Consider the following 1153433-nt stretch of genomic DNA (forward strand, 5'->3'; position numbering starts at 1 on the left):
AATATGAGATTTTGCTGTGAAATTCGAGGGGTGAAAAAGACATCTATAGCTGTGAGATTGTGCATGATCAAGTCAGGGGAGAAAACGATCTCTATATACAAATGAACCATAGAGGAGGCATCAGTTTGCTTTCAATGATTTGACAGACAGGTCTGGGCCGGAGAGGCTGCTATGGAGCTGCTGGAAGGCAAAGGTAAGAGAGTTCTCTACTGCGATCAATGTTTCAATTTGAGGGGTTGGATGACTGCAACTGCTTGCCCAGGCCCCCAAGTATTCTATTGAATTAACAATTTCAATTATTTGGTCTATAATTTACTAGGTGTGGAACTTGATTTTCCTATTCCCAAAGACCAGGATCTTGGTTTTGGACTTATTTGCTTTGCAGAAGACCACAAATGAGTACAAGGAACATTGTAATCCTATTGCGATATGATCCAAAAGGATATTGTTGTTGGGATATTGCAAAAGGTTTGAACAGCTTTTCTCAATTTTGGGAGTAAATCATTTGGGAGTGTCCCATGTTATTAAGACAGATCATGAGAAAGTTGGTTGCTGAGAATAACGGGGCGTGTCCGAGGAGAGGGAGGTGGGGGGGAAGAAAGGCATAGAAGAGAGGAGGATAAAAGTAGAAAAGAGAGGGGACTCTATCAACCTTATCAAAAGGGTTTATCAATGTCCATGAATGCACAATATAGGAAGTGTGTCCCCTTTTTCATAGCTTGGTCTATTAATGCTTAAATACATGGAATGTTAACCTCTGTCCAACTGCCCCTTCGTGAGCCGGTTTGGGTTGAGGGAATGATATTTTTATCAGGCGCCCACTCTTGGAGTTCCTTGTTCAAGTTTTTGCTAAACATTTGCCCCCCCATATCAAGTAAAGTAGAAAGTTCTCTGGCTTGTTATAGGAGCACTTTTAGTGTATTGTTACTAGGAGAGAACCCCTCCTGCTTTCCGGAACTTGATTCCTGTGTAAACATTTGTTGAACAGCGGGGTAAGGTAGTATAGACACTCAGATCATGTTGTCTTAAAAAGACTGGCTGGAAAGCAGTTTGGGCCAGGAGTCCCTACAACTTAAAACCTGGCCTCCTCTGTGATTAGCTCAAAGGTCAGGGGGAGGGACACTTGTATTTCTCCACTCTTTATGGAGCACTCGATAAGCCTGTAGAAGTGAGAGTCAATACATAGCATGGCAATATAAGCTATTCATCCCAATGGCGAGACATTGGTCAAGTATGAGGGAGTATTATCACACAAGAGTTTGTGAACCATTCTCTATAATCTTTTTGGAGGCTTTCACTGTGATGGCTTCAAACACACCAGGCCATTACTCATCTTTTGTTACACTGGACTCTTCATAACAGCAACAGCAACAACAATAACATCTTCATGCATCCTTCATTTCCTCTTTTAGAGTTGGATTTATTTTGTCCTTGTATGTCACCCTTATGCTCTTATTGAATAGTTTTTTCAATAATATGAGCTTGTGAGTCTTTTTTCTGAGAAGAAGAGGTTGATTGTGATCATGTTGATTTGAGCATGGGGAGCTTAAAGCTTTTAAGAGCTCATTGGCCAAACTAGACCAGCCCGCAATAAGGTTTTTGACAAGTCTTTTTCCGCAGGAGCAAAAGGGTTTTCATTTTCATTAAAATAATATCACTGATTTTACTGTCCCAGAGGAGCCTTCTGATTTTGGTTTTTATATCATCTTGGAGGCTATTCGTGGCTTTATTTGCAGAACGGCAATCGCCAAGGGGCAGGGCCATGACAACTTTGCATGTTCTCTGATAAGCTTCTGCTCAATTTTAAAATTACAAAACTGCTGAAAATGCTGGCTAGAGACCCACAAGTAGTCGAACATGGCCAGCTTCTGTTGAGATGTATGTATGTGTGTGGGAGACATCTCGGGCACCTGTGCATCTGCCATTCAATGCTCGAAAGGCAAGGTTCTTCAGCATAGATGTAAGCCTTTTACAGACCTCTGTACCAATGTCATGTATTCTTAGTTTTTTCTGGGGGATTCTCCATAGTTGACTTTTCAAGTTAAGTCAGTCTTCATCATCTAAAAGGATGATCAAGGCAGCATTGAAATCTCCTGCAAGCTGCCAAGTTGATTCTATATTTGCAGGTAACAAGGAATTTCTAGCATCAGTTAGATGCTCTATTGCAGCTCTTTTCTACATTGGATATTTGCTAACACCAAGGAGCTCATGGGTGTTAGGCGACTATTCCAATCCTTGGTAGCTGGTTTGAATTTTAAGGTTATAAATTCTCAATTAAATTCTGACGAGATGTTTATTGGTAGCCCCAATTAATTGTACACATAGATGGATACACCACCCAGATAGTGACCTCCCTTTTCAGACTTTAGTTCTGGAGATCGATATTCTGTCTGATTAGGCCAGGGATTTGGGAGCATTTGCCAGGTTTCCTGTAGATATACCAAATCAAAAGATTACATGCATTCTAGTTTGCCGAGTGAAGATGACAGATTCTTGTAGCCCCAAATATTCCAAGAACACATAGTTAGCAGGGTAGTTTCCTGGCTTGGATGTACATCAGGATTGATGATGTTTGGCATTGGATGGCCATGTCCAGTTGAATCCTGAAGTATTTGGAAAGAGGTATTTCCTTCTGGCTGACACTAGGTCTTTGCTCATGGTAATATTATTTGACAACCTTGAGAGCGTGCTATCAAAGCTACCAATAGAGCCTTGCGAGATTGTGAACCTTGGAGCTACTGCTCTTGCATCATATATGCAACCTCTTGGCTGCTTGCTTCTAGTGAAAATCAGTAGGTTTTTAGCCCTAACTGGAGGTATGATTATTATGCCCCATTCTTCAGTTTTTTTCCCAGCTACAATTTGAGGAATTATGTTCTGGTTTATGAAGCAAATTTCTGTTCTTTCATTCACTTCCCAAAATATATATGGTAAAAAAGCTATGGAATCTATGGGGCACATGCATCAACGAAAATACCGATCGCAAATGGGCAGATCCCCTTTGCGACTGGTATTTTTGTATTTGGGATACATCAACCCAAATTCGCTATTTAAGTAATCACAAAATTTGCGATTACTTAAATTGCGAATTCATTAAGGGAATCTCACATTGCGATTCCCTAAATGCAATGCATGATGCAATTCCAAATTGCAAATTTGCAATTAGGGATCACAAATTACCATCAATTAAAACTTGATGGTAATTTGCAAAAACTTAGAAAAATGCACTAAAGTGCATTTTTCAAAGTTTCATGTCACACACACACATGCCCTTGGGGCATGTATGTGCGCAACACGTGTTAACATCTTAATTTTAGGGGTGCAACAGGGTGTCCTTTTAGCACCCTTGAAATTGCATGCGCAATTTACGAGTACCTATTTGGTACTCGCTAATTGCGAATGCAATTCCCATTCATTCCTATGGGTCTCTAGGCCCATAGGAATGAATGGGAAGCAATTCCCTAATTGTGATTCGCAATTTACTAGTTGCAATTAAGGAATTTGTAGGAATCGCTTTTTTGTGATTCCTACATACATAAGGCGAGAAAGCAAAAGACACACAACCTACATGCATAAGGATTTGTGATTCCTAAATAGCGATTTCTTAAAATTCGCTATTTAGGATTCGTCAATCCTGACTTTGATGGATCTGGCCCTATATCTTTAATAGTCATGTACACCAGGTTAGAGAGTGCTTAAAACAGCTTTAACATAGTACCTCTGTTTAATATATCTTCTTTACCTCATGAGGCGTATTCAAGTTCAATATTGTGTTGTCCCCATGAGATGAATCTTGCTCCTGAGAGTTTGGTTCCCAGCAGGGTTTCAGAAGCAGTGGAACCATGCAATGATACCTGATCAAGATGCATTGGTACTTGCCTGCAGGCAGGAATAGATTTGACAATGCGATCAAATGCTTCTGCTTGCAGTCTTTTTTCTTGCGTGGAACACACTAGAATTTATTTGCCTTTTGAATCATGAGCAAGTATGTTTCTAAGGCTTAGACCTTGAACTTGCAGTTCTACTTAACCCAGCCCACTCACCAGGTGCTGTGTCAATTAAGGACATACGTTTGCCAAGCTTCAGTTTGAGATGCCTACCACAGCTTGGGCAGCTGGCTGCTACCCTTGTGATAGTCTGTTTGTATCATAATTGTGGTGACCAAAGCATCTTTAGGAGTTGTGATCAAGGCCCCTTTATCCGATAGAGCAATTGGTGAGTGCTGGATACTGCTTTAGCATAGCAACATTTACTTAGCCACCTTTCCAGTCACCCCCTGATCCCGTGGCGCATGGTTCAAGGAATTTCTTGGGTCCTTGAGGTCCTCAGTTTCGTGTTGAAATCAGCTAAGTCGATAGATCTGGAGTTGCATGCTCACCCATGCTGTTCACTGTGGTTTACCTCATGGGCAAATAAATGTTAACAGATACATTGCAAGTCGACCCTACTTGAAGGAGACAGAGAACATCAATTGCCTTGGGGATGCTCGCATCACTGATTTTTTATTACTTTTTAAAATAGTTTTGAATTTTTTCTTGAAAATGGGGGGCCATAAGGGCACAGTTAGCCTCACAGGATTCTTGTTTCTTTATCTTTTGTTCCAATAGAACCTTCCTTTTCCAGGAGGATTATCTTTTGAAGATATTACAACTGGTAAGTTAAGAGCATCTTGTTTGGGAATAGATGATTTGGCCATCTGATTTCGGTCACAGGCTACAGGCTCTTCAGTTTTAACCTTGCAGGTCTTGCAAACCTTACACCTGGTGCTGACAAGGGTAGCTGCCTCTTGGTTTTACAGTCAACAGTCACCCTATGACCATGTCTGATGAGAGGACTTGATTGAGTTATTTTCACTTTTTAGGTTATTGAACTCCTTCTTAAGCCCGTAATTATTGATGATATGATAATAGGAAGGTCAGCTAATTTTTCCAGGAGATGGGATCAAAAGCAGTTAGACTCAATGTCTGGAGCATGACTTTGGGCTCCGATGATTCAGTGTTTATCTTACTCGTTGTAAATTTCTTTAGTGTAGTGGAGAATCTTAATTTGCATGACTAGTTTGTCTGTGTGCCACACACCACTTGCCCAACAGAGAAAATTGTTTGTTCCACAGCTTCCAGGTGATGCTCCGACAGTTGAGGGGCTAGTGGAGCTGAAGTGAATTTCAAGAGAAGATTTTTGTAACCTGAAATCAAAGGGCTCTAAACTCATGGTTGATCTTGGTAATGGAGGCAAAGTTGGAATTGTTAACAGGGAAGGCTGAACCCCTTCATGATGTTCAGAGCCTGCTGCTGCCCCCACAAACACTTTTGCTCCAAAAGGAGTTCTGAAGTCCCCGAATGCTGCCAGTCTGCTTGCCTTGACAATTTGGACTGTGGGCGACAGCAAGATTCTAGATCTGTGTAGGTCAATTCCCCTTAGAAAATTGTCCCTGCTTAAAAGGTCGCCAGTAGATAGCTCAGGATTGTTTCTGTTGACCGCTAATTGTGCCTCGTCAGCCTCTTGCTTGACCACTCGATCTGCCTTATTGTTTCTGGAAGAGCCTTTGAAAATTTTTGGAGGAAGAGGGGTAGTTAAGGCTACGTTTTGGGTTAGACCGTCGCTAAAGTCAAAGCCTATCAAAACAACATGTGACTGACACCTATTGTCAGTGGGGCTCTTCTCCATGATCTTGTACTAAAATATTTTTTTAATCCCTCCCCTTCATGGGCAGAGTTCGCTATGCACCAGTCAAGGTCCTCAAGGCCTAGACAGTTTATGGGCTTTGTCGGCGTAGTGAGATGACAGTGGTCAATTAGACTTTCTTGGATTATGTTATGCTACCGGGACAGGTGTTCATTTTTGTGAGAACTGGAGGTTTCTGACACTTGCTGACCCCTGGTTTCATTTTCTCACTGCACTTTTATGAATGCTAGTGTAGTGAAGGCAGGGCCCTGCTTGTACACATTGCTTATGTTAGCATCGGCTTATTAGAAGTTTAAACGCCATTTTACCTTTTTTGCAGCTTTTGCACAAGACACTGCATATAACTGTTGTTGTAAGTTGGGATGCTTGAATTTCTTCACATGAGAACGGCTTGCTTTCAACATCCCTAGACTTACATCATGACCTTAGTTTGTACAGTGAGTGCAGAAGCCTCCAAGATTATCATAACAATGTTAGCTGTTATTTGGGCTGATCGGCCCACGCTCTAGACACAACATGCACACAGCTGCAGCTAACTGAAATTCTAGTGCCTTTAATATTGCACTGCATGCATGATTAGGGCACTTTCCAGAGAGAGAGAGAGAGCTTTTGCTGATTCATTTCTGCTGATCTTGGAGGTATGGGGTTCCCTATTTAAGCCTAAGAGACCTTCTTTAATTATAAAACCTAGTTCCTAGCTGAGGAGGGTGGTACACAAGGCACTATAGGACCTGTTTCCACTATAATTATAATATGATTTTTGCCTTCGTGTTTTATGGAATTGTAACAATGCGGATCGTATTATTTTTAATCATATGCCTGCTTATGTTAGCAAAAATGCTGCATCTGAGACCACGTAGTTAAACATTTGAAACTTTTCCGAGTCTCTATTTACTCACGTTGTGGACTGGTATGAGACTAACAAACTAAAGAGTGTTCTTGAGTCCCACCATTCCTGAGAGTAACCTAAGTCGCATGTTCTGGGTTGTCTAATTATTGGTAGCTTCGCTATAGGACGGAGAACTAATGAGACACTGTTCCTAGTCGGTTAGGGGTTCTAGGTACTGAGGTGAGTTTTTGGTACACCATAAGGGAGGGCTGAAGTTGGGGCTAGGGTAATGGGGGAGTGAACACAGGTTCCAGAAGCAGCACCCTACCCTATAAGGGCTGCTACTATGAAGCTATTCTTGACCCAGTCTGATGCAGCTAAGCCCCACCTTACCTCCCTCAGCTTGCCAATGACAGTCTGCCAGGATCTAGGGGGGACTTGAATTCACGCACTCCAACAATGAGCAATGACAGCCTGTTGCATGCAATTCTACCTGTGGCACACCACGCTGAGGTGCACCACAGCGGTGTTTCCTGGGGATAGCCACAGACCACAGAGCCACGGGCTGGAGTGCCCAAAAACGTCATGGCTCCTCCAGTCAGCTGTCAATTTTGCCAAAGCCAGCAGCCGTTAGCAGGCTGCACCACAAAGAAGGCTAAAGCAGCAGCTGCAGCTGAGACAATGGAAGAGGGAGGCGGAAGACAGAAGATAGTGCCACCTGGCAGGCAAGCCGTGGACCACAGGGCATGCATCAGCAATGCATCACATTCGAGAAGCCAAAACAGGAATCAGCATCAGAGAGACAACAGTGAGTTTTCAGAGGCAACAGAGAATTGCTATATTGATCATAAGTTTTCCCCCATGTCAGCTGTCATGCACACTGTCATATAATTACAAACATACTAAGTTACAGTTTTTAAATCAAAATATAGAGGCCTATTAAGATCTCAATCGGTTTCAATTCCAAACGCCTAAGTGCAATTTAGGCAGTTGGAATGAAAACCGGCTGGTCATCCGACTGGAATCTGATGGACTCAAGGAGTCGTCGGCCGTAATCCCAATGGATGGCTTTCCTGCTATTGGGATTACGATACTCCGTTTCCCACAGGCATTCCATATTGGGCTTTCGACATGGAAAGACAGTCAAAAAGTGAGTTTGGGGTCACTATCAGAGGCCCCTTTTCTTTGTGGCCTCCAGTAGGTGGCCAAGGTGGCACCTATGGTGGCCCCCTGTTTATCCCTGCACAGTGTGACAGGCACCTTGAGGATCCTGCCACGCGGTGAAGGGATGAACAGAATCTCTCATTTCTCTACGGGAGCTTGTGCTACTGATGGTTTATGGCCGCAGCACAAGCTCCCATTGGGAAATGGGAGTATTTGCTGATGCTTTCCTGAGACCGGTAATCCAACACACCAATACCTATCTAAAAGACACCAAGGATGTCCTGAATCTCTTCCAAAAGAGATCCTTCGACCCAAACACTGAAATCCTAATAAGTTTGGACATCGGGAGTCTGTACACAAGCCTCCATCATGTAGAAACATTCAACATCATTGAGGACGTACTGTTCAAAGTAGACTGGGAATCCCAACCCCGCCCCAAGTTTACCAGCGCTTCCTCATCATGCAACAGGTATCCACGACACCATGAAGAAAGTAGATCCAGGCAAGTGATACTTTTTTCAATATTTATTTCAAACCACTATTACTGCAGAGACATGGATGGTCTACGCATTTCGGCACTACACCTTCAACTGGACCATAAAGTCCAGCTGTCTATATCACCATTTTAAAGTGACAGGTGCTTATTACAGCCCCTTTTTTATTTTTACACTTGTGCTCATTCTAGACTGATGACCCACTACTTTTTATGGTGGTATTCCTTTTTACGTTTCACTAACTGTAAAGCACATTAGTGATCTTCTACAAGGTTTTCTAAGCTACAATACACCAAATATGTACAATTGCATCATTTCCAAAACAAAGTCCAAGTGCAGAAAAAGGCATTCAATAATGAACCAGTTGGTACAATTTTGTTAAGAGTCAAGTATGTAAACGTGTTCATTATGGGGGAGGGGGGTATTAGGGTAGCAGCATTGGTACAAATAGAATCTCTAAAATTCATGCAAAAATAGTCTCATAGTTCTATGCGTAAAATCTCACAGTTCTAGCCGTAAAATCATTGGAAGCTTAACTATAAAATGCACATAATATATATAACTTAAAATTTAAAACCCCAATGATATAAATGTATATGTGAAGTACAAAAAAACAGTATGACTAAAATGGAAAAAAACAATTAAAGCAATCAAGAGATCAATTAAAAGGGGGGTAACCAGATCTGTCTACTGTTTTTTCATATTTACAGAAATAAGATTTATAAAGTATAGTCCTTATTTAAACCCATACATCTCAACTCCTTATTACAAATCTCTCTCTCAAAATTTTTGGGAAAAAGAAGAGAAATATTAAGACAATAGTTCCATTCTCCTAAATATGTTGAATCTCCATATCAATTGTTAAGGTGATCATGTGTATGAATAAGTAAATAAACTCCCCCCTATTCCCCTCCTACATCTTAACTATTGCAATTGATTCTCTACGCTAAAAAAATGGGGTTTCTCATTATAAGGTTTCTCAGATTGCTCCTTTGTTTTAAGAATGCGAGAGTTCAGTTAGATATTTCAGAGCCATCATTGTAAATGTATATGGAGCTCCGCATCCAGATTGTGGCCAAAAGGATTCTCTATTCCTATCACTGAGATGTACCTGAACTCCATTTTTATTAACTCCATTGTACAATCACACCTCTATTTCCTGGGGGTACGATCTCAATACCAAAGTCCCCCAGCTCACGATCATTGCTGGAATGATGTTCACAGAAATGTTTCGAGATGGGGTAAGAAAAGTCTTTATTTTTGACGGCTCCCAAATGTTGAAGTATTTTTAATTTCAGTTTATTAATCGTACTTCCAACATATTGTTTTTTGCAGGGGCATTCTAATATGTAGCCCACATATTTGGACTCAAATGTTATGTGGTCCATGATCTGCTCCATTTTGCCATTCTGCAACATGAATGTCGATGTGATACATTTGGGACATTTCCAGAATCCGGGAGTAGTTATCCAAGTTGTTTTCTTGGGGGCATTGACTTCAAAATGACTATGTGTCAATATGTCCCCTAGGGACGCTGTTTTCCTATACGTAATGCTGAGACATGATGATATTTTCTTCTTTAATGTTTCATCCAGCATGAGTATATTCCAGTTCTTTTTTACAATCTTTTTCAGTTCCTTGTTGTCATTATTAAAGTCTACAATCAGTTGTGTTGTTCTCACATCCTCATCTTGTTCTGCCAGGCCTTTCTGTTGAGACGTGAGCAAAGATTCCCGTGATTTCTGGTTGACCTTTGTTCTGGCAGTTCTAATTACCTCCAATGGATACATTCTCTCCGGGAAACTGGTGCTCATCTCATCAAGTTGTTGTTCATCATCATTTATTTCTGAACAGTTTCTCTTAACCCCTAACATTTGTCCATATGGTATACTCCACTTTGGATGTTGAAGGTGCCCACTATTTGCGTGGAGTATACTGCTACAGGCAGTGGGTTTTTTGTGTATTTTAATGCAGATTTTGTTGTTCTTGATGAATACTTCCACATTTAAAATATCACACTATTTTTACTGGTGATAGATGCGAAAGTTAATTTAAAATCATTCCTGTTCAGTGATTCAATGACATTTTCCAATTCATTCTGTTCACCCTCCCAAATTGCACACAGGTCATCGATGAACCTAGTCCAGATTTTAATATTGGACTTATGCTTGCCCGTTAGTACACCCTTCTCGCAAGATCCCATGAGTAGATTTGCGTACATGGGAGCAAATTATGTGCCCATTGCTATTCCCTGTTTTTGTAAAAAGATCTCACCATTGAAGAGAAAGATGTTATGAGTAAAGCAGTAGGACAACATTTCCAGGAGTATTTCTGAGTGCTCCAACAAACTCATTGATCTGGTTTTGAGGAACTCTTGTACTACCGCAATTCCGCCGGATGGAAAATTGATGTATATAGGGAACACACCTCTAGTATGGCCATAATGAGTCCATCACCCCCATTGGACAATTTGGATCTTTTTGAAGAACTCTGTTGTGTCTTTTCAATAAGATGGCAATAATGTTACATAGTCCATGAGGAAAGTATCAATGAAGCGTGATGTTTTTTCCAAGAGTGATCCAATCGAGCTCACAATTGGTCTCCCTGGTGGTTTGTGGATCGACTTTGGGTAAGAAGTATATGGTTGCAACAATAGAGTGGTTCACTTTTAAATACATATACACCTCAAAGTCAATCAACCACAACTCCTTCCATTGTTGTAATTTGTCGTGGTATTCTTGTGTCCATGTTTCCATTGGATTTCAGTCTAGACACTCATAGTGATCATTATTTGAGATTTGTCTAGTAGCTTCCTCTGCATAATCATTGACATTCTGGATGACGATATTTCCACCCTTGTTAGAAGCTTTTATTATGATTTGTGGGTCATCTCTCAATTCTTTTAAAGGATTTTTGTTGATTTTGGTCTGGGAGATAGTAATTTATTAATATCCTCCACCAGAAGAACTTGAAAATGTTATTCCCTGGTGGGAGTTGGGGACAAAATGTGGATTGTGCCTTCAGTCCACTGTTTCACCCTTTTCTAGTGGAGACGCCCATGTTCTGACCGAATTATATGTCATTTTCATCCTGATTGTTTATTGATGAGCTTGATGGTTCAAGCTTTTTCAAGGCTATTCTATGTTCTCAATGTTAAGAGATCTCTTTGGTCAAGTGGGAAAATCTCTATTTCAGACGGGTCCTTTGAATTTTGATTAGGTGTTGTCTCCTCATAATATTTTTGGAGTTTTAGTTTGTGACACAATTTGTATAAGTCAAAACGGATATTGAGTAGATCCATGTACTGATTAGGACAGTAGGATAGGCCTCTATTAAGCAGATTGATTTGATCTGGGCTTAAAGTTATGTTAGATAGATTTATAACCAGATCTTTTTTAATTATTGTTTTCATTAGTTTTGCTGTTTATTTCCTCTTCCTTTTTTGCTCTTTGATCCGCTTCCTGCTTCTTCTTTTGGTTGGGGTTGACTTTGTCCCCTTCCCAACGTTGTTCCTCTTCGTCTCCCTCTTTGTCATGTGACCATCTGCATTAGTCTCATCTCTCCACAAAAATCCAACTTTAAGGTGCATTTGTCCATTACAACTCTGTTCTTCCGTGTGTTGAACTTTCATGCAAATGTATATATGCAACCACTGGCATAATCAATGTGGTCTTGGTTGAATTTATTTGCTTTTCATTTCTCTATATCTGCCTCATGTTTGTCCATTTTCTCATCCATGGACTCCAACAGATCTTTTTTCTCCTCATTTTCTGGATATTTATCCAACTTTTCCTCTAGTTTCTTTATTTTCTTAATTGTTGCTTCAAGTTTCCTCTCGGCATGAGTTCTCATTAATTTAAACAAGCATTCGTTGGTGTCAGTCTGCCATTGTTTGATTAAATCCATGTCCAGGCCATTAAGTGTTGGCATTATCAAAAGTCTGAGGCCTCTTGGCACTCTTTTAAATTCGATGTACTTCTCCAAGGTTGTCTTTTCCCACCATTTATTTATTTCCAGAATTTCCAGAATCTTACATTGTTGTAGTTCCCTAATGATTCCCTGATTGTTTTCCTCCTTCCATCCAATTGAGTTTCCCGGATGTTTGTATTTACCATTGTTACCATGTCATCATCTAGCAATTCATTTGCTTTTTGAGCTCTATTTCTGCTTCTTTCGCCATTTTATGTGCTGTTTATAGTATTTTAATTTTTTGCGTAGTGGGCACTATATTTCTTTCTCTCTGTGCTTGGTGTATTTTGTTGCATGTATTTAAGAGAGTCTTTGATTATTTTTACGTACTGGATCCTTACTTCACTCCCGCATTGTATTTCAAACAATTCCAGGATTCGGGAAAATGTCATTCGTGTTACTCCTTTATTGGTTTGGAGGCGTTTTCACAATTCTGGGGTCGCCAGGGGGCAATGAACAGCAAGCTCCAATGAATCTCTCCCCCCTCCCACAACTTAGGACTACAGCGGCTTTCCGTGATGCGGGCATCGGCAGAGAAGCGTCAACCTCGCGCCACCACCGTGACCCGACAGGCTGCCGCCCACAAAGCTTCCCTCCACCTCCTGTACTCACCGCTGTGTCTTCCTCGCCATGGCTCATGTCTCTATGATTTTCATGATTCCACTGGATGCCGAACAGGCGTTCCTCCCAGTAAAGCGTGACAGAGGTTACGATCGGTGAGTGCTTTCACTGCAATTCAGCTGAACGAAGCGAGTCTGCCATTTTACCTCAGCTCCCGAGTGCTTGTGGTGTGTGTTTCAGCCTCCACACTGATATCTTCAAATTTACCAGCGCTTCCTCATCACACAACAGGCATCCAAGGCACCATGAAGAAATTAGATCCAGGCAAGTGATACTTTTTTTCAATATTTATTTTAAACCACCATTAGTGCAGAGACATGGATGGTCTAAGCGTTTCGGCACTACGCTTCACTGAAAAAACACAGGTTTGAGGGACATTATAGTTAGGCTGGCATTTTACTCATAGAAAACTAGTGAAATTCAACTGTTATAGTTAGCTGAGCTAACTATAACTCGCGCCCCGCAATGCACTGCTGATGACATCACATATTACATCACTCATGACATGGTCAGTGACATCATTGATAACATCTCAAATGACATCACTGATTGCATCACTGATGAAATCATCCAGTGAGTGTGAGTATTTCTAAAAAGTTTAAGAATGTTACATATATATACGCCAATGTATATTGAAGAATAAATGGCTGCATGAGTGTCTGAATGGATGATTTAGTGGGTGCATGACTGACTGTATAAGAGAGTGATTATACATATCTTAGTGAATGCATGGCTGTATGTCTAATCTGTGTGAATGTCTGCATCAGTCTGTCAGTTGGTGTGTAAAAAGATGCATAGCTTGGTAAGTATCTATATGACTTAATGATTGGCTGTCTGAGTACCTATAAGGGTGCCTCAGTGTCTCTGTGGGTGGGTGGGGGGTTGTGTGACTCCCTGAATGCATGTGTGAGTGGGTGATTCACTGGCTGTATGGGTTCATGAGTGTATCTGCGATGGGCTGTATGGGTGAGTTAGTGTGCGTATGGCTGTGTTGACGAGTAAATGGATGTCTCAGTGGTATATGTATGAGTAACTACATATGTGAAGGGCAGTATATGTGAGTGTTAGTGTATATAAGTGATTATATGTGAGAGCGAATGATTGTGAGAGTGGGTGTATGGATGAGTATGTGCTTGTGTCAGTGATTGTAGAAGAGAATAAGTATGTGTTAGAATCTGTATGAATAAGTGAAGTGGTGTGTATAACTGTATAAGTGAGTAAATGGCAGGGTGATTAATTCTTTGGGTGACTGGCTAGGTGTTTGAGTAACTATATAGGTATGTAGGGGTGTGTGAGTGTATGTATGGGTGAATGAGTTCATTTATCAGTGCCTGTATTGATTAGTGACTGCATGTATGACTGACTGTATGGGTGAGTTAGTGGATGTGTGTAGAGCTATGAATCAATGAGTGGGTATGTACTTACTGGTATTGGTGTGTCTATGGTTTCAAGAATAGTATTCTATATTTTAGAGTGGATGTATGAAAGGTTATGTTAGGGTGTGGGTAAGTGCATCAGAGATTAAGTAAATGATGTCATCAGTGAGGTTTTTTAAATGCTAATTACTAATGATAACGTCCATCACACAGCTATTTTTACTGTGAAAAAAATTATATATATATATATATATATATATATATATATATATATATATATATATATATATATATATATATATGTTATACCAATTGCCTGTGGCTTGAGAGGCAACACTGCAGGGCTCTCCGCTCCGGGCTACATCGTCTCAGCGCGCTTCCCCACGTGCAATGAGTAATTCGCCCGACGCGTTTCTGGGGGACTCCACCCCCGTCATCAGGGGCTGTTACCAAGTAATCCTCGGTGTGCTTCACTTAATTTATGGGCGTTTGGTATAACATTTTCACGCGGCTGCCTGGCCGCGGAGAGAGCACCATCGCTCTCGCCACTGCGAAACGAGGAGCGGCAAGATGAAGCTTCACAACCAAACTACTTGGAAGTAAAGAAGCGCAGGACTCGTCATGGTATATCAGCGCGCCAAAGCACGAAAAGCAAGCCTACTCAAGGTTGTTAATTGACATTGTATTAATCCAAGATAAACGAGGTGCATTCTTCACTATGGACTACAAATCCCATAACTCTATCTGGCTACATGTGTGCCTAGGGATTTGCTTGCAACAACAAACGCCCATAAATTAAGTGAAGCACACCGAGGATTACTTGGTAACAGCCCCTGATGACGGGGGTGGAGTCCCCCAGAAACGCGTCGGGCGAATTACTCATTGCACGTGGGGAAGCGCGCTGAGACGATGTAGCCCGGAGCGGAGAGCCCTGCAGTGTTGCCTCTCAAGCCACAGGCAATTGGTATAACATTTTCACGCGGCTGCCTGGCCGCGGAGAGAGCACCATCGCTTGCCACTGCGAAACGAGGAGCGGCAAGATGAAGCTTCACAACCAAACTACTTGGAAGTAAAGAAGCGCAGGACTCGTCATGGTATATCAGCGCGCCAAAGCACGAAAAGCAAGCCTACTCAAGGTTGTTAATTGACATTGTATTAATCCAAGATAAACGAGGTGCATTCTTCACTATGGACTACAAATCCCATAACTCTATCTGGCTACATGTGTGCCTAGGGATTTGCTTGCAACAACAAACGCCCATAAATTAAGTGAAGCACACCGAGGATTACTTGGTAACAGCCCCTGATGACGGGGGTGGAGTCCCCCAGAAACGCGTCGGGCGAATTACTCATTGCACGTGGGGAAGCGCGCTGAGACGATGTAGCCCGGAGCGGAGAGCCCTGCAGTGTTGCCTCTCAAGCCACAGGCAATTGGTATAACATTTTCACGCGGCTGCCTGGCCGCGGAGAGAGCACCATCGCTTGCCACTGCGAAACGAGGAGCGGCAAGATGAAGCTTCACAACCAAACTACTTGGAAGTAAAGAAGCGCAGGACTCGTCATGGTATATCAGCGCGCCAAAGCACGAAAAGCAAGCCTACTCAAGGTTGTTAATTGACATTGTATTAATCCAAGATAAACGAGGTGCATTCTTCACTATGGACTACAAATCCCATAACTCTATCTGGCTACATGTGTGCCTAGGGATTTGCTTGCAACAACAAACGCCCATAAATTAAGTGAAGCACACCGAGGATTACTTGGTAACAGCCCCTGATGACGGGGGTGGAGTCCCCCAGAAACGCGTCGGGCGAATTACTCATTGCACGTGGGGAAGCGCGCTGAGACGATGTAGCCCGGAGCGGAGAGCCCTGCAGTGTTGCCTCTCAAGCCACAGGCAATTGGTATAACATTTTCACGCGGCTGCCTGGCCGCGGAGAGAGCACCATCGCTTGCCACTGCGAAACGAGGAGCGGCAAGATGAAGCTTCACAACCAAACTACTTGGAAGTAAAGAAGCGCAGGACTCGTCATGGTATATCAGCGCGCCAAAGCACGAAAAGCAAGCCTACTCAAGGTTGTTAATTGACATTGTATTAATCCAAGATAAACGAGGTGCATTCTTCACTATGGACTACAAATCCCATAACTCTATCTGGCTACATGTGTGCCTAGGGATTTGCTTGCAACAACAAACGCCCATAAATTAAGTGAAGCACACCGAGGATTACTTGGTAACAGCCCCTGATGACGGGGGTGGAGTCCCCCAGAAACGCGTCGGGCGAATTACTCATTGCACGTGGGGAAGCGCGCTGAGACGATGTAGCCCGGAGCGGAGAGCCCTGCAGTGTTGCCTCTCAAGCCACAGGCAATTGGTATAACATATATATATATATATATATATATATATATATATATATACACATGTAAAAATATACATATACATTTATGATGAATATGTTTTAAATGTATTTAATTTTTTTATTACAATATTTTGTATATTTAAAATACATACTTTTATATATATTCACACATATATATAATATGCATATTTATATATATATATGTTTTTAAATATAAACATGGAGTCGCGTACCTGACGCAAATCCCTGTACATTGCAGAGAGTTAGTTCCGGATCTGCGTACGGCACACGGCTCCAGCATGATTTCACATATATATTTTTCATATATAAGAGAATTAAGGTCAAGGTTAGAGTTTTGTTAAGATCGTTACTAAAATTGTATATTAATAAATTAAAGTTATTAAAACTTATTTTAATAGTAATTTCAGGATTCAACTATGGGACGCAAATCCAACGTTTTTTTTAAACAACATTATATATTAATTTAGCTTTATTTAATCGTTTTAAAAGAAAGAAATACAGTTATGTGTATTTAATATATTAGCAGATAGAGCAACATATTGTTGAAATGAAAAATTTAAAGAAATTGCGGAATCGCGTACGGTGCGCAGTGGCACTGTGTAGGGGTAGCGCACCCTATGTGACACAAAAAAAAGATTGGTTAAAGATTCTGTCATCCTTAAGTTTGCTAGATCTATATCCCACCCTCTCTCTTCTAATTTTGGGTGTGGTTGGCAACAGCCATACTTTTTTAGGAACTTTCAATTTTCCAGTTTCTTCTGGTGTTTTGGAGGTTTTACTGTGAAAATTGAAAATTGAAAATGGCAACTGCACAGGATCTGTAGGAGGAGGAAGAGATCTTTCAGGAGGAAGACAATACACCCCACAAAAGAAAGGAAAGTGTGGTATGGGCATTCTTTTCCATTTGTAGGACAAAAAAGTTAATACACAAAAAGTTACATGATACTACTGTAAAAATAGTCTTGCGTTACTTACCGCTAAAAGCACCCCCTAATGTCTGGTGGGTATCATCCTTGTTCAAAATAACACAGTCTCTGAAATGGGCTCGTGGTACTTTTCAATAACTCTAAAGCGATCTTAATAGCAGTTTCGTCTCAAAGATCGTTAGAAAAGTATTGGAGAAATACTTAAAAGTGAAGGTAGGCTTGTATCAAGTCCGAAGAATAAACCCTCGCGGTACATTCCGACGTACTCCAAACAGGGATGCCAGAGAGTGACTTGAGGCAGAGACACCCAGTGAGATGATGCGGTATTACTTTAAAAGAGCGAGGAATAGCGAAGTCCTCATCCAAGACACCCCGAATCCGGTGGTGTTCTCTAATAATACGTGATGAATCAAGACGGGGCCGACGCTTCCGAAACGAGTCAGCAGCTTAAACCAGGGTGCTTTTAGCGGTATGAATGTGAATTGAAAGATTAAGGCTTTTTGTTGTTTTTAATGGGATGGTTTAATTAATTATCCTGATGAAGGTGTTGGCTACTAACTGATTGCCCACCGAGATGCGTTGATTCATAAGAAACGGAGAACTACTTTGAGTTTTGGAAGACGACAAACCTCATGGAATACTAATAACAAATATTGGTTGTAGTTTTTCCGTTGTTAACAGGAATTTTTATTCCTTTTTCTTTCTGCCCCGAATATTGGTTCTTGCCTTTTTATTATTATATATTGTGTATGTGTACAATGTCAATGTATATGCGATTTCAAATGTATTATTTTTTTTAACGGATAGGCCTAATACAAGCCTGAGCTGGTCTTAACTTGTTCTAATAAATTGTGTATTTTTACTATAACATTTTTTTCACATTGATTGAATCTGCATTTCCCTATGTGTTGTTTGAAAATGTTGCAGTAGTGCTGTGTGGTGATATTATTGAGGTGAATGAATGCCTAGGTTTATAGTTACCAAAGGGGAACTTATTTTCTGACATTTGGATTTTTTTTTTAACCATTTAAAGTCACCCTTGCTGCTACGTCTACACCGTATTGAAATCGAGGCATGGAAATGGAAGAAATTTGCACATTCATTGACCATAACGCAGTCTGTTCTCTTCCAGCTTAAACCTTAATGGTACTCAGGTTATTTTATCTTGGTGTGAAAAAATAGAATATAAAATTCACATCATATTTGTAGGTTTGCATGATAGTATAAATACATAATCATAAATATAAAAATAAATATATCTATACTACTATAATAAAGCAGAAACTTTCAGGCTTCGAGGCGGGTAAACTCGGGAACCACTGCGCCAATCTACACACCCGATACACCGTTGAAATCGGCAGGGTGTGTAGATGGGTATAGGCTACATAAATTAAAAAAATAAACGTGATTTAAAATTTTAGATAAAAAAAAAGTAGTCCCTCAAAAGTAGTGCCGGCCGCAACAAGCGTGGTCACGTTAGGCGCACGGGGAGGAGCGGCGTCCGAGGAGCGGCGGACATGGCGCGGAGAAGGTGCGCTGAGGTCAGGACCAAAGGACCGGCAGCGGAGGAGGAGCGGCGGACATGGCGCAGGGGAGGAGCGGTGGTGCGAGTGGACAGGTGGGAGCAGCGCCGGCGGATGTAAGGGCACTCATGTAGGGTCAAGCAGGGGACGGGACAGGCCGGGCCGGGCGGGGGACAGGACGGGCTGGGCGGGGGACGGGATGGGCGGGCGGCGGTCGGGGTAGCCTGAGGACAAGAAAGAGGACGCAAACGGTGCACTACAAATGTCAGACAAACGGTGCATTACAGGAGGAAAAGGAGGAAAAAGTGACGTGTAGCCAGAGGGGTTTTAACCTGCGTCCCTTGGGTGGAGTGGAGGGAAGGGGGTGGATAACGTGTGCACGAGGAAAAAGTGACGTGTGCAGGTTACAAAAGTGGAGCGGGCAGGGGGCCCTGAAGCAAAGTAAATTACAGGAGGAAAAAGTGACGTCTGCAGGTTACAAAAGCGGGGGGGGAGGGGGCCCTGAAGCCTAATTGCTCCCGGGCAACGTCGGGACGGGCTGCTAGTAAATACATAAATATTTATCATATTCAATAAAAACATTTCGTTTTTTTGTCCAAACCCCAATAAAATATATTGACCACAATGTTGTCATTATGAAACCACCATTCTTTTGATAAAGCTTGTAAAATTATATACATTGCTTGTACCTGTTTCCAAAGAGTGTAATAGGTTAATAGCTAGGGTGCCTCCTCGGTTGTGCAAATAGATCCCTTGCTAAATCTATGTAAATAATATTGCCCCAGTGGGCTTGGTCTCCATCTCCTCAAGTACGTGTCACGTAAAGTGCATTTGTGCAAATGTGCAAACTTAGCAATTTTAATACCTGGTTCTACAGCCGTAAAAACCTGTGAGATAAAATTACTCTAAAAAAACATTATTATAAAAATAGCTATAAAATGGATAGTGCAATCAGGTGTTATATATGTGTTAAAAAAGTGCAGCTATGAATGTTACTAAAAACTGTTATTTACCAAAATTCACGTTGGAATGAAGGCGACAATTATCTCCTAATGGGTAACTGCAGCATAAGTGTGTAAATACATATACTACACTGCAGTCTGCAAAACAATGCTAATAGAACATGCACCTCCAAATCACTCCACATGGCACTTCTATGGGTACATTGGGAACACTGCTTTTACAAGTGGGTAAATAAATCCTCACTGGAGTTCATTCCTTTCGGGTTCTTACTATCCAAATTGAGGATATTGCACGTTTCCATTCTCCTCTACTTGGCTTCTCTATTGCCACCCGTTCTCTCAACCGGTATTGCATCCACCACCCAATAGCTGAAATCCTCCAGCTTGCTCCCATGGCATTCTTGAAAGTGACGTGCCACCGGATATGTCATGTCACAGTTGGTGATTGCCCTCATGTGCTGGAGTATTCACTTGTGGACCTGCAGCTTGGTGCTGCCCACGTAACGCATGCTACAGGAACACTCCAGCACATAGATGGCAAACTCTGTTTTGCAGGTGAGATGTTGTGACATGCATATGGGTTTTGGTGAGAAGGGGCTGCTGTAAGACAAATGATTAACCCCATATCTACAAGGCTTGCATGTGGTACAGCGGTAAAACCCTTTTCTAGCTGAGAGCCAGGAGCCAGATGATATTACTTCCGGGCTGCTACTGACCAACATGTTGCTCAGAGACTGAGCTTTCCTAAATGTGATAATGGGTTTCTTGGGGAGTTGATTGCCTATAACTGTATCTGCGACAACCAGTGGCCAATTCTTGTTAACTATCTACCTCAATTCTTTATGCTGTTGATTAAAGGTCAGGATTAACTGAGTGTCCTGATTTGTTCCCTGCTGCAGGATAGTTTAGTTGGTCATCTTTTCTGCTAATGCCTTTGTCTGACTTAGTGCATTCGTCCTGGCTATCGCTGTATCCAGAATCTTTTCTGTGTAGCCCGTGGCTAGGAATCTCTTCCTACACTCATCACGGGCTAATACAAACTCAGATTCTGTGCTACTGATTCTGTGGATACGCAACATTTCCCCAAACGGAATACTGTTAATTAAATGCTGAGGATGATGGCTGTGGGCATGGAGAATGGTGTTCCCTGCTGTCTTCTTTCTATGTAATCGGGTTTGTATTTGCTGGTCCCTGATAAATACTTCCACATCCAAGAACACCACTGCACTTTTGCTCATCTATGATGTAAATTCCAGTGTGGTCACGTTAATTTCCTCAATGAATCTAATAGCAGAACTTTTGTCACCTTTCCAGATCAAGAACAAATCATCAATAAAACAATACCAACATATGTGTTTGTGAAAGGTGTTGGCATGATTTGCCATGAGAACCTGTTCCTCCCAGTACCCCATATGCAAACAGGCGTAACTGGGAGAAAAACAGGCCCCCATAGCTACGCCCCTCACCTGTTGATATATCTGGTTATGAAACAGGAAAAACTGATTTTCCAAACACATGGATATCATTGTCAGTAACATTTTGTTATGTGCCACCCTTCCAGTAGATCTGTTGTTCGAAAAATACTCAGTAGCCCTGATACCATCCTGATGGTGTATACTGGTGTACAATGCACTCACGTCTAGTGCAACCAATAAATAATCCTTATCCCATGTAACACTAGCAAATTTGCGGAAAAAGTCACCTGTATCCTGAACATAAGACTTCAAAGACTTAACAAGGTCCTGGAGGAAAACATCCACATATTTGGAGACATTCTCCAATGTACCCCCTCTGGCCGATATAATGGGCCGACCTGGTGGTTTGAGAATGTCTTTGTGGACCTTAGGAATGAAATAGATCACCGGCAGAATAGGATAATCCACTTTTAGATATTTAAAATCATCCTTTCTGATTAATCCTGCAGATTTCCAAGCTAACAATTTGCCTTGGCAGTCATTCCATGTATCCTTAACAGTAGAAAATGAGCTTTTTTATAGCAATCTCTGTTGTTTAGATGCTTCATTGCTTCCTCCATGTATAAGGACCGTGGCCACAGGACCACGTTGCCCCTTATCAGACTGTCTTATGATGATGTTCTTATGTCCTTTCAAATTTTGGATCATTTGGAAATATTTATTGTCATGTTCACTATAGTTCCTCTTCTTGTATGCTGGGGCTGCATGTAATTTCTTGAGCTCAACAGTTACTTTGTCATTTAACATGTCTAGGTTGTCCTTTATATATATATATATATATATATATATATATATATATATATATATATATATATATATATATATATATATTCACTGAAAAAACCATAGGTTATAGACCATATATAGTTAGTAATTCACATTTACAAAACCTTATTTTACTCACACAAAACCATTGAAATTCCATATATAGTTAGTTGCACTAACTATATATCGCGCACCCGCAATCCACTGCTGATGATGTCACATATTACATCATTCATGACATGGTCAGTGACATCACTGATGACATCACTGATGACATCTCAAATGACATCACTGATGACATCTCAAATGACATCACTGATGACATCACTGATGACATCTCATTTGACATTACTGATCACATCACTGATGATATCATTCATGTGATAATACGATGAACCTCTTCAGACTCTAATGTAACCTTAGATACAATCAGTGTAAACAGACACTCACAGACTGTCACTCATCCATGGAGTTACTCACACACCTAGTCAGTCATGCAAAGAATCAATCACACCTCCATTTCCTCAACTATACAGTTATACAAACTTTACTTATTCAAACATATACTAACACATATTTACTCTCTTATACAATCCCTGATACAAGTTCACAATGATCCATACAGCCACTCACACATTCACTGGCTCTTATGCACAGTTATTTATATATGTCAACTCTCACATGTACTGTGTTTTACATATGTACTTACTTTGACATGTAGCACTGAGATATCCATTCACTCACCAATACACTCATGCACACAGTCAACCGCCCATACAGCTGTTTCCACATGCACTTTTGAAACCATACATCTAGTGAATCAACTGCTCACACATCTATGCACAGAGTCATACACCTCCCAGCCACCCACACACACACTCAGTCTCCCATACAAATACTTGGGCAACCAATCAATAACCCATATAGTTACTCATATAGCTACTTATCAACACATGCAACAGTTTACAGAACAACAGACATAATGATGCACAAATTAAGACAGTTTAGTCACTAACCCATGCACTCAGTGAGACACATTTAATCACTCACTCATACAGTCAGTCATGCACCTACTAAATCCTTCATCCAGACACTTATACATCCACTCATTCTTCAATATGTAAGACATATTTTAACTTTACAGAAACATACAGTCACTGGATGTTGTCATCAGTGATGTCATCAGTGATGTCATTTGAGATGTCATCAGTGATGTCATCAGTGATGTCACTGACCATGTCATGAATGATGTAATATGTGACATCATCAGCAGTGGATTGCGGGTGCGCGATATATAGTTAGTGCAACTAACTATATATGGAATTTCAATGGTTTTGTGTGAGTAAAATAAGGTTTTGTAAATGCGAATTCCTAACTATATATGGTCTATAACCTATGGTTTTTTCAGTGAATTTTCAAGGTTTTGTAAATGCTAATTCCTAACTATATATGGTCTATAACCTATGGTTTTTTCAGTGAATTTTCAAGGTTTTGTAAATGCTAATTCCTAACTATATATGGTCTATAACCTATGGTTTTTTCAGTGAATATATATATATACATACATATATAAACATATATCATCTGTATATCTATATAAATACAAACATAAATGCATGCATACATATACTTATATGCATACAGATGCATGTTATTTACATGAAAGTTGAAAAAACACTAATAAAAGCAAAGCTAAAAAGCCACCTCATTACAAACAGAATGGCTTTAACTTAAACGAGGGCGAGATCTATTGCATTTTCAATGCTTGTTTACTTTGGTTCCATCAAGAAGGCATTCAGATGTGTCACACATTTGCCATGAATTCTGAATGTTAGCACTCTAGTTGCACATTAGATCACTGTAGTAAAGCTACTGCTCACCAGGGACGTCTGCTGCTGGTATTCAAAGTGCATGTTTCAGTCTGCATGTCAGAATCTTTTTAATGAAATAGAAGAGGATTTGAGAAGTCACTCAAAATGATCCCTAATTTTTCTTTCTGAAGCACTAATCATACTTTCTATGGCAAAATTATCCCCCTCATGTTGTTCCTTTTTAAATTGAGTGTTTTCAGACTTACCACTTCATTCCAATAAAGATGGCTTCTGGTGTGCCATACTTTTGTCATAAGTAAGACTGTTAGCGCTCTAGTTGTTCTTTAGAACACTCTGGGACATTCTGTCATTGGGCTATACTTGGGGTATATCTGGGTGATATTTGGGCTACATTTAGGCTCTTTTGTCTCTGGTGGCCATCTTGGGAGACTGTATGTCAGAATTTTTTAATGAAATTGAAGAGGGTTTGAGAAGTCACTCAAAATGTGCCCTAATTTTTCTTTCTGCAGCACTAATCATAATTCATATGGCAAAATATACCCCCTCATTTTGTTCCTTTTTAAATTAAATGTTTTAAGAGTTACCACTTTATTCCAATCAAGATGGCTTCAGGTGTGCCATACCTTTGTAATAAGTAGGACTGTTAGCGCTCTAGTTGTTCTTTAGAACACTCTGGGACATTCTGTCATTGGGCTATACTTGGGCTACATCTGGGTGATATTTGGGCTACATTTGGGCTCTTTTGTCTCTGGTGGCCATTTTGGGAGACTGCATGTCAGAATTTTTTAATGAAATAGAAGAGGATTTGAAAAGTCACTCAAAATGTGCCCTAATTTTTCTTTCTGCAGCACTAATAATACCTTCTATTGCATAATATGCCCCCTCATTTTGTTCCTTTTTAAATTAAATGTTTTAAGAGTTACCACTTTATTCCCATCACGATGGCTCCAGGTGTGCTATACCTTTGTAATAAGTAGGACTGTTAGCGCTCTAGTTGTTCTTTAGAACACTCTGGGACATTCTGTCATTGGGCTATACTTGGGCTACATCTGGGTGATATTTGGGCTACATTTGGGCTCTTTTGTCTCTGGTGGCCATTTTGGGAGACTGCATGCCAGAATGTTTTAATGAAATAGAAAAGGATTTGAGAAGTCACTCAAAATGTGCCTTAATTTTTCATTCTGCAGCACTAATCATACTTTCTATGGCAAAATATACCCCCTCATGTTGTTTCTTTTTAAATTAAATGTTTTAAGAGTTACCACTTTATTCCAATCAAGATGGCTTCAGGTGTGCCATACCTTTGTAATAAGTAGGACTGTTAGCGCTCTAGTTGTTCTTTAGAACACTCTGGGACATTCTGTCACTGGGCTATACTTGGGCTACATCTGGGTGATATTTTGTTCCTTTTTAAATTAAATGTTTTAAGAGTTACCACTTTATTCCCATCACGATGGCTCCAGGTGTGCTATACCTTTGTAATAAGTAGGACTGTTAGCGCTCTAGTTGTTCTTTAGAACACTCTGGGACATTCTGTCATTGGGCTATACTTGGGCTACATCTGGGTGATATTTGGGCTACATTTGGGCTCTTTTGTCTCTGGTGGCCATTTTGGGAGACTGCATGTCAGAATGTTTTAATGAAATAGAAAAGGATTTGAGAAGTCACTCAAAATGTGCCTTAATTTTTCATTCTGCAGCACTAATCATACTTTCTATGGCAAAACATACCCCCTCATGTTGTTTCTTTTTAAATGAAATGTTTTGAGAGTTACCACTTTATTCCAATAAAGATGGCTTCAGGTGTGCCATACCTTTGTAATAAGTAGGACTGTTAGCGCTCTAGTTGTTCTTTAGAACACTCTGGGACATTCTGTCATTGGGCTATACTTGGGCTACATCTGGGTGATATTTTGTTCCTTTTTAAATTAAATGTTTTAAGAGTTACCACTTTATTCCCATCACGATGGCTCCAGGTGTGCTATTCCTTTGTAATAAGTAGGACTGTTAGCGCTCTAGTTGTTCTTTAGAACACTCTGGGACATTCTGTCATTGGGCTATACTTGGGCTACATCTGGGTGATATTTGGGCTACATTTGGGCTCTTTTGTCTCTGGTGGCCATTTTGGGAGACTGCATGTCAGAATGTTTTAATGAAATAGAAAAGGATTTGAGAAGTCACTCAAAATGTGCCTTAATTTTTCATTCTGCAGCACTAATCATACTTTCTATGGCAAAATATACCCCCTCATGTTGTTTCTTTTTAAATTAAATGTTTTAAGAGTTACCACTTTATTCCAATCAAGATGGCTTCAGGTGTGCCATACCTTTGTAATAAGTAGGACTGTTAGCGCTCTAGTTGTTTGTTAGAACACTCTAGGAGGCTGCAGTAGAACACAAAGGAATCAACTAACCGTCTCTGTCCTTGTTGGATGTACATGTTTTACTGAGAATGTCAGACTTCATTTTCACATGACTGAGAAAGATAATGTGAATTTACAGAAAATATGCTTTCAGTTTAGCTTATAGATCCCCTTCCAAACCACTGTGGGAAAATCATGAGATATTAGTTTTCTTTCAAACAATATTCATGATATCACAGCAGAAGGTTTTTTCACATGGTAAAATCACCTTAGAACCCACCACAATTCCTAAAACGAGTATGGTACCATCAACAAATGATTTATAATGTAACTAAAGTCCTAAAACCCTCTATTAACTACAATGCTTTTTAATGAGGTGCTATCATGTATATTGGTCCCAAGATGGCTGCCAACACTTCTTGGATGAAGTGCTGGCAGCCAATCAGATCAGATGTGTGGTTAGGCTCCGCCCAGATATATATCTTTTTTTTAACCTAAATTACTCAAAATCCACTGGAGCACATATATTGAGACCTAGCAAAGGCACATCGGGCTAACAGTCCCTACAATTTTGCCAAGTTTCGTGCAAATCCATTCAGCCGTTCGAGCTAAAAGTGAGGCCAACCGCCCTATGGAAATGAACATGGGAAAAACACGTTTTGGGACCCCCCTTTTTTCTCGGCCCCCCCTTGATGAAACCCCCCCAAATTGTCAGGGGCTGCTCAGAAACTAAATGTTCCATTTTCCTGAAAATTTCAGCCAATTCCGTCCACAAATGCCAAAGTTATTAGACATAGAATTTTCAAAAATCCCATAGAGAAAAAATCCTAACTATATATATATATATATATATATATATATATATATATATATATATATATATATATATATATATATATACATGTATATATATATATATATGTGTATATATATATATATATATATATATATATATATATATATATATATATATATGTATATATATATATATATATATATATATATATATATATATATATATATATATATATATATATATATATATATATATATATATATATATATATATATATATATATATATATATATATATATATACATATATTACCTACTGGCGTTCGCCAGCAGGTAGTTATAGTTAGAATTTTTTTCAATGCAAAATCTCAAAATTCTATTTGGAATAACTTTGGTGCCGGTTGACGAATCTGCCTGAAAACTTCCTCAAATTTGCCTCGCGGAGCTCCGGTCCTTCCTTGAAAGTTTCGGGGGATTCGTCAAGCGGGGGCCGAGATAAAAGGGGGGTCCCAAAATGTGTTTTCCCCATGTTAATTTCGATAGGGCGGTCAAACTCACTTTTAGCCCGAAAGGCTAAATGGATTTGCACCAAACTTGGCAAAATTGTAGGGACTGGTAGCCCGATGTGCCTTTGCCATGTCTCAAGATATGTGCTCCAGTGGATTTTGAGTAATTTAGGTTAAAAAAAATATATATATCTATGGCAGCGCCCCGGTACGCGCACTGGGGTGCGCCCCGGGCGCGACACGCGAGGTGCGCACGGAAATCTGATTGGCTCTCGGGTGTCTGTAAACATTCGAAACAGTCCAGAGCGGCCGCCATCTTGTGTCTTGGTAGGATCGAGACACAAGAGGTGGCCAAAACAAAGGGGGAAATGACCATAAGGGGGCAGGGTAGACCCCCCTGACCCCCTAGGTCTGATGTGGGGGCTATAAAAGGGCCCCGCGGGGCAAAACAAAATTATTTATTTTTTCGTTTTGCGCGGGGGAGCGCCCGGTACGTGCACCGGGGTGCGGACCGGGGAGCGTTCCATGAGGAAAAAAGAATGACACAGTTTTTAAAAAATGAAGCCTTTTTTTTATAAATTGGAGGTAGTTCTGAAAAGAACTGTTTTTTTCTTCTTTTTGTTGTTTTATATTTTTTTAATGTTTTTTGAACATTTTGTACTTTTTTTGGCTTTTCAAAACAGTTTTATATTTTTTTTGTATTTTTTTAGGGGGAGAAACAAAAAAAGGGAATTGAAACTGGCTCAACTGGAGCAAAAAACAAAAAAAGAAAAAAATTACTTCTTTTTGGGGCACTTGTGATTGTCACCTGCAAGGACGATGAGCTTTACGCTCTTTTCACCATAGGCGATAAGCTTGCCACATGCAGTACAAGTGATTTTAAAATCAGCAAATCGTTGCTGAATACAAGGCATCATCTCTGATGTTTCTGGTCCCGATGAAGTGGGTTCGTTTCTTTGGGAGGTCATCCCTGATGACTGGGGGGGGTTACTGGCAAGTTCCCTGAGCTTACAGATTACCTTCACTTTTTTCTTTCCCTCTGGGAGTGAAAAAAACTCCCATACAATGTGTGACTTGGGCTTGTATGGGGTATTTTGTTCAGGCAGCCATCTTCTCCCATCCTCCTCTTCCTCTTCCTCCTCCTCCTCTTCTTGACCACCAATGTACTGTTGTGGTGGTCCTCTTGGTGGTGGTGGTGGTGGTGCAGATGCTCCAGCTGATGCAGCTACAGTAGCCATTAGAAAGTACAAAATAGTTCTCTCTCTATTACTGAAACAGGTCTTCCTCAGTCAAAGGACAAAGTCAGAATAAGGAAAAAAGGTGGGGTCTTTCATCATTTGGAAAAAAAAAGGCCTGAACCAATGAGAAGTCTTATTTCCAGGTCACAAGACCAGGGATTTCATCATTATGAAAGTAAAACTGTTCTGCACCAATTAAAAGTGTTATTTTCAGGTAACATGACCGACGCGCTTACGCGACGCGCCCATGGGCGCGCCAGCGGGCACCCCGGGTCGCGTCGTGTAAGCGTGTCGGACATTTACGTTGCGCGATCGTATTTGCTCGAGTGCACTGAAAAAACCATAGGTTTCACACCAGTTATGGTTAGGAATTAGCATATAAAAACCCTATTAAATTCACTGAAAAAACCATAGGTTTCACACCAGTTATAGTTAGCTGCAAATTTTACTGACATAAAACCATTGAAATTCCACCTTATAGTTAGTTGGATTCACTATAACTTGCGCGTGTAATGCACTGCTGATGACGTCACATATTACATCACTCATGACATGGTCAGTGACATCACTCATGACATCACTGATGACACCATCTGTGTGACAGAGTGACAGACCTCCTTTCAGTGTAATGTAACCCTTGAAACACATATTCAAAAACAGAAATTAACATTTTCAAAAAAATGGAGATATCCATACCAGTTACAACAACCAATTCAGTAATACCACCATCTATATACACATCCACTCATTCACCAACAGTTCTATATAGTCACTCATACATATACTCACTCATCATATGAGTGATACACCAATACTTCCTGTTACACACCGACAGTCATCCAAAAGTTACTCACACACATACTCACACATGCAAATAAATTATTGAACATCCATTTATTTGCATTTACAATTATACACACACTACCACCTTACTTCTAAGGAAACTTACACATACTTACTCTCTTAAACAATCACTTATAGAAACACATACTTATTTAAACAGAAACTCTTGCAATCTCACATATACTCACTTATAAACATCAATACTCACATATACTAGATTAAAACATATGTCGTTACTGATAAAGACACTAGTGAGACAGTCATTCACTCACTAACACACACATGTACAAACTCATCCACCCATATAGTCCTGCACATATGCTGTCTTCAAAACACATACAAACAGTGAGTCAGTCATTGATGCATCTATGTGCAAAGTAATACCCGCACCAAACCATACAGACACTCACACTGATACTAAAAAAACATCTAATAACCCATATACACACACATGTAGCTACTCACCAACCCATGTAGCCATTTATACACAAAGTGAAACACTGATACATATATTTAAATATTTTAACATTACTCGCTAATATATGTATTCACTAAGATACACTTAATAAGCCAGTTAACCAATCAATTTTTTAAAAAAAAACATTCATTAAAACATTTATTTAAACATTTATTCTTCCATCGACCTTTACATATACATATATAAAAAATATTTATTTTTCAGAAAGATACACATTCACTGGATGGTGTCATCAGTGATGTCATGAGTGATGTCACTGACCATGTCATGAGTGATGTAATATGTGACGTCATCAGCAGTGCATTACACGCGCAAGTTATAGTGAGTCCAACTAACTATAACGTGGAATTTCAATGGTTTTATGTCAGTAAAATTTGCAGCTAACTATAACTGGTGTGAAACCTATGGTTTTTTCAGTGAATATATATATATATATATATATTCACTGAAAAAACCATAGGTTATAGACCATATATAGTTAGGAATTTGCATTTACAAAACCTTGAAAATTCACTGAAAAAACCATAGGTTATAGACCATATATAGTTAAGGATTAGCATTTACAAAACCTTATTTTACTCGCACAAAACCATTGAAATTCCATATATAGTTAGTTGCACTAACTATATATCGCGCACCCGCAATCCACTGCTGATGATGTCACATATTACATCATTCATGACATGGTCAGTGACATCACTGATGACATCACTGATGACAAAATCCAGTGACTGTATGTTTCTGTAAAGTTAAAATATGTCTTACATATTGAAGAATGAGTGGATGTATAAGTGTCTGGATGAAGGATATAGTAGGTGCATGACTGACTGTATGAGTGAGTGATTAAATGTGTCTCACTGAGTGCATGGGTTAGTGACTAAACTGTCTTAATTTGTGCATCATTATGTCTGTTGTTCTGTAAACTGTTGCATGTGTTGATAAGTAGCTATATGAGTAAGTTTATGGGTTATTGATTGGTTGCCCAAGTATTTGTATGGGAGACTGAGTGTGTGTGTGGGTGGCTGGGAGGTGTATGACTCTGTGCATAGATGTGTGAGCAGTTGATTCACTAGATGTATGGTTTCAAAAGTGCATGTGGAAACAGCTGTATGGGCGGTTGACTGTGTGCATGAGTGTATTGGTGAGTGAATGGATATCTCAGTGCTACATGTCAAAGTAAGTACATATGTAAAACACAGTACATGTAACAGTTGACATATATAAATAACTGCATAAGAGCCAGTGAATGTGTGAGTGGCTGTATGGATCATTGTGAACTTGTATCAGGGATTGTATAAGAGAGTAAATATGTGTTAGTATATGTTTGAATAAGTAAAGTTTGTATACCTGTATAGTTGAGGAAATGGAGGTGTGATTGATTCTTTGCATGACTGACTAGGTGTGTGAGTAACTCCATGGATGAGTGACAGTCTGTGAGTGTCTGTTTACACTGATTGTATCTAAAGTTATATTAGAGTCTGAAGAGGTTCATCGTATTATCACATGAATGATATCATCAGTGATGTGATCAGTAATGTCAAATGAGATGTCATCAGTGATGTCATCAGTGATGTCATTTGAGATGTCATCAGTGATGTCATTTGAGATGTCATCAGTGATGTCATCAGTGATGTCACTGACCATGTCATGAATGATGTAATATGTGACATCATCAGCAGTGGATTGCGGGTGCGCGATATATAGTTAGTGCAACTAACTATATATGGAATTTCAATGGTTTTGTGCGAGTAAAATAAGGTTTTGTAAATGCTAATCCCTAACTATATATGGTCTATAACCTATGGTTTTTTCAGTGAATTTTCAAGGTTTTGTAAATGCAAATTCCTAACTATATATGGTCTATAACCTATGGTTTTTTCAGTGAATTTTCAAGGTTTTGTAAATGCAAATTCCTAACTATATATGGCCTAAAACCTATGTCAAATGTCAAGTACGTGATAGGTAAAAACTTTTTCGTGTTTATGCACGCTGATGTGCTTTGAACGCTGCCCCCCCTCCCCTCTTTTCTCTTAGTAGTACTCTCTCTTTGCAGATAGTGAAGGGTAGTTAACGCAGGCCTTTGCCCCCGTTGTAATCCGTCGTGCCTGCTTGTCTCTCCATTTGATTGATTGTTATCCAAGCATTTACTGTTTTACAATTGATTCTCTTTCGTTCATTCTCTATTTTCAAACAAGCACAAAGTCGCAATACTCTGTTTAGTCTTTTCAGATAGTGAAAAATCGTATAAAAAAAAAGGAATCAAGCAAAATCAGTAGGCCACTAATTGGATCTCTTTTTGACCTCGCTAAAATAGAAATATTAGGAACAACCCTTCATGAGAAATACGAAAATAGTGAGATGAACTGAGCTCCACACCATGAGGGCTGCAAGACAGCTCGGCTCCGTCACCCACCCCGCCCAAAATAACGACAAACCCTATGCAAATATTAAAAATATATACAACACACCAGCAAAGTAACAGGGTAAAACATTTTATTAAATAACTATTTACATAACTATTTTATACTTTTTGTTGCCCGATCCGGCTAGCTCAATCGATCGAGCATGAAACTCATGCACTCTGATAGCAAGCGTTGCTACTGATGCTATGCAGACCAAAACTGGTTTTCAGTTTGTACATTTTTCTAGATTTTTCCATCCAAGGTTGGTTGAGTTTGTAGAACGATGGCTTCAGATTTTCAACATACGGTGTGGTGGCGCGGACTGGGAGGGGGCGCTTCGCTCCTGCCCCCTCCCCAAGTAAGATTTTCATACGTGAAAGTACGTTAATGGTTTTGGTCCCTGAGTTGCTTCGATGTCACTGCCATTCTCAAATGGCATAAGTTCTGGATGTTGGGTGCCATAGTTCAGAGTTCTGAGCAGCGCTTGTAACACTGTCTGAAGCTTATTTCCACCTACTGCAGCTTCACTATTCTCAAAGTAAGTGAGGGTCGTTTGTGGACCTGACTGCATTTGAAAACAATGTGATATGGTACCTCCCTAAACCGCTTGACGGAGTCCCCCGAGGGGCGGTGTGATGGCACGGACTCGGAGAAGACGCTTGGCTCCGACCCCCTCCCCAAGTCTTATAGCACTGGTGTAGCCTGAGATCGCCCCCGACATAGGCAGCCGGCTCCCGGGGTCCGGCGGAACTTTTTGCCTTTTGATGACTCTTCTATTCTGGACCTTGTCCCACAATCCGTTTGACCTGAAGACACGCTGTAGTGGGGCGCCCCTTTACCGTTTTAGTTGCCATTCCGCCCGCTTTTGCTACACTGTGCCTCTCCCGCCATTCAGCTGTTTACCGCCCGCTCTTGCGACTACAGCGTCTCGCTCACCATGTAGTTGAGTTGCTCCCGCTCTTGCGATGCAACGATAGGCGACTGCCACAGGACTCTCAAAATGGCGGCCGGCTCTTCAGATTTGGGCGTGGTCCACTAAAATGGCCCTGGGACACCTTGGAACTCGGACGCTTCCCTGATAGGGCTTGGGTCCCATTCTCGAAAGCGTCCCTTCAGCCGTGAAGATTCTACAAAAGTCTTGGGGGCCCCCGACTCCCGCAGGCTTCTGGTGGGGAGCGGCTGCCATGTTTGCTCGTGGAATGGCCACGACGGAGCTACGAGATGGTGGTGCTCTCATGCTGACGCCAGCTTCAGTCTGAAACATCCAGAAACACTGTAGACTACCAATTCGATCAGTTCCGGTAGCGCCCCAACATGACCCGGTAGAGAAGAACTTGCCCTCCCCTCTTTGACTGATGGTTCTTGTTGCCTGTCCCCTCTGTTGTCATTTAACAGAACTTTTTGGACTGCTGAAAGGGGTTGTGTTCCGAACGCTGGTTAGTGGAGACATTTTGACTATATTCTTGACCTACGTTGTCGCGTAATGCGTTATATGACACGCCGCGTTAGCGCACCCGGAAGTGATCCGGGGTGCGGCGCGCAGCGCGTAACGTAAGCATAACAGGTCATGTGACTTGTTAATAAAACTTTTTATTGGTTCATTTTACTTTTGTTATTTTAATAATGAAAAGCTTGGTCATATGACCTAAAAAATACGCTTTTTATTGATTTCGAACATTTTTTTTTTAAACATATATGTTATAATGTTCCAGGCTAATGTACTTTCCCGGAAAATTTACAACTGTCCTGCAAGTAAAATATATTCCTTTTTCGAGAAAAAGGGCGTTTCTTCGTCCCATGACGGAGCGGTTGAGTAAAAGAGGCTCGGCCTGCTGTCTTACTCGCCGATACGCCTGATTATCAGATTCTTATCGATCACTTTATGTTGCAGGAGTGGAAAACACAACTGCCCTTGACCATTTATCTTTACTGCGTTCCTACGTATTATACCTTTTATCCGTCATGTAATTGGACTGCTTTATTTCACTTGCCTTTTACTGATTCGAAAACAGTGACTAAAAGTAAAAACTTTACCAATGTAAATACTACTACCATGTTTTGTTTTAAAAACCTTTATTGTGAAAATGTCAGTATACAAATACGGGCCTATAACCACGTGGGCCGGCCACGGAGCAAACTGAAATCGTATATGATGAGGAGACATTTACACTGTAGAGGAACGTAACGAGCGGGCCATTAGGTTGCAAGAACTAAGGTGTCTAACAGTTGCGGAATCGGTGGACGTACATTTTGTAATTAAAATACGACAAAGCCACTTACAAAAAAATCATCTAGATATACATTTGCGGGCAAGTACCATGGGTGACGTTAATTCGAACTTTCAATAGTACAGTAATCAATAACACATCAGAACTTAATATCAATAGGGATGTCGAAATATTCAATCAATTCTCGTCCCCGCCCGCCATGAGCATCAAAACTGCATTCATATCTCGTGATATCAAGGTTGTTCAACCAGTACACAACAAGGAGTTACGAGTCCCATTTATACCGGCGCCATTTTGGGCGAAGCCGGGCAGGTCCAAGATATAGTCAAAATGTCTCCACCAACCATCGGCCAGACCAGAACCCCTTTCGGCCCTTTATGCTACAAGATGGTGTCTTCCATTCAGAAAATATTGTTGGCAGCATTTTGAAAGGAAAGATAAACAACCGTTCTCCTAGTGAGTCTCACATTGTTACATTTAGGAAGAATGTTGAAGAGTAGTATGTTGAAAATCTGAAGCCATTTTTCTACAAACTCTCAATCAGCCTTGGATGGAAAAAAAAATCCTGAAGAATGTACAAACTGAAAACCAATTTTTGTCTGTATAGCATCAACAGCAACGCTTGAGTCAGCTTTGTGTGAAGCCGCCATTTTGATTCAATCAATAACGTCCCCCTGCACACATTCAGGGACCTGGTCGTGTCTTCAGGTCAAACGGATTGTGGGACAAGATGCAGAAAGGAAAAGGAAAAAAGTTCCGCCGGACCTCGGGAGCCGGCCGCCTATGTCATGGGCGATCTTTGGCCACACCAGGGCAATAGTGAAGCTGCAGCAGGTGCAAATAAGCTTCAGACAGTCTTACAAGCACTGCTCAGAACTCTCAACTATGGAACTCAACATCCAGGACTTGCCATCCGGATCTTGGCGCCTTGTGCTGGTTCCGACCTATTCACACATCGGTCCACTACTGACATCACCTCATAAGCCAACGGGGCACCCCACGCCGACTTTCGGCGCAGCATTGTAGGATGGCCACACCAGTGCGGCAATTTGCTGGACACCACCTCGGTGCCATCCGGATCTCGGCGCGTTCGAGTCACTGTACCGCAAGAGTGACCGGAACTCAGCTGGACACGCCGTCTTTCGGCGCAGCATTGTAGGATGGCCACACCAGTGCGGCAACTTGCTGGACACCACCTCGGTGCCATCCGGATCTCGGCGCGCTGTGCTGCCTTCGGCCTACTGTAGCCGCAAGTGCGGACGCAATTCAGTTGGACGGCGAGTGAAAAGATAAGGGGCGCCGCACTGCAGCCGAGGAGCCTCCATCTTGGGGGAGACGCACAGCCCTCACTGACTGACGCGACCTTACAGGCCAACGGGGCGCCCCACGCCGACTTTCGGCGCAGCATTGTAGGATAGCCACACCAGTGTAGCAACTTGCTGGACAACAACTCGGTGCCATCCGGATCTCGGCGCGTTGTGCTGCCTTCGGCCTATTCGCACATCGGTCCGCTACTGACGCCGCCTCACGTGCCAACGGATTTTCTACGCTTTTTGTAGCCCTATGCCGCATAACAGGTCATGTGACTTGTTTATAAAACTTTTCATTGGTTCATTTTACTTTTGGTTTCCTAATGATGGAAGGCTTGGTCATATGACCTAAAAATAACACTTTTCATTGGTTTAGAACATTTTTTTTCCCAAACGATGAAAGCCCCACCTTGTTTCTGGATGTTTCAGACTGAAGCTGGCGTCAGCATGAGAGCACCACCATCTCGTGGCTCCGTCGTGGTCATTCCGCGAGCAATCATGGCAGCCGCTCCCCACCGGAAGCCTGCAGGAGTCGAGGGCCCCCAAGACTTTTGTAGAATCTTCACGGCTGAGGGGACGATTTCGAGAATGGAGCCCAAGCCCTAGCAGGCAAGCGTCCGAGTTCCAAGGTGTCCCAGGGCCATTTTAGTGGACCAGGCCCAAATCCGAAGAGCCGTCCGCCATTTTAAGAATCCAATGGCAGCCGCCTATCGCTGCACCGCAAGAGTGGGCGCAACTCAACTACATGGTGAGCGAGATGCTGTAGCCGCAAGAGCGGGCGATAAACAGCTGAATGGAGGATGAGGCACAGTGTAGCAAAAGCGGGCAGAATGGCAACTGAAACGGTAAAGGGGCGCCCCAGTACAGCAGACGAGCCTCCACCTGGGGAGGCCCGTTCACGCCGCCTCCCCCACGCCCCCCCCGGGGCGCCCCACGCCGTTTTTCGGAGCAGCATTGTAGGATACCAAAACCAGTGCGGCAAGTTACTGGACATCACCTGGGTGCCATCCACATCTCAGCGCGTTCTGCTGCCTTGGGACTATTCGCACAACAGACCGCTACTGACGAGGCCTCCCCCCGCACCACCCGGGACGCCCCACGCTGTTTTTCTGAGCTGCATTGTAGGAAACCAAAAACCAGTGCGGCACCCAGGTAACATCACCTGGGTGCCGTCCAGAACTCAGCACGTTGTGCTGCCTTGGGACTATTCGCACAAAAGACAGCTACTGACCATTGTTGCTTCTTTTTGCCAAAAAATGTTTAAATGTATTTACAGTTTTTGTTGCGTTCGATATATTTATAAGTTAATAAAGTTTTATAATCCTACTTTGTTGGAGTACTATATATTTTTAAAAAATCGGGTGAATGGGGCCTTGAATCGGGTTATTGTCATGTGTGGGCTTTGGAAGTGTGCTGCTACAGGATCGGACATTTCAAACTCAAATGCACGTTCTTTTTCTTACCTTTCCGAAGCATGGAGCGCAATAGCAGGCAGAGAAAGGGTGATGCAAGTGTTGAACACTGCCTGGCCTGGCAAGTTGCTGGCAGTGCCCCCCCCCGCCCGCTCCTGAAAGAGGGCACACACACACCGCCGCCCCGAGTACTTCACAGATCTTTAAAAGACCATGCGCTTGTTAATGAGGCTTAAATGGTTTATCACCCCTTCTAGAGCCCCTGCATCGGCCCTCTGACGTTTCCTGGAAGAATTAGCACGTAACACAATACCAAGCCCTGTCAGCTGAAACCCCCGAGGAATCGGGTTTTTGCTTGCAGGAATCGGGAGGCGGGAGACTAGCACTGAAATCGGTTGTCTCACGCCTGAATCGGGAGGGTTGGCATGTCTGGATTCTCTACAGCTGGGGCCATAAACTACATCCGCAGGGCTAGGTGATAGCCTGGGACCGGCCTGGACAATCGGACACAGAGTAAGAGGAGTGTCAGAGGGTGCGGTAGTCAATAGGGTGAAAGGGAGGTGTCGGGCGGGCACAGGGTGTGATTCTCAGGGAAGAGCAGCGCAGATGGGGGGAAGTTTATGGCCCATGCATGAGAGAGAGAGCGGGGGTGACCAGTGCGTGGGGGAGATGCTTGCGAGGGTGGGGAGCCGTGCTGAGAATCGACGGCGTGCAGAGAGTGGGTCTGGTCAAGGCATCTAAAATGGCTGCCGTGCACGACAAAATTGAGCCATTGGAAAAAAGGCAAGATGGCGCAGACAATGTTTATCAATAAGGATTCATTTATAACAAAATATTTTATCGCAGTGACAAATTGGCGGTCAACACTTCCTGATTTCCATCGAATCGAACGTTAACAGACGTCACGCAGCAAAAAAAAAAAAAAACGCTCACGCACAGCCGCTGGAAGACATGTATCAACATATATGAGCCTCCTCAGCCACCCTCAGAAAACATAAGGGATCAGGATACGTCTCCCGCACCCCATTATACCTAGTAATTTAATTAAAATGAAACACAAAATGGCGAATTCCCGTTTCGCTACCAGTTTGCGGCCCACTTCGCGGCCCGAGAAGCACTTCTACCGTGAAAAATCAATTTTTTTTTATTTTCTCCACGGGACCCTTTAATAACCCCAACATCATTCCTAGGGGGTCAAGAGGGGTCTACCTTGCCCCCTTTCATTAAATTCCCCCTTCGTTTTTCACCTCTTCTTCTCTCTCGATCCTACCGAGAGATAAGATGGCGCACGCACAGCCGCTGGAAGACATATATCAACATATATGAGCCTCCTCAGCCACCCTCAGAAAACATAAGGGATCAGGATACGTCTCCCGCACCCCCTTATACCTAGTAATTTAATTAAAACGAAACACAAAATGGCGAATTCCCGTTTCGCTACCAGTTTGCGGCCCAGTTCGCGGCCCGAGAAGCGCTTCTACCGTGAAAAATCAATTTTTTTTTATTTTCCCCACGGGACCCTTTAATAACCCCAACATCATTCCTAGGGGGTCAAGAAGGGTCTACCTTGCCCCTTTCATTAAATTCCCCCTTCGTTTTTCACCTCTTCTTCTCTCTCGATCCTACCGAGAGATAAGATGGCGGCCGCTCCGGACTGTTTAGAATGTTGACAGACACCGGAAAGCCAATCAGCTTCGCATCGCAAAGTTCCGTTTCGCGAAAAGTAAGCGGACCGGAGCGCAGCCCGGAGCGCTGTTACAGATATATATCTTGTTTTGAACGTTAATTTCTCAAAATCCACTGGAGCACATATATTGAGACCTAGCAAAGGCACATCGGGCTAACAGTCCCTACAATTTTGCCAAGTTTTGTGCAAATCCATTCAGCCGTTCGAGCTAAAAGTGAGGCCAACCGCCCTATGGAAAACTCAATGTTAAAAACGCGTTTTGGGGCCCCCCTTTTTTCTCGGCCCCCCCTTGACGAAACCCCCTCAAATTTTCAAGGGACGCTCAGAAACAAAATGTGCCATTTTCCTGAAAATTTCAGCTGATTCCGTCCACAAACGCCAAAGTTATTAGACATAGAATTTTCAAAAATCCCATAGGGAAAAAATCCTAACTATATATACCTACTGGCGACAGCCAGTAGGTAATATATATATATAGGACGACCTAGACATGTTCAATGACAAAGTAACTGTATATATATATATATATATTACCTACTGGCGGTCGCCAGTAGGTATATATAGTTAGGATTTTTTCTCTATGGGACTTTTGAAAATTCTATGTCTAATAACTTTGGCGTTTGTGGACGGAATCGGCTGAAATTTTCAGGAAAATGGCACATTTTGTTTCTGAGCAGCCCCTGAAAATTTGGGGGGGTTTCGTCAAGGGGGGGCCGAAAAAAAAAGGGGGGTCCCAAAACACGTTTTTCCCATTAATTTTTCCATAGGGCGGTTGGCCTCACTTTTAGCTCGAACGGCTGAATGGATTTGCACGAAACTTGGCAAAATTGTAGGGACTGTTAGCCCGATGTGCCTTTGCTAGGTCTCAATATATGTGCTCCAGTGGATTTTGAGAAATTAACGTTTTAAAAAACAGATATATCTGTGACAGCGTCCCGGGTAGCGCTCCGGTTCGCTTACTTTTCGCGTAACGGAACTTTGCGAAGCGAAGCTGATTGGCTCTCCGGTGTCTGTCAACATTCTAAACAGTCCGGAACGGCCGCCATCTTGTCTCTCTGTAGGATCGAGAGACAAGAGGAGGAGAAAAACGAAGGGGGAATTTAATGAAAGGGGGCAAGGTAGACCCCTCTTGACCCCCTAGGAATGATGTTGGGGTTATTAAAGGGTCCCGTGGGGCAAATAAAAAAAATTTGATTTTTCGCGGTAGAAGCGCTTCCCGGTTCACGAACCGGGTCGCGAACCTGTAGTGAAACGGGAATTCGCCATTTTGTGTTTCGTTTTAATTAAATTACAAGATGGAGGAAAAACAATGTGAGAAATGGGTATAAGGGGGTACGGGAGACGTATCCTGACCCCCTATGTTTTCTGAGGGTGGCTGAGGATGCTCATATATGTTGATACATGTCTTCCAGCGGCTGTGCGTGAGCGGATTTTTTTTTTTTTGCTGCGTGACGTCTGTTAACGTTCGATTCGAAGGAAATCAGGAAGTGTTGACCGCCATTTTGTCACTGCGAGTAAATATATTGTTAAAAATAATTGTTATAAATTAATCCGTATTGATAAACATTGTCTGCGCCATCTTGCCTTTTTTCCAATGCCACACTTTTGTCGTGCAGGGCAGCCATTTTAGATGCCTTGACCTTACCCACTCTCTGCACGCCGCCGATCCTCAGCATGGCTCCCCACCCTCGCAAGCATCTCCCCCACGCACTGGTCACCCCCGCTCTCTCTCTCATGCATGGGCCATAAACCTCCCCCCATCTGCACTGCTCTTCCCTGAGAATCACACCCTGTGCCCGCCCGACACCTCCCTTTCACCTTATTCACTACCGCACCCTCTGACACTCCTCTTCCTCTGTGTCCGATTGTCCAGGCCAGTCCCAGGCTATCACCTAGCCCTGCGGATGTAGTTTATGGCCCCAACTGTAAAGAATCACCCCTCTTCAAAGGAGTTACAGTAGATCAAGGCCCCCACCCCATGAGATCCATCACACCACACGCGTTCCTACTATCTGATAACGATCCTGTATTGTGATTGGGGAGGGGATTCTCACTGTAAGGGTGTGTGGGACCGAGCCTGAAGCGGAAGATTCCAGGGATGCCATTTTGTACATCAAAGTCTTCACAATTATGTGTCACATTAAAAATATATAGCACTCCAACAAAGTAGTAGGATTATAACACTTTAATAACTTATAAATATATACAACGCTCCAACAAAGTAAACACGTTAAAAAAAACATTTTAAACAACTATTTACATGGCAGCCTGCTGCAACATCCATCTCAAAGCAACAATGGGCTGCTTTGGTCTGTCTTTTAGTCGGCAAAATCCGTCGGCCTGTGAGGTGGCGTCAGTAGCGGTCCGTTGTGCGAATAGGCCGAAGGCAGCACAACGCGCCGAGATCCGGACGGCACCCAGGTGGTGTCCAGCAAGTTGCCGCACTGGTCTGGCCATCCTACAATGCTGCCCCGAAAGACGGCGTGGGGCGCCCCGGGGCGGGGGGAGGCGGCACCAACGGGCCTCCCCCGCCTCCCCAGGTGGAGGCTCCTCTGCTGCAGTGGGGCGCCCCTTAGGGTTTCAGTCGCCATTCAGCTGAATTGCGCCCGCTCTTGCGGCACTGTGCCTCATCCGCCATTCAGCTGAGTTGCGCCCGCTCTTGCGGCTGCAGCGTCTCGCCCACCATCCAGTTGAATTGCGCCCACTCTTGCGGTGCAGCGATAGGCGGCTGCCACAGGACTCTTAAAATGGCGGCCGGCTCTTCGGATTTGGGCCTGGTCCACTAAAATGGCCCTGGGACACATTTGAACTCGGACATTTGCCTGCTAGGGCTTGGGCCCCATTCCCGAAAGCTTCCCTTCAGCCTTGAAGATTCTACAAAAGTCATCGGGGCCCCCGACTCCCACAGGCTTCCGGTGGGGAGCGGCTGCCATGATTGCTTGCGGAATGGCCACGACGGAGTCACGAGATGGTGGTGCTCTCATGCTGATGCCAGCTTCAGTCTGAAACATCCAGAAACACTGTAGACTACCAATTCAATGACTTCCGGTGGAGCCCCAACGTGACCCGGTAGGGAAGAACTTGCCCTCCCCTCTTTTGACTGATGGTTCTTGTTGCCTGTCCCCTCTGTTGTCATCTAACGGAACCTTTTTGGACTGCCGAGTGAGAAAAAAAAAGGTGGGCCTTTCATCATTTGGGAAAAAAAAATGTTTCAATCCAATGAAAAGTGTTATTTTTAGGTCATATGATCAAGCCTTCCATCATTAGGAAACCAAAAGTAAAATGAACCAATGAAAAGTTTTATAAACAAGTCACATGACCTGTTATGCGGCTTTGGGCTATAAAAAGCCTACACAATCCGTTGGCCTGTGAGGTGGCGTCAGTAGCGGACCGATGTGCGAATAGGCCGAAGGCAGCACAACGCGCCGAGATCCGGATGGCACCGAGGTGGTGTCCAGCAAGTTGCCGCACTGGTGTGGCCATCCTACAATGCTGCGCCGAAAGACGGCGTGGGGTGCCCGGGGGGGGGGGGGAGGCGGCGCGAACTGGCCTCTCCCGCCTCCCCAGGTGGAGGCACCTCATCTGCAGTGGGGCGCCCCTTAGCGTTTCACTCGCTGTCCAGCTGAGTTGCGCCCGCACTTGCTGCTACAGTAGGCCGAAGGCAGCACAACGCGCCGAGATCCGGATGGCACCGAGGTGGTGTCCAGCAAGTTGCCGCACTGGTGTGGCCATCCTACAATGCTGCGCCGAAAGACGGCGTGGGGTGCCCGGGGCTGGTCCGACCGCTGGTTGGTGGAGACATTTTGACTATATCCTGGACCTGCCCGGCCTCGCCCAAAATGGCGCCGGTATAAATAGGACTTGTAACTCATTGTTGTGTACTGGTTGCCCAACCTTGATATATCGAGATACGTATGCAGTTTTGAAGCACAAATGGCGGGCGGGGACGAGTACTGATTGAACATTTGGACATCCCTATTGATATTAAGTTCTGATGTGTTATTGATTACTGTACTATTGAAAGTTCGAATTAACGTCACCCATGGTACTTGCCCGCAAATGTATATCTAGATAATTTTATTGTAACAGGCCCTGTCGTACTTTAATTATAAAATGTACGTCCACCGATTTCGCAACTGTTAGACACCTTAGTTCTTGCAACCTAATGGCCCGCCCGTTATGTTCTTCTACAGTGTAAATGTCCCCTCATCCTATACGATTACAGTTTGCTCCGTGGCCGGCCCACGTGGTTATAGGCCCGTATTTGTATACTGACATTTTCACAATAAAGGTTTTTAAAACAAAACATGGTAGTAGTACCTAGATTGGTAAAGTTTTGAATAATAGCCACTGTTTTCGAATCAGTAAAAGGCAAGTGAAATAAAGCAGCCCGATTACATGACGGTTAAAAGGTATAATACGCAGGAAAGCAGTAAAGATAAATGGTCAAGGGCTGTTGTGTTTTCCACTCCTGCAACATAAAGTGATCGATAAGAATCCGATATTCATGCCTATTAGCGACTAAGACAGCAGGTCGAGCCTCTTTTGTTCAACGGCTCCCTAATGGGACGAAGAAACGCCCTTTTTCTCGAAATAGGAATATTTTACTTGCAGGACAGTTGTAAATTTCCCGGGAAAATACATTGACCTGGAACATTGTTAGTGATAAACTGTAAATGCATCTGGGTCCTTTGCTTTACAAGTCAGAGTGAGAAAAAAAAAGGTGGGGCTTTCATCATTTGGGAAAAAAAAATGTTCGAAACCAATGAAAAGTGTTATTTTTAGGTCATATGACCAAGCCTTCCATCATTAGAAAAACAAAAGTAAAATGAACCAATGAAAAGTTTTATTAACAAGTCACATGACCTGTTATGCTTACGTTACGCGCAGCGCGCCGCGCCCTGGATCGCTTCCGGGAAGCTGCGCCTCGCGCACCGAAGCACTTCCCGGTGCGCTAACGCGGCGCGTCATATGACGGATTACGCGACAACGCAGGTCCAGAATATAGTCAAAATGTCTCCACCAACCAGCGGTCGGAACACAACCCCTTTCAGCAGTCCAAAAAGTTCTGATAAATGACAACAGAAGGGACAGGCAACAAGAACCATCAGTCAAAGAGGGGAGGGCAAGTTCTTCTCTACCGGGTCTCGTTGGGGCTCCACCGGAACTGATCGAATTGGTAGTCTTCAGTGTTTCTGGATGTTTCAGACTGAAGCTGGTGTCAGCATGAGAGTACCACCATCTCGTGGCTACGTCGTGGCCATTCCGCGAGCAATCATGGCAGTCGCTCCCCACCGGAAGTCTACGGGAGTCGGGGGTCCCGGTAACTGTTGTAGAATCTTCAAGGCTGAGGGGACTCTTTTGGGAATGGGGCCCATGCCCTAGCAGTCAAGCGTCCGAGTTCCACGGTTGCCCAGAGCCATCCTTGCAGGCCAGGCCCAAGTCTGTGGAGCCGACATCCATTTTGTGAGCTCCGTAGCAGCCGCCTGTCGCTGTACCGCAAGATTGGGTGCAATTCCGTTGGATGGCGGGTGAGACGTTGTAATAGCAAGAGCAGGCGCAATTCAGCTGGCCGAGCGAGGCACTGTGTCGCAAGAGCGGGCGCAAGTCAGCTGGTCGATTGAAGCGCTGGGGTGTAGCTGAGAAACCTCCACCTGGGGAGGTGGGGGAGGCTCGATCACGCCGCCTCTCCCTTCTAGTGCACCCCACGCCGTCTCCTGGCGCAGGAATATGTGATGGTCGGACCAGGGCACCGCAGGACATGTCTTCAGGTCAAACGGATTGTGGGACAAGGTGTGGAGCAGGCGCAATTATCTCGGGGGCCTCCGCCAAGCGGTTCAGGGAGGCACCGCATCACATTGTTTTCCAATGCAGTCAGGTCCACAAACAGCCCCCACTTACTTTGAGAATAGTGAAGCTGCAGCAGGTGCAAATAAGCTTCAGACAGTGTTACAAGCGCTGCTCGGAACCCTCAACTATGGCACCCAACATCCAGGACTTATGCCATTTGTGCAAGGCAGTGACATCGAAGCATCTCAGGGACCAAGCAACATACCATATCCAGAGTCCTTCCCACAACCTCTGCCTTCCTTCTTACCTAGTTATTGTTCTTTCACTCCCACTCCAGGCTTTTAGTCTGTGGATGGAAAACCATGAACCTACACTCACCTATGAAAATCTTACTATTGATGGTTGATTTTGAGCCACAAACACAAAGGCTTGTTTGGATCGATGTTGCAGCAGGCTGCCATGTAAATAGTTATTTAATAAAACGTTTTACCCTGTTACTTTGCTGGTGTGTTGTATATATTTATAATATTTGCATAGGGTTTGTCGTTATTTTGGGTGGGGTGGGCGGCGGAGCCTAGCTGTCTTGCAGCCATCATGGTGTCGAGCTCAGTTCCTCTCACTAGTTTCGTATTTCTCATGAGGGGTTGTTCATAATGTTTCTATTTTAGCGAGGTCAAAAAGAGATCCCATTAGTGGCCTACTGATTTTGCTTGATTCCTTTTGTTTTTTTAACGATTTTTCACTATCTGCAAAGACTAAACAGAGTATTGCGACTCTGTGCTTGTTTGTAAATAGAGAATGAACCAAAGAGAACCAATTCCAAAACAATAAATGCTAGGATAACAATCAATCAAATGGAGAGGGAAGCAGGCACGACGGATTACAACGGGGGCCAAGGCCTGCGTTACCTACCCTTCACTATCTGCAAAGAGAGAATACTCCTAAAAGAAAAGAGGAGGGGGGGGCAGCGTTCAAAGCACATCAGCGTGCATAAACACGAAAATGTTTTCACCTACCACGTACTTGACATTTTAAAGCTTTTGATATTTGCTATTAAAAAACCATTGAAATTCACTGAAAAAACCATAGGTTATAGACCATATATAGTTAGGAATTAGCATTTACAAAACCTTGAAAATTCACTGAAAAAAACATGGGTTATAGACCATATATAGTTAGGAATTAGCATTTACAAAACCTTATTTTACTCACACAAAACCATTGAAATTTCATATATAGTTAGTTGCACTAACTATATATCGCGCACCCGCAATCCACTGCTGATCATGTCACATATTACATCATTCATGACATGATCAGTGACATCACTGATGACATCACTGTTGACATCACTGATGACATCTCAAATGGCGGCATACTGATGCGTGGCGAAATAATCTTTAATAAATGAAAAGCACGAAAAAATGGGTCCGCGTTTGTCTATCTGAGTCCTGGCAGGTGATCGGATTCTGAAGGATAGAGGATATATATATACATATATATATACATATATATAAAATAGTTTTTAAAAAAGAAGAAAAAAACGGTTCTTTTGGAAGAACATATATTGGTTTAAAAAGAAAAGCAATATGTTGAATGAATGCATGAGTGAATGGATAGTGTATGTGTGATTGCATGCGTCCACATGTACTGTCTGAGGGATTGGATGAGAAAATGAGGAGAGTTTGAGAGAATGGTTGAGTGCTGTAGTAGTGCCTGAATGAGTGCATGAGTGCATGGGTAGTGCGTGAGTGAATGGATGAGTGCATGGGAGGTGCCTGAGTAAATGAATGAATGAAAAACTAGTGCCAGATTGATTGCATGAGTGCAGCAGTAGTGCTTAGGTGATTGCATGAGTGCAGGGGTAGTGCCTGGGTGATTGTATGAGTGCATAGGAAGTACCTGAGTAAATGTATGAGTACAACCCCAATGCCTAGGTCATTGGATGAGTGAACAGGTAGTCCTTGAGGGAAGGGATGAGTACATGGGTAGTGCCTGTGTGAACGGTTGGGTGCTAGAGTTGTGCCTGAATGATTGCATAAGTACATGGGTAGTTTATGTGTGATTGAATGAGTGCAGGGGAAGTTCCAGAGTGCAATGCTAATGCCTCGGTCATTGGATGAGTGCACGGGTAGTCCTTGAGGGAATGGATGAGTGCATGGGTAGAGCTTCAGTGAATAGTTGAGTGCAAGAGTATACCTATGTGATTGCAGGACCACATGGATGTTAGGTTTGAAAATCTCATTCCCGCAATGCACTTTTTTCATGCTATGTTAGGTTAGCAGTGTGTGGCTAAATAGATGGCATTTGTATTCACATTATGCAACCCACTGAGTTATCCTGCAACGTGCAAGCTTTAGTTAGCAAGTGTGACTCCATTTTGTATTTTGAAATTTCCATTAAGCTGCTTAGGCAGCATCTGAACTAGGCCTCATAACTCGTCTTGCTTGCCTCAGCTGAACACTGTATTTCGTTAATATTTTCTTTTCTGCTCAAAGCTGTTTTCTGACTTACTAATGAATAGGCCATTCTGCCTTCTGATACCTATCTGAGTGTGTAGTTCGGCTACCACAATATGAGGCGCTGAGAGTCAGCGTGGTGACCTCGACTTGCAGATAGCATGTACCCATCTGGCAGGTTGTAGCCCATCTCCTTGTGCCTTCATTGTTCATGTTCGGCCCGGGCCGGTAAATTTCCATTGTGGGTGAGGTTGGAGGCTTCTTCAGAAGAATTATTGCTCACTGTTGACTGTTGGGGGGTCAGTGCCTCAGCAGACATCTTAGGGTGCAGGTCTGAATGGACTCCTCTGCAGAGTATTGCTAATAAAATGTAAGTTTGTATTCTCGCCTGTCTGAGTAGTGCCTGGGTGATTGCATGAGTGCAGGGGTAGTGCCTGAGTGAATGTATGAGTGTATGGGTACTGCTTGAGTGAATGGTTGAGTGCAAAAGTACTGCCTGGGTGATTGCTTGACTGGATGGGCAGTGCCTGGATGATTGCATAACTGTAGGTTTACTGCCTGGGTGATTGGATGAGTGCATGGGTAGTGCCTGAGTTACTTCATGAGTACAAGAGTAATGTCTGGGTGCTTAGATCAGTGAATGGGTAGTGCCTGAGTAAAAGGATGACTGCAAGAGTAATACCTGGGCCATTGCATTAGTGCACAGGTAGGTCCTGAGATAATGGATGAGTGCATGGATAGTGGCTAAGTGATTGCACCAGTGCATGAGTAGTGCTGAGTGATTGTATGAGTGCATGGGATGCACCTGAGTGAAAGTATAAATGCATGGCTAATGCCTGGTTCATTGGACGAGTCCATGCGTAGTCCATGAGGGAATGGATGAGTGCATGGGTAGTGCCTGAGTGAATGGTTGACTGAACGAGATTACCTAATCAGTTATCCCACTGCCAACATGTCTTAAACATCACTTTTGTGCTGGAGCTTCAAAATTCTGCGACTACTAAAGGTGTTGGGCCTAGCCAAATATAAAGCAGTAACCCTTTGCATGTCTCTGTTTTAAGTTTCACCATATTCCTGAAAGCATGCATGCATGTATCTGTACTGTTTCCTAGCACTATCACAGAAAGAAACATAGAAGCAGATGTATACCTGTGTGTTTATACGTCTAGCATCTTCAGATGCATAACACATATGAGATTACATATTGAAGTAGAGAACACCCTCAGTCATCACAAGACCACACAGACCTTAAAACGTCACAGGATGCACTTCTTATTTCAAGCAGACACATAATATTATGCAGCATATTTCAAGTGTACTTTTCCACGGACTCATACAAAGTAGTCTAATCATAATCTTTCTACCAACATGTCTTAAATGTCACTTTTGAGCTGCAGCTTCACCATTCTACTACTACTCAGAGTGTTGGCCCTAGCCAAATATAAAGCAGTAACCCTTCAAATGTCTTTGTTGTAAGTCTCATCATATTCCTGTACCTTTTCCTAGTACTAGCATAGATAAAATAAAAATAAAAATAGATGTATACCTTTTGTTTTAAACGTCTATGATCTTCAGATGCATACCACATATGAGATTACATAATGAAGTAGAGACATAACTCAGTCACAAGACCATACAGACCTAAAAACTTCACAGACTGCACTTTCAATTTCAAGCATACACCTAAAATTATGAGGTGCATTTCAAGTGTACCTTTCCACAGACTCATACAAAGTAGCCTAATCACTAATCCCGCTACCAACATCTCTCAAACCTCACTTTTGTGCTGCAGCTTCACCATTCTAATACTACTCAGGGTGTTGGGCCAAGCCAAATATAAAGCAGCACCCCTTTACATGTCTCTGTTGTAAGTCTCATCATATTCCTAAAAGCATGCATGCATGTGTCTGCACCTTTTCCTAGTGACAAAGTATGTAAAAGAAACATACAAATAGATGTATACCTGTGTTTTATATGTCTAGCATCTTCAGATGCATAACAGGTATAAGAGTACATGTACAAGTATAGAAATACCTGTCACAACACCATGCAGACATTAAAACTTCACAGATTTCACTTCCCATTTCAAGCAAACAACTAAAATTTGGTGACGTATTTCAAGTGCACCTTTCCAAAGACTCATACAAAGTAGCCTAATCACTAATCTCTCTGCTAATTTGTCTTAACCCTCATTTTTATACTGCAGCTTCACCCTTCTACTGCTACTCAGGGTGTTTGGCCTAGCCAAATGCAAACCAGCAACCCGTTTGCATGTTTCTTTGTAAGTCTTACCATATTCCTTAACATATTTATGCATGTGTCTGCACCTTTACCTAGTGGCATCAGATACAAAAGAAACACACACATCGACGCATACCTCTGTTTTATATATAAAGCTTATTCATATGCATGACACAGATGAGAATACATGTGCAAGTAGAGACATACCTCAGTCACGAGACCATGCAGACTTTAAAACTTCACAGAATGCACTTCCCATTCAAGCAGACACCTAAACTTTTGCGGTGTATTTCAAGTGAACTTTTCCACAGACTCATACAAAGTAGCCTAATCACTAATCTCTCTGCCAACATGTCTTAAACCTCACTTTTGTGATGCAGCTTCACCATTCTAATACTACTTAGGGTGTTGGGCCTAGCCAAATGCAAACCAGCAACCCTGTGCATGTGTTTTTGAAAGTCTCACCGTATTCCTGAAAGTGTTTATGCATGTGTCTGCACCTTTTTCTAGTGGCATCCTTTGTTAAAGACTATACAAATAGACGTATACCCGTGTTTTATACATCTAGCATCTTCAGATGAATAACGTATATAAAAGCACATGTACAAGTAGAGAAATACCTCAGTCACAAGACCATGTAGACCTTAAAACTTCACAGATTGCACTTTCCATTTCAAGCAGGCACCCAATATCTTTGTGTCGTATTTCAAGTTAACTTTTCCACAGACTCACACAAAGTTGCCTAATCAGAAATACCTTTGCGACATGTCTTAAACCTCTCTTTTGAGCGGCAGCTTCACTATTGTGCACCTATTTAGGGTATTGGGCCTAGCCAAATGTAAACCAGCAACCCTTTGCATGTGTTTTTTATAAGTCTCACCATATTTCCGAAAGCATGTATTGCATGTATCTGCCCCTTTTCCTAGAGGCATCATACATAAAAGAAACACACAAATAGATGTATACCTGTGTTTTATGCGTAAAGCATCTTCAAATGCATGACATGTATGAGAATACATGTGCAAGTAGAGACATACCTCAGACACAAGACCATGCAGACCTTAAAACTTCACAGACTGCTCTTCCAATTTTAAGCATACACGTAAAATTATGTGGTGTATTTCAAGTGTTCCTTTCCACAGCCTCATACAAAGTAGCCTAATCACTAATACCTCTACCAACATCTCTCAAACCTGCAGCTTCACCATTTTAATACTACTCAGGGTGTTTGCCCCTAGCCAAAAGTATAGCAGCAATCCTTCACATGGCTTTGATGTAAGTCTCACCGTATTACTAAAAGCATGCATGCATGTGTCTGCACCTTGTCCTAGTGACATCAGACGTAAAAGAAACATACAAATAGACATATTCCTGTGTTTTAAACATCTAGCATCTTCAGATGCATAACACGTATAAGAGTACATGTGCAAGTAGAGAAATACCTCCATCACAAGACAATGCATATCTTAAAACTTCACAGACTGCACTTCCCATTTCAAGCAGACACCTAAAATTCTGTGACATATTTCAATTGTGCATGTACATGTTTTAAACCTCACGTTTGTGCTTGAGCAAGAGACACCTAAAATTATGCAGCATACTTCAACTATACTTTTCCATAGCCTCATACAAACTACCATAATCACTAATCCATTTACCAATGTACACATATTAGTATGCACAAACTATTTCAATCATCATTTCACTACAACAAAACAAACTACAACACACATCTGTACATTTTGTAATATATTTCAAACATAACAGTTCTCAAATATTTTCAAAAGTTTGAAAATAAAGCTTTTCAAATCTAGAAATATCACTACAAAGAGTAAAGCACTACTACATAATACATAACACACCTCACAAATGTGTAACACACCTTTCAAATAGTATTGCAGGATATGAAATAGCAGAAACTAGAAATAGATTTTCTTTTGCACACAATAAATGTATGCACCACTCTCAACAACGTGAAACCAGTAAGGCAAACTTTTCCCTCTCTTTCTGCACACAAATAAATATAAGTAACAAATCACATTGCTTCCTACATTATTATAAATTGTGAAACACGTTTCTATGGGTTAGACATATTAAACCTTTCCAACTGTCTTCTAAAAGTGCCCAAACTGGTTCTGTAATTTTCTGGGGTCGAAACTCCACTGTGGTGCCGCAGTGTAGCGTCACGATGGAGCAGCAAACCCTGACGGGAATTCAAAAACCTATTTACAATAATACTAGTATTAATTTTTAACAACTCACTACTTCTAAACATACTACTGTTTTGGGAAAACTTAATCTAATAGCATATCACTTTTATATAAGTTATCATTTCACATTTGTATTTCACAGTTAAGTTTTAGTCATTGCCCTATTCTGCTTAATCCCAGTTTCCGTAGTAACAGTTTCTGCAACATTCAACTGTACTGTCAGGTCACATGCTCACCATATTTTCAAGTTCAGCACAGTATCTTACAAATGCAAATAGCAGGTGTGGTAGACTTTTGCAAAATATTACCTTATCCTATCTACTGTACCTTTCAAACACACGTTAATAACCAATAAGAATCAAACTTCTTCAGGATAGTAACATGCATCCTATTTTTGAGTGCACAATGTTAATAAACAGCCAATCACTTTTCTGCTTTTTCAAATTCAGCATCTTCTCCTACATTTTAGATACCTCTCTTCTAACCAACTGACTACCTCAGCTACAGACATCTTTTTCTTACTTCCAGACACCTCTTCAAGATGCTTACAGCATGGATTGTAGGGATCAGCTATGTTATCTGGTGTAAAAGTTATGCTGAACACAGAGGTACTAACAAAGACCTAGGTGTGCAAAACGTGAATATTAAATGGATTTCACAGAGAGGATTAAGGTGGCACCAATTGATGCCTTTAGTTAAAACTTTTTTGCATCTCCAACCTCCTGACCTCATGATTTTGCACGGTGGTGGCAATCTCCTAGGCACATTGACTGTGGTAGGACTGGAAATCCTAATGAAGGATACCTTTGCACAATTGATGTTGCTTTTGACTCAAACTGTCTCTGTGTACTCTAATATATGCGAAAGACAGAAAAGGAAGTAGTCAAATCAATTCTGTCCTCAGATTGAGAAAGCTAGAATGAATGTCAATAAAGCTGTTCCTGCTCACCACAGAGACCATACAATGTGCTCTATCTATAACAACAATCTACGTTTTGATATGGATGACATCTACAGAAGTGATGGAGTTAACTTCACAGATCAAGGGAACAGAGTCTTTCTCAACAACCTTAAGCTGTGCATCTGCACTTACATGTAGCTCTAGCAAACTCATAATGAAAACAAGGGCTCATTTTAGAGCCACCCTATAATTCAACAGTGAATCCTATTTATTTTTTACCGTACATACTCTTTTTTAATATTTTCTGGGTTTGCGAACCCGTCACAAATCCACAAAAAAAGCACAAATTCAATGTACTACAACACTACACTTTTCACTTTTATTTGTATATTTATTTATTTTATTACTTACTCTTTCAAATTTAATGTGATTATTAACTTAAATCTCAATCACTCTATAAAAAATGTATAAAAATGCAACACTACTTTCTGAATTATATACTATTCAGTTATTTATTTGAGGTGGATCTGCGAGTTCACAACAACATTACAGTGGGGAGCCACACTGAGAGTTGCGATAGGGTCACAACTTCTATCACAAGAGAAAAAAAATAATTAATGTCCCCCAGTTCCATTACCCGATGCTGACCCCATACCCCGGGACCTGCCCATTTTTTAGTTTAAAAAAAGGGGGAGGGGCTGATTGGCCCAGATCCTGAGCCATATTTGGCCCCGGGGGTTGGCCAATCCTTTATTTATTTTCTTTTTAATATTTGAGGGTGGCTGAATAGTCGTTCAAATTCACTCATAATCACAATGTAATCATGAAAAAGTCACACATAACAATCTGAAACCTTGGCAGCTATGTAAAATGCACACCTGACATTAGCTGTTATCACAGAGCCCCCGCACTGGCCGGCCTTATCTGCACAGTCAATGGAGTCCAGTAATTAGCAGATCGTTACTGAGGCAGCAGAAGCAGGCAAAGCGCTGGGGCTGATGAGCACAGCCCTGGAGCCATTCATATGCAGAGGGCGAGGGCTGGGATCAATTGACCTGGCAGCACAAAGGAGGGGGAGGACTTGTGGCTTCAGTTTTCACGACCCACATCCTGCACGGCGTCGCGGCGCCCCTGGCTTCTAATCACGGCGCACCATGGCGCCGCGGCGCACACTTTCGGAACCACGGCCCTGGGGGATGGGGTCCCCAGGGCTCAAAAAATAGTAAAAGAAGGGGGGACACACAGCACCCTTCTAAAAAAATAAAATAAAAAAGCTGGCAACTCGCTGGAAGCCCCACCCCTGCTGTGCACCACTCTGCAAACACGCCATGTGGCGTGTTGTAAGTTGGGGAATTGATTCCCCTTGAATATTGGGGGTCCCTGGGGGCCAACTAGCCCATCAGGTACCTCCAGTATGTCCCACAGAGCTGCATTGCAGAGAGGTGGTCTGAGGTCACGCCCAATTTTACACCACCTTGCAAACATGCCTCTTGACGTAAAGGTGGTGGGGCGATGAGGTTCTCTTGTATCCTGAGGATCTTAGGACACAAGTGGACTTCATCCCCCAAGCAGCAGTGTGTCAAGAAGCGTGTTTGCAGAGTGGTGTAAAAAGGGGCATGTGGCCTTGGACCACCTCTCTGCAATCGAGCTGAGTGGCACTTACTGGAGAGACCTGGTGGGCTACCTGGCCCCCAGGGACCCTTAGTATTAAAGGGGACTTAAACCCCCAACTTAGAACGTGCCAGTGAGCTCATTTGCAGAGCGGTGGAGAAAGGGGTGTGGCCTTTGTCCACCTCTCAGCAATCCCACTGTGTGGGGCTTACTGGAGGTTAGAGGTAGGCTAGTTGGCCCCTAAATGACCCCTAGAAGTGAAGGGGACTTAAATTCCCATCCCAGAGCACGTCAGGGAGCGCGTTTGTAGAGTGGAGGGCAAAGGGGCGTGGCCTACTCTGAGAAGTTAGTAATCCTGCTGTGTGGGATTTACTGGAGGTAATAGGAGGGGTAGTTGGCCTCCAAGGATGTCCTTGGGGGCCAACTACCCCTCTTGTTACCTCCAGTAAGTCCCACTGAGTGGGATTGCTAAGACGTCTTCGGAAGCCATGCCGTCCTTTCACCCTCACTCCGCAAACGCTCCTTCTTGCAGACTACGGGATGGGGAAAAAGTCCAATTTATTCCTGGGGGACTTTGGAGGCCAGGAACCCCTCCTGGTACCTCCTGTAAGTCCTACACAGTCTAATTCCTGAGCGCTGGTCGGAGGCCCAGCACCCTTTCTCCACCACTCTGCGACTACTAGCTAAAGAAGTGTTTGCAATGTTATAGGTTTCACATTTGCTAGAGTCAGAGCTATTGGCAATGTAAATGTAAAAGTTTTTTAAGGTTTTTCGGAGTGGAGTAGATGTATGTTGTGTGTAGTGGAATAATGTGGTAAGTTGTGCCGTGAAATTATTTGGAAAGAGAGTATGTGATATTTATTTTATAGGTATTATCTAGAGTGGGATTATGTGTTATGGAGAGTAATTATGTGGTATGGTAGTTTGTGTTGTGGAGTGGTAATGTCAAGTTTAGTCTTCCTCGTTTCCATAGAAGCTCAACTATGATAAATGAGAAAAAAAAAAAGAAGGAATCACTGAGGAGCACTTCTGGACCTAGTCAGAGGTATGAGCAGGGCCACTGGAATTATGCGACTGTTTGGCTGCACTGACTTTTGCACAAATATACATTTTCTGTATTGACCACATAATTCATCATTTGCTCCCTAATCTTTAGATTTGAACAGAAAAAGGCTTCTTTCTAGCTCGAACAGCTCAAATGTTACCAAAAATAAGGCGAGAAGTGTTACAGCGTGTTGGCAGGCCCATTGCAAACCTAGAATGGTCACATGTTGCTTATTGCTAAATGTGGGTGTAAAATGTGTACTAATGGTGTGCAAGCCACTCTTGCTTCCTTCTCCGCCTCTCACTGCGCCTCTCTTGCCTCTTTCTGTATTTCTGTTGCTTCTTTCTGCACATGTCTTTTTTTCTTTTTCTGAATGTCTGTTGCCTCTTTCTGTACCTCATTTGCTTCTTTCTGTACTCTCTTGCCTCTTTCTGCGCCCTTCTTCCCCATTTCTACACCTCTCTTGCCTTTTTTCTATACCCCTCCTATGTCTTTCTGCACTTTGTTTGCCTCTTTCTGCACCTCTGTTTCTTCTTTCTTCACTTCTTTCTCCACCTCTTTGTGCATCCCTCTTCCCTCTTCATGCAACTCTATTGCCTCTTTCTGTATCTTTCATGCCTCTTTCAGCACCTCTGTTACTTCTTTGCACTTTCTTCCTTCTTTCTGCACCCCTCTTGCCTCTTTTTGCACCTCTGTTGGTTCTTTTTGCACTGCTCTTGCTTCTTTCTGCACCTCACTTGTCTCTTTCTGCACTTCTCTTGCTTCTTTGTGCACCCCTTTGGTCTCTTTCTGTACCTCTCTTGCCTCTTTCTGCACCCCTCCTATCTTTTTCTAGACCCCTCTTGCCTCTTTTCGCACCTCTTTCGGTTCTTTTTAGTAAATTAAACTATTCCCTATCCTAGAGCGCCCTCCAGCGAAAGTCGTTGTAACGACTTTCGTTGTAAAACCTGCGTGGTAATGGTAATGCATTGCAAACGTTTTGTGGTAAAGGATGTTCCCCTTTCTGCACCCCTTTTGTAAATTGCTGTATTCCTCTTGCCTCTTTCTGCACCCTCTTCCCTATTTTTCCACCTCTTTGCTTCTTTCTGCACTTCTCTTGCTTCTTTATGCACTGTTCTTGCTTCTTTTTGCACCTCACTTGTCTCTTTCTGTACTTCTCTTGCTTCTTTCTGCTCCTCTGTTACTTCTTTCAGCAATTCTCTTGCCTCTTTCTGTATTTCTCTTCCTTCTTTATGCACCCCTCTTGCCTCTTTTTGAACCTCTGTTGGGTTTTTCTGCACTGCTCTTGCATCTTCCTGCACTTCACTTGTCTCTTTCTGCACCTTTCTTGCTTCTTTCTACTCCACTGTTGCTTGTTTCATCAATTCTCTTGCCTCTTTTTGTACTTCTTTTCCTTTTCTTTGCACCTCTCTTGCCTCTTTTTGCACCTCTGTTGGTTCTTTCTGCAATGACCTTGCTTCTTTATGCACCTCACTTGTCTCTTTCTGCACTTTTATTGCTTCTTTCTCCTCCTCTGTTGCTTCTTTCGGCAATTCTATTGCCTCTTTCTGTACTCCTGTAGCCTCTTTCCGTACCTTTCTTGCCTGTTTCTGTACCTCTCTTGTCTCTTTCTGCACTTCCCTTACTTCTTTCTACTCCTCTGCTGCTTCTTTTGGCAATTCGCTTGCCTCTTTCTGCACTTCTCTTCCTTCTTTTTGTACCCCTCATGCTTCTTTTTGTACCGCTGTTGGTTCTTTCTGCACTGCTCTTGCTTCTTTCTGCACCTCACTTTTCTCTTTTTCCACCTCTGTTGCTTCCTTTTGCACTGCTCCCGCATCTTTTCTCACCTCACTTGCCTCTGTCTGTACTTTTCTTGCTACTTCCTACACCTCTGTTGCTTCTTTCTGCACTTCTCTTGCTTCTTTCTACACCTATGTTGCTTCTTTCAGCAATTCTATTGCCTCTTTCTGCACTTCTCTTCCTTCTTTTTGAACCCTATTGCCTCTTTTTGCACCTCTGTTGGTTCATTCTGCACTGCTCTTGCTTCTTTCTGCACTACTCTTGCTTGTTTCTGTACCTCTTTTGCAAATGTATGTATCCCTCTTGCCTTTTTCCGCACCCTCTTCCCTATTTCTCTACCTCTTTTGCTTCTTTCTGCACTTCTCTTGCTTCTTTCTGTACTGCTCTTGCTTCTTTCCGTACCTCTGCTGCAAATTTCTGCATATCTCTTGCTTCTTCCTGCACCCCTGTACTGTCTTTCCGCAACTTTCTTGCCTGTTATTGTACCTCTCTTGCCGCTTTCGGCACCTCTGTTGCTTCTTTTTGCACTTCTCTTGCTTCTTTTTGCACCTCTAACTTAGAAGTAGTTTTAATCCCCCTGCCCTATTAGGTATTAGGGCCTTACAGGGGGGTCATGCAAATCACAGGGGTAACCAAACCCATAGTGTGCCCTAGTGTATGTAGGTGTTTTCACTCTATTTTAAGTGTCTTTCAGGATAGCACTGGCTCCGTGCCTGGTTAGTCAGTCAGTTACCACCAGTACCAGTAAGCAAAACGTTGTGGGCACAGGATGACTTTGCAACAAGACCTCTTTCTGCACCTGTTGGTTCTTTGTGCATATATCTTGCTTCTTTCTGCACCTTTCTTCATCTTTCTGGACTTCTGTTGCGTCTTTCTGCATTTCTTTTGCTTCTTTCTGCACGTTTTGTTGCTCTTTCTGCACACGTCCTACCTTTGTAGGAATAGTTATAAATTAGCATTTAAAAAACCTTTGAAATTCACTGAAAAAACCATAGGTTTCAGGGATGTTATTGTTAGAAATTATCATTTAAAAAACCTTTGAAATTCACTGAAAAAAACATAGGTTGCATGGATGTTATAGTTAGAAATTAGCATTAAAAAAACCATAAAAATTCACTGAAAAAAACAAAGGTTTCAGGCAAGTTAATGTTAGAAATTCACATTTAAAAAACCTTAGAAATTCACAGAAAAAAACACAGGTTTCAGGGACGTTCTAGTTAGTTGGACATTTCACTCATACAAAACTGGAGAAATTCAGCTGTTATAGTTAGTTGAGCTAACCATAACTCGCGCCCCCGCAATGCACTGATGATGACGTCACATATTACATCATTCATGACATGGTCATTGACATCACTGATGACATCTCAAATGACATCACTGATGACATCATCCAGTGACTTTGTGTTTCTGTACATTTTAAATATGTTTTATATATATTTTGCAGAGGTGCATTGAAGAATGAGTTGGTGTAAAGGTGTCTGAATGGATGATGTAGTAGGTGCATGACTGACCGTATAGGTGAGTGATTAAACGTGTCTTACTGGATACATGGGTTAGTGACTAAACTGTATAAATATCTGTATCAGTCTGTCAGTTGGTGTGTAAGCAGTTGCATGGGTTGGTGAATAACGAAATGAGTGTCTATATGGGTTATTGATTGGTTGTATGAGTATCTGTATGGGTGCCTGAGTGTCAGTATGGGTGGGTGGGTGTGTGTGACTCTGTGCATAGATGTGTGACCGGGTGAGTCATTGGGTGTATTGGTTCAAGAGTGCATCTGTGTTGGGCTGTATGGGTGGGTGAGTGTGTGTATGAGTGTTGGTGAGTGAATAGATGTATCAGTGGTACATGTGTGAGTAACCCCATATGTGAAAGATAGTATATGTGAATGTTGGAGTATATAAATGAATATTTGTGAGAGTGAGTGGTTGTGAGAGTGGCTGTATGGATACGTGTGTGCTTGCATCAGTGATTGTATAAGAGAGGAGGTATGTGTTAGTATTTGTATCAATAAGTGAGGTGGGGTGTGTATAACTGTATAGGTGAATAATTTGAAGTGTGATTGATTCTTTGCATGACTGACTAGGTGTGTGAGTAACTCTATAGATGAGTGGTGGTGTGTGAGTGTCTGTATTTGTGTATGAGTGCATATGATAGTGATGCATTGATGAGTGACTGCATGTATGAGTGACCTTATGGGTGAATGAGTAGATGTGTTTGTAGACCTAGGAATCAGTGAGTGGGCATGTAGTCACTTGTATTGGTGTGTTTATGGTTTGAAAATGGTAGTCTGTATTTTAGAGTGGGTGTATCAAAGATTATATTAGGGTGTGAGCAGGTGCATCAGATTATAATATGGGTGATGTCATCAGTGATGTCATTTGAGATGTCATCAGTGATGTCATCAGTGTTGTCACCAACCATGTCATGAATGATGTGATATGTGACGTCATCAGCAGTGCATTGCGGGGGCGCAACTTATAGTTAGTTCCACTAACTACAATGGCCGTTTTTCTCTGGTTTTGTATGAGTGAAATGTCCGACTAACTATAACGTCCCTGAAACCAGTGGTTTTTTCTGTGATGTGATGTGTATATATATATATATTTATATATATACACACATATATATATGTACACTGAAAAGCCAAAGGTTACAGGAACCTCATAATTAGACTTAGATTTCACTCATACAACACCACTGAAATTCAGCGGTTGTAGATACCTGAGCTAACCATGACTTAGGCCCTGCAGTGCATTAGTTATGACCTCACATATTACATCACTCATTACATGGTCAGTGACATCACTGATGACATTAGCCACAGAACACCTCACACACTCACTCACTTACCCATACAGCATCTCACACGCCCACTCAAACACTCACAGAACTATTCACATGGCCATTCAGAGACCCATACAGCTGCAAAATTGCTAGCTTCAAAGGGGGAGTGTTTACTATTTTAAGAGAGGAGCTGAAAGAAGGATGCCCGCATCAGACCATAATAGAGTACAAAATCAGTGTGCAGAAAGGCAAAAGATTAGGTGTTCATGGAAAGGTTGATACATTCTTTCAATAGGCAAATAATTAATTCACCTCAATTGCAGTCCCCACCACAGTGTGTGATCTCATTTCCTTCACAAAATATGGCATTCTTTCTATGCAGCGGAGTTTTACAAGTTAAGAGTTATTTCCCATTCCCTTCTTGCAAGCAATATATACAGTATTCCAGGCACGCTATCTGTCCTTGGAGTAGAGACTTCTCTGCCTCGTATTGATATTCGATTTGGAAGGCATTCAGCTGGCAACTAAGCAAATAGATTAATCACAGTACCATACTGCACAGCATCAGGATGTATCGCCAATAATGAAATTGGTTAACAAATGACTCTGCGGATGTCAACACTGAATGTGCACGAGGCTTATTATTGGCTCATTAGGTCTTCATTAATGGCATTCACTGATTGTAAAGTTTTCGTTAACTAATGTCATTCCGTCTTGTAGTCACTTTATGCTGTTGGTGCAGTAAGTTGCTGCTCCCCATCAGCGTTCACAATACATACTGTGCCATCTAACAAGAGTGATTTAGTAAGGACATTTAATATGGCCTCCCCCATTTCACCAGAAAGGCGTGATGAAAAATAAGTTGTGGATAACTATGTAAGTAAAGTAACGTACCACAGTGCCTTGTTGAGGGAAGGGGTAATAGTGTATGCAAAGCTGCATGTCGAGGCAATAGAGTGAAATACATGGACTATGCATAACTTTAGACGGAAGCAGTAAACAATGATCCGGGCTTCGCTAGAATACCCAATTTCCCTCAAAGTTGACAGTGCATTCAATCAGGAGACTGGTCTTTTGAATCGCAAGAGAAACAGTTTAATGTATACATGGTAATTTAAAATCAGTGGGTCTTTGTCCACCACATCAGGCCTTCTTTCCCTTATCTGACAGGCCACTTCCACTCGGAGCAAACATTGGTAAATCTAAAAGGTGAGGCCTTGGGCAGCCTTCGATTTTGTATTTTTTTTAAATAAAAAATGTAAGCATATGTAATACGCATTAAAAGTAGCAAACATGTTGTTGTATAAAGATTTTGCGCAGGTTTAAAAAACGCAAAAAATGACCTTTGCAAAATTCTTTATGCAAGGAAAGTAGAGATTGGCCCACGAGCCCTGTCATTGAAATAGACTACTTTTTAACTGGATGCTCACTTTACCAGCAAAATGCCACTGCTCAGAATAAAGAGAACCAATGGCTGTTGGGCTGACCCATTGTGCTATGCTTTTTGTTGTGGTTAAAGGATGCAAAATGGGAATGGGATTTGAACAAATCGATTGATATAGAGGGCTGATCAAAAGCCTCAGTAATTGTTTCTAGGTCACACCTAACAGTAAGAAAATACAAGCATTGTTAATGTCAATCGGTCTAGCAATCTTATGTCAAAACGCTTATTCCTTGTTGGCGAGGTTGTGTGTGTTTGTGGGGATGTGTTAGTGGAGAAATGTGAGAATAGGTCAAGGGGGGATGGATGAGTGGCTAAATGAATGGAAAATAAATGGTGAATTTGTGGAGGAATGGTTGAATAATTGACTAGAGGATCTACTGATTGAGGGAAATTCATAAGCATGCAAATACCCAGGAAAAGAGTCTTCTAACATTGATAAGATGAAATGGGAAGAGTGGGTGCAGCCTTAATTATGGAAATATAGGTTTTCAGATGTTCGCAAAACAGAGTGAGAGAGGTAATGGACTGAAGGTTGAAAAGAAGAGCATTCAAGGCTCTAGCCATAAGGACCAGAAAGAAACGGCCACGTGAACAAAATTTCCTGAGCCAGTGGGCTTTTCAAAGAGAGGCAGAACTGGAGCAGAGATTCCTGATTGGCTGATACCAGAAAGTGTCAGAGCTCATGTATGTAGTACATGGAGAATGGAGCACTTTGTGGCAAAGGCATATGACCTCGAAGATACAGATTTTGTGTACTGGACGTCAGTTTCAAGATTAGGGCAAAGAGGAATCCCTGGCCTGTTTGCTTAGTCCAGGAATAAGGTATGTATTTGCAATCTGGATGTGTTGTATGTTGTATGTAAAACATGAGTGTAGGAATTCTTTAACCGGCATACAGTAGAATGAGAGCTGAGCAGTAGTCGTGCAATCTTGCTTCAATGGCCAACAGTGCAGCACCAGTGAAAGGTTTCTTCAAATACATGGAATCCATAGTGCACTGGGCCAAAGGAGTACCAGTTTGAATCTTGCAGATAAGCAGCTACGATTGTAGGGTGTTAGACTGAAAGCTCGATGCACACACAGAACAGGAAACAACAGGGAACAAGTCCTTTAAAAAAATAGCATATATCACAGTAGGACCTAGTAGTGTAAGCTCCCTTTATGTACACAGAACAGGTAGGGCAGAGGTCAACAACAATATAAACTTTCATCACACATTAAAAATAGGTAAAGAACTTTGAAGAAGTAGTGTTGGCTTCCTCTGTAGACATTCAACTCAGAACATCTGCACCATCAGTGAAATCAATACACACACAAACAGGAAGCAGCAGGCAGCAAGACTGCAGACCTATCTCCCACACAAATGACAGGGTACATCACTGGATGGAAGTAGATTAAGGTTTCCTTACAGAAAGCAAAGGTCAGGTATGGTGAGTATCAGTACAAGTTATACTCTCAACACATAAGACTGCACCGCATTACCATACGTAAACTTGTCTCGCTCAGAAAAAAGGCAGCAGACAAGAAGCAGCAGTTCAAGCTTGTCCAACATTCAGGGAAAGCTAATCTTCCATGGCATATAGAACATGTACAGGACATGCAGCAGTACTATGCTTGGCAGTGCTGCAGCGGCATCACCAGCATTTTCCTACCCATTTCCAGACTGCTGGTGCAGCAGGATCCTTGATCCCAGCGGAGCTGGCGGTCTTGAGGTGGTCCAACCTCCACACTCATATTATGGTGGGCAGACCCCCAGTGTAGCAGTGGTCAGATTGCCACTACATGTGCCCTACCCGTAATAAGACCCTAATTACCCATTAACTTTTTCCAGCAGGTTGTTCATGTAGTGTTATATGTATTTATCAAACTCTTAGACAAAGAGGCTAAGGATAATTTTCATTAGCCTCCTGATTCAACCCACTGTGTGCCCAGGCCCTGAATGAAGTATGAGAACTACTCTCAGAGTAGAGAGAAAAGGCCTGGATCTCGGGAGGTGTTTCTGTTCCATCCCTCTGAGAAGTGAATAGAGGTTCTGCAGAAGGGAAGAAGGGTTTCGCCATCTTGGAATTTGGCAGAGAGGGGCACTCTGGGAGTGGCGCTCGGTGAAGTCTGTTGCCGCTTTGGTGGGTGTGCTTTGGTGAAGGACTGCGAGGCCCAGCAGCCCATTTCCAGCCCTGCTGCAACCTCTTCCCTTACGTTCCTGCCCCTGACTGGACACTTGAACACTTCTCGTGGCCCCCGCTCCGCGGGAGCCGCTCGGTGAAGTCTGTTGCCGCTTTGGTGGGTGTGCTTTGGTGAGGGACTGCGACGCCCAGCAGCCCATTTCCAGCCCAGCTGCAGCCTCTACCCTCACGTTCCCTCCCCCTGCCTGGACACTTGAACACATCTCGCGGCCCCCGTCCGCGGGAGCCGCTCGGTGAAGTCTATTGCCACTTTGGTGGGTGTGCTTTGGTGAAGGACTACGAGGCCCAGCAGCCCATTTCCAGCCCAGCTGCAGCCTCTTCTCTCACGTTCCCGCCCCCTGCCTGGACACTGGAACACTTCTTGAGGCCCCCGCTCCGCGGGTATCGCTTGGTGAAGTCTGTTGCCGCTTTAGTGGGTGTGCTTTGGTGAAGGACTGCGAGGCCCAGCAGCCCATTTCCAGCCCAGCTGCAGCCTTTTCCCTCACGTTCCCGCCCCCTGGACGGATATCATTGACTCCATTGACTCGCGACGCGGGTTGCGAGCGGGCGAGCGTCGGGCGAAGCGTCCCATTTTAGCCCATTCAAGACCGGGAGACGCCGGACCGGGCCACCCCTCTTTCATTTGCTGCATTGATTCTTGGACAGCTACAGTTACTTAAACGTAAAGGTTTTCCCCGGGATTAATTTCAGAAGCATGGCGGGTCAGGAAACAAGGAGTAAATCAACTCTGACGGCTGACTCTACAGTAGGTACAATGGAAAAATGTATTGTTAGAGCTAATTCCCTTTTACCCCATGAAATTACCATACTGGAATGGCGGCTATCTCAGGAGATAACAACTGTTAAGAGGTCATTACTGGGCGGTATAGCGAATGCTAAAACACCCGAGAGGTGTGTGGACACAACCATAAACGAACTCCCGGGGCTTGGTGACAGCCTAATAGTGAATAAGACTTCAACAGGGGATAATGTTATACTGTGTAATGATATTACTCCATTGGATCTGCCGGAGAGCAACTTGCTTCTTAATGTTCATGTTAACCGACCAAATGATAGTCAAGGAAGCTTAAATAACATGCAGCCATGTGGGAACTGGGAGGGAGTGGTACCAAAGAGGAAACGGGCGGCACAAAAACCTGATGGGAGAAAGGCAAATCGAGTTGCCTGATTTCTGAAGGTAGGGTCGCTGTGAATATAGGTGAGTCCATCGCTCCCCTAATGGTGGAGTCACCGTCTTTCATCCAAGGGGACCGAAATATTAACAACTTGGCACCGTTGGGCACTGATCTGACAATTGAAACTCTGAGTGCATTATTTAAGATGCTTCTCAAACCCCTAGAAGCTAGACTCCTTAAGATTGAAGTAAGATTATCTAGCATTGAGAAGGCTACAGCCGGGGCTGTTGATAGCCTGGCCACGGTTAAAAAGAGGCTGGAAGGGGAAGGAAAGGAGACAAGCCGGGGGGGGTGCAGTTAGTCAGCACCAACCCCATAGTTAGTTCACAGCAGGTACAGCCGTGCCTTCCTGGTAGGATCCTCTGTTCCTTGTCACAAGTTAATCCCCCATTGGTAGCTAAGAAGTCTGCTTTACTAGCAGAACACAAAGAGCAAGAGGGTAACATCAATGGGAACAAACTAAGACCTGACTTGCCCCCTGAAGCTAGCCCCCTTGTAGTTGTTCTAGCGGGAGTTCTTGTACTAGAGGCGGGGGCCGGAGAACCTTTTATATCACTCAAAAAAAAGGTTGCCAGCTGGTTGAACAAGAATAGGCCACTCCCCCCCCCCCCCCCAAACCTCGAGTGAGATTTTGATGGTAAGAGGGTCCCTTGGATAGGCAACAATACCAAAACGGTGAAGGGCGATTGCGTGCTAGTGAATTTTAGGGATCCTAGAACTGTTTCGCATATTTGTGCATGGCAGAACCGTGAACCAGATACTACTATCCAGTCCCTCCCATTGTCCTTTTTTTGCCCACCAGTCCAACCGGGTGAAAATTGGGGGATGGCGAGGGATGGGTAAGAGTGGAACCTAGAGGGGGGGAGCAGGGGGAACCTGGCCGGGGGCAGGCTCTACGTATGTGCCCGACACCTTCTGCAATTACAACTGCTATAGCTGCCTTGACGGGGTGGATTGACTACATTCTAAGTTCGCGAGGGCTGGTGAATGTGTGGAAATGGAGAGTAGCAGTGGCACTCTCCCAAATTCTAGTGGGGGGCTAGTTTGTGTTCAAGCGGAAAAATCACTAGGTAGCGGCCTGGTAGTGAGCAATAATCTGGGGCACCCGGCATGTCCATCCCCTGCTTCTAATGACCAGCTTAGTATGGGTGATGACACAAACCGTGTATCTTTTGAGCAGGGTACGCAGGATTTGCTGAAGTCTAACACTACGGGTCCCAAAGTCTTCAGGGGGAGAGCCGATAATGACATAAATTCCGGCTCCCTACTTATACTGTCCTGGAACCTGGCAGGGTTGGTTAACAAGTTGGATTGTCCAGAGTGGGGATCGTTTATTGATAGAAATACGTTTGTCTTTTCCAGGAAACCTGGGTTAGAGAGGAAAAAACACGTGCCAGTTATGCTTCTTTTTTTGTTCCGGCACGCTGGGGGGGGGCAAGGGACGCCCATCAGGGTGCCTTGTAGTCTGGGTGGGTGTACACCTGGGCTGCAAAGCCAAACACTTGAACACACTATCAAAGGATGTTCAGTGTGTTCTTATGGTGTGGCCCAATGCATCCAGGCTTGCACTGGTTAATGTGTATTCTAGACCAGTGACATCTCTGGTGAATCAAGAACCATTGAGGAATTGTCTCTATTTTTAAGTTCATTACCTAGTGGTACCCCTTTTGTGGTCGGAGGTGATTTAAATTGTCACTACGAGCCTCTACCGGGTTTGACCCAGGGGGTAGCCACGGATGAAGATGATCAATGGGCAATACCACCAACGGCGGCTCCATCTCCCAGGGCATGGACACCACTGGCCATTCAAATCACGGCTCTAACTATCAAACACTCAATTAGAGCCTGTAACAGACGTGTTCAATCAGATATGCCCCCAAAATGTACATTTAACAAGAAAGGGCAGGAGTCGCACCTGGACTATATATTGGTCAAAACTCGGTCCTGGCCAAAGGTGATTTATTTCAAGGTCATAGAAAGAAGCGACAGTGACCACAACGCATTAATTTTGGAAATATCTTCTCCTGCTATTGTTATAGAGAAGATTAGTGGTAACGACCTGCCGGACTCGAGATTGGTTTTATCCAACGACAGATGTAGAGTTAAGTGGGCTTATTTACTGTCACATCCGAAGAAGGTTTGTGAGATTTATGCTCGAATTATCCCCACTTTTGAAGAAGTTAGTGAATTATGACACGCATAACAGGCTTGGGACTCTACATGATCAACTAACTAATGAGTTGGAAGATGTGTTCAATCCTAGGGTTACGAAGAAACTGTCCAAGGGAAAAAGAGCTTCGTGGTATAATGCCGCTTGTAGAAAGGCGAAGGCTGACTTAGTATCAACCTTAAAAAAGAACAAAGATAGAGTGGTGATACAGGCCATGAGAACTGACTACAAGAGCCAAATCCAACTTGCGAAGGAGGAATGGGATCGCGATAATTGGACACACTTATCTGATGCTCTTGCGGTAAGAGACTCACACAGATTTTGGTCTATTGTAAAAACTGGGTCTGTTGAGCCATTGACGGCCGTTGAGGCTAACATATCAGCTAGTGTCTGGGAGGATCACTTCCGGACTTTAATGCTGGTGGTAATGCCGATTCGGAAGGGGAATCGGGGGGGGCTGTTGTTGAATTTGACCTCGCAAACTAATGGCGATGATTTTACCATCAATCGTCTCTGCTGCAATTCACAAACTGGCAGCAGGGAAAGCACCAGGGCTGAACAAACTCCCGGGTGACCTCTTCAAGCATGAACCCACAATATGGGCTCCGAATTTGTAGGTTATTTACAACGCGATCCAGAGGGGCATGTCGGTACCAGGTACTTGGCTGGGCGCAGAGATTGTCCCTATTTTTAAGAAGGGTTCACCTCTGCTCCCAGCCAACTACAGGCCCATCAGCCTGATCAACGTGCCCCAAAAGATCTTTGGGAGGCTGATCCTCGATCGCCTCCAAGAGTGGATGGAGGAGAATTCCATATTAAGTGATTATCAGGCGGGGTTCAGAAAGAACTTATCTACAGTTGATCAAATCTTTCGCCTGTCCCTGCTGTTTTGGAAAACTGTCAGGATCGAAGGGGGGAGTTTATATGCAGTTTTTGTGGACCTACGTGCAGCCTACGACTTGGTGCCAAGGGGCAAGCTGTGGTCCGTGCTTGCAGAGATGGGGATTCCATCCCATCTCTTGAACATTCTAATACGGCTCCACCAGGAGAACTTCGCACGAGTAAGGTGTGGGAGGAATGGACTGTTGTCTGCCAAGTTCCCCGTTGGCAGGGAGGTAAGATAGGGGTGCGTTTTAGCACCTACCCTGTTTTGTCTCTACGTCAATGGGGTAATTGATCACTTAAACGGGATAACCAACATCGATGCCCCTAAGCTTACCGGCAGCAGGGTGCCTACAATCATGTTTGCAGATGACACCCTGCTGCTGTCGAAATCCCCAATGGGGATTCAACGGGTGGTGGATGGCTTTGAGGCATTTTACAAGGACCAGGGGCTAGAAATTAACGCCCTTAAAACAAAATTCATGATTTTTAATGCCCCAGCAACCTCTCGTTCAAATCCGAGCATAGGTGACAACAGGTTGGAAAGGGTCCAGATTTTTGAATACCTGGGGGTGACCTTAAATAAAAATATGACCTGGGCCCCCCCATCAAATTAAATCCCGACTAAAACTGGCCTAACTGTCAGGATTTTTTATCTCCCCAATACTTCAACAATTAAACCTGTCCGCCCACCCATTGAGATTTATAAAACACAGGCCAGGGGGGCAGTTGTATATGGTGGTGAACTATGGGGACTTGAGTGAAGACCCGAGATTATTGTCACAGAAAATACATTTCTGAGGCAACTTTTAGCCTTGCCTTTTAGCACTCCTTTGTTGCCACTGAGGCTTGATCTGGCCCTTAGACCAATAGATGAAGTCCTGGGACTCAAACCCCTAACATTTTGGTGAAGGCTCTGTAGTACACCTGAGCTCCTCAAATATAGGCAGGAATTACTAGAAATTTTAAGCCTAGCAAAAGCGGGCACAATTCCTTGGCTCAACTATATAAAAAATGAGTTGGAAAAGCTGGGGATTTTGCAATTGTGAACTGACCCGGAGGCAGCCTGTACTAGGGTCTCACGAAACCACCTAGTTAAACTCTATTATGATAGCAAATTAAGGGCTTCTATACAGAGTGTGCAAAGTGGAACCCTAATTGATTCTTTTTTTAAAGAAAAAGATTTTTACGCATTTGAGTCTGTGCTGGATTAAATTTTTCCTATTTTAACTAGAAAGCTGTACTTGCAGTGGCGATATGGTACTCTGCCTATTAGAGCTTTTACTAGTAAATGGAGCATCTCCACTGCAAAATGTTGTCCGGCGGTAATTATGACTTGGAAAATGACCTGCATACTATGTTTTTCTGTCCGACCTACAAAAAAGCAAGAAGGTATTGGCTCCTGCCATTGTGCCGAAATTTGGGTTTTAACCAATGTAAGCAGGCATATAGAATTCTAAAAACGGATTTATCCGCTATTATAGTTTTTGCGGTAGCAACATTTTTGGCAGCATTTTGGATCAAGCGTAGGAATTTTGTAACCAATGATTAATTCTCAGGTTCTTGTACATGCTTTATTGTATCACATTTTCTAAACCATTATATCAGATTTTTAATGATGAATTGTAAAATGAATTAATTTTTAATGTGTTACTGTTGAATGGGAATTTTTACCAGCTGGTATTGCGTAGATTCTTGTTTTTATGATGATATATGTATCTTTTATGGCTAAGTCAGCCGAAATAAAGAGAACAAAGAAGAAGATTATTTGCAATAGGGCACACAGAAACTGTAGCAGCTTTAGAAAGGGTTACCCCTGGGACCTTTTTTCCAATGAGTTAGGGTATGACTAGGAGTCAACTCCACCCATAATCTAGTGCCAGGCATAAATGGGGCATCCCTGAACACCTTATTCAGAACACTCTGAGCCTGTGGACAAATATAAGAAGGAATGCGACTGCTGTTTGAGACCTGTGAAGAAAATCATCCTCTGAAGCCCTGTACGGCTACAGCCATCTCCTTGCGTGCTGGAGCAGTTGTGCTCCAAGAAAGTGGCTAATTCTAAACAAAGAGCACTTGACCGGTCTGGGGGGGAGGGGGGGGGGGATAAAGGTTTCCCACTGGTAAGAGGACTTTCCTGGGCATGAATTTTTAATTTTGCCCAGAGGTTTTCCAACCTACACCAATGGCTTCACCCTGACCTTGTCCAATACCTAGTCAACGTTGTCGAGCCCTTCTTGGATACAGCCTGCTGCCCTGCCCTGCTGAAAGACTTTGCCTTCCATTTTCAAGACTAAATCCAAAGGTAAAGTCTCTGACCAGAGTGAACCTGGCTGGTGCATCCAAAATGCTTTTCATAGCTCCTAAGTCCCAGTATTCTGTGACCAGTTGACCCACAGTGGAACTTAACCCTTTTTTGGCACTACTTTTATTTAAACATTTAAAAGTCATATCTCCAGTTTCATTTAAGCTCATGTTTAAATTACCAAAGCCTTTACTGAAACATTTGTTAGACCTAACAAGATAGTGATCTTATTACTTGTGGTGGCCTCGCATGGTCTCCAACTAATAATTCCACTTTTTCACGATAGATTCTCATCAAAAGAGGTATTAGTTTGCTCACACATTCACTCTAGTGAAAGTGCAGCATGGGATAAGTAAGAATAGCAGATAATAAGATCATCAGGTGACCTTATGACCTCACTTGTTCCAGGTAATGCATAGATTTGGGCTAGGGGACAAAGTTATAGCTTGGACAGCTCTGTTATACAAAAGTTCCACTGCAAGGGTTAGAACAGGTGGGTTGATCTCTGACACCTGTAACGTATGCCGGGGAACAAGACAGGGATGCCCATTATTCCCCCCCTTGTTTGTCCTGGCCATGGAGCCACTTGCGGCTCAGGCCAGGACGGGTCCACATTTTCATGGCCTTTAAGTGTATGGGAGACTCATCATATTGTGCTCTATACGGATAACTTACTGTTGTTTTTAGCGAATTGGGTGAAGCGCTTACTGGAGCAAAGGACTTACTCCGTGGCCTTGGACGAGTAGCAGGGCTTAAAGTAAATTGAGAAAAGTTTTGCTTTTTCCCAACAGGCGCAGTTAACCCTGGCCCCCAACACTGATGAAGTGAAGCGGGAGTATAGATGTTTGACATATCTATGGACCCAAATAAATCACACGCAGGGCGATTTACTGGAGGGCAATATCGGTAGAGCCATTAGTGGAATGAAAGGTAGCTTTGATTTTTGGGGGGCGCTGCCTCTCTCAGAAGCTGGCCAGGTATCCCTACTTAAAATGATGTCCCTCCTGAGATTTCTGTACTATTTTAGGACCTTGTTGATTTGTATACCGGCAAGATTCTTCACTCAAATCAAGACAATGGTCACAGGGTTTTTATGGGGAATGGGCAGGCGGCTGGTGGCATTGGAAGTCCTTATGAGACCTCGTTCAGAGGGGGGTGTGGCAGTGCCTGACTTCGAGGCTTATTACCTGGGTGCTCAGCTAAAATGGCTCACGCAGGAGACTGTATCTGGGTTTCGAGGAGAGGGAGAGCATGGAGGCGGGGTACCGTCGCTGCGAGTACTGTCCCAAATTGTTTTGAAGTTGCCCATCTGACTCCATACTATACCGGGTGAACTACAAACAGCACGGAAATGCTGGAATAGGAGCCTGAAGCATGCACAGATTAAATATCCCTATATGCCTGAAATCTCCCTATCCATGTGTGATGCATTGCCGTATGGGGGTAACCGGCAAGCACTGGTAACCTGGAAAGAGCAGGGACTGTCCAGTATAGGAGACTTATATGAGGGCAATACTATGATTCCCTTTAATGACTGACAGGTACGATATGACCTGCCCAGAGGGTATTTTTTGTTACACTCTGTGCTTGCTGCTGCCATCTGAAAGCATTGGCGGGAGGGCTTAAATGAACCGCAGACATCGATGGGGTGCCAATACATAGTGATGACGGTGGTCACCTGTCTCTCTAAGTGCATGACACAAGAAATGCTAGTTCCTTTGATTGCGTTGAGGTTAAAATGGGAAGAGGACCTAGCATATCAAATTTCGGAAAGGTCCTGGGCTGATCTTGTGGAACAGGCATTGAAGAGTACTAGGAATGCCAGATTCCAACTGGTGCATTTTTATGTGTTACACAGAGCATATCTCACCCCAGTGAAGATGAAATAATGTTTTGACACTAGAACAGCAGCATGCCCACGCTGTAATAGGGAGAGGGCAGAATTTCAACATCTGTTTTTGGATTGCCCACATCTGCAGAGCTATTGGGTAGATGTGATCACACTGTTGACTGAGATCACCGACAGGGAACTGGAGTTGGCTATGGGACTCTGCCTCTTACATTGTTTCCCTCACACGGCCAAAAATAAGGTTACAAGCAAATTTCTGGAGCTGGGCATATTGTTAGCTAAACGGGATATCACTATGCATTGGAAGGCAAAGAGGGGCCCAAACGTAAAAAGAAAGAAGACGGAAATATTTTAATGGGCGGCGTGTGAAGGTACAGTTCGAATGCAGTTAGCAAAATGAGCGGGGAGTGAGAGGGCATTAGGGGCAGTGAGGGCATGGGGAACATTGGTGATGCTCCTAAAGATCCCGGACAATGATATTGATGAGGATGCCACTGCTGATGGTACTGATGGGCTGGATTAGTTAATTCACCAATGCGCAATGTATGACAAGGCAGAACTAGACACGAGCCGCCCCATGCACCTGATACGTTTTTTTTGTTCTAAGCACTAATTTAGTTACACTTGTGGAACCAACCTGCAGTAACCCCAGTCTGTAGATCAACTGCTGATTGTGTGTGAATCGCCTGGTGGGTGGGTTGGGTGGGGGGGGGGTCTTAGTAGTTTTAGAAGCATAGGACTAATTTGGGAGGCAGGATGCTGACAAACTGTACACCACATGATAATTCCTGTATGCATGATTCCTACATTGTGGGTAGGGAGATGGGGATTTTGTATGCAGCTGAGTCACTATACTTATATCATAAGCAATGATGCTTTTGTTAATTGACCTGTGTGTCCATTAGCGTAGAACGTGAACCGCTGTTGTAGGAATCTGTCGGTATCCCACTGGATCCCCAACCTCAACCGGAGGTGATGGATGATTATTCTATGCCCTCTGAATCCTTCGTATAGGTGTAGCAAGCAACTATATCTACTTTGGACATTCTGGGGACTTAGGAGAAGGTGGAGCGAGTGGCTCCCACAAGGATCCACTGTGCACTAGGAACCTTGTCCTATATATTTTTTAGGACTCTGATATTACACCTTCACAGCTTGGGAATTTGGAGGAATTATACCGATTGGTCAGTGTTTAGAGAATACTGAACATTTGCATTTTAATTGTTACTTTGGTACTTACTTTGCGGTCAACTGCTACAGGCACGGGGGTCTAACACCGAGTTTTTTCTTGTCAATTATATGTTCCTTGCTGCATTTGCCCTTGAGAAGGAATTTTGAGTCTAAACATGAATTGTAACACCAACTGATTTATCTTCTATTGTGTTCAATTTGTCTATTGATCTCATCCATTTTGGTTATTGCTAATATTACAAAGTTATATAATTTTTCTCACATCCGATGTGGGGGTATGTGTTTTTCTGTAAATATCAATCACCTGTCAAATACTGAACGCTGAGTCTGTAGGACGTATGAGTATTTTTGTGTATGCTTCTGTTTGTTTGAGCAAATGCATGTGTGTGATGTTAGGATGTGCTTGGACTTTTTTGATATAATTCTTATGTTTTTATTCAAATTGCAAAAATATAATAAATAAATACATTTTGATATGTTTGGTACTTAAGACTTTGTGCATCATATTTTGGAAGGCCTGGTTTTTTCAGACATGTGGAATTGTATCAGTGACTATTAGCTCTATATGACTTTGCACAGGTAGAGAATCTTTGTTATGAGAGTATTTCTGTTTTCCCCTGTAATCTCTGCCAGTTATCTGCTTCAGGGGCCCCCTTCCGTGCGAGTGGTCGTGTCATAAAATGTGCCTCTACAGATATGTAAAACTCAATAAAATGTGTTAAAAAAATCAGGTGACCTTAACCTGGGATCTTGCACTCAGAAATATTTTAAACATATCACTAATGTTTATGATTAAATATGATTTTGATCCTTCATATTAAAGATTCATTTACTAGAAATATTTAGTCAGATGAATATAAAGGAATGAAAATGCCTTTCAGTTCTTGACTAGAAAACTTATCAAACTATGTTAATTATAAGAGTTTCTTAACACTGTTGGTGTACATTGAACATTTTTTATTGGTTCAGGACTAACCTACTATTAAACAAGGTATTGATCTCTCACAGTGCTTAATTTATGCAGGTAGCTGAAGGTGGTGAGTATCAGCATTAATTCTTGGGGATGGAACATATTTTTCATCACTAGACTTTGACACTGAGAAACCATGAAACAAGAAGAAAGTGGAAGATATAGAAACAGTGATGAATGGAGAAAGCAGAACTGACAAGAGTGAGTTAAAGAGACCCCAGCATTCAGCCCTACCGGGTTGGATGCCTCAGAAAAACATTGGGCCCCTGCACTTTTATTTCACAAATTAAACACTGATCACATATAAATTCAATGAGTTCATACTGAAGTTAAAGCAGAGAATAGAATGACTGTCTCCTTCAAGATAATTATAGACTATTTCCAGTCCTGGGTCATTGTGTGACAGCCTGGGTGTTTTAGTCTTGATTTGCTTTTATTGAACTAAATAGATTAACACACCTGAAAATAGTGATTTATAGGTGGAAGTTTCAGGTTGGAGACAGAGTCTGTATTGACATGGAGTGAGGGGGTCACCAAAGTCAAGAGGCAGGATTTGCTTAAATATGAGCTACCAAGCCTCTTGACTTCATGAAATTCTTCAGTAAAAAGTGAATCATAGACCATCCAATAGTCATGTGATTGCATGCAAGTTAGATACCATGGAAACAAGACAGGCACAGTCTCCTCCTCCTGGTTGTGAAACAGACAGGATAAAGAACTGATATGCAAATAAATTAGCAAACACCTGCAAAACAGAATTGCATAAATGTTGTCGTTTTTTGGGACTCAGTCAATTGCTGCTTGAAAATCAATGCACGTCGTAGATTTCCAAGTACAGTGGTACTTCTTCAAATGTGCTTTTTCTTTCAGTGTGGACATTTTATGAGCTTAGTGTAAATGCACACAGGCACATTTTACTTACACACTTTTTCTGTAGATGGGAAATATTTTTTGATTTGGAGAAATACTTAGCTCTGCACCCGTCGAATTTAGAGGTATCTTTGCAATTTTTCCATCCTTCCGATACATTTATTTCAGCATTTTTCCAGACTAAATTTAAGTATGAAAAGAGGGTGCAAATGGGGTTGGGAAACTGTAAGCTGAACTATCATTTTTTATCCTACACATATGAATATCATATGATGATTGTTTGTACCTAATTTCCTTTGACACTAAGGGGCCTATTAGGATGACGGCAGACTTTGTCTGCCCGTCATCCTACCGGGGTTTGGGACCGGCCGCCATAAGGGCGGGGGTCCCGTGGGGGGTATTATGATAGGCCCGCCACAGTGGCGGGCACATCCTGCATTTTTAGCATTGTGGCGGGCGGTGCTCTCAGCACCGCCCACCACAATGCTAAAAATGCATTAATGCATTTGCATAGACAAAGCAGCAGGCACCGCGCGGTGCCTGCTGCTTTGTTTATGCAAATGCAGGGGGGTACCACAGGTATGCCCCGTGTGCACCCCCCACCTCTCCTGAAGACCGCATGCCATTCCGTGGTGGCATCGCCGCCGCGGAAAGGCATCTAAACAAGCCCATCATAATATGGCTGGCGGTGTCTATTAGACACCGCCACCATATTAAACCTTTTCCGCCGGGTTGCAAGGCGACCGGGGCGGAAAAGCGGCGGTCATTCTTTCAGTCCGCCACAGTCCCCCCGCCATCCTAATATGGCAGGGGGAATTTAGGTGTGGATGGCGGGCGGATTGCCCCCATCAGGCTGGCAGGGCTACCGTCAGCCTGGCGGGGGCAATCCGCCCGCAATCCTAATGGGCCCCTTAGGGCCTGACTCACAAGAAAAACGTAGAATTGTATGTAAACTTATAATTTTTTTGAATTCACAAAGATATTTTATGAGTAGTTTCTTTAAGCATGAGAAGTCTCCACACATAAGATAAGTCTTAAAGATAGGACTCGTAAAATACCTTTGTGAATAGTAAACAATCATAAACTTACACAAAAGTGTAAGATTGACTTTGTGAATCAGGCTCCAGGATTTTACGCAAAGCCATGTCAAAGTGGGGAATATTCTCAAGAACGTGTGATAATTACTGCAAAATTAGCTCAGCGCAACTCTTCGCATCTCAGTCTATCATGGGAAAACAACGCTGTGTTAACTATGTATTCACAACATGGCGGTACAATGCGATAGGCCCACAATAACACATCAAATGTCCATGATAAAGTCAACGTGTCGCCTCAAAAATGTGAAACACCAATGCAAAAAAAGTTCAGATGAGGCCAATCACAATACAAAAAGCAGCGAAAACCAGCGACAGGCCTGCAATTCACACGCGTTAAGAAGGAAAAGGCACTATAAAAGCAGAGTAAAAAAACTATGTGATGACAATGTACGAGCACATCCTCACATCCGTGACGTAGAAAAAATGACCATTGTCCTGCATCAAATAGGCATCCCCTCACAAACAGTCACAATGTACATTGACATGCAGTCTGCATGTGAATTGCGCCAATATGGAACCATACATGGAACACACTATGAAACCGCATCTCCCCTGCACATTGCAGAGGGACAATCAACACCACCTGCACACAGACGTGTCATGTCCATTGTCAATCACTTATGTAAGCATGGATGAATGTAGGGGCAGTGACTCCCACTTACCTACATGTTGCCCATGTTGTGGGACTTGAGTCACAGGGTGCATCCCTGCATCATGTTTGAATAAATCTGACCCCAAAAGGAGCACTGTTGTCACTTGTAGGTCACAAATTACAGCAAAAATGGAATGTTTTGGGGCACAAGTGAAACACCGAAAAATGGGATTCCGCACTAGCTGTGACACATAGAACTGGCATGTCGAATACGGGACACCCTAAACAGCCTCACTGCCCAGAGGTGACACACCCCCCATCCATTAACAAATTCATAAAATTGTTAGCAATACATGTCGCTTTCACACATGTCTGAGTGATCTGCACATACAGATGAGAGACATGCACTCAGGGAATGTGTCTAGTAATGCATTTATTTGCACATGCTGTGTCTGTGGTTATTTTGTACTGTCCCATGATTGCTAAGGATTGTCACAAAGTGAGGTGCTCATGACAAGAAATTTTCAATGATGGTATTCCTAACGGGCTATTCCTGCTGCAGCTGCAGTGGGGTGTGGTCCACCTGCCTCATCTTCATCATCATCCTCCGGTGCATCTGGCACTTGTATCCATGGTGCATTGCTGCGTACACATATGTTGTGCAAAACACAGCATGCAATGATCATCTTGTACACGATGTCTGGCCTGTACAGGAGCCTTTCACCTGTGATGTCCAGGCACCTGATATTTGACTTCAACGCACCAAATGATGCCCCTGGTGTGTTTGTGGGCCAAATTATACTGCCTCTGGGCCTGTGTGTTCGGGGCTCGGAGGGGTGTCACCATCAAAGCACAGAGTGCATATCCGAGATCACCTGTGACAGTGCAGAGAGACATGGGTCAATAGTTCGTTCTGCATTATGTATAGGCAGGCGCACTGGAACATTGGTGTGTGATATGTGTGACTCAGTGATTCTTGTATGACATGTACTGCATGTAGCAAATGTGCGGCATCAATGTGTATCAAGTAGGCTCACTGCTGCTCCTCCCTTCCCCCGAGCCTATTCACTAGTGTGTGCAGCACAGTTGCATCACTTGCACCCCTATGGCACATTATTGTCATGCGTGTCTGCGCATGCCCACTAGCCTGACAACACAGTGACGTTGTGCGCTGAAGGTGGGCGGCCAAACAACTGAATATTACGAAATACAATAAGTATACATCACTTTGGCACTCTACCATACTGCCACCACCTATATATGATACAATTGCCAGGAAATGGGAAACATGTGGAGTCACGACTCTCGGTGACTTCCTGTCCCCTCCTGTTGGACAAAGATTCCAACAGTTACAATCTAAATTTTCTATTCATAGCAATAGTGTATTTAAGTACATTCAGATTAACACGATATTGGGCTTAAGGTGTGCAGATATTACACTGGAGAATGTTCCTCTACTTGACTGTCTATTAAGATCATCAACTAGGATTGGTACGATTTATGATGTACTAATAGACAGCCAATCTGATGACGTCGATGTGGTGGAGCAGGGTTGGTCAAGGAAATTAAATAATCCCAATGTCGATATTGATAAGATATTGGTTTTGTCAACAAAACTGTTTATGTCTTCTAATTTAAAAGCACAGTTGTATAAGACCATATATGATCTATATTTCACCCCCGCTAAACTTTTCGCTTGGGGGAAAAGAGCTAATTCAGAATGTCCTAGATGTGGAAATTGCCCGGCACATTTGATTCATATGTTATACGAGTGTGGAAAATTAGTATTATTGAAAAAAATGATAATGGATTTCTGGCAAGAAGTGTTTAGTCATCCAATCGCTGAATCCCCCTCCTTGTTCATCTTGGGATATGATAATACACTATCACATACCAATGAAGAAGAAGCACTGCTTTTTTTGGGGTCAGCAGTCTTTCGTATTATATTAACAGCACGGTGGAAAGACACAGATCCCCCCAACTTTCAGATATGGTTATCAAGACTGTTGGGTATGTATAACCAAGAGAAAGCGATATTTGCCTGTAAAGGGTTGAGGGCTCAAGCACGTGGTATTAAGATTTGGAAACCAATTGAGAATTGGAGCAAATACTAGAAATGCTAGCCAGAATGAAATCACCTATGTAAATAATATCTTGCTCTCTTTCTCGTTTTTTTTATTTTCTTCTTTCTCTCTTTTCTCCATTTTGTGTTTCGTAGTTTTTGTTCTCTTTTTGTAAATTTGTTTTCGGTGACTAAAAAGTATTGTTTTTTGTCTGCATTTGTGAATTGCCAAATAAAATCTAAAAAAAAAAAAAAAGAAGGTGGGCGGCCACCTGTGCGAGGGCCCATGGTAATGACAGGGCAGACACAGACAGATGTAAAGTTCATGGCTGGCTGAACTTGCCATGCGGTTGAGTGTAGACCTTTGGCTTATGCTGCGGTAATAGCGACACACACAACAGTTGCCATGCATATTCCCTGACCCCGAGCGGGCTTGTGCTCCCTCATTTACCCCTTCGGACGAGGCCGCACTCTGGGGGCATGCTACATAACAACATTGTACATTGCGTGATGGGTGGCGCAGACACTACAAAAGAGACACACGCATTACCTACTTCCTTTTCAAGGTCTAAACTGAATCACGCACAGAGCCACGTGTCGAATAACCACACCACTACAATGTACAGCCGTCGCCAGTCCACTCCGCTTATGCTCACAGGGGGGTACGACACAGCTACATGTTCCAGGTCCACCCCACAGCCTGCGGTGACATGCTTGCGTCCGCTGTACTCAGCACAAAGTCATGTGGTAGGGCCTGGGGCCCCCATGCATACATAATGGTCACACGGACACACTTGGATAGTTAGTGGAACTGGCTATGGGCACATGCACCCAGTACCTTTTATTGCCAGGGTCACATGTCCAGCGACGCCTGTAATGGTTGGCTGTGAGGTGAGTGTAAGCAACCCCTCAACGGTCAGTTGGTGCTGGCAACAACTACAACAGTGATCAGACAATCAGAAGTTCAAAGTACAAACTGCAAGTGTCCATTACCTGTGCTGCACAGAGTTAATGGCCCTGGATGCACTGCGGCTGACACAGGCACACCACCACGGGACAGTGACTTGCGATGCACTGAGGGAGGGCCACGAGAGCTGAGCGGGTCCTCGTCGATGTCCAAGAGGATTGTCACAGAGTGATTGGGGGACAGTGGAAGGTGTTCTTCCAGGGCATGAGGCAGAGGGCAGTAGCAAACACAAACAGGCATATGGAGGAGTTGAATGCTACACACACCTTTTTACCACCATGTCAGTATCAGCTACATGATGCAATCTGAGCCCTACCAGAGAGTGTTCATGACTTCCGTGGCACAGAGTCAGTGCACCAGAGCTGGAGGGAATGCAGTCTGCGTTGATGCCTGTACAATGATATGACCTCTGCCATGAGGAGATCAAAACTCAGTTCCAATTGTGTGACCTACTCGACTGCAGTGTGTGCCGGAGGCAGCGTTAACAGTGGCCCATTTTGCTGGGTCACCCACACACATTTTGCCTTCCTCCTCCCTTTTTTCTGACATCATTTTTGTTGGCTTTAGGACTCTGGGCACTTTACCACTACAACCAGTGCTAATGTGCACATGCTCTCTGCTAAAATGTGGCAACATTGGTCTATCCACAATTGGCATATTTAATTTCCTTTTAAGTCCCTAGTAAAGTGCACTTTATGTGTCCAGGGCCTGTAAATTAAATGCTTCTAGTTATTATTATTATTATTAAATCGGTTTTGTATAGCGCCAGGTCACCCTAAAGCATCCCTGCGCTTTTGCCATCAACCAGACTCAGAAATAGCAGAAACAGAGAAAAATTAACAGAAGAGGAGAGTCTTAAGTTGCTTTCGGAAGTGCAGGAGAGATGGTTCTGCGCGCAAACCAAGGGGGAGAGCGTTCCAAAGGGTTGAAACGTTGACTGAGAATATCCTTCCTCCTGAGCGGGCCTTTTTTACCCTAGGGACGATAGTCAGATGTTGCTGGTCTGAGCGTAAGGTTCTGCTCGCTTTATACAGGATCACCATCTTCTGAAGGACGGGGGGGCCTTTGCCTTGCAAGATTTTGTGTGCAAGGCAAAGGGATTTCAATTTCACTCTTTCCCGTATTGGCAGCCAGTGTAGTGCCCTCAGTGCTGGTTTAGCGGAACGGGACATGGGGATGTTATAGAGTGTTCCTGCTGCCGCGTTTTGAACTTGTTGGAGTCTGTTCAGCGTGCTCTCAGGAGCCCCAAGGTAAATCGCATTATTTAAATCCAGCCTGGACATAATCAGACCCTGGATCAGGAGCTTTCTCGATGGGAAGGGGATAAGGGGCAAAATCTTGCGTACTGATCTAAGGAGACCAAAACAGACACCCGCAAGTTTGGATGCCTGGATTCTAAGGGAGAGATCTCGTTCCATCCAAATGCCCAGGCTCTTGATCTCATCCTTAGGTTCAGGAAGACACCCTAGACAACTGGGCCAGGCTAGACTGGAAAGGGAGGGGTTTTTAGGTCCCATCACCATGATCTCAGTCTTGGACCCATTCAGTTTGAGTGCTGAGTCCCCCATCCAGGAATGAACCTGTGAGAGGCAGGCATGGAGTGTCTGGGAGTTCTCCAAAGATTGGGAGAGGGCGAACACCAATTGGGTGTCATCGGCGTAGCTCACGATCTTGATGTTAAATGGAGCCACCACCTCCTCCAAGGGGGCCATATACACGTTAAATAGTGTAGGACTCAGGGAGGAGCCCTGAGGCACACCACAATGGAGGTGGGTGGATGCCGATCGTGCGCCCCCTTCCCATACCTGGAAAGATCTTTCACTAAGGAATGACCTAAGCCAGGTTAGCGCTGTCCCTCCCTGTCTGATAGTCTCTGGAGTAACACTTGGTGGTTCACAGTGTCGAACGATGCACTCAGGTCCAGGAGGATCACTGCCACTGATCCCCCCGAGTCTAGAATGCAGCGTGCCTCCTCCATGACTGCCAGCAAGGCGGTGTCAGTGCCTTGGCCCGGGCGAAAGCCTGTTTGGGAGCTTTTTAACACCCCATTGGTCTCCACAAAGTTGGATAGCCTGGAGTTGACCAATTTTTCTGAGATTTTGCTCAGCCCTGGAAGGGGCGAAATGGGCCTATAATTGGCCAGGTCTATAGGGTCCAGAGAGGGTTTCTTCAGAAGGGCTTTCACTATTGCGCTCTTCCAGTTAGGTGGAACAATACCAGTGCCTAATGAGGCGTTAATGACTTCGGTGATAGGCTCCACAATAGAGGGGGCGACCTGTTTAAGAACTCTCATAGGGGCAACATCCCGAAGGGAGCCACTCTTAATTGAACATAGGGCTTTAAGGACTTCATCCCTGGTAACTGGCCCAAAGGATTCCAACGTTATCTGAGGGCATCCCTCCTCCTCCCATCGCTCGGGTCCTATCTTGGGCGGGGGTAGTGAAATCAGGATTTTATCAATTTTTGTGTGAAAATATTCTGCCAAATTATTACATTTGGCCTCCAAGTTCTCCGTGGGGGCAGGGGGTGTTGGAACTTTCAGGAGTTCTTTGACCACCAAGAAGGTTTCTCTAGAGGAGTTAGAAGCATTGTTAATTCTCTCCTCGAAAAACTGAGTTTTAGCCAGCCGGATGGCAGTTTTGTACCTCCTCATTGCCGTTCGATATTCCGTTTTACTGGCTTCCTCCCAGTCCTTCCTCCAGGAGCGCTCTAATTTTTTGCATGCCCTCCGCATAGCCCTTAGCTCAGATGTATACCATGGAGCGGTGTGAAGTCTTTTCTCCCTTATGCCTGTCGATCTTATAGGAAGGACAACGTCTAAAGTGTTAGAGATCCACCTGCAGAGGTCTACGTCAGCTGAGATAGGATCCTGTGAGAGAGGTGGACGTGAGGCTTCTAGACAACGAGTGAAATTTTCCATTGATAGCCTAGCCCATGGTCTGTCAGGTGCACCAACACTAGAGGGGGGGATGCTTTCACGTTTAGTTTCCCAGGTGAAGGGGATCAGAAGATGGTCAGTCCATGGCAGAGGAATAGGGAGGGCTGCTTTCATGGTGGAGATATTTGCGAAAATGGGGTCTAGCAAGTGGCCTTTATTGTGGGTGGGATCTAGATTTATAAGGTCTATTCCATAGGTTTTAAGGTCACCTAAGAGGGCAGTCGCCAGCCGCTCTTCCTGGTCATCGAAATGGAGATTGAAGTCTCCCAGGGCGATGAAGTTTGTCGCGGAGGCAGCACCAACCATTGCCGTTTCCGTAAGAGAACTAATAAAATTGCCCATCTTTCCTGGGGGGCAATAGACTAACAGCCCAGACATGGTAACGGTGGGTGAGATTTGAAATGAGAACTTACAGCTCCCACAATCTTCCATTTCACCTTTCTGAATTCTGCAGGTCAGTAAGTTCTTATACAGAATGGCTACGCCTCCTCCTCGACCAAGTGGCCGATCCTGTGATAGAATAAGAAAGCCAGGAGGGAGGGAGTTAACCATATCTGCTACAGCACCCTGTGTGAGCCATGTTTCTGTTAGAAACAAGATGTAAATGTAAATGTAAATATACATGTATTTATATAGCGCAAGTCGCCCACATCGCAGGCATCTATGCGCTTGCTTAGGGAACCCGTCCTGGTATTCCCCTGTGAGATACCCCGGCAGGGTATCCACAAGGTGAAAGCCAGGCATCCCGCCGCGAGGGGCCGTTGTGGAGATTAAGCAAGCTATTGCCCAGAGTCGCAGAGTGTGAACCCGTGAGTCCAGTAGGCACCGGAGTGAGAATTATCGAGTCCGTGGAATTATTGAGCCCAACCCCCGTCGGGGCGGGGAATTGAACCCTGGTCCAGGGCCGATCTCAGCTTCCGGGTCTGCCGCCTCTAACCCCTGAGCCACACTTCTCCACTTCTCTAGCGCCTGTTCCCGGATGAGGAGGTTCACCTCAAGCGAGTGTCTAGGGAGAGATCTGCAGTTCAGCAGCCCGAGACGAATTGTGTGTTTTCCAGGTACTAGATTAGAGGGGTGACATAGGGCGCAATGAGTGAAAGGTGGCGGGCCTGTGTTAAACAGGGAACAGTGTGAAGGTGGCAGGGAGCGTAACTGAAGTAGTGCATCTCTAGAATAGGTGCGAGGGGTACCAGGTGAAATCAGCAGAGTGTCTGGCCCTAGGCTCGTCTGGGCTCGGACGGGCGCAGACGGGCATGACTCTGGCACGACTCCGGCGCAGGTCCGGCGCGTCCGCTGAGCGCGTGCACTGCGCGGAGTCATGACCGTTCTTTATGAGCGCTGCTAGAGCGCGTCACTCACGCACCCCCACTCAATATGGCCGCCAAAGTTGTCAAGAACCAGCTCTCGGTGTCTACACTCGACCGAGAGCTGACCGGGGGCAGAGGGAGGGAGGGAGAGGCACAACAGCGATCCCACAACAAGGAAAGTCTCTACACGCCTATTTAGATCAAGCGTGGAGATGCTGGCGCTATAAACTAATGTGCATTAAAATTCGAACAATTTAAAAGTGATTCAAGCGCTGAGCGCGATGTGCAAAAGGAGAGAGACAGAGACCTCCCGGCTTCCGCCTCAGGAGGGAAAATGAGCAGCTGTTAGCAATCAGAACAAGAGTTCCCTTAGCCCTTTATGAGCGCTGCTAGAGCGCGTCACTCACGCACCTCCACTCAATATGGCCGCCAAAGTTGTCAAGAACCAGCTCTCGGTGTCTACACTCGACCGAGAGCTGACCGGGGGCAGAGGGAGGGAGGGAGAGGCACAACAGCGATCCCACAACAAGGAAAGTCTCTACACGCCTATTTAGATCAAGCGTGGAGATGCTGGCGCTATAAACTAATGTGCATTAAAATTCGAGCAATTTAAAAGTGATTCAAGCGCTGAGCGCGATGTGCAAAAGGAGAGAGACAGAGACCTCCCGGCTTCCGCCTCAGGAGGGAAAATGAGCAGCTGTTAGCAATCAGAACAAGAGTTCCCCTGACCCTTTATGAGCGCTGCTAGAGCGCGTCACTCACGCACCCCCACTCAATATGGCCGCCAAAGTTGTCAAGAACCAGCTCTCGGTGTCTACACTCGACCGAGAGCTGACCGGGGGCAGAGGGAGGGAGGGAGAGGCACAACAGCGATCCCACAACAAGGAAAGTCTCTACTCGCCTATTTAGATCAAGCGTGGAGATGCTGGCGCTATAAACTAATGTGCATTAAAATTTGAGCAATTTAAAAGTGATTCAAGCGCTGAGCGCGATGTGCAAAAGGAGAGAGACAGAGACCTCCCGGCTTCCGCCTCAGGAGGGAAAATGAGCAGCTGTTAGCAACAGTTAGTCGGTCTGCAACACTATTCTGCCACGCAATCAGTAGCCCTTTCAACATGGCTCAGACCTGCAATTGCAGAGCCTACATGTGCAGTTTTAAACCACCTTCTCAACCTGGCAATTTAACCTACTTGCCAGGCCCAAATCTTCCCTCTAATTATATATAAGTTATCCATACGTTAGGGCCTAGGCAGTCCCATAGACAGGGTGCACTTTATTTAAAAGGTAGAACATATACATTTGAGTAAAACAGGTCCTGGTAGGGAAAACCTGCAAAATTCTTTTTTCACTACTGCAAGGCCTATATCTCTCATAGGTGAACATGGAGATTGCCTTAAACATTTTTAAGTGTCATTTCCCATTGGGCGCAGATTTGGAGTTTGGTGTCTCTGGACGCACAATTTAAAAACACAACTGATGGTGAAGTTGGTTTTTAAGTTGCAATTCTAAAAATGCCACTTTCAGAAATCTGGAATTTTCTTACTTTAACTATCCTGTGGCTCTGTCTGTCTCTGAATGCATGCCTGAGTTAGGGTGACAGCTGGGCTTTGTTTGTTACCTCTAGACAGTCACACACAGGGAACTGGGGTGTGACATTTACATCCTGATGGCCCATCACCAGGTTGATGGGCCTTCCTGAGGTAGATTAGGAGGCAGGAGCAGACACTTGCACCTAAAAAGGGCTCTGCCTGTCCCCACACAAACAGCTGCACACCCCCCTGTAATATGTCTGGAGCCAGGGCAGGAAAGACCGGAACATTGTGGTCTTCAAAGGCCTTTTGATGTCTCCCCTACTTCAAAAGCACATTTGGCTGTAAGTACTGAACCCTGAGACCACCAAATCAGAACTCTTCTGGAACCAAGGACATTCTGCCTGAAAGAAGAAGAGCTGCTGCGCCACATGAGGGGCTGCCATTTTGGAACTTGCACCGCTGTTGTCCTTGCCTGGGAGTGAGAGGGACTGGGCCTGCTCTCTACTCTTAACCCAATATTCTCCATGGGCTTGCTGACTTGCCTCCTGTTTCCAGAAGTCTCAGGGACACAAAATACTTCTTGCAACTCTGCTGTTACTGCTGGACCCTGCAATCTGTTAGTCCTACCCTTTGCTGAGGTGCCCCCTCCAGTCCTGGGCCTCAGAAGTAGTTTCCTGCAGCGGCTTTCTACAAAAACAGGCACATCGACCCGACATCGCGAGAAAAAACGACACTCTTCAACGACGATGTTGTGCCTAATCAACAAAGATGGCTTGACGATAATGCAGTGCCGATTTGGAGACATCTCTGCATGGCTCAACGTAATGCAGCACTGATCCTTTGAAACCAGCTGCGAGGCCCAACAATGACACAGTGGCCTGACTGCATGAATCGGAACCAACACATCATGTTCTTGATGTCCACGCTTTGCTTCATACACAGTGTATTTTCAGGTACCCTATGTGAGTCTCTAGCTGGCCAGCCCTCCATTGCAGTGGTCTGTAGTTTGGATTTGCACCGGTTCCTCGAGACCCCAAGTAACCTTTTGACTGCCAGTGACTTCTAAGCTCTGTTTTCACATTTAATCTTTACAAATTCATATCTCAAGTTCTTCTTATTGAATTTTTGTTGTTTTGGTATTGTTTTAATTAGATACATATTCTCCATTATTCTAAACTGTGACTATTTGTGTTACTTTTTCATTGAGTTACTGTAATTAAAGTGTGCACAACTACTTTAAACATTGCTTCTTAAGTTAAGCCTGACTACTCCGTGGCATGCTACCAGAGGGTGAACAAAGGTTAATTTAGGGTGTGTATTTGACTTACCCTGGCTATAGTGGTGGTCCCGACTTGGACAGGGTGCTTACCTCTGCCAACTAGAGACCCCATTTCTAACAGAGATAATTTTAAACATCGCTCCCTACCACATCAATGTAACAGAGAGTGAGGCCCCTGAGTTAGGCCCATGAGTTAGGCTATCATTTTAGCCTATCTAGGAGAAGAGTTATATTCGACTCCCAGTACCAACGCAGGGTTCTTGTGATTTCCATGCTTAGATGTTGCAAATGTTCACCCACTACTTGGAGTGGAGCAAGTGAAATGAGGACAAAAGTTCTCTACTGACATGGACATATATAGATTGTCCCCTGTTGACTCTGAGACCTGACACGTCTCCATATATCCATAGCATATTCATGAGGTGCGGGACAGAGGTACTGAGTTGCCAGACATAAACTAGTACATCATCTGCATACTTGAAAACCCTATCCTCTCACTAATTTGTCCACATTATCCCCTGTATTTGGGCATCCAGATGAATTCACACATCCAAGAGTTCAACTTCTAGTGTGACTAGTAGTAGAGAAAAGGGACAGCCTTGATGTCTGCCTCTCTCTGTATCACATGATGCAGAGGGGGTCCTGTTTATCCGGACTTATGCCAACAAATCTATGAAAATAGGATCCAAAGTTCATTTTTTGCTGAAAACCTAGTGCAGGAATGGTCAATAGTAATAGGGCACAGTCCAGCAGGAACTTGTCAGACTCTCAAAAATAAGGTGGAGATGCAGCAGGCAATCCCTGGTCCCAAGTCGGGGGATAATGCCATTTTGGTTGTGATGAACCAGAAAGTTCACCATGCAAACTAGGTGGTTGGTTAGTATGTTTGCAACTATTTTTGATATAGAGCTGATTAAAGATATGGAAGGGTAGGAAAAGAAATTAGTTATGTGTTTGTTGGGCTAAGAGATGACAGGTACTGTGGCCCCGCACATGTCGTATGGGATGGACCCATTCTAAAATTCCCGTTGAAACAGGCAGCGGAAAGATTGCGAAAGTAGTATATTTTGAAACACCCATTGATGTGATAGTCTCTAGACCATGCCTGGAACTCATCGATTCTCTAGTCCATCCCCAGAACTCACCAGTGGATTCACCCTGTTAACCAGATCTTTTTTGACAATCCAGTATAACCTGCTTTATCTGCCATTTCATAAATTCTGAGCCATGATGCTAGCCAACCCACTCGGGCCTAGTCGAGCAGTTTTTGTTTCAGCTGTGTCTTTGCAAGCTTCAGGAAGCGGATTTTGGAATCGCTCAGGAAGGCCATTGGTCGATCACTGTCTCTCAAGGACCTTAATATGAGCCTTAAGATCTGTTATCTCCCTGAGTTTGTCTCTTGTCTTTCCCTCGATCTTAGTTGTTGGTACAGGTAGTTGTAACAGTGAGGGTTCTATTGATGAAAGATCCGAAGAGAGTTCCACAGGTACATCACTAGGAGAAGGGCTATTTACTGTTATTTGTGGGGGTGAATTTTCTTGAAATATGAGCGGGACATCTAAGTATGTCGATGTACCTATCTGTGTAGGTGAAGGTATGAGTTGAGTACTGGTGTCTATTGGGGAAAGTTTGCTTCTCTGCGAGTCGAAAGACAAACGTCTTTCCACGAGAGCAATCTCTTGATCAATAGCTGCAACCCTCTTTATTGGGTAGGCATCAAGGGGTCCTTTCGTGTTAGTCCTCCCCAATGGGGTTAACGAGTTGAGGGCACCCTTGCAAGGCGTGGCCATAATAAAGATCAATAGGCGATACAGAGGCACATAGTTTAATGTTCAGTGTGGAGCATCTGTCCAGTAGTAGTTATCATAGGACCAAAATGTTAACAGTACAGGTTGGGTATAGATGGAGCAGTCAATAAGTGCATAAAAGTATAAGTCCTTACTGTTTATAGAGCGGCTGTTAGGGGGGTAGCCCGGTCCGGTCCTGGATGGTCTTGGACGGGCTTAGAGGGGCCCGCCCTTCGTCCGGGTTTCGTCCGGGCGTCCCGCTCGCGTCCCGCTCGCGTCCCGCGTTGCGGGCGTGCCCCCACTTTGAAGCGCCGCCAGGCGCTAGATGATGACGCGCTCCGAAGCGCGGTTGCAATGCTCCCTGGGAAGCCTAGTTCCTCCCAACTGCGGCCGCTGATGTTATTGCGGTGCGGCGGCAGGAGGACTCGGCGGGGGAAGGTAGGCAGGCAGGCAGTCTGCAGAAGTCCGCGCAGGTCGATGATAGACAAAACGGGCAGCAGGCAAGTCTCCCTCAATGAAACCAGCCCAAAGCCTCATCAGAGAGCATCGGATTGAGTCAGTGTGGAGGCTGTCCTTCTGCTGGACTCCGCCTCACAACCAGAGTCAGATGGAGTCCCACTGAAGATCTGTCCAGGCTCACATTCAGATTTATTTTCAGCCTTTTGGAGTTTGAGGGGTCTCATTCTACATCTTCCATGTGTTTCTTGATCCTTGAGTCTTGTCGCTCTGTAGGTGTATTCTGGGTGCACTTTATCATCTGGAGATCCCTTCGTCTGTGGATTAAAGTGGTACAATAAAATGTAGAATACCCACATTGCACACATTTTCTGTTTGATCTGATCAAAGGTCCAGCACTGCTGTTGGGCCACTTACTAAGTGCAATCCGGAAATAGAAGAATTTTATTGGAGCCAAATTATTATTTTTGGGATCCACAAGTGCATCTGCAGAGGAAATTTATGGCTTGATAATAGAGGAAGCATTCAATCACTGTGCGAGGCAGAGAATGCGGCAAGGTTGTGAAGCCAGTGCTCGGTGAGCCCTCTCTTTTGGAAAATAATGTGAAAGCAGTATGTAGGTCAGCTGTTCTTTAAGCCATTCCTCAACAAATTTTGTTAGGTTATTTCCTTTAATACTTTAATAAAACCTTACAAATTGAAGGGTGCTACACTTCTATCTGCCCTTCAGCAAGATTGCACAGCACACAAGACATCACCTTCAGTTTATGAACACTGTCTCTGAGGTCCATGATTGTATCCTCAAGTTGGGATAATTGTTCTTCTCTTTTAGTAACTCTATCCACCACGTTACGCACATCTTGCCAGAGGTGTGTGACTTTGCTCTCCACAGACCCTATTCGCCACTCCAGTTCCTAGCTGGTTGCAGCTATAGCTTGCAATATGGCCATGGTATTGTCAGTGGATTTAGAGGTAGTGTTGCCAGAGGCTGCAACCTCAAGCGCCTTGAGGGCCGATAAGTTGTGTTGGGCCAAAATGAGCCTTGCGACTCAGACCATTTTCTCATGCTTGGGGCACGAGTAATCGTTTGGGGCGATCTGGGATAATATTCTGAGCTAGGAGACTCTTCCTTGTCAGATCAATTAAATGGCTCCCTTGATGTGGCTTGCCAAGTTGTTTTTCCTTTCCAAGTGGAAAAGATGTACATAGCAACCTGCAAACTCTGAAGTTCATGTGGTACGAGTGGTCGCAGTTTCCAAAACATGCCACCATTTCTGGTTCTCCACATTCCTCTTGGGATCCACAGGAACCACAAGCCCCACAGTAGGAGCAAGAGGGTCATGTGGAAGAAGCCTCCAAGTCCACAATGCCTAGGTGCAACCCCATAGTTTCTCGAAGGTGATGAAGGAGCAAGGATCCTTACAAAGGGCGCAACCCAAAACCCAGGTCTTTCATTCAGTGTTAGCCAGTGTCAACAGCTCCAGTGAGGGGCTTAGATAATCCAAGATGTCCCTTAGAGCACCCAAGTCCGATGACCAACGCAACACAGTCCAGTTCTACACTGCAAAGCATGGGAACCAATGTCCCACTCACCTAGGTATATCGAACTAGGGAGGCAGCTTGTGTCACAGGCAATGCTTCAGTTTCTCCTGCATACTACTACAAACCCTCCACTCAGCCTATTATGCATCGACCGGGGCCAAATTATGCAGCTGAAAAAAACAGATCCAAGGAGGGGCACCAGAGGGCAGAGTTGGAGCTCCCTCCAGTCCCAGGCCCTGTCCACCTAACAGGATTCCACAGGAGCGGCAACAGCCAGCTTCAAATTGCATCCTCTTTCGGATCCCCAGGGGCCATATTATGAATTTTCATTGTTTGCGCCGTTCGCACCTATTAAAAGGTGCGCTTGGTGCAAACAATGAAAGTGCACGCTATTACTGTGCCCGCAAGAGGATTTTTGGGGGGGGTCCATGGGACTCCCTTCCCCCATCCAGAGGGCTGCTCTCAGGGGGCGCACTCACACTGTGAGAGTTCCCCCTGAGAGCTTTTTTGCCTCGGTGCCCACATCGGTAATACGGCATGGGCGCAGAAGCAAAGGAATTCTCTAATGTGCCGCTCATTGTCTGACCCTCTGTTTGCCACGAGGATTGTTCTTGGGCGTTTCTTCCCTGCTTGCTCCCTGAGGCTGTCCCAGCTGGTTTGAGCGGCTCCGCAGTCGGCGGACATCCAACTCGCTCCCAGTGAGATACAGCCCAGGTTGAGGACTTTGGAGTGCACACAGCGCAAGGAGCCTACCGGGGGACTGCGAGGCCCAGCATTCTCCATTCCGCACAGCTGGTGCCTCTTCCCCCGGCGGCCACACCCCCTGCCTTCACGTACTTTACTGGCGTAGGCACCACTGCGACGCGGGACGCGCGCGGGACGGAGCTCGGGGCGAAGACCGGGCAAAGAGCGGGCCGTTTGAGGCCGTTCGAGTACGGTAGAGTCCGGGCCGGGCCCTCCCCCTTTGCCATTTTCCTTCTCAACTAAAGGAGCAATGTGTACAAGAGAAATCAGGAGAAAATCATCCCTAGCTGCGGCTGGAGCCGCTAAAGGCACCATTGACAATTACTTTGTCAAAGCCGGATCACTTTTGATCGAGGAAATAGAGGTTCTGGAGAGACGAATTTCCCAGGAAATAGACTGGGTTAGGAGATCCTCAATGGGGCCTATGGCTCAAGCAAAAACCCCGGAGGGGAGGCTAGAAACCACAAACAGTGTAATAAATGATTCGAGAGAAACTCAGCCACCAAGTGTCCTAATAACTGACCCAGACTTTACAATCGAGGCCCCTAGTGACCTCGAGGATCTGAGCTTAATGGCCCTCCCCAACACCCAAACACCTCAAATTTCACCAGGAAACCCGCCCCCGATACTCAAATCTAACACAGTGTCAGCTAATGACAAAGAATTTAGTTCTGATAGAGACAGGGGGGTGAGGGAAGGTGCAATCCAAAAAAAGAAGAGGGGGGGACAAACCAAAGAAGGCAATAGGATAAAGACACCAAAATCCAAACCACCAAGGGGAAATGGTGCGAAAGGAGGTGCCATAGATATCAACTTAGAGAAGCCTGGTATAACAATTTCACCCTTAGTTCACAGTCAGACGGACCTATTACCCGCTACAAACATCACCCCAGTGGACAACTCCAGTGATGACATCACACTGGCGGACATTGGCACACTTTTTAGGTCCTTACTGAGCCCTCTCGAAGCTCGCCTGATTAAGATCGAAGCTAGGTTAGTCAACATCGAAAAATCTACAGTACAACTAGCTGATTCGATGAAACTCAAACTTAATGGAGCTAAAGGAGCTAAAGGGGGCCACGATCCAAAGTCCAAAAAGGGAAGTGAACCTACTTCAGCCTTAAAGGAAAAGCCACTAATTACTGACTCTCATAATCCACAACCCAATCCAAAGAAGACACCGCAACTCCCGAATAACCCCAACACTAGCATCGCCCCTCCAAAAACCCAGCTGACATCGATTCCAGCTCCAACTGCTATCCCCCCATCCAAAGATTCTGCTCCAATCCCGACTGACGCTAAGAGTGATTCAACATTTCCGGGAGATCAACACAACCCTATCCGTAAACCCAAACCTGTCAACCTTCCTCCAGAGGCTTCCCCCTATACCATGGTCCTGGCAGGGGTCCCTGAATTAAAATCTACGGCAACTGAATCAACTTCTTCACTTAGGAACAAGGTTATTAGCTGGTTATCCATATATAGACCACTCCCGAGAGGTACAACCAGTGACATTACCATGGTTAGGCGGGTTCCTTGGGTGGGATATTCTAGAAAATCAATTAGGGGAGACTGTGTCTTGGTCACTTTCAGAAAGCCGGTGACAGCGGCTTACATTTGTGCCTGGGCTCCTGACGACCAAGGCAGTAACATCCAAGTTCTTCCCCTCTCATTCTTTTATCCCTCAAGTTTATATAATTTGGAGGACCAGAGATGGGGGCAACATCAAGAGTTGCTGGATGACTGGGAGAGCTGTCGCAGGGAGAGAAGAGTTCCATTTCATCATAGGGGAAGATCTTTTGACCACTTCCTACCGTATGGGGAGGAGGCGGGTTGGGAGACCATTACCAGGAGGAGGGGCGGAGGGGGAGGAATCATGAGAGGAATTCCGGGGCCCCACAGAATGCACTACCCAGCTCACTTTCCCACCCACAATAGATACAGCAGCCTGGAAATGGTAGATTGACGCTCTGAGATTCAGGGGAGTGAATTTTTTGCACCCCACTGGATAGGGAATAGCACACCTCCAGAACAAACACCACACACAAGGGCACAAAATGAATTAACACCGAACCTAGTTCTGGAGCCTATCATAGTGGACACAACCGAGACTCACACCAATATAAGATCGGCTCGGAGGCATTCGCCCCCTTCTCAGATGGCCACCTTGGAGACTAGTGGTGTCAATACTACCGCTAAAGGGCCATCTACTACCAAATCACATCCCATGACTCTGATTTCATGGAATGTCACGGGATTGGCCAGTAAAATTGATTGTCCTGAGTGGGTTTCTTTCATCAAATCAAAAAATATATTACTCTTCCAGGAGACTTGGGCCCGAGAGGAACTCCCATTTCAGGGATACGCAGTACTCTCTAAACCCGCCAAGTGGGGGGGAAGGGGCAGGCCATCTGGAGGACTGGCAACTTGGGTAGCATCGGACCTAGGCTGCCAGGCTAGCTGCCTGGAGACAGATTCCGATGATATTCTAGCCGTCCTATTAGAGTGGCCAAACTCCACGAAACTGGTCGTTGTAAATGTATATTCAAGACCGGTACCCATGTCAAGAGAATCCAACACTATAGAGGAACTCTCTGCGTTCCTGGATGGCATCCCTTGGGAACTCCACTGCCTGGTGGGAGGTGATCTAAATTCTCAGTATGAACCACTACCAGGCCTACGTGATGGCCCCTCCTTCGAGGAAGATTCACGTTGGCTTGTCCCGGTGACAGTGGCGCCCCCTCCCAGAGCCTGGTCTCCCCTTGCCCTGCAGATAACTGCCCTTACTTTAAACCAAGGTTTAAGGGCCTGTAATGGGCGTTGCAAATCAGACACGCCAAGTATCTGCACCTACAACAAATCTGGTAGCGAATCGAGACTGGACTATATCCTTGTTAAACTATCAATGTGGCCCCAAATAGTTGACTTTAAAGTTACTGAGAGAAGGGATAGTGACCACAACGCCCTGGAACTCTCTTAAGCCTTACCAGGCAACGAAGACATACTGCTTGGTCCGAACAAAGACAAGTCAGGTCTTCTCCTAGAAAACAACCGGAGAAAAGTCAGGTGGGAGAAACTGGTTACTAGCGGTGATAAGTTACCAAAATTATATGCAAGAATTATCCCGCTTTTAGAGAGGGCTTTCCAGATAGGGTTGAACGTTGGAGAAGAGGCGAATAGAGAAAAGCTGACCCAGACCCATGCAGAACTAATCAGTACTCTGGACCTGGATCTATTTTCAAAAGCAGGGGCTAAAAAAGGACCCATAGTTTAGAGGACCTGGTATAATGCCACCTGCAGAGACTCAAAAACCAAATTGCTACATGCAATTAAGGGGCGCAAAGGCAGGGATGAAATCCAATCCAGGAGAAGGTCTTACAAGAAGCTCTTGGTGAATGCAAGGGCTGAGTGGTACCAACAATATTGGGAAAACCTCTCAAGATCACTTGCCATCAAAGACTCGTGCATATTCTGGCGAATAGTGTCCAATGGAACAGAGGACCTATCCTCAGCAATAGAGCCTAACATAGCTCCTAGCTTATGGCAGAGTCACTTTCAGTCACTGTATTCAATGGAGGAAGGGCCCCTGAATGTAACAAATACTATAATAGTGCCAGGTCCAATAGGAGACCCTTTCACTGAAAAAGAGGTGAGGGTGGCTATAGCTGGGTTGTCTACAGGGAAAGCCCCTGGTCTCGATGGGGTACCCAGGGACCTATTTAAGCAGGAACCAGGGATATGGGCCCCATACCTTACGTTGATATTTAACGCTGTCCTGGGGGAATGGAGGTGCCGGATACTTGGCTGGGAGCAGAAGTGGTTCCAATTTTCAAAAAGGGTTCCCCTCTGCTCCCAGCCAACTATCGTCCGATCAGTCTTATTGATATATCCCAAAAGCTTTTTGGAAGACTGATCCTGGACCGGCTACAGAATTGGATGGAGGAGAAGGCTGAACCTTTTATATTGGAGGACAGCATCAATTGAGGGCGGTACTTTGTATACTGTCTTTGTAGGCCTGCGTGCCGCCTTTGATTTGGTACCTAGAGTAAAACTGTGGAAAGTTATGGAGGAGATGAATTTCCCGGGAGACATCTTGGCAATCCTGATGAGATTACATCATAACAACTACGCCCGCGTTAGGTGTGGCAGAGGTGGCAATCTAACCGAAAGGTTCCCCGTTCGCAGAGGGGTAAGACAGGGCTGTGTGCTCGCACCGACCCTATTTTGCCTCTTCATGAACGAGTCTAAACTGTTGTGCACCGAGCACACCTAATTTTCTCAGTAGTTTAACTAAACCTGAACCTTATGTTATGATCTGTGTGCTGCGACTAATAGAGTATACCCAAATACTCTGCAAAGTAACATGAAAATATGGCTGGTCAACAAACTGTTAAAAAAATCGTACTGATCTATTAGTACAAACACACAAAGAAGTACAGAGACGGAATGTGTTTGTCTCAAAATACTCAGTAAACTCACAAAAGCTCAAGAATATTATTCACCAAAGATGGGAACTTCTTCAGCAAGAAAATGATTTTCACAACAGTTTTATGGATAAACCCCTGTTTGCCTATACTCGTTCAAAGAACTTGAAAGAATTGTTGAAACATCCTGAGATTCCAAAAAAGAAGGATTACAAAGGAATGAAGAGATGCACAAACTGTGTGCATTGCAACAATGTTATTGTTGGAAATATGATTACCCATCCTCAGTCTGGAAGAACCATCCAGTTGAAATTTGAATGAGACTGTAATAATAACCATGTTATATACACCATTAAATGTCCTTGCGGACTTTTATATGTTGGAAAAACTGAACGTAAACTCAAAATTCGTATTTCAGAACATAAAAGCAGAATACGAAATAAATCTATGACATCATCCTTAGCAACACATTGGCTAGAAAAAAAACACACTATAGCCCAACTGAGATTCACCATTCTTGAAACAGTATCATTAAAAGAGGGTTGTGACAAAAATAAGAAATTACTACAGAGAGAATCATTTTGGATAAAAATGTTGGGTACTCTGACCCCCGGGGGACTGAATGACCGGATTGAATTGAGCAGTTTTTTGTGAATAATATCATAACTGTGTTTCCAATGATATATATTGAATCTGCTGTAGGGACTGTAAATAATTGATTGTTTATAATTGATTGTGTCTGTTTGAAAAACCATTGATTGATCTTTTCATCAAAATATATGAGTAATGCTGGTTCATGATCTTTTCTCCACACCTCTCTTTTTTCGTTTATTTTTATCACTCTTGTTATTATTTTTTGCACAACTCTGGGATAGTTGATGAGAGCTTATTGTCAGCATACACGACTCATTTAATCACTGAGAGTGATTGTTGCGCTTCGACTGTGTTTTTTGTCCTTTTGTTGGGTTTTATAAAGTTTTTTGATACTTGATGGTATACTAGGTTTTGACTTCAATACATAGTCGCGTTAGTTGTTTACCAAGATCTGATACGCGTTTCTCATTACGGTAGAAAGCGGAGTCTGTCAGACATCCGACTAGATTGTTGAGCAATATCATTGAAACTAATTATCAGTATTTAAACAATATGTTCAGTTGTCTTCGTTCGGTGCTGGTTGTTGTTTGGAGGTGACGAGTGCGGTGGAACGGGAGGGTGGTTACCGTAGTTACCTGTGACGTATATGGAAAGGATTGGTATCTTGTATTTGATTGGAGGACACGATGATCGAAGTAGCCAATAGGGCGAGATGTTAGAGTAGTTTAACCAGGAAATGGTGCCGGGTACACAAACTCGGGTGACTCCGAATGTTGGAAGATTACCTTGTGGATTGTTGGTGAGCCACGCTCTCTGAGAAACGGTAAGAGCCTTTGGAGCGAGACGCATTCCGTTTTGTTTAAGGGTGGTTACGTAGATGAACGGCTAATTAAGTGGTTTATCCCTTGTCACGGACAGGTATTGAAAAACGATTGCGCATTTGAGCGAGAGAGGGTCTATGGATCGTATGAACCTGAAGTAAATGCAGGTATGCATTGAAATAACGTTAGAGCCCATTGTTGCCAGAGTCTTTTTTCACATTGTTTGAGGCGATAGCCTGATTTGTTTATGCATTGTTTTTTAAGAATTGTTTTGGAGCTAGAAGAAGAGAAGCTCATAAGAAACATTTACTCGTGTGTAAATGTGAGTAGTATTTAAATGCTCTCTGATGGGATAAGGTGTATCTTTGTTTATGCACTTTGGGTGTGATTTCTTTCGGTGGAGGTAATTCAAAGAAATGCAATGAACCATGTAACTTATATGTAATCGGACTGATGTGCCTGTACATGTTATTTTGCAGCATTGCCCCTGACAAAGGGACCCTACTTTTGTCCCGAAATGCATTGGGCGAACTACGATGCACACAAGAAAATTTAATGTTCTTCAATGTACATAACGTTTTATATTGCTTTGTAAATGGAAAATCATGTGTAAATTCATAAGCATAGAATGTCGTGTTGAAAAAGTTTGACTGATTGTCAAAATACATATGAATAAAAATATGTGTTTAAGGTTAAAAGTAAAGTTTGATCAATAGAATTTACTAGTGTTGTGCGCAGCTAAGCCTGTGTTAACAGTTTGTCTTCATGAACGAGGTCATTGCCCACCTAACCAGGATTCCCAACACTGATGCCCCAAAACTGACTGGCAGCAGAGTGCCTGCAATCATGTTTGCCGATGACACCCTGCTGCTGTCTAAATCCCCAATGGGCATACAACGTATCTTGGATGGGTTTATGCAGTTCTGCTCAGAGCGGGGACTCGAAATTAACCCACAGAAAACTAAATACATGATTCTCAATCCCAAGCCCCTTAACCGCCCACCGCCCAAGCTGGGAACAGTTCAACTGGAACGGGTGCAGACAATCGAATATTTGGGGATCACTCTCAATGAAAATTTAACGTGGTCGGCCCACCAGTCAAAAGTAAACATCAAACTGGCACAGTTGGTGGGTGGTACTATGAGACTAGTGAACAAATCTCCCTACCGGCCACTCACCCCCATTATTCATATTTATAAAGCACAGGCCCGGGGGGTGTTACATACGGGGGCGAGCTGTGGGGCCATATTCCATCATCAAAATTACTAACTATTGAGAATAAATTTCTGAGACAGATTGTTGCTCTTCCACAGAGTACTCCATTACTCCCTCTCAGGCTGGACATGGGCCTTCGGCCCATAACGGAGGAGCTGGGGCTCAAACCCTTGGCATTCTGGCGGCGTCTATGGAGCAGTCCAGACCTTTCAAATTACAGAGCTGAGTTGCAGGAATTTTTACAGTTACCTAACGCCACAAGAACACCTTGGCTGATTTACATCAAGAGAACTTTTGAGGTAATTGGACTCCCTGAACTATGGTTGGATCCAGTAAATACTAGTACTAAGATCCCTAAAAAGGTACTCGCGAGAGCTTATTACGAACACATGCTCTTCAGAGCTGCCGAAGGCACCCGTGATGGATCATTATCCAACCAGTTCATAAAAATTAAAGATTCTTATCAACTAGAAAGTGTCCTAGATGCCATGACTCCGGCATTAACCAGAAAACTATTCCTCCAATGGAGATACGGAACTCTTCCTCTGGCATCATTCACAGCATCATGGTCTTGTCGCTCCTCCTCAGAAACTTGCCCGGCATGTGCCCACCCAAAGGAGAACGATGTCCATGTGCTCTTCTTTTGCCGGGCCTACGAGAGGAGCAGGAAATATTGGCTAGTCCCCCTGCTTAGAAACTTGGGGTTCAGAACTTTTTTACCCGCTTAGAGTCTTAAAGACAGATCTAGCTCCCACCACAGTTTTTGCACTATCCAAATTTTTAACTTCCATGTGGTACGCCCGAACCCGTTGTATAAAGAGACTTGGAGATTCAGGACAGATTTGAATTATTGGCACACCTTTTTCTTACTTCTTTTTAACAAACCTTGATCACTAATGTTGTTTAATGCGTTTTTAAAAAACTTTTTTATATATATGATGTAATGTATATCTTTTATGATCATGTGATCGAAATAAAGATCTTTTGGAATTGGAATTGGCATAAGGCCCGCTCCCATGCAAACAAGGGAATGCCCCCTGGGCTGTATTACACATTATCACTGTTTATGCCCGGCGCACCTTTCAAAAAGTGCGCCGGGCGCAAACAGTTACAATGTATTCATGTGAAAAAAAACGGAGCAGTTGCTCTGTGTTTTCACAGTGCAGGCGGCACCCGCCCGCACTTTCAAAGGGATTTTTAGAGATCCCCTTGGAGGCAGGTGAAGTCAGTGACAATGGGATGTCTGGGGGATTCATGGGACCCCCTTTAACCCCAACAGAGGGCTACTGTAAGGAGGCCCACTGACAGTGCACCACCTTTTAAATGGTGCACTGTCAGTGCGCCTCCGGAGGGCTTCTTTGACTCTACGCCCGCATCTGTAATATGGCGCAGGCACAGAATCAAAGGAATTCCCTCATTAGCATAGGGCACGCACCTATGCAAATGAGGGAACACCCTCTGTTGATATCACTGACGCTTTAAGTGCGCGAGCGCTATTGGTATTATAGAAGGGTAAGTACAGGCGTCTGCGTCCCTTTCTATAATACTAAAGTGTCCCGGGGGCCCGCACAGCGTGCGCAAACACCTGTTGCGCCCCAGGGGCACCATCTGTAATACGGCCCCCTGAAGGTAGTGCTGGCGCTTTGAGTGCACCAGCATTATTACTCAAGTGGACACACAAGGGTCTGCGTCAACTTCTGTAATACCAAAGTGCCACAGGGACTCGCAAACGCCTGCTGCACCCACAGGGCACTTACTGTAATATGGCCCCAGCCCCCAGGTCGAGAAAATGAATTCCCTCAGTCATTATGATGAGGAGACAGGAGATACGCTCAACAGAAGCAAGAGGCACGGCAGGTCGTACCTTGTGCATCTGGTCAAAGCAATCAGCAAGGAGCCAGCAGGGAGACCGATGACCCAATAGTGTGGCTCCAAGCTATTGGAGACCCAGCATGTGAGTCGCCAGGCCACGTCTGGTGCCAGGGTCCTGTCTGGTGCCAGGACCTCACGTCGCAGTTGGACTTGCTGCTGTTCTAGGCTCTGTGGATCAGAAATTATGGTTGCAGGGGTCACAGAGCATGATCTGCAGTGTTCTTACTGATGGTTGCATTTGCAGGGCTGGATGGCAAGATTAGGTTGACTAGTCGGGTGAGGCGGCATGGAGCACTAAGGAGCGGCGTCCGGCAAGTTTCACGGCGAGTCACGCAATTCGAGAGAATAGCTTTTCAGGGCTTGAAACAATTTGCCTTCATTTGCCACATCTACGTAAATCACACAGATTAATACAATACGTAATTTAATGAATTAATGTAATTAACGTTGATGCTTGTAAAATAGCGGATAAGGGGCCAATAACATTGCATTTAGATCTAGGTTAGCAACATACAATAATGGCATCTTATGAGTGTAGATCAACATTGTTTATGCTTTTCCAACAATATGGACACATTTTATTTTGCTCTATGGCACAGTATTAAAGCCATATGTTTCGACCACAAAAATATTTTCACACAGTCAAAGTCATGGTAAATGTATTTAAGTTAATAAAAACCATAATATGTTATACAGCAAAGTCAAAAAAAAAATTAAATCGCAAAGTCACTGGGTACTAAAAAAGACTTATTTCTCCCTAACATTAAATGGTATAATTTAGAGAAAATTCCTACATAAAATACTGGGCTAAAATTTGTATATAAATGCGAGTAACAGCAATAGCGCTAACTTTTTCTTATTTCTTTAAATGTAAAAATGTAAATTAGTATAAAGATGGCCCCACAAAACCTTTCAACTGAGGGACATATTCAAAAGGAGTTATCGCCGCGTTCTTGGCACTTTTTTGCCGTTAATGCAGCGATAATTGTATCGCCCTATTACCAAGCTGTCGCTAACAGCCGTTAGCGACAGTTTTTAGGTGAAAACATCCGTTATAAAGATTGCTACTTCTGTTAGTGATAATTATATGCAGGAGAGGCATTCCCATACAAAAACGCCTGCAAACACCACTACTCCATATTCGCAAGGGGATCCTTGAACTTCAGAAGACCAAAAAAACTGACTCTAACTGCAGTTAGAGACAGTTACCTAAACCAGAAAATAGCTTGTCCTAAAAATGGGGATAACGCTTGGGGCCACATCTCAGCATGTTTTGGTGCTGGACAGCACTGCAAGCAATGTTGCAGTGCTGCCCTGCGACAGAACTACAGTGCAGGAATGCACACCATCAATAAGAGAGTGAGCATTCCTGGGCCCCAGTCATGAAAATTGTTGCAGCGCTGCAACAAAACAGCGTTGCAACACTTCTCACTACATCCTTCTTGCAACAGCGTGGATGCTCTGTATTCACTGGACAGCACTCCGTGACACAAGTAATGACAGATACAACAGGAATCCTGACGTATCTGCGCTAAAGTCATGCATTGCTGCAGTTGTGTCACAACCATGACGCAACTCCAGCAATGCATGGGGTCAGCCTATCCCAGTAGTACTTCGTCACCCTCACACCTGCCATCAGGCAGGCGGAAGGTACTGACGCAATGCAGTTCATGAGGGGTGCCCGAATGTCGGGCTGTTGGAGATCTATCGATGGTGGTTGCGCGCTGAGGTGTCATCGTTTGGGAGCTTTGGTGGAGTGTTGTTGAGGAGGTAGTGGACAAGATGTTCTTCGGTGGCCTTGTCCTGCTATGTGGCTTGTTGAGGTGACTTGCTGCTTATGTCTGATATAGAGGACCTTCCCAAGGAGGGTTGGTGTCCTAGTCACTGGGGTTGTCCAGGTGGAACTTGAGTGCACCAAGTAGGATGTCATCGGTGAACGGGAGACCCTGGGGTGCAATGAGGTCTACAATGGTATTGGAGAATGGAGGGCCATGTCCCGGGGGGCCTGCACATGAGGGAGCCGCAGAGGATGTGCTTGGGCTTGGTCCGGATCTGGGAGTGGAGGTGGTCCATGGTCACTCTTGGGTCATTAGGGTGCATGGTCAGTTGGAGTGTGCTTCTGTAGGTGATGGTAATGCCTCCTCCTTAATGGTTGTGGTGCTCATTGCAGTCGATACTGCAGCCGTCAGTGCTGGCGATGACGATGTCCGGTCCGGAGCAGAGGTTGGTCCTGGCAAGCGAGTTGGAGTCCAGTGTTGATGGCGAGGAGGGTGCTGATGTCGTAATGGTGGAGTGTCCTAGAGGAAGGCTCCTTGGTGCAGAGCGTGGTCCAGGGGCAGACGGACGCAAACAGCATAGCCAATGGGTTGCCTTTGGCATGGGAGACGACCCTTACAACGCAGGCAGTACATCGGCAACAACGCAACTCCGACAACGCAGGTGCCTTTACATCGCATTTGATTACAACTCATTGTGAAGTTAGTAATGGGGTAATTTAAAGTTTTTCAGGTGGGTATGGGTTTTGGATATAAAATATGAAAATTGGGGTGTGTGTTGGGGTAAGAAATGGAATTTGGGGGGTGTTTTGGGGTAAAATATGCAATTTGGGGGGTGTTTTGGGGTAAAGAATGGAATTTGGGGTGTGTTTTGGGATAAAATATGGAATTTAGGGTGTGCATTTGGGGTAAAATATGGAATTGGAGGTGTGCATTAGGGTCAAGTTGGATTTTTGGGTGTGTTATGGGGGCTCAAAAAGGAATTCCAGGGTTCACGGTTGGGTTTGGGGTGCAAAGGTTAGTTTTGAGTTGCACTCACTGAAGTGGGAGTACTGATATTAATGTCTCCGCTATGAATCGCCTACTCTACTGTTTCAATGTGTCTAGTATTAGTATGCATGGGAATGGAATGCAATGTTATGACATGTGTCACAACTACATGTGTGCCTCCGGCACACGAGTGGTATGCCTGCTGTCCATGAGTGCACAGCGGCTGCCATTGAGAAGTGCTGGGGGAGGGTCTGGACTTCTGTGAGGTGGTAAACCCTGGAAAGAACACTGGATGGGGCTTGGAGACGCGGGGGATGTGTGTGTGAGCGGGTGTTGTACAAATGTTTATGAGGGAAGTCTTACCTCAAAGCCGGGTCCTGTGTCTTCGTAGCTCCTGCTCTCCTGCATCTGCTTCCAGGAAAAGGAAGTAGGCAGTCAGGCTCTCTCTCCTTTGTCAATCACAACGCTGCAATGTGGCGGTTGGATTGGTAATGGCCAATGGGACAAGTCATGCAGCTAGGCCAAACAGTCATTGTGCACTTAAGTGGGCATGCCAATCTGCCCATGCCCTGCTCGTTTCTGAAGCAGTCCTACCCACCCTCCCACCCCCTGAGGATACATAGCATGATTACAAGAGTCAGTTATACCTTGTTTTTCCCTTTTCGGTTCTTTTGGCTTCTCTGATCTCGCGCTTCCCACTTGCTGTAGCTGCTGCCCCTACAGCCCACACTCCTGTACTTGCCTATTCCCCCCTTCCAGCTGATCATTCCTCCACCCTCCCCTACTAAATGGCAGGTGCCCGCAGCGAGCGCACCACTGGCGCACCGAAGATGTGGCTAAGGCAAGCTGTCTGCGTCCGACCGTGACCAGCACCAGGAACCCTGGATCTCGAGACACCCACTGCAACATCACAGCCACCCTCCATGATCCATCCACAAAAAACTCAGAGTTCTAACATGCCTCGCCAAACATGACCCACGGCCAGTTCTCCTGCCTCCACTGACGCCAGGCCTTAACCACCACCCCAGCCTCCAACACAGCCGACGCCAGCATCGCCAAAATCTTAAGATGCATCCTCATCAAAGTGCGCTCCGTGCACAAACACCCTGTGGCCCCAACTTATCGCCACAGACAAAATTTGCACCCTCCTGGACCAAGGCCACTCTGCATGCCTCATCCTACTCTACCTTTCACCAGCATTCACCACCATCTCCCACATCACACTAGTTGCTTGACTACATGACGCCGGCATGTAAAGAAAACCCCTAGACTGGATCTGATCAATTCTCACCGGAAGAAGACAAAGGTTCAGACCGCCACCCTTCCTCTCCAATCCCACATAAATCACCTGCGTAGTCCCACAGGGGTCATTTCTGAGCCCGACACTCTTGAACAGCGACATGGCCCCCCCTCCCCGCCATCGTCTGACATTATGACCTCAACATCGTATCCTACGCTGATGACATCAAGATCATCCTCTCCCTCACCTGGAGTTCAACACTGAGAAGACAGAGTCCCTCGGCCTTGGAAGCACCCCTTCAGCATGGGATGAAACCTGGTGGCCGACCGCCCTCGGAAGCCCACTTACCCCCTCGGACCATGCCCAAAAACTCTGCTTCGTCATCGACTCATCCCTCTCCATGAACTGACAGGTCAACGCCGTCACCTCCAGTTGCTTCAACACCCTCTGCATCATCCGCAAGACCTTCAAATGGATCCCGCTGAAGTCAAGGAAGACAGTCACCCATGCACTCATCACCAGCAGACTGGACTTTGGAAACACATTCTACTCTGGCATTAACAAGTCCCTTCTCCGCAAACTTCAGACATTACAGAGCACCGCTGCCAGCCTCGTCCTCAGTATTCTAGAGCACGAACACATCAGCCAACACCTACGAAGACTCCACTGGCTTCATGTGAAGAAAAGAGTCACCTTCTAAGTCTTCCCTCACGCCGACAAATGCATACACAAAAACAGACCCAAATACCTCAATGACAGAATCAACTTCCATGTACCGAAAAGAAACTTCTGATCTTCCAACGTCGCACTGGCTGAAACCCCGCGCATCCACAGAGCCAGAGCAGGCAGAAAATCCTTATCCCACATTGCAGCCAAGACCTGGAACGAGCTACCAGCAGACATCAGATGCGCCACCTCCCTGAACACCTTTAGGAAGTCCCTCAAGACATGGCTCTGCAGCTAACAGATCTGTGGACCACCCCCCTGCGACTTGAGACCCTCATGGGTGAGTAGCTCGCTTACAAATCCCCTGATTGATTGATTGAGTTATCTTCATGTGTTGATTGTTCCTTTTTATGCACTGCTTGAGGCAGTGGGCCAACACTCTTCTGCCATTGCGGAAGTGCCGCCATTGGGGGTGCATCATCTACGTGTGATAGGCCTCAGCAACTCACCCCCCGGCCCTCCTGTGCTACGCGTACCAACCTCTCGTTACCTGGACATTGACAATATGTCGCAATCCACTGCACTCTCTCCAAATCTGTGACACAGCCAGCAGGAGCCTCAGCCAGGTGTGATTTCACTAGGCTGGGTACAGCAGTCGCCGCCTAGTCCGCTGGTGGACCTCCTGATGCAGTTGATGCAGCAGGGCCCCCTTAGGCGTGACGTTGCAGCGCTCACGCCACACTAACACAGGCGTAGCGCAAGGGTCTCACCCTCAACAACATTCAGCCAGTCCAACATCATGGGGCCTGTGATGCGGGAGATGGCACACAGCAGTGGTAATCCCCTTTGTGCACCCCAGTGTAGTGGTGGATCGTAGTATGAGATGCGGACCTCACTACGTTGGTGCGCAGCAGTGCCTCTACTATCAACAGCTCCAAGGGTCGCAAGGCGATCTTCTCACACAGGTCAGCAACGTGTCTCTATGCGACCTGCCAGACTTCACCACCAGGTACGGGCGATCGTCCCAACTCAATGTCTACCACCACCACTCATCAACACCACAGCTCCTCCACATCCCACCCCAGGATCCAGGTGCAGGTCTGGCGAGGCATCAAGGCTCCAGGCGCAGGTCCAGCGAGGCATCCAGGCTCCAGGCCCAGCGAGGCATCAAGGCTCTGGGCGCAGGTCCACTGAGGCATCCAGGCTCCAGGCGCAGGTCCAGCGAGGCATCCAGGCTCCAGGTCCATCGAGGCATCCAGGCTCCAGGCGCAGGTCCAGCAAGGCCTCAAGGCTCCAGGTGCAGGTCCAGGAATGATCCTGGCTCTCATCCTAGTCATCCTGAGTGTTGGCTGGCTTGCAGGGGTTGTTGATGTATGCTACACTTGGCCCTGGCTGCTCCATTCTGCTTTTTATTTGTTTTATGTCTATTTTTTATTGGAGGTTGACTGATAGGCTATTTTTGCATTAGAGGCAAAAGGAAACTTGCATTGGGCTGACTAACGTGAGTTTTTTTGCCACTAATGGGCCTATCAGTGGTTATCGCACGCTAATGCCGGATTACCTATCGCCATCGCGCTGGTGTTAGCTGCAGTTTTCACCGCCGTTTGCTGTTACTGTTGCCATGTAGCCATTGCTTGTTAAAACACGGCTAACATAGCAATAGTTTTAAGGGTTAGGCGGGCAGAAAAAAACTGCTGCTAACTGGCGTTTGTGATAGATGTCACTGGTCCTTGAGAATATCCCACTGAATTCCTAGAGAAATACCTTAAGAATGAAATGCAAACTGAAATGATCAAGCTCACATTTGCTTTACATAGTGCTCCTCAGCAATTCCCATAATACCACACAGTAAAGTTAGCAACATTGGCAAAGAATTTGAACCTGTTAATGCTTCATGCAAACGCGCCATAAACAGCAACATTTCGAGCACACAGCCTGACTTAAATGTAATCTTCATAACTCATGTCAATCATGTTGCAGTATATTCATTAATATGCAGCTAATTTTTAAGCTCGAATATCCCATAGGTCCAATACCAGAGTCCAAGGATCTAAAGAATTTTGATGGGTGTAGAGGGAGTTTCACGGCAAAAAGTTGGATTTCTACTCGTACAGTTACTAAAAAAAAAAAATGGTTTCCAAATGATCAACCTCGAAAGATATGCAACCGAGTGGCATTTGACATAGCTCAGATTCGTGACTTGCAGTTCGCAACATTTACTGACCCATCTGTCACTGTCTGTTGATAGATTGATGATTATGCATTGTACTCGGCTGAAAGTTTGTTGTCTGAGCATTGGGAAAAAGACAGTTAAGGTAGAATATCAATCTGTAAGTAGCATAATTTTTCACTCTCCTAATTGTTTTTCGTCTATTCATGGAGTTACATTGTAATGCTTAGTCAAATTACTTGTTGCGTGCTGTGAATGATTGCTGGCTTTAAAAGTGAAATTATGCAAAAAGAACATGCTAATAGAATGTACAAACCTTACTAAATGTTCGTTTTTTCCATCTGGGTTGGAAAAACATATTTTATCAATTAGTACAAATGTTGAAAGGTTGATTGGCCTTTTGTTGACAGTTCTTTCATGAAAATGCATATATTCTAGCTCCAAGTGGGTGATTTTCTATGATTACAACTACGGGGCTAATTCCATTTCCGGTGCAAATTGCAGTTTGTGCCCAAAATCTAATTCCTAGTTAGAAGGTATTTGCCCATGGGCTAACTGCCCACAACTGAATGGCAGAAAAAATGTAAAGTGGGAAATGCCATATTAGTTATTTCTAGTCTTCATTACTCCTCGTCCTATTTTCCACGTCGTATTCATGACTTATGGAGATAACCTTCCCCCAGACAGAATAAAGAACTAAAGGATTGCTGGAACCCTCTCCCCCACCACCTCCCATTGAGAGTAGTTTAACAGTATTTTCCAAGCATTCGTTCTGAACTGCCACACTACCAACAGGAAGGCTGGCCAGACCGGAGGGAGGGAGGGGCATCATGAATAGGGCAAGGACAACCTGACCAAGAGTAACGACGATTACCAGTAAGTAATAGGGCATTACCCCAAGGTCTCTGCTGCCCTCGGCCCATTCATGACTTATGGAGTGTCCCAAAGCCAGAAATCCGGCCTTCCAATCTCCTAAAGAGCACCCAGGACACCACAGACAACACAGCATCCCAAGTGAAGCAAATGGAAGACCACAGGAATAAATAGGCAGGAGCACACAGCCCCAATTAATGAAAAAAGGGCCACACCACCCGAAACAAGTTGGAGATGACCAAGGCGAACAAAAAAGCAGAACTGCAAGCCCATGGTGCTGCCATACAACTACAGCAAAGAACACCCTACATCGCACAACCCTGAGGGCAGCCAAAGTACACTGGAAACCCCCCCTCCCACACTGACACCGGAGGAGAAGCACCGGTTAAAGAAATCACAAGCGACAGCCAGCAGCCAAAAGACAGAGAGAAGTCCAAAGACCGAAGAAGACCCAGAGCAGACAAAAACACCAGCAAAGCCAGGTACAGACCAACGGGGACAAACAATGGCAATAGAAGAACAGGTACCCAACTCTGCAGCTAGAAACATCAGCCCCAGAAACAAATGGAAAGGAGAAGCCACCAAAGGCACAAATGAGAAATCCAATCACAGAAAAACAACAAGCAAAGCACCGTGGCCGCCAGTCCCCAAACCCCTGAATGAAAGGGCGCCAGGCCATAAAACCACCACAAAGGTGACAAGTAATGACAACCAAGGCTAGAAAGGAGGCACACAACAGAGACCCACAGCCCAAAAGCAAATCCCCAGAAGGGAAATGGTGGCGACACCACATGACAGGAAAGAGAGAAAGATAAAGCAACACCACCACCAGAAGAGCAGGTATAAAGGGGGACCACAACAGGCTGAGCACCTCATGGGGCACGCAAAGCCTGAAACGGTTCCCACAAGGCCACCAATGCCGAGCTTCCCTTAACCTGTCCTAGGGCCACTGAAGTAGAACATACAGAGAGCACTTCAAAGCAAAATGCCAAAAGCACCCACAACAAAACCTAGAAGAGAACCGAGAAAAGCAGGGGGAACACCCAAAAGCCACAAGCTCCAACCAGGAAATGAAAAGTGACAGGATCAACAATGGAACCAACCCTACCACCACCAAGGAGTCACACAGCAGACCAGCCCAAAAACGTTGCAAGGGTCCTAAGCAGGGGCCAAGGCAAACACCCTGAGGACCAGCTACACTCCAGATGCCCGTACACAAACCCTAGACTGAAAACCGGGGAACAAGTGCATGAGGAGGAAAAAACACACCAGAAAAAGACAAAACCAGGAAGGTAGGAAGCAACAACCAGAGAGAAATCCCCTACCATCCTGATGGGCACGGCTACTAGAGAGCACAGATGGCACCACTGCCACCGAGAAACCTGAGGAGGACCGGGCCCCATGGCAAGAATGTCCAGCACCGACCACCAGTGCAGACACAGGACTAGTGCCAATGGACCCAGATGGGGAGAAGGAGCCTGAGTCCGAGCACTAGGAAAGACCGACAAGCCAAGACAGAGGCACACACAAAGAACGCAGGCAAAACTGGGTCCCAACAACCAGAGCACCACCCCCACCTCACGGCCCCAGACAGGAAGCAGGCCCGACGAGTGCCAGAATCCCAGCCGTTGGAACCAGGAGTAGCAGGCAGCCAGAATCCTACACTCCACCTGGACTGCAGCCAGAACCCAGCGAAGCACAATGCCGCATCAGGAAAAGAGGCCAACCGGGCCCAAACCAAGTCTAGTTTCAGAGATCCGGCCATCATCTCTTTGTGTTTGCTTTGTTTGCCCTAAGTTGGCAGGGTATGCCCAGATGTGGGTCCCTTGCTAACTTTGCCACTGGATTCATGCTAGCCTGGCTGATGAGGGTTGTAACCCTGAAACCGGACACAGGATCCTTATTTCAAGTTCAGGGAAGACCTGGCTTGGCAGTCCAGGCTGGACTGTTCCCATGTGGAACAGGGTCAAGGCTGGTTTACATATAGCTATGTCTGAGCTGGGGTGGCAAAGCGAGCTAAAGAACTAAATGGATTCGACCCAGATCTAATAGTGGCTGGGGGTGAGTGTCTGAAAAGTTTCAGCACTCCGTCAACCATCTCCTTCTGTTTGCTTTGAACCAAAAGACCAAACAGGAACACCAGGAAAGACCTCAACTAAAACACCACCACCAAGGACAACATCCCCAACCGCAACACTGTTGATGAACCCAAGACCGACAAGTTCAGGAGAAAGAAAAACCCAGAAGCTGCCAGAGATGAGCCATACACCGAACAACACCAACAATGAGCATGCACAGCACACCCATGACCCAACAGCTGGGACAAGGACAACTGGACATGGGGCCATCCAGTCCAAACTGAGAAGGAGGTAACCCCCAACCGAACAACAAGCTGACTACCTGGCCCAGAGGGCAAATAACAACAGAAAGGAACTAACCCAAGCGGGTCCCAACACAAGCCGCAGAAGGCCAACACAAAGCCCTATGACGGCCATAGAGAAACAGCAGGAAAAAAAGCACCATGTCACAACCACAAGGACAGCGGAGACTGAAAGCACACCAGATAAGGGGGTAGCATGCAGCCCATCACCACTAATGTCTACAGAGGCACCTGACTGAATCATAGACCAGCCGGCGGAGACAGGATGAGGAACACCCCTGCCGGCCACCAAAAAGCCAGGCACCAAGACAGGAAGGCTGAAACAGCCCTGGAGAAAGAGCAACAGCATGCAACACCCAGGCCAGCAACCTGAGGTCAGAAAAAGGAAAACCAGAGACCCACATGAAGGTGCACTGGCAACCCCCAACCAAGCAGCAGGGCCACACCTACTGCCCTTGGAGCAAAAGGATCAGACGTAGATGGCCCCAGTGCTGCCCAAAAGGCTGGAAGCAGAACTGCCACCAAAAGGCCGGCACAACCATCCCCAGAATGGGGGAAAGGAGACAACCAACAAGGCACCTTGACAGTCCCTAAAAAAGCAGTACAGGGACACCAAACAACCACTCCCCAAAAACACATGAAGCCCCCAGGGCAGACAGAAATGTCCACTGCAACCCCCACCAATGCCACAGAGGCAACAAACCGCAAAAGTGGCCAGGATGCCCAGAAGAGGAAGGGAAGCCAGAGCAGCCCAATGGCAAACATCCAATAGACGATCCTCAAGGCACCAAGGTCCTCAAAGATCAGAACCACACTTACCCCTGGAGGCAACACCCTCCCACCCCCAAAACTGGAAAGCACCCAAAACCATGTGAAATGCGCAGAGAACGCACAACCAATAGGATTGGCTCAGCCCAAACCAACCCAACCCAACCCAAAAAGAGCCCAAACATGAACAGTGAGGCCACAGAAAATGAATGCAGAAGCCACAGCCCCACAAACCAAACCGGAATTTCCAGCCAATGAAGACCGAGGCCGCAGGACAACCCCGCTCAATCCACTAAGTGAACAGAGGATGGGAGAAGTACAGGCCCTAACCCGTACCCACACTGACTCAGCAACAGGAGGTCAATCAGAAGCCCCAAAATAGAAAATAGGCAGCAAAGCAGGAAGAACCCCAAGGCCCCAACCCCACCCGCGCCACCATACAGATGCCACTATTCATGACCCGACCACACAAGAGACAGGACGGCCTACACCCTACCGTCCGACATCCCCAAACTCCTGGAATGTTGGCCAGGGCAGTGAAAGAAGGCCCCTCACATACAAAACAAGTTGCTGAAGAACCTGAGGCTAAAGGCCATGAATCAACACCAAGCCTACCCTGGTAGGACATGAACCAGTGCAGTAGGGTGGTCTGCAACACCAAAGGGCCATTCCCATGCCCCTAAGACAAAGCTCCTTGTGAAAATTAAGCAAACAGCAGGAATTAGGAGAAAGAAGAAAACCCCTATGCTGCACTTACCCTTGGGGCTGGCACGCTTCCAAAGCACTGTCCGCCATGAAAATGACCCCTCAAGCCAGCCTAAGAGCTCACCAAATGCCAGCGCACCTGAGACCTAGCCATTTGTCCACACTGGCAGCCAGGCTCTTAAGGAGCACACCAAGGCACAGCCCCTGTGCCAAAAACATGCCTCCACAGCACAGGTTCCACTAGGCCCAGCCACCAGGAAGACACACCTGCAACAGTGAACAGCCCTGGAGACACGGTGCACCAGCCGTAGAGTTTGGGACAGCAGGAGGCCCACAAAACCCCATCGAGGAAAGCCCATCAGCCAGATGGGAAGACCCCCACTTCCATCCAGCAGGAGGAGCTCCAAGCACACTCCTTCCATTCTCTTGGTAGACAGAAAAAATAACAGGACAAATGCTGGAAGTACTGGTTAAGTACTCCCAGTGGGAAGGGGTTGGTTAGAGGATCCCAGCATTCCCTCTGTTCTTTTTTCTGTCTGGGAGATGGTTATCTCCAGAAGTCAAGAATAGAACGAGGGCAAAAGGGACCTGGGGGTAATTTCAAATTGTGCATTTTTTCCATTAAGACTCTCTAGAGGTTTTATTTGCCATGAAAGCTTGTGCAAATAGCACATGCACAATTAATGCTTCTGCAGATATAACTGGCTCACCATCATGTTTCAGGTGCAAACTGTGGCTTTCACCCTGAAGGGGAATAGTCCCATAGTTGTAATATGGGCCTCTGTAAGGTAGGATATCATCTGAGGCACTGTGAAAGGTTTCAGATGAATAATGCAAACTTATTGAAGGGTTCCTCAGTCATATTTGCATCTTTACTTTTTGATGAATTAATAGCAAAGAAGTAAAAGTTCATTATTTCCCAGAATTATTTTGTGAAAAAACCATAGCTATCCATGGTTAGCTAGTTTTCAGTCAGAAAAATGGACAATTTTAAGCTGTTCTTGTATTTCTTAATTGCTGCATCCAAGACAGGGTAAGAAAACATCTCTGGGCAATGAAGCGCACTAATACCCACATTGTTGTAGTAAGCACTATATAAATGCTAAATTAAAATACAATGCAATGCAATACAATTAAATGTATTTGAAACTGGCCCTTTGAACACATTGTTACAGAAGGCAGTTGACCTGCTTTAAAAGGGAGAGGTTCACTAAGATTTTGCTATGAGTAGGTGTGACTTGCACTTGCAGTATTCCTTGCTTTCTTTGGCACAATTTTAATACTGTCTAGTAGTATAAATGAATGCTGTTCACACCCCTTTACATTAAGCTCTTTTCATCCGGTATTCATTACAATTGTACCTACTTATGTAATGTGATGTAAGGTGGATTTATAGAGCACTGCATGTCACCCATGTGGACATCCAAAGATAAGTACGTGAGAGTAGTCATGAGGTGAGGCTGGTACAGGCAGTCTCGATGGTCCCGCAAGAAGACTAATTGAAAAGCCAGGTCTTCAGTTTATTTTTCAGACTTCAAGAAGTGAGGAGGAGGCCCTGATGTGTAAGGGGAGGTCATTTCACAAGCCCCCGGGGACTGCCACTCCCGGGGGCTTTAACATTATGTATACGGGGGGAACATGGCCCCCCGCAGCCCCGGGGACCGCCACCCCCCAGGGCTTCTTTAAAAAAAAAAAAAACTGTGTTGGGGGGCTCAAGCCCTCCCACACGCCCCAGGGACCGCCACCTCCCCGGGGATCTAATATCCAAAATAGGGGGGTCTGTGACGGACCCCCCAGCCCTGGGGATCACCACCCCCGGGGCTTTTAAATGTTGGGAGGGGGCCGCCTTGTGGTGGCCCTGGGGACCGCCACCACACAGGGCCGGCTCCTGCAGTGCCCTGGGGTGCCCACCCCCGGGACACTGTAGTTTGCTATGGTAGGGCGGGAGCCCCGCGGCTCCCACCCTACCATAGCAAACTGCTTTGGTTTTTGGAAGAGAGAGCAGGAAACCTGCTCTCTCTTCCAAAAACCAAAGCCGATTGCTTTTCTACATGGGGAGCAGCATGTTAGCTGCTCCCCATGTAGAAAATCAATGCCGGCTCCCGCAGGATGCGGGGAGCCGGCAGGGACCGTGGGGGGATTAGGGCCCCCCCAGAGTCCCCAACGAAGAGGGCAAGCACCGGGGGATGGGGTCCCTGGGGCTAGAAGTGGCCTGGGAGTGGGGCTACGCGTAAGTATGGGCGAAATGTGCGAATTCGCGATCCGCAAAATCCTCAAATTCATTCGAATTTGCGATTTTTTTTGCGTGTTCGTGGGGCTTTTTGCATGTTCGCGGGCAGCTTGCATCGCATCAACCGCGAAGTTACCCATGCGGTCATACATCGGCGCGGCCATCTAGTTCGCGTTGCGTATTTCCGTTTCCGGTCGCTATTTGCATGCTCGCTTTGTGCGCGGGGCGCGATTACATGTTCGTGTGCATTTTTGCGTGCTCTCGGGGGAAATTAGCCACGCGGTCCTCAATGGGCGCGGCCATCTTGTTTTTTATTCATTGCTATGGTTCTGGGCATGCTTTTCCAATCCTCTCCTAATCTTTGCAACCCTTTGTTTCTTTGAACCTTTTTGGATCTTTTTTACTCATTATCTATCCCTCTCTTTTTCTACATCTATATTTTGTGTTTTTTTCTAATTTTGGTTACTTTTAAAGCTACTTTTTTAAACTCTTTTCTTTTCTTTATTTTTTTCCCTATTCTTTCCTATTTTTTTTTGCAACTGTCCAGGACCATGGCAAAGGGAGCCGGGAAGAGCAAGGGGAAGGGTCCCACACCGCGTACCCGGCTCCCATGTGGACGCTTGAGGGGGAAAGCAGTTATAGCCCAGGAGATTTTCAACGCAGTGGAGGTGGCCGCACTGATTTTCTTTGTTCAGCGCCACCTCCCCAAAACCGTCGCGGCAGTCGGCAGGCTCGGTTCCGGGTACGGGCTCCGGGAGCATCGCTAGCTATGGGGGAAGGTATGCCGGGCCATGTATTGTGAGTCTGGGGTCCTGCGCACCTACAGCCAGGCGACGCACCGGTGGTCCGACTTCCTGGACCGGGAACACGACCTGCTCGACCTGCTAGGTGTCGAGATCCCTGGGCTTGGTGAGTAGTAGTAGCTATTTAATCACTACTCTGTTTTCTCCTGCTCTATGTTATCATATTGCAAATGTTTGTTTTTTTCCGAAGAGCAAGAATGTTGCCGATTACATTGCAGGTAAATTATGTTTCAAAAGCTTCTGTGATTGCAGGTGCTGGCCTGCTCACTGGCGGTGCCACTATGCTTACTTGTTTTCAATTTTGTGTTCATTTGACCAGGGTGATGATTATGTATCAGTGTACTTTACAGAACTGCGTAATGCTAGACATTAGAGACTGAAGTCCAGTCCTTCCTTTGTACTCCTGCAACTAAGAAGAGATAGTGGTGGTGATCATGACAGACTGTGTCTGTCACTTCGCGTGCTGCGGAGTGCTGCCTGCCAGTCCTAGTAGAACCTTCTTGTAGTTGGTTTAGTGAGTAACATAACTTTCCAAGTAGACGGTCCGCGAATCCTGTAATTTTGTAAAAACGCTGTTTATTGTCCATAATTCTTGCTAAACCTACCTAAGTGAGCCGCTTCCTCGTGCAGACAAATTGCACGACCTGAAGCAGTTTAGGGCTCCCGGTCTGCCTTATTTACTTATCCCCGAGGCACTCAATCCACGGCCGCCATCTTAGATAGGGGCCTGGACAGCGCTCTAGTGGCTGGGCGATTTCGGCCCAATCACCATAAAATGAAGCCCTCTTCTCGTCCGCGCAGCGGGCGGGCGCAGCGGGCGCGCAGTTGGCGCGCCGAAGGCGCGCCAGAGGCAAGCCCGTCTGGGCCCGTCCGGGCCAGGCTGGGCACAGGGCCACTCACTATGCCCAAATCAGGAGGTAAGAGACTACAATACTCGAGGGATCATCTCCTTCAATACCGCCCGACCACATCTACCCTCACCCCCATACCGCTAACCTCTGACATTACTAGAGGGAAACACCTTACAATTAAATCGGTCAACCTAGCGTTACTTAATTGTAGATCTGCATCTAAACACTCCGTAGAAATCAACCAGCTGATCCAGGATATGACATTAGATGTCCTTTTCCTTACGGAAACGTGGCTTACGCCCCATTCCGAAGCCGACATCGTCAATATGCTACCCACAGGCTACCTCATATTATACCAAAATAGATCTAAGAGCAAAGGAGGAGGGATAGCGATTGTTTATAAAAACACCCTTACCTGCAGAATACAAAATGGAGGTATTGAGGACTGTGAAAACTTACACTTTTCCCTCCAAATAAATCCCAATAAAACCCTTTCCGGATTTCTCATCTATCGTCCTCCCACCAGCTTAGGAAACTTCGTCAATTCTCTGCTAGAGGCCACCATATCCACGGGCACTCTGACCTCCAGCTTTCTCCTTCTAGGAGACTTAAATCTCCACTTTGAGGACAACAAAGATAAAGTTGCTGGAGATATAATCTCGGAATTAAAAGCATTTGACATCCAACTTAAAAACTCCGAAGTAACTCACTCCAAAGGACATCTTTTAGACCCACTTTTCACTAATCTCCTTAATCTAGAAGTCTCCCACCCACTCCCCCTCCCATGGTCAGATCACTTTCTGATTCCTTTTTCTTGGCAGATCACTCCTGTCACCCACCAGACCCTCACCCCAAGACAACAGGATAGAATTTGGTCCAAAATACCTCTTGAAAATTGGGTGCAAAAACTAACTCACTCTGCCCCTTATGCAGATCCCGACCCAGACAAAGCAGATAAAAAATTTAACAACTGGCTTACCTCTACCTTAGACCAAGTCGCTCCGAAGAAAAATCTAAAGAAAAAATGCACCTCTTTTAAATCCCCCTGGTACTCCCAAGAACTCAAGATTCTTCGGAAAAATTGTAAAGTTCAAGAACGCAAATGGAGGAAAAACTGGGACCCACTTTTTAAAGAAGAATATAAAAAATCAATGAACATCTATAAACTAGCCCGAAAGTCAGCTCAGGCCTCCTTCTATGAGGAAAAAATTAAATCTGCCTCTAATTCGTCCCGCGAGACCTATAAAATCTTCAAAAACTTATTACAAATTCCAAATCCCTCCCCCACCCAGTTACCCTCTGTTGCTAGATGCAATCAAATAGCATCTTATTTTCAGAACAAAATAACTACCATTCTACAAACCCTCCCCCCCAAATCTGACAAAATCCCCGCTAAAACCTTGACTCGTTCATTAAATGGTCCTATCCTCGACAGCCTCCATCAGATGACCAAGGAAGAATTCCTTAAAACTCTCTCAGGGATGAAAAGTGGCTCTCCAAACGATCCTGCCCCCATTCATATCCTCAAACAAGTGGGACCCACTATCTCACACCAGGCCACCGATCTCATCAACGCCTCCCTCAGCCAAGGAGTGGTCCCCCATAGCTGGAAACATGCAGTAGTAAAAGCCATACAGAAAAAAACAGGTCTCGACCCACTTGATCTCTCCAATCTTCGCCCTATCTCCCTACTACCAGGGATAAGTAAGATCACGGAGAAGGTTGTTAATCAACAACTATCGGCTTTCCTAGAAGCCAACAACCTTCTTCGCCCTTCTCAAACTGGGTTCCGTCCTGGGCAGGGGACCGAGACCGCCCTTCTTCAAGTGATGGAGGAAGCCAGATGCATCTTGGATTCAGGGGGAACGGTGCTACTGATCCTCCTGGATCTAAGCGCTGCATTTGATACGGTGGACCACGAGATCCTGATACAGCGACTGTCCAACTTAGGAATAAGAAACACCGCACTTCGCTGGCTCACTTCCTTCCTTAAAAACAGAACCTTTCAGGTCTGTGAAGGTACTGAGCGATCCGATTTTTCCCCCTCCAGTGTGGGGTCCCCCAGGGCTCTTCATTGAGCCCTACACTATTTAACACCTACATGGCCCCCCTGGATGAAGTGGTCTCCCCATTTGGGATAAAAACCATCACATACGCTGATGACACCCAAATGGTGGTCTCTTTTTCGCTAGAGAGTGCTCAAATCAAAAACCTTCATGACTGCCTTGAAGGGATCTATCAGTGGATGTGTGATTCAAGACTGAAACTGAACAGCTCTAAAACCGAGCTCATGCTACTGGGACCACAAACATCACTCCTCCCCAGCGCAATGTGGCCATCTTGCCTAGGGACCCTTCCCCAACCCAAGCCGGAGCTCAAAAGTTTGGGTTTCTGGTTAGAACAGGACCTTTCTCTTAAAACCCAGGCAAAAAAAAACGCAGGTACCTGCGTAGGCCTACTTCGCTCAGCCAGGAAAATTCTCCCCCTGCTCCCTGCCCCCTCTCAAAAGCTCCTAATACAAGGGCTGATATCATCGAAGCTAGATTATGGCAATGCCCTTTTCCTGGCAGCCCCTGAAGCAACCCTGAACATCTTGCAGAGAACTCAAAATGCCGCTGCTAGGCTCCTGACAGGCACCTCCCGCAGAACATCAGCTAAACCTGCATTGAAGACCCTTCCCTGGCTCCCAATCCGTGAAAGGGTCAAATTCAAGGCACTATGTATAACGCACAAAGCTCTACAAGATCAGGGTCCCCCGTTGCATAAAACTAGGCTCTTCCCATATAAACCCAACAGATCTCTGCGTTCCTCCCATGGTAACTTGGCCACAGTACATAAAATTAAGAAAGCCCGTACTGGAGGACGTCGTTTCTCAGTTGCAGCAGCAATACTGTGGAACGCCCTACCCATCCATCTTCGAGCAGAAACGAATCACAACAAATTTCGCAAGCTTCTCAAAACCCACCTGTTCCCACAATAATTTGCCTATTCCCTTCCCGTTTTTTGCTTCCCCCCTCAGTGGCTAGTACAATCCCAGCGCTGGGACGCCCCCGGGCAGCCATGCGCTCTAGAAATCCCATTTCATTTCAATATCCTATTAGACAACATCAGATAGGTCAATAAATTTAGTGCAATTGGTGTCTATTTACCCCAAAATAGTTTGTTATTGTTTTATTTTTTAAATGTTTGATGTGGTTCGCAACAATCATCCATGATTGTGTCTTTCTTTCATGTTGTACATCAGCTTCCCCGAGGGGCAAGGGGACACAGGAGGAGGTAGCGGCGCCGGCGGAGCAGGGACACCAGCAGGAAGGCCAGGATGGGTCCGGCGAGGGCTCCTCTGCTGGCCCCAGTAAGTTTTCCTGTTAATATTAATAATTATACTTTTCTATCTTTTACAGCACCTGTATTTTTTTCAAACGTTCCTCATTCTATTTTTTCCTAAATCGTCTTTGATCTTCTTGTAGACTTTCTAAATTCTCATCCTGCCTCTAGTATGACTCCCTGTGGTACTACAAGATTATTATTAGTCTGTCTGTGTAGCTAACTCAGCTTGCACTCTTGGCAAAAGGTGTTAAACAAAACTCCTATTCTATTCACCAATAGCTCTATGCACTGAGTGCAGTTCTCTGGGTTGTCTTTACTGTCTATTGAAGTCTTCTAAATGTTTATGCTTTGACAATTCCCAACAATAAAATGTCAATGGCCACCAAGAATAAGATACTAGTTTACTTTTTGATTGGATAGGCGGACAATCCATACTACTACTGTTGCAGGGACTATTCTGCACAAACAGAACTATGGACAAGAAATAGGGCATTGGTTATAAATTATAATAGGCGCAGTTAGACTTTCCACATACCTCAGTCATAACAGAAGTTGAACCCCCAATCTCCTTACTGACTAGCTAGTGTGTCAGAGTCATTATTTTAGCTCCCGAATGCAGCGATGATTGCCCCCAATGATTATTCAACCCAGGACATAAGACTGCGGAGTCAGAGTCCCGACCTCTCTGAGCCACGGACTCATGCTTGCAAATTGCAAACCCTTTCGCTCACTCACTCATGACCAAAAACCACAGAGTCTATGTGTTGGAACTGGCCTTTCTTGCAGGGTCATCCCCAAACATTTTGCTTCTTCCTCCCTTATTTTTCCTGACCCGTGGCTGTTGGCAATAGGACTCTGCACACTTTACCACTGTTGATCGGTGCTAAAGTGCATATGCTCTCTGTGTAAATTGTTCTTGTGATTGGATATGCATGATTGGCATATTTGTATCACCAAGAAGTCCCTAGTAAAGTGCACTGGGTGTGCAAGGGCTGGTGATGACACCCAGATGCAATTTTCACCCCGAGTGGGCTGGGTATGCTCAGACGTGAGTCCCAGGCACTCCACATCACTGGAGTCAAGCTATCCAGGCTGAAGAAGGCTGATAGCCAGAAACTGGTCCTTGGATGCTTGATTCCGGTCTAGGAAAGACATGGCTTGGTAGTTTGGGCTGGACTGTTCCCATGAGGCACAGGGTCAAGGCTGATTTGCATATAGCCATTGTCTGACCTAGGGTGGTGTGGAGTGCAAAAAACGATGGATTAAGGCCCAGATCTTTGTACTGGGGTGAATGTAAGACATTGTTCTGCATTCTGTCCATCAACTGTGTTTTTTGCAATTTTCCCCCCGAGTGGGCTGGGTATGCTCAGACGTGAGTCCCAGGCACTCCACATCACTGGAGTCAAGCTATACAGGCTGAAAACGGCTGATAGCCAGAAACCGGTCCTTGGATGCTTGATTCTGGTCTAGGAAAGACATGGCTTGGTAGTTCGGGCTGACCTGTTCCCATGAGGCTCAGGGTCAAGGCTGATTTGCATATAGCCATTGTCTGACCAAGGGTGGTGTGGAGTGCAAAAAAATGATGGATTTAGGCCCAGATCTTTGTACTGGGGTGAATGTAAGACATTGTTCTGCATTCTGTCCATCAACTTTGTTTTTTGCAATTTTCACGCCGAGAGGGCTGGGTATGCTCAGACGTGAGTCCCAGGCACTCCACATCACTGGAGTCAAGCTATCCAGGCTGAAGAAGGCTGATAGCCAGAAACCGGTCCTTGGATGCTTGATTCCGGTCTAGGAAAGACATGGCTTGGTAGTTCGGGCTGGACTGTTCCCATGAGACACAGGGTCAAGGCTGATTTGCATATAGCCATTGTCTGACCTAGGGTGATGTGGAGTGCAAGAAAACGATGGATTTAGGCCCAGATCTTTGTACTGGGGTGAATGTAAGACATTGTTCTGCAGTCTGTCCATCAACTGTGTTTTTTGCAACTAGTGGGCCTGCAGCACTGATTGTGCCACCCACATGAGTAGCCCCAAAATGGTGTCTCAGGCCTGCCACCGCAGTGCCTGTGTGCAGTCTGTGAACTGCCATGTCCTCCTGGTCAGTGTCCCCACTGACGAGGCCTAACCCTTCCCTTTTTGTGCACATTGGTCACCCCTATGGAAGGCCCAAGGTACCCCCCTGGGCAGGGTGCAGTGTATGTGAAAGGTAGAGCATGCACTGGTGCAGGTGACATGCTCTGGTAGTGAATTACAGCCATTTTCGTTTTTCACTATTGTAAGGCTATCTTGCTCCATAGGTTAACATTGGGGATGCTGGCTACAGTGGCTACCAGCATTTCTTCCCATAGGAACAAGATAGGACATAAGAGTCTAGAATCCATGAACTCAGAATTTAATAACACATCTTTTAGGAAAGGTTTTTAAATCCTGTGTTTGAGAACAGCACTTTTAGAAAGTTGCTGTTCTCTTATCTGACCCTTTTGTGTGCCTTGGCCTGTTTGTGTATTGACTGTCTAGTTTGAGAGTGACAGGGGCTGGGGATTCCCCAGGAGGCTGGCTGAGTCAGCCCTAGGCTGAATGACTGCATTTGTAACTTGAGTGGTGGGAGGAGATAGCACCTGGGCCTGAATAGGGCTGTACCTGCCTTCCACAATGCTGGCTCCACCTCCTGCTGGGCGGCTGACGACCCTGCCCCTCACTCTGAAAGGAAAGGAGAAGCCAGGAAAACAAAGTGCTCAAGAAACAACAAGAACTGGTTCAGACCGGGCTCAGGGCCCACTTGCACAAAGAGAACAAAGACTTATAGGGGTATAAGTACAGGACCCCTGACTACAGAAAATTAGATCATCCTGGAATCAAGAAGGAACCTCTGCCAAGGAGAAAGCTGAAACTGAAGAAGGAAGATTGTCCAGCTGTTGCTCTGCTGTCCCTGCTGTTGCTTTGCTGCCAAGGAGAGGGGAAGGACTTTGCTGTGCTGTGTCCCCTTGCTTGAAGGAATTTCCAAGGCCTGAGAAGAGCTGGCTCCCTGTTCTGAAGTCCCAGGAACAAAAGGACTTCACCCCCAGCTTCCCCTGAGCTCTACTGAGAGAGTTCTGTCCTTCCTGGAGTGTGTGGCCCATGTGTGGTGCCTCTGGAAGTTGTACCTTTGTTGGGAAGCTGGAAACTAAGCTTGAGAGACTTTGCTAAAGAAAAGTTATCGCATCGCTCGCTGCGGAGCGCATCCCAGACAGTGCAAGAAGATTCCCGCCGCTACGAAGTTTGAGATCGTCGCAGCGCCTGTTGCCGCTGTCAGAGCCGTCGCATCCTTCGTTTGCGGGACGCACCCGATCAGTGCGGGAAGTCTAACATCGCTGCGAGTGTCGTAACAGAGCCTGTCGTCGCTGGGTGAGAACACTGCACCGCCTGCTTGCGGACCGCATCACATCACTGCGAGCATCGTCGCAGAGCCATCGCATCGAGGAGCTTATTGAGAGAGATCGCCGCTGGATCGCACATCGTCGCCCCGGAGATCGCCGCAGCCCCTACGAGATCGTCGCATTGTGCCTTTGCGAGAACAAACTTCCTACGGAACCTACGCACCGGAATCCATACAAGTGGCCTTCCTCCCCATACAGACCGGATTTGTCGCAACACGCCCGCTGCTGCAGCTGGGCTGTCGCATCGCCTCCCCAGGGTCTCAGGAGCAACGCATCGCTTGTTTTCCACCGCACCAGCTTCTGCTTTTGGAACTTTGTCGCAACTAAAGGTACTGTGTCTGAAACATGACGCAACTGTGAACTTTTCACGCAACTGTGGATTATTTTATCGCAACCTAAAGAACTTTTTATTGCAACCTTAAGAACTCTTTTGAAACCATATTCTTGAACTGTGTATGTTGGATTTTTGTCATTTTGGACTTGTGTAGTTTAGATTAAATACCTTTATTTTTCTAAACTGTTGTGGAGTCAGTTTGTGGTGTTTTCACTGTGTTACTGTGAGTGTTGGTACAAATACTTTGCACATTGCCTTCTGATTAGCCTTGACCGCTCGTGCCAAGCTACCTAGAGGGTGAGCAGGGGTTATCTCAGAGGATTTTCTCCTTGCCCTGACTAGAAGCAAGGGTCCCTATTTGGACAGTGGTACCTACCTCTGCCAACTAGAGACCCCCAGTTCTAACATTGTTGGTCATCGGTGGGAATTTGAACTTGTATTTGTACTAGCCCCACAGTGATTGGTGTACATCACTAGTGAGTGCAGACCACTACGCCACCACATACTGTTTGTTTTTTCCAGTGTCCTCCTGGAAGTATTTTTGGGATATTGAGACTCTGGCTAGTGTTGCACCTGTAAAATCCTGCCAAAATGGAAGTCAACTTTTTCCACCTGTGCATCTACACAGAAGAGGAGATAAAAGACTGTTGCAAGAAGAGGGGGCTGCCCGTGGAGAAAGGTTCCACAAGGAGGGATCTTGAGGCATGCCTGTATTCCCATGAGGCTAGAATTTGGGAAGCAATATAAGCAGATGATTCTGAGGAGGAGGACTTCTCTGACAGTGAGGAAGAGAAAGATTAGTGGCTCCTTGCTGCTGAGCAAAGGTGCAGAGAATTAGACCGGCTAAGCAAGGAAGGTATGATCCAGTGGACCTTAGCCCAGAAAGAAAAATGGGATGCTCAAGGAAGTAGCTTTGCTGAGTTGGAGGTGGAGTCCAGCTCAGATGGTGGCAGCATGATTATGATATCTAGTGCGGAGAGAAAGGTACAAACACCCAGAGATGTGGCGCCTGACTTGGGGGATGGGGTCGACATACACCAGGGGGTTCAGGTTTATGATGTTGCTCCAGTGGAGTGCAGTGTCCCTGAAGTAGATTGGGGTACTGGCACAGGGGACCAGGGGCCAGATGTAGGTAACTCTAATTTACCGACTCATAAATACCGAATTTTAACGATTCAGTATTTATGAATCGGTAAATTAGAAGGAGGGAGATGTAGGTTATTTTAAATTTAGAATTACCGAATCGTTAACATTCGGTATTTACCGATTCGGTAAATACCGAATCGGTATTGCCCATTGATTCCTATGGGCCCATAGGAATCAATGGGCAATACCGATTTGGTATTTACCGAATCGGTAAATACCGAATCCTGCAAGGGTGCAGGGAGTGTCACTTTGACAACCTCTAGCACCCCAAGTACAGGCTTGTGTGCCATGTGGCACACATACATGCCCTAAGGGCATGTCTGTGTGTCACATTGCACAGGTGTGCAAGCACAGATGTGCATGCACACCTGAATTTGGTATTTTACCATCCAATAGGATTGGGTGGTAAAATATCGACTCTTAAGGGCCTGTGGCACTCTTAGGAGTGTCACCTACATATGGATTTACCGAATCGGTAAATATACTGATTCGGTATTTTACCGATTCTGTAAATTTATAGATACGGAAAATATACAGAATCGGTAAAATATAGGCCCCCTACATCAGAAAACCCTAATACTGGTCGGTAACGGCCGAATTCGGCCGTTACCGACCGGTATTAGGGCTCCTACATCTGGCCCCATATTCCTAGTGGTGGGAGGGACACTCTACTGACTCTAGATGAGAGGTACAGGGAGAGGGGTTCCCCCATGGTAGAAGCCTTTGTGAATGTGTGTGAAGACCAGCCAGAAAATTATGGGTTGTGTGACAGAGGCAGTCAGATACTGTCTTGCCAGTCTCAGGAGAGTGGTGTGGGATACTTGTGTGAGGCACTGGAGGGTGAGGCAAAGGGTAGCTTGGTTAACAACTGTGGGGGGCTGTGTAATTCATTTGTTGGAGAGCATATTTTAAGTCCCTGTTTTCCAGAGCTATGCCAACACCCGGTGGAGTGTGAGTTCTCGGACCCCAAAGAGCTTGCATTGAAGGCAGACCTCTTGGTGGATTCCAGAGAGTCTGAGGAGGCATTGGGGAGTGATCCCAAAAGGAGTGGCTCAGATATCTTCCAGATCTGTGAGGTGGAAGAGGTTCAGTGTAGCCCAGTTAGGTCCCAGTGTAATGGGAGGGGTGTAGGGGCTCATGTCCGGTCTCAGTGGAGAAGGAATGAGTGTGGGACAGTGTGTCTCACGGTGCCCGAAACCTAGTCTCAGGGCCTGGAGGGTTCCTTAAGGGAACACCAGGTTGGGGACCTAGACTGTACTTGTAGGTCATTTGAGGAGGATCTCCCACTGTCTGTAACCAGGCCTCCATCAGTTCTGGTGTCTGGCAGTGCCACTTCAGTTGGGAGGGAGCAGAAGTCCAGACTGAGGGGTGAGAGGGGGAAGGAGTCCCCAGTGGGAGAACCAGTGGGTCAGGGACCAGTCAGAAGGGCTGAGTCTCCCAGGCGTGACCATGGTGACACCGCTTCTGTCCTGCGGGATCTTCGCGCACTGTCAGGTGGACAGGGGTCGGAAGATCTGCGCCAGGCAGACTGTTACAGGACACATGAGTTGTGTGTCACCCTCAAGGGGGTACGATGTGAGTCCCCATAAGTCCTGGCGTGCCAGGCAGATGCACAACCGCAGGTTTTGGTCCCTGGGTTGGGAGACCAGGTTCAGGGTCTGCCTGACCTGGAAGGAAGGATGTCTGTAACCAGTGTCCTGACCAATATAGTTCCCAGGGGTTCCCCTCCAGTAGGGAGGGTGCAGCGCTCTGGAAGGGGTTGCAGAGGTAGGGCGTCCTCGCCTCTGACCCCGGTGTAACCTGAGGGCTTAAACCCTAGGTTAGGAGACCAGTTGCTGGAGGGAGGTCCTGCACTGGTAGGAGAGTTGTGTTCTTGGTTGTCTTGGTGGACAGGGTTGCCCCTGGAAGGGGGGCAGGAGTCTCACCCTGGGGGTGGACTAGTCCACACCTTTGTGTTGGCCAGGTGGGTACTGTCTACCCGTATGGGCACATCAGTGAGTAAAGTCCTGGTGCGCCAGGCAAGTGTTCCACCGCAGGGATTGGTCCCTGGGTGGGGAAGCCAGGTTCAGGTGTTGTCTGACCTGGACGCTTTGGAGCCTAGGTTTGAGGGCCAGGTCCGGGTTGTCCCCCCTGACCTGGAATACCAGTTGCAGGATAGAACGCCTGAACTGGTGGATGAATGGTGCAGCATACCTGGCACAGATGCCCTGACTATTCTAGAAGGGGGTACCGCTCCCGGTAGGAGGGTACAGATCCCCAAGGAAGAGGAGGTAGTTTGGTCTGCCCTGTTCCCATGATGCACTGGGCCAGGGACAGACTAATTTGCATATAGCCAGGTTCTGAGCTGGGATGGTGCAGTGAGCTAAAAAACGGTGATGGATCAAGCCCTGATCTGTTGACTGGGTATGAGTGTTCTGTTTAATTCAGATACTCTGTCCATCACCACCCCCTTTTCTGAATCGTTTTTTCCACCATAAGTGTGGAAGGGTATACTCAGATGTGAGTCCCTTGCTCATTGCGCCATCAGGATTCAAGCAAGCCGGGCCGAAGACGGCTGTAATGCCAGAAACCGGTCCCCGAAAGCTTGTTTCCTTCCCAGTATAAGAATTGGCTTGGTAGTTTGGTCTGCCCTGTTCCCATTATGCACTGGGCCAGGGACAGACTAATTTGCATATAGCCAGGTTCTGAGCTGGGATGGTGCAGTGAGCTAAAAAACGGTGATGGATCAAGCCCTGATCTGTTGACTGGGTATGAGTGTTCTGTTTAATTCAGATACTCTGTCCATCACCACCCCCTTTTCTGAATCGTTTTGTCCACCATAAGTGTGGAAGGGTATGCTCAGATGTGAGTCCCTTGCTCATTGCACCATCAGGATTCAAGCAAGCCGGGCCGAAGACGGCTGTAATGCCAGAAACCAGTCCCCGGAAGCTTGATTCCTTCCCAGTATAAGAATTGGCTTGGTAGTTTGGTCTGCCCTGTTCCCATGATGCACTGGGCCAGGGACAGACTAATTTGCATATAGCCAGGTTCTGAGCTGGGATGGTGCAGTGAGCTAAAAAACGGTGATGGATCAAGCCCTGATCTGTTGACTGGGTATGAGTGTTCTGTTTAATTCAGATACTCTGTCCATCACCACCCCCTTTTCTGAATCGTTTTGTCCACCATATATGTGGAAGGGTATACTCAGATGTGAGTCCCTTGCTCATTGCACCATCAGGATTCAAGCAAGCCGGGCCGAAGACGGCTGTAATGCCAGAAACCGGTCCCCGGAAGCTTGTTTCCTTCCCAGTATAAGAATTGGCTTGGTAGTTTGGTCTGCCCTGTTCCCATGATGCACTGGGCCAGGGACAGACTAATTTGCATATAGCCAGGTTCTGAGCTGGGATGGTGCAGTGAGCTAAAAAACGGTGATGGATCAAGCCCTGATCTGTTGACTGGGTATGAGTGTTCTGTTTAATTCAGATACTCTGTCCATCACCACCCTCTTTTCTGACTAGTGGGCCTGCAGCACTGATTGTGCCACCCACATGAGTAGCCCCAAAATGGTGTCTCATGCCTGCCACCGCAGTGCCTGTGTGCAGTCTGTGAACTGCCATGTCCTCCTGGTCAGTGTCCCCACTGACCAGGCCTAACCCTTCCCTTTTTGTGCACATCGGTCATCCCTATGGAAGGCCCAAGGTACCCCCCTGGGCAGGGTGCAGTGTATGTGAAAGGCAGAGCATGTACTGGTGCAGGTGACATGCTCTGGTAGTGAATTACAGCCATTTTCGTTTTTCACTATTGTAAGGCTATCTTGCTCCATAGGTTAACATGGGGGATGCTGGCAACAGTGGCTACCAGCATTTCTTCCCATAGGAACTAGATAGGACATAAGATTCTAGTATTCCTGAACTCAGAATTTAATAACACATCTTTTAGGAAAGGTTGTTTTTAAATCCTGTGTTTGAGAACAGCACTTTTAGAAAGTTGCTGTTCTCTTACCTGACCCTTCTGTGTGCCTTGGCCTGTTTGTGTATTGACTGTCTGGTTTGAGAGTGACAGGGGCTGGGGATTCCCCAGGAGGCTGGCTGAGTCAGCCCTAGGCTGAATGACTGCATTTGCAACTTTAGTGGTGGGAGGAGATAGCACCTGGGCCTGAATAGGGCTGTGCCTGCCTTCCACAATGCTGGTTCCACCTCCTGCTGGGCGGCTGACGACCCTGCCCCTCACTCTGAAAGGAAAGGAGAAGCCAGGAAAACAAAGTGCTCAAGAAACACCCAGAACTGGTTCAGACCGGGCTCAGGGCCCACTTGCACAAAGAGAACAAAGACTTTTAGGGGGATAAGTACAGGACCCCTGACTACAGAAAATTAGATCATTCTGGAATCAAGAAGGAACCTCTGCCAAGGAGAAAGCTGAAACTGCTCTGCTCTGCTGGATTGCCCTGCTGTTGCTTTGCTGCCAAGGAGAGAGGAAGGACTTTGCTCTGCTGTGTCCCCTTGCTTGGAGGAATCTCCAAGGGCCTGAGAAGAGCTGTCTCCCTGTTTTGAAGTCCCAGGAACAAAAGGACTTCACCCCCAGCTTCCCCTGAGCTCTACTGAGAGAGTTCTGTCCTTCCTGGAGTGTGTGGCCCATGTGTGGTGCCTCTGGAAGTTGTACCTGTTTTGGGAAGCTGGAAACTAAACTTGAGAGACTTTGCTAAAGACAAGTTATCGCATCACTCGCTGTGGAGCGCATCCCCGACAGTGCGAGAAGATTCCCGCCGCTATGAAGGTCGAGATCATCGCAGCGCCTGTTGCCTCTGTCAGAGCCGTTGCATCCTTCGTTTGCGGGACGCACCCGATCAGTGCGGGAAGTCTTACATTGCTGCGAGTGTCGTCGCAGAGCCTGTCTTCGCTGGGTGAGATTGCCGCACCGCCTGCTTGCGGACCGCATCACGTCGCTGCGAGCATCGTCGCAGAGCCATTACATCGAGGAGCTGCGTGAGAGAGATCGCTGCTGGATCGCACATTGTTGCCCCGGAGATCGCCGCAGCCCCTACGAGATCGTCGCATCGTGCCTTTGTGAGAACAAACTTCCTACAGAACCTACGCACCGGAATCCATATAAGTGGCCTTCCTCCCCAATCTGGCCGGATTCGTCGCAACACGCCCGCAGCGGGGCTGTCGCATCGCCTCCCCAGGGTCTCAGGAGCAACGCATCGCTTGTTTTCCACTGTAGAAGCTTCTGCTTTTGTAACTTTGTTGCAACTAAAGGTACTGTGTCTAAAATGTGACTCAACTGTGAACTTTTCACGCAACTGTGGATTATTTTATCGCAACCTAAAGAACATTTTATTGCAACCTTAAGAACTCTTTTGAAACCATATTCTTGAACTGTGTATGTTGGATTTTTGTAGTTTTGCTCTTGTGTAGTTTAGATTACATACCTTTATTTTTCTAAACTGTTGTGGAGTCAGTTTGTGGTGTTTTCACTGTGTTACTGTGAGTGTTGGTACAAATACTTTACACATTGCCTTCTGATTAGCCTTGACTGCCCGTGCCAAGCTACCTAGAGGGTGAGCAGGGGTTATCTCAGAGGGCTTCCTCCTTGCCCTGACTAGAAGCAAGGGTCCCTATTTGGACAGTGGTACCTACCGCTGCCAACTAGAGACCCCCAGTACTAACACTATGTAAGTTTTAAAGCGTTATTAAAAGTAAAAACATTTATTAAAATCACCTTCACCATATAAGAGAAACGGTGAAGGATTCAAAACTGGAAAGTGGCTGATTTCACACATTAATTGTGGGAGAGCCCTCACCTGGTTGGAACTTCAAGTCTTCTTTGTGAGGATGAATCGTTGCTGACTCCAAGTGATGATGATCTGATCTTGCTCTTGTTCTTAGAAGAGAAGCTTCTGTCTGTTACGAGAAAAATGGTGCGTGTTAAAAAGCAGGCATTCATCAGTTGTGCCTAAAAGTGAAGCAAGACATGTTACGGCTAAGCATAAATTTAAAAAACCTTCCCTGAAGAAAGGGAAATTTGTAGTTTCGAGACTAGAGAGTCTGAAATTATTAAATTTGTTTATGTAGTACTAGTAAATTTTTTTCATTCCTAAAAAAAATAGGGAGTGGTGTATATGGCATCTAAGAATATGAAATGTATTTTCTAGGCGGAACATCAGCACAGCCATCCACCATTGCCAGGGCCAGCGCGGAGGTGGGCACTCCTGGGGCGGAGGCGGTGGAACAGCCATCGGGAACTGCTGCGGGGGATGCCACAGTAGTGGCGGGCAGTGGTAAGCTATTATATTCCTTACTTATTGAGATTGCAGACTGCAGAGTGTGCTCTCTGCACAGGCGTATATGTTGTACAGTACAAGTACACTTTACTGTTAAGAACACTTACAAATTTAGAAGTAAGTTTTTGTCAACCCGGTAGAAGGCATTCACCCTTGACTTCGCATAAGCAATAGCATTAGCGGCAGGAGTTGACGAGTAACCAATGGCCTCCTCTAAATTTGACTTCAACTCAGCTGTGAAAGTTTTATCGAGAAGCCAAGTCAGATCAGAGATGAAGTTGATGGATAGGATGAACGAAAAGGAAAAGAAGGGTGTAAGGAAGGACTAGCGAGTTAAAAGTAATGACTGGCAAAGAATGATACGAGTTTTTGAATGCTGCCCGAGGTGGCTGAGAATATGATGCATGGCCGGTTGAAGGCTGAAGCAAGGATGGGTGGGAGGAAAAAGGGAAGAGGACTGCCTGGGTGGGTGAAACAGAAACTGTATGTGTGCGCAATATATCCTTTGGTTCAAATTCAAATGCAAGTCAAGCACGGATGCATAGCCGGCGGTTTCCAAAATAAAATAAAAAGGTTGTTTTTCCATGAGAAAAACTAAGGTTTGTCCAGTTGAGACATTAAGAAGAATGATTGACATTTACTTTGAATGGATAGATGCCTGGATCATGGTACTATCTTACTCATAGATAGCATAGGTGTATGTAGACAGAGTAGACGGTCACTGGATGAAGTAAGTGTTACTTTGAAGAGCATTTAACCCGCACATCCATTCCAGTCTAGCAAAGGCGAGGAAAAGAAGATGTAATTTATCAGAATACTACCATGACTAGTAACAGTAGTTTGCAAGCACAGCATATATCCTGCCATTACGGGGGCCACTCATTACCTCTGTTAATAATTTTATTACAACTCTGTCATTCATGTGTAAGCAAATATCCTGTGAAGGGATAGATAATCATATTATTTATCTTCTTCATTTTCCTTTTCTAGTATTCATTGGCACTGCAGGGTGAAAGTTAAATTAATCAAGCGCTGGGATGCCTCCGGATAGCCATGCGCTATATAAATGTTTCTCACAGTCACAATCACAGTAGCCCTTGTAACAGAGTATGGCCAGTGCCACCCATAACAGAAAAGTAAGAGCTTCACCACCTCCATGTACTAGAGTGGTACATTAACCCAAGTGTGTGTCATCATAGCTTGCGTCTGTTTTTCTCGGGTGCAAGTTGACTGCGCTGGCATTATGCCGGCTTCCAGAAGTTTACGTACCAATTTGGCTAAACAAGAGAGAAGAAGAAGAAGAAGAAGAAGAAGAAGAAGAAGAAGGCTGGAGTACTGTCTGAGTCTAATGTAGTGAGTCCATATAGTGCTCGTAGAATTGATTCCTGAAACTCTCACTAATGTTAGAGCAGAGGCCGACGAAGTGGGAGGTTGGACAGATACAGGCCACAAATGTTATGTACTGTGCTTGCAAGTTGCTAGTGCTACTGTGACACAATTTTCTGCTGAATTGTTTTGTGTTAATCTTAAGTGAGCATTGGTTACAGTATGTTTTTCTTTCTTCATATAGATGCTCCTTCCAAACCAACACAGAAGAAGCTGGCTAGACGGGCCCGGCAAAGGAAGCTGGAGGCGATTTTGGCCGAATATCGGTGGCTGGTGGCCCAGGAGGAGGAGGACACGCAGTCTCAGTCCACAACAACATCCACCACAACAGCTGCATCCTCCTCCATGCACCCTGGGTCAGCCAGTAAGCGCAAGCCTCCAGTGGTACGGAGCCGTGGTACCGCAGCCACCCGTCACCACCAAGCATCCAAAAAATCAGCTGCCCCTCACAGTATGTGCAAGGCAGGCATCCAGCGCCTAACCTTCAGGGTGTCCAAACTTGAGCAGGAGATGGAGAGAGTGAAAACCCAGCTCAAGAAGAACCTCCACAGGGAGCAACAGGACCACCTGGCCAAAAGACACTGCCGGCGGCAGTAGAGGAGGAGAGACTGTCCCTTGCCCCTTTTTTAAAGACTTTTGGGGGGGTGGGAATTGGGAGTTCGGGTTTTTTGGACTTTGGTGACTTTTTATTTCACGGACATTCTTTGGGGTTAGGGAGGGGGGTGGGTTAGGGAGGGGGGTGGGTTGGGTCTTGCGGGATAGTTTATTTTTGTTAGGGATGCAAATAATTATTTACTTTCAACTTAAACATAGCATACGTGCTTTTACTGTTTTGCGGGGGAGGCGGGGGTAACTGTACGTTTGTTTTCCTGAAACTTAACTGGCTGCTTGATTCAAATTGTCTAGGAAATCACCCAAATGTTTACAAAAGTAAGTGCCACTCACAGATTTAGTGAATTTAGTCCTACTACTTTACTAGTACTAAACGTCAGTCTCTCCTCTCTCCTCCTACTCCATTATTCTTCCTCCCCCAAACGCTTATCTTACCTGTGATTCGTGTTTGAGAATAGGGCTAGGCACAGGGCTGGCTGCATGGCAAATGGCGATTAAGGTTGGCAATCCTGGGCGGATAAAATGGCATTGTTGTGGTTGTAGTAGTGTTGGTACACAGTGGCAGTAGCAGCATATGAAAAAAAAAGAAATTGAAACCTTGAGTGGCCTGAGCAGAGCATTAGAACAGTACGATAGATAGCACAGTACACAAGAACAGTGCCATCATTTAGCCCAACAAATGCTAAAGTATTTAATTGAAAGTATAACTACTAGTTGCGTGGAGTTTGGCTTTTGCTACTACAAGAAATAGTATTAAAGATGAAGGACACAGCAGCGTAATCATTCGCCACGTGTAGGCGGAGGATGTTCTTGATAATCAATCCAGTTGATGGCGCACATGAAAATCAGATTTGATTTGCAAATAGTCATGGGTGTGTGTCAAGCTGAGTAAGAATATATCCTCGGATTCCTTCACCAGCCTTGAAATTAATTTTCTGTTGCTTTGACCTTATCCTCCCCAGCAAGTGTGTGGAATTATTGTTGTCATTTAGTCACACCTCAATGAAAACCACACAGCCCGGGGGAAGAGGGTTAGGGTTTGAAAATTAGATGGGAATGGGGTTTTTGGGGAATGTTTTGTGGAGAGAGGAAAAAAAAACACAGCATGGAAAAACAACAAATGAAGATAAACAAATCTTTGGATATGAAGATATCCATAAATCTTTTAAAGGACATAAAGGAAGTGCATGCACTACTGCATGCATGAAGTTTATTGCTAAATGGATGGTTAGGTTACTTAAGCTAAGTAGTACTTTCTACATCTTACTAACTATGAAGAAACAATGTGACAGTACAGGGCTGCAGTAATTACGCAATTTCAATTGCCTATCTACCGCCAGAGAGAATAAACAACACTTAGTACACTTAGTACATGAAATTCAAAAAATAGCAAACAAAAACGTATACAATGGCTGGAGGGATGAATTTGAAGCAGAGAGCAAACAAATGCACAGAGTCACACTCAAAGAACTACACAACAATAACATTATTTAAAAGATAACCAGAAGTGTAGAGGATACTATAACTGTATGTTGTAGTTGTCCTGTTGAATTTGGGAAGTTGCGTGCATCCAACCATTCCTATTATTCGCCGTACTCCTCCATTCCATCTGACGCTCCATCGATCAATCTTGGTGACCAGACACACTTTCCACTGCCTGCCTGGCGGATGCAGAATTGCGGATCGCTAATGGTAAGCCTGAATTAATCGACGTTTTTCCAATCGCACAGTGTAAAAGTCGGCCTGTAATTATTGATGGAAAAACAGGAAGTGATATTAACACCACGGCGAAACAAATATAAGGTACGCTGTGTAGTGCAAAAATAACACTTTCAGTTTCAGAGGCGACAGTATTACATGCAAGCTTCATTTCGAAAGTGTGTACTCTGAGTCTCCTTTTCAAGGATAGTAATTAGTAAGTATGGGCGAATGTTGCGGATCTTTCCCCTCAAGCTAGGTGCAAACTGCTATTTTAGAAAAAAATTAGACCCTCCCAGCAGTGCTCCCAGACCCCTAAACCCACTCCCAAAAATCTAGAACACCCCCAAGCAGCCCCCCAAAAACATGCAATACTGCTAGTGCCAAACACTGTCTGCAACTAGGCCCAAACCCCCCTTTTTCACCATGGATTTTCTCCAAACCAGTTGCTTTCAATATTAGACCTTCCCAGCAGTGCCCCCAGACCCCTCGACCCACCCCCAGAAATAGAGAACTTCCCCAAACAGCCCCCCAAAAACACGCAGGAGTGCTATCCTCAGCGAGGCCTCCCTTTATATCGGGCCAAACGCGCTCTGCAGCTAGGCCCAAACCCCCCTTTTCCACCATGGATTTTCTTCAAACCACTTGCAGTCAAAATTAGACCTTCCCAGCAGTGCCCCAGACCCCTCGACCCACCCCCAGAAATGGAGAACACCCCAAAACAGCCCCCCAAAAACATGCAATACTGCTAGGCCTCAGTTTAAATTGTGCCAATACGCTGTCTGCAACTAGGCCCAAACCCCCCTTTTCCACCATGGATTTTCTTCAAACCACTTGCAATCAAAATTAGACCTTCCCAGCAGTGCTCCCAGACCCCTTAACCCACCCCCAAACATCTAGAATCCCCCCAAGCAGCCCCCCAAAAACATGCAATACTGCTGCCCCCAAAACATGGGAAATCGCAAATCACGCCTTGACAAAAAAGTGCTGTTTTCAGCACTTCCACTACTTCGATCATCTTGAAACTTACCAGGACACTTGTCCCAGTGATTTCCAAGAATCTCAGTAAGGCAAAACAAAATTGATCCACTGTGAGGTGTACGACTAGTTCACTCAAACACACACGCCCGCAAAACACCAAAAAAGGCCACAATTCGGCCAATTCTGAAAAAACGCCAAACCCCCCTAAAACCTTGCCAACATCATTATGAATGAGCCTGCATCGGGCCCTGAGCCCTAGACTCCGGGAACTCTACCAAATTATTAATTAAACCCAAAAACCCTAGTAATCCGCACTGAACCCTAAACCCTAGATATGCTTTGTCTGTCTGTGTCAAAGAGTCTAGGTATGCTACACCAGGTTGCTTCACTCAGTGGTGCCTGCCTTGACCGTCTGCATGGCCCTGCCGCAAGCATGGGCCAAAAACAAAAATCCGTTCCGCTCGCAAAATTTACTGTTTTTCGGCGGCAAATTCACAATAAGAGAATCTCGCGAAATTGCCGAAAATTCGCAAACTCTTGAGCATAACAGATTTTTGGCCCATGCTTGCGGCAGGGCCATGCAAATGGTCATGGCAGGTCTAATTGCATATCTATCTATCTAATTGTATGCAGCAGGCCACATAGCCCCGATTTTACATGAACTGCTGTACTCTGTGGAGAAATGTGGCTCACTGGTTAGAGGAGGGAGACCTGGAAGCAGAGGTCAGCCCGGGACCAGGGTTCAATTCCCAGCTCGGCGGGGTCTTGAGTCCTAAAATGTCCATGGACTCCACAATTATCGCTCCAGTGCCTACTGGATTCACGGGTTCACACTCTGCGACTCTGGGCAATAGCTTGCTTAATCTCCACAACGGCCCCTCGTGGCCGGATGCCTGGCTTTCACCTTGCGGAGACCCTGCTGGGGTTATCTCACAGGGGAATACCTGGACGGGTTCCCTAAGCAAGCGCTTAGAAACCGCTTGGTGATTTGCGCTATATAAATTCCTGTACATTTACATTTACATTTACTCTGTAATCTGCCTGGCATAACAACACTGCACTGCCTCTACCACTCCATACCACGACTAGACAGACATGAAGTTCTGCTGTAGTAGTTGTTGTAGACTGGTTTATCTGTTTGACACTCAAGAATTGGCCATAGTTCTTCCCTAAACCGACGCTGATGATCCATCCACCCCAGTGAGTGACTGTAAAGAAAAAAGATATAATATTTAATCAATCATCATGGTATATTGACAAACAGTAAATCCAAGGACATTTTGCATATTGGAAAATGCAACGTAGTGGCCCCTGCAGTTGAAGTACAATTTGAATTAAACAAGGTAAAAAAAAGCAGAGTAGACTTGAGTTACATTTAGTGTGTAAAAGATTAAATAATAACAGAAGACATATGATTCATTTCATGCACAACAAACAGCAATTGCTTTCATCAGAGCCAGACAGCCTTTGATGTCTACTGTATGCCATCTTCTTCTCATTATTCATTACCTGTTCCACTTTTTGTCTGCATCTTCTTCTGAAAGTGCAGGACCACAGGGCAGCCTCTCCTGTCAATCAATTTCAGAAGTAACTGTCAGCAATCAGCAAGCACGTAGTCAGTAATTTGAGTCCCACTTGAGGGGACTCGTCTACGAGTACAAAGACAGTTTCTTTATTCTGCGTAATCCAGCCATCTGCCTTGAGGGAAATGGATAGGGGGAGTCTGGAGGAGGAGGATAGAGGAGCAAGATTGAGTTGTGAACTTGTGAACCTCAGGAATGCAGACTGCGGCACCTTCAAATCAATAAGGAAAGAAGATGAAGACAGTGCTGCTGATGGACTTGTTGTGATTAGGTGATTAGAGTTTTGTTGTGGTAAAAATTGCAAAACAAAGAAAGACACACAGAAATAAAAGTGAATAAGGACGAAAAAAAGGAAGTCATTTTCAGGTCTCGGTGTCAGGGAAGTAGAGCTCGTCCTCAAACTCTATGAATTGAGACGGGAGTAGGTCAGCTAACAGAGAAGAACTTCTGTCACCTAAGTCGGTGTCCTCTTCTTCCTGCGTGCATTCACGTATTTTGTAATCTGGTGGTATGAAGTGCTGATTCATCTTGATCAGTGTTAACCTCTCCACATTTTTGGGTGAGAGGCGGGTCCTTTTTGAAGTTACAATGGCACCAGCAGCACTGAAAACACGTTCAGAAGATTCGCTTGCGAGTGGGCAAGAAAAATAATTTAGGGCCAGGTTACTGATCAGTCGCCAATGAGGCCTTTTCCGATACCAATACACAAATGGGTTCTGATTAACAAAGATCTCTGCTGGGTCATCCAGATAGGCCTGCACCATCGACTCAAGGTTCTCCAGGGTTGCTCTACTTTGCGTACCATCTGTGGCCTTTGCATCACTGGAACAAACAAAACCTTGATGAGTTATCCAATCTTCTTCCGACAATATTATGGCTGGGCCTGGTGCAGGGGAGGATGATGATACGGTTGCAGGTGTCGTTAACGGCTGTGAGGGAAAGTGACTCCCTTCGGCCACAGATTCAAAAGTGTAACTTGACGCATGATGGCCTGCTGATTCAGTTGTACTTCTGCCGGCTCCTTCAATTTTCTGCCGCTCTTTTTCGAACCGAGTGGCTGACACAGCTAGCCAATGTTTGTACTTTGAAACATCTGCTTCATCAAAAGGAATAAATGCTTTGCTGGCCACTGCCTTTTTTGTACCGTGGATCCAGAATAGTGGCACAAATGTAATGGTGTTCTGTATGTATGTTTTGAAGCCTTTCCTTGGCAACTGGGCGACTTATTAACTTCTCCGCCAACTGATATGTGTCTTGCTTTTCAGCATCATCTCGGAACGTTGAAGACACCGCCTTCAGTTGGTGCTCTAGCATGCGCAACAATGGGATAGCTTTGCCCAAAGAACAGTCCTCCCTGCTGACTTCACGCGTGAAGACCTCAAAAGGACAAGGCATGTCTGTCAGGCTTGCAAATAGCTTCCATTCCTCCAACTCTAGCCTCATGTCTTTCATAGTAGAACCCAGTTTATAGACATACTCATTGATTACCTACCACTGCTCAGACAGATGTTCAAGCATGTAAAAGGTTGAGTTCCAACGTGTTGCCACCTCCTGGATGAGTCCTGTGACTGGCAGTCTATGTTCATGTTGAATGCTCCTCAGCTCCTTCCGGGCCTTAAAAGTATGGCTGAAATGTGTGCAGATTCTTCGGCAGGTGGTCAGTAACTTGCTGACTGTGTTTTCTATTTTCAAGAAATCTTGCACCACGATGTTACCATCTTGCATGGCCTTAACTATATTACTGCCATTATCCGTGGAAACATAACCAATTATGCAATTTCTTGGATGCCGCCATTCATTGACATTCCTATCAAACTCCTCCAAAAGGTTAGGTGCAGTATGAGTTTTCTCCATGGCAAACATGGCTACTGTTGCATGTTTGCGAGTAGCTTGAAAAACTGTGTCAACACCTACTTTTAACTTGTCTTTAACCCCTGCAAAAGAGACCCAGTGTGCAGTGATGCACATGTAATCAAGGGCTTGGAAACTGGTCCACATGTCTGTTGTCAGGTGGATAGTGTGAAAAGCACTCTTTTAAATAGCTGCGCCAATCACCTCCAGCACATCTTGATGTAGTGCTGGAACAGCAACCCTGGCTAAATAGGACCGGCTAGGAACCTTCCATTTAGGGCAGACTGTTGCCACAAATTCTAGAAAACCCACCCCTTCCACAAAAGAAAAAGGGAGAAGGTCCAGCGCTAGCATTTTAGCCAGCTTTGCGTTATACAGAAGTACCGTTGGGTGGTTGCGTTCAAATGGCGCATCCGACCAAAACATTCTGCTAATGGTGGTCTGGACCGTTTACGTGATGATGATGATGCAGACTTCTTCAAACCAGTTAGGCTCATTGATGTACTTTTTCCGCATTGGTGTCTCTCCCAGACTCTTAGTGTGCTTCTTACATGTTGAAGGGGTAGAAGGTGAGGGCGCTACCACTGCATAGCTGCTGCCATGGGTACTGGGTGTACCAGAAAAAACGTCTGTCGCTTCTTCACTTCCCCCCTGCATGATCAGGCCCTCGTCATCATCAGATGCAATATGAATGGATACATTTGGATTTGTTGTACTTTTGGCTCCCTGGATCTTCCTTAGGTGCGCCTCCCAAATGAGAGTGTGGTGTTTTTGGAGATGACCTCTCTGGCCTCCGGTACCATTGTTGGTACAAAGCTTACCCCGACTAACTACAGTTCTACAAATCAAACAAACGACCATGTTTTCTGCCTTTTGGCTAACACTAAAGAAGTCCCAAACTGGGGACTGGAAATGTCTGCTGGTGGTGGAGGTGCTACTTTCAGTTTCAATGCCAGATGAAGTGGAGGATGGGCGTGGCTGAATTTGACTCTGTTGTGCACTTACAGCACCACTACTTGAGGTAATGAAGGTCGAGCTGGATGGAGGTCCCTGCCGGCCCTTCTGAAGAGAAAATATGGAAGCTGTAGGTCGTGTTGGTGTAGTAGTTAAATGCGTTGGTGCTGGTACCAGTGCCACGCTTCCCACATTCCGCTCAGCAGCAATTCGGTATAGGGTAAAAATGTCTGTCTGCTGCATACCCGCTGGGGCTGGATTGATGTCTGTGATGACTGGGTCGTCGTCAGACTGTTCATCAGCAGCATACACCACTTCTTGATCGTCGTCATCATCAGCCATAAGTGAAAGCCTTGCGGGAACCTTCCTTTTAGGCTTAGCTACCTTTGTCGGCTCATGGCGTGCCTCCGCCTCAGACTGCATTTGTGGGTTCCAATCAAGATCATCAGAAGGAAGGGTGCTTGAAGAAGAACTTATAGTAGTCCTCCTTGACCTTTTTCTTGCTGGGGATCTGGAAGATAATGAATCATCCTCAGGAGGAGTGGCTTCCTCGGATGATACCTCCGCTTGAATCTCGATTTCCTGATGTTCCCCTACTTCTGGAGGAACAAGCATTGTGGGCAGTTGTGCCGCTCCATGGGCCTCTAGTTGCGCCTCTACTTGCGCCTCTCCTTACGCATGTACTTGCGCCTCTCCTTGCACATGTACTTGCGCCTCCCCTTGCGCATGTAGTTGCGCTTGTACTAGTTGCACCTGTGGTGTCGTTGCGGCTGTGGTTGTTTAACACTCGTCAGCTGAGTTACACCCTGCGTTCATTGGGTGCTACTTTCTTGCGATGAGCCAACATCACTGGTCGATGGTGATTGAACAACCAACGTGGCTGCCTTTGCAGCACTCATGGACTTGGACGTAACTTGGTGTGGTGGCACTGAGCCCAATGAAGCGGAGGTGCTGCTCCCAGCTTGGTCTCCGGCGGACCCCGCTGTTGCAGGCATTGTTTTTTTCCCGAAAAAAGTGTCTGTGGGCACACCAGTCTCCTTGGTAAGTGGCACCACTTGCTTCTTCTGCTCCTTCTTACTGGCAATGGCAACTGTCTTTGTAGAGGAGCTACGGCCACCTTTCTTTGGGTCCATCTTCTTCAGATGTCATAACAGCAGGCCGCAGTTGCACGAGTTGCAGAGTTGTCTGTGGCCACACGTGATGTTGTGCTGCACACACTGCTGAAGGACTTCTTCCTGGCACTGGTGGTTCTCTTGTGCACCTAAAAGCAAAGGAAGCCAGAGAAACATCAGTTAAACACCCCAAAAAGTAAAAAAAAACACAAAAATCAACACAATCCAATGCCATCCATGCCCTCAATGATGTTTAAATTCAAGAGGCCCCACAGAAAGCCTTGGTCCATGCACCACTCACTACCCCTGGGCATAATGGGTGAAACCAGGGCAGGCTGGGTGCAGGCCTATGGCTCAAAGCACACTGTCTGGCTTCAAAATGGCCCCTTGTCCCTCAGCCACATGGCCAGGCCCTGCCTGGGCCAGGCCTCAAAATGGCCCCCACCCACATGGTCAGGCCCCAACAGCACCCACAAAAAGTCGAAAAACACACAAGAAACACCACAATCCAATGCCATCCATGCCCTCAATGATGTATAAATTCAAGAGACCCCACAGAAAGCCTTGGTCCATGCACCACTCACTACCCCTGAGCATAATGGGTGAAAGCAGGACAGGCTGGGTGCAGGCCTATGGCTCAAAGCACACTGCCTGGCTTCAAAATGGCCCCTTGCCCCCAGCCACATGGCCAGGCCCTGCCTGGACCAGGCCTCAAAATGCCCCCCACCCACATGGTCAGGCCGCAACAGCACCCACAAAAAGTTGAAAAACACACAAAAACACCACAATATAATGCCATCCATGCCCTCAATGATGTTTAAATTCAAGAAGCCCCACAGAAAGACTTGGTCCATGCACCACTCACTACCCCTGGGCATAATGGGTGAAAGCAGGGCAGGCTGGGTGCAGGCCTATGGCTCAAAGCACACTGCCTGGCTTCAAAATGGCACTTGTCACCCAGCCACATGGCCAGGCCCTGCCTGGACCAGGCCTCAAAATGGCCCTAACCCACATTGTCAGGCCCCAACAGCACCCACAAAAAGTTGGAAAACACACAAAAAACACCACAATCCAATGCCATCCAAGCCCTCAATGATGTTTAAATTCAAGAGGCCCCACAGAAAGCCTTGATCCATGCACCACTCACTACCCCAATGCATAATGGGTGAAAGCAGGGCAGGCTGGGTGCAGGCCTATGGCTCAAGGCAAACTGCCTGGCTTCAAAATGGCCCCTTGTCCCCCAGTCACATGGCCAGGCCCTGCCTGGACCAGGCCTCAAAATGGCCCCCACCCACATGGTCAGGCCCCAACAGCACCCACAAAAAGTTGAAAATTACACAAAAAACACCACAATCCAATGCCATCCATGCCCTCAATGATGTTAAAATGCAAGAAGCCCCACAGAAAGACTTGGTCCATGCACCACTCACTACCCCTGGGCATAATGGGTGAAAGCAGGGCAGGCTGGGTGCAGGCCTATGGCTCAATGCACACTGCCTGGCTTCAAAATGGCTCCTTGTCCCCCAGCCACATGGCCAGGCCTTGCCTGGACCAGGCCTCAAAATGGCCCCCACCCACATGGTCAGGCCCCAACAGCCCCCTCAAAAAGTTGAACAACACACAAAAAACTCCACAATCCAATGCCATCCATGCCCTCAATGATGTTTAAATTCAAGAGACCCCACAGAAAGCCTTGGTCCATGCACCACTCACTATCCCTGGGCATAATGGGTGAAAGCAGGGCAGGCTGGGTGCAGGCCTATGGCTCAAAGCACACTGCCGGGCTTCAAAATGGCCCCTTGTCCCCCAGCCACATGGCCAGGCCCTGCCTGGACCAGGAGTCAAAATGGCCCCCACCCACATGGTCAGGCCCCAACAGCACCCACAAAAAGTTGAACAACACACAAAAAACACCACAATCCAATGCCATCCATGCCCTCAATGATGTTTAAACTCAATAGGCCCCACAGAAAGACTTGGTCCATGCACCACTCACTACCCATGGGCATAATGGGTCAAAGCAGGGAAGTCTGGGTTCGGGCCTATGGCTCAAAGCACACTGCCTGGCTTCAAAATGGCCCCTTGTCCCCCAGCTACATGTCCAGGTCCTGCCTGGACCAGGCCTCAAAATGCCCCCCACCCACATGGTCAGGCCCCAACAGCACCCACAAAAAGTCGGGAAAAAAACACACAATAAACACCACAATCCAATGCCATCCATGCCCTCAATGATGTTTAAATTCAAGAGGCCCTACAGAAAGCCCTGGTCCATGCACCACTCACTACCCCTGGGCATAAAGGGTGAAATGGCCCCTTGTCCCCCAGCCACATGGCCAGGCCCTGCCTGGACCAGGCCTCAAAATGCCCCCCACCCACATGGTCAGGCCCCAACAGCACCCACAAAAAGTCAGAAAAAAAACACACAATAAACACCACAATCCAATGCCATCCATGCCCTCAATGATGTTTACATTCAAGAGGCCCTACAGAAAGCCTTGGTCCATGCACCACTCACTATCCCTGGGCATAATGGGTGAAAGCAGGGCAGGCTGGGTGCAGGCCTATGGCTCAAAGCACACTGCCTGGATTCAAAATGGCCCCTTGTCCCCCAGACATATGACAAGGCCCTGCCTGGACCAGGCCTCAAAATGGCCCCCACCCACATGGTCAGGCCCCAACAGCACCCACAAAAAGTAAAAAACACACAAAAAAACACAATCCAATGCCACCCATGCCCTTAAAGATGTTTAAATTCAAGAGGCCCCACATAAAGACTTGGTCCATCCACCACTAACTACCCCTGGGCATAATGGGTGAAAGCAGGGCAGGCTGGGTGCAGGCCTATGGCTCAAAGCACACTGACTGGTTTCAAAATGGCCCCCTGTCCCCCAGCCACATGGCCAGGCCCTGCCTGGACCAGGCCTCAAAATGCCCCCCACTCACATGGTCAGGGTCGAACAGCACCCACAAAAAGTCGAAAAACACACAAGAAACAGTGTTAGCCACTCTAATGAAGTTCCCTGTGGACTGACCCACCTTTTTAAATTCACCACTACTTCACGACTACACTTTCACTCGCCCTCTCACCCGCATGCACCAAAGGACCAGAACAAAAGATCTCCGATAAAGAGCCCCTTTACGGGTGCCCGTCAGACATTGCAGCGTCAGTCTGACGAGGAGCAGAACCCATATGATGAAGCATGACATCTAGCTTGCTTGGTGTGTGAGGGTTTTAGTTCCAAAAAGGGAAATGCCCTTTTCCCTTTTACCTTCCTCTACGCTGCACGCACTCTTGTGTCTTATATTTCCCTTCGGGGAACTTTGTACCCCTCTTGTGCTACTAGTTTCCTGGACTTGTACACTGGACCCCGTTAAATATCGTCCACTCACGGTTCCCCTTCTAGTTGATGCACATATTTACAATACCATGTTAATATTATGAAAGTGTAATTTATGGATAAGTTGAGTGCATTATGAACTTATGTTCAGATTGTAATTCTGTTTTTTATGTGAGTTAGGTATATATTTAAACATACCTACTTTATGACTTCTAAAAGATGCAAGTCTAGTTTATTCCTAATGGAAGACGTATAAATACTTTCCCACCATAATTATTTTCTAGAAAACAAGGTGTTAAATGGATTTTGCGCAGTCTCATCCATAGAGGACACACTGAAAATATATATCTTGATAAATTACAATTTAAAATTTGAAACACAATTTAAAATTGATTTAACTGATGTTCAACATTATCACATCCTTTGTTTTAAAGTATGGTGAACCATATTCATGATATAATTTTCACCCAAATAACTGGGAATATTCATATGTTAATTTCATTTAAAAAAGTGTGTTTCTGTGCAACAAACTGTAGTTCCATACCTATCTTTTTGATTGCTGCCTTCTCCAGGAAGGGACATTTATATGTATAACAGAATCACACACCACCAGAAATAAAATTATATTTTGGTTCAGTGTTTTTGGACATCTACGAGGCCTAGTTCATAGGACTTTTTGAATCTCATCAAGAGGTTGATTGCATTTGGGGAACCTATCAAAATTCATTCAGTCCAGAGCTATGTATCTTGGCAATATGATAACGTATCAATGAATCTAATTTCCTTGCATGGTACTTCACTAGGAGAAAGGAGCATAACCCCTTATGTTCCAGTTCACTCCACAGTAGATGACCTGGAAGAAAAGTTCCTAAATCGTAGGTCCCAGTCAGCATCCAATTAGTGGACAGCAATACCAATCCCCGGCATTAGCATCACCGCAAAATTTAGATAACGATTTGGTGGTTTCTTGGTGGTGTCTTTGGTGGGTTCTTGGTGGTGCAAAGAAATTTACCCCTCTTTGTTAAGGGCATGTCTCTCACAATTTTTAAACAAAAGCTAGTCTGGACAGAACCTTCTGAAGCAGCTAGTCTGGACAGAACCTTCTGACGCCTGTTTTAACTGCTACGGTCCACCAGCCTAAGCATGGTGTAAGCAGAAAGGGAGCTTCATCAATGGCCCTTATGACACATGGAAACGTCCATGTCTGGAAACGTCCATGTCTGGCAGGGTCATTTAATGTGGATCTTTCAAAATAGTATGACCCAACTCCTATGTAGTAATGGGAGATGATATACTTGATGGTAGAAGAAAGACACTGGGACTAAACACTAGCCTATAAAATGATACCAAGTGACATACAGGCAGAACATGTATGTCCCTGGGATCATTTAAACTTTGGTGGGAAAAGGCATATGGTTTGCCATGTAACCTACCTAAATCTACCCTTTTTCTCTGCTATACCGGCAAAAACAGAAGGACAACAACTTGAAAAAGATAGAACAAACCATATTCGGTTTCCTCAATGTGTCTATAATGATATTTTGATGACTCACTGGGATCATTTTATATCCTGTAGTTAATATGTGGAAATTGGATCTACCTATTGCGAGAAAAAATATCTCGCCATTTGGTAGCTGTATGCTTTTTCTAGGTAGACTTGAGTTTGTGTGTTTGTAGCTTTGCAAATGTTGAACAGAGGTGTGAATTTCATTCCATTTAGGAAATTGGGAAATTTAAATAATTTGTGTTGAAATAAAATGAAAAAGAAAGGAAAAATGAGGCAGAGAGGGAGGGAGGGGAAGGAGGGATGCAGTACATCTCCTTTTATTAAAAGCAAAGTATGGCAACAGAAGGGTAAAGGAAAGAGCGGTGGTAGGGAGGGGACCCATCAGACAAGCAGACTGCAACCAGAGAGCAAAATCACTAGGAAAAAAGATGTTTAAACATAGGAAGAAGTACAGGAATCCAGAGCACACAATCAGAAGTCAGGGAAGGGGAAATATCGAGCACCGTGTGCATGAGTACCTACAAAGATTGGAAATGATGGAAGGAGGAACAAGTATAGAAAAACATTTACAGCTGTAGAAGATGATATGAAGCAAATACATGTAAACCAATGAACATTTTGACAGAAATGTACTACGATTTTGTGCTAGGGTTCTGTCACTTTTGTGCCGCAACCTCAACACAAAACTATTTTGGCATTTAAAAAACACCACCCAAAGCCACTTTTTGCGCCTTCATGTGGTTTAGTAAATATAAAGTAAAGCAATGCAGCACATAGCTGAAAAATACCAAAATCTAATTTTAGTTCTAATGGAGTCATTAAAGCAGTGGTAATGTCATTCTTTGTGGACCTATGTGCCATAGCTGATCATTGCCTGCCACAGACTTGTTAACACGTCTGATTTATAACATGGAGAATCATGAAAGGATTCTTAGTTTTCGTTTTTTTTCCCAAAAAGTTTTTTCTTGACTATTGTGCCTTTGCTTTATTGGACGAAACATTAATATGTCCTCTGAGCAATTCAAGGAGTATCATCTGCGTTGCTTCTACTAGTTATTTGTTGTTTACAGTGAATGTGTATCAGTTGAAAAAAAAAATATGCAAATGTATCTTCTCCTTATAGCCAAGAGCCCAGAAATTGTAAATATTTTCTCTCCAAATCCCACACTAAACCGAATATATATGATTTCTATTCCATATTTTATACTTCAATAGGCTGTTCTATCACTTTAAAGCTATATTTGTGACACTAGAATGATCATTCAGTTCTTCTCACCTTCTGACAGGCCCACAGGTTCCACAAAATTATGCTGGAATTTCAAGTCCTGGATGGGCTCTAATCTCCTATAATGAATACAAGTCAAAATGAAGACTGAAAAGAGATTATCAGTGCTTCCAATGACAAAAACATGCTACATTAGCCCAAAACCATCAGTAAAGAGCCTGACTTACTGTGCTGCACTGCATGACTTGGCCATATATATAGCCCTCAGTATCATCTGCATCATAATATCTTAGGCTGCTCATTAACAATCTAATTAGGCAAGAAGCTGTGTGATCCCCTCAGTAAGGATGAAGAGATCCGAATCTGTAAGGAAAAAATGAGTCAACACACTGGAGGGTTGGTTATAGGAGGAGTGGATCTGCCAGTCAGTGCCTGGTTGTAATGTGGCTTGATAATGGCATGAGCCGTGTTGCATTACCACTACATGCTAAAACACAAAGGGGCTTATGTACAAGCCCATTGCATTGCTGGTGCATCACTTTTTTTGACGCACTGGCGGTGCAATGAGCCTACCCATATTTACAAGGCCAAGGAAAGCCACCCTACATGGCTTTTCTTGGCCGAGTAAAATGTCTCCCTTTTAAGCATTACTCTGTGTGAAAGGGGTGTTACATTGATGTTGCTGTGGATGTTCCCATACAACATCCATGGAACCTGACGCAGTCCCATATTTACAAGCTTTCGTAACCCTGGTAATGCATCAGATTCCTCTCCCTCCCCAGGGGAGGCACAAGGGAGGATAAACAAGGAGAAATACCTTTATTTCTCATAGTTTTATCCTTTTTTCTATGTATGCTGCATTCTACCTCACACATAGAATGAGGAAAACACCTCCTGTGATTGTTTTTGTGTAGGAATGTGTCCCTTCCCACACATAAACAATCACCCCTGCAATGCAGACACCATTGCACCATGGCGCAAGGATGCCTGCATTGGCACATGACAGCCCACAGGGGAAAAGGATATCATGAAGATACAGCGCATTCCTACCCTTTTCTTGTGATGCACTGTAGCACACCAGGAAACCTTGCTGCTCTGCCTTGCGTCAAAATATGGTAAATGAAGCCCAAAGAGCTTAACATTGTTTTAACCCGTTGACCGCAGCGGAAATTCCGCTGCGGTGCGGGTAATCTATGCTTGGGTGTGGTCAGGACGGCCCCGCACATGCCCACCGTGACGTCGGGCGGCCGGGGGCCATCCGGTGCACGCAAAGGGTTAAACATCATTATAAATTTTCCCATACTGGCATGTTTTCCTGAATGTATTCAAATATTTGAAAAATGTGTGGAATACCCATATGTGTTGTTTTTGCATAACAAGCAATGATGTTACTGTCAGGGTAAAAGGTTATAGGCTTAATATAATGTCATTATACATGTTACCCATTGCTTTCAGTGCAGTCCATATTACTTCATTTAAATTAATGAATAACACCTGTGGCACCGCTCTGCACGCTAAATCACTGGAGGGCTTTAAGCACAGCACCATGTCGATACATAATACTGCAAATAAAACAACTAATTTAAATAAAAATGAATGCAATGGAAAGTGATTGTGGTTTGATAAACACTGGCAAAAATTTAAAGGCAAGATAAGATCTTTAGGTGAATGGCTCTCTGCACTTTCAGGGTTAATTCAGATTGGGCAAGATATATTCATACACATATAATTGATTCGCTTTCTCTAAGTATAATTATGGTAATGATGAATAAATACATGCATTTAATCAGCGGGCTAATTTGATAAGAATGTAATGGAAATAAATTATAGCTTTTAGCATCAACATGTGATTAACCTTTAGCGAATATCCTTCTGGTCTGTGAAATGTGATGATTCACAAATGACTGACCCTACACAGATGACACTTCTACACCATTTAATGGGAAAGACAGTGCCTAATGTATGGCATTGCTTGAAGGTGGTGGTCCCCATCACTCGTTTTTTGGGAGCGGGGCTTATATTTCATAGAGCAAGGCCGAGGCAGACAGAAAGGGGAGAAGGAAAGATGAAGACATAAATATTAAACCCGTGACAACAGGAGAAAGCAAAGATGAAAAAGAACCTGCGAGAGTCAGAGAAAAGAGATAAGCAGTGTAGGATGTCAAAAGAAAGAGACATAAGGTTGAGTCAAGTCTATGTATCCTTTGTATTAAAAAACAACGTCTCAGGGCTCCCAAGAAAAAGGTTGGGTCCGTAAGCATTGTGTGCAGGTGGTGTGCGATCACCTAGCATGGCACACATATATTAATTTATTGAAAGGGAAAAGGCCTGGGCAAAACCAGAGAAAGAGAGGTCTGGCACGGGGTGAGTAGGAAATGGGGCTTGCTTAATAAGCTTACAAAAGCCACACCACTCTGGGAACCAGACTTGCTTGGACAGCTCAACAACTGTCCTGGATTTGACAAGTGGGATGTGATAGCAATCTCGATAGTGGGCGATATGTGGGTGGAAGGATACTTAACATTAGCTGACCTACAGACTAAATATCAACTAGTACAGATGCAGGGGCGTAGCTAGGGAGAGGCGGGGGGCAGTCCGCCTCAGACGACACTATTTTGCGGGCTGCCGCGCCGCACGGCGCAGCACTAGTGGCCCGTTGCGGCCGCCTTTATAATTTATTTGGGGACACTGTGTCCCCAAATAAATGATAAAGGCGGCCGCAACGGGCCACAAGTGCCACGCGCGCGGCCCAGTTATGTACAGTGCTGCGGCTGCCAACATTTCCGCATTTGTGTTTACTTTGTTTGCCTGCTGCTGTTTGTGGTCATGGTCCGTCCCAACCACCAGGGCCGTCAATCTTGTAGCGCGCGAGCACTACCAATGACGGTCCTGGGCTACATGATTTTGGCCAGCCCTCGCGACGCGAGAACGTAGCAGTGAAGCATCACGTGCTTCACCACTACGCGCTCGAGTCTTGAGGAGTCAATTGTGGCCTGGGGCTGGGGCAGTCAGCAGCAGTGCTGCTCTGAATGAAGTTTGAACTTCAAGTTCGAACCAACCACCCCTGCCTTTCATAGAGTAGAGACCCTGGAGCGAGTGAGGTAACAGGTAAGAGGAGAGCAGCTGGAGCTCAGCTCCTAGGCATTTGAAAACGATGTCACTTAAAATACAATTAATAGGAGGGGCAGGCTGACTTACCTTGATGTGCCTTTGCAGATTTAGTGAAGTGAACTGTGCAGTGTCTACGAATGGATTGGACAATAGGTACATCTAAGGCATTCCGCTTTTTGTGTTAGGTTTCACAAAATGAGCGATTGGGAAGAGGAGGCTCTGTAAAGAAATCAAATATGAAAGTGTATTAGATCTTTCATAGTTTTTTTCAAAGATTTGTACCCTGCTCTCCGTTGATTGAAGAGAGACCCTAGATCAAATTATCACAGGAATAGCAAATAAAGTGTAGCTAAGCGGAAGCAATGACAAGCCTGTGAATATAATTTTACATGTCTCTTATATAAAATCTGTAGTTGACCCAGTTCCTAGTAAATGAGCCTCTGAATCTATGTCTGAAACTGAGGATGCACCAGTGCACAGTATGTACTATTATGGAGTGTTGATCTGCAGAGATGAATGATATCTGGCGGTTCTGGGGGTCTTCTTGGTGTCGAGTTCCGTGGCACTGTCGCCTGAGACCCCAATTGTTTTTCACTGCTCATTGTTGAACTTCTTCCAGAAGAAATAATTAGGAGTAAACGTTTAGAACATTGCTACTGCTCATGAGATATTTCAGCCTTGTCTCAGATTACCTGTGTCTCTAACTACTCTGTGGACTCCATTGGGCAAATGTAAGAAATAGACCTTGTTAACACAAATAAATTTGTGTCCCGTGGCACTAACATTGAGTCTGTGAAAATTTCAAGGTTCCTAATTCTGATTTATGTGTACAATGTTAATTATAAGTTGATCGATTGTATAAATATGGGTCTTGTGCTGACAGACACTGGAAATGAGATACTATTACGTTCCTCGGAAACTAATTGACAATTCAATGTTTGGTTGGTTTACTAATTGGGAATATTCCTTTACAGCATTCAACAGACTGAACTTTTCCTGAGTATGGTTTACCCCCATGCAAGGTTAGGTCCTGCTCCAGTTGCTTATGAAAAGATTCAAAAGATTGTAGTGCAATAATCTGAAATTGAGAGGAATGTTCTTGCAGGTCATAGATGTTTGATAGCAAGCCAATTAGAAAGTATGTGGACTTAGGGAGTGTCCTAACAAATAAATGATGGTTGGAGAAGTAAATGAACAAGAACACACATGGCCTTTTTTTACTTGAATATGCTTCCATTTAAATGTTGCACAAGTGACCCTAAAATGTTATGCCATTTCTCAGTGATAGTCTGTGCAGTGACCACTAAACTGCTGAGATGTTGCCAAGTTTCCTAAATGTTGCCATTTATAATGCCTCATTCTGAACCATTTGCAGCTGTTGTAAATGGAGTACAGTGAACCAGATTACAGCATTTTAGTCTCAAATAATCCAAAGATGTCTATGGTTTAGGGGAGGTGAGGGAGGTGCAAAGTAAGGTGAGATTTCGAAATCTCCGCTTTTGCCAAAAGTAAAATTTAAGTGGTGGGATTAGTGGTCCAATGTCATATTGTCACTAGTATGAAATTAAGATTTTTAACTTTAAGATGTACTATGATCGTCTAACAAAAGAAGAGAGGATGATGGTCGGCCCAGGGCATTTCTGAGATGAGTCTCCTAGTGGAAGACAAAGAGCTCTGTCGTGGCCAAATTGAGCACGGGCCTGTATTGTATTTATTTTGCAATGTAGAGTGCTCTGATATCCCTCTGGATCTTGTTTGTGCTATATACATTAAATCTGGTCTTTTTAGGGTCACACAAGTGCGTTCTCTCTACTTTCTCTTGCCTCAGCCTGTTTCCTTTCACCACTTCCTTCTCTTTCCTTTCTCCCTCTTCTCTTCCCCCTCCTTCCTCTTGCCTTTCTCTCCTCTTTCCGTACCTTTCTTTCGGCCTACTCTCTTTACTATGCCAGTGTCTCCCTTCCTCCATATCTCTGCAACGTATATAGCAGAATTATAAATTCAGCTGGCACAATGCTTTAATGTGCCTGTGAAAAAAAAAATGCTTTTAATTTGTAGAACTACACATCAGCAGGCACATTCCAAACCACTTGCCTGGCAGCAGACTCTATTCCAGTGGTTTTAAGGAGCACGAGACCTAACAGTTACCGGGGGTGCTTTAATGGTGATCAATCAGGTCATGATATTGGAGAGTAAGCCGCGGCTCTTCGAAAACAAAGTCCTGAGTTTCCCAGCCAGCTGCCAGTTCCTCTCAGCAATTAATTGTTCACGCAGCTCTCTGATGGATGTCACATGCGGTTTTTCTGAGTCCCCAGATAGATTATGCAGTCAGTGTGTTCTCTTTTGTACTGCCAGTCACTGGTGTATTCAACTGTGAAGCCTTGGACCATGTCATGTATGTGCATGTAACTTGCATGATTGAGGTAACTATAAGCGTGGAAACTACGCGTCTTTCGGACCTCTTTCAAGTGCTCGCTGTCCTTTTTCCCCAGCAAACCCCCCCCCCCGACCATGGGCGGCAATCTGAGGGATAGCCCATGGTCAAGCTCTAGCTACACCTCTGCACAGACGCGGTATTCCGATATCTACAAATCAGCCACGCGAACAAAGCAGCCTAGGGATGCCCCACTACTAGAGGCCTCTCCATTGGAGGATCGATTGATTTTTGACCCCATGCCCAAAAAGGCCATATCCCTCACATATAAAAAACGATTAAATAATCGTCCGGACCCTTTAGTGCACCTACAACAAAGTTGGGAGGCGGACCTGGGGGATTTAAAGGATGATGCCTGGCGTGATGCTCTGGCCTCCCCCAGAGAAGTAGTTACCTCAATGAGATTGCGCCTGGTCCAATTGAAGATCCTTCATCGAATATACTTAGATGCGGGGACCTTGGTTAAGATAGGTAGAAGGGATGACCCCCTTTGCCAACGGCAATGCCAACGACCGGGAACCTTTTTCCATATCCTTTTGGGATTTCCCATTAGTGCAGTCCTACTGGAGTAAGGTCACAAAACAGATGGCGATAGCAGGTGGCAAGACGCTGATGGCTTCCCCTCAGCTATGTCTCCAAAATATTTGGGAGGCCATTGACCTAACACTAAAGGAGCAAATGTGGGCCTCACCAGTGGCGGTTTCTCGTACAGGGCGTCGGGGCTCCGCCCCCTTTACATTTGTTCACATTACCGATCACCATCTCCACAATAAAAACAAAGGTTGCTAATTTATGTTTTTAAAAATGCAGGCTGAGGCTGCGCTCACCTAAATTCGGTAAATACTATTCATTCTTGTTTTCTGCGTTGGGGCCATTAGCAGTGCACAATGCCAGCCTGAGTCACTGCTGCTGAGTGACACTGCGAAAACTATTTGCCGGGCTGACGAGCTCACCGACCTGAGGCCTGTGAGGTCATCAGCTCGGCAAACACTTAGACCAAAGGATCCGTCTCCACCCCCTGATGACGTGGGGGTAAAGTTAGCCCCGGGCGCTTCAGGCTAAAGCCCCGTAGTGCCCGGGGCTTCACGTCAATCAGGCTGTGGAGAGCAGACTACCCCACCCATTTCCAACTCGTCATGGGGGGGTTGGTCCCACCCTGTGACGAGTTGGCAAGGGGTGGGGCAAAGGCTGCAGGCAGGCGGGAAGGTAGAAATTGAATCTGTGAAGTTTGTCCACAGGATTCCTGAAGAGACACTGCGCAGACTCGAGGTGACAAACAGCCAATACTTCTTTACAAATCATGCTCGGGGAGGGTTTCGGCGCTTTCACTGCTGCATTACCATGACAACCTTACAGGTCGGTCCCATGCTTATACTTCAAGGAAACAACTTGTGTACCCCCTGCCTCCTAAGCATGCATGTCTGTTTGTGGGAAGCTCCTGTACAGCGCACACGCAAACACTGACTGCTGAAATATGTTAATTTGGGCCGAGGAGACCAGAGCATTAGTTAATTCCAGTGATGGAAAGATAGAAATAATCAACAATCTTGCAGCGCTTTTCTGTGCACATGACTCAACACTGTTTACTGTGAGAATCCGTGTGTGCAGGACGCAATATTTCTATCAACCTATTTTGGTGAGTTTATCGGCTAGCCAGCTATCCGCGTGGCTTTCAAAGAACCACAGTTGTCCTTTCAAGATGTTGCATAAGGTTTTGTTCTTTACTCCACTCGAGAATGGTGCTTCTCTGACAAAAATAAGATCTATTTTTTAATTGCGAAAGCTCTCCTTTCCCCCCGTTTTTCTTTCGGAGTCCTTGGTTTTTTTCTTTTTTTTGGGCACAAGAGCCTCGGCTAAATTATTCAAATTAGATTCTTTCCCTTCTTTCATATTTACTATGTGAAAAGGGAGACCTTTTGGAGTGCAGTTTAGATCAAATGTGTGAGCATTAGTGGTGTAAGATAACTTTTTCGGGACTCCCTTGTTTGGCAATTCGGCAATTTCTAAGCGCTGTAGTGGCTTTAACTGGCCTTTCTGGCACACGGCTGGCAAGGAGGGTGCTGCTGCACACCAGCTTCTGTTCTCAGAGCACCCCCTGCACAGCAGCTCCCTTCAGCAGTCGGTTCCGGGTGGCTTCTTTCGAATCCGGCCGCTTTCTGAAATGTGCTTGAAAATGCGCCATTTGCCCGCTCTCATTTCAACATTTTCTGGGGGAGTGAACCACCCTTCATAGGGTCAAGCTCGCTTGCCACATTGAGCTGCCTGTGACTTGTACGCCCTACCTCTTTCAAATGTCACCAGCCGCCACTGGGCCTCACTAGAGTGAGCCATTGCAAAACGCAATATCGCTCAGAAATAGAGAGTGGGGGCAGTCCCCGCTCTGTGCTACTGGGCAGCTGACATGGACAGGGCAATTATCGCTGTGAAAGATGTTTTTAAAAATAGGGGATGCCCTAAGAAATGGGACCATAAATTGGGGAACTGGACTAGATACAGAGGTAGCATCTGCTTGTCTCCTACTGTGGAACTGCGACGTGAATGACAGAAGCTGCTGGATATCTCTGGCGCTGATGATGTCCCCTTACCTGGTATTGACTAAGGGGATCACTTCCGTATCAAGCATGGAATGACGTAGATATTGTTTCTCAAACTTAACGCTACTATGTGTGTATTATTTGATGGGTATACCTGCTTACATTGATATGACTAAACAGAGGGGTTTGCACAGTGCTTCCCAGATTCCAACTGTATCGAGCAATGTACTTATGTGCTGCGGACTTCATTACTATGTCATTGCTGCTTTATGTTTTTCTTTTGCTTTTTCCTTCTCAAAAAAATGTTTAGGACAAAAACACTGAGAAAGGTTCAGTGCAAGCATCCTATGAAGGGAGCCAAGGAACAAATTCATGGACACAGTCACAAGAACCTGACGAGCAAAATATAACCATTTTAATCTCAGAGCAGCCATTTCATTATATATATATATATATATATATATATATATATATATATATATATATATTCTCCATTGTTGGTTCCATTTGCCGCTCGTGCAGCGCTCAAAACGGGTGCGGCGCCCTGCAGCTGTACCACGCTGCTAATACATTCACCACTATTCCTCCAGAAAGGAACAAATCGGGTCGCACTCCACAGGTCAGTTTTGCAGTTTTTTTTATTTTTCATTACATTCCACAAACCAGGGCAGATGTTCCGATCTACGCGTTTCGGTATTCCAAATCGTGAGCAAGGTATTTGGAATACCGAAACGCGTAGATCGGAACATCTGCCCTGGTTTGTGGAATGTAATAAAAAATAAAAAAAACTGCAAAACTGACCTGTGGAGTGCGACCCGATTTGTTCCTTTCTGGAGGAATAGTGGTGAATATATATATATATATATATATATATATATATATATATATATATATATATATATATATATATATATATACATATATATATATATATATATATATATATATATATATATTTGGACTTTGAAGTGAATACACGAGAATTAAAAAAAACACAACCTCTGTATGCAAGTGCATCACCAGGAACAAATGTAAAAGCCTGATGTGGTCAAAAACATTTTTTGAAAGTATGACCCCTCGTCTACTTGTAACAAGGCTGGGGCTAAAGAAAGTTTTAAAGCAACTCCAGCAGGCCTACAATCAGCCATGGATGCAGATTTACAGCTTTCAAAAAATCACAAAGGCTTATAAAGGTATATCATCAAAGCTGTGAAAGCCCGGCAGGCTTTAGAGCAAACCTGTGAAAAACATCTGTGAATCCAATTTTCTTGCGAGCAAATATAGAGCTGTGTATTTGCTCCTGTAAAAATCTCCAGGCAAGTGCACATTTACTTGCTAATTGTATTCTTTGTTCTCCATAGGGAGTACATGTCCTCATTGAGAAACACCACCTCCATGCGCACAACAATTATGGGTGTGCTCTGATCCTATTCACAGCTTGAAAAGGGATTTACTGCTTTGGTTCTCAGCAGTACATTTCGAAGATTTTCTAGAGGTTGAATGGGTAAGTATGTGCGTGCGAAAAAAGTAATTCCTAATTTCAGCCCTATAATGCCCATTCTCCACCACTGTGAGTAGACTTACACAAAAGTACAAATGCAAAACCAATTTTTGTGAATTTATAGGCAAGTCCATCAATCGAAATGGGTATTGGCATGTGTAAACGAAATGTACAAATGCAAATAACATAGTGAACAGGGCCATTGATTTTCAATGTTTCTTTTTCATACATTATGGCCTGATTACGATGTCGGTCGGAGTTGCCTCCGACTGATATTGCCGCAGAATCATGAGCGGCCCACAACCGTAGGCCGCGGACGAAGTCACTTTCTGACAGCCTTTCTACGTTGGAAAAATGGCATGGAAATGCTGTGTGAAACCGATGACGGAAACGCCATTCTAAAGGGATTACGCTGTGGTTCCGACTGGCTGCCTAGCTCCTTGAGCCCGTCAGAATGCCAGCCGGAGTTACCGCTGGTTTGACTTCCAACTGCCTACATTGTAATTTTGGCAGTTGGAAGTCAAACCAGGGATGTCGGTCGGAAAGCCTCTTCCGGACAACATCATAATAGTGCCCTATTGGCTGAAGGAACATCCTGACGGGGATACTGCTCCGGCCGTTTCTGAGTGACCTACTGACTCCACATCTGGGATTATTGAGTGGAGCAACATGAAGCGCGTTTTTACTGGTTGCAGAAATGCACCGGGTAAAAATACCTAGGTTCTCTTAGCTGGTATTGGGCAGAGGATCAGACTAGTTACTACCTAACCCCAGATCTCAGCAGTGAGGGTAGAAAATGAAATACTCCACTTGCACCCTGGAGCCTGCCTCAACTACCCTGCCTACGCTGTGACCCCCTCACCCCCAAGGCAACCCACTGTGGTCCCTGCACTCTAATTTACCAAATGCCAAGAGCAGACAGTTAATGGGAGCATTACATTTAAATGAATCAGTCAAAATCTGAGCAATGTGACTGGCAATTTCAGGTCCAGTAGGCGTTTCACTCAGGACCCTCATTATTTCATAGGGAAGTACTGATGGGACTCTTTACTTCCCGAACTGCTATCTCCATTTGGAGTTAAAGGGCAACTGGTAATGAAGCCATACGGGTGAATTTTCCCAATCATGTACTGGAAAATTCATGGCTTTAACGAAGTACTCCACATCATGTGACTTTGAGCGTCCATGGAAAAGTTGTTCCGGTAGCTGAATCAGCAGAAATGCATTGTATAATGCAAGGGCATTGATAATATACTAGGACTTTCAATGCAGATTATTTAAGTGTGTCTGCACGGGCTTATCATGTGGCCCCACAGATAAGCAAGTCACCCCTTGATGAATTGCATTTGCAATACCTTAAGTACATTTTCACAGCAAATCTCATGCTAGTAACTTATCCCTGCCCATATGTCTGCTGCAGATTGAAAGTGGATAGCAACATTTTGGAAGTGTGGTAGCAAAAACACAAAGAGTAGGTAATATTTTAGTGGCCGAACAGTATTACCTTTATTTCTGATTTTAGAAGTATGCGTTGGTGAACTCAAATAGATTTTTTTTCATATTGAAAAACTAATTCTCAGGAGAACTAAAAGATGTGTGCTTGCTCTCCATTGTTGTAAGCCAGTTTTACTCGAAAGAAAGCTTCTTCGAGAGAAAGCTATGTATGGAAACTGCAAATTATGCAAGCCTTGTGTGGGCAAATAAGCAGGTGCTGTGAAAGATGATGCTTTTGTAAAAAAAAGAAAAGTTCACGAGGGCCCAGGTATCAGGGATATGTTCCTGTTGCGTCATATTTGAAGTGTCCTGCGCCGGGACACTTCAGAGTAGCTGTGCGCGCTATAAATGGAATCTAACATATCATGACATAACATATCATTTTAACGCTGACATTTTTTGTCCTTCCTTTGCCATAGATCCAGTGATGTCTACACCTGGGCCATGAATATACCAGAAGATCTGACCCATTTCTTATTTTTCTGACTTGGTACCTATGCCATCTAGGAAAGATGGCCCTCCCTATACTCAAGGCACATGCAGTTTAGACATGCAGTGGGGCAAAATGAATGCTTTGTAGCGTGCAAGAGCTTGACTCCCTTGATAGTTCTTTGACTTTAATTAGCTATGTCCTCTGCGACTAAGAAAAGACATGTTAACCAAGAATCTTAATATTATATTATGTCTAAATAATATGATGGAATTTTCTTCTTAGGCGGAATTGTGGCAAGGTATCTACTTTAGATTCAATTGTGGTATGGATGCACAGACAATTAACGAATTTAACTAGAAACTAGCATATCTGTATGTCATTTCCATATTACTACAGTCATTTCAACCCACCAGGTCTGTTGACCTGATGAATTCCGTTTGCCTGGTGCTGGGATGGCGACTCTGATTAAACTTTGCCGCATGGGTACCATCAATCAATCAATCAATCAATCAGTGAAATTTGTATAGCGCGCTACTCACCCGTGAGGGTCTCAAGGCGCTGAGGGGGAGGGGGGGGGGGGGGGTCGCTACTGTTCAAACAGCCAAGTCTTGAGTTGTTTCCTGAAGGAGAGATGGTCCAGGGTCAACTGTAGGTGCGTGGGGGGGAGTTCCATGTCTTGGCCGCCAGGTAGGAGAAGGATTATCCTCCGACGGTAGATTTGCGAATTCGTGGGACGGAGGCGAGGGCGAGGCTGGCGGATCGGAGCTGGCGGGTGGGTGTGTAGAAAGTGAGGTGACTGTTGAGGTATTTCGGGCCCTTGTCGTGGAGAGCTTTGTGTGAGTGGGTGAGGAGTCCGAACGTGATCCTCTTGCTGATGGGGAGCCAGTGCAGGTATCTCAGATGTGCAGAGATGTGGCCGTGGCGAGGGATGTCCAGGATGAGTCATGCAGAAGCGTTCTGTATGCGCTGGAGTCTTTTCTGGAGTTTGGCTGTGGTTCCAGCGTAGAGGGTGTTCCCGTAGTCCAGGCGGCTGGTGACGAGGGCCTGGGTGACCGTCTTCCTGGTTTCGGTGGGGATCCATTGGAAGATCTTTCGGAGCATGCGCATGGTGTTGAAGCAGGATGATCAGACGGCGTTGGCTTGCTTGGTCATCGTGAGGGAGGAGTCCAGGATGAAGCCCAGGTTGCATGCATGGTCCGTTGGCTTGGGTGCGGTGCCCAGGGCAGGGGACCACCAGGAGTCGTCCCAGGCAGAAGGGGATGGTCCCAGGATGAGGACTTCCGTCTTGTCTGAGTTCAGTTTCAGACGGCTGAGCTTCATCCATTCCGCGACGTCTTTCATTCCTTCCTGGAGGCTGGCTCTGGCGGTGCTGGGGTTGTTGGTGAGGGAGAGGATCATCTGGGTGTCGTCGGCTAATGAGATGATGTTGAGGTTGTGTTGGTGTGCGATGGCTGCGAGAGGGCTCATGTAGACGTTGAAGAGGGTGGGGCTGAGTGAGGATCCTTGCTGAACGCCGCAGATGACTTCGGTGGCCACGGATCGGAACGGGGGAGGCGGACTCTATGGGTTCTTCCAGCGAGGAACGAGATGATCCACTCCAGGGCCTCTCTTTGGATTCCGGTGTTGCTGAGGCGCTGTATCAGGGTGCGGTGGCATACAGTGTCGAAGGCTGCTGAGAGGTCTAGGAGGATGAGGGCAGCAGTTTCCCCGTTGTTGAGCAGGGACCTGATGTCGTCGATAGCTGCGATGAGGGCGGTCTCAGTGCTGTGGTTTGCTCGGAAACCGGACTGTGAGAGGTCGAGGGATCCATTGATCTCGAGGAAGGTGGAGAGTTGTCTGTTGATGGTCTTCTCAATGACTTTGGCAGGAAAAGGTAGGAGCGAGATAAGGAGAAAGTTCTTGAGGTCTGTGGGGTCCGCGGTGGGTTTCTTCAGGAGGGCGCTCAGCTTGGCGTGTTTCCAGCTCTCCGGGAAGGTGGCGGATGCGAAGGAGCTGTTGATGATGTTCCGGAGTTGGGGAGCGATGATGGAGTCGGCTTTGTTGAAGATGTGGTGTGGGCAGGGGTCGGTGGGGGAGCCGGAGTGGATGGTGTTCATCAGGCGGGTGGTGTCTTCGGTGCTGACAGGGGTCCAGTTGCAAAGGGTGGTGGTGGGGGGTGCTGGTTCAGTGGTTGGGTGCATGGTCGGTGCGCCGAAGCTGTTGTGTATGTCGGCGATCTTGCGGTGAAAGAACGAGGCGAGAGAGTCGCAGAGGTCTTGCGAGGGTGTGATGTCGTTGTTGCAGGCGCTGGGGTTGGAGAGCTCTTTAACAATGCTGAAGAGTTCCTTGCTGTTGTGGGTGTTGTTGTCCAGTCGTTCTTTGAATGATGTCCTCTTGGTGGTGCGGATCAGCTGGTGGTATTTTCGGGTGGCGTTCTTGAGGGCTGTCATGTTTTCTGCTGTCTGGTCGTGGCGGCAGGCTTTCTCGAGGGTGCGGCAGGTTTTCTTGGAGTTTTTGAGGTCTGTGGTGAACCACAAGGCTTTCCTGCTGCCGGATCTGCTGGGAGGATTCTTCAGTGGTGCGAGGTCGTCGGTGCTGTTGGTGAGCCACTGTGTGAGGTTGCGGTCTGCTTCGCTGGGGTCCGTCGTGTTGGTGGGCGGGTTCTGGCTGAGGGCGGTGGTGAGCTGGTCGGCGGTGATCTTGCTCCAGCTTCTGCGGGTAACCTGTTGCGGGTGGTGGTGGGTCGTGGTTCTCCTGAAGTTGAAGTGGACGCAGCTGTGATCTGTCCAGTGTAGTCTGGTGGAGTGGCTGAAGGAGATGTGCTTGCTGGAGGAGAAGACGGGGTCAAGCGTGTGGCCGGCGTTGTGGGTGGGGGTGTTCACCAGTTGCTTGAGTCCGAGGTTGGCGAGGTTGTCCAGCAGGGTGGCGGTGTTGCTGTCATTGTTGTTCTCTAGGTGAAAGTTGAGGTCCCCTAGGAGGATGTTGTCTGAGGAGGTGAGGGCGTGTGGGCTGACGAAGTCTGCGATGGCCTCGCTGAATTGTGTGCGTGGTCCCGGGGGTCTGTAGATTAGGGTGCCTCTGAGGGTGGTCTTGGGGTCGGTGTGTATCTCGAAGTGATGGTGCTCGGCGGCGGTGAGGGAGTCGTCGGAGTTGGTCGTGATGCGGGTGGTGTTCCTGTGGACGATGGCGATGCCTCCTCCGGTATGGTTGACGCGGTCCCTCCGGGCAATCTTGTAGCCATCCAGGATGGCTATGGCGATGTCGGGGGCTGAGGAGGCGTTCATCCAGGTTTCTGTGAGGAAGGCGACATCTGGTGATGGTGTGTCGAGGAGGTTCCAGAGTTCGATGACGTGCCTGTGGACGGAGCGGGTGTTGAGCAGTATGCACTTGAGGTGGTTGTTGCTGGTGCTTGACTTGGCGGGTGCGGTGCAGGTCCGGAGGCAGGAGATTTGCAGGGTTGGCAGGTGAAGGGTCCATGGGTGCGTTTTGGGGTGGCTTGGTGGCAGCCGGGTTCCGGCCGGCGTTGAGTGCGTGGAGGGTGGCGGCGTCGTAAGTTCGTCGGGTGCGCTGGCATCGTCGAGGTCCAGGGGTCCTGGCGCTGGGGGTGGTCCAGGCACGGACGGGCGCAGATGGGCTTGCCTTTGGCGCGCCTTTGGCGCACAATCGACGCCCCGCTGCGCATATGCGCGGGCTACATATGAGGCAAAGTGGGAGGGAGGAGCAGCTGGGAGGCGGGAGCGGGGCGGCCAAATGTGTAGAGGAGAAAAAAGGGGGCGGGCCACGAAGGAGCAGCGGCGGGAAGCGGGGGGCACACCAGAGGGCAGGGGTACAACCCCTACGTAGAAAGCACAAATAACTATTTAATCAGAAAAAAGAATGCACAATCACGAAACAATTACAATACAAATGTGGGCAACAGCGAAGAAGAGAGAACAAGAGCAGCGGCGAGGGGGCACCGAGGCCAGGGGCGAACCTGTGGCGCCGGGCAGAGACGCGCTCACAGCTGGCGAGCCGTGCGGCGTGGGGGGTGTCCTGGGTCAGGTCACCCCCCCATGATTGTTGTGCCTACTCAGACAAGGATCGTTGTGAAATCTAGTGATGTCACCCCATCCCAAATAAGATGGGGACACCATCAGTTTTTTGTCTTGGGTTCCAGTAGCAGACAGGCCACCAGGTCATAGAATTAACATCAGCGGAGACAGCTGCGACTGCACCATTGTAAATCTGGGACTTCCCCCACCTCAACATGAGGTTGGAGAGCCGCAGGTTTATCAGAGCCAAAGCCCCATCACTTCTGTGCCACTAAACTCTAAGTGATGCCTGATATCTATTGGTTGGATACAAAGGAATACAATCGTTCTGAGTGAAGAGAATGGATCACTGTGATCAAAAGTATTTATAGAGAAGGGCGAGCTGCCATGGTGATCTAATTAACAAGAAAGTAAGGATCACACTTTAAGAGCTAAATGCCACCCTATCTTTTTACCTACACTGGAAAATATCATATATGTCAACAACCGAGCAAGCCAAATAGCCAAAGATCATTTATGAATGTATCCACCCAATGCACAAGTAAGAAAAAACTCATATTTGAAATACAACAGTTCATTCATTATTTAAGTTTATTTTGGGAACTAGCCCATAAATCATTGTACATGATGAAAATCACATTTAGACTTAAAAAACATTTTGCATAAAATAATTCCGCTTAAAACGTTAAATAACAAAATGCAATTTAGCAAGCACAAAATACTAGCTAATTAAATTAATTTGATATAACACCTGAAAGCACGAACTTTGTTTGACATAGACCAAATGGACAATAACAATTGAGAGTAAAGTGCATAGTAAGGAAATTGTGAGAATACATGTGTAATAGGCATACTGTCAAAGAGGGATCAACAGGTGGAAACATACAACAACATACCGTGATGCTTACCCTCTTCCTGATTAGCCACACAGCGTATAAGTACCGGCTTAAACCAAAGACTATAAGAGGGCAAGTATCAGACCCCAGAATACGTAGGGCCACTGTATAGCGTCTCACTACTAATGCATTACAAAGGATCTTAACCCAGATCCCCCTTGGCCTAGCATATACAGGGCAAATGAATAGTACATGTTCAACATCTTCTGCTGCATAATTCCATAGTGTGCAAGGTGGTAATTTGTTTCGGTTTGACTTCCAGTTACATGCACATTTATTGACCATCAATGTGCCTATCCTAAATTTCAAAAACACGGTGTGAGCCCAGGATGGTTGAATGGCATCCATAAAGGGTTCCAGTGGGGGTGCAGGATTAATTGCTAAGAATTGCCCCGCCAGGCTCCATGCTGAGGCATTAAAGTAATAGGCATCCATCTTACTATTCCAAAAGGCAGCTTTTACAATGGCCTTAGCACTAAAATTAATTGAGGCAGGATTACTCTACTTAAAGCGTAAACCCAAATCGTTAAAATGAAATTTAGCATACATATATCACAGGATAAGATGTACTTTTCCTGAGATCAAAACTACATCTGCAGCAAACCTGTACTGCTATAGCTCAGATGTAGACTAAGGGTGGGTGGGCAGCTACGCTCCGCGCACGGAGTGTGCGTAGTGCCGGCTTCTACGCATTTTGCGTAGCATGCGTAGAATTCGGCACTACGCACGCTCCGCAGACGGAGCGTAGCTGGCCGCCACCCGCCTCCCTCCCGCCCTCCCTAAATACTTTAAATTAAAACTGTAAAAGAATTAAAAGGCACTTACCTTGCCCGCCGCTGCCCGCCGCGTCCCCGGGGCTCGCTCTCTTCATCGCTGCCGTCTTGGGTATTAATGCGCATGCGCAGCGGCGATGAAGAGGGTGAGCCCCGGAGACGCGGCGGGCAGCGGCGGGCAGCGGCGGGCAAGGTAAGTGCCTTTTAATTCTTTTACAGATTTAATTTAAAGTATTTAGGGAGGGCGGGAGGGAGGCCTGCGGTGCGTAGTGGGGCTACGCGGAGTGCGGAGGTGGGAGTAGTTTCTCGCCCACTTCACGTAGCTCCGCGAAGCCCCACTACGCCCACTACGCCCAGGGTTAATGTAGACCACAGCCTGACCCAATAGAAAAGGGGCTTCAGGGCTGGCACATTGCTTACCCACTTAAGCCCTACGCCAAAAAATTGCGGGGTCATGGTCTCTGCTCAGACATGAGTCCCTTGCTCACTGCACCATCAGGATTCAAGCAAGCCGGGCCGAAGACGGCTGTAATGCCAGAAACATGTCCCCGGAAGCTTGTTTCTTTTCCAGTAAAAGAATTGGCTTGGTAGTTTGGTCTGCCCTGTTCCCATGATGCACTGGGCCAGGGACAGACTAATTTGCATGTAGCCAGGTTCTGAGCTGGGATGGTGCAGTGAGCTAAAAAACGGTGATGGATCAAGCCCTGATCTGTTGACTGGGTACGAGCATTCTGCTTAATTCAGATGCTCTGTCCATCACCACCCCCTTTTTCTGAATCGTTTTGTCCACCATAAGCGTGGTAGGGTATGCTCAGACATGAGTCCCTTGCTCACTGCACCATCAGGATTCAAGCAAGCCGGGCCGAAGACGGCTGTAATGCCAGAAACCGGTCCCCGGAAGCTTGTTTCCTTTCCAGTAAAAGAATTGGCTTGGTAGTTTGGTCTGCCCTGTTCCCATGATGCACTGGGCCAGGGACAGACTAATTTGCATGTAGCCAGGTTCTGAGCTGGGATGGTGCAGTGAGCTAAAAAACGGTGATGGATCAAGCCCTGATCTGTTGACTGGGTACGAGTATTCTGCTTAATTCAGATGTTCTGTCCATCACCACCCCCTTTTCTGAATCGTTTTGTTCACCATAAGTGTGGAGAAGTGTGGCTCAATGGTTAGAGCGGCAGACCTTGATGCAGAGCGCTGGCCGGGGACCAGGGTACGATTCCCGCCTCAGCGGGATCGGGCTTAAATTCCTCTGACCGGATATTCTCGCCTCAGTGCCGAATCTAAGCATGGGCCCCACGCTGCAACTTTGGGCAATAGCTTGCTTAGTCTCCACAACGGCCCCCGATACACAAGGGATGCCTGGTTTCACCATGGGATGCCCAGGAGTGGACACCTCACAAGGAAAAGCCAGGAGGGGTTCCCTTGTGGTAGGAGCACAAGCGCCGGGATGCTTACGGGTTACTGTTCGCGCTATACAAATACAACACATTTACAGGGTATGCTCAGACATGAGTCCCTTGCTCACTGCACCATCAGGATTCAAGCAAGCCGGGCCGAAGACGGCTGTAATGCCAGAAACCGGTCCCCGGAAGCTTGTTTCTTTTCCAGTAAAAGAATTGGCTTGGTAGTTTGGTCTGCCCTGTTCCCATGATGCACTGGGCCAGGGACAGACTAATTTGCATGTAGCCAGGTTCTGAGCTGGGATGGTGCAGTGAGCTAAAAAACGGTGATGGATCAAGCCCTGATCTGTTGACTGGGTACGAGTATTCTGCTTAATTCCGATGCTCTGTCCATCACCACCCCCTTTTTCTGAATCGTTTTGTCCACCATAAGCGTGGTAGGGTATGCTCAGACATGAGTCCCTTGCTCACTGCACCATCAGGATTCAAGCAAGCCGGGCCAAAGACGGCTGTAATGCCAGAAACCGGTCCCCGGAAGCTTGTTTCCTTTCCAGTAAAAGAATTGGCTTGGTAGTTTGGTCTGCCCTGTTCCCATGATGCACTGGGCCAGGGACAGACTAATTTGCATGTAGCCAGGTTCTGAGCTGGGATGGTGCAGTGAGCTAAAAAACGGTGATGGATCAAGCCCTGATCGGTTGACTGGGTATGAGTATTCTGCTTAATTCAGATGTTCTGTCCATCACCACCCCCTTTTCTGAATCGTTTTGTTCACCATAAGTGTGGAGAAGTGTGGCTCAATGGTTAGAGCGGCAGACCTTGATGCAGAGCGCTGGCCAGGGACCAGGGTTCGATTCCCGCCTCGGCGGGATCGGGCTTAAATTCCTCTGACCGGATATTCTCGCCTCAGTGCCGAATCTAAGCATGGGCCCCACGCTGCAACTCTGGGCAATAGCTTGCTTAGTCTCCACAACGGCCCCCGATACACAAGGGATGCCTGGTTTCACCATGGGATGCCCAGGAGTGGACACCTCACAAGGAAAAGCCAGGAGGGGTTCCCTTGTGGTAGGAGTACAAGCGCCGGGATGCTTACGGGTTACTGTTCGCGCTATACAAATACAACACATTTACACATTTACAGGGTATGCTCAGACATGAGTCCCTTGCTCACTGCACCATCAGGATTCAAGCAAGCCGGGCCGAAGACGGCTGTAATGCCAGAAACCGGTCCCCGGAAGCTTGTTTCCTTTCCAGTAAAAGAATTGGCTTGGTAGTTTGGTCTGCCCTGCTCCCATGATGCACTGGGCCAGGGACAGACTAATTTGCATGTAGCCAGGTTCTGAGCTGGGATGGTGCAGTGAGCTAAAAAACGGTGATGGATCAAGCCCTGATCTGTTGACTGGGTACGAGTATTCTTCTTAATTCAGATGCTCTGTCCATCACCACCCCCTTTTTCTGAATTGCTTTGGGGTTGGTGGCCTTATATCTCTTTAATAATGCTGACAAAGTATGGAGCAACTTTAGCTTGCATTTTTTGAATGTGAGATTTCCAATTTCTGGTTTTATCGATACTAACTCCCAGATAATCAAATGTATCGACTGTTTGAAGGGGCACCACCTTCATTAAAAACCCAACTCTACCTAATATGTGAGGTCTTAGCATCATAATCTTTGTTTTTGAAGTCATTCACTTCCAAACTCTGTTGATCCCAGAAGTCGGCAAACTTAATAAGAAGGCTTTGGAGCCCAGCTGGAGTTTGGGACAACAGAAGAGTGGTGACTGTGAAAAAAATACATTGGTATTTAAGAACCTCCCATTCTGGACGAATCATGAATGCAGGCACTAAGAAAATCAACAGCATCATCTATAAATTGGGAAAACAAAGTTGGAGCAAGGACACATCCCTGACATACCCCTCGCCTAAACAGTATGCGGTCAGTTAACTCGCCACCCATCCTTCATCTGACTTGTGCAAAATGTTTCTTGGGTAGCCTAATGAGTACATCTAGCAAACCAAGGCCAATACTCATTTTAGCAAGTGTGGACCTTAGTTGCTGTCTGGGGACTTGGTCAAAGGCAGCCCTGAGGTCCACAAAGGCCATGTATATATGGTCTTTAAATAGCCAGAGATATTTTCACATAATGTGATTTAATCGAAAGATCTGGTCAATTATGCTCACCCTAGATCGAAAGGCTACCTGAAAGGGGGACAGAATTAAGTTCTCTTCTATTCAGTCAAGTAATTTACCCAAAAACTGTGGGCAAAACACCTTGACTGATGGGCCTGTAGTTATTAGGAACTATTCTGTCACCTATTTTAAGCAAAGGGATTGTCTCTGTGCCGCACCAAGAGTTAGGGATCTTCCCTCTTTCCATAATCCTGTTAGAAAGTGTGTTTATATAGGGGACCCACACTAGGGGTTCTGGGCGTAATAGATCACCTCAGACTTTGTCTGATCCTGGGGCTTTCTCTTGTTGCAAAGACTGTATGGCCCTGCACGTGTCGGACAATGTGAAGTGGATTGGATCACTAACTGTTGTGGTCACCAAATCCTATACATTTAGCCCTGCAACAACAGCCTTAAAACTAGTTTGTGCAGACATATCCGTAAAGCGATCCATTCACTGCTGCGGTTGAACGGAAAGTTCTAAAGGGCTATGAGATTTAAAACTGCCATGTGTGGATATGTGCCAGAAATTCAAGGAGTCTCTATTTTTGACGTCACAATCAAGACCAACCTACTAAAGTTGATCCAGTTCTGTTTGGTGGATGATACAATCTTAATACATTTAGTGCGTGCTATACAAATTTCTGCTCTCGTACCTTGCTTGATAGCTTCAATTAGATCCGATTTGTCCTTCCATCACTCTTTGGAGTACCAAATAGAAGCCTGATAAATGGACTGTTTGATCACCGTGTGCATAGATTGACAGATCATTAAATACAACATCATGGAAGTCAAGTAATGGAGCTATTTCTAGGGGATTCACTAAGAGGGGCCCAAGTGTGGCATTGAAGGTCTTGTATATTTGAGTTCAAAGTTCGTAATCAAGACATAAATTTGACCATTTGATAGTTTTTCTATTGTTCCCCAGGGTGATAGTCATCGCTGATAAAATACTCTTATCGGTATTCTTTCTAAACAGTTTGCCTTTCAATGATAGTTAACAGCATTATGGTCACTGTCTGATCTAGACAAGATTTCACAATCTATTGCTTAATGCCAAAGATGAATGTCAAGGAGTACATAATCAATTCTACTCTGGCTAACGCCCTGGACAAATGGGAAACAGCCTTTACAACGTAGGCCAAGCCACACGTGCCGTTTCCCCGCAAGTGCAACCATGCTTGCCTTAACCACGCATATGCCTTAACCACGCATATGGGTGGTTAAGGCATATGCGCAGTCTAGATGCTGGAATGGGCGGGCCCAGTAACAGGAAGGATTGGGAGAGGACGTGATGAGTTAAGTGGGGCTGGGTTCTGGTGTGGTGGGGGTAGTTTTTAGGGCTGGGGGCTCAGGGTTGTTTTGAGGACGATGGGAAGTTGTTAGGCCTCAGTGGTGTCAGGGTAGTTTTTAGGGCTCATGGGGGCAGGATAGTTTTTAGGGTTCTGTGGGGTCGGGTTCGTTTTCAGGGCTTGGGGTTGGGTTTGTTTTTTTGGCTCGGAGCTGGGTCGTTTTTAGGGTAAAGGGGATCGGAGTACTTTTTAGGATTCAGGAGGTCGGGTTGATTTTAGGGCTCAGTGGGGGGCCCGGGTGTAAAGTTTACCACACATATCCATTTACCAGTCATGCCTTTACCACGAAATTGCATGGTAAAGGCGTGTGCGGTAAAGGCATGCATGTTAAAGGAATGTGCTGTTCATATGTATTTGTGGTTTAGTGCAGCATTGTAGAAGCATGCGTGGCTTAGCCATGCATGTCTCTATCATACAACCTGGACAAACGTATGGGCACACTGTCTGTCAGAGATAAATCTCCCCTTGCACGCATCCAGTGTAATTGATAATAGCTGCAAGGCAGAAGCAGAACATGTAGGTAGAGGTTCATTCTCAAACATTGGGATGACACTGGCCATGTCTTCTGAATCAATAGCCAATGCAAAGCCATCCAAGGGCTCAAAAGTATTGTTAAAATCACCAGCAATAAGGAGAGGTGTACTCTCTGTTCTATTGGAGAGACAAACAGCAAACGTTTTCAAAGCAGGAGATTCCCTTTTCCTATGCACTGGGTGATTCTACACATTGTAAAGAACTACGGGGCATATTACCAAGGCAGGCGAAATGAAATTATTGCTGCTTTAGCGGCCGTTTTCGGCCGCAAAGCGGCGATAATTTCATCGCCCTATTAGCAAGCTGTCGCTAACATCAGTTAGCGACAGCTTTGAGTTGATAGCGAGCGGTTTGGGGCCCACTTTGCATGTCAGCGATATTTATCGCTAATGACATGCAAAGTGGGCGTACTCAACCTGTTAGCGACTGAAAGCAGACGCTAACATTGCTATCGCCTATTATCAACGCAGGCGTAGCGATTAAAATATTCGCGCTAAGCGCGAATATCGCCAAATCCTAACGCCTGCTCAGACCACTTCTTAGCCTGTATATCCAATGGGAGGTGGATATTCAGGTTAAGTCCCTATTAGCGATAATGCATGAATATCGCTGAACTTCCAGCGATATTCACAAATGTTGCAGCTATAGCCGGATATTTTATCGCTTTGGAGATAAACATTGCTAATAACACATTATCTCTGCGATAAAATCCGGCAATGCGCGGCGATAAAAAAAATTTCGCTAAGCTTATTTTGCGATAAATATCGCTAGTTGTTGATAATATGCCCCCTACCTTTCTATCATTACTTCCCCTTATGGACTTGCTCGAGAGATCATAATTGTCTATTTCCAACCTTCTTATGGATATATTAAGTATGTTTTTAACCCAAATTAAAAGGCCACCAGGAGGGCGACCAGCTCTAGAGGGTACCGCTTCAATGCTAAAGTTGAAATAACCGAGCCTGTGGCATTTTTTCCATAGCCCATGTTTCTTGCAAGAGTGTAATGTCATAATTGTTAATAAAAGCTCACCAGTCTGGATCTATAAACTTCCCACGCAAGCCGGAGATGCTCCAGGGGAGTAAAAGAAGAGGAAGGAGTGAGAGCCCATTGTCAACCACAATTCTCTATTGGGGGAATGCCTGATAGTGCATTGCTCAATTCACCTGTAACAGAGATGTAGGTATTTGTTAGCGTGTGTCGAATGCTAGTACTGTTAGAGGTACATGGCTGGGTGAATAAATCGCTGACAGTGTCCTATTCTACAGACCCTCCAGGATTTCGCGATTTCGCGGTTTGCTGCGAAATCTGCACTTTTGTAAAAATGCCGCGATTTTTACAAAAGTGCCTACGAAATCGGAAGGTGATTGGGCACTCAGGACGCTGCCTTGCTCCCTGTGATACCTAGAAGGTTCTGTGTCTTGTCTGCCATGCAAAGAATGTAAAACTGTTACATTGCTTGTGGAAAAAACGTGTAAATCCCAGGTCCAATACAAGGACTCGGTGGAAGACTCCACAGCAGCCCGTGAACACGTGAGATGTGTGGTGGAGCGGACACACTGCGGGCAGGCAATGTAGGATAATGGAATAATTCCAAAATACATAAGTGAAACAGCACTGAAGTGAATGACCCAAATGATGAGGGAAAAGAGTGACACGCTCTTCCAGTGACTGGGTCGCTAATCAAGACAAAGTGTTAGCTCAGGGTCTTCCAGGGTCAGCAAAATACGGATAGATTAAAAAAGGCACGCACATCTGAGACTCCGGTGCACACTAAAAACATGCGAGGCACTGACACCACAAGGCGCAGATCCAACAAAGGCCTGCTATTAGTATTTTCAGTGTGAAACGAGGCGGCAAACATGGCTTGTCGCTGGCTTTGTTTACATCACACCTCTGCGGCGTGATTTAATGGAGGTAAACAGCATTCAAGCACAGAAGATGAAAGGCGCTTAAAGGTGCTAATAGACTGATCGAAGGGTCGTACTCACCCGCAGTCAAGAAGAAAAGCCCCTGCGGGGCTGCACAGAGGGGAGTGATACACGAGAGGGGGTTGTTTTACACTTGTACAAGCCAGCACTCATTTCTACAGGGATTGTCTTTCAGCTCCAACACCTTTCTAACAAATTCGGTGTGAAAAATATAAAAAAGTGATGGCTGGAATGATTGAAATAATGATTGTGAACGAGTGACTCTCCACTCGAGATCTGGTTGCACAGCACACATTTAACTCAGCACGTTATCAAAGTCATGCATAGAAATCAACAGTGCATCACAACACTTATACTATTGTAAATTACTCATTGTTTTATGTCCTGAGACATTATTTTAACCAATCATAATTGAAATTAAACAGTCATAGACTATTTTTCAATCTGTAACAAAAATATATGCAATGTAAACAGAACACCATTCTTGGTAAAAAATTATTTGACCTATCGGAGTGCGGACGAGCTTGGGAGACAGCAGAGAGAGGCAGGAGCTGAACGAAGAACTCCCTGCCCTACGGACCTTCAAACCCACTCCTCGCGTTTCCCGCTCCGCGGGAAACGCTCGCTCCAGGACACATCAAGGGGTCAAGCCGGCACAGGACTACGCCGCCCACAAGGTAGTGGGGCGCTGTGTTAACCACCCGCCACGCCCAGCAGACCAGGTGCATATAATCCACACCGGACCCGCGCATCGCGGGACGCGCGCGGGACTAGCCGGGCAAAGCCCGGGCAAAGGGCGGGCCCTCTACGGCCCTCATCGGCCAGAAGAGGCTGGGCTGGGCCAGAGGTCCTGGTTCGATTTATCCGTAAGTTGCAGTCTCACATTTGTATATAGTTTGCCACTACTTTTCATCGCCTTATGGCTACAGCTGCCACCAGCCCTGCCCTTGTGGGAGTAGACAAAAATGGGGGTACGTCTAATCGAACATTGGACGATTACTTTCTCAAACCAGCTTTAGAAGGGAATAAGGAGCTTCTGCTAGCTGAGAGAAGAGCCGATCGTCGTCGTTCAATAGAACGCATTAAAAACAGAACATTTTCTGAACCTATAATGTCTGTTTCCCTGGACGACGACCTGATTAGCACCCCAGCAGATAACAACTCACTGACTGCCAGTGTACCCTTGCTCCTTCAAGAATGTTTAGCTCCAGTACTGTCACCCACTCAAACTCAACAAATCTCACCAACCGAGTCCAATGCCCTTAATAATACCTCTAAGATCTTGATATCACCTACAATAAGGCCTGGTAAGGTTGTAAGAGGCAAAAACTCGAGGCTAGTGGCACAAAAAATGCATGGGCCCCCTCCATCTAAAAGAAGACGGAAAACAACAACTGTGAATAAGCCCAAAACAAGTCACACCGAGTTTGGCAAAAAGGCGAATACTGTTGCTATAACACCATTGGGAGTTCCTGACACTAATCAAGTCACAGCAGCTAGTCCTACTCCTCTAACACCGTCAGCACAAGTAAATATAGAGCTAGACACCACTCATACTCAGATGGAAGAGGACTCGCAATTGGCCACCCCTAAGTCACTTTTGGACAATATTGAGTTGATTGTACGTAGTTACATGCTTGCTCTGGCAGAAAGATTTAAGGGGATGGAGTCAAGGCTAGGTAAAATAGAGGGGGATTTGACTGCACTAGGGAATTTTGTACGTTCACAAGGTCAACCTAAAGTGCAACAACAAAAAGTCATCACAACAACACAATCCCTCTTAAAAAATGCTGTGGGTCCTACACGCACTACAGGCAATAGCAAGGCAGCAGTAGTAACCTTAGCCGCCCCTAACCCCTTGTACGTGGCCTCGAAAATACATGGTGGCAACACCTGTAATAATTCTTCATCAACAGTCTCAATAGCTGCCCAGGGTAGAACAAATACCACAACATCAACTAGTAACACAGTTACTTCAGCCAATATTCAATCCAGGGAACCTAGTATATTCCCGGATAGACCCACTAGACCCGAAGGGAAGGAGAATACCTGGGGAAGAGGGGGTCAGTCTAGGACACCGCCTATGGAACTCCCACCGGAAGCACTACCGTATGTGGTCGTACTTACCGGGGTTCCCGAATTGCCAAATGGAAAAAGAGAGGGATACTCTCAACTAAAAAATAAAATAATGCATTGGCTCTCTCTATACAGACCTAAACCCATTATGGTAAATGGCGAAATAGTTCATGTTCGCCGCCTGTCTTAGTTGGGGGGCAGAGCGAAGGACATAGGTGGTGATGTTGTGGTTCTAAACTTTAGAGACAGAAAGGCAGTACATCATATCCTGAATTGGCCTTACGGCAATGAAAAGAACTGCATAGTACCACGTCCCCTGACGTACTTTTACCCCAGATCCACCGTCTTCCCCCCTCAATACCAAAATAATACCTTTTCTACCTCCCAATTCCTCAACATTGAGTCGGCCTTGAATCCTGCATATATTCACCACTTAGCTCCACCACCAGCTACACAAGGGTGGAATACTATACCATTTAACCATAAAATAGGTTTTAATGGTAATATGTCAAATTTGATACCATTTACCCCCTTAGAGCTCTCTAACAGGTTCGAGGCCTTCAGTGGCTTGGAGGAATGCGACTGATGTTTAAGGAGTGTAGTGGCCACGGGGGGGGGGGTGAAAGCGCCTCATGCACCACAAGGTCACATGATAAGATGGGTAGCTGTTACTAAGAAAAAGAAACATATACTGCTTTAACAGATGCCGGAAAAAATAGTAGATTCCCTGCAATATTACCCACAGTTTTTTTCTGAGGAAAATGAGGTGACTCCAATGCTTTTACCCGTTATAAGGCCAGTAAATAGCGATATTGAAAGTGGTGTCGATAAGGCTGTAATCACGGTACGATACTTACAACCAGTGAGCACCGCGGGTCTGATGGATACGAACGCAGTGATGCCCACTCCAACACCCGCTCTAATCATCAGAGAGATTGCTACTTGCCCTGTATCCGATGATTGTGTAAGCCTAATCTCATGGAATATAGCTGGCTTGGCAAATAAGTTACGAGACCCAGTATGGTTATCATTCATTAATAAATTTAGCATTGTGTGTCTTCAAGAGACTTGGTTGGAGGATAAAAACGTTCATATCGATGGTTTTCTAAGTTTTATTATCCCAGCGGTCGCCTCGATTAGGGGCAGAGCCAAGGGTGGCTTGGCAACCTTTATTAACCTGGGTTTGCTCTGTAAAATAAGTAACTGTCACAACGATAATTTGAATATTCAGATGATTGACCTAAAAAATGGCAGGAATGTGTTGACCCTGGTTAACTTCTATAATGCTAACAGCAGTAATGATGTATGTAATATTGCTTCCTTAACTGAATTATTGAGCAAAAATGTTCACACTGTATCACGGCACTTGATGATAGTAGGTGATTTTAATGTCCAACCATGTGGTAATCCAGCCAGTACCCAAATGGGTTCCTTAGGGTGTAATAATGTTGAAGGTTTTCACTTCTCTCACACTAGGGGAGGCAAGAACTTAAATGACTTAGTGAATGAAAATAATTTGACTGTAGCTATGTCGTTGGTACCTGATACAAAAATTTTTGACACCCCAACCTTTAAAGGACATGGGCAGGGATCCTTTATTGATCATATATTAGTATCTTCAGATCTTGTACAATGGGTCTCGCACTTTACTATCCATATCAGTGTATACAGTGATCATAATCCCCTCGTCATTAACTTGGGCGGGCCTTTATTTATAAAGCGACAGTCGCGCACTGATCATGGCATGCTGAGTTGTGTAAATGGCAGACGTCGCATCAAATGGACAATGATAAACCAAGACACTTTATATTCCAAAATAACCAGTGCATGTGAAGAGGAGCTGTTTGCCTGTTTATCCTTTGACTCAACCCCCTCGAATATTTTGATTAGGTTTGAGGGGCTGGTCATTAAAATTGGCTACATGCTCACAGCGCCAACAAAGGGGCAAAGTGGGAAAAATTCCAAATGGTTTGATCATAACTGTTCAAAGGCAAGTAGGGATTTGAAATATGCTTTAAAAATTACACCTAGAGATTGTGACTTGATAAAAAATCTACGTTCGGTATATAGGAAAGCAATAGCTGTTAGAAAAAAGGAAATTAAGGTCAACGTTATTGAATCCCTTTTAGACCCATCAGTGTTGGGGAACAGTAGCAAGTTTTGGCAAATAATCAACAAACCTTTGTTTGATAATCCAAACGACACAGCTCTTGGTACAAACATCTCAGAGGGGGATTGGGTGACTCACTTCAGCACAATTTTTAAGAGCAATGAGCATTGGGAAGATTATGATATTTTAACGCCAACTGTGATTCCATTATGTTTCACAGTAAATGAGGTCGTTAGGGGAATACAGGGTCTAACCAGCAACAAGGCCCCGGGCCCGGATGGCTTACCGCCGGACCTGTTCAAGTCGAGCATCCCCTTTTGGGCTCCAGTTCTCACGGCTGTAATAAATGCAGCGGTGACAACGGGGTGCCCAAAAACATGGGGTCTATCGACTATAGTCCCCGTTTTTAAAAAGGGCGATCGCAGCAGCCCGTTATGTTACAGGCCAATCTCCTTAATAAATTCAGTAGCTAAAGTGGTAGGGGGTGTAATTCTTAATAGGTTATCCACATGGGCTAAAGAAAATAACATCCTCTCACCTATACAATATGGGTTCAGACCAGGCCACTCGACCATCACGCAGTGCCTGAATCTATACCTTATTTTAAGCAAATATACTTTGGCGAGACAAGGCACTGTCTACATGGCATTTATGGACTTGTTGTCCGCTTTTGACTGTGTGGACAGAAGCTTATTATGGGCTACCTTGTTGAGAATGGGTGTAGAGAGGAATCTTGTCAACTTCCTTGCTGATCTGCATACAGATACAAGAGCAAACGTCCGTTACACTCAAGACCTTAAAGTAACGGACAAATTTAAAATAAATCGGGGTGTTCGACAAGGCTGTATTCTGGCCCCATTCCTCTTTAACCTGTACATTAATGAATTGGAGGAATTTCTCTTAAACGTAGAAGCAGACTACCCCTTAGTTGAGCGCAAAGGGGTACCTGTCTTACTCTATGCTGACGATGCTGTTCTTATATCTAGAACAGCAATCGGTCTCCAGAGATTATTAAATTCCTTTTACATATTTATGGAGTCACGTGGCCTAAGTATAAATAATTCCAAGTCCTACGTCATGAAAACAGGAAAGGGTACCCGGAAAACTGACTCCTTTAGCATAAATGGGGAGAAAATCCCATCAACCAACTCCTTCTCATACCTTGGGGTCCTGCTAGATCATAAATTATCATGGGGCCCAGCAGTCACTAAAAAGAAGGGAGAAACAACAAGGGTTAATGCGGCCATTCTTGGCTTTGCAAAAAAAATCGGCAATTGCCCTACGGCCGCATTGCTTAAATTGTACCAAGCAAAAAGTGTTGCTGTTGCCTGCTATGGGAGCGAGCTTTGTGGCTATCGCAAGATTAAAGACCTAGAGGTTACAGAAAATAACTTCCTAAAAAAGACCCTGAGGCTGCCAAGGGGTATTGGGAACTACTCTGTACATGAGGAGTTGGGGATCCCCTATTTAGGCGATAGAATAGCGGTAAGTCCTGTCTTATGCTGGCTGAATTGTTGGCTTAACACCGACATCCCACTTACACATGCCCTATTGAAAGAAGCCCTACAGCTAGACGGGAGGTTCAAAATACCATGGGTAAAGTACATAAAGGATTGTTTAACGGCAATTGGTCGGCCGGACCTGTTTCATGCTCCAAACTCAATTACAAAATCTGATGTTAATTCTGTCAAGAATGCTATATTATTGTTAAGATGTACTGACAGAGAAGAGGTTGAGATACAGAAGGTCAGTGTAAGGAAACACCTACTATTAAAAACATGTCCACAAATGGAACCTTACCTGACATGGCCCATGTCTAGCTATGAACGGTTTCTGTTAATAAGGTTCTGCTTTGATTTATATCATCTTTTATTAGCGGTACCAAGTGGGGCTCAACGGGGCGAGGTGTTGCCAGCTTGTGGCTGCGACGGAAAGTCTCCTCAAGATCTGGCACACTTTCTTTTTATTTGCCCCTATTATTCCATCCCACGGAAATTATATCTTAAACCGTGCCTTAAAAAATTGAGTTTTGCACAAATTAAACCTGCACTTTACTACTTACAACTACTGAATAGCGATTGTACATTATTTGTCTGTAACTTTTTTTAAAAAGCCATCTGTTTTAGGAAAAGTATGGATGGTTAATCACGCTGCAAACGTTTTAGGTGCTTTTTTAAGAATACAGTTATTTATATTTTTAACCAAATACTGCTCATGCTCATAGTGTCTGATGTATCACCGTTTTCTTCGTACTGTATACTGTGTCATTATTTGCCATACAAAATGAATTGTTTGTAATGTTTTTAAATGTGTACTTAAAAATTGTACTTTTATGATTGTAAAATCTACAATCGAATAAAGATTTTTGAATTGAATTGAACATTTGACAACCAAAAATCAATATTGCATGTGTGCAACCTTGGTCTCTTCAGTGATGTGGTCACACTGCCGTCTTGTAGCCTTGCAACAAGATGTTTTGCTTGGTGAAAGCAAGCACAGGCTGCATTCTCTTCTGTAGTATTTGCACAGTAGTAGTATTAGATGTGGCTTTACCTCATATACAAGATGATAGATCATCATGTTAGCTCAGTAGGTGCCCACATTTTAGCACATGTCCCTCAAATCTGAAGCTGGTTTTACCATCTGCAAATGTTCTGCAAATCGGATAGGATCCCATTGGGAAGTGGTGGTGAATGTACTACCGGCTGTTTATAGAAAGTACCACCAGTAGTGTGGGATGTCACAAGGCCAGCAATTGACTTAAGTACCATCGGCCTCAGTTATCGAACTGTAGTGTCCATATTTGTGCCGCAAAATTTGCTAATCCATGCCGCTATATCCTGGGGGTCTGTCTAGAGCATGGGCGTCAATTCACTAAAATGCTAGGGGTAGTGGAAGGGACATCACAGGAAATAACATCATGTTGGGGCCTATTTAAAAGTGGAATACTCTGCTAAAACAGTTTCCATTGTTTTAAAGCTGAAAATGAATGATTATGAATAAAATAAAATGCCGCTAAATTTCCATATTTTTGCCGCTAAATTTCCATATTTGTGCCGCTAAATTTGCTAATCCATGCCACTATATCCTGGGGGGTCTGATTCTAAGTGTGGGCAATCAGTACAATAGTTTTAGATAATTATCAAGCCTGAAAATGTCCTCTGACATGAAAGTTGGTATTGTGCGTGGCAGTCAGTCATTCTCTTTTTTTATGAGGATTGTACGGAACTGGCGCGACCAGGGGAAATTGGATTGACCGAGTCTCTAACACTGCCTATATTACGGGGCTGAGTGGTAGTTGCTATCAAGGCTTTGTTACTTATTGGATGGAACTCACAAGTTACTTTGACTACTATTATCTCGACATATCTAACCACTGGACTCACCTTTGCATGGACAAGCACTGCTGCCCCAGAAGCTGTGCCTGGATTTATAATAACACATTAGCGAGGTTGGAGACAAAGGAGCTTGACTATGTGAAAGAGTTGTGGCGCAGCCGCCAGGGTGCCTGACTCTGGACCACTGGGTTCATGGTTTGATCCCCGGTGCTGGTTGGCAGGTTAGCCTAGCACCATTTGACTCTGGGCAATAGCTGGCTTAATCTTCCAGAGGGCCCCTAACGCCGGTACACCTCTCTGGAGGTAGCTGTGTGCTTTCAAAATGTTGGTATTTTTATTTCTATGGCCAGGTTCCAATGTGAAAGCTACAGTAAAAGAAATACCAGAGATCAAAAAGCTGGTCTTTGACCAAAAATGAACGTTCAAAAACAAAATGTGCAATTTTCTTTCCAAATGTAGCCTGTGCATTTCCAATAACTCTCTAGTATCAACATGTTGGAATCACTAGCATTAATAAGTTACATCTTCAAACAGAATATTCCAGCTGGAGTAATGTGTCCTTTCTTTTCTTGATAGGATTAAAAAGAAACGCAGAGAACAAAATTAATGTAAATTGAGAATTAAGCACCTTCACATACTTTATTATTCAGCAGGAAGCTTTTCACTCAAATATTTTTAGCCTAAAGCATCATTAGCAAAAGGTTCTATTACTTGGCTATAATTTGCAATCGGAAAAAAGTATTTCACCAAAGTGCATATCAGTCAAATGTATTCACATACTTTCCATCCATTTTTTCGTGTGTCTCCAGGCTATTAGTGCAGATAAAATTAGCATTAACTTGCAGATCGAGTTCATGATTCAGTTAATATAGTTGTGGCAGTTTATTTTCTTAGATCCTCAGAGAAATATATACTCTGTTATGTATCTTATACTGCTTTTTACTTTCTTATGGAATCTTTATCTATATATATAAAAACAAATGTATGTCTGTCTGTATGTCCTTTATGCATTACTACACCATTCATCCGATCGGCATGAAACTTTGGGAAGTTGTTGAGTACACTCCCGCGAAGGTTTCTGGCAAAAAAAAATAAAAAATTGTTAAAAGTTGTTGAGTACATTCCCGCGAAGGTTTCTAGAAAAAAAAAAGAAAAATTTGTTAAATATCGGCACCCCAGGGACCTCATAATCTTTCTAATACTGAACAATTAGTTTCCGATGCGACTCGCATTTGCAATGACCATCAACAAAGCACAAGGACAATCGCTGCAAGTGTGTGGACTAGATTTGGAGAATCCGTGCTTCTCACATGGACAACTGTATGTGGCCAGCTCACGCGCTGGAAAACCTTCTGATTTATTCGTGTACGCACCAGATGGAAAAACAAAAAATACAGTGTATCCACAAGCACTCAAATAAATAAACAGAATCAAAACTACACTTTAAAATGTTTTTCATATTAAAATGAATAAGTTTCAATAAAAATGACACAATGTAAATTGAATGTTATCATAACAAGTTTCCTTAAATTTCCTTTCTTCTGAGATCGCAGCAACGCGTGACGGGTAAGCTAGTTTCAAAAAAAAAATTCTGACTGAACTAATGTGGTATTTACAGTATGACTTGAATTAAAAGTTCTACCTCTATAAATATACATCAAATAAAAAATCGTAATCAAAAAATATAACATATATTAATAAAAACAAAGGTTAGAGAATAGAAATTTGAGCTAAAGTTATGCAGCCTCGGTATCATGCCTTTGCTGATATTACTCATGACATCATACAATGTCATGGTGCCAGGTTTTTGGCATGGCTGATGATTACGCATGTAGGCCCATAACCTTTAGGCTCTACTTGAATTTATGGTATTATGAGCTCAGTATTTGCTATTCCTCACTCTGTTAGAATCTTTGCTTGTTATATATTGACTGTACGTTCACAGGTTTCCTAGGTTACTGGCAGGGACGGCCTTTGCTCAAATAGAGCTGTGGGTGAAATCAAATTTGATGCCCTTCCTGCTCCATCTTCCCTTTGCTTTCCTATCTCCCTAAGGTTTTGCTCTTAACTTTTTCAAAGTGCTATATATAACACGAGTAACTGGTAGGTTCAGTGCTTGATTTGCAAAAAACAAGAAACATAACTGCCTTCATTTTCTCTAAAGAGGATGTGACCTCCATTCACAACTCATGTGCACAACTTGCACCACTGTCCCACCGGTTTCACTGCTAGCAGCAGGTCCACTTGGATGCAATAAAAACTCATGAACCTACAAAATAGGTTCGGGGGTGGCGTAATCACTTGAATAAAAATTTAAAAAACACCAAATGTAAAATTTTCCAGCACAATTGTCAGCTAAAAGTTCAAAAAAATTCAGAGGTTCTTAAGGGGCGAGAAGGAAATATTTCAACACACTGGTGGTGTTCTACAGAAGACTTTACACTCCTTAGCATTATTGGTGCTTACCCTCCCAATTTCGTAAGGACCACCTAGCAAGTCACACCTAAACTCCCATTGTATGTGGCTGATACAAAGTCCAGCTGTCACCCACCCCAGACAAGTAATCAGAGACAGGCAGTAGGCACCAAATGGCTAAAGTAAGAAAATACAAACTCTCTAAAAGTATCATTTTCAGAACTAAAAATCTGACTTCACCATAGGCTGTGATTTTAAATTGTGATTCCAGAGACACCAAACTTGAAATGTCTATCTCTTCACAAATGGGAATTACCCCTAAGAATTGGAATAAGGTAATTCCAAGGTTATCCTATGGGAAAGAAAGGTCATGCAGTAGTGAAAAATAAATTTTGGAAGTTTGTCTCTAGTAGGACATGTAAAACCTAAACATACATGCCCTGCCTTTTAAATCTATTGCATCATACTCTTTGGGTATTCTAGGGCCTTACTTAAGGGTGACTTATATGTATAAAACGGGAAGGGCTGGGCACGAAAAGAGATTTATTTTGCCAGTTCGGAATGGCAGTGTAACATGCACACACAGGCTCTGCAATGGCAGGCATGAGCAATGTTTAGAGGACTACTTAAGTGTGTTGTACAATAGGTGCTGCAGGCCCACTAGTAACATTCAATTGGCAGGCCCAGGGCACATGTGGTGCACTTTATTAGGGACTTATAAGTATATGAAATATGCTAATTGGAGATGAGACAATATTACCATGTTTGATTGGTGCGAGGGAGGCCTTGCAGTTCATGATCCAGATGTTGAAGTTGTTGATGTTCTTGTTTTTTTTTAAAATCTTTTTATTAACAGGTTTTTACAAATATTTTTCCCCCTCTGAAACCGAGAGGGGGCGAGGAACAGTTTGCTAAAGTAAATCAATAATGCTTCCACCATGGAAGTGTAAAAAACAAATATATAATCTTAAAGTATACACATCATATGACACATTATAACTTATATTGCACCTAGAGCTCCTCCCTCATACCTTAGTATTTACACAAACCATACTTAACACAAAGACAACAAATCTGTTAAACTTACATATTTACATATAAACAAATTATACATCACTTTATTTCTTATTAATACCAATGCCCCTCCCTTATTCCCCGATGATCCTTATGCCCTTTTATGCATTATATACACGTTATATATACTTTATATACACTTTACACTTCTTCCTTCCATTTCATTATTTTTTTTTTTTTTTATTGTTCCTCATCTCAACCATGGCTGGCCCATAAGTACCTTGGGCTCAAAAAAGGTGTAACCTGGAGAAAGACTTGCTGTCTCAGTGCAGGACTGGTAGGGGTCAATGATTATGAAGGAGTGCCATGACCCTACAGACAAGTTAATTTCATCCTTAGTCACAGACCTTTATGTACTCTTAGGACGGAGCTTGCCATTAGCCAAATTACACCACTGCTTAAACCACAGATTGACCTTAATTATAAAAGTCAGATATGAATAAGCAAAAAGGAGTACGACATGGCTTCGTAATCATTGGAACTGGGGAAAAAAAAAAAAAAAAAAACCCCAGCTTCAAATTATTGCGACCAATCGAGTTTTAGCCAGAAGGCTCTTCTTTCTGGTTTTCCTCCTCTTGAGAGATCTAGTTTTGATATAGAGTGCATAGATGAGCTCCAATCTTGTAGAGTCGGGGGGAGGCCTCTTTCCAACGCTTACAAATCTCACGTCGGGCTACCAACATTGAATAGAACACAAGATTGTTATTTGCGGTGCGTTTATTGTCCTGTATTCCAAAAATTGCCAGTCCTAGGTCTATATTCACAGTGATGCCTATAGAAAATGTTAATTTGTTACTAATTGATTGCCAGTAAGACGATAGATGAGGGCAATCATAAAACATATGAGCGTCAGAAGCAGCTACTAGACCACACCGTGGGCAAGCTACTGGTATACCAGATGTAAATTTTGACAGCCTTTGAGGGGAATAGTACGCCCTGTGAAGGGTAAAAAAGTGGTTTCTTCGCAGCCAAGCAGGTTTGACAATATCCCATAACACAGTAAAGGATATCTCCCATAGTTCGTTTATATTTAATGTCGGCAGAAGAGAACCCCAAAGTTGATCTGGTAGGTGGAATACTCCATCTATTTCCTCTAGGATTAAATTATAGAAATGTGAAACCTCTTTAGTTGTCAGGGTATTGTCCAGTAGAGAAGATTCCAATTGACTGCTGCCTCCCAGTAATCCTTTTGAACAACGAGTGGTGTCAGAATTTTGTGCATTCGCCCAACTAGAGATCTGGAGAAATTTAAGCCTTGATAGATTGGGGCCTACTTTTCTAACTAAATGCTCCCAGGAAAACATTTCCCCTTCAAAAAAGAGATCTCCCCAAGTTATGATACCAGCTTCTTTTAGCGGGCTTATCAAGGCATCTTTAGTCCACTCAGGTGGGTCCGGAAGGTCCCATATAGGAGAACTGTTTGAAAAGTACCCTATTTTGGTAGTTATTCTAAGATTGTACCAAGTTCTCGCTAGGCCCTGTAGTATCTTCAACTTTATCTTCTTAAAAAATGTTGGATCCCCAAACTTGAACAAGAATCCCACCTGATTTAAGCCCTTAAATTTTAATAATGTTGAAAACATCAGGCCGATACCCTGCTCAGCTGGGGTTTTAAGTAAAATTCGAGCATGTGTCATCTGAAACGCCCAGGCGTAAATTTGAATATCAGGGCCAGCCAAGCCTCCCTTCTTCCTACGACGCCTTAATTTATTCCAAGAAATTCTTGCTAGCTTATTCCTCCATATAAATGAGGTTATAGCACTCTGCATCTTTGCTATCATTTTCTTTTCAAAGTAAAGTGGTAAACTATTGAAAATAAAGGTCAACTTAGGTAGAATGGACATCTTGACCAAATTTGATCGACCTAAAAGAGTCAATGGAAGATGTCTCCAAGAATTCATTGAATTCCTGCAGTCTTTTGCTACCTGAGCAAAATTTGTATGGGCGATCTGATTAATATCTTTTAAGATTTTTATACCCAAATATCTCATATTATCGCATGGCTGTACAGGAAGTAGTGTATTATTAATATTCCATGTCATAATTTCGGTCTTTGTGGCATTAATTTCGTAACCAGAAATATTGCCGAATTCTTGTGCCAGATTAATAACTGACGGGAAAGCTGCTTTGATATCAGATGTTAGGATCATAAGATCGTCAGCGTATAAAGATACCTTTTTTTCCCAATCTCTGTAACTAAATGGAGTGATATTAATGTCTTCACGGATCTGTTGGGCGAATGGCTCCATATATATATCAAAAAGTAAAGGCGAAAGCGGACAGCCCTGCCGGGTTCCTCTTGTAATAGCGAAATGTTCCGATAGTGCACCATTAACCAAAACCGAGGCTGAAGGTTCATGGTACAGTAGTTCCACCGCTCTACGAAAAGCTCGGCCCACCCCAAATTTATCCAAGGCCCCCGACAGGTATTTCCAATTAACCCTGTCGAAGGCCTTGGCTGCGTCCAAGGTGAGAATGGCCAAGGGCAGTGATAAAGTAGTTGCCAAATCTATTGCACCTATTAGGTCATAAATTAACTCATAAAGTTGACGACCCTTTACGAAGCCCTTTTGGTTAGGATGTAAGATTAAGGGAGCCACCTGTCCCAATCGTTTGGCTAGTATTGATGCAAAAATTTTATAGTCCGCATTGAGAACTGAAATTGGACGATATGACCCGCATGCTGTAGCTATTTTGCCTGGTTTCAAAATGAACGTGATGGAAGCTTGGCTCCACGATGTAGGAGGCAAGTCTCCTTCTACCAGTATCAAGTTAAATAGCGTAGTAAGAAAAGGGGCGATATCGGATGCAATATATTTATAAATCTCGACCGGAAGACCATCCGGGCCTGCTGCCTTACCAGATTTAGTATTTGATATTGCTGATAATACTTCCTCCATCGTAATTGGGCGGTCTAATAGGTTCGCCTGTTCTTCATAAAGTGTTGGTAAGGTAATTTTGTTAAGCCAGTTTTCTACTTCAGTAGAGGTAATATTGTTATCCTCTCTATACATTGTCTGGAAAAAATCTTTAAAAGCTGACCTTATTTCCGGATCCGAGGATGCTGTCCCAGAATCCGATATTATGGAGCCAATGATATTACGTGTTTGGTCTGTTCTGGACTTCCAGGCTAATAGTTTGCCTGCCCCTTCACCAAATTCAAAATTTGCTAGTTTACTAGCTTCCCACCTCTGCAAGATACGCTTATTTAATAGAGAAGCCAATTGTCCTTTAAGTTTCGTAAGCTCATCTTGTTTAGTCAGTATAACATGATCTGGACAATTATTTAAGTTTTCCAGATCTAATTGAGCTTTTAGTATATTAGTCTCTATCAGTGTAACCTCTTGGGTGTATTGTTTCTTACGATATGAGGTTTTATTCTTGATGATCCCTCTCAAAGAGCATTTAAAAGCATCCCATACTAAACCAGCTGCCGCCGTACCAATATTAATTTTAAAGAATTCCTGCGTCTCCATCTTTAAGTAGTCTAGATCCTCAGGTGAAGTAAGAAAGGATCTGTCGATTGTCCATGACCTTGTCGAGTTTTGGGACTGAAGTTCAAGGTCCAACAGTACTGCCGAGTGATCGGACAGGTGTGAGGGTAGATAGATTATATCCCTTACTGACTTTTCCAAAGACTTGTTTACCAATATAAAATCAATTCTTGATCTGTGATGGTATTTGTAGTTTCTAAAAGAAAAAACGGATTTTAAACCCGACCTTGCCCTCCATATATCAACAAAACCATATTGATGCATATTTTTAATTAGAAGATCTCTAGATTTAGAATGTATCTGTTGTCTGCTAGAGGTGGATTTGTCCAACTTTGGATCTAGCACAATGTTAAAGTCACCCGCTATTATCATGGGTTCTGGAAAATGTAACAGCTCGGAGAACAACGTGGCCAAGACAGATGGATCATCACAGTTCGGCCCATAATAGCCTACCAATGTGATACTTGACCCTCCAATCATTACAGTCACAATTGCCCATCTACCGTGAGGGTCGACCTTTTGTTTCAAGAGCCTTGTAGTAATGGTTTTTTTTAAATAGTATGACCACCCCTCTTGTATTAACTGTCTGGGAAGTGGAGACTGATATGTCTATCCATCTATTTTTTTTTTACCAAATCTAATATTTCCCCTTCAACCAGGTGTGTCTCCTGGAGAATAATGACCTGGGCACCAAAATCCCGGATATATTGTACTATTGTACTAGCTCTTGGTTTGGTGCGCAGGCCATTAACATTCCAGGAGAGAATCTTAATGGTATTCATATTTTACGTATCTACTAAAATTGGTTAAGAGTCCTGTCCATGCTTTCTCCTTAATATTGCTAAGATACTTAAGATTCGCCCATTTTTTATTTATGGATTTTCCAGCCGCCATTTTAGAAATGAGAAACATTTTATTTTTTATTCCCCTAACCCTTCCCCTTGTGCTCACCTCCCCCCCTCCCCTAAGGAACCCTTGATTATCCAACCGGAAGGAATCCGGTTTGTGATACCCCTGATGCTCTATCTAGGCTCAGGCAGAATGTTTTAACTGATTAGATAACTATAGTGGAGTCTATATGTGTTATGTAGTTTTAAGAAAGGAGAGAGGAGTTCATACACTCCCACTTTTCTGTGAATTTCAATATATGTTTTTTTTTTTATTTATTTTTTTTATCCTTCTTTCCTTTTTTTCTTTTATTTTTTTTCTCCCCTTCTTTTTCTTCCCCCTTTCATTTTCCCTTTTTTTCTTTCTTTTTTTATTAGTAGAGGGTTTTGTGATAGTGATTCCTTCTTTCCTAAGTTAAGCTGTTAAATTTAGCTTATATTTCCTTCTATTCTGTTAGGGAGCATCTTTTGAGTTTTGGATTTTTTTCTTTTTATGTACTCACAGACTCAAAAGTTAGCACTATGTACTATACACCCTATTGTATAAGATTGTAAAAAAAAAAAAATAGCTGAGATTACTTTTTAGAGGCACCTAAAGTTAGCAATAGTTCATCTGCTGCTTGTACAGTATGGACATTGAACATTTTGTTATTTAGCATAATCTTAAGAGCTGCAGGGAAGTTCAGCTGGACAGATGCACCTAAATTCCTGAATGCCTACATTCTCCGACCCAATTCCCATTGTCTATCCAGAGTCGCCCGTGACAAATCTGAGCGCACTTGGAAGGAAAAACCATCGCCTGCCAAGGATTTTTGTTTTAAAGCTAAATTTAGGATATGGTCCTTGAGTTGAAATGTGTGAAAATTCACTAGTATCTTGCGAGGCTTTGTACGTTGCGGATTGCGCCTGAATGGATCCCTGTGAATGCGTTGAATGTCCACGTTGGGGGAATATGGCGGCGGCAGGCTAGCAGCCGCGATACTCCGCTCTGGGCTCAGGCAGGCGTCTCCGTTTAAAATCCGATGAGGGCTCGATTTTAAGTTTTTCTTTGCTCAGAGCCAATGGATACTAATGTTGCAGCTTAAGATATAGTAAACATCGCTGACATTACCGTTTTTTTTGAAGTTTGTGGATCTGTGGTCCTTCATGCTTGGGATCACTGAGGGCGTGTTCTGTGCCGGGTTTCACTCGGCGAGTATACACGCGCTGCTGACCCAGCCAGCTCTGCATTCGCTGGTTGCTCCCAAGTCGGTTTCCTGGAGGTGGGATCGAGCCGCCCTGGAGCACCGCCGAGAGAGGCGGGCTCGCTCGCTCCAAAGAGAAACTCTATCGGCGGCCATAGGAACAGTCGCAGGAAGACAGCAAACAGAGGTGGACGGCGTTAGTGGCGTGGATGCCTCTGAACATTCTTCGGCATCAGATTCAGCGCCACACAAAAAGCTTGGTCGGCGACAGCAACAGCAGTCTTCAATCGAGGTGAAGGGGTTGCAAAGGGCGAGGGAGGAGGTGGAGGAGCAATTCACTGCTAATTTGGCATCAAAGGTTGAGATTTCTGAAGCACTACATTTTGATCTTGAGAGGGGCATAAATGTAATAGCAACTACAGAGCAGGCTACTAGTCCGGTGAATAAATTATACTCTCTCAGGAATAGAGCCACAACGCATTCCAAGATAGTGACTAATGCACCCCCAATAACATCCAGAAGAGGTCGCAGAGGTAAAAAAATAGCTAAGGGGGGGACTGCATTAAGTAACCAAGGGAGGCTCATATCAGAAAAATCTAATTTGTTCTCTGCCTCAATACTGGACACTTCTCAGATATTAGAGCACGAGCTAAGAGGCAATAATGCTGAGGCACTCACTAGGACCCCAGGCACTAGTGGAAGCATAAAAAAGTCACTTTCTAAGTCCTCATCATACCTATCAGTAGAGCCTAAGCCCAAACGATCTAAGAGGTCTAAGGCAACCAAATCAGTACTAGATCCTGGTACTAAGATAACACCCTCTCTGCGTTCTTATTTTAAGGCAATTCCTCAAGTCTTGAATCTTGCATATTCCTCCACAGTAATTTCTCCTGAGGCAAATTTTTGTCCGACGTTAGCCGAAAATATGGCAACTGGTTCAGTTCTTCCAGTCATGGAAAGTTTACAAACTGGCGATAATGTCATTATCAATGCCCTAAAACCCAATACAAACCACATAGGACAGGCAAACCATGCCCTTCATGTTAGCAATAACAGTCTCGAAACAAATGGAAACCAGACATCTAAATCAGATAATGTATCTCAGGAGCCTGAAGCTCCCCTGTCCTCAGATCAATACGCTCAGGACAATATACAGCAACTAAGTCAAGTTACTAAGTCTTTAAGCTCCGAAGAGCATGTTGGTATAGAGCAAATGCTATCAGAAGTTGCTGTCTCTACTCCACCTTCAGATCTGTCTGCATTATTAACTATGGTCACAAATTTAACAGTGGACATTAAACGCGGATTTGAGGAGTCATCTAAAATCCAAAGAGAGATAAGGTCCTACTGCGAATCACTAGACAGTAAAATTGATGGGCTATATTCAAGGACAGGAGCCTTGGAAGAGACAACAGCAGTAATGTCCATAGAACTTGACAATGCCAAAGAGGAGATATTGAAACTTAAAAAGGAAGACACTGTACTGGCAGAAAGAATAGAACATTTGGAAAATAACGCGAGGCGCTGTAATATTCGCATCCTAAATATACCAGAATCAAACGAAGGTACGGACATTAAGACTTACATTATCTGACTGCTAATTAAAACGTTGAATCTAAAAAACACAGAGGAGGAGCTTAATCTGGACATTCAACGCATTCCATTTCATTATTGGCTCCCATATTTTTAATCCTAGTTTCCTTGCATTCTTTCCTCTTCTTGAGTATATTGCTTTTTCTAGATTATATATACTTAGAAGCTTGGCTAACCATTGCTGGAATGCTGGTGCAGATTGTTCTAGCCAGGCTGAGGCAATACATAATCTAAAGACTGCCATGGCGACAAAGATGAAGTAGTTACCCTCTTCATATTCATTGCCCGAGTCTACCCCCAGTAAAATAATTGCAGGTGTTAAATTAATAGATAATTTCAATGCCCTTTGAAGAAATGTTTCTATCTCGTTCAATATTGTCAATAGACATGGGCATGTTGCAAAAATATGAATAACATCTGCCTCTAGACTTCTGCATCCAGGGCAATTTATACCAGTAGTCGCCCCCCATTGTGCAAGTTTCGCTGGAGTGTAATATAGCCGATAAATGGTTTTATAATGCTGAGCCTGCAGAGACGCAGAGCACAAGATATTCTTTCCTAATTCTACTGATATATTAAAGCACTCCTGCTCTATGTCCAACTTCGCCGACCAACTTTCCCCCCACTTAACCATATCATCTGTTTTAGATTCAATTAGCTCTGCATAAAACCTTTTGATTGTGCAGTCTGCTCCATTATGTATTGCCTCTAGTATGCAATTTTTCTCAAATCCTCTCAATCCCCCCCTTTTATTTTGCAGGAAACTTCTTACTTGTAGATATTTGAAGAAGTGTCTTGTTGATAAATCATATTTCGCCTGTAAATTTGCAAATTGTTTCATCCCCTGTGGGGCCATCAGATCCCCCACTTTTATTATCCCTTTTCGGTACCATTCTGTGTAAACTAAGTCAGAAAATATATCTTCAGGAAATAACGTATTCTCTTTTATCCTCGTGTATCTATTAAATTTCCCCAGTCCAAATTTCTTAATAAACACCTTCCAAATGTTATGTGCACCCAAAATAGTCTTAAATCGTGTTCTTTTAAAATAAGCTGTGTCAAAATGTTTCAAAAATATATTTTTAACTTCTTCTCCCATCAATATGCCATATATTGCTAATGAACCCAGATCATCTTCTCCTTCCACTTCTGCTCCACCTATTAATCCTACCATATATTGTAGGGCTGCAGCCCAATAGTAAAGTTTTAGGTCCGGTAGTGCCCATCCTCCTCTTTCCCGTGGGAGTGCCATAAATCTTGCTGCTCTCCTAGTTTTACCTTTAGACCAGATAAATCTATTAATCATTCGTTCAGTTTTTTTAAACCAAAGGTTATCAAACCACAACGGAATTGTCCTGAACAGATATAAAAATTTCGGCAATATTAGCATTTTTATGATATTTACTCTGCCAACCAATGTGAGATGTAGATTATTAAGTCTATCTAGCTCTTTCCCCACTTTTCGTATAATGGGGTCTATATTTAGCTCTACTAGCTTTTCTAATTCTGCGGTTATAGTTATGCCCAGATACGTTCCTGTCTGTACCACCCGTGGATCCTGACATATAGCCTTGTTATTTTTTATAATTTGTGTTTTTCCAGTGTTCAAAGAGTATCCTGACACTTTCCCAAATTCTTTGGCCTCCAGCTCCACATGTCTTATAGCCTCTGTGGGTATTGGTGTTACGACAGCCACGTCATCGGCATAAGCAAGTATCTTACAGTCCCCCCTAGGTGTGGCAACTGGAGGTATACTCACATTTGCTTCTAATCTACGTATTAACGGATCTAAATATACTGCAAAAAGTAGCGGGGAGCACGGGCATCCCTGCCTAGTACCCCTATTTATTTTCACTTGTTCCGTTGTTCCCGAATTTATTCTGATCGTAGCTACTGGATCTCTATACAAGGTCTTTATCGCTGTAAGAAAACCATTTCCAAACCCCATTCTTTCCAGAACACTCCACATATATACCCATGATACACGGTCGAATGCTTTTTCAGCATCTAACAATAAAACCGAGAACGGCTCCCCAATAACCTCCATTTTATCCATAAGGGTTATTAATTTTCGTATGTGATGCGTGGTCCCTCGTCCAGGTATAAATCCGTGTTGACTGGCAGTGGGGTTAGGTTGATCCATGCTGAGGGCGCTAAGCTAGTTTTCCCCAGCTGCACATTGGAATGCTGAAACCTGGTAGGTGTGTTGACTTGAGGTGTGTTATTTGGAAGTGGATGATGGAGTGGTCGGTCTATGTGAGTCGTGTGGTGGAGTTGTATTTGATGTTGTCGCTTTTGGTGAAGATGGGGTACAAAGTGTGTCCTGCAGTGTGGGTTGGTTGTGGGCGAGCTGGGTGAGTCCGATGTTGCTACAGCTTTTGAAGAGTGCTGTGGAGCAGGGCTAGGTTCAGTATTTCAAGGGAAAGTTGTCCTCATTGAGGAGAATGCAGGCTCTGGAGCGAAGCGACAACGTTGATAATTAGTCTGGTAAAGGTCACTCATGGTCCGGTTGGTCGGTAGGTGAGGGTTCTGTTCAGAGTGATGTTTCTAAAGGTTTGCAGCTTCAAGTGCATGCTTCCAAGGAATGGGGTGGTGCTCGCTTTGGATATTGTACATTTGATGGATTCCTTTAGATGATAGCAAGTCTTCCTGCGTTGTGAAGGTCATCTTGTTGAGCAATCTTGCAGCCCAATGGGATTGCTGTGGTGATGTTAGGAGCCGATGAGGGGTTGAGCCAGGTCTCTGTGATGAAGAGGATGTTGGTTGCATCGCTACTCATTAGGTCCCATATTTCGGTTGCGTGTTTCCTGAGTGATCATGTGTTGAGAAGCCTGCATGGGAGTGGGTGTGGAAATGCAGATTTACTCTAGTGTGTGGTGTTGGGTGGGGGTGTAGGCATTGTTGGTACTTGTGTGGCATGTGTGTTGGGATGGAGTGTTGAGGGTGCTGTTAGTATGCAATTGTATGTGTATGTGATATGGATAAGTTTCTCTGTAAGGAAATGAGGCAAACAATGAGCAGCGGACTATATTCAGTGGTATTAACTGAATTTGTAAACAACATGCAAATATTGACTTATGTACTAAAGTATTATGGAAAGCCAATTTAAGATGAAAGCATTATTATTTGGGAAAATTTGGCTGAAATATTTCAAACTTTAAAATTGCTTCAAATGAATTTAAATTATGCTGACTTTTTTCATTTAAATTAACCTCTTACCCTGATGTAAGCTACTTATCATTGGCATCATTTCTTGTTATTTGAACTATGGCTGAAGACCTACTGGAAATGCACTCAAAACATACAGAGTTATAGAAAACTGTATGTTCTTTGAGTGTGGTGAGCTTTACTTTACATTCAGTTCTTTGCACACATTTCATTATGTTAACCATTTAGTTAGGTGTATATAACTTTTACTCGGTCAGTGGGATTGAAAACCTGCAGTCATAGGATGCTTGAGGAAGAAAAATTTGGGAGTAAACCAGAGGAGTCCATGGAGAAAGGAGCCCTCATATCTTTACCTATCAGACACAAAGCTGATATCCCCATACAGGAGAGCATGATTGGGGACGGACTCGCCAGTACTGTACTCTGATCGATTATGCACACTTGATCTCCTTACTGGTGGATTGCTTGAGCATCTTCGACTGCTGTCTCAATCAAAGATTATCAGCCTTGCCTTGGTTATCAAACTACAACGCTAATGATCTCTGAGAAGCAGCAGGAGTCCCCGAGAGAGTTCTCTTTTCTTTGTGAATGGCAGGGTGCCCTCAAGTAAGTTTTCCCAAAGAGAGGGCTCGAACTTTGGGAAGCTTCATATGACACAGCGATGTCGCTCTCACAGGTACTTAAAAATGTTATGGAGATGATGTCAATCTTGTGCTGGGCCTTACCCGGATCCGCAGCAGACCTCTAAGGTGAACAGTCTTTGGCATGTTAAAACAATGCAGGTAAGGAAAGTTGGCAAATCAGATCTGCAACTTTGGGATTAGGGACTAGCTCTAGGGGCTGCGGTGCAAATGTAGACTTAGTGCCTGCTGTGGCTGGAGTCGGCATCATACTCCAGAGCTGCTGGATGCGAGCCGAACCCTTTGTGTGAATCTCCTCAGCCACAGTGGTCGCCTCTCCCCTCGACCCTCTCTGAGGCACAGGGCCAATGTTCTGTCTTGGCCGATGTCTAGCAGCTGACTTAGAACTGGTGCGTAAAAGGGGAGTTTGACTGTTTAATTAAAACAAAACATTGCAACGGCCTGAAGAGAGTGTTGACGTGATATAATTTCTGCCCAGTGCTCTGAATCTCAAAGTGAAGAAATGTAATGTAGTGCAGGTATACAGCGGGCCTGATTTAGATTTTGAAGGATGGGTTACTCCATCACAACGGTAATGGATATCCCGTCCGTCGAAATATAAATCCCATACGATATAATGGAATTTATATTTCGGTGGACGGGATATACATTACCGTTGTGATGGAGTAACACATCCGCAAAGATCTAAATCAGGCCTTATGACTATGTATACCTCTTCTTGGTCCTTGTAGACTTTATCCCTGAGTGGTTCCGCAAGTAACTAACTCTTTACCACTAATCTGTTTGAGAATACATCTATTGAGAGTCAAACAAGATATCTATCATCCTCGTGACCATGATAGCAAGAAATGGCAAAGCTAACAACCCCAATTCAAGCTGCCTTAGTTTTTGGATAAGCGAAACCTTGTTACGATGGCTAAAGGAGATGCCGTCTTTTCCACAAATCATTAACGTCCTTATCGATTTTGAACTTTAAACCTAACTTCAATGGTGCAATGAATAACAACGACTTGAACAGGGGCAGCTCCTCCGCTATGGTGAAGGAGCGTTGCCCCACTGCTTTTAAGCAGTGAGAAAAATAAAATGACAATACCTTAGAGTTATCGTCATGTTATGTCTCGTGTCCTGCTGCTGGTAGGTGGGGCTGCTCTGTTCTCTTAGCAGAGCAGGAGAGAAGTCATTTGCCAACTCCTAAAGTGCACAATGCCTTTTTGGTCACCCTCTCGGGCCTCCCAAAACAGTAATACTCACTTCCTTGTTCTCCATGCAGGCTGCATTATAGCCTGCATGGAGAACATGCCCGCCCCTTCAGCCGCCAGCTGAGTACCGTGTCACGACACTCAGACCAATCAGAACGCTGCATTGTAGTATTGTGATTGGCTTTGGGAAGGGAGCCTGGCTGCCTGCTTTCTCTTCCTGTCAGAGGCAGAAAAGCAGGAGTAGAAAGACGCTGGTCCCGACCTTGAGGTAAGTTTGAAAAAATGTTTTATTTCCGATTCCCCTCCCCACCGCACAACACCCATCTCCACTCCACCCACCTGCACCCACACCACAACCTGCGACACATGTCTCTCCCGACTGTACTTAAATCACACTTTGTCACCACATTCATCCTCCATGCTAATGGACAATGAGAAAATGAATGACCTCAGTGAAAGCATCTAATTTGTATCTTCATCATTTACAAGAGTAAAAGACATACTAAGGCTAGTAAACCGCTGGATGCTTATGAGGTCACTGGTAAACCCAATGACAAGAAAAGTGATTTCATCAAGAAAGAGGCAAATTGCATATATTCCACATAAATTCAACTGTGACCTTTGTGGAGAAATAATGAACATATTTCCAACAAACACAAAGGATTCTACCCAAAATGATTTTGCTCAAAATGTGACAGTAACTGAGTTTCACAACATTGCATGTCACTATGCCAAGTGAAAAGATAGAAAAAAGAAAGGAGAGCTACAATTCCTATGTATATTTGTTATTTGAGATGCACAATAAAAATTGGAGTGTCTCAGTATGAAGGACATGCACACCCAAAAGCACTAAATAATGCCAGACTCTCAGCTCTAGCAAGCAGAACATTTTAAAAACCATGGTCAAAAGACAAAATATTGCTCCTAACTGAATTGGAAAAATAATATAAAAACCAAAATAATATAAATGTACTTATGGTTTCACACTTTCATAATCAAAACTGCAAACAGATTGCAGAGAAAAAAGGAGTTTACAAGCGATAAGCAGAAAACATGAAAACTATATGCATCAAGCATCCAGAAACATTGAAAGCAACTCTAATGATGAACCAGCAATAACAGAAGGAACAATAAAAAATATAAAGACTTTATCAACAGAAAAAGAGCGCCTAAAATCACAAACATTAGAGATTTGGATGACAGATTATTTAACTTGCCCAAAAATTCAAAAAATCTGCAACTTCAGGAAGCTGGTACTGACTTAAAGATAGAAATTGTGACTTATTTCATATAAAGTACAAGCGATATCCATCCAAAACCAGCCAACCAAAATTAAAGTGAAACACCTAACAAAAATGGTGCTCTGCCTATGAACACTGTTCAAGACAAGAGCCATACTATTTCAGTCGTAAATAATGTACTCAATAAAGATGAAAATAATGGCAAGTTCATAAAAATATAAGAAAAATTATAAAAAAAATCAATGGGCATCTTTATAGAACATGAGGCAATGTTAAAAAAGGGTAATAAGAATATTACCAGATTAATCACCGATGGTTCAGAAAATACCACCTTCCAGATTTGTGCTGATGATTGCTATTACTATTAAATAGACATTATTAAAAATGAAATCAGGAAAAATCTGAAATTCGTCCCAATTGACTGAATTATAGAAGAATGGGACCGTGAACATTTGTGCAAAGAATTCACGGTTCTTGAAATAGCTGATCCATTTAAAGAAGCCGACATAAAGAAAGTAGTGGGGCTTGACAATGTTAATTAGAACATACTAGTAAATAAGCGGGGCAAAATCAGCAATAAGAGACGGATTACAATCAGTACATAGTTTCGTAAAGTTGAATACAAAACAGAAAGATTTCATGAAAATGAGATGGTGTCCAAAGAACCTGACATTCCTGCAGATTAGCAAAAAAGGGAAATGTATGAATAAACACTCGGGCCGATTCACAAAGGGTCTCTGCACCCAAGGTGGGGGCCTACATTCATGGTCGTAGGGCCTACACCCGTGGCAGTGGCCAGCACTTGTGGTAGGACTTCCGCAATGGTTAACTGCAGTAGGGAGGTCCCACCATGAGTGCCGGACACCTGCCAGACTGCGTGTCCTCCCCTATGAGTGCGGAGGCCCATTGTGAATTGGGCCCTCAATTGCTATGGTGTTCATGGACATTTCAAACATATTTAATTCTGTCAGACACTATCACATCATACTGAGTTTCAAAACACAAAGGGGCCGATTCCGATTCAGGAAAAACCGCTCCGAATAGCCGTTCGGAGCGTTTTTACCGTACGAATAGTACCCTGCAACGTCCCCCGTACGTACGACGAAGTACGATTCGTACCAGGAGCCGTACTCCGTACGAGTTGTACAGAGACCGTACGACTCTAATCTCCCTCAAGCCTGCTTTCCCTCAGTCTCTGCAGGAGGTGGCCATGGGGCACGGCGTCAAATGCCGCAGATAGGTCCAAAAGGACTAAAACCGCTTTGCCACCTACATCCAAGGTCTCTTTGATGGATTCAGATACCTCCAGTAATGCCGTCTCAGTACTAAGATTCTGCCTAAAGCCAGACTGTCTAAAGTGAAACAGATTATTAGCCTCTGCAAAATTGCTGATTACTGTGTGGACGTATTTTTTAACTGTTTTCGCGAAGAAAGACAGAAGAGAATTAGGTCTATAGTTAGTAAGGACCATAGGATCCGCCGTAGTTTTTTTTAATAATAGGATTATTTTTGCACACTTCCATCCGGCTGGGACCCGTCCACTAAGAAGAGAAGTGTTCAGCACACGATTAACAGTGGGGTTAAAAATCTCTGCCATAGAAGCCAAACAGTTCGCCGGGCAAGGATCTGCAGGTGAGCCTGATTTCAGTCCCTTCATTATTGCTAGAGATGTCTCTAGAGGCATAGGCGGAAAAATGGCGAGGGAACGGCCATCTTCCCGACACGGGGGGACAGCCCGTAGAGGGGCCACACATCTGTCAAGTCTGGATCATTGAACGAAGCTTTTATAGACAGTATCTTAGTGTAAAAGAAATTAGCTAGGTTCCCAATCCACTCATCTGAGGGAGAGGCAGGCCTAATTGCAGCCTTAGGTGTGGAAAAGCTTCTAACAATGTCAAAATGCTTTTGTTTCATGCAGAAACAATTTTTGAAGCAAAGAAACTCTTCTTAGCTTTCTGTATCTTTTTATGGTAGCCTCGTAAAGCCTCTTTATAGTTCATTTTATTTTCCGCTTTAAAATCCTTCCTCCGAACTCTTTCCTGACGTTTACCGTCTTTTCTGCACTGACGTAATGTGTCAGTGAACCACGGAGCTGAAGATCTAATTATTCTTATAGGACGTGAGATAGGAGGGGCCAGGGACAAGGTACCTTGTGCAATCCATTTTACCAAAGCTTCAGCATCCAGGTCTATATCACCAATAAGAGTAGGTGGATAAAGATCTAATTCACATTTAAAAACCTCTGGAGTGATCTTATAAAAAGCTCTGTAAATGAAGGATAGCTGCTTAACTTGGGCCTGTGCATACTTTGTCACTTTAGGTAGCTTAAAACTGATCAGATAATGATCGGACCAGGGTATGGGTAGGGGGGCTCTGTCTGAATTAAACTGTTTGCAAATACTTGATCAAGGGTATGGCCCTTCTCATGTGTGGGGGCAGATATATGGCACAATACCAAACACCCTCATTGACTCCAACAAGGAGGAAGATTCTGCGCTATCCTTACACTCCAAGTGTATCTCTTTGTTGGCAGGCAGCCAAGATGACAGGAAGGCCAGTAGAAGCACCTAACTAACTTGTGTCACCCCTAGGTCCTGTAAGCCCCCACTTTGAGGAGACCTAACATAGTTGAGGATAAACAATTTTCCCAGCAGTCCCAAAAAAAGAAAGAGGTTGGCTGGGGTTTTACCCTCCTTAGTTCCCCAGGCTTCGAGAAGGTGAAAGGCACCAACCTAGGATACTCTGAGCCGATGGACTTGGGTGAACCTCCCTGCCCAGGTCAGGGTGACTGCAGACCAGAGAGGAGTCTCATGCCACTCCAGGTTGTTGAGCCGAGATGAGACCTTTGTGAATGCCCAGCCACTGGGCAGAGCCACCTATTATGACCATAGCAGGGTGGCGTAAGACAGGGGAAGGAGTCTGGGGCTCCTGTGGGCAGAACCTTTCCAGTAATCCCCAATGAGAGGCAGGCAAACTTAACGTTGGCTGAAACTTAATCCTGATGAAAACATTACAAGTGACATTTCATTCTTGACGCTGATACAGACAGTGGACAAGTATGGGTCTTCCAACTCAGTGAACCACGTCACCAGCCAAGCAGGCCACATTTAAATTTTTCACATCCGTAGTAATTACTCATTTTCCTAAAGGAAATGGAAAATGTGTGACACCAGTAAAGTGAGATAATTCACAAACATAAATAAGTACCTGTTTATCTGCAAAATCAAATGGCATTATCAGCTTTGAGTTTGCTAATATTTAGATAGTAATTGCCTAAGAGTTTTAGGGTGCAAACAGTTTAAATGTGTGTGTATGTATGAATGACATTTGTTTAAATTAAATCTAGCTACAAAGAAGCAGAACACTGTACAGACAAGAAGTATTTAATGTAGGAAGGCTGGAGCATGCAGGACACACTAGGGTTGAGAGAAGGAGTGATTTATGGGGGCTTCTGGGATGGCCCATGAGAGAAGAGAAAGCAGGCGTAAGCGTTAAGGGGTAAGGGGAAGGTGGAGAAGAGAGACAGGGAAAATGGGAATTTTGAAATAAAGGGACTGGGGTACGTAAAGTGTGCCTCAGAATGATCAGCAATGGGGAGTTAAAAGTACATACTATATCCCTGTCTATTTACTGAAATATGATGTGCATTTTTTAGGACTGTCTTTGTAGGAAAGGGAAGGTGCACCAAGACTAGAGTCAATTTTCTGTAAGTATATCCAAAATATCTCTTTATTGTAGTCAATAGTAAAAAATGGACATCAGCCAACGAGTTTTGTTCCACTGAGGGAACTTCATCAGGGCTCAAATGGTAATTAGAGGGATAATATGGCTGTGCTCAAAGTCAAAAGGTCTCTCATTAGGACGAAATACAATTCGTCCAAATTCCTGAAATGTAAGGCACAAAAAAGATATCTATTCTGCATGTATCGTCCTTAAGGAAGACACCTCACAATAGGGGTAGAAAGCTTACCGTCCAATATCCACGATAAGATACGTCCACAATTGACTACAGGTCTGTCCCGAGCGAGGATTTAAAACTAGGACTGTAAACAGATGTTCTTAATTTCTAGTGACTTCTGTGCTGACAACACAGCTTTCCATCTTGAAGAGTGAAGTAATAAACAAGGGCACATAGAGTCCATGATTAGAAACCGTTGACTAGAGCTCATGGACACCTATATTTTTTTTCCCACACGAAGACGAAAAATTGCAGTTTAGAATTGCATTTGAAATTAGATTCTGTTAAGAGCTTTGAAGTTTACTAATTTTGTTACTTATATACAAATTTACCAATGTTACCTCACCTACACATGGCGTCTTACTTCAATAATGGGTGACAGCAGCAGAGCAGCATGGATAACTTATTGACAGTTGCAAGGCTTGTTAGCTCCTTACCCAGTGACATTTTTCCTTACTGACCAATAATAATCGGTGGTGTTCTTTTACCACCAGATGAACTCTTAGAAGAGATCAAGAAGATGCCAATGAGACACACAGGGGCAGATTTACAAGCCCTTTGCGCCACTTTTGCGTCACTTTTCCCATGTTAAAAGTGAAGCAAAAGTGGCGCAAGGGACTCGTAAATCTGCCCCACAATCTTTCTCAACGGTTATACCCTGGACTCTGTATGGCGCAAATTTACAGTACGTCTCTAAATCTGCATTCAATTTCAATATCCTTATGAGAGTCCCCTTTACACACCTCAGAAAAATCCTGTTTGTCTTTGACGTGTTACTCTAAACAATAGATACCGGGAATAAATGAGGATATGGTAATTTTCTTCTTCCATACATATAAAAATATGCCTTGCATTGTTCATAAATTTCCACGGGGAGACAATGAAGCTCGCACAATCACAACATGTTGATTCAATTGGGTATTTGAGATCTGGAAAGGTTAATCATACTAATTTCGAATGCCTCAGACTTCTTTCAATTAAGATTTGCACAGAACAGAAAACTCCCTCTGCCGCCATCACTTTATTTCAAAGACTATTGTGTAACTCTACCATTGTAAAATTAATTAAATGGCTGTCAAGTTAATTTCTCGAACCCCTTCTTTTAATGTACATTGCACAGCATGGGAATCATTCTTATTTGACATTCATACCCTGAATTACGGAGCACTTTCACAGCTGGTTCTGCCTGTGCAATTACTGCAGAATTACACTAGTGTAGACATAAATGTTTCTGTAACTGCTGCCATTCAGAGTGTTTGTAGGAAGAGCCTAAAATATCTATATGGATCGTTTGAATGATCACTAGAGGAGATGCTTCTAACAGCTAATGCACTCAGAATGCATTTTGTGAATTATAGCTTTAATTTAGCAAAATGTAACTAGTATATCACATGTTCACACAGTGGTGTTAGTACTTAAATAGGGCAAATATATATAGAGAAAAGTGCCACGTGCAAAAAAAGATGGATTTCCTCTTTGTGCTAACAAAAAAGTGCAAACCTAGCTAGAGGGCAACAAAGTCTACAGAAGCAGATGGATTCCCACACAGTACTTAAATAGTGCAACCCTAGCTGGAGAGTAAGGAAGCATGCAAAGGCAACAGGATCACCCAGAGAGCAATGATTCTTGCAAACGTCTGAAGATTTCTTCACAGTGCTTAACAAATATGCCGAGAGAGCCACGCAACGTGCAAAGTCAGGTGAATTTCCTGATAATTTTGAACTAGTGCAAATCTTTCGAGAGAGCAATGAAAAGTGAAAATACACGTTGTATGGACTTCTTAAACGCGGTTTAAATAGTGCCACAAATGGCTAGGATAACGATAATTGTGGAAAGGCACAGGGATTATAATAGCGCAAACCTAGCTAGAGGACCAAGAGGCGAGTAGGCAATTTATCATGACTGTACAAACAAGCATTTGCAATGCAATAGGTCTTGCATTAGGAAAGTTTGAGCTATTGGTATTGTAAATGACCATTTTTTTTATGTATGTGTTAGTTTTACAATGCCAATAGTTATACCTTTCGCAAATGTGACACCTATAGCATTTGTAATGCAATATGTGTTGTATTTACTGGACTTAGATGTATTGATATTACAAATAACAGTGGCTTTTAATTTTTTTAATAATTAATACTTAAATAAAAGGTATTGTAATTTATAATGGCGATAGCTTAAACTTTTGTAATTAACTTTTGTGAATATTATGTTTAGTGTATTTTATTGTGACGAAAATCCAAGAACAGAAGTGAAATATTAACATCTTTTTGTGACATTTGTAATAAAGCTTGAAACATTGAGAGAACATATTTGAACCAGTTGTTGTTGAATGGTTGCACAGATTGATGCTGTGATAGCGCAGGGTGATGTTGTGGTGGCGACAAGTGATAAAGATTGTTGAAAATATGTTGGCTAACCTTGCCAAGGCAATGGAAAAAAGGCTGCTGTATTTTTCAGAGTGCTCAGAAACTGAACATCCTGCATGGCATGCTGAATGATTTTGCGTGATCTGGAAGAGTGCTGTGAATGGTATCAGTTGTTCTGCTGTGTAGTGAGGACTGTCATGATAGAGCCTTATAAAACATGCGCCAAACACGACAGGCAGCACAGGCTCAAAAACTCTTATTTTTAAGGGGAAAACAGGCAGTGTCCAGAAACCCTCACAAAGCGAGGCACATCACCATGCATGCCGATATTTAAAAAATAATCTTCCAAAACACATGCAATTGCGCAAAAGACTAAGATGAATATTGATGCTCCCCCTTAACTTTACAGAAACGCTCATGCTCTTAAAATGCATGAAATGAACATTCCCACCACCAAACGGAACCAGCATTGTTAGTATCGTGAAACGGGTGCCCTGGAAAGCAAAACAAGTGCACTCTAATCTGTGAATCCAGACGAAATGAGCGCAGACATATTTGTAACACTTCAAAAGCTCAGCAGTCAATAAGGTTAAGGTTTGCAAACGGCGCTTCAGTGCGACCTCATGTTTATTGACTTATGAAAGCTCTTTGGCAGCTCGCGCTGGAGGTTTCCACCACTCAGACCAGAGTCGGAGATATTTACTATAGCACCTCAATTAAATGAACAGCCATAAGAGACCGAATGGCAATTATTTTAAAATAAAATGCACATGAGAAATGTAAAAATAAGGACACTGGATACATGAAACAACAGAGAATGTTACCTTAAAATGGCTTTTGAACAATTCTAAGTTAGGATTCATGACCTGGGATGCATTCTTCAGCCACGATACAGTGGCTCACTTTCTAACAAGCTCCTGGCATTGCTGTGATTAGGGGGGAGGAGAAATGTGGCTCGGGAGCAAATAGTAACGAGCGCGTGAATGGGAAGAGCAGCCGTGGGAGGTGGGAGGGGAAGTTGGAGTGCAGGCGGGGGGCGGGGGGCGGGGAGCGGAGCCTTTGAAGTGTGTGAGGCACTGAGAGACAGATGGTGGTTTGTGACGTATCTGGTTTGTGAAAGCGCACAGAGCACATGCACTGTGGCAAATCCGCTGTTGGTTTCAAAGCTTATTTGGCCCTCAATACTCTCGTCCATTTATCACTTAAGTGATAAATAGTCGAGACCTAAAAAGGAAATGAGATAGAGAGGTCTTATCTCGCTCAGGCTGGTGGCCCTTGGGACATTGAGGTAACTTATCAGGAATGTCATCAAAGAGGGAGTTGATCTTTGAAGATATATATTTTTTAGATTTTTTCTAACCTGACTTTATTCTTGTCTTTGACCATGTATATTGCTCTGCTGCCTTTTGACTAGAATCGTGCTATAGAAGCAGCATATACATACATGCTGTAAGAATTTGGGCTATTAGGTCCTTCACAAGTAATAACACTGTAACCTTCCGTTTAGCGAGAGCTTAGTACCCAATTGTAGCTGTAGCACTTGACTGTCTCACGGTAGGGAAGCAGAGCAGTCCAAAGCCTACTCAGGGGAGGTGATGTGAACTGGTAAGCCCAGTTTTCTGGTAAGTAACACATACACTGCATCATTGTCAAGTCAGCACTTTTTCATATAAAAAGGAAAGGTACACATACGCTACTAAATAATAAGCATAATTATCAGTATATGCAGTTAGGAAGATGTACATAGCTTTGGTGACACCCTCATAACACGTTACCCCACTATTGTATCCTCAACCCTATAAATACAATACCACCACCTATATTAGATGTAATATCAGAATGTAAGACATTTAATTATCAAGAAGCCTACTGGCTTTTTCAGGTGATCATTGCTTCAAAACAAGCAGAAACCTTGTTATGACCCACTATTGAAACCAATGGGAAAGGAACCAGCCTTCAATACTGTTGTCATTTATCAACATTGTACATAAAACATTATAATAAAAAACGTGTCCCAGAACCATAGTCCTACTTTTAATATGCTTCTACTATAGCTTTAAGACCAACCCACACATTTACGCCCCCTTCAGAGCTCTAGTGCAAAATCACCAGCTCCAAAAGTCTTTGAACCAAAATGAGCCTTCTCCCAAGGCCGTGGATTCAATCCGCTGGAAAGCTTAAAATCATTTTCAAGACACAATTTCTGGGTGGCTACTGTACTCTTTGCAACCCCCAAAGATGGCTCTTAAACCATTGGTGGTACCCTGGGGCACCACAATAAGAGAAGTATGCAAATAGAAAGACCTTCTAGGGGGACTTATGAGTGCTTCAGTGCTAGCAGATTGGGCTGCAGTGAATTGTAATGACCAGCTTCATCACTTTCCTTTTTCCCCTGCTTTTAAAACAGCACATTGTTCCCGGAGCTCTGGCCTCTCCAGGTGTAATGTTGAGAGGGCAGTGGTTTTCACTTTGTGTTATTTGTCCTTGGGATATATGGTCCCTTGGGACATTCCTAATTGCATCAGACCCCGGGGGAAGAGGTCTCCTGGGCCAAGGATTGGTTAGGAAGGATGCCCCAATCATCACCCTCCACATCAAAATGTAATTTTTTAGACTATGTCAACCCTTGGGGACTTTACCCCCCCCCCCCGGGGGCTTCTTTAGGTCCCTCCAGGAGACGAGGTTTCTTAGGCATTTTTTTTCAGGCCCCCCAAAAGCCGCTTTTCATGATCTGGGGTTCATTTTAAACATGGTGTACACCTTTAGCCACCACTTGCATTCTTTTCAGGCCTCCTGGCTTCTAAATCTGATTTTGCTGAGGAGCTGGGTTTTACTGCTCTCTTGCCAGACATATCCTCTGCCTAAGCTTCTAATGCTCTCTCCTAATTAGGGTGAGTCTTCCACAACCCGCCTACAGCCAGCAAGCTGAAAACCCTCACTGCTGCACTTCCAAGGTCCACAGTCTCATGGCTATTTAAAAGTCAACTGTGTGTGTCAGCAGAGTCAAGGGCCAGCCCTCAGACGTCCAAAGGGAACTGTCCTGGGTCCCCCAGAAGGTCAATTCCCTTGCCTTTCTTCGGGGGGCATAAGAGGGTTGGAGCCACCGGCCCAGGGGACATCTATCCTGGTACTGGGTCCCAGCTGGAGTCAAAATCTTTCAGTCAATTCTTGCTGAGGTTCCGTTGTCTTCTTCCTTCTAGCAGGTCATTATACCAGCATCACAGCCCCAGGTCCAGTGTCTTTTCCAGTGTCTCTCCCTTGTACAGGGTGTTTATATGGAAGTGGAAGGAAAGATCTGAAAGCCAGGCACTCCTGGTCAATCCTAGAGTGGTACACTGTTTATGGTCCCCACTGAAAATGTAGGACTACGTAGTAGGACAACAGGACTTCAGAATGCAGAGACTGAGTCCAACTACATCATCAGAAACTGTTGGCCCAATTCCCAGCTAGCTCACAGTGCCTCACCCGAACCCCTAACCCTTCTGGGATGGCTGGAGATTTTGGCAACCTCAAACATGATACTCTGATCCCCTAAGGAATTGTGGAAACATATCTATCCCATTTTGTTGTTTTCTCATACATGCCCTTTGTAAAACAAGGGAAAGATATGGATAGAGTTGTTATTTACATTTATTGAAACAATCATAGTTGGCAAAGAAAGAATATGCTGGAATTATTAGGCAGATAAAACAAAGTGCCTAGCATTGTGACCATGGTGAAAAGAATAAACAGCCCAGCCATTGCGGTCTGATTTCTGTAAATCTATATTCCTACCTAACTTTACCCTTACTCTCAGAGCATTGTGGGTGCGCCCTCTATCTTAGGAAAGCCTGAGACTCCATATGTGGATGACTTGATCTGGAAGTGGATTGGCTGACTCTCTGCAGGGTCAGCATGGAAGATCAGCATTGGCAGAGCTGCATGTCAATCATGACATTCCTGCCAGGACCGTTGTGGCTGGAGTGCCCTTTCTGACCTACAAAGGTCATTGCACTGTTTATGTAATAAAACCCAAACGACTGTGTTAGAGATACAGCTTGGATGCAATGATGTGTCTAGATGTTAGAAGCTGTCTCCATATGGACAACGCAAAAGCTTTGATATCTTGTTCTAAGTTCCTAACCTTGAACAAAGAATACAGATTATGTAGCAGAAAAGGCTTTCTAAAATGAAGCAGGATGTGCAGTGTTACTTAGAATCATATAGTAAAAATACAATATGTAAAAGGTAACAGGATTAAAATGAAGTCTGCTAAAATGTGTAAAATGCAAAACTTAAAGGAGAACCAAAATGGGACCAAGAGGGCTTCATCACAACACCATCACTCCACTCTTGCCACAACACTTCTGCACAGCATTCTAGAACATTTTAAAATGGTGACTTGCCTGGAAGCCTTAGCTCCATTCCCAACTGACATAGCTCGTTGATCCCTTCCCACCAAACTAACACTTCAAAGAGGAGCCCCTCCTGTGTAAGGATCCAGAGGTTTGGCCTTCCTCCATTGTGCAATGTAAAAGTTAATTAACAGATGCAGATTCCCTCCCACCCCTTTTTTCACAGTAAATTGGTCAAGCATTGTTACTGGAACTATTCTGTGGGGAGGCCTCTGATCCTCCGCGGGCCGGCAGAGTAATTAACTTGCCACAGTAAGTGTGAAGAAGGGGTAACAAAGAGCAGGAATAGTATTATGGCTGAGCCAAAGAACTATGAATATTCTCAAAGTGCCATAGGGAGTATAGTTATGGTGAAAGTGACTATTTATTTTGACTCAAAGTGCAGGTTTATCCTAAGAGTGATACCTCACTGGAGTATGTAGCCCTAGTTTTAGGAATTGGGTTGTTGGTTGACTGGGGGGTGAACCATGATGAAGCAGCAACCACAATCCTAGTAAGGGGAATGCACAAGTAAACTCAAAATTAACTTGTGCTCACCCTCTGCTAACTTAGAACAGAGCAGTCAGGCTTTACTTGAAGGCAATGTGTAAAGTAGTTGTGCAACACTTCAAACAGTAAACAGTGAAAACACCACACCAAAAGATCCCACACCAGGTTTAGAAAAATAGAGTGATAACAAGACTAAAATGACAAAAATCCACTCAGTAAAACCAGAGATCTGGAGGCATATTACCAAGCAATAGCGATAATTATCGCTATGCTTGGTTAGAGACAAAAAATTACCGCTGAGCTGCGGCGATTTTTATCACAGATAAACCTTGGTATTACCAAGGTTTATCGCAAATATGATAAAAAACGGCCGCAATGCATGAATATCGCTGAAAAGTCAGCGATATTCATGCATTACCGAGCTAATGCTCTTAGCCATGTTATCCACCTCCCATTGGATAACATGGCTAAGAACTGCTCAGGGCAGGTTTTAGCTTTTGGAGATATTCCCGCTTAGTGCGAATATCTCCATAAGTTGGCAAAAGGAGATAGCGATGTTAGCGACTGTTTCCAGTCGCTAACATCTTGACACGCCCACTTTGCATGTCATTAGTGATAAATATCACTGACATGCAAAGTGGGGCCCAAGATGGTCGTTATCTCCTTCTAGCTGTCGCTAACTGGTGTTAGCGACAGCTAGGTAATAGAGAGATAAATTTATCTCCGCTTTCTTGGCTTTTAAAGCCAAAAAAGCGGAGATAAACCCCCTTGATAATATGCCCCAATGTTTTTTAAAGTTTATAGTTGAAAAAGTGCTAAAAAGCACAAGGCACCAATTAAGGATATGTGGTCGCGGTGGACTGAGACAAAGTAACAAGTTCAGGCTGATCACAATGTAGCTCGGGCATGCTACAGGGACCCAGTTAGGCTCACTGAACAAAGTACCTTAAATCCTAGTAGCAGAGCATTGTGTGGATTCGAGGCAAAGAAGCGGGGCACAGCCGAGCCGATGCATCAGTTCCGAGATGGGATGAGGTTGCGATGCAATGTCTTGTTGCGTCATCTTTGAGAATTACTCTTTTATACACCATTGAGTCTTTAAAGTGGGAAGAAACATCTAGAGATATGCCTTTGACGTGCACAGATGCCTGCCCTTTCCGCCCTGGCTCAAGACTAACTATAGGGGGGTATGCAGCCTGTCATGTGGGGACTGGTTGCAGCCTATTCAGGAGTAAGTGAGGCTGGCTCCAGCTACCCCCTCCCATCATGCCAGTGATGGCCCATTGAGACATACCTGAGCTCCCATTGTGTGTGTGACTGTCTAGGAGGAATAAACAAAGGCCAGCTGCCAATTACACCCAGTCATGTGACCAGAAACAGACTGCAGGCACAAAATGGCCAAGGCAAGAAAATGTCAACTTTCTAAAAGTGCCAATTAAAGGATTGTAGACTTCACCATCAATTAGGATTCTAAATTAGGATTCCAGAGACACCAAATATGAACCAGTTATATTCTCTGTTACAAATCGGGTCTCTAGTTGGCAGAGGTATGCCCCCTGTCTAAGTAGGGACCACTACTCTAGTTATTTTAAGTGAGATACACAACCTAAATTAACCTGTGCTCACCCTCTGGTACCTTGGCACAGAGCAGTTAGGCTTAACTTAAAAGGCAATGTGCAAAGTATTTTTGCACCACTTCAGACAGTACAACAGTGAAACACCAGCACACAAAATAATCCACACAAGGTTAGAAAAACAAAGCCTAATTTAACGAGCAAAACAAGACCAAAATTATTAAAATCTAATAAGTAGAACCGGAGTTTTAAAGAATATTTAAAAATATTGTGTTCCAACCAGGGCTTGAAGTCGATGAGCAGCTGTGAGGAGTGGAGGAGTGATGCATTGGCAACATACCAAAGGATTGTAGGTGATGCATCGGTTTTGAGTAGCGCAGTTGGGTCCCGCGTCATCGCCGACCCTCTGCTGATAAACGACAGAGTCACGTCCAGTCTTTCTCACCACCAGGCAATGGACAGCAGGGCAGGCACAGCAGAGCAGAAGTCCAGCAAATCTAGCAGAGTCCAGCAGAGTGTCAGTCCTTTCAGCATCACAGCAGTCCTTCTTCCTGGCAGAGTGTTAGGCCTAGAGTGTACTGAGTTGGGGGTGTCATGGGTCCAGTACTTATACCCGGTTGTGCCTTTGAAGTGGCTGAGACTTCAAAGAGAGGCCTCTGAGGTCCACAAGATCCCTTGGCCCTCCTGCTCTGACTCCAGACTCACTACAGGGAGGGTATGCAGTTCTTTATTTTGGAACAGGCACAGCCCTATTCATGCACAAGTGTAAGCTCTTCCCTCCCATCTAGCTCAGGAAGCTCCCTCATCCTCGTAATGGGTCATCAGGATGTGAATGAGGAACCTCAGCTGCCTTTATGTGTGACCTTTTAGAGGGAATACACAAAACTCAGCTGTCACCCACCCCAGATGTGTATTTAGAGAGAGGCAGATGCACAGAAAATATAAAGTAAGAAAATGCAAACTTTCTAAAAGTAACATTTTCAGACTTACATTTTAAAATCTAATTTTATCACAAGTTGTGATTTTAAATTGTGAGTCCAGAGACACCACCTTGAAATGCCCATCTTGTCTCATTTGGAAATTACACTTAGAAGATGCAATAAGGTAATCCCAATGTTAACGTGTGGGCAAGATAGCCATACAGTAGTGAAAACCACATTTAAGAGTTTTTTGCTACCTGGACTTGTAAAGTACATGTCCAACTTTTCAAATGCACTGCATCCTAACCTTGGGGCTGTCAAGGGCCTACTTTAGGGGTGTTCTATATGTATTAAAAAGAAAAGTTTGGGCCTGGCAAGAGGGTTCGCTTAGAAGCTTGACACGGCAGTTTAAACTGCATACACAGGCTCTGCAATGGCAGGCCTGAGACATGTAGTTCCGTGGTTTGAAGGTTCATGGTTCGATGGTTCCGAACCCGTTCAATAAAGGTCGTTGGAAATAGACGATTTTGGTGTCAACGGTCCGCAAATCACGAGTGCGGTATGTACGAGTGTTTTCGCATTAATCGATCAATGAGAACACCACGTATTTAGAGATTTTGTTCAAACCTTCGGGTTCCATTTTGTGTACGGCAGCCATTTTACTAGTTGCCCTCACATAGGCCGATGACTGCGGCCGAACGAGTCTTTGGGACACGTACACCTTAGCTGACTTTTGAGTGACCTGACCGAACTGACTCCTTTGGCCGAGGCTGACCTCGCTGAGCCAGTTCCTTGTTAAACAGCTGGTCAGATAAAGATCAAAGGGTAGGACATGCCGAAGTTTATGGTACATTGCTCCCACCTTTCTATCTTGCTTCCAATCTGTTTCTGCTCCTTCCTATACGACATAATCACTGATTTGGGTTGAGGGTTTTATGATGGGTTTGTCCGGCCTGAGCGAACAAGAATATTGGAATGTGCTTGGTTATTTCTGGTGCACTGGACAACGGAAAGTGGGATTGTCGTCATACGCTACTTTCAAAATGTCACATTTCTATTGGTCAGTTTGTATGAACCCAATGCTAATTTGGAATATTGCCTGAGGCTTGATTTTTGGCATAAAAAACCATGCTCCGCACATTGAATTTGTTCAGTCTCTAGCGAACCACCCGTGTGTGCTTCGTAGACCTCTGTTCCTGGTTGCAGCCAATAAACTTTGGTCTTTGACGTCATCAAGAGGTGTCCTGTGTCTCTGTTTGCCAAGGCAGGGGAACTCGAAGGCATCAGGTGTTTTCCCTGACGCCGCTGGGTTCTAAAACCCGGTCCTTCAGACATGTTTAAATGGCTACAGAAGTGGGTGACACAATCAGTGCTGCCGGCCCACTAGTGGCATTTAATTTACATCCCTGTGCACATGTAGTGCACTTTACTAGGGACTTTTAAGTAAATTAAATATTCCAATTGTGGATAAGCCATTGTTACCATGTTGTATGTAGAGAGCATGTGCACTTTCTTTAGCACTGTTAACAGTGGTAAAGTGCCCAGGGTCCTAAAGCCAACCAAATTGAATTCAGCAAAAGGGGAGGAGCAAGGTAACATGTTTGGGGGTGGCCATGCAGAAAGGGCTATTTCCAACATCTTCCAATCTGGAAATTACGCTCATAAAAGGAAGTAAGATAATTCCCAGTAGCGGCCCGTGGTGGTAGTGCGGCCGGGCGCTGACATGGGGAGGGGAAAAGGCAGGGTGGGGTGGTGGTAAAATACGGATTATGGCCGATTAGAGGTAAGTAAACCTATAAATAAATAAAACAGATTTCGTTGCGAGCGCTGCATGACCAAATGCGATGCAGCACACCCATAGAAATTTATTTAATTTATTTATATGTTTACTTACCTCTAATCTGCCTTAATCCGTAGTTTACTTCCCCCCACCCAGCCCCTCCCCCTCCCCACATCAACGCCTGGCAGCACTCCCACCACGGGCCTCTACTGATAATTCCAATGTAATCTTGTGGGAGAAATAGCCCTTGTAGTAGTGAGAAATGATTTTAAGAGTTTTTCACTACCAGGACATGTAAATCTCAAAAGTACATGCCCTGCTTGTTAAATACATTTTCACCCAGCTCTCTGTGCTGTCCAGGGCCTACCCTAGGGGTGACTTATATGCATTAAAAAGAAAGGTTTGGGCCTGGAAGGAGGTTTAACTTGACATGCTTAAAGGGCTACTTAAGTGCATGGGACAATCAGTGCGGCAGGCCCACTAGTAGCATTAATTTACAGGCTCAGGGCACCTGTATTGCACTTTACTAGGGACTTATACGTATATTAAGTGTGCCAATTGGGGATAACTCAATGTTACAACGCTTTAGGGAAAGAGCACAAGCACTTTAGCACTGGTTCGCATTGGTAAAGTAAGCAGAATCTTAGGGCCAACAAAAATGAAGTCAGCAAAAACAGGAGATCTGAATGCAAAATGTTAGGGGAAACCACATCAAGGATGTAACTCCTACGTATTGCAAAACTGTACTTTAGTGCTGAATGACCCTATAATGTGTAATTCAGTTAAGCACCACCGACTATCAGTAAGCACTACAGACTTACAATCTGAATGTTCACATTATAGGGCCTACCTCATTCAACACCAATGCCTGATGGGTCCCTTCTGTGACAGAACCCTGGGCGCAGGCACCAGGTTGCACAAGATGGTAGTCCCACTTGTTTACATGCAACCAGCCCAGAGCCTCTTACCCTAGCTGCTTAGTAGTGGCATTATTTAAAAGGAAAACACTAACAGTTAGCTCTTACAGTCCATTTTTACTGACCTTACTGTGAGTGAGACTCAGTTGGTGGGACTCGCTCAAAGTTAAAGTAAAAACAATACAGGCAGGCAAATGCGAAAAATCCAGGGGAATTAAATGGGCGGAACCCATTTCCTACACATACATACAAACTGAAGTAGCAAAAGGGCAAGTCAAGTTTTGGGTGGGAAGTTGTTTCAGATCATGGGTGTTGTGAAAAGACCTGTCTACTAGTGCTTTGTTTATTGCATACGGTGATTTCTAGTTCGGTTCTGACTTTTTTCTAGGTTTGAACCGAAGATCGGAGATGGTTATTTTTTTCTTGGTTTTTATTGACAACCACAAGCTTTTAGTTTTTCTTGGCTTATTTGACCCATTATAGATAATTAGAATTTCTACGGTTTGCATTCACAATAGATAGTTAGGTTTTCTAGTGTTGCATTGAGCACTGGAGATGGTTAATTTGTCTTTGTTTGTGTTGACCTCCAGAAAGGATTACCGATCAGAGGAGTGAGCCAGTTGCAACTGCTTTTTATTGTAATGTTTTTTAAAGATTGTACTAACCTTTGGGATGGAGAGTTTGAGAAGGTCTTTTAGTGTGGGTGGGATGGGGTCATGCTGTTCTGTCCTTTGTTGAGGCAAGCAGCAGCATGCAGGACCATAATTTGAAGAGTCACACTTGAGTCAGTGGTGTTGCCACACAGCTCCAATCAGGTCATTTTGTTTATTCTTATGCATCAGCAGGTACAACATGTGTGTAATCAAATATGAAAAACCTTTGCTAGTTTTCGAAGTTAAATACAAATTAGATAGTCATGCAAAATCAAGAAGATAGTCAGAGGTTGATTATCTATTTATATGTACAGTGTAGGTCACAATATACAAGCGTATGAAGAGCAAATGAGCAAAAGGAAAGGCAATATGTTAAACCTATCAGCCATAGTGTGGTTTTCCTCCCCAAACATTTTGCATTTACACTCCTATTTTTGCAGAAATTTGTTTTCGTTGGCTCTAGGACTCTATGCACTTTGCCACGTCTAACCAATGCTTAAGTGTTTGTACTCTGTATTTTAAACATTGTAAAATTGGCTTTCATCTGATTGGCATATTTAATTTACTTATAAGTCCCTTGTAGAGTGGTAAACCACATACCCTGGCCCTTTAAATTAAATGCTATTATGGGCCTGCAGCAGTTATCGTGTGTCACACTTAAGTAGCCCCTAAAAACATATATGAGGCCTGTCATTGCAGCCTGAATGTCGTTTTAAACTGCCAGTTCGACTTGGCCATATAACCCGCTTGCCATGCCTTAAGCTCCCCTTTTATTGCAGATGTCACCCCAAAGGTAGGTTAAAGATAGCACATAGGGAAGGGTGCCTTCTAATTAAAAGGTTGGACGTGCACTTTTAAGTTTTGCATGTCCTGGTAGTGACAAACTCCTAAATTTGTTTTTCACTACTGTGAGGCCTACCTCTCCCTTACACTAACGTTGGGTTGCAATATTACATTTAATAAGTTCTAAGTTTGGATTGAAAAAAGGTAAGCATTTAATGTTTGTTATCTGGAAATTGCAATTAAAAGTCCTATTTAATGGTAAAGTCAGATTTTCAGTTACAATTTTGAAAATGTCACATTTTGAAAGTTGGCATTTTCATGCCCTAATTATTTGGTGCATGCAGTCTGTTCTTGGTCACATGACAAGGTGTAGTTGGCAGTTGTACTTTGTATATTCCTCTCAGGCATCCACACAAAAGAAGGACTAGGTGTTCCTGGATGGGCCATCAACTGGCAGGGTGAGGTGGGGGGAGCTGGGCACAACACCATTTAAAACTGAACAGGCTGTGCTCTGCCTTCACACAACGGACTTGTCACTCTTGCATTGCTCATGCAACCAGCTTAGAGCCAGCGCAGGGGAAGCTGGAAACTTCAAGCGCTTCAACTGGAATTTTTTTAGAAACGTATACCACTTCAAAGAAGGCACCAGGTATAAATGATAGGACCCTCTGACCCACACTTGAGTTCACTTTTTGAACCTGTGCAATGTCTCTTGGAGGACTGCCTGCTGCTGTGGCCTGGTGTGTACTCTACAAGACTGCTTTGCTGCACCTGGATAGTCTGTTTTGTTGCCAGAAGCCTGCCTTGAATCCTCAGAGGCCGGCTCTACTGCTTGAGCCTTGCTCCACTGCTTGCACCCAGGAGTACAAAAGTGACTCTAATGTCCAGATAGCCAATATCCAAAATTTGGGACTTAGAATGTTTTTTTACTAAAAGCTGATCTGAGAACTGAGAAGAGAAAGGGGCCATCCTCCTTGCCTATCTGCCCTAGGTGTATCACCAGCCGGCCTGACTTTATGGCAGCTCCTTCTACATTCTTCTCTGCAGCAGCACATCCTGTTCAGCAGTCCTTCGCGGAAGGCATATCCAGCCTTTTGGATCTCTCGTCGCTACAGCGTCTAGTTTCATCCCACTGGAGATTTCGACTTTCAAAAAAGAGAATGAGTCTGAAGAAAGAAATCTTCACCGCAACTTCATTCAACGGCCCTATGACGACAATGCCTCCTCCTCGGATACCGCCTGCTGCTTGCCCCTCCAAACTTTACCCTCTCAAAGCACTTTTTCCAGAAATTGTCCCAAGATAAGCGGTGGCCGGTCCTAATCCATTTTTTATATCCGACTCCCGTTCAATTGAGCAGGGCTATATTTTTTTACTTTGACTCAGTCTTGCGCGACTAGATGTCCATGTTTGGTGCCTTGATGTTTTAAGGGCTTGTTTTTATCTTAAAATTTGAAACTTCATAACTCCGGTTCTACTGATTGGATTGTTGTCATTTTGGTATCAAACACTTTATTAAACTGTACTCTATTGTCCAGAATTGTTGTGGGCTTTTTCTTTTATTGTGTTTACACTTTATCACTGTTTGTTTGCTGCATAACGACTTCTTTTTTGGCAAGCTGGCAGAGGTGTAAGTTAATTTAGTGGCTATTGTGGTTCATCCTGGGAGGGATTGTGGCTGTTGCTTGAGCAGGGTTAACACCCCACTCAACTAACAATACAATTTCTCACATGAGAAAACAAAATGGAAATACTTTGTCATTTTAAAGAAAAAACTAAGACAAAGGACATAAATGAAATGTTAACAAGCACATGCCAACTGTTCAAGGGATTGTGCCAGCATTCAGCCATATTAGAGACTTCTGGCTGCCGTTTACTAACTACTCTGTGCTTCTGTACTGCAACAAGGCAATGTAGAGCTTTAACTTGGTAGGTATTCGGAAGGGCAGGCTAATGTTTATCATAAGGTGAAGCGCTTTCTGCTTTTTTAATTAAAAAGCAGACACTTCCTTCAATAAACAGAAAACATGCTTTTATTGTAAAAGTACCTACAGTGCACCATGAGGTTAAGCGTTGTGACATTTCCACTTATTTTACAAGAAGAAATACATGGAAAAGCCTCATATAGTGGGAAGACAAAAGCTTCAGAAAACCACAATATATTATGACAAAAAATGAAAAGGTGGCACAGTGCCAAGATAGAGAAAAAGCGAAAGCCATCAGAAGAAAGTGTTAAGCAAAATGCAGGCCTCGTGCCTCACGCAGGAAACAACAAAAGACCTGGCCGTCGAAAACGGCTATTAATAAGCATGGTACTGCGCAGAGAACAATAGTGAGACCCGAAGTAAAGGACACAAAGAAAAGTAGTTGCTTCTTGAAATACATTTCAAGCAACATGACAATTACATAGTCCATCAGAGGAGAGCACAGATAAAGATGAGCGAACGGCATTAAATGAGACGAAAAAAAAGCACGTTGAGGCAAAGCGGCAGGCCATGCGATCAGAGTTTACATTTATATCTATTCTTATTTCATTTTCTTATAAAGAAATTGTAAGACTCTGAAAATCTTGCTGCTCCCATAGGATACATGCAAAAATCAACGCACCAACACATTAAAATAGCAGCAAGCAATGGCACACAAAATGACATTGTTCCGTTTCCATACAGAATCATGCCGGGAAAAGTTGTGCAACAGGTAATTGAAGTTAGGAAAGCTCATGTCAAAAAAAGTATCTCCATGCCAACCACATGAGAAGATTTGAAAATATTGGGTAGGAAACGTAATCACAGAAATTGTCAAAAGAACATACACATCGTTGTGTACAAAGTCACAACAATCCTAAAGCGATCTACAATCCAAGTTAAGGCTGTTGGTAAAGGCACATTTCGTATGCTCTCATGGGTCGAAGACGCTCAGGAATTGTTGAGAGATATTTCTACTGCGAGATGAAATTGCTCTGACCAGATTCACGAATATGTATAATGGTTTAGCCTTCATCCACAGGTCTTTTTCTGGTTTGGGGGTGGGGGGCGCTCACCTGGGGTGCAGGACCAGGGCACCCCATTAGAGGAAAGGGGGTAATGTGGTTTGCGGGACCCGAAGAGTCCACATTAGGGAGGAGGGAAGTGTTTGAGGGTGGGGGGGGGGGTGAAAGCAGTTGTAAAATGAGCAGTAGCAAGGCTTTGATTGGAATAAGAGACAGGAGTATGCAAAGTTTTTTTGTAGTTGGCATGGCTTATAGACATAGGTCTATTAACGATGAGTAAATGTAGTATTCTTTCGCTCAACGTAAATGGAATTTTGAACAAACAAAAATATGGAGCCCTAATTAGATGGCTAGCTTCCTTTGCACCCCAAATACTATTTTTACAGGAGACACATTTAAAAAACGAATTCCCCCACAATATTTCTCCCAAGAATGTACTCTCATGCCTTTTTTTGCTTCTGCGGGGCTGGCAAAGCAAGGAGTAGCGATGTATTTCTGTAGGGGTCTCCCATGGGAGTTTGGCCAGGTGAAGAGAGATCCTCAGGGGAGATGGATATGGGTGGAGGTTAAACTGATTGGTACTAGATTGCATTTCATCAAGTACTACGGCCCCATAGTAGATGACACTATTGCCCTGTGTTTAATTAGTAGTTATTAAGGGGGGGGGGGGTACCCGGAAATTAATTATGGGAGGGGATTTTAATAAAAAAGTAAAAAAAGAGCTTAAACCCAAAACTAAAAAGGTGATTGAGGCCTTAAAGCAGGAGCATATTTTGATCAATCCCTGGCGTACTGCCAATCCATCAAAATTGGAATTCTCATGCTGTTCAAATCAATTTCATACGGCCTCTCGAATCGATTTTTTCCTAATAATACAATCCTTGGGTTGTACAACCTCCGACATAGATATTAATCCATTTTCAGATCATTGTCTTATTAAACTTAGTATAGCAATTGGGGTAAACAAAGGTCCAAGATCCAGGTGGCAGATGGATTGGCTCCTTTTGCAGGACCATCAATGGGTGGCAGATACAAAAGATTGGATCATTGAATTTTTTAAGATTAATGAGAATACAGCAGACATTTTCTCAGTTTGGGGGGCGTTTAAGGCTGCCCTACGTGGGCGAATGATTGCACTATCCGCCTCTTTAGTTAAAACAAGAAAAGAGAACATTTTTTAACTGCAGCAGGCCATAGTAGAAGCAACAAAAACAGATATGCACTGTTCGCAGGTATGGAGGATGCTAAAGCAACGCTAGATAGGGCCAAATTTGAGTTAACAGAGTTCTTTACTTTGGAAGAGATTGCTAGCTCTAGAACCTATTTACAGCATGTGTATATGAGTAGAGTCAGATGGTTGGCAAGCTGCTCGCTGGTAGCGTGAAAACCAAAAAGGAGGCATCCACCATTACAGAAATTACAGATCCCAAAACCAGATTGTCTGTAACAGGCAAAGAGGAGATAGCTCAAGTCTTTTTAGATCATTACTCCCGGTTTTATACAACTAGATATAAAGCTGGAGCAAGTCAAATCAGTAACTATTACGATGGAGTCGATCTTCCTTCTCTTTCAGGGCCTAGGGTGGAACAGCTCTTGCTAGACATCTCTGAAGAAGAGATTATAGGGGTTATCAAGTCTATTCCAGTAGCAAAAGCCTGCGGTGCTGACGGTCTTCCTATAGAGTTTTAAAAAACTTTTTCCGAAGAGCTGACCTCGTTCTTGTTAAATCTTTTCAACAACATCATCCAAGGAGGTTGTGTTCCCCCCAAGTTTTAAGGAATCAATATTGGTTAGTTTTGTTCAAAAGGGTAAAAATGGTAAAGATATTAATTCATATAGGCCTATTAGTCTTCTTAATGTGGATTTAAAAAAACTAATGAAAATCTGGGCACAGCGCTGTATGCCTATTGCCCAGGAGCTTATTCATTCGATCAAACAGGGGTTGTTGCAGGGAGGTACATGTCTACAAATATTCGATTTTTAATTCAAGCGCTTGATTATGTGACTAACAATAAAAATAGCGGTACAAAAGGGGGTGGTGATGGACGGAGCTTCTGAATCACTCAAACACTCACACCCAGTCAAAAGATCTGGGTTTAATCCATCACCGTTCTTTAGCCCACTCTGCCACCCCAGTTCAGACATGACTAAGTGCAAATCAGTCTGACCCTGTGCCTCATGGGAACAGTCCAGCCCGAACTGCCAAGCCATGTCTTCCCTGGACCGGAAACAAGCTTCAGAGGACCGGTTTCTGGTATTCCAGCCATCTTCAGCCCGACTTGCTTGAATCCAGTGGCAAAGTGAGCAAGGGACTCACGTCTGAGCATACCCTGCCAATCTTATGGCGGCCAAAAGCAGTACAAAAGGGGGTGGTGATGGACGGAGAATCTGAATCAATCAAACACTCACACCCAGTCAAAAGATCTGGGTTTAATCCATCACCGTTCTTTAGCCCGCTCTGCCACCCCAGTTCAGACATGACTATATTCAAATCAGTCTGACCCTGTGCCTCATGGGAACAGTCCAGCCCGTACTGCAAAGCCATGTCTTCCCTGGACCGGAAACAAGCTTCCGAGGACCGGTTTCTGGCATTCCAGCCGTCTTCAGCCCAGCTTGCTTGAATCCAGTGGCAAAGTGAGCAAGGGACTCACGTCTGAGCATACCCTGCCACACTTATGGCAACCAAAAGCGGTACAAAAGGGGGTGGTGATGGACGGAGCATCTGAATCAATCAAACACTCACACCCAGTCAAAAGATCTGGGTTTAATCCATCACCGTTCTTTAGCCCACTCTGCCACCCCAATTCAGACATGACTATATGCAAATCAGTCTGACCCTGTGCCTCATGGGAACAGTCCAGTCCGATCTGGCAAGCCATGTCTTCCCTGGACCGGAAACAAGCTTCCGAGGACCGGTTTCTGGCATTCCAGCCGTCTTCAGCCCAGCTTGCAGGAATCCAGTGGCAAAGTGAGCAAGGGACTCACGTCTGAGCATACCCTGCCACACTTATGGCGGCCAAAAGCGGTACAAAAGGGGGTGGTGATGGACAGAGCATCTGAATCAATCAAACACTCACACCCAGTCAAAAGATCTGGGTTTAATCCATCACCGTTCTTTAGCCCACTCTGCCACCCCAGTTCAGACATGACTATATGCAAATCAGTCTGACCCTGTGCCTCATGGGAACAGTCCAGCCCGAACTGCCAAGCCATGTCTTCCCTGGACCGGAAACAAGCTTCCGAGGACCGGTTTCTGGCATTCCAGCCGTCTTCAGCCCGGCTTGCTTGAATCCAGTGGCAAAGTGAGCAAGGGACTCACGCCTGAGCATACCCTGCCACACTTATGGCGGCCAAAAGCGGTACAAAAGGGGTTGGTGATGGACGGAGCATCTGAATGAATGAAACACTCACGCCCAGTCAAAAGATCTGGGTTTAATCCATCACCGTTCTTTAGCCCACTCTGCCACCCCAGTTCAGACATGACTATGTGCAAATCAGTCTGACCCTGTGCCTCATGGGAACAGTCCAGCCCGAACTGCCAAGCCGTGTCTTCCCTGGACCGGAAACAAGCTTCTGAGGACCAGTTTCTGGCATTCCAGCCGTCTTCAGCCCGGCTTGCTTGAATCCAGTGGCAAAGTGAGCAAGGGACTCACGTCTGAGCCTACCCTGCCACACTTATGGCGGCCAAAAGCGGTACAAAAGGGGTTGGTGATGGACGGAGCATCTGAATGAATGAAACACTCACGCCCAGTCAAAAGATCTGGGTTTAATCCATCACCGTTCTTTAGCCCACTCTGCCACCCCAGTTCAGACATGACTATGTGCAAATCAGTCTGACCCTGTGCCTCATGGGAACAGTCCAGCCCGAACTGCCAAGCCGTGTCTTCCCTGGACCGGAAACAAGCTTCTGAGGACCAGTTTCTGGCATTCCAGCCGTCTTCAGCCCGGCTTGCTTGAATCCAGTGGCAAAGTGAGCAAGGGACTCACGTCTGAGCCTACCCTGCCACACTTATGGCGGCCAAAAGCGGTACAAAAGGGGGTGGTGATGGACGGAGCATCTGAATCAATCAAACACTCACACCCAGTCAAAAGATCTGGGTTTAATCCATCACCGTTATTTAGCCCACTCTGCCACCCCAGTTCAGACATGACTATATGCAAATCAGTCTGACCCTGTGCCTCATGGGAACAGTCCAGCCCGAACTGCCAAGCCATGTCTTCCCTGGACAGGAAACAAGCTTCAGAGGACCGGTTTCTGGCATTCTGGATTTAACCCAGATCTTTTGACTGGGTGTGAGTGTTTGATTCATTCAGATGCTCCGTCCATCACCACCCCCTTTTGTACCAATAAAATAGCTACTCTCATTACCATGGTCGATGCTGAAAAAGCATTTGACCTTGTTAATTGGGATGCACTTTTTTTTGGTTTAGGTAAATTTGGTATTCCGATTCAAGTTTTAAATATGTTAAAAAATATCTACCATGATGCTCAAGCCCGGGTGATAGTTAATGAAGACGTAGTAGGGACAGTGGAAATAAACCGCGGTACTAGACAAGGGTGCCCCATGTCCCCTCTTTTGTTTACTTTTTTCATTGAACCCCTCGCTGTAAGAATTTGTGGAAATTCCCTTATCAGAGCTCCATACGAAGGGATGCCAAAGTTAAAATTATTTGCAGACGACATAATTATGTACCTTTGCCTGGAAAAACAGATTGTGGAAGAAGTCCTTTTAGAATTTAGAAAATTTGAACAAATAGGAGGCTATAAGATAAACCAAAAGAAAATGGAGATGTTATTAATTATTTGAATGGTGACTGCTTACCCACGATTTTAAGAACCCAGGACCAGAAAGACGAGCCAATTAGATATTTGGGTATCAATGTCTCATGCCACATAGATCAATTAACAACCTGAACTATACAGCTGGGTGAATTAAAATTAAAACCTTATTAGATAATTGGTCCCTCTTGCCTTTGACATTGATTGGGCGTATTGAACTATTAAAAATTTCAATTCTTCCTTTATTAATAATTTTGTTTGTCAATGTACTCTTAAAAATGAATGCTAAATTTTTCAAGGAAATTGACTCTATGTTTAGGGAATTTGTTTGGAACAAAAAGGCATCTAGGGTTAAATTGCCTATACTACAATTAGAGACTAATCAGGGGGGTTTGGCCCTACCAAATATCCGCACATACTACGAGGCGGCGTTACTAGATCTTACGGCATGCCTGGTGGAACCGAATGACCAGATGGAAACATATTTTTTTTTAAAGATGATTATTGAGTCTGGCACACATATCCCAGTTTTTTTAAAAACATCTAAATTACAGAAAAAGTCACGCTATAAGACTCTGCGTGACTATTCTAATCGACCTCAGTTGTGGTTTAAACAAGCAAATGTTTCCGGGTTCGCCTTTTTGAAATTGGTTGAATGTAGGGGGTTTGGCCTGCATATTCATTCAAGCCATGTTAAGAGATGGTAAGACATTGGCTTTGAGCATCTGGGCCAGTTTCTCATTAGTAATAAAGTGATTCCCTGGGAAGGAGTACTATTTAGGGTAGGGAGCCGAATTAAGCCAAGGTTTTTGGAATATATACAGATTACAAACTTTATTTAAAAATATATATTCCCATTAAGCTGGGCTACAACTCCCCTGGCTAACGCGTTATTTAAAGTAAATTTGAAGGGAGTGGGAAATTGGTATTCCTTACTTATGAAGCATAAGGCACTTCCCTTGGTGGATGAACTATTGGGAAAAATAACTCGGGAGACAAATTGTTCTTTCTCTCATCAGGAATAGCAGGCTATAGCCCAATCAGGAAGGAAGGCCCTGAGAGCGGCTAATTTTAAAAGGATGGCCTTCCTGTCACGATGGCTGGCTTATTATACTCAGAAAAAGCTAAATAAATGTCATCTGGAAGTAGACAATAAATGCTTTCGATGCCTCTCCCAAGGTGAGGGAGATTGGCCTCATACATTTTTTACATGCCCGAAGCTTGAGACCTTTTGGGAAAATATCTTTGCAGCAATGAGCCAATCAATTAAGAAAAAGATCAACCCCGAGTCAGAAGTGGCTCTCTTTGGACTCTCTAAAGCTAGGTCCGATTTGACCAGAACTGAAGAGATGTATATATCAATTTCTCTACAGTAGCACCTCATTAATTCTCCAAAATTGGAGGCAGAAGAGATTACATCCTATATTAAATGGGTAAATAAAATGGCAAGAATAAGGAGATTTGAGGAAGCATATGCTAAACGGGTTGGTGCAACAAAAAGGTTTGCAGTGGTTTGGAAGTTTTTTGACAACTTGGCTGTATTACAGGAATTCTTGCACTTTAGGACGTTTGCACTTTAGAAAATGAAGCACTTTAATGCACTGCACTTTTAACCCCAAGTAAAGGGGGTGGGGGGGAAGGGTAGGGGAAAGAGAAAAAAGTTTTGCACTGTAGTAATAACGCCAAGATCTGTCAAATGAAAATATGTACCGATGAACCAACCGACTTACTTGTATTTTTTATGATCATCCGGCACTAGTCACTTTAGGTAGTTTTAGAGATGAAGGGGCAATTAATTGCTTTCTTGATGTTTATGAACTTGGGGTGTTAAGGATTCTTTGCTCTGTGTTTTTTTTCTTCTTCTTTTAAGGATGTGGATATCTTGGTCTGATGGGTTCCAGCTCCTAATTGTAGATACGATATAGGTGTAAGTGTATATATGACATATGATATATGTGCGTCAAATTTTGTAAATATGAGTGTTATTGCTCCCTGATGACCATGCTATTTCTGGTTCTCTGCTCTGCTCGATAAAATAAAAAATCCTAAAGCGATCACAGTGCATGGTTTAATAGGCAGATAATAGAAAATACCAAATTATGTTTACAGATGAAAATCCAGTATGAGTGTTCTATGGTCATTCTAATCATCTACATGTGTAAAGTTGTTGGTCTTTCAATAATATTTGCCATCCTATGTATAGGCACATGTTACTTAGTGAGTGTTCCACCTAATGCGCTATTGACTCCAGTTGTGTATTGATAGCCACCCCTACACGTGAAAATGTCTCCTGGGTTCCAGATATTTAAGATGATGCTTTTATGTGAGAACATTGTTTACAGAAATATCGTCTGATATTGATGTTGTGTCCTACATATCATTTCTAGAAATATCGCTCCATTGATGTTGGACGAAATTTTTGGAAACGACATTTGGGACACTATGGAGTATATTAGAATGGTGGCAGGGCCGGACTGGCCGTCGCTGGGACTACACATTTCCCCAGTCGGCTCGAGGAGTGGGGATCGTTTTTGTGCCTGTGATAGCCGGTTTGTCATTCGGGGCCGGTTTTGCAGCAGTGTTGCAATATCTGCCACCGTAATAAAAGCCGGAGCGGTGCCTCCTAGCACACATACCCCTCCCCCTGCTCTCAGGGCCAGTTAAGCAGCAATCTGCCAGGGCTGGTTGCTTTTCCCAGTCCGGTCCTGAATGGTGGCGCAGGGCAGTGCACCTTGCTGCCCCACCCAGTGCAACTGTGAAAGGTTCAGGAATGCACCGTATTTATCCAATACGGTGCATTCCTGTACTTTCCCCCTGCACTGCTGCCATTTTGGCAGCCTAGGGTCAACACAGGCACCCTTGCACTCTGGTGCAAGGGTGCCTGTGGTGTCTACAGCATTTCTGTGTACAGGAAGGGACACCTTCCTGCACAAAAACAATCCTGGGAGGCTTTTGTTTCTTTCTATGTGTCCCTGCCAGAGCGTCACAAAAAGTGACGCTACAGTGGCACACAGGGGCTTATAAATATGCCCTAATATTTATGTCAGATGATATTCTAAGAACGATGGAGCATATCAACAACGAGTGATAAATATCTCTAAATGCGTCTAGCGCGTTTTACATTATTGCAGTATATCGCCGGATCACATCGCCACCTTAGCGGCATATTTGAAACAATATGCTAACAGGCGATGTGAAATCCAGTGATGTTAGAACAGCGCTGAAGAAAATGTTGTAAATAGGGAGAAGTGGATGTTACCAAACAATCCACCTCCCATTATGTACATGGCAAAGTTGCGAATTTAGCAGACGTTAGTATTAGGCGATATCAGCGGTTATCACAGAGATTTTCGTCACTAAGCTTTTTCTGGGACGGCTTGTAAATACTTCGATGTACAGTTAGCGATCATTTTCCTGTTGTTTCCTGAAAGGAATGCCTGCTTTGCATCTCATCAGCGATGAAAAGCGTGGGGTTTGAAAAACGGCTGCTAACGTGCAAATGCATGTTATTGTCACCTTGTTAATAGGGCGATGTCATTTTCGCTGCTTTTTTGGCTTTTAAAGCCAAAAAAGGGGCAAAATAGCCCTTGATAATGTGCCCCGACATTCTGTTACCACACTAAAGAGTGCCCTATTGCTGTCTGATGAATTAAGTCCATGCCCGTGAAATTATAAATGCATTTTGTAACATCCACACTCCAAAATATATTGCCTCCCTTCATGCAATTCCAAAGCAGGTGAACAGAAAAACAGAGCTTAAAGTGAGAAAGCATGTAAGACAAATTGTAAGGTTTTTGAGCCTTGCTGAATGACTGCAAAGATGGGATGACCCAAACTGGCTCCAGAGCATTGGAGCACCAAGAATGAAACTGCAGTTGCCACAACTCACACACCTATGAAAAGGCAACACATGGAGGTTGGTTGGCAGGGGAAGTAGTAAATGTATGCAGATGTATGGTTTAGAAGGGAGGAGGATCTCTTTCTCATTGGCATTTATAGAGGGTTTTACGTTTGATGCTGGCTCTTAAAGGAAGTCAGTATAGTGGTATATTTAAAAGTGCATGGGGGTCCTTCTTTAGATGGGACAGTACCTCACGGCTGTGTTTTTAAAACCTTATTAGAGATGGACATTCCTGTAGCCAAAGAAATAGCATTATCAACACTGGTATTTGTTTTGCCAAACTTCACAAAGGTGATAGGATAAACCAAATAATAATGCAGAAGGGTAAGCTTTGGGTACTGGCATCTATTTCACTAAAATCACAGGATTTGTGGACTGCCTCTACCGCACTGATCCAGTGAGCAGGCCTTTTCCAAAGGCCAATCAGGGGCATCTCACTAAAAAAAATAGAGAAAATGTAGACAAACAATGTTTTCTGAAGCGCATCTTTTCATGTTTATTACAGAAATGAGTCACTTTACAGGGCAATTAAATTGTGAAACAATTCTGTCTTCTGGCTTGCAACTTGAAAAGATAATTAAAATTAGCAAACTTGATCTGATGCCACAATCCTTCTTTAAGACAGAGCGTTTTTCTCTGGGAAGCTGCCCTCAAACAAGTGTTCAACTATATCACAAACCAAAATACAATTCCTGAGACATGGAGAGGGAGGATTCTACTCCCCATCTTCAAAGGCGGCTGTAAATCCGATACATACAATTATTGGCTAGATGCCCTATTAGCCAATGAGGCGAAATACTACACTAGTCTCCTATTGCAAGATCTGTGTGCTCAGGCTGATGTCCAGAAAATCAAATAATTTAGTCAGACTGGCTTCCGCCATTTTATGGGCACTTGTACAAATCATGCAGTCCTTATAATTTTGGCCAATAAGACTATTGAAACAAAATCAACTTTGATGCCTGCTTTTTCGACTTTAAGGCAGCCTTTGATCTAGAAAGAGGACAGGTCACTGCTCTGGTGAAAGTAAGCAAATTAGGGGAACCCATGCATATTTATTTTTTTACAGTACTCCAATTGCTTCATACCGGCTCGTGGATCAGGATTATACTCAGCAATTATAGCAGCATATCCAGGATGGCGAATGCGAACATCGGTTTGAAACAGGGCTGTGTGTTTGCCCCAACTCTGTTTAACATCTTCATCTCTGATTTCTCTGTCGAAATAGACATGATAAAAGTCATGACCTGAAACTAGGAGAGAAGTCCCTAGCCAGCATGCTCTACGCCAATGACATTATACTCTTAGGCCGGACTAAAGTTGACTTGCAAAGACTGCTCAACACTCTAGGTGAACATACAGCAAAAAATCTCCTTGAAATTAACTTAAAAAATACAAAGGAGACTACCTTCATGAGAAATGAGGCAAAGTCTAGCCCCTGGTACTTAAACAACATTAAACTTTCACATATTAAAGAGTATAAGTTCCTTGGAGTGAACATTGATTCCAGATGGTTCTTTTTGGCCCAAAAAGCGGAAATGAAAACTAAGAAGGCATCTTTACAGAGAGCTTTGTTCACACTAAAAAAGGGATTGTGGGGCAAATGATTGAGATCACTGTTGCAAGTTTGAGCGCTAAACTTGTCCCCCATCTTCCTTAGGGGTACGAACCCATGTGTGACCGTGTGGCATATGGATTGGAATCACTTAACCTTAGGATCCATAAGCAGCTCTTTTGTTTGTCTCCAGACACTTTTCCTGGCCAAATTCAACTTGAGTTGCTCCTCAAAAACCAGTAGCAACTGCTTTTGTAAAATTTAGCTTTAAACTAAAAAACGCCAGCCCTTCCTGACTGGACCATCTGCTATGGCAAGAAATAACAAATCTAGACCTGAAATCGATTCCTAGAGACTTCCTCACAAGTAGCTTGAAATCAACAATTGCACGCACCAGTTATCTTTCTTGGAAGTTAAAAATAAGTTTGTCAAGAGGCACGCTGATTGGATTATGATAAATAGGTATCGGAAGTTTGGCAGGCAACCATATGACTGCTACTGACTTAATATCCAGATGGTGCAATCAAGTGCAAGAATCAATACTGCATGTCACCTGCATTTGTCCGGCACTCCTCTCAGGGCACAAACTCCTGCTGCACCCTAAATTTAAGTCCCTAGTAGTGTGCGGCTGTAGACAAATTGCCGTAGTGTACTACAATAGGACAAACATCAGGCTCAATTCCCAGGGAATTAGATTTCTCAACACTGCGGCTAAATCACTCCCGCTTCCCTCTGAGCAATTGCTCACAAACTGGCCTTCTAGCTAAATGGACAGGCTTACATTAGATCCGCTTTGAACAGTCTGGCACTTTGGCACTTTATGCATACTTGCACATGTTTCCAACTGTGTTAGCACTTTTGCACTTTAGGTACAAATGTATGCCTTAAGTTAATTTGGTCTTTCATGAAATTTCTGAAACCCTGTATAGAGAACATATTTTAAACCTTTATTGTGTAATGTATTGATAACAGATTTTAAACATGTAAAGTGTGATGTATGTTTTTAAAGCCATTGTACTTTGGTTTTACAAATGTTTTAATAGCTCTATCCACAACTTTTCTCAAGTATGTCTCTCACCACCCTATAGTTTTGGCTTTCGGTTTTAAGTGTAGAGGTTCAAGCATCAGGTTTCTCAACAAGACACGCTTGAGAAAAATACTTAAGGATTAAAAATACTTAAGGATTATGAGGCTGTATGTAGAAATGGTAAAGATTAAACTATTTTTTTAAAGGGTGAGTCAATCTGTAGACTATTATGTCACAGAATTCCTACGTGGGGGGTAATCTGGAGAGGAAAGCTGCAAGGTGAAAATGTTAAACACCAAGGAAACGTAATCAAAGAGCTGAGGAAGGCACTGAGAGCATCTATAATGCATCAGCTGGATATGGTTTTCCTGAATGATAAAGGGGACAATTAGTTATTTTGATCAAGGGTTTTGATTCACTAGTCTTGGAGAGGGAATTTGAGACTCTCTGAAAATCGAACACTGTAGATTCACTCTCTTTGGCCTGGAGGTCTGTTAACCACTTGTAGGTTGAAATATAGTAAAACAATGTAAACAAAACAGGTGTATGTATGTATGCAGGTATGAATGAGGCGGCAGAGCACTGCACATGTTCAAAGGAAAAATATAAAATCAACAAATGATAAGAGAGGAAGATGAGTTGTGGATGGTTTATGCATTATGATGGGGTGTCTCAAAGAGTTGAGTCTTCAACTCATTACTATAATATAGCAGTGTTGGGGCAGTTGGGATGGATGCAGTGATGTTATTCCAGATCCCAGATGCATAGATGGAAAAGGTATGCTGTCTTGTTTTTTTTGCACTCCTTAGTCTGCAGTCTGATGGTGTCCTCACTGTGGGTGTGACAAATTTCAGCAGAGATGGTGAGCTTGTATGCAACATAAGCACAGGTTCCAGTCATGATAGATTTGGTAAGGTTGTATGACAGAACCACACATGCCATTACCACGCATGCCTTTACAACGTGGTAATTATAATGCATGCATCTTTACCACACATATTTTTACCATAAATGTTTTACCATGCATATGACTTTACCATGCATAACTTTACAGCAGAAATGTAAGTACTTTATATATATATATATATATATATATACACATATGCATATATATGTATCTGTACATGCGTATATTTATATAATGCACATATATTTCTCTTACCTTAGTAACCCACAACCCAAATGCCCATGCCGCCGAAACCCTAAAAATACCCTTACCAACCAAAATCCCATACCCACTCTAAACCCCAAAAATACCCTTGCCACCCAAAAATCCACACCCACCCTAAACCCTAATAATACCTTTACCCTAACATCAATGTATACATACATAAAATACACTTACCTGCAAAATACTTGTATGTTCAATGTAAAGGCATGCGTGTTAAAGGCAATTTCATTGTAAACGTTTGTGTAGTAAAGACACATGCATTGTGAAGGTATGCATGGTTCCAACCTTGTTGTAAAAGCTGTTTACCCATTTGTAAATGATGCAACTGGTTTTGAATTTGGTGTCCTCACTGTGAGTGTGCCAAGATTCAGCTGGGAGGCAAGATAAGTGCATGTGCTGGTTGTGAAAGGTTTGTTAAATGATGCAATTGGTTTTGAAAATAGTGCGGGCCAGGAAGGGAAGTCAATGTCATTCTATTAGGATGTGGGTGATATGATCATGTTGTTCAGGCCCTCAATGAGACGTGATGCAAAATGTAGGATGTCTCTAAGGGTTTCCATTTTGAAGTCTGGGAGGCTATGAAGAAAGCCATACCACCATCTTGATGTGAGAGTACGATGCTTGAACAGCAGTTTTACCTTTGTGTTTTTGGTAATATATTCTTTTAGAGTGAGGTTGGTATCCAAGGTGAATCCAATTCACCTGCCTTTTGGTGAAAGTTGGAGTTTAAAGCGATCAAAGCTCATGTCAATAAACATGGTGTGTACTAAATCCTGCTAAGTTGAGCATTAGATAGGTGCTAGACACCAGGTCTGAATGATGTGCAAGCAGTGTTGAGGGATTGGATGTCTAAAGCAGAGGACAGTTTTAAGTAAAAGTGCGTATAAACAGCACATTTGGGAATCTTAATACAGGTATCTGTGAGTAGAGCACCAAGGGGCTCTATGCTGTCAACCATACATCAAGCTTTGGCCATAAAATGAAACCTAAAATCTGTCTTAAGGGTTTTGAGGATGTGGAAAACATAAGAGCATACATTGGAAGTGAATACATGAGTGTGGAAACATGGGAATAGGGACTGCGGGTGGAGCCCGAGAAGTTTGATGGCACTAGAGAATGAGGGCATGTATGTCAACTAGTGTCTATGGTGGAGGAGTGTTTTAAAATATATATATATATATATATATATATATATATATATATATATATATATATATATATATATATATATATATATATATATATATATATATATATATATATATATATATATATATATATATCAAACCAGGAATTAGCCATGTTAGTTTTCAAGACTGGGAGATGAAAAAAAACTTGCTTACAGGTATCTGTACAGAAAAGACTCCACAAAATACAACAGCTAGTTGGGGTGGGACGATATCAGGAACATCCTCTGACTCACATGAAATACATTTGGGGTAGAAACAAATATTGGGTGCCTTACTATGATACTTTATTTGGAATTTGGGAGAAATTGGATAGTTGGTTGAATAGGGTGTTAACCCTGTTCACACAACCGCCACAATCCCTGTGAGGGTGAACCACAAAAGTCACTAAACTAACCTGTGTTTAACCCTCTAGTAGCTTGGCAGAAAAACACTCAGGCTTAACTTTGGGGCAATTTATAAAGCATTTATTTTATTTTATACAATATTTGTAATGCGCATGGCTGCCCCAGTGACGAGGCGTCCCAGCGCAACCAGAGACCGTCAGAGCGATCGGGGAGACTAACAAGTACGAGAAGTTACAGAGTGGGGAACAACCATGTTTTTAATGATTTCCGAAATGTCAGAAGATTGGGAATCGCTCGAATGCTATCTAGAAGAGAATTCCAAAGTTTAGCTAACATAAAACCAAAGGAGCGACCCCCAGCCCTTGCTTTCACAAAAAGCACAAAACGCGCCTAGGCAAATAAGGCTTCAGCAGGCCTGATAGACCAGTAGGGGCTTGCTGTTTCAGGATTTTGTGTGCAGTGCATAGCACCTTAAATTCCTGGATCACCACCTGTTTAACTTTGTATTGTCCCTCAGATCATATATCAGAGATACTACTGATTTCATTGAAAAGGTGGAACAGTTGGAGTGGCAATCTTCTTATATCTTGATCACCATGGATATAACGAGTTTATATACTTGTATTGACCACGAACAGGGGTTACAGGCAGTTGAATACTTCCTCAACAAGAAAGAACTTAAATATGCGATGCATAATAAGATGCTTTTGGAATTGATTTCATACTGCCTGCATAATAACATCTTTCTCTTCCAGGATACTATGTACCGCCAACTCTCTGGTACGGCCATGGGTTCCTGCTTCGCCCCCAGCTATGCGAATCTTTTCGTTGGCTGGTGGGAGGAGCAGGTAGCCTGGGCCCCCGGACTGGCCACCTGGAACACCAGGGTGGTCACCTGGAGCAGGTACATAGATGATCTGTTCCTGGTGTGGAATGGTACAGTAGAGGAAGCTAACCAGTACATCCAACTGCTCAATGAAAACGAATACCATCTGAAGTTTACCAGTGAAATCAGTAGGGATAGGGTCAACTATCTAGACCTAGAAGTTAGTGTGAGTGAGGGACGTATCTGCACACAACTTTACCGCAAGCCCACGGCCGGCAATAGCGTCTTACACGCTTCTAGCGGTCATCCCCGTAAATTAATCAATAGTATCCCGTACGGGGAGTTTTTGCGGTTAAAACGTAATTGCAGCCACAATACTCAGTTTGAGAAAGCAGCCGGTGAATGCATGGAACGGTTTCTAACCAGAGGCTACAGTTTTTCCCTTTTGCAAAACACCCTAGAGAGGGTTAGGAAAGTACCACGTGCTAGTCTTTTTGTTAAAGAACAAAGTCCTGATACTGAAGGTAAATTTCGCATAATAACACCATATGCTGCCGACTCATGCAAACTGCGATCCATTTTGTCTAAACATTGGCATATTTTAAAATCGGATCAAATTGTAGGGTCGGATATTCCCAACACCCCACTGATCACATTCAGAAAGGCCAGATCACTCAGGGACAAGATGGTTCATAGCTATCTACCACCGTTGAAAAGACCACTAGGCACTCTGAAAGACGCCAAAGGCTTTTTCCCTTGCGGAAAATGCAAAGCCTGTGCCTCAAGTAAAAGGACGTTAACATACCGAGTCCCAGGAATTAAGAATGGTAGGAAAATAGCAAAGTTTATGTCATGTCAGTCTGACTTTGTTGTTTATTGCCTCATGTGCCCCTGTCAGTTACAGTATGTTGGGGGTACCATCAATCCTGTTAAGTTGAGAATTTTGGAACATATGCGGGCCATTGTGAATAAGGACATCACGTATCCAGTGGCCCGCCATTTCTCCCTTAAACATAACAGTGATAGAAACCTTCTTAGATACTTCTGTTTGGACCGAGTCGAGGAAAATCCCAGGGGGGGTAATAGATTACTTGCACTCAGAAGACTCGAGTCCCGTTATATTATAGACCTCGAGACGAAAGCACCTGGAGGCTTAAATCTGGGAGAGGAACTGGCCTCACACCTGGGTTAACCATATGTGCAGTTCTATGCTATGACTTCCTGTCAAGTTGAATACTGAATTTCCAACATTGACTTGACATCTTGCTAATTTGTGCTAAGATTCTTTGGAGTTGTTTTGTATGTTTTTGTTTTTGCTTTGTTTCTGATGTGTGATGGATGCCTTCATCACCACTGAAATTATACTGAAGGATATGCTTAAATAGGTAACCACATTGTATGTTCTGCAGTCCATACAGGGGCTGCAATTGCCGATCCACGGCAAGATTTTTCCGACCTGTTCACTTTATACATACGGTGTTCATGTCGTAGGTTGGTTAGGTTCCAACATTATACCACTGTCTTAACCTTGTGATATACTTTATAAGATTAGTATTGGGTTTTTTGTTGACAGGAGGATAGCCGATACACGGCATTATTGTTGTTTGTGGTGTTACCATTAGCAAAACAGTATTATAATTGTGATATTGAGACACTCTAAGATGGCGCCCCTTGCTGCAAAAAAGCATCAGTCTTTTGTTTGTTTCTTTATGTTTGTAAACATTCATAATGGCGCTGCGCTCGTCTTGTGAGACGAAAACATTGAGAAAGGGAGGGCTCTCCCGAAACGCGTCTGTCCTGAATAAACTTGCCCTGTGAATACGAGCTGTGCCGTGCTTGCGAGTGCTTCTTTCTTCCTTTGACCCGGCTGGGCATTTTGAGGATTGTGGAGCTTTGATATATATATATATATATATATATATATATATATATATATATATATATATATATATATATATATCAAACCAGGAATTAGCCATGTTAGTTTTCAAGACTGGGAGATGAAAAAAAACTTGCTTACAGGTATCTGTACAGAAAAGACTCCACAAAATACAACAGCTAGTTGGGGTGGGACGATATCAGGAACATCCTCTGACTCACATGAAATACATTTGGGGTAGAAACAAATATTGGGTGCCTTACTATGATACTTTATTTGGAATTTGGGAGAAATTGGATAGTTGGTTGAATAGGGTGTTAACCCTGTTCACACAACCGCCACAATCCCTGTGAGGGTGAACCACAAAAGTCACTAAACTAACCTGTGTTTAACCCTCTAGTAGCTTGGCAGAAAAACACTCAGGCTTAACTTTGGGGCAATTTATAAAGTATTTATTTTATTTTATACAATATTTGTAATGCGCATGGCTGCCCCAGTGACGAGGCGTCCCAGCGCAACCAGAGACCGTCAGAGCGATCGGGGAGACTAACAAGTACGAGAAGTTACAGAGTGGGGAACAACCATGTTTTTAATGATTTCCGAAATGTCAGAAGATTGGGAATCGCTCGAATGCTATCTAGAAGAGAATTCCAAAGTTTAGCTAACATAAAACCAAAGGAGCGACCCCCAGCCCTTGCTTTCACAAAAAGCACAAAACGCGCCTAGGCAAATAAGGCTTCAGCAGGCCTGATAGACCAGTAGGGGCTTGCTGTTTCAGGATTTTGTGTGCAGTGCATAGCACCTTAAACTGAATACGGGCTGCAATCAGCAGCCAGTGCAGTTTAAGAAGCACTTGTGCAACAGATTGAGATCTTGGGAGTCCCACTAGCATGCGAGGTGCCGCATTTTGGACCCTCTGCAGTTGTTTGATACTTGCCTTATTGGCACCTAGATATAGGGCATTGCCATTGTCAAGCCTCGCAAGAATTGAGGCTTGCATGATGGTTTGGCGAACGCTGGGCGGAAAGAGACCCCTGCCCCCTCTCAAAAGCTCCTAATACAAGGGCTGATATCATCGAGGCTAGATTATGGCAACGCCCTTTTCCTGGCAGCCCCTGAAGCAACCTTGAACATCTTGCAGAGAACTCAAAATGCCGCTGCTAGGCTCCTGACAGGCACCTCCCGCAGAACATCAGCTAAACCTGCATTGAAGACCCTTCACTGGCTCCCAATCCGTGAAAGGGTCAAATTCAAGGCACTATGTATAACGCACAAAGCTCTACAAGATCAGGGTCCCCCGTTGCATAAAACTAGGCTCTTCCCATATAAACCCAACAGATCTCTGCGTTCCTCCCATGGTAACTTGGCCACAGTACATAAAATTAAGAAAGCCCGTACTGGAGGACGTCGTTTCTCAGTTGCAGCAGCAATACTGTGGAACGCCCTACCTATCCATCTTCGAGCAGAAATGAATCACAACAAATTTCGCAAGCTTCTCAAAACCCACCTGTTCCCACAATAATTTGCCTATTCCCTTCCCGTTTTTTGCTTCCCCCCTCAGTGGCTAGTACAATCCCAGCGCTGGGACGCCCCCGGGCAGCCATGCGCTCTAGAAATCCCGTTTTCATTTCATTTCATTTCATTTCATTCACCAAGCAGAGGCCTCAGTCCTCTCAGGAGCCCAAAGCAAACAGCAGCAACAGCTCTGGTCTGCTTCTCAAATGTTAAACCGGAGTCGAACCAAACACCCAGGTTCTTTACCGCCTCCTTCGGAAGCGGGCAGGTTTCAGATGTTCATGCCACCACTGCTCAGACCAGAGCTCCTGGTCCTCCCAATATAAAAGAATCTCAGACTTGCTGGCATTTAGTTGAAGGCAATTAGCCTTCATCCAGTCTGAGATAATAGCCAGATCCTCTTTGAAGGACTCCAAGTTGGCACAACTTTTTTTAGAAAAGGCAATCACCAACTGGGTGTCGCCTGAATACGACACTAGGGACAAACCCCTGCCTCTAGCTACCTCCGCTAGGGGTCCCACATAAAGATTGAATAACAGTGGGCTCAAAATAGAGCCCTGGGGTACCCCTCTACACAGGGCATGGTCCTGCGAATGGAAAGGGGGCACAGATACCTGGAATGTCCGCCCTTCCAAAAAGGATCGAATCCAGGCCAGAGCCTCACCTCTGACTCCAATTGTCCAGAGCCGTTGGAGAAGGATCGTATGGGACACCGTATCAAAAGCGGCGCTTAGATCCAACAGGACCGAGGCCGCGGAGTCGCCTTCATCCAACCGACTACGAATAGTCTCTGTAACAACAAGAAGAGCTGATTCGGTGCTATGACAGGGACGAAACCCGTGTTGGGAAGGGTCGAAGATATTGTGCTCCTCTATGTATCTGGACAAGATGGAATTAACATGTGCCTCCACCACCTTAGCCATAAACGGCAGTTGGGAAATGGAGCGATAGTTACGAGGATCGTCCAAATCAAGTGAGGGTTTGTTTAATAGTGGGATGATTTTAGCATGTTTCCACGCCCTTGGAACGGAGGCTGATTTCAATGACAAGTTGGCCAGTTCGAGGGCCACAGGGGCAATAGATGATAGGGACTGGTGAAAGTAGGATGCCGTCATTGGATCCGCAGGCGAACCCGACTTGATTTTTACACTTACCATCTTGAAATCCTGAAGCGACAGCAATGGAAAGCACAACAGGCCCCCACTCGGCCCAGCATTTGACCCTTCCAACAGAGCATCCTCACTAGGGGGACTCCCTGTAGAAAGGCCCTGATAGATCCGCTCCACTTTCTCCAGAATGTGGTGAGCTAAGGCCTCACAGTGATGATTTGAAGCCATAGGGGAAGTATTAGGCAGGCCAGAGCTCTTCATATTTTGAAGCAGCGAGAAGATGGTCTTAGTCGGGTTAGCGCTGTTCAGGATTTTATTGGCCACAAACTCAGCCCGCGTTTTGCGGATGAGCTTGTTATAATCTTTCACTGCCTCTCGATAAGCTGCTTTGGCCACAGGCTCATAAGAGCGGCGCCAGGCACGTTCCAGTTGCTTACAACCCTTCTTTGCCTACGTTAGTAGGTCTGTGAACCAAGGATTAGATGGCCCACGTCTCTTACCTCCCCGTTTTGCTGGAATGCAGCTATCCAAACCAGCTACCAGCCAATTATGAAAGCACCCTTGTGCCTCCTCGATATCCGCAGGGAGCTGAGGTATCAGATCTGCCAACTGAGTGGCGAGCGACTCTTGATCTAACTTATACCAGGGCCGTTTGGCCATGACTACAGGATGGGCCACTTCAGCTCTGCCCTGCCACCGCAGAGAGATTGGAATAACTGAGTGGTCAATCCAAGTCATTGGAACCGGGGAAAGGAGTTTTAGGCATTCTTTGTTGGAAAAGATGGGGTCAAGTAGATGCCCGGCCACATGTGTGCCCTCCAAGACCAATTGCGATAACTGAAAAGCTTCTAAGTCCGCTAAGAAATTGGAGATCTCAGCCTTACATTCCAACTCAAGGTGGAGATTAAGATCTCCCAAAATAGTAAAGTTTGCTACTTTACTAGCTATAGGTCCAATTTTATTCACAAGATCCTCACGAAAATTCTCAGAGGGCCCCGGTGGTCTATAGATTAAAAGACCAAACATAGTCAGATTGCAATTAAGCTCAATTCTGAATAGAGCACTCTCACAGCCTGCTATGTCTTCCATTTATGCAGCACATAAACAGTAATACAGTTAGAACACAACACAAGAACAATCCCACACCAATATAGAAAAATAGAGTACATTTTAGTACATTATTTGAAACCAAAACAACAAAAATCCAATCAGAAGAACAAGATTTATGATTTGAAAGTTTTTTGTTAAATCTTGAGCCTATGAGATGAATAGACAAGCAGGTTAGTCCCAGTCCTCCCTCAATTCTCAGAGCAGTTTTTAGCTAAAAATCTTCCAAGTTTGGGATTTGAGCTATATGGGCACATTTAATACCCTAACCAAGAATCCAGAACTGGCAGGGCACCACTTGGGGTTCCGGACTCACTCTAGCTGACTCCAGGTGTGGGTTCAAGAGAGTGGGGGCCTGTTATGTCCCTGTAGCTCTGAACAGGAGGCCAGGAAACTAGCCCACAGAGTCACTCTGGTAGTCCTGGGTTCAAGTGATGAATAGGGTGGTCAATAAATTCCGCTTTGCTGGCAGAGTTCGCATTACGCATGTAATGCAGAGTTCTGGAAAAACTCCACCATCCACTGCGTGGCTAAGCTTTTCCTTACACGAACCTCACCAACATAAAGTTGGGAAGTGAGAATTTGCATATTCCAATGTGATTTTCAGTTGTTGGAACAGCCCCCAGCGACAATTTCTCAACGAGGCGGTCTACGACCGTTCGAGTTGAGAAAGTTGTACCTTGAGTAGGAAATCTACTTGAGCGGCAGCAGAGAAGCAGTGCCCTCTGGTGTGCTGTATAGTGCTATTCACACTGGTTATGCAGCGCGGAACAAGCTCCGGGCAGTAAAACTTAGTGCGAGCAGCACGTCGTCACGATTTCCACATCCTTGCAGAACTCCATGGAATTTTGCAGAGTTCTTATGTAACTCAACGAAATTCCACTTAGTGAATCTCCACAAGACCCACTCACCCCTAGTGATGTAGCAGGGGTTTGAGAGTTCAAGGCAGGCTCCAGGCAGCAAAGCAATCCTTCCAGGTGCAGCTAAGCAGTCTTGTGGGGTATACAGTAGGCCACAGTAGCAGGCAGTCCCCTGACAGTCCTTCTGCAGGCCCAGAAAGTGACACACCTAATTTCTCTATTGTATGACTGTCTAAGAGGAATTCACAAAGTCCAACTGCAAATGCATCCAGTCGTGTGGCCTAGGACAGGCTGCAGGCACCAACTAGCAAAGGGGAGGTAAATGCCAACTTTCTAAAAGTGGCATTTTCAAAGTTATATTTCAAAATCCGACTTTGCCATTAAAGAAGATTTCTTATTACAATTTCATAAACACCAAACATAAAATGCTCTCCTGTTCCCAATCAAGAATTAACATTTATTAACTGTAATAGGCCAACCCAATGTTATCCTACAGGACAGGCATTCCTCAGAGTAGTGAAAAATTTGTTTAGGGTTTTTCACTACCAAGACATGGAAAACTAAAAAGTACATGACCAACCTTGTAATTGTAATTAAGCCTGGGCGGTAAATTCTGTTCCACTCACGGACTTTGGGTAATTTCGCGTTCCGCAGAGAACCCGGAATTGCCCAAAATTCCACGATCCGCGTCTTTGCGGAATTTTTTGCTTGTTCGTGCTTTAAAAATGCGTGTTCGCAAAATATTTCTCCCGAGTACTTGCAAACAGGAAAAAAGCACAGTGAATGGGCAGAACAAGTAATTCTGCGTGTTCGTGGAACTTTTGCGTGCTCGTAGAGATTTTTTTACCGTTTCGTGGAGCTTTGCGTAGCGCGACTACGCAAATTCCACCCACCCCTAATTGCAATGCACCCTGCCAAAGGGCTACCTAGGGCGTACCTTAGGGGTGCTGTATATGGAATAAAAAAGTAGTTTAAGGCTTAACAAGGGGGTTACATTGCCAAGTCTAATTGGCAGTTTAAAATTGCATTAAGGATGCAATAGCAGTAATGGGAAATGTTTTAAGGGGCTACTTGAGTGGGTGGCACAATGAGTGTTGGCGGCTCACAGGTTGCATTTAACTTACAGGTACGGGATATATGGTAAACCGCTCTGCACAGAACTTATACGTTTATTAAATATGCCAATTAGGTGTAGGCCAAATTCACAATATTGAGGGGGTGAGCACGGGTATGTGAGCATTGTTTAGCAATAGTACAGTGCAGAGAATCCTAAGTCCAAAAAAACAATTACAGCAAACAACTAGGGGGAAAGAGGCTAAAGGTTTAAGGGAAGACCACCCTAAGGCTGACAGGTCTAACAGTAATATTAAGAACATGACTCCACAAGACGTCATAGTTACCAGATGGGTGCCTCACATTACAGTTGCACACATGAAAACAGAAATAAAATATTTCTGTGGCTCTCCGGAATGCACTTCTCTCTAACATATGAGCAAATACTGTGAATGTAGCAGACTTCAGTGGAGATTAGGATTTGGGATGTTGAGCAGTCATCACACATATTTTGGAAAATGTAAAACAAAAGAGAAGGAATAATCAGATTGTAACTGTTATCAGATACTACACCACACTAATATACTCTAGCCTGTGAATTAACCTTTAGAATTTCCTATACTTGCTATCTGAAATGAGTTCCAGAAATTAGCAATATGTAGGAGGGTGTCAGTAAATGTGTGTAGAAGCACATATTAATATGAAATTCTATCTTCTTGGGCAATCGATGTACAAAATTTGCTCTTTTACAACATGTTCTTTGGGACTAAGGAACATCTTGAAGCAAGAAATATCAAAATATTGACCTGTTTCTCTTTTAGATCAATGTTCATTGTTAATATAATAATGTATTTCATTAACAATGTTCTAAAACTTATTTTAATTAGTTCTAGCATCCTCAACAAAAGTCTAGGATATCACCTAAATTTGCATTAAAAGTCTTTAGATTACGGATTTGCAGTTAACTGCCCTTTATCACGTATTGCAATTTTAAGTTTATACCAGTATAAAATCGCTCATGAAGCTTTCTACTCTGAATCTTTTAAGAAACATTTGATCACTCACTAGTGAAGTCAAAATGTCTAACACCTCTTAAAAAGAACCAGAGGAACTGACACAGAACAATTATTGCTTAACAACATGAGTTAAGTGTCATGCCATTGTTTCTGTTGTCCTCAGGAGTGACTCAATTTGAAAGCTGCATCCATTCGAGAACTCTCTACTTGTTTGGGAGACTTCCTCTAGCTCAGGCCTTGGCCAATAATTCAACTTTTGGTTGTGTCGTTATAAAAGATACACCTGACTTGGACCGTTCTACTTGCCTTCGAGAATTCTACATACAAGATAGCAGCATTTAGGTACCACCTCTTCAGCCCAGCAGATGCGAGTGCACCATCTGTTTTTCTGTAGAGCTCCATCATGTTCTCCTGAGTCTAGACACTTGGCCTCATTACACCCAGAGTTCTATTTCTTGCATTTCCTGCTTCACAGTTCTTTCTTTGATTCCCATGTGTAGATTATGATCTAAATAAGATTAGTTTATTAGGGCTTAATTTAGAGTTTAGTAGACAGGGTACTCCTTCACAATGGCGATTGGGTACCCTGTCCACCAAAGTCTCTATCTGCCTGTTCAATTTTGAGATGGGGTGGACTGCTAGGTTTACACCATCAGAGTAAAATTTACTCAGTCAGCATAAGCCATCCTCTGATGGCACAAGGGAATACGGGCCATCGGATGTAAGCTATCCAACCATCCTCCTTATTTAGAGTGGGTGGACAGATGGCTTATTTTACTGCCCATCTCCACCAGGAAAATACTGGTGGTATGGGGCAGTAGAAATTGAAAACTTTAGCCCACTTTAAAACAACATGGGAGAAAACTCTCATGGTGTTCTGCTTTTGAAAATATAAATACTTTTAAAATTGTGGTGTAAGCTCAGTCAACAATGACAGACACACACCAAACTTTAAAATGGTTTTGTATGAACCGCCTCAATGGCGGTTCATGAAAGCCCATACAGTTCATAGTAGGGATGGAGGCAAACTCTATTTTGGTGGGCAGAGAAAAGACAGGATGGCATAACTAAAGTCCTTAACCACTCTGACTGTCTTTACCCCATATACTAATCTCTAAATTTAGCACGTATTCCGTTACAGATTTAGTTTCTGTGCTTCAAGTGCAGTTCATTGGTTTTCACCTGGGGGCTGCATTTGTGGTGAGTGTGTGGATTCCAGTATTTTACCCGGTTTTATTTCCCGGTAACCTTAGCCTTGTGCTGCAGTATTCAAGACTAACCTGGTTCATACAGGTTTCCACCTATCCACGTGATCCTAGGTGCTTCTATGTGACTGATGCAAGAGGGCGCTTGTCTGGTTTGGCCTGCTGATAGCCAAGCTTGACATCGAAAAGGGTGTGGAATGACGCTGCAACCCCCCCCCCCTTGGCTAGGTGAGCCACTGGTATGGATTAGTGCATGGGCCTGGAACGTCCAGTATACCTGGCCAGCGGTTGCCCGCAGATTTTATAAATCTGGAAAGATTGGCTGGGCATAGAGGGATAAACCTATAGCGATGTTTATCCTGACTGTGGTCCTAGAGGAGGAGATAAAGTCCTTTGAGACAATCTCCGACTGAATTAATGAGGCGATGTTTGATGTATTGATACTTCCTGTTTAACCTTGAGTGGTGATGAACATCTGTGGCGCACTTTGTGGCACTGTAATGTGAATTGTGGAGATTCTGTTGTAATTTGTTGCTGGGTCTGTACTAAGCTTCGGTGTGCTATAACATCAAAACTCAATAAAAAGTTGAGTGAAAAAAAGAATATTATTTGTTTATTTAAATGTAAACATATTTTTTAAAATGGTACACCACTAGTAAAGTAATTTCGAATTACAACTTGAAGCAATGAAAATACATTATATTAAATGAAAATTGTCAATCCACGGTATATATTAAAAAATATGTTCCCATTAAAAAACAAACACATTTTTATTATAACGTAATAATTATTTTAAGTGATGTAAAGAAATTATTCAATTTTTTTTCATTATGTATTGGTACATTATTTTTACATTTTAAAATAGATTGTCAAAATATTTTATAATTAAATAATACATATGTACCATTTTTATGTTTGTTTTAACATTAATTTATGTTTTAACTATTTTAAATAATTTAATGTAACATTTTTTTATATGGTGTTTTATTTTAAGTCCCTTCCTCCATTATTTTTCATGGGAGGCTGTTGCAGTACCCTTGGTTGTCCATGTGTAAAGCTGGATTTACTACTGTGTTTTTTTTGTTTACTAGGAACGCACACTCAGAGTTTGTGAATAATAAAAAGTAGTTAACTTACTCAAAAGTCCAAACGTACTCAATGGTCAAGTTACCTCTGTGGTTTGGGCCACCTATGTTGGGACAGTGGGGAGATAGATAAGCATATGGTGGCTAAAATGAAGCAGAGGAAGGCACTGTATGATGACCTCAAGGAGGTCGCTGTACCACGAGTGCATGCCGGTGAAGTTGTGGTAGTGAAAAAGGACAAAGTGAAGCAGAATTTCACAATTTGGTTCCGCAATGTGCATTCCAGAGAATCAACCCTTATTGCAGCAATTGAGATGATGAGGACCTCTTTAGATATAGAGGGTAATGCTGCCCTCATACTACTTGACCTGACAGTGGCCTTCAACACGGTCAACCATGATCTTCTGATCAACCGATTAGATTGCCTAGGGATAGGTGGCATGGCACTGTGGCTATTTAAATCTTTTTTGACAGAGCGAGTGCAGACGGTGACCCTGGAGGAATATACTTCTCAACCTTTTTCCCTTCCTTTCAGTATTCCCTAGGGGTCACCCGTAAGCCCAACCCGCTTCAACATTAATGTAACACCACTAGCGGCTCTGGTGAAATATTTTGGTTGTCACTAATTCCATATGCAGACAACAACCTCTAGACAACAGACAGTATTTATCCAGCAACACACAGCTATGGCCACTTTACATGCCTGTTTGATTTGCCCAGATTCAGCATTTTAGTAACTCTCCTTTTTCCATCACGTAACCAATGACTCTAAGATTACGTACGGCACATGACGTCTCAGGCTACATAATCATCATCCCAAACCAACGCGCTCCGATCATCATTCCAAATGGACCACATACGGCAGGAGCAAATATTTACCTGTGAGTGTTTTAAAACCTCTTTAGATTATAAACGTACAGATGGTCGATGTATCTGTACCCGCCAATTACCATGGCATAATTTATCCAGCAAACCGAAGCAGTGCCTTCATCTTCCATGCATGCTCCGCGTTAGAGTCAGTCGGCAATATGAGTACACCACTAGTTGTATGTAAGCACGATCGGTGCTACGTTGTCCTGACCCTGCTTCTTAGGATAAGCACACGTATGATTCAAGTTAATTTTCAACTCAAATTGAAGCCATATACAGCGGCTTATACTTGACTTAGTGTGCATTTTTCTGTTACCAAGTGAATAGACCATGGTTGCTTAACCTATACATTGTGTAGCTGCTTTTGTTTTGTTTTGTTTCACAGCTGAAGGGACGCGCTCCCAGCATCTTTCTGTTAGCTATTTAGGGATACCCTGCCTCATTTACATATGGCCAATACCCATTAACCTAACTTGTACCTCAATGACATGAGCCTCGAGAAGGTAAACATTTCTAATAATGCCCCACCCTATTTTTACCTTTAATTAGGTCACATGACCGTAACAAGATTTTGGGTACCTTTGTGCTCTAAGTCTTTGATGCTTTTCTCATCTCTGTATATAAGGGCCTCTTGGGGGGATATGGGAATTGTTCAATTGTACTAATTCTAACTGCTTGTATGATGATAAATGGAATGCGTGTGTGTCTCTCTATGCTCCTATGGGATGAATGACAAACACACATTCTATACTATGCAACTATTACCTTTGACTTGCAAAGTATTTCCTCTGACATAAATCATATAACGGAATTCTCCAATGCGGGATAACATCATCAATAATGCCATGTGACTTATGCATATCATATTGGCATGTGTGAGATCGAATCTGCTTTGGAAAATACCTTAACAAATATTTTGACGAAATTGTCCTGACATTTTGTACTTCATGTTTCTTATGTGTATTTTGTATTCCATGTTTCTTATGTGTTTAATATCTCTATTCCCCTTTTTTTCACCTATACTTCTGTGATTATCTCTTTCACTCATGTACTTATTTCACACACTTCTTGATTTACTTTTTTCTCGTACCTTGGGTCTATTGTTTTGAAAAAGCCCCGGGCCCAACTAGCCCTACGGGCGAAAAATGTGTCCGCTGTTGTCGCTTTATTTCACTCAAGTTCTTTGGATCTGTTCCAAATAAATTAATATGCACATTAGAGAATACATTTTGGACTACAATATTACAGGATATTATGATCAAATTCTTGGGTACAACTCTCCCCATCTTTACTTCTATTAATCTACTTAACATAGTGGTTCTTAGGTGCAACCACTCGAGGGAGAAGTGCCAACCATATATTTGGGTCTTGTCTCTGCTGTTGCCGGATATTCCGGACAGTGTCCACACATTTATTGACAATAACATCAAAATCATTCTTTCTTTGTCTAGTAAAGGACCAGATTTGAATGACACTTAACACAATTGTATGAGGGCTGTGAGCTTTTGGATGGAAAACAAGTGCATTAAGCTTAACTCTTCAAAAACTGAAGTTATTCTTTTTGAAAACAACACTTCTATCTGGAACCCGTCATGGTGGCCAGATGAATTAGTTCTGCTCCCAATACCAGTGGAAAAAAAGTGAAAAATCTGAGAATATTGATTGACAATAGACTTACCTACAAAGAGCAAGTAAACACGGTTATTTCCACCTCCTTTTATCTGCTTCATGTTAATAGGAAAATAGTTAATTTCCTCCTATCAAGTTTGTTGAAGACAGTTTCTCTGGCCCTTGTAATGTCTAGAGTGAACTTTTGCAACGATCTGTCTCAGAATCTGCCTAAAGTAGCCAACAAACTTCAGATGCTTCAAAAATTGGTGGCTAAGTTGCTAATGAAAATTCCCAGATTTCAATCTGCTTCTCAAGCTCTGATGAGCTTACACTGGCTTTCTGTTCAAAAGACAATAATATTTAAAGCATTCAGTATCACTTACAAAGTGCTTCAGGGATCTGACCACACCTTTTTAAGAGAGAAACCAAGAAGCTACACCCCTGAGAAAACTTTTCATTCCAGTTCAGTAGAAATCTGGTGGTGCCTCCTTATAAACTTTCTTCCTGCGGAGGCAGTAGGTTTTTGGTGGTCTGTACTACAAGGAACTGGAACATGATTCCCCATGAAATAAAAACTGCTCCCTCCCTTTTAAGTTTTTGGAAGTGTCTAAAAACATGGCTTTTTAGGAATTAATTTCAGCCTTCTCTCTCTACCTTGTTATTTCAGCGCCAAGATGCCTCTGGGTATTTGTTTGTGTTATATAAAGATTACAATCAAATCAAATCCCAGGAGACAGTTTGTAGTAGTTGTACAAGAATAAGCAAGGTATATTTAAAATCAAAAGTTAGCAATCCGCAGTGATGATGTTGTTGGGCCAGCAGAATGAGAATAGGCTCAGAAATGCTTAGAAGCGTCCTTTCTGGAGTGAGAAAATTCTTAGGTTGCACAGATCATAGAAAAACAGATTCACAACCTAGATAGCTTTCAGTGTAAAGCATTGGCACAACACCCCCCCCACACACAACACACAGTGGTCACCACAAAAAGACTCCACATTGTATATGTAAAAAGGCTTGTCTTTATGATACCCACACACACCCTGAAATCAAAACGGGATGCAAATTGTATATACACTCTACAGTTATATGCACTTGTCAAACTTCACCATTGAAATCAAAACAAAATGCAGATTGTATATACACTTTGCAGTTATATGCAATTGTCAGACTTTCCTATTGCAGAAAGGTCAAACAGTCACAAATGTCTGACTACACATTATAACTCAGTCCCTCAGTCTTTCAACTCTACTAGCTAAAGATACACGTTGCTCCTGCTGGTGCCCTGTTGACTAGACAGTCAAAACCACCTAACACTGAAAGAAACAGTTACCCAGCTTCGTTCATCCAGATTTGACCTCCAGGCGCCCAATGACACCTGATAACGATCCCTCCTGTAGACAAAAGGTTATCAATCAGGAAGCTGACATGATTCCTGTCTGGAGAAATGTTTTCCCCTCAAGTGCAGGTGTGACCTGCCGTAGTCCCCTGGCAATCAGCTGCAGATACCCACAAGCCACACAAATCCCTTGGGTCTCATCACAATGTTCTCCAAAACAAAGCGCCCTGTGGCATGGGTCCAGTGAGAGGAAGCCAATGACCTCAGACAGAGGCCATGATGTCAGGCATTGTTGTCCTCTTGATTTGGAGGCTGAAGACAGTCTCAGCTCCTGGCTCAGTTTCCCCCAACGCCACTCGGACATAACACCTTCTGGAACACAAGCGAGCACTGGTCCCTCAGACTCTGCAAGCTTCCCCCACACTCCTCTACCTCCTCATGTCCTGGCACCTCAGATGGCTGCTGATCTTTGTGCACACACTCTTCTTGCACAGCAGGATGATGGCGTATGTCAGGACGTCCTTGTCCAAATCACAATCACTTCCACCTGTCTATGCCGCTATGCCACACCCAATGCAGTCCCTATGATCTTGTGGAGACAGATCTTTTGTGTCCCCGGGATCCTGTGGACAGGAGGCCATCTTATCGGGCCTCGAAGAGTACTTCAAGACCCAGGCCACAACAGTTGGCACTAGCTGCACACCAGCAACGTCCAGGAAAAATCCACTTAGTGATAGTCCCCTTCTTGGAGCATGACAAGCTCTAAGCTACTACAAGTTTGTGGATAGTCCAGTTGCAGTCCCTCCTGCCGTAATGATTCCTTCTGTCAATGTCCCAGTGTCAAACCAGCATAGTATGGTTCCGAATCCACAAGTGTGTCTACTTTTGGAGGCCGAAGCCTCAGTAGTTATATCCAGCATGGCCTTTGAAGATACGATCAGTTCAAAAGGCCACCTTTGAAATGCACACACCGACTCAAAATGTTGTCATGTGTGCCTTCCTACCACAGGAGGTTTGATCACAATCTTTAGTGGGGCCAAGACCCTGCCCCTCGGAATGAAGGTGTCTATTCCCTCCCCACATTAACCATCCTGGAAAGGCCCTTCAGAGTCAGAGGTCTGCAGTTTCCCGTGAACCCCTAATTTATGGCCCTCTCAGGAATGCACAGATGTGGGTATCCCCCTAGCATCCAGTTGTGAATTAGCAGACAGGCCACCAGGCACACAGCTATGTACATCGAAATACCCACTTTTCCAAAGTGACATTTCAATCACAGTAATACAGAACCCACTCCGACTACCAGAGAGAATTCACCATTACAAACTCATCAATACCAAACACCATACCGTTACTATTCAACCCATAGGAACTAATTCTAGACAGCCTTAAGCTACATACCCTCATATTAATCCAATGTGAAAAGCATGTCCCATCGTACCAAACACACCATCCGGTGCCATTCACGACTCTTGCAGGTAGCACATACACACCCTTACCAAACTTCTTCCAAAACACAAAACCTGCACCATAGGGAGAACTCCAATATAGCAGAAGACATGCTGAGCATTGACACACAGCTTTGTAAGGTCAAGTTGAGTAACAGTAATCTGTGAGCACAGGTCTAACCAGGGCAAACCTGTGGCACAATCAATAAGCTAGTTCCGTGGGTGGCACAACCAATACAGCAGGTCAACGGAGGCACATTCGAGATACATTCCCCTAGTATAGGTATTACCCCATGACACAGGCTTACAGGTAACTCGAACCAACCAATCATATATACACTGCTCTGCAGCATGCACATGATGAGCACAGCGCTTTGACACTGCACAGCAGTGCCAAACATGTTCAAGTCCTAAGGCTAGCATCCAGAGCAATGAAACACTGGGAAGGAGAAAAGCAAAATGTTGAGGGAAAACACCCTAGAAAGGGCCATTTCCAACAATAACGAACTCGATATCATGATAGATATTGCATATGAGTCTACCATATCAGTGAGCCATTCAGAACAGTGAAGTAAAATATATTATTGTAGATGGCAGCTTTCATCCTCATCCAGTTTCCAATATGGCCTCCGCCCTTTTGACATGCACACCCTACATGATTTCCATACTTTATTTTATATTTTACAAGCTTACTATACCTCAGTGGTGGTTGGTGCACTTGTGGGTGGCACATATATGTCAGCATCATATTGAACTGAGCAAGAAGGAAAGTTAAGAAGAGTGTCCACTGTCAATTCTTCATTTAAGTTGTGACAAGTTGTACCTTTGTAGGGCACACTTTTTCATATAGTTACCAAAGAACCATGTGTTTTACCGGCATTTTAGAAGTGGTCCTATATTTCTTTAAAACAGCAAATCACATATGTGTGCAACTGTAAATTCCACATGGTATGTCAACAAACATTTGAGCCCCATTGTGCCTGATTCATTGTGCAATCAAACAGGAGCAAACACAAATCATGTGCCACAAGGAATTATGTCAAGTTACAATGTCCACCGTTGTCACTCATACTACCATTTATTTGTTGTAGCAGAGGCCACCCCCAAAGGGGCCTCACAGGCTGGTGTCATAACGGCCACCAGGGACCCGGAAAAAATGGTTTGGGCAGCTTCAGAGCACCCAACAGCAAAGGAAGATTCTACCCCTCCCCGGGATAGAGAAATACCTCTCCAATAAGTGGCCATGTGATAATTTGAAAACCTCCCAATGGGGGATGCAGCCGCCAGCCAGGAGGGGACAATGTGGGGTTATATGCGCATCACCACCCCAGCACAGGTCAATTTTGGAAGCTGGGGGTTGTGAGCTGATCAACTTTCGAGACCGACACCAAGTAACAGCATTGTCACAGTGCTGGAAGCCAGGTGAGTTAGCTAAGAAGGGTACATTTGTTGGTAATGAGGCATCCTGGCAGGGCTGTGTACATGAGAAAGGCTACTCACCGTGGGATGCCTTATGGCAGGGTGAGTACGCCGGAAGGCGGGAGCAAGCGGGGACAGCACTCTCAGCCCAGACCCGCCGAATGGCAGGGCACAAAATGGACGAACAAGGTAGCGAGTTGGGGCCTAACTCCAGAGAGAGTCTACCCCTGCCCCCCCCCCCCACACACACACACAAGCAATAAGAGTGAAAACCAACTGGGAACTTTATGACCCTCTAAAACTGCATTTATGATGGCCTGAACAAACTAAGAGGTGTCACAAGATTGGTAGGCAGATAACAGAATGTGATTGTGATATGTCAGAAATGATTTATGGCCTGTCAGTCGTTTTGAGTTATGACCTGTCATGTGATGTACATGATTGTCAAAATGATTTATGATTCTGAATTAGATTGATTATTGAACTTTCATGTCTTTGATTTATGAGCTTGTCAAAATGATTTGTGACATAGGTTTATGACTGGTCGTAGCAGGATATGACTACTGTACTGAAAAAATATCTTAGCCTTCGTCTTCCATGCTCCTCTCACTTGCTTTATCTTCACTCCTGTGTTTAAACATTTCCCTAGCCAACTTCTTCTCTCCTTTCAGTCTCCTGCATGCATCTCCCCTCTTCAGTGGCATAACAAAGGCCCAGCAGCTTCCGCAGTGCGGAGGGGGCCCCGAGCACCAGAATGGGCCCTTAGTGCAGCACCTTGCCCTGAGAGCTCCTGAGTAAGTCCAGAATGGGCCCCCCCAAGCACTTTGCAAGGGGGGCTCAAGTTTCGAAACGTCCGGGACACGTAACACAGGCCCTGCATCCCCCACGGTGCAGGGGGGGCCCTGAGGTTCAGGGGGCCTCTTCAGCACAGTAGTCAGTCCAGAAAGCTCTGGATTCAATCCGAAACGGGGACCCCTCCATGTACCTTGCAAGGGGGCCCCCTCAACTTTCGTTACACCAGTGCCGGGACCCTCTCGTTTCCCAGGCATCTTCATCGGCCCTCCAAATCGGCCTTTCTCGTCCCTGTCTTACTCTATCCTTTCGCTCTCCATGTCTTTAATCAGGATTGACAGAAGAGGAAGGACTGTTCCGTTACTGTCCTTTGCGACTCACAAACCCCATCAGGGAGGTGTCTGCCTGCAACATGTCTCATGCTTGCAAAAGAAGTTCCTCAGTTTGTTACCCTCCCTGTACAAACACCTGTTTTACTCAGGAATCGCTTTTACAAGTGGTGCAATACAGTCTACACCCCTGGATAGGTCACGTACTAAATTTAAGCTGGTCCACAACTGACCCCAGAAGACCTAAATCCCATTTTAATTGAAAAGTCTGATACCGACCCTGAGTGATTGCGTTCCACAGTCTTTCAACTCTGTTTGTGGTGGAACGGGGATGACATCAGCTGTAGTCCAGGTGGTAGACAGGCTAGCTCTCAAATTTGCATGTGCCCCGTCTCTAAGCTGGTTGCAGATTTTGCTGACAGCAGTGCCTATAGGAATGGTGGAGAGATTAGTGCAGGGCACGAGTTGGGGTACCACGTGGGTGGACGGCATCCCCCCACTTATTTTCCAGGGTGGACGCCGTCCACGCTGCCCTGCTCATCCAAAGCATCCAAAGTGTGATAAAGTGCACCGCGCACCAAACTTTGTGAACCAGTCCACTGTGTAGGGCATTCAATGGGAATGGAGAGTGCAAGTTTAAAGGGATGCTATCCGATGCTGAAGGCAGAAGCACTTGGAGCCAGTCACGCAGTAAATCCAGCCTGCAGGTGAATTATTATTTTTTTAACTGCCTCGTATTTTTATCTCATGTGGAATCCAGGACATGAGTCATGAGTCAGGGGTACACGCAGGTGGACGGCGTCCCCCCACTAGTTTTACAGGGTGGACACCATCCACCCTGCTCATCAAAACGTCCACCCTGCTCATCAATATCTTGATAAGAGCGCACCAAACAAACATTTCCAGGTGATTCTGGCAGCATACGGAAATTTCTCGGTCTGCTGGTCACCGTCCATCTCCACTCCTGTCTTGATGTCTCTTCAAACCCCTGCTTTTCAATCACCAGCCCCTCCTCCTTCACCCTTGCCTCTCTCGATGACCCCATCAACTCCCTCTCACCACTGTACGTCCGCTCTCCCAATGCGCCACAGGACTTGCTTTTGGCTGATTCTTGGTGAGTGGAGTAAAGTGGATGGAGAAAAAGATGTTTACAGTGACTTAGAGAGAGCGACAGTAGTAGGGGGTTGGGTGACTCTAAGCAGAAAATATTATGTGAGTTGGAGTGTAAGGGGGTCGACTGATTAACCTTTTGAACGAAAAGGTGATGGAGTTCCAGTGTGTGTCTGACAAAGGGCATCACCGAGCTGGACCAAGCAAGAGATTTAGTTAGTGGGACAGCCAGCCACTCAAAGGGTGTTTTGCAGGAGCTCTGCCCCTGCAATCATTGGCCTCTACGCTGAGACTGCAAACCTGTAATGTCACTTCCTGTGATGTGATGTCGCGCGCCGTGATGTCACGCACTGTGATGTCACTTCCTGTGAAACTAACTAACTTGGAGAGTCCCCACACTTCTTTTTTTAGGACTTTTTCCCTGTATTAGCATGAGGACCTTATGCAGCGACTACCGCTAGCCAGATGCTGAAATGCACCACATTTGATGATCAGTTCAACAGCTTGTCAAGGGACGCACAGAAAGAGAGAGAGAGATACACCCAGTGCTTTAAATGGGCCGGTACTCACCGGTACTGAGTACCGGCACTTCCTAAATTGATCACTTTGAGTACCGGCACTTCTCTACTGCCCGAGGAGAGTACCGGTGCTCATGTAAAGGTCTGCTCATGGCTGTGCTGGTGAGCCGGAGTGGGACATGTCACTGGCATCCGAGTCGCCGCTTCTGCAGCCCCCTCCCGCCCATCAGAGCCCCAGCTGAGCTATTCAGCAGGGCTCTTTTAAATAATGTCCGATGCTTGCCGTCATGCGGTGCTTGACAGAGCTGAGTGGAGATTCATTTTACCTGCTATTGTGCACTCGTGTGATTTTCAAAGCGCAGCACTTACGGTAGTGAAAAGTGAAAAGTCTCTGCAGGGTAAAACTTTGAACATAAGAAATGTTATCAGACAAAAGGGCGGCGGAATTTCACACGCCCTTTCTCTTGATCTGAGGGTTAATGCCCAGACAATGCGATCGAAGAGGCCCCTGGAGCGCTAATCTAACTGTTTTCTGCACTGAGGCGCCTACCTTCCTAACGCCAAATGCCTCAAGGTCTGTTTCCTATATGCCCAGGCTGTGGCAGGATGTTGCCTTTCCTGCCTACCAGCCAGCTCCAGTGCACCCATGAAATTCCCCTGCTGCATGGAGCTGAAGGAGGAAGCCGGTGTTCGAGAATCCATCACCTGCACACCTCCTCCTGACCTCTGCCCCAGACTCACTACGCCATTGTGAGTCTCATGGTGGGAGCAGAGGGCACAGGCAGAGACACTGCAACAGGGCTTGCTGTCTGACTCCCTGAAGAAGAGACGGGCTAGAGATCCACGTGGTGCCAGGCAAGATCGTTCTGACAGCTGTAAAGAGATAATTTATATTCTCCTGCTGCTGACATTTAAAATGTTTGTTACCAAAATGATTATGGGTCTCCAGTACGGCAGGGGGCCTTGCAAATGGACACACTAGAGTTCTGTCTGGGCTGAATATGCACTACGTTTTGTCTAAAATAGCAGTTTTGCTGATTTATTAGTAGTGCAAAGTGTTTTTCATCCCTGCTTGACAGTGACACTACAAAGCAGCACCCTTTATTTTCTCAGCACAGTTAGACTGCTAAATGAGAGATAACTCATGAGATTATTGTTGCCACTGTCGAGAAGTCAGAATTTTCTCTACTGACAGTTTGCACTATGACCATTAAGTAGCGTAGATGGTTAATGTGCCTTCAAAAAGGCATATTGTATTGTACTGTATTGTATGTGGATAGCTCAGTGAGTTGCTGTTTTTGTCACAGAGATCCCTTTGTTATATGTGGTTTGGCCGCACCTGAAGCTGAAATTGGGGTGGAGGGTGCTGATTTTTATTGAAATTAAATAATAGCTTCAAAAGCACCTGCTGCCTAGTTTGACTTCCTTGTTGCTCAAATTAGTGCAAGTTCTGATATTTGTCTACTTCCATTGACTTCATACCATGGTTATGCTCGCAAGAATGTGCCCCTCTAAGTGTTACACATCTAGTTGTTGCCTGACTCTCGTAAATCCACTGAATCTATGAAAATGTCACACATACGCAATCTGAAACATTAGCAGCTCGACTCAAATGTGTAATTTTTTTTATATTTATACTATTCCCTCATTATGCTTGTGAGGAAGTGTCACTCATATCGTTGAAATGTCACTCATAATTACAATGAAAATATGAAAATGTCACAGATAGCAATCTGAAACCTTGGCAGCTCTGGGGTCCATTCTGGCCCTGTGCTGTCAACACATTCACACTATCCTCTGCATTTGCGTAAAAATAGAAATCATGGCAATCCCTTGGCAGTGGCAATTAAAAAAGCCATACTGAAGAGTATAACATGGCTTTAAACATACCGAAATCTTTTGTGTGTCTGCTTATGTTTGACTGTTTGCCTGCATTTGTAAGCCTGTTTTTTTTAAAGAAAAAAGTGAGAAAGAAAGAATCAAGAAACTCTCAGGAGGTATTTTAAAGAAAATGGGTGGTCCTTTGTGTGTACATGTCTGCTCGGCTACAAAGGTTCATAAATAACGCAATAGGGAGGGTTTGTGAGTGAGTGAGTGGATGGGTAGATGAGTGAGCCAGGGTGGATGTGCAGATGAATGGAAGGATGAGTAAATGGATGGGTGAAAGAGGGTGGATGATTGGATATAAGGGCTGATGATGGGTGGATAAGTTAAATATTGGATGGATGAATGAAAGGTCGAGAAGATGGATGAAAGGGTGGATGATGGATGAGTGAAAGGAGGGATTGAGTTAAAGGGTGGATGGAATGAAAGGGCGGATGGTATTACGGAGTGAAAGGGTTGATGGATAGATGAGCGAAAGGATTGATGGATGAGTGAAAAGGTGGATAAAGAGATGGATGAGTGAAAAGATTAATGGATTGGTTTAAGGAAGGATGGATAGGTTTGGATATGAAGGGTGGACAGACGGAATGGTGACAATCAACTGAATGATGGATGAAAAACTGAATAGACAACAGAATGTAAACGGTAAATGGTGAACATCAGCAGGTAAATGGTTGGATGAAAGGATGAATGGATAGATCGATGGAAGAGACAAGAGATATCTTCTGGGGAGGGTCATGATGATTTGCTTGGTGCCATAAGAGCTTTGTTTCGAAGTGGGGATATTTTCAGTTTCTTCCTACTCACTTGCTCAAAAATATACAGTATTGTGCTAAAAAACAACAATTAACAGTATGGCATTAAGAAGGTGCAACTATTGCAAAAAAAGGAAACATTAATATATTATTGCATTTCTCTTTCATTTTATGTGATGAGTTAACCTGCTTTGTTTATATAAACACATTTATCGTGTGTTTTGGTGTGTGCTGCAACTAATATAGAAGTCGTTAAGTGTCATCATGTCCTGCCCTTAGCCCGGCCCCTAGCCCCGCCCACTCACTACACCTCTTGCGCATTTTAATGAGTACCTGCACTCATTTTTTCCCATTTAAAGCACTGGAAACACCCTGGTCTGCATAACTTGCACTTAGTCAGCTCAAAACTAGCAAAGGCGGGTGGTGGATACTGGATACGGAGTAGGTGGCCCTGCACCTCCCGTAGGCCCCCTCTACTCCTGCCACTGAGGCATGTTTACTGCCTCCGTGGGCCGGTGACAGGCATTTCATGAGTAGTCACATACTACTCGGCAGTCACAAGACACGCCGCCGTCATTTGAAGCTTGTGCTAATTCTGTGGAAAAAAACACAAGGGTCAGGACTCATAATGTTCATAAGAGCCCCCCACGCCGAAATCTTTTACAGTGACTGCCAGTGTCACCATCACCAGGGCATTTGTTTTCAATTCTAAGAGCTAAACACAATTCAATATATTTTGAGTTACGGATTTATACTGCCAATAAACTATAAAATGAATCCTCTAAATGGACATTATGATTAAGGTTTTAATGTACTGGTGTTGTTTCCTCTGGCTAATAATCTCAGTAGTTTTATTGATAAGCGTAAAATGTAAAATATGCAGTCACTCACGAAATAACAATGAAAAGAGTACTTTGTTCCGTTGCTGTCTGTCTGCTGGCTTTTCAGTTCTGCTCTCTACAGGGCTCTGAGAGAGTTTTGTTCCATTCGCCTACATCACACACATCTTTGAGCTCTCACGGCGTGCCCATCTTCTAACAGAATTTCCCCTCTGCGAGTCCGCTCTCTCTCTTTCTTTCTCTCAGGGTATTGAGGAGCGGTCGGAGTTACAGAAGGCTTTGACTTTTCTTGATTATGCGAGCTAGCAGCCAGGGTCAGGCGGTGGCACGCCCGCGCAGGAAGTCAATGCCGTGGAGTGGGGAGTAATTACGCAGAGGCCAGGGCGCAGCACGGATTGAAAGCAGGTTGGCCGCACAGATCTGTAAGTTTTGCCAGCAGGACGCTCGTGGTCCATTACTGCCCATTCAACTCCGTTCTCTGTTTGGAGACAGCAGTTATGCAGTCCACGTTACAACTAACGGAGCGCTAGAAAGGGCACGGAAAGGTTAGAACACTGCACGTAGAACCCCTTTGAGCTTTTTTATTGGCTGTTCTGCATCACCGGCTTCCCTGAGTTGAGGGCACTGTGTAGTAGCTAAACAGAATAGCTGTGAGTGAGAAGAGGTGTGGGGCAGAGGAGGCAGCAGGGCCTGAGCCTAGAAACAGACATAGCACTCCGACTTGGCGGGATGCATGCTTGCAGAGACGTTTTTAGGCAAGGTGGGCTCTGGCCCAGGGTTCTAGCCTTTCAGGGTGGCCCCCTTATAGAGCCTGCTCTGTTCTGCATAGAGTATAGTCCTGATGGCCTAGAATAGTTCTTAAACAGACATGTTTTAAATACAATTTCTTTGAATTTATTTTTAATATGGGCGAGCTGTTAGAGTCTATTACAGGCATTGTGCAGAGAAATGTGCTTATATTTCATGCAATATCCATTAAAAAAAATAGTTTAGATCAAAGCAGAACCTCACCTATTGAAAATACTTGGCACTATCCCTGAATATTAGAAGTAAACACATTTAGATGTGCACTGTCAGAGCTGAAATTAGATTATAAATTTAACGCAGTTCCAAATGCGGAACCCCCAAAATATGTTTGTCCAGGACCCCCAATTCCTTAAGATATCCCTGCATGCTATTGCAATACCCCATGTTTCTCAGTTACCACAAATATGCTCAAGGGGCGCAATGCTAATATAGCTTATTGCCAACTCTGTACCGCTTTACGGCCATAAGTGCGTGTGCCATGGGCAGATCGGGACCATGCTTCGTAAATGACAGCAAATGTTCTGTCCCCAGTGCATATACGAACCCGCAAACAACACATTAGTGAAAGGCAGACTGGCTGTTTCAATCATCCGCTCCTCTTTTCACTCAAGCTGGCAACACACCCTTATTTTCAAGGGGTTCAGATCTCCTGCCTGAAGGTGTATGGGTGACTGCAGTGAGATGGCTAGAGGGCCCTCAGATCCCCATGCCCCTCCCCCCCTGGGAACCACCTCATGGAGTTCATTGACTTGGGCATCTCCTGACTGCCTCTCTGCTTCTGCATGCACATCTATAGAACGGCATGGACACAAATTATTCTCTCATTTAGATGGGGTTACACCCTCATGCAATTCAGAGCACATGGCCTGAAGATTGTGCTGGTGCACATTTAGTTTTGGGTCAACCTATACTACAAAAGGGGCCAGAAAAGCATCTGCAGTCCCTTCTATTTTGCCATGGTGCCTCGAGGCACAAGATGTAGGTGTAAATGCACCCCAGACTGCTACGCACAATATGACCCATGAGGCCATATAACAGAAGTGTCCCTGAGGTGCAACAGGCATTTGCGCCCGCTATGCACTTTGGTATTACAGAAGGGGCCATAGATGCTTGTGCACCCCCTTCTGTAATATAAATAGCGCTAGCACACAAAAAGCGCCAGCGCTATCATCAGAGGGTGTTCCCTCATTTGCATGGGGGTGTGGCCCTATGTAAATGAGGGAATCCTTTTGCCTCTGTGCCCGCAACATAATCCAGACACGGGCGCAGAGGCAAAGAAGCTGTCAGGAGGTGCACTGTCAGTGCGCACCCTGATGGCAGCCCTCTGAAGGGGGCAAAGGAGGTCCCATGGACCCCCAGACATCCACTTGCTGGCGGGTGCTGTCGCTCACTGCGCCTGCCTTCAAGGGGATCTCTAATACCCCATAAAAGTGCAGATAGGTTGCCGGCTTCAAAGCAGCCGCTCCGTTTTTCACATAAATGTGCTTCCCCAGGGCAGTGTGAGTTCGCGGCTGCCCTGGGGCAGTGCATTCATCCTAATATGCTGCATGTTCCTTGTTTGCGCAGGGTGCACATTTTTTAAATGGTGAACCCTGCACAAATAAGGAAAATGTGCTGTATGTATGATACAGCCCCAGGTGTCCAGAAATATGAGTGGTAGCTCAGTGTCTTCAAACACTGGCACAAATGATGTAGTAAATATTAAAGCGGAATTGCTTAATTGTGTGGTACACTCAAAAATATGAAAAATACACAAATAAAGGAATGAGAGAATATGCAAAACCAAGACCATCAACAATAAATAGCCAGTGAAACAATGGTGCTACATCAGGTTGAAAGGCCTTAATATAATTTTCTATGACCTGCTCACATATTGTGTAGATGGTTTCCTTGTCAGTTTTGTGCTTCAAAATCTGTCTGCCTCACTAACACCTGACGCATGGATCTAAAGGCAGCGCATCCTTGATTTATGACCGCTGTCCAGCAGTGAAATGTAATCTCCGACTGCGACCAATTGTGTTGAGAACGCTAATTTAATACAAGCATCAGGACAAAGCAAGCAGCTTGCAGAATGGCATGCTGCATTGCTGTCAGTGGAAGTATTATGAAGGTGTGTACTCTACCAGGGCACAGCAGTTCACCTGCATTGTTTAAACCACATACATTGAAGTCAGATTTGTTTGAATTAGTGCATGAGCTGAGGAAAATGTAGGTCGGAAGCAGAGAGTCCCAAATATTTCTCACTGTTCCCAAACTGTCCTGTCCTGAGCTCATTCGCTAAGACGCAAAGCTTAAATTAGGGGGATCTTTACAGTGCTCAACAATGGCAGTAATTTAAAACAGACTTTGAAATTGGTCCCTATCTGCCATTTTTAGGTTTAACATTTTACAAGCAAAAACACTGATTTCTTTCTCCACTGCCCCTGAAATAACCCCTAGGACATGTCTGTTTTGCAGTCGCTGTTACATTTCACTCTTTTTTCTTTACGTTGGTTTGTACGGGTGCCCCTGTTTCCAAGAAGAATTTCATTTTCAAAGAAGTGTTTGTGTATTTTGCAATCGCAACCGGCATTAATCGCGGGTGGGTGGGCAGGGGTGGGGCACGTGAGAGGGTAGTACATTAAAAAAAACTACTTTTCGCCAGGTCCTGCGTTTTCCATGCTCGTTTGCCACCAGCAGGAACAAGAAGCAGGCAGCCTCCCTCCCTGCCCCCTAAGCCAATCACAACGCTGCAATGGCAGCGTTGTGATTGGTCAGGACGCCGACCAGCCAGGCCCATACGGGGAAGCCATTTTCTCCAAAAGGCTGAGTGCCCATAACTGGTTTGGTAGGCCACAGAGGGCCGACCAAACCGTCAGCACCCTCAGCAGTGGGCAAGCCACTCCTCCCCTGCCCTACACCAGACCCGCCCACCCACCCCCAACTAAACCCTTCTGCTTTCTCGCAATACGAGAAGCAGAAACATAAAATGGTCGTTTTACCATTTTATGTTTCTGCTTTGAGCCCTGCGAGAAAGCAGATGGGCGAGGCTCCTCCTAATTGAGGCGCTGTCCCAGGCATTTTGTTTTTCATGTAAAATGAGTCTTCTATCTCATTCTGCCCCCTGAGTGCTTCTATGGGTCTGGGTGAGTTCAAGACAATGATGAGTATTGATTACAGGTGATGACTGACAGCTTTTAAGTTGGAGCTGAAGGGAGTTTGCGGTTCTCCAGGTGTTCAGATTACATGCTCATCCATGGAGCAACAGTCACGTAAGTGGCAATTAAGAGAAAGTCTGTTACAGGGAGTAAGACATTGGGTTGTTGGTTGAAACTGGTGTGATCCCTGGTCAACCACAATCCTTGTTAGGGTGAGGCACAAGCCAATCCCAAATTAACCTGTTCTCAAACCTCTGGGACTTTGGCACAGAGAAGTCAGGATTAACTTAGAGGCAAAGTGCAAAACTTCAAACGGTACGTAAGTGAAAATAACTACACACAAGTTACCACAGTAAGCTGGAACTTTCTTCAATAAATAAAACAAAATCAAAATGACAAAAATCCATTCAGTAGAAGAACCAGAGACATGCAATTGTAATGATATTAGTGAAAATCGCGCCACAAATCACAAAACACCAACTGTGGGAATCTTGTCGTGCCTAACCAGGGCAAAGTCACAAGTTCAGACTGACAACGTGTACAAGCAGGCTACAGGGAAAAAGTTAGGTACTCTGAACATAGTTCTTAAATCCTGGTTTGCAGGGCATTGCAAGGATCCATGTTGATGATGCATCACACAACTGAAACGATGGTCGTTTCCAAGATGTGGCGAGGCTGCGGTTTAAGGGTCTGCATCATTGCAAGGATCCTGTCAATGAGGATTCCAATGCAAAGATTGGCGTTGAGGTTGCAGCATGCCTTTTGGGTGATGTGTTGGTTCCAAAGAGCTGCAAGGCTGTGTTGCGGAGTCTGACGTCATCATTGAGGCTGCCTTCGATAAGAGTTGCGAGGGCCTGCGCCAAGGGCGCATCACAAAGAGGCAGTTCTGTTGGGCTGTGATGAAGGTCTTTGCTACAGATCTAATCAATGCAGCAGCAGTGATGCATTGGTTCTGCTCAGGTTTCAACCACACAGCAGTGCAGGTGTGTCAGTTCCGCTGGATCCAAAGAGGCTGAAAGAGAACCTTAATACCACTTTTGAGGGTCCAGAACTGGTGTGGCACCACTTGGAAGGGTAGGCTCAAAGATAGCAGAGCCCAGGTGTAGGTGCCAGGTTGTTGGGCACCTGTTCAGATCAGGAGGCCAACCAATAGCCCTTAGAGTGCTCAGAATCCTGGCTCCGAGAAGCTGCCACATAATCCGCCCATTAGACTTTACCTGATGCCTTCGTTGCCGCATTTTCGTTAAGCTGCATGGCACTGCAGAGGTTGGCAACAGACTGAGCTGACTGGGACCCCGCTGGCTGCTCGCAGACTGCTGTTGTCGGGAGGTGCTTGGCGGGGGCCGGCGCACTGCGCTGTGCTCCCCCCCTAAAGTGAGTGCGGCAGGGTGCGTTGCGATGTAACTCGGGTGCCCATACCATCAAGTCCTCGCGTCCATCTGGAGAGAGGCGGGTGCCTAGTGTGGTCCGCTGGTGCTACGCTCAGACCCGCGAGCTGCTGTGACCTTCTCCCTGTTTGTCCGGCGCCCTGCTCATGCGGGGTGCCAGGCGGGGGCCTGTGTGGCGCGCTACATCCCCGGCCTAAAGTACAGACCATCGGTTATGTTATGGAGCACATCCCACGCCTGTAGCACTAAACTCAGGCAGTCATACTGAGGACTTTAAAGGGCCAGGTATGGACACCAGACTACGAGTTTAGATACCGCAAATGGCCACGATCTGCTGCTTTAGCCCCGACCCCAGAGGCTCCTGTTGCCGAAGAGCGAGGTGAGCTGTCCCCTCTCCCCTCCACCCATGCGCGAGGCGAAATGGCGGCCCCCACTGTCTAGGGAGATGTGTCCCGGCGCATCTACAGGGCGCCTAGGGACTCCAGGAGTGATTGACTTTGTGGCCTGTTTAAACAGATAATGGGCGTCAGACTCTTCCATCCCTGCAAAGCTCCGCCGCACTCGACACTCTCTCGGTATGGTACAGTGTCCAAGGATGCCTGACCCCATCATGGCTGACAACCCCCCTTGCTGATCTTTGACTTACTCTACCCATCCAGGACTGCGCCTGCCCTCATGAGGACGTCTGCAATTCAGACCAAACCATGGCTCCCACCCCCCCCCCCCTCTTTTTGGGCTATCCCTGATCTCACATGACCTATATCCTGACAGCAGAGTCCGGGCATTATGTCCGATGTCCGGTGGAGCTGCTCTGTTCAGCTAATGAGGAGATCAGCCTTGGCTCACCCCCTGACCGTCACCTGCCCAGCCGGACCTTGGGCACAGTTTCTCGCCTTCTCCCTGTCTCGCCCACCCCACCTTTATATTTCCTACGCTCTGTTTTTGCCCTGTCTCCTTTCTATCCACCTTTCTGACCTATGCCCGTTGGAGATTCCTGTGGGAGCTATAGGGGAGACTGGCTTTGGACTACCTTTTGGACTGATGACCGTTGGAGCTTCCTTGAGAGCTATTGAGGAGACTGGCCTTGGATTATCTGCCTGGCCATCTTTGAGCTGACTTTCCCTTTATCTCTTTTCCATTTTTCCCTTCATCCTCTCCCTTCTCACTCTACCTCTCCCCTTTCCCTCTCTTTTTGTCTCTCCGGACATTGGACACAGTTCTTCCTCGTCTTTCTGCTATGGCTCCTTCCTCCCCTCCTTTTCCATAAATTCCTTTAACCTAGCTGTTTGTTTACTGTACCTTACTACACTATTGTAACTGATGTAAATTGTAACGCAGTGTTCCTCTGTTATAGCGCTCTGATACCTATGGGTCTAGCCAGCGCTTTATAATCCTTTTGATGTACCTTCTAATACAACTTTCCCCTGGTTATGCGCTCTGATACCTCCGGGTCTAGATAGTGCTATATACCCATAGCAATTCAAATAAACAAAAAAACTGTTTTTTCCTGAACGTTGAGACCTGAGCAACATGGCTGATGACCGGTGGAGCTGCTTGACAGCTAATGAGGAGATTGGCCCTGGTTTTCCCCCTTGACCACCACCTACCCAGTCGGACATTGGGCATTGTTCCTACCCGTCTCCCAGTAATTACTCCTTCCTCCCCTCCCTCCTATGAATTATTGAAACATTGTTTATGTGTACTGTACCTTACTATGCTCTTGTATCTGATGTAACTTTTAACGCTACAATCCTAAATTTAAAGTGCTCTGATACCCTCTTGGGTCAAGTTCGCGCTATATAAAACTTTATAAATAAATAAATAGGAGATGCAGTCCCAGTCCTCCACACCCAGGCAAGAAGGCAGTCGCCCAGCACAGCAGGGCAGCAGTCCTTCTGAGCAGCAGCCCAGCAAAGAGGCAGTCCTTTGAGCAGCACAGCAGTCTTTGTTCCTGACAGAGTATCCACTGGTCCAGAAATGTACTGAAGAATAGCGCCAGAGGTCCAGTATTTATACCCAGTTGTGCTTTTGAAGTGGGAAGACACTTTCAATTATAAACCTTTGAAGTGCACAGGTGCCCTGCCTTCCTGGTCCTGGCACCAGACTAACTACAGGGGGTATGCAGCCCCTTTTGTTAAAGACTGGGCACATCCTAGTTAAGTGTAAGGGGGACATGGCCCAGTGCTGCCTCCCATCCTGCCAGAGATGGCCCATCCAGTCACAACTAAGCTCCCTATTGTGTATGGCTGTCTAGGAGGAATACACAAAGCCCAGTTGTCAACTACACCCAGACATGTGACCCGTAGACAGGCTATAGGCACCAAATGGCTAAGGGGAAAAAATTACAACTTTCGAAAAGTGGCATTTTCAAAACTTTAATTTAAAATTTGACTTCATTGTAAGCTAGGATTTTTCTTGCAATTCCAGAGACACCAAACGTGAACATAGTGACCTGTTTCTATTTGGAAATTACGTGTATAAAGTGTAATAAGGTAACTCCAATGTTATTTTATGGGGAAGTAAGCCTAGCAGTAATGTAAAACGAATTTAAGAGTTTTTCACTACGAGGGCATGTAAAACTTAAAAGTACATGTCCTAGTTTTTAAATACATTGTACTCTGCCCTCTCGGCTGGCCAGGCCCTACCCTATGAGTGACCTATATCTATTTAAAAGGATGTTTTTGACCTGGCAAAAGGTTTATTTTGTAGTCAAGAAAAGTGTATCCATGAATATTTTCATTGTTTCTCAAAACAAGCACAAAGAATAAATGATTTCGATCAAATTGCACCATATATTCTAGTACACTTTATACATCATACAATCAACATACTTTGCAACTTTTTCTTGTTTTTTCGGTAGTTAGGTATGCATGCTAGGTTCCTTGCATGTCTCTAATTTCTCATCACAAACTTTTTGACTCTCCAGGTAGGGGGTGTCATTAAATAAGGGAGCTACAGGTCATGGTTACCACAATAGCAATGATTGGTCATTTCTGTTTATCTCACAGTGGCCCCTGAAGAAGGGACGAAGGGTGCCGAAATGCACAGGGCATTGCGCAATTGATTGTAACTTGTACTAAGAAGACTGTACTTCAAACTTATGTTGATTGTACCATGTATAAAGTGTACTAGAATATATGGTGTCATTTGATCGAAATCATTTATTCTTTTGATATGTGCTTGTTTTGAGAAACAATGAAAATATTCATGGATACACTTTTCTTGACTACATTGTTTTTTGTATGAACAGTTCCTCTAGTAGTGCACACAGTTAATTCAGGCAACTTTGCTGCTTGACTCTTTTCATACCAATTCCGGATGTGGGACGGGCAGCCCACAATTACTGTATAGCACACATTATCAGTCAAGCTAGTGAACTATCATTACACTACATCTTTACTTTGACTTTACCATTCGCGGTGTGCATCACTTGTATCGTTCAGTTTTTGTAAAAGGTTTATTTTGCCAGGACGAAATGGCAGTTTAAACCTGCACACACAAACATGCAGCAATGTATCAGCGGCTTCTCCGTTAAGGTGGAGGAGCATCACCCCACTGCTCTCAGCAATAAACAAAGGAAAAATAAATTGATTATAAACCAGGTTATTATCATTATATTTTTCTTTGCTGAACGAATTAAATTGCGGGACCAGGCTATTCTCATTGTCAGCAGCAGGGCGAGGAGTGGTGACACTGCTGCAAATATGCATGTCTGTTTGGCCAGCCGTCTTAGGATGGCCATACCAACATGCGCATTTAGATCTCCCTTCCCGAGCTGTGTTGCACAGCCAGGTGGAGACAGGCACAGGCTCCCAGGCCCTGACTGAGCACCCAACCAGGCCACTCAAACCAATCCTGGCACTGCTCTCATGATAAGTATTACCAGCATGAAAGCAGCATCTGGGTTGGTGTATGGAGTCTGGGAGCTTTCTGGGAGTTGTGAGGCGCAGAAGAGGACCGAGGCGGAGTCCAGCAGCTCAGTACTTTTTTGTTGTTGTTATGTTTCTCCTCCGAGCTGCTCTCCGCGCTCCCCCCCTTTTATTGACAGCAGCTACTACAGCTGCAATTGAAGACATGAGACGTTTTTAAAGTGCCACTTAAGTGGGTGGCACAATTAGTGCTGCAGGCCCACTAGCGACATTTGATTTACAGGCCCGTTGCACATGTTACCCACTGTACTAGGGACCTACAAGTAAATTAAATATGCCAGTTAGATATAAGCCAATCTAACATGTTTTAGGGAGACAGCACAAACACTTTAGCAATGATTAGTAGTGGTAGAGTGTGCAGAGTCCTAAGGCCAGCTAAAACAAAGTTAGCAAAACCAGGAGGTCTGAAGGCAAAAGGTTAGGGGGAAAACCACACCAAGGATGCCAGGTCTAACAAGGGGGTACACATCCATAGAAATATGGACAGTGGCAAAGGAAAAGAAAACCCAGGGTTTGAGTGTGTAGGTGAGAGGGTATGGAGAAGGCAAGACAAGAGGAACTACATGCAATAAGAGAGAGATAAAAAACAGCAATAGAGAGATGCGGGTGATAAAATGTAAGACATAAAATGACGGATAGGCCTCATATGAAATGTGTGGAGAAAAAGGGTGTAACTAGTGTAGAGGCAGAGAGTGAGAGTAAAATGATGTGAAGCGAAGAAATTGAGTTGTTACCTAATTTATCGAGTATTAAAAATAATCCAAGATAATAAGCATTGGTAAATCCAAGAGGTTTTGTTCATTTGAAGGTGTAGGTGTTCTTTGTGAGATGTAGTTGGATACACTAACAGAAAAAAAACAAATACAGGCACCCAAACACAGGTCAAAAGCATGCTGTGTCAAGCATGGCATTCTAGTTCACATGTTATAGGCCATGCTTATCATTATATAGACCATACCTCTTGTAAAGGATGCCTAGCTATCTTCTTTGCTGAAACCACCCCTCTTGCCCACCCTTTTAGAAACTCTCCACCTTTTTTATCCCACTGAAAGCATTACTGACACAGAGAAATTCCTAGTTTACTAAATATATTGAAGCCAGTGCAATCACATAAAAGCCGTCACAAGTCAAGTGCACAGTCCTGTTAAGGCCCTAGGACTGAACATGCAAGTACATAAACTATAAAATGAAGTCGTCCCCTATTGGAGGACCCAGGTATGGGTCCATTTTTATGTTATTGCACAGTCCAAAGAACATCCTTTTAAAAAAAATTCTGGGACTTACTGGATGAGCTGCGTACAATACAGCCCTGTAACAAAGAGGTAGTAACTGCTCACTGTTTCCAAGTTGTGCTATCTAAACTTGGAAAATGATAAATTCTGAGGGTCTTATTTATGAATGCTTTGCGGTGCTATTGCACTCCCGTTTTCGTGCATCGTAAACAATGCACCACTTTGCGCCATATTTACAAGTGACACATCTAGGCAGATGCGTCACCTTGTAAAGCCCTGCGCTACTTTATACCTGTGTCAGGTATAATGTATGCTGGGAGGGCGTTCCAATGTAATAAAGGGTCATTTATGCCAGCCTCATGGCAGGTGTAAAGGTCACACAGTGCCATAGGCACAGGCCTACCCCATGCATTGCTAGAGTTGCGTCATGCTTGCGACACAACTCCAGCAATGTGTGAATTTTGCACCAACAGATATGTCAGGACACCTGACATATCTGTCATTCCTCGTGACATGGACGGCTGTACATTAAATACTGCGCATCCATCGTGTTGCAAGGAGTGTGCAGTGAAAACTGTTGCATCATGTTGTAAATTCATACTTAGCTTTGTATGGCTTCTTGTAACTTAATACATCTAACTTAACTACTGGAAGACGTGTCCTGCTGCCTACTTAATTTATGTACAACACATCACTGTTTTATTGCAGCGATGCAACAGTTTTCGTAAATGAGGCCCTGAGGTGTTAATGCAACTTCAGCAGACATCTGTGCCCTGTGCAAGCACGCACATTCATAAAACGGTCCTGAAGTCTTATTTTTAATGCACCTTGTTGCCATTCTAGATCCTGTTGATATCTATAGTATATGAAGAGAGGGTGATAGTCTTAACATTATATTAGACGCTTTAAATCATGCATCTCTTGTGCTTCCCTCCGCATTTGTAAACACGTCGAACTTCATTGCAGAGGCATGTGTGCCATTACGCTTCTGCAGAAGATTGATGAGAACTGCACGCCACCTGAAGATACAAATAATGGATGTTCCTGTGTTTTTGCGTTACAGCATAAAAGACAAAACGCCCATGACGATGACTGACTTACAGATATTTCACCGAAACTGCACGCAAGATTTATTCAACAAGTCCTGCAGCCTGGGCCACGATTTCGAAGTGATAAACGCGGCTGAAACCATCATTGTCCCATCCCTGATTGGAATAATCTGTTCAACAGGATTGATCGGCAATATCCTCATTCTGGTAACAATAATACGGTAAGGGGCGTGGCAAAACTACCATACCTGTCAGTTGAAAATCTTTATTTAAAACCAATACTTTGCTTTTTCCCATTTTTGATATGAGTGTAATGAGTAGGTGGCATATGTCCTTGAGCTATGATATTTAATGTTTTTGGTGCACAGTGCTTCTCTTATTGGTTGTGGAAGTCTAACTTGGGGCCCTGTCGTGATGAATTTCACTGAAGGGCCGAGTGCCAGTTTTCTGCACCCACGGGGGCTTATTTATGAGAGCCCTGTGTCCCTTTTGTAGCAGCTAAAGTGTTACATGCATAACTCAGGGCTCGCATTTCGATATATGAACCCTCTCAAAGCCACCCTGCATGGCTTTTAGTTGCATCATATTCAATCATGAATATGGTGACGCAGCGCAAATCGCTTTGCCTTACTCTGCACCCAGGAGGCGTTCCATGGCATTGCAGTGGATTTTCCCAAGCAACACCCATGGAATTTGACGTTGCTCCAGATTGACAAATTCATGTAAACTTGGGAAAGCGCCACATCTGTATGCCTCCTAGGTGAGGCGTAACAAGGAGAAATATGTTTATTTCTCCTTGTCATTTTCTCTTTCTATGTGTGCTACTTTCTGCAGCACACATGGAAAGAGGAAAACACCTCTTAGGGCTGTGCAGGAAGGTACCCCTTCCAGCACAAAAACAATCCTGCATGCAAGGGAGGCACCGTGGCACCATGGTGCAAGGGTGCCTATGTTGGCAGTAGGCTGCCGAAAGGGTGCAAGGGCAGGGAGAAACGGCAGGAATGTACTTTATTGCTTATGTATGGGGCATTCCTGTACTGTCTCTTTGGCTTGGGGAAGCGCAGCAAGGTGCCTAGCTGCACTCCCCTGTGCTAAAATCCCACACATAAACCCCACAAGGCATAAAATAAAAAGTGCTTTATTTTCTGACAGAACAGCTCAGAAACAGAAACAGGCAAACTTTGGCCACTGTTTCGTAACTGTGCAGAGTGCTCCACCTTTCGGATACAGTCCATCTGGGATGCTTACCAGCCCTTTGCTCCCAGTTCCTGTCTGGATATTACCGGTCAAAGAAACATATTTACATATGGAGCCATATTTTTGAGTTATTCACCTATGCCTTTGACTAACGGCTTGTTAACCCCTTCGATGCTCATGACGGAACGGTTCCGTCATGAGCGTCGGTTGGCCTGTGCTCATGACGGAACCGTTCCGTCATGAGCCTGTTGGCTCATTAGAACCGTTCAGCACAGCGCAGGAATCTGCGCCGCGCTGATGTGGTTAAAGGAATCTTCCCTTACCTATGAGCTTTTGTGCACTCAAGATTCAACTAGATTTTGTACTAGCTTTGAAAGAGTGCTAGACTTATTTGCTTATATATGGCAAATCACTTTTTGGAATTTTTTTTTCAATGTAGCATAAAAATATTTGTATTACTTGTTCAGAAATGTACATAAATATTCCTTATTGGCGTCCTGACCTCCCTAAAAAAAGAGATTATTCCATTCCATATTTCATTCAATCTAATTACAAAGCCCACCCTTCTTGCGTATACAGTTTCCCGCTTAAAAATTCTGTGCATTATTATTTAAGCATTGGGAGATTGTTGGTATTACTGCTGATTCCCAGTTAGACAAAATTAATGATCTTGCAACCAAGGTAGAAATAATAATAAATTGACGTTGATGTAGAGTAAAAGCGTTTCGAGATTCTACTTGACCTAAGAGAGCTGTAGAGGCCTCGGGAGGAAGATCGACTGCCAGTGTTCTTCCACCTTCTGAAAAAAAAATTCCTCAAAAGTTCCTAACCTGGGTACATGTAAACCCCACATGTAGCCAATCTCCTATTGCCTGTTGACATCTAAAGCATAGAGGATAGACTGCTGGATACATTTTATGGAGTTTGGCCAGAGTGAAATAAATCAGCCATTTACTGAAAAGGCCATCCTCCTTAAATTAGCTGCTCTTACCGCTTTACAACTCATTTTATTGAAACTTTGCCATTGTTGAGAATTGAGACGACAGCCCATTGACTCTGAGATTTCTTCTAGGTGGTCTAGTACCATTCTCTCATTCAGTAGATCTAAGCTGTTTATACCAATTCCCAATTCTTCTAACTTTAAGTATAAAATGAGCTTTGATTAGAAGTAAGCCTTTACAGCTATCCAAGTTTCTTAATCCCAAACAAAATGTATTTATCTGGAAATAGCTAAAAAGAGACATCTTAATACTACTATTTTGCTCCCTAATTTCCAGCCAGGTTCTCATTTTATCATTTAAAAAACAATGCTGAAGTTTAAAAAACCCAGGTGTTGCCCAAAGATGATAAGTACTAATAGATGTGCGAAGTCTGAAGGAGAGACATTCAACTAATCTCAACTGCGGGTGTAACCAAGGGATATCGAATGTCTCCCAGACCTTTTGGAATTGAGAGGCTATGATCCTGGGAATTTTGTACTGTGATTTCCTCTGAAACTTACGGATTCGCAGGAAGGGAGCGAGAGCAATCTCTATTTCCCCTAGCATTAAAGCCAAAAAACTATTAGCGGGAAACATCTCTTCTGAGTCGCTGTAATTTAACCAATTAATGATTGAGGCTTGGTAATATAATCGAAAATTAGGTAAAGCAAGACCCCCATCTTCGACGTCTAGTTGTAAAGTTTCTAATTTCCGTCTTGAATTTTTACTTTACCATATAAAACATCTTATTTCAGAGTTAATTTGCTCAAAGAAGGACTGAGAGACCTTAACCATTAAGTTAGAGAATAAAAATTAAAAAAGGGGTTGTATATTCATTGTAATGAGTGCCACTCAAACCATAAATGTTAGGGGAAGGCCCTTCCATTGAGCTAGCAAATTACGCATCCTATTAAAAGTAGGAATAAAATTAAGCGAAAACAAATCTTCCAGATGGGATGTGACAAATATTCCCATATTCTTATAGATTGAGATGTTGGGCGTTGTCCTTGCATTGAGAGAGGCAAAACAGCTGGGGAGCAATTGAAAAAAAGGGCCTCTGACTTTGCATGGTTTATTGTGTATCCCCCAATAGCTGTAATTTCACCTATTTTGGCTAGAATGCGCAGGATGTTATCTTCTTTGGCTGCCAAATACAAAGCCATGTCGTCAGCAAACAGCTTAAGTTTAGCTGAGCCAGGGACCGGGGGTAAGATGGAACAATTCCGCCTTATCGCACAGGCTAGAGGTTCCAAAAATAAGGAGAAAAGTTTTGGAGAAAGGGGGCAGCCCTGCTGCATCCCCCGACTGATAGAGATATTACCGACCTTGTTCCCATTTATTATTATGGACGCCTGAGCGCCTAAGTAAAGATTTCTCACTGCTTGACAGAATTCAGCTGGAACCGCAAATTTATTTAAAATAGCAAATAGTACATTCCACTGCACTCTATCAAATGCTTTCTCTGCGTCCAACATAATAATGACTGCTTTTGATTTATTAGTGTTGAAATAATCAATTGATTGACATAAGTAGTGTGTATTAGTAGCTAAAAGTCTACCTGGGAAATACCCATTCTGGTCTCCATGTACAAGAGAGATAGTCACCTGAGATAATCGATAAGCAAGGATCTTTGAAAAGATCTTGTAGTCATTATTAAGTGAACTTATCGGGTGATATGAATTGACCTCATCCTCTGATTTACCTTTTTTAACAAAGCTGACTACTACAGCTTGCGTAAAAGAGACTGGGACCGGTTCGCCTTCCAGAATTTCATTAAATAATAATCTCAAAAAAGAGCTAAGCTGAGGTAGAAAAAGTTTATAAAACTCTATTGGAATCCTATCACACCTGCATGCTTTAGCAGAGGGCGAAGACATCACACAATGATTAATTTCTTCTGCAGTAATCTCCGTTAGTAGGCAATCTTTTTGCGCATGAGATAATGAGAGCAATTAATTCCATTAAGCCTCTTAGTCACTTCCTCTGTTGAGGTATTATGAAGATCAGAGTAAAGCTCCCTGTAATGTTTCAAAAAGATAGCAGAAAGTTCCTGGGGATTAGATGTAGATCTCCCATTGACTGGGTCTTTTAACTTTTTAATAGAACTCTAACATGCCCTGCGTTTTGCTGACCGAGCAAGATATCTACATATATGTTCATCATTTTTTCTTCAATACAGCGTCATGCGCTAGAATTTCCTTAGATATATAAAAGTCTTGTAGATTATATTTTGTTTGATTAAGCTTATTTTTATTTTCCCAGGAAGTTATTGCTAAATATTTAGCTGTGAATATCGAAAATAGTTTTTCTAACTGAGACCTTTCTTCATTCTCTTTTCTCCTTTTATACGCTTTATAAGTAATTACTTCCCCTCGAGAAAATGCCTTGAGAGCACCCCAAACTCAAAAACCGGAACTGTATCCATATTGCGTTTCAAAAACTCCTCTAGCATTGAGCGCATACAGGCCACCCACTGCTCATCCACTAGGAGAGACTTGTCCAATGACCATCTAAACTCTATTTAGGCTTGAGTTTGAATTTGGAATTGGAATTGGACCGAAATTAGCGCATTGTCAGAGAAAGGATTTTCAATAATCTCCGATTTAGTACTTAAAATAGCATGTGAAATGAGAAAAAATCTATTTGCGATGATGAATGATATCTCTTAGAATAACAAGTGAACTTCTTCTCACCGGTAAATTCTACTCTCCAACAATCAACCAGCCTAAAGTCCCATATCAAATCCTGGCAAACCCTGATGGATTTAGGTTTTATCTGCAGTTTCTGAGGTTGTGAAGAATCAATAGTTGGATCCATTAGTAAGTTAAAGTCCCTTCCCAATAACCATACATCCTGTTTGGGCCTTGGCAAAATTATATAGCAACTGGAGCGCCTCTGATGAGTATTTGATAGGGCCATATAAACTAATAAAATTGAATAATTGGTTACAGATCTTCATCAGTAGCCAAAGCCATCTAGTGCTGTTATTACATTCCCCTATACCTATTTACTCACTAGTATGGGTGTAGAAAAAGGTAGGGCCGATGTTGATCGAGAACCTTTTTAAGTATTGCCCGGCGTCAACCGCCTCTCATACTACTCGAATCTTTCAAACAAAGAGGCAGGCGCTGGAGACTGGAAGGCAGGAAACAGAAGTTTTATTCCGACGGAGCAGAACACGTCAACTCAGACAACAGGGTATCTTCTCGAGGTGCTCTAACCGCATCTCTGAGGCCTGGCCTCTTATACACAGGTTTATGGCTTTATTGCATGAAACACATCTTTGTCAATACTTTGATGTACGGAAAGACATCCTCGGAATCCCCACTCCAAGCCCGTTCCCACACACATTTACAGTAGGAGTCCCCACCCCGGTCACAACAGGTAATGACTGTCACGCAGCTGGGCATTCCGCCGATTCCCGGAAGGCATGTGGTTGATCGGAACTCATGGGGTGGGGGCTTTGATCAGTTGTGGATCCTTTGATGGGGAAGCTTCCTACTGTATGGGGGCAATAAATAGCATCCGCAGGGCCAGGTGGCGGCCTGGGAACGAGCGGGACAATCGGGCACAGAGGAAAGGGGGTTTTATCAAAGGGATACGGGATCATGAAAGGGATGGAGGGAGGTGTCGAGCTGGGAACAGGATGGGGTTCCGAGGCAGGGTTGCGTTGAAGAGGGGTTTTATGGCCCGAGCATGTGAGAGCGGGGGCTGTCAGCGTGCGGGGGATGTTTGCGAGGTTAGGAGAGAGAGAGAGACGCGCTGGCTATCGGCAGTGGGCAGAGAGGCCATGGCATTCAAAATGGCTGCCACTTACTCGCACGGATGAGCCTAAAATGGGACAAGATGGCGCCGATAATGTTGATGTTGCAAACTAGATTTTAACAGTCCTCCCTTTTCAACATATCTAGCCAGCTTGTTTAATCGATATCTATCTTCATCAAGTTCCTAACCTCGACATCGTACAATGCTCTAATGCGTTCTTTTTCGAAGTCCAGAGTCTTGGGGCAGATACAATTCGCACATAGTGAACACAGAGGCGGCAGGCATTGGATCCCTAGGCAAAACCCACATATCACAACAACAGGTATCAGTATAATCGTAAATAACCTCCACCCCCAGTTCTTCACAGTACTCCAGAACCAACCACCAAGCGACCATTCTTCTTGTTCCTGGTGGACTTCTGAGGAAAGTCTGTGGAGATGTTCAATGGCTTTGTACACTGAGGGTGAATTGTCCGGTATATAGGTGCAGCAGCTGGACCCAATGATATGGCATGCTCCTCCACGATCCGCTAGAACCACATCTAGAACAAGGCGGTTCTGGAGAGCCACCAGGCGAACCGCTTGAAGCTCGGCTGTATTGTTCGCAAGGATGCCAGTTGTAATGTTCATCGTTGTTTCAACTGCCTGGGTCAAATGTCAGATGGCACGGCTGTTCGCCATCGGGCCCCAGAGTGGAACAAGTCCCTTCATTGCATCGAGGAACTGTGCTCTGGTGGAGTCGGATTGCTCAATGTCCTTGGCTCGTTTTTGTCTGTGATGGCTCACTGGAGCCACATAGGTCGGAGGAAGGATGAAGGCGATATAACAGGTGCCCCCCAGCCTTTGGGGAGCCAGGTGTAGGCCTTTGTACCACAAACAAAGTACATGTTCGGAGAAGAGACAAAAGAGGGTGGATCAGTGGAGTCCAAAGTTCTGGTGATGCGGCAAGCGCTGCAACCTACCAGCTGTGTCCCAAGCCCTTCGATGCACATAAGGCCTGTGACGTTGATGACGGATAGGGCCACAGTCAGGGTGGCAGCTGTTCGTTTCCGGAGGTAGGAGAAGGTGGGTCTGGTCGGATTGTTAAACACCTGCATTTCAATCCGTTCTTTGACGGGGATGTCCATGTGGATAGAATCGTTGGATGTCTGTGGGCAGAAGTGTGCAGCAGTTTTCTTCGTTTGGTTCTGCCAGACCTCATGAAAGAAATGTGTCATAGTTCTGCTGGAGGTGGCATTATCCTTATAGCTTTCTTGCAAGAGGATCAGCCAAGCAAGGCAGGGGCCGTGAACTGAGAAGGGTGAAGGTATGAAAGGTATAGAATGTCCAGTGGCGTGGTTTAGCAACCCACAGATCCAGCAGTTGGTGGCATTGGTAGCAAGATTGTGCTGGTGCAGCAGTTGCACGAAGGAGTTGTCCCAAAACTCCTTACGCCTTTCTCGGAGTTGGGGTGAAAGAGAAATCAGATAATGTTCTTTCATTGTGGTAGGCTGTGCAGTGGTCAGGAATGTCTCATGAGCTGGTGCATTCTCTTCCACAATCCAGAGGGTGATCATGAGGAGGAGGCAAAAGAGAAGGGCGATAAAAAGTGCAATAGTCTTTGAACTGTGGATTTTGTCAGTCTTTGGGGTTCTGTAGCGAATCTTCGGATGTCCGGTTGCTTCCATCATCTTCGTGCCGGGTGCTTCCATCATCTTCTTATCGGGTGCTTCCATCATCTTCAAGGGGGCTCGGTAGCGGGCAGAACCACAAACTTCGTCTGGCTTCTCTCCTGACAGCCTTAGTAACGTTAGTCCACCGCTCCGAAAATTATGACTTAGTCAGTGATCTGCTTAGCCTAAGCTCCCTCCTTTTGTCGCAGGTTATACCCTTCTCTGGATGGCACAGTGGGATCGGGAAATTTTGCTAATTCAAGTGTCTCTGGATCAGGATAGCAGTTCAGAGATGGTCGGTCTTTGTTCAGGAGCTCTTCCTGGGTAGCCACGTCTTCGGTCATCGTCAGAGTCGAGGTGATTTTCTTGCAGTGGTGTGCATGCACCCAATTGCGCTTCCCTTCCACTCGAAGAGCTGTACGGGTGGTGATCAAGACTTGCCAGGGGCCCGTCCACCGGGGTTCCAGACTCTTCGCACGCTGGAAGTTTCGAATCAACACGAAGTCCCCAGGTTGGATGGTGTGCCCGGGACCCCTGGAAGCATCGGGAATGGCATGCAGCACCTGTTGGTGGATAACAGACAGTGTTTTAGTCAATTGGTACAAGTAATCAGACATTAGGACGTCCGGGACGTCATGAATGGAGGTCGGTTTTGGTGCAGACCAGACGTTCATGGTACGGCCGAAAACGACCTCGTAAGGTGTCAAGTGGTGTTTGGTGGGGGTGGAACGCATTGATAGCAATGCCAGTGGGAGAGCGTCTGGCCATTTCAGTCCTGTGGTAGCCACTATCTTAGCTAGCTTGAGTTTCAACGTGGCATTATGTCGTTCAACTAGTCCAGCAGATTGGGGGTGGAAAACTGCGTGGAACTTTTGTTTTACACCCAACCCCTTCAAGATGAGTTGGATAACTTCAGCTACGAAGTGGGGGCCATTGTCGCTCCACAAAATTCGACAAAGGCCGTAACGAGGGAAGAATTCCTTCAGTAGTACCTTTGCAGTGGCCATGGCAGTGTTGTCACGGGTTGGATAGGCGTCCACCCACTTGCTAAATGCGCACACTACAACAAGTACATACTTCAGGCCTTGGCATCTTTCTAGCTGGATGTAGTCCATCTGTAGGACTTCAAACGGATGATTGGGAACCCCAAACCCTCCCCGGGGTACTATAGTTCCTTTCCCAGGGTTGTGTTGCAGGCATATCAGACATTGTTGGACCAGACGTCTGGCGGAGTCTGCGATCTTGTCATTGTGCCAAACTTTGGAGACAAGCTCGGTCATAGGGGCTGATCCCATGTGTGCAGGGGAGTGTGCCATGGTCAGTATGGGGATCAGGTATGAATCGGGTAGCAACCATTTGTCCGTGTCTTTTGTCCGCCAGCAGCCTTCATCGTCTTTCAGTCCCACCCGTGCCCATTCAGTCAATTTGTGTTGCGAGTAGGCATGAGCGGATTTTGCGGATTGGCAATCCGCGAATTTGCGGATTTGCGAACTCGCAATCCGCAAAATCCGCGAATTCCCGCGAATTTGCGGATTTTTTTTTTTTTTTGTGTTCGCCCGTGTTTCTGCCAGTTCGCGAGGGTTTTTACAATTTCGCAATTTGCGAACTTACCTGTCGGGTCGCAAGTTTTGCGAACTTGTTGTTTCTACGTGTCCAACCTGTTTGGGACACTCTTCTTCATCACTGCCACTCTCTGTCACCACTGCCACTCTCTGACTACTCATGCCACCCTCTGGCCCACCCATGCCACCCTCTGTTTCATCACCACACCCTCTGGTTGTCCAGTGTACATTATTTTCGGCAAAGCAAAGCACACCTTCCCTGCCTCAAGTGACCTGAATTAATTTGGGGCTGATTAATGTGTCACAGAATATTTTTTTAGCTGGCACCTGCTTCCTTAGTGCGCCCTGATTAGTGATCTTTTGCACTTGCTAAGTGCTTTCATTGTTGCAAAATTAGTTACAACACCTGCCCTGCCCCAACTGACAATAATGAATTAGGGGCTGATTAATGGATTTTAACTTCCAGCCTGGCTCCTGCTTGTCTCCCTTAGCTGTAATTCATGACCTTTGTGGCATATGTGTAACTATTCTGAGGTTCAGAGCAGGGTCACATAATAGTTTCAACTGGCAACTGAACTCTGGAGGGGCCCCTCAGGAAGCACTACAGGAAATGGCTACTAATGATGTGCCTGAACTTTTGAACCTGGTAAGTAGTTACTTTCAGTTTTGCTTAGATTGTATTTCTGCAATTTCGCACTTATTCGCGGGGCGCGAACTCACGCGAACAGTGCGAGCAGTGCGAGCAAAATCCGCTGCTCGCGGATTTGCGGATTTTGCAGGAAATTCGCAAATCTCGCGGATTGCGGATTTCCCGAAAATCCGCAAAATCCGCGAGCGGAACGGATTTTCCGCCCATGCCTAGTTGCGAGCTGGACATTTGAATGTCCCTAATAGTTTCTCTAGCGTCTGTCCATTTTTCTGCTTGTGACCTGGTCACGTACATGCGTGTCGTCATCCTATTCTCAGCTGTGGTTCGGGCAGTGATGTCGGCCAGTGCATTCCCCTGTCCAATGATGTCTGTCACCTTTTTGTGTGCTTGGCATTTTATTACTGCAAGTTGTTTGGGAAGAAGGACTGCTTCAGTTGAGGCGGAGACTTGATCTCCGTGTAAGATGGGGGTGCCATGGATCAGGAATCCCCTCTCCTTCCAAAGGAGCCCAAAATGGTGAACCACCTCGAAGGCGTACTAGCTGTCGGTGTAAATGTTTGCTGTGGTTCCTGCTGCCAGGATACATGCTCGTGTGAGGGCAATCAGTTCTGCTGCTTGTGCAGATCGTTGTGTGATGCGGGCTGTCTCTACTACATTCCGGGCTGTGGTAACTGCATAAGCAGCTGAGGTGGTGCCATCGGGGAGTTTGATGAAAGAACCGGCCACCCATAATTCTCCGTCAGGGTCAGGGAAAGCTGTGTCTCTGAGGTCGACCCTATTCCTAGTCTGTTCGTCTGTGAGGGTCACGCAGTCATGTACAGGGGACACATTGGGATCGTTCTCTGGTAGGGGTAACAAAGTCGCTGGGTTCAGTGTGGTGCATCTTTTCAGGGCGATGTGGGGTGCAAGCAGAGTCAATTCGTATCCAGTCAGTCGTGCACTTGTCAGGTGTTGCGTCTTAGTCTGGTTCAGGAGGGTGTCAACCGCATGGGGTACTAACACCGTGAGGGAGTTCGAGAGTACGATCCCCTCACTTTGTCGGATAGAGATAGCAGTGGCAGCTACAGCTCGAAGGCAGGCAGGCAAAGCTCTGGCTACGGGGTCAAGAGTGGCGGAGAAGTAAGTGCATGGTTGTTGCTTTGGGCCAATGGACTGGGTCAAGACAGACAAAGCACAGGTCTTCGTATAATCGGGGGTTCCTAGAACAGGGGCTGAGCAGAGGGCATCTCTTAGTTCTATGAAGGAGGATTGGCATTCAGGGGTCCAAGGGAGTGGGAAAGAGACATCTTTAGCTAGCAGAGAAAGCAGCGGTTTCACAATGAGGCTGAAATTCGGTAACCAGTGTCGGCAGAAGGAAGTGAGGCCTAGTAGGGAGCAAACTTGTTTCTGGGTCTGAGGGACAGGGGTCTCTAGAATGGTTTGGATTCGGTCGGGAGTAAGTTTCCTTCCGTCTTTGGACAAGAGGTGGCCTAAGTAAGTGACCTGGGGTTGGCAGAATTGCAGCTTCTTTTTGGAGACCTTGTGGCCATTTTCCGCAAGGAAGTGCAGGAGTTGGATGGTAGCTGTGACTGCAAGTGGGGTGGTGTCGGCCGCCAAAAGGATGTCATCGACGTATTGTATCAATACCACTCCATCTGGTAACTGGACTGCGTCCAATTGTCTCTTGAGGGCCTGCCTGTAGATGCTGGGGCTTTCAGTGTAACCTTGGGGTGCTCAATAGAATCTATATGAGCGGGCTTTTAGGGTGAAGCCAAAGAGGTATCGGCTGTCTGGGTGGATGGGGATAGAGAAGAAAGCGTTCTTTAGATCAATGACAGTGAAGGTGGTGGCAGTGGAAGGAATCAGGGTCAGAATAGCGGTGATGTCTGAGACCACGGGGTACTGAGGTACAACTACTTTGTTGACCTCTCGTAGGTCGATGATGAAGCGGTACGCTTTCTCATCTCCCTCTCCTTGCTTCTTTATGATGGGTAGGATAGGGCTGTTGCAAACATTGCTAACTACCACTCCTGCGTCTATCAGGGACTGAATAATCTTTACCAATGCCTTCTCGCCCTCGGGCGATATCTGATATTGTGGAAGTTTTGGGAGTATTGCGTCCTGTCGAACTGTTATGTGCACTGGGTCGATCATCATGCGTCCTACGTCCGAGTCAGTTTTTGCCCACAGATACGGAGGCAGAGTGTCAAGTAGGGACGAGTCAGCGTCAGTGATGGAAAACATGCGTCGGGAAGGACAAAGTCTGAGCAGAGCCGGGTTGTCGTACAGAAAGACCCGAACTCCATCTTACGAACACCTAATAGTGGCTCGGAAATGCTTCAGTAAGTCAAGTCCCATAATGGCGTCAGAGGTATTTGAAGAAAGCAAAAACGTTGTGTCAGTGATGTTATTTTCTAAGTCAAAGGAGATCGGTGAGGACAAGGGGTTAGTGGAGGGCGTTCCATCGAAACCTATCAATGTTACAAGTGAGCCAGACAAGGGTGCCCTTGGAATAAGTTGTTTAGATAACGCACTACGTGTTGCGCCAGTGTTTACCAGAAATGGAAACTTCGTACCCAGGACCTTAGCGGTGACATAAGGACCTTGCTGGTCAACATAGAGCTCGACTGGATCCCTCCCTTGCCCTAGGCAGTCCTATGCGAAGTCGTGGGTGTCGTCACAGTCAGACTGTTGGTACTGGTTCTGTCGGGGACGGTCAAATGTATTCGGTCTGCCTGATCTGTCGTGATTCGTATCATTCGTGGACCCTCGTCCCTGTCCTCTATTTCTCGGTCCACCCGCTACGTCTTTGGGGTCCCTATCCTTGTTCATCTCCAACAGAACCGGACACCGGGATTTCCAATGGCCGAATCCCTTGCAGAATGCACACTGGTCTTCGCTAATATCTTTACGTCCAACATAGGGTGCGGGAGTACGGTCTTTAGGGGGTGGATTCCTAGGGGCATTCGTCTGGTAATTTCCCTTGTACTGCTCTCGTCCTATAGTCACCCCTTGCAACTGTGCAATCATCACTCTCTCCTTCAAGTCCTTTTTCTTTTTCTCAGTCGCTCTATCATTTTTTCGTTTTTCTGATGTTCATAATATTGGGTCATCTGGAGGATAGCCGCGGGTTTGGAGGCTGCCCAACTACTCTCGCTGGCCTGCAGTTTCTGAGAGACCTCCTGCAACAGACCTTTGACATAATTCTGGACAAACAGATGGTGTCCGGTTGCAGTGGTCCTGTTCTGACCACTGTAATCGGAGAACACCGTTTCAAACCGGGAGAAGTATTCTGATACGTCTTCCTGGGGTTTCTGACGACGGGCCGTTACTATCGACCAGTCTACTTTCTTTTCTGGGATCAGGGTTTTTAGTTTCTGCACAATTTTGTCTGGGAGTTCTAAAATGGATTTCAAAGGCTTCTGTCCAGGCTCTCGTTGTCTATCTATGCCATCGAGTTGTGACCAGGTATGTCCAAATAGCTCAAGGTGGTCGACTTTCCGGATTTGCTTCCACACATCAGATGGCAGACATAACCCGAAAAACAAATCGATGTCAGCTAGGGTCATAATCGTTGAACCTAGGGCTGTACCTAGTTCAGTATAGAAGGCAGTGGGGTTTTTACGTAAATCGGGCAGAGATTTCCGGAACATCAGAATATCTTGCCGATCCCATGGTTGGTAGACCCAGTTATACACTACCCTCCCTCTTGCATCTTGGTGGTTGACGTCATCGTGTGTTCCCGGACCTCGTGGGGGAACCCAGTAGGGGGCAGCTTCTCTTATTGGCATCATGGTGCTAGCTTGTTCTATTCGTGGTTCGGTCGCTACAGGTGTCGTAGGTTTAGCTTCCAACCCTTGTTCAGTGAGGTGGCGGAAAACCTCAAGCGTACGCACAAGGAGGTCCATCACGTCACACTCGCCCTCATCCCTGATATCGACCTTTCTATACAGAGTCGTTAGGCTCTCGGGACCTTTGTCTGGGTATCGGTCCTCATACGCATTTAGGGTATGATAACATATTCGTACAACAAAGTGCCGTCTGTGGCTCCCAGCATATGAGTTGAACATATCCTTGATGTGTTTCTCACTCTCCTTTCGTTCTACTAGTGTTTTTACTACCTTGTCAATCCCTGCTCGCTCATCTTTGCTCAACGTGTTCGTTCTTGTGGAATCTGTCTTTCGGGCCTCAGGGTCATCTAACATCGCTGCTTGTGCTGTATCTAGTACAATGGGTTCGGCCGGCGCGGAGGCCATGGAGACCGAGGCCCTGGTACTACTCTCGCCTGTGCTTGGGGGCAGCGGGTGCTGCGCTAATGGTTGGGAAGGGGCATATGGAGGGGGCATGTAGATTATAGGAGGACCTAATAAGAGATCATCGTTGGCTCGCTGTTTTGAGGGTAATTCAGGGTAGAGCGTAGAGGATGTTCTAACAGGACACTGACTCGATGTTTCGGATTCTTGTTTCCGTTTGGCTTCCTCTCTCTCCTTTATCTCTTCTTCTAATTTTCTAGCAGCTAGGTGGGCTGCCTTTCGTAACTCTTTCTCTAATCTAATTTTGTTTCTCTTTTTAAGTTGTTCCGTTTCTTTGCGCCACATGCCGAGACTATCTAGCATAGTGGGCGTTGTCTTATTGTTACCAAGGGCTGTTTCTAGCGCGCTTATCTTATCTTCATCGAAGGATCCTATCAGTGGCCACTGACTTTTCTGATCCTTTTTCGTATATTTATGCCATAGTTTGCTATAGGCTATGGCGATTAATCCATGCTTCATGAACATGTCCTTATTAGGGGTGCCTTCCAGTGGAGCTGGATGGTTCATCTCTAATAAGCGGTCCGGGCTGAGCCAACTACCAATCAGTGGGGAGAAGATAGGCATGACAGATTACAACGGGGGACAAAGGTCCGCACTACCTATCCTTTCACTACTTGCAAAGACTAGACAGAATATTTCTATTCTACGTTATTTGCAAACAGAGAATATCTCAAAGAACCAATATCGAACAGTCAATGTTCGGACAATCAAACAATCAGTGGGGAGTAAGAATAGGCTCGACAGGTTACAACGGGGGACAAAAGTCCGCGTTACCTACCCCTCACTATCGGCAAAGGAAGAGGATAATTCTATTCTTCCTCGTTTGTAGACAGAGAGAATCTCAAGAGAACAATCCTCGAACAAACAATGTTCGGGCAAACAATCAATCAATCAGTGGGGGAGAAAAATAGGCACAACGGGTTACAACGGGGGACAAAAGTCCGCGTTACCTACCCTTCACTATCTGCAAAGGAAGAGAGAATCCTTCTATTCTTCTCCGTTTGCAGACAGAGAATCTCCAAAAAGAACCAACAATTCGAAGAGTAATACTAGTATTTTCCAAACAATCAAACAATCATTTCGCAATTTGTCGTGTTACACGACCTTACCCGGACCGCATGGACAGTTTCTTGTCTTCCGAATCCAGCGCCTGATTGTCCTCTATTCTCCGTGACTGTCGCGGCACTCCTGATGGTTCCCAGCCAGGACCGTAGATCACTCGGGAGAGGTCTGTTCGGAACCAGTGAAGTTCGGATGATCGGCTGTCAGACGAGGGTCTATCGGACAGGAGCTCTCCCGATCGTCGCAGTCGTTCACTCTGTCGTCAGGACCTCTCCCACTGGATCCACGTGTCACTGATGGGCCCCACATTTGGGACGCCAATTGTAGAAAAAGGTAGGGCCGATGTTGATCGAGAACCTTTTTAAGTATTGCCCGGCGTTAACCGCCTCTCATACCACTCGAATCTTTCAAACAAAGAGTCAGGCGCTGGAGACTGGAAGGCAGGAAACAGAAGTTTTATTCCGACGGAGCAGAACACGTCAACTCAGACAACAGGGTATCTTCTCAAGGTGCTCTAACTGCATCTCTGAGGCCTGGCCTCTTATACACAGGTTTATGGCTTAATTGCATGAAGCACATCTTTGTCAATACTTTGATGTACGGAAAGACATCCTCGGAATCCCTGCTCCAAGCCCGTTCCCACACACATTTACAGTAGGAGTCCCCACCCCGGTCACAACAGGTAATGATTGTCACGCATCTGGGCATTCCGCCGATTCCCGGAAGGCATGTGGTTGATCGGATCTCATGGGGTGGGGGCTTTGATCAGTTGTGGATCCTTTGATGTGGAAAGCTTCCTACTGTATGGGGGCAATAAATAGCATCCGCAGGGCCAGGTGGCGGCCTGGGAACAAGCGGGACAATCGGGCACAGAGGAAAGGGGGTTTTATCAAAGGGATACCGGATAATGAAAGGGATGGAGGGAGGTGTCGAGCTGGGAACAGGATGGGGTTCCGAGGCAGGGTTGCGTTGAAGAGGGGTTTTATGGCCCGAGCATGTGAGAGCGGGGGCTGTCAGCGTGCGGGGGATGTTTGCGAGGTTAGGAGAGAGAGAGAGACGCGCTGACTATCGGCAGTGGGCAGAGAGGCCATGGCATTCAAAATGGCTGCCACTTACGCGCACGGATGAGCCTAAAATGGGACAAGATGGCGCCGATAATGTTGATGTCGCAAACTAGATTTTAACATGGGTACTTCCCTAATGGCCGCACTCAAGGAAGCATAAAATTCATGTTGGATGAAGGCAGGGGTTTTATCCCTTAGCCCACATCTTTATAATGAGTCTCCTGTAGAAAAATGATATTGCCTTGAAAAGACTTGAAGCAAGCCAGAATTGAGCGCCGCTTCGGCCTGTTATTAAAGCCATTTACGTTACAGGAAATAATCTTTAGTTTTCTAGCTGTCATTTAAGTGTAAGAGTAAGGAAATAATTATCTTGATCCCTTGCATTTCTGGCAAAAATCTGCTACATTTTGTTTTTTCATTCCCCCAGACCCCATTATCCCATCCCCACTTGCCCCCACCTACCCTCCGTGAGCTCTTCCACCCCACACCCATGGATCCCCTCAATATCGGAGCCTCCCTCGTCTGGGGCTCCCTCAGTGGTCCCAGCCTCCCCCAAGTGGCCCTGGCACCCCCCCCCCCCTCCCTCCCACCCCATGCGACCCCGTCCTCCTTCCTATATTGGGGTGCTGAGACATGGCACCCATACTGTTTATAGTACCCTGGCTCTTAGATAGTAAAGGGTTACACCCATGGTGGTGAGCCGGTGGTCAGCAATTTAAGAAAAAGTGAAAAAGGAAAGACGAGGCAGCAAGAGGGAGAAGAGGAGAGAACATAACCTAGTTTCCTCACAACTTAGTTGTGCTTTTACCAAACTGTAGTTTATTTGTCTCTCCTACCCCCGCAAGTTGCAGAAACTGAAGAACCTCTTGCGCTTCTACAGCTGATTGAAATATATGAACTCTCCCCTTATGAAGGACCTTCAGTTTAGATTGTTGAACTATTCCCGCAGGCGCCCTTACTTGTTGGAAACAGTTTATCATGCCTCTAAATTCCTTTCTACGCTTGGCAGAGAGGGCAGACATATCTGAGAAGATCTTAAACAAGAAATAGTAGCTTGTCTGATACCCTTTGTCTCGGATTGCACATGCAAGGATTTGTTCCTTTATTCTAAAAACCCCAAAGTTCATGATAATCATTCTCGGATATTTGGCATTTGGGTATTGAACTGCTGGCGCGAGATGCGCACGTAAGATTGTGAGATCCGTCGTCTAGACAGTAGCTTCTAGGCAAACATACTTGGTATCCGGGTCCATGATAACTTTCTCCATTGTTTGCTCCTTCTCATAGCCTTCTGGAATCCCTGTAATCTGTAAATTACACCTTCAAGCTCGATTTTTCGCATCATCTATCTTAAGTTGAAGATTTGCTAGCTCAGTTTGTAATTTAATTACTTGATCCGCTTGTCGGGGCGATATCTTCAAGATCAAATATGCGTTGTTCAGCTTCCGAGACTCGAGATGAAAGCTGCTGAACATCAAATTGTATAGAGCTCAGTTGCAATTTCGTCCTTTTCTGCGCTTCATCTTGGGAGAGTTTCATATTTGTTAACTCAGCTAAAATCCGGTAAAGAAGAGTTTGTGTAGAATCTTACGTAGGAGTCAAATTCCTTGAGTTTAGTGTCTTTGAGACTGATTACTGAGTGATTAGATCCTGAGATAAAGTCTTGTCTGATGTTGCAGTTGCAGCTTCCATTGCTCTGGTAAATAGGGTCGTGTCAGAGGGCTTGGCACTCCCGACATCTTTTAACGCGGAGCTTGCATTTGGTTTAGATAAAATGAAGTTTTTTAGATTGGTCTGTGTAAGTGCCTCCACATTTAAACCCAAAGAGAGTGAGCAGGCTATATACTGTTTGTCCTCTAGGAGTCCTTCTTTGTTGATAACACAGGTGTTGCCAGTGAAGGTTTATCTTGACATAAGAGAGAGGCTGGGTTAGCTGGACTAAGGAGAGGCTTATCAGTATTATTAAGATCTCCTGACGGCTTCACTGTTAATGAGGGCCACATCGCTAATTGATCTTCGTAGAGCATTAATGCCTTGCTAAATAGCGAACTTCAGTTGAATACCTGCATCTCCCAGGTTTGATAGACCTATGGGCTTAATGGATGAATCTTTTCATGAGCTTCCACTAAACAGCCTGAACTCGACGTTTTTAAGAGGTTGAAGAGGTGAACCCTTACTATTACGACGTGTTTTCTTGCCCTTTGCCGAGTTTGCACAGTAGGTTTCACAGTAGGATCTCAGGAAATTCTTTTCATATTAATTATTCCTGCAATCTTATTCCTGTTTTCTTATGACTAAACCAGGTCTAGGAAGGTTTATAAGAAAGGCACAAGCCATACCCCACCTAGTTTGGCCATTTCCACACCCTATACCTCACCCGTCTATCTCTGGCGGAAAGCCTTAATTCTTCTTCCTTTCTCAGTCCATACAGACCCCACGTGAGTGTTATTGAAGCCTTAGTATGAATGTGTCACCGTTTTTAGAAAATATAGCAAAATAGAATAAGGCATGGACCCTTAACCTATTCTTTAATTCTGTAATTCAGTTCATGTATCAATAGTCTCACAAGAAGCCCTTGTCAACCAGTGCAGATTGCTCCGTGTCTCACCTCTTTAGATGGCTGCTGCTTCAATGAGATAAGGGCCCAGGAGCTGCATCAAATTCTCCCTCTAAGATCATCCCATAGGAAAGCATTCACAGCCGCCACAAGTTACTGCCAGCATGGTAAATGACTCTCCAGTAGAGGCTCCTTCCTGCTGGTTAGCTCATGGTGTAGACGCTTAGTGTGTCTCCTCCCGAGGCGTCCTCACCGCATCCTCAGCCTCCAATACCCAGCACTGACTTACCACCACTGGGGAGAAGTCCCTTCAGGAGAGACGATGCGGGGGACTCACAAGTTGTGTTTTTACGGGTGTCCTGCGGCGCCCATCCTGACCTCTGAATGCCCGAAAATGCTCAGGATTTATGAGCCACACCTGCCACCTTCTCCTCTACAAACCAAACGAGCCCGCCAGCCGCTCTGCCCTGCCTATCTTCAGTCACAGAGGATAACGGGAGCTCCTGTGACCATACCCTTCATATATGGCAAATCATGTGTTGGCTGAAATTCTGCAACCAGAATTTACTGCATTAACACTATTTGAAACAATGAGTGGCGATGGATATGTAGAAACAATGGATACCAATTGTTTTAAAAAATGCATACATATAACAAATGAAATACATAATATAGAATGTTTGCTTTACTATTTAGCTTAAGTTGTGTATGCAGAGGACTGCAGGTACATCCCCTTATGAGGCACACCAAGGTTGATCAAACATATGATTCAATACTCCATTGCAGGTATAGTATGTTTATTTTTCATACGTATTCTTCAATTGTTTTTTTTCAATTTTTTACTGATATTAGCAGCATATCAGAGAACAGCGTACATCCATAGAGGTTAACTTATGAACTATTTCTCCAATGCATTTCGGGCAAAAAATGCCCTTGGTCACGGAGTGCTGTGGAGGAAGGCAGAAAAAACGAGTGTGAGGGGGCGGTTTGTCTGGAAAACACGTGGGGAATTACTGGTGCTAAAAGTGAGGGAAGTTGGTGGCTTGGAACTATACTGTGCTCGGTACTATTGTGAGGGTATGGGACGTGTGGAGGGAAATTACCGCGAGTGCTTAAAAATACAGCGAACGCATTAATAATAGCTTAATGCTAACACAGGGACTTACTTCATAGTCACGCGTAGCGCGAAAACACGCTATCCGTCGGGGCTCTCAGCTCGCTGTCTCGTGTGATCGTGAGTGAGGGTGGTTAATACGGCGTTAGTGGAAAGCGTCGATGGACTCATGCATAGAATACTAATGCATGGAATGATGATACGAGCGGAGAAATCCGCGGCCATCTTGGAGTGGAGTAAGTTAGCGGGAGGCTAGTATGGCGTGCAGGGAATGTGTAGGGGAGAGGGATAAGGGAGGAAAAGGAGTACAGTAAAACAGTAAGGTGGAACATCATACACATTTTAAAGGTAACAACTGTATTCGATGCGGTCGTTGAGCCCATGAGGCTTCAGTGTCTGTAATAGGTAGATCCATTCAAGTTCTCTTTTTAGCAGCAGCTTATTATTGTCAATTCCCTCCTTTTTGGATATGGTTTCCAATACTATGTATTTCAGTTGAGCGATGGTGTGGCGTGCATCAACAAAGTGCATAGCAACATTGGATTTTTCCATTTTCAGCCGTATGTTGGACTTATGTTCGTTGAGCCGTGTTTTTATTTTACGCTCAGTTTTGCCAACGTATAACTTGCCACAGGGGCATTTCAGTGCATAACTCAAGTTCATGGAATCACAGGTAGCGTCCACTTGGAGTTTGATATTATGTCCTTTCATGGGATGTTGTATACTATTGCCTTTGATGACATTGTTGCAATGGTTACAGTTTAGACAAGGTTGGGTTCCACGATAACGTTTGGGTGTGTCAGTAGGCCTGGACAGTATCTCTTTGATATTTCTGCTCCTGGTATGAGCGAAAATTGGTGGTTTTTCAAAGATGCCCCGAAAGTCAGGTTCATTCTGCAGTATGGGCCAGTGTTTCCATATGATTCTTTTGTAAGAAGGGCTCGCTGTGGAAATTTTAGTGACTTATACCATACGTTATTCTGTGATTTTGTGAGTCTTTACAAGGCTGTCTGTCCTGGATATGTTGGCCACACGAGATTGTGCTTGATGTAAAATGTTCTCAGGATAACCTCGTAGGTGAAACCTGTGGTGCATTTCTTTGATACGTGTGTCAACTGTGGTGTCATCAGATACAATGCGCTTGACGCGCAACATTTGAGAGAACGGGAGGTGTTTCTTCAAGGATCCTTGGTGGAAACTAGAAAAGTGGAGGGAGTTATTACGGTCTGTGCTTTTCCTGTGTAGGTCAGTGACCAACCCTTCAGGGGTGATTTTGTCGTGGACATCCAGAAAGGCTATGTCCGTGTCACTGATTTGCCATGTAAGGTTGATGCGAGGGTCTTTACTGTTCACTTCAGTGAGTAAGCTAACCTGAAGGGTTGGTCACTGACCTACACAGGAAAAGCACAGACCGTAATAACTCCCTCCACTTTTCTAGTTTCCACCAAGGATCCTTAAAGAAACACCTCCCGTTCTCTCAAATGTTGCGCGTCAAGCGCATTGTATCTGATGACACCACAGTTGACACACGTATCAAAGAAATGCACCACAGGTTTCACCTACGAGGTTATCCTGAGAACATTTTACATCAAGCACAATCTCGTGTGGCCAACATATCCAGGACAGACAGCCTTGTAAAGACTCACAAAATCACAGAACAACGTATGGTATTAGTCTCTACGTTTTCCACAGCGAGCCCTTCTTACAAAAGAATCATATGGAAACACTGGCCCATACTGCAGAATGAACCTGACTTTCGGGGCATCTTTGAAAAACCACCAATTTTCGCTCATACCAGGAGCAGAAATATCAAAGAGATACTGTCCAGGCCTACTGACACACCCAAACGTTATCGTGGAACCCAACCTTGTCTAAACTGTAACCATTGCAACAATGTCATCAAAGGCAATAGTATACAACATCCCATGAAAGGACATAATATCAAACTCCAAGTGGACGCTACCTGTGATTCCATGAACTTGATTTATGCACTGAAATGCCCCTGTGGCAAGTTATACGTTGGCAAAACTGAGCGTAAAATAAAAACACGGCTCAACGAACATAAGTCCAACATACGGCTGAAAATGGAAAAATCCAATGTTGCTATGCACTTTGTTGATGCACGCCACACCATCGCTCAACTGAAATACATAGTATTGGAAACCATATCCAAAAAGGAGGGAATTGACAATAATAAGCTGCTGCTAAAAAGAGAACTTGAATGGATCTACCTATTACAGACACTGAAGCCTCATGGGCTCAACGACCGCATCGAATACAGTTGTTACCTTTAAAATGTGTATGATGTTCCACCTTACTGTTTTACTGTACTCCTTTTCCTCCCTTATCCCTCTCCCCTACACATTCCCTGCACGCCATACTAGCCTCCCGCTAACTTACTCCACTCCAAGATGGCCGCGGATTTCTCCGCTCGTATCATCATTCCATGCATTAGTATTCTATGCATGAGTCCATCGACGCTTTCCACAAACGCCGTATTAACCACCCTCACTCACGATCACATGAGACAGCGAGCTGAGAGCCCCGACGGATAGCATGTTTTCGCGCTACGCGTGACTATGAAGTAAGTCCCTGTGTTAGCATTAAGCTATTATTAATGCGTTCGCTGTATTTTTAAGCACTCGCGGTAATTTCCCTCCACACGTCCCATACCCTCACAATAGTACCGAGCACAGTATAGTTCCAAGCCACCAACTTCCGTCACTTTTAGCACCAGTAATTCCCCACGTGTTTTCCAGACAAACCGCCCCCTCACACTCGTTTTTTCTGCCTTCCTCCACAGCACTCCGTGACCAAGGGCATTTTTTGCCCGAAATGCATTGGAGAAATAGTTCATAAGTTAACCTCTATGGATGTACGCTGTTCTCTGATATGCTGCTAATATCAGTAAAAAATTGAAAAAACCAATTGAAGAATACGTATGAAAAATAAACATACTATACCTGCAATGGAGTATTGAATCATATGTTTGATCAACCTTGGTGTGCCTCATAAGGGGATGTACCTGCAGTCCTCTGCATACACAACTTAAGCTATATTCATTGGTGTTTTGACGGACAACACCACCCTTGAGAGCACCCTTAATTGTGGAATTGTTTTCCAAACACGTTAATTTACGCTGTGCACCCCCCTACATTTACTATTTGCTTTACTATTTAGCCACAAACACCTTTAGAAACAGTATAAATTAATAATATGTGAGATTTATAGAAACTATTGTCCCTGCCATTTTTCCCACTGAAGTTGCATCATTTTGTAGTATCTCCTGTGGTGACATAGATGGGCATTGCTGTGATGGAAGCTGTAGTTAATACTGCTGCTGTTCACATCCTTTACATGGTGGCATATATCATGACTAAGGTGGGTGGGTTGTAGTAGCTGTGGTCACTGCTATGCTTGCAGTTGATGTTGGGTCTATTATGATAGCTACTACTTCTTCTGTTGTAATGACTATGAGGGAAGTTTCAGTTGGGGAGTGCTGTGGTTTCTGCTGTTCTGACAGCTGCTATTGTTGCTGTTATTCCTACTGTAGTTTGAGTTGGTGCTGCTGCTATTCTTCTTGCCATGATGGCAACTCTCTTGTTTGCTGTTGTTACACACACAGTAACACAATGAATACACCACGAAAAGACTTTACATAGATTAAAAAATATAGTTGATATCTTAATGAATAAAACAAGACGAAAATAACAAAAATCCAATAAGCCGAGCTGTGGTTATGAATTTTTTAAAGAATTTAACCAAAATCAGCTCTTACAAGTCAACGGTGTTAAATGGTTGCTTTAGGTCACGCTAGACCGGGCAAATCCAAAGTTCAGGTCAACTGTAATAGAGCGCAGGTCAGATACAGTTCCCAACAGATACCGCTGAAGGTTTACCGTCTCAAGCTGAGCGAAGAGCCCCGTTCGCAGGGGAGACGATCGCCGGGAGCAAGTACAGCATCACTAGCGAAGGTCCTGTGGGTGCGTAGAGACAGCCGGGCATTGTGGAGGGCAGATAGCGCCTCCAGGTCATTGGCGGGGATGCTTACTGAGCAAAGATATGCTGTTGCGGTGGCTCATGTGATCCTTCGAGCGAGCGACGCAGTCCCATTGTCAATGGACATGTTCGCGGTTGCAAAGAGACCAAAAGCTTCAATTCAGGGGCCCAGGAGCTGTAGGTGATATAAACAGATGCAGAACCCACTTCTCCCAGAGGTTAGAGGGGGCACCACAGGCAACGGTAGGATTCGCAGAAGGCAGAGTCCAGAAGCACCTGCAGAATTGTAGGAAGTCTTTTGTGTCCCTGAGACAGAAAACAGGAGGAAAGCCATGACACCCCTGGAGATCACTTGGATGGAAGACAGAGTCCAGCTCTCGTTCCAGCAGAGTAAGGGTGCAGCAGGAAGCAAGGAAACAAGCAGAAAATCAGTCCTTCCAGAAAAGCAGCCCTGTTGAGTCCTTTATGCAGTCCTTCTGACTGAGGTTCAATTCAAGATCCAGAAGTGTCTTATTTCAGGGGATCAGATACTCAGTACTTATACCCAAATGTATATTTGATATAGGGGGTGACTTCAAAAGAACTCACTCTCTGTGCACAAGGATCCCTTTCAACCAGTCCTGCCTCTCAGACTAAAATCGGGGGGAGTGAGAATCAATGGTTTGTGTGAGAACAGGACACAGCCTATTCAGATGTAAGTGTGAGCCGCCCATGCTCTAAATCAATCACAGGTGAAATGAAATGTATGGAAACCTTAAAGGGTCAGTCCATTGATTCATTGTTCCAGTATTCATTCGAAGTCACAAGTATGAGTGTATTAAAGAAAGATTTATACAGAAATTTCCACCATCCAGTAGAGATCTTTACTTTACGGCGTGGCAGTGAATGCCATTATTCATCTGCGAGAATGAGCTGCTGAATCAGTGGACTGACCCTTTAAGGATTCCATACATTTGATTTCGCCTGTGATTGATTTAGAGCATCCGTAGCTGTTTGATGTCGTTCCAGCTCTTACTCATACTTACCCTGCGGGAAACTTGATTAAATGTGGGATTGGCTACCTACACTCCTGTTTTCAGTCCTGAGGAAGACCTGCTGTGACTCTTGTTGATTTGTGCATACTCTTGGGTCAAAACATCTACGCTTCTGGTTTAGTTCATGTCCATTGTCTCTCCAACCCAATATCAAGAAAAAGGAAATGAAGGGTGTGGTTAGAACATGTGAGATAATCAAATAGGACAGACCCACATTGTTTCATACACATGTTTGTAAACTGTACGTCTTGTATATTTATTTGGACATCACTTTTCACCTAATGTCATTTTGACTCAAAAAAGTCACATTATCTTTGTTCTATGTTGATTAATTCATATATATGACAGCCAAATACTAAAGTAGTAAATATTTAATATGAACAAATGAATCGGTATCTCCTGTGTGTTTCATCTGGCTTACTTTTTAGACCGTGTGCCAGCGTGTATGAAAAATTTAGACTACATAATGTATTGAACATTATCTGATTACTGCTGTGGTCACTGCCATTATCTCTGCTTTATGCAGCTGTTGCGAATGTTGTTGTTGGCAATTGTAGTCTTTGCTGAGGCCTCTGCTGTTTCCCTATTGTTGCATCAGTTTTGTTTGAAGCTGTTGTTGCCGCTGTAGTGAAAGCTTTTGTTGCTTCTTTCGTCTCAGCCATCTTGTTGTGTTGTTACAGCTGTGGTTGCTGCTGTTTTCCCCATCATGATGTCAGATATGTTTGCTGTGTAGTCTTTGCTGGGGTAATAGGTGTGGTTGCTGCTGTGGCCCCTGATGTATCTGCAGATGTTGTTGCCGTGGGTGACTGTTACTGTCCTTAAAGATGATGCGCTGCTGTTGTCCACGCCATAGTGTCAGATATGGTCTTTTGCTGTGGGTACATATGGGTGAATATTTTAGTTCTTTTGGTGGTCACAGTTGTATTCAATGCTGGGGTTCCCCCTTTATCACAGTAGTGGTGGAAACTGTAATCACTGCTAAGGCCCTTGCTGTAGGGTGGGTTTTACCAATAAATGTATTTCATGGTTGCTCTGGAAGCCCATATCTAAGGCAATGTTTGTAATGTTGAGAATGAGTAATTGTATCTCTTGTGTCGGGTCATATGAAAATGTGACGTATTGCTCAACAGCCCATAATTATTTGATCATCACTTTCTGATAGCCAATAGTGATTTTTATGACAATGCGACCCCTTTATCAATTGGTTTGATAGTGATGTTGGGCTTCTTTTGAGTGAGCATGAAGCTTTACACTCTGTTAATGCTGTTGATGAGTTTGTCTGTTGCTAGAAAGGCACTGGCTCTGATGACCTTCATGCCCTTGCCTTCTGTCCCTTCCTCTCCTGCCACCCCAGCTAGAAAGTGCAGGTAATCAGTTTCTATGGTATATGTGCTCGCCGGTTTTTCCTTTATGTTCAGCGGGATTCTTCTTTGGGTATGGCTTTCAGTAGTTGCTACTCATTCTTGGATTACCATCTTCTCTGGTGAGAGCCTTCCTCCTAATGGTTCTTTTTGGGGTTTGGAATGAATATCAACAGTATTAAGCAGCTTTGAACTATTTACAAGACTTCTTGACAATCAGGCAAAACCAATTGCCATTACCTTAGTTCTTCAATCATATTTGCTACCCAAACTATCTAGTTTGGGTGTTTTTAGTGCATTTGCATCTGCTCTCTGCACTTTTTTCACTAGAGCAGCACACTATCAATTCTCTATACCACCATTTAACCACTGCTCGTTCATAAAATGTGTTTTTGATTTTTTTACATAAGTTGCATACAATTTTCTTCTCCATTGATGTTCACTAATTTTGCTGCCTCGCTCCTTCACACTAGGGAATACAAGAAACTGTGATTTTCAATTTACTGACTGTTACAAGCAACACAATAGATTAGTTAGTTTTTGTTGAGGAGGACTATGTTAAAAATACCTACAATTTTCAATAACATTTCAATTTGCTCTGAAGGTACTACTGTTGTCTCTTTTGCACCAAATAAGAAAGCCTAGGATAAAAGTAGGTGCTAGAGAAATGGCAGCAAATTAACTACTACAAGGAAATCAAAATTCAAAAGAGCAGTCATGGTGCGCAAGTGAAGGAAAGAAATGAACATTGGAATACGCAGCATCTCCTTCAAAATCTCGGAAATACAGCTATGTTTTATAATTTCCTTTTGTTTCAAAATAAAATCCAAATAAAACAAAATATTTAAAGTCACAAGGTTATGCTTAGTTACTTTCACTAAATATGTCTACGTGCAATTAAGGGAAAACACTTCACTAATTTTCCATTTACAAAAATTATCATGTAAATTCACTACATTTCTTAACATATTCTTTCTAGCATGACTTCTTTCCTGAAATCGTCTACCCATTTTCTGTGGACGTTTTAGTAGTTAACCTCCAATTCCTTAGAATGACATTTTAATGTTGCTGCTCCTCTTAAAACTAAAGTCAATATTTGTGCTTCTTTGTCAAAGGCTTTCAGAAAGCTCCTACAGTATTGCTCTACATCTTTCTGGATTTAAGTATGGATCACAAAGTGTATTCTTTAAATACACTTTTTTCACAGCTAGCTAGTTTGTTTAGTCCAATTCTTAGTAATTGGGTTTCTGGCTGCCTAGGGTATGCCAGGCAGAACCCCCTCCCCACCCTAGTCAGGTGAAGTCAGATTCACACCAAACATACTAAAACACTAGAAGGGCCAGAGGAGGTTTTAAGACCTACAGGGGTTGACTCCCCTACTCAATGAACAGTAACACAAATGAAACCCCGGGGTCTATTGGATAAGGAAGAGTACTCTCAGAGTAGTCCTTTTAAAGGACAGTTTCCCTCACCCACCCGAAAGTGGCATGCTTCATCAAAGGCAAACTCCTTGCATTGTGAACCTAGTTACAATGCCCACTTCAACCCCCTCTCTGAGAGGCAGGATCCCAGGGATGTTTTTATAGAAAGAGGTATAGCAAATACCGTATATGACCTGGGTGTGGTGAGGGCTGCAGAGCATAGATACCTTGAGTTAAAACTAGCTCCAGGGTACGCAATATACTTTACTTAGGTGTCCCTGAGCCAGGATTAAAACTAAGCTATAACAGGAGAGAATTCAAGCTGCCATTGAGTGAAAAAGTAGGTTGACATGTTTCAGCCTAATACCCTCATAGAAGCTTCTGCAAAATGTGTGTAAATAACAAATGATAGAATGCAAAACCAATCTTTGAAGTGGAACACCATTTGATCATGGATCCACTGGTTGATTTTACCTAAAAGAAACATATGGTTCGATATGATATATGCTAATATTTATACAACAAATTATAGTACTCATTGCAACATATCTGGGTTCCAGGAAAAACCAGGGACTAGATTGGGTAGCAACGGCTATCAGTAACCAGCACACCAACACAACATTGTGCTCTAGGGAAAAAATACATTAGCTTACCTGCAGTTATCAAATAAAATGCCTCAACTTTACCTTGGTGCAAACTCAAGGTGGCATCCCGTCCTAAAGTAATAAAAGGACACATCCAAATCAAGTTGTCAAAGGACCAATGCAAACAAGCAGCGAGAAACAGTTGACTCAATTGCAAATCACCTTTGTACTCCAAATATGTGCATATGATATTGTGTGGGATGAATTACACTAATGTAGCTCCTTGTAAAAAAAACATTTGAGTCTTCTGTTGTGTTATGGAGAAGACAGATATAAGACGAAAACTCCTTCACTAAGTTTCAATTGCAACTGTATGGGTCACTCTCTCCTGGTCTGGAGGTGGTGGAGCAACCATGATATCTACATATTATCCTGGAAGCAATATAGCGGGAAAGTCATCTTACCCCCTTTTTGACAGATATGTCGCAATTTAGGCCATGCCCATTCGCAAGAGTGGGGAAACATTTTTGAAAAATATGTCACTTAACTCCTTGTCCAAGACACAGCAATTAGTACATGTTACAGGGACGCTCACCCGGCCCGCATCACACCCCACATGATGAAGCATGTCACCTTCAGGTGGATGAGGGAAACCTTTGTTTAAAATGACTACTCTGACAGTATTCTTCCTTATACAATAGACCCAGGGGTTTTATTTATGATACCCTATGCAACACAGATAACCTGTGCTCACCCTCTGGTAGCTTGGTGCAGAGCAGGCAGGCTTATCCTAAGAGGCAATGTGTATAGTATTCATCCAACACACAAACACACACACAGGAATTATTTATATGCATAAAATTAGACAAAATGACAAACAATCAATCAATAAATTAGGAGCAATCCACTTTTCAATACATCAAAAACAGTGCTTAAAAATGGGCTTGTTTTAGAGCTTTTATGATAATTAGCAAATTCACCACAAGGATTGTTTCCACTTTATTATCCAGGGTGGGATCACAGTGGCCTCAAAGAGGCCAGGATGGGACCGGTAACTTTCTCCAAACTGCTAGGAGTGCAGTACATCAATGCTGGGACCTCTCAGATCCAATCCAAGCAAGCAAAACACAGTGTGGGCAATCAACTGCGTGGAGTGCAGCACAATAATCCAAAGACCATAGGGTCTGATGGTAACCAAAACAGAATCAGATTGTGTTTCACAACAAAGGAATGCATGCAGATCCCTGAAACCACTCAGGTTGGGTGGTTGGCAAAATAAAGGACAAGTGTACTGAGCTGCAAAGAACACCGTACAATCCCCAAAGATCACTCAGGTTAGATTTTTAAAAACCTGCTAAGAGGTGGAGGCGGGGCTCCGTCGGGGTCTGCCTCTGCTACGGCGCCCACACTGGCTTGCTGGTGCTTTGGTGAGTCTCTTATCACAGCAGCATGTGACTGGGGCAGGGATGATGTCGGTGAGGTCTCTGGGGAACTCGTTGCTCCAGAAATAGTTAGAGGAGGTGCAGTGGTGCTGGGGAGCAAACCCTGGTGATATTGCTGCTGCCACTTGAGTGTAGAGTGTGGTTTTGACACGAACCGCAGAACAACCTCTTTACTAGATCACAGCCCTCGAGGCTTCACTAAGAAAGTCACAGTGTGCAAAGACCAGTGCAGAAGTTGAGCACTCGGAGTTCTTTGCTCTCCCAGAGTGGAGCACAGAGTTTGGTAGCAAAATTCTGCAGCAGTAAAGTAATTGGGAAATGGTAGTGGGATCTTTGATGTCCCTGAGATCTCGGGAACAACAGAGGGCAAGCCAGCAAGCCCTTAGAGTCACTCCGGGCTGAATCCTTGGTTCTTTCAGCAGGGCAGAAATCAGCAGGGTAGCTCAATCAGGCAGCAGCAGTCCCTTGGAACAGTCAAGCAAACCAAGATGGTAATCGTTCAGCACAGCAGCCTTTACTCCAGTATAGTTTCTTCCAGGTCCAGTGGTGTACTCCTTTAATAGTGCCAGAGCCATAATACGTATACCCAAATGTGCCATTGATGTAGGGAGCAACATCAAAAGAGCCTTCAGAAGTGCACAAGGCTACCTTCCAGCCGAACACTCCCTCCAGACTATCAGTATGGGGTAAATCAGCCCTTTGTGTGAGGGCAGGACACAACCTATTCAGATGTAAGTGTGAACCACCTCTCCCTCTCCCTGCCCAGGAAGACTATAAGTATGCAGATGAATAGAGATGTATCCCCTGTCACACCCAGCTCTTCCTGTGTTGTGGCTGTCTAGAGAGTATGCACAAAGTGTAGCTGTCACTCAGGTCAGACATTTATTGCAGGCTGGCTGCAGGCACATAGAGTGTTAAATCCAATTGTACCATTAAAGAGGATTTTTAATTGCTACTCCGACCATACCACACATAATAAAACTACGCCTTTCTGATCAGGAATTATCACTTAAAAGTATATAATGGAATTCCAAATGCTGACCTATGGAATGATTAGGCATCACGGGCAGTGAAAAATGAATTGAGATAATTGTCACTGCCAGGACATATAACACTTCATAGCACATGTCCTGTCTTTTAATTACACCACACCCTGCCCTGAGGGTCACTTAGGGCCTACCTCAGGGGTGACGTATGTGTAATAAAAGGGGTGTTTAAGGCTTGGCAAGTGGATTTCAATGCCACATCTAAGTGGCAGTAATCTGCGCACACAGGCCCTGCAATTGCAGAGGACTGAGAGAGGTTTGAAAGGCTACTTGTGTGGCTGGCACAACCAGTATCATTTATATTACAGGCCCTGGGTATATGGTGTACCTCTTTACAAGGGGCTTATAAGTAAACTATATATGCAAATCAGCGATATACTAATTTCACCATGTTTTAGGGAAGAAACACATGCACTTTAGCCCTGGTGAGCAGTGGCAAAGTGCTCAGAGTCCTAAGGCCAACCAGAAAATACAGAAAAAGTGGAAAGCAAAAGGCAAAAACTTGGTGGGAGACCACCCTGAGGATGACAGGTTAGAGTGATTTTTGGGGAGCCATTCCACAACAATAAAAGAGAGAGTTCAATAAACAGAAAGCTTGGTCAAGAGTTTTGATCGTAAGGCAATGCATAGTCGGGTAGAATGAGGTACTCGGTAGTGAATAAACAAAATAATAATTTAGCGAATGTTAATGCTTTGCAGGCAAGTAATAGGCTTTGCAAATAAAGACGAAGAAGTAATGTGTCTCTGCCTGTATGTATGTGTGCTGTATGTGTAAGTAAAGAGAAAGGAGTAATGTATGTTTATGTCCATGGTTGTGCTTTCATGTGTGTGAGTGAAAGTACACAGGAGTAATATGTGTTGTTGAATGTGTTTGAAATATTTTCTGTATTTCATGCTTTTTGTGAAATATATTTTTGCAAAAACCGCAAAGGTATAACAACTCTAATTTCACAGGGAACAGTGAACTATGATACATATTTCATGATTCCCACTGAAATATGGATTTCATCATCGTAATACTTTGATGAGCTACAACAGTGTCAGGGATAGTGGAATTATGACACATGGGTACCTAATTATGCAGCAGATTTCTCTGAATTATGTAGCAAAAATGCAAATTATGTGGCACTTTCACTAGCACAATAACTTTCATCCATTTAAGGTGGAAGAATCATTTTTGTGAAATCCGCAAAGTATGTTGCAAATGGAATAACTTCATAATGATGTGGCAAACGCTGCAGTCACAGAATTATATGCGTCCACTGCCCCTCACCTGTGTCTATTGTTTTAGCTACGATTTATTCTTGCTCATTGTTAGCTTTACTTTGAAGAAAATTACTGTTACTATTTAACTACCACAAATAACTTATATAATACAGAAATACACGATGAGGTATGAGTAATAAGATACTCAATTGCCACTTTAGGGTTCTGGTAGCGTTTGCAAACAGCGCAAGCTTTGGACTCGTGGGTTTTAATGTCACCAGAACCCTTTGAAGCCATGTTGCGCCATGTTACACAGTTACCGTTTATGTACTTTGTAAAAATAATGGGCCTCATTTATGAGGCTGTGTGCCACTTTTACGCCACCGGAGCGTCACTTTTTGTGACGCACCAGTGGCGTAAAAAATGTGCCTTGTTGCGCCATATTTACAATGTGACGCATCTAGGTAGATACGTCACTTTGTAAACCCCTGCTGGAGTTGCGTCAATTTTGTGACACACTCCAGCAATGCATCACTTTTGCGCCTACAGATACGTCAGAAATACTGACGTATCTGTAACTCTTTGCGACATAATGCTTCATACTGTAAATATGACACATCATTGGTGTCGCAAGGAGGGCGCAATGAAATGTGACGCATTGCTATTTTCACGCAGCGATGCATCACTTTTCATAAATGAGGCCCAGTGTGTTTATGCTTTTGTGTGTGAGTGCATTTCTGTGCACTGCATTTATAAATTTAATCATTACAATATATATATATATAGGTTGTATCTTCGACATGAGTGAACATGGAGTGCGATTCCAAGCAGTCTTCGAGATCAAAATTCAGTTTGGTAAATGCCTGAGGCAATCCTGCTTGAGTAAAGGAGAGGAAGGGACACAAAGCGATTTATCCACGGGTGGTTATTAACCTGGATTTACCCTGGAGTCTAAAAATGCATACGAAGGGGAGAGACTGTTGCTTCGTCATTTTTTTCCCCGCTGCTTCATCAATTTTGTTCCCTTTGCTTCATCATTTTTTGCTTATCTCAACATTCTTTTCGGCACAATTCCGCAGAAGTTATGAGTTTCGCAGCAGGGAGTGTATTATTTTATGACTGAAGAAGCTACGGAAGCATTTGAACTATTGAGCTTCGAATAAGGACGGCCTGTTTTTGTTCTTGTGTCTTCATTTCTTATACAAGTAAGTATGTTTGATGACATCCTCTGTGGCAGAAATGTCAGCTTTGAAACAGGAAATTCTTAGTCTTCTTGGCTCTCAGAATCCATGCAATTTATAGCTCTAGCTCTCGATTTCGAGAGTCCTCTTTATCAACAGAAGTTTGCATTAAAAGCGCCATGAACTGAACACCTCATCAAACTCAAGGTCAGCAGTTCGGGCAGTGCTCAAACATAGACTCACTCTTACCCCAAAAAAGCAGTGCAGTGTATCCAAATGAACTAGTTTGCAGAAACTGGGGGCCATATTATCAAGCAAGGGTGATACATTATCCCCTCTTTTATCTGCAGGAAACTGCCGCTAAAGCGGAGATAATGGGCTTGATAATATGCCCTTGTGAATTCCCATAGAAGCCCAGGTTCTGGTGTTAACCTGGGCTTCTATGGGAATTCACAAGGGCATATTATCAAGCCCATTATCGACGCTTTAGCGGCAGTTTCCTGCCGATAAAAGCGGCGATAATGTACCGCCCTTGCTTGATAATATGGCCCTATATTACATAATGACGTCCCACATTAAGAATGCTTTATAGCACACTGTTCATTTTCCCCTAAAGGGCAAGCAAGGGTAAAAGCACATGAAAAGAACTGCACATACAATTCGTTAATGTCTCAGGTCTCCAACTTCATGAAAAGGTTTTAGCAAGTTTTGCCTAATTCAGGCATACATTTTAAAGAATGTATCAATTGAACACAGATAATTTTATTTTAGAGTTGGTGTCAGGGATTTCTTTGTTTAAGTAAATTAGGGACTAATCTGTACTATTCTGTACTATTATGTCATTGACCTACCTGCTAATCATGTAAGCAATGGTTGACATCAAGTTGATAGTTACTGGTGTACTGGTGATATTTACATGTAGCCAAAGCACATCCTGCTTTGATAAAAGATATATGAATTTATGACACATCTAACACACTTGCAACACAAGCCTCATTCCCAATGAGTTGTGTGAGAAACTGTAGCATGGCTTATGGGTCCATTGTCAACATTTGCTAGGTTGGCATGAGCTTCGCTGCCATGAGGCTGCTTTTGCACATGACACTGCAAGCATATATTTGGCAACTTTTTGCCCTTTCACATGAGAACTGTCTGCTTTTTGCGTTCTCTGTTGTGCTCTGAGGTTTAGTCTGCACACGATGTTCAAGGTCGATCAACAATGCCCCTTGTTATTCTGTTCTGGCCAGTCTCTCACACCTTGACATAATATGCTATACACAGCAGCAGTACTGGAAATCATATGCTTTAATATCGCAAGCAAACCATGTGGTAGACACTTGGAAAGACACCTTTCCAGAGAGAAGAGCTGTGCTTGTCCTGAGATGTGAACATATCATCTAGGCCTTGAGGTATGGGGTCTGCTGACAAAGCCCAGAGGTCTGCTTCTTTATAACAAACTATTTCTTACAACGGGGATGGTGGTTAGGTCTTTTGGTCCTTTTCCCCGTTTGTATTCTATGGAATTGTGACACTGCTGACTACATTGTGTTTATCCATTTTGCTGCTAGTAATGGCACGTGCACTGTAACATACAGCGCGTTAGTTAAAATAAACATTTTAAACTATACAGCCTCTCAGATTACTCGCATTGTGGACAAGTATGAGTGTGTCAGCAAAAGAGTTGTCTGGCTCCCACGATTTCCAAGAGAGAGTGATGTGTTCTGGGTTGTCTAATCATTTGTAGCTTCACTTTAGTCGGAGAACGAATGAGACACTATAGCTAGTCGGTTTGGGATTTTGGGTACTAATCTGGTAGGATGGTACACCCCTATTCACTGAGGTCCTGTTTTCCTGTGCATAGTTCTGTATATATGTAGAATCCTCACGACAAAACTGGGGGTCTGTTCCAGTGCCCCCAACTTTCTGGCTAGTTTTTGGTGCAACTTTGACAGAGGTGTGCTGGGACCCTGCTAACCAGCTTCCTAGTACCAAGACGCACGATGCCCGGCTGACCTATTTGCTGTCACCCAACCCCACCAGCCCCAGCACTGACCAACCAGCTGTGGTCCTATTGTCCCCAACCCAATCCAGAATGCTCCCAAACATGCATTGCTGGAACTTTGGACCTGGTCCCGACATTGTCCTAAAATGAGAAGATGAACTTTGTGAAAGCATTGCCTGATTTTATATGCACTTTTCTAATTTTCCCTATTGTTTTATATGGTGTGTAATTGCTCACAAAAGTGACATATTTCCCAGACTTTGAAAAATCGTAGCTCTGAAAGTACTTAGCTTAGAACTGTGTTCTTGATCTTAAAAATTACATAAAAATCGTTTTTATTTTTATTAATCGTTGTCAGAGTGTGTGTCTCATTTTTTACCTCTATGAGTACAACAAATGATTAGCACTACCCTCTGATAAGCCTAACTGCTCGCCCACACTACCACAGAAAGAGCATTCAAATTATCTGCTTTTACCTCTGTTTACCTTTTGGGCACTCTCTGGACTCTCTGCACAGTGTACTTCATATTAGTACACTATTTATAGAGCCATCTTCCTACAAGTTGTCAAAATGCTTTAAAGAGGTTTTTTTACTTGATAGAATTGCAATATTCGTATTATCATATACTGTTAAAATGTGGTTTTAATTTCATGTCATGGAGGGCTATGCCATTGAAATGAGATTAAGAGGATTATGAGATTAAGACAGGAATGTTGGTACAGAAAGTCATATATTCATTTATAGGCATGTTTGTCGTACATCATAGCTGACAAACTAATAATGAGCAGGGTGAGGGACATTGGCATGGTGCGTGGTGCATGATAATGTAATTTTATATAATTGACTAAACCAAAATGTAAAAAACAGGTTCAATTTGCAGAACATAACAAGCATTTACAATGCAATGGTTTCGCCTTTGGAAAAGTTAGAGCTATTGGCATTGTAAATGACAAAATTTATATTTATGTGTTGGTTTTGAAAACAGATAAATAAATGGCATTGTCATTTACATTGCCATTAGCCTCTGCAGTCACTCTGCACTCCCTAGCACTCTGCAGTCACTCTGCACTCCCTTGCGCTCCCTAGCACTCTGCACTCCCTAGTCACTCTGCACTCCCTTGCGCCTAGTCACTCCGCACTCCCTAGTCACTCCGCACTCCCTAGTCACTCCGCACTCCCTAGTCACTCCGCACTCCCTAGTCACTCCGCACTCCCTAGTCACTCTGCACTCCCTAGTCACTCTGCACTCCCTAGTCACTCTGCACTCCCTAGTCACTCTGCACTCCCTAGTCACTCTGCACTCCCTAGTCACTCTGCACTCCCTAGTCACTCTGCACTCCCTAGCACTCTTTAATCTGCACTCACTACTCTGCGGGTGACAGTGCTCGCCATGTCGGCCGGGTCTAAGGGGTGACAGTGCTTGCCTTGGTGGTATTCTTCATCAGAGAGTTCTTCCCGGCCGTTGCAGAACGAGGCGTGCTACAACCTATGAGATGCATGGGAGCACTGTTGGAAAAGGAATAGGGTATTGAGTGGGGGTAGGGTTAAACTTTAAAAATACCTGCCTGGTACACCTAACACTAATCTGGCTAGCAGCCAGTATGATTAAAAACAGGAAAAATTAGGAAGTCCCAGGGCTCTAGTAACCCCTACTTCCTCTTAGGGTCACCATATTTCTGCCACTTGTGTTTCCAAATGCTCAATCCACACTTATTCCATAATTCTGACGTAACTGATGAATTTAACATACATACGTCAAGCACACCTAAACACCTCTTCCAGGCAGCCCCTTCATCAGACACGCACACACCACCACCAGAGAGCCTGGAGCAGCAGCAACGCGACACCCTCCTCCTCCCTGCTCCTAGGAGCGAATCAGACCCTGAATCCAGCCCTTTCCCCTGCAGGCCAACTTCTGAAAAGGAGGAAGGGGGACCTCTGAAGAATAGACCAAACCAAGCAATGCAATCGGCCGTGAAAAAAAGGAGGTCACCCTTAGCCCGAGCTTTTCCCAGGGCAGTGTTTTTCTCTCGCTCTCCTATACTGTGTCCCTTACTGTGTTTTGAGATCCAAGTCCACACAGAGACAACACACACTGCACACACCAAACCACCCCTGCCCGCAGCTCTACTACACACGGGATTTTCGCTATACCCGCTTATTAGTCTCTGTTAACCAATTCCTCCCATAAACCACTTCATGAAACACCAGCAGCGAGAAACCCCCCAAACCAGATGAACCATCTCCCGTTTGGACATAAAAAAGCCCTCCTCCCGCCGCGCTCGCTCTCCCAAAGCACGTGGGCTGCATTTATTTATTTAAATACACAATTACCAATCGGAAATCGGGATTAATTGCAAGGATCTTACAAGAGCTTGCCCGGGACGCCCACTGCTGCCGCTGCACTCAGGCGGGCTCTGCTGCTCCTACCGCTTTCTCTGTGGGGGGTTTTTAGCGGCTCCACGCAGCTCCTCGCCGGTGCTTTGTTGTTCTTTTTGAGGCGAGGGGAGCCGCCGGTGAAGTTTTGTGTGCTCGAGGCTTCTCGCGCAGGGTCTGCTCACCAGCGGAGGAGGAGTTAGATCGCCATCTTCCTCTCACTTCCCTCTCCTGATTCAGCAACCCCGCCCACCGTCAGGCACGGGCGCCGGCTCCTCTCTCTCTCTCTTCTTGCGCTGCAAGGCGGGGTGGCACGAAAATTGGCACAAGTGCGGCGTGGGCAGCCGCGGATTAAAAAAAAAAAAAAAATGGCGGCAGCACCTACGAGGACGAAAATTGGCACAAGTGCGGCGTGGGCAGCCGCGGATTAAAAAAACATTTAAAAAAAATGGCGGCAGCACCTACGAGGACACGGGGGGGGGCGGGAGAGGAACGGACGGCGGGAGGGGGCGGGAGAGGACACAGGGGGCGTGAGGCACGAAAATTGGCACAAGTGCGGCGTGGGCAGCCGCGGATTAAAAAAAAAAAAAAAAAATGGCGGCAGCACCTACGAGGACACGGGGGGGGGGCGGGAGAGGAACGGACGGCGGGAGGGGGCGGGAGAGGACACAGGGGGCGTGAGGGGGGCGGGAGAGAACACGAACGGCGGGAGGGAGGCGGGAAACGTGCCGGGGAAAAACACTCACGATGCCCAGGACAGCAGCAAGCACGGCCCGGCCGGAGGAGACTCGGGGGCGTTCCCGGCGTCGCGTGACGTCGGCAAAAGCCAAAGAATCTCGGGAACGCCCCCGTGTCTGGTCCGGCATTGATGGACAGGCCCCTCGTCCAATGGCTAGGCTCCATTTATGGAGCTAGCCAATGGGACGGGGGGCGTGTTCCATAGTGCTTACTGTACTCAATAGATTTCTCTGGAAGAGGAGCCTAACGGCTCCGTCCACCAGCGAAACCTAAAAAGGAAACATCACATTGTGATTGGTGGCATTTTAATACAGTTAAGGTTTTTTCTGGATAAGGACTTGCAGTGATACTAGTTATGGAGTGCCTTAGAAGTTCATGGAGACGGGTGGGAATAGCCACAAAGATTCATTCTTTCACCTGTCTAGTTTGGTAGTGCTAGTTTTTTCAGTTTTTTCCGGCAAATGTTCAGTAATTTAAAATTTGAAGCTTGCTTTTTGTGCCCTATTTTATTTTGTTATGACTGCTGAGGACCTGTCAATTTCTATGCAGGCTCTTAACCATTATATAGGTCTTTAATCAGTATTCTTGTTCTTTGAGGATTCTTCCAATTAAGTGCTAGTGATTTACGTTCCCTTAATCAATTTCAGTTTCTTATTACCATCTCCCTGTCCTGTTAGAGTGGGAAACCTTAGAGTACATAGCTAATTTTAAGTAATGTTCTTTGAGCTGCTAATATGTAACTGAGCTTCATGTGCCTAGACGTGCATTTCAATCTGTGCTTCATCTTTGAGGATAATAATATAGAATGTCAACGGAAAAACACAATCAGTCAAAAGGAGTAAAATAGTACATGTTTGTTAGACCTGACAACTTTGGTGTGATTTTCCCTGTCTATTTTCATCTGACCTGCTGTTTTTTGAACTACATGCTGCATTTTGGTTTTGCTGGTTTCAGGACTCTGGACACTTTACCACTGCTGACTAGTGTGAAAGTGCAAGTGTTTTCTGTGTAAACTGTATTGGTGATTGGTTTATCCAGGATTGGAATATTTGATTTAGTAGTAATTTAATTAAGTAATATTAGTATTCCCTAGTAAAGTTCACCAGGTGTGCCCAGGACCTGTAAATCAAATGCTACTAGTGGCCCGAAGCCCTGATTGTGCTACCCACACACCCCCTGCAAACATGTCTCAGACCTGCCACTGAAGTGTCTGTGTGTGCAGTTTTGAACTGCTATTTCGACCTGGCAAGTGCACTCACTTGCCAGGCCCAAACCTTCACTTTTGTATCATGTAAGGCACCCCCATAGGCAGGGTGCAGTGTATATAAAAGGTAGGACATGTGCTGGTGTGTTTTACATGTCCTAATAGTGAAATACTGCTAATTTTCACTATTGCAAGTATTATATCTCCCAGAGGGTAACACAGGGATTGCCTTGAAACATCTTTCAAGTGTAATTACCCATTGGGAGCTGATAGAGATTTTGAGCTTGGGGGTCTCTGAACTCACAATTTTAAAGTATATCTTTTAGTGAAGTTAACTTTCAAATTGCGTGTTTAAAAATGCCACTTTTAGTAATTGGCCATTTTCTTGCTTACCCATTCTGTGCCTCTCCATTCTGTGGATTGACTTCAGGGGTAGGATGACAATTGCATATCCTAATGCCCCATTACTAAGCTGATGGACCTTCCTGAGCTAGAGTGGTCACTGACTCTTGAGTACGGCAGTGCCTGGCTACACAAAAAGCTGTCTTCAGCCTCCTGTAGTGTGTCTGGAGCCAGGTCAGGGAAAGGAAGGGTCTTGTGCACTCCAAAGATTTTCCTTAAAAATTTGCCTACTTCAAAGACAGATAGGGGTATAAGTGTTGGATCTCTGACACTCTTCGGGCCAAAGGACATTCTGTCAGGAAGAAGAGCTGGATGCTGTAGGAGGGACTACCACTCTGCCTGTTGCTTTTTTTGTGCTGGCCTGCTGCTTGCGGCTTCTGTCCTGGGAGTGACAGAACTGGACTTTGCTTTCTGAATTGGTGCTGCCTGCTCCAGAGACGAGGGCACCGCTTGTGAAGAGCACAACGCACCACCTTGACATAAACCGCATCCTGGTGTTTGCCAATGAAAGCAACTTATTGATGATGACTTCATCATCAAGGCCACTGCCTGCACCTGAGCCGAGGTCACCACTCGTGAAGTGCACAACGCACCGGCTCGACTTGCACCACAGCCTGATCTCCCCTATGACATCGCTTTGCACCAACGGTACTCCGCTGCCTGCACCAAAGCTAAGGGTACTGCTTGTGAAGAGCATGGCACACCGCCCGACTTACACTGCAGCCCTCACACGTGTCGAAGCCAGCGTCTCAACCACATCATTGCGGAGTCAATAACCAAGGAGGGTGACCACCCGAACTCACAGTTGTAAGGATCTAACGACTCACAGCTAAACCATATCACATCTCCTGCAAAGCAGTAAGGAACTGATGTTGCACCGGCACCAGTGATGCCTCAACGCCCGATAGCATGCAGAATCTTTGTTTTCATCATTTTCAAGATACTTTTACTGAGGGTCTGTGTGACTACATAGCCGTCCTGAGCTTCTCGCGGTCATGGCCGAACTGTGGATTAGTAACCGTCACAACGTTGAGATAGCCCTGGTTGGAGCTCTTAATTTCTAGCAGCTATATTTTCACAGTTATCATTCTAAAAGTGCTATTTTTTCTTAAACTTTGTTTATTGGTATTTTTGCATAGTCAGTACATCTTAAACATACCCAGTGCATCATATAACGAAATAAAGTACTAAGATGTTGTTTAATGGACCATACATTGCATATTACATTAAAATCATATGAGCATAACTACATTGCACCGTCAGCTTACAAAGTGGAAACACAGGAATAGAAAGATATGATATAGCATGGGCAACAACCTCACTTTTTAAGACATTACTTGATTATCTTGTATTAAGGTCGATATGTGCGTCAGTAAGCATGAGTGCGTATTGCCCTTATGGGTCTACCTATGAAGTGGTCAAGCAACATCCAGCTTTTCTTCTATTTGTATTTGCTGGTCATATGCAAAACTCAATTTCTACACAGCTCCAGTAGGGTATTGACCTTGCTGTACCCTGCGCCATATCCCCTGCCATCTCTCAACCTCCTACGTTTCTGAAGTGTCTGGTGTTGTGTCTGGTATGGAGAGAAGTTAAGTTTTAAGGGTGTTCCAGATGTCTTTGGGCTTTGATGAGGGTGGAAGCAATTCTGCATATATAATGGCTTGTTCCTGCCACTTTATCATATCAGCCATTCTTTGAATTTAGGGGCTCTCCCCCTACCCCACCTACAAGCAACTATACGCTTCGCTATCAATAGACCTAATGATAGTAACTTCGTTCGTGGAGTGCTAATTCCATCTAGGTACCCCAATAAGGCCAGAATAGGGGAGGAAAGCAGAGGAGAGCCCTCAATTTGTTCCAGGGCCCCAATCACCTGTTGCCAGTATTCATTGACGCAAGAGTATTCCCAAGCCAGGTGGAGAAATTCCGCACCTTTTTGCCTACAGCTTGCACACTTATCATCATTCCTCAAATGTAGCCCTAACAGCCTAGCAGGTGTGTAGTATAATCGGTGTAGAAATTTGTAGTGTATCAATTTTAGTATGCTGTTCACTGAGATACATACTGTTTGTTTACAGCAATAATCCTATTGCTCATCAGGTATTGGTGTGCCTAACTCCATTTCCCAGGCCTGCCGTGATAACAACGGAGGTGTTTTGGTATTGTTTTTTATATTATGACATATGAATGATGTCACATGTCATGGTGGTTCAGTCTGTAGTATATTGTGTAGTGTTATTAAAGTCCGGGGCTCATGAGGAAACTGGCGTGAGGGCACGGACACTTTTTCTAAGTCTCACGTACATGAATAGGTTCATCGTTGTAGTGGTCATATCACGAAAGAATTGCTCTTTCATCAAGAATTTCCCATTATCATAAAGGTCACCCCAAGTGATTCTCTGGACTGTATTGAGGGTTTGCCTACACTGTTTCTCATAGGTGACTTGTAAGTCGGGATGATACAGGAGTGGTAGACTTGGGGAGTAAAGCATATTTATATCTAGTCGCTTCGCTATTTTTTTCCAAGCAGTGTTAGTACATGCCACAGTCGACAATGCCTTTTCTCTTTTTTGTATTGTGACAGAGATGAAGCCTGACAGGGAAGTTGGGTCCATAAATTCCACCTCTACCACTAGGTGCGGCATAAAGGTTGGTGGGTGGAACCAGTATGTCGTAAAATGTGCTTGTGCATAGTGGTAATATAATTCAAGATCCGGCACCTCAATCCGCCCTGGGAATATGGGAGAATGAGTACCTCCCATTTTAATCAGGGTTGTTTGCCTTCCCATATTAGTCAAATCATTTGTGTTCACAGAGCCTTGAAGAAGACTCTGTCTGTATTATATGGGATATTAGTGAACAGATAGAGCACTTTAGGGAATATGACTATTTTTATTAACGATATCCGGCCTGCCATAGATAGTGGCATTGTGATCCAGTGGGACACGGAGCAGCTATGATGTCTATGACACTACCATAGTTGATGCTCATCAGAATACTCTTGTCTCTTGATATTTTTATCCTTAAGTATTTAACTTTCGTCTTGTTCCACTCTAGGGGTAGTCAAGATTATAGTGTGTAACTGTGCCTGTGAGGGAAAATATGCTAGATTTTTTCCAATTTCTATGTATTCCCTAGTATGCTCCAAACTTGGTGATCTCTCACAACAAGGGGTTCAGGTTCTCCAGAGGGTTTCTCACATAATGGTTAAAGTCATCCGCGTATGAGATATTAGGACCTGTCTGGAGGGCAACACTAATGCACTGTCTTTGTGGTGCTGTCGGAGTTTTGCAGCTAGAGGTTCGAATGCTAGCACAAATATTGGGGGGGGGGAAGTGGTGAGCCTTGCCTTGTGTCCCTTGTTGTCGTGAACGGAGGTGATTGAGTGCCGTTGAGGAGGACCTTGGCCAGAGGTTTATGGTACAATAACTCTATCCATCTTAGAAAGCCTGGGGACATTCCCAATACTTTGTAAAATTCCACTGAGAAAATCCTACTCTACAGAATCAAATACTTTAGTGGCATCGAGAAACACTGCATCCCTGTCTAGGTCTATATCCTGTAAGATCGAGAACAGGGTTATGTGAAGTCGCTCGACCTAGGATAAACAGGACCAGTCTGTCCAACAGTAAATTTAGCCTGATTGACAACACCTTAGCGAGAATTTTAGTATTGTAATTTATTAGTGAGAGTGGCCGGTATGACTCACAATGTTCAGCCGTCTTGCCCGGCTTGAGTAGAGAGGTAATCATCACCTCCCTCATTGTCATTGGGAGCAACCCATCTTCATAGAATTCCTAATTGTGTAATGTATGTCTTGTAGAATTCCACCAGACATCCATCCGATCTGGGAGTTTTCCATGAGCTCATTTGCATAATTGCTGTTGTGATCTCATCCATTTCTAGCTCGGCCGCGAGAAAGTCCCTTTGGGAATTACCAAACCATGCTAATGCAGTGTCTTCAAGATAGTAGGATAAGTCAAGGGGTTGTGTCCTTTGTGTCTTGTAAAGTTTGGAGTAGTAAGTTGTGAATGTGCGTAGTAAGTCCGCGGCTTCCTTGTGTATGTGACCTACTGAATCCTGTATTTCTGTAACAAAGTTAGAAAATCTTGGTTGTTTAATGTGCTCAGCGATGACCTTCCCTGGAGGATCCCCTTCCCCATAGACCCTGGCCCTATGATATTTACTTCTAAACTTACACTCTCGTCTGCCATGTCCTTGTATTCTGTAAGTTTGTCTCTCAACGTGACTTTCGCTTGGCCACCACAATAGGGCATGTTTATTTTCCGCTCTAGCTCATTTATGTCCTCCTGCTTATTGACTTGTGTGCGGATGTCCCCTAGTATCCCCCCACCCTTCGCTATACAGAGACCTCACATGGAAAATGTAAATGCTTCCCACACCGTAGTGATTTTGGGGACAGTGTCATTGTTGCGATCAAAAAAATCTTGTATCTCCTGTACTATTTCTTCTTTGAAGACATGGCCTAGTAGATTCTCTGGATCTAATCACCAGTTACTATATGGAGGTTCTCCCCCTTGGACTGAAAGTGTCAATGCCACTGGGGAGTGGTCAGAATATGTCCTTGCTAAATGTACAGCATGTTCCACCCAGAGGCCCATGCCTCTTGTAACTAGCTAGTAATGTACTCTAGACCACGATGGGTGTACTGCTGAATAGTGTGTTCCCTCTCTCTTAGTAGGATTAAGATGCCTCCATGCGTCGAGGAGGTAGTTATCTGTAATAATCCCCGCTAATTGAGTCTGCTGTAGTGTTGTGCGATGGGGTGCGATCTATCCAAGGGGGGCGAGACTACAATGTTGAAATCCCCTCACCACAGAATGTGCATTGTTCCTATGGTGAGGATTTTTCCCCATAACGTGGAAAAGAAATTGGGGTCATCTACGTTAGGGCCATAACAATTAGCCACGGTAACCACCTGGGAGCCTAAGCGGCTCCATACCGCACAGTATCGGCCTTGTTGGTCAATTATGTTTTTTTTTGGATGAGAATTGCCACTCCTCCGAATAGGAGCAGCGTGAGGCCCATCTGGCAGCAAAGTTTGACTGTGCACCTGGGTTAAAGTGAGTTTCCTGCAAGAGCGCTATTTGGATGTGGTGTTTGTCCAAGTATGCCAACATGTGTCGCCTCTTACGAGGTTCGCTAAGCCCCCTTACATTTCACATGATACAATTAATTTTTACCAGTGTTTTGACAATACTCATTGTCTCTTAAATTCGGCAAGAAGATGTGTAGTATATTCATCTCACAATACAGTATTAGCATCATGCTTTATTCTAAGCCCCTAATGACAGGTACTGTTCTGATGTGACTAAGTTCCCCAACCCACCCCCTCCCACGACGACTTCCCCAACTTGTCGGGTATGCATGCCTATCCCAAGCCCACTTAGAAAAAACAGACTTATAACATGATTCTGTAAGCGCAGCCATGACTGTTGACTGTGCGGACTACGAAGAGGTAATACAAAAAAGAGGGGGTCTCCCTTAGAGGAGCCGCTAGGGGGAAAGAAATGCGACAACCCTTCACTCCAGCTGCCTCGATGACCAGGGAGAATGACCTCCTACTAGGGGCGACATTTGGGAGTGAGGGGAGGGGAATTCAGGCCTGTAGCTAAACTCTGTACCACTAAAAAGCAAAGAAGTAAAAAAAGGGGAACAATGGCCTTATAATAGGAATATTCCAATAGAAAAGAAGGAAAGAGCTAGGGGGCCCCCGCTCTATGCAGAGATTCCCATGCTCTGTTCTGTCCATTAGTCCATGCCGGTGGGAGCTGCACGTCCGCTCCAACCTTCAGTCACAGGCTTGAGGCTCACTGAGACTTGTGGGTTAAGTAGAGAAAAAGTACTCAGAGAAACTGCAGTGCGCATCTAGTATATATTTGTTGGCGGTCTGTAAGGTCAGTTTATTTTAGCAAGTGGTGAGGAAGATCTGGATCTGGAATGGTCGCGGCTGTCCCCTGGTGATGAGTGTTGGTGTTGTTTCAGAAAGTCCTCAGCCTGCTTTGGAATCAGGAAGAGATGTTGTTTTCCCTTGTAGGTTACTTTTAGTTGTGCTGGGTAGAGCATGGCATACTCTAAATGTGCCTGTTGAAGTTTACTTTTAACCCCTGTGAATTTCCTTTGTGCATCCTGGACGGCCTAAGTAAAGTGCAGGTAAAAACGGAGGATGGTATTTTCATAATCTACCTTCTTTTTTTCACGGGCCAGCCTCAGTAAGATGTCTCTATCACAGTAGTTGAGGAATCTTACCATGATGGGTCTTGGAGGAGCCCCCGGAGGGGGTCTCAGCCCTAATGTTCTGTGTGTCCGTTCAATCACCAGGTGGTTGGAGAAGGCCTCTGTACCAAATACGTTGCGGAGCAGTCGCTCGATGTATTCCTCTGCGCCCTGTGTTTGTTGATTCAGGCAGGCTAAGCACGTGAACGTTGTTCAGGCGAAAGCACCCTCTCAAATCTTCTTTTTTTGCGGCAATCACTCTCAGGACTTTGTCCATCTCTGATATCTGTTCATTATGACTGGGTATGTTATCTTCGAAGTCTGAAATCCTGGTCTCGGTTTCTTTAATTCTTCAGTCATGCTTGTCAATCTTCTGGACAATAGTGTCCATTCTTGTGGAAATAGCATCCATTTTAGTTTCGATCAATGTCAGACTGTTCCGCATAGTAAGGAGAATTGCCTTCCAGTCATCTTCATGTTCGTCGCGGGGACCCTGCCTCCGATTGTTCTTCCTGTGGCATTTGCACTGATTTACAGGCCTCGAATGGCAGCTTCGACTGCTGGCCATCCATGCGCGCCATTGTGTCTGTGCTATTCTGAAGCATGGGAGTTTGTTTCGCTTCCCTCAGCACCTGCCCATCAGCCACTCAGTTTGCCAGCAGGGACCTCCAAATGTAGTCTATGCACCTCCCCCAGAGGTAGCTCTGTACTGCCCTGGTGCAGCCATTACGGTAATATCCAGTGGTATAAAAAATGTCCACAATCACTTTGCAGAGGAGGAGGGGCATTAGGAGAGATCAATCATAGGAGGGGGGGATGGGGAGCACCACCAAATCATTCCCCGGTTATGGGCTGAGAGAAAATCTCAATGTGTTCCGCTGCGTTCACCCCAAGTAATGGAGTGTGTAGTTCCAACTCTCCACACAGCGCTGCGGCCTGGAGAGAATCTTCCTGTAGGGCTTATGGTAGCAGCCGTCCTTGGGTACCACCCCCCGGTGATCTTCAATCCCTGAGCCCTCAGTCTCTCCACACAGTCCTCCACACCATCACTGGATTGCGTGGTCTCTGGGGGGGGGGCGAGAAAGATGGCGGATGTCCACTTCCTTATCATTGATGGCAGTCTCTCATGGACATAGCGAGATGTCGCCAATGTGTACAATTAGATCCCTCTAGCATAGGCATCAGCATCACAGTGGTCCTGAACAGAAGCAAGGAGGTCGGGGGCATGCCCGTCTCGCCACAGGATCGTCTCATTCATCCCATCTGGAAGGGAGAGTACGGTACCTCGTGGCCTATGGTTCTCCTATAGTTCACAGGAATGCAAGGACCAGTTGCTCATCACCTCATTTTGTCACAGGGGGCCAAGAAGGTATGGTCTGCTTCGTCAGGGCCCCGCAGTCCACAAGTTTCCCCTGCTGAATGCAGAGCGGGACCCACGGCGGGCCTTGCCCACCTCCTTGTGTACAGCCGCAGGCTTGAGTAGTCAGCAAGCCCACCTCAGAGCTCCATGACACTCGATTTTGCTGCAGTATTTCCGGAGCCGCTGGGGAGCCTTGGGGAATCTGGAGGATCCTACTTCACAGCAGCTCCGATCCCATCATAGCAAGGGCGCTATTTATGCATGGTAGGGCGTTTTATGTCGTGTTTGCGGCCCAGATCTCTGGAGTCTCAGCTTCGGGTGGCCATCTTAGTCGCGCGCCCTCCTAAAAGTGATATCTTGACCTGTGTACATTTGATTTTTTGGCGCTTTAGTCTTTAATTCTTGGCTACTTTTCTAAACTTGTGAGGCCTCCTTTTGAAGTATTTTCATTGTGTCATGGTGTGTATGTACACATGCTGTATACATTGCCTCTGAAATAAGCCTGACTGCTCGTGCCAAGCTACCCAGGGGGCAAGCCGGGGTAATCTTAGCTGTGTGACTCCCTCACCCTGACTAGAGTGAGGGTCCCCACTTGGACAGAGCCCAAACCACCGCCAACTAGATACCCCATTTCTAACAATATTGTTAAATTTAGAAGCCCACGTTTATATTTTACAAGAAGCCAATCTCAATTGTGGTGAGCCTTGAGAAATGATACAAGGATGAGTTGGTTTAGAAGTGTATACATAAGCAGTTGGGAAAATAAGGGTTCTGAATATTCTTATTCATATCAAACAGAATCCTAAAATATTTTATGGGACAAGAGATCCTGAATGGAGAGATACTTTTATAAAAACCTCATGTTACATTAAAAAATTATTAAATAAGAAATGCATACTATTTTTAGATTTTTTTAACATTAGATTATAGTTATTTACAATTCTAACTATTTCAAATCATGTAATTTCATTAACAATATTTGCAATGGGATTTTATTTAAGTTCCTAACTACATTATTTTCTATGAGAGGGTGGTACAGTGCCAGTGGTTGGCCATGAATGGTGCTGAAATTACCCCAGTGCTGTAGTAAGCACACACTATTTTTGAACCACACCTGATACCTCTCACATTTCATACTGAGTAGTAAATGTACATGTGTGAGAATCTTCCTGCAGAAAATATAGTAAAGGTGGAGATATATACTAAAGGGTTTGCAAACAGAATTTTATAGTACTTTAGTAGTACTATTGTAGTTCTACTAAACACACTACAAAGTGCAACGTGTGAATAGGCTCTGTTAGACCTGTCAGCCTTAAGTTGGTCTTCCTCCAAACATTTTGCCTTCACTCCTTCTGTTTTGCTGAATTTGTTTCTGTTTGCCTCAGTACTCTGTGCACTTTACCACTGCTACCAGTCCTAAAGTGCTTGAGCCCTACCCTTTGAACATGGTGAAACTGGCTTAGACCCAATTGGCACATTTGATTAACCTGTAAGTCCTTAGTAAAGTAGCGCTATATGTACCCAGGGCCTTTAAAGGAAATGCTCCTGCTAGGCCCACAGCATTGACTGTGCCACCCACTTACATAGCCCTATAACCTTGCCTCAACCCTGCGATTTCAGTTTGTGTGTGCTGTTTTAAAATGCCATTTCGACCTGGCAAAATAACCCACTTGCCAGGCTTCAACCTTCTATTCTGATACACATTTGTAACCTCTAAGGTAGGCCCTAAACAGACAATATGGCAGGGGGTGTATTTACAATTTTGGATACGTACTTTTAACTTTTAGATAACCTGGTATTGAAAAACTCTTAAATTAGTTTTTGACTACAGCAAGGTCTGCCTCTCTCTTAGAATAACATTAGGTTACCTTATTACAAGTAAGAAGTGCTAACTTTCAATTGGGAGCAGGTATGACAGTTGAGTTTGGTCTCTACAGAAATGTAATTTAAAACCCTCTTTAATTGTAAAGTCAGATTTTAAGTCACAATTCAGAAAACTCCACTTTTTAAAAGTTGGCACTTTTTTGTCCCAACCATTTTGTGCCTGCAGCCTGTATCCTGGATCACATGACTAGGTGTAGCTGGCAATTAGTCTTTGTGCATTACTCCCACACAGTGAGATAGAGGAGGAATAGATGTCAGGATGGGACTACTCTGTCAAGAAGAGCAGGAGGAGCTGTCACCTACCACACTAGCATATCACAAATACTCTGCCTCAGCATACTGACAAAGGGTTTCCCCCAAGTCTTTATTGCCCCCAGATAAGCTGGGGCCAGGGCAATGAGGACATTCCAGACATTTCTGTGGGAGGGAACTCTAGAAGTTCCTCCCAATTTAAAGTGTGCACCAGATATAAATAACCAAGGATTGCCCTATTGTTTAGCCCACCCTACTGACTTACTTGCTGACCAAGGACTGTTTTCTGCCCAAGGACTTTTCTGCTGCTCTGCTGTATAGAGTCTGTGTGGACCCAGGGCATCAAGGAATCACCCAGGGTTAGCCTGCTGGCCCCCTGTATTAAAGATAAAGTGACCTAACAAGCCTCTTCGACATCAGCGCAACTCCCACATCTTGATGCAGAGTGACGCAACTCACCATCAATTCCGTCCCAGCACGGCTAGGTCGCCCCCGACACCAGGGCAGCTATTTGTAATTCTTTGCAAGCCCCGGTGACTTCTTCAATGCGGACGCAGCCCAACACCGGCGCGGGCTGATGCACCTCGTTCCCTGCACCGGCAGAGTGCAGAACAAGCCTCCGCAAGCCCCACCAGCTTCCTCAATGATGATGCACGACCTATCATTACAAGTCTTGTTGATGATCATCGACTCCGCCACTGTGTGACACATCTTGTCTCCAGGCCCCGCATCGCAGTTCCTTGTCGAGGATTCCTCGACATCAGTCCTTACATATTAATGCAAGGACTTTGCACCTTGAGGCAGAGCCTATAATGTACTTTCAGAGGACTGAACTTAGTCCTGTATCTGGCCCTCACTCCATTGCAGTAGGCCTGAACTTGTGACTTGGAACCAGTCTACATGGCCAGATAACTGCTGTCATTACTGCTTGAAGTGCTACATAAATACTTTACACAGTGCTTCTAATTTAAGCCTGACTTAGTGCTCCATAATTATACCTAATGCCGACTTTGAAATGGAGGAAGATTCTAGAGGTTTCCGCCCCCTGAGATGTCAGGCATTTTCTTCCTCCCTACCCTGGCCCCAGCTTGTCTGGGGTCACAAAAGACTAATGGCAAAACCTTTGAGAGAGTGCTCAGGCAGGACCTTTGTGATGTGCAATTGTGGGAGGTGACAGCACATCCCCCTTGTAAACTCAGAATGGCGTATCCTGCCAACACCTATCTACCCTTTGTTTCACTGTCTGGGAGCAATGCATAAAGATCAACTGCCAGCTACACCCAGTCATGTGATCCAGGATCAGGTCTTGGGCACCAAATGGTTAGGACAAGAAAATGCCAACTTTCTGAAATCTATTGTCAAACACAAACTTATTTCTGATAAAGAAACTTAATTAGCATGGTCTAAATCTTTAAACACAGGGGTCTATTAGGATGGTGGGCAGACTTTCTTCTGTCTGCCATCCTTGCAGAGCTGGGACCGTCTGCCATAGGTCCCACTTGCCCTATTAGGATGCGCCCACCACACTGGCAGGCGCATCCTTGTACATTAAGATTGCGGACGGTGCTGCTGGCTGCAGCACCGTACGCAATGTTAAAATCCCAAGTTGTGCATTGCCACCATGTGCATGGCAATGCTGGGGGGGTGCCATAGGTACCCCCCCAGTGCAGCCCACCCACCCCCCGGGGGCCTGCAACAGGCCCCAAAAGTAATTTCCTGCATGCCTTTCCATGGCGGACTCTCCGCTATGGAAAGTCATACCCACCACAACCATCATAATATGCACAATATTGTGGGCTTTTTCCGCCCGGCCGGCAATCGTGACAATTGCCGACCGGCAGAAAAGGGGAGGACAGACTTTCTGTCCGCCGCAGTACCCCCGCCATAGTAATATGGTTGGGGTAAATTGTGTTGTGATGGCGGGCGGATACCCACCAACGGCCGAGCAGTGGCGATCCGCCCACCATCATAATGACCCCCACAATGCTTTTCCATAGCTTCTATTCACACATTTTGCATATCAAATGAGAAACATTGGCAAACATAACCATCAGTTGATATCAACATTTATTTGAATATCCCACAACTTATTTAAATATTGTAGCAAAAAAAACATAAATTATAAGATTTACAACTCGTGACAAATTTAAATTATACCAGTTCACAACTTTCTTAACAGTAGGAGTAACACCTTTTTCAGTTGTCCAAACACCAAAATAATGCATCAAAAGGGGTTGTAACAACTTTTAAAAGGCACACAAGGCAGCTAGTTTTACAAAAAGGTTGCCTGCAAATAGTTGAAAAGCACACAACTCCCTAATGCGTAGTTGTCAAAGAGTTTCAAACCCTGCAGTTTTGGAGTCTTCTCAGGACACAAAACTGGGCACAACTTTGAAATAATGAAATTGCAATATTATACTCTCACTAAATACGTGGCCTTCTTTAACAATTTTGAATGATACCCCTCGTAGTCATTTTGAATGTTACCTTTATTTTACTGTCTCTTCATCAGTATTCAATTTTCTTTTTGTACTTGTAGCAGCAAAGAAAAAAACAAATAAACTTGTGTTTGCAATCCAATCTCTGTGACATTGAAACTCTAAGTTACATTAATTCTTTTGATGATTGTGACTTACATAATTTTATGGCACATCGCCAAAAATCTTGAGCTCCGTTTTCCAGAGCGTGCAGAAAACACTATTGTTTTTTAGGTTTCGCCTGAGGCCGGAGCTTCTAGCTCCGCCCAGGAGAAATCTATTGTTCCTACAGTGTACTGCTTAGTCCCGCCCTCTGTTCCATTGGCTAGCTCCATAAATGGAGGCTAGCCATTGGAAGAGATTGGCTGTCAATCACGCTTTCCCCGTGAAAACGCGATTCGGGGGCGTGTCTGACTCTTTTTTTAAGTCCCGCCCCTTGTCCCGGGCCGCGCTGTGATTGGCTGCCGGCCCGGGACACCCCTGTGACGTCATTCCCCGGGCCGCGCTGTGATTGGCTGCCGGCCCGGGACCTGACTTGTTTACTTTGCCTCCACTTTTATTTTTTTTTATTTTAAGAGCTTGTTTTCCTTTTCTTTGTAAGAAGTACCAATTTAAGTGGAAGTCCCAGCGTTCCCCTTTCCTTGCCTCAGACAGGCCTCTGTTGGAGAAGATTCGATGCTTTTGCTACTCCTACCCAACAGGAAGCAATACGTTCAGACTCGTGATTAAATCGGAAATGAAAGTTTAAAAGTGCTGCGTCGTCAGAAATGCTGTCAAATCATCTTCCAATCGGAAAAGAAACCTACTTTCCAATAGTTCAACTGCTTTACAGTTTTCACGCAGTATTTGTTCATCTGTGTTCTCCGATTCCCTAGAGTGCATAGATTCGGCCTCTGCGCTTTCTTTTACAGCGGTTTAACAGTCCACGCTATTTGGTGTCGGTGCGAGCTGTGTTTAGCTCGGCAGTTCTGGAAGGGCGTTCCCTGTGCTTTTATGGAAACCAGATGCCTATATTTGCTTGAGAAAAACCCGATTGTGCAACGTGTATATTTCATTCATTAAAAAACAGTTGGCGTATTATTCTCTGTGAGCTGTTTTTTTATTATTAAATAGAATCCAGGTTGCATAATCTTGTTTTGATAGGAAGGGGCGTTGATCGTGTTCGTCACACCCCTGTTCCCTGTCTCCCGGAGTGGGCCTCCTCTCCTCGCTCGCTCCCTCCTTCAGCACGGCTTCAGGGACACCACGCTTTCTGAGCGCCATTAATCATACAGTAAACCATGTTGGAGGCTGGAGCGCATAACAACTAATGGTTAAAATGTCCATTATTTACAGAACAGTAATAAATACGGAGAGAAAGGTGAAGGCAAAGCCTACAAAGTGCATATCTGCTAAGCCTGGCTAGGTATTTATAAGATATGTTAAGATGGCATTATAAGTACGGCAGGAAACGAAAATATAAATAGCGGTAAGTTTAAAAACAGTGCTTTGGTGACTGATGGAACTTGGTGACAAACGGAAATTAGCACAGGAGCTTGCATTCCTGCTGGAAGAGGTGCGCTCCGAGGGCCCTGTTGATGTCCTGGTGTATAAGTGGTGTCTGGTATTGCGTTGATTGTAAAAAAATTCTTGTACCTAATAGATACGTGTGATATTTGCGTAAAACAAGCGTGTAGTTGTGCAATATACGATATACTATTTGTCGAGTATATGTTTTGCAGGCTGCAGTATTAAAATAGGTGGTGTGTGTGCGGGACTGGTTTTCACTGGCAAGTAGTTATTTACTAGTCTATGTGAGAAATGTGTAATTGCTACTGTCCAGAGCTATGGACGTTGTTTGTCGAATAAAGTGTGAAGTGCTGTAACTGAAGGGAGCTCCTATTAGTAACGTAATGAATAGAGAGGGCACATTTTACATTGCGGACGTTTCTTATGTTTGTTTTGAGGTAAGCTTGCATTTTCCTATAACAGCTGTGTGTTAAGGCCTCCAATACACAGACATAGGACCTTGAGAACTTCAGGTTTTGTAACAAAACACTCGTTAACTTTTCACCACCTCCCTCCCACCCAGAGAAGCATATCTGAGATCACAGATAAACAAACATAGTCGAGAATATAAAGTTTGTACCCCTAATTAGATTACTGCCCTTTAAAATCCAGAGCAGCTGGTGGGAACTCGACACCTGGCAGCGTTTCGCGTTGTCCTCCCTATAATTAACTCTTCATCTCGCAATCGCTAAAGGCAGGTTCCGGGGCGCCCTGAGTCCACCTTCAAGCACAAAGAAGAGAGAAAATTTGCTGCGTAAACAAAGTCCAAACAGCTCATGCCTGTCAAATGCCGGCAGGTTTGATTTATATTTAATAATGTGTCCACATATAAATATGTGTGCAGATCCAATGCCCCCGTGCACTCTGCTACTTAGATACTCTGTTATTATTATTACAATGTATAATGTCTACTCCTAGCAAATATATGTAGGGGCGGGTGTTAATTACAGAATGTGGCTCTTACAAATATATGTCTGCATAGAAGTGTAGCCTGCTCCATCTGTACTTTAATTAAACTGCATCTATTTTGTTGGGTTTTAAAGGGCCTGGGGCATCTCTTCCATTAGAAGTAGCGTGTAAACCTTCCCTTGCACCCGAGCATGCACTCAGGCTGTGGCTTTCGAGACAATGGAGGGAGGACGGTGGCTCCTGGCCCCCTCAGGTGCTGCTCCGCATTTTATGCAAAGCTTAATCTGGTAAAACTATAAACGCAGGGGCCCGGAGCCGTTCCCAGGAGCCTGCTGCTAGTTCTGCTGAATGTCCGCATCCACAAACACTGAGACAACCTCGTCTTAATCCCATCTCGGGGCTCTTTTTTTCACCTGCTCTCTATTTTACTCACTGCTGATTCTTATTCATACCTGCTTTCTCCCTTTCTCCAATATTTCTCTTCCTCCTTCACCCCCCCCCCCTCTTTGCTTCCTTTCTCATTCTTGTTCTGGGTCAAAATCTGAGGGTTAAAAATAAGTGTGGATCACCAAACGTCAGAGCATGCACCTAACCACCGGCACAAATTAAGCAGTGTTTTTATGAATGGACAGCCCAACTCATGCAGTTTCTCACAGCACTTTAATTAAAGGGCATGCGACGTAAGTGATCTGATTGGCTGCTGTGACCCACCATCCATTCCCCGCCCGATCCAGCATCTGCAAAATGATGAATGCCCCCTTTCTTGTATAGCGCTGCTGGCTCGGCACTTTATACCGCCGTTATCGAAATCCGGCAGAATAATAAAAAAATTATAATAGGTATAACCATGGTAATAATGATGACAAAGATAACAATGATGGCAATCATATTTGCGATTTAGATAAGAGGTTTTTTTTTTTGCACTCACACACTCCATGGGGCAAGGTGCCTCGCCCTGCAATGAGTATGATTGAGTAGCCACTCGAGGTGCCAGATCGCAGCCACTGCCCCTCATTGCAGGGGAGCGGCTGCATCTCTGTTGCCATGGTTACTGTGCAAGCATCTCCTGAGTGGTTCTCTGTACAGTGCGCTGACACCTTCCTGGTAGAGTTATGATTAATAAAACATGCAAAATAAACTCGCTGGTTGTAGTGTCAACACAGTTCTGACACATAGGTACCATTGACTATTTCCAAACAATGCTTGTTTATTTCTGCCGTCCCCATAGCACTGCATCACAGTTAGGGGCACAGAGAGGTCAGGTTTTTACGTTGAAGTTAGTAAAATTATCATCTTTAAAACTTCTAACATTATCACGCTAACTACACTACTTAGAAATAACATTAGTGCGTTATGAAGTGCTATTTGAAAACATATTGATGCTTTCAGCAGAACACGGTGGCAGCGTTGCTAAGTAAGGCCTCGTTTCCCTCCAGGCTGGCCTTATTCTCCCGCAGCAGTGCACACCCCCTTCCCTCCCCCATGTCTGAGCTGTAGCTGATGCTCACGGCCCCCCCTCCAATCCCCGGATTGTAGCGTTATTCGTTCAGCATAAGGGAAGCAATTCATTATTCTTATAGTCGTGATGCAGGAGGCTTTGAGGCAATACCCCAAACCCTCCATTTGGATATTGGTTCATTGCATTTTGTTTCAGCCCTTGCGGGAAGCTGGCGAGGGGCGTCCTGCGGGTTTGTGCACTGCTGTCCACCTTTTTTGAACCCCTCACAGGGCGCTTAGTGCTTCTTCGAGTATCCTGAAGGAACACCAGGGGGGTGGGAGAAGTCGCTGGTGTCCCCAGCTGACAGTGTCTCTTTGTCGTTCTCACACTGGGGGCCAGTGTTTCTTAAAAATTATGCGAGCCTAGAATATCATTGGGGGCGCAGTAGAGACCCTTTTAGTAAGAGGGCGGACTGTCTGGTCACCATGAGATGGATCCACGTGAAGCCTTCATCTCGCGCGTTGGAATCCAGCTCTTAACTCAGCCTTTCATCCTTCCGAGGTCGGTAATATAAGTACCGTTTATTTAGGTACTGAAAGAACACAGTAGTGGCAGAAAGCTCCATATAAGAGTGTCCACTGTTGATGTTCTTGTTTTCCTTCCCCTCTAATAGTCGTATTCTTATTCTTACTACTACTGTTGGAAAGTCTATACACTTACACTGCCTTCTGGACGCTCTCGGTGCTAGCAATGTGTGTGCGTGTGAGGCTCTGCCTTTCACAAGAGAGCGCTCAGTCCGAGTCTTCTCTATCAGAGGCTGTCAACTAAGCTGTCTGATTTCTCCTGTCTTCACAAACGTAGACTGCTTGGAAGCTAAACTGCTGAAAGAAACAATATATAAAATCAGGGTCCTTAACTCTTTCCACGCAGACATAATCGGTGTAGGACCTGTCCTGATTATTTTATTGTGAATTGCACCTGCCTATCCTATTATGGGCACGCCCCCAGGCCAAGTCTGGTGGGTTGCAAGTGACGGAAGGACACAATTGCTTCTAGAGTCATGCTGACAATCATGAGAAGCCCAATAAACACACATTTTTTCACATATTCCAATGCACTTTTCTGTTTGTTAACTATTCTATATCCATTACGTGTTGAGTGCAGTGCATGCATGTATAGAAAATCGGCCTCTTTAATTGATTGTTGTGATTGTTGTTCCAGTGCAGGTATTAGCATCTGAAACCATAACCCCGCGAACAATGATCAGCCAGTAGCTGCCACGTGCTGGGTACCAGTAGAGCCTTTATCCCTGCTGCAAACATCCCGTGTGGTCATTAATGCAAGTCGCGTGTCGCGTTCGGCTTGTCCTACATGAGCAAGACCAGGAGAGAAAAGAGGCACTAAACATTATTTTCTTAGCCAGTCCTTTTGTTAGGATCGGATATGGAGCCAAGGAGGGAGTAAGCCAACTGGGCATGTTGTTTAACTACAAATTATTAGGTTTATAATTGCATCGTAATTCTGTTTTTGGCATGAGCAGTGCCCAGCCTCCCTTAACAAGGTGGTTAGTGGAGCTGCCCCTGTACATTGGATGTTGGCATAAAATAGCCCTCCTGTTGCTTTCAAGTGATACCGAAATATTGCCGACCCTGCAGGCCTTGCTGTCCGTACATTTGAATAGTGTTTGGTGCAGAAAACTAATGAGTTTCAGGGCCTTGTCAGAGAAAGAAGCACTATATATTGGTGTAGCGAGCTACCCATCTGCTAATGAGCTTCACCGCTTTGTCAGGGTAATGAAGCGCTATAAGTGTTGTCACAATATTGTATTGAGACAGCTGCCTGACACACACCCTTTGGTAGGTGGTGCACGCCGACGTAACTTTAGGCGATGCCCATTGTCTCTGGAGAATAACTCTGTCCAAAGTAGCTGATACCTGTGAGAGCTCCAGCAGTCTACGTAGACCTGCATTTTGTACATGACTGGGCTGTTGAGCACCATGTTTAATATTCAATATTCACTGAACATCGAAGAGTCAGTGAGGTTTCAGGAGACAACTGGTTGTTTTCCATAATTAGGTAGTCTCCCTTCAGCAACACAAAACTAAAAAAAACAGTTATGATTTTACTCCCATGTTTCTTTAATTTTTTTCCCTTTCATCGCTATAACGTGGGTAATTAAGGCATCAAAGATGGAAAATAACTAATTATCGGCAGGACGGCGTTTGATTTCAACTTGTAAAATGTAAACCTCTGAACCAGAGTGGTATTTGAGCAGCAGCCCCTTTTCGGCGCTTCTGTGTCTTAAAATGTATAGAAACACATTCAAAAGAGCACATGAAATGGTGTCGAACTTCCTTTCAATGCTCATTCGAAGTCAAATATTGGTGTACAGCTAGAAATACCACTCATGGAAAAAGAAAATTGTGTTTTTTAACACAAAAAGCGCCTGAACAGGTGTGTGTGGCTCTGAGTGTGTGTGTGTGTGGCTCTGAGTGTGTGTGTGTGTGGCTCTGTGTGTATGTGTGGCTCTGTGTGTGTGCGTGGCTCTGTGTGTGTGCGTGGCTCGGTATGTGTGCGTGGCTCTGTGTGTATGGCTCTGTGTGTGTGTGTGTGCAAATGCAATAGATATAGCATTTGCGAGAGAATAAGCTATTGGCATTTTAAATGACAATGCCATTTATTTATCTGTTTTCAAAACCAACACATAAATAAAAATGTTGTCATTAACAATGTCAATAGCTGTAACTTTTGCAAAGGCGAGACCGTTGCATTGTAAATGCTTGTTTTATTTTCCAATTGGTGTAATGGCAGGCTTTCAGTCCCTTATCACCAATGAAAAGGCAAACTATTAGTGGAAATTTCTGTCTTAAAATTATACTTTATATTTAGAAGCATCTCAAGAGCTTACATTGCTGTTTGTAACAGCATTATTCGAGCACAGCCAGGCTTCAATGGTCTTGTATTTCCACTTGAATTGGTATTCAATTACATCCGTAACAATGTTGCCATTTCATTGTTTTTTTGGGAAGAGAAAATAAACAAATGACATTTAGCCTCCAATTGCAGTGAGGCTGCAGTATTTTCATATGTTCTACTTTGTATGAACATTCAGATTAGTCCAACGCAGTATTGTCGTCTTAAAGGTTTCTTTCAAAAGTTAATGGCCAAACAATTACCACTGCATAGACAATTGTTTCAAATGCCAGTGTTACATTTTTAGAACTTTGTTCGCTTTTGCATCGCATTTCAAATTTGGTTTGCTTGACAAGAGCATAGACTTTGATTTGGATGAGGGAAGAGAAATGTTAATCCATCAGTGTGACTCCAAGTGCCAGATATATATCGCTTTATTTGGTCAAATGACCATTAAATGCATAATAATTATACATAAAAACATTTAACCCCTTACCTGGGGCGTGAATTTTGCGGCGGTGTGGGGATTTAATTAGGGGGTGTAACCTCTTGCGTGCTCAGGATGGCCCGCGGCCGTCCTACGTCACGCTGGGCATGTGCACAGGACAGCCGGGGGCCGTTCGAACTCTGCCCACTAATTAATTCTCCAGCATGGGCGCGGAATAAGTGCCCTGCTGAGGAATCGGCGCGTTCGGACAGCCCAGCTGTGACGTAGGACGGCCGGGGGCCGTCCTGAGCTCACAAGTGGTTAAAGACTCTTACATTTCACATTAAAACAGCATCCCTATGTACAATGATAAAATGAGTTCATTTAGCAAGGACACTAACCACTTATCGACAGATAGACACATGATAACTCTCTTTTGTCTCTCATTAACCTTTTATGCTAGGAGTACATCAGTACATATTGTGAGCAATAATACAAGTTCTTTAAATCAGTATGTAGCATATATATCGATGTTAAAAAGGTACTGTAATCCTTTGAAAGAACAGTGCAAAACGTAACAGTATTACATCCTCACACTTTAAAAATAGAAAAATAGCAAGTAGAAAGTAATAATCATTGTATCCTCGTACATTCTAGGAACCATAAAGTGCTATGTGTCTCCGGGCAACTGTATACCTATTTTAAATTCCACAGAATAAGGATCACTTTAACTGGGGCTACTCTTCCAACTCAGTTAATGCAGAAACCTCACTTACAGTCTGAGACAAGAACTTCTGACGCTTAAACCAGAAGCTCAGCAGAAATTTGCTCACAGCGAATACAATGAAAGGCGTGGTGTTAGATCTTAGTATTCTCAGAGCCACCCTATAGTGCCTGCTACCCAGTCTGCAACAAATCAGACAAATCCATTTCCTGCGGTAAAGAGAGTATTTAGTGCAAACAAAAATGATACGTTCCACTTTCTTCTGTGCATCACCACAGACTGGGCATACAGTTATTGCTGAGCTCTACCCCCAAACAGTAAGTGACCTTAAAGGTAAACAGCCAAATCTAAATCTGACAACATTTTTTTTTGCCATAGGTGGTGTGATCTGATAATAAAAAGGCTCAAATTCTGCATAGGGCTTTATGCTCAAAAACTCAGAAATCTATTGGTCGCATACTGGTATTCTACATATGCCCAAACCAGGGAATCCGTTTGACACCACTTAGATTCAGAACTTCTTTTTGAGATCGCAGTATTGGGCTGTCTCTGGAGTGGACCAAATACATAACTACTAGGTAAGTGGCATAATTACTGCTACATCAACAATTCTCTTGTAGATTAAAAAACAAAGGAGTCAACGGGGTACTATTTGGGACTGGAATCAAGGCCCTAACAAATGCATTCTCGCTTACAGCTAGCTTGTGTAAGTCACCATGCCCCCATAGCTCAGCACCATAAAGTGCAGCATTTTGCGCTTTCATTTTATAGATCACTAGGGCAGACGTAATTTACTTGGACCAAGACTGCTTATGAAAGTGCAGTATCGATTGAGACTTGTAGTATATGGTTAGTTGACTTTTGTCTATTTGGGGCTCCCAACTCAGGGTTCCTGTTAGTCTTACACCCAGGTAATCAGATTTAGACACCCTCACTAGTGATTCTTTATTTGTGCAAGGAATGCAGGTATATGTAGTCGCTCCATAAAGATCTTTGTGCCACACTTCTCTCTGATCAATAGTATTATAATATTTGGGCGTAAAGGAATCAACTGACGATTTAGAAAGTGATGTTATAAATTGTGTAGTTCTGACATCTCATTCAAACCTCGTATAGCTGTGTTGAATTGCAAGATTAGGTACACTTCCCTTTGAGTGAGACACCTCTTGGGGTCACCATCTCTTGGTTAAGATTGAATCACCTCAAGAACCATCCACTTCAAGTAATTTTCTGTATTCTTCTTTTCTTCAAAATGATCGGCCAGCAGTGCTGAAATTACCTTTCAGTGAATTTTTCATTTATGCTGAATGATCCGTTGTCCCATTTCCTGATTTGTTTTGCCACTGTAAAATTTCTGACATGGGCAAATGATGCCTTATACAACATTCTTCGTCCTGCAGTTAAAGAATGCGATGTGTTTCCATTTTACATTGCCCAATTGAAACTCAGAACTCCCAATTGTTGGATTACATGTTATGCATGTCCCCCATTTAGGGTGCCCTTCAAGTGGGTATAGCTTTCAGTGTTGCTCCAAATTGCTTTTCACTGGAGTTGGTGGAATAGATGCCTGGACTAGATGTTTGCCTATGCTTCAATTTTTCGTTATTGCAGTAAGCCTCTTCATTGGTGATAAGGGACTGAAAGCCTGTCAATGAGCCAATTGGAAGAAAAATTCAATAGTGTTTTTTGCACGCTTCTGAAAACGGTTATCAACGATGTAGGCAATGTGCCAGAATATCGTGTAAGTCATATTACTCAAAGAAATTAATCTGACTCAGAGTTTCAATGTCACTGAGATTGGATTGTATCCAGGAGTTCAATTCATTTTTATATTTGCTGCTACAGTTACATTTCAAGAATTGGACAACTTATCGAACAGACAGTAAAATAAAAGTAAAACTCGAAATGACTAAAATAATTTAAAAAGCTCACATATTTAGTGAGAGTATAATATAGCAACTTTATTTATTCGCAGCTGTACCCTTTAGTTGGCCATGAGGAGACCCCCAAAACTGTGGGGTTCAAAACGTGTTGAAAACTACGCGTTAAGGAGTTCTTTAATTTTCAACTGTTCGCAGGCAACTCTTTTGGTTATGTAGGTGCCTTGTCTGGTGTATTTTACATGTTTTTACAACCCCTGTTGATCCTTTATTTTAGGAGTTTGGATAACTGAAACAAAGGTGTTACTTCTACTGTCAAAAACGTTGTTAACTGGTACATTTCAAATGTGTCACAAGTTGTAAAACTTATAATTTATACATATTTGTTTGATACAACATTGAAATAAGTTGTGGGATATTCAAATCGATTTTGATATAGATTGATGGTTATGTTTTCCATTGCTTATAGTTTGCTGTGCAAAATGTGTGAAACAAAGTTTTAAAAATGCACTGTGTTTAGAGAATGTGGTAAAGCTAATTACATTTCTTGATCACACAAGAAAAACGCTGTGTTTGACAAATGATTTCAGAGAAGAGATATTATGTTGTTTTTATGTTGAATCTCAAGTGGTCTAACATTTTTAATTAGATAGACCCAATCCCTTGGTATACACTTTTTCAAAGGGACATTTTCAGAGCGGTGATTAAACATCGACTTAACCATTAAATAGGGCTTTAATTTGCAATTCTTTAGACACCAAACTCAACCTCTCCACCTGCTCCCAATTGTAAGTCATCACTTATTATATGTAATCTGGTAACCCAATGTCATCCTTTGTGAGAGGTAGGCCTCACAGTAATCAACAAAGAATTTAAGAGGTTTTACTACCATGACACGAAAAGCACTTAAAGTGCATGTCCAACTGTCCAACTAAATACACTGCACCCTGCCCTCTGAGCTGTGCAGGGCCTACCCTCGGTGTGACTTATACATATTAAAACAGCAGGTGTGGGCCTAACAAAATTGTATTTTACTAGGTCAAAACGGCAGTTTAAAACAGTACACACAGACTGCAATGGCAGGCCTGAGGTGTGTAAAGGGCAACTTAAGTGGGTGGCAGAATAAGTGCTGCAGGCCCACTAGCAGTACTTAATTTACAGGTCCTGGGCAGATGTACTACTACTTTACTAGGGATAAGAAGCAAAATAAATAGGTCAATCAGATGTAAGACAGTTCTACCATGTTTTAAAGAGAGATCAGAAGCATCAGCACTGGTTAGCAGTTGTTACGTGTTAGTTTCCCAAAAGCTAACGAAAACAGGTTCAGAAAATTGGAAGGAAAAGGCAAAAAGTTTAGGAATGACCCTGCAGAAAGGGCCAAGTCCAACACTGGCATCAGGGATGGTTACTCAAATATTATTAAGGAAGAGAAACATTATTTCTTCTTGACATGATTTAAGGCACTAATTGGTAACAATTTCTGAGTAAATGCAGTGAGTCAAAGAAGAATGATCCTGAGGTTAGAGATTACACAGTGTAGGTAATGGTCTGGTGTGAATTTTTAAATCAGGACAACTACATTTGATCATGGTTAAAATAAGTTGCAGAATATTCGGTTCAAACTTTGTTGTGTTTTGGTTAGTTGTGAAAATCAGTTGGAAAGTTCACTGATGCAAAATGGTGGCATGTCAAATGAAATCAGAGAAAAAAAGTATTGTCTCCCATGCTAGTCCTGTCATTTCTTTTTACATTGAGTTTGTTAGATTCAGTTGTTTGGGCAACTGCTGTCCTTATTTCAGTGACTGACACTGAATTGGTAAGCCTGTGATAATATATTTATTTTTTGCAAGGATTTGGGGGCATATTTCTTAGGCGATCACACAGCATAGAGACTCAACTTGCTGCATTGCCTTGCAAGACAGGGAAAGTCAGGAATGCACCGTACTTAACAATATACAGCACACTCCTGTCATTTTCCCAGTACTGGCGCACAAGGGTAAGCAGAATTCTAAACAATCCCCAGGCATTTTCCTCTTTCTATGTGTGCTGCAGAATGAGAATGCAGCACACATAAAAATAGGAAAAAACGAGGAGAAATAAACATATTTCTCCTCCTTACGCCACCTAGGGGAGGTGTCGCATTTGACGCATTTCCATGTTTACCATTGTTGATAAATCTCGGAATGTGCCAAAATCCAGGGTGAAGTGTGGGAACACCCACGCTACACCCATAGAAAGCCTCCCTGTGGCAGAGTAATGCAAAGCAGTGATTAGCGCTGAGTTACGTTACTCTGGATTTATCAAGTCATGCAGGGCCATGCAAGGTGGCCTTGTGCGGCTTGATAAATCCAACTTAGATTTTACATCACGCTTGTGCCCCCTTGCGTGGGGCAAGGCGACATAAAACCTTCATACATATGCCCCTGGATTTTTATAAGTTTTGGGTCTGAGGTACAAAGCCCTGCGATTTGCAAAATCTCAGCACTGCAACAGCAAAAGTGCGTCTGTTTATATACAAAAGCACTTCTACAAATTTGAAAATTCTTTCTGATCCATAAAAGTTATTTTGCCATCCAATCCAAATAAGAAGGGGAGTGAAAGGGGCATCCCCTCACCTATTTCATATTTGGAAAAAATGTATCAGAGGTTTACGACTGCAAATGTGACCACAACGATTGATGAGTTATTGGCCCCTTGACCTGGGGTGGTAACAGATTCGCAATGAAGATGGGGTCCTCTAAGAACCCCTTTGACATTGAAAATTGTTTTGGCAATTTGGTAAGAGTAGGCAGTGACAAGGAAAACCGTAAAGCTTTTTTTTAAAGCAGCACCAATTCCTTTATGGACCATGGTCTGCTTTTATAAAAAAAAGTTGTTAGTTTTGGAATGCATAATAGAGATGGTGTTTCTGTCCCTTGCATGCCCCCATCCCTCTGATTGCAGCCAATCACAGGGGCGGGTCACATATGGAAGCCTGCCTAGTGAATATTAAATAGGGAATTATTCTGTGCCCCCCCCTGTGGTTCTGTATTTTGTGATCTGATCAATTAGTACACAAAGCAGTTTGCAAAACACAATTTCCACTCGCAAAAACTTGGTGCATAAATTGTGACCCCGCAATTGAATGATAATATATGGAGGCTGATGTTCTCTATTTGTTGTTGTAAGTAGACTGTTCACTGTGACTGGGAGGGTTTTTTAGTTATAGTAAAGCACACAGCATCTTGCTAGACACATAGCAGGCTTCCGGTATTGGGTTCACTGCCATCACAAGACCTATTACCGCCTGCCAGATTAGGATGGCGGGTGGTGTGCCTGGCAGGCAGTAAGCCCAGTCTGCCATGGGTCTGAAAGAGGCAATCGTCAGGATTGCCTTTTGGACCACGCTATATCCACAGAATGGCGGCAGTGCCTATCAGGCACCGCCTGCCAGATCAGGATGCTGGATCCCCACCAGCCTTTCCATGGTGGTTCAACTGGAAAGGTTGGTGGAGATGTACTTTGGGGGCCTGTTGTGGGACCCTCTTGTGCAGGGGCAGTTGGTTTGTGCACCCCTACATTTCCCTGCACCAAGTGGCATGCAACAGTGCTTTCTTAACATTGTGGTGGGTGTTGCAGATAACAGCACCCACAGCAATGTTAAACATGCCATTTGCGGCTGCCGTGGTGGTGGTCGCATCCTAATTTCATTTGCCGGACCGCCTCGTTATAGGTGGGCGGTCCCCACCCCAGGTACGATGGCGGACGGACTGAAGTCCATCCGCCATTGTAATGACCCCCCAGAGTTAATGCACTTTTCTAATTTCTCCAGTTACTAACATCCATCATTGTTAAATTTCTCTACAGGAATTTTATGGAAAACGATTTCATAAAATAGCAATTCTTTAAAAATAAGCTCTTTTCTTTAGTTTTGGAGGAGATTATTCTAGCATTCTAACGCCAATGCTTTCCATCCTTTTGTCAAGCGTCTATTTGTTACCAATCATATCTCCGTGAGTTATTACCACTAGATGACATGACGTGCATTCAATAACTTTTTCTTTCTTATAAGGGTTCACTGACAGAATATAAACAACTAAAATATCTCCAAACCACAATATCGAGTTTCAAATATAGATGTCAAAAATTTCAACATCATATATTTTTAATGGTAAATACAAAAATATCGAAAAAAATATTGATGTTATTAATATATTTGCGCAAAATATCGTTTTGTATATATATATATATATATATATATATATATATATATATATATATATATATATATATATATATATATATATAATAATATATTTTAAACATATTAAATAATCAAATTAATTAAAGAAATAGATTTATTATACATTTTAACAAATATAACAGATAAACGTAATTTAAAAAGTTAAACACACCTATATATATATTAATATATTTACTTTAAAACTATTAATTAACTATTAACGATGAGTTGGAGAACCCCGGTAGCACTGGATCAGTGGTGCATTCTCTCTCGGACATCCTGATTGCAATGAAGGGGGAAATGATAAGTGGTTTTAAGGTTTCAGAGATTAATCAGGCAGATTTGGTGAACAGATTTTCTGTCTCTGAAGCCAATCAGGTGGCAATTAAATCTTCCTGTGAGGTGCTGGCCCAGAAATTGGAGGAGGTGGCTGCAAGAACGGATCAAATCGAGGCAGTGATTTCAATAATCAAGAAGTCGATAAATTCTGCCACAACAGATATGGCAAAGCTGGCAACTCTGAATAAGAGAAGACCTAGAAAGGCTGGAAAACCATTCCCGGGAAAACAATCTGAGACTCTTGAACATACCAGAGAATCTGGAAGAGAGCTGACCTTAAAGGATTTATTATTTTGCTGTCACAAGGGACAGTCCTTAAAAGTTTCCTGGATATAAATTTGACACTGGAGATTCAAAGGGTTCACCGGGATCCATTTAAGAAGAAACCCAGCTAACATAAGCCTAGGAAGATCCTGGTTAATTTTCTCTCCTACACTATCAAAGAGCAGATATTGTCGGCAGGTCTTAAAGAGGGGTCAGTCTCATTTTCACTTACAGGGCAAGAGCCATTTGTCTTCCAGATAAGATCTGATATATCTCATACAACAGCCACTAGGCAATGGGAGCTAGGGAGTAGGTTAGAGGAGTTAAAAAGCTTAGGAGTTAAGGCCCAGTTGACATTTCCAGCCCGGTTACGAGCTATGTTCAACAACCAAATGCACCTCTTCCATACAACCGAAGAGGTGGATGAGTTTATGGAAAGAATCAGAGGAGGGAAACCTGGGAAATTATTATACAGAATTATTATGCTGTTATTATAATAATACAAAATAACTTCTCACCACAGAGCCTAAGATCGTTCATTAATTTTTTGTTTATGTAAAAATTTGTTGTTCTTTTTTGGTGTGGGCGTAGCCATATCGGTTCGCCTATTCTGGAAGGGAGGGTTCCTCATGGGAGTCAAGGGGCACATGTGGGGGGGGGCACTGGGTGGGGAGCAAAGGGATAAAATAAAAAAATACTCATCTCACTTTAGGAGTTTAGCATGCAGGCCAGCAGCTCCGGGTCATAGATCTTTAACTAAATGGCAGGGGTAACAGCTCAGCGCAGTAAGAATTGCTTTATCGCCTGGAACGTCAATGGATTGAGATGCCAAAGAAGACAGAGATTGATAATGAAGTATTTAGAGCTCTCTGAGGCACACATATGTATTTTACAAGAAACACACTTAGCTGCGAAGGAATCTAAAAAGCTGTTTTCTAAAACCCCCTGGGTTGAGAGTTTTTGTTCTTATAGTCAAACTATAAACAATTGGGGAGTTGCGATCTTGATAAAGCGGGGGTTGGTGTGTTAAATCAAATCAACTCAGACAGATCAAACGGGGAGGTGGATCATCGCGCATTTGGACCTCGAGGGCACGGATTTAATCTGTGCCTCCTTCTATGGCCCAAACGTGGATGATTCGTCCTATATCTCTAAACTCTATTCAAAGCTAATTCTGGAGAACCCGCCAATGATCGTGGGGGGGACTTTAATGTCCTCCTAGATCCTCTTAGGGATAGGTCAAATCAAAGCCATTACATAGGGGCACCTCGTATTCAGCGCGCAATGAAGAACCTGATCTATGACCTGGATTTGGTAGATGTCTGGAGGGGGAAGATGGGAGAGGCAGCCGGATTTACATTTTATAGTAAAGAAAAACATAACTTTTCCAGGATCTACTAAATATTAGCGAGTAAAGAACTCCTGACTAAAACGCCTGCTATTTCCATCCTCCCATTCCTTTTTTCTGACCATGCCCCTGTCTTATTTACATACAAAAAGATAGTAAATCCAACTCAGACTAGGTGGACACTCAACAGGAGAAAATTGGTTGATCTTAATATCATTCAGAGTATTAAAGCATCCTCCTTAGAGTTTTTTTTAGATCAACATAGGCTCCACGACTATGGAAGTAGTCTGGGATGCCTTTGAGGCAAATCTTAGGGGCCGGCTCCATGCCCTTATATGCTCTAAAAATCAAGCTGGAAGCCGGGAGTTAAAATGGAGACAGGATAAAATCAAGAAGTTAGAAGCTGAATTTACCCTGACAATGGGTGGGCCTCCTGAAAGGATGAGTAAAGTTTAGGAGGATCTCGAACTAGCCAGGTAAGACGTTAGAGAGAAGCTAGATGAAAAGTGTAAGGCTCAATGGCTAAATAAGTACATGGAGAATTATGAATATGGTGAGAAGGCTAGTGCCCTACTAGCATGGAAAGCCAGAACTGACCGCACTAAAAACTACATTAGCGAGTTAATCATAAACAACAGTGGGGACAAATCTACGGATATAGAGGATATAAAGAACTGCCTGCTCTCCCTTTTCTCAGATCTATATAAAGAGAACTTATGTCCCTCTAAACATCAAATACGGACATGGCTGAGCACCAAATCTCTATCTTCCAAGCAGGTAAAGACCTTCTGGATTCTCCAATTTCTCTGGAAGAGATAAAAACTCAAATTAGGCTATCTAAAAATAAGAAATCATCTGGTTTGGATGCCCTCCCAAATTAGGGATATAAACATCTGGCCGATGAGGTTACCCCGTCTTGGGAACTTTATTTCAGTCAATTTATAATCCAACAGGGTAAATTCCCAGTTCATGGAGAGAAGCATCTATCGTCCTAATACCTAAAGCTGGGAAGGACCCTCTGAGAGCAGACTCTTACCGTCCGATCTCCCTGCTAAACTCCGACTATAAAATCTTCATGGGTATATTAGCAGGGAGATTAGCCAAATTGGCCCCCAGATTGGTCAACTCTGACCAAAAGGACTCATCAACGGACGTTATATACAGGAACAAACACAGCTACTCATTGGTAATACTGATCTTGCTACTGCTGCAGAACCCTTGGCGGTGATCGCTTTAGACGCCGCCAAGGCGTCGGTAGGGTTTGCTGGTCTTATCTTTGGGAGGTACTGGAAGCAATGGGCTTCGGGCCCGTGTTTATCCACACTTTAAGACAATGCTACCAGTGAGCCTCAGCAAAAATCCTGATTAATGGGTTGCTTACTTCTAGTTTTGAGATTCAGAGGGGAACTAGGCAAGGGTGCCCCATATCTCCCCTGTTGTTCGACCTATAGATAGAGCCGTTGGCCCAGGCTATAAGGTTAGATGAATGAATTCTGCCTTTTAAATCTCAGCAGTATTCATCAAAAATAGAACTATATGCTGACAATATTATCCTTTACACTAGTGACCCAACAGTAACTATACCAAGGGTTAAGATCCTCCTGGGGGAGTTTGGTTTAATTTCTGGATATCTAGCCAACTCTTCCAAGACGGAAGAATCTTTTTTTTGTGACCAATCGAATATACTATACCCCAGCTAAAATTGCAAAATTTGCCCCAAACCCCGAGCCAAAATGTCACAAATGTATGGCCCCTAAAGTCAATGACATTCATGTTTTTTTGAGTGCCCGGCGTTGGGATCGTTTTGGAAAGGGATTGGGAATTTTATATGCATGATTTTTGATTTAAATATTGTGGTTAATGGGTCTCTAGTTTTTTTTGCTGATGATTGCTCTTCAACAAAGGACCCGGCAGTGAGGGATAGAGGACTATTACTATGTTCTATCCTGCTGGCATGCAGAGAGATATGTGTGAAGTGGAAAGACCCAAGCCCCCCAAGAACGGAAGATTGGCTCAAATCAGCTTTTGTGATGGCTTGCCTTGACCTCGCTGGCTCTAGCAGTACTCTGACCAACCTCTGGCAACCCCTTATTATTATGGGCCAAGATCTAAGACTGTTTTGGTAATCAACAATGAAGGCACCTGGTCCTATGATTACACCTTAACTCCAGTGTAAGGAGTTGGTCAGGAGACCTAAGCAAGTGCAGTTGGCCGGAGGGAGCCCAGGGTCACAATAACAGCTGTAACACTCTGCAATATGCTTATAGGTGAGATGAGGATAAAAAATAAAAAAAATAAAAAACTATTCATTTTAATTTATTTTATAATGTTTAAATTAGTTTTACAGTAAGGAAAGTGTTGGATATTGACAACCGCAAAAAAAATATAAAAAAACGAACAAAAAATATATAAATGTGTTAAAAATTAAAAACAAATATATTTAATATTAAACATTTAAACAAATTCAACACATATTAAAATGGTAAATACATGTGACAAATACCTACAGATATTATAATAAATAAAATAAAAAATAATTTTCAAACAATTAAATATTTTTGATTTGAAAATAATTTGTGACTTCCTAAGCTGTAATACCACACAATTAACAACCCAAATCCATTTTTTAACAATGTACCTCCATAATTAACATAATTAATTATGAATTACAGATTATTACTAAAAAACACGTTAAAACACATAACAATTAACTAACTTGACACCCGTTACCACTATAATCCCGACAATCCACAGCTAAAATTAAACTATAAAAAATAATTATGCAATTAAAATGTATTTTCAAATAAAAAACTAATAGTATTTAACAACAGATTATAAAGTATGTAAAATCAATTTACTCCCCACCTTTAACCCCTATAAAACCAAAAGTCACAAACAAGAAAATAAACATTTATCCAAATTAATTAGCAATCAATTAATTAATATTAATGATCAACTAATTATTAATTAAATAAACATAAGTTACTTCTCACCATTTATCCCTATAAAGCCCACACTCCCCACCTAAAATGCATTACACAATTTACATATTTAATATTCCATTAATTAACAACTAATTATTAATTAATTAAACATAAATTGCTTCTCATCCTTTACCTCCATAAACTCCACAACCTGCACCTAAAAGTAATTACATAATTTCCATATTTACTTTTTAATTAAAATTATATTAATAAACAAGTAATTAGAAATGTATTAAAGCATAATATAATTCCCACCCTTTACCTCTATAAACCCCACAACCTTCACCTAAAACAATTACACAATTACCATAATTAATTACCTAATAATTAATTAATCTGAATTAACAACTAATTATTAATTAATTAAAAATAAATTAATTCCCACAATTAACACTATAAAATCTCAATCAAATAAATATTAATAAATACAAAATAATCATTAATTTATTATAATTAAATTACATCCCACCCTATTGCTCTGTAAACCTACAACCCACTACAGGACAAAAAAAAACACATGTAATTAAAATAAAATTGATAACTACTAAAAATGTAACACATATATTAAAAGACATAAACAATACTTATACAAAAAAATACTACACATACATTTAAAAAAATCGATTTTTTAAAAAACTATATTTTTGCAAACAATATCAATGACTTCTATATTTTTAAAACCGATATTTCTTATCTTAAAATCAATATTCTTGACCATGATATTCTAGCTGTCGATATTTCTGTGCCACAATATTTACAACTCAATATTTGTGTAAGTCGACATTTCTAACTCAATATTTTGTCTAAATACCCTACAAGGAAGTCTCCATCTGCATTTCTTTAAATATAGTGCATCATTCTTCAAAACAATATTAAATATGTCACCACTGCTTTGGGGCAAATAGTACAAACTACATTAATTTTGCTTGTAACTTTCATTTGAGAAAGTACATCTGATATTTAAGAAGACTAGGACTGATGAGAATACATGTCAATGAACAACATTAAATGCCCTTTTTACTTGACTATTTATTTTTTTAATTGATTGCTTGATTTATTAAAGACTCTTTCAAATGCCAGAATGTCACCTTGTGTTTACTTCGTGGAACTCAATATCATTGGCATAGCTATGACTAGTCTTATGTCTATTGAATTTAGCTAGTGTTCCCATTGTGAAGTCGTTCAATTTCATTCGTTTTGAAATGACACTTTGAGTGGTTAAGTTAATGCTTTTATGGCAGAATCTCCTTACTGAAATGTCTCAGCAGCTTAGAAGATTGTTATTAATTGTCCTTAAATTCCCTTCTGTGAAGGAAGAGAGATTAGGCAAAAGTCCCAGCTGGTGTCTAAGCTGTTCATAGAAAAGGGATTATATATTTTGATGCATTTATCAACATTTTTCTTTCTTCTGCTATGCCTGCCTCTGCCTGACCTGAAGATTCAGGCCAGGGTATCATTATGCAGACAATTCCTCAGGTTGCTCGGGCTTGTGCCTCTTTAGGTCTTGTTCATGGTGTGCTCAACTTTAAATTCCACTCTATGCTTCACTTGTAGTCAATTGATGAATGTGAGGTCTAGAGTTATATGTTTCATACTTCTCTTGTTTCTGAAGAGTGTTGTAGTCTGTTTTTTAACCTTGTTCTTTTTTAATTATATTTTAGTGTCCCACTACAGGCTATAACTTAGTTTAGGCAGGGGCAAGTGTCAGGTCCCTGCAGCCCTTGTATTACAGGGGGGCCAATCATTCAAGAGTCTCCCATTCAGAACAAGGCCAAGAATATCTGGGAGAGATAGGAGACTCAGAGGCCCTTGATCACATTCTGCATTGGGGGCCTTCATTTTGTGCAACATCAATGAGTTAAATCAAAAGAGGATGAACTCTCTTGTGATTTTTATGCAATTTCTTGTTTACAGCAAAGGGAACTCACCTCTAAACAATAGTGGCTTTTAATTCGTGTTTTAAAACAACAGCTGAGATATGGCATGGACTGGACTTTTTCACCATTTCTTTTGAAGCCCACCTACCTCTGCGCCTTGAGTTGTCACATTCTTTTATTGTACTCCTGCTACTCCTCGCATACCGGTATTAGTTTGATCATTTCCTTGTAAAACAACAGTACAATTACCACCAACTCCCATAGAACCTTTCTTTGCTGCCCTCTTCTGTGCCAACATCAGCTTTTCCTTTAATCTCTTTTGTTCGGAATCCAGTTTGTTTCCGCAATACTTTGCATACCAAAGAACCTCATCTATAGGTTTACTCTGCCAACAAATCAAATGCTGCCTTATCATAGCACTTATTTAAGGTCTCAATCCATACCCAAATCATTATACTAAATGTCCCATATCCTTTCCAGACACATTTTCCATTCCACTGTACTGCTTAAATGCCTATAAAAGCCTCTCATTATATCCGTGGACTGTCTCTTTTAACCCTTCTGTTGTTCTATCGATCTTTACCCAATCAGTTTCCTTTGGAGAACTTTTTACTTTCAAATAAGTAAGGACCTGATTATATTGTTAATTATTTTGGGTGATGGTGCACTAGTTCTTGGATCTCTCGCAGATTTTGTTTCTGGCCAATCTACAGCAGTCTTACATTCGGTCCATAAATCACTTGGAACCACAATGTCAAACAAGGTATCCAAATCCTTTATTAAAACCTTCTAAACTTTCAAAGACCTCTCAACTTGTCTACACCATTCGAATTGTTTTTCTCTTAATTTTGGTAAATCATTTGTTAATGACAGAATATCAGGTCTGGTCCATGAAACATGAACATAGCCTCCTCCTGGCACTTCCCTCATTGGAAACATTTTTGTTTCTGAATTTTCTTTTTCCCCCTCAATCATGGGATACATCAGCATATTCGCTTTCCTCGTTTACTTCTTTTTGCCCATCTACCTTCTTATCTTTTCAACTCACCCCATTTCCTAAGAGTTGCCAACAACTCTTTAATCAGTAATCTGTTACTTGAAGGTTTTAAACTCACAAGATCCTTATCACTTAAGTCCAATCAATACGTTTTTTGTAATGTCTTAGATTTTTGAATATCCACCCCATATTTCTGTGTAACATCTGCCAATTTTTCATGAGTATTTCTAGCTCTCCTGGTATTGTCTTTACATACAAATAACAATTCATCATCTCAATGGCTAACATTCCTACCAGGACTAATTGTTCACAAAATCATTACTTCCAACTTCACTTTCAGTTTTGATACATAGAGTGGGTTTTCATTTGAGTTTTTCATTACTGATGTTCCCTGATCTTCTTTACCCTTGTCAAAAGTAGAAGGAGCTATGTCCTTAATTCAATCATCATGTTACTGTGAAGTAGGCCCTATTGGTTGACTTAAAACACCCCCTTACGATCCTCCCCTGACTCCCTCCACTCGTGGGGTAGCATGTGTTTCAGAATCTTGAGTTCCCATCTCTACATTGTACCCTACCATAGCTTGGGGTCCTCTTTTGGGAGTATCCATATTTCTCTCTACAGTACTTGATAATGGGGTCAGTCTTACTTGATCATATGATACAGTAGTTTGAATTGTCCCTACACTAACTCCTGATTAATTCCCTTGATGTGCGGTATCAACATTCAAAATTGATAAATTGGAGTTAATTTGTTCTCTACTCAATCCCTGTAGAGTAATGTTTTCTCACCCAATCCAGTGGGAACAGTTTAAGCATGTATCTGCTGTCCTTCCATACCTGATTGTTACAAAGAAACCACCGGTACTATAGTTATTGGAACCAAAATAGCATCTGTAGCATTCAGTATTATGGGGTTATTAAATCCTGCTCTTCTAGGGGTTTGTTCCTCAATTAGGAAAGGATTTGTAGTATTTAAACTATTTGGCAATGAAGATGCATCTGGCTGAATGCCCACAAAAGAATTTGACACTGTCTGTGACTGTTCTTCATTATATGGTGGAGGTCAAATCATCAATAATTCACTCAGAAACTCATCATTGATCTCATCATCACTCTTATCAGTTAGTGTAAGTGCTTAAGAGTTTTCAAGATGGTTTTTCTTCTCTTTACATATCTCCCCTCACTCTTTTCTGCTATCAATACCGGATACATTTCCGCTCCCTCTAATATCCATTCTCCACATTTTCTGCTGATCACGCCACTTAGCCTCTACATACCTATTTAAGGTGTTCTTATATTGTCCCTGATACTTCTGTTTCTCCTTGTGATGGGCAGCATCTTCCCTTTCTCAGAGAGCTTCGAGTTCCATAGGTCTTGGTGGTGGTTTAATATTATCTGTCGCCTCAAATTTTCAAGAATTAGTGCATTAAAATTCCCATATTGAGGGAAAGCTAAAGGTCTATCTTTCTCTGTACCTTTCATCCGATTGTCTAACCAAGTACATGTTTGACAACCTTTCTCTAAAGTTATATAGAAAAAAGGCATGTCTTCGGTTGGTATTGGTACCCCATCTCTAGTAGGTACAGGCACATCTCCATGTATTAATATTTTTATACACTTTAACATTTTCATGATTCTGAATACATTTTTGAATGTCCTTTACAAAATATCTCACTCATCTTTCAAAGAAATACTTCCTTGTTGTTATTCAAGCTCCCAATCGCTGTGCAGCTCTCTATGACACTACCAACCAATCCCAGCACAGTTTCACACCAACCGTCCTATTGCAGTGCGACACTCATATGACATCAGACAACTCCTCACAGCAACAAGCCCCACCTATACAATTCAACCTGTTCAAACACTGATATTAAACAACTCTTTAACCAAAAATAAACTCTTGTCTGCTCCACTAAAAGAATTTATAGAACTCCATACAACCAGAATGTATTCACACAACCTAAGCAAAATCTCAACCAGCCTGATTCCACCTAAAAAATCCTTACGATTAATCTCTGTGCACCTTGAGAAAAATCCCAACAATTTTAAACTTCACACTCTCACAAAGGTCCCTACGCTGATGGTACTGCTGATGACGTCTCACGCACAGCACCTTTGAAACAGCAGACAGACTTACTCAGCATATGCCACACCGAGACCACCCTTAGGTGTATATCCAGGGATCTTAGGCCACTTCAGGCCTGATATCAACTTCAACTCAACAACAATTTATTAAACATTAGGCACTAAAACTTTTCTCTCCCAAATTTCATTACTTACACAACTCTATTAATGCTCACACCACTTGTCTTGTCATCTAGTCGTTTTCTTTTTAAGTCTGGCACTCAGTCAAATGTCAATGAACTTGGTTTTGGGCAAATTAATAGTGACTTCAATATGCATCCCCCTTATATCGCAGTTTTGTCAGACAGCCAAACCATCAGACATGCCACCAGAAAAACTGTTGCGGAGTTTGGCGTGTTGGGCTCTTTTGTTACTGTAATCTTGACTGTTTTATTCTTATCTCATTTACCCTGTGCTACCATCAAACTTCTTTGTTCCTCCGATGGATCTTGTTCTGTGCTGAAAGGTACTGCAATATTCGGAGGATAAGTAATTATCGAATGAGGACCAGGAATAAGATAATTGCTACAATATAATTTTGTACATGTATCACTCAAAATCCCACATATTTAATTCTGATAGGAACACCAATCAAATGAGATAACACGCAAGCAAATAATGAGTCAGAATTAGCAGAGTTAGTGAAATCTCCAATTTTAGCATTCTATACAAGCTTCACATGAATTGCTTCCAATCCTAAATTAAGATTAAATCAGGTTTAATAAAGCATTGGTAAACTCTGCAAGATTAAAATATATAGGAATTGATCTTCCTCAGCCGAGGGAGATTGATTATCTTAACAAGATTGGGTCACCAGGAAAAAATCAATTGTGCATCATACAAACCCTTAGGAGTGTTCACTGAGTTCAAAATGACCAATTCCAGTTCACTTAAGTCAGAATATCTGTCCCTGTCCATCACTGCAGCATTAAATGCCACAGCTGTATGATGCTACCATACCATCCGGCTGTAGATTGCTGTATTTCATCACAGTTTGAGTTGTTCGTAGAAGACCAAATTGTCAGTCTCTGTTCTGCAAGATGGGTAAGGAAGCCTCTCAGTCAGTTCCAAAATCTTAGTAATTATACTCTATCAATTCCAGGTTTATACGCCTTGACATCACCAAATTTATCAGACCCCTCTGTCCCATTGGTCATTTTCAATAGGATAAGATGAAGTAGTAGGTAAAAAGTGTATGAAACCAGAAGAATTAGGTAAGGCATACTTGTGATTTCCCTAGAATCATTTGAAGTTTAGTCATGTGAACAATGAAGCACTCAAAAAATAGACAACTTTATGCTCTCATCTTTTGTCTGTCAGTTCTCAAGTATATGCTCTAACATGTAACAGTTATGTTGGAAGTCTAATCAACTGTGCTACAAATGTCAAAGGAACCAATTGATAGAACACAAATAGTAACTATACTAAAAGTTCCTATAGGCTTCACACTACTCAATTCATAAGTTTATATTAGTAAAGGAAGCAAATTTAAGGCCTTCCTTAAATAAAGCTCATGCCCGATGAAATTGAGCTAAAGTATGATTCTTGCATTACATAGAATAATGTATTAATCTTTAAATTAAACATATTAATATCACTTCAATAAGATTGCAATTAATTCATGTAAGCATAGGGTGCTCATAAAATGTTTGAAATGTCACTGTCACTCACATTTCATTTTATAAGTTTCTTTTGTACACCATGTTATTAAAGCATACATGTTTAAACGCACAATCAAAGGAAAGATTTACGAAATGCAAATTTTACCTAAATTGGTTTAGCACGTACTTTTCTTTTGTCATTTTCAGTGCACACATTACACATTTTAATGTACTATTTATCTCGTATACGTAAAATGTTAGATTCTCACATATGACTTTTTCAGTTATCGTTATCATCAAATGTATTTCTAACATTCTGCATGCTTTTATGATGCAGTATCTAAATCTGAACTCCGTTTTGTCATTTCTTAAAACGTTGAGCTTAACACACGTTTTGTCATTTCCATGTAAAGTAATGTCACAAATCATTTTGTGCTAACGGTCATAAATTAGTGAGAGGAACATTTCTGCTCCATGAAAAGTGAGATTTTGTGTTGAACCAGACACCAAGATTGTTTTATTGTTAGTGTAGGTGTTCAGCGTTCCACAAACTCTTGAGTCCTTTTAATTCCTGGATGTCCTCTGTGCTTCCTGTTGCACAAATCTCAGGTAGGCATAATAATAATTAATTCATCCAGAGTGCATATGCCTTACATACACAAGGCCTGATTCACAAAGGCAAACTTGCACACTGTATAACTTTACTATTTTTTGAGCATCCACAAACTACAAGCTATTAGTAATTTAACAACTGTGGAGCCTCTGCGGGTGCACATAAAGGATAGACCTGGGTGATGTTATCAGTGTTGCTATAGTACTACAGCAGTGCATCGCGAGAATGTGCACATTATAGTTGTTTGAGATATCTATAACTGTTGAATTGCAGAGGTTTTGTTCCTTTAAAACAGTATGTTTTAACTGATATTTTCCCTTAACTATAACGTTTCTTCAGCCTCTATTATTTTCAGTGAATTTCTAGTGCTTTTTTTGAATGTAAAGTTAAATATTAGCACAATTCCTAACTATAAAGTCACTTTAACTTTTATTTTTCAAGTAATTTTCTATGTTTTTTAATGTAGTGCAGGGTATGGGTTGAGTGCAGTGTGGTTGGGTTACAGAGGGGTTTGGGCGCAGGTCCTGGAGCAACCCCAGCTGGTATCAAGCTCCTCATTGAACCAGCCTTCAGCCATGTGTGGCATGGGGTTGTTCCAGGCCCCGCACCCAACCCCCTGGGGGTGTTGTACCCCCCTGCAGGTGCCCTACCCCCAAAGTGCACTGCCTTTGACCGTGCACAGCGTGATGGTGGGTGCTGGGCCTGCAGCCAGGCCCGACACTCAATCTCTCCAGTGGCAGCCAATACCCCGTCTGTCTTGCACAGTGGGTGGTCAGGCACAGGGCCTGGCAATGGCTGACTATGTGTAACAGTACACTGGGTCTCTTTTTAAGTAAGGAGGACCTACTTGCTTTGTCAAAGGGTCAAAGGGTAAAATACAAAAGCAGTGGGTCAGTAGGCTTTATCAAGGGGTTAGCACATCAATGTATATAAAGAAAACGTAGTGGTTTTGTTCAAAAGTCACCAACAACCATAGTGAAATGCGTATTTCATAAATGTACTCATTGCAATGTTTATGACTAATAATTGTCAAGCCACCACTAGGGAACTCTTAAGCTCGCAAGTGGTCATGAATTCAATAACCCAGGAGACTTACTGTTTTTTTTAATGTTGCTGGGGGGATGTTGCACTCCCATCAACCCTGCCACTAAATTGAAAAAGGTTGATGGAACCCCTGCCCTTTATAGGGGCACCACCAGCAAGAAAAAATATAAGTTTAAAAAGCCCTATGGCATTATGGGGTGCTCCTTGCCAGGGCAGTGAATAATAAATGAGCTTCTGGAGCATTCACATGCACATTAACATTAACTGCCGGCTGTCCTCAAGGGAGCCAGCTCTTACTTTATTGGTGGGTGCCCCAGAGTCCCTCCGGGACACCCACAATGTCTATTTTATTGAGGGCCACAGGAGGCGCCCCATGGCTACTGTGGCCTCAACCATGACTGGATAGTTTATATCATGATATATATAAGTTCGGGCTGTAGCCGTGTCTAAAATTTCCTATAGAAATTAACAAGGATGAGAAGCATCCAGAACACTAAAGCGCAGGAAGAACGTGATCTGCTGATGTTAGACGCCAGATTCAGCGATTCAGTGTAGGAATGGAGGAGAGCGAAGGGAGTGAGGGGCCATGCCATGCCTTGCTTTGACTTGTGCCATCCCCCTTACCCCCCATTCTCTGCTCTCGATCCCTCATGCCTTCAAGTCCTCTGGCCTCTGACTTCAATCTTCTTTGCCCCCAACCCCCCAAGTCGCACAGATCTTGCGTTGTGCTCCTGGAATCATAGCTTTTCTCATTCGGCTCATAGAGGGGGTCGGACCGGACTCTGTTGTGGTGGCCGTCGCACAGGCAGCTGGACAGCTGCAGAGAGGAGTGGAAAGCAAGTGGATGGCACAGGACCACTATAGTGGCTGGACAGGGCATTGACAGCTGTTTCTGGCCGTCCTAGGTCCAAGAAAACCAGGTAACAGGGTTCTGTTCGGATCGAATTGCCTGAAGCGCCTGTTTTTTGCTGCTGCGCATGTACCTGCCAGCACGCGGATCGTGCCCATACCTGCGCCTGCGTGCCCAAAACTGAATTTTTTGCCATCACAAACTTGCTTGAGCAGTGATACATTTTTAAGACCTGGATTAGAGACAAACAGTGGCTGGCACTAGGCCTTGGTCCCCCTGGTGGTAGCGCAGAAGCTGTATGCGAAAGGCTGGTGCATCTTGCTCCATGGCTATGGGAAGTATGCCCACGTAATAGTGACTGACTTCTCTCTTTACCTTCCCCTAGTGACATGGGAAATTTGGAAAATTATATATATTTTCTTCATCCGAATGGGTATGCATCCGGTGTGCTCTGGGTATGCATCCGGTGTGCTCTTGCCCCTGTAAAGTGTCCCTTGTTACATGACATGTGCAGGTAGACAGCACTAGCACACAAGGAATATGGGTTAAGAAAACCCTCCACTCCATTGATGCCATTTCATTGATTATGAGGTGTGAGGGGTAAGCTCCAGGGTCGTATAAAGACTCTCTCTAAGGCTTTGTGATCCCATCCAGTGTATTGTGCCTTCTTTGGATGTGCTGATGCTTTGATCTGTGTATGAGAAGGTACTGACCCTACTTGTTACTGCAATGTTTTAATTGCTGTGACCTATGGGAAGGCATTATAATATATTAAGAGGTCTCGGTGCCAACTTCGGTCTTTAAAGTGCAAAAAAGGAGAAAGATTGTTATGAAAGCCCTAGAGGCCATACCAACTGGTAAAGAGATGGATTCTGTTGATTTGCAGGTCCGTTTTGTGGAGTCACCAAGGATAAAACATGCTAAGACTGTTTCCAGACAAGCAATTAAGACTGCAAATAATAACTGGGCTCAGCTTTCCCAGTCCTATATTATGGACTATATAAAATGGACAGATAAAGTTCAACGTGAGGTTGGTTTGTCTTTACCAATATCAGCACCAGCAGCTCTATGTCCATCAGCGATAGTTATGGTAGTGTGTGATGGTATGCTATGTCAGGGCGCTGGGATGATTGATTGTCTTTGGCAACCCAATGATGATGATTCCTCTCTAAAAATTACTGTTCCACTAAAAGGATGAGAGTCACATTTAATAGTAGTAAAGCCCAAGTACATTTGGACCCTGTGCTCTGTGCTTCATTTGTATCGCCAGGCCAATCAGCGATGCCTGTACAACAGACCTGTCCTTTAAAGGAGGAAGATGAAGCTCAGGTTGGGGTAAACCGGCACAGTGACTGTGATATTTCTGTCATATGTTTGGATGATGCTCAATTAAATCAAGGTTTTCCTTAGCCATCAATGCCTATTAAGAATTTGAGGGCCTGTGATAGACACCATTGAAATCTGAGTTCAGGAGAGTCAATTAACTAGCCATTAAATTAATAACTAATTGAAAATAATTGGTATGGATCTGTTTAGCCCTGTATCTTAGAAGATTGGTCAATATTCTGATTCAAAACCAACTTTAATTGGGAAGACCTGTGGCAAAACTCTTTTAATATCTTATACGCTACTGTTAAACCTGCCTGGCTTAAAAGGAATCATTATTTTACCAACCACAGGGCTTAATCTCTCCGGCAAGGTTGTCCAAAATATGAAAGGGTCCCCATGTCAGTTGCAAGAAGTGCGGTTTAGCTAATACTTCGGACATTCATATGTTTACAGACTGCCCTGCAATAACTGAATATTGTAGGAAAGTTGGGACAACTATATCGGACAGTCTGGGATTCCGTGTACACATATATGTCCCATTGGTCATCTTCAGTATAGCTTGTGAAGTAATAGGGCCTGCTAGGGGTTCCTCTTCTATGCAATATTGCTCTCTAAGAGAGAAATTTACAGGAAATGGGCAGAATTTACACCCCCCACCCACATGGAATGGCTGACTTCCTTGCATAAAACTTCCAAGACTGATCTGGTCAGATTGGAGAGTAGCAGGAAAAAAGCAATATGGGATTGTTTATTAAATCACTTGTTAATTATTTGAAAACAGCCTTTGGATCCTATGATTAAACCTCCTGGATGCTCTCTGGCTGCGTTGAGACCCTCCCATTTTGAAGCTTTCAAAACAAGCAGGCCAACACAAACAGCCTCTGGTCATAGGCTACCAGAGGAAAATGAGACCAACCCCCAAATTTAGAAAGCGGGACAGTGACATCATGGGGGATTGCCGTTTACTGGTAGGTGGGCTTTGTCTCTCGATTCCATTCTCGATGCCTACGTCGCCTTAAAACCGAGTGACGGTAATAGACATCCTACTCTATGTCAACCGAGGTCTGAGGCTAATGAGGATAAAAAAAAAATACTTTAACTCCTCAAAATATTAATCCTAGTGTGTCAGACCAGGGTCTTAAGACGGTTGATCAAATAAATAACTCATTAAATTCTGCAGACTTCTCGCTCCTGGATAAATATGATGTACCTACGTCAGTGGGACTAAGATCTCCCAAACTTCAAAATTCATTGGCTATCGGAGTATGGCGATATCAATAACAACAGCGTAAAGCTTCCACTCTAATAAACTTGGGGGCATATTTGCAAGAAATAGCGATAGTTATCGCTAAATGCACTTAGCGCATTTTTATTTATCGCTGCCTATCGCTGGATATGTTAGTGGAGAAAACATGCTATAAGCAACGTTTTTCTCCATTGTGCTAAAATATCCAGGGATAGTGGCGAAATGCGTGAATATCGCTGGAAATCCAGCGATATTTACGCATTAACGCCAATGGTGACTTAACCTGAAAATCCACCTCCCATTGGATAAACAAGTAAGTCATGTTTTTAGCAGGCATTAGATTCTAGCGATAATCTCACTTAGCGCGATTTTTTTATCGCTAGGGCTGCCTTGCTAATAGGCGATAGCTGTGTTAGCGACTGCTTTCAGTCGCTAACAGTTTGGGTACACCCACTTTGCATGTCATTAGCGATAAATATCGCTGACATGTGAAGCGGGCCCCAAACTGGTTGCTATCGCCTAAAAGCTGTCGCTAACTGCTGTTAGCGACAGCTTGCTAATAGGGCGATAAAAATATCGCCGCTTTAGCAGCAAAAAGTGCTGCTAAAGCGGCAAAATGGCCCTTGCTAATATGCCCCTTGATATCCAGATGGAGTTATTAAACACCCTATGTATGTGGCTGGGATAGACACTAAGGGCCCCATTAGGATGGCGGGCAGACTTTAGTTCGCCGCCACCCTAGGGGTGCTGGGACCGGCTGCCAGGGGTGCGTCGTTCCCTCACTGGAGATTAGGATGCGACTGCCACCCTGGCAGTCGCATCCAGCATATTCAACATTGTGGCGGGCAGTGCTGTAAGCAACACCCGCCACAATGTTGAAAATGCATGTTGTGCATTGGAATGCACAACGTGACAGGCACAGCGCGGTGTCTGCCACCTTGTAGATGCCAATGTTTGGGGGTACCATAGGTACCCCCTAAGTGCGGCCCCCCACTCCCCTGGGGGCCCACAACGGGCCCCCGAAACTAAATCCACATGCCTTTCCATGGTGGAGTCTCCGCCATGGAAAGGCATTGAAAATGCCACATGCTAATAAGGATGGCGGTGTCTACAAGGCACCGCCATCATATTATGGGCCTTTTCCTCCCGGTAGGCATTCGTGACGATTGCCTAGCGGAGGACGGTCTTTCCATCTTTCCATGGCCGTCCGGCAGGGTATTTTGGCAAGTGGATCGCGTAACGATCCGCCCGCCATGCTAATGGGCCCCTTAGTTGCATAACATAACTAACTTGGTGGTAATAGCCCATTCTGATATTAACAACAAACTAATTAAATGTACGTGTTCACATATTTTAGGCAATGTTTTAGAGCTTCCAAATATAGTAGTATCTCTTAATGAAGAAGTTAAAAAACTGGCCACACAAATAAAGGCAGATTCACCTATGCCACTCCTTTTAAGCTCAGGGGTGAGGGTTGCCAGTGAAAGCACAAAGCTCCAAAAAGCTCAGTGTGATGCCCCCTTATGCACTTCTGAGGTTCCACCTGGGGATCCTAGGAAGCTAAAAGAAGATCTGGGACTAGAATTATAAAAATATGAAAGTCCTATTCAAATAGAAAATGTTAATACTGAGGGAAGTCAAGTCATAAATTTCAACACCTTAAGTGAGGGTTCCATGGGTCAGCCTCCCTTTACAAAAAGGGATAGAAAAAGGTTGCGGAAGGCCTGGTAGAAAGATTCAGATATATCATATAAATCCATGCAGCAACTCAGGGATTGTTATCCTATTTTTAAACCAAGTGATCAGACCTTACAACTACAGGATAAAACTTTAACGGGTATAGATAACCCCCCTGGATTTAATTAAACAACACATTTAAATTCTCAGCCCATTTCTCAGGTATTGAGTCTCTTAAAAGTTAGTAATAAAGAGGTGGCAGGCAAACAGCGATGTTTGTAATTTACAAATGTTGACCTAACCAACTATAAATAACGGGTAGTGCCGTTGTCACAGGCTAGTGCTATTCAGAGAAAGTCTGGGTCTACGCTGGTAAATGGAAATAGATCGGAAGCTATTCAGAGACATTTTCTCCAAAAGGACATCAGAATAGGTTTCTACCCGGTGGACCATCCTCTGGTACCGAACCTGGCCTAGCTATATCTACAATGGTAATGCCCGAAAATCAATCTTCTAATGCCTTGAAACTAGTATTTCACCCTGTGTATATAGATCCAGGGGTACACACAATAGTTTGAAATCGAACAAAATTCTAAAACTCATCTAAACAATTTCTGAATGATCATTCATTAAGGGCCATATGTATCATCATCACCATTTGCGATTTCTAAATAGCGATTTTTAAGGAATCGCTATTTAGAAATCGCAAAATGGTATGTATGTAGAAAATCGCTATTTTTTAGCAATTTCCAATTATTCCTTATTTGCGAATTCGCAATTTGCGAATTCGCAAATAAGGAATAATTTCCCATTCATTTCTATGGGTCAGGAGGCCCATAGAAATTACTTTGAAATAATTCTCAATTTGTGAATTCGCAATTTGCTAATCGCAATTTGAGAATTATTTCAAGGGTGCAGGGGTGTCTCAAGGACACCCTGCTGCACCCCTGAAAATTACATGTGTGTGCATATGGCTCACATACATGCCCAATGGGATTGTATGTTCGTCATATGCCACCCTCACAAATGCACAATTGTGCATATTTACAAGAAATCACAAATTACCACCAACTAAAAGTCGGTGGTAATTTGCGATTTCTAAGCCTGAATTCGCAATTTTGAAAAGCTTCATACATAGCATTTAAGGAATCGCAAAATTGCGATTCCTTAAATGCTTAAGCAAAATAAGGAATCACAATTTTTTGCTATTCCTTATTTTGCTAATTTTTCATACATTTTAAAATCGGAAAAAAGGCCGTTTGCGATTCGCTAAAGCCGAAATTCTGCGAATTTCGGCCTTAACGAATCGCAAAAGGCTTGATACATATGGCTCTTAGTCTTTGGACCTTTTATCTGTTCAGTTTAAACAAGTTCACCCCAATTTAGTCTGTGAATCCACTATTACAACCTGCTCTACCAATGAAATAGCAAACAAAGTTAATTGAATCCAGTTTGTATATTTTGGAGTGGGGCATTGAGATTAAGAAACTTACCACAGTTCTGAAAATAGAAAAAAGGTCATTGTAAAAAGTCAACTCCTTTTCTTAGAGTTGCGATTGGGCCACCGAATAACCCAGTTAACATTACAAACCTTTTAGTTACAAATATGGTAAAAGGAGTTCGTACCTGTGAAATGTTACCTAAAAATAAATATGTCACATGAAGAGTGGCTCCTAGCAACTCTAATTAAGAAAAGAGAGGTACCCCTTAAACTAATCAAGGGAAGTAGGGTTAAACAACCAGAGAAAAGAAAATTCCCTTGAACAGAGGAATATAAAATATGGCAAGAACAATCAAGGCCTAAATAACAGAAATTCATAAACAAATTGACAAATTGAATTAAAAAAGGGGATCGCAATTTATTATGTATACATACAATAAAAATACAATGGAATACAATAAGGTATTAAATTAAACACCAGTAAGGAATGTAAGTAATTGGCGGGTCATAATTGAATGTTATGAATTTTATGATTAGTGTTGATATGGTTTTTAATTACATTCCTCACTGGTGTTTAATTTAATACCTTATTGTATTCCATTGTATTATTATTGTATGTATACATAATAAATTGTGATCCCCTTTTCTAATTCAATTTGTCAATTTGTTTATGAATTTCTGTTATTTAGGCCTTGATTGTTCTTGCCATATTTTATATAGCTCTGTTCAAGGGAATTTTCTTTTCTCTCCTAGAAACGCTTACAAATGCATTTTCTGGTGGTGGGGACTGAACTACTTACCACTAATGAAAATAATAAACAATTGAGAATAAGTTTCTGGAATGTCCATGGTTTAGCAAATTTTTTTACCGACTGTGACACACTTTCTTATTTAAATGCTTTTAAAATTCTAATGTTTCAGGACACATGGAGAGAACAAGATACTCCATTGCTTGGTTTTAATGAATTTAATCTCCCAGCAATGTGCACTAATAATCAAGGTCACCCAAGGGGCGTTCAGTTATTTTATATTATGACAGAGTTTAGTGTTTTTAACAGAATTAATTGACTTGCAGTTGGCATGGATACAAGGTGTTTTATTTTAGTTTGATTTTTATATCATGATAATACTGAATGTCTACATAAGTAAGTGGAAAAGTAATAACATGACTCAGTTGTTTACCTTGTGGGATATAATAAAAAACTTTAGCACTCCAATATCTAATGGCCTGTTTAATCATCTCTAGTGATTTTTATGTACATTAGGTTGCATGAAAATCCTTAGACTCGCCAAGTAATGGTCCTGCTAAAATGTGCTGTGATAATTTGCAGCAGCTTGGTTTAATTATGCTACATGAATCATCTTTGTGTAAATCAAGATAAGTTCCAACTTTTATACAGTTGCAATATGGTTCACTTATCGATTATACTTTTGTTACAGGTAAGCTGGGCCTAACAATTGTTGAATGCAAGGGAATTCCAGTAGTTGAAAGTGATCCTAATCCTCAGACATAAACTTTCTGCCAATAAGCTGTAATCCTAAAGCCAAAATGCTTCAATATAATGCCCATTCCTCATATAATTTGAAAAAAACTGGTGTAGCACTGAGGAAACCAAACAGAAATACTGACATTTGCCGAACATTTGATCAACCACTGTGATCTAATATCATTGAGAGGGGGAATGATGATGGCCAAGTGGAATTATATCACTTCATCACTGGTGGAGAAATGTACCTCATGGAATCCAGCAAAAGCAAATCCCTTGAAATCCACCACTAATAAGTGGTATTCATCCAAGTTATTTAAATAGAAGCAGTCACTTAATAGGGCTTTACAACCATTGATATTGGCCATCTTATCATTTTCTCAAAGATAAACTGAGGTTACAGAGAAGGTCATAAAGACAGGGCGTCTGGTTGGCGAAATCATGTTATCAAGCAGTGCTATGGCATAGATTATTACATGCTACTAAGTTCAATAATGCTAAAACATTTTGGGATGTCATTAATGAATTCGAAAGAGGAGGTAACAGGGCATATAGTGTCAACATTTTAGAGGATGTATGGGTGAGGTTTATTACTAACATGTATGGCTCTAGTGTTGCTAACACAAGTTGCTCGGACCTGAGTCACTATTATATGAAATGTAATAAGTCACCTGCAGAGATAGGGAGCAGCCCAAATCCAGAGTCATACTTGGGATACTTAAGTAATCTTTTGAGTCCGATTTGATCAAATCGGGCTCCTGGCCCAAATGGCCTCCCTAATGCTATATTCCGTGCCAATGTTGATATGTGGTGTGAGGTTTTGACTTATGTGTTCAACGAGTTGTTAGTATTGAACATCGTTCCAGAGTCGTAGCTGGGAAGTATTGTTCAGCCAATTTTTAAAAGCAGCCCAGCAGATAATCCTTCAAATTACTGGTTAATTGTTTTAACTGATATAGAAGCTATGGTTTTTGCTTCCCGATTATTGATTGATTTTTGAAAATTGGGCAACATCACAGGAAAATGATTCCAATTAGCCAGTTGGGATTTCGGAAGGACCAATCTACAATTACTAATTTACTGACTGTTACCATATTGGCAGAGTGGGCTGTTTTAAAAAAACAAACTATATATTTGTTTTATAGACTTAAAAGCTGAATTAAATTCAGTGCCACAATTATTATTATGGGAAAAACTTGGATGATGGGGTATTCCCCAAAGGTTGCTTGATGCTATAATACTCCTGTATACAAATACTTGGGTTCAGGTTACTAATGGCTTTGAGCTGAATGCTAAGAAAATCAAATCACAATTTTAGAAATTGGGCCAGTGAAGTTTAAGACTTGATCCTGGAGAGCGAGTGGTGAGCCAATTGAGGCTGTAAAGACATTTAATATTTTAGCATTTTATTTGATAGCAACGTCTGTTTTAAAAGCCCTCTTAATGTCTCAAGGCCAAAAACCTCTTTAATCTATGCTTTTAAATCTCTATGTAATTCACGGAGCTGCCAATTGTACAAACGCCTTCTTGAAGTCTTAGGAGACAAATTACAGCCAACATTACATATGGGTCACTCATCACCAGAGGAAAAAGATGCTACATTATTGGTTTATTAGTAATTAAGGCCTGTAAATTGGTCTTTGGAATTCCTAGGTCAATTGGCCAAGCCAAAATTTGCTTGGCATTTGGCGTTTAAAGACAGTCCATGGTAGCATGAGGTCAGCTTTGAAATATATGTATTCTCTGTATTTATCTGATCCTGATTCTCTAGCAAATATCTGCTGGTGTGAAATAAATCACTCTGGGGCATATTACCAAGGGCCTTATCGCCGCTTTAGCAGGAATTTTTGCCGCTAAAGTGGAGATAATTTTACCGCCCTATTACCTAGCTGTCGCTAACACCAGTTAGCGACAGCTAGTAGGAGATAGCGATCATCTTGGGGCCCGCTTTGCATGTCAGCGATATTTATCGCTAATGACATGCAAAGTGGGCGTGCCAAGATGTTAGCGACTGTAAACAGTCGCTAACATCGCTATCACCTATTACCTACAATGGCGTACTTTTGGAAATATTCGCGCTAAGCGCGAATATCTCCAAAAGCTAACGCCTGCCCAGAGCAGTTCTTAGCCATGTTATCCAATGGTAGGTGGATAACATGGCTAGGAGCATTAGCTCGGTAATGGATGAATATCGCTGACTTTTCAGCGATATTCATGCATTTCGGCCGATTTTTATCGCTGTTGAGATAAACCTTGATAATAGCAAGGTTTATCTGCGATAAAAATCGGCGGAGCTCAGCGATAATAATATTGCCGCTAACCGTGTTAAGCGATGATTATCGCTTGATCTTGGTAATAGGCCCCTCTGTTTATACAGGCGCTTGGAGAGCCCACATTTTAACATGTTTCCAGAGTTTTGATTTGCAGTCAGGGTTCTCAGAAACGACAAGGCCTAGTTTTAAACAGTTTTTAAACAAAAAGATTAAAACTAACTCATGTATTGCGGATAAAGAGGACTTAGCGTTAAAAAAACATGCTTGGTCAGTGATTAATTCTCATCAGACTTTGCAAATCCAGTCCTATGAGAGATACATTTTTTAAATTAAGGCTCCCACTAAGGAGGGCCTACCGATTTAGACACAACACTGGCCAACCAGTGAATGTAGATTGTGCGAGTGGTCACATGAAACTTTACTGCATATCGGGTGTGCCTGTCCAAAATTGCTTAACGTATGCTGAGTATTATTAAAACCAGTCAGGCTCTCATTTTATGCTTATCTGGTGCTTTAATTCCATTGATTTGTCACTTGATAAAGTTTCTAACAAAATGCCGAAAAAATGCGTGAGACCCACCAGGAGCAGCCAGCAGGCAGCTTAGCCCAGTCAACTGTGAGCATTTGACTCATAACATTCTATAACATGTCATCAAAGTAAGATTCTACAGGCAGGGCATGAATAGCATTGAACTCAGGATATAACATATACCACTTCCTCACGAATATACAAAAGAACAACAATGAGAGAAGAAGAAAGATTAGGAGGAGAGAAAATAAGAACCACAAACAAATGAAAGAAGAGAGCAACCGAAAAACCAAAAAAGATGAGAGCAACAAAGAAGAAAGGAAAACAAGAACATAAGAACCATCCTCCCTTCTATACACACAAAAGCAAAGGCAAGAAGAAACATAGTCAGAGAAGAGGAGAAAAGGATGCAAGCACAACTGGCCCAAAACACACCCACTGGCAAAAACAGAAATGTAAGGAGGCTAAAAAAATTAAAAACCAACAGAGCAAAAAAACACAACAGAAAATCAGGGGAAAGCTCAGAATCCACACAAGACACCAGGAAGATGACAACATGTGGAAAATAGAAATGAAGAAGGAAATAAGAAAGATGAGGAAAAGTATAAGAATAATCCTCTCCGAAGAGAAACACCATCATCAAAACAAAATGTAAAATATAATGTAATGACAAAAGTGCATATAAATAATTAATAACTATATGAGAGGTTTGGGAGGACTATAACCCAAAAACAAGCCTGTGAAAGATAAGGCAAACAGCTGTGACAGATGGGACTAAGACCCATAGGAACTACAGACCTTGTAAAGTTGACATTGTGAAAACAAAGGAAGAGGTTGAGGGATGTAAAAAAAAAAACAGATATGGGTAGGAACCCCTATGAATAAAACAGATATGGGTAGGGACCCATATAAAAATGTTTAAGAACTCAAATATATAAACATGTTTGATATGAAAATACACATCACAACAGGGAATGACACCCTTGAAACCTGAACTGAGCCGTGCACAAAATGGGAAAACGCCCCATACACACCCAATGTAGGGTAACGATAAACTTGTAAGGAAAAAACCTTGTGTGGAACTTCCACACCGTGCACTGGAGTAATGTAACTGTGTTAATACAGCACATATGAGTAGGAATTCATGACATCGCAAACAGTAAAAGCAACTTTGAGTGGAGTTGAGGTGGGACTAAGGTCCACAGCGTACACCTTGTGTAAGGTAACTGTATGCTAAAAATACTGTGATAACGTAAAATGTGGGTAGGAACCCATACTAATGCAAAAGGACAGTAACCTTTGCATGGATCCCCTGAAAAAGGGTGAACTGTGCACAAGAGAAACATGTATGAACTTACGATGAGCAGATGGGACTAAAACCCACTACGATCCCAGTGCAGGGAAACACACCTCATGTGAAGGCGAGAACAATGTGCACCTTAACTATGGGAAAACCAACCCAAGAAGCACACCTCGTGTGAAGGTAAGATATTGTGCCTTGTGTGAGTAACGTTGATATGACTCACACAACACCCTGTGGTTTAAGATTTGTGTGGTAAAAGTATCTTGCAGTGTTTCATAACATAGGCCTGAGACCATTGTGTACACCCCATGTGGGGTAATGTGTACTAGAGTATCGTGTAAGTAAAATATGTTGTTATACCTGAGAATGTAATAAAAACACCATTAAAGTATGCACCTCTATGATAAAACAACCCAAACTGTAAAGACACCAATTTGGGAAAGCATCCCACCATATGACCATACATAAATAACGTGCTGTGCAGGTTGAGACAAATGCATGCATTGCCAAGACAGTGACATGGTATTCAAAAGATGCACCAGGAATAATAAGCTCACAAAAGTAAACATGTGATCTGCGAGAAGATCGCATTTTGCGACGTACAGTCTCACAATGTAATGCGGCTCCGTCTTGAAGAATCGATAGGAAAAAAAAACTGTTCGCTATGAAAACAGTAACTGGGAGTGCCATATTCCACTCAGATGGCGCAAGAACATGACAGGTCAAAAAATCCAGGTTAGACAGTGCATGACTCCACGAGGTGACTGACTTGGATTCAGTTAAATTAAGAGAACCACCACCGTGTAACATACTTGGTGAGAGGGAGACTGCGTTGTCGCAGACTCATTAAAAGCTTGTAAAATTATCTTCCATCAAGAAATGAAGCGTGTTTTGACGAGGACAAAAAGAAACTTGTAAAACCTCCAACCGCAATATGGCGGTACGCACCGAGCATCATGCCGGGTGGCTCCCAGTGCGTTGGAGCTGGAAAACGTCCCTTGGAAAGATTAAAATGTCACAGAGGAGCACGAGGAAATGGAGAGAAGAGGAGGCAGGAAGCCACTGCAAATAACACTGGGCGTGCTTCCCGTTCATTGCACGAGAGAGGTTTGAAAAGTAACAAGGCGGATGGAAATAGCCTGCAGAAAAAAGTCTCAAAAGGCGGCCAACAACCACGGACACAAAAGTTTGAAAAGTTAAAAGTCGCAAAACACCAACAGCACCTGTTGCCGACAGTGTCATGATGTGAACGAAGTCCAAGTTCGAAGAATCCTTCACCAATCAGGGTACTTAGCAAGCTCCTCAAACACTCCTGGCTACAGTGGGACCACATAAACTTACCATCACTGAAGGCACAGCACAGGACGCAGACGTTGTTGAACGGTAGGCTTACCTTCACAGAAGGCTCAGCAACAGACACATAGAGATAGTGGGGAGTAGATGCCCAACGGTGAATGGGCAGCTCCAGAAACAGCTCTTCCCAAGACGCACAGGAACAACTGGCAGACTGCTGTGGGTGACCGATGGGAGTCACTGGTCGGGTCAAGGATGCCAGTTGAAGGTAGATTCTTAGCTTGAGTTACTGTAGAGTCTCTTCTTGTAGTTGCTTAAAGATGTTTTAGATGCAGGTTCTTTTGAAGATTGTTGCCAAAAATTTGTAGTGATTAAATCCACACAGGTTCAGGTGATTTAAAGAAGGTTTTATTCAAGATTGTTCAATTTCACAGCAAGACCATAACGAGAACCCACCAGGAGCAGCCAGCAGGCAGCTCAGCCCAGTCAACTGTGAGCATTTGACTCATAACATTCTATAACATGTCATCACAGTAAAATTCTACTGGCAGGGCATGAATAGCATTGAGCTGAAGATATAACACCTATGTTCTTCTGAAGGGGGTTTTATAGGATCACATAACAGGTCACTTGTTTTTAAGCACTTTGCACTTTGAAATCTTATACAGTATTCTGTAGGCTGTTCAAATTTAATGCACTGAATGTTTTCTTACTTGGATATTTTAGCTTAATATTTGTATGTTTTGTCCCAAATTATGTATTTTATTAAATTGTTATGATTATGTGAATTTGCATTGGCAAACTTTTTATGTACTTGTGTATTTAATATGTTTTTGTATGTATTGTGAAGTACTGTTTTATGATGATTTTTATTAATCAGACAATAAATCTATCCAAGTTTTACGAATACTTTCTTGTGAAACGTGAAAATCATGAAGTGGACAAAACCCATGGTGTGGACATGTGTAGCCATGTGGTTGTATGCAAAACACTGCAGACATTTTGATCATGTGTGGATCAGTTGGAGTAATGTTGATTATGAGAATCGTAGTTTCACGAAGATGACATTAAAGATAATTGTGATTTCTTTGTGCATCGTTATTGATTGGAGTAGGTATTTGCAAAGGATGAGCGAGTGTGGTCAGTTTTGGCACCAAAACATAAGTGGGTGGGTGTTATTTGTAGGTAGCAACATAATAATAAAAACATTCCACATTTGTTAAGCGCACAATCACCCGTAAGGGTCTCTAGGCACTGGGGGCTGTCAGGAAGATTAAGCAAGCTGTTGTCCAGAGTCACATGGTGCTGAGCTAATATGCCGCCGTTGCCGGGGATCGAACCGTGATTACCCAGACTCCCGTATCAGTCGCCCTAGCCACGGCGCCACACCTCTTCCTGACATGACTCCTTTTCACGAAGGACTTCGTGTTTCAGAGGGTTTTCACATGTCATTCTATTGATTTGTGGATGTTGTGTTCATAGTTTACTTCATTCTAAGCAATTCTATTTCATAGACTTTGACCTATTATTTTTATGGAGCATACACTTGGAGTAGGTTCTGAATCCTATATGAAATGTATTTTTCTGGTGCAGCATGTAAATACGTAGAAAGCACTATAACAAACCCATTTCTGCAAACCCAAATAATTGATACATTGTACTCCAACATGCTTTCTTCTGAAAATTTCAATAATGTGTGTTCATTTGTGTATTATGCTTTTTAATAGGCATTCCAGTCAAATATACTAGATGGGGCCATGTTCATCGAGAGCAGGTAGTTCACAATATTGTTCAGGCATTTAACACGAAATTGTAGTATCTGTTCTTTCCTTTTTACTTCAAAATGTAGGCCTCTTTATATGGGTATGGAAGGGGCAATAAAACAAAGCCAGACCTACATGAATACGCAAGAGTGGGGTCAATACCTAATGACATTTTTTAGGAAACACAGTGGGCCAGATTTACCACTTACCCGTGCAGCGCAGTGCTGCAGCCACAAATTCTGCACTGCGTGAAAAGGAGAGAGAAGGAGAGCGCCATATTTACAGCAATATGACCTCCCCTCTCCCTAGTACTGGCACTAAAATCAGCTGCCATGCGCCACAGAGACACCTTTGCGCCAGTACAAACTACTATGCATAGACTGACTTTAACCCTTTTCCCTCATTCTATGTGTGCTGTAAAGTGCAGCACACATACAAAGTAAAAAAAGGTTGGAGAAATAAAAGCATTTCTATTTTGTTGCGCCTACTTCTAAAGTGCTCAGTTTTCTGAAACTAATCCCTGTCTACTTAATTTAGTGAAAAGGGTTTAGCATCAAAAACCTTGTGTTGTTGGATGGGAATGCCCATGCTCTACCCATGATATGCCCCATTAATGCTAAGTAATGCAAACCTGCGCTATGCACTGCTTTGTGTTACTTTCACGTTATTTCCAGCGCTGAACATGTTTAGCGCTGGAAAGTAAATCGAAAAAATATTTCACTTATTTGGATCACTTTTGTGATGCAAACACAGCATTAAATCTTAGTAAATCTATAGGAGATCCTCCACCAGTTCCCAGGGATGAAGTTTGACATTTGAAATAAAGGATTGGATACTGCCATTCAGGTCGTTCCATCTCTTGAGTATATAATCTTGTGTATGCTATATTGTGAAAACAGGTTTGACCAGGTCCACAGTTCTGGTCTTCTTTGCCCTTTCCTGACTGTGGCTCATATTCTGTAACTCAGCCCGTAATAGGTGTGGTTCCACCCTCGCAATCTCAGTGACAATTACCTCCAGTTCACTGTCACTGAACTGAGGTGCTCTAGGCTTTACATTCACTGCACAGGTAGCAGGAGTAGGGGTTCCAAGATCAACAAGAGCTGTGTTTGGTGGCTGAGTAGGCAAAGCTCATTACTTGATGTTGTGCAGATGTACTCTGGTCTTCATATACTATGATGCACACTACAATGTTTTTCTGGTCAGATGGTTCCTCGTCCATAACATGGCAGCAGGTAATTCTGAGTTTGGTGGATCTTTGTTTGCAGTGGCGGCTCGCAGAGGTAATGCTGTGGGGCTGTGATGCGGGGCTGGGTGGGGGGGTAGTGGAGTTCGACATACGACAGCAAAGGTGAACGTTAATAAATAAATACCTGCCGTCATATGCTGGACTCCACTATACTCCTGACCAACCCCCGCCTCACCACCCCACAGCGTTACCTCTGCGAGCCACCACTGTTTGTTTGGCACACCAGAATTGTCAGGTGAGAGAGGCCTGTTTGTGAAGGTTTTAGACTCCATGGCAGTCTGTAAATCAAAAGACAGGACCTCCAACTGATGGCTGGAGTGCTGTAAAGGCAGACCCTTACATTGACAGACTGTCACCTGCGGTATTAAGGGTGATGCTCATTCCACAATGGTGTTAGGACAGAGCCTATTTGTTAAACTATAAATGTTTTCCTAACTCCCTTCAAACAGTGCAAAATTGTGCAACAGGTGGCAAAGGTGCAGCGTTGAAGGAGCCTTGATAGTAAAATATTTCGAGTTTTCCCATCACTGAGGTTTTCATGCTAAAACTTAAGGTTTTATTGAGACCATACATTTCAATGTATTTTGCCCACACAAAGCCCATTTCAGCCACAGCATCCTCTCTTGCCACACTAACAGATGTTGACTACCTTTTGAGAGACCTGATAGAGCGGGCAGGTCACCCGACTCGGTTTACCATACTCACCTGGGCCCATAAAACAACATACAATGAGTTTAATCAGGTAACCTGTGCACTCAAATCAGATATTTATATATTTCGTTTAGGACCTATACCAATGATTTACCAATCCTCAACATTGGTACCTGAAGTCCTAAGGGATCAAGGGAATCAGCATAATAGGCAAACAATCAATATTTCATTTATGATTTACTTGTATGGAAATAACCACAATCTCGAGAACGGTTTAAACTCTTTATCTAAAATTCTTTAAATGTCATAATCCAAACATTGAAAACCAAAGATCTTTCAATTAGACAGATAACAATTAAAATGAGAATATGCAAATAATTTATAAGTCTGTCTTTAAGCATTTGACAGTAGGAAGGGTAGAAAAAGCGAAACAATACAATGACATACCCACATGGAATATTTACCTAAAATGGTGTGAAGACCAACCCTGGCCACGGGCTGAAGTAAAGGACAGCACCCCGAAAGTGCAGGTGCCAGCAAGACAACAGTTGCAGACCAGAAGTCAGGACAGGTACAGACAAATTGGATCAGGACAGGACCACCAGAGGCTAAGACTGGCATCCACAGTTAAAGTTGCTACTCCAGCGCTACAACCCTCTCTGCAGCTAACAGCCAATCCCCGATTGGGTTATCAAATCTTCCGACAGAGTGCTCCGCCAGCACCCTTACTCCCGGGTTATCAAATCTTCTGACAGAGTGCTCCGCCATCACCTATTGAGTGTGTTGGATCAGTGACAGGTCAGCTATTCGGACAAGTCGGACAAATTAACTAGCTAAGCCTACTTTAAGTTATACTATTTTCCAGGGCAGTGTACCACCCCCAATGTTGCAAGTGTAAGGATCCCCAATTTTGATTGGACAAAGGATGAGGATAGGTCATCACACCATACCAAAATTAAACTTTTCTTTAGGATATGAAAATTAGCGTTCCCGCCCATCAATATAATTTTCCCATGCACTTTTATTCCACCTGGCAGTGAATGGAACAATATCAAACAATGTAATTATGTATGTACAGTCCAGTTTCTTCTTGTGGGGTCGAGAGTTCACACTCCCAGGAACATCACTGGTAGGACAGTAGCTAGCATAGGTTCAATGCCACTGACTTGAGTTTTCTTGCAAACTTTGTACATGCGCAGTGTGGGTTTCAAAATGGAGTCACAGATATCATTTCAGGCCCAAACACGAGCTAATAGTAAAGCAGAAAAGAAACAGTTTTAAACAAGAATAAATGAATGTTCTGTATACCACTAATCACTACTCTATTCCCATTATTTTGTTTTAACTATTGCATTAGAGATTAGGCAAGACAAACAGCTTAGCGAAAGTGGCGATGCAAGCTTCTTGCACGTTAGGACACAGAGCAGCCATCTTAGTTCTATTGCGCAGAAGCAAAAGTTTCCCACCAAAGCATAGTGTATGTCATGTCACGTGAGTGTGACAGACGCATGCGCAGTAAGAAATCCCGCGTAGTAGCTGCCATTTTAATGCAGGCGGATTATTGTCAGTAAAAGCACATAGACAAGCTTCCCCTAGATGCCTAATATGTCGTGTGGTGCAATCATTAGAACACAAAACATGTTAATAAATGTATTACAAGTTATTAGAAACGGTTGAGTACAAGCAAGTCACTTTACTTGCGCAACCTTGTTGCTCCATCAGACCAATTCTGAAAGTAAAATTCTTGACCAGGGTGGACCACTAGGCTGTACCTGATCTCTTCTCCGTTTTCTTTGGACACTTTTTGCTTTTCTTTTGAAATTCATAACTTTTGATCCCCCATAACCAAATATTGTTAATTTGGTGTCATTACCATTACATTTTATTCCTTTTTAGGTCTGGTGTTAGCTAAAACCTTTTGATTTTACAAAAATGATAAGTACAACATTGTTAGCTATAGGGCAGGGGTCTCCAACATTTTGTGTAATAAGAATTATGTTAAACCAAAATCATCATGAGCTACTAATATTATTAGTGCTGTAACAGTGACCACATCAGACATGATTACAATAGTGACCACCATGTCCAAGTTTACCAGCAGTGATCACCTCAGTGCATCAGGAACATTGCTAGTAGTAATGTAAAGAAGGCTTTGTCAATTTGGAAAGCCTATACATAGGTAATACATGCCAGACACAGCACCCTGGCACAAAAGTAAATGTATAAGTAAAACATATTGTATTTTATTTCTCACTCAAAATCACCTTTGAATATATTTTGGAAATTCAGCCATTTTTCTCCAAACATCAGCTTATGTGTTCTGAAAATACACACATTTTAGTGTTGGAATACACTGTTTTGTCATACTTTTGTTAATTTAACCAAGCAAAAAGTTTCAACTTAGAAGGCTGTGATGCACACCGGAGAGCTACTGACCAGCCACGGCCGGTAGTAGGTGTAACTGCAGGGCGGTGACATAGGGAGGGGGAGGGGCAGGGTGGGGGGTTGTAATGTATGGATTACAGACTATAACAGGTAAGTAAACATATAAATAAATTAAACGAATTTCGTTGTGTGCACTGCATCGCATTTGGTGATGCAGTGCACACAACGAAATTCGTTTAATTTATTTATAAATTTACTTACCTGTTATAGTCCGTAATCCATACATTACAACCCCCCACCCTGCCCCTCCCCCTCCCTACGTCACCGCCCTGCAGTTACACCTACTACCGGCCGTGCCTGCTACTGACCAATAGCTAGAGAGCTACCAGCAGCTCACAAGCTACTCTTTGGAGACGCCTGCTTTAGGGGTTTTCATTCAGCCTTCTTTTTCCAATCTCCTATTATTGTATCATTCATGTTTTTTATCCACCCACTACAGCATATAGCATGGGGCAAAGGGTCAACCCATTTCAGCCAAAGGCTAACTTCAGTGTGAGTGATGGCAGTCTGCCCTTTCACAAGGAGCACACCCATACACAAATAAGTTCTCTTCAATGCCAGGGACTACTAAGGCAATTGATGTTTTTGAGTCCAAAGAAAAGTTTGCTTTTATCCCCTGTTTCTTTTTTAGATTGACGAAGCACAGCAGCTTCCCAACAGTAAAGTCGTGCAGAATCAATGACAAAACAAAAGAAGCACTGACAGAGCTAAAAGGCTGGCAGCCAACACCAGACATATTGGCTTTGACAGTGCTTGTTAACATATTGGATTTGGCATTTTATCTGTTTTATTCCTCAACTTAATGTTCTTTTGGTATTGGTGCAGCTAAAACATCTTACACTAATTTTTCTTGAGTGAGCCAAAACTATCATAAGTAAGCCAGTGAGTTCTCATTCAATTCAGCTTACTAAACAGGAAATTTTCAATGTCTATAAGAGTTTGTTCACTTCAGTTAAGCATAGTCAAGATTTCAGTTTCTCTGAATGCAGGGATGGATGTTTTCTTGTTCTGAGATCAAAGTTCTAACTCTGCAGTGAAGATTTCTCCCATTTATAAGTTAGTGATGTCTTTCTGTCCTAATGTTTCTAATGGATACCATTTGAATTGACTTCTGTTAGACTCTGATACAAGAAAACTGGATCTACCCAGCCGCGGGTAAAAGTGGTGGGAGGGTAGGGAGGGTGGGGGAAAGGATTTCGGCAAACAATGAGGGAATATTAATTATTTATTTAATTTTCACTTGTGGTCGTCTTTCGAATCCCCCTTCCAACCTGGCCCCACCGCTCTTACTTGCTCAGGCCATAGCTGGATGTACCTGGTTCAGGCTCCTGCAAAATAACAATGCAGAAAAGAGGACTTTGCCTCAAAAAACACAACAGTTGACACAAGCCATGCTCTTCGTTGAGTGTTGCCCAGCACTTGCCACTGACTGCGTCCTGCTATTGCTATATGCGTTTTGGTATCAACAAGTCACTCAGTCCCCAATTCTCTATTTGCAGATGTACGGTCAGTTAACACATGCAGAAAGTATGCTTGATGAGCGTAAATCCACTAGAGATTCACAAAAATAAAATCGGTTTTACACTTATAAAAGCATTTACTTACATGTAGAGTTTTGTGTGAGTAACCAGCCTTCTTTTAACAGAGAGCCGGTGTTCCACGGGAGGACTGGCACAGAAAGTTGGGCACCTCCCCACAAACATATTAGCCTGTGGACATTCACAAATATTTCCTCAACCCACTACCCCTCCATGGTTAATCCCTGAATGGAAACAATGAAGGAAGGACAAGTGTACTGGAAAGCGAAAACTATTTTTATAATGAAGAAAAAGCACTAAATAAAAGTGCAACTATAGCAACACAAATGCATTCGTGTGTTTTCCATGAGTACCCTTGGACCCCTTGTGAATACCATCAAATTCTAAGCCTACAAAAACATTTAGGAATAAATCTAAAGGTATAGATTTACGTTTTAAAAGCATAAGTGCCATTAGAGAGTAATATTCTTGTCTGTATGATACGATGTAATAGTAAGGGGCTGTCTACACTATAATATAATATTTTTATGCACTTCTTTATGCCAAATGTCTGCAGTTTATAAGAACAGCATACAACAAGTGGTACTATTACCCAATGTAATGGTAAAAAACATGTTGACCAAGAAAGTGTGGAATGTTGAGTATGTGTAACCTAAATTTGTACCCATGACTTTCAGGTCAAAACAGATGTCAGCAGAGAATGCCTAACTCACTGAACCATCTTTCTAGCTACTGAGCCATCTTGTTGTTTATATTATAAATGTATCTTTCAACAAACCTCAAAGAGGAGAAATGGGTTAAGAGATTCTGAGTCTTGTTAGAACCTGTCAAACACAAAATATGCCAGAATGCCATTTGCCATATTACAAGTGCAATAGGCTATATTGCATTTGTAGAACAGCTGACAGGGCATGCTTTACATTTGTGACAGAATAACCTGTCTACCAAACTCTAGCAAAGACCTAGGTTCTCAAATCTGTGGCATTTGTGGGTGACCCTTTATATTTCCATCCCTTGTTATCTAAATTAATTTCAATAGTCCTGAAGACTTGCTGAATTTCACACAAACTCGAGTTTCCCATTCCCTTTTAGGTGTGCCGCGTCTATTGAACACATGGGAGGTGTGTCCTATTTTGATTGCATTCTGCAGCAGCTGTTCCATAAGTGTTTTTCAGGGCTATAAAGATGCAAATTGATAGTGAAATCGAAACTCTACCGAACTAAGCATTGCATTTGTCAAAGTTATTGCATTGAATTGGAAGTTTCATCTTTCTAAGAAACGCTTTGCGCTCTGAGCCGAAGCAGTTTCTACAACACTTACAAACAAAGATCTATAAATAGGTGTACAATTGCGAATGAGGAGTGTACTTCCCCAAATAATATTTGCCTAGGGTGAAACAGAGTTGTAGAGCCAGGGATAAAGACAACTTCTAGGCAGTCGTCAGTAACGAGCACCCAGGACTGATTTCAGTGCTGACAGGTGCTGAAATAGAGCATCACAAATTTACATCCACCAGGGTTGCAAATGAGCAGCAATTAAGCAGCATTTCAAAATGAGCTTTCATTATCCAGACTCCGCCTGTGGAAACATGGCTGTTTCCTGACTCTAAACAGAGAGGCGTGCGGTAAATTTGGCAGACAGGGTACTTTGCTTATTCGCGACAGACTGCCTTATCTGCCAAATTCTAAATAAGCCCTATGTCCCTTGTATATTTGTTTTCTGGTTCCATTTTTTTTAATAACGGCAACTGACACAGCAGGGTATTAGAGTGCTTTACTAGTGCTGTAACAGTGACCACATCAGACATGATTACAATAGTGACCACCATGTCCAAGTTTACCAGCAGTGATCACCTCAGTGCATCAGGAACATTGCTAGTAGTAATGTAAAGAAGGCTCTGTCAATTTGGAAAGCCTATACATAGGTAATACATGCCAGACACAGCACCCTGGCACAAAAGTAAATGTATAAGTAAAACATATTGTATTTTATTTCTCACTCAAAATCACCTTTGAATATATTTTGGAAATTCAGCCATTTTTCTCCAAACATCAGCTTATGTGTTCTGAAAATACACACATTTTAGTCTTGGAATACACTGTTTTGTCATACTTTTGTTAATTTAACCAAGCAAAAAGTTTCAACTTAGAAGGCTGTGATGCACACCGGAGAGCTACTGACCAGCCACGGCCGGTAGTAGGTGTAACTGCAGGGCGGTGACATAGGGAGGGGGAGGGGCAGGGTGGGGGGTTGTAATGTATGGATTACAGACTATAACAGGTAAGTAAACATATAAATAAATTAAACGAATTTCGTTGTGTGCACTGCATCGCATTTGGTGATGCAGTGCACACAACGAAATTCGTTTAATTTATTTATAAATTTACTTACCTGTTATAGTCTGTAATCCATACATTACAACCCCCCACCCTGCCCCTCCCCCTCCCTATGTCACCGCCCTGCACAGCAGGGTATTAGAGTGCTTTACACAGGAGAGGATGTTGTCAATCCCAAATTTGTAACGCGCGACTTATCACCGCTAAGGGTATCCAGGCGCTGGGTGCCCTTGGGGAGATTAAGTGAGCTATTGGCCAGAGTCACATGGTGCTGAACTGAGCTGCCGCTGCCATCGGGATCGAACCGTGAGCCCCGCGCACCAGAGTTGGCTGCTCTGGCCGCTGTGCCACACCGCTACTTGAAAAAGAACACTCTGGAACACACATACATTATACATCAAAACGAAATAATAGGTAACAAAATTAAGGGTCACCTGTGCAGTCAAGAGTTATAAATAAAAATGTAGGATTTCAAATTAATTTAATACAATCCGGCCTTGTTGCCCAATGACAAACTGGTACCTTAATGTAGAACACAATTTTCCCAACCAAATTCATTTCCACTTTATCAACTTTCAAATGCTGGCATGCCACTTGTGTAGTTCCCATAGATCTTGTGCCAATTTGGTCATTGGTCATTAGTGGACCAGTGGGCTCAGGATAAGTGAACAGGGTCCGGTTTGACTTGATGGGAGTGGTTTGTAGGCATTAGAAATGCATGCCACCAGACTCGATTCAGGTGGGAGACTCCCGACATGTAAAGCAAAAAATGCCTTTATTTTAACTGTCTCTCACCTAAAATTGCCTCTGTTTCAATGATAGCCAATTGGGAAAACAAATTATCTCAGTTGTTTTTTCACTTACTCCATCTTTCCTGTTTCCAAATGTTGGCATGAATGATTAGAAAAACTAACTAAGTGCTATTCCCTTGGTGCTAGTCAGTGTAGAATTCTCTAGTGTCAAAAGTGACCAGCCAGTGCTTAAATTGGGCCGTGGTTTCTGGTGCTTGGCACCTGCACTTAAATGTGAACATTGGTGCTAGTGACAGACTGCCACAAGGTGGCACTGTCTGGCTAATTTAGAGATGAAAATAAACAAACAGAATCCACTCCTCGTGTTTAGGGTGTATCCTCCACAGATTGGGAAACACCCTCCTTGTTTTTAGGTCCCCTCACACACCAACAGGCCCCTTGGTGTCATGCTTCATCATCGGGGTCATCGTACCCCTCTACGGGGTACGGCGTGCTGCGACCTGCGGATACCCGGGAGCACTTGGTAGACTATGTGTGGTGCGGATGAGGGGTTGTTTTTATGTGAGTGTATGGTGGGGTTGACCGGTTTCTGGCTATCAGCCTTCTTCAGCCTGGATAGCTATCCAGGCTGAAGAAGGCTGATAGCCAGAAACCGGTCAACCCCACCATACACTCACATATAGTCTACCAAGTGCTCCCGCGTATCCGCAGGTCGCAGCACGCCGATGAAGCATGACACCAAGGGGCCTGTTGGTGTGTGAGGGGACCTAAAAACAAGGAGGGTGTTTCCCAATCTGTGGAGGATACACCCTAAACACGAGGAGTGGATTCTGTTTGTTTATTTACATATATTTAGGGAGAACGAATCTATTTCGATTTATTTTCTCTCTCTCCCCCCTCTGTTGTTGATAGTAATTTAGAGATGACCCAAACAACAGTTCATGATAAATTCAGTATACATAACAATGGCTATTACTGCTGAACAAGCCATTCTTATAGCTTTGGGTGCATGAAATATTCTGAATTGTCACACTTGTAGGTGTATAGCATTTAGTAGTTGTTTTGTTACTATAATTGGCAGCATGGCAGGGGCAATGCATGGTGCAAACTGCAGTGGACCCCTGACAAGAGCCCTTGCACTTATTGTTTTTACAAATTAAGTACTGCTCCTCGGTGGATAACACTTATGTTACCAACTTGTACTCTATTAGTAATAAACATCTCAGTTATCCACATTTATCCATTTTAATTCTCTATGTTTCGAATACATGATACTAGTGACAAGACAAATTGTCTTCATGTGCAGAGATAAAAATGACAGACACTTCTGATAACTATTGTAAGTGGCATAGTTTTATGAGCGGTGCGATATAAATCCCATATTTAAAACCCCCCTTCCTTTTTTCTTCTTTGTCCTGCTCATCACAACACAAATGACACAAATGCACTAGAAACGCTAGTGGCAACGATGTGACAGAATTCTATTTGCAGCGAGCAATAAGCAATATTGATGTTCAATCTCCACATACCTTCCATAGAGTATAAGCAATTTAAAGATGGCTACTGACTTCGCAAATTACCATTTATATGGGTGTCTGTGCATTACTGCAGTTGCCTGGTGATAAATGGCGGACTCTGCAAAAACCACAGTGACTGTTCTGATTAATGTTTTAGGAGCTAAGTTATTCTTACACCTCGGAGCTATGAATTTTGTTGGGAAGAGGCATCGAAAGCCCTGGTGCAATGAAGCGAGACAGAAGTCATTTCAGCCTCACCCAGAGGACCCTTCTTGTTGGCTCTTAGTGGGACAGCGTAATGAAAAGGTTCCTGTAACCCCTGCAATGTTTGAAATATGAAAGCCCGTGGATGCATCTGAGAGGAGCGATTGGAAAATGTATGAGGATGAAGAATATGTACAGATGTCATATCTGATCCTCCACTGGTGGGTTTTGATGAATAGAAGTCTATGACCTCTTTCAAGTAGGAGGCCGCATTTATTCCTTCAGGCGCTGTTCACTCTCTGCCTTTGCAACTAGACAAACACCCCTTTCAAATAAACTTGTTATCATGTCTCCTTCCGAAGCACAGTCTTTTCTAGTTATTCAGAATGTCCAGATGAGAAGTAAGGATTAGCGAGCAGCAGAGGATTTAAAGTTTCTAGTTGCACATTTCCTACAAGGAAACTCTGTACAAAAAATTCAGACGTATGCATAGTGTCAATGCTTGGATAACTTACTCTCTTTTCTTAAGATTTCTGATTATATTAGAACTATAGGGAGATATGAACAAAGAAGTGGCGGAGCGTGTCGTAAGCCTCCTGGGCTTAAGGACATGCTCAATCTCTTCGGAAACGCAAGGCTGCACCATATTTACAAGAATGATGTGCAGCCTTGCGTTTCCCCCTGCGATGTCACTAAGTTTAAAAACTTAGCGCCAACACAAGCATGCTTGCAGCAGAGTGCAAGGGTGACTGTGTGCGGGGGAGGATTGGTTATGTGTAGGAGGGTGTCACTTCCTGCACATAAACAATCCTAAATTGCCATTTTGTAACTTTCATGTTTGCTCCTTCATGCAGCACACATGAAAGTTACAAAATGGCATTTTTAAAAAAGGTTTGTTTATGTACAGGAAGGGACACCTTCCTGTACACAAACAAACCATATCATTTTGCTTATTTCATGTGTGCTGCACAAGGCAGCACACATGGAAAAAGCAAAAACGAGCAGAAATAAGGCATTTCTCCTTGTTTTGCCAACTTAAGACAAGGATTTTCCTGGTCTTCATTTTGTTGCTGCCTCCTATGTACGCCACCCTTGTACATCTTGTACAAAGGGGGCACTATAAAATACAATGGGTGTTGCGGTGGAACGCCCACAACAACACCTACTGCACGGCCCTTTCACTCTAAACATAGCATGAAAGGTACAAGACAGCGTTAAGCCACGTTAAGTGACTTAACGCTTCCTTGTACATAAGGTAAGGCCCTTACCGCCACAGGAACGTCACAGAAAGTGACGTTCCTGTGGCGATAGGGGCTTGTACATATGCCCTTTATAGTTTTAGCAATCTACTCGAGATGGGTCAGATGTTTGGCAAGCCAGCAGTCTAATGTGGCGAACTTCAAGCTCTTGCCACGATGATTCAGCTTTGCCTTCTTCCTACGATAAATAACCGAGTCCTAGACTTACTTATGAAATTAACTTCGATAATTTATTGTTTCCTAGTTGTACATACAAAATTAACTTTGATTATTTATTGTTTCCTAATTTTACATACGAAATTAACTTCGAATATTTATTGCTTCCTAGTTACTTACGAAATTAACTTCGATTATTTATTGTTTCCTAGTTTTACATGCGAAATAAACTTCGATTATTTATTGTTAAAGCGAAAAGTCTTCCAAACTAGGCACGTGGGTACCCGCTAGTCCTTTACGAGTGTAAAACAAACAAACAGTTGTTTAAGCAAGCATTAGCAAAGACAGGATGCCTGGCTATGTTCTAAGTGAACGCCATTGATTGGAAAGTTTGTGGTTGTGTGGATGAATGTGAGAATACTACATACTCTGATGGATGAATGACTGATTGACTGCAGGGGTAAATAATGTGTGAGTGAGGGTTTGGAATGGTGGTTAACTGGGTGAATGCCTGATCGAATAGTTAAAATAGTGCGAGCATGGATGGATGGATGGATGGATGGATGGCAAAGTGAATGGCTAAGGATTGTATTAATGGATACAGACAGGTTTTAATACTTCAGAATTAAGTCGCAATGTTATTACACTGGCAGTAATTACCAACATTATGCAGCGCTAGCAATAAATTTGGCCTGGGCACTATCATGTTAACAATGAGCACAGTATATAAAGACTTACCTCCATTATGACTGCGCAAACACTGCAGTGAGTTGGGATAATCATGTCATGTGTGCCAACGGTATGTCAGCAGGTAACTCCATGATCCCATGACTAGTTTTGTTCTTGTGGCTGACATAAACAGATCATGGATGCCCATATTCTGTCAAGAATTGCTATCATTATGCCTAGAATTGCCACAGTGTTTTGAGGGCCAAGATTATGCCTTACTTGATATCATCCAATAAGAGGTCCACAGTAGGCAGAGAACTATCACAAATATGCCACGGCTCTCAGTATAAGATGGGTGGCCCCATCATGCCACAAACATCCACTTTGCACCACTTTACACCAAAAATGTCTAGCTCATACACCTTTATTACTTGTTACATTAAACTACACATGCTTACAAAGAATAATCTGTGCCGCATTAAAAATACATACTGAACAACAAGCCACCATAAAATCAACGTTGTATTTCAAACACAAGCATACACAATGCCAGCAGCCCCCCTTATTAAACACTCAATGCAATTTAAATATTTAAATAGAGTAATTATTTTGTTATTACTTTTAAACATGCAGGAATTCTCGATGAAGTCCCTCAACAGCACAGCAAAGACATGTCAACACAATAACAACACTCCACAAATTTGCAATGTTGCCCTTTTCATTTGTTGCACTCTTTGTTGTTGTGTTGCCTGGTATTTTGCACTTGTGTTGGCACAGCTTTTCATGTTCTGTAGTTATGTGTTGTGTTGCTATGTTGAGGTAATGTGTAGTGTTGGTCTGGTTGTGCTGTTATTATAATGTGATATGTTGTTGTTATGATGTCACATGTTGATTTTGTGTGTTGTTAGCATGTTGTTTATTATCGCTATTGATTTGCTTTTAAATTTAATATGTGGTTTTGTTTTATGTTATTCACTGTTACAGTGTTTTTATAGTTCTGTGTTTTGAGTGCAGGTATATTTCTGTCATTGTGTATTATAATTTTTTTTTCAGTATTGTGCTGTTGTAATTGTGTTGTACAGGTGTTGCTTTGTTTGCTGTTTTATTACTGTGATTATGTGGTTATGTGTAGTGTTTATATGCTTTGGTGTTACAATGTCCTGTGTTCTAGACTCTGGTATTGCGTGTAGTGGTGTGCCTTTTTTTGTGGTTGAGGTGTTACATTTTGTTATTGTGTTATTATTGGGATGGTTTTGTGTTATTTTCTTAAGAAGAATTATGAAAATATTGTTGTGTTGCGTTTTGTGCACTTAACGTCAGTTGGGCCACTGAGTTGATCTGAAATATGACACATGTAAAGTAAGTGGAGCCACTGACTTGTCCAGGATTGAAATTCCATGAAATCACTAAAGTCAATGAGTTGATCAGGTATGTCACTCTGTTAAAGTCAATGGGGCCACCGAGTTTGCCCACAATACGACTTTAAGCATGTCAGTGGGGCCACTAAGTTGAGGTCGGATGCGACCCCATTAAAGTTGATCTGGTTACTGAGATGCCATACAATGCGACTCATTTAAAGTCACTGGTGTAATTGAGTTAACCTGGAATGTGACTCTGTTCAAATCAATGGGCCCTTGAGTTGGCCAGAAAGGTGACTCCACTAAAGTCAAAAAGTTAATTAACCAGATATGCTCCATTGAATTCAATGGCATCATCATTGAGTTGACCTGGAATGTGATTTCATCAATGTTAGTGGGGCCATTATTTTAACTTGGATTGTGAATAATTTGAAGTCAATGGGCCTATCGAGTTGACATGGACTGTGACACCATTCAAGACAGTGTGTCATCTGAGATAAACAGAATGTGACTCTATTAAAGTCAATGGTTCAACTCAGTTGAAGTGCAGTGTGACTCAATTCGAGCATTGAATGTTCTAGGAAATGTTACTGCCCATAAAGAGTATGGAGCTAATATGTTGATGTGGAATGCAACACAATCGAAGTCAGTGGAATGATGACGCTGACCCTAAGCAATACAAAAAGCAGCCACTTGTGCTCACTTCGTTCTCATTGCTCCACTGCTCCCTAGATCGAATTTTTGCCACACAAAATATAAATGATGCAGCTGGGCATATTGGCATAATTCTTGCCATTTTGCAAAAGAAGTATAACTTGAAATGCTATAAATTAAGCAAGATGGTCCTGGTGTTAACAAAAGTTCAACCCGTTTACCGCGGCCGTTATTTTGGCGCAGTGCGGGTGTTCTAAGGAGTGGGCGGGCCGCGTCGCCCATGGCCGTTCCCAGCCAGGTAGTGCTTGCGACATCCACCGGCCGATGGGAGCACGGAAGGGGTTAAGGTGAACATGAATGCTCTATTGAAGTCAGGGTACGCACTGAGTTTAACAGAAATATGACTTGATTAAAGTTAATTGTGTCTTAGAATTGATCTGTAAAATGACTCCCTTAAAGTCAGTGGGCCACTAACTTGACCAGGAATGTGACTCCACTTAAATCTCTTTCTTTTTTTTAAACTTTATTTATAATTTTTTCAACAAAAAGCCAGAGACATAAGAATAATAACACAATATGTCGAGTTGGGGAAACAAGTTAATGAATGCATATAGCTTAATTAAAAAAAAAACGATAACAAAAGTTTGACCTATTAAATAATATAGGATTTTACATCAATGGAGAGAAAAGAAAAGGGGAGAAAATGGTTTTCATGCGAGAGCCAGTAATAAGTAAAAGCTTTATTCGAATTAAATTTTCAAATCATAAAAGCATAACATTCATAAAACATACATTGCAATAACACAAAATATCTACACCTTAAAATATGAGCCCATCCTTTAGATGCAAATTACTATCTAATTATGTTCATTTCATTGGATTTAGCATTTGAAATAATACTGTTACAGCTGGTTGTCCCTTAATTAAAACAATTAATCACAAACAAGGTGAATCTATTGAAACTTTTCCATATGTGAGTTAAGGGTAGCTGTTATACAATGGTTCGAAACAGTTATACGTGGAGATATTACAGCCACTCAATGCGCGGACACTTCCGCCCATCGGGTGGTTATACTTAGCGGTTGGTCTTGATGAGCGAAAGCTTGACATAGTAGGGTAAAAGTCATGTAGATCCCAGGTGGATATAGGGCCATCTCCTTTTTGGGGCTGCCAAGTTTGAAGATATGGGATAACGTGTTTGTTCCTGAATTTTACTAGGACCAGGTCACCAGGGATATCTTTTCGGAGGGATCCTAACCAGCCCACCCTTCTAACTCTCCAGATTCTCCCATCTATAGTGGGGGGCAGGGGTCTATTTTTTGTTAGCCAAAAAGTAACCTTATTTAATAGGTCCTGATGCCTTTCGGTTTTTCCACAGAGAGAACGCAGACAAATGGAGCGGCCTCCGGTGGTAGGTGAATTTGATTAAGTGATCTTGGCATATTGCCGTGGTTAGGAACTGTCCCCTTATGGAATGTTGGATCTTTACTCCATCCTACTCTGTCGGGAGTGCACTGTACTAATGTAGGGTTAATGGATACTCTAGGAGTATTTGGCACTGGCGTGAGTGAGGCTACTGGTTGAATTTGGACCTTAGTACTTTGTGCAGATGGTTTAGGCACTTCTGTGGTAGCGAGAGACTGGGGTTGGTTAGATTTTGTAATGCTTTTTATGAGTGTTGAACTGGCCTTGATTGTTTCCTCTAATCCCGTGAGCCTATCCCCTAGAATGTTCATTTTTTCAATCACTGGAGATATTATAGATTTGACCAGATGTTCAATCTGGGCCAATAGTTTTTCATCGATGAAAGGTGCAAAAAACTTAGCATTTTTTGAATTTAGAGTTAAATTTGAATTAGAGGCGACCACTGGGGCTGGAGAGAAAGTGATAATGGCCAAAAGGGGGCTTGAGCACAATTTCAGTTGTTTTGCCTGGCTTCCCTGATGTGTAATCCCATTTTGCTTTCTTTTAGCCGTGGGATCCTGAGGGAGCGCTACATTTAGGGTGATAGCTTTTGCAGATAGCAAGTGGGGGGTACCTAACAGACTATCATTTTGGTGGAATTGTGTACTATTCTGGGGATTAGTGCTTACTGTGGGGCAGTAAAATGCTGCAGTTTTCTTAATTCTTGGTTCCAGCAAAGCATACTTTGTTTTACATATATTATTTAGTTCCTCCAGTAGAGATAGATTTTGTGCTGTGTCGACTACCTGTAAGGAAGATCGCTTGTTAGGTGTACTGTCTATGGACGGGGATAGTTCTAAACTCTCTGGTGGGTGGCATTTTTGGTAGCCCCCTTGCGTATCATAATGTAACTAAATTTAAAAACAGTGAGTACCAAAACTGCAGCAGGATCTGGTAATAACAGAGTTCACAAAACCAAACAAAAATAACCGTTGGGGAGGTCTGTAAATAAGAAAGTCCAAGTCTTTTTACCTCCTCATGTTCTGATGCCAAGGGGGGTGGCCTGTCCCGTCCTCCTCGTGCCTCTGAGAGCTACAGAGGGCCCGCCCTTTGCCCGGGCTTTGCCCGGCAGACGCCCGTGCGCGCCCGCGCTGCGGGGATGGACAGTTGAATTTATATCCTTCCGATTTCCTTAGAAGGAGGCGTGGCGTTTTTCTAGCACCTCCGGGCGCAGGCAGAGGCGTCGCAGGTGCGCCTTGTGACCCCCGGGGCTGCTGGTAGTGGTAGTCCCGCTGGCCGTTTCCATCACGTTGCGGGAAGGCAAAGGAAAGCAGAGGAAAGCACCCGGCCGTTCCCCTCACGGCTCCCGGACTGGTGCAGCAGGTAGGTTCCTTCACGCCCCGCACTGCGGCGGAAGCTTGCCGTTTTTCTAGCACCTCCGGGCGCAGGCAGAGGCGTGGCAGGTGCGCCTTGTGACCCCCGGGGCTGCTGGTAGTGGTAGTCCCGCTGGCTGTTTCCCTCACGGCGCGGGAAGGCAAAGGAAAGCAGAGGAAGGCACCCGGCTGTTCCCCTCACGGCTCCCGGACTGGTGCAGCAGGTATGTTCCTTCACGTCCCGCACTGCGGCGGGAGCTTGCCGTTTTTCTAGCGCCTCCGGGCGCAGGCAGAGGCATCGCAGGTGCGCCTTGTGACCCCCAGGGCTGCTGGTAGTGGTAGTCCTGCTGGCCGATTCCCACATGGCGCTGGAAGGCAAAGGAAAGCAGAGAAAAGCACCCGGCCGTTCCCCTCAGGGCTCCCGGACTGGTGCAGTAGGTAGGTTCCTTCATGTCCACGCGAGAGCCAGTACTGAAAGGGGGCCCAAATCTTAGATGCCACTTGGCGCCTCCTGCTCCCTCTCAACAGGTACACTGAAGATGCCAAATTATACCAAGCCAACATCCTAGCTTTCCAGTGATCAAAAGTAGGACCCTCCGGACTCAACCACTGTGAAGTTATACATAACCGTATCATTGTCATTGCAATGAACAGGTATCCTCGAACATACCTTGTTCTTTCAATAGTTCCTGAATAATCACAGCCCATTATGATTAACTCCGGAGAGATGTTAACCGGGATTTTGAGCACCTGATTGATAAAAACCTCAATATCCTTAAAAAAAAACCCTCAAATTAGGACATTAATAAAACATATGAATTGCATCAGCTGCAAAAAATGTACATCTAGAGCAAGAATCCCCCTTACCACCCCCCCCCCCAGCTAGCAATCTTGGCGGGGGCATGATATAGGTTGAACATAGCCATGTAACTTTGCGTACGCAAAGTACCCGAAACTAAAACAGAGCTGGCTAATTCAAGCGGGTGTTTCAAATCCACTGTTGGAATACCAAATTTTGCCGCCCACTTAACATTATGAATGTCCAGATCATCAGGGATATCTGACAAGAGATACTGATAAATAACACCTATTCTGGCTCTTTTCTTGATCAATTCAACTAAGGTAATCTTATCATATAAGGTAGGATTTCAACGATAATTCCTATCCAAAAAACTCCTAACCTGCAAATATTTAAAGAAATCATTAGAGTGCAAATGAAACTTATCCTGATAGGCCAGCTGACCATCTTGACCCAGGTCGCCGATGTCTTTTAAGCCTGCAGAGTCCCATTTAAATGTTACAGCATCCTGGAATATTGGTGGTAACACACCCACAGCGCTAAGCGGAGTATAAGAATTAATCTTTGGGATAGCCATACGAGAGCATATTTTCTGCCAGATAGAGAACAGAGCCCAACTGACCTTAAATTTCGTTTTTTTGAATTAGCTTGGCTCTAACACACGTGTTAGAACACCCTTGGCAGCATCAGCAAGGGCTAGATTGTAAATAGATGGACTGATGCATAAGGGAATATCTACCCTATTGCCCACCAATGGTGAGCCAAAATGCTGTAGCATGGCAGTCCAGTAGTAATATAAAAGATTAGGGACGGACCAGCCCCCCCGCTCCTTGGGGAGACGGGTCCGTTTTGCAGCTCTTCTTACCCAGTGATAGCTCCATAAAAACCTCTGACAAATTCTCTCCGGCCTAACCAATGTTACCTGTTGGATCAGAAGAGGAGACTCCACTTAAATCATTGGGTCAAATGAGTAGACCTGGAAAGAGATTCCCTTAACCCCTTCGATGCTTGTGACGGAACCATTCCGTCATCAGTCACGGCTGAGCTGTGCTGATGACGGAATGGTTCCGTCATGACCACACCCATTATCATTGGGGCCCAGCACAGGAGGAGAATTCAATCAGCAGCCAAGGTGTTAAAGACACTGGTGCTATTGACTAGACCTGGAAAGGGTCTCGATGAAAGCATGGCTCCACTAAGTAGGCCTGGGTGGTGATTCCATTATGGCCAGTGATGCTGCTGAATTGACTAGGAATATGGATCCATTTCAGCCAATGAGATCATCCAGTTGACCAGGAATGCAACTCCATTAGAGTCAGTGAGTCCACTAACTCTTAGTTTACCTTGTCTGTGATCCTGTTAGAATTAATGTCCCTATTTAGATATCCTTGAAAGTGACTCCATTAAAGTCATTAACACAATTGAGTTCCATTTGACTATCATTTCATTAAAGTAGGTAGTGCCACTGAGTTGACATGGAATGTGACTCCATTAAAATCTGTTGTGTCAATTTGTTGACCAAGGATATGACTCAGTTAAAACATGACTTTGTTGAAGTCAATGGGTCTACTGAAATGATCAGGAATGTGACTCAATTAAAATCAATGGCACCATTGGCTTGAGCTGCACTGTAACTCCTTGTAAGTCAGTGAAATCATTGTCTTGACTGACAAATAAGAAAGCAAAAGGGAAAGTACTGACTAGAGTATGGGTCTCCAACCTTTTCTGTAATAAGAGCTACTTATGATCAGAAGAAATCATGATGATGTAGTGGCCACTCTTTGTAAAATTTTGAAATAACCCCCAGTGACCACCTCAGTGCATCCGGATGGACTGCTAGCAGTAATGCAAAAAATAAAAGCATTGTCAATTTGGAATGCCTTTACACTGGTAATACATAACAGCCATTTCTTAAATACCCCTGTCACTAAGATAATAATATTAGTAATAAACCTCCGACATGCCACATGACTTATCACTCAAATACCAACTATAAATAGATTTAGAAAATTCAAACATCAGCTTATCAGTTCTGAAAATACACACATTGTTTGTCTCTACAAGACACTTTTCAATTTGTGTATACCTATATTCAGTCAAGGAAACACTTCTACTTTAGAAGGCTGGGTTGGACACAGGAGAGCTGAGTGCAAGTATCCAGAGAGCTTCCATTAAATTGCAAGATACTTGTTGGGAAAGCCTGGACTAGACACATGTACACTCCAGAGAAAAAATAAGACATCATAATTCATGAAGCAAAATGCAATGGCATTTTATAAGGAGTATATATGTGACCAAAATAATCAGGCAATTAATTTATGTGCCACACATTGTCTTATTTTCTTTTCCGTTATCAATTAAATTTCTGGGTGATTCCTAGGATTAAACATGAACTAAAGCATAATAGAACATTGCAAGCAAAAAAAAAAATAACACTATTTTGAAATAATACTTCACATCTTTTGAACATTAAAAAAGTAATCTAGTCAGCTAATATCAAATCAGTAATACACCCTGACGAGAAAAAGTTCAGTAATTTCTAGCTGAGAAAGCTCATTGAAAACGATACATCTCAAAATATTGAATGTTCAAGAATACCTAGATTTCAATCCACTCAAGAGGCTGGGAGCGTTGCATTGCCAATCACAAAATGAATTCCTTCTTTTAAAAGAAATTATGTCATTAAAAAATAGAAGTCAATTGCAAGGTAAACAACAATAAATGACTGCTGTTTGTTGCCAAGAATTCAAGATACACTAAATTTGACCAATGAGAATCAGGAGCCCAATTTACAATTGTAAATTTGTGGCTGGAGATCCCCGCACGCATGTGGAGATCTTGCATTTGTAATTAGTTGCTTTAGATAGGCGATGTACCCTAAGAAAACCTCGAAGTATATGTTGAACAATGTAGAAAATAATCCAGGACTGTAGTATAACCAACAATGCATTGGTCCAATATTTGTGGAAATGTATTTTGAAACATTGGTGTCATATAGTAGCCAAAGGATTTTAGGTGTTTTCTAATTTCATCGCCAACAGTCTGAGCAGTTACATTTTCTTGGATAAAGTCTACTATGACTCTATTTCCAATTAAACACTATCCACCCCTACAGCAAATATAATTTCTGTAAAGGCTGATCTGTGGAAAGTAACAGGAGTAACTCTTACCCAAAAGCCTAATTATAATAAAATAGGTGCATAGAAAATTATTCCCACTCTGTAAATACCTTTTCTCGTCTACAGCAACATGTAAGACATTTTCACTGTTATAGTTAACATGTAAAGGGCCTCTATACCTTGAGAGACCATGAGCTATATACATTTTTTAAATAAATAAATAAAATAATAAAAATGTAATAAAACACCCATCTGATCTCAACTGATCCTCGCACAAGGACATTAGTGGCAGGATATTTGAGTGATTTCTCAACATTCTACCTGGTGTCGTGTAATAAAATCTTACGGTTGTCACTCTAACGATACAGTGTATTACCTGTGTAAATAGGTATTGCCAATAGAAAATCGGCAGACACCCATTTAAAACAGCCAAATGAAAGCACTGGAAAACAGCCTTTACATCATGGCTCAAACTGCGATGTGCCTTAAGAACGTGGCCTGAACCACAAATGCGTCTTTACAACGCATTCTTTTAACACGCAAGTTGTTCCAACAGCTTGCCTTAAGGAAAGCTTTATTGGACAGATGTTGGACTTTTTAAGTCCAATACTTTCCCTACTGCTGTGCAGACTGGAGTTGGAATAGTAAAATATACTATCCCAAAGTCCAGCGCTTTTCCCTAAGGCAAATTAATGTAACAACTTGCGTGGTGAAGGAATACCCTATAAAGACAAATTCATGGTTTAGACTGCATTGTTTAGGCAGGAATGGTAAATGTCTGCGTGGTTCGGACATACAACTGAAAGCACCAGGAGACCTTGGGAAAATGAAGGGGTATTCATTCTTCAATACGCAAAAAAGTCCAACTGATGCTCAGCGCTCAGGCTGTTAGTGATACACTGGCTGAAGAGCTGCATCAATAACATTAAGAAATGAATGCCTGATAAGTCACATCTCTTTCCCATACATCTTCTCGCTTTGCTTCACTCCCATCCTCACATGCTTAATTATCCATCAAAAACTGGATCCTACTCTTAAAATGACAGCAGCCTCTGGTTTATACGAGTGCCACATCTTAAGCTTCCCATCGGAATCAGATGCATCTGTCAACATCGAAGCTTGCATCAATAAAACCTTTTACTTCTACCTTTTCCAACATCATCTCCCAAGCCAATTCAAACCTCTTTTTCCCATCTCCAAATCTGGTTCCATATTCTAGTACAAGATAAGGGGCTGATATGGCTTTGTAAACTCCTTCCTGAGTGACACTCTCTAACCTTCACCTTACATTAAGACATTTACCTATAGTACAAGATCCTTGAAAGGTTTGTAAATCCTGTTCTGGTTTCCTATCACACATCACAATACTTTCATGTTATCATATGTTTCATCTAAAGCAAAGAAATGAAAATGTTGAACCTCCTGGTCTAAAAATTTCAATATCAGGTGAATATATTCAGACCAGGAGAAAAAGCTCAATAAGTAGGCAACCAATAAAACAAGTAATTTGCTATGCTAATTGAACAACGGACCAGTAAAAACATGGGGCCTCATTTATGAGAAATGACGCATCGCTGCGTGAAAGCAGCGATGCGTCACTTCTCAGTGCACACTCCTTGCGACATGATTGATGCGTCATATTTATAATATGACGCATCATGTCGCAAGGAGTTACAGATACGTCAGTATTGCTGACGTATCTGTAAGCGCAAAAGTGACGCATTTTTGGAGTGTGTCACAAAAGTGATGCAACTCCAGCAATGTGTCCTTTCACATGGGGCATGCCCCATGTGAAAGGGCCTGTGTCAGTCTTACGCCTGCCATGAGGTAGGCGTAAGATATTGACGCATTTGCGTCCTAGAAGTGGCGCAGTGAAATCTCCTTCCAGGACCTTTTCTTGCGTCAATACGCCCCCCTTGCATACATTATACCTGGCGCAGGTATAAGGTGGATCAGGGGTTTACAAAGTGGTGCATCGACCTAGATGCGTCACTTTGTAAATATGGCGCAACAAGGCAATTTTTTTGCGCCACTGGTGCGTTACAAAAAGTGACGCACCGGCGGCGTAAAAGTGACGCACAGCCTCATAAATGAGGCCCATGGTATCTACAGGATTAAGAGTTAGGGACAGGAGGAAGGCAACGATTCGCCCATTGGGGCATCTTAACGAGAAATGTAAGAAAGAAACCGAGGGTCTGATCCACTATTGAATTTTTTACCAACTCGTAACTTGTGGCTCTTAAACGCATTTTGCATTTTGGCAATTTCAATGTACTTTTTCTTACATGTTCCTAATAGCAATTTCTTAGGAATTGCTTCCCTTAGATACCAAATCGCTAAAAGTGCATGGCGCCCAGAAACATACTGATGATATCACAATCAGGAAGTACATTGTCGCACTGCCATTCTAAAGCCTGCAGTGAGGACATTTTCGTTACTCCCAGCTGAATCTCTGTGCCAAAATAGCAAGTCAGGAAAAGAAACACAAATTGCAGGATGATTGCTATACTGCTGGACGAGTGTAGAGCAAACAATGACCAGCTTTTGGTAAAGCCTCCCTAACTATCCTTGAAGCCACCAAGAAGTGAATATGGATCTGTACACAAGAGAAGGTGAATACTGTTGGGGTAACTACACCCAATATTCCCAACGGTATACACCTGTTACAACGCATTTGTTACAACGCACTACCGTTACAACGCGACTTTTACAACGCATACCATTACAACGCATTGCGCTGGGGGGCGCTCTAGGATAGGGAATAAGTATAATTTACTATCCAACACCTTCCCTTAGGTCCACGGGGACTGGAGTTAGAATAGTAAATTATACTTACCACTATCCAGCACCTCAAAGCGCTATGCGTTGTAATGGTATGCGTTGTAACGGTCGCGTTGTAACAGTAGGTAGTTGTAACGGTATGCGTTGTAAGATGGTACATCCCCAACAAACGGCAGAGGTGGTACAACCTTTACTCACCCACAAAGGAAAAAATAGCCAGTAGGAAGAATGAAGTTACAGGCACTGCAAGTGGCCCTTCCGCCAAGCCACCAACCATAGGAATGAATGTGATCATCAAGGGCACTATCACTACTGAATCTATATTGGGCCTAAAAAATATTGATAACTCGGAACCAACTCAGCAGCATCCAGGTTATATTTAAAAAATATAAATACTTTAGTTTAAAATATTTTTTATTATAATCCTCATTTAATTATGTCAAAACAAATTAGATTCGTTTTGTGCTCTTGTAACATGTCAATGGATTAATAGTTATTATGCTCAACAAAATGCATTATGGGATTTGCAGTCCAAACAAAGTGTTCCAGGTTTAATGAGTAAAAAGGAATGCACAGTTTGCTATTGTATCGAAGTGAAGGAATTTTCAAAGTAGAATAAGTTTAAACTTTAGTAGCAGGATTTTGGAAAGAAAACAAAACAGGTGTCATACTAAAAATAAAACATTTAATGTAAATCAAATTGAATTTTATATACAGAGATAGAAGATAGAAGATAACAGAGGAACATATTAATCACAATGCAGGTTATGTAGTAAATCAGGAGTATAACAACAAAGATTCTTACTACTACGACCATGGCTTCCAACAAGACCTGATGATAAAGGTGTATTTCCATCTATATCGGAATTTGTCTAAATTGAGCAACAGTTAGACATTCAAACACAACAAAGGGATGCAATTAACATGCTAGCACAGTACATGTACTATGATTAATGTAATTGACCAGCTGAAAAAAAACTATTAACTCATTATGTGATTCGATTATTGAGGAGACACTGTAACAAAATAAAGACATCAACGGGTTGTTTTTTAAATGCACCATTTTTTTAAAAAAGCATTGAGAAACTTGCAACTGCAACAGGTTTACTCAGTTGTCACACCATACAGATCTAGAAAGTAATGTTGCACTGTAGCAAAGGTGTTGCAAAAAGTTTGGCCCCAGGTTACATCATGTCTGTAATATTTGTAAAGTATGCAAATACGTTCTAGTGGTCAGGCTGCCCATGCTCCAGAAAGTGAGGAGCCTACTAGACACAGTAGTACTTCTATGTCTGATATCATAAGATTTAGGTGTAAACACAGTTAAGCTGCTGATTTTGAAGTGGATATGTTGGGAACTAGTCTAGAGAAGCTCAGAATTGTATTGTATTGTGTTCTTATATAGCGTGTACTGTCACCCTACGGGTATCCTGGCGCTTTGACTTATCAGATGGCACCTGCGCAATAAATCCTATTTGCCAGATGTATTACTCATTCCTTGGGAAGAGCCAGGTCTTCAGGCTTTTTCTAAAGAGAGACAGGGAATTAGATGTCTGATACTCTGGGGCAGGCCATTCCAGAGGTCTGAAGCTGCTACTCCAAAAGCTCTGCCTCCCATCCTGGTTTTCTTAAATCTGGTAACATTTATCAGTTTGCATTGGAAGAGCGAAGATTTCCCCTGGGGTTGTACCAGGTAAGTTTTTCCTGCAGGGGTACTGGGCCCAGACCATGTGCTGCTCTGAATACAACACAGAGACTTAAACTGAGTTCTCGCCTTAATAGGGAGCCAATGAAGGTCCCTTAAAGCCAGCGTCATTGAAGATCTACGCTGCCTATTTAGCACTAGTTTTGCTGCTATAGACTGGACTCTCTGTAATTTCAACAGCACTGATTGTGGAGCGCCCAAGTACAAAGAGTTGCAGTAGTCCAGTCTACTCAGAATAATGCTCCTCACTACACGAGATCTAGAATCACTAGGCAGTAGTGGGAGAATCTGGTGAAGTCCTCTTTTCAAGGAGAAACAAATGCCGACTGTTTTGTTGGCTTGGGACTCCATCTAGAGGTTGTCGTCTACCATAACCCTTAGGTTGCGCACTGTTTTAACTGGAGCCAGGGTTTTATCCTTGTTGGTGAGTCGAAACTCCAACGGCAGATGGCGAGACGTTTTGGCAGTGGAACAGTACACGGCCTCAGTTTTTCCACCATTAAATTGTAATGAGTTAGTCCTGAGCCAGTTGGAGGTCTCTTGCATACACTCTTGGAATATGTCCATAGTTACTGCCTGATCCCCTTCCAGGGAGAACACCAATTAGGTTTCATCCACGTAATTAACTAAGTCAATTCCAAAGGACTTGATAATGGGGATCAGGGATCTCAGGCATACATTAAATAAAATTAGGCTTACTGCAGAGCCTTATGGCACTCCATGGCACACCAGGGTCTTAGCAGACGTGAATGGTGTAATAGTCACAGCCTGTTGTCTACCCGTCGAATAAGATTGCAGCCACTTCAGTGCCCGTCCTTTCACACCTATATTCTCCAGTCTTTCCAATAATATAGTGTGGTTCACCGTGTCGAATGCGGCTGACATTCATATGAATATGTTTGTTCTGGAACCCAAAGTATATATTTTGTTACAATTCTGTGCATTTCTAAATATTGTTCAAAAAACAGTTTACACAGGCTTGTTGTAAGTCTTCACATTTCCTGTGAATAAACATGGAAATAAAAATCACTTTCATGCATTTTCACTGTGACTCCTTTATACATTATATTTTTTATGTGAATACATTTATTGTAAAAATAGTTGTAGGTAATGTAATAGTATCTCTTGCTTCCATGCGATTCTCTAAAGGCATCTTGGGATTAGTTTGGGGAGGGGGTCTTCTTCCTCACAACATTTGTCCTTCTCTATCTGCATTGGAAATCCCTTCCTTGTAGCTATAATGTGCAGCATAGCACACACTGCGAGATTCCTGCATGTCACTGAAGGTGAATATTGGAGTGCCTGTCCACTTCTGTGAAGGCAGCGAAACCTCATCTTATGCAGACCAAAAATGCACCCTTATTTGCTTGTGCACACTTTGATAAACTCTACATGCTGTGGAAATAATCCTTTGAAATATTCCTGAGGCTAATAGGTATAGTTTGCAAAGTAGAAGAATGTGGCTTGGTATTTAAATACTCCTGTGTGTGTCCATACAAAACACAGGGTCTAATTGAGCAGTTAAACCCAGAATGCCACTGCTGGTAAGCCTATATTCGTTAATTGTATCCTCTTCAGTATGCTGAAATAAAGTCACCCTAGGTCAGAAAATACGCTCCAGTTGTTTGTCTTCTCCTGTCCTGGTGTGGCGTAAACAGCCTCATCCTTCACACCATGGCATGTCTAAGCTGCATCTGTGGAAAAAATAAACTTTTCATCCCTTCTATAGTTTGCATCTGATTACCACCTGCTTCCACTTCATGCTAATTTGTGAGTGCGAAAACCTGTTTTTGCAACAGTTCACAATTTGCAAACCAATTAACATCTTCAAAAAGGCCACTTCACAGCCTGGCTGCAGTGTTCCAGATGAATCACTTTTGGATTTTCAGTTACCAACCATTATCTAGGAGGTCACGGATGATTGTTCTGTCTACGCAGCATTCACTTTCACAACCTTAACTAACAGGTACCTCTGTAGAATCTCCTACACACTCCTCCCACAAAGATGCATCTCTGGTTTTCTCTCAATCATCTGACAAACCCCCCCCCCCCCCCCCCCCCCCCCCAATGAAGGTCATCCAGATGGCCATGGCAGGCAGCCGTGCATGTATCGGGTGGTTGTCATGGTCTAATGCTGTTTAGTAGGAGGATCAGTTTTACCAACAGTGATCTAGAGTGCAAAAGGATAGTCATGCAACAGGGGTAATTCTCGGTGAGAAAGAGGCCTGCCTCTAAGGACTCCATCATATGATTACAGGCAGACCAATGCCTAGGAAAACAGTGTAAAACGTTACCAAGGCATGACACAGATACACCAAGAATATCTTCTAACTTTTGGGGAAGAGAGTGCAAGGCAACATGCCTTGGCCGTGAAGATGATACAGGCAATAGGCAAAAAATGCCAATTTCAATCTCACAGTCAAGTCATGCAGGAGATTCTACAGAGGCACCTCAACGTAGGACGAACATCTATCAACCTCTGCCAAAACCACCTGCACCATCTTAACCTCCAACACCACCAACTGAAACCATCCACAACACAAGTACAGTCACAATTTCACCTCCAACATTACATAGACAGAGTAGTGTGAAAAAAAACAATGTCATCACTGTCATAGTCTCTGAAACCCTTCTTGATTGATAACAATCTGTACATTATTGTTTAAAACAAACCTATGTCTAACTATCATCTATATGGAATGTTTGACATTGCATTTACAACATTAAAATGTGTTATATATCTTCTGTTCTTTGATTACCTCAAAAGTGTAATTTAAGAATTTAAAGAAAAGTGTCCTAATGTAGAAAGCATCTTCTAAATTCCTAAACATTTATTTTGTTTGAGGTACAATGTATTATCCTGTAAATGTTTAACCAGCAAGGAATACATTAATATTTGAGATTTAAAATTTAAATATATTCAAAAATACATTTTAAGCAAAAGGTTTTGGGAAAAGGAACTGTCCTTGGAAAAGGTCAAACTGAGGTCATTTGGAGGGAGGGGGAGGCATTGGCAAATATTAAAAACCTAACAGGATACTTCAAGGGAAGCAGTCTAGATACAAAAGGGAAATTTGCCTCTCTACGATAATTTTCGGAATCTCCAATGAAATAACAGGCCCAGTAAGGGCCTTCCTTTTCTATGTCATACTTTTAGCCAGGAGGGACATTTGTCGAAAATGGGTGGTTTGTTTGCCTCCCCCAAACTCTGACTGGCTGGCCTCTGTTATCTCGACATCTAAGCAAGATTTGAGAGTCTAAGAGGAAGAAAGCCATTTGGAACTCTCTACTAAGATGACTGAACACGTAGGCAAGTGAAAACTGATTAGAGTCCTGACTTTGTGCCTGTTTTATAATATTTTGGCCTAGGTTTATACCTCTCTGGATCGCTCTAGACTGCGATGGGCCCCTCACGCTCCCAAACCGCCATCTCTAGCAGTCACCAGTACAACCCAGACCAAATCTGAGAGCGACCTTACCCGTCTGGGACTGTATCCTTCCAGCGCGCATTCATACCTGTAAGGGGGCGAAACCCCACACCTGCTTCTAAGGCACGTCAGGTATAGGCTGCCGGGTTGGCTACCGTGGTCTGAGGTGAATGAGGACATAAAAGATGGGAAATTAGTCTGAAATAAGAGTTTACTGGCTCAAATTATAAAAAATTCATTCCGTCAAGCAAGAGTCCCATATCATGTTTATTCTTCATATTAACCTATGTTGGAAATGGGTTACTGGTTGAGGGGGTGTGAAATTTTACTCAAGCTGCACCCACGATCTCTATCAGGGTGAATGCCAGCAAACTCAAAATTAACCTCTGCTTAACCCACTGGTAGCTTGGCATAAAGCAGTTAGGCTTAACTTAGAAGTCATGTGTTAAGAGTTATGCAGTGCTTCAACCACTAATAAAGTGAAAACACAACACAAGAAATCCACACCAATTTAGAAATATAGAGTAAAAATTTATAAATCACGTGAGACCAAAATGACAAACATCCCATCAGTAGAATCAGAGATATACAATTTCAAGGTTTTAAGTCAAAATAAGGCCTAGACAGAGGGTTGGTCTGACTGGCCACGGTGTAGGACGTGTGCTGTGGAGCTCCTGTGCCCACCGGAGGCCTTGTAGTCATTCATCCTGCATGTTGGCACGTTCTGAGCTGTGCATTCAAGTGGACTGCCCCTGGGACATTAACGGCCACTTGTGGAGCCTGAGAGTGACCATGTCTGGCTTTTGGGGTGCCCTTGATCGAGCCTGTCAGTGAAGTTGGGTAGCCACGATGGCGACCACCTGACAGTAAGGAGCAGCCCGAGTCAGACAGGGGCTGTGCTTGGCATATCTGGACCCTGTTGGGTACTGGAGTTGTGTCGCACCCAGCAGTCTTGAGAGGTGCTGGGGTGTGACCAGGGTGGTGATGACTCCCCCCTTTGTGCATGACAGAGGAGTCGGGAAGCATAGATGGCAACTGTCCAGCAGTAATGAAGCAGCCTAAGTATGGCAGAGGTTAGAGAAGGCAGACAGAGTGTCAGATACGGGCTGGCGGACTGCTCACCACTGCGAAAGGCATGTCCAGGCCCCATTGGGTTAAAAAAGTGAGTCGCAGCCCTACGGCCCAAGGGGAGCTGTGGCATGGTCTGCATTGAGGTGAGAGACCTCACTCAGGAGTGATGGAGTGGCTGGACAATGGACCTGCGACCCGACGTGGGAGACTATAGCACCCACTGCTTGTTGCACTGAGGGAGGATTGGTGGTGCATCTGCACAGTATTACTGTAATTGGGGTGCCTGCCACCCCACCAGTGCCCCATACCCCCCCAGACTGTGCAATAAATAAGCAGCTGCTGAGCCTATCTTAAGGAAATCCAGAAAGTGTGCAGAGGGACCTGTAGGTGCTGGTGGAAGTCAAACAAGGCATTCAGTACCTGCAAAGGCCAGAATACTGAGCACAATGGTGGAGTTGAGCCGCCTTGGGCAATTGGAACACGTTTGTGGCCCTGCAGTCACAGAGTGACTGAGGAATGGCTCAAACCTGGTTCAGAGAAAGCAATAGACCTCTGGGCATGGCTAATCATTGACCCCAGAAGCCATCTCTTTAACTGCTGAGTGCACAGTGAGAGGGCTGCCATCACGGTCCTGGTGGGGCCTATGAAGTTGGGAAGGTGCAGACACTTTCTATTGAGACTTGGAGGGGACCTCCACCACGTTTCCCCCACCCTAGACAGGTGATTGAGGATGCAATCTGTGATTGTGGGAGCACAGTGCTGTGTTTGGCCTGGATTTGGCCCTCCCATTTCAGTTGAGACTCCAGGTGGACACACAGACAGACTGATGGTGAATCCCTGTAATGTGAAAAGGGGAGCCCCCGACTCGCAGACGGTCACTACAGGGGATGGCCATCCAACAACGGAGGAGGGGATTGCATCTTTGGCTGCACATATGGTGACCATCTTAGAGGCCATAAGGGACATGAAAGTATCATTGTAAATGCAGGTCGCCAGGGTTGTGAACAAAGTGGGACTCTTGCATGAGGCCCACAGAAAACTGGTGGATTGTGTTAACGAAGTGGAGGACCAATTGGGTACTCACATTGAAATGTTACACTTGGAAAAAAGAGGTAAAGATGCTGGCAAACTGACCGGAAGATGCGCAGAGTAGGTCTAGCCGTCACAGTGTACAACTGGTTGGGATACCGAAAAAGCAAAGGGACCTAACACAGAAAAATTTGTGGAGGAATGGCTGTAACAGACTGTTCTCCAGGGCCATTTATCATGGTTCTATTCTGTTGAATGTGTGCATAGAATACCGGCATACCCTCTGCCGCCTGAGGCGAGTCTGTGCCCAATCATAGCCCATCTGCTGAATTTCAAGGGCAGGGATGTTATCCTGCTGGCAGCGTGGAAACATGGCCCTTGGCCAATAGAGGGACAAGAGGTTAACCTGGACCCAGACTATACTAACATGGTCCAAAGGCAGAGAGGGGCAATTGTGCTAGTCAGCAGGGTATTACACCAGCTAGATCTAAATTATGCACTTATTTTCACTCCAAAACTAGGGATTAAACACGTGACAGGACCCATTTCATGTCCGCTGCACAGGAGGCAATTGCAAAAACAACAAGTGATGGACTGAATGTGGATCAATGTCACACATTCCCCCAGTCAAAAGATCTGGGCCCAAATCCATCGTTTTTTTGCACTCCACACCACCCTGGGTTAGACAATGGCGATATGCAAATCAGCTCTGACCCTGTTGCCGCATGGGAACAGTCCAGTCCGAACTACAAAAGCCATGTCCTTCCCAGAACGGAATCAAGCATCCGAGGACCGGACCGGTTTCGAGGTAACACCTCTCATCAGCCCGGCTAGCTTGACTCCAAGTGGTGTGGAGTGCCTGGGACCCACGTCTGGGCATCCCCAGCGCACTTAGGGCGGCAATTGCAAAAACAACAAGTGATGGACTGAATGTGGATCAATGTCACACATTCCCCCAGTCAAAAGATCTGGGCCCAAATCCATCGTTTTTTTGCACTCCACACCACCCTGGGTTAGACAATGGCGATATGCAAATCAGCTCTGACCCTGTTGCCCCATGGGAACAGTCCAGTCCGAACTACAAAAGCCATGTCCTTCCCAGAACGGAATCAAGCATCCGAGGACCGGACCGGTTTCGAGGTAACACCTCTCATCAGCCTGGCTAGCTTGACTCCAAGTGGTGTGGAGTGCCTGGGACCCACATCTGGGCATCCCCAGCGCACTTAGGGCGGCAATTGCAAAAACAACAAGTGATGGACTGAATGTGGATCAATGTCACACATTCCCCCAGTCAAAAGATCTGGGCCCAAATACATCGTTTTTGTGCACTCCACACCACCCTGGTTTAGACAATGGCGATATGCAAATCAGCTCTGACCCTGTTGCCCCATGGGAACAGTCCAGTCCGAACTACAAAAGCCATGTCCTTCCCAGAACGGAATCAAGCATCCGAGGACCGGACCGGTTTCGAGGTAACACCTCTCATCAGCCCGGCTCGCTTGACTCCAAGTGGTGTGGAGTGCCTGGGACCCACGTCTGGGCATCCCCAGCGCACTTAGGGCGGCAATTGCAAAAACAACAAGTGATGGACTGAATGTGGATCAATGTCACACATTCCCCCAGTCAAAAGATCTGGGCCCAAATCCATCGTTTTTTTGCACTCCACACCACCCTGGGTTAGACAATGGCGATATGCAAATCAGCTCTGACCCTGTTCCGTTCTGGGAAGGACATGGCTTTTGTAGTTCGGACTGGACTGTTCCCATGGGGCACAGGGTCAGAGCTGATTTGCATATCGCCATTGTCTAACCCAGGGTGGTGTGGAGTGCAAAAAAAACGATGGATTTGGGCCCAGATCTTTGGACTGGGGTGAGTGTGTGACATTGATTCACATTCGGTCCATCACCTGTTTTGTTTGCAAATTCCGCCCTAGGTGCGCTGGGGATGCCCAGATGTGGGTCCCAGGCACTCCACACCACTGGAGTCAAGCTAGCCGGGCTGATGAGAGGTGTTACCTCGAAACCGGTCCGGTCCTCGGATGCTTGATTCCGTTCTGGGAAGGACATGGCTTTTGTAGTTCGGACTGGACTGTTCCCATGGGGCACAGGGTCAGAGCTGATTTGCATATCGCCATTGTCTAACCCAGGGTGGTGTGGAGTGCAAAAAAACGATGGATTTGGGCCCAGATCTTTGGACTGGGGTGAGTGTGTGACATTGATTCACATTCGGTCCATCACCTGTTTTGTTTGCAAATTCCGCCCTAGGTGCGCTGGGGATGCCCAGACGTGGGTCCCAGGCACTCCACACCACTGGAGTCAAGCTAGCCGGGCTGATGAGAGGTGTTACCTCGAAACCGGTCCGGTCCTCGGATGCTTGATTCCGTTCTGGGAAGGACATGGCTTTTGTAGTTCGGACTGGACTGTTCCCATGGGGCACAGGGTCAGAGCTGATTTGCATATCGCCATTGTCTAACCCAGGGTGGTGTGGAGTGCAAAAAAACGATGGATTTGGGCCCAGATCTTTGGACTGGGGTGAGTGTGTGACATTGATTCACATTCGGTCCATCACCTGTTTTGTTTGCACAGGAGGCCTGGTCATGGCGGGAATGCCAGGGTCTATCATCAGGCCTGCTGCCGTAAGTTTAGAGGAACACTGGCTGGTGTCCGGTGCCTTCACGGTGCAAGAATTACAAATGTACCACAAACAACAGAGCAAATGAAGGCAGTGCAAGCGAAAACTGTGCAGGAAGTTGAAAACTGTGGTGACATTCTCAGTAATAATAAATGGGTGCGTTAGCTTCTGAGGAGGAGGCCTGTGGTTTAGATTGAACAGAGAAAGAACAACTACCGAAGGTCACACCCATGATGGCTGAACATCTGGGTTAGTGGATGTACATGGTCCTTGACTTTTAAAAGTGGCTGACTATGAGAAATGTTAAGAAAGGGATTTACTCTCGGGCACCAGTGGTAGTGGAGGGCGTTGGAGCCAACGCAGAATACAGCGACCGCTTGGTGAGAGGCAGTGGTCTAAAGTTAGACTTCATGCCTAAAATTGAACTTTAGATCTAAACGTACACTCCAGGCCTAAATTTAGATTTCAGGTCTCCGTTTACCTTTGTGAATTGGTCCCATATTGTTTAAATTGGTGCTATTTTTCAATGTTGAGGGCAAAGTAAATTTTGTTGTATTATTTTGAATATATGAATGTGATTCATTGTTTTGGGTCTTTCCAAGAAATAATGGAACTATTCATTAATGCATTTATAGTAAATAAAATGATGAACTGAAGGAAGTCATCCTTTTGATTAATAATTCAGTGTTTGAACTTAGAGGAGTTGTGGTTGTGTCCCCTTTTAAATGCACTAATTTTTTCAGCCTGTATAGGTAACTTGGGCTTTCTAACTACCTAATATATTTTTAGGTACAAGCGGAACATTGATTCTTTGTCTCTTTCACCCTATTATTGAACTTTCTGCAAGTGAGCAAAATGTTTATGCACAAATACAGTTGACATATTTATAAACAACTTTCCTTTTAGCAGGATTAGTTTTATTTATCACGGCAGGGCATGTATAGTTGGAACTTGTCAACAGGCTTCTACTACTACAGAGGTTGAGAGCAAATAAAATTGGGTCATAGGCACTAAAAATATGTAGAAAGTAGTAGTAAGTGTAGTAGTTGTAGTAACACACCTGTTTCCCAACTTTTAAGCCTAAAATTCAATTTGAGGTTGCATGCGTCTGCAAATGTCTGGATACACTGAGGGGAATATTTACAAGGCTATTGTATCACCTGAATGTCAGTTTTCATGATGCTCCTGCGACGCAATGTCCTGCTCCAGATTTACAGTGTGGCCCAAAGAGGTGTGCAATGGGTGTTGCTGTGGGTGCCCCACCACAACACCCTTTGCTTTTTGACACTGCCCCAGATTTACAAGGAGCTGAGGCCATTAAAAAATCAAGTATTAGAGTGGCGCAACGTGGAGACATTTATTTATTTCTCCTTGTTTTTTGCTCCTTCTATGTGTGCTGCAGAATGCAGCACACATAGAAGGAGCAAATCTCCTTTAATGTTTGTTTATGTGCCGTAAGGTGATCCTTCCTGCACATAAGCAGTCATCCCTGCAATGCTGGCACCCTTGCACCATGGCGCAAGGGTATCTGTGTTGGCGATAAGGGCTTTTTTAGCTCCAGCCCAAGGGAAAACACAGCGGTGTGTCATATTCTTGTGAATACAATGTATCCCTGCATTTTATAAATTACGCAGTCTGGCACTGCCAAATTGTTTGCAGTGCTGTGCTATGCATTTCTTTGTAAATATGCCCCTATACATTTATTATTGTGTACTTAAGGTGCATTGAGTGTGCTTATGGCACCCTGCCACTGCCCTTGAGATGTAAACGTGATATGACGAGTTGTACTTTATTATTTTGGTGGGACATTTCTAGCCCCAATGGTAGTAGTTTAATTTCTGGAAATGCAGGAAAATGTGTGTTCCACCCTCTGTGATTTTATCAATGATAGAATTCCTGTAGTGTTAGCTGTAGGAAAGGGGAATTGTATGTGGTATGACAGGGTAGCCTTAGCACATAATACTACCACAAACACCACAGATGGTCCTTGGATTCACAATTAGCTCAGTCCTGGGAGAGTGTCAAAGAGCAGTCAGGCTTACTAAAGAAACATGTTAAGCATTTCAGTGTAACAACATGGACAATAAGTAATTGACACGCCTAAAGTGAAATCCAACACTGAAGAGTGTATTATTATCTTAATTTAGACACCAAAACATTCGGAATAGCAGATATATAATCGGAGTTATAGATTTTGAAGCAGCATTAAATCAGTGCAGTAAAATATTTGGACAAGATAACATTGCAGTCTATAGTAAAAAGACACTAGTGACAGTTGGTCACTTGCAGGTTGAGTTGTGTGGAACTATTAGAGGGTTACGGTCAAGTGGACCACAGGACCAGACCACAACAGTCAGATAGGTTTTACCTAGCCCGTGGAGTCTGGGTGCAGAGTTGTTTTGGCTGTCCTTGGTGCCGAATGGAAACCACAGGTGGTGCTGATTTTATCGCTTACACAGTGCTGCAAGACACAGAATGCAAAAACACAGCAGGTACGCAGCCACTAATGCTGTTTGATGGCTGCATGGTGTTCCCTGTAGAAGCAGCATAGAAGTGTGGGGGTCGCTTACCAAATTAGTGACCAACAAACCTCGTCAGTGGTAAGCAGAGCGAGAAGCTTCAAGAACTTCAGTGAGTCTGGGGTGAATGACATAGAGGCCTGAAACTTCGAGGCAGTCAAGAATACAACTCCTGCAATGCACTTGACCACCTGGAAATGGGCAATCGCACAGAGGGTCAGAAGGCCAGCCATTATTTGGATCCTTCAATTATTTTCTTTTCCTGCAATTTTTCAGGGGACTAGTGTCACTGGTCCATGGAACTAGTGTCACTAATCCAGGGGAGACTTAGGGTGCTTCTGGTTTCCACAAGGGTCCCTCTCTTTAAGAGTGTTGAGCTTTAGCCAAGGATTGGGGCTGTACACCCAGTTCCAAGTCTGTTGCCTCTGAGACAAAGTATCCCTCTTTTTCTTTGGTGCTGTGGGCAAATTCCTCTTGTTAACAACACGTGTCTCCTCTTGGTCCTTCCTTGAAGTACGTTGTACAGATCTGAAGTTCTACTATCCCTTAAATCCTAGATGTAGAGGAGTTAGGGGTGTGGGAGCTAGGAGCCAATGGGCAGCTAGTCCCTATATCAAATCACCCCCATAGGTGACAACATCAGGGGTTGTAGGTTACCTTTTATACCCAGAACCTACTTTGTCTGCCCTCCTAAAAATGGCAGTATTGTATTTTAGGAGTACTGATCAGATTTCCCACCCCATAGGTGTGGCAAACCTTCCTAGAGGTGTACACCTCCTTCTAATTTCCTGCCTTACCTGGCTAAAAGCACCCCTGAGGCAAGGGAACGGCTGTGGTGCATCTGCACAGTGCTGTGTTCTCCTCAAGGGGACAGCCCAGATGCATATCGGAGGTGCTGCAGCCTTTGAAGCTCACCACCTTGATGAGCCAGTTCACTAGTCTGCTTGGGAGGATGTGAACTCCTTCCTGCCCAAGCCTTTTTTCCTGACACCTTGAAGGTCAGAATCTTGTCTTGGTGGTAGTAGGCATGGAAAAGCGTGGGTTGATCAGCCAGAACACAGTGAAGCTTGGGCAATCATGTGAGCTACCTCTAAGGTCACACCTGGGTGCATGCTACCTCACCCAGGTTGCATGATTTGGGTCAGTGGTGAGAAGGCATGTTATTTTATACCAAACATAACAAAATGTAGGAGGTCCATAATAGAGCTGACAATTTTGAGGGTGCCTGGTTGGCAGCCCATGCTATCCTATGGACCACTAAAACATACAGTAGTTTAAAATGGGGAGCGGCACTATAGCTACATATAGGCTTACACTCATATGTCCACGCCTTTAATATAATGCACCCCACTGAGGAAGCCTTCCTTAGGGGTGCCATAGACATATTAAAGATAGTGCTTTGACTGTGCCCCATATCGTGAGGGTACAGTCCAGTTTGAGACCTTTGCACTGCTCCTGCAACTGCAGGCCTTTTGCCAGTAGTTTGCTTGGGTCACCAGGGTGACACAAAACCGTCCTGCAGCCCTGTAGGTCCCTTTACCACATATGCCCTGTGTACCCATGGACCATGTAGTAGGGGCTTATGAGAGGGTAAATTATTTAAACCAACTGGAGGACACTGTTCCTGCGGCGGGGGTGCAAGGTGTCACCCAGACCCCATCAGAGATAGATAGAGAAAGGAAAAAGATTAAAGAATCCTAGGTAAGTGGGACCCACCAGTGAGGGGAAAGAACAGCTTTTGCCTCAGGTTGCCCTCACACACCCCAAAGGGTCATGCTTCATCATCGGGCATTTGCTCCTCGTAGGGCCGGTGCTGCAATTCTCTACGGGCCCCCGAAGGGTCTCTTAGACGGAGATCTTTTTAGCAATGCCGGATGGTGCCAGCGGGTGTGTGGGGCGGTTTTTTTTTTCTTGAAAATATGGTGAAAAAGTGCGTGCAAGTGAATTATAAAACTGTCTAAGGGTCGCTATACTCAGGTAAAAACTGGGAATGAAGCCCTCAATAAAAAGTCATGAGAATAGAAACCCATGGTTAAAGGATTTACCCCCCCCCCGGTAAAGTTTTCCTGGGTATAAACGGCCAACATGTTTCGCGCCCCTGTTGCTACACGGGTCGTTGGCGCTTTTGCAGAACCAGACATAACATACAGAAGTGAAGTGCACAAGACAGTGGAATTAATAATTACCCTCAAAATGAATCAGGGCGGGCCAATTGGCGTATGGTTGAAGACTGCTCCTGAATGGAACCTAGGAAAGGAAAACACAGGATAGAGACAAAGAAGGAGCACCAGTCCAACTTGATGAATCATAGTGTGCCATGGTTGTGTGCACAACATATCACATAGAAAAGAAGGCATGTAAGGAAGGACAACCCACAGTAAGCCAACACATCCCACGTAAAAAAACAAACATGTGTCACACGGAGGGCCAGGCACAAATAGCACCCGAAATGCAGGCCGTCACGTGTGCAAGTCCCCCACAAATCATATTGTTGCACAGGGAATGTAATATGCTAAAACTAGAGCCCCTATAGTCATATCACGGGACATTTCTACACTCCTTACCCCTTGTTGTTAGAGAAATGCTCCAGTAGCTCGGAGCGACAGGACCTTGCATCTCGCGGGGCTAGAGGAGGAAGGAGAGAAGAGTCGAGAGCAAACACAACGTACCCCTCCAGACATTCCAGAGGCAGAAGTGGTCCCGGGCACTTATCGCTTGGTCAGCCTAAACTTTATGAAAAGCACACACAAAATCCCTACTTACATAGCATTGCAGATGCCTCCTCCTGTTCACCTACCCCGTCTGTGCTCCAGCCATGGATGACTCACACAAGGCTGGGCACGGACTAAATAGTGTGGGTAATGGCGGACTGGGCGGCCCCTCCTTCCGGTGCGTCTTGTCACGGACGTATGCATCAGTAAGCGGTAAACACGGCACATGCGTATTGGGAGAGAACTACTTCCCAGTGCATGCGCAGAGGTGTGCTGATCAAACAAGTATCGAAACTGCCATCTCTGACTGTGGACTTTAGGTCCACCGAGCATGTATAGATAAATAGCGCCAGACACAGGGGAACTAAAAAGGGAAAAATGAATAAAAAATCTCTGCTGTTGGATTTAACACCCCTTAATACTCTTAGTCAAGCCACCGAGTGGCTTATCCAAGCCCTCTGATAGCAAAGAACAAAACAACACAGTGTCCATAGTGACCCTCTACTGTCAAATAGACTGAGTGAAAAGGATAATAAATATGGGGGAGAGAGAAAAGGGGGGGGGAAGAAAAAGAGAGGGGGGTTTGCGACAAAAGTGTGGATGCCAGGGTGAATTCCTGGGCAGGCTCTCCCTATAAAGGTGGTCTCAACCAACGTGTAGAAAAAGTCAAGAAAGAAAAAATATATATAGCAAGGATAGAGAAACAATAAGGTCTTTCGGCTGAACCGCTGTGCTTCAACTATATCAATACAGTCCAAGAAAAGGAAGGGGACCAAGGAGCTATTAACGGTCCTGTGCCCAAGCTCCTCAAAACATGATATTTAAACCAACTGGAGGACACTGTTCCTGTGGCGGGGTGCATGGTGTCACCCTGACGCCCATCAGAGATAGATAAAGTAAGGAAAAAGATTAAAGAATCCTAGGTAAGCAGAACCCACCAGTGAGGGGAAAGAACAACTCTTGCCTCCCGTTTCCCTCACGCACTCCGAATAGTGTCATGCTTCATTATCGGGCGTTTGCTCCTCGTAGGGCCGGTGCTGCAATTCCCTACGGGTTCCCCCGAAGGGTCTCTTTGACGGAGATCTTTTTAGCTATGCCGGATGGTGCCTGCGGGCACATTGCCATTTGCCCATTGGTCAAGGCCCCATCAATAGGATCATCTGATGGAGGCCTTAAGAGAACCAACACCGTGCTTACTGTGTGACGATGTGACTGCATGGAAGAAGGCATAAACGCCAAAAGGGGTCTGCGAACACAGTCATTAAATTACCGCATGAGTTCACCAACAGTTGCTGCAGCTAGAGGTCCTTGGCCAATGAAGGCCATGGATTATACAAAACCAGGATGCCCAGTAATTCGACGGACACCCGTGATTATTATACATGCACGTAGACCAAACGATGACGAGGGGAAGAGGGGGAGGCAGAGGACGTAGCAAAGAAGATGCAAAGTTTTCAAAAGAACCAGAAAGACTAGATGTTCCGAACAGAAGACAGTACCACCTACGCAACCTGACAAAGAAGAAATAATAGAAGAAGATAACTTCATAATCAACCTCTCCAGCCACACACTAATTAAAGATGAGAGATCATTGCTCAACAAAGGGCTTTCTTTTTGTCCAGAACAACATTTCAATTATGCGGACAACTGGATTTGAGTTTGCAAAAATATTAGGAAATTGAAATTGGCCAATATACATATTATGAATCCTATTGGAAAAAAGGATCATATAGACATGTCTAGCGTACTCTGCGGTCCCACCTGACGGAGCATTACCCATGGACAAGCGCAACTAATAATTTCCCTACTTTCCTGGTTTTGAGATATTATATAAACGACGGAAGAACGTGTACCATCATGTTTACGTTTTGATATCTTGGATTCTTACACTTCCCGGTCCTAGTTTACTGAATGTCTAGCGTACTCTGCGGACCTACCTTACAGAGCGTTACCCATGGACAAGCGCAACTAATAATTTCCCTATTTTCCTGGTTTTGAGATATAATATAAATGACGGGATAACGTGTACCATCACGTTTGTGTTTTGATATCTTGGATTCTGACTCTACTTGGTCCTAGTTGACTGAATGTATTGCCTTAATGAAATCTGCTATGACTGATACACCTCTAGATGAATCATGTGTTGGAATAAGGGCATCTCTAAAGACGATGGAATAAAAAGACTTCTGAAACCGCGACCTCCGTCTGAAATTCTGTGTGCTTGGAGAGCCTGTGATTATGATTTCTGGACTCTGTCCTTTTTAGAAGGACTGGATTGGTTCTTCTCCTCCTGAAGCACCAGATGGACTTCGGAATAACCCTGGGACGAGTATGCGTAGTGGAGCTCTGCATAGCTCCACGTTGTAAAACAAAACCTCTGTGAAACTATGTGGGGCTCTGTTCTGTTCGGGACCATCAGCATTATAATACATTTTTTTTAAAACACCACTTACCTTGTCTTCTGCCTTCCCTGCTCCTCGCTGTGGTGCCTCCCTTCTTCCTGCGTCCTCCTCCTCCCGTCCTTGTAGGTATTACGTCTTCCATGAACTGCGTCTGCATGGTGGCGAGGAGGAGGACGCCGGAAGAAGGGAGACACCATGGTGAAGAGGAGGGAGGGGTAAAAGGCAAGGTAAGTGGTGTTTTTTTATTTTTGTAATATGGGGCTAGCCTTGTACTCTGCTCCGCCATGGAGGCGGAGATTTGCACAAATTCATGTTCCCAGCGGAGCACAGAGTTGGTAAATCTCGCACACTCCTCTGGTGGAGCGTAGTACGACGCCTGGGGTTACTTTGGAATAACTTCACATCTTTAACCCCTGTATTTTAGAAACAAAGTGGTAGTGTGCGCTTGTTATACCTAGCCATTGTTATTTCTGTTTCAAATAATTTTAGAATTCTTTTATTTACTCTTATATGCCTTTTTAAAGTGGCCCCAAAACATGTATAATGGGAATTAAATCAGAATTAAAGATGAATATTCATGTATAATTAGTACAAATTGGAAGGGCTGTGCCCTATTTGTAATTTCACCAATAAGGAGTTGGTCATTTCAGGCTGATTCACAAAGGCATTGAAGAGTTTGTAAAATAATACTTGTGTCGTGCTACATCCTGTACTCATAACTGCTTTTGTGAATTGGCCCTTTTGCTATCCAGATTTACTCAAATAAATGACAGAGAACACTAATATAACAGCATCCGAGAGCCACTATGAAACTACAAGAACAGTCATGCTTTTGAAACATAATATATTATTCATTTGGACATGTCTAGTGTACTCCGCGGACCCACCTGATGGAGCGTTACCCCCGGACAAGCACAACTAATAATTTCCCTTCTTTCCTGGTTTTGAGATATTATATAAACGACAGAAGAACGTGTACCATCACGTTTGCATTTTGATATCTTGGATTCTGACACTACTTGGTCCTAGTTGACTGAATGTATTGCCCTGATGAAGTCTGCTGCGACTGATACAGCTCTAGATGAAACACGTGTTTGTATAAGGGCATCTCTAAAGACGATGGAATAAAAAGACTTCTGAAACCGCTCCCTCAGTCTGAAATTCTGTGTGCTTGGAGAACCTGTAATTACAAAAAGTATTGTTTTCTTTTCACTACACCATTGCCACTAGTAGTCCTGCCACTTTCATACTTAATTCAAGTTACCTCAGTTTTGTGGACCATGTACACTTTTATCCTACTGGTTATTATATGATTCTTAGTCGATGCTCAATTCACTGGTAGATTCGGATTTGTACTAAATATTTCACAAAAGGTACTTCTGAAAATTCACTGTAAGAAATTGGGGTTATTAGTTAAAGGGGTGAATACCCATCTCGGGTAATAATCACAATCCTTGTCACGGTGAACCATTAAAGTCACTAAATAACACTGGGCTCAACCCCCTGGTATCTATGGCAAACATGCTGAACTTAGAGGCAATGTGTAAATAATTATGCAATACTAAAACAGTAATAAAGTCAAAATGCAAAACAATACAAATCCCATAATGAATTAGAAAAATAGAGCAACATTTAATTAGCAAAATGATTCTAAAATTACAAACATCCAATCAGGGGAACCAGCGATTTGAATTTTACAAATTTTATGTAGGAATAGTGCCAGGAAGCATAATGGGCCAACAATAGTCAATGGTAGCATTAAAACAGAACCTACGCACAATTTAATGCTGACCGTGATGCAGCCCAGGTCAGATATCACAAACATGTTAGTTCGGGTCAGAGATTTTACCTTCTGACTTTAGTCTTTTATGATCCAGTCTACCACAGGAGTATACTTCTAAAGCCTTCCAGGACCTCTGGGATGGGTATAGAGTCAGACAGGATGGCAGGAAGAGTCCCATTAGGGTCCAGTTGCCACTGACCATCTGGGCAGTTGCAGGAAAGGTTTTTGTATACCTGTAGCTAAAAGAAGAGGTGAGCCATATGACCCTTGGAGTCTACTTCTTTGTCTTATGTACAACTGAGAGAGCAGGTGCAGTCCTCCAGGGCTCTTCGCTGCTTGCAGAGAGCAGCATCAGTCCTCTTCTGATCGTCCACAGGTCCAAGAGTGTTCTGAAGTGGGTGCCTGGAGGTGCCAAATTTATGTCTGGCATGAGCTAGTTGGTGGAAATGAACTGACTAATGGGAGTAAAGGATACAGGGCTACCTCTACCCACTTTCTGCATTTTCATGCTGGTGAAGACTTCAGCTACACCAAACTTGGACTCTGAGGGCTCGGGGTGTATATTGGGACTCCACTATGGTAATCCTAGTGTTCTCCCACATCTAACCCTGAAGTCCAGCTTAATACAGTCCCTGTGCACCAACAAACTTTAGAGACAGAAGTCAGGTAATACCAAAGCTGAGCTTTCAGCAACCACACAGTAGATACAGATAAAGTGCTTTGGCATTCTTTTTTCCTCCTTTGAAGTGGGCTCTAAATATTATATGTATAACTTCAGCAAATCAGTCAAGCACAATGTGACATTCAAGCAGGATTTAATACTCTAGTGTCAAAGAGGATGCGCACAGCCCCACCCTGGTGGTCACCCTAAAGCAGTTGTAGAACAGCTCAATTTCTCACTGGTTTTGGTGCCTGGCTGACTAGAAGGACAAAAGAGTAGGCAGGCACAGGCTTTCACTACATCTGCCTGGGGCACTGGAGGCCACTTTGAAGTGCACCAAGGGTCTAGGTGCAGCCTCAAGCCACATGGCCAGAAGAGGACAGCACCTCCTCACAACCAAGGTTCATTGCCCCTGTTCTTGGTGCCCTTCACAACTTACCACAGGGGAGCCATCATCTGCCAGGTGACAATTGAATAATTACAGAAAGGCCTGCAGAGGTTACAGGCAGGGAAAATGTAACTTTTCTAAAGTACCTTTGCTGTATTAGATGAAATTTGACTTTACGATTAAATTGGATTTTGTTTGACTATTAAAAAGGGTCCTTGAAATATTTTCGAAATCCAAAATTAGCATTCTAAGGTGTTATAATGTACTCAAGTGTTTCCCTATGGAAGCAGCAAGCCTTGCTACAGTCAAAATAGCTTGTATGTTTTTTCACTGTAAGGACATGCGGAATATTAAACAACTATGTGTCCTTTTACTTACCATGCACCCTACCCTATAAGCGATAAGGCCTGCTGTAGGGTGACATAATATTTTTTTTAAGTAAGGTTTAGGTCTGTCGAAAGAGTTCAATTTGACATGTTGAATTGGCAGTTTAAAAATAAACAGCCAGGCTACAGTGACAAGCCTGCAGTGATTTTTGCATTGCGACAAAGAAGATTGCACCATGAGTGCTATAGTCCACTGGTGACATTTACCTTACATGCTATCAGTACCCTGTGGGTATTAAGCGTGGGCGGAAAATCTGTTCCGCTCGCGGATTTTGCGGATTTTCGGGAAATCCGCAATCCGCGAGATTTGCGGATTTCCCGCAAAATCCGCAAATTCGCACGCAGCGGATTTTTTTGGCGGCGCGCGGCGTTGGTGATACAATTTTTGCGGCGCGCGGCGTTTATCATCGTTTGCCGAGTTGTTTTTTTCGATAGTTTGCGAGTGCTGCGCCATTTTGGATCTTGCTGTGTGATCCCGCGGGAATTGGCGAGCGCGATTACGTCATCGCGGCTTGCCAGCGATAGCTTGTCAACGCGAGTACGGCGAGATCACGTCTCGCGGTACTTCGCAATTGCGAGATTTGAGATGCGGCGAGCGAAAATATAAATTTGCAATTCTGCGCAAGAAATCCACCAGCAAGCAGCATAAACCTTCTAGAAATGATGATTTTTATGTGAATAACTCCTTAGTTTGACATTTGCCTGCACTTTTTTAGCGAGGAGTCCATTTTGGGGAGGGGGGCAGGGGGGTGGGAGGAAGGAAGTGCCCCATAGTCTTCAACTTCCTGTTCCTGTTCAGCAGGCTCCTCCCAGTGCTTTGTCCATCTCCTGGTCACTTTTCATTTGGATGTGGACCTGGAAGGATTACTTTTTGTGGATGCTGCTGGATCTTTGGATTTGAGGCCTTTTTGACTTTCTTTGGATCACTGTTGGATTAGAAATTTTACAAGTAAGTTTGTTTGGGGCATTACAGTTGCTGCAACTAAAATTTTGGGATTTTCGATTTTTGGGCTGTTTTGGGGCCTTTTGCCCAGTGGTGGGTGGACTGATTCTTTCTATGGGTTGTCTTGAACTTAAACATCATGGAGGCCATAGATGAATTGGGATTGTGCTGATTTTTCTGTGTTTTTCGATTTTTTTTTGTTGTAAAATTTTGTGTTTTTCGATTTTTGACCTGTTGTTGGGGCCTTGACCAGGGGTAGTGAGTGGTGCATGGGCCTAGTCTTTCTGTGGGCTGTCTTGAATTTAAACATCATGGAGGCCATGGATGGAATGGGATTGTGCTGATTTTGCAGTGTTTTTCGATTTTTGGGCCTGTACTTGTGGCCTTTTCACCAGGGGTATTTGAGTCTAGCATGGGCCTAGTCTTTCTGTGGGCTGTCTTGAATTTAAACATCATGGAGGCCATGGATGGAATGGGATTGTGCTGATTTTGCAGTGTTTTTCGATTTTTGGGGGTGTTCATGGGGAGGGACATGCCATGTGGCTGGTGGCCATTTTGAGTGCAGCTACAGGCACTGGCCATGTGCTGGCAGGCAAGTGGCCATTTTGAATGCAGGTTTTGTTGTTAGGCCTCCAACCATTTTGCCTACTTTTCAACCTTTATTTATGCCCAGGGGTAGTGAGTCTTGCATGGGCCTAGTATTTCTGTGGGTTGTCTTGAATTTAAACATCATGGAGGCCATGGATTGAATGGGATTGTGCTGATTTTGCAGTGTTTTTCGATTTTTGGGCCTGTACTTGTGGCCTTTTCACCAGGGGTATTTGAGTCTAGCATGGGCCTAGTCTTTCTGTGGGCTGTCTTGAATTTAAACATCATGGAGGCCATGGATGGAATGGGATTGTGCTGATTTTGCAGTGTTTTTCGATTTTTGGGCCTGTACTTGTGGCCTTTTCACCAGGGGTATTTGAGTCTAGCATGGGCCTAGTCTTTCTGTGGGCTGTCTTGAATTTAAACATCATGGAGGCCATGGATTGAATGGGATTGTGCTGATTTTGCAGTGTTTTTCGATTTTTGGGTGTGTTCATGGGGAGGGACATGCCATGTGGCTGGTGGCCATTTTGAGTGCAGCTACAGGCACTGGCCATGTGCTGGCAGGCAAGTGGCCATTTTGAATGCAGGCTTTGTTGTTAGGCCTCCAACCATTTTGCCTACTTTTCAACCTTTATTTATGCCCAGGGGTAGTGAGTCTTGCATGGGCCTAGTATTTCTGTGGGTTGTCTTGAATTTAAACATCATGGAGGCCATGGATTGAATGGGATTGTGCTGATTTTGCAGTGTTTTTCGATTTTTGGGCCTGTACTTGTGGCCTTTTCACCAGGGGTATTTGAGTCTAGCATGGGCCTAGTCTTTCTGTGGGCTGTCTTGAATTTAAACATCATGGAGGCCATGGATGGAATGGGATTGTGCTGATTTTGCAGTGTTTTTCGATTTTTGGGCCTGTACTTGTGGCCTTTTCACCAGGGGTATTTGAGTCTAGCATGGGCCTAGTCTTTCTGTGGGCTGTCTTGAATTTAAACATCATGGAGGCCATGGATGGAATGGGATTGTGCTGATTTTGCAGTGTTTTTCGATTTTTGGGGGTGTTCATGGGGAGGGACATGCCATGTGGCTGGTGGCCATTTTGAGTGCAGCTACAGGCACTGGCCATGTGCTGGCAGGCAAGTGGCCATTTTGAATGCAGGCTTTGTTGTTAGGCCTCCAACCATTTTGCCTACTTTTCAACCTTTATTTATGCCCAGGGGTAGTGAGTCTTGCATGGGCCTAGTATTTCTGTGGGTTGTCTTGAATTTAAACATCATGGAGGCCATGGATTGAATGGGATTGTGGTGATTTTGCAGTGTTTTTCGATTTTTGGGCCTGTACTTGTGGCCTTTTCACCAGGGGTATTTGAGTCTAGCATGGGCCTAGTCTTTCTGTGGGCTGTCTTGAATTTAAACATCATGGAGGCCATGGATGGAATGGGATTGTGCTGATTTTGCAGTGTTTTTCGATTTTTGGGCCTGTACTTGTGGCCTTTTCACCAGGGGTATTTGAGTCTAGCATGGGCCTAGTCTTTCTGTGGGCTGTCTTGAATTTAAACATCATGGAGGCCATGGATGGAATGGGATTGTGCTGATTTTGCAGTGTTTTTCGATTTTTGGGGGTGTTCATGGGGAGGGACATGCCATGTGGCTGGTGGCCATTTTGAGTGCAGCTACAGGCACTGGCCATGTGCTGGCAGGCAAGTGGCCATTTTGAATGCAGGCTTTGTTGTTAGGCCTCCAACCATTTTGCCTACTTTTCAACCTTTATTTATGCCCAGGGGTAGTGAGTCTTGCATGGGCCTAGTATTTCTGTGGGTTGTCTTGAATTTAAACATCATGGAGGCCATGGATTGAATGGGATTGTGGTGATTTTGCAGTGTTTTTCGATTTTTGGGCCTGTACTTGTGGCCTTTTCACCAGGGGTATTTGAGTCTAGCATGGGCCTAGTCTTTCTGTGGGCTGTCTTGAATTTAAACATCATGGAGGCCATGGATGGAATGGGATTGTGCTGATTTTGCAGTGTTTTTCGATTTTTGGGCCTGTACTTGTGGCCTTTTCACCAGGGGTATTTGAGTCTAGCATGGGCCTAGTCTTTCTGTGGGCTGTCTTGAATTTAAACATCATGGAGGCCATGGATGGAATGGGATTGTGCTGATTTTGCAGTGTTTTTCGATTTTTGGGGGTGTTCATGGGGAGGGACATGCCATGTGGCTGGTGGCCATTTTGAGTGCAGCTACAGGCACTGGCCATGTGCTGGCAGGCAAGTGGCCATTTTGAATGCAGGCTTTGTTGTTAGGCCTCCAACCATTTTGCCTACTTTTCAACCTTTATTTATGCCCAGGGGTACTAGTGAGTCTTGCATGGGCCTAGTCTTTCTGTGGGTTGTCTTGAATTTAAACATTATGGAGGGCATGGATGGATTGGGATTGTGCTGATTTTGCAGTGTTTTTCGATTTTTTTTTTGTGCTCTATAACTGAACTGATGTTCCTCTGTCTTCCATTTTTTTTAGGTGCACAAGACTCAAGAGAACCACCAGTGCCAGGAAGAAGTCCTGCAGCGGTGTGTGTGTGCAGCATAACGTCACGCGACGTCACGTCTGGCCTCAGACAACTCTACAATTCGTGCAACTGCGGCCTGCTCTCTGACCTGCTCTGAAGAAGATGGCCCCGCCCCCAAAGAAAGTTCTCCGTAGCTCCTCTAGCAAGAAAGTTGCTAGTAAGGAGCAGAAGAAGCAAGGTACCAAGGAGGCTGGTGTGCCACCCGCCACGTTTTTTGGGAGCAAAAAAAAAAGTACGCCTGCTGCAGCAGGTTCTGCTGGGGACCAAGCTGGGAGCAGCACCCCTGCTCCATTGGGTTCAGTGCCTCCACCACCACGCCAACTTAAGTCAAAGCCCTTGAGTGCTTCAGAGGCAGTCAGTGTACTTCTCCAATCACCATCGACCAGTGATGTTGGCTCATCGCAAGAAAGTAGCAGGAATGTCCCTGAATCAACACAGCCGCAACAACAACACCATGTGCAAGTACACGCCCAAGTACATGTGGAAGGAGAGGCAGCAAAAGGAGATGCGCAAGCAAAGGTGCATGGAGGTTCACAAGTGCCCACAATAGTTGTTCCTCCCGAAGTAGGGGCACATCAGGAAATCGACAATGAAGCCGAGGTATCATTGGAAGCCACTCCTCCTGATGATCATTCATTGTCTTCCACATCCCTAGCAAGGAAAAGATCAAGGGGGGTGTCTACATCTTCTTCAAGCCCACCTCCTTCTGATGATACAGATCCAGCTTGGGAACCACAACTGCGGTCTGACAGTGAGGCACACCATGATCTGACACCGGAACCTAAGCGTAAAAGGAAGGTCGTCCAAAAACTCAAACCTATGGAGTGTGATGAGGCTCAACAAGAAGTGACAGATACTGCTGGTGATGAAGCCTCTCACGATGACGACGAGCCAGTCATCACAAAGGTCACTGCAGCCCCACCGGGCATGCAGCAAAGAGACATTTTGACCCTATCCCGAGAAGCTGCTGAGCGTGATGATGATGTCGGCGAGGAGGCAATGGAAATGGAATCATTAGATTTGGAGTTAAGTAGTACACCAAAACCTACCGCTTCCATATTTCTTCGCAAGAAGGTACCCACCTCGTCCTCGACCTCAATTCGTGGTGGTGAAAGTGCAAAACGTACTGAAGTTCGGCAATCCACATCCTCCACTTCATCTGTCATTAGCAGCAGGACCACCACCACCAGTATCGCCGCCTCCTCCGGCCCCCGAAGACATTTCAAGTCTCCAGTTTGGGACTTCTTTAGTGTTTGCCCAAAAAAGGAAAACGTAGCCATTTGTAGCCTTTGTAAGCTTCGATTTAGTCGTGGTAAGCTTGGTTCTAACTATGGTACCGGAGGCCAGAGAGGTCATCTTGAGAGAAGGCACGCTGTCGAATGGTTTCCGCACCTAGAGGCGGTCAAGAAAGCCGGAATTGCACGTAATGAAAACGTTGATTTGTCATCTGCTGATGACGAGGAGGTAGAAGAAGACGATTCAAACACTTCACTTACACCCAGTTCCCATGTCAGCAGCACACCCCATGGGAGCCACACTAAGAGTGTGGGAGAGAGTGAGACATCAATGCGGAAAAGTTCATCAGCGAGCGTAACTGGGTCGAAGAGATCATCATCATCCCGTAAATCATTGGTCCAGGGCAACATTAAAAAGATGTTGTTTACAGAAGCGCAATATGAACGCAACCACCCAATGACCCGTCTGTATAACACTAAGCTGGCTAAAATGCTAGCTCTGGACCTTCTCCCTTTTTCTTTTGTAGAAGGGGTTGGTTTTCTAGAATTAGTGACAGCGCCTTGCCCTAAATGGAAGGTTCCTAGCCGGTTCTATTTTGCCCGAGTTGCGGTTCCAGCACTACATGAAGATGTTCTGAAGGTGATTGGGGCAGCTTTGCAGAAGAGTGCTGTTCACACTATACATCTGACAACAGACATGTGGACCAGTGGCGCAGGCGCTGATTACATGTGCATCACTGCACACTGGGTCTCTTTTTCAGGGGCTAAAGCAAAGCTAAACTCAGGTGTTGACACTAACATTGTTTTTAAAGGTGCTCGGAAACATGCAACACTAGCCATGTTTGGTTTGGAGAAACGTCACACAGCAGAAAACATTTTGGATGTCTTTAACACAAAGGTCCTTAACTGTCTGTCCCCACTAAAACGCAAGGTTGGTTATGTTTCCACGGACAATGGCTCCAATATAGTTAAGGCCATGAGGGACGGTTACTATTTCAGAGTGCCGTGTTTGGCGCACTGTATAAACCTGGTTGTCCAAAAATTCTTGGGTAATAAACGCAGTGCAGCGTACAGTGTATTGGAGAACTGCCGAAAAATTTGCAAGCATTTCAGGCATTCTTTTAAGGCCCGCAAGCAGCTGAGGAGCATGCTATATCAATGTCAAATGCCAGTGAAAGCACTCATCCAGGAGGTGGTAACACGTTGGAACTCAACCTTCTACATGCTTGAGCGTCTGTATGAGCAGTATACGCAACTCGATCAATATTTCTTGAAAGAGGGTATAGAGGAGCTGAGGATGGGTGGGCCGCAATGGAACATAGTTGAAAGCCTAACACGCATGCTTCGTCCTTTTGAGGTCTTCACGCGTGCAGTCAGCAAGGAGGACTCTAATTTGGGAAAAGCTATCCCATTGTTGTACATGCTGGAGGACCAACTGAAGGAGGTGTGTTCTGTGTTTGGAAAAGATGACAAAAAGAAAGACTCTTTGCTTCTGGCTGAGCAATTATTAGAGCTCCTACAAGGTGATGAACGTCTTAAAAAGATCCACTCAGAACAGCATTACATTTGTGCTACTATTCTGGATCCACGCTACAAAAAGGCGCTGGCAGGCAGAGCATTCTTTCCTTTTGGTGATGAAGATGTTACAAAGTACAAACGTTGGCTAGCCTTGTCAGCCAAGAAGTTTGAAACAGAACGGCTGGAAATTGAAGGAAATGGCAGTACATCAGCAGGCCATCCCCAGTCAAAACAATCCACTTCTGCACCTGTGGCTGTGGCACAAGTGACCTCTCAGCCGTTAAAGACACCGGCAACCGGATCATCTGCACGAAAGACAACAGAAACATTGGAGGCTGAAGAGGATTGGCTAGCTCTGCGTGGGTTTGGTTCTCAAAAGGTCAGAGGCACAGCAAGAGCTACGCAAAGTGGAGGAACCTTGGAGGAGGACCTTGAGTCGATGGTGAAGGACTATCTGAATGACTCCACAGAGGTCTATGTTAATTCTGACCCATTGGCGTATTGGCATGGGAAAAAAGAATTGTGGCCACAGCTCACCAACCTGGCTTTAAACTACTTGTCTTGCCCACTCGCAAGTGTGTCTTCTGAACGGGTTTTCAGTGCGGCTGGTGGGATTGTAACTCCCAAACGGAGCCGCCTCTCGCCCAAAAATGTGGAGAGGTTAACAATGATCAAGATGAATCAGCACCTCATACCACCAGATATAAGAGTACGAGAGAGCGTGCCGGATGAAGAGGAGGTGGCCAGCACCATAGATGAGGGAATTTCTACTCTGTCAGGTGGCACTGACCTCACCCTGGCTGAATTCGCAGAGTATGATGACGAAGCCTTATTCTTATTCCTGGACCGTGATACCGACTTCGAGCCCTGAAAATGAGACAACGAATCAATAACTTTCTTTTTCATCCTTATTCACTTTTATTCCTGTGTGTCTGTCTTTCTTTGTTGTGCACAGTTAATATAATTCAAACTTTAATCAGATAATCACAAAAACAAGCCCATCAGCAGAACTGTCTTCACTTGTTTGCTAATTTATTTGAAGGTGCCGCAGTCTGCATTCCTCAGGTTCACAAGTTCAGAAGAACATGCTCCTCTATCCTCCTCCTCCAGACTCCTATTTCCATCAAAGCAGAGGGCTGGTTTACGCCCAATGAAGAAAGACTCAGCACTTGTGGGGGTGTTGTTCTACCTCTTTGCAGGTGAGTTGACGGGTCTGGGGCCATTGCTGGGAAGCACTAAAAGTGGTTTGTGCCAAATCCGAGGCGGAAAATTTTTTCTGTTTTTGATGACTTGCTTGCCTTTGAGGTGCTCTTAGGGGGGGTTCCGTCTGTTTGTGGGTGCGTTTCGTGGTCTGAGAGCATTGCTGGGACACTCTAATCTTGATTGCATTTGCTTTTCAGGAAATCCGTCGTGCCAACCCCGACTTATGGCCTAGCTACGCAGCGCGTTTGGACCGAAGGCCCAGAAATGTTGCAAGTATGAGATTTTGCTTTTGGCCTGTTTGGGGGTGTTATGCTTCTTGGCGGGTGGGTTGACGGGTCTTGGGGCATTCCTGGGAAGGTCTAATACCGGGTAGAAGTGGTTGGGACAAAATCCAGGCCGATTTTTTTTTTGGCTATTTCTGACATTTTGCTCTATGTAGCGTTTTCGGGGGCCTGTTTGGGGGGCTTCCTGGTGTTTGCGGGTGAGTTTCGTGGTCTGGGAGCACTGCTGGGACACTCTAATCTTGATTGCATTTGCTTTTCAGGAAATCCGTCGTGCCAACCCCGACTTATGGCCTAGCTACGCAGCGCGTTTGGACCGAAGGCCCAGAAATGTTGCAAGTATGAGATTTTGCTTTTGGCCTGTTTGGGGGTGTTATGCTTCTTGGCGGGTGGGTTGACGGGTCTTGGGGCATTCCTGGGAAGGTCTAATACCGGGTAGAAGTGGTTGGGACAAAATCCAGGCCGATTTTTTTTTTGGCTATTTCTGACATTTTGCTCTATGTAGCGTTTTCGGGGGCCTGTTTGGGGGGCTTCCTGGTGTTTGCGGGTGAGTTTCGTGGTCTGGGAGCACTGCTGGGACACTCTAATCTTGATTGCATTTGCTTTTCAGGAAATCCGTCGTGCCAACCCCGACTTATGGCCTAGCTACGCAGCGCGTTTGGACCGAAGGCCCAGAAATGTTGCAAGTATGAGATTTTGCTTTTGGCCTGTTTGGGGGTGTTATGCTTCTTGTCGGGTGGGTTGACGGGTCTTGGGGCATTCCTGGGAAGGTCTAATACCGGGTAGAAGTGGTTGGGACAAAATCCAGGCCGATTTTTTTTTGGGCTATTTCTGACATTTTGCTCTATGTAGCGTTTTCGGGGGCCTGTTTGGGGGGCTTCCTGGTGTTTGTGGGTGAGTTTCGTGGTCTGGGAGCACTGCTGGCTATATATACTTTGCTTTGCAAGAGGTTTGAAGCAAATCCATGGTGGCAGAGGGGACTTAGGGCCTAGCTGCAGAGCGCGCGCGGAGTGATTTGGGAAATTTGTGAAAAATTGACTAAGTCCCCATTTTTGTACTTTTGCTCTTTGGCTGTTTGGGGGTCTTCTACTCGTCTTCTCCTGGGTTGACGGCTCTGGGGCCATTGCTGGGAAGCTCTAATACCGGATAAAAGTGTTTTGGACCAAATCCCAGGCGGAATTTTTTTTGTGTTTTTGATGACTTGCTTGCCTTTGAGGTGCTCTTAGGGGGGCTTCCTGGTGTTTGCGGGTGAGTTTCGTGGTCTGGGAGCACTGCTGGGACACTCTAATCTTGATTGCATTTGCTTTTCAGGAAATCCGTCGTGCCAACCCCGACTTATGGCCTAGCTACGCAGCGCGTTTGGACCGAAGGCCCAGAAATATTGCAAGTATGAGATTTTGCTTTTGGCCTGTTTGGGGGTGTTATGCTTCTTGGCGGGTGGGTTGACGGGTCTTGGGGCATTCCTGGGAAGGTCTAATACCGGGTAGAAGTGGTTGGGACAAAATCCAGGCCGATTTTTTTTTTGGCTATTTCTGACATTTTGCTCTATGTAGCGTTTTCGGGGGCCTGTTTGGGGGGCTTCCTGGTGTTTGCGGGTGAGTTTCGTGGTCTGGGAGCACTGCTGGGACACTCTAATCATGATTGCATTTGCTTTTCAGGAAATCCGTCGTGCCAACCCCGACTTATGGCCTAGCTACGCAGCGCGTTTGGACCGAAGGCCCAGAAATATTGCAAGTATGAGATTTTGCTTTTGGCCTGTTTGGGGGTGTTACGCTTCTTGGCGGGTGGGTTGCCGGGTCTTGGGGCATTCCTGGGAAGGTCTAATACCGGGTAGAAGTGGTTGGGACAAAATCCGCGCGGAAAAGCCTTTAGTTTTGGCACTTTTTGTAACTTAGGGTTCGTTAGGGTTAGCCCTAGCAGCAGGATTGCATGTGTTTCGGGGTGTTCTAGATTTTTCAAACTGAGTTCTGGGGTCTTAGAGCACTCGTGAGAATGTGTAATTTTGGTTGCAAGTCATTTGAAGAAAATCCATGGTGGGAAAGGGGGGATTTGGCATAGTTAAAGAAAGCCTTTGCCACTATTCTTAACTTAGGGTTCGTTAGGGTTAGCAGTATTTCTATTGCATGTGTTTGAGTGGGGGGGATTTCGAGTCTTGGAGCGATGCTGGCTATGGCTACTTTTGCTTGGTTGCTTGCAAGTGGTTTGAATGCAATCCACGGTGGGTAATGGGTAATTAGGGTACTTCGGCCTACTTTTACTTTCAAAGTAAGTTTTGTCACCAGTTTTCTGCTGGGCCTCGTTTTTTGAGATTTGATTGGGGGTCTTCTACATTTTTGCGACTGGCTTTAGTAAGGGTCTGGGTGGGAGCACTGCTAGGAAGATCTAATTTTGTTCTAAAACACAGTTTACAGTACACCTAGCTTGAGGGGCAAGATCCGCTACATTAATTTGCCCATACTTATTTATCCTTCAAAAGGTGACTCAGAGTACGCACTTTCAAAAACATTGTACTGTCTACTAGGAAAAACAAATTGTGACTTTTTGCACTCCACAGCCTACATACCTTATATTTATTCATCAGTGGTGTTGTAATATTATATCACTTCCTGTTTTTCGTTGAATAATTACAGGCCGGGTTTCAGTCTCTGCAATGGGGAAAAAAGGATGGAGTCAGGCTTCACAGTAGCGAGCCACAATTCAGCATCAGGCAGGCAGTGGACAGGGTGTCTTCTGGTGACCAACATCGATGGACGAAGCGTCGGCTGCAATGGAGGAGTGCCGCTAATAGGAGGATTTTTTTTCTGCGGGCAACTTACTTACCACTTCCAACAGGACCACTACAACCACATAGATACAGTATCCCTTGCCTTTTTCTCTGACTGTGACTGCATTTCTTGCCTCTCTCTCGGCTTCTACATTGATCCCTTAACACATCACTTAGTCCACTCCACTATCACATCTGCACCACACATAGTCATTTGTAAGTGCTCCTACGTAATTCGCAAGTCGCAGCACGCCCCAGCCCGTAGAGGACTGGGATGGCCCCAATGATGAAGCATGTCACCAAGGGGCAACCCTGGTGAGTGAGGGGACACCTAGAAAAAAAGCAATTTCTCCTTTTCTATCTACTATACCTTCTGTCAGGTTACGCAGCCCCTAAGCGCCTACCGTACTATGAAACTACATTTCCCATGAGTAGGCGGGAGACTTGCAGACTATTTAGTGAGACTATATGAGAGTACCCTTGTATGTTAGGACAGCACTTCACTGATGCCTGTCTTGTCTTCTGTTACAGGTATCCTTTCCCTGCTGACCCTACCTTTACCCATCCCACATTTTTTATTTTAGTTTGTTATTTTTCTCCCCCGCCTAATGCCTCGAACACCCTGTGTTTACACTTCTGGGTGTTGGTGACATTTGGAGGTGGAACCATATTTGCATCGACTGGATCACGGGGAGTAAACCTGACACCTTCCAGACCAACCCCATTGAGTGTTGTTGTGAATGGATTTATAGTGACCAGCAAGGCTCTCGGGTATCTGGCTACAGAGACCTTATGTTGAATATAGTTATCAATATTTCCACCCACGCCCTGTACTGTCGCATTCTTTCTTCCACAGTTGTCGAAAGTACTACTTACTTTTAACTGACATGCATGCAGTAGTGTATGCACTTTCAAAGATTGATGGATAGGTTTGTACCCAAAGATTTGTTTATGTTCACAATTGTTCGTCCATGCTGTGCTACTTTTTCTTGTCTCCCAAAACCTTTCCCAAAAACCCCCGTACCCATCCATTTTTCAAACCCTAACCCTCTTCCCCCGGGCTGTGTGGTTTTGATTGATGTGTGACTAAATTACAGCAATAAATCCACACACTTGCTGGGGAGGATAAGGTGATAGCAACAGGCTGGTGAAGAAATCCGAGGATATATTCTTACTCTGCTTGACAAAGACCCATGGCTAATGTCAAAGAACTTCAACCGAATTAGTTATACTTTAACATTTGTTAGGCTACAACGTGGCACTGTTCTAGTGTACTTCTGTCACCTGCTATATTCTGTATTGTACCTTTGTATTGCTCAGGAGGACAAACCAGATTTCATTTTCTTTTTTTTCATAGGCAAGCAACTGCCACTGTGTCACACCACTAGTACCACTGCTATGAGGAAATTTTATCCGCCCAGGATTGCCAACCTTATTTGCTGTTTCCCGTGGAGCCAGCCCTGGGCCTAGCCCTACTTGCAAACAGAAATTACAGGTAAGATAGGCGTTTGGTTGGAGGTAGTATAATGGAGTATTAGGAGAGACGAGAGATTTGATTGACGGTAGTACTACTAAAGTCCTAGGACTATTCAGGAAAACAAACTTACTGTTATGTTAAACCCCCACCCACCAGACTCAAAAGCAGTAAAAAACAGGTATGGTCAGATAAAGTTTCAAAAAGTATATCTTTATAGCCCTAACAAAAGAATCTCCCGCAAGACCCTCCCTAACCCCAACGATTGTCCTTCAAAAGTCCCCAAAAATCACAACTCCCAATTCCCACCCCCCAAAAGTCTCTAAAAAAGGGGCAAGGGACACTATGGCAGGGTGCTGTTGGAATTAGCAGCCAGGGCATCATGCTCCTTGCGGAGGGTGGCAAGTTCGAAGCGGAGGCCCTCCACCACGTTCTTATAATTATGGACCGCCTGCTCCAGGTAGGACAGTCTGAGGGATAAGCGGCGCCGGTGTGCCTTGCAAATCCTGTGAGGGGCAGCTGCTTTCTTTGCTGCTGGGCGGTGGTGTTTGGCTTTGGTAGCCCGGCTCCGTACCGCTGGAGCACTGCGCTGGCTGGCAGCCCGCACGGAGGAGGATGCAGCTGTCCCAGTGGACGTTGTTGTTGTTCCAGACTGTGTCTCCTCCTCCTCCAGGGCCACCAGCCGCCGATATTCAGCAATAGTGGCATCCAGCCTCCGTTGCCGGGCCATTCGAGCCAGCTCCTTCCTCCTTGATGGTGTCTTGGATTTGGAAGGAGCAACTACATGAAAAAAGAAAGACATAGTCTGTAACCAATGCTCCTTAAGATTAACACAAAATGATTGAGCAGAAAGTTGTCACAGTACAAGTAGCAAATTGAAAGCACAGTGCATAACTATTGAGGACAGTATCTATGTAACCTCCGACTTCTTCATCCTTGCTCTAACATTAGTGGGAGTTTAAGGAACAAATTCTACGAGCACTATGGACTTCTATTACAGTCGACTATGACAGTACACCACTCTTATTCTTCTTCTTCTCTCTTGTTTAGGAAAATTGGTACGTTATCTTATGCAAGCCGGCATAATGCCAGCGCAGTGAACTTGCACCCGAGAAAAACAGACGCACACCATGGTGAGTGAGACAGACTTGCGTTACTGTACCGGTCCAGTACATGCAGGTGGTGAAGCTCTTACTTTTCTATTACGGGTGGCACTGAGAATACTCTGTTAAAAGGGCTACTGCTTAATTAATTTAGCTTTCACCCTACAGTGCAAATGAGTATTAGAAAAGGAAAATGAAGAAGCTAAATTATCTGATTATCTATCACTTCACATGGGATGTATTTGATGACATATGGGATGACTTTAGGTGCTTTGCTTATTATTGAGTGAACAGTGATACCCCCACACATGAATGACGTACTACTACTAAACTAAAGTTATTAAGGGCGGTAGGGAGTGTCCACCGTAATAACTGGATATATGCTGTGCTTGCAGTTGCAATACAAACTACTGCTACTATTCATGGTAGTCTTTGGACAACGTTACAACTTCTTTTCCTTGCCTTTCCTACACTGGAACGGACGTGCGGGTGCGGTGTTACATGCTCTTCAAAGTAACACTTAGTTTATCCAGTGACCGTCTACTCTCTCTAGATTCACATATGCTATCTAAGAGTCAGATAGTACCATGAATGATCCAGGCATCCATCCATTCAAAGTATATTGCACACATACAGTTTCTGTCTCACCCACCCAGGCTGTTCTCCTTCCACCCATCCTTGCTTCATCATTCACCCAGCCATGCACCATACCATTTTCTTACCTTCCCAGCCACCTCGGGGACCAAGCAAACACATATCATTCTTCTTTGCCAGTCATCATTACATTTCTCGTGCTTCCACACTTACTTACACCCTTCTTTCGCTTTTCGTTCATCCCATCCATCAAGTTCACCTCAGATCTGATTGGGATTCTTCTCGCCAAAAACTTCACAGCTAAGTCGAAGTACATTTAGAGGAGGCTACTACCTGCTTTTTTTATAATACACCCGTGCAGAAAGCACACTCTGCAGTCTTCAATCTCAATGACTAAGGAATGTATAGCTTACCTCTGCCCGCCACCACCGTTTGAACCCTCACAGGCATGTCCTTTTCCGGCACTTGCACCGCCTCCTCCCCAGAGTTGTCCTCCTCGTCCAATGCCACCACCTCCGCGCTGGCCCCGTCTCCAGATGTTCCACCTACAAAGTACATTTAATAATGTTAGAATACACCACTCACTACTATATAATATTTGGTCTAGGAGGAAGAAAGAAATGTGAAAAAAAGTGTACAATTTAATAATTTTTGACTGTGTACTCTAGAGTAAAAATGTCCCTTTTTCCAGGGAAGGCTGTTGTCTTGCTGCACTTTTTGGCACAACTGATGAATGTTTGCTTTTTACTTTTTAACACGCACCACTTTTTCTCCTAACAGACAGAACCTTGACTTCTAAGAACACGAGCAGGATCAAGTTCAAACCAGGTGAGAGCTCGGCTCGACCACAAGAAATGTGTCCAATTAATCGTCAGCACTAAGCACTTTTCCATTTTCAGTTACACGTTCACTTTTATGACAAACTTGAATTTAATAAATGTGTTTACTTTTAATAAAGCTTTTAAACTTAAATAGACTCTGTGGTTTTTGGTCCTCCAGACTAGAGTGGATGAGCTAAAGGTTTTCGAATTTTTGCAAGCATGAGTCCGTGCCTCTGCCATCGGTGACTTTGGGAGCTAAATGACTCTGCCACACTATCTAGTCAGTAAGGAGATTGGGGGTTCAACTACAAAGTCTGTTATCACTGAGGTATGTGGAAAGTCTAACAGTTACAGCACCTATTATAATTGATAAGCTAAGCGATGCATTATTTAGTGTCCATAGTTCTGTTTGTGCAGATTTGTCCCTGCAACAGTAGTCGAATGGATTGTCCTCCTATCCAAACCAAAAGTAAAGTAGTATCTTATTATTTCTTGGTGGTGGTCATTCACCTTTTTATTGTTGGCAATGGTCAAAGCATAAACATTTAGAATACTTGAAAAGACATTATGGACAATCCCAGAGGACTACACTCAGTGCATAGAGCTATTGCTGACTAGAATGGGAGTCCAATGGAAATGCCAAATGTGCAATCTTAGTTAGCTACACAGACAGACTAATAAGAATAATCTAGTAATACCACACGGAGTCATAGTCGAGGCAGGATAAGAATTTAGATCCTGTCTACAAGAAGATCAAAGACGATTTAGAAAAAATCGAATGAGGAACGCTAGGAAAAAATAAGTACTCTATATTAAAATTAAAACTTACTGGGGCCAGCAAAGGAGCCCTCGACTGCCCGGTCCTGGCCTGCATCGACAACAGCACCCTCCTCCTCCTCCTCCTGTGTCCTCCTCTTGCCCCTGGGGGAAGCTGATGTACAACATGAAAGAAAGAAAAACAGAAAACATGGATGATATTTCTCAACCAAATCAAACATTTAAAAAAGAACTAACAAAGTAACAAAATATTTTTGCGAAATAGCAAATAGGGAACGACTCCACGGGATATATTATTGACCAATCTCATGTGGTCGACTACGTCATTACTTTAGTATTGCTTGATTTGCGGACCGTCGAATTGGAAACTACCCTATGTAACTCACTAAACAAAGTACTAAAAAGGTTTGCCTAGGATTGGCAGGCAGCAGTCCGCAGCACGCAAAGTGACAGCCAAAGTCACACTAAAGTTTCCTACTACATTCACCAGTCATTAAAATACTCAAACTATTAATCCACCACCACTATTTCTTCTTATCGCCATGTGTACAAAGGAAGGACTGGACTTGAGTCTGTAGGGGCTGATTTATAAGGCCCTTGCGGCTCTTTTGCTCCATTGTTGCGTGACTTTTGTGACGCAGCGACAGCACAAAAGAGGCGCAATGGTGCGGCGTATATTAACAACGTGACGCATCTGGGAGATGCATCACGTTGTAAAGCCCTGCGCCAATAGGGGTGTTCCGGCGCAAGGGAGGGCGTTCCTGCGCAGGAACGCATCCTAAAAGTGGCTGAGGGAAATCTACAAGATTTCAATCAGTCACTTTGAGGACAATGATGCGTGACTCAAACCCTGCGCCTGCTTGAAGCAGACGTACGGCTTGACGCAGCATTGGGGAGATAGGGCACCCCAGAGAATTGATGGAGCTGCACCATCGTTGCGACGCAACTCCAGCAATGCGCCACCTTTACGGCACAGATGCGTAACGCTTTGGTGACGTTTTGGGCCCATGGCGCGCCGCATTGTAAATACGGCGCACCATGGGTGATGGTGGCGTGACGCACAATTACTGGCGCATCCCTGCAACTTTGCAGGGATGCGCCGGTAATTAAAAATCTGAACCTTAGTGTGTAGCATTGCGCAGTTCTTTCAACTACACTCATACATAATTTCACAGGCCAATGAAATGAACACAAAATCTAAAACAAATAAGCATAGTAGCAACACTACTGAGAAGGAGAGCAGTGTACCTGAAATGCACAGAAGATTTTGAAATAAAATGTACCTACAATGTAATGAGCAGCATTATTGCTCTTGGTAAAAAACAAAAATTTGCAATATAATAACACAGCAGGAGAAAACATAGTAGTAAAGACATAGCTACTACTACTCACCAAGCCCGGGGATCTCAAGGCCAAGGAGGTCGAGCAGATCTCGCTCACGGGTCAGGACATCCGTCCAGCGGTGGGTGGCCTGGTTGTAGGTGCGCCAGACCCGAGAGTGGTGGTAAATGGCCTGGCACACCTTCTCCCACCGCTTCCAGCGCTCCCGGGCCCCGTACCCGGCACTGATCTTGCCGCCTCCCATGATGGTCCTGGGGAGGCGGCGCTGAACATAAAAAATGAGTTGGGCCACCTCCTCCGGGGTAAAGATCTCCCGTGGCATCACTAGCTCCCCCCTCAAACGCCCGCACGGGAGCCGGACACGGGGTGCGGGACCCTTCCCCTTCTCGGGATGCTTCCCGGCTCCCTTCACCATGGTCTGGGCGGAAAGGAATAAAGAAAATAGAATAGGGAAGAGAAGAAAAGAAAAGAGTTTACAAAAGTAGTTTAAAATTAACCAAAAGTAGCAGTAAACACAAAAATATAGGGCTAGAAAAATAGAGGGATAGATAATAAGTAAAATAGATTAAAAAAAACTTCAAACAAGCAAAGGATGGCAGAGATTGACAGAGGATACAAAGACCATGCCCAGAACCATAGCAATGAATGAGAAACAAGATGGCCGCGCCCGTTCACGACCGCGCGGGTAAGTTCGCGCGAGATTTTCCTTGCGAACACGCGCGAGACTGTACTGGCAAGCCGCAAACTTTGAGAGATTACACTTCGCGCCCGGAAACGGAAATACGTCAGGCAAACAAGATGGCTGCGCCCTTGAACGACCGCGAGGGTAACTTCGCGTCTTGCGCTACGAGCGGCTCGCAAAAACGCACAAAATCTTGCCAACTAACACGCCGCAAAAAAAACAAATAGCATATTCGCACGAATTTGCGGCTTCCGAATCCGATCTTGCGAGTGTTCGCACCCCGCGAACCCCGCGAAATTGCAGAAAAACGAGTTTTTCAAAAGTGAAAGCACTCGGCAGGGGCAAGAGTTCAAACTCATCATTAGTAACAATTCCCGGTAGTGCTTCCTGACTGGGGCCCCTCCAGAATTCAGTTGCTAGTTGCAACAATTGTATGACCCTGCTCTGACCCTCACAGCAGGCTCATACAATAGCTACAAGTAGGCCACAAAGAAGGTCCTGGGGAAAAAAAATGCACTGCAACAGAAAGCAAAATTACAGATAAAGAAGCAGGTGCCAGACAGTGACACATTAATAAACTAACCCCAAATTAATTCATCTCAGTTGAAGCAGGGCTGGTGTGCTTGCTTTTCCCCCCCATAATCTACAGTAATGATGAACCAGAGGGTGGCATTGATGTAACAGAGGGTTGCAGTGGTGAAACAGAGGGTGCTGGGAACCTGTGATGATGAACCAGACGTAGAAACAACATAATTCGCGACCGTTGCGTGACGAAATGTAAGTTCGCAATTGCGAACTGGTACGAAACCCTCGCGAACTGGCAGAAATCCTTGCGAACACAAAAAAAAAAAAAAATCCGCAAATTCGCAAGAATTCGCGGATTTTGCGGATTGCGAGTTCGCAAATCCGCAAATTCGCGAACGCGAGATTCGCAAAATTCGCCCATGCTTAGTGGGTACCAATTACTAGTTACTTATAGGTAAATTAAATATGCCAATCAGGTGTATACATATTTGATCATGTTGAAAGGATTTGCAAAAGTACTTTATCAGTGGTTAGCCGGGGTAAATTGAACAGAATTCTATAGATAGAAGAAGTTGTTTTCAGCAAAAAGGTAAACACATTTTTGGGACCCTGCAGAAAGGGCAAGTTTCCAACAGTCACCTTTTACTTGCCAAAGCCTCTAAAAGCCATTGGTGTGAACTTCCAATTGTCACCCACGAGCTAAATAGCCCCTTCGGTGAGGATGTGAACTTGCTCCCAGAGCTGAGACAAAGGCCTTGAATCTGGGAAAGTGTCCTGTACCTTTGACAATCTGGGCAATGCACAGGAACTTAATCAACTTCAAGGAGGCCTACCCTGTTACAGGAAGATGTAGCTAACACCAGGGCCTGCCTTTATTTGTCATTCTAGTTAGCCAGGCACGAATATTAGTGGGAGCGGAGCTGCCCGGTGAACTTACTTTGAGCAACCACAGATGAGGGGTTGCACATTTCCATTGGCTACACCTCTAAAATGGACACAGGATCTTTGCACAGAAGAAGAAATGTTCTGCCATGCTGGATTTAGGTAGGACGGGCCGCAGTGGGATTGTTTGCAGTTTGGCGCATGGGAACTTCTGCAAAATTGGGTAGGGTTAACCCTAGGACCATCTTCCCTATCAGATAGGGAGGAGCCCCACCACAGGCTAGTGCAAGGCATAGATATGGCATCATTGGGCACTCTTTCCGCAACACTACTGAACCTGAAGGACTGAACATGCTGAAGGACTGCACATGCTGTTGATACCTGTGAGGGGTCCTGAAAGGCTGGACTAGATTCCCTTGTACCCAAAACAAAGAAGTGGACTTCAAGGGTAAGTTGGCTGTCCTTTTAAGCTGCAGGTATACAACAAGCTGCTAGATGTCCTTTTCTGAAGAGCTCAGCTGACCAGTTCCAATTGGACTTACTTGGACCCTGCTAGTTGCTTTTGTTGTATTGATTATTGACTTCCTATGATTTGGTAACCTTAGCTGTGTCAAAGTGTATTCCTCCAACACCCAGAGACACCTGCGGCTTAGAAATATTTTGGCTCCAAAGACCTCTGGAGGACCCGGACAAACCTGCCGAGTCAATACACCGAAGGTGTGCTCATGCTGGGTAAAATATTCACTTTCCTCCCACTCTGAGATTTTATGCAGCAGCAAATCTGATCAGCTGGATACTACGGAGGAGGTATGCTACCTCATGGAACATTATTCACCTGGTTTTAGCAAAGTGTCAAACTAGAGTAAAACATGTACACCAATTTCAAATGTTCAGGACCCAACGCACTAAATCCACATCTTATGAGACTTCTGGATTTGTCATATTTCTTTAGCTCAGCTCATAATCATATTGCATTCCTTTGCCCCCTTCTATTGGGCCAACCTAATTACTGTGCTCCCCATCAGAGGTAATACATTACTCCCCACACAAAAAGTAATTATCAGTGAGTGACTCAGATTCTGGGAATTGAAGGGGTCTGGAGGAAATTTGCATTTGATAACACACTTGCCCCACTGAAATTGGCCTGTGACAGCCCAGGCCCACTAAAATCCAGGGGATGGCCAGACCTCCTGAGCCAACACAATAGGGGCTCACCTTTGATGTTTTGGCGGGAGGGATCTGGCAATAATGTCAGCTACAGGTTGGGGAGTTCAGAGGAGCAATTTCTGGGGAAAACATTGAACTACTGTGTTGGATTATCCCAGAATTCTGTACAGGAGGTTTGGGACAGGGGAGGAGGAATCATGTGGCATCTTAGGAGTTGCCAAGGCTGCGTAGTATCTAGAACTTCTCACCCCAACTGCACACGAATGAGAAGACTCTGGACCCGGGATGTAACAGTGCTGAAAATTATGCCCAGCTGAAAAGAGAAGCCACCTGATGATATAAAAGCTGCCCTCAAGACTTTGTCACTTGCTGATCTCCAGGCCTAGGAGGGCCTCCTATTCCCACTGAGGACCACATGGGGGAAGTCCAGGCTTCCACTGCCCTCTCACAGGTGGTCTGCAGGACAGCCAGGATCATCTGTGGCCTGGGGTGTGCAGGTAGCAAGGTGCTCTTCTGGCTGGTGTGAAGGGGCTGTGAAAGATGACCCCCAACAGCATTAGAGGAGAACTAGAAGCCAGGCAGACAAGAAGGCTGAAGTAAATAGTGATCCCTTTGATTTTAAGGGCAATGCACTGGTGATTTATAACGTGGTCACTGTTATTAATGTGGCACCCTGACAAAGCCAGTAGGCCAGCCTTATATATATTAATGGAGTGACCCCTTGACAAAGCCACTAGTCCTACCTTGTTTAACATGACACCCCATTATATATATATAGGTGGGGGCGTATTGTGATCTTGGGGTTCATGACACACTAGGGGTGTAATTTAATATTAAGGTGTAAGCAAAGGTAATTTCATTTACCTGATGTATATGTTAGTAAATGAATGCATAGTATTTAGTGGTGCATGTGTGATAAGCTGTTGCTCCTATTCAAAAGAAAAAGCAATGTCTGGACAGCAATTTATTGAGTGATGTTGCGTGCGAGCAAATTTGGATTGCTACCCCACACCACCCCTCCTGAGTAGGCCTTGGACTGATCTGCTACGCTACCTTGAGAGAGTAAAGTGCTATACTGAGGTACTTGATTCCCAGCAAAAAGACAACTGCAGACCTGTTACTTGCATAGGACTCGTATCCTTTACAACTAATAACCCAATTTCTTACGGCAACTTTGCATACAAATCCGTTTTGTCCTCCCTCCCTTCTTAGAGATTTTTTCCTTCCTGACAGAGGTTCCAATGAAGCACTTCCTATGTGCTGTCTCCCCGCATCCATCATCAGTAGGAGGATCTCCTTCCCTCTACCTTGCTAAGAGAGTGAATTGCCTACAGCAATCAGGTATAAGGAAACACTGATGATTGTAAATACTGCTGTGTAATTACCATGGACAGTAAAAACATACAGCTAGCAGAACTCGTGCTGGAAGTGGTCATCTACCTTGGTGACCTGGAGAAACCTCTGGGAGGACCAGTGAATCAGAGTGTGCACATATGTGTCTTGCAATAGTACTGTCGACATAATATTCCCTTGTGAAGCATGAGGGATAATAGTCTGCAGGGACACAATGTTCAAATTTACAGCAGGGATGAGCCATGAACCCGCTTCATGTACGGAATTGGGCACACATCGCCAGCAAGCTTCAGTGCCATAAAGATTCTGGAAAAAAGTCCAGTACCCCATTGAAGGTTTAATAGCCAGACCAGAGTCGTCTTTTCCACAAGAGAGAGGATGCCTGGAGCAGAGCAAGGCACTTTTCTTCCTTTAATGCCTCAGTATATGCATGTTACTAGAGATCAATAGGCAGTGGCGGCCGGTAAGGTACAGGGGAGGCGGAGCGATTGAATAAAATTTAAAAAAAGCAACCACTTAGCTGTTTTCACTCCTCCGTCTCTCTCGTGTCGAGTGAGTCTCTTCCTGGAAGCATTCAGGCTCCCCACAGCCAAACATAACACTGCAATGCAGCGTTGAGATTGATAGGCACCCAGGCTCCCCTGAGCTAACCACAATGCTGCAATGCCGTGTTGTGATCGGTCTGAGCGCCGTAGTTTGGCATTTATGCGCACTTTACAGAGAGCACACCCACTCTTCCTCCCCAATGTCATGGCAGCCAAGCCCATATGCCCTAGCCTGATAATATGAAAAATAAAATGATAATAACTTTAGTTGTTATCATTTTATTTTTTTGTTTACACTGCACCATGGGAAGCCACGGCATAATTTTGCCATTTGCCATTTTCTCTGTTGTCTAAATGTACGTCAACCAGCAAATTTGTTTACTTGAATACTTTTTGATTATTCCTCTTGAACATTACATAAATAAGTTTCTCATATAGAGATTTTGGCCCCTCCTGTCACGAACGGACATATCCCAGCAGACTGCAAGCACAAATGTACATTTCTTACAACGTTTCGCTTATAAATACATTTCGTTTTTTTAAAAGTTTTTTTTTTACCGAAAGCTATTTTCTACTCTACTTCACCATTTTATTTCGCAGCAGTGATGCCTAGCATTTCTAGATCCATTTCAGTTTTATAGCTCGTTATGTTTTATAGCTCTAAACAGCTTGTAATGAAAATATTTTATTTACATCTGGAAGAGTAAGCTCTAAAGCGCTTGGAATTAGTTGTGCGCTGTGTCTGTACAGTTTCATGCTGTATCAGCATTTTTGCATTTCCCGACCTAATTTTTCCTGTCTTCCATTTAATTTTAAGTGAAAAGCATGATGTATGCTGGCACTGACTAGTGTAGATTGCATTTATTTATGTATTGATTTATTTGTTCGTCATTTTATATAGTGAGAACTTGTCCGAATGGCATTTGTCCTTGTGCATTTGTTATATCTTTATAAGTTGCCCATTCAATCAATCATGGGCATTACAACACTTTACAAGAGAGCTGGTAGTCATACATATAAGAGATCGTTCCATAAAAATAAGTAGCGATTCCAGGAAAAGGGATTCGACATTCCTTGAACCCTGTTGGGTGCCGGGGCGTAGCTGAAGCTTGTGGCGCCCTGGGCTATCCCTCAGATTGCCGCCCCTTGGGGGGATGGGGTGGGTGGGGAAAAAGGACAGCGAGCACTTGAAAGATGTCCGAGAGACGCATAGTTTTGCTGCTAATATTTACCTCGATAATGCAAGTTACATGCACATACATGACACGGTCAAAGGCTACACAGTTGAATACACCGGTGACTGGCAGTACAAAAGAGAACACACAGACTGCATGATCGATCTGTGGACTCAGAAAAACCGCATGTGACATCCAATAGAGTGCTGAATGAACATTTACCTGGTAATCGCCTCAGCACAATGCAAACATGCACATACATGACACAGTTCAGGGATCCATCATCTACAGCTAACATTAAATGACCATATATCATAGTCTCCCCATTAAAGCAGTGGGGACCTGCACAAATGTGATGTGCTCTGGGGACCCAAAACCAACTTAACAGTCTCGAAGCCTGTGATTCTTTATCTTTCAAAAAACACAAATTAATTATTTACAGCAAATCACTCACTGTGTGCCCTTCGAACTAAACGCAGCACAAAGGGGTCAGTCATCTCCACCTTGCCAATATGTATATATTGTACCTCCTCATTGAATAACAAGAGCGCAAACAGGCCATAGGTGTATCTCATACCTCTTTATTCAATAACACGGGTGAAGCCAGGCTATCCATGTATCTCATACCTCTTCATTGAATAAGAAGGGCGCAGACAAGCCACACAGATAACTCATACCTCTTCATTGAATAACACACATGCTCACAGGCCACCCATGTCCTTCATAACTCTTCAATGAATAGCAAGGGTGCAGACAGGCCACTAGTGTCTCTCATACCTCTTCATTGAATAACAAACATTTGCAATGCAATAGGTCTTGCATTTGAGAGAGTTTAACTTATTGCCATTGTAATTGACAATGTCTTTTATTTACGTTTTAAAAACCAACACATAAATAAAAGCCATTGCCATTTACAATGCCAATGACTCAATCTCTACAACTGCGAGACCTATTGCATTGCAAATGCTTGTTTATTTCAGTTCTACTTTCTATCCTATGTCAGCTCCCCTGAACAAATAAACTGGGAGATGTTTAATTTAGGTTTTAAATTCTAAATATGTCATTGATTTCAGATCTCAAAAATTGGCAAAGCTCAACTGGTTTAGTCAAATATTTAAGTATTTGAGACACTGCACGGCAGAAATAGTAAGGCACCAAGGATACAACCAGTGACATAATATTCTTCATGTGCTTTCCATAAACCTTTGTAATGTATGGCGGTAATGAACTATTATTTAATATTTGAAGAGTCTTAGCCAGTGACTACGGCTGAAACTTAGAATGCCACCTCTCTCTATTCAGTGCGACTAGTTTGATATAATTTAGTAACTAGGCACAACACAGCAGTAAAAACGCAAGCATGAAACACCACGGGCATGCTTACCCCACTGCTTGCCAGACAAGTCCTCGAATTCCGCAATAGAGCCTTCTGGGGGTTGGCTGTCCTTTCCGGCACTAGAATCATCTGCAAGAGCGTAGCGGTGAAAAGCGTAACGCGTCACTGCTACGTTCATCGTGAGGGCTGGCCAAAATATCACTTTACAGGGTCGTCATTGGTAGCGCTCGCACATGCCGCACAAGCTACAAGATTGATGGCCCTGGACTCTGTCTGAGGCTGTGACGGGTTGGTGGGGCAACAACGGTCGAGGAGTCTGAGGAGACACAAACTCGGGACTTCGTTTTTGGCAATTTAATTGAAAGCACCGCGGCCGCCTGCCTGCAGTGCTTTCAATTAAATTGCCAAAAACGAAGTCCAGCATTAATGTTCATTGCTGCCAAGGTTTCCGATTGCCATGTGTGACATTTTTATAATTTCAGTGAAATTATGAGTGACATTTCAACGACTATGAGTGACACTTTATTGTGAGCAAAAACCATGCAATAAAGATGAGGGAAACTGCTAAATATCTGAAATTACAGCCATTTGAGCAACACGAAACTCCAAAACCTTCTTGAAACTGCTACAGAGCACCAGAAACGGAAGGACACTAACCCCAGTGCTCCCTCCTGGTACCCAAGAAGGATGACAAGACACAGCAGCCCTACGGCCAGTGCTGAGATTATTCGTCTGTGACTGAATTTGAAATGAAATCTCAGATCTAGTTGTAAACCTCAAGGATGACGAGACAGAGCGCCCTGCGCCTGCTGATTTCACTGTGTGTCTCAATTATCAGATCTCATATGCAATGCGTGGTGCGCTCCGCGCTGTGGCTGAAGTAAGAACAACTCTGATCATGAGAGCGGACAGGGGGCCTCTGAGGAATGACGGTACCCCCTCACTACCCCCTCCCGCCTGCCCCCGTCCGCCCCAGTGCCAAGAGAGCAGAGAGAGCCCTGCCTGGTAAAACTGTCACGCACTGACCCGTAGTGACTGTGAAGATAAACTATTGGTGCCCAATGATAAGGAGACTCAGACAGAGCAGCCCTGCGGCCTGCAGATTTACTGTGAATTAAATCAGATGGTCAGACTGGAGATAAACCAGGCTCACTCAGGAAGGGTGATGAGACAGAGCAGCCCTGCCTGCTGCAGATACTTTTGTGTGTAAAATTAATTTTTCAGCTGATGATCAGATCATCAGACTCATGCCCCTCCGTGGTGGCACTGACAGTCATACAAGTACAATCAACCTCTCCATCCACTGCACAGTTGTAGGTGTGGGGTTTGTCCCTGAATAGTGTTGTAACTCAAAATGATGAGGCCCTCTTGCAAAAAGTGGTAATACCACATGTAGAGGACTGTGAACACTTTAATCTCCCTGCCAGCCCAGACTACCAGGAATACAAAAAGTGGCTCTCTCAACAAAAGCACAGAACAATACTACTTGGTAGCTCAATACACGTATTGAATATTAGTATGCTGTTATGCTACGTAAAAGAAAGTGGGCCTGATTCACAAAAAAAAGAGTACACCTGTATTAGTAGAAGCACTACAACAAACAGTTTGCCATTTTCAAACATTGTACAACTGGAAAACTGCTAGTCACATGCGTACTGCTGTCAATATCATGCGACCTTACATGTTGCTAGTCCCTGCACAGTATGTTTCTGCACTATGTCTCCACACTGGGAAAAGGTAACCCCACTGTTAAACCGTACGATTTGTTTCCCTTCACTGAGAAATCTTTTCCCCCATGGATACACCACCCCTTCTGATACAATCCCAAGACGTTTAGTAGTGTCTGCTGCCGGCCCTTCACACTCTGGCACGGAATGGTGGTGTTCAATTACACACTAGCAAATTCGTTTACACGTGCTAGATGTGTCTTTTTTTGTGGATAGACAGTAAGATTAAAATATGTTTACAGACAAAAAATGGCTCGATGAAGTGTATCTAGTAACTTTACACTATTTTCCTTGCTGTGAATAATGAAGTGTTGGCAGGTCGTGTTTGCCATACACTACGACCAGCCAACTTACCCACAACACAGCATGTTATAGTAACACAAGCACTGCTGCTTAAAGGCACTTCTTTATTAAGAAACTGGAAATTCTTTGCTTCCAAGAGTTGGCAACTGTGATAATCACTGTTACTTACGTTAGTGGGGGGGGGGAGCAGAAAAAAGAAGCTTGTGTGTTGCTTGTGGTGATCGATGGCACAAAAGTAAAGGAGGCATCATTTTTGATGAATATATATTTAGACATAAAAAGGTTTTAAGTAAACAGCACTGTAACACAGGTAAACACAATGCTCTGTCGAGACTTAAGAACGGATTCGATCATAATATACAATTAATAAAACCACGAATATTCATTTTCAAATTGCGGGTTCCTGAGGGTAATACATGGAATAACCCGTTTAGATTGCATTATGTTCAGGGTAAGGCGCGCTGCCTGACCAAAATACTTACTTATGTTATGTAGTCTGACTGAGTGTCAGGCGGGCAATCGCAACGTTGTGGCCGGGCCGGCGCGACCCGTGTTGAGTCAGTCAGGGAGCCCCCCACAGTCCTCTGGCACTCTGAGCGCACAAGTTTGGCGCTGCGGCAGAGGTGAGCACTGCAGCTCCCTGCATCGCCCGAGGTCTCAACGCATGCGCGCCATGATGAGTGTTGATGCGGCCGTCCGGTTCAACGCGGCTGGTAATATGCACAGGCTGGCAGCAGCGCACGTAATATGCAGTGCCGCCGGGACACCTCACCGTTTAGTGCAAAGCCGCGCTGCACAAGCTCAGTGTTACCAAAGCAGGTCAGAAGGAGACGGAGTGGAGTGCAGCGCGGCTCTGTACTTCTAAACTGGGCTGCGGGCGGCCGCGGCACTGGAGGGCAGTTGGCCCGGCCGCCTTTATAATTTATTTGGGGACACACTGTGTTTGTTTCCAAATAAAATATAAAGGCCCCCGCGGCCGCAACGGCCCTCCAGTGGCGTGCAGCCGCGGCCGCCTCCAAAATGATGCCGCCTGGGTCTGACCCCCCCCCCTAGCTACGCGGGTGGTTGGATGGCAAGATTTTCAGTTTTCAAGCCAGACCGGGGCGACCCATGTTGTGAGCAGCTTTGTGCTAGGTTGTGATGCGTGCTGTCTTAAATTGAGGTCTTGCTTCGATGAGGAGCCTTTGTAGGGAGGGCAGGACAGGGATGATGTCATGAAACTTCCTGTGGCAACTGGACAGCTGCATGAAGTACTGTTCTCAGGGGTGACAAAAACGCTGTTGGTGACATCAGAGTAGTAACTTTCCGTGCTCCAGTCTGGAAAGGACCAGCGCTTTGACTAGGGGCTTGAATCCTGCTCTGGAAGAAATAGCTGAATAGCTCATAGTCATCTTAGCTGCGGCGGGCATTCATGGACATGGTTAAAATGTGTTTCAGAAGGTTCAGGCGGGCGCACAGAGAAATCCCAGAGATTTAGCAGTATCCGAAACAGCATGTTTGCAGTCTAAGGGAAAATAGGATGTTATCCATTCTTAGATGGGAAGATTTTATCTTTTTGTATGAAATCGGTAAGAACTGCGGGGCATATTACCAACAAGTAGCGATATTTATCGCTAAATAGGCTTAGCGACGATTTTTTATCACTGCCTATCGATGGATATGTTAGCGAAGAAAACATGCTATTAGCAACGTTTTTCTCCATTGTGCTAAAATAACCAGCGATAGTGGCGAAATGCTTGAGCATCGCTGAGAATATAGCGATATTCACGCATTAGCAACGAAATACTCTTAGCCATGTTATCCACCTCCCATTGGATAACATGGCTAAGAACTGGTCTGGGCAGGTGTTAGTATTTGGAGATATTCGCGCTTAGCGCAAATATTTCCAGCACTACGCCTGCCTTGCTAATAGGCGATAGCGATGTTAGCGACTGCTTTCAGTCGCTAACTGGTTGGGTACGCCCACTTTGCATGTCATTAGCGATGAACATCGCTGACATGCAAAGCGGGCCCCAAACCGCTTGCTATCGCCTAAAAGCTGTCGCTAACATCAGTTAGCGACAACTTGCTAATAGGGCGATAGAATTATCGCCGCTTAGCGGCCGAAAACGGCTGCTAAATCGGCGAAAATTGCCTATCGCCCCCCCTTGGTAATATGCTCCTGCGTCTTTGTAGGGTTGAACTGAGAGTGATAGTTTGCCATCCATTTGGGGACTATAGTTTTTCCCAGTAGGATGATGTAATTTGGGGAAAAAGTCTTCACATATACTAGGGATTCATCTGCATATTGGTGATACGGAATTCCTGAGCTTCTCAGAATCTCTTCAAGAGGTTCTAGATGGAGATTGAAGGGTATGTAGGATCTAACCCTGATAGACTCGTTGCTAAAGGTAGATTATGTTAGAAACAGAGCTACCTATTTTCACTATTTGCAATCGGTTTGACAAGCAAGAAGTAAACCAGTTCAGAACTGCGACATCAATTCCCATTGGTTCTCCTAAAATGTTAATCAGCATACAGGAATTGACTGTATCTGAGAAGCAAAAAGTTCCAATAAAACAAGACAGGAGTGGTCTGCTTCAAGGAGCAGGGAATTGTCAACAATTTGCAGTAGAGCAGTTTCCGAACTACAGCCCTGTCTGAATCCTGAATGGACCGGGTCCAAGAGGTTATTTTTCTGGACATGGAAGGACAGTTGTGAAGCCACACAGCTTTCAAGCACCTCTGGTAGGCGTGAAAGTGAAATGTAGGGCAGAATGTGTTCAGTCACTGATGCCAGTGGAAGGTTTATTTAAAAGGGGAGCACCTTGACTGATCTTCAAGCACCTCACGAAAATACCTTGCACCAGTGAGACATTCACCAGAGTAGTCCAGTAAGGTAACAGCATTTCCTTGCTGACATAACCAGGAAGTGCATCTGAGAAGTGATTAGGCAATTTGACCTTTATTATAGTATTGAGTAAGTGTTATTCAAAAATTGTATTTATTTACCAAGTCCATTGGGCTTTGCAGTTTAACCCGCAGTCAACCAAGAACTCTGATTTTGGAATAAGAGATTGTTCAATGGGCTTTACTTTCTCTGGGAAGAAGTTTGCAAATTCCTCACCTTCGGTTTCTGTTGCAGGGACAATGATGAGGGCATAATGATTGTTTGCCTCTTTTAGAATGTCAAACAGAAGTTTGGGGCATTTTTAAAAGCATCTACAAGGGATTTGATGTAGGAGGATTTTGCTCTGAAGATATTCAAATTGTAATTTCTTGTATCATTTCTCTAAATGTTCGCGATAAGTCTTAGTTGTTTTCTTTCTTTTATTAAAAATGCTTTAGATATTCTGCTAGTTATAAATGTTTCACCATCATTATCTGCAGTACCTAAACTGTGCTTCTAATGTATATACCACATTCTAGAAACATGTCTATGAGCTATTAGGATCAAACCAAATTCAAGTTGATGGGAACAATTGCTCATATATCACTTCAAAGCTATTCCTTAATAGTTTACAAGTATTATATTTAAATGTAAATGTCTAACTTGGTAAACATATCTGTCAATGTTAAAGTGATTGATCCCAGACAAAGATCAAATGGATTTTGTTTTCCAAACAGATTAATGACATTAACTCTGGGGGCCCTATTCACAAAACAAAGGATGCACATTTGTAAAGCACATTTGGAGCATCACAATTGTGCAGGTGAATTTTTACTGCAATCAGGTTCTGAGTCACAGGTACAAACTGCCTATAGGAAAACGATGAGGGTGGTAGTGCAGGTGTTGACGACGTTCTTGCAGTCTCGTTTACAATAAATACTAAGTCAGAAGAGCTAATCTGCTGCTTTAATATTGCCTGGTATCCATGAGAAGAGTAGAGGGAGAGAAAGGGCCTGCTTATGTTAGTGGGCCCCCTATAACTGGATCCAAGTGGCACATGGACAACTTTTTTGGGGATGTGCCTCTATCTGGGGGGAGGGGGTGAATTAAATGCAGTACCTAGCGTGGCATACTTCTTCCAATTTTCAGTGCAGAACTTTCATGTGATTCTCTAATTCATTCTAGGTGTTGTAGTCTTAAGACACCTGAAAGCAATGATTTATACGTAAATGGGTCAAGGCTGGAGACAGTATCATTGATGGCCTAGAGTGAAGTGGTTACGCTACCAGTACATAAACCTCATCCCCTTAATGCAGGCCTGCCAACTCACAAGTGATTCCAATAATTTATATTAGGTTTTTAGATTGTACAATGCTGTGTTGCACAGTAAAACTTTTCAACAAACATTTTTTTCACTGTATACTTTAGGAGAAATATCAGAATGATATTAAATAACATCAAATATATAATGTCAATTTTTATCAACAGGTGAATAGCTTTGAGTCTTAAATATTTAGCTGAGCCAGGTTTATACTTCACTGTTTGCTAATGGTACTGTATAGGCAAAGCTATGTGATCTAAATTTGACTAAGTACTGATGAATTTTTCGGACCTCCATCATGGTACAAGAGGAGGTTGGTAAAGTTAGGGGACTGCAATGTGCCATTGTATGTCCTACAATATTGCAGCGCTTTTCACAGTCACTCAGTGAAGGGACCACATCACATGGTGAACACTGGATCAGCTGGAAACTCTTGCCCAGAGTAGCTTTCAAGCTCATGTGTGAAGTGTCTACCCTGCATATAATTGATCGACTAAAGCTTCTAAAGAAGCCTCCCACATCCACCGGCCAATGAGGCTGCTTCAGAAGTTTTTGTTAGTGTTTTGGGAGTTGGCTGGTTATCAGTGGGTCCTAAGGATGTGTCCATCGCAAAGCTCTTCCCTTTTGCTGGCTCCACCACTCCCAAAGCTATTTAGGCTGTGATGGACCAAGGTCAGTGTCCACTTCTCCACACCTACCCCTTCCACTGACACTCTTCTACTCTCTCTCATACAGAAATGTAATCAAAGTGTGGCATATCTGTGCATTTCTATTGTTGTGCAGGTTTGTAATGTGAACAAGAATCACAGGAGTCATCTGACTGCATTGTCTCTGCACATGTCCTCAACTTGGTGGGGACTCAAATGAGAGAAGGGTTCTCCAGGAGGACACAGATTGTTTCTCACCTCTGGATCCACCCAAGAACACAAATTTTGGATAGAGCAAAATATCGATTCAGAATTCAATGTGAATACATGAATACATTGTACGCATGTAGAAGTATGCACGCACACATTTTGTTTTTTTCCCAATCTTCAAGCACACGGATTAGAAACAACTTGAATCTGATCCTGTGTGCTCAGCTTTAATATACCAAAACGTATCTGCTTTCTTGGTTACATTCCTGTCACGATTCATCCTCTACATCTGGTCAGTTACTGACTTTCATTGGTTAAAATAAGTTCTCTGAATCCTGATATTCATGCTTTGTTATTTGCAAGATGACATATATTATCATGCTTACTTTGAATGCTAGAATGTAAACCGTTAAAAACAAACCCTATAACTAGTTAAGTAGAATTCACTTTTAAATAATTTTCTATAATGTTCATCAAATATTGCCTTTTGTCATAAACATTTTACGTATGCTGTTTACATTTGTTAATGTAAACAGCAGCCATGCACCTTCATCGATGCTTTTTTTTTTATTTCAAGATTTTTTATTATTATTAAAAGTTTCACAGATATAATACAGATACAGTACAGTCGTAATGCGGGGGCACATCTCACATTCCAGCTGCAATGTACTCATCTACATTCACAGTGTATTCCATCACATGCCTCTGTAGCTAGAAACAATTTTTTTCTGCAGCATGCATGATGTATAAGCAACAGAATCAAGATTTAAACAAAATATAAAGTTAGTTGTCACCCCTTTCGAATAATTTAGGAAACTTCGGGTTTGTTGCAATATTTACATTTTGATGCTAGTTGGGATTACAACAGAAAATATACTTATTGAGAATGTTCCCCAAAACAGGTCTGTGCAGATAATAACCACAAAGAAAGTAACCAGATCGCCTTTCAAGGCTCTCAAACATATACACTTGAAATTACTTTTCAGCAATGACGCAAAGGTCCCCTGTCTTTCATTCCAGTGTAATCCAGAAAAGAGTATAGTTAAGTGGAAATGTATAATTGAAAACACAACTCGGAGAAATACGTATCGTCAAAGGTAGGAAAATAAAGTAAAGAATCCTGCTAGTATTAGGTAAGGACAGAATTGGGTCCAGATGTAGAAGCAGAGTAAAGATTATGATCATTTTTAGTGCTTGGTTAGGGTCATTGTAAGGGGTAGGCTAAAGAACTGAGTCGGTAGGTTAAGGGGTTAGGGTCACTGGAAGATTAGTATGAAGATAAAGGTAAATATCAAGGTTAAACTTATGGTCAGAGTTAGGGGTAGGTTAGTGTTGGAGTATTAATTAGGGGTAATGCTATGGTCAGAGTCAGGAATAATGTAAGGATAAGAACAGGTTTGCCAAGATTGTTGTTAAGATTCGCTGTAAAATCCGAAGTCATGTTAAGGGATGTGGTTAGGTGTACTGATAGGTTTCAAGGTATTTTTAAAACATATTTTAAAAAGTTGGTTGATAGCTTTATTTCGATATGCATATATCATAAAAGCATTACACAACAAATTTAAAACAGCACATCGATAAAAGAAAAGACTGAACATTAAAATCAGCAAGTAAAATGGCAATTGATCAGAATAAATAAGTTAAAAAAGGATTACATTGAAATAGACAGTCTTTTTAAGCGGATCAACCAAGCCCATTTTAAAAATTTAGATACAGCACAAACAATAGGAAGGGCTGTGTCCGTTAATAAGATCCGTAGAGCCACCAGATACTGTCGAGTGCCCAATTCTCTACAAAGTGGTTTGAGCCAGTGGGATCTAGGGCGCACGTAATCCGGGCATTCAAAGAGAAAGTGTGCCACAGTTTCGGGTCTATCGGTACATAAGGCACAGTGGCGTGATGCCTGCTTAGACGAGTTACATCTGGAAAGGAGATCGGCTAGGGGTAAGGTCCCTAGTCTAAATTTGATGTAGAGAGCCCGATCCATGGGGATGGTAATAATGTCTAAATAAGGCTCAAAGGCAAGAACGTCTTTAATTTCCAGAAAGGCTGCGGTGGAGTTGCAGTGACGCTGGTTGCTGATGAGCTTGGCTGAAACCTATTCCCAATAAAGTTTTTTCAGGGTCTCCTTTGGGGGTGATGAGTGTGTAGACCAACAAGAGCCCAATCCGAGGTCCCCAAGCAGGTGTTTAATGTCCCTGAGCCATTTAATTTTTTGCCAGCCATCTAAGTGCATCACCTCTGCCAGCCCGTCTGCGTAAGATTTTAGTTCAGGGACCCTTCACAAGCGAGCCCAAAGCAGGAGAAGTCGAAGGCAGGCCTGGTCCTTGATTGACTTGCAGCCTGCATCCAGGAGCACCGGGACTGTCGGGGTGCTTATCGGGATAGCCAAGAGGTCCTTGATGAATTTGTTCTCTGCCTTAGACAGAGACTCCATATTGCCTAGGCCCCATAACTCAGCTCCGTAGAGTGATGCGGATACTGCTCAAGCTTTGTAAATATCTATTATCGGAGCTACACAATGTTTTGATGAGTTGTTGTACTCCTTTAACATGGCTCCCCCCACCCTTTTGTGGCCCACAATCATTTTGTTAATGTGGGGGTCCAGCTCATCGTATCGCTCAAACGGATTCCCAGATAGTCAAATTCAGACACTTTTTCAAGGGGGATGGAGTTCAGGATGGGTGGGCGGCCAAGTTTGCGGGGGGGTGCATGATTAAATACTTCGTTTTGTCCACATTGATGACAAGTCCTCTGTTTACGCAGAAATCCTGGAAGCGGTTTAAGAGCTTCTGTAGGCCTTGAGGGGTTTTCGAAAATGAGGAGGGTGTCGTCGGCAAACAACAGAGTTGGGATCTTTACGCCACCCAGTGTGGGGGCGTCTGCTGGTTTTTCAAGCAGATGCTCTACCACCCCATTCACATAGAGGGAGAATAGGGTGGGGGCTAGAACACAGCCCTACCGGACACCCCTCACAACCGAGATCTTGTCGGTCTTTTCCCCGTTCAAACCCCATCTGACCTGGGCATAGTTGGCATTATGCAGTTTGATGAGGAGGTTTAGAATATAAGGGGGCATTCCAAGACCATACAGCACCCTCCAGAGTTCCTCCCTAGGAACCAGGTCAAAGGCAGTCTTGAAGTCTATGAAGGCCAGATAAAGACTGCCCTTGCCCAGTTCCACCACCTTCCAGTATAGTAACAAGAGTCTAAAGACTTGTTCGATGGTTCCTGTGCCTGAGCGGAACCCAGCTTGCATCTCAGACAGTATGTGGTTATCATCCACCCAATGGAGGATCCTCCCCAGAATAGCTTTCCCCGCCACCTTCTGGGTGGAGTCTATGAGGCTTATTGGCCTATAGTTCCCTGGTAGGTCCCGACTACCCTTTTTAAAAATTGGGACTACCTCTGCCCCTTTCCAGGACTCTGGCACTGGTCCTCCCTCGATAATAGCATTCAAGAGTCTAGAAATCAACACCCCCCATTCGCCTGGATAGGCTCGAAGAAGGTCCCCTGGTAACCCATCCGGGCCGGCTGCTTTTAATGGTGTGAGAGTTTTTATCAGGTTCGTGACCTCCCGTACGGAGAAGAGATCCGTATCTCTGTCCAAGGTATAGGGGGAAAGAATAAAGGGGTCATTTAGCGTGCCTTCTACGGCGGAATAAAGAGCCATAAAATGATTAAACCACGACTGAGCAGTAATTGTACAGGTCCTCAAGGTGTCATCAGGACGGTTCCTACTGCCCACCAGGTCCCAAAACCCTTTCGCATCTCTCTCTCGACTAGCAGCCAAGAGGTCCTGCCAAAAGTTGTCCTCCCATTCCTTCTTGGCGTTTTTTTGGCAGTGAGAGTATAACCTTCTGGCCTCCCTGGTCCTGGTTTGAGATTTGGATTTAACTGCTTCAACAAGCAGTTTCTTCGCTTCCCTACACTTGCAATTAAACCAGCCCTGTCTGGCCCGGGAACGTGGTTTCTTTCTATTAGCGCTTCCTCGGACAATGAAAAGATCACTAAGAGCCTGGGTTAGGTTACAGAACCTGACAGGCACATCCACCAACCCACCCTCAGGAGAGACAAGGTTTTCTAGGGCTGCAGCTAAGAGCTGCGTTATGGAAGATATATTCTCCACTGAGAGCGATAGCTTAGTCCACTTTAGCCGTCGACCGCAGTTAGAGACCACTGACATATCCGGGGCGGGGGGACCAGCGGTTCTGCTCCCTAGATCGTCTAACCACCTATGGGTCAGGGTAAGCGAGAGGAGATTGTGATCGCTCTCGACAGAGGGTATGATCACCATATCCTTTACCAAGCTCCATAGATGGACGTCAAGGAGAAAATAATCGATTCTTGACGTGTGCTCAGGCCTATTGTAAGTATGGGCTCCCTCTTTGTCGGAACTAGTCCTGCCATTAAGAGCCCTCAGGTCAAACTCCATTGTTAGGGAATTGACCTGGAGCACCACTTCTGTCCATTTTTTAATTGGTCTGAGTTCTAAAGCTGGGATCCCCCACCTATTATCGTCTTCCTCTTGGTCCTGTGAGACTTCAGGGCCAAGAGGCTCGAAAGTGCAATTAAAGTCACCCGCAACCAAAGTGCGGTGCTTATATGGAGAGGATCGAAGCAAGGCCTCCAGGCAGGCTATGGTGGGGGATTCTCTACCCCCCTTCATGCCTCGGGCATAGATGTTAAAGATATTTGCAATAACATGACCCTTGGTGTTTTTCAGGGTGATGTTAAGGAGATCCGGGCAATGAGTGTCATGCTCCTCCACCCTACAGTTAAGTGCGGAGGCTACCCAGACAAGGAGGCCACCCGAGGGGCGACCCCTGCCTGTCTCAGAATGGACAGCTGGTAAGTGGTGAGTAGAGTATCCTGCCTTATATAGGGGCTCTTTACTACAGGTTTCCTGGAACAGACAAATGGAGTATTGCTCCACCAGTGCGTTCCAGTCAGGCAGGGCCAGCTTCCTGTCCAGACCAGCCACATTCCAGCTGAGAACCCTAATGGATGGGTCCGCCACAGCCGTAATGCTGCAGGGCTCAACGAGACCAGATGGATCTGCCTCTCCCACGGTAGGGCAAATGGTGGCAGGCTCAAGTAGAGTCCTCCCCGCCCTTAATTCCCCTGTATATGCTAAGGCAACCTGCTCATCTGGGGTAGTCAAGGGATCTTTGGGTTTCGCAATTAACGAGGGCTGGGCGTCTGAAGACCAAGTCGTCCGAGCCTCCTCTGGGGAATCTAGAAGTCAGTAACCCCTGGCACCCCAGTTTGGCAATGGCAAAACTGCTTGCGAATGCACAACGGTTGTTGCTGGGTGCCATTGACCGTAAGCATAGTTTTGGGTTGGTATCACAGGGAAGCTGTTTATAGGGTTCATGACCGGCCGCGGGTAGAAGAATGTTAAATCTACTGCTTCAACTCCGGGACCGGTCGCGTCCTGTCCTAGGCTACATATTGAGTGGGCAGCTCTTATGTCTTGGAAATTGACCACCACACAATCCCCCTCAAACGATTTTTTCCTCTGGCCAATCCAGCCCACCCTGCGAACACCAAGAATCAGGCCATCCACACCCACGGGAAAGGGTCTGTTGGCTTGCAACCAATGAATGACCTTATTCTTTAGAGCCTTGGGGGTTTCCTGCTGGTTGTCCTTCAGGGCAGGAACCTTGATAAGGACAACAACATATGGTTGGCACTCAGGGGGGAGATTAACTGGGGGACACTTGCGTACCACCTTTTGTGGTATAGCCACAGGATTTGAGTTTTTGGGTGGGCTTGTAATTATTTTTGCCTTTGGAGCCGAGGCTACTCCCCTGTCGACAGTTGGTGGAGCGGGAGGTGATTTAGAATTGGAACCTGCCCCTCCATCTTGCTGCTTCTTTTGAGCAGGATTGGATTTAGCTGTTCTCGCTACTGGGGGGGGGAGGGTACTAGCGTGGACCTGGACAACATGGGTGGTAGTAGTCGGCTTGGCGGGTTTTGCAACGGCCAGTTGTGCTGGTGATGGAGCCATCCCACTGGCTTGTGCAAGAGCGGGTAATGCCGGTAAGGGTCCCTGTGATGGGCCTGCTGAATTTACTTTCCCCTCGATCCCAATTGCAGTGTCCTCCCTGAGCCTTGACTGCAATTTAAGGAGGGATTTCAAGGAGAAGGAATTGTCCCGGGTGGTCTGTTCAAATCTATCTAGCCTATCCCCCAGACTGTTGACTTGGTCAATGAGCGGTACCAGCAGAGCCTTAACCAGTTTCTCGAAGTGCTCTAGTGGGAACCCCTCATTTAAGGATGTAGGTAATGCCGTAGCCGAATGCTGGGGCAATGGCATTTCAGCTACTGGCCCCTGGGGGGTAGTATTCCCTGATGGTACTGTCCCTCCAGCTTCTAGGTACGTAAGACCTTTATGGGACTGTATCCTTGGACGCTTGTAGAACGATGAATAGCTTCCTTTCCTAGTGCTGATAACCCTTTTTCTTTTCTTGTGGGCCCGACAAACTCGTGCCAGGGGCGACGGTTTAAGGCTTGGAATAGGAGACTCAGTGGGAGGTAGGGATTTGTGACCAGGAGGGGTAGCCGTGGGTAATGCAGGTCTAGGGCCTGCGGCAACTGGGCTGGGGCTGGGGTGGAGTGGATTAGTAATTAGGCTTTCTATCCTGTCAATGCCTGCCTCTATAGCTACAATCCGTGGCTCTACGGACAGAATCTCTGGCAAAGGGGAGATAGGGTAGTTGGAGATTGGGGACAGGGCATGTGCAACTGCTCCCAAGGAGGAGCGTTTGGAGGGAAAGGAGTCTTGTGAAAGGCGACGTTCCGTCATCACAATCTCCTTTTCAATAACCGCAGCTACCCTAGTGATGAATTTGTCCATTGTGCCAATTATTGTGTTCCCTGTGGCACTTTCTCCCCCACCCCTCAAAGCTTTACCAGAGCGGGTTGACATAATGGTCTCAAGGCCCGCAATTAATGTCCGAGCCCTTGAACCCAGGACTATGGGTGTAAGAGGGGTGGCCCAGCCCAGCCTCTGTCAGCCCCTGACTGCCACAGACTGCCCGCCCTTTGCTCGGGCTTCGCTCGCGTCCCGCTGAGCGGCAGACCGTTGTTTATAAAGGGGCGTTGCAGCCGGGGGGCGTGTCTTGCTGGGGGCGCGGCCTTGCACACCTGTGCAGCGCAGGGACTCCTGGTCTTTAGAGTCCCTGCGGCGCGTGCCCTCGGTAGACTCGCGGGGCTCCCTCCTCCTTTCAGCAACTGGCAAGCACTCCTGCAGCCTCGACCCCACACCTCACGCCGCGCAGCGGCACCCGCGAAGCGGGTGCTGCAAGCTGTTAACAGGCGGCAGGGCGGTCAATCCCTCCAGGGATACGGGGAGGCTGGATGGCAAGGGAGTTTGGCGTTTGGAGCGGCAGCCTGCAACACCCAAGTAGGTTTCCTCTGCGAAAAGGGTCCCGCTACAAGTTTGGAAGTCTTCCCGCTTTTGTTTCCTGGTCAGCCGGGGGGCGTGTCTTGCTGGGGGCGCGGCCGTGCACACCTGTGCAGCGCAGGGACTCCTGGTCTTTAGAGTCCCTGCGGCGCACGCCCTCGGTAGACTCGCAGTGCTCCCTCCTCCTTTCAGCAACTGGCAAGCACTCCTGCAGCCTCGACCCCACGCCTCACGCCGCGCAGCGGCATCCGCGAAGCGGGTGCCGCAAGCTGTTAACAGGCGGCAGGGCGGTCAATCCCTCCAGGGATACGGGGAGGCTGGATGGCAAGGGAGTTTGGCGTTTGGAGCGGCAGCCTGCAACACCCAAGTAGGTTTCCTCTGCAAAAAGGGTCCCGCTACAAGTTGGAAGTCTTCCCGCTTTTGTTTCCTGGTCAGCCGGGGGGTGTGTCTTGCTGGGGGCGCAGCCGGGCACACCTGTGCAGCGCAGGGACTCCTGGTCTTTAGAGTCCCTGCGACGCGCGCCCTCGGTAGACTTGCGGTGCTCCCTCCTCCTTTCAGCAACTGGCAAGCACTCCTGCAGCCTCGACCCCACGCCTCACGCCGCGCAGCGGCACCCGCGCAGCGGCACCCGCAAAGCGGGTGCTGCAAGCTGTTAACAGGCAGCAGGGCGGTCAATCCCTCCAGGGATACGGGGAGGCTGGATGGCAAGGGAGTTTGGCGTTTGGGGCGGCAGCCTGCAACACCCAAGTAGGTTTCCTCTGTGAAAAAGTATAAAAGAACATGCTGCAAAAGAACGATGGAGTTCACAGAAGACCAATAAAAAAATGTTCAATGAAAGGATATTCAACCAAGTGATTATAACTAAAATGTCCATTTTAAATTTAGCAAAGTCTGACCTTTTCTTTGAAACGGTGTGCCATCTAAATACATCTCTGAACACGCTTTAAAGACTCTTTTGAAAATGGTAAGGGAGGTAGTAACCCAAGACTTGTCAAGGATTGTGCTCCAATGAAGGTGATCACGAAGATTGAACGATTTAGATTCGTAAGAAGAGGAGGAGTGTTCAGGCATGACTAGGACGAGGTGGTTGTTTGAGTGAAAGGGTTTAGGGAGTATAGCTCACTGTGTTTTTTCTCGCCCACAGTCTCTTCCTATCTAATTCTTCTGGGTTATCCACGTATCCTGAGGAGGGGCAAGGGAGAGGCAGTCAGAGGCTAAAGATTTGGACATTGTAACGTTGGCAGCAGCAGGCCAGCTATTGATCCACTGTCAGCATTTCCAAGTTCCAATTTTAGCTTGTACATATAGCCTCTTGAGGGTGTTTAATAGAACAAAGGCAATGGTGCAGCATGTTGCGGCTTGAGTTCCATGAAAGTTACCACTTATTGCCAAATCAAGTCACCACTGTAAAGGTTTCTCAGAGATGACAACTGGAAACTAGTAGTGGGCTCTGTTGGTGAGACACTTGATGAGGTGCTGTGCTGTTAGTAGACCTGATAGTCATGGTAAGTTGTCTGTACACACCGCAGTCTTCATGTCAGCTGCAAGTAACAGAACTCCACAAAGGTCTACATTCAATGACTGACAGAGTAAAACCAATTTCTCTAAGAAATACCCTGGTTCACCCTTCGTAACTTAAAGTGTAAACGGCTGAATCTTAAATACAGATCTTGAGCAGGGTTGTTCTATGAGAGTGAGGATTTATCAATTGATTGACATGGGAGCTCCGGCTAAATGTCTGATAAAAAGCTTTGGACACAGATAGATATGGCCTCATTCAGCAATGTAAAGGGACCCTAGAGTTCAGTTTTCAGGCAAGACAAACATATATGTATTCATTGTACCGGTAACAACTCCTTCTTGTGGGTTGTATGATGAAACCATGTATGCTTAAATCACTACCATGACTGTGTTGTTACCACAAGTTCCTTTAGTATGCAAGTAATTACAATGAATTGCCTTAGGAGGGCAGTGGAAAATTAATAGTATAATTTACTATTCCAACTCCATTTGGTGTATCTTCAGGGAAGGTGGTGGTCTTTAAATGCAACAGTAGTCGATCACCGTGTTCCCAAAACCAAGTCGTTGTAACTACTTGCTTGCTAAAGGAATGCGTTGTAACAATGTTTTCAATATAGTGCCCGAGTTGTAAAGGCAGTACGTGGTTTAGACTGTGTGGTAAAGGGTGATTCCCCTTCCTGTTATGCTTCATAACATTTGTAAAACAGTGCATTCCTTCTACTATAGATGAAACTATGAAAAACACTTGCAAATGCCAGAACACGAACATATGACGTAAAATATCTATGGCTCGACTCCATCTTAGCTCATGGAGGCCGCCATCTTGTTTAGCTTAGACAAATCACATTTTCATATTCCTTGATTTATGCAGAATCGTTGTCATGTCTGCCTTTAGACACAGATGTCACAATAATGTATCTTTCTAGGAACTGTAAAGTCATCAACTTCTTCAAGTAATGCCAAAGATACAACATATAAGGCAACATTTGTCTGGGTCAAATGTCTACTCCCCATCATAAAATCAAAATGATGTAGTCTGAATTTACGTCATTTTGCCTCATATGTTCATGAGGGAACATCTGAGACACAACCTTGATGCACATGATCTATATCAGACATTCTTAAACTTATGTCAGAAATTCCAATTTCTGATAAGATTTAGGATTTAAGGACTGTCCCTTGGCCATTTGTCAAGAGAGGTCTTTCGCCCACATTATCGCCGAAGTTTCTGCCAGAGACGGTCCCAACTGCTCCCAGTGCACTTCACACTTTGCAGATGATACATCTTGCCTGAGGCAGATAAAGCCAAGTCCTTCAGGAAGGCAGACTGACGGCTACCGCAGTGGGTGTTTGCCCTTCTCGGTAAACACTTTCTTTATGCCTCCGCTGATAAAAACAGCCTTTCAATCTACAAGGTATCCAGTGCATCTCTTCTCTCTTCTACTCTACACTGCAATTTGCTCTGCCTTTCATGCTGTCATAGTGTAGCACATAGAACTAGATTTTATGTTGTTAGGTCCTGGATAACATTTTAAATGACATTTTAGCAATACTAGAACATTTTCATTTTATTTTCATTATTTATAACGTGTCTTCTTGCTGCTTTTATAATATTCTGTGTAGTTGTTTTAGATGTACTGAGAAATACATTGTATCTGTAGTAATAAATATGTGTCCTCTTGATGTTTTTATAATATTCTGCGTAATTGTTTTAGATGTACTGAGAAACAGATTGTTCCTGTAGTGATATATACTTTTAACTTGAAAGTGTACATTCTACTTGATACAGAGTGTGTGATTCTGTGAATGACGAAACATGGTTTGTTGCTGTTTCCATGGTACCCGTGATCCCTTTATGGGATTGTTAGTAACCCATAGGCAATACTTCTATGTCAAATACACAATGTATAATGTCTTGCAGGGCTACAAAATCTTGCCTTTCACATTCATGTTTGGTACATTTAAACAAGTGCACCCTTGTCAACTACGGATGGGAAAGCATCCCTTGTAGAGTTACGCTACAGTCGTAACTTATGCATCAGTTGATGCCCAACATGGAGCTCGTATCCTACGCTACGCCTTGAGTAGTTTACACTTATCACACAAATGTGTACCATTATTACATCATTACGGAGATGTCCATAGTACTCATGGTTACCTCCTATAAGGAATAAGTGTGAGGAAGATGGCCCTGATCCCCAGCAATTACCTGCAAAAGCATGGTCGGATCCGCTTTCTAACAGCTGGAATCTGGACTGCTCCTACAAAAAAAACAAAAAGGAGATAAACACTACATATTCCACAGTATCACACGCCTATCCCGTGTTGCAACAGTCAAGTGGAGACCCAAGAGGGAACCAATCACGAGGGTGCGAGGGAGGAGCAGCAGGACGGAGACCAGGAAGTTGAGAGATCTGGAAAGCGAAAAAGGGCTAAGCAGAAGGAGGGAACGAAGAACTTGCCCAGAGCCCGGAGAAACAGGAGGATGCCGCCGAAGCCCCACAAGCCGGTCGGATGAATCCTGTGCCGTTGGAGAAGGCGGAAGAAGATGCCATGGTGGAGGAAGCCCCTTAGAGGTGGAGCGAGGAATGGTGGAGCCCACCAGAGGATGCTGAAGAGGGGCCGAGACTCTGGAGAGTAGGGGGCAGAGCGGGTAAGTCAGTGAGGGAGGGGTGGGCAACCTATTGGGGCAGAAGGGAGGTAGGAGCAGGGTGGAAAATGGGGAGCACGGACCTTTTTCAAAGAAGAAAAGACTGTTCCTGTATTGAGGCACATCACCCTACTGGAAAACCCTCTCAAGGAAGAGAGAAAGCAACAGAGAGAGGAAACACTGAAGCCTAGTTTCCAAAGAAAATATGATACAAATATCTGGTTCGCTCTAAGTGGAAAGAACTCATAGACCATCTGCACCTATGGAATTTGCTGTTCCTAATTTTTGTTGTCATGTTTGACTTTTCTTAAAAGAGAAAGAAAAACCTGTGTCATTATGTGAGAACTCCTGTCCCTTACCTCACCTCCACCACTCCTGCCATAACCATCGACCAAATCAGCAACAACTCCGGAAGTAGGTGTGGTGGCGGGTAGGTTAAAGACCTCTGAAGTTTATAAACATTGTTTTTACCGATGTTTTTCACCTCAGAGTGAATTTGCACTGAACCATCCTGACCATCAATTCATCTTTATTGCAAAACTTCATTTCATTAAAGATATCATCATTAAGAGATATATTCAGCCTCAGGGTCCGTTTATCTGCCCAGCCCTCCCACAGGTTGTGTCAGATGTGGGATCTTGTGATATGGAGGCTGTAATAAGCAGGATTGTGGAAAACTAGGAAAAATTGGAAAGAGTGATGGAGAAGTTCCTCTCTGTGGTTGAGGAAGACCAGAAGAAGCTTCATCAGGCATTAACAGAACAAACTCAGACGCAGGAAACAGCCATAGAAAAACTAGTGGATGCAGTGGGACAACATGGCCACACCGCTCTACCTTCTGTGGTCATGCAAAAACACGTGAGTGACGAGGACCCAGAATAATTCTTCACAAATTTTGAGCATATATCCTTGGCAGCAGGCAGGCCAGCTAATAAGTAGGGACAATATTTTGTTCCATTGTTGACAAGGGACCAACAAGCTGCATACAAGGTTTCCAATCTCCAAGAGTTACTCCTTACGCCAGCATCAAGCTAAGTATCCTAGAACGTTTTGGCATTGATGAAGAAACCTATAGGATCAGACTAAGGCAGATCAAGGAGGGTGTCCAAAAGACTCCTTGCACTTTGTATTTCCAAGTCAAGGGCAAGACCGATTGATGGTTGAAGCCTCTTACTACCTCCAAAGAGGACATAATAAAAAATATATATCTAAAACAATATTTGTTCTCTCTACATTCCCTTAATACGGAGATGGGTCCGTCAAAATGCCCATCTTACTCTGGAAACTGCCGTAGATATAGTCAGCACTTACAGCTGGACACAGGAGATACAGAAAGGCAGTGAGGAAACCACATGGAGACATGGGGGAAGTGGGTGTCCTGGACCACCGATACCAACCCCATTGAAGAAATCGGAGACCATTACTATTCTACCCGGCCCGATCCTCAGATCCCCGTTCACAGGACCTCAATACTTCTACTGTGGAGGTATCAGTCATATAGCCAGGGTTTATCCACAGAAAGAGGAGCCTGTGGACACAGGAGAAGTAAGATCACTATATTGTTCTACCTAGGACAAGAGACCCCCGCAGCACTGTAAGCTGTCCGTTAATGGACAACCCATCCCTGCACTAGTGGATACAGGCTGCCTACAAAGCATGTTGTGACCCCAAAGTGTTCTTGGAGGGGTAACCCATTCTGCCAGCAGTGTTACTATCCAGTGTGTTCATGGAGCTATGAAGATGCATCCCACCATGAACATGTCCATCCAACGACAATCGATCATGCGATTTCCCTGAGGGTAGGCCTGATACCTAAACTGCCTGAACAGTTGATAGTTGGGAATGATTACCCATGTTTGGACAGCCTGGTTCAGGCAACACAGAAAGAGGGAGAAACATGGGGAACACCGCCCCTTCTTAAAGGACAAGGATCATGAATAGCCTCCCTTAAACGCCCGGAAAAGCCAAAGGCAGAAACAAGAAGAGCAAAAATATCCCTTTTGGGTATTTCCGGTCTTGAAGGATGAACCCCAGTGGGAAATAGATAGAAACTGCCATGCTGCGCAGAGAGAAGATCCCGCTGTTCATGAGGCTTAGAATAAAGCCACTTATCAAAAAGATCCTCTTTAAGTAGGTCCCCAATTTTTCTATAAATAGGGGCTACTCCATCAGAAGGGTGGTATGACTCAAAAATCCGAATTGTTGGTACTTGGTCCCTTCCAGGAGAAATTCCTGTTCCTAGCTCACAGTCACCAATTAGGGGCCATTTTATTCATGAGAAACCAGAGAAAACAATAGTGAAGACATTTTACTGGCCTGGTATATATCAGCAGGTTAAGAAATACTGTTTTGAATTTCCCGTTTGCCAAACAAATTGGTGCAGTAAACCTGCCGGAGTAACCTTGAGATGCCTACTCATTACTGAAGAACCTTTTTGCTGAGTAGGCATGTATATTTTAGGCCCTCTCTTACCGTCTTGTAGCGGGTGTCAGTATGTTTTAGTATTAGTTAATTATGCCACCTGAGGCAGTGGCCTTAAGACATCCAAATGACTCTGACATAGCCAAAGCCATGGTGAACATATTTTTCTGGGGGGAGTTCCCTAGGGATCTAAACTAATGAAGCAAGTATGTTTACAAATGTAAATTAAACAAACTCGCACAGCAGCCTACCATCCGCAAACGGATGGTCTCGTTGAACGTACAATGCCACTTTGAAGTGCGCATTAAAAAAACTCTTAGAATTAGAAACCAGGAAATGGGAGGATATGCAAACCCTTGGTTTATTTACCATCTGGTGCAAAGTACGAAAAAAGCACAGGATATTCTCCATTCGAGCTACTCTAAGGCAGACAGCCACGTTCTTTGTTAGACATGGCCAGGGAGGAGTGGGAGAAAGAGAAGGGTGGAACAAAGCTCCTCTTACAATAAGTATCCAACCTAAAAATTTGGACCATAGTCCGTGCCAATTTGGAAGAGGCCGAGGCAGCTCAGAAAAGTCAGTATGTTAAACAACACAAAGGACTGATCATTTAATGTGGGTGTCTCTGTCCTTCTGATGATGGCCTCCTCAGAACATAAGCTGCTGGGTCAATGGCAGGGTCCTTATGCAGTCCCTGAAAAGCTGCTCCTGTCACGTATCAGATTGAGCTTGATCCCAATTGTAAAAAATCCCAGATATAATAATCTATTAAAAAAATGGGACGGGGCTCTCCCTGTACTGGTGGGTGTACCCAGAGAAGAAATCCACCTCTTTGAGTATAGACCCTGAGCCCCCTAGACCTTTAAAACAAGAATTGTCACAAACGTTTTAACCCCACAAAGAGGTATTTTCACTCTTTCTGGGTAAAAGAGCACTATTAGAGCATACCATACAAAGCAATCCAGGATAAAAAGTTAGTTTACTGCCTTATCGCATACCTGAAGCTAGAAGCAATACTATCAAACAAGAGGTTCAACAGATGTTACAAATGGGCATCATCGAACACTCAATAGACTAATGTAATTCCCCAATCGTATTAGTGTCAAAACCAGATGGGTCGGTTCGATTCTGTATAGAATTTAGAGAAGGCAACAGAATCTAAAAATTGACCACCTACCCTTTACCCTGTGTAGCTGAAATGATTGAATGACCAAAGCAAAATACATCAGCATGCTAGGCCTTTGCAAAGCTTACTGGCAGGTTACTCTCTACGCCTGATGGCTTATACCAGTTCACTGTATTGCCCTTTGGCTTTCATGGGGCTCAGGCTACCTTTCAGCGTATGATGAATGTGATTCTCCACCCCCATGATCGATACTCAGCAGCTTATATTGAAGACATTATCATATATAGTGACTCGTGTAACATCATGCTGACCATCTTCAACCAGTTTTAAAAGACCTAGACACCCATGAACTAAAAATCAACCAGGTTAAAAGACATTTAGCCACCCAGAAATTCAAATACTTGTTTTTTTTTCTTGGGGAGGCACACATCAGACTTAAAACTGGCAAAGTAACAGCCATTTCCCATGTCATTTTTCCCAAGCGGAAACAAGACCTCAGAGCCTTCCTGGGTATTCAAGGTTACTATCTGATGATCCTACCAAATTTTTCATAGACAGCAGCCACTCTGACTGATTTGCTTCGAAAAACCATGAAAATTGAAACAGTGCTACTAAAACCCTCTAGGGGCCCGATTCATAAACGTAATCAGACAAAATCCTACCTTTCCGACTTTTGGTATTCAAAAAAGGCATTTAGGAGTTGTAAAATGTAGATTCCTAACTGTACTACTCCTAAGCTGAGAAAAATCCTAACTTTATGACTTTCGGTATTCACAAAAGGCATGTAGGAGTAGTAAAGTTAGGATTCCTAACTTTACTACTCCTAAACTGTGACAAAATCCTAGCTTTACGACTTTCAGTATTCACAAAAGGCATTTAGAAGGAGTAAAGTTGGGAATCCTAACTTTACTACTCCTAAATGCCTTTTGTGAATACCGAAATTCATAAAGTTAGGATTTTTCTCAGTTTGGGAGTAGTAAAGTTAGGAATCCTAACTTTGCTACTTCTAAATGCCTTTTGTGAATACCAAAAGTCGTAAAGTTAGGATTTTTCTCAGCTTAGGAGTAGTGCAGTTAGGAATCCACACTTTACAAATCCTAAATGCCATTTTTGAATACCAAAAGTCAGAAAGTTAGGATTTTGTCTGATTACGTTTATAAATCGGGCCCCTAGGGACCACCTGCATATAGAGATTTCACTGTCCCTAATTTTTGTTGTTATTTTTTACTTTTCTAAAAAGGGAAAGAAAAAACTGTGCTTTTGTTTGGAAACTCCTGTCCCTTACCTCACCACCCTCACGCCTCCCATAACCATCGACCCACTGAGCAATGACTCTTGAAGTAAGTGTGGTGGCAGGAGTGTTAAAGACCCCCGAATTTATAAACATCATAGATGATGCTGTCTGTCTCTCCTTCTTCGCACCTCCGGGAGGTGCCACCCATAAGAAGAGGAACCTTGAAGAAAAACAGAAGGACATCACCTCAGTGTGAATATGTACTGAATGATCCTGACCATCAATTAATGTATGTTGTGAAACTTCATTAAAGATATCATCATTAAGAGATATATCTGGCCTCCGGGTCTGTTTATCTGCCCAGACCTCCGACAATAAGGAAGCACCGATTTCCATAGGTTCTTCAAAACTGACTCATAAAAGGTTATTACCCATTCTGTGGGTTTTCTAATTCTTTGAATCCAATTGCAAATTAAATCCATTCATCATGTCAACACCTCTCATTATAGGGGCCAGTTACAGGGAGCAGTTACTCAACACCTTAAATCTTGAGGAGTCTCCGATGGGGGGGGGGGGGGGGGGGGGGGCAATTACTTTTGTAATAGCTGCACATCAGGGTATGCCTTTGAGACTTTTTACTCCTGGGTGGAGTTTGGGCCTATTGGTGCTGTCTCAGGGCAGTTTCATGAATATACAGTGGTAGATCCACCTGCACACAATAGGGCTTACCAAGATTTGGAAATCTGTTTAACTTACTAAAATAACCAAAATAGATTTTGTGGTCACTTCCAACATGCACAGTGTTGGACCTACATTTTGGGTCCGTTTTTCCTCCTGTCTTTTTTGCTTCTGACCTCCTGTTTTTGACTGTGTGCTGCATTTTGTTTTTGTTGGTTTTAGAACTCTGTGCGCTTTACCATTGCTGATCAGTGCTAAAGTGCAAGTACTCCCTGTGTAAACTGTGATTGATTTTTCATGATTAGCATATTTATTTACTAGTAGATCTCTAGTAAAGTGCACTAGGTGTGCCCAAGACCCCTTAATCAAATGCTACTAGTGGGCCAGCGGCACTGATTGCGCCTCTCAAACTGCATAGCTGTGTGTGCAGTTTTGAACTCACATGTTGACCTGGCAAGTGCACTGGCCAGGCCCAAACCGTCCCTATTTCTACATGTAAGGCACCCCTCAGGAAGGTCCAAGATAGCCCCATGGGCAGGGTGCAGTCTATGTGAAAGGTAGAACATATACTGGTCTGTTTTACATGTCCTGATAGTGAAATACTGCCAATGTTGATTTTCACTATTGCAAGCACTATCTACCCCATAGACTATCATTGGAGCTACCTTGTTACCTCTTCCAAGTGTAACTCCAGTTGGGAAGAGATAGAGATTTGGCGTTTGGGGTCCCCGAACTCACAACTTAAAAATATATCTTTTAGTGAAGTTGGATTTTGAATTGCATGTTTGAATATTCCACTTTTAGAAAGTGGGCATTTTCTTGCTTTACCATTCTGTACCTATGCCTGCCTGTGGAATCTACATCTGGTTTAGACTGACAGTTGGGCTGTTTGTTCATTCACTCTAGACAGTCACACAAAGGAAGCTGAGGGTTTCCCTGCATATTCTGATGCCCCATCACCAAGCTGATAGGTCTTCCTGAGCTAGAGTGGTGGAAGGAGTTATCACTGACACCTGATTAGGGCTGTGCTTGACCTCACAAACAGCTGTCTTCTTTCCCTGTAGTGTGTCTAGAGCCAGGCCAGGGAAAGGCAGGGTCTTACGCACTACAAGGACTTTCCTTTGGAGTTTGCCTACTTCAAAGGCAGAAACTGGTAGAAGTACAGTAGCTGTGACACCAGAACACTTCTGGTCTCAGAGGAGATTCTGCAAAGAAGAAGAGCCGGAGAAACTGTAGTAGGGGAAGTGCCACTCTGTTGTTGTTTTGTGATTGCCTACTGCTTGCTGCTTCTGTCTTGGGCAGTAAAAGGACTGGACTTTTCTTTCTGTATCCTGTTTGCCAAGGTGCTCCGAGGGCTTGTGTGTGCATACTTCCTTTTAAGAAGTCTCAGCGCCATCAAGGTTTAATCTGCAACCCCTGAAGTCCTCTGCCGGGAGTTTTGACCTGCCAAATTGTGCCAGTTCTGTGCCCTTGTAGGTGGTTTTGTTGCAAAGGACTGAAGAAAATACAAGTATCGACCTCCAGCGCCTGTTCTTCCTGGCGCAGCACCTCCATGCGGTTGGAGAAATCAATGCATAGCTGCGGGGCTGCAAAGCATTGACGCAGCACCTGCTGTGTGGCTGAAAGATCATCGCAGCCCGTAACATGAGCTCCATGTCTCAGACGTTTAAGGCGCTCGCTACGACTCCGACACAGGCCTTGCTGTGCGAAATCAATGCATCACCTGTTTTGCGGCTAGAAAATAGTTGCAACGTCTGTTTCGCCGCCGCCACATCGACCCAGCACGTCTGGATTTTCGATGCATCGCACCTGTGCACCAAATTCTTTATTGATGTTGCACAGCAGTAAGGAACTGATGCTGCGTGTCCAGAAACCGATGCATCACATCCCATCACAGTAAGGAACCAATGCATCACCACCGCTCACAGTAAGGAACCGAATCATCACTTCCCCCGCTCTGCAATAAGGAACCAAGGCATCATCTCCCCTGGCAGTAAGGAACTGAAGCATCGCCTCCCCTATGCCTGCTTTCAACTTTAATTTTGATTCATCACAGGTACTTTGTGATAAAAGTGACGCATCCATAGTTTCCTTTGGGCTGAACAATTTTGAACCTTTTAAAAAATGATATCTTTGCTTGCATATGTTAGATTTTTGTTGTTTTGATCTTGCTTCATTCACATAAATATTGGTTATTTTTCTAAACTGATGTGGTGTCCTTTTGTAGCATTTTCATTGTGTTACTGTGTGTGTTTGTCCAAATACTTTGCAAATTGCCTCTGAGATAAGCCTGTCTGCTCGTGCCAAGCTACCAATGGGTAAGCAGGGGTTATCTTGGGTGTGTAACTCCCTTACCCTGACTAGAATGCGGGTCCCTAGTTGGACTGGGAGCAAGCCATGGCCAACTCGAGCCCCCATTTATAACACACAGACATGCTCATTAGGGTCAAACGAGCAATGACAGGGATACGTGGTCAGTCTTTGCTGGTTACACACAAATTCCGCTTCCTAAAACTCTTTCCCATGTGGAGGTAGTAGGGGTATTAAATTGTACAGTCGCCTTATACAGGAGACTTGCAATGTACTTTGTGCTCCAGATCTGCGGTCACAGCAGGACCTGCTGCTCCTGCACAAATACAAAGCATTAGTCCACAGACTATTAACAATATCATGAGAAAAGCACCTGCGAAGCATGATGAAATGGCTTTCTGGATTGCTTGTTAGACCAACCAGTTAGAAGCAGTAGCAGTGTATCCAGACACTAGCCCCACCCCCAAGAAAGACACAAAACACTGGCTAAGTGTCTTCTTCTTGAGATGATGCCTCCAGTAAATGAGTGTAACTCCTAGGGTAGCATATTAACATGCATGTAGACCAGTATGCATTGTATGCCTTCAATGGCAGTCTTCCCCGATGTACTTAGACAAGTACAGAATGAGCACAGAGCTACCCCAGCTCTGGATTTAGGAATGACGCTAATGGAATACTTCTCTAGAGCTTCATCTATCATTCTAAGCAAAATAAAGAGAGAGGCTTCAGTTTTGGCTATACGTCAGAGACTGTAGCAGTTCCGGTTCAAGACCGTGAACTAGAACTACCAAAAATAATCCAGCAAGTTTACACATCTGTAGGTAGAGATACCTCAGGTACTTGACCTGTTAAGCTGCACTTAAAACCTCAAAAATTACACTGAGGGTCCCATTAAGGAAATATTTTCTTTTGGACGGGAAGAAAAATCTGAAAGATAAAGATAAAAGAAGCAATGGATCACCCGCTTCTTGGGAATTCAGCAGGTGTGGTTATAACTTAAAAGACCATGAAAAAATTAACAAGCCTGAATGGTATCAGTATTATGATAGCTGCTCTTCAAGTTCTTTTCAAGACTCAGAAGGTAAAGCAGCTGAAAGGGGGAGCAGACCCGAGTACTGAAGAAAAGAGTAGTACCGTAGGAAAAGTGAAGGAGGATGTAAGACTGGTGTCAGCATAAAGAGGAAAGAGGAAGGATAGGACTCTAAGCCCCAATAAAAAAGAAGACAGTGGCAGGAATTTCTACAAAAACATACCAATACAGCTATGAGTCCTGAGAACCAGACTTGGGTGAGAACTCATAATAGTACATCAGATGCTTTAGAAGTGTTGGATGCAAATTCAAGTGATGGCTTTATACAGGTCGATACTCTAGGTCAACATTTAAATCCTCCTGATAGGGGTTATAACATAAAACTACAAATTAAAGGGGACATACCACATATTATCAAAGCAATCTTCAGGACCCAATCATCTGATGATTATGTCATTATCCTAGCAGATGAAGACTGGCTTCCAGCCTTCATTAGGGAAGCACCCAGGGGAGAAGAAAACATAAGGGCAGCCTTCTCCCCATTGTACCTGAACATATGAGGGAAATATAGGTCAGTGAATGAGCAGTGAGACAAGTTCTAGCTTTATGTAGTCACCAAGCGGGTTAGGATGAACACTCCAATACAGATGATTCCAACATGCAAAGAACCACTCTCACAATACCCTTTAAAACCAGAAGCAAAACGTGTTATCAAAGCAATATTATACCAATTGAAGTATCAGGGCATAACAAATCCTTGTCTCTCACCATTGAATATGCCCCTTTTTCCCTGTCTCTTAGCCAGACGGTCCCTATAGAATGGTCTTAGACAATGGAAATTTGAATTAGCACACCCAAAAATATGCAATACAAAATGCTCACAACACAGACTGAATGGCGAACCTAATGTGGAAAAAATACAAAACAACCCTGGATATTTCCAATAGGTTTTTCAGTCAAAATATACCACCTGAAAGTGAGGATCTAACTGCTTTCAGTTTTGGTGGAATGTATCTTTCATTCAGACATTTGTCCATGGGCTAACAGAATAGTATTGGCTTGTTTTCAGCATGAAACATGGAGATCATACAATCAGATACTAAGGAATTGTCATATAATGATGACATCTACTGAACCGGTGACACCCTACCAGGGTAGTCAAAGTAGTGATTATGTTAACATCACATGGTTACAAGATTAATTTTAAGAAATCAAAGATTGCCTATCTGACAGTGACTTTCCTTGTATATGAACTATTCCGCGAGGGCACAGGAGTAGCTCCAGACTTCCTCCAGAAGTTTGATACCTTGTAGCCTCCAACACACTGAAAAATGTGCAATCCCTGTTAAGGTTTCTTAACTTTGGATGCACATATTTGCCTAAATACGCAGAGAGAGTGAAGCCTGTGTATGATCAGCTTTCTCCCAAGTTTTCCTCTAAACAGTGGCTGAGCATACATACAGATATCTTGATAGCTTTACAAACAGATTTTCTAGAGGAGCACCTTTTGGTTAAGGCACAATTTATCATTATTGTTTCTACCGTACCAGCGCTAGAGGTGGCCACAAAGGATAGTGTTCAGGTCCTACACCCAAGATGGGTACAGTGGTCCTCTCTTTTGAGTGCAGTGGATGTACATTTTCAGTATGATCCCTCTCTTTGTACACAAGGTTTTCTCCTATATGAAAAGGATCCTGTTCCAAATCCAGCCACTTTACCTGTGGAGTCTTAACAGAGAATATTCTACACCGATGTTCTGCCCAACCTGTGGTAGGATCCAAATGTAAGAACTCTGCAGCCTGCGCAGCAGTGCAAGTTGTAGTGAAGGATGGTGAGTTCAACTCACAACTCACCCACACCAAACTCAATAGGTGATAGTACTGTACAACATGCAGAATTACATTCCCTGCTACTTGCATTCCAAAACTCTGACTCATCAATTCCCATGCTTATTGTGTCTGACTCACCTTTGGTGTGCAAGATTACAATATTGATTTGCAATGTTTCACGCGAGAACACTTCATTCCTTACTTTTACACCGAGCCGGACGGCTGTTTTATCTTTAATTGTGCTACAGATTTTATTGTTGCATTACCCTTTGTGTCCGACCCCCCCCCTGTTCTTACGCCGGAGCCAGCATAGCGCACCCATAATATTGATGACAGACATACGATTGCTCACTTGACATTTTGTGGTATCTTACACTTCTGTGGGGGGCACACTCGATTACGGAGACTTCTGGCCGATTCTAGGGCCATTGACACGGGTCAGCCGAATTGACGGCGGCCATCTTAGGTAGGGCTACCCTGCCACGGCGCTCTAGTCGCTGCTATAAAAACGTTCAGGCATGACTCCGCGCAGCGGATGCGTTCAGCGGGTGCGCCGGACTCGCGCTGGAGTCAAGCCTGAGTCCTGCCCGTCTGCGCCCGTCCGCGGCCTGACGCGGCCCAGGGCCACGCCTCTTGATTCCAGCGCCCTGGAGATATCAGGTAAAATTACCTATTCGAGCGCCCAACTACGCCATCTCTGCCCCACTATACCAATAGGGTGCAAACACTCTCTCAATCCTGAACAGCTTCCCTCACATGCGCTGCATGTCTATTTAAAACCCCTCTTGTTAACTCCTTACAGAGTGACACCGGCGTTAAAATGCTTCTGCTGAACTGCCGCTCGCTGCGTAAACATACTACTCAAATTCATGATTTGATCATGGACCATCAGCCTGAGGTTTTCTTTTTAACAGAAACATGGCTAGATGAAACTTCCTCTCCAGAAACACTTGATGCTATCCCGATGGGATATTGCTTACTCAGATTAGATCGTGAGAAACAAAGAGGAGATGGGATTGCGATTATTTATAGAGAGGAACTCACATGTACCCTGGAACCTGTAAATATTACAAAATGTGAGGCCGGTGTCTTTTCTATCATAATCTCCCCGAAACTCACCATAAATGGCTACCTGCTCTACAGACCTCCTGGTCCTGCTGCAACTTTTTGCGACAGCTTATTGGACGCAATTACTCAACCAGCAGTTAGATACAACCACTTTCTTCTGATGGGGGACCTAAATATTCATTTTGAGAATACAGAGTGCATAGAAGCACAAACTCTTCTAGGGGCACTCAAATCCCTGATGTTAGTACTGCAATTTACAACGCCTACACATCAATCAGGCCATCTACTCGACCCGCTCTTTGCTAACTGGAATTCCATTCTGACTGCCCCTCCCTTCACAATTCCTTGGTCAGACCATAAACTTATTGCCTTCGAAATCTCTCACGTCCCTAACACTAGGAAATTCCCTAAATCCCTGTCCCATAGGTGCAGGAATTGGAAGAGATTTACGCAAGAAGCCTACAGGCTGGCCTTATTGGAAAATCCCCCTCCCTTGAGTGATAACCTGTCCAAAAGCTGGGCGGCTTATGAAGAATGGACGGAAAAGGCATTGGATAAAGTCGCACCCTGGACTACTAAAATCCCAGTAAGAAGTAATAAAACGGCTCCTTGGTTCACTGACGAATTAAAAAGGGCCAACGCCACATGCAAAAGATTGGAACGCCTTTGGAGAAGAGAATATAATACAGGGAGTAAACAACTTTACAAAACTGAACTAAGCAAATACTCAAAAATGATCAGAGCAGCAAAGAGTAAATGTTTCAACGATAGAATTTCGAATGCGAACAATCCTGCCAAAGAACTCTTTGCCATATATAAAGAAATAACGGTCCCCAACAGATTATTGGCCCACGACACGCTGTCCAATGAACTATGCAACTCCATTGCAGATCACTTCATAAACAAAGTGGACACAATACACGCTTCATTTACTAAAATACCTGCGAATCCTATGCAGGTGAAGATGACAGACAGCTGCCCGGACAGAACTATGCGCTTAAACAGTTTTGTGATGCCAGACTGTCAGTCAATGCTCTGCATTGTTAAAAGTGTGAAATCAGGCTCACCTAACAATGCTGTTCCACCTAAATGCTTCACTGACATCACAGATGTTTTATTAAATCACATAAGTCATCTCATCTCCCTCTCTTTCCTTGAAAAGCAGGTACCTGAACCTTGGAAAAGAGCTCAGGTTATTCCTTTAAAAAAGAAAGCTAACTTGCACGTGTCTCAACTTCAGAACCTCCGTCCAATCTCTCTGTTGCCCTTCTGTATGAAAGTGGCAGAAAAAATTGTGAATATACAGCTTATGGAATATCTGGAGCAAGGGCGATTCCTTCACCCTACCCAATCAGGCTTCAGAGCTCAATATTCTACTGAATCGGCAGTCCTTTATTCAACAGAACTGCTGAGGCAAATAGCTGACAAAGGCCAGATAGCAGCGCTTGTGTTACTTGACTTAAGCGCAGCTTTTGATACTGTGTCACACTCCACGCTGCTGTCACGTCTATCAGAGATTGGAGTTGAAGGAGATGCATATGAGTGGCTAAAGTGATTTTTGGAAAATAGAAGTTTCCAAATTCACTGCCCGCCATTCAAGTCTACTCCCAGACCGCTGAAGCACAGGGTTCCACAGGGCTCAAGTCTGAGCCCTACCTTGTTCAACCTGTACATGGAACCCCTTGCACGTATAGTTGAGTCCTTCGGTGTTAATATTATAACTTACGCCGATGATACGCAACTGATGATCACACTTAGTCAAGATGGTGAAGAGACAGCTATCAACTTTTCAGCCTGTCTCTCAGCTGTAGCGAGCTGGATGAACAACAACTGTCTGCGTCTGAATGGAGACAAGACTGAGGTGTTGCTCATTGGTAAGGCTCCTTCAGGGTGGTCATCAGACTGGTGGCCAGCAGAACTTGGTCAGACCCCTGCCCCTACGGATTCAGCCAAGAATTTGGGAATGATACTAGATACCAAACTTTCGTATGTGAAGCATATCGAAAAGGTTACTGGCAAATGTTACGCAGTCCTCAAAATCCTGCGTAAGGTCCTGGACCTAGTACCGATAAGTTCAAGGAAATCCCTTGTCCATGCCTTAGTCACCCCCCATCTTGACTATGGCAATGCCCTACTTATAGGGCTGAGCCAAAAAGGTTTGAGACAACTACAAAGAGTCCAGAATATGGCTGCCCGCCTAGTTCTCAACCTTCCACGCAGAGCTTCAGGGAAAGATGCATTATCCAAATTGCACTGGCTTCCTATAAAGGAACGTATACTTTTCAAGGCCATGTGCATTTCCCATTGAATTGCACAAGGGAAAGGACCTCCTTATCTGAACAAGCTCCTCAACATCCACCGCCCAAAACGTCACTTAAGGTCACTGGGCAGCATGCTGTTTTCAGTTCTTCGCATTTTTAAAGCCAAAATGGGCGGGCATTCATTTTGTTACTTAGCGGCCTCCTATTGGAATAAACTGCCCCTTGAATTGCGGATGGAACCCTCCGAGAGGAGATTCCGTATGAAACTTAAGACGCATCTCTTCCCTATAGACTAGTGGTCTGTGTCTTGTTAGAGATTCTACTGGTTTGGCTGGTCTGATGGTTTAATGATGGGGTTCTATAGCGCGGGGACACACTGTTCAGTGTAACCAGGCGCTCAATAAATGCTTTTATTATTATTATTATTATGTTGGCAATTCAATGGATTCAAGGATTCAAAGGGTAAGCTTATACATAATAAACAGCTTTTGGTGATGGTAGCTGCCTTACAAGGCAAGCTAACATTGGCCCATGTGAGGCACACTTTGAGCCATCAGCCTAGTGGTATTCACACTAAAGGAAATTGTGCAGCTGACCAAGTGCAAAAGCTGCAAACTAGACTGTCTGAGTTGCATACGTACCCAGATCTCAAATGAAGTTCAGCCAAGCAAACTGGGAAACTTCCTTCAGGATTTCCTTCTAAATACTCCTACACCCTGTATTCAGATAACATTCTGGTAGTTACAATACCAGGAGTGGGAGACAAAACAATACCTAACAATCTGTCTAGATTAGAATTAATCAAAGACGCACACAAGGGGCTGGCCTCCGCTCATGCGGGAATAAATGAAACAGTAGCCTTGGCACAGCAATACTACCGGTGGCCTAGTTTATATAAACAGACTATGTCAGCAGATGACACCCTCCACTGTCAATAGACCCTCACCAGCTCCCTTCATGATCTCAAACATCCCATTCTGGGTGATTTTTTGGACCACATTTGTCTTCTAAATTTAGCTAAGATTTTGGTAGCTATTGATTCAAGTTCTAGATTCCTGTGGATTTCGCCACAGAGAAATGCAAATCCTTCAGCAGTTATAAAAGATTTGTTGTGCCTAGTGTCAATGAAGGCAGTTCATTTATTTAGATAATGGCCCTGTGTTTGCCGCCAAGGCTTGCAGGGATTCAATATCTCTGCTGGGAGTTTTCTGCAATTCAGGAAACCATTCAAAGCTGAATCAAATGGATTGTAGAAAGGGCCAATGGCATAATTAAACATGCTTTGACTGCTAGGGTGTTCAGTTCAGGTCCTTGTCTATACCATAGTCTGTATGGAGTTCAGAGAGCATTAAGTAGGTTGCCTATACAAGTTTTGATAGGATGCGCTCCAAACAAGGTTTTCTTTGGATTTCCTATGCATCTGTCAGGCTTAGATAATTGTGGTAAGGCGGTGGAAGAAGATAAATGTAACTTTAAGAAAAATTTGCATTTTTTACAGAGTATCCAAGAAGTCACAGACAAGCTGTCTAACAAAAACCACTCTGACACCGCCACATGTGAAAAGGACATTTTTACCTCTGCAGAAGGGTGGGTTCTGAAAGTTGGGGACCTAATTTGGGAGAAAATTGATGATAAGCATGCTTCTAAACAATCCTACAGACCACCCATCACTGTTCTTGGAGTAAAAGGCATCAGAACTTTTGTACTGCCTCCTCTACCTGGATCAAGAGGATACCGACAGGTGACATTGGCCATGCTAAAGAACCCTACGTTGCCATCCTCAATAGCCGGCTTTCGCAGACACCAAGAAAGATTCGGAGTACTGCCTACCAGACTCTTCCTACTCTGAATACCCTACCCCCAGGGCAAATCAGTAACATTCATCACTTGAGTTCCCAGCCAGAGATATTCAAGATTAAAACTCTATGCAGAACACTGAGTGCAACAAAGATAGCTGATGCTACTGATCTGACAATGGCTACTGTGCAGAGTAATTCCATGGTCTACTATGAAATCCCACCGGACGCTGCATCATTTAAACTGGTACCCTTTCAAGATTTCAGAGAGACCAACAATGTTGAAAATGACTCTGTATATTTTTTAGCTTCTTTCACAGTCACTCGTAGCCAGAGACTTCTTCACCCTTGTCAGTCATTTCATGACAATTATAAGATTCTACTGCGGTCCAATGCCTGGATCACTTTTGGAACTTTTCTTCTCATCATGTGGTTGTCAATGATATTTGTCATTCTACTGCTACTCAATGAACACTGTATCAATGCAACAGCAATTGCACCCCCTGTGGTTTGAGAACTACAGCCTCATTCTTCCATTCTTCATCCCACACGCCCTGAAGAACTTTGTACGCTGCAAACATTACAGCTTATCCTGTGCCAGAGGGCATAGCCTGGGAAAAGGTTCCATATTAGATTATGGGACCCACTGAGACATTGCAGTTGCATTATGTGATAAAAGTTTCATTGAATTATGTTATAATACCCAGTTCTATTTCAGATGAATGGGACGTTAAGACTGTTTGCAGGCATGTGCTAATTTTGAATAATGAAGATTCTTATTTGAATTCAGCTAACTACATAGTAATGTATTGTTATCATCACTCTACACATTACTTTGTACAAAGGACTAGCTATCCTACAGAATATGCAATTGCGCACAATGGGACATGCTTATGCCAATGGGTAAAAAGTTCAAAATGTTCAATAAAAGTGTTGTAAAAATATCCAAATTCATCAAGGAATTAAATGGAAGGAAACATAGTTCAAAGTCATTACAATGTGACAAGTGTACATTTTGATTCAAGCCACAATATCACAGTTCATAGGCAGGCAGCACTTGAGCTCCATCTTTGAGGGTCAATAAATGGATTTGCAGGTGTCAAGTTGCTTTGAGAGAAACAAAGAACACACACAGATGTTATGGTCAAGTTTCTGGCTCAAAGCATGATGTGATGGTGTAGTTGCTCAAGCAACACGGTTTAATTGATGAAAGACTATATCTATTTGAGGGTGGTTAAACCCAGATACAAGGGATTCAAATTGTTAAGGCTCTATCCCATGTGGCTCAGAAGTCATCAAATAGGGACACGTACTTCTTTGAACAGTGGTTCAATGCTACAATGCTAGAGGGAGTTCAAGGGTATGACTTAAAAGATGGCCAGTGGCTCCTGAGCTGAACTTTAGGAAATATGCACAAACTCCCCAGTGCGACTTTTTAATCTGAATCCAGTCTTGTTTCTCATCCTCGCCAAACAGAAGCTATCCTCCTAGACTTTCCTCACCATCACTCAAATGCCCAGTAGTCATTCCTCCAGCACACAGGATGCTCTTAGGAGAGAGGGGCCCACATGTCTCTGTGGAGTCCCAAGGCAGGAAGTGGCTATCTAAGTTCTGAGTATGAGAGCTGGAGGCAGAGGGTCAAGTCAAAGCTGAGTACAACTCATTTCACAGATGCAGTTGAAATCAGTTTGGTTTTTTTAGGAAACCAGGAGTCTTCTTTTTGCTTCAGCCCCCATTTAATTCTGAATTTGAGGATATTTCAAAATGTAGATCTACTTTACTATGTGGGAGCAAAAACCGTACCCCAATATATGGGGCACCCTGAATTTCACAAAACCGAAAATTGAGCCTCAAATGGTACTCCCATTGAAAGTAATTGCGAAAAAGGAAACCTCAATTTAGCAGAGTAACGTAAATAAGTAATTGGGGCCACACAATAATTGAGTTCTAGATCAGGAACTGCTAAACGGTTTCATTACAAAAATCTCAAAATCAAAAGCTCTAGAATAAATGCTATGTAAGTGTCAATCCAAAGTCAAACACAATAGCCAAAATCAGAAATAATGCTAAGCCCCTAATGAGTAGGAAAATTGAATAGGAATTGGGCAGTATCTCTAGGAGATCAGGAAAGTCTTCTAGCACCGGCCTAAAATCAAGTGGTTCTTATTCACAATTCTTACATAACAAATGAGTAACACAGCAGAACCATCATGGTGTGAAAAGAACATCAACTCTTTGCCAATCAGAATAACAAACTTAATTACCATAACACATAAGTACTATCTCATTTAAGAAATCATTCAGCATCTTCAGTGCTACTGCCATCCAGAGGTGTTCGACCAAAACATGAAACAAAAGTCTTTGAATTTGCAAAAAGTTAGGAACACATAATAATCATCAGAAGTGTTATATTCACAGCTGTGGAAACAAACAGTTACATCAACTTGATTTTGTTCTGCAGAGCTTGTGGGGAGAGAAAATGTGCAGAGGAACAGGATGGGAGGGGGAAGTAACAGAGTGAGTGATAAAACCACATCCTCCTTGTCCAATATGGCGTTTTCACATAAATGTGCCTTGAATGAATTGCATTAATAAACATACTTCTATACATCATATTGAACTTGTTTCAACTGAAATTATATGGACTCATCATAAGCATGTTAGATACAACATAACAATTATTATTCATATTTATTGCATACAAATATATATTTACAAGAATATGCTACGGCAACTGTTGATTTAGATGCCTAAATGAATCCGAATGAAGCACTTTATCTTCCATCTCTCTTATTTGAGTCAGTTTGATGCATTTCACGCTCTGAAAAGGTGTATCAGTCAAGTGTTGCGCGGGGGCGTGGCTACGCACGCAGCGAGACTGGCTGCGTTTTAGAGGAGCTCCGGCGTGACCCTGCACATCGGGGGTGATTTATCCGTCAAATTCCTCGACTGGCTGGCCGCAGCTCGGGGCATCCCACGGCGAGACTGCTGCCCAACGGCGGACCAAGTTCCAGGATCCAACGAGCTCTGGAACCGCACCGGTCCTTCGGGGCCTAACTGAGCCGGGAAAGGAGCTGCGCCGCAGGCAGGGCCCGTCAGGCAAACCCGGGGACTGCACCGGAAACACAGGCCGCGAGGGCCGGAGACACCTGGTGCCCGTGCGGAAGGAGTGGATCTGGGGTGCCGCCGACCATCGCTGACCCCCGGTGGACATCGAGAGCCGTGGCAGCCGGCGGGGACCGTCTCCTTAGCACGGACGGAAGATAACTGCGCCGGATTGAGGCCGGCGCCGGCAGGGGCACGGGCTGACGACGGAGCCTCCGATGCAGAGAGGAGCCCCCCCCTCGCCCGCTGGCCGCGGCATCGACCGAAGAGAACCCTAGGGAGAGCGGTAGCGGACTCCGGCGACGGCAAGCGGAGCCCGGCCGCCCAGCGACCTGCACGCCCACCCATGGCCACAGGCACCGAGACCTGGTGAGGGCACCCGAGGGATCAGGAGCACCCGGCCCAGACGTTAGGGGCCCCCACGGCGCCGACTCGGACCCGGGGAGCGTGAAGGGGCGCGGCGGAAACTGCCGGGGCACCCTCTCTGCAACTTAGGGAGGGGACGCCCCTGCCAACATGGCGCCGCCGGCCGGCGGCCACTTCACACGGGCCTTCCCTAACAGCCCGAACATGAAGCAGGAGAGCCGCCACTGAACCGAGAGCCCCTCGGAGCCAATGCTTTGCCTCCATGCCACTGGACAGGTGCGGTGATCAACGAGGAGCGCCGGGGTCGGAGCCGGGTATGGGCCACACGGACACCGAGGCACGCACGCACCTGCCACCATTGGCCACCTGACCGGAGAGCGCACCACCTGGCCACGCCAGGCGTCACCACAGAGGTACAGCGGGAGGGATCCACCACGGCCCACAGCAGGAAGCAACCCCCCATGCCGCCTTGACCGGGACCGGGAGGGGAAGGCGACCACATGCGGCCCTGCTGACCAGGAGCCTTGCACACAGCTAGGACGCTGTGACCCACGACGCGCACGGCCGGCTGCCTGCGGGACCTGGTCCCCTCTACATTCCTGCACCACCAACTGAACAGCGCGGGGGCGGAACAACACAGGCCACGCAACTACGACCTCCGGTGCCAAGCAACGCAATGGCCCACGCCTGGCCGAGCACCTGGGAAGGACAACCTGCACGACCCAATCGGGCCCAACAGTCCTGAACTTGCAGCCGGAGGGCCTTCCCTGCTTAGCGATACCGGACCCTGGACCGCGGACAGGCAGAATCGCTGCACACCACTCCAACAACCACTTTGAAGCGCAGGACCCTGCCCATGTCTGGAGGTGCGGGGAAGCGCACGGGAGCTGGGAGCGCACACCCAAAGGGCAAGATGGACAAGCCTCAGAAGTCGAACGACACGGACCCGGTGACGGCTAGGTTGGATTTGGTCCTGGCGGCCATGGAGCGGCTGGAGAACTCAATACAGTCCACCCGGACGTCACTCGAGGCGAAAATAGACGGGGTCGCCATAGACCTGACGCTCCTGAAAGCGGACCACAAGAAGCTGGCTGAACGCACCACAACCCTGGAGCACAACGTAACGTATCTGGAGCCCCGGGTCACACAATCGGATAAGCAAATAAAAGATCTCCTCAACAGAGTGGAGTTCCTGGAGGACAGGGCAGAGGACGTGGAAGGACGGGCTAGACGCAACAACGTCCGTATAGTGGGACTGCCTGCAAAATGGGAAGGGAGAGATCCGACATCGCTCATGGAAGACTGGCTTCGCACCTTGCTGCCGGAGGGTGCCCTGTCGCCCCACTTTGTGGTTGAGCGGGCGCACAGAGTCCCGACCAGACCGCTCCCATCTGGCTCTAACCCGCGCCCACTCCTCATCCGAATCCTAAACTACAGAGACCGAGACTCGGTCCTGAGAGAAACCCGCAAACTTGGCAACATCCAGGTGGATAATGCAAGTATAATGTTTTTCCCAGACTATACCATCCAGGTGCAGCGCCAGAGACATTCTTTCCTGATAGTGAAAAGGCGATTGTGCCAGGTTGGACTCACGTACTCCCTCCTTTTCCCGGCAAGGCTGAGAGTCATAGCTAACGAAAAGACCCACTTCTTTAATGCCCCATAGGAGGTGGAAGCATGGCTGGACAACGGGACGGACAAAAGCACGAAGAGGCAAGGAGACCAACCCCGGACGAGGAGACGCAGAGGATCCAAACGGAGACGCGGCAACAGATCGCCCTCATCGGCAGCGAGTGGTACTCAACATAGCGCAAGCCCACCCGAGGAGGAAATACGCCGGGAACAGCAGGAAGCCCTGCGGATGGTCACGGAGCTCAGCAGCTCGCCGACCCAACGCTCCCAGCCACTCACCAGCCCCAGGGCACTGCCGAGCGACGATGAGGCGATCTATGGAATACCAGATTCACAAGTCTCGGGTGACTTGCCTGATATCACACCGCAAACGTCGGACCTGTTCGGCTGACGGAGCGACACGCACCAGCGGCCCGTCTGCCGTGCTCCACCCACCCTCCTGTCCCCCTCCCTAACGGCTTCCAATCGGAACGAGCAGAGCAATCGAGGGGGGCGGCCACAGGGTATTGAGTACCTGCACGTGATGGACATGACGAACCAGCCCCTTCCTACGGAAGCATCGCCTGGGACGCAGTGAGTAGACACTGAGACATGCATAGTGCTGGCTATTGCCAGAGGTGCCCACTTTTCATTGGTCATGCTGCCGCGGGGGAGCCTCCGGGCGGGTCCGGACTGCCACCGCACTCTGAGATCTGGTAGCATTGGTCCCACATGACTCACTGGGCGTGCTGCTCTGCCCTCGGTGGAGCCCACTAGGTGGCCAGCCTGAAACATGCACTTCCCCCCCATGTGTGATTGTACACGCACCCATGCACTGCTCGATGTTTATATTTCATTCGCCTTGCGTGGCGGGCAGCAACCCCCCAGACTTGAACGTTAGCTGTCTTGGCAGAGTGTTTGGACGACTGCACGTTTGGCAGCCGACCCTGTGGTATTATCCCCAGTTCATGTTCTCCCTTCTCCCTTCTTTTGAAATATGCTGCATCTAGAGTTTGGTGATGATTCTGCTGTACTTACTATTGTGCCCAACAGGTTTACGTGGAAATGTTGTTGAGACGGGTGGTGAATGGCTCCCCGGGGGAACATGTGGAGCTGGAGGGAGGGAGGATGTGACCCACCTGACATACTGTGATGGCTGAGGTTAGGATCTGCACTTGGAATGTACGTGGTATACACACACCATCGCGCAGGTATATGATTTACTCATACCTGAAGAGACATAGGGTCCAAATAGCACCCCTGTAGGAGACACACCTGAAGACACCTGAGGTACACACACTACGCAGACGGTGGCGAGGACAATTGCATGCGACTGGGTTCTCCTCCTATGCGAGGGGTGTGCTAGTGTGGGTGAGGCCGGGGATCCCGTTTGCCATTGAAAATTCACACATAGACGGAGAGGGGAGACTGGTGGCTGTAAAGGGGCGCCTGGACGGACGCCCATTAGTGCTGGCGTCGGTCTACGCTCCCAACACGGACCAGCAGGGTTTCTTCGCGAAAGTATTGGCGACTCTATCACACTGGCATGGGATTCCCTGGATGCTGGGAGGGGACTACAACTGTGTGCTGGATACCACATTAGACCGCTCCTTCTCACCATTGCCCAACGCGCCAGTGGTAGGCGCCATGAAGGCCCTCAGGGCTTGGCTGCACAGTGGAACCTCCGGGACGTGTGGAGACACCGAAACCCGACCACCCGGGCATATTCATATTACTCGGGGGCTCATACCTTACATACTCGACTGGACAGGTACATGCTCACTGAAGACTTACTCCCGTTGGTGACGAATACGCATTACATGGGGAGGACACATTCGGACCACAACCCTCACATGTTGACAGTTTCTTGGGCAAGCGCACACCCCCCTATCCCCACCTGGAGACTGCAACCGGATCTCCTGCTGGACGCACCCTTTCAGGACTCACTGTTCACACACATAGTGCACTACTTTGAGGAGAACACGGGCTCCGCCACCACCCCCCAAATTGAATGGGATGCATTCAAAGTGGTCATAAGAGGGCAATGTCTGGGTATGCAGGTCAACCTTAAACGGAGCATTGAGAGAGAACTTCAAGGGGTCGAGGCGGAGTTGCTGCAACATGAACAGGACTCAGTACAGGCTGACGGGGCTGAGCTACAAACCGCACAGGCGAGACACGAAAAGTTACTGGAGAGGCTGCGGTGTCTAAACTATGCAGCCCACGCAGCGCGCACTCACGATAGAGGGGACAAACCAGGCAAACAATTGTCCTGGCTAATCAACAGGGAGGAAAAGACAAAATCAGTCACGAAAGTGCTGGGAGCCGATGGGACGCTCCTACACACTCAACAGGAAAAACACTCCGCATTTACTGAGCATTATGATACGCTATTCCGCTCTTACCTGCCCACTCCCGCCCCAGACACGGAGGGATACCTCAGCCAAATACCACTACCGGCACTACGCGACACACAACGCGAAGACCTAGCGGCGCCCATTACCACTGAGGAACTCCGGGTAGTCATAGCAGCGCTCTCCAATGGGAAATCCCCGGGCCCCGATGGACTCCCAGCGGAGTTCTACAAGGCGTATCCGGACCTCCTGATCCCCGAACTAATTAAAATGTATGAGTCGGCGATTGAGGACTCCTCCCTACCCCCCTCTCTAAATGAGGCCACCCTGGTCTCCCTCTTGAAGCCTGGAAAGGACGAGACGTTGTTGGGTTCGTACAGGCCACTTGCCCTCCTGAATACCGACTATAAAATACTAGCATCCACACTAGCCCGAATACTTGCTCAATACACGCCCACCCTGGTCCACACAGACCAGAACGGTTTTGTACCCACATGTAGTACGTCGCAAAACATCCGCCGGCTATTTAGGGTGCAGGAGTACGCGAGGGAGCCCTGGCCACAGTCGGGATGCCTTGTACTAGATCTGGAAAAGGCATTCGATTCAGTTGAGTGGCCGTAACTCAGGGCAGTCATGCGGAAATTCGACCTGGGAGAGGAATACCTGGAAATGGTGGGCCTCCTCTACCAAACGCCTAGCGTTCGGGTCCGGACTGGGGGCCTCCTATCAGACATCATACGAGTCGGACGGGGCACGAGGCAAGGCTGCCCCCTGTCGCCTCTGCTCTTTTCCTTAGCAATGGAACCGCTGCCGGAGTTGCTGAGGAGACGGGGTGCAGAATGGGGCATCTCGTTGATAGACGGCACGCACACGGTCTCGCTGTACGCAGATGACCTGCTCCTCTACATTAGGGACCTCACTCGGATACCGCAGCACCTCACTGACACCCTACAAGAATTCACAGCCCACTCGGGATTTTTAAAGAACTGGAGACAATGATACGAGCACTCATATGGAACACAGGGAGACCCAGAGTGGCCCTGAAGAAGTTGTACGCCCCGACATCACTGGGGGGACTCGCGGTTTCCAATCAGGAACTTTATTACCTTGCAGCGCAGCTTCAATGGGTGGTGGCCTGGCTTGCGGGAAGAAACTTAAGCGACACGACCTCGACAGCACCGGCCCTGACACATGCGGGGGCTCTCGCGATGTTCCATCCCTTAAATACAGCAGCCCGCGAGGCACAACTACATCTCTCGGTGGCACTTAAATGCTACAGACGTGCAATTCGACTCACACGGGAGGTCACCCCCTATGCTCCAGCACTCCCACTACAGGGCATGCCCAGACCGGGAGGGGCGGTCCCCGCAACGCAATTGGACAGTTGGGAGAGTGCGGGGATAGAGTCGATGGCGGATCTGTACAATGAAGGCACCCTAGTCCCGTTTGAGAGTCTGGTGGAGGACACTGACATACCGGCGGGGCAGTTCCTATTACACGCCTCCATGGTCCGGGAACTCATGAGACACTGGGGAGACATTACGGAGGAACCCCAGACGCACCTGTTGATACAATACCTCCACATCATGGGGAAAGGGTCCCACATGATACATTGGCTGACACAGGCATTACAGTCTCACACAACATGCACGCTCCAGCCATTGAGAGACAAATGGACGGCCGATAGAGGGAGGGACTGGACAGACAAGGAGTGGGAAAGAATCCTGGAAGGCCCTCGTCACATACCCCGCAACTCGAGGTTCAAAATTATACAATTCTACATCATACACAGGGCGTACCTGTCCCCGGACAAAATCAACCATTACTTCGCGCTGGACACCTCCAGCTGCCCGCGATGCCTGCTACTGAACGCAGACCTCCTGCATATTCTGTGGGCATGCCCCAGGCTTCAGGCGTACTGGCAGGATGTGACCACACTCTTGACTAAGGGGACAGAAATTGAACTACGGCACGATTGGGATACCTGCGTGCTAGGTCTGTTTAAAAGGACGAAACAAAACAAAGCTCATGCCAGGTTCTGGGATCTGGGACTGATAACCGCCAAGCGACTCATAACGCGACATTGGAAGGACTCAAACCCACCACTGACGAAACACTGGTGTGCCTCTCTCACCTACTAGGCGACGGCTGAAGGCAAGGTCCTCTGCAGGGAAGAGACCGCGGGACGGAGAGCCATCCCAATAGCGCAGATCTGGGACGACATCCTACAGACATTCAGGAAGGCCTGCCGAGAACAGGGGATAACACAGACAGGGCGACTCTCCCCCCCCTCCCCTCCTAGTAGCGCGGAGGTATACTGCAGGGAAGCGGGACACAGGGTAATAGCAAGGTGATAGGCACACACATATAGGGGCACGAGGGCAACATCACCTCTGTTCCTCCACCCCCCACTCACCGACCCTCCCCCCCCCCATTCCTTCCTCTCCCTGCTCGGGACGACCGACCACACGACCGACCTACTCGGAACCACACCGCCCCACAGCTAGTAGCCCCCGTAACTCACCCACATACACCGACTCACATGTGTAACACATCTCCACTCCGCATAGACAAGATACCTGGACATCGGACTTAGACAATGGGAACCGCAACGCAGCACCCCCTTCCCCCTTTTGAACTCAGGTTCACTTCATCCCCCGATTTCTCTATTATTTCCTCCCTCGACTTGGAGGTTAGTTCTGCAGATAGTCGCTCCCCAGTTGACTGAGCTGCACTTTAGTAGCTGATAGACATGCACATGAAGTCAAGTCAAGTCAAAGAATTTATATAGCGCACTACATACCCAGAGGGTCTCAAGGCGCTTAGGGAGGGGAGGAGGATTACTTGTCAAATATCCACGTTTTAAGTTGCTTTCTGAATGCTAGGTGGTTTTGGGTAAGGCGAAGGTAAGTGGGGAGTGAGTTCCATGTTTTAGCAGCCAGGTGTGAGAAGGATCTGCCTCCCATGGTGGTCTTGTTGATGCGAGGTACAGTGGCGAAGGCTTGGCTGGAAGAACGTAGTTGGTGGTAGGGGGTGTAGAAGGACAGTCGTGAGTTGAGGCATTCTGGTCCGATGTCGTAGAGTGATTTGTGTGCGTGGGTTAGCAGTCGGAAAGTGATCCTCTTATTGACGGGTAGCCAGTGGAGGTCTTTCAGGTGGCCAGAGATGTGTTCGTTGCGCGGGATGTCTAATATGATCCTGGCTGAAGCGTTTTGGATTCGTTGGAGTTTCTTCTGGAGTTTAGCGGTAGTACCTGCGAAGAGGGTGTTTCTGTAGTCCAGTCGGCTCGTGACAAGAGCATGGGTGACTGTTTTTCTGGTTTCGGTGGGGATCCAGCGAAATGTTTTTTTGAGCATGCGGAGAATGTTGAAGCAGGATGAGGATACGGCGTTGACTTGTCTGTTCATTGAGAGTGAAGAATCCAGGATAACGCCTAGGTTCCGTGCGTGGTCTGTCGGGATGGGTGCTTTTCCAAGGGCTTCCGGCCACCAAGAGTCGTCCCATGCAGAGGGGTATGTACCTAAGATGAGGACTTCTGTTTTATCTGAGTTCAGTTTCAGACGGCTGTGTTTCATCCATTCGGCAACTTCTTTCATTCCTTCGTGTAGGTTAGTTTTGGCGGTGCTGGGGTCATTGGTGAGAGAAAGGATCAGTTGAGTGTCATCCGCGTAGGAGATGATGTTGAGGTTGTGTTGGCGGGCGATGGCCGCGAGGGGGCTCATGTATACGTTGAAGAGGGTGGGACTGAGTGAGGATCCTTGTGGTACGCCACAGATGACTTCAGTGGCCTCGGACTTGAATGGTGGAAGGCGGACTCTCTGGGTTCTTCCGGTGAGGAACGAGGTGATCCATTCAAGTGCTTTTCCTTGTATTCCGATGTTTCTGAGGCGTTGTAAAAGGGTGCTGTGGCAGACTGTGTCGAAGGCTGCAGAGAGGTCGAGGAGGATGAGGGCGACTGTGTCTCCATTGTCCAGTAGAGTTCGAATGTCGTCTGTTGCTGCGATGAGGGCGGTCTCAGTGCTGTGTTTTGCTCGGAAGCCAGATTGTGAGGAGTCGAGGGATTTGTTGGCTTCGAGGAAAGTGGCGAGCTGGTTGTTGACAGCTTTCTCGATGACTTTGGCCGGGAATGGAAGGAGCGAGATGGGGCGGTAATTTTTGAGTTCGGTGGGGTCCGCTGTGGGTTTTTTCAGAAGGGCGGTGAGTTCAGCGTGTTTCCAGCTTTCCGGGAAGGTGGCGGAGTTGAAGGAGCAGTTAATGACGTCTCGGAGGTGCGGTGCTATGACGGAGTCTGCTTTGTTGAAGATGTGGTGAGGACATGGGTCTGTGGGGGATCCTGAGTGGATGGAGTTCATCAGGCGGATGGTGTCCTCAGTGGAGATTGTGTTCCAGTCATTGAGGGTGTTCAGGGGGGGAGAATGTTCAGCATATGGTTGGGTGGGTTGGTCTCCGGGTTGGTTGTCGAAGCTGTTGTGGATGTCTGCAATTTTGTTGTGGAAGAATGAGGCTAGGGAGTCGCAGAGGGCTTGAGAGGGGGTGATGTCGTTGGAGTTGGCCGAGGGATTGGTAAATTCCTTGACGATGTTGAAAAGTTCCTTGCTGTTGTGGGCGTTGTTGTCAAGTCGATCCTTGAATGCTGTTTTCTTGGCCTTTCGAATTAGTTGGTGGTGTGTGCGGGTGGCGTTTTTGAAGGCGTCCTTGGTGCTAGTGGTTGGGTCTGTTTTCCAGGCCTTTTCAAGGGAGCGGCAGAGTTTCTTGGACTTCTTAAGATCATCGTTGAACCATGAGGCCTTCTTGCTGCCAGGTTTGCTTTGACGTTTTTTCAGTGGTGCTAAGGTGTCGGCGGTGTTGGATAACCATAGGGTGAAGTTGGCGGCGGCTTGGTCTGGGTTAGAAGAGTGGGCTGGGGTGTTTAGAAGGAGCGATGAGGAGATCTGGTCGATGGTGATTTTGTTCCAGTTTCTTTGCAGAGTTGGTTGGAGGTGGTTGATGGGTTTTGGCTTGTTGTAGGTGAAGTGAACGCAGCTGTGGTCAGTCCAGAGGAGATCCGTAGTGTGGCTGAAGGAGACCTGATTGCTGGAGGTGAAGATGGGGTCGAGTGTGTGACCTGCGATGTGGGTGGGGGAAGTGACCAGTTGTTTCAGTCCGAGGTTGGCGAGGTTGTCCAAGAGGGTGGTGGTGTTGCGGTCGTTGAACTTTTCAAGGTGAAAGTTGAGGTCTCCCAGAAGGATGTAGTCTTTGGAGGGGAGCGCGTGTGGAGTGATGAAGTCCGTGATGTCTTCACTGAATTTTGCGCGGGGTCCTGGTGGTCTGTAGAGGAGGGTGCCTCTGAGTGTGGTCTTGGGGTGGATGTGGATCTGGAAGTGAAGGTGTTCAGAGTTGGCGAGGTTGGCATCAGAGCTGGTTGAGATGCGGATTGATTTTTTATGGACGATAGCGATTCCTCCTCCTGTGTGGCCGGTACGGTCCTTGCGTGTGATCTTATAGTCTTCAGGGATGGCGATGGTGATGTCTGGGGCGGAGGAGGCGTTCATCCATGTTTCTGTTAGGAAGGCGACGTCTGGAGAGATGGTGTCTAGTAGGTTCCATAGGTCAATGGCGTGCCTGTGGACCGAACGGGTGTTGAGCAGGATGCACTGTAGGTGGTTGGGGTCGGGAATCTGAGGTGTGATCGTAGCGGAGTTGTAGACGGTGCCGATGAATTTGCAGGAGTAGCAGGAGAAAGGTCCATGGGTGTGTCCAGGAGCGGCTTGGACGCAGTCGGGGGCGCGACCGGGGTTAAGGGCTAGGAGGGTGGAGGCATCGTAGGTAGTGCGGGAGGGCTGGGCAGCGCGAGGGGCAGGGGTTCTGGTGCTGGGCACGGTCCAGGCGCGGACGGGCGTAGACGGGCTTACCTTTGGCGCACCTTCGGCGTGGCCGAAGCGCGTGGACGCTGCGCGTGGGGGCATTGGCCATAAATGGATGGTGGAGGGGGCGGAGCGTGGGAGGGTCAGCAGCTGGGAGGCGGTAGCGGGGAGGAGGGGCTGGGAACAACAACAACAGCAAACAAAATGGAGTTCAAAGGGGAGGCGAGGCAGGGGCAGCAAATCGCCTGAGACACCGAACAGAAGAATAAAATAATGTTTTAAGTTGCTGGCAGAAGCGCAGAAGAAGGCAAACACAGCTAGATGCAAAGCAGGGCGGGCGGCGCTATAATTACATGCACTGCGGGGACAGCGTTACAGTGAGCAGCTTTCAGATACCACAGCGCTAATTAAATAAATGCAGGCGACCCGGGCCACAACCCTCAACCACACTGCGACAATGATCAGGAAGCATACATAGACACCAACACAATTGCACTGATCTCAACGACGGATCTGACCGGTGAGGTCGGCTCCTTGGGAAAATGGCGCATTATAGTACCAAGTGGAGGGTTGTGGACATCACTGGGGGCTCCGATCAGGGGCGCGCCCTGAACGACAGGGTGGGCTGGATGCTCTGGTGAGATAGATGACACAACATACGATGGTGTGTAATGAGAGACTGTTATTTTGTGGTACCAACGGGATTACCCCCATCGCAGCCGATTACACAGCTCAATGATGATTGTATTCACTGGACTTTGGCTGATATAATCGCTCTCACAGACTATGTACGAACTGATTATCCTTCTGTTTCCTCATTGTACTATGCTCACGATACAGTAACTGTATGTCAAATGTTTCAATAAAACATATCTAAAAAAAAAAAAAAAACAGTCAAGTGTTGCGCTTCTCTGCCTCCCAACTTGGTCCATGTCCCTTCCAGTTTAGTCTCCTGAATACAACAAAAAAAAACATCTCCCCCATGCCCAGCTATCACCTCGCTTAGACCACCCATAAGGCAGTGGTACCACAGATGTGTCATTTTGGCCTGCTGTTAGGAAGGACGTGAATTCCATATCTGTCCAGAAACTAAACGTCTATTTGTTGGTCCAGATCAGCGTCTTGTGCAACTGCTGTACATGTCCATGGGGACATTGTCGTCTTCTCTAAGTTAGTATGTGAATGCGGCAGATTGCCCGCTGCTTTTTGCACGTTACTACAAGCAGAGCTGGATTTAGACTTGATAAGGTCCTAAGCTATTTGAAATATGGGGCCCTTTATAAGTCCAGATATTACATATATGATTTTCGGATACCTAGAGGGTTAAACTGAAATACAATTAAGAAGTATATTGATAGTGAAATAATACATCTTTAACTTAAAATCATTTTTATTCATAACAAACTTAAAAATGCTAACTCTGGTAAAAAGAAACAAAAGTTGTTTTAAAAGGCACAATTTACAAAGGCTTATTATCTAATCTCTTGAAACATGTTATAAGGATTAAGGAATTATATTAAACTAAAATATTTTCTTTCTTGCCTTTGCCAGAGCAAAGTCACTGATGACATCATCAAATGATAAACTGCGTAGGTTTTCGCTTTCTAAGCACATGAGACTGAGGGAACATAATTTATCTTGAGTCATTGTTGTTCTAAATTCATTTTTTATCCTCTACAGCTCAGAAAAAGATCTTTCTCCAGAGCAATTTGCAACCATCATACTAATAAACAATCTCAAAATTGCTTCTACATTAGGGAATGCTGATTGGACACGATTGTTAATTATTACCCTATACAGATCCTGATGTGTCAGACTATCTTGTTCCGCTGAACCATGGGCTTGACTATGTCTAACATATTGATGAAAATGCTTGACTTCTCCTACAAGATTCTTGTCCACATCTTCAGGATATGTTTGGCATAAAGCACTAACTCCTTCATGAATCTCTTCTTCTGTAGCTTCTAGTTTTGTTAAGAATGAAAACTTTTTTGCAGCATCATTGTATACTGAGGCCCTCTGTGCCAGACTTGACTCTAATGCATCCATCACAGGTATACATGTTTTGATTCTGAACTTGTCTCTTGGCTCAAGGTTCTCTAAAGCATCATCTTCATCATCATTGATATGCCTTCTTCTATATCTTTTTTTCTTGTAATCAACATCAGGTAATTTTTTCTTTGCTTCTTCTTCAAAATGATCTAAAAGATCCCTGGAACCTTTAACAAAATCCGAAAGCGAAGCATACAATTTCCTACATACATCTAGACTAATTTGGGGGTCTTGCAGTGATTGACTAGTCTTGTGAAATTCATCCAGCAAGTAACTCCACAAATATAACAATACCATAAATTCAAACTCCTCTATTTTATTCAAAATGTTTATGGCTTGATTTCTTGTTTCGCCTTTCTCTGTAGTATAAATATGCAGCTGATGCAATGCAGAAATTATTCCATCATAACTATCAAGTATTGTACTTGAGGCCATTGAATGTGCTTCCCATCTAGTCTTTGACAAAGACTTTGGAACTTTTGAATCATCTTTGAAGAATGACAACAGTACTGCTCATCTATGTGTAGATGATGAAAAGAAATTATATATTTCTTGAACAATTCCAAAAAAGTTTACTGCATCTAAACAACAGTCAACTGCTGCTCTACCAACAAGATTCAGGGAATGACCAGCACATGGAATATACATAGCATACTTGTTAATCTTCAATATTATTTCTTGCATACACTTGTTTTTGCAAGACATATTGGCAGCATTATCATATGACTGGCCTCAACACTTACTAAAATCTATTTTGCACTCATTTGTAAGGTAGTTGTGCACCATCTTACCCATACTTTCCCCTGTGTGGCTACCCATCTGTAGGAAAGTTAGTAAACGTTTAATAGGGAGCCCATCATCTGGTGAAACATTCCTCTCAATAACAGTGAGCTGATCAATATGGGACCGGTCTGGAGTGGAATCTACAGATAAACTGAAGTACCCTGCAGTTCTTAAATCAGCCAAGATTGAGTCTCTTGCTTTAGGTGCCATAATTTGGATAAATTCATTACATATTGTTTTAGAAAGATAAGATGTGACAACTGATTCTTTGGGGCACATGCATCAACCTATTTAGGAAGTGCAAACGGTGCGAATCGCAAAATTCGGCCGTTTGCAATTCCTAAATAGGTTTTGGGATGCATCAAGCATTTTTGGTTAAATCGCTATTTTTAGCGAATTCAAAAAAAGCGATTGCTTTTAAGGAATCGCAAATTTGTGATTACTTAAAAGCAATGCATGATTAATTTTAAAATTGCGAATTCGCAATTAGGGGGTGCAAATTACCACGAGGTTGAACCTCGTGGTAATTTGCGAAAATGTGTTAAAATGCTCAAATTTGCATTTAAATACACTGTCATGTTACAGACACACATGTCCTTAGGACATGTGTGTTTGAAACATGCACTTCAAAATATATTTCAGGGGTGCAGGGTGGGGTCCTTTGGACCCCCCCCCCTGCACCCATGGAATGCATCAACATTTTGCGAATTCTAATTTGCGAATTCGCAATTCCCATTGATTCCAAAGGGCCTTTTGGCCCATAGGAATCAATGGGAATTGCGAAATCGCAAATTGGAATTTGCATAATATTTGCAATTCGGTAAAAATTGCGATTTTTACCAAATCGCAAATATTATGCACTTTCAATCATGCATCCCGTTTTGCGATTCCTTATTTGCGATTCAGTAAAAATCGCAAATTAGGAATCTCAAAACCGGAGTTTGATGCATGTGGGCCAATATTCCCAAATGTTTTTATATGGCTTGCTAGAAAAGAATCAGATGTTGCTATAAGTTTGAGTAATCCAAGGACATTGCCATTGTGAGGAGAACCAAATGTTTCCTTATCTCCTCTGAAAGGCAAACCACGCTCTGCCATAGTAATTATGACTGCCACAACTCGTTCAAGAAATTTTTTCCAGTACTGCCATTTATTATTTATCTTTTCTACTAGTTGGCAGTCAATTGTTGAGCCATGTTTTCTTGTAAGATATGTTACTGAAGCTGTTCTATGGTCTACAGAGTTTTCATGACTTTGAACTAAATAGGTGTTGCGCCAATCACAAACTCCATCGGATGATAATGGTGTAGAAGAATTCGAAAAGAGTTTACACACTAAACAGTATACACGACCAGTTGCTGGCGAATATACTAACCATTCTCTGCAATATTATTCACCATTAGCCCATTTGGGATAGAACAAGCTTTTCGAGCAATATCTGTCTTGGTTTGCAAAAATCTTCTTTGATCTTTCAAATGAGCCATTTGAGTGCTGACATTCTGACTGACCTTTTTCTACCCAGAATAAAATCTCATCTTTACTTGAATCACCCCATACCCCAACATCATTCTGTTTGTTTTTTGATGCTGAATCTTCTGTGCTTGTACTACTCTCTGGTTTATAAACCTTAATATTTAATGCTTCATTCGTTGAAGTAGATTCTATACAACCAGATGTACCAGGCTCTGTATCAGGAATAGGGTGAATATCCCGTGACTGACTCACTGTGGTAGAGGCTTTTGGTTCATTAGGCCACATATCTATCTTCTTCTTTGTTAAGAAACTATCAAATTTTGTTAACTTGCTAAGCTCTTCTTCAGCTCTCTGCTTCTTTTTCCTCTTTTGAGCTCCACTTTTATAACTTCTGGTTGACATCTTGCAAACTGTGGGCAGAAAATTTAATATAACTATAAACATACTACATTTAAAAGTAATATAATGCATGACATTTTTTTTCATTGGATATTTCCTGTGATATTACCAATACTTACCAGCAAGCAATATTTTTTATAATAAATAAACATGCAAAGAGAAAATGAACAATTTTCTCTCAAGTTTTAATATTAGTTGAATTAATTAAATTAACGAAGAAAAAAAACAATTAACATATCCATTAATACTTAATTTAATACAATCAAAACAAAATAGTATGTATTTTTTAATGTGCAGTTCTTTCAAATATGTATTTAATAATAACAAATTGTAAGTTTATATATTAAACTTACAATTTGTCATTATACTGACAAAAAAACGTTAAAAATATATATGCTATAACAGCAGGCAAGCACTTTGGATTTAACATTGGCGGCCACCGTGTTAACGGAAAGTGCCTGGCTGTAAGGACCTTTGATGTTAACCTCTGCTTCCACCATGCTTTATTCATTAATGCAGGTGTAATGCACGGTGGCATGGCAGCCGATGTTAAAATCCAAGGTACTTGCATGCACTGAGCCGCTTTCACAGACTACTACGCAAAGGCAAAGGAAAGCGTGGTTAAGTCAGTGAAAGCGGATTAGTGCAGGCAAGAAACTTGCATTTAACATCAGATGCCCAGTACCTAAAAGGACTTTTAATTTTAACGTTGCCTGCCCCTACACTCTATTACTGAAGGCAGATCGAAAGCGCAGAGGAAGCCAACGTTAAAATCAAGGGGCCTTTCAGGCATTCCTTCGATTTTATCAACGCTGCTACGGCTGAGTTAGAGGCCCACTTACCTCATAACTGCCCGATTTTACAGACTCTGCAACTGCTCGATTAGGGGCCCACTTAACTCACAGCTGCTTCGGGAGGCCCAGATCGAAAACAAATGCGAAGTGCGGTTCCAGGCTGCGATGTACTGTTTCAGGCTGCAAATCGCGGTGCCAGCCCGGAAAGGATAGGTGGCGCATGACTAAGAGGAAGAACATCACATTCTTCAGCCCACTCCGCCCCAGCTAAGCTCACTTCAGCCAATTGGAGCAGCTGGTTTGTGTGAAGGCGGGCAAGGGCGATGATAGCTTTGAAAGACAATGAAGGATTACAAAATACAATGCTTATAAAGCCTTATATGACGTCTCAATAATTAGATAGCAGTGCGAGCTATTCTCAGAGGGTCGGCGAGCTACTACCGGTAGCTCGCGATTGACCGGTTGGAGTTGGAGACCCTGTCCTGCCCTAGGCAAATAGCGCTTTGTTCTTCGAAAAGACGCGCTAAAAAAATTGGGTAAAGAGTATGGGACACCCCGGATGTGAAGCATTGGGACTAATAATATTTGTTGGGGTCCCTCAAGAAAGTGGGGGCCCCAAGCTATAGATTGTGTAACTTATACGTAAATCCTGCGCTGACTACAAGACTTTATTTTTTGCAACTGCCTCTATAGCCATTTTCACATGAGTACCCATCGCTGTATGCACACTCTGCTGGTTCCTGGGATTTTGTCTAAACAATGTGAGCAAGGTTGAACAACAATGTCCCTTGTTATTTTGTTCTGCCCAGGCCTTAGCACCTAGACAAAACATACCAATGCAGCTGTAGTTTGGGATAATGTACTTTGGTCTGATTGGAATAGACGAATAAGTAGCACACACTTGGAGAGGGACTTTTCCAGGGAGAAGAGCGAAACAGCACCTATGATGTAGACTTACCATCTATAGGCTAAGGTATGGGGGTCTGCAGACAAATACCAGAGATCTTCTACTATATAATAATACTGCTTCTATACAAGGGGAGGGAGGTTATGCTATATTGTCTTTTCATAATGACATCTCCTTTCAAGATTTATGGACTAACTGCTATGCTGACCGTATTTGAATTATGCATGTTTCTGCTTGTTGTGGCACGTATACTGCATATTAGAGCACATTAGCTAAAATAAACATTTTAAGATGTTTGTGTCTCTGTCAGATCTTAGGGTGGACAAGTACAAGATTGCGAGCGAAAGGGTTTGTCTTGCAACCTCGATTCCTGATAGTTTCTGGAATGTTGTGTTCTGGGGTGTCTAATCATTTGTTTCTTTCGGAGTGAGTAGGAGAGAAAGTGAGACACTATAGCTAGTCGGTCCTGGGCTCATGGGTCCTAAGATGGTAGGATGGCTCAGTCCCATAATCCTACGCTTAGTTCTGTTTTTGGGAAGAATGCCTACAACAGTATTTGTGGGATTCCTTTGTACTCTGAGCTGAAAAGCATTGAGTTTATAAAGTGCTATGTGCTGAGGAATTCAGCCAGAAATGAGATACCATTTAAAGGCTCTCTGACTGAATACAGACATATTTGATATAATATCCTGATAATGCAAAGAGCAAGCATTATTATTGGATTCTAGTTTCACCTATGGTCTTTAAGGCAAATGAGGATTAGATCATGTTTATAATTCAAACGTTACTGATTAATAATAATATTGCACGTAACAATATTTGCACCATGGCTCACAAACATAAGCCGCCTATAAACAAGGGCTACTATGTTAGAAGTGGCTGGTTTATGATTCCCTTATCTTTGACCCTGCAGCTACAAATTAGCCCTGCACACAGACATCGTTCATAAGAGCGTTATACCTTTGGCTGTTCGGTAAACAAAAATGCATGCACCTTAATAAAGCGCAGGTGGCACAGTGTAGTCAATGGACTGCACCTGCAACATTAATCAGTGGACTGCATCTGGAGCATTACTCGGTGAATTGCATCTGCAGCAGATCTAACAAAAACAGACGTTTGTCTGAAAATATAGAATTCAGAGGCATCGTTTGACTGACAGCATACAGCTCTTTATCCGTAAAGGGAACAGGGTGTTTGAAATTTGAAATTGAAGAGAACTGACATTGAAGAGAATTTGCAACGAGGGGGCTTTTCTCTGGGCCTTAAAGGGTCACTCTCTAAATAAGAACACATGAATACACAGTCAGGTATTGTTCCTCCTGGTCATAGTGTTTTAGAAGTTTTACACTACTGTGCAAAGAAGATTTGTGCGATGTCTCTGCTGCGGGTACAGTTATTCATCTGCTGATTTTATAAAAGAATTGATCTATGGCAGAGTTGCGAACTCTGGACTCTTTTGCAGGCCAGAATATGAGTAAAACAACTAAAAGGCCTTTGATGGTAGGTGTTGGGGGATGATCTTCAGTCATAGAACCTTAAATGGTCGTGACCCTAATAAAATGAACATTTATATTTTGCTACGTAATGTGTCCTAAAAAATGACACCATTCACAGCACACACAATCGCCATGCAATTTCTCACAATTCAGCAACAAGCACTAAATCACAGGTAAATTGAGTGGCTCTTGATATAAAGAACTTTTCCATGATAATCTCTAGACACCTCTCTTGGGAGTACAAATAAAAAAATACCAGAGTTTGCATTGAAAGTCAACTGTCAGTGTCCTGATCACTTTGCATGGTCACCTTATGCAATTGTTCAGAGTACACTTTGGATTTATTCTCACTGCAGCTGACACTTGCATTCTGCTGGTGAAGTAACTAATTAATGGATCAGATCCGTCTGAAGATGTGAGTACTCATTGAGAACACTTCTATGGAGAGGCCTAAATACAAGGCATTACAGAGGTCCAGGCATGTTTAAATCCTGGACGTGGACAACTGGTAAATGAGTCTGTCTGGGGAGTAAAGTATTATATGAGGTGGCCTCAGATGTAGAAAGCTGCCTGCTGGCACTGGTTTAACTTGTTTGTTCATGTTAAACTCTGAGTCTATGATAACACCCTAATTTCTTTCCCACAGGAGCTAAGATAGGCCACTCTCCTAGAGGTCTTGGCTACCAGCCTGGAGAGTGTGAAATGAATAAATGCCTGAAGCCTAACACTTCAGTTTTAACCTCACGGCCTACATGGGATCATAGAAATTGCTACCTTCCATTCCACCACCACTGCAACACTATATGCCTATCTATCATAGGAACATGACATCAATGAAAGCTCAATATTTTGAATTAGAGCAACCAGCGGAGAAACATAAAGGTTAAATAATGTTGAGGTCATGATGGAACTTTGAGGAACTCCACTTGTCAGAATTCTGTTTTTGGAGAGAAAAAGAGGCCAGCCTTACATTTTGAGTGCAGTTTTTAAAAATGAGTCAAGCAAATCTATAACTTTACCCCTTATTCCCAAGGCTCTTTCAGCTCAAGGAGTACTAATGTAGCACTCTGGCCATTGTCTAGAATGAGTCAAATTCCATCTAACACAGTAGCAAGTCCTGTTTAACTACAGTGTAAAGTCATAATGAGCCTTAGACAGATGTTCTGCATATGCATTCTTTTTTTTATCAACATAGTATTTGCGCATCTTTCCAAGATGTGGGACTTGTGACTGTAGAGAGTGGAAGATTATTTAATTCATTATTTTCAGGAGCTAACACATCTGCTCCCAAGTGACAATAGAATGGTGGACAGGCATGTAATTGAAAGTCTGATTTAATTGTCGTCATCAAAGGCTGCACTGTCTCCTGGTTCAATAAATTAAAATCCGTTGGTATTGATACTAACCTATGCTCTGCTAAGTTCCCTTGACTATCCACAGTGTCTGACACTGAGAACCTATGGTTAAATTTCTATATTTTTAGTGAACAAAAAGTCACAAACTGGTCACACTAGGGGAAGATTTTGAGAGTTCATATTGAATAAAAGCCAAGCTTTTTATAATCTTAAAAACTTCTCTCCTGGGATTATTATCATTGAAAAAGCTAATTAATTTAGATGCAAATTAGTTAGAATAACAGCTACAAATGCAAACATGTAAACTGCACTTGGCAGATATAGTTATTCGTATAGGCCCCAGAAATGCTTAAATGCAAGTTTCTTTTAACTAAAAATGAACTCGACAATGTTGAAATGTACACAATGGAATGTAGAGACCTGACTTCAAGGTTTTATGCTTAGAAATATTTGTCATAACAGCAGAATGTTCTGACAGAACAAATGTATTACATTTTGCTATGAAACATCTGATTGTGATAACTAAACTTCCTATTTACCCCATATTTCACATAATGATTGAGTAGAATAGTTGCTCATTTTAAAGCAGTATTTTGCAAGTTGATGTTTCTCTTCTTTAGCATAGTTCATTGTTTACACAATTAAACATTAACCATAGAAGGTTACACTGCGTGTGATGCATATGGGAACAGAGGTCTATCAATCAAGAAGCTGCACACATAAGATGTTTGTAACAAACTTTGTGATGAAACTTTGCAAGCTACATGTTATTTTGTGGGAAAGGAAGAGCTACACTCACTCTCAGACGAATGCTGTTGCCTGATTGGATCTGAGGAGCAGAGACCTGCTACACATTTTGCAACAATATTTATGCCTTTTATATGAATGCGTGTTTCTAGTGTAGAGCAATGATTTTTCCACACAGCAATTCCAGAGACTCATTTCCCTCCTCCCTTTTTGACAGTTGTGGCTACTGCTGCTGCTGTTCTTCCTTTAGGTTAATAGTGATGCTCGATTTTGACAGCATGCTAATGCAACTGTATGCTTTTTGCTCGAATAATTGAGACTCAGCTGAGTTGCATGAACTACCCTTAATGGGAAGTTCAACTGCTTTAATTGGGCTTTGAGGTTAATGCTCTCTTCATCCCACTCTTTTCCTTTGAATTCAAACTCTTCATGAGTTCATGAGCTCTACTAACTTGAAATTCTAGTCCTGTTCTTTAGAATAGGGAACATTTCATTTATGGAACGAGCTGATGCACTATTTGATGATTTGTTCTTACCATATTTTTAAGACAGGTACTTGAATTCATTTACTAATCTGAATAAAAAGAATAAACAAATCTTACTAACCTCTTAATGAGAAATACACTTTTAAAACGAATTTAAACTCTTATCATTTACTGAACATTAGAACTGTCATTGTGATTTAACTTAGGAGGATGAAATAGCTCCTGGTTCAAAATAATGTTGCAAAAAGCAGTCACTTGAAGTGAGTGGTTCTTAGAAAGCAGAGTGGGAATGGGGCTTAACCCTGAAATTGATGGTAAGAAAAAGTTGAACCATATTATTTACATGTTGTCCCAACTCCGCGCTACCACCAGTTAAAATGTTGTCCTTAAATTATCTTTATTTCCCCAATGTACAGCATTTTTGTAAATGTTTAGCGCTGTTTTATAACTAGCTCTATCTTTCTCAGAATATATAGTTCTCTTCATATACTTTCCAATATTTTACAATTTCTCTTTGTAACTACCAGCTCTTGAGAGTTCCAAGGGGCCAACTTGGTGCTCTCTTGGTGCTGTTCTTTTTTAGCGGGGCAATTGAGTCTAACGCCTTGGTGACTTACTCATCCACTTGTTTAGATACATCGCATTTGTGGATGTGTGTAGATGGAATGTGTTGATCATGGGGCGTTATCAAAGATTCTTGCTATAGATTTGTCCTGTAATGATTAACTGATTGTCTTACTTTCATATTTTTTATGGGGCTCTGTTTATTCATTTTTAGTGTAAAAGGAATGCCAAAATTATCTGACCATGCCATTTCTGTAGGTTCTCCCACTCAAAGAATTTCATTCATAGTAAATATCAGATCCATCAAGCAGGGTTTTGTCATGTGTGGAGGCACCTACTTGTTTAACGTTTAGTGAAGACAACAAGGACCCCCTGGGTAGTATATAGACTCCTAGGGCAGGGTAACAACTAGTGTGAGGAAAATCCCAGGACGTCTAATGTACACTGTGAACACTCGGGATGGATCAGTAATCAAGTAGGAAAATCAAGAATTTAACAATATCTATATAAAACATATATCTTTAATGAGTATTTGTTTAAAAACAACATGTAAAATATGACCACAAGGTCAAACCATATAATAAAAGTAAACAATAATTCAATGACATACAGTTCTAATAATCAAACAACATAAAATTCATAATCAGTGCATGAAAATTGGACACAAAAATGCATGTAGTACGTCAAATATTAAAAAGGAGCATAGGAACTCGACGCGCGTTTCGGCAGTAACCCGCCTTCTTCAGGAGACATAGAATAAATCCTGAAAATACATATATAAAAGAAAAATGTCTATTAAAATACAATCCATATATTAACACATCAAAACATGAGTCCAATTTTCATGCACTGATTATGAATTTTATGTTGTTTGATTATTAGAACTGTATGTCATTGAATTATTGTTTACTTTTATTATATGGTTTGACCTCGTGGTCATATTTTACATGTTGTTTTTAAACAAATCCTCATTAAAGATATATGTTTTATATAGATATTGTTAAATTCTTGATTTTCCTACTTGAATACTGATCCATCCCGAGTGTTCACAGTTTACATTAGACGTCCTGGGATTTTCCTCACACTTAATGTTTAGTGATGACATTGAGTATATAGCTCTGTGTCTTACTATTATTTTTATCATTCCACCCTATGTTAATATCATCGAATGCGCTAAGGTTATTAGATAAAAATAAAATTGGCACTATAGGATCTGCTAAAGAGGGGGCGTGGCTTCGGCAGTCTAGATAGCGGTCGCTCTCTAGCAGAGCTCTGCACTGCAGCCCCTTTATCCGGAGATCATCCTCTCGCACTCTTTCCATCCAGAAATCTGCTGGCTTGGGGTTACCCTTCTAAACACTGGAGGTCTGGATGGGCCATTTCTAAGACTGCTAGACCCACTGTTTTGCCGGATGTACCTGTAACTTGCACCCACACCATGCACGGTTTTCTCATAAATAACTGCATTGCAAATGTTGCAGTGATATTATCGATGATGTCATAGAAGATGTCATGACTGAAGTAATATGAGGGGTAATTAGTAGTGCAAGGTGAGGGCAAGAGTTATAGTTAACTTAGGGCACAAGTTATACTTTCTTGAGAAGTGTATAACTATAACTACTGATTTTTTGTTTTTTTCTATTAACAAACTTTTTTATTGATGAACACATAAACAGCATAACAATGCATTGGCATTATGGCATGCATGAGATAAACATGTACCCGATCGTCATTAATTTAAAAGCACTTCATTAGTGACCACAATAGTAATTACAGCAATTACATCACGATCCCCCGCTCAAAGGTGGCTCCACTGTCAGAGAATGCATCAGCACATCTCAATTTATCACGTCGTAGTTCACCTGTTGGAGACGCACATATCTCCCCTCGGTACTTGTTCCACCCATTGTGGTCCCACTTCCTGGGGCCTACCCTGTGTTTAAAGACATCTTTTTCAGCTATCATGGCCCTGTCCATGTTGGCAGGCCAGTCCCAAATAGTGGGCATCACCACCGACCCCATTTCTGTGCGATATTGCATTTCGCAATGGCCCAACCTACCGAGGCCCATGATTTCTCAGTCTGTGTGAGGTCAGTGGCGTCCCATACATTAAGTAAGCAGTTTCGGAGCAGACGTCAGTGTCTTACCCCCAGCCCTTCCCATTTGTTTGGTGATGGTGTCCCATTAAACTATAGCCAATGGGCAGTCTCATATGATGTGAAAAAAGGTCCCTTCTTGGCGACATTCTCAGAGACAAAGGGGGTCTGTCCGTCTGCCCATTTTAACTAGGACGCCTGCATCTAAATATGCTTGATGGAGGATTGTCAGCTGGACCAGTCACAATCTCATGAGGATAGCCAACTCTCTATGGGAGGCCAATGCATCACGCTAATCATCCTCCTCGAGAACACCCAGGTCCACCTCCCAATGTTGTCATAGACGCCCCAGAAGGTCCGGGCGGTTATTAATCAGTTTTTTGTATGTGAGGGATATGGCTTTTTTGTTCATGGGATCTAACAGAAGCCCATGCTCCAGAGGAGAGGCATCAGGAAGTGGGTCATCCTTTGGGAGCATGGCTAATCTGTAAATATCTAAATGCTTCGGTCTGAGCAAGCTCATACTTCTTCTGGAGGTCTGCAAAAGTGGCAAGTCTCCACGAGTCCCACATATCCCCTACGGTCGAGATGCCAATTAAGTCCCATTTATCAAACCCTGGGGAGGTGATGAGGTGCCCCAAGAATTCAGGTTCCCATAGTGGTGTGGCATGAGTGATTCGATTGTGCCAACCCATTTGTTTATTGAACCTATGCCAGGTTTCGAGCAGTGGGTCCAGTGAGCTCCAACTTTCGGGGGTTTGTGTATAGTGGATTTCAAAAGAGAGATTACCCCACTGTCACCAGGGAACAGGGCACAAAGGACAAAAAGTCAAAGAGAAATCCCTGGGATGTGTTTGTTAGCCCGTGGTATCTATACCCGTACAGTTACACCATAGCACCTGGATTACAAGTTGCTATAGATCACCGTTAGAAGGGAAGAGATTTATATAATGATTCCCACAAAGAAAAATATTTGTTAACAATCTAGTTTCTTTATTAAAATAAAGCAATATTTTACATTAAAAATACACACATTTAAAATTTCAAAGGAGCTTTCCCTGAAAGATGAAAGTTAATCAGCAAAATATCAGTGAACAATATAAAACTATAAAGCATATAAGTACATTCACATTACATTGCTCATCATAAGCACAAAGATTTTGTTACTAAAGACAACACATGTAATAAAGACAAGAGACCCCTTTAAAATGGTGGCACTTTGATGTTTTTACCACTATAGATTTCTAGATCCACTAGCTAGAAATGACATGTACACTGCAACACACATGCGACAATAATTCATGTACATCCAGTGTGTTTGAGCTAAAAGTGGATTCTCCCGTGTAGAAATGCGTCGACGCGTTTCGGTGCTTTGCACTTGATAATGTGGCACCTTCCTCAGGACTTCTTAGTAGGGGTTTTCCGTACAAGAAAGACTTCACTTTCCCTGTATTAGGGGCAAAATGATATCATATCAGAATCTGTTTTCCCTGGGTACATATTCATGTTCTCTATAGTCTTTATCTTCTACGTCTTACTGATACTCAGGGTATATTTATATTAACAATCAGCAGTAACCAGTTATATGAACATCTCCAATTTTACCCTTGATATGGGTACCATCTACAATTGCCCTTGAGGTTGGCAACTCATCAATTAATTAATGTAACAGTGATGTACAGTTGATGTTTCCGTTAATCTTATTTTCCCATTGGAAATTATATGCAACATTTCGTGTCCTTCAAACATCGTTCATATGTGGAAATCATTACTGAAAAGGACTCTGGCATAAGCGGTGGGGAGTACAAAATATATATATAATGGACAATCCCAACAACCTCACCTCAACATAGGCGAGAGGGTCGGGAAAGTAAATACATAAAAATTTCGTCAAAATAAAGAGGGCCCTAAATCGGATATATTATAATAGGATGTAGATCAAAATGTAGGAATTTAGTCTATCAATCAAAAGAATGCAGGGATGTAACACACTCAATACACTGGGTATGGAGCGAAAATAGTCACCACTCTAAGATGGCGACACCGCTCACATAGACCACGCCCCCTTCACGAGTAAATCAACCAGCTGCGAGTCATCTTCCGATGTCAGCCAAACATAAATAGCCGTGTGCGCAGCATACACGCCAGAGTGCAGATCGAACGAGGCAGAAACGCGGCGCCACGAGTTTAGAGGTAAGAACCAGGGACCTAGAGGAATTGTGAATGTTAAGGGGGGAGAAGGGATCCCTGCAGTGCGTGTAAATGACGCTTTTTAAACACTGTACTGGGAGGCATAGCAATCATCTAGTTCTAGCAACCAAAAATAGTACGCTCATAGGCAGCATACCAAGGGTGTAAACATGACTTATTGAACTGTGGTAAAATGCGAGCAGGCGTTCTTTCTTTCCTCTCTGGTCTCAAAAAGGAGGGTGCACTGGTGTTAGTTTAAGATGCCCATGGTTAAGACGCGCCTTAAAACAATCTTCGAGCCCTAATCCATATAAGCAATAGGGGGGACTAGATTAAAAGATATATGCATTAAACCTCGCAAATACATAACACTACTGCCTAGAACCTTGAATGGTCTAAATAAATGAATAACGAAGCCAATGGTAGAGATCTCTTCATTTCACCAATTATATGCTCTTTTGACCCCACCAGAACATATCCAGTTCCGGCGAGGCCCCTAATATATGCCCGTTTGAAGCGAGTTTTAAAACCATTGCAGGTAAGAACGAATGCAAACCAACCATACAAAATTGTTAAAATACGTGTAACAGAGAGGAATAGAAACATACTACCTCTTTTCAATCAGATACCGTGTTTTAAAATAAAAAGAAAAAAGAAAAAGACCAGACTAATCTGAAGACATAGGAACATAACCAATAGGAGCCTTAAAGAAAACATAGAGGTAATGAGTGATCATAAGCTTATAACCTATAGTGTAGCATAATCATTGAGCCCTCCTTTAAGTACCTGTTATATATATATCTACCTTCAGGCCAAAACAGCCAGTGTTCTCATAGTGACTGTCCTGGAACGACGCAATTGGCGCCCAGTACCCACCGATAAAGGAACTGAGTGAAATCCTTTCGCCTATGTTGAGGTGAGGTTGTTGGGATTGTCCATTATATATATATTTTGTACTCCCCACCGCTTATGCCAGAGTCCTTTTCAGTAATGATTTCCACATATGAACGATGTTTGAAGGACACGAAATGTTGCATATAATTTCCAATGGGAAAATAAGATTAACGGAAACATCAACTGTACATCACTGTTACATTAATTAATTGATGAGTTGCCAACCTCAAGGGCAATTGTAGATGGTACCCATATCAAGGGTAAAATTAGAGATGTTCATATAACTGGTTACTGCTGATTGTTAATATAAATATACCCTGAGTATCAGTAAGACGTAGAAGATAAAGACTATAGAGAACATGAATATGTACCCAGGGAAAACAGATTCTGATATGATATCATTTTGCCCCTAATACAGGGAAAGTGAAGTCTTTCTTGTACGGAAAACCCCTACTAAGAAGTCCTGAGGAAGGTGCCACATTATCAAGTGCAAAGCACCGAAACGCGTCGACGCATTTCTACACGGGAGAATCCACTTTTAGCTCAAACACACTGGATGTACATGAATTATTGTCGCATGTGTGTTGCAGTGTACATGTCATTTCTAGCTAGTGGATCTAGAAATATATAGTGGTAAAAACATCAAAGTGCCACCGTTTTAAAGGGGTCTCTTGTCTTTATTACATGTGTTGTCTTTAGTAACAAAATCTTTGTGCTTATGATGAGCAATGTAATGTGAATGTACTTATATGCTTTATAGTTTTATATTGTTCACTGATATTTTGCTGATTAACTTTCATCTTTCAGGGAAAGCTCCTTTGAAATTTTAAATGTGTGTATTTTTAATGTAAAATATTGCTTTATTTTAATAAAAAAACTAGATTGTTAACAAATATTTTTCTTTGTGGGAATCATTATATAAATCTCTTCCCTTCTAACGGTGATCTATAGCAACTTGTAATCCAGGTGCTATGGTGTAACTGTACGGGTATAGATACCACGGGCTAACAAACACATCCCAGGGATTTCTCTTTGACTTTTTGTCGTTTGTGTATAGTGCCCTGTTATTGTTGCCTTGTCCCATGAGCCATCGGTCAGTTCGTAAGTTCGGGTCTTCATAGTTCCCATGTGCCCAGCGATTAATTGCCACTAGCTGGGATGCTTGGTAGTATGTCTTAATGTCAGGTAGAGCGATATCTCCGTCGTACCATCCCCCGACAGTTTCTTCATGGCAATTCGAGGTGCCTGGCCATCCCACAGGAGAGCAAGTATGATACTGTCAATACTAGTAAAGTAGAAATCAGGGACTTTATTGGAGGTATTCTTCAGGGCGTAAAGAAGACGCTGCAGCGCAAGCATTTTGAAAAGTGCTGCACGTTCCAAAAGAGTCAGCGGAAGTGAGCGCCAATGTTTAACGTCAGCGCGGAATCGCCTCAGGAGTTCCTATAAGTTAACTTCATAAGATCGGTTTGTGTTAATCGTTATGTATATGCCTAAGTAGGGAAAGCCGCCCGTTGCAACAGGGATGTCGTAGCCCTTCTGGAGTATGTAAAGCTGTGACTTAGACCAGTTTATGGTGTACCCAGAGTGATTGCCGAATATATTAAAGGTGTGCAGGATACGCTGAAGCGTAGAAGCAGGTGAAGCTATATATATCAGGATATCATCAGCGTATAATGAGATATGATCTTCATGATTCTCAGTCCATTTGAGCCCCCGGATCAGGAGGTTTCCTCTCACTGAGACTGCTAGAGGCTCCAGTAGCAACACAAATATTTGTGGCGATAAGGGTCAACCTTGTCTGGTTCCCCTCCCCAATTGGAAGTGCCTCGAGGTATGTTGGTTTACCACAACCTGGGCGACTGGGCTGGTATATAGTAGTTGTACCCACTTCAGGAAGTTGGGGCAAAAATCCCATCCTCTCAAGGACTGCAACAAGTCCCATTCAATGTATCAAATGCCATTTTGGCATCTAGGGACAATAGGACTGCATCTTCCCTGATCGTGTGGCATCTGCCCAGCACTCTGTTGAGTTGCCGCAGATTCAGGTCGGTGTTACGTCCAGGCATGAAACCTGATCGGTCCGGGTGTATTAGCCCGTTGATGTCGGGAGAAAGTCTATTGGCAAGTAATTTAGCAAGTATTTTTTGCTTCTACTGTGATGAGGGAGATGGGTCAGTATGCCTTACAATCTTCAGGCGGTTTGCCCTTCTTGTGAATGACTACAATGGAGGCCAGTCAACGTCGTTTGGCAACATCCCGTCAGCAAAACTCTCAAGATACAATTTGCACAAATTAGGGGATAATTTGGAAGCCATTGGTTTGAAAACCCATTAAGTCCCATGGCATTGCCCGATTTGGTATCTCTGATCGCCAATTGGATTTTCTCCTCCGTTGGCTCACCCTCAAGGGATTCTCGATCTTCAGGGGACAGGCCGGGGACTTTGATCGTTGCGAGTAGTTCCCTTGCCACCAGCTGCATGGTCGTCCCAGGTGAAATGTACACTGATTCGAGGTAGTTTGCAAATGTGTCAGCTAACCGTTGGGGATCAGTTACTTTGTCGCTGTTTAGCCATGTAGTTGATGTACCATCTAGATAACTGGTCTTTCTTTTCAAGCCATGCAAGAAGCTTGCCTGTTCTTGCCCCGTGTTCATATATCTTATGGATAGTAGATTTGTATTTCGCCTGAGCCAACTCAGTAAGGAGTTATTTGTAATCTAATCGCACAACTGTCAGTGATTGTAGCACGTCGAAGTCTGGGGTTTGCACTAGTGTCAATTCTATCTGCGGGATATCTGCTTCAAGCTCCTCGACCCACTTGGACAGTTCTCTCTTATGGCCCACCATCAGGGCTAAGGCCCTGCCTTTTATCACTGTGCCAAACGCGCCCCACAGTATTTGGGCTGAGGTGACCAAAACAACATTTTCTTTGAAATATAGCTCGGTGTCATTGATTAATGTCTCTTTAATGCGTGGTATTTTGAGTGCCCGAGGGTCTATGGTGAGAGTGGTGTGCCAAGGTAGGGAACCCACTGACAACTTTCTGAGAATGGGAGGGTGGTCCGAGATTCCTCGAGTGAGACAGCGGGACTCAGTGAATTTGTGGAAGTCCTGTGCGTGTGTAAACATGTGATCAATTCGTGATTGACTGTTATGGGCTCCAGATTAGAAAGTGAATTGTGTGATGTTTGGGTTGAGCCGTGAATTTCTATGGTTTTGTGTGTTTAAATTCTGAACTTAACTACAAAGTCACTGTAACCTTTGTTGTTTTTGTGAATTTTTAAGTTTAAAAAAATTCTATTTCCTAACTAACCTGTTATAGTTAGGGTTACCAGAGATAGGAATTCCTTGGAATTTTGGTTGTTAATAACTTTGTGCATGTTTGCTGAATTTCCACAAAACATTGTAGACCTATTCCTTTTTCTACATTGATAGATAATGAAAAGTTTCATGGAACCTTGTCCAGGGAATTCAAAGAAAAACGGGTGATCCCAAAATGCGTTTTTTGACCAATGCATTTTCCATAGACTTTGTACTCCTGCACAGCACTTAAACAGCTTAACCGATTTGAATTAAATTTGTCAGAAATATAGGTTATGATGTGTAGATGATCATTTCGGTTAGTACAGGTAAGTAGGGTAAGAATATTTTACTTCATAAGGTATTTTAACGTAGTGATATCTGTTGTCATGGTAATTTCAGGGTATTTTGGGAAAGTACAGCTTTACCTAGTGATGAGAAGTTATTATGAGCCTGATTATGTGTTTGGTGGTTTTACCACACTATCGCTGTGGCAGCGGTTCCAAGTGGACTGCTGAGTCGGCAGTCTCTCGCCCACCGTATTACGATGTTCCTGTTGGCACAGCAGCGGAATATGTTTCTATATGTGTTGATGCAGGTGTATGAATTTTGACTGCACAAGTGTTAAATGTACACATATGCTTGATACATATGTAAAAATACCTAGTATGTTTACTTTGCCATTGCTGGGGTTTGGACCATATGTGCCCAGTCCAGTCAATGAGCGACAAGTTCGAAACGGACTCACCTGGATTTTGGCACTGGCAGTTTTGTTTTGTTGGGGATCAAGTTGCTGCAGTGTAGGAGGGACCTGGGGGAAGGGATTCACATGGAACACTGAAGGAAAAAAAGTAAATGTTTGAGTTTGCACCCCATTTCCTTCGATTACACTAATTTGAAGTAGGCGGTCTCATAGCCACGGTTGGCTCATTAGAAAGGCAACTCATAATCTGGATGACAGCAACCTTGTCTGTACCAGCCTCTGACAGCTGCTTTCCCCCTGCCACCATTGCAGCAGTCTGCAAATGGCTGGTGGCATTTGCTTTACTCTGACGGTCGTTCCTCCAGCAACCCACCAACATCGAAATTCAGCAGGCAGATCACCAGCAAGGCCAGCGGTAAATCCGATACGGCCACAAAGGTGAGACCATCATTGCCAAACTCATAATTAGGGCCTGTGTGATTAGCTAATGACTGACTGCCTTTACAAATGCTAAAGCCAGCCATGTTGGTTTTAAGGCCACCTTCTCTCTGTGTTCTTGCTTAGACATAGGTAAGTATTTCATGTTAGATTTTCCCCTACCTATAACCAATTACCTAAAGTGGTAATGGGTAGGAAAAATTTATATATAGGTTCCATATATTTTAAAAAAATGTCCTAGTGCTTCTAAGGAGCTACTGCAGTACTTAAAATATATTTGCATATAATATACTTAAACAATTAATGGGCTCTCATGGGCAACACAAAACATAAGCAACATTAGCAAAGCAACACAAGGACCTTCATTACTTAATAAAGCTAGAGAAATGCAAGGTTGTGCAAATTGTTGTCTTATGTTAATCTGCACACCATATTTTAGATTCCTAATAAATGTAATCTACATCTGTACACCACTCTACTCTGTGCTACTCCGCTCTATACTACTCCAGTCTATGACACTCCACTACATGCCACTACTCTCTGCACTTCTCCATTCTACGCCACTCTACACTATTCCACTGTATGCCACTCCTCTCTATGCTATTCCATTGTATGCCACTCCTGTGTATGCCACTTCACTCTATGCCAGTCCACTCTGTGCTATTCCACTCTACTCTACTCCACTCTACTCCACTCTATGCCATTTTGCTCTACCCTTCCACTGTCCGCCGCTATAATCTATGCTATTCCACTTAATACTATTCCAGTCTACGCCACTCCTCTCTATGCTATTCCACTGTACGCCACTCCACTCTACGCTCTTTGACTGTGTGCAACTATACTTGACATAACTCTACTCTATGCTAATTTACTCTACTCCACTGTACACTAATACACTCTGACCCAAACCACATTCCACTGCATGCAACTCCACTCAATACCACTCCACTCTATGCTTTTCCACTCTACTCCACTCCACTGTATTCTACTATACTGTACATCTCTCCACTCTACGCCACTCCACTCCCCTCCACTGTATGCTACTACACTCTATGCTTGTGCACTCTATTCCACTCCCTCAAACACCACTACATTCTTCACTATTCCACTGGATGCCAGTCCACTCTATGCCACTCCACTCTCTCACTGTATGGCACTCCAATCTAGGCTACTCCACTGCACTCCCCTTTTACTTTATGCTACTCCAATCTAAGCTATTCCACTCTATGCCATTTCACTGCATGCCATGCCACTCTGCACTATTCCACTATTTGCCACTACATTGTACGCCACTCTATTGTATGCTATCCCACTGTATGCCTCTCCACTGTCCTGTACTCCAGTATGCGCCACTTCACTGTTTACCACGCTACTGTATGCCTTTGCACTCTACCCGACTCAACTGTATGCCACTCCAGCCTATGCCTATCCATTGTTCACCGCTCCACTCTACGCTACTCCACTCTATGCTATTCCACTGTACGCCACTTTACTGTGCAATACTCCACTGTAAGCTTTCCACTGCATGCCAATCCACTGTACAGCACTCCACTATATTCCCACTCTACATCACTTCAGTCTATGCTATTCCACTGTACTTCCCTCCACTTCACACCACTCCACTCTACACTACTCCACTCTACACCAATTTACTCCATGATATTTCACTGTATGCAACTTCACTCTACACTATTTTACTCTACCTCACTTCACTGTATGCCACTCATGTATATCCCTGTACACTGTATCCACTCCACTCTATGCTATTCCTCTGTGCCCCACTGCATTGTAGACCACTGCAATTTATGCTTTTCCACTGTATGCCAGTCCACTCTACACCACTCCACTCTACACTATTCCACTGTATGGCACTCAATTGTATGCTAGTCCACTATACCCCACTCCACCATATCATTTTCCGCTCAACCTCATGACTGAGCTTATGTAAAGCCATCCCAGACATCATTGTCCCCAGCGACATTGACTCCAAACACGACATCTTCCTAAGGGAAATTAACTTTCACCTCAAAGACCCCAACAACTCCAATACTACTGAACTATGGAAAGCATGAGAAACATCGGCCTCAAGAAAATGGTCACCGACCTGATTCATATTGCAGAACCCAACTCGACTCCTTTTTTATGTCTAACAATAGAGTAAAAAAAAACATGTCCTTCAGATGACCTGAACCGACTACGGCAATGCCCACTTCACCATCTCAGGACAGATCAGCACCACATCACCTCAACATTGCATGCAGGAACTGGAAGAATATATCAGGAGACCAGTGGAAAATGCCCTCAACTCGAACTGCCTTGACACAACAGCCAATCCAGGACAGGCATCAATAAACCTCTCCCAGTGGATCACAGACTGGCCAGGCACAGTCGGCCCGCTAAACCACTGAGCCCAAATCTACCAAAACCAACTGTTGACAACTAGAAAAGAAGTGGTGCACCAGCAAGGAAACAAAGGACTACACCACCTTCAAAACAACCCTCAAACAGTACCATCGCCCCTGAAAGAAACAAAGAACAGCAGCCTAGCAGACCGCATAGAGGCCAACAAACACTGCAGAAAGGATCTCTTCACTATCCTGAAAGAGTTTTCCAATCCCCAGCTGCCAAAAACGACATCACCCCTTCTGTAGAACTGTGCGACTTCTTCCATGAAAAGATCTGAGCCATCTATGAAAAATTCAAACCCCACCCCTGCTATCAACAGCTTCGGCATACTCAAACACCAAAAACATTAAATCTGATCACTTGCTCAGCCAGTGGGACCCTCTCACAACTCAAGCCACTATCTCCATCATGAACTCAATTCACTGTGGCACTCATAGACCTCAGTCCCCACCCTGTTTTGAATCTACGGGGCAAGTACATAGATGACACACTTAGGAAAGTCATGAACACTTTCCTCACCTCAGCCTCCTTTCCCTAGAATCCTGAAACACATTGAAGTGAGCCCCCTCCTGAAAATTCCTCCAGCTCACCCAACAAAACCAAAGAACCACCAGCCCATCTCCCTGCTCGCCTTTCCAGCAAAAGTGCTTGAAAAAGCTATCAACCAACAGATCACCACACATCTGGAACATACAAACCTCCTGGACTCCTCAGCCGGTTTAAACACACTACTCATGCTTCACAAAATCTTTAGGTGGTCCCCTGTCCACACCAGAAAGATCATCATGCATGCCCTTGTCACAAGCAGGTTGGACTATGGGAACATGGTCTACATAGGTATCACCAGACATCTCCTAAAGAGGCTCCAGACAATGGAAAACTCAGGAGCAAGACTCATCCTCGACCTCCCCAAATGGACACACATTGCACCTCAGCTCAAAAAACTGCACTGCCTCCCAATCTAGAAGAGGAGCCAGTTCAAAATGCATACCCATACATACAAAGGCTTGCACGACCCAGGACCAGCAAACATCAACAAACGCATCACTTTCCACCAACCAACCAGACTCTTATGCTCAACCTCCCTCTCCCTCGCCCTCGCTGACACCCCAGAATCTGGCGAAGCAAAAGCGGAGAATGCTACTTCTCTCACCTAGCAGCCAAGGCTTCCCCCTGAACCTCAGGAACACCTCATTGCTCCAGGAGTTCAGGAAAAGACTCAAGACTGGGTGTTTGAATGAACAACCAGCAACCTCAGAGTCCACACTATGCCAGTGTATCAGACTGTCTACACTCCATGACACTCTACGCATCTCTAACAGAATTTAGTCCACTCTACTATATAACACACTACTCCACTCTACGACACTCCACTCAATGGCACTGTATGGCGCTGAACTCAACAACACTCTATGACACTCAACTGTACTCTACTCAATCACTTTTTCCAACACTATACGACACACCACTCCACTCTACTGTACCTTGTACACTCCTCTTTATGACCCTTTACTACACTGTATGATATGCCAGGCCACTATATTCCTTTCCATGCCCCTCTACTGTACAACATAACACTGCACTGTATTACAGTTTATTACTGTATCCCACGGAACTCCATTCTTCTTCACAGTACAATACTTTAGACCACTTTACGCCACTGTTTGACACTCCACTCTATGCAAGCCCATTCTGTGACACCCTGTTGTACTCTATACAACTATACTCTACAAGACTGTACCACACTCTATGCCACTATATAACACTTTTCTCTACTCTATACCCATCCACTCTACGCCACTGTGCTACACTGTATAACACTCTAGCAAATGCCACTCCCTTCCTCTCTATGTTGCACCACTCCACTGAAGGGCACGGCACACCACCTTATGACACTCACCTACACTGTACGACACTGTACCATTGTCTACTATGCGGCACAACACTACAACACTTCATTGTATGAAAGGACACTGTAAAATAGTCTCCACCACTCTACCAAATGACACTCCACCCTACAACACTGAACTGTACCACAATTTATAATACTGTATTCCGCTTGATGTCACGCTATGCCACTATGCAACACTATACTCAATGATACCCCACTTCACAACACTGTGCGACACTCCACTCCACTATACAACACAACACTCCACTCTATTATACTTCACTTCACTATATGGCACACCACACTACTTCACTATGTAACACTTTACTGCACTATACACAAAACCACTGCACTCCACTATGTTCCACTCTAGAAACTAGACTCTATTACACTAGACTGTCGACACTGTCCTTCGCTATAGATTTAGCACTTTACCATCCTACTGAAATTCAGGCTCATATTAAGCTGCATCAAGTGTTTCATGGGGTGAAGTATTGACTACTACTCTTCCCTTTTTAGATTTTGACCCACAGGAAGCTTTAGCAGTCTGTTGTCAAAGACATATTATCTGTAATACAATATACATAGAGTGGGTTTTGGGTCAGCACATTGCTTATGATTGGGTGTCTTTCTTGTCTAGATCTGTTTCCCCTTCCTTATTTGATGACCTTCCTTCCTATTTTGTGTCCTTTCCCTGGAGCATAACTTCCTTGCCATGTTTCTATTTGGTTAACATGCGTCTTTCCACTGCTGAGGGTGTGACTACATTTTGTTTTGCTTGCAGCACTTCATACGAGTGCATTGTCTTTCTTATTGATTCTATATTGATCATTATTGAGAGTTACCATCTATTCAGAGATATGGATGTGTCTAGAAGAGTCAAAACTGGCCACGATACCCTCTTTGTAAAATTTGACTTTTCTCATTTTGAAACCAAATCATTGTAAGTTCCCTCTTTCCTCCCATCCTTAGCCAGTGATATAATGTTGAATGTTTGAGATAGACTACAAAGGGAAGCACTAGAACTAATTAATCCTCATTACCAGAAATGCATTGGACACTTTTTCGTTAACTCTATTATTTGTTTTACAAAAGTTCTGAAAATGCTCACTCACTTCTCTGTGCATATTTGTTTGAGCTACCTGGATGTACCTTTTGTGGTGAAGCCACAGAAAACACACAAAGGCAATGTATATCAGATAGGGGCAGGGTTCAATAAAGGGTGTGTTTGTAAAGGCAGAAGTTCTTTAGATAGTAAGGAATGAAGCGAACCTGTGTAACATCAAAATAATTGTGAAGACGCCTATGGTGAAATGATTAACTGAAATAGTAGTAAGTCAAAATTTAATTATTAACAGACTTCATACTTTTTACTACAATATTTATAACCCACACTGTGATTAAAACATATACCTCAAAATAAATGGAAATATACAATTTTACTCTAAAAGTTTAATTAATTACATTGGATGTTCATCTATGAAGTATCAATAAACCTTCAGTCAACATGTGTTTTTCGACTCACTTTTTTAAGTATCCTAAGACTGTTGATGTATGTCAGTCATAGTTTGTCAGACCAATTTTTCATAGCACCTGCATTAAGCTGACCAAGTCTCACATGAGCAGCCTTTACAGTTCAATAACAAGTGTCGGGCAGACACATTGATACTGACATCTAACAAAGTCCAGTTACAGTGACTATGATGTCACAATGGTCACCCTTCTGCTCAGTGAGAAACAAGAGTACAAGAAATCAGGCACACAGTTCCCAAGTAAAATTATACCTCACTTATGTGAGTGCCCAAAGCAGAGTCAGCCTAAAATCGTATATACAATTAAAATGTGCTTATCAACTCGCTGCAATATTCCCTCAGTCTTTACACATGTTTGACCCTTCCCTGCAACAGGCACTTGGACCCCATGCACAAGTGAGGTATCATTTTACTCAAGAGGAATGCTGTGTGGTAGGAGATTTGTGCTGGTGCATTGATCCCACACAGAAATGTGGAGAAATTGTGATATTTTTAGCTAAATGTAAGGGGATTCTGGGTAGGGAAATGGGATCCAAACAAACCACACCAGCCTGGACTTCCCCAAGTGTCTATTTTTGAGAAATGTCTGGGTTTGGTAGTTTTCCCTAGATGGCCTCCTAGCCCCGGACCAAAAACGCAGGCGACTCACTTGCAAAACCAGGTCATTTTGTGATAGATCATTTTCATGACTCCACAAAACGTTTTGGGCCGTTCCCCGTCGTGGCCCACTCACACAAGTGAGGTGGCATTTTTATCAAGACCTTTGGGGGAACACCGGGTGTTGGGAATTTGTGGTTGCTTTCTGGTTCTGGAAGAATAAGCCACTGTAATGCAAGGAAAATGTGTGACTTTAGTCACATTTTGAGGTTTGTTGGACATTGTGAGTGAGGTGAGAAAATGTGTTGGGATCCACGCCAAGCATGCCACACAATACTTCCCTGGGTTTTTAGTTTACAAAAATATCTAGAATTGGAAAATGTTCCGTAGAGGCAATGTAGACCTTGGCAGAGAAAGACTGAAAAGACAACTATTACTGACCATCCATCCATTCCGCAAGTACGGATTTGACTTGAGAGTGAGAGAAAGGTTCAACCTGTACATTTGTTTTACAACAGATTTCACAAAAATTAAATGCACTGTTCATAATTGAAAGGTCAAAAGCCTGAACCAATGACTCACAGCTCGTGAGCTGTAAAGCTGTGGCATGGCACCAACCTCTTTACAGGCCATTCACACACTTTTCATACATGACACACACAAGACCTTTCACAGCACCAGTCACTGGCCCAACTCATTACAACACACATCAACAGACAGTGCCATTCAAGGGACCATCACTTTCATACGCCCACATGACTGGCACAGCAATCACACAGGCTGGCGGTTGATGAAGTGTGTGAAATGCCGTATGGCTAGCAGTGTGTGGAGTGACCAGCCAGTCAAACGCAAGTCCACATACACCACCAGCCAAACACCAGTCCACGCACACCGCCAGCCAAATATCAGTCCACGCACACCGCCAACCAAGCACCAGTCCACGCACACTGCCATCACATTCTTTTACACAAAAAAGAAAACACAAACCCATTGAGGATACAAAACTATAACTACAAACACCACAGCTCTAACTAAATACACCCCAATAATGCCAACCTTGAAATCTGGACAAAAAATATAAAACAATACAGACCATTCAGTTTACTTTTACGCTCTTGGTTGCCCCCAAAAACTCCATTGCCTGCGGTACAATCTAAAACACGTGGGTACACACATCCTAGGCTTAGAATGACAATCGGGCAGTACATACAACTCTCCTTTCAGAAACCTATCCGGCCACAGACTCTACGTTTCTTAGTGGAACTTTTTTTTTACAGTACTCCCACTGGTGGAGGATGTTGCTAGATTGAAACTGACGACTTTTCTGATTACGTTCCTTCCAATGTAATCAGGAAAGCGGGGAGTTTCAATCTAGCCACATCCTCCACCACTGCTTCTCCAGGAACTCCTGCCTGTTTCACTACAATAAGGCTGCCTATCAGAGACTGCTGAAACTAAAAGAAAATATTTTTTGACTCTGGAGAACAATCCTTGAATACAAAAAAAGCATTGAAGGTTGCTAATTAGAATAAATGGATAGCCAACTTCTTATACCAAACGTATGCCTTACGAACAGCAGTGTAAGGTTCCAACCTCTGATCTACTCTATATTCACCACCCATGTGCTTATTGTAGTCTAAAATTAACAAAGGATTGCACACTTCAGCAACCTGACCCCAAACAGTCACAGGTGAAGTACTTTCCTCATGGATGGTAGTCAGCATGTAGACATTTCTCCTGTCAGAAAATATCACAGCTAGATGTTCATTGTTATGCAAGGTACTGCACTGCCACTTCTCAAGATTTTTACAAAAAGCTTTTTTGGGTAACCTTTATGATTATAGCCAATTGTGCTACAAGCAACAGTGTCGAGTTTGAACAATTCCTTGAATAAATGCACACCAGTGTAAAAGGTATCTACATATAAATGGTGACCTTTATTAAAAAGTCTTCTACCAAGTTCCCATACAATTTTCTCAGTAACTCCAAAACTGGACGGACAATGTGTAGCTCTATAGTGGGGCTAGGGTCTGGCACTGTTGTCCCTCAAATACTGTTCAGCATAAAAATTAGTATCCTCAACAATCTCATCCAAAAATACATTGTCCATGAACAACTGAAAGAACTTTATAGGCAAAAGGTTTTCAGTATTCACTCTACACCCTGCAATACCACTAAAGGCAGGCAACACCGGCTGCAGCATGTTTGGGGCAACTCAGAGACCAGCACTTCCAATGGGAAGCCTTTCAGCACCAGGCTGCAATCGAGATGCCTCTGGCTGCATTATTGGCACATCAGTGTCTTCTTCTAAAAGAGGCTTTTCATCCTCACTGAGAGTGGCTTCATCATCAGATGATTCCTCTCCGACAGAAAATTCTGAATCCTTGCCTTCCTCTTCCACCTCGGGTGCAGAGTCAGTCTCATAATCATGGTTAGAGGAAAACTCGAAAAGCATACCAATAACCAGCTGAGCGGTAACCCTGCAGCTTGCCATAATCCTTACTAAAGCAAGTAACTTGACAAACAAGTAAACAATACCCAAAACTGTGTAAATAAGTAACAAACAAAGTGTTGCTTTATCAAACAAAAAGTAAACCTACTGGCATACAGCAATTGCAAGGTGAAGTCAATCAAATCAAACCACACAAAAACCTATACAATGTAAATACCACTCACGTGCTAGAGACAGCTAGACTCACCAGCACCTACTCTGAACAGACACAGCAAGCACCAACGATATCCCACTAGAAAAGAAAATCAAAACCAAATTACATACAAGACAACACAATACACATTGTGAGCAAATACAAGGAACATTTAACACATATTCATACAGAAGCTAAATATGCAGCTATTATTACATTATTACAGCATTTCCAAAAAACACATTCATGCAGGTCATTGATACTCATTTGGAGTAAACGGTAGAAAAAAAGTTTTCTTACTAAACACTTGCAACTACACTAACTGCAGATCTACCAGTGTCGAAACTGCAAGCATGAGTCACACCAAGGAACACAAAAGCTTTGCACTAGAGTAAAAAGGAGAAATAAAACATTGTGATCACGAATGATGACAAAAAATAAAATAGTTAACATTATAAAACACCATGAAGTCTTCCAATCATCATTCAAATGCCAGCCACACACATAATTAGTCAAACACCACTTCACGCACACCGCCAGCCAAGCGCCACTTCACACACACTGCCTGCCAAGCACGAGGTCACACACACCATGGGCCTAGAAATATGGCAGGTTTGCCCCCAAGAGGGTAAGAAACAGACAAAATATGTAGCCCTTCAAGCGGAGCGTTCCCTGGCCAATGGCCGCCCTCCAAAACATTATACGCCGTATATAAGAAAATTCTTGGTGGTCTAGTGGCTTCTATGCCCCCTTTGGGACAGATGGGTCTAAAAGACAAGGCAGATCTGCCCCCTATGGGGGGAGAAATGGCCAAAGTATTCACCCCAAAAGGGGAGTGACCTTTGCCTAATGGACTGCTCCCCAAAACATTATACGCCACATACAAAATTCCTGGTGGTCTAGGGGCTTCTGCCCCCTAGGGGGCAGATGAGACTAAAAATATAAGGCTTATCTGCCCCTAAGGGGGGCAGAAATGGCCAAATAGTAATCCCCAAAAGAGAGACCCTTGCCCAAGGGAACGCTCCCCGCAAACATTATATACATAAATTCCCTGACTTCTGTTGGGTTTCAAACCTGCAGGGGCTAGATTGGCCCAAAAAAAGACCACTCTAACCCGGGGGGGGGGGGGGGAGGGGTGAAACACAGAAAACCATGTTGCCCCCAGGGCAGCAACTCTTGCCCAAGGTGAGTCGCTCCCTTTAAAAAGGCACTAAAATTAAATCTGTGGGGCTTAGTGAATTTTGACTGCCCCTAGCAGACAGATTGGACAAAAAATTGGCCAAATTTGCCCGTTTTTGACTGTAATTTGTGCTTGTTTTCCTTCTGTGCCTTAGATCGTTTTCTCACTGCTTTTCCCCCGTTTTTGACCTAAATTGTTGTCTGTTTTGTTGCTGTGCCGTGTTCTCCTCGTGTTTTGTCCTCCATTGTGCCTGTCTCCTTCCTGCTTGCCCGCCTACCTCGCCGATCTCCCTCCCCGCTTCCCGCCACCGCCATAAGCCCCGCCCCTTTCTCTTCTGTTCCCTCCCCGCTCCCGCCTCCCAGCTGCTCCGCCCACCCGCGCACTTGGCCTTAAATGGCGACCGTGCGACGCAGGGGAGTGTGACCCACTTGTGGGACACCCCCGCGCCGCACGGCCACCAGCTGCTGCGTGTGCCCCCAGTGCCTGCCTCTGACTCAGCGCCGGCCTCGCTGCCGCCTTGAGCGCTCCCCTTGGTTTTTGCCCGTTTTTGACTGTAATTTGTGCTTGTTTTCCTTCTGTGCCTTAGATCGTTTTCTCACTGCTTTTCCCCCGTTTTTGACCTAAATTGTTGTCTGTTTTGTTGCTGTGCCGTGTTCTCCTCGTGTTTTGTCCTCCATTGTGCCTGTCTCCTTCCTGCTTGCCCGCCTACCTCGCCGATCTCCCTCCCCGCTTCCCGCCACCGCCATAAGCCCCGCCCCTTTCTCTTCTGTTCCCTCCCCGCTCCCGCCTCCCAGCTGCTCCGCCCACCCGCGCACTTGGCCTTAAATGGCGACCGTGCGACGCAGGTGAGTGTGACCCACTTGTGGGACACCCCCGCGCCGCACGGCCACCAGCTGCTGCGTGTGCCCCCAGTGCCTGCCTCTGACTCAGCGCCGGCCTCGCTGCCGCCTTGAGCGCTCCCCTTGGTTTTTGCCCGTTTTTGACTGTAATTTGTGCTTGTTTTCCTTCTGTGCCTTAGATCGTTTTCTCACTGCTTTTCCCCCGTTTTTGACCTAAATTGTTGTCTGTTTTGTTGCTGTGCCGTGTTCTCCTCGTGTTTTGTCCTCCATTGTGCCTGTCTCCTTCCTGCTTGCCCGCCTACCTCGCCGATCTCCCTCCCCGCTTCCCGCCACCGCCATAAGCCCCGCCCCTTTCTCTTCTGTTCCCTCCCCGCTCCCGCCTCCCAGCTGCTCCGCCCACCCGCGCACTTCGCCTTAAATGGCGACCGTGCGAACGCGCAGCGGTCACGCGCAGCGGGCGCGCCGATTGTGCGCCGAAGGCGCGCCAAAGGTAAGCCCGTCTACGCCCGTCCGCGCCTGGACCGCGCCCAGTGCCAGGACCCCTGGCCCACGAGGAGCCCGACCGACCCGCCTGACGTACTCCGCCGCCACCCTCACCGCACTCAACACCGACCGACTCCCAGAATGCCATCAAGCCACCCCGCGACGTACCCACGGACCTTTCAGCTGCCACGCCTGCAAGTTCTCCTGCACCCGGACCAGCCTCGCACCAGCACCCGCCAAGCCGAACACCAGCAGCACCCACCTCAAATGCATCCTGCTCAACACCCGCTCCGTCCACAGACACGCCATCGAACTCTGGAACCTCCTCGACACCACAGCCCCTGACGTTGCCTTCCTCACGGAGACCTGGATGAACGCCTCTTCAGCTCCCGACATCGCCATCGCTATCCCAGAGGGCTACAAGATCGTCCGGAGGGACCGAAACGCCAACCAGATGGGAGGAGGCATCGCCATCATCCACAGGAACACCATCCGTCTCACGACCAGCACCGACAACACCCTGACCAGCGCCGAACACCTGCATTTCCAGATCCACACCAACCCGAACACCACCCTCAGAGGCACCCTGATCTACCGACCCCCTGGACCACGCACACAATTCAGCGAGGACATCGCCGACTTCGTCAGCCTGCATGCCCTCCCCTCCGCTGACTACATCCTCCTGGGAGACCTCAACTTCCATCTGGAGAACAACAACGACCGCAACACCAGCACCCTGCTCGACAACCTCGCCAACCTGGGACTCAAGCAACTGGTGTCCACCCCCACCCACCTCGCCGGACACACACTCGACGCAGTCTTCTCTTCCAGCACAGACATCGACTTCAGCCACGCCACAGAGCTTCAATGGACGGACCACAGCTGCGTCCACTTCACCTTCAAGAAAACGACGACCCACCACCACCAACAACAGGCCGCCCGCAGAAGCTGGAACAAGATCACAGCAGACCAGCTCACCACCTCCCTGAGCCAGCACCCTCCTGCTAGCTCAGCGGACCCCAGCCAGGCCGCCAACAACCTCACGAAGTGGATCAGCAACTGCGCGGACGAACTCGCCCCACTGAGGACCCCACCTAGCAGACCCGGCAGCAAGAAGGCCCCTTGGTTCACCGACGTACTCAAGAGCTCCAAGAAGAACTGCCGAGCCCTCGAGAAAGTCTGGAGAAGGGATCGGACACCGGACAACAGGACCTCCTTCAAGCTTGCTACCCGGAAACACCACCAGCTGATCCGCGCCGCCAAGAAAACAGCATTCAAGGACAGGTTGGACAACAACGCACACAACTGCAAGGAACTCTTCAACATCGTGAAAGAGCTTTCCAACCCCAGCGCAGGAAACAACGACATCACCCCATCGCAAGACCTCTGCAACTCCCTCGCTTCATACTTCCACAACAAGATCGCGGACATACACAACAGCTTCAACAACCAACCAACGCACACCATGACCGAACAACCACCCCCCACCACCACCCTCCACGCCTGGACCCCGATCAGCACCGAAGACACCATCCGCACAATGAACTCCATCCACTCCGGATCACCGACCGACCCATGCCCTCACCACGTCTTCAACAAGGCCGACGCTGTCATCGCACCCCACCTGCGAGACATCATCAACACATCCTTTGACACCACCATCTTCCCTGACAGCTGGAAACACGCCGAACTCAGCGCCCTACTCAAGAAACCAACAGCGGACCCCACCGACCTCAAGAACTACCGCCCCATCTCGCTCCTCCCGTTTCCAGCCAAAGTCATCGAGAAGACCGTCAACAAGCAGATGGCCGCCTTCCTCGAGACGAACGGATCCCTCGACCCCTCACAGTCCGGCTTCCGAGCCAATCACAGCACCGAGACCGCCCTCATCGCCGCCACCGACGACATCCGAGCCCTGATGGACAATGGAGAAACAGCGGCCCTCATCCTCCTAGACCTCTCCGCGGCTTTCGACACGGTCTGCCACCGCACCCTAGTACGGCGCCTCAGCAACATCGGAATCCAGGACAAGGCGCTGGAATGGATCATCTCCTTCCTCGACGGAAGAACACAGAGAGTCCGCCTACCACCGTACAAGTCAGAGGCCTCCGAAGTCATCTGCGGCGTCCCTCAAGGATCATCTCTGAGCCCCACCCTCTTCAACGTCTACATGAGCCCCCTCGCGGCCATCGTACGCAAACACAACCTCAGCATAATCTCCTACGCCGACGACACACAGCTGATCCTCTCCCTGACCAACGACCCCACCGCCGCCAGAGCCAACCTGCACGAAGGGATGAAAGAGGTAGCCGAGTGGATGACGACCAGCCGCCTAAAACTGAACTCAGACAAGACGGAGGTCCTCATCCTGGGCCCCTCACCCTCCGCCTGGGACGACTCCTGGTGGCCTCCCGCCCTGGGCACCGCACCCAAACCGACAGACCATGCACGCAACCTGGGCTTCATCCTGGACTCCTCCCTTTCCATGACCAGGCAAGTCAACAACGTCTCCTCGACGTGCTTCAACATCCTACGCATGCTACGGAAGATCTTCTGGTGGATCCCCACCGAGACCAGGAAGACCGTCACCCAGGCCCTCGTCACCAGCCGACTGGACTACGGCAACGCCCTCTACGCCGGTACCACCGCCAAGCTCCAGAAGAGACTCCAGCGGATCCAGAACGCCTCAGCCAGACTCATCCTCGACATCCCACGAACCAGTCACATCTCCGGACACCTGAGAGACCTTCACTGGCTCCCCGTCAGCAAAAGAATCACCTTCCGCCTCCTCACCCACGCACACAAAGCCCTACACGACCAAGGCCCGAGCTACCTCAACAGCAGAGTCAACTTCTACGCTCCCAAACGCCACCTCCGATCAGCCAACCACGCCCTCGCCGCCGTCCCCCGCATCCAAAGAGCGACTACAGGAGGAAGGTCCTTCTCCTACCTGGCTGCCAAGACCTGGAACTCCCTCCCGACCGACCTGCGCCTGACCCAAGACCACCTCTCCTTCAGGAAGAAGCTGAAGACCTGGCTGTTCGAGCAGTAGCGGCACCCCCCCCCCCCCCCCCCCCCCAGCGCCTTGAGACCCTACGGGTATGTAGCGCGCTTTACAAGTGTCATTGATTGAATATAGCCCCCGGAGTCTGAAACATGATTAGAAATGCCTCCAGGGAGTGACTCTTGCCTAAGGGGTCACTCCCCTAAGCACACAAAGAAATATCTGTGGTGATCCAGTGGATGGATTCCTGCACCACGATCGTGGACCTCGTCTGTGATCTTGGAGCAGCAATCCATTCAAAACAGGCACAGAGGAGTGGAAAAACTTTTCTTTCTCTGTGTCTGCTTCCCCCTCCCCACCAACCCCCCAGGAGATGGATGTACCTTACAAATGTCCTCTCTTGGAACGCGCTGGCAGCCAGTGGCTTCCAAAATGTCCCCAGCAGCATAGGATGGCATTGGAGCGTGGTGAGCATGCAAACATCATCAGATCGTCGAGGAAAGTCGGGGATGGCAACGGAAGAGCTCTGCTGCCATCCCAGGTGGAGGCCCCTCTATTAGCAGCCTGCAGGGAAGGTCCAGCGCTTCCCCTGCGGGTGTGTGCCTGGATGTAATGGGTAGATCCTCAGCACAGGAGCAGCGCATCAATGACACCCAAGGGATTAAGAGGGTTTGTAGATTGTTTTGTCAACTGTAATTTTGTAGATATTTTTAATTCTATAAATGTATGCCTGATGGCTGCCAGCTTATATGCACTTTTATTTGCCTGTGCTGTATACAGTGTCAAACCATTGGTAAAGGTTAGAGGCCTTACAGGTTCCCTGAGAAAAGTTCAGATTCAACAGGTGTGATCTGTTCATAATTTAATGTTATGACAAAGAAAGTAGGGCTTACTTATTGTGAAAAACGTGTTAAAGGAAATAGGCATTAGAGGGTGGTTCTTCTCACACTATGCTACAGCCTGTTGGTATGTATTTTGTTACTTAGAATCTTGCAGATTACCATAGCAGGTAAGGATTTTGAGGTTGGCGACTCACCCGTACATACCATGGAGCTAGACAGTTTGCACTATTGTAATTCTTATTCGTCTCTAATAGTAGGGATTTTACATTGTTTTTACAACTGTAAATTTATTACAGTATACCTGAGTGTTTCCGTTAGAGAAGGCTTATGACCAGCACAGTAGATCTGAGTTGGTTATGGTGGCAAGCCAATGAAAAAGGCTATAGGTCTGATTGTTTATAATTAAAAGGTGTGATGAAGTCAGTATTTGTTTATAAAGAATCTTATAGATTACCATAGAAGGTAAGGGTGTTTCTGCTGGTTACCTTCTCTGGCAAAACTATGACTGTAGAAGATTTGCACTGGCAGAATCCTTGTTGGGCCCTCTTGGGAGAGGTTGTACTTTGCTTTGCCAACTGTAATTTTGTATATTATATAATTTTATGACTATATACCTGGTGGTTTCCTTGTGGGAAAGATTAAGTTCAGACGGGAGACCTCAGTTGGTTATGGTGACAAGCCAATGATAACTGATAGAGGCCTGAAATATTTCCAATGTCATAGATTAAAGGTGACATTTAAGGTTGAAGTATTATTTATCTGTAATAAAGCCTACAGATAGGTATTTTTGTACATAAAATGTTACAGATTATCTTTGTAGGGAAGGATTTTGGTGGAGTTTATCGCATCTGATTTACCAAAGGTAGAAAAGATTAGCACTGTAATAATTATTGCTAGAATCTCTTCTTAGCTGTCTGTCAGGACCTTGTAATAAAAAAATATTTAAATATTACATGTTTCTCTAATTATACATATATACCCAAATAGATTCATAGAGGGTCTTTGGGTCAGCTCTGTTTTGCCGTTGGTCTGAATGTCATTTGCCCTGTGCTTTAATACATGACAGCGTATTGCACATGGTAATGGTTCAATCCACATCATTCAATGGCTTTCTTGCACTGTGAATGATGGCATTGCCTGATCACATGTGTACATCCACCTGAAAATGAGTGTGATTTAGTGTCACACTGATTGGCCTATCCTTTAGCTTTCAATTTTCAACTTTTAAAGATTCCCTTTAATTTCTTTCCTTCGCCTCTTTTTCTTATTTTTAATGTTTCTTGAGTGTAGTCTTCAACTCTTTAGGCAATAGTAATGGGTCGCTTGCTTTCCGCTTATTACATCTGCAGTGCACCTCAGCCCACGTGGCCACTTCCACTAAGTCAGGAGAGCATTATGAAATGCTGCGGTCCATAGTGTATCATTGTTTCACCATTCAAAGATGGCCAGCACATTGGATCTAAATTTGAAAGGGATGCAGAAACTATAAAACAATGATAGACTATTTATAATACCTCTGCAAGAGGGACACCCACTGATTTGTTTAGTTTTGTAATTGCAAGCATAGGCCCACTGTATTTGGATGGCAGCATTTTTTCCTTTTTCTGCTTGTATTCTTTCAATTTATAGTGCATACGTTGGTAAGTTTTTGTGATTTTTGTTGCAGCTGTGTCAGATGGTAAATGTTAGAATGAGTGAGTGGATGGATGAATGGATGCATGACTGTGAGTGTGCATGTATGATGAGTTACAGAGAAGCCACTTTCATTTATAAGCCAGATCTATTGGCATTACCAGTGCCAATTTTTTCACACCAACCGTTGAATGAATTTGCGAAACTCACAGGGGCAGATCTACAAGAAACTGATGCATCTCTAGAGATGCGTCAGTTTCCCTGCGCCAGCCTTTGAAACCCTTGCGCCACCATGGATGCTCCATATTTACAATACGCCGCACCATGGCGTAAGGATTTACAGATGCGTCAGAAATTCTGATGCATCAGTTGGTGCAAAAATCACACATTGCTGCAACTCCAGCAATGCATGTTGAGGCATATTCTCACTACATTGCATCACTCCTTATGCCTTCAACCAGGCATAAGGTTTTGACGCAGTGGCATACTAGAAGTGACGCAGTGAAAACTTGTAGATTTCCTGTCTGGGAATGCCCACCCTGCATACACTATACCTTACGCAGGTATAATGTGATGCAGGGCTTTACAACGTGACGCAGCTCCCTAGATGTGTCACGTTGTAAATTGGCCGCATTTTTTACACCGCGGCTGCGACACAAAAGTGATGCAATGGGTGCAAAAAAGTGTTGCAAGGGGCTGGTAAATCTGCCCCACACTGCAGTAAAGCATAAGTCATGAAATAATCTTAACCCCATTATACAGATGGAAGCACAAGTAACTTTTGAGAGAGTTTGTTCTTGAATTTAAGATTATGAAAACTAGGCTTGCCAGCATTTTATGGTATAATGTCAATGACGTGCATTACAGACACACAAAGAGAAACACACTGACATCCAACAGACATACATATGCATAAGTAACAGACAGATACATAGACAAGCACCCTTTTGAGCATGTGTGCTCACACAGACACATAAGAATTCACACAACAAAAACAAGGTAAAAAAACAGATACAAGCAGAAGCACAAATCCACTGCTTTCAATTCAGGGTTACTCTCGCCAACGCCTTTCAACAGGAGAGGATGGAGGAGGTTTGAACATCCAACCAGCAAACAAAGGAACACTGCTTACAGTTTTAGTCATTGAGTGAAAAACATTTCCGTGAATGAAAGACCATGCTTTCTCCTAACTTCATGCTGTTTGCTTTCAACCTGATGATGTTTTTGTTGCTGAAGGCAATATGTGAGAACAGTGAAAGACTGGCGCAAGCTCACCTTTTTGTTTTTTTGTAATTAGCAATGAGCACTTCAGAAGGTGGGCGGCCGTTTGGAGCCTAGCTGCATTCTCACCAATAGAGAACAATTGACACAAAATGATTCTACAGTCAATGCTTGCATGAGATAGTGTGGTGATTCACTGCATTCTTCAGGTGAAAGTGAGTCCCTCCTTCATTACAATGAAGTCGTCCTTGAGAGGAGGAATGGTGCACCAGGCAGACAAAAGCATGAGCTTAGATACAAATACTCCTCAGGGGAGGAGCCAAGACTCACAGTACATATCTGTTTGACTGCATGTAACAATTGGTTTAGTAGAAACTCAGGAAATAAAAGACTGAAAATTGTTTTGAATTGGTTAGATACCTGACTTGGTGAAAATCAGTCATTTTCCACGGTCGAACTTTACAATCTGCCACGGTGGTATTTTCCCAATGAATTGCAGGCTACGGGACTGCATTTGCAGCTGAATTGGATGTCATGAATCAATCATTTAACCTTTCCAATCCCCAGGCGCAACCATGCCTCCACGTTCATAATGTAAACAGAATTCTGTTCGATAAATCTATAGTGCGTAGGTTAGAGTGGCTGCGAATTTTTACTCAGACCTTGAGCGGTGCAATAATTGCAATCCATGATCCCCGAGATATATGCCCAGATGCATCAAGCATTTTTGGAGTCGCAAACGGTGCGATTCCTTAAAATCGGCCGTTTGCGATTCCAAAAATGCTTTTGGAGATGCATCATTAGTTTTTGTAGAAAATCGCGAATTTTGCGATTTTCTAAAATGCGATTGCATTTAAGGAATCGCAATTTTGCGATTCCTTAAATGCAATGCATCATTTTTTTAAAAATTGCGAATTTTAAAATTGCAAGTGCAAATTACCACGAGTTTGAACCTCGTGGTAATTTGCAAAATTGTTTAAAAATGCACAAAAATGCATTTTTTAAACTGTTAAGTTACAGACACACATGTCCTTTGGACATGTGTGTATGTAACTTATAGCTAAAAGTGCATTTCATGGGTGCAGGGTCCACCCTTTTATAGCTAAAAGTGCATTTCATGGGTGCAGGGTCCACCCTTGAAATGCTTTGTTGAATTGCGATTTTGAAATTGCGAATTCGCAATTCCCATTCATTCCTATGGGCATTTCAGCCCATAGGAATGAATGGGAATTGCGAATTCGCAATTTCAAAATCGCATTTTTTTTGCGATTCGGTAAAAATTGCGATTTTTACCGAATTGCAAAAAAAATGCGAATACAATGATGCATACCATTTTGCGATTCCTAATTTGCGATTCGGTAATTTTCGCAAATTAGGAATCGCAAAAAAGTAGTTTGATGCATCTGGGCATTTTTTTCTAAAGAAGATTCCTGAAATTTTTCTCCATTCTGTAATTTTTGGAACTTAGACCCACATTTATCAAATAATTGCATTTCCCTTGTGTCACGTAGGGTGACAGAGGGACCACACAATCATTAAGTCAGATTGACCAAGCCATGCAAAGCCACCTGGCCCTGTGTGGCTTGTTAAATCTGTTGAAACACTAGGCAGCGCAAGTCCCTGCTACTCAGCACCTGGAAGGCGTTAAATGGTTGGAGAGTGATGAGTGGGTGTTCTCAGGCATCCACCCATGTATTTTGGGGAGTTGAGACAAAATATTGAGTTGGAAATGACAACCTACACAAATATCGAGTTGTCAATATCGACAGCAAGAATATTGTGGAAAAGAATATCGACTTTGAGGTAAGAAATATTTATAAAAATATAGAAGTCATTACTATCGTTAGCAAAAATATAGTTTTTCAAAATATTGATTTTTTATTAGTGTTATGCATTTTAGTACATATTTTAAAAGGATGTGATGTATTTTGTTGTATAAGTATTGCTTATGTTTTTTAAGATATGTGTTACATTTTTAGTAGTTATCAATGTTATTTCAATTACATTTTACATTTTTTAGTTCCGGAGCGGTTTGTGGGTTTATCTGGGAACAGGGTGGGAAGCAATTTAATTATAATAAATTAATGATTATTTTTTATTAATTAATATTCATGTAATTGAGTTTTTTGTGTGCACATTTTATGTGTGGGTTGTGGAGTGTATAGGGCTATAAGGCGGGAAGTAATTTATTTTTAATTAATTATTAATTGGTTGTTAATTAATATTAATGAACACATTGATCATTATTGAGGGTACTTGTTTAATTATTTTATGTCTGGGTCTTGGTTTTATATGGGTGAAGGGTGAGGGGTAGATTAATTTGTACTTACTTTATAAAAAGTTGTTAAATACTATTAGTTTTTAAATTGAGAATACATTTTAAACGTGCAAATAATTCTTTTACAGTTTTGTTTTAGGTGTGGGTTGTGGGGATTATAGGGGTAAAGGGTGGGAAGAGAATTCATTATTATATGTTTTAATATGTGTTTTTAATGAATAATATTTCTTTAATTTATAATTAGTTATGTTAATTATGGAAATACATTTTTTTTAATTAGAATACGATTGCACTGACTGGAGTGGGAATAGTACATTTTAACCCTTCGCTATCCAACACTTTCCCTACTGTTGCACTCACTATAGTGGGAATAGTAATATTTACCCCGCCACTATCCCACACATTCCCCACTGTTGCAAACATTGGAGATGGAATAGTAATTTTTACCCTTTCACTATCCAACACTTTCCCTACTGTGACTCTCTGAAGTGGGAATTGTAATTGTTACCCCTCTGCTATCCCAAACCTTCCCTACTGTTGCACTGACTGGAGTGGGAATATTAATTTGTTACCCCTCCCCTATCCCTCACTTTCCCTATTGTTACACTCATTGGAGTGGTAATAGTTTACCCCTCCACTATCCAACACTTTCCCTACTGTTGCACTCACTGGAGTGGGAATAGTAATTTTTACCCCTCCGCTATCAAACACTTTCAATACTGTTGCACTCATTTGAGAAGGAATAGTAATTTTTACCCTTTCAATATCCAACACTTTCCCTAATGTTGCACTCATTGGAGATGGAATAGTAATTTTTACCCTTTTGCTATCCAACACTTTCCCTACTGTTGCACTCACTGGAGTGGGAATTGTAAATTTTACCCCTCCGCTATCCAACACTTTCACTACTGTTACACTCATTTGAGAAGGAATAGTAATTTTTACCCTTTCGCTATCCAACACTTTCCCTAATGTTGCACCCATTGGAGATGGAATAGTAATTTTTACACTTTTTCTATCCAACACTTTCCCTACTGTTTCACTGACTGGAGTGGGAATAGTAATTGTTACCCCTCCACTATCCATCACTTTTCCTATTGTTGCACTCATTGGAGTGGGAATAGTTTATCCCTCTGCTATCCAACACTTTCCTTACTGTTGCACTGACTGGAGTGGGAATAGTAAATTGTAACCCTCCGCTATCCAACACTTTCCCTACTGTTGCACATTGGAGTGGGAATAGTAATTTTTACCCCTCCGCTATCCAACACTTTCCCTACTGTTGCACTTATTTGAGAAGAAATTGTAATTTTTACCCTTTCGCTATCCAACACTTTCCCTAATGTTGCACTCATTGGAGATGGAATAGTAAAATGTACCCTTTTGCTATCCAACACTTTCCCTACTGTTGCACTCATTGGAGTGGTAATAGTTTACCCCTCCACTATCCAACACTTTCCCTACTGTTCCACTGACTAGAGTGGGAATAGTACATTTCAACGTTCCGCTATCCAACATTTTCCCTACTGTTGCACTCACTAGAGTGGGAATAGTAATTTTTACCCCTCCGCTATCCAACACTTTCCCTACTGTTGCACTGACTGGAGTGGGATTAGTAATTTTTACCCCTCCACTATCCATCACTTTCCCTATTGTTTCACTCATATGAGTGGGAATAGTTTACCCCTCCCATATCCAACACTTTCCCTACTGTTGCACTGCCTGGAATGGGAATATTAAATTGTAACCCTCCGCTATCCAACACTTTTCCTTCTGTGGCACTCACTGGAGTGGGAATAGTAATTTTTCCCCTCCCATGTCCAACACTTTCCCTACTGATGCACTCACTGGAGTGGGAATCGTAATTTTTACCCCTCCCCATTCAACACTTTCCCCACTGTTGCACTGACTGGACTGGGAATAGTAATGTTTACCCCTCCACTATCCAATGCTTTCCCTACTGTTACACTGACTCGAGTGGGAATAGTACATTTTAACGTTCCGCTATACAACATTTTCCCTACTGTTGCACTCACTGGAGTGGGAATAGTAATTTTTACCCCTCCGCTATTCAAGACTTTCCCTATTCCTGCACTCATTGGAGTGGGAATAGTAGTTTTTACCACTCCGCTATCAAACACTTTCCCTACTATTGCACTGACTGGAGTGGGAATAGTACATTTTATTCCTCCGCTATCTAACACTTTCCCTGATGTTGCAATGACTATAATTGTTTTAAAGTAAATATATATATTAATTATTATATTCCAAATGAAAAGCACCCAAAGATTGGAATCCTACACTCGTTGTGTAGAATTATTTAGTTTGCCAGGCAGCATGGCTCATTAATTCCGTGGGTACAGCTGGTTAGTTTGCCATCAAGCTCCCCTACGCGTTTCAGGCGTCCTCCCGCCTTTGATCATGGGGATGGCTTCTTGAGATAGGCAGCATGACAGGTGAGTATTAAAGAAGTTTTGAATTGTAGTCCCGCGCTATGGGCGTGTTCACTCAATGCTTCCTGGTACTTGGAGTCTTTAAAATAATAAACCTATAGTAGGTACTGCTGCCAAGTCTCTTCACATAGTTTTGTTTCCACAGTGGAATGCTGTCTCACCACGAAAATGCTGCCATGCTGTTTCTTTCTCCCTCGCAAAATGACACAATGCACCATATTCGTGATTAATTATTATATGTGTCTTTAACTTTTTTAAATTAAGAATATTTGTTATATTAGTTAAAATGTATATTATACCTATGTTTTTAATTAATGTTATTGTTTAATATATTTAATATTTATTATTGTTTCTTAAATGTGTATATATATATATATATATATATATATAGGGACACCCTTTCTGTGTGCTTTGCTCGTGGAGGAGGAGCGCGTAGCACCAGCTGCCAAGCGGACCTGCATTGAATCCCTCGACTCGCCGGACCCGCTTCGCGGGTCCCGCAGCGCGTCATAGCCTGCCTGTGGACTGCCCGGTGGAGCCAGGAAGGAACGCGGGGGCAGGTAAGAGAACCAGCGGGGCTGCGAGCTAGCAGGGGACTCCAGCGACCAGGAGCCCCTGCGCGCCCAACTAGCAACACCTGGGCTGCTCTCCCCGCTGGCCACGCCCCCCCGCCAACGGAGTGAAAAGTTGCCGCTGTCCCTGTGCCTGTGGGACACCCTTTCTGTGTGCTTTGCTCGTGGAGGAGGAGCGCGTAGCACCAGCTGCCAAGCGGACCTGCATTGAATCCCTCGACTCGCCGGACCCGCTTCGCGGGTCCCGCAGCGCGTCATAGCCTGCCTGTGGACTGCCCGGTGGAGCCAGGAAGGAACGCGGGGGCAGGTAAGAGAACCAGCGGGGCTGCGAGCTAGCAGGGGACTCCAGCGACCAGGAGCCCCTGCGCGCCCAACTAGCAACACCTGGGCTGCTCTCCCCGCTGGCCACGCCCCCCCGCCAACGGAGTGAAAAGTTGCCGCTGTCCCTGTGCCTGTGGGACACCCTTTCTGTGTGCTTTGCTCGTGGAGGAGGAGCGCGTAGCACCAGCTGCCAAGCGGACCTGCATTGAATCCCTCGACTCGCCGGACCCGCTTCGCGGGTCCCGCAGCGCGTCATAGCCTGCCTGTGGACTGCCCGGTGGAGCCAGGAAGGAACGCGGGGGCAGGTAAGAGGACCAGCGGGGCTGCGAGCTAGCAGGGGACTCCAGCGACCAGGAGCCCCTGCGCGCCCAACTAGCAACACCTGGGCTGCTCTCCCCGCTGGCCACGCCCCCCCGCCAACGGAGTGAAAAGTTGCCGCTGTCCCTGTGCCTGTGGGACACCCTTTCTGTGTGCTTTGCTCGTGGAGGAGGAGCGCGTAGCACCAGCTGCCAAGCGGACCTGCATTGAATCCCTCGACTCGCCGGACCCGCTTCGCGGGTCCCGCAGCGCGTCATAGCCTGCCTGTGGACTGCCCGGTGGAGCCAGGAAGGAACGCGGGGGCAGGTAAGAGAACCAGTGGGGCTGCGAGCTAGCAGGGGACTCCAGCGACCAGGAGCCCCTGCGCGCCCAACTAGCAACACCTGGGCTGCTCTCCCCGCTGGCCACGCCCCCCCGCCAACGGAGTGAAAAGTTGCCGCTGTCCCTGTGCCTGTGGGACACCCTTTCTGTGTGCTTTGCTCGTGGAGGAGGAGCGCGTAGCACCAGCTGCCAAGCGGACCTGCATTGAATCCCTCGACTCGCCGGACCCGCTTCGCGGGTCCCGCAGCGCGTCATAGCCTGCCTGTGGACTGCCCGGTGGAGCCAGGAAGGAACGCGGGGGCAGGTAAGAGAACCAGCGGGGCTGCGAGCTAGCAGGGGACTCCAGCGACCAGGAGCCCCTGCGCGCCCAACTAGCAACACCTGGGCTGCTCTCCCCGCTGGCCACGCCCCCCCGCCTATCACATAGCTCCATCTACATAAGACGTGCAGGAACACCGCTTCGCGGGAGCGAGCGGGAGCGACCGGGAGAAGCCCGGGACAAGGGCGGGACCGTCCTAGGCCGTCAGAGGCCGGAGGAGGCTGGGCTGGGCCCCCCCTCTTGATCCTTTCTTGCACCTGAAATCTGGATATGCATACGCCCCCCCCACGGGAAACTCCCGTCAGGGAGGGAGCCTCCTGCTCTGGAACACTGGACAATTATTTTAAAGCCAACAAAGGTGACACTGACTCGGAAGGCTCACTCGAGCAACGTAGGGCGGAGCGCAGGCGCTCCATTGAATCCATGAAAAACAGGCCATTGTCAGTTATCACCCCCCACCCCACTACCCAGGAAGTAGGTGCGCTATCCTCAAGCTTAGATATATCTACAATGGAGGACTTCCCTGCTTTATTAAGGGAAGATGCTACGACCCAGGGGTTACCATCTGAAAAAATCACAGAGTCAGCCTCACAAGAGATCTCCCACACTCCCGTGGATCTGATAACTCAAATCCAACCAGCACTAACGGTCAATAAAAACAAGCCCAAACTAAAAGTTATGGCTGAGATACACAGGCCCCCACCCAGTAAACGGGCACGGAAATCAGCGGGGGGACGGGGGAAATCTAAAACAACACACCTGGACTTTGGCAAGAGCAAGACTAACTCTATTACATTGACCAAGAACACGGAGTTAGCCCCACCACCCAAGCCCTTAAAGCCCAGCACAATCCCCACCTCCAAAGAGTCAGAGGCCAACACATCGAATACTAACCACCCTCTCTTTGCAAAGGGGAGCATCGAATTTTTACTCCGCTCCCTCCTGCAGCCTATCACCGATAGTCTCAAAAAAATTGATATCAGGCTCACCTTACTAGAGACTTCTCTTACCACTCTTAACACTCTAGTAAGTAAACAGACAAAACCAGCGGGAGTCCAGTCCCTGGGCGGGGGATCCACTTCAACAAAAACTGTAGATAATGCTAGCAAAGCCCCACTTAAAAGTAAGCCACCGGCAGCCCCCCTGCAACCTCTCATGTCTGTGCAACTTCAAGTACAGCATAATAATCCAGGTAATAGACCTACTCATCCAGCGGTTTTAGCTCCACATAGCCCACAAACGGAGCCCACTGGAACAAATCAAGACCAGGTCATTGATCTTCCACCAATACCAGGCTGCCCAACTCCCAGACCACGGAGGCCAGATCTCCCACCCGAGGCTAATAGACTAGTGGTGGTCCTAGCAGGTGCCCCCCATCTAAGAGTAGGAGAACATGAGGACTATCAATCCCTCAAGAAGAAGGTAATTAAATGGTTAAACTGGAACCGACCCCTGCCTTCTCACTTTAACAATGAAATCATTATGGTGAGGAGGGTGCCATGGCTGGGGAAGACCAGGAAAACCATAGTGGGGGATTGCATCATGGTAACCTTTAAAGATCCAGGCACGGTTCGACACATTTGTGAAGGAATGAACCGATCCCTTGATTCCACGATACAAACCCTCCCAGTATCCTTTTTCTTTCCTCCTATCCCTAGGCACCAGGTTCAAACCTATGATAAATGGACAAGGGTGGACTATAGAAGTAACCACAAAGGCCCAATCCATCGCCCATACCATCAACCACCGGATACACCCTTTTGCGATTTTAATCGCTTTAACTGTCTCGATGGGCTAGATGGGGTCGACTGACTGACCATCAATAGTTCCACACCAGGGGAACCTGACTTCCGTGGCCCTTCGGACCCCCAGATGAAGTCCCCCGTTGCAATCCCTGGCCCACTAAATGACTCATCCATCCTAGAACGCGGCCAAACTGAGCCATTTAACCCTGCCACTGATGGAGAAGCTACTGAAGAGCGAATAGCTGTAGATCCCCCCCCCGGCGGAATGGAGGAGTCTGGATCCCTGGACTCACATCTTCCCCTTGCCGTAACACCCCCAACTATAGAACATTTGAGGATAATCTCCTGGAACATCGCGGGACTAATCAATAAGCTGGAAGACCCCACATGGGGAAACTACATAGAAACTGGCGACGTATGTATGTTCCAGGAAACCTGGGCCAGAGAGGACTGTGAGTATCCAGGGTACGCATCCTTTTATATCCCAGCCAGGTGGGAAGGCAAAGGCCGACCCTCAGGGGGTCTCACGACATGGGTAGCTGCACACCTGGGTTGCGTGGCTACAAGGCTCCCATGTGGCTCCGATGACATCCTCGTGGTCACACTGACATGGCCAAACAAAGTCACCCTCCTCCTGGTCAACATCTATTCCAGGCCCATGGGAAAGGCAAAAGAATCACCGGCTTTTAATGAACTGTCAAACTTTTTATCTGAACTGCCAATTGATTCCTTCTACGTGGTGGGTGGAGACTTTAACTCCCACTTTGAGCCACTTCCCGGGCTCCAGGAAGGTTTTTTATCAGAAGAAGAGGAGAGGTGGGCTGTACCAAGGGCTGATGTGACACCACCGAAAGCTTGGACCCCGTTAGCATTACAAATTATGGCTCTCACGCTAAGGTATGGTCTTAGAGCGTGCAATGGGCGAACTACCTCGGATACACCAGGCAAAACCACCTATAATCGTCCAGGAAGGGAGTCACACCTAGACTATATTTTGATCCAACTGTCGAGGTGGCCATTGATACAGGATTTCAGGGTTACTGTCAGGGGGGACAGTGACCATAATGCACTCGAGTTAGACCTCGCCCACCCAGCACCGCAAGGTCTAGAGACGCAAGAGGCAGGGAACCATCTTTCTCTCCTTATAGATAACACCAGGAGAAGAATTAAGTGGGAGCAGATGGTCTCAAAAAAGGATAAAATCCCTCAGCTTTATAAAGAGATCACCCCAATCCTAGAAATTGTGGGGGCCCTCGATACTGTGGCTAACCAAAAGGACATAAGGTGTAAATTGTCTGACGCCCACAAAACACTCATAAAAGTGGCGGCACCCCATCTGACGTGTAAAACACCAAAGTCAAAGGTGAGGCCCTTAGGCAAAAAACAATGGTACAACAAAGCCTGCAGACGAGCTAAAACAGAACTGCTTGGAGTTATCAAGGCGGGCATAGGAGGGGACCACCTTAAGCAGTGTAGACAAGCCTATAAGAAGCTTCTCACACAAGCTAGGATAGAATGGGAGGAAAGTCAGTGGGAAGTGCTCACAAAGGCCCTAGCAGTTCAAGACCAACGACTGTTCTGGAGAATAGTGAATGGGGGATCGGGGAGTCTTCGTTCGGCAGTGGAGCCCAACATAGCGCCGGGAGTGTGGCAGGCCCACTTCGAGTCGCTATATAGTGCCGAACCTGGAGAAATTCCTGCGAGAATTGAAACAGTGACCCAGGGCTTGCAGGTAGACCAAATAACACTGAGTGAGGTAACAGCTGCAATCTCAGGCTTGGCTGCGGGGAAGGCGCCGGGGCTGGATGGCCTGCCGGGGGACCTGTACAAGCAGGAGCCCACCGTCTGGGCGCCCTACCTTGCAACCCTTTTTAATGGTGTCCTTAGTGGGATGGAAATCCCTAGTACTTGGCTGGGGGCTGAGGTGGTCCCGATTTTTAAAAAGGGATCTCCCCTGCTCCCAGCCAACTACAGACCAATTAGCCTGATAGATGTAGCACAGAAGCTGTTTGGAAGGGTCCTCCTGAACAGGCTACAGGAATGGATCGAGGAGGTGGGCGCCCTCAGCCCATACCAAGCAGGCTTCAGGAAAGGGATATCAACTGTGGACCAAGTTTTCAGATTAAATTTGATTTACTGGAGGACAGCCAGGTTCGAGGGCGGTAGTTTGTACACGATCTTCGTGGACCTAAAAGCCGCCTTCGACCTTGTGCCGAGGGGCAAACTTTGGGCCATTTTAGCAGAGATGGGCGTTCCACCAGATATCCTACTGACTCTGCAGAGGCTGCACCACAATAATTACGCCCAGGTGAGATGTGGGAGGGCGGGAGAGCTAACAGACAGATTCCCCGTGGGCAGAGGGGTGAGACAGGGATGTGTGCTGGCGCCGACCCTGTTTTGCCTCTTTGTCAACGGGGTAATCGCCCACCTAAATGCCACCGACCACACAGATGCCCCCAAATTGAATGGCAATAGTGTACCTGCAATAATGTTTGCAGACGATACACTATTGGTATCTAAAACACCTATGGGCATCCAAAAGATACTGGACGCATTTGTGACCTTCTGCCAGGATAGAGGGTTGGAAATCAATGCCTCAAAAACGAAATACATGGTATTGAACCCAAAAACTAAGCAGCGCCCAAACCCCCTACTGGGTCCAGCAAGACTGGAACGAGTTGACACCTTCGAATACCTCGGGGTGACACTATCTGAAAACATGACCTGGGAGAGCCATCAAATCAGGGCAAACCTTAAGCTTGTTCAAACTACTGGGGGAATTTCCCGAATGATGACTGGTGCAACCTACCGCCCTCTGGGGGCCCTAATCCAGATATATAAAGCACAGGCTAGGGGAGCTATTTTATACGGGGCTGAATTGTGGGGGCACATTTCATGCCGGAATTTGTCACATACAGAAAATAGGTTTTTAAGGCAAATTACCGCACTTCCTCCCAGTACACCCCTTCTCCCCCTGAGGCTTGATTTAGGGATACGACCTCTGGCCGACGAAATAAGCTTAAGACCCATTGCCTTCTGGCGCAGGCTATGGAGCAGCGATAATCTCGCCGACTATAGGGCGGAACTAGTCGAACTAATGAAACATCCAAAGGTGCTCAGTATCCCCTGGGTCCAAAACATTCAGTCAGTTTGCATTGATATGGGGCTCCCCGAATTGTGGACTGAACCAGCATATACAGCACCAAGAATTTCCAAGACACATTTGGCGAAGCTGTACCACGAGTATAAAAGGGTAAGGATTATAGCTACCCAGACGGAGGGGTCCCTATCTTCTACATTCTTGCAAACCAAGGATCTGTATACATTCGAGAAAACTTTGGACCCTGTTTTCCCCATATTTGCCAGGAAGCTATTCCTCCAGTGGAGATACAGCACACTCCCACTACGGTCCTTTTGCAGTACATGGTCTAAAAACCCGTCCACCAAATTCTGCCCTGTTTGTGTTGACAAGGAGGAGAACGACTTGCACGTGATCTTCTTTTGCCCAGCATACAGGGCAGCAAGAAGATACTGGCTACTGCCTTTGATTAAAAATCTGGGTGGAAGAGAATATGGACCAATGTATAGGATCTTGAAAAGTGATGCCTCCGGCCCTATTGTATTTGCACTCTCCAAATTTTTTATGAATGTGTGGCATACGCGTAGTCGTCTTTTAAAATCTGTTGGGTAAAAGTGCAGAACTGCTACATCTTTTTTAAACTATCACCTGTATTGTCTGGCTTTGATTTTAAAATTACGCTTTGATGCTTTATGACTTTGTCACAATTATGCGAATGTATTGTACATGTTTCTTTTATGACCGTATGGTCGAAATAAAGATTAAAATGAATATATATATATATATATATATATATATATACAACAATATGTACAACTATATGTATGGAATTGATATTTTGTTTTTAATATTTTTGTACTCAGCATTATAAATATAGGATGTCGATATTTTTGACAACAATATTTATAACTAAATATTGTGGTGTGGGGATATTTTAGGTGTCGATATTCTGTCAGTGAACCGTATATTGTTGCATTCTCCGATTTTCCAAGAGTAGTTAACCTGGGAGTGCATCAAAATTGTATGCCTTCCCGAAGGTTGTAAGTAATTTTGTAGAAAAATCATTAAATGGAATACCATTGCAGAGAAACCATTTCATATATACTGTTTAATGGAATTTTTCCTGATGAATGGCATTTACCTTTTTGTAGAAACCAATTCATAGAATGTCTTTTCGTTCGAAATTGGCCTTTGAAAGTAAATGTAAAAGCAATGGTTACAGGTCTTACATAGAGAAACTTTTTGTTGGAGATATTTATTTCAGTGCTTTACTTCAGGGGACATAATTTCATATTTATACTTTTTCATCACCAAACAATTACTTGGGGTGCTTTTAATTCACTGACTAATCAGACCCATTGCGCTCCATACATCAGTTACCCCTCACAACCCCTAACCACCATCAATCCCTGCCCCCTAAAGCCCCTGGCAACACCTAAACTACAGTCATCCCTAGAGCCTAAAAACCCTTTGTAACCCCCCAAATCCACCCTCCCTGAGCCATAAAATCACTAACTAACATTAACTCCACGAATTCCAGAACACTAAAACCCCTTTCTACGTCTAAATCCCAACCATCTCATACCCCTTAAAACAACTCAGCACACCTAAACTCCACTCATCCATAAACCCTAAAAAACATTAACTGTCCTTAAACTAGCCATCCATCTCATCACCCTAAACTACTCATTCATGAACACTAAAATCCCCTTTCTACATCTAAATTCCACCCATTCCTGAATTCTTTAAACCCCTCACCACCTGAAACTCCTACTCATCTTGACCCCTAAAAACTCTGCACCAGCCCAGCTGCTAACCATAACTGGACCTTAAACCCCTCACCAGCCCTAAATCCATGAACCCTAAAACTCCTCTACACCCTTACACTCAACCCAACCCAGAAACCTAAAAACACCTCATACACCTAAACACCACTCATCCGAGAACCCTAAAAACACTTTGCCAACCCTACATTCCACACTTCTCTGTACCCCCAAATCCCCTTTCTCTTTCTATGCCCAAAAGAGAGCTATTCCTGACCCCAAAACCCTTAAACACCCTAACCACTACCCATCCCTGAACCCAAAAAACTCACAGTAGTCCTAAACTCCACCCAAGTCTAGTGCAATTTTGGACTTTTTCCTTAAAACTATGGGGCTCATTAGGATCGCGGACGGACTTGAGCCCATCCGCGACCCCAGAGTAGGAGGGAACGTCCGCATGGGCAGCGGCGTTCCCTCCGTGCAGATTAGGATGTGACCGCCAGGGTGGCGGTCACATCCTATATCTTTTAACATTGCGGCGGGTGCAGCTTCAAGCTGCACCCGCTGCAATGTTAAAAAGGCATACAATGCATTTGTATGCAGAAAGCGGCAGGCACCGCGCGGTGCCTGCCGATTTCTGCATACAAATGCAGGGGGGTACCATGGGTTCCCCCCATGTGCACCCCCCACCCCCCCTTCACCCAGGGGGCCCGCAACGGGCCCCCGAAGTCAAATCCTGTATGCTTTTCGACTGCAGAAAAGCCGCAGTGGAAAAGCATCTCTTTTACTCTATCCTAATATGGCTGGCGGTGTCTGATAGACACCGCCAGCCATGTTACAGCTTTTCCGCCGCAGTTGTAAGTCAACCGCGTCGGAATAACGGCGGACTGATACCAGGACCCACCAGCCATCCTAATGTGGCGGTGGGTCTTTGGTGGGTCCGCAGAGGATTTTCCGCATCCTCCGGGCAGGCGGTGGCTTCCGCCGGCCCGGAGGATACGGAAAATCCTCCATCCTAATAAGCCCCTAAATTTTCCTTAAAATGTTTCCGTTCATTTTCGATTTCTTTGGATTTCCTTAAAATTATCTTTCTTTAAAATTGGCTTTCCATGATTTGTTTTCCTCCAATATGGTTTCATAGTTTTTGTTTTCCATTAATTCACACACATCACTTCCTGTTAGGGCACAATGAGGAGAAATATCTGTACTCATCGTTTTCTGTTTCTAAGTGTGCAAGCATTGTATGTGAAAGGTGCAAAGGGTTTTAACTGGTTTCAGCACAATGATAGTGCACAGTCTATTCTGGGTTTCACCATTTTTGGGAGACCCGAAGCAGGCCAGACTTAATGTGATCCCTGATTTGAAAAAGACGTGCACTTTATACGCATTGGCCTAGACGTTTGAAACTTGGGCGCTTAATTCGTTGACGGCCAGCTTTAAATAAGTGGGCATCGGTTCAAGATTAATCTGATGAAAATCCCTTTAGCCTAAAGGTTACTGGCCAAATTTCTGCTTGAATTACTTTCTCTGGTCTCATTTACAATTAAATTGAATTCAGCTACTCATACACCTCTGTATTGCCCTAGTTGTATTAAAAGTGAGGAATCGCTGGCTCTCTTCACTTTCCTTCCCGCACTTATTCTTGCCAACGCCAAACCTGGATTGCTTCCCTCACAAAAGTGGTTACCATAGTGAAATACTTGCTTGCAAATTTAAATACCAGGTGTATTTCTAATCTTATTAGGGATATTATGCCTATGAATTGTATCCAAAGTCCCTATTTATGCATTTTTATTTTTATGTATTTTATATTCTTGACTATAGTTATGTACAGTATTGACTTATTTTGGCCCAGACTTTAAGTTCTTGGGTTCACTGTTCGAAAGAGGGCAGTTTGTTTTTAAATGTCTCCGCTGTCAGGAGCACAGATGACAGAAATATCTGTGGGCCCACAACTGAAGTTAAGGAACCTTCACATCAGGTCAGCCTGTTTTGTACAGTTTTGAGGGTTCAGTAGTCGTACTAATTACTCAGTTCTGGATTATAATATACATTACAAAGATTGCAGACAGTACTTAATTTGAGCAGGTGGTTGCCGGTGGGTCCCACAGTCATTCATGTTTGGAGAGCTCAACTTAATTTTCATAATCAGACAATTGTAGAGAGCAAGAGAGAAGAAACACACAATGGGTTACAACGGAAGAACAGAAAGACGATTACAAATGGAGAAAGTAGGAAACTGAAAGAATGAAATAAAAGGGCAGGCACTGTCTGACAGTGGATTGAAGAGGCACTGAAAACACAGCCTCTGTATTCGGCATGCAAACATTTAGTAGCACAGGCTGCGGGCTGCTTAGCAGAGTTTTTGGTTCCAGCACTGGTTATTTTACAAATTAAGCACTGACTGGCAGACAACATTGCTCACCTAGCCATTGGTTATTTGCCCTTACCATGCCTTCCCAGTTTAAAGATAAAGTTTTAGATATAGTAGGTGAGTGTAAAAAGTTGTTTTATTTTTGTATGCAACCTTTATTTATTTATTTATTTGTTTTTTATTGAGCAGGACAGCAGTTAGTAAAACATAATCTTTACAAAGTCAAAGATCCAGAGAAAAAAAGAGAAAAAAATAAATAAATAAGAAGAATACAATTCATCGAAAGAAGAAAATTGCTTGCTTAACCATACATTATCCTTCTATGTATCACATAATACAATTTGTAGAGACTCTAATTTTAACTTCACTAAATTTAAGTGCATTACTCTCAGAATATAAAGTTAAAAGAAATATTTCCAGCTAGACGGATTATTTTTAAGTGCGCCCGTTCCTTTAGCGTAAACTTCTTCAAACTTTTTGGTACGCTGAATCTTATTAAGCCATTTTCCGTATGAAGGTGCTTCCAGCGTCCTCCAATTTTGTAGGATTAAAGAGCGGGCCACTAACATTGAAATAGCTAGAAAATCACCCTCATATTTAACTAAACTGACCTCCCTGCTTGTTATGCCAAAGAGAGCTGCTTCTGCGATTGGGGATAAGGTCTTTTTATAGCCTGGCTAAAATAGTCAAAGATTTTACGCCAAAGCGTCTCGTGTTTTAGACATGAAAAAAATATATGCCTCCATCCCCCTTCAGTGGGAGAGAGGCAACGAAAGCATCTGTTTTCAACCTGGGGGTAGAATTTCTTAAGGGTCTTAGGAGTATAATACACTATCCAGTGTGAGAGAAACGCTATTCTCTTGAAGTTGGCAACTCTAAGAACCTTATTGCCAGCAACTGATATCTTTTGCCATTCTAAATTATAAAAAGAACATGCAGTTTCTAGAGTAACCTTCTCTAAAAAGATTCTACCAAAAAGGGGTTGATTTTTGCATCGCAATACTCAATACCAAATTACCTACCCCTCTAATATTAGCGGAGAAATGAGAGGTAGCTACCTTAGAAGGAGAACACTCAAAATGAACTTATATTTATTTAAGAAATGAACAATTTGAAGATAGTCAAAAAATAAAGGCATAATACAATCATGGCTCCTTGTCTGCACTTCTTCCCATGTTATAATCCTATCCTGAATAAAAAAATTGATTAACTGTACCCAAGCCAGAATCCTGCCAGATTTTGATATGGGAAGAATGTATATAGAGACCCAGATCTCTACATTTATTTAGCTTTAGGGCATATAGACCTGAAAACGTGCTTTGTTTAAATGAATCCAATCTTCCTTTCAAATCAATAGGCATTTTATATCTAGTTTGTTTGGGGAGTTTCGAGCTTTTGAGAAAAGTGGGGATTCGAGAACCCGCTTCTACAATCATTTTATTAATAAAAAAATGATCTCTACCTTTTGTATTGGATAATAAGCAAGCAACAAAGTCTAGAAACGCTGCATCATAATATGTATGCATATGTGGTAAGGCTAAACCACCTGACTCTATGTCTAATTGTAAAACCAAGAGTTTGACTGTAGAAGCCTTTTTGTTCCAAATAAAAGATCTAATCATTGAGTCGAGTCCCTTAAAATAGGTAGCATTAACCTTAATAATAATGTTGGAAAATATGAAAATTAATAGAGGTAATATAGAAATTTTGATAAGCGCCACTCGCCCTATCAAAGTTAATGGGAGACTTGCCCATCTTTCCAACAGTTTCTGTATTTTACTACTGTTGGCCTCATAGTTTAATTTAGCTAACTCACTAAATTGCCCGGTTACATAAATACCAAGATACCATATAGGATATGTTTTACAAGCCTGAAATTTGGGGCAGAAATTCAGATCCTGAATTTAATATCATGATCTGTGTTTTAGTTGAATTAGTTTTATATACGCCAATTAATTCGAATTGGTTACATTCGATCAAAATCTGGTCAATGTTTTGCCTCTTAGGAAATAGATAGAGAATGGCATTATCAGCAAATAACTTCAACGTAGCCATTCCAGGGATCGGTGCTTGTATATTCCTACTAACCCTTATTTTAATTGTTAAAGGTTCCATAAAAAAAGTAAATAATAAAGTTGATAAGGGGCAACCTTGCCTAGTGCCCCTATTAATGTCGACAGAGCCTATTGGATTGCCATTTATAACTAGCTGGGCCTGAGATCCCTATAAATGTTTTGTAACATGGAAATAACATGGACCGGAAAATTAAAATTTTCAAGTCCAAAAAATAAAGTATCCCAATTAACTAAATCGAAAGCTTTTTCAGCATCAACCATCATGATACAGGCTGGTGTCCTATTAACGTTAAAATAAACCAATGCTTGTATCAGGTATCCAGCATTGGTTGACATGGCCCACCCAGCGACAAAACCCGTTTGATCCATGTGGATTACTTCTTGGGGCAAAGGGGTGAAACGCTGTGCCCAGATCTTCGTAAAAATTGGTAATCGCCATTTAAAAGACTAATGGGTCTATATGAATTTACGTTATTAGGTGGTTTACCTTTTTTTTGTAAAACTTACCACGACCGCTCTCTTCGACTCCGATGGAACTGAACCACCTGTCTTAACATAATTAAAAAGTTTCGTAAGGAATGGAGTTAACTCTTTGACAAAAAATTTATAAAATTCGATGGGTAGTCCATCCTCCCCACAAGCTTTTGCCCCCGCCATAGATTTCATGACTTCCAAAATTTCTGCTATTGTAATTTCGTTTTGCATTTGTGATGCTGAATTCGTATCTAATCTTGGAAGTTCTACTCCTGAAAAGTATTCCTGAATCGCTTTGGAACGTATAGTATATTTTGTAGTATAAAGCTGATAATAATGTTCCAAAAAGACCCGATCAATCTCTGTTCTATCCGATACTACTGTATATTTTTGGGGATCAAATAACTCTAATAAACAGGCTGATTCCTGACGTGCTTTTGTGGCCCCGGCTAACATTTTCCCCACCATTTGGCTTTCTTCATAGATCTTTTGCATATAAGTTTGAAAGCTATTGATTTCCTCAAGGATAAAAAAATCTCTCCATGATTTCTTGGCTTCCTCCCACTGACTTAGTGTTTGAGGGTATCGAAGCCTGGAAGCATTGTGAAGGGTTAACTGAAGTTCCACAATTTTTTCCAGAAAATTTTTTCCTCTTTCCTGCAGATGCGGCTATCATTTGGCGCGAGCTGCTGCTATAAAACCTCCCCGTAGCCTTTAGGTGATGGATTATTTAGTACACAACCTTTTCACACCCACTGTACAATTAGTTAATTTTAATTTTGTATATGCTTGTGCATTCCAGATCCCATGCCCCGTCCCCCAGGGACCATCACCTCCTTGAGGCTCATGTCTTTTACACAATGCGGGTGGCCGTACCGACCCCTACGCAGTCTCGAGAGCTGCAACCTCACGGGTATTTAATTTTAAATAATGCGGAGCCACACAGGCCTCCCCTGGCAACCTCAAGGACTGCCACCTTTCCTGGCCTTTAGCTAAATTCAATGCAGGAGGGGCCGTGCGGCCCCTCTCTTGAAGCCATAGATGGCCCTGGGGACCAGCATCCCCACAGAGATGGCTCCTGCTATGTCCCTGTGTGCCCTTCCTTGGGACATAGCTGTTTGTTATGGCTTGGTGGAGCTTCAGTGCTACTGCCAAGCCAAAGCAAATGCTGCTCCACTTTCAGCTGGCGAGAACCTTAAAAATGCTCTTGCTAGTTCAAAGTAGAGCAGAATTGCTTTGGACAGAGGTAGCTGCATGCTCAGCAGCTCCCTTTGCCCAGAAGCAATGCTGGTTCCTGCAGGACACGGGGATCCAACAGGGACTGCGGGGCTTTGAGACTCCCCCCATGGTGCCAGTGGTGAGTCGGTGCCCTGTAGGCACCCACTTTAAATGGCTACGCCCCAGGCGCCCAAATAAGCTCCCTCCTTTATCTGCAAATGGCCAGGCCCTGGGGGATGAGGTCCCCGGGACTGTAATTGGCCCAGGTAGGGGGGCTGTATGGCCACCCTCCACCATTCAAAATAGCCTGACCCTTCGGAATGAGGTCCAATATCGGCCCAGGGAAAGGGCTTCATGCAGTCCCCCTCCCGTTAGAAAGAGAAAAAAATAAAAATAAATGGACTCTTAGTGCACAACTGGCAGGGGGATGAAGTTCCCTTGACTGTAGGATGTCCTTGGGGGCCAATGATCCCTCATGTTACCTTCAGTAAAGTCCCTCACAGCTGGATTGCTGAGAGGTCAGTGGCGACCAAACCCCCTTTCTCCACCACTCCGCAAACGTTCCTCATGGTGCACTGCTGGTAGGGGGATGAAGTCCCCTTCACTCCAAAGGGTCCTTGGGGCAAACCGGGCCTGCTTCCTCCAGTAAGTCCCACGGAGCGCAATTGCTGAGAATACTAAAGAGACCACAACCCCTTTCTCCAGCGCTCTGCAAACACTCCTCCTTGTGAACTCCTTGGGGGCCAACAAACCCTCCTATTACCTCCAGTAATTCTCACAGAGTGTAATTGCTGAGAGAACTTTGAAGGCCACACCTCCCCAATACTTATGACATCATATAATACATCACTCATGACCTGATCTGTGACATCACTCTTGACATCGCAAATTACATCTCAAATGACATCACGGATGACATCATCCGGTGATTGTGAGTGTTTTTGAAGGGTTTATGAGTGTTAAATATATAAATATATATATATATACCAAGGTGCATTGGTGAATCTGTGGGTGTATGAGTGCCTGTACGGATGATTCAGCGGGTATGCGACTGAGTGTATAGGTAGGTGATTGGGTATATCAGTGAACGTATGGGTGAGTGATTTGTTGTCTGAGTACCCGGATGGTTGTCTGAGTGTCTGTGTGGGTGGGTGAAGAGTGTGTGACTGCCTGCATGGATGAGTGAGTGGGTGAGTCAGTGGTTATATAGGTTAGTAAGTGCATGTGTCAGGAGCTGTATGGGTGAGCCAGTATATGCATGGCTGTATGGTTGTATGAGTTGTATGAATGTGAGAGTGGATGTATGGGTGAGTATGTGCTTGTGTCAGTGACTGTACAAGTGAGTGAGTATTTGTTAGTATCTGTATGGTAAGTGAGTGGGTGAGTGGGTGTGTATCTGTATGCATATGTTGCTGTGTGATTGACTGTATGGGTGAGTGACTGGTCTGTATCAGTCTGTCAGTTGGCATCTAAGTGGCTGTACGGGTGAGTGATTGGTTGTTCCTGTATGGTTGTCTGTGTGGGTGGGTGAGGGATGTGTGACTGCCTGTAAGGATGAGTCAGTAGCTCTATGGGTTAGTGCATGTGGGAGGAGCTGTATGGGTGAGTGAGTGTGTGTATGACTGTGTGGTTGAGTGAGTGAATATGTTAGTGGTATATGGGTGATTAACTGGGTATATGAAAGGCAGTATAGTTGAGTGAGGGGTTATTTGAGTGACTGTTTGGGTGAGTGAGTGAATGGAGAGTGGCTGTATGGGTGAGTGGGTACTTGTGTTAGTGACTGTATAGGTGAGTGAGTATGTGTTATTATCTGTATGAGTAAGTGAGAGTGTGTCTGTATGTGTGAGCAAGTGGCTGTGAGATTAACTGTATGACTAGTTTTGTGAGTAGCTCTATGGTTGACTGACTCAGTGTGTGAGTGGCTGTGGCCATGTTTGCGTGCCACATCCAATGTATAAATGACATCTCTCTCCATACATGGAAACAAGCGTGTCAAACTCACATACATGGTTGAACTGTCCCCAGTCCTCCTCAACACACTTCTGACTACTTAAGGACACTGCACTCTCCTCAACTTGCTTGGCCGCATTACCAGTACCTCCAATGCACATTATCGCGAGTGCTGGTCCAGTGACACCAGCTCGAGCACATAATAACGGCCTGACTTTCTTCTGCAGATTTGGCATGTAGTCATGGATGCAGCAGAGTCCCTGTGAGCTGACCTCAACCTCACAAAATAAGTGTCTCATTGCGCAGTATAATTCCAACACTACTCTCTCCCCAATGAAGCTTCTGTATGGCAGAACAGCTCTACATGCTCCATGGTTATTTTTTTGACTTGCTTATAACTTTGGCGCTGTTTGATGAATTCTCACTAATTTATTTTTAAAAATAGCCCCAGTATGTTTAGTTTTGCTTGGTAAGTTTTGGAGTGATCCATCAAGCAGGGGCCAAGAAATGGGGGGGGGGGAAAAGGAGCCTTTACCCATACAATTCCCCAGAGTGATTCTGAACACGACTAAAGCCCGAACTGACAGACAGAATGACACAAAATTTGGCTAAGAGGTAGCTCTTGGTCCATAAAAAGCCTTTTTGTTATTTGGTGTAAATCCATTCAGTATTTGTGGAGTTATTAAAGAAAAAACAAAATGGTATATCTAGGGTTGCATACCCTACGCAGATCCCCGCAGTGGATCCGCTAAGTCGTGTGCCACCAGAAATTCTGTGATTGGCTAACCGCAACCGGACCTGGATGTTGCGGCTGCCATTTTATGCTTCGTGAAACGCTTCCAGGGTCTTAAAATGTATCTGTAAAATGATTAAGAGGGTCAGGGTATACGTACCCTGAACCCATGGATGTGTTAGAGGAACGTGGGAGGGACCTATATTGGGTACGAAATTGAGTTATAACTTTTTTTTCCACTTCAGGAATATACAGATCCCCCGTGAGGCTCAGCACAGCCCCGTGTAAATCTACAATGGATCCGCAAATCTTGATGAACTTTGAAAAAGAAACACATTCAGAGCCACTCAGGTACTCTTACACCCACTTATAGACTCGCACAGGCAGTCAGTCACCTGGTCGCAGACCTACAGAGGCATTCGCACACCCACTCGCAGAGCAATGCTGGCACTCTCAGATCTACTCACAGGCCCACATAGGCACTCACACACCCGCTCAAAGACCTGTGCAGGCATTGACACCTCCACTCACAGACCCAATCAGGTACTCACGGACCCACTCACAGACCCATACAGCCACTCACACACCCACTCACAGTTCTATGCTGGCACTTGAACAACCATTCAGAGTCCCACACAGGCAGTCACACACCCACCCACTCCCACACCAATGCAGCTACTCATAGACCCACTCACAGGCCCTTGCTGGCATTTGCACAGCTACTGACAGAAACATGCAGCTGCTCACACACCCACACACAGATCCGCACAGGCTCTCTTTCACCCACCTACTCACAGACGCATACAGCCACTCACACACCCACTTACAGATCCACAAAGGCAGTCCCCACCCACTCACAGATCCACACGGTCGCCATCTTGGGGGGGGACTACTGAATCTCACGTCACCTGCCTGAGCGTTCTAGCGCTTTGCAGGAGTTCAGGTGAGCTCCTATTTAAGGCGAGCACTTCTGTTGCTCTGCCTTTGGTAAGGTGCCTTTAGGTGCTTTGGTTGCTGCTGGTATTACAGCGCGCTGCGCTTGGCTTATTTTAAAAAATCCCGTTTTTCTATTTCTGTTCATTTTATTTACTTCTGCCTTGTTTTTAACTTGCATCCTGTGCTGGCCCCATACTTGCACTATAATTGTGCCCCCACCGCGTTTTGGACGGAGTTATTCACCTTATTGTTGCCTGTTCGTGGCGCCGGTCGCCATCTTGGGGGGTGACTACTGAATCTCACGTCACCTGCCTGAGCGTTCTAGCGCTTTGCAGGAGTTCAGGTGAGCTCCTATTTAAGGCGAGCACTTCTGTTGCTCTGCCTTTGGTAAGGTGCCTTTAGGTGCTTTGGTTGCTGCTGGTATTACAGCGCGCTGCGCTTGGCTTATTTTAAAAAATCCCGTTTTTCTATTTCTGTTCATTTTATTTACTTCTGCCTTGTTTTTAACTTGCATCCTGTGCTGGCCCCATACTTGCACTATAATTGTGCCCCCACCGCGTTTTGGACGGAGTTATTCACCTTATTGTTGCCTGTTCGTGGCGCCGGTCGCCATCTTGGGGGGGGACTACTGAATCTCACGTCACCTGCCTGAGCGTTCTAGCGCTTTGCAGGAGTTCAGGTGAGCTCCTATTTAAGGCGAGCACTTCTGTTGCTCTGCCTTTGGTAAGGTGCCTTTAGGTGCTTTGGTTGCTGCTGGTATTACAGCGCGCTGCGCTTGGCTTATTTTAAAAAATCCTGTTTTTCTATTTCTGTTCATTTTATTTACTTCTGCCTTGTTTTTAACTTGCATCCTGTGCTGGCCCCATACTTGCACTATAATTGTGCCCCCACCGCGTTTTGGACGGAGTTATTCACCTTATTGTTGCCTGTTCGTGGCGCCGGTCGCCATCTTGGGGGGGGACTACTGAATCTCACGTCACCTGCCTGAGCGTTCTAGCGCTTTGCAGGAGTTCAGGTGAGCTCCTATTTAAAGCTCTCACAACTCGCGCAGCGGTGACGCGCAGCGGTAGCGCCTGACTCGCGCCGGAGTCAAGCCAGAGTCCTGCCCGTCTGCGCCCGTCCGCGTTCCGGAGGCGTTTTGGCAGCGGGCGGGGCTCTGCTTCACCGAGAATGAGTAATTTGGGTGCTCATCGGGTTCGGTACTCCTTCACGGAGTTGCGCTCCTTGAATGTTAGGGAGAGCTGCTGTTGCACTGTTTTTCCGCGCCGTCATAGGGGTAAGTCGCAATGTCCAGGTTGTGGCTGGCATCCTACTCGGGTCCTGTCATCAGCCCCGTCTATTGGCATTGCGGGTGCTGAGTATGCCTGCATGTTGTTAAACACCAGATCTGCTCGCTGCCATGCGCAACACATCTTTGAGCTCCTCGAGACCGAGAAGCCACTCTGTCTTATGTTGACGGAGACTTGGTGGGGTGAAGCGTCCAATCCTGATGTGGCTATGGCCATTCCGCCTGATTTTGACATCTTCAGGAAGGATAGAGCAAAGGGCAGGGGTGGCGGGGTCGCATTGGTGGTAAAGAAGGGTACGCCCTGTACCATCTTGCCGACCGAGGACATCCGCGGCTCGGAATCGGTGGCTTTTTCTATCGTGCTAGCGCCGCATCAATCAGTCAAGGGACTGTTAGTTTACCGCCCCCCTGGTCCGCTTGGGACGTTTTTTGCCGACCTCGAGTTGGTGTTGGTGGGTTTAGCCCTGAGAGCAGAACACTGCTTGGTGGCGGGGGACTTTAACATCCGGATGGATGATCCGTTGGACCCCGCCGCTATTAAGCTCTTGGAGGTCATGACGCCGCTGGGTCTTATACCGCATCTGCAGGGCCCGACCCACGATAAGGGGCATACCCTTGACCAGGTCTTCTCGACTTCTCCCTTGGTAGTGAATGAGATTCTTCCTGTCTTGTGGTCGGACCATTGGCTAGCCAAATTTGTAATCAGTGGCAATGTCAGGGTGCCGAACCCTGTCTCACAGCAGCAGGGACGGGCCTTTAGAGCATTTAGCAGGGTGACCCCTGAGATGCTGGCTCAGGCTGCTGCGACTCACCCTTGCCCTTTGTCTGGTGAGTTAGAGAGAGACTTGGAGTCCCTGCAAAAATGGCTGACGGAGAGGCTGAATGACCTGGCCCCTGTTCTGCCCCCCCGCCCGACACCTAAGCGGGTCTCGGCCCCTTGGTTTACCACTGCTCTGTGGGCTATGCGGCAGCAGTGCAAGGTAGCCGAAAGGGCCTGGCGGGCACATTACGACTGTAAGGACAGGTCTGCCTATAAGGCTTTGGTTAGAGCTTACCACCGGGACATCCGCCTCGAAAAGAAAGCCTATCTTGCGGGGAGAATTGAGGCAGCGTCAAACTCTAGTAAGGAGATTTTTACTATTGTTCGAGAATTCATGTCACCTCGGACTACCACCTCGGAAGAGGGCCCCACAGTATCCTGGGCGGCGGATCTCGCGTGTTTTTTCACTGGCAAGATCAAACTCATCCAGGACTCCTTTCTATTGAGTGGACCGGTCACTTTGCCGATGCCCGAGGAGGGCACGCCTCCCCTAGTTAGGCAGGGCGCCATATTGGCTGAGTTTCCATCTCTGCCAGCCTCCGTTTCCCTAGCGCTTATGGGCAATTTAAAATCTGGGTCTCCGCTTGACCCCTGCCCAGCTAAGCTCCTGGGTAATTTGGCGGAGGTGGTTAATCCGCTGGCTCACCCTCTTCTCAACCTTTCGTTGAGTTTGGGAGAGGTGCCGCCAGCATGGAAGCAGGCAATGGTCATCCCGTTGCTTAAAAAGCCGGGACTTGACCCGAAAGCTCCAGCCAATTACAGGCCAATTTCGCTGCTGCCGGCCCTTGTAAAAATTTTGGAGAAGCACGTTCAGTCGGTGCTCTCCAATTTTCTGGAGTCTCATGAGATCTTGCATGACTCCCAGTCGGGCTTCCGCTCAAATCGCAGCACCGAGACCGCGCTCTTGGAGGTTTCGGAAACCATTAAAGGGGTGCTGGATTCCGGGGGCAAAGTCATGCTGGTGCTGTTGGACTTGTCGGCGGCTTTTGACACCGTCCCCCATGAGGGCCTGCTCGCAAGACTCTCTGAGATTGGCCTGCGGGGGACGGTGCTCAAATGGTTTTCTTCCTTTCTGGCCGGCCGCCGGCAAACGATCTGGACACCACCTGACAACGCTGTAATGCCGCCTCTGGGAGTCGGGGTCCCTCAGGGCTCTATATTGAGCCCGACCCTTTTTAATATCTACATGACCCCTTTGGCGGCGGTGGTGGAGTCATTTGGTGCCCGGATCGTGTCGTATGCCGACGACACCCAGCTCCTCTTCTCTTGTGAGAGGGGGGCTGACTTTGACGGGGAGAGTATCCAGAATTGCCTTGGGGCTGTGTTCGCATGGTTCCAACTGCACAGCCTCAAGTGCAATTCCGACAAATCAGAGGTACTCTTCTTCGGGTGCGATACGGAGCCCTGCTGGCAGGCCTGGTGGCCCATCGACATGTTCCCTCCGTCCGGTTCTTCGCCCATGGCCAAAAATTTGGGGGTGAAGATGGACAAGGGGCTGACGATGAAAGCCCAGATTCTGGGGGTAACCGGTACCTGCTTCGGCCTTTTAAAAATGTTGCGGAAGTTTCTGCCTCTCTTGTCCGAGGAGCACAAGAGGTTGACAGTGCAGGCCCTGATAGGCTCCAGGTTGGATTATGCCAACATTCTTTACCTGGGCCTGCCAGAGTATCTGCTGCAGAGGCTGCAAGTTGTACAGAACGCGGCGGCCAGGGCCATTTTTGGCCTTAGTAGACGTTCCAGCGTCTCTGGGTTGTTGGTGACGCTACACTGGCTACCCATCCGCAAACGGATTGCCTTTAAGGCTCTGACCCTTGCCTATAAAGCGCTCCATGCGGTGGGAGCTAAACATCTCCAAAAGAGACTGACCTTTTACCTTCCTACCCGCTCCTTGAGGTCGGAATCTCTACTTTTGGCGGCTGTTCCGCGCGTGAAGAGGGCCCGCCTAGGGGGTCGCTCCTTCAGTCTTCTGGCCCCACAGATGTGGAATTCTTTACCGCTCTCTTTGCGGGGGGCGACTACCCTCCTGGATTTTAGAAGAGGTCTCAAAACCTGGTTGTTCTCTCAATAGGTCTGCCCGTAGCTCTGTTTTTTTCTGTTGATGCCTCCCCTCTTTTTCTGTGTTGTGTTATTCCGAAATCTGTCCGCCTTACCTAAAGCGCCGGGACACTCTTTTTGAGTAACCGTTGCGCTATACAAAAAGACAAATAACATAACATAACATAACATAACACACAGCTACTCACATACATGCATGCACTGACAGCCCCATTCACAGGCCAACAACGGCATTCACAGACCGAGTGACAGACCCACTCAGGCATTATCACAACCAGTGACAGACCCACACAGAACCTCATACCCAGACCCACACATGCACTTACACATCCACTCACAGACCCACCCAGGTACTCACACACCCACTCACACACTTGCAGACTCACTTACACACCCATACAACCCCTCACACACCTACTCAAATACCCATCCAGCCACTCACACACCCACTCAGAGACCCACAAAACCACTGAAACACCCACTAACAGTTCTATGCTGGCACTTGCACAACCATTCAGAGTCCCACACAAGCAGTCACATACCAAATCACAGACCCATGCAGCTACTCAAAGGCCCACTCACAGACCCATGCTGGCATCCGCACAGCGACTGACAGATGCACACAGCTGCTCACATACCCAGCCAGAGATGCACCCCCCCACTCTTACACCCACCTACTCACAGACCCATACAGCCACTAACACACCCACTTACAGATCCACAAAGGCAGTCTCCCACCCACTCACTGATCCAAAGAGCCACTCACGTACATGTAGGCACTGACAGACCTGTTCACAGGCCAACAAAGGCCCTCACAGACCCAGTCTCAGACCCACTCAGGCATTATCACAACCAGTGACAGACCCGCACAGTCACTCACACACCTACTCGCACACCCACTTACACACTTGCACATCCACTTACACACCCATACAACCCCTCACACACCTACTCACATACCCATGCAGCTACTCACATACCCACCCAAAGACCCATGAAACCACTCACAAACCTACTCACAGACCCACACAGCCACTGGCATACCCACTCATGCACTCCTACACCCACTTACATACCCACACAACCACTCACATACCTATACAGTCACTCACACACCCAACACTCACAGAACCACAAACCACTCACACGCCCGCTCACAGACCCACACAGCTTTCTCATATATTCAATCACACATTCATGCACCCACTTTACTCACCCACACAACCACTCACATACCCACTCACACACCCATACACTCACTCATAGACCCATAGAACCACTAACATACACATTTACTGAGCCATATAACCACTCGCATACTCTTTAACACATACACATACACTCATGTACCCATTTACATACCCATAACACAATTTAAACACCCATGCAGGCAGCCTTACACCCAATAAACAGTCACACACCTACTCACAGACCCATACAACTACTCACATATCGAGGTAGCCAAAACACAAACACAGCATCTCTAACACCCATACACATACTGATACAGCCACTAACACACCCAGTCACACACTAATACAGATGCTAACACACCCAGACACACATTGTTACTGACACTTACATGCCCAGGCAAACACTAATATATAACCACTGACACACTGAGGCATGCACCGATGCAGCCACTGACACACCCATGCACACACTCATACACCCAATGACATACCCATTTGCACATAAATAGGGCCACTTACACACCCAGGCAAACACTGATACAGACAGTGAGACACCCATCTACACACCAATACAGCTACTGGCAAAAACTGAAACAGCCTCTCAAACAGCCATCCACACATTGATATGTAGTTTGACATACCCAGACACATATTATTAGACACTGACATACCCAGGCAGACAGCTACTGACACACTCACCCACACTCCAATACAGAGACTGATGCATTGATGCACACACTAAAACTGCCACTGACACACCAAGGCACACACTGATACAGCCACAGACACACCCAGTCTCACACCGATTCAGTCCCTGACACATTAAAAACACAGTTAGCTCTTTGTTTGACCAGATGGTGGTTCTAACAAGAACAATTCTTATCTAGATGGGTTTTTTAATTTTTTATTATTATTTACTTCTTTATTTTTACCTCAAAGTAAACAGGGTAGTCAAAGGGTAAGGATGGGAAAATACAAGCAACGCACCCTAGTCTTAAAAAACATTACTTGGTAACTAGAAGTACAAAGAAACAATGTAAACTAATATAAGATGTCATCAGTGATGTCACTGACCATGTCATGAGTGATGTAAAATGTGAGGTTATAAGCAATGCTTTGCGGGGCATAAGTTATGGTTAGCTGAGGTAACTATAACTGCTGAATTTCGATGCTTTTGTACGTGTGAAATCTGAGCTTAACTATAACGTCCCTGGAACCTCTGACCTTTGTCTTTTTTCAGTGACTTTATATAACAACCCATTTATTGATGAACTTGAAATAAAAAAAATGTAAACTTTGAATGAAGAGAAAAGGAGTAGAGGGGGGAATTCGACCCCCTAAGTAAAGTATTCAAGTACATCATACTAACCACTTCACCACTATTACACAACAGTGTCAAAGATGCCGTCAGTATTAAAGAAACAGTCAGAAAAGAGACCCTCTTTTTTAAAGTAGGATTACATAGACAGAATCTTAGAGAAAGAAAGCTAATAATCATCATCAATCCTTCAATTTTATTTCCTCATTACATATATTTTGCATATTTTTGCATATTTAGCACTCACATGACAATGGTGATTTTGAGACAATATTTAGTCCTCCTTCTCTTTGCATATATTTGCCTATGCAAATATCACAAAAAAACTTTTAGGTATAACTTTGAAATCCGTCTTGGAAATGATGTATAATGCCATCTTCGAATAGGTTTAAATAATCTCTAAAACAGTGGTTTGAATCTAAATTGCACATATGTGAACATTTAAACTCTACATTTGAAAAGGTAGATCCACTCTGCAGAAATGTATACAGAGCACTGATATGTCTTGCAAATTTTGTCTTAAAAGTAAACAGTTCATTGATTGATTGATTGATTGATTGAAACAGTTCATTTAAAATTTGGCATCAATTTGTTGGTTTTTATTTCACATTGGTAAACACATCATTTATAATATCTTTTCAAGGGATTTCGTGACTCCCTGGAAATTAAAAGTCTGAACCCAATATGCTTTTGAATATGATACTGAACCTTGATTTGAAAGACATGTTGGTACTGATCTACCTTACTTTCTTCACAATCTAACAATATTTTACCAATCAGTAGCTAATTGGGCCTTTGCTAATTTTTTAATTCACTTTTTAAACAGGATGGTTTTGTAAAAATCATGAACTCACAAACTCTTGTATCCTGAACTCTCAACCTACTGAAATTTTACCTATTAAAATGAAGATTTGGATTTAGGGGCTAATTACAAGTCCAGCGATCTGTTGGACCCACACGACCACTCTATTGATGGGATCCTTGATCCCGTGGTGGTAGCACAGTGGTCATAGGCCGCAATATGTTGGTGATGCAACTGCGCTACCGCCAAGCAAATTACAAGTTTCCTCAATGCAACCCTTTTCACGGCGTTGAGCTGGCCATGAAAAGGGTGGCAGCGGGGAAACTAAGGGGGTCCAGAGGGCCCTTGTTGCCTCTGTGCATGTGTTTTGCACCCCCTGTTCCTGCGCAGACAGAAATGCACAACATTGTGCATTTCTGTCTGTGCAGGAACGGGCTGTGGTGCTCCTAAGGCTGTGCATTTCTAAGGCTTTCTTATGAGCCTTAGAAAGCCACCGCCGTGGGACTGCCACCACAGGACGGCACACCCGGATTACAACTGGTAATCCAACAGGCTGACTAACTACAGGTTTGGTGGTCTTGGAGCAGGGCGCTGGTGTGGCTGCCCGCTCCAAGGCTGACTAATGCATAATCAGGCCCTTAATCTTGAATGCATTGGGTACACAATGTTATTTCACTATACACTTTAGTTAGTTTATGGACCAATAATTATAACTTGATATATTTTAATAATGGCTCTAAGAGCAACTTTCTATGTAAATAAAACACAGACAAAATGAAATGCTGCCAAATCAATAGCCGAAATGACATTTTGAAATCTTGAAACTTTTTGGTCATTTGGTATTCTATACAGAAAATATTTTTTTGTGTGTTTTTATATTTTAGAACTGGCTTTTACTGACTTTAGAACTGTCAACAAATGTCTATTATCTCTTTGTTTTGCATGTTCTTTTCTACTTTATTAATCTTCATATTCAAACACTGATCATTTTTTCTTAGAAGAATATGATTTTACAATTAAGATGTGCTACAATGATTGTACCACAAAAAATATTTTTGAGAAATAAATAAAAACTTCATATCTTTAATTACAAGCAGAATTTTAAATGTATTTATTTAATGTTTTTCACGTACTTTAAATTTAATATTATTCTAGACCATCATTTAGCTACTGATCAGCAGCTTTTTGGACTCCACCACTCAAAGTGATACATAGAATAATTCTGTAGCCTGCATAGCTGCTGATGGCACATACTAACTAGTCATATTCCAAAGAACATTTAGCTTAATCTGGAGAAAGAAAGACACTAAGCCCATGGAAATACACCAATTTATAAATAACGTCTCTTTATAAAGGTCCAACCATTTATGCATTACTTTACTACATATATTTTCCAGAAAATGGTGCACTTTGTTGTTCTTTCTGAAAATCTTTTAAAAAGCTATTTCTATTTTGGGCTGCCAGTGCTCAATTTGAGTCAGCGGTTGAAAGTGTGGCCCACAAGCACTCATTTTTAGGGACCAGCACTTATTTGTCTTCAAAAGACTTTGATCCCATTAAAGAAAGAGAAAAGCTATACAGGGTGGAGAAAAGGAGGAAGAGAAAGATTGAAAAACAGCAACAAAAGGAAAAAGCAGGAAAGAAAAAGAACCTAAACGGGTGACATTAAAGGTGGGTATCTTGCGATGACTCAAAGAGGCAACAGGTGGACTCAAGACTATACAGCTTTGGAATTTGGCACACCCACCTTCAATAGCGCCGGCTGTAGGCTTCGTAGCAAAGCCTTGGGTCCTGGCCCCTCTTCTTTAGCAAATTAAGTGCTGGGTATAACACAGGCGTGGCTGGCACAGGTAACAGTGGTGGGACGTTGGGACAGGGATGGAGGGATGTTGGGATAGGGAAAGTAAAATAAAAAAATAGATAAAACTACTCATCTTGCACTCGGATGTGGAGAGTGTAAGATAAGTGCCATTATTTTATTTTTTATTATATTATACCTCTCCCGTCATCTGTACCCCCCCCCCCACCGCCCCGCCCCACCGCTGTTACCTGTGCAGAAAGCTCATTCCACTTCCGTTAAGAAGTCCACAATTTAATAAGTGATGTTTCTACATCAAATATGCACTATCACTTGTAACTACTCTGACACTGCTCCATATTTACATTGTATTCCATTGCTACTCTTCTGAACATCTTGCGTGAGGTCCTACTTTGGGAAGATTATGCGAGATTAATATACCCATGCATTGCATGAATTCTGCATATGTAGGTTGGACCAAAATATGGTTTTGCAAGACCTGTTTAGTACAGTTGTAGGTTAACGATTCCTTTTATCCAGGGATAAGCAAGCCTGACTCGTGTAAGTGAAAAAGGCTTTAAGAATCGAGCTCTTGTAGTTTAAATCAGTCCAATGGGAAATACTTTACGGCCAGCCTGGAGCTGCAAGTCAAAAAAGCATGTCACTAATATCACAATGCCAGCTTTCTGCACCTGCACCAACACGGTAATTGATTAAAAAACAGTCCGACTAAAAAAAGTCAAAGATGATGAGCAGGTTATAAAAAAGATGTAGCCATCAACTAACTGAGAAAAGTCGAACAAAATACAATATGATAGCAAAGTATGCTTGGTCTCCATTCGCAACAGGAAAGCAGAACTCGCACAAACACCATAAAAATAATTGGACAGCACTGTGAACAGATGCCAATATTGCAAACGAGAAGGAACACCTATTGTCGAGGTCCATAAAGAGAAACAACATGGGTGATTTACTGACAGAATGTTTTTCACTGCCACACGGGTAGCCAATTTAGGACAGAAATCACTTGGCTTGGTAGCAAAGTACAAGGTATCTTTATGTGTCACAGCTCTTACATTGGGAACACATAAGTCATTCACATAACAGTACAGAGAGATTACAATTTACGAAATCAGTGATTGTAAAACTAAATGTGCTGTATTTTCTCCGTTATGTTTTTGTGGCATTTCGCGCATGAGACCTTTAAAGGAGAAACTCGCAGTGTGTAAACGACGAAAACTAAACAGAAACTAGCATTAATGCCATAGTTAACAGGGAGGCTGTTGTGTAGGTGCATGATGTGAACAGCAGGGGGGAGGATGAAGACAAAACACAAGGACTTTGTGGTGGCGGTGTGGCTGTCAGAAGGCTCTGCAGGACTTTGCTTCCTTTGAGGGATGCTCAAAGCTTAGGAGTGTTTGTCGCCAAGTGATGCAAGATTTCCCTTCCCCATTACCCCCATTCCCCGTTTAGCCTCTCATGCCAGCTGAAACATCTCCTGCTGCTGGACAGGATTGCTGAAGCAGGCACTTTATTTATTTTGTTTAACTTTGCTAACTTTTTCAGTGAATAAATGTTGCAACGTTGCACACCGCCTGGGTTTCATCTGTCAGCATGCTGTGCATTGTTAGCTCTATCTGAAAACTTACTAAATTGTAAAACTGGAGAAATGGAAGTTTCAAGCGTGATCATGATGTATGCTGGTTTCCTCCAAGAAAAATGTAATACAACCTTAACAGTTTTAGCATTATGACAATTTAATGTATATGTTTACATGGAGAATTTTTAGATCCAGATAGCACATTTTAACCTTTGTAAAAAAAATATACAGGGTACTTTGCAGGTAAGTGTATTATGGACCTTCAATATTATTGAGGGGTTATAAATCAAGAGTCAGAATTCGAATGGTTTGTAAATGTCTGCATCCAGTGACGGCTGTGTACGTCCATTGGTGATTAATGCACTTCACCTGTAGGTTTATATAGCATGTATATTTTGGTGCAGGTAGCATGAAAATGGCTGTATTGTAAATAAAATACAGTGTATTGGAAGCAGTAAGTGAAAGACCTGGAGGATAAACAAGAGAAACATTGTAATTATGCGTTTCATAGGGTAAGATTTTAGAAAATACATGTTTGTGTTTGGTAGAAACAATCCCTGTCTGTTCAAGTGAGAAGTTTTTGAAGCGGATCTCTGCAAGTTGCAACTGACATGGCCCATAATTGCGATTAGACTTTTCTTTTTATGTAGTACTCATCATCTGCTCATTTTGGATCTCATGATGCGCTTCCTGATCCAACCTCAGATGGGGCAATCCATCCATTGAGGGAGCATCGCTGTCTGTATCTCCACCAGGACATGGACAAGCAGGGCAAGGGTGCCTTTCAAAGACAACGCCCTATATCGATACAGTCCCTCTAGACTCGGACAGAAAAGTGGATAATCATTAAACCAAGTTTGCTGATTTTAGCCATTCTATTATTGGTTGCCAGAGCTTAGGGGTTGATTAGGATGGCGGGCGGACAGTAGTCCGTCCTCCATCCCTCTGGAAACCGGACCGTCCGCCATACATGCGGCGGTCCCATACCACAAATCAGGATGCGCCCGCCACCATGGCGGATGCATTTTGTAGTTCAACATTGTGGCAGGTGTTGCTGAAAGCAGCACCTACCGTTATAGGCACCCTGCACTGTCCGCCAGGCAATCGGAATGATTGCTGGTGGCAGGCGGACTTTGCGTCCGCTGGGGACGCAGTCAGGTTCCCATGCCATTGTAATCTGTCAGTGAGAAAAATCTGATTCATGGCGGAAGGGCGGGCGATTGCCACGGCCGGCCCTGCGGTGGCGGTCCTTTCGCCATCCTAATCACCCCCTCAGTTCTCTTTTCACTAAAACACGAAAAGCCTTGAGTATCGGTTCTCATGATCATATAAACCCAGTCTTTCACTAATGGAGGGAAAGGGCGTGGGGGGTTGGATCTACCCATTTCTTACACATTGCTACCAGGACTAGGTTGAAAATTAATTTCATTTCATTCAGGTCCAATCATTCCTAAATTTGGGTAGAAACACTGTGAGAAATGGAGTTATTGGTTGAGTGGGTTGAGTACAGTTTTGTTATATTTGACACCAAAAAAAACAAAATTCAATCAATAGAACCAGGTTAATGACATTCGAAAGGTTTCAGCACTGAAAAGATTAAAGGACCAACCGCGGACATCTAGTTGAGAAAGACTGGGTCATAATCAAACATTATAGCCAACTGTGTTGGAGTGTGGCTCGAATACATGAAGAGGGTTGGGCCCAGTCTTTGCTTACCTCCGTACTTTTTTTTTTTATTAAATGTTTTTATTAGACATTTTTTAGAAAATTTTTCCGCACAATTCCTGTATGTGTTACAGCACACAACAGTTCCACAAGTGATTGTACAAGATACCCAAATTACAGCATACTTCTGATACATGGCATCGTAAAAGGTCCCCCAAATAAACATACTGCATATTCTAAACATTCCAGAAAAAGAAAAACGGAGAAAGAGAAATAAGCATCCATAAAGATAAGAGAGATATACACAACTTACATATTGACCTATCCCGCATTATGTGCCTAATTCTATAGCAAAAAAATCAACCTTCCCCCGCCTGTCCTATGTCTAGCCTACGGCTTTTCCAATTTGTGATAGGCTGCCATATCCTTTGACCTAATAGCTTAGCTTTCCTACCTTTCCTATCGTAGATTGCCTTTTCTAGATTATACATAGCAAGTAGGCTTGCAATCCATGCTTGAAACGGGGGGGGGAGCCTTGTCCAACCAAGTTCTTGCTATGCATATACGAAACACCGCAAGGGAGACAAACATGAATTCTACTGGCAATCCATCTGACATATCCCCCACCCCCAGAATAATTAGTTCATCTGTGAGCTTTATCTTAATCTTGAGCGTATTATCCAAAAACTCCTCAATAGCCTTTTTCAAGGTGAACAGTTGAGGACATCGTGCAAACATATGTACAATGTCTGCATCGGTTGAATCACAGCGGGGGCATGTTATTCCAGTTGTACCGCCCCATTGGGCGATTCTGGCCGCGGTGTGGTACAATGAGTATACAGTCTTAAAATGTTGTGATTGTAAAGTAGCTGAGCATAACACAGTTCTTCCCAAATCCAGAGATAACTGAAAGCTTTCTGGCTCTGACCCCAGTTTTTCTGTCCATTTTAGAGCATATTTCCCCCTTTCATCAGTTTTACTAGCTTTCAACTCCGCGTACAACTGCCTTATAGTACACATATTAGATCCTTCTATGTACTCCATAACTTTACATTGACCCAACCATGCAGGGCCGCCCTGCTTTTGCATTAAAAAACTTCTAATTTGCAGGTACTTGTAAAAGCTGCGATGTTCTAGCCCAAATTTTGCTTGTAGATCCCCAAACTGTAACATGTTCCCCTGGCTGTCCAGAAGATTACCTACTTTCACTATCCCCTTGCTATGCCAGTCCCTCATAGTAACATCCCTAAAAATATCCCTCGGTAATGAGCAGTTTGTATACAGTCGTGTATAATTATTGTACCTTCCTAGGCTAATTTTTTTTGTAATCCCTTTCCAGATCCTGTAGGCCGCCTTTAATGTCTTGAACCGTGTGTGTTTAAAATAACTGAAATCAACTGTGTTTAAAAACCCGTTCTCTGCCCCCTCGCCCAATAGTGTAGTATAAACATTGGTGAATCCCGAACTAACCTCCGCTGTGTGATCTGTACCTCCCCCTCCTATCAACCCCTGACAATACTGCAAGGCAGCAGCCCAATAGTAGAGCCTAAAGTCTGGTGCCCCCCAACCGCCCTTTTCTCTGGATACCGTTAGATGTCTATAGGCTCTCCTTGTCTTCCCCTTAACCCATATAAACTTATTCAAAATCGCTTCAAGTTTAATAAACCATGTGTTATCAAAAAATAACGGGATGGCCCTAAACAGATAAAGAAACTTCGGGAATGTTACCATCTTTACTACATTGATCCGGCCCATCAGGGTCAGATGCAGATTGTTAATTCTTTCCGTATTCTCTTTTACTTTTGCCAACAGGGGGCCCATATTTATTTCCACTAGCCTGTCTAGGTCGGCTGTAATTTTTACACCTAAATACGTAACTTCTGGAGCCACTCTTGTATCCTGGTAATTGACCAAATTATTCTGTTTAATTTGTGCCTTTCCTTTATTTAGGGAGTAACCCGACACTCCACCAAAAGCTGCGGCCTCCTGCTCTATTTCTATGATTGCCGACTCCGGCTCTGGGGTGACCACCGCCACGTCGTCTGCATAAGCAAGTGTTTTATACTCATAGCTGTGTAGTTTTACCGGGCAAATGTTAGTATTTCCTTCCAGTTTGCGCAGAAGGGGGTCCAAATATAGCGCGAAGAGAAGTGGCGAGGCCGGACAGCCCTGCCGTGTGCTGCACCTTATTCGTATTTCGGCGGTATACCCTCTGTTTATCCTCACTTTTGCCATAGGTTCCACATACAGAGCCTGAATAGCCTTTATAAAACCTACCCCTATGCCAAACCATTCTAAAACCTTCCATAGATAGCCCCAGGAGACCCTGTCAAAGGCCTTCTCCGCATCCAAGAAAATGGCCGAGACAGGGTCCCCCGTGGCACCTGCTGCATCCAGTATGGTAACCATCTGTCTTGTATGTTGTGTAGTCCCTTTCCCTGGTATAAAGCCGTGCTGTGTTGCGCAGACCAAACCCTCAATCACCTTGCTTAGCCTTTGTGAGAGTGTCTTAGAATAGATTTTTGCGCCAGCATTCATAAGTGTTATTGGCCTGTATGAACCCGGCTCCAAGTGTGATTTGTTTTTTTTCAGAATTACTATGATGTTTGCTCCGGCCCAAGCCCGAGGAACAACTTCCCCCCTCTGTGCTTGTCTTAAGGTCTCCAGCATATCGATCCCCAGGGTATCCCAAAAGGTTCTATAAAATTCCGCCGGAATTTGATCGGGCCCTGCTGCCTTCCCTGAGGGGAGTTTGGTTACTGCGCTTTGAACTTCCACCAATGTCAGTGGCAACTCCAGTGCTTCTTTACTCTCATCACTCAACTCCTCATGTGGGATACCTGTTAAATAACCCTCTATCTCAGCATCTACATTACCCAGGTCTTGATCATATAGATCAGAGTAAAACTCCCTAAACACTTCCCGCACATCCTCTACCTTGGTCACTACCCTTCCCCCTCTATCCTTAATTTCTTTTATTTCCCCAGCTGCCATATTTTGTCTAATACGGGCTGCTAAGATGTGACCTACCCTCTCATTAAATTCATAGCATTTTTCCTTTTTCATTAAATAATTGCTCGCAGCTTTCCTTGCCAAGCTTTCGCTAGCCTCAGCTCTTTTCAACTCAATCTCCAATAAGATCTCCTTGAGTGGTTCTTGACTAATGACTGCTCGAATAAGTTGCTCTTCCAATTCCATTAGGTCATTCAGTCTTTTAGCTAATTCTGATTTTTCATTTTTACCCCTATGAAGTGTGTAGGCCAGTGTTTCCCCTCTTACCCCTGCTTTAAAAGTGTCCCAGACCACCCCCGCAGATGCCATACCTCTATTTACTTCCCAGAACTGCCTAATCCATAACCTCATTCTAGCTACGTAAGCTTCTTCCCTAAGTAGCCCTCTCTCAAACGTCCAGTTGTATTCTTTGTGGGCTACCCTAGGGTTCTGGGGGATAGTTAGTACTAAGGGATTATGGTCTCGAAGACACGGGGGCGCCTCTCTATTTTTAAGCCAGACACTAGCGGGCTAGAAACCAAAAAATAATCTAATCTAGCTATAACCCTATGAGGAGCAGAATAAAAGGTACTGCCTGTCCCAGTAGGATTGTTGGCTGCCCAGGCATCTACCAGTGCATTGTGGTACATTAAATTGCCAATAGCCCTACGTGTTCTCTTTTTGCGATCCCCCTGAATCCCCCCTCCCAACAGACCCAACCCCGACAATCCGTTAACATTAAAATCCCCACAAAAGATCACAGGTTCTGGCCAGAGGGCCAATTCCATATCTAGAAAGTCGAATACTTCAGGTTCATCGTCATTTGAGCCGTATACTGAGACAATAGAGTAGCGCCCCCCAGGTGTTTCCCCTTCTATCATGACCCATCTCCCCCCATCATCTTCCTTCTTTTTCTTCACCTGCATGACTCCCTTTTTAGCAATTATAATCACTCCTTTTGTTTTAGAATCCTGCTGCGTATATGCTAAGACCTCAAAACCAAGCTGATCCATGAGGTATTTATCCTTTCCCCTCAAGTGTGTCTCCTGAAGGCATATGACATCCAGTTTCAGCAATCTAAGCATAGCTGCCACCTTCTGCCTTTTCCCGCCCTCGTTTAGCCCACAAATATTAATAGTGGCAATCCTTAACGCCATCTGATCTTAAAGATTGAACTGACCAATCGCCATCCTCTTAGAGTAACTAACCTTGTTTATTCCTGTAAGTCATCCTTTCTTGTGCTGTACATGTCCGTGATTTATCTCCACCCCCCCAACCCCCCCCTGCACCCCCCGTCAGCCCCCCTCCCCTTGCCTACCCCCCCTACTACAGGCAAATAGGTCAGTCATGACCTATGTGTGACAGCTCACTACTGTAGCGTCGCCTCCCCCTCCTTCCCATCTCCACCCAATCTACTGACATATTCAATACTCTCCTGAGTATTGCATTATGCATCCTTGGCTGGCTCAGTGTCCCTATTATTTCTTCCCCTTTGATTCTCCATGATTTCTGCAAGATACTCGCCTGCCTTTATTTCTGAGAAGAACATTCTGACGCGACCCCCTGTGATGACTTTTAGTTTTGCGGGAAACATTAGGTATGCTTCGGAGCCCTGTCGCTGAAAGGGAGTAATTAGCTGCCTAAGTTTCCATCTCCTTTCAACGGTCGCATGGCAGAAATCAGGCCTTGCGAAGAAAGTAACCCCTTCAAATGATCTCTTTTTGTCTGGCCTGGCCGTCTCCATGATTTCCTGCCTAGCCAGAAAGTTTCCGAAAAAGACTAGCATGGCCCTTGGCAATGAGTCCTGGCTGCCACCTCTTGACTTTTTCTGCGTAAGTGGAAATCTATGTGCTCTCTGGACTTCGGATTCCCATTGCCACTGCGCCTCTGGGTATGCACCTCTCAACAACTTGACCACATACCCTCTTGGGTCCTTCCCTTCCACCCCCTCTTCCAGGCCAAGAAGTCTCAGATTGCTCCGCCGCTGGCGATTCTCAAAGTCCTCCAGCTTCCACTGCAAGTCCTCGACCACCTTCCCTTGCTCCATTTTGTACGCCTGCCAGTCCGTTACCTCGTCCTCCAGCCTGCCAGTCCTTTCTTCCACCTGTACCACTCTCTCTTCCACTTCTTCGTATTTCTTATTCATTTTCCTAATACTTGCTTGGATTTTTTTAGTATCCTGTCTGGCTCTCCGGCTTTCAATTCTAGCCTCTGCGTGCATTTGTTTTAGCATAGCGAACATACCATCTAGCGTTGCTTGTGGTGGTGATTCAGCGTTAGCATCCTGAGAGACATGAGTGGCATGAGCGGTGAGCTGCCTCGAATCTTTGCTAGGAGCAGCGATCGCTTGTTTTGATCCCCTGCTTTCTTTGTAAAGCGATCCGCTGTCTGATTGTGAGCGCCGCTGCTGCTGTCCTTTGATGCCGGGAGTGCCTGCCTGCGCTGCTGCTTTGAGTTCCGTCTTTTCTTTACCGGCTTTCTCTGACTTCTCCCCCTTCTGGAGCTGCTGTTTTTTTTGGAGGGTACTGTTCGCCGGGGTAGATCGTTTATTCACGCTTGGGAGCTTCGAGACTGCTCCTGAACGTTGTGCCATTTTCGCGATTGAGCTGGCTCTGACCCCTCGAGCGCACAACTTTCTCCAGTGCCTCCCGAGGAAGACGAAAATTCCCGAGAAGGTCTTCCGTATTACGCCAGTGCTTCCTTCATCCTGTATCTTGCTGAGCCCTTGGAGAATCGGCATGCCTATTCAAGCTGTTCAAGCTGCCAGCCACATGTTCCGTGGGTCAGGAGAGGGAGTAGGTGCGACTTCTCTCTACAGCAGCCTAGCGGCCATCTTGCCTGCTTACCTCCGTACTTAAAGGAAATTATGCAGGACAATGTCTCAGAAGATAAAGTGCAGCTCAGGGTCCATTTATTGATTTTCAGATTTCCTAATATCCCTAAGCAATACATTCTTCTCTTCTCTTTTGCTCCTATTTTGCCTAGCAGCCAACTTGGTAATGATACTTTTGAAATATGCATTATAAGCATCCCAAACAATGCTAACCATGGCTGTGTATCCCATAGTTCATCGTCAACCCAAGTGCTTTGCTTAAATGCCCAAACACCACAGAGGCATGATCAGAGAGAAATGACAGATTATAGGTAGCCTGCACTTCCTTGGTCTTTAACTCTATGATCTGCAAGCCAATACTCCATCCTGGAACTGTGTCCATACTTGTTGCTGTAAAATGAATATACTCTTTGATGGCATTTTACTTGTTCTCTATTTATTGACTATCTTCGGATCCTCCATTATACTTCTTATACAGTCTATCATTATGGGAGAATTACAATGAGGCCTAATAGTTGAGCAGTCCAGTTTGTCATTTAGTAATGTATTAAACTCCCCCCCCCCCCACAAAATAGGAGCATTATAATCCATGAGTTTAGTAAAAAGCTGGTGCAAAACATTCAGATTATCTACATTAGGGCCACAATAACTAACACAAGTGTACTGGTTCTGCTCTAGCTGGAGTTTGACTATTATCCATCTTCCACTAGCATTGTTCTCATTATTTTTAACCTGTTTATTTGGATTTCACCTAGCCAGCAGATGTCTTATCATGTCCGGCATTCGGGGTTCAGATTACTTCCTGACCCTCTGTCGACCCCACATTACAAGCTGTAAATCCAACTCAGTGAGATGCGTTTATTGTAAGAGAATTACTTTTGCGCCACTTGTTTTATAAAATTATATTATGCATCTCTGTGTCTTCTTGTCCCTCATCCCATTGACATTCTAAGATAGTATAATAATTAGGTGTTTACCCTTCCCAGTTGACCCTATTTCTCTTACTCACGGATGCACATGTACTTAAAATTAGGCTTATTGAGCTTAGGAGATGAGGACAAAAATATTTTTTGATTTTTACTCAAAGTTGCTCTCCACCCAATGTAGCCCCCACCACCAGGGAACCCTTTGTTAATCTTTTGGCCATTTCCATGCCATTTGGTTGCCTCCCCAGCTCGTGGCCCCCTCCTGAACTCTAATTACTCATCCAAAACTAAGCTAGTGAGCAATTACAAAGTGGTATTCACTGCCTCTAAACTTCAACTTGCTTCCCTTTATATTTGTAATCAAATCATCTGTTTCACCCTCTGTCCGGACTAAATGCCTTCCTATTGTCCCGCATCACACTAAAACATCTGGGAATTCCATCTATGCTTTAGTCCCAAGTCCTGGATCTCCATCATTTTCCTCAAAGAAGCCATCATCTCTCTGCTGCACCACACAAATCTGACCTGACTGCACACATGAAATCCTAAATTCATAGTAAATATAATGCTAAACATGTTTCAATAATCTTTAAAGTTATATATATATAAAAATGTACTAATTTAAACACACAAACCTATAGATTTATATGTTGATGTACACATATATAAATGAAAACTAAAATTAAAAATATTCGCTATCATTTATATTATAATTTTCTTTTTTTTTAAATATACGAGTCAAAAGTCAAAGTCCAAATTTCACTTTATTCGTTTTTTAAAAAAATATACTAATATAACACACATATATATATATATATATATATATATATATATATATATATATATATATATATATATATATTCACAGAAAAAAACCATAGGTTATAGACCATATATAGTTAGGAATTTGCATTTACAAAACCTTGAAAATTCACTGAAAAAACCATAGGTTATAGACCATATATAGTTAGGGATTAGCATTTAAAAAACCTTATTTTATTTGCACAAAACCATTGAAATTCCATATATAGTTAGTTGCACTAACTATATATCGCGGACCCGCAATCCACTGCTAATGATGTCACATATTACATCATTCATGACATGGTCAGTGACATCACTGATGACATCACTGATGACATCTCAAATGACATCACTGATGACATCACTGATGACATCTCAAATGACATCACTGATGACATCACTGATGACATTATCCAGTGACTGTATGTTTCTGTAAAGTTAAAATATGTCTTACATATTGAAGAATGAGTGGATGTATAAGTGTCTGGATGAAGGATTTAGTAGGTGCATGACTGACTGTATGAGTGAGTGATTAAATGTGTCTCACTGAGTGCATGAGTTAGTGACTAAACTGTCTTAATTTGTGCATCATTATGTCTGTTGTTCTGTAAACTGCTGCATGTGTTCATCAGTAGCTATATGAGTAACTATATGGGTTATTGATTGGTTGCCCAAGTATTTGTATGGGAGACTGAGTGTGTGTGTGGGTGGCTGGGAGGTGTATGACTCTGTGCATAGATGTGTGAGCAGTTGATTCACTAGATGTATGGTTTCAAAAGTGCATGTGGAAACAGCTGTATGGGCGGTTGACTGTGTGCATGAGTGTATTGGTGAGTGAATGGATATCTCAGTGCTACATGTCAAAGTAAGTACATATGTAAAACACAGTACATGTGAGAGTTGACATATATAAATAACTGAACATAAGAGCCAGTGAATGTGAGAGTGGCTGTATGAATCATTGTGAACTTGTATCAAGGATTGTATAAGAGAGTAAATATGTGTTAGTATATGTTTGAATAAGTAAGGTGTGTATAACTGTATAGTTGAGGAAATGGAGGTGTGATTGATTCTTTGCATGACTGACTAGGTGTGTGGGTAACTCCATGGATGTGTGACAGTCTGTGAGTGCCTGTTTACACTGAGTGTATCTAAGGTTATATTAGAGTCTGAAGATGTATTATCACATAAATGATATCATCAGTGATGTAATCAGTAATGTCAAATGAGATGTCAGTGATGTCATCAGTGATGTCATTTGAGATGTCATCAGTGATGTCATCAGTGATGTCATTTGAGATGTCATCAGTGATGTCATCAGTGATGTCACTGACCATGTCATGAATGATGTAATATGTGACATCATTAGCAGTGGATTGCGGGTCCGCGATATATAGTTAGTGCAACTAACTATATATGGAATTTCAATGGTTTTGTGCAAATAAAATAAGGTTTTTTAAATGCTAATCCCTAACTATATATGGTCTATAACCTATGGTTTTTTCAGTGAATTTTCAAGGTTTTGTAAATGCAAATTCCTAACTATATATGGTCTATAACCTATGGTTTTTTCTGTGAATTTCATTGGTTTTTTAAAAGCTAATATCTATAGCTGTAAAATATATTCTTTATTAAATGACGTATCACGTAGCCCGTGAGACGCCTAATGATGCATCGCATAACCGTGACGTATCGTCTCTGCAGCGCAAACCAAACCCAAAACGTAAGCGCGCCAGAACACACTTAAAGATATATATATATTTTTTTAACCTTAATTAGACAAAATCCACACGTGCACATATCACAAACGTTCAAAAAACACAATATGTCGGACTCCCGTTACGCTGCCGGTTAGCTGCCCGGTTAACGTACCAGGAAGCACCTTTACCGCGAAAAATCGCAATTTTTTTTTTCACCCCCCAGGGAACTTTAATAGCCCCCTCATCAATCCTAGGGGTTCAGGAGGGGTCTGCCTTACCCCTTTCATTCATTTACACCTTTTTTTTTTCCACCTCTTGTCTCTCGATCCCACAGAGAGACAAGATGGCGGCCGCTCCAGACTGTTTACAATGATAACAGCCAATCAGCTTCTCCTCAGACTCCCGTTACACTGCCGGTTAGCTTCCCGGTTAGCTGCCCGGTTAGGTGCCCGGTTCGCGTACCAAGACGCGTCTCTACGGCGAAAAAAATCGGATTTTTTTTTTTTTTTTTTTGGGCCCAGCGTGGCTCTATAATATCCCCTTATCAATCCTAGGGGGTCAGAAGGGGTCTACCTTGCCCTCTTTCCTTCATTTCCCCCTTTGTTTTGGCCTCCTCTTGTCTCTCGATCCTACCGAGAGACAAGATGGCGGCCGCTCCGGACTGTTTACAATGTTAACAGCCAATCAGCTACTCGTCAGACTCCCGTTACACTGCCGGTTAGCTTCCCGGTTAGCTGCCCGGTTAGCTGCCCGGTTCGCGTACCAAGACGCGTCTCTACGGCGAAAAAATCGGATTTTTTTTTTTTTTTTTTTTGGGCCCAGCGTGGCTCTATAATATCCCCTCATCAATCCTAGGGGGTCAGAAGGGGTCTACCTTGCCCCCTTTCCTTCATTTCCCCCTTTGTTTTTGCCTCCTCTTGTCTCTCGATCCTACCGAGAGACAAGATGGCGGCCGCACCGGACTGTTTAGAATGTTGACAGACACCGGAGAGCCAATCAGCTCCGCTTCGCAAAGTTCCGATACGCGAAAAGTACGCGAACCGGAGCGCTGCCCGGAGCGCTGTTACAGATATAGCTGCCCGGTTAGCTGCCGGTTAGCTGCCGGTTAGCTGCCGGTTAGCTGCCCGGTTAGCTGCCCGGTTAGCTGCCCGGTTCGCGTACCAAGACGCGTCTCTACGGCGAAAAAATCGATTTTTTTTTTTTTTTTTTTTTGCCCCGCGTGGCTCTATAATATCCCCCTCATCAATCCTAGGGGGTCAGAAGGGGTCTACCTTGCCCCCTTTCCTACATTTCCCCCTTTGTTTTGGCCTCCTCTTGTCTCTCGATCCTACCGAGAGACAAGATGGCGGCCTCTCCGGACTGTTTAGAATGTTGACAGACACCGGAGAGCCAATCAGCTCCGCTTCGCAAAGTTCCGATACGCGAAAAGTTCGCGAACCGGAGCGCTGCCCGGAGCGCTGTTACAGATATATATCTTGTTTTAAACGTTAATTTCTCAAAATCCACTGGGGCACATATATTGAGACCTAGCAAAGGCACATCGGGCTAACAGTCCCTACAATTTTGCCAAGTTTTGTGGAAATCCATTCAGCCGTTCGGGCTAAAAGTGAGTCCAACCGCCCTATGGAAATTAACATGGGAAAAACGCGTTTTGGGACCCCCCTTTTTTCTCGGCCCCCCCTTGACGAACCCCCCCCAAATTTTCAGGGGCTGCTCAGAAACAAAATGTGCCATTTTCCTGAAAATTTCAGCCGATTCCGTCCACAAACGCCAAAGTTATTAGACATAGAATTTTCAAAAATCCCATAGGGAAAAAATCCTAACTATATATACCTACTGGCTATCGCCAGTAGGTAATATATATATATATATATATATATATATATATATTAAACACCATAGCTGCCCGGTTAGCTGCCGGTTAGCTGCCGGTTAGCTGCCGGTTAGCTGCCCGGTTAGCTGCCCGGTTAGCTGCCCGGTTAGCTGCCCGGTTAGCTGCCCGGTTCGCGTACCAAGACGCGTCTCTACGGCGAAAAAATCGAATTTTTTTTTTTTTTTTTTTTTGCCCCGCGTGGCTCTATAATATCCCCCTCATCAATCCTAGGGGGTCAGAAGGGGTCTACCTTGCCCCCTTTCCTACATTTCCCCCTTTGTTTTGGCCTCCTCTTGTCTCTCGATCCTACCGAGAGACAAGATGGCGGCCGCTCCGGACTGTTTAGAATGTTGACAGACACCGGAGAGCCAATCAGCTCCGCTTCGCAAAGTTCCGATACGCGAAAAGTTCGCGAACCGGAGCGCTGCCCGGAGCGCTGTTACAGATATATATCTTGTTTTAAACGTTAATTTCTCAAAATCCACTGGGGCACATATATTGAGACCTAGCAAAGGCACATCGGGCTAACAGTCCCTACAATTTTGCCAAGTTTTGTGGAAATCCATTCAGCCGTTCAGGCTAAAAGTGAGTCCAACCGCCCTATGGAAATTAACATGGGAAAAACGCGTTTTGGGACCCCCCTTTTTTCTCGGCCCCCCCTTGACGAACCCCCCCAAATTTTCAGGGGCTGCTCAGAAACAAAATGTGCCATTTTCCTGAAAATTTCAGCCGATTCCGTCCACAAACGCCAAAGTTATTAGACATAGAATTTTCAAAAATCCCATAGGGAAAAAATCCTAACTATATATACCTACTGGCTATCGCCAGTAGGTAATATATATATATATATATATATATATATATATATATATATATATATATATATATATATATATATATATGTATATGTATATATATATTTATATATTTTTTTATATATATATATAGATATATATATATATATCTATATATATATATATATATATTACCCACTGGCAGTCGCGAGTAGGTAGTTATAGTTAGGACCTAGTGTCCATAGGAAATCCACAACATTCTATTTGGAATAACTTTAGCGCTGGTGGACAAATCTTTGCAAATTTCTCCAAGAAAATAGCCTGCCCCACTCCGCTCCTTCCCTGAAAGTTTGGGGGTGATTCGTCAAGCGGGGGCTGAGAAAAAAGGGGGGTCCCAAAACGTGTTTTCCCCATGCAATTTTCCATAGGGACCTTTACCCAGGGCTACAGCCCGAACAGCTGATCAGAATTACACCGAATTTGGCAGAGAGGTAGAGTTCGGTTCGCAGATTATGCTTTTTGGTAAATGGTGTAAATCCGTTCAGTAGTTCTTGAGAAAATCAAAAGTAAAATCATAGCGATATCTAGAGACGAAGTACAACACGCGTACAGAAATCCGTACTATTACGAGCACGAGCTGCATGCTGATTTGATTTCAACTGTCTGTCAACACTCCAAACCAGGAAGTGTTGGCAGCCATCTTGTGCCTCGGTAGCACCGAGTCACAAGAAAGCAGTAAAACAAGTTGAAAAATATGGAAAGGGTGTAGGGTAGAAACATGTTGACCCTCTAGGCCTGCTTAGGGGGTCTCACGTGGATGTTTAGGCACAAAGTATATTTTTTTTAAATAAAAAACCCGTATTGTACACATATTGTACTCGTACGCGGTGGAAAAGGAAAAAAAAACTAGAAGTCCGTTTTATTCTTAATTAGCTCCCGGGGGGCCAAATCCAGAGGGCAATTTTTTTCTATAATGGGGGGCTTGGTAGTGTCCAACAGGAAGAAAAGAATGGAAAAAAGTAATGTCGAGGACAGTGATGCTCCTGCTTCCTGCGTTTTATCAGGTCAATAGACTGTTTCCCATAACACAAAAGTTTATTGCAATAAATGTATAGAATTTGAACTTGAGCAAAATCAGGATGAATTTGTGTGCGTGGACTGTTTGCTGAAAATGCTGGTGCAGCAGTTGATGTGCTTGGTGCAGTAGCAGGTGGGTTGTCCTTCAACCTCTGTGTCGCAGCTCAAGCTAAGTTTTTGGGGTGTAAGTTCTTTACGTGTCGCTCCATATTTGCTGTGCTAAAGGAGTATTTTTGAGATGGATCACCCCTTGAAAGTGTTTGGAAAATTTTACTGGTTACTTTTGGAGCATTAACCTTGTTTTGCCCTTCTGGAAAAGTAAAAAACTGCCAAATTAGATCTTCTTTCCTCTTCCTTGGAGTTTCTTTAGGAGTGAAATATTCTTCTGAAGAATGGCTTGAAGATGAGTCCATTTCTGTTAATATGGTAAACTTCGTTCTATTTGACAAGATTCTCAGAAGAGATGTTTCTTTTTAGAAAGTCAAAGTAGAATTTTTAAAATGGGACGGAAGTTTCAACAGTTGTAATAGGAAGTGTTATGAACCAATGAAATTTCTTCTTTTAAAGTCTTATGGCTTTGCGTACTGTTACGCTGTTATTACAGTGTTCTTAGGATGCGAGTACGCATGACTTTTCATCATGATTGGTGTAATTGCTTTTAAAAGTAATGTAGGATTATTGGAACTTTAAAAAAAATGTTTTCATAATTATCCTAGATAATGTGTTCTGTTAGTATGTTCAATATTTACATAAATATATGTTTTTAAACAATTAAAAACATTTGCGTCTCTGCGTACGGGGCGCCGTACATGACGTCACACAGAAGCTTTGATGCGACGCATAACATGAAAGCGTATTCGTAGCGTATGCTGAGAATGATTAGCAGTACAAACTATGGTGCGATCACTCTCTCACTGTCAAATCAGAGCACAGGGCTCGCTATGAGAATGGTTGGAAGTGGTCCCTCATTGGAAATCCGATTCAGCTGTGTAGCTTATCCACGGTATCATAACGTTACTTTTTAGCCTGTTTAAGTTTTAGGTTTGCATGTAATACTATGCTATAGGCAGATATCGATGTTTAGGCAGCGCTTATCTCCATTAAGCTTGGTTATTATCATTTACATATAGGTGTCTGAGGGAGGGAGAGAAGTCTATGTGAATGCGAGGATTGCACAATAGCACCACATTACTCCTTAATTTGTAGACACATACAATTGCATGGCTCTTGTAATCAAGATGTGCCTAATTTGATGTGAGTTTTGAAAGGCACTGCGACACCTGCTATCATACTATCGTTCAGTTTACTGGAAACGTGAGTTAATTCATTTGAAATAATGCAGATTGTTGTGCAATGTTACCAGGCATCGGTTACATGATTACGGTAACTGAGCGTGTGGTTTGCTAAAACAAAGTTGTGTTTACTCCTCTGCATGGGAAGCTGGATATTTCCATCTGGCCGTCGATTCCGACCTTGAAAGAAGAGTCAACCAAGTGAGCCGTATAAGAGCGCTATTGTCTCAAAAAGAGGTCGCTCTTACATCTGCTTGAGAAACATTTGTCTTTCTTGTAGTAAACACCAGCACAGAAGTGTATAATTTATGAAATATAGACTTGCGTTTGTATTTTGGGGAGTTAATTCAGAGTATCTTTAATGCGTCCTTGACTATGGGGTTACCTTACTTTTTTAAAGTTAGAAGCAGTGGTCTTGTGAGTTCTTTTGAAACTATATTTGGTGTCTTTTCTTTTCGGCGTTTTTTCATTAGATTTTTTTCCAGCATCTTTGGTGAATTCCTCTTAATAGTCACATTAGTTAGTGTGTGTTTCTAATAATTTGTTTACTTAAATATGGATGCACATCCTCCAGCACACAACAATATTTCTCTGCTGTTGCTGCTCCGCAACCAAATGCTTAGTTATTATGAAGTGCTGCCTCTGGCTACATTGAGTGCAGTTTATGGATTATCGTTTCGATTCTCCTTTTTCACATGCGTTCAACCTGTCTTCCATTGCCTGAGCTGCGATTTCGACTGGGCCCTGGATTTGTGTCTCTGCACTACGGTGTCTCCTAAAGCAGATTATGACCAGCTGATGAGCCCCTTAGTGGTTCATGACTTGCTCTGTTCTGGCGGTGGGATTATGGCCTTAGCAGCGATACATGGAATATTGGGACATTGGAATGTTTTTGCAGCGGCGCATGACTTCTTGGCACGCAGTTACTAGGAAGATGACCCGAGTTTTCCTCCGCTGGTGATAAAGGCTCCGGTCGTTGAGGAACATGTATGTTTATTCCCACTATTGAATTGGATGGCTGAAATGTTTTCAGATGAGAACAATGACTTCCTCTTGGAGGCTGTTGCTACATACTGTGCTTATACGCTGTTGGATTAAGACTCTTTGATTTTTCTACCTATTCTTTATTATTTAGTTACTGTTTTCTATCAAACAGCGAATAATTTTTTATGCAAATTTGAACTTGACTCTGCTTTTCAGGCTTGGACTCTGCGTTCCTAGTTCGCCCACGTTTATATCACGTTGTTCTATCGAGGGAGGGTGTCATGGGCTGAGCCTTGCACTCACACCGTGTTAAGTTAGCATGGGTTCATTAGAAGCTTAAACGCCATTTTTGCTTTCCTGCTCTGCTTTGCACATGACACACAATTTTTATATTGTTTAGAGAAGGCTGAGCATTTTTTTTCACATGAGAATAATTTGGTATGCTACATTTCTAGATTGCCTCGCCAGTTTAGTGTGTATAGTGAGAGCATGGAACATCAAGGTTATCTTGGATACTGTGTCTGTTATTCGGAATGATCCTTCCACGTTCAACCTATAACACATATGCAGGTGTGGCCACGTCTGATACTGGCATATTTAATAATGTATTGTGGAGGCATAATTAGACACAGTTGGAGAACATTGGTATCCTGACAGTTTGTGCAGAAGTCAATGTGATCCACTACTGCTGAGTACCGGAGGTATGGGACCGTCCATGTAATCCTATGAGACCTTCTGTAGTTATAAACTAACCTGGTAGGTAGGGAGGGTGAAATGTAGGTATATTTTAAACCTGTTTCCCGTTAGCAATATAAGATGCTTTCTCACTTTGTATTTTATGGAATAGTAACAATGCTGACAACTTTGTTTCTGATAATATCTTTGGTTGTATTATCTAAGGTACTGTGCATGAGGTTACGGCGTTCGAAATAAGCATTTCAAACTTGCACGTGTCTTTATTTACTCCTTGTTTTGGACTGGTGTAAGACTATAACGAAAGAGTGCTCTTTTTATCTGCCTTACTTGAGGTAATCTAAGTCTCATGTTCTGGGTTGACTAGTCATTGGTGTTTTTGCTATAGGATGAAGAACCAATGAGTCACTGATTGCTAGTCTGGTAGGGGGTTTGTGTAACCTGGTGGGTTTTGGTACACCTTAATTCATTGAGGTCCTAAGTCTTTATGCACAGTTCTGTGTAGGAGCAGAATTCCTGCAACAGTAGTTACAACAAAAAGGCTTCATAAAGGGCCTTGAGTTTGAATCAGAATATGAAATTGAAGAATAATTGATAACCCCAGCCAAGAAAGGGAGCAAGTGTGCAAATTTACAATGTCTTCGGCTGGGGGACTTGTTACAATAAAAATGTTCGATAAAGGCCTGCACTTTGAATAGGTATATGAAATAGAAGAATAGTTGATAATCATAGCTAATGTATGCAGCAAGTAGTCGTGTGTATGTGTCGATGATGTGTTGATTGAGTTAAAGATGAAAAAGGTGAAAAATAAGAAAGGTTGGAGACACGCAAACTACCCACTGCCTTGTCAGTGAAGAGAATCTTTGAATTTCCAGCTCATTACACAGATAGGGTGTTTGATTCTGCAGTGGGTGCAAGAGAAACGAGTAGCATACCTAAGGAAGCAAGATAGTGCATAAAGTACACATAGTGTGCGGTAGTAAGGACGGAAGAAAGGATGGAAGTGTGGAAATTACCCACTGCTATTGATGGGTAGTAGTTACGAAGCGGGCTGAATAAAGGGCCTTGACTTTGAATTTGAATTACAGAAGAATAATTGATAAGCCCAGCCAAGGAAGGCAGTAAGTAAGTGTGTGTATTTGTGGATAATGTGTTGATTGAGTGGAGCATGAATAAGGTGAAAAATAAGAGAGGCTGCAGAGATGCAAACTTTCTATTTCTTTGTAAGGGAAGTGGGTGTTTCGTTTTCCAGTGCATATATATATATATATATATATATTCATTGAACAAAACGTAGGTTTTAGGTATCTTATAGTTAGGAATTAGCAATTAAAAACCTTGCAAATTCACTAAATGCAATGCACTGCTAATGACGTCACATATTACATCACTCATGACATGGTCAGTGACATCACTCATGACATCACTGATAATAAAAATATAATTACAAAATGTACATAATTAATTATGAATTACATAACTTAAAAAGTAAGATTTACACAATTACATAATTAATTATCAATTAAAATAGTAATGACAAATTAATAATTAATCAATTATCACTTCATTAACTACCCACCTATACCCCTACAAACCCAACAACCTGCATCAAAAACAACATGAAAAATAATAATAATTACACATGTTAAATAATTAATTAGCAAGTAAATAATTAAGAATTAATCAATAATTATTCAATTATTACTTAATTACCTACCCGCCCAATACCACTACAAACCCAAAAACCCACACCTAAAACATAACTTTAAAAAATAATAATAACACAATTTAAATAATTAACTATCAATATAAGAATTAATAATTAATTATACTTAATTTACTTCCCACCCTGTACCCCTATAATCCTCGCAACCTGCTATGACACTATAAATTACTATAAAAAATTCAATTAAAATTGTAAATGACTTAAAATTTCAAACTAAATTGAAAACATTAACAACAATCATACAAACAATATATAACATATACAATTAGAAATATCATTTAAAACACATAAAGATAATAAAACATATATTTTGTACAACAATATTATTGTAAACGATATTAACAACAGCAATATTCTTGAAAAAGATATTACGTATCTTAAGAAATCAATATTTTTTTCAAAGATATGCCTGCATCACATTATTTCTCTGACACGATTTGAAAAACTCGATATTAGTGTCACTTTATATTTATGACTCAATATTTTGTCCAGATACGGCTGAGAGACCATCCCTGCACCCCTTTCTAATACCAATAAATCATTGTAGCCATAAAAAATTATTTCAGTTGTGGCGTAGGGTTGAAAGCTTTCCTTAGGGCCTCTGCGCACCAATACCTCAAACTCTTCCTCTGACTATGTCTTCTTTGCTTTGTTTGTTTTATTGATCACACAGCTCTTATCTGGTGTCTTAGTTTTTACCAAAAACCCCTTCGGAGTTCTCTACAGCCCCTACTCCAGCCTCAAGTGATCATAGCTGACATCTATTGTGTGTGTCCTACCCTAACCAGGACTCTGAAACCAACACTGCGCTTACTGCCACTCTATGTTTAAAAAGCAGACTTACTTGCAGTGCTTGAGTGGAAAGCAAATCCGCTGACTTGACTTGAATTGTGTCCAGGATTGATGGGACCAGGACTTTAGTTAGTCAGCAAAGGCAGCCGTGCTCCCTTATCCGGCTCCTTTGATTTTTCTCACTTTTTTCCCAGGACTCCAGGTGAGGCTCCAAGCTTCACAGTTCTGTACACCTCCACACACACCCCACTACTGTCACTGCTGCTTCCCCCCCTAAATTGACTGCCTCTATGGTGCATTTTGCTCCTGGGTGAGGGCAGAAGCCAGAGACATATTAAGGCATGGTCAAAGTAGGCACTTGCCCAGGGCCCCTACTTTTCATGGGGCCCCCTGTCAAAGTGATCTTTCTCCTACTCTGTCTATCAGAATCTCTTTCTGCCTATCTCTACTTCTGACTTTCACTGCCAACTGTCATCTTTTTAGGAATTGTGTCGTCCCAGGAAACACTTTCAGCTGTTTTTGTGAGTAAGTTAAAGTATAATTCAATACTCTAAGTCATCAGTTAGTCTTGAGTTAGCAGAAAATAGCTATTAAAATTCTAATTTTATCCTAACAAGTGGCCCCAAAATACTTCTTGCCCAGGGTCCTGAAAAATCTTAAAATGACCCTGGCAGCAACAGCATAGAACCACAGAGCAGAAGCTGCCCAAGCGGGACAGCCTGATTTCAAGCACACCATGAATCAAAAGGAAAAGAATAAAACAGTAGTTCAAAAGTATTTAAAGCTTTATTACATGGGGCTATATTTATGAGCTCCCCTGCGTCACAGGGACAAGGCAGGAATTCCTGTCCTTTCTCCTTGTGCTGGCGCCATTTTGGCACCTTAGCACCAATGCAGACACCCTTGCACCATGGTGCAAGGGTGCCTGTGTTGTAAGCAGGATTGTTTTTGTGCAGGAAGGGGCATTGTTTTTGTGCAGGGAGGGGCAGCTTCCTGTGCAAAAACAATCCTGAGAGTCTTTTTCCTCTTTAGCAAGAGCAAAAAAACTAGGGGTGGGTGGAGAATTCCACTCCGCCGGCAGAGTTCGCAGAGGTTTGCCCAATCTGCACTACATCAGGAGTTCGGAAAAACTCTGCAAAGGGATGTGGAGTGGAGTTTTTTCTCTTGAGTGGCTCTCTAGTGGTAAGTTGGCAAACGCTTGCAAAAAAAAAGTTACATGCTACACCTCCCAGTGAGATTAATCATCACAGGTGGTCACGGCTGGTCACACCAGATCGCATTGAGAAATCTGCCATTCTCTTTGAGGAAGCTGCCGCTCGGGTAGAATGTCTGCTTGAGCTGCAGAAAACAGCAGCACCCTGTGGCACGACGTGCAGTGCCGTTTGTGCATGATTTTACAGAATGGGACAAACTCCCAACGGTACGAATCAGTGCGAGCAGCGCATCTTAGCAGATTGTGCTGCTGGCGGAACACCGTGGAGCGTGGCAGAGTTTTTCTAGCACTTCGCAGATGTTCCACTGAGTAAAACTCTAAACTGCACACAGACCTACAAAAACCAGCACAAATTAATATATCTCTTCTTTTTACGTCCCACCTGGGGAGACATAACTTTTTTGGCATATTCCCAGGTTTACAAGATCTTGTAAATCTGAGAATGCGTCAAAAACCATGAAATTTGTTTGGGAACAGCCACGCAGTGCCCATGGAATGCCTACCCTGAGCAGAGTTGCATTACTCCACATTTTTGGACCCATGCAAAGTGTCTTTGCGTGGCTTCAAAAATATGACTTGAGGTTTGCGTCACTCTAGCACCACATTGTGTGGTCCTGGAGCAACGCAAATCGGGTCATAAATATGACCCATAATTTGTATCACCACTGCTCTACCTTTATCTTATCATCAGGGTGGGACCACCGTGGGATGATAGACACCTGCCACAGTGCCTCTGCCTGCCACCATGATCCCCCCAGCAAATTGTGTTTTCGCAATTAGTATGTTTTGACTTTTGTTTAACTTTCACAAAGAAAAAGCTAATTAAACAAGTGGCAACATTAAAACTTAGTAGATCTTTTTTCTAAATGCGTTGCAAAGCTTGGAGACTAATTAAAAGGAAGGAAGGAAATCAGACTGGGATTCTGCCTCCCATGAAATCCACATTTTACAGGAATGATGCAGTGTCAGTGTGCTAACATCATCCCTATAAGAGTTTTCAAATCAGTTGTGAATGTTGACGGTGTTCAAGAACACACAGACGTTTCCAATTGACTAAATTTGATCCAATTAAAGTGTTGCAAGAAAAAAAATGTGATGCAAAATGAATGGTCCACGCACGCAGGTTTAATTCGCTTTGACATGTGAACAATCCCTTATGGTTGGAAATGTATTAGTTCTCCTTCATATACTTCACAATATAGCATATGGTAATAGGAGCACAAGGCAAATTAGGGAATTCAGACGTTGCAGAAGTAAGCACAGAAAATCAGAAAGGGGCAGTCAAGTAGCAGCTGTCAGACAGCTTTATTACAGTGAGAGAAAGAGCACGGGAAGCAGATCACATTTCCAACCAGTACTGAGGGTAATCCCGATGTGCCCAGCCAGATGCCAGCGACAGAAGGGCACAAAATGAATGCCTCATACATCGCTGGTCAAAACACTAAATCATGAGCCGGTTTAAATTGACTTTATGCTAATTCCTTCCAAAATCCAAGTAATGTGCAGTGACATGGAAAATCAAGTACAATTGTTGGACATGTTACACCACACTGTACTGCACTGTCGAGAGAAACTGCAGACACAGCTCATAATAGGCATTTAAATACAATTGAACATCTGTTATGTGCCATTTAAATGTCCCCACAGTGCAGAGGCACTAGGTGATAATTAGCACTTCTCACTGTAAATGTCACCAGCTACATGTACATGTGTCAAGGTCTATTACAGTTTGTTATGGAAGTTCCTCTGCAAAGAAATGCCCCTACTTGAGAACAAAGCATTCTGCTTGAGTTAATTGGGAGCCTAGTCGTCTACCATTTCAGATGGCATTTATTTTGCCCGCCACAAAAAGTGGTAGCGCTCCGCCATGTTTGCACAAAGTTGGTGGAAGAGACAGAGAAAGAAAAGGAAAGAGATATCTTGGGCTCTGCAGTGAAAGTATTATTTTACAATTATTTCCAAAGAACCTTTAACTTAAAAGTAAGCACGTGTATAACCTGCGTAACCTTTCTTCAAAAATGATATAAAGATTTGGGATCATTTTGTGAATTTACAGAAAATTGAACGAGGTGAGTAAAATATTTGGGCCCAGTATTTCGCTTGACTTTTCTAGATGAGGGCACACTTCCCAATAGAATAGTTACTCGAAATGTTGCAGAATATTGTTCCAACATAAAAAGTCTCTTAGAGCGATATTTGCTTCTCAAATCATGTGAAATTTCATGTTCAGGGAATGCACTGAGTTACACCTGCGTAATGGAAATTACACATTAACTTACTTAAAGACATGTGTGTGACGCTCTTTCTCTCTCTTTATAAAACGTACTTTTAATTACAAGGACCCTATTCAGTTGGGACCACCGTCATGGCATTCCCAGTTAAAGTGCTCATGGTGGCTTGAGTGTATTGCTGGTGATGGACATACAACAGGATAGGGAAAATAAAATAAAGAAATAAAACCACTTACCTTGCACTCGCCGAATCACCAAGTTGGCGATGCGGCGAGTGCAAGATAGGTGGTTTTATTTATTCATTTTTCCTATCCCATCATATTTCGACTCCCCTCTGCCCCGCCTCTGCCCCACCTCTGCCCCGCCCCACCACTCTTGCCTGTGCCTGTGTCACAACAGTGTGGTTTTTAAAGGAAATATGATAATACCCCTATATTAATGCAGTATCAAACTGTGAGTTAGGAAAAAAGAGAAAACCTGTACTGATACAATGATGAAACCAAACTGAAAATTAGCAAAGCTGACAAGAACCTATACTAATACAGTGAAAACCCCTATCTGAAAGGTAACATAGTGTAACCCAATGACCTGCATAGAAATGTATGATCATAAACAAAGTAATACAATAGTAAGCATCCAAATCAAAAACACCCCATTTAAAGATCACAAAAAACAGGCAAGTTCAAATTCATCATTAGGTCTTTTCGGAGAAAGGGTATCCATAAACCATATCCAATGTGTCTCACTTTGAGATAATATTCTAGACATATCTGTATCTGGAAGAATGTTAACCAACTCTAGCACACTGAATCTTAATTGTGCAATAGTGTGATGGTGTGAAAGCCAATGTTGCGATAATGGAGAGCTCAAAGTTTTAGTCCTAATTCTGCTTTTGTGTTCTGTGATCCGTGTTCTCAAGGACCTCTCCGTTTTGCCAATGTAGTGCAAACCACATGGACATTTGATGACATATATACAATGATGACTATTACAATTGGCCGTAAAGTTCAGTATGATGTTTCTACCAGATCGCGGATATGAAATGCTCTTTCCAGTGATAACATTGTTACAGTGAGAACAATTCAAGCATTAAGTCATGCCTTGTGTGGGAATGAAACAGGTACAACAGGTCTGTTCAGGATCTCCTTAAGATTGCTTGATTGTTTATAAGTGGAAAAAGGGGATTTGAAACCATGCCCTTAAAACCCGATTCTGATTCAAGTAGATCCCAACGAATAACTCTATTTTTTTTTATCATGGAAGAGTGAGTAGAATACGTTGAGACGAACACCTCTCTAGGAGTTGTTTGCCTTCTTTTGGTGTTTTTTAAACGATCCTTCCTATCAAGAGCTTCAGCCTAAATTGCAGCATGATTAACTTCCTCTCTGGGGTAACCACTATCCAATAATTTTTGTTTGGACTTCTGGAGTGTATTGTAGCATAGATCAAAGTCCGATGTCATGTGCCTGATCCTAGTGAATTGTGAAAATGGAAGATGACGCTTTAAAGACCAGGGATGGAAACTGTCATACAACAGGGAATTGTTGCGGTCTGTTGGTTTACTGAAAACACTGGTGGTTATAGAAGTACCCAAACGTTTGATGTATACATCCATATATGCAATGTTCTGAAAGTCTATGACAAATGTGAACTGCATTCTGGAATTCTTGTTATTCAGTTGTGTAATCTGACTTTCCAAATCATTCCATGAACCGTGCCAAATAATCAAGATATCGTCAATGAAACGATGATATACTATCAGTTGATCCGTCCACTTGGTATCAGAAATTATGTGTTCCATCTCAAATTTCATCATGAAGATGTTGGAGTAGATGGGGGCACCCAGAAACCCCATTGAGGTCCCATTTGTTTGAAGGTAAAACCGATCTTTCCATTGAAAATAGCTGTGGAATAAACCGAAATGTAAAAATCCAAAGAGAAAGACCTTGTTGGCTTATAAATCCTCATGCCTTAGAAGTGTCAATACAATAGATTTAATACCTTCAAGATGGGGGATGGAGGTATACAGCGCCACCACATCCACCGTACATAGTCAAACCTCTCCAGTCTCAGGGATAGGTACTTCACCCAAAATTTGAAGCAGATGAGTAGTATCTCGCAGGTACGAAGGACCTGCTTGAACAATAGGTTCTAAAAATGCATCAAGATACTGACCCAGGGGCTCATGAATAGAGCTGCAACCGGATACAATAGGTCTGAAGGGTGGGTTAAGCAGATCTTTATGTATCTTCGGAAGCAATGCACAGCCCCAGTCTCCCTATGTAACGAATCAACAAGAATTCTTGAGTTTTTTCTCAGTAATCCATTTCATCTTGACAGCCTGAGTAAGTATGGATGTAAGTAGGACTTGGTAAGATGCTGTGGAGTCTTCACATAAAGGTAAATAGGTGGATTCATCCTGTAGAATGCCCTCGATTTTGTCTTCATAAAAGTTCCGATCCATTATCACTAGTGCGCCACGTTTATCCGCCTTCGTGAAATGTAAAGATTAATTCATCCTGAATAACTTTAGAGAAGCACTTTCACTTTTAGACAAATTCAATTGGATCAAAGGTTTAGTAGGCAGTTTTGATAAATCCTGTCTAACAAGAGTCTCAAACGTATCGATGATCTTGTGAGAAATGGGAGAAGAAAAACTACTTTTAGGCTTGAATTCACGATATTCAGAATCCTGTGTCACTGTAAAGATCAGTATTAATGGTAGAAAAAAATATATCAAAGGCGCAGTTTCCTGGTGAATTTGTATAGCGCAATCTCAGAGTCTAGAGATTTAGAATTAAATGTAGGTACAAAAGAACTTCGCTAATTCAATACTGTAAGTTGATTGTTAGACAACTTCTGAGATGAAATAATATACACTAGTATTTCTTTTGGCATCAAGATGTTCCTGGTTTTACAGAATCTGTGCCCTCTGTGGGTTTGGCTGTTTCTACGGTCGGTTGATGAGGAGGGTTGTTTGCAGCAGTGCTGGTCTCCAAAAAATAAACCTTAGGGGCACTTGATCCAGCTGTCACTGTTGTGCTGGTTATGGTTTGGGTAGTGGAAGGAACAGGTGGACGAGTGAGTTGAGTGCCACTTATCGAGGGTAAACTCTCTTCAGATGAAGTCAGACCTGGTTTGCTAACATTCAGTTTCTGAGCATATACCTCAGCCCAGGAGTATACCTCGTTGAATTTATATTCTATTGTATCTCGACAAAACCTGTGGATCTGACGCTTCTGAATCTCCTTTGCATATGCATCAAGCATTGTGTTAATTTCAACTAGGGTAGATTGACATGCTTCTGCTTCCATGTGAAGAGATACAACTTCCTGCAATTCTTTTATTTCCAGCTTCAGGCCACTAGAACTTGAGACAATTATTCTACAATTTATAAGATGAGGTCCAAAGAACACTTGTTTAAGATAGCTTACCATCTATCTATACATTTTTTTCTTCATCTTGAAAAGCATAGTTTTGATGGCGAGGCATAACCCTCAAGGCATTCTACTTGCTTTGTGGTACTGAATGAGAGTTGTTGCATGCAGTCGCTGGTTAATTTCTCGGTGCATAAGGTATTCTAGTTGTCTGATTTGTTGATGAATTGATCCATGAAACGTTTCTAATGACCTGACCTCTCCAATAAGCCCAGAGATATCGTTTGCTTCAGCGGAAGTGTAAGCTTTAGTTTCTGCTTTGTTGTCTGTAAGATACAGCATATATATAACAAGCATTTGCAATGCAATGGTCTCGGCATCATTAAAGGTAGAGCTATTGGCATTGCTCATGACATTTCTTTTTTTTCTTTAAATCATAAATAAATGGCATTGTCATTTACATTGCCAATACACAGCACTCTGCACTCAACAGCACACACCACTCTGCACCTGCACTCACTGCTCTGCACACTCACTCTGCACACTCACTCTGCACTCACTACTCTGCACTCACTATTCTGCATTCTGCACACTCACTCTGCACTCACTACTCTGCACTCACTATTCTGCATTCTGCACACTCACTCTGCACTCACTACTCTGCATTCTGCACACTCACTCCGCACTCACTACTCTGCACTCACTATTCTGCATTCTGCACACTCACTCTGCACTCACTATTCTGCACTCTGCACTCACTACTCTGCACTCTGCACTCACTACTCTGCACTCTGCACTCACTACTCTGCACTCTGCACTCACTACTCTGCACTCACTACTCTGCACTCTGCACTCACTACTCTGCACTCACTACTCTGCACTCACTACTCTGCACTCACTACTCTGCACTCACCACTCTGCACTCACTACTCACTACTCTGCACTCACTACTCTGCACTCACTACTCTGCACTCACTACTCTGCACTCACTACTCACTACTCTGCACTCACTACTCTGCACTCACTACTCTGCACTCACTACTCTGCACTCACTACTCACTACTCTGCACTCACTACTCACTACTCTGCACTCACTACTCACTACTCTGCACTCACTACTCTGCACTCACTACTCTGCACTCACTACTCTGCACACACTACTCTGCACACACTACTCTGCACACACTACTCAGCACTCACTACTCTGCATTCTCCCTTCCGTAGTGTAAATGCCCTTCACGGCCGGATGCTGTATGTAGGTACTCTCATATATTTCTTGGCACCTACGATGTAAGACTGTGTGTTGGATGTAGGAGGACATATATAGCAGTTTTGTTTCACTCATTGCACTAGCACTGTGCTTTTATCCTCTCTTCTCCGTTTGATTAAACACATCACTTATTAAGAGGGGGGCTTCGGGCAGCGCGCCTGGCGCTCTGACAGGGAAGGGACGCATGTCTCCTCACAGGAAAGGGTCGGCGGCAGCAGTGCTTTACTGCACATTCTGCAAAGCAACCCGCCGCATCAGCATCATCTCCAGCGCGTCGGGTCAACCGTAAAAAGTGCCTCGTGTCCAGAAACAGCATAACAAGTACCCAGGCACACGCGCTCCTCCGAGAGGGGCTCTTGGATAAATGCAGTTGGGTGGCACGCGCGGTATTTTTCGATGGGCCGCGAAATGGATTCGTCAAGATATGTTCTAGACCACCACCCATCTGTGAAAGTTTTCAAAAAATCTTTTACGTCGCTGCCAATACAGGCACAGCAGAGCTGCCAGACAGGCACGTGGCGAGCCAGCGAGCCCCGAGCTTACAGCACGTTAGACTGAGAGGCATATTATAACTATGCTGTTATGGGTATGGCTTAACACTAAAATACCTAGCGTACAAAGGCCAACATGTCATAACTAGTTTAAGCTAACCTACAGAAACGGCATTGTTCCCTTTGGCAGACCTGGGACCCTATTCGAATGACTCAGATATTGTGTCACTGTGAAAGTACATACTGCATTCCCTTACTCGTTTGTATAAATATTCCGTCAATGGAAAAGCAGAACGAGCAAAAAATAGAAAACGAATGTCACACGTGGTATAAAAACATTTGTATTAATGAACACTGTGCCCCGGAAGTCAGGCACGGTCGCCTGTGACGTGGGCGGGGCCACGTCCAGACCGGAAGAGGAGGCAGGCGGAGTCAAATGCGTCTCGCGCCCGGGGCTCCTGTGAGCGGTGTGGAGCCCCGGGGCCGCGCCAGCAGGAGGTTGGGCGCCGCGTGCTGAGAGCAGAGTCCCCGACATTGGCCAGGTAAGTTCCAAAAGGCTGGGGGGCTTGGTGCACTTGTGTGTGTGTGCGTGTATGCTCGTGTGTGTATGTATGTGTGCGACGGTGACGGCGGGGGAGGGAGGGGGGCCTCGGTGCACTTGTGTGTGTGCGCGCGTGTGTGTATGTGTCAGGGGGGGTGTCTCTGTATGTATGTATGTGCGTGCGTGCATGGGCGCTTGTGTGTGTGTATGCGCATGCGTGTGTGGTGCTTGAGCTTCCCAGGAGACAGCGCCTGGCCACAGCGCGCGTTCACGTTTCAAATCGGCTCCAAGGATGCGCGTGGCCGAAACTGTCTCCTGGGAAGCACACTCGCTAACAAAAGATCTCGGCGAGACGCGCTTCCGCGCGTTGAGCCGAGACCTAAAAAGACATCTTTGTGGTGCAAAATGAGCTGTGTGGCAGAATAATTTGAAAATACATTGGTATGAATGCAGCTGGAATGCACTCATTTAAACTCAATCAAACATGATAAACATTCATCAAAAGTTCATAAACTAAAGTGTGCACCTAGTGAGGGGCTCTGCCAGCCACCTAATTCAAATAAATTGAAAGTAACAAAGCCTGGATATATATCTAAGACTACTGAGTGCACTACTACATGTCACTAAAAGTGTACATATATTCAAAACAGCCCAGACTAGTGTCCAAAAATGGAAGATGAAACACGTGTCACCACACTCCTCTTTCAACCCAAATACAGGTCCAAAGGAAGGCATGACATCCTAAATTGGGGTAATATCCTGAAAATCTTAAGAACTTCGCATGACCCAATGTCAGTTGACTCATCAGATATTCACTCTATCGAATTTCTGCCCCCAAATGGTGCACAGTGTGCACATTCCACTTTGGTTACATATGTCTCCAGCACACGCGCACAGTCTACCAACTCACAGATAAACTCTGGGACCAGGGGATTAAAGTCACAATAATTCATAGACACACATACCGCTCCCCCTGTGGGGATCAAAGCCTAGGTATGAGTTTCACTCTATAGTCCCTTGAGAGCTCAGGCTTGCAAGTTACAAAACAGAGGGAGAAGCTCTGTATTCCATCTTTTGTAATCCCATTCATGCTGTTCTGTCCAGGACTAAGGGCCATATGTATCAACAAACCCTTTTGCGATTCCTAAAAAGCGATTTTTAAGGAATTGCTATTTAGGAATCGCAAAATGGTATGTATGAAGAAAATCGCTATTTTTTAGCGATTCCTTAATCCTCCTCATTTGCGAATTCGCATTTTGCGAATTCGCAATTAAGGAATAATTCTCAATGCATTCCTATGTACCAGGAGGCCCATAGGAATGATTGCGAAATAATTCTCAAATTGCAAATTCGCAATTTGCTAATCGCAATTTGAGAATTATTTCAAGGGTGCAGGGGTGTCTCAAAGACACCCTGCTGCACCCCTTAAATGTACATGTGTGTGCATATGGTGCACATACATGCCCTATGGGCATGTGTGTGCATCACATGCCCCCTTCAAAAATGCCAAATTGTGCATTTTTTGAAGAATTCGCAAGTTACCATCAACTAAAAGTTGGTGGTAATTTGCGAATTCTTAAACATAATTCGCAACACAAAAATGCTACATACATTGCTTTTAAGGAATCGCAAAATTGCGATTCCTTAAATGCTATGGCAAAATAAGGAATCGCAAAACTTTGCTATTCCTTATTTTGCGAATGTTTCATACATCCTAAAACATGCAAAAAGGCCGTTTGCGATTCGCAAAGGCCGAAATTCTGCGAATTTCGGCCTTTGCGATTCACAAAAGGCTTGATACATATGGCCCTAAGAGAGAACCCAGGTCAGTAATGCAAAACAGCTCGATTCACGTTAACACCCATGGTACCATGAACTTGGACAATAAATAAGATTGTATATTTATAAAATAAGTGAAAACCCAGTAACCCTGGGTACTACAGTACTTAAGGAAACAATGGTCGTTGAAGGGAGAAGTGTGACCTCAAGTTCCATGGTAAACGAGTGAATAACCATCATTAGATTGGTTTTACTGGGAAACATACAATGATATTTGATTACACAACATTATGAATCATAGGAAGACGAGTTAATTGAGCTCTTGTTATCATGTACAATGTAAATTAAAGGGGTGTTCCCAAACAACGCAACAGTGCTATGAAATTGAGGTAGGTGAGTGAGCAGTGCGCTAGTGGTATACAATATATACATAAATAGTGACTGTGGAAGATGCACAATTGTTTGTTCTAAACTCTTACATAGAGTTGCAGGCTTCTGAAATAGCACAGTACACTATTATTGAGTCAACGTTTCAACCCTCTATGGTTATTTTATAGGGTCATATTTAGGACGAAGAACGGGAAACACCTATAAAAAGGAATCACAAATCAGTTGGATTTAAGATAGTGTTTGAAAAAGTTATATGTATATTTCTCATTAAATTGGGAGGCAGGAAAGCTACCCATTTAAAGTACTAATATAGCAAAAAAACACAGCCCGTGCAGAAATGGATCCACAAATTATTGATTTTGAAAGCTAGATTAAGAAATACAGACATTACAGACCACAGTCTTTTGCAGCTAAAAATGTACTTAAAATAAAAATTAGTAGTTGTGGATATAGATACAGTTTTAACCCAGTTTGGTCCTGGACTCCCCTGGAAACTAATAGAGCTTCCTTTAGAAATCAGGGGACACAGCGTGAGAGGTCAATTCATGGTCCATAGATTATGGAACGGGTACCAGTTGTGTTATATGAGTTCACGATGATATTGTGAAAGAGAGAATCAATTTATGAATATGGGCTCCTATTTTTAGAAGTAATTGAGTATTGGATGTATCTAGGTACAGACTTACCACACAGAAAAAAGACATCCGGGGAGTTGAGGTATGCTTTTGGAGACTTCAGGTTATAGTCTTTAGAATGGCAACCCTTAACAAGAAACAGTACATAGAAGGAGAGTAGAGCACATCAAACGTGTGCCTGGTTTGTTAACCCACCCGAATTATAAGTCTCACCGAAAGGAGTAAAACAGTCACAGTTAAGCAATCAGTGTGCTGCATCCTCCAGCCAAATGACTCGAAGTAGAAGGGTGATTCGAAATGCACACCAGTTGAGGACCTCAACTCTGTGGCAAACTGAATTACCAACCTAAATTAGAAAAGCTCACCCAATTGCGTAAAAAGCGCAGTTTCACAATAGGTGCACTGCTTAGGCCGCAAGACCCTGCCCTATGAGGAGAACAGATATTACAGTAAAGCCCCAAGGTGCTTGTAGTCTTGAAGGTAATTCAATAAGAAAAGGGACAGACCCTGAAATATAACAGTGTCAACCTATAAATAGAAATGTGGAAGAACGGGGGTTAAAAAGTGGGTTTTTAATACGATTTGACTTAAACATGTGTTACCTATGCTCACAGAGCAGTGTGTCTGTCTTATGACACATGCCCAAAATATTTCAGAGTAATTATGAAAAAGATCACCATATGAATTTGTGTGAACTGTAACAAGAAAAAATAAATATAGCATCTAGGTTATATGAGCAAACAAGGGAAACGTGTCAATGTTATGACACTTCCGCAATTTATATTCCAGGCACAAGTTCACTTGGAATTTGGGCTACTTAACCAACTCCCAGAAAGTCTAGCAGCAATACTAAAATTGTGCTGGAAGATGAGAGCAGCTTAAGAAGAATCCTTGCTAGGTCTCAGCTGAATGGAACTGAAGAACCAGCCAAAAGGACGGAAAGACTGGCCAACCACACTTGACCAAGCATTATCCACTCTCAACTTACACAAAGCATGGGGCACAAACTATAGCTTCCCTGCATTAAAAAATATAGCAAACAATGCTGCCAAACACAAAGCCTGGCTATTGGCCAAAGAAGATCTGGCAAAGAAAAAACATGAATTGATGGTTTTATCTTCATACGGGGTCCGGTCGCCGCAGCCATATCTGGTACAACAGATATCTCCAACTATACAGCTCTCTCTACTTTAGTTTTGACTGGGAGCTTTTTGCTCAAAAGATCAGGTTCCTACATGGAAACTAACATGGCCGACCAGTCTGTGCCGACTCTGCGAACAGGCGGAAGAGTCACTTTTACACTTCCTGTGTATCTGCCCCGCTGTTAATAACTGGAGACTGCATTTTCTACTTCCAGCTTTCCGTTCTCTCCGGATTCGATCATGTCAACATGCCATAATGGCATTACTAAATAGCCAGTCGCTAAAGCTCTTATATAGGTCAGCCAAGTTCTTGCAAAAAGTCAGCAAACTGTTACAAATATCAAACAAATAGTGCTGCTAATTTCAACTGTTTAAAATTGTGCTATTTATTATATGTTAGCTATATCAATTTGCATTTTTGCACACAAACTCCAATCATGTGGCAGCTACAAAGGGCTCAATGCAGATGTACATAAAGTTATAATGGAGGGAAACTGTCAACTAGCACCAACTTGCACATAGCTCATTTTTTTGTATCAGACGAAACACGTGTCGGCTAATTGTGTGCTGGGAATTTAAATTTTTGAACTTCAATAAAGTGCATAAGAAAACTACTTTTGATGATCTGATTGGATTATTTTGAACGTATTGGTGTTTCCTCATCGTCCTCATTGTGCAAGAGATCCAAAACTGCATTATGGGATTACCTTGAACCATGCCCAACACTGTTTTTGGTTAATTAAACAAGCTAGGGTGATTTTTTGTGCTGCAATAGCTTCGTTCTTTTGGGCTTTGTCATATGCATGTTATAGTTTTAATGTGCAGGCAACACCTCTAGGTAGAAGGTGTTTGAAGCTGATATAGCACCCGGTTGCCAATATAGCAACATCTACATTTATCATGCATAGTACTGATGCTTTCAAGACAATTATAATTCTGGATGTGCAGGTATTTCCCTCTTAGGGAACACCACTACCTGTTCTTTTCTTGGAAAAACCACTAGGGCTGTTTTAATTTACCAGAACACATCAAATACTTTTTATATTATCCTTGCTTTTTAAAACTATGCCTCCTACTCTTGGGGCAACTAGGGACTTTGGAAGTGCTTTTAATTCCAAAGTCAAATTTAGACACATTTTTATTTTAGAACCATCCTGCAAGGTGGGCCTCTCTTTCAAATGACATAAGACACCACATCAGTGCACACCTAAATGCATTAAAGCCACTGGGGTCTCTAAACCGCCAGGCCCTACCATATACCAGGGACTTATAGGCAAGTTGTCCTGGACAATTACAGTTATACTAATCAGCATATCAATTTAAGGAATCGAACTTTGGCCCTGGTAAGCAGAGCCCAGGGCACTTTTAGAGTCAGTAATCATCAGCAGCAGTCCAAAAAGTGGGGGTGATTAGGGCAAAAAGGATGACTTTCCTACACAGAGCACACCATCATGCAAGGTGTATATTTGGAATATCCCACCCAAGGTGCTCACTCAAAACAGGTATAGAGATAAAATGAGTGAAAATACTTGTCTCCGCTTTATTTGCAGTTGGATTGAGAGTCCTTAACGGCCGCATGAGTGAGGGTTATTTCAACAAGACCGGAACATACCCACCTCAAATAAAAATCTATTACCACAATTGACTACGCATTAGCTGATGATGCTGTTTAACCAGATACTCAATCATTCTATCGATCTTTGCCCCAAAATTGATCATTAAACATAGATCATAAACCTCACTATTACTCTGACTCTATACAAACACACCAACATAATGTATGCAGATGGGTATGCAGAGAACTTAAAGATTATAAGGTGGCAAGCGAAGCTGGGACCTGAAATAAAAGTGAGATGTATACAAACCTAGAAAGAATAAATCCCTGAACATTGCAATTTTGGAATGAATTCATTAAGAGCATTATTGCAGCATTTTCCAAGAAACCTTACTCAAATACACTATCTTTTGGGCACAAATAAAAATTCCCCTGCTTCACCATCAGATTAAGGCAACTACAGAAAAACCTTTCCAGACAATTGCACCTCCTATAATTCAAGTCTCATGAATTCTGAAATCAAATCTGACATGGAACAACACCGCTCTTTTGAAACGTGAACAGAGGTGGGTACACCGCCTTCAGACACAGATCAGGGGTCTGAATGATGAGATTCCCTGGGCAGAACGCATGTAGCTACACGCTTATCAGGTGCTAGGGCTACTCCATCCCTACTGTTGACTGCCTCTACTAACTTCTGGGACTGGCCAGTTGTTGGCCCGCACCCCCTAACTGACCTATACTCCAAGAACTGATCTTCATGGACTGCGCGCTCACACAGTGCGTTATTTTGTTGTTTTCTGTACACCAACTTATGACTGTCCACACTGACCCCTGGACAGTACATCCTCTTACATCCTAGTATATTGTCTTTGCTAACTGTGATCCCACCACAATCTTGGCCCTTACACATTTTAGGCTTTCATTGTCTATGTCTATACATCTATAAAAGGTTTTTCCAACATGTAGAGTAAAATATTTTAAATGGTTTGACACCCCTTCAAAGCAGGGTACTACTGTGCCAAGAACATGGGTGTTTATTCTGATCCCTTAATTTTTCATTTTTCATTTCTCACTGTGTCAGAATCATTATCGTGGCCCCTTTTTAGAGAGGCCCTTCAACCTTCTCTTTAAAGGACCCTGTGCCTTTCACGGCCACATCAGCATTAGATTGAGGTTTTATCAATAATCCCCATAGGCACCATTCCTTGATGGCCCTGTGCAAGGGCATCGATGCTGTCGGACACTGCCCATCTAAAGCCCCAGATGCACAGCTCAAAGATGGCGCCTGCGCATAGGCACCAACACTTTTGACCACACCTCCCCAGAAGGCAGGCCTCCTAATGAAGATGAAACCTCCTTATATCGGGGAGTCCCGACGAGCAGCCTGACAATATGCAGGTAGGCGTGTAAGAGGTAGGTGCTGACAGGCTATGCACCCGACGGCAACCCTGAGTACTATTTGGATGGGCAAACATGTGACCATGACCAGGTCCTGCACACTACCCATTTACTGTTTTGAGCGGCCATTACATTGTTCGCTTCCCTCTTCCCCATGCATTTTTCACTTTCAGCCCATTACGGTGCGGAAGAACATGTGCTAGCCTATGTAGTAACCAATTTACTTCATACTAGGTAGGACCACATGCTGTGTATCTTTCTAATGGTTACCTGCACATGAGGTTTTAACAAAATATACTGCAAACTGGTGTGATAAGGGATTTGTAATTGTTTGACACCCTTAGACCTGGCATCCATCATGGTACATACGATACCGCTACTTCCGCTTTGGCACAATACCAAGACTCCGTCGATTGATGCAATATCCCTTTCGAGATCAGGACTTTGGTGTATACAGTGTGTATAGTTTATTGGTGTCCACACGCCAATTTGCGCCTAGACTCTACACAAGCATAACTGGTACGCTCTGTATTTTTCCAACTGAATCATGGGATCTGTGTGGGGAAGTGCAATGAATTAACCACTGGCTGATTTTAAGTGTATGGTGTCTGTCTCATCTGTTCTTTCATGTGCTGATCATGTGATAACACTGCTGGGATGAGATGCAATCTATCATCTAACCACAGAGAGAATTATATTACTTCCTACGTTGTGTTTTGTTCTTTTACCTTTTTCCCAGTTTACTGCTAGGTTGCTACAGGAGAGGTCATGAATTGAAATGAAACCACCTTGCAGTTTTACACAAGGGTGGACCGCTTCCTCTCTCTGTTTTTTAGTCGAGTTCTATACCCATTCATGGTTCTTTCACTCACTTAATTGTTCCTGAAGAAGCACCAGGGATCTTTCTGACCATTTTTAGGACGCGAAACATGTGGACTGAGAGTTACTGAGGCACATCATTACTCTATCTGTAGCACACAACCTACGGGATTTTTAGCCTGGCAGGGGAACCCACACATTAAACTTAATTTTTTTGGTTTCTCTTAGCTAGTTTTAACATTCACTCACTAACTAGTCTTTTTGAACCCATCACCTCACACCCTCACTCATCATACGGCATTACCAATAAAAGATCTGCGCTAAAGCAACCCTTCGGGGGACCTGTGGGGCAGTGTAGCGCCGGCCCAATGAGGAGCAACACCCGATGATGAAGCATGACATACCTTGGGATGTGTGAGGGCATCAAGAGACATGACTTGCGCTTGCGTCTAGTCTGGGGGGGTTAGACCTAGGTTTTTTTCCTGTTTCCTCCTCTCTTCTCTCTTTTTATGTGGATAACTATTGTGCCCAAATTTGGAACAGTTACCCCCGTTTGGTCTGAGATTATTACATGGAGCACGGGTACTGGACCATAACAAGCTCCTAGTCCCCCTCTTTTTTTGATACGAAGAGCTGAGTTCCCCCTTGCGTGTCAAGCCCTTCCCTATATGGCTTCCTCCCTTTTGAATGTACAGGTATCTGACCTGATGGCTCTCTCGTGTTCAGAGAATATTTTTAAAAGGATTATAAATAAGCATATTTGCTTGATCTCCATGCTAGAGGATAAAAGTGACTTAACTAGGCATGCGCATTTCTGGCACATTATTAACAGCTATCGCTTTTTTAGTCCCCCAATCTTACTTACCTGTCTGTTATTCCAAGCTTTTAAAACGTTTCTTTTCATGCAATAGCTTTGGGTCCCTTCTGACTTTGGATAGGGAGCATAGCGTCGGGGGAGGGGGTTGGGATGTTGCATGCCCCTAGTAAAATTATATTGTGATAATATTTGGGTACAAGTGTCTAGTTTAATACTATGCCATGATAAGAGTTTTGTTTTAGTTTGGAACATGCGCGGTCATGTCATGCAATGTAGAGTAAACCACTTGCTGTTTGGACTGTTCGTTTGCACTTTATACCTCACATTTTGCACAGCACACTGGGCACTTAATTATCTGAAGACGAATCAGCTTCAATTATGAGTGTGATTGTTGACAAGATCAAATTGGACTTTTAAAGATTTTAACCTTCTGCCTGTTTGCACTGCAAGTTTGCACTTTATAGCTTGCATCTGGAACAGCATTATAAGCATTTTCGCGCCTGGGGTTGGCATTAGACAACATGATACTTCTAGCTATTTAGCACCTTTTTCTTTGCGGTGTTTGAAGTGGTGTTGTATGACACTATAGCATGGCATGTAAAAGTTAACATGATATTTTAGGAGCAGTGATACTGTATAGACTCTGGGGCCTATTTACAACAAAGTGGCGTGGTGGTGCAAGCAATTTAGCTGTGCTACGCTTTGTCATTTTAACAATGCTTGAATGTACTGTATGTACAAGAATATGGTGCACCCCTGTGTTTTCCCATGCATCTGTGCTAAAAAAAAACTGCCTAACACCGGGACAGGAACCCTTGTACTCTTGTACAAGAGTCCTTATGTTGCAGAAATAACTGTGTTGGTGCAGGAAGGGACACCTTCCTGCACAAAAACAATCATTAATGACGTTTTGCTCCTTCTGTGTGTGCTGCAGAATGCAGCACACATAGAAGGAGCAAAAGACACGGAGAAATAAAAGGATTTCTTCTTGTTGCACCACTCTATAACGGCTCCTTTTGAAAGGCGCAGCCTCAGATTTACAGATCCTTGTAAATCTGAGGAAGTGTTAAAAATCAATGGGTGTTGTGTGGGAACACCCTCAGCAACACCCATTAAACGCCCCTTAGCTGCAGAAAACTGCAGCGAGGAGGGCCATATTGAAAAGGCGGCATTGAACCATGCAAATGTTGCTTAGCACGACCTTGTACATATGAAGCAGGGCCTTGCACCACCGGAGCACCAGAAATACTGTTGCTCCAGTGGTGCCATGCCCTTGTAAAAATACCCCAAGGTGTCACTTTGGAGTTCCTAGCCTGAATTAATTATGTATGTGTGGGGAGTATTTCCGTTGCACCTAGCAGGGTGTTTGCCTGTTTTAACCCTGGAGTTTTTAGTTTTGAATGCTTTACTCATGAGCCCAGGAGTACCCAAGTTGAATTCAATAAGATAACTGTTCGTTTTAACTTGATTGATCTCTGTCATGTAATGATTTTAATTAACTGTGCATGGAAAATTCATAAAATTGAAAGAAAGAACAGGAACGTCCTAAATTTAGAAATAAGTGATGGTTCGGTGGGGTGGGCATGGGCCATCTACCACCCACATACCTTACAAGTGTATTGAAAGATTTTTCTGCACATGCGAACGAATATATTTAACCCCGTAAAGACAATATGACATAAAAAATGCACAGTAACCCTAAGCCATCTCAATGTTTATCAGCAGACAACCTGTCTGGCGTAAGATCTGAGTAGGGGGGAGGCATGCTATGATAAATCTCCATGATATACACAGATATTATACCTCTAGCCATTGTGAAACAGAGCCTGTAAATCCTAACAGGTGTGGGCATAAATCCAGATAATGAAGTGTAGAGAGCTCCAGTATAAAATTTCCTCTTGCGCCATTTATAGGACAAGTATCATGGTAAACAGGATTATGGTGCCTGTTGACGGAAAAAAAGAAGCACTACCATGTGAATACCCTACTGGCGTCTCCAGCTAGATTATAAATCGGGGTATACGTCAAGCGTGTTAGAATACTGCCCGGCAAATTCCATAACATGGTTTACACAGCCAGACTCGTCCATTGGATGGCCTGGTCTACTCCGGCATCATTTTGTGAGGGTCAACGGGAGGGCTATGACAGGAAATCCAAGTGAAAGTTTTACTGTGGGACTATCAATCTGGTTTAATAAAGAGTGATTGAAGCAGTCAGAAAATTGATGTGGTTTCTTGAGAGATAAAACGAGAGGGGTTCTAGCTGTGTGAAGTGTCAGCGTGCTGATTTTAAATTGTGAAAAGGGAAATGTCTGGAGAGTGTTGCCGGGATCAGTACACTTTTTTTTAAATTTGAAATACCTTTATTGAATTTTCAAGATAAATACAAATAACCAAGAATGATAAGAATGGAACAATATACGAGCGGAACATTCTTAGCCATGTTACAAGCTATCAACGCATAATATAAGATACCAATAACTACATTTTTAAATCATACCATATATAAACCCAAAATAGAAAAAAGGAAGGGGAAAGAAGTAGAAGAAGAAAAAGAAAGGCAAGAGATAGAAAGAGAAAAAAGATAGATAATAGATACCAAGAGGAAACATATATTAATGTTCTAATAGCATAGTATACAACTATTGGAAAGCTCCCTGTTACCAAGACAAACACTTTTTTAAATTACTTTAACAGAGCGGGGAAAGGGAAGGGATGCCCTTTTGCTGATACAACTAAAATCTGCAACAGACCCTACAACCCCAAAGTGAGGTGAAAAAGGAAGTGGAATTTTAGAACACATAAATAATGATAAAATAATGAACTGAAATTCAATGCAGTCAGTCCTTGATTTTATAAAGCCTTCCTTGGTAATACACAACACTTTTAATACACAATATGCAATTAACATACCCACATTAATTAGCTTGCGGATTTAAACGTCTATAATATATTAAAACAAAAAAGCAAAGTATATCTGTTACAGCAGTAACTAAAGATCTTGCAAATTTCCATTCAGTAACTAATTCTGTCTGCAGCAGATCTGAAAAATAATTTTTAAGCATCAGTAACTTCAGAAGACAAGAGACTGCTGTGAGAAGACTTTTTGCTTAATTGATAGATATTAAAAATCATTCTTGGTTAAATTTTCTTTCGGCTTGCAGACATGGGGCCAAATGTAGGTGGCCCAATACCGGCCGGTAACGGCCGAAATGACCGAATTTCAGCTGTTACCGACCGGTTTTGGACATTTGGGATGTAGGGGAGGATTTGGTAAATAACGAATCGGTATTTACCGATTCGGTATTTACCGAATCATCATTTACCGATTCGGTATTTACCGAATCGGTAAATGACATGTAGGAAGTACTTTGAAGAGTGCTTCTGTGCTTTAAGGATTTGTTATTTACCACCAACTATTAGTTGGTGGTAAATAACGAATACCTCTATAAATGCAAATCTGTGCATTTACACCTGTGCCATGTGACAGACATACATGCCCTTAGGGCATGTATGTGTGCCACATGTGCACACAAGCACTATTCAGGGGTGCAACAGGGTGTCAAAGTGACAGCCTGCTACCCTTGACTCATTCCCTATTTTACCGAATCGGTAATTACCGATTCGGTAATTGGCATTCATTCCTATTGGCCTCCAGGCCCATAGCAATGAATGGCAATTACCGAATCGGTAATTACCGATTCGGTAAATACAGAATCTTAACGATTCGGTAATTTTTACCGAATTATTACCTACATAGCATTTACCGATTCTAAAATACCGAATCGGTAAAATTCGGTATTTTAAAATCGGTAAATCCTATTTACCTACATTTAGCCCATGATGTCTTAATTCAACTATGTCAGGTAACGCAAGATTAGTCACGAGGGTACATTTTATCCCTCTGCAAGGGCGAGATTTTAGATCTCTATCTTATCACTCTAGATCTAAACCCCGTTCTGGTCGACTGAACCTTTATTGCCTGTCATTAAGGAAAGAAAGTGCATCCAATACCAGGTTAACTTTGCTAATGATGGACTCGACTCAGAAAAACCACAAACTACTTCTAGCTTTTAAAGATTTATTACAGAGTCAAGGATAACTGCAAGTACAGACATCTCAACATGAGATTCAAAAGATATATGGGCACCACTACAAACATGTGCTCTCGAAAGGCCCTCAGGCGAGCAAAGAACACAACTAGGACTAGTTCCAAAATTAACAGGGCTGCAAGCATAGACACAAATTGTGATCTCTCCGTCATTTACAAGAGGAGGGAAGGTTTCAGGTTAGGCTGTCCCTACCCTGCTCTAGATGGTATCCCTACTTAACAGAGTCCCAACCTATCAAAAGGTGTCAGCTGTGAATGACTTCCTAAGAAGATCACCCACATTTAGTCTCTAAGTGAAAACCTATGATCTCCAGTCATGACCCCTCTCTGCCTACCCATCCGCTCTCTGAAGGGTCCTCAGGCATCTGCTCTAACTCCACCCCGGGGTGCTGACCCTAATACAAAACACAACAACATTTGAGACGCCCCTCGTGAGACGCCCCTCACGTGGTGTCGATTCTGGCTTTTTCCATGATGATCTTCCTCTAGGCCTCGTGCATTAGCGTTGGCCTTGCTTCTCAGACTCTTCTCCGGCCCGCCGATACCCCCTAAAACATTCCTGAACCCTCCTCCATGTCTGCACCAGTCTCTTGAACAGAACTCTATTCATCCAATTATTAATTGGATCCCCCTCACATATGCAGACAGACATCCGTAGCTGAATCCCCATTCCCATAGACTTCTAACAGAAGTTGCAACTTATTTCCTGACACAGCTCGGCCTGTACCAGTACGTGCAAATCAGAAACCCTTTCATCACTTCAGGCCTACAACAATTCTCGCAAAGGTCAAACTAAAATAACATGTTAGCATCTTATTGTTAATTAATAAAAACACATCTATGGAATATAAATCCAACGAATAAACCAAATCATTATAGTATTAGTGCAATCCATGTCAATGCAAAGGTGTATACGTTTCTAAACCCTTCTGGCCTAGCCATAAGGCCCGTTCCCTTCTATGCCTTGCAACATGACATTCTTCTATTAGCAGCTACATAACATGGATCATGATTAATCACATCTAATAAGGTTATACATTTTCACACATTTCTGCATTAGTTCCACTCCTGTATGAAATCTCTAGATTAACTACACATTCGAAATATAGGTGAATATATTTTCAGCACTCATAGCATTTCTCTTATAATTTGAGCGTACTACTTGTAACTTTGGTGTACTCATACATTTTGTTCAGTTTGCGCTCTCTCAGTTCCCCCCTTTGATGACCTCTAGGGGTCATCACCAACATTTAAACTGAACTAATTGCTAATGCCCCTCGTTTCTGCGTTTCTAGAGCCCTCAGATTCCGGTACTGATTGTCTTGCATTGCAGCCAATCTCTGTAACTGCTCTCTCCTAGATCTCTCCAACCTATTCGATCTGTACCATTGATACGACCTCACCAATCCCCACAACATGATCACACAGATCACTATTATGATGATAGGTTTCAGTACATACCATACAAAACTCTTCCCTAGGTTGGCGAACCAACCTCCAACTTCCCCCATTCCATGACCCACTTTTTCCCAAACATTTACTTTAGTTAGGTCTTCGATCTCTTTGTGAATATTAGTTATATTCATAATGACCTTCTCAAGAGGTTTTGAATTGTCTGGAATGTAAGTGCAACATTCCTGGACCTTCAAAGCCTTACAGACTCCGCCTTCTTTGGCTAGTAGAACGTCTAATGCAAGACGGTTCTGAAGCACCATGGCCCTTATCGATTGCATCTCTCCTTCCACCAGCATTAAGGATCTAGCAGTGCTGGCAGACAACCTGTCTACGACTGTTGCCAGTCGCCTGATTTTAACATCATTGAGGATCAGTCCTAAGAGAGGAAATGCAGCTCCAAATATATCTCCAACTAATTCTGCATCTCCTAGGTCTCTTCTCCCTCTTGTCGAGACCTTGCCCTCGATGATCTCTAAGTCTTGAGCATGGTATATTTTGGGAAAGACAATCGCCAAGTAACATGATCCATACCAATTGTCAGGTAGTCTCACGTAAGCATTTCTTCCACATACAAAATATACATTTGGAATCACTTGCATTCCTTTCAAAAAATCCTTTGTGTAATATTCTAATTTGAAAGCATGTTCACAACTGACTTCCCCTACGAATACATTTTCGTAGTACGTTTTGCTTCTGTGAAGACATAACTTCCCTCTCTGCGTTTTATCCAACGCTATTGGACCACTACTACCCTTTCTCTTATGTGCCTTTTCTTCCTCGGTCCAATCTGTTTTCCATTGTCCTGATTTTTTCAAAATCTTTTGCCTTCTATATCGATCATCCACCTGCCCTATAAACTTCTTTTCGACTTCTGACACTTTGCATGTCAGGTTATTTCTGCGGGCATGTGAAGTATCTAAGGTAACCCAAGGGATGAAGAACTTGGCCAATCTGTCTTCACTCTTCCAGTAGTCCCACTTATTCATCTGCTTATAATTTGGAACTTCTGGTAACACAGAATCATAGTTAGAGAAATAATACTCAAAACTATCTCTTCCGTAAAATATGCTAAGCAATAAGCTACATGTAATGCCATATGTCAACAGGAGGGATGATATCTAATGCCTTCATCTACAGACGCCGGCAGTTGCATGCAGACGTAGCAATCCTTGACCTCCATGGCATCCACGTATTCATACAAAAGTTTGGCATAAGCATTTGACCTATAGTCGCCTTGGGACTCATCCATGTGTAACCTACGGGCTTCTGCTGCTAATAGCGCTTTCTCCTGTATGTTTTCCCCTTTCATACCAGCAACAGTGGGTTTTGGTGTCACTACAGACTTCTCATCTGTTACCCTTGCCTCACTCTCATGTCCCCTTACATATGATACAGTAACGACTAAAGCTATTAGAAGTATCACTCCTACTATTAGTGTGCCTATTATACATTTGGCTCTACGATTCGGGCTACCGGCCTCCATTTCTTCAGACAGTATGGTCCTTTCCTTCTATTTCAATTCAAAATTCTTTTCTTCTTTGTTCCTTTACAGTCTCTTTTGATCCTTCTGTCCTTAGAACCACACAATCGGAAGCTGGCAATCTCCTTTTGCAAAGTCTTTTTTTATGTTTTAACACAGACAACCCTAGCCCTTCTCCGTCAACTTATAGGAAGGTCCCTAAGATTCTCTGCTTCCTAGGCGCTAGGTAATCTTCTTTTTCTTGCTTATTTACAAAGTCTTTAAGCATCTACGATGAGGCTTGGGCCTGCGGCTTGGATAGCATAGTTCAATATTTCCAGACGAAGAATGTGCTCTTCATGGCTTGTTATCTTTGTTCCAAAGTCGGGGAATTGCAATTCGGTGAAAAACATGTGCTTTAACTTGCTTAGGCGGGGAGGGTTGGGGAGTGTGAACGTTAGTGACCCTTCTGCTTCGACTCCGGGTACTAACAGCTGTACTTCCACTGTATGGATGGGTTCAGAGCTGGTCACCAGCACCGCTCGTATCCTCCCTGTCACTCGTTCCCAAGACATTTGTCACCAGATATGACCACTCAGGTGGTGCTTCAGAGCCCTGAGCACCTTCATCCGGGTCTGAGTCTTCAGATATTGGAGCAAGGGTTCTCTCTGGAGTTGACCTCAGGCTAGAACTCCTTCTTTGCGGCCAACTGGCTTCTCCACGCCTTACCCTTCTGCTCCTTGTCCTTCTGTTTTGCTCGCTCTCTCTTTCAGCCTGGTCGGAGTCTGATTCGTACTCCCAGCTGCTTCCTCCTTCTGTAGCGTCGTCCGTTTCGCTGTTGTACTGACCGTCCTCGGCTTGGTCAGACACGTTCCCAGCTTCTTCTTGCACCTCTACAGCTTGGCTGGCCCCCTCTATGGCTTCTCGGTCCGCAGCTGGACTTCCATCCGAGAGAGGAGCTGTTTCTTCCAGAGGTGCTGGAACTCTCCGCGTATGAGACGCGTGGATCCAGTTGGGCAGGCCTCCCACCTTCACAGCAGTGTTCGTGATCAGGATGATCTGGTAGGGCCCACGCCAACGAACATCTAGGCAGCTTCTTCTTACGTGCTTCTTCACAAGTACCCAATCTCCAGGGCACAGGTCATGGCACAGGTCCTGGCACGACGGAACCTCAGCAGCCTGCACCTGAAGGGACACAGAATGAATGGCGTCAGACAGCCCCTTACAATAGTCCAGGATCATATCATCTGTGATGTTTAACAGTGCAGCAGTTGGTACTGATGGCAATCTCATTGCCCTCCCCATTAACACCTCGTGCGGTGATAGTCCCGTTCTTCTGTCTGGGGTACTACGGATACTCATAAGGACCAATGGCAGAGCATCAGGCCAACTCAGGGACGTTGATGAACACATTTTGGCAATTCGAGATTTGATGGTGCTGTTTATCTGCTCCACAATTCCTGATGCTTCTGGTCGATAACTACAATGCAATTTCTGATCTATGTTCAGGGCCGCACAAATCATCTTCACAAGCTCGCTGTTGAAATGTGTCCCCCTATCTGATTCCAAAGAGGCCGGTACCCCGAAACGCGGAATGAGTTCCCTAAGCAATAACTTGGCTACTGTGAGGGTGTCACACCTGCGTGTAGGGTATGCCTCGACCCATCTGGAAAATATGCAAACAACCACCAGGACATAACGAAGGCGGTTGCACCTTGGCATTTCAATAAAGTCGATTTGCATCCTATTGAACGGACCTCCAGACCTCCCTATGTGACTCAATGCAACTGGTGTTCTTTTTCCTATGTTCAACTGCTGACAGGTCACGCAACGCTGGCACACTGCTTCTGCTGCTACTCTGAACTTAGGGTTGTACCAGGTTTGTCTAAATACTCTCAGCATGGCATCTCTCCCTAGATGTACTGGACCGTGTATCTGTCTGGCCATTGGGCTCACCATCTCATTGGGCAACACTGCTCTTCCATCTGCTGAAACCCAGAAATGCGCCTCACCTATCACACATCCTGCAGTTTCCCAAGTTTGCTTTTCAAAATCGGGTGCATTTTCTTGCATACATTTTAACTCATCCCAAGTGTCTACAGTTTCCAATATCATGGCTAATTCAGTTCTTACATTTATTCCGCCCACTTCCACCTCCGTGAAAGAGTATCCTTGTTCTGCACAATACCTCGCGACTTCGTCGGCATACCTATTACCTTGTGACACGAAGTCCATATTCCTAGTGTGGGCAGTACATTTTACAACTGCAATACCTGCTGGACATTGCAAAGCTTCTAACAGCAAACGTACGAACTCTCCATTACGAATGGGTGAACCTGAAGAAGTCATGTAACCTCTTTGAGACCATAATTGCCCGTAATCATGAACTACCCCGTAACCATATTGGCTGTCGGTGTATATGGTGACTCGAATTTGGTTGCTTGCCAGGCAGGCACGCGTCAATGCAATAATTTCAGCTACCTGAGCGGAGTGTACTCCTTCCAGGCATCCGGCTTCCACTACTCCTGTAATTGTACAAACAGCATAAGCTGCTCTCAACTGCCCAACTTCATCTCTTACACATGAGCCATCGACAAAGAAAACTTCATTGGGGTCAGTCAGTGGCTCATCCACGATGTCGGGTCTCAGTTTGGTGCATAGTTCAGTCACATCAAGGCAATCATGGTCTGTACATACATCATCATCAACGTCACCTGGGAGTGGCATCAAGGTGGCAGGGTTCAAAACAGAGCATCTCTTGAGGGTCACGTTCTCTGCAGCAAGAATGACTTGCTCATAGCGCGTGAGCCTGCTATTGGTCAGATGCTGTGTTTTGGTCCTGGTCATTAACAGTTCAACAGAGTGCGGCACATACACCTCTAACTGGTGCCCCATGACTATGTTTTCGCAACGTTCGATACTGACACCTGTTGCAGCAACGGATTTGAGACATCCGGGCAACGCTGCGGCTACTGGGTCTAAGGTAGCCGAGAAGTAGGCAAGTGGTCTACGGGCATTCCCATATGGATTTGGACCAGGACAGACAAAGCACAACCCTCTCTTTCACAACAGTAAAGCAAGAATATTTTATCGTAATCAGGCATTCCCAGAGCAGGAGCACGACACAGGTCCTCTCTCAGCTGCAGGAACGCCATCAAACAGTCCTTGTCCCATGGTACCGGATCACTCACCTCCTTGTGCGTCAGTTTTTGCAAGGGTTTTGCTTTCAGTGAGAAGTTCGCTATCCACTGTCGGCAATACCCCACCATCCCTAGGAACATCCTAACCTCTCTCTGTGTTTTAGGCGCATTCATCTTCATGATTGCCTCTATTCTGTCTGGGGACACCTTCCGTTTCCCCTTCTCTATTCTGTGCCCCAAGTACTGCACTTCTGTCAGGCAGTACTGTAATTTTCCCGGGGACACCTTGTGCCCATTTGCAGCTAAGTGATTTAGCAAAGCAATGGAGTCCTCCCTGCAAGCTTCTTCAGTTTCTGACACCACCAGAAGGTCTTCTATGTACTGGACCAGAACTGACTTCTGGGGCAGCACTAGACTTTCAAGATTTTTCTTCAACAGCTGGTTAAAGATCGGTGGGCTCTCTGTATACCCCTGGGGGATACAACACCATGTTAGTACGCGACCTTCCAGCTTAAATGCGAAAAGAAAATGGCTCTCCTCGTCCAGAGGGATCGAAAAGAAAGCCTGGCAAAGATCTATCACAGTGAACCATTCGGCTTGGAACGGTATCTGAAACAATATCACTGATGGATTCGGTACCACTGGACAACATGAGACAACTATGTTATTAATCTTTCGAAGATCCTGCACTATCCTGAATTTCCCATTAGGTTTCTGCAAACCCATAATTGGGGAGTTACACTGACTACCCACGATTTCTTTCAGTATTCCCTGCTTAATCATGGACTCGATCACGGGTTTTATACCTGCAATCGTTTCTGGAGTCAGTTTATATTGTGGTGTTCTCGGAAACTCAGCATGCGGTTTTACTATGATTTTCACTGGGTCCACTCCTTTGACCAGTCCAATCTCTTCCCCAGTGAAGTCCCACACTTCTGGTGCCACGGTCTCCCTTAGATCCCATGGGAGCTCATCCACTGTCAAAGTGGGATACAGTTCCACACATATTCATTAGTTAATACCTCCACTCCCTGCGGGGTGCAGTATATTGTACAATTTAATTTACACAAAAGGTCTCTTCCCAATAAACATACAGGACTAGAATCGCAAACCACAAACTGATGCTCATCGCTGTATTTCCCTATTTTCACCTGTACTGGTTCTGTCAATGGGCTTGTTATTCTCCTGTTCGCGACCCCCACCACTTGGATTGTCTCTCCAGACATAGGCAGGCCTGGAACTGCAGCTGATCTTATCGTGTATCGGGTGGCTCCTGTGTCTACTAAGAATGTCGTGGGGCACCCTGCTACTTCGGCCTCAACGTAGGGTCCCCTTTGGTCCACATCTAAGGCTGCCCCGAGGGTACAGTCTTCTCTCTCTACTCTCTGTCCTGTTAAAGGATCAACGTAATAGCACTCCTCTCCTCCTACGAAAAGAGGCATCTGTCTATAGGTCTTTCCCGTTGTCCCTATTCTGGGTGGTTGCGGGAACTGGGCTCGCGGAGCTGGAGTCCCCCCTTTGACCACCTTTCCTTGGTACGGCGTTACCCCTCTTCCTGGAGTGCTTTGAACCTCTTCCTCCTCTACTTCTTGCTCCCCAATTTCAACGTTGTAGGGACACTCGCGTTTCCAATGCCCCACCTCGTTACACTGGTGGCACCGGGTCGTCTTTTTCAATGCCGCAATGTCTACCCTAGGTCTAAAGGTGGAGTTCTCCTCATTGCTCTTGTTCTGACTATACTGTTTCTTGCCCCCAGTCCCTGTTCCCTGTTGCTGTTGCTGTTGTCCACCCTTACCAGCTGACTGCATCTGCACCACCATCAGTTTTTCTTTTAGCTTCTTTGCCTTTGAGTCTATCTCATCACAGCAGTACCTAGCATATCTCAGAATTTCATCCAAAGGTTTATTTTGCCAACAAATCAAGTGTTGCTGAATCATTAAACTAATATCCGGTCTCAAACCCAAGACAAACTTAGACACAAACTGCCCTATGTCTTTCGGGTCCATTACATCCAACCCGCTATATTGTTTAAACGCCTTCAGCAGTCTCTCATAATATTCATGAACTGTCTCTTTGGGTTCCTGCCTAGTTCGATCTATTTTGACCCAATCTATGTCCTGCATTGGCACTTTTTCTTTCAGCCAAGTCATCACTCTCTCGTATTTTACCATTACTGTCTCGGACGGTCCATTGGTCCGTGCATCTCTCTCTGGTTCTGCTGTGGGCCACTCAGCACTAACCTTACATGCTGTCCACAAGTCTCCTGGTACTACAATGTCGAACAGTGTATTCAGATCTATCCATAGTACTTTGGAGATCTTTACGAACCTCTCCACCTGTTTGTACCATTCAACTGGATTCTCCCTCAATTTAGGGAAGGAGTTGGTAAAGGCTGCTAAGTCCCCCCTACTCCATGGCACATGCACATAGTTCCCGTTTGCAACCTCACGCAAAGGGTATGCCTCTACTCTCTGCAGTCCTCCCTCTGGGGTCATCCCAAGCATGCTTCTCCTAACGGTCCCTTTCTTGGACCACCTTTCTTCCCATTTATCCAGCGCTCTCCATGTCCTTATTCCCGTGATCAGTTCCCTTATGTGTGTTTTTAATTCTATTGTTCTTCTCTCATCTAGGTCCTGATCTGAATAATGTAGCCTATGGTTACCCTGTAATGCTTTGGTCCTTGACAGGTCTACCATATATTTTCCTGCCAGTTCGACTAATTTCTCATGTGCCGCTCTCGCTTTCCGAGTGATGTCCTTTGCCATGAACAGTATCTCATCCTGCTCATACATGTCCATTCTCTCTAAGGGCAAGGTACCATCTACCATGTCATCTAGGTCTGATTTTAAGCTGGCAACATCAAGTCTCTTGGCTTTTATCTCGGCTCTCAATATGTCTTTCTTAGGGTGCTCATTGGTCTCCCTTCCATCCCAGCTCCGAGTCCTACGCTTAGGCTCGGGGGAGTTAAGGAGAGTCCTCCCTTGTTCCCATCTTTCTAAGTCCCATGCTCGGCCATCCTGCCTTGGAAGGTGGTGAAACACGGGCCTGTTTCCCCCAATTCCAGTCTGTCCATTCTCTCTGGCCTCCCTTGCTCCATGGCCGGATTCTCTGCCATTCTCCACCCTGTCGCTTTTCTCTCGTTGCCTAGTGTCACTCAGTATCTGGAAAGATCCTTCTCGGCTCCCCATCTCCCCAGGACTGCGTTCATGTCCGTAGTCACAGGGGTTATGGCGAGGCCTCTCGCAACTCTCGTTCTGTCCACTATTGCCAGACGCATAGTGGGCGCACTTAAAACTGTTCCTGTACTCCTGCGTTCTCCTATCCCCTTCGCTGTGAATTGGGCGGGACACCCCCCCCCACTCAGGGTTCCTGTTTTCCAGGTCTGGTCTACTTCCCCTCCTGGTATGACGAGTGTCTCCGCTACCGTCCTGACCCTTCCCGTCCCACTCCGGACTGCTTTCGTCAGCCCCACAGTGAGTCCGGGTCCTGCTGTCCTGGATTTCCCTTCCAGCTTCCGCTGCTATGATGCTCTTGTGAATCTCTACTGCCTCATCCCATTTCTTCATGTACTCACTTAGTTCCTGAAAGGATTTCGGCTCTGATCCCCTCAGATCCTTCGGCCATCTAGGGCCCCCCGGATCTCCTGGTTGATCTACTGCTGTATGTACTGGGGTGCTCCAATCTCTCGGTCTTGTCAACTGACTTGGGGAATTGATTGTATCATTCCTCCTTGTCATTTCTGCTCTCTCCCTGTCCAGTCGTACCTGTTCCTCCCCTCTGGCTCTTTCTGGATCATAAATCGATACTATAGGACCTATAGTAACAGGTACTTGCAGGGCATCTGGCAGTGCGTAAGAAGTGGCACACTCCGTCTCTGGCACCCTTTGTACCACAAACCTTCCGACTACCTTCTGCACCAGACTAGGTTGAGACAACTCTTTACTTGCCGTGGGATCCCAATCTGTTGTGGGAAGCGGTCCATACTCCCCTATCCCAGGTCCCCCTTCTCTGCATGGCTCGACATTTCCTGTCTCTTTATTGTACGGGGGCGGCCTATCTGTTAGTAACCTATTTATCAGGCTGTCTTCTGTCTCGCTCTCATCGTCCTCCTCGAATGGGCTCTTATTTCCTGTCACCTCTAATACTGGGTACAGTTTGTTTACTTCAAGGTTATGCACTCTCCATCTTTTGGCATCCGCATCCCATTTGGCATCCTGCACTGCTCTTACCGATCATTTCACCCTTTCTTGTCGTCTATTCAGATTCCTCTCGTGCGAAGCCCTAATCCATGCATTGAGAGCTTCAAACTGGGTCGGTCTGGGCATAGGTCTCATTGAGGTCATGACTGCTTTTAATCGGTGTAGCACCTCTAATCTGAACGTCCCGTACTTTGGAAACGTCAGTTCCTCATTTCCTTCTGTAATCTTACTCCACTCTGAAATCCACAATATAGTGTGTAACCCAACATTTGTCGCCATATAATAAGCCGGCGTACCCTCCGGCGGGGCTTCTTCCCCATCATAAGATCTCCGCCTCTCTCTTTTAAACGCTGCTCTTAGCCATTTAAAACATTTCATGATTAACGTACAATTTCTAGCCTCGCTATTCTGTTTACTTCCTGATGACAATCCACCAATCCTAGCGCGGCTTTGCTAGCTGGCCTATCACAGCGCGGTCTTGCTCCGGCCGGCCAATCCCAGCGCGGCACTTTCTGACGTCACTCGTCTCCGCTTCGCAGCAGCACCCCTCCTTTCTCAGCTTGTCTCCCGGTCACACATGCGTCCCATTCATACACCGAAAAATGACTACTTCCGACCAAGCCGTCACTTCTCTTGACTGTACGTCCACAGTCTATCTGTAATTGTCACCACAACTGACGAAATGTCTTCCGTCCCTCTGATAGGTTGCTTACACACAGTAACTTCCGACCAGCATCCGTTACTCACGCACTCACTCTTACGTTCCCCCTATCTCGGTCCTGCGGGCGATCAACGGTACCTCATGACCCCCTTCACACTGGTTGACAATTACTCTGGATGTCCGATACACCCGAACCACTTAAGCTCTCCTTGAACTTAAGATTTGCACCGGTTGCGCGCGCTCACAACCTGTTCCGCAGTCACTCTACAGGCATTCAACTCCGCCAGACATTACAACATAGATACAACACAAAAACACCGCAATCTAACACGCATGACCCTTTATACTCACTCTCGACCGATACTGCTGCTTTTCTGTCTCACGTCATCCGGACCTTCTTCGGCGGGCGGTTCTTCCGGTCATCGATCTCTAGGGGCCTTGGGGTAATCTAACCTGGCCTAGATCACCTTCCTCAAGAAGGCAACCATCCTCTATAGCTACCAACTGCAAGGGCGAGATTTTAGATCTCTATCTTATCACTCTAGATCTAAACCCCGTTCTGGTCGACTGAACCTTTATTGCCTGTCATTAAGGAAAGAAAGTGCATCCAATACCAGGTTAACTTTGCTAATGATGGACTCGACTCAGAAAAACCACAAACTACTTCTAGCTTTTAAAGATTTATTACAGAGTCAAGGATAACTGCAAGTACAGACATATCAAAATGAGATTCAAAAGATATATGGGCACCACTACAAACATGTGCTCTCGAAAGGCCCTCAGGCGAGCAAAGAACACAACTAGGACTAGTTCCAAAATTAACAGGGCTGCAAGCATAGACACAAATTGTGATCTCTCCATCATTTACAAGAGGAGGGAAGGTTTCAGGTTAGGCTGTCCCTACCCTGCTCTAGATGGTATCCCTACTTAACAGAGTTCCAACCTATCAAAAGGTGTCAGCTGTGAATGACTTCCTAAGAAGATCACCCACATTTAGTCTCTAAGTGAAAACCTATGATCTCCAGTCATGACCCCTCTCTGCCTACCCATCCGCTCTCTGAAGGGTCCTCAGGCATCTGCTCTAACTCCACCCCGGGGTGCTGACCCTAATACAAAACACAACAACATTTGAGACGCCCCTCGTGAGACGCCCCTCACGTGGTGTTGATTCTGGCTTTTTCCATGATGATCTTCCTCTGGGCCTCGTGCGTTAGCGTTGACCTTGCTTCTCAGACTCTTCTCCGGCCCGCCGATACCCCCTAAAACATTCCTGAACCCTCCTCCATGTCTGCACCAGTCTCTTGAACAGAACTCTATTCATCCAATTATTAATTGGATCCCCCTCACATATGCAGACAGACATCCATAGCTGAATCCCCATTCCCATAGACTTCTAACAGAAGTTGCAACTTATTTCCTGACACAGCTCGGCCTGTACCAGTACGTGCAAATCAGAAACCCTTTCATCACTTCAGGCCTACAACAATTCTCGCAAAGGTCAAACTAAAATAACATGTTAGCATCTTATTGTTAATTAATAAAAACACATCTATGGAATATAAATCCAACGAATAAACCAAATCATTATAGTATTAGTGCAATCCATGTCAATGCAAAGGTGTATACGTTTCTAAACCCTTCTGGCCTAGCCATAAGGCCCGTTCCCTTCTATGCCTTGCAACATGACATTCTTCTATTAGCAGCTACATAACATGGATCATGATTAATCACATCTAATAAGGTTATACATTTTCACACATTTCTGCATTAGTTCCACTCCTGTATGAAATCTCTAGATTAACTACACATTCGAAATATAGGTGAATATATTTTCAGCACTCATAGCATTTCTCTTATAATTTGAGCGTACTACTTGTAACTTTGGTGTACTCATACATTTTGTTCAGTTTGCGCTCTCTCACCTCCTTGCATTTTTACAAGTCCATCATAATACCGTGTCAAGCCTATTTTGCATACCATAATTGCTTGAATATTTTGTTTAACCAGCTTCATTAATTGATATTGTTATATTTGTAGAAGATGAAAACCATAAAGGCAGACAGAATGATGCACATCATAGTAAGGTATAAGTTATTAGGATTGGTCTGCGATATAAGTAATTCTGCTTTTGGTAGTGGATGGAAATGTTTCCCAGGTTGCATTTCCTGTTGAAAAGGATATGCGTTTGTGGTTGAGGGCTACAAGATTAGTCTCATATCTAGTGATGAAAGATGAACAGACAGATGAGGAGCTGCTACCTCTCTATATTGCACAAGTTCAGCTAGTGGTGCCAACCTGCTGAATCTGAGACTCTCTCCTATGTACGAAAAGTGGGCCTAAGCCAGCAATCCCCCAGCTGTGAAACAACCTGGGATTTCTGTGTGTACAGTGCACATGTGGGGCTGGCCGTAGCTAGCTAGCCGACCAACCCAACATGCGCACCAAAAGGGGCAGCAGTAATCCCGCAATAGCAGGAGTTAGCCCCACTCCCCTGCTGCATGCTCGTGCTGAACACTGTGCGAGCTGGTGGCAAACTAAAATGGCAATATTATGCCATTTTATTTATTAGTGTTTGCCTGCTGCTCTCGCAGCAGGTGGGGCGACGCTCTTCCTCCATTTAGGAGTAGCAACTCCTGCAGGTGAGGCTGCGCCTGGTTTAGTGTGCCCAATATTTTCCTGCCTCCATGAGCACATCAACTTTTGTTTTCTAGATGAAAATATACCATCTTATTTGTGCTATGGCAGCAATTCTTATAGTGTCTCATACTGTCTGCAGGTCAAATATAATTTCATTTCAACACATGTCATTGACCTGCTTTTTTGTGCAAATTCACTACTTGGGTAGCTCTAATATATAGTGGATAGTGCTCAAATAATGCAGAGTGTTGCTCAGTTATCCTGTAGTACTGCTTGTTAGATTATCCTCATTGAGCCTCTAATATTCCGGTGTGGATTATGGTCACATTTTACTGTCTTTCTTGAATACAAAATACAATGCATGCTATGGTATGTTATTTTAGTTCCTGTTTGCACAGTAAACTTAGAAAGCACATACAGCATAAATATTAGCAGTGCAAGCTTCCTTCACACGAAGGACTGACCCCAATTCAAAAGCAAACATGGAAGACCTTGGAAGTTTGGGCCTCATAGTAAGAATCAGGGGCCTACCCACATCACTTGATACCTCCTAAACGTTTGATAACATTTGAGTCAATGAGCTCACACCAGTCTCCAGGACAGACAAGCACTGCTACATCATCCAGTCCATCCCTCCTCTTGCTTCTCTTGGATGGACCTCATCAAGGATTGAAGCATCTCATATTACAGAACAGCATATCCTACTTATACAAATGTGCAATCCCCCATACTTTCTTATTAAATAACCCAAACATGGTATGTATGATATTTATATGCAAATTACACTTGTTTCTAAGAGATGCTTAAATGGAAAGTAATACTATATATTTAAAAATATATATGCAAATGTGACTGTATCTCTCTTACATCTGTCTACTTCACTCCATGTTTAGGAGCAGGAACCAGTTTGCTGCAACATGTTTGGAGCACCTCTCCAGGTCTCATCTAAACACCTTTCACGTAGGCATTCTATAAACCCATGTATTATTCACCAACTTGAAGAATTTAATTAAAAGGAACATTTTGCTAGGAATTCAGAAGTGCTTCGGCCACGTAAGGGGTGTCCAATCCTATACGGATGCTAAAACACAATGCAAATATGTTAGACATGTCAGCCTTAGGGTGGTCTTCCCCCAAACTTTCAACCCTCCTCCTGTTAGCCTTAGGACTCTAAGCACTTTACTACTGCCAACTAGTGCTAAAGTACATATGATCACTCCTTAAAGCCTGTAAATATTGGCTTATCCCCAATTGGCAGATATAAATTACTCATAGGTCCCTAGTGACGTGATACTACATTTACCCAGGGCCTGTAAAGTAAGTGCTACTAGTAGATCCGCGTAACTGCAACAAATAATAAACAGAATGCTGAATGATTCAAATATTCTTCCCCAGTGAATAGATCTGGGTTAAATCATCATTCTTTTGCCCACTATGTCAGCCCAGTTTGGACCCAGCCATATGCAAATCAGTCTTGACCCTATTCCTTATAGGATCGAACAGTCCAGCCTGAACTGCCAAGCTAGGTCCTTCTTGGACTGGAAACAAGCATCCTGGGACCGGTTTCGGGTATGTCACCCTTTATGAGCCATGTTAGCTTGAATCCAATGGCAAAATGAGCAAGGTACCCATGTCTGGGCATACCCATCTCACTAAGGGGGAAAAGTGTAACTGCAATAAATGATAGATGGAATGATGAATGATTCAAACATTCTCCCCCAGTCAAGAGATCTGGGTTCAATCCATTGTTCTTTTGCCTACTATGCCACCCCGTTGTGGACCAACCCATATACAAATCAGTTTTGACCCTATTCCTCATGGGAAAACCACAGCCCGACCTGTATGCCAGGTCCTCCCTTGACCGGAAACAAGAATCCTGGGACCGGTTCTAGGGTATGTCACCCCTCATCAGCCAGGCTAGCTTAAATCCAGTGGCACAGTGGGCAAGGGACCCTAGGGCGAAAAGTGTAACTGCAAGAAATAATGGATGGAATGCTGAATGATTCAAACATTCACCCCCAGTCAAGAGATCTGGATTAAATCCATTGTTCTTTTGCCCACTACGCCATCCCAGTGACTGGGGGTGAATGTTTGCATCATTCAGCATTCCGTCCATCATTTGTTCCTTTTGCTTTTGTTGCCCTAAGTGGGAAGGGTATGCCCAGACGTGGAAAGGGTATGCCCAGACGCGGGTCCAATGCATACCCCTGGTAGTTAGTCTGGAGCAGGGGCAGCGAGATGCCCAGGGACTTTAATGGTAAACCTCTAGAAGCTTCTCCCCCCATTTCAAAGGAACAAGTGGATATAAATACAGGATTTGGGAGGTGAGTGTACCGTCTCTCGGGCTATATCCACTTCGGGATCTGCCTGCAGGAGTGCCTCACATTTGTGCACTGCTGAGCTCGTGGGGTTACCTACTGGTGTCCCGTATTGTTAGTTTGCCTGTCGGGTTAATCCCAGAGTGCCGGTGTGACTCACGCGGCCCGGTGGGGTGACGTTGAGCCTCTCACTGCGCTGCAGGTTTGCGCTCCCCAAAGGATAGGAGTGCTTGGGGATGTCCTGTACCTCTGTCCACCTGCCCCCCTCAGTGTTTTTAACTATTGGTTAGAACCCTGACAGTGACCTTTCCTAATTGAGTGCACATACTCTGAGGACTTCCTTCTCTCCCTGATTACCTACATTTTTTCATGTTAGGACCCATTTCGTGCCCTTCAGTACCGCCGGCCACTGTTGCAAGCAATTCTTGCAGACAGTATAGGTGAATCCTATGCCTCGTCCTGACTTCCATGGTTTTAACCTTTTTCCTTTTTTACCTGCATGCTAGCTATGTGATATCATTGCTTTGAGTCGGTATGAACGTGAACACAGATATTATTGGGTACATTACACTGGTACCTATGCAAGCTTCACTATGACTATTTGTGTGACACAGCATCTTAGTTATGGTTGTGTATGAGCACATTCACCCTGCCGGACATTGAGGGTTTGATCCCAGAGAAAGTATATGTTTATATAATAATGTGATTTAAACTTGTTATCCCTACCCACATTTTTTCCCAGTTACAGGTTAACAACCAAAGAACTGGGTATGTAGAATCCACTTACTTTTTTAGTGTAGATAGTGTTTCTTCGATCCTGAGTAAGTGTGCAGATCGTTATGACATTAGAGACACAAAACATGTTGATCACCTGAGAGCAGGGCAAACACCACTAGACACATTGCGACTAGTATTTGCCCCTCTCCACATTTTACATTAGGCAGTTTAGCTTCAGAATAAATTGTTAGTTAGGACTAACTGACCTATTTTAAACTCACTACCTCCCTACATCCACACATACTAGGGCCTCTCACCCCCACTGCACCCACCGGCAGGAACAAAAGAACCCCGAAAAAGTGCCCGGTTCCGGGTGCCCATCAGGTACTGTAGTGCTGACCTGATGAGGGGCAGGCTCAAACGATGAAGCGTGACACCTAGCTTGCTAGGTGTGTGAGAGCCCTAGTTCCCACAAGGAGAACTCCCTCTCCTACACATACACAGCAGTGGTCCTAGTGATCCACTCATCTCTCCAGGTTCTAGCCCTCCTGACCGTCCACCACAGAGGAACTCGGTACTCTCTTTGTACACATATAAATACAGGATCTCAGACACCAGCACTTCAGTACACTTCTGGACCTGTGGAAACTCTGTCAGGAAGAAGGACTGATATGCTGCTGAACTACTGCCCCTCTACCAGACTGCACTCTGCTGGTCTCCTGATTTGCTGTGCTGACCTATTGCCCTCTTGCATGGGTGAGAAAGATCGGATCTGCATTTCTTGAACCCAGACTGACTCCAAGGGCTAGTTGGCTGGTCTCCTGATCTGGAGTCTCAGGGACATTACAGGCTTCCAACACCATTGCATCTGCACCTGTACTTTGCGATCTATGAGTCTATCCTGCCAAATGGTGCCGCCCCAGTACAGGAGCCTAGGAAGTGGTGTTTAAGGTGCTTTGCCAGCCTCTGTGGATCCAGCAGAATGGACGCATCACTTCCACCACTTGGCCCAACCCCCGCGTCTCCCCTGCTGCATGATTTGAACCCATCACAAAGACTTGCATCATGGCCACAGCCCACATCGCCTTTGGAACTTTCACTGGATGACGATTCCTTGGCGCAGCCCCTCGCATCTCTTGATCACAGCCTTGACGATGATTCCAGACTCCACATCACATCCTCACTGCTCCTCGAAATTTACATATCGCACCAACTATATGTCGCATCCCTGATGTCGGACTTTGCATCCCAAGCCCGTACAATGGGATCTTCAATGTCGAAGCAATGAGGGCCTCACACCACGACCTCGCTGCATCTTCGACACAGACCCACGCAACACTCGGTAACCCAGGGTTTAAGGTACTCTTTTCAGCAGGCCTAACTGGGTCCCTGTAGCCAGCATGTGCTCCATTGCAGTCAGCCTGAACTTGCAACTTTGTCTCAATCCGAAGAGACCAGATATCGACAGTGGTCAATTTACGCCTTTTGGCGCTATTTTCACTCAAAACTATAAAATTCAATGTCTGGGGTTCTACTAATTCGCTTTTTTTCATTTTGGACTTGTTATATTTATTTAAAATTACTTGATTTTTGTAATCCTTTTGTGGGCACCTTTTGTGGTGTGTTTTCACGTTGTTACTGTTTGAAGTATTGCACACCTACTTTACACATTGCCTCTGAGTTAAGCTACCCGATTGTTGAGCACAGGATAATTTAGGGTTTGCTTGTGACTTCACCAGGAAAAGAATTCTGGTTGCTTCTTGAATAGGGTTTCACCCCCTTCAAAGAGTAACTCAATTTTTTACAAATGGTTACGCTTCTTGATAAATGGTCAGTGAGTAATAATGCAATCTTAAAACAATGAACTGTCCTCTTTCTTATTATCCTGCCTGCACAACATACTTTAAGCTTGAATACTTTCGTACTACATGGGCAAGAAACAAAACAATGTGCACTAATGTAAGTTTGGACAAGAGAAGTAAAGTTAGTCCAAATGATGTAGTGTTTAGGAAGTCTACTTTTTCTTTCTCTAGGTATATTTGGGCTTATTTACAAGGCCCTTGCGCCACTTTTGCGTCATTTTTAACATGGGAAAGGTGACGCAAAAGTGGCTCAAAGGGCTTGTAAATCTGCCCCCTTGGTTTTAGGGGTTGCGATTCTCTTAAGCATAGGAACAAGAGAATGTGGGCCACTCCTGCAGTATACTTATCATCACTTTCTTCAGTGAACTAGATCATGAAGATAGTTTAATGCATTTTTATTTTCATCAGAGAAGCAGTGAGAGGGCCATGTTAAATAATTGTGATATATTACTAAGAAATGAATAGGTTGGCCCAGATTTAATCTGCATGGAACAGTGTCTGTGCCTTCCTGCCTGATTTCTTAATACATTTTGAATGTATAATCAGCTCACAAGCCTGACAAAGAAAAGAAAAAACGTTTAATGTGCAAATGCATAATTCTCCAGCACTAACCTACAGGGACTGTCCACCCTGTAGGGCAGTTGCAGCATGTCAATTTATCAAAATCCCAATCAGGGAACCATTAAGGAGACGCTTTTCATTCAGCCTGTGCGAGACTACAAGGCCTATGAAAACTCTGTGGATATGTAGGGGCATATTTACAAGCCCCTTGCGCCACTTTTGCGTCACTTTTCCCATGTTAAAAGTGACGCAAAAGTGGCGCAAGAGGCTTGTAAATCTGCCCCTTAGTGTTTCACCCATAAATTCTAAGCGGCAGAGTATGGCTCTGGGTGAGTCACGGGGGAAAGAGGAGGCATTAAGAGAAGAATTGGGATCAGAAGAGCTGCTTCCATGCTTCTGGGAGAACCCTCAAAGTAATGAATAACTGTAAGTCGCATCTTTTCAGGAAAGCCATCAAAACTCACCTATTTCCTTAAAATATTCTTTGTTTCCTTTCTGTTCTGTTCTCAGTTCTGCTTTTACTCAGGATTAGCACCAGGACGCCCCTTTGCTGGGGCAGCTGAGCGCTTTATAAATCATATAACATAACATAACATAACATAACCCCCCAACCATTCCCCCGAGATTTCAGCCGTCCACAATATAATTTACTCCTGAAGGGGAGAGATAGCAGGGATCTTGTAAAGAGACCCTCAATGGAGAACTTTCCCTCTGATTAACAGATCTGGTAGTAGAGCAACAGTAGTTAGCATAGGGGTTTCTTTTCTGCATGGATTCCTTGTGCACTGCTGTAAAAGTTGAAAATCTAAACTTTCGTCTACAATTCATGCATTATATAATCGGTAAAAAAAGATTTTAAATGCATCCCTAAATCACCCCAATGAAAGAATTGGATTTTTTTTAAAGCATATTGCTTTTTGATCTGGCATCAAGAAACAGTTTTTTTGGCAGGGACACAAAACGCTCTCTCTGTGAGATTCTCATAGGCAATTAGAAATGCGTAAATGATATGCAAGCTGTCGTGATGACTGCTGAATGCCCTGACTTGTGTAAACATTGCCAAATATACTACAATACATGAACCTTATGGCCCACAATATTAAACAATTTTAAGTCTTACATTGGTAACTATGATGATGTACTGAAATTTGTTACATTTTGTATTTTGGCAACAAGCATGATTTTCTCCCTCAGTGACGTCAGTCCTATACTGGGAAAAGCTAGCAATCATACAATTGAGCTAGCAATCATGCAATTGAGCTAAAATACTTTGGGGCAGATTTATGTTAACTGGCGCATCCCCAGGGATGCGCCAGTTAACATGCGCCACAGTGCGCCACTGCTACGCCACCCATGGTGCGCCGCATTTATGATGCGGCGCACCATGGTGCAAGTAAGTGAAGATGCGTGACGCATCTCTCGGCGTACGGGCGGCGCATTGCAGGAGTCATGTCGCAAGTGCGACATGACTCCTGCAATGCACAGGAGCCACCTCTTCAATGCCTGTTGCGTCACCCTTACGCCTGCTTCAAGCAGGCGTAAGGAATTGACGTAGAAAGTGACTGAGTGAAATCTCATAGATTTCACTCAGCCACTTTTAGGAGGCGTTCCTGCGCAGGAACGCCTCCTTATGGCGCAGGGCTTTCCAACGTGACGCATCTCCTAGATGCGTCACGTTGTAAATAGGGCGCATTGTTTGCGCCGCCGTTGCGTCACATTAAGTGACGCAATTGCGGCGCAAGGAGGCGCAAGGGCCTCATAAATCTGCCCCTTTAACTTCCAAACTCAAACTGAAAACTGAAAATGTTCCATTGTTTACCTGAATTGAATTCAAATTACTGCTCTCTAGGTCCGTCACATAAAACTCCCTCGTTTCCATACACATCTAAATCTACACCAAAAGCATCGTAAAATAAAACTGGGATCATTTTGCCTGCTCATATAAATAATCCCAATCCGGCTTCAAAATATTTTTTTCAAAATGAACCCTTCCTCCACGCAAGGGGAACCACTTTTGTTACAATACACCTTACATCTTCAGCCAAATACATTAACTGAAATGTCTTCCCTATTGATCTGTAAACTGCAATTGACTATCAATACTTTAGATGAAAATTATTGAGCAAACTCTTCGCACCGCATGCTTTCATCCACCTTCAGTTTACCTCTCTTATACATAACAATGAATGATTTTATGTTATATTGTGTTGTGTCGTTGTGTGCCTTTCCATGTTGTTTAGTATTATGTCATTTCATGCTACGCTACACTATGTTACTTTATGTCTTCTTATATTATTTGTTGGTTGCTAAATTATCATGTGAAATATTGGCACGAAATTCACTGACTCCCTCACACAAGGCAAAATCTGGGTACAGAAATGGTTTTAGTGCCCTTCTGAAGGAAAGGTGATCATTAGGAACCCTTTTCTAAATATGTACTGTCTTTCAGAGGTGATCAGCTTGTCTTGTCTAGTATTTATTGTCTCTACGTGGCACACAGAAGCATTTGCCTGCACAAGCAACAAGCTATGCAGTGTAGGGTAGGGGGTTGGAAGAGCCTTGTCTTTGTTGTTTATCCTAAGCAGGGAGTGCTTCCATGTCAGGCCTGGTCACTACTGAGGTGCAATTAGCTTAGCAGTGTGTGGATGAAGAGGTGTGAGAAAGGAAGGTAAGCTTCCAGGTTGAGCAGATCTGCAGGTCCCTTCATGGTATTTCATGTGAACATAGACTACTCAGGTGGTCCCATGCACCACCACGCTATTTTTTCAAAGATTATGGCCATGGGGAGGTACGGTTAGAGAGAAAAGTTGTGGGGAGACCTGTTGCGTTGGACTTTCTTATTGTCATCCCATTTCTGAATGTCATTGTGAGATATTAAGAAGCAGCCATAGTATGTAGCTGGTTGAGACTTGCAGTGGTGGAGTAAATTAGAATCAAGGCCGAACTAGCCTACCAGGCACCAGGCATTTCGGTGGGCTGGCAGGGCGGTGGTCTGTTTCACTTCCGGTGGGGGCCAGATGTGTTGCTGTGGACCTGCCAGTTACTATCCTACTTCAGCGCTTCTAAATAAACAATGCAAAAACAAATGGTTTCATAGTGTACTTAAAGTGTGCTTTAAATCAATATTTTTGCATTTGCACTAGCCCCAGCGTGGAACACATTTAACTGCAATTAGTTATTATTTTAACTACCTAACCATGGGATGGGGAGACACTTTTAAGGACTGTTACTGCCTTTACAAGTTTATCCCTACACGCGTACCCTCCTATCAATATACAAGCATGTATCTTAAAGAGATATGCTGTTATGCTAGCTACTTGAATACATTTAGGAGATATGATGAAATTATCTATTTATGGTAAGGTAGCTCAGTAGTTTGAAACCTTGCTGGCAATAAGTGTACATAACTTGGAGGTCAAAGGTTAGAATCCTAGCAATGCCCACAGTATCTTTCATTCATCTCAAATCAATATAATATTTTATTTTTATACTGAATTGATAGATTATTTAAGTGAAGAGTGGATGGGCCGGACTCAACAATAATTTAACAACACAATAAACCATGGGAATTGTGGTGCTGGTTCACGTCTGTTAAACTAAAGTATTTATTATGATGGTTTTGCTGCTAACAAATGAATGTTGGCTATTTTACACAATTTGCCTGAAAACATGTGTTACTTATACTCATGAAGCAATGTGTACATTTTATGAAACTCACCCAACGCTGATACCACAGTTGACTACACATTAGCTAGTCTGACGCTGTTAACCAGATAACCAATTATTCTATCGATCTTTGCCCCAAAAGCGATCATTAACCATAGATCATAAACCTCACTGTTAGTCTGATGCTGTACAAACACAAAACCTTATCAAGCATGCAGATGGGTATGCAGTGACCTTAAATAAATAAGGTGGCAAGTGAAGCTGGGGCCTGAGATGAAAGTGAAATGTATACAAATCTAAAAAGAATTAATCACTGAACATTGCCATTTTGAATGAATTCACTAAGAAGATTTTTGCAGCATGCTCCAAGAAACCTAATCAAATACACTATCTTTTGGGCACAAAAAATGTCCCCTGGTTAACTATCAGATTAAGGCAACTAAAGAAAACCCTTTCCAGTCAACTGCAGCGCCTAAAGCTCAAGACCCATGACTATGACCATACAGCCAAAGTTAGAAAGTTTCGGGGTGAGAATAAAAAGGAAATCTGGATAGTATCAGGATGACTTCTTGGCCAAATTACTCTGTGCTAGCAAAAAGAGGAAAGAAGGGGTCGGGCCCTAAATAGCAAACTAGACTGGGCATCCCTGAACAATATAAACAAGCAAAATGTGTAGTTGCCAAGTTTTTTGTATACCAATTCAAACATACAGGACCAAAAACTCTTATATTAATGACCCTTGTGATTTTCACTTTCCTTGTATATTAATTCCAAGCATTAGGTAACATTCCTGTACATGTCTTTTTGATGGGCAACATTTTATTGGAAATGAGGTTCAATTATACACGTCAAGCACGTTTTAACAATGTAAAAAACACAACTAATGACAAAAACAATAACGTTTGGTTCATTCAATTAAACAACAAGTCCTTCATTTGAACAAAGATCACACCTGGAAGAAATGTCGTTATTGTTAATAACACAGGGGCATATTATCAAGGGGGCGATAGGCAATTTTCGCTGCTTTAGCGGCCGTTTTCGGCCGCTAAGCGGCGAAAATTCTATCGCCCTATTAGCAAGCTGCTGTTAGCAACAGATTGTAGGCGATAGTGAGCGGTTTGGGGCCCGCTTGCATGTCAGCGATATTTATCGCTAATGACATGCAAAGTGGGCGGACCCAACCTGTTAGACTGAAAGCAGTCGCTAGCATCGCTATCGCCTATTAGCAAGGCAGGCGTACTCATGGAAATATTCGCGCTAAGCGCGAATATCTCCAAATACTAACACCTGCCCAGACCAGTTCTTAGCCATGTTATCCAATGGGAGGTGGATAACATGGCTAAGAGCATTTTGTCGCTAATGCGTGAATATCGCTGTATTCTCAGCGATATTCACGCATTTTGCCGCTATCGCCAGGTATTTTATCACTTTTGAGATAAACGCTGCTAATAGCACGTTATCTCAGCGATAAAATCCGGCGATGCTTGGCGATAGAAAAGTTGTCGCTAATCCTATTTAGCGATAATTTTCGCTAGTAGTTGGTAATATGCCCCACAATCTGTCCTGCTAGTGTAGGCTACTGGGGGTCGCTAACTCTAGATAGTTATGCTGAAGCAATAGGCATATTGCCATATCTCCCAAACGTTATTGATTTGTTGTAAGTATTCTTCCCCCAGAGGATAGGCCAACGCATATCAAACCCTCTATGGTTAAAGGGGTTCTCATCAGGACCGGGACATGGTCAGTTCTGTGAAAGGTAATACGAAACAATAAATTAGGCCTGTGCACTTAGATATTACCCTCTCTTTTAATACCACACTCAATTTTGGTCGTAAAGTACTTTGATTTCTCCTCGTACAAATTGAAGTAGCAGTGATAACTTCTTATTTTGAATAGCTCGAAGCCAGATCGCCGGCATCTATGTCTCCGATAGTGGATTTTTAGCGCCAACTTGTAAATATGGAGCAGGGCATTGCATCACCGGAGTGTCAGAAAAAGAGGTGTACCCTACGTTGAATTCAATAACATCACTGTTTATTTTAACTTGACTATTCTCTGTCATGTATTGGTTTCAATTAACTGTGCATGGTAAATTAATAACATTGAAAGAAAACACAGAAATGTACTCTGTCAAAACTTTAAAGTAAGTGATGTTTCAGGGGGAGCATAGGCCATTTACCACCTAGATACCTTACAAGTGCATTGAAATATGTTTCTGCACATACGAATATATTTTTCTTTGTAAAGAAAATAGGATTTAAAAAAATGCACAGTAGCCCCTAAATAACCCTAAACTATCTCAATGTTCACCTGCTGCAGACAGCCTGTTTGGCGTAAGATTTGAGTCAGGAAATGGGGGTATGATATGACAAAGCTCCATGATATACATATTTACAGTAATTATGCCTCTAGTTATTGTGAAACAGAGCCTGGAAGTCCCAACAGGAGTGGGCAGATAAGTCTCGAAAATGAAGTGTAGAAATCTCCTGTATAAAAATTTCTCTCGCGCCATATGAAAGACAAGTATCATGGTAAGCAGGATCATGGTGCCTGTTGGCGAAAAAACAAGAAGCACTACCACGTGCACACCCTACTGGCGACTCCTGCTGGATTATAAATTGGGGCATACGTCAATCATGTTAGAATACTGCTCGGCTAATTCCGTAACAGGGTTTACACAGCCGTCATCCATAGGATGATGTGGTCTACTGCGGCATAGTTTTATTATGAAGGGTATTGACAGGTAAATCTACGAGAACTTTTTACTGTGTGGCCATCAATCTGGTCTAACAAAGAGTGATTGAAGCAGTCAGAATATTGATATGGTTCCTTGGGAGATAACATGAGAGGGGGGTCTAGCTACGTAAAGTGGCTGAGGGACGATTTTGAACTATGAAACTGGAAATATTTGTAGGATGCTGCCAGGGTCAGTACACTCTTTGGAATTACTTGAACAGAGCGGGTAGAAGTAAAGGGATGCCCATTTGCTGATACAACCAAAATCTGCAAAAAACCCTACACCCCCAGAGTCAAGTAAACAAGGAAGTGAGATTTTAGGAGACATAAATAATGATCAAATAATCAACTAAGATTTAATGCAGTTAGTCCTTGATTTTATAAAGTAATACACAACAAGTGTAATATATAATATGCAATGAATATACCCACATCAATTATATTGCGGATTTAAATATCTATAATATATTACCACAGAAAAGCAAAACATATCGGTTACTGCAGGTACTAAAGATCTTGCAAATTTCCATTCAGTAGCTAACTCTGTCTGCAGTAGGTCTGAAAATTAATTTTTAAGCATCAGTAACTTTAGAAGGGGAGAGACTGCTATGAGAAGACTTTTTGCTTAAATTATTCTTGGTTAAATCTTCTTCCGGCTTGCAGACATGATGTCTTAATTTAGCTGTTTAAGGTATCGCAAGATTAGTCAACAGAGTACATTTTCTCGTTCCTTGCATTTTTTACAAATCCATCATAATACCTTGACAAGTCTATTTTGCATACCATAACTGCTTGACTATCTTGTTTAACCATCCTCATTAATTGATATTGTTATTTTTGTAGAAGAACACATTAAAAGCAGATAGAATGATGCACATCATACTAAGGTAAAAATTATTAGGATTGGTCTGCGATATAATTAATTCCGCTTTTTATAGTGGATGGAAATGTTTCCCAGGCAGCATTTCCTGTTGAAAAGGAAATGCGTTTGTAGTTGACGGCCAGATGATTAGTCTTATATCCAGTGATGGCCTGTGAAGTGTGAACATACAGATGGGGAGCTGATACATCTCTATATTGCACAAGTGCAGCTAGTGGTGCCAACTTGCTAAATCTGAGATCCAAAATGGGTACACCATCTGCTATGAATTTTCGAAAAGTTGCTCAAAACCTATGCTTTACTTGAAGTCCCTAAGAGAAGTACATGAAATAATTGCAATACCTAAGGGGCTGCAACAGTACGCAGGCAATGTTTTTCAGCAGCAGCATATTGTGTATATATTCATCAGGAAAATATTTGATCTCTTTTAGAAACACTACATGTTAGGAAGACACAATGCTGTACCAGAGGTGAGTAGTGATTGCTCGCAATACAAAATTTTGGTGGGGGCGCCATGAGCCCAACTCACCACAATGATGCTCTTGCCCTGTGCGGCACTCTCGGCGATAGTGGTGTGATGTCCACTAGCAGGAAAGGGAAGGACCAATCATGCAGCTGTTCTCAACATGAAAGCAGCTCCAGAATTGGTGGAAGCAGGCTAACCCAGCACTTACTTTGAGGCCGGTGACCTGTGCCAGCAATCTCCTGGCTGTTTCACAATGAGGGGTTTGCGTGGTGTACACTGTGCATTGCAGTCTGGCTGTAGGCAGCCAGCCGGCCAACCCGACAAGTGCACTGAAAGGAGCAACAGTAATCCTTCAATAGCAGACTTCTGCCCCACCCTGCTGCCTTATGCTTGTGCTGTACACAGCGTGAGCTGGTGGCACAATAAAATGGCATTATTATGCAATTTTACTTATTAGGGTTTGCCTACTGCACTCGCAGCAGATGGGGCGACTCTCTTCTGACATTTAGGAGGTGCCACCCCTGGTATTGAGGTTGTGTCTGGTTTAGTTTGCCCATTCTTTTCCTGTTTCTTTTAGCCCATCAACTTTTATTTGCTAGAAAAAAAAATGCCATCTTATTTGTGCTATGGCAGCAATCCTTATAGTCTCATAGTGTCAGCAGTTCAAATGTTATTTCATAGCAGCACATGCCATTGACCAGCTATTATGTTCAAGTTTACTTCCAGTGTAGCTCTACTATATAACTCTATTATCTATGTGGACAGTACTCAAATAATATAGAGTACTGCTCTATTATCCTGGGGTACTGCTTGTAAGATGATTGTCAGTGAGCCAGCAGTGTTCTTCACATACGGCAAGGTGGTGTTCCTCGAATATTTCAGTGTTTCTTGTTGTGCCGGGTAGTACACAGGTTGCCAGATTCGTTGAGCTGCAAATCTTACCATCTTGCCTGACTAAAACATGCAATGCAAGCTATTGTATGTTATGTCAGTTCCAGTTAATTAAATAAACACAGAAAACAGATAGAGCGTAAATGCTTTCTTCACACAAAGACTGAACCCAATTCAAAAGCTCAGATCAAAGACATTGGAAGCCTGGGCCTCACAATATGAATAAAGGAACCTACCCAGATCACCTGTCACCTCCTGGACTTTTGAAAACATCTGAGTCGACAAACCCACTCCAGTCTCCAGGACAGACAAGCACCACTGAATCATACAGTTCATCATTCCTCTTGCCTCTCTTTGATGGACCTCATCAAGGATTGAAGAATCTCATGTTACATTTATACAAATGTGCAATACTGCTCCACCTTGGAATAGTTTCTTACAAAATCGCCTACGCATGGTATGCATGATATGTATATACAAATTACATTTGTTTCTAAGAGATGCTTAAATGGAAATTAATGCAATATATATTTTTAATTATACGCAAATGTGACTTTTTCCCTCTTACATCTGTCTTCTTCACTCCATGCTTAAGTTTTGGAACTTGTTTGCTGCAACATGTTAGGAGCACCTCTCCAGGCCTCATCTAAACACCTTTCACGTAGGCACTCTATAAACCTATGTAGTACCCACCTACTTGAAGAAGCTAATTTAAGGAACCTCATGCTATGAACCTATACACATGCTAAAATACAACGCAATAGTGTTCGACCTGCCGGCTGTATGGTGGTCTTCCCCGAAACTTTTAGACTACCTCCTGCTGCTGGTCTTAGGACTCTGAGCACTTTACCAACATTAACCAGTGCTAAAGTGCATGTGCCCAATCCTTAAAACATGTTAATATTGGCTTATCCTCAACTGCCAAATTTAAATACCTTATAGGTCCCTAGTAAAGTGGTACTACATGTACCCATGGCCTGTAAAGTAAATGCTACTAGTAGACCTGAAACACTGATTGTGCCATCCTCTTAAGTAGCCCTTTAACCATGTCTTAGGTCCGCCATTGCAGAGTATGTGTGTGCAGTTTTTAACTGCCATTTTGACCAGTCAAAATAACATTTTTGTCAAGCCCAAACCTTCCTTTTAAATACACATAAGTTACTCCTAGGGTAGGGCCTGCACAGCCCACAGGGCAGGTTACAATGTACCAAAAGAGGTCATGTATTTGTAAGCTTTACTTGTCCTGAAAGTGAAAAACTCTTACATTTGTTTTTCACTACTGCAAGGTCTATTTCTCCCATAGGATAACATTGGAGTTGCCTTTTTTCGTTTTATAATTGTAATTTTCAATTGAGAAGAGATGACCAGTTCATGTGTGGTGTCTCTGTAATCACAATTTAAAATCCTAACTTATGATAAAGTCAGATTTTAAACAGCGTTTTTGAAAATGCAACTTGTAGACAGTTGTGTAAATACCAACAAAATTGCCAATACTGACACTTACTCAAAAATAATGTCTTTAATCCGTGATCCCATAACCCAATTACTGTGATGACCATTTATTTTTTAAACTTTTTCTTAAAGGCAAATTTTACTCTAATCTTAATAGAACTGACATTCATTTCAACCAATACTCAAAATGGTGATCATACACAGCACATACATAATATATTAGTACATTGACAGATCAATGACATTATATTCACAAACATATAACACCTACAAAAATGAACAGAGCCAATTGTGCCCCTGTCCTGAATTCTCAAACCTAACAAGAGCTGTAAAAAAACATCATCACTTAAAAGCTCATTGATTAGGATTATTAGAACAAACAGTGTAGCATTGTAGGCTCAAACTGCTAAATTAACTTTCTAATCATTTAATCAGTTGCTGCTCTGAGCCTTAGTGTTCCTTATTCAATGCCACTTGTTTTTAGAAATCATGCCAACATATTTTGAACCCTTACAACACTTGTTGGGTTCTGCTCAGGGCACAGAACAAATGAGCACTAGAAACAAAAACACATAAATAATATTCAATAGCTTTAAAAAATATATATATATCCCACAAATTGCATGCATCTTTTTCACTACACCATCCATTCAATACCTAATTTTACTTCTCCAACTGAGTTCCCCAGGTTAAAAATTCAAATCCACATGGTTGTATTCTCTCTGAAAACAAAACAATAAGCCAAACAAAATTGCATGGATGCATGGACACTTTTCTCCCTTATCTTAGAACAACAGTGTTAAAAAATGGTATTGTCACCTTAACCAAATTACTCAAATACACAGGGAGACTGCTCATTCCCTTAACATCTTTAGAGCTATTGCTTGTTTTTCAATACGGATCTGAAAACCAATGAGAAAACAGAAGTTCTTACACAACATGGAATTGATGCTGCTGCCCATAGTTCTTGTCGTAACGATCTCGTGTTTTTGGCGCTATGTTAAAACTGTATAACGAACACACTGTCATTTTTCACTGCACTCTGGAGACTCCTCTACCCTCATATTAACCACATGTACAGCTACACGAGGCAGAGTCTCTCGTGACTTTGTACTAGCGGCCTCTCTTTCCATCCCAAATCATGGTGTGTAAAGGACGTTGCTTCAAACGACGTACTTCTGCTTTACGGTTTGCTGTATGCTGGGAATTTGAGTTCAACACTTGGTTAAGCATGATTGTCCAATCTAACTCTTTATTAAAAGAGTTACTTTCATTGCCATTCAAAGGCACTGAAAGTATCTACATAAGAATTATGTTAAACCACCCTTGTGGCGAATTTCCACAAATGTTAATTGCTCCAAAACATTGATTTCTGCCAGCTCCATCATTTCATTCAATCCATCGCGTACTGTATTAAAATATAAAATCAGATGAGCTTCCAATTTTGCTAGTTGTCTCTCAAGGTCCTCTCCTCGTGGGTCTTGAAGAACTACCCTAAAACATCCCAGCGTAGGTCATTTTCAACATGTTGTTTCACTCTCGAGTGATTTATTTATGGGGCTGCTGACACTCTGCGCCATATTCTGATGTGTGTTGAATAATCCTTTGACAGACTTCTTGGTTAATCTTCACCATATATAATTTCTCACATGGGCAAAACACCCCTTATATTACATTTTTAGTTGTACCATTCAAAAAAGATCTTGTTTCCATGTTATAGTTTTGCGTGTGAACCCTGATCCCTCCAGAGTCTGATTGCAACAAATACATGTAGCACATTTGTGGTGGCTTTCAACCGGAGCCAAATTCCAAATTTGACGCGAACAACTTTTCACTGAGAGTGATTGTATATATGCCCGTACTACTTGGCCATGAATACTTTTTTCTTTCTCTAGTGCAGGCAAATGATTTGTCCAATTTAGCGATTAATGACAGTTTTTGTGATAATCCATTTGAGTTTTGAGATGATTGGTGTTTTGGCAATAAGTTGAGACACAGACTTTGCCGTCAGAACTTATCTTATCTTTTCCTACCAAAAGCGATTCTCAAGGAGTCCACCAAGCTCTCTTCAATAATTGTTTTCACAGCTTTTTGGGGTATCCACTTTCCTTCAATTTCCCAACTAGAATGTTAGCATGATGAAAATAATCTGCTTTATCTGAACAATTGCGTCTGATTCTTAAAAATTGGGCAAACAGCAACTTATCACAGAGGCTCCTTGGATGAATACTTGAATAGTGTAAGGCCTAGTTGCAATCAATTGGCTTTGAAAATAATGTGGTCTTAAGGAGCCCATTAGTTTCAACGACCTCAATGTCCAAAAATGGGATCTTAGAAGAGTTGCTATTTAAACAAAACTTAAGATCAGGCGATCTCTGGTTCAGCCAGCAAAAAAACTGGTTGAGTGTGTTCTCTTGTCCTGTCCACACAACAAATGTCATCAATATATGTTACCCATTTTGAAATGTGGTGTTGAAGATGAATATTTTGATAAATTAGGTGTTTTTCAAACTTTTCAATCTACAGTATGGCCAGCTCTGGAGCAATGGGATAGTCCATGGCTGTCCCTTTTACTTGTACTAAGAAATCCTCTCCAAACTTGAAGAAATTCTTTTAAGTGCAAAACGGGCTAGCTCAATAATGAAACTGGTTGGAACCTGATGTGGTCTCGTTCTTGTATACAAAAACATTTCAAATGCCTCAAGTCCGTCCTCCTGTGGTACCTGAGTACAAAGAGAAACAACGTCGAAAATCACCAATAGTTGTTTTCCAGAACAGAACTCCATGCCTTCTACCTTATTAATGAAGTCTGTAGTGTCCCTCAAATATGATGGAACTTGTTGCACAAAGGGTTTGAGAAACACATCCACATACTTCTCTACAGCTTTCAACACAGAGTCACAACCTGAGACAAATGGACGTCCTGGAGGGGCTGCTTGTTCTTTATGTTGCTTAGGTATAAAGTAGAGTACCGGTATTTGTAGATTAACTTTTTTAATAACATCATATTCCTTTGGTCCAATCAATCCCTCACCCAATGACTATTTCAGTATTCTGGAAATTTCCCCTTAATATCTTTTGTGGGGTCCCCTTTGATTTTTTGGGAAAATTGTTCATCCAGCATTGTCTTTCACCTGCTTTTCATTCTGCCGACCAAATTACAGTCGCTCCCTCCTTACCTGCCTGTTTTATACCTAGTGAAGCATCTTGCTTCAATGTAGCACGGGTTTACCTTTCAGCTTTCGTGTTTTTATATTTCACAAACTCCTTCTTTCTTTTCAAAATCCTGAATAGCGGACAGAACTGTTTGTTAAAAAATTAACACCTCCTCCGGAATGGTATTTGGTGGTAGAAAAAATGTTGATTTATTTCTAAGTCCTGATGCTTCAATATTGCATGGGGGATCATGCGGAAGAAAAAAAAATTTAATTTGAATTTTTCTACAGAACTTTAATACCTCTGTTTTGATCATAATGAAGATGGTATATCTAAGGGGTACAAATGAGAGTCCTTTCACCAAAATCTTTTCTTTTGCTTCTGAAATAGGTCTTTTTGAAAGGTTAAACATAGGAGAAATTACTGATTTTGTAAAACTGGTGGTGCATTGTCATTTCTCATGGTAGCCTTGTGTACCTGTTTCTTCCTTAGCCTTTTTGGTGGCCTCTCCCTAAAAAAGGAGGTTGATTCCTAATTTGTTTTTGTTGATTTGAAGTCCTTTCCCCAGTATCAGATTCTCTTGTAAAGAAAAAGGAGATATCAGAAAAAGAAATAATTTGCTTCTAGATCTGACCTGATATTCCTGCAAGAATTTCTTTTAATCCAAAAGGGTGTAAAAATCTCTCTGAAGATAAGGGTAAACTGTTTCCAAATTAAAAGATCATATATTATTTCAAATTTTGTCCTTTTTGATTGATGGAAAAATTCTTAAATTCTATGATATCCTTTTCAATTTTCATCACTAATGTGTTAGCATCTACCATTGACTGATTGTCCTTTATTTCTTGTTCAAGTTTTTCAATTTCTACCAATTGATGTTTTGACACTCTGTGCCATTTTAAGCGTTAAAACCATTATGTCTCTACTGCATTTTGTGCCTAAACATCTGTAAACTTTCTTATATCCTGAATCTGCTGTACAGATCACTGGGATATTGTGTGTCTGTAATCCCCATGGTATAGTTCCAGCCTTCAAATGTTCTAGCAAGTGTCTGTGCAGTTCGGTCCAGATTTGTTTCTTTTTCAGTCTGATCAGCTTATCCGACTGAAAGTTGACATTTTCCTGCCTTATCCATTTAGTGCATGTAGACTGTCTCTGATCACATGGTATGGCTGATAGTGGGGCTTTCTGTATTCCTACTAGATATCAACCAACAATAGAGAATGCAGGTGTGCCTCGATGGGCCATCACTGGCAGGTTGGGAGGAATTATCTGGGCATAGCCCTACTTAAACCTTAATAGGCTGTGTCCTACCTCCAAACAAAGGGCTGCATACCCCCTGCTGTAAGTCGGGAGTCAGGATGCCTAGGGACTTCAAAGGAAAACCTCTAGAAACGTCTCCCCTATTTCAAAGGCCCAAGTGGGTATAAATACTGCAACTCAGACACCATCTCTCAGTAAACTTCAGGACCTGGGGATACTCTGCCAGGCAGAAGGACTAATGTGCTGCTGAAAGACTGCAACTCAGCTGGACTGCACTCTGCTGTACTTCTGCTTTGCTGTGCTAACCTTTTGCACTCCTGCCTGGGTGAGAAGTACTGGACCTGCATCTCTTGAACCCAGAACCCAGACTGACTCCAAGGGCTAGATGAATGGTCTCCTGATCTGAAGTCTCAGGGACATAACAGGCGTCCAACAACCTTGCGTCTGCACCTGTACTCTGCCATCTGTGAGTCTTCCCTGTCTAGTGGTGACACCACAGTTCTGGACCCTTGCGAGTGGTGAAAAAGGTGCTTTGCCAGCCTCACTTCTGCTGTGTGGCCGAACCCCAAACAGAACAAACACATTTCTCCTGCTGCATGGCTGTAATGCCAGAAAACGGTCCTAGGAAGCTTGAGTCCGATCCAAAGAAGGCATGGCTTGGCAGTTTGGGCTGGACTGTTCCCATGAGGCACAGGGTCAGACTAATTTGCATATGGCCATGTCTGACTGGGGTGGCAGAGTGGGCTAAAGAACGGTGATGGATTAAACCCAGATCTGTTGACTGGGTGTGAGTGTTTGATTGGTTCAGATGCTCCATCCATCACCACCCCCTTTTGTACCACTTTGTCGCCATAAGTTGGCAGGGTATGCTCAGACGTGAGTCCCTTGCTCACTTTGCCACTGGGCAAAGAACAAAACATTTTACACTAATGTTAGATTGGACATGGAAACCTAGTCAGTAGGTAGTCCAAATAATGCAGTGTTTATGAAATCCTCTTTCTTTCCGAATATATCCCTTCTAAGTGATGCAATTGTCCTTAGAATTTTCCTTAGAATATGAGTAAGATCATTTAGATCACTCCTACAGTATACTTATCATTACTTTTTACAGTGAAGTAGATATAGCAAGACATTTTTAGCATTTATATTTTCATCAGAGAAGCAGTGATAGAGCTGTGATACAATATGATGCCTTCGTGCCTTATTTCTGAATACATTTTCAATTTAAGAGCAATTCACAATCCAGGTGAAGAAAAGAAAAATGTGTAATGTACAAATGCACAGTTCTCCAGCGTTAATCTCCAGGGAGCGTGCCCCCTATAGCGCAGTTGCAGCATATCAATTTATCAAAATCCCAATCAGGAAACGATTATGGGTACCCTTTTTATCAGCTCTAGCGAGATTACAAGATCTGTGATAACTCTATAGATATGTGGTGTTTCACCCATAAATTCCACCTGCCAAAAGCAGGTGGAGTCTGGCTCTGGGTGATACTCGAGGGAAAGAGGAGAAATTAAGAGGAGAGGAGAATTTGGACCAGAAGAGCTGCTTCCTACATATCTAAGAGCCCTCACAGTAATGTAGTAACTGTAACCCCCCCCCCCACCAGCTACCGGGGATCACAGCCCTTTACAATAGTATTAACTCCAGAAGGGGGGGATAACAGGGATCTTGTAAAGAGGCCCTCAATGGAGACTTTTACTACCATGAACAGATCTGGGACGAGAGGAACAGTAGTTAGCATAGGGGTCTCTGTTCTGCATGGATTTCCTTGTGCACTGCTGTGAAAGTTGAAAATCTAAACTTGCGTCTACAATTCACAATTCATAAATTATATAATTAGAAAAAATATTTTAAATGCATCCCTAAATCACCCCTGTGAAGGAATTGGATTTTTTTTAGAGCATATTGCTTTTTGATCTGGCATTTAGAAACACTTTTTTTGGCAGGCACACAAAACGCCCTCTCTGTGAGATTCTCATAGGCAATTAAAAATGCGTAAGGGATTTTGCAAGCTGTCGTGATGACTGCTGAATGCCCTAACTTGTGTAAACATTGCCAAATATACTACAATACATGAACCTTATGGCCCACATGATTAAACGATTCTAACTCTTATACTGGTAGCTATGTTAAAACACTGACTTTTTTATTTCATATTTTGGCAACAAACATTGATTTCTGCCTTAGTGGCATTAGTCCTAGTCAGGGAAAAGCTAGCAATCATGTAATTCAGAAACAGCTAGAATACTTTTACTTCCAAACTCAAACTGAAAACTGAAAATGGATCCATTGTTTACCTGAAATTGATTGAAATTCCTGCTCTCTATGTCCTTCACATAAAACTCCTTCTATTTTATACATATCTAAATCTAAACCAAAATCATCCTACAAAGTAACCTGGAATAATATTCGCTTGCTCAAATCATTCAACCCAATTTGGGCTTCAAAATCATAATCTAAGTCAATTTATTGTCCATATTGTTTCCAGGGAACGTCCTGTTCCAGCTTTTCAAAATGAACCCTTCCTCCACGCAACGGGAACCAGTTATGTTACAATACACCTTGATGTTTTGACACTCTGTGCCATTTTAAGCGTTAAAACCATTATGGCTCTACTGCATTTTGTGCCTAAACATCTGTAAACTTTCTTATATCCTGAATCTGCTGTACAGATCACTGGGATATTGTGTGTCTGTAATCCCCATGGTAAAGTTCCAGCCTTCAAATGTTCTAGCAAGTGTCTGTGCAGTTCGGTCCAGATTTGTTTCTTTTTCAGTCTGATCAGCTTATCCGACTGAAAGTTGACATTTTCCTGCCTTATCCATTTAGTGCATGTAGACTGTCTCTGATCACATGGTATGGCTGATAGTGGGGCTTTCTGTATTCCTACTAGATATCAACCAACAATAGAGAATGCAGGTGTGCCTCGATGGGCCATCACTGGCAGGTTGGGAGGAATTATCTGGGCATAGCCCTACTTAAACCTTAATAGGCTGTGTCCTACCTCCAAACAAAGGGCTGCATACCCCCTGCTGTAAGTCGGGAGTCAGGATGCCTAGGGACTTCAAAGGAAAACCTCTAGAAACGTCTCCCCTATTTCAAAGGCCCAAGTGGGTATAAATACTGCAACTCAGACACCATCTCTCAGTAAACTTCAGGACCTGGGGATACTCTGCCAGGCAGAAGGACTAATGTGCTGCTGAAAGACTGCAACTCAGCTGGACTGCACTCTGCTGTACTTCTGCTTTGCTGTGCTAACCTTTTGCACTCCTGCCTGGGTGAGAAGTACTGGACCTGCATCTCTTGAACCCAGAACCCAGACTGACTCCAAGGGCTAGATGAATGGTCTCCTGATCTGAAGTCTCAGGGACATAACAGGCGTCCAACAACCTTGCGTCTGCACCTGTACTCTGCCATCTGTGAGTCTTCCCTGTCTAGTGGTGACACCACAGTTCTGGACCCTTGCGAGTGGTGAAAAAGGTGCTTTGCCAGCCTCACTTCTGCTGTGTGGCCGAACCCCAAACAGAACAAACACATTTCTCCTGCTGCATGGCTGTAATGCCAGAAAACGGTCCTAGGAAGCTTGAGTCCGATCCAAAGAAGGCATGGCTTGGCAGTTTGGGCTGGACTGTTCCCATGAGGCACAGGGTCAGACTGATTTGCATATGGCCATGTCTGACTGGGGTGGCAGAGTGGGCTAAAGAACGGTGATGGATTAAACCCAGATCTGTTGACTGGGTGTGAGTGTTTGATTGGTTCAGATGCTCCATCCATCACCACCCCCTTTTGTACCACTTAGTCGCCATAAGTTGGCAGGGTATGCTCAGACGTGAGTCCCTTGCTCACTTTGCCACTGGATTCAAGCAAGCCTGGCTGAAGACGGCTGTAATGCCAGAAACCGGTCCTAGGAAGCTTGAGTCAGGTCCAGGGAAGGCATGGCTTGGCAGTTCGGGCTGGACTATTCCCATGAGGCACAGGGTCAGACTGATTTGCATATGGCCATGTCTGAACTGGGGTGGCAGAGAGGGCTAAAGAACGGTGATGGATTAAACCCAGATCTGTTGACTGGGTGTGAGTGTTTGATTAGTTCAGATACCCCGTCCATCACCACCCCCTTTTGTACCGCTTTGTCGCCATAAGTTGGCAGGGTATGCTCAGACGTGAGTCCCTTGCTCTCTTTGCACTGGATTCAAGCAAGCCTGGCTGAAGACGGCTGTAATGCCAGAAACCGGTCCTAGGAAGCTTGAGTCCGGTCCAGGGAAGGCATGGCTTGGCAGTTCGGGCTGGACTGTTCCCATGAGGCACAGGGTCAGACTGATTTGCATATGGCCATGTCTGAACTACAATGGCAGAGTGGGCTAAAGAACGGTGATGGATTAAACCCAGATCTGTTGACTGGGTGTGAGTGTTTGATTTGTTCAGATGCTCCGTCCATCACCACCCCCTTTTGTACCGCATGGTTTGGCCACATCGCAAAGACTCAGCATCCCTTTGGAACTGGCAATGGATGACGCCTTCTCAGTGCAGGCCCTCGCATCACTCGATGGCTGCTTCAATGATGACGCCGGACTCCTCATCAAAGTCTCGCAGCTCCTCTGAACCAATGCCTCGCCCCAACCCTGATGCCTGATTTTGCATCCCAAGCCCCGTCAATGGGATATCCGACGTTGGCGCTACAGGGCCTCGCTCCGCAACCTTGCTGCATCTTTGACGCAGACCCACACATCGCTTCGAAACCCAGGATTTAAGGTACTGTGCTCAGTGGGCCTCACTGGGTCTCTCTAGCCAGCCCGCATAGCTAGCCCGCACTCCATTGTGGTCAGCCTGAACTTGTGACTTTGTCTCGCGCCAAAGCAGCCAGATTTCCACAGTTGGCGCTTTATCCTTTTGTTACTATTTTCACAAAAACCTTTAAAATTCAATATATCCGGTTTTACTAATTAGATTTTTGTTAATTTTGTTAATTTGGCCATGTTTTATTTATTAAAATTCACTCTTGTTTTCTAATAACAAAATGAGTCCTAATCCTGTTGTTGACTGATTTTGTGGTGTGTTTTCACTGTGTTACTGTTTGTAGTGTTGCGCAAATAATTTACCCAATGCCTCTGAGTCAAGCCTGACCACTCTGTGCCAAGCTACCCAAGGGTTGAGCACAGGTAAATTAAGGGATTTCTTGTGACTTCATCCAGTAACCCAATTTTTACAAACATTCCAGTAACCCAATTTTTACAAATATTAAGATTCTTGATAAATGGTCAGAAAGGAATAATGCTATCTATAAACAATGAATTGTCTTGTTTCTGATAAGACTGCCTGCACAACATACTTAAAGCTTGAATAGTTTTGTACTACATGGGCAAAGAACAAAACATTTTACACTAATGTTAGATTGGACATGGAAACCTAGTCAGTAGGTAGTCCAAATAATGCAGTGTTTATGAAATCCTCTTTCTTTCCGAATATATCCCTTCTAAGTGATGCAATTGTCCTTAGAATTTTCCTTAGAATATGAGTAAGATCATTTAGATCACTCCTACAGTATACTTATCATTACTTTTTACAGTGAAGTAGATATAGCAAGACATTTTTAGCATTTATATTTTCATCAGAGAAGCAGTGATAGAGCTGTGATACAATATGATGCCTTCGTGCCTTATTTCTGAATACATTTTCAATTTAAGAGCAATTCACAATCCAGGTGAAGAAAAGAAAAATGTGTAATGTACAAATGCACAGTTCTCCAGCGTTAATCTCCAGGGAGCGTGCCCCCTATAGCGCAGTTGCAGCATATCAATTTATCAAAATCCCAATCAGGAAACGATTATGGGTACCCTTTTTATCAGCTCTAGCGAGATTACAAGATCTGTGATAACTCTATAGATATGTGGTGTTTCACCCATAAATTCCACCTGCCAAAAGCAGGTGGAGTCTGGCTCTGGGTGATACTCGAGGGAAAGAGGAGAAATTAAGAGGAGAGGAGAATTTGGACCAGAAGAGCTGCTTCCTACATATCTAAGAGCCCTCACAGTAATGTAGTAACTGTAACCCCCCCCCCCCACCAGCTACCGGGGATCACAGCCCTTTACAATAGTATTAACTCCAGAAGGGGGGGATAACAGGGATCTTGTAAAGAGGCCCTCAATGGAGACTTTTACTACCATGAACAGATCTGGGACGAGAGGAACAGTAGTTAGCATAGGGGTCTCTGTTCTGCATGGATTTCCTTGTGCACTGCTGTGAAAGTTGAAAATCTAAACTTGCGTCTACAATTCACAATTCATAAATTATATAATTAGAAAAAATATTTTAAATGCATCCCTAAATCACCCCTGTGAAGGAATTGGATTTTTTTTAGAGCATATTGCTTTTTGATCTGGCATTTAGAAACACTTTTTTTGGCAGGCACACAAAACGCCCTCTCTGTGAGATTCTCATAGGCAATTAAAAATGCGTAAGGGATTTTGCAAGCTGTCGTGATGACTGCTGAATGCCCTAACTTGTGTAAACATTGCCAAATATACTACAATACATGAACCTTATGGCCCACATGATTAAACGATTCTAACTCTTATACTGGTAGCTATGTTAAAACACTGACTTTTTTATTTCATATTTTGGCAACAAACATTGATTTCTGCCTTAGTGGCATTAGTCCTAGTCAGGGAAAAGCTAGCAATCATGTAATTCAGAAACAGCTAGAATACTTTTACTTCCAAACTCAAACTGAAAACTGAAAATGGATCCATTGTTTACCTGAAATTGATTGAAATTCCTGCTCTCTATGTCCTTCACATAAAACTCCTTCTATTTTATACATATCTAAATCTAAACCAAAATCATCCTACAAAGTAACCTGGAATAATATTCGCTTGCTCAAATCATTCAACCCAATTCGGGCTTCAAAATCATAATCTAAGTCAATTTATTGTCCATATTGTTTCCAGGGAACGTCCTGTTCCAGCTTTTCAAAATGAACCCTTCCTCCACGCAACGGGAACCAGTTATGTTACAATACACCTTACATCTTCCTCCAAATGCATTAACTGCAATTTCTTCCCTATTGACCTGCACACTGTAATTTCCTATCAATATTTGAGATGAAAATTATTGAGCCAGCACCGCTTGACTTCATCCACCATCATTTTCCCTCTCTTATCCATAACAATAAATGATTTTGTGTTATAATGTGTCTTGTCGAAGCCTGCCATGCCATGTTGTTTAGTATCATGTCATATCATGCTACAATGCACTAGTCTATGTTACGTTATGTTATGTCATTTTATGTTATTTGTTCGTTGCAAAATGATCATGTGAAATCTTGTCGCGAAATTTACTGACTACCTCACACAAGGCCAAAGCTGGGTGCAGAAATGTGTTTAGTGCCCTTCTGAATGAACCCTTTTGTGAATCTGTACTGTCTTTCAGAGGTGATCAGCTAGTCTTGAATTGTTTTGTAGAATTTATATAGTGCTTACTGTCTCTACGTGGCACACACAAGCACTTGCTTACATGAGCAACAAGCTATGCAGTGTAGGGTGCGTGCTGCGACGTTTTAATTCAAGGCCCAGGTCCTCAGCTTTCAGGGGCCCCTGATAGGGACAACTCTGTTCTGCACAGAGGCTTGCCCTGATGACCCTGAATAATTATTTAACACATTGTTTTAAACTGTTTTCCTTTAATTTATTTACAGTGTGGGTGATCTGTGGGAGGTCATCACGTACATTTTTCAGAGAAATGTTGTGTTGATGTTTCCTGCAACATCCATAAAAATGTTTCTTTTAGAGCAAAACAGGACCTCACATAAGAAAAATAGGAGGGGCCATAGATAGTATTTGCCGTGATATTAGAGAGCTGCCGCTGCTACAATATTGAAACCCCACATCACTATCCCTGAATATTAGATGGAAGCATATTCAGAATATGCACTCCAGTGACATAGCCAAAGAGGGCATGAAAGAGCTGAAATTGGAATCATAAATTTAAAGCTGTTCCGAACAATGTCCCCCAAAATATGTTTAGCCCTAGGCCTCCAAAATCCTTAAGACATCCCTGGCTGTGTGGTTGGAAGAGTGTTGTCTTTGTTGATTCCATGCCAGAAGTGTTTCTCTGTCAGGCCTGGTCACCACTGAGGTGCAATTAGATTAGCAGTGTGTGAATAAAGAGGTGCGAGAAAGGAAGGCTTTCAGTAAGCTGCCAGTTTTGAACAGCTCTGTAGGTCCCTTTATGGTATTTTGTGTGAACATAGTCTACATAAGTGGCCCAACCTGCTATTTTGTTCAAAGAGTATGGTCATGAGGTGGTACGGTTAGAGAGTAAAGTCGTGGGGAGACCTGCTGCATTGGACTTTCTTATTGTCATCCAATTTCTGAATGTTATTGTGAGATATTATGAAGCAGCCATAGAATGTAGCTAGTTGAAACTTGCAGTGGTGGAGTAAATTAGAATGAAGGTCGGACTAGCCTAACAAGCACCAGGCATTTCGGTGGGCAGGCAGGGTGGTGGTCGGTTTTCCTTCCGGTGAGGGCCAGATGTGGTGCTGTGGATCCGCCAGTCACTTTCCTTTTGTCAGTGCTTCTAAATAAACAATGAAAAAACAATATATTTTTTTAAAGTACACTTAAAGTGTGTTTAAATCAACTTTTTTGCATTTGAACCCTTTCCTATTTCCTAGTAAAGTCGTACAACATGTACCCAGGGCCATTAAAATGTAGAAAGTTGGCATTTTTTTGCCTTAGCCATTTGGTGCCTGCAGCCTGTACCTGGGTCACATGACTGGGTGTAGCTGACAGTTGAGATTTATGTATTCCTCCTGGACAGCCACACTCAGTATTGAGTGTATGTTTGCCTGGATGGGCTTTACTGTCAGGATGGGAGGGAGAAGCGAGGCACAGCCCCACTTACACTTGAAAAGGCTGTGTCAATCCTGCACATAGAGAGCTGTATACCATCAGTAGTTAGTCTGGAGCCAGAATAGGGGAGGCAGGATACCTGGGGCCTTCAAAGGGAAACCTCTAAAAGCTTCTCTTCTACTTTAAAGGCACAACTGGGTATAAATACTGAACTCAGACACCACCACCTCAGTACACTTCTAGACTGGTGAGTACTCTGCCAGGAAGAAGGATTGCTGTGCTGCTGAAGGACTGCTACTCTGCTGGACTGCACTGTGCTGGACTACTGCCTTGTTGTGCTGCTTTTTTGCTGTTCAGACCTGCTGCCCTCCTGCCTGGGTGAGAAGGACTGGACATACATCTCTTGAACCCAGAACCCCATAGTAACTCCTAGAGCTAGTTGGCTGACCTCCTGACTTGAGACTCAGGGACATAAGGTCCAACAACCATGGCACCAGGACTCTACCATCTGTCAGTCTAGCCTGCCAACTGATGCCACCCAAATCCTGGACCCTTGGAAATGGGCTTAAGGTGCTTTGCCAGCCTCTTTGGACCCAGCGGATGTGGTGCATCTCCTCTGTTGCATGGCACAACTGTGACCAGAACTGACTTATTGTTGATACTGCATGGATCGAACCACCAAAAAGAGCTGCATTGCATCACAGCCTGTCGCAACCTCGAGACTGGTGCTGCGCAGTTATGACTTGTCTCAGAAGCAATGCGGTACTACTGTGGCAACAAATATAGCAAAATAAAAAATCTTAAAACATATTAAATGCTTACTCTACTTACATGCAGTATGCCGAAGAACTATCTGTGCATGATATGTAATTCTTCCAAATTTCATAAAAATCCGACAGACGGTGTTTGCGCTACACGAAATTTAAACGTCCATGTTAAATGCATTTGATTTTATCCTATTTTGAGACCTCTCTTTTTTTTGCAAATATATATATATATATATATATATATCTCCATTTCAACACTGCAGCTTTGCCCTGAACAACGTTTGCCGTCCCCATGTTTTACTCGCCAGAAGTGATGTTTTCTGGGAGTTGAAGTCTCATTTGGCCACCATGGTGTAATCAACATGTGACTTGGGGGCGGTATTATACTCACCTTTCAATGAGGGTGGTATTGGACACTTCAAAGGTGCAGGTGGGGTCATCACGTGACAGCAACAGCAACTGAAGAAGGCTATTCGCCGAAATGCATTTTGCCTTGCTGTCCACTATTAAACGGCTCCTGCAAAGTTCCCTTTTGTGGCCTCTTCTCCTTTCCCACTTGAGAGGGGTGCGGTTTCTCATTCATTTTGCGCACATGCCAGAGGTGCACTGGAGGCTCCGGTTCTACAAGCGGCAGAAACATGCTGGTACCAGCTGTCAAGGCTTCTGTGTTTCTCCGTTTTCTCGGATCATTTTCTGCCCGCCTCAAGCGTCATGTTTGCCTCAGCCCACTGCCAGCGGCAGCTCGTTACCTAACGAGGAGTCGAATTCATTGCAGTCCCGGCTCTACACTTGGCTCACTTCCTGGCTGCATGTCACTCGAGGTTTGAACTGTTTGGGGACTCGAGGGAGTTTGTTTGACTTTTGACACAGCGTGCTATCTCCATTTCAACACTGCAGCTTTGCCCTGAACAACGTTTGCCGTCCCCATGTTTTACTCGCCAGAAGTGATGTTTTCTGGGAGTTGAAGTCTCATTTGGCCACCATGGTGTAATCAACATGTGACTTGGGGGCGGTATTATACTCACCTTCCAATGAGGGTGGTATTGGACACTTCAAAGGTGCAGGTGGGGTCATCACGTGACAGCAACAGCAACTGAAGAAGGCTATTCGTCGAAATGCATTTTGCCTCGCTGTCCACTATTAAACGGCTCCTGCAAAGTTCCCTTTTGTGGCCTCTTCTCCTTTCCCACTTGAGAGGGGTGCGGTTTCTTATATATCTGCACTTCATATGCATTAAAGGACGAAGAAATATCCTAAGTAAGTCTGGCTGTAGATTTATTCATCTGTGTCTGCGCACTGGGTTCGGTGTGGAAGCGTCGCACCAACTTTCCGGTTGGAATCTATATATATATATATATATATATATATATATATATATATATATATATATATATATATATATATACTAGCAGCCCGTCCCAACGTTGTCCGGGAGCAAAAGGCTGCTTCTGGGCCCCCGCCCGCCCTGACATTAAGGCTGCTTCAGTGCCCCCGCCCGCCCCGACGTTAAGGCTGCTTCAGGTCCCCCGCCTGCCCCGACACGCCCACCCAGACTTTAAGGGTGCTTCAGGGCCCCTGCCCGCCCCGACGTTGTCATTGTGTCTCCCATTGCGCACCCGCGGGTGCTCGCTTACTCCTGGTGCTCTGTCGGCAGCTTAGACATGGCTCCTGAGCTGCTTTGACAACAGAAAGTGTAGCGTATCCTCAGGATGTGGGTGGAAGTCAGAGCACTGAATTGCATCACTCGGTAGCCGGATGTACCCAACATAGCATGCAAGGCTTTCACTGCTGCGGTACCCACAAAGAGGGATGAGCAGTGGGAGTCTTTCTTACCTGCTCCTGAGTTCACCGCTCTTCCGCTCCTCGCCGGTCGTCATCGCTCCTCCCCGCTTGTCCGCCACTCCTCACCGCTCCTCCCCGCCTGTCCGCCGCTCCTCCCCGCGCTCATGTCCCCCGCTCTTCCTCTTGCTTCTGTACGCCGCTCCTCCCCGCGCTCCTGATGTCAGCACGCACGTCGCGGCCGGCGCTTCTTTCAAGGGACTACTTTTTTTATATTAAATTTTTTAAATAACGTATATTTGTTTTTTTAATATAGCCTATGTCCATCTGCTTGCCCTGACGTTTTCAATGATGTATTGGGTGTTTGGATTGGTGGTGTAGTTTTCGAGTTTACCTGGCTCAAAGGACACACTTCTCTCTTTATAATAGTAGTATAGATATATATATATATATATATATATATATATATATATATATATATATATATATATATATATATATATATATATATATATATATATATATATACTAGCAGCCCGCCCCAGCATTGCCCGGGGCAGAAGGGGGCTGGGGGCAGCATTTCAGGCTTGCGTGCACTCCCGCCCCGGCCCCCGCCCGCCACAACATTGTCTGTGTCCCGGACAATGTCTTGGCGGGCGGGGGCCGGGGCGGGAGTGCACGCACGCCTGAAATGCTGCCCCCAGAGCCTGAGCCTTACCTCAGCCGTATTTGTTCAGGGCCTCCCTCCCGCACAGTGATGTCATGAGTGATGTCACTGACCATGTCATGAGTGATGTAATATGTGACGTCATCAGCAGTGCAATGCAGGCGCGCAAGTTATAGTGAGTCCAACTAACTATAACGTGGGAATTTCAATGGCTTTATGTCAGTAAAATTTCCAGCTAACTATAACTGGTGTGAAACCTATGTTTTTTTCAGTGAATTTAATAGGTTTTTTAAATGCCAATTCCTAACTATAACTGGTGTGCAACCTATGGTTTTTTTCAGTGAATTTCATAGGTTTTTTAAATGCTAATTCCTAACTATATATAGGGCCTCAAACCTATGTTTTTTTCAGTGAGTTTCTAAGGTTTTTTAATAGCAAATTTCTATAGGTATGAAATGTAATGAATCCTATATTGTATATTTATGTAATACAATTTTTTTAGGTATATTGTTCATGTTTTTTTTTTTTTTTTGCCCTGTGATTTTGCCGCCTGCATTGCATTTGTTTCACCGTATTGCGCTCTGCTCTGTGCTGTGCTTAGACATTCATTCATTTTTGCTGCTTCTGCTCCCTGACCTGATTGGTATCGTAGCGCATTGCTCATAGAGAAACTGACAAGTGATTTTGCCGCCTGCATTGCATTTGTATCACCGTATTGCGCTCTGCTCTGTGTTGTGCTTAGACATTCATTCATTTTTGCTGCTTAAGGACATCTGCTTGCTCCGTGGAAGGCCGACGGCCATTTTACTGTTGTTGTTGTTGTGTCGCCCTGCCCTGGTATCCACCCCGCTCCCGCCTTCCCAGCTGACCCTCCCTCCCACGAACAGTACCTGCGCTGCTCTGCCCACATCGCGCTGTGACCGTCCCTGCTATCTGCAGACGAGGTCGCTCCCCCACGCTGTTCCCTGACCTGATTGGTATCGTAGCGCATTGCTCATAGAGAAACTGACGAGTGATTTTGCCGCCTGCATTGCATTTGTTTCACCGTATTGCGCTCTGTTCTGTGCTGTGCTTAGACATTCATTCATTTTTGCTGCTTCTGCTCCCTGACCTGATTGGTATCGTAGCGCATTGCTCATAGAGAAACTGACGAGTGATTTTGCCGCCTGCATTGCATTTGTATCACCGTATTGCGCTCTGCTCTGTGTTGTGCTTAGACATCCATTCATTTTTGCTGCTTAAGGACATCTGCTTGCTCCGTGGAAGGCCGCCGGCCATTTTGCTGTTGTTGTTGTTGTGTCGCCCTGCCCTGGTATCCACCCCGCTCCCGCCTTCCCAGCTGACCCTCCCTCGCCCCTCCCCCTCCACTATCCATTTATGACAGTTGACTTTGAGCGCAGCGTTTACGCGCAGCGGCCGCGCCCCATTCGCGCTGAAGGTGCGCCAAAGGCAAGCCCGTCTACGCCCGTCCGCGCCTGGATCGCGCCCAGCGCCAGACCCCCTGGCCCCCGCCGCTCCCTACCCTCTAGAATCACATATGATGCCGCTACTCTCCTCGCCCTCAACCCCGGACGTACACCACTATGCTGCAAAGCTTCTCCAGGACGTTCTCACGGCCCTTTCACTTGCCTCTCATGCAAGTTCAACTGCTTCAGGACCCTCACCAAATCCACGTCCTCCAAACACAGCTCCGACTCTAACCGCCTAAAGTGCATCCTGCTCAACACCCGCTCGGTCCACAGACACGCAACAGAACTCTGGGACCTAATCGATACTGCGTCACCTGACATCGCCTTCCTTACCGAAACATGGATGAACAATTCATCAGCTCCCGACATCACCATAGCCATACCGGACACTTACAAGATTATCCGAAAAGACCGCACCAATCAAACCGGAGGAGGCATCGCCATCATCCACAGGAAAACCATCAAAATCACAACCAGCTCCGACGACAATCTTGCAACTGCCGAACACCTCCACTTTCAGATCCACACCGACCCCAGGACCACACTTAGAGGCACCCTCATCTACAGGCCTCCAGGTACCCGCACTCAATTCAGCGATGACATCACGGACTTCGTCAGCCCTCACACTCTCGCCTCTGAGAACTATATTCTTCTAGGAGACCTCAACTACCACCTCGAGAACAAACATGACAACAACACCACCACCCTTCTGGACAACCTGGCCAATCTCGGACTCAAACAACTTGTTAACACCCCCACCCACACAGCCGGACATACGCTGGACCCTATCTTCACCTCCAGAAAGCACATCTCCTTCGATCGCACTACAGCTCTCCACTGGACAGATCACAGCTGTGTTCACTTCAGCTACAAAACCACCCTGACCCACAACCGTCCACAACCAATTCCTCGGAGAAACTGAAACAAAATCACCTCCGACCAACTCCTCACATCACTCAACCTAAACCCTCCCACCCCCTCAATGGACCCAAACCAAGCGGCCACCAACTTCAGGCAATGGATTACCCACATTACTGACGAATTAGCACCCCTGAAAAAGCACCAGATGAAATCAGCCAGCAAAAAGGCTCCCTGGTTCAACAATGAACTTAAAAAATCTAAGAAGCTGTGCCGCACCCTGGAGAAGATATGGAGAAAAAACCCAACCTCAGACAACATGGCCTCCCTCAAGACTGCCACCCGCAAACACCACCAACTGATTCGATCCACTAAGAAATCAGCATTCAAGGATCGTCTCGACAACAACAATCACAACAGCAAGGAACTCTTCAACATCGTCAAAGAATTCACCAACCCCACCGCAGCATCTAACGACATCACTCCCTCCCAAGACCACTGCTATGCGTTATCCTCCTTCTTCTACAACAAAATTGCCGACATCCACAACAGCTTCAAAAACACTCCCAGCGATCAACTCTCTCCACCCCCCTCAGATCCTACTCCGCCAAATAACAACCTCAGCACCTGGAACCCAATCACCACTGAAGACACCATTCGCCTCATGCACTCAATCCACTCTGGCTCGCCTACCGACCCCTGCCCCCACCACATCTTCAACAAAGCTGATTCCATCATCGCACCCCATCTCAGTGATGTCATCAACTGCTCGTTCAATTCTGCCACCTTTCCAGAAAGCTGGAAACACGCCGAACTCAGCACCCTTCTGAAGAAACCCACAGCAGACCCCTCTGAACTTAAAAACGACCGACCCATATCCCTCCTCCCATTCCCGGCCAAAGTCATCGAGAAAGCCGTCAATAGCCAGCTCGCCGCCTTCCTTGAATCCAACAACTCCCTTGATCCATCTCAATCCGGGTTTTTAGCCAAACACAGCACCGAAACCGCCCTCATTGCAGCGACCGACGACATCCGTGCACTCCTGGACAGCGGAGAAACAGTGGCCCTCATCCTACTCAACCTATCCGCCGCTTTCGACACAGTCTGCCACAACACCCTTATACATCGCCTCAGCAACATCGGCATACAAGGAAAAGCCTTGGACTGGATCATCTCATTCCTCGCTGGGAGAACTCAAAGAGTCTGACTTCCCCCATTCCACTCAGAGGCCACCGAAGTCATCTGCGGCGTACCTCAAGGATCCTCACTCAGTCCCACCCTCTTCAACGTCTACATGAGTCCACTCGCTTCCATCGCGCGTCAACACAACCTCAACATCATCTCTTACGCCGACGACACCCAGTTAATCCTTTCCCTCACCAAAGACCCCAACACCGCCAAAACCAATCTTCACGAAGGCATGAAAGAAGTAGCCGAATGGATGAATCATAGCCGCCTTAAACTCAACTCAGACAAAACGGAGGTGCTCATCCTAGGATCTTCCCCCTCTGCTTGGGACAACTCTTGGTGGCCTTCCGCTCTGGGCACAGCACCCACACCCACAGACCATGCACGTAACCTTGGCGTCATCCTAGACTCCTCCCTCTCGATGTCCAGACAAGTCAACGCTGTCTCGTCCTCCTGCTTCAACGTACTTCACATTCTCAAAAAGATCTCCTGCTGGATTCCCCTCGAGACAAGAAAGACTGTCACCCACGCACTGGTCACGAGTCGACTGGATTATGGTAACACACTATACGCCGGAATCACAGAAAAATTGCAGAAAAAACTCCAGCGCATCCAAAACGCATCAGCGAGACTCATATTAGACATCCCGCGCCAAGATCACATCACCGAACATCTAAAAGACCTCCCCTGGCTTCCCGTCAACAAAAGAATTACTTTCTGCCTCCTCACCCACGCACACAAGGCCCTCTACAATCTAGGACCCGAATGCCTCAACACTCGACTGTCCTTCTACAAACCCACCCGCCAACTAAGATCGTCCAATCAAGCCCTCGCCGCAGTCCCGTGCATCCGTAAATCCACCATGGGTGGCAGATCCTCCTCCTTCCTGGCTGCCAAGACCTGGAACTCTCTCCCCACCGACCTCCTCCTCACTCAGAACCACATCTCCTTCAGAAAAGAACTTAAAACCTGGCTATTCGACAAATAACGAACCCCTCCCCTAGCGCCTTGAGACCCTCTGGGTGAGTAGTGCGCTATACAAATGCTCGAACTTGAACTTGAACTATTGCTGCGAACGAAAAGATCATTGTGACGTATCGCGTAGCCGCGTCCGCGTGATACGCACGGCGTAAGCGCACCCGGAAGCACTCGAGCGCATACGATCACGCTACGTAACCATCTGACGTGCTTACGCGACGTACCCCGTAGCGTAAGCGCGTCGGGTCATGTGACCTAAAAATAACACTTTTTATTGGTTCAGGACAGTTTTGGTTTCCAAATGATGAAAGCCCTGGTCATGTGACCTGAAAATAACACTTCTCATTGGTTCAACACAGTTTTTTTTTCCTAATGATGAAAGCCCCCACCTTTTTTCCTCATTCTCACTTTGTACTTTGAGTCAGAAATGGCTTCAGTAGCAGCAGCAGCAGGAGCATCTGGTACGCGCCCCGGTGCATGTACCGGGGCGCGCTTATAGATATATATTTTTTTTTTACCTAAATTACTCAAAATCCACTGGAGCACATATCTTGAGATATAGCAAAGGCACATCGGGCTACCAGTCCCTACAATTTTGCCAAGTTTGGTGGAAATCCATTCAGCCGTTCTGGCTAAAAGTGAGTTCAACCGCCCTATGGAAATTAACATGGGGAAAACATGTTTTGGGACCCCCCTTTTACCTCGGCCCCCGCTTGACGAATCCCCCTCAAACTTTCAGGGAAGGAGCGGAGCGCCGTGAGGCAAATTTGAGGACATTTTCAGGCAGAAGTTATTTCCAATAGAATGTTGCGAATTCCCTATACAAAATAATCCTAACTATAACTACCTACTGGCGACCGCCAGTAGGTAATATATATATATATATATATATATATATATATATATATGTATATATATATATATATATATATATATATATATATATATATATATATATATATATATATATATATATATATAACTTGATCATATATAAACGCTCAAAGGTCCCTTCACTCAAAGGAACGACAGCACTCCGGGGGTCGTGAATTTCACAGCGGTCTAAGTTTATTCAGATGAAAGTCAACAACAAACGCGTTTCGGCGTCAGCCTTCGTCAGTGTCAATGACACTAAGCACATGATATCATTTAAAACCTCCCTCATGGTAGCAGACATAGGTGAAGGACAAACCCTGGATCTAATATGGGCACCATCTTGTAATGGATAAGATGTGCACATTAACACATACAATTACCCTTCCAAAGTAATCAAAACCATGTATCGGTTAGAAAAACAAGTGGTAAATGCCAAAAGTAATAATTATACAAATTATATAATGTGTCAACATCAAGCCGTGGATCGGCATAAGTCCTTACATTATTGGTCTGCTGTTAGAAGAATGAGGCTTATGTCGGCATGAAAATCAAAGAACAAATACACTAATAAACATATAAATATATACATATATACATTACGCCTGAGGGGTTGAACAGAAAAATATATGTATATATATATATATATACACATGATAGCTGACCTAATCTCATATGTCTTGGCTTCATATTATTTCAAGGTTTCAGAGAATATATACATATATATACAAGTTAATGAATAGGCTGGACAAACTAATAGTGAAAATCCAAAGAATCATTTCTTACTTTCATATTCTTCTGATATATTCATTTTCTAGAATCATGAATCATAAGCACTTCTGCTCTGAGATCGTACTTCAGACTTTTTTCCCTTATTTTATCTAACAATGACTACAGAACAGAATATCAGCGAGAAGCTAATATCCTCCCTAGGCAGATAATTTTCCTAGGTGAACGGCCATCTCCTCCCCGCTGTTAACCGCATCGCTGCTGCGGTGATTTTTGCGCTGTGCAGCATTTTTCAAAATACCGCGTTACATGACGAGCTCAGCTCGTCATCAGCACACGCCACCCGTTAAGGCCTCACGGATGTTTGGTCGCTAAATCGATGATATATCTCGATTCTATTCTTCTGAGTCGTCTTAACCTATCTCCACCCCTGATGTTATTAGGTAAGTAATCCAGCCCAAAGTATGTTAATTTGCTGCGATCCTTATTGTGAAACTTAGAAAAATGGCGCGCTACTGGGTAGGAAGGATCAACCTTATCAATGGCTCTGAGATGCTCTAGCACCCTCAATTTCAATTGGTTGATGGTACTTCCGATGTAGCGGAGGCCACACGGGCATACCAAGCAATAGACCGCATAGACAGTACTGCAGGTCAAGAATTTCTGTATAGGCATGAATCTACCTGTCATCTGATTTTCATATCGAAGGACTCTTTTGCTTGCGGCACACGCTTTACAGCAGCCACAAGGGTAAAACCCACTCATGTCCTTCAGTGTGTTCAGTTTGTTGAGATGGCTATGTGTCAACATATCCCCCAACGACCTGCACTTACTGAAGGTTACCGAGGATGGGGGGGCAGATCTTCCCTCAGTATGCTGTCTGTACGCAGGATGTGCCAGTTTTTTCTCATCATGGCCTTAAGGTGGTTGGCTCCAGAGGAATAAGGTGTTATCATCCTGAATTTACTATCCTCTGTGTTGGTGGTCTTAGTCTGCAAATCATTTTCTGTTTGTTTCTTTTTCAGCAATTCAATCCTAGGGATTTGTCTGACTCTCTTAAGTGTACTCTGTAGTAGGGAATCATCATAGCCCCTTAGTCTGAAACGTTCCAGACATTCGTGGGCTGCCTTATCAAACTCACGTTCTTGTGTGCTGTTTCTGCGGAGTCTGAGGAGTTCCCCATAAGGGATGCTTCTGATAAGCTTGGGAGGGTGGCTGCTTTTAGCGAATAGAATGGAGTTCCCTGCCGTTTCTTTCCTATACAGGGAAGTATGTACCCGGCCCTCAATAATATACACCTTCAGGTCCAAATAGTCGACTGCCACTCGGCTAATTGTTCCCGAGAGGTGCAGATTGTAGCAGTGGTTATTCAGATCTTCAATGTACATTTCTGCACTAGCAGTTGTACCCTGCCACACGATAAAAAGATCGTCTATGTACCGGTACCAATTTACCACCCTGCCATGCTCTTGTCCCTTCTTCCAGCTCCCGGGCACCTGCTCCTCCCACCAGCCAACGAACAAGTTTGCATAGCTGGGGGCAAAGCAGGTGCCCATCGCCGTACCAGAAATTTGCCTGTACAATTGCTCACAGAATAGAAATATGTTATTATTTAAGCAAAACTGTACAAACTCGAGAATCATAAGGTTATGCTGTGTAAAGCGCAATTGGCGCTTTTCCAAAAAATGTCTGACAGCATTCAGGCCTTGTTGGTGGTCAATGTTAGTGTAGAGACTGGTGATATCCATCACCATAAGTAAATAGTCGGATTCCCCGCTCATACCTTCAATTATGTTCAAAAAGTCTTTTGTATCCTGGATATAAGAATCAAGGATGGTAACAAGGGGGAAAATAACAGAGTCCTCGAACTTGGACATGTTTTCAGTTAGTCCATAAATAGACGCAACAATAGGGCGTCCAGGTGGTGATATAGCGTTCTTGTGGAGCTTAGGAAGATGGTAGAACGTCGGAATCATGGGGCTATTGCTCCGTAGGAATAAATGTTCGTCCTTCCCCAGCATTTGTAGATTATACCACTTCCGAATCAGATCATCATAATTGACAATGCTCTCCTCGTAGATCTTGCTGGTAGTTGGAGAGTTGTACTTATGGTCTGATAACTGTCTCATGGCCTCCTGTTGGTAGTATTCACTAGTTAACAGTACCACGTTGCCCCCCTTATCAGAGGGCTTTATCACAATCTTACTATCCCCCATAAGATCTCGCAGGGCTTTCCTTTGTGATTCCGTGATCTTATGGCTACTAGAAGTCATCCTCTTCCTATATTCAATCAAATCCAGGGTCATAGCCTCTGTAAAGGCATCAATCGCGTCCCATGGCGATTGAGGAACAAAGGTAGACTTCGGCTTAAACTGAGTTTCTTCCCTTTCTTGTTCAATGCCTTGCAACAGGGCTCATTGTACCACGTCCTCATTCATGATATTTTGAGGATTTCCTTCTTGCTCCATTCTAAGAGAGTTCATGGCTTCCAGTCCTGGCAGATGCCTGCCACTCAAAGCATCTGTAGCTGTCAATCTAGTCCCTTGCTTGGTTATATCTTTTGTGTGCGGTCTCATTTTGAAGTATTTATGAAGTTTCATTTTTCTTGTAAAACGGAAAAGATCAATTTTAGTCTGGGTGAACTCCATGTTGTTGCTAGGGCAGAATGTTAAGCCCAATTCCAGAAGTTTACATTCAGTGTCGGTGAGGTGTTTGTCTGTTAGATTTACAACAGTTAAGGCAGCAGGCCTGCTGTCTTTAGTGAGCATCAATTCCTCTTCCTGTTGCGGCTGTTCCAGTTTGAGGTTGCTCTTTTGCCTCTTCCTCGTCCTTTTGCCGCCGCCCCCTGATCTTCTTGTTCTCCTCCTTCTGCCTCTGGGGGTTTGTTCTTCCCTCCTCTGAGCCAAGTTTGCCTTATCACTTTGAACTCTGTGTGAAAAGGGACAGCTGCACCTCTTGGATCATTCAGAGGGTCTGCTTGGTCATCGCTCGACTCATTGGCAGTAGCATCAGATACCGATGTTGGTGCGCTTGTATTGGCTGCTGCGTGCGGGTTCTGTGCACCTTGACTGAGAGCCTTTCTTGGGGCATCGTATTTTTTAGCAGAAGTCTATATGCGCCCCTGGCAATAGTCATTCTCATCGCGCTCGAATTTCTCTTGCTTGCGGGTCTTTATTTTTTGCTCATATTTCGTTAGGCGAGCTTTCATTAATCCTTTCAGGTCCTGCACCCTTGCAGTATCTTCTTCTTTTTCAATATCATCCTCTATGATTTTTATATCAGCAAGGGCCTTCTCCCTGTCGCTCCACGCATATATATATATATATATCCCCTAAGGGGATTATGGGTCTTGCAGTCCCGCTGGGAGGGGTAGCAATTACCCGGAGGCCAGCATCTATGTCAAAATTAGACACAGCATGTGTAATAAGAGCCCTGTGGCTTTGTTACAAGCCCAATATCCATTTACCTCATATGTTTGTTCCTGCTCGCATTTGGAAGCATAGTTCAAATTTCGCTCTGCGTGCCATTATTGTTTAAACCGGACAAGTTTTAATATATTTTGTCTAGATACGTGGCAATGTGATGGATGCAATCAAGTATTAACATTTGTGGAAGCATGACTTGTATACAATACAGTTTTAACTCATGTATTTCTATTTTATATTATCTGACGTATTTTCAGAAAGGCAACATGTTCTGAGAGAATTGGCTATATCTTAGATAAATATTTAAGCTCTTCAGCTGGTCATTACGACATGCTCATATCAAATGGCAGAAGGCATACAAATATTTGCACTCAATCATTCAATCAGAGCATTTGTAAAGCGCGCTACTTACCCGTGGGTGTCACAAGGCGCTGGGGGGGAGGCGTGCTGCTACTGCTCGAATATTCAGGTCTTGAGTAGTCTTCTGAAGGTTAGCAGGTCCTGGGTCTGCCGTAGGAGGATGGGGAGGGTGTTCCAGGTCTTGGCGGCGAGGTGGGAGAACGATCTGCCGCAGGAGTCACTCTTTGGATGCGGGGGCGGTGGCGAGGTCGCCAGAGTGGAGCTGGCGGTTGGGGGTGTAGAAGGTGAGCTGACTGTTGAAGTATGCCGGTCCGATGTTGTGGAGTGCCTTGTGTGCATGGGTGAGGAGCTTGAAGGTGATCCTCTTGTTGATGGGGAGCCAATGCAGGTCTCTCAGGTGGGGTGTGATGTGACTGCGGCGAGGGATGTCGAGGATCAGGCGTGCAGAGGTGTTCTGAATGTGTTGTAGTTGTTTCAGGAGTTTGGCCAAGGCTCCTGCGTAGAGGGGGTTTCCATAGTCCAGCCTGCTGCTGACGGGGCCCTGGGAGACCGTTCTTCTTGTTTCTGTTGGATCCACCTGTAGATCTTGCGGAGCATGCGGAGGATGTTGAAGCAGGAGGGCGAGACGGACTTGACCTGCTTTGCCATGGAGAGAGTAGAGTCGAGGATGAACCCCAGATTGCATGCGTGGTCGGTGGGTGTTGGTGCTGTTCCCAGTGTGGTTGGCCACCAGGAGACGTCCCAGGCCGAAGGGGTGGAGCCGAGGATGAGGACTTCTTTCTTGTCCAAGTTTAGCTTCAGACGGCTGTTGATCTTCATCCACTCTGCGATGGCTTTCATTCCTTCGTGAAGGTTGGTTTTGGCAGTGAGGGGGTCCCTGGTGAGGGATAGGATTAGTTGGGTGTCATCAGCGTAGGAGATGATGTTGAGGTCATGTAGTCGGCGACGTGGGCGAGCGGTGCCATGTAGATGTTGACAATGTCGTGCTGAGGGATGAGCCCTGGGGTATGCCGCAGATGATCTCTGTGATTTTGGAGCGGAAAGGGGGGAGACCGACGCTCTGGGTTCTGCCAGAGAGGAAGGAGGTGGTCCAGTCCAGAGCCTTGTCTCGAATCCAAAATTCGTGGAGGTGTGTGTGTAGGGTGTGGTGGCAGACAGTGTTGAAGGCAGCTGACTGTCCAGGAGGATGAGGGCCGCAGTTTCGCTGTTGTCCAGCAGGGCCCTGATGTCATCAGTGGGGATGTAGAATGTTACAACGCACGCTTTTACCACGCATGCTGTTACAACGCAGGTTTTACCACGCATACCATTACAACGCATTACACTTGGGGGTGCTGGATAGTGAATAGTTTAATTTACTATTCCACCTCCAGTCCCCGTGGACACTAGGGAAGGTGTTGGATAGTAAATTAAACGTATTCCTTATCCTAGAGCGCCCCCCAGTGTAATGCGTTGTAATGGTTTTCGTTGTAAAACCTGCATTGTAACAGCACTACATGGTAAAAGTTGCGTTGTAAAGGATGTTCCCCTATCGGGGGTGGCGATGAGGGCAGTTTCGGTACTGTGGTTGCTGCGGAACCCGGACTGGGATGGGTCCAAGATGCAGTTCTCCTCGAGATAGCGGGTCAGTTGTCTTCTCGATACCCTTCGCCGGGAACAGTGAGATGGGCCGATAGTTCTTGAGGTCCTTAGGGTCAGCCATGGGTGTTTTGAGTTAGGCGTTGATCTCGGCGTGCTTCCAGCTCTCCGGCAAGGTCGCTGTCTCGCTGAGATGTTGATGGCTTTCCGGAGATGGGGTGCAATGGTGGTGCTGGCTACTGTGCATAAATTAGAAAGCTGATGTCGTTTAATTACTGTCAAAAGATGCTGACTATGTATTATGCTGTTATTCGTCTTGATTAATTCTTGCACTCTATACATATGTTTAGAAAAGCATGTGTTACTAGTTTTACTTGCTTTTGCACAGTCTATCTTTTATGTCTACTCATGCCTAAAGGAGGGTGGAGGGCTACATACATCTGAAACGTTATGGTGCCAATTAGATTGATAAAGCCTGCTGCGCAGGCGAAACGAGTCTCGATTACCAAAAAAGAATTAATGTCCGCACTCGCTCAGTTACGTATATTTGGGTTTATTTAGCCAGCGACTCACAAGCAGCCCCCTTCACCTACGCGTTTCGAACGCAGGTTTTGTTCACAGTGTTGGCAAAGTTTTTGGTAATCGATTAAATCGTAGGGGGGCGTTCATCCCTACTGTCCGACACCGACCGAGTAAAACGTGCACTTTCTAATGAACGGATTGGTGAATATATATATATATATATATATATATATAACCCTCATTATGTATTTGAGTCAAAAGAAAGATCTGGTAATAAGGGCAAGTCACAAAGGAGGAAACATCATACTGCTCACTCGATCTAATTATATCAAAAAGACATACTCACAATTGACAGACAGTGCTAGGAGCGGGCCTCTGCAACAGTTATGAAGTTGGCACACAAAGAGTACTATTCTAAATTGTCCAAATGCAAGCCAAACAAATTCTCACAGAAAATGAGTTTAAATATCTAAAAATGAGAATCTGATCACTCCCACAATTTACTTTAACCCCAAAGTCCATAAAAACAAGGACATACCACCCTGCAGACCCATAATTTCAGCCAGAGGGGGAATGCTAGAAAAGACATCAATATACATTGACTATTTTTTGCAACCATGTGTTAAAGTACTTGAATCCTATGTACAGGACAAAGAAGATTTTCTTTGGAAGGTACAACAAGTAACTTGGTAAGACGGTCTTTGCTTGCTAACGTTAGACGTCTCTGCACTTTATACAAGTATTAAGCATGAGGATGGCTTGAAGGTAGTCAGATATTACTCTCACAGAGATCTGAAAAACACCAGGAACACAATGAGACAATCGTTCAAATGTTGGAACATTGTTTAACTAACAATTTTTTCATGTACAACAATTTACTATACCGCCAATTACAGGGCATGGCAATGTGGGCCAGTTTTTCACCAAGCTACGCCTGTCTTCACATGTGTAGCTGGGAGGAACTGGTCCTCAAAGTCAAGTACAAGAAAATATTGGATGAAAACATTGCGAAATGGTTACGATACATCGGTGACCTGTTTGTTGTGTGAAGGCGGACAAGGGAGCAAGCTGAGGAATTTGTGAAGAATATTAACAACAATGAGATCAATCTGCAATTCACTGTCAATATGAGCCAGCAATCAGTCCTGTTCCTAGACACTGAGGTCTTTATCAGCAATGGTAAAATAGAAACCAGATTGTATCGCAAGAGTACCGCGGGCAATACGATTCTCCACGCCACTAGTGTGCACCCAGCCCATTTAATATTTACCATCCCATACGGGGAGATGCTTAAGTTGAGGAGGGTGTGCAGCAATATTATTGACCTTAAGAAAGCACAATGTGAGAGTAAATTCAGATTTCTTGGGAGAGGTTATTCTGAAAAAAGTATTGATACTATTATCACTAAATCTATGACACTAGATAAACACAAGCTCCTCAGAACATACAGTTATGAAGAACCAAAGGACAGGGAGAACGAGGGGGCAATGGCCATTTTAGCCAAGACACAAACAGGCCTTTTCAGGTTCATTACCAGCTATAACAAACAGCATGCTGATATATATAGAATTATCAACCGTAACTGGTCAATAGTCCTAAATGACCCTGTAATTGGTCCTACTCTACCTCGCACAGCATCGCTAACCTATAGAAGAGCACCATCAATGAAAGATCGCCTAGTCAACACCAGCCCCGAGGTTATCGAAACAACCTCTTGGTTGCAGACAAACTGGGGTTTTTATAGATGTAAGAAATGCAAATCATTTACTCACAACATCAATAACAAAGTGTACAAAGATGCATTCAGCCACAAGGAACACCAGATCAATAAAGTGCTGACATGCAAGACTGAATTCGCTGTATACATCCTCATCTGCCCATGTGGATTGAAATACGTGGGCAGCACCAAATTAGCTGTGCATAAACGCATATTACAACTTCTCAGGGCCATAGCCAACCACGATAACACCTGCAAGGTGGCTAGGCACTTTAAAGAGAAACAGAGCAGCAACAATTCAGGCTTACAATACTTTGTTATAGATGCAGTCAATGCTAGCAGAAGGGGCGGGGAGAGGGATTCTAAGTTGCGAAAACTGGAAACTTAATACATTCTTCAACTTGACTCCAAAAGCCCGGGTGGCCTCAACATCACTGAGGACTTGCATACTTGTCTAACCTAACCCCAGTACAGTACATCAAGCTATAGCTTTCAGTCCCCTTGTAGGCAAGGCAACTCATGCACTGATGTTTGTTGATGCAATGATGCAGTAGTTTACTTTTTTGGTTATGTAAATGGAGCAATGCGGACGCATTACTCTTCACTTCTGTATCCTTGATAATGAGATATCCTAAAGGGTTTTAAAAATCATTACATATTTTTACACTGTAGGAGTAGCTGACACTCATAGCTTACATTAACAGTAGGGTATATTCACATCATTACAAATGGGTCCATGGACATGTGACCTATTTATGCAATTAGTTATGATGTTCATCGTACGGATGTTGGATTAGTCCTAGTTTTTAACCAGTTTTTGACACCTAGCACTTTCTAAGCACTTTTTTGCACATTATAGATGACAGACTGCAGTAGACCTCAGCTGTTTACAATAATACACACTTCAGCCTGCTCGAATAGGTGTCAGTCCTTCGCAGGTGACCAGATCTTCCGTAGCACTATGACACATTATTTTTATCTACAAAATCAAGTCAAGGGATTTATCCCACAACTGATCCATACACATACATTATTTGCGGCAAATATACAAGCCATAGGCTTAAGTGCGCAACACCAACATGGGGAATGTGGCATTCAGTACATTGCCACATCTTACACCTAGGAGGAGATACAGCACCCAGTGTAAATCAGTGGTAACAGGCACTGGAAAGTAGATAAGTCCGGCTGGACACACTACTTGTGAAGTATGGTATTAAACGAACAATAATGGGGGGGTTGATTACGTTAGGATTATCTTGGTCTCCTTTACCAGCAATTAGGATACAGAGCCTGAGAGTTGATTATATAGCCCAATAAAATGCAATAGTAGGCACCAAATCCAGTGGAGTTCCACAGAGAGGACAGGGAGAAGGCTTACTTTGGCCGACAAGCATATGTAATCACCCGCCTAACAGTGGACATGCTTAATTTGCACAATTGCACTTTTTGCACCAATGATGAATCGGTTTTTAAAATGTGTTCTATTTACATGTTTTTTTATAACTGTTTTTAAGATCAAGTATTTAACTGTTATTATTATATTTATATATTTAATATTCATTTGTCTATGAGCATGCATAAGGCTATTGCAATCACTTCTATTATATAATTGGGCCATCCAACAAACAAAGGTATAACAAAAATGGAGGCCATAGATGCAAACGGAGTATGCTCAACTAAGTATTTTGTTTATGTCTACGATCAGTACTGTCACGTGATGCACTTTTAATTTTGGCACCGTCACTTTAAAAACTGTAGCTTACCTGAAGCATGTGAACAAGCCTCCGAGGAGGTGAAATATTATGGCGGCAGTTTGCAACTAATAAAATATTCTGCATGAATTACTGGTCCGTGTCTACCTTGCTGCGGTGGGGACAGGATTGCCTTTGCCGACACTGTGGGTATTGTGAAATATATATATATATATATATATATATATATATATATATATATATATATATATATATATATATATATATATATATATATATATATATATTTAGAACACAAGGAGGGCGGCACAACCGGATACTTATTCAGAAGCCTTTATTAGCACTTCACAAACACTCCACCGACGCGTTTCAGCCTCACGGCTTTTCTCACGGTTTAGACCGTAAGAAAAGCCGTGAGGTTGAAACGCCTTGGTGGAGTGTTTGTGAAGTGCTAATAAAGGCTTCTGAATAAGTATCCGGTTGTGCCGCCCTCCTTGTGTTCTAAATTGAAATTTGGGCTTTGATCCAGTCTTTGGGCCGAGCACACACTGTGGAGCGCTCTCTTGCATGAAAGGATCGTTTTTGTGAGAATATATATATATATATATATATATATATTACCTACTGGCGATAGCCAGTAGGTATATATAGTTAGGATTTTTTCTCTATGGAACTTTTGAAAATTCTATGTCTAATAACTTTGGCGTTTGTGGACGGAATCGGCTGAAATTTTTAGGAAAATGGCACATTTTGTTCCTGAGCAGCCCCTGAAAATTTGGGGGGGTTCCATCAAGGGGGGGCCGAGAAAAAAGGGGGGGTCCCAAAACGCGTTTTTCCCATTCATTTTTCCATAGGGCCTTTGGCCTCACTTTTAGCTCGAACGGCTAAATGGATTTAAACGAAACTTGGCAAAATTATAGGGACTGTTAGCCCGATGTGCCTTTGCTGGGTCTCAATATATGTGCTCCAGTGGATTTTGAGAAATTAATGTTTAAAAAAACAGATATATCTGTGACAGCGTCCCAGATAGCGCACCAGATCGCGTACTTTTCGCGTAACGGAGCTTTGCGTAGCGAAGCTGATTGGCTCTCCGGTGTCTGTCAACATTCTAAACAGTCCGGTGCGGCCGCCATCTTGTCTCTCTGTAGGATCGAGAGACAAGAGGAGGAGAAAAACGAAGGGGGAATTTAATGAAAGGGGGCAAGGTAGATCCCTCTTGACCCCCTAGGAATGATGTTGGGGTTATTAAAGGGTCCCGTGGGGCAAATAATAAAAATTTGATTTTTCGCGGTAGAAGCGCTTCTCGGTTCGCGAACCGGGTCGCAAACTGGTAGCGAAACGTCAATTCGCCATTTTGTGTTTCGATTTAATTAAATTACTAGGTATAAGGGGGTACGGGCGACGTATCCTGACCCCTTATGTTTTCTGAGGGTGGCTGAGGAGGCTCATATATGTTGATACATGTCTTCCAGCGGCTGTGCGTGAGCGTTTTTTTTTTTTTGCTGCGTGATGTCTGTTAACGTTCGATTCGATGGAAATCAGGAACTGTTGTCCGCCATTTTGTCACTGCGAGTAAATATTTTGTTAAAAATAATTGTTATAAATTAATCCTTATTGATAAACATTGTCTGCGCCATCTTGCCTTTTTTGCAATGCCACTCTTTTGTTGAGCACGGCAGCCATTTTAGATGCCTTGACCAGACCCACTCTCTGCACGCCGCCGATCCTCAGCATGGCTTCCCACCCTCGCAAGCATCTCCCCACGCACTGGTCACCCCCGCTCTCTCTCTCATGCATGGGCCAGAAACCTCCTCCCATCTGGGCTGTTCGTGAGCGTTTTTTTTTTTTTGCTGCGTGACGTCTGTTAACGTTCGATTCGATGGAAATCAGGAACTGTTGACCACCATTTTGTCACTGCGAGTAAATATTTTGTTAAAAATAATTGTTATAAATTAATCCTTATTGATAAACATTGTCTGCGCCATCTTGCCTTTTTTGCAATGCCACACTTTTGTTGAGCACGGCAGCCATTTTAGATGCCTTGACCAGACCCACTCTCTGCACGCCGCCGATCCTCAGCATGGCTTCCCACCCTCGCAAGCATCTCCCCACGCACTGGTCACCCCCGCTCTCTCTCTCATGCATGGGCCAGAAACCTCCTCCCATCTGCGCTGTTCTTCTCTGAGAATCACACCCTGTGCCCGCCCGACACCTCCCTTTCACCCTATTCACTACCGCACCCTCTGACACTCCTCTTCCTCTGTGTCCGATTGTCCAGGCCGGTCCCAGGCTATCACCTAGCCCTGCAGATGTAGTTTATGGCCCCAGCTGTAGAGAATCACCCCTCTTCAAAGGAGTTACAGTAGATCAAGGCCCCCACCCGATGAGTACCGTCACACCACACGCGTTCCTACTATCTGATAACCATCCTGTATTGTGCTTGGGGAGGGGATTCTCACTGTGAGGGTGTGTGGGTCCGAGCCTGAAGCGGAAGATTCCAGGGATGCCTCTTTGTACATCAAAGTTTTTACAATTATGTGTCACATTAAAAATATATAGCACTCCAACAAAGTAGTAGGATTATAACACTTTAATAACTTATAAATATATACAACGCAACAAAAACAGTAAATACATTTAAACCTTTTTTTTAAAAAGAAGCAACAATGGTCAGTAGCTGTGTTTTGTGCGAATAGTCCCAAGGCAGCACAACGTGCTGAGTTCTGGACGGCACCCAGGTGATGTTACCTGGGTGCCGCACTGGTTTTTGGTATCCTACAATGCAGCTCCGAAAAACGGCGTGGGGCGTCCCGGGGGGTGCGGGTGGAGGCCTCGTCAGTAGCGGTCTGTTGTGCGAATAGTCCCAAGGCAGCAGAACGCGCTGAGATGTGGATGGCACCCAGGTGATGTCCAGTAAGTTGCGGCACTGGTTTTGGCATCCTACAATGCTTCTCCGAAAAACGGCGTGGGGCGCCCCAGGGGGGGGGGGGGGGAGGCGGCGTGAACGGGCCTCCCCAGGTGGAGGCTCGTCTGCTGTACTGGGGCGCCCCTTTACCGTTTCAGTTGCCATTCCGCCCGCTTTTGCTACACTGTGCCTCATCCTCCATTCAGCTGTTTATCGCCCGCTCTTGCGGCTACAGCGTCTCGCTCACCATGTAGTTGAGTTGCGCCCACTCTTGCGGTGCAGCGATAGGCGGCTGCCACAGGACTCTTAAAATGGCGGACGGCTCTTCGGATTTGGGCCTGGTCCACTAAAATGGCCCTGGGACACCTTGGAACTCGGATGTCCCCTGAGCCTTGAAGATTTTACAAAAGTCTTGGGGGCCCCCGACTCCTGCAGGCTTCCGGTGGGGAGCGGCTGCCATGATTGCTCGCGGAATGACCACGACGGAGCCACGAGATGGTGGTGCTCTCATGCTGACGCCAGCTTCAGTCTGAAACATCCAGAAACAAGGTGGGGCTTTCATCGTTTGGGAAAAAAAAATGTTTTAATCCAATGAAAAGTGTTATTTTTAGGTCATATGATCAAGCCTTCCATCATTAGGAAACCAAAAGTAAAATGAACCAATGAAAAGTTTTATAAACAAGTCACATGACCTGTTATGCTTATGTTACGCGCTGCTATAAAAAGAGTAGAAAATCCGTTGGCACGTGAGGCGGCGTCAGTAGCGGACCGATGTGCGAATAGGCCGAAGGCAGCACAACGCGCCAAGATCCGGATGGCACCGAGGTGGTGTTCAGCAAGTTGCCGCACTGGTGTGGCCATCCTACAATGCTGCGCCGAAAGTCGGCGTGGGGCGCCCCGTTGGCCTGTGAGGTCGCGTCAGTCAGTGGGGGCTGTTTGAGGATCTGACTGCATTGGAAAGCAATGTGATGTTGTGCGTCGCCCCCAAGATGGAGGCTCCTCGGCTGCAGTGGGGCGCCCCTTGGTGTTTCACTCGCTATCCAGCTGAGTTGCGTCCGCACTTGCGGCTACAGTAGGCCGAAGGCAGCACAACGCGCCGAGATCTGGATGGCACCGAGGTGGTGTCTAGAAAGTTGCCGCACTGGTGTGGCCATCCTACGATGCTGCACCGAAAGTAGGCGTGGGGTGCCCCGTTGGCCTATGAGGTGGTGTCAGTAGCGAACCGATGTGTGAATAGGCCGGAACCAGCACCAGGCGCCAAGATCCGGATGGCACGGAGGTGGTGTCATAGTTGAGAGTTCTGAGCAGCGCTTGTAACACTGTCTGAAGATTATTTGCACCTGCTGCAGCTTCACTATTGCCCTGGTGTGGCCAAAGATCGCCCATGACATAGGAGGCCGGCTCCCGGGGTCCGCCGGAACTTTTTTCCTTTTCCTTTCTGCATCTTGTCTCACAATCCGTTTGACCGGAAGACACGACCAGGTCCCTGAATGTGTGCAGGGGGACGCTATTGATTGAATCAAAATGGCGGCTTCACACAAAGCTGACTCAAGCGTTGCTGCTGATGCTATACAGACAAAAACTGGTTTTCAGTTTGTACATTCTTCAGGATTTTTCCATCCAAGGCTGGTTGAGAGTTTGTAGAACAATGGCTTCAGATCTTGCCCTCCCCTCTTTTGACTGATGGTTCTTGTTGCCTATCTCTTCTGTTGTTTTTTGACTGCCGAAAGGGGTTCTGGTCCGACCGCTGGTTGGTGGAGAATTTTTGACTATATCCTGGACCTGCCCGGCCTCGCCCAAAATGGCGCCGGTATAAATGGGACTCGTAACTCCTTGTTGTGTACTGGTTGCTCAACCTTGATATCACGAGATACGTATGCAGTTTTGAAGCACATGGCGGGCGGGGACGAGAGTTGATTGAATATTTCGACATCCTTATTGATATTAAGTTCTGATGTGTTATTGATTACTGTACTATTGAAAGTTCGAATTAACGTCACCCATGGTACTTGCCCGCAAATGTATATCTAGAAAATTTTATTGTAAGTGGCCCTGTCGTATTTTAATTACAAAATGTACGTCCACCGATTCCGCAACTGTTAGACACCTTAGTTCTTGCAACCTAATGGCCTGCTCGTTACGTTCCTCTACAGTGTAAATGTCTCCTCATCATATACGATTCCAGTTTGCTCCGTGGCCGGCCCACGTGGTTATAGGCCCGTATTTGTATACTGACATTTTCTCAATAAAGGTTTTTAAAACAAAACATGGTAGTAGTATTTACATTGGTAAAGTTTTTAATTTTAGTCACTGTTTTCGAATCAGTAAAAGGCAAGTGAAATAAAGCAATCCAATTACATGACGGATAAAAGGTATAATACGCAGGAACGCAGTAAAGATAAATGGTCAAGGGCTGTTGTGTTTTCTACTCCTGCAACATAAAGTGATCGATAAGAATCTGATATTCAGGCGTATCGGCGACTAAGACAGCAGGCCGAGCATCTTTTGCTCAACGGCTCCGTCATGGGACGAAGAAATGCCCTTTTGCTAGAAAAAGGAATATATTTTACTTGCAGGACAGTTGTAAATTTTCCGGGAAAGTACATTAGCCTGGAACATTATAACATATATGTTTAAGAAAAAATAATGTTCGAAAGCAATAAAAAGCGTAATTTTTAGGTCATATGACCAAGCCTTTCATCATTAGAATAACAAAAGTAAAATGAACCAATGAAAAGTTTTATTAACAAGTCACATGACCTGTTATGCTTACGTTACGCGCAGCGCGCCGCGCCCCGGATCGCTTCCGGGAAGCTGCGCTTCGCGCACCGGAGCACTTCCGGGTGCGCTAACGCGGCGTGTCATATAACGCATTAAGTGACAACGTAGGTCCAGAATATAGTCAAAATGTCTCCACCAACCAGCGGTCGGAACACAACCCCTTTCAGCAGTCTAAAAAGTTCTGTTAAATGACAACAGAAGGGACAGGCAACAAGAACCATCAGTCAAAGAGGGGAGGGCAAGTTCTTCCCTACCTGGTCACGTTGGGGCGCTACCGGAACTGATCGAATTGGTAGTCTACAGTGTTTCTGGATGTTTCAGACTGAAGCTGGCGTCAGCATGTTGTAACTGTTATAATTGCTATTATGCACAGCATGAGAGCACCACCATCTCGTAGCTCAGTCGTGGCCATTCCACGAGCAATCATGGCAGCCGCTCCCCACCAGAAGCCTGCGGGAGTCGGGGGCCCCCAAGACTTTTGTAGAATCTTCAAGGCTCAGTGGACGCTTTCGAGAATGGGGCCCAAGCCCTAGCAGACAAGCGACCGAGTTCCAAGGTGTCCCAGGGCCATTTTAGTGGACCACGCCCAAATCTGAAGAGCCGGCCGCCATTTTGAGAGTCCTGTGGCAGCCGCCTATCGCTGCATCGCAAGAGCGGGAGCAACTCAACTACATGGTGAGCGAGACGCTGTAGTCGCAAGAGCGGGCGGTAAACAGCTGAATGGCGGAAGAGGCACAGTGTAGCAAAAGCGGGCGGAATGGCAACTGAAACGGTAAAGGGGCGCCCTACTACAGCGTGTCTTCAGGTCAAAGGGATTGTGGGACAAGGTCCAGAATGGAAGAGTCATCAAAAGGCAAAAAGTTCCGCCGGACCCCGGGAGTCGGCCGCCTATGTCGGGGGCGATCTTAGGCCACACCAGGGCAACACGACTTGGGGAGGGGGCAGGAGCCAAGCGCCCCCTCCCAGTCCGCGCCACCACACCGTATGTTGAAAATCTGAAGCCATCGTTCTACAAACTCTCAACCAGCCTTGGATGGAAAAATCTTGAAGAATGTACAAACTGAAAACCAGTTTTTGTCTGCATAGCATCAGCAGCAACGCTTGCTATCAGAGTGCATGAGTTTCATGCTCGATCGATTGAGCTAGCCGGATCAGGCAACAAAAAGTATAAAATAGTTATGTAAATAGTTATTTAATAAAATGTTTTACCCTGTTACTTTGCTGGTGCATAGAGTTTATCGTTATTTTGGGCGGGGTGGGTGGCGGAGCCGAGCTGTCTTGCAGCCATCATGGTGTGGAGCTCAGTTCATCTCACTAGTTTCGTATTTCTCATGAAGGGTTGTTCCTAATGTTTCTATTTTAGCGAGGTCAAAAAGAGATCCCATTAGTGGCCTACTGATTTTGCTCGATTACTTTTGTTTTTTTACACGATTTTTCACTATCTGCAAAGACTAAACAGAGTATTGCGACTTTGTGCTTGTTTGTAAATAGAGAATGAACCAAAGAGAATCAATTCTAAAACAGTAAATGCTTGGATAACAATCAATCAAATGGAGAGACAAGCAGGCACGACAGATTACAACGGGGGCAAAGGCCTGCGTTAACTACCCTTCACTATCTGCAAAGAGAGAGTACTACTAAGAGAAAAGAGGGGGGGCAGCGTTCAAAGCACATCAGCGTGCATAAACACGAAAATGTTTTTACCTATCACGTACTTGACATTTGACAGCTTTTGATATTTGCTATTAAAAAACCATTGAAATTCACTGAAAAAACCATAGGTTTTAGCCCATATATAGTTAGGGATTAGCATTTACAAAACCTTAATTTACTCGCACAAAACCATAGAAATTCGCATATATAGTTAGATGCAATAACTATATATCGCGCACCCGCAACCCACTGCTGATGATGTCACATATTACATCATTCATGACATGGTCAGTGACATCACTGATGACATCACTGATGACATCACTGATGACATCTCAAATGACATCACTGATGACATCTCAAATGACATCACTGATGACATCTCAAATGACATCACTGATGACATCACTGATGACATCTCATTTGACATTACTGATCACATCACTGATGATATCATTCATGTGATAATACGATGAACCTCTTCAGACTCTAATATAACCTTAGATACAATCAGTGTAAACAGACACTCACAGACTGTCACTCATCCATGGAGTTACTCACACACCTAGTCAGTCATGCAAAGAATCAATCACACCTCCATTTCCTCAACTATACAGTTATACACACCTTACTTATTCAAACATATACTAACACATATTTACTCTCTTATACAATCCCTGATACAAGTTCACAATGATCCATACAGCCACTCACACATTCACTGGCTCTTATGCACAGTTATTTATATATGTCAACTCTCACATGTACTGTGTTTTACATATGTACTTACTTTGACATGTAGCACTGAGATATCCATTCACTCACCAATACACTCATGCACACAGTCAACCGCCCATACAGCTGTTTCCACATGCACTTTTGAACCCATACATCTAGTGAATCAATTGCTCACACATCTATGCACAGAGTCATACACCTCTCAGCCACCCACACACACACTCAGTCTCCCATACAAATACTTGGGCAACCAATCAATAACCCATATAGTTACTCATATAGCTACTGATCAACACATGCAGCAGTTTACAGAACAACAGACATAATGATGCACAAATTAAGACAGTTTAGTCACTAACCCATGCACTCAGTGAGACACATTTAATCACTCACTCATACAGTCAGTCATGCACCTACTAAATCCTTCATCCAGACACTTATACAGCCACTCATTCTTCAGTATGTAAGACATATTTTAACTTTACAGAAACATACAGTCACTGGATGTTGTCATCAGTGATGTCATCAGTGATGTCATTTGAGATGTCATCAGTGATGTCACTGACCATGTCATGAATGATGTAATATGTGACATCATCAGCAGTGGATTGCGGGTGCGCGATATATAGTTAGTGCAACTAACTATATATGCGAATTTCAATGGTTTTGTGTGAGTAAAATAAGGTTTTGTAAATGCTAATTCCTAACTATATATGGTCTATAACCTATGGTTTTTTCAGTGAATATATATATCTATATATATATATATATATATATATATATATATATATATATATATATATATATATATATATATATATATATATAGATATAGATATATATATTCACTGAAAAAACCATAGGTTTCACACCAGTTATAGTTACCTGGAAATTTTACTGGCATAAAACCATTGAAATTCCCACGTTATAGTTAGTTGGACTCACTATAACTTGCGCGTGAAATGCACTGCTGATGACATCACATATTACATCACTCATGACATGGTCAGTGACATCACTCATGACATCACTGATGACACCATCCAGTGAATGTGCGCCTTTCTGAAAAATAAACATGTTTTATATATGTATATGTAAAGGTCAATGGAAGAATAAATGTTTAAATAAGTGTCTTAATGGATGTTTTTAAAAAAAAATGATTGGTTAACTGGCTTATTAAGTGTATCATAGTGAATACATATATTAGCGAGTATTGTTTCAATATTTAAATGTTTGTATCAGTGTTTCACTTTGTGTATAAGTGGATGCATGGGTTGGTGAGTAGCTACATGTGTGTTTCTATGGCTTATTAGATGTTTTTTTTAGTATCAGTATAAATGTCTGTATGATTTGGTGGGGGTGTTACTTAGCACACAGATGCATCAATGACTGACTCACTGTTTGTATGTGTTTTGAAGACAGCATATGTGCCGGACTGTATGGGTGAGTGAGTGTGTATATGTATGTGTTAGTAAGTGAATGACTGTCTTACTAGTGTCTTTATCAGTAACTACATATGTTTTAATCTAGTATATGTGAGTATTGTTGTATATAAGTGAGTATATGTGAGAGTCATACATTGAAAGAGTTCTTGTTTAAATAAGTATGTGTTTCTATAAGTGATTGTTTAAGAGAGTAAGTCTGTGTAAGTTTCCTTGGAAGTAAGGTGGTAGTGTGTGTATAGCTGTATATGCAAAAAATGGATGTTCAATATTTTATTTGCATGTGTGAATATGTGTGTGAGCAACTTATGGAAGACTGTCGGTGTGTTAACGGATGTATAGGTGTCTCCCTACATATGATGAGTGAGTATATGTATGACTGACTATATAGAACTGTTGGTGAATGAGTGGATGTGTATGTAAATGGTGGAATTACTGAATTGGTTGTTGTAACTGGTATAGGTCTCTCCACTTTTTTGAAAATGTTAGTTTCTATTTTTTAATATGTGTTTCAAGGGTTACTTTACAGTGAAAGGAGGTCAGTCTCTCTGTCACAAGGATGGTGTCATCAGTGATGTCATGCGTGATGTCACTGACCATGTCATGAGTGATGTAATATGTGATGTCATCAGCAGTGCATTTCACATGCAAGTTATAGTGAGTCCAACTAACTATAACGTGGGATTTTCAATGGTTTTATGCCAGTAAAATTTCCAGGTAACTATAACTGGTGTGCAACCTATGTTTTTTTCAGTGAATTTAATAGGTGTTTTAAATGCTAATTCCTAACTATAACTGGTGTGAAACCTATGGTTTTTTCAGTGAATTTCAAAGGTTTTTTTAATGCTAATTTCTAACTAAAAGTCCCACTTTATAAGTAAGACTGTTACCGCTCTAGTTGTTCTTTAGAACACTCTGGTACATACTATCATTGGGCTATAGTTGCGCTACATCTGGCTGATATTTGAGCTACATTTGTATTTTTTGTCTCTGGTGGCCATCTTTGGGCTACATTGGGCTACATTGGGCTACATTTGGGCTACATTTGGGCTCTAACATATATAAAGCCCAAATATAGGCCAGTATATATTTTTTAAAAGTTAATTTTCTTAAAAACAACTGGAGCATATATCTTGAGACATAGCTATCAGTCCTTACAATTTTCCAGTTTAAAAAAAAAAGAAATATATATTTTTTTTAAATTTTTTTTGTCTTGGAGCGCTTCCGGTGCGCGCCCCGGTGAGCGCCCCAGAAAGCTTACTATTTTGAAGCGCCCCGGTGCGCGAACCGGGAAGCGTCCCGTTAGCGCCAATATGGCGATCGAAAACAACATCGTGACGCGTCGCGTAAGCGTGACGTATCGCGTAGCCGCGTGATGCGTCTTATGACTCGCTGCGTAAACGCACCCGGAAGCGCTCCGCGGCGCGGCCCGGAGCGCGTAACGTAAGCGCGCCGGAGCGCGTAACGTAAGCGCATCGGGTCATGTGACCTGAAAATAACACTTTTCATTGGTTTAGAAATTTTTTTTTCCCAAATGATGAAAGCCCCCACCTTTTTTCCTCACTCTGACTTTCATCTTTGTGAGAGGAAGACCTGTTTCTGCTTGTTCAGTCATGGCATCTGTAGTAGCTGCAGCTGGTGGACCCCCACCACCACCACAGCCTCCTAGGAAGGAAGGACCACCTGCACAGTTCCTTCCAAAGCCAGAGGAAGAGGAAGAAGAAGAGGAAGAGGAGGTAGAGCCGAGGCAGTTCTTGTGTGAAGAGCCCCGGCAATCCCACTGCTTAGACCATTTTATATGGCAATTTTTTTCTTACCCTCGAGGGCAAAAAAAGGTCAATGCCCGGCTGGTGACATGCCTCATTTGCGATGCAGTTCTGTCCCGAGGCACAGACAAAAAGTATAGTTTTGGAAACTATACTATGCACCGCCACATGCAGAGGTGGCATCCAATCAATTATAACGTTGCTGAGGTGCGTCACCTCCAGGATAACCCACCAACTCCTGTGGCCAGTACAGGAACTCTATCGGGATCAGAAGCCAGGGAGACGGTCCCAAGTATTCAAAACAATTTTACGCACCTGAAGCTAGTGTGCATTTATTGTGGTGAACTAATTTGTTATGGGGAGAGGAGTATCATTTTAATTAATAGAGCATTTGAAAACCACAAGTGCTCGAAACGCCCCAAGAAGTAATTTTTTTTTTTTGCTCCTGTTGAGCCCTTTCTCATGCCTGTTTTTCATTGTTCCCCCCAAAAAAACAAAAAAATATAAAATTGTTCAAAAAATACAAAAAAATAAAGAAATGTTCAGAAAAATAATAAAAAAATATAAAACAACAAAAACAATTTAAAAAAACAGTTCTTTTCAGAACTACCTCCCGTTTATTAAAAATTGCTAAAATGTTAAGCACTCTAGCAATCTCTTTTTGTTTGATTCGCTTCCCGGTTCGCGCGCCGGTGCGCGAACCGGAGGCGAACCAAAAAAAAATTTACAAAAATAAAGAGTGAGTATAAGGGAAGGAGACAGAGAGAATAATGTTAAAAGAAAGACAGCTAGAGGGAGTAACACAGAAATACTGTATAATAGATAATTATACAAAGAAAAGATGTAAGAGGGTATAATTGAGAAAAAGAAAATAGATAAGGAAGTGAAAGAAAAAAAGAGAGTAGAAGAATAATAAACAAGAGTTACTTGGAGAATGTGAGTGAATGTTCAAATTAAAAAGAAAGAGAGTAAAGGATGTGGAATGAGAGGTAGGGATAGAACCGGACTAAAACAACAACCCTGAGGGAAGGTGTTAAAAAAACAGTGAGCGAAAGTAAATAGGAATAAAACAAGGTGTATGATAGTGAATGAGGTTAAAACATGTGGAATGACAGAGAGAAAAAACAGAAAGAAGAAAAGAAGAAGTGACAGAAAAGGAATAATTGAAGCAGCAAAGAAATGTAAAGCGCATCGGGTCATGTGACTTGAAAATAACACTTTTCATTGGTTCTTTTTATTTTTTTTCTCCAAATAATGAAAGCCCCCTCCTTTTTTCCTCATTCTTACTTTCTTCGTTGAGAGAGCAAGAGCTATTTTGGAGGAGACAATGGCTTCACTTGTTGCTGCAGCTGGTCCACCCCCACCACCACCCCACCACCCAGAAAAGAAGGTCCACCACCACAGTTTCTTGGAGGACAAGAAGAAGAGGAGGAAGAAGAGGAGGAGGATCAACATCAAAGGGTCTACCTCCCAGAAGATCCAAGACAAATGCACGTCAAAGTGCACTTCATTTGGCAATTTTTTTCTTTTCCAGATGACCAAAAAAAGGTGAACGCCCCCAAAGTCACCTGTCTCATCTGTAACAAAGTTCTCTCCAGGGGCAATCCCTCCAAGAAATATTCTTTTGGTAACTATACCATGATCCGCCACATGGAGAGGTGGCATCCCAATAATTTGGCCCAGGCTGAAGTCCTGGAACTTCGGCACAACCCACCCCCTGTGGCCAGCACTTCCTCTTCAGTACCCTCACATTCTGGACCAGAAGAACGGCAAATGGTGCCAAATATTCAACCAAAATTTGGCAAGGTCAAATTTCTTTGCATTTTGTGTGGCAAAACTTTATGCTATGGTAAACTTAGCGTCACCTTAATAAATACTGCTATAGACAACCACAAATGCAGCAAGGAAAGAAAACAGTAATTCTTTTCTTTTTTTTTGCTCCTGTTGAGCCATTTCCAATTCCCTGTTTTTTGTTTGTTTCCTCAAAAAAAAAACCAAAAATATAAATTTGTTCAAAAACACAAAAAAATTAAAAAAATGTTCAGAAAAATAATAAAAAAAATATAAAACAACAAAAATATTTTAAAAAAGTTCTTTTCAGAATTACCTCCCATTTATAAAATATTGCCAATATGTTTTAAACTCTGGCATTCTTTTTTCTCTGTTGTGCGCTTCCCGGTGCGCTCCCCTGGGCGCGTACCGGGCACTCCCCACGCAAAAATCAAAAAAAAAATTATTTTGTTTTGCCCCGCGGGGCCCTTTTAAAGCCCGCACATCAGACCAGGGGGTCAGGGAGGGTCTACTCTGCCCCCTTATGGTCAATTCCCCCTTTGTTTTGGCCACCTCTTGTGTCTCCATCCTACCGAGACTCAAGATGGCGGCCACTCCGGACTGTTTCGAATGTTTACAGACAACCAAGAACCAATCAGCTTTCTGCGCGCAAGTCGAGTGCCGCGCCTGGTGCGCTCCCCGGTGCGCGTATCGGGGCGCTGTCATAGATATATATATTTTTCTGAACCTAAATTACTCAAAATCCACTGGAGCACATATCTTGAGACATAGCAAAGGCACATCGGGCTACCAGTTCCTACAATTTTGCCAAATTTGGTGTAAATCCATTCAGCCGTTCGGGCTAAAAGTGAGGTCGACCGCCCTATGGAAATTAACATGGGGAAAACGCGTTTTGGGACCCCCTTTTATCCCGGCCCCCGCTTGACGCATCCCCCCCAAACTTTTAGGGAAGGACCGGAGCTCGACGAGGCCATTTTGAGGAAATTTTCAGGCAGATTCGTCAACCGGCGCCAAAGTTATCCCAAATAGAATTTTGAGATTTAACATTGAAAAAAATCCTAACTATAACTACCTACTGGCGACCGCCAGTAGGTAATATATATATATATATATATATATATATATATATATATATATATATATATATATATATATATATATGAAAAAGCAATCCCAACCCGTCAATGGATGACAGGCAACGGCAGGGTGCAGACCTCAGTACGCCTCAGCAAACAGTCGTAAAGGAGCTCACAAAAGATCCAACTCGAGTGAGTAGCAGGAATAAACGTTTATTTTATAAATGACGCGTTTCGCTCCACAAGGGAGCTTGTTCACATGTATATATATATATCACTGCTCCAAACTGCACCTTTACTTTGCACTCCCTGGGCGGGTGCCCGAACGCGGCGGTGCATGCCACGAAATAAATTGCGCTACCAATTCCGTTAGTTCCAACAGGAATACAGGCACTCAGGAAGCTTGCATCGAAAAATATTTATTTCAGCGAGGTATGAATAACAGACGCGTTTCTAATAGCTCCTTCGTCATTGTTACGTTGATTAGTAGCGTCAGGCACCATTTTAAAAGGTTCCGCGTCACTGTGTAAACAACAGCGATGACGGAACAAATCATCAATTTACTACACAATCATGGTCGCCATTTTAGCCTAGTCAACATTTCATTGTAAAACATTTCATTGTCAAACAATATGTTTTAACAGAGGCATCTTAAAATAAAGCATGTGGCATATTCCTCACTTATGCTTGTGATACATTATTATCATGTGGTCAGCAACGGTTTTGTTAAAAATCTCGCCGTGGATCGGCAAAAGTCCACATATTGCTGGGATATGATTTACTCGATGAACCCCAATGGTTAACATTCATACAGTACTATTACTATATTTCGTATCCCAGATGTGGATGCAAATCAAGCTGTGTATCTGCATAACCTTGTAGGCTAGGTTGACCACTATGTTTTTATATGATTAACCAACCTCTGTTATACACATAAAGGAAAACATCACAGTAGAAGCTAAGTCCATTCATACATACTCTCTCATAAGAGTGTCTCTTAATATAAAACAAATTTTTCATTTTCTATGCAGCTACATAATCAATACAGTTCATTAGGAATTTATTCATTTCATTTTCTTTTCTTTTTCTCTTTAACCTAGGTGTACCGTTAGCTCTTCACTCCTATTCAGCCCCTTCGGTGCCTTGGTTTGCAGGTCTATAATATAGCGGGATTCGAGCCTCCTAAGTCGTTGAAGCCTATTACCTCCTCTGGGATTGATTGGAACATTATCAATACCATAGTATTGTAACAGTTCTCTGTTACTTTGGTGCTTCAGTGCAAAATGCCGGGCTACGGGATGATTTTCGTCTTTGTTGGCTATTGCCCGCTGGTGTTCTAAGATTCTGATCTTAACATTGTGGACCGTGCTCCCTATGTATTTTAGCCCACAGGGACAGATCAAACAATAAACAACGAAGGGGGTGAGGCAGGAGATAAATTTACTGATCTTTCTTGGTTTCTTACACCCAGGGATAGTGTATTGGAGAACCCTTTTGCTCGTGGCACAGGCCTTACATTTCCCACATGGAAAGAAGCCCTTCATGTCTTTTATTCTTCCTATGGGTGGCATTTTAGGAGGTAAATGGCTCTGTACAAGGATGTCCTTGATGGATCTGGCTTTGCGAAAAGTCATTAAAGGTGATTTGGGGACATCCAAACCTATGACTGGATCAGTCTGTAGGATATGCCAATTACGTTTGAAAATTTGTCTCACTTTCTGAGCATCATCAGAGTAACCAGTGATCATGCAAAACTGACCTCGTTGACCCTTTTTAGAGGTTTTGTCGGTATTTGAGATGTTCTCCCTATCTCTCAGTAGATCAGCCCGAGACATGGTGTGGACTTTCTTATAGGTGGATTGTAGGAGCCCTTCCTCATAGCCTCTGACTTTAAATCTAGTTATGCATTGTTTAGCTGCTTTTTCAAAGTCAGAGTCATGAGTACAATTACGTCTCAATCGGAGAAGTTCTCTATATGGGATACTTTTGATCAGGTTGGGAGGATGGCTACTCCGCGCATTAAGGGTGGAGTTGCCAGCAGTTGGCTTTCTGTAGAGTTCTGTATAGATAGCACCATCTCTGATAAATACTTTCCAATCCAAATAATTGATTGAGGTCGCACTTATCTCATGTGTGAAACTGAGATTCAGGGAGTTCTTATTTAGATCTTTCACAAACTCCTCTGCCTGACTAGAAGAGCCCCTCCAGATCAGGAAAAGGTCATCGATATATCTACGCCATACGACCACATTCTCACCCCATCTGGCATTTGCGTCGGACAGGGCCACCTGCTCCTCCCACCAGTCTACGAAGAGATTCGCATAGCTGGGGGCGAAGCAGGTGCCTATCGCCGTCCCAGATGTTTGACTGTATAGATCACATTCAAATAAAAAAATGTTATTGTGCAGACAACATTTTTTACACTCCAATAACATGCTGTTATGTTCTGCAAATTTCAAGGGTCTCTTTTTCAAGAAGTAGCTGACTGCCTGGAGTCCCAGAGAATGATCTATGCAGGTATACAAACTTGTGATGTCAAGGGTGATCATCAAAAATGCCGGGTCCCAGTCAATATTACTCAATTGTCCGATAAAGTCCTTGGAATCTCTCACATAGGAGTCAAGTTCAAATACCAACTGTGAAAGAAATGAATCTATATATTTGTAGAGATTTTCCGTTAGTCCCCCTTTTGATGATACGATGGGTCTCCCCGGTGGATTTACTAGATTCTTGTGCACTTTCGCCAGTTGATAAAAAGTTGGGATCCCTGGTTCATAGTTCTTTAAGAACAGAAATTCATCCATTTCGAGCATTAAAAGAGTTCTCCATTTAGTGATCAAATCGTGATAAGAGGAAATGCTCTCCTGGTATCGATCTTGTGTCGTCTTCTCATAATATCTGCCATCATTGAGTTGTCGTAGTGCTTCACAACAATACTGTTCTCTCGTCAGAAGGACAATGTTTCCTCCTTTATCTGAAGGTTTGCATATTACATTCTCATTGTTGCTGATAGTGCTGAGAATATTCTTTTGTTCCTTGGTCAAATTTTGTTTTCTCAACGCTGTAGGTTGGTTCTTATGTCTTAGTTTGTTAAGATCTCTTTGCACAGCGTCGGAGAAAGTGTCAATCGCGTCATAAGTTAACTTTGGATTGAATTGGGAAGGAGGTTTGAAGTTAGTTATTGGTGCTTCTTGATCGATGCCAACTTTTCTCGATCTTACCGCTAGGTCTGATTGCGATTGTTCCTTGTTGTCATCCTCTGCGCGTAAATCCTCCAAAAGTTCCACCATGCTGAGATCATTGATAGCCAAGATATCCGTGTCTTTGGCCAGGGATTTAGATTTCAATTTTCTGGCTTCAATTATGGAAGGTTTCATTTTATGCCATTTGTGTAGTTTCATTTTGCCCGTAAACGTAACCCCTTAAGTGCTGCCTCGGTGCGTTGGCCGACGGCAGCACTACCTCCCCAGTGCTGCGCACGACCATTGGACGTCCATTCAGCACTAGTTCCAATGGACAGCGCAGCACTGGGGAGGGATGTTTATTAGCAGCTATGAGGTTAAATAAGTCAATTCTAGTTTGAGTAAATTCGAACTTGTCATTAGGACAGAAAGTTAGTCCAAGTTGTAGTGTCTCTTCTTGTGCTGATGTGAGTTCCATGGGAGTCAAATTGATGATGGTAAGATTTTTCTTCACCTCTGACTCTACCATCTCTTGCCCCTGTTGCTGCGGGTTGTTCGCTGCACCGGTCGTCCTCTGCCTCTTCCCCTTCCTACCGCCTCTTCTGGTTCGTCTTCGTGTTCTGGCGGTTTGGTTTTCCCCCCGCGGAGTCAAGTTTTTCTGATCAAATCGAATTCCAATTGAAAAGGAGTATTTTCTTTATCTGTCCCTGGAGTCACCGATTCATCTCCCGTTTGTTCATTCTCCGTAACCTCTGATTCCGAGGTTTCCACTCTCGGTGGGGGCTGTTTAGTTTTGTCCTTTTTATTCATTTCTTTACGAGGACCATCATACTTGCGGGAAAAGGTCAGGATTCTGCCCTGCGCATAGTCGCGCTCATCTCTTTCAAATTTCTCTTGTTTACGTTGGCGTATCTTCAATTCATATTTCTTCAGTCGTGTTTTCATTTAATCTCTGAGTTGATCAACTTTATTCGTATCTGTTTCTTTCGCAATTTCCTGTTCGAGTGTATTGATTTCTTCCAGAGCCGCAGCTCTATCACTCCATGCGAATTTTACCAGGATGTCCAACAACCCTTTACAGGACGCAGCAATGTACTCCGCCCATTGTTCTAATAGGCCTGGGTCCGGATTTTCGTATGCGGGTACCGTATAAATACGGAGCCCACGTGGGACTCTATCAACATCCATGTAATTCTGGAGGGAGGTGGCCTCCCACCACTTTTTTTATTTCCCTCTCGCATAGTCTCTCAAGTTTGAGGAAAAGTTGTTGTAGCTGATTACGGGCATTGCCTCCTGTGTTCGCCATTCCTGACTTAACTATTGGCGATTTCTTTTTAAACATGCCAAGCGGTTTTGGCTGAAAAAGTGAGGTAGATGTCAACTCACTGTGTCGATGCAGCTTCACACGCCCTGCCGCAGTTCCGTGCTGCTCCGATGCTTCTCACGGGAAAACCTTCTCCTTAAACCGCCACTCGAGACTCCTCCCCAGTTGGGGTGGATGTGGTCTTCTCCAAGGGTCACGGACAACTCTTTGCTCCTGCGGCGGTGCAGAGTTAATTAATCACTGCTCCAAACTGCAACTTTACTTTGCACTCCCTGGGCGGGTGCCCGAACGCGGCGGTGCATGCCACGAAATAAATTTTTATTGAACAACAGAAAGCATATATATATATATATGTATATTTATATATATTGCGCTACCAATTCCATTAGTTCCAACAGGAATACAGGCACTCAGGAAACTTGCATCGAAAAATATTTATTTCAGCGAGGTATGAATAACAGACGCGTTTCGGATTGCTCCTTTGTCAGTGTTACGTTGATTAGTAGCGTCAGACACCATTTTAAAAGGTTCCGCGTCACTGTGTAAACAACAGCGATGACGGAACAAATCATCAAGTTACTACACAATAATGCTCGCCATTTTAGCCTAGTCAACATTTCATTGTGAAACATTTCATTGTCAAACAATATGTTTTAACAGAGGCATCTTAAAATAAAGCATGTGGCATATTCCTCACTTATGCTTGTGATACATTATTATCATGTGGTCAGCAACGGTTTTGTTAAAAATCTCGCCGTGGATCGGCAAAAGTCCACATATTGCTGGGATATGATTTACTCGATGAACCCCAATGGTTAACATTCATACAGTACTATTACTATATTTCGTATCCCAGATGTGGATGCAAATCAAGCCGTGTATCGGCATAACCTTGTAGCCTAGGTTGACCACTATGTTTTCATATGATTAACCAACCTCTGTTATACACATAAAGGAAAACATCACAGTAGAAGCTAAGTCCATTCATACATACTCTCTCATTAGAGTGTCTCTTAATATAAAACAAATTTTTCATTTTCTATGCAGCTACATAATCAATACAGTTCATTAGGAATTTATTCATTTCATTTTCTTTTCTTTTTCTCTTTAACCTAGGTGTACCGTTAGCTCTTCACTCCTATTCAGTTTGACAATGAAATGTTTTACAATGAAATGTTGACTAGGCTAAAATGGCAACCATGATTGTGTAGTAACGTGATGATTTGTTCCGTCATTGCTGTTGTTTACACAGTGACGCGGAACCTTTTAAAATGGTGTCTGACGCTACTAATCAACGTAACACTGACGAAGGAGCAATCCGAAACGCGTCTGTTATTCATACCTCGCTGAAATAAATATTTTTCGATGCAAGCTTCCTGAGTGCCTGTATTCCTGTTGGAACTAATGAAATTGGTAGCGCAATATATATAAATATACATATATATATATATATATGCTTTCTGTTGTTCAATAAAAAACAACTCTGCTGATGTGACGTTGTCCGTCTCCTTCCTGTTTGCTGGTGTGCTGCGTGGGTGCAAGAAACACCGAGAGATCCAGAGGAGTCACGTGGTTGATATATATATATATATATATATATATATATATATAGCGTTTCACCACACGCTCACAAACGTAGCGTGAATGCACTCGAAACCAGCAATGATCACCGCACAATTAAGCCATCTCCAGCAAGAGTTCGTAGTTGTTCAATTTATTTCCAGCATGGAAGGACAGTGCAGGGAACCAAACCCCCAATGCGTTTCAGCGATTACTCGCCTTGGTCACGGGTGAATAGTGTTTGAACATCAAACAATGAAATGAAGTTTTCAAAAACCACTTCCTTGTGTAAACATAAACAAAGGACACTGTGCACAAAAATAAAATAAACATAAAATAAACATAGCGGCCATCTTGGCATGGTAAACCTGTAGCATGCCAGAGCTGAAAGCATATATAGACATTCTAAACATGCATAGCAATAAATTAGCAAAAAATAAGATGCTAATTGAAATTTACATTGCATTTCGTTTTCGACGGCATCTTAAATAGAATAACAGTACCTAATTGAAGTACTTTGAATATATACCACTCCCCAGTGGGAAAAATTATGAGATGCTGCTGTCATAAATAACAAAACATATTCAGTCAAAGTCTCAAGCAAATTAAGCAATAAGATATAGTGTCCAAAAATATAATATATATCCTTTTTGCTAATTTATTGCTATGCATGTTCAGAATGTCTATATATGCTTTCAGCTCTGGCATGTTACAGGTTTACCATGCCAAGATGGCCGCTATGTTTATTTTATGTTTATTTTATTTTTGTGCACGGTGTCCTTTGTTTATGTTTACACAAGGAAGTGGTTTTTGAAAACTTTATTTAATTGTTTGATGTTCAAACACTATTCACCCGTGACCAAGGCGAGCAATGGCTGAAACGCGTTGGGGGTTTGGTTCCATTGTAATTGTAATTGTAAGGTAGTTTTTGTAAAGCGCATACTATCGCTCCAAGGAGCGTCTTGGCGCTGTAATTCCGTAGCCTAGAATGGTGGGCCGGAAATACTACTCACATCAGTTTCAAAATACCTGAAGGTTTATTTGAGCCTAGACTAACTGTTTGCACTGTCCTTCCATGCTGGAAATAAATTGAATAACTACGAACTCTTGTTGGATGGCTTAATTGTGCGGTGATCATTGCTGGTTTCGAGTGCATTCACGCTACGTTTGTGAGCGTGTGGTGAAACGCTATACATTGGACAGGAAGCCTTTGACCCTGAACTTGCACCGCAGTCTGAGTGTCCCGGTTGTTCGAAGGAAGTGGAACGTGTATATATATATATATATATATATATATATATATATATATATATATTGTTGCACATTCCCAGAAATCGGTTCCAAGAAAAAAACGGCCAGCACTCCAGTGTCGTGGTTTCTTAAGTTATTTTATTTCCAAACCCCCCAGCACCCCCGACAGACGCATTTCGCACAAGGCTTCGTCAGTGTCGTTAAAACAAACAAAAAAATATATATATATATATATATATCCAACCATATGCAGACCAAACTTGGAGAGAGCCTTTACAGGGACAAAATCGTTTGCAGCAGTTTTATTCTGAAGTGACAGCGTGGCAACACCGGAGATTAAGACAGGCAAAAGCATCCAAATTTTTAAAAAAGCCAGACGCGTTTCAGGTCGTGAGTCCTTTCCTCAGTGGCTTATCTGGAAGGCAGTGGGAAGCCGATTTGGAGCACTTCCTGTTCTTTAAGCCTCTCCCGCCCTGTTGGGCGTGGCCTCATGGCCTCCTGGGAGATGTAGTCTGTGCATCATTTACCCGGGTGGGTTCGGGTTCTCAGCGCCAGAGTGTCCTTAGTATTGATGGCAGCCTTGCTCAAAGTTCCGTGTCATAAGTAATTGTCATCACTGCGCTGTGAGCGCACACCTTTCTGCTAGGTGCACACTCATCCCGTTCCGTGTCAGGGCAGCATCATGTGAGGCCACCACGGACCCGCCAGACGGCAGCAGGCTCTATCCACGACCTTGGCAGGCCGTTATTAATCCAACCATATGCAGACCAAACTTGGAGAGAGCCTTTACAGGGACAAAATCGTTTGCAGCAGTTTTATTCTGAAGTGACAGCGTGGCAACACCGGAGATTAAGACAGGCAAAAGCATCCAAATTTTTAAAAAAGCCAGACGCGTTTCAGGTCGTGAGTCCTTTCCTCAGTGGCTTATCTGGAAGGCAGTGGGAAGCCGATTTGGAGCACTTCCTGTTCTTTAAGCCTCTCCCGCCCTGTTGGGCGTGGCCTCATGGCCTCCTGGGAGATGTAGTCTGTGCATCATTTACCCGGGTGGGTTCGGGTTCTCAGCGCCAGAGTGTCCTTAGTATTGATGGCAGCCTTGCTCAAAGTTCCGTGTCATAGGTAATTGTCATATATATATATATATATATATATATATATATATATATATATAACTCCAAAAGGAAAGACCAGAGGACACAGCGGGGAGTATCACAGCGACCATGCATTCACATTTGCAGGGCATAATGCTTTTCGGCGTGTGCCTTCTTCAGATGCCTGTTGCACTGGGTTTCACTTGCTCCCTACTTTCAATGTTCCATGGCACTCCCTTTGGCGGGAGTATAGCTGGCTCCGCTTGTCATTATCAACAGCTGCAGTCTGATGTTAATGACTCCAGCTCTATTCTGCCATTGGTCTGTCTGAGTGTCATCTACACTCTACCACCATCCATGACAGCAAACTGCATGGGATAATGCCTCAGTCCACATCAGCCATTTGCTCTTTTGCCTTGTGAATTACACCATTTTTAGATTACATTTATATCCATCTGAAAATATTCAATATCTTTCCCCTGTCTCCAGTTACAGAGAAGTAAAGCAGCAAACAAGTGAGGTGTTGTTGATTAGTTATTGTTATTCCACCACACAAACCACCATCTGTGTACAATATCGGAAAGATGGACGATGCATTTCGGCATTTCCGACTTCTGCTGGACCATAGAGTCCTTGTGTGAAACCACTCCGTTTTAAATGTCAAGTGTTTGCCCCCCAACAGGGTTGATTTTAAAAACAACTAGAGCACACACACTCAAAATGTTATTACACAAAGTACATTGGGATATTTCTTTATAACATTATCACTCTTAACTCTTAACATTTTCAGTAGGTTTATCAACCTTAAAGTACACATGACTTATCAAATCCTTTTGCCATACAGTGCAACTTACTTATGATAAACCTTTTCCAGTTGAAAATATGATTACTCAAGGCAGAAACCCATATTATAGAATTTGGAAATTGCCTGTATATGATTAAACTGGATTTTGAATTCCATCACTCAAACCAATATAGACAAATAATAATAATATAAAGTATATCTGTTCCCAAATTGGAGACATTTATTTGTCTATATCATATTAGAACCAGATAGAACAAAGTTCATTTATGCTACTTTTCATATCATCTAAATGAAACTGTGAGGGGTTGCTAAAAAAACAATCAAGGATGTAAAGTACAAACACTCCTTTTGTAGGAACAGTGTATTTTGTTAAATTCTAGCATTCCTCAACGTAATGAAATGTAACCATATCTAAAACACATTTTCTATGTAAAGTACATGTCCGTCTGAAAATAATTGCACTTCAGTATCAGGGCTGGTTGGCCAGTTTTTATTTTAATGTTTGTTAGGAGGATACTACTCCTTTTGAGGCAGTGCTAGCTGGTTGCTTGCTTGCTGCTCATTTCATTTGCCGTTTGCCGTCTCCCACGTTGTAATTTCTTCTAAACCAGCAGACCATTACGGAATGCTGTTGACCATAGTGTATCATTGTTTTACCGTTCCAAGATGGCCAACACGTTGAAGCAAAATGTTGCAGCTATGCTTGAACCTTAACATAAATGTAGATCATTTACAATGCCTTTGCACAATGGACACCTGCTACTATGTTTAGATTTGCTTTTGCAGTCATATGCCCATCATGTTTGATGTTGATTCAGAAAAGGGGGTGGTGATGAACAGAGTGTCTGAATTAAGCAGACCACTCTTACCCAGTCCAACAATCAGGGCTTTATCCATCACCGTTTTTTAGCTCACTGCACCATCCCAGCTCAGAACCTGGCTGCATGCAAATTAGTCTGTTCCTGTCCCAGTGCATGATGGGAACAGGGCAAACCAAACTACCAAGCCAATTCTTATACTGGGAAGGAAACAAGCTTCCGGGGACCGGTTTCTGGCATTTCAGCCGTCTTCGGCCCGGCTTGTTTGAATCCTGATGGTGCAATGAGCAAAGGACTTACATCTGAGTATACCCTTCCACGCGTATGGTGGACAAAATGATTCAGAAAAGGGGGTGGTGATGAACAGAGTGTCTGAATTAAGCAGACCACTCTTACCCAGTCCAAAGATCAGGGCTTGATCCATCACCGTTTTTTAGCTCACTGCACCATCCCAGCTCAGAACCTGGCTACTTGCAAATTAGTCTGTTCCTGTCCCAGTGCATGATGGGAACAGGGCAAACCAAACTACCAAGCCAATTCTTATACTGGGAAGGAAACAAGCTTCCGGGGACCAGTTTCTGGCATTTCAGCCGTCTTCGGCCCGGCTTGTTTGAATCCTGATGGTGCAATGAGCAAGGGACTCACATCTGAGTAAACCCTTCCACGCTTATGGTGGACAAAATGATTCAGAAAAGTGGGTGGTGATGAACAGAGTGTCTGAATTAAGCAGACCACTCTTACCCAGTCCAAAGATCAGGGCTTGATCCATCACCGTTTTTTAGCTCACTGCACCATCCCAGCTCAGAACCTGGCTACATGCAAATTAGTCTGTTCCTGTCCCAGTGCATGATGGGAACAGGGCAAACCAAACTACCAAGCCAATTCTTATACTGGGAAGGAAACAATCTTCCGGGGACCGGTTTCTGGCATTTCAGCCGTCTTCAGCCCGGCTTGTTTGAATCCTGATGGTGCAAGGAGCAAGGGACTCACATCTGAGTATACCCTTCCACGCTTAGGGTGGACATAATGATTCAGAAAAGGGGGTGGTGATGAACAGAGTGTCTGAATTAAGCAGACCACTCTTACCCAGTCCAAAGATCAGGGCTTGATCCATCACCGTTTTTTAGCTCACTGCACCATCCCAGCTCAGAACCTGGCTACATGCAAATTAGTCTGTTCCTGTCCCAGTGCATGATGGGAACAGGGCAAACCAAACTACCAAGCCAATTCTTATACTGGGAAGGAAACAAGCTTCCGGGGACCAGTTTCCGGGATTTCAGCCGTCTTCGGCCCGGCTTGTTTGAATCCTGATGGTGCAATGAGCAAGGGACTCACATCTGAGTAAACCCTTCCACGCTTATGGTGGACAAAATGATTCAGAAAAGGGGGTGGTGATGAACAGAGTGTCTGAATTAAGCAGACCACTCTTACCCAGTCCAAGATCAGGGCTTGATCCATCACCGTTTTTTAGCTCACTGCACCATCCCAGCTCAGAACCTGGCTACATGCAAATTAGTCTGTGTGACGGCGGGACCAGGAATTGGAAGCAAGCGTGTTTTTGTAGCAGTGGTGTTTATTCTATACAGTAGGTCATCGGTACATTTCTTTCGTAAGAATGTCTTTCTGGGGGACCTGCTTCGGTCCTGTCGATTCCTCCTGCGACCTCCCTCCTCTTTCCTCCTGACGGGGCTCCTCCTCCTACAGCTGGGCTCCTCCGGAGGCTCCGTATTGCACACCCTCGCCGGCCACCAAGAAGTAAAACAGAAGAGAGGACACAGTCAGCGATTATGGCCGCTGTCTTAGCTTGTAAAGGGAAGGGCGTGGGGGAGAAGTGCAAGTTTTCAAAACAGTGCTCGACTAGGTAGGGAAAGTGCTCTGTGCCGGATCGTGTTTTATTATTACTAGCAGGGCGAGTTATCCTTACGTGATTCGTCTACCCTTCCTCCTCCACCACCCCAGGACCCTGGCACGTACCTCAGCTAGCCGTACACCTCCTGGCGCACGGCTGGGCGGCTCGTGGGGTTGGCCTCCTGGCTTCACAGCTCCCGTCTCGTCTTTCCCCGTTCCCGTTGATGCCGCCTCCTGTCTCGTGCAGTCCGCTTCCTGCTTGTCCCCTTCAGGCTCTCGTTCTTCCTGCACGTCCTCTTCACTTATCCAACTCGTGCAGCCTCTCCAGTCTGCTTCAGTAAATCCTCTTGATCCGCCGTCCTGATCCGCTCCGCTCCAACAACTCTCTCCTCCGCTCCTCTTCGCCACGCTGCTTCCCGCCACTCCGCTCTCCTGCACTCTGTCCGCTCCTCCGGTGAATAGACACACCTGTGGACTGTTGTGCTCGCCCTTTTCAACGTCCGCAGGCTCCTCCTCCTCCATCAGGTCCGTCGTCCACTTAAAGGGACCCCATCCTTCTTCTTCCTCCTCATCGCAGCTGTACCTTTCCGCCGGTGTCCAACCAAGGGGAAGGTGAGCCTGTGGAGACAAGAGGGGGGGGTCGCATATCGTTAAAGGAGGCCCCCCTGTAGGGCGAGAACCCGTGCCCTTGCTACAGTCTGTTCCTGTCCCAGTGCATGATGGGAACAGGGCAAACCAAACTACCAAGCCAATTCTTATACTGGGAAGGAAACAAGCTTCCGGGGACCGGTTTCTGGCATTTCAGCCGTCTTGTTTGAATCCTGATGGTGCAATGAGCAAGGGACTCACATCTGAGTATACCCTTCAACGCTTATGGTGGACAAAATGATTCAGAAAAGGGGGTGGTGATGAACAGAGTCTCTGAATTAAGCCGACCGCTCTTACCCAGTCCAAAGATCAGGGCTTGATCCATCACCGTTATTTAGCTCACTGCACCATCCCAGCTCAGAACCTGGCTACATGCAAATTAGTCTGTTCCTGTCCCAGTGCATGATGGGAACAGGGCAAACCAAACTACCAAGCCAATTCTTATACTGGGAAGGAAACAAGCTTCCGGGGACCGGTTTCTGGCATTTCAGCCGTCTTCGGCCTGGCTTGTTTGAATCCTGATGGTGCAATGAGCAAGGGACTCACATCTGAGTATACCCTTCCACGCTTATGGTGGACAAAATGATTCAGAAAAGGGGGTGGTGATGAACAGAGTGTCTGAATCAAGCAGACCACTCTTACCCAGTCGAAAGATCAGGGCTTGATCCATCACCGTTTTTTAGCTCACTGCACCATCCCAGCTCAGAACCTGGCTACATGCAAATTAGTCTGTTCCTGTCCCAGTGCATGATGGGAACAGGGCAAACCAAACTACCAAGCCAATTCTTATACTGGGAAGGAAACAAGCTTCCGGGGACCGGTTTCTGGCATTTCAGCCATCTTCGGCCCGGCTTGTTTGAATCCTGATGGTGCAATGAGCAAGGGACTCACATCTGAGTATACCCTTCCACGCTTATGGTGGACAAAATGATTCAGAAAAGGGGGTGGTGATGAACAGAGTGTCTGAATTAAGCAGACCACACTTACCCAGTCCAAAGATCAGGGCTTGATCCATCACCGTTTTTTAGCTCACTGCACCATCCCAGCTCAGAACCTGGCTACATGCCAATTAGTCTGTTCCTGTCCCAGTGCATGATGGGAACAGGGCAAACCAAACTACCAAGCCAATTCTTATTCTGGGAAGGAAACAAGCTTCCGGGGACCGGTTTCTGGCATTTCAGCCGTCTTCGGCCCGGCTTGTTTGAATGCTGATGGTGCAATGAGCAAGGGACTCACATCTGAGTATACCCTTCCACGCTTATGGTGGACAAAATGATTCAGAAAAGGGGGTGGTGATGAACAGAGTGTCTGAATTAAGCAGACCACTCTTACCCAGTCCAAAGATCAGGGCTTGATCCATCACCGTTTTTTAGCTCACTGCACCATCCCAGCTCAGAACCTGGCTACATGCAAATTAGTCTGTTCCTGTCCCAGTGCATGATGGGAACAGGGCAAACCAAACTACCAAGCCAATTCTTACACTGGGAAGGAAACAAGCTTCCGGGGACCGGTTTCTGGCATTTCAGCCGTCTTCGGCCCGGCTTGTTTGAATCCTAATGGCGCAATGAGCAAGGGACTCACATCTGAGTATACCCTTCCACGCTTATGGTGGACAAAATGATTCAGAAAAGGGGGTGGTGATGAACAGAGTGTCTGAATTAAGCAGACCACTCTTACCCAGTCCAAAGATCAGGGCTTGATCCATCGCCGTTTTTTAGCTCACTGCACCATCCCAGCTCAGAACCTGGCTACATGCAAATTAGTCTGATCCTGTCCCAGTGCATGATGGGAACAGGGCAAACCAAACTACCAAGCCAATTCTTATACTGGGAAGGAAACAAGCTTCCGGGGACCGGTTTCTGGCATTTCAGCCGTCTTCGGCCCGGCTTGTTTTAATCCTGATGGTGCAATGAGCAAGGGACTCACATCTGAGTATACCCTTCCACGCTTATGGTGGACAAAATGATTCAGAAAACGGGGTGGTGATGAACAGAGTGTCTGATTTAAGCAGACCACTCTTACCCAGTCCAAAGATCAGGGCTTGATCCATCACCGTTTTTTAGCTCACTGCACCATCCCAGCTCAGAACCTGGCTACATGCAAATTAGTCTGTTCCTGTCCCAGTGCATGATGGGAACAGGGCAAACCAAACTACCAAGCCAATTCTTATACTGGGAAGGAAACAAGCTTCCGGGGACCGGTTTCTGGCATTTCAGCCGTCTTCGGCCCGGCTTGTTTGAATCCTGATGGTGCAATGAGCAAGGGACTCACATCTGAGTATACCCTTCCACGCTTATGGTGGACAAAATGATTCAGAAAAGGGGGTGGTGATGAACAGAGTGTCTGAATTAAGCAGACCACTCTTACCCAGTCCAAAGATCAGGGCTTGATCCATCACCGTTTTTTAGCTCACTGCACCATGTTTGATGTTAGCATGTTTTCTTTTTTCTACTTGTATTCTTTTAATTTATCTTGTATAATTTTTTTAGTTTGTGTGTATTTTATTTATTGTATCTGTGTCAAAGAGTGAATGCAAAAATAAGTAAGTGGATGGAAGAATGGATGTGTCAGTGCAAGGTTGAGGGAGAGAGTGCATGTATTGAGTGCCTTATTAAGTGCATTATTGAGTGCCTAAGCTCAGGCCACAAATGACACTAAACATATTTTCGTTCACATGCTAGGCCTATTGCTAATGTTTGTTATTAATAATTCTCCAAACTTTCTTCAACTGTTCTAGTGCTGTACAGATTAGGTGTCAGGTCCCGACCTCATTAACTAAGTGTAGCACTGTGAAATGGTTCAAGAGGAAGAGCCTTATTTGGAGTTTGTTGAATCGAATACTCCTTCACAATATGGTGGATATCCTGTCTGCCACATTTCATGTGCCATAGGCTATAATGAGCTTGCAATACGGGGAATGGGGCATCCAGGATATTTGTGTTGAATTATCCTATCTAGCAAGCTCTAAATGAGGCCCATGTTCCTCACAAAGGACACACTCCTGTCTTTCTGTTTCAGTTACTTCTGCACTCTAGTAGGTTAACTGAATCTGGGAATATTTAGTAGCCCAGCTTTTTATTGGCACTAAGGAGATCTTTAAATCTATCTTAGAAAAAATTATACAGCTTAATGTTTGGGTTGTGCCCCATTGCCATGGATCCATGTTAAAACATCGATATTAAAAATATCAATGTCAAAATATCGATAACAAAAATATCGACTCACCATACTTAAAAAGGTAAGTAAAATAATATCGACTCAAAAATATCGATGTAAAAAATATAGATGAAAAAAATATCGACTTTAAAATATAACATAACTTAAATTAAATTAATTAAATAATATTATTATTATTACCAATTAAATTAATTTTAATATATATTTTAACTAATTATAACAAATAAACTAAATGTAATTAATATAAACACAAATAAAGGTACATATACATATATTTACTTCAATGCATTTTATTAACTATTATCTTTATTTAATGTATAAACTTTATTAATTAAATAAAAATGAAATAGAAAAATATATATAAGGAATTTAAAATAAATAAAAATATGTAATATATTCTATTTTTCATTAACACATTAAACTATTAAAAAAATATAATACATACATTTAATAACAAAATAAAAACATTAATAATTAAAACGTTATATAGCGGGAGGGTAAAGATTACTATTCTCACTTCGATGAGTGCAACAGCAGGTAAAGCGCTGGATAACGTAGGGGTAAAATGTACTATTCCCACTCCAGTGAGTGCAACATTAGGAAAAATGGAGGATAGCGGAGGGGTAAAAATTACTATTCCCACTACAGTGAGTGCAACAGTAGGGAAAGCGCTGGATAGTTTAGGGGTAAGAATTACTATTCCCACTCCAGTGAGTGCAACAGTAGGGAAAGCGCTGGATAGCGTGAGGGTAAAAATGACTATTCCCACTCCAGTGAGTGCAACAGTAGGGAAAGAGCAGGATAGCGTAGGGGTAAAAATTACTATTCCCACTCCAGTGAGTGCAACAGTAGGGAAAGCGCAGGATAGCGGAGGGGTAAAAATTACTATTCCCACTCCAGTGAGTGCAACAGTAAGAAAAGCGCTGGATAGCGTAGGGGTAAAAATTACTATTCCCACTCCAGTGAGTGCAACATTACGGAAAGCGCAGGATCTCAAAACAATAAAACATAAAAATATCAACCTTTTCATTAAATTGAATTTCTAATTTTAACATGATTAATATATAAATGAAAATATATTATTATTAATAAAGATACAAAATAATTAGTTAGCACTATAAAATCCACAACAAACACCTACAATAAATTACACAATTACATTTAATATTCACTAATCAATGAATTACAATTCATTTATTATTATGTATTAATTAATAAATAAACAATTAACTATGTACAGCTTTCACACCATTTACACATATAAACACCACAACACACCTAAAATTAATCACACAATTACAATTAATATTAATAAATAATTAATAGAAATTAATTTTAAACTATTAATATTTAATCAATAAGAAATTAATTACTTACCACCCTTCACACCATTTACATACATAAACACCAGAACACACACCTAAAATAAATTAAACAATTAACATAATTAATTATTAATTGACTAATGGAAATTAAATAACAACTAATTAATAAACTATAATTAATTAATAAATTAACACATTAATTTATCAATTATTTTACACAATTAAATTTCTTCCCAACCTATACCCTATAAACCCATAACCCGCTACGGAACTATTAACGCAAAATGTAACTTAAAATAAATTAATAAGTAGAAAAATTCTAAAACATATAATAAAATGAGAAACAATTCATAATAAAAACACTAAAGTACATAACATTATTAATACATTGATATTTTAGTAAACTATATTTTTGTGAACAATATTTATTACAACAATATATTTGTAATCAATATTACTTACCTGTCAGTCGACATTCTTGCCATCTATATTTTTGGTGACGATATTTCTTCCAGGCGATATTTCTGCGGCGATATTATTGCCCCTCGATATTTCCCTGTCGATATTCCTGCTCTGCACCCATTGCCACCATGTAAGTGTTTGAAATTAAAAATATTCTTGACAACAATTAGAATGGATCTTCAGCTGTATCAAGCCAATAAAAAAATCATCTGCACCAGCAATACCACTTTAAATGGACCACTTTAAATGAGGAGATTGAAACCTGCATGCAATATAGGCAACACTTTACAGTCATTTATATTGTATTCAATGGGGCACTGCAGGCCTCGAAGATCTGTTTTTATAATGTCCATTAGTCTACTTTGTAGTAAAAATCCAAAATTGATGTCTCAGTGGGGATATCATCAAAGTCACGGCATCCCAGACATCCATAGAGAAGAGAAGTTCCATTTAACTCCATCTTGCGTTAAAGCCCACTAGCCATCCAATTAAATCAAAATATTTGGGAGTTCATACATCATGTGTTTCGGTGTAAGTATAATGTTTTCTACAAATAGCAACAGAGTTCTCCTCTAACAGCCCTAGTGTAGTCTGTAGTGGTATCTGTCTCTTCCCTGAGAAAGTAGAGCTGTGATTCCTGGACAATTGCAAATAGCAGCAGAGCAAGGGAGCACTATCGTTGTCTACATAACAAAAGGACTATATATGTGTGAATCACTGTCTTCCTTTCATAGGCAGAAGTATAGAAGACTATTATCCAAGTGGTGGTATGGTCAGTGAAGCTAAGTCCTTTCAATGTATTTAAGACATATGACAATTATACTGTTTCAGAAGTCATTTTGAGTCTTTAGGCCATCCAAATTAGAAACATAATGTACTAAGTCCACAATGGGGCAACAATTATTTTTTGCATAGCTCGGAAGGTAAACACCTGCTAGGTCTTTGTGTATTATATTGCAGAATTACAATTGGACTCTAATGGGCCCATTAGGATGTCGGGCGAATTGCCCCCGCCAGGCTGACGTAGACACCGCCAGCCTGGCGGGGGCAATCCGCCCGACATCCACACTAGTTTCCACCCCCGTCATATTAGTATGGCGGGGGGACCTCGGCGGACAGAAAGACCGTCCGCCGCTTTTCCACCCCGGTCGCCTTGCGGCCGGGGCGGAAAAGGAATAATATGGTGGCGGTGTCTATCAGACACTGCCAGCCATATTATGATGGTTGTAGTTAGGTGCCTTTCCGCAGCGACCTCCCTTCATTTGCATTAACAAAGCAACAGGCACCAGCCGGTGCCTGCCGCTTTGTTAATGCAAATGCTGAAATGCATTTTTAGCATTGTGGCGGGCGGCGCAGAGAGTACCGCCCGCCACAATGCTAAAAATGCAGGATGTGCCCGCCACTGTGGCGGGCACATCCTAATATCCCCACAAGACCCCCGCCCTTATGGCGGACAGTGCGAAATTCTGATAGGATGACGGGCGGACAAAGTCCGCCCGTCATCCTAATGACCCCCTAAGCATTCAAACAACACAGTCTAGTCCTGCTGTAGTCTGAATGCTATTAAAGCAAAATGGTAATGTCAGGTCTCTGGGACTTGTCTAGCTCAGAAATGGTCCTCAGTCTACACTTTTATTACATATCCCCGAATACACTATTCAACCACTAAAATTGGGACTATTCTTATTGCACAATTCTGAACAAATCACATTCATTGTCATATCTCATGAATTCAGCTTTTGTTCTCACAGTGACAAATTTAAAATGCACTACTCAAATGAGCATTTTAGACTAATTGTTGTCCATCTCAAACCAGCTCTTGGGATGTTTCCTTAAACTTCCATTTCACTTCTGACAATTGCATTACTACCCTTCCTTGGCTTCCCAGTTGGCCTTCTTGCTGTTCACTGACAAAGTCTTGCAGTAGCATTTGAACTATTTAAAGCTCTTAAATAAATGAAATCTCTAGCAAAGAAATATGAGAAGAGGACAAATAAATTGTTTCTTCGAAATGAATATAGAATAGTAAAATGGTGATGTATTTTAAATATTTAATTTTATTTAGTTCAAATGCTTCTTAGACATTAAAGTAACATAGGAATTCTGTACTTTTTTGTCTGTATACAGTTGTACACATATGAAAACTGTTCTTATGTAAAGCACTCTGCCATACTTTGGAGTCTAGTATGTGTTATTTAATATTGTAAATTAATAAATAAATAAATAAATAAATACATTTTTTACTTTTAACTCTGGTAACAATGGTTTTGATGGTAACTTAACTCCACATTTCCAATATCATGATATGGTTATTTCACACAATAGTGGTGTGCAAGTAACTTAATTTATTGTTGCTGTATATTTAACACACCTTTCTTCTTCTCTTACAGTTCTCGGAGAAAAACCATTCCCGACATATACATCTGTAACCTTGCAATCGCAGATCTGGTTCATATCATAGGAATGCCTTTTCTTATACATCAATGGGCACGCGGAGGAGAGTGGGTATTTGGCAGCCCTCTATGTACCATCATCACCTCATTAGACACATGCAATCAATTTGCATGTAGTGCTATTATGACAGCAATGAGCCTGGACAGGTAAGACAATACTCTTCTACATCTAACAGTAAGACTTATTCTACAAAATAGATGAAAAACATCCCAGAATACCCATTGGGTTTTAAGAAGACAACAGTGAAAGAACAGTCAGGATGAGATTAGATACATTTCATAAGAAAAGTAATCAGTACAGTGGAAAAGAGTAGTACAACCCAAACCTTAACTTCACTATATTTCTTCAGTAGGAAATATGGCTGCAAGGTTAGCAACCCTGTCCCCGAGACCCAGAGTCCTAAAGAGTTTTCAGCAACATTGCATTGCACTGAAATGTGCGGTGAGAACAATTATTTGTGCTAGAGGCTGCCTTAGCTTTGGCTTGGGTCTCTCCAGTTCTATACAGAAAGTCTTACACTCTGCTTGAGGCCTTTTGATAAATGTACATCTGGCACCCCTCTGTACCTGCCTGAACGAGGAATTGAGAACAAATAATATAATGTCCCAAGCAAGTCTTCATTCAATAATGATGTTTGACTGAATTTGGACTTACGAACATGGCAAAATCTGTGCGGCAAAAATGACGGGTGTCTAAAAGTGCCATAAATCACCTTCTTTGTGATTTTTTATGGGAACCAAGCTGTTCCACCACTCAGATCTAAACTCCATAGTGAGCCTATTTCCAAGAAAAAATGTATAGCAAGCTACTTGTCAATCCTTAGCATTTCAGTGTTATGAATTAATACATTTTATGTGTTTGAAACCTATTAGAATTCAGAACCATCATTCCTTTTTTTTATTAATACATTTTTATTTTCATTGCAAGAGGAAGACAAAAAAAACAGAAAAATTAATTCAATCTAAACATGATATTAAGCATCTCATAGTAATTTTTTAATACAGAGGTATCCATAATAACAACAATTTCATGAATAATAAAACAATTATCCTAATTGCCTAATTGTACTAGTCTTAACAAAATCATAAATTCAAATAAACATTCCCCAAATTCTCTCTCGTTTTTTCAAGGAGCGTGAGCCCCTTATCTTTGCAAGTGCAAATTCCATAGTGTGAGTTTCGTTGTCTAGAGTCCACCACTCCATACCATGCGGGAGTTTCGGGGAAATCCAGGCCCTAGCTATGATCAATCTTGCACAAGCAAATAAAATAGTGTTTAACCTCTTCACTGCTGATGACGATAGTGTGGATAAAGGTGACCATGAATCACATTCTTCAAACACACTAGTTTCAAGAACCTTATCTGAGTGCATATATTCCTAAATTACTAGTCACTGTGTGCTAAAAAAGGAACTGAATTAGCATGAGGGAATGCCTAGCCATGCACTCTAGGGTATTACATCACTAATAACACTGTCACAGCAGCAAGAGTTCTAGTGAGGTCATAGGGTTCTGGATGACAATTGAAAAAGAGCAGGCGAGGGAGCGCTCATGTCTTTGCTGGTTTATGACTAAAGCTTCTCTTTGATTCTGATGAGGAAGGGATTTGTACCATCGCATGCAGCATGTCACATGCTGCTGATTTTAAAGGATGCTTTTCGACAGACAAGGAGTGTCAGAAATGTTGTAAAAGAGGTCACTTGGACGCTTCGCAAGAGTATGCAGAGATTGATATAGATCTTTTTTAGCATTTGAAGAAGTTGAAGATGTAGTCCTGGAAAACGTCTTGAGCATCGAAAACAAGAGAGAAACATGGACGAATTCACCAAAAACAAACTATATAGTGAATAACACTTATATAGAGCTGATAGTTGACCCAGGATCAATGTACATCCTAATTCCGAAGGATATTCTTTTTTAAATGGCCACACACCCCATTATAACCCAGTGATGTACAGCCTAGGGGTGATGGAGAGAAGGTGATAAGAATTTTAAGATTCGTAGAATCTACCTTTTCTTTCAAATGTTAGGGAGGGTAGAAAAAAGGTATGTAAGAAAAAAAGTATGTATCTCACAATGGTCCAACCATAAAGGGTTGGGTGCAGCAGTATGATCTGCATATAATTCTTGACCACAAATCTGATGAACAGGTTTTACTTATTCAGGATAGCGAGACTATCTAGGCTGTGTTCGACAAATTATCCAATGGTTTCAGTGACAACAATGGTTGCCTCAAGGATTATGTACATGAATTTAATTTAAACAAGGGATTACTGTGAGACATAGCTTGAGGAATGGACAGTTCCCCCCCTTGCTGAGTATATCTGAAATGATTTTAACACTAAGTCAAACGAAATTGTCAGACGGTTAGACTTAAAACCAGCCTACCATTAAATTAATGTGTACACTAATCTCACTGCTTTCAGTACCATGAAAGGCAGTTTTCAATTTACCAGGCTTCCTTTTACTTTGGCCTCCGCTTCGAGTGTATTCCAAAGGATGATGAGTTTTTTTCTTTAAAACACAGCCAATGTTCATTTTTTTCAAGAAAACATTCTTAACTTTGGTACCACCGCTGAAGATCACAATGCTGCATTAGTAAAACTTCAAATATTGAAAGAAGCTAGCTTACCACTTCACAATAGAAGTGTCAATCCTTTCTAAGAAATTGAATATCTGGGATACAGAGTCCCTTGCCAAGATATCAAACCAAAGGAAGATCTGTTAAAATCTATTAGACTGGCTCCAGCTCCTCAGAGGAAAGATCATTTACGCTCGATCATGGGCCTAAATGAGTATTATGCAAAGATTGTGCACACATTTTCAGAGAAAACGGAACACTTATGAGAATTGTTAAGAAATGGAAAGGAGTGTGTTTGGTCACAGAGACAAAGTGTGCTATTTGAGAACATCAAGGAAAAAAAGTAAATTCTAACATTTTGACACCTTTTGATCCAAAGTGAATATGGACTGAGTTTGCCAGTGCACCTTTAATCAGGGTGTATGTTATCTCAGCTCAAGAGTGAGTGGACAAGCCTGTTGCTTTGCGTCAAGATCTTAAAATATAACCTAATACAATTATACAGTCATTAAGCAACAGACAGTGCAGCTGCATGGGGAGCAGAGTATTTCCACACATATTTGTGGGATGCAGCATTTACATTACGCACAGACCACAAACAAATACTCAAAGCTTTACAGCCTGTGGTTTTTGATAATATTTTCACTAGGTTAGCTAGATTTGCCTCATGTCGGGGTTGTGGCTTGGGCAGCCGAGATGGCGGTCGAGGTTTAGCCCGGAACTCAACGCCTTACTGGATCCATAACCATCCTACCTGCCAGCACTATTGGTGTGCTCCCCAAGCCTAGTGGTGGCTCTAGGCTCATGGCGGCTTTGGGCAGGGAGTGTAGGTAGGGGGCCCCGGAAGAGGGGGTCCGGGCGGGGCGGAGCACGGAGGTCAGTGAAGAGGGGGAGGCAGGGTGTTTGGAAGTGGAACAGAGCCAGAGGCTGCCAAATCCCTACCAGGGGCTGCCACGCAAATATGTATCCATCCTCAGAGGATTATTATAATAAGGATATATATTGGCGTGGTGGCCCCTGGGGTTTGGTGGCCCTGTGCAGGTGCACAGCTTGCACATGCCTAAGGCCGCCCCTGCCGAGCCCTACACCCACCTTGTTCACTTCCTGTGGCTTTACCTTGGCCTGTCAGCAGCCGTGATGAGGGTGCCAGAGCCCATGGAATGGACTACAGGGGAGAAGGCTGGGAACAAGATATTGGCTGTCTTGCATCTGTGAGGTTGAGCATGGCGCACAGACTATTTAGACCTGCACTGACCCCAGCCCTGAGGTCTACCTGTCAGGAGGGCGTCTCGGGGGCTTGGTGTGGCCCAGCGGTGGCTGTGGGTGGGACTCCATGCTCCTCTGAACTGTATCAGCTGGAGAGGAACTGAATCCAGGAAGGCGGCCAACCTCTCCTTGTGTCTGAGCCACAGGACAACTGAGGCTGGGGCAGTGATCCCTGTCATTTCACGGCCCATGCGATGACAGCCTTGAGAGCAGCCCCCAGGTAAGATTGACCGGGGGCATCCGGCATGACTGGGGCTGAGGGGCCCCCACTGTTGGATTTAGTGGACAGTAGCTGCCCAGTTGACTGTGGTCGACTCCAGGGGCCAGGATGCAGCACTTTACAGATGGCTGTGGGAGACTCCCAGGGTGGCGGTGGCTGTCCCTTGTGGTATAGTGCAGAGACTTAGTGTGGGGGTATATGCTGGTATTGAGAAGGAGCCGCCCCATGGGCCATCCCCTAAGGAGAAGCTTGATGATCTGAGGTCCTCCAGCAATGGGTCCCCCCTTTGTTTGCTCATCATTTGCTGACAATTTATTGAGGGTCATTTGTGGAGGCGTTTCACTCTTCCCCTTCCTGGTGAAAACTTATGGTGTCCTGTGCTTTGGAGGTTAGCGAGTGAGAGATTTCTCCCCCCCACCTCCTGGGCTGAGTGGTCTGATGCTGTGCATGGGTACCCTATCCTGGGCAGTGTTGTAGGGTGGAGGAAGCTGGTGGTGTGGCCTGAGTGGCCCAAGCTACTCTGGACGCCTCCCATCCGGACCAGTGGCAGGCCGCCCTAATGGGCTGCGAATGACCACAGATCTGGATCTGGTGTTGCCGAAGGGAAGATAGCAAATTGAGCCAGCACCTGTTCTGCTCTGTGCTGGAGCGGACTAGTGCCCTTGACACACCTCTGGCTGGAATGGGGGCATCAGCAGGGAGGTTGAGACCCCCACCATTCACTCAAATGCTAAATTGTCCTCAAACAGACGTATGGACTGCTGTGGCTCCTCTCTGAAACAGACCTTGTGATGACCGTTGCTGGCTGCTTCAGCTGCCCTGGGATAAGTGAGCCAGATGGAGTGTGTCTCTGCCCTCCTAGAATGATAGCGGCTTGGCAGGTGGAGCTGGGGCATGACTAGCCTCCTCTGCTGAAACTGGCCCAATCCTAAATGGACCTATACCTCCAACCTACTGTGCATACTAGGTGAGATGCGGAGGCACCCCACACCACAGATACTGGCCGCAGCCCACAGACCTGGCAGTCATCCTTAAAGCTTATTCAGGACTATAGGGAGACAGTGGTGACTAAAGTGGATAATGTCTCTCTCCTCCTCCAGGACCTTCGCAGATAGGTTGACGGAGGCCGGAGTCTCCACATTCATGGATGAAATGGAGACACTCATGGACCAGGTTTCTAGGTCTGGAGGACTGGGTGGATGACGCTGAGAGAAGGTCCAGGAGAAACAATCTGCACCTCAGTGGGTTCCAGGAGGGGGGGGGAGGCCTCTGGGATGGATGGCTTTCTGGAGAAGTGGTTCAGGTCCTAGTTTCCACTGGATAAGTTGTCCCACTGTTTCTTGATGGAGAGAGCACATCAAGCCCTTACTTAAAGACCTCCCCCAAGGGCTCCCCCGCCTATGATAGCTCGCATCCTCAGCCACTGGGATTGGGACATCATCCTTCAGGAGGCTTGATATCTCCAGGAGCTGCACTTCCTCAACACTAAGATCATAATCTTCCTGGATTATATCCAGCTGGTCCAACGGTGCCAACGCACATTCGAAGACATTAAGCAGAAACTCCAGGCGCTTAAGATCCATGATATGCTTCTCATCTCAGCTCACCTAAAAGTGATCTTCAACTCGTCCACTTATTTCTTTGACACTCACAAACAAGCATGGGAATGGGAAACTGAGCAGCGGCTGACTAGATGTCTGGGACTGGAGAACTGAGCAGTCAGAGGCGGTGGAACAACCCCTGAGCTATCTTGCTCAGGAGACCCAGAGGAAAAGAACCCACTACCAGAGGGGTCGACCAAACCAGCGCAGAAGACATGGATCGCTGAGCCCATTTTATGCGGGGAGTACACCTTTCTGATACCCTGTGCTATCTTCCAGGCTCAGGATGGTGAAACTGGCTCACTCACTTGAACCCTGTTGGGGGTTGCGATGTGTAATGACATGGTCAAACTGGACCGACATCTGCTGCGGACATACTTCTCAATAGTGGTGCGGTATTTGTAAATATTCTGTTGCAGGGTTTTTTTCCCAAATTTGCTGTTTATTTTGTTGGTTTCCTTGCAATATTCACATTTTGTTGTCAGGCATCAGAATCCTTCCAATGGTTGACCGGGATCCTCAAACGGATATAAAACTCCCTACTAGATGATTTATGTTTACTTATTGGGCAACAGATGCTTCAGGTTTGGACGTACGGTGCACAAGGGTTGACGGAAGGGGGTGCCTGTTTTGTTTTGTTGTTTTTGGGCACTCACCTCAAACGTCATTCACCACAGACATAAGGATTTACTCGCAGGGATGAAGGCCACCCGATGACGCACCACTGCCCAGAAGAAGATGGTAATCTTCAAGGTGAGCATTTGGAACCATTTCTGGGATATTGGGTGGGGTAAGTTACCAGGACATATAGGAAATGAGGAAGGCAGTTCATCTTGAATAAGGCTATGCACCCAAAGGGTTCAGAAATAGGGTGGCTAACTTCAGCAAAACCCCATAAGGGGTTGAATTTTAAGGGTCCATGCCAGGTCTGGGAGGCGTGAGATATAAATCCCTACATATTTGAAGGAGAGACTCTGTATCGGCACCTCAAGGAACCAGACACAACTTCCTGCAACATCCACAACCGGCACCAGTATTAATTTGTTAATATTAATCTGCAGATCGGAGGCTTCCCCATACAGGTGGAGGATTTCAAGGTATCTGGGACCCAAAGACTAGGGTCTCCCAGAAAAAATAAATACCGTCCGCATGAAAGAGCTATGCACTCCTCTCTGCCCCCTTCTCAATGCCATCCCCACATCCGAGCATCACATCTGATCAGGAGAGCCAGGGGCGTTATTACTAGGGCTAGCAATAACAGAGACACAGGTGCCCCTACGGATCAGGAAAGGCTGGAATAGTACTCTGTTCACCTGGACCTAGGCTGTTGTGGCAATATATAGACCTACAATATGTAGGGATTTATATCTCATGCCTCCCAGACCTGGCATGGACCCTTAATATTCAACCCCTTATGAGGTTTTGCTGAAGTGAGCCACCCTATTTCTGAACCCTTTGGGTGCATAGCCTTATTCAAGATGAACTGCCTTCCTCGTTTCCTATATGTCCTGGTAACTTTCCCCACCCAATATCCCAGAAATAGTTCAAAATGCTCACCTTGAAGATTACCATCTTCTTCTGGGCAGTGGTGCGTCATCGTGTGGCCTTCATCTCTGCGAGGAAATCCCCATATGATGGGGTGGCTTGGAATGACCGAAGTTTATGGATGCTACCTTGCTGCACAAACTGCAACAATAAATGGCTGGTGTAATGGGGGCTGGGACGATTTTACCTATTGAATCGAACTACATATCCCTGGTCTTGACAGTCTCCTTCGACTACTCTATGGTACACCTATACCACACACTCTTCCTGACTCTACACAGATAATAATACTCTGTTCAAGTGCGGCCCTATGTTTTATTCATTTGGATTGTAGATTTACGGAATGACGCCATTGTGGCAGGGTACATGACTCAGGAAGGTGTCAGACCTTCAGGGTTTTACAGAGTGGGATAGAATAAGGATTACTTGTTTGGATGATGTTTGGTGAGGGGGCATTGATGTCATTTCAGCAGTTATGGAACCTATGGAGCTTTCCAACACACTATTCTATTGCTACCTCCAATTGTCTCATGCCCTGCACATCCATGTCCCGATGTACACCCAGGTGCCTGAATACAAACCCCATCAAAGCAATTTTTACCGGACGGATTGACTCGTACTCGAGGAGATGCAACCACTGTTGCTAATGATTAGGATTTGGAAACGATTAACTGCTTTCTGTATCCTCGCATACAAGGCGAGAGTGGATTACCTTGGAGCACACTTTGTGGATAACAGCCATAGGATAACCCAAGAAAATCCATAACTTGTATACTTTTACGGACTCAATGTTAAGAACCAGCAGTTTGGAATCCTCCAAAATCGTACTCGGTTTTTAGGAGGATCCTTTGGGAGATTTTTGAAGTATAGCAGCCCTGAGGAAGTCGCAAGGGATGATTCCCCTGCTGCGATGAAACGCGTTGATGTATGGCTAAAAGAGAATTAGAGAACATATCATAAAGAGGAAGAAGAATCCCAGTATCTTTCTTTAACGTGAAATAATTGCTTAATATAGTTTTGAATGTATTGTTATGTGCCTTGAACTTGGTAAAACTATTGTTTCAGTCGTTCTGATTGAACTTTGGGGAGTTGGGTGTTTTCTCCCTCTTTCAAGAGCACCGCGCCGATTTATTCTGACAAAATGTAACAGTGTATTCCATGTACAACTTCTGAGACTCATACACCCACAACAGTAGGACCCCCTCGAAGCTAAACTACTGGTAGGGAGATTGCACAAGGGGGCCATTCCTAAGATTTAACGCTCCTTGATGGTTATTGTGCCTGAACTTTTCCTGGTTCTGTGATAAAAGTTGGAGATTTGGGGTGGAGAGCTAGACAATGATGAATAGTAAGAGGCATGGCCCTGAGAATGTTTGCAATTTTCTCATGCTTCCTCATGGCCCAGCTTAACTATCTCCATGTGACGTTACTGACCCCCAGCAAATGCAGCAAACAGTCCATGCTGCCCAGGCCACTTGTGCGAGGTGCTCCCTACCTGTAGATGACTTTTTTCATATGGTCTGGTCTTGTCTGCCGTTATCTGTTTTTGGGGAGAATAGGGCATGAGCTTTCTGTGTTACTGGGCTGCCGGATTGATCTTGGCCTTGAGACAGCCTTGCTGGGTTTATTGGAGGAAGAATAGGGGCTGAGATTGGAAAAGACATTTATTGGAGTAGATACACTGGTGGGCAAAATGGATATTACCTAAACCTGGAAACTGTTGGATTCCCCCTCACTGGAAGTATGAAGGAAAAGGATGGACTGATGCATGTGCCATGAAAAGCCAATTCATGAGGCAAGGAGATGCCACTGAAAACATGACAAGATATGGGGCAAATCATGGACGACCGGTGTAATGATGTTGATGTTTACAGATGGATGTACTGTGTTCCAATATCAGACGCATACTTGATGTTGATTGTTGGTGGGTGATGCTGCTACTTATTAAAATTAATAACATTTGGTTTTAAAAAAGAGATTTGCCTCATGTGTACAAGAATTTTGTTTCAAAGTAGAGCATGTACAGGACTGGAAGAAAAAACAAGCTGATTGATTTCCAGATTACCCTTGAATTTTGTGGATGTAGTTAAATCAAACAAGGAAGATGTGCAGAGTGTGCTAATGCTAATGTTGAAGACGCTTTGGATGGAGAGGGTGATTAAATTTCACATGATGAGTGGGTAAATGCAGCTCAAACAGATGTAGTCTTTCAGAATTTGGCAAGGAGGGGTGGAAAAGAGAAGCAGAAGGGATTGCCCTGTAATATACTGAAATTACAGTGTGAATTAAGCTCTGATGCTTTTGGTGTTTTAATTATGAAACTCAATTCTGAAGGACATTTTGGACAGTTTTTTTTCCATAAGTTGCCCAAAGATCAAGGGGCATATTATCAAGTCCATGAGTTAAAATTATGGCCGCTTTAGACAGGAAACTGCAGCTAAAGCGGCAATAATGGGCTTGATAATATGCCGTAGAGAATTCCCATAGAAGCCCATGTTCACACCAGAACATGGGCTTCTATGGGCCTTCACAAGGGCATATTATCAAGCCCATTATCACCGCTTTAGCAACAATTTCCTGCCGCTCAAGTGTCGATAATTTTAAGTCAGTTTATTGATAATATGCCCCAAAGTTCTGGTGGCCATGTGTGGATAATAATGTGAAAGTGTGAATTGAAATTGTGGGTTCTGGAAGTAAAGTAAGGAATATTTGAAAGTTGGTGAAAAAACAATGGGCCTGATTTATGAATGTAAACTTAGACCAAAAGTTCAAGTTTAGACCTGAAGTCTAAGTTTAGACCTAAAGTCTAACTTAAACCAAAAGTCTAACTTTACTAATGCTAAAGTTAGACTTTTGGTTTAAGTTAGACTTTTGGTCTAAACGTAAGCTTCAGGTCTGAACTCAGACGTTTGGTCTAATTTTACTTTTGTAAATCAGGCCCAAATGGTTATTTGAGTGTTGCTAAGGTTCTGTGGATAAATTGTGCACAGACTGCACATATCCCATGGAGTACTTAACCGACTCTGAGCATTACTCCATAGCATTGGTTGATGTTTATTCAAGATGGTTGGTTGTAGAACTTGTGTGGGGTCAGTGAATACATATTCTCTCTTTATTTTACAATACCTGAGGTAAATGGCATAGCTGAGAGAGCCAACAGACTTGTCAAAGTTACAGTACAGAAGGCAGTGAATTTCATAAAAAGTGTAAGGGATAATGTGAATGAAATGTTGTGGTCTTGCAACACCACTACTAATGGTGTGATAAGTGTGTTACCATTTGTGAGTATGGGGTGGGAGATCCCAATACCAAATTAACACCATACTGGTTGGAAAAGTGCAAACCCCTGAACAAGAAATATGATGACATAAGTGGAGAGAGAATTTCAGAAGGTCATAATGCTAAAATCAAGTTTTGGAAGAATCAATAGTCGAGTAAATACATTTTTGAAAAACCATGGAAGAAAAAGTATGCATAATTGTCATGGAGTGTTAAAGAATGGACATGGTGGAATAAAAGAAGAGTTGCTTTGTATTGCAAAAAATGAAAATATATTAAAATAATGTTTAAAATAATGGGGAAGGAAAATGAGATGATGGAAATGTGTGTAGTGGTTATATGTTGAATGATGATACATAGATGGTTAAACATGAAAACACCATACATAAGGGTCAAGCAGCAGTGCACAAAGTAGGGACAAGATGTCAGCAGGACAAGGCATGAGTAGATTGCAAAGTCCAGACAGGGTAGTTGTTGATTCACATAGGGATTCCTGCAGAGAGAATACAACACCAATCAGATTTCCAGACGTTGTTCAAGAGATATTTGGTTTGCTATCATATGTTAAGTATATATAGGTTACGGAAACTACGACGCTTGGAATCAAGGTACATTATTGACTTGATGCCGAAATCCCCAAAAGGTTTAAATAGCGGGGAAGAGTTGGCGGTGCACTTGGGGAAATAGCCGTTTATCACAGTTTACCACAGTTGCTTATTATGATCATCTGCGCTAGTGTCTGTGTTTTATGTATGTATATGATTATGATTGTGTATCTGTTTCCTTCATCTTGAGCTTGATGCTGCAGTGCTTGATATAGAGTCTATGCAACATCCCCACCCCCCCTTTTTTTGAAAATGTTTCTTTACTGAGTATTTTAATTATATGAATTTTGGAAATATAATTGAATATTTATTCTGACTCTATATGGATATGACGAATTGCAATATGGCTGCTGAACCTATATGGTTGATATTGACTCTGGCAGGAATGATATCTAGTAATGCCATTCTGGAAGGGACACCAGCCGATTCACAGCTAGATTTTAACATTGACACCACATAGCAAGGAATGTTATATGCTGTAAGGTTATTGCTAACTGTGAGAGTCATCATGAGAGCATCTGTGAGGAAGTGTTCATGATGACATGTTAATAACGGCCATTACGCATAATATGGTGTAAAGAAACGAGGTGCTCGCAATAACATATTTCTGGATATGTCATTCCCTACAGATTTGTACTGTAGGGATAAAAGCCGATCCTCAGCGTAATAAAGTAAATTGAACCACTCATTAGAATTCTTTCAGTCGATCTATGATATGATCATGTTTTAACATGAGCGAAAATGTATATGATAATACATTAGGGTTGTGCCTGAAAATATGCGCGACTGAAATTTAATATGGCGCCCACTGTTTACTAAAGTGGTTGTGTCCCTTCTTGATTTCTGTGCATACTGAAAACTTTATTAACACGCCGTCTATGTGGTGTCATCAACACCGACGAAGGCCTGTAGCCAAAACGCGTCTGTTTAACCGAATTAAAGAAAGTTTGCAACGTCCCCCCTGTGAGTGCAGTAATTCTTACGAATATTAAGAATTAGAGCTTTATGTTGAGCAGCATTCCACTACCACTAAACCGCACCCGCCTGCGAGTGAGCCGGGAGGAAAGTGGAGAAGGAGCGTTGATATTGACACGGAGCACCGCTGCAGCTGTTGGGCTGAGACACGTCATTGCTTGGAGCGGACTGGAGAAGCATGGAGGGAGTAGAGGAGTAGCGGTGCAACTATGAATCCATGCGGTGAGCCCAGGAGTATTTGCTGCAGCAAGGAGGAGCAGCAAGGCGCTAGGGGGGAACGTGGAACAAACTTTTTTGTACGTGACAGAAACTAGTAGACTGGCATGTTTTGGGAGAGTACACGCAGCGATGCGGCGAGAGACATATTTAAAAAACAGGGAGCAGCAGCCGTAAGCACAGTATCAGCAGCACAGCAACAGAGCAGTAGATTAAATGATATATTGACAAAGATGGAAAGATTGTACGAACGTGAGGTTCGCAAATGGTGGGAAGCCACCAGTTTGCAGAGCTACATAGAGGACAGACGTGTCCCAAGAGGACTAAGAGTTTATACGGTTCCGTCCTATGAAAACCCAGATCCTCAACTTCCCACTGACTGGGCAGAACGTACAGCCCAATATTGTGAAGGGACTCTGAAAATTCTAGTCCAGTACACCTGGAGTGATCAGAGAAATCAAAGCACTAGAAGAACATCTTAGCAAGGAAGAAGATGTGAATCAGGTAGAGGAATTGAAAGGGCAAATGAAGCTAAGGCTAACCAAATATGAAGAAAAAATTAAAATGAGGAAACAAGAAAAATATACTCGCAACAAGAATGATTATCTGCAGGGGCGAGTATTAACGTTTGCTAGAAAGTTTGATGTCCCAAGGAAAGAAGTACATCAGAGGGCACAAAAAACTGCAGCACCGCAAGTGGAAACGTCTGAGTCGGAGGTTACGGAGAATAACACAAGTGACGATCAAGCACGTCGTGGAGGGGAAGGGAGAGGGAGTGCTGTCCCTTTTCACAATGAGTTCAAAATCATCCGGCAGTCCTGGTTACGGGAAGGGAAAAACAAACCCTCAGAAAATCCTACCAAAAAACCCGCAGGGCAGGCGGGGGCAGGAAGAGGAAGAGCACAGACCTGTTCTGGACAAACAGAAGCAAAAAGAAGATCAACAGGCGTTAATGGAAACAACCAATCTTACAGTTGTCAATTTAACCAAAAGACATCTAACAGAAACTGAAATCAAACTCTTGAGTCTTGGACTAAGCTTCTGCCCTAGTAGCCGATTGGAACACACCCAGACTCGAATAGATTTGTTTAGTTTTATAAGAAAACTCAAGCTACATAAATATTTTAAATTGAGACCTCTAACTAAAGACACTAGAATATTGCCTCTCAGATTAATTGCTACTGACATTTTGATTGGGAAAGATCTGGCGGGAATGGAGCGTGACGAACATCCAGCCAGAAATAAAACCTTGGCTGAAAGGGCGATGGAACAGGAAATTGAAAAGGAAAGGGAGGAGAGTCCCTTTAAACCTACCTCCACTTTCAACCCACAGATGCCCTGGGACGCCATTGAAATGTTCTCTGAAGCCATGATTAACGATCTTTTGAGTTTCAAGGTAACGCAAGGGAATGCAGTACATGCAGGCAATATCACTCTGGTGGAAAGAAGTGCTTTACAGGATCTCATGAAGGACGACACAGTGAGCATCAAATCATCGGATAAGGGTGGGAATGTGGTCCTTCTTACTAGAGATCAATACCGGAAGGAGGCAATCCGGCAGCTGTCGGATGATCAATACTATCAAAACACCAACAATGAAGCATAAAAAAAGAGTGTGGCACTTTATGACAAACTGGTGCGGAAATGGTATAAGCGATCAATGTTAGGGCCAGAGGAACATTTTTTACTTCGCAGCAATAATCCTACAATTCCTACATTCTACCATCTCCCTAAACTACACAAAAAATAGCCACGTTCCACCTGGTAGACCAATTGTGTCCTCTGTGAACAGCCTGACAGAACATATGTCCATGTTCATTGACAATTACCCTTTTCCCTTTGTGGTTCAACTTCAGTCATATACAAAAGACAAAAAAGAGTTCTTGAACAAGATTGCGAATATTACTTGGGAGCCTACTTATTTACTCATGGTACTAGATTTTACCAGCCTGTATACCAACATCAAGCACGAACATGGAATGACTGCAATTGAATACTACTTGAATCAAAGACAGTTGCGCTTTGCACAACATAACTGTATGTTACTTGAGTTTGTTGAGTTCTGCCTCATGAATAATATCTTTTTGTTTGAGGACCAATTCTTCAGGCAAACATCTGGGACTGCTGTGGGCACCTGCTTTGCTCCCAGCTATGCAAACTTGTTTGTTGGCTGGTGGGAGGAGCGGGTGTCCAGGCAGTACCAGGTTCAGGACATTGGAAGAGTGGTACGGTGGCATCGGTATATCGATGACCTGTTCATTGCGTGGCAGGGGACGATGGACACGGCCCATCGGTATATCGATGTTTTGAATGACAACAAATACAACTTGCACTTCTCAGGTACCATTAGTCCAGTGGCAGTGGACTATTTGGACCTGCGAGTGTTTGTTGATAATGGAAGGTTACACACCGCACTCTTCTGCAAACCTACGGCTGTTAACTCTATTTTCCGTGCCAACAGTAATCCTCCCCCAAAATTAGAGCATACCATATGGGGAGCTCTTGAGACTACAGAAAAACAGTTCTAGGGATCAGGACTTCTGGGCGGCTACCTCGGAGAGCATTAATAGATTCATTAGGAGAGGTTACGATCAAGGCTCTCTAGAGAAAAACCTCAGGAGGGTTAGAAAAATTCCCAGAACACAGCTCTTATTGGATAAGTGAAATAAACCCACAGTCCATAAGGTGGAAGCTTCAAAGTTTGTTAGAGCCATCATTTTCCTGTCCTCTGCACCGCCAGTTTCCACTTTGCATGTTTCTGTGTCAATTCTGCGCTTGTCTCAATTATTTCCATAATCAGACACCTCTGTACCCCATTTATTGTAGATATTATGGTTCCTACTCCATCAGGGAGGTGGTTGGAAGGAATTTTAGCCAGTACCTTAACTTGATATGCAATTTGGGTATTCCTCAGACCTCCTGACACTGCCATTTGTGTAATCTATCCTATGCATCAAAGAAGATATAGGGCCTGATTATGGGTTTGGCAGTGTGGGAGCGGACCACCACGCCAGCGCCCGGCTCCCACACTCCACTGCTGGCCACCCGCCGGATTAGAAGTTGTCTCCTTGTCGGTGGGCTGTGCTTTGCTGGTTCCAGACTGTGAGCCTTAGAGAGCTACCACAATGGGAACACCAAAGCCCACTCCTGCATGTCATGGACTGTGAGGTCCATGCTGTGCAGGAACAGGGAGTGCAGGCATTCAGGGCCCACATCATGTGACCCCCTGCATGCATCCCCTGTCTCTGAAGTAACAGGGGGCCTTGTAGGGCCTCTTTGCTTCCTCATGCCACAGTTTTCACGGTGGGCTCACCCCAATGAAATTGTGGTGGTGAGGAAACTCCTTGTTAGATTTCGGTGACAAATAGGGACCCTGGTCTCTAGTCAGGGTACTTGGAGTGGTACCTCCTTCTAGAATAGTCAGGGTACCTGTGGCAGGTGTCCTGCACATTCACCCACCAGTTCATTGGTTTGATCCTGCAACTGGAATACCAGGTCAGGGGGGACACCCTGGACCTGGCCCTCAAACCTAGGCTCCAAAGCTTCCAGGTCAGGCAACACCTGAACCTGGCTTCCCCACCCAGGGACCAACCCCTGCAGTTGAACACTTGCCTGGCACAACCGGACTTCTGGGGACTCACACAGTACCCACCTGGCCAACACTACGGTGTGGCCCAGTCCACCCCTAGGGGGTGACTCCTCCCCCCCTTCCAGGGGCAACCCTGTCCACCAGGACAACCAGCCACAGGGTCACTGACAGCTGTCAGTAATGAGAGCTAGGCCTCATGCCTGTCAGGCCTCTCTAACCACTGTGGCGTCAGAGAGTGGGGGACAGTAGCCCCAGGTGCCTGGCACCTATCCTCTACTCTCCCTCTTGCCAAGTCAGGTAGGGCATCCTGACACTGGCCCGCATGCCCAGGGCTTGTACCCTCAGACTGATCAGAGGTCACAGGCGAGGCTCTCCTCCCCTACCCCTCCTTCTGGGGTCCTGCCCTGTCCTCACAGGGGAGTCACTCTCAGAACACAACTCTCCCACCAGTTCTAGACCTTTCTCTAACAACTGGTCTCCCAACCTAGGGTCTAAACCCTCAGGTTGTACTGGGGTCAGAGGTGAGGACTCCTTCTCTCTGCACCCCCTTCCAGAGCGCTGCACCCTCGCCACTGGAGGGGTACCCCTGGAAGCCAAACTGGTCAGGAAACTGGTTACAGATGTCCTTCCTTCCAGGTCAGGCAGATCCTGAACCTGGTCTCCCAACCCAGGGACCAATACCTGTGGTTGTGCTCTTGCCCAATGCACCAGGACTTCATTGGGAGCACATATGCCCCCCCCGAGGGTGGCACACAACTCAGGTGTCATGTGACAGTCTTCCTGGCGCAGATCTCCTGACCCCTGTCCATCTGACAGTGCGTGAAGATCCCCCAGGACAGAAGTAAGGTCACCATGGTCACTCACTAGTGACTCAGCCCCTCTGGCTGGCCCCTGACCCACTGGTTCCCCCACTGGGGACTCCTTCCCCCTCTCACCCCTCAGTCTGGACTTCTACACCCTCCCAACTGGAGTGGCACTGCCAGACACCAGAACTGATGGAGGCCTGGTTACAGGCACTCCCCATTCACCCGACACTAGGAGATCCTCCTCAAATAGCCTACGAGCACCCTCTAGGCCCCCAGTGTGGTGTTCCCTTAAGGAACCCTCCAGGCCTGTCATATGGTTACTATGTTTCTATATATTGTGTTAAGTTAGCATGTGCTTATTAAATGTTTAAACGCCATATTTTCTTTCTGCTTCAGTTTGCACACGACACCTAATTGTTATTGCAGCCTTTAACCTAGACGAAAGATGTGATTTATTTGAGAATAATATGTTATTGCACTGATATCAGTCGTGCTGGGTACACTTGGTACAACTGTCTGCACACTGAGAACTGCACACTCTCAGAATAACCTAACACAAGGTTGCTGTAGGCCTGATCCTCGCACCACGTTAGTCATAACACAAATAATGTTTGTGCCAACATTTGGCTCTACGTGGGTTTAAGATACAGTTACAGGGAATGAATCAACACACTTGATGCTTCGCATGCTGAGAGCTGGTAGCGGTTGATGTGATCTCCTTCTACTGAGAATTAGAGGTATGGGTCCGCCCTGCTAAGAACCCAGATGAGACCTTCTTAGATATAATATAATATGCTAATTAGGGTGCGCGAAATATAGGTGATACAGAATTATATAGATCTCTGCATCATAACATGCTATCACCTTTTGCTTATTATGGATTAGTGACTATGCTGCTAACTCTGATTTTTATAATATGTATGTTGATATTATACAAGATACTGCGTTTGAGAATGTTGCATTGAAAAATAAACATTTCAAACTTGCACGTGTGTTCTCTGCCTCCCAGTTTCGGTTTGTAATGATTATATAACGAAAGAGTGTTCATGTGTTCCACGATACCTGAGGTATTCTAAGTTCATGTTCTGGATTGTCTAAGACATTGGGAAGTATTTACTACCGATGTGACACTGTAGCTAGCTTGGTAAGGGGATTTCTGAAACAAAGGTGAGTTTTGGGTCACCCTAACTCACCCAGGTTCTAGATCTCTGTGCACAGTTCTGTGAGAGAACGGAAACCCTGCGACATGGCGCCCATACGTTGATTGGCCTTATATCATGACACTCGAGTAGTATATCATTCAAACCTTAACGCCTACATTCCCGTTTCCGGAAAACGGCAGTGTCGGAAAAACCTACCTATTTTTGAAATGGGTCTTATTCAAGCTTGAATCTATCTAAAACGGTTTCTTTGGATTACTACCCAGTTGTGCTACAAAGTATTATTTGTTTTTTTTTCTCTAGTTCCTGTGCTGACATGGCTCAAGCCGTAGACATCCCGCAGCATAGTCGCATTGCGGTGCGTGACCATTTGCGGATGTATGATGTTCCTCTAGAGGGCTTGGCTGTGATTCTAGTGGTGAGTGCGGAACATGCTTACCCGTACGAACTGTTTTATTCGTGGGTGACATTTCCGCCGGTGGACGCTAATTCTGGTGTGTTCCACTCGTACACTGCTTCAGATGTACCGGTTGCGTACGCTCCGTACAGAGCACTGGAAGTTCCTATTGACGCTTGGCAGCATGGAGTTTGGTTTGGTGGCGCCCTACCGCACGCTTTAACCGCTCCGAGGTTAGGTCCATTGTCCATTCCGGGCACTCCGTGGCCCGCTTTGGCTGGGTTTACTCCTCACCCCAGACGTGCCACTTGTAACGTGGGAGATCTGCGGCGGCTTCATGAAGTCGCGGTGGAAGTGATTAGAGCACTTGTTCATTACACTAGCCGTAATGTTCAGGACGCGGCCCCAAGGGGCGCACAGCTTCGTGCAGAACATGCTTGTCTGAAAATCAATCCGGTCATGGTAAATTCCGTGATGGGTAAAAAACCCCAGGAGAAGGACGATTTTCCGTTCTGGCTTGCGGAGAAGTTCAGCCAACTGGAAGCTGTGTTTCCCAATACGAGTCCGGGTGATAAACACCGGATTCTTACACTAAGTTTGCCGAAAGATCTGGCTCCTGACCTTGCTGACTGTGAAACCTGGGGAAAAACTTTTGCAGCGGTCTATTCGAGGTGCTATGGCTCCCCGTCTGTGACCAATCTAGGTGGGGTCCTTAAACGTGTTCAAGACGAACACGGACCAGAGGCGGCTGTTGAATTGGGCATGCGCCTGTGTGGCTCATTTGAAGTAGTTTGCGATCTGATCCTTGCGAATGTCAAGGGGGATGCAGTGAACTTTCAAGTGGCTAACGCGTTAGCGTTGGTTCAAGAGGCCGACCGACCCCGACAGTTGGCAAAGATTATTGCGACTGCTTACAAAATGGTTGGCCGCAATGCGAAGGGGGTTAAAGCTTCTCCGGATAAGGAGAAGAAACAGCCCCAGGGTCAGACATCGGAAGCTAGTGGTCAACAAAAGTCCAAAAAGCAAAATTGGCCTAAAAAGCAGAATCAGGGTAAGCAACAACAACAACAAACACAGGTTTCTGCTCCTGCGTCTCCGTTGCCTGCGCAGTCGGATCGAGTTTATGATTTGCGCGACCGCGCGATGATTAAATCGCCTGAGAGGTTTCAGGCTTCTGACCAACGCTCTCCTCGTTCCTTTCAGGACTCATCGGCCACGTCAACCGGTGGTGGAGGGGGCGGCAGGGGCAGGGGTGGCCAACAAGGACGTGGTCAGCCCCGCCCGCGAAACGTTGGAGAGCAGCAGGAAGGCTCTATGCCCAAGAGACCACAGTTTGCCACGAAGAAAGTCGCCGCCCTGACAGCGCATCGTTATGCCCCAGATAGTGAGAACGCGGCTTCGGAATCTGACGTGGGCTCTGACCTTGCTGGACAGCGCAGCAGAGATTACCATAGTGAGAGAGGCCCTCCGTCCACTGTTGAGGGTGACAGCGACTGATTCTTATGTTGTGATTGAAACTGCTGACACGCATGTTGCTCCCCCTGAACGACTTTTTGAAATTGTCCTGTTAATTGAAGGTGACATGCAGCGAACTGTAAAAGGGGTATTTTGGGAAAATCTCTCGTCTACATATGACATTTTGCTTTCGGAGGCTGACTGGCCCCCACCTTTTGTTCTCGCAGCTCCGCGAGGGGAGGAGGTAATCCTACCCAGTTTCGCGCACACTGTACCGAGGGTGGAAGCGCTGCATTTTGCAGAAGAGTGGGCTCTGGCGCTAGCGCCGGCTGTGTACTGTAATCAGTGTGGCTGGGATAAATTGTCACCTAGCCACGAGATTCCTTTACGGTCTCAACCTCAGCCTCAACCTCAATATCCCATACGACGTGAAGCCAAAGCTTCAGTCGCGGCTATCCTTGAACAATTGGAATATCAAGGTGTAATTGAAACGTGTGTGTCACCGATGAATAACCCACTTTTTACTGTGAACAAGCCGGACGGCTCATATCGTTTGGTTTTGGATTATAGGCATTTGAACTCGCATTGCCGTAACTGCGCAGTACAGAATACTCATGGCTCTGCGTTAGTGAATAGTCTTGAGCGTAAAAGGTTCAAAACCACGCTTGACATTTCCAATGGTTTTTATGCCCATAGATTAGACGGTCTAAGTTCCCAATGGACCAGTTTTACATGCGGCGGTGTGCAAAAAATGTTTTGGCGTCTTCCAATGGGCTATAAGAACAGTCCTGGAGTATTCTCCGCCCGCATAGTCTCTCTTTTGGAGAGCTTCGACCCAGTTGCTTGTTCGTATGTGGATGACATTTATCTCACAGACGACGATCTTTGGGAGCATCTGTGTCGAGTAAATAGCATAATTTGTAACTTTGCTGACATAGGTTACAAGTTTAACTTTGCAAAGTCGCACATTGCAGAGTACACAGTGTTGTTTCTGGGTTACGAGCTTAACAACGAAGGGAAGGGTTTAGCACCCCACTTCCTGGAGAAATGCGCACAATTGCGTTCTCCGACAACACTGAAAAAATTACAATCTCTGCTGGGATTTTTAAATTTCGGGAGGACTTACATTCCGGAATATGCCCAGCGTATCAAGCCTTTTTGTATGCTTTGATACAACCAACTTTTTCCAAATCATGCTGGCTGCCTGAGCATTCGGCCATTCTGCAGTCTTTGCAGGCTGATTTGCTCGCTTCTGAATACTTACAGACTCGTGATAACCAGACCAACCTGGTGATAAGAATTATCCCTGGGGCGGTGGGTTTCACATACCTGACTTTTAATGAAGGAGATACAGTACCTATTGCTTACAAGTCACACTTGTACACTTCGGCTGAACTGCGATTTTCCACTGTAGAAAAAGTTTTAACGGCTGTGCAGATAGCGATTCTTAAAGAACGTGCCCTGTCACAAGGAAAACGCATGTTGGTTGTTACACCGTGTCCTGCCTTAGAGGCGGTTACGAAAGCCAGTGTACCTAATTCCAAAGCTTTGCACGCTCGGTGGATTCAATGGGCTGCATCCTTGACGTCCCAGGATGTCACGTTTATTTTTGACGCCACGTTACGGTCGCAGGAGTATTTACAGTATGAGTTTGTTCATCCTGCTCCTTTAGCAATGCGGCCGTTGGAGGATTTCCATTGCATCATTTACACTGATGGTTCGGCGCAGGTTGCGCATGGCTCTAAACATGCCTACGTTTCCGCTTGCGCCATTGTGGTCGGTGCCATGGTGAACGATGAGTTCAAGTCCAGTGTCGTGCACACGCAGACGCTGGGAGACTGCACCGCACAATTAGCAGAGCTTCGTGCTCTGATGCTTGCATTGGAGTACGCAGATCCTAGTGTGACGACTTTAATCGTAAGTGACTCTTACTACTGTGTCCAGTCTTACAATGAAAACTTGTTCTTTTGGATTCAGAATGAATTTCGTGACTCCAAAGGTAGCACAATAAAACACAAGACGATCTGGGTACGAGTGGCGGAACTTAAAGAGAAGCTGCCACTTGTCTTTGTAATTCATACTCTCGGTCATCAGCGCGTGGGGGTCCACGCTGTTGGCAACTCGCTTGCTGATGAAGCAGCGAAGTCAGCGGTATCGAAATACCTAGTTGCAGCAGTCACGAGATCCAAAAGCAAAATAGATGATGACATCTTGGCAGCAGTTGCTGCGACACAGAAGGGAAGTAAATATCCTGCGGGGTTCCCTTCTAAATACACATACCACTTAAGTCCCGATAAGGTTCCTTATGTGAAAATCCCTGAAGTTGGCGAACGTCTAGTTCCCAACTCGGATCGCAGGGCTGCTTTGATTACAGCGGCTCATGAAGGAGTGGCGTCTGCGCATGCGGGCGTCTCGGCCACTGTAACTCAGCTACAACAGAGATTCTGGTGGCGGGGACTGTACAAACAGACGCGTGAATATGTTCTTCAATGTGACATTTGCCAGCAGATTAAACCTTCAACTGCTGCGCGTCCGCCTCAGACACAGTTGTACATCTCGAATAAACCACTTGGATGTGTTTATTTGGATCACTGCGGTCCATTTTCTTCTGATACTGCATATAAGTACATCTTAGTTGCAGTTGATTCATGCACACGCTTTGTGTGGGTATGGCCGCATCGGAGCGCTGATTCACGTACTGTCATTAAGGATTTGCGAGTCTTTGTGGGAATTTTTGCCTGTGGTACCTTCCATTCGGATCAGGGTCCAGCATTTGCCTCTAAGGCGTATAAGGATGCTATGGTTTCGATGGGGGTCCAAGTCAAATTTTCGAGTCCCTACAGACCTGAGGGTAATAGTGTAGTTGAACGAATGAACCGCGACTTAAAGCAATCTTTGACAGCTCGAGTTATAGGCACTGGCAGAAACTGGTTAGCCCACCTCATAGGCGTGCAGCGTGCGCTTAATAATCTCCCTAGAAGGTCTCTGGGTGGGCGGACCCCATACGAAATGCTCTTTGGTATCAAGATGTATGCACCTGACCTCGATGGGCTAGACAGCGAGGCCCAGGCCACGGCCTTTGACGTAGATGAACATTGCAATGTTTTTCAGAATCTACAAAAGACCAGAGACAGTCTTGCAAAGGAACATTTGCCCTCCACATCGGATGATGCGCTGCAGATCCCGGTAGTTGGCTGGCTACCCCAAGTTGGAGAACTGGTTCGAGAGAAGATCGATAACAAGAAAGAGTTTGGTCCCTCATATCGAGCTCCGGTTCGAGTTCTTGGAGTGAAGGGCACAAGAACAGTCATTTTACCACCACTTCCAGGTCGTAAGGAAAACAGATTTATTTCTATTGACAATGTCAAGACACACAGGGTGGCCGATTCTTCATAGCATGACACCGGCTGTATCCTGTCCTTCCATGGTGAGGCACTCTGTGCTCTGTGCTGGCTATTACATCTGGTGCAGAACAGGAGGTGTCCCTCGAGATGCCTGCCATTTCCAGTCCTTTATTAAATACTATTCCTGATACTAACATTGATGAGCTAAACTACACTTATCCTGCTGATTTATCGATGCCTGATTTACAGACCCGTTTGGCCAACCAGTCCAGGTTCTCTTTTGACTCTGTTTCGGAACTTTCAAAGAAACCCTCAAACATTGCAAGATATGCCACGTTGTTTAAAAAACATTTTTTAATTCCCCCTTGGACATACATTTGGTTGATCCTATTTTCATTTTATCTTTTTATGTCAATTGGTTTTGTGTTTTATTTTTTCCGTCTGATTGATGGACACTACGTTAAAGAAAGAACAGGAGTTCGGTACCTTAATGGAACATTGGCCCCTCTTTCCTCTTCACATTCTGCGCACAGACTGAAACGAAACTTAAATACAGTTAACATTACTGCTTGGCCTGTCCTTGATGGGATTGTGTGGGATGCGGTTAGGTTTCAGATACATGGGCCTACTGAAGTGATTAATGTTCCAAATGTGCTTAGAGTAAACATGGGAGATGTAATTAAACAGAATATACGCTCTGATGATTTGGATATTCAGGCCGTAGAAGCATTATTCTCTGATTTAAAGTATTATGCTGCCTTCGATGCTGAGGATCTGTACACAGATTCTATTAATTATGGTGATTTGTTTTGTTTTCAACACTATGGTAATCATTTTTTACATAAAACAAACTCCAGGAGGATTGCTGTAAATTTTACACAATGGGAACATTGCCCTACTCCATTTGGGGGCAGTTCCAATACGTTTCTGAAAAAATACACCTATTTTACAGACTTTAATCAATCTAATCCCGAGTCATTTTATTTTAAAATGACACAAAAGTCCATGCCCAAAGTTAGACTTACCGATACAAAATTGCTGTATTCGAAGTCCTTTCTTGACAGGTTGGCTGTAGATGGCTACGAGTTTTGGAAAGGAATAATTGACCTTAAATTGATTTGGGGTACCAAAGATTGGCAGGTACAAGGCACTGAGGCTTTGCACCGTGCATGTCTCATCCCGAATCACATGTTGTTTTTAAATTCATCCATTTTCCAAACAACATGCTTTGGATTGGCTACTTCTAAAAAATTGAATACACCGACCATCCCAGATTTGGAGGAATATACAGGTTGGGGTAATTTTACTGATTTGTCCATTCATGAGTTGCAAACTCTTGTACACAATTTGTCCTTTAACATATCCGGTTTGGATTCGAAGGGTTGGCTAATGTGGCATAGAAGTGCTGATTCTTGCCAACGCCGTTTTCTGGGTTTGGCTAAGGGGTTCACGAAAGTCAGACTCGATCCCCGTTTTGAAGGAGACTATACTGTCACAACTTATTCTGTGGGGAAGCTGTGTCAGAATTGGTTACAACATTCCACTTTAGCTGCAGTTAAACTACATCTGTCTCTATTAAATGATAATGTGGATTTGAACGATTTTATAAAAGGCCCAGCTAAAGGTAGATCTAAACGATGGCTGTATGCGATTTACAATGAAATTTGGAAAGTTACCCAGGTCGAGGCTGCTAAACGCCTGAGAGCTATTGATCAAGCAAATTTAGAGAAGGTGCTTGCAGTTGTTGATAACAGCATTAACACGCTTTCTTCCCGAATTTACACGTTAAACAATATTGTGTCTTCTGTTGTTGACATTGTACATGATGAAGTGTCCGTGTTATATCATGGTCAAAATCAATTGCGTTCTGTGATGCAATTTGCGTGGACACTACAGACTCTTAAGTCTGGTCGAGTGCCATGGACTTTTATGAACGTCTCATCATTATTTGCCCCGTTTAATCTGACTGATAAACAGCGCATGCTGTCAATGAGAGATGCAACATTTTCTATGTTGCATATTGAAAAATTAGAATCCCTGCCATTTTCTGTGGCTGAAGTGACTGCTGCGACGTGGCTTATTCATGGTGTAATAACATTACCTTTTGCTTTATATAAATTTACAAATTGTATGAAATATATAGCCATAGGGCGATATGAACCATTGGGCAGCGCTTTCCTCCATGAGACATGGTCTTTGCCATACACTTACAGATGCCTTAAGGAGGGAAATGAAGTGAATCTGAATGGTGAAGAATGTACACAGTCGCCTGACCGCTCACTAATATGCAGACACATCCAGTTGCATGGTTCTTGTAATCAGGACAAACCTAATTTGACCTGTGTTTTGAAAGGGACACCAGTTCCTGCAATAGTTCCCACGTTCACTTTGTTGTCCAACGGAAGTTATTTACTTTTGAATAACGAGTTTTGTTGTGGTTTAGAGGCTGGTATCGCTTATGTGGTTACCGTGTCAGAAAGTGTGGTTTGCTGCAAGAATGTGTTGTATCCACCCACGCATGGGAATTCAGAAGTTTTAATTTGGCCGAAAATACCAACCTTGAGAGCTGAGTTCAATGGTTTAGGCCGTATAAGAGCCCTTTTGTCTCAAAAACAGGTGGCCCTGAGCTCTGCACGCGAAACATATGTCCTTCACATAGCAAACACACGCACAGAAGTACAAGCACTTTTAAGTACAGATTTACCTTTTCATTTTTGCGAGCTGGTTCATCAAATCTTCAATGCCTCCTCCACAACGGGCCTGGCTCATTTTTTTTAAAATGGTTAGCAGTGGTCTCGTGACTACATTTGAAAAAGTATTTGGTATTATCCCTGCGTTCTTTCATTCTATATTTGCTAGCCTGTTTGGCGGATTTCCTGTTTTGCTGGCTTTGGCTGCAGGCGTTCTGGTGATATTTTATTTTATAAAACATGGCTGCCCATCATGCGCAAGGAAACGCACAGCGCCTACTGATGCAGTTTCGCAACCGGATGCTTGATTACTATGGATCCTTGCCGCTTGCGACATTGAGCACGGCTTTTGGATTATCCTTCAGATTTTCCTATTTTACCTGTGTCCAGCCTGTGTTTCATTGCCTGAGCTGTGATTTCGACTGGGCCATTGATTTGTGTCTCTGTTAACCGACTTCTCCTGATGTCAATTTTGATCAACTGATGTACCCCGTAGTGGCTCACGAGTTGGTCTGTTCTGGCGAAAGGGTTATGGCTGTGGCAGCGATGCATGGACTAATGGGTCAGTGGGACATATTTGCAGCGGCGCATGACTTTCTGGCACAGAGCGTTCTCGAGAACCCACTGAGTTGTCCTCTGATGTTGCTAGAGGAATCAGTGTTGGAGGAGCACGTATGTTCTTTCCCATTGCTTAATTGGATGGCTGAACTGTTTTCGGATGATGACAGTAATTTCATGTTGGAAGCTGTAGCTGCCTATTTTGCATATTCATTCAACGTGGAGTGACTCTGAATACTTCCATCATTATGGCACGTGACTTTTTAGTAATTCTGAATGGTGCCTTTTTCAATACGAACATTCGATTTTTTCATATGTTTTGGGCCTGTCAATTGAAATTAGGCCTCAAGTTCGACTTTTATGTTTTGTGTGGCCACTATAGGCATTCATACATACATTTTTGTGTTTTTATATTTTACATACATTTAGATACATTTGGCTTGCCTCAATATCATTGAACTCTGCTTTCATGTCTTGCCTCTCATAGGGTATTGGCTTATATTTTTCTTTTTTAACCGTCCTCGGATCATTGGGGGGGTGTCATATGGTTACTATGTTTCTATATATTGTGTTAAGTTAGCATGTGCTTATTAAATGTTTAAACGCCATATTTTCTTTCTGCTTCAGTTTGCACACGACACCTAATTGTTATTGCAGCCTTTAACCTAGACGAAAGATGTGATTTATTTGAGAATAATATGTTATTGCACTGATATCAGTTGTGCTGGGTACACTTGGTACAACTGTCTGCACACTGAGAACTGCACACTCTCAGAATAACCTAACACAAGGTTGCTGTAGGCCTGATCCTCGCACCACGTTAGTCATAACACAAATAATGTTTGTGCCAACATTTGGCTCTACGTGGGTTTAAGATACAGTTACAGGGAATGAATCAACACACTTGATGCTTCGCATGCTGAGAGCTGGTAGCGGTTGATGTGATCTCCTTCTACTGAGAATTAGAGGTATGGGTCCGCCCTGCTAAGAACCCAGATGAGACCTTCTTAGATATAATATAATATGCTAATTAGGGTGCGCGAAATATAGGTGATACAGAATTATATAGATCTCTGCATCATAACATGCTATCACCTTTTGCTTATTATGGATTAGTGACTATGCTGCTAACTCTGATTTTTATAATATGTATGTTGATATTATACAAGATACTGCGTTTGAGAATGTTGCATTGAAAAATAAACATTTCAAACTTGCACGTGTGTTCTCTGCCTCCCAGTTTCGGTTTGTAATGATTATATAACGAAAGAATGTTCATGTGTTCCACGATACCTGAGGTATTCTAAGTTCATGTTCTGGATTGTCTAAGATATTGGGAAGTATTTACTACCGATGTGACACTGTAGCTAGCTTGGTAAGGGGATTTCTGAAACAAAGGTGAGTTTTGGGTCACCCTAACTCACCCAGGTTCTAGATCTCTGTGCACAGTTCTGTGAGAGAACGGAAACCCTGCGACAGGCCTTGAGACTGTGTTTCGGGCACTTTGGGACATGCAGTCCCACACTCACTTCTTCCCCACTGAGACAAGACATGAGCCCCTACACCCCTCCCACTGCACTGGGACCTAACTGGGCTACACTGAACCTTTTCACCTCACAGGTCTGGAAGATATATGGGCCACTCCTTTTGGGATCACTCCCCAATGCCTCTTCAGACTCGATGGAATTCACCAAGAGGTCTGCCTCCAATGCAAGCACTCTAGGATCAGAGAACTCACACTCCACCGGGTGCTGGGATAGCTCTGGAAAACAGGGATTTAAAATATGCTCTCCAACAAATGAATCACACAGCCACCCACAGTTGTTAACAAAGCTACCCTTTGCCTCACCCTCCAGTGCCTCACACAAGTACCCCACACCACACTCCTGAGATTGGCAAGACAGTGTCCTACTGTCTCTGTCATACAACCCACACTCTTTGGACGGTCTTCACATTCACACACCAAGGTTTCTACCATGGGGGAACCCCTCTCCCTGTACCTCTCATCTAGAGTCAGTAGAGCATCCCTCCCATCACTAGGAATATGATCCCCTGTGTCAGTCCCCCAATCTACTTAATGGACACTGCACTACACCAGAGCCATCTCATAAACCTGAACCCCCTGGTTTATGTCAACCCCTTCCCTCAAGTCAGGCGCCACATCGCTGGGTGTTTGTACTTTCCTCTCAGCACTACAAACTACAATGTTGCTGCCACCATCTGAGCTGGACCCCACCTCCAACGCAGCAAAGCTCACCTCTTGAGCTACACATTTTTCTTTTTTCTGGGCTAAGGCCCACTGGATCTCAGGGTTCTTGATTTCCCGGTCTAATTCTCTGCACCTTCGCTCAGCAGCAAGGAGCCATTCGTCTTTCTCTCCCTCACTGTCAGAGAAGTCCTCCTCCTCAGAATCGGCTGTTAGTGACGCTTCCCAAATTCTGACCTCATAGGAATACAAGCATGTGGACCCTTTTTCCACGGGCAGCCCCCTCTCTTCGCTAGAGGCTTTTATCTCATCCACTGTGTAGATATACAGGTGGAAAAAGTTGACTTCCATTTTGGCAAGACTTCAAAGGTACAACACTAGCCAGAGTCTCAGTATCCAAAAATACTTCTAGGAGGACAACAGGAAAAATAAACAGTATGTGGTTGCGTAGTGGTCTGCACTAAACTAGTGATGTACACCAATCACTGTGGGTCAAGTACAAATACAAGTTCAAATCCTGTCCGCTGGCCACCAATGTTAGATTTCGGGGTCTCTAGTTGGCACAGGTAGGCACTTGTGACTAATAGGGAGCCTGGCCTCTTTAGATAAACCCTGCTTACCCCCTTGGTAGCTTAGCCAAGCAGACAGGATTATCAAAGGCAATGTGTAAAGTATTTGTACCAACACTCACAGTAACACAGTGAAAACACCACAAATGGACTCCACACCAGTTTAGAAAAATAGAAGTATTTAATCTAAACTAAACAAGACCAAAACAACAAAAAATCCAATATACACAATTTAAGAATATGGTTTCAAAAGAATTCTCCGGGTTGCGTTAAAATAATCCACGTCAGCGTCACGTTTTAGCCAAAAGTACCTTTAGATCAGACAAAAGTTCCAAGTGAAAGCTTCAGCGTTGAAAAACAAGCGATGCGTCACTCCTGAGACCCCAGGGAGGCGATGCGACAACCCTGCTGGATGCAGCGGGCGTGTTGCAGTGACTCCGGTCCGTATGGAGTGGGATGCGATACCTTGTGTGGATTCCGGTGCGCAGGTTTTGTAGGAAGCGTCTCGCAAAGGTACAATGCAGCAATCTTCGGGACCGCGATGATCTCAGGTGCGGCGGCGATGCGCAGCGCAGCGTTGATCTGCTCCTCTCACGGCCCCTCGATACGATGGCTCTGCGACGACTCTCGCAACGACGTGATGCGGTCCGCAAGCAGGCGGTTCCCAGATCTCACCCAGTGACGACAGGCTCTGCGACGATACTCGCAGCAATGGTACTTTTCCTGCACCGGAGCGATGCATTCTGCAAGCGAAGGATGAACCAGTTCTTGCAGTGGCAACAGGCGCTGCAACGATCTCGATCTTCGCGGCGGCGGGAATTCCTCGCACTGACGGGGATGCGCTCCACAAGCGAGCAATGCGTGAAACTTGGTAGAAAGTCTCAGTTTCTTCTTGTCCAGTTCCCCAACAACAGGTACAACTTCCAGAGGCACCACAACTGGCCCAAGCACTCTAGGAAGGACAGAACTCTCTCAGTAGAGTTCAGGGGGAAAGCTGGGGGTGAAGTCATTTTGTTCTTGGGACTTCCTAACAGGGAAACAGCTCAACTCAGGCCCTTGGAGATCTCTTCAAGCAAGGGGACACAGCACAAAGCAAAGTCCTTCCCCTCTCCTTGGCAGCAAAGCAACTGCAGGTCAGCTCACAAACACACAGCAGGACAGTCCTTCCTCTTCAGTCTTCCAGCTTTCTCCTTGGCAGAGGTTCCTTCTTGATTCCAGGATGATCTAATTTTCTGTAGTCTGGGGTCCTATTCTTATACCCCTAAAAGTATTTGTTCCCTTTGTGCAGGAGGGCTCTGAACCCGGTCTGAACCAGTTCTGGGTTTTCCTTGAGCACTTTTTTTCCTGGCTTCTCCTTTCCTTTCAGAGAGAGGAGCAGGGTCGGCAGCCACCCAGCAGGAGGTGGAGCCAGCATTGTGGAAGGCAGGCACAGCCCTATTCAGGCCCAGGTGCTACCCCTTCCCACCACTCTAGATGCAGATGGAGCTATTTAGCCCAGGGATGGCACACTCAGCCTCTGGGAGCCACCCAGCCCCTGTCACTAACAAATCAGACAGTCAATTCACAAATAGGCCAAGGCACACAGAAAGGTCAGACAAGAGAACAGCCACTTTCTAAAAGGGCTGTTTACAAACACAGGATTTAGAAACCACCTTTCCTAAAAGATGTGTTATTAAATTCTGAGTTCTGTGATACCAGACTTTTATGTCCTATCTTGGTCCTATGCGAAGATATGCAGGTAACCACTGTACACAGCATTCCCCATTATAGCCAATAGGCAAGATAATCTTACAATAGTGAAAATTGAAAATGGCTGTAATTCACTACTAGAGCATGTCACCTGCACTAGTACATGCTCTACCTTTCACATACACTGCGCCCTGCCCAGGGGGTACATTGGGCCTTCCATAGTGGTATCCAATGTGTACAGAAATGTAAGGGTTAGGCCTGGTCAGTGGGGACACTGGCCAGGTTGACATGGCAGTTCACAGACTGCACACAGGCACTGCGGCGGCAGGCCTGAGACACCATTTTGGAACTACTCATGTGGGTGGCACAATCAGTGCAGCAGGCCAACTAGTAGCATTTGAATCACCATCCCTTGCACGCTCAGTGCACTTTACTAGGGACTTCCTGGTGAATCAAACATGCCAATCATGGATAACCAATCACAATAACAATTTACACAGAGAGCATATGCAATTTAGCACTGATCATTAGTGGTAAAGTGCCCAGAGTCCTATTGCCAACAACCACAGGTTCAGAAAAATAAAGGAGGAAGAAGCAACAAGTTTGGGGATAACCCTGCAAAAAGGGCCATTTCCAACACTCCTAATATGCCGGATGGTGCTGCAGTGCCTGCATATTACGGCCTCATACCACTGGGCCAGTGCCGCGGGGTCCGTTTGGACGTGGGGGGCACATGTAATGCAGCGGTCGGACCACCAGTGAGCCAGTTCCCTCCTCGCCACCCAGAATTTGGCGGTTGGTTGGACCGCCAAACTCGTGATCAGCCCCATAGTCGTATGATATTGTAATGTAGAACACCATTACATTAAAAAGGAATTAAAAACAAAATGTTTCATGTTTCAAAATAAACTAGCTATTGAAAGAAAATCTAGCTTTTTTTTCCTGGCACTTAAACAATTATCTTATGTAAAGCTTTCCTCCATTGTTCGAAAGATGATTGCAGTCAAGAATGGAAACTGGAGGGTCATTTACAATGCTCTAATTGCTCTCCCGGATGCTTTTAGAATGGTAAATGTATTGTATAATTATACTATTTTAATCTTCATGCCGAAGCATCCTAAGCAAAGTGTTCAAATGAAGCCCTGATGCTTTCATAGCAAAAGACTTAGGTGTTGACTATACTGTAAGCGCGCCCTAATTTATAGGATCGTGAAAGGTGTCAGAAATATATAATTTTTCATTCACTTGTTTCTTTTTCTTTGTGAACAGTGCATTAATAGTAAGGAGGAACATGTTTTATTTTTGCAAAAATGGTTTAGTGTGACTATATCTGTTTTCCTAGATATACCCTACGTGTACCCTATCACTTTCAAATGAAATTTACCTGCGAGAAGGACCATCTGAATATTTACAGTAATTCTGACAGTCAATTAATTGTTAGAAGTACAGTTCGCATTCTGAGTAATTAAGACCTTCTTCTGCTGTCACATAGCACATTATGAACCCTCCTCAACTTGTCTTGTTGAAATGAGGGAATTATTTAAAGTCATGTCCAGTGGTGAAACACAGAGTAAAATATGGGGAAAACCCGTGACTTATTGAAAAATTAAATTAGCGAAAGAATAGTCACAGAAGGAACAGAAGCAGAAAATGATATGTCGAATAAAACAGAGGTTAGCACATAGGCAGCAAAAGACACAAATATTGATAAAAAAAATATCATGCAACATGAACATTATGTCCAAAATATCATGATTACCAGAACATTGTGGAGCAGAATATCAAAGGTGAGAATATAATTTTTGATATATAATATTTTTTATAAATATAGTTGTAATAAATATCGTTTACGTTAGTGTGATTCCAAAAAATATAGATTTTTATGTCTAAAATATATTTTAGTTACTATATTAATTTTAGGTTTTAGTATAATTGGCATGATTTTTTTTTTAAATATAGTTTGCAATTTTAAATGTGTTATTTAAAATTTGTATTCATTAGTCAAATATAATGTAGTAGTGGGCTGTTGGGTTTGCGTGTAATTGGTTGGGAAGTTGATTAAATTATAATTAATTTATTTTAGTGTGATTATTAAATTTTATTGCATGTATTTTTTTATATTTTTTGTAACTTTTTTGCTGTTTGTTTTGGAGGGAAATAGGGTGGGAACATATTTAAGCTGTAATATGGTTTAACTAAATAATATTTTAATGTAATTGTTAAAATTATGAATGATTAATTCATGTTTAATTGTGTGCATATTAGGTAATTTTTTTATTAATTTATTAATTTATAGGTAGGTGGTTTTTAGTAATAGTAACACTAAAAAAAAAATTTGGTTTCAGTACCTGATTTGTTAATTTAAATATCTTTTCATTCATTATTTTTGTGCATGTGATTTTGGTATGTGGGTAGGAAAGTGATATTTATTTTAAGTAACTTCTTTTTTATCATATTTATTTTGTATTTGAATTTTTTTATTTAAACTTATTTAGTATTTATTATTTTTAAATAGTTTGCGAGAAGATTTTTTGACTGCTAAGTATTTAAATGTTTTCTACAAAATGAATATAAAGTCCTGCATTTTTTTCATAGTACAAACTCGACCCAAGGCTATCAGAGCACTTTACATAAGCACCAGTTACAGACTGACACATTTTTTTTTTGTAAGGCAGAGGGAGATTAGGTTATTTGCCCAGAATCACAGGATGTTTAGCGCCCCTGCTAAGACTCAACCCCGTTTGTGTTCTCGTTTCTTACTGTTGCCTAGAGTATTTTGTTGTAATAGTAAATCTAACTCCTCGAAAATCCTACACTTTCCCTACTATTGCTCTGACTGGAGAGAGAATGGTAAATCTAACCTCTTCAAAGTCCAGTGTTTTACCTAGTGTTGCATTGATTGGAGTGAGAATAGTCGATTTAACCCCTCTGAACATCACCCCTTTCCCTACTAATGCTTGGAGTGAGAATTGTAAACCTAACCTCTCTGAAGTCTAACACTTTCAATGCTTTGCTTGGACTAGAGAGGGAATAGTAAATCTAACTTTTCCAAAGTCATGTGCATTCCCTACTGTTACATAGATTGGAGTGAGAATACTGAATTTAAAGCTCTCCGAAGTTAAAACTCTTACCCGACTGTTGGTTGGATTGGGAATAGTAAATCTTACCCCAAAAAGTCCAATGCTTTCCGTACTCTTGCTAAGAATAGAGCAGGAATAGTAAATCTTACCCCTCTGAAGTCCAGCACATGTTTGCACTTTTGTAGGATTGGAGTGGAAATAGAAAATAAAATCTAACCCCTCCGAAGTTCAGTGCTTTCCCTAATGTTCCTTAGACTTAACAGGAAATAGTAAATGTAATAACCCCTTTGAAGTCTAATGCTTTTTCAACTGGTGCTTAGACTGGAGTGGAAATAATAAATCACCAAAATATAACATTTACCTTACTGTTGCATATGTTGAAGTGGGTATTGTAAATGTAATCCCTCTAACAGCCAACACTTTCCTTATTGTTGCTTAGTTTGGGTTGGGAATAGTAAATCTAACACTTCCGAAGTTAAAGGTTTTTACTAGTGTTGTGAGACTGGATTTATTTGAATTATTTTTCAATATTCTTACCTAATACTTTTTTCTTTTTACTCTTTAATATGTTGTTATTTGTCATGTGTATATTATTTTTGGGAACATGTTTTTTTATTACAACTTTAATGTTTTTATATTTATTGTGTTACTTTAAATAATTACTACATTTTTATAATACTTTCATTTTCTTTATTATATTCTTGTTAACATTATTTTATAAACTGTTTTCATTCTTAAAATGTTGCCATTGGTTTTTAATATATTCCTGTATACACACACACACGGACATTTGGATATATATATATAGAAACACTGCTTCTGCTGCAACGCTGCGACCCGTTGACAAGTGGCGTACACTCCGGCGAAGCAACCGGAAATCATATATCACACAAAAGCTCCAATGTCGTACGCTCTCAGGAATCAAACCACAATCCAAAAGTGAAATAGAACCTTGGTTTATTCACACAACGCGTTTCGGCGACTTGCCTTGATCACGTGTGACAAAGTATGTGAGAAAAGTGTGCCATTTACAATAAAGTTACGTCAAAACAAAAGTAGGACTATGCACAAGTATACATTTAGCGTCGGCCATTTTGGAATGGTGTTGTATACAAAAGAGCATCCAATACAAGTAACACTGAAAATCTTGTCACTCATGCTGGTTAAAAATGCATCATTATACAACAGTAATTGATCATGAGTGGTCCGTGACATTGGTGAGTCAAAGTGGAATGAAATTCACCAAATGAGTACAATTCATCATAACTGTTATTTTTAACCAGCATGAGTGACAAGATTTTCAGTGTTACTTGTATTGGATGCTCTTTTGTATACAACACCATTCCAAAATGGCCGACGCTAAATGTATACTTGTGCATAGTCCTACTTTTGTTTTGACGTAACTTTATTGTAAATGGCACACTTTTCTCACATACTTTGTCACACGTGATCAAGGCAAGTCGCCGAAACGCGTTGTGTGAATAAACCAAGGTTCTATTTCACTTTTGGATTGTGGTTTGATTCCTGAGAGTGTACGACATTGGAACTTTTGTGTGATATATATATATATATATATTCTACTCCTCTTTCTCCAGAAGAGGAGTAGAAGCTGTTCAACCTGCCACCCCCCCGAAGCTACACAAAGGAGGAACAAATCTCCTTGGTACACGCTGCAACGGTATACCTGCACGTCACGGCTAACAACGAGAACCAGAGGGTCCACGCTGCGAGCAACGGTCGGCAGGTAGGAACCTGGTAAAAGCTTCGGGAAGCGGGAAAGTTAGGGTGCAAGCAGTAACTTTTCCTCGACATTCTCGTGGAAAACCTAGCGGTTGCAGAACCGGAACGCAAGTTCCAAGATTTGGTCATCGGCTATAATGTCTGCCCAAGAACTTCAGGAACGCGAGGAAACCGCGCTCTCCATTTTCGACGACACCAAAACAGTAGGCGCTAAATCCACAGCAAGGGAAACACCGGCAAAAACATCGGATGTAATGGCCAGGTTGAAACGCCTAGAAAAACTGAAACGCGGAGAACTCTCCAAGTGGTGGGAGCAGAAATCGTTACAACGCTACCTAGAAGTAAAGCGGATCCCCCGTGGCTTAAGGATAATGGTGGCGCCAACTTACGAAGAACCAGATCCAAATATGCTGCGTGAGTGGGCCGATAACAATCATGATTCCTCTAGTAAAATGTTGGCCATTTTAATCAAATACGCGGAATCGGACAGGGAGAAGATGTTATCAGAAATCGAACAAATATTGCAGATGCTGGACAAAGAGCCCGACCAGGAATTTATCAGCAAATTCAAAAAGGATATGGTAGATCGTCTTAAGAAGTTGGAATTGAGCATAACAGAACGTAAAGCTGAAAAATTCCTCAGAGATAAAAGGGACTATGAAAGAGGCCAGATATATACATTTGCTAAAAAGTTCGATTCTATGCGCAAACAACGTCTTAATCCCAACCAAAAACGCGCTGACCCACAGTCCGACGACAGTACCATCCTAAGCTCAGATGTCGAAACTGATCCAGAAGAAGGACACAGTAGAGCAAGTAAGCAGCTGATTCCCACAGTTTTCGATGAATTTGCTTTTTTAGAGGAGGAGAGGAGGTTCAACTTGAGACCAAGACGGAGAGTAAATTACGGGGACAATCAAAAAGGAAGAGGCAGAGGAGCAGGCGGTGCAAAAGGAGCAAACAAATCCAACGCAGCGTCCAACAAAACCAAGAAGTAAACGCTCAACCGGCAGGACATAACAACACGATCTTGAACCTGACGAAAACGGTTTTGACACCAAATGAAGAGAAAATCCTGCAACTTGGCCTCTCGTACTGTCCCCCGGCGGAGTTTAATTATGTGGAAACCCGAGTCGACACATTTAAACTCGTAAGAAATCTGAAATTGAAAAAATTCTTTGCCCAAGCCAAACACTCCAAGAAAGCCTCAACTGAAGCCCAATCCTCCACTACTGAAGACAACCTTTCTGTAGGCGACATGGATTTGTTACTCAACCTTAGAGGAAATGAGGCGGAAGTCAGTCTTGCAATGGACACACAAATACCTGACCAGGAATTCCGTGAAGCTACAAGTAGCCAAGCAGCAATGATTGCTGAGGAACAAGAACTGAATATCAACAAATCAGTATCTACAAACTTTCGACCCAGTTCTAAATTTACCCCTCTGAGTATCCGTGATACTGTGGATATTTTTCATGAACTGGTTGTCAATGATTTAAAAAACCTTGAAAAATGCACAAGTGTGAAACATAAAAATTTCAGCAAACAAGAAAAAGATTTCTCGGCCTTAATCACTAAACTTAAATCTGATCACAACTGTATAGTGAGAAATGCCGATAAAGGTGGGAATGTTGTTCTCTGGGATAGGGGCCAATATCTAGCCGAGGCATATAAACAGCTCAATAACCGCTCGAATTATATAAAAACAACAGAGCTTGCTATGCAGCAACAATTTGAGCTCTATAATCACCAACTACAAGATTGGTACCACCAGGGCCTGTTATCCTCAGAGGAACTTAAGTTTCTGAAAATCAGTAATCCAACTACCCCAGTGTTTTACCTTATACCCAAGGTGCATAAAGATGTGGCCAATCCACCGGGCCGCCCAATCATTTCGGCAATAGGTGGGGGTCTGGAAAGCACGTCGAAATTTGTAGATTCATTTCTTTTCCCTCTGGTTAAACAACTTCCCTCTTTTACCCAAGATTCAAGTGACTTTCTAAGGAAAATCTACGACATTCCTTGGGAACCAGATCTCCTACTGGTGACGATTGACGTTTCCACGCTTTATACAAGTATAAGGCATGAGGACGGCCTTCGCGCAGTAAAACACTTCCTAAAGACAAGACCCATTAAACTATGGCTCCACACACAAATGATCCTGACCATGATTATGACCTGTCTGAACTGCAATTATTTCCTGTTTGAATCCACTCTGTATAAACAAGTGTGTGGAACCGCGATGGGCACCTGCTTCGCCCCCAGCTATGCTAATTTGCATATGGGCTGGTGGGAGGAGCAGGTGGTCCAAGCGGATTTCCACAAAGAGTGGGGGGAAAACATCCTCCACTGGAGCAGGTATATCGACGACCTGTTCGTCATATGGAAAGGTTCAGAACGCAGTGCACAAAACTTTATTGATAAATTACAGAATAACAACCTTAACCTAAAGTTTACAAGCAACATCAGTGCCTCATCTCTGACGTTCTTAGACCTTACCATCTTTGTCAAAAACGGGAAACTGCAGTCAAACCTATTTAGGAAACCCACAGCAGGGAATACGTTGCTCCATGCAACAAGTTTCCATCCAAATAGCTTGGTCAGGAGCATCCCGTACGGGGAAAGTTTGAGAGCCATTAGAAACTGTAGTGACCCAGAATGTCTAGAGAAAGAACTGTTAACCCTTAACACTCGGTTCTCAGAGCGAGGGTACACACAAGAGAACATCAAAAGCTGCATTAATAAGGTGAAAAAACGCAGTAGAGAGGAAATTTTGTTTAACCAACATACACAAAAAACTACTAAGCAAAGCGGTGGAAACCAGGCCAGAATGATAACAACATACAGTAAAAAGCATGCTGATGTGAGAAAAATACTGAACCGGCATTGGCACCTCGTGGCAAATGATCCACTTTTACAAGACCTAGTCCCCAAAAAACCTGCCATTACATTTAGGAAGGCCAGATCTCTTAAACAAATGCTGGTGTCTAACATGCTGCCTCCTAAATCTAAAGTGAAGGGAGCAGGTTCAGACTGGCTCAAGAGGAAACCAGGCTTCATTAAATGTATGAAGTGCAAGGCTTGTAAACTAGGAGTAAACACCAACACATACCAAGGGGGCCTGTCCAAGAGAGTAAAGCAAATCAGGGGCTTTTTCGACTGCAAGACCGACTATGCAGTATACGTGCTCCAGTGCCCTTGTGGCCTGAAGTACGTAGGCAGCACCATCCATCCCGTACATATTCGCATATTGCAACATATGCGTGCCATTCGAAATACAGATCCGGCTTACCCAGTGGCACGCCATTTTGAGGACAAGCACAATAAAGATGAAACAGGGCTTAGCTACTATGTCATTGACCAAATTCCAAAGAGTGTAAGAGGCGGAGATAGGTTGAAAAAGTTAAGACGCCTCGAATCAAGGTATATTCTCGAACTCAATTCTAAGGCCCGGGAGGGTTAAACCTTGAAGAAGATCTAAGCACACATCTGTGACATGTGTAGTGTACAGCCCCTTCTGAAATGTTAGCTGCTGTGCAGTTACAATTCTGTGCCACAATTATGTTGGTTACGTCAGTAAATGGAGAGCATTGGTGACCTCAACTATACGTTCCACACTGTATAATGAATTGTATACAAAAAATGAAATGTTTTTAACAAGGGCACCTCCACTTTTCTTCTTTTCCTTTTTCCCATACTTTTCTCACTTACTTTTTTCTTTCCACTTTCCCTGCCCGCACTACAGAAAATAGTGGTATAAACGCCCACTGGGGCAATATCCTTGAAAACAATGACGAAATACAATTATGTTAATGCCTTAATACCATGTGATTATCCTATGCCCACTATGGGCTCAATATAAAACCGTTATGCAATGCTCAGCTCGGACGTAATTAAGTTTACATGCATTATGCGAGTATTTGACTGGAGCGCATTCAATTCATTACCAAATGTTTTGTTTAAACGGGCGTTTGATTTAATGATGGTAACCATTATGCAAAAGGTTTAACACTGATGAATGTGTAGCAAGCTATCAATATCTATGCGAAAACTACGAGTCTGTTTTCACTATCATTTGATCTGTAGTTTTAATCACGTGACTGTATGGTTGCACAAGTTCTCTTTAAATGGCGACTGTTATTTATTGAAGTATCGGTGAACAAGCCTGCTGGTCAGGGGAAACGCGTACGAGGGCGACATAGCAATAAACACTTTGGTCTGCACAAGTCTCGTCTCTGGTAGTTTTTCTGCCTTGGAGGTGTAATATATATATATATATATATATATATATATATATATATATATATATATATATATATATATATATATTATATATTTTTTAAAGGTATTACATTAAATAGTTGTATATTTCAATTTTAATATTTAAATTATGTTAGATTTGTTTAAAAAAAAAAATATATATATATATATATACCACAACAAAAGTTAGCCCTGAAGGAAGAAGCCACACGATCGGTGTTACTTGCATTCATTTCATTTAGGAGCAGCTGCAAACAGGAGACGCAGAGAAAACACTCACCGTCAATCTTTTCAACCAAACCGGTTTCGGGAATCCTTTGCCTTTCTCAATGGCATCTGCTGGCAATGATGATTCGACATGCACTGAAATTTAAAGAGCCTGCCTCCGTGGGTGTGGCCGCAAACAACGGCCACCTGGAACTTGTAGTGCATGAGCCATATTCTCAAGTGAGTTCATCATTAAGGCAGTGAATAAAACAAAGTTACTAAAACCCCTGTGAGCTGGTGAAATGTTGCACTGAGTGTCCTATCGTCCTTACTCAGCTGCTCCTTGAAAACCGGTCTCCTGTTACAGTGATAGCACCATTTGGGCTCCATCACGAGTCCGCGTTCAAGTGGATGGCTTTCTCCCACGGCTGGTATTTAGCCGCAAACATGCCACAACAAAAGTTAGCCCTGAAGGAAGAAGCCACACGATCAGTGTTAATTTGCATCCATTTCATTTAGGAGCAGCTGCAAACAGGAGATGCAGAGAAAACAATCATTCTTTTCAGCCAAACCGGTTTCGGGAATCCATTCCCTTTCTCAATGGCATCTGCTGGCAATGATAATTCAAAGAAGAGTTTAGATTACGCGCTCCGCTTTAGAACAAATTGTGTGATTTGTGGCATGCACAAGAGATATCACTCCCCGACAAAAGGTGTGGAAATCAATATGCAGTCCGCGACACTTAGGATAAGTGTTGTCTCTCCTAGCACAACCATTAGAAATGAAGAGAACGTTTTGAAAGAAATTGTTTAAATAAATGTGATTAAGTCAGTGATATCCTTTCTCATCATAACGATTTATTCCATGTTGTCTTTCACATGTATATCAAAAGTTCATAGAATCATGATAGATTAATCCAAGTATCGATTCCAGATACAATGTATTCATTCATAGCAAACTGGTCGCATCACCCAATGCATTTCGGACAAAGTCCTTCATCAGGGGTAATCTGCAAACAATACAAATGAACGTTTTTGTAAGAACTACCAAAGTGTCTACATAAAGAAATAATTAACATCAATCTCAAAGTTAAAGGAAAGATGGAGCGGGAAAGTCAAGAAGTGACAAAAAATGAAGGTGAAAGTGATCAGTGGGTGAATCGGAAATGAGAAGGTAACGTTGTGACGGTGAAACAACAGAAAACTCAGTGCGATTATAACCGCGTAAGTGTCGAACAAAGTGCTGGAGAAAAGCCCAGTGATAGATTGAAGTAAAAGTGGCAAACGAAAACATGCTGTTCCACATTGCATCAAAAAATCCCTGAAATATAACCTCGGTGAATTTACCAGTGATACGGTTAAACTTAAATATAAAGTGAGTACGCGAAACATTCAATACACAACTTACTGGCAAGTCAGCTCAGGGTAACCCAACTACATTGTGCGGCTATCGCTACGAGTGAGTGTTTGTTGGTGTTGCGTGTGTTTGAAAAAAGCTGAGTAAAACATGCTCATAGAAAGAGGACAAGGTGAATGGCAAAATAAATGGCAGCCATATTGTAGTGATGTAAAACACGAAAAAGGTAAATCATGTGCGTTATAAGGTAAAGTATCTCAAAGCAGGTATACTCCAGATTCATATATGGAAAATACATATAACAATGCTACTGTATATATCAAAAAAATCAGCATAGAAGTGAAAATGTAAATGTGATAATCTAAAAGTAACAACAAAGTGCAAAGAATCCGCTCTTCACAAATAACAAGAAAATTCCATCCGGTCATTTAAACCAGAAGGCTTGAAAGAATGCAAAAACTTAATCCAGTGATTCTCACTTTGCAAAAGAATATTATTGTTATCCCTGTCCTCACGCTTGGCCACCACTTCAACAGCAGCAAATCTGAGTTGACTTACACTATGTCTATTGTCTTTAAAGTGCATTGCCAAATTAGATTTTACATTTTCAGTCCGTATGTTACTTTTGTGTTCGTTAATTCTCGTTTTCAATTTGCGCGAAGTTTTGCCAGTGTAAACCAAACCACATGGGCATTTGATACTATAAATTACATTATCAGTGTCACAAGTTGCATTGAGTCTCAAATTGATGTTCGTGCCTTTCATTGGATGTTTCATGATTGGTCCTTTAATCAAATTGTTGCAATTTTTGCAGTTCAAACATGGTTGGTTGCCTTTGAATACAGTAGGACTGGTTTGTTTGGGTTTGGTGATGATCTCTTTCAGATTATTCCCCCTAGTGTAGGCAAATAGAGGTTGTCCTTGATAAATCTGTTTGAAGTCAGGCTCTGTGCTTATGATGGACCAATGCCTTAGTATGGATGCTTTATATGCTTTAGAAACTATTGAATACTTTGAAACGACCACTCGTCTTTTCATGGTGTCTTTCTGTACAGGATGTAATGTCTCATCACGACTCAATTTGTCACAGCGTTCCTTGGCATTTTTCAAGATCGATTGTGGATAACCCCTCTGTTCAAAACGTTTGATCATGGTAACAGCTTGTTCCTCAAATTTGGTAGTATCTGATACAATTCGTTTAACACAAAGGAGTTGAGAGTATGGCAAGTGGTTCTTCAAGGCTGTCTGATGAAAGGATCTGTAATGCAGAGTGTTGTTTTTGTCTGTCACTTTTCTGTATAAATTGGTTTCAAGATGATTACTGGCCCGGATGATTTTGACATCCAAGAAAGTGATGGATTCTTGGCTGAACTCGTGTGTAAATTGAATACGGTCATTGATAGAGTTCAATTGTGTTAGAGCTGTTTGTAGAGTATTTTGGTCTCCATGCCATAAAACAAAAATGTGATCAATGTATCTTAGGAACATCGTGGCATGCGTTTCCCAAGATGTGAGGTTCAAGATATGGTTTTCCTCAAAGTACTTCATGAATGCATTAGCATAAACCGGTGCAGCACAGTTGCCCATAGAAGTACCGGAGAACTGTGCGTAGTATTGATCTTCCCATGAAAAGTAACTCTGGTACAATGGTACATGTCGAATCATCATTGCCAGCAGATGCAATTGAGAAAGGGAAAGGATTCCCGAAACCGGTTTGGCTGAAAAGAATGACAGTGACTGTTTTCTCTGTGTCTCCTGTTTGCAGCTGCTCCTAAATGAAATGGATGCAAATTAACACCGATCGTGTGGCTTCTTCCTTCAGGGCTAACTTTTGTTGTGGCATGTTGGCGGCTAAAGCCCAGCCACGAGAGAAAGCCAGCCGCTTGAATGCAGACCCGTGATGGTGCCCAAATGGTGATATCACTGTAACGGGATAACGGTTTTCCAGGAGCAGCTGAGTAAGGAGAATAGGACACTCAGCGCAACATTTCACCAGCCTAAAGGGGTTTTAATAACGTTGTTTTATTCACTGCCTTAATGATGAACTCAATTGAGAATATCGCTCATGCACTACAAGATCCAGGAGGCCGCTGTTTGTGGCCACGCCCACGGAGGCAGGCTCTTTAAATTTCAGTGCATGTCGAATCATCATTGCCAGCAGATGCCATTGAGAAAGGGAAAGGATTCCCGAAACCAGTTTGGCTGAAATGAATTACGGTGACTGTTTTCTCTGGGTCTCCTGTTTGCAGCTGCTCCTAGACGAAATGGATGCAAATTAACACCAATTGTTTGGCTTCTTCCTTCAGTGCTAACTTTTGTTGTGGCATGTTTGTGGCAAAAGTCCAGCTGCGGGAGAAAGCCAGCCACTTGAATGCAAACCCGTGATGGCGCCCAAATGGTGCCATCACTGAAACAGGATACCGGTTTTCCAGGAGCAGCTGAGTAAGGACAATAGAACACTCAGCGCAACATTTCACCAGCCTAAAGGGGTTTTAATAACGTTGTTTTATTCACTGTCTTAATTATGTACTCACTTGAGATTATGGCTAATGCACTACAAGATCCAGGAGGCTGTTGTTTGCGGCCACGCCCACGGAGGCAGGCTCTTTAAATTTCAGTGCATGTCGAATCATCATTGCCAGCAGATGCCATTGAGAAAGGGAATGGATTCCTGAAACTGGTTTGGCTGAAAAGAATGGCGGTGACTGTTTTCTCTGCGTCTCCTGTTTGCAGATGCTCCTAAATGAAATGGATACAAATTAACACCGATCGTGTGGCTTCTTCCTTCAGGGCTAACTTTTGTTGTGGCATGTTTGCGGCTAAATCCCAGCTGCGAGAGAAAGCCAGCCGCTTGAATGCGGACCTGTGATGGCGCCCAAATTGTGCTATCACTGAAACCGGATACCGGTTTTCCAGGAGCAGCTGAGTAAGGACAATAGGACACTCAGCGCAACATTTCACCAGCCCACAGTGTTTTAAATAACTTTGTTTTATTCACTGCCTTAATGATGAACTCACTTGAGATTGTGGCTCATGCACTACAAGATCCAGGAGGCCATTGTTTGCGACCACGCCCACGGAGGCAGGCTCTTTAAATTTCAGTGCATGTCGAATCATCATTGTCTGCAGATGCCATTGAGAAAGGGAAAGGATTCCCGAAACCGGTTTGGCTGAAAAGAATGACGGTGACGTTTTTCTCTGCTCCCCTGTTTGCAGCTGCTCCTAGATGAAATGGATGCAAATTAACATCGATCGTGTGGCTTGTTCCTTCAGGGCTAACTTTTGTTGTGGCATGTTGGCGGCTAAAGCCCAGCCGCAGGAGAAAGCCAGCTGCTTGAATGCGGAGCTGTAATGGTGCTATCACTGTAACGGGGGACCGGTTTTCCAGGAGCAGCTGAGTAAGGACAATAGGATACTCAGAGCAACATTTCACCAGCCCACAGGGGTTTTAATAACGTTGTTTTATTCATTGCCTTAATGATGAACTCACTTGAGATTATGGCTCATGCACTACAAGAGCCAGGAGGCCGTTGTTTGCGGGCACGCCAACGAAGGCATGCTCTTTCAATTTCAGTGTATGTCGAATCATCATTGTCAGCAGATGATATTGAGAAAGGGAAAGGATACCCGAAACCGGTTTGGCTGAAAAGAATGACAGTGACTGTTTTCTCTGCGTCTCCTGTTTGCAGCTGCTCCTAAATGAAATGGATGCAAATTTACACCGATCGTGTGTCTTCTTCCTTCAGGGCTAACTTTTGTTGTGGCATGTTTGCGGCAAAAGTCCAGCTGCGGGAGAAAGCCAGCCGCTTGAATGCAGACCCGTGATCGCGCCCAAATGGTGCTATCATTGAAACCGGATACCGGTTTTCCAGGAGCAGCTGAGTAAGGACAATAGGACACTCAGTGCAACATTTCACAAGCCCACAGGGGTTTTAATAACTTTGTTTTATTCACTGCCTGAATGATGAACTCACTTGAGATTATGGCTCATGCACTACAAGATCCAGGAGGCCGTTGTTTGCGGCCACGCCCACGGAGGCAGGCTCTTTAAATTTCAGTGCATGTCGAATCATCATTGTCAGCAGATGCCATTGAGAAAGGGAAAGGATTCCCGAAACCGGTTTGGCTGAAAAGAATGACGGTGACTGTTTTCTCTGCGTCTCCTGTTTGCAGCTGCTCCTAAATGAAATGGATGCAAATTAACACAGATCGTGTGGCTTCTTCCTTCAGGGCTAACTTTTGTTGTGGCATGTTTGCAGCTAAAGCCCAGCTGCGGGAGAATGCCAGCCGCTTGAATGCGGACCCGTGATGGCGCCCAAATGGTGCTATCACTGTAACAAAACACAGGTTTTCCAGGAGCAGCTGAGTAAGGACAATAGGACACTCAGCGCAACATTTCACCAGGCCACAGGGGTTTTAATAACTTTGTTTTATTCACTGCCTTAATGATGAACTCATTGGAGATTATGGCTCATGCACTACAAGATCCAGGAGGTCGTTGTTTGCGGCCACGCCCACGGAGGCAGGCTCTTTAAATTTCAGTGCATGTCAAATCATCATTGCCAGCAGATGCCATTGAGAAAGGGAAAGGATTCCTGAAACCAGTTTGGCTGAAAAGAATGACGGTGACTGTTTTCTCTGGGTCTCCTGTTTGCAGCTGCTCCTAGATGAAATGGATGCAAATTAACACCGATTCTTTGGCTTCTTCCTTCAGGGCTAACTTTTGTTGTGGCATGTTTGCGGCAAAAGTCCAGCTGCGGGAGAAAGCCAGCCCCTTGAATACGGACCCGTGATGGCACCAAAATGGTGCTATCACTGTAATGGGAGACTGGTTTTCCAAGAGCAGCTGAGTAAGGACAATAGTACACTCAGCGCAACATTTCACCAGCCCACAGTGTTTTTAATAACTTTGTTTTATTTACTGCCTTAATGATGAACTCACTTGAGATGATGGCTCATGCACTACAAGATCCAGGAGGACGTTGTTTGCGGCCACGCCCACGGAGGCAGGCTCTTTAAATTTCAGTGCATGTCGAATCATCATTGCCAGCAGATGCCATTGAGAAAGGGAATGGATTCCCGAAACCAGTTTGGCTGAAAAGAATGACGGTGACTGTTTTCTCTGGGTCTCCTGTTTGCAGCTGCTCCTAGATGGAATGGATGCAAATTAACACCGATTGTTTGGCTTCTTCCTTCAGGGCTAACTTTCGTTGTGGCATGTTTGCGGCAAAAGTCCAGCTGCGGGAGAAAGCCAGTTGCTTGAATGCGAACCCGTGATGGCGTCCAAATCGTGCTATCACTGAAACGGGATACCGGTTTTCCAGGAGCAGCTGAGTAAGGACAATACGACACTCAGCGCAACATTTCACCAGCCTACAGGGGTTTTTATAACTTTGGTTTATTCACTGCCTTAATGATGAACTCGCTTGAGATTATGGCTCATGCACTACAAGATCCAGGAGGCCATTGTTTGCGGCCACGCCCACGGAGGCAGGCTCTTTAAATTTCAGTGCATGTCGAGTCATCATTGCCAGCATATGCTATTGAGAAAGGGAAAGGATTCCCGCAACCGGTTTGGCTGAAAAAAATGGCGGTGACTGTTTTCTCTGCGTATCCTGTTTGCAGCTGCTCCTAAATGAAATGGATGCAAATTTACACCGATCGTGTGTCTTCTCCCTTCAGGGCTAACTTTTGTTGTGGCATGTTTGCGGCAAAAGTCCAGCTGCGGGAGAAAGCCAGCCGCTTGAATTTGGACCCGTGATGGCGCCCAAATGGTGCTATCACTGAAACTGGATACCGGTTTTCCAGGCGCAGCTGAGTAAGGACAATAGGACACTCAGCGCAACATTTCACCAGCCCACAGTGTTTTAAATAACTTTGTTTTATTCACTGCCTTAATGATGAACTCACTTGAGATTGTGGCTCATGCACTACAAGATCCAGGAGGCCGTTGTTTGCGACCACGCCCACGGAGGCAGGCTCTTTAAATTTCAGTGCATGTCGAATCATCATTGTCAGCAGATGCCATTGAGAAAGGGAATGGATTCCTGAAACTGGTTTGGCTGAAAAGAATGGCGGTGACTGTTTTCTCTGCGTCTCCTGTTTGCAGATGCTCCTAAATGAAATGGATACAAATTAACACCGATCGTGTGGCTTCTTCCTTCAGGGCTAACTTTTGTTGTGGCATGTTTGCGGCTAAATCCCAGCTGCGAGAGAAAGCCAGCCGTTCGAATGCGGACCTGTGATGGCGCCCAAATTGTGCAATCACTGATACCGGATACCGGTTTTCCAGGAGCAGCTGAGTAAGGACAATAGGACACTCAGCGCAACATTTCACCAGCCCACAGTGTTTTAAATAACTTTGTTTTATTCACTGCCTTAATGATTAACTCACTTGAGATTGTGGCTCATGCACTACAAGATCCAGGAGGCCGTTGTTTGCGACCACGCCCACAGAGGCAGACTCTTTAAATTTCAGTGCATGTCGAATCATCATTGTCAGCAGATGCCATTGAGAAAGGGAAAGGATTCCCGAAACCGGTTTGGCTGAAAAGAATGACGGTGACTGTTTTCTCTGCTCCCCTGTTTGCAGCTGCTCCTAGATGAAATGGATGCAAATTAACATCGATCGTGTGGCTTCTTCCTTCAGGGCTAACTTTTGTTGTGGCATGTTGGCGGCTAAAGCCCAGCCGCAGGAGAAAGCCAGCTGCTTGAATGCGGAGCTGTAATGGTGCTATCACTGTAACAGGGGACCGGTTTTCCAGGAGCAGCTGAGTAAGGACAATAGGATACTCAGAGCAACATTTCACCAGCCCACAGGGGTTTTAATACCTTTGTTTTATTCACTGCCTTAATGATGAACTCACTTGAGATCATGGCTCATGCACTACAAGATCCAGGAGGCCGTTGTTTGCGGGCACGCCAACGAAGGCATGCTCTTTCAATTTCAGTGTATGTCGAATCATCATTGTCAGCAGATGATATTGAGAAAGGGAAAGGATACCCGAAACCGGTTTGGCTGAAAAGAATGACAGTGACTGTTTTCTCTGCGTCTCCTGTTTGCAGCTGCTCCTAAATGAAATGGATGCAAATTTACACCGATCGTGTGTCTTCTTCCTTCAGGGCTAACTTTTGTTGTGGCATGTTTGCGGCAAAAGTCCAGCTGCGGGAGAAAGCCAGCCGCTTGAATGCAGACCTGTGATCGCGCCCAAATGGTGCTATCATTGAAACCGGATACCGGTTTTCCAGGAGCAGCTGAGTAAGGACAATAGGACACTCAGTGCAACATTTCACAAGCCCACAGGGGTTTTAATAACTTTGTTTTATTCACTGCCTGAATGATGAACTCACTTGAGATTATGGCTCATGCACTACAAGATCCAGGAGGCCGTTGTTTGCGGCCACGCCCACAGAGGCAGGCTCTTTAAATTTCAGTGCATGTCGAATCATCATTGTCAGCAGATGCCATTGAGAAAGGGAAAGGATTCCCGAAACCGGTTTGGCTGAAAAGAGTGACGGTGACTGTTTTCTCTGTGTCTCCTGTTTGCAGCTGCTCCTAAATGAAATGGATGCAAATTAACACCGATCGTGTGGCTTCTTCCTTCAGGGCTAACTTTTGTTGTGGCATGTTTGCAGCTAAAGCCCAGCTGCGGGAGAATGCCAGCCGCTTGAATGCGGACCCGTGATGGCGCCGAAATGGTGCTATCACTGTAACAAAACACAGGTTTTCCAGGAGCAGCTGAGTAAGGACAATAGGACACTACGCGCAACATTTCACCAGCCCACAGGGGTTTTAATAACTTTGTTTTATTCACTGCCTTAATGATGAACTCACTGGAGATTATGGCTCATGCACTACAAGATCCAGGAGGTCGTTGTTTGCGGCCACGCCCACGGAGGCAGGCTCTTTAAATTTCAGTGCATGTCGAATCATCATTGCCAGCAGATGCCATTGAGAAAGGGAAAGGATTCCTGAAACCAGTTTGGCTGAAAAGAATGACGGTGACTGTTTTCTCTGAGTCTCCTGTTTGCAGCTGCTCCTAGATTAAATGGATGCAAATTAACACCGATTCTTTGGCTTCTTCCTTCAGGGCTAACTTTTGTTGTGGCATGTTTGCGGCAAACGTCCAGCTGCGGGAGAAAGCCAGTTGCTTGAATGCGGACCCGTGATGGCGTCCAAATCGTGCTGAAATGGGATACCGGTTTTCCAGGAGAAGCTGAGTAAGGACAATACGACACTCAGCGCAACATTTCACCAGCCCACAGGGGTTTTAATAACTTTGTTTTATTCACTGCCTTAATGATGAAATCACCTGAGATTATGGCTCATGCACTGCAAGATCCAGGAGGCCGTTGTTTGCGGCCACGCCCAAGGAGGCATGCTCTTTAAATTTTAGTGCATGTAGAATCATCGTTGCCAGCAGATGCCATTGAGAAAGGGAAAGGATTCCCGGAACCGGTTTGGCTGAAAAGAATGATGGTGACTCTTTTCTCTGCGTCTCCTGTTTGCAGCTGCTCCTAGATGAAATGGATGCAAATTAACACCGATCGTGTGGCTTCTTCCTTCAGGGCTAACTTTTGTTGTGGCATGTTTGCGGCTAAAGCCCAGCCGCGTGAGAAAGCCAGCCTCTTGAATGTGGACCCGTGATGGCGCCCAAATGGTGCTATCACTGTAACATGAGACCAGTTTTCCAGGAGCAGCTGAGTAAGGACAATAGGACACTCAGTGCAACATTTCACTAGCCCACAGGGGTTTTAACCTCTTCGCTGCGGTGGCTATCCCGCCGCAGCGCTAAGGGGGCGGGGGACGCGCGGCACGCCGATGCTGGTGACGGTACCACTCCGTTACCAGCCTCGGTTGAGCTGAGCTGATAACGGAGCGGTTCCGTCATGGCTCCGCCTGCTCAATAGAACACGCCGCGCAGGGGCAAAATCAGCGCCGCGCAGGTGCGTCGGGCGGGCCATGACGGAACCGCTCTGTCATCAACACAGCGCTACCGCGGCTGATGACGGAGCGGTTCCATCATCAGCATGGAAAGAGTTAATAACTTTGTTTTATTCACTGCCTTAATGATGAACTCACTTGAGATTATGGCTCATGCACTACAAGATCCAGGAGGCCGTTGTTTGCGGCCACGCCCACGGAGGCATGCTCTTTCAATTTCAGTGCATGTCGAATCATTATTGTCAGCAGATGCCATTGAGAAAGGGAAAGGATTCCCGAAACCAGTTTGGCTGAAAAGAATGACAGTGACTGTTTTCTCTGCGTCTCCTGTTTGCAGCTGCTCCTAAATGAAATGGATGCAAATTTACACCAATCGTGTGGCTTCTTCCTTCAGGGCTAACTTTTGTTGTGGCATATATACATATATATATATATATATATATATATATATATATATATATATATATATATATATATATATATATATATATATATATATATATATATATTTTACTGGAAAAATCTAAGGAAAAAGAAGGACTGGCTAAAAACAACTGGCTTTGTAAAATGCTCTAGCTGTAAAGCGTGTCGGATTGCAAAACATACAAAAACATTCACAGGCTTCAATAACCGAAAATGGAACATTCGGCAATTCATAAACTGTATAACACCATAGGTAGTGTACATTATTGAATGCCCTTGCCCCCTGAAATATTTGGGGAGTACGAAAAAAGAAACAAAACTCAGAATTTTGGAACATGTGAGAGCTACCGCAAATAAAGACAGAAGCAATGCGGTTGCGAAGCACATGGAGGACAAACACAACAGTAATTGGAAAGATCTGAAATTCTACGGCATTGAAAGCGTGAATAAACACGTAAGAGGTGGGGACAGAGAAACAAGACTCCGGCAATGTGAATCGTGCTGGATTCTTTCATTGAGAACATTCACCCCATTTGGGCTTAATCAAGATGAGGAGATGTATGTACACTTCCTATAACCAGCACATGTAAATAGCTTCTCAAATTTATAGAACCCATTCCTTTTTTTTTTTTAAAAACTCTGTTTTTCCCAAAATTGTTTGTCTCCTGGGGGAACACAATGTTTACAATTTGACTTCCAAAGAAACATATTAGTCCGGAACGACAGAATTCTAAGAATGAATAGGTTAATTAACCTTTCCTCTAACATTCCCATCCCTTTGGCTTAAAACCTTTCCCATCCCCCCCTTCCCCTTCCCCTGGACCCTAATTCATTCCCCCTACCTGGCTTTTCCCTTGTGATTGATATACAAGATATTCAAAAGAGATATTAATTTCTGAGTACAAACTATGCTCAAAATTCCAATGAACAAGGTAATTATGTAGAATGTATAAAATAGTATATGATTTGCCCACTGGAGGGCATCCTTAGAAACTTTAAGTGTATTTATAACTTAATTGACAAAATCATTTAGGGTATTTTCTTTAAAATGTATTGCCATAAATGAACCTTTAATTGTTCATTAAATATTGTGGATTGGAAATGGATTTGAAAAATTGATTGAAATGCAATATGTCATGGACAAACTACATGTACCAGAATTCCATCTGTGATGGAACAGGAAGTCATGTGATTAACAAACTTGTAAAAAATGTATATATGCAGAGAGAGAGAGAGAGAGAGAACATCCGACCGTGAAGATGATTGAAATTATGTAACACATACATTGGATATATTCATAAATTGAATTAAAACATTTATTTTGCAATGAATTTTGGTTCCTAAATCTTTGAAGAGACACATGATGAACTGATAATAATCGCATACACGATCAATTTTGCAGCGCTCAGAGGGTCACCCTCTAAGATTAGAGGACGCACATATTGTTCTATTACTTAGTGGTCAGAGGTTGAAATTCTGAAAAAGCTAATGAAGCCCATTATCCTGAGTAGTGAATTAACTCTATCCATTTGAGTCGGGTAATAGTTACTCGAGTTGCGCAAAATAGCATTAATCAAACAAGACTGTGATTTTTGACTGTATATAGTGTCAAGTCAAATCCGGTTGGAGTGTTACCTGGCTAGTCTTTCAGTCTGACTTCCGATGGGCTCAAGGAGACCATCAGCCAGTCAGAAACCTTTCATAATCCCCAATGGTCGCATTTCCGCTGTCGGGTTTATGATGTTGGTTTCCGACATGCTTTTCATGTCGGGCTTTCCAACAGGAAAAGCCTCTCGGAAAGCAAATTTGGGGACTCCCATCCCTCAGTGGCCTCCGGTTCGGGTGCGAGGGGGCTCCTATAGAGAAATAGGAGCTTGTACGGTTGCACTGTATTGCGGTGTCAGGACCGCCGACCAGAGGTCGGTCGGTCCCGAGACCACACATCCACCGCACATCGTAATGATGCCCAAAATGTTTTGTGATCCTAAAGTCCTGTTCCAGGAGAAGAACAATTAGGTATTTCCCTAATTTCTCTACAGCTGTTCTTAGTCAAAACACACAATAGTAAATATGACTTGCCAACCACATGGTACAAATAATTCCCTGTGGTGCTGACTGTTTCAGCTTCTTTTTCTGTTCATAGTTTTAGCTTTTCTTCTCCATTACGGTAGGGGACCAACCATTTACAAACGAGGCCGGAAAATGTGACGGTAGTCACTTTCTATAAAGCAGAAATGAGCTGAAGTACAATAGAATCGAATGTGAGCAATTCCCAGCCGTGGTGAATATTTAAACTCGACCTAAGATCATTGTGGTGCTTGTTAAATGTGTTTAGATGAGAGGGTGTGAACAAGTACAATTAAGTACATTACTGAGCCATAGGACCTACACAGTCATGAAGCATGAATGTCAAAATGTGCCTCTGGGGGCTTTTGTACGAACCATTACCATGGGTTTCCCTTTTTTGAGACAGACCTAATACTGGTATTAAATTATTAAGCCCAGTACTGGATGAATTCGAAAATGTACTATAGAGGGGATGGTCCGTTGATTATTATTAATTGATGCACCTCTCCAAATTTTGCTGAATATCAAAGTCACATTGTTTTGCCATGAAGCCTTTATTCACAAACATAAACTTTCAAACAATACAAACAACCATTTAACCAGATTCCTTGCAGGGTTCCTCTGTAACTGCTGATCTCTTGGATAGCATTAAAAATAGCAGCATTGTTAGGTTGTAGGTCACTGACCATAATGATATGACATGCATTTTGGTAATACGTGTTGTTTATGGTGCAAAATAATTTCCTAATATTTGAGCCATTTAAGAATTTGGCATCCATTATTCTAAAATAAAGAACAATTAATTACATGGCAAATGTACTGTACAGTCATCTCGAAAGCCCTCACTCTGTGTAAAAGTTTGCTAGTGAAATAATACAAATCGTCACTATTTTAAGATTTGTAGAGAATCTCATCTTTCACAGTATGCAAGTTATCCCCAACTTCTTTGGTCTTACTTTTTCCAGCATATGAATTTTCATAAAATGTTTAGTTTGAAGTTCACTAAAAATGTTGAATGATTCGAAATAAATCTGTTTTGCAGGACATCACAAAGTGAAGCCAGTACATAACAGACAAGAGATAGGTCTATATGCTATATTTAAAGGGAAAGAAATGCAAGTTCAGTCTTCAATTTAAAAAAATGTATCTCTAATTGGCGGTTAACAAGCTTGGGATAGTTAGATTTTGCAGTTAGAAGTACTGAAAAGACTGATGGCCTTCATGTTTATCAGAAGAATGTTTTAAGATATTTTATATATTTGTACATACTTTGGAAGACAAAGATAAAAATAAATTGATGTCACTAAAGTCCCTTGTGTGTATCTTAGATGTTTAAATGCAAATATAAGTTGAACAAATCTTAAGTTAAACTGAGACAAAATCCTAACTTTACAACTTTCGGAATTCACAAAGGGCATTTAGGAGTACTAGAGTTAAGATTCCTAACTTTGCTACTAAATGTCCTTTGTGAATACCAAAAGTCATAAAGTTAGGATTTTGTTTAAGATTACTTTTGTGAATCGGGCCCATAGTTTTCAACATTGATTATTCACCTGGATCTCTTGTGTGTATTATAGCAGGCCTTATGGGTATAAATGCGGTGCCAAAAGTTAATACTGGAGAAAAGTGTTTCTCTTATTGTTAGACCTGGAATTTTCAGTGGGTTTATCCCTGACTTTTTGCTTTTGGGACTCCTGTTTTTCACCCTATTTGTGTTAGTTTTATGACTCTGGGCACTTTACCACTGCTGATTAGTGCTAAGTGCATATACTCTCCCTGTAAATTGTTGTTGATGGATTGGCGTTTCCATGTTTGGTTTATTTGAATTACTACTAAGTCCCTAGTACAGTGCACTGTGTGTGCTCAGGACCTGTAAGTCAAATGCTGCTATTGTGCCTGCAGCACTGATTGTGCCACCCACAAAAGCAGCCTTTCAAAGGGTTCTCAGACCTGCCACTACAGTGTCTGCATGTAGTCTCAAGTGCCATGTCGACCTGGAAAGTGCACCCACTTGCCAGGCCCTTACCTTTCCCTTTCCTTTTATTACATGTTAATCACTCCTAAGGTAGGCCCACAGTACCCCTGTGGGCAGTGCCCAGTCTATGTGAAAGGTAGAGCATGTACTGATGTGTATGACATGTCCAGACAGTGAAATACAGTGTATTTTTGGAGTTTAGTAAGCCTGCACCTCAGAATATAAAAATGCATCTTTTAGTAAAGATCATTTTTTTCTTGTGTGTTTGAAAACACCACTTTTACAAAGGGGGTATTTTCTTGACTAATATTACTGTATGCCTTTCCTGGTTTGTGGATTGACTGGCTTTAGAGTAACAGGGCCTGGGGATGTGAATATACTGTAGGCAGCCACTGGAGGGGTTGAGGTGTGTCCTGCCTTTCCTGGATGAGTCAGGACTGGGCTGAATAGACGTGGGCTCCATTTAAAGTAGGAGGAGGTGATTTCCTTGCACCTCAATGGGTCTGGTCTGCCATACACAATGCTGTCTCCACCCGCTGCCTGGAAGCTGGACCAGGGAGGACAGAACTGGTTTTGACTGAGCACAGATCCTCTCTGCCACAGGAGAACAAAGGAAAATACTGTATACATTTTGGGGCCCAGACCCCAGAACTTTAGAATACTTCTGGACTCAAGAGGAACCTCTGCCAAGGAGAAGACCTGGGAAACCTAAAGGAGAAGTACTGTCCCTTTGCTGTGTGCTGTCTGGGGTTGGCCTGCAGTGGCTATTTCTGCCAAGGAGAGGATAAAGACTTTGCGGTGTGCTGTGTATCCTGCTTGAGGAAGATCTCCAAGAGTTTGAAGTAGAGCTTGCCTCCTGTTCTGAAATCTCAGGGACACAAAAACGTCACCACCAGCTCCCCTGAACTTCCTTGCTGGGACTTCTAACCTGCCTGTGTTGGGCATCTGGAGGTTGTTCCTGCTGCTGGGAGCTGGATAAGAGACGCATCTAAAGAAGCGTGACACATATGCATCCATTTTTGGCGCATCGCTGCCTTGCCATTGAAGAAACTGACGCAGCACCTGCCCACCACTGGAGAAATCGCTACACACCAAATCTCATGCACGATCTATGAAATCCTAGTCACCACGCCATTCTGATGCAGGCCCTGCTGTGCGACTGCAAGAACTGATAGATAGTGGGACAGCGGCTGGAAATATTAATGCAGTGTAGTGACCGCTTCGATAACCGCAACATCCTCAAATCACCACGCATCGTATCAAGGGAACCAAGTCTACAACAATGCTGGGGCTGCAGTAAGAAACCAAAGCATCACCTCCCTGCACTGTAAGAAGTGACGCATCACCTCCTCTTCGGTAAGGCACCGAAGCATCACCTACACTGCGTAGCAGCAAAGAAGAAATACATCAACTCCCCTGGAGTGAGAAACCGATGCGTCACCTTCCATGGGCATAAGGAACTGATACATCACCTCCCCTGTGGGTGTTTTTGTTTATGATTGTGACACATCCAAGTGTTGTGTTGAAAGTGTTGCATCTATAGTTTGCTATGGACAGAACTGTTTTTACCTTCTAAAAGTCATATTTTGATCATCATATGTTGGATTTTTGTTTTTTTTGTTCTGTTGGTCTTGTTTGGTTTAGATTAAGATTACCTATTTTTTCTAAACTGGTGTGGTGTCTATTTGTAGTGTTTTCACTGTGTTACTGTATGTGTGCACAAATGCTTAACACATTGCCTCTCAGATAAGCCTGTCTGCTCGTGGCAATCTACTGGGGGATGAGTAGGGGTTATTTTAGAGTGTATCCCCTTACCCCTACTAGAAAGAAGGTTCCCACTTGGACAAAGGTGCAAACCATTGCCAACTAGAGACCCCCATTTCTAACACTAATCCATTATCCTGTGTGGTGGATTTTCATGCTGGTCACTTTTCTGAACACATCTGTAGATAAGAGGGTAGAGATGAAATTACAAAAATGTGTACATTCTGAACCATCATAGGTGCCACAGATATTGCAAATGATTGCAATACAAATGAACTGTGAAGGTTTATTTGTAGATGGTGGGCCGATAGTTTTAGTAACATTGCAGGTTCTTCACACTGGCTCTGTAAAAATGCAGCATCTCATCTATTCTGACAATGTAACCCATGTACAATCTGTAGACTCGTACATACTGCGATTTTGAAACTTTTTCTTTGTGGTCCATGTTATATGTCTCAACTGTGAATTTTTATACTTGGGAGTTAAAGAAACCATTGTGCAGAGTTAAAAACCGTTGTGGGCAACCCTTTCAATTTGCCTAATAGTGGTACATTTTAGTGCATTTTTACCTAGTAAATTTGGAGGTTTTGAATAGTGCATACCAGTATAGAAACTGTCCGTGTGGTTACATGGTTGACCATGATTTACAAAAGTATCATCTAAAAGAAATATTGTGTCCCAAGTAGTTTCAAAATTATATCATCCCAATGTGGGTAGATTTACTAAAATGAACTCTAAATGAGTGATATTTAAGAAGTGCCATTGAGTTAGGTTGTAGTAACCCATGGTATTTACAGTATTATCAAACTACAACATTATACTTGCTCATGCTACATAAAAAATATGATTGAATGCACATCATCATAAATAAACATCAGCTATTTAAATCATAGACCTCAATAACAAGTAGGGCATAGTCAGCAGCTTAGATTCTAGGTGGTATAAATTAATGATTTTGGCTGATATCTCAACTCCTAAATATGCCTATTATACTTTATTCCACACAGAATGTGGAATACCTGTGTGGGCACAATTCTTCAAATTGGAATTTCACACAGAGTTTTGAATTCTGTGAGAATTATTGCTCACATGTGAACACCTGAGTGGGAGCTACTGCAGTCTGTAGTGCAGCTTTAAACTGTCATTTTGACATAGCAAAGAAAACCTCTGCCAGGCCTAAGACTTCCTTTTTAATACTTATAAGGGCATCCCCATGGGTGGCCCTGATGTCTCATATGGCTGAATGTATACTATTTAAAAAGTAGAACATGTAGATTTACATTTTACATGTTTTGGCAGTCAAAACTTTTAAAGTTGTCTTCACTTTTGTAAGGCTATATCACCTATGGACTTACACTAGGTTATCTTATTACACTTAATAAATAATAACTTCTGATTGGGAACAGGTAAATGCAGTTTACACTGAAATGAATTGTAATTAAAAATATAATTACAAGATTGGAGGCTATCATTATACATTATTTCTTTAATACCAGTCCACGCAGTCCTTAGAAGTAATACATCACAAAGAAAAACTATTCCAGAATCAAACCTTCTCAAACATATAATAGGAATGCACACAGCTCGTTAGAGCATAGAGGGCTGCTGTCAACTCCAGATAAGTTATGTGATGGGACCTCTCCATAGAAGACCATAAACCTCCGGGATTCTGGGTTCCCAGACGTGCACCAAGCCATGAAGACTCACATCTGACTCCATTGTATATTCTGGGGAGCACTCAAAGATTGCTCTGCCATTCCAGGCATCCTGGTTCTCCAACCACCAACTCAACTCTGATCTAGCCTCCTGATCCAAGGTCACCCATTCTCTATACAATGAACCCCCTCCTTTGTGGACTGGCATTAAAGGAATAATGTATAATGTCAGCCTAAGTGTGAAATCCAGATTCTCTTGGCATTTAATTAGGAGAATCACAGTTGTCTTTAAAGGAAAAGTCTGCATTAAAGTTACTAATCTGAAAGTACCACTTTTATAATGTTGCCTTTTTCTACCTAAAACAAATGTGTCTTTCTGCCAGTGACCAAGGCCACATGACTCAGAAGGGTTCTCCTGTTGTGGGTTGTGTATTGCTTCCCAACATCAAGACAAATGAGGCCACAGTGTGAGGTGAGAGAGGCATGTGCCCTTCCCTGATTACACTTCCTGAAGCCCACACAAAGGAACCTGACTTAGGCCAACCCTTACCTTTGTCACCCTAGACATTTTGGATCCAGGACCAGAGAAAATAAAACAAGTGACCAGAACCAGTTTTGGGGAAAAGTCAGGAAATTTGCATACACAAAGGCTGGCATTGGGTATAAAAGTGGGGCCTTAATAAGTTCTCATCAAAAAACTCCTGGACCTGTGTAAGAATCAGAAAGACTGTTCTGCTGCCAGAGAAAGTAAGACTGGATCTGCTTGCTTTGAACCCAGGCTCTCCAGACACTTCTGTAGAGTTAAATTGAGAGTCTATGTTTGGCCTGGGTGTGGTGGCTCTCCCAACTCACCCAACAGTAGGTTTCTTATTTAAACATATTGTTTCTTGCATTACATGTACTAAGGTAATATCTTCCCTTGTTGAAATACGCATATTGCTCATTACCTTCATTTCATCCCACTGCGAATTAGGGCATATCTTTATGTATGAGTCTCCCAAAACATTTGTTGCATTAACTTAAGCTATCTCAAAATTCTTTTAGAAAACAAATGTGAAGGTTTCCCGTAGAATAACAATGTGTAAACCCTTGTGGTTTTTTGTTTCATATCTGGAAAGCATACTTGAATTCCTTCTATCATGATCTGCAAATATTTACCCATGTATATCTTTGCTATATTGGAATGAGGCAAGTTTATGTTTTCAAATTCAGACCTAATAGCCTAGGTGAGTGTTTCTTTTCATACCTCTATCTGAAGCTTTATAATTCCCTGCCTTGCCAAATGAGACTCACAACTAGTCACATTTTCTTTAGTCAAGAACTGCAAACTAGTCCTTTTCGAATGACCTAATGTGGCAATTGTGTGTCTTGTAGCACAGGTTGTTCTTGAAGTGTAGGTACACTCTGCACATATCTTCATTCATTCACCCATTTATTCAGTACTACCTTGATGGATGTTATTTAGGTTTGGCGGAAGCTAAATTGTATTTCAATTGGCATACATTGAGGCCTTTCATGCTGAAGAGGGCCGGTATGCATTGAGGATCTGACCCAACTGTGTTTGAGAGATTGAAAGTTTTTTGCCTGGTAGCTGTCGGAGAACATTCATCTTGGGCATTTGGCTGCACTTATGTCCAGGACTTCTTACCGAAGTACCTTTTGTGATGGTATTGCCCCACATCTGGGTTTGTCCATAATGTTGTTCCTTCTTTCCTGAGGAAACAGAGTACCACACTTCCTTCTTTTTCCTGAGTTCTGCACAAAGAAATAGGTCAGATTCTATCTATTGAGGGACATCTGTGCAATGAGTATATATTCCACAGCCTTCATTTACTGCAACAATATGTTTATTGGTGTTGTAATAGCTATTAATGGATCAACGTCCTCACTTCATACATTGATTAAAATGTAATTTCCTCATTCTATGATCAGATTGTGGTTGGAATACAAGACTCAGTGTAAAGCAGATCTGCTGGAGGAATCATCAATTCCTAATAAATAGGAGCGAGGGCTCACTGAAGTATAGCAAAAATATCTGGAGCATAGCAGATTCTGCAGGGGCACGCCACAGGCTGTTAAAGTTCAGCAGAAGGGGCGTTGCTTACACCAGAGTAACACAGTGGAGACAACTGGGACACAGCAAAAACTGCAGGAGCGCAGCAGAAAGTGCAAAAACATGTCACAGACTGAAGGAGTGCAGCAAAAACTAGCAGCACTTGAGGTACTGCAGGTGGCCAGCAACAACTGCATAAGTACAGCACTGGCTGTATGAGAACAGCAACTTTCCTTCTGTTGTCTTCATGATGCTCCTGCCATCTTGTCTGGGCTACAGCTGTCTGAATTGTGCTCCTGCAGGGCTCTTGAAGTCTGTGCTGTGCTCCTGCAGTCTCTGCTGTGCTTCTGCTGTCTCAGAGTGAAGGGATAAATGACCAAATGTAAAGTTGGATGAGGCACTATACGGGTGGATTTATCCAGGTCATTGTTTGTTATAAGCCGGACCTATTGCCATTGCCAATGTTTGGGTCTTTTGTGTGCTACTCTTTTAGCATGTAACTAGATAGCCTGTAACTATAAGATAGTTATTGAAAATATGCAAGTGGTGGCTTGCGTGGAATTCACTATTGCTTCATTTCAAAATGCAGACTTCTCTGGAGGTCTTCTTGTGTTCTTTCATCCATTGATCAGTAGTCAGGGCACTGGTAACTTTAGATTCTCTTGCGGTTTTGGTCCTAGAACCTCAAGTAAGTATTCTGGATGAGCAAAAGACCCGTCAGTATCACTTCTGTGCATCACAATGAATACTCTTGTTGGTACAATTCTACTGAGACATTTCATTCTCCACTTGACCTGCTTTTCTGTACCTGTGGTAATGCACCAATTACTGAAAATGTGCATTTTTGCTAGCATCAGACTAACTCCTTTTGTGTAACCAGTGTAATTGCGATTGAAACGTGAAGAATTCTATACCATAGATTGCCTAGGAAGCCAACATCGACGGTTTATGAGGTTTGAGTACTCTTTCCGCCATGAATGCTCTTCTTTTTGGATTTTAACTCTCTAAACTGCATTCAATGAATAAAATAAAGCCTGTATGCCTCCAGTAAAAACTAATTGTACAATGCATTTTTGTTTCTCATTTCTGTTGTGCACTTTTGCAGATTGTTTTTTCTTGAATTGTATTTTAACGTTAAACCCTAATCTCTTGAAATGCATTTGAAATAGTGTAGCAAGTTGTTAATAAAGTAGTTGTCAGAATAACAAAATAAACACACAAAGACAATGTATCCAGCTCCAATTTCCTCCAAATAGTAGAAAGGACCTACCACTTCTTTCTGCACAACTTAATAATTACGCTTTAAGGGTTTCTTTTTTAGGTCTTGCCTAGGCAGAGCGCATGCGCTGTCTCTCCGAGACATCAAGACATCTCTATAGGAGGTGAAACTCCGCCTTTAGCCGGGGAATTTCTCCTGCTACTTGCCATTTGTTTACACTGGCATTGCTTTTGTTACAGGGCTTATTATTGGCTGTAGCGGCAATGCATCACTTCTTTTTAATCCGGAAGCAGCACCACCTAACTACAGTTATACTACGCAGTGGGTGTCTGTTTTGCCCTTTGGGGACTACTTTGTTTATTTTTTCGGCCTCGCCTATTTCGGTGGCTCGCTTGTTACTATATTGATTCAGCACTTAATCACCCATCCTGGTGTCAGCTTCACAGTCCAGTACAGTCCCCTAATTCAACTAACCTGGACTTGAGCTTGCGCTCTTGCTTTCCATGGTACTACTGAAATCCTGTCTTTTGAATGAAAAATGTGTGGCGACATGATGTCTGTGCTGTTTTACCCATGTACATCTTTATGGGGCAGTCTTTAAATATGAACAGGCAGAAACTGAAATGTGAGTGTAATCTGTTTACTGTCCGCGGTTCCCATCTCGCTCTTGCTGCTCATCTGCATTCCATCACAGAACTTTCACCGGTCTCCACAACCCGCCCCCACCACCCCTCCCAGTTCGGTACTTGCCTGTTATTAATATGTCCCCATAGCTGCTTCTTTACATGTATTTGAAACGAAGAATTAGTAGGTAAAATATGGCGCGCACAGGCCATGTTTTCCCTCTGTGCATCGGGCGGGGAAGCATTATTTTCCGAAGCACACATTCAGCTAGCCCCACCTCACATGGAAGACCGACACCATGGCCCCGGTGTCTCTGGTAAAGGCGAGCTGCAGCCTGGCTGCAGAGCAAGCAGTGAAATAATAGTTTTGTTTTTTTAAGTTCAAAATGATTTTATTGAAGTATTTTGTAAACAGAAGAAATAGACAAATACAATACAAAAAGAATAAGTCTTATATGCGTAAATGATGAAATTGTGAGTATAAAATGCAATAAACCAAAAATAAAGAGAAAGGGAGAAAAAGTTTCAAAATAATTTTGACTCTCAGGCTGCACGAATATTTATTACTCACCAGACACGGAGTGAAAACAAAACCACGTGAGGCTCTGGAGTGAGGGGTTTCACAACAGTCACTCCTACTTGGATGTTTTATTGCTCCCTTGAAAGCAATTCTTCGTCAAGAGTTGGACAGGCTGCTTTCGTTTATGCAGTCCAGTTTCGTTCTGAATTTCCGCGATGGTCTGCAAAGACTCGCAGTGTAAACCTCATTTGTTGAGCAGAAATATTTCAGAGTGCCCTCGAAGCACAGAAGCTTGAACAGTACTGTATGACATAGTGTAAAGGAATAGGTAGTAACAGTGACTAAATGTGGGTATTCAGCAAGATGAAATCTATTGCTACTTATTAGCCAGCCAGCCCCTGCACCACTCTTTGGTTTTGAAGCAAGTACTCGAAGACAATGCCTGCTGCTTTGCACAAAGACCCTTCCATTACACAACCCGATTCTTCAGAGTGGGGGTTGTCCAGTACTCACGTGACTGCAAGGAAGAAACGTCCAAACTTTACCAACTTAAGTTCAAATGCTCACATTTGCATACACGCAGTTTAGCTCCACTCGTTTTCATTTGCTTCGGCTCATGTTTTATGATTGTTGTAGGAACGGCTGGCCATTTTGTTTCCCCTTTGAAGTGGCATCTCCATGAGGAGTTTCAGGCTGTCTGAGTAAGCGATATTTCTGTGGTAACGCACTTGCGTTAGCGCACTAGTGTTCCGCTAGGCGGAACAGGAAACACGTCACACGGAGACGGAAGGCGGCCATTTCAGAGCATTGGCGCCGACCGCTTCACAGAGAGCAGTAGTGTTACCCCGGCGCTCCGTTTGAAATAAAGTAATTACTCAACTTCAATGAGCGTAGCTCTTCTTTTACGATTCCACAATGGCGACGAGGCATCGGAATTGACTCAGAACCCCAGAAGAATGCTGAAGGGCAATTGAGGTCAGAGGACGCTGATTCCACCGGCGTACTCGAACTCCACGTGTTACACATCACGACGGAGCGTGGCAGAGGGCTACACCTGGCTCCACACGGCACACACCCCTACCAAGGCACACAGGAAGGTCCAGCAGCGGAGGTAGGCCTGCAAGCGCTCAGGGCACCAAGCACCACGGAGGCTCGAACGAGCGAGCGAGCATTGCGATAGTGCCCGCGCCAACTGAGGCGAACCGAGGGGCAGTGGGGAGCACCACCCCAGGGAGTACAGGACAAGCCAAGCAAGCTGGCGGAACAGAGTGAGGGCAGGGGAGAGTCTTCAACCACTCGCCCTGAAGAGACAACAGACGTGCAGGCAGTAGGAGGGGCAGGGGCGCAAACACTACCCACCCCTCCCAACACACATTAAAGGGAAGACAGCGAGAGTGACCCGGAAGAAGGGGACACCACCAAGCATAACGCTCCGGGCAGCCCCCAAGGGAAGACAGTTTCTGTCCAACCCACCCGTAACAGAGCGGGCAGAATGGCGGTGCACTCGTCGTCCCTCACGCAACTGGTACCGTTCCTAACCAACCCAGGGGAACCGGAGAGGCAATGGGAGGACTGGAAGAGGTATTTCCTCAACTACCTCGACGCTTTAGAGGAGGAGGCAGGCGCTCCATACTCCAGTAAACGCAGAAAAAAAATCTTGCTACACAACCTGGGCCCGGAGGGGAGAAGAATCTACGACACCATAGTGAAAGTAGAAAGAGATGCCGCAGACACGGATGTTTTCAGCCACACCATTGCTGACCTAGACGCACACTTCCGGCCCGTGGTATGTGTCGCGATTGACCGCTACAATTTTTTCCAAAGGAAACAAAAGAGTAGCGAAACTGTAGATGAATATGTTGTTGCCCTGCAGAAACTCGCCATCTCATGCAAATTCGGCACTCTACACGACGATCTCATCCGAGACCAAATTATCATGCACACGTCGAGCTCACATGTCCAGGAGAAGCTATGGGTAAACGGAGATGCCCCACTCAAAGAAATTTGGGCCATGGTCAAGAAAGCCGAACTATCAAAACGCTGTGCCCAAGCAGCTAAGAAAGACTCAGGAGGTACGCAGTCGGTGTGCCAGATATCGACACAACAGAAAGGGGAACGCCCCAGGCAAAAAGAGCCACAAAAAAAAACGGATGGCAGAAGGCAGAAGTCCACATATCCCACCTACAAGAGAGGAGCTAAGGGAGGACGTCTGAGCTGCTACAGATGTGGGAGTGTCAATCATCTTGGAAATGATAAGGCGTGCCCGGCGTTCCGAGCAAAGTGCTCGTTTTGTGGAATATTTGGCCATTACGAGAAAGTATGCCGCCGGAAACCGAAAGGGACAACAGTGAAGTTCGTTGACCGAGAACAACAAGATGATACCAATGATTCTGAGGAAACTGATGACCAAGAGGAAATACTGTATATTGATGTCCAAGTATTGGAGATGGACGACTCGGGTAACGACAAGCCCCGATTAGACATGCACATCGGAGGTATACCGTTAGAAATGATAGCGGACAGCGGAGCCCCCATCTCGATAATCCAAAGGAAAGTATGGGAAGACAAATTTGCGTCCACGCACGGAGAGAAACTACGTCCAATGGACTTGCGTCCTGTCACGTACACTGGGCAGAAGATCCCAATGTTGGGGTATTGTCCCCTGTCGTTCGAGTTCAGAGACCGCCAAGCCATGTGCAAACTGTACGTAGCAGAAAAAGGCCCCTCAGTCCTGAGCTGGAGAGACCAGGGAGCTTTAGGGATCCAGCTGAATCCAGGTGGTATCGAGAAAATCCTACTCATGGACATGGAGAAAAGAGACGATGTGGAGTCATGGAGGAGGGCGTACCCAAGAGTGTTCAATGGCCAAATCGGGGAGCTGGCGAAATACAGACACCTAATCAAGCTAAAGGAAGGAGCAACGCCAGTGGTGCACAAAGTGAGGAACATCCCGTTCAGGAGCAGAGAGGCAGTACAACAAGAGTTGGACAGACTCGAGAAGGAAGGGGTGATCAGAGCCATAGAAAGTGCAGAGTGGCTTTCCCCCTTGGTGGTAGCTCAAAAACCCAACGGCAAAGTCAGGCTATGTGTGGACCTGAGGGAATTGAACAAAAACATACTTGTCGACAAGTTCCCCCTGCCACGCATAAACGAGATGTTGTCGAAGACCAAGAACATCAAATGGTTTTCGACAGTGGACTTGTCATCGGCGTACCATCAGGTCAAGCTACACCCCTCCTGTACACACCTCACCTCCTTCATCACACCTTTCGGCTGTTATGAATTCTTAAGGATGCCATTTGGCCTAGCTTCGGCGGCCGCAGTCTTCCAAAAGATGATGCACAAATTGCTGAGAGGAGTGGTCGACGTTCAATTCTTTCAGGATGATATCCTGGTAATGGGGAAGTCCATGCACGACCACAATGAGAAGCTCCACAAAGTATTCAAGATCCTACAGGACAACGGACTGACAGCAGAATGGTCGAAATGCAGATTGGGAGTGAAATCAGTCACTTATTTAGGCCACGAAATAAGTGAAGAAGGAATCAGGCCCAAAACCGCCAACAGTAAGGCCATTCAAGACGCACCCAACCCGTGCAAAAAGGAAGACGTTCGGTCATTCTTAGGGATGGCCGAATACTACAGCAAGTTCGTGCCACAATTTGCTTCCAAGACGCACCACCTACGACAGCTGCTCAAGGAGAGGAACAAATTCCAGTGGGGTCAGGCAGAACAAGAGGAGTTTGAGACATTAAAGAAGGAGATGAGCGCCACCATCCCGCTCAAAGGATTCGATCCCCAGGCAGAGACAATCCTCACGACGGACGCAAGTGACCGAGGACTGGGGGCAGTCTTAATGCAACGTACTGAGAAGGGAGAGTTGCACACAGTCAGCTTCGCATCCAGGTCCCTAGCCCCCAACGAAGAGAAGTTCAGCGTGATGGAGAAAGAGATGCTGGCAGTGGTGTGGGCCATGGAGAGATTCCGCCAGTACCTATGGGGAGCGCGATTCTTAGTAAAAACGGATCACAAACCCTTAGTCCGAGTGCTGACATCAAGTGGCCATGCGCATGCCACACCTAGGATCGCAAAGATGACTCTGCGCCTGTTAGACTTCCTCTACGACGTGGAACACATCCCGGGGCCACAAAACAAAGTGGCGGACTTCCTCAGCAGGGCAGCTGCCATGGAGGCGGAGAGTGAGAGAAGAACAGGAATGGGCAGGCTATGTGGTCGCCACGATCCAGGAGGCAGAGAATGCGATAAGTATGCAAGAGTGGGAGGAAGCATACAAAGAGGATGTTGACCTGGAAGCCATCAAGGGGTATGTAGTCCACGGGTGGCCAGAAAAGAGGCACCTAAGAGAAGAGCTCCGAAGGTACTGGGAGGTCAGAGAGGAACTATCGCTGGCCGAGGATTCTGTCTTCCTGTTGAGAGGAGACAAGGTGATACCACCCAAAGGAGTACTGGAACATCTGATGGGCTTACTACATGAAGGACACCAGGGCATCACCAAAACCAAAGCCCTTGCCAGACAAGCTTACTGGTGGCCGGCTGTCGATGCGCAGATAGAAAGGCACGTGAGACAGTGCGAATCTTGTGCCAAAGCAGACAAATCTCAAAACCTAATCAGACCACCCCTGGGGAAATTCCCCATACCGGATGGCCCATGGGAAATGCTATCAGTGGACATTTTAGGACCAGTCCTAAACAAAGCAGGGACTCAGAAATATGTAGTAGCGCTGGTGGACAAATTCTCCAAATGGCCAGAAATTGAAGTAAGAGAAAACATGGACACGGAGGCGGTGGTGAACTTCCTACAGTCCACATTCCTGAGAGAGGGCATTCCAAAGATCATCGTTAGCGATAACGGCCCTCAGTTCACTTCGACAAGATGGACAACCTTCACCGAAAGGAATGGGATAGAAGTGAAGCACCCACCCATTTACCATCCCGCAGGGAATGGCCAAGTGGAGCGGTTTAACCGCGTGATCATGGGAACCATCCAAGCGGCCATCAACGACGGTTTGGATTGGGAGAAGGAACTGGAAAAGATGGTTGGGCATACAGGATCACCCCGGGCAGCACCGGGTACAGCCCTTTCAAGATTTTGAGGGGGAGAGAAGCGTTCACCAAGGACAATCAGGCGTGGAGGAAGTTGGTGATACAAAGCAGATGGTCTCCGGCAGTAGTGAAAAGGAATCTGGAAAGAGCGCAGGAGATCTATACGACTCACTTCAATAAGAACCACAAAGTAAAGAAGGCAGAGCTGGAGAAAGGGGACTGGGTAAGAGTCAAACTAGCAGTCCACAAGAAGAAGGGTGAGAGCAAGTTCTCGCCGCCATTACAAGTCTTGGAACCGTACGACCGATCGGCCTTGCTGAGCGACGGAAAGGTATGGTCACAGGACAGGATGGCCAAGTGCAGCAAGACAATCAAAGAGGAATGCGACGTGGAAAATGGTCCAGAGAATGTCGAAGGAGATGGAGAAGAAGAAAGTAGCAGAGGAAGGAACGTGGACGTGGAAGAAGGACAGCAGGAGGTAGCCGAGGATGAAAATGGTGCAGGAGAGCGAGAAGGACAGAGAAGCGAATGGAATGGAGAGAAGGACAAGGACATGACAGACAAGAGTGGTACTCAAGGTAAAGAGAGCATGGAACAAGAGTGCAGAGAGGGAACGATGAAGGTGAGGACCAGAGTGGGAAGAGAAGTGAAGACACCAGAGAGATTCAAAGACTTTAACATGGACTGGAAGTAAGAACTTTATCGTTGATTTACTGTGTGTAAAGGGGGGAGATATGTGGTAACGCACTTGCGTTAGCGCACTAGTGTTCCGCTAGGCGGAACAGGAAACACGTCACACGGAGACGGAAGGCGGCCATTTCAGAGCATTGGCGCCGACCGCTTCACAGAGAGCAGTAGTGTTACCCCGGCGCTCCGTTTGAAATAAAGTAATTACTCAACTTCAATGAGCGTAGCTCTTCTTTTACGATTCCACAATTTCGGCAGCTCCTATCCCAGTCTGCTGAGCTTGTTTTCCTTTTTTTAGTGAATGTTGTCCGGGGCCTCCTTTTGCGACTACTGTTGGAGAGGTGAGCCGCGTGTGTTTAGCAGACACCTTGGATAATGTATGAGCTGCATATCAGTATTGGTTCATCAAAGCGCCTGAACTGCTTTGAACATAGTAATTAGTTTTTTTCTAGAGATGGTACTTGTTTTGCTGCACTGAGCAGGAACGTTTTGTTCCTCATAGCCAAACTTTCAAATGGGGTGCGAGTCATGAAGACTTGTTCCTAGAAAGTATTACTTCCTATTTAAGTGATAGGCGATAGCTGTGAGCAATCAGAGGTTTGCAGGATCTCATAGGGAGCACACCAACGAAGCATAAAAAGTCTGTAGCTTTTCATGTTCAACATTGATTTATTTGTTGTGCTTGTACCTATGCGCGTATATATAGGGGTCCCCAATTACCACACTAACCAAGGCTTATGTAGTGGCAAACATGAAAAAATGCCATGTAGAGAAAATAATAAAATAACATGGAGCTGCGCTGAACATGAATTAACTTTTATAATGGCTAATGCTCGTCTGTCTGTTGGCTGGAGTCTCAATTAAAAAGATGACACCATATGCTCTGGATTCGGTAAATGTTGTGTTTTTGATTCTATGATTCATGGTGGTTCAGTTTGTCCCAGTCCTATTTGCTCCCACCTTCTGTTTAATAGTTTTAACTATACCCAGTATGCACTCTGATATCATATTTCCTCTTCTTTCTAAGGCAATACTTGCTGCATGCAAGAAAATCGTGGATAATCACCCTAACTATTGTAAATGGCAATGCCTTTTATTTATGTTTTCAAAACTTGCAAGCATTGTTCACTCATTGCTTGCAGGTTTTCAGAACACATCCATAGAAGGCATTGCCCTTTACAATGCCAAGAGTTCAAACTCTCACATTGCATGCAAATAATACCACCACAGCTGGTGAAATTTCCTTTCAGTATTCCAAAAAACAGAACAATAAAAGCACAAACTAAAAGCGATAACACTTAGGGGCAAATTATCAGGCATGGCGTTATAATTATCGGCGCTTTAGCGGCAGAAAACTGCAGCTAACGTGGCGATATTGGGCTTGATAATATGCCGGAGAGAATTCCCATAGAAGCCCATGTTCACACCAGAACATGGGCTTCTATGGGAATTCACAAGGGCATATTATCAAGCCCATTATCGCCGCTTTAGCTGCAGTTTTCTGCCGCTAAAGTGGCGATAATTATAACGCTGTTCCTTGATAATATACCCCTAAATTTCGGGGAGCATGAAACACAAACAAAAGCATGAAACATGAAACACAAACAAAAAAAAAAAGCCTTTCACGAAACAGTCCTAAAAAACGAAACCGCAAATTGAAGACGGGGAATACTTTCAATACATCTGCGGTGATTCTTTTTCATTAATTGAATACTTTGCAGGTAGATATTTAGAGGCAACCAGGCCTATTTGTTTTGGTTTTATGAAAGATTCGATGTACTGAACTCGTTTTAATGCTTGCAGAACCTCTCCTAAATTATAATGTGGCAAGACATTTTATGACGTACTTTCACTTCTGATTCATTGCCGAATGCTGCAATGCATTCACTTTTTACACTAGTTAGCTGGAAAACGCCTGAAGACTTTATTTTGCTTCTCTCGACATTAATCTTTTTCTGTGTCCTGGCTGCTTCCAAAATATTACACTTACCTTGAAAGTAAAGTAATTCAATTATTCATAGCATTAGTTCTTGACCTTTCTGCAGTTTTGATTGCCGGGATCAGTGCTGTGTCTTTTTCTGTAGAGCATGGAGAAGTCTGACAATTTCAGCAGTATATTCTTGGGAATTTCAATTGGCTAGCATTGATCTATGTCCTCGGGAAATCGAATTACGTGCATTTTTCGAAAGAGATTATTGAGTTGAAATAATATACTTTTTGTCTCACCTACTGCAAAAGTAGATCTTGTCCTTCTTTGTTCACTTTAGATGATAATTAATTATTAAGTTTGCAAATGTTACTGTTGTAATTGTCAATCATAGTGTTTTTCATGAAAAGATGTGCTTATTATTTACTACCTCATATGGTATGTTTTCAAATATGTATATTTCATTATTTGATAGGCTAAAATTAGTTGGGAAAGGGTTGAGTTTTTAAAATCTTTTATCACTCTACAGAAGACGGGTGTTTGTTGCCATCTTTTCTCTTTCACGTATTATTTATCGTTTGAATATGTGTTTATTGTTACAGCAATTCACATAGACTTAACAGAAAACGAGCTTAGCAGGGCATTGATAATGCATGCAATTGTATTTCAGCAGCGAAGAGTAACATTTTACTAACAACCCCCACCACAATTATTTTACTAACAACCCACCCTCCTCCCTGGGTATACATAGCTACACATGAACACAAGATAAAATTAGTGAAATGATGCATCATTTAAGTGAGGCCTCCTGGTCTCGCACGTGGGCGGGTGTGGTCATGTGGCTCACCTTGCGGGGGCATGCCAGTTCCCTAAATTCCTAGGGTAGTATAGATATGAACAGTTGTCACAGGGTTCTATATGCGTCATCGTGAGTAGCCAGAGTAAGGTTTACTTTTCCATGCCCAAAATGTGCCAGAGTTAGTGAAGCCACTCCAGGTGGGTCTGTGTTGTTTCTGTGCCCCACAGTGCCAGTATGGTCTGGTGTGCCGCCCCCAGTGCTATACAGATATGTTGTTCCCTATGAGATGTAAGTGGGAACATGAGAGCGTTGTGGAGTCCTAAGATGGTGTAGGTCGGGAACCAGGGCATCTGAGTCTGAAGGTGGGTGTCAATATCGTTTTAACACAGATTCCCTGAATGAGCTCAACTTTGGACATTCAGAGAGAATGTGAATGAGAGTACCTTTAGCCCACAATGTCGCCAGCATTCATCATTGCGGGCTAGATTATTCCAATGGAGTGTAACAGGAGTCAAGTACCAATAAGTGGTGATTTTTATGGTTGTTTCCACACTACTTGTATTGTGTGCTGAGTGTTGCGCTCTATATTATATGTCTTGACATTCTTTATTGGTTAGTTGTCTCGCCAATTCAGCTTCCCAACGGAGTTGTGCGGGGATCTATGCTCAACCCTTGAAGGGAGAATCAATGCATAGAGTTCCGAGATGAGGTGCTTGTCCATGCGTTTAGTGAGCAGACATTTTCCCAACTTCGTCAAAGGTCTCTGCGCCCCCTTTCTAACCGATAGATGCATAACCCAGTGTCTGACCTGTATCAGAACCGTTCAGCTTCAGGGATGGTGTAGTACTATACAGCATCAAAAGGAATAGGGCCCACCTCATCAAGAAAGTGCCCAATAGCTCGGCAACCAGTATCCTGCCAGATTCGAAAGGAGGGCCCAAAGCTCGGAGTAAACGCTGGATTACCCACCACTGGGGTCGGGGGGAGAGGAAGGTAGCCTGGTAGCCTGATTGTTCCCGAATTTCAGCAGCAAAACCGTTACTGGGGATATGTAAAGACTCGAGGCTCTATGTGTGCGGGCAGGAAAGAAGCCTTCTCCAAAGAAGTCCCAGCTATTGTTCGGTCCATACTCATCCAGTTTGTCGAACTCAAGTCTGCACCATTCAACTCGGTAATGGAGGTGTGCCACCTGGTAGAAGTGAAGTAAGCTCGGGACTCCTAAACCCTCTGTTGTGTGGGCACCATGTTAACTCTTTCACATGCGAGGGCATTTACCTGCCCAGCTAAAGTGTTGTAGGAGGCCCTGAAGGAAGGCAATCATGCCTGGCGGGGCATCAAAGGAATGGTCTGGAATAAGAAGAGGCTCCTAAGGAGGATCGCCATCTTTAGAGCTGTGATTCGGTCCACCAGGGACAGCAGGTATGGTCGCCAACGTGCCAAATCAGCCTACACACGTTTTAATAAGTCCTGATAATTAAGAGTTCTTATCTTCTCAGGTGTCGAAGCCAGTTGGAAACCTAGGTATGGGATAGAGTCAGTCAGTGGGTAATTCTGTGTTGAATATGCCGCCGTGTCTGGTGAAGCTGATAGGTTGAGGGCCAGGGCCAGACTGGCCATAGCGGGCACCGGGAAATCCTCCGGTGCGCCGCACAGGTGGGGGCCAGTTTTGGGCCCCTGGGGGCCTTTTTTGTTACAGGGCTGTTTTTGCAGCATAGCTGCAAAATCGGCCCTGTATCAAAATCAGCTGAAAACCGGCCCCGGCAAAGAGCTCGGCGGCACCTCCAACTCCCCCGAGTGGGGAGTGGGGGGCCGGCCGAGCACTTTGTCAGGGCAGGTTGTGGTTCCCAGTCCAGCCCTGTTGAGGGCCAGAGATTTGCTGAGGTTCATGAGGAAGCCAGATGCCTCTCAGAACTTCCCCATCTCCCCTAAGAAATATGGTAGTGTGACTCAAGGGTCATCCAAGGTAACCAGAACATCACCCAAGTATAACCTGGTAAGATGCTCTTCCCCCCCCAAAAGTCACTCCCCTAATTTGAGACTAATCCTTGACTCTCTCTGCAAATAGCTCCACAGAGTAGGAATAAGAAAGTTGACAGAGGACATCCCTGTTGGCGGCCTCTTCTTATCGGGATGAATGAAGAATTTCATCCATTCACCCTCACTGTAGCTTTCAGTGTCCTGTATTTACTTAGGACCCAGGAAAGGAAGCACTCCACAAAACCAAAGCTGTCCAGTGTCGCTTTCAGGTAGGGCCAATGCACGCTGTCAAAATCTTTCTTGGCATTAACCGAGAGTAGCATTGTTTCACATTTGACTCGACTGGCCTTGTCGGTAATGTGTATGGGTCACTTTGTATTGTCAGCTCATTGCCTATGGGGAACGAAGCCTGTCTGATCTGGAGCCACTATCCACTGAAGAAGGGGATTATGGCGGGCCGAAAAGATGACCGTGAACAGTTTGGCATCAACGTTTAGCAAGGAAATGGTCCTGTAATTTGCAAACCATTGACTATCCTTACCAGGCATAGGGAGGACAACGACTGGCCTCTAGCATAGAGGGTGGAATCAAGGCTGGGCCAGTGATGGAGTTAAGGAGCCGTTTAAGGACAGGAGCTAGCTCAGCACAGAAGATCTTATAGAAACATGCCGGGAAACCATTGGGCCCCAGAGACTTGAGAGGCTTTTTCCCGGAGATGACTGCTATGACCTCCTCTATGTGTATCGCAGGATCAAATGTCACCGACTGCTCCGTAGTCAAGCAAGATATTTTTGCGTTCTGAAGGTAATAATCAGGATTGTCAGAGGGAAGATGCTGTTCTGAATAGAGATCTTGGTAGAAGTCTTTATATTTGGATAAGAATGGCCATACCCTTCAATAAGCACCCCATCGTCAGTCATCAGAGAGTCAATGCCTGTGGCTTGCCTTTGGGCTCTGAACTTACTTTCCCGTAACCTCCCACACCTTTCACCCCTCATAGAAGGAGTGTTTTAAGCGTAGTAGGGATTATTCAGCGCTATCTAAATCTATGTCCACCATCTGCTTCCGAGCAGCCTCTAGCTGTTGCCACACCTTTGGGGCTCTGGTGCAGTGATGGATATGCTCTAGTTTGTGCACCTGCTGCTGCAGTTCCTCTCATTTGCCTCTTCTAATCCTGTTCTCTGCTGCACATGTCGCTATGACCTCATCCTGAATGGCCGTCTCTAGGGCATCCCAAACTATTGAGGCAGCCATGTCAGGGTTATCGTACAGACTAAGATAATCAGAAATAGCTATTCTAATCTGGCTCACAACCTCTGGGTGCTGGAAGTGTCTCCCTCAATCACCATTGTCTCGGGAGAGGCCCTGCCTGAGGAGCACAGACCCAGAGAGCAACCGCACAATGGTATGAAAGGGATCTGGGTTCAATATCCACCGAAGTGACCAATTGCTGCAATTCTTTGGAGCCTAGAAGGTAATTGAGGCGGGAGTAAGACTTATGCATGCGGGAGTAAAAGATATAGTTTCAGGTGTGGGGATGACACTCCCTCCATAAATCCTTCAGGTCCTTCTCTTGGATCCAACCAAACCCTCTGCCAGAAGTGCTCCCGCCCCCCTCCCTGTGGGCCGAGCGGTCGAGGTCATTGTTTAATACCAGGTTAAGGTCACCTCCGATTAAAACAAGGCGGTCCTGTGTAGTGAGAGAATTTGCTATGGCTGTCCAAATTAACTCTTCCTGCCCCTCATTGGGGGCGTAAAGCAAACACATGACAAGGGCTTGAGTGTCTAACTGTAAGAAGAAGACCCCAGATCTCTGCTAATTTAGGTCCAACCCTCCCCCAGAAGGAACGTGAGAGCAGGATCGCTACCCCCGCCTCTTTACGATTTCTAGAGGGGAAGAATTGGTGCTGGAAGGCCCTGGATTTCAGCCAGTGTCCATCTCCCTCGGTTAGATGCGTCTCCTTGATGAGGTAGATATCTGCCTGAATATGCTCTAGATATGAGAGGACTGCACACCTCTTGACAGGGTTATTAAGCCTTTTTGCATTTGGCCACTTTCATGGAGTCAGCTGGCATTTGGAAGGTGTATATGAATCCGCATAGTGTCCCAGAGACCCATTCGAGACGTGGGCTCCTTGAGAAGGGCGAACCAAGTGTGTAGTTATATCTTGGTGTAGCACACAAACTTTGTGTGGGAGTAGCGTCAAAACAACCCCAACAACAATAATATCAGATTCCAAGCAATAAAAAAAGAACACAGTCAATGTCCCTGGAGAGGAAAAAGCACCAATAGGTAACAGTGCCAGTCCGGAGAGAAAGAGAAAGTTGATATCCATGGCTGGCTGATATAAGTAGAGCAGGTCCCCCTTCCCGCCCCCAGCCAGAGTCTTCAATGCCCAGAGTGAGAAACATCGTCACAATCCCAGTGCCTCAAGACTTGTCCTCTGTCGCTAGAGCCTCAGCTAGCCACTCCAGCACTTCTCTCTTCTTGTAGGCTATATTGGCAGTGTCAGACTTCGTGAGCCCAGTTCTGGATGACTTTTTCTTTCACCTGGAGTGTTATTAAGGTTTTTTCACTGTTGGAGACATCTGGGGAGTAGAGCCCTTGGAGCCCGCAATCTTCAAGAGGTTACAGCTGCTTTGAATGAGCGGAGTTGATGAAGTTTCCCCTCCAACGAAAAAACAAGTCGGAAGGGGTGACCCCAGAAATACCCGATGTTTGGTCATGGAGGAAGGCTGTGACTGGGTGAAACTCTTGCCGTTTCTGGAGCCGCATAGCAGAGGGATTCTGAAATAGTTGCAGCGGATGGCCACAAAACTGTATTGTGTTCATGTCTCTGGCTAGAACAGGCTCCTTCAGGTAGAAGTCATGCACGCTAGTCAGATGTCTGGTGGGGGGAGAATTCACAGACCGCAAAGGGCCTACCCTATGCACCTGTCTGAATGTACATCCGCAGCCTGTGTGTCCCGAGGATCTGGACAAAGAAGGCTGTCACAAATGTTCGTATGTCATCTGCCTCTGCAGCCCTGGGTGCCCTACTGATCCTTGTGTTGTTGCATTGGGACTTATTTTCAAGGTCTTTATCGAGCACCTGGAAATCAATTTGCTGCTCTGTAAGATGTGCAATTTCTTGCTGAAGCTGTTCATGGTGTTCGAGGGTGTCTACTCTGTCCCCAATCCCAGACACCTTTCTGCGGACCATTGCAGTTCTTTTGCCAAATCTTTCTTGACTGTTTGCAGGTCCTCGCTGAGAAACAAGAACAGTGCTTCTAGATAGGAACGGGTGACTGGCTCCTCACCATTGGCATCTCCCAGATGTGGGTACCTGTTGGCGGCTCCAGAGCGCCTTGCAGTCAAAGAGGTGGGGTAATTGGAAGCATGTCTCTGAGGGAGCGATCTTTTTTGGTGCACTGCGTCGCCATTCTAGGGCTGTAGTCTACTGTGCTGTGCCGTGCGGGGCCTGGAAGGTCCCGTTCAAGTCAGCAATGACCACCACCCCAGAGCCCCGATGAGTCCCGAGAGGGTCCAGAAAAAGACATTGCTAGGGCGACCCTCATGAGGACCAAGTATATTGGTTGCGGGGCAGCACCAGCCTCCTCCAGCTGGAACCACTCCATGCCTATGGCAGGGCCAGGCACCTCATGTCTCTGCGCCACCACACCAGGCCCAGCTGTACCTCACAGGCTGCCCGCTGCATTGAGTCCCTCTCCAAAGCTCAGAGGGGACGGGTCCACCCTGGCAGGATCTGCAGGCCATGGGACCCGGCTGTCTCTTCTTGTGTCTCTCTGAGCCTCACTGGTGTTCAACGAAGACAGGGTCCAATCCCTCCATGTTGGCAGAAGCTGGGGTGGGGGCTACACCAGCGTCTTCCAAGTGGGTCCACCCGGCACTCATGGCAGGGTCAGGCACCATTGACTATACCAGGCTTCCCATCGCACTCTGTGCAGCAACAAGTCATCATGTGAAGACCTAAGGGGACAGCCCTACCCCAACAGGACCCTTGGGCTGTAGTGTTCTCCCTGCATCTCTGCAGGGTTCTGCAACTGTGTAGGGGAGGCGGGAGCCAACACCTCAATGCCGATGGTAGTCTGCAAACCCTCTCTCCATGGGCTGCTCCTCCTTGCCCAGGTCTGCCAGAGGCCCAAGCCACCCTGCAAGTGCTCCCCAGTCATCTGGGGTCTGTCTAGCGATTGGGCCCTCACTCCATCGGGGACAACCGGGTGTCTGGCCAACAGATATATAACTTCCGAGGGCCGCCTTATCTCTCCTATCAGCACAATCACCCAAGGCAGTCGGGAGGCTTAAGAGGCAGGTCCGGGTGTCTGCACCTCCTAGGGGCCTCTACCCCTAGGGCCTTTCCCTCCAAGCACTCTACTCTTCCTCACAAGTAACACTAGTCTTGGCAAGCAGGCAGGTACAGGTGCTCTGGGCTGCAGGGAAGGTGGTCTTGTATTTCCTTGGGTGAGATATCCATCTCTCTGGGAGACTGGCAGACCTTATCCCCAGTCCTGGTCATAGGTTTTCCTCCTCGACATACCACCCATCTGGCAACATTACAGTTGCCGATTTTGGGAGTCTCAAGCTCCCCTTTCATTTTGTTAATTTCCTGACACCAAATGAGATTTCGAGTGCAAAGGCCTGGGGCAATCATCTCCCTCCTCTTGCTTCTCCAGTCAGCCCTGGGTCCCCCAACATGGACCCAGAGTCTTCCATATATTATACCACTCACAAGCACACATACACACATGCAGCCACACATGTGCTGCAAAGTGCTACATACTAACTCGATTTAAATCAAGTGTAAATTAAGAACACAGCAGTAGAACTTTATATGAGTGGGCCTATAGTTAAACAATCATGGTCACTTCTGATCACTACATGCAATGATACCTTCACAGTGCTTGTGCTACTTAACAGTGCTACATACTAACTGTATTTAAATCAAGGGTAAATTAAGCAAACAGCAGTAAAACCTTCTATGAGGGAGCCAGTTGGTAAAAAGGCCTGGTCACTTCTACTGATCACTACACGGCATGATGCCTCCACATGCTTGTGCGTCTTAACTCCTTATAAAAGCAGCAGCCTTTCACCACTATGAGAGTCACGCTTTGGGTGCCCCTCCTGGTCCTGCAAGACCCCAATCTGTGAGAAAGGCCTATGTCATGGCACAGATGCATGATCTGTGTTCTCCCATGACTAAAGAAACAGCTCCAGGGATCCAGATATCATTGCAGCTGGGGCACTCAGAGCAAGGGTGCATGTCCATCACCATGCAAAGGACTTTTCCATCCAAACAGCTATGTACTGTGACTGTGAGAAGCTGGGCTGTAATGCCACCCCCTGATACATGGACAATACAGCCAGTGGAGTCCTCTTCAGCAGCCAATGTGATATTGCAGGTTTAACTTGAAATGTTTTAAGATTTCAAGCATTTATATTCAGATTGAGGTGGTGGGTCTGCACCCTGATGATCTGAATGTATGACCCACGACCGCACTCAGTTATTTCAAAATATGTAAACAGTCTAAAGAGGGGAGCATATATTAAATTATAATTCACTGGGTTGCAATCTTTTGGCAATAATGCTTAACACTGGATCTTGGAACATTTAACATAAAGCGAAATATAATTGTTAGAACTCTGGACTATTTATGCAACATTCATATATCTTTAACATTCACAGGCATGTGTTAGCCTCCAAACATCAATGGTATTTTAGTTTTAGGCACAGGCAATTTGATGAGCTGGTACCTGTCACTGAAAAAGTTGTAAAAGAAAACGGGCACTTTGGACAATGCATAGAAATCTAACACAGTTTCTGTTTTTTAATAAATGTTTTTATTAGATTTTGTGACCAACACATCAAACAAGTGGGTGCACCACAAGTCCCATAGATACAGAAGCTTAATTGCACAGCGGATCATATTATGCATCAACACATTTTGTGCCCTTAGACATATGGTGAACAGGCAACAGGTAGATACTATACTAGCACAAGATTTATAACTCAGTAAAAGGCTGTGTGCTTCTGGGCTGCTCTTCTCCATTCCCTAGATCAATTCCATAGTGGTGCAACCAAGGACCCCATATCTTTGTGAATTTCCTCAGGCAACCTCTTGTTTTGTATGTAACTTTCTCAGCGACCATGTAAAGGCCCATCCCGCATTTCCAGTCTATGGGGGGATTAGGCGCTATGCCTCGTTTAGCCACGGCCAGACTCAAATTTCTAAATAGGATCTTGGCTCTCGGAAGGTCTACTTCCATGGGGATTAGGATCCATTGGTATTGTTTCACCCTATATCTCATTGTATTCCTCCATAATGCCTGTCCAATATCATTAGATGGTTGGTCATTCCCACAGTGGGTGTATGAATGACCCATTTTCTGCACCACATTGAAGGCAACTAGTGGAATCCACTCTACCAAAGCTATGTAGCCAGGGCCTGCCATAATAGACCCTATGAATGACATTGAATTGGATCAGTCGCAGCTGTGTTTTAATTGCGACTACCCTAGGGTGCGTTAAGGCTGCATCCCAGTCCATGACGTCAAACTCATCCACCTAATCTTCCCTTGATGTTCTCAGGTTCGCTAGAGGATCAGGTGTTTTGTTAGTGAGTGTTTTATAGGTCCATGGTGCTGCTTCCTCGAATTTCCCCCATGAACAATCTCCCTTCTATAGGAGCCTATATACTGGGTGTGTGTCCAGTTGCTCATACAACCAGGCATGGTGAAGCTGGAGGTGTTTGTAATGCTGAGTCATGCTGAGCTGATACTCATTTTGAAGGGAACTAAAAGGGACTAGGGCACCGCCTTCTTTAATGTCCCCCACCTAGGAGCTCCCCAGGTTTTTCCAGGCCCTACAGTCTTGCAGTTTCCTGAATTCTTTCAGACGTGTGCTGCCCACCCAAAGTGGGGTTTCTCATGAAACTCATCTATTCCACTTAATCCATCTTTCTGACCCTTTCCAGGCTTCTAGGACTATCCGTGTTGCTGGTAGTAGCTTCTTCACCCATGCTCCCCCATAGAGCTAGTTTACATAGAAGTGGTTTTGAAATTGGGCCCTTTCAATAGCATATATGGCATGGTCTCCTGGCATGTGCCCCCAGTCATTAATCTTGATTAAGTGGGCTGCCCAATAATATGCTTTGATGTCAGGTTATAGTGTTATATTGGTTCCATACTGAACGCCACCCTCAGTTGACCTCAATTCCAAATGATGTCCAAATCTCCCCTTTTATTTTAGCAATTGTGTCTTCTGGGATTTTATAATATGTATTTTGGAGTAAATACAGAAGTTTTGGCAGTGTTATCATTTTGAACATTGCAAGTTTACCTAAAATATTGAGTCGCAGTGATTTCCACCTATTTACGTCGTCTTGGAATTCTGCCAAGACCCTATAGACATTGCGTTCTAGGCTGTCGTCTTTATATGTGGTTACATAGATACCCAGATAGCGGAACCCTCTTCGATCCACCCATAACTGCCCCGGTACATTTTGTGGGTCAAAGTGTCCCCCTCCACTGGGTATAACCTAGATTTTTCCCAGTTGATCTTATAGCCCGCATGCGCCCAATATGTGTCAAATGAGTGAAAGAGCCCTGGGGGTGTCAGCTGTGGGTTTTTGACATACATGAGAATGTCATCTGTGTATAGGGAGATTTGCTCATCTCCCAGATCCTCTTCTGTTTCTTGAAAGCCTGTGAGACCTAGGTGGGCATGTATAACGCATGCTAGAGATTCTAGCACAAGGGCAGATAATAGTGGGGACAGAGGACATCAATGACAAGTGCCCCTCTCAATAGGGAATTATGAGGATAGCTCTCCATTTACCTGCACTCCGGCTACTGGGTCTGTATATAGTAAGTCTATCCGAATAGCACTCTTTACAACACATGCGTTTACAACACAAGTCGTTACAACAACGCTTTGTTACATGGCATGGCATTACAACGCAAGTTGTTAGAACGACTTACAGTAGGGGGGCGCTGGAGTTTGGAATAGTTTCATTTACTATTCCAACTCTAGTGTGTGCAACAGTAGGGAAGGTGTTGGGTTGAAAATCCAACAAATGCAACACCTTCCGCCCCCTATCGCAAGTCGTTGTAACAACTTGCGTTGTAATGGAATGCAGTGTAACAATAGAAGTAGAAAAAGAAGGAGAGTAACCCGTTTAGCCACAAGGGAACAGGGTAAGTTATCAAATAAAACAAGAGGGTTCCCTTGATTATATTCACTATAGATTTGTCATGCAACTGCCTTTCCTGCAGTTCTCGTAATGTTCTCATAAGTTCTCAGTTAGAAATTATCATCACTCAAACTCTCATTTACTCAGAACATCACACCATAAGTGAAACCACAAAAGCACTTACAATCTAAAGGTATATATTACGTTGCCAGGGCGTATGTACCATAAGGTTTTTTTATTATAAAAAGATTTAAAAACATTTGAAGATACCAATCAGATGTGCATATACTTCTTGTTAAAATGTCAGCTGTACATATTCGTATATATTAAAACAAAATACCAAAAAAAATTATTAAAATCAATCAGGTTAATCCAAGTCGACGCGTTTCGGTGGATACTGCTGTGTGTACTATCTTCCTCAGGACAATATAAAACACAAAATTCTGTGAAATAATTTTTTTTTAAAAAGACTATCCATCCTTGGCACACATTTACATAAAAACATAGAATACACTGTATTTAATCTTCATCTCGTAAATCACAGTACTTAACATAATTTATCACTCCTCATTATATCAAGACCCTGTGTTTAACCAACATCTCATAATCACAGTACTTGACATATTTTGTAACAGCTCATTATCTCAAGACAGATTTTGCATTTACTCCTGTGCTGTTTGTGAGTCCTGCTTACTGTAAAAGGTAAACCACTATCCTTGGGGTGCAGTTTTTTCTTACATAAGGAGTGTTAGACCTTTCCCTCCGCATTGTTATAAAAGACCAGACATTCATGCATCATCATTGCTCTGTTCATTCACAAGAGAGACTTTTGGGCATACCCTTGCATCCACCACCATTCACACTAGTTTTTACTATGGAGGTGCTTGTGGTCAGCTTTTCATCATATTCATATTTTGGGGTCAAAGAGAACACGTATTGATTTCTTATTTTCTCATATCATCGTTTACTATTCTCCAGCAACAAATAAACTCTACTTACTCTAAAATCAGGGTATATCAATGAATTCATTTTTTCTTCCACTAGTGCACTCTGTTAATTATGCACAATAGACGTCCCTTTTCAATTTCTTGGTGTACATCGTAGTACCTAAGGGGTTACAGTAAAAACCTTTCAGAGTAAGGCCCATTGCCCACAGCCTATTTCTGTATGTATATGTATTGAGTATCGCTTACCAGTCTGTGTTCAGTGTTAATTCTTAGTTCTGGCACGTTAACACTAGCCGTTATTCTTCCTTTTTTCTCACTTTTTAGGGAATTTTATCAATTGTCCCAACTGAAGAGTTCTGAAAACAGACAATATAACTGAACATCCGTTGTTTCTGAAGGCGCAAAGATCGCGAGATATATAGTCATATAGTATTATTCCTGGCACTTTTTTATTTATTATCTACGAGCCATCCTTTTTTTCATATTATAAACACAGCTCTGAGTTAGAATTAATTCATGCTCTTCTCTTTTCTCCATTTCCACATCTTGTCTTTTTCTTTCTCATTCCCGAACGTTTTTTTAAAACTGTTTATCTATGTTATCATACACGCTTTATTAAACACTTTAATTGGGTGTATTTTGTATTATAACTACCCACGCATTACAACTCGGGACCAATAATGTTATGTTATGTTATGTTATGTTATATTTATTTTTATATAGCGCACGGCTACTCAAAAAGAGTGTCCCGGCGCTTTTAAAGATGAGACCTACAGCAGGATAACACAACACAGTAATAGAAACAAAATAGAAAGCAGAAAACAGAAGAAAACAGAAAAAAAACCTAAAGGGCGAACAGCCAAGTTTTTAGGCCTTTCCTAAATGCGAGTAGACTAGTCGCTCCCCGGAGTGCCAACGGCAAGGTGTTCCACAGCTGTGGCGCCAGCAGTCCAAAGGAACGGCCTCCAATGCGAGCTCTCTTAACACGTGGCACAACCGCCAGAAACAGAGATTCTGATCTGAGGGAGCGAGCCGGTTGGTAGAAGGCGAGTCTCCTTTGGAGATATTGAGCTCCCACCGCATGAAGAGCTTTGCAATAATGCAATTCTCCTGTCCATGGGTGGCGTGTTAATTATGCATTCATAATCCACAAAGCCCGTACCCCTATCACGGGATTTCTAAGCACCTAGTGATATTCCAACATGTCACTATTGACATCATCCTCTCTATGGCCGGTATTACAGTGGTTATCCCCAACAATACCACTTCCATAAGCCTCATGGGTTCTAGTTTCTCAACACCCCAGTGATTTCACGCGTCAGATTAATGCTCAGTTCTCACCTTGTGTGTCCGTAATGAAGTGCTGAGACTGAAGCAAACAGAGGGTACGCTTGACTCCCGTCTTTTAAATTACTCACACGTTGTCACGTGATCACGTCTTCTGTAATTAATTGAAAACAGACTCACTCCTTCGTGAGCGTGGCCGCCATCTTAGCTGGTCAAAAGACATGCATTTCTGCATCTTGCGTGATATTTTTATTATGTCAACCTCTATCAATCTGTTACATAAACGTGTAAAGCGGGCCTATATTTCAATCACTCCCACCCTATATCCTTTAGCAGAAATATAGGAGAGCATACACATATCCCTGATAAAGCACATGCAAATATATATAATGTATATCTGGTGTTTGCACATTATTCAGTAACACTTATTTTTAGTCATTTTTAGTTATTTTTGGTTATTTTTCATTTTTAATTTATTCAGTCACTATTACCGATTGTGTATCTATATAATCAGTATGACAATATATCCACAAGCGATAACTCAACGCAATATATTCCCTCTAATTACTGAGGCATATTTTAATTGTTCTTGGCTCTAAATACGGTACACAGACAAAATATTGAGTTTTAAATTTCGATATACAATTATATTGAAGTTTAAATATCGAAGGGACATAATATAGAAGGTAAGTAATATTGACACTCTTAATATCGATATTAGTAATATCGAAGTTTTAAATATCGATGTCAGTAATATCGAAGTAAATAATTTCGATGTTACTAATATCGATTTTTTTATCAAATTTTGTGTATATTATATTGTATTTATTATGTTTTATAATTTATTTTTAATGTAATTAAAATAAATGTTGTATTTTAGTACTGTAGCGGGTTGTGGGTTTATAGGGGAATAGGGTGGGAAGTAATTTAATTATGTTTTATTAATTAGTAGGAATCATACATTAATTTTAATTAATTGGTAATTAAATTTAATTAATTTGTTAATTAATTTAAATTAATTGATAAATTGATAAATATGTTCTGTAGCGGGTTGTGGGTTTATGGAGGAATAGGGTGGGAAGTAATTTAATTATGTAGAATTAATTATTAATTAGTAGGAATTTTTAATTAATTTTAATAAATTGGTAATTACATTTAATTAATTTGGTAATTAATTTAAATTAATTGATACATTTATAAATATGTTCAGTAGCGGGTTGTGGGTTTATAGGGGAATAGGGTGGGAAGTAATTTAATTAAGTTGAAATAATTATTAATTAGTAGGAATTCTTAATTAATTTAATTAATTGAGGATTATTATTAATTAATTGTAATTAATTAATTAATTGATAAATATGTTCTGTAGCGGGTTATGGGTTTATAGGGGAATAGGGTGGGAAGTAATTTCATTATGTTGAATTAATTATTAATTAGTAGGAAGCATACATTAATTTTAAATAATTGGTAATTAATTTTAAATAATTGGTAATTAATTTTAAATAATTCATTAATTGATAAATGTGTTCTGTTGCGGGTTGTGTGTTTATAGGGGAATATGGTGGGAACTAATTTAAAGGTAATTAAGTAATAATGATTTAAAAATCATTTTTAATTTAATTTTATAATTGTTAATTATTTATTATTTGGTAATTAAATATTATAAAATGGTATTTTTAATGATTATTTTTAGTTACATATATTTTGCTAATCATGTTTTTAATAATTATGTATATGTATTGTAAATCGTTTATATTTATTTATTAGTTTATATTTGTATTATTAAAAAAATTCATTTTTTATAAGTATGTCATTTTAACCCCTACGCTATCCAACACTTTCCCTACTGTTGCACTCTCTGGAGTGGGAATAGTAATTGTTACCCCTACGCTATCCAACACTTTCCCTACTGTTGCACTCTGTGGAGTTGGAATAGTAATTGTTACCCCTACGCTATCCAACACTTTCTCTGGAGTGAGAATAGTAATTTTAACCCCTACGCTATCCAACACTTTCCCTACTGTTGCACTCTCTGGAGTTGGAATAGTAATTTGTACCCCTACGCTGTCCAACACTTTCCCTACTGTTGCACTCTCTGGAGTTGGAATAGTAATTGTTACCGCTACGCTATCCAACACTTTCCCTACTGTTGCACTCTCTGGAGTGCGAATAGTAATTTTTACCCCTACGCTATCCAACACTTTCCCTACTGTTGCACTCTCTGGAGTTGGAATAGTAATTGTTACCCCTACGCTATCCAACACTTTCCCCACTGTTGCACTCTCTGGAGTTGGAATAGTAATTGTTACCCCTACACTATCCAACACTTTCCCTACTGTTGCACTCTCTGGAGTGGGAATAGTAATGTTTACCCCTACGCTATCCAACACTTTCCCTACAGTTGCACTCTTTGGAGTTGGAATAGTAATTTTTACCCCTACGCTATCCAACACTTTCCCTACTGTTGCACTCTCTGGAGTTGGAATAGTAATTGTTACCCCTACGCTATCCAACACTTTCCCTACTGTTGCACTCTCTGGAGTGGGAATAGTAATTGTTACCCCTACGCTATCCAACACTTTCCCTACAGTTGCACTCTCTGGAGTTGGAATAGTAATTTTTACCCCTACGCTATCCAACACTTTCCCTACTGTTGCACTCTCTGGAGTTGGAATAGTAATTGTTACCCCTGCGCTATCCAACACTTTCCCAACTGTTGCACTCTCTGGAGTTGGAATAGTAATTTTTACCTCTACGCTATCCAACACTTTCCCTACTGTTGCACTCTGTGGAGTTGGAATAGTAATTGTTACCCCTACGCTATCCAACACTTTCTCTGGAGTGAGAATAGTAATTTTAACCCCTACGCTATCCAACACTTTCCCTACTGTTGCACTCTCTGGAGTTGGAATAGTAATTTGTATCCCTACGCTGTCCAACACTTTCCCTACTGTTGCACTCTCTGGAGTTGGAATAGTAATTGTTACCGCTACGCTATCCAACACTTTCCCTACTGTTGCACTCTCTGGAGTGCGAATAGTAATTTTTACCCCTACGCTATCCAACACTTTCCCTACTGTTGCACTCTCTGGAGTTGGAATAGTAATTGTTACCCCTACGCTATCCAACACTTTCCCCACTGTTGCACTCTCTGGAGTTGGAATAGTAATTGTTACCCCTACACTATCCAACACTTTCCCTACTGTTGCACTCTCTGGAGTGGGAATAGTAATGTTTACCCCTACGCTATCCAACACTTTCCCTACAGTTGCACTCTTTGGAGTTGGAATAGAAATTTTTACCCCTACGCTATCCAACACTTTCCCTACTGTTGCACTCTCTGGAGTTGGAATAGTAATTGTTACCCCTACGCTATCCAGCACTTTCCCTACTGTTGCACTCTCTGGAGTGGGAATAGTAATTGTTACCCCTACGCTATCCAACACTTTCCCTACAGTTGCACTCTCTGGAGTTGGAATAGTAATTTTTACCCCTACGCTATCCAACACTTTCCCTACTGTTGCACTCTCTGGAGTTGGAATAGTAATTGTTACCCCTGCGCTATCCAACACTTTCCCAACTGTTGCACTCTCTGGAGTTGGAATAGTAATTTTTACCTCTACGCTATCCAACACTTTCCCTACTGTTGCACTCTCTGGAGTTGGAATAGTAATTGTTACCCCTACGCTATCCTACACTTTCCCTACTGTTGCACTCTCTGGAGTTGGAATAGTAATTGTTACCCCTACCCTATCCAATACATTCCCTACTGTTGCACTCTCTGGAGTTGGAATAGTAATTTTTAACCCTACTCTATCCAACACTTTCCCTACTGTTGCACTCTCTGGAGTGGGAATAGTAATTGTTACCCCTACGCTATCCAACACTTTCCCTACTGTCGCACTCTCTGGAGTGGGAATAGTAATTTTTACTCATACGCTATCTAAATTGTATTTAGCTTTTTTATTAGTTTTATGTTGTTATTAATTGTTATTTATATTATTATTTTATGCATAGAAATGTATTAGTAATTTATTATATTTTTATTTGTTTATAAGTTATGAAAATAATTAATTTAGAGTTATTATTAATGAAAAATATATTATGTATTATATATTAATATTAATTTGTATTACATTATGTATTAATTTAAAATATTATAGTATATTTTTAAATATGTTTATTACATTTATAAGTATTATTTTGTTAATATTAGACTTTTATTTAATAAAAATAAAACGATATTTTTGTCATTCAATAATCGTTTATCGATATATTTGTACTTACCTTGTTAGGGATAGGATTCCGATATTTTTGCCATCGATATTTTTGTTGCAATAATTTTGTATATCGATATTTGTGTATTCGATATTTTGTCAGACATTCTCTAAATACATATTACTCTGCATTATTCGTGTAGACATTCTAGTGATCATAAAACTTATTACTATTTCCATCTCTTTCGAGATGACGTTATATACACTCTTTCTCCTATCTGCTTATTCTATACTCCTCATATCTACAGAGTCTAAATCTGCTAGTCCGCATTAGGCATTCATAATTTGCTGTATCTCATTATCAAGACTAAGAAAAGAAAACTCATCCGTCATACAGCATATCTATAAATCCTCTCCCATTCTTCGCGGCTGTTTAAACCGTGTGTAAAAGTTTTAAACTTACACATAAAAAACTGTTCCCTTATTTTTCATTTCTTCTCAGTATTTCCTCCTCTTTTTGATAATTCTATTCTCTCTAGTATGCACCAGCGCAAGTCTTCTGCTTTATGATTACTTTGATGCCAGTGTTCAATCAGGGGGGCATTGCATTTATTATTTCTAATTGCTGATCTGTGTTCATTAAGGCGGATGCAAATCTCTCTTCCAGTTTCCCCCACATAGCCCAATCCGCAAGGGCATTGCACAAGGTAAATTACATTCTTAGTTCTACAGTTAAACATTTCCTTAAATGAGTGTTCTATATTGTTTATAGTTATTTTCTGTCCCGTTAGTACTGCCTTGAAGTTTAAGCAACTGCTACATGGATAGGTCCCAGTTATTTTATTATTTGTATCAATGCTTTTCTGCTGGCAACCGCCTTTTTCTCTGTATGTTTTCACTAATCTATTCCTAATACTTCTATTCCTTCTATACGAGAACAGGGGTTTCTCTAAATTAGCGTGATTTTTGTCCTGCAACAGACTCCAATTCATAATAATAATATTCTTAATTTTGTTACTCAATTAAGAGAAATTATTCACAAATGTTATTTTGTTCTGCTCTGGCCTTTTTCTATTATCATCATCAAATAAGGAGTCACGATTCTAATACTTGGCTCTTTTATAGGCCTGCTTGATTATTCTATTCGGATAGCCTCTGCTGGACATTTTCTTTTTAAAGTTTTTCTGCATGTTTCTCAAAATCCCTCCTGTCGGAGCAGTTTCTGCGCAAACGCAGAAACTGCCCGAAAGAGATATTGTCCCTTTGACATCTGGGGTGTTCACTATCATAGTGTAACAGGTTGTTTCTATCGGTTGGTTTAGCAAATAAATCAACAGTGAGTTTCTTATCTTTATTTAGAATTTTGACGTCCAAGAAATCACAATATTGGGTTATTGCTAAACTCAAACTTGGGGGATCGACTATTACTATTTGTGCTTCTACTGTCGATGACCCTACAGTATTTCATCAATTAAGTGTGGAGCTAGCTCTATGGCCACCTCGGCTAATATTATGTGGGGACTTTAACTTGCATTTGGATGAAACATTGGACATTTGCGGAAATACTCCATATGCAGGGAGATAAAAGAATGTATTCAAAGCAGTTAAGGGGATTGTTCAAGAGCATCTATTGATAGATGTGGGGTATGAAAGAAGGGGGGGAACTTTCGGCTGCACTTTTTTTTCTGCCCCCCCATCAAAGACACTTTAGGTTGGATTATTTTTTTGTTGCTAGGACTTTACATAATGAACTTGCTCAAACGAAATATAGGGTGTTACCAAAAATTATATCGGATCACAATCCCATTACTCTTAGTTTTGATTTAAATATTCTATTCAGCCCCCGGCCGTGGTCTTTTGATCGTAAGCTCCTGTTCGACTTATCCTACGTTGAGCATATGAATACCTGGATTCCTGAGTTTTTTGCCAATAACAGGGGATCCGCTTCTGCAGGGGTAGTTTGGGATACATTTAAGTGTGGGGTTCGAGGAGAAACCTTGAGCTACTCAATAGGAAAACAGAGTTAGACTCGAAAGAAAGAGGAAGCAGAGATGAACAATCTGAGACAGTTAGAGATTCAGCTCATGCAGGCCTGTAACAAGGGACTAGCCACAGATAACATTACTGAGGAGCTACAGGCTCTTAAGGTCAAGATCCATCAAGGATTTGCTTTAAAGTCTGCTCAGCAACTTGCTGCTTTTCGAACGGAGGTTTATGAAGTAGGAGAAAATTCAGGAAATCATTTGGCCAAGAGGGCAAGGCAGAAAGCTGTTTGCTAGCATTGATAAAATTAATAATACTGCAGGGGCGACTGTTAACAAAACTGCTGATATACTTAGTGTTCTCTGACTTTTATTCTAAACTATATGCTGAGGATGTGGAACAGACCGGATAACTCAATTTACCGAATTTGCTTTGAATGGTATTCTATCTACACAGGAGAGGGAGAAGCTGGATCTGCCTATTACTTGGGAGGAGATTGAGCTGGCACTGTTGTCCTTAGCTTCTGGAAAAGCTGCAGGTCCTGATGCTATTCCCCTGGAGTTTTTTAAGCATTTTCGTGGTATTCTAAGATTAGAACTGGTGGATCTATTTTTAAGAGCCCAACAAGGCATTGCCCCTCAGTCATGGCATGACTCTATAATAACTGTGTTTCTTAAAAAGGGCAAACCCCCTCTGCTACCGTCATCTTTTCATCCCATTTCACTTATAAATGCTGATAGTAAAAAAATTTCTAACATTCTTGCCTCACGAATATCCAATATAATTTTGCCGCTAGTTTCCAAATATCAAACTGGTTTTATTCCTGCCCGTGACACTGCGGATCATATTCGACGGGTGATCACGTTTCTTGATTGGTCCCAGGCAACCCGGTCTAATGTCGGACTCGTATTTTTAGACGCTGAAAAAGCCTTTGACCGGGTTGCCTGGGGTTATCTGTGGGACGTGTTAGCCAGGAAGGGATTAGGTCCAGGTTTTCTAACGGCACTAAAAACCATGCATACCGCTCCAAAAGCTTGTATTCGAATCAATAGCCAACTTTCCCCTTTTTTTTTAATCACTAGGGACACCCGTCAAGGATGTCCCTGTTCACCTTTACTTTTTGCACTTTATATTGACCCCTTAACTAACCGTTTTATTTTGAAGCAAAAGATTAGACCTATTTATTTACCCAATACTAACTACCGAGCATTGGCTTATGCTGATGACATTGTGATAACCAACACCGATGTCCAGACAGCTCTTCCGGCAATTAATGACCTTGCTAAACAATTTGGATCGTTCTCCGGTTATAAACTTAACCTGGAGAAAATGCAGATCCTTTGTTCTGGGGATAATCCACCCCCGAATATCTCTGCCATCTCAGAGGTCACATATTTGGGAATTAAGATATCATTGCCCATAGACAAAATACTGGAACTTAACATAAACCCAGTGATAGCACAAATTAATACTATGTTACAGCGCCTAGATCATTTACATCTATCATTGTATGGTAGACTTAACATTTTAAAAATGTTGATCCTACCAAAAGTGCTGTATATGTACTGTACTATACCGCTGGAATTTCATTCTCTCTGTTTAAAAAATTTAGAAAGGACTACTTCCAGGTTTTTGTGGGGCTATAAACGCCATCGTAAAGCTCTTAATAAAATGATACTGAGTAATGAGTGTGGGGGATGGAATGTCCCTTATTTTTTATTTTATTACTTAGCGGCAACACTTCAATTTATTAGTCCTCTTATAATGGGAGATAGAGTAAACATACCTGCTTGTCAAACTCCAACGATATTCGAAATGACTATAGGTGAGAAAGTGAAAGGTAGTTTCCTTAAGGTTGTTGAGCCTAGCTATCATAAAAAAACAAAATATAAGACGTTGAAGGCAGCTTTTGGAGCTTGGCAAAAAGTACGAAAGCATTTGGGCTTATCCAAATTAAATGCTTATACCCCCTTAGCTTTGCCTGGTCTTCTGCCAGCTATTTTCTGTGATTTAACGATTTATAGGTGGGAGCAGAAATGACTACGATATTTGGGTGATTTATTTATTAACGGTCAAATTGCTTCATTCCAGGAACTAGAGAACACATTTCCTTTGGCAAGAAATGACTTTTTTAAATTTCTTCGGATCCGTAGTTTTTTACAGTTATTCATTTACTACTTTAGCTAGAATGACAAAAAATTCTTTATTGGAACTTTTGCAGAAAAAAGCCCCTATAGGTTCTCTTTATTTAAGTTTGATTCAAGAATGTGGGGTCGATATGGAACAGTGCCAGTCGAAATGGGCTAACAAATTAGGTAGCCCTGGTATTGATGTTTTGTCTTCTGTTAAGTGTGCTTCAGAATGCCTGATTACAGGGATGATGAAATCTCAGCATTTTATGTGCATACATGACCTCTATTACACTCCAAGTAAGGTTGCTAATTGGAGTACGACCATTGGAACAAATTGTAGTCGCTGTGGGTTATATGCAGCTGATGATTTGCACATGTTTTTTCTTTGCCCCAAACTCAGGGCTTTTTTTCAACAAATTGAAAGATTTCTTGCTGTTGTTCTTAAATGTGATATTACTGTAACCACGAAGATGGTGTTACTGGGCATGGAGCTTACTCCCTCCAGATCAAAGCCAGTAACCTACTTCTTATTTATTTGTATGGCGGTAGCCAGAGCGTGTATTACTAGGGAGTGGATTAACTCAGACCCTCCTTCATTTTTTACCTGGCGTGAAAAACTATTGTTCATGTATAATATTGAGTCTCCTATCTATAAGTTAAAAGGGATCAAAAGAAGAGCTTTGGGGGAGAAAATTTGGGCACCAAATGCTGACTGGATCTAACCATTTTGTTTGAGTTTTTAAGTCTTGTATGTTGTATGTATCCAAGCTGGATTTTCTTTTTCTTATGTATTGCTGTATTTCCTTGCAAGAAAACAATAAAACTTTAAAAATAAAATAAAAAATCACAATAATGTTGGCTCATATGTGATGTAAATTTAAGGTTAAGATCGCCAAAGTTCAACCACTCAATGAACTCGAGCAGTTCATCCTCCCCTCCTTTCCAAATGAAAAAGACGTCGTCTATGAAACGCGACCAATGGGTCACGCTTTCATAGAAGGGTGCAGCCTCATTATATATGTGTTTATCTTCAAAGGCACCAACATAGAGGCAGGCCAGACTAGGAGCACAGGTAGCCCCCATGCTGGTGCCCTTGATCTGACAATACAAGTCTTCTTCAAAGATAAAGATATTGTTCTTGAGTATCAATTTAACTAACTCTACTATAAAATATGAATGCTCGGACAGATCACCATTCTCATCCATAAGAATATCTCTAACTGTGTTGATTGTGGCAGTTTGCGGTATATTTGTATATCACGCCTCAATGTCAAGGCTTACTAGCCATTGATTGCTACCGTCAAACTCTAACCCTTCTACTTTTTTAATCATGTCGTTGGTGTCTTTAATGTAAGACTTTTGTAATGGCACCAACGGTCTTAGAAATTTGTCCACATAAATACTTAGGGGTTCCATTAATGAATTAAGACACAAGATGATTGGTCTCATTGGGGGGTTCATTATATTCTTATGGACTTTTGGTAGTCCATATATGGCAGGAAGAACTGGGTGACTGTTATATAAAAAATCATATTCTTCAGTGCAGATTATGTCATCCTCCTTCGCAAAATCTAGAAGCCTTTTTATGTTTTTCCATTCATCTCTGGAGGATTTTCTATAATGTTCCTCTACGAGAAGAAGGGACATCACTTTATTCCTATAGTCTTCCGCGTCTAGTAGGACTATACTCCCACCTTTATCACCTGGTTTTATAGTCAAGTTATCACATTTTTCTAAACTCAATAGAGCATCTATACACTCTTTTGACAAATTATTGTTATATATTTTCATTTCTACATCCAAGAGATCATCTATGTCTTTCTCAACAGCTCTCTCAAAGAGTTCTACATTTTTGTGCACCATGCTCCGAGCTGGAGTCCATATAAATGCAGGTTTCAGACCAGAGTGATTGACTTTCTCAGTGGGTTCTTTGTGTAAAAAATAATGTTTTAATCTAACTTTCCTAAAGAGACTTTTTATATCTTTTTGGATATCGTAGGGATTGGGTCTGGATGTTGGTGCAAACCATAAACCCAAATTTAATACTGTTTCTTCTGCTTTATTTAACACTTTTTTAGACAAATTGATGATTGGGGATTTATCCTGATGTTTTAGTCCCATTGTTTTTGACTCCTTGTTCTCATATAGGGGGTTCTGTATTGTTGAGCTGGTCGTTGGTAATTCCCACGGCCCCTGCCCCTGTTTGCTTGATTCTGCCTCTGCTGTTGCTGTCCTAAAAAAGGTCTCTGTTCCCTGTGTTGGACGTGATTGGTTTCACTTCTATTCCTATTACTCTGAAAGGTTTTTACTGTAACCCCTTAGGTACTGCGACGTACACCAAGAAATTTAAAAGAGACGTCTGTTGTGCATAATTAACAGAGTGCACTAGTGGAAGAAAAAATTAATTCATTGATATACCCTGATTTTAGAGTAAGTAGAGTTTATTTGTTGCTGGAGAATAGTAAACTATAATATGAGAAATTAAGAAATCAATACGTGTTCTCTTTGACCCTAAAATATAAATATGATGAAAAGCTGACCACAAGCACCTCCATAGTAAAAACTAGGCTGAATGGTGGTGGATGCAAAGGTATGCCCAAAAGTCTCTCTTGTGAATGAACAGAGCAATGATGATGCATGAATGTCTGGTCTTTTATAGCGGTGGGGAGGGAAAGGTCTAACACTCCTTATGTAAGAAAAAAACTGCACCCCAAGGATAGTGGTTTACCTTTTACAGTAAGCAGGACTCACAAACAGCACGGGGGTAAATGCAAAATCTGTCTTGAGATAATGAACAGTTACAAAATATGTCAAGTACTGTGATTTATGAGATGTTGGTTAAACACATGGTCTTGATATAATGAGGTGTGATAAAATATGTTAAGTACTGTGATTTATGAGATGAAGGTTAAGTACAGTGTATTCTATGTTTTTATGTAAACGTGTGCCAAGGATGGATAGTGATTTTGTTTCTTTGTCTTTTTAAAAAAAAATTCTTTCACAGAATTTAGTGTTTTATATTGTCCTGAGGAAGGTGGTGCGCACAGCAGGATCCACCGAAAAGCGTCGACTTGGATTAACCTGATTGATTTTAATAATTTTCTTTGGTATTTTGTTTTATTATATACGAATATGTACAGCTGACATTTTAACAAGAAGTATATGCACATCTGATTGGTATATTCAAATGTTTTAAAATCTTTTTATAATAAAAAAACCTTATGGTACATACACCTTGCAAACGTAATATATACCTTTAGATTGTAAGTGCTTTTGTGGTTTCACTTATGGTGTGGTGTTCTGAGGAAATGAGAGTTTGAGTGATGATAATTTCTAACTGAGAACTTATGAGAACATTAGCTGAACTGTAGGAAAGGCAGTTGCATGACAAATCTATATTTAATATAATCAAGGGAACCCTCTTGTTTTATTTGATGCAATGTACCAACGCATCATTGTAACGACTTGCATTATAAACGAATGTTTTGTAAACAATGCATTGTAAACAATGCATTATAAAGGTGGTTTCCTGTCTATCCAACCCAGAATTTGGTAGCAAACCGATATTTCATCAGGACCTGTCTTGAGAATGGCCAGTGGACGGCATCAAATGCCTTCTCTGCATTTAAGGGCAATAGCTTATTGGGGTCCTCCCTGTTGTGGATTGTCTCAAGCCAGTTATATAGCCTATGGAGGTTGATTCCTGGTCACAGTAGTTGAGGGTGGTGATAGTCGTTAGAAGCCTTGTGGCCAGGATCAAGGCTAACATTTTTGTCTTAATGTTCAGGAGAGAAATCGGGTGGTATGAGCTTCAATTTGTCTTTGGTATCACAGGTTTGTGTATTACCACTATTGTGGCATTCCAAAGTTCATGCCGAATAGACCCAGTAATTTTTGCCTAAGAGTGCATTTTGAGGAGGTAGGGGCTCAGCATTCTGAAATTATTCTGAAAGCGTTTTACGATATACTATTAGGGCCAGGGGTCTTCCCGGGTTTTAGGTTTCCTAAGCTGTTCAAGTGCAATATCTTTTTCCAGGGCCTGACAGTCATCTGACAAAAGGAAAGGGATGGACACCTCTTCCAGGTAAGTATCTATCAAGGGTTATCTGTCAGAGGGTGTGTAAGATAGAAAGCACCACAGTATCTGGCAAATTCATGAGCAATTTCCCCAGCAGTAGTGTAGAAGTCATCATTATTACCGGTTATGCTACTAACTCATCTCGTCTCTTCCTCCCGCTTGCTCAGCCATGCCCAACTGTTTACTGGCTTTTTCACTGGTGTCATATAGACACTTGTGTGTGCCTATGATAGAAGCTTTAGCCTCTTATTGCTCTAGTGCCTGATACTCTCTGGAGAGTATTGCAATTGAGCGCAACACCAAAGTGTTCGTGGGGTTACTGAGTGTCCTTTTAGCTGCACTAGTCTTCTTTTCAACTCTTTCAAATCCCTGAATTCCCGAATTCCCTCTTTTTTGTGTGCTAATATATTTTGTACCCTATCTCTCAAAACCACATTATAGGTCTCCTATAATGTGACCGCCGAGGACACGGAGGGGCTTATTATGATGTTGAGTGGACCGGCCGCCTAATTACGATGCGCCCGCACATGGTGGGTTGCATACTTACATTTCCCTATGGGGCCATGTCTTACAGCCGTAATCCGTCAGTAGCACAAGCTCCCATAGGGAAACAGGGGACTGTGTTCATCCCTGCACCACGAGGCAGGCACCTTAGGGTTTCTGCCACATGATGCAGGGATCAAAGTGCCCTCTCAGCCTCCAACCGGAGGCTGCAAACAGGAGGGTGCCCCCAAAATGCTATCTGGCATGCTTTCCAGTGTAAAATGCTGTCCACCTGTATAACGGGCTGGCCTCTGAATGGACGAGGGCCTCCTTAAGCTCATCATAAGCCAGTCGGAGACACTGGCCGGTTTTACTTCTGACCACCTAAATTGTAATTAGACGGGCAGAAGTTAAACCGACGATCTCAGTTGAAATGCGGTCGGAGGCTTTCTGACCAAGATCGTAATAGGTCCCCTAGTCTTTCTTTTCTTTACAATAAAGTTCTGTACCCACACTAATCTGGCGGGTCAACCGTTCATCACGCAATTCCCTGGCGGTGATTCTCCACCCCATCCTATGCATCCCAAGGGTAAGCAATAATGGTGAGTGGTCAGAGAGACTTCATGCCAAGTATTCCACCCTTTTATCACTTCTACCTCCCCTGCTGGGGCAAGGATGTAGTAAATCCTAGAAAATACTTTATGTGCCCCGGAGAATTAAGAATAGTTTCAGGCTAGTGGATGGTGGCGACGCCATAGGTAAGTCAGTGTCAGGGTCGTCATAAACTGTGTCAGTGTTGTGTCTCCCATGTAGCAGGGCCAAGGCTAGTGAGGTCTAGGGTGGGGTCTGCACAGCATCAAAGTCTCCCCCAATGATATGTTGAAGGAAACCCACCTCTACTAGTATTTCCACCAGTTTGTCCAGTGTCTGTTTCTAGAGCTTTGGGGGGGGCATAGACACTAACCAGTTTCACTTCTTTTTGCCTCCAAAGCCCCTTTACTACCACACATGTTCCATTAAGGTCCGCCCACGTCTTTTCCAACATAAATGGTAGAGGTTTATTAATAAGTATTGCTACACCTCTGGAGCCTGCCATAGTGCCCACATGGCCAAGTGTCTTTCAGGTACCTGTCCCCAGAAATTCACAGTTTGTTTCCCATAGGCATGTTTCCTGTGGGTGGAGCATATCGGGTTTCAGCTGTTTGACATATGTGGCCACCAGCCCCCGTTTTATCTTATTCCTCAGTCCATTAACATCCCATGAGAGTATTGAGTATTTATCCTGGTCTGTCCTATCTGCCCCGGTCATGTGGGTGGTGTATAAGTATTAGCCGCCAGTGTGCAGTCATTACTGCCTCTGTGTCAATGTGTCCATAAGTGACCCATGTATTTCTGGTCCACCCCCTCCCCAATAGATAAACTCAATCACCCCAGCTCCCCTACTCTTTCCTCCCCCCATGAACTTTTTTTTGTCACCCTGACAACTGCGTCGCAGGTCGGTTAGAAAGCTCTGTGGCCCACCAAATAAAAGCAAGACAAGATTAAGTACAATGTGACTCTGTTTCAGAGATGCTGCCCAATGTCCTCCAGGCCCATATCTTCAGTCAATCTGCTCTCTCATCTCACTGAATGCCAGCTGAAGGCTCAGGAATCATGTTTACCTCTGGATTTGCCTACATATTAGCTAAGGATACCAACAACAGGTGTTCCGACTCAGAATCCATATAGTGAACTTGGTCAGAGAGAGGTGGTGTCGCCTCAGCGCGTCTCATTTGTTTTCCATCTCACTTGCTCCATCACACGTTCTTCAGTGTCTGTTTATAAACAAGAATTGAGATGCAGTTTGGATGGGAGGGGGTTAGACCTCCATTTTTCACTAGCCAAGACCTCGCTGCGGTGTCAAAATATTGAATGCAAAATATCGACTTACCAAAATATCTAGTAAAAAATATTGTGATATGGTAATATTTTCAGGAAGAATATCGTTGTCAAGAATATCAAATTTGTGGTAAGTAATATCAAGAAGTCATTGATATTGTTATAAAAAATAGTTGGTTATAATTTCGTTTTTTAAATATTGTTATCTATTTTATTATATATTTTAAATGTATATGATATGCATTTTTTGTATAATTGTCTATGTTTTTCAATATAGTTACATTTTTAATAGTTATTAAAGGTACTTTAATTATTTTTTCTGATTTTAGTACCATAGCAGGGTATGTGTTTATAGGGCTACTGAGTGGTAAGTAATTGAATTCAAATTAATTAATAATTAGTTGTTAATTAATTATAATTATTTAATTGATAATTATGTTAATTGTGTAATTTTCTTTTCATAGGTGTGGGTAGTTGGGTTTGTAGGGGTACAGGGTGGGAAGTAAATTAATATTTATGTTTTTAATTAACAATATTTATTCATTTGATAATTAATTTTGTTAATTGTGCAATTAAAGTTTTTTTATTTTTTATTTTATTTTTTTATTTAAACAAAAGATAAGCAACTGTAGTGTACGCCCAACAGATGCACAAGAGTATCAAATCCAAATATCTTCAGCGAGCCCATGCTCAACTTTTTATGGCCCAACTTCATAGAAGCCACAACTATTTAATTTACACCACAATTAAAAAAAGGGCGTCCACTATATTATTTTGTTTCCGGCCCATATTCAGGATATCCAATGTTAACAAATTTAACAATGATGAACAAAAAATGGGATTCAGTTGTCAGGAGTTTTAAGAATATGTCCAATATCCAACTTATATTGATTTTTCAATACATCAACTTTTCAAGTCAGCCCAGCCAGGGCTTTTCGTCCTCTATGGACTTCATCAGGGTTGTGCTCTCCAAACGTGCATGACTTTTACATAGCAAGAAGTTTAGCCTCCTGTTTCAGTGTATTCATGGGTAATAAATTCCTTTTCAGGTAGTTTAGTACTGCCCTAATTTATCTTACTCCTTCGTGTGTCAGGGCTTGTTTATGTTTTTGAAAATATAGTTATACTTTTAGTAGTTATTAAATTTACTTTAATAAGTTTGTGTGATTTTTAGTATCAGAGCAGGTTGTGGGTTTATAGGGATACTGGGTGTGAAGTAATGTAATTCAAATGAATTAATAATTAGTTATTAATTAATATTTATTAATTAATTGATAATTAATTATCTTAATTGTGGGATGAATTTATTTTAGGTGTGGGCTGTGGGATTTATAGGAGTACAGGGTGGGAAGTACATGAATCCTAAGTAAATATTATTTATATTTTTAATTAACAATAATGATTTAATTGATATTTAATTTTGTTAATTATTCAATTCAAGTTTTTCTGACCAAGGGGCCGATTCCAATGTCGGACGGACCAGAGTTCGTCCGACATTGGTCAGGAGCTGTAACCAAACAACCTCTTGTCGTCAGTTCCAGACCTGCAAGTAGGATGCGACCGAACCCTGTTCGATCGCAATCCTTTACTTAACAATGGGAGCATGCATTCTGAACGAAATGCATGCTCGTATGGTTAAGTGCAAAGGGGCAGTTCATCCCTGCACTTGGTGGCAGGCACCCAAGGTGCCTGCCACCGGGTGCAGGCATCAACAGGGGGGCACTATTTGGTGGCCTCACACCCATGCGAGCCCTGCTAGGGGCCCCAAAGACAGCTTCCCAATGCCTTTCTGTGTCGGAAAGGCTGTGTGAAGTGTGGCTCAATGATTAGAGCGGCAGAATCTGATGCAGAGGTCTAGCCCGGGACCAGGGTTCAATTCCCCGCCTCGGCGGGTCTTGGGCTCAAAATTCCACGGACCTGATAATTCTCGCCTCGGTGCCTGTTCCAATCATGGAGTCCCACTCTGCAACTCTGGGCAATAGCTTGCTTAATCTCCACAATGGCCCCCACAACGCTAAGGATGCCTGGCCTCCACCTTGGGGGTGCCCAGGAGTGGATGCCTCACAGGAAAAGCCAGGATGGGTTCCACAGCGGTATTCGTACAAGCGCCTTGAGACCCTTGCGGGTGAGTAGTGCGCTATACAAGTATCAATTTACATTTACATTTTGCACAGAAAGGCAGTGGGAAACTGCCATCATACTCCCTCAGCCACAAAGAGCTGGCTGGGGGAGTACTGAAGGGTCTCTGAGCCTATCGGAAGCCATCCTGAAAACCGGATCGGGTTCCTGTCCGACCGAGCCCATTGGAAGAGCTTGGTCAGAATGGAATCCGAACGGGCAAGTCCGATGCGGTTAGGATGGCGCCGACTGAGGGTCGGAGCCATTCCTAACGGCATCGGAATCGGACCTCGAATCGGAACCGCGGAGTTCGACCGACCGCTTACGATGCTTCTAGATGTTTTAGGATACAATTTGGTCAGACACACATTGACTGCAATGGGAGCCTGTGTTCTGATTGAATACACAGTCTCCCATTGATGAAAGGGGTGGCTGGGGAAAATCGTGCACCCTGTGGTGGGAACACCCTGGTGCTTGCCACACTGTGCATGCTTGGAAAGGGGGGGTCCCTTGGGTACCCCCATTTGCCCAATTCAGAAGGCTCAGGCAAAGTGGGGCCTGCTACGGTCCCCCAAAGTCTAATTCTGACTCTGAACAACCAATTTGGAAAGCCTGTCCGAATCAGCCATCGTAATCGCTTGGTTGTAAACGCGGTCTGTAGACCTGTACAAGTCGACTCCGAAAGACTCAGTTCCTCCCAATGCCATCCGGAACTGAATCAGAACCAACTCGGAAAGTCCAAACGCTTACCGAACATCGTAATCGGTAATTATGAATCCTTTCTGAATTGGTCAGAAAGACGATTTCTGAATTGGATTTGGCAGACCTGTATCTGACTCAGAGCCTTTCCGAATGTCATAGTAATCAACCCCTATGTGGGGTTGGTTTCACCTCAATGCCTGCCGATCCCCAAATGTGGGTTGTTAAATCTTTTCCAGCAGTATTAGAGAAGGTGCCAACTTATCTGGTTTTCTAAGATTTCATAAGGGGGTCTCAGTTAATCCTGCATCGGGGCATCACTCCAGGAGCTGCCCTTCAAGGACCCTGGAGCACCACCATTCAGGCTGTAGCATATTCTCCGAACATGGATTCAGGAGGTTTGTTCTATTAATGTGCAGTACTATGGACCTTAGTGGAATGTGAGGCAATCTGTTCCACAGTACTCCTTGAAGTGTCATGGTCCACCTCTTCTACTGCCTAAGGAGTCCCCCGTCTTTTCGCTCCACCTCTGAGATTGGCAGGAACATAGTCAGTCTTTAAGGACCTCTTTTTTGGGGATATACGATAGTTTGCAGCCTTGACCCATTTCAGGTGTGATCTCTGGGTCTCCACAGGTCTGTCCCAATCTCGCTGCTTCACACACAAGCTGTGGCTGTGGGAAAAGCAAAATGTGAAATTATCAGACAAGAACTTCATCTTCTGGCAGTTTGAGGACATTTTGCTAAAAGCCATTCATTTTGGTGTTATATTAATACACTTTTCCTAAAATTAAACTGCAGAATCTCTTCTCGGAGGATGACTGCAAGAAGATCTAAAAGGCTGTATATTACTTTCTCGGGTAAAAGGTTGACAAGTAATTTCTGTAGTTCTCAGTTCAGTGTATCAATTCACAGTAATGCCACAACAAAGCTAAAAGACAGAGGTTGAGGGTTTACAAAGAATCTAAGACCAGAAATGACACAGGGAAAAATAAATATTTAAAATTGTCAAGAAAAGATTGAGACAAGCAAGTAGAGGGAGAGGGAGGGGCATAAATTTAACAAAGAAAAAGTGTGGAGGTGAGAAAAAGACATAAGTATTTAAGGAAGAAGAATGAATGATAGAAAGGGGGAGAAGGCAGGAATAACAGAAGGAAGAGCAGGCGGGATGGAATAAAATACGGGATGAAAAACAAAGAGAAATAAAAAGAGAGGGACTAAGGAAAGAGGGAACAACAAATCCACCAATAACGCTCACACATTGACATAATGTTATTTTCTAGATTATTTTTTGACTGCTCTTTTCGAATATCTAAATGACATTTAACTAAAAATGTACAAAATATTGCGCTGTAAAACATGTTTGACCTTTATTTTTAAAATAATGTTCTTAGAGAGTAAATGTCACATCAGCTCCAGCACCTTCCCGTCCTAAATACTTTGCTGACTGGGGTTTGATGTTTGAGAAGGCATGTTGCAAATAAGGGGGTCAAATTATACACCAATTTTTGTCAACATGTATTTTATTTTGTGATGCAATTATGACCTACCAGCTCAGCCTCAGCTGTGGGAGGTGTCAGAATGACCTCTCAAACAAGTAATATTTTGGCAGGTCATTATTTTAGAACCCTGTGATTGTCCATGGACAGCAGGGGAGGGGCGCACACTGCTTATCCACACCAGTTTTCTTAATACATTCAGGTAGATGTAGTCTTTTATAATGCCCATGCAATCAATGAAGTGTCTGCCACTTATTATTGGTACAGGAAATGACGTTTGTACTTAGATGCAGCTTTCATGCTAATTGACTCTTATTTGCTTGGCAAGTAACTTTCATTTATCAGGTTCTGTAATACTCCAAGCACACAGGTGCATCCCCATTGTTCATAAACCCCAAAACATTTAGGAAATGTAAACAGTGAGGGCGGGTAGCATACTGCCTACCGGTCTGCACCAGTTCTCTCAATACAATGTGGTACTTAAAGACCACAATAGGGTGAATGATGACAAGAAAGTTTTTACCAACCAGTGTTGGCACAGCAAAGTCTGGATGACCTTGAACATTTGTTTCATGCTAACCGGCACTCGTGAACAAGAAGCAATTCTTGTGGTGCTTCGCAAAATGTTTTAAGTATATGTGGTTCTGTATCAATCCAAATAGGATGGTGCATCACAGGGTGTGATGGCTCAACATCCTTTAGGAAAAAGTCAGTAGTAATGGATGAAAGCACACTGCCTGCCTGCCTGCACCAATTCTCCCAGCTACGCCTGGTACATCTAGCACTGAAACCATGATCACACTCACAATCAATTAAGTGTTTGCCATGTATTGTTGACACAGTGTTTGTTTGATGTCCTTAGACACCTTTCATGCTAATTGGCAGTCATCGGCAAGGAGTAATCAGTTAGGGAGTATTTGGCAAACCGTTTTCAGTATATCACATTTTGTACCACTCAAGGCACACATGTGCATTTCCAGGGTTCATCAAACTAAAATCCTTTAGGGGATTTAAGCAGTGTGGGAACTGAGCACACTGCTTATTAGCACTAGTTCCCCCATCGCAGTCTGGTAGATGCAGTCCCTTGATAATGTTCATACTCACAATCAACAAAGTGTTTGTCACCCAGTGTTTCCACAGAATGTTATAGATATACTTCCACATGCTCTTCATGCTAATTGGCACTCATTGACATGAAGCAATCAATTGGTTGGGGGAAGGTCTTGCCAAGTCACTTTCAGTGTTTCTAGTTCTGTACCACTCCCAGCTCACAGGTGCATCCCCAGGGTTTGTCAACATAACATCCTTTCGGAAATTTAAACAATGGGATTGACGGGCATACTGACTGCTTGCACCATATCACTATATCACCCAATGCATTCTGTTAGATTTAGCTCTCAATAGTGTTCAAACTCACAATTAACAGTTTGCTACCCAGTGCTAGCACAACAAGGACTTAATATTGTTGTACACACTTTCCAGGTTGGGCTAACACAGCATTTGATGCATTTAGGAATGGAGTTGGTTGGTGCATAATCTTAGAGCAGTGTGCAAGTGCACTATGCTAAGAGGTCTAAATACATGCTTTATTGTAACTAGTAACTATAACTCGATATGCATGAGTACTCACCTCCACTGTGATCACGCATTTAGTTTCCCACCAGACAGATAATCCTAATTACTGAGGACCTTATTATGAGTTAGGTGGACCTGCGGACTGCCGTATAGGCGATGGTGGTTCGAGCGTGGAGAGCTCAGAGGTTCAACTGCTGTATTATGATCACCTTTGGAAGGACTGCTGCTGGACTGCCGAGACTGCCATCAGACTGCCGACTACCAGGTTCTCAATCGGGGAAAGGCAGTTGCCATGGGGTAGTATAGAGGCAGATGTATGTGGCACAGCGATGGGCACCTGCTTCGCCCCCAGATTTGTGAATTGGCATATGGGTTGGTGGGAGGAGCAGGTGGTCCAGAAGCTGTTTCCAGATGAATGGCAGAACAATATGATGCATTGGAGTCATTTCATAGATGACTTATTTGTTGTGTGGAAAGGCACCGAAGAGTCACTAGTTGATTTTGTCAAAAGACTACAAAGAAATTATTTAAATCTTAAATGTACGACTACTGTCAGTACGACTAATGTCACTTTTTTAGCTCTGTCAGTGTATATTAAAGATGGCAAGTTGGAGACGTTGTTGTTTAGAAAGCCTACAGCATATAATACTCTATTGCACACCAAAAGCTTTCATCCTCAAAATCTATTTAGAAGCATCCCCTATGGGTGAATGCTTAAGGACAATACATAACTACAGCAATCAGGAAAAATGTAGCAATGAGTTAAGAGTACTAGAGGCGCGCTTTAAATCTGGAGGCTACCCTGACGAATGCATAAGATCAGCTGTTTTTAAAGCAAAACAAAGGACAAGGGAAGATATTCTTTTTAAAAAGAGAAACACGAAAAAGAAAAAAGAGAACATGATTATAGACCAGTGCAGGATGATAACATCATATAATATGCAGCACAAAAAAATAAGGAACATTCTATCCAAGCATTGGCATTTGATTTGTAATTATCCAATTTTGGGCAAAATTATCAAAAAAGGCCGCAAATAACATTTAGACAGGCCAAATCCTTTAAACAAATGTTGGTCAGTAATGTGTTACCAAACTCTCAACCAAAGGCGGCTGCCTCTATGTGGTTCACAAAGAGAGAAGGGTTAATAAAATGTACTAAGTGCAAAGCGTGCATACATGGGATCAATACCACCAAATACACATCCGTATTCTCTGATAGGTCAATCCGAATCAGAGGCCACTATAAAGACCAGTGCAGGATGATAATATCATATAATATACAGCACAAAAAAATAAGGAACATTCTATCCAAGCATAGGCATTTGATTTGTAATGATCCAATTTTGGGCAGAATTATCAAAAAAAGGCCGCAAATAACATTTAGACGGGCTAAATCCTTTAGACAAATGTTGGTCAGTAATGTGTTACCAACCTCTCAAACAAAGGTGGCTGCCTCTATGTGGTTAACAAAGAGAGAAGGGTTTATAAAATGTACTAAGCCCAAAGCGTACATACATGGGATCAATACCACCAAATACAAATCTGGTATCTCTGACAGGCCAATTAAAATCAGAGGCCACTATACATGCAAAAAGGATTTTGCGGTCTACCTGCTCTAGTGCCCTTGTGGCCTGAAGTACAGAGGCAGCACTATCCTACCAGTTCACAAACGTGTGTTGCAGCATTTAAGGGCCATCAAAAACGGACATAAAACTTATCCGGTGGCACACCGTTTCGAACATCACCACCAAAAAAGCACAGATGGGTTAGTGTATTTTGTGATAGATGCAATCAAACACAAAGTGAGAGGTGGAAATCGGGAGAAGCATTTGAGAAGATTCGAATCTTCATATATAATCAAATTGAATAGCAAAATCCAGGCAGGTTTGAACATGGAGGACGATTTGCACACTCACTTGTAAATATAGATATAATTAATGAATTTTTTTCCCTTTCTTTCTGTTTTTAACCATTTTCATTATGTTATTATTTTATTATTCTTAATGCACTTTAGTTGAGCACCTGCAGTTTTAGACGACACACACATTATGAATGTATTGCAATTTTGCGTTCAAAAGTTGGCCCACTTGGGCTTAAATAGCCGCATTATTATGAGAAATTAATATTTGGACTCTTCTCTACAAGTAGAATTGTTCCTTCGGAGATTGGCCATTAGGCCTTTATGGGGTTATATTTTGGGCACTGGCACGTACTCCCAACTCCAATGGGGGTTTTCTGAAATTTATATTTAAAATTCAAATATGTTTGTAAACAATTTCGATATTATGGAATGTGCACTATTAATTGGGTGTGAATATGAAATGCCGCTGAATAACATGTTTAATCAATTGAAAAACATGTTTTGTCAGTGGGAACTAAGAGTCTGTCTTCTAATGTACTGCACTAGTAGTTTTGCACATGTGACACGCCTCTCATGAGATTTAAAATGGCTGAGAACTTTATTGCAAACTGTTGGTGAACAAGCCTGCTGGACAGGCAAAACACGTCCGACAGCTGACATTTAAATTGATATTTTCAGCAAGACACGGCGTCATCATCCTTTACTTTGGTATTGGTAACCTCTGAATATATGTATACTTATATACTTTTTAATTTACATTCAATATTAAAACTATTTATTTTTTAATGAGATTATTAGTTTAATTAAATTACATATAATGCTATATATGTATATCGTGATATATTTTCCTTTTTTATGATATTCTGGTTTACAAATTTTTCAGTTTATATTTATAGATATTTGTAGTTTACATTCAAAGGGTCTGATGTACTGTGCTATAGGGAGAGGGCAGACATCTCTGCATGGCAAAGTATAGGGGAAAATAAAAAAAGTTTACCTAACTTGAAAATAAAAATAAAACATATTTTTGCATTAAATACTAACACAATATTAGGGTTTCACTGTACTTTTGTAGATTATATGTTGTCATATACAGACCATGATCCTCAACTGTGTGTGCACATGGCAATTTAAGGTGGCTAAAATGGGTTAAGGGCTGTGCATGCTTAGAGATGTGATTCTGTGTTGACAGTTGGGCGTTTATACCTGAAGGGAATCACAAGGGCTTGCCAGTGTTGTGGGAAGCACAGAAGCAGCACTCCGGCATGGGCGAGAGGGAGAAGAAGAGCTCCATCATCAAATCACACAACAGTAGTTCACCCTATTCATATCGTCAACTGACCAGCCACTCAAAGAGCTTGAATATTTGGAAGGACTTGTGGATTTATCTCAGACAGTCCATCAGGCACCTAGGTATTTATTGTAGGATTTCCATCATCTTCAGTGGGAACTGGCCTCAATGGGTCGGGATGGCCACTCGGAACATGTCTGTTATTCACTTGTTAGGCGTATCTACGCCTTGGTCACGGTTAGTGTCAACGTGATTTTTCTTTCAGACCGCTGGTCTGAACCAGTAAGGTAAGTAGGAAGGAAGCATCCATTATTGTTCCATTCAGAGTTCTGCATTTCAGAGAAAGATACTCGGCTCGGCCCTTTAACGATTCAGCGGGCCTTTAATAGCCGGTATAGCCCACTACGGCGGGCTATAAGGCTAAAGTAATTGCAAAGTCAGGGGCAGCGATGCACACACTGCAACCCCAAGGACTTTTGACCCTCCAGTGGGTGTTCACAAAATTTCCAGTGGACACATCCATGCCCCTTCCGTGGGAGCACCAATGTTCCTACCACTCTATCCAAATATATAAAAGTGGAAAATACACTTTGCTGGGAATTTCTGCCTTTGTATCTATCATCTACTGTCAGATATTCCACAAAACCTGATTTGGCGAATTAGGATATTGAATTTGGGATCAGAACTATTTTTAACATAATTAAGTTCTACTGAAGTGGATTATTGTCCATTTCCATATTGAGATCTATGTTTCTGTAGATAGCTTATCCCTTCATTACTGAAATCATGCAATAGTAACTTGTAAACAAATATAATACTCAAATCAAAGAGTGGAATGGGTTTATTTCATCTGAACGTACGTGATTTTTATTATATTTCCAGCATGTTTTTATTAATTAATTTAACTTCTTTGTTTAGATTAAGCTAAGGTCAGGTCACAGAAATATTCATATGTATCAGACAATTTACACTAACATTTACATCGATTAAACTGGGAAAACAAATAAAATCTGAAACAATGGCTGCTGTAAATATGCTGATCGCTAAAAAAGACTATTTTCCGGTAATAGTGCAAATATGTGTTCGCAATCTTGTTATCCGGCTCCCACACCTTTACACTTTTTCAGAAGTTGGCTTGAAAAAAAGACACCTATTAGGATTTTCAAATGTTTCCCAAGTTTAGGCTTTAATTCATCCAACACACGTACTGAAGTTGCATGACTAATATTGTTTATGTTTTTCACAGAAAAACGCTTAAGCATAAAGGAAAGATTGAAGCTAAACTTGTAAGAGGAAAATTGTTAATATTTATACCTGAATTTGTAAGCTCAATAAACACTTGTCAAGAGCATCTCTTCGGTATTTTTTTTGTGCAAATAATTGATGAAACTGACAAATTGATAGGACTTTGTTCCTCCTACAGCGCTCTCCACAATGATTCAGAGTTTAATTAGCTCTGTATAAACCTTCGACAAAATTCCTGCTTACCATAAAGTTTGGGAACTAATTTTTTTGGAGCATATCATGTTTCTGTCAAAGCATTTACATATCACTGCGAAATGATCATTTTAATGAACTGCCATCATATTGTTTGTATCAAAAAGGTGAGCGCAGATACAGTGACATGCAATTTAACTGCAATATGCTTGATGGTATCTTTCAGTTCAATATCTGACTGTTTTGTGTTTTTTGTGTACCACAGTAACCCGGTACCGCTTTCCTGTAATGCTCATCTATTATATCCACTAGGTACCTGGCTCTTGTTCAGCCATTCCGCCTCATCACCTTGCGCACAAGGTCAAAGACTATTCGAATAAATCTGTTCCTCTGGGCGGCTTCGTTTGTGGTGGTACTTCCTGTGTGGGTGTACTCGAAGGTCATACGATTCAAAGATGGTCTGGAGAGCTGTGCATTTGATTTAACAACGCCCAATGATGTCCTTTGGTAAGTACCAACAATGTAGACTTTAATTATATATGTGGGGTGGCTTTATATTTTATTAGATCCTGTTGTTTGTCAACCAAGAATTATAAGTGGTTGTGTGGATATATGCCATGCAACTCAGCCATGTTGTCACTGAACATTGTTGTTTTTGAGATTCACTGGGATCTGTCTCTGGGCTGACCTTCTAATAACATATTGAGTCTGTCTACCAGCTGCAGTATACCTGTATCTGCCTGTCTTTTGCTTTTTTGTTTGCAAATTGAACAAAACATGCCCAATTTGTGAATTGGTTTGCTGTATACGTGTTTCTGTATTTTCATATATCAGTATGCGGTTGAAATCATAGAAATTGTTGGGCAGGGTACTCAGCTTCTTGTGTGAGTCAGTGGAGGGCCGCAGAAATCAAAAGGTTGAAAAGATCTGCACTAGGAACAGGCTTTACACAGTGTAGCCTCATAACCAATACAACAGGAAGGTGTTTCACATTGTGATCTCTGTCTCAAATATTATAGGAAAGGATTTTACAGTGAAACGTGTGCCAAAAACCATGGCATTACATTTAGAACTCTCTGACATGTACAGTAGAAGAGGGTTTACATTGTGAACTCTTTGCCAAACACCATTATTAGAGGCTGTACAATGTGAGCCCTTTGAAAAATGCAATAGGATGGTGTCCCACATTGTTAACTCTCACAAATGCAATAGTGTGGAGCTTTACATTGTGAAGTCTCTGACAAATGCAATAGTAGCAGTTGTACAGTATGGACTCTTGCAATAGCAAGGGATTTTACATTGGGAATGTCTCAGTGAAGGTAGTTGAAAGAGACTTTACTTTTTGAATTATGAGACAATTACAACTCTCTGACAAATGCAATAGGAAGGTGTGAGTAAAAAGACCCCATTTTCATTATAGCCACAGTGAACATGGTCCAGCACCCTAGCCATATCCAACCATCCCTTCACAAGTTTAGCCTGAATAGCAAATCATACCAGTCACAGGGGGAAATCTCTGAGATAGAGGGAAATTTCTCTGAACACAAACATATGAAACATGACATATGAAATGAAAACTGCCATACCACACGCATATACCAGAGTGGTATCATGAATTTTAATAAAAACATGCTGTTACCATTTAACTCTAAAGTGAGTGAGAAGTAGCACTTGGTAGAGCTTTTGCTGACACCCCTAAGCTAACTACCACCAAAAGACACCTTTAATCACGGAGTAACTCCCCATGAAAACTCTTAACTGGCTACCTAATTTTAACTAGAACAATCATTGTCAACGCCAATTGATCTGATGTTGGTTGTTGGTCTCTTCTCCAATGCTCATTTTGTATCATTGTGGTTTTGTAAATCTTATGTTGGGGGGCTGACAAACCTTAGTCAATATATAAAAAATGTTGGCTTAAAGCAAAAATATGTTTTAGTTTCAAAAAGCACATATTGCCATAGTATTACCTGACACTCGGAAGAATCAATGTGTAAGGATGTGCTCGTTGTGAAGGAACGGTATACCGTCACTCACAGAGTTGTTAGCCATTGTCTGAAGTGGGATTACCTATTGTTCCAAAGTGCATGATTTAGTAAGCAGAAGAAAAAAAAAGCATATACAAAAAGATGACAACGAATTAAGAGGGCTAGCTGAAAGTACTGCTCAGGGCCGGGACTATACAAAGTCCTAAGCGTAGGCTTAGGAATTGTGACTAAGCATATGCAACTGCAAATGTATGCAGTGCACAGGGGTTCGGATTACACAGTCCCCTTGATGGATTCTGGTCTCAAAATCACTGAGAGGGCAGATCGACCTCAGGGACTTGCGGGAACTCACCTCCTGTATTGCTAAAATATTCAGAGTCCTCAGGAGCTTGGGAGAAGCAAACCGGGTCGATGCATTTAGGTGCCTGCTTTTGCAGGGGAGTAACTCCTTTACTCCAATGGAGATTCTTCAGTCATCCAGCGCTGTGCAGGCAGTCGAAGTACTTGGTTTAATCTTAGCAGAATCTTGTTGAGGTAAAATCTAAAGTCCTGTAGCCAGGTAACCCACTTTATACCCATGGGAAAGGGTTGGAAAGATTCTGTGGAACCTCCTCGGGGAGGGGCAGGACAGAGGGGTGGCTAGACCCACGTCCTTTGTCCAGTTTCATGCCAGAGCAGGAGCCAATGGCTCCCAGAACCGGTTTGAGCTGGACAATGACAGGGACACCAAATGTGCCCCTAGTGCAGACTTTTTGGCACTTAGAGAATGCACCCACCCAGCCCCAATACACTAAATCCTATCTGGGAGGTGGTTACAACTTCCTGTGACAGGATGCCTATTGTCATGCCTTCCTCTGCTCAAGCTTGGTTCAGCAGCAGGAGGGCAGAGTCATGTCTGTGGCTGGCAGTATCCATTGTGTGCTGCCCAGGCTGAGAAAGCTGGTACCGGGTATACCGGTAACCCACAGTAGTGGTTCTCGCAGGGTGGAATCATATCTCCCACACCAGTTACTGATTACTGGTGTGGAGGTATGATTCCAAGGTGGTTGACACCAAACATGACATGTTTCTAAGTAGCCGTTTTAAAGTTAGCATTAGCCGCGAGGTAATAATGCACTTAAACATATATGTCTGGCTGCATCACAGACAACCCCGTAGAATGGAGTCCGAAGGCTGCAGAGGGGCTCTGCTCATGCAGGGGCACCCTCTCATGTAAAACCCAGCACCCTGCCTTCAGGATTGCTAAGGTGCCTGCCATAGGGGTGACTGATAGGTATTTAAGTGAGGTGATTTAGAGAGATATAGTGAACCTATATCTCAGTAAGTGGTGCAAGCACCATCTTACACAGTCTACAGTAGCAGGCCTGTGGTGTCAATCTAGATGGCCTCTCAGGGGTGGCATAATACATGCTTCAGCCAATGGGAGGCCTCTGGGGTACCTATGCCCTGGGTACATGGTGTACCATACACTAGGCACTGATAAGGGTACCTCAGTATCCAATCTGGAGTATACCTAAAGTACATGTATTGCAATTAAAGGAAGAAAGCAGATAGACTGGGGTCCTGGAAAGTAGGACCCAAGTCAGACTAGTCAAAACCAGCAAAACACCAGGAAAAAGTGTGGGGGTACCTTGTAGTCAGATCCTACCTTCCTACATAACCCACCCCCAAAAGAAAGGAGATAAGGCTAATCTTACCCAGTTGAGACTTTATTGACTAAGTGGCCATATAAGAAAGTTCCTGCACTAGCAGGGATACCCTCTGTTTTATGGTCCACTAAGGGGTCTCTACCCTTAAGGATATTAGATTTTCTCCAAAATTTGGGATTACTACATGTAGGGTATTTTTGCCAAGAAAATGGCTGGTGGGGTGCCTGAGTGTAGAAGTGAAACCCTAAATAAGTTGGTCTCAGCTTCCTCAGAGCACCGGTCACCATGGAGGCCTTTCTTTCAATGACTGAGTCATATCTGGCCCTAGTGGTCAACCTCTGGCTGCCTACAGCTGGGGGTTGAGTCCCTTTGGTTGGAACACTGGAGGGACAGGGTAGGTTAGAAACTTTCTGGTCCCAGGTTTGCCTTTTCCCATCAGAGTGCATCTGGGGGAGGTCCTTAACCTATCAAGGGTAAGAGGGATCCCTCAGTGTGTTGAGGAATTTTCACCTGGCTAGTACTACTAGACTGGGTGTCCCTAGTCTGTTGATTAGGGGGTTCCTCTGGGCAGTGGGCCCTTGGGGTCCACTGACTTCCCTGACCTCTCTAGCCCTAGGATGACTGAGTCAGGATAGAGAGGGGCAGGATTCCTGCTCCAGACTGGGTACCACCTTGGAAGGGTCCCCTGCCATCAGGGGTGTTGCCAGGGCAGGCCTGACCACCTCTGGGGCAGTTCCTTCACAAGGGGTAGGATCAGTTCCATGAGGAAGCTGACCCTTACCTATAGTCTGGGGGAACAAGACTTTTCTTCAATCCCTTTGCTCTCTGGTGGAGTGGGGTGGGCCATTATTTCAGGCTACACTCCTCTAAAATTTCCCTGGGATTAGACTGAGGCCCTAAGGGTCCCACCAACTTTTTCAGGGAGGCCTAATATTCTTAAATGGGCCTGGTGTTCCGCTTCAGCCAAGGCTGAAGTTTCTAAATCATTGCCCAAGAGGCAATCTTCAGGCAAGTTTGGGGATACTGACACTCTTTTAGGGCCAGTGACCCCTCTCCAGCTGAGATTGATTACTGCCATGGGATGATTTGTCTTGATTCCAGGTTTCCTGTCACCATGGTGACACTAGTCCCTGTGTCCCTTAAGGCCACAGCTTTCTGACCATTGATCAGTGGCTCCTGCCTGTACTGCCTAAAGAATTAGGACTGACAGTAAAAGTGGCAAATTACATGCCACCATCACAGACTGAGGAGGCCTGTGAGGGGGACCTTTCTAAGTCAGGATCCACCTCAGTTCCCCATGAGAACCCACCTAGCTTGTTGGGTGCACTACTACCCCCAGGGGGATCACTACTTGTAGTACCAGGGGGAGTGGTGGTAGTGCTTGGAGGAACATTCTCCTTTTGCTGACCCTTGGACAATTGGGATAATTTTTCCAGTGTTCTTGCTTTTTACAAACAAAGCAAAAAGGTTTCTTTTCAGGGGAGGAAGGTGTTTGGGACCCATCCCCAGAAGAGGACTTTTGGGGCCTGGTAGTGGATTGATCTTTTAATTTATCCCCAACTTTCTCTTGGTTCTTGGAAGAATATTTCTTCTGATCCCCACCTATTATTTGGCTTCACCCTTGGCCTGACCCATTTATCTGCCTTCTTTCCCAATTCCTGTGGAGAAGTCAGATCTGAGTCCTCCAGGTACTGGTGTAAAAGCTATTTTTAAAAATTATCCAGTATCCAATCTAGAGTGTACCTAAGTACACATATTGCAATTAAAGGGAGAAAGCAGATAGACTGGGGTCCTGGATAGCAGGATCCCAGGCAGACTAGTCAAAAATCAGCAAAACACCAGGAAAAAAGTGGAGGTAACCATGTAGTCAGATCCTACCTTCCTACAAAGCCATTCGCATAGTTTGCAAATCTGCAATGTAACAGCCCATAATAGCAGAATGGGAGTTTAATTCATGGTTTCAGAGTTTGAAACTTATGCACTCATGGAGGTCCAGTGTCTCCACCCACACTGTAAACTGTGCAAAGGCAAAAAGGAAATTCTGAACAGGTGTGATATCAAAAAACACATGGTTAAGAAAAGACAAACATGGCTCCATGGTCTCCCTGTTGAAGGGAATAAAGCTTTCTTGTGTAGAGAAATACCCGGCACATAAGGTTGGACCAGTGACGTATACTCTCGGTTATTTAGCAAGGAATGGCAAAGCCAATAGGTGATCATGAATAAATTGGCAAAGCAGACCTATTGGCCATGCAAGGACGGACATCAAAACACAGGTACCTGTGCCACCTAACCATTTAGGATTTCGGAATCCTTATCCTAAATAAGAGTTTTAAAAATCAATGTGGTGTGATGTGAAACAACAGTTCTGAATAGTTTAAATAGGAGCTCTGCAGAAAAGAGGACAGGGTGTTGCTTCTAAGAGCTGATACATTCTGAAGGGACAGACGTGCCTCAGCTTCCTCTTCTATGCCAGCTTCTCAGCATTTCGTGTCAAAGTCACCCCACTCTCAAATAACCTGCAATGATAGAGAGCATTGTCATGTGCTCAGAGTACAGCAATAATGGGTGGTCACCAATCAGAGTACTCAGGTAGGATGGCCCTAGGTATGTGCAAAGCTATTGTTCTTACAATGCAGTGACATGCTGTAAAAAATAAGCAATGACATTGCACTTAACTGTTATACAGATTGGTAGCACAGATAGGTTTTGGCATATCCAAAGCAGCCCCTCCCACCTACAGACATCCTGAACCAATGCTTCCTCATGCTTTAGACACATTTCAGTTCTTTGAATGCCATATACAGTGCTTAATTTGAGCTGGTGGTTTCTGGTGCTCAGTACCGGCATTTAATTGTCAACACCAGTGCTTGTGACATTCTACCACAGGGTGGAGCTGTCTGGCTAATTTATAGAGGACCATAACAACAGTTAATTATTAATCAACATACATTAAAAATAACTATCCACTGCCACCCAAGCCATTCTTGTAGCCTCGTAAGTTCTTTTCGGCATGAGGCCCCACATCTTCAAGGCCCGCCCCCTCCTCACACGGTGAAATTGCTCTTCAAGTTGGCAGGTATGTTCTCAGATTATCCAATTTATTTAAGGAAGTCTTTCTGATGTACTTTTCTTCTGAACCACCAGTAAAAACCTGGTGGTCCCAAACAACATGAGTCCCACATTCTGGGAGAAAGCACCCAGGTTATCAAGGTCATTAGGGATTTTTTCGGAAGAGATTTTGTAATTGTAAACCAAACATTTTTGGTGAGCAGCTGCATGTAACATGGTAGCTGCTCAGCAGAAATCTCTAAACGTGGCGATCTAAATGATCCCTATTTTACACACATTTGCAGTCTCTCCAAATTATGTCCGAAACAGGTGGGAGGCATGTCCATTGATTACCCCCTTCTCTGAGTCATATTAAAAGGTAATGTCAAACATCATAAACTTGAGCAAAAAAAACGTATGTTAATTTACTCATAGTAGAGGCTGCAGACCTTCCTGCTTGGCATGTGTAAATGCCATCTTAGTACACTGCTGCTCAAGACGTATTACCTTAACGAGGGCACAATGATGCTTGTCTACATCTGACATACTGCCCAAAGTTACCAGTAATGGGTCTATCCAGTCTGGAAATTGCTGCAGTATTTTCAATGACAGGGATCATTTGTAATTTGGCGGTGTGGTTTATTAATCGTTTTCGATTTGACAACTGTTAGTCAGCTTGTTACTCTGTCAATTTGTAAGTCACAGTGTGAAGGGCAGTGCTTAACCATGAATATGAACCGGTTAGCTAGAGGTGGGAAGAGATGTGTTTCTTAGCACACTGCAATATGTCAATGTTCTGCAGACAGTAAATGTCGGCACATGCCGTGTTATGAGGGCAGTGCTGTAGGATGACATGATATTTCAAGACAAAAGCTAGAAATGGCGTGCTCTTTTGGCTTAGCTAATGTCAATTCGCTGCCACTCCGAGCTCTAATTTATTCAGTCATCATGACAGACAGCTTACCCAACATGCATTGCGTTATCACTGATTGCGAAATAAACAATGGTTCCTGGGTCCCCCACATTCTTCACCTAGACTCAGGAAAACGAATATATATGCTTTTTGGCACTGAGGTAGCGGCAAAGAGTATTTTATCAGGCATGAACTGTGATTATTAATGCTCCGCTTTTTTAATTTTATTTCTATCTATAAATATTTATCAGGCTTGAACTGTGGTTATCAAAGTTCTGCTTTTTATTTCTATGTACACGACGTTTTTATTACACATGAGCTATGATTTTTAATGCTCTGCTTTTTTATTTTATTTCTCGGTCTAAGTATTTTATCAGGCATGAACTGACATTATTAATGCTCTGCTTTTTTATTTTATTCCTAGTTAGAAGTATTTTTCAGACATGGACTGCGATTATTATTGCTCTGCTTTTTTTAAATTTTATTTCCAATTCTAAGTATTTATCAGACATGAACTGTGATTATTAATGCTCTGCTTTTTTATTTCTAGATATAAGTGTTTTATCAGGCTTGAACTGTGGTTATTCAATCTCGGCTTTTTTGTCTAAGTGTACATACTTTATTTCACATGAGCTATAACTACTAATGCTTTGCTTTTTAATTCCATTTCTAGGTATAAGTCTTTTATCAGGCATGAACTGTGATTATTAATGCTCTGCTCTTTTATTCTAGGTATACGCTCTATTTGACCATTACTACATTCTTCTTTCCACTGCCTCTGATACTGGCTTGCTACATATTAATTTTGTGTTACACATGGGAAATGTACAGGCAGAATAAAAGAGCAGGACGGTCAGTAATATTTTAGATCCATTTATTCAGATACTGTTTAAACGTCATTTTAGAGCAATGTCTTTGAACTGAATATCAATTCTATAGACAGTTGAAATGGTTTTGGACTTTTCCGAGTGGGAGGGATCAGCAGTCCAGGGTGAGTGAACCCCAAAAGAATGGAAAAACCAGGGGCCAGATGATTGTAGCAAATCATCCTAGCCGCTATCATAGGGTGCTACCAGCCCCCTTCACTCATTTGATTGGATGAGGCTTCACTTTACCTCTGACCCATTGCTAAATCCCATCCGATGTCATATAGAATGAATTAGATAAAAAATCCTTCCATGAATGAACCTTGCAATATCTCAAAACGTTGTGGCTTCTAATTGAATTTCTTGTATATGCTTCTGTTGGCAACACAATTACGAGTAGTGGTGGTCGCGATATTACAAATTTTGAAGATTATGTAATTGTGGCCTTCAACTGTCTGATCAAATCAATTACGTTTTTTATAGAATTTGCAGCTAATCAAAGGTTTGTGCTAAATTTTCCTTTCCCTGACCTCTACTTTTTTAATGACACATGCATTAGGAGATACGATTGTAACTGTGTACCCTAAAGCACTAGGGGCTCTGTACAGCGCATGAGGGATCTCTGGAACCAGTAGACTAAAAGGGCAAATGACTGGTTCACCACCACGTTTGCGAAGGCCAAGTGCTCGATGGATGACATTGATAAACAACAATTGGTGCAGGACAGGCTGTGCGGAGAAGAGTCACCGCTATATTACCTGCACTTTGCAGCAGACAATCTCTTGGTCAGATAGCCTTCATCACTGTTGTGGCGCTTGAATGGTGTTCATAAACCCTGGCAGTTTTCAAAGTTAACTCTTCAGCACTACAGGATGAACTGACTGGGAGCTCCTACTCATGACATGATTGGTAGATAGAGTAGGCCAGGCCAGCAGAACTTCAGGAGAACTGTAAGCTTAGTTCTAGCTTGGGTAATGAGGGTAGTACACCGGCTAAAACTCAGAGTGCACGACAGCAACAGCTTCTACAGAGGTCAAGATCCAAAAGATGATCAGAGAGCAACACAGAGTTCAGGGTCCTTTCATGGTAAATGTAAATCTAACCAGGTCGGGGCAGTCTTTAACTGCTTAGAGAAGAATGTGGAAAGGACAAATCCCAAATGGTATCATATGCCAGAGGGGCGGAGGCCCAATCTGCCCAGCACCGGGTTGAATTATTTGCAAGTCCTTGCATTCCAATGTTCATGTGTGAATTACTTGGTGGGGCTGGGCTTAAAGAAATGGATAGGAAAGATGCCTGTAGGACGGATATACAGTCAACAGACAGCCAGATGCCAGCATGCTTTCTGAAAATGTAATAGCTGGCAAGGGCTATTGAGTTCATTTGATGAGAAGTTTAATAATTTGATAGGTGCAGCATCAGTCACTGTGAGAAATTGAGTTACTGGTTGAGGGGGTGAAACCCCACTCAAGCACCAACCACAGTCCTTGTCAGAGTGAAGTAACAAGCAAACCCCAAATTAACGTGAGCTCAGCCCACTGGTAGCTTTGCAAAGAGCAGGCAGGCTTAACTTAGAGGCAATGTGTAAAGTATTTGTGCAACACCCCAAACAGTAAAAACATGAAACTACCACACAAGAAGGATCCCACACTACGTTTGAAAATAGAGTACATTTTAATAAATAAAACAAGGTCAAATCGATAAAAAACCAATCAGTAGAACCACAAAGATGCAATTTGAAATATTTAATTGAATATAGTGCCAAAATGCACAAAGCACCAACTGTGGATATCTGGTCAGCTAGATCAGGACAAAGTTGCAAATTCAGGCAGACTGTGATGGAGCACGTGCCGGCTACGGGGAGCCAGTTAGGCCCGATGAACAAGAGTAACTTAAATCCTAGTTGTGAGAAGTCGCAGAGTCCTGTTTCAAGAATGAGCTGCACAGCGAGGTGATGCGGGGTCCGTGTCGGAGATGCTTCGAGCCGAGGTCGTTCTGAGAACTTGTCAGTCTGTGATGTAAGGTCCTACATTGCCATTGAGTAGGCCATTGATGATGGGACTTGCAATGTTGAGTCCTGCGTTGAAAATGCGTCACGCACCGGCTGGTTCGGAAAATGCTACAGTGCTTGCGATGCAGAGTCCTTCAATTTTGGAAAGTGGTTTATTAGTAGGTGTAGCTAGGGACCTACAGCTGGTAATAACACCACAATCACAAATAAGGTCCAGTCAAATCTCAAAAAATTAATCTGTGATCAACCCTTGGTAGCTTGGCTGACGAGCAGTCAGGCTTAACTTAGAAAACAGGTGTGCAAAGCATTTAATATCACCAAAACAGTAAATAAGAAAGACACAAAATACATTATTTATTTATTTATTTATTTATTTTATTTATTTGAATTTATATTGTGCAACAGCTACCCAGAAAGGGTTTCCCGGCGCAGACAGAAAAGTCCTGACAAAGCAACGCCTGGGCATCTTATTTGTCAAATAGCCAGGTTTTAAGCAGCTTACGGAAATTGGAGTAGCTTGTTTAATTTCTGAGCGAGACTGGGAGGGAATTCCAATAAGATGGCTCTAAATATGTGAAGGATTTTCCTCCCATCCGTGCCAGTTTGTATTTAGGGACCACAAAACTGCCTTGGGAGACTGATCTTAGATTTCTGGATGGGGTGTAGGGTTTGGCCAAAGTGCAGAGGTTGTTGGGGGCCATTCCAGATTTAATTTTGTGCATGTATGTGAGTGTTTTAAATTTAACACGATTTTCAATGTTCAGCCAGTGTAGTTTACATCGATATGCTGAGATAGATTTTCTTTTAGGGACTTTGCATAGAAGTCTGACTGCAGCATTTTGGGCCATCTGTAATCTGTGGATTATATGTTTGTTTGAGCCTACATAAAGGACATTTCCATAGTCAAGCTGGGAAGTGATTAAGGCATTGACTACAGTTGTTCTTGTTGTTTCTGGTAACATCCACCAGATGTTTCTCAGCCATTTGATGATGGAAAATCATGTGACTGCGACCTTTACTGATTGGGCATGCATACTCGAGGTGTCGTCAAGGAGTACACCTAGATTTCGCACTTGTGATGAAGGCAAAGGGAGACTGCCCATTTTGTCTGGCCAATGTTGTAGGCTCCAAAGATCTTTCTGCTTTCCCAGTATTAGTACCTATGTTTTTTCTCCATTTAATTTTAGGAAGTTTGATTGCATCCAGGCTGCTATGTTAGTTAGTCCTGTCTTGAGTGTGGAGGTAGCATTGGGGTTTTGCACCAATAGTGAAAACATGATTTGTGAGTCATCTGTGTAGGAGTAGATTGACAGCCTGAATTTTTCAGCCAGCTCCGCTAAAGGTTTTACATAGAGATTGAACAGTAGCAGGCCTAAAATGGATCTTTGTGGCACACCATGTGCAAAGGAGTGTGTTTTGGAGCGAGCGTTCTGAGAAAAAACTTGAAAAGTTCTATCTGAAAGGAATGCCTGAATCCATTTGAGAGTTGTGCCGCCTATTCCTATTTTGCTTAGTGTGTTTATGAGCACAGTGTGTGATATGGTGTCAAATGCTGCGCTCAAATCTACCAGAATGAGCGCCACCGTTTCTCCTCAATCTAAGTTCTGACAGATTGCTTCCGTGACACCTAAGAGAGTGGTTTCAGTAGAGAAGCCAGCTCTGAAACCTGACTGTGAAGGGTGGAGTAAGTGATGTGTTGTAACATATTGCGTCAGGTGTGTATAAATGTGTTTTTCTAAAAATTTTGATAGAATCGGAAGCAATGATATGGGATGATAGTTTTTGCTTTCAGCAGGGTCTGCATTAGGCTTTTTAATAATGGGTGAATCATTGTGAGTTTCCATGTGGGGGGAATCACTGACTCTTTGATCGATGCATTTAGAAGGTGGGTTAAAACTGATAGCATGGAGTGAATTCTTTGTTTGAGAATAGTGGCTGAAAGTGGGTCTTTCGGTGATTCTGATTTAATGGATTTCAGAAGTGCATCCACAATTTCCGTTGTAAGTAGGGGCCAGTCAGTTAGAATGCAGTCAACACCGTTTTGACTGTGTTCTTGCATAGAGGGGGGATGTGGTGACATTAACATAGGTGTATTTGAGCTCACTGAGATATCATGTACATTATCTTGTGAGACAATCTCTTGGTATATTCCTTCAACTTTATTTATAAAGAAGACTGCTAATTCCTCGCATTTGGTTTGGGTCAATATCGGTGATTTGGCTAAAGTGTCCGAGCCTGCGAGTTCTTTTACTGTGTTAAACAGTGTTTTTACACAGTTAGATGCCTTTGAGATGGTTAAATTCACAAATGTGGCGCAAGCTTCTTTGCATTGTTTGTGATATTTGCTCAGAGCTATTTTATAGGCTTGTTTGGAAGATTCGGCATAATCTCTCCTCCACTTTCTTTCAAGGATCTCAAGTTTTTATTATTTTTAAAGATTCATTATACCATGGCGCCGGTGGGCGATGGATGTTTCTTTTATACTTTATAGTGGGGAGGCAGGTGTCAATGGCTTCTGAAAGCCAGTTTTGCACTGTAGCAGCGAGGGGACCAAATTTTTGCTCTAAGGATGGTTTGTGGGCATCATGACATTCATTTAATTTGTCAATGTCTAACTTTTTCCAGTTTCTCTGTGCTTCCCCTGTTCCTTTTGAGTTATTTGAGGTACTCTTATCAGATGGGGTGGTCAGTGTGAAATGTATCTGATAATGGTCAGACCAGCTTGTAGGCGAAGCTGGGGTGCAGGTAATTGTATTTAAATTAGAGAAGATGGGGTGTAAAAGATGTCCGGCTGCATGGGTTGGACCGGAATTGAGTAGCTCTAGATTTAGGGAAGCCATGTCAGAAATGAATCTGGCACTGTTTTTGCAGGTAGAGTCTTCCAGATGTAGATTGATGTCTCCTAATACTGTGAAATTTGCTGTATTCGTGGCAAAAGATGAAATAGCTACCATAAAAGTGGGAATCCAATTAGCAAGGTGTTCTGGGGGTCGATATACTAGAACTCTCGAGTAAATAAATTTGGGGGAGAGAGTACGTTTGAATAGTGCAGCTTCACATGCAGGAATGTGTAGATGTTCCTGAGTGCAGCGGAATTGTTTTAAAAAATATTACCGCAATTCCACCCCCCATTCTTTTTGTTTAATCTACTCTTGTTATAGTGTAATTGGAAGGTAAGGCTACTGCTATGTCTGGGCCTGAGCTCTCATGGAGCCAGGTTTCTGTGAGAAAAAACGTATCCGGTTAGTCATTAAAAAGTAGGTAAAAAATATTAGCTTTATGTTTTGGGGGCGAGCAGCAGTTTATGCTTGTCATAATCCAACACCAATATACACAAATAGAGAATATTTCCAATCTGTAAAATGGCACCAACATGACAAAAATCCAATGTTGGGAACAAGAGATACGAATTTTTAAAGAATAAATACAAAAATGTCATTTCTAACACCTAAATGTAAAAAGCGCCAACAAAGGTTATCTGGTCGCGCTGGACCGAGACCAAGTCAGAGCTTCAGGCCAACACCCACGATGGAGTGCAGGTCGGATACATCGAGTGGTGGCGGCTGGTCAAGTTTTCACCTTCGCACTTAGTTCCTTTTTAAAGCTTTTTCTCTTGTTGTCGAGCGATTGGATTCATCAATTTGGACTTGGTTCAACGATGGTTGCCTGCAGCAGCAATATGTATCGCTGAGTTCTGGAGGTCCTTGTTTTCGATGTTAAAGAGCTCCAGAACTTTTAGCAGGGCAAACCTGGATGGTCAGGCCGTGTTGCGGTTTGACTTCGTTGGCTTGACTTTCATCGTCGAGTTCACTTATGAAGCTTTATCCAGAAAGTTCTCAAAAAGCTTCCAAACTCTCAAAACTTCATCTGAAAGGCCCTTTGAGGTCTTGAAGTTTCCACAGCACCAGCCAGGGGGCCAGAAGCTCTTATTTGCCTCTTTCAGGGTTTGGGACTACAAATCCTGTGGAGTCCATGTGAAGCTGGTCAGCAGGGCTTGTCCTTGTTGGATGATGCATGTGACTTCTTCCAGCATTTTTCTTCTTGTTGCTGATCAGGGAGTCCAATCCTTGATCTTTAAAGCCAGGCAAAGTCCTTTCATTGTGAAGCTTTGAGAGTTTAGCATGTGTAATTCTTATGAGCGCAGTCTAATGGTTTAGCAGGGCAGTCCTTCTTTTTCTGATGTTTTCAAGCAGGGGCCTCAGGTGCAGTGCAACCTCTCATATATATTACAGATTCTGGTCTGGCAAGGGGAGGTCACCCCAACCTATGGAGTTCTGGTTGCCACCCTCCGTTGTGACTATTTCCTGGGAAGTTCTGCATATTTCTGTCCCATATTGCACATCTCCACAAAAAACTAAATTGAGAAAATCTCTCCTTGGAGCTTAGGTCTGGCTAACCCAACCCATAAATGTGGCTAACATTTCCCTACGATCCTCTTCCAGTCCTCCTCCTTATCTTATAATATGACTTAGTGATGTAAGAGCGACACAAACCGGGTCATAAATATGACCCTAAGTCTGAAGGTAAAATCCTTGACTGGGCCATTCTGCTTGGTTTATCCGACCTCGAGATCAATCGCGGTTTGCCTCAAAGTGCACCTAGGTTCGGGCTACCACGACCATGGACTGTCATTGGTGCTCAGTGCTTTTTGGCATTATTTTACTTCATTGCTGCTTTAGTACTGCATAAATGCTTCACACATTGACCTATGTTAAGCCTGTCTGCTCAGTGCCATAGCTACTAGGGGGTTGAGTTCAGGATAATTTACTGACTTTTTGATTCACCCTAATGCTTGATGCAGGCATCTGCCCGTCCCAAATAATACTCTACTTTCTTACATCTTGTTAGAGAGTTGAGATATTTCATTAATTCACATGTTTGCTGTATCCTGATGTGCAATTGGCTCTTCCCTAGTCAGTCAGAGTCAATTGCATTCTTGTGACATTTTTCAGTAGACTATTGTGCCTTTCCATTTGTTTGTAACTACATGCTAGCCAATAATCTATGTACATAGGCTGAGTCCTCTTAAAGACCTCATATTAACCTAGAAGAAAAGAGAATATTGCACCTGCATGGATTACTTTGGCCTGGCTCATGGATGAGGGTGTTTTCCAAAATATCTATGAACAAAGTAGTTACAGATTTGTACAGTTATTTGGTATTTTATTAATCAATACTAGTTGATCTTCTCACTGGTAGTGTATAGTTCTTTAAAGTTGTGTTTTGCATTATTCTGCAGCAGTGGTGTTGCTATTAATAGTTCCGAAAGTGCAGTATCACCTAGTCCATGGGGTGCGGATGTCCCATTGCACCTTATTTATGGTAAACATTGTTTACCTGAAATCCGGTACACCGCATGCAATTACAACACAGTATTACAACTACCAAATTGTAACAACGAATGTCAGTTCTCCGCAAGTGAAAACAACTGCTTGCGGAGGGGTCAGAAGGTGTTGAATTTAAAATCCAAAACCTTCTCTACTGTTGCACAGACTGGAGTTGGAATTGTAAATGATATTATTCCAACATCCAGAGATCCCCCTAGAAAAAATTGTTTGTCCAACTTGCGGAGTAATGGCATGCGTTGTTACAACACGTTAGTTGCAACAACAGCGTTGTAATTGCATGCGAAAAAAGCGTGCGTGGAAAAGTGGCATATTCCTCATTTATAGTTGCCTTTTATATTGAACTGGGGATGGCTGAAAACCAATTTCCCTTGCTTGTTTTAGGACACATATCACCCTTGCAATGCCATTGGGTCTGGGACAAACATTGAGGATTCATTAGAAATAGACCTGGAAGCAAAGAGTTAGCAATAAAACGACGTAAAGGGGTTGACTTCAATGGCTGTCCCTCATGCCCTACATTGCACATGCTATTTTTACATTACAGTAAATATCCATAAACATTTACTAGTTACTATAAGAAAAAAACTGTATGGCAATCATTTGATCGGATTTAATTTTCCAAAACACCCCATTATGCTGCATCCACCATTAGTCCTCGCTTTCTGTCCACACTTTCATACAGATATTGGCAATCATACCCCACCACTCTCCTTCCACCAATGACCGCTATCACTAAAAGCAAGTACTCACCTAATGGAATGCTAATATTCCTAAATCAGATCTACATCTCACACTTTTATGCACTCAAAATGTTTTGATACATTAAAGACAGCTTTTGACTTACATTATTCTATTGTAGCATCACCCGTGCCACATCCTTTGTTTATTTGATGATCAAAATAAAAACAATGAAGATAGATGCATCCCTTCATAAATGTAAAATATTCACATCCATAGAATTCCTCAAAATATGTAAGAATGTTATAGGGTTGCATGAAGTAAGGGGCTAATATTGAGTAAAGCATGGATCCTAGAGTCATATTTAGCGCTTTCAATCTACTTAGCATTGGCAGTTGCCATAAATAATAAAAGCATTGTCAGCTCAAAATATTTTATGAAATTTTATAATAAAACTAAGACAATACAAAAAGAGCACCAAACTAGGTACCCATAAAAGCAGTGCTAACATGAATAATAAGATAATACTGGTACCTATAGAAAAGCAGATATAGCATAATATGATGCATGACAAATATTTAACAAAAAAAAGGGAAAAGAAAAAAAAACATACTATCATCAATGTAGAAATCCATATCAGAGCTACTTATAATAAACATCCAATTACTACAGATCTAAAAATAAACAACATATTGGAAACATTGAATCTATATCTATACTAATCCATACTAATATTATAAAGAGAGAGCCCAAACCTTTGAGGCGGGTAATCTCGGGAACCACAGCACTAGTCACAACACCCAATACAGCATTGGAAAGGGCAGTTGCAGCAGAAGGACATAGGCTATACAGATGCCCACCATATACATTTTAAAGGTAAAAGAACCTTACCAGCAAAGTAGTCCCTTGTGGGCGTGGGCGTGGGCGGGGCGTGGCATGGCGACAAAAAAAAAGCGTTGCTTAAACATGTGCGTTGTGCTAGGGGTGTGTGCTGGGGGTGTGAACAAGGCCAATGGAAGTGGCAATTGCAATTGCGCTGCACCAAGGGGTGTGGCCAATGGCCGCGACAAACGGCAAAAATCGTGCAGCACATTCCCGCCCAAAAAAACGTGCCTTGAGGGCGTGTGGAAAACAAACGTGTGTATTGGGCCAGGGCGTGGCCAAGGCCAATGGGTGCGGCAAATGCGCGGGAGCAAGGGGCGTGGCCAATGGGCGTGGCAATTGCCGGGGCATAGGCGGGGCAGATGCGACTGATCGTGCCTGCAGAGACAATTACTGCACAGTATCCTGCGTGCTGTCAGCCAGTCAACTCTGCATAAAGGACTGTGCCTGCGCGGACACTAACTGCAGCGTCTCCTGCGTGCTGTCACACACTCAACTCTCTGCATAAACTAATTGACACCAGGCGCACAACATCAACCAGGGCTGGAGCAGGGCTCAGGTGGCGGATGACGCGACTAAGCGCGCCTGCTGGGACACTAACCTTTGAACTGACTGCACTTTCCCACACGTGCAGCGTCTCCAGCGCGCGCTGTCACCCACTCAACTCTCTGCATCAACGACTTTACACCACAAGCACAACATCAAACAAAACTGGATCCGGGCCTCAAGCGGGGGATGACGCGATTCAGCGTGCCTGTGGGGACATGAAATTTACAACTGAATGTACTTTCACACACGCTTACCTACGGAAGTGGAGGACATACACACTAGAGACATCTGCTAATACTTCTTACTCCGAGGTACACACAGTATCTGCAAACACATGCCTAACTATTGTGACACTTCATGCTGAAAATGTTGTCTACTGCGAGATTTTAAAATAAATTTCCCTTGCCTATTACACACATTGCACACATTCTATTTCATAACCGGACAACGTCGGGACGGGCTGCTAGTAATATTATAAAGAGAGAGCCCAAACATTTGAGGCGGGTAATCTCAGGAACCACAGCACCAATCACAACACCCAATACAGCATTGGAAAGTCCAGTTGCAGCAGATGGACATAGGCTATACAGCTGGCCCCCATATACATTAGAAGGGTAAAAGAACCTTAGGGGCAAAGTAGTCCCTTGTGGGCGTTCTGCTGGGGGCGTGTTTGTGTGGGTTGTGCTGGGGGCAAGGCCATACAGCGATGGGCGTGGCATTCGCTACATGTTAGTACTTACTTTGACCATGTGCGTTGAGCTGGGGGCAGAAATCAGGTAAAACAAGCGTTTACAGGGCTCCATTGTGGGCATGTGGGGGCGTGGCCAACGCTACGTGTTAGTACTTCCTTGTGGCCGGGTGCGTTGTGCTGGGGGGTAAATCAGGTAAAACATGGCCATACGGCAATCGGCGCGGCAATCGGCGCGGCATTCAACGGGCATTCGGCAAAAAGGGGGAGCGGAAATCCTGAAAACAAGCGTTCACAGGACTCCGTTGTAGGCGTGTGTATACCCGGACAACATCGGGACGGGCTGCTAGTTAAATATAAAGCCATATTATTATCAATTGGTTTCCTAAATGAATGATAAGAAGAGTTGTCATGAATAACAACAAATAAAGATAGATTAGCATCTTTTCTAGCAAAAATTATCCATCACCACCAACTTTAAAATGATAATAAGGATATATCTTCCCAATATGCAGTAATAGATTTTAAGGCTGCCGATAATAAGAAATCTAAGAGTTTTCAGTTCAAATCAGACAAATTACTAGAAAGAGCAATAGATTTGCAAATCAATATATTAATAGAAAGTGTCTCAGAGAAATTGATTTTTTTAATGAAATCCCAAATCTCCCTCCAAAACTGAAAGATAACATAACATTAAAAAATCATGTGCTTTAACAAACCTGGATTCAGATTACAATGCCAACAATTAGAAGCAGAGAAAAGCTTAGTATAAAATAACTTTAATAGAGTGCATAAGCAGTTAAAAAGAATAAAAGAGTTTGTTTGATACAAGGACACAGGTAGCCATCCTGAAATATTATTTATTAAAATTGTCTTCCATATATTCTGATTAAATGATGATGATAGTTCTTCATTCCAAAATGCAGTAATCACATTAATACTATTACCTTGAAAATTACTTTTTTTTTTATAAATTAATGATACAGCATAAGATGAAGGAGCCACTGCTTAAACATGAATTTCTAAATTTATATTTAAGCAGTGGCTCCTTCATCTTATGCTGTATCATTAACATAGTTGCTACCTTTCTCCAGCTACTTGCCGTTTGTATCACATTAATTGATATATTCTAGCATTGCTGCAAATTCCTTGCCCCCCTCCCTTCTCCTCAAACCGTAAGGCAAATTCTCTAAATGTGATTTAAAATTGGTATTTGGTTCATCCGTGGATTGTTTTCTAATCATGTATTTATTGATTCACAATGCATGTTGTTTTTTTATTATGTCTACTTTTTAAGGTCCTAGTGACCGAAATAAAAGTTTTTGAAACAAAAACAAATTTCTAAATCTGAATTAATGTTTGAGAGAATATTATTAGGAAAGGAATCTAGGATAGAATTAAATAAAGGCTCATATTAAGAAAAGTCAGAAGGAGGTAAACAAAATCTTTTTTGCAAATCATCAAAGGACAACAATGTATTATTATGGTGTATAGCTTCAAAATAAAAAATAACAGCTTTAATCCAAGAGTGCCAAAATTGTACAGTTTGAGAAAGTTTTAATCATGGATTATGCCATAACAATATATTTAAGGTATGTGAAATAGTGGATTGAAAAATCATGAAAAAATAACTTTGTGGATTTCACATAGATTTATTAAGTAACATTGAAGTATTAGACACAGTTAGCAAAGCGGGTAAAGGAAATGGTACTATCAAACCTTTTTCTATGAATAGCCATGTAGGAGGATTATTAAGATGGGAGTGGTTAAACCAAAGGGAACTTTGCTTCAATATAAATGCTTTATGATAATTAAAAGAATCCTGTAAATCTAAACCACCATTAGATTTTGAAAATTTACATTTCTTATACCTTATACGGAGAGTTTAATTATTTCCAAATAAATTTAGAAAAGAGTTTATCAACATTTTTATAAAACTGCATAGGGGATTGACTAGGAATCATAGCCATGTAATAAAACATCTTAGGAGCTATTTCCATTTTTATTGAATCCATTTCCCCCCACCATGAAAGATGTAATACAGATAATTTGAAAAATGTATCTTTAATCTAATGTTTAATAAATTTCACAATGATGATTGTTTTTTATGATATTGGATAATAGAATACCAAGATATTTAAGTATATCCCTTTGCCAAATTAATTTTTTTATGGGTAACATATCAGGGGTACAATGAAGATTGAGGGAGAAAAGTTCAGTTTTTTTCAGTATTTAACGTATAACCTGAAATATTGGAGTATAAGGAGACTGTATCAAATAAAGGAGGCAAGGAGGATTCACGATAACTAATGAACTAAAATATATCATCTGCAAAAACTAAGGTTTTATAATCTCATCATTAATATTAATACCAGTAATATCTATACACTTTATAATAGCAGTGAGTAAAGGTTCAATAACAAGAAGAAAATGTATAGGAGTCAAGGGACAACCTTGTTTAGTACCAATAAAAAATAACTTAATTAGAAATGTGACCATTATTGAAAAGTCAAGGAGGAGTGATGGAATAAAGAGCCGATACATATCATGCTAACAAATGAATAACCAAAAAAGAGCGCCAACAGGGTATGGAATAAATATTGTCAATGAACTGTGTCAAAGTTTTTTCAGAATCCAATGCCAATATTCAAGAAGGTAAGAGTATGGAACACGCTTGTTCAATGGCATGTAATAAGACTTTAATATTGTTAACAGACTATGTTTCATGAAACCAAACTGATTGAAATGTATAACAGAATCCAGCACAGAGGTCAACCTGGTTGCAAGAATTTTAGCATAGATTTTACAATCTTGATTTGTTAAGCAAATAGGGCAATATTTGAAACAATAGCTCAATCTTTATTAGGTTTTGGAAGAACTATAAACAATGCTTCAGTAAAAGATGCAGAAGTTGTACCCGAGGAACTAAAAAAGGTAAAAAGTTTAAACAAATAAGGAATGATCTGCAAAGCAAATTATTTGTAAAATTCAGCTGGAACTCTGTCAGGACCCAAAGATTTACCTTTTTTACGGCATTTAATTGCCTGTTCAATCACTTCCATAGTAACTGGAGAACCTAAGTTATCTTTGGCTGATTATGACACTTGTGGTAAACCACATATATGTAAAAAATGGTAAATCGTGAAGAATCCCAGAATGAGTTTTATTTTACAAGGTACCTTATCCTTTTGGGATAAGGTAATTTTTCCCTTGCAACCATGAACTGTATTTATTGGAGTTTTATCTTTTTCAATACACAAATAAATTGCCAAGAGACTTCCAGATCTATTAGCCTTAAAACAGAATTTGGCTTTAGTATTAGAAAGTTGTATACCAGCCCTTTTACTAAATATAGAATTACATTATTACTGAAGTTTTTGCAATTTTATTTTATATTCTAGATAATTAGCAGTTATAAAGAAACTCTCAAATGTTGCAATTTGCTTGTCCAAATCCTCAATTTTAGAGTAGTAAGATTTGTTTTTATGAGCCATAAGAGAAATGATTACCCTTCTAACATAAGCCTCAAATGTATCCCGTTGAGTCAGCATAGATGTAGAGCCTACTCGATTAAAAGTAAAATAATCCTGGCACGCTGATAAAAGTTTTAGTTATTATTTTCATTTATGAAAATATGTGCATTTGTATGCCATCTGGTTTGAGACTGATGATTTGAGCTATGTTGTAAAACAACTGAAATAAGAGCATGGTCAGAAATAACTATATTGTGGATAATTGAATGCAGAAAAAGAGTGAATTAAATGCTGGGAAACTAATAAATAATCTAATGTTCATTAAGAATTATAAAGATTTGAAAAAAATTAAAACATTTGGATGATGTAAACACTAAATATCAACCGATTTAGGGCCCGATTATGATCTCGGCCAGAATGCCTCTGACCTGAGGTTGGAGGCTTTCCAACTGAGATTGTCGATTTTACTTCCAACCGCCTAATTAAGGGGCCAATTAGGATTGCGGTGATTCCGCATCCTCCGGGCTGGCGGAAGCCACTGCCGTCCCTGAGGGTGCGGAATCACCGCAGCAGTGCCTTCAAAGACCCCCCCGCCAGATTAGGATGGCTGGGGGGGTCATCAGCGGACGGTAAAACCGTCTGCCACTTTTCCGCCGCGGTCGCCTTCCGACCGTGGCGGAAAATCTCTAATATGGTGGCAGTGTCTATCAGACACCGCTAGCCATATTAGGATGGGGCAGGAAACATGCTTTTCCACTGCGGCTTTTCCGCTGTGGAAAAGCATGTGGTCTTTTGAGTTTGGGGGCCCGTTGCGGGCCCCCAGGGTGTCAGGAGGTTGGGGGTGCACATGGGGGGTGCACATGGGGGGGTACCTATGGTACCTCCCTGCATTTACATGCACAAAGCGGCAGGCACCGCGTGGTGCCTGCCGTTTTGTGCATGTAAATGCAATACATGCATTTTTAACCTTGCAGCGAGTGCTGCTTCAAGTAGCGCCCGCCGCAAAGTTAAATATACGGGATGTGACCGCCAGGGTGGCGGTCACATCCTAATTGGCATGGAGGGATCGCCGCTGCCCCTGCGGACGGTCCCTCCCGTCCGCCATCCTAATGACCCCTAAACTCAGAGACTGGCCCGTAATAGGTATGTAGAGCATTTTACGCGTTCCCAATTGCAATTCTCGGTGTCCGGCAGGCTTTCCAAGGCAGTCTTTCTGACATGGAAAGCCTGTCGGAAAGTGAGTTTGGGGGCCCCCATCAGGGCCCCCTTCAATAAGCAGATTCCGGTTGGTGGCCAAGGGGGACCTATGGTACCCCCTGTTCAACCGTACACCATGTGGCAGGCACCATTAGGTGCCTGCCGCACAGTGCAAGGATAAACACAAACTCCCTTTGGTGTATGAGAGCTTGTGCTGCGGTCAGTTTCAAACTGCAGCACTAGCTCCCATGCAGAAAATAGAGCTTGCAACCACATCATATGCAGTTGCATCGTAATTCAGAGGTGGGACCTGCATCCGCAACAGTGTTGAGCGGAGGCAAATCTGCCCAACATCGAAATAAGGCCCTAAGTTGTTTTAAAGAAGGACTATAGAGTGAAAAAAACTCTAGGTAGATGTTATTTAGTTTGTTATGAGGTATCTAATAAAGGATCACATATGAGGTTAAAATCTCCTCTATAATGAGTGGACTATTGCCTAAGTAGTAAAGAGAGGACAAAAATTTGGTTCATCAGTAGTCAGACCATATACATTAATGTGTTTTGAATTTTTATTTTCACATTAATGTAAAAATCTTCTGTATCCAAACATTTGCTCAATATTTGAAAATGTAACCTTTTTGAAAAATGGATAGCTACACTATTTTTCTTATGAACTGCAGGGGAAGATATAAAAGTACTAACCCATTTTTTCTGCACAAAAACTAAAACTGTTTCATCAATATGTGTCTCCTATAATAAACACATATCTGCTTTACGACTTCCTAAATAATCTACAATTTTAGTGCGCTTAACAGGATGTCTTCAACCTTTAACATTCAAAGATACAATTTTAATATTATTGAAATTAACCATACATATAGAAGAAGGTACAGAAGAAAAGAAACAAATTAAAGTAAAAGTGTAGAAGAATAAAAAGTAACTCTAGAAATAAATAACGGAAAAAAAGGAAGGACACAGACATAAATATGACAACAGAAATACATAAATAATACTGTGGAATCACACACGCGCATACGCAAGAATGACCTGCCACAAGAAAGCCCTCATAGCTAATGTTAGAAAAAGGCATGTTAAAATACAAAATTAAGTCTAAAGAGTCAAGTATTAGTCACATTTGCTTCCATGGACAATGGAAATTGTTAATCCAAGAAAGTATGTAGATCTTCTGGATGTTGAAATGATTTGGAGAAGTCATCTTTTCAGTTTCACATTGTAGGTGGGTCAAAGAGACAATATTTAAAACTAGGGGCCATATTATCAAGCAATGGCGATACATTATCGCCGCCTTTATCGGCAGGAAACTGCCGCTAAAGCGGCAATAATGGGCTTGATAATATGCCCTTGTGAATTCCCATAGAAGCCCAGGTTAACACCAGAACATGGGCTTCTATGGAAATTCACAAGGGCATATTATCAAGCCCATAGTTTTCTGCCGATAAAAGCAGCGATAATGTATCGCCCTTGCTTGATATTATGTCCCCTAGAACTCCGTAGCCGTGGTCTCAACTCCATAAAATCTATGCATATTTTAACAGTTTCCTTAGCTAAGTCCTAATTAATATATATTTTATTACCATTAAAGATGGGATTTGTCTGGCTGCCTTCCTTATCAGCACTAAACGGTTGTGGTGCAAAGCTTTAAATCAATCAATCATTTGTCGCAGTTTGTCATGATGAGGGTTGTGGTGAGAAGGAATTCTATGTGCCTTGTCAACTTACAATTTTCTGGGAATTTTAAATGTAGAAAACCATGCAATAATGTCTGTTAAGACTGCCTTCAGTCATTTTCTTCTGCGTCTTTCGGGTATAGTGAAGATGTGTAAATTGTATTGACAATTCCGATTTTCTAAGTCCAACAATAACGTACTCATTAGCAACATTTCTGCTGCCATAGGTGTGAGGAAATCAATAATCTTGAAATTTAATTGCGTTATCAGAAACTTTAATAGAAAGACTAACCATGTCTTTGCGAATATTTTTTATTTCTGATACAATAGAATCTGTATTTAAACGGAAAGCCTGCAATTCCTCCAACAGTGAGGATAATGATGGTTCATTATAATCGACAATTTTCAATTTTACAGGTGGAGGAGAAATAGTTTGTTTACGCCTCTTATTTCCAATGAGAACATTTTTCCATTCCATTTTGGCTTAATTAATTAAGTTTATTTTGAGCAAAATTGGAATTGGAAATAAATAAGCTAAAAGAACTGATAGTCACCACAGAAGATTAAATTACAGCAGCTAAAACCAGCTGTAGGATTGGTTTAAGCTTCAGTGAGTCACCAACAAGCCCTTTTAATTTAAGTTTATCGCTGTTAAACAGATTATAATGAACCTCAATGGGAGGCGGTCATCTTGATTTGCGTGCTCGCGCAATCCCTTAATAAAAGCATTGCCAAGGGAAGAACAACACCAATTTGCTCACACCTCCTAAATGGCACCAGTGTAAAAATTGACAGGAATTTTAACTAGCACCAACATATGCATCTATATGACACCATTAAAGTCCTTTCGATTTCATAAGATGGACTAATTACCGTAATTAAACTTCTGTAGGAATAGACCACTAATTATTGTCTTGTTTGCAAAAATAATTGAAGGTTATTTATTCAACAGTATGATAAATATGAATTGCAATGGTTAGGGTTCAAATGCATAATTAGGATCAAAGAAAAGGTACTTAAACTTTCAGTAGTCAGAAAAGGAGTAACAGTAGCCTTAGATGTTAGACAGTTCACAGAATATACTTGTATAATGGTGGTTGGAGCAATGAATGAAAAGAAATATTGAGAGAAGAGATTTGGAACTGGCATTGCTCCAGTGTAAAAGCAAGCTTCAGCAAAGTGAATAGGTCCGGGGTTGGCCTTCGGTGTTTTGGTTAATTTGATTTTTTGCACTGTCATTGTCTTTGCAAATCGTTATTGCTGGGGAAGCTGTCAGGCCCTTTTCAAGCTAATAAACAATTAGCAGAAGCAAAACTATTTTGTTAAATAAACATTTTTTACCATAGCAGTACCTGGCACTGAAGGGGTCTGCTTTGCAAATGGATGTGCTCCTTGTGAGAGGGTGGCATGCCATAAACCACAGTGAAGTAAACCAGGGGCTGAATTAATTGTGCTAACCCATTTACTCTTGATGCATGTTGCTGTGGGTGAAAGAAAAATTTTAATGACACAACTGCATAACAGATAAAGGCTGGATTAAAAGCCCCATAAATAACTGTATTATGCATATCGTTTTAGTAATATCAAATTTTCTTGGCTAACTGTAGACCTACCAGAACTAAAAAACCTAAATGGTCTAGCATTGGCTCCACGCCTCCTACCTTTGATAATGCTTTTCGTAATGTTTTTTAAAATCTTTATTACAAATAGATAGACAGGGTTCAAAAATAGAGCGGGTTGCAAAGACAGATAGATAGGTTGCATAGATAGATATGATGGATGGATAGACGGATGATGGATGGATGGATGGATGGATGGATAGAGGAATTAAAGGCATAGCTTCTTTTAGTTATATAATCGAAAGTGTCTACATAAATATGACATACAAGAGTACTGAAAGCGCACTATACAGCTGAATAGGGATAGCTCCCTGCCCCATGCTGAATGCAGTGGTGGATGGAAGCAAAATGAGAATGACGAAACAACAGAACGATGAATGTAGACAGCTGGCTAAAAGCCCCTTCAAGTATGCATCTTACACATATAATTTTAGTAAATTCAATAGGTTCTGGCTAATGCCAGACCTAAAAAAGAATGCATGAAATTGAAAGTATAGCATATATCATGCTGTCGCAGTCTCCCAAGCTCCAACCCATAGCCATCGAACACTATCAAGCAATGTTGCTTTAAAACATTCCACATACATTCCATCACTCGCTCACACATCACAAAGTCCATTGACCACAAATTTATTTTGAACATTTGTTTTTACCTGAAATATAAATTAAATTTGATACATCCATGTATATATTAAAACTAGGGTTATTGGCTTTGTGCTTTTAAGTCACTTACAGGAAGTAGATGTCTAGGCAGTGCTTAATTTGTGCCGGGGCTTGCCGGTGCTTAGCACCGGTACTTAATTATCAGGGCAAGGTCTACACACATTGCTGCATGCACGTCATTGATTTTAATTTTTGATATGGCACAGAGTGTTGTGTTTTTCAACTTCAACAACTTCTCGTTGGCACTCTGTAGTACTGTCTGCATCTCCCATCTGGCTGTTTCCAATGCGCTGCTAGTGATCTCCTCTCCTGTGTTTACTTTCCTCTTGTATCTCCCCTGTTTCCATTAACTTAGTTCGTCTGCATTTCCTGTGCGCCTGTCCCAGAGGCGTCCTCTGGTGCACATGCGCTTAGCACTGCGGCAAGTGGAGGGAAATAAGAACTTCTGAGGCCAGCAAGGCGAGGAATGACCTCCGGGGATTTCGGGCAAGAGGAGGAACCCCTAAGTTTCTTCACACAGCGGGGAGAGGGGTGACCCCGTAGAGCTAAGACCAGAACCTGAGGTGGGCGGGCTTAGTTGAGAAAGATTGAGGAGGCCCGGGGCGTTGGCAGACGGTGACTTCCCATCAGGGGCCTTACGAAAGGAGCGGCCCATTCTTACTAGCCTGAGAAAGGAAGAGTCGTGGGTACCCGGGACACCACTCATGGCAGGAACTGTGACATTCAAGTCCGAGGTAAGGCGGTGCACCCTCAATACACATGCTCCCGCACTACACATGCAAGGGGTTCTTCTTGGTCCAAGAAGGGGCGGGAGGAGGAAGCAGGGGCCATTGTATTGCAGAATTTGGGATCCTTTAAGAGTCGGGCCCTCCCCCTCCAATGTACCAGTGGAGATGTGATCAGGACTGGACTGGCCTGAGGTTTTCAGTAGAGGAAGGTGGGGCGCTGGGCGAGCCCATAGGCTATGGAGGGGAGAGCTGGGAAAGGCCCAGGCTGAATAGGGCCAGGGTGGGCTCGATCTCCAACCAACGCAGAGGTGAGGGTCTCTGACATCTTGGGGCACATGGGGGAAGACTTTCTATTTTGAGGTTTGGGGGACTTGCATTTATCCAAAGGGGGGTATGTGGGTTATTGTAGTGAAAACACAGAGAGGCACTTTTTTTAGGTGTTCTGAAGCTGTGATAGATTGCTGCTGATATAAGTAAGCAATTTAATGAACAGGTATGATGCTGGTTTTACATATTAAATTGTCTTTATTTTCCCAGTGCCGCTTCTGTGTTCCTAGGTTGATGAGAGCTGTCATTCTGCGCCACTCCGGTGATGTAAAATTGTAGTCCTTCTTCTATTTTTGCATAATATCCAGGTTTTGGGTTCCTAAGATCTGGTCACGCCTAACATGATTCCCACTGTCATTTCCTTGGGAGTATGGGGGTAATGTAGGCATTAACAAGAAGGGTGACATTTCTAGTTTTGAAGTACCTCACGGGAGTGGATTGGCAAGGGCCTAGAACCCGGGTGGAGGGCAGGGTAGGTACCTGAGGACAATACGTAGCTAAAAGGTTAATGTCATGGCCTTCTAGACAACCGAACTAAGGCTTGTAGCTTCTATGGATTGATTGTAGTTACCATTTTAACATTGTGTAAAGGTGGGCTCGAAAACTCAGACATAAACATGTTGGCTGACGGTGTCACACGTGACACGAGCCAACATTGGTGGTGCGCTTGTGGCGTGCTAGGCTCGGAGTGCAGAGGCCATGTGATGCCAACACACTCTGAAAGATGGCAAAGAGCCAGCTGTAAAAATACGCTTGGTAGCACAGTTTATACTCCTCACCTGTCACATTGCTGTGTCAGCGAATGTGCGCCGAAGTTGCGCCAAAGTTAAGCCCGTCTGCGCCCGTCCCGCTGAGGATGCTCCAGGGGCCAGACGGGCTGGACCTCGCTTCCCCCTCCATGGTAATTGTGAGTTGTACTCTTACTCTTCTCTTTTGGCTCTTAGACCTGTGCCAAGATCGTGCCACTTTAGTTTACCTCCAGATGATTTGGTTAATATCCATTGTTGTAAGAGGACTCTAAGTCTTAGACGCCCTCGCTATCCTCGTCATAAAAATTCTGTCACAATTGGAAATCAGCTTCCCGCTCTTCATTTTTTAAGTGAGGCGGGCCTGCTGTTAAATGCTAGATCTCTGGTGCGAAATAATGTTGCATTTAATGATTTTGTTTCTCAAAACAAACCACCCTGGGTTTTTATCACCGAAACCTGGGGCTCTGAAACCTCTGGCCCAGATCTCGTTGAGGCAGTTCCCGAGGGCTATTCCCTGTCCAGACTCGATAGGACAAGGTGCAGGGGTGGTGGGCTGGGAATCTTGTTTAGAGACATCTTTACTTGTTGCACCAAGCCTCTCTATTTGCCATCAGACACCTTTGAGGCACTGTATTTCTCCATTAACTTTCTCCCTTCTGAGTCTTTCTCTGGCATCCTCTGCTATAGACCCCCAGGCCCTAAAACGACTTTTCCCTATGAAATTCTTAAACTTATTGAGCCCTATGTTGACAGGCCTCATTTTACTATTCTGGGTGATTTTAACTTCCATTTAGAGGCCACAGATTCAAAGGATATGCTAGCACTTATAGAGGGTCTAGCTGCATGTGGACTAGACCAACTGGTCAACGGCCCCACACATCTGGCCTCCCATACGCTGGACGGCATTTTTTCTAATGATGCCAGACTTAGGACTGGCACCCCTATTCCCCTTTATTGGTCCGACCATCTGGCAGTTCCCTTTCATTTTAAAGTAAACTCCAACCTAGGCAATAAACCAAAGATTGATGTTTGGTCCACAAGAAGGAACTATAAAACTATAAATTATAACACTCTTTGACCTTTTATGAATGATCTTAGGTGTCCTTCTCTGGAGGATCCAAATAGGGCTGCTTCTGACCTCTCTAATGCCCTAGCCACTGCTAAAGACTCTCTTGCCCCGGTCAAACGACATTACTCAGCCCAAAAGAGCCCTTCTCAACCTTGGTTTTCAGACCGCCTAAAAACCATGCGTCAGAAATGTCGGCAACAAGAAAGGTCCTGGACTGCTCATCCTGATCCACGGGGGAAAGCCCTGCATAAATCCCTTCTTAGAGACTATAAGAAAGCAATAATGGAAGAAAAAAGGCATTATTTTACTAACCTGACTACATCCTTAAAATCTCCTAGAGACCTTTTTAACATTATCGACACTCTCTCGGCACCCAGATCGGCTGACCCTACCATCGAAACCCAGGAACTTTGTAATAACTTAGCAAGTTTTTTCCATGATAAGATTGCTGAGATCTACAGTGCGCTTGAAATTAGAAATCAAGAGCTAAACGCTAAGGCACTAGGATCTTCCTTTTCAATCCCTGATAGAAATGAAAAGACTGATGTTTTGCTGAAACCATCACTCACATGTTTTCCCTCTCTGTCTCTAGAAGATCTTAATCTTTTACTTGATGCCACAAAGTCCTGATCGCCTCTTGACCCCTGCCCATTAAAAATCTTAAAAACTTGCAGAGGGTCGGTGCTTCCCCCTTTATTGGAAGTTATGAACTTGGCGATCCGAGAGGGTATCTTTCCCTCTTCCTGGAAAACCGCCATTGTTAGGCCTCTGCTTAAAAAACCCCTCCCTAGACCCAGGGATCCTGAAGAATTACCACCCTATCTCCTTACTCCCGGCCCCAGCCAAAATTCTGGAATCTTATATAAATCAAAATCTGTCCACTTACATTGAAAATTCCAACATGCTTGACAGCTCCCAGCACGGCTTTCGATCAGTTCACAGCACTGAGTCTGCTCTCACTGTTGTGACAAACAAAATTCTATCTGAGGTTGACAAGGGACACCCTTCGCTGCTTGTGTTATTAGATCTCACAGCAGCTTTTGACACCCTGTCCCCGTCAATACTGATCTCCAGGCTCAAGGACATCGGATTAGGAGGCTCTGCCCTCAGTTTACTCTCCTCCTTTCTCCATCACAGGGAGCAGAGAGTAAAAATGGGCAACTTCCTCTCCGATCCCCAAAAGGTGCAATGTGAGGTTCCTCAGGGCTCCTCATTGAGCCCTCTAGTGTTTAACATCTATGTTACCCCACTTGCACAGGTGGTAGGATCCTTTGGCCTGGACGTGCTATCATATGCTGATGACACACAGATCTTGGTATCCATCACCCAGCCAGTTTGTGAGATCGCTTCCAAGTTTAGAGCTTGTATGGAGGCAGTCTCCAAATGGATGACGTGTAATTTTTTTAAATTAAACTGCAAAAAAAATGAAGTTATGGTCTTCGGAGGGAGCCAAGATCTATGGTCAAAGGATTGGTGGCCTCCGTCCCTGGGAGATTGTCCGACCCCCACTCCTATTGCTAAGAACCTTGGAGTACAAATTGACCCTGCCCTTTCTTTCGACCCCCAGGTAAATCGGACAGTGTCAACTTGTTGTGGCACCATTAGAATCTTAAAGAAAATTGCCCCTTACCTGTCCTTAGCAGCCCGGAAACAAGCAACAGCTGGCCTAGTACTATCGAGGCTAGATTATTGTAATGCCCTTTATGGTGGCATCAATAAAGGCTCTATCCATCGCCTCCAAATGGTGCAAAATGCGGCAGCCAGATTGGTTCTAAGCCTTCCTAGGAGAGCGTCTTCCGATTCCATCTAGGATCTCTTTCAAAATTCTCTGTCTGGCCCATGGTGCTATCCATGGCTCAGGATCTGAAGGCATTAGATCTCTTTTGTGTGCCTACACCCCCATTAGAACGCTTCGTTCATGTTTGAAGAATAGGCTTGTGGTCCCTAGGTTTGCTAAGGTTAGATCGGGAGGTAGAGCCTTTTCCACCTTGGCTCCCAAACTGTGGAACTACCTCCCCCTTGAGCTTACCAGTCAATCCTCCTTAGCAATATTTAAAAAAGTTCTTAAGACCTGGCTTTTTTCTCAAGCATATTAGATTTTTGCTCTCCCAATGGCCTTTTGGTCTAGTTATCTGGAGTCTGGACTTTCATGTCTGTCTGTATTGCGCCTTGATGCTCCTTGGGGCTAAGTTTTCGCGTGGTATAAAAATGCCATTCATTCATTCTCTACTATTGATTGCCCCCGATGGTTAATATCACTGCGCTAGGCGACTCGGGCCTCTGATATTATGCGACATCCAACTCCTTAACAACCCAAGTGTTAAGAGAGATACAGCGCTCAACATGCTTGGTTATTCAAGCAAAGCACAGGCGAACAAACATAATATTTGCCTCGCATCACACAATGTGAAATGCAGGATTCCTAGCTCTACACCTGTGCACAGCATAGCCAGGCAAGACACACAAACTAGCATGCTTAAACAATAGTGATGTAGGAAGTGTGTCATGGGCCCTAGTCAGTTCAAGAAAGGATATGGGTCAGCACTCTGAGAGTGACCTATAAGGGAAATACCTTTTTGTTCTGGCAAACTGAAGCTGCAACTAAGTCCTTATAGAGTATGAAAGCTTGCAAGAGAAGCAATCAAGTGATAAGACTTATGTGGGAGTGTGTTGGTGACGGTACGTGTGAAAAATAATGTGCTTAACAAGTACAGCTTTTTGGTGTTCTAAACCCACTATGGTAATTGGCAAGCTATCTGTTTTAGTTACCTTCCCATGTTAAAGGTGCTTTCTCAGGTGCAAATAAAATCAAAGTTTACAAAATGCTTATTAAAATCTTTACATTTCTTTAAACTCAAATAGAGTTGTGATTTTGGTAACAGTTGTTTTCTTAAATTCTTTTGTGGAAAGAAGACTGCTTATTCTCTTTGCATCTGTTAAATAACACAATTGCAATTAAACCTTATTCTAAGCTATTGTGTAATATCAAACACATAGGAACCGTTTTTATAAATAGAAGACCTCATTGAGGAAAGTTATTAGCTGCCATAACTGTTGCCCAGGAGTCTAGAGTGGAACTGCCTAAAAAAAGTGGTGTTCAGACTGATGAGTGATGAGAGCAACATTTGAAGTATTATTGCAACAAAATGATTTATAAAAATAATTTTCAACAAGAGGACAAAAAGTCACAACAAATGAAGCCACTGGTTCCTTAGCCCAATTGGTAATCATCTTTTTTTTAGTTTCTCTAAAAGTAATCCTTTTAACAGACCACTCTACTATTTATTAACCCAACAATACCCCTTCGGCCACTGGAAGTGACAGTGACAGACTCACTCAAATGTATTGCATGATTTTATTCAGTTTATCCGTTTAGAGAGTTTTCAGAATATTTTGGTTTATTTTGTCTCATACGCTATGTCAAAGTTGTATCTTTGAACTTGTAGACTCTGTTAAAAATGGCATACCCAGTACTGTCCTTTCCCCAAATCAGCACATAGAGCACAGAAATTGTCCCTTTTCAATGCATTAGTGATTTTAGCTAATTTATTCCAAAATTGTGCTTTAAATGCACTTTTGATTTAATCTTTTTAAAAATTTCCAAAGGGCAAGGGAATCTCCTATCAAAACCTTACTATGAGGAAGGCTCCCTTGCTGAAAATCAGATCGGGAATTACATCTGGCTTTTCGCAGTGCCTAGTTGAGGATGTGGGTGGAGCTAGTAGAGTAAATGGGTGGAGCCAAGGGGAGGAAGTGGGTGGAGCTGGAGAAAAGGAGGTGTGGCCTCCGACAAACATTTGAACACCTGCACTTCATATTTTACAAATTAAGCACTGACTAAGATGCAGTGTTACACTAACCCATAGGGAAAATGTAAGATTTTTCCAACTGCTGGAAACCTCCAAAAGACTAGTGAGGCTGGAGTTTACTTGGTAACATGCCAGGCGACCCTGCTGTGCCTGTAATCAAGCCAAGTGTCAGTTGACATCACTGGCCCAGATCACTAAGGGCGGCACATACTTCTGCTTTGTTGCTGTGTTAACAAAAATCAGGGAGACTCGATCTTTTAGCATTTTCTGGGATTTCTAATAATTCGAGATTTAATTATTCATTGCATTGTTACACTTGCTGTGGACTTTAAATGTCTGCAGTTATCCTGACAGTAACACAACATTGCTATAATCTGTCAAACGCTGCTACACGTTAGTTGGCCATTCTCACCTGAAGGACATTAAGGTCCAAGATAACTTATTTACAAGTTACATTTGAAAAGTAGTTTTCAAACATATGCGCCCTATGAGGCTGCCCGTGGCCCCCACCGAGGGCCACCTAAAAGGACGGCCCTTTAGTGCCATTTGGGCACAAACATCACCCCTCCTGGTCTAGTGGTTGGACTCCGGGAAGGAGTCCTTCGCCTTGGTGCGCTAGAGGTCGGGGGAGGGCACTTATACCTTCCTCTGCCTCTCTGGCGTCCTCTTTGTGCCAGACACACCGTCTGGTTGGTGGTGCTGCTGCTTGCTACGGGTTCCCGGTGTCCTGAGTTTGGTCAGTCTAGAAGCGAGGTGAGTCAATCACCTCCCCCCCCCGGACCCTCCACATATGCCATAGCCGGAGTGGGCCCCCGTCCCATGTTCAGTCTCCCTAGTCCGGCTCCGTAGGAGGCCCAATGGGTTGGTGCCTTCTGTCAGGGTTGGGGCGAGGGACTGGGTCGGGGCATGGCTTAAGGGGGGGGTTAAAGCTTCCCAGCTTTACACCCCTCAGGCCTGTCCTACCTGCAGCAGGTGACGTTACTCATTCCACCCTCCAGGCGGACTATTCTATTAGTAGCCACCTGAGGGCTCCAAGCCGCTGCGTCCAGGGTGTCGGCTCCTCAGGAGACCTGGGTGGGTGGGGTGGAGCTGCGTGCATGTCCCCGGTGGGCGAGAGTAGGTCAAGCCATTAGGGGCCCCCTCCGAGCTACAATTCACAAGCGGCCCGCATGCATGGTCCTGGGGGCTCGGGCTGCTCCTCTGTGCTGGAAGTGCCTCAGCGAGGCTGCACTGCGCAATAATATAAAATGTAGGGAATCGGTGCATGGATGAGTCAGATCATTGCTCGGTGATACTTTTAAATAGTGGTTTTAGTAGAGCTTTATACTACACTGTTATAATTTCTAATCATGTTGCTCTCACTCAATTTAAACTCTGTTCAGTAAACTTGGCAAATTGGAAGGCTGAGACAACTCCTACCATGTTAAGAAATCTTGAGCTTGATGAATGTAAGCGTAAGGTTTCTTTTCGAGAGCTACTGCTTTTGGATGCAGATGCCTCAACAGTAATTTCACAGCGCTTAAGTTTGACCCGAGGGTTTCTAGCGCCTGGCAGGTCACCAGCGCTTATGATTGTTACCACATGGTGGCGCTGTTTGTGCGATTTGGATGTAATTTGAAGATGTAGCACGACGGTTGTTGTTAATTCAGTGTACATTGAAAATAACTAGTGCCTACTCCAGAGCCATTTATACACCTGTGGGGGCCCGAGTGGTCTGAATTGTCGCACTTATAGGAGTGTCACGGTTGATAGTTGTGCGGGCACTGTTTTTGAGTTACGCCATTGACACAGGTTTTTACTAGTCCAGAAGGGAGCACCCTGAATTAGTCCTTAGGGGGGAGCAAGGTGCAGTTTCAGACGGGCATTGCAACTCCCGTCATGGGCACGCCTCCTGCAGCTTAGCCTGCGAATTGCTTTGAACATCCACCCACAGGTTTGGGGGAGCGGGCAGTCTTTTGAACCTTCTGTTCAAACTGTTTTCGGGTTGTTGCTGTAGTACCGACACGCTACCTTTCGGCCTATTCAGATGCAATTTTACCATTCCTAGGTCTGACTTAAAAATGTAGCTGCCTGCCTCCCATTGCTACCAAGCCGTCAAATATATAGAGTAGACGTGTACCCGCTGAGAGGGGTAGCCGCCTATCACCTCATGCTGCAGCCTTTTGGCTTGCATATTTTTTCGAGGGACTAAACATCAGGTACTCAGAATATGGACACACAGTTATTATATCCATTCAGTTTGTGGTGTGAGTCTGAGTGACATGAGTGAGGGTCGTGTTAGTCATAAGCCCCCACCCTTTTTTCAGTTATGCCCGGGGTCGAAGGATTGGATCCCCGCACTAGATCACAGGTGTTGGGGGGCTTGGTTGTCGTATACATTGTGCGCTGTCCTGAGTCGCACTCTGATGCCTGCACGCAGCATCGGCGTGTCCAGCGCGCGCAGGAATGTGCAGAGTTGCTGCTCGGTGACTGAAGTGCTCTGCACCATGAGCTAACAGTGCTTCCCAAGTCCTAATCATTAGCTCATGCCCCCCAGAACAACCAATTTAGGAGGCGCCGGCATCTCGGTAACCACCGGGTTCGGACAGCGGCAGCCACGCTCGGATGTCATATTTACAACAAGGGGTGGTGAGGGACAGAGTCTCTGAATTAAGCAGAAAGCTCTCACCCAGTCAAGAGATCAGGGCTAGATCCAACACCGTTTTTTAGCTCACTGCACCATCCCAGTTTCAGAACCCGGCTGTATGCAAATTAGTCTGTTCCTGTCCCAGTGCATGATGGGAACAGGGCAAACCAAACTACAAAAGCCAATTCTTACACTGGGAAGGAAACAAGCTCCCGGGGACCGGTTTCTGGCATTACAGCCGTCTTCGGCCCGGTTTGCTTGAATCCTGATGGTGCAATGAGCAAGGGTCTCACATCTGAGAATACCCTTCCACGCTTAGGGTGGACAAAAATATTTACAACAAGGGGTGGTGAGGGACAGAGTCTCTGAATTAAGCAGAAAGCTCTCACCCAGTCAAGAGATCAGGGCTAGATCCAACACCGTTTTTTAGCTCACTGCACCATCCCAGTTTCAGAACCCGGCTGTATGCAAATTAGTCTGTTCCTGTCCCAGTGCGTGATGGGAACAGGGCAAACCAAACTACAAAAGCCAATTCTTACACTGGGAAGGAAACAAGCTCCCGGGGACCGGTTTCTGGCATTACAGCCGTCTTCGGCCCGGTTTGCTTGAATCCTGATGGTGCAATGAGCAAGGGTCTCACATCTGAGAATACCCTTCCACGCTTAGGGTGGACAAAAATATTTACAACAAGGGGTGGTGAGGGACAGAGTCTCTGAATTAAGCAGAAAGCTCTCACCCAGTCAAGAGATCAGGGCTAGATCCAACACCGTTTTTTAGCTCACTGCACCATCCCAGTTTCAGAACCCGGCTGTATGCAAATTAGTCTGTTCCTGTCCCAGTGCATGATGGGAACAGGGCAAACCAAACTACAAAAGCCAATTCTTACACTGGGAAGGAAACAAGCTCCCGGGGACCGGTTTCTGGCATTACAGCCGTCTTCGGCCCGGTTTGCTTGAATCCTGATGGTGCAATGAGCAAGGGTCTCACATCTGAGAATACCCTTCCACGCTTAGGGTGGACAAAAATATTTACAACAAGGGGTGGTGAGGGACAGAGTCTCTGAATTAAGCAGAAAGCTCTCACCCAGTCAAGAGATCAGGGCTAGATCCAACACCGTTTTTTAGCTCACTGCACCATCCCAGTTTCAGAACCCGGCTGTATGCAAATTAGTCTGTTCCTGTCCCAGTGCATGATGGGAACAGGGCAAACCAAACTACAAAAGCCAATTCTTACACTGGGAAGGAAACAAGCTCCCGGGGACCGGTTTCTGGCATTGCAGCCGTCTTCGGCCCTGTTTGCTTGAATCCTGATGGTGCAATGAGTGCTTCCCAAGTCCTAATCATTAGCTCATGCCCCCCAGAACAACCAATTTAGGAGGCGCCGGCATCTCGGTAACCACCGGGTTCGGACAGCGCAGCCACGCTCGGATGTCGGCTGGCAGGCCAGGGTCCTAACTGCCATGCAGTCACAAAGAGATTGTTTTCGTGTGTGTTTATACACACACCAAGTGATAGAGGCCTCCCTCGCTAAACGTGGCCCTGAACGTGCCCTTCACTGGCAACCATGTCGGGTTCAGTGAAAAGGTTGCACATACGTGTTGTAATATGGGTTCGCGTGATCCGAGACTGCATGGACACTAAAATATGCACTTTATATATGTATAATCAGGGTGCGCATTGGACTAATGGTTCCCAAGGGTCTTCCTGCAGAAAGTCAAAGTACGGCAAGCAAGATAGTTTATCCTGCAGCTCGAGTGTTAGTGGAAAATTTACAAATGTTCATATGTGTCAGGTAAAATATCCGGTAATATAAATCATGATATCCCTACGTAACACCAGCTTAAAATGCTCTTAAAAGGTCAGATTATTTAGCGAAGAAACCGTCCCGGTGGAAGGCCACACGTTCTAACCTCTCCGAAGCGGGGCCCTCACAGTGAGGTTGTTCCCAACTCAGAGTCACGGCTAAGTCCTGCTGAGCTTTCGGCCGAATGACCACTTGCGCAAGTTGGTCAAATGTTGCTGTAAAAAGGGGCATAGGTTGGGTGATGGTTTAGCTTACTTGAAAGAGATCAGAGGTCTGCCTAAGGGAACCATTGACCGGAACATGGCAGGGCAGGTCACAGCGATTCCCCAGTCTCATCCTGGCACTGGTATTAAAGCAGCTACCCCATTTTATTACGAGAATGGAAATCCAGATTATCATTGTGCAATATGGGTCAACCTAGGAAGCCATCAGCTGCAGATTCCAAGGTAATGCTCCTATATGCTTTCATAATTTAGTGTCTCAATCTGCCCTGACGGGCGCAGTCGGTACTTCTTAGACCTGCAGAGCAAAGGCAAAGTAATCCTCATCTGGTGCCGCGTGCCCCGTCCAAGTTAAGGTTTCAGATCCCTGAAGCATAGGCAATGGCACCTTTCATTGACCAGGCCATTCATCTGGTTTATCCTTCATTTGGCTAGAAGCAGAGATTGGAAGGGGCATTTCCTGCGGCCTGTGCCCCAAATAAGTGGATACATTTACTTTTGCAGGCCTGGGCAAGCAATTGTATTTAAATTCAGTTGCAGCTTCAGCCAACTGATCGCACATTGAGTTTCACAGGCTGAGGGGTTCAATTGTACAAGCCTGGTCCAGTTGGCCTTGTCTAGGGTAGGTAGCAATTGGGTAGGCCTGCAAGAAGGGCTGTGAACATTCCAGAGTGGTCAATTTCATTTAGCATTTTTTCACGGGTTAGTAATGGACGATTCAACACAAATTTCCTGCAGTTAAATTAATGTTTCAACTTTTTCAGATGTAGTTCTTTTCTACCTTACTCATGTTGAGTGGACGAGTGAAGAGCAAGGTAAGTGTTCACTCCACTTTCTAAAGGCGAATCTCACTAATTTAGCAGGCCTAGCAGGAGTCCATATTGCATGCTCTATGAGAAAGGTGTTTCCAAGGGGTGCCATGTGGATTCAACTTCAATTTAGTTTTCAAGATGCAAGAAAGGAAGGTAAAAATGTCTCTAGATGCAATATTTTGCATCTGTCAGACACCTAAGTCCAAAGCATTTTAACTTTGTACAGCGTGCCCTTTCCCGCCATAAACCCTGTGCAAACCTGCTCTGATTGTGAGCTTTCAAATATCTGTTTGGCAGCAGGAACGACTAACTTCAATTTCAGTTGTTTCAGTGTAGATTCTCCTTTCTCACCCCCTGCATTCACCATGAAAACCACAATAAGTTAAAGCTTTACCCCTGTCTACACATTAAATGATTTTCAATAGTTGTCTTTTGTCTTTCTAACTTAATTTCTAACTTAATTTAGTGTGTTCTCAATGGGTACTAAATGAGTATTCCTCATACTTTAACCTGTGTTTTTTTCTGATGTAGTATTCCTATACTTTAGTCATGTTCTGTGGACAACTAAGGTACAAAGTGAGATTTCAGTACATTTTATAAAGCTGAATCTCACCATTTCGAGAGACCAAGCAGCACCCACTTTTCACACCCTTTTGAAGGACGTTTCCAAAGGATTCCACATTGGATGAACTCCAAGTTTTCTCTCAGGATGTAAGAGAGGAAAGTAAAGATTTCTCAAGATGAAATATTTTGAAGCTGCCTCATACCCAGCTCCAACCCATGCTAACTTCGTAGATTGCACACTGCCACACTTTACTAGTTAATAGGAATAGTTTGGCGATGCCGACACCCAACTCCAAACCATACTCACTTTGTAGTAGCTGCTCTTTTCCATTTTAAACCCTATTCTTCTCCTCTCTGTTTCATTATAACTTTTTGATGGTATGCTGTAGGAAGTCGGGTTGAGTTACTTCAATTTGACTATGGATTTTGATCTCTCACCTACACCAATCATCACTCACACCCTGAAGTTAAAGCTCTAGAGTTTTCCGCCCTACTCTTAAAATTAATGTTTTCATGAGTTAATAACACACTATTACACAGCATTTTCTTAGGGTTAAAGTGTTGCTTTTATATGTTGAAATGCACAACTTGTGTATCACAATCCTTTAGGCTAGAAGCAACAGGAAATCGTCTCTCTGCAGCGGGCTGGGCACAGGGCCTAGTCTCCATGCCAGGCCCTGTGGCAACCTTCACTGTGGGCTTCTAACCCACCATAAAGCATGGACGTCAACCATGCAAAACGGGATGTTGGGTGCAACGACTGGCCTCGGGCAAGACACTTCAGGCAACACCCTGTGTGCTGCCACTTCACTACAGCGAGTGAACTGCACACTGCATTCAACCTCCATTAGCCTTTAGCCAGGCCCTGTGCCCATACCCCAGTGGGCAACCAACCGATCCGCCCCCCACCTCCTGCTGCACTTGGACTTCGGCCATATGTAGTGGATGTTTAGCCACAGGGCCTGGCCTGCAGCCTGGCACTGCAGCAAACTGCATTGGCCTGTGGCCAACATCACTGCATAGGATCAACCCCCTACAGTGCACAGATGTCAGCCATGCATATCAAGGAGCTGCCTGCCATGCAGCAAAGCCCTCGCAGGCAGCCACCTCTCTGGAGGTAGCCAACCCCCACTGCACACAGCCTTTGGCCATTGGACATGCGGTAAATTTAAATTAAAATAAACAGAAAAAGAGCAATGTGCATCTGGTTTTAGGTGTCATGTGCACGAGGGATCATAGACATGCATGGAAACTGTTGCCATTTTGGATTGGGTTCATTCCAAGATCGCAACTATGTGCTCTCATACACACATTGACACAAGTGAGTGCGCATGATGAATAAATCTTGATGCACACTGGGCATAATACTTTATTATTTTACAACTCCAAAATAGTCCATGGCCATGTTAAAGAGGTATAATAAAAGAATTATGCACGTGGGAGTGCAAATAAAGAAAGGGAGCAGCCTAAAATACTTAGCAGCTGCTGGACCCTCTAAAAGAAAAACGCAAAAACAAACTATTATTATAGTTTAGTAGTTATCTTAGTCAGCTGCATGCACAATCGATTGTAGCTATCCCTTTTTACTGCAGACAATCTCCACTGCAGTTTCCACTCTTACTATTGAGACTCATTTTATGCCACTGCCCTATCTCCAGTACAGACAGAAACTATTGGAGTTCCCTCTCTGAAATGCTGACATAATATATTGTATTTGTTGCTGAAATGCAAGCGCGATCGATTACAGATTTCTCTGAAATACTAGTACAATATTTTACGAATTTCTCTAAAATGCAACTGCGATATTTCTGGCTGCTCTCCGGAAAACATGTCCAATCTACAGCAGCTCTAGTGAAATGTACGTGCAGTCCATGGCAGTTCTATCTGCAATGCAGGCGCTGTATATTAGACAGTCACTCCATGGAATACTAATAGAATCTATGTAGGTTTCTTTCTGAAATGGAAATACAGTCAGTTGCTTTTCCCTCTCAGAAGCACTGCCAATGTGCAGTATTTCACCCTCTGAGATGCAGGCACAATATATTGGCCTTCCTTCTGTAAAATTCAGTCGCTCAACCTCAACATCTACCCCCTGCAATAAAGATACAGTCATTTACCCTTCTCCTCAATAAAGTGCAGCGAGCACAGTCCATGACAGTCATGTCATGGGCGCTGAAAGTGGGGATGCAGGAGTTGCTGCAGCAACTCCCAAATAACCTTACAGGGGAATCAAGAATCAAGAGGATCATAGACATGCATGGAAACTGTTGCCATTTTGGATTGGGTTCATTCCAAGATCGCAACTATGTGCTCTCATACACACATTGACACAAGTGAGTGCGCATGATGAATAAATCTTGATGCACACTGGGCATAATACTTTATTATTTTACAACTCCAAAATAGTCCATGGCCATGTTAAAGAGGTATAATAAAAGAATTATGCACGTGGGAGTGCAAATAAAGAAAGGGAGCAGCCTAAAATACTTAGCAGCTGCTGGACCCTCTAAAAGAAAAACGCAAAAACAAACTATTATTATAGTTTAGTAGTTATCTTAGTCAGCTGCATGCACAATCGATTGTAGCTATCCCTTTTTACTGCAGACAATCTCCACTGCAGTTTCCACTCTTACTATTGAGACTCATTTTATGCCACTGCCCTATCTCCAGTACAGACAGAAACTATTGGAGTTCCCTCTCGGAAATGCAGACATAATATATTGTATTTGTTGCTGAAATGCAAGCGCGATCGATTACAGATTTCTCTGAAATACTAGTACAATATTTTACGAATTTTTCTAAAATGCAACTGCGATATTTCTGGCTGCTCTCCGGAAAACATGTCCAATCTACAGCAGCTCTAGTGAAATGTACGTGCAGTCCATGGCAGTTCTATCTGCAATGCAGGCGCTGTATATTAGACAGTCACTCCATGGAATACTAATAGAATCTATGTAGGTTTCTTTCTGAAATGGAAATACAGTCAGTTGCTTTTCCCTCTCAGAAGCACTGCCAATGTGCAGTATTTCACCCTCTGAGATGCAGGCACAATATATTGGCCTTCCTTCTGTAAAATTCAGTCGCTCAACCTCAACATCTACCCCCTGCAATAAAGATACAGTCATTTACCCTTCTCCTCAATAAAGTGCAGCGAGCACAGTCCATGACAGTCATGTCATGGGCGCTGAAAGTGGGGATGCAGGAGTTGCTGCAGCAACTCCCAAATAACCTTACAGGGGAATCAAGAATCAAGAGGCCTTCAAACTTTGTTTTTATCTTGCGGGTTTTGCTGTGCGTTGGAAGACAGAGGTCAAATGCAATGCAGTCATGCTGACAAACTGCTGCTTATTTGTTTAACATGGAGATTGGCTGTACTTATCCTTCCTCTGACTGCAAAGGGAGGGAATGTTGCCATGTGAGCCAAGTGGAAATTTTCCTGGGGTACAGGGAGTGCACATTGATGTCAAATCATTTCTAACACACAATACAATTTATTGGGGAGGTGTGGTGCAGCAGCCAGAGTGGCTGACTCCGGATCCCTGCAGCCGGCAGCAGCTCAACTCAGCACCCTCTGACTCTGGGTAATAGCTTACTTAATCGCCCCAATAGCCCACAGCGCTTTGAGACCCCTAGGGGGGATTAGTATGCGCTTTACAAACACCAGATGCATAAATACTTGTAAATGAACTATAAGCATATTTCAAAACATCTCAGCAGGAAAGTACAAATGAGGCACTTTGATTTTGTTTGTAATTCTGAAGTGTGATGGAAGCCAATATTTTAATAGGATCAAAACATTTCAAGGCACTGTATGTGTTTGATACACAAATAACACATATCAACAGAAACTGGATTATTGTGTGCTGTATAGATTTAGGAGTAAAACTGCATATCTGATGCAAATTTAGTAGTCATATCAAGAGGCCACTTTAATGGAAAATGTGCTCTCAGTAAAAAACAGTGCACTACCTCACCCGTCTTTAGTCTTATATTCGAGACAGAATTCACCCCTGGAAACATACTACTCTCATGCCCCTCTTCTGCTGAATGAATATGGCTGATTTACAACAGTTTCCTTATTGCAATGCTTGGATTTTTCCCAATCCCTATAACTTTAGTGATTAATGGCACAACCCTATTTCTGAAAGTTGTTCCATGTCCATTGTCCCTATTGCACAGAGGTACAGTCTATTGCAGTTCACTCTGACATGCACAAACACTCTATATAAAGTGATCTTTGACACATAGGTTCAGTTCATCAGGTATGTTAGAATTATCGTGCCCGATTTACAAAGGTAAAATTAGATGAAAGTCTAACTTTACGATTTTCGGTATTCTCAAAGGGCATTTAAGGCATTTACTACTCGTAAATGCCCTTTGAGAATACTGAAAGTCGAACTTTATGATTTTCAGTAGTCACAAAGATCATTTACGAGTAGCAAATGTCCTTTGTGAATACCGAAAGTTGTAAAGTTAGAATTTCGTCTAACTTTACCTTTGTGAATCAGGCCTATCATGGAATATATGACGTCAGCCCGCATAAAAATATCCCGCATACCATCCTCCCACAAAAATCATCCCGCAAGTACCATTAGTCCGCAAACTAAGAGATCGCAAACTTTTAAAACGAATATACCTTTAGCACGCATGCCTTTAAAACAAAAAGGCATGTATGTTAAAGGTATACTCTTTGTAAAAGTAGTAAAAGTAAGTAACAGCACCCTACCCTACCTTACACTATACTCTAATGTAGTACCCCTGCACCACCCACCCTTGACACACAGTCCATTACCTACATTTACACTACACAGCACGACCCCCCAACACTACCATAAAGCCCTTTACTACCCTACACAAACACTACAACACTACCTTAATTCACTACAACCAGCATGACCCTACACAAACACTACAATACTACCCTAAACCACTACACCCCAGCATGACCCTACACTACACAAACACTACAACACTACCCAACACCCTAAAACACTACACCCCAGCATGACCCTACACTACACAAACACTACAACACTACAACACTACCCTAAATCCTAAAACACTACCCGCAAGATAACCCTACACTACACAAACACTACAACACTACCCTAAACCCTAAAACACTACACCCCAGCATGACCCTACACTACGCAAACACTACAACACTACCCTAAACCACAACACCCCAGCATGACCCTACACTACGCAAACACTACAACACTACCCTAAACCCTAAAACACTACCCCCTGCATGACCCTACACTACCCAAACACTACAACGCTACCCTAAACCCTAAAACACTACCCCCAGCATAACCCTACACTACACAAACACTACCCTAAACCCTAAAACACTACACCCCAGCATGACCCTACACTACGCAAACACTACAACACTACCCTAAACCCTAAAACACTACACCCAGCATGACCCTACACTACGCAAACACTACAACACTACCCTAAACCACTACACCCCAGCATGACCCTACACTACACAAACACTACAACACTGCCCTAAACCCTAAAACACTACCCACTGCATGACCCTACACTACGCAAACACTACAACACTACCCTAAATCCTAAAACACTACACCCAGCATGACCCTACACTACGCAAACACTACAACACTACCCTAAACCCTAAAACACTACACCCCAGCATGACCCTACACTACACAAACACTACAACACTACCCTAAACCCTAAAACACTACCCCCAGCATAACCGTACACTACACAAACACTACAACACTACCCTAAACCCTAAAACACTACACCCCAGCATGACCCTACACTACACAAACACTACAACACAACCCTAACCCCTATAACACTTCCCCCAGCACGACCCCACACTAAACAACCACCACAGGTCTACACTACACTAACACAACACTACACTACACAATCACTACCCCAGCACGACCCCCACCCCAATAAAATTAACCCAAACCCACTTACCTCTCTCATCGTCGTGGTTTACAACGCAAATGCATTTACCATACATGCCTTTACAACGTATTTCGTTGTAAAGGCACGCGTGATAAAAGCACATGCGTTCTAAAAAAATGCGGGATAATAGTATGCGGGGTCAATGACCTTGCGGTATCATAGTATGCGGCCTGAAAGTCTGCGGGAATAAAAATGCGGGATAATGGCTGCAAACCCTATCATGTTTGTCTCTTCTAAGGATCTCCTTTTTAGGTTCCATATGTTAATCATTTAGTCATTGCATGTTCGTTTAATGTCATTTTTTTATTGCAAGATGATAATCAAGGTTGCTCAAATATATTCACAGTATTGAATCTGAACTTCACTTTCATTTTTAAATAATTGTTCACGAGTTGTGAACAAGGTTTCCTGGAAACTGTAATGTAATTTCACATTTAATTTTCATTGATCAAAGAGCATAGTTTTGGAGTTTGCACATACATAAAAGGGAATCAAGCCTATTCTGGTAATTGTTTATACTAAAAGATTTAACAATGACCATATAATGGTATAAGTTAGGAACGGACCCTGAAAGGCTACAGAGCATCTTCGTGCCAGATGACTGAGAAAAGATAGACCATACAGAACTGCTTCACCTTCTTCTGCTGAAGGCTTATGCTAGCCACTGTTAACCTTCACTTGCTGGGCTTCCCTTAAACTATACTGCTCTATTGAACGATAACTTCATTATCCAAAGTAAGTATGAGAGCGAGAACCATCTTTGAAAGTCAACTTACTCTATTATTTTGATGCTGAGCTTATTTTAGTAAGCCAATACCCATACTGTGTGCTCTAGGATAAGGTTTTAATTAAAAGTTTAGAAAAAAATATATATATATATATCCTTTGTTTCCTAGTGTTCTTGAGTGTGCCTATCTATTATGAAAAAGGGGTTGAGTTACACTTATCATTCCTGTAATATTTCAAATTACTGATTGTTACCTAAAACACATCTCACTCCAATATTACTCATTGGGTTGTGGGGTGGTTTTAGTCCAACTGGCTTCCTGTTTGATGTTGGCAGGTTAATTCCTTACTGCCAGTGGGTCTTGAAAGCCTATTTTCCAGGCCATGTTCTGTAGGATCCAGAAAATGTATCAGTACAATGTACTGCAGTTATTAGGCACAAATACATGTCCCCTGTTCTTTATAAGACTTATTTTCAATCTAAGCAATATTGACCAAGTAGATCTTAATACAGTTTAATAAAATTATCCACAAAGTACTTGCTGCTTTTATTGATGTATTTATCAGCAAATCTAAATGTTGTGTAACCAAAAACTATTGATTGATGGGAAACATGGTACAGAGACTCACACTGTTTTTTAAGGTTAAATCATCATGCCACCATCAGTAACCCCTGCTGATTTTTGAGATTGTATGCTACTAGAAAGGGTGTTCAGAGACAACTCCACAGACAGAGATGGATTGGCCATTTATCCTCCCCGGCAATTCCCGGAGGGCTTGAGCCATTGGAGGATGGTTTTGGAAGGTCCAGTACAACTTCTGCCTCTTCCATTTCTTACTCCAGCTCCCCCAGGTTAATCGCAGCAGGTAAAGAAGGGCTGATGGAGACAGCAAGAGAGACCAAGAGAGATAAGGGATCAGGAAGGGAGGGGAGAGGTATGGAAAATGGAGTCATGAAAATAGAGATATACCGCCTGATTCATCATGCTCCCATTTTGCGAGGCCCTAATAGCGATTCATAGCGAATCGCTATTAAGGACTCGCAAAACGGGATTCATGTAGGAATATGCAAAAAAAATGTGATTCCTTACAATTCCTTATTTGCGATTAGCTAATTGCTAATCGCAAATAAGGAATAACTCCCCATTCATTCCTATGGGCCAAAAGGCCCATAGGAATGAATGGGGAGTATTCCTTATTTGCGATTAGCAATTTGCTAATCGCAAATAAGATAGCGATTTGAAGGGTGCCAGGGGTGTCCACAGGACACCCTGTAGCACCCCTCAAATGAAATTTTACACATGTGTTGCACACACACATGTCCAAAGGACATGTGTGTGTGTAACATGCAACTCAGAAAAATGCATTCAAATGCATTTTTCTGAGTTCTCGCAATTTACCACGAGGTCTGACCTCGCGGTAAATTGCGCCTAGAAATTGCGAATTCGCAAACAAAAATAGGATGATGAATTGCATTTAAGGAATCTCAAATAGAGATTCCTTAAATGTAATTCCTCGCAAAATTGCGAGATCGCAATTAGCGATTTTTACATTTGGGATGCTGAATCCCAAATGCAAAAATCGCTCTCGCAAAGGGCCAGGTTCTCAGAATCTGGCCCTTTGCGAGCGCAAAACAGCTTGATGAATCAGGCTGATAGAGGGGGAGGAAAGGAGCAGGTCTGTTTAGAACATTTTTGCTGTGGCTGCCTTTGATTCTCAATCTGGCCATGTCCACAGACAACAATAAAAAAAGGTCTGTCTAAGTGACATAAAACAGACCAACTAAACCCAGAAAGTTCCAGTGTGTGGCCCTGTAAGATGAATGTAGCTTAAGATGGGAACACAAAATTCAACCAGGAGGAGGCAGACTAAATCATAGCACCAATGGACAGCAGCTCTCAGACACTTCAAGCACACCACCACAATTAACTATAGGGGAGCCCACCAAACGTGATAGCAGCCCAACTAAAACAGCTCAGGGAATAGACAGGCGTATCCACCAATCCCCACCCTTCCAATACACGACGCAAAGGCACTCACCCAAGGCACAAGCCCCATCAAGTGACCACAGTACACCAGACAGGGAGACCACCAAACATGATTGCACAAGCCCCATCAAATGACCACAATAAGACGGATCTGGAGAACACTAAACATGATAGCTTCCCCGCCTCAAGAACTTAGAGAACAGACACCTTTCCCACCCAACTAAACCACTGTGCATGCTTCATTATAGCAAGGTGAACACAGTGAGTGATAAAACCATTCAATATCCCTTTCCTTTGAATTAAGAGTGTAGTGAGGATGTTAGGCCCGTTGATCCCTTGTTGGCTGAGGTAGGTACCTTAGGCCAAATAGGGACCCGCGTTTCCACTTCAGGGAAAGGAAGTTCACCTTCTGAGATAGCCCCACTCACACCCATGGTAGCTTGGCACGGGCAGCCAGGCTTATCTTCAAGGCAAATGTGTCAAGTATTTGCAACCACACTCACAGCAACCCAATGATGACACCACGCTAATGGACTCCACACGAGTTTTATAAAAACGAGTATAAATTTATATAAAAATATATACAATAAGAAAACATGATATAAATCCAACATATGCGTATTTGTAATATTCCTTCTGGCCGGTTGTTAGTCCAGTGAGCCCTATTAATGAGCATGTCTAAACATTCCACTGTAATCCTAATACCATGTTATGCAGTTCGTAATGCTAGAATCGGGCACTTTGCAATGTAAAAATAAAGCAATGCGTAACACAACAATCAGGCACTTTGCAAAGTAAAAATAATGCAATGCATAATACAACCACCAGGTACGTCGTCATGCAGAAATAAGACAATGTGTAATACACTTATCAGGTAGTTCGTTATGCAGGAATAATGCAATGCGTAATACGTTAATCAGGTAGTTCGTTATGCAGAAGCAATACAATGCGCCATATGACAATCAGGTAGTTTGTTATGCTGAAATAATGCCATGCGTCGTAAACTAATCAGGTAGTTTGTTATGCAGGAATGATGCAATGTGTAATACGACAATCAGGTACTCTGTTATGCAAGAATAAGATAATGCGTAATACACTCCTGCACCGATCGCAGTGCCTTGGGCAGTCTCTAGGCCACTTCTTCTGACTCGCAGTCAGCCTCTGTCTACAGTTACCCCAACATGGGTATGGTGTAACAAAAAGTGCAGCTCCGCACTCCGGCCCCAGTACTGCCACTCCCTTGGCAATACAGGCAGTGATATGAGCCAAAGCAGAGGATCACGCTGCAGGAATGAGAGAGAGTCTGAGAGCGTCTCTCTCCGAGCCCGCACCCCACCCCAGGAGTCGACACAAGTTACCTGGGGGGGGGGGGGGGCGCAAAGTCTCTGGGGCTGCGGGTGTGGGCCGCTACAGCTATGAAGATCTCAGGCTGCCACAGGGCACACGCACACAACGTCACTGAGACTCCCTTGAGCTTTGAGAGCACGATCACCGGGCACTCCACATGAAAGTCTTAGGCTGCACGAAGAACATGCACACAGCGTCGCTGAGACTCACTTTAACTCCGGGTGCGCGTTAACAAGGCAATCCTCACGAAGGTCTCATGCTGCACAAAGCAAATGCGCAGAGCATCATTGAGACTGACCTGGATTCCGGGTGTGCACAATAACAACGCAAATTTCATGAAGGTCTCACGCTGCACAAAGCACACGCACACAGGGTCGATGAGACTCTTTGGATTCCGGTGCACACGATAACTGGACAATCCTCACAAAGGGTTCAAGCAGCCAAAAGCACACACATACAGCATCGCTGATCCTTGCTTGGACTCCAGGTGCCCACAATTAAAGGGCACACCTTACAAGGGCCTCAGGCTGTAACAAGCAAGCACACACAGCGCCGCTGAGACTCTCCTGGAAACTTTTGTGTTCTTGTGTTTCCGCAACAGGGAGCCATCTCCCCTTGGGCCCTTTGAGATAAGTTACTTCAGGACACAGCAAAGTCCTTTAAGGCAGGGGGACACAGCACACAGCAAAGTCCCTTTAGCCTTTCCTTGGTTAAAACAGAAAACTGCAGACCAGCCCCAGAATGCACAGCAAGGGTTAGTCCTTTCCTTCAGTCCCTACAGTTGTTTCTTCCTTGGCAAAGGTTCCTCTTGACCACAAAGTAGCCCCAGTCTTGTTCAATCTTGATCAAGCCATTCTCCAAAGTTCAGTGGCTTCAGCTCTCACAGTTATACCCTTTAATGGCTTTGAAGTCTTTATGTTCAGGGGCATTGACCCCTGATCAAACCAGTTCTGGGTGCCTCCCTGCCAGTGACACCTTCTTCCTTTGATTGGTGGGGGTCCGGATTCTCAATCACTCAGCAGGAGATGGAAAAATTGTTTTATAGCAGCAACCCAGGCTTCTTCACCTCTAGGGACTAATCCTCCCGGTACACTCCAGATGCAGGTCAGCCTGTTGCGGTCTAACCTCCTCCCATGTGTCAAGACATACCCCAGATCCTATTGATTTCAAATCCAGACAGGCAATCCACAACCAGGCAGAGACACACAGAAATATTGGAGCACAAAAACCCAGCCACTTCTAAAAGAGTGGCTTCTAAACACACAATGCAAAAAACGCCTTCATAGAAAGATGTGTTATTACATTGTGAGTTCAGGCATACTAAACTTCACCTCTCCATCTTAAGCCTTTGAGGCGATAGGTTGGAAAATGCATTAAACAGCCTAACCAGTCTGTCCTATTGGCAAGATGGCCTTTCAACAGTGAAAAACGAAGTGGAGATTATTTCACTGTCAGGTCACAGTACACACTTCAGTACAAGTCCTAACATTCACATACACTGCACCCCACCCAGGTGGTACCCTGGACCTACCATAGGGGTGTGTGATGTGCATAGACAGGGAAGGGTAAGGTCTGGCAAGTGAGTGCACTTATCAGATCAACATGGCAGTTTAACAAACTGCATACAGGCACTGCAATGGCACGCCTGCATTCCCTTTTTAAGGTTACTTGTGTGGGTGGCACAATTAGTGCTGCCGCCCACTAGTAGCATTTGCACTACCAGCCCTGGCACACATTGTGCACTTTACTAGAGACTTTACCAGTAAGGCAAACATACCAATCATGGACAACTAATTACCCTTACACTTTATACAGAGAGCACTTACACTTTGACACTGATCAGCAGTGGCAAAGTTTCCAAAGCATCTAAGTTGGCAACACCATGTCATAAAAAAGGTCTAGGGGGAAAGCAAAAAGTTTAGGGGACTTCAGCCAAAAAGGGTCAAGTCCTACAGAGGGTAAATGTGATGGAAGATAAAGTGGAAGAACACCAGGGACTATCTTTTTAAACCTGATGAGAGGAGCGGCCTGGTGGGGGGAAGGTAGGTGCTGAAGCTACACTGAGAAATCCACAGGGCATACATAAGAAGAGCAACCAAGCAGGAAAACAGAAATTAGCAAGAGCTACATTTATGAAACCATCAATACCTAGAAGGCTACAGATGAGAGGAGCAGGAGGAGAGAGAGAAGATTGGAACTGAAAAGCTGGGCAAGCATGTTAGGAGTGGGTTGGCAGAGCAGCAGTCTCAGTGTGCACTAATCTTGTACACAGGAGTCAATCGGAGCAAAGCTCTTTTCTGTTTATCATTATTATGATCTCCTACAGAAAGAAATGAAAGCTTGGTACTGCATACCCGTTGCACACCTAAGTAGCAGTTGGCGCGACCTCATACGTATATGATGTTACGTGGGAGGAGGTGCCACAAAACTGTTGGATACAAAATGCGCAACATTTACGAGTTTAGCAATATAGCGTATAGGATCCGTGTGCTGATGGAGCTTGGTACACTACTGGTGCGGGACTCCAGTTTTCTCAAAAATATAAATAAAAGATATACATTTTTTTTAAAGATATAAAACATTACATCATTTTTAAAGTTAAAAAAGGATAATAGAGTTCCAAATATTACAAAAAATTGAATAAATAGAGGTTTTATAAATATTAAAATATGAAATTAACATTTAAAAACCTTTGAAATTCACTAAAAAACCATAGGATTCAGGGATGTTATAGTTAGTTTGACATTTGACTCATATAAAATCAGAGAAATTCATCTGTTATAGTTAGTTGAGCTAACTATAACTTGTGTGCCCGCAATGCATTGCTGATGATGTCACATATTACATCACTCATGACAAGGTCAGTGACATCACTGATGACATCACTGATGACATCATCTAGTGAATGTGTGTTTCTGATCAGACAAAATACCTTGCGAAAAGAAGTGGATGGTTCATTACCTCCAGATTGTACCCCGCTTTCTTCACGGGCATGTTCTGTGTTTGTGACATCAGATTCAGATGTTTCCCGTTCTTCCATGGTCATGCAATTCTTGTTGCTCAATAATTGACGAAGTGGTGCAAAAAAATGTTTTAAAAACGTAAGGACTCGCCCCAACTCATAGTCTCTTGCATCACGTTCAAACCGTCAAAGGAATAATGAAATTAATTAGGTTGAGTAACACGAGTGCAAAATGATAGACAAAATGCTGGACAATGCAAACATTCACCCCCAGTCACAAGGATCTGGGTTTAATCCAGCATTCTTTTGCTCACCACACCACCCCAGTTTGCACCCAGCCATATGCAAATCAGTCTTCACCCTGTTCCTTGTGGGAACAGCCCAGCCCGAACTGCCAAGCCAGGTCCTACCTGGACCGGAAACAAGCATCCTGGGACCGGTTTCAGGGCATTAACCTTCATCAGCCTCGCGCCTGACTCTGCCTCAGGTCTTGTGTTCCTTTTACATTATTGTGAGTGTGTATTTGTGTATTCTATTTCAGGGGCATTACTGTTGTACCGCATTACCGGCATAGCGCCTTAGCGCTTCCTGCTTCCCACTTTCCACCGCTCCTGCTCTCCCACTCGCCCCGCCCCCTGAAACAGCCCCACTCCCGCCTCCTCCTCTACTCCTGCCCCCTCCCCTGCATAACGGCGACTGCTGCACTGGGCTTGCCGAAGGTGCGCCTAAGGCAAGCCCGTCTGTGCCCGTCCGCGACCCGACCGCGACCAGTGCCAGGAACCCTGGTCCTCCTGGAACCCACTGATACGACTCAGCCACCCTCCATACCCAAACCTCAGAGGCCACGCCGACTGCGTAAGATCCTCGCCCAACACGACCCATGGAGAGTTCTCGTGCGGGCACTGCAGAAGATCTTTCTCCGTCAACAAGACGCCCACAGCCACTGAAGTATCACCGACTGAATAACCCTCTGAAGCCCTGACTTGTCTCCTCATCGACGTGCTCTCCCTACACTGACACGCCGTAGAGATTTGGGACCTGATCGACACCCTGTCGCCCGACGTGGCATTCTTCATGGAAACCTGGACCAGCGCACCTCCGGCCCGACATCGCCATTGCAATCCCAGACGTCTACAAAATCCAGAGAAAGGACCGCCCACACAGCCCAGGAGGAGGAATCGCCAATGCGCACAAGACCCCTCTCCAACTCTCCACATCCAGCACGAGTGACACCCACTCCAGATCTGGACCTGCCCCAGGACCACGCTACGTGGCACCCTTATCTGCAGACTGCCAGGACCCCGTGCACAGCCCGCAACCACCATCGCTGAGCTCGCCACACCCTACGCTATCACCTCCACAGACTACATCCTGCTCAGGGACCTGAACTTCCACCTCGAAAACAGCCAGGACCCCGACTCCACCACACTCCTCGAGAACCTCGCCATCCTTGGACTGAAACAGCTCATCAGTACTCCCACCCACAGAGCTGCCCACACCCTCGACCCCATTTTCAAAGGAGGACCAAACATCCGCTTCAGCCACACTATCCAGCCCCTCTGGATGGACCACCACTACGTCCATTTCACTTTCAACACCTCCACCGCTCCCAAGCCGGCCCCACGTCAGCTGGGATTTAATTGGAGTAATGTCACCGAGGAGCTCCTGAACGCTGCCCTCCTCCAAGACCGCCACCAACTCCGCAGCCAGGGAATTCCACCGCTGGGTCATCGGATGCACCGACAAGCTGGCACCTCTCCGCCGCGCCACCAAACAATGCCCTCTGAGAGCCTCCTGGTTCATTACCAAACTCCAAGAAGCCAGACACACCTGCAGACACCTGGAGAAAACCTGGAGGTGCCAGAAGACCACAGAAGTACGGAACAGCTACAAGAGCCCCTTGAAAGACTACCACCAGCGCATAAAGGACACTAAAAGGACCTTCATCAGAGACAAAGTCATGACCAGTTCCTCCAACGTCAAGGAACTGTTCAACGTCATTCAGCAGTCCCCAAAACCCACCTGCAAAGCCACTGATATTACACCCCCCAGGAACTCTGCGACAAACTCAGCTCGTACTTCTACCTGAAGATCAAGGCTTTTTACGACAACTTCAGTGAGCCAGCAGAAAACAACACCACACCACCCACCACCCCTGAGAAACTGATCCTCTCCTCCTGTGCGCTCGCGTCCATCGAACTCATCTCCTCTACTATGAAGAAGATGCACTCAGGAGCCCCAATGGATCCTTGCCCCCCACATGTTCCACAGGGCTGTCGCAGTCATCACACGGGAACTAGTATGAAAAATCAATTCCTCCCTCTTATCCGGCATCTGCCCAGACAACTGGAAACCCCTCCTCAAGTAACCAACGGCCAACCCAACTGACCTGAAGAACTACCGGCCCATCTCTCACCTCCCCTTCGCAGCCTAAGTAACTGAAAGACTCTTGAACGCCCAATTGACCACCTTCATCGAAGAAAACTCCATCCTAGATGCATCCCAGTCTGGCTTCGCAGCAACCACAGCACTGAGACGACCCTCCTCGCCACCACTGATGACATCCGCATGCTGCTTGACTAGGGACACACCGCAGCACTCATCCTCCTAGACCTCTCTGCAGCCTTCGACACCGTCTCACATCGCTTGCTAGCCGCTAGGCTCTACAACTCAGGAATACTGAGGTCCCCCCTCGACTGGATGCAATCCTTTCTCTCTGGCAGAACACAGAGGATCAGACTACCCCCCTTCCTGTCCGACCTCACTGACATCATTTGCGGAGTACCTCAGGGATTTTCACTAAGCCCGACGCTCTTCAGCATCTACATGGCCCCCATCGCCACCATCGTCAGACAACACGGTCTCAGCATCGTATCCTACGCCCTTTTTCAGCCAGGCTAAACATAGGGAAATTGTGTTGACTGATCACCCCGAAACTTTCAACACAGCAGCTCAAGCAAAATGGGGAAATGTTTTGCAATTTTCAGGATGCCGAAATCTATCGCAAAATTAAACCGGATGAAGTGGAGGACTCCAAACCTCAGAGGTCTTTGCTGTTGCAAGGAGGAGGGGCTGCCTATCTTGCTTCTAAGCACCAACGTCTCTCCGCAGCGTGGCATGCCAAAATCTACAGCAAAATCTACCGCAGGTGAAGTGGGGGACTCCAAACCCCAGAGGTCTTTGTGGTTGCCAAGAGGAGGGGCTGCCTAACGCTCTTATAAGCGCCAACATCTACCAGCATTGCGGGACGATGAAATCTACTGCAAAATGCACTGCAGGTGAAGTGGAGGACTCCAAACACCAGAGGTCTTTGCTGTTGCCAGGAGGCAGGGCAGCCAAAGACACTTATAAGCGCCAACGACTCTCCGCGGCGTGGGCTGCTGAACTCTACCGCAAAATCTACCACAGGTGAAGTGGGGGACTCCAAACCCCAGATGTCTTTGCAGTTGCCAGGAGGAGGAGCTGCCTAATGCGCTTGTAAGTGCCAACGTCTCCCCAATGCATGGGATATGGACATCTACTGCAAAATCTTCAGCGGGTGAAGTGGGGGACTCCAAACCCTAGAGGTCTTTATTGTTGCCAGGAAGGGGGGCTGCCTAATGCGCTTAAAAGCACCAATGTCTCCTCGTGGCGTGGGAAGCCGAAATCTACCACAAAATCTACTGTGGGTGAAGTGGGGGACTTCAAAACTCAGAGGTCTTTGATGTTGCCAGGAGGGGCTGCCTAACACGCTTATAAGTTCCAATGTCACCCCACAGTGTGGCATGCCCAAATCTACCGCCTAATCTACTGCAGGTGAAGTGGGGGATTCCAAACCCCAGAGGTCTTTGCTGGTGCCAGGAGAAGGGGCTACTTAATGCGCTTATAAGCACCAACATCTCCCTGTGGCATGGGGTGCGTGAGGGCCAAGCCCGGGCCAAGCCCCTGCCAAGGGTGGGCCCGACCTTGTCCGCCATTGCAAGGAAGAGGCAGGGCGACCCCCATTGTGCTTGGTTCCTGGATGGCTTCTATGTGAACTGGCTGCCCACGTCACAGGGTACTGTTCTTTTCCAGTGTTCCTTTTGTATGCGTAGACCAGATTTAGGCTCTGGCTCTGAATTTCACAGCCAAATTACTTCTTTGGACACTTCCCAACTCGCCAATTGGCATTCGAGCATCTGTTATTGTGCGAGATCTTGCCCTTGGGCCACCAGTCAATTGGTTGGAAGCGCTTTCTTAATATTGTCATTTGATTTCTGGGAGAGACCTGCTTTGGGCTCCATTACTTCTTTTCATACCTTGTAATTCCCTAAGTGATTTCTTTTTTGGCTCTGCTGTTCCGACTTATAGGGCGGGTAAAAGCCCCGAGGCAGTACGTGATCTCTTGCCAGCCCAAGCGCTTTAGCTTCTCTGGTATACCTACCTACTTAACACCTGTGGGTAGGCTCTGGTCTCCCAATCCCTCTGCCCCAGCTTGTGCTTCTGAGACCTGAGATTTGGGCTGGGGAAGAGGAAAGTGATGGATGGGAGTGGAGGTGAGCCAGCTGGGAGGGGGAAAAAAGTAAAAAAATCATCTAGGCATCCGGGTAGCAACTGCGTAACAGATTGCATTGATAACCTGCTAAATGAATGTGAAGGCATTTTAGATGCCGAGCCAGCCACCACGTCATGCACTGCTGCCAGTCAATGACCTACCAACTCCACTAGCCCTACTGGCCCGTCAGTTATCCCTGATATGTTTAGGAGAATTTTACTCATGGGGCTACACTTGAACAAGCGGAGGCAGCACTTCACCCTGTGAAGGTACACACTCGCCTTCTATCCTTCCATGCTGTCCCACAACCCAGCGGGAACCTGCTCTTGAATGCACTAACAGGTTTGCTACCCTTCTGGACCTGACCGATGACCCGAAAGGGGATACCTTTTACCAGCTACCTGACAAGACAGTTGAAATTCTATCAACACTTATCCCGGTCTGTCAGAACCAGTGCATTCACCAGCTTATCAACGTTCCTAGAGCAGAAGTATTGACTTTGAGATCTATGCTAGATGGCCTCACAATATTAATTAAACAACTAGTGCTGGCAGAACCACGACCTCCATTGATCATTGAGACTGAAGCCCCCCTGGGAGTAGTCAACCAACCTATCCATGCCTGAGCAACCCAAAACCCACCAAGCATGCCAAAACCGAATATTCCCCCTCGCAGGCACCCCCATTTATACCCCCTGCTTTTTCACGTGCACAATCACTACCTGAATTTAATGCTAATCAAACTATCCTCCTAGTGCCATGACTGAGTCTATTCACTTCAACATTCTAGAGATAAGAAGTAATAATATGCAACAGGGGCAATCACCATTGAAAATAGGTAGGCCCCAGCTAACTTCATTAGCACCCCTGCATGCCCTATGCTGGGAAAATCTATATGGTTAAGGTACCTAAACATAGCAGATGAGTGGGACATGAGGTGGAAGTGATCCACTGGATCCACCATGTCAGGGGATGCAGTTCCGTGATTCGTGATGGCATTGTAAGAGCAAGAAGATGCACTTTCTCTGACCGGCCTTTTGATTGTATAAAACTCACGTTCAAGGGGGTGGAGTTGGGCAAAAATCTTCTTGCTCTCGAATACGGAACTTACTCCCCCTGACGCATCCTCAATTTAATTTAAACATTTTATTCCACGAGGGCAGATAGATACCAATTCACCTCCCTACCTGGGTGGACTAACCAGTGGTTACCAATTAGAGACTAACGATTGACTCTTGGGAAATGACCATTGGCACATTAGACCCTCCCCATATTCACTGCCCCAATGCAATTACTAGCAATAGCCCTCCGGCTCCATTGAAGCCGGCTCTTACAAGGGAGAGTGGATCCCAGTTAATGGCAGATGAGGTAAGTCCATCGGTCTTTTCTAGAAGGTTGGACCCCAGTAGGAACTCTTATCCCCAAGTATCAACCCAGGCTCCCAGTAATCACTGCCCTGATAATTTCAGAGCTGTTTCTCCTAACCCCATATTCCATCATCAGCTCAGAATTATATCTTGGAACATGGCAGGCCTAAGCAGCAAAACTCCTCACCCTCATTGGAATAACTTAATTGAAGGATGCATGGAGCCTGGTCCCCCTATTTAAATCTGGGTATGTTTGCTACTGTTCACCGGCAACTACTAAAGGGAGAGGGTACCTGGCAAGGGGACTGATTATCTGGGTGGGGATCACACTGGGATGCCAGATCACTCTTCTCTCAAATACAAGCCCAGACATCTTGGGGATTCGCATTAAGGGTCCTCGGGGGAAATTCTGTGATCCAGAGCAAACCCAATATTTCGGACAGGGACAAGCATTCAAGAATTTCATGTACTATGCTAATACACATACACCGAGGTTGTCCCTGTTGCACTGGTGGTCAAGTTAGCGTTTACTTCACTGACAATGCATACTCACAGAGCTATACAAAATTTTTATTTCATCACTTCAAGTCTATTATTCATCTACTTGATCGATGGATCAATTAGTTGATTAATTGAAGGTTATTAGTTCATTCAAATTTGCTGTCAGACACAAATAACAACTTCTTTGTAAGACGTACATTTTTTATCAAACTCAATGCATGAATTTGAGAATAAACACCTCATGAGAGAGAATAGAGTCTAATGATCATCTAGTAAATAATCAATTTCAGAAAATACATTTGTCGCAAAGAGGGGATAGATGAAGTGACATCAGACAAAATAGTCATCAATTCAAATTCATTCAGAAAGATAGAAGAAGAGACAAAGCACAGATCAAATTGAAATCACGAGTTATCAATAATACCAACCTAAGGGAATACAAAGGAGGAAAACCTCCACCCAGGCCTAGGTATCGGCAAGGGACCCCGGATCAGAGTGCCAGGGATCAAGTCTTATATCAAGATAAGGACAGGACTGGATCAACTAGGCCTCTCTGGAACCCGACAATCAGCATTGCACCCTCCCTCTCCCGTCTCCCTCAAAAGGCCTCTCGACCACAACCAGACAGCAGCAAGGATAACGACGATGACCGACCGGCTGACTTACTTTACCTCACCCCTTAGTCACCTATACTTTATACCCTTTTCGTACATGTCCATTCCACTAAAGTTGCTAATGTCACCCATTCTAGCTATGGTATTGGTTAAAACGAGGGGTGGATAATCATTCCATATTAGATCATGCTTTCTCTAACTACCCCATTGTTCATTTTCATTTCCCACCTATTCAATATACATCCCTCCTCTCTCATGAGGAAATTGTAACGGCATGAGGACAAAGTGAAGAAATGTCATAAATTCGCAGACTTTCACACGGAAATACAGAAGTTGGCTGCTTGTCAAATGTGGTGTCCTTCACCGCATCACACTCTTTCAGGCTCAGCAAGTTTTTTTCAGTGATATCATGTGGTTTATACGCGCTGCAAGTTTCATTCATCACAGTTCGGTCAACTTTATAAAAATGGCGACTTGTCCATTTATTAAAAGAACTGAAAACAGACATTTATTAATGATGTGGGAATTAAAAATTCACTGTTAACCACCCACCTTTACCCAGAGCCAAATTAGCAGTTATTCCAGCAAAGCATAAGTAAAAGCAACTGCAATTAGTGTTATTTAAGCATCACGCGGCATGCATTGTAATATACTAGGTGCACAATTTGCAGTGTAAGCCCTTCACAACACATTATACTCACCATATTATTACATCTTCAGTTATTTACGTTTGTTTAAGAATAGTTTCATGCAACTTGGGAAGCGATTTACCCTCATGTAATTTATGGGTGCAAATTAGTATTCTATCTACTTAACATTAGTATATGTTACAGGGGTATTTAACAAGAGCAGGTTTCTTTTTTGAATCCCCGCTCCATCAATCCCCCCTTTGATGCCTTTTGAAGCCATCACAAATACTCTGGGTGGGATCACACTGGGATGCCAGATCACTCTTCTCTCAAATACTAGCCCAGACATCTTGGGGATTCGCATTAAGGGTCCTGGGGGGAAATTCTGCTTATTCGTTTAACATCTATGTGAGTGGGATGAAAGGGGGGAACCTTTCACCAACATTAATGCTACTGTAGGAGAGTTTAGCTAGCTGTCCATCATATTTAGTACCAATAGTAGCGGGCGATTTTTGTACCTCCTATGAGCCCCTTGACAAGGCGGACCTAACGGGTACACATGAAGAGGACCTCAAATGGGCTGTCCCTCCCCTAGATCTGCCCTCAGTTAAAAAATTGATGCAGCTAGCACTCCAATTGAAAACCCTAAATGTAGAGTACGGTTGAGGGCAGAAAACAGAAGATCTCCCTCATACAGACAGGGTGCTAACATATTTAATACAAATAGCAGCTCATCCTGTATTGATTATATTCTTCTTGATCTGAGACTCTGGAGAGACATGGTTGACATGAATGTGGGTGTTACAACTGATAGCGATCACAATCCTCTTTGCCTTAGCCTAAGGCCCCTATGGAATGCCCCTCTCAATCCCCTGGGAAATCTACCCCGAGTATTGCCAAGGATCTTTATCCACATATAACAGGCGTACACTAAAATGGGGGAAGATAGCTCTGCATGAAGTTAAGATAAAGGGCATGCAGCACGCTCTGGTAGAAGGTACCCTTGAGCTCCAGTCCCTGTCTCTAAGCATTGAAGGTGCAGCTGAAGTAGTCACCGCCCATTCACATATCTTCAATCATCTTAATTCTCACTTCACAGCCCCAAGATCAGATCCAAGATCTAGCACCCCACCAGGGGAATTCTCATGGTACACAAGGGACTGTAGACGGGAGCTCTTAAAGCTAGCCTATGCACTTAAGGCCAAAGTTAGTGCTCTAATCAAAGCTTCTTGGAAGCGCTATAAGACATATCTGCACCAGGCGAGAATGGCATGGGACTTAACCTGGTCCCTAGTCACCTGGGACAACAAATCAGGAGCCCAATCACCCCCAAACCATATCACAGGCGGGCCTGGTTTGAGCATTTTCAGAAGCTCTACATAGACAAAGGGGACAAGCTTCTAATGGAGGAGGCCGTCCCCTTTAGCTCCGAACAATGAATGTTTTTACTTTGGGAGAGATTGAGGCCTCCATTGTCTGAATAATGCATTCTAAAGCAGCAGGGTCTGATGGCATCCCGGGGTACCTTATTATTTTATCAGATATTAAAAGTTGGGCTCATTATATTTTACTTGTGTCAAATGCTGCAGCCAGCGGAGGGCCAGTCCCAGAGTCATGGGGCAGAGGTGGTCCCAATATACAAAAAAAAGGAGATAGAAAGGATTCCTCCAACTATTGGCCCATCAGCCTGATCAATGCTCTCCAAAAGGTTTTGTGCAGAGCCCTCCTGCAGAAGATCCAGTCATGGGCAGATGACAACGTAATTTTATCCCAATACCAAGCTGGCTTCAGGGAAAAGATGGGGGCAGTCGATCAGGCATTCCGACTCTTACTCCTTTACCGCAAAGTTATAGTGATAGGGAAGGGTAGCCTTTACCTGGCTTTCATAAACCTGAAGACAGCCTTCGATTGAGTCCCCAGGTTTAAACTCTGGCAAGTACCCCAGCGTATTGGCATCCCACTGCCTATACTTAGCTTGGTAGTCTGACTGCACAAAGGCAATTATGCTCAGATCAGATGGGGATTTGCAGGGGCAACACACCAAGGGCATTCCTGTCAGCAGTGGAGGCCACCAAGGCTGTGTTCTGGCTCCCACTCTGTTCTCTTTGTATATGAATCGTGAGCTTTTTGCAACAAGAACCTGCCAACACACCCACTCTGAGGGGGAACATGGTACCAACCCTCTTGTTTGTGGATCATACCCTGCTGGTGTTGAAGACACCAGCAGGGCTACAGCTTCTACTAAATATAATCTGAAATTAAAGTTTTTTTGGCTTTTATGACACATGTGTCGAAATAAAGCATATACAACAACAGCAAATTTTGTGAAGATTCGTCATGAGGTGCCAAATTTATTGGCAAAACAAAAAAACGCTTTTCCTATGGAGACTTTAGTCCTAATTATAACTACTTACTGGCTCTCGCCCTATAGGATATATATATATATATATATACATATATATATATATATATATATATATATATATATATATATATATATATATATATATATATATATATATATATATATATATATATATATATATATATCCTATAGGGCGAGAGCCAGTAAGTAGTTATAATTAGGACTAAAGTCTCTATAGGAAAAGCGGGTTGGAGGAGTATATATATAATATATATATATATATATATATATATATTTATATATATATATATATATATATATTCACTGAAAAAACCATAGGTTTCACACCAGTTATAGTTAGCTGGAAATTTTACTTACATAAAACCATTGAAATTCCAACGTTATAGTTAGTTGGACTCACTATAACAAGCGCGCCTGCAATGCACTGCTGATGACGTCACATATTACATCACTCATGACATCGCGCAACATAAGCATCCGACGCGCTTACGTGACGCGCCCTGGGGCGCGCACCGTGAGCGTCCCATTAGCGCTATTGCCGCGAACGAAAACATCATCGTGAAGTATCGCGTACCGGCGTCCGCGTGATACGCACGGCGTGAGCGCACCCGGAAGCACTCGAGCGAATACGATCGCGCAACGTAAGCATCCGACGCGCTTACGCGACGCGCCCGGGGGCACGTAGCGTAAGCGCGTCGGGTCATGTGACCTGAAAATAACACTTTTTATTGGTGCAGAACAGTTTTGCTATCCAAATGATGGAAGCCCGGGTCATGTGACCTGAAAATAACACTTTCCATTGGTTCAGGACAGTTTTTTTTTCTCCAAATGATGAAAGCCCCCACCTTTTTTCCTTATTTTGACTTTGTCCTTTGACTGAGGAAGACCTGTTTGGAGATCTGTGACTAATATTTTGTACTTTAAAATGGCTACAGTAGCTGCAGCAGCTGGAGCATCTGCACCACCACCACCACCACCAAGAGGACCACCACAACACCACAGTGGTGGAGATGAAGAAGAGGAGGAGGAGGAGGGGAGTAGGACATTCCTGCCAGAAGACAATACCCCATATAGGCCAAAGCAGCACATTGTATGGGAGTTTTTTTCCATCCCAGAGGGCAAGAAGAAAGTGAATGCGCCAAAGATGACTTGCCAAATCTGTGGTATTGAACTTTCAAGGGGGAACCCTAATAAGAAATACTCATTTGTCAATAACACCATGATTCGGCACATGCAGCGCAGGCATCCCAACATCTATGCTGCGGCAGAGGTGAGAGAACTGGCCAGCAAACCTCCCCAATTTTCACCCAGCACCTCCAAACAAAAGCAACCCACTCCATCGGGACCAGAGACAAGGGAGATGGTCCCAAACATACAACCACAGTTTGGGGAATACAAGATCTCTTGTATATTTTGTGGTAAGACCATCACCTATGGTGAGCAAAGCATAAAGCTTATCAACCGTGCTGGTGACAACCACAATTGCCCCAAAAAAACAATAATTTTTTCCTGATTTCTTTTGCTCCTGTTGAGCCGTTTACAATTCCCTGTTTTTTGTTTCTCCCCATAAAAATAAAAAAATATATAAAATAGTTCATAAAAGCCAAAAAAAGTACAAAATGTTCAAAAAAACGTAAAAAAAATATAAAACAACAAAAAGAAGAAAAAAACCAGTTCTTTTTAGAACTACATCCAATTTATAAAAAAAGGCTACATTTTTTTAAAAACTCTGTCATTCTTTTTTCCCCATGGTACGCTCCCCGGTCCGCTCCCCCCGCGCAAATCGAAGAAAAAAATTTTTTTTTTTGTCCCGCGGGGCCCTTTTATAGCCCCCACATCAAACCTAGGGGGTCAGGGTGGTCTACTCTGCCCCCTTATGGTCATTTCCCCCTTTGTTTTTGCCACCTCTTATGTCTCGATCCTACCGAGACACAAGATGGCGGCCGCTCCGGACTGTTTGGAATGTTGAAAGACACCCGAGAGCCAATCAGCTTTCCGCGCGCAAACTCGCGTAGCGCGCTAGTTAGCGCCCCGGTGCGTGTACCGGGGCGCGCCTATAGATATATATATTTTTTTGAACCTAAATTACTCAAAATCCATTGGAGCACATATCTTGAGACATAGCAAAGGCACATCGGGCTACCAGTCTCTACAATTTTGCCAAGTTTCGTGGAAATCCATTCAGCCGTTAGGGCTAAAAGTGAGGTCGACCGCCCTATGGAAATTAACATGGGGAACACACGTTTTGGGACCCCCCCTTTTTTCTCGGCCCCCACTTGACAAATCCCCTTTCAGGGAAGGACCGGAGCACAGATTCCTCAACCGGCGCCAAAGTTATTCACAATAGAATGTTGCGATTTCCCTATTGAAAATAATCCTAACTATAATTACCTACTGGCCCACTGAGGCGGAGTTCTTGGAACAGATTAAGGTGCCGCCCAAATCGCTCTGCAACTGTATTCAAACCCGAAGCCCCTGATGAGGAAGGAATGAAACGCGTCGGGCTGGGACTTTAATTTTGTGGACTGCGATGTGGCAATGCTGTGTCTGCTTCCTTCAATAAATAAAAGTTGGCCTACAGCATCCTGAGGTGATGGCGTCTTCTATACACAGGCAACTTTGTTTGGGATATATATATATATATATATATATATATATATATATATATATATATATATATATATATATATATATATATATATATATATATATATATATATATATATATATATATATATATATATATATATATATATGCAGAAACTCCACAAACGTCTCTTCCTGATCCACCCAGGACCGGCGAGGCAAAGTAGGAGACGGACCACGTAATTCACAGGCTTTTCACTTTATTGCAGCTGATACAAACAGGAGGGCAATACGCGTTTCGGGCTTCAAGAGCCCTTGTTCATATATATATATATATATATATATATATATTCACTGAAAAAAACCATAGGTTATAGACCATATATAGTTAGGAATTAGCATTTACAAAACCTTAAAAATTCACTGAAAAAAACATAGGTTATAGACCATATATAGTTAGGGATTAGCATTTACAAAACCTTATTTTACTCACACAAAACCATTGAAATTCGCATATATAGTTATTTGCACTAACTATATATCGCGCACCCGCAATCCACTGCTGATCATGTCACATATTACATCATTCATGACATGGTCAGTGACATCACTGATGACATCACTGATGACATCTCAAATGACATCACTGATGACATCACTGATGACAACATCCAGTGACTGTATGTTTCTGTAAAATTAAAATATGTCTTACATATTGAAGAATGAGTGGATGTATAAGTGTCTGGATGAAGGATTTAGTAGGTGCATGACTGACTGTATGAGTGAGTGATTAAATGTGTCTCACTGAGTGCATGGGTTAGTGACTAAACTTTCTTAATTTGTGCATCATTATGTCTGTTGTTCTGTAAACTGCTGCATGTGTTGATCAGTAGCTATATGAGTAACTATATGGGTTATTGATTGGTTGCCCAAGTATTTGTATGGGAGACTGAGTGTGTGTGTGGGTGGCTGGGAGGTGTATAACTCTGTGCACAGATGTGTGAACAGTTGATTCACTAGATGTATGGGTTCAAAAGTGCATGTGGAAACAGCTGTATAGGCGGTTGATTGTGTGCATGAGTGTATTGGAGAGTGAATGGATATCTCAGTGCTACATGTCAAAGTAAGTACATATGTAAAACACAGTACATGTGAGAGTTGACATATATAAATAACTGTGCATAAGAGCCAGTGAATGTGTGAGTGGCTGTATGGATCATTGTGAACTTGTATCAGGGATTGTATAAGAGAGTAAATATGTGTTAGTATATGTTTGAATAAGTAAGGTGTGTATAACTGTATAGTTGAGGAAATGGAGGTGTGATTGATTCTTTGCATGACTGACTAGGTGTGTGAGTAACTCCATGGATGAGTGACAGTCTGTGAGTGTCTGTTTACACTGAGTGTATCTAAGGTTATATTACAGTCTGAAGAGGTTCATCATATTATCACATGAATGATGTCATCAGTGATGTGATCAGTAATGTCAAATGAGATGTCATCAGTGATGTCATCAGTGATGTCATTTGAGATGTCATCAGTGATGTCATCAGTGATGTCATTTGAGATGTCATCAGTGATGTCATCAGTGATGTCATTTGAGATGTCATCAGTGATGTCACTGACCATGTCATGAATGATGTAATATGTGACATGATCAGCAGTGGATTGCGGGTGCGCGATATATAGTTAGTGCAACTAACTATATATGCGAATTTCAATGGTTTTGTGTGAGTAAAATAAGGTTTTGTAAATGCTAATCCCTAACTATATATGGTCTATAACTTATGATTTTTTCAGTGAATTTTTAAGGTTTTGTAAATGCTAATTCCTAACTATATATGGTCTATAACCTATGTTTTTTTCAGTGAATTTCAATGTTTTTTTATAGCAAATATCAAAAGCTGTTAAATGTATTATTCTTTTAAATGAAAAATATATTTTATATGTTTTTAATATAATTTTTTTATGCATCTGCCAAACCCTAACCTCTTAATAGTGCACTGTGGTGGAATTGATTTTGGGACTATGACTGGGGTTGGTCTGGAAATGCTTTTAAAGGACACCTTTGATCAATTGATGACACTTTTTCCCCAAACTGCCTTGGTATATTCCAATATATGCCAATGACAGAAATGGAAGTGGTCCAACCAATTTTTTCCACAATTTGAGAAAGCACGGAAACATGTGAATAAATCTGTTTCTGCTTACATGAGAGAATTTACAATGGGTTTAATATACAACAATAACTTGTGTTACAACATGCAAGACATCTACAGAGGAGATGGTGTGCACTTCTCCGATGAGGGGAATAGAATATTCCTCCTGAATTTAAAACTGTGCATTGGAACCTACTTGTACGTACCTAAATTAGCCACAGAACCCAATAGCTCTTTTCATAGCTACCCTACCTCTGATCATTCAAAACGTTTATCTTTTTCTAACTTTTTTTTCTTTTTTCTCCAAAGTACGCTCCCCGGTTCGCTTACCGGTGCGCGTACCGGGCGCTTCCCACGTGATTTTTTTTTCTTTTTCTTTTTTTTTGCCTATATGAGCGTCCTAGGCCCCCCTCAGAAAACCTAGAGGGTCACAAAGTGTCTACCGTGACCCCTTCTACCCATTCCGAACATTGTTTGTCCTCCATCTTGTGTCTCAATTCTACCGATACACAAAATGGAGGACTCCCGTAACGCTGCCGGTTCGCGTACCGGTGCTCGCACCGGTGAGCGCTCGCTAAAAAAAGGTGGGCAAGTAATTTACGGAAAAACCACTGGAGACACTTTCATCAAATATAGAATAGGCCCTACTACATAGCAGTCCCTACCATTTACCCAAATGTGATGGAATTCCATTGAGAAAATTATGCTGTAGGCCTGACTAAATATCCTGAGGTAAATTACATAACAAAAACACTTATGAAGTGTTAGAATTGACAACCAATTAAAATGCTACTTTCATTATCTTCTATTTTTTCATGACATTTGATTGGTTATGTACTTGAATATTTATAAAGAAAGAGAGAGAAACACAGCCATTTCTACTACTACTTCCTGAAGTACATTTCAAGTGCATTTCCACTGACAACTTCTTTTTGAAAGGTAAGATGTTTTTTAAAAACTGAAGTATGTTGTGCACTTTAAGTTAATTTGGAAAACATTTTTTGATAGTTATATACTATCCCTCTGTAATAGTTATAGAATAAGAAAGACTTCTCTGTTATAGTTATGGATGGAGTTAGGCTTGTCTTATATAATTATGAATTTACTTAGGCTTTATCACATACAATTTTTTATATTTTTACTTCCACTCTGATACCATACACTGCCCAAAGATAAAATCACTGTTAAAAAAACCAAAGTACCTGTCTGAACTTAAACCCAACAGTGCCCTATCTCTACTGATATATTTTTTTTAAATGCAATTTACAGAACAAAAATGGAAGGAGAGCAAAAAAATTCCATCGAAATTGTTCTGGAAAGCAACAATGATAAAGATATTGAACCCAATGACTCAGAATTCATGGATGAATCACGGGACTATGAACTACTTCAATGTGTACAATCAGTAGATTTCCTGATTGAAAATGAGAACATTTCTGACAATCAAATATTAGAAGTTCTGTTAAATTTTGAAAAAGAATCTGAAAAAAAATTTATATTTAATAATGCAAAAATTGTTTGAGACATTATTCATTTTTATATGTATTTTTTAAACTAGTACCAAATTGATTATAATGTAAAGTCAGACTTTAAATATACTGTGCAATTTTTTTGTGTTACATAGTAAGTTTGCTCATAATTACTTCCTTTCTCCCACTATTTTATCTCCAATGTGTATTTAACATCTCTGTATCATCTCCTGCCTCCATGTTCTTTCTGCTTTCCTCACAGACTATGCTATGAATTCCATATACCACAATAACTTCTGAAACAACATGCAAGATATCTACAAAGGAAACGGTGTATATTTATGTTTAGACTCTGCATTGGTACCTACATGTTGGTACTTAAATAAAAAAAAAATAAAAAAAAGAACAATCAATAAACATACATTATTTGAACATTCCTTCATTCTATTTTCCCTATATTACGCTCCCCGGACCGCTTCCCGGTGCACGTACCGAGCGCTCCCCCGCAAAAAAAACGATAATAAAAATTAATTTTTTTTGCCCCGCGGGGCCCTTTTAAAGCTCCCTCATCAAACCTAGGGGGTCAGGGAGGATGTACTCTGCCCCCTTATGCTCATTTCCCCCTTTGTTTTTGCCACCTCTTGTGTCTCGATCCTACCGAGACACAAGATGGTGGCCACGCCGAACTGTTTAGAATGTTCACAGTCACTGGGGAGCCAATCCGCTTCTCCTCGCGAAGTTCCGTTACGCGTCAGGTACGCGAACCGGGGCGCCAACCGGGACGCTGTCACAGATATATCTATTTTTAAAAACGTTAATTTCTCAAAATCCACTGGAGCACATATATTGAGACATAGCAAAGGCACGTCGGGCAAACCATATCTATAATTTTGCCAAGTTTCGTGTAAATCCATTCAGCCGTTCGAGCTAAAAGTGATTCCAACCGCCCTATGGAAAAATGAATGGGAAAAACGCGTTTTGGGACCCCCCTTTTTTCTCGGCCCCCCCTTGACGAAACCCCCACAAATTTTTAGCGGCTGCTCAGAAACAAAATGTGCCATTTTCCTGAAAATTTCAGCCAATTCCGTCCACAAACGCCAAAGTTATGCAACATAGAATTTTCAGAAATCCCATAGGAAAAAAATCCTAACTATATATACCTACTGGCGACCGCCAGTAGGTAATATTATATATATATATATATATATATATATATATATATATATATATATATAATATATATACTAGCAGCCCGTCCCAATGTTGTCCGGGTATGAATTGCTGCTGGCCAGTAGTATATTGTTTTGTAGGATTTCGTTTTGATAGCATTTCTTATCTGTGACAGGCCAGTGAAACGCTCAGATTCACAGTGCACTGCTGATGCACTTAAGAGTGCGCGTTCAGTAGTGTGTGAACTCGAGTTTCCCTATTTTATTTTTCCTTGCAATATTATATAGCGCGAACTCGACAACATGGCATGAGCACAATTTACATTACAGAAGAACACATTCATTTGTGGTAGGCACGGGGAGACAAAGCGATTTGTCTGGAATCACAGGATGTTGAGCTGATGCCGAGATTCGAACGTAGCTCCCCAGCTCTAAAGTTCGCAATTCTAAAACTTGTGGCGGGAGGTGTGTCTAAAAGTGTATGTCGGTGCTGGCCATCAATGAGAGAGACCTGTGCATTTTTCAAATGGGTGGTGAAAAAATATGAGTATGTTTCTGGAGATGTGGGCTGCCGTGCCACCAATGTACTTACCGGGGGAGTGTAAACACCCATTATTCCGCAACTTTCTTTCCGCATACCATCACTCCGCATACTTTCATTACGAAAGTACCATGACTCCGCAATGCCATTAAAACGCATGGCATTACATTTTATATGCTTTTACCACGTATACATTTAGAACGAAATTCGTTGTAAATGCATGAATGGTAAAAGCATGTTTTTTTTAATGTTTGGATAAGGTAAGTATGGGTATAGGGGTATATGTTTTGGGGTACTGAGGTATTTTTTGGGGGTGTTTGGGTATTTTAAGGGTTCAGATATAGTTTTGGGTTATGGGACACAGGGGTAGTTTTAGGGTTTAGGGATAGGTATGGGTTTTGGAGTACAGGGGTATTTTTAGGGTTCAGGGCTAGGTTTGGGTTTTGGGGTATAGGGGTATTTTTAGGGTTCAGGGGTAGGTTTGGGTTTTGGGGTACAGGGGTATTTTTAGGGTTCAGGGCTAGGTTTGAGTTTTGGAGTACAGGAGTATTTTAGAGTTCAGTGGTAGGTTTGGGTTTTGGAGTACAGGGTTGTTTTTAGGGTTCAGGGCTAGGTTTGGGTTTTGGGGTACAAGGGTATTTTTAGGGTTCAGGGGTAGGTTTGGGTTTTGGGGTACGGGGTATTATAAGGGTTCAGGGCTAGGTTTGGGGTTTTGGGTACAGGGGTATTTTAGGGTTCAGGGGTAGGTTTTGGAGTACAGTGGTATTTTTAGGGTTCAGGGCTAGGTTTGGGTTTTGGGGTACAGGGGTACAGGGGTATTTTTAGGGTTCAGCGGTAGGTTTGGGTTTTGAGTTACAGGGGTATTTATAGGGTTCAGGGCTAGGTTTGGGTTTTGGGGTACAGGGGTATTTTTAGGGTTTAGGGATAGGTTTGGGTTTTGGGGTACAGGGTATATTTATAGGGTTAAGATGGGTTAGTGTTTAAGGGTGTTGGGGTATTTTAAGGAGTAAGGGTGGGTTATGATTATGGGGTGCAGGGGTATTTAAAGTGAGTAGGGTGGGATTAGCACACAATATGAGACATGGCATGAAGGGCGGGACGTACCACACGCCCCCAGCGTTTGTCACGCCCTCAGCACACGCCCACAGCACATTGCAGACACGCCCACAAGGGACTACTTTGCTGGCACAGTTCTTTTACCTTTTAAATGTATATGGTGGGCGTCTGCATAGCCTATGTCCTTCTGCTGTAACTGCCCTTTCCAACGCTGTATTGGGTGTTGTGATTGGTGCTGTGGTTCATGAGATTACCCGCCTCAAAGGTTTGGGCTCTCTCTTTATTATATTAGTATGGATATATTTGATCAAGGGCGGGAGCGCCCAAAACGCGTAGTGGCAGAAGCTGTCTGGGTGTGACTCACGGTGTGTTCGAGTTGAAACCATATATATATATATATTTGAATCGCCACAGGAATGGCGTGAGATTCTGCTGCTGGGGCTCTCCGGTGATGCCAGTGAACAACAGCGAATCAGCCCGAAACATGTTTGGTTACTTGCGCTGTGTGGTGGTGAGCCGGGTTGCCCTGCAACTTGCCGAATAAACAAGGTTTGAACATGCACGTGTGTGGTGCCTCAATGGTGGTGGTGCAGCTTTCGTTTAGATATATAGCGGCCTTACCCAGGTCGCGAGGCACCCTGCTGCAGACAAGCAGCTCCAATGCACTTGAAGTAGCTAGCGCTTGATGGAACGGCGTGACCAGTTTCGGCGAGTTTGATAGCAGGGACCCAGCCTTGCCATGCTCAGAGATCTACTTTAGATTTGAAAAGACATTGGGAGACACAGCGGTATTCCAGTATGGATGTTAAAATGCAGCAAACTACAGGGACCAGAATGCTGTTGCAAGGCACGCCCACCGGGCAGGACTTTATTTGAACCACCACAGGAACGGCGTGAGACTCTGCTTCTGGGGCTCGCCCGTGATGCCAGTGTACAAAGGGCAAATCAGCCCGAAACATGTTTGGTTACTTGCGCTGTGTGGTGCTGAGCCGGGTTTCCCTGCAACTTGCTGAATAAACAAGGTTTGAACACGCACGTGTGTGGTGCCTCAATGGTGGTGCAGCTTTCTTTTGGATATATAGCGGCCTTGCCCAGGTCGCGAGGCTGCCCCGCTGCAAACGAGCGGCTCCTATGCGCTTGAAGTAGTTAGCGCTTGATGGAACGGCATGACCAGTTTCGGCGAGTTTGATAGCAGGGACCCAGCCTTGCCATACTCAGCGATCTACTATAGATTTGAAAAGACATTGGGATACACAGCGGTATTCCAGTATGGATGTTAAAATGCAGCAAACTACAGAGATCAGAATGCTGTTGCAAGGCACGCCCACCGGGCAGGCCTTTATTTCAGCTCGAAACATGTTTTGTGACTTGCACTGTGTGGTGGCGAGCCGGGTTTCCCTGCAACTTGCTGAATAAATATATATATATATATATATATATATATATATATATATATATATATATATATATATATATATATATATATATATATATATATATATAAATATATATATATATCCAAAATTCCTCTTACGGTCGAAAGAGCAGAGGCCACACTGGGGACACCTTGGAGACACCTTTTTATTTAGTTTGCGGCATAATGCATTTCGGCCTGGCACGGCCTTCTTCAGACGCCTTAATGTCCAGGAGGCATTGATACATCTTTATTTAAAAGTCGCACAACTTCCCCACTGGCAGGGACCTGCTTCGCCCCCTTCCCAGTGTTTGCTCAACATCCCGCAGGTCGTCGGAACTGCAGGTCCCAGGATGCACCATTAATCCAGGTAGGTGCTGCAAGGGGAATATTCAATCCAAATGGACAGGCGGGGTACAGGGCAATCGTCTGTGTTATCTCCTTGGATCCCCAACACCGTTCCAGCCCCCGAATTCCAGGAGTTATTTCGGGCAGAGGCAGGAGTGTCAAATGCATCCCACCCTACGTATCGCCGCCCTCTGTTAATCCCGGATGCTGAGGCGTGCCACGGACCATCTGATACTTTGGTCAAAGAAAGAAACCTGCTGAAGCAGCAACCAGTTTCTTCAGGGCCTGCTTATGAAGAAGGGGCCTCTGTACCGCAACTCTGGCTGCCGCAGAAAATATCCAGAACACCTTCTCCAGTCGAAAGATCAGAGGCCACACGGGGGACACCTTGGAGACACATTTTTATTGAGTTTGCAGCATAATGCATTTCGGCCTGGCACGGCCTTCTTCAGAAGCCTTAATATTCAGGAGGCATTGAGATACACCTTTATTTAAAAGTCCCGCAACTAGGGTCAGATTTTACACACATAAAACCATACACATTCATCCTTAGGGTCCCTTTACCCTGCTGTTTTATCAGTGAATTTCTATGTTTTTAATGCAATTTCCTAACTATAATGTCCCTGCAACCTAGGTGTGTAAGTTGGTGTGTAAGTGTGTGTGGGTATGTGTGTGTGCATGTGTGACTGGCTGTGTGGGTCTGTGAGTGGCTGTGGGTGTGGCTGTGTGGTTGTCTAAGTAGGTGTGTGAGTGGCTGCATGGGTGTTTGAGTGGCTGTGAAGGTGTGTACGTGTGTGTGTGTGTGAGTGTGTGAGTAGGTGTGTAGATCTATCAATGAGTGTACGTTGTTTTAAATTAATGTCTGGAGCCACCTGAATCCAACCACATCAATCAATCAATCAATCAATCAATCAATCAGAGTACTTGTAAAGCGCGCTACTTACCCGTGAGGGTCTCAAGGCATTGAGGGGAGGGGGTGCCGCTACTGCTCGAAGAGCCCGGTCTTGAGGAGTCTTCTGAAGGCGAGTAGGTCTTGGGTCTGCCGTAGGTGGGTAGGGAGGGTGTTCCAGGTCTTGGCGGCGAGGTAGGAGAAGGATCTGCCGCCGGAGGTTGTTCATTGGATGCGGGGAACAGCGGCGAGGGCGAGGCTGGCGGAGCGTAGCTGGCGGGTGGGGGTGTAGAAGCTGAGTCTGCTGATCATGTAGGCTGGTCCGGCGTTGTGGAGTGCTTTGTTATTTTATTATTTATTACTTTTATTTATGCGTTTTTATATAGCGCGGACTTTACCCGAAGGTGTCAGAGCGCTTCACAAAAGGAACAGTAATGATACATGAGGAGAACATTACAAGTGAACAAAGTACAACAGCAAACATTAATTTACATGGGGTAAAAGTGACAAATGTGAGCAAACAAAATACAAGAGGTAGCAAACGGTACAATTATAGGAGGAAAAAGTGACAAACTGTGCAGGTTACAAGAGGTATACAAAGTACAAGTAGCAGTATAATGCTGCAATAAATGGTAGACACTCAAACACAAGAACAATCGTTACGTAGGCAATGGTGGCACATGAGCAAGTATCTAAAGCAAACAAATTGTAAGAGGTAGCAAACAGTGTGTTACAAGAGAAAAGTGACGTGTGCATGTTACAAAAGAGTACCAAACACAGGTAGAAGGATAATACTGCAATAAATGGCAGACACTCAAACACAAGAACAAACATTACATAGGCAATGGTGGCACCTGTGCAGGTATATAAAGCAAACAGAATATAAGAGGTAGCAAACAGTGTGTTGCAAGAGAAAAGTGACATGTGCATGTTACAAAAGAGTACCAAACACAGGTAGAAGGATAATGCTGCAATATTTGGCAGACACTCATACCACAAGAACACACTGGGAAGGCACTTCCATAGTCATGGAGAATAGATTTTTCTATAATGGAAGGTTTTCATTCAGGTAATAGAGAGGGCGTGAATTAAATTTGGAAGTGTCTTTGAAGGAGGAGAACCTTGAGGTTAGTTTTGAAGGCCTCGGAGGAGGTGGTGGTCCGGAGCTGAGGTGGAAGTGAGTTCCAGATTCTTACTGCGTTGCCTGAAAAGGATTGGGTCATCGATTTTTCCTTCTTGAAAGTGGGAGGTTCGAGCAGTACATTTTCCGCATTACGTGATGGTCTAGAACCTCCAGAGAGTTTCAGTTTATTTGCCAGGTAGCGAGGAGAGGAGGAATGCAAGGCTTTGTGGGTGATACAGGTAGTCTTGTAGATAGATCTTGCCTTGATGGGAAGCCAGCGGAGGGTGGATAGCAAGGGTGTGATGTGGTCTCTTCTTTTGGCCCCAAAAATGAAACAAGCTGCTGAATGGAGAACAGATTTAAGGGGGACAGATGGGATTTAGGGAGGCCAGTAAGAAGAGAATTGCAGTAGTCAAGTCTGGAGAGGACCAGCAATTAGGCCAGTGTTTTAAGGTCTTGCTCTGGGAAGAAGTGACGAATTTCCCAAAGAAGGCGCAGTTGGTATCGAGCAGACTTTGCAATGGAATTGATGTGGGAGATAAATTGAGTTTTTTGTCGAGTATGACACCAAGGGATTTTGCGTTGTCTACAATGATGGGTTTATTGTTAAGTAGATTCATCTGATCATCCATGATTGAACCGGGGGAGGAGAAAGCGAGAAGGAGAGGAGGAGGAATTCAGTTTTGGAGGGATTCAGAATCAGTTGATGAGTTGACATCCAGTTTTGAATGGAGTCGAGAGTAGAGCTTGGGATGGAGAGATCGTGAGTGGAGGCAACTTTGAGGTAGATTTAAGTGTCATCCGCATAGAGATGATAGTGGATCCTGGATTTACTAAGGAGATTTCCCAGAGGTTCTGAATAGAGATTGAACAATGTGGGTGCAAGTATAGAGCCTTGAGGAACACCTTGACCTACTGCCAAAGGAGATGAAAGACTGTTCGCTATTTTGATCATTTGGGATCTATCGGAGAGGAAAGAAGCAAACCATTTAAGCACAGTGCCCTCAATGCCCATTCTCTGTTGGAGAGTGTTGAGGAGGGTGTTGTGATTGACAGTGTCAAAGGCTGCAGAAAGGTCCAGGAGAATTCGAAGACAAGACCCCCCGAATCGAGTCATCAATCACTTGCAGCAGGGCTGTTTCAGTGTTGCAGTTTTGGATGAAGCCAGACTGAAAATTATCGAGAAGATCAATGTCCTTGATATGACGAGAGAGTTGTTTCGCTGCACATCTTTCTGTGATCTTCGCAAGATAGGGTAGGTTGGTGATGGGGCGGAAGTTGTTGAGGTCATTCGCATCCGCAGTGGGTTTCTTAAGCAGAGGGATGACCTGCCCAGTTTTGAAGGAGACAGAAAGGGAGCCTTGACTGAGGGAGAGGTTGACCAGAGTGGTCCAATAGGAAAGAGAATGGGTATAGAAGTCAAAGGCAATGGCACTAGGGATGGGGTCCAGGGAATGGTTAGAGGGCTTTGTTTCGCTGATGCAATTGAGGAGGGCATCTTCAGAGATGGGGTCAAAGCTCTGACAAATGGCTAAGGATTTGCACTCCTCTGGAGGGGTAGGATGAGCGACCTGATCCACTAGTGATTTCACTTTTTCGTCAAAGAATATAGCGAAATCTGATGCTTTCTTTGTAGAATCCTCCAGCTTGGAGGTTGGGGGAGAGCAGTTAGGATTCTTAATGAGATCGAATAGTTTTTTGGGTCTATTTTTGGTCCTGAAGTGCGACGCTTTCCCAAGGAAGATGTGCTTGTGGTACTTGGATCTTGCTGAACGAAGCGTGGCCAAGTTATCGATGGAGGGTGCATGCCTCCATTGTTTCTCCAGGAATCCTAGGTGCTTCCTTTCTTCATAGAGGGATTTGTTGAACCAAGGTGCTGAGGGAGTGGCCCTTTTCTTTTTGCTTTGGAGAGGACCGACATTATTGATTTCGACTGCAAGGACTGAGAGGCATTGGGAGGTGAGTTCGTCAACATCTAGGTTCGAGTCTAGCCTTGGAAGTGATAGCAAAGCTGATTCACAGAAGGAAACTATGTCAATATTTTTAGTGTCACGGAACCAGGAGGTAGCCCTCTTAGGTTGGCCAAGAGTTATAGAGTGTGATAGGTGAAGAGAGAATGAGATGAGGAGGTGGTCAGGCCAGTCTACATGAATAGGGGTAGCCATAGAAAGCATGCCTGCTTTAGAAATCACAAGGTCCAGGATTGATCCCTTAGAGTGTGTTGATTCTGTGCAGTGTTGGATAAGATCGTTCGTAGAGAGAAAGGTGTTCAGCAAATTTGCAGAAGAGTCTTGCGGTACGCCCCAGTGGAGATTGAAGTTGGAGTATTGGTCCCTGATGAAGTCAGTGAGTTCCTCCATAAACGAAGGGCCGCTACACGGCGGGCGGTACATGCCATGGAATCTGAGGGGTGAGCGGTAGTGTAATTGAAGCTCAAGAGATAGGCATTCAAAAGTGCGGAAGGAGCTAATAGGAAAAGCCTTAAGTTGAAGGGAGTTTCTAAAGATGACTGCAACACCTCCCCAACTTTTTCAATTTTGTCATTCCTAAGTAAAGAATAGCCTGTGGGTTTTAGGAGATCAAACATAAAGTGAGAGGTATCGTTGAACTAAGTCTCTGTGAGGAAGAGCATGTCTATGTTGTGAAGGGTGATGGTGTCGGAGATTTCAAGTTTGTGTTTGCAGATCTGCAGTTGTGAAGTAGACAGCCCAGCTCTGTCAAGACTGTTTTGGTGACGGGACACTTGGGCTATGAAGGGTGATAGGGATATTGTTTTTATACGGGGATGCTCGGGGGGTTTAGGTAGATACTTGGTTCTGACAGAGGAGTAAGCATGGGCGAATTTTGCGAATCTGGCGTTCGCGAATTTTCGTATTTGGAAACTCGCAATCCGCAAAATCCACGAATTCTCGCGAATTTGCGGATTTTTTTTTGTGTTCGCAAGGGTTTCTGCCAGTTCGCGAGGGTTTTGTACCAGTTCGCAATTGCGAACTTACTTGTCGGCTTGCAACGGTCGCGACTTTGTTGTTTCTACGTCTGGTTCCTCATCACAGGTTCACAGCATCCTCTGTTTCACCACTGCCACCCTCTGATTCACCCATGCCACCCTCTGGTACATCACTGCCACCTTCTGATTCATCACTGTAGATTATGGGGGGGGAAAAGCAAGCACACCTGCCCTGCTTCAACTGACATGAATTAATTCGGGGTTGATTAATGTGTCACTGAATTTAAAGTTCCTGTCTGGCACCTGCTTCCTTATCTGTAATTTGCTTTCTGTTGCAGTGCAATTTTTTTCCCAGGACCTTTGTGGCCTACTTGTAGCTATTCTATGAGCCTGCTGTGAGGGTCAGAGCAGGGTCATAGAATAGTTGCAAGTAGGCATCTGAACTCTGGAGGGGCCCCTCAGGAAGCACTACAGGGAATGGTTACTAATGATGAGTTTGAACTTTTGCACCTGCTGAGTGCTTTCAGTTTTGCAAAACTCGTTTTTCTGCAGAACAGCAACTGTAATGCCCCAAACAAACGTAGGCAACTGAACTCTTGAGGGGCCCCTCAGGAAGCACTACAGGGAATGGTTACTAATGATGAGTGAACTTTTGCACCTGCTGAGTGCTTTCAGTTTTGCAAAACTCGTTTTTCTGCAGAACAGCAACTGTAATGCCCCAAACAAACTTACTTGTGAAAGTTGATTTCTAATCCAAAAGTGATCCAAAGAAAGTCAAAAAGGCCTCAAATCCAAAAAAGTGCAAGCAAATGTCAACCTGAGGAGTTATTCTGATAAAAATCATCATTTTCAGAAGGTTTATGCTGCTTGCTGGTGGATTTCTTGTGCAGAATTGCAAATTTTGTAATTTCGCGAGTGCAAGATTGTTGCTGCCCGCCGCATCTACATGTTCGCAATTGCAAACTCTTGCGATGCGTCGCCAAACTCCCGCGGGATCCCGCAGCAAGATCCAAAATGGCGCAGCACTCACAAAATATCGAGAAAAACAACTCGGCAAACGCTGAATGACGGTAAGTGAACGCCGCACGCCTCAATATTGTATCACCAAGCAAAAAAATCCGCTGCGTGCGAATTTGCGGATTTTCGGTAAATTCGCAAGAGTTCTCGGATTGCGAATTTACCGAGAATCCGCGAGCGGAACGGATTTTCCGCCCATGCTTACAGAGGAGATGGTCGGAATAGTGTAGATAGTGTAGTAGGGTTAATAGGAGATGCAGTTTGGAGAGGGGTGGTATTCAAAGGTTTGTGTGAGTTGACGATGTTTGCATAGACAGGTTATGCCTGGCTATAATGGGGTGCAAGGTGCATCTCGTGGGAAGGTGAGAGTTTTACATAGGAGTTGAGGTGTATGGGAAAGTAGAAATCTTGGAGCTTAACATTGAAATGGAAGCTACAAGCTCGGAGATGGAGGTGATAAGTAACCCTGGTCGAAGCACTACGCTACGCTCGCGGAGTATGCGAAGTTTGCACAACTTCGCACTACGCGAGCTGCACGTAGCACAGTGCGAACACGCGTAGTGCAGCGTAGCGTAGTACAGCGCTCATTTTTTGCTTGTTCGCGGTCCTGAACGTCATGTTCGCGACCGCGAGCAAGCAAAATGACATCCCGGCGAGATTCTCAACGCGGGGAGGTACAGTTTCTCATTGTGAGTGGTTGCGCATGCTCGCGACCGCTCTCAATGAGAAACTACCAGTTCGCGTTGTGAAAGCTGCAGCTTGAGTAGTAATCTACTCGAGCAGCAGAAAACTACAGCTCGCACTGTGCAAGATGCCGTTTTCAATGATTGCACAGTGCTGGATGCTTGTCCGCACTGTGCAATTATTGAAAACACATCTTGCACAGTGCGAACATGCTAGTACGCAGCTCGCGTAGTACTACGTGAAGTTCGCGTAGTGCGAAGTGGACTTCGCGTAGCTTCGCGTAGTGCTACTTCGCGAACTACGCCCACCCGCACACACGGTTTGGTGGCTAGATGGAAGCATGAGGGGTCGAAATTGTTGGTGGAAGGCGTCGAGAGGTGGGGGGACAGGAGGAGAGTTGGGGTGTAGTGTTCATAGGTGGGGAAAGGTCGAGGTTGAGAGGGGAGTTGGTGAATCAGAGGTGAGGGGGGAGTTGCCTTTGTTAGCGTTGGAAGAAGGAAAGGAATTAAGGGCATAATTAGGGGGAGATGGGTGCGGATCGAGGAGGTGATGCAAAAGGAAAGGGGAGGACTGCGTGGAGTCATAGGAATGAGGGAGATTTGGGAGGAAAAAAGGGGAGGTGATTGGAGAGGTCCTGTCAGCTTGGAGAGGTGGCTGTGAGGCAACGGGCATCTGGCAGAGTGAAGGGGGTTGGGAGAAAGGGAAGTTGAAGAAAGGAAATGGTTCTGCTGGGCCCGAGGGAGAGAAATGGAAAGGGTTACCAAGGGGGTAGCACAGCAATGCTGGAGGAGTAGGGGGGAAGGAGAGAGATGCAATGGGTTTGTGGAGAAGTCGGGGTAAATAGCGAGGGGAGAAGGGGGTAGAGAAGAGGGGGAGAGGGAGGAATGAGGGGAGCATAGGGAAAGTTAACTGGGGGAGAGGGTTGGAGGAGAGGTGGACTAAAAAGCAGGTGGCAGGTAGGAAAATGGGGGAGGAGATGAGATTGGATTCCCGGAAACAGTGTAGAATGGACGAGGTAAAGCTGACGTGATGAAGGGGGGGCATACTGTGAGGGGGAGGAATGGGAGAGGAAGGCATAGGGGGGAGGGAGGGAAGAGGGCCGACCTGTGCTTCTCGAGGGTGCAGCCTATTGGAATGTAGGGGGGTTAGGGGAGGAGACAGAGAGTAGTGGGTGGAAATAGGTGAAGAGTCAGGGAAAACCTGGTTGCAGAGGAGGGGAGTAGGGAGGGGAAGAGGTGGTCAAAGAGAGAGAGCCAGGTGCCTTTGCCTTGGATCATGACAGCACCATTATTATAGAGTGAGATAGTGAGGGAGCCGTTGAAACACACGGCGGGGGAAAATTGTAGCTGTTTCCCATGCGGGATAGAGGAGGAGGAGGAGGTGACGTTAAGCGAATTATATAATCTGGTGGACCAAGAGGGAGTGTCGTGAGTGAAGAAAATAAAATCGTTTTGAACCTCCCAAAACGACCATTATTCAATTGATCATCAAAAAGGGAATCAGGTAAATATTCAATAGTGTTATGCTTCAATCGTTTTACTGAGGCTTTAGTCTGGCCAGGAGGATAGACGATTTTGTAGCAATTAATTCCAGCCTTAACTAAAGTGGTGGCCATGTTGGGAGAGAGAGGAGGAGGGTGAGGGGGATATGAGAAGGGTAAAACTAGGAAAGCGGTGGTGAGGAGAAGTATAAGGACAAAAAAGGGGCACATATTCCAGATGTCGGGTGAAGATAGCTGAACTAATGTGATTAGGAACAGGTTGTTACTTCAGAGCAGAAGAAGATAGGGGCTTGGAAGGCCCTGTGATTCCGCTGGTATTTGTTGGGCCCTACAACGAGGTAAACATGATGCCACCTGGCACTAGATAGTAATTACAAGGGATTTGTTTACATGTGACAGGGCCAGCAGGACCACTGTCAGAGCCATCACAAAGCAAATTTAGCAAAAGTAAAACAGATCATAGATGAACACCCAGTGAGCATTGGTGATCACTGTGCTTAGCATCAGCCTGTAACAGAAAACATATTTGGCCCCAACCACATTGTATGCCCATAATATCAACAGACTAATAATGGACCCAAACCTCCTGAGAATACTAACATTAGGGGAATAAGTCATGGGGTGAATCAAAATCTCACTAGCATGACTAGAATATGCAAGACAACCTCATCATCATAAACCACCTTAAGATGTACTCAGAGCAGGGTGCGTAAATCATACTACATGAAAAATATTACCTGGCAGCATATAATCGTACTAGGGCCTTGCCCCAACAAACCTCCCATTCTCTCTGGCCAACTGGCCCTCGCAGAGGGGGGCTCAAATGCCCTGTATCCAGAATGTCTGGGCTGCTGCCAATGCAGCAAAAGTCAAAGGATGAGCACTTGTGCAAACCTAAGCGTTGCAGCTGGCACTAAGTGCTGCGCAGCTGTGAGGGAATGGGGCGAAGGAGTGCATCTCCTAACTCAATCAGACCTGACCCCACAGCTAGTAGTGCGCCGCTGTAAAAGGTCTAAATGGTGCAGCTGGCACTATTTGCGGCACAGCTGTAAAAGGCCTAACCGGTGCAGCTGGCACTACTTGCTGAACAGCTGTAAGCATGTTTTTTAAATAGATAGGTAGAAATGTTGCAGCTGCCCACGCTGTTGAGGAGCAGCTGCACTTGATCTATTGTCAGATAGCAATGTTTTATTGGTGGCACAGGGATGGTGTTAAGAGGAGAGTTCCTGAACCAGATCTGTAGGATACTGTCTATTTGCCCACCCCAAGATGGCCCCCAAATGCAGAGGATGGATCCAGCCCATTTCACTCTCTATTGATAGCCAAAAAGGACAAGATGGATGCCCAAAAGCAAAAATAAAGAAAAAACAAAATGGGCGTTATCCCTCAATGAACATGCCAGAGCTAGAGCTAGAGAACACCAGATCATCGAAGCAACCCATAAAGAACCCCACTTGCCTGCTCAGTGTGGATGCCTGCTGTCCACACTGCGTATATGTCTGTCTCTTTGTATTGATCACAAGCAAAGTTCATTCATTACCGTTGACCTGCACGCTTATAGGGACACAGTTTAGACTCCTGCGTAGTTTCTCTTAGACCCAGGGGGGGACTTGAACTGTTTCTCCTGTATGATCGCCTCCATGCTGCGCTTAATCCGTCTTGTATCCTCCCCCACTGAAATCGGGCTCGGTCCCAGCAAGGTTGCAGGCATCGGCGGAGCCACCATGTACTCCTGCTCTGGCCCCAAATCTTAATTTGAGAAATGGTTACAGGTGGGGCCCACTGCACTTATTTTTCCTCGACACTTTGCTCCCTCTCTGTGCACGTCTCTCGTGCTGTGTTGTCTGATGTTCTTTTCTCCACACTCCCCTCTGCCTCAGCTGGCTCAATTGGGAGCCAGTGTAGGTCTCTCAGGTGGGGGGTGATGTGGCTGTGGCGGGGGACGTTGACGATCTGCATAGAGTGCGTTGCCGTTGTCCAGTCTGCTGCTGATGAGGTCCTCTGTCACTGTTCTTCTTGTTTTGGTCGGGATCCACCTGTAGATCGTGCGGAGCATGAGGAGGGTGTTGTAGCAGGAGGTGGAGACGGCGTTGACCTGTTTAAACATGGAGAGGGAGGAGTTGAGGATGAATCCTAGGTTGCTCATGGTCCATGGGTGTCGGTGCTGTTCCCAGTGTGGTCGGCCACCAGGAGTCGTCCAAGGCTGAGGGGGTGGGTCCAAGGATGAGTACCTCCGTCTTGTCCGAGGTCAGCTTCAGGCGGCTGTTCCTCATCCAGTCGGCGACGGCCTTCATTCCCTCGTTAAGGTTGGTTTTGTGGTGTGCGGGTCTTTGGTGAGGGAAGAGGATGAGCTGGGTGTTGTCAGCGTAGGAGATGATATTGAGGTCGTGTTGGCGGTCCACTTGTGCGAGGCGGGCCATGTAGACATTTAACAGCGTCGGGCTGAGGGATGAGCCCTGGGGGACGCTACAGATGATGTTGGTGGCCTCGGATCGGAAGGGCGGGAGGCGCACGCTCTGGGTTCTGCCGGAGCGGAAGGACGTGGTCCAGTCAAGGCCTTCTCTTGGCTTCTAGGAGGCGTGTCTTTAGAGTGCGATGGCAGACCGTGTCGAAGGCGGTTGACAGGTCCAGGAGGATGAGGGCTGTTGTTTCGCCATTGTCTAGTTGGTGCCTGATGTCGTCTGTGGCGGCGATGAGGGGTGTCTCAGTGCTGTTGTTTTGTCTGAACCCGGACTGGAACGGGTCCAAGATGTTGTAGTCTTCCCGGTGGCGGGCCAGTTGCATGTTGACTATTTTCTCGATGACCTTCGCCTGGAACGGAAGCAGGGAGATGGGCCCGAAATTCTTGAGGTCCTTGAGGTCCGCCTTGAGCTTCTTGAGGAGGGCATTGATTTCGGTTTCCAGCTTTCCGGGAATGCCACTGTTTATGACCTTCCATAGTTGGGTTGCGATGGTAGAGTCTGCTTTGTTGAATACGTGGTGTGGGAAGGGGTCTTACGGAGATCCTGAGTGGATAGAGTTCATGACCTTGCGTGTCTCGATGTCGTTGGATCAGGAGGTCAGGCGGTTGTCGCTGGTGGTGTTTACAGGGGAGGTGGGGTCGGGCATAGTCGGGGCAGTCATGGTGTTGAAGCTGTCATGGATGTCAGCAATGCGGTGGAAGAATATGGCCAGTGAGTTGCACAGTTCTTGTGAGGGCGGTATGTTGTTGGCATTGGCGCTGGGGTTGGAGAGTTCCTTTACGATGCTGAAAAGCTCTTTGCTGTCGTGTGCATTGTTATCCAGGTGGTCTTTGAAGGAGGATCGCTTGGCTAATCTGATGAGGTGGTGATGTCTGCAGGTGGCTTCCTTGTGGGCTGCGTGGTTGTCCGGAGTGCGTTCGTGGAGCCATATCTTATCCAGTTTCCGGCATGCGCGTTTGGAGGTCTGCAGCTCGTCGATGAACCAGGTGGCTCTCTTGATGGGGTGGTTGTTGGAGAGTTTCTTGAGTGGGGCGAGGGTGTTGGCGCAGTCGTCGATCCACTTTCTGAGGTTGCAGGCTGCTGTGTCTGGGTTGGTGGGGTCAGTGGGTGGGTTTTGGGCGAGGGTGGTGATCAGCTGATCTTCGGTGACTTTGCTCCAGTAGCGGCGAGGTAGCCGTTGGGTGCGGTGGGGCGTGGTTGGTTTATTGAAGGTGAAATGAATGCAGCGGTGGTCGGTCCAGTGCAGTGAGGTGGTGTGGTCGAAGGTGACGTGGATGCCTGTGGAGAAGACGGGGTCCAGCGTGTGGCCAGCGGCGTGGGTGGGTGCAGTGACAAGTTTTCTGAGGCCGAGGTTGGCAAGGTTGTCGATCAGGGTGGCGGAGTTGGCGTCGTTGTTGTTCTTGAGGTGGAAATTCAGGTCCCCGAGGTGGATGTAATCCGTGGTAAGGTCGGCGATGGAGTCGCTGAATTCAGCTCAGGGTCCGGGGGTCTGTAGATGAGTGTTCCTCTGAGGGTGGTGTTGGGGTCGGTGTGGATCCAGAAGTGCAGGTGTTCGGCAGTGTTGAGGGTGTCGTCTGCGTGGGTGGCGACCTTGATGGTGGACTTGTGGACTATGGCTATTCCTCCTCCGATTCCGTTGGCGTGATCCCTGCGGGTGATCTTGTAGCCATCCGGAATGGCGATGTCGGGCGCCAAGGAGTCGTTCCACCAGGTCTCAGTCAGGAAGGCCACGTCTGGGGCGGAGGTGTCGAGCAGATCCCCGAGCTCGACAGTGTTTTGCGTGCGGAGCAGGTGTTGAGGAGTATGCAGCGGAGTTGGTTGGGTCCAGTCCTTGGAGATTTGGTGGCTCTGTCGAAGGTGAAGCTGCTGGTGTGGCAGGAGAAAAAAGGTCAGTGAGTCCGTTTCGGGGCAGCTTGGAAGCAGGTGTGGTTACGGCCGGCGTTGAGTGCATAGAGGGTGCTGGCGTCGTAGCGGAGTCTGGTGTTGTGGCATTCTCGGGGTCCAGTGGTTCTGGCACTGGGTGCGGTACAGGCGCAGACGGGCTTGCCTTTGGTGCACCTTTGTGCGCCAGCGGTGCGCCCAATGCAGCCGTCTGCTGCGCGGCCTCCATAAGAGGGGGGATAGGGAGGGAAGAGCAGCTGGGAGGCGGGAGCGGGGTAGCCAATGGGGAGCAGGGGGGTGGGGCTGCAGGGACGCAGTGGTGGGAAGGAGCGGGAAACGGCGGGAAAACAGGCAGGCAGCAGGGAGCAGGTACGAGGCAACTGGTGGCCGTGTGGTGGCGTGGGGAGAGACCTGTCTGCGAGCAGGGTCAGAGGTTGCTCCTATGCCACTGCACGGCCTCCTTAAGACGGGGATAGGGAGGGAGGAGCAGCTGGGAGGCGGGAGTGGAGTGGCCAATGGGGAGCAGGGGGGGCGGTGCCACAGGGACGCAGTGGTGGGAAGGAGCAGGAAACGGCAGGAAAACAGGCGGCGGCAGGGAGCAGGTACGAGGCAGCTGGGGGCCATGTGGTGGCGTGGGGAGCGACCTGCCTGCGAGCAGGGTCAGAGGTCATTCCAAGAAGATCCAGTAGAATCCGTGGATGATCCAGGGAGGTTCATGCCGATCAACTCGATTTTGCCCTTAAAGGTCCCTCACACACCCCTCCACTAGTCCCAGGGGTCAGGGTACCTCTATCCTGACCCTTTCTATCACTATTTAACTTTATTTTCCACATTGGGAACAGAGTCCAGGGGAAAAAAATGAAAGCCACAACTTTCCTCCCAGGTTGCGGTCAGCCAATCACAGCATTGCTGTTGGCATGTGGATTCGCGGATCCAAGCTGGATCCCCAGAGGATCTGCGTCCCTAGATATACATATTTGGATTTCAGTTAATATCTTGAAACTTACTAAACAGATTTACACCAAATCACAAAAAGATCACCTTTTAGACCACAATCTACCTTTCTACCAAATTTGGTGTAATTCTATTCAGCGGTTCAGGCTTTAGTCGTGTTTAAAATCGATATAGGAATTATCATGAGAAACACACTTTTTTTGAGCACCCCCAACTTTTCTCGGCCTCCGCTTGGCCTATCACACTGAAACTTTCCATGCATAACTCGAATCAATGGTACACTTTTTTCGGGAACATTTTGTGAAGATTCATCAATAGTGTCTATCTATCTATCTATCTATCTATCGATCTATACATCTATCTATCTATGCATCTATATATGTATAATATATATATATATATATATATATCTATATACGTATATATATATATATATATATATATATATATATATATATATATATATATATATATATATATATATATTCCCAGCAATTTGATCCGTTCATGCACGAGAGCGCTCCGCAGTGTGTGCTCGACCCAAGGGCTGGATCAAAGCCCCAATTTGCAATTTTGGAGTACTAGAAGGGCGGCACAACCGGGTACTTTTTTAGAAGTTCTTTATTTCACCAACACTCCACCGACGCGTTTCAGCCTCACGGCTTTTCTCACGGTCAGTGAGTCCTTTTTTGCTTTCCTCTTAAATACTGCCCCACTTCAGCCTTAAAGTGGCATTGTGGGATACGTAGTTTTAAAGCAAAATTCGATTAAAACATAAATGACAGACAAAGGACTGGTGTGTTTAAATAATGAGTATAGTACTTAGCGTCCCAAGTTATGTTCACTCAGGGGTATATCATATCACATTTGTTTAAATGATTATCAGTTTATATGTGAAGGGTATAGTACCCAAGTTCATATATTGTTTCTGTAGAGTTCATTTTTACTCCAGGTGTATGTGGAGATCTTCTCCAAAGTTCATGCCTCTGGGCTGTTTTGTTCGGAATCGGACAATGAAGCGTGATTCCATTTGTCGCAGAAGACGGACCGTGTCCCCTCCTCTCTCTGATTTAGTCAGCATTTTTAGTCCATAGAAATTCATTGCTCGCCAATCCCCATTTTGGCAGGTACTCAAATGTTTCGCTGTGGCATATAACATGTTCTAATTTTTCACCGCTCGAATGTGTTCCAATATTCTTTTCTTTAACATGCATGTGGTAGATCCTATATATTTCATTCCACATTTACACTCTATCACATACACCACATTTTTTGATGTGCATGTGATGTACTGTTTGATAGGCATGTATTTCCCATCCGGTTCTAACACAGTCTTCATTTTTTTTCCTATTTTGCATGCTTTGCACGTAGTACATGGCTTGAAGCCTACATTTTGTTCCGTCCACCATTTAGGTTGTTCTTTGGTTTGGAAGTAGCTTTTCACTAATAGGTTTTGAAGGGATGTATTTTTCTTGTACGTGATGGAGGGGTATTTTCCAGCCAATGGTCCCACATCCGGATCACTGCTTATTAAATGCCAGTATTTCTTCATTTTTTTGGCTATGATCCCGCTTTCCTTGTTATTTGTCGTTATGAATCTCGGTGGATCTTTGTCCTGTGGGGGTTTTTGTTTTTCAATCAACGTTTCCACTCTGCTGATTTTATCTGCCTTCTTTTTGCAGTCTTTTAGCACATAGTCCTTATATCCTCTTGCTTGGAATCTTAATTTGCTTTCTAGTATCTTTTTTTCGGCATCTTCTGGTTTTGAGCAGTTTCTTTTCAATCGTACATATTCTCCGTATGGGATGCTTTTAAGTAGCGATTTCAGATGAAAGCTGTTGCTGTGGAGTACACTGTTGGTTGCAGTTTTCTTTCTGAACAGTGTAGTTTCCAATTTGCCATCTGAGACATAGACCTTGGTGTCTAGAAAGTCTATCTCTTCGCTGTTCGTTGAGCATGTAAATTGGAGACCTTCCTCATTCTGATTTAAAGTCACAAAGAATTTCTGGAACTGTTCGTTGGTGCCATTCCAGATCAGAAAGAGGTCGTCAATATATCTGACCCATAAGATTATTCGATCTAATTCTTCTTGGTCAGTTGTGTTCCATGCTATCATTTTTTCCCAGTATCCCATGGTGATATTAGCATAATTGGGAGAAAATGAAATCCCCATGGCTGTACCGCATTCTTGTCTGTACAGATTGTTATTAAAAAGAAACACATTGTTTGTAAGACATAGTTGTATCATTTGTAGAAGCATAGATGTGTGCTCCATTTCCTTTATGCTTCGTTGTTGTAGGAAGTATTTGCATGCTTTTAATCCTACATCATGTCTTATGGATGTGTACAAAGACACAACATCTATTGTCACCAAAAGATAGCCTGGGTTCCATGTAATGTCCATTAGAATTCTCAAAAAGTCTCCAGTGTCCTTCAGATATGATGGCATACTCTGAGCAATGGGGGCAAGGAAAGTGTCAACATATCTGGAGACTTTTTCGTACAATGAATCACAGGAGGACACGATGGGTCTGCCTGGTGGATTAATCAGTGTTTTGTGAATCTTCGGCAGGAAGTAGACACACGGGGTGATGGGAAATTCCGTGGTCATGTATTTCATCTCTTCCTCATTGATTAATCCTTTGGTGCGCCAGGTTTTCAACTGTTCATTTAAATCGGACATCATTTTTGCTGTTGGATTTGATTTTAGTTTGCTATAATGTTGGGATACATTTAGCTGTCGTTCCACCTCCAATATGTAATCACTCGTGTCTTGAATTACAATATTCCCCCCCTTGTCAGCTGGTTTTATTGTTGATGAAGAGATGAAATACATGACCACGGAATTTCCCATCACTCTGTGTGTCTACATCCTGCCGAAGATTCACAAAACACTGATTAATCCACCAGGCAGACCCATCGTGTCCTCCTGTGATTCATTGTACGAAAAAGTCTCCAGATAAGTTGACACTTTCCTTGCCCCCATTGCTCAGAGTATGCCATCATATCTGAAGGACACTGGAGACTTTTTGAGAATTCTAATGGACATTACATGGAACCCAGGCTATCTTTTGGTGACAATAGATGTTGTGTCTTTGTACACATCCATAAGACATGATGTAGGATTAAAAGCATGCAAATACTTCCTACAACAACGAAGCATAAAGGAAATGGAGCACACATCTATGCTTCTACAAATGATACAACTATGTCTTACAAACAATGTGTTTCTTTTTAATAACAATCTGTACAGACAAGAATGCGGTACAGCCATGGGGATTTCATTTTCTCCCAATTATGCTAATATCACCATGGGATACTGGGAAAAAATGATAGCATGGAACACAACTGACCAAGAAGAATTAGATCGTATAATCTTATGGGTCAGATATATTGACGACCTCTTTCTGATCTGGAATGGCACCAACGAACAGTTCCAGAAATTCTTTGCGACTTTAAATCAGAATGAGGAAGGTGTACTCCACGGCAACAGCTTTCATCCGAAATCGCTACTTAAAAGCATCCCATACGGAGAATATGTACGATTGAAAAGAAACTGCTCAAAACCAGAAGATGCCGAAAAAAAGATACTAGAAAGCAAATTAAGATTCCAAGCAAGAGGATATAAGGACTATGTGCTAAAAGACTGCAAAAAGAAGGCAGATAAAATCAGCAGAGTGGAAACGTTGATTGAAAAACAAAAACCCCCACAGGACAAAGATCCACCGAGATTCATAACGACATATAACAAGGAAAGCGGGATCATAGCCAAAAAAATGAAGAAATACTGGCATTTAATAAGCAGTGATCCGGATGTGGGACCATTGGCTGGAAAATACCCCTCCATCACGTACAAGAAAAATACATCCCTTCAAAACCTATTAGTGAAAAGCTACTTCCAAACCAAAGAACAACCTAAATGGTGAACGGAACAAAATGTAGGCTTCAAGCCATGTACTACGTGCAAAGCATGCAAAATAGGAAAAAAAATGAAGACTGTGTTAGAACCGGATGGGAAATACATGCCTATCAAACAGTACATCACATGCACATCAAAAAATGTGGTGTATGTGATAGAGTGTAAATGTGGAATGAAATATATAGGATCTACCACATGCATGTTAAAGAAAAGAATATTGGAACACATCCGAGCGGTGAAAAATCAGAACATGTTATATGCCACAGCGAAACATTTGAGTACCTGCCAAAATGGGGATTGGCGAGCAATGAATTTCTATGGACTAAAAATGCTGACTAAATCAGAGAGAGGAGGGGACACGGTCCGTCTTCTGCGACAAATGGAATCACGCTTCATTGTCCGATTCCGAACAAAACAGCCCAGAGGCATGAACTTTGGAGAAGATCTCCACATACACCTGGAGTAAAAATGAACTCTACAGAAACAATATATGAACTTGGGTACTATACCCTTCACATATAAACTGATAATCATTTAAACAAATGTGATATGATATACCCCTGAGTGAACATAACTTGGGACGCTAAGTACTATACTCATTATTTAAACACACCAGTCCTTTGTCTGTCATTTATGTTTTAATCGAATTTTGCTTTAAAACTACGTATCCCACAATGCCACTTTAAGGCTCAAGTGGGGCAGTATTTAAGAGGAAAGCAAAAAAGGACTCACTGACCATGAGAAAAGCCGTGAGGCTGAAACGCGTCGGTGGAGTGTTGGTGAAATAAAGAACTTCTAAAAAAGTACCCTTCTTGTACTCCAAAAATATATATATATATATACACACATATATATATATATATATATATATATATATATATATATATATATATATATATATATATATATATATATATATATATATATATATATATATATATATATTATTATTATTCTGAGTTTTGTATAGCGCCTGGTTACCAATAGGCATCCCAGCGCTTACCAGAACATAACACTACTAAAAGAATGCGGGGATATATATATATATATATATATATATATATATATATATATATATATATAGTTACTCGATCTGACTATCTATGTGGTAGATGGGACTCTGCAAACTAAAACATTCAGGAAGAGCACAGCAGGGAATACGGTGCTGCGTGCTCAAAACTTTCATTCAACAAAGCTTCAAAATAGCATACCCTATTGTGAGAATCTCCACATGTGGTAAAACTGCAGTGAGATAGAACAGCTCCGCATAGCAAAAACAGAACCAACAGGGAGGTTCTTAAGGAGAGGGTACAGCAAGGTCACATCAGAGTCAGCTGAAGTCAGGGCCAACCAGAGTCCCAGAGACAAGTTAATCTTTACAGAAGAAAAGCAAAGACACATTCAGACAGATTCAAGGCAGCTTATGAGGATAATCACAGGCTTTAGCAATTAACATCAAGAGATCCATCTAATTTTCCAAAAGCATTGTCCCCTGATTTCTAGTGACCTAGCTCCTAGAATCCACACAAGACCCCAGCTAACATCTCGGAAGGCTAGATCCATGAAAAATGATTTAGTCAATAAGGCTCCCGGATTAAAACAACAGCAGAGCTGGCTTAGTGGCAATAAAGGATTTTGGTGCTGCCATAAATGTTAGACATGCAATTTTGTGGTGAACACAACTGAGGTGCCTCTGCCATTTTCTGAAACCTAATGGCAGATTCTAAAACCATTAGCATGCAGGAGTGAATTTGTGGCTTATGCCTTGAAGTGTAGTTGTCCCACCGATATTTAGGGAGCACTATCCCAAGAGTACCCCAATGCATCCTACAACACATCTGTGCCATCAAACGCAATGATCAAACGTATCCTGTTGCAAGACACTTTGATCAGATACACAACAGTGACGTTAACAATCTAGAATACTTTATGTTAGATCAAGTGTTAGCAAGACCAAGCGGTGGCAATAGAGAGAGGTATTTGAGGCAGTTAGAATCAAGATACATCTTAAGAATCAACACGAAGATCTCACATGGTCTCAACACTGAAGAGGATATATATATATCCACCTGTAATATTATGATTAATTTTTCATTGTGGGTATTTTACGGTAGAATATCTCACGAAATGTTCCCATTCTTGTATCCAGTATCTACAGAAAAAAGTCTATGAATGAAGTTGCTGCTACAACTCTGTTTCCCAGAATAATCCAGACCATGAATAATGCATTGTTTGCATGTGCTTTCACGGGGTTTTTCTTTTTTTTGGGGGTATTTATAGATGTGATTCGTTTTATTTTATTTTGTGTTTTTCGCCGCAATTTTAGCTTTGATACAATATGGTAAGAAGCAATATCACTGTTTAAATGCGTAATAGTTGCAAAATACTGGGTGACTATGAGGACACTTACCCGTGATGTATCTGAGACCCCTAAGGAACACCGGTTTGGATATTAGTGGGTCGCATTTGGCACTTGCCCTTTATTGGATATGTGAAGCATTGACAAAAACAATGTATGAAACACCGAGAGCTATTTTGAATTCTCCTGAGATGATAACCCAGTATCATAGAAACAACTACGACAAAGTGTAGGTTGAAGCTTTCAATGTCATTTTGCAACGGAAAAGAGGATTTAAGTAGCAGTGATTTGCACATGTCACTTTAAATGGAAAAGGCACTATGTCACTTTATGTGTTTAATTTGCACTGCCACTTTAAGGCTTGTGAGAGGCCCAGGAACATGTATTAAATGAAACTAAGATGGCAACCACAATTGGTTTGGCAAAGGCAGCTGCGGGTGTTGAAACGTGTTAACGTTGTTTTTTTGCCAATAAATCGTGTTTGTGAGCGATTTCGAGCGTGCTGGAGTCTGTCCATATTTAAAGGCAGGCGTGTGGGTAGTTATAGTTAGGACTTAGGGGCTGATTCACAGAACTAACGTAAGACAAAATCCCAAATTTACTACCATTTTGGTATTTACAGAAGGCACTTACTCATTTCGGTATTCACAGAACGCTTACTCATTTTGCTATTCACAGAAGTTAGGAGTCCTAACTTTAGGACTCCTAAATGCCTTCTGTGAATACCGAAAGTCTTAAAGTTAGGATTTTTCTCAGTTTAGGAGTAGTAAAGTTAGGAGTCCTACCTTTACTACTCCTAAACTGAGAAAAATCCTAACTTTAAGACTTTCGGTATTCACAGAAGGCATTTAGGAGTCCTAAAGTTAGGAGTCCTAACTTTACTACTCCTAAACGGAGAACAATCCTAACTTTAAGACTTTCGGTATTCACAGAAGTTGAAACTTGAGCAGCACCCTCTTGATATCAGCGGATTTGTTGTGCTAACTTGCAAAATTCAGGAAGAAAAAATATATATATGCACATGTATGTAGGCACATATATATGTATATATACATATACATATATATTTATAATAGTCGGAAGTCGGTGTTCCAGTGCGTTACAGTCCCGGGCAGGGTCGGCTGACTCTGCTTTCCGGATTGGTGCACGAAGACTGACTCTAACCACACGGCATCTGATAGGTGGAGAGGTGCTTCGGTAACTCAGCTGCACTGTTCGAACGCGAACTGACAGCCGCGTCTGTAGCAATCTCTGCAAGCGGCGTGTTTCAGTGCGGTCCAGATCCTTAATCTATTCTGCGAAAGTTAACCAAGATGTCAGCGGAGGCTTTCCGTGCCAGAGAAGCAGAAGCGGCACAATTATTTGAAAACATAACTACCACGAGTGAAACCACTAGCAAGGTCCCGGCTGGGCCGGAAAATAGTGGCGAAGGTAACATCAAGACGCTGTACAAGAATTTGGAAAAAGAACGACGCTTGGAGATCACCAAGTGGTGGGAACACTATTCACTGACCAAATATGCGGATGCAGGTCGAGTTCCGAGGGGACTCCGCATTATGCTGGCTCCAAGCTTCGATCGCCCAAACCCAATGATGCTCAAGGAGTGGGGGCAGAGTAATTTGGCAGCCTCAATGAACTTAGTGCACATTTTAATAAAATATGCTGCCATCGACAGGGACCAAATACTGTTGAACATAGATAGAATTACTGAGGAGATCAGCAAATGTAAGGAGTCCGCGGAAGTTGTGAAAAGCCTGGAAACCTCCATGAATGACCGACTTAAAAAACATGAGGACAAGATTAAAGCTAGAAAGGTCAGCAAGTTTGCCCGTGATCAAGCAGACTATGCGCATGGACAAATTTTTACTTTTGCTCGGAAGTATAGCGCCGCAAAACGCCAGCAATATAGTGGCAATGCTAAACAACAACCGGCTCCCACTGCTGCCTGCAACTACCCTGAACATGAGGAGGGGCTGCTGAATGATGAAACCGGCAGTAACATTTCATCAAGCGTTTCCAGCGAAGATCTAAGTAGGAATCAGCAACAAGCACCTATTCTAGATTTGGGTGAAGAACTTGATTTTTTAGTGGCAGAGAGACTGAGAACATTGCGCCCTCGTTTGGACAGTCAAGGGCAAGTCATAAAACAAAGAACCAAAAAAGACGAGAACGAAGGAAACAAGCAAGAAAACAAAGGACAGCAACAAAAAAAGAAAACCAAGGGGCCATGGCAACGAAAGAAGTGAGTAGCAGTAATGCAGTAATTAATCTCTCTAATGTGGTTCTAGAGAAAGCGGAAGAACAACTTCTATCTCTAGGACTCAACTTCTGCCCGGCCCAGCCGTTTGACTATGCAGCGACGCGTATCGATGTTTACCGCTTCATACGCAAAATGAAATTGCGCAAATACTTTGCCACACAAACTTTGAAGTCTAGCACTGCAATCCCGGTCTCAACTGACATCAACACCTCGGACGGGGGGTTGGAGGTAAGAGCCGCTGATGTATCTACTTACTTAGATCTCAATGACCTTTGTCAAGCCACTGATTCTCAACCATTTATCTCTGAATCTAAGAGCAACACCCAAACTAGATTGGCCAAGATTAACATCAACCAGAAGGGTGCAGGCATTACGCCCTTTAAAAATAAATCAAAGTTTGTACCTTTAATGGTTAAAGATGGTATCGACACGTTCCACGAATGTATTACTAACGATATTAAGTCGTTATACACAAAGTCTTGCAAAAGGAATAAATGCAGATACTACCAACAACAAGCCAAGTACATAGCACTTATGAAAAAATTATCCAGTAATCCTAACATCGTTGTAAAAACAGCGGATAAAGGAGGCAATTTGGTAATCTGGGATAAAAATGACTATGTGACTGAAGCGTTGCGACAATTGAATACCATCACTTGTTATAGTAAAACGACCAAGAAAGATTACTTTAACGCTAAGACTGTGTTGGAAAAAATGCTTAACAGATTTCGGCGAGAGGGATTGATTTCAGGTGAGGAGTACAAATTTATGCACAAAGAGTTCCCCGTCCTCCCTGTTTTTTATCTAATCCCGAAAATACATAAAAATGTCTCGCCTACCCCTGGAAGACCTATTATCTCGGCGATCAACAGCGCAGGAGACAATGTTAGTCGCTATGTTGACTACTTTTTGCAAGACCTAGTCAAGAAATTACCCAGCTATGTGGTTGACACTGGCGATTTCTTGATGAAAATTAAAGATTTGGAATGGCAGGAGGACATGTTGCTCATCACTTTGGATGTGGAATCCCTCTACACGAGTATTGGTCATGTAGAGGGATTAAGGGCTGCTAAACATTTTTTAGACACTCAGTCTGCGGACTTTTATGAACAAAACAAAGTCATTTTGGAACTTATGCACTGGTGTCTTAATAACAACTTTTTCACCTTTGGGAAAGATATATGGAGACAATTACGAGGCGTGGCCATGGGTTCCTGTTTCTCCCCCAGCTACGCGTGCTTGTACGTGGGCTGGTGGGAGGAACAGGTCCTGGGTACAACACACGCAATTTGGGTGAGAGAGAAGATTATCAAATATTTGAGATACATAGATGATATCTTCATTTTATGGCAAGGAAGTGAAGAGGAAGCTCTGTTGTTTATTAATGAGATCAATGACAATGTGTTAAACCTCCACTTTACTTCACACATCAGTGCCCGCCAAATAGAATTCCTTGATGTACGGGTTTATGTGGAACAAAATAAACTCTTTTCCACATTACATCGTAAACCCACATCAGGTAACACCCTGCTACATGCCTCCAGCCTCCATCCGAATCATACTATTTACAGTATCCCTCTTGGTGAAATCTTGAGAGTCAAACGAATCTGTAGCTCCACACTAGAATTTGACAAGTGTATCGCTGACCTCAGAGGTAGATTTTTGGAACGGGGCTATTCCAATTACATTTTCAACCAAGCTTTGGCTAAAGCAAGGTTGAGAAGTAGAGAGAGTCTATTCTTGACATCTGATTCCGACAATGTTGATATTTCCGTGATGTCTGACACCACTACCCACACTTGTCCCAGGTTCATCACCGCTTATAGTAGTGATCAACAGGCCATTAAAAGAATAATTAAAAAAAACTGGCCTGTCATCCTCACTGACAATATTCTGAGCCCTACCTTACCAGCTAGACCTGTGGTGACTTTCCGTAGAGCAAGGAACATGGGTAGTTGTCTAGACATCTCTAGTCCTGAATTAAAACAGAAGGAAATCTGGTTGAAGGCCAAACCAGGATTCCGGAAATGCTCGCACTGCAGAGCGTGTAAATTTGGGGAGAACAAAACTCACTATCGTACTCCATTTTGCTCCAATGACATCCCTATCAAAGGCAGTTATGACTGCAAAACGGATTTTGCTGTCTATGTTCTGACGTGCACCTGTGGACTACATTACATCGGTAGTACTACTGCCCAGGTGCACGTCAGGATTCTTCAGCATTTAAGGGCCATACTGCATACGGATACAGCGTATCCTGTAGCACACCATTTTGCGGCTAAGCACAACAAAGATCTCAATTGTTTGAGATACTTTGTAATAGGATAAGTATTGCCCCTACGCAGAGGAGGTAACAGAGAGCTGTTATTACGACAGCTCGAAACACGCTTTATACTTGAGTTCGACAGTAAGTGGCCCAATGGCCTCAATAATACTGAGGATTTTTACAGCTTTCTTTAGAACTATTCCGAACTCCATTTCTATGTGCAGTTACCCATGCCTCTCTGTGTGATACCTGCTGCCTGGGATTGAGCTGGTTGGTTCTCTCTAGGTCGGATTATCTGCCCAGTGTCTACGAGTAGTCAGGTTCCCTGTTGCTCAGTATAATTCAGTACATAACACAGGGCGGATACTTTGAATATGAATCTCTCTTGGATTTAGTTACTGCTGAAAGACAGTCAGGTTCCCTGTTGTCTATCATGGTTTAAATGACACTCATTTGTTCATAGCACTTTATATGTATAATATGATGATTCATTTGCATATTTATGTGTTGTGTATCTTGAATTTTCTTATATTGTGCCATCCCCAATTTTACATCTTGGGTTTATATATCTTCTCTTCACGTTTTTTACACTTTTATCACTATTCAATGTTTGTATCATAGTCTGATATGTTCTTTTAGATGTGGTTTTTATGAATTTCATGGTTTTAGAAATGCACTTTTTAGACAAAAAAAACTGAATATAGTTCCTGATTTTATCATGGGTAATAATAATGTTTTTTCAGGTTTTAGTGCCTTTTGTACGTAATACCATGAACTTGATGTATATAATCTTGACGAACATACAGTATGCACTTTATTCTTAGCCTCCTTTGCACATTAGGCATGGTTTGTCCTAGCATGTTTGTGGTTGTTAGTTATAATGGCTCTGCCACGCCAATGACTTCATGGTCAAAGGTTGATTCCTTTGTAATAACTATGTATATATTGGCTACCTCATTATTATTTACTATCTCATCACTATTAATTTGACTGTTTTATACTTCAGCTATGAATACTTGCTATCTGGATTTATCCAGTTATAATTCCCTCCTCTGGACAAATGTCCACAAAACATGAATTTCTTTGTGTACATGAATTTTAAAAGGATACTAACACTGTTTTTAGACCTTTTTTACACAATGCGCATTTATGCAGGAATGGTAATTATTCGTAGTGACAGTTTAATATACATGAATATCTATATGTTTTTGAGATAGTCTGTTTTCCATTGTGATGGGAGTCATGTGACCCACTGGGAAACAGATTGGTGGGCGGAGCACTTTAAACACTTTATAAGCACTATTATTGCACTTTTGCCTTGCATGTGAACAAGGGCTGCATAGCCCGAAACGCGTCATGTTTGGTTACTTGCAGAACAATCTGGAAAAATAAATCTTTCACCTGAATGCTGTGGTCTGTCTCCTGCTTCGCCGACCCTGTTGGTTCGGAGGTGGTTTCCTGGAGTGACTGTCGATATATTTATACATATACATGTGTGTGTGTGTGTGTATGTATATATATATATACATGTATGTATATATATATATATATATATATATATATATATATATATATATATATATATATATATATATATATATATATATATATATATATATATATATATATATATATATATATATACACATACAGCTTGAATCCAGATAGCAGTAGCACTCCATGATGAGTGACTTCAAAGTACTGCTACTCAGCACATGAACCACAGTACGCGGTAAGCAGTTCCATTAGCCCAGATTAGTGACAAACAGGAGAGGGATTTTGAAGTGTTTATGGCCCAGCATCCTGACTTCTTTGAGGGGCACTATGGAGAGGCACTATTTCTTGGATGTTCACATCTGTGCTGATAGTGAACTGTTTGCTCCCAGTGCCTAAAACCAATCAAACCACAGTACTCAACGGCTAACAGGAGCTGTCAAAAAGTAACTTCCTATTTATTTATATGTGTAAGTTCTGTGTTGTGTGGATTTTGTAATGTCATCATCTCAGGTAGGCAAGACTTGAAAATGAAATTTGCACACACTGGCCAGTGAAAATAATTATATTTTGTGTGGTCAAAATATCTGAATGTTCGTGCATCATTGCAAAAGTGAACTCTATATAATCTAAAAATATCGCTGCATAATTGCACTAGTACCGCTCTTTGCACTATGGTTAGAATAATTCATTCTTTGCTAGTATTCAGTCATATCTGACTTGTCATAAAACCTTTTGTGGAGCATTGGGGAGGTGAGGATGCAAATAGAATTGAGAGCAAAAGTAGCTTAGCCTGTGATTCGTACTCTTGTAAAAAGGCAAAAACAGGTATTGCTTAAACCATTGTTGGAAGCACCCACCCACTTCATACAAGTCATGATAATACTCTAAATCAGTAATTCTTAGCCTCTGGTACGGGGACCCATAGCTGTCCATGACACCTACAAAGAGGGGCTGCAACAGCTTAGTAAATGAAATAGTATTCTCAGAATAATAAAGTGTATATAAATAAAGAAGCAAAATTAAAAACTGAAAATTTTAAAACGGTCTGTAAAGGTGAAGGAATTAGAAATTGAAGGCTTACAATTAAGTTAAAATCCTCAGATTGATTTGTGTAACAGTATAAAACATCAAACAGAATATAAAATGGATGATTGGTGGCCTCAATTGAATTTAGCAAAGCTCCCACCTTCCCATTAAAATTAATATTTTTTATATTTACTTGTTAATTAAATATTTGTTTGATGAGTGCCTATGTCTGTATTTTTGTATATTGTTTTGTGGCTCAAATCATCGAATTTGCTTAGGTCAGGGTCCACAGTTTCAAGTTATGACTCAATGGAGGTCCCTGAATTCCAATAATGTTTGGTGGGAGTTCCTGGATTCCAGTAATGACTAAGTGGGAATCCGCAGAAGTCAAAAGGCTAAGAACCACTGATTTAAATCAACGCCCTGGAATTTTCATGAGACTAAAGCCTTAAAACAGCCATTCCAAGCAACCCCCATATCCTCCATGACTTTACCCTTTTGTGTCAGACTGTGAAAACTTGTTTCTGTCTGTTTGTAAATACTTTCTTTTGGCATTACACCTTAAAAGACAATTGATCATAAATGCAACATAGATCTTTACAAAGGAGATAAAATAATAATATTAAAAATAATAGATTAAAAATCAATTAAGGTAAAAAATGATAAACGGCCTTCCATCTTTTAAAAGATATACAATTTAAAATACATTGATTATTATCTTACTTAGGCTTTTACTAGAGTAACACAACATGAGGTGCTTGATCAATATATTATAAATTAATGGTCAAATGTGGAAAACAAGGCTGGAGATGTTACCTGTAGCGGCCAACACAACAAGCTTACACCATACAGCAAAAAAATATTTGGATACTGCAAATACAACAGGCTGCCTGGTGTCTGTATGGTGAATCCAAAAAGCCACCACGTGTTGGGTAGTACCCAAATTCCTGAAGATGGGAATTAACCATTTTTCCCTTGCTCATCTATACTCTGGCCCAAAAAAAGAGGACATGAACCAAAGTTTCATCTGCTAATCCGCAGGAGAGACAATCCTGCTCCTCTACATTATTTAAACAAATCCATCAGTGGGTGTGTGTATGCAAGGGAGAGACCCGTGTCTAAACTGAACATAGAGCTTTCTGGCCGATTTCATCTAAAAACTCTTCGACTTTAAAATAATCCTTGTGCTGTATAAAAAAAATAGTTGTACTCGAAAGAAGTGTGCCTAGTTTATGATTCTTGGAGCTCATTTTAAGATCCTCTTTAAAAATTGACTACAGGCCTGCCTTGGGATTGCCCCAGAGTCTATCTTTTCCTATATTCCTGAGTGTATCCCTTACATAAGAATTTCAGGCTAAATCTCCTGCCCCCTGCATGACTAAAATCTCTCATAGACCCCTACAGTAGAAGGATAGCTCAGGGGTTACCCAGATTCTTCACCAATACAATAGAGGCCAACTGGCAATTTCTTCAGGAATTTGCCTGGACCCCCTATCCAGCTTTAGGAGAAGCAATGGGGTTCTAACTGGAAGGCTCAGCAACTGCCTTAAGAATTGGTTCTCTAAAAAATACAGTGCATTAACAGCTTTGTGTCCCCAGAGGTCCTCACCATAAAGTTCGGATCCCAGTGCTTTGAGTGCATCGATCTGCATTACCGGGAACATAGGCCTAAAAAACACTCCCTAGAGACCTTCAGCAAAACATCAGTATTTTGTTCCAATTGAAGTCTTTATTTGGTGGTATAAGCTGTCCAAACCATCCGCTCAGTAAGTGAAAACCTAAAGTGTTGAAATGTTGTGACCCACTCGAGTGGATCCCCTATAAAGTGGGATTTGGATGCAAAGTACAACATGGTTGAACACCATGGGCCTTATTTATGAAAAGTGACGCATCGCTGCGTGAAAACAGCGATGCGTCACTTTTCACTGCGCACTCCTTCGACAATAATGATGCGTCATATGACCCATGATCCGTCGTATGACCCATCATGTCGCAAGGACTTACAGATACGTCAGTATTTCTGACGTATCTGTAAGCGCAAAAGTGACGCATTGCTGGAGTGTGTCACAAAAGTGACGCAACTCCAGCAATGCGTCCTTTCACATGGGGAAAGCCCCATGTGAAAGGGCTTGCGTCAGTCTTATGCCTGCTGTGAGGCAGGCGTAAGATTTTGACGGAACAGCATCATAAAAGTGACGCAGTGAAATCTCATAGATTTCACTGCGTCACTATTACGAGGCTTTTTGCAGGGGAACGCCCCCTCTGCATACATTATACCTGACGCAGGTATAATGTGGCGCAGGGGTTTAAAAAGTGACGCATCTACCTAGATGCGTCACTTTTTAAATATGGCGCAACAAGGCGCATTTTTTACGCCGCTGGTGCGTCACAAAAAGTGACGCACCGGCGGCGCAAAACTGACGCATTCCTCATAAATAGGGGCCCATGTACTTTGTTTTGTCCACGTTTATTTCCAAACCCCTCTGTGTTTCTTATACACCTCCTCCACCATACAACCCCCACCCCACATCAGCCCTGTGCCTTCCATATCTAGTAGACCTCTTTGCCCTTTGTGATGTCATGTATTTCAACCTGTCCAATCATTATCATCTTTAAGATTGTTGGTACTCCAGGCAAGACAAATGCTGGGATACTTTGTTTGGAAGAACTTTGAATTGTATTATAACTTTTCTGCTAAATTAAGCCTGCATGATGCCAAACAATATGATACTTAACCTTCCACACAAAAGATCTGAAATATTTCTTCTCCAGGGCCTAAAAATCCCTAAAAAGACACTGGGTAGAGAGAGTCAGAGGTAGAAAGAGGAACATTCTGATAGAGAATTAAATAAAACGGAGACCAAATGACTGAATGTGAGAATGATAGCTTTATAGTGGAACCCCCTTGAAGGTGGGGGCCCTGGACAATTGCCAACTTTGCCCTTGAATTAAAATATCTCTGTGTCCAATTGACTAGTAGGCTTCCTCAAAATGTGGTTATAACCAGTTAAATCCCTTCCAGTTTTTTACATTTCTTCAATATAATGATTATGCATTACCTCGTTCGAACTATTCTACAGTTGATTTACAGCACTGTCATGTCCTTTGGGCTAGCTTGCCACTATACAAAAGAAGTAGTAAGTAAATATGGTAAAAATAAACTTTCTGTGTAACACACATTGCTCAGCCTGTGGCCCAGTCAGGTCAGAATCTGTAGTGACATTTGTCAACCAACATTCACTCTATTGTGTAAGGGAAAGATGTGGAGCATGTCAAAACATTTGAAAACGGATGTACTATGAATTCAATATTTGGTGCAAAAATGAAAAAAATCCTTTATTTGTTTGTTTTCCTTTACACATTAGTGTGACAATTGGGACATGTAGCTTTCAATAAAAGAGCAAAAAGAAAGAATGAAATGTGTTAAAATAGGAGTTCTATTTATGCCAAAGAACTTAAAAAACCATGCTAGTTTTATGAGTTTTCCTATCACACTTGTGTTATTGTTACTAAATTTCATGTTGGTCAATTTATTGACCTCATAAGAATAGCAGACTGAGTTCATGTTGTCAGATATGAACTTGTGACTTGCAGATAACAGGTGATGAATGTATAGTGGAAGGAAGATACACCCCCACCCATTATGTCCCTCTGAATGTTCCAGGGTGCATTTGTAAGAGTCACGTCTTTACACTTGCAGTTCTGTACCTCAATCATACATTTTAATTTCCCAAAAGTAAAGGCTCTACAGGCTTAATTAGAGCACTGGAATGTTGAGAGCTCTATTGAAGACAATAGAGTAGCTCCCGGCTCATAATGTCTGGTGTAAGCCCGGAGCTCCACATTCCAATGTTTGTCTTCATGTTTCTCCTTGTGTAATTTAGAACATTCTACCCTCACTGGGTGGAATGTTCTTATAGACTTATAGCTCTTCTGCCTCAGGCTATACTTGTTGTTAAAGGCCCTAACTCCCATTATAAGCCAGCGCTGAACTTGGGTTCAGGGCCTTTAACAACAGGTATAGCCCTCGTCAACAGGCTATAAGGCTAAAATATGACTTGGAAAAATTGTGTGAAGTGTTTTGTTTAGAAGTAATATTATCACAAAGAAGACTATTATTAAATTGAGTCTCTTGTTTTCATCTGATTCATTTTTCTTAAAAAGACATTCTCTCATTCCTGTCTTCTAGATACAACACCAGCATTCCACGGCAACGAGTCCTAAGGCTTACTAAAATGGTCCTTGTGTTGGTCGGCGTATTTATCGTGAGTGCTGCCCCCTACCAAGTGATACAGATTGTCAATCTTCAGATCTCCCAGCCGACACTGGCGTTCTACATAAGTTACTATTGCTCCATCTGCCTCAGCTACGCCAGCAGCAGCATCAACCCTTTCCTATACGTCATTCTCAGTGGGAACTTTCGAAGGAGACTAACAGAATGTACCAAAGTCAAGTCTAAGATGTCAGAGCGGGAAATTATCAACATTGAAAATACACTTAAATCAAGCTTTTAGAAAAAAAGGCAAATTACTGAAGAGATATCAATTGGAGGGAATGTGCCTGTGCTTGTTGAATATTTATTGTATAAAAAAAAGCTGAAACTGCAAAAGAGAATTTCACATTCATCTTCTCTCCTAAGTGGTGTTCATCAGTGATGAATCTTGCAAATGAGTTCTGAGTAGAGTTTCTTGTTCAACAGAAATTGTCACCATGCTTGACAGGGTCAGAACTCTTTAAACAAAGATCATGCCATCTTATTAACACAGTTGGTAAATATGTCATATATGGTCATTGACTTTTTATGGTTCTTTAATTATGATAGTGTTTTGTGAAGGTGCATCACATCATGTAGGGGGCATACCAGGGCACTATCTACGCGTGTGAGGACATAGCGTAGTTATTGTTTCCAAGAAGATTGGATGGGAATCATATTAGTAAGACTCCTTTTGAGAGTGGCAGGTTCCAGTGTGTCTTATAATGCTATCACTGGATAGGGGGAAGCAGCTATATGGTTATTGGATCTAGCTAATGATCCAGTACATACCAAGCAGGCTTTGAACACTAGAGGGCAAGCTAGTTGTCTCCAGGGTCAAGATAGGGAGCAGAGTGCACTATCCAAAGAATTATTTGAAGATTGTGGTGTTCAGGATTTTCTTGAGTCAGAAGAAGCTGTCTTGTCAACGTTGGATCTTTTTAACCCAATTTTGCTCTTCTGCTCTTGTTCTGCTTTCAATATGATTGGCGGAGCATGTAGATATAAATGGATGTGAGGTTTCATGCAGGAATGTAACAAATGGCTAGGTACTGAAAGTATCATGGGTCCATGCCAAGAAGGTCTTTTGCATGGTTCACAGTGTTTGCATTTGTTCATCTGTCATTGCAAGTCAATGGAATGTTTTTAAAGAGTTGTGGGTGGGCCTCTTTTGTCTTGCCAATTTTTCACAATTTAACCACTTTCTAGCTATCTCCTTCTAGACCGTCTAGGTTGTCATTTCAGCATTATTGTCATGTAGGGATTGCTTCCTTGTACTAGCAGACTAGGGACAGGAGACAATGTGGCTTGTAAACTAGTGAATAGCCCAAAGTAACAAGTGTGGATCCCATATATCTGGGTACCCAACCCCGTACCTTTCCTGATCACAACCACACACAGGACAGGGTGATATAAGCAAGTGCTACACCATGGGGTATTATATAAATGATGTTGTACAACAGCTGCATACTGTATATTACAGCACTTTCAGTAGGGCGCAAAAAGGGGAAAGTCAGTTGGAACAGGTTGGGTGTATCCACATTAATGCCACAATGAAACCTTTATTTCTCTCAGTCCAAGTAGCAATCTGAACAATATTCTTATAAGCAAGCATGAAACCTTTCTACATACATTATTACTGATGTGATAACAGCACTGATATTTTACTTAAAATCTTCATAAGCAAGGACTAAGCCTCAAAATGTGTACAGGTATCTGTTGAATTTTATAAAAAACCCAGTGTTTCCAAATAATTTTGATTCATGGTTTTTTTTCTAGTGTAAGAGGAGCCCCACCATTTTATTTGAGATGATATACTCTGTGGCATTGAATACTGTTGCTTTTGACCTCTCAATTTTGCACTGACATTTTGCATTAATATTTGGCTAAACCAACTGGTCCAAGAATGTAGTTGGTGCTAATATTGTTTTGCACTGGCTGCTCAGTGCTAATTTCAGTGACACAATTGCTGAATTCAAAACTGCGCAATGACAGTTCAATGTATCTAACCCTAAATATTACAAATAAAAAAGGTCATGTCAAGAGGTTTTTTTGTGAACTGTCTCCCTTGGGAATGTGCATGTTACAACTACTTTGGACAGTTAGTATAATATTGATGCATTATTAGACAGATTATCTTTAATCAGATTTAAAGCTCCTAAAGCTTATTCTATGTTCAATTTATCACATTCTAGAGTTGAATACTTATTATCATATGGGCATTTATACCATTTAATATATTCTGCTAAAATTCAACAGATTGAATTCAGATCAAGACATCTTTGTTTGTTAAACTAGATGACTTCCTAATGTCTCACTCTCATTGGAGAATGAATACTGATGTTATACTTAGAAATAATAATAAGATAACAATACTGCAGTTTATAGCACAATTTATACACATTATAAAGGAAATTATAGCAAAACTACTATTAGCGGCACTGACATCTCCTTCATGGATCAGGGAAACAAGTTGTACAATTCTAAGATATCCGAATTATAAAAAGCTATATCTAAATATGAGAGACTGTTTATTTCTTCAAATAATGCAGAATAAAAAATACAATTACAAAAACTCTGATAGGAATATAATTCCTTAGTCAATAAGAGGGCATCTATACAAATATCAAATACAAAATCTAAATTATATTTGTAAGCCAATAGGTCTGGCAGCACACTGTTTAAAAAAAAAAAAATTAAAAACATTTATTGGCATTTCAAAAACTTACAAAGTCAACAATAATAGGTAAACTTGACCATGGCTCAACAGCATCCATCCTTCAGTTTGAGTAAAGTACATTAGACTTCAGAAGAAATACTCAGTTAATGTAAATATTCCAAATTGTAGGTTAATACATGTAGTTAGTCAATCTGGTAGGTTTTCAGGAATTCTACTAGATATGTCCAATAATCTTTAGGCCTAGAGCGTGCAGACAGTTCGTCCTTGTACGTTAATAAAGTGTCTTTACAGTATGTCAAGTTCAGAATCCATTGTTTGATTGTCGGAGCTGTTTTACCATTCCATCCCATGGACACCCTGCGCTTTGCCAAAAGCAATGCTACCACACAGTACTTACGCTTAATAGCTCTCACCTCGGGCACTAGACCTAGGAGACATGTACGCACTGTGCATTCAATGTGAATATCAACCATGTCGCTCAACATTTTAGTGACTTAACCAATAGTCTGCTATCTTTGGACAATTCCACGCTAAGTGTATAAAGACGGCATCATATGAATGACATCTTTTACATTTCAAGTCTGCACTGAGTCCGAATTTATGAAGTTTGGCAGGCGTATAATAAGTCTGGTGGAGGTATTTGTAATGTATTATGCGCAGGTTACCGTTAGTGTTAGCAGTCTAGTAAGGGTACAGGTTGTGGTCCATTCCTCCGGTGTAAGAGGAACATCTAAGGTGGTATTCCATTTATCTAGCGCACGTTGTGTGTTACCTGCAATGTCAGTCTGTAATGCGCTATATAGTTTGGAAACCATATGGCTCGCAGTGGGGGTCGTAAAAATTAATTGCAGTGGTTCTGCAGGGTAAGTAGGGTATAGCTTCTGCATCGCTTTCTGCAATCTGTAGTATGTGAATGTAAAAAGTAAGGTTGGGTTACTTATGTATGATAGGTCATCGAAAGTTCTAAATTGTCCATTGCTGTATAAGTCGCCCATGGTATCTATAGCAACTTTGTGCAGAAGCCCCATTCCTACTTCCTCCTGAGTGACCGAAAGCTCTGGGTGATGATGTAGTGGTAGTGCAGCTGCATATAACGGTAATTTGTTAGCCTTTTTCCCCAATATGTGCCATGCTTTGTTTGTTGCATCGATTGTGTTGATATCTCTATTGTGCAGAGGGGGTCGCCGGTGAGTTATAATAGCCGATAGCGGGATGGGAAGCGCATCGCCTTCTTCAACTGCTACGTGAGTAAGGTAAGGGATTTCATGATACCAGTGATGTGCGTATTGCGCTTGCGCACATAGGTAATAGAGGAAGAAGTCTGGCACCTTATATCCTCCTTGTGAGAAGGGTAGCGTTAAAGCTCGCATTTCTATTCTGGCGTGCTTGCCTGCCCATATTAATGTTAACACCATGGATGTTATTCTATGAAATACTGCCATTGGTGGTTTGATCGGAATATTATTAAATGGATACAATAGTTTCGGCAGGATTACCATTTTTGCTATGGGCGTGCGGTCAGCTAGTGACAATGGTAAGCAATTCCATCGCCTGATTTTATCTTCTATAGCACTGACCGCCCGTCCGTAGTTAGTGCGAATGACAATTTCCGGGTCCCTGTGAAACCATACACCCAAATACCGGATCGGCTCTGACTGCCACTCTAGGGGGTAATCCAACGGTTGTGGAATCATGGTATCTGTTAGTGGGATTATTTGTGACTTGGCCCAATTAATTGTAAGTCCAGAGTGTTGACCGAATTTGATATATTCTCGTAGTAGTGGGTTTAAGTTTTGGACTAGGTCACGAACGTACAGCATCATCTCATCCGCGTATAATGAAATGTACAATGGGCGGCTTGGGAACTGAAGAGCGGAATAGTGGTGTTTCTGTCTTATTATTAGACTGTGAAGAGGAACATTTGGCTAGCTATCCAGGCAAAAGTCAATGCCATAGGTGTCACCCACCGGGAGATTGAGGACATCAAAAAGAGGTGGTATGACCTACGCATTGTGACGAAGAAGAAAATTGCAGCACAGAAAAAGGATGATGGTGTGACTGGAGGTGGCAGGAGCAAAGCACCAAAACTGACACCAATAGAGGAGCTTATGGAAACCACCATGGAGCCTGAATGCATCCATGGGATAGGAGACCTGGACAGCACGGCGAAAGCAGCCAAGAAACAAGGTAAGAGGCATGTTCCCACATCCACCCCCAGCAATCCCAACCCTGTACCCCACTATGTACACACATCACACTGCAGGAGAGCTCAGACTTTGTGGCAGCAATGCATCATGGTAGATGGTAGTCATGTATACACAGATGCAAAGTACACCACACATGACTCAGCAAGGCATGCCACACACATCACCAAACAAGTAATGTGGACTGTGCAAAGGTGTACGGACTATTTAATTAAGAAACACACACAGACAAACAACAACATTGACCCTATGTCAATTTGATTCCACAGGAGAGTCGTCACGCAGTTCTGCACCACCGAGGGAGGATAGGGGAGCAACAACTAAAAGAGGGGAGAAAGAAAAAATGGAAAAGTAGTCACAGCGCAGGAGAAGGAGGAAACGACCCCACCCTGGAGCCCTCATCTCCATCTCCAGACCCACCCACTACACCTGTCCCAATGTCCCCTTTGTTGTTTGGATCTCCTGATCTCAGTAACACACCCAGTGCAATGTCCAGAGGGTCCAGGCCGGGAGGGGAAAGTAGCCATGCGGAGCCCCCTCAGAGGATCCTGCAGACCTCTGAATCAGAGGATGAGGAAGATGTCCCCCAAAAGACTGCACCAGTGGCTGACAGGCCAAGACCAACTATTGCAGCAGGCGCAGCGCGCACCAGTGTCCTTGGCAGGAGGGCACGTGAGGGTGGGGAGGTCCAGGAAGGGGAGAGCGTCTTCTGTGGGCTGGAGGGCACGATGGTTAAAGTTCAACACCAGCAGGCCAAATCACTGCAAGCCATGCATAGGCAGGTGCGCTCTATGAACACAAAAATGTCCAACATGGACAAAGGCATAAGCCAAATGGCATCTAGCCTGGGGCACATTGCACAAGGGATCACTGACATCTCGACATACATGGGAGTCCTCTCCGACAAGTTGGACAGGGATCATCTCCAGCGTGCCAGGGAACGCCAGTACATGCGCCAACAGACCAAGGCCATGAATAGGTTCGCTACCAATACAGCACTCCTCTGCAGATGCTCCATATCAATGCAGGAAGCAATAGTGCACTGCTGCACAGACTTAACACGGGGCATGGGTAGAGTGACATCTGCGATGGAGCAGATGTTTACCTCAAACACAGGCAATGCTGGTGATACGGGTGTGGAGGAGACTGAGGGGTCAACCAGCAGGAGTGGCTCCAGTACACCTGTACCGGAGGTGCGCAGGAGTGGCAGGCACAGCCATGCGGAGTCAGGCACCAGCAGGGAACCTGAAGGACAGGCACCAAAATCCCGCAATGTAGTGCGAGGACGCAAGCACTGAACTATGCAGGAGACTGACTCAACTGCACACAGTGACAGCAACTGAGAATGTGCAGCCAGTGACATTGACGTACATTCATGTGTCAATCATGATGTAGTGCTGATTAAACTACTCATGTCCTGAAGTATACCTGTGTATGTGTCATACTTTACTTAGAAATATCGTTGTGTTATTTCTGTCTGTCTCAATCTGCCATCTAGTGCGGCTGGTCCTGTTGCCTGGGGCTCTGCATGTTCTTGGTCCTCATCTATGTTCTCATGATGTGTCAACTCCACCTCTGTGCCTTCCTTGGTAGCAAGATTGTGCAATATGGCACAGGTCACTATTATTTTGCAACACAGGATGGGGGTGTACTGTCGCGCACCTCCACTTTTTTGGAGGCAACGGAACCTGCTCTTCAGGAGTCCAAAGGTTCTCTCCACTACGTTGCGGGTGGACCTGTGTGCCACATTGTATCGCCTTTCTGCTCTGTTGGTTGGGTTCAGGTACGGTGTCAGCACAAAGGAACGCAGGGCATATGCACTATCACCTGGGAGAGAACGAGAGGTACATGAGTTACATTCACATTTCACATTGAGCTGGGATCCATTTCAGGGTGTGTACAACATTTATACCTAGCAGATATCCATCTCTAAAATCTCCATTCAGTAGCCGTGTGTATATTCCGCTGTTCTGGAATATGTAGGAGTCGTGCGTGCTCCCTGGAAATTTTGCTACTATGTCGGTGATGATGTTCCCTGCATTGCATATCACCTGCACGTTGATGGAGTGCGTAGACTTACGGTTTCTGTAGATGTGTTTGGTGGCTGCAGGTGGGCATAGGGGAATGTGGGTGCCATAAATGCAGCCTATCACATGCTGGAAGTGTGCCAGTCCATAGAAGTCTGTTTTTGTTTTGGCAAGTTCCGCAGGTGTGTCAGGGAACTGTATGTAATGTCCCATTCTCTGAGTCATGACATCCAGGAACTTCCTGAAAAAACGGGACAGACAGCTCTGGGATACACCTCCTACTGCAGCTATCACACTCTGGTAGCTCCCAGAGGCAAGCAGGTGTATGCTACACAGCACCTGGACATGGGGAGGGAGGGTGTGCGCCCTGGGTGTTGGATGATCCAGGTTTGGGTGGAGGTCCCTTACCTAGGTCCATGATGGTATTGGGGTGCAGCCTGTACCTCTGGAGTATCTCAGGCTCAGTCAATTGGAACAGAGTGATCCTCTGCCTGTACACCTGCTCCTCCCTTTGCCATACCCTCAGACCTGCAGCCTGTAGCCTTCGCCTCCTCACAATCACATAGAGTGCCGCCATTTTGACAACACTGTTGCATTTTGGGCCCTTTTTTATAGCATGCACACGGTTACCACCATCTTTCAGTCCATGGTAAATACAGACTCTTAAATACCGAATTTCAATGAATTCGGTATTTTTGGCCTTTCCTACATCTCGATGGGCATGTTTTCTGATTTCTTATTTACCGATTCGGTGAATAAGGACTCGGTAAGTTTCCTATTGGTAAATTACGAATCGTAAATATGTACTCGGTAAATACCGAGTCGGTATATTTCCGATTCATTTTTTTAGCGATTCGGTAGTTTTTGGTCACCTACATCTCTTTCTCGCTATACTGGTCGGTAACGGCCGATTTTACCGTTTTTGGGCAGTTACCGACCGGTATTTGGTGACCTACATCTGGCCCTAGATGAGGAGCTAGTAAATCTGCAAATGTTTTATAAAATTCGCATGTGAAGCCGTCAGGGCCTGGTGCCTTGCCATTCGGTAAAGATTTGATAATAGTTATGACCTCCTCTACAGTGACAGGTAATGAGAGGTATTCCCAGTGTGCATCCGATAACCAAGCTATTTCCACATCTGCCCAGGTATGCCATAATGTCATCAGTATTGGGAGTGGGGTGGCCTCGTATGTTAGCATAAATTCACGCAGTATGTTATGTGTATCATACCATGGAGTGCCCTCAGCGTCTCTAATCGTCTGTACTGATTGAGATGTGCGTGCCGTGCAAATTTTGTTCCCTATAGTCCTACCAGGTCTGCCCCTTTCACCGTAGGCCCGTGCGGTATGCTGTTTTGTGATGTAGTTTAGTTCGTCCTTTGCAAAGGATTGATATTCTGATAGTATTGTTCTGATCTCCCCCAATAATTCAGAGTTCTGTATGCGTGTGTAATCCCTTTCAAGATTACGTAATCAGTCTTCCCGTGTTAGCAGTTGGCGCCTTATGTCTTTAAGTATACCGGCAGTGTTGTTGAAGCAGACCCCTCTTATCGTCGCCTTGAACGCTTCCCACAACAGGCTAGGGTCCTCCGTCGTTGGAGCGTTGAGCTGAAAATACTCAATGATTGCATTATGTATAGTGTCTGTATAGACCGAGTCCAGTGGAGCAGTAGCATTAAACCGCCAACTAAAAGGAGGGGGGCTATAATGTGGTATGGTGAGGGAAAGGAACACTGGATTGTGATCGGACACTGTCCTAGGTAAGTGTCTAATATCAGTCGTCCACAATGACATATCTTCTGTGCCCAGCCAGCAGTCGATACGGGACCAGCTGTTATATGCTGCTGTTATGTGAGTGGCTGCTGTACAGTCTAGATTGCGCGCTCTCCATACGTCAGTGAGGGGGATATCCAACATAATATCTTTTAGTGTAAGTAAGGCACGTTTGTGTGGTTCAGGTGTGTTCACTGATCTGTCTAACACATCCTGCATCGCAACATTAAAATCCCCGCCCCAAAAATCTGCACATCTCGCAATCCCGACAGTACTCGCCATATTTCCCGATAGAAATCGGGGTCATCCACATTAGGCCCATATATATTGACCAATGCCATGCGTTGCCCTCGTATGATCCCCACCACCACCACGTAGCGCCCTGCATCATCTTTAAGGACTTCGGTGACATTGTAATTTAGTCCTTTCCCGATTAAAGTTAAGACCCCCCTAGAGTAGGTGGAGTAATTCGAGCTATGGATTGATTCTGCCCATTTGCGGCCAATGTTGTGTATTGTGTGTGGGGCAAGATGCGTTTCCTGTAGTAGGGCAACATCCACTTTCTGCCGATCTAAATAAGTACAAATTTGACCAATCTTTTTCGGATTGTTCAGCCCCCGGACGTTCCATGTCAGGAAGTTAATATGCTTAGGTTCTAACCGTTCAGCGAATCTCTAGTTCTTGCCATATTATACCAGTTAGAGGCAGACATTTGGTACATGCATAACCTTGTGAGTGTTTCTGTTTTTGAAGTCATACCATTACACATTACAATAGGGAACTGAACATCAGCGATGCTTCTCAAGTGCCTTGGTTTGTAGTGCAAAACCCAACAACCCCCCCACCACCCCCCACCCACTTTAGCATCCCAACTATGCCAAAGACACACCCACAATATAACAAATTTAGGAACAACATTGGTTGGGGAGCACCCAAACGGGGGGTCCACCCGGTGCACATAGCTCCATCCAACAACATGGATGTGACAAGGTACTCATGATCTACACGGACAGAAACTTCTGTGAGAGTTTGTTGCATATCAGCAGACAGTAGGAATGCCTGGTTAGATGCTGTGGTATTGAAATTTTACCCGCCATCAACCCAGCAACAGGACAGAGATCAGTTATGCCGTATAATACCAATATATCAGTAACTACAACGTTTTCATGTACAGGTGTCCATGCACCATTAACTTCAGATGCTGTTATAACCAGGGCTTCTATTATATCTACACTCGCAAGGAACCACAAGCGGTGGGTAGCACTAAAGAGAAACATGTTGCGCAACAAATGAGTTGTCTTTAAGAGCGCTCCTGATAGTGTCTGACTCACGTGCCTCCGCAATTCCGCTGCCAATTGCAGAGTGTGTAGAAAAGTGGTATACCTTGGAAAGCAAAGTGTAACAGGCAGTGCATGTAGCCCTCTATTTGTACTTGTCGACTCCAGTGTGAGCCACATTTCCAACAGATCCTCCAGCAATGGGTGACACCACGACAGGGGCACAGCACATTCACACTGTGAGCAGTACATGAAGGATTGCAATCACATGCTAGTCCCATGCTACAGTGATATGGTGCGAAAATCTGGTAGACCGACCCAATAACATCAACATGTACATATGGCTTACCAGTGCATAAATGCTGGAATGTGTTACACCCTAAAATACCCTCCATCACTCAGTCCGAGTCCTGCTGCATTTCCTCGCGGTGTTTCTCCTTGCGTTTACGGGTAAGTTTCTCCCGGAAGTCTTGTGCAGCCTGTGGAGTCTGAAAAATGATAGGGCGGCTCTCCTGTGTCACCTTGAGCCGTGCCGGGTATAACATCGCATATTCAATACCTAGATCACGCAGCTTCTTTTTTGTCGGGTTGTATTCTTTGCGCACCAGCTGGACTGCCATAGTAAAGTCAGTGTAGAATTCCAACGCATTCCCTTGGTAGTTGATGTCACGTTTCTCCCGAGCCAGTCTCAGGATAGTGTCCCTATCTCTATAATTGAGAATGCGGGCAACTATCGGTCGTGGAGGAGCACTAGGTTTCGGTCTCGGTGTGAGAGATCTATGTGCGCGCTCTACTAACATGACAGAAGAAAAGGATTCCACGCCACATACTGCGTGACATAGATCCTCCACATACTTTTCCATTCTGCCGCTATTGGTGGATTCTGGCACGCCTGTGATACGGACGTTGTTCCGGTGGGATCTTGCTTCCAAATCCTCTGTCTTATTACGAATGACCTCCAGTAGTTTTTCCATGTCTGAACATTTCGTGGTAGTTGCATGAGATTCATCCTCCACTGCTGAGATTCTCATTTCAGCTTCCACCAGGCGTTCTCCATGTTTATCTAACTTGGCCGCCATGTTGTCTACCCGTTGCGTGAGAGTGTCTAGCTTTCCGTTTATGTCCTGGAGACTTTGCTGAATGACCTGCAGAACTTGCTCCATACCTCTATTTGCCGCCCCTTCGGAGTCAGGTTCAGTATCCGATTGAGCTGTTGCGCCCTTTCCCTGTTTTTTAGCCTTGAATGTCAGCTTAGATTGCTGCTTTTCTGGTTTCCCCATGGCTTGATTGAGTGACAAAATCAGGTGAAGTGCTATACTTCGTCTTGTGGAAAGGGCCTACAGTATAGTGTAGTAGAGCGCGGTATGCTGCTACGTCGCAGCTTCAGTATGGTTGTGGCGCCAGCAGTGCGTACAGGCATGCAAAATTAGGAGCTAATTGGCATCTCCACTCGGAACCTCGGCCGGTCAGATGTCTATTACGACATGTGGAGGGGTCGCGCCTTCTGTAAATTACACAACTACCGACGCAGGTCGCTACTCATGCCAAGGTCCACTTTCAGCAGCACAGTCCATTGTGTAGGCATACCGGTGCTGTTCGCTGCCACACCCCCAGCTGTTTATGTATTTATATTATATTTCAAGGACACCAGGACATCTTGCTCACATGCAGCATGTGCAGCGCTGGCAATTCTGTGCGTTGTATAGCGCAGTTGTCTCATGAGGTGCAGTGACCCAGAGTTGCGCTTTGTAATAGACCCGATTTTTGGAATTACAACAGGTACCTTAATCGTCGCAGGTCATCAGGGGTGCAGTCGCCATCATGATGCAGACCACGAGGCGCTCTCAGTATCACACATTTATTTCCTCCTACACCTGGGTACTGCCACACAATGTCACTGAGCATAGGCGCTGAATATCGGGTCCACAGGGCAGCGCTGGGGGCGTGGTACGCCGATATCTACCCTTGAAGTGCAGCTGGAGGGTCTCCGTAGGGCGCCTGCCATTTTGAATCGTGCATTTCGCGCCCGTGTCCTCTGCCGTTAAAAGCTATTTTCTGCTACGATATGCCATTTCTGCATCTTCGTTTTACCTATACTGCATGGTCCAGACATTCCGACACCTGCCGCCTCTGTATTTTATTTTCTCATCCGTTATCCACGCTTATGTCTCGCGGGACAGACCTGGTCAGCGGAGCTGTCGTATTAGGCAGCCATTCCGCTGTGCGCCCTCTAGCGCCCCCCAGCATACTGGTTAATTACATATATGCATTAACAATGACAAAAAACAAATTCATGCTCATAATTCAAGCTCCTTATTGTTCAAATTTATATTGAAACCCTGATATAACTGATTCTAAAATGATTCATGAGTTGTTATCATCCTGCAAGATAACAGTTTTATCCCAAGATAACAAATCATTTTTAGACACCCCAATATTTTAGTACAATACAATCTGTGATTGCTACACTCAACTCAAGGAGAGCCACAAGCCACAATAGCATTCCTGTTAAAATATTTAATACTCAATTGATGCCATCTCCAATCACTTTTCACAGAATTCACATAAAAAGCAATGCTTATATGATCTTTTTTTATACAGTATTTATTTTGTTTCCTAAACCCAAGAAAGATTCCACTATAATTTCCAATCACAGACCAATGTTATGAATCAATTAAGATTGTGAATAAATATATGCTAACATTCTTGCTAATATACTTTCTAACGTTTTAGATAAGCTACTACAAACAGACCACATAGGTTTTGTGAAGCAAAGTTTACCTTCTCATGACACCAGGCTTGTTTGTCATGCATTGCCATTTAGCTCCCATACCAATGCTCTTCTTGCTTGTCAGCACAAGATGCTGAAGAAAGCTTTTGACAAAGTTAACTGCCAAATTGTATTTGCTTTTAAGGAATGCTGTAATTTTTCTCAACAGATTAGTAACATGGTTAAAGCTCTTTATGTCTAATCTTCAGCAAAAAAAATTATACTTGTCTTGCCTCTACCAGTGATTTTCTTTTTAGATGTACTAGACAAGGAAGTAAAAACATACTGTTTCACCTCTTTTTTTATTATGAATTGAAACTGTCCTCAATCTTTTAAGAAGCTACTCTTATAATAAGGCAGTCACAATAGGAAGTACCAATATCAACGTCTCTGCCTATACTGATGAGGTTTTATTATTTTTCACAGATACAATAACTTCTGTACCAGTGATTTTAGATATACTTAAATATTATTCCAAGATACCTGACTACCTCCTTTAAATATCAATAAGACAACATTATTTCCCTTAAATCTACATTGCACATCAGATATGATTACGCGTTACAGATTATTTAGTGTCCAAACACAATTAAATACCTAGGAATGGTCTTTGCAAATTCTCACAACATATGTTAGAGTTTAATGGTGAGTTTATTCTTCACAAACTTAAACTAAAATGGAAAATTATTCAGCACGTAATTTAATTCGGTGGAGAAGGTTCATTCAGTTAAAATGGTTGTGGGTCCATAAATATTGTATTTGTTGTCTATTTTACCATAATTTCTACTCATTTCATGATATAACATTGCATAAAATATCTAAATGTATCTGTAATAATGTTATTATCAGAATAAGTTACTCAAAAACGTCAACATACAAATGACAATGTGGATTCAAGTTACCTAATTTCTATAACTATCATGTTGTAACTAACATGTTGTCTTTTTTATAAGACAAGGATCTGTATGGTTTCAAACCTATGATTCAACAACTGCTCCTAAATGGCTTAAGATTGAGGAATAATTGCTTGCTCCATTCCACTCATTACACTCTTTGCTCCTAACATATTATAAAAATAATCAAAAATTCACCAGTTCTTAAGGCCATTACACTAGTATAATGTGCTCTAAAATGATCTCTTTATGGTTATATTCAACTATAAAATGAAATCATACTAATAAACATTTTTTTTATTTATCAGATATAACTCCTGGAGATACTTTAATATCTTTTAAGGATATTCAAAAATATTTTTTTTGCCAACTTCCGAATTCAATAAACATAAATCATTGAGTTATTCAGTACTTTACTAATTTCTGATGTTTTGCTGTCTGTGAAGATCACAGAAATTGAGGTATGTTTAAATATACTTAATAAATCTGGACATGTTGCTTCTAGAGTATATAAAAAGTTATCAGCTAATATGTCCTGCAATTTGCAGAATATTCAAGATTTTTGGAATGCAGTTATCTGTCACTATCTCCTCTAAAGAATGGCAACAAATATCGATTTCTAATCTGTCGGGATGGCTACCTGTATCCTTATGTCAAGCTAACCTTTTTATCCTCTGTAATGTTTTATGATCATGTTGGCGTTTTAGGCCAATAAATTCAAAGGACTGATATGCAGGATCTGGCCATGTGAGTCCCACAGGATGAAGGCTCATGCAAATAAAGAAAATCTTTGTAAGCTTTGTGGCTCGGGTACAGCTGAAGTGTAATGAGGGTAAGTCCGAGGTTCTTCTTAATGGTTCCTTCCCTCCGCTCTTTAGGGAGACTTTGGGAGACTTTGTGGCCTCCAGACTACCCCCAGCCGAAGTCATCTGGCAACCCTGCAATAAATCTGGGGATCTGGTTTGGGGAAGATCTCAGATTTATCGCTCAGATAAAGCAACTGGCAGGGGCTTGCTTCGGCATCCTAATATCTTCTCGTAGAAAGTTCTTCCCTCTGCTACCTAGATCTGCTAGGGAAATGGTGACTTGGGCACTCATCTTGTCCCGTATTGACTATACCAATGGTCTATATATGCCAGGTATGCCATAATGTCATCAGTATTGGGAGTGGGGTGGCCTTGTATGTTAGCATAAATTCACGCAGTATGTTATGTGTATCATACCATGGAGTGCCCTCAGCGTCTCTAATCGTCTGTACTGATTGAGATGCGCGTGCCGTGCAAATTTTGTTCCCTATAGTCCTACCAGGTCTGCCCCTTTCACCGTAGGCCCGTGCGGTATGCCGTTTTGTGATGTAGTTTAGTTCGTCCTTTGCAAAGGATTGATATTCCAATAGTATTGTTCTGATCTCCCCCAATAATTGAGAGTTCTGTATGCGTGTGTAATCCCTTTCAAGATTACGTAATCTGTCTTCCTGTGTTAGCAGTTGGCGCCTTATGTCTTTAAGTATACCGGCAGTGGTGTTGATGCAGACCCCTCTTATCGTCGCGTTGAACGCTTCCCACAACAGGCTAGGGTCCTCCGTCGTTGGAGCGTTGAGCTTAAAATAGTCAATGATTGCATTATGTATAGTGTCTGTATAGACCGAGTCCAGTGGAGCAGTAGCATTAAACCGCCAACTAAAAGGAGGGGGGCTATAATGTGGTATGGTGAGGGAAAGGAACACTGGATTGTGATCGGACACTGTCCTAGTTAAGTGTCTAATATCAGTCGTCCACAATGACATATCTTCTGTGCCCAGCCAGCAGTCGATACGGGACCAGCTGTTATATGCTGCTGTTATGTGAGTGGCTGCTGTACAGTCTAGATTGCGCGCTCTCCAGACGTCAGTGAGGGGGATATCCAACATAATATCTTTTAGTGTAAGTAAGGCACGTTTGTGTGGTTCAGGTGTGTTCACTGATCTGTCTAACACATCCTGCATCGCAACATTAAAATCCCCGCCCCAAAAATCTGCACATCTCGCAATCCCGACAGTACTCGTCATATTTCCCGATAGAAATCGGGGTCATCCACATTAGGCCCATATATATTGACCAATGCCATGGGTTGCCCTCGTATGATCCCCACCACCACCACGTAGCACCCTGCATCATCTTTAAGGACTTCGGTGACATTGTAATTTAGTCCTTTCCCGATTAAAGTTAAGACCCCCCTAGAGTAGGTGGAGTAATTCGAGCTATGGATTGATTCTGCCCATTTGCGGCCAATGTTGTGTATTGTGTGTGGGGCAAGATGCGTTTCCTGTAGTAGGGCAACATCCACTTTCTGCCGATCTAAATAAGTACAAATTTGATGAATCTTTTTCGGATTGTTCAGCCCCCGGACGTTCCATGTCAGGAAGTTAATATGCTTAGGTTCTAACCGTTCAGCGAATCTCTAGTTCTTGCCATATTATACCAGTTAGAGGCAGACATTTGGTACATGCATAACCTTGTGAGTGTTTCTGTTTTTGAAGTCATACCATTACACATTACAATAGGGAACTGAACATCAGCGATGCTTCTCAAGTGCCTTGGTTTGTAGTGCAAAACGCAACAACCCCCCACCACCCCCCACCCACTTTAGCATCCCAACTATGCCAAAGACACACCCACAATATAGCAAATTTAGGAACAAACATTGGTTGGGGAGCACCCAAACGGGGGGTCCACCCGGTGCGCATAGCTCCATCCAACAACATGGATGTGACAAGGTACTCATAATCTACACGGACAGAAACTTCTGTGAGAGTTTGTTGCATATCAGCAGACAGTATGAATGCCTGGTTAGATGCTGTGGTATTGAAATTTTACCCGCCATCAACCCAGCAACAGGACAGAGATCAGTTATGCCGTATAATACAAATATATCAGTAACTACCACGTTTTCATGTACAGGTGTCCATGCACCATTAACTTCAGATGCTGTTATAACCAGGGCTTCTATTATATCTACACTCGCAAGGAACCACAAGCGGTGGGTAGCACTAAAGAGAAACATGTTGCGCAACAAATGAGTTGTCTTTAAGAGCGCTCCTGATAGTGTCTGACTCACGTGCCTCCGCAATTCCGCTGCCAATTGCAGAGTGTGTAGAAAAGTGGTATTCCTTGGAAAGCAAAGTGTAACAGGCAGTGCATGTAGCCCTCTATTTGTACTTGTCGACTCCAGTGTGAGCCACATTTCCAACAGATCCTCCAGCAATGGGTGACACCGCGACAGGGGCACAGCACATTCACACTGTGAGCAGTACATGAAGGATTGCAATCACATGCTAGTCCCATGCTACAGTGATATGGTGCAAAAATCTGGTAGACCGACCCAAATAACATCAACATGTACATATGGCTTACCAGTGCATAAATGCTGGAATGTGTTACACCCTAAAATACCCTCCATCACTCAGTCCGAGTCCTGCTGCATTTCCTCGCGGTGTTTCTCCTTGCGTTTACGGGTAAGTTTCTTCAGGAAGTCTTGTGCAGCTTGTGGAGTCTGAAAAATGATAGGGCGGCTCTCCTGTGTCACCTTGAGCCGTGCCGGGTATAACATTGCATATTCAATACCTAGATCACGCAGCTTCTTTTTTGTCGGGTTGTATTCTTTGCGCACCAGCTGGACTGCCATAGTAAAGTCAGTGTAGAATTCCAACGCATTCCCTTGGTAGTTGATGTCACGTTTCTCCCGAGCCAGTCTCAGGATAGTGTCCCTATCTCTATAATTGAGAATGCGGGCAACTATCGGTCGTGGAGGAGCGCCAGGTTTCGGTCTCGGTGTGAGAGATCTATGTGCGCGCTCTACTAACATGACAGAAGAAAAGGATTCCACGCCACATACTGCGTGACATAGATCCTCCACATACGTTTCCATTCTGCCGCTATTGGTGGATTCTGGCACGCCTGTGATACGGACGTTGTTCCGGCGGGATCTTGCTTCCAAATCCTCTTTCTTATTACGGATGACCTCCAGTAGTTTTTCCATGTCTGAACATTTCGTGTTAGTTGCATGCATGAGATTCATCCTCCACTGCTGAGATTCTCGTTTCAGCTTCCACCAGGCGTTCTCCATGTTTATCTAACTTGGCCGCCATGTTGTCTACCCGTTGCGTGAGAGTGTCTAGCTTTCCGTTTATGTCCTGGAGACTTTGCTGAATGGCCTGCAGAACTTGCTCCATACCTCTATTTGCCGCCCCTTCGGAGTCAGGTTCAGTATCCGATTGAGCTGTTGCGCCCTTTCCCTGTTTTTTAGCCTTGAATGTCAGCTTAGATTGCTGCTTTTCTGGTTTCCCCATGGCTTGATTGAGTGACGAAATCAGATGAAGTGCTATACTTCGTCTTGTGGAAAGGGCCTACAGTATAGTGTAGTAGAGCGCGGTATGCTGCTACGTCGCAGCGTCAGTATGGTTGTGGCGCCAGCAGTGCGTACAGGCATGCAAAATTAGGAGCTAATAGGCATCTCCACTCGGAACCTCGGCCGGTCAGATGTCTATTACGACATGTGGAGGGGTCGCACCTTCTGTAAATTACACAACTACCGACGCAGGTCGCTACTCATGCCAAGGTCCACTTTCAGCAGCACAGTCCATTGTGTAGGCATACCGGTGCTGTTCGCTGCCACACCCCCAGCTGTTTATGTATTTATATTATATTTCAAGGACACCAGGACCTCTTGCTCACATGCAGCATGTGCAGCGCTGGCAATTCTGTGCGTTGTATAGCGCAGTTGTCTCATGAGGTGCAGTGACCCAGGGTTGCGCTTTGTAATAGACCCGATTTTAGGAATTACAACAGGTACCTTAATCGTCGCAGGTCATCAGAGGTGCAGTCGCCATCATGATGCAGACCACGAGGTGCTCTCAGTATCACACATTTATTTCCTCCTACACCTGGGTACTGCCACACAATGTCACTGAGCATAGGCGCTGAATATCGGGTCCACTGGGCAGCACTGGGGGCGAGGTATGCCGATATCTACCCTTGAAGTGCAGCCGGAGGGTCTCCAAAGGGCGCCGCCATTTTGAATCGTGCATTTCGTGCCCGTGTCCTCTGCCGTTAAAAGCTATTTTCTGCTACGATATGCCATTTCTGCATCTTCGTTTTACCTATACTGCATGGTCCAGACATTCCGACACCTGCCGCCTCTGTATTTTATTTTCTCATCCGTTATCCACGCTTATGTCTCGCGGGACAGACCTGGTCAGTGGAGCTGTCGTATTAGGCAGCCATTCCGCTGTGCGCCCTCTAGCGCCCCCCAGCATACTGGTTAATTACATATATGCATTAACAATGACAAAAAACAAATTCATGCTCATAATTCAAGCTCCTTATTGTTCAAATTTATATTGAAACCCTGATATAACTGATTCTAAAATGATTCATGAGTTGTTATCATCCTGCAAGATAACAGTTTTATCCCAAGATGACAAATCATTTTTAGACACCCCAATATTTTAGTACAATACAATCTGTGATTGCTACACTCAACTCAAGGAGAGCCACAAGCCACAATAGCATTCCTGTTAAAATATTTAATACTCAATTGATGCCATCTCTAATCACTTTTCACAGAATTCACATAAAAAGCAATGCTTATATGATCTTTTTTTATACATTATTTATTTTGTTTCCTAAACCCAAGAAAGATTCCACTATAATTTCCAATCACAGACCAATGTTATGAATCAATTAAGATTGTGAATAAATATATGCTAACATTCTTGCTAATATACTTTCTAACGTTTTAGATAAGCTACTACAAACAGACCACATAGGTTTTGTGAAGCAAAGTTTACCTTCTCATGACACCAGGCTTGTTTGTCATGCATTGTCATTTAGCTCCCATACCAATGCTCTTCTTGCTTGTCAGCACAAGATGCTGAAGAAAGCTTTTGACAAAGTTAACTGCCAAATTGTATTTGCTTTTAAGGAATGCTGTAATTTTTCTCAACAGATTAGTAACATGGTTAAAGCTCTTTATGTCTAATCTTCAGCAAAAAAAATTATACTTGTCTTGCCTCTACCAGTGATTTTCTTTTTAGATGTACTAGACAAGGAAGTAAAAACATACTGTTTCACCTCTTTTTTATTATGAATTGAAACTGTCCTCAATCTTTTAAGAAGCTACTCTTATATTAAGGCAGTCACAATAGGAAGTACCAATATCAACGTCTCTGCCTATACTGATGAGGTTTTATTATTTTTCACAGATACAATAACTTCTGTACCAGTGATTTTAGATATACTTAAATATTATTCCAAGATACCTCACTACCTCCTTTAAATATCAATAAGACAACATTATTTCCCTTAAATCTACATTGCACATCAGATATGATTACGCGTTACAGATTATTTAGTGTCCAAACACAATTAAATACCTAGGAATGGTCTTTGCAAATTCTCACAACATATGTTAGAGTTTAATGGTGAGTTTATTCTTCATAAACTTAAACTAAAATGGAAAATTATTCAGCACATAATTTAATTCGGTGGAGAATGTTCATTCAGTTAAAATGGTTGTGGGTCCATAAATATTGTATTTGTTGTCTATTTTACCATAATTTCTACTCATTTCATGATATAACATTGCATAAAATATCTAAATGTATCTGTAATAATGTTATTATCAGAATAAGTTACTCAAAACGTCAACATACAAATGACAATGTGGATTCAAGTTACCTAATTTCTATAACTATCATGTTGTAACGATCATGTTGTCTTTTTTATAAGACAAGGATCTGTATGGTTTCAAACTTATGATTCAACAACTGCTCCTAAATGGCTTAAGATTGAGGAATAATTGCTTGATCCATTCCACTCATTACACTCTTTGCTCCTAACATATTATAAAAATAATCAAAAATTACCCAGTTCTTAAGGCCATTACACTAGTATAATGTGCTCTAAAATGATCTCTTTATGGTTACATTCAACTATAAAATTAAATCATACTAATAAACATTTTTTTTATTTATCAGATATAACTCCTGGAGATACTTTAATATCTTTTAAGGATATTCAAAAATATTTTTTTTGCCAACTTCCGAATTCAATAAACATAAATCATTGAGTTATTCAGTACTTTACTAATTTCTGATGTTTTGCTGTCTGTGAAGATCACAGAAATTGAGGTATGTTTAAATATACTTAATAAATCTGGACATGTTGCTTCTAGAGTATATAAAAAGTTATCAGCTAATATGTCCTGCAATTTGCAGAATATTCAAGATTTTTGGAATGCAGTTATCTGGCACTATCTCCTCTAAAGAATGGCAACAAATATCGATTTCTAATCTTTCGGGATGGCTACTTGTATCCTTATGTCAAGCTAACCTTTTTATCCTCTGTAATGTTTTATGATCATGTTGGCGTTTTAGGCCAATAAATTCAAAGGACTGATATGCAGGATCTGGCCATGTGAGTCCCACAGGATGAAGGCTCATGCAAATAAAGAAAATCTTTGTAAGCTTTGTGGCTCGGGTACAGCTGAAGTGTAATGAGGGTAAGTCCGAGGTTCTTCTTAATGGTTCCTGCCCTCCGCTCTTTAGGGAGACTTTGTGGCCTCCAGACTACCCCCAGCCGAAGTCATCTGGCAACCCTGCAATAAATCTGGGGATCTGGTTTGGGGAAGATCTCAGATTTATCGCTCAGATAAAGCAACTGGCAGGGGCTTGCTTCGGCATCCTAATATCTTCTCGTAGGAAGTTCTTCCCTCTGCTACCTAGGTCTGCTAGGGAAATGGTGACTTGGGCACTCATCTTGTCCCGTATTGACTATACCAATGGTCTATATATCGGACTCCCAGGGTATCAGTCAAAAAAACTACAAGTAATACAGAATACGTCTGCCAGGGTTCTACTGCAAATCCCTGGGCGCGCAAGTATGAAACATCTTCTATGGGACCTGCATTGGCTGCCTGTGGTCCATCGAGTCCAGTTCAAGGGCCTCACGCTGGCTCATAGAGCCCTGCATGGTCTAGGCCCAGTCTATCTCCAGAGGCGTTTCTCCTTTTACGCTCCTCGCAGAAATCTCCGCTCTGCTACTCAGCGCTTTGTAGGGTTTGGCTAGGGGGTAGTTCCCTGTCTGTTAAGGCTGCGCAGGCCTGGAATTCTCTTCCTCTGGAGCTGCGCAATATTCAGGACACCATGCTATTTAAGAAACAGTTGAAGACCTTCCTTTTCAACCAATTCATCTAATTTCGCTGCTCTGCTGTCATGTTCACCAACCGCGCCGGGACACTCTTGACTATCCGTGCGCGATACAAATGTTCAATAACATAACAAATAACATAACAATATTCAAAAGTCAAAAACATGAACGTCTATTCAAAACAAATATTTATTACAGAAAGTAAAAAGGTGGTTTGCTAGTCAATTTAAAACAACCTTAATGTAGTTCATAAGTCAAAAGTAAAAAGTTTAAGGTCCTGATTTTGATTTCGGTGGGTGGGTTACTTCATCATATGGGTGACGGATTTCCGGTCCGCCGATGTATAAGTACCATTATGTCCTATGGGATTTATACTTCCCTGAACTGGATATCTGTCAGCGTTGTGATAGATTAACCTACATATAATGTCTAAAGACCTATTAACCGCTCGGTATGAAATCGAGAAAATGTTTGGCATACACCCCAGAAAAGGAACATTTTATAGGTTCATATGAGTTCAAAACAATGCTCTCAATATAACAGAAGGTGGCACCAGAGGGATGAACTAATAAAGATACATGACATAAATCAATATAGAAGAAATGTTGTTACATAAAACAGTCTACTCTAGAGACTACCCAAATTATTAATAAGTAGCGATTCCCTTTTTCCGATAAACATAGGAAATGATTAAGTGATTGAGCAATAAACCATTTAAAATAGATAACAGACAGACAGGCAGCAACAGCCTTGATCTTTGTAACATATGAGAACATCTTTTACAAGCCTTCCTCTGAAGGAATACAGTTAGATACAATGCACTGTCATATGGATACTTCGTTACATATATTGCGTTAAGTTAGCATGAGTGTATTACATGTTTAAACAGCCGTTTTTCCTTTGGCTTCAGTTTTGCACACGACACCTACTTGTTGTTGTCGCTTTCACCCCAGAGGCGGTGAGGTGGTTTATTTGGAATAATATGTTATTTCTATGCTATCAGCTTTGCCTGGTACACTTGGTACAACTGTCTGCACACTGAGAGCTGAACAGTCTAAGATTAACCTAACACAAGGTTGCTGGAAGGCCTGATCCTCGCACCACATTAGACATAACACAAATAATGTTGATGCCAACATTTTGGGCTCTACGCGGGTTTAAGATAGAGTTACACGGAATGAACGACACACTTGGTGCTGCGCATGAAGAGAGCTGGTAGCTGTTGATGTGATCTACTCCTACTGACATTTAGAGGTATGGGGCCGCCCTGCTAAAGCCCGAATGAGACCTTCATATATATAAAATAATATGATAGATAGGGTGCGCGAAATATAGGTGATATAGATTTCTATAGATTTTGCATTGTAACATGCTATCACCATTTGCTTACTATGGATTAGTGATTATGCTGCTGACTCTGATTTTTATAATCTGCATTTTGGTATTATACAAGATACTGCGTTTGAGAACTTTGCATTGAATAATAAATATTTCAAACTTGCACTTGTGTTCTTTGACTCTCAGTTTTGGTTTGAAATGATTATATAACGAAAGAGTGTTCATGTGTTCCACGATTCCTGAGGTATTCTAAAGTTCATGTTCTGGTTTGTCTAAGACATGGATCATTCCATAATGACCCATGAGACACTGTAGCTAGCTAGGTAAGGGGATTTCTGACACTGAGATGAGTTTTGGATCATCCTAACTCACTGAGGTTCTAGATCTCTATGCACAGTTCTGTGAGAGAACGGAAACCCTGCTACATGGCGCCCGTACGTTGTTGGCCTTAAACATGACACTCGAGTAGTATATCATTCAAACCTTGACACCTTCATTACCGTTTCCGGTAAACGGTGGTGTCGGAAAAACCTACCTATTTTTTTAAATGGGTCTTTTCAAGCTTGAATTCTTCTACAAACGGTTTCTTTGAATTACTACCCAGTTGTGCTACAAAGTGTTCTTTGTCTTTTTTTCTCTTCCTGTGCTACCATGGCCGTGGACATACCGCAGCATAGCCGCGTCGCGGTTCGCGACCACTTGCGGGCATATAATGTCCCTGTGGAAGGCTTGGCTGTGGTTCTAGTGGTGAGTGCGGAACATGCGTACCCGTACGAATTGTTTTATTCCTGGGTGACATTTCCGGAAGTGGACGCTAATTCGGGTGTCTTCCATTCATACACTGCCTCGGCTGTACCGGTGGCTTATGCTCCGTACAGGGCACTGGAAGTACCTATCGATGCTTGGCAGCACGGAGTTTGGTTTGGTGGCGCCCTACCCCATTCTTTAACGGCTCCGAGGTTAGGTCCTTTGTCCATTCCGGGCACAACTTGGCCCGCTTTGGGTGGATTTACTCCTCACCCTAATCGCGCTACTTGCAGTGTAGCTGAGCTGCGGCGTCTTCATGAAGTCGCGGTTGGAGTGATTAGGGCGCTGGTTCATTACATTGGTCGTAATGTTCATGGCGCAGCCCCCGCAGGTGCGCAGCTTCGAGCGGAACAGGCTGGTTTGAAAATCAGTCCTGTCTTGGTGAATTCCGTTATGGGCAAGAAGCCCCAGGATAAGGATGATTTTCCTTACTGGCTTGCCGAGAAATTCGACCAGCTGGAGGCTGTGTTTCCTAATACGACTCCGGGTGAAAAACACTGGATTCTTACGCTTAGTTTACCGAAAGATTTAGCCCCTGAACTTGCTGACTGTGAAACTTGGGGTAAGACTTTTGCAGCGGTTTACTCGAGGTGCTATGGCACCCCGTCTGTGTCAAACCTTTCTGCGGTCCTTAAACGTGTTCAGGATGATCACGGACCGGAGTCGGCGGTTGAATTAGGTATGCGCCTGAGCGGCTCGTTTGAGACGGTTTGCGGTCTTATCCTTGCGAATGTCAAGGGGGATGCAGTGAACTTTCAGGTGGCCAATGCTCTGGCGTTAATTCCCGATGCCGAGAAACCCCGTCAGCTGGCAAGAATTATTGTGGCGGCTTATAAAATGGTTGGCCGCACTTCTAAGGGTTTAAAAGCTTTTTCTGAAAAAGAGAAGAAGCAGCCCCAGGGACAGTCTTCGGAAACGGGTGGACAACCCAAGTCCAAGAAACAAAATTGGCCTAAAAAGCAGAATCAGGGTAAGCAACAACAACAGCAGACACAGGTTTCTGGTCCTGCGCCTTCGCAGCCTGCGCAGTCAGATCGAGTTTATGATTTGCGCGATCGCGCGACGATTAAATCGCCTGAGAGATTTCAGGCTTCTGACCAACGCTCTCCTCGTTCCTTTCAGGACTCATCGGCTCCGTCAACCGGTGGTGGAGGGGGCGGCAGGGGCAGGGGTGGCCAGCAAGGACGTGGCCAGCCCCGCACGCGAAGTGAAGGGGATCAGCGGGACGACTCTACGCCAAAGAGACCGCAGTTTGCCAAGAAGAAAGTCGCAGCCTTAACGGCGCATCGATATGCCCCAGATAGTGAGAACGCGGCTTCGGAATCTGACGTGGGCTCTGACCTTGCTGGACAGCGCGGCGGAGAGTACCATAGTGAGAGAGGCCCTCCGTCCACTGTTGATGGTGACAGCGACTGAAACTTTTATTGTGATTGAAACGGCTGATACACATGTTGCTCCCCCTGAAAGACTTTTTGAAATTGTCCTGTTAATTGAGGGTGACATGCAGCGAACTGTAAAAGGGGTATTTTGGGAAAATCTTTCGTCTACGTATGACATTTGGCTTTCGGAGGCTGACTGGCCCCCACCTTTTGTTCTCGCAGCTCCGCGAGGGGAGGAGGTGATCCTCCCCAGTTTCGCGCACACTGTATCGAGAGTGAAAGCGCTGCATTTTGCAGAAGAGTGGGCTCTGGCGCTTGCGCCGGCTGTGTACCGAAATCAGTGTGGCTGGGATAAATTGTCCCCTAGCCATGAGATTCCTTTACGGTCACAGCCGCAGCCACAACCCCAGTATCCCATACGGCGTGAAGCTAAAGCTTCGGTCGCGGCTATCCTTGAACAATTGGAATATCAAGGTGTAATTGAAACGTGTGTGTCACCAATGAATAATCCCCTTTTTACTGTTAACAAGCCGGACGGTTCATATCGTCTGGTTTTGGATTACCGGCATTTGAACTCGCATTGCCGTAACTGTGCGGTACAGAATACTCACGGCTCTGCCCTAGTGAATAGTCTTGAGCGTAAACGGTTCAAAACCACGCTTGACATTTCCAATGGTTTTTATGCACATAGATTAGATGGTCTAAGTTCCCAATGGACCAGTTTTACGTGCGGCGGCGTACAAAAAATGTTTAAACGACTCCCTATGGGATATAAGAATAGTCCTGGAGTGTTTTCCGCCCGCATAGTCTCTCTTTTGGAGAGCTTCGATCCAGTTGCATGTTCGTATGTGGATGACATATATCTCACAGACGACGAACTTTGGGTGCATCTGTGTCGAGTAAATAGCATAATTTGTAACTTTGCAGACATGGGTTACAAGTTTAACTTTGCAAAATCACACATTGCGGAGTACACAGTGTTGTTTCTGGGTTATGAACTTAACCACGAAGGAAAGGGGTTGGCTCCTCACTTCCTGGAGAAATGCGCGCAGTTGCGCTCTCCGACAACACTGAAAAAATTACAGTCTTTACTGGGTTTTTTAAATTTCGGGAGGACATACATTCCGGAATATGCCCAGCGTATCAAGCCTTTATATGCCTTGGTACAACCATCTTTTTCCAAATCATGCTGGCTGCCTGAGCATTCAGCCATTCTGCAGTCTTTGCAGGCTGATTTGCTCGCTTCTGACTACTTACAGACTCGTGATAACCAGACCAACCTGGTGATAAGAATTATCCCTGGGACGGTGGGTTTCACGTACCTGACTTTTAATGAAGGGGATACTGTACCTATTGCTTACAAGTCACACTTGTACACTTCGGCTGAACTGCGTTTTTCCACGGTGGAGAAAGTTTTAACGGCTGTGCAGATGGCAATTCTTAAGGAACGTGCCCTGTCGCAGGGAAAGCGCATGTTGGTTGTTACCTCGTGTCCTGCCTTGGAGGCGGTCACGAAAGCCAGTGTACCGAATTCTAAAGCTTTGCACCCTCGGTGGATTCAGTGGGCTACATCCTTGTCATCCCAGGATGTCACGTTTATTTTTGACGCCACTTTACGGTCGCAGGAGTTCTTACAGTATGAATTTGTTCATCCTGCTCCTTTAGCGATGCGGCCGTTGGAGGATTTCCATTGTATCATTTACACTGATGGTTCGGCGCAGGTTGCGCATGGCTCTAGACATGCCTACGTTTCCGCTTGCGCCATTGTAGTCGGTGCCATGGTGAACGATGAGCTCAAGTCCAGTGTTGTGCACAGGCAAACTCTAGGGGACTGCACCGCACAATTAGCAGAGCTTCGTGCTCTTATGCTCGCATTGGAGTACGCTGATCCTTGTGTGACGACTTTAATCGTAAGTGATTCTTACTACTGTGTCCAGTCTTACAATGAGAACTTGTTCTTTTGGATTCAGAATGATTTTCGTGATTCCAAAGGTAGCACAATAAAACATAAAATGATCTGGGTCCGAGTGGCAGAACTTAAAGAGAAACTGCCGCTCGTGTTTGTGATTCATACTCTCGGCCACCAGCGCGTGGGGGTCCACGCTGTTGGCAACTCGCTTGCTGATGAAGCAGCGAAGTCAGCGGTATCGAAATACTTGGTTGCAGCAGTCACGAGGTCCAAAAGCAAAATAGATGATGACATCTTGGCGGCTGTTGCTGCCACGGAGAAGGGAGGTAAATATCCTGCGGGGTTCCCTTCGAAGTACACATACCACTTAAGTCCCGATAAGGTTCCTTATGTGAAAATTCCTGAAGTTGGTGAACGTCTAGTTCCCAACTCGGATCGCAGGGCTTCTCTGATTACAGCGGCTCATGAAGGTGTGGCGTCTGCGCATGCGGGCGTCTCAGCCACTGTAACTCAGCTACAACAAAGGTTCTGGTGGCGGGGACTGTACAAACAGACGCGCGATTATGTCCTTATGTGTGACGTTTGTCAGCAGATTAAGCCTTCTACTGCTGCGCGTCCGCCTCAGACACAGTTGTACATCTCTAATAAACCGCTTGGTTGCGTTTATTTGGATCACTGCGGTCCTTTTTCTTCTGATACTGCGTATAAATACATCTTAGTAGCAGTTGACTCATGCACACGCTTTGTGTGGGTATGGCCGCATCGAAGCGCTGATTCGCGAACTGTCATTAAGGATTTGCGTGTCTTTGTGGGAATCTTTGCTTGTGGTGCTTTCCATTCGGACCAGGGTCCGGCTTTCGCCTCTAAGGCGTATAAGGATGCTATGGTTTCGTTGGGAGTACAGGTGAAGTTTTCAAGTCCCTACAGGCCTGAGGGCAATTCTGTAGTAGAAAGAATGAACCGCGACTTAAAGCAATCTTTGAGAGCCCGAGTTATAGGCACTGGTAGAAACTGGCTGACCCACCTCTATGGCGTGCAGCGTGCGCTTAATAATCTCCCTAGAAGGTCTCTGGGTGGGCGGACCCCGTACGAAATGCTCTTTGGTATCAAGATGTACGTCCCTGACCTCGATGGTGCAGACTGCCAGGCCCAGGCCGCGGCCTTTGACGTAGATGAACATTGCAATGTTTTACAGGATCTACAAAAGACCAGAGACAGTCTTGCAAAGGAACACTTGCCCTCCACGTCGGATGATGCGTTGCAGATCCCGGTAGTTGGCTGGCTGCCCCAAGTTGGAGAACTGGTTCGAGAGAAGATCGATAACAAGAAAGAGTTTGGTCCCTCGTATCGTGCACCGGTTCGAGTACTTGGAGTGAAGGCACTAGAACAGTCATTTTACCACCACTTCCAGGTCGTAAAGAAAACAGATTTATTTCTATTGACAATGTCAAGACACACAGGGTGGCCGATTCTTCATAGCATGACACCGGCTGTATCCTGTCCTTCCATGGTGAGGCACTCTGTGCTGGCTATTACATCTGGTGCAGAACATGAGGTGTCCCTCGAGATGCCTGCTATATCCAGTCCTTTATTAAATACTATTCCTGTTACTAACATTGATGAGCTGACCTATGCAGATCCTGCTGATTTATCTATGTCCGATTTACAAGCTCGTTTGGCTAACCAGTCCAGATTCTCTTTTGACTCTGATTCGGAACTTTCAAAGAAACCATCGACTATTGCAAAATATGCCACGTTGTTTAAAAAACATTTTCTAATTCCACCTTGGACATACATTTGGCTGATACTATTTTCATTTTATCTTTTTATGTCAATTGGTTTTGTGTTTTATTTTTTCCGCCTGATCGATGGCCATTATGTGAAAGAAAGAACAGGAATTCGGTACCTTAATGGAACATTGGCCCCTCTTTCCTCCTCACATTCAGCACACAGACTAAAAAGAAACTTAAATACAGTAGAGATTACTGCTTGGCCTGTCCTTGATGGGATTGTGTGGGATGCGGTTAGGTTTCAGATACATGGCCCCACAGAAGTTATTAATGTTCCTAATGTGCTTAGAGTAAACATGGGAGATGTGATTAAACAAAATATTCGTTCTGATGATTGGGATCTTCAGGCCGTAGAAGCATTGTTCTCTGATTTGAAATATTATGCGGCCTTTGATGCTGAGGATTTGTACTTGGATTCTGTTAATTATGGTGATTTGTTTTGCTATCAACATTATGGAAATCATTTCTTACACAAAACAAGTTCCGGGAGGGTTCCGGTGAACTACACACAGTGGGAACATTGTCCTACGCCTTTGCAAGGGAGCTCGAGTACATTTCTGGGAAAATACTTATATTTTACAGATTTTAATCAATCAATCGTGCATGTCTCATCCCGAATCACATGTTGTTTTTAAATTCTACTATTTCCCAAACAACATGTTTTGGATTGACTACATCTAAAAAATTAAATGCACCAACCATCCCTGATTTGGAAGAATATTCAGGTTGGAATAATTTCACTACATTGTCCATAAGTTAGATGCGAGACCTAATGCACAATTCCTCCTTTAATATTTCCAGTTTTGATCCAGAGGGGTGGCTTTTGTGGCAAAGAAGCTCTGATTCTTGCCAACGTCGTTTTTTGGGGTTTGTCTGAAGGTTTTAAAAACATCAGGCCGGATCCCCGTTTTGAAACAGATCACACGGTTACTACTTATTCAGTAGGCAAATTGTGTCAGAACTGGTTACAACATTCCACTTTGGCTGCAGTAAAACTGCATCTGTCACGTTTGAATGAGAATATAGAACTGAATGATTTTATAAAAGGCCCGGCTAGGGGTAGATCTAAACGCTTTCTTTATGCTGTATACAATGAAATTTGGAAATTTTCACAAGTTGAGGCAGCTAAACGCCTGAGGGCTATTGATCAAGCAAATTTGGAAAAAGTGCTTGCAGTGGTCGATAACAGTATTAACATGCTTTCTTCCAGGATTTACACATTGGATAATATTGTTTCTTCTGTTGTTGATATTGTACATGATGAAGTGTCCACGTTGTACCATGGTCAGAATCAATTACGCTCTGTAATGCAGTTTGCCTGGACACTACAGACAATTAAGGCTGGTCGAGTTCCCTGGACCTCATTGAACGTTTCATCCCTTTTCGCCCCTTTTAATCTGACTGAAAAACAGCGCATGCTTTCTATGCGTGATGCTTCATTTTCTATGTTACATATTGAGAAGCTAGAATCCTTACCTTTCTCTGTTGCTGAAACCACTACTGCCACGTGGCTTATTCATGGATTAATTACATTACCATTTCCCTTATATAAATTTACTAACTGTATGCGGTATATTGCTGAAGGACGATATGAACCACTAGGCAATGCATTCTTGCATGAGGCATGGTCGTTACCATACACATACAGATGTCTGAAGGATGGAAAAGAAGTGAATCTTAATGGTGAGGAATGCACACAGTCACCTGACCATTCATTAATATGCAGACACATTCAGTTACACGGTTCTTGTAATCAGGACCGCCCAAATTTAGCATGTGTTTTAAAAGGCACGCCAGTTCCAGCAGTGGTTCCCACATTTACATTATTGGCTAATGGTAGTTATTTGCTTTTAAACAACGAGTTATGTTGTGGGTTATTAATTGGTGTGGCTTATGTGGTAACTGTATCAGAGCGTGTGGTGTGTTGCAAGAATGTGCTATACCCACCCACGCATGGGTCTTCAGATGTCTCCATCTGGCCACGGATTCCAACCTTGGAAGCGAAGTTCAATGGTTTAAGCAGAATAAGGGCCCTTTTGTCTCAAAAACAAGTGACCCTGAGTTCGGCCCGGGAAACTTATGTCCTTCACATAGCTAACACCCGCACAGAGGTGCAGGCGCTTTTAAATACTGATTTGCCGTTTCATTTCTGTGAGCTGGTGCACCAGATTTTTAATGCTTCTTCGACAACTGGGCTTGCACATTTTTTTAAATTGGTTAGCAGTGGCCTCGTGACTACATTTGAAAAAGTTTTTGGTATCATTCCCACGTTTTTCCACTCTATTTTTTCGAGTTTGTTTGGTGGACTACCTGTTTTACTGGCTGTAGCCGCTGGCATTTTGTTGGTGTTTTTCTTCATAAAACATGGATGCCCATCCTGCGCAAGAAGCCGTTCAACGCCTCCTGACACTGTGTCGTAATCGGATGCTCAATTACTATGGAACATTGCCGCTTGCAGCATTAAGCACGGCTTATAGATTGTCATTTCGGTTCACCGACTTCACGTGTGTCCAACCTGTGTTTCACTGCCTGAGCTGCGAGTTCGATTGGGCCATTGATTTATGCCTATGCTTAAGGACTGCTCCTGACGTCGATTTTGATCAGCTAATGCGTCCCGTGGTGGCTCACGAGCTGATTTGTTCTGGCGAAAGAGTTATGGCCTTGGCAGCGATGAATGGAATATTGGGCCAATGGGAGATCTCTGCAGCGGCGAATGCCTTTCTGACACACAGCGTTCTGGTGAACCCACCGAGTTGTCCTCTGACGTTACAGGAGGATCCGATGCTGGAGGAGCACGTATGTTCTTTCCCACTGCTGAATTGGATTGCTGAACTATTTTCGGATGATGGCAGCGATTTCATACTGGAGGCTGTTGCAACTTTCTTTGCATATACTTTCCAATCGTGAGATGCCTGGAAGGAATGCTTTGTTATGAAATATGACTTTCCACTTGCTGGATTGGAGGAGTGAACTGTACTCAAAGGATGGAGAGTTCAATCACGTGATGTCGCTGAAGATAACGTCGATATGGCACATGACTTTGGATATCGGATAAGTGCCTTGTTCTTTTCTCATACAGACATTTGAATTAATGAGCCCTGGTCCTACATTCTATGATTTTGAGACCTAGCGGATGACTTTTTGGTTCAATTATTTTTAATTTTGGATTTGAGGCCACTGTAGGCATTCATACATATTCATTCATACATATTTTTTTAGCTTATTTTAGCTCAAAATTATTGAACTTTGCTTTCATTTTCTGTATCTTGTTTATGATTGCCTTTTCCCTTATGTTTGACGGTGCTCGGATCAATGGGGGGGTGTCATATGGATACTTCGTTACATATATTGCGTTAAGTTAGCATGAGTGTATTACATGTTTAAACAGCCGTTTTTCCTTTGGCTTCAGTTTTGCACACGACACCTACTTGTTGTTGTCGCTTTCACCCCAGAGGCGGTGAGGTGGTTTATTTGGAATAATATGTTATTTCTATGCTATCAGCTTTGCCTGGTACACTTGGTACAACTGTCTGCACACTGAGAGCTGAACAGTCTAAGATTAACCTAACACAAGGTTGCTGGAAGGCCTGATCCTCGCACCACATTAGACATAACACAAATAATGTTGATGCCAACATTTTGGGCTCTACGCGGGTTTAAGATAGAGTTACACGGAATGAACGACACACTTGGTGCTGCGCATGAAGAGAGCTGGTAGCTGTTGATGTGATCTACTCCTACTGACATTTAGAGGTATGGGGCCGCCCTGCTAAAGCCCGAATGAGACCTTCATATATATAAAATAATATGATAGATAGGGTGCGCGAAATATAGGTGATATAGATTTCTATAGATTTTGCATTGTAACATGCTATCACCATTTGCTTACTATGGATTAGTGATTATGCTGCTGACTCTGATTTTTATAATCTGCATTTTGGTATTATACAAGATACTGCGTTTGAGAACTTTGCATTGAATAATAAATATTTCAAACTTGCACTTGTGTTCTTTGACTCTCAGTTTTGGTTTGAAATGATGATATAACGAAAGAGTGTTCATGTGTTCCACGATTCCTGAGGTATTCTAAAGTTCATGTTCTGGTTTGTCTAAGACATGGATCATTCCATAATGACCCATGAGACACTGTAGCTAGCTAGGTAAGGGGATTTCTGACACTGAGATGAGTTTTGGATCATCCTAACTCACTGAGGTTCTAGATCTCTATGCACAGTTCTGTGAGAGAACGGAAACCCTGCTACAGCACCATGTAATTAATTCCATTTCAACTATTTAAAACAAGGAACTAACACAGAAGAGGAAAAAAGACATGCAGTCAGGAAACGTATTTATATAACTTTTCAAAGCCACATTTTCAGCTTGTAGTGCAAATGGACAAAGGCCCAGTAAATTGATTTGTTGTGCCCTAGTTATCCTAAAATAATTAGGACAACTAATCAAACCTTATTTTTATTGAAAAATGTACTCTAACAGTCTCACCTCAGATAATTTTTGAAATCATCATAAACTACAATACACTATCCTAAAATAAATCATCCATCACTTTTAGGGGCTGATTTAGAGTTTGGACAGAGAGGGTTCTCTTTTGTAATAGCAACAGAGTACCCTCTCTGCCAAACTCAAGGTCTACTTGCCTGATGTACAGACTGGCAGGCCTTAAGTATGTCAGCTATGGAGACTACAATGTCACTAACATACTCAGAAATATAGAGTGAATAGTCATATGGCCAGTTTTCACTGTCTGTCACTGCTAAATAAAGCTTGGTGGTATGGGGCAGTGAAAACTTCAAAATTACCCCCGCATGCAGGGATGCAACTCTGATGGTTTGGGGATCATTAATTGTTGTATTTTGTAAAAATAAGTCTTACTTTTTTTTAAACTTGATGGATTGTATCATCATGTTGACAGAGCTGTCCATCAAACTTTAAATGGTCTCACTGGAGCCACTTTAATGGTGGTTCCTGCATATATGAAGAGTTATCCACTGGGACGATAGACATCTCTAAATTAGGAGCTTGGTTACTCTGTCAGATCAATGAGTATTTTACAACATCAGTAAATACCGTACACTAAGTATATTTCAGGCCCTAAATTTCTACAACTTCATCTGAGGAAGAGGACTTTGGTCTTGTCCGAGTTGAGCTTGAGGGAGCTATCCCTCATCCATGTCATAACAGCCTTCATTCCACTGTAGAAGCTTGTTCTGGCGGTTGAGGGTTTATTGGTGAGGGAGAGGATCAGCTGGGTGTTGTTGCCGTAGGAGACGATTTTAAGTCTGTGGCTTCTGATGATATCTGCGAGGGGGGCCAAGTAGATTTTGAAAAGGGGAGGGCTCAGGGAGGAGCCCAGGGGGAACCTACATCTGATCTCCGTGAGTTCTGAGAGGAAGAGTGGTAGTCTGACTCCCTGGGTCCAGCTGATGAGGAAGGAGTGGATCCCGACCAGAGCCTGTCACGGACGCCGGTGTAGTGGAGTCTGGTGATGAGGGTGCAGTGGAAAACGGTATCAAAGGGGGACAGGAGGTCTAGTAGGATGAGGGCTGCTGTCTCACCCTAGTCGAGTAGGGAGCGGATGTTGTCTGTGGTGGCGAGGAGTGAAGTCTCTGTGCTGTGGTTGCTTCAGAAGCCGGATTGGGAGGTGTCCAGGACATGGTTCACTTTGATGAACTCAGAGAGTTGGGCGTTGATGGCCTTCTATGTGACCTTGGGTGGGAAGGGGAGGAGGGAGATTGGTCTGAAGTCCTTGAGGTCTGTCAGGTTTGTGGATGGCTTCTTTAGCAGGGGGTTGATCTAGGGTTGTTTCCAATATTTGGGAAGTTGGTGGCTTCGATGGAGCAGTTGATGGTGCGGCGGAGCTTGGGGAGATGGTGCCGGGTGCTGTGTGGAAGATGTGGTACGGGAAAGGGTCCGTTGGAGCCCTTGAGTGGATGCTCTTCATGGTCTTCGGCATGTCCTCTGTAGTGAATGGGGTCCAGCAGGGCATGATCTGTTGAAGGGCAGCTTGGTTGTCTGCAATGGTGGCGGGTGTGGAGACCGGGTCTGGTCTGTCGAAGCTGTCATAGAGCTTCCTGATCTTGTAGTGGTAGAAGGTGCCTGGTTTGTCGCAGAGGTCGTGGGAGGGGTGAACGTCTGAGGTCTCGAAGGTGTGCCTGGAGAACTCCTTGATGATGGTGAAGAGTTCTTTGCTGTTGTGTGCGTTAACGTTGATTGTGTCCTGGGTGGCTGTTTACTTAGTGGTTTTAAGGAGGAGGTGGTGTGTGTTGACGGCATACTTGAATTTTGCGTGAGTTTCTGGAGTTTTGTTGCTCCTCAATTTCTTCTCAAGATGTTTGCAGGTGTATCTGGATTAATGGAGGGCGAGGATGAACCAGCTGGCCTACTTGGATCATTGTTTGCCTGGTGTTCTCTTGTTTGTCGGCGCAGTTGGTGATCCATTGTTCAAGGTTGCATTCTGCAGTATGTGGACGTTGGCAGAGTGGTTGTGCAGAGGGAGTTTATGAAGAGTTCTTTGGTGGCCTTGGTCCAGCCATGGCAGGGGGGGCGATGGTGACGGTGGCATGTGGTGGGCATGTCAAAGGCGAAGGGTTGGCAGGGATGGTTGGTCCAAAGGAGTTTGTGGTTGACTGTAGCTGATGTTCCCACTGGAAGAGAAGATGGGGTTGAGTGTGTGTCTCGCTATGTGGGTCGGTTGAGTGACTGGCTGCTTGAGTCTGATGTTGGCGAGGCTCTCAAGGAGGAAGGCAGTGTTCTAGTAGCAAACGTTAAAACTTTAATTTCAGGTAACTCCTCAAAAAGCAATTTATAGATCTTGTTCCAGTAGACTTGACAATAAGATGTTACAAGATATTGTATAGCTTAAGGGAACAGAAGTTGGCAGATAAGTACATATATAACAATTCATATTGTTCATTATTTACTGATACTTTGTAAACAGATTTTCAGAGGTATTGACCCTAAACTTCACAGCCGAAACATTTATCTGGACTATTATATTACTTTCGTAGCATTACTGTGTTGTAAATAATTTTTATCTTCAGAATCATGTGGAACAGGAGTGCACAAACACATTCAAACAGCAATCATAACTAGTAAAATAAGAATCATAAAAAATCACTTCAAGAGTCAACCATAGATTTTGCTTGCAAGCCTATCTATAAAAACTTTAAAAATTGAAACGAAACCTCTAAATATTGTGCAAAAAAAACATTTCCATAATAAATTCTTCAGAAATATTAGAAATTCTGATGTGAGCATTTCAATTCTCATAATAGGTTGATGTAAGCAGATACAGGCATGTAATCCAGCACTTCAGTTCAAAAAGTTCAATGCAAAACTAAACTTTATTGCTAAAATATGGCTACAAGTACTACATTTCTAATCGCAAAGAGTAATATAGGCACACTATGAAAAATCAAATCAAAACATTTCTTCTCAAGAGTCAAAAATTCAGTTCCAGAACTCCAACAGGAAATTATTAAATGTTGATAACTTTCATTCTCAGTTCATATCTATTCATGGAGGTTCCTCCAATAGAAACCAATAGTCTATCATTTAAAGTCTATTTATTCGGGTTCAATCTTTGACACATATTCCTGTTCAAGAGCTGCATACTTTTACTCTTCTTGATCATCTGATCTCAGGCTTTTCAGAATCTCTGTAATTCAGATCTGTTGCTGTATCAGCTGATTTTTCTTCAATTTCTAGAATCTCTGTAAGTCCGATCTATTACTGTTTCAGATTTTATTAATACTTTTTCTTTAAACTGTCAATTCTTTGCAATTCCCTTTTTACTTCTCTCACACCTTCAGACCAATTAACTTTGTTCCAAACTTTCATCTTTGGTCCGATTTATTTCACTTGCTTCATCATCTTCATTTCTTTCATGATTTGCACAACTTGCAAATCGAGCACTATGAGTTGCTCTTGTGGTTTTCTGAATTTTAGTGTTTGAAGTTTGATTTTATTGTTGTTCTTTTAGTTGTTTTTGTTCTTGTTCTTCTTGAACTCTTGGTTCTCCCTCCTGTCAATGCACACAGTGGATTTCAGCTTGATTTTGCAAAGTAGTGGTTTGTATCTTCACTTCATCATCTGCAGTTTTCATCCTCTTCATGTGAGATGTGTGGATCAGATCCTTCACATGCTGAAGGTTTAGCCAAATTCACTTGTTGAGAGATACCACATCAGTAAAACTCTCGCAGTAATCCAGAAGCACATAATCATTCATATTCACAAGTACAGTTGAATAAATACCAGGAATCCTCATAGTTGACCATTAAGATTTCACAAGGAGATATGCTTCTAGCCTTTGTCTGTGAAGGGCATCTGGCCGCTTCAATGTCATTGTTGCACAAATTGTGGATAAGTTTACTTTCAGGGTTCCTTGTGGATAATATTCACAATGTAATCTCTGTTCCTCCTTCAGTACCATGCAAAAGGTCCTCAGAATCGGATTTTTAAAATGATTTCCCCTTCTGATTCCATAAACTTAATCTAGGAATCAATTCACCTAAAGATTAGCCGCAGTGAGGACATCACATCACATCACATCTTCTGGTGTAGTAGGCTACCACCAAGCTATTGAACAGAGAAACAATCAATAAAAGGTATCTTGAACCACTGCTTAGGGACATTTCAACAAAATCAATTTGTATTCTTGTGAAGACACCTTCTGATTTACCTATGTGACTCATTTACATTTGTCTTTTTGCCAGTGTTCACTTGTTGGCAGGTAATGCACCTTTGACATAGTGTCTCTGAGACTTTCCCGAAATGTGGATTAAACCAATATCTCTTGAAGATTGACAACATAACAACATGTCCAACATAAGTAGACCCATCAATGTATCTTGCCATCTGCAGCAGCATGTAATCAGGTAGTACATCCCTCCCAATACTTGACTGCCAGACCACATTTTGTCATTAAATTCCCTGGTTTTTCTTATCTTTTATTTTAATCTTCTGGCACCTCATTCTGTAGTTGCCTGAACTCCTTGAGATTTGGCACTGACAAACTATTAACATTTTCCTTTTCACATTCTGATTTTTCACTTGTTCCCAGTATAAAAGAAGCAAGGATATTTTTCAAATTCGTATGTGAAGTTATCGCCCTTCGACACTATGTCATCTCCTTTCTTGTGTGCGACACACATTTTACAATAGCAATTTCCTTTGCGAATTGCAAAGCTTATAATAAATCTAGAAATTGTGGCCCATTTCTTATGGGGGTGCCAGCAGAAGTTTGGAAACCTCTCTGTGACCATCACTGACAAAAATTGTGGACCACTCCAAAACTGCATTGGCTATCTGTATAGATTATGAAGTTCAATCCATTGACCATACAGCATGCCCTTGTAATTGCAATCAATTTTGCCAGTTGTGCCATGGATACACTACACAAGTAAGATGCCTCCACAATATATAACATTGTACATACTGTGCATGCTGCTTGAAGAGTTCCAGAATGGTCTCCCATACGACAACCATCCACAAATTAAATAAAATCTGCAAATTTGAGTGGTACATCTTGAATATCCAGTCTTGGCATCGTGCACATACGATCAGATCAATACAATCATAGACCCTTTTCATGAATTTTATCATCAGCTTCATTTTTTGGCAATGTGTTGCAGGATGAAGGGTATTACAAGGTTTAATTGAAGTATTCTCTGCTGCCAAAATAATCTGCGTATACCTAGTTAAGCTACTGTTTGTAAGATGCTGAGTACATGTATGAGTTAGTATGGTCTGAATGTTACACCAGCATAATGAGTTTATGTACCATCACACTCATCTCACTGTGTACAACTGCCAAATAAGTAGCTGCAGCACTCTTCCTGCACCTCAGAAGCGCAGTGTCAAGTCTAGTCAAGTCAAAATGTATGTTTATTATGACCATAGTCTTTAAACAAATGCAAATAACCGTATCACAGAATAAAATATTCACATAAAATACCATAAAACCTTTTAACCACATCGCTGCTGTGCATTTTTCCCCACTGTGCTGACTTTTCATTTACTCCATGTTTCATGACGAGCTCAGCTCGTCATCAGCACAGCTCCACTGTGCCTCATGACGAGCTGAGCTCGTCATGAGCATCGAAGGGGTTAAAGATTAATCCAGTAAACAATTCTTACGCACCATTATAAAAATACAAAACACCAATAAAATTACATTTGCCTTAAAATTTAAATTTACATTTAAAACCCATTCCTTTCATTTACTACTGGATGTATTTTCATTGGTTTAAAATTTCATACAGTACTACAGATTATTCCTGATTTCTTAGTGCACTCAGGGCCACCTTTATATATTTCCCATGGGCAATTGCAATATCGATAGTGGGGATTTCAGTTAATAGGTTGGCCGCCTGCGCCCTTGTTCTTATATCGTGTTTTAGGAACACTGGGCACAGCCACTGTTTCGCTGTTCTAATAGTGTCAAACAATCAAGTAAGATATGTAGCAGGTCTCCTTTGGTTCCCAGCTTGCACCTGCAGCGCCCTTGCTGATCTAGCATTTTTGCTTTAAGGTCCCTGTTTATTAACCATGGGTTGATCCCAATCCGCAGTCTCAGAATCTCTTGCCTGTATCCGCGATTGGGTAGGATATCTAAGTAAGGGAACCGGTTTTCGTTGGACCAAGCGTTTAGCATATGTGCTACTGATTTCTTCTTCGCTAAATAACCTATGTCAATCATTCTGGATACTTCCTTCCCATTTAGCTTCAGCTCACACTTGGTACCAAGAACTTGATACGTTTCCTGGTCCACTTCGATCTTTAACCTTTTACAGATTTGCACCAATCTTTCCCTGCAGGCCTTTGCCCATTTTAGCTCACTATTCTGTATTTCTTTCCTACACCAGTGAGCTACTTTTTGCCCTTCCGGATCTTCTAGTCTTTTCCAGAATTTGATTACAGCCATCTGTGTTTGTATCTCCCAAGCCTTTGTGCCTATTTCTGTTCTTATGGCTTGCATCATAGAAGATTGTGGAAGAGATAAGAGATGTTTTAGGCATTTCCCCTCTACCGAGTCCCAGGCTCCCTTACCGCTCAAATAAAGGATCTCCGCTCCATACAGGACTTGGGGGGGGATCATTGCCTCAAAAGCTCTAAGCATTGGTCGATGTGACATCTCTCCATAATCCCTATTGAACATTTTTAGACCGCATATGGAAGTGTGTGCTTTTGCTTTTTGTGTTTCTATATGGGCGCTCCAATTTAAAGACTTATCAAACCATATGCCTAGGTATCCATACTCCTTAACTGTCTCTAGTTTGAGCTCGCCTATATACCAACTGAACCTGCTTATCTTTCTCCCAAAACATAAGATTTTTGTATTGTCTAGATTGATTGTTAGATATTTGCTAGCGCAGTAAGTATTGAAGGCGTTAAGCTTTCTTTGAAGGCCTCTCTCGGTCTGGTCTACTATTACCATATCGTCTGCATAAAGTAAGCAGGACACCTTATTTCCTTCCATTTTGGGGCTTGCACTACCCTTAACCTCTAGATGGGCCGGGAGGTCTGACAGGAATATGGAAAAAAGCTGAGGGGCCAACACACAGCCCTGTCTTAATCCATTGGCAATGGGTATTTTTAGGGTCAAAGATCCCACGGTATCCCTAATGACTTGCCCCCAGTTTTCCCTGTGCAGTTCCTTTATTATGGTCAGTAGGTCTTTGGGAATATTAATCTTCGTTAGAGTATCCCATTGGCAGGCCCGGTCGACTGAATCGAAGGCTGCTCGGAAGTCGACGAAACAGCAGCATAACTTGCCGTTTTGTTTTTTTGTTTTGTGGACCACTCCAAAACTGCATACTGTTACTTTAGATGCGCAGTGGCATTGCATCTAAAGTAACAGAATGCAGGAAAGGAAAGAGGAGCTAAAAGCCTTTGTGGAAAACAATCATATCCTGCACCCACAGCAATCAGGTTTCCGCCCTGGCCATTCCACTGAAACTGCATTGATTGAGCTATCGGACACCATTAAGTTCCTGCAGGATGAGGGGAAACAAGCTGTACTCATCCTGCTCGACCTAACCGCAGCATTCAACACCATCTCACATGCCATCCTTATTAACAGAATGCGCGAGATTGGTGTAACGGGCACTGCATTAACATGGATAACATCATTCCTATCAAACAGATCTCAAACAGTTTCACTAGGCCCCTTCCTCTCTGGCGAAAGACCCACTACATCAGGTGTGCCCCAGGGGTCCATACTGAGCCCACTCTTTTTTAATATCTATATGGCCCCCCTTCTCACATTGATTGAATCCCACGGTATCCTCGTAACATCTTATGCTGACGACACCCAGCTTGTCATCACCATAGATAAAAAACACTCCGATGCCGCCCTCAGATTTCAGAATTGCCTCTCCCAAGTCTTTTCTTGGCTTAACAACAACCATCTCAAGTGCAATAGTGCCAAAACGGAAATCATACCCTTAGGTAAAGACATCCTCTTTTCCCCAAAAGATTGGTGGCCCCAAAACTCTGAAGCTCCGCCGAGTGCGGTTCCCTCGGCCCGCAATCTGGGTGTCCAATTTGACTCGTCTCTTAGTTTTGACGATCATCTGCGCATCACTGCGGGGTGCTGTTTCAGTCTCATCAGACAGCTGAAGAAATTCTTTGACTTTCTTCCCATCTCAGCCAGGAAATCAGTCGCGGTGGCTCTAATCCTTTCCCGGCTGGATTATTGTAATGGCCTCTTGGCAGGAATAAAGAAGTCTACCCTTAAGAAACTACAAAGCGTCCAACACGCGGCGGCTAGGCTCGTACTTAAACTCCCAAGAAGGTCCTCGGCCTCTGCAGCCCTTAACACTCTTCATTGGCTGCCCCTCCACAAAAGAATCCTCTTCAAACTCCTTGTCACGGTTTTCAAAGCCACCAGGAATACAGGCCCTTTTTACCTGGCTAAGCGCTTTTTGCGCTACACCCCATCGCGCGACTTGAGGTCATCAGGAGCCAATCTGGTTAGTGTTCCCAGATTCAAGCTAAAAACGAAAGGTGGAAAAACCTTTTCATTCCTAGCGGCTAAGGCATGGAACGGCCTCCCCTTTAACCTCAGGCACGCTCCCACAGAAAGCCTTTTCAGGAAACTCCTGAAGACCTGGATATTCCCACAGTCTGATTTATCGGTTCTCGCAGCCATCTGATCTATGCTTCACCAAGCTGGTTCTTCTGTATGCTCAGCGCCAAGATGCTCCTTCCGGAGCGATAGTTGCGCTATATAAATCCCAACAAATATCAAATATCAAATATGCAATGGCCAATTGTCCCAAAACACTGGGTCCCTCACATCACTCTCAGCTAGCCTCTGTAAATGTTTTGCAATCAGGGAAAAGTGTGTAATCCACTGATGACAATAGTCAACCATCCCTAGAAACATCCTCATTTTTCTCTCTGTGTTGTAGGTTTATTTTCAGAATCACAATAATGAGTTCTTTGGACATCTTTCTTACTCCCAACTCAATTTGGTGCTCCAAATAAATCACTTCCACCTGACAATACTATAATTTTGCATGAGATACTTTATGCCTGTTTTTGTCCCAGTGGTTCAGCAAAGCAATTGTGTGAAGTCTACAAAGCTCTCTTGTTTAAGCTGTGTTGAACTAGCACTGATCACAAGTTTATTTATTCAGGATTTTGGAGAAGAATAGAGGAACTTACCATGTATCCTTGTGGGATTTTAGACGAAAATGATATTGAGAAACCTGAATGCAAGAAAATATTGACTATACTCATGAAGAGGGACTGGAAAAAATGCTTGAAACAAATCTGTCACCATAAATCACTGGCCTTCTATGGGTATCTGAAACAATAAAATAGCAGGGTTCAGTTCCACAAAAATCAAGGAATCACTATATCAATAATTTTGTACAGGCTCTATACAATGTTCCATTTTCCACAAGGTTTCTTTATTCCCATGGTTAGAGAGTAACATGGGTTCCCTAATATTTCTTTTAGATTGCCCTGCTTATCAATAAGCTGTGAAATTCCTTCCTCTGCTTTATGAGCAAGTCTATTGCGGAGTACAAGGAAGCACGGCATTTGGTTCTACATTTTTGATTAATGCAATGTCTTTTCCTGAAAAATCCCAAACCATCATGTACAGACGATGTCTTAAATCTATCATTCATCTGTGAAAACTGGGAACATAATAACTCTTGGCTCCTGAGATTTTATCTTGATTTGAGAGTATTCATCATTCATCTCTACACAATCGTGTTCATAGAACAGACGTCATCCAAACAACTTAACTGGGCTTGCCTCATTGATTATGAATCCATGGTTATTCATGGTTAAACCAATTTGTAGCTGGAAATTAGCTGAAAAATGTGAAAAAGTGGTTTGTTGGTTGAGTGGGGTGTAAATACTGCTCAAGCAAAAGCTACAATTCCTGCCAAGGCAAATCACTAAAGTAACTAAATTAAATTGTGCTAAACCCTCTGGTAGCTTGACACAAAAACAGTCAGGCTTAACTTAGAGGCAATGTGTAAAGTATTTATGCAGTAGGCAAACAGTAATAAAGTGTAAATAAAACACAAGAAAATCACGCATGAATTTAGGAAAAAAGAATATATTTGAATGAATTAGTTGACACAAAATTATATAAATCCACTCACAAGAACTCAAGTTATGAACTTTTAAAATTTAAAGTGAATTCTATCACCTAAAAGAGCAAAGCACAAACTGCGGACACCTTGTCGCGCGAGACCAGTGCAAAGTCAAAGGTTATGGCAAGTTGCAATGGAGTGCTGGTCGAATGCAGGTGTGAATTGGGCCTGGTCTGCTTTTACCTTTAGACTTTAGAATTTTCAAGCAAAAATATCTGAGAAGGTAAAGTTCAATGGGGCAAGGCTGCAGAAGGTGTTCGAGGAGGAGGCGTCTTCTTCTGGTGCCATTGGATGAAGTTGCAGTGAAGATTTCTACATTCAGACTTAATCTCTTTTATGGAAGATGAAAATATCTCCAGCAGGACCAAGCTGCACACTGTAGCTGACAATGGCTCTACATGGCCGGATACACCTTCATGGAGGAGACGCTGAACAGGACTTGATGCTGTGGAGAGGAACGTAGTGGAAGCTGCCATGAAGTCAGGCCGACTGAACATGAACCTTGGGTGGATCGATGAGCATGTAGGTTCTAGTCTCATCTCAGTTCTCACAGCCCCAAGTCCAAAAGTCCCAACATTTGAATTTTGGCTATCTGGACACCTGAAGAGTGCCTTTGAGGGTCCAATTTTTATACCTGGTGCCTTCTTTGAAGTAGAAGAATTTTCTAGAAATTCTCTTAGAATTTTTTTTCGGACTTCCTGCCTCCTTGCCTGTGCTCTAGCCTGACTACAGGCGCAATGGGCTAGTGCCCAGTTCTTTGTATGAAGCCAGGGCGCAGTCTATTGACTTGCAAGTGGGGCTGTGCCCAACTTCACCCCACCATTGTGCTAGCACTTTTTAAATGAAATGGGATAAGTAGATCTCACATTAATGAAAAACAAATTTGGGAGTCTTGTTCTACCAGGACATATAAAATAAAAGTATATGTCCAACCTTTTAATTGCAAACTGCCCTGCCCTAGGCTATGTCTACGGCCTACATTAGGGCAGTCTTTTATGTAATAAAAGGGGAGTTTAAGCCTTGGCAAAGGGGCCATTTAGCTAAGTCAAATTGGCAGTTAAAGCTGCCAACAGGCTGCAATGGCAGGCCTCAAACATGTTTTACGGGGCAAATTAAGTGGGTGGCACAATAACTAGCAGTTAATTTACCAGCCCTGGGTATATGGTATACCGCTTTACTAGGGACTGATAAGTGAATTAAATATTCCAATCAAGTGTAAGCCAATTTTATCATGTTTTAGCAAGTGAGCACAAGCACTTTAGTACTCGTTAGCAGTTGTAAAGTGCAGAGAGACCTAATGCCAGCAAACCAAATTCAGAAAAATAGGAGGGTTAAGGCAAAATGTTTAGGGGAAAACCATTTTAAGGCTGACAGGTCTAAGAACAAATTATCTGTGACTTGTTTGTTTGAAATGCCTACAACTTGGATTTCTTTTCTTGAGGGGGTAGGCTGGGATCCTCCATTAGTCTAACAATGGAGCTGCTAGCACCTGTATCAATAAAAAAAAATATTACACTACCATTCACGTCTTCTTCCACAAAAGGGCCACACCGGGTTACCGCTAGGATTACACCAAGCATGCAACCCTTCCCTACCCTCACGTACCATAAATGGTTTGAACTCACCCTACCACTCCGAGTGTACTTGGAAATTGTGGAAAGTCATCATTAATTATTGAAGGTTTTTGCTGAAATTTGAAAGTTTGTTGGATCCTTGTATATTATTCTGTTTGCGCTGCTGCCTAATTGGAGGTGAAGGCATATTCTCATTAAACTGCCGTGGATTTTACATATTACGCACAGAAGCTGGTAGGGCAGTTCTACAATTCTGTGCCACCTTATTTCATATCTTGCTGCATTTTGGGAACACGTTGCAACTTATTTTGAAACCTATTTTGATTAAACCTAAAATTCCCGTTTCCAGTGAACTATTTTTCTATAGACCTAACACCAGCCATTTCTCAAATGCATCATATTTATGATATTTTGACTATACATGTTGTTAGTTAAACCTCTACCTTTGCCATGAGGACCATGATTTCAAACTTTCACAAACTGTGTACCATTGCTTAGTGCATTAGCACCTTGCACACTAACACCAGCAATGATACCAAAACAAGGTCCATTAAAACTATCATGATGATATTTGTAGAAAAACTTTGTTTGAGGCACTATCAATTTCTCCTTCATCATTTTCTTCCTAGCATTACAGCTTTCATCACAATACTTTGCATAGGCCAACATTTTGTAAAAAGGTTTAGACAACCAACATATCACAATTTACTGAGTATTCAAACTAATCTCGAGGATGATCATCCCCAAACATTTTGCCTTACTCGTCCATTTTTAGTGACATCATTTTTTTTGCCCTTAGGACTTGTCACTTTACCACTGCTAACCAGTGCTAAAGTGCATGGTAAATGGTCACATTCGATTACACCCAATTGGCACATTTGAGTTACTTGTAAGTCCCTAGTGAAATTGTACTACATGTATCCAGGGCCTGTCAGTTAAATGCTACAGGTGGGCAGTAGCCCTGATTGTGCCACCCTCTTAGGTACCCTTTAAACATGGCTCAGGCCTACCATTGAAGTCTTTATGTGCAGTTTTGCACTGCCATTTTTACCTGGCAAATAAACCTTTTCCCAAGCCTAACCTTACTTTCAAATACATAGGTAATCCCTTGGGTAAGCCCTAAATAGCACCTAGAGCAGGGTGCAGTGTATTTTAAATAGAACTTTACATTTTATATGTCCTAGTAGTGAAAAAAGCTTACATTTGTTTTTCACTACTGCAAGGTCTACTACTCCTTTAGGCTAACATTGGATTCTCCTATTACATTTAATAGGATGTAACTTTCCATTCGGAACAGGTAGGGATGTTTAGTTGGTGTTTGGTAAAGAATTGTAATTAAAAACCCTTTGTAATGGCTTCAGGAAGTGAAATCAACTGCATTATTAAGCTAATCCTAAGGATCAAATTGAAATACACAGCCGACTGCAATAGTCAATTTGCTTTTTACATGATTTAATGTCCCTGCAGTCTCTATTGCATGGGGAAGACTGAGAGACCCTTACGCACACCCATCACCGAACATAAAAGTCGTATTCGGAGTAAAACTAGCACATTCCTTTTAGCTATCTACTGGCATGAACACCACCATACAATAGCACACCTTCGGTTCACCATTCTTGAAACAGTTGCAACTAGAGCTGACAGAGATATGTCAAAATTGCTTTCTCAATGCAAATCATACTGGATTCGGTATTTGGATACTCTGGTTCCCAAAGGTCTCAATGATAAAATTGAATTTTTTTGTTTCCTGTGATCTTTTCACATGTATCATCGGATTCCATGTCTAGTCTTTTTTTACACATCCATGTTCAGTACATCTTTTGTCTTGACACGTCTTTTCTTTGTTTAGTATGAGGGTGGTAAAGATGTAGGTTACTACAGTGGTTTACTTATGTTTATTATTGTGTTTTATCAATGTCAAACTAGATACACATATGTAGCACTGCAATCTCGCATAGAGTCATATATTGTGTTTTCATAGGATTAGCTTAATAACGCAGTTGATTTCACTTCCTGAAACATGTCAACGTTACTCATGCTTGCTCTAGTGATTGGTGACGTTAACATTGCATTTACCATGTGTTCTCTCTTTATACCTTCTAGCAATTATTATGTCAGTACTCTGTATTTGTTGTGGACAAATTATTACATTTCCACATGGATCATAGAATATGTGTTTAATATCTGGTCTAGCTTTTCATTCACATATGAGTCATATGCTGTACCAATATGAACGTCCTTTGATATCAGTGTACGACCCTACATCTGCGGATGTTTACTTTTCACTGTTCACTATTAGTTTGAATTATTTATGATGTGCTCTATGCAGACTCACTACTTTTATGTACATTTATCATGGTTCTAGTCGAATCTGTTGTATGGCAGGTACCTATTTCTGGTTGAGATATAGGATCCATGTTCAATAACAGAAGGCATTGTTGTTAGCTATCACTTATCAAGCATGTACATTTGTTCGCATGTATATTGCGTGTATATACAGTGTTGACATGTAGCTGTGTCCATCGAATTGTTTTAGTTGTTTCCATTGATTTGTTCTTGTCATCTTTATTACACATAGAAGCAATAGCTTCAGCATTGTTAAATTAGCATATTATTTTCCCATAACCATTGTACATTCAATGTGATTGTAATGAACCATTGAGCCTTTGACCATGTCTTTACTATTTGTCTGTTACCTAATTCAATTCTCTGTGGTTGTATATACGAATACTAATACACCTTTTACAAGCTTACGATTATCTTTTACGTTTGTAGACCGTGACTCACTTAATTTGCATAGGTCTGCACGACTTTAGTGAGGCTCAGCATTAGTGCTAAGATATCATTAGACACTCCACTTTGTAGGCTGATTGTGATTCTTTTAGGTTCATTAAACTTTATTGAGACCTTGTATAAGCACTATGATGATATTGGGCACTTCACCTTTAAGGCCGACCATGATTGTCACATTTGCGTCACTTTTTTAGTTTCGGTTGACATTCGGCTGGAAGATACAGTTGCTTCAGTAAGGAACTTTTACACGTCCTTTTCTGGTACTTTTTCAACTTTTTTTACTGTGATTAGGACTCTTGTCATTTGACGTTGATATATGGGATCATTCTCGATGTTAGATCAACAGAACATGGATAGATTTTGTGGGTAGCGATCTCGCATGTATTGGTAAAACAGGCACGCATGTTTAGTAACTTGGGTGAGTTTATCCAGTTGGATGGTTCTGTGTCATCATTAGCAGGCGTTTTGACTTGAGTTTAGCTCAGTTTATATTTAACATGATAGTTGTTGTGGGCATCGGCCTCATAGCAATTCGCTCATCATCATATGTCCGTTTAGCAGATCTATACGTGTATGTTTAGACTTCAGCATTTGCTAGTTTGATTTTCATCATGGTTTTCTACTTTATGATTAGGCGATCACGCATCTCAACGTTCCCCCTACCAGGTATCGAGTTTTTCTGAAGTACCTAGGGACTCTTACAGCCCAATTCATGACACTAAATTGCGCTCGCAAAGGGCCAGATTCTGAGAATCTGGCCCTTTGCGAGTGCGAATTTTGCATTTGGGATTCATAATCCCAAATGCAAAAATTGCTATTTGCGAAATCGCATATTTGCGAGGAATTGGGTTTAAGAAATCTCTATTAGAGATTCCTTAAATGAAATTCATGAACCAATTTTAAATTGTGAATTCGCAATATTTGGTCGCTATTTACCACGAAGTCTGACTTCGTGGTAAATAGCGAAAAAGTAGAAAAAAGCACTTTAGTGCATTTTTCTCGGTTGCATGTTACACACACACATGTCCTTTGGACATGTGTGTGCGCAACACCTGTGTAAATTTGCATTTCAGGGGTGCTCCAGGGTATCCTTTGGACACCCCTGGCACCCTTGAAATCGCTATCTTATTTGCAATTAGCTAATTGCTAATCGCAAATAAGGAATACTCCCCATTCATTCCTATAGGCCTTTAGGCAGTTTAGGGAGTTGTCCCTTATTTGCGATTAGCAATTTGCTAATCGCAAATAAGGAATGTGTAGCAATCGCCATTTATTTTGCGATTCCTACATGAATCCCATTTTGCGAGTCTGTAATAGCGATTCCTTATGAATCGCTATTAAAGACTCGCAAAACGGGTCTTTGATCAATCTACCTGTATGTCCTTCATTTGTGAGTTTCAGTCTCTCGTTTGTTTTTTTCCCCGTTGTGTTCAGTTTAATCTCTTAGTAATGTTTTCATCTTACTATTTGTTTGCAGTTGGAATGGGACATATGGTGTCCCATTTCGTATACTTCCATGTCATTTTCTTACGTTGAGTGCGAGTTTCTTAGGTACGGTAACCCTTTGGTTTTCTTATTGATCTAAATCTTGGGCTCACCGGTATTTGGGGGGGGTCACCTCGTGCTATTGTCCATCTTTTTAGGTTCCTTTGAGTTCACGATGACATTTTTGGTGACGGCTGTACTTGAGCTGACTTCTCATCTTGTTTTTTCACTTCTTTCTTTTTCCGAGGCGACTTGATACTATCTATTCATTTAGATGCTTTTTAATCTGTCCTTATGACTAAATTGGACCTGCGTTCTTCATTTGTTCGTACTGCATTCTTTATTATTCAAGAGGCATTGTTAAATTCTCCTAAACGTAATATTCATTTAATTTGTATATTTCCCCTGACGAAGGGCAGATTAGCACACCCTAAATACATTGGGATTCTTTCATTTCATTTCTAAAAGAAGATCACATCTGTAATTTATGTCACACCGATTGAAGTTCTCCAAGGGAGATTCACACAAGATTGTTCAAACAAAGAAGAAAGTTTTGAGCATAAATGTTATTGTATATGGTTTTTGTATAATGATTGCTTTTGATTAACTTGTTTGCTGATGTAGTATTGTTCATGTGTTCAAAAGACACACTTGAGTACTTATAGCATTAAATGATACACTCTTTTTGAGTGCTCAGAGTAGTGCACTTAGAGGCTATGTCCTTCGACCTAGTTCTTTCACACTATTAGAAAGTTGGCATTTTCTTTTCCTATTTGGTGCATCTAGCCTGTATCCTGGGTCACAGGACAAGGTGTAGGTGCCTGTTGGTCTTTGTGCATTGCTCCCAGACAGTGAGGCAAAGGGAGAATAGGTGTTGGCAGGGTGGGCCATCTCTGACTTGATAAGAGGAGGAGCTCTCACCTACCACACTTACACATTACAAAGACTCTGCCTAGGACACTCACAAAGAGTTTTGACACTAGTCTTTTGTGTCTCCAGGAAAACTAGGACCAGGGCAGAGGGGCAGGAAATTCCAGACATTTCTGATGCTGGAAACCTTCAGAACCATATCCTAATTCAATGGCAGGATGGGATATAGATACTGGATCCTCAGACCCAACTCTTCAGTACACTTTGGACATGTGGACGACTCAGAAGGCCTAGTGTGCAGTTCTGCAAGAAAGACTGCTACTCTGCTGCCCTGCTGCTTGAGTGAAAAGGACTGGACCTGCAATTGTGAACCCAGGACCACCAGAGTGACTCCAAGGGCTAGTTGGCTGACCTCCTCATTCGAGCATTAGGGACAGAACCACCTTGAACCCAGCACCTGGACTTTGTCTGATGTGAGTCCTACCACGCAAGTGTGCCACCACAGTCCCAGACCCTTAAAAGTGGGCCTGAAGGTACTCTGCCAGCCCAGCTGTGGTCCTGTGAGCAGAAGCAACACAGCGCAATGCATCTCATCGCAGCCGCATCGGAACCTCCACAGCGCAACACATAGCCGATACAGGACTCCCCAGCACACTCCACAGTCTCTTCAGAACCACCGCTACATAGCACATCTTTGATGCAGGACTTCACATCAAAATATCCACATTGACAGTGGTCTCGATGACAAAACAGGACTCAGCATCACTGCCGGCAGCTCCTCGGAACTGTCACAGCACATGCACGATGCAGAATCCTGCAACACCACACAACCCAGGATTTAAATTACTTAGTTCAGCAGGCCTAACTTGGTCCTTTTATCTGGCCTGCGCTCTATCGTGGTTGGCCTAAACTTGTGACTTTGTTCTGGTTTGGGGCAACCAGATGATCACTGTTAGCGCTATTACATTTTACTCTATTTATTTGAATTAATGTTGGACTTTATTTGTGTTTTCATTTTATTACTGTTTGATATGCTGCATAAATACTTTTAAACATTGCCTCTAAGTTACGCCCGACATCTTTTGTGCCAAGCTATCATAGGGTTAAGTATAGGTTAATTTGGGTTTACTTGTGACTTTACCTTGACAGGAGTTGCAGTTTATGCTTGAGTAGAGTTTCATCCCCCTTAACCAGTAACCCAATTTCCTACATTGGTGTTTAACAGTGAGGTCAGGACTTGTCGTTTGAGTAGTGTCATACAGCGGTTTTGTTTTACACTAAAAATCCAAAATACATCATGATTCCAATTTGAGTCTTTTAAATTCTCGTCGATTGTCTACTTTGCTTTTTCCAAATCTATTCTTACTGTTATCTGACAGTGCCTGTGACCATGCCTGCAAGAATGCAGTTTGAGCTTGCAAACATAGATGTCTTCACAGTGGCTGAGCTCAATGAGTTGTGTAAGGAGGAGGGGCTTCCAGTCAAGAGGAATATCAAGAAACTGGAACTCCAGAAGTTTATGTGAACCTGGGCAGTGGCTCAGTAAGTACTGGCAACCACAGTGGATGGGAATGAGAAGAATTATATGGAGGAGCAAGTGAGTAGGGCCTGAATTGAAGCCCTGATATGCAGCCCTCAGGATAGAGGGGTGGCTCATCTCCTGAACAGGAACTCCCTGCCAGAGAGGAGAGTGTGTCTTCAGATGGCCTGTCGCCACATGAGCTAGTAGACAGGAATTCAGAAAATGTCCATGGAAGAGGAAAGGATGGCCCATGAGGTAAATCTCAGAGAGCTGGACATAATAGCTAGATAACTGGAGTCCAGCAACAAGGGAGGAAACATACCCACAGTGTCTACAGGGGACAAGAAAGTTCACATACCTAAAGATCTGGTGCTTAGCTATGTGATATGGTATGACATAGACAAGTGTTTTCTGTCTATGAGGTGGTCCTTAAGATGCTCAGGGTCCCAGAAAAGATTTTTGGGGCACCTCTCTGGAAACATATGTCAACAGTGGGGAGGGATACCTTGCTCACATTGGAGGTGGAGGACCAGATGAAATACATTCCAGTGAAAACCATCTTAGTCACCAAATTTGGACTCAGAAAAATTCAGCATTAGGTTCAGGGATTGCCAAAATATGCAGCACCAGTCCTGATTGGATTTTCTAGATTCTGCCTGCAAGGCACTGAATGGTTGGGTGCAGGACAACAAAGACTTTACTGAGTTTAACCTAATAATGAAAGAGTACATGTTAAATAACTGTTTTTCAGATGTGCATCAACACTTCATTGATAGTAAGCTTACTGACCCCAGGGAGCTTGCTAAGGAGACAGGTCTCTGGGTTGGCCCCAGAGTCTGTCAGAAACTCTTTCAGAGGGCCACAGGATGCAGGGGTTACTGGGCCCACATGTTGAGGTTGGGGCCTTTTACTACCGATATTCTGGAGCCAGACCTGCAATGGATCACGCTCAACTGGGCCAAGTACCCCTCTGCACTTGACTCTCAGTAGTTGCTGTGGTCGAGCAGTCAAAGCTCGCTCGGGTGGAGGGGCGTGGATGCAGGTGAGTAAACAGAACTCATAAATCAAAATGCAAGCAAAGCGAACAATAAAGCAATGTCCAGTCAAATGCTTGCTTTTATAAGAAAAAATAGTATTTTATTTCCAACTCTACAAATGCAAAGAAATGGAATGTATGATAGTACAACGCGATCATTTTGATCGCAGTACTTAACATCACGGATTTTACAACGCAAGTTGTTACAACGACTTGCGTTGGAGGGCGCGAATTGAGGATTATTATAATTTTCTATTCCAACACCAGCCCACGTAACAGTAGGGAAGCTGTTGGAATAGAAAATTACAATATTCCTTAACCAACAGCGCCATCCAGCGGAAGTCGTAGTAATGACTTGCGTTCTAATGGCAGCGTGGTAAAGGTTGTGCGGTGTAAACACTTCTTTGTAAACGACGTTTACCAAAGAAATGCAATGCTTAAATGCAACAACAAAAACACCCTTGAGGTTGGGGCTCATGTAGTTGTCAGGGTGATTCCTTGCTTTAACATGTTCAGGGATATTCTCCTTTCACTAGTGGCTGCATCAGAGGTTGCATACTAGTAGGCCAGGCCATACTCAAGACTTCTTGTTTTTTACCTTTTACGTACTTAGTCAAAAGTGTCAATGGTGCAGCAGCACTGTTAACAGTGAGTTCCCCCTGGAGTCCAACTGGCCCAGTTCATGTCTTACCCACTTTTGCCGCAGCGATGCAGCAGGTGCTTTCAAACGTGCACCCATCAGTTCAAAGAGGTCAGGCTGCTTGTGGCCCAAGTGGCAGTAACCGGTGGCACAGGCTCTCTCTTCTGAGATGCACTGCCAGAGGTCTCCCAGATATCAGAGCAGGTCTGTGCTCACGAAGAAGCAATAAGTTGACTTTACTCAGTGGGGGTGGGGTAATCCTTTATTCAGCTCCTGACTAGAGATAGCGAGGGTGCAATGCCGTCCACAGTATCTCAGTGATGAATTGGGGCAGTTCTCTTGCTTTTTGGGTCCAACCTGTGGAATGTAGCCTCAGTCTCTTGTTTGGGCAGCGGCTAAAATCCTTTGACAATGTTGGTACCAGCAGCCCCAGCTGGCATACAGATTTGCCACAGTAAGGGGTTATACAGTCTCAGGATTTCCCACGACATGCTCCCGGCCCAGACAGTCACAAGTCTTTGATGGGGGAGCGTTACCGGTGGCCACTCTGGCATAGAGGGTCACCCATTGTGGCAGTGCAGGTGTAGCAAGACCTGTACAGCGCTCAACACACGGATCAGTCTATTGTGCCCTCTCCTAGCATACAGGGGTCACTGAGAACAATCTTACACAAGGGTGGTGGCATGATCGTGCTCAGCCGAACCCTTACAACTCGCACAGGGAGTCCTCGCAGTAGGGCCCACTGTACCTTGCTCCCTCCAATGCTCTCCTCTTACTCACAGTGCACACTGGTCTTGGCAAGCAGGCGTAAGCTGGTGATCCAGGATCCAGGGTAGGTGGTCTTGGGTTCCCTGGATGATGTCCTCTCACTCAGCAGGGAGTCCGGCCTTGACCCCCAGTTCTGGTCTCAGCAAGAAGTCAAGCTGAGTTGCCCTTTCTCATACAGACCATCTGGATGCTTGGCAGATGTCAAATTTTTGGGAACTCAAACTCTCCTTCTATTAGCCCTTTTCCAGACACCAAGGCCCTCATTTATGAGGCCCCTTGCGCCATCGAAATGTCACTTTTTGTGACGTTCCGTGGCGCAGAAGCTTGCGTGATATTTATCAGGCAGCGCTAAGCCACTTTTTTGGGCGTACTGCTGCCTGATAAATATCAGTCCCTTTAATGCAGTGTTCTGCATTAAAGGGGCATGCAATGGGTGTTGCTGGGGGCGTTCCCAGCAACATCCACGGCCTTTTGACACTGCCCCAGATTTACGAGAAATTGTAAATATAAGGCAGGGGAAATATAAGGGAGGCGCAACGAGGAGAAATATCTTTATTTCCCCTTGTTTTTCCTTTTTCTATGTGTGCTGCATTCTGCAGCACACATAGAAAGAGGAAAAGCCTCTTTTGATTATTTTTGTACAGAGAGGCTTCCCTCCCTGTACAAAAATAATCATCCCCACAAGGCCGGCACCCTTGCACCATTGTGGAAAGGTGCCTCTGCTGGCAGCCCATTGTGCGCTGGCGCAGGGGAAAAGGACAGGAATGCGCCGTATCTTATAGATACGGTGCATTCCTGCCCTTTTCTTTTGCCATAGGGATGCACAGCAGGAAGGCCTACTGCGCCTCCCTACGACAAAAATCTCATAAATGAGGCCTCAAGTGTGATTTAGGGTCTGGGATTTATTTTGGAGTTCTGCTTCTTTTGAAGTGAGCACATCTCCTTTTCAGCTTTCCTAATAACAATTTCTGTCACAGCAGGTGTTGGAAAATAGCCCTCCCTAAAGGGTCACCCCAAGCTTTTTGCCTCCCTCCTCCTTATTTTTCTGAACTCTTTTTGGTGGCCTTAGGACTCTGATCCCTGTACCACTGCTAATTAATGCAGAAGGGCATGTGCTTCTTCCCTAAACATGTGTGTAATTGGTGTATACCTGATTAACCTATTTAATGTACTTGTAAATCCCTTGTAAGGTGGAATACCATATACCATAGCATATGCCATGGGCTGTAAGCAGTGGCGGCTCGCAGAGGTAACGCTGTGAGGCGGGCGGGGAGGGGGAGGGCTGGGTGGGGGGTCGTGGAGTCCAACATACGATGGCAGGTATTTATTTACGTTCACCATCGCCGTCGTATGTCAGACTCCACTTTCCCCCTACCCAACCCCTCCCCTTCCCCGCCTCACCGCCCCACAGCGTTACCTCTGCGAGCTGCCACTGGCTGTAAGTGAAATGCCATTAGTGGGCTGGAGCACTAATTGTGCCACCCACAGAAGTAGCCTTTCAAACCTGTCTTGGGTAGTGTCTGTGTGTGCAGTTTACTGCCACTTTGACTTGGCATTTAAATCTACGTGCGACGCCTCAAAACTCTGATTTTATTGCATATGTCACCCCTAAGGTAGGCCTAAGTAAACACTAAGGGCAAGGTGCTATGTAAGTGAAAGGTAGGACATGTACCTGGTTGTTTTACATGTCCCAGTCATACCAAACACCCAAATTATTTTCCCACTTCCATGAGGTCTGCTCCTCTCATAAGTTAACATTAAGGATTCCTTAAAATACCTTTAAGCTGTAATTCCTGATGTGTTGCTTTTGACTGTAAATGTAGCAGTCTTTGTTCAAATCTTTAAAATGGCAAAGCATAACAAAACAGTGAAAACAAAATTCAAGGCAACAAACACAGTACACAACAACAAAAACACGACTACAAAATGCAGCAAAAACCTAACATGAGAAAATGATTGAGGGACAAATGTATCATCACCATCATTTGCGATTCTCAAATTGAGATTTTTTAGAAATCGCTATTTGAGAATTGCAATTTGGGATGTATGTAGAAAATTGCTATTTTTTTGCGATTTCTTAAAATTCCTTAATTACGATTAGCAAATTGCTAATCGCAATCAAGGAATAATTTCCCATTCATTTCTGTAGGCCAGGAGGCCCATAGGAAGAAATGGGAAGTTATTCTCAATTTGCGATTCGCAATTTGCTAATCGCAAATTGAGTATAATTTCAAGGGTGCAAGGGTGTCTTAAGGACACCCTGCTGCACCCCTGAAATGTACATGTGTGCGCATATGGCGCACATTCATGCTCTAAGGGCATGTATGAGCGCCACATGGCACCTTTACAAATGCCAAAAAGTGCATTTGTAAAAGAATTCGCATATTACCACCAACTACAAGTTGGTGGTAATTTGCGATTTCTTAGTGTGAAATCGCAAAACATTATTATTTCTTACATAGCATTTAAGGAATAGCTTTTTGCGATTCCTTAAATGCTTGAGCAAAATTAAGGAATCGCAAATTTTGCGATTCCTTAATTTTGCGATGCGATTTTTTCATACATCGCATTTGCCGATTTTTTGTTGCAAACGCTGCTTTTTTGCACATCGCAGCGTTTGCGACAAAAAAAAAACGGATAATACATCTGCCCCTTAGTTCATCACTACTAAAACAAAATGTAACATAATATGTATGCACATTCTGGTCAAACTCCCCCACAAATATGCTTTCATGATACGTTAGTAAAAAGTGTTTGCATCAAGCGGGCCCTTAAATTTCCATCACGGACATAAAGTACGACCAGTCAAAACTGCATTGTAACTCGACCCTGCACGTGTTCATGAAGCTGAAGTTTCTTTGATCGTTCACTGTTCATCACATTTAGGAAAAATAGCCAACATATTGAACTCAGTTAGCAAAGTGTTGATAGAAAACTCCAGTTTGCTATATAAAAAGGATACATTTGCAACAAAAATCTCTTGATACAGGGGATGTCTTTAATGTTTCAAAAGCCTCCTCTCACGTCGTTCATCGTGTGGTTTTAAAAGCAGTTTAATGTACATAACAAACAGTCAAGTTGCTCAACCACTCCTTTAGTTTCCGGTATACTGTCTTCTAAAGCAGTGTTTTAGTGTTTTGTTCAATGCATTTAACAACTCTGCCATCAAGCACAGGAACTACTGTTGCCAGGCAACTAATTGGCACTATCAAACATACTACACTCAAATCCGTTCCCTGGAGAAATTAGGTCAAGTGGTGAGTTCATCTGGAGGAGGGTGTGATTTAACTGCCAGAGTTGCTGATTTTTGAGGAGGGGAACCCGTGGCTACATGTACGACGGAAACGTTATGCGAGTTCCTAATTGCCGCTTTTAACTGGAACTCGCATGAAGCCACGTACAACAGTATCTCAGACTCTGTGGGCCACATGTATCAACATTGGATAGCGATTACATAATTGGGATTATCTGTAAATTGCAATTAGGTTATCTCTATTCCTAATGTATGAAACTCAGGTAGCGGTTCCTAGTGGGTCGCAAATCGACCTACGTCATGAATATTAATGAGGTAGGTTGCGATTTGTGACCCACTGGGGATGGCTAAAATCACAAGGATGGTGGCCTGCTGGGGTCAGCAGACCACCATGTCTGTGATTGTTTTGAAATAAAACAAAACTTTTTTTTTAAATGCAGACAGTTTTTCTTAAAATAAAACGGGTTGCATTTGAAAAAAGAAAAATGAAAAGTTTTCTTTCCATTTTTCAGGAGCAGGCAGTAGTCTGTGGAACCACTGCCTGCTTTGAAAAACTTTTTGGGACCCCTTCCCGTTTGCAAATGGGTTACCACCTACTTGAAGTAGGTGGTAAAATGGTACTTTTTTGAGAGTGAATTTCGGTCACAAAACTCTGACATACTGCTGTGATTCAGTATTAGGAAGGGACACCCTAAACACACCCTTTCCCAATACAGAATCGCTAACCCATTTTGCAATTCAGTAATATGTTTCCGAATCGCAAAATATGTAATTATAAAAAGTCTTTTTTCCGGTCGCCACTGGAAAAAAAGATACATACATGTGTTACTGTGTGCGATTCCCAATGTGGTCACAATTGACCTGCCTCATCAATATTGATGAGTCAGATCGCAATTTGTGACACATTAGGAATGGCCTGTAATCACAGGGATGCTGGTCTGCTGGGGTCAGCAGACAACCGTGCATGTGATTGCTTTTCAAATTAAGCAATTTTATTTTTAAATGTAGCCTGTTTTCCTTAAAGGAAAATGGGATGCATTTGCAAAAGAAAAATTTAAAGTTTCCTTTTCATTTTCTAAGAGTAGGCAGTGGTCAGTGGGACCACTGCCTGATCTTAAAAAATTTTGGAGCCCACAGTCACAAAGGGGAAGAGATTCCTAGGCCACCCTTGTTTCCATTTGTGGATGGGTTACCACATCCTTCACGGAGACGGTAAAATCGGAATGTTTTGCCACCGCATTCCAGTTGCAAAGCATTCATACATCCCCCTGTGACTCCCTTTTAGGAAGGGAAGCCCTCATCATGCTTCTTCCTATTTCCGACTCGTAAACCCTATATTGCACGTCGGTAAAAGGTTACCAACTCGCTAAATTTGGTTAATGCATGTCAAAAGGCTATTTAGCAGTCTCAAATGGCCCAATTCACCATTTGCGATTGATAATACATTTTGAACATGTGGCCTCAGGTCCGTGTCTCAACTTTGAATCAACGTTCTGTGATACAGGGCAATTCACATGGCTGTGCGACTCTTTTTATTGGTCGCAAATGGGAAATCGGCCCGTTTGCGACCTCTAAAAAGGTGTGCAGTATGTACAAACCATATTTTGCAAGTCGGTAACCTATTACCGACGTGCAAAATAGGGTTCGTGAGTCACTATTAGGAAGGGGCATGCCAATGGCATCCATTCCTAATAGTGAGTCACACTTGTATGTCCGATTGTTTTTCGATTGCAAAACACTCGCAGCTTACCCCCTACTTCAAGTAGGTGGTAAGCCACTCACAAACTGGAAGGGGCCACCAGGGGCTCTTCCCCTTTGTGTTGGGCGGTGAAAATATTTTTGAAGAGCCGGCAGTGGTCTGCTTAAATGAAACAGAAACATTTTATTTTTACTTTTTAAATGTATTCCATTTTCCTGTACAAAAAACGGGCTGCATTTAAAGATAATTGCTAATACGACCAAAAAAAGGGGTACAGCACAACAACCTAAGATGGAGCTATGATTGACACAGTACAATAAAGCTAAAAGCAGTGATAGCCTGATATAAAACGTGCAACAAACAGACTCAGCAAAGTGTAAAATAATGCAGTGATCAGAAGTTGATAAAGGCAAAGAAAAGCTAAAGGAAGTGAAAACCACTTATGATGGATAAGGGAAAAGGGAGAGAGTGGTGATGAACAAGAGACAGAGACAAGGCCATTACTCACCACTAAGGAAGAAGAGGGTGCCTACCGACCTCCAGATGGGTGCGACAAGAGCATCAGAAAGCAGGAGAAGTGATCAATGAGTTTGTTGAAAGACTTGAGTCACTCATCAAATATTGGAGATGTAATAAATTCAATGATGAAGAAGCCATAGGGCTCAGAGTAATAGATGGTTGCCTTTCTTATCCCTGCAGATGTCGAAGGCTGAGAGAAATGCTCAGTCTAGGGCATTTGCTCATGGCAACCAGAGCAGAAGAAAGTGCTGACAAACAAGCCTCTGACATGGAGATCAGAGGAGCCCAGAATGAATCAGTGTTGAATGTGAAGAGCACAAAAAGACACATGGTAGAAAGACACAAAGTTATGTCTCCAAAGAACAAGAAGTTGTTTTATCGATGTGGATTTTTCTTTCTGCATGAAGGTAAATGTCCTGCAAATGGACAGATATGTAAAGACTGCAGGAAAGAAAACCATTTTGTAACAATTTGAAAAGCAAGAGAAAACGTGAGTGCATCGCGTTCTGAAGACAAAATCGCTGCCAGAAAGTTCCAGAAGTGTTTCAGTCATTCTCACCGAAGTAAACAGCAACATCAGTACAGGCAAGTAGAACGTGAAAGAGGCCAATTGTAATCTAATTCAATGTCAAAAGGTTCTTCAACATCAGCTACACTGAAGAAGATGGGTGTGCACTGTCAATGCTGACTACTGAAAGATGTGCGCATGCAGGTTTGGCATCTTGCAAAGAAGAATACAGGTTGGAAAAGGATTGACAAGTGAAATCACAAAATTAATTTAGACATTATCTCAAAATAAAATTGAAGGTTAATGTTTTACTATATATCATTTATCATAGACAGTAGTGCATCAATAAATATCATACCAGTCAAAAAGTGTAATGAACTGTCTCCAGCACCCCATCTCACATCATCGAAAACCAAAGTATACACGTGGGCAGCATCAACGCCATTACAAAGTCAAGGGGCCCGATTCACAGAACAAACTTAAGACAAAATCCTAAACTTACTACCATTTTGGTATTCACAGAAGGCACTTAATCATTTTGGTATTCACAGAAGGGACTTACTCATTTTGGTATTCACAGAAGGCACTTACTCATCTTTGGTATTCACAGAAGGCACTTACTCATTTCGGTATTCACAGAAGTTAGGAGTCCTAACTTTGGGACTCCTAAATGCCTTCTGTGAATACCGAAAGCCTTAAAGTTTGGATTTTTCTGCATTTAGGAGTTCTAAAGTTAGGACTCCTAACTTTAGTACTCCTAAACTGAGAAAAATCCAAACTTTAAGACTTTCTGTATTCACAGAAGGCATTCAGCAGTCCTGAAGTTAGGAGTCCTAACTTTACTACTCCTAATCTGAGAAAAATCCTAATTTTAAGACTTTCGGTATTCACAGAAGGCATTTAGAAGTCCTAAAATTAGGACTACTAACTTCTGTGAATACCGAAATGAGTAAGTGCCTTCGGTGAATACCAAAATGGTAGTAAGTTTAGGATTTTGTCTTAAGTTAGTTCTGTGAATCGGGCCCAAGGTTCATTCATGGCGACCGTGAAACACAAAGATGAAGATACAAGCCCCAATCCATGTCCTTCAGAGCTCTTCGTAGAGTGAATGTTTGCTCAGATTCAGCACTGCTGCTGACATAGGACACATTTCTGTGAATTGCAATGCTCATCACAATATAGTGAATCAGTTTCTGTCATTGTTCCATGGATTAGAAAAAGTGCAACTTCACACTAATGAGGACATTCGTCTGTTGCTCAACTATATAGTTGAATTGCATATTACCTACAAGAAGCTGCTGAAAATAAATTGAGACTTTGCTGAAACATGATATCATTGACTGCTCTACTAGTCCAAGACCATGGGTGTTGCCCATCGTGGTTGTACCTAAAAAGGACAGTGGAGAGTCTGTGGAAATTTGCGTTGATATGCGTCAAACAAAGTGATTAAAAGAGAACAACCTCCAGGTCTGCACTTTGCCGATATGGTTAAATTTTTAATGAAGACAATGTTTTTTGCACTTTGATCTGAACAAAGGGTATCATCAGCTCGAATTGGAAGACAATTGTAGGTACATCACTACCTTTTCAAATCATGTTGGTTTGCTCAGATACAAAAGATTGAGTTTCAGAGTGTCTTCAGCTGCCGAACTTTTCCAATATGTCATTTGTTATATTATACAGCCTGTCATGCCTGCTTTCAATTATAGTGATGATATATGAGAATTTGAGGTCATATGGAAAGAAGATGATAGATCCCTTACCCAAGTATGCTGTCTACTTGCTGATGCAAGTCTTACTTTCTTTCAATGCTGAAAAGTGTGATTGCACATTTTCTCCAATAGGGGGATGACTCCAAATCCAGCCAAAGTTTAGGCTTTGTCATCCACCTCTCCTCCATGAGATGTAACCATGTTGTGTTCTTTTCTTGGGGTGACCAGTTACTGCTCCAGTTATATCCATGACTTTGCACATGAAGGATTGATGACACTGAATGTTCATTTCAATGGTCACAAGAGTTTGATCAAAGTTTCAAGATAATCAAACATGCAATTTAAAATTCTACTGAAATAGTCTACTTTGATCCTAAATAGCATACAGGGATTGTTGTGTATGCCAGCCCAGAGGGTTTGGGTGCGATTCTTGATCAACATATTAGACATAAAAACATGCAAAAGCACATTGTAGCATATACTAGCCTGAGTTTGTCACAGACTGAATGAGCTTATTCCCATGCTGAAAAAGGAAGCATTGCTGTTGCGTGGGCTTGTGAACACGTTCATGTGTTTCTGTATGGAAAACATTTTATGCTTGTTACTGATCACCAAGTACTACTTACTATTTTTGTCAACCCAAAGGCCAAGATGCCCACATTGAAAGGTGGGGTTACGACTGCAAGAGTATGACTACACTATTGTGCACCATTCTGGAAAAGATTAACACCCAGCAGCTAATTGTTCTCGAGTACCCCTACAGTGTTCAGGGTGCTAAAATGTCTGAGGCCTACATTAATTTCATCGTGAGAACCAGTACCCCAGCAGCAATATCTGTAGAGCAAATCAGTGCTGCTACCAATGTAGATTTAAATATGTTCATACTCAAAGACATTATTATGCATCAAGCCTGGATAACACATGCTCAACCTCCTGATAATGACATTGAATATCAGAAAGTTAAGAATGTGCTTGATAAACTGTCAGTTACAAAAGAAGGGAGTATCTTACGAGGGTCGACAATTGTCATTCCTGAAAGTCTCACAAACAAGTAATTGAAGTGGCGCATAAGGGACATCGTGGAATTGTTGCCACGGAGCGAGCCCTTGTTTGGTTGCCTCATCTTGATGAGCGAATTGAACTAGAGCTCCAGGGTTATCATTTATACAAGTGTCTATCTCCAAAAATAACTCTGCATCCTTTAAATATGTTGAATATTCCAAAAAACGTATGGGAGAAACTTGTAGTTGACTACTTTGAACCCTTTGACAATTGCCATTTTCTCTTGGCAATTGCAGATGAGTACTCCCAGTTTCCTCTGGCTGAAGACCTTTTGTCAGTCACTCATGTCATTGAAAGACTAGAGGGCATATTTGCAACCAGGAGTGTTCCGTCAGTCCAAAAATCTGACAATGTCCCACCATTCATTAGCTGGGAATTCAAAGACTTTCTTACTCATTTAACTATAAAGCATCATAAAACCACACATCTGTGGTTGCAGGCTAATGGGGTTGTTGAACGCTTTATGAACGCTCTTAAGAAAGCCATATAGTGCATTGTGCTAGAAGGACTTGAGCTCAAATCAGTTCTTCATTCTACACTTCGTGCGTACCGATCTATGCCCCATCCTACAACCAGCGAAAGGTTGGCCCACCCTGATGTCCAGGAGAGCCGTGGTACTATGGTGCCCCAGTGGACCACTGAAAGAACAATTGATGCGGAGAATATTTGAATCACATCTCACAAGTCCAGCATAAAGACGTATGTAGACACGTGTTAATGTACTTGGGACATAACTTTTCAAAAAGGACATCATGTCCTTTTCCGACAGAGGCGAAAATCTGATGCTTAATTTGATGCTGATCCATTGCAAGTTGTGACTCCTAAGGGGCACATGGTGGCTACGCAACCTCCTGGAAAGTCTATCACAAGGAATTCCTCACATTTCAAGCTTCTGCCTCTGAGTCGCTTGGTTCCAGCCATTAGGAGTGAGACTCTGTCATCAGAGGGCCAGGAGAGCGCAAGGACTGCAACTGTGTCTAGCATACAAGTGCCTGCTGTGGTTTATTCTCCTGGGTTTCTTCAAACAACAAGATCTTGAAGGGTGGTTTGAGAGCCTCTGTGAGTCATTGAGGAACTATGATGTTTATATATTTTGTTCGTTCTTTTTTATTTAACAAAGGGGTAGATGTAGTGACATGTGTTTTATATAGCACTGGGCTCCTCTGGTACCTAACGTACTGCATAGTCTAGTGACTTAAGTGGTTGGGAGTGGTTAATAAAATTCATGATGCAGTGCGAGTCAGTTAACTGTTACACTCTAGAGAATAAAGACATGTAATACCAAGCTCCATGTGTGGCATGTTTCATTTACATGCAGTGAGGCAGAGTGCTGCTTGCGGGAGGTATCCTGACTAATGCGAGAGTGCCCATCATGCAGCTACAGAGCACTGAGACTCTGGGTGCTATCTTACCAGGCATATATAATTCATGATGCAGTGCGAGTCAGTTAACTATTACACTCTAGAGAATAAAGACATGTAATACCTAGCTCCATGTGTGGCATGTTTCATTTACATGCTACTGGGCAGTGGAGGATGCTGCAATGGCCGGTGAGTAGCGAGAGCTCCCGAATCTCACTTGGGGAGCACACTGTGACCCAGGTCACCCTGGGCACCTCTCTTCCGCCCCCCCCCTCTGCAGTGAGGCAGAGTGCTGCTTGCGGGAGGTATCCTGACTAATGCGAGAGTGTCCATCATGCAGCTACAGAGCACGGAGACTCTGGGTGCTATCTTACCAGGCATATATAAACAACTCACTGCATGAAGTGAAGCAGTGGACGTGCTCAACTATCAGTGATTTCCGCAGATGGATGTACTGCTCATAAAAAAGGTTCATGAGAGAGACCTCCCTATTGTTGGGGCGCTTGATCATCCTGATTTGATGACATCTATGGCTCCTAGCCGTCCAGGGGACTATGTTTCAAAAAAGAACGTTAATAGGCATAGAAGGGTGCTGTGTGCACCAGGATTGTAAGGCAGAGGAGAGTGACAAATGAAGCTATGGAGACAACCTGCTCCACTCTAAAGGAAAAGGATAGCCCGCTGCCAACAACGGACTTAAAAGGCCAGATGCTGGGGCCACTTTGAGCTTTTCTTCTGGCCACAACGTCAGCATTACTCCCTGCTCTACCAAAATGGCAGACGCCTAAATTAGTGGTCATAGAAATAGGACTTCAGTGTCCTTCTCTGACTGGAGGTCTTTGCTGCCCCTGCAACAAAACTGAGGGAGGACTGAGCTCTCTCCTCTAATCAGAACAATGCCTCAAACCGAGTGGCCATATTGAAATAGGCATATACAGATAATCTCCCTGCCTGTTTCAATCTAAACAGCTTATTGAGTAGCAGTTAAAATCCCTATCCCACTCCTGAATCAGCTCCCTAAATCTTTTGTTATTCCTCCGGAGTTTATCCCACTATAGCCATCTGCAATCAAAGTCCTCATTATGGCTTGCTGACCTCACAAACAAAGGATGGTGTTGGACCACAATAATCCATTTCCTCCTACTCTATCCCATTCAGAAATCAACTCACTCGAAATCAACTACCCGTCTGACCTATCCAAAAATGGAGCAAAAAAATATAAACACAATATTTTAAGAAGCAACCCTAAAACTCTCCTATGTGACTCCTATTTTTGCTTTTCAAAAGGAGCCATTAAGACCGACATAATCTTTCACACAAGATGCACAGCTAAATGGCAAACTGCATTTTACTCCCTCAACACAGTCAAAGCCTCACACTACATCCCCTATGGCCTCAAACTCTTAATATCACCCTCCCCTACTCAAAACAAAAGCTACCATCTTAATCTATAAAAATGGCAACATCCTCATCCAAGCAGTGAACAATGACCTTTCAGTGTTTGACTCACTTTTCTGGGACCTCACTCTGTCCCCTAACTATTGCCTTAAACCTACCAACATCACCCACAGGTCTAGACCCAATAGCAATTGTAGCCTGGCTATCTGCACAGCCCTACAGACTCCAACTAGACCCTTCGACATACTGCCCTCTCAGCCCAAGGAGCCACTACTCAACTACAGGAAGTGGGTCTGCGGCAGCCCAAGAAAAATCCCCCTGGTGAAGAGCAGGTCATACGAACCTCACTAGGGTACACTCGACCCAACATAAAGCCTGATTGGCTCAACAATACAACTAACAGGGAGACCAAGATCTCTAGGACATCCTCACTCACAAAGAAGGAAAACCCACTCTTCTACACTGAGCAACCAAAAAGAACACCCAGACCACCCACAACAAGAGGCATCCATATACCAATTAGACAACTCCAGCCAACAGGCATGTTGAGCTTAAATTAACCAACAACATATTGACCAGATTTTGACCCCATCAATGGGGTTCTAGCAACACAACCTCTAGCACTGCCTGGATGATCCTTTCAAACTCAGCCCCACTGACATTGACACTAGACAACGACCTCAGATCACTACACCCAATCTAACATCAAAAAAGCAAGACGAGTGACTAACTCAAATGGAAAAACAACTAGATAAAGTATTACAGGGTCTCAATAATATCTGAACAAAAGCATATGTCTGAATCCTGCCCATCACCCCCACCCCTCCTACATGCAGCAGCAGACAACTCCCAAGACTAGCTAAGGCACAGCCATACTGATGGATCACAATGGCTCTCAGCAACACAGCTAAGAGGCCAAAAAGAATGAGCTCCATGTTGTCTCTGAGCGAAGCAGCGGAGCTAGCTAATTCTTACAACCTGGCACCTAATAGAACCACCCCTCCTCTAAGGTCCAAGTTATCTCAGGTCTGCAGAGAAACTCCATTTCAACCAGAACAACCAGGCCACCAGCACACAACACCAATATCCCCCTGGCTTCCCCTCAAGATCCAAAATACTACAGAGAGACCAAATGCTTGCTCATAAACTTCAGATCTGCAACCAATAAAGCATGCAACAGAACTAGTGGAACCCATCCTGAACCACAACATCAAAATCACATTCATCACATGTACATGGCTCAATGATTCCTCATTCTGGACCATTGGACATGCTAGTCCCACCGGGATTCTCAATCACCAAGAAAGACTGAAAGGACCACCACAGTAAAGACATCACCATTATCCAAAAGAACAACATCAACATGGGGGGATCAAACACCTTCTTCTACAACACATTTGAATATCATGGCACCCCTATAAGGATGAGAGACAACATAACAATGAACTACCACCTACTCTAGCACGCACCAGGTAAAGTACTCTCCTTCGGTGAACACCCAACATATCTGATAATTCACTGCTCACTCTCACACGCCAGCAACATTATCCTAGGTGACCTCAACCTTCACTGGAATGACAAAAACAATACTCTAATCAAATCCCTAAATGACCTACTACTCAGTAGACCTCTCCCAGCACTGCAAAGGTCAAAACCACAACAAAGGATCAACCCTGGACGCTATCATTGCTCACGAAGAAATACTAACCATTGACAACATCCTCCCCATTGACTAGTAAGACTAGCACATTATTTTGTTCCACATTAACAAATCGCTCCCCCCCAACTCAAACACAAAAAACCTTCCAATGAAGAAGAAACATAAGGCAAATCCCTCCAATGGACCTTGAAGAAAAAATGCTGTCACTACGACATCCCTCATCAGAGACCTCTCGACAACTTCACTTACCACTTACTACAAATCAACGATTTCTTCCGTCCTGGACCAAATAGCTCAGCTGAAACTTAAAAAGGTGAGAAAACACACCCTTGAAATCCTGGTTCAACATTCGGGTTGCGGAAGTCAGCAATATAGGTTGCGTGAGGGACACCCCCTGTAAACAAACGTTACATGGCAAATATACCTCTGCCACGGACCCCATTACATGAAGCCATTCTTTTCTTCACATTAGGGCCCTTGGAAATGGTGGGAGAGCCCACTGGGTAAAACCATGAGTTTTACCACACACACATACTCCCCAGGTCAGGGTACGCCTTAGCGTGCGCATACCGCCGGGGAGTATTTTTGGTCCTGATGAAAGCTTTGCTAAATTAGCAGTCATAAGCAGAAACATGTCGACCACTTTTTCACAGTTAATCTAGGATACCGCTGACTCACTTTACAGGCCAGCACGTGTCCATTCCACTGATTTTAATGATTGCTGGCTGCCCTTCCATTAAAATTAGTTCAGGTTGCAGCTCGCCATCTTTTAATTCCCACACTACTCACCTTCTTTTTTGCACTATCACACAGTCCAAAAAAAACGCTCCACTGTAATTCAGGCGTCGCAGCACACCAGGGAGACATTTGGTTTCCCTGGTGGGAACCCGATGATGAAGCATGTCACCAACTAGGTTGGTGAGTGAGGGTTCTTTTAAAAAACAGAGGGGCATATTATCAAGGGGGTTTATCTCCGCTTTTTTGGCTTTAAAAGCCAAGAAAGCGGAGATAAAATTATCTCCCTATTACCTAGCTTTTGCTAACACCAGCGATAGCGACCATCTTGGGCCCCACTTTGCATGTCAGTGATATTTATCACTAATGACATGCAAAGTGGGCGTGCCAAGATGTTAGCGACTGGAAACAGTCGCCAACATCGCTATCTCCTATTACCAACTTTTGGAGATATTCGCGCTAAGCGCAAATATCTCCAAAAGCTAACACCTGCCTTGAGCAGTTCTTAGCCATGTTATCCAATGGGAGGTGGATACCATGGCTAAGAGCATTTGCTCGGTAATGCATGAATATTGCTGACTTGTCAGCGATATTCATGCATTTCGGCCGATTTTTATCGCTTAGGAGATAAACCTTGATAATATCAAGGCTCCTAAGCAATAAAAATCGTCTCTACACAGCGATAAAATTATTGCCGCTAAGCCAACCTAGCGATAATTATCGCTAGTTGTTGGTAATATGCCCCAGAGGTTTTTCCCCATCACACCCAGCCCCTGGTTTTGTTCCACATTCTGTGTTTGATAGCGCCAATAGTCACTCTTTTGTTGTGAGAAATCAACAAAGAACTTAACACTGAAAGTGGACAGCTCAGAGAGGCTGAAAGACGCTGACGAACAAATCCATTCACAGCCCACTGCAAACAGCTAGAGAAGGAACATAGGTAATATAAAAAACACATCATGAATGAAAAAGCTTCCGTCTTCCGCAACGCTCGTGATAAGCCTAAAAACCACCCCAGTGAGCTCTTCAACATCATCAATCAACAAACCTCTAAGTCAATCTTACAAAACCCTCAGATAGCCTAAGAACAGTGTGACAAATTTGCAAGTTTCTTCAATGTCAAAATTACGAAGATCAAGCTCTCCTGTGATGAGCATAACCAGTCATCCAATTAGAACTCCTCTCCTAGAAATGAAGATAATAACCCCCCCTCTCTCCACGCCACCCTAGCAATGATCACGCCACAGGACAACAACGGGTGCAATCCAAGGGACCCACATAACTCCTAGAAGCTGGAAGGTATTTAACCTACTCTTGGAGATGGACATATCTGCTATGCTGGCTACATCTAAACCCCCCATCCACCTTGAGGGCCCCCTTCCAGCCTTCATGGTAAAAAAAACGTAATCACACCCTAACCCATGTCTGGACTAAGATTATAAATAGTTCCCTGATGACTCGAGTGATGTCAGATGGTTTCAAACTTTTCTTTTTGAACTTTATTTACCATTTTAGTACATTACTGCGACACAAACATGAGTGCTCACTGTCATTGTTGCATTGACTGGATAAAACAAGAATGCGGACCATATAAAAGCCAAAATGTCAAGAAACAAACAGAATAGGAAGCAATGACCAATGTTTGCAAATACAGTCCCGGTGGCATGGTTGTGCCATACAGAGGCTGCTTCCAACAGCCCACCACCCAGCCTTCCAGCCAATAGAACAAATCCAGACATATGCATACACACAAGAAAACCAACCTCGAGAGCATGCATGGAGGCATTTGTAAACAGGTGCTAGTGGAGCACAAGGCGACTAACCCACTCCAGTTGGGACAATGCCCTGTTCAAGTTGAGAGTGAGTGGTTCAATGGTCTCCCTCCGTATCAGCCCTAAATGGCCCCCAGATATCTTTGGGATGGAAGGATCGAGGCAAGGTGGTAGAATAAGTTTCACTGTTGGTATTGCAGAATACTAGGATGTTCAGCCAACCCTGTAATGTGGGAACTGTTTTGTGGCCCCAGTGTAGTGCAATTTCTCTTTAGACGGTTTCAAACTTGGCCAAGTCACACCAATACTTAAAAACACTGGGAGCAGACCCTAATGACTTCGATAAATTTAGACCTGTTTCCAATCTCCCCGTCCTAGCCAAAATTCTAGAAAGCTGTGTCCTCTCACATCTTAACCAGCGCATCGAAAACAGCAATCTCCTGGACTGCACTAAGTGGGCTTCAAAAAAGGATGCAGCATGGATACAGCTATCTTGAACATAGTAGATGACCTGCACAAATCCCTTCAAACAGACAGATGTTGCCTGCTTATACTCATAGACCTATCAGCGGCCTTTGACAAGGTTGACAACAAACTTCTCCTGGATTCCCTCCAAAAAAGGATAGGTGTGGACGTGGTGCTTCTACGCTGGCTCACATCCTTTCTACAAAACCGCTCTCAAGAAATAAAAATAAGCAATCAACCTTTTGATACAACTGTAGTACCCTGGTGTGTTCCTAAAGGCTCTATCCACTTGCTCACACTGTTCAATATCTACATGGAACCCCTCACCATCATCCTCAAACAAGCAAACATCCCTTTGCATCTATACACAAATGACACCCAGCTCTGTATGGAAATCTCTTCACTAGACAACATACACCGGTTAAACACCACCCTCAAAGAAGTCCAATATTAGCTTACTCGCAACCACCTAAAACTCAACCAAAACAACACAGAAATTTTCCTCATATCAAAGACAGAACAATCCCCCCAGATGCAAGAATGGATAAACTTCATAGACGCTCTCAACTGCAATCTAACCCTAGCTGACTCAGTGTAACGACCGGATTTTCAGACCAGATATCACCAGCTCACCAAGACACCAGCAATCCAGCCAAAACGTAACCATCTCCCTCCCCAGAGCCTATTTACCAAAGTACCTAGGTACCTTCCTGGGGATGGGGAATTAGCAATATACAAGCTCATATTATCAAAAACACCACTAAATCTATAGGATTACTAGGAATACTCACTATTTACTAAGGAATTCCATATTCCACACCACACTCATACCTTATAGTCTCACGGCAACTCAGGCCCAGAGTATGCTACCCTCCTACTCACAGTGAAGGGGGGCAGTTCTGATTACTTACCATTACACACTGACCACAATCAGTGCTCACACAAGCCACAATCCTGCGGGTATATGCATTGACCACAATCAATGCTCTCATTAATGCCACTCTCTCTAGCAGCAATCTCACTATGCACCGTATCCTCCCGGTGCTCTCACTTCCGTCTCACAAGCCGCAATCCAGCGGGTATACACATTGATCACAATCAATGCTCTCACTAATGCCACTCAATCTCTAGCGGCAATCTCTGTCCTATGAATACCTTCAGCTCTCTCTCTCTCTCTGTTGGGAAGTTTCTCTATATATCTAATATCTACTGGGAATGTAATATTATGTTTTATGTGGTAGAATCCTCTCACACAAGAATGGCCAAATCAGAACATTTAAAGGTTATCTCCCGACCTGATCTACACACAATCTTCCATGCTCAATTATCTGCAGGGAAGGGAATGTCACATCCTTCTCCTGTCAGCATTTGGGTAAAAAGAAGGGTTAGCTCTGTCCTAGAAGATAACAACCAGATGTAATTACTATATGCAAAGGTTATTCCCTGATTTAGGCGCTCCTTGCTCCCTCGATCAGTTACCACTTACCTGGACGTGAAACACATCCGTCCACATAACAGCATCTGGCTAGAAGAAAGGTTAGTCATGAAGAAATAACACCTGCACAGTTGTTCACTAAGAACTGGGGTCCCTTTATTACACAGTAGCAAATTATAACATCACAATAACTAGCAATCTAGGCATAGCCTGAAAAGTAAAGGGAAATAGGTACATCTAAGGAATACACAGATCTGTGGGGTCTCTTTATTAAAATGAAAACAAGAAAGCTTTATTACTAACACATCCACATATAGCTGAATAATGAATTATAACAGGACTGCACACGGTTGAAAGAAAAGGGATTAATCAGTGCAACAATACAGTAGGAAATATAGCCTAGGAGATAAAGGAAAAGATTAATGTATATGTATATATATGGGCACTAATATAACAGGACAGATATCACCTGATTATTATGAAGTCTTGTTCTAGCTGACATCTGGGTCCCTCTCTCAACTGTGCCTTGGCTCATCTCAGATTCTCCCCTGCACTCTTGGACACACATCTGCGCCGATCACTCTGCACTGGATTCCTCTCTCCCACGAACTGTCTTCACCTTCCAACTTCAGTCTAATGATATAGTTTCTGCCGCTCTGATAACCGTTCGCTCCACTAGCTTCTTCACTCTGTCTGATTGTTCCAGCTCCAATGTCCAACTCACTCCAGCTGCTCCCACAGACTAATCCACAATATAACTTCAGTCTCTTCCAAAAGGTATTACTCCAAACTCCAGCTGTTAACTGCCTGCTCCAACTGATCACAACTCCTTCGGACAAGTAACTGCTTCTGACTGCTTTCTTCAGCTCCAAAAACCATCTGCCTTCTACCATTCCAAGATTCATCTGACTGCTCCAAGATCCATCTGACCTCTCTCTTCAGCTCCAAAAACCATCTGACCGCTCTCTCCAGCTCCAAAAACCATCTGACCACTCTGCCTCTCTGCACTTCGCTAATATGGAATGCTCTCCCCTAGTGGAAAGTTCCAGTCAGCAGCCTGCCGCCCATCAGATCCCTGCACCACTCCGCGCCAAGGACACACAACTAGCCGGCCGGCCTTTTGTGGTGTCTTCGACACAAAGAAAAATACCGTCTACTGATAAGGGCCGGCCCAGGCCGGTTCTCTCCAAGTGAACAACACCTCATAACTAAAACATCACACTTGACCTACATGCATCTCAGTCTGTAGAGGCAGAAAGCAAAATGGAGTCTCCCTGGTTCTGGGCCTTGTAGGCCCGAAAAGGATGAAATAGACACTTAGCTCTATACACAAACCCTACCAATAGGTAATATAAAGTCAGAACTACATTATCCACCCTCTACTATAGGTAGAATGATGAAAGGACACATAATTATGTCAAAGCCAATAGGCAATAGATGGATTAGAGTCAGGAATAAGGGATCTATCATCATATAAAGCGGCTATCCTCTAGTTTATGCTTCTAGGTCTGAAAAGAGGCCTGAAAAGGACCAAAACAAGCTAAGAATAGGGATCTAGGATGGTAGCAAGCTAAATTCACCATCACTCAGAAATAGAGCCAAAAACCCGGTCACTACACTCAGTCAAATCTTTAGGAATCACACTAGACCCTAAACTGATCAAGAAAGATCATATAAAGAATAGTACAAAGAATGACTTCTACATTCTCAAACCTCTGAACAAAATTAAACTCTACTTACTGCTGAATGATCTTAAATCTGCCACTCAAGCAATGTTGCTGTTGAGATTGGACTACAGGAATGCCACCCTCACAGGTGCGGCTAAATCCCACCTTATGCCCCTTAGAAGGACTCTCAAAGCAGAAGCCAGAATTACCACAGGAATAAAAAAAATATGACCATAGAACACCCACCCTGAAAGAACTGAAGTGGCTCCTGATTGAAGCTCGCTGCAGCTTCAAAACTGCTTGTCCTACTCACAAAGCCCTTCACACTGGGAAACCAGCTTACCTCGCCTCAAAACTAAAAAAGACAGGTCAGATGAAAAACCAAAGAAGCTCCTCATTCCTCCTGAAGAACACAAACAAAAATCACTGGCATTCTCTATCTCGAGCAACGCCCCTAAAACCTGGAACTCCATCCTATTACATATCAGAATTAACCCATCCTTTTTGAGCTTCAAGAGACAACTAAAGGACCTCCTTCTAAACCGGCATCTCAACAAGTGTATCATCTATCATTCAACTTAAAAGGCAGTCAAGTTGTCCTCAGTCCTCCCTACACCCCTTGAGATATCTCAATATTCTTTTAATACATTTATGATATCCCCTCATGAGAAGGGGTCAAACAATTCTACAGTGGCTTTCTTGGTAGAGTTACATTGTCCCATTGGAGGTAGACCTGTCCTGCTGAGAACGATCAGTATTAGAGAAGTATCAATGCTCTCCAGTTGAAAATGTGGCAGGGCCTGCTAATAAGATCCAGCAATGTGTTGTTAAAGACAGTTCTACAAAGATGTGCTTTGACTGCTCTACTAAAGTTTAGCAGTCCTGTTGTAAAACACCTTTACTGTTCCATTGAAAATATAGTAGCCCTTCTGTCAAATGCTGGATTGTTTAACATATCTTTGCCAACCTTACTGAGAAATGGCAGTACTATTTATTGAAAAGTATAGCAACCCTGCAGCGAAGTATTTATAGTGTCCAATTAAAAATATAGTATCCTTTATACAAAGTGCTGATAATAATTCAATAAAAGCTCACTGGCCTCTATGAGAAGTGTAGGTATTGCATCACTTACGGGAAGTTCCTGAGTCATCCCAAAGAAAGTCCAGTTTGGAATTTTATTGATCTTTTGATAGGTACCATGGATTGGGTTTTGTGCCTCCCTGTGGTACACTATCAATCAATGCTTCACACCACGGAGTTCTCCATTTTAATCTACAATCTGGAGGCAGTAGGCCTACATGAAGTCACCTTATCCAAGTTTTTCTACTTTCTTTCTAGTCAGAACAAGGTATTTGCCTTCCCACCATTACATTCTGAACAGTTCCCATTCTCCTTGTAAGTTCCCCTGGTTCTTCTCTTCCCACATCTAACAGCTGGTGCATTCATTAAATCTTTATTTGTGGCTACCTTTCCTACGCTGATGAGACGTAACTTATTCTGTGCTTTGACCAGCCTCTGTCTCCATTTCACCACACTCTCCACTCCTCCATATCCGGAATTACGGTGTTGATGACTAGTAACTTACTGAAGATTTTGGGCCAGAGGAGGTTGTAAAACCAAGCCTTTTGGCCTAGTGAGATGGGTAGGCTCTCCTCACCAATCCCCATGGGTAATGACTCTAGCTTTTGCTTTGATAAATTGCTGTCTTTTGGGAAACATATGAACTCTGTAACCCCTCACGTCTTCAGCAGATGTGGTTGCTGGAAAGAGTTTTACTTTCATCCGTCAACATCTGAATGCTCTGGTGGTGGGAGCAGAACTTCTAGTAATAGGTGACCATGCTGGCGCTTACCTTCTGACATTACTCAGAGATTATAGCTGACCAAATCTCAATATCCTGCTTAGGTTGGTACTTACCCTTCATAAAGGTCTCTGAAGTTTCCTCGCTTTCTATAGAGAAGTGGATCAATTTGAAGGCTATCAATGTTGCCAATAGGCCTTTTACTAGAAGGGTTCTAAATGTATTCATGCCAAACCTTCTCAGCAGGGTACTCCCCAGTCGCTTTGATCTGGCTCTGTGTTTTTGCTAATAATCTTATGTTTCAACAAGCACTCTGAGCTTGGTGCTATGGCCTTCTTGCCCCACAGCTTTAAAATGGTCTTCTGTTGGCTATCCAACACATTGCTAATCTGTGAAGGTTATTGATGTGCTTAAATTCAATTTTTTCAGTTAGCTCTCTTTCTTAATCCCTCCTAGCACATTGATGTTTTCCATTTAAGTACTCATGCAAAGGTTTGACAACACCAGTCTAGGTTAGTGTTTTATCACTGTTTTCTAGATTGGGGTCTACATTTATCATTCTATGGACTTCTGAAAGGTAGATGGAGAAATACTGATACAAGCTTAACACATAATATTCACAGATCTGTTAAGTTAGGTCTCAAGTTCATATGTGCATAAATGTTCACCAATTATATGGCATTCTATATATTAGTTACAAAGGGCATTGTAAAAGCAATATATTCATCATAAACATAAACTGATTATTTTAAACAAAAGATGTATCTTTAAAAGAATCAATAAATGTAATTGAAACAAGCACTGTCAAAGCCAAAAGGTCTCTCCTGTAGAATCTATTGGCTTTGCTAATCTTTTGACACATGCTGTAGATAAAACATCACAGCTGCTGTACTGCATGGCTTAAATGACAAGAGACACACTGACATGATCATTTGGTAGGCAACTGCATGCTTTCAGCATACATGCATGCATGTACAAAGGAACACTATTTTAGTCATTTACTGAACTAAGATGGATCAGTATTTTTTTTTAAAAGTAGCCTGAAAGCGCTGTTTTAAAACATTGAACATAAACACTTTAAGAAAAAACGTATAATGGGTGAGCGGGAAGGGGAGGGAGGTGAAGCAACATGTTAGATCATGGGAAAGTAACAAGAGAGAGAGAGAATACTGGTGGAAGAGAGCAATTTGGAGCATGGACACAGAAGCACACAGGTGAGAGAAAGCAATACAAGTGGGCCCTAAGGGCGAGAAGCACATGGGCAGAGAGAGCAATGCGGAGGAGTAAAGCACACAAAGGAGACAGATGGATAACACATGTACTGTCAAGGAGTGCTTAATCAAAAAGATAAAAGTGGTTCCCTAAAAGCAAATAGTGGAAGCCTAGAAGCAAAAGAGATAGGAAAGAGACACTGTTTCATGGGAGGGACAAACACAAGATTGACAAAAATGTAATCAAATAAAAAGTAGCCAAATGAGATTGACTGGAAAGCCACCTATTGACAAACAATTGACAGTGTCAAGCCCCTGTATTTTTCTTGGTAAGCCCACAATAAGTCTTTTGCAACTAGACAGCCTGTGCTGTCTTGTAGACTTACGCTAAAAAGCACAGTTGATGCAAAATCATACTTCATAGACTTTAGATTACATCATATAAAAATCTCAAAACATACCTCTCAATTATGAGATTTTAGGAATAAAATGCGGGTTTTGGTGCTTGGTGTACTGAAGTCTGCATGTTCTGTAAATACCAGGTGGCCATTTTTCCCCTGATAAATATCACCATGTTTGACTTGCTGATAATTATCACAAAACTCATAATTGTGTTATGTGCCGTAACAGGGGTTACACTCATATTGCAGTTAACTGGGTCATTCGGAATGAAGGCCCCTTGTAATGATTTGGTAGCAGGCATATTGATCTACCAAGCTATATTTCACACCAGACTACCTCTGGAGAGACTGATTCTACCACATCCCTACTTGATCAAAGGAGTTATACAATTTGGCAATAGGTAGATTTTCTCATTGAACATGGCCTCTAAATGATGGTAGGATCACGACAATGAAAGACACACAAGGTATGTATCAAATTGGAAATTTCATGAAAGGGTCTGTTGGTTTGTGAGCACCATGACTACATATCCCACACATTATTATAGTCTATTGACACTGAAACTCTTGTTTATCATGCATGATCTGAAAGGTGAAAGGAAAATAAAGACTGTGCAAATTCAATTTGCAACCTTTCAGCTGGAAATTCCAATTAGCGTTAGTACTCAAGGATTAGCAGTACTGCCACCTTCAGGGGGGAGTCAGTGCTTGAAATTGAAATTTAGAAGTGTAAGTACTCTTTGTTCCAGAGTACATGTTTGCTGGTTATACGTGCTGAAACTTTCCTATTAAAATGATTGGAGCCATATTGAGAAGTGCCAGTACTATCCCTTCCAAATGAAAGAAGAACTGATAGTAACTGCCTATTTGAAGCACTGGGGGAAGTGCTAATAAAGGCATTTTAGCACCAAATGAAAGGAGTTTGCAGGGTAATGGTATTATGATAAGCATAGATTTTGTTCCAATGAAAGTATAACAGTCATGCTTTGTAGTGCCGATGCATTAAAATTATAAAATCCTAATGTGGAAGCATGAGTACTGCTCCTGTAAAACGTACAAGCAGCCCAGCTAGTGAGTGAAGCTAGCATCCCACACTGCCCACCGGTGTGCCATATATCTACTGAGGAAAAAAAGGTGGGGGAGGGGTGTGTTGGCGGACATAGCATAAACTCACAATACTTGACCTCCCCAGTTTAGATTGCCAGCAAGTAACATACATTCCAATATGTATATAGCACTAAATGTTAATCTTCCTAAAGTCTGTATGGGGTTGAGACTTAAAAAAGTGAAAAGTTATGTATTTGGGTTTAGCAACTGGCATGGATACAGATTTATGACTTTAAAATAGCTTTGGAGAAATGCTCTCGGAGAAAGTTTGTGAATTCATGTTTTGTATGCCTGAATATAATCATGTATTTTTCAATATTAATAAAAATTAGCAAGCTGACACACATGCTAACATCTCACCCTGGTAAGGAATGTCCTCCTGCTGTTGGCAAGTGTAGATCCCCCCAAAATAGAAAATGGTCTGGAATTGGGTTCTGACTACCTAAAATATGCACGTTTGTGAATGTTCAAAGATGTCACTGGCTTTCCAGCCCTAGATCACCCAGTCACCACCCACAGGAACTTTACTCACTAGGATTTAAGAGTCAACATTTCTGTGAGGTACCGAATTTGCATTGCACTTGTAAAAAAAGATTTATGCACAGTCAAGTTAAATTTACAAGCCCAAACTGAGTTCTGATTAGAGACCCATATGCTCCCTGAAATAAGAAATATGGCACATGGCGATAAAGTGAATGACCGAGGATCAAACAATTAGGTGCAATGAAGAAGCCAGTATTAGAACTCAGGTAGTCAAACTAAATATTGCAATATGTTTGTCTCCTTTTCAAGCAGGTGATGTTACAAAATCATAAACAAACAACATCATCCTATTTGCACATACTTGTTCATTATTTAAAAAATACTCGGATCTACTTTTTTGTGCCAAGAGTTTATTATTCAGACCAATGTCTATAGCTCCTTTGCCTTTCTGATTTTCTTGGTCAAATTTGTGACACAAAATAGACCTGTGAGTATCATAAATAGTTCTCTGTTGCTAGCAGAAACAGATAATAAGTGTAGCTGCACAGCTAAAATGCAGAAACTGAAATTGGTATTTATCGCAAGAAAGCCTGCTAAGGTCATTTGGGGGAGCCAGGCATGAAAAATGGCTGACCCAGCCCTCAAAGGCCCCACGTAGCTACACTGCCTGTTATTATTGCATGTGTCAGCCCCAAGTGCTTAACTCTTTGAGCCACACTACACACTAAATCTAGTCTGATACACTTTATTTGTAACAAACATATCTTATTTGAGGATAACCTAAAGTGTTAAGGCACCAGCTGCAGAAATCTTTGCATCCATCAGGTCCGAAATTATAATCCCAGCTCTGGGGGTTAATACACTTGCTGTGGGGATGTGTGTGCATAAACTGAAACATGAATAGCTATAAAATAGCTTGTAGCGTTGATGTGCTTAGTGTACATTACTTGTTGTATATATAACTTGCAGGTCATATGTTTATATGCAAGTACAAAAGCTCAGTAGGTTAGTGCATTATTTACTGAGGTGCTTGAGTAATCAGCATTTCACAAATTCAAATTACGATATATACACTGGGGCCTACTGGCACTTTTGCACCGCCGGAACGTCACTTTTTGACGTTCCGGTGGCGCAATGTGCCCTGGCATATTTATAAGGCCAAGTAAAGTCACTTTACATGCCTTTTTATGGCCTTTTAAATAATTGCCCCTTTATGCAGAAAACTGTGTGAAAGGGGTGTTTCATGGGTGTTGCTGTGGGTGTTCCCACGCAACACCAGTGGAACCTGACACATTCCCAGATTTATGAGAAATCATAGACCTGGGAATGCGTCAGAACCTAATGTCACCCCAGGGGTGGTGTTAGGGAAGCGCAACGAGGAGAAATGTTTTAATTTCTCCTCGTGCTTTCCTTTTTCTATGTGTGCTGCATTCTGCAGCACACATAGAAAAATGAAATGGCCTCTTGTGATTTATTTTGTGCAGAAAGGTGTCCCTTCCTGCACCTAGTCAATCAGCCCCTCAACGCAGGCATCCATGCACCATTGGTACAAGGGTGCCTGCATTGGCACACAGCAGCCTATTGTGCGCCTGGCGCTGGGGGAAAAGGACAGGAATGCGCCGTATAAAGTAGATAGGGTGCTTTGCTGCCCTTTTGTTTTGACGTAAGGCAGTGCAGCAAGATTCCTTGCAGCCCTGCCCTGTGCCAAAACCTCATAAATGAGGCCCTCGGTAATGTCACTGTGCTAACGTCCAAGGCAAGCAGTTGCATATAATCTACAAAGGCATAGCTACCATTTCTTGAAAGTTTTAGCTCATTTTATGAAGGCTGATACATAGCTTACATTGAAATGGTTAGTGATCAATACTAACTATCATTTTAAAAAAAGTCCAAAAACAATGTATGTTCTGTAGCATATTGCAGCTGGAGCACCACAAGAAATTATAGTGAGGAATTTACTACCTAGTTTACAGCACAGTGTGGCTCAATCAATATTCTCCTGAATAAAATGTGTTTACCAATTAGAGTCAGCTCTCTCATCAGGCAGGACTCCTTACAGCTCTAACCTTTAAACCTATCCTATTATTAGAACAATTTCAACATTTCATAGCAATTCTTTTTGATGACAGGGCTAGAACAAAATGAGACAGTTAGAGATCTTCAGCCCCATATAAATTCTTTTTCAGTTTACCAGTGCTTCTGTTTTTACCCTTCACTTGCCTGATATGTTTTTCTATGCTGTGCCACCACTGACATGAACATAGTCTGAGAAGTTGTATATGAATCATATCTGCAGTTATTCTTAAGTAGTGCATTACATAGAGGTCAGTGAACATATGATCGTCGTCAACGCCTATTTTAAAATATTTTTCAGGTCTGCTACAAAAACTGCAGCATATGACTTCAATAGCCCATTCTCTTTCATAAACCCTTTTGAAGTGTTTCGAAGGGGTGGAAAATAGAGGGTGAGCAGCTTACTTGTGTGTGTTTTTTTGGGGGACTGAGGGGGGATATATAAAAACATGCCTGAACTTTGTTGTCCTCTCTTGTTTCTTGTTTCTTATCCCAGCCGATGGGTTGGGCCACTGGACTATAACAAACAATGAATGGGCGCTAGCAACCTACCCAAGCTCAGAAACATGCAGTATTGTCCAGATGCACTCTTCTCCGGTGTTGTCCAGATGCACTCTTCTCCAGTGTCATCCAGATGCACTCGTCTCCAGTGTCGTCCAGATGCACCCTTCTCCAGCGCTGTCCAGATGCAGCCTTCTCAAGTGTTGCCCAGACGCACTCTTCTCCAGTGTTGCCCAGATATACTCTTCTCCAGTGTTGCCCAGATGCACTCTTCTCCAGTGTTGCCCAGACGCACTCTTCTCCAGTGTTGCCCAGACGCACTCTTCTCCAGTGTTGTGCAGATGCACTCTTCTCCAGTGTCATCCAGATGCACTTGTCTCCAGTGTCGTCCAGATGCACCCTTCTCCAGCGCTGTCCAGATGCAGCCTTCTCAAGTGTAGTCTAGATGCACTCTTCTCCAGTGTTGCCCAGATATACTCTTCTCCAGTGTTGCCCAGATGCACTCTTCTCCAGTGTTGCCCAGACGCACTCTTCTCCAGTGTTGCCCAGACGCACTCTTCTCCAGTGTTGTCCAGATGCACTCTTCTCCAGTGTTGTCCAGATGCAGCCTTATCCAGTGTCGTCCAGATGCACTCTTCTCCAGTGTTGTCCAGATGCACTCTTCTCCATTGTTGCCCAGATGCACTCTTCTCCAATGTTGCCCAGACACACTCTTCTCCAGTGTTGCCCAGACACACTCTTCTCCAGTGTTGCCCAGACACACTCTTCTCCAGTGTTGTCCAGATGCACTCTTTTCCAGTGTTGTCCAGATGCATTCTTCTCCAGTGTTGTCCAGTTGCACTCTTCTCCAGAAATTTCCAGATGCACCCTTCTCCAGTGTTGCCCAGATGCACTCTTCTCCAGTGTTGTCTAGGTGCACTCTTCTCCAGTGTTGCCCAGACACACTCTTCTCCAGTGTTGCCCAGACGCACTCTTCTCCAGTGTTGTCCAGATGCACTCTTCTCCAGTGTTGTCCAGTTGCACTCTTCTCCAGTGTTGTCCAGATGCACTCTTCTCCAGTGTTGCCCAGATGCACTCTTCTCATGTGTTGCCCAAACGCACTCTTCTCCAGTGTTGTCCAGATGCACTCTTCTCCAGTGTTGTACAGATGCAGCCTTCTCCAGTGTCGTCCAGATGCACTCTTCTCCAGTGTTGTCCAGATGCACTCTTCTCCGTTGTTGCCCAGATGCACTCTTCTCCAATGTTACCCAGATGCACTCTTCTCCAGTGTTGCCCAGACACACTCTTCTCCAGTGTTGCCCAGACACACTCTTCTCCAGTGTTGTCCAGATGCACTCTTCTCCAGTGTTGTCCAGATGCACTCTTCTCCAGTGTTGTCCAGTTGCACTCTTCTCCAGTAATTTCCAGATGCACCCTTCTCCAGTGTTGTCCAGATGCACTCTTCTCCAGTGTTGTCCAGATGCACTCTTCTCCAGTGTTGCCCAGACGCACTCTTCTCCAGTGTTGCCCAAACGCACTCTTCTCCAGTGTTGTCCAGATGCACTCTTCTCCAGTGTTGTACAGATGCAGCCTTCTCCAGTGTCGTCCAGATGCACTCTTCTCCAGTTTGTCCAGATGCACTCTTCTCCATTGTTGCCCAGATGCACTCTTCTCCAATGTTGCCCAGATGCACTCTTCTCCAGTGTTGCCCAGACACACTCTTCTCCAGTGTTGTCCAGATGCACTCTTCTCCAGTGTTGTCCAGATGCACTCTTCTCCAGTGTTGTCCAGATGCACTCTTCTCCAGTGTTGTCCAGTTGCACTCTTCTCCAGTAATTTCCAGATGCACCCTTCTCCAGTGTTGTCCAGATGCACTCTTCTCCAGTGTTGTCCAGATGCACTCTTCTCCAGTGTTGTCCAGTTGCACTCTTCTCCAGTGATTTGCAGATGCACCATTCTCCAGTGTTGCCCAGATGCACTCTTCTCCAGTGTTGTCCAGGTGCACTCTTCTCCAGTGTTGTCCAGATGCACTCTTCTCCAGTGTTGTCCAGTTGCACTCTTCTCCAGTGATTTACAGATGCACCCTTCTTCAGTGTTGTCCAGATGCACTCTTCTCCTGTGTTGTCCAGATGCACTCTTCTCCAGTGTCTGTCCAGATGGATTCTATGGAGGTGCACTTCGTACTGCTGTGTGGGAACCTGGGAACTGGATTGTATGCGATGATTTATCAAGCAGCACCCTATGTTGTAGGGTGCTGCTCAAATTATTCTACATAAGCCAGCTGGTCTAAGGATTATTAAGGATAAGTGGACCCAAATGTGTTATTCTGATGGGGACGCTATGCAGGCTCACTTAAAGGTGATATCTCTTTTTTAAGCACGGTAGCTGGGTGGTGGTTCATGGCTCGGGGTCGAGGATGGTGCTCCTCTAGGGCTAGCAACCATTGACAGCCAGAAGGTGGTAGTGATTTCTTCTCAAGAGCATGGCGGAGGGGAGGGGATGGGGAATGGGGGTTGGCGTAGAGGATGTGGCAGACTGTCTCATGAAGGCGACTATGGGCTCACATCTAGGGGTTGGGGGATAACACAAGTCAGAGTATTTTCAGTCCATTCCGGGCTTATTTCCTGCTTTTTTGAATTACAGTCTAGAACGAATGTGGTATAGATGCTTAGGCAACCTATTTAGTTTCTATGGCTAAGATTAAGTGCATGTGCTGGAATGTATCTGGGATTAACACACAGAGTAAGCTGCAATTTGTTCGGGCGGAGGTTGTATTGTACAACCCCAATTGGTGGCACTGACTCAGACCCATCTGGCATACAAAAATCGCTCCCTACTCAAGCAGCTGGAATATAAAATAGTTGTCTGTACCCCACAATACATTTCAATCCCTGGGGTTGCTGTGCTCTGTGCATATAATTTTCAATGTCAGGTTTTACGAATCGCTCCCTACTCAAGCAGCTGGAATATGAAATAGTTGTCTGTACCCCACAATCCATTTCAATCCCTGGGGTTGTTGTGCTCTCTGCAAAGACTTTTCAATGTCAGGTTTTAAGAACTGCTTCTGACTTTAGGGGAAAATGGACACTTTTACAACTATGACAACACTCTCTCAAATTCGTTTTTATGTGGTCTAGAGGCCAGATTCTGATGACCCAGACGTACTAGTTATGCTATTGTTGGAACTGCTGGATTGGGCAGAAGCATTGATTCTAATAGGCAACTTTAACTGTGTATTTAGGTACATCACAGATTCCACCAACCGCACTGAAGCCTAGAACTAAGGCATCACTTAAACATCTGATCCAGTTGCACCAACTATGCGATGTTTGGCAGACTCTTTGTCGAGCTGATCCTCGCTATACTTTTACTCATGCCCACATAAACACTATTCCAGGATCAACTTGGTTTTCACTAGACGGTCTTTGGTGGATAGTATAGAAATGGATGTATGCCCTAGAATTGTCTCAGATCACAACCCGATTCTGTTCTCATTTGGTCCAATGGGGCTAGTTCCAACTGCTCTCATTTCATTCCCTCATCACTTGCTGTATGATGACGAGTATTGAATACATGTTTCAGGGTTACTCAGGTAGTTTTTTTCATTAATATTGGTACTGCGTCACCTTCAATATTTTGGGATACAATTAAGACGTACATCCGAGGCATTACTCTTCAGTATGTGTCAAGCAAAATAGGGCTGCCTCTGTGGATGCTCACTTTATGTGCTAAACTATTCTGCAACTTGAAATCCTACATGTTTCCAAAATTGCTAAATAGGAAAAAAGAAAGGTAGTGGTGTTCCCCTATGGGGATTATTTGCACAATCACAACAAGAGCAAATAGAATATTAGTTACAGGACCAAAATATAGGACTAATTTAATAATGTTAGCGGAGTGCAACAAGAACCCACGTCACTCACTACCAAGGGTGACTAAATGTTGAGTATCCAAACTCAACATATACACATTAGAAAAACTGGGTCAGGCGTGCACCATCCTAGATTGCAGTAATAGGGCAATGATATAATAATCGCACTGGTATTGAACATACACCATACAGTCCAGTTTAAAATAGAGTTAAAACAAGTTGTTCAAGACAGGAAAATCAAATCAGTGTCCTTAAAGTTTGGAAATCTGCGTTCCGTTTATTCAGTGTTGACACCAAATAAGGAGACGTCGCCTAGCACTGTACTCTCTGCAGGACCCGATCTCCTTCACGTGAGTTCCATGATATTGATCGTATAACATGGAGCTATCCCGGAGTTTTAGCGACTTACTTTGATCGTCTTATTACTCCTGACATCTTGAAACCTTTGGATGCCTTACATTATTTATTAGATAATACTTTATTCGACTGTCATTTGTTGTCTGACTTTAGTTAATCTGGGTTGATATTTGCCGGATTTTCTCTACCATATTATCCGCCATCTTAATATTTCGCCATCACAAGCTAGGCGACATCTCCTTATTTGGTGTCAAAACTGACGAGATTCTGTGACTTTGGATCACTTACATTTCGCGGCCACATTGGAATAGGACGTTGTATATTCTCTATATTTCATCCTGTTACACTTCAGAATCTTTATCAGCCTTGAGGAAGTTGTGGTACTTATCTAGTACTTACAAAACACGTGTCAGCTGTTTCCATTGTGATGAATTTATGAATAAACGGAACGAAGATTTCCAAACTTTAAGGACACTGATTTGATTTTCCTGTCTTGAACAACTTGTTGCAACTCTATTTTAGACTGGACTGTATGGTGTATGTTCAATACTAGTGTGATTATTATATCATTGACCTATTACTGCAACCTAGGATGGTGCACGCCTGACCCAGTTTTTCTAATGCTTCCAAAATTGCTCACGGATTGGCAGAAGAACAGATTCTTTTGCTTCAAATAATAGAAAAACAGTCTCTTCTTGGACACAGGTTAAAAGATCAGGTAGCTGCCAGATATGTTAAACATAGAATGTTACAATACGAGTATGGGAAGAGGGTAGGTGAGTCTTAGCTCATCAGATATCAGATCGACGGTCCAAGTATATAATTCAGGTGATTAAGGGTATGGACGGGAAGGTTCACACTCCTCCCATGTCTATTTTGGTACAGTTTTCCCAGTTCTAAAAGGAGTAATACAGTCAGCATCAGGTAAACAAACAGGCTGAATGTGAGGAGTACACCCGACAGTGCAGTCTACACCATCTTGGGGAAGATCAGGCATCATGCAGGCAAGTTTAACTATTGCTGAGATCGATGCTGCACTGAGTGCCTTCCTCACAGGTAAGGCAGCGGGTGAGGATGCCATGCAGTTGGAATTTTATGAGGTATTTAATGACATGATAGCTGTCAAGTTTCTAAAGGTAATCCAATATATCTATACAGGAAGGGCTGTTCCAGACACCAGGAACACTACTAATATTGTGCTATTTAAAAAAAAAGGATAAATCTGTGGAGGAAATGGGATCATACCATTCCATCTCTTTGATTAATACGAATGCAAAATGGTTTGCATACATTCTGCCCAAGCATCTAGCAACTCTAATTTCAACCTTAGTCTCTCAGCATCAACATGGATTTGTCCCCGGTAGCGACACCACCAGCCATACTAATGCAGCGATTGTGGCTTTAGATGTTACAGGGAAACTTAATATCAACATTGGTATGATTCTACTAAATGTAGAGGCCTTCAACCATGTGGAGTGGGACTGTATGTGGGCCACTCTGTGTGCCTTCGGCATAGGTGAAAGATGTATTAAATTGACCCAGGTACAGTAAAATACCCCATGAGTTAGGGTATCCTTGTTGGGAACTACTCAAATCGATTTCAGATATATCGAGGAACTCAACAGGGGTGTCTGCTTCCTCCCCTCTTATTTGCCTTGTATATAGAGCCCTATCTACTGTCGCTCCTCATGAATGTGAGTATCCAACTCCTGATGTTTGGTGGTCAACAACTCAAATTGACTGCCTATGCAGACGATATGCCATTTTTTTCTTCTAATCTGTTAGTAGCGATCAGACATGTTGTCAATGAAGCAGCCAGGGTTCGGCAAGTTCTCTGAGTACAAAATTAATCTATCTACAACTCAGGTCCCCTTCAAATTTAATCCCGATTCTCCTGCTCCAGGGGTATGCATAACAGCAGTTTTTCTCACCATTAAACTGTGATCTGAGGTACCAAACATTATTAAACTGAATTATGAACCTCTGTAACCTGTTGTTATTTCCAAAATGAAATTTTGCATTAAGCTACCACTTAATATTTATGGGTAAGTCAATATCATCATTGGGTTACTGGTGTGTAAGACAAACATTTGCTTAATGAAACTCCCTTACAAGAAGGGGGGCTTCTACTCCCAGACTTTAAGTTATACTTCTGGCCTATCTTTATCAGTCACTTGCACAGCCTATTAAGTCAGGTTGATCCAGATCAATCATCATTTGGGTTTCAGCTAGGTCTGAGGGGTGAGCTTAGTTTTTTTTTATCAATTGGGGGATCCTAATTCCTATAAAAAGATACGTTTTAAAATAATATGGGATATTGTTCATATTTGGATAAATATCTGTTCCAAATATTCAATTACCTTTTAAACAAAGATACACCGCTCTGGGACAACCCTGCTGTTCCCTTCGTTTTTCAGGATTCAACCTGAAGGGCCGGGGCATGGTGCGAGGTTGTGACGATGGGCCAGCTGGATGGTTTGAATGGTTCTTGGTCTTTCTCTGTATTGCAAGATTTGTACGAGCTCCATCGCCACTTTTGTTTAAAAGTGTTTACAAGTGAGGGACTAAGGGGCATATCAGCAAGGCGAGGCGATAGAATTATCGCCACATTAGCGTCCGTTTTCGGACGAAAAACGGCGATAATTTTATCGCCCTATCAGCATGGACACGCTAACGTGTGAATCCATGCCTTAGTGCCTGTTTACTGAATGCCCAGCTTTGCATCTCTAATGAGATGCAAAGTGGGCGTTCCGTCCCAAAATAACCCGAGAAATGTCGCTAACTGACATTTCTCCAATTATCAAGGGAATCGTTAACAAGCATAGCGATAATAAAAGTAGCGCTAACCATGGTTATTGCTACTTTCCTTACTCCTGCTTCAGTTCTGACTTAGCCATGTAATCCAATGGGAGGTGGATTACATGGATAAGGCCACCCTGCCCTATCAGCAAGGTATCGCTGGTCAAAGTGCGAATATTGCTGGATTTCCATCGATAATCAAACTGTTTCCAGCTAACGCTTGCATCTCTATCGCTTTGGAGATAAGCATTGCTGATAGCACTCTTTTTCTGAAATAGAAAGCAGCGATGGGCGGCGATAATTATCCTAGCGCTAAGTGCGCTTAGCGATAATTATCGCCGGCCCTTGCTGATATGCCCCCAAATCCGTTGGGCTGTGAATATACAATTGACATGAAAGGCTTATAAATCAGGCAGGCAACCTTTATTTATATTTATTTATAAAACATTTATAAAGCGCGAACGACGGCCCTTGGGCATCTCGGCGCTAAAGTTACTGCATGTGTTAAGCCTCAGGAGCAGAAGGTCATTGGTTGAAGAGCCAGGTTTTTAGTTGCTTGCGAAACATCCAGAGGGAGGGGCTAATTCTGATCGATTCTGGTAATGATCAGCATGACCTATCAAGACCTTTCTCCTTCTGTTACAGACGATATTGTGGGATTGGCAGCTAAGTGGAGCCAACTGCTTTCGTCTCAGACTACGGGCTCAGAGAACCAGAGGGCCTTAAAGATATTGGCTCATTCAAGCTAAAACAGCTGAGAACCACCTGCTTTTTGTACCATACTCTGGATAAAATATCTAGATGGGGAATGAATACTATCTCTAATAAAATTAGATGCCCCAAATGTAAAGTCCCAGCTGCTGATATTGTACAAATGTTTGCACTCTGTCCTGCTCTCCAAGAATCCTGGGAGGGGGGATTACGTTTATGTCCTCAAGCCTGGCACATCAAGTCCTAATATCTACTAAAGAGAAAATGCTGGGGATCAAATATGGGTACGAAGGAGGTATCCATTGTTTACCAATAATCATGCTAGTATGTGCGCTGCTCTGTATTACAAGGTCATTGGGTCTCTGTGATTGCCTCAAAGGCTGTTGGATGGTGTTCCCTCATGTACCAGATTTATGAGTCCGAGTGAAACCTTGGCTAAAGTTAGAGGTTCCTCTTCTGTGAAAAAGTTTGAGAAGATCTGGAATACCCTCTGCTGGGATTTCCTAGCACTAACTATGATTAATTATGTACTATTTCTCTTTATTCTCAATGGTCTATCTATCTCTCCAGTTCTAGATATTCTTTATTTTTACCTTCTTGCTTTTTATTTTTTTTGCTCTGAGCTGTATATTGTGATTATCATATTTGTGACTAACTCTGACTTGAAAATAATAAAAAGGAATAAAAAAAAGAATCCTCTCAGCCTGTAATTTTCTCATGTAGCCTCTGTTTAAGGAGTTGGAGATAGTTTCTTGTTAAGGCACTGTTTCTTAGACTCTGCCCCTATGTTTTTTCAGTGTTTACTTTACTCCTGCTTAAATATCCTGCTTCTTGGGACTGCGACTGGGACAGTGACAGTGACAGTGAATTAGACCAGGAATAGTTTGCAGTATTTATCATATTAAAGGACCCAAAATTGAGACTCTTTCTTAAAATATATTTCACTATAGTTCCCTGCCCTGATTAACCAATGACATAATATTGTGGAAAGTTTGATTCACAAATCTATATAGTCCAAAAGATATCGGATGTATTGCCTTCTCATGCCTAATGAACAAAAGCACAAATATTGATGACCAAAAAGGCAAACAGTTGCTGCCTAAAACTGTTTGGTCCAATTCCTATATTTCGCTATGGAAGCATGTATTATGGCCGTAAACTGTCTGTAATGCATGCTCCCATAGTGAAATGGGAAGTGAAACACTGTGGCAGGCTCCTCAAAGTGCGTGCCACAAAGTGCAGGGACCTGCACCAAGGGGGCCCTGCTGTGGGCCTCCAAACACGCTTTCCAACACGGTTGCCATGTCGTACAGACCGGCATTGAAACCATACATTGTAATCACAAGGGTGGATAGGCCCATCTTTGGGGTTACTAGCCAGCTTTCGATTGGCAGAGGGGTTCTCCGAGTCTGTTGGAAGCCAGCCGGAATGACCGGACAGTTTCCTTTCCAACTGCCTCCATCATAATGTAGCGGTCGGAAAGGAAACAGGGCAGCCAATTACGATGCTGCCCTGAAGGCTTCAACCACAGGTGGGAGCCTTTACAAGACACATGATATTCCACCCTTATATGTGTCAATTGTGAAAAAGGTGTAATAAATATGACATCACAATAGTAAAACATATTTTATTGTACATTTAAGGAAGTATTTGTGTTTAAAGAAATGCCAACATATACAATAAATAGGATATGAAAAATGACATAAATAATACTATAAAAACCATAGCGTGGCATTCACAGTACAAAAAAAAATACTTTTTTAGCATGAAATGCTGAATACTGAAATCCTTACCTTTACTATTCATATTGTAATATTACATATTATGATAAAGATATTAGACACTTTAGTGGTCTCATTTACTTATCACACTCCAATCTAAACCATTTTGAGGAAGGTGTTAGGAGCTAAAGTGTTCACATTTACTATTCCCACTCAATCTAAACCATTTGGGAACGTGCTGGTGTTGGAATACCAGGCAGTATCTGTGGGGCCTGCACAAATAACATGACTGCATTTGTCCTTCACTGGGAACCAATCACCCCATTGTAGTGCTTGACTCTCAGAGGGTTGCGTTGCAGAGCAGTCTAAGGCTTACTCAAGGAAGGTGGTGTGGGCTAGCAATCACCATTTACCAGTATGCAGAAATAACACTCAACAATGGATTGTTCAGTCTGTACTTTACTTTATAAAAGGAAGAGTACATTTATTAAACACCCACACTACTCAATAATATGCAAACATTTACAAGTATACATAAGCTTTTGGAATTACTTTGTGACATTGCATAACATTCCCACCCCTCCCGCTGGGGAAGGGGGGTCTAGTACTACCACTCCCATGTATGCACATCATCTTGCCCCCAATGCAGTTGGTTGACCATAACTTGGAGTGAGTGCCTGCCCACTGGCACCATCCCAGTGGCGACCCACCCCCTTTATCTCAACAAGCATTTAAAATGGGCACCCCTGCCATGGTGACACATAACCCTGACTGAGCATCTCATACTGACCATACAGTATACACCATCTTCTGGGTTCTTCTTCACCTAACTCAGCAGCAAGAATAAATGGTTAGGCATCACTTAAAATGACCATACTTATTATAGCTGATAATAAAGCATTGCAATTAAAGCCCCTAAATGGCATCACAGTTATAATCACAGGATTAAGCATATGCAGCCAGACACCCCAGCAGGAATGTCCAACAACATAACCACACTTTGCTTATGACTTCACATTAGACACGTGACTTTCAGTCCCTCAATAGCAATAACATTGGTAAATGCACTTCTTGTGCAATTGCACCACTCCATCTCCAGGGGATGTCCTTCTCCAGACATCCCCAGCTCTGCCCTTCGCACCCTGGTGCAGTCCCAAACGAACCCTGGTGCAGTCCCAAACGCACCCCCAGCTGAATAACAACAGTTCCAGCCCAGCTTGCTGTTGACCGCTGGCTGAGCCCTTGAGGGATTATTTCTATGGAGTTCCCAGAAACTTAAGGGGGACTTAACCTAGTCATGCTGGGGAGACTGCATTGCTCCTGTTGCTCCCCTTGAACCTTGTCACCCACTTGGCAGTGACCGGGTCCTCCTGGGGCCACTCTACACAGAGCACAATCTACTTTCCTTGCAGGCCGGTCCGAGCCTGCATAGCATTATGGGGTGCTCTTCCCCCATAGCGTGCATTTTTGTTGAGCGGCTCTCCCACCTCTCCGAGGAGGGCTGTGCTGCCAGTGATGGTGGTCCTGTACCGTATTTGCCCATTGTTGGGGGGCCCGATCCCACCCAGCCACCCCGGCTGCTCCTGCTGCTTCTCTCCTCTTTTCGGGGGTCTGGTCCCCCACGGGCACCCCGCATGTCAGTTTCCTGGGGAGACCTGAGGTCAGCTCGAGGATCCCACCCCTGCTGCTCTGCTGGCTCCCCTCCCAGCCTGCACCCTAGGGTGCGTCCGTGGGAGCCAGCATTTCAATTCTGTTCGGGCAGACCCGTAGAAGGCTCTTTGCTTGTGGGTCTTCGGGGGAGTGCAATAGCACTCCCCCAGCCTTAATCCAACCATGGGGGAGTGCAGCAGCACTCCACCTCTTCTGGGCTTCACATGTTGAGGGTCCAGGGCCCCCTCCGGGAGTTCTTTATGGGGCCCGTGACAGCACTCCCCGGCTTCGGCCCGACTCACCACGGGAGAGTGCATTGGCACTCCTGTCTCCACTCTGCAGTCCCGGAGGCCTGGAGGTGGGGATCTCGGGCCCAGAATTATTCACAGGGAGGTCAACGGCGCTCCCCGGCTTCAACTGTGGTGGGGCCCGGAGTTGGGGTCCCAGGCCACTGACGCTCACTTCGCGGGGAGCGCGACTGCACTTCCCAGCTTCGGCTTCTTCCTTCAGGAGCTAGGGTAGGCTCCTGGTACCCATGGGTGCGTTCACAGAGGCGCGATGGGGCTCCCTGGCTTTCTGTTTGTCAGGGGCCAGGGTGGGCTCCTGGCACCCCACTGGGGCATTTTCATGAGAAGTGTGATGGCGATCCCAGACTTAACTTCTTGTGGGGGCAGCCCCCGGGCCCTGACCCATCCCAGGACCCAGATACGACTGGCAGCAGAGCCCCACACACTTCGCCACCGGTCCAGCCACAGTTCAAAGGTTGCCTACCTTCTGGGGGGCAAATCTCAGCCCCCAGGGGACTAATTCTCACCAGCTTGGCTTCTTCTTACTCCCGGTGGCGCGCCCCAGCCACTGTGAGCACCTTCCTTCCCCCTCCTGGTCCCAAGGAGGGTAAACTCAGCAGGGAAATATCTTCTCTGGCTCCCTGCACCAGCATTTCATCTAGCTCTCCTCCTGGGCCTCTCTGCTCCCTGTGCAGAGGCCCAGTCTTCAGCTCACTGGTCCTTTACTCCCCTTTTGGCGCAATTCAGGGTCCTGGGACAGTCACACGTTTTTTCCTTCCAACTACCCATGGCGCCAGGCTCTAGCATCAGTCTTCCTCAGCAGACCACACCAGAGAGAGAGCTCCTTTTCCTGCGCAAGACCTTTTCAAAGAAATTGCAGAGGGCTGTTAGGAAGGCGCATCACCTCTCTGCCTCCATCCTGCTCAGGCCTCTGGGATCCTTCAAAATGGTGTTGTCCAGGGGTCTCATGCCACATGGTCTCTGAGAATCCCTTCTGCTGCATTTTCTCCTGAGCAGCTTGGTGCCTGGTACCAGGTGACAGCTGCTGATGGATAACCTAAAGCTCCACCCACCATCTCTCCCTTTTCAAGAGGAGACCTTCACCCTTGGAATGCTTGCAGTGAAGGGCCAGGCCTCTGGTGCTTCAGTTTGGGGAGGAAAGGTATTAATCCAGCTGAGAAAGAGGAATATGACATTTCTGGATGACCCATAAGCAGTACAGATATGGTTTTGATCTCAGCAGAAAACTTATTTTCACTACCAACTTACAGTGTACGTTGGTGCATTTCTAGAATTTGTAAGCCCTAGGGAAGTGAAACTACCCCATGTGATCCCCATCTTCATAGGAGAATAATTTCTTCAGTGAAAACAGTAAGGCAAACTGACTTTCCCTTACATGTGTCTTCCCATTGTATAAAGCCTATTCCATATCACCACCCAACTCTGCATAATTCCTTGCGCACCATTCTATCTGTACCTGCTCCTGGGCCAGGAATCTCCCCTGTGCAGCCCCTACACGTATGCACATGCATGTACACATGTGTCTGCATATAACAAGTCCAGTGCTCCTTACTCCGACTGCAGCGCAGTGGCCCACTCTCACCAGGGGGACACCAGTAAAATCCACATGCAGTCTCTTTCATCATGAGTTCACTGTGGGTGAGTCCCAACTTATGAGGCTCTCCCACAGTAAAAGCTCAACAATTAGGCATTCAAAAAAGCAAAAAATCCAGTTGGCTCAGATGGTCAGAACCACCTTCTAACAGCTGGATACTAAACTGGTCACATTTACTATTGCCACTTCAATATGGACCATTTTGGGAAGGTGTTAGATACTAGAGGAGTCACTTATACTATTCACATTCCAATCTGAACCAATTTGGGGAAGGTGGGGGCCACTACAGTGGTCATATATACTATTCCTAATTGAATATCAAGTAATCTGGGAACGATATTGCGCTCTAAAGTATTCACTGCCACTATTGCCATTCCAGTGATCAGATTAACATTTTGGGGAATGTGTTGGACACAAAAGTCATCACATTTGAAATTCACACTCAAATGTAAACCATATAGGACCAGGTGTTCGATATTAAAGTGGTCACATTTACTATTCCCTCTCCAATCTAAACCATCTTGGGGAAGATGTTGGACACTAGAGGAGTCACATTTACTATCCCACTTCAGTCCGATCAAATTAGGGAAAGGTGCTGGACACCAAATTGGTCACATTTACTATTGCCACTCCAATATAAACCAGTTTGGAGAAGGTGTTGGAAACTAAAGTGGGTTTATCAACTATTCCTACTCTGATCTAAATCAACTTGGGGAAAGTGTTGGACACTAAAGTGATCATATTACTATTCCCAATCCAATCTAAACCATTTTGGGGAAGGTGTTGGGCACTAAAGAGGTTACATTTACTATTTCTACTCCAATGGAAGTCAATTAGAGTGAGGTGTTTGACACTAAATATCTCAGACTTTATATTTAACCCTCATTTATAACATAGTTTATTATATTATTTTTTTAAACTGTTTTAGTTATGCAAAAAATCAAATTTTAAATTAAGCAAAAAAAACACAATTAAACAATATAACTACTAACATTTATTAAAACTAAAACATGGAAAAAATATCAAAATATAAATGTAATATATCATTAGTAGCAACAACAAAATGTTGGGAGAAACCCTTTGTTGAAAAGGGAGAGGGTTTATATCTGTGCAAAAATTACAAAAGTTCCCTTTTCATCTGTTCTTAAGTTGGGACACTGGGGTCTCAAAAGGATCTTAATTAAGGATAATAAGCGAACACTTGGCTTTTTAGAGTTTTAACCGGATTAACAAATTCACAAGTTTGCAATGTTGAGGTTTTTCAATTATCTACATCAGGCATAGGGCTTAACAATGAAAGTGAGGAAACAGAGGGATAAAATATATCTCTGGTATTTATTGATGACATGCATTGCAAGTTAAAAACATCGTATTTATTTATAAAAACACATTTCATTTAAAAAAACAGTTCATCACAAAAAAGAAAAAATTTGTCGACGCAGTGTTTGGTGATTTTAGTTGTCACCTTCTTCAGGACACTTTTTTTAATTTAAAAGACAGTCTAAATTAAAACAAAGAAGTAAAATGCTTATTACACATGTAGCTCTATTCCATTAATTTTTTACAGAGATAATCAATTCTGAGACACAGCCACCCGTGTCGTTTTCCCACTCCATTTTTACTTTTTCTAAAACAAAAGACATTGTGTGTCATTTAAAAAAAAACTTTTGAAACAATATACTTTACATTAGCCACAATCGCCCATTGACTAAAGCGACCAGCCAAGCAGCAAAGTTAGGTAGGTCTGCTTAAGCAAACAAGGTTGAGCCCCATAATACCTACTCAGATAAATGGGTATTAAAATCTGTGGGCAACATTATGAGTTTGCGGATCAACAAATACTGTATAGATATGTATTTAGACATGTTTAGCTTAAATGGCAGTATGATAATTTGTGGCTAATGTAAAGTTTTTTCATATTATTAATTGCACTAGACAAGAATAAGAGCATGTGTGGTTGTTGGAATCAAGCAAAAAATGTTTCTTAGTATTAATATGTGTGATGTACACACGTTTTTCTAGATCACGTTGAGTATCCAATGACAAGGAGGATTAGTACTTGAATGTAGGTACAGGTTGTATCGTTCCTACTGGTTTTGTGTATAATCTTTTCACCGATTAGTTGGGTGTTTTTTATTTGTATTCACACACATATAACAGTAGCAACTATTGTAAGAGCAGTGGCCCTGATGAAAGCCAAGGGGCGTTTTGCCCGGTAGGCAGAAACATGTTGGCCCGATTTTCGACAGTCATTTGTTTTATACTGTTGTTTGCGCTGTTCCTGTTTTTTAACTAGGGGATGTGCCACGTTTTGATTAAAGAGTTGTTTAGACACATCACCCTATTTTATATTCACCACTTTTTTTGTATGTTGCACTGTATCTTTATCACTTTTCACCAACCATCATAAACTGGCCAACAATTGGAGGTTCATTTTTCTGTGGACCGCACCCAGTATTCATGATCTACTGTGTGGCGTGGAGTCTAGATGATCTAGGGACCCGCCAGGCCACGGTGTGGACGGCCAAATGATAGGACAGATCACTTGGTTTATTTGATGGTTATCCACAAGTTCATGTACTGGATTTGGTTGACCAGTCTGTGATCGTTGTTCTAGACATTTTTCTAGAGATTACATTTCCCTCTTCCCACACATGTCTCCTCTGTTCTCCTTTGTTTGATCTTCAGAAGTTATTGTATGGTGACTGCAGCACTAACTGACATAGTAGTAGATTTGTCAGTATGGCCAGTATAATGTATGGCTTATAGACCTCCTGGGTTCTTGTTTGTGATTCATATGATGTTGCTGGGGAAATGAACCAGTAGTAGGTCTTTAATCTTTTCCCTTTGACCCTCCTCTCCCTGTAGGTTTTTTGTATAATTCTATAATAACAAAAACCAGAGATAAAAAAGTTATAAAAAAATAATAAAAACAAAAAAATTGGATTAGTAAATACTTTCCATAAAAGCAAACACAGATATAAACAATGTAATATATATTTTTAAACAAATTCCAAGAAAAAACAACCACATAAAATAAGCTATGTAAAAAAAATATATATATAAATATTTTATATAAAAATATTAATTGAATCCTCAAATTTATGAAACCTCTAAAAGTATGTATATAACAACTATAATAATGTTATATATTAAAATTGTATAATTATAAAAACAATATTTAAGAAATAATTAAAAAAAAACTTTTCCGTAAAATGTAAAATGTAAATGTATAAATTAAAAATTAAACAACTATTACATCAAATTTATATGTTTTCTTAAAATATTCAAATATATAAACAATTATAATAAACATATTTTCAAATGTTTCCACCTTTTCTCCTATAAAACCAACAAGCTGCTCCTAAAAGATTTAAAAAGGTACAATTAAACAAATTTTTTTCAAAACTATAATTGAAAAATAAAATAATTGCAATTTATGAATAACAATAAGCAACAAAATTGATATATAACAGTTAATAATTACAACATAAAATCGATAACAAATTAATTATAAAAACAATATTATATACAATTATGTTTCTTCAAAAATCTTTATTACAATAATATTAAAAATAACACTTTCATTGATACGCTTACCTTCAATAGTTATGTTTGCAATATTTAGGACAGCAAGATATTGTTGCAAAGATATTTTCCCTTCACAATATTTTTTCCGATATTTTATCCAAACACCACCAATGACTCTGGCAGAGTATTCTGCCTCTCTCCTCCTTTCATTTTGTCAATCTTTCAATTTGTCACCTGAGATATATTCTTTGTCTCATGCGAACCAGGTGCAAACCAATCACCTGACTCTTGCTTCACTAAGGGGCCGATTACGATGTCGGTCATAAAGCTTCTGAACTTAGGTCGGAGGTTTTACGACCGGTATCGTCAGTTGCAATTCGACTGGCTAATTATGATACAGCTGCTCATTCTGGCTAGCTCCAGACGGGCTCCTCAGCCAGTCGGAACCAGCCTGCAATCCATATGGATGGTAGTTTATGCCATCAGGATTATGATGCACGATTTGTGCTGACCTTTACAACATTGAAACCCTGTCGGAAACTATGTCTGGGGACCCCTAGAAGGGCCCTCTTTCCCTTGCGGCCTCCGGTTGGGGGCAGAGGGGGCACCTACAGTGGCCCCTGTTAATCTCTACACTGAGGTGCAGAGATTAACACAACCTCCCATTTCACTATGTTTCCATAGGGAAATGTGGGAATGAGACTGCATATGTGCAGTCGCATCATAATAAGGCGGTCAGGACCTGTAAAGAAGCAGTCCAGCACATCAGAGGAAAAGCAGGAACCTTTATTCCAGTAATAGGCATACAAGTCTAATGGACCTAGAGGATCAGCACCAACTGAAACTGATGTTCTAATCCACTGTTCCCTTACATTCTAGTACAGTATTACACTAGATAGAAGGACAGAACAATCCCAACATTCTGTACCATAAGTAATACAAAAAGAGGACACAGGAAATACAATATGCATTAGAGTAAAGAACATCACATATCTCCCTTTATTAATAAAAAACAAAACCGAACACAACACAAAAAAATGTGCAAAATTAAACAGTAATTAATAACAAAGTTTGCTAGGAACTCTTCTTACCCTTCAACTTCTGCGTAACTTGGCATGCAAGGAAAGCAAAGAGTGTAAACCAGAGAAATTGCTAGGCAAGGCGGGAAATACTCCACCATTAACCATTGCCAAGACGAACAGTGTGGCCCTTAATCTCAGCAATGTAGTGTGGTTGTCTGAATTCTGACACTCCTTTTTGCAGTAATAACTGGTCTTTAACACTGACCAAGTCACCAATGGTAAACTTAATCACACTTATTTTTACAGATTGACAAAACATATCATATCTAAGGCAATTGGAATTGCCAGAGGCAATCTTAGCCCTGGAGGCTTCAGAGGGAACAGAACAACTACCATTGAAAACATTGTGTTTCCAAAAGGGACAGGGAGAAGAGGAAACTTTTCTTCCCCTCATCCACTTGAAAGGAATGGCACCTGAAACAGAATGGGGAGTGGCCCTATACACCCAAATCATGTTTAGTACAGCTGTCTCGCAATCACCATGACTATTCAACTAGGACCCTGTTAAACCTCTCAACTTTACCATTTGATTGGGGGTGATAAAGAGGGGTGAGTAGATGATTCACCCCGGTTTGTCCAGAAATTCTTGCATGGAGGCAGAAGTAAATTGCGCACCATTATCAAGTAACAGCTCCTCCAGAACTCCTACTCTGGAAAAAACATCCTGTAGGAAATGGATGACAGCTTTGAATTGAAATCAGAACCACCTCTTACCTCCACCCACCTAGTGAGATGGTCAATGAGCACAACAAAATGCCTCATACAGCTGGGCAAAACGTGAAAAGGACCGAGGACATCAACAGAGACTCTTTGCCAAACCCTGGCTGGACAGAGGACATGTTTGGGTATGGGAGTGCTGGTTGTAAGGTGTTTGTCACTATAGCAATACTGTACACAATTCTTGTCCAAATTATCAATGTCCCGGTTCATGCTGGGCCACCAGAAATCATTTCTGATTCTTCACTTGGTGGCATTCATCCCCAAGTGACCAGAGTGAGCAGTTTCCATTATCCTCACTCTGAAGACATCAGGAGGAATGAGTTTGCTATCTTTGACCAGTGAACCATTCTCGATGGAAAGTTCATTAGAAATGTTACGGTATGTCTGTAAGTCAATGGGCAGAGATCTCTCTTTAGGCCACCCCTTGACAACAAAATCCATTACTTGCCTTGAAATGGAATCATTGGAGAGAGCATTCTACCAAAGTGACATGTCAGGTCAAATGATTGTGTCATCCATGTTGGCGATTATATACTCCTCAATGGCATCTGAAATATCAGAAGTGGTTTGGAGAATGTCTGCAGGAAGTCTGGATAGAAAGTCTGCCTTGACATTCTTGCTCCAAGCTATGTGAAGTACCGGAAAGTTGAACTCCAGAAGTTTGGTGGACAACCCAGCCAGTCTGACCATAGACTTTTTGATTTTGGAACCGGACAGAATGTCAACTAAGGGTTTATGGTCCGCCCTTAGGCAAAACTTCCTTCCCCAGACATAGAATTTAAACTTTTCAACACCCCACACACAGGTCAGCATTTCTTTTTCTATCACTGAATACCTCAGTTCAACATCTCTCATTCTCCTGGATGCAACTCCTACAGTAACTTCCCTTCCATCATCTATCTGAGATAACACTGCACCCATGCCATAGGCGCAGGTAATTAATGTGCCACAACCTTCCATATAAGGCTGGATGCTGGAGCAGACTTAGGGGCCTATTACAATTGTGGTTTTTCCGCATGCTCCGGGCCGGCGGAAGCCACCGCCGGCCCGGAGGATGCGGAAAAACCGCAGCGGACCCACCAAAGACCCACCGCCACATTAGGATGGCTGAGGGTCCTGGTTTCCGTCCGCAGCTTTTCCGCCGCGGTTGGCTTACAACCGCGGCGGAAAAGCTCTAATATGGTGACAGTGTCTCTCAGACACCGTCAGCCATATTAGGATGGGCAGTTTAAAAGGCTTTTCCGTGGCGGGTTTTCCTCCGTGGAAAAGCATGTGTAACTTCACTGCGGGGGCCCATTGCGGGCCCGCTGGGTGAAGGGGGTGGGGGGTGCCCATGGGGGGTACCTATGGTACCCCCCTGCATTTGTATGCAGAAATCGGCAGACACCGCACAGTATGCCTTTTTACCATTGCGGAGGATGCAGCTTGAAGCCGCACCCGCCGCAATGGTAAAAATAGAGGATGTGACCGCCAGGGTGGCGGGCACATCCTAATTGCACAGGAGGGAACTCTGCAGGCCATGCAGAAGGTCCCTCCTACTCTATGGTGGCGGACGGACTCAGGTCCGTCCGCCATCATAATCGGCCCCTTAATCTTTAATTAAAAGAAAGTGTTCCTGACATGTGGCTGTCCAAATTAATTCTGAACCTTTTTTAACAGATTTTAAGGCACTCAGTAAGACTGGAAAAGTTCTTAATGATCTTTGAACAAAATTCGCACAGACCAAGGAAGGAGCGCAGCTGATCTTTATCAATATGGTGTGAAGCATTAACAATGACCTCAAAAATGCTGGGTTTGAGCTTGACACTATCCTTGGTAAGCATATGACCACTTATCTTCTCTCAAGGTGACACCATTGCTCTGGAGGGTTTGTAAATCAAGCTCTAAGACCTGATCTGGACTGACTTACAGCAGTAATGAGGTCGTCTATATGAGGTAACAAATAGCCTTGTTGACATATCTTAAATCAACACATAAACAAAGTTCTCCAGTCCTTTTTTTAGGCAAAACAATGGCCGATAACTGAGAGTGGCATCAACAAATTCAATAATGCCATCATCAAGCATCTTGTTAAGCATGACAGCAAGATCACTTCTTATAGTATAAGGAACATTTCTTAATGTGTGTTTAATTGGAGGAACACCCTCTTTTATTTTAATAGAATGCACAAAATCATACATATTTCCAATCCTATTTTCAAAAACCTGTGAATAATTATCTTTCCATTGAGAGGAGTCGGAAATTGAATTAATCAAGGATACTGGATTCTTTTGACCAGGTCTTATATTCATTTCAAATTCAGCTTGGTGCCACCATCCTAAAACATTGATACCTTTAAGGGCAACATAAACTTTGCCAAGGATGGTTTTTTTTTAAAATCAACATCAGCCCAAAAGTAGCCAGCGAGGTCAATCCTGCTACCCTAAAATGCAGTGGTGATAACATCAGGGGGTAGTAAGACCATATTGGACCAATATTATTTATATTTGTCAATAGAAATGATACTGCTTCTGACACCTGAATTGATGAGTAGCCAAATATCATGTGACTGGATGGAAACCTGGACAAGGAGATCCCCAATTTTTTTGCGTATGTACATTTTCTATGTTCAAATTTTCAACAGAAAAAACAGATAGAGATAATTATTCGACTCTTTTATCCATCTCATCTGGTGTTTCATTAGGAAGATCTTGAATACTGCTCACTGGGAAACTTTTGCCCACTCTGCACACCTTGACAAAATGACCAGTCTTTTTACATTTGTAACACTCTGGGTAATGGCTTTACAGTTTCTGAAATGCCAAAGATGGGTAGGTGAACCACATCTGTAACATTGAAAACCAGAAGGAGAACATACAGAAAACTTGTTACGGTCTGGAATGTCTTTACCCATTTTTAACTTGGTATAGTTGAAAGGTTGTCGAGCGGCAGAAGAAGAACTGGTGGCGGCTACCGTGGAATAAGTGTTGGATTCCAACTGTTTAGAGTCCAACTCTGACTGTTCGATACTCCTAGCTATGTCAATGGATTCATCCAAGGAAGGATTTTTGCAGGAATATAATTTCTGTAGAATCCTCTTGGAATAACACCTGGAAACAATTTGGTCTCTTATTAATTGAGAGGTAAAATCATCAAAATCGCAATAACTAGCTAAAACCTTTAAAGCAGTGACATACGTGTCTATAGATTCACTCTGAGACTGAATACAAGTAAAAAATGTGTGCCTGTGGACAACAAATTTGTACTCTAACTTCAAAATAAGTAATCATTTGTTTGAAACTAGTTGATATTCATCCATGTCACCACTATCATGACCAGTGTAAGTAGGTAAATTATCATAAACATTTTGACCCTCAACACCTAAATAATAGTAAAGGAGACTGTGTTTCCTATCAGATTAGAACTTCATACCATCAATGGCTCCTAGATAAGAATTAAATGATCTGAACCATAACTGCCATTTTAAGAGTGGTTCACCTGGATCCTGTAAGAAATAGCTAGGAGGAGTGACAGTCCGCATGGTGCAGAAAAAAAAATATGCAGAGGAAAGAAAGTGAGAGCCAAAAGGAAAGAAGGGAAAGGAAAATCAAGAAAACCGGAAATATGTACCACAGAATTAGTAAGGAGAACAAAAAGAAAAAGAAAAATAAGTGAGCGAATCTCACACATGCTGGACACAGATACAGCCAGTGTAAACAATGGACAGAAAGTGTGTGGATCACTGGGTCCACAATGTAAGAATGAAGTATTGTCGTAGAAACAATGCTGCGACTGTAGATGAGTAGGTGAGCGTGCACCCATAAACCAGTAAGCGTGCGGATCACTGAATCCACTGGTTGTGAAAGTTGAATACCAATAGGGTGCGCACATAAACATCAGGAAGTGTGTGGATCACTGAATCCACTGGTAACGAAGGTTGCGTGCTAGTGCTGGAGGACAGGAAGTGACGCAACGACCTCAGGGAGGTAACTGGTTAGCTATCCCACAGTTACACAGCAGAAGAGGAGCTCCAAAGCACAAGGATGCAGCACACAGCAAAAAGAAAAGGCTGGAGAAGTAGAGAAATGTCGGGAGTGATGTGCAGCGTGGCCCGTAACACAGAAGTGAGTAAAGAAGTGCGGGAGAACGTCAAAGCCAGAGTGGTCTCCCACAGCTAGATGCAACGCAGCCACCCCCAACATTGCTCACGGATTGGCAGAAGAACAGATTCTTTTGCTTCAATTATTAGAAAAACAGTCTCTTCTTGGACACAGGTTAAAAGATCAGGTAGCTGCCAGATATGTTAAACATAGAATGTTACAATATGAGTATGGGGAAAGGGTAGGTGAGTCTTAGCTCATCAGATATCAGATTGACGGTTCAAGTGTACAATTCAGGTGATTAAGGGTATGGACGGGAAGGTTCACACTACTCCCATGTCTATTTTGGTACAGTTTTCTCAGTTCTAAAAGGAGTAATACAGTCAGCATCAGGTAAACGAACAGGCTGAATGTGAGGAGTACACCCGACAGTGCAGTCTACACCATCTTGGGGAAGATCAGGCATCATGCAGGCAAGTTTCTCTATTGCTGAGATCGATGCTGCACTGGGTGCCTTCCTCACAGGTAATTATTTAGACAGAACAAGGGAACCCAGGGCGCAATATGCTAAGGACCTTGGGTAGGTACTTATTTTCAAAAAACAGTGGTCCTTAGACTAAAAAGGGAATTGTTAAGGCAATAAATATAGACTAAATAGGACTATATTCTTTAAGACGTGTCCAGCCGGACAGTTTAATATCTTAATAAAAATGATCACAGAGAAATATGACACACAGTGTGATGGAAGTGGGACACCAGCCGATGTCCGACTAACCCACTTGGGGGACACAAACAGGACGCAAAAGTAACAGGCAAAGTTGAGTCATCTGAATATCATAAATCATAAGCAGATAATCCACAATATACACATATGCATGAACAATTGTAGTCAACTATGCATTTAGTGCATTAAGGTTTCCTCACAGGTAAGGCATCGGGAGAGGATGCCATACAGTTGGAATTTTATGAGGTATTTAATGGCATGATAGCTGACGAGTTTCTAAAGGTAATCCAATATATCTATACAGGAAGGGCTGTTCCAGACACCAGGAACACTACTAATATTGTGCTATTTAAAAAAAAAGGATAAATCTGCAGAGGAAATGGGATCATACCATTCCATCTCTTTGATTAATACGAATGCAAAATGGTTTGCATACATTCTGCCCAAGCATCTAGCAACTCTAATTTCAACCTTAGTCTCCCAGCATCAACATGGATTTGTCCCCGGTAGTGACACCACCAGCCATACTAATGCAGCGATTGCGGCTTTAGATGTTACAGGGAAACTTAATATCAACATTGGTATGATTCTACTAAATGTAGAGAAGGCCTTCAACCATGTGGAGTGGGACTGCATGTGGGCCACTCTGTGTACCTTTGGCATAGGTGAAAGATGTATTAAATTGACCCGGGCACAGTAAAAGACCCCATGAGTTAGGGTAGCCCTTGTTGGGAACTACTCAAATCGATTTCAGATATATCGTGGAACTCAACAGGGGTGTCTGCTTCCTCCCCTCTTATTTGCCTTGTATATAGAGCCCTATCTACTGTCGCTCCTCATGAATGTGAGTATCCAACTCCTGATGTTTGGTGGTCAACAACTCAAATTGACTGCCTATGCAGACGATGTGCCATTTTTTTCTTCTAATCTGTTAGTAGCGATCAGACATGTTGTCAATGAAGCAGCCAGGGTTCGGCAAGTTCTCTGAGTACAAAATTAATCTATCTACAACTCAGGTCCCCTTCAAATTTAATCCTGATTCTACTGCTCCAGGGGTAACCATAACAGCAGTTTTTCTCACCATTAAACTGTGATCTGAGGTACCAAACATTATTAAACTGAATTATGAACCTCTGTAACCTGTTGTTATTTCCAAAATGAAATTTTGCATTAAGCTACCACTTAATATTTATGGGTAAGTAAATATCATCATTGGGTTACTGGTGTGTAAGACAAACATTTGCTTAATGAAACTCCCTTACAAGAAGGGGGGCTTCTACTCCCAGACTTTAAGTTATACTTCTGGCCTATCTTTATCAGTCACTTGCGCAGCCTATTAAGTCTGGTTGATCCAGATCAATCATCATTTGGGTTTCAGCTAGGTCTGAGGGGTGAGCTTAGTTTTTTTTTATAAATTGGGGGATCCTAATTCCTATAAAAGGATACGGTTTAAAATAGTATGGGATATTGTTCATATTTGGATAAATATCTGTTCCAAATATTCAATTACCTTTTAAACAAAGATACACCGCTCTGGGACAACCCTGCTGTTCCCTTTGTTTTTCAGGATTCAACCTGAAGGGCCGGGGCATGGTGCGAGGTTGTGACGATGGGCCAGCTGGATGGTTTGAATGGTTCTTGGTCTTTCTCTGTATTGCAAGATTTGTACGAGCTCCATCGCCACTTTTGTTTAAAAGTGTTTACAAGTGAGGGACTAAGGGGCATATCAGCAAGGCGAGGCGATAGAATTATCGCCACATTAGCATCTGTTTTCGGACGAAAAACGGCGATAATTGTATCGCCCTATCAGCATGGATGGCTAACGTGTGAATCCATGCCTTAGTTCCTGTTTACTGAATGCCTAGCTTTGCATCTCTAATGAAATGCAAAGTGGGCGTTCTGTCCCAAAATAACTGGAGAAATGTCGCTAACTGACATTTCTCCAATTATCAAGGGAATCGCTAACAAGCATAGCGATAAGAAAAGTAGCGCTAACCATGGTTATTGCTACTTTCCTTACTCCTGCTTCAGTTCTGACTTAGCCATGTAATCCAATGGGAGGTGGATTACATGGATAAGGCCACCCTGCCCTATCAGCAAGGTATCGCTGGTCAAAGTGCGAATATTGCTGGATTTCCATCGATAATCAAACTGTTTCTAGCTAACGCTTGCATCTTTATCGCTTTGGAGATAAGCATTGCTGATAGCACTCTTTTTCTGCAATAGAAAGCAGCGATGGTCGGCGATAATTATCCTAGCGCTAAGTGCGCTTAGCCATAATTATCGCCGGCCCTTGCTGATATGCCCCCAAATCCGTTGGGCTGTGAATATACAATTGACATGAAAGGCTTATAAATCAGGTAGGCAACCTTTGATCAGCATGACCTATCAAGACCTTTCTCCTTCTGTTACAGACGATATTGTGGGATTGGCAGCTAAGTGGAGCAAACTGCTTTCGTCTCAGACTACGGGCTCAGAGAACCAGAGGGCCTTAAAGATATTGGCTCATTCAAGCTAAAACAGCTGAGAACCACCTGCTTTTTGTACCATACTCTGGATAAAATATCTAGATGGGGAATGAATACTATCTCTAATAAAATTAGATGCCCCAAATGTAAAGTCCCAGCTGCTGATATTGTACAAATGTTTGCACTCTGTCCTGCTCTCCAAGAATCCTGGGAGGGGGGATTACGTTTATGTCCTCAAGCCTGGCACATCAAGTCCTAATATCTACTAAAGAGAAAATGCTGGGGATCAAATATGGGTACGAAGGAGGTATCCATCGTTTACCAATAATCATGCTAGTATGTGCGCTGCTCTGTATTACAAGGTCATTGGGTCTCTGTGATTGCCTCAAAGGCTGTTGGATGGTGTTCCCTCATGTACCAGATTTATGAGTCCGAGTGAAACCTTGGCTAAGGTTAGAGGTTCCTCTTCTGTGAAAAAGTTTGAGAAGATCTGGAATACCCTCTGCTGGGATTTCCTAGCACTAACTATGATTAATTATGTACTATTTCTCTTTATTCTCAATGGTCTATCTATCTCTCCAGTTCTAGATATTCTTTATTTTTACCTTCTTGCTTTTTATTTTTTTTGCTCTGAGCTGTATATTGTGATTATCATATTTGTGACTAACTCTGACTTGAAAATAATAAAAAGGAATAAAAAAAAAGAATCCTCTCAGCCTGTAATTTTCTCATGTAGCCTCTGTTTAAGGAGTTGGAGATAGTTTCTTGTTAAGGCACTGTTTCTTAGACTCTGCCCCTATGTTTTTTCAGTGTTTACTTTACTACTGCTTAAATATCCTGCTTCTTGGGACTGCGACTGGGACAGTGACAGTGACAGTGAATTAGACCAGGAATAGTTTGCAGTATTTATCATATTAAAGGACCCAAAATTGAGAATCTTTCTTAAAATATATTTCACTATAGTTCCCTGCCCTGATTAACCAATGACATAATATTGTGGAAAGTTTGATTCACAAATCTATATAGTCCAAAAGATATCGGATTTATTGCCTTCTCATGCCTAATGAACAAAAGCACAAATATTGATGACCAAAAAGGCAAACAGTTGCTGCCTAAAACTCTTTGGTCCAATTCCTATATTTCACTATGGAAGCATGTATTATGGCCGTAAACTGTCTGTAATGCATGCTCCCATAGTGAAATGGGAAGTGAGGTTCATCCCTAAACACTGTGGCAGGCTCCTCAAAGTGCGTGCCACAAAGTGCAGGGATCAACAGGGGGGCACTCGGCCTCCAACCTGAGGCCCTGCACCAAGGGGGCCCTGCTGTGGGCCTCCAAACACGCTTTCCAACACGGTTGCCATGTCGCACAGACCGGTATTGAAACCATACATTGTAATCGCAAGGGTGGATAGGCCCATCTTTGAGGTTACTAGCCAGCTTCCGATTGCCAGAGGGGTTCTCCGAGTCTGTTGGAAGCCAGCCGGAATGACCGGACAGTTTCCTTTCCAACTGCCTCCATCATAATGTAGCGGTCGGAAAGGAAACAGGGCACCCAATTACGATGCTGCCCTGAAGGCTTCAACCACAGGTGGGAGCCTTTACAAGACACATGATATTCCACCCTTATATGTGTCAATTGTGAAAAAGGTGTAATAAATATGACATCACAATAGTAAAACATATTTTATTAAACATTTAAGGAAGTATTTGTGTTTAAAGAAATGCCAACATATACAATAAATAGGATGTGAAAAATGACATAAATAATACCATAAAAACCATAGCGTGGCATTCACAGTACAAAAAAAAATACTTTTTTAGCATGAAATGCTGAATACTGAAATCCTTACCTTTACTATTCATATTGTAATATTACATATTATGATAAAGATATTAGACACTTTAGTGGTCTCATTTACTTAGCACACTCCAATCTAAACCATTTTGAGGAAGGTGTTAGGAGATAAAGTGTTCACATTTACTATTCCCACTCAATCTAAACCATTTGGGAACGTGCTGGTGTTGGAATACCAGGCAGTATCTCTGGGGCCTGCACAAATAACATGACTGCATTTGTCCTTCACTGGGAACCAATCACCCCATTGTAGTGCTTGACTCTCAGAGGGTTGCGTTGCAGAGCAGTCTAAGGCTTACTCAAGGAAGGTGGTGTGGGCTAGCAATCACCATTTACCAGTATGCAGAAATAACACTCAATAATGGAGTGTTCAGTCTGTTCTTTACTTTATAAAAGGAAGAGTACATTTATTAAACACCCACACTACTCAATAATATTCAAACATTTACAAGTATACATAAGCTTTTGGAATTACTTTGTGACATTGCATAACATTCCCACCCGTCCCGCTGGGGAAGGGGGGTCTAGTACTACCACTCCCATGTATGCACATCATCTTGCCCCCAATGCAGTTGGTTGACCATAACTTGGAGTGAGTGCCTTGCCCACTGGCACCATCCCAGTGGCGACCCACCCCCTTTATCTCAACAAGCATTTAAAATGGGCACCCCTGCCATGGTGACACATAACCCTGACTGAGCATCTCATACTGACCATACAGTATACACCATCTTCTGGGTTCTTCTTCACCTAACGCAGCAGGAAGAATAAATGGTTAGGCATCACTTAGAATGACCATACTTATTATAGCTGATAATAAAGCATTGCAATTAAAGCCCCTAAATGGCATCACAGTTATAATCACAGGATTAAGCATATGCAGCCAGACACCCCAGCAGGAATGTCCAACAACATAACCACACTTTGCTTATGACTTCACATTAGACACGTGACTTTCAGTCCCTCAATAGCAATAACATTGGTAAATGCACTTCTTGTGCAATTGCACCACTCCATCTCCAGGGGATGTCCTTCTCCAGACATCCCCAGCTCTGCCCTTCGCACCCTGGTGCAGTCCCAAACGAACCCTGGTGCAGTCCCAAACGCACCCCCAGCTGAATAACAACAGTTCCAGCCCAGCTTGCTGTTCACCGCTGGCTGAGCCCTTGAGGGATTATTTCTATGGAGTTCCCAGAAACTTAAGGGGGACTTAACCTAGTCATGCTGGGGAGACTGCATTGCTCCTGTTGCTCCCCTTGAACCTTGTCACCCACTTGGCAGTGACCGGGTCCTCCTGGGGCCACCCTACACAGAGCACAATCTACTTTCCTTGCAGGCCGGTCCGAGCCTGCATAGCATTATGGGGTGCTCTTCCCCCATAGCGTGCATTTTTGTTGAGCGGCTCTCCCACCTCTCCGAGGAGGGCTGTGCTGCCAGTGATGGTGGTCCTGTACCGTATTTGCCCATTGTTGGGGGGCCCGATCCCACCCAGCCACCCCGGCTGCTCCTGCTGCTTCTCTCCTCTTTTCGGGGGTCTGGTCCCCCACGGGCACCCCGCATGTCAGTTTCCTGGGGAGACCTGAGGTCAGCTCGAGGATCCCACCCCTGCTGCTCTGCTGGCTCCCCTCCCAGCCTGCACCCTAGGGTGCGTCCGTGGGAGCCAGCATTTCAATTCTGTTCGGGCAGACCCGTAGAAGGCTCTTTGCTTGTGGGTCTTCGGGGGAGTGCAATAGCACTCCCCCAGCCTTAATCCAACCATGGGGGAGTGCAGCAGCACTCCACCTCTTCTGGGCTTCACATGTTGAGGGTCCAGGGCCCCCTCCGGGAGTTCTTTATGGGGCCCGTGACAGCACTCCCCGGCTTCGGCCCGACTCACCACGGGAGAGTGCATTGGCACTCCTGTCTCCACTCTGCAGTCCCGGAGGCCTGGAGGTGGGGATCTCGGGCCCAGAATTATTCACAGGGAGGTCAACGGCGCTCCCCGGCTTCAACTGTGGTGGGGCCTGGAGTTGGGGTCCCGGGCCACTGACGCTCACTTCACGGGGAGCGCGACTGCACTTCCCAGCTTCGGCTTCTTCCTTCAGGAGCTAGGGTAGGCTCCTGGTACCCATGGGAGCGTTCACAGAGGCGCGATGGGGCTCCCTGGCTTTCTGTTTGTCAGGGGCCAGGGTGGGCTCCTGGCACCCCACTGGGGCATTTTCATGAGAAGTGTGATGGCGATCCCAGACTTAACTTCTTGTGGGGGCAGCCCCCGGGCCCTGACCCATCCCAGGACCCAGATACGACTGGCAGCAGAGCCCCACACACTTCGCCACCGGTCCAGCCACAGTTCAAAGGTTGCCTACCTTCTGGGGGGCATATCTCAGCCCCCAGGGGACTAATTCTCACCAGCTTGGCTTCTTCTTACTCCCGGTGGCGCGCCCCAGCCACTGTGAGCACCTTCCTTCCCCCTCCTGGTCCCAAGGAGGGTGAACTCAGCAGGGAAATATCTTCTCTGGCTCCCTGCACCAGCATTTCATCTAGCTCTCCTCCTGGGCCTCTCTGCTCCCTGTGCAGAGGCCCAGTCTTCAGCTCACTGGTCCTTTACTCCCCTTTTGGCGCAATTCAGGGTCCTGGGACAGTCACACGTTTTTTCCTTCCAACTACCCATGGCGCCAGGCTCTAGCATCAGTCTTCCTCAGCAGACCACACCAGAGAGAGAGCTCCTTTTCCTGCGCAAGACCTTTTCAAAGAAATTGCAGAGGGCTGTTAGGAAGGCGCATCACCTCTCTGCCTCCATCCTGCTCAGGCCTCTGGGATCCTTCAAAATGGTGTTGTCCAGGGGTCTCATGCCACATGGTCTCTGAGAATCCCTTCTGCTGCATTTTCTCCTGAGCAGCTTGGTGCCTGGTACCAGGTGACAGCTGCTGATGGATAACCTAAAGCTCCACCCACCATCTCTCCCTTTTCAAGAGGAGACCTTCACCCTTGGAATGCTTGCAGTGAAGGGCCAGGCCTCTGGTGCTTCAGTTTGGGGAGGAAAGGTATTAATCCAGCTGAGAAAGAGGAATATGACATTTCTGGATGACCCATAAGCAGTACAGATATGGTTTTGATCTCAGCAGAAAACTTATTTTCACTACCAACTTACAGTGTACGTTGGTGCATTTCTAGAATTTGTAAGCCCTAGGGAAGTGAAACTACCCCATGTGATCCCCATCTTCATAGGAGAATAATTTCTTCAGTGAAAACAGTAAGGCAAACTGACTTTCCCTTACATGTGTCTTCCCATTGTATAAAGCCTATTCCATATCACCACCCAACTCTGCATAATTCCTTGCGCACCATTCTATCTGTACCTGCTCCTGGGCCAGGAATCTCCCCTATGCAGCCCCTACACGTATGCACATGCTTTCCCAAAATCAAAGTCCAAGTTGAGCTTTGTAGAAACCCGGACACACAAGGGCACACCATAGTTGCAGCATATGAGGCAATCTGCGCCCAGGTTTCTAAGGAACTCCTGGTAAAAACCACCCCGGGTGCACAAGGTCACAAGCGCTGGTTTGATCACGAATGCTCGAAAGCACACAGAGAACTGCTAGCGGCACTAAAATCTGTACCCAGGGATAGAGTCGAAATCTCTAGGAAAAGGAAGATCTACAAAGCGACCACAAAAAACCGCAAAGACGCAATCAAACGCGAAACCTGGGACAATCTCCTTTCCGCGGCTGTACTAAAGGACAGCAGGAGATTTTGGGAGATCTTAAGGCAACCGCTATTTGCGGAAGATAACAACGCACCTATGGACTGTGTGATCGCTGATGAAACATGGCTTTCCTTTTTCAAAAATGTTTATGGGGGAGATGATGACGAAGGCAGAAAAAGGGTTCAGATGACTAGTAACAACGTACACCCCATTATCTTCAACCCGCAAGAAGTTGAAAAAGCACTCCTGGCTACCACTAAACACAAGGCACCTGGTCCTGATGGGGTCCCGGCTGACTTCTTCATGTTCTCTCCCAAGCTATGGGCCGAGGTTATGGCAAATTTGTTTAACGCAGTGAACGGCAACTCGGCGCCTGCCACATGGGCCATATCCACGATCGTCCCCATCTTCAAAAACAAAGGGCGCAGGGATGACCCCGCCTTCTACAGGCCCATATCCCTACTGGATTCGACTATAAAAATCTTGGGCAGAGTTCTGCTAGCCAGATTGAGGGAGAACATCGACGACTGTGGAGGCCTATCTGACTTGCAATACGGCTTCAGAGAGAGAAAGGGTACCATCGAACAATGTACTAACCTGCATCTCCTTATTTCCAAGTATACTGTAGCCAAGGAGGGGTCTGTGTTTCTTGCCTTTATGGACCTGTCATCAGCGTTCGATCTCGTTAATAGATCAAAATTGTGGGTGATCCTGTTAGAGTTGGGCATCGAGGAAGCTTTGGTCTCGTTCATGGCCACCATGCATCAGGAGCTCTTCGCAGCAGTCCGAGTGTCAAACAACGGCAGATGTACCTCATTATTTAAATCCTTAAAGGGGGTACGTCAAGGCTGCATCTTAGCCCCCACGCTTTTTACCATCTATATCAACGGCTTGGGGGCACATCTGCGAGGCCTGAATGCGGACGTCCCACGTGCAGGGGATGTGCAAATTCCGGCACTCCTGTACGCTGACGACGCCGTGCTGATTGCTCGAACTGGTGTTGGCCTTCAGACTCTTTTGGACGCTTTTGGCATCTTTATGAATAATTTGGACTTGAAGGTGAATGTGTCAAAATCTCACACTATGGTAATGGGGCGTGAGTGCACTAAAAAAAGGCACAAATCTTTCTTTTGTAGTGGGGTCCCCGTCTCAATGGTAACAACATTCCCCTATTTGGGTGTCTTATTTGATCAAAAGGGAACATGGGGACCACAGATAAGAGCCAAAGAACTGGCGGTAGTTAGATCTTCCTCAGCGATCCTTGGTTTTGCAGGCAAGTTGGGAGCCCGGCCCATGGAAGCTCTTTTAAAGATCTATAAGAGTAAGCCAGTGGCTATTGCACTTTACGGTTCGCCTTTGTGGGGTTACGCCAACCTTGACCCTATTCAGAGAGCGGAAAACAGATTTATTAGATCCCTTTTATCTGTCCCTCAGTGTACCCCAACCTACTCAATCCATCAAGAGGTGGGCCTACCATATTTGTCTGACCTACTGAGTTTAGCACCCCTGATTCTATGGTTGAAATTATGGCTAAACGAAGACCTCCCACTAAACCATACAATCCTGAAGGATGTTTTATTGTTAGATAAACATAGTAGTATCCCATGGATGGCATACCTAATTAAATCTTTTACCGACCTGGGCCGCCCTGAGCTCTTTTTATGCCCAGATAAAATCAGGGTGGAAGATATAGGTTACATAAAGAAGGCTTTTATGCATAGGAAGGAAGCGCAGCGTGAGGACACAGAATTACTGAAGCCATCAGTTAGGTCCCATAACCTTTTGGTTAGCGCCCCTTCAATTGCACCTTATCTTATTTTTGTAACCGTTCCCTACCATAGGTTTCTGCTAACCAAGTTCAGGTTTAACCTGATACACTATCATCTTGGTTCATATAAGGGATGGCAGAAGCCAGATGAAGCCCCACCCTGCAGATGCAACGACTTTTCGGTGCAGGACACACTGCATTTCGTCATGTTTTGTAGCTTTTTTCAGGAGCAAAGGAAAAAATACCTACTCCCTGTCCTGAAAGAAGCCGGCTTCACTCAGGTTCGTCCAGCCTTGCTTTATTTACAGCTTTTGTCAAATCCCCGCACTACCTTTTGCATCGCGAATTTTCTAGTTGCCGCAGCTAGGGCAAAAGCTGTCGGTCAAAACTCGCCTTAGTAATTTTTAAGGATTTTTATTAGATTCACTTTTGCCTTTACGAATGAACTTGTATAGTCTTAACACTTGTATAGTATTTAACTTTTTTATTTGTAGTTTTAATGACTTTTATGAATATGCTGGGCTATGTATGTATGGGCATATGTATCCTATGTTATGTTTTACTGTTTATTGTTTATGTTTTCTTTGTATGACTTGTAATAAGTCGAATAAAGATATCCTGACTGACTGACTGACTGACGTATGCACATGCATGTACACATTTGTCTGCATATTACAAGCCCAGTGCTCCTTACTCCGACTGCAGCGCAGTGGCCCACTCTCACCAGGGGGACACCAGTAAAATCCACATGCAGTCTCTTTCATCATGAGTTCACTGTGGGTGAGTCCCAACTTATGAGGCTCTCCCACAGTAAAAGCTCAACAATTAGGCATTCAAAAAAGCAAAAAATCCAGTTGGCTCAGATGGTCAGAACCACCTTCTAACAGCTGGATACTAAACTGGTCACATTTACTATTGCCACTTCAATATGGACCATTTTGGGAAGGTGTTAGATACTAGAGGAGTCACTTATACTATTCACATTCCAATCTGAACCAATTTGGGGAAGGTGGGGGCCACTACAGTGGTCATATATACTATTCCTAATTGAATATCAACTAATCTGGGAACGATATTGCACTCTAAAGTATTCACTGCCACTATTGCCATTCCAGTGATCAGATTAACATTTTGGGGAATGTGTTGGACACAAAAGTCATCACATTTGAAATTCACACTCAAATGTAAACCATATAGGACCAGGTGTTCAATATTAAAGTGGTCACATTTACTATTCCCTCTCCAATCTAAACCATCTTGGGGAAGATGTTGGACACTAGAGGAGTCACATTTACTATCCCACTTCAGTCTGATCAAATTAGGGAAAGGTGCTGGACACCAAATTGGTCACATTTACTATTCCCACTCCAATATAAACCAGTTTGGAGAAGGTGTTGGAAACTAAAGTGGGTTTATCAACTATTCCTACTCTGATCTAAATCAACTTGGGGAAAGTGTTGGACACTAAAGTGATCATATTACTATTCCCAATCCAATCTAAACCATTTTGGGGAAGGTGTTGGGCACTAAAGAGGTTACATTTACTATTTCTACTCCAATGGAAGTCAATTAGAGTGAGGTGTTTGACACTAAATATCTCAGACTTTATATTTAACCCTCATTTATAACATAGTTTATTATATTATTTTTTTAAACTGTTTTAGTTATGCAAAAAATCAAATTTTAAATTAAGCAAAAAAAACACAATTAAACAATATAACTACTAACATTTATTAAAACTAAAACATGGAAAAAATATCAAAATATAAATGTAATATATCATTAGTAGCAACAACAAAATGTTGGGAGAAACCCTTTGTTGAAAAGGGAGAGGGTTTATATCTGTGCAAAAATTACAAAAGTTCCCTTTTCATCTGTTCTTAAGTTGGGACACTGGGGTCTCAAAAGGATCTTAATTAAGGATAATAAGCGAACACTTGGCTTTTTAGAGTTTTAACCGGATTAACAAATTCACAAGTTTGCAATGTTGAGGTTTTTCAATTATCTACATCAGGCATAGGGCTTAACAATGAAAGTGAGGAAACAGAGGGATAAAATATATCTCTGGTATTTATTGATGACATGCATTGCAAGTTAAAAACATCGTATTTATTAATAAAAACACATTTCATTTAAAAAAACAGTTCATCACAAAAAAGAAAAAATTTGTCGACGCAGTGTTTGGTGATTTTAGTTGTCACCTTCTTCAGGACACTTTTTTTAATTTAAAAGACAGTCTAAATTAAAACAAAGAAGTAAAATGCTTATTACACATGTAGCTCTATTCCATTAATTTTTTACAGAGATAATCAATTCTGGGACACAGCCACCCGTGTCGTTTTCCCACTCCATTTTTACTTTTTCTAAAACAAAAGACATTGTGTGTCATTTAAAAAAAACTTTTGAAACAATATACTTTACATTAGCCACAATCGCCCATTGACTAAAGCGACCAGCCAAGCAGCAAAGTTAGGTAGGTCTGCTTAAGCAAACAAGGTTGAGCCCCATAATACCTACTCAGATAAATGGGTATTAAAAGCTGTGGGCAACATTATGAGTTTGCGGATCAACAAATACTGTATAGATATGTATTTAGACATGTTTAGCTTAAATGGCAGTATGATAATTTGTGGCTAATGTAAAGTTTTTTCATATTATTAATTGCACTAGATAAGAATAAGAGCATGTGTGGTTGTTGGAATCAAGCAAAAAAGGTTTCTTAGTATTAATATGTGTGATGTACACACGTTTTTCTAGATCACGTTGAGTATCCAATGACAAGGAGGATTAGTACTTGAATGTAGGTACAGGTTGTATCGTTCCTACTGGTTTTGTGTATAATCTTTTCACCGATTAGTTGGGTGTTTTTTATTTGTATTCACACACATATAACAGTAGCAACTATTGTAAGAGCAGTGGCCCTGATGTAACCCAAGGGACGTTTTGCCCGGTAGGCAGAAACATGTTGGCCCGATTTTCGACAGTCATTTGTTTTATACTGTTGTTTGCGCTGTTCCTGTTTTTTAACTAGGGGATGTGCCACGTTTTGATTAAAGAGTTGTTTAGACACATCACCCTATTTTATATTCACCACTTTTTTTGTATGTTGCACTGTATCTTTATCACTTTTCACCAACCATCATAAACTGGCCAACAATTGGAGGTTCATTTTTCTGTGGACCGCACCCAGTATTCATGATCTACTGTGTGGCGTGGAGTCTAGATGATCTAGGGACCCGCCAGGCCACGGTGTGAACGGCCAAATGATAGGACAGATCACTTGGTTTATTTGATGGTTATCCACAAGTTCATGTACTGGATTTGGTTGACCAGTCTGTGATCGTTGTTCTAGACATTTTTCTAGAGATTACATTTCCCTCTTCCCACACATGTCTCCTCTGTTCTCCTTTGTTTGATCTTCAGAAGTTATTGTATGGTGACTGCAGCACTAACTGACATAGTAGTAGATTTGTGGTTGGTGACACCTAATGTAGATGTCAACTCCCTGAGCACAACCTAAACGAAGTTTCTATATCATATGATCCAAATATCGCCCAAAAATTGAACCAAAATTGTTGTCATGTTTCTCATGTTTAATTCACATGAATTTCATCAATATCCACGAAGTTCCATTACATTTGTGCATCCAAATTCAATGTATAGGTGATAGTATCCCAATGCATTTCGGACACATGGTCCTTCGTCAGGGGGTGATATCTCTGAAGCACACCACAACTTGTTTACCCTAACTTCACCGAGGAGTGCGTGACCCACACCCTAACATAGTAGTAGATTTGTCAGTATGGCCAGTATAATGTATGGCTTATAGACCTCCTGGGTTCTTGTTTGTGATTCATATGATGTTGCTGGGGAAATGAACCAGTAGTAGGTCTTTAATCTTTTCCCTTTGACCCTCCTCTCCCTGTAGGTTTTTTGTATAATTCTATAATAACAAAAACCAGAGATAAAAAAGTTATAAAAAAATAATAAAAACAAAAAAATTGGATTAGTAAATACTTTCCATAAAAGCAAACACAGATATAAACAATGTAATATATATTTTTAAAAAAATTCCAAGAAAAAACAACCACATAAAATAAGCTATGTAAAAAAAAATATATATATATATTTTATATAAAAATAATAATTGAATCCTCAAATTTATGAAACCTCTAAAAGTATGTATATAACAACTATAATAATGTTATATATTAAAATTGTATAATTATAAAAACAATGTTTAAGAAATAATTTTAAAAAAACTTTTCCGTAAAATGTAAAATGTAAATGTATAAATTAAAAATTAAACAACTATTACATCAAATTTATATGTTTTCTTAAAATATTCAAATATATAAACAATTATAATAAACATATTTTCAAATGTTTCCACCTTTTCTCCTATAAAACCAACAAGCTGCTCCTAAAAGATTTAAAAAGGTACAATTAAACACATTTTTTTCAAAACTATAATTGAAAAATAAAATAATTGCAATTTATGAATAACAATAAGCAACAAAATTGATATATAACAGTTAATAATTACAACATAAAATCAATAACAAATTAATTATAAAAACAATATTATATAAAATTATGTTTTTTCAAAAATCTTTATTACAATAATATTAAAAAAAACACTTTCATTGATACGCTTACCTTCAATAGTTATGTTTGCAATATTTAGGACAGCAAGATATTGTTGCAAAGATATTTTCCCTTCACAATATTTTTTCCGATATTTTATCCAAACACCACCAATGACTCTGGCAGAGTATTCTGCCTCTCTCCTCCTTTCATTTTGTCAATCTTTCAATTTGTCACCTGAGATATATTCTTTGTCTCATGCGAACCAGGTGCAAACCAAACACCTGACTCTTGCTTCACTAAGGGGCCGATTACGATGTCGGTCATAAAGCTTCTGAACTTAGGTCGGAGGTTTTACGACCGGTATCGTCAGTTGCAATTCGACTGGCTAATTATGATACAGCTGCTCATTCTGGCTAGCTCCAGACGGGCTCCTCAGCCAGTCGGAACCAGCCTGCAATCCATATGGATGGTAGTTTATGCCATCAGGATTATGATGCACGATTTGTGCTGACCTTTACAACATTGAAACCCTGTCGGAAACTATGTCTGGGGACCCCTAGAAGGGCCCTCTTTCCCTTGCGGCCTCCGGTTGGGGGCAGAGGGGGCACCTACAGAGGCCCCCTGTTAATCTCTACACTGAGGTGCAGAGATTAACACAACCTCCCATTTCACTATGTTTCCATAGGGAAATGTGGGAATGAGACTGCATATGTGCAGTCGCATCATAATAAGGCGGTCAGGACCTGTAAAGAAGCAGTCCAGCACATCAGAGGAAAAGCAGGAACCTTTATTCCAGTAATAGGCATACAAGTCTAATGGACCTAGAGGATCAGCACCAACTGAAACTGATGTTCTAATCCACTGTTCCCTTACATTCTAGTACAGTATTACACTAGATAGAAGGACAGAACAATCCCAACATTCTGTACCATAAGTAATACAAAAAGAGGACACAGGAAATACAATATGCATTAGAGTAAAGAACATCACATATCTCCCTTTATTAATAAAAAACAAAACCGAACACAACACAAAAAAATGTGCAAAAATAAACAGTAATTAATAACAAAGTTTGCTAGGAACTCTTCTTACCCTTCAACTTCTGCGTAACTTGGCATGCAAGGAAAGCAAAGAGTGTAAACCAGAGAAATTGCTAGGCAAGGCGGGAAATACTCCACCATTAACCATTGCCAAGACAAACAGTGTGGCCCTTAATCTCAGCAATGTAGTGTGGTTGTCTGAATTCTGACACTCCTTTTTGCAGTAATAACTGGTCTTTAACACTGACCAAGTCACCAATGGTAAACTTAATCACACTTATTTTTACAGATTGACAAAACATATCATATCTAAGGCAATTGGAATTGCCAGAGGCAATCTTAGCCCTGGAGGCTTCAGAGGGAACAGAACAACTACCATTGAAAACATTGTGTTTCCAAAAGGGACAGGGAGAAGAGGAAACTTTTCTTCCCCTCATCCACTTGAAAGGAATGGCACCTGAAACAGAATGGGGAGTGGCCCTATACACCCAAATCATGTTTAGTACAGCTGTCTCGCAATCACCATGACTATTCAACTAGGACCCTGTTAAACCTCTCAACTTTACCATTTGATTGGGGGTGATAAAGAGGGGTGAGTAGATGATTCACCCCGGTTTGTCCAGAAATTCTTGCATGGAGGCAGAAGTAAATTGCGCACCATTATCAAGTAACAGCTCCACCAGAACTCCTACTCTGGAAAAAACATCCTGTAGGAAATGGATGACAGCTTTGAATTGAAATCAGAACCACCTCTTACCTCCACCCACCTAGTGAGATGGTCAATGAGCACAACAAAATGCCTCATACAGCTGGGCAAAACGTGAAAAGGACCGAGGACATCAACAGAGACTCTTTGCCAAACCCTGGATGGACAGAGGACATGTTTGGGTATGGGAGTGCTGGTTGTAAGGTGTTTGTCACTATAGCAATACTGTACACAATTCTTGTCCAAATTATCAATGTCCCGGTTCATGCTGGGCCACCAGAAATCATTTCTGATTCTTCATTTGGTGGCATTCATCCCCAAGTGACCAGAGTGAGCAGTTTCCATTATCCTCACTCTGAAGACATCAGGAGGAATGAGTTTGCTATCTTTGACCAGTAAACCATTCTCGATGGAAAGTTCATTAGAAATGTTACGGTATGTCTGTAAGTCAATGGGCAGAGATCTCTCTTTAGGCCACCCCTTGACAACAAAATCCATTACTTGCCTTGAAATGGAATCATTGGAGAGAGCATTCTACCAAAGTGACATGTCAGGTCAAATGATTGTGTCATCCATGTTGGCGATTATATACTCCTCAATGGCATCTGAAATATCAGAAGTGGTTTGGAGAATGTCTGCAGGAAGTCTGGATAGAAAGTCTGCCTTGACATTCTTGCTCCAAGCTATGTGAAGTACCGGAAAGTTGAAATCCAGAAGTTTGGTGGACAACCCAGCCAGTCTGACCATAGACTTTTTGATTTTGGAACCGGACAGAATGTCAACTAAGGGTTTATGGTCCGCCCTTAGGCAAAACTTCCTTCCCCAGACATAGAATTTAAACTTTTCAACACCCCACACACAGGTCAGCATTTCTTTTTCTATCACTGAATACCTCAGTTCAACATCTCTCATTCTCCTGGATGCAACTCCTACAGTAACTTCCCTTCCATCATCTATCTGAGATAACACTGCACCCATGCCATAGGCGCAGGTAATTAATGTGCCACAACCTTCCATATAAGGCGGAGTGCTGGAGCAGACTTAGGGGCCTATTACAATTGTGGTTTTTCCACATGCTCCGGGCCGGCGGAGCCACCGCCGGCCCGGAGGATGCGGAAAAACCGCAGCGGACCCACCAAAGACCCACCGCCACATTAGGATGGCTGAGGGTCCTGGTTTCCGTCCGCAGCTTTTCCGCCGCGGTTGGCTTACAACTGCGGCGGAAAAGCTCTAATATGGTGACAGTGTCTCTCAGACACCGTCAGCCATATTAGGATGGGCAGTTTAAAAGGCTTTTCCGTGGCGGGTTTTCCTCCGTGGAAAAGCATGTGTAACTTCACTGCGGGGGCCCATTGCGGGCCCGCTGGGTGAAGGGGGTGGGGGGTGCCCATGGGGGGTACCTATGGTACCCCCCTGCATTTGTATGCAGAAATCGGCAGACACCGCACAGTATGCCTTTTTACCATTGCGGAGGATGCAGCTTGAAGCCGCACCCGCCGCAATGGTAAAAATAGAGGATGTGACCGCCAGGGTGGCGGTCACATCCTAATTGCACAGGAGGGAACTCTGCAGGCCATGCAGAAGGTCCCTCCTACTCTATGGTGGCGGACGGACTCAGGTCCGTCCGCCATCATAATCGGCCCCTTAATCTTTAATTAAAAGAAAGTGTTCCTGACATGTGGCTGTCCAAATTAATTCTGAACCTTTTTTAACAGATTTTAAGGCACTCAGTAAGACTGGAAAAGTTCTTAATGATCTTTGAACAAAATTCGCACAGACCAAGGAAGGAGCGCAGCTGATCTTTATCAATATGGTGTGAAGCATTAACAATGACCTCAAAAATGCTGGGTTTGAGCTTGACACCATCCTTGGTAAGCATATGACCACTTATCTTCTCTCAAGGTGACACCATTGCTCTGGAGGGTTTGTAAATCAAGCTCTAAGACCTGATCTGGACTGACCTACAGCAGTAATGAGGTCGTCTATATGAGGTAACAAATAGCCTTGTTGACATATCTTAAATCAACACATAAACAAAGTTCTCCAGTCCTTTTTTTAGGCAAAACAATGGCCGATAACTGAGAGTGGCATCAACAAATTCAATAATGCCATCATCAAGCATCTTGTTAAGCATGACAGCAAGATCACTTCTTATAGTATAAGGAACATTTCTTAATGTGTGTTTAATTGGAGGAACACCCTCTTTTATTTTAATAGAATGCACAAAATCATACATATTTCCAATCCTATTTTCAAAAACCTGTGAATAATTATCTTTCCATTGAGAGGAGTCGGAAATTGAATTAATCAAGGATACTGGATTCTTCTGACCAGGTCTTATATTCATTTCAAATTCAGCTTGGTGCCACCATCCTAAAACATTGATACCTTTAAGGGCAACATAAACTTTGCCAAGGATGTTTTTTTTTTTAAATCAACATCAGCCCAAAAGTAGCCAGCGAGGTCAATCCTGCTACCCTAAAATGCAGTGGTGATAACATCAGGGGGTAGTAAGACCATATTGGACCAATATTATTTATATTTGTCAATAGAAATGATACTGCTTCTGACACCTGAATTGATGAGTAGCCAAATATCATGTGACTGGATGGAAACCTGGACAAGGAGATCCCCAATTTTTTATGCGTATGTACATTTTTTATGTTCAAATTTTCAACAGAAAAAACAGATAGAGATAATTATTCGACTCTTTTATCCATCTCATCTGGTGTTTCATTAGGAAGATCTTGAATACTGCTCACTGGGAAACTTTTGCCCACTCTGCACACCTTGACAAAATGACCAGTCTTTTTACATTTGTAACACTCTGGGTAATGGCTTTACAGTTTCTGAAATGCCAAAGATTGGTAGGTGAACCACATCTGTAACATTGAAAACCAGAAGGAGAACATACAGAAAACTTGTTACGGTCTGGAATGTCTTTACCCATTTTTAACTTGGCATAGTTGAAAGGTTGTCGAGCGGCAGAAGAAGAACTGGTGGCGGCTACCGTGGAATAAGTGTTGGATTCCAACTGTTTAGAGTCCAACTCTGACTGTTCGATACTCCTAGCTATGTCAATGGATTCATCCAAGGAAGGATTTTTGCAGGAATATAATTTCTGTTGAATCCTCTTGGAATAACACCTGGAAACAATTTGGTCTCTTATTAATTGAGAGGTAAAATCATCAAAATCGCAATAACTAGCTAAAACCTTTAAAGCAGTGACATACGTGTCTATAGATTCACTCTGAGACTGAATACAAGTAAAAAATGTGTGCCTGTGGACAACAAATTTGTACTCTAACTTCAAAATAAGTAATCATTTGTTTGAAACTAGTTGATATTCATCCATGTCACCACTATCATGACCAGTGTAAGTAGGTAAATTATCATAAACATTTTGACCCTCAACACCTAAATAATAGTAAAGGAGACTGTGTTTCCTATCAGATTTGAACTTCATACCATCAATGGCTCCTAGATAAGAATTAAATGATCTGAACCATAACTGCCATTTTAAGAGTGGTTCACCTGGATCCTGTAAGAAATAGCTAGGAGGAGTGACAGTCCGCATGGTGCAGAAAAAAAATATGCAGAGGAAAGAAAGTGAGAGCCAAAAGGAAAGAAGGGAAAGGAAAATCAAGAAAACCGGAAATATGTACCACAGAATTAGTAAGGAGAACAAAAAGAAAAAGAAAAATAAGTGAGCGAATCTCACACATGCTGGACACAGATACAGCCAGTGTAAACAATGGACAGAAAGTGTGTGGATCACTGGGTCCACAATGTAAGAATGAAGTATTGTCGTAGAAACAATGCTGCGACTGTAGATGAGTAGGTGAGCGTGCACCCATAAACCAGTAAGCGTGCGGATCACTGAATCCACTGGTTGTGAAAGTTGAATACCAATAGGGTGCGCACATAAACATCAGGAAGTGTGTGGATCACTGAATCCACTGGTAACGAAGGTTGGCGTGCTAGTGCTGGAGGACAGGAAGTGACGCAACGACCTCAGGGAGGTAACTGGTTAGCTATCCCACAGTTACACAGCAGAAGAGGAGCTCCAAAGCACAAGGATGCAGCACACAGCAAAAAGAAAAGGCTGGAGAAGTAGAGAAATGTCGGGAGTGATGTGCAGCGTGGCCCGTAACACAGAAGTGAGTAAAGAAGTGCGGGAGAACGTCAAAGCCAGAGTGGTCTCCCACAGCTAGATGCAACGCAGCCACCCCCAAGATGAGTAGCGGTATCCTGGGAAACCAGTGATATGGGCGTCAGCTGGCGTTTCCAAGGAAACAGGAAAGGAATGTCAAAGTAACAGAGCAGAGTGTGTGGGAAATTGCTGGAGAGAAGGCACGCAGCTGAAATTTGAACATCAATACTGGTGCTCATGAGGATCGGTGGAATAGCAAAGCAGGAGAAGGAAATAAGAGCTCCAGGCTCAAAAAGTGAAGGATAGAGCAGCAAAGGTGTCACAAGTATTTCCAGAGTAGGACCGAGAAGATAAAAATTCCTGGCCAGTTGGGAAGACAAAAACACTGCACAGTACCTTAATGAAGTAGCGCAAAAGGAACTGTAGCAGAAAAACACTCTTCAAGCAGGCCAAGTCCAGATCCCATGTAAGTCGCAAATTGTAAAGACGCATTCCAGCACATCAAAGGTAAAGCAGGAACCTTTATTTCAGTAATAGACATACAAGTCTAACAGGCATAGAGGATCAGCACCAATGGAAGCTGATGTTCTAATCCACTGTTCCCTTACATTCTAGTACAGCAATACACTAGATAGAAGGACAAAACAATCCTAACATTCTGTACCATAATGTTAGATTTGGGGGCCTCTAGTTGGCACAGGTAGGTACTTGTGACAAATAGGGACCCTTGCCTTTAGTCAGGGTAAGGGGGTACACTCCAAAAATAACCCCTGCTCACCCCCTTGATAGCTTGGCATGAGCAGACAGGCTTATCTTAGAGGCAGTGTGTAAGCATTTGTGAACATATCAGCCGGGGCCGGCAGTGTGAGTACATGCAGGACTGTGACGAGGGGAGGGGCAGGGTGGGGGGTAGTAATGTATGGATTACAGAGTTTTACAGGTAAGTAAACATTTAAATAAATAAAGCGAATTTTGTTGCACGCACTGCATCGCATTTTGGGATGTAGTGCACTCAACAAAAAATCGTTTTATTTATTTAAATGTTTACTTACCTGGGAATCTCCATAATCCATACATTACTACCACCACTCCCCCTCCCCACGTCACCGCCCTGCAGGTGCTCCCACTGCCGGCCGCGGCTGGAACACATACAGTTATCAAGTGACAACACTACAGATGGATACCACACAGGTTTTATTTAAAAAAATAAGTATTCTTTCTATAGACTTATCATAAGACCACAAACAACAAAAATCCCCAATACTGTACTTAAAAATAGTAGTTTTAGCTTAGTTCTCTTTAGTTCCTAAAATGCGACACTTTGAGTCAATGTACCTTAAGATGCGACACGCAGGGCAACAAAAGTGTTGCAAAGATGGAAATGTGGCAAAGATCCGGTGCAAAGAAATAAAGACATCAAGTTCCTCCTGATGCGGCACGCTTCCCCGATGTTTCCAGAAGTCTCGGCTCGATGTGTCAGCTGCAGGGGCGACACCCTTGTCCAGTGATGCGACGACAGCGGCTGACACTCTTTTCCGACGATGCGAGACGCTTTCGCTCGATGCGACAACTGCAGCGGTGACACCCTTCTTCAGTGATGTGACGACCCGGTAGCTTGTTTCCTTCCCAGTATAAGAATTGGCTTGGTAGTTTGGTCTGCCCTGATCCCATGATGCACTGGGCCAGGGTCAGACTAATTTGCATATAGCCAAGTTCTGAGCTGGGATGGTGCAGTGAGCTAAAAAACGGTAATGGATCAAGCCCTGGTCTTTGGACTGGGTAAGAGTGGTCTACTTAATTCAGACACTCTGTTCATCACCACCCCCTTTTCTGAATCAGACAGCAGCTCTGATGGCGGCACGCTTCTCCGTGGATGCGAGGCACTTTTCTGATGCGGTGCAATGCGACAGCTACATGGGCGACATCCACAATGCGACTGCAGCGGCTGCGATGGTGACACGCTTCTTCCTCGTTGCGAGACTCTTCTCTTGATGCTGTGCAGTGAGTCAGCTACAGCGGCGACATCCACAATGCGACGGCAGTGGCTGCGACGCTGACATGCTTCTTCAGGGTTGCAGCAAGTTTTGTGAGATGCGGTGCAATGCGTCAGCAACAGCCGCGACATCCACGATGTGACAGCAGCGGCTGTGACGGCGACACGCTTCTCCCTCTTGAGTCCCGCTTCCAGCTCCTTGCGCAGTCCCTCAGAAGGCCCAAAACAGGAGCAGGCCCTTCCAAAGAACTCTTGGGGAGCTGGGGCTGGGTGGTTGAAGTCTGTTGTCCCTGAGACTTCAGCAGGAGGCAAGCTCTTCTCTCATGCCCTTGGAGATCCTTCACAAGTTGAATAAAGTGCACAGGTCCTTTCTCCTTTCTTTGGCAGTCAGGCAACCACTGCAGGCCAATCCCCCAAGCAGCACTCCAGCTTAGGGATAGTCTCTCCTCAGTTTCTTCAGGTTCCTCTCCTCAGCAAAGGTTTCTTTCTGTAGTCCAAAAGTGTTCTAAATTCTTGGGATCAGGGTCCCAATACTTATACTCCAAAATCCGTTGTCCTTTGAGGGCAGAGGGGCCTTTGCCCAGTCCAAAGCAGTTATGGAGCACTTTGCTGACATGACTCCTTCCTTCCTTTCAAAGTGCAAGGCAGAAACATCAGACTCCCCACAGGAGGTGGAGCCAGCATTGTGGAGGGAAGGCACAGCCCTGGATCACTCTGTTGACATGACCCTTTCTCTCCTTTCACAGTGCGGGCAGATACATCAGACGCACCACAGGGGGTGGAGCCAGCATTGTGGAGGGAAGGCACATCCCTATTCAGGTTCCAGGTGCAACTCCTCCCTCCCATCTAGAAGCAGATCTCTCTATTCACCACTGGGCTGACTCACCCTGTCTCCTAGAATCCCCCAGCCCCTGTTACTCAAACTCCAGACAAGGAATACACAACCTAGCAGAGGCAGGCTTGGATAGTTAGACAAGAAAATACCTACTTTCTAAAAGTGGTATTTTCAAACATAGAATGTTAAAACCAACTTCACTAAAATATGTATTTTATCATTGTGAGTTCAGGCATACTAAACTCGAATTTCTACCATGTTCCCTGAGTCAGTTACAATTATAAAATGTAATAATGTAACTGCCCATTCTGGCCTATGGATTTAAGGTAGCCTTGCAATAGTGAAAACGAAAAGATACTTACAATGCACCCTGCCCTTGGGCCTACCATAGGGGTGTCTTTTATGAGGAAAAGGGGAAGTTTAGGGACTGGTAAGTGGGTGCACTTGCCCAGTCAGCATGGCAGTACCAGACTGCACACAGGCTCTGCAATGGCAGACCTGAGACACATTTTACAAGGTTGCTTCTGTGGGTGGCACAACCAGTACTGCAAGCCAAACAGCAGCATTTGGATTTAAAAACCCTGGGCACACTCAGTGCACTGTACCAGGGTCTGACCAGTAAAGCAAATCAGACAATCATGGAATCACTAATCCATACATCAATTTACAATAGGGAGTGCATATGCACTTTAGCACTGATGAGCAGTGGTAAAGTGCCCAGAGTCATAAAATCAATGAAAACAGGTAAGATAAAAAACAGGAGGAAGGCAAAAAGTTCAGGGATGACCCTGCAAAAAGGGCCAAGTCCAACACATAAGTAATACAAAAGGAGGACTCAGGAAATACAATTTTCAGTCATGTAAAGAACACCACAGGACCGCCGACCGGAGGTCGATCAGTCCCTTTTCCGCCATGGTGTAGGTCGGAGGAAACTTTGACTGACATCATAAACAGCCCCTAGAAGTGCAGCATACCTCCATCCTCAACCACTTTTCCTTTGTAATGGTGGGAGGCGGTGACCTGTGTCCGTGCTGACCTCTGACGTGCTGTTCACTACTCTTACAGCTGCAAGGGTGAGCTACCTGCTCAGTCTTGGAACAACACGTTAGTGTCTCTGGCACAAGTCATTGGGTGTACAGTTGCAGTAATCCCAATACAACAGGATTCAGGATCATGCAGAAGGGCCTAGCAGACCCATGTGAGAATACCAAGCAATAATCAGCAGTTGAGATTACTAGCACTTAAGTAGGAAATGATCCTAAAGAGTGATCAAATCCATTATTCAAAACACATGGGTTAAGGGTGGTAACTTCTAATATTAAGTAACTCACATTGAGAAGAAGGACAACACTCTGTCTCTCCCTCCTGACAGTTCAGGTTTTCGCATTTCCCCAATCCCCCTGCAAGAATTTCATTAATATAGTAAAGAAAATAGCTCCAAACAAGTCATGAAAAATCTGCCACAACAGTAAGTGATCTCTGTTCTTAATGAACCAGGAACAGCAACTTAATATGTATCATAGCTCAAATATTTCCTTCACATATTTTCCATACATGCGCCATTTTGTACAATACATTGGCCTGCTAATTTTGTATACCACAGACATTTGAGCATGAAATACAAAACTTTCCATTTTGTCTGAATAAGCTCAGTTGCCCCAAACAGATTTTTGATAGTTTTATGGCAAAATAGTATTTTTGTGTCCAACTATCAGGCGTTAAATCATTGAATGCATTTTTGGCCCCACACATCAGCTTATGCTTTTTTCAAAGCCATCACATATGCAGCTAACACATGTGGACATATTCTGCCGTTTGTGGTAATCAATTATTAGTAAATGCCTTGGAAGCCCATTATATAGTCAGGATTTCAATCTCCCTTATGCCAGCGATAATCAGAATTATGTGGAGAATCTCCACAACTCTCCAAGAATGGGCTGCTGTTGTGGCAGTGAAAGAATAAACTTTTCCAACAGTGCCCACAGCATTCCACAGATGGGCAACAATTATGGAGATATAAACATTATGGTATAAGAATGCCCACACTGTGTCATGAATGGTACACTGTTATGGAGGTACAGCCAGCATTTTGCTTAGAATGCTCACAAATATGTTACTTATAAGCTACCATTATGTCAGGAATAGTCTGCCTATTAACCTAAATAATTACATACTGTTAGTCAATGTACACCAATATGTCTGCAATAGCAATCATGTCACAATTATTAAATGAGTCACCATTATGCAAGAGACCACAAGTGTACCCAAATAATTGCCCACACATATTCCTCTTACTAAGCTTTGACCAGTTACTCACAGATCAGACATCTATCCAATGAGTAGATGCTATTTACTTCTGATTAGAATTAGATGTACAAAATACAATACTAACATCCCAACAAGGAACTTATAATCTTGATTAAAGAGACACAAGGTGAATTGAGGACTGTGAGAAGTTGAGTTGTTGATTGACTGCTGTTTGATCCCTGGTCAAGCAACAGCCACAACCAATCCCTGGCACAGTGAAACCACAAAAAGTCACTACTTAGGGGCAATGTGTAAAGTATTTATACGTAACACAAATAGTAATAAACTGAAAACACAACACAAGGAAAATCCCACACCAATTTAGAAAAGTAGTTTATAAAATTATTTTAAAACCAAAGTGACTAAAATCCAATCAGTAGAACCGGAGTTATGAATTTTTAAAGTTTTTAGTGAAAACTAGCACCTAAAACATCAAAGTGCCAATGGTGGACATCTAGTTGCACGAGACCGGGTCCAAGTAAAAAAAATATGGGCGACTGAGATGGAGCACAGTTTGGATACAAGAAGTGGATTTCGCCTGGTCAGCGCTTACCTTTGGACTTAGAACACATTTGGAGAAAAAGTATTCTGAGCAGGTAATGTTCAGCGGGGCAAGGCTGCAGGCAGTGTCTGAGGAGTGAGCATCATCGTCAGATAGTGTCAGATGGACTTAGCTCACAGCACAGTGAAGATGTCTGCGTTCAGACTTAGTCCCTGCAATAGAAATTAAAAATTTCCAGCAGGACGAGGCAGAGGGCTATGGCCAAAGACGATTCCACAAGGCCGGATACCTCTATGGTGAAGTACTAATGAAAAGGATTTGCTGCTGCAGAGAAGAATGCAGAGGAAGAAACCCCAAAGTCAATTCAACCATCAATGCACCTCAGGCAGATAGGCAAACCGGTTGGTTCCGGTCTCCCTTGGTTCTCAGAGCAGTTTTTGACAAAAAATGTTCTTTCCTCAATTTTGGGATTGGGCAATCTAGGCACCTTTAGCACCACAACCAAGGGTCCCGGACTGGTGGGACACCACTTGGGGGTTCAGGACTCAGTCCGACTGTGTCCAGGTGTGGGTTCAAGATGGTGGGAGTCTTTTGTGTCCGTGTGGGTCTAAACAGGAGGCCAGCAATTTAGCCCTTGAAGTTACTCAGGTAGTCCTTGGTTCAGGTGAAGATGTGGGGCTCAACATCAGGGCTGGTCTTACAGGGTTTAGGGCAGGCTCCAGGCAGCAAAACAGTAATTTCAGGTACAGCAAAGCAGACTTGCAGAGTTTACAGCAGGTCACAGCAGCCGTCAGTCCTTTGAGAGTATCTCCACAGGTCCAGGAGTGATCTGAAGAGTAGGCCTGAATATCCTATTTTTATATCTTGGTGACATTCTTTTGGAAGGTGGGAGAAGCTTCTAGAAATGTTCTTTGAAGTGCATGGATTTCCAAGCCTCCCCTGCCCTAGCTCCAAGCTGTCTGCATTGTCAATGTGGAGGTGTTAGGCCATTTGTGTGCAGGCAGGGCATACCCTATTCAGTTGCAAGTGGGACTGTGCTCATCTCTGCCCCATTCCACCCCCGATTCTGCCAGCAGCTGGCCTGTTGAGGCACACCAAATCCCTCTATTGTGTGACTGTCTGATAGGTATTCACAAAGTCTAACTGTCAGCAACATCCAGTCATGTGACCTAAGAAAGGCTGCGGGCACAAGATGAATTACCTGGTGGGCTAGTTGGACCCCAGGGATCCTCAGGATTTAATGAGACTTAATCCCCAACAAAAATGCACCACAGGGTGCGTTTGCACACTTGTCACATCAGGCCACGCCCCCTACCTGCACCACTGTGCAAACTCACCCTGTGGCGTGTTTTAAGTTGGGGGATTAAGTCCCCTTGTGACCTGAGGGTCCCTGGGGGCCAACTTGCCCACCAGCTACCTCCAGTAAGCGCTACAGAGCTGCGCTACAGAGTGGTGTAAAAAGGGCACACCTCTCTGCAACGCAGCTCCCTGGTGCTTACTGGAGGAACCTGGTGGGCTAGTTGGCCCTCAGGGACTCTCAGGACTCAAGGGGACTTAATCCCCTAACTTAAAATGCGCCAAGGGGTGTGTTTGCACACGTCACATCAGGACTCGCCCCCTCCCTTCACCACTGTGCAAAGGCGCCTGTGGCATGTTTTAAGTTGGGAGATTAATTCCCCTTGATTCCTGAGGGTCCCTGAGGTCCAACTTGCCCACCAGGTACCTCCAGTAAGCACCACAGAGCCTCATTGCAGAGCGGTGTAAAAAGGGGTTGGCCTCGGACTACCTCTCTGCAACGCAGCTCTGTGGCGCATACTGGAGGTACCTGGTGGGCTAGATGCCCCCCAGGGACCCCCAGTGTTTAAGGGGAATTCATTTCCCAACTTACAACGCGCCTTGGGGCGCGTTTGCAGAGTGATACAGGGAGGGGGCGGGGCCTCCAGCACAATGCCATTTTTTTCTCAAAAGGGGGGCTGTGTGCCCCCCTTCTTTTCCCATTCTGAAGACCTGGGGACCCCATCCCCCAGGGCCTGAACCCTATTTTGTTATTTTTTTTAAACAGGAAAGGGGCCGCATGGCCCCCCCACCGACACCAATTTTGGCCCCGGGGACCCCATCCCGGCCCTTTCCGTTGGGGACAGTGGGGTAACCCCAATGTCCCTGCAGTCCTGCAGGCTCCCTGCCTCCTGAGGTAGCCGACATTGCTTTCCCACAAGGGGAGCTGCTAACATGCAGCTCCCCTTGTAGAAAAGCAATCTGGTTTGGATTTTGTTAGCAAGAGCAGGACACCTGCTCTCGCTTACGAAGTCCAAACCAGTGTTTGGTACAGCAGGGAGGGAGCCACACGGCTCCTGCCCTGCCATAGTAAACAGCAGTGTTCCAGGGGTGGTCACACCGGGACACTGCAGGAGCTGGCCCTTGGGGGTGACGTCCCACAGGGCCATCAAGGGCTACAGGAGGGGGGCCTCACACCCCACCTTCATTTAGAGACCACTGGGGAGGTGGTGGTCCCAGGGTCTTGGGGGTCCTTAACAGACCCCCAAATTTAAATATACAGTGCCCCGGGGAGGTGGTGGTCCCCGGGGCATGTGGAGAGACTTGTGCCCTCCCCACACATTTTTTTTTGTATAATTAAACTAAGCCCCGGGGAGGTGGCGGTCCCCAGGGCTGCGAGGGGGCTACGTGCCCCTTACAACTCATAAATCAAGCCCCGGGGAGGTGGCGGTTCCCGGGACAGTGTGGGGGATTGGGCCCCCCACACATTTTTTTCAGTGCCCCCTGGGACCTGGCCTACCCAGGGGCTTAAATACAACTTGCGCGTGAGCCCACGCTTCATTTAAAAAAAAAAAAATCTCGGCAGTATCTCAACCCCAGCACAAATTCGGCCAATTTTTAACAACAAAAATGCTTAATTTTGGCCCTGGGGGTCCTTGTGGGACCCCTTGAGCAGGCCTGGGGAGTCAGGGTGTTTCTACCCTGCCCCATTTTCTTGTCTTTACACTGTATTTCACTGTTTTCTTGTGATTTGGTTCTACTGAGTCACAAGATGGCTGACAAAACTTCCTGGTTTGGAGTGTTGGCAGCCAATCACAGTGAAGCTCGTGCTGAGGAGGGTTCGCAAACCCACCGCTGCCCTAGATATAAAAACTTTTTCTTTTTCTAATTTCTTAGGAACTCCTGAACGGATTTACACCATTTAACGAAAAGGTCTCTTTTTGAACCAAGGGCTACCCTTTTGCCAAATTTGGTGTAATTCCGTTCAGCAGTTCGGGCTGTAGCTGTGTCTAAAGTTTCCTATAGAAAATGACATGGAGAAAACACATTTTGGGACCTCCTTTTTTCCCAGCCCCTGCTTGTCGAATCACCCAAAAATTTTATGACAGGAGCTGACCGGAGCGGGCCACTAGTTTTGAAAATTTCGCGAAGATTCGTCAATCGGCGCCAAAGATATTGAGAAAATAAAATAACACTTTATCTATGGAAACTAGGTCCTAACTATAACTACCTACTGGCGACCACCAGTAGGTAATATAAATGTACATACATATATATCTATACATATGTATGTGTGTATATCAGTATATATATATACATATTTATAGGTATACATATTCCCTTATCGACCCCAAACTCACCCACCCTTTACCCTAAAAATACCCTTACCACCCAATACCTTTACCCACCCCTAAACCCTAAAAACACCCTTACCACCCAATACCCTTATCCACCCCATAAACGAAAAATACCCACACCACCCAATACCTTCACCCACCCCACGACCCCAAAATCCTAAAACACCTTTCCATGCAATACCCTCACCCACTCCTGAATCCTAAAAACACCCATATACCCCACTAACCTCACCTACCCTTAAACCCTGAAAGCACCCTTACCATCCAATACCCTCACCCAACCCTAAACTCCAAAAGCATGCTTAAAGCCCAATACCCTTACCCACCCCTACACCCTAAAAACACCCTGGCAAAAAGTCTATAATAATCTTGCATGCTACTATGAACTAATAGCCCAATGCAATAGGGGTTAAATATGCATACGCTGGGCCACAAGCATTATGCTCTTTCAGCATAAAATGTATTTGGCTGCACTTCTTTTTATATCAATTTTACAATAATCTATTTTATATAATAGTGTTACTGTACCAATGTTTATTAATAACCACAATAAAGGTTTTGTACAAATGTGATCAATAAATACTTTTTAAGATTGAAATTGCTTGCTTTCCGCAGGATTTATTTTCCATATCAATCCATATAATCGAACACCCACCAAAATATTTATTTGTGTATACAACTTTACACACTTGTGAGAATTCTTAGAACAATTGTTTTTAGAGATACTCCCTATGCTTTTTGGTTGTGAGTCCTTCCGTGGTGGTAAAAGCTACGATCGATTGAAACCGCTGTACAAAAAAGTGTTATTTGCACATGAAATGTGCACATGAGATTTGCATAATATTAGTCTCTGTGTCCTTAATAAAATCCAGATTTTCTGCCCAGCAGGCTGTGAAAAATCTACATTTTGCCTGAACAAAAGTACATTATGGGGCCCTAACTGATTTTTCGGATTGAGTGTTGTAAACTATATCTGAGGGATGGGTCGCTAAGCGTTTTAATGGTTCATTGTTCTCACTGAGGCAGCATAATCTCTTAAAGTACTAGTTTGACGAGAATGTAAAATGCCTATATTCTTCGACAGAAGTCAATGATGAATCTGTATGGAAACGTCAGGCTTTTTGAAACATTGTTTTGACACAAGTGTCTCATGTCAGCTCTTTTTGATGGCTTTCAAATGACAAAACGCAGCAAGCGCGAGAGGCTTAAAAGCGAATCCATTCTATGATGATGTATCACGCCATGCTGCATTTCCATCAAAGCAGCCTCTGTGAACAGTTCCTTTTAATACTTGGGAGTGATAAACGAGCTTGTCTGCAAGTGACCTGATTTGGATAGGACAAAGTTATATATTTTAGACAGTGTTGTTTCTTGGAAGAGAACGTTAGTAACTCATTAAACATCAATCAGTGGAGAACAGTTCATATATATATATATCACATAAGGTTATGAACGCGTTTTTTTTTCTGTCTTGAGTCAGGATCTGGAATTATTTCAATTGGATTTTATAAACATCTCTATGTATTATATTCGGGAAACTTGATAAAAATAAGCATATACATCTAACTATATACATAACAAACTGATCTCCACCAGAGCAATTTTTTATTACAGACAATATAAAAAGGATTCTAGTTGGATGACAGTGTTTCAGCTGTTAGCTACATTAGTAACCCGAATATCAATGGAAATGTGTCCATGTCAAGGGCAGGATAAATCCCTATTATGGGCCCGATGTAGGTCGGTCGGTAACGGCCGAAAATCGGTATTTTCGGCCGTTACCGATCGGTAAATAGGTGAATGGTATGTAGGGGGCATTGTTTTACCGAATCGGTAAAATTACCGAATCGGTAATTTTACCGATTCGGTAAAATAAAAAATCGGTAAATTTACCGATTCTGAGCCACCCATATGTAGGTGGGACTCTTCAGAGTCCCAGGAGCCTTAACGAATCGGTATTTTACCATCAAATCCAATTTGATGGTAAAATACCAATTCCGGTGTGCATGCACATGTGTGCATGCACACCTATGCCATGTGACAGGCAGACCTGCCCTTAGGGCATGTATGCCTGCCACATGGCACCCGAGCCTGTTTTGGGGGTGCCAGAGGGTGTCAAAGTGACACCCCCTGCACCCTTGTGTGAATCGGTATTTACCGATTCGGTAAATACCGATTCGGTAATGCCCATTCATTCCTATGGGCTTCAAAGCCCATAGGAATGAATGGGCATTACCGATTCGGTATTTACTGAATCGGTAAATACCGAAATCATCCGATTCGGTATTCCAGCACATCTGGAATACCTACATGTCGACACCATAGATTTACCGATTTTCAATTACCGAATCGGTAAAATTCGGTAATTTAAAATCGGTAAATCTATTCTACCTACATCTAGCCCCTAGAGTGGTAACGGAGATGTAACCCTGCCAAACTTTTCGGGGGTTTAGGAAAGAGTTGAATCAGCAGGAGAAAATATTTCCCTGTGCTGACAGAAACAACTTAGAAGTGAAATATCACTTTTGTAGCACATTTAAGTAAGCATAAATGTTCTTTGTTACAGTCATAAATGGCTCTACATGGGAGTAACAGGGTGATTCACAAATAATTCCAGAACTAGTGTTTGCTGATTCCTAGGAGGTGTACTGAAATTATCACACATTTGCATGATATCAGGAATTTACTCCAAACATAGCTGTAATCGAAGGCCAGATGTACAAAGCATTTGCCAATCGTTTGCGACTGGTAAAATGCATTTGTGCTTGTTACAAAATCTCATTATGCTGTTGCAATTTACTATTAAGAAGGGGCTTGATTCGGGTTTCCCTTCCCAATACTGAATAGACCGGAATGCAGTCTCAAAACATTCATAATTTACTGACTCTGTAGAGGAGGCGGTAACCCATTCACAAACGGGAAGTGGCCCCCAAGGGACCCCCTTTCCACTTTGTGCATGTGGGTAAAACATTTTGCACTTACACTTGTTACCAAATATCATTTTGCTTTTGCAATTCACTATGAGGAAGGGCGTGTTTAGAGTGTGCCTTCCTAATACAAATAGTATTGGTATGTATACATTTTTTCAGACCGGAACGCGGTCGCAAAAATTCCTAATTTACTCACTCCGTAAAGGAAAACGGGCTGCAATACAAAAATATACCTAGCTTTATTTAAAAAGCAATCACCACATGGTGGTCTGATTACCCCAGCAGGCCACTAGCCCTTTGATTGTGGTCATTCTTAATAGGTCTCAAATTGTGACCTGCCTCATGAATATTGATGAGGCAGGTCCAATTGCGACCCACTGCGAATTGCTAGCAGTGTCAAACACTCTGCTGTACATCGCAGTTTGTGATTTACTAAAATCAAATCGCTAAATTGTGCTATTAGGAAATCAAAAACGTGATTTCTTATGTCTGGCCTGAGCTCCTTGGAATTTTGCTGCTTTATAGAATGACCTTCCATTACGCCTAACGGCCATCTTCATGCTCATAGCTGCAGTGTTGGTCATGGGCACCAAAAAAGTAGTAATGTTAATGCACGCAGCTGAACATCAAGAACCTGAGTGAACTTTCTTCACAAAATTGATCTTCCTCTAAAACAATTAAAAGTCCTATTCGACATAATTGATGGGTGTTAGAATAGCACACATTTTTCAAGCAAACAACATTTCAAAAGAGAGCAACATCACCTCGTTCAAGGGTACTTCTTAGATGTTTGATGAAGATAGGCGGTCTATACATGAACTAGGCTTATGAAAACATTTAATTAAAAACAATACAATGTACAGAATAAAGCTCCACTAGACAGGACTAAAGATCTTCTTTTAACCCAAACGAAACTTCAATGGAGAATGACACCACCCTGTAAATGTAAATGTAAAGGGCACTTTTATAGCGCACTTATCACTCCAAGGAGTATCTTGGCGCTCAAACAACCAGATGACAAGGTTGAGGGAAAGAGATCAATTCGATGGCGAATGCTTTACACTTTACACCAATGCTCTGCAGGCCACATCTGTAAGAGAAAACACCCAGGTTTTTAAAGCTTTCCTAAACTGAGTTTCGTGGGACAATGACCTAAGGTAAGGTGGAAGCTTATTCCAAGCCCTAGCACCCAGGATGAAGAGAGATTTTCCTCCTTTGGTAGCCAGTCTGAATCTGGGGATTATTAGTAGGTTCTGACTAGCAGACCTCAGGCAACGGGTGGGATGGTACCGTTTAAACCGTTACACAGATATTTGGGCCTTGCTGTTGAAAAGCTCTAAATGTGATCAGCAAGATCTTAAATAGGATCCTTTTGCCAATTGGTAGCCAATGCAGCGCTTTAAGCGCAGCTGACGCAGATGACTTACGGGGCCAGCGCAGCACCAGCCAGGCAGCAGCATGTTGGACCATCTGTAGCCTATGGAGTACAGACTTATTGACTCCAGCATATAGGCTATTACAGTAATCCAGCCTCGAAGTTATTAAGGCAACTGCGACTGATTTTCTGGCTGACAGAGGAAGAAGGTCAAAAAACTTCCTCAGAGATTTAATTATGTGGAAACACATACCCGCTACGGCCACCGCTTGCTGTTTAACCCCTTCAGTGCTGATGACAAAGCCAGCTCGTCATGGGCTTTACCTGGCCTGTGCTTATGACGAGCTGGCTTTGTCATGTAAAGTGCGATTCATAGAATGTCAGCACCCAGCGGGAAAACCCCTTAGCACCCAAGGTGTTAAAGCACAGTTGGTCATCAAATTTAATGCCAAGGTTTCGAGCAGATAACATTGGTATCAGGGGGGGCTTCAGCACCGTCCGGCCACCAGTTTTTCGGGGAAAACAGATTTTGATTTCCGTAAGGCAAGATCTCCGTCTTGCCGGAATTGCATTTGAGGTGGTTCTCAGTCATCCATTTAAATGTGGCTGTAAGGCATTTTTTCAGGTTTTCCTCCGCACCAGGCAGTTCCCCATCCAGTACCAGGATAAGCTGAGTGTCATCTGCATATGATATTGTACTAATATGAAATGATGCAATTAGCTCAATCAGGGGTACCATGTATAGATTAAAGAGAACAGGGCTTAACCTCGCGCCCTGAGGGACCCCGGAGCTGATGACCTTAGATTCCGACTGGAATTTGCCCAGAACTGTAATTTGGCGTCTGTTGTTTAGAAAGTTCCTAAACCAACCCAAGACTGTCCCTCCTATTCCTGCGGCCACCAACCAGTCCACTAAGATGTTATGTGAAACCGTGTCGAAGGCTGCCGACAAATCTAATAAAATTAGGACAGCCATCTTTCCCTGGTCTATGGCCATTCGAAGGGTCTCTGCTGTGAACAGCAGGGCAGATTCTGTAGAGTGTTTCGACTGAAACCCTGACTGGTTGGGATGTAGGATGTTGTTCTTCTCCAGAAAGCTCGTAAGTTGACTGTTAACAAACTTTTCCACCAGTTTGAACAGCAATGGGAGCAGGGATATAGGCCGCATGTTAGAGAGGGTCGTTGGGTCAGCTAGGGCCTTTTTGTGAAGGGGCTTAACTGCTGTGAGCTTCCATTCACTGGGGATTTCTGCTGTGGCTAGCAATGAATTTATAATGCTGTTAATGGTAGGATTAACAACCTCCACCAATGCCTGCAAAACCAAAGGGGGGCATGGGTCAAAAGGAGATCCAGATTTACTGGCCAGAAAGCTTCAGAGGTTTCCTCAAGAGAGACAGGCGCAAATGATTCGAGGCAGGGGATCCTCATTACTCTCTTAACTCCTTCAACCTGTTCTAGGTTTTCTGGAGAAGAAGATGTCGGGGGAAAGGTCTTCACAATGTCGAGGATCTTATTTTCAAAGTAATCAGCGATCAGATTGCAAAGGTTTTGAGATGGAGGAATCTCTTGTGACAGGGCCGATGGGTTAGTGAAATCCTTTACTATTTTAAAGATTTCTTTTTGTCCAGAGCCCACCGTGGATATAGCCTGTAGGTAGTGGGCTTTCTTGGCTAGTTTAATCTCTGCATGGTAATGCCTTCTGGCTGATTTGTATATATTACGAGCGGCCCACTCGTATTTCCTACGCCATCTCCGCTCAAGTGCTCTCACTTCTCCCAGCTCTAACTTCAGGGCAGGCGAGAACCATGGGGCATTTCTTTTGCCTTTAATGGCAGCTGATTCTGCGGTCGTATCGGCCTACCTGTGAAAGATTACAGAAGGGCGTATTTGATCTTAGCATTTAAAGTATAATCAGGGCCGAAACATAAATCAAAATCAGCCCTGGCAAAAATGCCCAATATAGCCCTACACTGCAGAAGCTGTGACTAGAATGATACTAGGGGGACTTTCACGGCTGGGTCATGGTAGTCCATTCAGCTCGGAAAGCCACCCATTACCACGCAGACTGCTGAGAAAATGCCCGAGACCGAGAGGCAATATATTCAGACCTGTCATGAGTCCTATGAAAAAAATGATTTGCATAATAAACCCCTCGTCTCCACTGAACATCAATGGACTTAAGCACCCATCTTGATGTGCGTTGTCTTCGCGTTCTGCAAGAGCACCTCGACTTGACCCAGCTCCTTACCCAGTCCTGGGAAGTAATTCTGCACTACATTCCAGGATACTCAGGCCTCCACGAGTGAAAAAGTTGCATTCTCCCTTCCCCTTTTCAAGTGATAGATGAAAAGGTAATGATGAAAAAATTACTCGAAATGCAGCGCACTACAAGAGGAATAATGTTTTGAGTGGGAGAAGAGCAGCAATTTATAGAACATAGGGGCATATTAGCAAGGGCTTTATCGCCCCTTTACCGGCACTTTTTGCCTCTAAAGCTGCAATTTTTTTATCACCCTATCAGCAAGCTGTCACTAACAGGCTTTAGCAACAGCTTTCGGGCGATAGCGACCGGTTTTCCTATCGCCTTTCATGCCAGCGATGATTACCGCTAATGACATGCAAGGTGGGCGTTTCCAACTAGAAGCAACTGAAAACAGTCGCTAACACTACTTCCCCTTATTACCAACGCAGACAAACCGATAAAAAAAGTTACGCTTAGCGCGATTATCGCTAGTATTTAACACCTGCTGGTAACCTGACTTACCTGTATTCCTCAATGGGAGGTGGATTCCCAGGCTAAGTCCACCATGGAGTTAATGCGTGAATATCACTAGATATCCAGCGATATTCAGGCATTTCGCCGCTATTGCTGGATATTTTATCACAGTGGAGATAAAAGTTGCTAATAGCATGTTTCCGCAGCTAAAATATCCAGCGATAGGCAGCGATAAAAATAACCGCGCTAAGCGCGTTTTGCGATAAATATCGCAACTTCTTGCTAATATGCCCCATACTCTCTTGTCGATTAAACACAGACCTCTGAATTACCTGAGTAAGAGTACAACAAATGTTAAAGAATATTAACATTTAAAAAAATGCACGCTTCTATAAAAACTTTGGATAATTTTTTTCCAAATAGGAATTTGTTTTTATAAAATGTTATAGCAAATACTTCTATATATTTTGTTACTTAGAGGCTGTACTTAGCATAACAAAGTAGATATTTTCATTAGCTAATGAGTTTTGTATTGATCAGTGCATTTCAACGTGTCCTTGTAAACCCTATCTTGTCATGGTGTTACTTGTCCCTGTATTTTTGTGCTCAGCTTTCACTGCCTAACATGACTTGAACTGGCAGCACTGAACACCTAGTGCCAATGATCTGGCTGTAGGTGGGATGGACTCAGCTAGGGTCAGTAGGTTCAGTGCACAAACCTATACGTTTATTTCCTTCTTTATCACACTGGCATCGGACTTTAGTGCTCCCCGCTGGACCTGTCTCTCTTAGTAAGTTGGGTGACAGAAGTACAGAAGGCAAGAAGAAAGCATTTCTGGAAAACAATGATAGACAAGGATCTCTGCTTTGCAGATTTACTTAAGAATTAAAGTATCAGTTGGGCCATCAAGGTTAAATCAATTTGTATTAGATTCAATAGAAAATAGTGCAAAACTTATTAGAGTTGCAGTCATTATTCAGCATAAATTAGCCTTTAAAAGAGCGGGGAAGGGTCCCTTCCCTACACAGAGAAATCTCACCGTTTGATAAGGCTTTTTACAAAGGCTTCAAACATACACTACATTAATATATGGTTTGCATGCTCACAACCAATAGACATTAAGAAAAAAGCAACCGTTGGTAATGAAATACATTTGGAGAATTTCTCACTATTCTAATACATTGAGGTCTAGTGTTCACAGCATCTCTTCCCAGTAAGTGCAATGTTAGGTAGTATGTTATTGAGTCTGGGACAGCTGTTCTGTCCTTGGGAAAGTAAACTTTGCTCAGGTGGTCATGGGGAATCAATTCTCAACTACTGAAGTCTACGAGTCTTCATCATGACACCAGTTCAGATCATGTGTTAAACGCAACATCACAAAAAGGATAGAGGATGAGGCCTAAGTTGTCCTAATTTATAGAAACATTAAGGGGCATATTATCAAGGGGGCGATAGGAGATTACGCCGCTTTAGCGGCCGTTTTCGGGCGCTAAGTGGCGATAATTCTATCACCCGATTAGCAAGCTGTTGCTAACAGCAGTTAGCGACAGCTTTTAGGCGATAGCGAGCGGTTTGGGGCCCGCTTTGCATGTCAGTGATATTTATCGCTAATGATATGCAAAGTGGGCGTACCAAAGCTGTTAGCGACTGAAAGCAGTCGCTAACATCGCTATCGCCTGTTACCAACACAGGCGTAGCGATGGAAATATTTGCGCTAAGCGCGAATATCTCCAAAAACTAACGCCTGCTCAGACCGGTTCTTAGCCATTATATCCAATGGGAGGTGGATATAATGGCTAAGACCCTGTTAGCGATAATGCGTGAATATCGCTGTATTCTCAGCGATATTCACGGATTTCACCGCTATCGCCATAAATTGTATCACTTTTGACATAAACGTTGCACGTTATCTCAGCGATAAAATCCGGTGATGCGCGCAGATAAAAAAATGCTGCTAACCCTACTTACCGATAAATATTGCTATTTGTTGATAATATGCCCCCAAATTCTTTCACTTGAACTATTGACGTTTTAAATTTCAAGCAATCTCCATTCAAAACACCACCTCTGATGATTCTAGAAATCATCACTCTCTGTTCATCATGGTTATCACAATCATCATAGTCACTCTGTGGCGCTTTGCATTCAGCATCAGTTATTTTCCTCTTTCTTGTAGTTTTTGGAATCTTTTCCCCACAACTTAACCCACCATTTGATGAAGATCTTCTGCATTGTTTAAAGAAGAAAAACACTCATACAGCACCTATTAATATCACCAATAGAGGGGTTAGCAGCAGTTTTAGTATTCCACCGCCTACACCGACTAGCTTTTCATTAACCTTGGTAAGCCCCTTTCCAATAGAGCTAAATACTGAGTCTTCCCCTTCCTATGCTCCCGTCTCTTCTAATTTCTTCAACTCATGTCATGTTAGTGATATTAGTAATATAGCTTTCAAGCTTTCAAGCTTATTTGCTATCAGAATGTATGCACAACATTATCTTGCATGGGTTACTCTGCAAACTCCACCTTCCTTTTTTGTAAGCATGTCAATCGCAAGGCGGTTCTGAATTTTCATAGTTCTCATTGCAAGCAGCTCCTTGTTAAGTACAGTCAGGGCATCAGCAGTGTTAAATGCAAATCTATCTAGAAGAGTTGATAATTTCCCAATCTTAACATCATTTAGTGTTATTCCTACTCGGGCTATATAGGCACCAAAATGTCACTCAGCTCTCCAAAACTGCATTCGCTCCACCTCAAATATGTATCTGGTCTTGCATTTAAATCATTAGTGTGGTACATCTTTGGCAAAAACTAAAGCAACATAGCAACTTTCTACTCAGTTGTGTGTTATCTGAAAGCACGGTGACTTACCACAGACGTAATATACACCCTTTTTCTAATTCAGCAGACTTTTTACCAAATGGCAAAGTTACTATGGTCACAGTTGCTCCATCTTATGCCTCTGACTGTCTCGTTCCTTTCTTGTCTGCGGACCATATATGGCGTCTATCTCTTCTCGATGTCTAAGATTACCTGCGGATGCGCATCTTTCCCTTCCCCTCTTTCTCTCCCTCCATTTTCCCTTACCCTACTTTCCTTCATTACCTTTTCATTCTTCTTACTAATACTTTCATTTAGCTCATCTAAAAAGGCTCACTCATCCTGACTAATTTTGCAAGTTAATCCATGCACTTCTGGTGTTAGTAAGGTTGGCATTTGTCAGTGAGGTAAGGAATTTAATCATATACTCATGCCTGCCCATTCACTGGAATATTTTAATGTTTTAGAAAAACTGTAGGCATGCCTCGTCACCAAGATACAGATTAGAATCTCCAGTAAAAGGTACATCTTATGACATTAAGAATTAGTATAACATAATTGAATAAACTATGGTTATAGAACCAATTCAGGACAACACAACAGGAAAATGCATAGAAAAGTGAAAGGTGAAAATAGGCTGCACCCTCCACTGCAGAAATTAGAAAATAGTAACAAACAAATAATTCATGAATATTCATAATTGTTGTAGTTCAGTTTGAAAGCTTTATTCGATTATTCAATAAACAATCATAAAAGCACACAGAATATGAAATACAGCACCAATAAAAATTATTAAAACGATTACAGTATAATACAAGATTTGAGACAATTCAAGGGGAAGAAATATAATAGACATGGCAGCAATTAATACAGGAAGAGCACAATTAGAATAGAATTAGGCTTTTTCTAGTGGACATTGATTTTAGAATAAAGGTTGCAGTATAAAAACAGACATCCGTAACATCAAGTGCAAATAAGAGTCTCATGGCAGTTGTAACTGTGAACACAGAGTATTTCTCAAAAAGGGGTTTAAGATAGAAAATACGGAGATGCAAATACAAGGGGCATATTAGCATGAAGTGCAGCGTGCTCTGTTTAGTGGTTCCGTCACATGGGCAGGGAGTTGACGTATGTTTTGTCATCCGGAGGAATGCCACCAGGTTATGAATAATACCTAATCTCAACCTAGTGAGAACAAACTGATGAGATTGCTTAGTAATTACTTTTAGGTACTTTGGAATGCCATAACCTACCACATTGTTAGAAATATAAAATAAATGAGTGGTAAAGTGGCTACAGAGTTCTTTACGCAGTTTGGATTTATCCCCCAAAAAGACACGTTTGACTTCCTCTTTAGATATATTGGTGGCACTTACAGGGTCACTAAAAACATCCAGATCAAACACTTCTTTATAAGAAGTCAAAACATATTTTAGCCAAAGGATCTGACTGACTTTATCCAAGCGAAGACAGTCTTGTATTATTCGCCTGGTAAAGCCTGTTTCATCCTTGGCCCAGATTGACCTCCAGGCCATGAGGGGCCTCAATCCAGTTAAATCAGTCAGGTATTCCAACCCCACCTCATTATGAATCAGTTTGGTAGATGCCGATGTTGGGAGACAAAGGAGCCTCTTTAAAAATGTATTTTCGGCAACTTGCAATTCCCCTTGTTGGCAGTGTCCCCATACACCCGAACCGTAAAGAGCAACTGAAGCGCAACTATGCCAGTAGACATTTAGCATATCAGGTATGCGACGACTGCCTAATTTTGAGGCAAATCGAAAAACTCCTGAGGACCCCTTGCCCATCTTGGCCTTAATGTTAAGTAACTCTGGGGCCCACGAGCCACTGTTGCTGAAGGTTATTCCTAAATGGCAGAATTTGTCCACCACTTCAATTCTGTGATCCTTAAACTGGGACGGTTTAAGCTGTTTCACCTTTTTCCCGCAAGCCATGATAAAAGTTTTAGAATTATTAATTTTTAATTTCCTCCCCTTTATAAAATCATAAAAATGGTTCATTAATCTTTGCAGACCAATAGGTGTTCTCGAGTGTAGGACAGTGTCGTCTGCGTAAAGTAGTACCTGAATTGCTTGACCCTCTGCTTGGGGAGCATCTGCTTGGACCCTCTTCAAATCAGAGTCCATGGCATTTATAAAAAGGGAGAAAAGTAACGGGGCTAAAACACAACCTTGCCTGATACCAGATTTGACCTTGATCTTCTTTGTGCATTCCCCCGCTTGGCCAAAGCGAATCTGCGCTGACAACTTGTTCTATAATCTGGCCAGAAAATAAATAATTGCAGCGGGGGCTCCCATTTCGAGTAATGTGGACCACAAAAGAGCGTGATCCACCAGGTCAAAGGCACTGGTAAGATCTGCGAAGCAGAGAAATAAAGAGCCCTGTTTAGCTTTAATGTAGTATATTCAGACAACATTAAGCAAAATATATTAATATTGAAAATGCTCTGGCATGGGGAACAGGGGAAAATCTACTCTCATACGGCTCTTTATTAGCAGCAATGATACTGGCATTGTTAGTGCGCTTTGGAAAGGCATCTCTTTCCATTAGATAAAGATCTAACATCCATCCAGCCACCGATACTGCTATGAAACTGCCAAAATGACCTAGACAATTTGCACTATTCTTATCTCACACAAGATCAGGTGAGCATTAGTACCTTTACCAAGGTTTGTTACCTTTTCTACTGCCCTATAGTCTCTACCCTATCTCAGAAACTACAATGATCCTTGCTATGTCAAATAGTGCCTAAATGACCTCTAGTCTTTTACTGTTGCCCTGTCTTACCAATATACCCTTTGGCTCATCAAAATATTTCTTCAATTGTGACCTCCTGCTTTCGAAACTCAGGCCATGGAGGGTCATCAGGGTCAGTTAAACAGTCATTTGTTTGTTGTCAGTTTTCACACGATAAGTCCAGTCGGGGTCTACACATTTTTTATCGACCCTCCTTCCTTTCTTGGATCTCTTAGGTTCTGTCATTGCTACATCGCTCTCACCGAATTCTGATTGTTCGTGGTTATCTTGTTTTTCCATCTCACTAACTTCAGTGATAGGTTCTAGTCTTTTAGCTTTGAATATCAGTCTCTTTCGTCTGAGTCCTGTCTTTGGCCAGGAAATACTGGTTATGTCAGGCTTGTGGGCAACTGGGTCACCTTTAGAAGCACAGCCCTCCATTACTGTCTCCGAATCTGCTCTCAGACACTTTGGGGCTCATTTTGGGCTCACAGACTCTGTTCTACAACCATTTCTGCCTCTCCTGCAGATGTGAAATCTTAGCTTGGAGCCTCAAGCTCAGCTTCAGTAGGTTGTGAGTTCTGATGGTGCTCTTGAGGCTGCTGCATTTCTGCTACAGGCTGCAGAGCTTCAAGCGGACGTCTGTGTTCCACTTTAGAGGCATCAGAAACTTCAAATCATTGTGGAGTCAGGGAGTTGGAGGACATTATCTCTCCCTTCCTCTGCTCATCTCACCCGCTTGAAATGAGAAGCCTGAAGCCAAGTCAGCAGAGTGGCTCACTTCATGGTCATATTCACTGTTAGAATGACTTGGTACGACCCTCTCTGACGTTCTTCCAAGTTGGACCTGTGGACATTCCGTCTCACACGAATGTAGTCACCAGGGTTCCCTTACTGGATGGGGTGGCAACATTCATCTGATGAGAGAAAGAATGTACCACAACTGCCAGGCTTTTTCAGTGTTGAGCCCGAAGGGCCCGGTGTACGAAGCATTTTATCAGTCGCAAATTACCCATCGGGCCATTTGCAACTGGGATTTTGCCATGTACAAAAGGCAAGATGTGACTCGGTAACTTGTTACCTCCATCGCATTTTGCTTTTGCGAGTCAGCATTAGGAAGGGTTGTATTTAGTGCGTCCTTTCCTAAACCGAATAGCACTGGGATGTATTAATGTTTACATAATTTACCGACTACGTAGAGGAGGCAGTAACCCAATTTGTAAATGGGAAGGGGACCCCTTCACCTTTGTGAATTTAGGTGACATTTTTTTAAGAGCAGGTAGAGGTCCCATGGACCACTGCCTACTCTTGATAAATGAGAAGATATTTTTGCAATGCAGCCCATTATTGTAGCCATTCCCAATGGGTCACAAATTGCGACTTGCCTCATCAATATTGATGAGGCAGGTCCATTTGTGACCCAGTTTGGGAATCGCTAAATGCGTCTCAGACACATTAGTATATTTGATTTTGTGAGTCTCTAACTGCAAGTCCCAAAAAAATTACAATTAGAGACTCAAAATCAAATCGTGATACATCTGGCCCCAGTCATCTGTCGCTGGAACAAAAGGAATTCTCATTGCTCTTCTCATCAGAAATCAGTGGGGGAAGTGTGCCGTCCTTCTGCACGATCTGCTTCAAATGCTCTTGAGTACTAGGGGAAGTGCGTTGGGCCAATTGAGAGATGTAGAGGCACAAACCTTGGCCAATTTTGCTTTAATCGTCTCAGTTACCCTCTCTACTGTTCCTGACACTTTTAGCCTTTAACTGCAATGTAATAGCTGCTCAATCCCTAGAGTGGTGCACAGCAAGTGTATCACTTAGCTCTTGAAGTGACTTGCTTGATTTATTTCGAGGTAAACTAGCATACAGAATCATAGCATGCACTTCCCCAATAGTAGCTTGGCGACTATCAGACTGTCACATCTCTTGGTAGAATATGCCTCAACCCAGCAGGTGAAAAAACAAATGTTAGGCAATATATATCTTAGCTGGTTACACCAAGGCATCTACATAAAGTAAATATGGAGGCGGTTGAAAGGGCCATCAAATTTACCTATGTGACTCATAGACACCACAAACATCTGCCAACATTTTGTTTTTGGCACACAATGCACATTTGGCATAAACTCTTCATCTGGTTTCAGAAGTGGGGATTGAACCAGTATCTTTTGACTGTGAGGACTATATCAACTCAACTTACATGGGTCGGAAAGTATATGCATCTCACAATAGCGGGTAACATCGAATTGGGTAACATAGGTTTGCTGTTACTTGACACCAAAATGTTGCACACATGTTTTGTACATCCTGCCTTTACCTATATCCCCTTCTCAATTGGAGGGCTGTCATGTTGCAGCTCCCCTTAATTAATTGAAAATTTGCTCTGTATTCAACAACAAGTTTCAGATAGTCCCTCCCTAACTGTACTCTTCGCCGAGATGAAGTGTGCTGGTCGCAAGAGTGAAATCGCAGGCAGTTTTATTTGCATATCAGTCCACTCTGGTTACAAAATCCTCATCACTCTTGCAGGCAGTACACTTCATTGCCATGATCAATTGTGGCAGTTGCAACACATTTAACAGAGTCAAGATGCACAGACTGTTTCTAATAGGTGAGCCAGATGAGGTTACAAAGCCTCCCTGGGACTACAATTGGCCGAAGTCATGCACAATCCCAAAGCTATATTGGCTGTCAGTGTAAATGGTGACTCTCAATCCATTGGATGTACAACAGGTTCTTGTGGCAATAAAGTCAACTATTTGGCTGAGGTTATATGGCACAAGAGGGAAGCTGCCACAACACCAATCAAGGTACGGACCGAATAAGCTGCTCTCAATATTCCACATCTGTCTCTTAAACCTGAGCCATCGAAATATAAGACGTGATCTGATTCAATCAATTAATCAATCAATCAATCAATCAATCAATCAGGACATTTATGGTCTCACGGCGCGCTCGGGGGGGGGTGCTGCTACTGATCGAAGAGCCAGGTCTTGAGAAGTCTTCTGAAAGCCAGTAGGTCTTGGGTATGCCGTAGGTTGGTGGGGAGGGTGTTCCAGGTCTTGGCGGTGAGGTGGGAGAAGGATCATCTGCCACCGGTGGTTGTTCTTTGGATGCGGGGGACTCTGGCGCAGGAGAGGTCGGCAGAGCGGAGCTTGAGGTTAGGGATGTAGAAGCTGATTCGTCTGTTGAGGTATGCTGGGCTGGTGTTGTGGAGGGCCTTGTGTGCGTGGATGAGGAGCTTGAAGGATATCCTCTTGTTGACGGGGAGCCAATGAAGGTCTCTCAGGTGGGTGGTGATGTGGCTGTGGTGGGGGATGTCGAGGATCAGTCGTGCAGAGGTGTTCTGGATGCGTTGTAGCCATCTCAGGAGCTTGGTTGATGTTCCTGCGTAGAGGGCATTTCCGTAGTCCAGCCTGCTGGAGACAAGGGCCTGGGTGACTGTTCTTCTTGTTTCGGTGGGGATCCACTTGAAGATCCTGCGGAGCATTCGTAGGGTGTAGAAGCAGGATGAGGAGACCGCGTTGACCTGCTTAGTCATGGAGAGGGTGGAGACGAGAATGATCCCCAGGTTGCGTGCATGGTCGGTGGGTGTCGGGGCTGTTCCCAGTGATGTCAGCCACCAGGAATCGCCCGCGGCTGAAGGGGTGGAGCCGAGGATAAGGGATGGAGCCGAGTTCAGCTTCTGTCGGCTGTTCTTTATCCATTCGGCGATGGCCTTCATTCCTTCGTGGAGGTTGGTTTTGGCGGTGTGAGGGTCTTTGGTGAGGGAGATGATCAGTTGGGTGTCTTCGGCATAGGAGATGAGGTTGAGGTCATGCTGTCGGTCGACATGGGCGAGGGGTGCCATGTAGATGTTGAACAGCGTTGGGCTGAGGGAAGAGCCCTGGGGTACGCCGCAGATGATCTCAGTGGCAGTGTAGCGAAAGGGTGGGAGGCGGACGCTCTGAGTTCTGCCAGAGAGGAAGGATGTGGTCCAGTCCAGGGCCTTCTCTTGGATCCTGGGGTTGTGCAGGCGTGTTCGTAGTGGGCAGTGGCAGACCATGTTGAAGGAGGCTGACAGGTCCAGGAGGAGGAGGGCTGCTGTTTTTCCGTTGTCGAGCAGGGTCCTGATGTTGTCGGTGGCGGTGATGAGGGCGGTTTCGGTACTGTGGTTGCTGCGGAAACCGGACTGGTTGTCTTCGAGGTGGCGAGTCAGTTGTTTGTTGAAGATTTTCTCGGTGACCTTCGACGAGAATGGGAGCATGGAGATGGGGCGGAAGTTCTTGAGGTTCTTGGGGTCAGCCTTGGGCTTTTTGAGTAAGGCATTGATATCGGCGTGCTTCCAGCTTTCCGGTAAGGTTGCTGTCTCGAAGGAGCTGTTGATAACTTTCCGCAGATGGGGGGTGAATATTGTGCTGGCTTTGTTGAAGACATGGTATGGGCATGGGTCAAACAGGGATCCAGAGTGGATGGAGTTCATATCTTGATGGTGTCATCGTCATTGAGGTTGGACCAGGCGATCATGCGGCTGGTGGTCACGGGGTTGGAGGTCTCAGTGGTCGGCGGGGTGGTCATGGTTTTGAAGCTGTTGTGAATGTCGGCGATCTTGCGGCGGAAGAAGGTGGCCAGTGAGTCACACAGGTTCTGCGAAGGGGGGATGTCGTTGGTGTTGGAGCTGAGGTTGGAGAGTTCCTTCACGATGCTGAAGAGTTCTTTGCTGTTGTGTGCATTGTTATCCAGGCGGTCCTTGAATGCGGTCCTCTTGGCAGTTCTGATGATTTGATGGTGTCTGCGGGTGGCGTTTTTGAGGGCCGTGTGGTTGTCTGGTGATCGTTCGCGTAGCCAGTTCTTCTCCAAGTTCCGGAAAGTACGCTTGGAGGTCTGGAGGTCATCAGTGAACCAGGTGGCTTTCTTGCTGGTGTGGCTGTTGGAGGGTGTCTAGAGCAGGGCGAGAGTGTTGGCGCAGTCGTCGATCCACTGTCGGAGGTTGAGGGCGGCGGTGTCGGGATCATTTGGGTCAGTTGGTGGGCTCTGGGTGAGGGTGGTGGCTGGCTGCTCTTCGGTGACTTTGCCCCAGCAGCGACGAAGCATCTGTTGGGTGCGGTGGTGTGTGGTGGGCTTTTTAATGGTGTAATGGACGCAGCGGTGGTTGGTCCAGTGGGGTTCCGTGGTGTGGTTAAAGGAAACGTGCGGGCTTGCGGAGAAGATGGGGTCAAGCGTGTGACCAGCGGCGTGGGTGGGTGTCACGAGCTGTCCGAGTCGGAGGTTGGCGAGGTTGTCGATCAGAGTGGTGGAGTTGGCGGTGTTGTTGTTCTCGAGGTGGAAGTTCAGGTCCCCGAGGCGGATGTAGTCTGTGGAGGCAAGGGCGTGGAAGCTGATGAGGTCGGCGATGGAGTCGCTGAACTGTGGTCTGGGTCCAGGGGGTCTGTAGACGAGTGCTCCTCTGAGGGTGGTTGTGGGGTCGGTGTGGATCTGGAAGAGCAGGTGTTCGGCGGTGCTGAGGGTGTCGTCAATGTTGGTCGAGACTCTGGGGGCGTTCTTGTGGACGATGGCAATTCCACCTCCTACTTCATTGCTGCGGTCTCTGTGGGAGATCCTGTAGCCTTCTGGGATGACTATGGTGATGACGGGTGCTGAGGGGGGTTGAGCCAGGTCTCCATCAGGAAGGCGACATTTGGGGGCGATTGAGTCGAGGAGGTCCCAGAGTTTGGCCGCCTGTTTGCGGGCAGATCGAGTGTTGGGGAGGATGCACCTCAGATAGTTGGGTTCGTTGGTTGGTGGTTTTGCTGGTCGGATGCTGGTGAAGCTGCAGTACCGGCAGGTGAAGAGCCCTTGGGTGCATTTCGGAGTGGCCCGGTAGCAGGTGTGTTCTCGTCCGGGGTTGAGTGCGTAGAGGGTGCTGGCGTCGCAGTGCAAACGGGTACGTGGTGTCTTCGGGGTCCAGGGGTTCTGGCGCTGGGCGCGGTCCAGGCGCGGATGGGCACAGACGGGCTGGCCTTGAGCGCGCCAGCAGCATGCCCGCTGCACGCGTCTGCTGCACGGCCGCACATCGGCCGCCATAAGAAGGGGAGGTGGGAGGGAGGAGCAGCTGGGTTGGGGGAATGGACGAATTGGGGCAGGGGGCGGGGATGCAGGGGACACAGCGGTGGGGAGTGGGACCGGCGAAAACATGCACAGGCAGAGGCAACGGAGCAGCGAGGCAACACAGCAAGAGCCAAGGCAAGAAACAAGGCAGCAAGCAATAGGCACAATCAGGACCAATACAAGCACAGTACAGAATTAAAACAGTGGTGCACAAATACAACCATGTGGGCAGAAAGAAACCTACGGGCCTACCACTGGCCACCAGGGATGAGGTGCAGGTGGCAGACTGTGGGTGGTGGAGGGCCTCAAACTCAGCAGCCGCTGGGTCAAGGGCAGGCGCAGTCCGGTGGAGCTGCGTGGCGCGGGGAGCGACCTCCCTACAACAGGGTCAAGGGTCGCTCTCACTACCGCGCAGCGGCTGCCATAAGAAGGGGAGGTGGGAGGGAGGAGCAGCTGGGTGGGGGAAGGACGGATGTGGGCAGGGGGTGCGGAGCCGCAGGGGACGCAGCGGCGAGGAGCGGCACCGGCGAACACAAGCACAAGCAGAGGCAAGGGAGCAGCGAGGCAACAAGGCACGAGACAAGGCAAGAAACAAGGCAGCAAGCAACAGACACAATCAGGACCAATACAAAGCACAGTACAGAATTAAAACAGTGGGCACAAAAACAATAGCGCTGGCAGAAACAAACCTACGGGCCTACCCCTGGCCATCAGGATGAGGCCCATGTGGCAGCCTGTGGATGGTGGAGCGCCTCGAACTCAGCAGCCGATGGGTCAAGGGCAGGCGCAGTCCGGTGGAGCTGCATGGTGAGCGACCTCCTTACAACAGGGTGAAGGGTGATTCAGTTAGGGGCACATCTAGTATATGTGGTCTCCATTGTTTGTGCAATTCAATAACATTTACACATTTGTGGTCATTCTCGCATTTATCTCCCTCATCTGCGGTAGGCAACAGGGTTGCAGGACTGAGGAAATTAGACTGCCATTAGGACACATTTTCTGCAACCATAATCCTTATCTTATAGCAGGTCAGCTGGCTAATTGTGAGATGCTGTGTGCTCATATGGGTCAAGAGGATCTCAATGGAATGAGGTACCATGCCAATTAGCAGGTGACCCATCACAGTGCCTTCAGCCTGCTGTATACTCAAACTGACCACTCCAACTACTTTGAGACAACCAACTAAAGCTACAGGTATGTAATCTAGGGTAGGTGACAGGTAGGCCACTGGCATTTAGGAAACACCATTGGTCTGTGTCAACACAAACAAAATGCTCCCCCATCACGTTCATGATAGAACATCAAAACATATTTGGTGTAGTGTACAAAGTATTCCAAGAGTGGGTGTACTGCGGAGTACATTAAGAGCTCCTAGAAGGTTTCCATGCTCTCATCATTCTTTGGTATCGGGTCATTGATATGCCTAAACAGCTGGAGGGAATTTCTCACAGGGGAATAATTGGGTATCCTTTGACAGCAGTAGGCACCCATTCCCAAAAACATGCACACCTCTCTCTGTGTGGGCAGAAATGTAATCTTAAGAACAATCTCATTGCACTCCTGGGATACACTCCTGACTCCCTTCTCGATTGGTGTTCCAGATAGTTGACCTCTTTCTAACAATACTGCAGTTTGTCAAAGGAATGGAAGTATAGAACCAACGGTGGACTCCAGTTGACACACTTCCTCAATGTGATCCGTAAGTAATAGATTAAAAATATGATGAGAGTTGGGTGCACACTCTGCTCCTGCACCCGCCGTTGTAGGATGCCAACTGCCAAGCAGATATACAGAACTTTGAGAACAATGGAGCGGTGCACTCCCATATAAATATTCCGTCAATAATGAAGCTCGATCAGTGTCTTCATTGCAAAAATATATAAATCTTTATTTCAATCAATCAATGGGATTTGCGCAAAGCATCAGCCAACGCGTTTCGTTCAAAGGTTGAACCTAACAGACGGCATCAGTGTGCGTGGTCTCTCACAGGTCTTCCTCAATGTGACATGATGATATTGTCTTGTCTTGGTTTCTCTCCTGTTACATATGTTTAGAGTGATATTAACCCACTGGAAATAAGGACGTCTGTTTTCACCTTTTGTTCTTACCCTGACAAAGTTCAACCTTTGAACGAAACGCGTTGGCTGATGCTTTCTGCAAATCCCATGGATTGATTGAAATAAAGATTTATATATTTTTGCAACGAAGACACTGATTGAGCTTCATTATTGAAGGTATATTTATATGGAAGTGCACAGCTCCATTGTTCTCAAAGTTTGTCAAATGAAACCTTCTGCTGATTTTCAGCAAGATGGTTGAACAGGTCTATGGTGTCTTGTCTACAAGCTTTGTTTGTCATTGATGCCAAGAGCAAGTCATCAATATACTTCAATAGGGTGGAACTAAATGGCAATTACATGGTCTCTAGATTCTTTTTCAGAACCTGGTTGAAGTACAAAGGACTCCCTGAGCACCCTTGAGGAATGAAAGCTTTATCTTGGAACCTGAACATGAAAAGGAATTGTCTTTTTACGTGGAAGGGAATGGAAAGAAGTGCATGACACAAGTCAATGACTGTGAATTATTCAGTTTCTGAGGGAATTTGGAACAAGGTCACTGCTGGGCTAGTTAACACAGTATAGCATGGAACAACTATTTGGGGTATTTTTTGCAAATCCTGGACGATCCTCCATTTCTTATTAGCTTTTTTGCAAGGCCATGGGCTCCAATGACTTCCTTCAGAATTTCCGGTTCTAGCATGCTCTTGGTGATTGGAGTCACTCCAGCTATGACTTCTGGTGTCAGTTTGTAAGGGTGCATTTGGGGGAAAAATGCATTGCACCTAAGAGTAATCTTCAAGGTGGCAGCCCCTTTAATAAGGCCAGTTTCCTTCCCTGTAAAGCCCCATACCTCTTCCCTGACTATTCTCTTGAGCTCAATGGACAAATCTTCAGTGGTAAGAGCAAGGAACAATCGAACCTCAGACTCTTGTGACTTCAATTTAAACATGGCATCTGCCACATTAGTATCTAGCTCGACTTCATCAAGTGTACAATATATTACACATTTAAGCTTACAGAAGAGGTCTCCTATGCTTTGGGCTCCTGTTGGGTTCTGAATATCTTGGGCCAATCCATCTGCCTTTGAGGAACCTTCGTTTTAAGGTGAGTGATAACTGCATTGTATTTGATCTTCACTATCGGGAATTAGGCGTTTGTGTTAGCCACACTTGGGGGTTCCTGTGTCGGCCAGTCTACAAAACTTTGACACTCTGCCCACAAATCTTTCAGGTTTGCCACCTTGAACAACATGTCCAAATCTTCCCACACCCTGGAAACAATCATAATCCTATCTATCAGAGAGTACCGATTGTTAGGGTTCTCCCTAAATGTGGAGAGTTTGTACATTTTAACAGGTCAGCTAGGGACTATGGAACGTGTACATAAGTTCTACCCTAAACCTCCCTTAAAGGGTACTGCTTTACTATCACTTCTGTATCCCCTCTCTTCTCGTTCTTAATTTTCCCTTCTCCCCCTCAACTTAGACCTATCCTTCTTTGCCGATTGCTCCCTGAACTTTTCCAAATCCTCCATTCTCTGATGCATTTACTGAGTTCCTTTAAATGCATTCGCAAGCTCTTTGGCTTTAATGCCCTTACGTCCCTGTAAAAGGCCATCATTCTGGCATTCCTTTGTAAATTCTTTCCCTAGGTCACATGGGACCACAATCATCCCTTTAACTTCTGCTTCTTTGTACACGCATCACGTGCTACCCATGTGGTTTCCTTACCAAAGTAGATTAGATCATTTTCCGTCTTGTGTCCTTTAAAGTCTAACCTCACATTACTTTTGACAATCTCTTCAAGCACAGTCTTTAATTGGGAAATGTTAATTCTCAGTTGGACTGGTCCAATGGGTGCTGGGATTGTTCCAGAAACTGTGGCGTGTAGGAGGTACCTCTGATGCCTATAGAGGGTCACTGGAAACTAAACCATTTAAGGGCCCTGCAGCTGCTTGACTAATGGGGCCAGACTGAGCTTGAGTGGTACTCATGGGTAAAGGGACTGACAGGGGGCTCATTCTGGTTACAGTCTGGGTCGTGGTTGAAGGGGTACTTGGGACCAATGGGGTCTGTGTACTTCCTGTTTCAGTGTAGCTTGGTGGTCAACTCACGTCAGCAGGAGTCGGTGCAGTAGATTAATTTCATGAAATTATCCTCTTCACTTCTCTCTGGGTCTGACTCATCTTTGACCTTGTTTGAAGGGGTGGGATTCTCCTTTTACAGAGTTTCACTTTCACCGGGTAAAAGTCTAGTGTCGTAATAACATCCTCCCACCAGCTTCTCTGCCTCTCATCATCCTGAATTTTTAGTCACAATCAACATTTCTTGTGGGCCTTTATCTTAAACCTCATTCTGTGTTTCTCATTTGCATCTGTTCCCACAGATTCAGAGCCTGGAATTGTGTGGGCCTAGGGTTAAGGCTTCAAGTCATACATCCTTCTTCTCAGATTCTCAAATTTGGGTATATGATGTGTGCTACATAGTAGGAACTGTAGTTCACCATCTTTTTTAGTATATTGGGGCAATTGTTTGAGCCATGCATATTTGTGTATCCCTTTGTTTACCTTACCACCATTCCCCTTACTGATGTGCCTTCATACAGAACTTTTAGGGCTCAGGCGTCAAGTCATACATCCTTCTTCTCAGATTCTCAAGTTTGGGTATATGATGTGTGCTACATAGTAGGAACTGTAGTTCACCATCTTTTTCAGTATATTGGTGCAATTGTTTGAGCCATATATATTTGGTAAACCTTTGTTTACCACCATTCCCCTTACTAATGTGCCTTCAAACAGAACTTTCTCTTCCTTTTCTATCCTCTTTTGCATTTTTGAAGACTGCAGTCCCATGATTCTAATTTAAATGTCAACAACGCCTTCTCCTTTCCTCTCACTCGCATCAATCTCACTCAATCCCGATCTTCAGCACACATCGACATTGTCTGGTGGGGGCGCCATCTTGCAGCAAATTTTCTGGTGAGCAGACTAGTGTTCCTCATCATCACGCTATTATTAGCAAGGCTAGCTCGTGCGCGCAGCTTCACCTCTCCTGAGGCTTGAGCCGGGAAATAGCTAGATTGTGACACATTACTACAAGATTTTAAATAGAACTGCTTTTAACTTCTTGCTGGGTGGGCTACTCACTGTCAATCCCGGTTTTTAGCACACATCAGCATTTTCTGGCGGGTGCGCCATCCAGGGGCGATTTTCTGGTGAGCAGACTAGTGTTCCAAAACACACTAGGAGATGGATGGAATGTTGCACATTGGCAAAACATTCACCCCAGTCACAGATCTGGGTTTAATCCATGTTATTTTGCTCACCACGCCACCCCAGTTCAGACATGGCCATATGCAAATCAGTCTTGACCCTGTGCTTCATGGGAACAGTCCAGCCCGAACTGTCAAGTCATGTCTTCCCTGGACCGGAATCAAGCATCCTAGGACCGGTTTCTGGCTATCAGCCGTTTTTAGCCAGGATAGCTTAACTCCAGTGGCATAGTGAGCACGGGACCCACGCCTGGGCATACCCTTCCCACATAGGGCGAACAGCAAAACACACAAGGTGATGGACGGAATGTTGCACATTGGCAAAACATTCACTCCCAGTCACAGATCTGGGTTTAAACCATCGTTATTTTGCTTGCCACCCCAGTTCAGACATGGTCATATGCAAATCAGTCTTGACCCTGTGCCTCATGGGAACAGTCCAGCCCAAACTGCCAACCCATGTCTCTCCTGGACTGGAATCAAGAATCCTAGGACCGGTTTCTGGCTATCAGCCGTCATCAGCCAGGATAGCTTGACTCTGGTGGCGTAGTGAGCACGGGACCCACGTCTGGGCATACCTTTCCCACATAGGGCGAACAGCAAAATACACAAGGTGATGGACGGAATGTTGCACATTGGCAAAACATTCACCCCAGTTCAGACATGGCCATATGCAAATCAGTCTTGACCCTGCGCTTCATGGGAACAGTCCAGCCCGAACTGCCAAGTCATGTCTTCCCTGGACCGGAATCAAGCATCCTAGGACCGGTTTCTGGCTATCAGCCGTTTTTAGCCAGGATAGCTTAACTCCTGTGGCATAGTGAGCACGGGACCCACGCCTGGGCATACCCTTCCCACATAGGGCGAACAGCAAAACACACAAGGTGATGGACGGAATGTTGCACATTGGCAAAACATTCACACCCAGTCACAGATCTGGGTTTAATCCATCGTTATTTTGCTCGCCACCCCAGTTCAGACATGGTCATATGCAAATCAGTCTTGACCCTGTGCCTCATGGGAACAGTCCAGCCCAAACTGCCAACCCATGTCTTTCCTGGACTGGAATCAAGAATCCTAGGACCGGTTTCTGGCTATCAGCCGTCATCAGCCAGGATAGCTTGACTCTGGTGGCGTAGTAAGCACAGGACCCACATCTGGGCATACCCTTCCCACATAGGGCAAACAGCAAAACACACAAGGTGATTGACAGAATGCTGTACATTGGCAAAACATTCACACCCAGTCACAGATCTGGGTTTAATCCATCGTTATTTTGCTCACCACGCCACCCCAGTTCAGACAAGGCCAAATGTAAATCAGTCTTGACCCTGTGCCTCATGGGAACAGTCCAGCCCGAACTGCCAAGCTATGTCTTCCCTAGACCGGAATAAAGCATCCTAGGACTGGTTTCTGGCTATCAGCTGTCATCAGCCAGGATAGCTTGACTCTAGTGGCGTAGTAAGCACAGGACGCACGTCGGGGCATACCCTGTTGCACATTGGCAAGACATTCACACCCAGTCACAGATCTGGGTTTAATCCATCGTTATTTTGCTCACCACGCCACCCCAGTTTAGACATGGCCATATGCAAATCAGTCTTGATCCTGTGCCTCATGGGAACAGTCCAGTCCAAACTACCAACTAGGACTGGTTTCTGGCTACCAGCCGTCATCAGCCAGGATAGCTTGACTCCAGTGGTGTAGTGAGCATAGGACCCACGTCTGGGCATACCCTTCCCACATAGGGCAAACAGCAAAACACACAAGGTGATTGACGGAATGTTGCACATTGGCAAAACATTCACCCCCAGTCACAGATCTGAGTTTAATCAATCGTTATTTTGCTCACCACGGCACCCCAGTTCACACATCATCATCACGCAATAATTAGCGAGGATGGTATCTGCACGAAGCGGGCGCTCCACAGGCGTGCCAAAGGCAAGCCCGTCTGCGCCCGTACGCGCTTGGCCAGCGCTCAGTGACAGGACCCCGGCTGGTCCTTCCTCAGGTAAAACCACCCTCATTAAATATTCCAAAACAGCTTTGCTAGATCTAAATAGGGGGGCTACAGACTCGGAATGCATGTGTCTTATGTTTAACTCCAGGCCCACATCCCTTTTAATGACCTGTCCGCATTGCAAAGTGCCTCTGCCTTAGTTTCATTACCAAGCTATTAAGCTTGCTGAATGCAAGATCGTTGGTCAAGCATAGCATTGAATGTGCAAGGCTAATTGAGGATAGGGAAATAAAAATGTCCTTTATTACAGAAGCCTGGACTGACGAAGCATCAGGGCCAGACCTGATGAAAGCCACTCCTACCGGGTTCCTATGTTATACTCTGAAAGACCTCATAGGAAAAGGGGCGGACTGGCAGTCATTTACCCAAGTTCAATTAAGGTTTTTTTTTGCTCCGCCTCAAACTCAGCCTGTGAAGCTCTGTACTTTAATCCTACCCTATCACATCATCACACCTTTAAAGACATCCTACTATACAGACCACCAGGAATGCCTTTAATACATCCATCAGTAATCTGCTGGAAGATAGCATTTGCAAAGATGCTTATACTATCTTGGGGGATTTTAATTATTATCTCGAGGTTCCATTGGAACCAGACACATCGATCCTCATGGACATGATGAAGAACGCAGACCTCCAGCAGCATGTAACCCGCCGACTCATGTGGCAGGACATACCCTGGACGGGATCTTTTTGAACCATCCAGGTCTCCAGTTCACTGGGGTACAGCCTCTTGTTTGGGCAGACCAAACCGCTGTTCTGTTTGAGATAGCTTTTAGGGACCAGCGCGCAAGCAGGGCATGCATCAAGAGGCAGGTAGAGGTTAGAGTGTGGAACAAAGTGGTTGGAATTGCCCTTCAGACACTCCTTAAATCAACCGCAGTCCAAATGTTAGTGGGACCAGAGGACGGGACCACTGCATATACAGAATGGTAGGAGAGAGCCTATGGCAAACGAGTTCCAGTAAAAACCATCCTCCCAAAAAGAGCACTCCCCTCTGCTCCTTGGTTTACGGAATAACTGAGACACCAAAAACTCAAGTGTAAGTGACTAGAGTGGAGATGGAGGAAGGAATACAAGGAAACAGAGAAGAAGGCTTAAACAAATAGCCTCATGAGTTACAAACAACTCCTGTTTATGGTCAAACAAAGGTTCTATGCCAATTGAATTGACTCTGCAACAAACTCGGCAAAATGACTCTTTAGAACATTTACTAGCTTGGCATCACCACACTCAGCTAAAGTTCAGTCAAGTCAGGAACTTTGTGATGATTTAGCTAAATTCTTCTTAAATAAAGTGGAGACCATCTTTTCTGCATTTAACGATCCAAATGCAGCAGGGAGGGCCACAGCTAAAGAGGAATAGAACTCTCTTCTTGTGTTTCCCCATATTCTCCAAAAGTTTGAGCCACTATCTATGGACAAAACTCACAGCCTGCTCATGGCAGTAAGTTCAGGGTCACCATATGACCCATGCCTGGTCGATGTGGCCAAATTAGCCATGGAACCAGTAACCCGTGCACTGTTACCTATCTTTATTGCAATGATGGACACAAGATTCTTTCCCAAATTATGGAAGGTGGCCTCTATTCTGCCCCTTCTGAAAAAGCCCAGTTTGGACCCCAAGGAACCAAATGGCTTTCGTCCAATCTTGAGGCTCCCTTTACCCACTAAAATGATAGAAAAAGCTATAAACATACAACTTAGTGCCTTTCTCTGTGAATCCCAAGCTTTGGATCTCACCCAGTCTGGCTTTAGAGAGTGACATAGTACGGAGTCTGCCCTTATCAAAGCTACAGATACGGTTAGGAAGGCTGTAGATCAAGGTGTCAATGCCACCTTGATCCTTCTCGATCTCTCTGCGGCCTTTGATATGGTCCATCACAATCTCTTGATGGACTGTTTAAGGGCATGTGAGTTCCAGGAGAAAGCATGGAAACTTCTACAATGATTCCTAACTGGTAGAGTACAAATTGTAGCTCTGCGAGATTTCCAATCAAAACCTTTTCTTTGCCATGTGGGGTCCCACAAGGGTCATCGTTGAGCCCTACTTTGTTAAATGTATACATCTCATCTTTGGCTCCTATCATCATTGCTTTTGGTTTTGGTTTCATCTCCTATGCGGACGACACCCAAAGTGTAGTGTCTTTGCTGCCAGGCTAGGAGGTGGGCATAGACAGGCGTTTCCATGACTGCATGGAATCTGTAGGCAGCTGGATGGTGAAAAATTGCCTAAACTTGTGATGGAGCAAGGATTTGCAGGTAAAGCGACTTGCTTGAATTCATGAACCTCGAAGTAATGTTAATTAACTAATCAACCTGCTTTGTTTTATTAATCTGCCCCTTGTCCGACATTTGGGTGTCTGAGAGACGCTTGCTTATGTGTCTATTAACATTAACACGCTTGCAACCTAAAATGGCCGCTGCTACGCAGGAATTTAGACTGCGCATGCGTCGGTCATACCCATGTGACGTGATGTATTCAATGTCTTGGTCGGAAACTAGTTGCACATGCGCAATATAACTAAAATGGCTGCTCTGTGTTCTCACATGCTTAAAGCTTGCCATTGCCGCTTTCGCTAAGCTGTTCGTTCTGCTTAAAACTTAATGCTTTAGTTATTATAAAGTAATGGGAGTAGTATAGTAGTTCATGGTATACAGTGAAATCATTTATTCTATTTTCTAAAACTGTTTCTTTTCCATTTCATGTACACTTCGAAACTTGGCCTATTATATCACGCTGTACTCCATTTTGAATGAAACTGCGTCTGCGCGAGATCCGCGAGTATCCAGAGCAGTGACCTTTGAATCCATGCCAAGGAGCTGACTGACTGGGAAGATTCTCCTGGGAACCTGAACTTCGACCCAGCTAGAAGAAGCTGAACTGTACTACAATTGAAACAAATGTATACAATGTTATATTCACCATTGTTAACCGAAAAGCATATGTCATGAGAACTTGGAATTTAAGGGGCGGGTACGGAAACTGAATAAAGAGCCTGAGTAAGTCTAGAAAATAGGTGGTGTGATGACCTGTCCTCCTCCTTTGTCCAATCAAAATTGGGGATCCTTGCACTTGCAACATTGGGGGGTGGTACACTGACCTGAAAAAACAGTATAAGTAGCGTAGGTTTAGCTAGGGAAATTGTCCGACTTGTCCGAATAGCTGACCTGTCACTGACCCAATACACTTAATAGGTGACTGAAAACAGAGAGCTGTGGAGCACTCTGTTGGGAGGTTCGAGAAACCCAATCGGGGGTTTTGGAAGTGAAAGTGCGGGCGAAGCACTTTGTGGAAAGGTCCGAGAACCCAATCGGGGATTTGGCAGATTCCTTGCAGAGAGGGAGTAGCGCAGGCGTTGCAACCGAAGCAGCAGGTGTTGGTCGTAACCTTTGGTGAACCCGGTCCTGATCCAAATTCTGGGGTTATCCTGTCCTGACTGTCCATGAGCTGCTCCTGCTCGCCTACTGGCACTTAAGTCCTTGGGGTTTTTTCCCGTCTTTTCCAAACTGACCCGTGGCCAGGGTTGGTCTACAGTTTATCCTAGGTAAATATAAAGTCTGTGTGGGTGATTGCCTTTTTAAAATTTGCATTTCTAACATTCTCGAATATTGCAAAGCTTAATTGCATATGTTCCTTTTCTTCCCCTGTCCCTTGGTAAATAAGATATTTGTGTATTACTGTATTTAGCTTGTTCCATTTTTCAACCCACCTTTAGTCAATGCTAAATCATTTTCTATTATAGTATATGTTCCCTTTCATTACCCTCCCTATTCGGAGATAAGCTGAATTTAATAGTATGTTCCAAATCTTACCTTCCCTATAGTATTTTGAGCTGAATTTAAATTCTTGAATTGCAATAAATTCTTCTTTAAACTGCCATCTGAATTGCGAAAGTCTTTGGGCTTAGTATGTTCCCTTTCTTTACCCTCCCTTAATCAAGTTGACAAAGATTGCAATCTAAATATAGCATGTTCCTTGTTCCTACCTTCCCTTCCAGTTTAAAGTTCTTAAATGCTCAGCATACTCTATCTCTTGCATAGCTATACGCTGTTTATGATTTTGATTATAGATAGTCTAATTTGCTTTAACTTTATGCTCATGACATATGATGACGAAGATGATTAGATAAAATTGTGAACCTACCCAGAGTTTGTGGTTAGTTCATTTTTACCAATGTTATAAATGTTTGTGTGTACCTAGCTTAAAACTCAACTCCCTGATCCAATGTGTTTAGGTTCCTAGTAACTACATTGCTAGGTTATAGATATAGGAAATTGGAGATTAGAATCACAAAATATACTAATAGTAGTGCGTGAGTTACCTAAGTAAAGTGTGTGTTGGTCTAGAAAATTATGGGCCCAGGTGAGTATTAATAACATTTCCTAGCTGGGTGACCTGCGCGCTCTATCAATATACTTTTCTGGTAGCAGAGGTATGGTTAGGGATTAGTTCAAGTTAGGTAGCTAGTTAGTTAGTAGGTTAAAATTCATATTTTATCGATCGATCAAATGTGCTTTTATTGAAATGTTTATTGATGCTGCTATATTGAAGTTTATGTATTAACCAAACTTGTTCGTATCTGTTATATGTTTTGTCTGGAATCCCCGGGGGCAGAATAGCGGGTGGTAATAGAAGCCACATCGCAGTGAGGTCACTTACTAGAGGATAATTAGTTTTCTGGGTGAATGATTGAATAAGTGATAGCAACGAGTTCGCTGGCAAAACTTCTAATGTGATATAACCTAGTAAGGGTCACACTGAAGGAGTAGCAGGTTCGTCGGAGCTTGATTGATAGCAAAAGGGTTCGCTGGTGAAACTTTAGACTTAGTATATATCCCAGAGTGGATGAGTTGAGGGAGTAGCAGGTTCTCTAATGCTTGTGTGAAGGATAGGCAGAAGGGATCTATCTGCAATATATGAAAAGTAAACAGAAGAGGTTTACTTGCAGTGAAATAAATCTTTCCTTTGTAGACACTCGAGTACAGTGGTGAATGTTTTACGTTGCAAATTAAATAAAGCACTTGCACTTTAAAGAAAGAGATTGAATTTCAGTTACCTTGTGAAGGAGGGAGTCATTTGCGGAGCTGCGTTGACGTCACACAGTGCCGCGCTGGTATTGGTCGAAACAGCGGGCGTGTAGCTGAGATAGTATTGTAAAGGAGGGGTGAGCGTAGGAGCGTGAGAACTTGACTCACGGGGAAAAGCCGCGCATCCATTGGGTGGAAATTACTTGCAACCACAGTGTTGATTGGTTGTCGAGAAAAATAAGACGCGCTAGTATTGGAAGTAATTTTGTGAACAAAGGTAGACCTCGTAAAATGTGCGGAAGCAAGAGAAAAATTACTTTCGTAGACAAAGTTAAGAATTGCTTCAAGAAAGACAAGCCCATTAAAACTAGAGAAGGAGTTATTATTCCCTCACCAAACACTCCCGCATCCTTCATGATGTTTGATAAAGGTTACCATTCTTGTGTATGGTTAGAGAACTGGGTGGAATATACCAAAGATGATGGCATTTTAGCATTCCCTTTAGAAGGTACCATTAATGGAAGAATTTTGTTCAACTTGAGAACCCGAATGAATGACTTACATCCCAGACCTAGATTGACACAATATGAGGCGTTAGAGGAATGGGAAATAGAAGCTTTTGAGCGGGACAGACCAAGAATTGGCAACGGGTTAAGTAAGTTTTAGCCAAAGGTTAAAAGAGTAACCAAAGAAAAAAGAAAGAAAGAATGGGGACAGAATATGCTAGTGGAAGGACTGTACCCAGTCCTAATGGTAGAGGAGCCTGTGGGAGCTGAAATACCTGAGAAAACTAGACATTTAATGACTAGTGGTGATTCCGATGATGATTACATGGAGAACCCATGGAAATTAAAATAGGAAATTTCAAAGAGATGCATAGATTTGTTGTCTGTGATTCAAGTTCCGTGAACTTACTAGGACGGGATTTTCTGTGCAAAATGAATTGTACCATCTTTTGCACTCCAAATGGTGTCGAAACTCAGACCCCAGATGAAGACGGAATATATAAATTAATGCTGATAAGACCCGGCTCAGAAATTAAAAGACTGACAATACAAGACTTATCTGAAGAACTCCAACAGACAGTGAAACCAGAGGTATGAGATTTTACTGGAAAAGATGTAGGATTAATGGCAAACGTTGACCCAATTAAAAATAGCCATAAAAGAAGATACAGTTTACCCGAATACTCGACAGTATAAAATGAGTGCAGAAGTAAAGGCAGGGGTTGATATTGAAATAAAAAAGTTGTTGGAGCAGGCATTGTGCAAGAAGTGTTGAGCAGTCCTTGTAATTCGCCCATAATTGGCATAAAGAAACCAAGTGGTAAGTACAGGATTGTACAGGACCTGCGCAAGGTTAATAAAATCGTTGTTCCTTGCTGTCCTATTGTGCCAAACCCTGCAGTGATCTTGTACCAAATACCATGGAATGCTGGATGGTTTACTGACATTGATTTATGCCATGCATTCTTTTCAATTCCATTGCATCCAGAGAGAAAATTTATTTTCTCATTTAATTTGAAAGTCATGTTTACGTTTGGAATCATGTTCCTCAGGGGTACACAGAGAGTCCTTCGATTTTTAATCAAATTCTGAAAAAATGCCTTGAATCCCTGATATTGCCTGTAGAATCAGTCCTGGTGCAATATATAGATGACCTCTTGGTGGCGTCTAAAAGTAGGAGAGACTGTGTCGTTGACACCATTGCCTTACTGAACCATTTAGGTGAAGGAGGACATAAAGTGTCGCGAGACAAACTACAGTTCTGTACCTCCTCAGTGAAATATCTGGGGCACCAGATAGAGAGACGTGTCAGGAAGGTTACCACAGAAAGGATTAGAATAATTCGAAACATGGAACTGCCCAATACCCAGAAAGAAATCAGAATGTTTCTTGGAGTTGTGGGATACTGTAGGCAGTGGATTGTGGGATTTGCTGTCCTAGCAAGACCATTGATAAAAATGACAAAGAAAGGAGCAAAGGACCCAGTGGAATGGGATGACGAAAGTATGTCAGCTTTTGTGAAATTACGGGAATGTCTGTGTACAGCTCCCGCATTAGGAATGCCTGACTACTCAAAGGAGTTTGCACTGTTTTATGACACACGAGACAATTGTGCACTTTCAGTCCTGACCCAAATTCATGGTTTAACTAGACGTCCAGTAGCATATTTTTCCTCTACTTTGGATCCAGTGGCTGCTGGATTACCTGGTTGTCTGAAAGCAGTAGCTGCAACTTGCATGAGTCTTGAACAGAGTGAATCCATTATTATGGGACACCCTGTAACTGTGTATGTCCCACATGCAGTTGTAATTTTATTGACCAGAACCAACACTCAGTATCTCACACCTAGTCGGTTGACTAAGTATGAGAGAATTCTTGTAGGTGCAGGAAATGTAACCATTGCCTGATGTCATATTTTAAATCCAGCTACTCTATTACCAAATTCACTCACAGCAGAAGTAAAAGGAGAAGTTGAGCATGACTGCCTTGATCTGACTGAGTATAGCACAAAACCACGCCCAGACATAAAGGAAGAGCCTTTAACTGACGAAGATTACGAGCTGTTTGTAGATGGCTCATGCATGAGACATGAGGACGGAGGCTTAAGAGCTGCTTATTCAGTATGTACTTTGGGAGGTCCAGTGGAAGCATCCTATTTGCATGGAGTCAAGTCTGCACAGATAGCTGAATTGGTTGCATTGGCAAAAGCCTGTAAATTTGGAAGGAACATGAAAATAACCATATACACTGATAGCCAGTATGGTTATGGTGTTGTCCATGACTTTGGCCAATTATGGTTGCAAAGGGAGTTTCTGACTTCTTCAGGTACTCCTATCAGAAATGGAAATTATGTGCAAGATTTACTGGAAGCAATCCAGTTACCAAAAGAATTGGTCGTGGTCAAGTGTGCTGCTCACAAATCTGGCAATGACAAAGTGACAGCAGGTGATCGATATGCTGACCAATTGGCCAAACATTGCGCAAAATACAAAATGGCTAATAATAAAAAGAAGGGGGTAAACAGAAACAGCTGCCAACTTATGATGCTTGAAGGAATAAAAACATGGGAAGAAGTGAGAGATTTACAGAATGCAGCAGAACCAAAAGAAAGGGAAAGATGGAGAAAATGTGGTTGTCAGAGAAGGGATGAAGATGGTGTCATTGTTTACCTTGATGGTATGCCTGTGTTGAGCAACTGTTTGCTTGCTCCTCTGGCTAGACTGATACATGGAGACAGACATTTGGGAAGAGATGCTATGATACACATCTTTAGACAGACATGGTTCAATTTGAAGTTCAGAAACATAGCAGAGGCACTCTGCCAAAGGTGCCTGGTTTGTCAACAATTCAATCCCGGAAAGAAAACTGTAGTTTTGCCAGGAAAGATTGGAAAGGCAGAAGGCCCTTTCATACGATTACAACTTGACTTTATTCAGTTACCCCCTTGTCGAGGAATGAAGTACGTCCTCGTCATTGTCTGCCTATTTTCAAAGTGGGTGGAAGCTTATCCTGCTCGCAGAAATGATAGCATCACTGTAGCCAAACTGTTACTTAGGGAACTGATACCACGGTACAGATTTCCAGTCACAATTGAATCAGACAGAGGAAGGCATTTCCATAGCGAAGTAATGAGGTAAATTTGTGAAGCTTTCAAAATTACGCAAAAACTACACTGTGCATATTGCCCAGAGGCTTCTGGAGTAGTAGAACAACTGAATGGCACTATCAAATCAAGATTGGGAAAAATGTGTGAATCTACTCAAATGGAATGGCCAGATGCTTTGCTACTTGTTTTGATGGGACTCAGAAGTATTCCAGACCGGAACACAGACTTGAGTCCACATGAGATACTGATGGGAAGAGCAATGCGGTAACCATGGGTGGCAGGATACAAACTGATAAGCATATCTGATGGTTTGGTACTAGAATACTGAAAGCAACTGGCTGACCAAGTGTGTTCTGTCTCTTACCAGATTGGGGAAGACGCTGTCGCCAGACCAACAACTCCAGCACATGACTTGAACCAAGGTGATTTGGTCGTAATAAAGAAACATACTCGGAAGAGTTGCCTTGCACCGAAGTGGGGAAAACCATGACAAGTAATTCTGGTTACCACCACAGCTGTAAAGTGTGCAGGTGTGCCACGGTGGATCCATGCCAGCCATACGAAGAAAGTGACCGAACCTGAAGAAACTGAGGCTGAAGGTTGTGCAGCTGAGGGGTCTCAAGAGATTGGTCCTGAAGTAGCTGAAGTAGAACAACCGAGCTCCAGTCAAGATGATTGGGTCCCAATAATCGAACTGACTCTAGATCCAATAAGAACAAGAAGACAAACCTATTTAGATAGAGAGTGGGATATTGAGGATGAGAGAGTAATAGAAAGGGAAAATCAGATCATCAAAATCAAAATCAAATCTGATGATGAGGAAGACCAGATAGGGAAAGAACAGATTATTGACACTCCTCCAAGAACTCCTGAGCCTGAAAAGGGACATATAGAAATTAGAGCAGAAGCTCAAGCGGAATAAAATCAAAAGTTCGAAGTGCTTGAACAGGATCAGATAGGACTAGATAAATGTGTTCAGGAAGAAGAAATTGAAACAAAACAAAGCCAAATACCGCATACACCTGAACAAGGCCAGTTTAGCAACCAGGCAGAAGAAGCTGAAATTAGACCTTGAACTAGTCAGACAGGAAGGGAAGGAGAAGACAATAAAGTAGATGTGCCACAACTGAGCAAGAATAAAAGAGCATTTGAAGAAGGCCAAAGCACAGTGCCAGTTAAAAGATTCAGAAAAGGAGATAAAGAACCTAGATTTGTCAAAAGACTGAGTCTAAGACTAAAGACTATCGACGAAGAACTTGAGCAAGAAATTCTAGACTCCAGTAAAACTGATCCATCTGTGATAAAACCTAAGAGAAGAAGTGCCCGAATAAAGAGACTGAATAACAAGTATCAGAGTCCTGAATGGACTTATCTGGTGTCGGAGGACTTTGAAAACCTTGAAATAAGTGACGAAAGTGATGAAGAATTGATTACTGACCAGACTGACGAAGAAGTGAAACCAACCTGAAAGTTGCCCTGAGTAAGCAACCTGTGCAAAGTTACAAAGAAGGGTTGAAGCTTCTTTTTAGTCAAAATGTCTGATTTCTCTGTGAATGGAACACCGAGACAAAATTGTTGTGAAACATGCTGCAAAGTATGTTTATGTAGTGTAGCATTAGTACTTATACTATGGATAGGACTAACAATAACTATTCCTTCTATGATGAGTAAAGATACTAATTTGTACCCTACTAAATCAGTAACAAAGGACCGAGAAGAGCTACAAACGAAAGATACACCACAAAGAGTAGACATACAAGAGAAAGCACTTAGCCTTAGACAAACTAGAATGGACTTAGATGCACCAGATGAGGAAGGACTGCATTATAATAGAATCAAGAATAGAACTCATTTAAATGTATTTGCAAACCTTTTAGTACATTACGTAGAAGCAATGGAGATAGAAGACTGTTACGTCTGTATGAAGCTACCTACTTCAGTAGCTGAGGGTGTGACATACCATCACTTGCCACTAACATATGGAATTTCCTGTAGTATTTTAGCTAGTTTATTCTATAAGAGGACCTTTACAGTATTATTACTCTAATTCAGATGTGATATTTTCTGAACTTCCTATACATAGTAACCTAAATCCTGTACATACTAAGAGTGATGTAACACGCTATATGGGTGAATACTTTCTAACTATAGGTACAATAGATATAGGTGAAGCACACAGAGATAACTTGACATGTTCATTACACGAACAAGAGAAAATGTTTCTAAATATGGGTGAGAAGAGAAAGTTTCCAAAGAAAGGCGAATGACAAAATGCAGAAAACCCCTAAATGGGCTGAAAATATAGGGAGCACATTAAATGGTGGAGCTAATGCTGCTATGTTGCTGGATTTCGAAAAGAAAGGGAAACTTTGTCTTCACAAAGAGAAGACTAGTTAATATAATAACATATTCATTGGTTCCAGTGAATGCGAACACAATTACAAGGTAATTGAAGGTTGGGGTTTCAAAAATGGGTCAGAACCTGTGTTTCCCGGAATCTATTATATATGTGGGAACAAGGCTTATTTCAAATTACCAGACCATTGGTATGGAAGCTGTTATTTTGGTATTGTCTTCCCAAAGATATACCATGTAAATGAAGTCACTGGAAGCAATGAAGGAACTAATGGAATAATACATAGTAAAAGAGAAAGTGTTGGAGAAATAATAGGTGATATATTTAGTGCATTGATACCTACAGTGGGAGTGGCTCTGAATACACACAGAATCTGCAAATTGTCAACAGTAGTAGATCGGTTATCAACTGACACTGCTGGAGGTTTCCTGATGGTCAATACCGAATTGGTTGCGATCAGATCTATGGTTTTACAAAATCGACTTGCTCTTGACACCTTATTGGCAAAAGAGGGCGGAGTCTGTAGAATGTTGAAAGCACAACATTGTTGCACTTACATTCCAGACAAAAGTGTTGAAATCAAGAAGTATGTGAAAAACATCACTAATTTGGAAAGAGAGCTCAAACCACTGGAGGTTGACAGTACCTGGAAGAGACTAACTGATGGTCTCTCCTCTGTAGGTAATTGTTTTTCTAATTTAGGTAAGAGTCTTGTGAGTAAAATACTGATGCCAATAGCGGGAATAGGTTTACTAGTGTTCATTATAAGACTTTGCTGCAAATGTCGAAAGCACAAAAAGAAATATTCTGTCAGTAAGCGAGGAATAAAAAGAAATGTCGAAGAGCTCGAATTAGAAGAAATGAATAATCAAATATACAAAGAGATGAAAAATTCTCATCCTAATAAAGGCGCTGAGAAAAAGCTAAATAGAAAGTTTGAAGAGATTGAAATGGGTGAAATGTGAAAAGTTGGCATCTTGTTCCATTAATAGTGATGATAGTAAATATCATCAAAGAGGGGATTGATGGAGCAAGGATTCGCACGTAAAGCGACTTGCTTGAATTCATGAACCTCGAAATAATGTTAATTAACTAATCAACCTGTTTTGTCTTAATAATCTGCCCCTTGTCCGACATTTGGGTGTCTGAGAGAGACGCTTGCTTATATGTCTATTAACATTAATATGCTTGCAACCTAAAATGGCCGCTGCTACGCTGGAATTTAGACTGCGCATGCGTCGGTCATATTCAATGTCTTGGTGGGAAACTAGTTGCACATGCGCAATAGAACTAAAATGGCTGCTCTGTGTTCTCACATGCTTGAAGCTTGCTATTGCCGCTTTCGCTAAGCTGTTCGGTCTGCTTAAAACTTAATGCTTTAGTTATTATAAAGCAATGAGAGTAGTATAGTAGTTCATGGTATACAGTGAAATCATTTATTCTATGTTCTAAAACTGTTTCTTTTCCATTTCATGTACACTTCGAAACTTGGCCTATTATATCACGCTGTACTCCATCTTGAATGAAACTGCGTCTGCGCGAGATCCGCAAGTCTCCAGAGCAGTGACCTTTGAATCCCCGCCAAGGAGCTGACTGACTGGGAAGATGCTCCTGGGAACCTGAACTTCGACCCAGCTAGAAGAAGCTGAACTGTACTACAATTGAAACAAATGTATATGATGTTATATTCACCATTATTAACCGAAAAGCATATGTCATGAGAACTTGGAATTTAAGGGGCGGGTACGGAAACTGAATAAAGAGCCTGAGAAAGTCTAGAAAATAGGTGGTGTGATGACCTGTGCTCCTCCTTGTCCAATCAAAATTGGGGATCCGTGCACTTGCAACATTGGGGGGTGGTACACTGACCCGAAAAACAGTATAACTAGCATAGGTTTAGCTAGAGTCCGACTTGTCCGAATAGCTGACCTGTCACTGACCCAACGCACTGTATAGGTGACTGAAAACAGAGAGCTGCGGAGCACTCTGTTGGGAGGTTCGAGAAACCCAATCGGGGTTTTTGGAAGTGAAAGTGCGGGCGAAGCACTTTGTTGAAAGGTCCGAGAACCCAATCAGGGTTTTGGCAGGTTCCTTGCAGAGAGGGAGTAGCGCAGGCGTTGCAACCGAAGCGGCAGGTGTTGGTCGTAACCTTTGGTGAACCCGGTCCTGATCCAAATTCTGGGGTTCTCCTGTCCTGACTGTCCATGAGCTGCACCTGCTCGCCTACTGGCACTTAAGTCCTTGGGGTTTCTTCCCGTCTTTTCCAAACTGACCCGTGGCCAGGGTTGGTCTACACTCTATCCTAGGTAAATATAAAGTCTGTGTGGGTGATTGCCTTTTTAAAATTTGCATTTCTAACATTCTCGAATATTGCAAAGCTTAATGCATATGTTCCTTTTCTTCCCCTGTCCCTTGGTAAATAAGATATTTGTGTATTACTGTCTTTAGCTTGTTCCATTTTTCAACCACCCTTTAGTCAATGCTAAATCGTTTTCTATTATAGTATATGTTCCCTTTCATTACCCTCCCTATTCGGAGATAAGCTGAATTTAATAGTATGTTCCAAATCTTACCTTCCCTATAGTATTTGAGCTGAATTAAAATTCTTGGATTGCAATAAATTCTTCTTTAAACTGCCATCTGAATTGCGAAAGTCTTTGGGCTTAGTATGTTCCCTTTCTTTACCCTCCCTTAACCCCTTCGATGCTGGTGACGGAACCATTCCGTCATCAGTCACAGTTGAGCTGTGCTGATGACGGAATGGTTCCGTCACGACCACACCCTGTTCTGCATTGTCCAGCACAGGGGAGGAATTCAATCAGCAGCCAAGGTGTTAATCAAGTTGAGAAAGATTGCAATGTGCCTTGTTCCTACCTTCCCTTCCAGTTTAAAGTTCTTAAATGCTTAGCATACTCTATCTTTTGCATAGCTATACGCTGTTTATGATTTTGATTATAGATAGTCTAATTTGCTTTAACTTTATGCTCATGACATATGATGATGAAGATGATTGGATACAATTTTGAACCTACCCAGAGTCTGTGGTTATTTCATTTTTACCAATGTTATAAATGTTCTTGTGTACCTTGCTTAAAACTCAACTCCCTGATCCAATGTGTTTAGTTTCCTAGTATCTACATTGCTAGGTTATAGATATAGGAGATTGGAGATTAGAATCACAAAATATACTGATAGTAGTGAGTGAGTTACCTAAGTAAAGTGTGCGTGGTTTAGAAAATGATGGGCCCAGGTGAGTATTAATAACATTTCCTAGCTGGGTGACCTGCGCGCTCTATCACTTGAATGCAGGCAAGACGGACCAACACTAATTTCTGGAACCCAAATTGGTGGCCGTCATCTATGGGCCCTCTCCCTGTACCCGTGAAAAGAGTAAAAAACCTGGGAGTAATACTAGAGGAGATACTGACTTTTGGGGACCAAGTAAATGCAGCCTCCTCCTCAACAGCCTTTGTCCTGAAAAACAGTGAAAAAAATACTACCATTTCTACCAGGTGATAGCAGGCAAATGGTGGTTAATGCTCGAGGTTGGATTTACTGCAACAGTCTTTATTTAAACAACCAGGAAAATTTTATGAACAAACTTCAAAGGCTGCAAAATGTGGCGGCCAGGATACTCAAGGGAACTCCTAAGTTTGCCTCAATTTCTAAAGGAATCAAAAAACTACATTGGCTCCTGGTGAGGAACCGAGTGTGTTTTAAGTCTGTACTATTTTTAAAGCACTCCAAGGAGTAGGACCCGACTACTTAAAAAAACAGTTTAATTTGTACATACCGAAAATAAAATTACGTTCGCTAGGAGCCAAGCTGACCACTGTCCCAGTCACAAAAAAAGGCACTTGGGGTGGCCGAGGATTCGTCTTTGGGGCAGCCAAAGCCTGAAGCAATCTCCCAGTCCACCTTAGAAATGCCACCACCCTTCTTACTTTCAGGAAGGGTTTGAAAACATGGCCTTTTGACAAGTAACTCTGCTCTCCCCGGTCATGCCTAAAGGATAGATAACTAGCGCCAGGGCACCCTTGGGTAATCATTGCGCTTAATAAATATCCATAAAATAACAGAGTTCTCCAATCACAGCGCGACAAAGTCAAAGTCAGCCAAGAACAGCACATCTTTCGGCATCTGCCAGCCTATACCTGTGTAACACCCTATGACATGAACAGCCTGTGTACTGTGAAACTCGCCTGAACTCCACTCACTCTCGTATTCTCGTGAATTTCCTTCGTCTGCTTTTTCTATATAAACTGGAGTATCTATAAGGGCTACTCAATTAAAAGAACAATCATACAATAGCAGACTCTCGACCTACAGGTTTGCTGTGACCAATGCGCCTGTTCTCATGCACTTAGGAATGAATACCAATCAGAATGAATTAGTACATAACAATAGCAAATTACATACCTATCCTAGTGTGACTGATAGCGCTTCACGGTATACCTCAACTTAGTTGACAATATGTTAAATCTCTGAATTACACCTTAGATACCTTTCATAGATGTAAAGCCACAACAAGCAATGTATACAGCATAGTCTTCAAAAATACACAAAAAAGCCTAAAGAAACAATGACAACTGTCCCTATCACTCCAAGTATCAAAGCTGTGCAGTAATTCAGTTCAGAATCTGTCCATTGCTTCTCAACACTCGATTTTCCACGACATGTCCCAGAGTGCACCGCTTTTCACTCTGCACTCATTCACACACAGTTTCTCTATTAATACTCATGTCATAATTCTCAGGTTCTCACTTCGACCACCTCGTCTCCTCACGGTCATCACTGGTCAGCAATGAGGTGTAGACTGGGTTAATTTGATTCTCAGGATACAAACACCTATACCAGGATGGTGCATTTTTGGATATAAAGCCAATTTACATTCACAGGTCTCATCAGCATTTCACAGATCCAGCCACAACCATCAGCTCTGCTACCAGATCTGACAGTGAGCAAACCTATACAGTTATTTCCGTTTTTCTCACTGGCCCCCGACCAGGAGCAGTGTAGTTCCTACCAGACTTTGGTGCTCCCTGCTAGACCCGTATCTCTTAGTAAGCTGGGTGATTAAAGTACAGAGAGCAAAAATAAAGCATTTCTGGTCAAGAATGACAGACAAGGATGTCTGTTTTGCAGACTTCCTTATGAGTTAAAATACAGAAACGCATGAGCTGGGCCATCAAGGTTATATCAAAAAGCATTAGATTCAATACAAAATAGAGCAAATCTCCGTTGAGTTCTAGTCAATAACCAGGTAGATTTGCCTTCAAATTGAGGGGGGAGTCTACTCCCACCACAGAGAAATCTCACCCTTTTATAGGGCTTTTTGACAAAGGCTTCACATATTCACTGCATTAATACATGGTTCACATGCTCACAACCAACCTAGAAATTAAGCAAAAAGCAACAGTGGCTAATGAAACACATTTGAAGAGTTTCTCACTCTTCTAATACATGGAGTTCTAGTTTTCGGGTGGTTTACTGATGAAATATCGATGTACAAAATATCGATATTTAAACAGGTAAGTACAGGAATATCGAATAAAAAATATTGAGGTATAAAATATAAATGTACAAAATATCGACTTAAAAATATATATATACAATACAATAATTCTATTAAATAATATTAATATTTGTAACAAAATAAATTACATTTAAAATACATTTTTACAAAAGATAAATACATTTTTTATTTTTAAACTTTTAAAAATATAAAAATTAAATATATACATATATCAATAATTTAAAATTAAAAAATAACAATTTAGAATGAATTCAAACATTTAACTATAAAAAAATTAAAACATACATTTTGGAATCCAATAAATACAACAATAGGGAAAGTGCAAGATAGCGGAGGGGTAGAAATTACTATTCCCTCTCCAGTGAGTGCAACAGTTGGGAAAGTGCAGAATAACGGATGAGAAAAAATTACTATTCCCACTCAAGTGAGTACAAAGGTAAGGAAACTGCTGGAAGGCAGAGGGTTAACAATTACTATTCCCACTCCAGTGAGTGCAACAGTAGGGAAAGTGCTGGATAGCTGAGGGTTAAAAATTACTATTCCCACTCCAGTGACTGCAACTGTAGGGAAAGAGCTAGATAGCGGATGATTAAAAATTACTATACCCACTCCAGTGAGTGCAACAGTAGGGAAAGTGCTGGATGGCGGAGGAGTAAAAATTACTATACCCACTCCAGTGAGTGCAACAGTAGGGAAAGTGCTGGATGATGGAGGGGTAAAAATTACTATTCCCCCTCCAGTTAGTGCAACAGTAGGGAAAGTGCTGGATAGAGGAGGGGTAAAAATTACTATTCCCACTCAAGTGAGTGCAACAGTAGGGAAAGAGCGGGATAGCGAATGAATAAAAATTTCTATTCCCACTCTAATGAGGGCAACAGTAGGGTAAGTTCTGAATGGCGCAGGGGTAAAAATTGCTATTCCCACTCCAGTGAGTGCAACATTAGGGAAAGTACAGGATAGCGGAGGGATAAAAATGACGATTCCTACTATAGTGAGTGCAACAGTAGGGAATGTGTTGGATAGCGGAGGGGTAAAGATTACTATTCCCACTCCAATGAGTGCAACAGTAAGTAAAGTGTTGGATATCAGAGAAACAAAATTAATAATAACATTTAAATATTTAAAAAAATGTTAACAATATAAAAAATAATTAAACAATATTTTTAAAAGAGCAGATTAAATATATTAAACGTTAACATTAAATATAATAATTACATATGTCAAAAAGGTAGAACTATTACCTAAAATAAATACATTTATAAACAATATGTATTTAAAATAAACAAATATTAACTAACAAATTGTTTTTCAAAAAACAATATTATATTTATTTAATTTCTTAGCCTATAACAACACACCCAAAAAATTCAACATTTTCATTATAATTTATTTCCATAATTAAAATAATTATTAATCATTTGACAAATTATTATTAAGAAAAATAATGAATAAACATTGATTCAATGTGCATTCTTTAACACTATATTATTCACAACGCACACCTAAAATGAAGTACACAAATACCATAATTAATTACTAATTAATTGTTTTTAATGAATTAACCGATATGTATGAATAAATTACTTCCCACCCTTCCCACCATTTTCGACCTATAAACACCACAACACACCTAGAATTTTTACACAATTAACATAATAAATGACTAACTAATTATTAAATTTTCAATTATAAAACTAAATTACTACTCACCATTCCCACCATTTTCACCTATAAACAGCACAACACACACATACAAATAATTACACAATTAACATTATTATTTGCCAATTAATTATTTAAAATTAATTAACAACTAATTATTACATAATTGCAAAAAAAACAGATAACACATTTAACACTATAACACCTCAATTCAACAATTATGAATAGGAGAAAATTATTCTAAACATTTTATATATTTAAATTACTTCCCACCCTATTTCCCTATAAACCCACAACCCACTATGGTACTAAAAACACAAAAATAAAATAAAAAAATTAATAACTACTCAAAACATTCAATACATTTTATATAATTAAATTACTTCCCACCCTATTCCCCTATAAATCCACAACCTGCTACAGAACTAAAAATGCAAAATTCAAACAAAAAAATGTAATAACTACTAAAGCTTTTACACATATAATAAAAATACAAACAAACCTTATACAAAAAATACATGCATCACACGCATATAAAATATATACTAACATACATAACATTAATTCAAAATTGATATTTTTAACATCTATATTTTTGCAAATGATAATAAACACTTTTTTACATCGATATTGCTTACGCAAAGACGATATTCTTCACCATGATATTTTGTCTCTCGATATTCTTGAGCCACAATATTTTTGCAACGATATTCGAGTAAGTAGATATTTGTGATTCGATATTTAGTCTCTGCACTGTTCGAGGTATCTGTTCTCACTACATGAAATGTTACGTAGTATATTATTGAGTCTGGGACAGCTTCTCTGTCCTTGAGAAAGTACTCTCTGCTCAGGTAGTCACAGGAAATCAATTCTCAACTAGTGAAGTCTATAAGGCATATTCACAAGGCAATATCGCCTTTTAGCAGCACTTTTCTGCCGCTAGAGCTGCTATATTTTCATCGCACTATGCTCCAGCTGTCGCTAATAGCCGCTAGCGACAGCTTTTAGGCAAAAACGACCATTTTAAAGATGTCAACTTCTGTTAGCAGTAATTATTGCTAATTACATGCAAGGGAGACATTCCCGTTCAAATTTTGCCATTCACCCAACATCTCCATATTCACAAGGGGATTCCTTAAGTCCAGAGGACCAAAAAAAGGGTCTCTAACTGCAACTAGAGGCAGTTTTTAAGACCAGAAAATATCTGGTCTTAAAATGGAGATAACAATTGGGGCCTTCTTTCCGAATGTTTTGTTGCTGGACCGCTCTGCAAACAATGTTGCTGCTCTGCCCAGTGACAACTTAAAACTATTTTTGTCTTCTGTGATAATATTTTATGTATTTAAAATGTTAACTGATAATCTTATACCTACATGTGTATATACCCATTATAAATATTAATAAAATATGTTGACACAAAAAACTACAGTGTAGAAATGTGCACCATCAATAAGATATTGTGCATTTCTGAGCCCCAGTCATGAAAACTGTTGCTGCACTGCGTCAAGACAGCGTTGCAACACTTCTCACTACAACCTCCTTGCAGAAGCATGGATGTTCTGTGTTCCCTGGACAGAGCTCACTGACGCAAGTAATGACAGATACGTCAGGAATCCTGATGTATCTGTCTGTACTAAAGTCACACATTGCTGCAGTCGTGTCACAGCATGACGCAACTCCATCAATGCATGGGGCCAGCCTATCCCTGTGGCACTGTGTCCCCCTCATGCCTGCCATCAGGCAGGTGGAAGGTACTGACACAGTGCTGTTCTAGAGGGGTGCCAGAATGTCAGCGCTGTTGGAGATTCATCGTGCTGGTTGCACGCTGCGGTGTCACCGTTTGGAAGCATTGGTGGAGTGTTGGTGCAGAGGGAGTTGACAAGACATTCTTCGGTGGCCTTGATCCAGTTGCAAGGGGGTGCGATGATGGCGGTGGCGTCTGGTGGGCAAGGTGAAGACGTGATGTTACCAATGATGGTTGGTCCTGGAGAGTCCGGTGTTGTGGCTGTAGTTGAAGTTCCCGATGGCGGAGTTGACGTGCTCGACCATGTGTCCTGCTATGTGGCCTGTTGCGATGACTTGCTGCTTGCGTATGATGTAGTGGACCGTCCCCAGGAGGGGGAACTGGGGTTGTTCAGGTGGAACTTGAGTCTACCGAGTAGGATGCCGTTGGTAGATGTAAATGTAAATGTAAATGTATTGGCATTTATATAGCGCACTACTTACCCGTAGGGTCCCAAGGCGCTTCAACCGCTGCGAAACCCTTCCTGGCTTCCCTGAGAGATGGTCCCTTAATGGGTATCTCCAGGGTGAGACCAGGCATCCCCAGCGGTCTGGTGGGGCCGTTAGTGAAGATGAGGCAAGCTAATGCCCAGAGTTGCCGAGTGTGATCGCTGATCAGAGTGGGCACCGAGGCGAGAGAATTAGCGAGTCCGCTGACCCTGGTCCAGAAACCTGCCGCGCCGGGAATCGAACCCTGGTCCCGGGCCGTCCTCTGCTCTCGGGTCTGCCGCCTCTAACCAGTGAGCCACACTACTTCACCCTGGGGTGCACTGAGGTCTACAATGGTTTTTGAGAATGGGGGGTCATGGCCCGGGGGGCCTGCAGATGAGGGTGCCGCAGAGGATGTTCTTGGGCTTGGTCCATATCTGGGAGTTGAGGTGGTTCATGGTCACCCTTGGGTCATTAGAGTGCATGGTCAGTTGGAGTGTGCTTCTGTAGGTGATGGCAATGCCTACTCCTTGATGGTCAGGGTGCTCCTTGTGGGTGAAACTGCAGCTGTCAGTGATGGTGATGGTGATGTCCAGTCCAGAGCAGAGGTTGGTCCTGGCAGGTGATGTGGCATCCAGGGTTGATGGCGAGGAGGGTGCTGTTGTTGTACCGATGGAGTGTCCAGGAGGAATGCTCCTTGGTGCAGTGCGCGGTCCAGGGGCAGACGGGCGCTAACGACGTAGCCTATGGGTTGCCTTTGGCACAGGAAACGACCATTAGAAAGCAGGCAGTACATCGTTAAAAACGTAACTCCGACAACGCAGGTGCATTTACATCGCATTTGATTACAACGTATTGTGAGGTCAGTAATGAGGTGATTTAAAGTTTTTGGGGTGGGTATGGGTTTCGGTTGTAAAATAGGAATATTGGGGTGTGTTTTGGGGTAAAATATGAAAATTGGGGTGTGCTGTGGGGTAAAATATGAAAATTGGGGTGTGCTGTGGGGTAAAATATGAAAATTGGGATATGCTGTGTGGTAAAATATGAAAATTGAGGTGTGCATTTGGTTCAAAATTAATTCTTGGGTGTGTATTGGGGGCTCTAAAAGGAATTCCAGGCTTCACGGTTGAGTTTGGGTTGCAAAGGTTTGCACTCACTGAAGTGGGAGGAGTGATATTTATGTATCCGCTATGCAACACCTACCCTACTGCAGCAATGTGCCAAGTATTAGTATGCATTGGAATGGAATCCAGTGTTATGGCAAGCATCGTAAATATGTATTTGCCGTTGGGGGAGTTGGACAGCTGTGGGGTGGTAAACGTCAGAAATAATACTTGATGGGGCGTGGACACGGGGATGTGTGTGTGAGCGGGTGTGGTAAATATTGTAGTGAGGGAAGTCTTACCTCAAAGCCAGGCCCTGTGTCTTCGTAGCTCCTACTCTCCTGTGTCTGCCTCCAGGTACTGAAATTTGGCACCCAGGCTCCCTCCCCTAAGTCAATCAAAACACTGGGATGCGCCGGTGGGATTGGTAATTGTCAACAGGACAAGGCATGCAGCCAGGGGCTGGAGGGGTGGGCATGTTCTCCATGCAGGTTATAATGCAGCCTGCATTGCAAACAGGGAAGTGCACATGACTGCTTTGGGTGGCCTGAGTGGGCCGACCAAACAGTCATTGCACACTTGAGTGGGCATGCAAATCCGCCCATGCCCGGCTCCATGCTTGGAGCAGTCCTACCCACCCTCCCACCCCCTATAGATACATAGAATGATTACATCAGTAAGTTATCATCATGTGATGATTATCCCTCTTCAGCAGAGACCTTCATGTAGCCTGGATAGGGGGCCTACCCCGTTTAGTGAGGAACTACCCTTACTGAGCATTGAATGATGGGAAGCAATGTGCTACTGCACAATCTTGATGATTTCACTAAGGGCTTCCCCGACCATGGCTACGCTGACTATAATCCGACCATAATGAATCTCTGAAGTGTGTCCTTCCACCAGTGAAAGGCCTGCATAGATGTGACTTGGAGGCCTGGGTGCTTCCAACACGTGCTGATTAAGGCACCCCTCCGGACGCTTTCTTAGGGACTTTCTTGAGCACGACTCAACTGCCCCCTCCTCTGACTGCTGCCCTCAAGGGAATTCTGGGAATGTCTCACTGGGGACAGTGTATCCCACTTGGGCACATAAAGACAGCCTAATCATGAGGTGGGATAATGTGCCACAACGATTCGGAGTCAAGTGGGGCCAAACTGGGCACTCCTCTTGTGCCGTGCCCTGCTATACTATATCTGTACCAGTGAGTGACTTTTAAGGTTCCACCCTATCACTGCAGCTTGACTACTGTGCTAGAGGCTCAAAGTGCAGGCTGCAATATACCGCAAGTGGGACCCCAAAAGGGGGCAAGGCTTGTGAAACTACTGAAGGAAGGCCTGCACATTGGCTGGACCTGCTGGTCCCCCCATCAGGCACCACCTACTACCCTTTCTCCTGTTGACAGCTTTGGAGACTCAGAGGTATTGTGTAGCGCCTCATGAGATCAAGTTTCCCATCTTTCTGGATGCCCCTGATGACCATTCTGACCGCAGGCCTAGAGGGACCGCAGGAGGATTTGTTGATGATAGTTGAGCCCAGACACCCATTGCAGTGCTACATGTGGTCTCGCAAACATCCGAGCCAACAGTTACTGTACTCAGAGGTGGTGAGTCGCACTAGCCTGACAACGAAGACTGCCCTTCTAATGATACTGATAGCAGATAATGCCATGGAAACACTCTGAAAGTAAATCTTGACGATTAGGGGAATCCATACCACTATGGACCACTGACCTCACATTTCAGGTGAAATCACTGAAGCAGGAGGGTGCCACTATGTGCACACTTCTGGACAGGGTAGGTCAATGACTGGATGCAGTGGAAACCCACTATGAGGGCCTTTCAGATTAGGGATAAGACATTGAGTTCTTCTGTAATTAAGTGACTGATTTGGAACAAAGGGTGACGAGAGACATCTTTTGCATCTATGGGGTTCCAGAAGCAGCGGAGAAAGAGGACATGCTTGGTTATCTAATGTCAATGCTCCATAACTTACATCATCAGAACTTCAGAGAGCCCATAGTGTTCAGTCAGTTAGAACGATTTATTCAAATGTGCCTGTCCGATGAGAGTATTTGCCCTATGCCACCAAGACACCCGTCTCATATTGCTTGTGACATAGATGGAGGTAGCAGATTGAAGGTCACCACATCTCTTTTTCATCAGATTATTCTGTTACTAACAACATCAGATAGGGAAGATTCCTTGGCCTCCACTCCAGACTGAGAAAAAGGAAACTTAATGATGGTCTCTTCAAAACCACTCTCATGATTGTGAAAGTGACTGCAAGACAAACAAAAAACATATGACTCGACCCCGGAAACCTGGAGCAGTTTCTCAACACTTTGGTTGACCCTATTGTGGACACTGCTCCCTCTGAGTCCCTTGCTCACTGCACCATCAGGATTCAAGCAAGCCGGGCGGACGACGACTGAAATGCCAGAAACCGGTCCCCGGAAGCTTGTCTCCTTTCCAGTGAATAATTGGCTTGGTAGTCTGGTCTGCCCTGTTCCCATGATGCACTGGGCCAGGGACAGACTAATTTGCATGTAGCCAGGTTCTGAGCTGGGATGGTGCAGTGAGCTAAAAAACGGTGATGGATCAAGCCCTGATCTTTGGACTGGGTAAGAGTGGTCTGCTTAATTCAGACACTCTGTTCATCACCACCCCCTTTCTGAATCATTTTTGGCCACTATAGGTGTGGCAGGGTATACTCAGACATGAGTCCCTTTCTCACTGCTCCATCAGGATTCAAGCAAGCCGGGCCGACGACGGCTGAAATGCCAGAAACCGGTCCCCGGAAGCTTGTCTCCTTTCCAGTGAAGAATTGGCTTGGTAGTCTGGTCTGCCCTGTTCCCATGATGCACTGGGCCAGGGACAGACTAATTTGCATGTAGCTATCACGGAATCATATGTAAACACCCAATCACACTGACTTGATGCGTGCGGGGAGCACGGGACAGGGGTGGGTTTCAATAGGGAAGCTTTCAGCACATGTCTTAGGATATGTGTGCTCAGGGTATGTAGAACCATGACAGTACTCCCTCCTCAAGATCCCCCCAAGAACTGTAGACATGGGTTTTGGTTTCTCAGGGTGTCTTAAATGGAAGAGTCGGATCAATCTAGGAGAGTTTTTTAGATGGTCTAAAGGTTCCCATGACCTTTCCTCAGGGCCATAACCTTTCCAGTCAATGAGGTAAAACAGTTTTCCTCGAATTCTTTTGGAATCTAAAATCGTTTTAACCTCAAATTCAGGATGGTCATCAATAATGATGGGAGGCGGAGATTTAGTGATACGGGTCTGGGGATGGAATGGCTTAACCAGAGAGACATGAAAAACCGGATGTATCAAGTACTATTGAGGAAGACTAAGTCTTACACAAACTGGGTTAATTACCTTCTCTATAGGAAAGGGACCAATAAACCTTGGACTAAATTTCCGGTTTCCCCTGAGTCTCAAATTCTTAGTATTCAACCATACCTTATCACCTACTTTATATTGAGGTTGTTCAGAACGATGTCTGTCCTTGGTCTCTTTCTGAGATTCCTTCGCCTTTGCCAGGTTGAATTTAGCTTCTTCTTGGATGGTAAATACTTTGGATACATAGTCAGAAATTGCGGGTACTGAATCATAGTTAGTAGGACTTTCAGGAATACATTTGGGATGGAATCTAAAATTACAAAAGAATGGAGACATTTTGATAGACGAATGTTCAGAGTTATTATAAGCGAATTCTAAGGGGCTTAAAAGATCAGACCACTCTTCAGGAACATTAGGCAACATACATCGGAGATACTGTTCGATAGTTTGATTAGTTCGTTCCGTTAAAACATCTGTTTGGGGATGGTAACTGGAAGACAAACGAACATCCATCTGTAACAATGAACCCAGCTTTTGCCAAACTTTTGAAATAAACTGGGAACCTCTGTCCGAAATGACCACTGAAGGAATACCGTGTAATCTTATCACGTGTGACATAATTAAATGAGCTAGTTCTAAAGCAGTGGGAAGTTTCTTTAAGGGAATGAAATGGGCCATTCTCGTGAACTGATCCACAACTGTTAGAATTGTATTAAATCCCTTCTTGGTTTCAGGTAGTTCAACTATAAAATCTAGCGAAATAGTATGCCAGGGTTGCGGTGGGATGGGTAGAGGCATTAACAATCCACTAGGAGCTTGATGAGAAGACTTATGTTGAATGCAAACACTGCAAGTTTCTACAAACAACTGAATGTCTTTGAACATCATAGGCCACCAAAAGGTTCGTCTTATAAGTTCCATAGTTTTCAAAATGCTAGGATGAGCAGATAACATAGTATTGTGGTGAAGCTGGATTATGGATTTCTGAATCTTTCCTCAGGAACGAAAATCAAACCATGCACCAACATCAAATCATCTTTCTCATGTAGATAAGGATGGTCTTTTTTCCACATTTCAATATCCTTATCTTTCAAGGCCTCCTTGATGTCATTAATAATGTTACTCATAGATAAACTTCCCTGAAAACAAGAAGTTGGGATTACAGGTTGGACAATTTCGGGTTGTTCTGGGCCTTTCTCACCAATTCTAGACAAAGCATCCGCTTTCAGGTTCTCTTTCCCAGGACGATAGGTTATCACAAAAGTGTAGTCATTAAAAAACATAGACCATCGTAACTGTCTAGCAGTCAGAGCTTTTACAGATCTTAGAGCTTGAAGATTTCTGTGATCAGTATAAATTGTAACTGGATGACGAGCCCCTAACAGGTAGTGGCGCCATTCTTCAAAAACAGCCTTTATAGCCAATAGTTCCTTATCGGCGATTGCATAATTCTGTTCTGCTTCAGATAACTTCCTAGAATAATAAGCTATAGGATGCATTTGGCCTGTATCAGAATTTCGTTGTGAGAGAATTCCTCCCAAAGCATATTGAGATGCATCTGCTTCTACAATGAATGGTTGATTGGGGTCTGGATGACATAAGATTGGGGCCATGGTAAACCTTTTCTTTAGATCTTGAAAGGCTTCTTCAGCATCTGAGGTCCATAAGAATTTTACTCCTTTTCTCAACAACCTGGTTATGGGTGTAATTGCTTGAGAAAAGTTCTGAATGAATCTACGGTAAAAGTTTGCAAAGCCTAAGAAACTTTGAATTTGTTTCACGGAAGTGGGACTGGGCCAAGTTGTTACTGCTTCTACCTTTTTGGGATCCATTTCAATACCTTCGGGACTGATGATGTAACCCAGAAAGTCCACCTTGGAGGCATGAAACAGACTTTTTTCCAATTTTACGTAAAGTGAATTTGAGAGTAGTTTTTGAAGAATGGCGCGGACCTGCTTTACATGTTCTTCTTCTGTATCAGAGTAGATGAGAATATCATCTATATAGACCACGCAACAGATGTCAATAAACTCATGTAAAACTTCGTTTATAAAAAAACTGGAAGGCGGCAGGAGCGTTACACAGACCAAAAGGCATTACTTGATATTCAAAGAGACCAAACTTGGTGCGGAAGGCCGTCTTCCATTCGTCTCCTTTTCTTACCCTAACTAAATGGTAAGCTCCTCGCAAGTCCAGTTTAGTATAAATCTTAGCTTTTTTAATTTGGTCCAAAAGCGTTGGAATCAATGGTAAGGGGTACCTGTTCTTTATTGTGACATTGTTTAAAGCCCTGTAGTCTATGCACGTGCGCAATTCCCCTCCCTTCTTCGGAATAAAAAAAAGAGCTGAAGATACAGGAGATTTGGAGTGCCTAATGAAGCCGTTTGCAAGGTACTCGTCAAGGTATGCTCTCAGATGAGTGTTTTCTGCTTCAGTAAGAGCATAAATGCGACTGCAGGGCAAGGTTGCTCCAGGCATGAGATCTATTCTACAGTCAAAATCTCTATGTGGAGGTAGAGTATTGGCTTTTTTCTTGTCAAACACATCAGATAAGTCGTTATATACCGATGGGACACCATCCAAAAGCAGGACATTGGTGATTCGATTCCGAAATCAAAACCTTGAACTATGTCCTTAGATCTATCGATGAGGAAACACTGTTCAGCACAAAAAGATGACTTAAAGGTAATTAACCTGGTTACCCAATCTATGATCGGATTATGTTTTATTAACCAAGGTATTCCCAAAATCATTTTAAATTGAGGGGCATCTATGATGTCAAATTGTATTCTTTTTCGATGTATAGGAGAACAATCCATCTCTAAAGGTTCGGTCTGTTTGTTTACAAGCCCTGAAGTCAACTCCTTACCATCAACAGTTTCTGGATGATCTTTATACACAGACTTGAAACCTAACTGTAAGAAGAATTGGGAATCAATAACATTTCCTGTAGCCCCAGAGTCTATAATGGCTTCTACTTTTCTTGTGCTGGACTCAGGAAGTAGATCTCGGAGTTCTACTAAGATTGAAAAGTGTCTAAAACCTACAGGAGGAAGAGTTGAGGCCAAACTAGAAAGACCACCCGATAAACTGACCTCTCCCTTTACCGAGTGTTCTAGTTTTCCGACTTTTCCTGTGTGATGGCCAAATCGGAAGTTTTGGTTTTAAACTTGTTAGGTCGTGTGGGGCACCTCTTCACGAAGTGTCCTGTCTTTCCACAATATAAACACTGGTTTAAACGTCGCCTCTTTTCCTTTTCCTCCTTGGATAAAGGGCCACGGATCGAACCTATTTGAATGGGTTCAACCGAGTCAGACTTTGGACCTGATACTCGATTGGAGGTTGACTTTTCCTTAAAGAAAACTACCTTATGCTCAGTCTTCCCTCTTTCTCCCTTTCTCTCAGAAATGCGATGATTAAGTTTTACCACTAAATCAATGAAATCACTTATGTCTTCTGGAGGCTCGAGAATCTGAGTTATCATGTCCTTTAATTCCTCCCTTAGTCCTCTGTAGAAAATTGAAACTCTTTTGTCGTACGGCCAATCAGCCTCTAAAACCAGACGGTTAAAGGTAGATATATAATGTAACAGATCCGAAGATCCTTGCTTTAAACCTAAAAGCTCATTGTCCGCCGACTGAACAAAAAGATGTTTTGCAAACATTTTCTTTAGAGCCCTCTCGAAATCTTTAAAATTGTACAAAATTCGATCATCATTTTCTACTAAAGGAACTGACCAAAGAGCTGCATCTCCACCCATATAGGATAACATAAATGCTATTCTGGAGGAATCGTCTGGAAAGGCTGTAGTCTTAGCTATAAAATGTAAGTGACATTGTTGTAAAAACACTGAGAACTTATTACAATCCCCATAAAATCTCTCAGGTGGGGCTAAGGGGGTGGGGAATGGAGTTACCACTTGGATCTGAGTCTTGGTATCAGCACTGGACGATGAGCTCTGAAAAGTGGTTGATTTCTGCTGAAAGGAATTTTGAAGAGAGGATAAATCCCTACGTAAAGCTGCGTTATCCTGCCTAATAGCTTCTAAAACTGCGGTCAGATCCTGCATATTTACTTGATCCATTGCGTCCGGGCGAAATTATCTACGTGGGCTTTGCCTTCTGTCAAAGCTAACCACGTCGTCCCTTACCTTGTCTTGACTGATGTCCTCTTGGAAGACGTGGATGATTTCGCAGGGACGCAAGGGACCAACTTCCCTAATCACTAACTAAAACTTACTGGTTTGAATAAGCACAGCAAGGTTAAACTAGGAATTAGGGAGGAGGGCCGGTACTGGACGTTGAAGGGATGCCTTTGGTTCTTGCTGTCGACCTGCGAAGCAACAAGCACCAAAGACTTTAGTATTCCAGTTTAAGAATCAATAATCCTAACTATTCTTAGGCCCTTAGAATTACTCTATCTAGATAGAACACTTAAATTTGAGTGGCGCACTTCTGAAGTTCCCCTACCTGCAATCAGCAAGTTGTTGGCCTTCGCCCAGTATGTCTTTGTTGAGTAGTGGTGAAGAAGTCGTCAGATGTCCTATAGGATGGATGGTCAACTGGTGGATTGTCAGCTTGTTCGTCTGGAAGTTGACACAAAAGAAAGGAAGTATTAATTTACAATCTTAAAGAAACCCTTTGCATTCTTCCTATCTATTCCTAAAACTTACTTGGCTTTAAACTCTTGTTTCTTGGTCTCGGGGTTCTAGTCCTTTCAATTGTGCTATAAAAGATAAGCATAAGCCAAAAGACATACCAATTCCTACATATCTTTCTTCTATCACCTCTTGTAAAATAGAACCTAAAATCACTTTGTAAATCTCTTCAAAATTCAACACATAAAGGAACTGGCAAGTATTCTTCAAAACATAAATATGCATAAAATGTCCAAAGTCTCTTTCTTTGTGAATCCTTTCACAAATAAAAGTTCCAAAAATTCTCTTGACCTTTCTTGCGAAGGGCGCCTTAAATCAAGTAAAAGTACTTAGCTTTCCAATTTAGTTCTTGAGATTTCTAGTTCCAGGAAGCAAGAAGAACCGCTGTGGAGTCCTGCCAGGATCGAATTCTCCTTCAGGTGAGTTCCTCCATCAGACGCGACCTTCTCCTAGGGAAATCAGAAGGCAAAGCGCCTTCCAGAAGGCTGGGTGCGGTTTAAATACAGGACCGCACCCAGCCGCTCCCAGTCACGCTCTCTGAACGTGCGCGGGGACGTTGCTTGCAATCCCCGTAGGATGCGCACCGAAAGGCAGCGTGCAGGGATGCGGGGAGAGAACCACGAGACCTTCGCAGGGGCTTTCTCTCTCTCTAAGCCATACGCGAAGGTTATAAATCAAATATACTGCATTCATCAACTTCAATAACCTCACAAGGCCTCACAATTTGTACTCAAGCGAAATAAGCACAAGTAAAAGCAAGTTGGCAAAAACTCAATAAGGTGAAAAACATGTATCACGGAATCATATGTAAACACCCAATCACACTGACTTGATGCGTGCGGGGAGCACGGGACAGGGGTGGGTTTCAATAGGGAAGCTTTCAGCACATGTCTTAGGATATGTGTGCTCAGGGTATGTAGAACCATGACAGTAGCCAGGTTCTGAGCTGGAATGGTGCAGTGAGCTAAAAAACGGTGATGGATCAAGCCCTGATCTTTGGACTGGGTTAGAGTGGTCTGCTTAATTCAGACACTCTGTTCATCACCACCCCCTTTCTGAATCGTTTTTGGCCACTATAGGTGTGGCAGGGTAAACTCAGACATGAATCCCTTGCTCACTGCACCATCAGGATTCAAGCAAGCCGGGCCGAGGACGGCTGAAATGCCAGAAACCGGTCCCCGGAAGCTTGTCTCCTTTCCAGTGAAGAATTAGATTGGTAGTCTGGTCTGCCCTGTTCCCATGATGCACTGGGCCAGGGACAGACTAATTTGCATGTAGCCAGGATCTGAGCTGGGATGGTGCAGTGAGCCAAAAAACGGTGATGGATCAAGCCCTGATCTTTGGACTGGGTAAGAGTGGTCTGCTTAATTCAGACACTCTGTTCATCACCAACCCCTTTCTGAATAGTTTTTGGCCACTATAGGTGTGGCAGGGTATACTCAGACATGAGTCCCTTGCTCACTGCACCATCAGGATTCAAGCAAGCCGGGCCGACGACGGCTGAAATGCCAGAAACCGGTCCCCGGAAGCTTGTCTCCTTTCCAGTGAAGAATTGGCTTGGTAGTCTGGTCTGCCCTGTTCCCATGATGCACTGGGCCAGGGACAGACTAATTTGCATGTAGCCAGGTTCTGAGCTGGGATGGTGCAGTGAGCTAAAAAACGGTGATGGATCAAGCCCTTATCTTTGGACTGGGTAGGAGTGGTCTGCTTAATTCAGACACTCTGTTCATCACCACCCCCTTTCTGAATCGTTTTTGGCCACTATAGGTGCGGCAGGGTATACTCAGACATGAGTCCCTTGCTCACTGCACCATCAGGATTCAAGCAAGCCGGGCCGACGACGGCTGAAATGCCAGAAACCGGTCCCCGGAAGCTTGTCTCCTTTCCAGTGAAGAATTGGCTTGGTAGTCTGGTCTGCCCAGTTCCCATGATGCACTGGGCCAGGGACAGGCTAATTTGCATGTAGCCAGGTTCTGAGCTGGGATGGTGCAGTGAGCCAAAAAACGGTGACGGATCAAGCCCGGATCTTTGGACTGGGTAAGAGTGGTCTGCTTAATTCAGACACTCTGTTCATCACCAACCCCTTTCCGAATCGTTTTTGGCCACTATAGGTGTGGCAGGGTATACTCAGACATGAGTCCCTTGCTCACTGCACCATCAGGATTCAAGCAAGCCGGGCCTACGACGGCTGAAATGCCAGAAACCGGTCCCCGGAAGCTTGTCTCCTTTCCAGTGAAGAATTGGCTTGGTAGTCTGGTCTGCCCTGTTCCCATGATGTACTGGGCCAGGGACAGACTAATTTGCATGTAGCCAGGTTCTGAGCTGGGATGGTGCAGTGAGCTAAAAAACGGTGATGGATCAAGCCCTGATCTTTGGACTGGGTAAGAGTGGTCTGCTTAATTCAGACACTCTGTTCATCACCACCCCCTTTCTGAATCGTTTTTGGCCACTATAGGTGTGGCAGGGTATACTCAGACATGAGTCCCTTGCTCACTGCACCATCAGGATTCAAGCAAGCCGGGCCGACGACGGCTGAAATGCCAGAAACCGGTCCCCGGAAGCTTGTCTCCTTTCCAGTGAAGAATTGGCTTGGTAGTCTGGTCTGCCCTGTTCCCATGATGTACTGGGCCAGGGACAGACTAATTTGCATGTAGCCAGGTTCTGAGCTGGGATGGTGCAGTGAGCTAAAAAACGGTGATGGATCAAGCCCTGATCTTTGGACTGGGTAAGAGTGGTCTGCTTAATTCAGACACTCTGTTCATCACCACCCCCTTTCTGAATCGTTTTTGGCCACTATAGGTGTGGCAGGGTATACTCAGACATGAGTCCCTTGCTCACTGCACCATCAGGATTCAAGCAAGCCGGGCCGACGACGGCTGAAATGCCAGAAACCGGTCCCCGGAAGCTTTTCTCCTTTCCAGTGAAGAATTGGCTTGGTAGTCTGGTCTGCCCTGTTCCCATGATGCACTGGGCCAGGGACAGACTAATTTGCATGTAGCCAGGTTCTGAGCTGGGATGGTGCAGTGAGCTAAAAAACGGTGATGGATCAAGCCCTTATCTTTGGACTGGGTAGGAGTGGTCTGCTTAATTCAGACACTCTGTTCATCACCACCCCCTTTCTGAATCGTTTTTGGCCACTATAGGTGTGGCAGGGTATACTCTGACATGAGTCCCTTGCTCACTGCACCATCAGGATTCAAGCAAGCTGGGCCGACGATGGCTGAAATGCCAGAAACCGGTCCCCGGAAGCGTGTCTCCTTTCCAGTGAGGAATTGGCTTGGTAGTCTGGTTTGCCCTGTTCCCATGATGCACTGGGCCAGGGACAGACTAATTTGCATGTAGCCGGGTTCTGAGCTGGGATGGTGCAATGAGCTAAAAAACGGTGATGGATCAAGCCCTAATCTTTGACTGGGTAAGAGTGGTCTGCTTAATTCAGACACTGTTCATCACCACCCCCTTTCTGAATCGTTTTTGGCCACTATAGGTGTGGCAGGGTATACTCAGACATGAGTCCCTTGCTCACTGCACCATCAGGATTCAAGCAAGCCGGGCCGACGACGGCTGAAATGCCAGAAACCGGTCCCCTGAAGCTTGTCTCCTTTCCAGTGAATAATTGGCTTGGTAGTCTGGTCTGCCCTGTTCCCATGATGCACTGGGCCAGGGACAGACTAATTTGCATGTAGCCAGGTTCTGAGCTTGGATGGTGCAGTGAGCCAAAAAATGGTGATGGATCAAGCCCTGATCTCTGAACTGGGTAAGAGTGGTCTGCTTAATTCAGACACTCTGTTCATCACCACCCCCTTTCTGAATCGTTTTTGGCCACTATAGGTGTGGCAGGGTATACTCAGACATGAGTCTCTTGCTCACTGCACCATCAGGATTCAAGCAAGCCGGGCCGACGACGGCTGAAATGCCAGAAACGGGTCCCCGGAAGCTTGTCTCCTTTCCAGTGAAGAATTGGCTTGGCAGTCTGGTCTGCCCTTTCCCATGATGCACTGGGCCAGGGACAGACTAATTTGCATGTAGCCAGGTTCTGAGCTGAGATGGTGCAGTGAGCTAAAAAACTGTGATGGATCAAGCCCTGATCTTTGGACTGGGTAAGAGTGGTCTGCTCAATTCAGACACTCTGTTCATCACCACCCCCTTTCTGAATCGTTTTTGGCCACTATAGGTGTGGCAGGGTATACTCAGACATGAGTCCCTTGCTCACTGCACCATCAGGATTCAAGCAAGCCGGGCCGACGAGGGCTGAAATGCCAGAAACCGGTCCCCGGAAGCTTGTCTCCTTTCCAGTGAAGAATTGGCTTGGTAGTTTGGTCTGCCCTGTTCCCATGATGCACTGGGCCAGGGACAGACTAATTTGCATGTAGCCAGGTTCTGAGCTGGGATGGTGCAGTGAGCTAAACAACGGTGATGGATCAAGCCCTGATCTTTGGACTGGGTAAGAGTGGTCTGCTTAATTCAGACACTCTGTTCATCACCACCCCCTTTCTGAATCGTTTTTGGCCACTATAGGTGTGGCAGGGTATACTCAGACATGAGTCTCTTGTGCACCATCAGGGTTCAAGCAAGTCGGGCCGACGACGGCTGAAATGCCAGAAACCGGTCCCCGTAAGCTTGTCTCCTTTCCAGTGAAGAATTGGCTTGGCAGTCTGGTCTGCCCTTTCCCATGATGCACTCTGCCAGGGACAGACTAATTTGCATGTAGCCAGGTTCTGAGCTGAGATGGTGCAGTGACCTAAAAACTGTGATGGATCAAGCCCTGATCTTTGGACTGGGTAAGAGTGGTCTGCTTAATTCAGACACTCTGTTCATCACCACCCCCTTTCTGAATCGTTTTTGGCCACTATAGGTGTGGCTGGGTATACTCAGACATGAGTCCCTAGCTCACTGCACCATCAGGATTCAAGCAAGCTGGGCCGACGACGGCTGAAATGCCAGAAACCGGTCCCCGGAAGCTTGTCTCCTTTCCAGTGTATAATTGGCTTGGTAGTCTGGTCTGCCCTGTTCCCATTATGCACTGGGCCAGGGACAGACTAATTTGAATGTAGCCAGGTTCTGAGCTGGGATGGTGCAGTGAGCTAAAAAAACGGTGATGGATCAAGCCCTGATCTTTGGACTGGGTAAGAGTGGTCTGCTTAATTCAGACACTCTGTTCATCACCACCCCCTTTCTGAATCGTTTTTGGCCACTATAGGTGTGGCAGGGTGTACTCAGACATGAGTCCCTTGCTCACTGCACCATCAGGATTCAAGCAAGCCGGGCCGACGACGGCTGAAATGCCAGAAATCGGTCCCCGGAAGCTTGTCTCCTTTCCAGTGAAGAATTGGCTTGGTAGTTTGGTATGCCCTGTTCCCATGATGCACTGGGCCAGGGACAGACCAATTTGCATGTAGCCAGGTTCTGAGCTGGGATGGTGCATTGAGCTAAACAACGGTGATGGATCAAGCCCTGATCTTTGGACTGGGTAAGAGTGGTCTGCTTAATTCAGATACTCTGTTCATCACCACCCCCTTTCTGAATCGTTTTTGGCCACTATAGGTGTGGCAGGGTATACTCAGACATGAGTCCCTTGCTCACTGCACCATCAGGATTCAAGCAAGCCGGGCCGACGACGGCTGAAAGGCCAGAAACCGGTCCCCGGAAGCTTGTCTCCTTTCCAGTGAAGAATTGGCTTGGTAGTCTGGTCTGCCCAGTTCCCATGATGCACTGGGCCAGGGACAGACAAATTTGCATGTAGCCAGGTTATGAGCTGAAATGGTGCAGTGAGCCAAAAAACGGTGATGGATCAAGCCCTGATCTTTAGACTGGGTAAGAGTGGTCTGCTTATTTCAGACACTATGTTCATCACCAACCCCTTTCTGAATCGTTTTTGGCCACTATAGGTGTGGCAGGGTATACTCAGACATGAGTCCCTTGCTCACTGCACCATCAGGATTCAAGCAAGCCGGGCCGACGATGGCTGAAATGCCAGAAACCGGTCCCCGGAAGCTTGTCTCCTTTCCAGTGAAGAATTGGCTTGGTAGTCTGGTCTGCCCTGTTCCCATGATGCACTGGGCCAGGGACAGACTAATTTGCATGTAGCCAGGTTCTGAGCTGGGATGGTGCAGTGAGCTAAAAAACGGTGATGGATCAAGCCCTGATCTTTGGACTGGGTAAGAGTGGTCTGCTTAATTCAGACACTCTGTTCATCACCACCCCCTTTCTGAATCGTTTTTGGCCACTATAGGTGTGGCAGGGTATACTCAGACATGAGTCCCTTGCTCACTGCACCATCAGGATTCAAGCAAGCCGGGCCGACGACGGCTGAAATGCCAGAAACTGGTCCCCGGAAGCTTTTCTCCTTTCCAGTGAAGAAATGGCTTGGTAGTCTGGTCTTCCCTGTTCCCATGATGCACTGGGCCAGGGACAGACTAATTTGCATGTAGCCAGGTTCTGAGCTGGGATGGTGCAGTGAGCTAAAAAACGGTGATGGATCAAGCCCTTATCTTTGGACTGGGTAGGAGTGGTCTGCTTAATTCAGACACTCTGTTCATCACCACCCCCTTTCTGAATCGTTTTTGGCCATTATAGGTGCGGCAGGGTGTACTCAGACATGAGTCTCTTGTGCACCATCAGGATTCAAGCAAGCCGGGCCGACGACGGCTGAAATGCCAGAATCCGGTCCCCGGAAGCTTGTCTCCTTTCCAGTGAAGAATTGGCTTGGCAGTCTGGTCTGCCCTTTCCCATGATGCACTGGGCCAGGGACAGACTAATTTGCATGTAGCCAGGTTCTGAGCTGAGATGGTGCAGTGAGCTAAAAAACTGTGATGGATCAAGCCCTGATCTTTGGACTAGGTAAGAGTGGTCTGCTTAATTCAGACACTCTGTTCATCACCACCCCCTTTCTGAATCGTTTTTGGCCACTATAGGTGTGGCAGGGTATACTCAGACATGAGTCCCTAGCTCACTGCACCATCAGGATTCAAGCAAGCTGGGCCGACGACGGCTGAAATGCCAGAAACCGGTCCCCGGAAGCTTGTCTCCTTTCCAGTGAATAATTGGCTTGGTAGTCTGGTCTGCCCTGTTCCCATGATGCGCTGGGCCAGGGACAGACTAATTTGAATGTAGCCAGGTTCTAAGCTGGGATGGTGCAGTGAGCTAAAAAACGGTGATGGATCAAGCCCTGATCTTTGGACTGGGTAAGAGTGGTCTGCTTAATTCAGACACTCTGTTCATCACCACCCCCTTTCTGAATCGTTTTTGGCCACTATAGGTGTGGCAGGGTATACTCAGACATGAGTCCCTTGCTCACTGCACCATCAGGATTCAAGCAAGCCGGGCCGACGACGGCTGAAATGCCAGAAACCGGTCCCCGGAAGCTTGTCTCCTTTCCAGTGAAGAATTTGTTTGGTAGTCTGGTCTGCCCAGTTCCCATGATGCACTGGGCCAGGGACAGACAAATTTGCATGTAGCCAGGTTATGAGCTGGGATGGTGCAGTGAGCCAAAAAACGGTGATGGATCAAGCCCTGATCTTTGGACTGGGTAAGAGTGGTCTGCTTAATTCAGACACTATGTTCATCACCAACCCCTTTCTGAATCGTTTTTGGCCACTATAGGTGTGGCAGGGTATACTCAGACATGAGTTCCTTGCTCACTGCACCATCAGGATTCAAGCAAGCCGGGCCGACGATGGCTGAAATGCCAGAAACCGGTCCCCGGAAGCTTGTCTCCTTTCCAGTGAAGAATTGGCTTGGTAGTCTGGTCTGCCCTGTTCCCATGATGCACTGGGCCAGGGACAGACTAATTTGCATGTAGCCAGGTTCTGAGCTGGGATGGTGCAGTGAGCTAAAAAACGGTGATGGATCAAGCCCTTATCTTTGGACTGGGTAGGAGTGGTCTGCTTAATTCAGACACTCTGTTCATCACCACCCCCTTTCTGAATCGTTTTTGGCCACTATAGGTGCGGCAGGGTATACTCAGACATGAGTCCCTTGCTCACTGCACCATCAGGATTCAAGCAAGCCGGGCCGACGACGGCTGAAATGCCAGAAACCGGTCCCCGGAAGCTTGTCTCCTTTCCAGTGAAGAATTGGCTTGGTAGTCTGGTCTGCCCAGTTCCCATGATGCACTGGGCCAGGGACAGGCTAATTTGCATGTAGCCAGGTTCTGAGCTGGGATGGTGCAGTGAGCCAAAAAACGGTGACGGATCAAGCCCGGATCTTTGGACTGGGTAAGAGTGGTCTGCTTAATTCAGACACTCTGTTCATCACCAACCCCTTTCCGAATCGTTTTTGGCCACTATAGGTGTGGCAGGGTATACTCAGACATGAGTCCCTTGCTCACTGCACCATCAGGATTCAAGCAAGCCGGGCCTACGACGGCTGAAATGCCAGAAACCGGTCCCCGGAAGCTTGTCTCCTTTCCAGTGAAGAATTGGCTTGGTAGTCTGGTCTGCCCTGTTCCCATGATGTACTGGGCCAGGGACAGACTAATTTGCGTGTAGCCAGGTTATGAGCTGGGATGGTGCAGTGAGCTAAAAAACGGTGATGGATCAAGCCCTGATCTTTGGACTGGGTAAGAGTGGTCTGCTTAATTCAGACACTCTGTTCATCACCACCCCCTTTCTGAATCGTTTTTGGCCACTATAGGTGTGGCAGGGTATACTCAGACATGAGTCCCTTGCTCACTGCACCATCAGGATTCAAGCAAGCCGGGCCGACGACGGCTGAAATGCCAGAAACCGGTCCCCGGAAGCTTGTCTCCTTCCCAGTGAAGAATTGGCTTGGTAGTCTGGTCTGCCCTGTTCCCATGATGTACTGGGCCAGGGACAGACTAATTTGCATGTAGCCAGGTTCTGAGCTGGGATGGTGCAGTGAGCTAAAAAACGGTGATGGATCAAGCCCTGATCTTTGGACTGGGTAAGAGTGGTCTGCTTAATTCAGACACTCTGTTCATCACCACCCCCTTTCTGAATCGTTTTTGGCCACTATAGGTGTGGCAGGGTATACTCAGACATGAGTCCCTTGCTCACTGCACCATCAGGATTCAAGCAAGCCGGGCCGACGACGGCTGAAATGCCAGAAACCGGTCCCCGGAAGCTTTTCTCCTTTCCAGTGAAGAATTGGCTTGGTAGTCTGGTCTGCCCTGTTCCCATGATGCACTGGGCCAGGGACAGACTAATTTGCATGTAGCCAGGTTCTGAGCTGGGATGGTGCAGTGAGCTAAAAAACGGTGATGGATCAAGCCCTTATCTTTGGACTGGGTAGGAGTGGTCTGCTTAATTCAGACACTCTGTTCATCACCACCCCCTTTCTGAATCGTTTTTGGCCACTATAGGTGTGGCAGGGTATACTCTGACATGAGTCCCTTGCTCACTGCACCATCAGGATTCAAGCAAGCTGGGCCGACGATGGCTGAAATGCCAGAAACCGGTCCCCGGAAGCGTGTCTCCTTTCCAGTGAGGAATTGGCTTGGTAGTCTGGTTTGCCCTGTTCCCATGATGCACTGGGCCAGGGACAGACTAATTTGCATGTAGCCGGGTTCTGAGCTGGGATGGTGCAATGAGCTAAAAAACGGTGATGGATCAAGCCCTAATCTTTGACTGGGTAAGAGTGGTCTGCTTAATTCAGACACTGTTCATCACCACCCCCTTTCTGAATCGTTTTTGGCCACTATAGGTGTGGCAGGGTATACTCAGACATGAGTCCCTTGCTCACTGCACCATCAGGATTCAAGCAAGCCGGGCCGACGACGGCTGAAATGCCAGAAACCGGTCCCCTGAAGCTTGTCTCCTTTCCAGTGAATAATTGGCTTGGTAGTCTGGTCTGCCCTGTTCCCATGATGCACTGGGCCAGGGACAGACTAATTTGCATGTAGCCAGGTTCTGAGCTTGGATGGTGCAGTGAGCCAAAAAATGGTGATGGATCAAGCCCTGATCTCTGAACTGGGTAAGAGTGGTCTGCTTAATTCAGACACTCTGTTCATCACCACCCCCTTTCTGAATCGTTTTTGGCCACTATAGGTGTGGCAGGGTATACTCAGACATGAGTCTCTTGCTCACTGCACCATCAGGATTCAAGCAAGCCGGGCCGACGACGGCTGAAATGCCAGAAACGGGTCCCCGGAAGCTTGTCTCCTTTCCAGTGAAGAATTGGCTTGGCAGTCTGGTCTGCCCTTTCCCATGATGCACTGGGCCAGGGACAGACTAATTTGCATGTAGCCAGGTTCTGAGCTGAGATGGTGCAGTGAGCTAAAAAACTGTGATGGATCAAGCCCTGATCTTTGGACTGGGTAAGAGTGGTCTGCTCAATTCAGACACTCTGTTCATCACCACCCCCTTTCTGAATCGTTTTTGGCCACTATAGGTGTGGCAGGGTATACTCAGACATGAGTCCCTTGCTCACTGCACCATCAGGATTCAAGCAAGCTGGGCCGACGACGGCTGAAATGCCAGAAACCGGTCCCCGGAAGCTTGTCTCCTTTCCAGTGAATAATTGGCTTGGTAGTCTGGTCTGCCCTGTTCCCATGATGCACTGGGCCAGGGACAGACTAATTTGAATGTAGCCAGGTTCTGAGCTGGGATGGTGCAGTGAGCTATAAAACGGTGATGGATCAAGCCCTGATCTTTGGACTGGGTAAGAGTGGTCTGCTTAATTCAGACACTCTGTTCATCACCACCCCCTTTCTGAATCGTTTTTGGCCACTATAGGTGTGGCAGGGTATACTCAGACATGAGTCCCTTGCTCACTGCACCATCAGGATTCAAGCAAGCCGGGCCGACGACGGCTGAAATGCCAGAAACCGGTCCCCGGAAGCTTGTCTCCTTTCCAGTGAAGAATTGGCTTGGTAGTTTGGTCTGCCCTGTTCCCATGATGCACTGGGCCAGGGACAGACTAATTTGCATGTAGCCAGGTTCTGAGCTGGGATGGTGCAGTGAGCTAAACAACGGTGATGGATCAAGCCCTGATCTTTGGACTGGGTAAGAGTGGTCTGCTTAATTCAGACACTCTGTTCATCACCACCCCCTTTCTGAATCGTTTTTGGCCACTATAGGTGTGGCAGGGTATACTCAGACATGAGTCTCTTGTGCACCATCAGGGTTCAAGCAAGTCGGGCCGACGACGGCTGAAATGCCAGAAACCGGTCCCCGTAAGCTTGTCTCCTTTCCAGTGAAGAATTGGCTTGGCAGTCTGGTCTGCCCTTTCCCATGATGCACTGGGCCAGGGACAGACTAATTTGCATGTAGCCAGGTTCTGAGCTGAGATGGTGCAGTGACCTAAAAACTGTGATGGATCAAGCCCTGATCTTTGGACTGGGTAAGAGTGGTCTGCTTAATTCAGACACTCTGTTCATCACCACCCCCTTTCTGAATCGTTTTTGGCCACTATAGGTGTGGCTGGGTATACTCAGACATGAGTCCCTAGCTCACTGCACCATCAGGATTCAAGCAAGCTGGGCCGACGACGGCTGAAATGCCAGAAACCGGTCCCCGGAAGCTTGTCTCCTTTTCAGTGTATAATTGGCTTGGTAGTCTGGTCTGCCCTGTTCCCATTATGCACTGGGCCAGGGACAGACTAATTTGAATGTAGCCAGGTTCTGAGCTGGGATGGTGCAGTGAGCTAAAAAAACGGTGATGGATCAAGCCCTGATCTTTGGACTGGGTAAGAGTGGTCTGCTTAATTCAGACACTCTGTTCATCACCACCCCCTTTCTGAATCGTTTTTGGCCACTATAGGTGTGGCAGGGTGTACTCAGACATGAGTCCCTTGCTCACTGCACCATCAGGATTCAAGCAAGCCGGGCCGACGACGGCTGAAATGCCAGAAATCGGTCCCCGGAAGCTTGTCTCCTTTCCAGTGAAGAATTGGCTTGGTAGTTTGGTATGCCCTGTTCCCATGATGCACTGGGCCAGGGACAGACCAATTTGCATGTAGCCAGGTTCTGAGCTGGGATGGTGCATTGAGCTAAACAACGGTGATGGATCAAGCCCTGATCTTTGGACTGGGTAAGAGTGGTCTGCTTAATTCAGATACTCTGTTCATCACCACCCCCTTTCTGAATCGTTTTTGGCCACTATAGGTGTGGCAGGGTATACTCAGACATGAGTCCCTTGCTCACTGCACCATCAGGATTCAAGCAAGCCGGGCCGACGACGGCTGAAAGGCCAGAAACCGGTCCCCGGAAGCTTGTCTCCTTTCCAGTGAAGAATTGGCTTGGTAGTCTGGTCTGCCCAGTTCCCATGATGCACTGGGCCAGGGACAGACAAATTTGCATGTAGCCAGGTTATGAGCTGAAATGGTGCAGTGAGCCAAAAAACGGTGATGGATCAAGCCCTGATCTTTAGACTGGGTAAGAGTGGTCTGCTTATTTCAGACACTATGTTCATCACCAACCCCTTTCTGAATCGTTTTTGGCCACTATAGGTGTGGCAGGGTATACTCAGACATGAGTCCCTTGCTCACTGCACCATCAGGATTCAAGCAAGCCGGGCCGACGATGGCTGAAATGCCAGAAACCGGTCCCCGGAAGCTTGTCTCCTTTCCAGTGAAGAATTGGCTTGGTAGTCTGGTCTGCCCTGTTCCCATGATGCACTGGGCCAGGGACAGACTAATTTGCATGTAGCCAGGTTCTGAGCTGGGATGGTGCAGTGAGCTAAAAAACGGTGATGGATCAAGCCCTGATCTTTGGACTGGGTAAGAGTGGTCTGCTTAATTCAGACACTCTGTTCATCACCACCCCCTTTCTGAATCGTTTTTGGCCACTATAGGTGTGGCAGGGTATACTCAGACATGAGTCCCTTGCTCACTGCACCATCAGGATTCAAGCAAGCCGGGCCGACGACGGCTGAAATGCCAGAAACTGGTCCCCGGAAGCTTTTCTCCTTTCCAGTGAAGAAATGGCTTGGTAGTCTGGTCTTCCCTGTTCCCATGATGCACTGGGCCAGGGACAGACTAATTTGCATGTAGCCAGGTTCTGAGCTGGGATGGTGCAGTGAGCTAAAAAACGGTGATGGATCAAGCCCTTATCTTTGGACTGGGTAGGAGTGGTCTGCTTAATTCAGACACTCTGTTCATCACCACCCCCTTTCTGAATCGTTTTTGGCCATTATAGGTGCGGCAGGGTGTACTCAGACATGAGTCTCTTGTGCACCATCAGGATTCAAGCAAGCCGGGCCGACGACGGCTGAAATGCCAGAATCCGGTCCCCGGAAGCTTGTCTCCTTTCCAGTGAAGAATTGGCTTGGCAGTCTGGTCTGCCCTTTCCCATGATGCACTGGGCCAGGGACAGACTAATTTGCATGTAGCCAGGTTCTGAGCTGAGATGGTGCAGTGAGCTAAAAAACTGTGATGGATCAAGCCCTGATCTTTGGACTAGGTAAGAGTGGTCTGCTTAATTCAGACACTCTGTTCATCACCACCCCCTTTCTGAATCGTTTTTGGCCACTATAGGTGTGGCAGGGTATACTCAGACATGAGTCCCTAGCTCACTGCACCATCAGGATTCAAGCAAGCTGGGCCGACGACGGCTGAAATGCCAGAAACCGGTCCCCGGAAGCTTGTCTCCTTTCCAGTGAATAATTGGCTTGGTAGTCTGGTCTGCCCTGTTCCCATGATGCGCTGGGCCAGGGACAGACTAATTTGAATGTAGCCAGGTTCTAAGCTGGGATGGTGCAGTGAGCTAAAAAACGGTGATGGATCAAGCCCTGATCTTTGGACTGGGTAAGAGTGGTCTGCTTAATTCAGACACTCTGTTCATCACCACCCCCTTTCTGAATCGTTTTTGGCCACTATAGGTGTGGCAGGGTATACTCAGACATGAGTCCCTTGCTCACTGCACCATCAGGATTCAAGCAAGCCGGGCCGACGACGGCTGAAATGCCAGAAACCGGTCCCCGGAAGCTTGTCTCCTTTCCAGTGAAGAATTTGTTTGGTAGTCTGGTCTGCCCAGTTCCCATGATGCACTGGGCCAGGGACAGACAAATTTGCATGTAGCCAGGTTATGAGCTGGGATGGTGCAGTGAGCCAAAAAACGGTGATGGATCAAGCCCTGATCTTTGGACTGGGTAAGAGTGGTCTGCTTAATTCAGACACTATGTTCATCACCAACCCCTTTCTGAATCGTTTTTGGCCACTATAGGTGTGGCAGGGTATACTCAGACATGAGTTCCTTGCTCACTGCACCATCAGGATTCAAGCAAGCCGGGCCGACGATGGCTGAAATGCCAGAAACCGGTCCCCGGAAGCTTGTCTCCTTTCCAGTGAAGAATTGGCTTGGTAGTCTGGTCTGCCCTGTTCCCATGATGCACTGGGCCAGGGACAGACTAATTTGCATGTAGCCAGGTTCTGAGCTGGGATGGTGCAGTGAGCTAAAAAACGGTGATGGATCAAGCCCTTATCTTTGGACTGGGTAGGAGTGGTCTGCTTAATTCAGACACTCTGTTCATCACCACCCCCTTTCTGAATCGTTTTTGGCCACTATAGGTGTGGCAGGGTATACTCAGACATGAGTCCATTGCTCACTGCACCATCAGGATTCAAGCAAGCCGGGCCGACGACGGCTGAAATGCCAGAAACCGGTCCCCGGAAGCTTTTCTCCTTTCCAGTGAAGAATTGGCTTGGTAGTCTGGTCTGCCCTGTTCCCATGATGCACTGGGCCAGGGACAGACTAATTTGCATGTAGCCAGGTTCTGAGCTGGGATGGTGCAGTGAGCTAAAAAACGGTGATGGATCAAGCCCTTATCTTTGGACTGGGTAGGAGTGGTCTGCTTAATTCAGACACTCTGTTCATCACCACCCCCTTTCTGAATCGTTTTTGGCCACTATAGGTGTGGCAGGGTATACTCTGACATGAGTCCCTTGCTCACTGCACCATCAGGATTCAAGCAAGCCGGGCCGACGACGGCTGAAATGCCAGAAACCGGTCCCCAGAAGCTTGTCTCCTTTCCAGTGAGGAATTGGCTTGGTAGTCTGGTCTGCCCTGTTCCCATGATGCACTGGCCAGGGACAGACTAATTTGCATGTAGCCGGGTTCTGAGCTGGGATGGTGCAGTGAGCTAAAAAACGGTGATGGATCAAGCCCTGATCTTTGGACTGGGTAAGAGTGGTCTGCTTAATTTAGACACTCTGTTCATCACCATCCCTTTTCTGAATCGTTTTTGGCCACTATAGGTGTGGCAGGGTATACTCAGACATGAGTCCCTTGCTCACTGCACCATCAGGATTCAAGCAAGCCGGGCCGACGACGGCTGAAATGCCAGAAACCGGTCCCCGGAAGCTTGTCTCCTTTCCAGTGAAGAATTGGCTTGGTAGTCTGGTCTGCCCTGTTCCCATGATGCACTGGGCCAGGGACAGACTAATTTGCATGTAGCCAGGTTCTGAGCTGGGATGGTGCAGTGAGCCAAAAAATAGTGATGGATCAAGCCCTGATCTTTGGACTCGGTAAGAGAGGTCGGCTTAATTCAGACACTCTGTTCATCACCACCCCCTTTCTGAATCATTTTTGGCCATTATAGGTGCGGCAGGGTATACTCAGACATGAGTCTCTTGCTCACTGCACCATCAGGATTCAAGCAAGCTGGGCCGACGACGGCTGAAATGCCAGAAACCAGTCCCTGGAAGCTTGTCTCCTTTCCAGTGAAGAATTGGCTTGGTAGTCTGGTCGGCCCTGTTCCCATGATGCACTGGGCCAGGGACAGACTAATTTGCATGTAGCTAGGTTCTGAGCTGGGATGGTGCAGTGAGCTAAAAAACGGTGATGGATCAAGCCCTGATCTTTGAACTGGGTAAGAGTGGTCTGCCTAATTCAGACACTCTGTTCATCACCACCCCCTTTCTGAATCGTTTTTGGCCACTATAGGTGTGGCAGGGTATACTCAGACATGAGTCTCTTGCTCAATGCACCATCAGGATTCAAGCAAGCCGGGCCGACGACGGCTGAAATGCCAGAAACCGGTCCCCGGAAGCTTGTCTCCTTTCCAGTGAAGAATTGGCTTGGCAGTCTGGTCTGCCCTTTCTCATGATGCACTGGGCCAGGGACAGACTAATTTGCATGTAGCTAGGTTCTGAGCTGGGATGGTGCAGTGAGCTAAAAAACGGTGATGGATCAAGCCCTGATCTTTGAACTGGGTAAGAGTGGTCTGCTTAATTCAGACACTCTGTTCATCACCACCCCCTTTCTGAATCGTTTTTGGCCACTATAGGTGTGGCAGGGTATACTCAGACATGAGTCCCTTGCTCACTGCACCATCAGGATTCAAGCAAGCTGGGCCGACGACGGCTGAAATGCCAGAAACCGGTCCCCGGAAGCTTGTCTCCTTTCCAGTGAAGAATTGGCTTGGCAGTCTGGTCTGCCCTTTCTCATGATGCACTGGGCCAGGGACAGACTAATTTGCATGTAGCCAGGTTCTGAGCTGGGATGGTGCAGTGAGCTAAAAAACTGTGATGGATCAAGTCCTGATCTTTGGACTGGGTAAGAGTGGTCTGCTTAATTCAGACACTCTGTTCATCACCACCCCCTTTCTGAATCGTTTTTGGCCACTATAGGTGTGTCAGGGTATACTCAGACATGAGTCCCTTGCTCACTGCACCATCAGGATTCAAGCAAGCTGGGCCGACGATGGCTGAAATGCCAGAAACCGGTCCCCGGAAGCTTGTCTCCTTTCCAGTGAAGAATTGGCTTGGTAGTCTGGTCTGCCCTGTTCCCATGATGCACTGGGCCAGGGACAGACTAATTTGAATGTAGCCAGGTTCTGAGCTGGGATGGTGCAGTGAGCTAAAAAACGGTGATGGATCAAGCCCTGATCTTTGGACTGGGTAAGAGTGGTCTGCTTAATTCAGACACTCTGTTCATCACCACCCCCTTTCTTTATCGTTTTTGGCCACTATAGGTGTGGCAGGGTATACTCAGACATGAGTCCCTTGCTCACTGCACCATCAGGATTCAAGCAAGCCGGGCCAACGACGGCTGAAATGCCAGAAACCGGTCCCCGGAAGCTTGTCTCCTTTCCAGTGAAGAATTGGCTTGGTAGTTTGGTCTGCCCTATTCCCATGATGCACTGGGCCAGGGACAGACTAATTTGCATGTAGCCAGGTTGTGAGCTGGGATGGTGCAGTGAGCTAAACATGGGTGATGGATCAAGCCCTGATCTTTGGACTGGGAAAGAGTGGTCTGCTTAATTCAGACACTCTGTTCATCACCACCCCCTTTCTGAATCGTTTTTGGCCACTATAGGTGTGGCAGGGTATACTCAGACATGAGTCCCTTGCTCACTGCACCATCAGGATTCAAGCAATCCGGGCCGACGACGGCTCAAATGCCAGAAACCGGTCGCCGGAAGCTTGTCTCCTTTCCAGTGAAGAATTGGCTTGGTAGTCTGGTCTGCCCTGTTCCCATGATGCACCGGGCCAGGGACAGACTAATTTGCATGTAGCCAGGTTCTGAGCTGGGATGGTGCAGTGAGCTAAAAAACGGTGATGGATCAAGCCCTGATCTTTGGACTGGGTAAGAGTGGTCTGCTTAATTCAGACACTCTGTTCATCACCACCCCCTTTCTGAATTGTATAGCATCCCAGACACCTAAGGCTGGGAGGAGCTACACCATGAAAATCTGATCATGTGGGCCTGAAACATGGTGTGGAGGCACTGCATTAGGAAAGAGACGGACAAATCAAGGTACACACTGAAGCTGAGCACAGGGTATCGTGGAAATAGCAAAGAGGACTAACCTGGGGTGACACCTGGCTCTCAGGTACTGACTAACTGTGCTTTGGCATGCCATTGCCTCCTCCCTCCAGTGCCGGTGTTGGAACACCGGTACAAAAGGGGGTGGTGATGGGCGGAGCATCTGAATCAATCAAACACTCACACCCAATCAAAAGATCTGGGTTTAATCCATTACCGTTCTTTAGCCCACTCTGCCACCCCAGTTCAGACATGGCTATATGCAAATCAGTCTGACCCTGTGCCTCATGGGAACAGTCCAGCCCGAACTGCCAAGCCATGTCTTCCCTGGACCGGAAACAAGCTTCTGAGCACCGGTTTCTGGCATTCCAGCCGTCTTCAGCCCCGCTTGCTTGAATCCAGTTGCAAAGTGAGCAAGGGACTCACCTCTGAGCATACCCTGCCACACTTATGGCGGCCAAAAGCGGTACCAAAGGGGGTGGTGATGGACGGAGCTTCTGAATCAATCAAACACTCACACTCAGTCAAAAGATCTGGGTTTAATCCATCACCGTTCTTTAGCCCACTCTGCCACCCCAGTTCATACATGGCTATATGCAAATCAGTCTGACCCTGTGCCTCATGGGAACAGTCCAGCCCGAACTGCCAAGCCATGTCTTCCCTGGACCGGAAACAAGCTTCCGAAGACCGGTTTCTGGCATGCTACCTGTCTTCAGCCCGGCTTGCTTGAATCCAGTGGCAAAGTACAAGGGACTAACGTCTGAGCATACCCTGCCACACTTATGGCGGCCAAAAGCGGTACAAAAGGGGGTGGTGATGGACGGAGCATGTGAATCAATCAAACACTCACAACCAGTCAAAAGATCTGGGTTTAATCCATCACCGTTCTTAAGCCCACTCTGCCACCCCAGTTCAGACATGGTTATATGAAAATCAGTCAGACCCAGTGCCTCATGGGAACAGTCCAGCCGGAACTGCCAAGCCATGTCTTCCCTAGTCCGGAAACAAGCTTCTGAAGATCGGTTTCTGGCATTCCAGCTGTCTTCAGCCCGGCTTGCTTGAATCCAGTGGCAAAGTGAGCAAGGGACTCACGTCTGAGCATACCCTGCCACACTTATGGCGGCCAAAAGGGGTACAAAAGGGGGTGGTGATGGACGAAGCATCTGAATCAATCAAACACTCACACCCAGTCAAAAGATCTGGGTTTAATCCATCACCGTTCTTTAGCCCACTCTGCCACCCCAGTTCAGACATGGCTATACGCAAATCAGTCTGACCCTGTGCCTCATGGTAACAGTTCAGCCCGAAATGCCAAGCCATGTCTTCCCTGGACCGGAAACAAGCTTCCGAGGACCAGTTTCTGGCATTCCAGTCGTCTTCAGCCCGGCTTGCTTGAATCCAGTGGCAAAGTGAGCAAGAGACTCACGTCTGAGCATACCCTGTCACACTTATGGCGGCCAAAAGCGGTTCAAAAGGGGGTGGTGATGGACGGAGCATCTGAATCAATCAAACACTCACACCCAGTCAAAAGATCTGGGTTTAATCCATCATCGTACTTTAGCCCACTCTGCCACCCCAGTTCAGACATGGCTATATGCAAATCAGTCTGACCCTGTGCCTCATGGGAACAGTCCAGCCCGAACTGCCGAGCCATGTCTTCTCTGGACCGGAAACAATCTTTGAGGACCGGTGTCTGGCATTCCAGCTGTCTTCAGCCTGGCTTGCTTGAATCCAGTGACAAAGTGAGCAAGGGACTCACGTCTGAGCATACCCTGCCACACTTATGGCGGCCAAAAGCGGAACAAAAGGGGGTGGTGATGGACGGAGCATCTGAATCAATCAAATACTCACACCCTGTCAAAAGATCTGGGTTTAATCCATCACCGTTCCATAGCCCACTCTGCCACCCCAGTTCAGACATGGCTATATGCAAATCAGTCTGACCCTGTGCCTCATGGGAACAGTCCAGCCCGAACTGCCAAGCCATGTCTTCCCTGGACTGGAAACAAGCTTCAGAGGACCGGTTTCTGGCATTCCAGCCGTCTTCAGCCCGGCTTGCTTGAATCCAGTGGCAAAGTGAGCAAGGGACTCACGTCTGAGCATACCCTGCCACACTTATGGCGGCCAAAAGTGGTACAAAAGAGGGTGGTGATGGACAGAGCATCTGAATCAATCAAACACTCACACCCAGTCAAAAGATCTGGGTTTAATCCATCACTGTTCTTTAGCCCACTCTGCCACCCCAGTTCAGACATGGCTATATGCAAATCAGTCTGACCCTGTGCCTCATGGTAACAGTCCAGCCCGAACTGCCAAGACATGTCTTCCCTGGACCGGAAACAAGCTTCCGAGGACCAGTTTCTGGCATTCCAGCCGTCTTCAGCCCGGCTTGCTTGAATCCAGTGGCAAAGTGAGCAAGGGACTAATGTCTGAGCATACCCTGCCACACTTATGGCGGCCAAAAGCGGTACAAAAGGGGGTGGTGATGGACGGAGCATCTGAATCAATCAAACACTCACACCCAGTCAAAGGATCTGGGTTTAATACATCACCGTTCTTTAGCCCACTCTGCCACCCCAGTTCATACATGGCTATATGCAAATCAGTCTGACCCTGTGCCTCATGGGAACAGTCCAGCCCGAACTGCCAAGCCATGTCTTCCCTGGACCGGAAACAAGCTTCGAGGACCGGTGTCTGGCATTCCAGCCGTCTTCAGCCCAGCTTGCTTGAATCCAGTGACAAAGTGAGCAAGGGACTCACGTCTGAGCATACCCTGCCACACTTATGGCGGCCAAAAGCAGTACAAAAGGGGGTGGTGATGGACGGAGCATCTGAATCAATCAAACACTCACAACCAGTCAAAAGATCTGGGTTTAATCCATCACGTTCTTCAGCCCACTCTGCCACCCCAGTTCAGACATGGCTATATGCAAATCAGTCTGACCCTGTACATCATAGGAACAGTCCAGTCCGAACTGCCAAGCCATGTCTTCCCTGGACCGGAAACAATCTTCCGAGGACCGGTTTCTGGCATTCCAGCCTTCTTCAGCCCGGCTTGCTTGAATCCAGTGGCAAAGTGAGCAAGGGACTCACGTCTGAGCATACCCTGCCACACTTATGGCGGCCAAAAGTGGTCCAAAAGGGGGTGGTGATGGACGGAGCATCTGAATCAATCAAACACCCACACCCAGTCAAAAGATCTGGGTTTAATCCATCACCGTTCTTTATCCCACTCTGCCACCCCAGTTCAGACATGGCCATATGCAAATCAGTCTGACCCTGTGCCTCATGGGAACAGTCCAGCCCGAACTGTCAAGCCATGTCTTCCCTGGACCGGAAACAAGCATCCTGGGACCGGTTTCTAGCTAATCAGCCGTCATCAGCTAGGCTAGCTTCAATCCAGTGGCAAAGTGAGCAAGGGACCCACGACTTACATCATCTCACCATTGATGACTTTACTACCAAAGCGCACTTAAGCTGATCAATGCAGAAGGAACTTCTGAGGTGCACTCTGGCTTCATACACCATATGGATTTCATGTGCATCACTGTTATTAAGGCCTCCTCTCCCTCATTTTCACTGTCAGTACAAGAAAACTCCTTTGCTTACTTCCGGGTATCTCCATCAGCATCAAGTGTCATTACTTGATCCCTGTTAATCCCGGATCCCCAATCCTCACTGCTGAGTTTCTTGACCCTCCAGCCAGTTTCAACACAGGTGATCAGGCAGTGCCAAAGCCATAACAACATTGAAACCTACATTACAAGATAGCCACCACATTCACTGTGCTTTTCACGCAGAAAGCATAGTTTGTCTATGTTTGTCCTTTTGCTTCACATTCATTGGTATGCTAATGTTGCTCTGGAGCCCTTGTACCAGGACATTATTTACTCTTAGAAACATCTTGCAGGTATACAGAAGTCTCTCCTGGGGGACACTGTGTGCACGGTTGATGACTAGTCCATGCACACTGGGCTTGGAGTAACATCGACCCAGTGGCGTGGAGGAGCGTAGTTTGGCTTCATACTTTTATGTTTTGTTAGGCCGTGTATATATATTCACACTGGGCCATTTGCACTTGTGTGATGCAATAATACTAATGGGATAAGGTGCACCAAAGATTTACAAAGTACATCTATTGTGTTTTGTCATGTATGTGTGTGCATAGTAAAAAACAAATATTTTCAGAAACATCTAGATTGCTGATATTAATCTTTTTTAGGTTTAGATTGTAAGTTGGTGCACTAAAATGCATTTTATGCAGTGCATTCACCAGGGATTAGTGAGAATGAATCATGTGTGGGTTTAATGCTTTCTTTATAAATTGTGACCAGCTGCGGTTTTTGCTTTAAATGATATGTATTAGTCACTGTATCACATTTAAGAGTACAGCATGAAATAGCTTGATTCATTATTAAAGATTTCATTTATTGGATTATATGTAAGCTGTGGAACTAATATGTTTTTAAAGAAAACGTGCTAAATTAGCAGGATTGTGGGGCTTAAGCTTACATTTAAGACAGCTAATACTAATGTGAAAGTTGTTTTTCTGCATGTTTCTCCTCTGCAATTACAGACCAAAGGCCGTTGTTAGTTAGAGAAAAACAAATTGGGCCCATTGCACCGCTGATACGTAACTGATGTAGAAGCACAGGCAGCGCATTGTGCCTGTCCATATTTACAGGGGCACATAAAGTCACCCTGCGTTACTTTCATGCACTACTCAGCGTGAAAGGTGTATTACATGAGTGGTGCTGTGGGTGTTCCCACACAACGTCCATGGAACCTGACACATTTCCAGATTTACAAAGTGGTGTAAACCTAGGAATGCATCAGAACCCCAAGCCTACTCAGAGCAGGTGTAGGAGTGACACAACGAGGAGAAAAACTTGTATTTCTCCTCGTGTTTTTCTCTTTCTAAGTGTTCTGCATTCTGCAGCACAATTAGAAGGGGAAAATGCCAATTATTGTTTTTGTCAGGAAGGTGTCCCTTCCTGCACAACAACAATCATCCCTGCAATGCAGACACTCTTGCACCATGGCACATCAGTGTGTACATTGGTGCATGGCTGCTGTTTGTGCACCTACACAGGAGAGAAGGGCTGGAATTCACTGTATCATGTAGATATGGCGCTTTCCTGCCCTTTTAGTTTGATACATGGCAGTGCAGCAGAACGTTTTGCTGTGCTACCATGCATCAATTATAGTAAATGAGGCCCATTGTATTTCAGAGATAGCGAGGCGAGGAAGGGCTGGCAAGGTCAAATGATTTTAATGAAGAACAAAGGGAGTGTTACCAGTTGGTACTATCAGATGCAGGAAGGAATCCAAGGATGACTTGGAAGCAGAGACCGGAATATGGGAGTAGTGTTCAAGGCACCAAGTTCTTTCTGGAAACTGGAAAACATATTATGATGTGTATTGAATGTTCTTTGTGCATTTTAATTAGTAAAACCACCTTGGGTTTAGTCAGATTCCCTTTAGACTTAGAGATACAGACCAATCTTGTTATCTCTGATTGTGTTGCTTCATGCTATACATGACTCCTTATCTATTGAGAACAAATATTGTAAGACACTTTGTCTCCCTTTGGGTATTTTATTCTTTTATTCTATGTCTTTGAGATTGTTATATACATCAGGCTGGTTTTGAGTTTGTAATAAACCTTTTTTGACTTCAAGTTGCAGGTTGAGACTTGTATTGTGTATTCCTAATGATAACACTTTACCTTGGGATTCAAATTGTTGTTACCGCTCTTCCTTTCAGGCTACTACAAAGGTCTATTGATCAGAGTAGAATTGGATGAAACGACCCAGAGCTTCTCAGGTGTAAAGTAAAATGATAGGGTCTCTTGCAGAATGTGTAGAGGTCCCCCTGAGTCTTCCATATCTCAAAGATATTCATTAGCTTTGAGTTGAATGGGATCCATTTGAAAGGTTTTGGGGGTCCCTGAAGTGTTCCCCCCCCCCCTACACTGCAGGGCGGCAGGGGCCTGTGTTTGCTCCTGTGTAAGCCCCTTTTGTTCTTCATGCTGCTGTAGGATTGGTTGTTCCTGCTCATTCCACTGGAGACAGCAGAATCACTTTACCTAGATGCTCTGTTGCATAGCAACCAGCAAAGCTGCAGCTATCTCCTCTGAGCCATGCTTTTTAGTAACTTTTTAAGCTCTGTTGCCTTGCTTTCTGATTAATCTTTTTAACAACTGTCCCTGTTTCAGTAGGACCTCCACTCTTTCATACTTTTATATCACATGCACTGCACACTAAATCTTGAATCTGTTGATGGTGGTGTATGGTGTGACAATCTTTGCCATGTTACTTCCTCCTATTCCAGTGTGTGTCCACTATACCTGTAGAACTGCATGCTGCACTACCATAACAAAGCAATGTTCCAATATCCATTTAGTTTTTTGTATAATATTTTGTTAGTGGTCTTCTGACTACAGTTTTATCTACTGTGAACGAAAATGGTAGGAGTCAATTATTCCATTACACCAGAGAAATGTGTAGTTGGCATTGTCTGCAGTCCTGCACAGAGTAGCATAGTTTGATCATATTCAGGCAGCAACATACTCTGCTCTGCTAGTCAGAGCTTGTCTTGTAATAGAAAAAGTGTTGGCATCCAAACCTCTGCTGTGAAGCCAGCAGGTAAATGTCAGAGCACTGAATGCCAATGCTGTGTGGTCTTGATTCCACCTCGGTCCTCCTTAATCCACTGCCAGTCCTTCCCTTTCCCTTTAGTTCACTCTTACAGACTCCTACGTTTTCCCTTTATCACAGGTTTTTCGTCTCTCCCTTCCTCTCTCTTTCTGCTTTGTTAGTTTTTCTGTTTCTTGTTCTCTGATGCAGAAAAATAAGTGTTGGTTCCCTAATTGGAGGTGCCCCCCACCAGCAACCACCGGCACTGCTACTACTTTAAGGCCTAGGTCATGATTACAGGCGGAGCAGTGACTTAAATGAGGGATATGATGGCAATCTGGTTACAGACATACAGAGCCGAAACTCTTGCTTTCCCTTCAGAAGAACTCTTTTGGCAATCTTCCATGTACATAATAAAATAATGTTTTATTGTTCAAACTATGACATTCTAAATATGATCAGTATGGTTATTGGGGGGGAAAAGTCATGCTTGTGAGCTTGCACTGCAGCACTGCTTAAAGCACTCTTGAAGCCGCTAAAACCCTGAGTCCTAGATATATACTAATTTACCATGGTTGTATGATGGAACTACGCATGCAATTACAACGCATGCCTTAACAATGTGGTCATTACAATGACCCCGTCTTTACCAAGCATGCGTTTACAATGAAGGTCTTTACAATGCATATGCCTTTACCACGCATACATTTACCACGGAAAGTAAGAATTTAGCAGGTGAGTATAAACCCTTTTTATGTATGTATATATATATAAATATTCACTGAAAAAAACATAGGTTTCAAGCACGGTATAGTTAGTTGGACATTTGACTCATATAAAACCGGAGAAATTCACCAGTTATAGTTAGTTGAGCTAACTATAACTCACGTGCCCGCAATGCACTGCTGATGACGTCACATATTACATCACTCATGACATGGTCAGTGACATCACTGATGGCATCATCCAGTTAATGTGTATTTCTGTAAAGTTTAAATATTTTGCCTATATATCTATGCCAAGGTGTATTGAAGAATGAGTGGATTTACAAGTGCCTGAAGGGATTATTTAGTAGGCGTGTGACTTACTGTATAAGTGAGTGATTGATTATGTCTTACTGAATGCATGGGTTAGTGACTAATCTGTATGAAAGTCTGTATTAGTTTCTCAGTTGGGCCTAGATGTATCAACCATTTTGCGAATCGTTAAGGCCGAAATTCACAGAATTTCGGCCTTAACGAATTGCAAATAGACATTTTGCATTTTTCGGTTGTATGTCATTTTTCGCATCGCTAAATTAGAATTCACACCTTTTGCGTGTCCTTATTTGCGATTTTTGTCTTTCTGCGATTTTTTTTTGCGGTTCTCTATTTTGCATTTATTGTAATTAGCGATTGTCGCTAAAATGTGTATGCATGTTAAGAATTCGCAGTAAGATGTATCACTGATTTGCAGTTTGCGAAAATTGAAAATTCGCAATTTAAGAATTCGCAAATAACACTAACTCACATCAGGTGTTAAAGTTTTTGAAAGTATAAATGAAAGCCCCAACTGATTTTTGAACAGAACAATGGCTGCACTTTACCTGATAGCTAGAAGGCTGCACATTCAAGCTCTTGCACAGAGGAGACAGAGGAAGGAAAGGATTTTCAGACTGAGGATTACCTTATTTCAACAGACAGAAGAAGATATTTTTGAGAAATATAGACTGCATCCACATACTATTTTGGACCTCATTGTGGAGTTAAAGGCTTTTTTTGGAGCATGGGGCACAAAGGACACATTCAATACCAACTCATGTGCAGGTTCTGTGTTCCCTGCATCCTCTTGCTTCAGAATCTTTTCAAAGGGTGATTGCAGAGGAAGGAGGAGTATCTCAGAGTGCTTTTTCGCGTTTTTTAGGGTGTTTTTGGATGCAATGATGAACAGGTTGCACCATCATATTTACCTCTCCATCACTCCACAAGATGTCCAAATATCTAAATTAGATTTTTATCAAATTGCTCTTTTCCCACATGTGATTGGATGCATTGATGGGACATATGTTGCCATTACTCCTCCTGCAGCAACTGAATATATTTATAGGAATCGGAAAAGTTACCACTCATTAAACATTCAAATGGTGTGTAATGCTAAGTATATCATTACTGACATTGTTGCAAAGTTCCCAGGAAGCACTCATGACTCACATATGTTTAGACACAGTGGATTACATGGACGTTTGAGTGCTGGTGAATTTGGAGATGGATTTCTACTTGGTAAATGCCATTCACAAACACATATTCCATATTCTAAATTCCAAGCTCTTATCTTTCTGAAACTAAACTACTTTTCAAATTACCATGTAGGAGCCAGTGCGTATGCTGTTCGTGACTTCATTTTGACCCCATACCTAAATCCCACAAATGTTCATGAAAGGAGATACAATAAGGCACACCGCTCAACACGTGGAGTAATTGAAAGAGCTTTTGGAATTTTAAAAAGCAGATTTAGAAGAATCCATAAAAGTGGGGGGTCTTTGCAATATAAACCATCCCTGTGTTGCAAAATAATCACAAGTTGTGCAACGTTACATAACATGGCTATCAGAAAAGGAACTGAATGTGAAGTTAGTGACCCTGAATCTTCAGACAATGATGATGTACCACCACCAAGAAGATGTGCTACAGGGTTAGGAGCTGTGGCTGGTCGTCAAAGGCGTGCAGAAATGACAAACAATTATTTCTAGGTAAGAATAAAAAGCATGACAACTGTTTTTTGATTTCTTAAATTTTACTTCTAGTAAATCACAAATGCAAAAGAAAACTGAAACCTGTTAAAGCACAGGACATGCATCAATGACTGTTTGATCACTGTTACATGCTATTTCCTTGAAAAACATTTGAAAAAAACTTTCACTTTTTGCCCTGTCGGCTGCTTCTGCGTTGCCCTGGGCCACTTCTCCTCACAGATGTCTGTGGAGTCTCATGGCTCCCACTCCTGTGGTCAGTGGTGTCCAATGTTGGCGTAGGGTTACTGCTACTTCTACTTCCCGTGTCCTCAGTCTCAATGGGCTCAAAAAATGCACTAGCAGCTTTGTTACATGTCTTTAGCAGTTCAAATGAATGGGAAACTTTGTCAAGCCCTTTGGCAACATTTCTAGAACATTCACTGACCATGCGTTGCACTGCAATACTGCGCCTATTGCTGTGGGCTGTCACATTGCACAGTCCATTGATTGCAGAGTAGTATTTCTGTAATCTAATGTTATGTCTGCGTGAATCTCTTACTCTATTAGACTCTGATTTTTCAAGAGCAACACAAAGTCTGTCCAAAGAATCAGCCATGCGCCTCATGCCATCACCCATGTTGCTATTACTCTTATGTAATTTATTCAGTTGTGCATTAATGGACCTTAATGCTTTGTGCTGCTTCTCTTGCACTTTAAGCATGTTCTGCTCCAATCCTGCAAAAACATTTGTGTTCTCTGTTACATCGCCCATGTTCTGTCTGGTAGTATTAACAGAGTATGATCTATTTCTAGCAGAATCATTAACTGTTTCAAAATGAGCAACTTCATGTTCTGACACATGTGCACCATGTCTTGATCCCTCAGGTTCCACATCTGTGTCTTGGAAAGGTTGTAGTTGAGCAACTGCTCTTCTTTTCCTACCCACAACAGGAATGGATTCTTCATCATCATTGCAAATGAAATCTTCTGGGGCTGTAATATGTTCTTGGGAAGATTTCCCTCCATCAACATCATGCGATTGTTCAACATGATCTGGGAATGAAAACAGAGGCACATGAGATGTTTGCCTATCTGTCTGTCTACTTTGTAATAATTAAAATATGCAAACAACAGATGCAATTGTGTCTATTTGCTATCACTTATTGGTTTAATCGAAGCTAAAGTGTAATGAAGTCAATTATGTTTTAAAATGTACAATTTAAAAATGTAGTGGATTAATTATGACATTACAGTCATCAACATCCTCAAAATAAAAGGACTCATTCAGATTATATGCTCATGCCTAACCACACAAACATCATACATATGCATTCATTCTATCTTGCATCCTTCTTACCTTCTTCTGCAGTTCTGTGCTCTGAACTATCAATGGTTGAGACTCCACTGACACTTTCATGCTGTATTGTTGATTCAACAAGCTCTAACAAAAACAAATGTGTGTGGAGGGTCAAGGGGAATATTTAACGACCTGTCTGCTACCTCCCCTACTGTCAGAATACGAAACATACAATAAAGCAGACCAGGTCAAAAGATGGTGTGTAACTATACCAGTGACTATGAAACAATAGGATGCATATGTGCATCAGTGCTGTTGGTAGTTATTGGAAACAGAAAGCTAGAAAGAATCCCATCAGACCACCCATTCTGGTGGAGTTTAACGTCACGTGGGACTCGCTGATCAAACCATACCACATCCGGCCATATAGTGCTGGTGTGAAAATGGATGTCAGTAATCTAGCCATGGTGTTTACCATAAAGTGGACAAAATGATGTGCAGTGCTCAAGTGATAGTGATAAATTAAAATTAACTACCCAGGCTCTGACAAAGTGTACATACAGAAGCCTGAGTGTCAAAAGTTAAAAACACGCCTGGTAGTGAATCTTTTGACCTGGTCTGCTTTATTGTATGATTCAACAAGCTCCTCATGTGGGGTTGGCTGGTCTATATTTGATGTTCCCCCTCCTGTTTTATTAGCTTCCTTCAGTCTCCCAGCAAGCTTCTCCTTTGCCCTCAGCCGCATGTCGTACCAACGCTTTTTAATCTCATCAATAGATCTTGGGATGACTCCCACCGCATTCACTTTCTCTTGAATTTCAAGACATATCTTCCTTTTCCTCACTTCTGGTACCTGTTTGGCTTGTTTACCAAAAAAAAATTTGTGATTGCAGGCCATTTCCTCCACCAGTGTCTCCACCTCCCTCTCAGAAAACTTCTGCTTTCTCTTCCTTTTCTCTGCTGAGGGACCTCCTTCTGAATTTTCTGCCTCCATCCTGAAGTCAAAAAGGTCTTCTCACCAGCCAAACAGGTTTCCAACTGCCACTGGGTGTGGCTCAGGCATGCAGGTGATACTAATCAAGAGCAGTTCCTGACTATGACTCAGCAATTTCTTTGTTAGCAACAGCATATTCACGCTTTTTTGCAATTCCTTAATTTGCGATATTCGCAAACTTAGAAGTCGCATAAAAATCGCAAAAAAATGCGACCTTTAAGGAATCGCAAATAAATCGCAGAAAAGTACATACATCTCTTTTTGCGATTAAGAAATCGCAAACGTAAATCTTGATACATCTACCCCCTTGTGTGTAAGTGGCTGTATGGGTTGGTGAGTAGCTACATGAGTGTTTATATGGGTTATTGATTTGGGTGCCTGAGTGTCTGTATGGGTGGGTGAGGGGGTGTGACTTTGTGCATAGATATTTGAGTGATTCACTTGTTGTATGGGTTCAAGAGTGCATCTGTGAAGGGCTGTACGGGTGTGTGAGTGTGTGTATGGGTGTGTTGGTGAGTGAATGAATGTCTCAGTGGTATATGTGTGAGTAACTACATATGTTTTAAGGCAGTATAAGTGAGTGTTTGAGTATATAAATGACTATACGTGAGAGTAAGCTATTTGAAGAGTGGGGGTAAAAATGAGTGTCTGCTTGTTTCAGTGATTGTATAGGACAGTAAGTATGTGATAGTATCTGCATAAATAAGTGATGTGGTGTGTGTATAAATAACTCAGTTGGTGTGTGTATAACTGTATACATGAGTAAATGAGTATGTAATTCATTCTTCGTATGACTGACTAGGTGTGTGAGTAACTCTATGGATGAGTGGTAGAGTGTGGCTGTATTTATAGGTGTATGAGTACCTATTATAGTACTGTATTGATGGGTAACTGTATGTATAAGTCACAGGATGTGTGTATAGAACTAGGAAATAGTCGGTGGTATGTAGTATCTGGCATTGTTGTGCGTATGGTTTCAAAAATAGTAGTCTGTATTTTAGAGTGGGTGTATCAAAGTTTATATTAGAGCATCAGTATGTGCATCAGATTATCACGTGGATGATGTCATCAGTGATGTCATTTGAGATGTCATCAGTGATGTCACTGACCATGTCATGAGTGATGTAATATGTTACGTCATCAGTAATGCATTGCGGGTGCGCGAGTTTTCGTTAGCTCAACTAACTATAACTGGTGAATTTCTCTGGTTTTATGAGCCAAATGTCTAATTAACTATAACGTCCCTGAAAACTATGTTTTTTTAGTGAATTTCAAAGGTTTTTTTAATGTTAATTTCATATTTTAATATTTATAAAACCTATATTTTTTCTAATTGTTTTTTAATATTTTGCAACTCTATTATCCTTTTTAGGTCTCGTGACCTATCAATGCGCATGCGCATTGAGTGGAGCGAGATATTAAGGGACTTAAACAGAGCTTACCGAGATCGGGCGATTCCATGAAGTGCCCGTGAAAACTCACTCAATGCGCATGTGCATTGCCATAAAAAGCGCATGCACAGACACCAGCCTCCCTCCCACAGTCATCCCCCAGCGTGCGCTGTGACAACAAGCCTTTGAAGTGAAGCTTAGCTTCACTTCAAAGGTATCCGCTACCCCCGCCCCCTGCTTCACACGTTTCTCGCATTTCTCCTCCCTCCCTCGCCCTTCAGCGTGCATTTATTTAAGAATTTTTTGGCTTATGAGGGGCACGCTTGAGGACCCACACCCTCCCATCGTGTGATGTAGTTATAGGCAGATATGTACCATCTCCTACTGAAGTCTATCTCATGCTTTTATTGTGGAGAATGTGCTTTCTGCTCTTTTTTCCCCCTTTCATTTCGTGCCGTCATCCTTTCTTATAAGCATGAAGGAACAAATAAACTACTTCCCCCACTCACTCTCAACCTCTGTTAGCGAACTACCACTACACATCCCAAGCTAGATCTCCCCTTTCCGCTCTTGTCATTTACCAATTGTTTAAAGTAGTGATGCAGCCACTTGAAGGACCTCAAACTGCATCTAGAAGAAAGCCTTGATGAGAAGGCATGTCTGCTGCTTCTAAGGTGCCAGGTTAACCACCGAGTCTCAATAAGATAACATCTTGGCCGCCACAGTCCTAGGCAGGGAAACAAAATTCCCACTAAATTATGTATGCAGTGAATGAGGAAAAGGGAGTGGGCTCACTCCCTAGCTCCCAACAGCCCCCGTCCTCCTACAAACTGGATGGACTGAACACGCCCCCAGTGCACTTTCACTGAGCAAGTGAACGTGTTCGCTCACCCACTATCTTTCTCTAACTTTACGGCATTATGATCAGCCAGAACAGGCTCCCTGAACTTTTCACTGCTCAAATATTTGCTGTTTTGAGATCAAACAGCATAAAGGGGGAGGAACGAGGCATGTAGTGTGAGCATGGCGAAAAAGTCAGGCTGCTTCGGTTTCAAACACCACACAGAGGAGAACAAACTATTACCACTGGCATTGACGAGAAGCTGCTCCAGTGGAGAGGGTACAACTTTAGTTTAATGGCATGCCACCCAGACCACCACATCAGGGAAACAAAAGCCTTTCTGGATAAAAGAGGGGTACAGAATTCAGGTGAATGGGGCGGATTTGGAGTTCAAGGGCGCACTGTTTAGGATCTCAAAGTTAGCCCCACACGCAGCACGCAGCAGCACTCCGCTACTAGAATTGGGGTATTGGACCTGTCATAGCAGCCGGTCCCGCTCTGAGTGACAGCAGACACAACGGGAAAACGCCAGAGGGGCACACTGCCAATCAATAACTAACGTTATTTGGCCTTCATGAGCGGCGTGAAGGCCCGTAATGTTGTTAGCACATGACTGTTCTGCCTGCTGCCTCCTATAATATCCCGGTCGGCACCAGAAACCAGGAAGCTTAGAGCCTTTGCATTTCAAGTAATCTGATTGGCTGTCCTACTCCCACCATCCCAATGGCTTTAATGATCAGAACTTCTGCTTGGATTCATGAAAGCTAAAAAAGGGCATGAGTGTCAAATAAAAGTAGAAAGGGGTAGTTGTTGCCAGTGCTCGTTGTTGCTGGTACTTCTCTACCCCTGGTCTCAGAAACCACGAGGGCAGTGTCAGGAAAAGAAAGTAAACAAACTTCTAAGAATTCTGTTTAGTTTCTTTAATCTCCACCCATTGCCCCCTCTAGCCTTTTACTTTAGGAGGAGTCAGTTGTCGAGGGGTCAGGCTGTGATAAGTGGGCAAACGTGATGTGACAAGGGTCAAAGTGGGCTTAAAGTCACTTGCGCTAATTTGCTAGAGTAAATTTGCATACCCAGGGCTTCTTTCTGTTTCCTGATTTTGGAATGAAATTCTCTAATGAAGGGCTACTCCGGGGTTGTACAGTGCCTAGATGGCCACAGGTTTTATTGTTACCATAGTAATAGGTGTTAATTCATTGTTTCCTTGGCATGGTGTCATTACTGGCCACACCAGAACGTCTGCTACTATAAAAACACGTAAAAAATCCAACATCGAGCAGCAAGCAACTAGGGCGAAAGTGGTCTTTGATTGTTGAACATCTTTGGGAGGTGTTGTTACTTGGCTGACGAACTGTAATTTTGAGTGACCCGCCCTGTTGATCGTGAAGATATTTTGAGTTTTTTTTTTTTTTTACACAGAATCACTAAACTTAGAACTGTACAATGGTTTTCTACTGTCACTGCACTGCACTCCTTTACTTCTTGAAGTCCTGCGCGTTTGCAAGGACACAGCTGCAGCAAGCTCCGAAGCGCTTGGAAAAAACCTGTTGCCTCTCGACAAAATCTCTACAACAGCAGCACGTCAGGATACATGGTCTCCTGCCTCCACCGCACTTAAACCAGACCAGGTCCCCGGGGAGCCACACGCGGTGCACAGACCCAGACAGGGTGGAAAAATAGCCCTGGGTGCAAGGTGCGAGCTGCAGCGCCACACAAAAGCTGTATTGTTCAGGCTCGGCTGGACCGACGGAGGGGTTGTTTATGTCAAAAGCCAGTCATTCCTACTCCCCCCACTTAACGACTGTCTATTTGTGCATTCAGTACTGTACTTTGTCCATGTAGCGCTGTACAGGCACTCAGCCTATCGATGTAGCGCTGTACATTCACTCTGAGTTCGATCATAGCGCTGTATATGCATTCTGAGCTTTATCGAATTAGCACTGTACATGCACTCTGAGCTTTATCTGTATAGCGCTGTACATGGCCTCTGAGTTATATCATAGCGCAGTAAGGCACTCTGAGCCTATCGATGTAGCGCTGTACATGCACTCTCTGAGCTCCATCGATGTAGCGCTGTACATGCACTCTCTGAGCTCTATTGATGTAGTGCTGTACATGCACTCTCTGAACCTATCGATGTAGCGCTGTACATGCACTCTCTGAGCTCTATCGATATAGCGCTGTACATGCACTCTCTGAGCTCTAGCGATGTACTGCTGTATATGCACTCTGAGCTTTATCTGTATAGCGCTCTACATGCCCTCTGAGTTATATCATAGTGCTGTAAGGCACTCTGAGCCTATCGATGTAGCGCTGTACATGCACTCTCTGAGCTCTATCGATGTAGCGCTGAAGATGCACTCAGAGCTCTATCGATGTAGCGCTGTACATGCACTCTGAGCTCTATCGATATAGTGCTGTACATGCACTCTCTGAGCTCTATCGATGTAGCGCTGCACATGCACTCTAAGCTTTATCTGTATAGCCCTCTCACCCTCACCCCCTCACACCCACACACCCTCAGACACCCTCACACCCCCTCACCCTCACACACCCTCACACACCCTCGCTCCCCTCACACCCTCACCCCCCTCACAACCCTCTCACCCTCACTCCGACTCACACCCTCACCCTCACACACCCTCACACACCCTCACCCCCCTCACCCTTGCACCCTCTCACCATCACCCCCCCTCACCCTCACACACCCTTACCCTCATCCCCTCACCCTCACACACCCTCAGTCACCCTCACACCCTCACCCTCACACCCCCTAACCCAACCCCTCACTCACCCTCACTCACACACCCTCACCCTCACACACCGTCACACACCCTCATACCCCCTCACTCACCCTCACCCTCACACACCCTCACCCTCACACCCCCTCACTCACCCTCACCCTCACACCCCCTCATTCACCCTCACCCTCACACCCCTCACACCCCTCACCCTCACACCACTCAGTGCTACAACACATATTGTGTTACAATAGGTGTCACATTAGCGAAACATAAAACTATTGGCATTGTAAATAACAAAGCTATTACTTTCGCTACTTTCAAAACAAGCACATAAATAAAAATGTGTCCTTTACAGTACCAATAGCTCAAAATTTCCTAATGCGAAACCTATTGCATTGCTGTGCTTTTCTCCCCCCCTGCAGCACTCTCCTGCTCTCTGGAGATGTGGCCTAACGACCAGAGCTGCCATCTAAGTAACATAAATACAAAACATGTTGCATTCCAAATGCTATAGGTGTCGCATTCGCGAAAGTTATAACTATTGGCGTTGTAAATGACAAAGCTATCAATTTAGCTATTTTAAAAACTAAGAAATAAATAAAATATTTGTCATTTACAAGACCAATAGCTCCAACTTTTCTAATGCGAGACCTATTGCATTTCCAATGCTTGTTTACTTTAAAAATGATGTAATGTTTTATATCTTCCCCAAAAAATATGTATATAATTTTATTTTTGAGAAAACTACAGTCCCGTACCAGTAGTCTACCAAGATCGATCAGCACGCGAATCCTATCCACCACATTTAAATGATGTTCATTTCGTATCCGATGGGTTTGTGGCACCGTGTCCCGTGTAACAACATATACATATGAGGTCGCGCAAGCTGCTACTTTGGTATGTGATGGGTACGCACTACCAAGCCGTGCATTACGTCATATACGTATGGGGTCGCGCCCGCTGCGCATTGCATATGCGACGAGTGCACGCTGCCACGCCCTGTGTTATGTCATAGACGAACGGTGTCGCACCGTGTACGCCATGCCCACATTTTTTTTGTCGCAAAACTATATCTAAATAACTTTAAAGTGTACATGAGAGCCAGCGATAATCAAAAATATTGTAAAATATTTTTAAAAAAATAAAAAAATATTTAAACATTTATATATTTCACGTTGGGTGCTGTCTCCTTTAACGCCGAGTGCGCGATTACCATGTGACCATAAAAAAAGCATTTAATTTGTTCATAACATTTCCCATTGTAACAGTTGGAAAATGCCACCCATTTTAGTCAATCTCTGTACTGCATTTGATGAGACACACCTCTTCAGCTTAGAAATCTTTTTTCTAAACTTTTTGCAATGTACACATATCTTACACTTCACACAACATGCAACCATCATCTTCATCAGTATTCATACTTTGTAAAGTAGCCTTCCACCTGTGATAGCCATGCACCTAAAAGTTGCATAACCAACGTTTTCTCCACTACCAGAGGTATCATGGTTGCATATGCTGTCCACAGCACAATGTAATGTAGTCCGGCCCGAGGCAGTATCATGCATAGATAATGAACACACGGACACAGATAGATAGTGGAAGTGGGTACGTGCATGTGCGCTCGACTCATTTTTATCACCAGCGTCATATCTCCAGTGACGTCTGTGCTGGATGCGTGTGGGGTTTAAAGCAGTTCTGACGGAATTGTTGCTGCTAGCGCCAACTACAACAACAATCATTGGATCACACACAGAGATTCAATAATAAAAGAATCAATAATTTGTGCTGCAGTAAGGTGGCGACAGTGGATATGAAAATAAAAATTATGTTGTAAAAGAACCACAACTTGTGGTATACTGAGACCCAATCAATAGATCTGAAATAATACACAAAAAGATGATATCATAAACGCTCCATCAGTTCTAGTGCACTCACATAGCCACATCAAAAGCACTCAGCAAGTGCACAGCCAGAGATGATGCATGCTGCTGGCGGGCCGTACTAGGAGCAATATCTGTTGCCATCAACACTGCATCATCTACAATAGCGACTCGGTCTGAATTGTGAACACTGCAGAGTAAGCCAGACAGAGCGGTCAGCAAAGGCCATCAGCCACGTGGCATTGATTCGTGCTCCACAGTTTGCAGTACGTGAAGCAACAAAAAAGCATATGCGGAGCCAGCCATGATGCGTATGAGTGGTGCAGACAGAGCACACTGCAGCAATGTCTTTTCCTACTGGACTGCGTCATCTACAATACCAACTCAATCTCAAATGTGAACACTGTGTCTGCAGTGTAGGCCAGAGAGAGCGTACAGCAAGGGCCCACAGCCACATTGCATTGACTTGAGCTGCCCAGTTTGTCATACGTAAAGCAAAAAAAAGTGTGTGCGGAGCCTGCAATGATGCGTATGCTTGGTGCACACAGATCGCACAGCAGCAATGTCTTTTCCTACAGGACTTCCTCATCTATATCACCGACTTGATCTGAATTGTGAACACTTCTGTCTGCAGTGTAAATTGAAGGCAGTACTCATACAGACATCCATGAATATTTTTTCTCACTTCCTCTTCACAAAATACAACAACATACATTTTAGAAACAAATCGAATTCCGATTTCTGCTGTCCACAATATAGACTATTCAGTGTTCCTTTGAACTTGCAAGATACATTTGGTCATTGTAGTAAACCTATAACTCATCTAAAAAAATGTCTTCAAGCAAGTATACTAAAAGGATAATGTGTATATTTCAATAGACGTTGTAGTTACTTGACTACTGGATTCTGAAATTAAACAATCATCACTCGATCTGAATTGTGAACATTTCTGTCTGCAGTTTAGGCCAGAGAGAGCGGTCAGCAAGGGTCCACAACTACGTAACGTGGACTTGAGCTCCCCAGTTTGTCATAGCAAAACAAAAAAAAGCGGGTGCGGAGTCTGTAATGATACGTATGCATGGTGCAGACAGAGCACACTGGAGCAATGTCTTTTCCTACAGGACTGCATCATCTTTATTTATTTATTTAAACAGTTTTATATAGCGCTGGCTAGACCCAAGGGTATCAGAGCGCTTTACAGGAGAAGGACAAGAGTGAACAATACAATAATAGATTCGAACAAAAAGAAAAAGTAAAATTTAAGAGTAAAATGTAAGGAACAATAAGTACAAAATGAAAGAAATAGGCAGTAACATTTAGTACCAAACTAGGAATTGGATATCAGTGCAAGCTTGGTAGGACAGGGTAATGAGGAGAAGGAATGGGGGAACGGTGGAGCTAGGGAGGGAGAAAGGAGAGAAGATAACATGGAGGAGTATGAGGTGGATATAAGTGACCAGGTGGAAGGAGGATAGCTGTATATGTGGGGAGATAGGCGGCGGAGGCAGGTCAGGTATAATGTAGAGAGCAACATGGTACCTTAAGGTGCAGATTGTGAAACACCAGAGAAGTGACTAGATTAAGGACCCCAATATTTGAGGAGGAGGTGTCCTTTGAGATCTTTTTTGAAGCTGAAGTATGAGGGGTTGTAACGTAGATCTTTGGGGAGAGAGTTCCAAATAGTGGGTGCATTACAGGAGAAAGAGCGTGATTGGGTAGATTTCTTGTTTACCAAGGGAGGGACCAGAATGAGCGCATTGGTGCTCCTCAATTCTCTGGAGCAGCCCGCTTTGTGAAGTTTTTGGGAGAGATACAGTGGGGTTTGAGGATGCAAGGCTTTATGCCTAATGCACGCATTCTTGTAGATGGATCTGCCATCCAAGGGAAGCCATTGGAGAACTTTGAAGATGGGGGAGATGTGATCCCACCTCTTAGAATCAGAGATAAGTCTGGCCGCGAGGTTAAGGACCGACTTGATTGGGGCTAGGTGGACTTTAGGTGTACCTACTAGCAAAGCGTTACCATAGTCTAATCTGGAGAGGACTAATGATTGAACAACAGATTTAAAGTCATCAACAGGAATGAAGGGTTTGATTTTTTTGAGGTGTAGTAGTGAAAAGAGAGCTGCTTTGGCGGCATTTATTATGTGGGGGAAAGGCTGATGTTTTGGTCAATGCTAATTCTAATAGATTTGCCTGAGCAAGAGATGACCTGGGAGCAGTTGAGAGCATTGAGGTCAGAGAGCCAGTGTTGAATGGGGAGCCGGTTGTTTTTAGGGGCAAAGAGAATGACTTCAGTTTTTTTAGGGTTGAGTTTCAGGTGAATGTGATGGAACCATTGTTGGATCTTAGTCAGGGTATCAATGAGGTGCAAAATGTCTGCATGGGATTTAATTTTAGGTTTAAAGTATTTTATTGAAGCAGGGTAAAGAAGGAAACAACAAGGACATGAAAAAGAAAAACCACAGGTGCCCCACAATCAATGCGTACGGTACATTAGATACATCAAAGCATTTCTGTCTCCTCGATGGGCACCATCCAGTATGGAAATACAGCTTGCGCACCTGTGGTTAAAGACAAAAAAAAGGGGGGGGGGGGGGAGAGAGAAGGGGGGGAGGGGAAAAAGGAAAAAGGGGGGAAAAAGGGTGGGGAAACAACCCTGCTCCATATCCTACCCAACCAACAAACCCCCCAACTACAGCACCCAAACCCACCCCCTGCACTGTGCCAATGACCATCTGCTCTCCCCTCGTAGCGACCCTCCGGTTGACTCCGCTACTAGACGCCGACTCCGACCAATCAAACAGGCGGATCCGGCGGCGGTGTCAGCCGTAACAGCCTGAGATACCTCGGGCAGGTGATCTCCCTGAACTCAGAACACAACAGACTATGGAAAGGCGCCCACAGCTCCTCAAAAGCATCTACATCCCCCACTGCCACTAAGGACATTTTTTCCATGCCAAGAACATGCCACAATCTATGCAGCCAGCCGACAACGGCGGGGAGCGTGGTGGAGCGCCAGTGTATGAGAATGTTTTGCACCGCTGACCCCAGAGCTATCGCAATCTGTCTACCCCTTCTAGACCTGAGGGGGTACATCAACCCATTCGGCAATCCCAATAGGACATAGGCGGGGAACCGTGGCAGCTCTATCTCGAAACATTTGTCAACCTCGCTAAGGACCTCCTCCCAGTAAGAAACCAAAAGGGGACAATCCCACAAAATATGTGTAAGCGTGCCAGTTTGGCCGCAGTTACGCCAGCACGTCCCTGGTATTGACCTATCCATCTCATGTAATTTCTCAGGAGTGCGATACCAATAGGTCGAAATTTTGGTGAAGGTCTCCGTGAGCCCCGTGTGATAGGCAGAGTGGCGTGAGCGGTAGGAGATGTGGTCCCATTCTGTATGACTCAACACTCGTCCGAGCTCCCGTTCCCAGCGCTCCCGACCCGGGTTGTGAATGTGAAAGGGGGGGCTGCAGCATCTTGTACAAATCGGAGATAAGCTTAGCGTCCGACGTGCGAGTGACTAACCAGCGCTCGTACACCGTGATCTCCCGGTCTGCCCTTTCGCGCACTTGGGACTGTAGCGCCCAGTGGCGCGCCTGCATATATCGCATGCGCTCCGTCTCAGGGAGGCCATAATCCCACCGCAAGTCCTGGAAGGGGATGACACCCTCTGGGCCATGCAGGTGATACAAAGTGCAACAGCGGGCCGCCCGCCAGCAGTCGTAAGCGCCAGGCTCAGTTCCCGGACCAAAGTCCGGATTGCCAATTAGCGGCGTGAAGGGAGAGGGAAAGGTAGTGAGTTTGTGCCTAGTGGCCACTGAGTCCCACACCCGAAGTGGGACACGCGTCACAAAAGAGGCGTAAAGGTTAGGGGGTCGATGAGCCCGTCTCAAGAATGGCACCTCCTGTAGCGTTCTGCCTGCTACCGCCTGGTCCTGAAACAGCCAGTGTTTGTCGGACTCCCACCGGCTCCACTCCACCAGATAGCGAAGTTGGGCAGCCTGGAAATATTTCCGTAAGTCTGGTATCCCTAGCCCTCCAGATTCAGGCGCCAGCGTAGCAATGTTCCTTTTAATCCGCGGTCTACGGCCCTGCCACACAAAACGCGCAATGGCCGACTGAGTCTCTGCGAGCCATCCTGCGGGAGGTTGCAGCGGCAGCGCCCTGAACAGGTACAGTACCTGAGGTAGAAGGGTCATCTTCACTGCGGCCACCCTACCCAGCAGCGACAACGTGCCCTTATCCCACCGAGCCAGTTCCTCTCTGATTTTCGTGCTCAAAGCCGCATAATTGGCCGTAACCATTGCTGGGAGGGAGGGTGCCAACAGGATCCCCAGATACGGAATCCGGTCCCTGGACCAGCTCAAAGGGAAAAGCCTCTGTAGTTCCGCCCTGGTGGCGCCGGTTAGCGAAATATCGAGGGCAGCAGATTTCCCAAGGTTCACCTTAAAGCCCGCCACCGCGGCGAAGAGGTCCAATTCCGCGATACAAGCCGGCAGCGACCTCCGTGGGTCGACGAGCGTCAAAATGACGTCGTTCGCATAGAGGCTAATCGCGTGGTGAAATTCTCCCATCTTGACCCCGATAATATCGGGGTTCTGTCGAACCCTTTGAGCAAACGGCTCCATATAAAGAGCAAAGGGGACAGTGGACATCCCTGTCGCGTTCCCCGTTCTATAGGAAAGGGTCGGGAACTGCCTCCGTTCACTCGGACCACCGCGGACGGAAACCGGTAGCAGTTGAAAATCAGGTGCCGGAACTTCTCGCCTACCCCGAACCTGCCCAGAACCTTCTCTAGGTAGGGCCAGTGCACTCTGTCAAAAGCCTTCTCCGCGTCGATGGAAAGGAGCATTCTTTCCCCGGGGATCCTGGAGGCCTTCTCAAGAATATGAGTCACCCTCTTCGTGTTGTCCACCGTCTGCCGGCCAGGCACGAAGCGGGCTTGATCCGAGTCGACCATGCCCGGGAGATGAAGTGCCAAACGTGCCGCCAGTATGCTAGTGAACACTTTCAGGTCCACGTTCAGTAGCGAGATAGGACGGTAGGATCCACAGGCAGTCCGGTCCTTGCCCGGTTTCGGGATCACGGAGACCGTGGCCTGGAGAAATTCGGGGGGAATGGCGCCCGGCTCCGAGAACGTGTTGAAGAGGCGTGTCAACAGAGGCGCCAGCTCCTGACAGAAGGTCTTATAAAAAAGAGGGATGAAGCCATCCGGGCCCGGGGCCTTGCCCGGTTTAAGCCGGGAGATCGCCGTGACCACCTCCTCGATACGGATCTCCCACTCCAGATACTGGGCCTGATCCGGCGTCAACGACGGGAGCGGCACCGACTCCAGATAGTCCGCCTCCGCCCGGGCGGAGGGGGCCTCGCCAGTGTAGAGGTCAGCGTAAAAACAACGGAAAACGTCCGCAATTTGCACGTCTTCCGTGACTGAACCGCCGGCAGGGGTAACCAGCTCCTTCACCCGGTGCTGTTGGTGTTGCACCCTAAGCTTGTTGGCCAAGAGCCGTCCGCACCTGTCGCCACCGGTGTAATACTTGTGCTTCAGACGAAGCATCGCGTACTCAGCCCGGTCCATGTCAAGGGCAGACAAGAGTTTCCTGGCGGCTTTCAGTTGTCTCCAGAGCTTGGGGGCTCCCGTCCTAAGATGGACCTGCTCCAGCTCCCGCACCTGTCGGGTAAGCTCATCCCTTTTGAGTTGGCGATCCTTGTTCTCCGCCGAGGAGATAGCGATAAATTCGCCCCGGAGCACAGCCTTCAGGGCGGCCCATTGCGTCGCGCGGGAGGTGTCGTCATTATCGTTTGCGCGCTGGAAGTCCGCGATGGCCGCGCGAATCTGTTGCACCGTCGACCGTCTGTGCAATAGGGTATCCCGGAGTCGCCAGATCCCTCTTGGTCGAGCCACCGGGGGCAAATTGAAGGCACCCTCCACCGGCGCATGGTCGGAAAGAGAGAGGACCCCCATGTCGGCATTCGAGGCCAGAGCGAGCATCGGGCCAGTCACAAGTAGATGGTCCAGTCGCGCGTAGGACTTGTGTGCGTGTGAGAAATAGGAGTACGCGCGGGTCGCAGGGTGGAGGCGGCGCCACATGTCATGCAAATCCAGCTCCTCAAGTCGGGTGCGAACCGAGCCCGAAAGCTCTCCCAACTGGTGGCGCCGTTGCACAGACCTGTCCAGAGCCGCGTCGAAGACCAGATTCAGATCTCCCCCCAACACTATGTGCCTATCAGAGGTGGACGCCACGTCTTCCAGTGCCCTGTGCAAAAATTGATCTTGATGGTCATTGGGAGCGTAGATAGAGCCTACAGTCATCACCAGGTTCCCCACCCTAATCCTGTATGCTACAAGCCTCCCTTTCTGTTCCGCTACCTTTTGTAAGATCTCCCCCCTGAACCCCCTGGAGAACAGAAGTGCCACCCCTGCCGTTTTAGAAGCGCTGGAGGAAAAAAGCTGCGTGGGGAACTTGGGGGTACACATTCTGGGACAATCTTTGGCCAGCAGATGGGTCTCCTGTAGCAGGCAGATGTCAGCTTGGGAGTTCTCTAACAGAGACAGCACTGCCCGCCTTTTAACCGGGTTATTCAGCCCTTTCGCATTCAGAGTAACAACCTTAAGGGCCATCAAGGAGGGGAACCCTTAAAACGCACACAAAGGTGGGCAAGGCCCAGCAGGCGAACATAGAGACCACCTCACGAAACCTCAGCGCACAGCAAACGCAGACATCCCTACGGCACAGTGCAGTCCCCAAACCCCAAAACCCCCCAACTAAGTCGACCCCCCCCCTCCCCTGGAACTTCACACACCCAACCCCATACCGCTCCAAACTCCCAACCCCCCTGCAAACCCCCAAACTCAAAACACCCCCCTGCAAGTCCCATTCCCCTTCCCCGCTTCTCAAGTCATTCAAAGAAGTCATTGTCCCAGTCCGGTCCTTATCGGACAAGGCCGTGGAAAGTCAGTCTAGTGGACGTCCAGCCACAACCACCTGCACTCGCCATCCCGTCCCTCCCCACCCCCAGAACCCCCGCACCTGCAATAAGGAAAGGCTAGTGTAGACTCCCCCCGGAGTAAGTTCAGGCCGTCAAGGCCACTTCGCCAACCGCTGTTGCTCTGGAGGCCTCCTGGATGGCGGCCGACATGTCCGCCCGAATCGTGGGCGAGTCCGGCCTCTCCGGTGGCAAGGAGCGCCTCTCCCCAGCCTGCTGCCAACCGTCTCGAGTGCTTCGCCTGCGACGCGGCGCCGGGGTGTCTGTATCCGATGCTGTGATGCCCAATACTGCGCACACATCCTGGAGGGACCGGAGCTGGTGCAATATTCCGTTCCATCTGAAAATCAGGCGGAAGGGGTGCCCCCAAGAGTACTGCGTTCCCTGCTCCCGGAGAAAGTCCGTAGCGATTTTAAAGGATTTTCTCTTCTGCAGCGTGACGGTAGACAAGTCCTGATAGAGGGCCACCGGGTGATCTCTGAAGCGGAAAGGCTGCTGCCGCCGTGCCTCGCGGAGGATCCGCTCCTTCAGGGGGAAGTCCGGTAGGAAGGCCAGAATGTCCGGGGGGGGCACCGTAGCTCTGTGAGGGCGGCCCACCCGGTGCGCCCTGTCGATGCGGACTTGAAAATCCTCTGACTCCCCCAAAATCGCACGGAAGAGGGCCTCTAGGTAGGCGGTCACGTCTTCACCCTCTTCGCCGGACGGGACGCCCTGGACCGGTTTTCGAGGTCCTCGGCGTGGGCCTGCAGCTCAATCTGCTGCTCCCGCAGTCGCAGGACCTCCTGCTGCAGGTGGGTGATCTCTTCGTCCCTGGAATGACCAGCTTCCTCCACGGTGTTGACTCGCTCCCCCAGGGAGTCCACCTCTCTCCGTACCTCGCGGACCTCCCCGGCCACCTCCTGCTTCAGAGTCTGAAAATCCTCCCTTAAGGAGCTAAACAGCGACTCCAGGAACGATCGTGTCACCGGGGGTTCCCCGCCTTCAGCGCCTCTAGAAGGGGCCGGGGAGTTCGGGGCGGCCTGGCTCCCTCCGCTGCGTAGGGCACCGTGTCCCAACATGTCCGGCAAAGTCCGGTCGCCTCTTCTCTGACCCCTGGCATTCGACATCCTGGCGGTGTAGGAGCCACCACTGGCCGACGCTCGGCGAAGAGGCTACTAGGGTCAGAACTGCTATTCGCCAGCCAGGAAGCACCGCCACACAAAGGCCCTGACCAAGGCCGGTCCGTGGTTCCCAAAATGGCCGCCCGTTACAGTCAATGGGCCAACGCCCAGGGAGTGAGGCCTACCTCCGTCGCGAGTCCAGTGGCGATAAACACAGCCGGAGGGCAGGCTCGCGGGGCAAAGGCAGCCGGGGCCGGCACGTCTGGATGAAGAAATGCTCCGGAGGCGCGACACCACTCCGCCACGACCAGGGTTGGGCCGGAGCGGCCGCGCGAGGTGAGCGTTCTCAAGCCCCGGACTTGCGTAGTAGCCAGAGGCCGGCTCCGCTTCCGTCGCCCTCCTCCGTTCGGCTCCGCCGGCGAAGTCCTCCTCGGCACCCACTCGATCACCGCGGTGCAGGCACTCCGGCAGGCCACTCACAGTCGGCAAAGCACACCGTCGAGACCCCAAGCCTGAAAGTCTCGCGGCCTCCGGGCCGCACACAAGCTGACCAGCGGGCTCCGTCCCAGGCTATCTCGGTCAGAATCGCACCTCTGGCGGGGCACCCAGGGCTCAACGAGCGCTCCACACCACCACGGTGGTCACCAGGCTCAGTCACCGCTCGATCCGGCGGGGAATCAGCGGCTGCGAGCGGTGCAGGGTTTCAGGGGTCCGGGAGCTCTCGGCAAGTGCGACCTCTCAGCCCGCCATCTTGGCCACGCCCCCCGGGAATTTAATTTTAAAGTAAAGTTGGGTGTCGTCTGCATAGAGGTGGTAATTTATACCTGCTTGCTTTAGAATGAGGGTGAAGGGGCTCCATGAAGAGGTTAAATAGAGAAGGAGAGAGAATAGACCCCTGGAGAACACCAAGGGAGACAGGTATAGGTTTAGAGAGGAAACTGCTGATTTTGATTTGTTGATTTCTGTGCTAGATGAAGGAAGTGAACCATTCGAGAACAGGACCATTGAGGCCAAACCGAACATTGAGGGTATTAAGTAGGGCTGAGTGGTTGACAGTATCGAAGGCCGCAGAAAGGTCAAGAAGGATGAGAAGGGAAGCCTCCCCTAGTCTAGGGAGTGATGGATATCATCAACAATGTTGAGCATTGCAGTTTCAGTGCTACAACCCTTTCGGAAGCCTGATTGTAATACATCCAGAAGGCAGAATGAGTCACTATGTTTGTCCCGTTGGAGCAGGACGCATTTTTCAAGGGCTTTGGAAAGAAGTGGTAGATTAGAGATTGGGTGTAGATTGTTAAGGTCGTTAGGATCAGCAGTAGCATTTTTGAGGATAGGTGAGATTTGGCCAAGCTGGAGGGAAACAGGGACACTACCCATGGCCAGGGAGGAGTTGATGATGGTAGTCCAATAAGGAGTGATGATATGCTTTAAGTCTCTAACAGGGTTGGCGGGGAGTGGGTCCAAAGTATGAGAGGAGGGTTTGAGCTTAGTGATGATGTTGAGGACCTCTAGCTTGGTAACTGGGCTAAAAAAAAAGCCAAGATGCCTTATTTTTGGGCTGAGGGTTAGGGAGGAAAAGATCCCGGGGGGGACCATGAGCGGGGGAAGAGCAGGATCTAGAGGGGGCGAAGGAGAGAAAGGTGGCATAGGTGAGAGGACATGGAGGGGTGAGATGCACTGCGGGGGGGAGTTAAAGCAAAGGATGCTTCAATGTTGGCAATTTTTTCAGTAAAGAAATTTGCAATTTCTTCACAATTGTCAGTGGAAGCGATCAACTTGGGGGTGGCAGAAGATAATTTTATTTTGATAATGTTGAATAATTCCCTGGGCCTATTCTTGGCTAAATCGATGTGTGCGCGGAAAAAGGAGGCCTTTTCACTAAGGATGTGTTTTTTGTATTTAGTCCTAGGGGACCTGAGGACAGCGAGGTTAAAGGGAGAGGGGTGTTTTCTCCAAGAGCGATCAGAACTTCTAAGTGCGCGTCTCTTTAAATTGAGCTCAGCATTAAACCAGGATTTGGCTGGGATGTTTTTTTTCCAATTTTAATTTGGCTGGGGAAATTTGGTCAAGGACCTCGATGATTGTTTTGTTGTAGTATTCAGTAATATCGTTATCATTTTGAGAGGGAGGAAGAAGTTGAAGTTTAGCTTTAAGTTTAGATTCCAGTTCAGTTAAGGTGAAGGTTTCTGGTTAATTTGATATGGTTAATGTTTTTGGGTGGAGGGGGAGCAGTAACGCTGTTGATTGTGAAGAGGATAAGGTGATGGTCCGACCAATCAATGGGGACAATGTGCGAGAGGAATGCTAAATCTTTGCTAGTGATCATGGCATCTAGCGTAGCTCCTTTGTCATGTGTAGGAGAATGGCAAAGTTGGATCAAGTCAGTAACGTCAAGGAGGTCATTGAGAATTTATAACCGAGGGATCATTATTATGGTTCTAATGAATATTGAAGTCTCCAAGGAAGATGTTATTGGAGTAGGAAATCGAGGCTTGGGAAAGTAGGTCAGACAGTTCATCTACAAAGGGTAGAGGGTCACCAGGAGGATGATAACTTTTAGGTAGCCAAATAGAGGGGGCCCCCTGAACTTTAAGTTCAGCTGCCAGGTATTCAAAAGTGGTTTGATCAGACTTCTTCACAAGAGAGAGTGGAAGATCATCTTTATAAATGATGGCTAAGCCCCCCCCGATGTGGTCAAGCCTATCTTTTCTGAGGATAGAGTACCCTGGGGGGAGATCATGTTGAGAATAGATGAGGAGTGAGCCTTGAGCCAGGTTTTGGTAAGAAAGGCGATGTCAATGGCTTCACTGAGGATAGTCTCTGAGAATTCAGTTGCATGACATGCAGCTGATCGACAGTTGATAAGCATGCAGTTAAGGGGCTTGAGGTTGACAACAAGAGAGAATTCAGAGTGGACAGTGGTGAGTTGCGGGGGAGGCCTAGGCGTGCCAGGGGAGGTGGGGGTGTGGCTTATCCCCTGGATCACAGGGATAGTGGAGTGGGGTATAGGAGGATCCGTATTCGCAGTGGGTGGTGGAGGGGGCCTGGGCGAGCCAGTGGCGGTAGGGATGAGGTTTATCCATAGGGTCACCGGAGAAGTGGGAAGAGGTATGTGAGATTCACCAGTCAAAGGTTTGGGTGGGTAGAAATTATTTGGGACCCCTGGGTCCGGGGAGAAAGGGTTGGTCGGCGCTTGAGGCGGGATAGGAAGGCGGTCACGAGGAAGTCCATCGTAAAGGATGGCATTTTTAGAGAGGTTGGGAGGGTAAAGGATGGACCAAGAGTTGAAGCCAAACCTAGTGATTAGAGTGTCCGGTGGAGTGAGGGTGTGATTGGAGGGAGGCATAGTAAAACAACTAGGATGATCGAAAGGGAGGGCAAGAGAATTGCAGGGTGCAAGATGGAAGGGGAGAGGGGCGCAGGGGGTGTGAGAAAAGTCAGTGAATGAGAAAGAAATTAGACACAAAGCTGGGGCAAGAGCTTTGAATTGCCGTGGGTTGAGATAGAGAGGAGTTGGAGTGCGGAGGGAAAATCTGCAATAGCCACCTTATTTTGAGTCAACACAATAGAAGAGGGTGTCAAAGTGGTAAGCCGGGAGGGGGGACCACATGATTGGGATGTGCAAAGTAAGAGTGAGATCAGAGAATTGTTAGAAATGGGATAATAGGAAAGAATCTGAAAGAGGCTGATCTATTTGGGTGTAGAGTGACATTAGCCCAGAAAAATGGGGACACGATTCAGGTAAAAAGCAAATTATACTAACAACAAGCAAAATTACGTTTGAAACAGCTGGCATCAGGATGAGTTAGATTAATTAGGGTACTTGTCGGGGACACAGTTCACGTAAAATGTAATAAGACTAAGAACAAGCGAAAACAGAATTGAAATACAAGGCATCAAGATGATGTAAAGGACTTAGGGTACAAGTAGCGAATAAGGAATATAAATGCAGAAGGCATAGCAGCGGTTAACTATACTTTAGAGAAGTGAGAGTGTCATAAGCAGAAAGAAGAGAAACATTTATGGTCTAGCATTCATCCAATGAGGTAGATGGGTATTCATGCAATAGGTGAGAGTCATCTGGTTAGGACGATGCTTATAAGACCACTGTAGGAGTCCTATCTCAATTGTTATTGGCGGCTTCAGGCTTAGTCCTCTATCAGATTTAAAAGGTGGGAACTGCTTAGTCCCTAGTCAGTTGCTGTGGAAACCACGGAGCCGTCCTCTCTCTTTTATTATGTGGTGAGGTGAGGTCAGTCCCCTTTCATTCTCAACGATTCGGGCAAGTAAGGAAATCAACGGTCAAACCCTGTGATAGCAACAGTAACAGATGGCCCAAAATGGTTATCATAAACAGTCACAAGCTAGGGCGAGAACAAAGTAGAGCGTCAGCGCGGAGAGGGAGGCAGTCAACAATCAAGCTGCAAAAGCAGGCAAGCCGGCAATTCACTGGGGCGGGCTCCAACATCACATCCAACTCAGGTGTAGTACGGCATAATCTGTAGATGGGCTCGTCATTAGCAAAATCAAGAACACCGGGTGGGCTCAGTGCAGGCACAAGGAGCGGGCGGGAAAAGAGGAAAAGCGGAGGAAAGATGCCGGCATGTAAACATAACATACCACACAAAAGCTTTCACCTAGTATTGGAAGACCTTGTATGATGGATGCTGCAGTAATTGCCTTCATTACAGCAATTGGTTAGTAAAAAACAAGTGCCAGTTATGCCACGGGTAGGCCCTCCAAGTTAACATGTAAGCGCCGTAAACAACAGAACCACTCCTGTTGGATTTAGGCTTACATCCAGGGTTGTGTCCATGTTAAATTTTCCGACAAACTCTTTGGCAAAAGCAGCATATACTTTATACCCAGTGGTGCATTCAGTAACATTGAGCATTGAAAAACATGGAGAATATCGCCGGGGTGTCCTATCCGGGCCCTTGTTCATTAAGGGCACGGCATACTATCCGCTCATCAGCTCTCGTTTCCAGACCCCCAGGGGTTCTTTCTGTATTGCAATTAATGGTGATATAGGGTGTGGAAAGAACTTCTTTGACATCATGAAGCTGCCATCTTAGGGTCAGGCATCCTTCAATGAGAGTCAGTCAGGAAGATGAGTTCACACCCTCCCAGAGGTGCTTTTTATGTGAAATACGCTCAGTGCAACAGCGCATGTAAATTGAAATAAAGATCCTTCTTTCAGTCCCCCTAAAAACAGAAGCTCTTGATCCTCGTCATCACAAGACTGAGACCACCATTTTGGGGTCAGTCACTATTCAGAGAGAGATGGCGGCCAGCTTGAAATGTACCAGCAAGTGTTTCAGTTCATTGCGCGCTGCAACAACAGCAGGAGCCTAAATGTGGCCGTCTCTCCTCTGAGCACTTTTGCAAAAACGGATCGCTGGACCAAGCACTGTGAGGTCATGCTTAGGTAGCCATTTTAAGACAGGTTATGACCCGTAAGGACTGCAAATGCTGGCGCTATAAACACATCGGGAGATGCATCCGGGAGTCCAAGATGCAAGTGTCCATGAAAAAAACCTGGAAACCGAAGTCTTACCGCTGCAGTGCGGGGGTCAATGGCGCCGTCATAGCCAACTTCTGCACTGTTTTAGATGGGTGGGGGAAACACTGGCCGCTCGATGGTGCCCCGGAGATCCACTAGAAAAGGTGCGATATGAGGCTGGTGGAAGTCACGGCTCCGGTGCTGCAATCGACAGAGGAGTCAACAGGTACGGGCTGAGCCAGTTTCCTATTCAGAGAATCTACTGAAACGGAGGGGTGGGGGTGGAGCGATCAGCACGCCATACACCCATAAGGAAACATCAGCGGACCGGGCGGGATGTGAGGCAGGAGGCAGATGCGAGACTCACTCAAGCTGTACGGGCTGCTTCGGGGCTCCGCGCCCACAACAGTCAGGAATCAGGAAGCTCCAGACTTCTCATGGGTCATAGGGAACTATGGGATTCGTCATCATCATTGGTGAGACTCTTCAGGTGAGATATCGGCTCAAAAACACTGTTTGGCAGGGTAAAACCGGGATGGTGGTGTTGCCTATCTACGGGGTTGACGATTAGAAAGGTGGATGCGGGGGCATAACCAGAGATTTGCACTAAAAGTGATCCCAAGCTCCTGAGCTTCTAGGGGAGCTCCTGCTAGGCAGCCATCTTTGCCCCTGCTTCTCACCATCTACAATAGCGACTATATCTGAATTGTGAATACTGCTGTCTGCAGTGTTAATTGAAGGCAGTACTCACACAGACAACCATGAATACTTTTTCTCACTTCAGCTTCACAAAATAAAACAACAAAACTTACAGAAAACTCTGCAATAAATACATCAAAATAATTCGAATAGTGATTTCTGCTGTTCACAGAGTAGACTATTCAGTGTTTCTTTGAACTTGCAATATTCATTTGGTCATTGTAGTAAACCTATAAGTCATGTAAAAAAAATTCTTCAAGCAAATATACTAAAAGGATATTGTGTATATTTCAATAGACGTTCTAGTTACTTGACTACTGGATTCTGTAATTAAAGAATCACCACTCGATCTAAATTGTGAGCCCTGCTGACCGCAGTGTAGGCCAGAGGCACTATTCATTAACACCTCACAGCCATGTACCGTTGAATTCGAAAGCATGGATTTGGTTGCACCAGATCAGAGGGGGTACACAGAAATAATCACAGACTTGACCTTCTGGCATCCTCAATCATAGAATCTAGACCCTGTTTCACTGACCTGCTATATCGAGGTGTACTCCACCAACTGGTGTCAACCAATCACAATAATCATGTGCAACAGTTAGCTACACAATCACAGAGTCTGATGCAACTCAACAGAGGGAGTTCTATGAAAACCAAGCATCAGCTAATATCGGACATTGTCCATTGTGGGATCAAGACACCGTTCCATTGTTGGGACCTAGAGTAGGTTGAACCTGGTCGAAGGGAGTACCTTCATCTCCACTCTCAGATGCAGTTCTAACATCGTCCATTGTGGGATCAAGACACCATTCCACTGTTCGGACCTACAGTTGGTTGCACCTGGTCAGAGGGGATACACAGAAATTATCACAGACTTTAACTTCTGACATCCTCAATCATAGAATCAAGTCCCAGTTTCACTGTTCGGACCTGCTGTACCGAGCTGTAGTCCAGCGATTGCCATCAGCCAAGCCCAAAAATCATGTGCAGCAGTTAACTACAGAAGCTCAGAGTGTGATGCACCTCAACGGAGGGAGTTTTATGAAAACCAAGCAACAGGTAATATCGGACATCGTCCATTGTGGGATCAAGACACCGTTCCCCTTTTGGGACCAAGAGTTGGTTACACCTGGTCGAAGGGAGTACCTTCATCTCCACTCTCAAATGCAGGTCTAACATCGTCCATTATGCGATCAAGACACTGTTCCACTGTTGATACCTGTTGGACTACTGCGTTAGTAGTATACAGAGCAGTCCACAGTGCTGGGCCTCAGGTTGGGTGCTGTGGGCCTTTGTCGCGGTAGCCAGCGTTGATCTCAGGAACCTTTCAACCTTTCAGAACTCGGCCCAGGAGCTTCCGCCTACACGTGGTTGGCCCTCTTTCAAATAATGCAGTAGCAAAAGGTGAACTGTGGTGCATATGTGCATAGCAGCGGCCATGATGGTTATTGGATACCAGCAGGATGAGAGCATCATTCACGCAGCCACCTTCGTTCACTGGGTCAACCTCATGGCAGTGTAAGCTGCTCAGACCTGGCAGACACGTTCGCCATTCCTGAGCAAATCCACACCCACAGAAGCGTGTCTTTTATTCATATCCATACAGTAGCCTTGCGTACGCTGAGCCAGCCCACTAAAGATTTGAGGGAGAGGGGGCATGTACTTGCTATATTTTTGGGAATCTTCCCTACTGACTGTACTATCATGGTTGCATCCACTGTCTACTTCACTCAAGAGACCATCAGTGTATGTTCACATGTACATGTCTGTGCTCTGCATACTCAAGTATGTCCGGCACATCCCCTCAACGCTTAGCATTGTATACTTTTATAATCAAGAATCACTTCCCACCTTTTCACATACTTTGCTCCCATCACTCCCCACATTCTGCCTTGTGCGGCAGAGGTGCCACGCCATGTTTGGTTTGTATACATGGCTAGCCACGGTTCCCACAGTACATAGTGTCATTGTGTCTGCTAGGTGTACATGTTGTTATGAGGAAAGTAATGAACAATATAAAATGTGTTTGAATAAATGGAAAAATTAATTGCTTGTTTCTGATGATGAATTCATATTAAAAATTGCCAGTATTGTATCTATTGCCAAAGTTACATAAGGCAGCACTGGAAGGCCGATAGTTTATTCTATAGGAAGTTTTTATGAGAAAACTTCAAAGTATATTGACTTCTTCTTGAGATCATATGTCCAATCCTTACCTGCCTATGTACGAGATACAGGGCATTTTCTAAAACTTGAGGAAAATGTTTTGTGTGGGAGAAAGAAATGTTGCTGATAACACTAGATGTCAACAGTTTGTATACTTGTATACCTAATGGACTGGGCATTGTGGCCAGTCGATATTTCCTACAAACAAGAGAGTTTTCTTACTTTAAACATACAGAAATGCTTTTGAACATGATACAGATGTGTTTAAGTAACAATTTCTTTTTGTTTAATCATGTGATCTACCGCCAAACCCAGGGAATGGCGATGGGAACCTGCTTCGCCCTCAGCTATGCGAGTCTGTACCTTGGCTGGTGGGAGGAGCAGGTGGCGTACAAGATCAGTGCCTTTACCCAGCATGTCATCCTCTGGGCAAGATACATTGATGATGTGTTCTGTATTTGGCGAGGCTCTGAACCAGAAGCAACGGAATTCATAGACATCTTGAATGAGAATCATTTAAATTTGAAACTCACGAGTACCATTCATGCAGAAAGAATTTAATTCTTGGATGTTGAGCTTAGGGTGAGCAATAAAAAGTTGGAGAGCAGACTGTTTAGAAAGAAAACATCAGGTAACAGCCTGCTACATGCAGACAGCTGCCATCCTAGAAATCTGGTAAATAGTATTCCGTATAGGGAGCTATTACGTGCAAAGAGAAATTGCAGTTCAGAGGCTGATTTCAAGGAAGAAATTAAAGTTATGACAACTCGTTTTAAAGATAGGGGATATCCAATGAAAATAATAAATCGAGCATGTGACAAGATCCAGTTAGTGTACAGGAAAGGTTTATTGATTGACGAAAGTAAGGTTGACAACTTAGAAACTCCGATACGATTCATAACAACGTATAACAACCAGTCTTGGGAAGTTAGACATTGTCTTAAAAATTTTTGGAAAGTCCTAGGCACAGACAAAATCCTCAAAAAGTATGTAGGTGACAACCCTAGAATTGAATACAGGAAATGTACGGTTCTAGGGGACATGTTATGTAGTAGTGAGTGATGTCACTGACCATGTCACGAGTGATGTAGTATGTGACATCATCAGTAGTGCATTGTGGGTGTGCATTGTGGGCATGCGAGTTATAGTTAGCTGAACTAACTATAACAGGGGAATTTCAATAGTTTTTTATGAATGAAATGTCCAGCTAACTATAACATGTATGAAACCTATGGTTTTTTCAATGATTTTCTAAGGTTTTTTAAATGCTAATTCCTAACTATAACGTGGCTGAAACCTATGGTTTTTTGAGTGAATTTCAAAGGTTTTGTAAATGATAATTTTTCAATGTATATATTATTATATTTCTTTCTTTTTATACTAATTTCTTTCATTTTTATTATAAATATTTATATTTATTTTATTTTTTAAATTATATTTCATATTCTTAATGTAAAATAATAACAAAACTAAATCCGCGATTTTTTTTTATAAATGTTTTTTTTCCCAATTTTTTACAATTAAATTCTTTCTAATTCCTTTTTCATATTTTTTTGTTAATCGCACCGGACGCGTACAGTGATCACACCACACTTTGTACGGTAAATGGTCCTCTGCGCGTAGCCACGCACTCGTTACGGATTCGCTTTGTCCTTGCGCGTCGCATCAACACTTCTGTGTGACGTCATGTATGGCGCTCCGTAAGCGTACGGCACAAAAGTTTCTAATTGTTCAAAAACATATATTTGTGTATTTAATGTGCATATTAAGGGAAGACATTATCTAGGACAATCATGAAAATAGTTTTTTTTTAACTTTTAATAAGCGATTATTACTTTCAAAAGCAATTACGCAAATCGCAGAGGTACGTCGTAAGTACTCGCATCTTAAGAGCACCGTAAGCGCACTGTGTGTACGCAATGTCATGAGACAATAAAAGGAGAGTTTTGATTGGTTCATAATACTTCCTATTCCAACTGTTGAAAGACACCTCTCATTTTGAACATCCTACTTGGACTTTCCCAGAGAAATATCTATTCTGTGGAGCTGTAGTCTTTTAGAACCAAACTCTACCACGGCTTCTCCTTTTGAGAGTTCATCAGTACATTCCTCTGAGGAAGATTTTGTTACTGAGCCACCTCAGAAAAAGAGAAAAGAAGCTTTCATTTGGAAGTTTTGGAAGTTTTTTTCATATCCGTAGGGACAGAAAAAGGTGAATGTGCCAAAAGTAACATGCAAGATCTGTGAGGTTACACTTTCCAGGGGTGACCTCACTAAAAAGTACTCTTTTGGGACAGCCTCAATGGTTCACCATGTCAAATAATTTTGCAAGGATGGCAACACAAAGGTTCCAGGAGAACCCTCAAACTGCAGTTCCTTCTACCTCAACTGCACCTCCACCTCCTCCGAGCAGTCCGCATCCTATTATTGGGCCTCAGTTTGCGGATCTTACAACTCATTGTAAATTTTCCAGAGAACTCCTTTGTTACGGTGAGCAGTCTATTGACCTCATTGTGAAGAGGAAAGAAGAGCACCGTTGCCCAAAACAATAATATATTTTTTTCTTTTTTGTTCCTGTTCCACAGTTTTTTTGTTTCCAGTTTTATTTTTTTGGTTTAGAAAAAACAACAAAAAATTTGCTGAAAAAATAAAAAAAAAGTAGAAAAACTAAAAAGAAAAAAAACAGTTCTTTTCAGAACTACCTCCACTGGCTTAAGAACGAGCTATATTTCTATATTAGTGTGTAAAAGTTTGTCAGAATGAATGTGTAGTGCATAAATGAATGAATTAATTAGTAGTTTATGGTGAATGTGAAAGTGCAAAACTATAAGGGAGTGCTACAACATAAATGTATATGGTGTTTACCTATAGTATACTGCAGTACCTAGGCCGGGAGGGGGGCGGGAGGGAGTCGGGCAGGAGGGGGGCCTGGTCCGTGTCCGTGCATGGGCATGCACGGACAATGTCGGGGCGGGCGAGGGCCTGGGCGGGCGGTTGGCCCTGAAGCCTCATTGCCCCCAGGCAACGCTGGGGCGGGCTGCTAGTATCCATATAAATATGTTACAAGTCTATGCTTCAATTTGCACTGCTATTAAAACTGCCTGGGTGAATTTGTATGTGTTAGGAGCGGATTTAAAACCCACTTGTGCCTCTTTTACACATCTTTCCCGTCACTTTTGTGATGCAGCGGTGGTGCTAAAGATGTGCCATGGTGTCTGATATTTACAATGTGATGCATATGGAAGGTGCATCACATTCTAAAGCCCTGCGCCAGAAAGAGGCTTTCCTGCGCATAGAGGGGGTGGGGGAGTGAAGGTGTTCTGGCATAGGAACACCTCCTAAAAGTGACTGAGTGAAATCTATAAGATTTCATTCAGTCACTTTTAGGCCTATGTTACGTCAAAACCCTGCACCTGCTTGAAACAGGTGTAAGGATTGACACAGCATTGTGAGCATAGAACCCCAAGAGCATTGCTGGATCTGCGTTGCGCTTGGAACGCAAGTCAAGCACCACCTTCACAACACAAATACAAATACACCACATTGTAAATACCGTGCATCCATTGTGGTGATATCACAGTGCACAATAACTGGCATATCTCTGGGAATGCACCACGTATTGTACATCTGCTGATTACTGTTTGAATGTAGTGAATGGATTACTACACACTGATCAATGAGTCACTACAAAGCTATAACAGGAATGGCAGAGTGCTTGGTGGAAGTATAAAGATAAAAACTGAGGAATTCAAAATATAAAAGGTAAATTTGCAGGTGCATAGAACAGTACATGCAAAGTAAATGGGAGTTTGAAGAAGTCCATATACTAAGGCCTACTTTGCTCCATAATTACTTCGGTACTGACTGCATGATTACAGTTCTGCAAAGAGAGTGCATGACTGACTTTATAAGAGCTTCAGTTTTAACACAGTACATATATAAGGAAATACTGCTGAATGGCTCACTACAATATTGAAACAGTAGAGTGAGAGTGATTGTGAAAGTCTAATGGTACAGACTAGGAAATTGAATATATAAAAAAGCAAATGTGCAGCTACATAGAAGACTGCATGGATAGTCTATACAGGTTTAAAGCAGAACATGGACTAAGGCCTACTTTGTACCATGATTACTTCAGTACTGGCTGGATAATTACAGTTCTGCAAGGAAAGTGTCTGTCTGAATTTAAAAGAGCTTCTTTTTTAGCACAGTGCATACATGAGGGCATTCTGCTGAATAGCTCACTACAATACTGAACCAGCAATCACAAAGAGTTTGCTGGAAGTGTAAGAATATAGACTGGATAATAAAAGCTGTAAAAGGCAAGTTTGCCCATGCATAGAAGAGTGCATGCATAGTGTACAGGAGTTTGAAGCAGTCCATGCCCTAAGGCCCACTTTGCACCATGACTACTTGGGTACTGGATGAATTATTACAATTCTGCAAGGAGAGTGTCTGGCAAAATGTATTGCAGCTTCACTTTTAGAACAGTGTATACATAACACATACTGCTGAATGGCTCACTACAATACTAAAATAGCAGTACCAAAATGTTTGGAGGAAGTGTAAAGATGCAGACTGGGCAATTGAAAGTTTAAAAGCCAAGTTTGCAGGTGCATAGAAAAGGGCATTTATTATTTATTAACCTTCCCCAAGCACACCTTTCTGAGGGTAGGATTACGATTTACAAATGCTAGCATTTTTTAAATTAAGAACCATAAAAATAACAAATATTAAACCTTTTTTTTTTCTTCTAATGATAACTATATTTTTTAATACGTCTTCTATTTAGATGCTTTTAATCATGAAAATGCAAAGAACACATTTAACCGAGTAACACTTTTTAAACTCTCCAACGTATGTAGATAATCATACCTTATACGAGTTACTATCAAAATCAAAACCTTTACAGCTTCACAGTTTGTAACTTTTCCGAACACGTGCAGAAGAAAAACAGTTAAAACGTGAGCACGTGTAAACTGCAAAACGTGCCATCTAATTAGGCGGAGCCACATCTTCCTTCCATAGAATACTAAACAACAAAAAACTATATAAACTACACCTACTGTGCAATTAGTTTCGTTTTCGCGAGTTATTTCTGAATCGCTAATCTCTGTTGCAGGTCCTGTTCTCTAGCATTGGATTCTCTTTTTGCATCAACAACCATATTCAGGAGTTGTAAGTTGTTTCAATATGGCATAGGCATAGTACTTAGCTAAAAATTGTGGCTATTTGTCAATATTCAAACATTTATATGTAGAAATAAATGTTATTGCCTGTTTTTCGCTTTTTCTCTGTAACTTCAGCAGCTTGTTTTGGGAAACAGATAGATTATAACAAATATTGCTCCTTTTCTGGCTCCTTTCACCTTATATATAGTGACTTTTTATATTATAATATTGATGCTATACTTCGCTCGAGAGGTGTTACTTACCCGTTGACGCAAACCATTTAGAATCAACGTCACAATGTTACACTTGTTATTGTGTTTTCCCCTAGATATCACATACTGTTAATATGTATATTATAACATTAACAGTCTTGGTGATCTTAGTGGAATTCACAATCTGTCGTCACAAACAGTAACGATAAGTAAGCAACGTTACCGGCTTGCTGCTTTCAGTCTATTTTCCCCTTGTGATCATATGCTGTGAGAATATATACATATTATTATTCTCACTGTCATGATCTCAGAGGAGTTTATGACCCGTCGCCACGAAGATCACATTTTTTCACCTCCCGGAAAAAAGAAGTTCAGTAAATATTTACCGCTCAACAGTATTTTATTATGGATGTTCTGTTAAATACATAACTTTATTTTCCTTTTCTTTTTACTGTAACAATGTTATCAATCGTTATATTATAATAGATTGTCCTATTGCTACAGAAGAGGAATGGGAGATTTTTCAGCGCCATCTGTAATATAATTATCAAATATTTATAAGTACTTGATCAGATATTTTTATATATAATAAAATATAGCTATCATGCATACTTTGTTACTTTAAATATTTAATAATCTCTACATTTCTGAATGTTATTTTTAAGCATGGGCAGAAAATCCGTTCCGCTCGCGGATTTTGCGGATTTTCGGTAAATTTGCAATCCGCGAGATTCGCAAATTTCCCGCAAAGTCCGCGATCGGAACGGATTGGGTCAAAAGTTCAAGCTGACTTTTGTAACTCTTTTAGAATGGCGCCGGCAAGCTGCCAGAGCCATTCTGAATTAGTTACAAAAGTCAGCTTCAACAGGAAGCTCTAATAGATAAAGTAAAGCAGGTGCTTGAGTTGAAGGTCAAATTCAGTTACACAATCATTAATCACCCCAAACTTGGGGTGATTAATGTTTGTGTAACTTAATTTGACCTTCAACTCAAGCATCTGCTTTACCTTATCTATTAGAGCTTCCTGTTGAAGCTCTTTGTAGCTATTTTAGAATGGCGCTGGCAGCTTGCCGGCACCATTCTAAGTGGGGCTGAGAGCAGAAGGGCACAAAAGTGGGACAGAGGGCAGAAGGGGATAAAAAATAAGTGGGGCAGAGGGCAGAAGGTCACAGAAACGAGTGGTACAGAGGGCAGAAGGGCATAAAAAACGAGAGGGTGGCAGTGATTAATCAGGCCAAAAAAAACCCGCGAACACGCAAAATGCCCCGCGAACACCCGCAAACACGCAAAGTGCCCTGTGAACACGCAAAAATAAAAAAATCTGCAAATTCGTGAATTTTGCGGATTGCGAATTCGCAAATTCGTGGATCGCGAAATTCGCCAAATTCGCCCTGCTTAGTTATTTTCTAATTTCTATTCTTATTTGCGATTCCTTTTCACCTTCTCCCTAAAGAATATATAGGACCTGTACTATATATTATAAGAGTACCATTCTATATATTCTTTGGTGAGTATGTAATTTATTAGCGGAACAGTCTACAACCTGTAAACACTACGACAGCACGTTTCTGAATTGTACAGAATACAAATTTGAAAAATAATAATGCATGCATTTCTATGCAATAATTTATATTTAACTGTTTTACTTGTTCTCTTGATCTGAGATAATGTAGTGCGGGAGTGTTTGTTGTAGCACATCTATTCTACTTTATCTGAAAGTAACTGATGCCCTCTTACATCAACAAGAATGTGGGGCAACACTTTTACAAACAGTAGCACAAAAAAGAAGTACATAGACACGCTTAACTGATATTTTATGAAATTCCTTTTTTAATTGTCACCCCTTTCATATATACAGCGACAGTTTCTGAAGAAAGTTTATTTGTATTTGCTTAATAAAAACTGTTTCAAACCTAGACTGAATTTTTTGCTGTGCAACCACACCTCCCCATCAGGAAAGTAAACACCACCTTATAAGTATATAGTACTACTGAGAAGTATGTCACCTACAAACTTGATAAAAGAAAACAGTGCAAGACACTGTCATTTTTCCGCCGTGATTTATACACCACACGGCAATTATATAAATGGCCCTTAAAACATATAAAAAAAAAAATCCTCATAATTCCTCTCCACGACCTTATGGGCACTGTACAGAGTTAATAGTGTTCCTAACCTGCCCACTACTACTTTCTTTCCCCATACTCCTTTGGAAAATGCATCACAATATCACTGACAACAGTGAACCGTTCCCACCCAATAAGGAGGAAACTTGTGCTCGGAACACTTTAGCCAATAAAATGTCCATGTTGTTCCACAGACGAGCAAGGAATGACTGCTTAAACTTCTACTTTTAATATTTTACTGCCAATGCACATTAAACTTCGTAAAGTCCTGCTTGGAGCACGTTACCCCAATACTCCCTGAACGGGAAGGAATCCCTAACAAAACTTTTCCACTGACTTCTTCTACGACTAATGGTTCCTATATAAAAAAAAATATATAAATCTCCAGCACAGTAACTATTTCAATTAGCAACATATTGTGATGAACTTCTAACCTCTGTACTCACACAAGTGAGCCATGAACTGTTACTATGGTAACAGGCAGAAAGGTAGTGGCTGTACAAAAAAACGTTATATTTACCCTGGATCCTCTACAAGACAGAAAAAAAAGCAAAATACCACATTTACAACCCCTTTGCACAGTTTTTTTTATAAAAAGAGGCCCCGGGGGGGGCTCGAGTGGACGAGGAGGCGGTCCCCAGAACTCCGGGGGGGCCATGAGCCCCCTGCATACATATAGTTAAAGATCCGGGGGGTAGCACTCCCCGCACAGGGGAGACCCTCTAGGCTCCCCATTATGAAAAAAAATTGCCCCAGGGATTTGGCCCCCAAGAGGCTAATTAACAATAAAGCGGCTTCAAATTTTTTTTTTCTTTTTCGCCCGAAACATGTACCCTGTGTTTAAAAAAAAAAAAAGAATTATCCCGCGTGACTTCATATACGCGCGAAAGATTCTAATTGTTCAAAAATATATATTTAATGTACATATTAAGGGAAGACGTTATCTGGGATAATCATGAAAATAGTTTTTTTAAACTTTAAAAAAGCGTATATTACTTTTAAAATCAATTACGGAAAGATCGGCCGTAGGTCGTAAGAGTAAAGATAGTGTGAAGACTTATACATTTTATAAAACAATATAGTACTGCACGCTAAAGAAGAAAAGTCAGCATAATTATTGACCCCTCTCCCAACATTTAAAAGCCCCTGGGGGAGGTGGTAAATTAATCGAGATTGAATACGTTAGTACAGCCTACTGTGCTTACGCTACCAGGAAAACACAACAACAGTACAAAGCCCAGATTTCCATTGTAGTGATTTCTTTGTTGCAGGTCTAGCTGTCAGATCGCCACACACTCTCTCATGGCTGGTATACACCCACACCACACCCATCCAGCACATCCGTCACTACACACGTAACCCTATGCATAAAAAAGACAGGGCGCACGTGTTCTATGCATGTGTTCTATGCCATTTTAGAGTTGTTCCCAAACTACTGAACAAGGGGCCCACTACTACATGAGTGCCCTCTTTGGTCACTGAGTTAGTGGTGCCTGAAGCACTGAGCGGGCGAAGAACCTGCAATGATAATGATGGGAGCATGAGTATGCCGTTAGCCGTATACATTTAACACCCATGATAAAGGCATAAGCATGACAATGGCTTTCTGGTGACGGACACATGTTGTAATGGCTGTGACTTACGTGCTTTAAATTAGTTTTTAGGTATGCGTGCGACCAAGTCTGATAACATCGGAGGCCAAGGACAAACACTGTGGTGTCTGTGGCAGAAAATCTCATCGATCACAGACAAGAGAGGCGGAGGGTAAAATGAAAGTAACAGGTATCAAAAAAATAACGGAGGAAAACTACTAAAATGGCGGAGGACGGAGTATGTAATCAACGTTTGGCGCCTCGGCATTATGATTATTAATATATTGCAAAAGTGTAGCAGCGAATGACACACACGGCCAGAGAAAAGAAAGCGGCAAATTTAATACCTGAAATGAGGACCACTTTGCTTGGCGAACTTAAAGAAAAAGAAAGAAACATGGGCTTGGAAACGAGGCTGCTCATGCATAGAGAGTACAACTGGTGCACAAAAAAATCGGAAAGTTTCACATACTATCATAAAAATATAGCTCTTTTTTTCACTAGTAAAGTTAGCTCTCAAAAAGAACTGTTTATTTTTTAGCCCCAATGCCACCTCGATTCTCCCCG

General features: G+C 43.8%; 1 protein-coding gene across 1 annotated transcript; it reads left to right on the forward strand.

Annotated features, from left to right (window-relative positions):
• The first annotated feature begins 266439 nt into the window (after positions 1 to 266439).
• On the forward strand, positions 266440 to 903508 carry MCHR2 (melanin concentrating hormone receptor 2). Its single transcript, XM_086925251.1, has 5 exons — positions 266440 to 266640; positions 688196 to 688405; positions 797333 to 797527; positions 805354 to 805473; positions 901698 to 903508. Exons 1-5 carry the CDS (start codon positions 266453 to 266455, stop codon positions 902020 to 902022), a joined length of 1038 nt encoding a protein of 345 aa, XP_086781377.1. The 5' UTR covers positions 266440 to 266452; the 3' UTR covers positions 902023 to 903508.
• Positions 903509 to 1153433: the final 249925 nt, after the last annotated feature.

Source organism: Lissotriton vulgaris, chromosome 6, assembly GCF_964263255.1.
Source record: "Lissotriton vulgaris chromosome 6, aLisVul1.2, whole genome shotgun sequence".
Lineage (NCBI taxonomy): Eukaryota > Metazoa > Chordata > Amphibia > Caudata > Salamandridae > Lissotriton > Lissotriton vulgaris.

Coding starts and splice junctions, on each gene's coding strand:
- MCHR2 (XM_086925251.1), top strand. CDS start 266,453: ATGACGATGACTGACTTACAGATATTTCACCGAAACTGCACGCAAGAT. Junction 266,641..688,195: donor ATTCTGGTAACAATAATACG/GTAAGGGGCGTG, acceptor CTTCTCTTACAG/TTCTCGGAGAAAAACCATTC. Junction 805,474..901,697: donor CAGAATAAAAGAGCAGGACG/GTCAGTAATATT, acceptor CCTGTCTTCTAG/ATACAACACCAGCATTCCAC.